The 1,125,080-nt window shown below is 35.1% G+C and overlaps 19 protein-coding genes and 1 long non-coding RNA gene across 42 annotated transcripts; 10 read left to right on the top strand and 10 right to left on the bottom strand.

Annotated features, from left to right (window-relative positions):
• Positions 1-26,099: 26,099 nt before the first annotated feature.
• On the bottom strand, positions 26,100-27,278 carry LOC123537443 (cholecystokinin receptor-like). Its single transcript, XM_045321159.2, has one exon. The coding sequence runs from the start codon at positions 27,276-27,278 to the stop codon at positions 26,100-26,102; it is 1,179 nt and encodes a 392-aa protein (XP_045177094.2).
• A 14,060-nt stretch (positions 27,279-41,338) lies between these two features.
• LOC123550945 (uncharacterized) lies at positions 41,339-65,171 on the top strand. The gene is made up of 2 exons (XM_045339464.2): positions 41,339-41,456; positions 61,599-65,171. The coding sequence occupies exon 2, from the start codon at positions 61,610-61,612 to the stop codon at positions 62,552-62,554; it is 945 nt and encodes a 314-aa protein (XP_045195399.2). The 5' UTR covers positions 41,339-41,456; positions 61,599-61,609; the 3' UTR covers positions 62,555-65,171.
• Positions 65,172-70,091: 4,920 nt separating this feature from the next.
• On the bottom strand, positions 70,092-75,918 carry LOC123550944 (uncharacterized). Of its 5 annotated transcripts, none has more exons than XM_045339460.2 (2): positions 75,770-75,918; positions 70,092-71,661 (listed from the first exon to the last, which is right to left on the bottom strand). In XM_045339460.2, exon 2 carries the CDS (start codon positions 71,642-71,644, stop codon positions 70,274-70,276), a length of 1,371 nt encoding a protein of 456 aa, XP_045195395.2. In that variant the 5' UTR covers positions 71,645-71,661; positions 75,770-75,918; the 3' UTR covers positions 70,092-70,273. The 5 variants fall into 5 exon arrangements, with proteins under 5 accessions (XP_045195395.2, XP_045195396.2, XP_045195394.2 ...); XM_045339461.2 differs by lacking the exon at positions 75,770-75,918 and adding an exon at positions 72,422-72,538; XM_045339459.2 differs by lacking the exon at positions 75,770-75,918 and adding an exon at positions 72,230-72,362.
• A 25,949-nt stretch (positions 75,919-101,867) lies between these two features.
• On the bottom strand, positions 101,868-226,187 carry LOC123550943 (uncharacterized). 14 transcript variants are annotated; one of them, XM_045339454.2, is made up of 4 exons: positions 225,964-226,187; positions 163,578-163,747; positions 160,549-160,728; positions 101,868-104,079 (listed from the first exon to the last, which is right to left on the bottom strand). In XM_045339454.2, exon 4 carries the CDS (start codon positions 104,070-104,072, stop codon positions 102,690-102,692), a length of 1,383 nt encoding a protein of 460 aa, XP_045195389.2. In that variant the 5' UTR covers positions 104,073-104,079; positions 160,549-160,728; positions 163,578-163,747; positions 225,964-226,187; the 3' UTR covers positions 101,868-102,689. The 14 variants fall into 14 exon arrangements, with proteins under 14 accessions (XP_045195389.2, XP_053396323.1, XP_053396328.1 ...); XM_053540348.1 differs by lacking the exon at positions 160,549-160,728 and having other exon boundaries at positions 225,964-226,186; XM_053540353.1 differs by lacking the exons at positions 160,549-160,728; positions 225,964-226,187 and adding an exon at positions 201,679-201,735.
• Positions 111,242-116,124, top strand: LOC128556194 (putative nuclease HARBI1). The gene is made up of 5 exons (XM_053540355.1): positions 111,242-111,952; positions 114,370-114,471; positions 114,688-114,765; positions 114,940-115,046; positions 115,685-116,124. The coding sequence occupies exons 1-5, from the start codon at positions 111,415-111,417 to the stop codon at positions 115,880-115,882; spliced, it is 1,023 nt and encodes a 340-aa protein (XP_053396330.1). The 5' UTR covers positions 111,242-111,414; the 3' UTR covers positions 115,883-116,124.
• On the bottom strand, positions 115,963-122,571 carry LOC123531887 (uncharacterized). Its single transcript, XM_053540356.1, has 6 exons — positions 122,103-122,571; positions 121,568-121,742; positions 121,256-121,387; positions 119,877-120,005; positions 116,517-116,583; positions 115,963-116,204 (listed from the first exon to the last, which is right to left on the bottom strand). Exons 1-6 carry the CDS (start codon positions 122,370-122,372, stop codon positions 116,084-116,086), a joined length of 894 nt encoding a protein of 297 aa, XP_053396331.1. The 5' UTR covers positions 122,373-122,571; the 3' UTR covers positions 115,963-116,083.
• A 3,718-nt stretch (positions 226,188-229,905) lies between the features above and the next one.
• LOC123550942 (TPR repeat-containing protein DDB_G0287407-like) lies at positions 229,906-277,712 on the top strand. Of its 3 annotated transcripts, none has more exons than XM_045339447.2 (19): positions 229,906-230,055; positions 230,684-230,871; positions 232,197-232,415; positions 233,426-233,610; positions 239,716-239,826; positions 241,206-241,323; positions 244,362-244,457; positions 251,154-251,280; positions 251,758-251,874; positions 256,088-256,108; positions 256,960-257,078; positions 257,503-257,611; positions 259,179-259,306; positions 261,068-261,271; positions 263,317-263,529; positions 265,354-265,545; positions 267,334-267,482; positions 268,258-268,330; positions 277,262-277,712. In XM_045339447.2, exons 2-19 carry the CDS (start codon positions 230,797-230,799, stop codon positions 277,601-277,603), a joined length of 2,598 nt encoding a protein of 865 aa, XP_045195382.2. In that variant the 5' UTR covers positions 229,906-230,055; positions 230,684-230,796; the 3' UTR covers positions 277,604-277,712. The 3 variants fall into 3 exon arrangements, with proteins under 3 accessions (XP_045195382.2, XP_045195384.2, XP_045195383.2); XM_045339448.2 differs by having other exon boundaries at positions 229,912-230,024; XM_045339449.2 differs by lacking the exon at positions 268,258-268,330 and having other exon boundaries at positions 277,262-277,435.
• Positions 277,713-333,891: 56,179 nt separating this feature from the next.
• On the bottom strand, positions 333,892-337,098 carry LOC123553193 (melanopsin-like). Its single transcript, XM_045342943.2, has 2 exons — positions 336,630-337,098; positions 333,892-336,049 (listed from the first exon to the last, which is right to left on the bottom strand). Exon 2 carries the CDS (start codon positions 335,656-335,658, stop codon positions 334,408-334,410), a length of 1,251 nt encoding a protein of 416 aa, XP_045198878.2. The 5' UTR covers positions 335,659-336,049; positions 336,630-337,098; the 3' UTR covers positions 333,892-334,407.
• A 12,907-nt stretch (positions 337,099-350,005) lies between these two features.
• Positions 350,006-357,016, bottom strand: LOC128556193 (uncharacterized). The gene is made up of 3 exons (XR_008370482.1): positions 356,860-357,016; positions 351,419-351,504; positions 350,006-350,216 (listed from the first exon to the last, which is right to left on the bottom strand). It is a non-coding gene; the product is annotated as an uncharacterized LOC128556193 (long non-coding RNA).
• A 55,796-nt stretch (positions 357,017-412,812) lies between these two features.
• LOC128556192 (E3 ubiquitin-protein ligase rnf213-alpha-like) lies at positions 412,813-441,406 on the bottom strand. Its single transcript, XM_053540347.1, has 16 exons — positions 441,272-441,406; positions 432,934-433,159; positions 431,958-432,128; positions 431,211-431,273; positions 423,085-423,194; positions 422,392-422,520; positions 422,080-422,245; positions 421,767-421,825; positions 419,194-419,332; positions 418,815-419,008; positions 418,114-418,278; positions 416,790-416,922; positions 416,447-416,644; positions 415,815-415,954; positions 415,196-415,397; positions 412,813-414,147 (listed from the first exon to the last, which is right to left on the bottom strand). Exons 1-16 carry the CDS (start codon positions 441,286-441,288, stop codon positions 414,094-414,096), a joined length of 2,166 nt encoding a protein of 721 aa, XP_053396322.1. The 5' UTR covers positions 441,289-441,406; the 3' UTR covers positions 412,813-414,093.
• A 1,346-nt stretch (positions 441,407-442,752) lies between these two features.
• On the bottom strand, positions 442,753-493,907 carry LOC128556119 (E3 ubiquitin-protein ligase rnf213-alpha-like). Its single transcript, XM_053540040.1, has 30 exons — positions 492,948-493,907; positions 490,195-490,387; positions 487,553-487,884; positions 483,502-483,646; positions 480,469-480,689; positions 476,081-476,242; positions 471,771-471,920; positions 470,955-471,122; positions 470,055-470,301; positions 469,501-469,599; positions 469,124-469,271; positions 468,754-468,890; positions 465,914-465,988; positions 465,420-465,526; positions 464,191-464,329; positions 463,325-463,517; positions 462,364-462,580; positions 460,421-460,567; positions 459,881-459,986; positions 459,067-459,211; positions 458,447-458,615; positions 456,587-456,720; positions 455,980-456,177; positions 455,478-455,600; positions 453,625-453,751; positions 452,391-452,623; positions 448,152-448,368; positions 447,124-447,216; positions 442,986-443,108; positions 442,753-442,821 (listed from the first exon to the last, which is right to left on the bottom strand). Exons 1-30 carry the CDS (start codon positions 493,905-493,907, stop codon positions 442,753-442,755), a joined length of 5,577 nt encoding a protein of 1,858 aa, XP_053396015.1.
• Positions 493,908-496,304: 2,397 nt separating this feature from the next.
• On the top strand, positions 496,305-531,209 carry LOC128556118 (uncharacterized). Its single transcript, XM_053540038.1, has 6 exons — positions 496,305-496,410; positions 516,059-516,705; positions 525,919-526,032; positions 526,462-526,851; positions 527,368-527,589; positions 530,506-531,209. The coding sequence occupies exons 2-6, from the start codon at positions 516,078-516,080 to the stop codon at positions 531,207-531,209; spliced, it is 2,058 nt and encodes a 685-aa protein (XP_053396013.1). The 5' UTR covers positions 496,305-496,410; positions 516,059-516,077.
• A 2,246-nt stretch (positions 531,210-533,455) lies between these two features.
• LOC123550956 (E3 ubiquitin-protein ligase rnf213-alpha-like) lies at positions 533,456-714,656 on the top strand. Its single transcript, XM_053540037.1, has 92 exons — positions 533,456-533,492; positions 541,215-541,373; positions 555,042-555,259; positions 557,492-557,775; positions 557,944-558,212; positions 558,809-559,048; positions 563,245-563,461; positions 566,610-566,677; positions 569,726-570,002; positions 574,535-574,639; positions 576,681-576,788; positions 579,554-579,749; positions 581,204-581,518; positions 584,991-585,285; positions 586,134-586,407; positions 590,161-590,314; positions 590,897-591,117; positions 593,736-593,909; positions 594,241-594,351; positions 594,732-594,899; positions 597,587-597,833; positions 598,488-598,706; positions 602,408-602,567; positions 603,697-603,833; positions 605,289-605,363; positions 605,890-605,996; positions 606,173-606,317; positions 607,295-607,493; positions 609,526-609,763; positions 609,992-610,138; positions 611,768-611,873; positions 612,708-612,873; positions 612,985-613,153; positions 614,203-614,354; positions 618,251-618,448; positions 619,259-619,381; positions 619,608-619,728; positions 622,164-622,405; positions 623,507-623,723; positions 624,068-624,160; positions 625,531-625,677; positions 625,846-626,015; positions 626,474-626,696; positions 627,080-627,250; positions 630,346-630,408; positions 633,035-633,144; positions 633,465-633,608; positions 633,892-634,054; positions 634,511-634,584; positions 634,839-634,980; positions 635,603-635,796; positions 636,583-636,768; positions 636,965-637,097; positions 656,549-656,746; positions 657,380-657,519; positions 657,862-658,069; positions 658,286-658,443; positions 659,288-659,625; positions 659,732-659,882; positions 664,823-664,991; positions 667,379-667,571; positions 668,044-668,219; positions 669,195-669,419; positions 669,790-669,983; positions 670,876-670,981; positions 674,022-674,122; positions 679,457-679,639; positions 680,112-680,360; positions 680,871-680,997; positions 681,622-681,887; positions 682,870-682,981; positions 684,928-685,038; positions 685,721-685,831; positions 686,141-686,194; positions 687,588-687,779; positions 688,013-688,121; positions 695,514-695,548; positions 696,009-696,103; positions 696,715-696,868; positions 697,744-697,918; positions 698,059-698,159; positions 698,550-698,607; positions 698,917-699,062; positions 701,634-701,763; positions 703,239-703,325; positions 704,975-705,164; positions 709,054-709,282; positions 709,709-709,783; positions 710,705-710,896; positions 711,751-711,849; positions 712,064-712,263; positions 712,704-714,656. The coding sequence occupies exons 2-92, from the start codon at positions 541,327-541,329 to the stop codon at positions 712,873-712,875; spliced, it is 14,931 nt and encodes a 4,976-aa protein (XP_053396012.1). The 5' UTR covers positions 533,456-533,492; positions 541,215-541,326; the 3' UTR covers positions 712,876-714,656.
• Positions 714,657-719,959: 5,303 nt separating this feature from the next.
• On the top strand, positions 719,960-796,217 carry LOC128556117 (E3 ubiquitin-protein ligase rnf213-alpha-like). Its single transcript, XM_053540036.1, has 52 exons — positions 719,960-720,107; positions 721,086-721,760; positions 725,555-726,327; positions 731,233-731,273; positions 732,417-732,569; positions 733,279-733,511; positions 741,400-741,689; positions 742,531-742,787; positions 744,052-744,282; positions 746,660-746,870; positions 747,107-747,174; positions 755,237-755,510; positions 758,159-758,263; positions 761,575-761,682; positions 763,213-763,408; positions 763,872-764,186; positions 764,718-765,015; positions 765,253-765,526; positions 765,833-765,989; positions 766,280-766,500; positions 768,367-768,540; positions 768,746-768,904; positions 769,835-770,002; positions 770,296-770,542; positions 771,424-771,654; positions 771,966-772,143; positions 772,604-772,740; positions 773,078-773,152; positions 773,338-773,444; positions 773,716-773,860; positions 774,462-774,657; positions 775,043-775,280; positions 776,316-776,462; positions 777,829-777,934; positions 778,563-778,728; positions 778,935-779,103; positions 780,437-780,576; positions 781,436-781,633; positions 781,848-781,970; positions 782,461-782,581; positions 784,157-784,398; positions 784,738-784,954; positions 785,462-785,554; positions 786,125-786,313; positions 786,867-787,036; positions 790,747-790,969; positions 791,343-791,513; positions 791,961-792,023; positions 793,589-793,636; positions 793,898-793,960; positions 794,877-794,986; positions 796,061-796,217. Exons 2-52 carry the CDS (start codon positions 721,109-721,111, stop codon positions 796,215-796,217), a joined length of 9,828 nt encoding a protein of 3,275 aa, XP_053396011.1. The 5' UTR covers positions 719,960-720,107; positions 721,086-721,108.
• A 2,939-nt stretch (positions 796,218-799,156) lies between these two features.
• LOC123550962 (flavin-containing monooxygenase 5-like) lies at positions 799,157-814,298 on the bottom strand. 3 transcript variants are annotated; one of them, XM_053540343.1, is made up of 5 exons: positions 814,188-814,298; positions 801,485-801,662; positions 800,978-801,166; positions 799,777-799,933; positions 799,157-799,380 (listed from the first exon to the last, which is right to left on the bottom strand). In XM_053540343.1, exons 2-5 carry the CDS (start codon positions 801,620-801,622, stop codon positions 799,172-799,174), a joined length of 693 nt encoding a protein of 230 aa, XP_053396318.1. In that variant the 5' UTR covers positions 801,623-801,662; positions 814,188-814,298; the 3' UTR covers positions 799,157-799,171. The 3 variants fall into 3 exon arrangements, with proteins under 3 accessions (XP_053396318.1, XP_053396317.1, XP_053396319.1); XM_053540342.1 differs by lacking the exon at positions 814,188-814,298 and adding an exon at positions 814,002-814,177 and having other exon boundaries at positions 801,485-801,665; XM_053540344.1 differs by lacking the exon at positions 814,188-814,298 and adding an exon at positions 814,002-814,177.
• On the top strand, positions 813,904-817,042 carry LOC123550964 (WW domain-containing oxidoreductase-like). 2 transcript variants are annotated; one of them, XM_053540345.1, is made up of 5 exons: positions 813,904-814,058; positions 814,493-814,629; positions 815,258-815,343; positions 815,926-816,139; positions 816,774-817,042. In XM_053540345.1, exons 2-5 carry the CDS (start codon positions 814,554-814,556, stop codon positions 817,025-817,027), a joined length of 630 nt encoding a protein of 209 aa, XP_053396320.1. In that variant the 5' UTR covers positions 813,904-814,058; positions 814,493-814,553; the 3' UTR covers positions 817,028-817,042. The 2 variants fall into 2 exon arrangements, with proteins under 2 accessions (XP_053396320.1, XP_053396321.1); XM_053540346.1 differs by lacking the exon at positions 813,904-814,058 and adding an exon at positions 814,197-814,325.
• Positions 817,043-818,596: 1,554 nt separating this feature from the next.
• On the bottom strand, positions 818,597-941,880 carry LOC123552656 (E3 ubiquitin-protein ligase rnf213-alpha-like). The gene is made up of 86 exons (XM_053540035.1): positions 941,672-941,880; positions 940,831-941,096; positions 939,476-939,732; positions 938,746-938,982; positions 938,164-938,404; positions 933,347-933,405; positions 926,579-926,858; positions 924,065-924,169; positions 922,501-922,608; positions 919,518-919,713; positions 916,028-916,336; positions 913,376-913,673; positions 910,580-910,853; positions 907,305-907,461; positions 904,223-904,443; positions 903,120-903,293; positions 897,767-897,925; positions 897,325-897,492; positions 896,227-896,473; positions 895,102-895,329; positions 893,879-894,065; positions 892,707-892,843; positions 890,716-890,790; positions 890,026-890,132; positions 889,507-889,648; positions 888,778-888,976; positions 888,023-888,260; positions 887,578-887,724; positions 887,222-887,327; positions 885,115-885,280; positions 881,093-881,261; positions 880,334-880,494; positions 878,449-878,646; positions 877,952-878,074; positions 877,502-877,622; positions 876,278-876,519; positions 875,452-875,668; positions 873,110-873,202; positions 871,806-872,000; positions 870,249-870,415; positions 869,385-869,607; positions 865,718-865,888; positions 864,973-865,035; positions 864,385-864,494; positions 863,975-864,112; positions 863,239-863,401; positions 862,922-862,998; positions 861,862-862,003; positions 861,116-861,309; positions 860,627-860,812; positions 859,847-859,976; positions 858,752-858,949; positions 857,995-858,134; positions 857,462-857,663; positions 856,180-856,340; positions 855,448-855,797; positions 852,524-852,674; positions 850,088-850,256; positions 849,375-849,552; positions 846,672-846,847; positions 845,654-845,878; positions 844,336-844,529; positions 843,949-844,054; positions 842,190-842,290; positions 841,704-841,886; positions 840,134-840,382; positions 839,724-839,850; positions 839,176-839,453; positions 838,459-838,576; positions 838,050-838,166; positions 837,429-837,539; positions 837,084-837,137; positions 836,537-836,728; positions 834,257-834,359; positions 832,787-832,821; positions 832,071-832,168; positions 828,417-828,570; positions 826,500-826,674; positions 824,727-824,827; positions 823,321-823,378; positions 821,972-822,162; positions 821,667-821,796; positions 821,432-821,518; positions 820,860-821,049; positions 819,044-819,272; positions 818,597-818,677 (listed from the first exon to the last, which is right to left on the bottom strand). The coding sequence occupies exons 1-86, from the start codon at positions 941,718-941,720 to the stop codon at positions 818,597-818,599; spliced, it is 14,232 nt and encodes a 4,743-aa protein (XP_053396010.1). The 5' UTR covers positions 941,721-941,880.
• A 2,649-nt stretch (positions 941,881-944,529) lies between these two features.
• LOC123552655 (E3 ubiquitin-protein ligase rnf213-alpha-like) lies at positions 944,530-1,073,404 on the top strand. Its single transcript, XM_053540034.1, has 69 exons — positions 944,530-944,726; positions 945,891-946,199; positions 946,897-947,194; positions 950,141-950,414; positions 956,365-956,521; positions 957,062-957,282; positions 960,723-960,896; positions 963,052-963,210; positions 965,229-965,396; positions 965,597-965,843; positions 967,701-967,928; positions 970,531-970,717; positions 976,125-976,261; positions 976,462-976,536; positions 976,972-977,078; positions 980,267-980,408; positions 981,684-981,882; positions 985,110-985,347; positions 986,232-986,378; positions 986,877-986,982; positions 989,095-989,260; positions 989,863-990,031; positions 990,321-990,481; positions 993,743-993,940; positions 994,223-994,345; positions 998,243-998,363; positions 998,696-998,937; positions 1,006,220-1,006,436; positions 1,007,474-1,007,566; positions 1,009,286-1,009,480; positions 1,011,125-1,011,291; positions 1,012,261-1,012,483; positions 1,013,912-1,014,082; positions 1,014,339-1,014,401; positions 1,015,146-1,015,255; positions 1,015,561-1,015,698; positions 1,016,477-1,016,639; positions 1,017,941-1,018,017; positions 1,018,706-1,018,847; positions 1,019,995-1,020,188; positions 1,020,479-1,020,664; positions 1,021,316-1,021,445; positions 1,024,593-1,024,790; positions 1,025,468-1,025,607; positions 1,026,931-1,027,132; positions 1,027,588-1,027,748; positions 1,028,169-1,028,512; positions 1,029,104-1,029,254; positions 1,029,998-1,030,166; positions 1,032,501-1,032,678; positions 1,032,934-1,033,109; positions 1,037,451-1,037,675; positions 1,039,504-1,039,697; positions 1,040,010-1,040,115; positions 1,040,525-1,040,625; positions 1,040,998-1,041,180; positions 1,042,424-1,042,672; positions 1,045,249-1,045,375; positions 1,045,671-1,045,948; positions 1,046,152-1,046,269; positions 1,046,609-1,046,725; positions 1,047,221-1,047,331; positions 1,047,586-1,047,639; positions 1,047,934-1,048,125; positions 1,054,424-1,054,526; positions 1,056,522-1,056,556; positions 1,058,250-1,058,344; positions 1,071,437-1,071,590; positions 1,073,141-1,073,404. Exons 2-69 carry the CDS (start codon positions 945,914-945,916, stop codon positions 1,073,402-1,073,404), a joined length of 11,424 nt encoding a protein of 3,807 aa, XP_053396009.1. The 5' UTR covers positions 944,530-944,726; positions 945,891-945,913.
• A 34,449-nt stretch (positions 1,073,405-1,107,853) lies between these two features.
• LOC128556191 (E3 ubiquitin-protein ligase DZIP3-like) lies at positions 1,107,854-1,117,938 on the top strand. Its single transcript, XM_053540341.1, has 5 exons — positions 1,107,854-1,107,887; positions 1,108,921-1,109,028; positions 1,115,887-1,116,299; positions 1,117,235-1,117,306; positions 1,117,711-1,117,938. The coding sequence occupies exons 3-5, from the start codon at positions 1,115,901-1,115,903 to the stop codon at positions 1,117,921-1,117,923; spliced, it is 684 nt and encodes a 227-aa protein (XP_053396316.1). The 5' UTR covers positions 1,107,854-1,107,887; positions 1,108,921-1,109,028; positions 1,115,887-1,115,900; the 3' UTR covers positions 1,117,924-1,117,938.
• A 2,330-nt stretch (positions 1,117,939-1,120,268) lies between these two features.
• Positions 1,120,269-1,121,342, top strand: LOC128556116 (serine/threonine-protein phosphatase 6 regulatory ankyrin repeat subunit B-like). The gene has a single exon (XM_053540033.1). The coding sequence runs from the start codon at positions 1,120,269-1,120,271 to the stop codon at positions 1,121,340-1,121,342; it is 1,074 nt and encodes a 357-aa protein (XP_053396008.1).
• The last annotated feature ends 3,738 nt before the right edge of the window (positions 1,121,343-1,125,080 follow it).

Below are 1,125,080 nucleotides of genomic sequence, written 5' to 3'. Positions count from 1 at the left end.
AATTCCTTCGGCTATTGGCCTAATGAGATTCTGTTAGGTTTGAAGCTTTTCAATTTGAAGGGGTTATCCTTTGTGATTGGTTTCCAGTACAATGTATAATAATATGTAAAATTGTTGATGCAGTACGTTTTAATAAGAATAACAGAAATTATTCAAATACGTTTTCTTCTTTATCTTGGTGTAGATTTTAATCTATATCGAACTTTCTTTTAATTATATACAGAATATCTTACGAGTATTTCATATGTCAAGAATTAAATTTGATGCTGTCTAAAACATGCATTCAGAAATCACGAATTATCACTTATAATTTTAATAGATCTAATAGAGCATAAACTTCCTAAATGAATCCTTAAATTCCAGACAATTCCAACACCACTCCTTTAATTTTAAAGGGGCGCTGTGATTTTTCAGGGAGCTCTGCCTTTTAGGTAGCACCTAATTTCATATTAACCTATACAGTATGAATGAATTAGGTGTAACACCATAAATGATTCTGTTATTTCATTTCGACCCTGAAAAATGGTAGATCAAATGTAGAAGCACTACTTCTTGGCGCCTGTATGGCGCCTAATGATACGTCGACGTGGCGCCAGATATTCGTATTTAAATGTGCATATGGATTTCAAATACAAGAATCAAAAATGCAAACCTATGCAAAATATGTGAAAAATAAATATAAAATAGGATAGTGAAGAAAGGCATTAATATATTTGATTTTCATAACAAACCATGTGGCAGCCTCATTTTAAAACCAAATCACCTTTCAAATATATTACATGTACGGCTGTCGATTGAAGATTACGTTAATTTTGATTGTGATATACGCCATGCTTAATAACAAAATGTAAAATATAAGGAAAACTGTTTCGTTTTCGAATGTGTTTATTATTTTTTAATTAGTCCGTAGTGCTGCAGTATGTATTTTTGTCGAACGTATACGCAATATTGATATTAACGGTTATACACGGTGGATAGGCGATATCGACCCAATGTAATGGGTTCCCATAAGCTGTATTTTATCTACGTCTGGTATTTCCTACACTATGCAAGACAAATTTATAACCGAATACCCGGTAGTTTATTTTTATTATTATTATTATTATTATCTATTTTTATTTTTGGCGTACGTAACCGTTTCCCCGGTGATGATTAGCTGCATTTTATTTACGTCTGGTATTTCCTACGCTATGCAAATAATGATAATTTTATATGCCTGTTGAAAAAAAAAAACGGACGTGTTATGTGATGGCACGTACGTCTGTCTGTCTGTCCGAGTTTACATTTGCATATTTTGATGGCTTACATAGGAATAATAAGTTACTGTACTTTTTCTTGCTGTCATTCATTCCGTAAGTTTTTATGTGGCTATTTTTCTTTTACGTGGCTAAAAGAACAATAGAGAGAAAGAAAGAGTAGCCACATAAATACCCATATTATGAACATCCGTTTGTCCGTCATAATTTGTGTCCTGAGCATTACTTTTTAACCATAAAAAGTATTGACTTTAAACTTAGCATATAGGTAGATTTAGATGAGACAATGTACAGAGAGATTGAACCGGCTCTGTAACTAAATGGTTAAGGTCAGAAATTTAGCTAAAAGGTCAAAACTGTGCATCATATTTTTTGTCTGGAACATAACTATATATCAATGCAAGGCATGCATGTAAGTAGGTGGCGATAAGACTACGTGCAGCGCGTAGATCAAAGGTCAAGGTCACAAAATGAGCTCAAATATCAAATATGTCCGTTATATTTCGTTTCCGGAGTATAACGTATTAACGATTCAAGGTATTGACTTTAAACTTGGAATGAAGGTATGTGGTAATAAGTCGATGTGCAGAGTGCATAAATCCGGGTCTGTAGATCAAAGATCAAGGTCGCCGCATTGTAAAATCTGCACATCATATTACGTGTCCAGAGTATATTATAAAATATTTAAGGTTTTAACTTTATATTTGTATATAGGCAGGTGGTGATGAGATGATGTGCAGACTGCAACAATGTACATTACAGTCCCCCAATGAAACCGCACCAAAGCAAATTATCATTTAGTAGCTTGCCCTTTTTTATCCTGTCACCACCACGGTACACACACCCTGCTTTCCCCCTCCTCCAACACATCAAAAAAAAAACAAAAACAAAAAAACAAAAAAAAACGTTCGGGCGTATATTGTCCCGCTTGGCGTTTGTTCATATCCTTTAGCGAGGTCAAAGTTCGGCTACACTCTTTTCACAAGTAGTTAATTCGGTTATTTCTGTTAATTTTTGACATGTCTGGAGTTTCAAATTATCTTTACGGTACAGTCAGAATGTAAAGCATGTTTAGTCTTAGCAAGATTGGAATTTAGATACATGTATACTCTTTGCAAATCTATGAATATTAATTTTGTAAATAAATAAAAACAATTTCTATAAATATTTATAGTTGCGTTCGCACTCTGTATAACGATCAGTATTGATAACGCATAGGATTGAATTTTCTTCCTCTTTCCTTTCGACAGCATTGAACGTAAATGTGTCTTTACAGGCCATCGCATCATTTTAATGCATTTAATTAAGAACAATTTGAAATTTCCACCCTACGGGCTCGGGTACCAACAAATCTCTCGGGATTCTGCAGACGTTATAACACGAATAAACATGAGTTATCCCTACATAGATGTCATAACACAACTGTTTTGAGACAGGTTGCATGTTTTGTGTTCAATCCTTTTACTGTTCATGATCAGCCAAATTGATCATTGGAAATCCCGTAATAAATGTAAAAAAAGTCATAATTGCTAATGTCATAAAAAAATAATGCTGTATACCTTTTGCGTGATAGTAAACAGTGATCTACAATGTTTATTTATATCCATTTTTCAAAAATACAGCAGATAATTTTTACTTTCGTTTTTTTTTTGACTAAATTTATTCGCACAAACGGTTAAAAACAATACAAACATCTAATCACAATGACTAATTAATATGTAACATGCAACGTTACACATGTTTTTTTTTCGCTTTAAATCGGCATGAAATAAAAATTATGAAACGAAAGCAAATTTACCCAATTCAGTATCCATTCACCGTGTCTTACCGGCAGTTCCGATCTCCGATCCAACAGTTCCGATGTGCAAGTTTAGATATCAGATCTTTGCATATTTTACAAAGACATAGGCAGACAAGTGCCACTGAAGGACCAGAAGATATAACAACACAAATAACACTACAACGCTAAGTTGTCTTGTTTGATGGAGCTAAAACTACTCAAGTGCGAGACTCCGTAATGTCATTCTCCTAAATCCTACAATACGGACGAAGGAATTTTTTAGTTATGCTCTTAATAGGTAGGCTCTTGGTGCTTTTATTTCAGACATGTCGTTGGGTGTATTAGTGTATCGATACTACAAACTGACCATATCTGTATATTTAACATTATACATTCTAGTATTATATCACTAAATGTAGGGTTTGTGTTAGCCTTTACCACTGTTTTGCCTAATTAACGTAAAATAGTGCGAGATGGGCATCCCCCAAATGCGTTACCACCCACCCCCACCCACTTTACATACATTACTGACCATTACAAGGCGACGCCCGAATTTTCAACATGCTTTTTGTCCGTTTCGTTTTATGTGTATACTAACTGGTATATTGTTGGTATTACTGCTCTTCTTAATTTCCATTCACAGCCCACTCCTTTTTACTTTGAGTGAAGTGAGATGACCATTATATACCAGTAAATATTTAAGCTCTCATCTGGCTTTTTGCCACTGGCCTTTCCTGGAATGACCTACTGTGTTGCGCTCTCATGCTTGTAAAACTGCGATGTGGGGAGCTTGCGTTTGTGATGCTTGGCTTTCTCTTTTGAATAATCATCCTTTGTTTCCTCCCCTCTCTAAATATTCGAAACCCGACACCTTTACTCAATATTATCCCCATTTTTATATTTTCATATTAATCAAAAAGTGCTTGTTTACTGAGATTTGAAGTAAACAGTCTCAATTTGTGGTCTATCTCTAACTGCGTTTGCTGATCTTCCTGGAAATCTACCCTTACCTTTTTTATTAGTGGAGAAGATGGGGTGGTACGTGTTTTTGTAGTTGGTTAATAGATTCAGTACTACTTTCTGCTATGACAATCAAAAATGCAAACTTACGTAAGAAAAAAACAAAGAGCAGGACAGCTAAAAAAGACACTAATATATTTGATGTTCATAATAAAACATAAGGCAGCCATATTATAAACACAATAAACAAGTTAGATAATTGTGATAAAATATATTAGTCGTTTTGTTGCCATACCCATCACATCTTCACTTGTTCAAGTATTTTGTTTCTTTTTGCAAAAGATAATAGGTAAGGGTAGATTTCTCGGAAGCACAGAGCACCAAAAACACAGCCCCAGAGCCACGCATTTACATCGTAGGCCCACAACAAAAAGAAGCTGTAATGGAAAAATATTTCAGACGGGTTGCTTCAAACATCACATCCAACAAGTACATATTAATTTAAGCTAAATATTGATAAAGGGGAAGGATATGGTAACGGGCGAAATGGGGTCGGGGCTGGGGGAGGAATCCGAAGGGGAAAGTTGAAGAAGGACGAATATACAAGGGAATGCAAGTTCATCAAAGTAAGCGAAAACGTAATTCATATTTAACTCTCAAAGAAAATTACACTTTGCTGGGCCAATGACTGACAAATCTAATTGTTTGTGCAATCACAGGAAAAATGTATGGTGTCGCAAAAGCTCTATGGTAAAAAACTTTTATGATACAGGCGTTTGTCTCATTTTCTAAACGTATTACGTCAGACAGACAATAATCTAATAATATCTATAATTTCACATGTATATACTAGTATGTGCTTTTCGAAAGAAACTACTTGAACTTATAAGCAACTGAGGGTTTGGTGGAATTTTTTATTGGTAATATCTGGTATAGCTGCGCTCATCAATAATTATAGCCATATTAGAAATAGATAAAATATTCATATTTTTAATGAGTTGATTGCCTTTAAAACTTAAAGGTAAAATGACTTAAAAGGCTGCTACTGTGAAAGTAAAATGAATCCATAAAAATATCTTTTTTTGAGCATAGCAGTCCACCTTGATTTATTCAGTCAGTGGATGAGAAGTTATGAAAATGTAAATACGTCTGACATTTATAGACAATGTACTACAACAGTGGACAAAAATCAATTTTGAACTATCTCATACGTAAAATAAATTAAACTGCGTCAAACCTTTTCAATAAAAGTGCAAAATATTAAAATAATAAAAATTAATTAAAAAAAAAGGAACTATGACCGGAATAAGTGAAGTTGACCTGTTGGGGCAATTTTTCTCAAAATTCAAGAAAGGAAATAGCTCACTACAAAAATAAGGCGACAAAATGTTGTCGGTCGAAGAATGTATGATGAGCTTAAATGCAGACAAATTATGATATTAACCAATTGATAAAACGCTAAAAGCAGTTGAACTAATAGCCTGGTTCCCGGCGTGTACTAATAATACCTCTGTGAATTGATCTATACAAGTAGATTGTACAAGTAGTAAAATGGGAAAAAAATAACAAATTTAATGACGCATCATAAGAATGCCGAACAATATGCTACAAAGGAATTTGAGTCGCACCATGATAAAACCAACACAGTGCATTTGCGACCAGCATGGATCCAGACCAGCCTGCGCATCCACATCCACAGATTAAAACTAGGTGTTGCGTTACAAAGATTGTTCTAAGTTTTAAAGGTTAATATCTGAGAAAGCATATCCGATATTCGTGACATAGAAATATATCACTTTTTTATTAGAATATACCCAATAATGAACTACAGATAGGACCGGAAGATACCTCCGTGGCCGAGAGGTTAAGGTCGCTAATTTCAAATCACTTGATCCTCGTAGATGTGGGTCTAAGGTGCCCACCCGTGATGTAATAATGCCCGAAGGGGCACGTGATGAAATAATTCTCGGTCTTCCCCCATCATGACTAGCTGGAACGTCGCCATATGACCTATGACTGTGTCGCTGTGTGGCTTTAAACCCAATGAAAAAAAAAGCGCAAAAAAGACAAACGACCGGGAATTTTAATAACGACTTCGCCTCATCATTGGATGGTCATTATACGTTCTGTTTTCAGATATCAGTCTAGTTTTGTCTAAATAAAAATGTGTTACGAAAGACTAAATTAGGCGTATAATGAATCTGATTCCGCACATTAGCCGAGAGAAAAATCCTAGGAAGTATGATTTGCAATTACAGATAGCATCGTATGGTAAAACTGACCAGATTTCCCATTAAAATAGACACACATTGTTGCACACAATCAATGAACTCGATTATATCAAGACATAATAATGTGATTGGAAGATTACCTTATAAACAAACATAACTTTAAATTTGAGACAGTCACTATAATGAAGGAGAAAGTTTTGGCCAAGAATAAAAACAGTGTACAAATAAGGACAGATGTCTGTCTTCTTCCTATGATATGTTCTGACGAAGTACATAAAGACATGATGTATTAGCAACACTATATTCCATTTAATGATAGTCAAATATGTATTAATTCCTCCTCAGAGAAAGTTTGAATAAAATATACGAAAAAAGGGCGATATGTATTTTTCTGAGAGAAATACTGATTTGTTGATCTGGTTACACTACTATTAAAAGTTTTTTGCTCAGCATGAATCAAGCAATCGACACTTTTCAAAAATACATGAATTGGTCAAGACCTGGATTTCTACAAATGAGGGATATAGTTGAACTCGAATAAGACGAACACCACCCACCACTCGAACTTAACGTCATGTCCGGTAAAATCACTTTATAATGTATAGTTTTGATGGACTGAACTACCAACAACTCAAACAAATTTTACCGGTCGTGCCGTGTTCAAGGGAACAAAGTTTGACTGTATATTTATTCTGTTAGAAATATACATGAAAATGGAATTATACATATTGAACTGGTACATTTCATTTGTAAACTATTGAACTGTAATTCTTGCATAAAACCTTTGTTTTTTGCCGATTTCGGGCATTCACAAACAGGGAAAAAACGTGTACAAACAAGGAGATTCTCGTGAGCACGCGCTGTTGGTGAACGTTTTGAATATGCTGTTGCGGGTCCAACGTAAGCAAATTATGGATCCCGAATCAATTTTGGCCGAAGTCGAAAGGTCCGAGATTTATGAAATCTTTTCATCTGCATTTTTATTAAAAATATCATTTTTCAACCTAGCTTTACTTTAACTTATAATAAGTGCTACCTCTCTTGATACGCGACTGCATTGACGATCCGTATTATTGTATTATTACGCGTATTTGACTCAAAGTAAGTTTACACGCCGCGATTTAATCCCTGAAAATGATAGGCAAACAACATTTACAAAAATACAATTTCGTTTTCCAAATTAATTTGAGTCGAGAAAGTTGACATGCTAACTTTAAATCTTACACTAAAACTTTAAAAAAAATGTTTGTGTCTACTTTACACATCTATGCAGTCTACTGATGTAGTGATGGTGTGAAGCGTTAAGTTTGAAGGATTTTCCATAGTTAATGAACATTTGATGAACAGAAGGTATTTATTATATTTTTTTCAATTTATTTGTAGATATCACCAACCATGTTTGAGTTTATAAATCCAATCTAAGTTGATTATATCGATGTTGGAAAAATTTTAATTTTTGTGTTTATCAAACTTTGATCGCGATGGGGTGGGGTGCAAAGCAAAATTTTCTACGTTATAGGCCTAGAGATTTCAGATGTTGTTACACAAAAAAAAACGTGCGTTAACCCTACATTAAAAGAAAATTAAAATGTGGAAACCGGTATACACTTCTTTAGCTTTTCAAAAATCGCCATGACTTTACGTAGAACGGACAGTAAATACTTTGTGACATGACGAAGGTTAAACGAAATATCCAAAAGTCATTTTTATGTTCGGAAAAGATTTTTCTGCTATCTTTAACTAAAATTGCATTACTTGATGTGAAACTTTTATTACATGAGTCACCAATGTAAATTATTTCAAATTTGTCATTTATTTTTGAAATTTCCAAGAATAAGCGACATTCTTTATCTAAGCCTAACATACCCTTTGGCGACATCTTAGGCCGTGGGAAAATTGCAAAAGGAAGAGGACGGAAACGAAGTTTAAATGCCCAATGAGGTATTGACCTCTACCAAAACGCTCTACTTGCAACTTTGCACTGTCTCATCAAAAATCTAAAACTTGTGTTGTCAATACAACTTCATTTTTTTTTTGAAAATAAGTCAGCATTATGGAAAACAAGACAGGGTATGTAGCCTTTAAGAAAGTGTTTCATTTCTGTATTGCTGAACCAAGGACGCAGTATGTACATAATGCCTTTTAGACAACCAATTGTAGGTTCAGATTTTAGGCACATGAGCTACGTAACAGCAACGGAAAGATTGCATATATGAACGAAACTAACGGTTCTATAATTGTGAGTCATTTGAAACTACTTGTTCGGTATATAATGGGTATACGTGTAATAATAACAATTACAGCTGAATATCGTTGTACCACATTAATATCCACATTATCACGATGTTTTATAACAACATATATCGTACACAATTATTGGGAGTATTTACAATAACAAAAGAGATAAAACAGAGATTTATCCTGATTTAAGAGGTACTTATCACGTCACTTTGTAGTGCTTTGGAACATAAGAGGTTGACTTTAATGCAATACGAAGAGATATCTATCTTCATACTTGAATTAGAGTCAATACATTATAAATATAACAGCATACACTACTAATAATATGTATGATAGAAAATTTATTAATTTGAAAAAAATATAACTAAATATAATATTGTCATCACGATTTTTAGTGAGAGCTGCATTTTCATAGCCTGATTTCGATTCCTTAATTAAAAAAGTTCGTTATTCATTATAATTTGAATATCACCTTGAACACTCCACATTAAATATAGCTATTTCAGCTGCCTTACTAGCTTCTACTGCAGTTACGTAATATGACATACAATTTCTACTAGAGTCAGCCCTGTTACTTTATTAGGGCAGAGGACACGGGGCAGTAAATTTTGCATTGATACCAGTGCGAAAAAAAAGCCATAAAGGTACAATTTTGAGAAATGTCAGGGAAGTGTAAAGCGGATGTATTTCATATACTTAGCACTTTATCATTTGCCAATTCCGTTTTTTGTTGTTGTTTTTTTTTGACAAAAACGTGTAAAACTCCCGTTTCACGACACTTCGATTTGAAAGGATATGATACAAGAAGCTACAATATATGATGTATTTTGATGCAATGACCTCTTAAAGTATTTCCGTTAAAGAATTTGTCCGGATTACTTGTTTTATATAATCTGTAAGATTCGAATGAAACTTCGTAGGAATAACAAGTAATTTTGGCACCTATTTGATGGTTTTCACGGTTGGATGATATCTAAACGAGATATGGTGTTATTTTCCAGCTTAATGCATGAGGAAATGAGATGGTTTTGTAAAACAACCTTCTAACCTTAGTTATTATTATTATATTATCATGTTTGAATAGCCATCTTTTCGTGTACACACCTCGTCCTAACATGCTTACCACAGATGTTTCAAACAGTTACAAATCTTAACAGCTGCTATATGATTTTAATAAGAAGGTACGATGTATCCACGTGACGATATTAGCGAGTCAGGGAATGTGACCAGCTGAGCTGAAAGTTATACATGAAAGGGAAATTATTTTTGCTCAAAACAATAACTTTCAGAATTAAGAAATACATATTTCATATATCTACTTGTTAATCATGTAGAATGGAGTAATATGTCCTACATAAAAGCGTAATGGTATAAAATTATTTTTTAGGCTGAGTGGTCACACATACATCCATAACAATTTCTGGTCTGTATAACTTCTGGCCGCAGGAAATCTTTCAACTTGTTTGTTTGATTTGGGTTTAACGCCGTTTTTAAACAGTATTTCAGTCATGTAACGGCGGGCAGTTAACCTAACCAGTGTTTCTGGATTCTGTACCAGTACAAACCTGTTCTCCGCAAGTAACTGGCAACTTCCCCACATGAATCAGAGGTGGAGGACGACTGATTTCAGACACAATGTCTTTTATCATATCGTCACGGAGAACATACGCCTCGCCCAGGGCTTGAACTCACGACCTCGCGATCCGTAGATCTGCGCTCTCCCTATTACACCCACAGTAAGCGGACAGACAAGTCGCAAATAATAGTAACATAGTTTTTGTCTAAAAAACACGAGAACATAATTCTGTACTTTCATTTGAGCCGACTCAATCAAATGTAATTTTCTCACGGTTTACAGACAACAATCCGTCCTAGAGTTTTGTTTTTATCTAGACTGAGCTCTACATAGGCATCATTTACCGGTTCCAAAAGCTTTAAAAAAATGTGAGACTAAACACAGGCCTATGCTGTTCGAATTCAGGGCTTTGAACCCATTCATAAAAAAGTTGTAATGTCCGCACTATGCACAACCGACACATCCAGAACCACACATCGCAAAATATAGGCCACAAAAGAAACTGTTCTGGAAGATGTAGTATATGGTTTGCTTCAAATATCTATCAGCAAGTATATTTTAATTATAGTTTGAGTAGATTTTTGTAACTTTTGTATAATAATATAGCATCCATGCAACACATTTCAGTCAGCTTTTTTGCTAAAAGCTGTATTTCTGTTTAAGTGTTTTTAGATTTTCAGTGTTTCCTTAAGCAACTTTAACCAAATATTTGACGGACAATTAAATCAACAGGAGGAAGTAAGAAGACAACAAAGATAGTTTACATGTAATCAAACACCGTTTATATGTACCTTAAAATGATAAACGATATTAGATTGCAGTGTTTATCTTGATAACTTAAATTTAGATTCGCTAGTTAATGATGAGTTGGGTGGACTATAATGCTATTTTACTAATATTCATACAAAATATGTTTAAAAATGACATTACTAAGGATTATTATGTTTTGCTTCGTAAACGAATCTGTTTACACATAATGACTGGACAGAATTTATGTATCCTGTAACTAAAAGTAATTTGGACGTAATGGAAAACACAACACATTGTAAACTAAAGCTGAAAAAGCTTGGTAGATTTTGGCTTTTGGACATTGGCGGTAAACTTAAACGACTAAATCCTCTAAACGATGCTCAGGATGTGCACATGGAAGAAAACGTAACTTTTGCAGACGGCTCTATGTATCAGGTTGATATTAGAAGTGACGAAATCGTCACGATAACAAAGGTGGAAGAACTGTATGACCATGATGACTGTGAACAGATTGACTTAAGACGTGAAGAAATGGTGATACAATCAAAGGCAGAGAAATTGTATGATTGTAAAACTGATGGTAGTAGCTATGTCCAAGCTATTCAAAAGGATGTTGCATTATCTGAGGGACCAACAGGTATTATTATACACATGCCTATTGGACTCTGTGGACAGGATCACGGAGCCAGTATAAGCCAGATAAGTAAGATAAAATGTATTTCTGCAACTGCAATGATTTAAGCGACCTATTTAGGTAAATAAATTTAAACGGTTGATTAAATACCGATTTTAGGTATTCACGGCGGCCGATTAAAATTAATGTAAACGACCGTTTTTACATAATGAAATACATGTAGCCGATTTTGAATAAATCAAATGCTATATTTTATATGATTAAAATGGCAGGATTCGTATCTTTCGGGCATGCTTACAAATTTTGAAAGGAGTGAAATCATATTTTTAAAAGTAATATTATTAACGCCACCAGTGTGGGTCATTTCATATGGGAGTGGGGTCGGGGAAGTGTGTAGCGGGGGATAAGTGGTACGCATGAATTTATAAGAAAATGGTCAAAGGCAGTGAAAAATATAGTAAATGACTTGCTTTTATTACACTGATGTCTGATCTTATAAATAATGTTAGCCATTTATATTTTCTGGTCCTTTTGGATCATGGAGTCCATTGAACATATGTGTAATAGAGTTCCGCTTAAGCCGACGCTAGGGGGCGTGAGAGGTGTTGCATATTTCATTACCTTTCATGAACAGACTCAATAATTTCGACTGATATTTACGCCATTTTCTATACCAATGTCATCTTCAAAAATGAAGATTTTGATTTATAAAAAGACACTATAGCTAATATTAAAAATATGCATCCAAAACAACTACAACAATTCATTGTTCCTTTAGATATTTTAAAAAGCAAACGATTAGGATAGGTTTCTTGGTGGCACAACATGAGTTTTAAGCCTTATTTTCAAAATAATGGAAAGGTGATACAAAGAAAAGAAAACATCAACGGAACTATGTACAGATATTTATAAAGGAATGAACAGCGAATAACCATCAGTGACACATATAATGTTATTTATGTATACCTTACTATAGATACTAGATAGTAACCAAAAAGCCGTTAAAAACGGTCATTACGGCTGCCTCACGCGCCATAATAATAACAGTCCCAGGTAACCGGAACGTCAGCGTGTTCTGACGCTGACGTCATATAGCAACGTCATTATGGCAGTTGAAAGGGGGCTAACGATTTTCAGATCGACTGTCAAATAATGATGGCACTGTTGATGAAAAATCAATACAAATGATGCTTAATCCCTGTAAGATTGTGGGAAAAAATGTGTGAACTGAAAATACCAAGATAAATATGAAGCGAATGTATATAATTAAAAGCTCAATGGCTTCTAGCGATAATGGAACACCTAGTTTCAAAATGGCCATCGGGTTAAAGCCCTCGGGCAATTATGACACTAGGTGTGCCATTATAGCAAGAAGGCACAGACAAGTCATATATTAATATTTCAGCTAGAACTCTTACATGAAATAAATCTTTATTTCACAACAAAAAGTGAAAATAGTTCCAGAAAACCTGAGAAATTCCGGAAGGTTTTCTGCGGTGAAAAATATGTGTATGCATTCAAAAAACAACCTCATTGAACACGTATTTATATTTAATCATGATTTCTTTTGACAGAATATATTGAAAGTATTGATGGCTCTGTTTTGAGTGACTTTCATGAATCTAACAACGCAAATAATTCGCATTTTACAGTACTACAATTTCAGCGTAATACGCCATTCGGGTCATATGCTGTTACAATTTACCCCCCTACGGTTAGAAAGAGTTGCATAGCAAATGGAACGTATAGATATTAAATTTTGTTTCTTTTTATCAGTATTTTGAGAAGTATTTACAATTTAGTATCTAAACAGCTCGCAAACTAATTATGAAGAGAATCAACAAATTAGGCGAGTTGACACTGTGTTACAAGTTACGAGCTTAAATTTATATGGCGTCACATCATTATGACGTAATACTTTATGTCATACATTTATGACGTCACCATTGAATAATTAAACTAATTGAATTCGCTCGTAGAGATCGAAACGTGTTTTACGGTCCTGCACATAAGTCAGTATGACTTTTTATCATATTTATGTTTTTGAAATGTTGTTTTCAACCGTTTGGCCCTGAAATAATTTGTATGTAATGGAACTGAAGTAGAATCTCTTATGCCACAATCATAGGGGGTGAAATGTAACAGCCAAACATATTTTATCGTAGATTCATGTATAGGCGATTTCTCTATATGTTTATATAGCAATTGCTGCAGATTGTGTTAGAATACATTATAATTTTATATCACAAATACGCCAATATGGGCCATTTGTTTTTCGGTGCAAGTTTCGGATTTGTAAAATAATCCTTTCGAAAATAATATTCCGGGATTCCTCTTCAGAAGTGTCTGCACGATTTTGACAAACCACTGGAAGCAAGTTGTCGAGATTTTAAGTAATAGTTATAGTATGTGTGAGAGTGTGTTACCAGGATATATCAGAGCTAGGGGTACATCGAGGGTATTTTTCTCTGCACATATCGTCGAGGCCGGTAGGCCGAGACAGATATGTGAAGAGAAAAATAACGAGATGTACCCCTAGCTCTGATATATCCTGGTAACACACGAGCACTACATATTATAACTGTTTTATCGCATAGTTTATCATTAAAATTTATATATCATTTTCATTTAAATTTGTTTATTATTATTTTTACTATTTTGATTCCCTTTCTGCGCCTCGCTGACTGAAACACTAAAACTTCTGTTTTAGAAAATGTGTTCCCCAGATAAAAGTACCCAACAAATTTCTGCATTGGTTTTAAATCTTTGCATTTCATTGGCCAGACATATTGTAAAACTTGTTGTTTTGTTTGTAAAAAAAATCAGAGAAAAAGAAACATTTGAGAAATCTCAGAATTTCATGTATTTCTGAATTTGGCAATAACTATCAAGTTTTTGAAATATTCTAGTTTATTTATTCTTTTACTTTATAAATGTAGGTGTTTGTGACAATTCTTTCTCTGTGAACTGTAAATTGGAGCTAAAATCATCTTTTCTTTGAAAGGAAAAAATTATACTCCCTTGATAGGACCTCAATAGAGAAAAAGTGTTCCGATATATATCGGAACAGTTTTACTGTGCTGATATATATCGGAACACTTTTTTTCTTATGAAACTCCATAGAGATTTCCGTGTTGATATATATCGCAACAGTTTTGTAAGTTATCAGCACAGTTTTGTAGTAATAATGTGTGTTACTATGTATAACATGCTGCAAAGATCAAAGGAAAACTGCCGCACTATGCGATAATTATTGAGTAGTCATCTCCTCGTTATTATCATTGTACAGTTAGTATAATGGTTGATTTTGTCTAATAGCTTTTATGTTAATCTGATTTTTCTTTAAGTTTGTAATTACGAGTGATCATGTCTTAGTCATGGTCTTGCGTATCAACGGTAATAATTGTCAACATTCAACCGTTAGACATCATGGACTAAAGTGAAATATTGATATCTCCTTCAACTTCATTCAGCTCTGCGGAGCCCATCTCTGTTACTCACGTACACTTGGCCATTGACTGTTTATGTGAGAAACTTGTCACGAGTCGTGATTCACACTCTACTGGTTCTTACTGAAAGCCTGTTGAAATATGGCATGAAACCAACAAAACAAGGAGGGTTTTTGAATGTATCTGACTTAAATGATGGTACTTAAAGTGAAATTATGTGCATTTTAAAGTAAAAATCCAGCTGAAATAGATGCGTTATTTAAAATTATAGCTTTTAACCCAATATACCAAACTCTTCCTGTTGCAAGAAAGAAATAATAACTTTCCAAATATGACTTTTATTATTTTGACTGGGGCAGTCTTTTTAAGAAAAGTCAAACTGCACGCACGAGTTGCTACACTTCAACTTCAGAAATCTCTACCTATAGGTAAGGGAGATAACTGCGTAGAAGATTGAAGTAAAGAACTATTATTTTGTTAGTCCGATTTCTTTATTTCTAAAGCATCAACTTCAAATACTTATACGGCATTATCGTTAATTTAACACACTTAAGTGCACAACAACCGAAAATTGCTTTTATAAAACATTCACCAAAAACACACTATGTGCAGAAAGATGCGCATAATGCCACTTTAATAGGCTGATATTACTGAGTGTATACATTTGTCCAGCTGACATCCATGATCTGCAACGAGCCCATTGCTGTCAGCACTTTCAGTACTTTGATTATGTATTTTCGAATAAGCGAAAGGGGAAATTAGCCGCATGGCGATTATAGAAACTTTATGGAAGGTTACTCCCCTTTCACTTCAATTGAGTGAGGCTTATAATTATGAAATTATGATAATGATGGAGAAAGTGATAGCTATGGCATGTCAAACGTTGCTAAATTATATATGTATGTTATTATTATTCAGCTTCAGTATAGAAATTAAACAAAATCAGAATTCTAAACTGTTTTTACAGGGGTTTCGCCTCCATTACTATTTATCAGAATCTGATCAGTGCATAACAGAATAAATCACAGCTTTATCAACATACGACTGTATAAATTTTACTGTTATTATATGTATTACCAGTTTGCTATATGATATAATGGACTAATACATAAATTTAGCACTACTGGAAATATATAAACTATTCTATTGATTCGAGTGTTTAATTGTAATTATCATGTTTACAGTCGAACAAATAGTTGTCAAAACTATTCTAAGTTTAAATGTGAACAATGGCCTGACATGATATATCTTTTAACTTAATATCTTTTTATTTAAAATAGATTTTAATATTACAGTAATTTTGATTTTAAAGTAAAATATCATATAGCATGTTGGCTGTTTTGCATATTATATATAAGCGTGTAATGTGTTTCTGATTAATAGCGAAGTGTTAAGTATAGTAGCTGTCGGCATGATGAAAAGAAATGAAAGAAAATGAGCTGGATGTTTAATTAAATCGTCATATTTCTATCCTAAAAATATATCCTAAAACGTTGCCTTTTTCGGAAATTATTGAATACTCTTGATCACAGAAATGCGAGTTTACACAACTGCATGCAGTGTGCGCTATCCATACGGATATACAACCAGATGTTTTGTTGCGCAACATATTATACTTAATTAACTAAGCAAATGCAAATGCGATAGTGGTCTGATAAACAAAATTTTAGTACTTAAAATTATGTGACCGGTGTCTTAAATTTTTATTTCTTTCTGTACTATTACATATTGTAAATACATGTGTTTTAATTGCTGCAAGTTAAAGTTTCCACAATGCCAGACTGCGTTAGTCCATTTCATAGCCTGTACTCAAAAATGAACTTTCATTAAATAAAATCGAAAGAAAGCCTTGAAGCAAAATGTTATTTTAACACTAAATGTTACAAATCGAGTTTTAAAAGCTTTTGATGAATCAAAATGTTCTTATCCGGATATCTTTACAATTTAAATGTTTTTAATTAAAATTTCAATCACATATCACTGATGAAATGACATTTTTTATCATTACAATTCATATGATCATAATTACATCAAAGCTATCATTTCATAAGGTTGGTTATTATTTGAGGTGGTCGTGAAAATATTTTATCCTGTAAAATTCTTGCATTAATATAATTATACGGACTCCCATTTCGTCTTTCCTTTTCTTTTATAGATGATAATAACAACACTGTTTATTTGTGAAAAGTAGCCTGTGTTCCAGACTGTTGATTTTTCATGTGTTTCTGTTCTACTGTTAGAAACTAAACGGGCCAGTAACAGCAACTTTCTCATACACATAAGATAGCGCGTATGTTATGACAAATCTAAAAATATCACCGACTGAATCTCAGGCTATGTGATAAGATACGTTATGTTACCAAACGGGTTGATAAGGGGAGAAACTCGCATATCTAATTCTTCTTATCAACGGTAAATACAGGGTACTGTCCCTTGATGAAAGAAGACTTTAGTTTGACATGCGAAAATTCGAGTTACTATCTCAAAATTTCAAGTTACTAACTACAATAGTTTACGTCGATGCATAGGTCCTGGCTAAGATAAGGTACCTGGTGTTTCCATCGGGTAGGCCTACAGGGTCATATGATTAAGATGACTGGGCATCGTTTGCTCATAAAAATATCACTATTTAAACCATGTTTAAATGTCTGGAAGGTTTTCAACCTAGTTTGAGCCCATATAGCAAGGAAATATAGACGTACCCTACATGAACGTGTATTAATGAGTCTGACCAAACTTTTGAGGGTGACTGGGAAATATTCAAGGTTAGAATATTTCACTGTTTTGACCATATCTGGAAGGTTTTCGACCTAATTCGAGCCCCTACCACCTGAACATACCATACATGTAAATGAAAGTATATACCCTGGATACAGTTTGAAATCTGGAGTAGCTCTAGAGACTATGGGGTAGGTCATACATTGATGTATGGTAGTATATGTTCAAGTCGTTACATGTTGGGTACAATATATGGATGTGTAGATAGATGATGAGTCAAAAGTCGTCCATTACAGACGGACAGAACATCAAATTTTGCGGATAAAAGGGCAAGTGTTATTAACTCGAAATTTCGACTTAGTATCTCAAGATTTCGAGTTAAATATCTCGAAATTTCGAGTTAATAACCCGAAATTTCGAGTTAGTATCTCGAAATTTCGAGTTGATAATTAAAACGCACCTGGCACTAATGCTCTTCCGTATATTTGTTATCGTTGCAAGAAAAAATATTTCGAATGTGGCTAGAAAATCCTTGGAATATTTTATGAAGGTAAAATAAAGACAGTTGCAGAGTAAGACACATCTCTAGTTTTCCTACAGTTTTCATTAGATCTAAGCTGCAAGTGAAAGCTTTCTTGCAAAATTGCCAATAATCAGTCATAATGATTCAAATAAACCAGCTTTTTTGCAATGAATATCTCTCTTATGCAATACATGCCTTAATTACAATTATAAAAGACATTTGTTTGGTAGCATCAGCAGTCTATCTATTCCCATTTTATGATAAACATATCTCTTTGAAATGAGAAAGAACTGAATTATACGCCATGATGTAATAATACGTGGGGTGAAATAAGTGGACCCATGAAAAAAGTGGACAGGCGGTCATATGCGCATGCCAAACTGTGATAAGCTAACGGCGAGCGCGCTTAATATAACCTACAGGGTACATCTCAAAACCTAAATTGAACTAGTTCGCAGATTGATAATATGCCTCCCTGGATTAATGATATTAACTTAGCTTCCGTGAATAAATTGGGCTAATATACTGGTATGACTGATCTAAAATGGTTTCTGTTTGATTTTCTTTCGGACATATTTCTTATCGACATTGTATTTTACAACTCTTTGTGACTAAGTGGGTCTAGGGCGCTGGCAATTTTGCATGAAATTTACAGCATTTTTTTATTTCAAACAAAGGTGAATTTTGCCCAGTGGGTATCAGGTGTTCATTAAGAGCTATAGCCATTTTTTAATTGTCAAATAATGGCATGCAACAGGAAAATTACAAGGATATGAAAATATACATATACACATATAAGAGACACAGCATGGTAATTAATAGACATACCAAGATTCCCCTGGAAAATAAGTGGAGCACAATACTATGAGAGATAAATGCGGTATTTCTAGACAAAATAAGAATTATCTAGAAATGATTTGAAACGATGTATTATTAATACTACATTTATATAACGCCCTTTCATGATAAACACATTCAAAGGCGCTTAACATAAAACAAACGCAGCGCGCACATGGTGCGAAATTCATGCTCTACTGGCACAGACACAAAGCGATCTGACAGAGGGACAGAGAGAGGTAAAGCCCCCAGAACAGATAGAGAGAAGTCATTTCTAGATACATGCCTGTCTATCTCTTTGCGAATAGACAGTCAAGTTCACGCGAAGCCGTCTTCCCTGCGAAGATCCAGTACAGGCGTCTTGAAGTTTCCACTTTTTTCTATTTTAGTTAGGTGGGATACACTCGAGAGCATCTCAGAAATGTCCAGTGTCTGGACCAGGATTCAAACCTCGGGTCTCTGGATTGACAGTCAAATGTGTTAACACTAGACTACCGGTCCACATATAATATAACTATATATGAGACACAGTTATGGTGTATATATATGGTAGACATAATAAGAATCACCTGGGAAAAATGTGGACACACTGCAGAGAAATCCTATACTTCATAACAATCTATTTGAAAATAATAAGTGGTCGCGATACATGTATATAGCAGATATACCTGAGGAAATGGTAGGCATTATAAGAAACTTCGGAGAAAACTGGAAACAATATATATGAGACGCAGCCGGGGAACTGATAGACATGATAAGAATCACCCTAGAAAATATATTGACATATGAGCCACAGCTTAGGACTTGTACGACATGATAAGAATCTTCTGGGAAAGGAGTGGACAGAACATGCCATGAATATCCTACCACTTTAGATTTCATACAGTTTGCTGGGTTTTAGTGATGAATATAGCCAGTCTATCCCTCTGATCCATGACATTCCGTGCAAAGCATGGTTGCAAATTCATCCGTGCAAAGCATAATTGTAAATATCTAAATACATGTACACTGCTAACTTGCGTACAAATTAAACCAACTATCAGACAAATCGAGTCTGCAATATTTACTATTTGTTTTGTCCTCATTGCTTCTGAGATCTATTTTCAGATTTTGTAGGGCCTAATATATTATGTTGTTATTAAGTGATTAAGTATATATCACATGATATCTATTCAAGAAAAAAAAAAAAAAAAACAAAAACATAGATAATTTTAGGGATTTTATTTAATGATAACATCCTTACATCATTTAAAGATGTTTCAGCAAATAACCTTTTATTTACACTACAGTATGTTCTTTGATTTAATGCTACCGTAACTTTGTAAATTTCTTGTCCGGTCTGTAATTCTGTCATCCATGATGGAATTTGAAATATTTGCAATAAATATATTAACCTTTATGAGACGAGTTTATTGTTAACACTCAGCCCATTTCTACACTGTCAAGGTCACACTTAGAAGTCAAACATTCTGTTTTGTGTCCGGATCGTAACTTTGCCATTGCATCAAAGAGTTTTAAAAGTACTTACATAAATGTTTATCAAAATGAGAACCTAGCTCCAAGGTCAAGGTAACAGGTTATTTTTTGTGACCGATCCATATTTCTGCTTTTCCATGGAGAGATTTTTTGAATATCTTGGCATAAATGGTTAACTATAACAACAATGTGTCACGCGCAAGACCCAGATCCCTTGCTCAAAGGTCAGTGTCATATTTAGAAGTCATATCATAATAGATCTTTACGTGCCGATATATAACTTGTATCCATGAGGGGTTCTTGAAACAACTTGGCATAAATGTTTACCATAAGGAGAGCAATGTGTTACGCGCAAGACCCAGACCCCTAGTCCAAGATCAAGTTACAATTAGAAGTCAAGTGAAAGGTTAAGAGGGTCTGTTTCATATCCGATCGTAAACTCTGTCATTAATCAGTTACAATCTAAATATTTTAAGATTTCGTACCAATTGCAAATTAGCTCAGTGGTAAAGTACAGTCCATGTTAAACAGATCTTTTACCGTGTGTGGTTCGAATCTCACCATCGACATTATTTTTGGGTGCTCGTAAACATTTAGATTCCTTCATGACTATGTGACAAACACAACAAGAAGTATCATAAGCCGATATGCAGATCAAAAATTTACATTATATCAAAGATGAATATTGACTAAATACATGGCATTTAAGTCATTTGCAAATAATAAACATACTGTTTTTTATATAAAGGCATACATACAAATACAAACCACCAAAGAAAGAAACAAAAATATGGAATGAAAAGAAAACTTAAAAATATTCCCCGATAACGAGAAAACGATTGTCGTGCATAACAACCAACCGCTTTGCTCCACGATCGCTGTCACATTTAGAGTTAACGGTTTACATGGTGTGTTTCTTGTCAGTTTCTTGTCAGTTCCATACTATTCCGTCGGTGAAGACATTTAAAGTTACATGCATAAACGTTCCCTATATAAAATAAGTGTCAGACGCAAGTCCAAAATCTCTAGTGTCAAAAGTCAACTTAGATTAATAAGCTAACATTTATGTTTCTTGTCAGTCAATAACTCTGCCATCAATCAAACATACTTGTCACATTTTCCTATGATAAGTAAGTGTGTCATTTCAAGACCGACCCTAGCTCTAACGTCAAGGTTACCTTCGGAGAAATTTTTTCTTCTTGTCGAAAAATTAGTCATAACTTAACTATTCTGGCATAATTTTGCGCATCGAACTGTAGCATCTTTGGACAAACCTCAGGGGCGTTGTCACTAATAGTGCCATTCTGTTTGAGCTTCAATTCTAACTTTGAGAGTAATCATATATTTGTACTTATGATCTTTAAATGTCAAGGTCATAGTGCTATTGTCATGTTACCTTAAAGACACACCACTAACTAACTGTAACCTTTGTATTTCCATAAGCTGTCTGACTAAAGTACATCTCCTATTTACGCTATATTCGGATCTGAAGACGTGTATTGATAGCCTCGTCTGACGACCATTCCGTTAGCCAGACAGAAGGCTTACTTACAACATTTTGTAAGAATAAAAATCTGTAAGCGACTGGTCCCGAAATTCGAGTCCCTGACAGCTACACATTTTTACTTACTTACAACATTTTGTAAGAATAAAAAAACAATATTTAGACTGGGTTTATGACATTACATTTTATGAGTTAAAGTGTCAGCCTAGCTCTGTCGTAAACCGTTAGCTCTGTCGTAGTAAGCAATTGGCTCTGTAAGTCGACTGGTCCCGAAGCTTCGAGTCCCTGACAACCTACACATTTTTTTCTTAATCTTTGACATTCGAACAGTCGTCTGATTGGTTAAATAAAAAATAGAATTGCGAAAATAAAAATAGCAATTCTGGAAATCAAAAATATACAGAACACGATTAAGAATGGGTCCTTCTCGATCTTGGTTTAGAAGATCAAGTATTTCAGTCAGATGTTGCATAATTGTAATTATACATTTTTGTATGGAGAAATGAGAATAAACAAGTGTCTAATTACAGTTTGACAGTGACAGATATAAGGCTAAGAACAAGTTATTACTAAAAATATATCATTCAATTAATGTAGTAGTATGCACGGTACTTCATGTATTAAGGTGAGTTTAGATCACACTTTGTTTCTATATACAGATGTAGATAGTATTATTTATTTTTATAAAACTATACTGAGAAGAGAATGACTGAGTAAGTTTGCAGATGAAGTTATGAAAACCGGACTGAGCTTGTCCACCTGTCATTTGTAGAATAGTTGTATGATACCAGTATTACCAGGAATTATTTGCACAAAGTTCATGTGGGAGGAAAAGTAGACCACTAGGTATTGGGGGGTCTTAATCTTCTAACTTGTTAAATACCGATGGATAAAATAAATGCTAGAGAGCCTACAATAACGTCAATGCAATACTTAATGTTACACACCGATAGCCACACGAAAACTACATGCAGATATAGACTTGCCACAGTTCTCTACTGCGAAAATCTAAAGTGGTAATTTTGACTGGGAATTCACGGCATGTATAGAAAGAAGTGGACAAGATATATTTGAGACACAGCTGAGGAACTGGAAAACATACATTGTAGTTAGAATCATCTGGTAAAAATATTTAAACATGATATATATGAGGGATTGGAAGACATTACAAGAAGCATCTGGAATATAAGTGGTCACTATATATGTGAGACACAGCTGAGGGATTGGAAGGCATAATTATTATCAAGAAAATAGGCGGTCACGATGTATATGAGACACTGATGAGAAAATGAGAAAATGGTAAACATAATAAGATCCAGTAAGAAATAATGTGGAAAGATATATATTTATTTATTTTGTTGGGTTTAAACGTCGCACCGACACAATTACAAATCATATAGCGACATCCAGCTTTGATAATGAGGAAACCCAAGTATCCACAGGCCTTATTCATCACGACTGGCAGAAACCACCGATCTTTTGTAAGCCAGCTGGATTGCTTCCCTTGCGAAGAATTCAACCCCGAGTGAGGCCGAACCCCAGATCGATAAGAAGCAAGTGATTTGAAGTCAGTGACCTTAACCACTCATCAATGAGCAACCCACTCCCCCTACCCCTGAACACGATATATATGAGACGCAGCTGAGAAAATGGACGGACCATAATAAGTCCCTCCAGCCGGAAATAAGTGGACACATATATACTAGACACTGTGAGAAATACTGTACTTATGTGAGCCTATTGGAAATAAGTGGACGCGATATATACCCAGTCACAGGTAAGAAACAATAGCATATAAGGATGAAATTGGAGACATAGTTCTATGTCTCCCATTCGTCAGCTGTATCTCGTATGTATTGTGTCCACTTATTTCCTTGAGAATATAAGTGGACATGATACATATGAGACAGCAGCTGACGAATTCAATACTAGTAAGAATGTTCTAGGAAATAAATGGACACGATATGAGACACACCTGAGGAAACGGTAGATATAGTAAGAATCGCATAGGAAATAAGTAGACACAATACATATGAGACACAGCTGACGAAGTGGTGTGCATAAAAAGAATTTCCTGGGAAATAAATGGACCACAAATAAAATATGAGAAACAGCTGAGGGAAACAGTAGATATAATAAGAATCACATAGGAAATGAGTGGACACAATACTTATGAGGCACAGCTTACGAAGTGATGGACATAATAAGAATTTCCTGGGAAATAATTGGACACAATAAATATAAGACACAGCTGTTGAATTCGTATACATGATAACTTCCTAGGAAATAAGTGGACAAGATATATGTGAGACCAAGCTATGAAAATGGTGGACAAATTAAGACTCTCCAGCCGGGAAATAAGTGGACAGGATATATATGAGACACTCTTAAGGAATACTATACTTAATAAGAGTCTGTTGGGAATTATGTGGAACGATATATACCAGACACAGGCGAAGAAACAGTAGGCATAATAAGAATCTCCAAGAAAATAAATACACAATACTGCGTCAGTGTTATATTATTAAAGTGATTGTATAGCTTTGATATGTTCAATTCATTTGAATTTGTAGAAACTTTTACATACTGTTTTTTTTTTTAATTTCCTTCCCGAACCTGCGTGGCTGTGATTTACTTATAATAAATTCGTAAACTTTTTTCCTTCTTGTAATTTATATTTTTTGTTTTGCTAAACATCACTGGTAACCATAACAACAAATTCTTGCGGGTATTACTTAGTTCACGATCAAATTTCTTTTTCACATTTGTAATATACATACACAAAATTTTATATTAAAACAAACAAACAAATGCAGGTTTCGTGTTTGTATAATAATAACAAATTGAAAAAAAAAAAGATTCAAAGGCAGTCTACGACAGTTTAGGACATTCGTTGAGTAAAGACGATGAAAAAGAAAACATTTCAACAAGATATCTATTTTGTCCGGTTTCTATTTTTTTTTTTTTTTTTTTTTTTTAAAAAGAACATGATTGTATTGTTTCATACTATGAACATACTGATCCGACAGTTTGCCATTCATTAGAAATATATGTGAACTTAATTAATATTTTAGTTTTAAAGATTCCATGTTACGTTAAATATAAACTAGGTAACCATCGCTATACTCTTTTTGTTTCTTTGTTCAATATATTTGATATTTCTTCGTTAACATTCGAAGTCTACTGTATGAAGATTTCTTCGGTTGGACGACTGAAATCTATTTCTTATTTCGTGGGAATTATTGTAACGTTGACATCTCTTGTGAATCAAAAATGACGTCACCAAATGCTTGTAACGTTGTTATGTTTTCATATCCATAGGAACAATATTACTTTTCTGCGTTGAGAAGAAGAGTTCAGCTCAATCAAATGAATGGTGTAAATGTTCTGTACAGATCGGCCCGAATCGGCCCTTAGCACTAAACGGGAAGATATAATAGCCCATTTCATACGCGTATTTCTCACCTAAAAGATAGAGTTCAGCCAGTTGGTACAATGCATATTGAACAACTAATTTTATCTATAACGTTGACGAAAACATGAAATACCTGGATTATCTCTGCAATAAGGAACATTGAGAAAATGAGACTGCTGGACGATGCAAAATGAATTACCAATTCTTTAAAATGCAGAGTACCCATATGCCGAACTGGGCGTTCTAGGTGGAAAATGGGTTAGTATGATATAGCTTGTAAAATGCATTTTTAGGTGAGCTGCCCGCAAGAGGCATGTTTGTACGTCCACGGGCCAGGTCACAGACAAGAAAACTTTTAACTTTCGTGTACATTCATATATCTATACCAGTATATGTACATGCATTTAAACGTGGCTCAGACATATATGTTACTTTTTAACCGATTTAAGATATTCTAGCGAAAATGGTTGATAAATATGTTAAACAATATGTGAAGTAATGTCTCACCTACTTGGGAATCTCTGGTCGCATAAAAGATTTAGGTCCTAAGGCCAAGGTCATAAACAAGGATACTTACAACTTTTATACTCATTCATATATAGTATTTAATACCAGCACATACATTTTACATATTCTATCTTAAACTACATTCAATTTGACATGATATTAGGGCTTATTAATTTATGATAATTAGACATATTATGTATGATATGTGTGAACGTTCTCGATAAAAGAGTTTGAATGGGAGGTCATAGAGTGCCAGAGCTCGAGGAAACCGTGCGCCTATCAGTTAACCTTTTACAACATGGACAGAACGTCATGTAGAAAAATGCTCGAAATTTCGAGTTAAAAAATCCGTAGGTTAAAGGATTAATCGCTGAATTCAGAAAATATGATCGCAGACCAATTTGAAGGGCAACTAAACCAGAAAGAGTTTCCCAGTCATATGTGCCTTGGAAGGCTAACCACAGCGACAAAGCCAGGTGTGGCAAAAAGCTAACAATAAATACTGTCGTTATTACAAACATTACTGTTGTAAATTTCATAGTTTTGATGCTAGCATGTTCGTTTGGTTTGTTAGGAACGATTTTAGTGTGAATTTCACTTCTGGTAGAATGAGCTTCACCGACACCTTCTGTTTCACCATTTGTCTTTCTTTTGTTTACGTTTACATTTGGACTGTTGTTATCGGTTACATGACTTTCGACGGTATGGGAGATTGACGATTTTGGTCGAGTGTACTTAATTTGTGATTTGTTGTGTTTATATATAGCTCTTCCAACAAGACCGTACAACACAAAAAGAATGAAAGTCGAAATTATGAAACAAAGGAGAAAAAATCCATTGAAAATCCACAGATATATTTTGTATGAGGCTTCTTTTGTAGTTGTGCAGTCAAAGCCTTGCAGCTCGATGCCATCCTCTGTCAATACATCCACAGGTACAGACGTGTAGAATACTGTTGCAGGCCAGGACAGCAACAACGAAAACGGTATAGAAATTCCACATGCTATTTTAGCCTCTTTACTTCTGAACTGCTTCTTGAATGGTCTGCAAATTTTTCTGTACCTGTCAATAGCAATGACTATTAGCGTAAAGGCACTTCCAATTGCCGCAAAGTAGTTCACAAATCTCATAACTTTACATGCACCGGCGTAAGGGAAATTGCAGAAGAATCTTATGTCCACAATTTCAATCGGAATGGACAAAGTGCATGAAATAAGATCGTACATCGCAACACTGAGAATAAACATATTATCCGAACTTCTTCTCGATTTGAAACCGTAGTAGTAGCAAATTAAAACATTGCCAATTATTCCAGCCAGCATTAAAACCACCAAATACACAAAAGCAGGTACCATCAGAACTGCTTTTTTGTTATTAAGCTGTTCAAGCAATGCATCCTTGTTTATTGTTGTGTTATTCATTTTGTACAAGACTTGATAGCTAATGCATTTGTAAGTTATAAATTTAAGCAAATTACGTAGCGATCTGGCTGATTTGGATTATTTCATTGCTTTGTGTTATTCCATTAACATAAATGAGGCTAAAATATTTCTCAAAACATTTATTTGTTTACCATCGCATTTTCTTTCCGAATCATCTAATAAAATCGCCAAGAGTCACCAAAAAGTCACGAAGTGGTAAGATGTTCGACAGGAAATCAATGCAACAAAGATACTTTTTATACCATTAGAAGGAAGAGTAATAAAATATATTTAGAAATTATCACGTACTCCCCCTTGACACAAACTGACGTGAATAATCTTTGAAAATTAAGATTTCCACTTTTTCTATTTTATACTTGAATTCGGGAAGTTTAAAAATTGCGTCGTCGTTTTATAGTCGCTAAATTCATAGGGAGTTTCCAAACAAAAAGTATAAGAGTTAATAAATTTCAAACAACTGCACTTTAATTACGTTGTATTTGTCAACTGAATAGAATTATTACTCGAGAAATCAAAGTTTGCTGACCAGAGAGTTGAACGGATGACCATGATATAACTGATATATAATAGAAAGAGTAGGGGTTCACGAGAATAAGCTCATTATTTGAGTGGCTCCTACGATTTCTGTTTTGTACCATGATCCGCCAATATGAACAACGCATTCGGCTACTAATTTTGATTGACAAGTTAACATTCCATTTTATGCGTTGTAACTATCAATCACGTGACAAGCGTTCTCCAGCTAAAATAGAGAACGGTTTCAGAAAGTTCAACATTTCCCTACAGTATTCTATATGTAGGCGGGACATAATGTTCTCTAACTTAGCTAGAGTACGGCTTATAGCCACGCCTCTTCCTCAGTTGAAGAATATTACAGATAGAAGTTAACAGTTATAATGAAAATGCAGGTAAGCCATGATACAAGCTTTGCCCAAGGAGACCCGGTAATATAAGTTAAAGATATACGTATATTATGAGAGACATAGGTTCTCCTAAATAGGAAATAAGGAGACACGAAATATATGAGATAGAGATGGGCAACGGGAAGACATAATAAGACATAATGTTTTTGATACAGCTGAGGAAATGCTATACTTAAAAGGAATTCATTAAGAAATAAGTGGATACGATATATGTGACACGGCTGAGAAATTGGTAGATATAAGAATCTACTTGGAAATAAGTGAAATCGTAGATACAGTACGAATCTCCGGGTGAATAAGTGAATACAGTATATATGAGACGTAGCTGAGAAATTGGTAGATATACAAATGTAATAGGAATTTACTGGATAATAAGTGGACACAATATATATGACACTAAGCTGAGCGATTGGAAGACATAAAAGAATCTTCTGGGAAATAAGTGGACACAATATATATTAGGCACAGATGTGGAATTAGCAGACATTAGAGCAGTCATGGAAGATGACAAATACCCACGAAATGGCACATTGACACAGACGGCCATCTTGCATCAGATAAAGACATTTCATACCAGAAAACACATTCTATCTATGTCCAAGGGAACAGTTATAAGAACTTTTTTATGTCTCACGCTGCGCATTTATTATGTCGGTCACTTCTGTGATGTTTGAAGAGAATGCAATGAAACTTTAGAAGTAGTTCGCAGCACAAGGAAAGTATAAAATCTAATACAGCTGCCAGTTGGCTATCTTGTATCCGATCAAAAAATGTTATGTCTGACACTGCGTCTTAACATGTCAACCAAGTCAATTGTAGCAACGAGTACGTAACACTGGCTGTCTTTAATATATATCGCGTTCACTTATTTCAAGGAGATTCTTATTATGTCTCATGTATATCGTGTCCACTTTTTCATAGAATTTCTTATCATGTCTACCAATGCCTCAGCTGTGTCTCATATATATCGTGTTCACTTATTTTTCAGATGTTTCTTATTATGTGTACCAATTCTAGAGTTGTGTCTCATATGTCCACTACTTTCCAAGGTGCTTCCTATAATATCTACCAACACCTCTGCTGTGTGTCATATATTTCTTGTCAACATATTTCCCAGCGGATTAATAAAATGTCAATAAATTTATCAGCTTTGTTGCATATATATCATACCACATTTTCCCAGAAGTTTCTTGTTTCCTCACCGGTGTGTTATATGTCCACTTATTTCCAAGTGGATTATATTTTTTTAATTTTATATCTACCAATTCCTGGGCTGTGTGTTATATATGTCGTGTCCACTTATTTCCCAGAAGATTCATATTATGTCTATTAATCCCCCGGCTGCGTCTCATATACATTGTGTCCACTTATTCTTCAGTGGATTCGTGTTATAGTCGACTAATTCATCAGCTGTGTATCATATATACCATGCCCACTTATTTCCCAGAGGATTCTTATTATGTCTACCATTTTGTCAGTTGTGTCTCTTATAATATCGTGTCCACGTACTTCCCAGTGGATTCTTATGTCATCCGTTTCATCAGCTATGTATTATGTATACCATGTCCTCTTATTCGAGGATATCGTGTTCACGTATTTCCCAGTGGATTCTTATTAGGTCTACCAATTCCTCGGCTGAATCTCACATATATATCGCGTCCAGTTATTTCCCATAAGTTCCTTTTTTGGCCAGCCAATTTCTCAGCTCTGTCTCATATGTCATTTTATGTCCAAAAGCTACAAATTCCTGTGCTGTGTGTCATATATGTCATATATGTCGTGTCCACCTTTCCCAGAGGAGTCTCATTTTGTCAACAAATTCATTACCTGTGTTTTATAAATATCGTGTTCACTGTTTTCCCAGGAGATTCCGATTATCTACCAATATCTCAGCTGTTTCATAAATATATATATATATATATCGTGTCCACTTATTTCCCAGGGGATTCTTATTTTGTCTACAAAATTCTCAGCTCTGTCTCATATGTCCACTTATTTCACAGAATATTCTTATCTTTCCTTTACATTCCTTAGCTCTGTTTCATATGTCCACTTATTTCAAAGGGTATTTTGATATTTCTACAAATTCCTCAGCTCTGTCTCTTATGTCTACTTATATCCTAGAAGAATCTTATATTGTCTACCAGTTCCTCAGGTCTGTCTCATATGTCCACTTATATCCTAGGGGATTCTTTTATTGTCTACCAATTTCTCAGTTCTGTCTCATATGCCCACTTATATCCTAGGAGAATCTTATATTGTCTACCAATTTCTCAATTCTGTCTATATGTCCACTAATATCCCAGGGGATTCTTATATTGTCTACCAGTTCCTCAGTTCTGTCTCATGTGTCCACTTATTTCCCAGGGGATTCTTAAATTGTCTACCAATTTATCAGTTCTGTCTCATATGTCCGCTTATATTCCAGGGGATTCTTTTATTGTATGTCAATTTCTCAGTTTTGTCTCATATGTCCACTTATATCCCAGGGGATTCTTTTATTGTCTACCAATTTCTCAGTTCTGTCTCATATGTCCACTTATATCCCAGGGGATTCTTATATTGTCTACCAATTTCTCAGTTCTGTCTCGTATGTCCGCTTTTATCCAGAAGTTTCTAATCTTGTCTACCTTTTCCTCAGCTTTGTCTCATATGTCTATTTATTTCCCACGGGATTCTTATTTTGTCTAACAATTCCTCAGCTCTCTGTCATATGTCCACTTATTTCCCACAAGTTTCTAATTCCTCACCTCTGTCTCATATGCCGACTAATTTCCCACAAGTTATTTTATTTTGTCTACTTATTCCCCAGCTCTGTCTCATATGTCCGTTTTTCCCCCAAAGTTTCAATTTTGTCTACCAATTCCTCAGCTCAGTGTCATATGTCTATTTCTTTCTCAGTGAATCTTATTTTGTCTACTAAATCCTCGTCTCTGCCTCAGATGTCAACTTATTTCCCACAAGTTTCTTATTTTGTCTACAATAACAGAGATGAACAAACACTAGATATATACTTTTTACCTTAAAACTAACAAGTTTCGTCCATTGGACTTTATTTCTCCTACCAATTCCTCAGCTCTGTCTCATATGTCCACTTATTTCCCAGAGTATTCTTATATTGTCTACCAATTCCTCAGCTCTGTCTCATATGTCCACTTATTTTCCAGGAGGTTCTTATATTGTCTACCAATCCCTCTGTTCTGCGTCATACGTCCACTTAAATCCAAGAGGATTCTTATATTGTTTACCAATTCCTCAGCTCTGTCTCATGTGTCCTATTATTTTTCCAGGAGATTCTTATATTGTCTACAAATTCATCAGTTTTGCGTCATACGTCCACTTAATCCAAGGGGATTCTTATATTGTTTACCAATTCCTCAGTTCTGTCTGATATGTCCACTTATTTTCCAGGGGATTCTTATATTGTCTGACAATTCCTCAGTTCTGCCTCTTATGTCTACTTATTTCCCACAGGTTTCTTATTATGTCTACTAATTTCTCTGTCTCATATATCCGCTTTATTCCCAAAAGGTTCTAATCTTGTCTGCCTATTCCTTAGCTCAGTCTCATATGTCCATTTATTTCCCAACGTTTCTTATTGTGTCTACCATTTCCTCAGCTCTGTGCTATATGTCCACTTTTTTTCCAAGAAGTTTCTAATTTTTTAAATCCTATTCCGCAGCTCTGTCTCATATGTCCACTTATTTCCCAGGGGATTCTTATATTGTCTACCAATTCCTCAGCTCTGTCTCATATGTTTACTTATATCCTAGGGGTGTCTTATATTGTCTACCAGTTCCTAAGTTCTGTCTCATATGTCCGCTTATTTCCCAGAGGATTCTTATATTGTCTACCAGTTCCTCAGTTCTGTCTCATATGTCCACTTATTTCCCAGGGGATTCTTATATTGTCTACCAGTTCATCAGTTCTGTCTCATATGTCCACTTATTTCCCAGGGGATTCTTATATTGTCTACCAGTTCCTCATCTCTGTCTCATATGTCCACTTATTTCCCAGGGGTTTCTTATATTGTCTACCAGTTCCTCAGTTCTGTCTCATATGTCCACTTATATCCCAGGGGATTCTTTTATTGTCTACCAGTTCCTCAGTTCTGTCTTATATGTCCACTTATTTCCCATGGGATTCTTTTATTGTCTACCAGTTCCTCAGTTCTGCCTCATATGTCCACTTATATCACAGGGGATTCTTAAATTGTCCACCAATGCCTCAGTTCTGACTCATATGTCCACTTATATCCCAGAGGATTCTTACATTGTCTACCAGTTTCTCAGTTCTGTATGTCCACTTATTTCACCATTAGTCTCTTACTTTGTATACTAATTCCTCAGCTCTGTCTCATATGTACGTTTTTTCCCCCAGAAGAGTCTAATTTTGTCCTCTTATTCCTCAACTCTGTCTCATATGTCTATTTTTTCCCAGGGGATTCTTATTTTGTCTACACATTCCTCAGCCATCTCTAAAATGTCCACTTATTTCCCACAAGTTTCTTATTTTGTCTACCATTTTCTCAGCTCTGTATATCATATGTCCATTATTTCCCACAAGTTTCTTATCGTGTCCACTTATTTCCTTGGAGAGTCTTATGTGTTTCAATTCCTCAGGTGTGCCTCGTATATATGATGTCCACTTATTTCCTAGTATATTCTTATAATGTCTACCAATTCCGCAGATGTGTCTCCTATATATCGTGTCCACTTATCTCATAGGAGATTCTTATAATGTCTACCAGTTACTCAGCTGTGTTACATATATGTCGTGTCCACTTATTTTCCAGAAGATTCTTACTATGTCTACCATTTCGTCAGCTGTGTCTTATGTGTGTTGTGTCAATTTATTTCTCAGGAGAATATTAGTATATCTACCAATTACTCATCTCAGTCTCACACGTCCACTTACTTCCCAGTGGATTGTTAGTGTGTCTTCTAATTCCTCATCTGTGTCTCATATATGTCGTGTCCACTTATCTCACAGAAGATTCTTATTATGTGTACAAGTTACTCAGCTGTGTTTCAATGTCGTGTCCGGTTCTTTCCCATGAGATTCTTCCTGTGTCTACCATTTTATGAGCTGTGTCTCATATGTGTTGTGTCCACATATTTCCCAGGAATTTATAAGTATATCTACCAATTTCTCATCTCTGTCTCACACGTCCACCTATATCTACTAATATCCCAGTTGATTGTGTGTCTACTAATTCCTCAGCTGTGCTTCTTATGCATGTTCACGTATATTATTTGTGCATTTATATTCTAGCTGCATGCCATTCTCACATTACTCTGTTCATCTAAATGCAATATCATTAAAACTTTTCAAACAATAAAGAGAAATTGCATTTCAATATAGATATGCGCATGGCAAAATTACTATTGCTTTAAACCGAATATGCTGTAAATGTACTCTTTACATAATTGGGTTATTATAAGACCATGAAACAATTACAAAGTAAACAACAAAATAGGCAAAATTACTATTGCTTTAAACCGAATATATGCTGTAAGTCTACTCTTTACATAATTCGGTTATTATAAGACCATGAAACAATTACAAAGTAAAAGACAAAATGAAAAAAAAATATCTGACTGGACTCGAACCCACAACTATCACTATTCCCTGGAGATTTCATGCTGCGCATTATGTGTAGGTAAAATATAACCGGGAAAACACAGGAACTATTTTTAGACCTTATGATGATACCAATGTCCGTCGTATTAAGATAAGTCAGCTATAGTATAATAGCCCAATTTATACACGGAAACTTAAATGTCTTGAATCCAGAGGATATTTATTTGTTAGTTACTGGCCGTTTTTATCAATCGGCAAACCAGTCATATTAGGTTTTGAGATGTACCCTGAGATTATATTTAGCGTGCTCCGCCCGTTAACTATATATAGATTAGCGCATGCGCACATGACCTTGTGTCCACTTTTTTCCATGTCCACCCATTTCACCCTACACCCGGCTCATATCAGGATATTTCAGAAAATTCCCATGAAACAAGAACCCATAAATTGTAGAATGCAAATCAAGTATACCCCGAAATACGTAATAAGAATGAATTATGTACATCTAAACTCATTATATGCAGTTGATGCATAAATAAAATGATATTTGATATTAGTAAGACTTTCTAAAATATTCACAGGATACAAAAATATACACCCTTCTGAGAATATCCTGGCTACATTCCCTGTGGTCTTGATCATTTCTACCTTATTTTTCTTATGAAAGTACAAGTAGCTACAATTGCACTTTGTCGTGTTTTAGATATATGCTTAGAGCACAAATTGTCATAAACATGTTTCCACGGGAATGACACTCCAGTTCACATGTGATGCTGAAGGACATGGTCCTCGCGTACTAAGCTGAGATGGAGAGCCTGACCAGTTCTAAAATTCATGCATCGAGAAGTTATTTGTTAGCAAAAACTAGAAACTACCCAGTGGGCAGTGTTGTACTATAAAACTGGTCTGTAATAAGTTTAGGTTCATAAATTCAGAGACGGTACATTGTGACAAGGAGCAAGCCTGTTCCAAAACATAACATTGAATACCACAATTTATGTGATAGAATTGAAATACGTGCATTAAAACGCACATGGTGCAACGGATATATGAGGAACGCAGCGGAATGCCAAGGAGATAAGGAGTGCCATGAGAAAGCCTGGCAGAAATAGCGCCCTGTCATCTAAATATGAATCAAATGTAATGTGCCGCTTTTGTGAGTCAACTCCCATCGGTTGTTTAATGTTTAACATTTTATTCATCATATCATTCGTTCTTACCAAGAATGTTGTTGTAGTTGATTAATGGATTAATCACGACTTGGATATAATTCAAACATCTTTTCTTTTAAAGAAATTTTCATGAATATGCTGTTTGTTTTCGTCGTATTGTATACTCAATATGTTGAATGGGCGTGCATACCATTTTATTTGTCTTTATTTATAAAGAGATTTTAGTTAAATCTGGATACAGTTTATTTACAAGCAAATGTTTAATTTGAGTTCTACCTGGTATTTAAAGCTAATCCCCCACTGTTTTCGACATGTTTATTTCCACTAAGTATGGCATAGAATGTATATAAATTGCAATCTCTGTATAGCAACACCCTCTGAGAGATACAAATATTGACTGTTATGTAGAGGTTGTTGTTAGAGGATACGATGCGAAAATCGTGAAGCACAGTGCATGTTTAGTGACTGACCCCTCTACAGTTAATTGCTACGCTTTCCTACTTGATGGTGCGATGACTAATAAAGTGTAAGACTCCATGATGCTTTTCTCCTAACTCCTATATACAACAGACGGAGGGAGTTGAATTTTGTCTTACAGTTTTCTTAGTCGTGCCCTTAAAAGTTAGGCTCTTGTTGCTCTGACTTCAGACAAGTTGTTGAGTACTTTGGTGTAATTATACCTAGGGTTACCTTAATTTTATGTTTTGCTTTATTTATCTGTTATTTTTGCATTAATGTTAGAGCCTTTCTCAGCGGGGATTTTATTTACATTGTGTTGTCTAACTTGTTGAAGATAGGGTAAGTGCGAGTTTGGCATGCCCTAAACGCGTTTAAACCCCAAGTTTCCTTTATACAGATTACTGACCGTTCCAAGGCGGTGCCCCTATTTTCAATTGGTTGTTTTGTCTGTCTTGTATTGTCTGTTGCGTATATTTTCTTGTTCGTTGTAAGCGTTTTTTCCTCCTCCTCCTCATTCCCCCTATTGCCCCTCCTTTCCCTTGAATTTACGCTACTTTTGCATCCCCTCCCCCTTTACTTTGAGCAAGTTTTCGTGGCTCCCCTTTGTTTTGGCAGCCGGAATCCTAAGACGGTACACGATTGTTTTTTTTCTTCTTGTGTGGGTGCGTTTGTATGTTTGTGAGTCTATAATGATGCCCTATTGTTTACTTATGTGTTGCTTGTTCGTTTTTCTATGTTATTCAGCTAATCGTGGTTGTATGTTTACCTTTGGTACACGAGTGTCTGCGCTATCATGTTACGTTGTAGTGTGACTGTATTTAAGGAACATGGCATTCCCTTTGTATATTCGTCTTTGTTCAACTTTCCCCCTTCGGGTTCCTCACCCCCACCCCCACCCGCCCGCGGCCCAGTTTTGCCCCTTACCATTTCCTTCTCCTCCATCTATGTTTAGCATAAATTAATATGGACTTGATGTATATTTGAAGCAACCCGTCTGAAATATTTTTCCATTACAGCTTCTTTTTGTTGTGGGCCTTCTATGCAAATGCGTGGCTCTATGGCTGTGTTTTTGGTGCTCTGTGCTTCCGAGAAATCTACCCTTACTTCTTATCTTTTAAAGAGGTAAATTTGATACTATTAGTATATTTCAGCTTAGTTGAAATTTTGATGATGTTGTTATAGAGAGGTTTTTGCTAACGAGAGGGCCGCTCTGGGAAGGTTGTACTGTATAACATTGTAAAATGATAAAATGTGTGAAAATAAAAGTCAGATATTGGTAAAGTTGCAAGAAGAAAGCAAATTTTCTGTATTATTTCGAAAGCGTTGCAACGGTTTATACCTTCATCACAATATCTTGCAAAAAATCTTAGGTCAATAAGTTTGTACCTCTAGTCACTTTCAGATTTTGAGAGAAAATATTTTGTGTCAAAACTGTGTGGATTAGTCCATTACGATATTGCTGTTGCAAACAAGTACATTATCTAACCGTATCTCACACACTGGTCACTAGCTTTATCACATATAGATTCCAGAAACTGTTTCTAAGATGTTGAGATATTGTATTAGACGTCGTCTATGTCCAAAATTCACTTCAAGCAAACACACACAACGGATAATGTAGGGATAATACACGTTTTTTGTGCATTAACGTCTGCAGAAGCCCGTGGGATTGTTTGTGACCGAGACCGAAGGTCCCAATGGCTTCTGCAGACGTTAATACACAAAACAAACGTGTATTGTCGCTATTCTTGCATAAAAATATATTTCACGACGATTTATGTATTGTTTTCATATGTGATGACTTGACAATCCCGGTACATTTTTTATGTACCATTCCAGTTGTTCTTGGAAACGGTAAACATGTTTTAAATATCCGTATCCAGGGCCCGGAAATAAACAACACTATAAAAAGCACATCCTGAAGGTTTTAAAGCGATTTTTTTTATCTCTCATTATTACAAACATAAATTACCAATAAATGTTCATATCAGTTCACAATTTTGTGGTCTCGATCACAATTTGAAGAATAATAACTTTACATCCGAGTTATATTGAGTACGGACACGCAGCTGGAGTACGGATTTATTGTCAAGTTTCCAAGCTGTTTATATAAATTCTTCGAGAAATTAGATAAAAACATACTGACTGATACTTACCAAAATCATAAATATGATACCTTAAAAACAAAGAATCGCACAGGTAAACACGCGATTCTTTAAAATTCACGGTTGTCTACAAAATCTGAATTGACGCAGAGTTCTAAAAGGGGAGTAAACAAGGGAAGAAACGAGTACGAACAATGTTGGGGGCAGCGCATTTGGCGTTAGTTACTGATGCAGTAAAACATTCTATGGATTAGATTGCATCTTTAATGCATAAAGAAGAGGTTTTTATGAAAGAAAAAAGACGCAGATACCAGATGTCAATCTGCGCAGAATTACATATACGTCCCTGGGAAAGCATTTTGAAAATTAAAATCGGGTATTAACAGCACGTGAATTGCCTTGTTTGCACACGATTTTTCTCCCGTTAATACATGGGCGGATCCAGTGAAAAAAGTAGTTTTTATGCAAGAATGATTAACGAGTGTGCAAGACACTGACGTTAGTTAAAATCTTCTTATTTATGTGACTGTAAACTGTAAGGCGGTCAAAGATATGTTCATGTCCGCACTTTGTACGCATATATCTGTGGAAACATTTCATTTTCCGGTGGTTTTTCCTCCAATTAGCTGTCATTTATCTGTCCAATATTTCTGATTTTCCATAACTTAAAACATACATTGATGGAGTGATAATCTGTGTTCCGTACTTTTTATAAAACACTTTCATGATAAACCTGGCTTTGCAAGGGGAACTTCGGAAGGATGTTAAATGGTGGGAAGGGTTGCAAATTCATTCATGCCTACTGAAGTTTTTAGTGCTTTAGATATCCAGTCTATCCAGTCTTTACATCCTCAGATTTGGAAACTGTGAATTACAGTAATATAACTAATACGTCGACTGCAAAATCAGTTAGCAGACTAGCACCAAGCTCTTAGTGCTTGTCAATGTTAATTTACTTCCAGTCAGATTTCTGCTCCCAGCTGGGCCGGAGGTCATGTACTGAAAATTAAACGATGTCGAAATTGCATTTGGCTTTGAACTTGCTGTCAGTGAACTTATTTTGCTTTCTTCTATTTTTGGTGGGTCTAGTTAAGTAACATGATCTTTATAGTCACACTACAATGAATAGTATTCCCTTTATATTCTATATAAAACTGACATTCTTAAAGAGCAACCAAACATAGCTAGACCCATTTCTGAAAACAATCCTTACCTCATTTTAAAGAGTTATGATAAAACTGATATAAAAATGAAGAGAAAAGTAGGGGTCATGCATCTTCTAAGAGAGATTTCTCTTGCTTACTGTAAATTCACATCAAAAGATAATATGTAAGGGTAGATTTCTCGGAAGCAAAAATCACACTGCTGTGACCTAGATGTACGACTCATACTAAAACTGAGTTTCACTTCACCAAATACAAGCTCCTCCACCATTTGTTCTAACAAAATATCAAAAAGGCATACACAACTAATTTAAACAGAAACAAAAAACAGCTTTTCTTTAAACCTCTGTGGCCATGTCAAGTAAACAATTATTGTTCAAAAACCTGTCCGCCTTTACGCGACTAAACCAGATGGCTTCCACGCTGGTTCTTTATACTATAATTAGACCTTCCTTTTTTCCGTCTAAAATATTCCTATTTTCAGCCATCCATCGTCTGGATCAGATTGCGAATATGGCAATAAAATTCTGATGCAGCATTAGCATCGTCGAAACAAAACTAAATCCAGCTAATTTTGAGTGATCTTTCGAAGTATCCATTGTGTGGACATTAGCATTTGGAGTGTGGTAATCGGTCTGGTTGTCTATTACATCCCACCAAATTGTGAAACCAGTTCTTTTCTCCGCTAGAATTATGTACATTTTTTCTGTGGTGCTCTCCACTATCGAATACCAACAGAGGAATCCCCGTGCTAGGGAAATCCACTGGTCATTAGTTTTAGCAGCGTTCGCCGATCCGAAATACATGTTAAGCTAAAATCACACTGCCCCGGGTGGGCTTGCGGATTAGTTCCGGATTCCCATCCCCGGATTGCTCCGAAAGTGTTTAAGAGAGAAAGGGATTTACAAATTTGTTACGTTACAAATCTCTAAATGAAATTGTAACAGAACTTTAATAAACCTTATTAGAACCGGGAAAAGACCACAATAGCTCGTATATTTTGAGCAGTGATTGTCGTCCAGGCTGTTACGATCTTTTCAGAACTGTTACGGATTTATTACGAATTCCTCACGGATAGATTTACGTGACAAAATTTTAAGCATGTTCGCAGCCTTGCCCCCGGATGCCTCCGATTTCTGAACGGATACACGGATGACCTACAAATGAGTTAGGAGTCCTACGGATGCGTTACGGATGTTACCTGGAACTCATCAAAAAGCCCACCCGGGGCTGTGTGAGTCTAGCTTTAGCTTAACAACCACATACCCAGACTTATGACTAAATAGGCAGTATGTGTCCACTTGTAACAAATCCTGTTCAGTCACACCTTCCTGGACATTATGCGACGTTATAAATGTTGCAAACAAAAACGTTCCTCCGTCACTATAAGGTGATCTCATTGGAGATTATTTTTGGATACCGATTATTTGTACAGAGCCCTTTTTCGTAGTTAAATGAACGCATTCTTTCACATCTTGTGATGAAACTCAAAAGGTCTGTTCATTAGCGTGTGAATTTACAATAAGTTGCTAATCATCGGAGTTGGAATTTTAAGCTTTATTGCCAAATGAATGAAAAGGCAATACGATAGGAATATATTGCTTTTGTTTTTGTTTTATATCCACTTTTGTTTACACTTTACATTGACGCTGGAACATGGTGGGAGTAAGAATTAAGTAAGGTGCACCATAAACTGATGATGTTTTAACACTGACCGTGCAAATGTTGTGTCTAATTGTGTTCCGATGCACGCGCGTGCGTGTTGGTCGTGTGCGCGTCCTTTTTCTGTTGGATATTCACCCTTGTTTTTTGTTTGTTTTGTAACCCAAATACTAGCCAATTTTATCATTATCATCTGCCTATTTGGAAGTATATGATTAAGTATAAAGCAGTACATTTTGTACATATTGGTGCAATGAAATGGCCCATTAAGATAAAGGGTATCGTGGAACATTGCTTGATGATTCCGTTATAGGTTTTAGACCACATTTTCCCAAGATGGTGCAATATCTTTGTTAAACACACGTTAAGAATAACTTTACGAAATAATGGTAGTTGCATGCTTCTTATGAACTTCACCAGGTATTTCATCGAAACATACAGCTTTACCACTCTTGGCACTATGAATAGCCTTTTCAACTGCAATACAGATTTTATAAACTATCGCAACAGCAACCTTTAAGAGCCGAGTGGCGGCCGTGAAAAGTTTCCAGTGCTTTTACATTTTCTGGTTCTTTGGGATCATAGAGTCCATTCAATCTCTATTTAGTAGAGTTCCGCTTAAGCCGGGGCAAGGGGAGTGATGCACTTGTCATGAACAGACTCTATCAAACCGAGTCCGCTATTATTTTGCTTGGTTGTGTGTTTCCATAAGGTCTTTTTACAGATTGTATTTGCTAAAGATATGTAAAGTTGTCGACGAACATGTTTGAATACAGTTGCATTCAATACTAATTTGAGATATATGCCTTTACAGCAAATGTAAAGTTGTAATGAAAATTTTGTTATGCTATATGAAGTTGAAAAGGTGCATCAAAGAATGTTAATTTGCAATTTAAGCGTCAGCCAGACGTGGTGGGGTGCATTACTGATTATTGAAGTGTGTAAACAAATGAAAGTTCATCTAATGTATGGTGTAAGTAGATTAAAGAAAGAGAAACACATTTTCACTCTTTTCATAAACAAAATTGGTAAACTTGATAAAGATTTTACATTTGGATTGATATAAATTGGTGTATATTAACTTCTAAAGGTAACGGTATTTCATATTTCTTCTATGAAAAAAGTTTTTGTGACTTTTTTATGTAAATGTACTATTGTTTTAACATGTTATTGTTATTGTTATAATGAACTAATATTTTGTGATGTATTTTCTGGAAAGTGAGACTCAAAGAAAGAAATTGTCATTGTCATACTATACTCATCTTAAAACATTTTATCGTCTGATATTTATAGGGGCACCAAGCATACCCCGGAGAAATTGTTAATTGTTAATGCTTAACTATTTTCTAATTATGATATAGTTTTAAAGATGTCATTTTCATAATTATCAGAGAGGTAAGTAGCAGAGTTTATCTTATTTCGGCAAGATGATATATGTAGTTTAAAAAACAGGTATTAAATGGCACAGGTACTTCGGATGGCCTTTGATCAATCACTAAACGAGTGGCTATCATACCAGCGAACTTTCTAATAAATCAGTTAATACAAGGGGCGTATGGCGGTATGCTGTAAGGATTAAGTGAGCGAAACGTTTCTCTATAACAAATATAGCCGTGTTTTAAACCGAAAAGACATGTGCTAAAGGAATTTTGACAGGTAATTAGGTGATTGCTTTACATTTCACAAAACAAATATTCAAGGAAAGTCTATTCGTTATCAACATAAACTTTATAGCTGGACAACTATTAAAACAAAAATATTTTATGTCAGGTTTTGGGCTCGGGTGAAATGTTCACAAATAAATTTCTTGATTTTTATCAAACTTTTATCTATTTCTCTTTAAATATCACACCTGTCTGTATTCTATAAAAGCTTACCAAAACTGATGGCTCTTCATCAACTGCCTACACTTTTTTTTTTTTCTTTAAAATTTACAATAAGTCCCTTTTTAGAAGAATGACCAATAAGCATCAAAGAAAATTTCAGGAATACGCGAAAAACAAAAATCACTTTGATACATCTATTTAAGTCAACCTAAAAGTGCTTTATGTTTTTTTCCCTATACCATAAACGGGATTACTACGGTGGCACAGAGGTGACATCCGCAACACTGTATTTATATTGTGGCCGCAACTTAGTAACATAATATTATAATAACTCGTGACCACGACTTATATCAGCCAATCGAAACTATAAATAGATGGATAGACGGATGGACGGATGAATAGATTGGATGGTACCTACGTACCAACCTACTTATTTATTTGTTTGTACTTCCGTCCGTCTATCTATCCATCTTCCATTCCTGTCTCACCTCTCTCACGTTTCTACTTCTGCATCGAAAATCTTAGGATCCGTAAGAATGTTAAAATTTCAAGCTCTGAGAAATACATTTAATCAAATGTACATATCTTACTTTAGCCCACGTCTCGGATATGCCTTCTTGTTATTGGATAAGCGTGCCCAATAAAAGAATATAAGTTATAATACGGCAGAGCATGAGAATTGGGGTCCAAACTCGATTTTTGACAAAATTGGGATTTTTGGCTAATCTGATAGATCTGAGTAAATAATTGCAATTTGACAACAAAAATCAGCCGTTCTCATGGAGAAATTACCACTTTTCCGACACCATGCTTTTGTCTAACTGTATCAAAATTGAGGCAGTATATCTTGATAATGAGTCTTTCTTTAATCAATATCAAGATAAAACACATGATAAAATGATAATGGCAACATGCAGTTAATGAAATTTACTTCTTTATGTCGCTTTCTTTAATTTTAGTATCAATTTTTTTTTGTTCTAAAATTCGTTTCCATAGCAATACTTGCTTAACCTAATGAATCTAGCAATAATTTACATCTGGAATGTGAAATAAATACTAAATTACTTGTTTCTAGTGTAAAGACATAGTTTACACACTGGCAACTGCTTTTATGTACAAAGTTTTATAAGATTCTTTTGAACAAAAATACAGACTTTATTTTATATCAAGTTAGACAACATCCCAAAAACTAGGACATTAATCTTATTGTTAAGGACACCTTGGGCCGTATTCATAAAGCATCTTAAGTATAAGTTTTGACTTAAGTTTAAGATTTTACTTAAGTTTGTGGTGATTTCAACTTAAGTCTAAGTAAAAACTAAAGTTCTAGTCATAAAACAGCTAAAACTTAAGATAGGTAAGAAATGACTTAAGTCAGAAAATAAAATAGCGTGGTGAGTACGATTAAAGTGTTGTTTTCAGATAAAAGCACTTTAAACATAATTGTGCGTGTTGTATCTGTCTGAAATTAATGGGTTTTTTTAATATTTTCGTCCACAATAAAAAACAAGAATTACTTATTAAGTTGTTTTATGAATAACAAATATACTTAAGTAAAATAGATTTCTAACCTAAGTAATACTTAAGTAAATAATCAATTTCGTATACTTATACTTGAGATGCTTTATGAATACGGCCCCTTATCTATTAAACATTAAGAAAGACAATCAGGCAACAAGATAAAATTATTAGACTGTTCTTATCAACTGTGAGCTTGCTAAAATTTCAGAAGGCTTAGTTGTACTGATCAGTGAATCAATTCCATGGCAACGATGTGGTATTTTCTTACAAAAAGTAACATTTTTGTCAATTTCTTTGTAATAATTTGAATATTTAAAGTTTTTTCATATATTTACATCAAAAGCTTTCTGCTGTCTTATTTAAAAGTAAGAGACATCATTTCATGCAAATTGATTTCATATTGTTTAAGAAATACATGGTTTTCAGATACACCTCTCTCAGTTACAACTCTTTCCATTTTAAAGCAGATTTGTGTGGTAACATATACTCAGTTCCAAGAGAAAGTGTGCACTTTTTAAGTTTTAAATATTTCATAAAATTCCCCCTACGTTTTTGTTTCATTTTTTCATACACTAACTCTCAGGTATAACTCAAAATCTAAAATGCACACCAATTTGTTTACGAACTGATTTAAATTTTGGTACCAAACATTATAAGTTTTCATGAAAATAACCGAGAAAAAAATAACATAAAACTAAGTGCACACTTTCTTTTGGAACTGAGTGTAGTGGTTTGCTGATGCAATTATTACATATGAAAATATATTCAATAACACAATGCAGTTTTAAAAATATAACATATAAATAAGAAAGATTGTTTTGGTTGCGGGTTTATCCCGCTACCAAAGTTAAGTGTATTTCTGACAATCATGTAGTATCTTTATTTGATTCCAAATCACATCCAAAGGATGTTCATGTGCTACACAAAGTAGTCCCTTTCATGAACAATGCGGACGAATTATCAATGATCAAGTAGTTCTTATTCATCCTCTATCCATTCACACTGGCCATTTAGATTATATAAGATCTGTCAATGATTAGGTATTCCAGCCCATGGTTATATCACTGACTTGCAGCTGTTCATGTAAGATCAGGCAGACTTTATCTTAGATATGAGGCACATTAGTATTTGTTTCTTATACATCTATATGTATATTTATAGATTTGCATTTAAAATGAAAATATCTCTAGCAAAACCCGCAACCACCAGACATCTCAAGGCTTTGATTTACATAACCAAACAATTTAAAGTCAAATTAACGTTACCATGGCAACAATGCAATGCACTATTTTCTTTAAAAAATAGTATTTAATTTTGTAAATTTTCCAAAAAGAATCAGAACATTCATTTTGTATCTTTCAGTATATATTTGTTTTACACCAAATATGGTCAATTATGATTATGTATAAAAAAGGCATCATTTCGTGCAATATGATTTGATTTTGAGTACTATATATTTTCCTAATATGTCTGCTTGCATTACAGCTCTGCCATTTTAAGGCATATTTGTGTTGTAACATGTTTTGTTGATGCAATGATTACAAATAAAAGATATTTTCTAGCAGAGTATAGTCTGATTAGCAGAATATTAACAAAAAACATGATGTCTACATAATCAAACACATTTTAAGTCAGATTTATGTTACCATGGCAATTAACAATATTTTACAACAAAATTAGCTATTTCTGCTAAGTTCATGTAAGAAATCTTTTTACACAATTATAAACATGGATTTACATGATTTATTCATTAAAAACACATCACATTTATCCAGTAACAAACATTTTCTGCAATATTGATAGTTTTCTGTCATGGCCAAAAATCCTTCTAACATTGGCAAGGCAGTTTTGATTGTAAAAAAATGTTTCCTCCCAAGGTTATGCTTTAATGTCACACATACTGTAGTTTGAAACAACTAGGATTCATCCAACAGACATGTCTCAGTATTTCATGCATGCAGTTTTGGAAAGTTTAAAAGTTAAATTCTGTATAATTGTGAGAACAATTACGATTGTGATTCTCAAGCCACTTCACAACTGTCATGGCAACAAAACATACTTTTACCAAATATTTCTCACAGTTGACTAATTTAGTTTTTCCTAAAACACATTTGTAGTTTGAATCAGAAAGTTGAACTTTTTCATATCATGAGGGCAGGAAACGTGACCTTATTTTAAAACATTTATAAAATATGGAGTTATTTGCTCATATTAGTATTTGTGACATGTTCTCTATTCTATAGGCATGATTGCAGCTGGATGAGCAGTAGAACATATAACTTCATTCTGTTTCATTTCCATTCACATATTCATGAAGTACTTTTCATGAATTTCTTTCATCATTGCAAAACAAAAATTCAACAATAATAGCACTTCACTTTAAGATAAGTACATTGTATAAGGTTACAGAATATAAGACTGTAAAGCATCTTTTTAAGTAAGATTGTCTTTTTGTTTAAGCCGAATGAAAGCAGGATTGATAAGTATAATGTCAACTACGAACAGTGGCGTAGCTTCTATAAGGCACTGCAGGCCCTGCTTCTATAAGGCACTGCAGGCCCTGGCCTGCAGATTATCCGAGAAAGTGAAAAAATAAAAATGCCAAATATGCAAAAAAAATCGAAGGGTAAGTGGGGTCAGGCTATAGGAGGTAATGAATCAATCACTAACGGGAGTGTACCTGGATGGTTTTTAACTGTACGCTAGATATGAGCAGCATAATTGCGAACGAAGCAGCGATGCTGCGAGTATGATGTAGGTGAGGGAGGGGGTCTCCATCTCCCAGAAAATTGAGATTTAGTGAATGTTTTAGGCAAGAGGTGCGTTCTCTTGGTGTTTTCCAGCGTTAATCTATTTTGTTTGTCACATTTGTACCACATATTACGGAGGTAATCATTTAAAATCAACGTTAAGCACACTGCTCATGCTTAATGGCAGGGATAGTAACATTGTCTAAAAGCAAAAACTGCAACTCGAACAGCCCAGGATATTTTGAGGAATACAACCATTTTTATACTTTATTTACAATTAAGAGTCCTAATTAACTTGACAATGAAATTGTGTATCGCTCTAGCACGGCTGAGAATTAGAACGTTGAAGAATCAGAGTTCTGTGAATTGCTCTACACAATATACTCTCTGTTTTCGTACATTAGACATCAATAGTAACAGTAGATACATGGTTATGTTTCAAAATATTTGTGTCACTGAAACACTGTGTCATTCTATGATATATTTTATTGTACAACTGCCATGACCCGCTCACGCCAAAAGGGACCTAACACTATGGCAGTTTGGGTAACTGCATCTAACTGCTACACACGTGAAAAAATCGAATATTCGAACCGTGTTCAAAGCTGTCACTATGATTATTTTTTTTTTTTCATTTAATATCCTTCACAACGTCAAGATTACATAGGCAATGAATGGAACGTTACCTAGCACATTAAAGGTATACTAGTTCTTTTTCTGTTTTAATCGTATTTGAAATCTTCGTCAGTATTTAATTTAATCATTAGTCATTGCGTCTGCATCAACATTTTGGCAAGTTTTTGATTATTGTATCTATGCACACATTGCAAACGTTTCAAGTTTTCTCACGGGAAACTTAAGGTTTCGATGGAGCACTTGAGAAACAAAAATCAAACAACACCAAATCATAGAAAGAAAGAGTTGTTTGACATGAAAATTGAACAGCATGTAAAACATGTATATTACTTTACGAAACAAGTGTCAGTATACTGATATAAACATTGAATTCCGGAAAAGGGCTGCCTAAAGGGGCTCCACTTCCGGACAGTTAAACGCCTTTAAAAACTCACCATTTTCAAAGAACTGTTACACATGTTTGTTTTGATGCATTTGCAATAGCGTGCGAGTGGTGAAATTTCACGTAACAAGGTGGAACATAGTTTTCAGCAATTGTTTATCTTTTTTTCTTTACAAATGGCATTCATTTTCAAAGGGAGACAACTTTTTCTCAAAGATTACTTAAAATAATCGGAAAAAGTTGTTTCCCTTTGAAAATGAATGCCATTTGTACTTAAAATAATCGGGAACAGTTGTCTCCCTTTGAAAATGAATGCCATTTGTAAAGAAATAAAGATAAACAATTGCTGAAAACTGTGTTCCACCTTGTTATGCGAAATTTCACCACTCGCACGCTATTGCAAATGCATCAAAACGAACATGTGTAACTGTTCTTTGAAAATGGTGAGTTTTTAAAGGCGTTTAACTGTCCTGAAGTGAAGCCCCTTTAGGCAGCCCTTTTCCGGAATTCAATGTTTATATCAGTATACTGACACTTGTTTCGTAAAGTAATATACATGTTTTACATGCTGTTAAATTTTCATGTCAAACAACTCTTTCTTTCTATGATTTGGTGTTGTTTGATTTTTGTTTCACAATGCCTCCATCGAAACCTTAACATTTTTTAGTCAGATTAAACATCTAATTTTGGCAAATGCAAATTTAAACTGCGCGAACTGCTAAAAGTATTTCTGTATTCAGTTATTGCAGCCATTGATAATGTCTTCGATATCGCGTAAGCAGCGACGGTTTTCTTACTCGAGATACCGGATGACTATCATTTTTATTCTCCCACTGCTCTGTTTTTCTGTTTATTGCATCTTATTGATACTTGAATAGCAGTCAGGCGGGTGATCCTTTGTGCAAACAGATTCCGACATGTCCAAATTGAGAATACCGTGGTTCAAGGGCAAAGTGATATGTAGGTATGTTTGTAGAAAACGAGCGCTCGGTAGTTGCGTAGAAACTTGCATGCACAACAGAATCTCGCTTTTGACTGAACTAGGGGTTTGTTGCAAAATGTTTCGCATGAAATTCAGTGTCAATTAAATATAAATCATTGGCTTAACTTTTTGTAATAGCAGCAAATATTTATACTGTGTTTAGCTATACATGCAATACGTCTTTTTTTAAACCTAAAGCATATAGTACTGTTAATACAGACAAACCTGTTACTTTTTGTTTACCTAAACAATATGTAGTAACTGTACATATTTTCAAATATGAAACTCAGATCTAGTATTATACCTCTGAGATATAGTCTTTAGCTTGTATCCGCTTGTATCTTTGTATGTTCGGAACGTCGCACGAGGTGTCTATTTTTTCATTTTTCATTGTGAGGAAACCATCAGGTTGGCTTTGTGAACAATTTATGGCTTTATCCAGGTATCAGTTCATGCCTAAAGTTATGTCCGAAGGAGACATCCGGGGTCTTCCTCCAAACATTAAACACTGTTAAAAGCTGGACAGTTCTTTTGAGAAATAAACACGTACTTGTAAAAATACAGTTGATGATTTTATACTAAACCTATGAAACTGTTTAGGGTTTACCTACATAATTGTTTTCCATGGGATTAAAACACTTGCTTTACTTTCATTTTTCGTTTGTTTCTACTTAAGTTTGTCACGTAGGCAGACAAAATTTTTGGTTCTTGTGAGACATATCTATGCGAAATGTCTTCTACATGTATAGAAAACTTCAACTAAACGGATGCACAATATACACATATGTAATTAAGATCATATGACATTACGAATTCATTTAAAATATATGAAACTTAAAACGATTCACAATATATGTTCGACATCAAATGATATGTCCGTACTCCCTATATAAGGTTTGTTCACTTTTACGCTATAGATCACAATAATCCAGATGCCACTGATCACGTGAACTGCAAAGAAGATAATTATGATATACATAAATGAAGCACTTTCAGTATGTCCAGCTTTGTAAGCAATGTGTAATTTAGAAAGAAGAAAAATACACATAGATGTATCGTTCGATGGTGTTGCCACCGGCCGTTCCTGTGCGGTTCCCATTGTCACTGTGTTCCTTTATATGTTCGTTTTGTTCTCGCTGACAGTTTGTGTCGAATTTAATAGAGTTTTGCATAAGTGTCTAACTTTTAGAATAAGGCAGTATGGAATCACAGGAAACTTGACTGACTGGCTAGAAAAATATTTGATAAATAGAACTCAGAATGTTTTTGTCGCAATATCTAAATGCTTTGGATATATCACAAACAGCAATACATATAGATTCCTTGTTGTCTTAAACTTAGCATATTTGATTATAGATATTAATAAATTTGGGTACAGTTGAATGTCCTGGTAAGAAACCTGACTAATTTTGAAATATTAGTGAATTGTTACGGAGATAATTAAACATAATTACTACGTTTAAAAAATACATTCCTTTACTTTTCTAACACAGCTTATAAGAAAAATAGATCTGAAATTCGACAGTTCATCTTTGTCACCTTTTACAACTAGATGGGTGTACTGTTTCTAACAGTGAATTATTATAAATTGGGCAAGGTGGTAAATACAATATTTTAGATGTTTCTTTTAACATTTTATGATTATTTTCTCGACAAAAGATTGGCAAACAACTCAAAGCTATTATATAAAAAAATATACATTTGTATTTGAATGGAACGAATACAAGGGAGTAAGTAAATAAAACAGGCACACCTAAAAAAATTCAATAACTTTGAATTTATTCTCTTTGAAATAAATTCAAGCAACCCACGATTTTATTAGAAAATGATTAACTTTTGGTAAGTAAAACAATTCAAATAACGAAAACTTAATCTCCTTGAAATTAATGAAAACACTACTGTCTCATATATTATTTCTGATAGTGACCTCATGATTATTTTGTTTTTCCACGGTTAACTCCACAGAATCTAACTTTCTACCATTTGTAATGAAACGGAGGAACATCATGGGTGAATGCTTGATGAATAAGCTAGAACTACTGATATTCTATCGTCTTTGCTACTTAATGAAGCCTCAGGCAGAGATGAAATTAGCCGTAGAAATGTTGTAAAAAGTACACGGATAGTTTTTAATAGATCATGTACTTGAATGTGAACATCCGGATATATGGAAATCAGCAACAGTCATTCCGATATAGAATTGCATCCTCCTGTTATAGTCCTATTTCTCTGATTATTTGTGTAGGAAGAATTATGGAAAGAGTTATATTTGAATATATTACAACCATTTATATTCAAACGATTTAATATATTTCAAGCAGTCTAGTTTCTTACCAGGTCACTCTACTGTGTATAAGTTATTAGATATTAACTATTAAAGCTGGTTTTCGATAATAAAATCCCTCCACGTGTGTTTTTGTGCGAAACATCAAAGACGTTCGACCGAGTATTGCTTGAGGGCTTTGTTTCCAAACAAAACCAAAATGGAATCATTGATGGACCAAAAGTTACAACAGTAATCATTTGTCTTTCTCTGATATAACAAGAAATATCTTTAAAAATGATGGTCGGCGAATTGTAATAAGGAAAGAAGTTTATGAATTTTTCATCTAACATTTATCTTTCATCTAACATTTTTCAAATTGCAAAACTAAACACCGCACTTTAACAATTTAAATGGTTCTCTTTTAATTTTTCGCAAAGGTTTCGTAGGGTTGCAATTTTGTTTCATTTATCCTTAGACGAATAATTACAGCAGTAGTTTGATGAAGATTCATGAAGCGGTTCATGAGAAGAGGTCATTAAACGTGTTTATATATTTAGCTAAATTGGTCCCTATCCCCATTTGTAACAAAATAGCAGGAGACATTACGATATTGTTACACATCGAGTTTGATAAAAATCCATCACATTTTAGTGGTTAATGCGAAGAAAGGCATATCTACTTTTAGCTATAGTGGTCCCTAATAGGGCCCAAGTTCCTATATAAATAAATTTGGAAGAGGACCTTATAATGATGCTCCAGACCAAGTATGAAAAAGATCCACCATGCTGTTCACGAGACGCTGTATAAAGGGATTTCTAGTTTTAGCTCTAGCAGCCCCTAAAAGGGGTCAAATGTCCCAGCTGAGCAAAGTTGGCTGCGGGCCTAATGAAGATGCTACAAATCAAGTTTGATTAGAATACATGAGAAAAAATCAATTAAAGGATTTTTTTATTTATTATTTTTATTTATTTCTAAAATAGGTCAACTGATCCCGCTTTAACAAATAGCATATTCGCTATTCATGAATCTTTGGACAATAACGTCACACCTATTAAAGAGTGAAGGTCAAGCAAAACATACAATTGTAATTATTTCAATATTTCTGTTTCATAAGCAAAGTTTGACCGTAGTCATATCACATAGATAAACTGTATGCAGCGTACCTTCATTTCAGTGTAATGAGATTCAGTCATTATATAGCATATATATAATCAAAGCGCTCAAAGCGCTGATGGTGGCTGCTAATCAATGTTTAAACTATTACAAAGAAAGCGACAACTGAGGAATTGTTAATATAAACCATAAGAACTTTTTTTGCATTTTTTTAATATTCGGCTTTGGTTTCATAATTAATCCCTTTTCACTGCCAGTCATTATTTACATACACACTGATTCAGTCTTTAACGAATAGTTTTGATCCTTTTTGGTTATTTGTGACGAAAACTACAACATAAATTACATCGAAGATGTTTTACAATGAATAAATAATATAAATAATATAAGCTTTTTCTCCAAATCTTTCAGTTTTTAAGATTTCTTTTTAAAGCTTTTGGGCAGTGTCTTTCATGAATTATTTTACACACTGATTTAGTCCGTATCAGATAGCTGTGTTTTTCATGAGACTTTTGTGAAAGAAAACAACACAAACATGCACCACAAATGCACCCCAGAATGTCACTTCTGCAGCCAGTGTATTTTAGAGGTGCATTAATTATCACTCCATCTGTTATACTCAAAAGTCCGCTAGACATAACAGCAGGCTTCGCAAAAATGCTGGACATTAAGTCAGACACACTTACAACTTTAGTCAGACCGAGAAAAAAGTCAAATAATATGTAACTGGCGAAACGAAACCGTTTTTATTTTTAATACATATATTTGTATCCAGATATATTGAGACGCACCATGAGAAAACCAGCATAGTGCATTTGCGGCCAGCATGGATCCAGACCAGCCTGTGCATCCGCGCAGTCTGGTCAGAATCCATGCTGTTAGCTTTCAAAGCCTATTGCAACTAGAGAAACCGTTAGCGAACAGCAAGGATCCTGACCAGAGTGGTGTGCGGATCCGCAGTTTGATTTGGGTCCATGCTGGTCACAAATGCACTATGTTGTTTTTCTCATGGGGCGACTCGAATGAATTTAATTGAAGTGAGCAGAATCTGTCTAGAAACAATTCAATTTTTAAGTTGGTCAAATCTGTTATCCGACGACTTGCTACAGTCTGACAGATTGCCGTTTCAAAAAGGCGAGGATTAGTATCATCGCTGCGCCCACTTTCACGGGCTTACAAGTTGATGAAATCGTGATACAGTAGCACCACTTAGTCAAAGCGAGCTTGCAACACTTCTCAGCTTGGGCGACTTGTGGGTTTCCACGTTGATAATTCGTGTTTTGTCAGACGAAATTATACCGAATACATGTGTATCTATGCATAGATATAGTATTTGCTGAAGGAAGATTATCCGTGAAGGAATATTATTTAGAAAACATACATGTCTTGGATTCTCACGGCAGGTCACATTGCAAACAATATCGAATGAATTTTAACTGACTGTTCTTTTATTTTTGCTCACTCTCGTATTGCTAAGCATGTTTTAGTATATTTTGTTCTTGATATAACGATGAACTGTACATGTTCAAGTTATATCAATAAAGTACTGTCCTGTTCATAAATCATCTCACTAAATTTGCGCTAGTTACTGTTAATTGGCAGTATCAACGCTAGCCTGGGAATCCAGTCTGACAATTTCTAACTTTTTTTCTACCTGCAAATTGACAGTCTGGGGAAACCTGTTTTAATATCAGAAACTCGATGAATGCCAATTAACACTAATTAGCCAGGGGCGTAGGGACGATTTGAGCATTGGGGCGGCGGAGATGGGATACCCCCTCCCATCTCCCTCCCATGAGCTGGATCCAGGGTCGTCCCGTGAAAATTTTGCATACAACTAGAATAAATAGTGCAATTTGGCGACTTCTTGGACTTCTCAGTAGCTGTTGAATATACTCATTTTTTTTCGAGTTTTCATCCCAATTTACTGTGTTCAAACACTGTAATGGCGGTACTATGCTAGATACAGACAATGTTTTGACATAGTAGAACCAGTACAGTCTAAGCAAGGGATCGAGCAGAAGACTCATTATAATGAATCCATGGAAATACGCCGAAACCATTGAGGGTTGAATGAACGGAGTTCACGGTTCATTTTACTGGAAACGCAAAATTGCGAGGCTTATTAAGTTTTTCCATTTTTACATTGAAGCTGTACTACTTGTTAATTTAACTAGATCTGTAAAATCTATGAGGATTTTTCTACTTTTGATGCGTTGATTCATTATGATTGGTTTCTTTGATATTTCAAACAAATTGTTTAAGTGTCCAAAATATTTAATTTGATATATTTTATGAAAAGATATCTAAAGATGCCGATTTGCGTTTGTGTTTTACTCAATCGGCAGAATTTGAGACACAACATTAATTGCAAGTGTCTATAATCTGCATGGCAGTATGCAATTAAATACGATTGACTTTCAGTAATTAATTCTGTTCTATTCAGTAATCAATGTTTCGCCTATATTCCGAGCCTGCGGGGTGTGAAAATACAGCGATCTTGGTACAATACACTGTCACCATGGTGATCTAGCAAGGTGTCAGCGATACAAGATTCTGTGTACATATCAGTCGCCGAGGCACTTCATGATAAATTGACAATTGGCAAGAGAAGACCGCTGTGTTATGATTATGTTTTCAAGCCTTTTTAAAAAATTACGTGTTCGGCATTTCGCCGCTCCTCGAAATATTGGGGCGGCGGGCGCCGCCCCTGCCGCCCCAGCTCCTACGCCCTTGTTAGCACAAATTAAGTGATCTTTATTGCATAGATATTAGGTATGATTTCTTCTGACAAAGCACAAATATTATCAACGGCTTCCCAGGCTATATCAACGCCTGAGGAAATCCATATCACTGCTGATTATCGATTTTCTATAAATAGCCTAATTAACATGTGCGTGCTTGAAACGAAAACGAGACAATGTAGTCGAAAATTCAGTAACACTCTTAGATCACTAGGGTTGCATTAATATAATATCTTACAATTTGATAGCTAAGACGAACATTTAAGTTTGTTCTGACATATTTGAAAAGTGTTACAACTTGCTGGAAAAGCTATCAGAGGTACAAACTGGTATTGTCTATGGACCGGAAATGTTTGGAAACTTTTCCGTTGAAATTCCGTTTCTATTCTTAGCCACGGATTATTGCTAGCAGAAGTCATTGTTCTTTATCAAATAAAGCCTTAAATTTCGGGAGTTATACATGTGACACTGCGGTTAGGAAACATTCTTGAATTGTCAGTCTGGATTCCCAGGCTAGGTTTCTATATATATATAAGCTACCTTTTCTACGTTATAACAAAGAAGTATAAAATACATTTATTTTTATAGCTCTTTGGTTATAAGCTACGTGACCTCTGGGGCAATACTATGCAATAGCTATTCAATATCACGCTCCAGTTCAGGTAACATGAGGTCATCATTTATTCACGTGACCATAAATTTGCATATTTGTATTCATACACGTGGTTGTTTTAATCAAAACGTTGACTTCAGTTTGTACTGATTTTAGTCGCCGAATTTACATTAAAAGTGGTATTAAGGCATATATTGTAGCTTTGCATATTCTGCACGTTGTGTAGATAATTGTTTACCTGGAAAGCTTGGAACTATTTTGGGTTGTGTTGTTAGGATGGTCTTAAGAACTGACAAGATTTCTCAAACGGAGTATTCTTTTTGACACTGGTGGCAGCAGCCACCAATAAAACAGATTTCAGCTGAGTTCAATATTTGCATACCATACTAAAGAAAAATATTCATATATAATAAATCAGTTAAATAATTTATAACAAATATACCAAAGCAAACAAGTACTCATTTTAATATGCAATCTGAATAAGTCACAAAAGCAAGAAACTTTTCATATACAGACGACAATTGTAACAAGGAAAATCTTTTAAAAAGCACTTCTCTACATAAAAGACTCCTATCACACCCTTATTCATGTGATACGCAGACCGTATTCAGCTATTTCTTTAATTTGATATATGTTGGTATTTGAACAGGTTTTTATCATATTTATTAAACTTACATATCATTTTGAGATATATCAATATTCTTGCTAAATATACTGAGCCAAAGTTAGCTTTAAAACTGCGAACAGCTTCGTTTAGGATAAACGCTTTGTCTACATTTCACTCAGCGTAGCACAATCAACATAGTGAAAGCAATTGACACTCTCGTCCAATCAGGCAGAGTGTTGCATAAATCTTCCATTTTGATAAATTATCTATAATGCGTTATCAAGCAGTTTGATTTGCAAACTGAAGTCACGTGGCATAGGTAACGAAAACGAATTTAGACGGCGACGCCGAAAAACTGTATCTGCTTGAATCCTCAGAGGCTCGGTCCTTGGTCCTGTATTCTTTTTTATGATTATGTGAATGATATAACTGATAATCTATTGAATAAAGTTTAGCTTTTTGTTAATGATAGATCTTTAGCTGTCTCGTCTTCAGACAAAAATCCAAACAACAGATCTTAGATAATGATTTTCAGTAGTGACTTGTCTCTGCAATTGCTCGTTGAATCTGATTCCACTAAAACAGAAGTAGTAATTTGCATATTAGAACCAGAACGTAAGGCTACGTTGACATTCAATAACATTTGTCTTGACTCTGTCGAACCAGAACGTAAAGCTGCATGCATTGGCATACAATAACGTTTGTCTTTATTTTGTTGAAAGCCGTAAACACATTTTGAGATACCTGTAGGTCGTAAGGAAAATAGCAAGATTATATAAATAGTTTTATGTATTACGTTTTTTAATGTCATTTGGTCGATGAGATCATTAAAATTAATAATTGCTGGTGATTCATTGAATAAGATATATAAACCATACATAAAACCTTTGCTAGAATATGACGTTACTGCATAGGATTGATGTGCCTACCAAAAACAAGTTTTAGAAAAACGAAACTTCAGTATGATTATGCTTGACTGTTACATGCTTAACCATTTCAGTCTAAATTCAATGGTTAACGTAGAAAATTTGCTGGGTTTCACTAAAATACAGGAGCGCTACATTTGTATGTCAAAGCATGGAATTTTAAAATTAGATACTACGTGGTTTGTTTCCATAGTAACATTAGTTTTATTCACGAGCTGAATGTGGACAATTTTAATACAGTTGTTAATATATAAAATCCAAATTACCAATGTAAAAGAAAACAGTAGCTTTTGAAAATTTAACCGCGGAAATTCTTTTACAATGGCAGTGATAATTAACCTTCCACATGCCTATCTTACAAATAAAATCAGCTATCAACAGCCATGTTCTTACATTCCGCGTTACATTTAAATTCAAGTGCATAAAAGCTGCAAGGTATTGATCATTGTCCGAATCGGAAGATTTCATGAGAAATTTTTCGGCAAATAATGGCAGTTCAAAATTACATCAATATTATGTTTATGTGCAATACAACGTACACTCAAGGTAAAAGTTATCGGTTTTGCGTGCTTACTGGCACGTAACGTCATTCTTTTTAACGCAACGGTGTTGTATACTTTCCTCTGGTAATTTATGCATCAGTTCGATACTATTGAACCATTTTGTATCAAAGTGGAAACAGGTTCATATAATTTTGTCTAGAAGAAACAAAGATGTTGTAATGGGCCGTACATTTGCTTCCTTCTGAACATACGCGCATTCGAATTTCATGGTTTATTAGTCACTTCGTCCTTAACAGAAATAAGCTCGAACGAAAATATCTTTAAGAGGTCTTCAATTCAAGAATGTTCTACAATAGCTTTTTTAATTAGTTTCTTTCCCTTGCTCGCAATAATGTTCCATTTGTACGTATCCTATACATTCTTTATCATGGAATGTCTTCAATTTCATCAAGGGTATCAAAAATTGTGTTAAATCGTCTATTACTTCAGTGTTTACTTAAGTAAAGTTGATCAAATTATACGTTTTTGTTGTAGCATTACAACTACAATGCATGTCCATATTTGAGCATGCTTTACATCAATCAGTTTCAAGCATAATACATTGATAAATTTGAGCATTATGCATGAAAACGAAACTCCTGAATCAATATATGACATAATTGTCTCTTTTTATGACTGGACATTTAACCGGTTTCAAATTGGTAGCCTACTGGCCATGGTAGTGTATGTGTTTGCTCCCTGGCCGTGTCAAACCACATAGGCATAGGAAATAGAGATAAATATAATTTCACCTTTACTAATCCTACCTGTCTTGTATCACATAAGTGTTTCTATTGTGACATTACGATGCAAGCAAAACAGCCCTATCTGCACTATAAAATACACATTGGTATTTCATTTTATTATTGGCTTGTTAAAAGTTATTTTTGTACCGCAAGTAGGCTGACAAAATCATATGAAGCAAGTTTAAAAGGGTAAATCAAACACATATGAATAAGTCCTAAATGTTTTTATATTATGCAATAGCATGTGGTTTTGTGTCTTAAACCGTTTTCATTCTCCAACGAATTGTGTAATTGCAAGGTAAATAAACTAATAAAGATATCTCTGCTTATAAGTACCGGCTTAAGGCAAGAGTTGTCATTCGTTGCTATTATACATTTCACATTAAATTTTGTAAAATCAGTTTTGGGTAATTTCAAGGACTTAGAAAGCAATTTTTAGACTTTATTTAATGTATTTCTATCGTTGAAAATTTTAGGGTCTGTCTTTATGTAACCACAAACGTGTAGCTCCATTGCATAGCGCTTAGCATTATATGGGAAACTTCTCTTCGTTGATTAATACGATCAGGAATGAGGTATAGATAGTGATTTATTATTTGCAGAACTTGTTTCACAGTCGACCGAAAGGTCTTAGTACTATTGGGACTTCTGTTATGTGACAAAAACAAAAATAAAAATAATTTATCTGTAGATCCGTTGAACAAAAAACATAAAATTACTAAGTTTCCATGCACAATAGTGTAATTTGACAATTTTCGCATATATATTAAGGGTATGTTTAATACCAATTGTGTATGACATTTGTGCCAAATTGGTCCTAACGAGTACTAAAATATCTAAGTGTAAACTGATGACTGACAGGAAAGGCGTCTTCTTTGTTTAACAGAAAAAAAAAACAAACAAAAAAAAACAAAGAAGTTGCGTCTCACAACTCTGTTTGGGCAGTTCGGTATTGTTCCATATAAATAATTTGTTAAAATATTGGAAATGTGGGCTCCAGTGCCTAAATGCGACGCAGCTTTGTAAATTATGCCTGGGGAACGTCTTGCCTTTTACCTAATTTAATAACTACCTCTTTCGTGGTGTGGGAAACGCACTGCGAATATAGTCCGAAAGTGAAAAAAAGTTTGTTGTCATTTTTCTCTCCCCGTGTCGTATTTATTAATTTAACTGTTATATTCACCTATCGCTTCTACGTACAATTACTGGTCAGATGATAGTAAATTGTTTCGATATTGTTTTTTAAGAAAATATTTGGAATAACTGAAAATTCTGAATTGTACAATTTCATCTACATATGCAAGACTGCGGCCGCTAGATTTCCTTAAAATGTTGGGGATAGGCTTTTACTGTGCCGGGGATAGTGACACACGAGTGATTGCATTTAAAAATACAATTGTAATCTGATATCATCATGACCCAAGTCACGTTCTCTTATTTCACTACGGTTTGTTCCGCTGTCATTCTCATTGACTCGAGACTTTGAGATGGATTTGACTTCAAACGTTTACCACTTCAGCGATCTTCTGGTCCTTTGAATTGTTGATTGGACTTACAGAAAAGATCGGTAAAGGATGTTAAAATTGAAACAAATGTTTAACAAAATGTCAGAGACATCTGACTTGATTAATATGTGCGATATAGGTTTAATTTAGTTGTTCCTTGACGGTTAATTTTGATTTCACGTGGCGTGCACAATGCACATTTAAAAGTGACTGATGAAGGAGCTTTACGTAAAATATGCATAGAAATCATCATAATATTAAAACTCGGTAATGTATCTTTTACTGCAGAAAAAAGCATACTAAATCACCCTTTCAGTAGTTTACTTTACTATGAATATTTTTTGCCCAGTTTTAACGCAAAGATGTCCGTATATGCAGAGGGTTTTTTATTTCTCAGAAATATTGAAATTTAATTTTCTTGGAAATATACATAAAATAAGTTATATCCATGGTAGCTAAAGGTAGGTATTACTAATAATAGGTGTAAAAAGTTGTATTTGAATCAGCAACATTTTGCAATAATGGCATATTCTTCAAATGTCAAAGATACTGTTAATTTTAAACAATACCTTATTTCCCAGGGGTTTTTAATAACCTGCGTCTGACTCTGCACTTTCAATTTCTTTTTAGAATTGCCAGTGTAAAACGTAATTCGTTTATTTATAATTTTTGTGCCCGTTCCTCGTCCATATTGGTTTATGTATTGATGCACATTTTTATTTCCGTAATTACCTGATGCATTAAGTAAACCTGAAATTAGCTATTCCTTATCACCATCCATATTGTTTGGTACAAGAATCTCTCGCACCAATATTTTATAAATTTACTTTAAATTTCAGGTTAAAGTTTTGGTGCACTTCCACTCTATCTCTAATATTACTAAATGGTTTCGATTTAAACTTAGAATAGTTGTTCCATATCATCACTCGCATCATATGACACAAGGTCAATAACTCTGGCACCAATGCGCCATTGATTATGCCCCTTTTTATTTAGAATGTTACGTACATTTTGATGCATTTTCGCAATATCTGTATTATTACAGAAGGGGCTCGATTTAAATTTAATACAGGTGTTTTATATTACCACCCGCACGATATGACACACGGGCCATAACTCTTGCACCAACATTTCATGAATTATTCTCCCTGTTTACTTAGAATCTCAGGATATAGTTTTGCTGCACGTTAATATAGGTTTTCCACATTATTGATATGACACATTGTGCATTACTTGTGCAGGATACTCCGTGAGTTATGTCCCTTTTATGCTTAGTTAATGCTTCGAAACACTTTACCTCTATCTCTGTTATTACTAAATAAATTTGATACAGACTTAAACTGTTGTCTTATATCGTCATTCAAATTTGAGTCATTTAAACGCTCCAGTGACAGCTCCAGTTTCCTCAGAATGATTTGTCCAATCTCAATATCTAGCACCGAGCTGTCTCTTGTGTCAGCTTAACGATGTCTGAAACAAAGACAAATCCTTTTTTCATAACAAAATTAATAGGCGATTTCTGACATACGGATAGTGAAATCAAATTAAAAATTCTTGTATGTAAAAGATACCACACCAGATTTTCTTTTGAATGTTCAGGACTTTTTAAACACAATATCAAAAAAAAAAAAAATCGATTACATAACATTTCAAGATGTTTGACCGATTACATTTTTAAACTCTTTTCCCAACAGACATAAACATACAGTCTAGGGAAGAAGTCTTTTCAAGAATGTTCAACATAATTTTGAAAATTGAATACCTTTTGAAAACCTATCGCATTTTTCGGCATAAACGTAGAAAAAATCGAAGCCGCTCATAACAAAAGAGGAGTTTCGTTGCAGCTTTAAAGTTTAGTTCCAGACAAAAGGTTACAAACTCAAATATGTTTCATTGAAAACCAAATATTGAACTTAAACTTTATATTAATAGCCTTCTTCAATTTTAGATATTTTGAAGAGTTTTTCATGATTTGCATTTATGCGTCAGAGAATATGCACGTGCTCTTAACTGATAGAATACACCGCTATATGTTGATACGTTAAAGACTAATACTAATTTTTCATTCAACAGTTGACAGTGGAATGATGTCGGAACACGATGTTTCTGCTCCGGTCCTTGACTTTGAACAAATCAGTTTACATCGGGAGGCAAATGATATAGGCGATGATGTTTTGGCAGATATCGGTCGTGAGATGAAAAGAGCGTTACAGAATTTTGGTTTCTTTTATGGAAAAAATCATGGAATATCCATGGAGTCTATCAGTAGTTTGATGGCCTCCGCAGCGGATTTTTTTGAAGAACCTGAAGAATGCAAGATACGCCATTTAAAAGGCGAAAAAGGAGAATTTGGATGGGTTCGTATGGAATCAGAAAAATCAAATCCAGAGCTTGCACCTGATCTAAAAGAAAGTTTCAATTATCATCCTGCAGACGAGAGAAATGGTTTATTGAAAGCAGCATTCAGTGGCCAGTGTAAAAGTGTATATTCACTTTGTTGCGAGCTATCCTATCGCTTAACAGATGCCCTGTCAATTGCACTTGGCTTTGAAAAGGGATGTCTGACAGAGCCTTATCAGAACGTAGGGAAGAAAGACAACCAGACATTTCTTCGAAGTTTGATCTATCCTGCAATTCCATTGGACCGAAAGATTAGACCTGGACAACTTCGTCTTGGAGAACACACAGATTATGGAATGGTGACATTCTTATTTCAAGATGATGTCGGTGGCTTAGACATGGACACGCCAAGTAAGGGTTACAGACCTGTGTCTCCTATTCCTGGAACCATCGTCGTTTTTGTCGGCATCCAGATTCAGAGGTTGACAGCAGATGTCCTTAGCGCTCCTAAGCATAGAATTGTTCTTTCAGAGAATGAAACGGAAGCGAGGAAACGTCGGCAATCTCTGGCTTTCCTTGTTAGAGCAGACGATAATTTTGTTGTTAAATGTCTGGATGGATCAAAGAAATATCAACCTGTATCTTCCGTTGATTACCTAGACGGCCGGCAAACAGAGGTAATTGCATAAATGTCTACAAAAAAGTCCTGCCATTTTTTGAATGCGTTTTAACGGACAATTTTTCAAAATGGATTGTTGTTTTGTTCAAGAAGACATTGTTATCAGTAGTTACTTGTAAAATATTCACGAAGAAAAAAATCGAAACCAAACGCATGCCAAAGTTTACCCGGTAGAAATTTATTAAATGGACAAAATTATGTTATCATGATGTCTGCTTTCATGAACACATAAATATAATTGATAAACACTATTGTTTAAGAAAATGTCCGAGAGTGATATATGCTTTGATGGATCTTGAGACAAACATGCACCAAGCCATTCAGGTGGTCAAGGTGCCTGTCTCTTATACGATGGATTTTAGCTTTATAAATACTTAATCTATCAAAATCATTGAATAATCTAGTGTTTTGTTTTTGAATGACAAGACGTGGAGCCTTGGACGTTACATCAATTTGAAATATTTAATTTTCTAAGCGGACTCTGCTGTTTTTTAACAAGGAGGAAGTCAAGAAATCTGACTTCTTCGATTGTTCGTGGGTGTATTAATTTTACAGGAAATATCATTTTATTTTTGTATCATGGACTTCGAAATGCCTTTGGTCTTGTGTTGCAATGAACGTATTGATATAATATATGTGACACCTTAAAAAGCATTCCGCGAACTATACTGCTGATAAGGGCACCATCACTGTAGACGACCTTCATCTTTATATTGCATCGGATCATGATGCTATTAGCTTCATTAGCATGCTCCTGTGTTGTTAAGCTTCATTAGCATGCTCGTGTGTTGTTAAGCTTCATTAGCATGCTTCTGTGTTGCTAATCTTTATTAGTATGCTCCTGTGTTGTTAAGCTTCATTAGCATGCTCCTGTGTTGTTAAGCTTCATTAGCATGCTTCTGTGTTGTTAAGCTTCATAAGCGTGCTCCTGTGTTGTTAAGCTTTATTAGCATGCTCCTGTGTTGTTAAGCTTCATTAGCGTGCTCCTGTGTTTTTAAGCTTCATTAGCATGCTCATGTGTGGTTAAGCTTCATTAGCATTCTCCTGTGTTGTTAAACTTCATTAGCATGCTCCTGTGTTTTAAGTTTCATAAGCATGCTCCTGTGTTCTTGCAATCATCAACATATACAGACCTAGGTATGTTCGCAGTCATACATTAGACGCTTGTGTTAAACTGTGCGACCATGTTACATTAGCAAATAACAAGAGAAACGAGTTGTTATTAAGTTATTGCATGGGAAATTAATCAGATAGCAGCATTGTATCAGGTGTCGACGTCATCGATTCGAGGCTCTATGATCATGCCGGAAATTTTGCAGCTTATTGGCGTAAAAAAAGAAGCGGATAAAGGTCAACAATTGCTATTGTTTGGAAAATGAGATCAGATTTGTATGATACTAGAATTAAAAAATGAAGATAGCTATATTCTATAGTGGATGTAAACAAACTTGTGGTAGCGAATATATCTTAAAATGGAAACATAATACATATTCTGACTCTTAAGATATTAACTATTGTGTATTCAATTTTTGGTAACAAACATAATGCCTGCTTTTGGAACGTTTGTGGACGATAAGCCATTATACTGCATTATAACTTCGGGTATGATATGGATAAAGGATATGCGTGGAATTGGATCTGTGACCTTTTGAATGGATGTTTGATCCCAATTAGAATCAGTTTATTATATGCTTTAAAAATTCTATTTTTATCAGTGAGATATAATCCATATCAATCAATGTGAGTGATATAGCTTCGCCAACATACGTGTAAATTGTTTATTAGTTTATATTTTGTCGCGGGAAATTAGATGAAAATTGCAGTCGCTTTGTTCCTTCAGTTGAAATAACGTTACTTGACAAAAAGCTTGACGAGAATTTAAAAATGTCATACCGGAAATAATAAAGTGAAATGGAACTTACGTGCACGTCTTTGTAAAGTCGCAGGACGTTGACGTAATTTTAACGCGTATGTTTCCCGCTTATTCAGGAAGCGTATTTTTATAACAAAGTACATGTATCGGTAAATATGGCCTATGTTCAATCGAAAACTGATGCATATGCACATGTATAGACAACTGATTATAACAAAATGCAAATTAGGAATATAATTTCTTTTTAAAGCATATACATAAACCCTTACCCTCCTAAATTTCTTAAATGGTCTTGTCCATCATTCAGTTTTGGCAGTAACACTTATTATTCAAAGGGGTTGTTCTCTGAAAATATGCTGACTGAATACAGAACAGTGCAGACCATAATAAGACTGCACGGATGTGCAGGCTGATCTTGGTCTGCCGTGGTCGCAAATGCAGAATCACTTGCCGCCAGAAGGCTATGGGTTAAAAAGAAGTTTGCTTTATAATAACTTAGTAAGGATAATATGCCACTAGTAGCCATACAATCATGGCACAATAGTATGCTTTAATATGCTTATTCATTTTTCCAATGTTTGATTTATATTATAGAGCTGTACATTCGATCTTAATTATGTTTTGCGTTTCACTACTGTTCATTACTAATGTAGCTTATAGGTACAATGGGTCAGGTATATTTTGATATATTTATATTATGTATTTGGAATTTATGTATACACATGTCACTATAATAAACAATTTACTTACTTTCTTTCTTATTTACTTATTTAAATGTAAATAGGCTTAAACTCAAAAGTAAATGTGTTTGTTTTTTTTTCATACATTTGGGATAGATTTCATCTTAAAGTGAAACAATTTCAAGATTGTACAATTCGTCACATGTTTTCGCGACTCTATATACAGTCATATAGTAACACACCTAGCAAATTTAATTCTATGAACAAGCTTCTTCCCCCTTCCTTGTTTCGATCAATAAGTTTTGAAAAACACAAGAGTATCCTGTTATAAATGTATGCAAAAAAATGTATATTTTAATCAGCAAAAGCATACGAAAAAAGTAACACTACATGCTTAATTATTATGGAGCTTTTTCTTATTTTATCTATACCGGCTGGTTTCGATGTTTTTTTAATTTGAACATATTTGTCAAAGCCAGTAAAAACTTCAACATATACTTAGATTCATCTACAGTACAGAAGAAAGATTATTGCAGCTTTCAATCAAACAACTTTTTGTTAGTTATATGCAGTATTTGTCTAGTCAAATGAATGAAACTACGTAAATTGTGAAAGATTACTCCAAAGAGTAAAATGCTGATGATATCATAACACGTCAGCACTATACCTGCATTACCATCTGAAAGGAAATAAGTCTTAACATTTGATTATCTCCCTAAACATTGAAATAAGAACGACTTATGTACCCTATGGTATTTATTTTGTTTACTGATTACAGCTATACAAGCATACATTGTTGGTAAAACCTGTCATTTTGGTATCAGTTATTTTTTCCTAGACTACATAATGAGCTACATATGAGCGGAAGACAATGCACAACATTTATCGTGACAAATAAAACATATAAAATGCACAATTTTATTATCTTATGTTTTTATTTGTCATAATAAATGTTTGCATTTTGATGTTAAAGAAATGCATTTTAACGGATTTAAAGAGCCAATATGAATGGCAAAAAGGGAAGTAAGTCGCATGGCGGATAAGGGAATTATCTTCAAAGTTACTCCCTTTTTAACTTGAAAACTCGATCCTTTTCGATAAATCCTCATATCGGCCTCACTAAAAAGAAACATTTTAGTGTTTGAAATTAATTTTGTCCTTTGGCATTGCAGCATTTTTAAAATTATCGGGACATTTATGTTTACTCCCAGTCGTTTTTTAACCTTGTAAGTCACATAGCGCGTGTGTCTGTAGGAACTTAAAAATGCAGATAAAAATAATTTCAAACACTAAACAGGTCAGTGTTATTTAGTAAGCATTTATCAAATTAAATTTAATTATTGTCTTTAAGTAAGTTGATACGATGATTTATTGACCTGGAGATGTGTACGTTTTCCAAGGTCGATAAATCCCCAAATCGACCGAACTTAAAAGGTAATAGGTGTTTAAACCAAGCATTTGCAAGACTAATATAGAGAAATCAAGTTCAAAAATTCGTAGTGGTTGGTATTTGTCCAATACATTGTTTACTATGTTCTGTGATGACGTCACTGCTGGAGGTCAATACATGTTTAGCTCAACCAATGAAGCAACTCGACCTTTTGTCATTAATCATGCTTTGTGTTGATTTAATCATAATAGAGCATATTTGTTTTCGTTTGCAGCCAATTTCTTGGAATATTTTACGACAGTAAAAAGAAACGGTTCTAGAATATGACACAACCCTGGATAATTTCCCTATAGTTTTCATTAAGTTCGAATTTAAAAAAAAATCCTTGTAAAATTACTAATAATCAATGATGATGATTCAAGTAAACCATTTATTTTTATTTTCATTTTTTTTTTGGCAATGATTATCTCTCTTATATTTGTATGGTAGCATCAATAGACTATTTATTCCAGTCTCATGATAAACATAACTCTCTGAAATGAGAAAGAACTGAATTAGACGCCACGGTGTAATAATACTGGATCATATCAGGATTTTCCAAAATATTCCCATGAAACAAGAACCCATAAATTGTAGAATACAAATCAAGTTCACCCTAAAATACGTGATAAGAATGAATTATGTGCATCTTTACTCATTTTATGCAGTTGATGCATAAATAAAATTATATTTGATAATATCAAGACCTCCTAAAATATTCACAGGATACAAAAATATACACCCTTCTGAGAGTAGCCTGGCTACATTCCCTGTGGTCTGGATCATTTCTACCTTAATTTTCGATTAAAAGTACAAGTAGCTACAATTGTACTTTCTCGTGTTTTAGATATATGTTTAGAGCGCAAATTGTCATAAACAAACGTTTCCACGGGGATGACACTCCAGTTAACATGTGTAGCTGTATGTCATGGTCCCGCGTACCAAGCTGAGATTGGAGAGTCACACCAGTTCTAAAATTCCTACATTGATAAGTTATTTTTAGCAAAAACTAGAAACTATCCAGTGGCAGTGTTGTACTTATAACTGGTCTGTAAAAATTTTAGTTTCATATACTCGAAGACGGTACATTGTGACAAGGAGCAAGTCTGTTCCAAAACATAACACTGAATACAACAATTTATGAAATGAAAATTAGATACGTACATTAACATGTACATGGTGCAACAGATATATGAGGAAAGGCAGCGGAATAGCGATGCGATAAGATGTACCATGAGAAATTCTTGCAAATAGTGACCTATCAACTAAACATGAATCAAAAGTATTGTGCCGCTTTGTGAGTCAACTCCCTCCAGTTGTTCATCGTTTAATCGTTTAGAATTTTATACCAAAATATCGAAATAATGTATTTGACTTCATCTGTGTCCAACATTCACTTCAAGCAGTGTGCCAGCCATTGACGTTTGTTTCAGGTGTGTAATCTAAATAAAGTCCAAAATAAATATACTTCGGTTTAATTTTCTATTTTCGAAACTTCCATGTAAAGAAATGTTTTTCCTTCAGTATACTTGTCGTTTTAATCTTATTAACCAGTCTATACATCCCCAACTTTGGAAATTGTCTATTACAGTCAAGTAACTAATTCGTCGGCTGCCAAATCAGTTAGGTAGCGGACAGCAGATAGAAAGATAACAGAACGTCAAGATAAATTTCATCACCAACATTTTTGCATTGTTGCAAATTTCACACAAGGTTAATTTTCTGAAATTTCATTTCTGGCTCAATGTCGTATTGTTTTTCATATCGTTGAATATATTAAAAATAAAATGGCCATATATTTCGTGACTGCGTTGACCTTTTGTTATGATATTCTTCATTATTAATTCATTTCGAGGAGCCGAACCTATAATAGATCAGTTTCATTACTAAATTGAAAACGTGACATAAATGTTGTCATGATATTAATTAGTGTTTCTATTCAGTCATGTGCTTTTCGTGTGCTTTAATTACCTAATTAGATTAATTATACAATATGGACATGCTCAGTATACCTCACGCAATGTTTACGTAGTCTGAACCTTTTCTGCTGAACTTGCTTGTTGATGTTATTCATGATCATGCATGAAATATGAGGTGCTGGGTGCTTTTGCTTCGAATTATTTTAACTTTACTGCTGTTTGACGATATAAATGGTGTTTGCAATAATGTCTATGTAACTTAATAATGAGAACAATGTGCTACAGAACAGGTTACAAAACAAGTACACAATCATTTCAATAATTATACTACGAGTAACTGTATCATGTAATTATTGTAAAAGAAATTGTTATTACACGAAATGTCTCTGAATAAAGTCTACACCATTGACATCCAAAATGTAAATTTTGTAAATGAACATGTCTACTAAACTAAATACCAACCGTCTTCAGGAGTTTTGAGCATATCGCTTTTTTCATTAAACGCATGGATTGCGATTCATATGCATATTACCAACGACAAGAAATTTCAATAAAATCTACATATTGGTATTTTGTTTTACTTAGAAATTCATTACTATTGTAATCGTGTTCCTTCCATTATTAAACCTTGCTCAAATCAGCCCAATACGATCCTATCCTAGCCGAATGTTCTAAAGTAAGGTTTAAATCAAATTGTTCATTGTAGAAAACATATTTCACCAAACAATCAGTATTACATTAACATAAATTTTCTGGTTAAACATTATTACATTATGATTGTTATTGGTTTATCGTTAGCGTGAAAACAACATGATAGTGTCAGACTGATCCAAAACACATTGTATGATATAGCAGTCATTTTATTATTATAAACAGATTTCTTACTTTAGTTTCCTCGATTGGAATATCTTCATTAAGGGTGCTACCAATATATGTCTTCAGTATTTTTAGGTATAGGTGAATGATTGATTAAAGCAATCAATTTTTACTGGACAGATAGCTTAATAAAATGTAGTAAATAAGATGATCATCTGTTCCTGAAAATGTCTGAATAATGTCCTCGACAGGTACCCGAGGAGAAAATGTCTACTCGCAGACGTACAGGCATCAATCAATATGCACAGTCTTCCGATATATACTCACATATATTTTATATTGGACATAAGAGGAACACTGTATTAAATACATGTGTATACGAAAACAAATGCAGAACATATTTATATTACCCAATATTTTACCTGGAATATTGCACTGCTTTGAATAATGTATTTAATGTCGTATCGGTCAGTTTGAACGAAAGATAGGTGATACAACAATTCTATTTTGATAAAACTTGTTTAAGAATATAATTATGTACGATAAAAACGTATATTATTAGAGGCATAATACGTAAGTAAGTATATTTTGTAAATGTACAGGCAATCTTTATTCAACGTCGCATATGCCCGACAGACAGATCTTGTGCGACCAACATGATATCCAGTAACAGATACTAACCTTGGCTTATTCTAGTATCTGGTACAACCCTTTAAATACTGACTGCTCAGCAGGGAAGTTACCAGTATCGTTTTCTCGTCTTTGGTAAACAAGAAAATTGAACATGATCAATTCAAAGGTTAAATGGTATAAAAGATATAAACAGAAACTATCTTACTTAAAATATTATTATGTAGCAGTTTAATTGCTTGTTTAGCATCATTATGATTGGTAAGTATTTATTTATGTTATTAAACAGGTGATTGTAAACTTTAAGGCAGACTATGAAGGATCAAACACAAATATTTGTATATAACTAGGGAGGAATGTCTTTCTAAGAGTGTCAGCTGCTTTAATTTCCCGCTTTAGCAAAACTCCTGTCGTCTGACAGACCCGAATCCACGCTGCTAGTGCTTGTCAATGTTAATTTACTTCCAGTCAGATTTAATGGATCATTTCTGGTTCCAGCTGGGCCGGTCATGTACTGAAAATTAAACGGTGCCGAAATTTCATTTGGGTTTGAAGTTGCTGTTGGTGAACTTGTTTCGCTTTCTTCTATTATTGGTGGTTCTAGTTTAGTTACATGAACAAAGCAACAAGGTTGTGAAATTTCAGTCTTTTTAGGTAATTTCATTTTCTTTTTCCTATCTTTAATCGATTTTTTCTTCTTGAATTTTCCAATTTTCAGCAGTTCATCGTCTGGATCAGCAGTAAGTTTGTGAATATGACCATAAAATTCTGATGCAGCTTTATCATCGTCGAAACTAAATCCAGCTAATTTCGAGTGATCTTTCGATGTACGCATTGTGTGGAAATTAGCATTTGGAGTTTGGTAATAGGTCTGGCTGTCTATCACATCCCGCCACATTGTGAAACCAGTTCCTTTCTCCGCTAGAATTATGTACAATTTTCTTTCTCTGTGGTGCTCCCCAGTATCCAATACCAACAGAGGAATCCCCGTGCTAGAGAAAGCCCACTGGTCATTAGTTTTAGCAGCGTTCGCCGATCCGAAATACATGTTAGCTAAACAACCACATACATATACCTCAGACTTATGACTTCGGTAGAATGTGTCCACTTGTAACAAATCCTGTTCAGTCACACCTTCCTGGAATTTTTGCGACATTATCACTCCTGCAAACGAAAACTTTCCTCCATCACTAGAAGGCGATATCATTGGAGATTTTTGTTGGGATACCGATAGTTTATCCAAAGAATCCCTTTTTTCCGTAGTCAATGGAACGCCTTCTTTCATATCTTGAGATGTAGCATCAAACGCCTGTTCATTGCTGTGTGAATTTACCATCGATTGCTGATCACCGGCGTTGGAATTATAATCACTATTGCTACTTGAATGAAAATGCGAGGTGTCAATGATATATTGCTGATCTTGACTGTCATAGAAATCGCGGTCATGTATTGTTTGTTGCGAACTATATTGTGCATTGTCTACGATTTGAGGTGGATCATGATTATCGGTATGTTGTTCAGTCTGCGCACTTAAATAATTGGCGTTGTCATGTGGCGTCCCGAACTGGAAACCATGATAGTTGTCGGTACCAGCGGGTTCAATCTGCAGAGTACCAGCACAATTTACTTCATCAGTTGGAGGGCCAGAATAATTAACAGTTGCGTTCGGTGTGACATCTTGAGTTCCAGAATTGTTACTTACGCTGCGTGGCACATTCGGCATGGTAAATGTCTGTACACTGTGTTTCAACATGTTTCACACTGTTTTATCTGAAAATATATGCACAAAAGATTTAATATAAATTATTATATATATATATTATATATAATATATATATATATATATATATATATATATCGATAAATCTGCACTCGCTCTTTCACGGAGTCAGACATAAGCTCCTAAGTATGTACATCTTTATCATTATTCATTATATAACAATCGCTGAAACCTGATGTTAAATCTGTACACACAAATTTATCTTCAACCTTTGTCTATTTTCCCATAACATTTACGGTTACAAATCTCCATGGCTGAGTGCTTAAGGTCATTGACGACTTAGAATCACTTGCCTCTTTGGGTTCAAATTTTTATAAAGAAATCATCCAGCTGACTTTAGGAAGATCGGTGGCTCTACCCAGATGCCCGCTTGTACCCGAAATACTACATGGAGGGGCACATGGGCCCTCCCTTCTCTATGCAAAGCTAGAAAGTTGTAATATGGCCCGTAATTGTGTCGAACTGACGTTAAACACAACAAAAAAATCAAAATTCAAAATTGTGATAATAATACAATGCTTATAAACACAATTACAGAAAAATGGTTTTATATGTAACCTTAACATGTTCACAACCTTTTCCGTCACATTTGATAATCCATTGTTAAAGACAACGAAGGAAACGGTACCTATGAATTTAGTCCAAAACACACAAAAAAAAAACTTGAACCTTACGAGATATTAGATCACATTAAACTGATACAGTACAACTTAAGCGAGACATGCGGAAGTAACTAAATTTCCTGCTTACTAATTAAAAGGAAATTCAGATAACAATTTCACTTAAAATCCTGAAATGAAATAACTTCATTCAATGATGACGTACACAAATCCTGAAGTGCATTTCACATTACGCACATATTAAACATAAGTGTTTACGCCGGTGTCATTGATGCATTCCTAAATTATAAATGTTTGATCAACCAGCATAATTATGTGTACATTCAAATTTAATACCATAGTTCAAAAGCGAATGTTTTTCTCAAGTACAGAGAACGTTTGCGTTAGGTTAATATTGAAGTACTTGCATCATGTACAGCATCAGTTATCATTTTGATAAACAACTATTGCAAATTGCTTGGTGGTAAAACTAAAATTAAAGGTGGTTAATAAGATATTGGTCAAGTAATTGATCTGTTCAAAACTTTAATTCACTTTATTATGACACCAGTAAGTGCTTAATTCATGTAAAAGTTTCACTGGATGTATTTATCAAAATTTAATTTTCCTATCCTAGTTGCCCAACCAAGATAGACCTATTTTTGCGTAAGTATTAATTGAGAGGTATACAAATCCCTAGGTTATAAAATAGCTATTATATCATATTTATGAATTCACAAATATATATTTTTTGAGAATTCATCAGAAATGAAAGTTTGTAAAATAACTATTACCTCCCTTTGCCTATCCTGGTTGCTTGCGCAGCCAAAAAAAGTGTAAAAAATAAATGAATATCGAAGCTACACACAGTTTTAAAACTTGCCGGTTTATTGAGATTATATCTGTCAAATGCAAATATAAAACTAGAATCTATACTTTAAGCAGACAAAACTTAACTGTTTAACCTATAACCCTTAGCCTGCTAAATTTTTAAAATGGACAGGTCCATCTTTCCATTTGGGCAGTACCATTTAATATTCCAAGGGTTAAGGCTAAGGATTAAATACTTTCATATCTGAGGGTGGTATTTACGATCTTTTAAAAAAGAAAATATACATTTCTAATAGCGATCTTACCCTAAACCTTTCCTTAAATAAAACCCTTAACAGAATATATACGAAGTGTGAAAAATGACATAAGATATTGCTTAAATGCGACCGACCCCTTAAATGTAAATGCAAATGTTTATGGCCAGGTTCCAGTTTCATACCTTGGCAGCTACTAGCGAGATTCGTATTGTTCATGGCACTTAGATTACAATTAACCATTCCAACATTTGTTTATATTAAGCTTTCCGTTTTGAAATAAGTAAAATCATGAATCTTCAGAGGAAAACTGCATTTTTTCAGACGAAATCCGCAGAAGGAGCAGAACAAGTCGGATCGCACAAGACGAGAGGAGAAGGAGCAAGTAAAAAAAATAAATTGTTTGGATCTTAGTTCTACTGGGTCGATCTAGCGCGACAGCAAATGAACATTTGTTGCGCTCAATCCGTTTTATAGCAACGATTTTTAAGCGATTTATTTTAAGCGATATCACACAATGCTATCAAAATGATCAGGTAACTACAGACCATCTTTATTATGCTATATTTTTATTTGCATCTGTTGTTTGTTAATTACAATCCCAGATGCACGTGCAGTTTACAGGTAACATGCTGCAGGGTTCCAGGTTTTAACAATTATAAATTAACAAGGAAATTCACATAAATGCTACTCGTCTAAAGATCTCCAGAGAAATACAATTCATGGGAGTCAGTTACATATAGTGCACTTTGTCTTGTTTGAGTTTGATATTGATACCACACAGTTTGACGGAGGTGTCTGCTAGTTATTTTACTAGCAATGTATTTCCCCTTTCACCAGTGCGTCATCTGCAATTTTCAATTAATTAGTTGTTTATAATTAATAATATATCTAACAAAAATGTATTGCAATAGTATCGCCAGCTATGAGGTCTAAAATTAATTGTAACAAAATCGATGAGTTTTTGCACTTTTAGACAGCTGCAGCTTAGTTAGATACTGAACAAACTGTGAATAATTTTGAATCATGAAGATTCATTACTTAAATGTAATGCAGATCAACATAAAAATTAACAGCATGAGATATGCTGCTGAATAAATGTGCAGTTTTTGTCCAATATTGCAAACACCTTTGCATAACATTAATTGGAAGGAAAATGCTCGAGGTATTACAAAAGGAGTCTTAAGGATCACAGTATGCCCGCTTTTAGAAGATTGATGATTTTTCAACTCTTCAATAAGCCGATGTATCTTGAATGCATAACAAAAACTCCTTTTAAAGGGATATGGGCTGCAATCTAATCCGAAAGAGCACTCTTTTGTGCGCATGATATGAAACGAAGCCGGTACAGTGCATGTACACCGGGTGATACATTCTTTTTAAATACAAACACTAGAAGATATGCTTTTATCAAATTTCATTTCAAACATACGCAATATTTAGTTCATTTTTTTTTTTTTGTGAAATTTTTGTACACAAAATCTAAGTCAGAAGTAGGTAACCGTCTAAAAACCCATGTCCAATGTGTTAGAAAGGTCACAAATTGTTTCTCGAATTCAAAACAATACCTCATACGAAATCATGATACATTTTTATGACTTGAGCCATTGTTTTGTCAACAATTTATTATTCATATACTGAACAGCAAAAGAAACTTTCCAGATGTATAACTGGGATATTTTTTAATAAAAAACTTAGATTTATAAATTTGACTTGTTTTTTATAAAAAAAAATACCCCAGTTATACATTTGCTGTTCAGTATATTATCATTCTTGAAATCAAAGAAATTTGATTTTTTTTTAATCGACTCTATTGTAATTTGTACTTTGCATTTTATGTGTCGTTCCTAATGTTTCATTTTCCTATTATAGCTGCCTCTAGCGTCACATGTTCTGTATAACTGATATTTATATGCATTTATCGTCTCGTGTATTCAATGTTAGATGATGAATTTACCGAAAATGTGCTTGTATAAAGTGTTTACCGAAATAGTTTCAGATGAATGAGAAAACAATAAATGAGCCGCGCCATGGGAAAATCAACATAGTGGCTTTGCGATCAGCACGGATCCAGACCAGCCTGCGCATCCGCGCAGTCTGGTCAGGATCCATGCTGTTCGCTACGGTTTCCCTAATTGCAATAGGCTTTGAAAGCGAACAGCATGGATCCTGACCAGACGGCGGATGCGCAGTCTGGTCTGGATCCATGCTGGTCGCAAAACCACTATGTTGCTTTTCTCATGACACGGCTCAAATATTTTTCGTTGTATGCTCGACATTTTTTCTTCTAGATTTTGTAACTTTCCATAACATGAGTCAAGTATTACAAGGTAAGAAACAGAAATTATTTAATGTTGACCACATGTTAAAACATTCATAAAACAATCTAGTTTGATATGAATAAATCAACTCACTAAAAAGTCCATATAATAATGTAAAATCCATCAAGATAAATAACTGTATCAATACATGGTAAACTTGAAAATATAAGAAAACAGTAACGAATTGTGGATGATAATTCATATCCAAATCTGACGTGTTTTTCATTTTCATTGACTTCCTGATACAGAGCTGGATACGTAGCTGGATACCATTGACATAGTGAAAACTGTTTTACTCCACTTTCAGTCATAAAGGGAGTGTAATCAAGTCAGTTCAAGCGCTTCAATGCCGCCTACACTGTTATGATCATTTAGGAAGTGATAACAACAAATAAGTGGATTGTCTAACGTTCAAACTGAAAGATGGACAAGTTCATTATAGAAATTTAGGGGTAAGGGTTAATGATATATCTAACAAGAATTTATTGTGATAGTATAAGCAGCTATGAAGTCTCAAGTTGGACGAGTTTGTGCACTCTTTAGACAACTGCAGCTTAGTTATATACTGTAATACTGTGAAATGTTTTTTTTTTTTTAATCAGGAGCAGCAAAACAAAGATTAACATCACGAGATATGCTGCTGAATACATATGCAGTTGTTGTCAAATATTGCAATCACCCTTGCATAACGTTAATTGAAAGGATTACAAAAGGAGTCTTAAGGACCACAGTATGCCCGCTTTTATAATAAAGATTAATGTTTTTCAACTCTTCAGTAATCCCATGTATCTTGAATGCATAACAAAAAAAAACTCCTTTTAAAGAGATATGGGCTGCAATCTAATCCGGAAGAGCACCCGTTTGTGCGAATAATATGCAATGTAGTCGGTACAGTGCATGCAGGGGTGATACATTCATTTTAAATACAAAAACTAGAAGATGTGCTTTTATCAAATTTCATTTCAAACATATGCAATATTTACGTCACTTTTTTTGTGAAATTTAAAATGTGTACACAAAATCTAAGTCAGAAATAGGTAAAGGTCAAAAATCCGTGTCCAATATCTTAGAGACGTCACAAATTGTTCCACGAATTTAAAATAATACCTTATACGAAGTCATGATACATTTTTATGACTCAGGGATTATATGAACATTGTTTTGCCGAGAATTTAATATTTATATTATCATTCTTGAAATCAACGAAATTTGATTTTTTAAAAAGCGACTCTAATTGTAATTGTAATATTTTGCAGCTCATGTATTCCTAAAGTTTCATTGTCCTACTATAGCGGCCTCTAGTGATAAATATTTCCCGATGTTTATTTAAGAAATAATTTATAGCAAAAGAGTGTTTTAACACTATTTATGCACGATGGGCGGTTATACGTCGGGCGTAATAATTTTACGAGGGCGCAGCCCGAGTGAAATGATTTGTAAGACGTATTACCGCCCGAGTGTATAAATAGTGTTAAAACATGGCTTTGCTTTAAATTAATTCGATTCTAATATGCCCTTAATCTAGTGCAGTATATAAAATATCGAAGCGCTCTTTCTTGGTCGCAACAAAAACTTTGACGTCACCTCACGTTAACGTGACGTCTTTCTAGCGTAAGAGGTTTTTAACTGAGATAAGCATATTAGAATTCCACTTGTCCACTCACTTGTCTATCATGTATTTCAATGTTAAGGTAGTTCTGCACGTTTGATAAACCGGAAGTGATGGCGTAACGTCATTTATCAGAAAGCCTAGATTCGGCGTACGGAAATGAAAATCATTTTATGAATTAATAACAACCTTTGAGTACATTTATTACTATACAATGGCATTGTTGCAGTCTTTGTAAAATTAAGAAATGATATTAAAATATCTGACACGTTAAAAAATCAAGTTAGCTAATGTCTGAAAATTAGCGTGAAAAGTGCGATTCATTTTTATCATGGTCAAATATCTCAAAAGTAAGCACACGGACCTTTACATTTTATTTGACCACGTTATAGGCCATATGTTTATTTACAGCTGTGGGAAGTTCCATTGAATTCTACATCTTAGAAAAATTTCTATTCGCGAAAATGTTATGAAAGTTATTATTTTTCCCAAGGACTTCCATTATGAAAAATTGCATGAGGTCCTGCTTTTTTTTTTAAATCAGTCTAGCAAATAATCAAGCATACGAACCTAGTTTTTTATTTCCTGAATTTTCTAGGTATATTATGAGATTTTGAAAAATCAGAGTTTAATAAAATTCTACATTGTAGAAAAAATTTCGCTACGAACGTACAGAACTACCTTAAATGACGATTTTACCGAAAATGAGCTTGTAAACGTTCACCAAATTAGTTCCAGATGAATGAGAAAACACTAAATATTTGTCTTTTCTTTTGTCTTTTAGATTTTTAAACTTTCATCTTTTGACAAACTCAAGTATTACAAGGCAGGGATAGAAACAGAGATTATTCAACGTTAAACACATATAAAGAAACTTAAAACTGTAAAATAATGAAAGATTATTTTATTGTTTGTAAACCAGCTACACACCTGTCAAGTTGATATATTGTTGGTGCATTTATGTAATTGTTTATTATATCACATCCTCACGTTTTGTACGTCAAATTGTCAGACAATAAATATATCTGATGTTATGATATAGCTATATAATAGAGCTACAGATATTTAGATAGCAGAAGTGGTCAGAAGGGCTTAGGAGTCCGGAAGGACTTAGACCTAGGAATGGGTCTCGCGGATATTAAGTTAGGCTTTAGATATGACATTTGTTAAGGCTTAAGAAGTTACGAAATAAATTATGAAAGTATGTATGAAATATTCTACTGTGTAAATAAACATCAAAAATGTATAGACTCGTTTCGTGTTGTGTCGTGTTGTGTTACGCTACACAACTTTATAAATTTTTGGAGCCGCAGACAGGATGTCGAATTTCAAGATGGGTTGTTGCGACATTGCCAAGCGAAGTACTCCTGCGACGACGACACGCTGCCAAGACGAAAGAAGAGAAACTGTGAGTTGCCATTTTACCTATCTTCTAGTGCAATTTTTGCAAGCTAGTCTTTTCTTTTATTAAATTTTTCGGCGACGCCGTCTAAATTCGTTTTCGTTTCCTATGCCACATGACTTCAGTTTGCAAATCAAACTACTTGATAACGCATTATAGATAATTTATCAAAATGGAAGATTTATGCAACACTCTGCCTGATTGGACGAGAGTGTCAATTTCTTTCACTCTGTTGACTGTGCTACGCTGAGTGAAATGTAGACAAATTAAAGCTAAATTTGGCTCAGTATATTTAGCAAGAATATTGATATATCTCAAAATTTTAAGTAAGTTTAATAAATATGATAAAAACCTGTTCAAATACCAACATGTATCAAATTAAAGAAAGAGCTGAATACGGTCTGCATATCACATGAATAAGGGCGTGATAAGAGTCTTTTATGTAGAGAAGTGCTTTTTAAAAGATTTTCCTTGTTACAATTGTCGTCTGTATATGAAAAGGTTTCTTGCTTTTGCGACTTATTCAGATTGCATATTAAAATGAGTACTTGTTTGCTTTTATATATTTGTTATAAATTATTTAACTGATTTATTATATATGAATATTTTTCTTTAGTATGGTATGCAAATATTGAACTCAGTTGAAATCTGTTTCATTATATATATGCTATATAATGACTGAATCTCATTACAATGAAATGAAGGTACGCTGCATAATGACTACGGTCAAACTTTGCTTATGAAACAGAAATATTGAAATAATTACAATTGTATGTTTTGCTTGACCTTCACTTTTTTATAGGTGTGACGTCATTGTCCAAAGATTCATGAATAGCGAATATGCATCTGTTAAAGCGGGATCAGTTGGCCTATTTTAGAAATAAATAAAAATAATAAATAAAAAAATCCTTTAATTGATTTTTTCTCATGTATTCTAATCAAACTTGATTTGTAGCATCTTTATTAGGCCCGCAGCCAACTTTGTTCAGCTGGGACATTTGACCCCTTTTAGGGACTGCTAGAGCTAAAACTAGAAATGCCTTTATACAGCGTCTCATGAACAGCTTGGTGGATCTTTGTCATACTTGGTCTGGAGCATCATTATAAGGTCCTCTTCCAAATTTATTTATATAGGAACTTGGGTCCTATTAGGAACCACTATAGCTAAAAGTGGATATGCCTTTCTTCGCATTAACCACTAAAATGTAATGGATTTTTATCAAACTCGATGTGTAACAATATCGTAAGGTCTCCTGCTATTTTGTTACAAATGGGGATAGGGACCAATTTAGCTAAAAATATAAACACGTTTAATGACCTCTTCTCATGAACCGCTTCATGAATCTTCATCAAATTACTGCTGTAATTATTCGTCTAAGGATAAACGAAACAAAATTGCAACCCTACGAAACCATTGCGAAAAATTAAAAGAGAACCATTTAAATTGTTAAAGTGCGGTGTTTAGTTTTGCAATTTGAAAAATGTTAGATGAAAGATGAATGTTAGATGAAAAATTCATAAACTTCTTTCTTCTTTCCTTATTACAATTCGCCGACCATCATTTTTAAAGATATTTCTTGTTGTTTCTATTTTTGAACAAAATTTCAAGGTAAATTTATTTTTGATTAGTTGTTAGACATGAAAAGAAAATACAAAATTATAAAGGATAAAACCTAACTCATTATAAACAAAATTCTAAAAAAAAAGAGTAAAATATAGTTAGAAAAAAAAACGTAAAAAGTAAGAAACAATGCATTGAGGAAAATACTCAAGAGACTGAATTAGGAAATGCAAATATTAAGATATTTATTTTTCGAAAATGTTACTTGTCATATTATGTTTATTTTACTTGTTCCATATGATATTTGTTTCCCTTATGGCCACATTTAAACAGTTTTGAGCATTCCCGCATTGACAAATTGTTTAAATGAAGGAAGATGGATTGTCCTATGAAACTTGTGTTATAGTCATAGATATGCGCCAAATGAGTTGTAAATAGTTTCTGTTGAGGTTATGGGTAATATTTCATCACGAATATATGTGAAAATACAAGGAACGGCTGAAAACTAGTTACATATGTGAAATTCGTGTTTAATATGTTTTATGCATGATAATGCATTGTCGGGTTAAAGTGTCATTGCTGAATAAATGTGTACATGGTTATTGTACTAAAATATGGTTAGTTCAGGTCTCAGTAAATAAAGGTTGGTCTTGTCTGTTGTGCTGGAAATATTTTGAAGCCTGATATGGCACAAGAATATGTTTATTACGTAAAAATGACTTGATATTGTCGCTGGAACATGTGGATTCCAGTAAGGTCGAATTTATAATTATATATTGTGAGATACTAGGTGCTACTTGATATTGTGTTTGTGAGACTGGAAGTTGTTATCCCAGTTGTTTTGTAAGATGTATACTATTATACAGACACAGATACTGTCTTCCGAAATATTTAATCGGAGTCTTACTATCATAGCGTGAAATAGATGCATATATTGCATTATGAGGTACGGGTGTGTACCGGTTATTTCAAGTTCAACAGCTTTTAATTTTGTTTTATGAGACCTGATGTAGTATTTTTTTGTCAAAGAGTTGCAAAAACAGTCGATCGTGCTGTTACTTTTAGGTTACCCTTTCGAGTTTTTGCAGAGTATTGTGTCGGAAAATTTATTTTTCTCGCGGACGACATAATATTTCTGTTGAATCATCTGGAAAGGTTACATTGTGTAAATATAAGCATGGAAGAAATCATTATCAGTTATTCTGTTTATATATTGGTGTTGGTTTTGTATGTATGTCTGTTTGTATTTGGAAATGACTAAATGCTTTATTTTGTAGAATTTTATAGCTGTCTTATACATTTTTAAAAAAGTATATTTTTATGTTGAGAACATGTTTTGCTTTTTGTTAGAAACATATTTTGGCTGATATCTTTATTTTTCGAATAATGTAAAACGTAGGACATAGCTTGCAAAACAAAGTACAAAGAAGTAAGGTTTTCGGTAACATAACGGTTTATTCGAAGTACAGATACCACTTATGAAAAGAAAGTACGAACGAACTGCCTTGAATAAAATACGAACTGTCCGAAATAAAATACCAACAAACTGTCAAATTAACATGGGAAAAAGTGTATTCCAAGTCAACATTATAAGTCTTGTCGTATTGTGGACTGTCATTATGTAATAGCCAAAGGGAAACTAATTATACCTAACGGTTACATATCGAGAAGTACCTGTCAAAGCAAAATGATGACATTTGCATTTTGTATTATGACAATTGGTAAACATGCAGACTTGATTTTATCTGTCATAAACTGTCATTTATGACAAATGGGAAAAATGAATAACAAGGTATTTTCGGAGGTCATCGGAATATTGGACATGACGTTAATAAAACAGTAATATTATAACTTGGAGAACTCTAGAAAATGCATCTGAAATATTGAACATTTCGTTAATGAAACAATAATATTATAACTTGGAGAACTCTAGATAATTTCAGAAGTTAGCAAATGAAATTATATGGATGAACATCATAAACTTGGATAGTGCGGTACAACGTTACGGCCTATGACGGGAGATTTTTAGCTACTGAGACTGATGGTGATGCGTTACGCTGTATAAGAATGTCAGAACCAAAGGACAAATGTATAGAAATATGGCGAAACCAAGCGACAATGGCGAAAGTGGACTGCAAGCTGTGAGCCTGTGATGTTTGGCGAAGAAAATGGTCCAGCTGGAAAATTACAGCGCTCTAAAAAAAACTAATTATCTTCTCTCTCTTTCTACTTATCAATACACAATTCATACATTTTGGTCATTACATATCGATTAAGATCTGTAGTCAAATATCAAAATATTCGAAACTAAGATTAATGTGCTGATTAAAATCTTTGTATAAATAAGTGAAATTTAAATACATGTATCATGATAAATTTTTACACGCGACAATAATTACAGGCAATTTAGCAATGTTATTAAACGAAATTGTTATCTTTTTCCTAACTCTTATATAGCATATATTCTAAAAGATGCTCACCTGTGTTTTGCTTTATTTTACAGATACTGGTTTTGTGAAATATGGATGTAACACGGGTTAAAGAAAAGTCTTGGAGGAAGAAAGAAGAAGTGCCACTACAAAGGCCGATATAAAATAAAAAAAGACTTTTTATGAAATGTGAAAATTGTTTAGTTTAAAATTCTATTCTCCTTTGTTCTTGTTTACATTAATTGCATAAATGACATAAGATTTTTTCTTTAACACTGTTTTTTTTTTAATATTCAGATTGTATTCTAATGTTCTTGATCATATTAAATATCATTCTACATGTCATATTGTAAGGCGATAGATAGTACTTCAAGTCTGAAAAATTTAAATTTGCAATTCAAATTTTTTCTTTCGGTGGGTAACGAGTGTAAAATAATGAAAGATTATTTTATTGTTTGTAAACCAGCTACACACCTGTCAAGTTGATATATTGTTGGTGCATTTATGTAATTGTTTATTATATCACATCCTCACGTTTTGTACGTCAAATTGTCAGACAATAAATATAACTGATGTTATGATATAGCTATATAATAGAGCTACAGATATTTAGATAGCAGAAGTGGTCAGAAGGGCTTAGGAGTCCGGAAGGACTTAGACCTAGGAATGGGTCTCGCGGATATTAAGTTAGGCTTTAGATATGACATTTGTTAAGGCGTAAGAAGTTACGAAATAAATTATGAAGGTATGTATGAAATATTCTACTGTGTAAATAAACATCAAAAATGTATAGACTCGTTTCGTGTCGTGTTCGTGTTGTGCTATGTGACAAAACTCAAACAAGTTTGGTATGAATGAATTAACTCACTTAAAACAACTCCATAAAATAAACTAAAATCCACCAAATTTATAACTATATCAATCCATGTTAGACTGGAAAATATTAGAAAACAGTAACTATCTTGATGGGAAACGAAAAATCACTTCACTCCTTAAAGCTAAGGTTAGATTTTCTGCATCATTTCTCCTTTATCTTCTTCTAAAGGACTCATTCATAACACGAGAGGTTACTTGCGGTTACATAATACATACCTAACGCCAACGTATTAGGTCTTTTTCTGTTCCACTTTCACTGACTTCCTGATACGGCTGTTGCGAATGTATTCAAGATAGCTCAAGCGCTTCAATATCTGTCAGTGATCACTTAGGGAGTGAGGACAGAAAACAAGGGGATTGTCCGTCGCGTTACGCAACTGCATAGCTAACCGTCAAAATAACAACATATTATCTTTCTTTTGTCAAAGTACTAACTACCATGAAAATTTTTATTACACGTTGTGAAATAGGCTCGGCACGTCACTGCATATGTTTCACATCCTGTAATACAATATTTATATTTTTTTTAATAAAAATTGGATATGTAATCTTAGATATTAGATATAACTTGCAATTGTCACATGCTCTTTCAACGAAGTCTCCGCTACTAGAACACATAGTAAAATGGATCTGATCTGACATTCACAGCCGAGGACTTTTGGCAGATTTAAGTTATATGAAATACGCATAACAAAATGTTGTCAATGCGTTACAGAATAGTATAATATTTTCCTTTTAAACAATCTAAAACTATCCTGATAAGGGGAAAAAAACAACAAAACAATGAACGGAGTTACTTGAAAATCGCATCAAATATAGCATAGCACAGTTATATTATTCAGTTTTTGGTAATTGCCGGTTACACAGAAGTTTCAACTAGAATTGTTTCCATAGGACATGGATGCCCCCGCATACTGCGCCATCCTCTATATAGCAAAAACTATCAAAGGGCCATAACTAGTAATAATATTCACAGAAAAAACTTCTTTTATGGTTATCTGCACACCAAGCTTGTTCAGCTTTGAAAGTCTGAAGCAAATCAGGCTAATGGTGTGGATGGATTTGGACACAAGATTTTTCTCTATATTCCATATAGCAAAAACTGTTATGGGACAATAACTGTGATAAAATAGTCACAGAAAAAAGCCTTCCTTTATGATCATCTGCACATCAAGCTCGCTTATCTTTGAAAGTTTGAAGCAAATCAGCCTAACGGTATGGGAGGAGTTTGACACACAAACTTTCGGGACGTACGGACAGACGTACGTACGGACGGTAGCAAGTCTGTATGGCCCCACATAAAAAAGGTTTGTTACCACTTTAACCAGGGTTTAAGAAATTTGCACAGATTCAAAAATTGATGCTTTGCAACATTTCGTTCTGAACTGGTGTATTTTTCTCTGTTAAATCATAATTTCAAATTACGGACTCGTAACTGTAAGTTGATTTAATATGATTTTCGTCATTACGCAGATTCCAGTAATGTTGGAAATACAAGTGAATCATATCAGAACAATAAGGAAGAATAATTCTGTGTGTTTTTTTTTTTACATATTAATCGAGGGAAAGTAAACAAGGCACAGGTAGTAAAAAATGTCGATACTATAGACAAACACATATTATTTCTTCTGTCTGTCGGGTAATTTGGTCGGAAAATATGACGAAAAGTATTCATTTCAATTTAAATGTATCACTGTATTTAATTCATATCTTATGTCGTAGATCAAATGTATCCTGCACAGGCGATATTATCTCTATAAAGGTTGACAATATTTTATCGAAAGGCAGGCAACTGGCATTAACAGATTAATGTTTCGCTGAATCATTTTAATAATGAGAAGACTGAAATATCTTGAAGTATTTTACACCATCTCTTAATGCAGAAACGCAACTTAGTTTTTCTCCGCAAATAATTGTACGAGAGGTGGTGAATGAAAATTGCCTTTAGACACTTTAGACATTTATTTGCACAAATTGAAATCGACAATTTAGCCCCTTGTTTGGAATTCACGAGTTTTCGCAAACAGCGACACATTTGTATCTTTTATTTGATGGGATTTGGATGTTTGCAGGCGTTCAGTCGTGAATGCCCTGTATATGCATTTCTCATTCTTCCTATACAGACAATATTTCATGTTCAATTCATAGGAATACGTTAACTTTATCTTTGATGTTCTCCAGGCTAAGCTCTGTTGATTGAGGAAACAAAAATGTTACTTCTTTGTATACGCGACTGATTGGTTTTACTTTTTAATAACTTCCATCTTCCGACGTTCTGTAAAATGTGTCAAGTATCACCAAGAATACAGATTTATTCAATGTTAACTTAACCCTATGCTAAGACATTAAAAACACAATGAATATTAAATTTTGTTGATGAACTTACTTACCTAAACTCCTTATGCCGTTAAATCCATTCAAATAAACAACTAGATGTAATTTCCATACAGGAAAACAGTGAGGAAGCCATCTGGCTTATGGAAAGTCTGTATTTCTAATTGGTGTACGCCTCTGGTTAAATAATGCTCGGGGTACACCTAGGGTCTTCTTCCATCTTCAAAACTGGAATATCGCCATATGATCCATAATTGTGTTGGTGTGACGTTTAACCCATTAAATCCTTGACAATCATTACAAACTAAAAAGCCCAGGCTTTCTGCATAAGCCCACCTTGAATTATCTCTCTAGCTTTAAAGACTAACGGTTACATAACACATATCTTACGCCGATATCTTAGGTTAGTTTCCTGATATGGTTTACATCAGTTGGTGATCGACTTTCATGATAAGCTACTAGACTTATAGCAAATGCTGTAACAGTTTTTTTCACACTTCCGTTTAAGTGCCGTGACAAAACGAAGATATGGCGACAATTGCTATATATTGGCATAGCGCGTTAATGTCCGTTAAGATTGATCATTCTTGCCTACCTAGCGGGGAAAGTATACATTTATCCGAGCACGCGCCGGGGATAGATATTCCTGTCTTTCCCTAGGGAAAAACCTTGTCTAAAATAGCGTGCACTAAGGTGACGTCACATAGTACTGGTACCATTGTGACGTCATAAACTTTATAAATAATGTCAGGAAATACCCAAACCTATTTGTCTCCACGATCTATTTTGAACATGATAGGCAAGAAAAATGATCTAACATGTCTACCTGTGTAAGACAGCTGTGTTCCCTACCCTCTGGACTGCATGGATAAAAAACCTCGCTAACTCTCGGTTTTCCATTCCACACTGTCCCTCGGGTAGGGAAAACCCCGTCTTACACAGGCAGGCATGTAAGATCCTTATAGTCAATTCCTGACAGCTGCAAAGAAGCTGCGCACGTAAATTGCTTAATTGGATATAAGCCCTTTAAAGCGTGCCCCTTCATTTGCTTGGAGTCTAACTTAGTTATTTTCCTGTTGGATTTTATTCCTTGTTTTGATATTGTCTTAAAATATTAATATTGGTTGGCTTTAGTAGAGAATAACAAAATATTCCATTATTGCAAAAGCAGCTGCCACCACGCCAGAGGCTTAAGAGTAAAGGTTATACAAATAACATCTTGATTGCAAATACCGGAAATATAAACTGAGTTGTCTACAAAACTGTATGTTTGTAGGCACAAAGTTATGAGTGCATTGTTTTAACTTTCAACACACTGATTACTGACATTTTGAATCCTCGGATATTATTTGAGTTACAATTTTAATCTAAATTACGCCTGGTAATAATTCAGTTCCTTTGTAACAAAAGATCATCGAAAAGTGTTGACTCAATATGCTATTTATCCGCGTAATCTATAATAACGGAAGTTTGATCCGACACACGGAAACATTTAACTTGCTATTGTGTTAACTGATCACATTGTTATCAATATTGCACTAAAAATATTAAAATGTTTAGACGTAAAATGGTTCAATATAATGTCCTATAAGCAGCTTCAAATATTTCAAAATTACTCACCTGAATCCATTCGTTTTATTTGACCATATGAAAGGAAATAAACATGTAAATTGTGAGTCTTCTTCTTCTTCCCGGCGTTCACCGCCTATACCGTCAGCCCTGATCCAGCAATGAAGGATGTCGTCTTCTTCAGGTCCTCCATTTTGCCGTGCACTTTGATTTTCATTGGGGTGCTGTTTGGCCACACACTTTTCCTTTGTTTCTCCAGACGTGGACATCTCTGCAGAATGTGCTCAGCAGTTTGTTGTTCCAGGCCACAGGGGCACATCAGAGAAGGAGACAATTTAAGCTTTGTGCACATGTGGTCATTTAACCTGTTATGTCCTGTGCGAAGCCTAAATATGATGATTTGTTCCCATCTGTCTAGTAGGTGGTAGTCATCCTTGGTTGGCCTTAGTTTTGTTTGTCAGTGCTTTGATAATTGTCACTTTCTCCTCGTGAGTAAAAGCATTTTGTGTCTGGTAATCTGTAGCTCCAAGCTCGGCTAATCTGAGCACCCTGCGGCCTCAGGCAGAATTGTATAGGACTCGGAGGAGGTCTGCCCCAAGACATGCGGAATGCAAGGCCCATCCGTGCGTAGATATGTCCTGCTTCCCATGAACAGATCCCCTGTGATTCTAGGGTAGGTCTTTCGGCTGGAATCTAAGGGAGAGGTAAACCCGACATAAAACCTAGAGAGCTGAAGACAGATGTACCAGGCAAGTTGGCGCTATCTAACAAACCATGGTATAATGCATTTACACTATTTCTACACAATCATCTAGATTAAGTTGTGATGGCGCTGGTTCTTTGAGACCCTTCCAGGCAGAATCAGTGCCGGGGTCTGAGCCTCGACAGAGTCCACCTCATACTACTGGAGGTAACTCCCATCGCCTTAGAGCTAGGAGACGAGGGAGGAAATCTACTGGCCACACGGGAACAAAGAAGAAGCCAATGCAACCTTTCAAGGTTATGCATTGGAATGCAGAATGACTCCTCAAAAAGAAAATGAGAACATCTTGTTTGATAAGGACATTCAGGTCTGCTGCATCCAAGTGACTCACCTTACCGAGGACAAATCCTTCAAGGTTAGAGGCTATCAGTGCTTCCGTTGTGACAGGTTGGGTAGGAACAAGAGAGGAATCCTAACACTGGTGAGAAACAACGTAGCAGCAACGCAGATCACCGTGCACATGGATGACCCCGAGTATCAGGTGTTACGCCTAAAACTTAGAGATGTGGAGTTAAATTGTGAGTTAAGGTCTGTTATTAAAAGTGTTATCATAATTGCAAGTTACCAGTCTCACACTATAAAACCTTCTTAGATGTCTTTTCTGTAGAATCAGTGAACAAAACCTTCATGATGGAGCACGATACCATTTTTTTCATCAGCTTAATTTTCCAGGTATATTATGAAGCTTTACAAGATTAGAGTTAAACCAAATTATTCTTAGTAGAAAAACGTTACTCCAAAGTAAGTTAAGTTAAGGTTAAAAGAGATCCGCTCATATATTTTAGCCGAAATGTTTTTCTTTTTTTTGGGTCTCAAAAATCCATTTAATGTGGGTACTGTGAAAATGACCAGTGGTACAAACTTAGTTCCATATAATGTTTGCAGTACAAACTAATAAATAACCAAACATATTGTGCAGAAGGAAGAAACCCTTCTGTACAAGGCTTTTGAAACAAAGGAGAAAATCAATATTTTTCCTTCATCTTTACCAGTATCTAACTATACATTCCATGCCAAATTTGGCAAAAACGAACATAGCTTCCAATCAACACCACATGTTTGCAACCAGAAATTTTATTACATGCATGATATTCTTAACTGGTTCGCGATGAATGTGAAAAATAGCACGACCTAAAACTGTATCAAGGTCTCGTGTATAATAAAACAGACATTTGGTATTAGGCATGTAATAGAGTACCTCCTTTTTGAAGAGTATTCAATTCCTACCATAAACCTACTTTTACTGCAATTTTTAGGGGTGCGTAGGTTCAAGCCCCACTGGGACCAAAATCTTTTTTTCCTTATTTTCAGTTTTTCTTGTAAGTTTTTACTTCTTTCAAGACTTATTATTGATTTATTGTACAAGAGTGGAAAAAATCATTTTATAAGCGATTTCTTGCTGTTCAAAGTGAATTTATCTCTGAAACAGAAGGGATAGAGTTAGATATCTTCAAAAATACTGAGTTACATGCGGTAAAAGTTTTCTATTTTGCATTAACTTTTTAGATTACATATTGTGGAAGAAATGTAGGTAGGTTTTACTTCTGCCCCAAGGTTATTTTTGAATGAAGTAAGCAAAATTCAAAACAGACCCACAGGATTCGACCTTAATATTTTTAATGTTGGTCGGAGTTAGAATTCTGTCTCCTTAATCCGTTTATTTAAGGCACCCTAGAAAAAAATATATTGACAGTTTTATTTTGTGTTTTATAATTGTTTACCAATAGTTTGATATTTCTTTTATCAAAATTAATGGTAAAATGAATTCTCTGCAAACGTTTCGGAAAGTGGCCATCACTTTGAAATTCGTCTCTATTTGAGCTTGAGGAAGTATCATAAACTATACACAATTTACAAAACACGGCACGGTAAAAGCTGTTTAAAAATTGCAACAAAGTGCGAAACAGGGTCAGCTTTAAGAATATTCCAAGTAAATGCCATTCTTTAAACATTACTATTAGTGGCTCAATACCTTAATTAAAACATTCTACAGGGATGCTTCCTATTTTACTCGTAAGTAAAAAACAATTGTTTATAATTTCTGGGCGATCAACAGTTCGATAGAATTTTTTTCTCGACAGATGTCTTTATAAATTAAAATCAAACATCTAAGTATAAACTGGAGGACGCAGACGGAGCGAAATGAATCACTATCACACCCACTCAAATATTTACAGGACATAAGAAAAGAGTGAACACCTGTAGTAAATATATTTTATTCACACTCTGACCCGAAGCCGCTTTCACCACTTTTTGAACTACACAGAGATAATTTATCTTTACATCTCAATAAGTTAAACCCAAAATGCGTCTTTAAGTAAAAAAACTACTTTTCATTTCAGTAAATGCGTTAATTAAGAGTCATTTTTGCACTATAAAACAGATATTATTCAAGTCGTTATGTATGTAAATATATCTTATGCAGTTTAAAGGTGCAGCAGATGATCAGTTAATTGCATGGTTGAGCTAATGCGTAAAATATTGTCATGTTGTAATGTTTTATTATGTTGTTTGTATGAAGAGATATAATAAACTATCTGACTTGACTTGACTTGCGTAACAGGAACGTAGCAAAATAATGACACAATAAATCTACGCAACAACTTAAACAAGAAAATTGGCAACATTTTTAAGTTAAGTGGTTTAAAACGTTATTAAGATACAAATCCTAATATTTATTATGTTACTAGGTAGCTGCTTAACCGCGAATAACAAATATTGATCGAAATTGATATTCATTTATTGATGTTATCGAATTATCAAAGTTGCGTCACAGTTTGGAAAACAAAGATGACCTTAAAGATGACACGTAGACGATGAAAAATGTAATCCTGGGAAAATACATTTAAAAAAACACTGTATAGAGACAATTGTTGAGCCATGGAACAATCAAAACACTTAATAAAATACGAACACATTTGATTAATGTAAACTGACTCATAATGCAAACTATGAACCGTCTAATCTAAAAGTGTATGCAAATATGACTACACTTCAGAGTTACTTTTTCCAAGAGTAGGCTGATATTAATTTCCTGCTTTTGCAGTAATAGACCTGAACATACGCTGCTGGTGCTACTAGTTAACTTACTTCCCATTAGATTTGATGCTGAAAATAAAACTGCGCTGAAATTTCGTTTTGTAGTTTAGCTCAATCCTGCGACTTTGGTAAAATGTGTCCATTTGTGAAAGATCATGTTTGGTTTCACTTTCCAGGAACTTTTACGACATTACCATATCTGTAAACCAAAACGTCCCTACATCACTAGAAGGCGGTCCCGTTTGTGGGGACTAAAGCAGTGTTTACCATCGGGTCTGGTTACCGGAAGTGTACTAATAATTATTATATTGTAAGTCGGATGTAAAGGCGAGGTGTCATATTTCTGATCTTGATAGCCATGGTAAGCGTGGTCATTGTTGCGAGTGATATTGAACATTGTCTGCGGCTGGAGGTTGAACTTTATATCCGTTATATTGTCCAGCATGCTCACCAAGATTATTGGTGTTGTCATGTGGTGCCGTGAGCTAGGAACCATGATAGTTGTCAGTTCCAGCGTGAATGATTTGCTGAGTACCAGAACAGTTTACTGCATCCGTTGGTGCGGTAGGCGGAATACCAGAATAAGTTACAGTCTGGTTTTGTGTGATATTTTAGTACACTTGTACCAGAATAGTTTCCGACGAATGGCTTATTTCAGTACAAAGTGCTTTGACGTGTTTCACCATTTTACTTATGTATCTACATATTGTTAATATTGGTTTCGTTTAGGAACATGATAATATATCAGTTAAAGTGACAACAAATAACAGGCAAGTTATCCAAAAACAGGTCGATAACTTCATTTTGATACATACTCATTTTTAAACTCCATGAAGTAATCTTGAGTAGAATTTTAAGCGTCAATATGTACGTTTCATATTAGGCATGTGGCAGAGTTTGTGACGTGATTGTAATGTATATCGTTGCGCTATTATGATCATGATCGTGATATTTTCTCGTAAACATATTTTTACTTTAATCATGTACGCATCATTGTACGACCACTTTCAGTACTATAGTGTCACTGCCTTATATTTGCACATAAACTAACATTCTGTGTTTGAGTTGTTGTGACAAATGTGTTTCTGAGTTGAAGGTGTACTATATTTTCTTTACATTTGATCAAAAGCGAATGTTTTCTCAAGTGTATTGAAAGTTTGCGTCATGTTTACGTAAAGTATCTTTTTTCATTTTGCAAATTCTTAACACCTGTTTATGCGTGGTAAAATTGAAGTTAAAATGTAAATAAAATTTTATAGCAAACATTATATCGCCACTTTCCCATTACACCGAATTCATGCACAGTTTGTTCAACATGTAATATTGACAATGGCGCTAAGATACAACATTGTAACTAACGTAAGACCATGTTCAAGGTATGTATATGTTCCATTTTTTAGTCATGAAGCTCCGGAGGAAATCAATTATCTAGTAATATCTACCATTTTTAAATGAAAATGTGCAGAAGCAACTAGATCATTTCAGTGGACGGAAACAGCCAAGTAATTACGTTATTTATGGAAACGTTTTGCATATATCTACATGCTACAATAACGTTTTGATTGTACTAAAAGTGATATTATGCAGTGATACAAAATTGATTATGCATCTACAGAGATCTTCATTTATGTTTTTTTTCTTTTCTTTTACAGTTGTTCTTGATAATTACAATCTCAGACGCACGTGCAACATGCAGGTAACATGCAAAAGCCTGGTTCTAGGTTTTAACATTTAACATTTGATAAAATATGAACACATTTGGTTTATGTGAAGTGTATACAAGTATAACTATTGTGTTACATTTTCCAAGATAGTGAAAATTCATATTTTGTACACTTTTTTTTCTTATTTTTAATCGATTTTTCATCTTAATTTTCCAAGTTTCAGCAGCTCATCGTCTGTAGTACGATATAACTTTAGCGTCTTCAGCTAATTTTATGTGATATTTCGAAGTGTGCTTTGTATGGAAATTAGTATTGTCTATCACATTCCGCCAGATTTTGAAAACAGTCCCCTTTTCTACTGGAAATATATGTAGCTTTCTTTCTCTGTGGTGCTATACAGTATACAGTATAAACACAAGAATCTCTGTGCTAGATCTAGAGAAAGCCCACTGGTCATTAGTTTTAGCAGCGTTCGCTGATCAGGATTACATGTGTAAAAGATCCTGTTCTGTTTCCTCTTCCCAGGAGTTTTTGCGACATTACCGTATCTGGTATCAATGTTCCTATTTCGCTAGAAGGCGACCCAGTTGGTGATTTTTGTGTGGATTACGACAGTTTTTTTTCACCCGTAAATAAACGCCGTCTTGGGAATGTACCACGAATTAGGAACCATGATTATTGCCCGTACCAGCGTAAACGAGAACAATTTACTGCATCAGTTGGCGCGGTAGGTGATGCATTTACAGAATGATTTGCAATTTCAGGTACCAGCATGACGTTTTGCTGTTGACGTTTAGGAACCTATACATATCATTTAATTAATGTTACAACATGTGCCAGGCAAGTAATTCTAAACAAAAGCGATCATTTCATTTTGATACATATTCATTTTCAAAGTCCATGAAGTTACAACATCAGCGTGTAAGTGTGACAGCATCTGTGACGTGATTTCAATGCATATCGTTTCGCTATAAGATTAATTAACCTTATCGTAATATGTTTAAGATAACATTTTTTTCATTTTAAATTCTGTACTGAAATAATCCAGTATTGGCGTAAAGACATTCTAAAGTACAGATGATAAACCATATACACTTATGTTATTGCCTTGTATGTGCATATCTAATTAACATTCCGCATTTGTGTGGGTGTGATAAATGTATTTCTGAACTGAAGATGTACTATTATTTTTTTACATTCGTTTTTTTTTATTTTTCGGTTCAATCTTAAATGTAAGTTCGCGCCTGGTTTTTGATAAAGTACTAATATTATGTAAAGCACCTGTTCAACTGTTGCAAATTCTTGATACATTTTTATGAGTAAAATTGTAAATTAAAGTTCATAGCGAACGTTATTATGCCACTTTCTCATACAATATTTTGACAACTGAACAGTTTATTCAACATAAAATCTTGATGATGGTGTTAAAATATCTAGCTTTCATACGAACATGTTCAAGGTATGTGTTCACCTTTGAAAGTCTTTAAATTTTTGACAATTATCCGCCATTTGTTAAACGAAAATGTGCAGAAACAATTAGATCGTCGCAGACGAGAAGAATATTGTTCTTATAGAGCTAGCGAGGCAAGAAATAAATATTATATGTTACTTCTACTGGGCCTATCTAGCGCGATAACAATGTGTTGCAGTCAATTCTGGGATGTCGGGTGTATGTAGAACGAACGTTCCTGTGCAATTTTACTATTTTTATTTTATCCACAATAGTTCAAATTAACAAAAGGTATAAATATATAACAAAATAAGTAGTCAGCTTTTGAACACTGGTTATCCAGTTAATATAATTAGATAAGAAATTTAGTGTCACTTTCAACGTCGGTTAACCGAACTAACAAGAAATTAATTTAAAACATTAAAGTATAACACGCTTGTTCTGTGGATGTCCACTAACTAACTGTTTTTTTTTACCTGGATGCTGCATTATTTCTTATCTTTTCAGTTTAAGATCTTCAACCAATGAAATTACAGATTAATATCTTAACAACCAGTAAATTCGAGTTATGCAAATTATTCTTATACAGTCTTCTTTAGATCTTATCACATTTATGATAGTGATCGAAGGAAGTGGCAAACAGTGGAACAAAGACCTTGTTAGAAATTATCTACACTTCGCACTCTTGCATTGCATAACAAATAATCAGCTTAATTATCTACAAATATTACAGAACCTAGCAACTTAAAAGTTTACAGCAGGACACTTTAATTGTCTACAAATATTACAGAACCTAGCAACTTAAAAGTTTACAGCAGGACACTTGCCCCTCCGATATTTATTTTCACTCCGTGAAAATGCAGTTTCATCTGATGTATGCTAAAAATATTAAGAGTACATGTCTACATTAAATTAAAACTAATGAAATGCTATGTGTTTTGTTTTATTTTACACGTTTAACGTCTTCCTCTTCTAGCGTAAAATCCACGTGGTGGATGGTCTGAGATGATACCCCTTTGTTTTTGTTGCTTATTGATGTTTCCTGGTCTGTTCTCGTGTCTGAACTCATTAATTTGTTTTTGTAGTTCAAGATTTCCTTTATTTGATTCGGACAGTTCTGCCTTCAGAGTGTCAATGATTTCATACAGATTATTGAATCTTTGACTAAAATCACAATACAGATTTGAACGGTTATATGATATACACGATTTCCTGCTTAATTCATCTTATAGTTTTAACAGATTATTTCTTTCCATTTTCATGGCACTGATTATTTCATTGAGTGTTCATAATCCGAACGTAGGTTTTTGAATTTTGACAATAGCTCATCCTGCGAATTCGCGTTATCAATAAGATAGTTATTCTTAGCTGTAAGCACGTTAATTTCCGCGAATTTACATTTCAATTCTGTGCGATTTTCTGCAAGTTCAGCTTTCAAGTTTTCGTTTTTGTCCCGTAATTTTTGGTTCTTGGCATTTAGGTTGGAATTTTCTAGCTTTACTGCTTCTAGCTTACTTTTCATCTTTTCGTTTTCGTGCCGTAATTTGTTCATGCATTTTATTGTACCGTTATGCTTACAGATTGCCGTGTTTGTTGAACTTTCGTTTAAGTAACTATCCTCAACTCCGTGAAAAGGCAGTGAAATTTATAGGATCAGTCTCTTTTGAAATGCAATAGATCTCGCGATATCGCGTTGTCTTGTTTTCTCTGTTTTAAACGCAACTGACTTTTTGAAATTCTACACACCCGACCGTAGTGTCCTGTCTTTTGACATCTGTTACAAATTGCCATTACTGCACGGCATTCACTAAATGAATGAAATAATCCACATTTCGAACACTTCTTGTTTAGTCCATAATAAACTTATAAGTATTCCACTGTCGGTTATCCGTACGACGTGTTTACACTTCGCTGGGGAATATAACTCATCTTGTAGAATAATCCACTCGCTTTTTGAAGGTACTGGGAAAGTCAAGTAAACGTAGAAGTTCCTTGTACCCGGCTTCTCCACCAGGGTGTTTGCAGTAAATTTCTGGGATGTCGGGTGTATGTAGAACGAACGTTCCTGTGCAATTTTACTATTTTTATTTTATCCACAATAGTTCAAATTAACAAAAGGTATAAATATATAACAAAATAAGTATCAGCTTTTGAACACGGTTATCCATTAATATAATTAGATAAGAAATTTAGTGTCACTTTCAACGTCGGTTAACCGAACTAACAAGAAATTAATTTAAAACATTAAAGTATAACACGCTTGTTCTGTGGATGTCCACTAACTAACTGTTTTTTTTTACCTGGATGCTGCATTATTTCTTATCTTTTCAGTTTAAGATCTTCAACCAATGAAATTACAGATTAATATCTTAAAAACCAGTAAATTCGAGTTATGCAAATTATTCTTATACAGTCTTCTTTAGATCTTATCACATTTATGATAGTGAATCGAAGGAAGTGGCAAACAGTGGAACAAAGACCTTGTTAGAAATTAATCTACACTTCGCACTCTGCATTGCAAAACAAATAATCAGCTTAATTATCTACAAATATTACAGAACCTAGCAATTTAAAAGTTTACAGCAGGACCCCTTTAATTGTCTACAAATATTACAGAACCTAGCAACTTAAAAGTTTACAGCAGGACAACAAGTACACTCATGTTGCCTGCAAGGTTTTCAATACTTTTTTGAGATAAAAAAGTTATGTTCTTGATGGAATGTAGTGTGGACGCAGAACGCGTAATCAAATAATTATGTATAAAACATTTTTATCTCAGGTTAGCATTTTCTGCAGAAACCTCGCAATTTCTAATTTCTTTACCTACTACATATACATAGTCATTCTATACTAGAAACGAATGTCAATGTCGTAGAAGATATTTGTTTGTTTTAGTGTCTTTCACCAAGTGAACACAAAACGTAATATTTTCACGAGTAGAATTTGGTTTCAAAAGTGAACTCCTTTTTTTTGCTTTTTGCGTTTTGGCATAAAAAATACTTTTTTCACTGGATCCGCCAATGTATTAACGGGAGAAATCATGCTCAGATCATGACAGACGGACATCTGGTATCTGCGTCTTGTTTCTTCCATATTAAAGTCTTTATGTAGCATAAAAGATGCATTGTAATCCATGGTGTGTTTTGCTGTGTCAGTTACAAACCCTAAAACGCACTGCCCTCCTACAACACTAAAGAGTCAATAATGTGCGTACTAACTTCTCCCTCTGTTTACACCCTTTTGAACTCAGCGTCAGTTTATGAAATAATAAAACTTTGAATAAATATTAATTCTGTCGCTACACATTGCTCTGCAAAATTTCATTGGTATAGATATTGAATAAAGAAAGTTGTGATAACACGTTTACTTGCCTGCCATCCTTAAGTCTAAGTGTTGACGAATTACAGTCCTGGTTTCGTGGTCCGACAGTGTTACCACCGCTCATTTTGCTTGCCGTTAATCATCCCTTACATCAACGCATTACCTGTAATCTTCATTTAATTCGTTGCTCAATACTGTATCTAACAGGCATTCATGTTTTAAGAAGTCTCAAATTAACTTTACCAGAATCGATGAACTTCTGCACACTAGACAATTGCAGCTTAATAACACATATAGTGAAATACATTTGGATTAGGAGATTTCATTATGCAAACCTGCAATAAACTTATAACCATTAGATACCACAGGCACAGGAGTGACCCGGTAGTATAATTTATGCACGCTTTACTGCCCAACCGGGTACAATCTTGGTTTTCTAAGATGCTCCAAATAAGAGGCTAGTACTTCCCAGTGAAGATGGCTTCGCATATATCGGTGCTCTACACTGGATAATAAAAGAACGTGACTCTCTATTCACGAAGAGCTAGGCTAATTCATTAAATATATAGAGAGAGACAGAACGTTCTCGGCATATGCAATATTCATTGAAAATACATCTGTTGCACTTATGTGTAAACAACATAGCTGTTTGATGAAACCATACGCCCTTAATTATGTACAGACGAATAACAGGTATTTCGCTTTAATGTGTCATATTATTCAGTGTTGAATTTGTCCGCCTGTTCGTCAGTCCGCCATCTTGAATAGGGTGTGTTGCTTTTATGACTCCATAAGCCTAACGACGAGGTGTCATAAAATTATTCGATGGTTAATGCCACTCTTCTTTTCATTTCAATTAATTATTGTAAGTGATCTCACTGCATGAATTATTCACAAAAACGGGATCAATCTTTGTAAAATCCATTTAACACCTATGTATGCAACATCAGTCATGCAACATATTTTTGTTTGGTTTATATGAAACTTCGTTTTAACGCTATTTGTTTCAGAGAACACTAGTCAGTAAAAGTTAACTACCTACTTAGTATTCTGAATCTTTACTGACTTGTATGAGAGGCTCGAACCCACGTTGATGAGGGGCAAGTAATTTGAAACCACCGACCTTAACCGCTCGGCCAAGGAGGGCCCCGTCACAAATAACTAAAATCTCCTCCACATGGATGGTGGCTTTGAACGCAATGTGTTTTGCGATATCGAGAACTGTTTTGCTAATCATACGATTCCTTGTTTTGAAATTGAATTCCATCGTAAAAACATATTGCCAACAGCAATACCCTTATGTATGATGTTTCCAGTCGGTTACCAGCTTATTCCTACCGTGTATATAGATATGTCTATCTTCACCTTATATAGTCAGTATTTATTAAATACACGTTCCGATCTATGTGATAGCTGAAAGAATTTTGGAAAATTGTACTGAACTAATTACGAGTGAATCATAAAATTTACAAAAGTTAACATTTTAAGTGGAGACAATTATCCCGTTAAATTTCATATTTCAATTCCTCTTCAACTTTATTAAGCCTCATGTCTTACCAGATTTAATGCTAATTGATATGTATCCTACCAGAGCTTTAGCTATAACAAACTTTTGATCAAGTGTGTTGGAAGTTGGTTGAATAGAACAAAACCTACTTTTTTGTACGGCGTGAAAGATGTAAAACAACAAAATACATTTCTATGTAAATCGTTCAATGAAATACAGTATATACTGCTGAAAATTAGCCGAATGATATAATTTTCAGGATTTTTAGTGTGAACTGATGTTGACAGTTCGTCATACGAAACCAAACCATGAACAGCTAGTTCAAGGTCTGTTTCAATTATACTTGCCACAGTCAGTTGTTTGTTTTAATGTCTTGTCTTGTTTGGACCAAATATTGTTTTTATTTGTTTAAGGACCATGGAATCAATTCAGTTCCGCGATAGCCAGAGATATGCTGCGCTTTTCACAACCTCCAAAGAAGAATTTCGATTATACAAGGTCTGCTAGTATTTGCTTTGAAATTGTACATGCTTTGAATATTTTTACATCTTTATTTAACTATCACAACGTCAATCGTGTGGTACTTAGTGTTGGACTTTTGACCATTGAGGCCATTCAAAGTACTTTTATGAAGTCAGTTCTAGTAGGCTTGAGATTGGGTGCACTTTTCATTGTTTCTCATAAACAAACTCAGTCATATAGAATATATCATTACTCCATTTCTTCCAAAGATATCCTAAAAGAAGTGTTACAATATTTCAATTTTAAGTGCGTTCTGTTGGCCATAAACTTTCGCAAAATATTTGGTCCTTTGGGTTCATGGTTCTACTGTACATGTTTTATATCAGAGTACCGTGTTCACTTTTCATTATTTCTCGTGAAAGGCTTGATCGAACCAGTACGTCTTTTATTTGGTTTGGTAAAGGTCTGTGATTTCAAAGAGTCGTCTTATCGAGTCTATATTGCCGCGTGGCGGTTGTAGAACAGATTTTTAGGTTTAGGCCAGGTTTTTAGTGTTGGTAATTATTTCTGGTGCTTGGAATCCTTATGTCTCTTCAACAGAGTTCGGCTTCAATCAGTACCATAGGAGGGCGTCTGGAGGCGATGTTGTGTGTTTGCGTGGGGGGGGGGGGGGGGGGGGGTGTGTTGCATTTGGTGTGCAGCACTTTTATTACCACAAATAGACTCTGTCAAACATTTTTCGTGTTCTATGCTTCAAAAAGACCTTGTAGATTATTTTAATCTGGCTTTTTCTTGCTAAGCAAAAGACCATTCTAGGTATAATGGAAGTCTCCCTAAATATATGAGGTCTTACACTGCAATTATAAGGATGCAGCGTTCTATATGTAATAATAATTATGTAATTCTAAATACGATGTACCATCCCATTGCGAAAGCGGAGAGAAATATCTTTTGATAGGATAGTACTTTCTTTGTATTCAGCAGAATAATATCAACATACGGTCAGTTTGTCAGGCAAAATAACACTTAATTATCCAAAACAAGTTGCATATTTAATAGATATATCAATTCTGTGACACTCCAACATACTTTCGTTTTCGATGACGCCAAATAAGACAGTTTTCTTCCTGAAATCCATTTCGCTTTGTCCAGAAATCCATTATCGAGGCTCGTCCGAAATCATTCCTTAGTGTAACGTGTTCACACGTATACCCATGATATAAGTAGATCTAATTCTCATTATATTGCCAAGCACTACGAAGGAATGTAAGACTTAAAGGCCCCTTTGCCAAGACACTAACCCTGTCGCACTATGACATAGGTTCGACGAGAAACGTGTTTCACATCTGATATCATAATATGCGTGTCATCATAAAGATTGTCATAATATGACCTGAAAATAACTTCAACTTTCAGCATTCAGTCATATCAAACTGTCCACTTTATCACACTTGAAATAAGGGTTCACTACATGTTATCAATGTGTAACTTGACTTTTCAACTAAGAGCATGATAAATCTATTTCATGTATAGCTGTCTGAAACACTTGACCGACGTATTGCAGGATACAAAAACCTAAATGTCAATTTAAATTTCTAGTTGCAAAAACCGCAGCATTACCTTAATGTTCTTTACTGGTTGTCACTGAGTATGATATAGCAGACATTCTGTTTTCAGACGTCCCGTCTAATATTCTTAATTAAAAGTACACAACACGGACACTTCCGATACAAGTCTTTAGCAAAACACTGCAGAATTCCTGTTAGTTTAGTTTATACTACAAATGTAATTTGTTTTAGCTTGATTGTGATTAAAGCTTCAAGCTTACTGGAACAACTCTCGAGTCCGCTTCCTTGAAAAACCAGAACTGGTGTCATATGAGAAGTCCCAGTGGGGCTCGAACCCACGACCCCTCGATTGAGCGGCCGACACCTTATCCACTAGACGACAGCTCCCAAAGAATTCCTATTACAGTTCTATATTTATATAGCTACTGGGCGATTGATTGATTGACGAAATTAGACAGAATATTTCCCCTTTAGATTGCTTGACAAAGTCATTAAGATTATCGACACGAGGCTGCAAATTCCGAGAAATGTCTGGACCAGACATTCAATGAGGAGATATCTAAAGAATAGAATCAATATGTCATATATTGTTATTCTGTATTTGCATAGGGACGTAAGAAAATAGTGAACTCATGTAGTAAATAAAACTGCAGAAAAATGAATTTTATTCATATTTTACTTGAAGCGTTGCACCACTTCTGTTTTTGTTTGTTATACCAAGCGAACATTTATTACTTGTCAATGAGATTTAATCCAAGATTAATGTTCAAAAAATGTATGTTTGTAAGAAAACGAAGATCGTTTTCAATGTTAGGGGAACAAATATACAAACAGTCGCTTTCAGGAAGATAAATATTAGACATACACATATTAAAGGCACAATGTATATAGATATAATTTATGCATTTAAAGGAACAGCAGATGATCAGTTAACTAATGCGTAACAGGAACGTGGCAAGTTATGTTTATGATATTTTATGCAATAACGTAAACAAGGATATTGAACATGATGAATTTGACAACTTTTTCGAAAGGTTAAACGATGCAAAAAGTTATGGTAGGCATGCCGATGTATGTAATAACTTTATCTTTATATAAACTGGCTCATTCAGAAAGATTTTCACAATCAATCTGGGTTCAAATTTTGTTAAGTATTTATTTATGTAATTAAATGAATGACACGCTTAGTCATTGTTTGGCATATTAAAAAAATACAAATGGCATTGGACATAAAACTAGCAGTAAAACAAAGACAAATTCAAATTACAATAACGAAACATAGCGACTATTGCTGACTGATAAAAAGTGTTCAAAAATAATTATTATTTGATTCCAAGTTTATAAAATATGAACACACTTCAATCATGTAAACTGACCTAATAGTATATAATCCAGGGTAGACAACTGTATACAAGTATATGACTAGAGAGGTATTTATTTCTAAGAGTGTCTGCTAATATTAATTTCCCGCTTTTGCAGAACCCCTGTCGTCTGATAGACCTGAATCTACGCTGCTAGTGCTAGTCAAAGTTAATTTACTTCCCATTAGATTTAATAAGTCACTTCCGCTTCCGGCTGGGCCAGTCACGTGCTGAAAATTAAATGGTGCCGAAATTTCATTCGGATTTGCACTTTTTGTGGATGAACTAGTTTCGCTCTCTTCTGACATTGGTCGGTCTAGTTTAGTTACATGAACAAAGCAACAAGGTTGTGAAATTTCAGTCTTTTTAGGTAATTTCACTTTCTTTTTCTTATCTTTTATCGATTTTTTCTTCTTAAATTTCCCGATTTTTAGCAGTTCATCGTCTGGATCAGCAGTAAGTTTGTGAATATGACCATAAAATTCTGATGCAGCTTTAGCATCGTCGAAACTAAATCCAGCTAATTTCGAGTGATCTTTCGAAGTGTGCATTGTATGGAAATTAGCATTTGGAGTTCGGTAACCTGTCTGGTTGTCTATCACATCTCGCCACATTGTGAATCCAGTCCCCTTCTCTGCTAGAATTATATATAGTTTTCTTTCTCTGTGGTGTTCCCCAGTATCTAACAGCAATAGGGGAATCCCCGTACTAGAGAAAGACCATTGATCGTTATGTAATGCAGCTTTCGCTGAACCGAAATACATGTTAACTAAACAACCACATACATATACCTCAGACTTATGACTTCGGTAGAATGTGTCCACTTGTAACAAATCCTGTTCAGTCACGCCTTCCCGGAATTTTTGCGACATTATCATATCAGCAAACGAAAACGATCCTCCATCACTAGAAGGCGACCCCAGTGGAGATTTTTGCGGAGATACAGACAATTTGTTCAAGGAGTCATATTTTTCTGTGATTAAACGAACGCCTTCCTTGGCATCTTGTGATGTAACACTATAGGGCTGCTCACTACCGTGTGAGTTCACCATCGGTAGCTGACCACTGGGGGTGGAATTATAAGCACTTTTTTCAATCGAATGTGAAGGCGAAGTGTCAGGAATATATTGCTTATCTTGATAGCCATGGTAACCGAGATCATTTACTGTTTGTTGCGAGTTATATTGAGCATTGTCCATGACTGGAGGTGGAGCATTATATCCGCTATGTTGTCCAGTCTGTGCACTGAGACTGCTGGCGATGTAATGTGGTGCTGCGAGCTGGGAACCATGATAGCTGTCGGCACCAGCATTTACAATCTGCTGAGTACCAGCACAATCAACTATATCAACTGGTGCGGTAGTCCGAGCATCAGAATAATTGACAGTTGTGTTTTGGGTGTTATTTTGGGTACCGGAATAGCTTCCGACGCTGGGCGGCGCATTCGGCACGGCTGCAGTCTGTACACGATGTTTTAACATGTTTCACCTGAAAATATATATAGCAAGTGTTAAATAACACCACTTTAGGAAGCCGATTTCATATCAGTTAATGTTACAACATATGCTCGGCAAATAATCCTAAAACAGGTCAGATATCTTTATTTTTTAACGTGATATTTACATTAGGACAAAGTATAAATAGCTGTATCATTTGAATCTGCAGGGTTATACTACAACAATAATGTCGCGCAATATCTCCGCTGCAGATGTATTGCATGTTGTTTGATAACATCTAGTAATCAATCATTGCATATGGATCAGAGGAGGAAAGTGTAAAATACATTTAGAGTACATACATACATAAAATGAGCCGCGCCATAAGAAAATCAACATAGTGGCTTTGATGCGCAGTCTGGTCAGGATCCATGCTGTTCGCTAACTGTTTCTCTAATTGCAATAGGCTTTGAAAGCGAACAGCTTGGATCCTGACCAGACTGCGCGGATGCGCAGGCTGGTCTGGATCCAAGCTGGTCGCAAAGCCACTATGTTGATTTTCTCATGGCACGGCTCATTTGTATTATTATTCATAATAAGACTATATCCGTTGAAAACAAACGTTCAGTACTTCTGTCAGGTATCTAACAGAGAACAGAACTTTTAGACAATACACTGACAATACCTAACCGAAGTACAAGATCTCTTAATTGACATTAACATGGCATTATATCACATTAACATGATACAGTGTAAACTGAATGTGATATAAGGAAGTGACTAAGTTTCCTTCCTATGAACAATCCGGTAGTTTAGATAACACATGTTCCTTTTAAGTCATTCACAGTAATAGCTTCCTCTATTGTTGACGTAAAGAAATCCCTAAAGTGCAAAGTAAGAATCATAGACCACAACATTTCAGTTTTTCACTGCCCGAGATGCACATCTTAATGTAAACATTATTTAATGTATTTCTGAATTGGAAACCATTATTTTCATTCGTTTTCCATTTGTTGGTTCACAAGCGAATGTTTTCTCAAGTATAGAGAACGTTTATTCCAGGTTTATGTTACAGTTAAAACAACTTATATTACGTAAGGCATCTGTTTTCATTTTGATAACCAACTGTTGCACATTCTTTATATCTTTTTATTTGTGTTGAAATGAAAATAAACGTTAATGGCGTACATTTTATTGTCAGGTTCCCATACTATATTTTGGCAACTAATAGCAATTTAATGCATAGTTTGTTCAACATAAAAGGGACACATAAGTGTCAAGATGTTTATCTTTATAATGGCAATAAAATATTGTGCAAACATATAAATATGTTCAAAGTATGTACATTTTCTTCATCTCTTTTAAAGTTTTAATATTTGTGAATTCGCGCAGAATTAAAACAAAATCTAAAACAAATCAGTTATATACCAAGGGAACATCTCCAAAAGGGACATGGTTTCAGAAAATGCCAGATCAGTACAGAAAAGTGAGTCTTTATCACTACAAAAGAATCGATGAATCACTCTCGGGTCAACTTCCTGGAAAAACAACAGTACTTTTGTAATATAAGAAGGCGTGGACGTGACCCCAGTGATACTCGAATCCATGATCTCCGCGTTGAGCAGCTGATACCTTAAAATACTACTTCTCCTCGATCGTACTTGTGAGCCAAATAATAAGTTATTTGGGTTTTCATTTGACTAAGCCGCCCTAGCAGGTCTGCAAATTAAATAAATTGCAAAAAATACATCAGCAAAATATTTTCTTCTTTATCACTCCGATTTTTAACAACTTAAAAGTTTACATTTGTGATCAAAAGCAGTCTAGACAGGCAAAAGTGCAATTAATCGACTGTGCACTATAAAAGCGCTTTGCATTTATATGCGTGCTTTTATGTTTTGTTTATTATTTTACCTATATTATGCAGTCATGGTACAACACTAACCAGGATCTTAGTTTTGCATCTGTTCTTTGTTAATTACAATCTCAGATGCACGTGCAGTTTACAGGTAACATGTTACAGCCTTGTTCCAGGTTTTAACAATTATAAGTTAAAATGGAAATTCACATAAATGCTTCCCTACTAAATATCTCCAGAGTTCTAAACAGAGTTCATGAGAGAGTATTTTTAATACATGTATATGCATGTATCTGTACTGATATCAAACAGTTTGACATGGGTGTCTTAATGAGATCCGTGCATTAAGCCTGTGTCACCATTCTCCCTGGGTCAGGTAAAACACAGGTTTGAACGTAAGACAATAATTCAAACAAAGATTAAATAAAAAGTCGAGCTCTTCTGAACTCTTGGGTTCAAATGACAGCAGAACACATTTTTATCCAGGAATGGTTAAGCAGTAATAATGCTGAGTCATAAACTTAAGTTGAGATACTTTAAAGCTTCGATCTTTTCAAATTGAATTTATAAACCAGTCGAAAAACTAATGAAATAAGAGATTTATCATTTTTATTTAACGAATTAAGTAAATTAAATGTGGAAAGACAAAAATGTTATATTCCTTTTAACACCTAACAGTTTTCTCTGCCGGAACATCGAACGTTACTTTTTACTTTACCTATTATACAAAGCTGATTACCGGTATTTTTTTTACGAAAATCGACATCCTCGTTTATACCTACATCATATAGTCTGTAAGATTATATCTATTATATTAATATATTAAATACACTCTTTCCAGAAGGATCGATTCAGAGAAACATTCATTACGACTTGAAAGTCAGACAATATTCTTATACGTGATGCGAGAATTTACCATGGAAGCTAAACATTTTTGCAACTTATCCCCCCTTTCATCAATTTATCACATTTAATCTTCAACTGAGTCGCACCATGAGAAAACCAACATAGTGCATTTGCGACCAGCATGGATCCAGACCAGCAGCACATCCGCAGTCTGGTCAGGATGCATGTTCGCTAACTGTTTCTCCAATTTGCAGTAGGGTTTAAAAGCGAACGGTATGGACCCTGACCAGACTGCGCGGATGCGCAGGCTGGTCTGGATCCATGCTGGTCGCAAACGCACTATGTTGGTTTTCTCATGGTGCGGCTCAATTAATCCTAACACAATAATGTATCTAACATGCATTCATTGCGATAGCATCAGCAGATAAGAAGTCACAAATTAATTATATTAAAATCGATGAGCTTCATTGCAGCTTAACAACGTATACTGTGAAATACATTTGGATCAGCATCATTCATTAATTAAATCTTAAATGAAAACATGTAATAGAAATTAAAGCATTCGATAACATTTATTATGAATGGCCCGGTGACCTAGTCGCAGCACGCTTGATTATCCGGAGATCAGTTCAGATACTGGGAATTTCTGAGATGCCTCGTCTGCTACTGTGTAAAATTTCTTCCCTGAAGATTACTTCGAATGTGTCGGTGCTTACCACCGAGTAGTTACCATGTTATTTATTCATAAGGAGCTGAAACCTTCTCTGTTTGTGTATTTTCGGGACTCTCTCTCTCTCTCTCTCTCTCCCCCCCCCCCCCCCCCCCCCCCCTCCCCTTCTCCCTCTCGCCCTTCCGTCTGCTCGAATGAATTTGGCGCCCTTGAGTATTTAAAGTACCTTTGAACATGTTTATCATGAAAAATTGTCATAGAAATTTTGTATGATTATCAACATGAGATATTTTGCAGCTTTTGTCCTATATTTCGTAAACCAATACATACCTTTAAATGAAAAGAAAAAGTGTTTGGTATAAATTATCCATTCAAAATGACAGTGATCTCACTGTAATGATTAAAAGTGAGGTTTTGATACCTTTTTAACGCTATCAATATTTTGAATGCAAATGCATTTTGTAATTACAAAATCTCCTTTCACATCGGCGATATAAAAGCTCAAGATACAAAGGGATAAGGGTTGTTACCCGGAAGAGAAAGCGTTTCTACGCGACTGATACCAAGAAGGAAGTTGGTACAGTATTAATCTTCCTTAACCATTTGAACAGAGTTTATTATTTTGTCACAGTTGATACCATCACATAGAGTCCTTTCAATAAAAAAAGAAAAATATATGCATGTTTGAGCACACACACGGAAATAGTGTAAAATACTTCAGTTTGATTACACATACATGTAATTATATTTTTCAAACTTTGATAATACTGAACAGAATTTCACCAAATGAAACTGTTCCAATATAGGCAATCAGTTGGTGGACATATACTGTTATAAGTGTAGAAAACAGATATGCACAAAAAACATTTTGTTAAGAATCTCTTATTGATAACGTATAGTCAGGTAAGACATTACAAAAGAACTTCAAGTGATTCACTTTCAATATACCCTGTCAGAGATTTATCCAAAAGAAAAGAATACCTGTTATATATACAATCAGATCCATATTAGAAACGTTCGTTTTATCAATTTTAATAAAAGTTTGTAACTACTTCCTTTAATATGTGAGTATTTTAAAAGTCATATCTTTAATTTCGATATGAAAGCAAGTTTAACATTTGCATTTGATAAATATCGGGATATATCTGAATTTTGAGGCAAAAGCCAAGTTTTGAATCTGCATGCAGCATCTGAATTCATTTGTTTGTAATCTATCTTGGTTGCGCACCGAGGTAGGCAGTGGGAAAAATACAAAACAAATACTTGTATTTCTAACGAATGTCAGCAAAATTTGTAGTTCTTAGTTCAAATCTTTAAGTAAGTTTTTCATTGGCGGTATTTTGAACATTTGATTTTAAAATCCTGGTTGCCCAACTAAGATAGAGTAATTTTTACATAAATTTAGATTTAATAAACATGCCTAATGAATGATTAAGAAGACCTTATGTATTATATATATTAGACTAAGTGCTTTACGCAAATTAAAATCAGTGCAAAATGACCACATTTTAAAGTTTCTATCAAATCTTGAACCAATTCGGATTAACCAGTTTGCAGGTCTGTAAAAAGTAATTCGGTTTCATTGCAATCCTCAGGGTATTAATCTATAAAGACATGAAGTTCTCGGCATATGTAATATTCATTGAGTATGCATCTGGTATACTTGTTTCTTGATCGATAGAAGTACATAGCTGTTGTATGACACTATAAGCCCTTACAGACAGACGAGTAACATATGTTTCGCTTTCATGTTTCATACCTCACAGACTGAATGTTAAGTAGAGTTCACTGATATTATTTCAGTCAGTGTTAAACTTGTCCGCCCATTTGTCTGTCCGCCCACTTTAATACGGTATAATTTCATTTTTCATCGATAAGCAACACCTCACATACGACGAACTGTTACAAAATATATGAGACATGGTTGCCGCCACTATTACTTTAATTGCTATATAAGTATTCGTCAAATTCTTTTAAAACGCTATTCGTTTATCAGTTAACTATTACTATCTTCCTAATATTCCGAAACTGGTTTATATCTATAAACATTCCTATATTACAGATGGTAGTAAAGACTGATTATTAACGCAATATGTTTGCTGAAATCGATCTTTTTGACCAAGCCAATCAAAAAGAAGTTCCACCAGCAGCATCATACTCATGTCCGTGTCCAGATAAAACTGTCTCAATACAGGTTAAAATCTTTAAACTGTGCACATACATTTGTCTATAGTAATCCTATAAATGTAATATTTGTTACATGTTACATTTAATATTTGTTACATATGTCCCCAAATTAATTTCAAATTAACGAGAAAACTTATACACATATACCTCAGTTATTGAAGTTCCCTCTTCCGATTCAGCCAGTAAAGTATGAACGATGTTAATCCCCCCCCCCCCCCCCCCACAACACACACACACACACACACACAAGTAAAGTGTTATCAATAATACAAAAAAAACTAGGTTAGAGTTAAGATACATGAATTTAGTATGAATTACATTTACTCATCAAAAATTCTAATACTAGTATTAGTTTAATCCAAACTCCAAACAGGTCTTTAGTTATACTGTTTTATGTTAAAGGCAAGTTTAAACACGAGTGGTTACATTATATTTTATTCTCCTATTCTCCATCAATTTTTACAGAATTCTTGATACGGCGCTGGATACACCATGGCATTTATGAAAAATTGCTGTAATAGTTTTTATTTCCGTTTTCACTTTTTTTTCTGGAAAATGCAACAGTATGAGATTAAATGATTAAATAAGTGTAATTAATGCATCTCAGGACGACAGTCGCTCAATGTGAGGTCAAGTGCATTAATTTCCGCTCAAAAGTCATGAACAATGACGCAGGAAGTAATGAATAGTTTTACATAAAAGTTAGACTGTCTGCCTTGTCTCAAAGACATTGAATACAACACTATGTTAAATATAATTTCCATTCTTAGTGTTAGTGCCCAAGTCTTACTGACAAACAAACGAGTGGCATTTAAGTGTTTTTTTAACTACATCAATAACTAGCATGACAATTTGTGATGCATGTTTTACATCTAATATTACAATATTTATATTATCTTGATAGGCAATGAAATATCTGATATTTGATCATACAATAACTTCCAACGTTTACAAGCAGTCAATTAATCGAATTCCCCACCATCTCACATAGTGAAACAGGACATGGAAAGTCAGTTCACAACCTCAAACTTAACGGCGAACATCTGGGAATTTTGAGATATTAGCATTACTTACGATGATCGTGATGATCCCATTTATGCGTGACCTTAACTTTAAGTCACGGTTGCACTGTCTGTAGCACTTGACATGCATTTGCAGGAGATAATAACCTGAAGCTGTCTTTAATTACCGAGACAACTATTACCAACAACATAAAAAACCAATCAATGTCGCTTTAAAATCACCTCTGTATTCAGTTTCAGTAACAGCCACGCTTAGAGAAATTCTATCCTTTCTATACCCTCTATCATTTCTAACTAGGTGAGTAGGAGATTTGCACAGATTCCATGATGGATGCAAAGACACATAGCCGTTTGTTTTGCATAACTGATGTATTTTCCTTTGATCAATCTTATTCCATGTGGTAAATTACATATTGTAAATAAAGCAATAATTGCTTTGTGATAATTTTCACCAAGATGTACCAAAGAATGTTTGAAATTCAAGTAAAGTAATTTGAAATCACGCCAGAACGATAAGGAAAAATTTGGTAGTCAGTGTGGTTTTTTTTTCGTAAGGAAGTAAAACAGGTAGTGAAACTTGCTAAATTTAATATATATAAATATTCATCAGAAGTTTCCTATCTATCAGCAGCCAATTGTATAAAACTTTTAACCGCGCGGTAACCACTAAGTGCCAGTAACCAACATGGTTACATCGTGGTAAGCGATTGTATAGATAACGTCATACGTGGTAACCGCGATATAACCACGGTTAGTTTTAACCTACCTACAGGAGCTTGGTAACCACAAAGTAACCACTCAAACATGGCCGCCATTCATTTTGTAAGACATAGACGACCTCGACAGTTTCGACGTATTGACAGACAATTGACGGACTTGACGGATGAAGAATTACGCCAAAGGTACAGGTTTTCAGCTGACAACATAGACAGACTTGTTGAACTTGTTGGACCAACTTTGGAGCGACGGACGCGACGTAACCAAGCCCTGACACCACGGCAACAAATTTTGATAACATTGAGATTTCTTGCTACAGGTAATTTCATGCAGGTTATCGGCGACACCTTTGGCGTAGATATTTCTACCGTCTCCCGGGTCGTGAGAGACGTTACCGACGTACTATTTGGACTGAAAGACCAATTTATCAAGTTTCCTGTGACGGACCACGACCGAAGACGGATCATGAGTGGATTTTACGCCATTCGTGGGTTCCCATCTGTAATTGGTTGTATTGACGGGACCCATGTTAAAATAATTTCGCCTGGTTATCCAGATGAGGCTGCATTTGTTAACAGAAAACACCAACACAGTATAAATGTCCAGGCGACCTGCGATCACAAAGGTATGTTTCCTTTGTTTGTAATTTAAGTATGGTATTGCACCCTTGTGCACTAGCTCTACATTTACATCGATATGTGAAATATAGAAGCAAACATCTTACTTGTTAACTTGATAATCCATATTCAGCAGTACATCTACAGAAGCTTCGCAGGCATTTCATGCAGCATTTCATTTTACAGACCTACTGTCACTTTAAACACAGGTAATTCCTAATTCCATATGTATACTTAAATTTACAGATTCTCAAGAGATAGTTAATACAATGTCTCGCCTTTACACTGTTTATTAACCTTGAAATTGGTAAACATAATATGTGTACACACAAGTGTATTGATGACATCACTTTACTGATGACATCATACAAGTACCTTGCTAAAGTAACTGTATGAAAGGCCGGTGTGGTGTTTTTACAGTATACATGCAGGGCAGAGCAAAGACAAATTCTCTGTAAGAAAAAAAAGTTGGAAACCCATATTCACAGATTTCCTTTATACCGATTTTTCCTGAGGAGGATGCAAAATTCAGAAACTCCTGTTCAATATATGTCCCGGTTACCATAGAAACGAAGATGCATACATGGATTTTGTAAATTTTTTGTAAATTAACAAAATGACAGTCAGAGATTTTATGCTAAATAGGCATGTGAAGCTTGGATGTGTATCAAATGAAAATAACAAGGACTGCTAAAATTAACTGCAGTCTGTGACTTAACTGCTTGATCCAGGTAGTTAAAGTGTTGACAAGATGACATTTTATCTCTAAGGTAGAGATGCAGTGTGTCACCGTGAAGGCAAAATGTTTAGAAATGGTGTTTTTGTTGTTGTTTTCCAAATAGAGAGGCTGAAAGTGGGGAATCATCAATCAGTGTTTTTATAATAAGTTATGGACATCTGAACAGTGAAGATCTGCCTTTATTTTTGATTGCCACAGACCAAAAGAGTGATTGGTGTCTTTGACAGTGAATAGAAGTACTAGCACTGGACACCCTCCCTGAAAATAGAATTATGTTTTTTGCATGAATGTTTCTTTTCAGATTTATGGAAAAAATTGAGAAAGTCATTTCTTAAAAATTTTCATAATGTTTTAACCAAAGACCCTTTAATGGAAAAATAACTCAATTCTTGACCTTGAATTAAATTTAAAAAATTCTATTATTGCTTGATTAATCTTGCATGTATAACATTAAAATTGTTATATCTAAATTTAATAAAAATTAATGTATTTTGAAAAAGATGCATTTTAACATATTTAAAAGAAAAAGACACATGACAGTCTTTAAATATTTGTAAAAAAAGAACATGTTTTGCAGTTCCCATTAGATTTGGTTACCAGTTTACAGCATAATTATACATGAAGTCTTATTACCCACAATCACAAACAGATCTAATTGGTTATTTTCTACCAAAGATAAACTTATTGTGGTTGGGTTTTTTCAATCTTTAAAAAATACTTAGAAAATATAGCAAAATAATGGTTGAATTAGTATACTTGATTTTGTGAGACTGTTATAACATTACAACTCTTTTTCACTCAAGACTGTATCATAAAATCATATTTTCTGAGGAAATTCATTTTTCAAAATAAAAATTTAAGACCTCATTCATGTAACATAATACTGTCATCTGTAAAACAGCATTCATTCTAAGATATACAATGTATATAACATTCTATTTTACCTGCATGTATTTATTTAAAAAAAAAATAAAGTAGATTTATTTGTGTATTTTGATTAATTTCAGAAAGAATTGGGAAATATGTCTGCAACTTCAGTTTGTATTTACTGAGTATTTACTGGCACTGGAATGTGCAAGATCAGGGTTTTTTTTTTCTAAATAAACTAAGCCAAGTCTTAAATCTACATTAACTAAAGCTATCCTTGAAAAGTCTGGTCATTGTCTTGATAGTTTGAAAGAATTATATACATCTAAATTTGTATCTAGCAAAATAATAACTAAACTGTAATGTAGATCATCTAATTTACTTAATTTGATTGTTAAAATATCAATTTTTAAAATATTCACTAAAAACAATATGCTGGATGAAAATGGCTGGGATATTTGTATTTCAAATCCCAAAAATTAAGTTTGTTACATGCTTAAGTTAATGTAAATTGATAACAGAAACGTTCATTTTACCACTGAAAGTATTTATACCTTATAAGTAGAAGTGTTTTTTTTTTTTATTTTATCAAAAAAAAATGTCATTTAATAAATATTACAGAGAATTGGTCTTAAGTTGTTAGAGCTTGTGGCTAGACCCCTTTGCTGATATGTCATTAATTCGGGCTATAACATGTGTTTAAAACTACAGTGTATGCGAAACACCGTTTGCTTAATACAATTTGCAAAATTGATACTGCTCATTATGCCAATTGTTATTTGTTTAAGTGAATGTCACACATACACATTATATACACAGGGATGTTCACAAGCATCAATGCCTGTTGGCCTGGAAGCTGCCATGACAGCCACATCTTACGAGTTTCTAATGTAGGCCGGTACCTTGAAGCTCATCACCAAGGTATGTTCCATTGATTGTAGTATCAAAGTGGTCATTCTTAAAGGTTAGTTGAAATAGTTAACAGTACAGTCAATATGTTGCATTTAATTTTAATATGCAGTTAATATAAAAAGGAATATGAATATGCCGTTTAATGCTAAAATCAAATCTACCACAGTTTTACTTTTCAATACTGTTACATTACTGGTATTTTACTTTATCACATTATAATTTCAGATCCAGAGCGCGGATATTTGTTGGGGGATAGTGGCTACCCCTGTCGGCCATTTCTGCTAACACCTTTCTTGCAGCCTGGTATGTATTGGCTTATTCTGTGTATTGAACAATTATGTTACAATATTGGGAGTTTTCACTGTACAAGTACTTTTGTTTTAATGGTATTGCACTTTAATCAACTGAAATGATTGATACTTGCGACAAATTAAATATCAAATTTATAATTGATGCAATTAATAAATAACTTTTTAGGGAATGAAACAGAGGAGAGGTACAACCGGGCGCACATCTCCACACGGAATTTGGTTGAAAGGACATTTGGTGTATGGAAGAGGACATTCCATGTTTTACATGGGGAAGTAAGTTAGTTTCCGATATATAAGGACAATGAGTATAAACTACAGTTTTTATGTCTATCCAAAAAAAAAGTGCAATCACTAGAAAACAATATCATTGTTATATGGAAGAAGTTCAATCGCTATGAAGTATTGATATGTCTAGCTGAAAAATTCAATTCTCCATTCATAGTTATGCATATGGTTCAAACTTCGCTGAGCACTGCAAGTTTGAAAAACTTGAAAAATGTCAAATGTTAAAGTCTAGATAAGTCAATGTCAGTGTTGAAATATGCATTGAAATCAGTATAATATGGTTCCAATTTCAATGCTGTACTTTCAAAAACAGGAAAGGATGCCAAAAGGTCAAGGTCACTCAAGGTCAAAGTCCAAATATGCATGTAAAACTGAATTCATAATTGAAATTTCAGTGTTGTAATTTCCAAAAAAAGCAAGTAAAGAAGGTCAGTACGTCAAGTAGGTTAGCCAAGGTCGAAGTTGAAATTTAAATGCAAAACTGTCAAAAAACATGATTAAAATTTGATTGCTGTAGCTTCAAAAAGAAAAAAAGTAGGTCAGTAGGTCAAGTTAGATACTAGTATATTCTGCATAAATTGGTAATACGCAGTTCATATTTACACTGTTATATTTTATCATTGTAGATACGCATGAAGCCTCAGAGGGTGACACGTGTAATCGTGGCGTGTGCTGTCCTCCATAATCTGAGGCTGCAGTGGGGTGAACCAGAGGTGGAAGAAGCCGGTGATCTGGATCAGCCTCCCGCCGACATCTTTAATGGCCGAATGGATGGGCGAGGAGTTCGAGACCATGTGGCTCGTGCTTATTTTCAGAATCAGTAATAACAGAAGAAACCGATGATTAAATCACACCATACATTGACGTTTTATGGAAAGTGAAGACTTGACACTTTTAACACCAATTTATTTTGGTTTCATAATTTATTTTCATATTTCAGCTTTTATATATATTCAGAAGTCTGGAATGACATATAATGTACATGTATCAACTATCAAGAATTACTGAGATAATAATTTCAAAAGTTATTTGAATTTCTCGATTAAAACATCGGCTAGCTTTGAAATCTTGTTGAAGCATTCCATCTGTGCCTCGGCTAGATCAATCTGTTTTTCAAAGTACACCGTTTGGAGGTCCTTCAGTGTTCTACAACATAAGAAAATCATCAGTTAGCTACCATGGTGTGTATGTAAACTATTGTTGTATTAGTGTTGTTTTTCTTGTTGTTTTCGGCAAAAGTATAGCAAGTGTAATATATTTAATTTATAGAAAGTAACATTTCACTATTACAGAATATCAATGTTTTAAAAATACATACATCATTATGTTACAGCTTATTTTCATTCAAGAAAAATGCATTCCTTTTAGAACTTTCGAAGCAACGAGGAACGAACAAAATATAGAAAACAACCACAGTGTTATTAAATTATACAAGTTATTTTACAATTAGGTGTTAACCTTTTGTGATTACTGCTTTTCTTTTGCTGATAACTTGTGCTCGATGATTGCTTCTGTGTGGTGACAGCTGTAAAAGAAAAAATCAAATTATATGCTTTATGTACGAGAACTCAACTTTTTATAGCGTTGTTATTTGCAAAACTCGGTGGTATATTTTTAAACAAGAGAAGAAATCGGGTTTAAATGTATGTAAGTATGGTTTTATGATATTGGTCTTCCACAGCCAAATAATAATTTAAGAAATAATGTATCTCATCCAGTGATTTGTCGTTGAATAAAATCATTGTTTGGAGTTCAGATGCGAAGGAATAATGCCACGATGGTGAATCCCGAGTAAAATAATAATACACTTCTTAGTACACTTGGCAAACTGTTTACAAGAGTTCTAAATAATCGTTTGTATGACTGGGCTGAAAATTATAGTGTATACATTGAAGCCCAGGCAGGTTTTAGAGCAAAAATGGGTACTACAGATAATATTTTTGTGTTACATGGGCTTATAAATCATATTATTAACAATGGCAAACAATTATATTGTGCTTTTATAGATTTTAGTAAGGCTTTTGATTATGTTAATCGAGATAATTTATGGATGAAATTAATCAAATTAGGAATAAGAGGTAATATTTTAAATATCATGCGCTCTATGTATACTGGTGTAAAATCAAGAGTGAAACATATGAGTCAGTTAAGTAATAGTTTTGAATGTCAGTTAGGCGTTAGACAGGGTGAGTGCTTATCTCCCTTTCTTTTTTCCATGTTTTTAAATGATATCGAGGATATGTATGTAGCAAGCGGCTTAGATGGTATTGATGTTGATATGTTTAAAATATTTTTAATTCTGTATGCCGATGACATTGTAATATTTGCAAATACTAAGGATGAATTACAATCTAGCTTAGATCTGTTGTATAATTATTGTAATAAATGGGGGTTATTAGTAAATTCTGGCAAAACAAAAGTTATGATTTTTAGAAAAGGTGGTCGTTTACCGTTAAATATTAATTTTCATTATGGTGAATGCGACCTTGAAATAGTCAATAAATTTGTGTATCTTGGAATTGTCTTTTCAACAGCTGGGTCTTTCACGGAAGCTCAAAATACCTTATCTGGACAAGCACTGAAAGCGATCTTTAAAATGAACAGATGTCTGTATAAGTTTACCAACATATCTGTAAAACATAAATTAGAACTTTTTGACAAGCTGATATTACCTATTCTCAATTATGGCAGCGAAGTATGGGGATTTCATGCCGGTAAATCATTAGAAAGAATTCATTTGCAATTCTGTAAACGCCTATTAGGTGTCAAAAGAAGTACACAAAATGATTTTATTTATGGTGAATTAGGTCGGATGCCTCTGCAAAATATGAGATATTATAATATTATTAAATTTTGGATTAAAATATTACATACGGATTGTAAAAAATATATAAGAAAAGTGTACACTATGTTATATCAAGATACTTTAAATTATCCTTATAGAAAAAACTGGTGTTCTTTGATAAAAAATTTACTGTGTTTGTTGGGTTTTCATGAAGCATGGATTTTTCAAACAGTAGGTGATACCAGTATGTTTTTAACGATTGTTAAACAAAGGATAAAAGATCAGTTTCTACAAAATTGGAATGAAAGATTAAACAATTCCAGCAGAGCCCTATTCTATAGACAAATATGTAATTTTAGGTTTCAGCCATATTTAGATATATTAGATATTAAGAAATTTTGTGTTAGTTTATCACGTTTACGTTTATCATCTCATCGCCTTTGTATCGAAACTGGTAGATGGAATCAGCCTGTAAGTACACCTATAAATGAAAGAATATGTAATGTTTGTAACTTGTTAGAGGATGAATATCATTTCGTAATACAATGTAACATGTATATTGATTTAAGGAAACGATTGATACCACCATACTTTTGGAGACGCCCTAGCATGTATAAATTTATTGAACTTGTAAATTCAGAAAATCCACGCATTGTAAAGAATTTATCTAATTATATCGAAAAAGCATTTACAACAAGAACAAATCTTTTGTATAGCCGATAAATATCCATATAGAAAAGGTCATCAAACGTTTTGGCACAGTTATTGTGTAGTTATAAAATTGACAAGTTAAAGCAAAATATAATTGACCATTTTTATTTCTGAAATGTAGGAATGATGCAAGTGCTTGTCACTTATAGTTGTCGCTATTATTACTACATAGTATTAATATCATTATTTGAATCAAATTTTTTACAAATGTGTTTATTACAATGGTTTTGCCAATTTCGGCGAAGATTCCACAAGCCGGTTCTTGTAAGGCCCTTTCGCTTTCTTGCTTACAAGAACGGTCATCCGTGGAATACAAATATAGCTTTAGTCATGTATTCATTCATATTATAAATTATGTAGTGTATTGAAAGGAAAATGATCTTGATGTTTCGTTTTCTTTTTGTTTTCAATCAAGATCATTTTGCCGTTATATATATATCACAATCTAGTATAGTTACTATTAGATAGCCTTTATACGTTAATACGGAAACATTTAAATCTTTGATGAATCTCTTTGACTTGTCAGACTGAAGCATAAATATACATGAATTGTTGAAGATGTTGCCAATTGTTATACGAATCATTTGTTTATTGTGTTATGAATTAAATGTTCACTGTTGCCATGTATATATAGCGTACCATGTACCACATGGGTCTATGACCTTCTGGTTTAATGAAAATAAAAACTTTGAAACTTTGAAACTTTGAAAACATCTGAATGACAAACAATTTATTCAAGAGCAAATTACAAAATAGGATCTATTACTTCGATTTTAACACGTTACCAAGCACGTTTAGGTACATCATTTACGACGTCCGCCAAATATTTGCCTTTTTGTTGGTTTCTTTTTCAACGCGCCGCTTTGCCGTTTGACGCAATTAAGTAATAATTGTGACGCCTGAACAGTGAATTGTTGTAAAATAACATTACAGTAGGTCAGACCAAAGAATAAAATAAATGAGCCGCGCCATGAGAAAACCAACATAGTGGGTTTGCGACCAGCATGGATCCAGACCAGCCTGCGCATCCGCGCAGTCTGGTCAGGATCCATGCTGTTCGCTTTCAAAGTCTATTGCAATTAAAGAAACTGTTAGCGAACAGCATGGATCCTGACCAGACTGCGCGGATGCGCAGGCTGGTCTGGATCCATGCTGGTCGCCAACCCACTATGTTGGTTTTCTCGTGGCACGGCTCAATGTACTTTTACCTCTAACGCTTCTACGGCCATCTATACATAGCCGGAATTATGCAGAACATATTTAAAACAAAACGTCAACTCCTTCACCAGTGATGATACAACCGTAAAATGTATTAAACTTACTAGAACGGTTTGCGCATGGTACACAAGAATCCTCTGGATAGTCAGGTTGGATACTGACCCCCTCTGGCACAGTATCCGCCTGCCTCGCTGCTTCTGTCCCTGTTGGCTGGTTGATGTTGCACAAAGCAGCTGCGTAAGAAACAGTAAATGATAAATATCATATTTTGTTCATTCAATAATTCACATTGAAGTTAATGGACGCATTTGGCATTTACTAAGTATCAAGAATTCCAACACTTTTTTTTTTAAAGATTTTCTTTTTAAAACACTTTTCGCAAATTGACCTACTTTTGGCTACTCCGCCTGAATTAGACTTTAAATAAGTATCCTTTCCAGGTGTAATTCGAACGTGTTAGAATGGGATTAGAACACGCACAACCAAGCAATTTACAACAGTGCACAACCGGCCTTCCATAGAACAGGACATGTTTATGTTTATACAGTGTCTTAAAGTAAAAACATAGGTACTAGAAATTGATAAAATGATAAACAACCATTGTTTAAATATATATTTTAAAATGTATTATATTAAGTATTGCAAAATTCTCCTTCTATTAGCGTGACATAAGATAAAATTCATATATTCTATCGACTGATTGTTTGTTTAAAGGGTACTGTTTCCCTTGTGCGCCCCGTATAAATTTACATAATTGAGCAGCACCATGGGAAAACCAACATAGTGGCTTTGCGACCAGCATGGATCCAGATCAGGCTCCATGATGTTCACCAACAGTTTCTCTAATTCCAATAGGCTTTGAAAGCGAACAGTATGGATCCTGACCAGACTGCACGGATGCGTAGGCTAGTCAGGATCCATGCTGGTCGCAAAGTCACTATGTTGGTTTTATCATGGCGCTGCTCAATTATGGCCATTGCATTCTTACGTCATTCGTGCCCTACGTCACGAATTGGTTTCGGAGAAAAGAATTTAAATTTTCTTGCATTTCGTAAACGGGACTAGATGAGATGAGATGAATAATTTTATTGAAAACTGATATTGTAGATCTATAAGGAACTAGATATGTTGCGGACTGGAAATATTCCACAAAGGATGCTAAAATACAGGTTATCTTTGAACCATGCGTTTGGAAATTGTTTAATTTCACACATTGTTTCAAGGGCATGGTGCGATTGGTGCCTGAATTTCATCGATGTTTGAAAAGCTTGTTTGTTTATAACTGATTCGTCTAGGATTGGATACAGCTACTGGGGAATTGGAAGAAGTTTGTAGGAATTACAACTTTGATAGTACAAATGTATTAACAGTGAGTCAATTTACATTTTTATTGTTTAATTTGCTTATTGTTATTTTTATCTAAAATGAAACAGATTTTAGGATAAAAAGACAACATTTATTAGAGTTAAACTTAATAAATCACCAGCTACGGAGAATATATTCCTGGTAGTTGTATCCGCACTCTCGCTGGTCTCTGTCTCTGTGTCCTGCTGGTCCCAGCTGAGCAGATCTAGATGGTCTACAACCTGCTGTCCTATATCGACATCTGTGCAGCCTGCATCAACAACAATGACGAAATGATTTCAATTGTCGTTTTATATGAAAATGGAAATTATTCATTGTTTTGTAATTTTCTAAGAGGATTGCGTCGGTGTTCGGTACATTGCAAATCGTTGTGTATTCATGTGGAAAGTTATATCCTTTAACTATTTATATTATAATTTTACGTTCTTACCAGAAACATTGATGAGTGTGTCAGCATCTGAACACACACCATGAAAAGATGCTGAGCTCTCGTACAGGCTCGCCACAGTCTGAGAAGTCTGTGACATCTCCGGCCGTGGCGGGCCTCCTCCAGTCTTCCTCATACTGGTCCTCTCTGCTGACACATCTGTTTTCGCCATCTTTACCTGAATTTTAGCAATATTTCACTTGTCTGTAAAAGTTAAAACTAAGAATGTAATCAGTAAAAGAAATATTTCTATGTGATGACCACTTGCTATACTGTAATGCCAAATATTTTAAAATTCCTCTGAGGTGAAGTAACTTTCTTGATCCCTACAGCTCAGTAAATAATACTAAATATGTACATGTAGTAGAGGTAAAATATAGCACTTATATAAATACCCCCTACTATCGCTACTGTATATTTTATAAAATGGCGACGTGGTAGAGTGCTTCTTAGAGAACTCAAGTTCTCGGGTTTGAATCCAGATCAGTAGATCTACAAAAATTACAAATATCACTTGGTGAAAAGACAATAAACAAACCATATTCCTCCACTTTTCTTTTACTTGTTTCACGGTCCGAGGACCGTTACCACAAGCATTTATCTCGGCGGTCACTTTTTCCCACAACTTGGCCTGTCGTTGTGCCGCCCCTGGTCCTCCTTGCGTGTGACTTGCTCGCAGGGTGCTGAGATGAGTTTTCATAAACTCCGTAATAACATCTATTTCTCGTATAGAGAACATTTTTGCCCTTTGTTTTGGTACAATAACTGTAACGGCGGCCATGTTTGTTGACAAACAGTCGTCTGACATTTGTCCGCGAAAATTACGTCATGCACGCAGTGCATTATCGGAAAATTTACCGTGGTTAAATTGATATTTTACGTGGTTAGGTTACCGCGCGGTTAAACTGGTTTATACAAGAGAAAATAACCAGTGGTTACCTTACCACGGTATATACCGCGGTTATAGTTTAACCGTGGTATATTTTAACCATTGTTTATACAATTGGCTGCTGGTTGGTAATTTGATACAAATGTTTGTATACAAATGTTTGTGGTTACGAAACATGAATGAAAAAGCATGTCTTTTAATACAATATTTATTTTTAAAGACACTTGTCGTAGATCAAATACAACTTGCACCGAAGGTAGTTTAAACTGACAATACAATCCTAAATAACCGGTCAAAATGTAAGCAGATTAAGTTGCTTTGAGTTGTATAACTGATGGGAAAATTTACATGTCTCGCGTAAATTTTCTTTCAATAATTAAACCAATCTGCAAACAGTCATATCCATGTGTGACGAATAAATAAATAACAGGAAATAATAAAACTATGATATACTATACGGTTTGACCCATTGTGGTTTTGATCATGCTACTTTAAATGTAGACTGGCTCCCGTCTCTATGTTTGTTCTGTCATATTTTTCTTCATTAACACTGGAAGTAACTCCAGCAGATTGTTTCTGTTTTGACATTTTTAGTGTCCCTGGCTCCGAAAAGCTAGATATTCGTTTCACTGAATAGAAATAAGTTAAAACATAGTAGTACTATCTTCCTAATATTATGAAACTCCCCGCTTATAACTAAAAACTTTCCTATATCATGCATTGTAGATGGTAGGTAAAGACAAAACAAACGTTTGGCCTTTAAGTGTGTGCGCGCGCGCGCGTGTGTGTGTGTGTGTTTAACTAAGGCAATAACTAGCATGCGAGACGCCAATGCATGTTTCATATCTAATATTACAATGTTTTTATTATCGTGATTGGCAATGAAATATCTGATATTTGATCGTACAATAACTTTCAACTTTTACAAGCAGTCAATTAATCGAATTATTCACCATCTCACATAGTGAAACAGGACGTAAAAAGTAAGTTCACATCCTCAGACTGAACGGCGAACATTTGGGAATTTTGGGATATCAGCATTACTTACGATGATCGTGATGATCCCAATAACGTGTGATCTTGCCTTTAATTCACAGTTGCAATGTTTGAAGCACTTGACATACTTTTGCAGGAGATAATAACCTACGAAGCGGTCTTTAATTATCGAGACAACTATTACCAACAGCATAAAACCAAACAATGTCGCTTCAAAATCACATCTGTATTCAGTTTCAGTAACAGCCACGTTTAGAGAAATTCTATACTTTCTATACCCTCTATCAATTCTAACTAGGTGAATAGGAGATTTGCACCGATTCCATGATGGATGCGTAGACACATATCCGTTTGTTTTGCATAACTGATGTATTTTCCTTCAATCAACCTTATTCCATGTGGTAAATTAAATAAATATAACAGTTATTGCTTTGTGTCACATGAATTCTATTTTATCTCTTAAAAGGTAAATGTTGGTTTCCCGCAAGCACAGAGCACCTTAGACACAGACATAGAACCATGCATCGCAAAGTAGGTCCGCAGCAAAATAGAAACTTTAACGGAAAAATATTGTATACGGGTTAAACCAATCTGCAAACAGTCATATTCATGTGTGACGAATGAAAAAGTAAACAACAGGAAATAATTATACATGGGTTGACTAAGTGTGGTTATCATGTCTGGTCCTTTGGGATCATGTTACAAAAATGTACTTTAAAATGTAAACGTCACATGAGTGTTTTTGCTTTCTCAAGAATAAATCCTCCAATAATTGTGTCTGAATGCGTTATATGCTTCTAGATTTCTTACAGCAGATGCAAAAATTATGTGTGACATCGTCAGTTCGCACTTGCATTTTACTATTTCTTTCATCTCTGCATTGTCTGTTGGCTTCAATTAAGCATTAGCTAGATATACTGTTCCGATATACAAGATATTCAGAGTCTAACTTTTCTATAGCGATTTCTTCATACATCAATTAAAGCTAGTTTGTATTTGCTGTGGTATTAAAGTAGAAACTAAATACATTATTGGGGTATAAATCAAAACGCAATAGAACTAAATGCTTTCATAAGCAAAAAAACAACAACAAAAAAAACAACAACAAAGCACTGGTACAAAAGCAAATAAATCAGTTGGCAATCAGAATAGTGCAGTTATACTGTAACATATTCCAAACGTTCATTCCCTCTATAAAATTTATTGAAAGTGCGGTAGAAAACAGTAGAAGTAATAGACAATTTGACAATAAGACTCCTGACGATTACAACAAACCGATTGTTATACAGAAAAGTAACACCTAATTCCAATAAATCCATTTACGGAGAGGCAATGCTTTGCAAAAGACTTCTGTTAATGTCTGTTATACACAGTGTGTCGGCAGGAAGGTCTAATACGTATAATCGTTCCATGTGTCGGTAGGAAACTATGCGAGTAAATGCTAGATGTGTCTGTGTGAAGAGCAATTAAATACGTGCAAAGGTATTCATATAAAGTCTGATTTTGAAGGGGATATTCAGTTTCATACAATGTACTCCACCGGTAATGAAATCTGATTTCATCTACGTGTATATATGCTCTCCCTCCATCCGATAATACCATGTTTCCATTATAAAATTGCACTTCATACCATACTAGTATTTTATAGGTCATATTCATGCTCTATACAGAGCATGTCCGACCTGTCTGTCTGTTCACATACAGTGTTGTAAGATGTTTATTGCATTTATTAATTAAGACGCATGCAGCAGGTCATTTCAAATATATGTTGAGTAATATTATTATAAACCATGAAGAGTCATGCATCGCCACATGAAAAAACTAGAAAACTCCCTACTTTAAGTAAAATTTATTTCCTAAATTATAACATTTTAATGCTTTTTAACACTCGTTTGTGCAACCACATTACTTTTGTGCTACCCTTTTAAATGAAGCTGATAAAGGAGAGAGTTTCAAATAAACTTTCAGCTTCCTACTCAATCCTGTATGCCTTTTTGATATATGTACATATTGTAAATGAATTGTGATTAATAAAATATTGTTTAAATCAAACTCAAACCGCTGTCACGTAAGAAACAATATGGCCAAGATTACTATTCAAAGGTTGAATGTTCGTAGCTCTGTCTGTTGAGCTGGCTTAAAAGTCAATGCAAAAGTATATAAATGTCGTTCTACGTGTTTAACGACTGCGTTTCTAAAATACAAAATTGCAAAGAAAGCAATCACTTGGCTTCACTTTTTATTTCCAACAATTTTTATCTTAACAATGGCATGACTTCAACCAAAACAGAGAAGCTCTGAATCAACGCCTACAGTTAACAGCGAATCATGTTTGTGAAAACAGCAATCTATTTCTCTCAACTATTTCTGACTGAATTTAATAGATCACACTACTTTCACTAAAATATGACATTGTGTAGAATTGTATAATAACAGTTATGTTTGAGACGACGTTTAGATTTGTCTTAGCTTGGTAGCATTGGTAACTCGCATCAAAATCACAATATGCCTGTGCCAAATGTATCAGATGTGTCATCCCGACTACATATTCTAAACATGAAGCTACAGCAAAGAGTCCGATGCAACAAGTTGCATACTCAAATCAAATGATTTTTCTTTCTTTCTTTGTTAATTACTTTAACCAGTCCTATGTATTTGATTTGTGATTCTAGTTTTTATCGTCTTTGTTCAGTCTGTATTTAATCAGTCCAAAACTTGAAATAACTTTTGGAGTCAGCTTGATTTTGCAAGAAAAACAACGTATTTTGATTTATCGTGAAAAGTATTTGACTCACATAGAGAATGAGATTTACAAATATATCAGGTAAAAGTGTTGAATGCAATGAAGCAAGATAATTAAGAAAGCAAAGGTTTGGAATTGCTCTAACTGAAAGACAGACTGTCATTCAAGCAGAAAAGTTTATCATCACAAATATTAGAAGGGGTAGACTGATATTATCTTTAATCGGGAAGCAATGATGCGATGTATTCAACACTTATGCAGGGATAACTTTTGTTTATACTGGCATGTGACTTTTGAACACGATGTACCTAATGAGGTTAGGTGAGCACAATTTACTGGTTTAAAGCTCCCCATTGTTGTTTTTACCCACCGATCAGTCCAAGGCGGTGTCCAAATGTGTTCCTTTATCTAATTGTCTGTATGTATTGCTTTATCTGTTTGTGTGTATGTGTGTATGTTTGTCGTGCACTGATGTGGGTTGCAGTCTGGGGTCCCTGCGGTCGTGCGTCATTATTGTTCTGACTTGATGTGTACCTCCTTGTTGTGTAAGTAAAATTCACAATATTACTTGTGATAATATAATTATTCAGTCACAAGAGCATATATGATATTGTTCTAAATACCAAACCTATTAGCAGTATTCTAATACAAACATCACGGGACAGAATGACAATATGTATCCATGTAGTATTAGCTCTTAAAATTGTGATATTCTTTTAGATATTCGTAAACGTCAATCTAGGTCCGATGGATTTAGATGCAATGGGTATATTAAGCGCAAATCTAACGTTGATACTCTTCAATATTTTAATAATGCATGAGACGCATCGCCTCCCAAGCTCCGGCGTAAAAGAAAAGCTACCAAAATGTTAACACTGGATGGACTCCATTATCCCAAAGAGTCGAAAATATAACAACGCTTGGACGAAATGCAGCAGCCGTTCGATATGACTGCTCTGTCTTGTTTTGATCATATGCATACATTCATTGCTGCAGAGTTTCACTTTAAAGGACGTTTTTCTCGGAACTTGACTATTCCTTCTGGAACGTTATTCTTGCTTTGAAAAAGCAACGTGCGATCTGAACCCACTCACATCTCTTTTAATCATAAGTAAGCAGCAAAACATGTAAACTAGTGCACTGATTTCAAAACATGTATGGCCAGGTGCAAAAGATATCAAAATAATCGAACGAATTCCAATGTAAATCAGTCGATCTATATAGCATTGTTTTGTCATTGGAAAAGTACAATTTCCGATGAATAAATCATATTCCATATGGAAAATTACATAAGCTAAATACCAACAGCACTGCTGCACAATTTTCCAGAACTTATCCCAAGACGTCGGATAAAAAACTAAAGATTATTTTGAAAACATACCAGAATGACAAGGAAGAATTACACAATTTGTCTAATGTCAGTCACAAGAAAGTAAACAGGTTGCGAAACTTCTGTATCAATCTATTTATTTACGGAATTATCTATGGAGATAAAACAAACAGTAAAGCATGAATTGCAAAAAGCATACACTTTTAATGCATTTCGTCTATCCCAATTTTGTCGTAAATAAGTTGCATCGTGTTACGATATTTACAAAATCTCCTTTGACAATACTGTATTGAAATAACCATCATTTATAATAACGTTAATGTGATGCACCTATAGATATTGTGTTTAGTTGTAAATGGCGGATATTGCTTTTTGGTAAGAAACAAAGCGTAACACTTTAGTGCAAGGCAAATCCTTCTGAAATACATGAATGATCCCTACAACTCAATTATAACTGTCAAACACACACTTCCTTTTACTGAGAACACACGAGCGGAGACATCAGTTTGGATGAAATATCCATATGAATTCAAATGACTCACGGAGAACCTGCTGATATATTATGCTACACTTAAGAACGGATTCTCCTGAATGCTTTTTACCAAACCTAATTGTGAAACTGAACACTTTAATGCAGATTGCAGAAAATAGCTTAATTCTAAAGCTAGAATGATTCGAGAAGATTGATTTTGGTGGAATTACATCAGTTATTTGAGTGTTTTAGATCTAATTCTTTCTAATTCTGTGGCACGAAGCGCTCTATGTAAACACAGTTTGAAAATTATGTTCTGTTATATCTTTTCTAGAAAAAAATGTTACTATCTATATTATCATAAACTTGTAAACACAGTAAACACATTCATTTTGGGGCCCCTTCAAATCCTTTACATTTGCCTGTGCTTAACGATTTATAAAATAATTAACATCGGTAGTTTTATTATCCATATGCTAACCACTTCATTCCGTAACACACAGTTTTGTTGTTCTTTTATTTACGCAGCTGATTTCGTGGGAATGTATCTTAAATACGTTAGTACAGGAAAGATAATTCTTTAAACAAGAGGACCATGATGGTCCGGAATCGCTCACCTGTCCCCACGCGACCCAGTTTTGAACTGAGTATGACATCGTTTTTTCTATTATTTGACATAGTGACCTAGTTTTTGAGCTCATGTGATCCAGTTTTGAACTTGACCTAGATATCATCAAGATAAAAATTCAGACTAATTTTCATGAAGATCCATTGAAAAATATTTCTAGAGAGGCCACAATGTTTTTTTATTATTTGACCTAATGACCTAGTTTTTGAAAGCACGTGACCCAGTTTTGAACTTGACCTAGATATCATCAAGGTGAAAATTCTCACCAATTTTCATGAAGATCTCATGAAAAGTATGGCCTATAGAGAGGGCACAAAGTTTTTCTATTATTTGACCTAATGACCTTGTTTTTGATCGCATGCAACCCAGTTTCAAACTTTATCTAGATATTATCAAGCTGAACATTCAGACCAATTTTCATGAAGATCCATTGAAAAATATGGCCTCTAGAGAGGTCAAAATGTTTTTCTATTTTTAGATCTCCTGACCTAGTTTTTGATCGCAGTTAACCCAGTTTTAAACTTCTTTAGATATCATCAAGATGAACATTCAGACCAACATTCATACAGATCCCATGAAAAATATGGCCTCTAGAGAGGTCACAAGGTTTTTTTATTATTTAACCTACTGACCTAGTTTTTGAAGGTACGTAACCCAGTTTCAAATTTGACCTACATATCATCAAGTTGAACATTATGACCAATTTTCATGAAGATCCATGCAAAAGTATGGCCTCTAAAGAGGTCAAAAGGTTTTTCTTTTTTTAGACCTACTGGCCTAGTTTTGGACCGCAGTTGGCCCAGTTTCAAACTTGACCTAGGTATCATCAAGGTGGACATTCAGACCAACTTTCATACAGATCCCATGAAAAATATGGCCTCTAGGGAGGTCACAAGGTTTTTTATTATTTGACCTACTGACCTAGTTTTTTATGGCATGTGACCCAGTTTCGTACTTGACCTAGATATTAACAAGCTGAACATTCTGAATAACTTTCATGAAGATCCATTGAAAAGTATGGCCTCTAGAGAGGTCACAAGGTTGTTCTATTTTTAGACATACTGACCTAGTTTTGGACCGCACGTAACCCAGTTTCAAACTTGACCTAGATATTATCAAGATAAACATTCAGACCAATTTTCATAAAGATCCCATGAAAAATGTGACCTCTAGAGAGGTCACAAGGTTTTTATATTATTTAACCTACTGACCTAGTTTTTGATGGCACCTAACCCAATTTCAAACTTGACTTAGATATCATCAAGATAAACATTCTGACTAACTTTCACGAAGATCCATTGAAAAGTATGGCCTCTAGAGAGGTCACAAGATTTTTCTATTTTTAGACCTACTGACCTAGTTTTGGACTGCACGTGACCCATTTTCAAACTTGACCTACATATCATCAAGATGAACATTCAGACCAACTTTCATAAAGATCCCATGAAAAATGTGACCACTAGAGTGGTCACAAGCAAAAGTTTACGCACGGACGCACGGACGCACGGACGCTGCGCAATCACAAAAGCTCACCTTGTCACAAAGTGACATGTGAGCTAAAAATGATTACAAAACGCATGTTCACTGCTACATTAAATCGTCGCTTGTTTTCCCTTCTGAAAACTTAATTAGTTTCATGACAACAATCGGATATTACAGACATATGAGTAAAAGCTGTGCCTGCCAAACCTAAAGCAATATGATAGTGATAAATGTTAGTCTGGCGACAGCGTCTCAAAATATAGATCGTCTGAAATCGGAAATGATGGCTGGAAAGAAATGGATTTGTAAACTAACTTATAATTTTGACTTTTTCACGTTTCATGTGTTTATTTGTTGTGTTGGATGTTACGTAGAACCACCGACCTTTCGTAGGGCAGCTAGATGGCTTCTCACAAGACAAAATGTAAATCCCTTACTGGATTTTGGTGAAGGGTAAGTGATCAAAAATCAGCGATCTTAATCACACGACTACTTTTTATGCTATATTTTAATTAGACTAAATATGTATGAGTCAGTTAGTTTTGTATTATTTCTATTCGTTCTGTCAGTATCTAATAAGTACAAGACATTCGGAACAACTTGGCCACCACTTCATCAGCATCTTTCACGATTTCAAAGAAACTACAGGTTCCCTCGTAGAACACTTTTGACATGCATATTACGAATTATCGAAGTGACGGAACGTTTGAACCAAATCTTAAAGTTAATCAACTAATACTAAAAGTATGTAGAAATCATAACACGCTGTATTGTATTGATGTATATTGTAAATCATAGTGAATCTTTGTACAGTATGAACACGACCCCAGTCAATATCATGCACATGGTGGTCCTCGAAAACAATCTACTGTAACATTTGCAAATTTCAAATATATGTGCAAACGTAAAAGAAATCAGTGGAGTACCCGTACGTAGCTAATAATCGCAAGGACGTAATTCCGGCCGATGTACAATTAACCATATATACTACCATTTACTGAATGACAGGCATTTAAGATATCAAATATACAAGAAAATCACCTGAAAGCATAGAATGCAACAAATCAAAATATTGCATACTCATTTGACTAGCTCTTTTCACGATATGGTGTGAAAAGTGCAGCACTCCCTCACGGCCACTAACAACGACTTGAGCGGAACACTATTAAACAGAACAAGTGAGTGGACTCAATGATCCCAAAGACAACAAATGCTAACAGCAGTGGTTCAATTTCACTCTTGAAGGACAAATGACTATGTAGGCAATTCATTTCATTTTCCCTCTCTATATTCTTTCATCAGAACATCCACTAAAAGCTTTAATTGACCCATTGCTTCATGTTATATCTACCAGACTGTCATTACTTCACGTTATTTGCTTTGTTGCAAAATTTCAAACAACTCTTATTGTGACCAATTTCCCGGCAATTATACGAATCTGTAAAATAGATTAGACGCAGATCGTATCATTAATTAAAATGCAACGCATGCAATCAGTAACATACCATTTCTGCTGCATCGAAAAATGAATACGTCATAGACCCATGTCATCTATCAAATTTAATTATAAAAGCGAAGATCTATGTTGTAAATGCGTCTGGTGTATTTTAATTGACTTGCATAGCAATTCAAACAAAAAGTTAGAAGTGACATCTTCATAATTTATAATAGTTTCGTAGAAAAGCAATAAATATACATCACAGACATTTAAAAGATTACTCCCTAAATAAAAACAGATAGTATTTAATGTTGACGTGATGCTGAGAAATACAAAATGAATTACAGCCATTATGTTGCATGTATTCACCATGAAACTTAGTAACAATAAAAGATTTCAACCGGCTTTATCTTAACCCATTGTGTTCAATAGAATCCGCGCACTCGAGACGACAACATTCACGAATATTCGTTGACTGGGGTAGTATGGCGGAATGTCATTTAACTCTTATGCTATAAATGAATAAAACAATTTTCTCCACAAATATCTTCCTTCTGATTCATCTTCCACGCTGAATATTTAAACATTATTGGTTACATAACAAAAAAACGCCAACGTTTTCGTTTTCTCGTATTTATTTTTGTGCCTCTTTTTCCTACATTTCTGATTGGCTATCATGATAAGCAGCTGGATTTTCTTGACATTTGTGAAATACTTGCAGTGTTTTTTTTTTGTGTGTTTCCTTTCGGATGTATGAGATATGAAACGAGTTTTAAATGAACAAAAAATATGTGATTAATGTTTACATAATCGACAATGCCTGAAAATATTTCGATGAGCTTCCTTGCCCACAACCTTCACTTTCACCGCACTTTTATTCTCTGAATGGATAATAACACCATGTATGAATTTGAGAATGTATCTGTGAAGCTTTGTGATGGTCGCGATACATTATTTTTGTCACTTCACCCTTATAAGCATCCGCGGGACACTGAAATAAACACAGATTGCAAAACATTCTAATATGAAAATCCCATGCAATTACAATATAAGATTTAAAATTTGAATAATAAACAAATTAAATAAAGATTACGTTAGTCTATATCGTGTTGTTATGGGGCGGCGATTAAGATCATTACATACTTCCCATTTTTCTAACGAAGTATAACACATATTTAGCCTTAACAGGTATTAACAGTTTGTTTGTTACAAATACTAATGTTATTATAGTTACCCATTTTTTATGAAGATATTACCACCTTTCTGTCTCTAAGCCTACCCACTTTTCGTAAGGTATCTATATGGTAAATTTACGCACGGCTTACAACTTAAACTTTTACTGCTTTAATTATGACCGCTTGACTGACTGACAAAACATCTCGCTAAATAAATATGTAATATTTATCATTCATAACATCCATAAAACACCCACATGCAGAAGTTCAATTTCAGATATGTTTGTTTGTTTCTATTTGTTTACATGACATGTTAAGTCAAGTCAGTTAACATAACTATGTCTCTGTATTTCTTTACATGACTGACTTGTTTTCCAGAATGAAATAATGTTACAATTTCTATAACCTCAAATATTACATTTTGTAATAGCAGAGCAATGAAAGCATAGCACTTACATTGCAATGTCTTGCAAAATATTATCAAAGACAGGATCTGACCAGCTGGGGCATCTCGCATTCGACCCCAAAATTGGTATGTCATAATCGGTTTCTATAATATATTGATCCAGTGACACATCTAAAAAACCACCACCTTCTTGTTCAAAAAGGGAGACAAACGCAAATAAATGTATTTCATTAGCATCACCCACATTATAAAACAACAAACTCCTGCTTTCAGTTACCTTTCTGCCCGAAGCCTCGTAAAAAAGGCCTGGTAAAAATCGGGAAAACAAAACGAAATAATAAAGACATCACTTCATGCTAAATGATTAGACAGACTACAAAACTAATATGCATCCTTAAACTCACCAATTTCATTAAATAGAAAACTTGATTACAATCCGATCATTCATACGAAATCTTAATCCATTCTAGAAACAGAATTGGAGGTATAATGTTCCTGCACTAGAAACAATATTCATGAATATTCGATCATAAAATCCTGTTGAATGCAGAATGCGCAGTGAAATACCACTTCAGTCTTACACTGTATATGAACGAAACTTTCCACATCATATCTCACTGAATCATATACCGCGGCAAAAACTGTGAAGACCCGTGGTTACATAACTCACATTAATTAAAAGCCAATGTTTTACAGTTCTATATTTATATTTTCTTGACTCATTTTCGTAAATATATTAATCAGTCATCAGTATTTTCTCTAAGTTAACAGACGGAAGTGCAGCGGTATTAGTTTCAAAGGATTTAATTTGTGTCTGGCCGAAAACAGCCAAGTATACATATCCGTTAATTAAGAATGATAGATTATCGCTGAGGGAGTAATAACTAAAATAAGTACTTTTGTCAGCCATATTACACATGTTCATTGTTAATCTGCATCTAAACTGGAATTTGGGAAGGCAGCAGACATAGTTTTATAAATATAATATAAACTTATTATAAATAAATGTGACCAGAGAAGGAAGCAGGGATCAAGTAGTAATTAGCAGACACAATAACCATTTATAACCCTCTATAAATTTACAACTAACCTATACTTTCTGGCGTATGCATTTTTGTGAACATGACTTTATTACGACCAGCTAATATGTATTTGTAGCATTTTAAAAGTTTTTAAAGCTACAGTCCTCATTTGTACAAAAAGCTAAGAGGCTACGGTCACTTTGATTTACAATCCATTAAATAAAATAACAAACTAATGGAATTCTTATCTGAAGACATTTTCATGATACGCCGTCAAAGTGGTTGAAAATCTCCCCTGCTATATTTGAAGTGAATCTGAATGAACAGATCAGCATAAAAACGGACAACGATATAAAATCATGAGCAACATCGACTCGGATGCTATTCCTGTCTTTATTTGACCTTTAATAAAACCTGTAACCTGAATATTTCTGATTGTTAGTCATTCACTGATGATGCATCTGGTGTCCCTATTATTTGATCAATATAAGTCGGCTTATATACATATTGTATGAAACTATGTCCTCAGAGGCTGATCATTACATACGTTTCTATTAATAAAATCGTTCTTCATTGCCCATTGTTATATTTTTTATATTCATATTGTGCAGACCACATTCATGCTGGGGTATGTAAACGTGTCAGCCTTCTTTATCCGTCCGCCTACTTTTGTTAAGCTCATTGATTAAAATGAACCACCTGCAGCTCATAATTTTAAGTAGCTATATATGTAATATGACGTAACTTTTACTGGTTTTGCATTCTGGAAATCTTAGACAGTCATTGTGTTAATTGCGATCGTATTTCTATTAGTATAACACTATAAAATGTCATTTCGAAATTAGTCGAAAAATTGAAAACAAAAAACATAAAAAAACATAAAAAAACACAAATATATTTTTGAAACTGTTCAGATAAGATTCATATTTAGAAGGATGTATTTATATGTACCAACAAAAATTAACATTAACTTGGGTCACTTTTACTTTGACCTTTGAATTATGGGTCTGGGTCGTGCACATGATGGCAAGTAATGTATTTTCCATCAATGCACACAAAATCCTTTTATTTCCAAGTGTATTCTTATAGTTACGCTAGGGGTCGTTGTTTTGTTTGCGACACATTTTCATTTTATTGAGGATGTTTGTACTAAGTTACTTCTATATGCATCCATGTATAGTAAACTTGTGTCCCATACTTGTGCCCGAGCCTGATTTGCAAACAAACAATTAACCTATCAGTGTGTTCTTTATAACTAAGGCAGTAACTAGCATGACAATTTGGGGTTTCGAAACACCAATGCATTCTTTACATTTAATATTACATATTTTTATCATCGTAAAGATTGGCAAAGGAATATCTGACATTTACTGGACAATAACTTTCAATTGTGTCATGCTTTTTCATCCAGTCAATAAAATCTAATTGTCCATTATGTCATATCTAGTAGAACAGGACATGAAAAGGTATGTTGACAACCTCAGAATTAACGGGCGAACATTGGGAGTTTTGAGATATTAGATTTACTTCCGATGATCGTGATGATCCCATCAACGTGTGACCTTGACTTTAAACTAGAAGCGTACAGTTGCATTGTCTTAAGCACTCGACAGGTTTTGAAGGATATATTGATAACTTATTGCATGAAAATCAACCAATGTCGCTTCAAACGTATAAACTACAACGGAACAAAATTCAATCACATCTATATTCAGTGTCAGTTTCAGCAACGTTTATAGAAATTCTATCCGTTCTATACCCTCTACCAAGTAGGATATTTGCACGATGAATGCGAAGACACATTTCCGTTTGTTTTGCATAACTGATGTATTTTCCTTCACTTTAATCAATCTTATTCCATGTAGTAAATTACATAAATATAACAGTTATTGCTTTGCGATTGTAGCTAAGAATCTTTGAAATACAAGTAAAAGATTTTGAAAGCACGCAAGAATGATAAGGAAGAATTTGGCAGTTAATGTGATATTTTTCATGAGGAAGTTAAACAGGTAGTGAAACTTGCTTAATTTAATGTATATAAATATTCATGAGAAGTTTCCCTTCTATCTGGTCGGTAATTCGGTAATTTGATACAAATGTTTGTGGTTACGAAACATGAATGAAAAAGCACGTATTTTATTACAATATTTATTTTTAAAAAAACATTTGTCGTAGATGAAGTGCAACTTGCACCGGAGGTAATATAAACTGACAATACCATCCTAAATAATCGGTCAAAATGTAACCACCCGACAACTGGAAGATCAATGGTGCGTCAAGTTGTATAACTGAGGGGAAAACTTACATGTCTCCCGTCAATTTCCTTCCAATAATTAAACCAATCTGCAAACAGTCATAGTCATAAGTGACGAATAAACAAATAAACAACAGGAAGTAATAAAAATATGATACAATACACGACTTGGCTGTTTTGATCATGCTACTTTAACCCTTACCCTGCTAAATTTCTATAATGGACTCGTCCATCACTCAGTTTTGGCAATACCATTTATTATTCAAAGGGGTGTTCACTAAAAATTTACTGCTTGAACAGCGACCAGTGAAGGCTGATATTGGTCCGCACTGGTCGCAAAGGCAGAAACACTTGCCGCCACCAGGCTATAGGTTAAATGTTGCCGATGTTTTCTCGAGAGCACATCCTCCGATGAGTGTACCTACATGCTTCTAGAATTCTTACAGCAGATGCAAAAATTATGTGTGGCATCGTCAGGTCGCACTTGCATTTTATTATTTCTTTCATCTCTGCATTGTATGTTGGCTTCAATTAATTATTAGCTAGATATTCTGTACCGATATACAAGATATTCAGAGTCTAACCTTTCTTTGTTACGCCGTCGACAGCTATTTCTTCATACATCAATTATAACTAATCTGTATTTCCTGAGGTATTATAAAAGTAACAAAATGCATTTTGGGAAATAAATCAAGATGCAATAGAACTACCGAGTAGCTCATTAGCAATAATAATTTCATAAGCAAAAACTGCACTCATACAAAAGCAAATAAATCAGTTGCCTATCAAAATAGTGCAGAACTACTGTAACATATTCCAAAAATTTATTCCTTCTATAAAATTGACTGACAATGCAATAGAAAACAATATGAAGGATTCTAAAATGCTTTTCTCTGTTAAAAAACTCTTACGCTACAATGGCGTCACGTTAACGTGCGGTGACGTCAATGTTTTTGTTGCGACCAAGAAAGAGCACAACTATATTTTATCTACTGTTTTAGATTAGGGGAATATTAGAATCGAAATAATTTATAGCAAAACCGTGTTTTAACACTATTTATACACTCGGGCGGTAATACGTCGTACAAATAATTTCACTCGGGCTGCACCCTCGTGAAATTATTACGCCCAACGTATAGCCGCCCATCGTGCATAAATAGTGTTAAAACACTCTTTTTCTATAAATTATTTCTTAAATAGAAAATTTGACAATAAGACCCCTGATGATAACAGCAAACCGATTGTTATACTGAAAAGTAACACTTTGTTCCAAATAATCCATTTATGGACAGGTAATGCTTTGCAAAAGACGTCTATTAATGTCTGTTATACACAATGTGTCGGTAGGAAACTATGTGAGTAAATGCTTGATATGTCTGTATGAAGAGCAATTAATGCGTGCAAAGGTGTTCATATAAAGTCTGATTTTGTTTCATACAATGTACTCCACCTAAATCTGGAAAAAATATGTATGATTTCATTATGTGTATAAATTCTCTCCCTCCATCCGATAATAACATGTTTCCATCATAAAACGGCACTTCATAGCATACTAATATTCTATAGCTCACATTCATGCTCTATACAGAACATGTCCGACCTATTTGTTGTTGTAAGATGTTTATTGCACTAATTAATTATGCTACATGCAGTAGGTCATTTCAAATACAACTTATAAAACATGAATAGTTATGCATCGCCAATAGAAATAACTAGAAAACACCCTACTTAAGTAAAATTTATTTTCTAAACCACATTACTTTGGTGATACATTTTGAAAACAAGCTGGCACAATAAGAAACAATATGACCAAGATTACTATTCAAAGGTTGAATGTACGTAGCTCTGTCTATTGAGCTGGCTTAAAAGTCGATGTAATAATATATAAATGTCGTTAAACATGTTACAACGTACAAATTGCAAAGAAATCACTTACTTGTTTTCACTTTTCATTTACAACAATTATGAATAAAACCATTTATAAACTTCGTAAAAATGACATGAATTTGGAAGCTTGCCTTCGACCAAAACAGAGAAGATCTGAATCAAAGTTTATACATGTAGTAAATATCGAATTATGTTTGTGAAGACAGCAACATTCTTTTCTCAACCATCCCTGGTCGAAGTTAATAGATAACTCTAGTTTTACTAAAATTTGTGTAGACTTGTATAATAACAGTTTAGATTTGTTTTAGCCTTGTAGCATTGTTGAAATGTAACTTTTGACTTGCATGTCACAGACTGTGCCAAATGTATCAAATGTGTCATCTCGACAGCTTTACATATTTTAAAAAAATGAAGCTACAGCAAAAGAGTCTGATGCAACATTTTCTTTTCTGTGATTTTTCATTGATGCATACTCTAATCATAAGATTCTCTTTTCTTTGTTTGTTAATTACTTTAACCAGTCGTATATATTTGATTTGTGACTCTAGTTTTTATCGTCTTTGTTCTGTCTGCATTTAATCAGTCCAAACCTTTAAATAACTTTTGGATTCAGCTTGATTTTGCAAGAAAAACAACGTATTTTGATTTATCATTTGACTCACATAGAGAATGAGATCTACAAATAGATCATGTAAAAGTGATGAATGCAATGAAGCAAGATAATTAAGAAAGCAAAGTTTTTGCAATAGCTCTAGGTGAAAGACAGTCTGTCATTCGAGTAGAAAAGTATATCATCACAATATATTAGAAGATATTAGAAGATAATCGGTAAGCAATGGTGCGATGTATTCAACAGGTTATGCAGGGATAACTTTTGTTTATATTGGCATGTGACTTTTGAACACGGTGTGCCTAATGAGGTTAGGTGAGCACCATTTACTGGTTTAAAGCTCCCCAGTGGTGTTTTTGCACCGACCATTCCAATGTGTTCCTTTTTCTCGTTTTCTGTATGTTTGGCTTTATCTATGTTTGTGTGTATGTATGTATGTTTGTCGTGCACTGATGGGGTTTGCAGTCTGGGGTTCCTATGGTCTTTGAACGTGTGTTTTTCTGTTGGATTTAGGTATTGACTGAAAAAAAAACAACAACAACATATCACTGATGTTCTGACTTGATATGTACCTCATCGCCGTGTATATATCGTGAGAAGTACGTTTCCATGTACATACCATGTAAAGTTCATCAAAATATTACTTATGATAATGTAACTATTCAGTCAGTAGAGCATATCGTTTATGATATTGTTCTAAAGATCAACCCTATTAGCAGTATTCTAATAAAAACATCTTGGGATAGAATGACAATATGTATCCATGTAGTATTAGCTCTTAAAATTGTGATCTTTTTTTTTAAATATTCGTAAACGTCAATCTAGGTCTGATGGATTTAGATGCAATGGGTATATTAAGCGCAAATCTAAAGTTAATACTCTTCAATAATTTAATAATGCATAAGACGCATCGCCTCCCAAGCTCCGGCGTAAGTGAAACTCTACCAAATGTTTTCCCTGGATGGACACCATTATCCCAAAGAGTCGAAAACATAACAAAGCTTGGACAAAATGCAGCAGCCGTTCGATATGACTGCTCTGTCTTGTTTTGATCATATGCATACATTCATTGCTGTAGAGTTTCATTTTAAAGGACTTTATTCTCGGAATTTGACTGCTCCTTCTGGAACGTAATTCTTGCTTTGAAAAAAAACTTGCGATTTAACCCATTCCATTCCTCTTTTAATCTTAAGTAAGCAGCAAAACATATAAACAGGTACACTAAATTCAAAACATGTATGGTCAGGTGTAGAAGATATTAAAATAATCGAACGAATTCCAGTGTAAATCAGTCGATATATACAGCATTGTTTTGACATTGGAAATGTACAATTTCCGATGAATAAATCATTTTCCATATGGAAAATTACATAAGCTAAATATCAACAGCATTGTTGCACATTATTCCAGAACCTATCCCAAGACGTCTAATAAAAACCTAAAGATTATTTTGAAAACATACCAGAATGACAAGGAAGAATTACACAATTTATCTAATGTCAGTCACAAGAAAGTAAACAGGTTGCGAAACTTCTGTATCAATCTATGTGTATCTATATATTGCCGGAATTATCTGTAGAGACAAAACAAACAGTAAGGAGATTTATTTATGACATGAATTGCAAAAAGCATACAGTTTTAATGCATTTCGTCTATCCCAGATGAGTCGTAAATAAATTGCATTATGATAAGATATTTACCAAATCTCCATTGCTGTAAATCTTTCTTATTGCCACATAGATGTATTCTAACATAATATATATTTAAATCAAAGTCAGTCTGATTATTTTGAACAATTACGACTTCATAATTATTTTAGTAAGTGTTCGAAATTACAAGACATCTATCATCATTGTAAACTACATAATCATTTAACAACTTTCATTAGTCACATGATAGGCTATGATTAAATTTCATATCTTATCATGGGTAGGAAAATGAAATAGCCATCATTTCTAATGACATAATGCAATGCACCAAGATTGAGTTTAATAGTTTATGGCGGATATTGCTTTTTGGTAAGAAACACAGCATAATACAATAGTGCAACACAAAACCTGCAATAAATAATCCCTACAACTCAATCATTACTGTCAAACACACACTTTCTTAAACTGATGACACACGAGCGGAGACATCAATTCGGATGCAATATCCATATGAATTCAAATGACTCACGGAGAACCTGCTGATATATTATGCTACACTTTAGAGCGGATTCTCCTGAATGCTTTTTACCAAACCTAATTGTGAAACAGAACATTTTAATGCAGATTGCAGAAAAGAGCTTAATTCTAAAGCAAGAATGATTCGCGGACATTGATTTTGGTGGAATTACATCAGTAATAAGAGTGCTTTAGATCTAATTCTTTCTGGCACGAAGTGCTCTATGTAAACCGGTTTGAAAATTATGTTCTGTTATATCTTTTCTAGAAAACAAATGTTACTATCTATATTATCAATATTTATAAACACAGTACACACATTCATTTTGGGGCCATTGCCTGTGCTTACTGATTTACAAAATAATTAACATCGGTAGTTTTATTATCAATTTGTTTACCACTTCATTAACATAGTTTTGTTATTCTTTTATTCACGCAGCCGGTTTCGTGGGAATGTGTCTTAAATACGTTAGTACAGGAAAGAGAATTCGTTAAATACTAATGATTATAAAACGCATGTTCATTGCTACATAAAATCATGTCTTGTTTTCCCTTCAGAAAAATTAATTAGTTACATGACAAGAAGCCAGATATTACAGACATATGTGACAAAAACTGTGTTTCTCTAAGCTACCGACCAGACCTTGGGCAACATGATAGTGATAAATGTTAGTCTGGCGACAGCGTCTCAAAATAGTTCATTTGCATCATATCTCCTGAAATCCAAAATGGTGGTTTGAATGAAATGGATTTGTCAATTAACCTATAATCTTAATTTTTTTAAGTTTAATTTGTTTATGTTAGGTAGAACCACCGACCTTTCGTAGGGCAGCTAGATGGCTTCTCACATGACAAAATATAAATCCCTAGCTTGACTTCGGTGAATGGCAAGCGACCTTAACCACTCGACTACTTTTTATACCACATTTTAAAAAGATTAAACACAATAAATATATGTTTGTGTTATTTCTATCTATTCGTTCTGTCGGCATCTAATAAGTACAAGACATTCGGAACAACTTGACCACCACTTTATCAACACCTTGCAAGAAAGCTACGTTCCCTCATAGAACACTTTTAACATACATATTACGAATTATCGAAATGACGACGCTTTTGAACAAAAATTGAAAGTTAATCAACAAATACTCTTGGCAACTTAGCTAATAATTATTATCGCCAAGAACTTGTTCCGGCCGTTGTACAATTAACCACAAAAATTACCATTTGAGCCGTGCCATGAGAAAACCAACATAGTGGGTGTGCGACCAGCATGGATCCAGACCAGCCTGCGCATCCGCGCAGTCTGGTCAGGATCCATGCTGTTCGCTAACAGTTTCTTCAATTCCAATAGGCTTTAAAAGCGAACAGCATGGAGCCTGACCAGACTGCGCGGATGCGCAGGCTGGTCTGGATCCATGCTTGTCGCAAACCCACTATGTTGGTTTTCCCATGGCACGGCTCATTTACTGAATGATTTGCATTTAAGATATCAAATATACAAGAAGACCCTTTGAAAACATAGAATAATTAATGCAGACTCATTTGATTAACACCTTTCCCGGCTTGATATGAAAAGTGCAACACTCCCTCACGACCAGTACCAGCGGCTTGAGCGGAACACTATTAAACAGAACAAGTGGGTGGACTCTATGATCCCAAAGACAACAAATGCTAACAACAGTGGTTCAATGTCAATCTCTGAAGGACAAATGACTATGAAGGCAATTCATTTCATTCCTTTTATCAGAACATCCACTAAAAGCTTTAATTGATCCATTGTTCCATGTTATATCTACCAGACTGTCATTATTTTACGTCATTTGCTTTGGCATACGTGTAAGTTGCCAAATTTCAAATAACACTTATTGTGACCAATTTCCCGGCAATTATATTCCCTTAATACATATGTGAAATAAATACACCTACGTAAAAAAGATAAGACGCAGATAGTATCATTAATTAAAATGCAATCAATAACAAACCATTTCTGCTGCTTCGAAAAATAAATACGTCATAGATCCATGTCATGTATCAAATTTAATTACAAAAGCGAAGTTCTATGTTGTGAATATTTCATTTGCACTGCATCTGTTGTATTTTAATTGCCTTGCATAGTAATCCAAGCAAAAAGATAAAAGTGATATCTTCATAATTTATAATAGTTTCGTAGAAAAGCAATAAATATACACAACATCAATTTAAAAGAGTTTTCCCTAAATAAAAGACAGAGAGTATTCAATGATGACGCAATGCTGAGAAATTTACAAAATATGTTGCATGTACTCACCATGCACTTTAGTAACAATAAAGAAATCCAGCTAGCTTTATCTTAATCCATTTTGTTCAATAGAATCCACGCAAAAACTTGAAGCACTCGAGAGGACAACATTCACGAATATTCGATCTTAAATCCAATTGACTTGGATAGTATGGCTGAATGTCATTTAACTCTTACGCTATAATTGAATAAAACAGTTTTCCTTACAAATATCTTGTTTCTGATTCATCTTCGCCGCTGAATATTTAAACATCAATGATTACATAACAAAAACGGTTTCGTTTCCTCGTATTTATTTTTGTGCCTTTTTTCCTGCATTTTTGATTGGCTTTCATGATAAGCAGCTGGATTTTCTTGACATTTGTGAAATATTTGCTGTGTTTTTTGTGTGTTTCTTTTCGGTTGTATGAGATATGATACGAGTTTTAAATGAACAAATAAATGTGATTAATGCTTACATAATCGAGAATGCCTGAAAATATTTCGAAGAGCTTTCTTGCAATTACAATATACAATTAAAATTTGAATACTATATAAATTAAATAAAGATTCCGTTAGTCTATATCGTGTTGTTATGGGGCGGCAATTAAGGTTACTACATACGGCCCATTTTTCTATCGTAGTATAACACATATGTAGCCTTAAAAGGAATGTAACAGCTACTAAAGTTATCATGCACAATTTTTGTTAAGACATCAACGGCTTTCTGTCTCTAAGCCTATCGTTAAGGTATCTATATGGTAAATTTACGCACGGCTTACAATTTATACTTTTACTGCTTTAATTATGACCGCTTGACTGACTAACAAAACATATCGCTAAATAAATATGTAATATTTATCATTCATATCATCCATAAAACACCCACGTGCAGATATTCAATTTCAGATATGTTTGTTTATTTCTATTTGTTTTCATGACATGTCAAGTCAAATCAGTTAACATAACTATGTCCCTGTATTTCTTTACAGGACTGACTTGTCTATAACCACGAATATTAATAGCAAAGCATAACAATTACAATACAATATCTAACCATCTGGGGCATCTCGTATTCGACCCCAAAATTGATTTGTCATAACAGGTTTCTATAGAGTTATATTGAGGCTTAAGACATTGGTTTTAAATATTCAGTGACACATCTAGAAAAACCATCAATTTTTTATTCAAAAAGGGAGACAAAACACCATAAATGAGCAACAACCACACTTTATACAACAACAGGCTCCTGCTTTTAGTAACCGTTTTGTTCTAAGCCTCGTAAAAATGTCTGGTAAAAATCAGAAAACAAAATGAAATAATGAAGACATCACTTCATGCTAAATGATTAGACAGACTACAAAACTAATATGCATCATTAATTATACTCACCAATTACATAAAATAGAAAACTTGATTACAATCCGATCTTTCATACGAAATATTAATCCATTCTAGAAACAGAATTCGAGGTATAATGTTCCTGCACTGGAAACAATATTCATGAATATTCGATCATAAAATCCTGTTGAATGCAGAATGCGCAGTGAAACACCACTTCAGTCTTACACTGTATATGAACGAAACTTGTGCTTTCCACATCATATCCCACTGAATCATATATCGCGGCAAAAACTGTGAAGACCCGTGGTTATATAACTCACATTAATTAAACGCCAACGTTTTACAGTTCTATACTTATATTTTCTTGACTCATTTTCGTAAATATATTAATCACTCATCAGTATTTCTTTAAGTTAACAGACGGAAGTGCAGTGGCATTAGTTTCAAAGGATTTTAGTTTGTGTCTGGTCGAAAACAGCCAAGTATACATATCCGTTAATTAAGAATTATAGATTATCGCTGAGGGCGTAATAACTAAAATAAGTACTTTTGCCAGCCATATTACACAATTTCATTGTTTATCTGCATCTAAATTGGAATTTGGGAAGGCAGCAGACATAGTTTTATCAATATGATATAAACTTATTGGAAATAATTGTGAGTAGAGAAGGAAGCAGGGGTCAAGTAGTAAACAGCAGATTAATGACCATTTAACCCACTATAAAAGTGAGTCTTAACACTATAATTTTACAGTTATTGTATCAGCTTTGCTTTCTGTCGTATGTATTGTTTGTTTTTCAAAGTACATGAAACTTTTACGACCAGTTTATATTTGTTTTAGGATTATAAAACTCTTAAAGCTACCGTCCTCATTTGTACAATAATCTAAGAGGGTACGGATAATTATGATTTACACACCATTAAGTAAAATTACAAACTGATGGAATTCTTATCTAAAGACATTTACATGATACACCGTCAAAGTGGTTGACAATCTCCTGCTATACTTGAAGCGCATTTGAATCACCAGATCAGCATAAAAACGAACAACGATAAAAAAAATCATGAGCAACATCAACTCTGATCTTATCCTTGGATTTATTCGACCTATAATGAAATCTGTAACCTAAACATTTCTGATTGTTAGTTATTCACTGATGATGCATCTAGTGTCCTTATTATTGGATCAATATAAGTCAGCTTATATACATATTGTATGAAATTATGTCCTCTAGAGGCTGATCATTACAAACGTTTCTATTAATAAAATCGTTCTTCATTGCCCACTGTTATATTTGTTATATTCATATTGTGCAGACCACATTCACGCTGGGTATGTAACGTGTCAGCCTTCTTTATCTGTCCGCCTACTTTTGTTAAGCTCATTTATTAAAGTAAGCCACCTGCAGCTCATAACTTTAAGTATGTATGTTTTTGAGTCATATGATTGTAAGATATGGTTACTTATGCATGTTAATATATATTTTTACATTCACCGCCTGACATACCCGAAAAACATCCTATTGCAATAAAACTTTTAAGATTTTATCGCCTTGTAAACCACGTTTGTGCAGAACTACTTTACGGTGTACATTTTCAAATCAAGTGACACAACAGTCCTCAAATTGTAAAGTAGCTAATACTTTAGCTATATGTATACAATATAACATAGCTTTCTCCTGGTTTTACATTCTGGAAATCTACAGTGTTAATTGCGATCTTATGTCTATCAGTACAAACACTTTTTCATTTTCAAATTAATTGAAAGAGATAAAGAAATGCATATTTAGAAAGATGTAATTATCTGTACCAACAAAACAGTAATATTAACTTGGGTCACTTTTACTTTGACCTTTGAATTATGGGTCTGGGTCCTGCACAGGACATATGCTTTGCAATAGTAAATATTAATCAAAAGTATTTATTTATTTATTTGTTTCGGGTTTAACGCCGTTTTTCAACAGTATTTCAGTCATGTAACGGCGGGCAGTTAACCTAACCAGTGTTCCTGGATTCTGTACCAGTACAAACCTGTTCTCCGCTAGCAACTGCCAACTTCCCCACATGATATATAAGAGGTGGAGGACAAATGATTTCAGACACAATGTCTTTCATCAAATCGTCACGGAGAACATACGCCCCGCCCGAGGATCGAACTCGCGGCCCCGCGATCGTAGAACAACGCTCTCCCTACTCAGCTAAACGGGCGGGTTTTAATCAAAAATAATCTAAATATCCATCCGTGCATAAAATAGTTACAACACAAAAACCTTTTATTTCAAAGTGTGTCCTTACAGCTGAGCTTGAATGAGACACATCTTTTTGTTATTGAGGATGTTTGTTCCAAGTTACTTCAATATCCATCCATGTATCTGAAAGCAATTGACAGGACAGGAATGATGACAACATATTTTACCTAAAAGTGTGTAGGCGTCAAATAACTATTTATTATCGTGCCAAGTAATATTGAAATCCCTGGATGAATAGCAGATTATGGACCGAACACCAAACAGAACATGTTAAAACTTGACCTCCAAGTGTGATCTTGGCCTTTGAGCTAGGGGTATTGGTGTTGCATGCAACATGTTGTCGTGTGATTGTGCCTGATTTTGCCAAAACAAAGTTATAGATCGGACAAGTAAAATGGCCCACTATCTTGATCTTGCGTGCGACACATTGTTCCATTATTAGGTATATTTGTGTCAAATGCCTTGATACTGGACACAAAACAGACCCTGTGATCCTTTGACCTCTAAGAGTGACATGGACATTGATACTGACTTTGAGGTTGCAGTTTTGCACCTTCGCGCGACAAATATGGAACACATTTGCACCAAGACATATTTAAATCCCTGTATAGATGATAGACACTAAGTTTGACTGACGGAAGAACGGAATGAAAACGGACGACGGACACTCCTAAATTATCATTCGAAAAAGGTGTGAGCAACGAATCGCCAGTGTCTTAATGTTTTATCTTCAATGTGTATTCGTTTCAAATTTTTTTTAACACTTACTGTTATTTCAGACACATTGCTAAAATGCTTTATGTTAATGTCCTGTCGGAAATACAGTAATTTGAGTTTAAAATGATACAATATTGTAACGAACTTTGTCCTATAAACAATGGCTAAAAGTTAGGTCAAGTACATAGATATCCGTTTCTTGAGTAATTCGAACAAGTGCCTTGGATAAAGAAGCACTGTCACTCAGAGTTCATATGCCCATTGTACGACTGGTTCTAAGTCTTCTGTTGATAAAAATGCACAGTATAAATGTAACTGTTTCCACTGTGTATATGAAGCAGACAGTTATCCCCAAGTTGGTCAAAATATGTTCTACTTCAGTTACCTCAACAGCCAAGTTGTTCTATTATCCGTCACATTAGGATCGGGAAAAAAGTTCATTAATTAAACCAAACGTATGTAGTTGTGATCCCGCTGTTTGATTTCTTTGTTCAGCCTGTATTTAGTGGGCACAATACTTTGTAAAGTACTTGGCCTCTGTCTGATCGGCAGGATATAAAACATGTTACACATTAGCATGTCTCAACAAATATTTTGAATAAGATAGTCAATAATTGTTACTAGATGCGACAATGGAGACATGAGTTATTCGGAATATCCATTTTTTTTTTTGGATTTAACGTCTCACCGACACATGATAGGTCATATGGCGACATTCCAGCTTTAATGGTGGAGGAAGACCCCAGGTGCCCCTCCGTGCATTATTTCATCACGAGCGGGCACCTGGGTAGAACCACCGACCTTCCGTAATCGGAATATCCATATCTGTGGTTGGAAGGCAAGCTGTTTTTCAGGATCACAGATAAGACATCAGACAGAGAAACAGATGTACCATAGCAACTTAAGGTAGAGGAGGTTGATACTATCTTTGGTCAACTGGATACAGATATCATTTTGTTGGGATGCACTATGTTAATTTATTCAATTGTTGGCGGTAGAGCATTTGAAGTTAATCTTAATTATATTATCAACTGAAAAATATTTCACATACTTTCTGTACTGACTTGTAATTACAGACTTGTGGGTTGTAGTATGTTGGTGAAACTGAATGATCATTAAATTGTTTTGCTTCAACATTCCTACAAGCCCAAAAGGCTCGTCATTACAAAAGAAATCATATACAGTATGATTTTATAGTGTACGCCTGTGTTTATAAGACCAACAGAAGGACTGTGGTTCTACACAGGTGTCCACACGTGGCCAAAATTTGCTCGAAGGGGCATCTGGGGAGTCTTCCTCCACCACAGGAAACTTGCCATATTACTAAAAGTGTATCGGTGTGATGTTAATCCCAACAGACAAATATTTAAAACACATATAACAGTATTCGTATATATCTATTTTCTAAATAATTTTCCGTTAGGCTGAAAGGATAACAACGCTACTTTAGAATATGCTTATCCGTAAATCTAGGTCTCTCTGAATTAGATGTGAAGGCAATATTAAGCGCAAATCTAAAGTTAATATCCGGTGCATTAAAACGGTCAGCAGGAAGCTTGAACCGCAGTCAAGAAAATGTAAGTTGAATCTGTTCTTGAGAGCAGGTTAAATTTACAACCCATTCCCTCCGCTAGCACTTACAGACGTGATCCTGTGCTTTACGATTACAATGAGTAGCTTCGATGGTCCCAGTGGACCAGAAATCATAACGCTACTGCCGAATGTCGATGATAATCATGTAAAAATATGAGACATGAAAGCGCACAAGTATACTGATTTCTAAATATATATAATCAGGGGCAGAAGAAATCAAACTAATTTGTATGAATACCACAATAGACACGGCGTTATATACACAGTTATTTGTACACAAAAAGTGAAATTTCCAATAAATCATACTCCATGTGGGAAATTACAGAATAATAGTTATTGCATCGTAGAGTATATTTCCAGAACATATCCCAAGACGTTTAATAAACAACTAAAGATTATTCTGAAAACATGCCAAAGTGACAGGAAATAATCAGGTAATTTGTGTAATGTCAATCACAAGAACGTACAACAGGTAGCTATACTTCTGTATTAATCATAATAAAATTATGTATGCCAATTTGTTGCCGGATAATTTCTGTAGAGGTGTTTATGACAATAATTGCAAAAAGCTAACATTTATAATGTGTATTGTCTTTCAATTAAGATGCATCATGCAGCTGCTTGTTTATGAAGAAGTCCGTCTGTTTACCCATATGATTGTTTTCATACTTTTATTGTTAGCTCCTTGATTGAATTTACGAAACAAATTGTAATCGTGTAGTGAAAACCAAATTATTCATCCAAATTGCCATTAGTCAAAACCGCGCGTTGTAAAAACCTGACTGAAAAAGCAAGAACGCAGACGTAAAATCCAATAACAATTTCCACATGGATTTCAATAAATCACAGTTCTGTTATTCCGCTACAGTCTATAACGGACCCTATAGAATAAGTGATCATATGGAATGCTTTTTACAGAACGGGATTGTGAAACTGACAACATAAAATACTAAAATTCAGATTGCATAAGTGAAATTGACTGATGTTAGAATAATTTGCAGAATTACTTGTAGAAGTTTGTAGATTGGCGTCTTTAAAATAACAACAAATCACTCTTTCATAAAGTCCTTTATACTGACCTTATCTTATGTTACGTCTAAGCTATGATGAAATAAAATTGATTTTAGCGACAGTGCAAAGTTGCATAGTTTACCTCCTGGAAGCACAACAGAGACATTCGACATAACTTTTTTTGTTGCTTTTTGAAAGAAAAAATGCTGCTTTCTGTACAGTTTTACACACACCAGGACTTTAGCATTCTGTGATCGCTTCAAAAACTGAAATATCTCTGAAGTTTCACCCTAAGACTAGAAAAGAAATAAAAAGTTGCCGATGCAAAGATATTTAATGAATTAAAAACATCGATAATGTAACTTTATTGTAAAGATGAAGCTCCCAAACTTGCAGAAACACTGTTTTGAATAATCATAGAAAACACTACCTCAGCATCTCTACAAGCCTGTCTCAATAACATATGTCTGATGTAGGATATATACTGACAAAATATGACTGAAAAATACATCGCAGTATAGGAGCTGATCTAAGTTACCAACTCAGATAGTGTTTTCTGTTATCATGTACAGCAAAGGAAATACATTTTGACTTTAAAAGAAAACATACATCAATGATATCAAAATTGTTCAGTATATTACTTTATATGAAAATGATCATCATAAAACGGGTATACATGTATAGTGTTACTGACAACTGTCAACGTATTTCATGACATGGAGCCGGATATTCCAGACAAAACAATCTTTTTCTGAAAGCTTCCTGTCAAAACGGCAGCAATATTAGAGTGATTAATGTTTGTCTAATCTCACACTAGTTCTCAAGTGCACTTGTGCATGTACCCGTGCAGTCTGTAATTGAAAATGGTGGCTTGGATGGAGTGGATTTGACAGTAGTCTTACATTGGTATTCTCAACCTAATAACACAGGTTAACAAAATAGAAAGTATTACTTAATACTTTGTTTTGATTATCTCCCTTTTATGCTTGTAACGGGTCAAATTCATGTGCAGTATTGACATTAGTATTTTTCTAACAATCTAATTATGCAAAACATCTATTTGGACAGCTGCTTTATCTGCTTTAACTTCTTTTAAGCATTATATACATAAAGGTTATTTCCAGGCTAAGATTATGAATTATAGATCCGATCCATAACCACCAACACATGCTTCTCAATAGCTAGCAATATATGCACGCAGATGCAAAACAAATTAAAATGTTTTGTTCAGATTCCAAGGCAGATATTGGAACATATTTACCTGTATTATGTAAACGTTATCCATATGGGATATATCGTAGGGAGCATACAGTCCTCATAACTTTTATTAGAGTGTTTAACTCTGTATTAATAATATTATAACACGTCGATATGACAAAGGATTCCTGATTTCAGACGATTAAACAGATACTGCCATGCCACTAATGGTATTTCTCTTGTTGCACGGCCTGCTGCAAAGTACATGCTCTGCTTTCTGCAAAGTACATGTACATACGTAAATGTTTTTTCGGGATTGCTTTTTCATATATTATTTTCGTGGTTTACATTTCGTGTCTCTTTCACCATTTCGTCTGATTCGGATTCACCTGGCAGAGATAACTTTCTTTTACACTGTCCTTTATCTTTGGAGCAAACTGGGGTTAAAGGTGAGGTTGGGTTAACCGATAACACATGTTACAGGTTAAAACTTTCCATGTAACCGTTCCAAACCCCTGCGTGCCCTTTACCACCCTTATAAATACTGCTGTAGGGTCTTGTGTTGGGGGAAGCTGCTTTCTTAGAAGATAGATTTTCCTGTTTGATCTTTGTCCCATGTAGATGTATGAAACAATTGTGTGTATTTTATTTGCTGGGAAACTTGAAATAAACATTTTCTTTCGAACATACTTTGACACTGCTTTACATTTTCTAAATAAAATGCACGTATTAAACACTTTGCTTATTGCAGACCTCGCTGTTCAAACCAAAAACCAGAATACTTTATTTAAATTACCAATTTGATAATGGTCCTGATTTTAAAACTGTTGTGAAAAAATATAGACATGGTTTCAGTTTTCTTTTTAATGATAAACGTTATAATACAAAACATACACCTGACACAGAAATGGCCGCTGTTTGTTTTATACCTCATCATACGTTAATATAAGGTTAACAAAAATATTAACAGAAACACTCTCTATCTTGGCAATTTATTTTTTTCAGCTTCTAATCATCCTTCCATCAGTTAATCCTTTGAAGGCTTAAATTGATCCATTTTTCTGTAATATATCTACCAGACTTTCATTACCTGGCGTTATTTCTTCTGGCGTCGACATCTCCAAAGGTTCAAAAACCTCTTATTTCTTTCAATCTTCAGGCAATTGCATTTGAATTTTACATATGTGTATAATAAATATATACGGATCGTTTCAATAAGAATGCTGTAACGAAACCGGCAACAATAAAACATTTTACTGCGTCGAATAATAAGGACAAAGCCGCGGCTACTTACAAATAAATTTTCAATACAATGTAAAGATCAAAGAGGTTATTCTTTAGTAATATGTCTTGGGCCTCCGTGACCGAGTTGTTAAGGTCGCTGACTTCGAATCACTTGCCTCTCACCGATTTGGGCCCGAGTCTCACTTGATGCGTGAATTCTTCATGTAAAGAAGCCATCCAGCTGGCTTAGTGTCCGCTCGTGATGAAATAATGCATGGAGGGGGACCCGGGGTCTTCCTCCGCCATCGGAAATCGCCATATGACCTCTAATTGTGTCCATACGACGTTAAACAGCTATATATCTGGTGTATTTCAATTGATATTAATAAAAACAACTAATAAAGATAAAAGTGACAGACATCTTCACTTCCATATGAATTAATACAAAATAATTCATGTACAATACAGACACTTAGAGAATTACGTCTTTAGAAAAAATAATGTTAAGCCATGTACGAGATGTGCAAAAGAATCCGAACATTTCTTGCATTTGAGAAGCCACTATTCACGAATATTCAATCTTAAATCAAGCTTGTGAGAGCTTAGAAGAATGTCACTTTTTTCTTACAGCCTAAATATTTTCTTTCTGATTCATCTCACTCGATTATTAATGGTTACATAACACTTTCGTTTTCTTGCGTTTATTTTCGTCTCTCGTTTTCCTACATTTTTGATTGGCTTTAACGATAAGCAGCTGCATATTCCTGATGTTAAAACATTTTGTCAAAATTTTGCAGGAAACTTTAGTTTGTGCAATAAAACGAGTTTAAAATGGTAAAATAAAATGTGATTAGTGCTTGCCTGACTAAAAATAACTGAATCATGCCCATTTCCCAGTTCTAAGATTGTTTCAAAATCTGCCTGTGTTCGAGATTGTTCATTTGTTCCATTCAAAATTAAGGTTTATGAATAAATTTACCATCGCGGGCTATATATATTTTTTCATTAAATTAATGCCGATAAGATATTTATACGGAGTCTCATGTAATTTCAATATAGAATGCGTCTGTTTGTTTATTTTGGGTGTAACGCCGTTTTTTGCAAATAATTTCAGTTATGCAACGGAGGGCTGTAAACAGTGTCCCTGGATTTTGTACCCGTAATAACCGGTTTTCTGCAAGTAACTGATAGCTTCTCCACATGACCCAGAGTTGGTGGACGAATGATTTTAATCGGAATATGTAGTGGACATTAAAGTTTGGGTCTAACGTCACACTGACACAATTAAAAGTCCTAATGCGACAATAAAGTTTTTAATAGTTTAGGACTGAGCGGGCACCAAGGTAGAATCATCGACCTCCCGATAGCCAGCTGCATGCTTCCACACATGACAGAAGTCTACACACCAAACAATTTTTGAAACACACAGTGGTGAGGGCGAGTTGTTAGAAGTCAGCACCCTAACCACTCGGCAACGGAGGCCTCAAATAACAAAATTGTCATTGAGTAAAGTATACTTATATTGAAATAATGGACATTTGTAACAGACTGCACTTTTGTCTAAAAATAGAAAGAACGAAGTATGAAAATAAATATATCATTTATATTTACACATATGCTCACATAGTGAAATACTTTTTCATTGGTAAAAAGTCGTTTTAATCCCGCATCTGATGATTTTCATACAGCAGCTGAACAACTCAATTAATTCTTTTGATATATATATATATATATATATATATATATATATATATATATATATATATATATATATATATAATGCATTTATTTACCATACAGCGACTGAACAATTCAATTAATCTATTACCATATAATATATCTACCAGACATTCATTACTAAAATTATCAATTATAACACAATCTTATGTCTTAGGTTTACGTGCAACTGCATTTAAATTACCCATACTTTGAAACAGACATTTGCATTAACTAGATGCAGTGATGTTGTCGAACAACAAAGTAGCCGTAATTTACAAAGTATCTTACAAATATTTAACCGATAATGCCCATATTATTTAGGATACTGCCTTTCTGTCTCTACACTTTACTATACGGCATCTACACGTTTATTAGTTACGCCATTTACTGCTGACAAATATGTGTACACATTGCTCAAATTATACAAAATCAGCTTATACTTTTACTGATTTTACTATTCGTTTGACTAACTAAGACAACTCAACAATACAATATGTTGTATAATGGCTTGAAGGTCAATATTCTAACCTATTGCCAAGGTCAAATCATGTATTTTGATACATAAAAATCAGAAATTATTATGTTTTCTTTTTCATTTTTTGACTTAGTAACCTAGTTCGCACACGTTGAATACAGACCAGGCATATAGTACAAACTATGTACCAGCGATTTATATAAGGAGTATTTTAATACCATAATAACGGTTAACCATTTGAAAAAAAGTTCATGACCATGTTTGCTACTATTTGTTCTCATCGACATATAAAACCATAATAGCTTTCGTAACATGACTGACTTCTTCCCCGAAATTATGTCACAATCACCTCAAAAATAGATGGTGATTCAAAGGACTCTTAAAATAATTGAATAGACCAAAGCGTATTAGGAATTCCTTGGCCATCGTCCCTAAGACTCGTATGTCAGAATCGGTTTCCATAGAGATCACTTTATATTAAATGACTAGGCAGACTATTAAATTAATGTGTATCAGTACTTTTACTCACCAATAACATGTAATAACAAATCGAATTAAAATCCGATCTTTCACATATAACTTAAATCCGTTTTCGCAACAGAATTCATGGCATAATATAAATGCACAGGAGGAAACATCAGTTATGAATATTGAATCTTTAAATGCAATCAAATGCCGAAAGCAGTGTAATATCACTTCATTCTTTCAAAATTCTCAAATTTTGTTAGTGATTCACCTGGCGGGGATTACGTTTATTTACACTGTCCCGTGACTTTGGAACATGGCGGGGGTAAGAGTGAGATTGGGTTCGCACTGTAAACCGGTTTAAGCTCCCCCAGTGGTGATTTTGCCACTGACCGTTCCAAGGCGGCGCCCCACTGTTCCTTTATTAGTTTGTTTTGTCCTCGTGTGTTTGCTTTGTACGTGTGTGTTTTTGCTAGAAGTGTGAACATCTGCGTGCTGTGTGTTTCGTTTTGGGGAGGCTGCGTTTTTTGGAACATGGCATTCCCTGTTTGATATTTATCCTTGTATTTTAACACTGTAAAAGAATAAACATAAAGTTTTCCCCAATCTTATACCTCTGATTCATCTTCCGTAGCGAAAACTATTAACTTCCGCGCTTACATACTACGTTTCACAATTATATTGCATATTGTATCTTTTAGATAACCAGCGGAAGTGCAATGTTTTAAATGTATGCCTCGCCTTTAACAGCTCTAAATAGGATCAAATGCATTCATATCCGTTTATTAAGTATGATAAAAATTCGCTAGGGTATCAAGTGGTCGAAAGCAGTATTTTTGTAAGACGCATTATGAATATACATTATTAAACAACATAAAAACAGAAATTTGGCTGTATCAGAGGGTGTTATAGTCAAAATATGCAGGAAAAAAAGCAATTGTCAGACTGAATGGCAGTTTTTGTTTTGTCTGGCGTCGTCAATGTATATAGCCACTTTGTCAGCTTCAACATGAGCTCTAGTGATTGCATTTCTGTTTTCAGTGTTATACTGTATCTTTCTATTTCCAAATTGATTTACATTTTGTCCAATTTTGACACCTGAGGAGAGGCCGAAAAGTGGGATACGAAATTACCAGTTTGAAAATCGTCAAGGGATACGAAATGACCAAAATGGGGACGAGTTGACTGGGAGGGGGCGAGTTGACTGTAAATCGTTTACAGGAGATCTCTCCGTATTAGAGTGGCAGAGTTGGCAGGTTTGTAGAGGGGAGTCAGGTTTATGACGTAGGCTATTTCCACTGTTCCACAGAAGTACTGCAACGGATTATACTGTCTAACAACACAGGTCAGTGCACCTGCACACCCCTTAAGAAAATATTATCTATTCCATTCGAAAACCTGTGAATTTTTTCATCCGTAAATCAAAATGTACAGTTTTAACCAGCTGTTAAATAACCTTCATCCCAGATATTTACAGGAAGTAAAGGTGAAATCAATACCAAAAAATAATAGCCTTATGTTCTTAAATGACCTATAAACCACCAAAAAAAAAAAACCCAAGAAAAGTAGGCGGCATGTATCTTCTTAGAGAGATTTCTTGTCTCACAGGTCAACGCTATGGAATATCTTCCAAACTGACAGCTAAAATTTTTATAAAAACAAACACTCTTCTTGAAAATGCTACCAAAATCAAGTCAAGTATATGCCAACAATGAAATAACAAGAGGGCCATGATGGCCCTATATCGCTCACCTGAGTTAAATTGCTTGCTTGAACAAATTTCTTTTGCAAAAGCTTTAAAAACAAGAAAGTAGGTCTGTAGGTCATATTCATAGTCACCGAAAGTCAGTTTTCAGATTAGTGTGCAAAACTGTACACGTCATCCAAATTTCTTAAAAAACAAGAAAGTAGGTCAGTAGGTCAAGGTCACAGTCGGTGACCCTTATTAATTGGGCCATCAGATAAATATAATTAAACAGTCTAGGAAATATGATCTGATAATTTTTGAAGTATTTTTTTCCTATATAACTCCTATATTAAGTGACCCATGGGACAGGGCCTCTTTTCATCCCAGGGGCATATTTCGAACAATCTTGTTAGAGCTCAACTAGGCAATGATACATACAAAATATCAAAGGCATAGACCTTGGACTTTCAGACGAATATTTTTGAATTATTTTTCCTATATAAGTCTATGTAAAACTTGGGACCCCCAGGGCAGGGCCTTTTTCACCCAAGGAGAATAATTTGAACAATCTTGGTAGAGGCCCACTAGATGATGCTACATACTAAATATCAAAGCCCTAGGCCTTATGGTTTAGGACAAGAAGATTTTCAAAGTTTTTCCCTATATTAGTCTATATAAACCATGTGACCCCGGGGCGGGGCCATATTTGACCCTAGGGGGATAATTTGAGCAATATTGGTAGAGGCCCACTAGATGATGCAACATACTAAATATCAAAGCCCTGGGCCTTGTGGTTTTGAACAAGAAGATTTTTAAAGTTTTTCACTTCGGTTGCCAGGGCAACCAGAGTTCTGTACATAATTCAATTCTTTGAACAGTTTTTAAAGAAGACCATCCAAGGATCATCTCTGTGAAGTTTCATCAAAATTGGCTTGGTAGTTTAGGAGGAGATGTGTTTAAAGGAAAGTGTGGACGGACGCCGTACGGTGAGTGATCACAATAGTTCACTCTGAGCCTTTGGCTCAGGTGAGCTAAAAACAGGAACAGGAACTGGCTTACATAAAACATGAAAATACCACTTCCACTTTTCTCTCCGCCATTATCCGACTAGCCCGGAAGTGCTGCTTGATTACCTTTAAGTATTGTTCCTATAGAAGGGCGTAAACATTAATAATGATATTTCACATATGCTCACAATAACGCATGTGACACCTTTTGACTTTTGCTTTGGCTTTGGCTTGAATGTTAGCTGGCGCCAATTTAGACATTGTAAAAGTGACCGCCTGTCCCTTGTGAACTTTACAGGAAATATGGAAATCCTGCTCCTTTGCTATATGATTTATGATTCACACGTGCATATCACATGTTTCTCATGTTTGATCTATATATATATGTAAATAACAAGTGTTTATGCTTGTGTTTGCATTGTTTATATTCTTTGTTTTATAATAAGTAAAAGATTTTCAGACCTCCCACTTGTCTTGTTTATATGTTCCTTGCAGTCGAAAAACAAAGGTTAAATGAACGTTGTATCAGAAATACAATAAAATCTATAAGAAGATCCTTAAGAGACAAAGAACCCCACAAAAGTGCGCAAAAACATTAAACTTATCTGTACAGGTCTTTGATTGGTTTGCCACACAAATGTCTTTGTTTTGGCCAAGTGATTCTTTTTCTCTTAGAAAGTCATAAGATGTCACGTTGCATTATTTCATTATCATAACAGTACGTGCATACGTAAATGTTTATTTTTGAACTTTCTTAATCAAGTTTGGAATACAAGTAATGATTATTTTGAAAGCGTGCCAGAAATGAGAAGGCGGAATTCGTAGTTTGTCTGATGTCAGTGAAGGGAAAATAGAAAAATGTTTTACCAAGTAATTTTACAAATATTCGTTTGGTCACATAATCCAAAGAAGATCTAGATTAAACGATTAAAAGTGCTCTTATAATACTTTGGTTTTTGTAATGATTCAAGTAAACTACATTATGCTATGCTTAGAAACTGACATTATCCTTTTTGAATGTTACACAGTGTTAACAGGTTTAATCGAAAGGCAGTATAATAAGTAAAAGAAGTATCTTAGTTCTACGTAAGCTGCAGCTCACGTCATATCAAACCAATTTAGCCTTGATTTACCCACCAGACACTAATTTCCTAAACGTAATAAATTTTGGAGTCGGAAGCTGTGAATTTATATACCAATTACCGCTAGCGCTTATTTCTTGCGCTGTTCAGACTATTGCAATTGAATACGCTGTGAAATAAATCTGTTAAACCTAATCAAATTAACTGGTTAAAAACCTTGCCGTAAAGACACTGTCTTTATTGAATTCCCCAATTATGAATGTTATAACTTATAAGGAACTGATTAATAATGCAGTAACGGAGGACTGAGCAAAATTAAAAAAAAAAAACTACTGTAAGAAGACTTTAATCAAACCATTCGAGTGAGTGTATATCGGGTTTAGCGTCTGTATCAACCATTTTTCAGTCAGTAACAGTGAGCTTAATGCCCAAATTTATAGTGCTGCCTCAATGGAATATATCACACCATAGACACGAGACATAGTATCCCATCCAGTCACATTATACACCAGTCCTATTACTATCCTCTTAATGGTGACCGCCAAACGAGGAAGCTACTAATACCATTTTTCACGTCTTTGGTCTGACATGGGCAGGGAGAAAACCCACGACCTCTCTCAAGCGAAATGGGCACTCTGCCATTAGGCTACTGAGGCGGTTAAACCATTTCAAGTGCGTTACCTCAATAAAAAGTTACTTCCAATAAGAAATGGTATGATGTCATATGCTTTAAACCTTCAGCAAGTGGATTTATGATGTCTTTTTGTACAAATACATTAGCATAGAACTAAATGTTAGAAGAACAATGTGGAGCGAACTATTTTTACTGAAATTTTAAGACATACTCGATTAATGAAAAATATCAGTTGTTCTCAACAGAACACTGATAACAATATACTGGAGTTTTTCGTAAATGAAGAAAAAAGACTATATAACTTTCATCGTTTTGCAAATAATAAATCTGCAATAAGCATATAGTATATAGGAAATAAAAATGGCATATCTGATTTGACATCGGCCCCATTACAATCGATGAATAAATTTGACCTCTCAAGATATCGACATATAAACGACAACATCTTATCAGAGAATGCCACACACCATTGCTGTCACTAAGCAGTAGCATGCCTTTACACTATAAAGCGAACTGCGGTGATGGCACTAAAGTTTTAACGGCAGACAACTGAAAGACATTACTTCGCGTCACTTTAATTCCATATTATCTAGGGCGTTATTCCGATGTTAATTAGTGATAATATTTGTTTCATTGTGTTTTCTGTTTATGAAAGGAACATAATTTGAGCAGGCGGTGAAATGACGTCGGCAGGATTTCTTGAATGCCTTTCTTTCAAAGAAACGAAAGTGCCCTGGAAAATAACATTTAGCCATGTAATCAGAACTGAATTTGCATACATCCTGATATAACTTTTATGATATATAGCAATGAATATATTCGCCTTGATGGAAGCAGTGCCATTACTTCTGGATTAACTCTCGTATTTAGCTGTTGGAGAGAACAATTAGATCCTTGTCGGCAGGTTTATATGTTCCTTCTCAAAAGGCTTGCAAGTCATACTGCGCTGTTTATATCTATGTTCAGTAACCATGTCCGCCCATCTGTCTTCCTGCTTTGGTTCCTATTAGATGATATGTGCATTTGTCATGCACTTTACATATCCTTAATTCATAAACACTGTTTTCAAGTGACGTAGATAGGGTTGCGAGAATGAGCAAAAATTCTTTCTTTAATTACTGTGATAATGTAACTGAGATTTAATCTGCAATTTCTGTTGTAATGTTTTAGTACATGTATTATTGTTATGTTTTCCACACCATTTTATCTTGACTGTGCAAGTGTAAACGGTATACAGCCATCATTCATACAAACTTCTAGACAACCAACATGTCTATTCACTCATAGATTAGTGACGAAAACTAATATGAGCCGTGCCATGGGAAAACCAACATAGTGGCTTTGCGACCAGCATGGATCCAGACCAGCCTGCGCATCCGCGCAGTCTGGTCAGGATCCATGCTGTTCGCTTTCAAAGCCTATTGCAATTAGAGAAACCGTTAGCGAACAGCATGAATCCTGATCAGACTGCGCGGATGCGCAGGCTCGTCTGGATCCATGCTGGTCGCAAAGCCATTATGTTGGTTTTCTCATGGCGCGGCTCATATATATATCAGCACATACATTGATACACACTTCAGATTTACCTTACATCATTCTTCCAATCCACTCTAATTTTGAAATCATCACCAAGCCACAAGATTCATTTAAAGACAAACGTGAATACATATTCCGTTTACTCATCAAATGTCCCAATATTAAAACAAATCAAGAAAACAGTTTTATAAAATCTAACTCATTTCACACAACTATACATATCCAATCGTTCAACCCTGTTGAACTTTGGAAGAAGGAGGGTATATAACTTCACTCTTATGCTGTTAATGAATACAATTTACATTATCTACACCATTTCTTCTTTAACAAACATTAAATACCAGTAGTTACATAAAATAACTGTGTAATATATAAACATACCAATGTATTAATGATTTCTTTGTAACGCCTCGATTTCTTTTACATTTATGTGATTAACTGCTATAACAAAGGGCATAAGGCTTACTGCTTTGTAGAGCGTACATATTGTTACAAAAACTGCAGTTCGTGGAAAGCGGATATATGCATCAAATTAGAAACAACTAGTACTATTAAACATGACTGAATGACGATGGGTATACCTATTATTAAAAATAATTCAAATGCTAAACACCTAAACATATCATATTTGTAGTTTCAAAGTCCACGGGATGCTTTATTAGTTGTACGAAGATGCTCATTTCACTTGTAAAAGTCTTATAATAAATTATTTATGTCTTAAGCCACAAGTATGTTTGTTAATGGTGTGTTTGTTTTCTTTGTTCTGCCTGATGAGTACATGACTTTAGAAGTACTTCGCCTCCACTTGACCAATCTTGTTCAAGATATAATACAAAAGCAAAATTGCCTATGCTATAATAAAATATATTTGAACCATATGGAACAAAGAGAATAACTGATTATCTTTATGCAAAGAATACAAGAGTTTGTTTAGAAACTGTAATAAATATATAAAACATTTCAAAAACATCCACTTCCAACGAAGGACTTTAAGCGCAAACGTAAACTTTGTAATGTCAACGGGTTATCAGTGAGGGCAACATCATCAAGCTTTTACTTGGTCAATAGCTACCGTAAGATTTTCAGAACAAAACTTCTGTGAACTTGTTAAAATGATTACTAATTACCGAAAGTATTCGTTGCAGTGTGGCTCAGCGTTGCTAGCTGCTGATTTGTGACACGTGTCTCAATATTTATGAATATTTCAATTTCACAATTTCAATGTTGCTGATGACATGACTGCCTTTCTGACTAACTGACAGACTTTTCCGAGATAAGAAACAGATGATCTCAGCAAGAATTTCCAAACATAAGTTTTCTACGAACAAAAATGACTGACACTTAGTGGGATCATACTTCAGGCAAGTAAACTGTTATTGAATGAGCCCAAATAATCGAGAATAAAAAAATAAATGACAGGTAAATTTCAAGTATCTCCCATCGCCTCGTGCATTTACAGTGACTATCAAAAATTGAATTTATAGAAAACAAAAATTGTAATAGCATTATCTATATACAGAAGAGATGAAACTTCTTTGTGCGTATCAAATTTAAAGTCAATTATACTGATGTTAAGCAATGCAACGTACCACTTTTAAGTAACGACATAACGTGAACAGTTATTGTGTTATGTATAGTACTCTCAGAAGTATCCCAAGATCTTGAAAAACGATGGAAATACAACAGGAAATTATTTTGAAGGCACGCCAATAATGACAAGGAAGAATTGGTAGTTTGTCTGATGTCAGTTATGAGAAAAGAAAAATAGATATTGAAACCTGTTGGTTTTTCGGCTATATTAATTATACTCGTGTAGTACATTTCCCGGGTCATTTATTGTTAACATGTAGTTCGCCTTTTGATTGAGCATGATTGGGCACTTAACTCATGTTTGTTTATTGAGGAAGTTGCATAACAAATAAAACTGACACTGTCATACTGGCATTACCAACCCTTTTATAATATACTAATGAAAGGTCTGCATAAAGATAGATCATCTTTTAAACAGTCACATACATTTTACTGTTTTATTCTATGAAGCCATACTATCAATATTTAAACTATAAATAATCAATGATTATTTTGTACATACGACGTAACGTACATACATATTTACTGAGAGTAACCTTTTAATAACAACTGAAAGATTATGTTGAAAGACTGCTAAAATTATGAAGAGTTAGATAATTTGTTTCTTATCACTGTAGCAACGCATTTCAAGCTTCCAGTACTCTTGAGCTAAAATAATTAGTATAAAGAAACTTGAAGTATAAAACACCTTCAAAAGATCGACAAAACGAGAAACTACTAACTGACCTTGGCGAGGTGAACTTGTCACACGTTAAACTCGGAGTCAGGAAGACAGCACTTAAGTTTCGACGTCGACACAGGATGTAACTATGTTCATTCCGGATATTGTTTAATCCTGCTAATAATTGTGTAGAAGTCTAGCTCAAAATATGCTGTAATATAAGCAGTGGCTGTGTCTGAAAAGATAAAAAGTAGATACGTGTGTCTAGAGATTCAAATTTGAAGTAATCAGGTCTATTTCATGTAATACACGTTCGATTTTAACGAGAATGGCAATAAAAGTATGAGATTAAAGTGGAGATTCTGTCTGATAATCCAAGTTATCTGTTTGGAGGGACAGAATTTGACAAAAGCTTTAGCTGCGATTTTCTGCTCTTTTTGGATCATGGAGTCCATTCAATATATATGTGATAGAAATCCGCTTAAGTCGGTGCTAGGGGCCGTAAAGGGTGTTGCAATTTCCCTCATCTCTCATGAACTGATTCTGTCAAACCGATTCTGCTACTATTTTGTTTAATTGCATAGGATTTTTATAGGTTTTTATCAACTATCAAAAATGCCGTGTGGCGATCGTAAGAATTGTTTTATTTCCTGGTCCTCTTGGATCATGGAGTCCATTCAATATACGTGATAGAATTCCGCTTTAGCCGATGCTACGGGTCATGAGAGGTGTCGCACTTTCCATTCACTCTCATGAACAGAATCTGCTATTACATTGTATTTTGTTTGATTGCATTCTATGCTTCCAGACGATCTTCTTATAGATGTGTTTACCTTTGTCTATAATTGAGCCGCGCCATGAGAAAACAAACATAGTGGGTTTGCGACCAGCATGGATCCAGACCAGCCTGCGCAGTCTGGTCAGGATCCATGCTGTTCGCTAACAGTTTCACTAATTCCAATAGGCTTTGAAAACGAACAGCATGGATCCTGACCAGACTGCGCAGATGCGCCGGCTGGTCTGGATCCATGCTGGTCGCAAACCCACTATGTTGGTTTTCCCATAGCACGGCTCATATGCACATTTCTTACAAATTTCAATTTATCTCAAGCTCAGATATTAAACATCCATGTCAGTAAACCACAAACATTTGTCAATTTAACAAGTTATCATTACGGAACAGGCATTTACACAACGACCAGCGTGCTACAATATTGATCATCAAAAGAAATATATTAATTTGATACTTTTTCAGTAATTGCATCTGACGCATGCATTGCGGTTACTTCATTGATTTTACCCTCCATGATTACATTTGTACTTGTTAGCACATTTGCCGTGTTGAATGCCATTGAATTGCAGTTAAAGAGACCAGAACGAATGTCATAAGTGACATAGGTTGAATAGATTAAGCTGAAGTAGATTTATTGAACAGAACAACATGAACAATGCATAAGGACTTAACCATTACCCTGCTAAATTTCTATAACTGTTAAAAGGGGTGCTTACCAACACGATGCTGACTGAATGGCGAACAGTACAGATTATGATCAGACTGCACGAATGTGCAAGCTGATCATGATCTACACTGGTAGCAAAGGCAGACTTAATCGTATCCAGCATGAAAAGGGTTTACAAATTTCAAATATAAATAATGCTGTATATAATGTCGGTGGCGTGTAAAACATGTATTATTTAATTTTAATTCAAAGCAAATGATTGGAAATATACCAATACCAATCTGTTGCCTAAATGATGTTCCATAAATATAATTTAGTTTATTTTCATACCCATTTCATGCATTAAAGAAAAATATAAATATATTTAGGCGCGCATTAGTAAATGAGGAAGATGCACATAGAAACTGAATTTAATTACACTGTGAAACAAGTTTGTTAAGTTATAAAAATCAGTTTCTACGTTTCAGATGAATGTTTTACAAGAATGAAATTAACTCACATGTAAACACTCGTCCAAAAGGAAAAAACATGTATCCACTACTTCATGTTGTAACACAATAAACAATGGTTTTTATTTTATCATCTTGTAACTTCATATTTGGATACTTGAGCTATGAAGTGGTCATTACATACTTAGCCCCTCGGCTTGATTTTTAATATTTATTTTCATTTTTAAATCCTAGATATCTATGAAAAACTGTCAAAAACCTGGAATTATATATTTATGATCAAGCAATATATTTGTAATAGTACGATTATGTTTTGTGTTTTGCTTAAAACTGTTCTATACCTATTATAGTTTGTATTGCATCTGACGGGAAAATAGAGTTGATTTATAGCTCTACATTTATCAAAATCTTTAAACTTAGTTCCTAGCAACATTTATTTGCAACGTGAAAGCATATACTTTGATAGTCCTGCGTCCCGTGATGATACATGAATATATTGATTATATTGATATACAGTGGAAATGCAAAAACCTCACATGACGAGCTACATTGCAAAAACGTATTACGTATAATTTTTTAATACTAAATATATGTAAAGCAACATAGCAAATGATTGCTGTGCCTGAGCTCCGACCACTCCGTACATTATACATGTATAATGCACTCAAGCAACGCCCTAAATAGTATGATTGTGGAAACGGTAGCGGTTGCTTAATACACTCACAAAAGTCATTAGAATAGCAACATATCGAGAATACAGCTGTAGATTATTGCTTTCTTAGATATGCTATGGTCAGAACACACTAACTGGGAAATGATGATTAGTCAAATCTATGACAAAAATTTAATTTCTCTGTAGTTTTGCAAATAGACGTATTAAATAAACTTAAAATTATTTCTTAACATTTATTGAAGTCGAATGGTTTGCTTTACCTCTAAATAATGCAATAACATCCGGATTTCTCAAATGAAATATTATTCATGGTAGCAAACGACACGGCGAGTGAAAGAAAAATCAAATGCATTTTCAAGATAAACGCTAAGATATAAGTACAATATTGCGAAAAATATTCCTCCTAAATAAGTTTAAAAGTTTTAAGGGCTGCTTGTATTATATCGACATTATTCTACTATAAAATTGCTACTTGGTCACAGTGGAGGAAAGGTTTCATTAACATTCCCAGACTCACATTAGAGGGTTTGGAGCCTTTGGGTACTGTAAAATTCGACTGCCAACTGTGAAAATAGATCTGATAGCATTGTAATATATCTGTATCTTAACATGAAAAAAGTAATATCTGGCTTAACAACGAATGTAAATACAGATCACACTTAAACATAATATAGACGAATGGTTTATGTAGCCAAAAATAATTGAAAAAAAGAAGTAAAGAACGGTGACATTTATCATTTGGTTTATCATATTCAATGAGCCCATTTTATGCTTTGGACTTAAAATTTTAGTATAGTTGTAAAGTCGTCGCCTGATTCTTATAGTGCTCTATCTCCATTTTTTGAAAAAATGAGATTTTTACATCATTTTGTTTGTCTCGCCGAGCTCTATCGTTCTGGAGCAAGAAAACGTAACTTTTGACGTCATAGAGAAAGATCCTGCGTAATACTTTGCTCCATGTCCTCTGTTTGAATGTAACAGTAACGACTAAAGTACTCTATCTCCAGGACTTAAAGCACTGTAATGTTTAAAATTATTCTGACCAATCATACACACAAACTAACATCATGTGATCATCATTAGATTTTGTAAAGGAGTGCTTTATCTCCATTTAACTTAATCCAGAATTGCTCTAACTCCATTTTAACCAATAGAATGCACATTTACATGCATGTGATCACAACAAAATATGGCGGATAGGCATAGTTGTAGCATGTTTGAAATATACTTAGAATGCCTATCTACACGACATGCATAGGTGAGATTGCTTATACAGGTTATTTTATCATTTTATTACTTATACAAACACATAGCATTGTCAATTAAGCTATAGGCAAGAACATACATGCAATATTTGCAACAGACCTGTATTGATGTGTATTTCGGATAGAAACTATTTTCGTCATTCTGAAGCTGTATCTTAAGAAATACCACTGAATATAACAATGGTATTTGTAAGCATGTTTCCGAGAAGCAAATTTGTGATAGTAACTAAGTAAGTTATTGTCTATTAAGAGCAGTAGAAATAAAACCAAAAACAGGACATATTTTACTTTACAAAGTTACAGTAAGGCGCCAACTAATTTTCTTGTTGATCACTTTTTTTAGCTATGCAAATTTTGCTGAATGCAGTATTCGTAAGACAACAAGAACAAGCAGTACAATATCCCTACTTCCAGACGACGCAAAAATCCTATCGTTAAACTTGCAACCCTTGACAACAGAGAAAATTGAAAATTAAATACTTAAAAAACAAGGACAAATATCAAACAAGGAATGCAATGCTGAAATTCAAGTCACTAAATGAAAGTACGTACATGAAGAAACTGTGAGGAATATAAATAACGATTGTGTTTGTGAGAGAGAATAGATATATATGTTTCTTAGAATTTTAAGTAGTCAATACTTATTACAAATGGTTGGTGTGAATCAAAATCAATGCCACAAAACTATTAAACTATCACATTATGTAACTGTACCGAATATGAAACATATGTTTAGTTGCAAAATAAATGCTATGAAATCTTGTTATGATACTCAGTATTAAGTTGAAATGTATGCCACCAGATTTGAGAACGACATGCAGAAACTAAATGGAATATATACAATAAGATTAGTATGAAAGGTATGACCGGGACATATTATTTGCGATGTAATATCTTTGAGCTTAATTTAATTGTCATAATTATCTGAAAAGTTAACAAGAGGCCTAAATGGGCCTAAGTCCTTCAACTGAAGAAAGCCTTAACCATCTGACTTTGCTTCTAACTAGGTTTGGTGAAAATCTTTTAACCTGTTCATTATTTTTTTATCATTGTGCTGTCACGCACCAAAGCACATAACCATCGAAAGAAATCATCTAAAGTTATTTCTTTTTCAACTCTAGTGTCCCCTAAAAGGGCCAAAGTGTCCCTATTTGAATAGATTTGATATAAGACATAACATGGTAAAGGACCTTATAATGATGCTCCGGACAATGTTTTATGAAGACCCATTCAGGAGTTAGAGAGGAATTTAGTAAAAGGTATCTCTATTTTGCAACTCTAGCAGCCCCTAAAAGAGGCCACACTTATTGAATAAATTAGTTGAAGGACCTAATAAAAGTTTGATGAAGATCCATCAAGCGGTTGAGAAGTAGTCATTTAAAGGCATTTGTAGCTTTAGGTCTAGTCGCCCCTTAGAGGGCCATGCGCTCCCCCACCCCAACCCACAATTAAAAAAAATGGAGGGGCAATATAATGATGCTACGGACCGAGAATGATGACAGTCAATTGAGTGGTTCATTAGAAGTAGTCATTAAAGGTATTTTTGATTTTAGCCCTAGAATGAGCAAACAGTCTCCGTTTGAATAAAATTGAGAGATAGCCCTCTAATGATGCCACCGGCCATCTCTGATGAAGATCCGTCCACTGATTCATGACCAGAAAGTATCTCTATTTGTAGCTCTAGTGTCCTTAATCAAACAGATTTGAGAAAGGACCTTATACTGGTGCTCTAGCTGGCAGAAGCTGCCCTTAAAGGGGCCAAGATAACCATTTGATCAAACTTGATAGAAATCTATCCCAAAATTCTATTGACCAAGTTTTGGTATAAATGTAACCAGTAGTTTCAGAGGAGAAAAGTACAATGTTGACGCAGGAAGACGGACGATGGACGCCGTACAATCCACCTGTACTAATAGCTAAAAAGAGACATGAATATAACATTGATTGTGTTGTGTAAAAGAGAACTGGTATGACTTCATGACAAGTACAGTTACATGCAAAAATTGAACATAATATAAAAACTGTCGTTTTGTGAAAGAATACAGTTATTACTGAGAATATTTAGTTGCAAAGACAATGTCATTAGGTATTGTTATAATGCTTAGTATTATGTCAAACTTAATGCCAGCTGATAACAAAACACGGAAAATCTTACTCAGCTTAATGAAAAGCTAGTTGTATTTGGCAAATAGAATAGTTAGGACTAAAAAAAGATTTTAGATCTTTGTTCATTGCTGACAATAATTATTGCGGTTACTGAGTAATTAAACTTCAAAATCTTTTTGATGTTGTTTAACACAATACTACGATATGCTTTACGAATACCCATCTGCAAATAAGTAGGACCAATGTGCCTAGTTTAATAGCCAATTATGTCTATAACGTAGCAGTTCAGTTAACCCTGAACAATGCGGACAGCATGGTAAAACCATTGGCAAATCAGTCCAAGTCTTCTGACTTTGAACACCTGCCCCTCACCAGTTTGAAACCTCGCTTTTTCATGTGAGGAAGCCATCCAGTTGACACGAAGAAAGTCATATACCCAGGTATCCGCGCGTGCCAAAAATAATGCACATAGAGTCCTCCTCCTCAAAGAAAATCTTGAAAGTTGCAATATGGCCTATAATATTGTGTCAGTTTGATGATACTAAAACCAAATCCAATCCTCCTTTAATTTCAAAATGAGTACAGTGACTGTCATTACTGTTTAAGGGCTCTCGCACTATTTTCAATATACAATTGTAATAAATATTATCTTGCTCTATGTCCAATTTTGTAAATTCACAGTGCTCTATCTCCCGATAGAGCAATACACCTTTAACATTTTTTTCTATTTTTGTCAAATTTGCTCTATCTCCAAAGTGAAAAATGTATAAATGAAGAAAAGTAAAAACGAAATGTATTTAAAAACATTTACAGTCTGAAAGAACTAAGCGCAAGGAACAAGTAGATATATTTATCATCATTTTCGCCCAGAAATAAAGAAACTAGACGAGAATTAATCTTTGGAAGCGATTTTCGCCACGTTTAAAAAATGGTAGATAGAGCATCGTTCCACTCACGCGACGAAGTGCAAGACGTTTAGATGTTACATAGTAATCACAAATCACAAAACAGTTGCATTACAGTGTCATTTCAACATGATTCTGTCTCTCTAATATTGAATGGATCAAACATTAACCAAATAGCACAGGTCTAGACACAATCAATATACTTGTTCCGCACAATACAGGATATGAAATGTATGCTACAGGATACTTAAACGTAAAGCAACGTTCCACTCCTCATAACACAGTACATATTCAGTAAATCCTATGGAACGCATAAAGTGCCTTTGCGTGATAATTATTAGATCGTCATGTGCCATTTCCAATATATTCTGTACAAATCATAATTTGTTAGATAAAGCGGTTTGTTATGTACATTTGCTAGTTTGTCCTGTACATATTTAGTTTGTGCTGTACAATTAATAATTCGTCATGTGCATTTTCCAATATATTCGATACAAATCATAATTCGTTATGTAGATAAAGCAGTTTGTTATGTATATTTACTAGTTTGTCCTGTACATATTTTAGTTTGTGCTGTGAATTCACTAGTTTATGCTGTACAATTAATAGTTCGTCATGTGCATTTTCCAATATATTCGGTACAAATCACAATTTGTTATGTAGATAAAGCAGTTTGTTATGTACATTTACTAGTTTGTCCGGTACATTTCTTAGTTTGTGCTGTGCATTCACTAGATTGTTTTGTACAATTAATAGTTCGTCATGTGCCATTTCCAATATATTTGGTACAAATCATGTTTGCAGTTTGTTATGTACATTTGCCAGTTTGTCCTGTACATATTTTAGTTATTTATAATAATAATTATCACGCAAGGGCAGTTTAGGCGTTCCATAAAATCCACTCACGATTGAAAATATTATTATATGATTGAATAATGTAAGTCTGCATGTCACACGTTTGGTGTTTACCGTCGCAATGGCCTCAAATGTTTGCTAATGGGAAGTTTGCAGTCAGTTTCTTTTAATTCAGTTTAGTAGCAGTTTAGCAGTTCAATTTGATTTTCTCCATTAGCTCAGAACAAACAGTATGATCGATTTTTTTGCCAGCACAGATAAACATGTGAACATATTAATCATCTCAGCACTTCTGTAATATGCATGTTATTTTATCAGAACCTGTGCCTTTTTTCGGGGAACAGTTAAACCTCTGTCGTCAGGCTATATGGATAACAGTTAAATGTTTGGATAAAAGAAATTGCAACTTTGCCAATTTAACAATTTTTATATGGTTTTGACTGGTTTTAATTGTAGTATCTAACTGTGTTTAATAAACATACGTGTGATTTACATTAGAACATAAAACTCATTCAAACATACAAACTCTTTTCTTTACATTTCCTATCTATTTCTTCAAAATTTGTAAAACACTGAAATATTTAGAAATAATCTTAAAAACGATAACTTTAAGCGTAAACACTATTAATTTGATAACAGGTACTCACATGCAAAAACGAACTTAATTACAAACCGGTCTTTCATATGGCATCTTAATCCACTTTCGCCATAGAATTAGGTGCAAAATAGATTTGCCCTGGAGAAGACAACACTCATAAAATCTTATAGAATTCTGATAACTGGATGGAGTTAAACATGACTTTACTCTTATTTTGTAAATGAATAAAACTAAAGTTTTCTACATCACATCCCAGCGTTTCATCTCCAAAACGAAAAATACAAGCATCCGTGAATGCATTACTCACATTGATTATAGAAGCTAACGATTTACTTTTGATAATACATTTTCTTGTCAAATTTAAGTCAAGGTCACATATTTATCAACTTTCGCTATTCCTGACAAATTTTAAATCACCACTCCTTCTTCTGGTTGACCCCTGTGGTTGTGCAGTCGTATTAGTCGTATTAGTCAGCTTTGAATGAATTCAAATTCATTCATATCCGTTCCTTAAGTATTTTTAACAATCGCCAAGGACATGATGGCTAAAAAAAATGCTTTTGGCGGCCATGTTACAATGTGCATTGTGCATTGTTAAACTACAACTAAAATAGAACTTTAACAAATATGAATAATTCGGTGCAATTTACCTTTTTGATAAATATGGCAGAATGTCTAGACTGAATGTCGCAGAGTTGCAATCTGAGTTCAAAACATAGCAAATCTGTAGTAAACATAAATTATAACATTTTTAAAAGTGACATTAATTGTTCTACAAATGTTCAGGTACCAACGTTAAACTGGACATCGATCCACACCGCTTATCAATATTTCGGCAATGACAAGGGATTTGTCAAAGGATACATGACCACAAAAGTTTATTTAACATATCCTGTGTTTCTTCTTATAAATATGTAAAAAATCTACGAACTTGAATTTTGTTTGGTACACATTTTTACATTTAAATGGTGATCTCCTATCCCTTAGTATTAAAAATATCTTTACAGGAAACAACGAAATCCTGCCTCTATATTTTTAGAGACCTTATGACTTATAATTCGCACACGTTAATATCACGTGTATTTCATGTTTAATTATTACCTATAAAAGATAAGTGTTGACTTGTATTTGCAGTGTTGATGTTCTTTCTTCTGTCGGTATATAATGAGTAAAAGATTTTCAGAGGCACTTTGAACTTCCACTTGACCTGCGTGATGGCAAAGTGAAATTACATGTTCCGTTATTAAGTACTATTTTACATATAGAACAAAGAAATTATTATGAGGACATCATTTGTTTTGGAGTGTCTTCTAACAAAATTGTCCTTTTTGTTTCGTACTAAAGAAAAAGTAATGGAATATGAAACAGCTAATGTTATTTAAATGCATATAGTCCTATCGTGCAGAATAAAGGAAAGCGACTGTGGATTATTTCATACATCCATATGTTAAAGAGAATTAAGGCAAACATAACCAGTCTGATGAATTACGACGGACCCTGGTATAAGTGTACAGATACACATAAATATCTTTTTATACAGGAACACTAGAGCTAAATGTTCGTAATACATCTTTTGAATTCCTGCAGAATATCTTTGTTTATCAGAAACTGCACAGAAACTCACATGGCATAAGTTGTTACACATTTTAAGATATGACGTATGATATGACGTTACCGTTCAAAGGTGTATCTAGTCTGGTGTTAAAAACATCACGCCGAGACGTTCGTAGCATTCAGAATCCATTTGGTTACTTATTATTTGATCAATTTTGAAAACATGTTATAGGCGTTGCACGATACAACTGGTTCCCTGCAGATATGCTTATATGTTTCTGCACAAGAGCTTGCAATCTATTCCTCACTGTTCACATCTATATTCAGAAAAAAATGGCAACCCGTGTTTGTTTTTATTTGTACTTTTTGACTTAAGCTCCGTCTCTCAACAACATTTCAGTTAAATAAAGAGGGGCAGTTAACCTAACCAGTATTACTGGATTCCGTACAAGTACTAACCTGTTCTTCACAAGTAACTGCAAACTTCCTAACATGGATTTCAGACACAATGTCCTTTATCAAATCGCCAGTAGTGTAAGTATTCTTCAGGTCATTTATTGAACAATTATTTAATATACAATATTTTTACGATACGCAGGTAGGGTGGATTATATTGAGAAGATAATGTTTCTTTAATGCTATGATTATTTTACTAAGATTTAACCAGCAGTTTCTGCTTTAATACTTGTAGCTATTTCTTCGACACTCTTTTAGATGTGAAATAGCTCTCCATTAGCGGTATCGGGTTTCCTGACTTCCTACTGGAAGTTTACGTGATCGTCACAGAGTATATTTGGCTTTCTAGAATTCTAACATCCTACAGCGTAAACAGTATACAGCTATCAAGTAAGTAGAATACAAGACAACCTGACATGCTTACTCAGTCATAATATTAGTGGAGAGAACTGAGTTATTTATACACACATACACTGATACACGAGTCATTTTTATCTTACATCACACTTCAAATACACCTAACATTAGCCAAGTGATTCCCGAAATAGATCATGGAACTAGGAGATTTCATTCACCAAAACAAAAATTATGAAGCTAGTATTTTAAAACACAGAATTCGTTTCAAATAGCAAATTTCGCTAAAACTGTTTGGCAGAGAGAAAAACATCGTTACTCCATGTTGGATGTTGTCAGTTGTGAGCTTACAGTGTCAATAAATACAATGTATATTATCTACATCATTTCATCTTGAATCAACTATTACAGTGAAAGGTTAAATTCTGTTAGTTACGTAACATAATTATAAATGTATCAAAATGCAAAATATAAATGCTTCATTCGCAATTTCTTTTACAACTTTTTGATTGACCTTTTTCTACTTTTAAAATAAGCAAGTGAAGATTTCGTAATGGACTCTTTCACTTCGAACACATGATAATGTATATGCCATTTGTTATTTTAACCTGGTATGGCATTTCCAGGAAATATATATCCATATTATTCCATTTCTATAATATGAATATATGTCCTGAACAGACATCCATTTCCAAAAAAGAACTGAGTTAAAAATGTAAAGTGTGTACCTCCTCATAATGACAGCAGGACTGGTTTTACCAGAAAGCGGATTCGAGTGTGGTTCAAATAAGTCATAATCGAGCTAAAACAAGTCATTATAAACTCAAACTAAATGTAAATTTCAGGACACCCATTCGCTAAAAACTAGTATATGAGGTAACAGTGAGTCTGTTTTGCATTATGACATTGTATATGAAGTACATTTCGGACGTCTTAGATGTTGATGAATACATAGTTGGGAAACTTTTCATACAAGGCTATATAACAGCTTATTAAACTGATCTAACGTCTATTATCATAAGCCTCTTTTTAACGGAAACATTATTTTCATTTTCTTTCATGTAGCTGCCTCGCACAGTGCCAGCATATCTACTAGATAATACTTCACTCAAAGCTGACAATATGGCTATTACAATTTTCCTAACAAGTGAACGAATATTTTGAAATACTGTCAAAATGAATAGAAAGGATTTGACAGTCTGTCTGATATCAATGCAGAATGAATTCAAGAGGTAGGTTCAAACTCGCAGTTCTTTTAAGCTTAAACGAAATAAGATTATACTGTCTTCAATGGCTTTTACAATGCTCGAAAATACTAACTGATCTTGGCGAGGTAAATGTCACGTTAAAGCCAAAATAAAGTCGTCGACACAGTATGTGACTAGATTTATTTCGTAGATTGCTTAATCCTGAGTCTAACTGTAAAGATAACAAACCCAATAACAAATGCAATACCAGAAAAGGACAAAAAGGTATTGGTGTCTAGAGATTCATTCTTTACGTGGATTGTTTTCAATGTTAAGTTTACAATTGTAGTGGACTTTTTTTCGTGCATTAATACATAATAATCCAAGACATTTGTGATCAAGTACAGAATTTGACATTCAGTAACCACATTTGATGCATTAGTTGCGGTGTACTAGCTGGTACATTCGCAGTGTTGAGTCTTAAAGACACCCCACGTCCCTCCAATGGCACCGGCTTAAATGGAACTCTTATCACGCAGAAATAGTATATGGACTTCATTATTCGGGGAAATGTAACAACACTGAATTTAAAAAATAATTCCAGAATTACAGTCAGATCTTTTAAACACAAACCTCTGACAAAAAACGTGTATCAATGTTATTCTTACATTTTCAGTCACAGTATGCGATTTAAGATTATTTTAGAAAGAGGAAGTATTCGATCGTTTATCAGTCTAAATAAAATAAACAGTGAAACTTTAACATTGGCTATACTTATCAAATTTATGTTTTCTATTTGCCGGATAATTTGATGATTGTTTCATTACAATGTGATTATTGTAATGGTTAAATAACTGTATACAGATAACATTTATTTAGTTATTAACGTTTAATTGTATATACATTGTACAGCTGTCTGTTTATAGGGGACGTATTCCCTGTGACTGCACTGCTAATGTTGAAGTTGTCATATTGCAATAACATTGCTACTGGGAAGATTTATTTTTGTTGTAACGTATTCTTTACTGTATTTGTAAAAACAGATAAAACTATCAATAATATATTACGTACGAATTTTCAATGTATAAATGCTGGTACAATGTTTTAACCGAACACACTGAGTAGGAATTCATAATTTGAAGTTTGGATAATAAACAAATCAGTAAATATCTCGTAAGATTTTTCACTTTTCACGTTGCCAATTTATGACGAATATTGAAATTGCAGACAAAGGGTTTTAAAAAGATTTTATCATGACCTAAATTCCACGACTGAGGGATACTGAAAGAACACTTTCTGTTCTTGTCCTCATACAACACCCAAAATTGTATCAATATGAAAAGTAGGCGGCTATGTTAACCAATATAAATATATAACATGGACAACGGTCGCATGGGGTTAGCCATGTCTGAAGAACACAACCTCCTGAAAAAGGAATCCCTACATTTGGTACCAGTATTTATTAAACAATATAATAAATATACACATAAGAAAAATCCTTCTGGAAGAAATATTTTGTAATGATTAGATGAGACGTTTTTAAATTACTTAATGATGTATCTTAAAAAGCACCATAACATATGTTTTGCTCCCTCATATTTAATTGATCAGACATATATTATTTAGTACATCGTCTTAAATACTCATGATGATACACATACTTTATTTACTAGTAGTATACCGTTTTTCTGTCTCTCCACCTACTTTCTAATAGTAAAGCATCTACATGTAAATCATATGATTAAGTCATTTACACCAAATCAATGCTAGAATTTTACAATTACTGCTTTGATTATCATCCGTTTCAAACTCATTTGCATCAAATCAATATTAAATCATGTTTTGTATCAACATGTTCAGTCAGTTTAAATAATCCTGTTCCTGGATTTCGTAATATGACTGACTTTTCGGTAACAGCTTTTATAACTGTAGATGTTGATGATGAAGGGTCCCAAGTCTGGTAAGTCATAATCTTCTTTAAGTTCTGTTAAACTCTTAGATCCTGACAATCATCCATTTAATTTTTCGTAACAGTGAATTTAAAACATAATGAATTCCAACTTCAAACAATTGAACAACTACATTTACCTGCATTTTGTAACCTATATATGCTTTGAACTTCAAGTAAAACACATACAACATAACGAAATAACCAAGTAATTACTTCATGTTACAAACATAAACTAGATCAGTCTGTATAGTTAATATACTTCGATCGGCATTTTTACTTACCAAACACTTCAATAAAGACTAAATCAAATCCAAAATTTCATATATAATCTTAATCCGACTTTCGCAACAGAATTCGTGGCAGCATATTTTGCATTGGAGGAGACAACATTTATGAATATTCGATCGTAAAATTCTATTGAAAGCTGTATGCGCAGCGAACTATCTCGTCACTCTTAAGTTGTAAACGAAACAGAATCTTTTTCTACATTATATCCCTCTGATTCATCTTGAACAGAGAGAACTGAGAACACTCGTGCTTACATAACTAAACGATAACGTTATAACATTTCTATTTTTATATTTTCTTTTCTCATATTGGATATTCAGCTATCGGTAATTCTGGCATTTTTTTCCCTCCAATTTATTGTCGGAAGTGCAGAGGCATCAGTTTCAAAGGATAATGATTGTGTGCCTGGCAGACAACAGCGTTGAATGAGTTCAAACGCATTCATGACCTTTCTTGAAGTATTGTAAGGAAAAGATGAATGACAAAAATGAAGTTTTGTCAATGTGTTCTGTTAAACTGCATCTTAAACAGAACTTGTGAAGACATAAGATGGTGCAATTTTAACAAGATGGGCATGATGACCCTATATCGCTCACCTGTTAAATATCACCCAGATTGGCGTTGGAATCATCAAGATAAACATTTTGACCAAGTTTCATGAAGATAGCATCGTAAGTGTGGCCTCTACAGTGTTAACAAGCTTTTCATTTTATTTGAGTGGTGACCTGGTTTTTGACCACACATAACCCAGTTTCAAACTTGGCCTAGAAATCATCAAGATAAACATTATGACCAAGTTTCATGAAAATAGCGTCATAAATGTGGCCTCTACAGTGTTAACAAGCTTTTCATTTTATTTGAGTGGTGACCTAGTTTTTGACCACACATAACCCAGTTTCAAATCTGACCTAGGAATCATCAAGATAAACAATCTTACCAAGGTTCATAAAGATAATGTCATAAATGTGGTCTCAAGAGTGTTAATAAGCTTTTCCTTTGATTTGACCTGGTGACCTAGTTTTTGACCCCACATAACCCAGTTTCAAATCTGGCCTAGGGATCATCAAAATAAATATTCTGTGCAAGTTTGTGTCAAATCAAACCATAAATAAAACCTCTATATAGCTGAACAAATTTTGGCTCTTTCAGAGGTCAATCAGGGGCCAAAACTCCGGAACCTATCTTTGGATTTGACGGATTCATCATGGAATCCAAGATATATTGTTGTTAAAAATAGTTTGCAAGTTTGTATCAAATCAAACCATAGATGAAGTCTATAAATGGCTGCATAACTCTGGAACACATGATGGGATCTGGCCAGTTTTCAAAAGGAACTGAGATATTATGCTAATACAAGTTTGCGAGCAAGTTTAATTAAAATCGATTGCAAAATTTGGTCTCTATAGTGTTCACAAGAAATTGTGGACGGACGACGACGACGGACGATCACAAAAGCTCACCATGCCACTACGTGACAGGTGAGCTAAAATACCAGATCTGCCTATTTCAATAAACGCGGCCAAAGGTCAAGAGACTGCATGTACACACAGTCATAATAACAAGGGCTCGAAACATTTTATTTCTGAAATAAACAAATGTTTTTTTATAGTATGCAGTCTATATCATGTCACTATTACTGCAAGTACCCTAGTATTATGATATATGAACACAGCAGCTTATATTTGACTTTCATTGCACTGAACCCAATAGGCGGCCACACAGGAAAACGCCTGTGTTATTTTAAACAGCCATCGTGAAACTACAAGCTTAGTATTAGAATATTTCTTAGAACGGACTTAAACATTAAAATACTTAGTGGCTATTCCTTACGAATTTCAGATTTTCACAGCTTTGACGGCAGCATTAAAGCCATGCTGCTGTATTTGCGAAGACCTTTTGAATGACTTATATGCTCGTATCGCATGTACTTCTTGTTAGATCGGTACAAGTGCTTAAATGTGCTTGCAGTGTTTATGTTCTTTATTATGTCGGTATATAATGAGTACAATATTTTCAGAGGCACATTGATTTGATTCTAATTTGACGTGTATAAAGACACATTGAAATTACAAAGCCGTGCCATGAGAAAACCAACATAGTGGATTTGCGACCAGCATGGATCCAGACCAGCCTGCGCATCCGCAAAACTATGTTGGTTTTCTCATGGCGCGGCTCAGTCATATTCGATGTGTACTTCCATTCTAATTACTTAACATAAATTACGATGTTGCCTAATTAAAGACACTAATAACAGCTAATTTTTATTAATATGTTAATAAAGTGCATATTGCATAGACTTTTGTAGAATTAAAAATATTGCACACACGACCTTGATTGACCATATTTCTATGGAACCTATCTCAAGAAAATGCAATGTAATTTGTATCTTATCTTCAAATGCAAGCTAAAGAAATCAAAGTCCATAAAAATTATTATCTTTGTCACTTGTATCAATGCGTCTTTTCTATCCAGTTTCATTTTGTTTATACCTACAAAGAAATTAATTTCCTCACTTACATTTTTATGTTGAAAGCTGTGAATTTATAAACCATTTGCCGCTAGCTCTTATTTCTTGCAATGTTCAGACAATTGTAATTTAATACTCTGTGAAATTAATCTGCTACACCTAACTAATGATGTAGTTCTGTCGTGCAAAGCTAAGCATAAAGGAAGTGGAGTACTGGTATTTCATACTTTAATTGTGAAAGTTCTATAGAATTGACTAATAACTCTCTACTGGAGGAATGGGCAAAGTCATACATTGCAATAAGAATTCGGGAGGATTTTAATGGATCATAAAAAGCCACATGTTATAAGGGTGCTACTGCAATAGTTATTCATTAACAGTACAAAATGACATGATGTATTCAGATGCTCGAACCTACAACCAACTGTACAGATACATTAGCAGACAGTTCAATACACGAAGAACATTGTAACATAAAAAAAAAACTGATTGTTTCACAGAACTTAGTTTAGAGAATAGCTTGTAAGACACACAGTCGAAGGATATTATCAGTTATTCATAACTCAACACTGAAAACTGGTGCTTTTCATAAATGTTCTTCAATACTTTGTTATTTTTCAAGTTTAGACACCAATGATTTACACAAAAAGCTAAATCTACACTACACTTAGACTATACAGAAACAAAACACGACATATCTATTAATAACTATTATGCCTAGTATGATTTGACATCAGTCCCGTTACAATTCTTGAATTCATTTGGCCGGTTTTTATATACATTATGCAAAGAAATTCTAGTCATGTGAAATATTCATTCAGCGAAGATTTCATCTGGTTTACCTATTACTTGAGTAATATATGTTATTATAAAACCATTGTTATCTGTAACATAAAACCATTGTTATCTGTAACTATGTTGACACGGTCCTACCCCACAACTTGCAAGTTGTTCCCTTCCCTTTTTATATCGATATTTAGTAAACATATCGCCCATTAGTCTTTCTACTGAACGTTGCAGTTATGTGAATTGTGCATTCGATAATGGTAGTGTAATGTTATTGAATTCTAATTACGGAAAAGTCCGATAATTTATTATTTTTTAATCGTAATAAAGGACACCCGACCTTCACTGAGCCAAACTTATAGTCCTTGTAAGAGCTACATGTCCTCAAGATTTTACTTGTCTACTAAATCATAGAGTAACAGAAAGAAAAAAGTGTGTTACTTATATTGACATTCATGTTAGGTTTTTGTATTCTGTTTTACCGCTTTTCCAACTCACTTGGCTCATGTCAAGTATAACAAAGAATAGTAAAAAGAATTAAAATGTTCACCTAGATAAGAGAATAGAAACCATTTCGTTAACTCACCAACAATCTCTATAATACAAGTTAATCCAGCAATCATTCTGAAATTCACGCAGCGGATTTGCGCCTCATCCGAGACATTCATTTAAATTGGATGCTGTCAGTTCACTCATACACTGTCCATAATGTTATCTACATAAAATTTTCGTGAAGAAACTTCCGCAGCGAAACTTCAAAAGGTTGTGATTACATTACATCAATAAAATAAACTGTCCACATATTAATTATTTATTAGCACATTCATATTCTAGTTTTATTTTGCAATTATTCGATTGCCTGTAATAATGTACAATTTTGGTTTTCTATCTAAAGTGCAATGACAGGAGTATTAAATAATGAATAGTTATAATTAACGTAGTTAATTAATTCATGCTTTGAAGGAATGTTATAGCATGATACAAGTTTTCGTTTGGGTTTAAAATCAAATGTTTCAGATTTTACAATTTGAAAGACACCATATGCGTGAAACTCAATTTGCTGATATCAGCATTAAAGTTAAAATATATGTGATGAAGAAAATTTGGCCATATGGTTTTGAATATAAAGCTGGAGACATGTTGATAGATTTATTTGTGTATTTGTGCAGCTAACGAGTTTAAAACAAAACATTCCAAATTCTAGACGCAAGCCTATATATAATTATATCACCGGTATGTAATGATGTCTTTGAAGTTCAGACCGCGACCGATTACATCTTAAATGTCGCCTGACCCTCCATAGTAAGACTATTTTACGAACGGTAATATGATAATTCAGCAACAAACAGCTACTTACTAGAATATAGTCAATAAACAGTATGTTCCATTGATATTGTTACATGGAGGTTTTAATCTGCGGCTCGTGACAAGTGAACATGAACATAAACAAACAACATTTTCGCTAAAAAGATGATCAATTATGCTCTGTTACATTCTTCAAATCAGGTTCAGGTTAGAATTGTGCTGAATCGTGTAATAATGTCACAAGGTTACGGCATCAGACAGACTACTCTCTGCGTCAGTGCAATACGTTCAAGTTCCCAGTTATTTAGAAACAAAAACAGTAAAGTATGAACCAAGTATTGCTTAACCTTTCTTAACTGGATAGGTAGTTTTTCTTCACTTTTTTTTGTTCAAAATCTGTCAAAAACTAAACAACAAAACACTGCTTGTATACATTCAAAGATCACACAATAATTTGTCACTAGTACACGCTCATATCACATGTTTAAAAAGATTTTATCCGATTTTAGATCAGTACTAATAAACCACAAGTATGCTTATGATTGCAGCGTTTATTTTCTTTGTTCTGTCAAATAATGAGTACATTTCTTATTGAAGTACTTCGCTTCCACTTGGTCATTCCTTTTAAGGATATATTTACAAAGTAAATCAGCATACTCCTTACCAAAATATCTTTAAAACATATTGAAACCAATAAAATAACTTATTCTGTGGGCGTTTGCGCCAGAACATTCAATAGATTATGAAAGAACAAGTTGTACTTTGTACACATAATACTAGACTAGGCTTTAATAAGTAAACTTGGTTATCGTAATGGCTTCTTTCTATAAAAACACACAAATATTATTTCTATTTGGACTTACAGCTGGTAAAGCTTTTCTAGGAAAATATATATCCGTATCATTCCATTTCAATAAACTTATTTCGTTGTCATAAATTTCCTTTCAACAAAGAACTTTTACTGCAAATTTCACTTTTGTTTATTCATAAGTCCGATCGACATCAAATTAATAACAAACATAAATGTTGTCTGGACAAACCTTCGGTTAGCCTTATATAGTGAAATATAAATTACGAATGTTATATTCGAAGATAAGGAGTGGTTCAGCGTTGTCAGCTGCTCAATTGTGGCACATGTATCAATATTCATGAATATTTCAGTTTCAATGTTACTGATGGCACGGCTCGCTTACTGACTGATTGGCTGACAGGTCGTAAAACAGAAGCATATATAATCACAGTAATATGTCTCTGTAAGTACTTTTCTATTGAAATATGCAAATGATCAGTAAAGAAAGCATGGCTGAATGGCTGGCTGAACAAAATGTGTTTGATCAAAATGAAAGAGTAACTTCAAATGGAGAACAGTAACCACAGATGGAGAACAGTAACTTCAAACGAAGCTCATGCTCATGCTTTCCGCTAATAATCTAGTACTGAATGAGTCTATTTAGTAAGAAGATAAGAACATAGATGACACGTTAATTTTTCTCCATGATCTCATACATTTGCAGTGACGATTACAATTTATACCTATTGAACACAATTATTCCATGTTAATCTAGCTGTAGCTCTAACAATCAAACTGTTCTGTACGTAACCAAGACAGATACATACAATAATAGCAAAACACTGCAGACAAATTATGTTTTTGTTATAAATAATATTAGTTGTACTACATAACGCTAATGATTATGGTCTACAGTCAGAAATATCCCAAAATCTTGAAAGATTATGGAAATACAAGAATGGATTATTCTGAAGGCATGCCAAAATGACAAGGAAGAATTTTATTGTTTATCTGATGTTAAAAGAAAGGAAAACAGGTAGTGAAACCATTTGAGTTGTCTATTTTCCGAGTTATTACATTTTCAGTTTGACAATGTGCTCGTAAAGCATAGAGAAAGTATAGTATATGAGAGTTATTGCATAGAATTGCATGCAGCGATAATGTATTTCATCATTTATTTAAGTCACAAACACAATGCACTTAACAGATGTTTGTTTACTGAGAAAGTTGTGAACCAGACAAAATTGACATTGGTTTATGGATATTACCATCCTTACTAATTAACCAAATACTATGTCCTAATAGAGACAGATCAATAGCACATTGAATCGTTTAATATATATCATGTTTTGAACTACCCAGACATTGCAATTATACCAGCAACATTTAAACTATTAATAAGTAATGGTATTTTTCGTGCTGGTCTATATATCAGCTGTTTTAACAATGCATATCATCAAAAAGTAAATGTTTTTTATTTTTTTACAGGACTCAACAATATACAAGGTAAATTTTCTATTATGTTCTGGTTCATATGTACTTCTTAAGGTTATTTATTTATATACAAAGTGTATTTTTTTACATTTGCAAAATCTTACAAGCACTGTATCCAATTAGTAAATAATAATTCAAATGCTACTGAGAATATGCCTATTGAAATTTCAAACAAGTGATAGATTACTTTCAAGGACTGCCAAAGGAATTGGAAGAAATTGCCAATGTGTGTGATAGCATTGTAGAAACGAGTTAGGCAGGTAGCTTTTATAAGCTGTCAACAATACTAAGCTTAAATAATTATTATAAACAAACTAGAAACATTTCACTTTCTCCGACAAAGAAAGAGACTGACTGACCTTGGCGAGATAACAGGTCATATTAAACCTTGAGTCAGAATGAAACTGAAACTACGTGACATTTAGTTTTTCAATGAATCTGACCAATATTATTGTGTTCGTTCCTTTGTGCATTTAATATCTGAAATTATACGACGTCTGTTACGAATGAGAGAACTTCACACTTCGTCAGTGAAAGTTCGAGTATATGGGGTTTTACCTTGTTCTACCACCGATATCAGTAAAACAAAGTCAATCAAGAGCTTATTACAGAACAAAGAAATAACCATCAACATGTTCTAACATTGGTCAACCCAAGATGTGTATTTAATAGATTATTCAATAAGTGCATCCGATGCTCCATTTATTTCAATTTGTAGTCGATGGCACCTTAACTATTTGAAAGCATTTAAAGATGCCCGTCTAAATTTACAGAACACGATAGAGAAAGTGACAGTCACCTTCAAATATGTATTAGATAGCAATTAAAAACCCTCTAATTTCAATACATTTCTTTTATCAAAATGCATATGCCTTCTTAAAAATGATTAATATTTTCAAGAACAATGGTGGAAATGGGAAGATTACGACATCTTCCTTTGCGAATTCACGTTTTGATATATATTATATATATAGTGTTACCTTAAATATTGGTGGAATGTGCACATGACATTTCTTGCTTATATTCAACTCCAAACAGTTGAGCTGTTGTTAAATTCATGGGCTGTACAAAAATGTATATAAGAAGTTCTTTCGGAAACAATTAAAGCAACCAAGCAAAATGATAGTAAACTCAGTTCAGCCTGTTCATGAGATTTAATGAAATGTGCACAACCCCTAACGCCTCATAGCATTGGCTGAAGCGAAACTCTCTCACACAGAAACTTTGTAGACTTTTATTTAATTTATACATGAAAAATACAAACGGAAATAACCTTGTGGCACATATTTGTAAATCAACATATTTCGATATAAACATTTAAGACGAGTAATTGCACTGAAACGTGATACAGGTCTGTTCAAATTTCAGGCAAATATTCAACAATAATGAAAATCACTTACATGCTAATCACTGCTTTCAAAAGAATCTTTATATTTTATCCGTAATTAAATGTAATAACTCAATAAACAATGGTTTCTACTTTATCACGATGTAAGTAAGGTTGCTCATATTCCACTTGACCGAGTTATGAAGTGATCATGTATATAAGTAGCTTTGTATATCGCATTTTCATATTGAAATCCATCATTTCTAAGAAAAACTGTCAAAATCCGGAAAATATTTTCATAATTCAGCAATTAATTAATAATTAATTTAAAAATAGTTTACATTTCATCCAAATGAAAATATTTCCGGTTTCTGTACAGGCAGTTTGCTAATATTTCAAAAATTTGCAGACAGTTTGTTTCTAACTTGTATTTGTTTAACATTAATGGACTCTTAAATTATTTCTTGGACAAAACCGCTGTTTAGTGGGGATTTCATCTATTGAAATGAAAGGTAGATAAGTCAGTCAGTAACATAAGTCTCCGACGACTTTTAATTATTCAGTAGTTGGTGGCATTAACCATGATGCCTCTATAATGATGCCGGAGTATACTGACTGCATTGATGTATGACACATTTGTAGAGTAACGCAAGTTCTCATATTCATGTTTTAGCTGTATATATTGAGTACTAATTTCTAGCGTAAACTGTAGAAAATGCACCATAACCAGAGATTACAGAACTTCGGTGACATTCATTCAGTCTAAGCAGCGGCTACACTAATACAAGTGGTACCATGATCAAATGAAATTGTTGTTTCAAACATTTTATGATAATTAACTTTTTCCTCTAAACCAAGAAGTCAATAAAATAACAACCAGATACTTGGAAAAGCGAGACAGACACTATGGCTTTCCTTACAAACCGTTTTTTCGGGCCACATTATCATTTACTTGAAATGGGGGTACGTTAAATTGTTTCCAAAACAATTACTTGTGAATCGATTCATTTAACCTCTCTATATGGTTTTGCAAAATAATAGCAAGTGCAGACAACAATTCAAAAGGCCAACAGAACTGTTCAATGTTTTATATAAAAAAATGTCTGGTCGAATAGTGTGGAGTTAAATCTTTCTTTCTACTTTTAAATGTTGCAATAAGCAGCTCTGGTTGACTTTGAAACGACGTTAACGACTCGACATGTGGTCCATATTTCCAGATTATATAAGAAATATACGTTCAAAATGCTGCTTAAAGATTCCCTGCAAGATTTATGAGTCACGAAACATAAAGTGACTGTATTATATCAACATTACTCTAAGATACAAGTTATTAATATCATACCAATGGCTTCTTTGTCTCAGCGGAAGGAAACATTCATTTATATTTTTCCAGACTATTCACATAAGAACGTTTAGAGCCTTTTGTCTGTAAAATTCGACAACCGACTGTGAAAATAGATCTGTTAGCATTCTTATATACCTTTATCATAAAATGAAACAAAGAAACACCTTGAAGAAGCAATCATTAAATAAATTGCACACTGAAGAAAATATAATAGTAGTAATATGGACAGATTCCAATTATTGAATTAAAGTGTTGTAGCCGACGCCTTTTCTACTGAACATAATTGATAAGAGACGATTTTAATGTCAAATATCCCATCAAATTTCCTTTATTATGTGTTGTTGTTAAGTGTTTTTAATTTAGTTACTTGGAGCATGCTAATCACAGCAATATTGCATTACTACAATGTCTTTTGTTTCTTTTCCTCATGATTTGATGTTTACCCCCAAAGATTACTCCAAAAATACAGGTCTAGACACAATCAATATACTTGTCGTTTACATTATAGCAGAGAGAGGGTATTATCCAGTGAAGCAATATACTCTAGTCCTAAACGAGTATATTTTGTACGGTACGGTGTAACATTAGAGCCATCGTATCTTTTTATATTGGCCGTGTGCGAAAGGCAAGATCACGATGGGAAAGCGAGAGACCACGATGGCAAAGCGTGAGATCAGAATGGAAAGGCGCGAGATTACGATGACGAATTGCGAAATTTTCAAAATGTTTCGCTTTGCTTTATTGATTTTGCGCTTCACCATCATGAGTAGGCGATGCACGAAGCGCGAGATCACTGTGGCGAAGCATGACATTTCGAAACATCAGACAAGAAACAGAACAATTTGTATGAGTTTAGAAAATATATTTATGCTAATTAAGATCACCAAGCCAGTGTGGCGATTATTTCTTTGGACATTACCAGGATTGCTGAAGTATCTTCAAGAACTTACATGTTTCATAGCTTTTGCTTTTTATTTTTGTTTGGAGAGGTCATATTGGACAAATCCAAACACAAATACAGTGATGCCTCGAAGTTCGAGAAAGATTAGAAATTGATTACAAGCTACAAATTATAACATAATAAATGTAATGGCTCTCTTAGAGATGGAAATCAAGAGCTTTCAGAATGGTTCAAACACGATTAAAAGTGAAACACTGACTTTACACGCCATTATTTTGTTTTCAAAAATTAACATTGTAGGAATTAACAAAACAATTTGTTAAGGAAACTACTAGCAGCATCTATAAGATACCCTATAGCAAATGATACAATTACTTAAAAATAGTTTAATAAAACAATATAAGTCGATCCAATCCGCTACAAACTTTTGTTTTCGACGTTCGAAATCGATTGTGGATTTGTGAAGCTGAATGACATACTAAGCAAGTTGTTTTGTTAACATTTGCTACTGGAACCATTATACGTATGTGAAGCGTTAATAAAATTAAGAAAATATGTTCATGAGAATGTTTATGGTAAATTTAACATGGGAATCTCAATGGATTGTGAAGTAAAACAATGCTTGTATTATATCTGCATCACTTAACAAGCTATAAATATTATCTATATTGCATGGTCCCTCTTATCGGTTACAACTTGAATGCTTTCGGCGTTAAGGACTTAGTGAACTTATTGTGAACTTATATTAAACGATGTAAATGATTGGAACAATTAACTTAGGGAAATCAAAGAACAAAAGTGTTCTAAACAAAAAGCTTTCATAAATAATACAATAAATAGAACAATTCTTGTGATCTATTACGAGGTGATTATTTCTTCAAGTCAGGGTAATGAAATAAGTGTTAATATCAAAGGACAACTAGCTTTCAATATCATTTTTTTTCTGCTATATTAACTGCTAGTCGACCATTTTGTTCCTCGTGGAATGCTTAGGTTATCGTAAGAACTGAATATTTAATTATTCATGCAAATTCGTGAGCTCTGAATGTCAAAACCATATATGCTTACACATCAAATTCAACATATCAGTGTGCTAAAGACATTAAAATCATCGCTGTTGCGTTGCAATTTGGTTAATTCCATGATATTATAGCCTCTTACGTGAATGTTTCATTTAGTTTAATTAAGTCTACAAGCTATTGGCCTCGGTGTTCACCTCAGAGTGTTTGGAACCCTTTCATAGTATAATTGAGATATTGATTGGTAAAATATAATGATAGTTTTGCAACAAGTATGTCCATTTGTCTTATTAGACATAATTAGACTATACATGTATATCAGTATAAAGGCCATCATTTTTCAGGGCTCTGTACAAAATAACCCTCATAAATTCAGTTTGAAAAAGAAGCTTTAATAGTGTTCAATGTAAGTACTTCATTGAATCAGCGTTCTATTATGTGCACTATTGTTTTGTATTTATGATTACATCATTTTACAGTAGTTTTATACTTTGAAACAAATGCGGTCACTACATTTTGCCGTTATATAGGGAATAGAGATTCCAAAGTCCTACAAAGGATGTATTTCTATAGTTCTTTATGTAAAAATGTAAGTATACCATCGCTTCCCATACCATATTAGACACAACGCGAAATGGGTCAATAAAAATAAGGTTATTACTAAGAGACAATTCACTGGTACTGATAATTCAGTGGCTATTATGATATAAAATTTCTTCACAGCAATTCATACCGTTTCCTCTTAGAAGATAAACACAGGTCTACAGTATTTTAGCGTCATTTCTCATTATACCATTATGCCTCACTCAATAGACTAAACGGACGTATACATAAATCAACTGAAATCCTGTCTAGACAAAACCTATACGTTCCATGTGGTATTCTGAACGCTTATGGACTTAATTTGTCGTGCTTGCTCGAGGGAATAGGCTCGAGCATTTATCACGCATAGAAATAGTAGCAAAATACCATGTTTATTTGTTTTTGTTATTGTCATTATATAAAATGCAAGAGCATTAAAATTTATTTTAATATGTATTAAATTATTTGATTCAAATTAGTAGTTTCGGTAATTTCATGATGCTTTTTTCGATATAATTTGAATGATAAAATCAACATGAAACGGAGCATCGAGTGTAGCAGCATCTTTCCTGTCAATGATAACCAGTTTTTTTTGACAGCATACTATTATGAATTCGGTCTTAATGACGAAGAACACATGGCTTCAAATATCAGGTACTATTTTGTTATATGAACTGCTGGTCTACTATTATTTGCAACTAATGCATATACATTAACTCTGACTGTGGGAAATGCATGCAAAACCTATCTGGTTCAACACAATGTTTCACTGTTTCATTCAGTTTATTTATGAATTCGCTAAAACGATGCTTTTTAATAAGGATTCATGATATTGCTTGTAAAACAATTTTTTATTAAAATTCGTTCACGTGTTTTTCTTTCTTGCTGTTTATTTTCCTTTCAGTTAACGATGTTTTTACTTTAATGGTTTTTCCATGACAATACAAATTTACTAAACATGCGCGCAATATTTTTAGGATTTTGTCTTAAGCAGTTTTCTTACTATTGATAGTAAGGTATGTAAATAACGGATCCTAATAAACTTATTGTTATAAGGGTGCTACTGCAATAGTTATACACTACCAGTACAAAATGGCACGATGTATCCACATGCTCGAACCTACAACCAACTGTAAAAAAAGATGAAGCCTTTTGTACAGATACATTAGCAGACAGTTAAATACATGACAACGTAGAAAGAACTGGTTGTTCCACAGAACTTAGTTTACAGAATGACTTGTAAGGCATGCACAGTCGAAGGAAATTATCAGTTGTTCAAATCTCAACACTAGTAATTAATGCTTTTCATAAATGCTCTTGAATACTACGTTATTTTCCGCATTTAGAAACCAGTTAGGTTACAAAAAACTAAATCTGCACTACATATAGTTTACTAAAAAACTAAGAACGGCATATCTATTATGCTTTATAAGATTAGACATCAGTCCCGTTACAATTCTTAAATTTTTTTGGTCGTATGTTATATACATTAAGGCGGGAAGTTCTTGTCATATGAAACATTCATTCAGAGGAGAATTCATCTGGTTTACCTATTACACGAGCATTACATGTTATTATAAATTAATTTGTTCTCTGTAATTATGTTGATAGGTTCCAACCTCACAGGTTGCATGTTGTTCTTCACTTTTCATATCGGTATATAGTAAACATGACCGTCCATTTTTCTATATTTCTACGTAATGTTGCTGTTATGTGAATTGCACATTCAATAAATAATGGATATAGAAACACTGGCTGGCTATTCCTTATCTTTTAATTTAAAGAGTGGTAATTAATATACACCATATAAGATAATCAGAGAGAGCACCTGGATATTGTTTTACTATAATTGCTATGAATATGTGACCGTCAATTTCTAGTTTCTAGTAAGTCTGAAAACATAGTGACAGCTCCCAGTTGAGCCAATTACCGTGTTTCTGTATTTCGTACAACAAATTGAACTGTTCGTCGTAATCGAATTCCAACGACGAAAAAACTCGACAATTAATTACTTTTTATTCCATCGCTATAAAGTAAACCTGCCCCTCACGGAGTCGAACTTACTTATAGAGTAGTGGTAAATAGTATAGAGCTATCAATCCAGTAAAATTCAAGATTACATGTCTACATAATCATAGATTGCAGAGAGAGAAATGTATGTAATTTTTATTCAGAAACATGTCTGGTTTGTATAACATTTCTGTAGCACTACTTTTTCTAATTCATTTGAATATGCATAGAATGTCCCAGAACAGAAAGAGGAATTACAATTTGTCTCTAGTTCAGAGAATAGAAATTATTTCGTTAACTCACCAACCATCCCGATTATAAGATAAATCCAGCCACCATTTTAAAAGTCACGCAGCGGATTTTGCGCCTCAGCCGAGGAAACAGGAATACTCGATCGTTCATTTAAGTTGGATGCTGTCAGTATTGGACACATCACTGTTACACTGATAAATACATGTAATGCTATCTATATATTTTGGATGTTGTTACATTACATAAATAAATCAAATTGTCAACATGTTATTTCATTATTATCATATTCATATTCCAGTTTTATTTTACAATTATTTCATTGTCAGTCGTGATACATAATTTTTGGGTTCTATCTGATGTGCAATGTTATGAATATTAAATTATAAAATATTATAATTAACGTAGAATATCAGCTTATTTTTGAAGGAAATTGATGGAAAGATAAAAGTTTTCGTTTGGGTTTAAAATCAAATTTGGAATGAAATCAGAATTGGAAGCTTGAATAAATAAAATAAGTTAACTCAATAACTGAACATCCTATTAAGCGTGAAACTCAGTTTACTGATTTCTGCATTAGAAGTTAAGATATATGTGATGAAATATGTGGTCCTATGTTCTTGACTATAAAGCTAGAGTAAAAATCCACAGCGTTTAACAACTTAGTAAGGATAATATGTAATTCAGACACAACCATTTACTAGAATGTGTAGTATGTTTCATTGATATCGCTACCTGGAAGTTTTAATCTGCAACTCGTGGCAAGTGAACATGTAAATAACAAACAACATTTTCGCTAAAACATGACCAACTGTAAACTGTTACAAATAGAAATGACATTTTAAAATACCTCATTCAAATTCATTCAAATACTAAACAACAGAACACTACTTTTATACATCATCCAATAATTTGTCACTAAAATCATGTGCATAAAAAGTCTTTTATCTAGACCACAAGAATGCTTATGATTGCAGCGTGTTTTTTTTCTTTGTATGTCTGTAAATAATGAGTACGGCACTTCGCGTCCACTTGACCAGTCCTTATAAAGATATATTTACAAAGCAAAATTGCAAACTGTCTACTAACATATCTTTGAAACATATGGAACAAACAAAATAACTTGTTCTGTGGGCGTTTGTGCCAGAACATACAATAGGTTCTGAAGGAACAGTTTGTACTTTGCACAAATAATACAGTAACTAGACTTAGGTTTTAATTCGTAAATTTGGATATCGTAGTGTACCCTTTCGTATCACAACATATGATGTTTGTTGAAAATAAATTATTTCCGTGGTGACTTTTAACTGGTATTATATTTCTAGCAAATTTATATCCGTATCATCGTATCATTTTATTTGAATGACCCTATTTCGTTCTCAGCAAAGGACTTTTACCGCAAATCCCAACGAGTAACCACTGAATTAATAACAAACATAAAATTTATCAGGGAGCCTTATGTCATTAATTATTAAGTTAAAATGTTATAGCTGAAGACTTAGGAGTGGTTCAGCGTTGTCAGCTGAGCTGCTAAATTGTGGCACATCTATCAATATTTATGAATATTTCAATTTCAGTATTACTTTTGGCATGGCTCGCTTACTGATTGACTGGCTGACAGGTCTTACAACAAAGACATATATAATCGCAGCAATATTTCTCTATAAGTAGTGTGCTACTGAAATATGCAAACGATTAGTAAAGAAAGCATAGCTGAAGAAGTGTTTGATATGGAATGGAGAATAGTAACTAGAAATGGAGCTCATGCTTTCAGCTTATAAACTTGTACTGAATCAGTCTATTTAATTTGAACATAAAACATAGATGACACGTTAAATTTTTCTCCACGACCTCATACATTTGCGGTGACAATTACAATTTGTAATTATAGAACTCACTTGTTCCATGTGTTCTGTACGTAATATTTCAGATATATACAACAATAGCAAAACACGGTAGACAAGTTATGTCAACAGTTATTGAATTAGAATGTGGTTTACCCTCAAAAATATCCCAAAATATTGAAAGATGATGAAAATACAAGAATGTTTTTTTTTTTGAAGGCATGCCAAAATGACAAGGAAGAATTTTATAGTTTGTCTGATGTCAATTATGAGAAAGGAAAGAAGTGGTGAAACCGTTTGAATAGGATATATTAATTACATTGGCGTCGTCTATTTTCCGGGTTATTTAAATTTCAATTTGTGGTCGTAAAGCATTGAGAACGAACTGAATATGAGAGTAATGCATGCAGCGATAGCGTATTTCATCATGCATTTATGCATTTTACAGATGTTTGTTTATTGAGGAAATTGCGAACCAGACAAATTTGACAATGGTTTATGGATATTACCACCCCTAGTAATTAGCCTAATGTAAGATCTTCATACAGATAGATCAACAGGACATTGAATTGTTTAATATGTATCATTTGTAAACAGTAGCGGACCGGTGCATGTTTTGAACTTCCCAGACATTGCAATTATACCATCAACATCTAAACTATTAATTAGTAATGTTAATTTTCGTACTGGTCTATATATCAGCTGTTTGAACAACGCATAACATTAAAAAGTAAATGTTTATTATAAATAAGTCCCGGTGAATTTCCTCGTTATGTTTTGTTTAAGTACTGTTTTCAGGTTATTTATACACATATAAAGTTTATTTTCACATTTGCAAAAACTTAACAGCACTGTGTCGATCCAGTAAATATTAATTTATATGCGACCGAGAGTACGCCTATTGACTTTTCCCTGTACCAATTTTAAAACGAGTGAAAAACTACTTTGTACGACTGCTAAACGAATTGGATGAATTTGCGAATTCGTCAGATATTTCTGTAGAAACGCATTAGATAGGCAGCTTCAAGCTTCAAATACTATTAAGCTTATATAATAGATATAAACAAACTAGAAACATTTCACTTTCTTCGATAGCATAACAACACAGGAAGAGATCCAGACTGACCTTGACCAAGTAAACAGGTCACATTAAACCTTGAGTCGTGATTAATGCACTTATACGTTGACGTCAGCCGTCGACAAAGTATGTAGTTATGTTCATTCCGGAGACTTTTTAATCCTGAATCAAATTGTGTAGAAATCTTGCTCAGTATAAAAAGTTATACCAGCAGAGATTGTGTCTTAAAAGTCTTATAAGAAACAAAATTGACTTTGTGTCTAGAGAGTATTAAGACTGACCAGAAGCTTTCAACAGTTTCTCCAATTTCAATAGGCTTTAAAAGCGAACAGCATGGATCCTGACCAGACTGCGCGGATGCGCAGGCTGGTCTGGATCCATGCTGGTCTCAAACCCATTATGTTGGTTTTCTCATGGCGTGGCTCAAATAAAAATTATGTACAATATATTATTGTGGCCTTGCTTTGAGACATTTAAAACCTGATTATCCTCAAAATGATTTCAGTTGAGACTCGAATATTACTGGATTTAATTTGCTCTGTCTGTGCTAATCTTATTGAAAGTAATTTCAAACTAACTCAACTTCTATCATCTATATCAGTAAAAATGAAAAGTAATCAGTTTCCGAGATTATCACAGCAACAAAATACATAAATATCAACATGTTCTAATATTGAGCATCCCAAGATATGTATTAATTACATTATTCAAGAAGTGCATGCGATGCGTCATTTATGTAAGTTTCTCAGTCTTGAAAGCTAATTGAAAGCACTTAAAGATGCCTGTCTTGTCTGAATTGTTAGAACACGATGGAATAAATAACACTGTCACTCATTTATTCATAAAACAGCAATAACATTCTTCTATTTTGTACTACATTTCTTGCACCGAAATGCGTATGCCTCCTTAAAAATAGTTAAAATATTTAAGTACATGGACGATTTGCGTGTCCACGTTTTAAGTTAGTACTAGATTTGTGTTCGTACATTTTAACAGCTTTCATTTTATATATATATATAATTTATTGTTAAAAATATTGTCGGAATTTAGAAATGACATAAACTGACTTTATTCAAATTCGGACAACTGAGCTGTTGTTAAATTCATGGGCTATGTAAAAATGTATATAAGATGTTCTTTCGAAAAAAAGTTACCAAGCAAAATGATAGCAAACTCAGTTGTACATGAGATGTAACCCCTCACGCTCGTAGCACTGGCTTGACAAGCCTGAACACTTTGTAGATATTTATTAAAATCATAAATTAAAAGAACAAAAGAAAATGACATTGTGGCGCATATTTGTAACTCAACACATTTCAACAGAAGTAGACACACTTTAGTATACAAGACAAGTAATTACACTGAATTGTGAAACATGTCTGTTCAAATTTCAGATAAACTCTCAGCTATAATTAAAATAACTTTCATGCTAATCACTGCTTTCAAAAGAATCTTATATTCTATCCGTAACTTAGTATTAAAACTCAATAAACAATGGTTTCTAATTCATATCTGTGTAAATGAGGCTCCTCATATTCTACTTGACCGTGATCATGTATATATGTAGCTTTGAATATCGTATTTTCATGTTAAATTTCAGCATTTCAGAGAAAAACTGTCAAAATCCGGAAGATATTTTTCATGATTCAGCATTTAATCATTTATGAAAATAGTTTACATTTCATCCAAAGAAAAAGAATATTAGTTTCTGAAATATACCGGAAGTCCGCTAATATTCAAAACACTGTGCAGACAGTTTTGACCTAAAACGGCTATTTGGTGGGGATATGAATTCGAGGATTTCAACTTTAGAAATAAAAGGGAATTTTACTTTTCACTGTTACTTTATTTCGTGGATAAAGCAACCACTATTTTTAGTCTCACGCTGAAAGTTGATAGCATTGACAATAAATGGGTATGTACTGATGTATTGCACAATTGTAGTTCTCATGTTCATTAGCAAACACACATTACGAATACCCTTAACTCTATGTAGGAGTATTCATTACTAATATTAATTGTAAGAAATGCACTGTAACTTCGGTGACATCATTCAGTCTAAACAGCTGCTAAAATAATATATTTGCATAAATGTCAGCGGGAGAACCATAATAAAAAATGTTGCATCAAACTTTTATACACGAAATACATTAACCATTCGATTCCACTAAAACGATACATCAATACAAAAACAACCAGATATTTGGAAAAGCGAGACAGACACTATGGCTGCCTGAAAACTGTTTTCGGGCCCATATCTCGTTTACTTAAAAATGGAAATTCGTAAATTTGTTTCAAATGAATAATAGTAAAGCGTTTAATTCAACTTATCTATGAATGACAACAGTACAGAATGACACCAGAACTGTAAGATGGTTTATAAAACAATTTCTGGTCCGATAGTGTTGAGTCATATCTTTTTTTCTACTTTTGAATGAATGTTGCAATAAGCTCTGGTTGATATTGTAATGACGTTAACGACTAGGACCCAGTTGTTCGAAACTTTAACTGACTGTTAAACTAACCGCCGGTTAAACTGTGATTCTAATCTTGGTGGGAAATACTAGTATGATGTTTTGATTTTATTGTAAAGACTATTCAGTGTTCATAATTCTTAACTCATACATTTGTATTTCTAAGTCTTCTGAGATGTAAAACATAACCCAAAAAGTTAATCAATCGTTAGCTTAATCTTCTGTTAAAGTTTCGAACAACTGGGCCCAGGCTTGTGACCGAAAATCATTGTGTTTTTTTTTTCTAGATAAACGGGCTAATTTTAGAAATTCTCTATAAAAGTTTTATGGGTCACGAAACATAAAGTGATTGCATTATATCGACATTACTCTTCAAGTTATTAATACTATCCCAATTGCTTCTTTGTCTCTGCGGAAGGAACATTCCATTTATATTTCCCAGACTATTCACAAAAGAATGTTTGGAGCCTTTAGTCTGTAAAATTTGACAACCGGCTGTGAAAATAGATCTGATAGCATTGTTATATTATATCTGTATCATAGAATCAAACAAAGTAATATCTTGAAGAAACACATTCCACAATGAAATAACTATAATATGGACGGATTCCAATCTTTGACATTCAAGTGGTGTAGTCGACGCCTTTTCTACAGCAAATAATTGAAAATAGAATATGTTCTTATGTCATATATCGCGTTAAGTTATCTTTTATTATTTGTCGTTTATGATAAAACTGGAAAGCCCTTATTAGTGGAGTTATTTGGTGTATAATATTCACAGAAATATCACACTACAAACAGATCTCATTGTAATGGATTTCTCGAAAGCTTTCGACAAGGTCGATCATCAACTTCTTCTCTATAAACTCATGAAACTTGGTGTCAACAAAACATCTCTATCCTGGATTCAATCTTTTCTTAGTAATCGCTCTCAATCTGTAGTAGTTGAAGGCTCACACTCTGATTCTCTACCAGTTTTATCAGGGGTTCCCCAAGGTTCAGTGTTGGGTCCTTGTCTCTTCCTCTGTTTCATCAATGACATTCCCGACTCTGTTAAAAGTAGAATACGCTTATTTGCTGATGATACCATCATATACCTCACCATCGACTCATTAGTAGACTCTAACAAACTTCAAGATGATTTGACAAAATTAGAAGAATGGGAACGTAAATGGTCTATGGAGTTCAATCCTGATAAATGCGAAATCATAAGAATCTCCAAAAAAAGAAAAAATATCATTTTTCCATATAAACTACATAATCAAGAACTAAAAACCACAGAAAATGCTAAATATCTTGGGATTACTATTAGTGATGACTTTAGTTGGAAAAAACATATTGAAACTACATCTTCAAAAGCTAATAACACTCTCAGATTCATAAAAAGAAATGTACAATGTAATAACCGTAATATCAAAGAAACTGCCTATAAAACATACGTCCGCCCACAATTAGAATACTGTAACACCATATGGCATCCATGGCAGAAAAATTTAGCATATGAGATAGAGAAGGTGCAAAGAGCTGCAGCCAGGTATGTTATGAATGATTACTCATACCAAGGCAGTGTAACATCAATGCTTGAAATTCTTAAATGGCAGACATTAGAACAGAGAAGAATACATGCATCTTTAATTATGTTGTATAAAATATCACACAACCTCGTCTCTGTAGATCATAACCACCTGACAGCCTCTAGAAATTTAAACTTTATCATTCCATCTTCAAGAACACAATATCATATGAACTCCTTTTTCCCCCGCACGATCAGATACTGGAACGCCTTGCCTTATAACATCAAGGACAGTGTGAACCTTCAGTGCTTCACATCTGACCTAGACTCGCATATGTACTAATGTCATCATCCTGTTTTTATTTTTAACAAAGCTGTACATATTACTGCTCTTACTCTCTTAACACATGAATATCATGTATCATGTAACATAGCAACATGTTTTTAATAAATGCCCCGACCTCCCAGTTATGATCAGAAATTGATTGTTGGGAGTATCCCCGTAGATGTAGATGTAAATGTGTCTCTTGTCTCTTTTCCTAATGAGTTGATGTGTATCCGAAAGATTAATCATTAATCAAATACAAGTCTAGACGCAATCAATATAATTGCCGTTTACACCAGCAGAGAGAAAATATTTACCAGTGAAACAATATCTTCTAGTCTTAAACGAGCATGTTTCAATGATATAGAAAAGATACCGTTTACGGTGTTCTGTTAGGGCCATCACTGGGTTGGCGGAGCGCGATATCACGATAACGAACCGCGAAATCGCGAGGAATATTTGTAATTTCGCGCTTCGCCGTTGTTCTGTCGTGCTTCGCCATCGTAAATAAGCACTTCGCCATAATTCGAATGCGATACGCAAAGCGCGAGATCATGATGGCAAATCGCAAAATTGTGAAAACTGTAGATTTTCGCGCTTCGCCATTGTGATCTCACACTTCGTGTATCACTAGAGTAAGGGATGCATGAAGCGCATAGGTAGAGTCCTTGTTGGCGAAACGCGAAATCACGAGATCACGAGATCACGAGATGAAACTGCCAAAATAATTTCGCGAACAACGTAGTTTTTACATTTTTTCGGTGTATGATAACGTCGCACCGACATAATTATAGCTAGTTTTTCATGATGGAGAAAGAAGCCAGGGTCCCTTTCGTGCATTATTTCATGCACAGGCGGACCCCTGAATAAAACCAAGGACATTCCGTAAGCCAGCTGCATGGATTCCTGACATGAAAAAGTTCTGTAACCCAAGTGAAGTTTCGAACTCACGTCGGTAACAGACAAGTTATTCAACGCCAGCGACCTCAACAACTTGGCCACGGAGGACCTCTTTTATTATAATTATTTGTTGAATCGATGTAAAATTTATTTTCTTTACCATTATAAAATGTTTTTGTCCCATATTTTTATAGCCTATTCAGGATAAAGAAATTTACTGCATGGTGGAACACCTCGAATATTGAAAAGAAGTGTTTCACACGCTTGTTGTTCAGTTCCGACAACTAAACGGCATATCCAGTTTTCCTTTAGTTTATAATTATATGTAGTGTGATCAAAATTGCAAGAGGATTTTTTTCAAAGCAGAGCACATAACAGATTAACATGTGAGCATCTTACAGTACTGAGCTTCCTAAGATATATATTTATTTGACTATTCAATTACTGAATCTCATTGGTATTTTGATCATTATAGTGTTTATACTAGAAATGCAATATGCGCATTGTTTAAAAAGTAATGTTAAAAAGCTTTAACATTCTGTCTTCTTTATTGTTACAAAAAACTAAGAAAGAAAAATTCTGCTTTAAAAGACCGTAGCAGATGTTTTAATCATTTCGAACTTGAACGCATTATAAGAATTGCAGTTGGCTTTGTATCAGGAATGCTGACGCACGCAGTTTGATCAGCCTAAGTTTTCAACCAATTTATATTTTGAATGATGTTGCTGCATATTTACACCTTCTAATGTAAATACATATGCATCAGAGGCAAAGTATTCAACTGCACTTGCAAACCAGTCACAAAATCTTCACAGACCGATTCATTCTGAGCTCATTCTTAACCCATTGGTATAGCTGCAGTCTCTGGTCTTCGAAACAGATATATTATTTGAGCCGCGCCATGAGAAAACCAACATAGTGGCTTTGCGACCAGCATGGATCCAGACCAGCCTGCGCATCCGCGCAGTCTGGTCAGGATCCATGCTGTTCGCTAACAGTTTCTCTATTTGCAACAGGCTTTGAAAACGAATAGCATGGATACTGACCAGACTGCGCGGATGCGCAGGCTGGTCTGGATCCATGCTGGTCGCAAACCCACTATGTTGGTTTTCACATGGCACGGCTCGTATAACAATTTAGCAGAAAAGTGGTTTATACTTCTTTCAGAAAATATCCATTCAGGTTTTCACACAGGCATCGGTTCTCATCATATGACATGTTAATTCAAATATGAACTCATTTGAAAAAGCACTGCCATATACTTTCAAAGCTACTTAGATCTGAGGAAGATGACATTTTTGCTACTTTCAACGTTTAATAAGAAGTTTATATCTTAATTTTAGCTTTTTATTGCAACATATCATCATTTTGTAATGCTATATTTGTTGGAACTTCATTGTTCATTTTATAAAAATACTTGCAGTCAATATATCGCCTTATTACAATAACTAGTTAGTTCAACTATTGCTTCGCCAATAAGGAAGATTTTGACTTCCTAAACAGTACCAAGCACAGTTTTCCGCTACCAAATGATATCACGCAAAATACTATTGTTATATCTTCTGTTTAAGTTATTCTATTTAAAAGCCACTTGAGTTAAGTTACTATGAAGTATTTAAAGTAGCTTCGCAACTTTACTGTGTATAACATACTTACATTTGATCTGTTACTTCTAGGAAAGTGTTTTAATGTCTTGAAAGGTATTTGGAAATTTAAAACCGCTCTGTTACTCTTCCTCTTCGAAACAGTATAAAGAGGACATCCGAAATATTTCGAATTACATTGCACATACAATGCCATTCTTATGTGCATTTGTTTAAGATTTAAAGCAATGTGTAAAATGATCACTGAATAAGGTGTAAAGTCTTGCCTGTACAATTGTTTTAAAATGTGAGTTAATCCTTATCATCGTTTTTTACAGTAGTTTGAACATGTCCTCTGTTTACGTTTTACAAGACTAGTATATGTAGTGCATACATAAAGTTTAGTGTTTATTTGCAACTGCGGGACAAAGAGAAATGCAGCACTTCGTGGATCTGGTATGCAATAGTCATCTTGATACATTGATATATGACACTGAATGTCATAAAAGTAAATGTGTTTTATAACCGCTGTGCTATAAATTCAGCTCCACCTCTTTGAAAGATTTGAAAAACGATTTCTTTTACTAGTTTTGATTCAACTGGATGATACTATTCCGAACCTAGATTTATTTCTTAATGTGTTTGGATGAAGTGTTTCTCAGGTATTTTCCGTTAGCTTTCGGGCTATATGCCACTGTGGTACAACGGCAACCCTTGTCTTAGGATTCGGCCTAATGTAACCCTGGTCTTAAGACTTTCGTCAGCAGGTTATCCTTGTCTTAGGACTCCGGCGTCATGTAACCCTGGTCTTAGGACTTCCGTCAGCAGATTATCCTTGTCTTAGGACTTCGGCGTCATGTAACCTTTGTCTTAGGACTTTCGGCCACAGGTAACCCTCGTCTTAGGACTTTTGACCGCAGGTAACGCTTGTCTAAAGACTTTCGGCCGCTGGTAGCCTTTGTCTTAGGACTTTCTGCCGCATGTAACCCTTGTCTTAAGACTTTCGGCCTTAGGTAACCCTTGCTTTAAGACTTTCGGCCTTAGGTAACCCGTCCCTTCGGCCGCAGGTAGCCCTTGTCTTAGGACTTTTTGGCGAAGAAAGTTGCCTTAAGACGTTCGGACGCAAGGAGCCCTTGCCTCAAGACTTTCGGCCGCTAGTAACCCTTGTCCTTGGACTATCATCCGCAGGTAACCCTTGTCTTAGGACTTTCGGCGCAGATAGTCCTTGCCTTAGGACATCGGCCTAATGAAACCCTGGTCTTAGGACTTTCGTCTCCAGGTTATCCTTGTCTTAGGACTTCGGCGTCATGTAACCTTTGTCTTAGGACTTTTGACCGCAGGTAACTCTTGTCTCAAGACTTTCGGCCGCAGGTAGCCCTTGTCTTAGGACTTTTTGTCGCATGTAACCCTTGTCTTAAGACTTTCGGCCTTAGGTAAACCTTGCTTTAAGACTATCGGCCTTGGGTAACCTTTGCCTTAAGACTTTCGGCCGCAGGTAGCCCTTGTCTTAGGACTTTCTGGCGCAGGAAGCCCTTGTCTTAAGACTTTCGGCCGCAGGTACCCATTGTCTTAAGACTTTCGACCGCAGGTATCCCTTGCCTTAAGACGTTCGGATGCAGAAAGCCCTTGTCTTAAGACTTTCGGCCGCAGGTAACCCTTGTGTTCGGACTACAATCCGCAGATAACCCATGCCTTAGGACTTTCGGCCTCAGGTAGCCCTTGTTGAAAGACTTTCGGCCGCAAGTAACCCTTGTCTAAGTACTATCATCCGCAGATAACCTTGCCTCAGGACTTTTGGCCGCAGGTAGCCCTTGTCTTAGGACTATCATCCGCAGGTAGCCCTTGTCTTAAGACTTTCGGCCGCAGTTAGCCCTTGTCTTAGGACTATCATCCGCAGGTTACCCTTGCCTTGGGTCTTTCGACCACAGGTATCCCTTGTCTTAGGACTTTCGGCCGCAGGTAGCCTTTGTTTTAAGACTTTCAGCCGCAGGAAGCCCTTGTCGTAGGACTATCATCCGCAGGTATCCCTTGCCTAAGGACCTTCGGCCGCAGGTGGCCCTTACCTTAAGACTTTCGGCCGCAGGTAGCCCTTGTCTTAGGACTATCATCCGCAGGTAACCCTTCCCTTAGGTCTTTCGACCGCAGGTAGCCCTTTTCGTAGGACTTTCGGTCGCAGGTAGCCCTTGTATTAAGACTTTCGGCCGCAGGTAACCCTTGTCTTAAGTCTTTCGACCGCAGGTAACCCTTGTCTTAGGATGTTCGGCCTCATATAGCCCTTGTCCTAAGACTTTCAGCCGCTGGTAGCCCTTGTTTTTGAACTATCATCCGCAGGTAACCCTTGCCTTAGGACTTTCGATCGCAGGTAACCCTTGTCTGAAGACTTTCGGCCGCAGGTAGCCCTTGTCGTATGACTATCATCCACAGGTAGCCCTTGTCTTAAGACTTTCGGCCGCAGGTAGCCCTTGTCTTAGGAATATCATCCGCAGGTAACCCTTGCCTTGGGTCTTTCGACCACAGGTATCCCTTGTCTTAGGACTTTCGGCCGCAGGTAGCCTTTGTTTTAAGACTTTTAGCCGCAGGTAGCCCTTGTCGTAGGACTATCATCCGCAGGTAACCCTTGCCTAAGGACTTTCGGCCGCAGGTAGACCTTATCTTAAGGCTTTCGGCCGCAGGTAGCCCTTGTCTTAGGACTATCATCCGCAGGATACCCTTCCCTTAGGTCTTTCGACCGCAGGTAGCCCTTTTCGTAGGACTTTCGGTCGCAGGTAGCCCCTGTATTAAGACTTTCGACCGCAGGTAACCCTTGTCTTAAGTCTTTCGACCGCAGGTAGCCCTTGTCTTAGGATGTTCGGCCGCATATAGCCCTTGTCCTAAGACTTTCAGCCGCTGGTAGCCCTTGTTTTAGGACTATCATACGCAGGTAACTCTTGCCTTAGGACTTTCGGTCGCAGGTAATCCTTGTCTGTAGACTTTCGGCCGCAGGTAGCCCTTGTCGTAGGACTATCATCCACAGGTAACCCTTGCCTTAGGACTTTCGGCCGTAGGTAGCCCTTGTCTTAGGACTATCATCCGGAGATAACCCTTGCCTTAGGGCTTTCGACCGCAGGTATCCCTTGTCTTAGGACTATCATCCGCAGGTAACCCTTGTCTTAGGACTTTATGCCGCGTATAACCTTCGTCTTAGGACTAACGACCCTACTTCAAACCAGTGAATGAGAAGAACTTTCATCTTTATTAAATAACATTATTACAAGCAAACAACTTGCATCGTGGTACCTCGACATTAAAACAAATACATATATGAATGGCATAAAATACCTGAATATGATAACATTAACAACGTCTTTCTAGAGCCAAAACTTTTAAAAAACCAACGAAATGAAAGAAAAATATGAACAAGAACTAGTACGAACTATGATGAGCCCAATATCATTATATCCAGGAGAAAATCAGGTCAAAAAGACATTATTCTGCGAGAACCGACGAGAATGATCCTTGTGGATCACGATTAATAGTTTGCTTGTGTTAGCATTATTACTTGACAAGTTATTAATATTATCCAAATTGCCACTTGGTCTCCTAGGACTTGAATTGCCATTTGCACACTGTTCAAAATGCGCGTTAGATGACTTTCATCTGTATAATTGTGCTTCCGGCTGTGAACATTGTAATATAGCTGTTAATCTTTTTGAAACTACACAAGGAGGTATGTGTGTACTTCTCGTGCAAATACATGTTTATACCAGTAACACCATTATCACGTGTTCGTCTTTCATTTACGATATTGTTTACGCCATTGGTACAATGTATGCCCGTGATTGTTTGGTGACGATGTAAACGTTATTGTAACTAAGGAACATATGGTGCACATGTTCACATGTCTGTCTTTGTTTTGTGTTAATAGTTTTATCATTGTTTCAAATGAACATCGTGTCCACATGTCCTTTGTTTGGTGAATTTTATCTCATATGGTTACAGTATTATTTCAGGCACAAGAGGTATGGTACATAGGTAGAACAATCGACCTTCTACAAGCTTTCCCAAATTTGAAGATTGTTCACACCGACTGAGTTTCAAACTATCAACAAAGGAGGTGGACAATTAATTGAAAGTCGTCGATCTTAACTACTCGGTTAAACCAGTCTCTAAATTAAATACGAAGGCTGTCATTTTTAAAGCTATATCTGTTCAATACTATTTCTTTTCATATGACACAGATATAGGGGGTATTACACGAGTGTCTTTTCATGTTGAATTTATGAAACGAGTTGAATAAAATGATAAAATGCGAGGCTCTGTCGAGCATTTTATCAATTTTATTCAACGACTTTAATAAATTCAATGTGGAAAGTCACAAATGTAATATTCTTTTTATCACATGATAGCTTTTCCTGTCGAAACATAAAAAAATCTAGTTTCCTTTACTACATAAAAAGTCAACTTGACCAACGTCTCTCTCTCTTATACTATAAACGACGTCAAAGCTGTATTACACCAGTGTATTATCATTTTTATATAATGGCTTTATTACACTCCCGCGACGTCAAACATGTGATAAAAGGGAGATATGATGTTTGATATACGTGTACTATTTTTTTCTGTACACATTTGCTTTGAAAGACTTACAAAACATCTTCCCGATTGAACAAAATACCAAACTGGTGTGTGCCCAATGCTCCATCTGGTTAATCGTGAATCATGTTATTGTCAATACATATTCTTTATATATTTTATCTTGTAAGCAAAGTCACGAAAACAGATTTAGATGCAGAATGTAGTCATATGACGTATTTAGTAAAGCATATTGTATTAGAAAGCACATAAGGGGGACCATAAACAATTTCATTACAAGACATGATAGTCCATAGGTCCGACACAAGACTGTCATAATGTACATGAACGATTCAGAATGGATTCAGCGCAGTAAATTAGGTGAAATTCTTGCATGATCGCCAACATGGTTTTTAGTGATTAAACATATAGTAATTCAATATAAATAATAAGGACAAAATCAATATGTGATTACAAGAGAAAATGTTGTAACGTACATGTATGTTTACAAGACTAGTAACATTTACCATTTCAAAGAACGTTACAGCATCTACATCAATACTAAGTGTATAATGGAGAGGAATTAACGTTACCGACTGAACTTGAACAAAAGGCATTGGTTCATATCAAAACGGTGTCCAGCTGTACTTCAAACTAACCGTTCTAATAATCTTAACAAAAAGAGATATTAGGCATTTGAACACGGTTTTAAATAAACAAATTGTTTATATTGATGTTGTTCAAACAAGTATATTATTCTACAGTAAATGCATTTACTGGCTGTTCAGGACGTGTTCGTCATTTATTTAACAATTTCTGTAAACTAGAAACAAATATGTTTTTCTCATCTGCCTAACAATATGATAAAATATACAATAGTTGGTCACGTATTCCTATTCACTGTAACCTCTGGACCCAATTGTTCAAGTGGTGATCTCTCATTTCTAAGAATGAACGTTCATATTCAGAAATTAGAAACAATACGGTTCTTTAACTTTATTACCGTCTTTGCAACATTAATCGAATTACTACATCATTAGTGTTTTATAAAATGAGCCGCGCCTTCAGAAAACCAACATAGTGGTTTTGCGACCAGCATAGATCTAGACCAGCCTGCGCATCCGCGCAGTCTGGTCAGGATCCATGCTGTTCGCTAACGGTATCTCTAATTGCAATAGTCTTTAAAAGCGAACAGCATGGATCCTGACCAGACAGCGCGGATGCGCAGACTGGTCTGGATCCATGCTGGTCGTAAAGCCACTATGTTGGTTTTCTCATGGCGCGGCTCAAATGTCGGTTTATCTGCAATCCTTGAAGTTCTAGAAAGATTGGTAATGTATTGCAAGCTACTTTTAGTTTATAGAAGAATAAATACAATCGATCATAGAGACAGACTATTGAACGGACGAAATGTGTCAAACATGGTTAAATTGAAACGCCATTATTTTGTTTTCAAAAATTAACATTGTAGGATTTAACAATACATTTGGTTAAGGAAACTAGTAGAATAACACATAAAATACACCACTGAAAATGACAACATAACATTGTTTATTGATAAAACAATATTTGTCATTTCAATACGCTATTAACCTTTCTTTTCGGCGTTCAAATCGACTGTTGATTTTAAAACTAAACTGAATGACATTCTAAAAAAACTTCTGTAAGCAACTTTGTAGCTAGATACATTTACACGTGAGGCGGTGATAATATTCAGAAAATATGTAACTGAGAACATAAATAATAAATTTTCCACGAGAATCTCAATGGACCAATGCTTGTACTATATATGCATCACTCAACAAACTATGAATATTATCTATATTGCATGGTCTCAGTTATCATTTACAATTAGAATGCTTTCGAGGCACTGACGTCGGACACAGACATTTAGCATTGTAACAGATGTACATGCTCATATATCGTCATACTTTCCAATTTCAACAAGTTATAGAATTTATATTATATGCTAGTCTACCTAACAGCCAAAATACATTTAAATCTTTAAACATCTTACGTGTGAACACTTTTTATAACATTTTTCGGTTTGTATATATTTGGCAAACCTAATTCTTAATGATAATAAAAGTCAACTTTATTGAACGAACACAAAGTTCAGCCTTGACATTTTATAGTATTTCTTCTTTTTTTTTCAGTACATTTTTACACCAATTACCAGATTATAACTGCCAGTAAAACTAACTATTCATTACAAACCCAGTCAATCTCTGTACGATTATTTCTATTCCCAAAAAGAGAAAGGTATCTATGGACTTCAACGTATATGATCAAATTGTTCATCACAATCATTTGACCCAGACAATACAAAAAATTTTGATCGTTTTTTCTAAAGTCATGTTACTAGCCCGACATACTATTGTTTGCTTTAAGTCTGTCCTAAATAGAAATTTTAACACCTGACATGGATACATACTTCATACTGCATTTAATTAAGACCATTTCTGCTTTCATCTCAAAGGCCAGTACATGCTTGGAGCAATTTGGCAGTTTGTTAAGCTTGTAATACGTCTTGTTTGCAAATGTTATGAAATTAATCAAGACCGAATTTCAAGGTAATTAAACAAAATAGTAAAAGAAGAAGACATTATGGTAGCTTCTGGGTTTAATCTTAATGCACATATTTCACAAAGAATTGCTGATGATCTAAAGAGCGGCTTTATCTCTTACTATAATAGCCTTAGAACTTTACTTTTGCTATTTTATTCGTAGGATCCATAATTCATAAACTTTTAAAGACTACGTTAACGTCATGGTGTTAATTAATATTGTACGATGTAAACAAAATAGTAAAAATTGATTGGACCAACTAACTAAAACAATTCGAAGAACAAAAACCAAAACGTGCTGAACTAAAGCTTTCATAAATAATTTTGTAAATAAAACAATTCCTGTGAACTATTATAAGGTCATTATTTTTTCAAGTTAAAATAATGAAATCGGCGTTAATGTCAAAGGACAACTGGCTATAATATCACATTTTGTTCTGCTATATTAACTGCTAGTCAATAAAACTTCTCTTTCAATTCTACGTTTATGGTAGGAACTGAATATTTAATTATTCATGCAATTCATAAGGTCCGAATGTCAATATCCATAGCTGCTTTAACATCAAATTCAGTTTATGAATAAATTGTGTTAAAGACATTAAATGCAATACTGTTCCGTTGTAATTTGGTTTATGTTAGATATGGATCTTTGGAGAAAAGCAGTCTCGCCTAAAATGTGTGAACGAGACGCTTTAAGAGACCAAGTTTCAATGTCTGTATCATTTCATCAAATAAGATAATATCCCTAAGCTAGAACATTTTAAATGTTTGTAAACATATGTCATACTACAGTAAAATACTGTTAGAATAGCACAGAGCATTCAGATGAAATAGAAAGGTATCCAGATAAAATCGTTTTCTCAAGGAAAACTACATTTCCGCGAACATTTTGAAAAGGCCTCTGTGTTTATTCATTTTGTGGGAGACGGTTTCAACAAAAAGAAACGTTGTTTAACTAATGGTTCAACTTCTAAATGTTATACATGTACAAAGGAAACTATTATATCACGATAGCCTAATAACAAGATTTTCACACGTATATGTGCATAAATTTAGAGGCTTGCAATCTGGGGTATTTTGACTGACATTAAATGTTTCTACTGGAAAAATATATTAGTTTTACGCTCGTACCCTTGAACAGTTCAGTGTAAACTTCTGTCTGTAATTGTTATGAATATTGTGCAGTACAACTGAGTATTTTAAGATAAATTTCACTTCTAGTATATTCAACCATTTCGATGTTATAATATAACGTCGCCAGAAACTGAACGACTTGTTCGCCATTATTTGCTCCCTTGTTTTAAACAATCCGCTAGCCAAGTATAACTGTATATTTATATATTTCTACGACTTTAAAGAGCTGCACACATCTTGACCAGTATAGTGTTGTTTATATTGTAATTAACTAATGGCAGGTTTGATGGTATTTTAATCAAAACAACAAAATCTTTGTCAGATTCATTGGTGTAGATATAGTACCTAAAATTGTCTATTATGAAAAGCAATAAAAAAAATAACTTTTGTTGTTTGAATATAACATTTAAGACGGAATATAATACGTAAGTCTTGATTTGATCATTCTGAATCATGTTGTTTAAGATTTTCTTAAACTTTTTTTGTCTAATTTCCATGTATCCCTTCTTGCAGATACTCCTACCTGTCAATTCATTGATCAATATTTGCTTCAGACTTATACCTGGTTTGTTGCAGGTAACTTAATGCAAAAAAAGTTGTAAAACACATGATAATTGTATGACATCGGAAAATGTTTTCAGTCTAATAAAATAAATTCAGATCCACTATTTTAGCTGAAATTTAGATATAATGTTAGTTCTACCATACCATACATCATATATAAAAAAAAACAAGAAAAAAAGCTCTTCAACATTTACCATGAAATTTGAAATTACAATGAAGTTATTTTTCACTTAAGTGTTTAACCATACAGTTACTTCATTCTTCCTATTAACTGGTGTCATACAGGTGTACAGGTTAGTGCAGGGGAGGATTATTATTTGTGTCATTGATTGGTCTCTAGTGCTATGTCCAATAGGTGTAGGTGCTAACTGCGTGTCTCCTAACTAGTCGAATACGGTTACTGCACTTCCACATCATACAATTAACCACGAGTAAAAGAATTTAGGGTATATAAGGCGTGATGATTGCCATTAATATTAATTAACAATAATTAAAATGCATATATACAACCGCCTGCCATATTATCAACACTAGTAATGGCAATAGATAACCTTTTATAAGATATTATTCTTCGCAATCATTTGTTGGATGATGTTCGTAGACCTACTGGGACACAGTGTCATTTCCTATCAAGATTTTATGTTTCCCTGAATAGATTGTATTACAGTCCGTAGAGGCGTCTAGACAAAATCGATACACATGGTATTTCCTATAATCATATACATGTGCTGTGCATATTCTAGGAAACATCGTGAAATCTGTTCACAATAAAATGACGTAGGTTCAATTATATCCACCGGAATTCGCAGCTTTATACTGAATTACTTTGAATTTTCTATAATATCGCTCTCTTTAAATGGAATTGATTAAAGATTGATTACTCATAATACATCGCCAAAATAGAATAACGACGAAAATCTATACATATTATCGGACATAAATAGTAACAATATTGACGTGTCAACACTAGTTATCGATAAAACGAATCATAAAATCTTTTAATGAATTTCATTTACTTTGATTAATTATCCATTAAAGAGTTGCATGAAAACGAATGAGAAACTTCGATCGAAAAGGCAATTGTAAAAAAAAATATTCCTGAAAACTAATAATCTAACATTGTGTCTCTTTATTTATAGAAAAGGGAGTTTTTGTATCATTTTGTTTGTCTTGACGATTTCCATGACTTGGTTGCAAGCAAACATGAATCTTGAAGTCATTCGAGACGATCTCACGTTATGAATTGTGGTATGTCTCCTGTTTGGATAGTTCGGCAAGAATCAAACTGCCTAACAACATTTCAAGAGAAGAATTAATGGTGACATAGACACTGATCAATCAGGCTTCTAAACTAACTTATGACTTTTAGACGTGCTCTTATTTATAATGTTAAACTCCATTGTAAGAGATGCAGCTTTGTCATTTTTTCTTCCGACAGAACAGTATACAGTTAACTTCTTTTGTATTCTTTTGCAAATTTAATTCTATCGCAAACGCGAAAAAAGTAAATTTAACTAAAATGTTTTAAAAATCACACTTATTCAGAAGGATATTTGATATCGTTTTTACCCTGAAATGTGGGAAATACGCTGATTTCAAACTTTGATAGTAAGTTTTTCCAAAGGTTAACATTGTAGATAGAGCAACGAAAACACCAATACAGAAACCATTGTTGCTGGAGAGTCATGGTTTTTAACAAATATATTGTAAGGATCCATTTATAATGGATACCTCATCTAAATAAAACAAAGTAAGTTCAGGTAAAATATTTTGTGTTGTAAAATGAAAATAGATAAAGGTTACACGTTGATTCCGAACGTGATTCTTATACCTATGTAAGAGAGTGGGCGAAATAATTAAAAAAAATATCTTAATGTCGTAAATATAGTCATATGTTTCTCAAGTAGCGATAAATGTATAAGGCAGTACCCAGTTCATAGATAAAACGTTTGAAATAAATTTATGGTTTTCATTATTTCAAAACTTGTTTAATGCTTGCTTATATGTAGATATGGCACTATTTTTATTCTAATCCAGTTGCAAATTTATGACAGGAAGAAGAGACATTTAAAACTCTGTGAAACGAATACTTTAATGCATTGAAATTAAAATTGCTGAACTTTTTTTCGAAGTCAAACCATTTCGGTAAAGCATGATATCTGACTCTTGCCAAAACCATTTATGATTGTCCCAGGGTATATAGACTTCAGTTCGAAATGTATCACTGCTGACTACAGGGTGTATAGACTTCAGTTCGAAATGTATCACTGCTGACTACTATATTTCGATATAAATGGAATACTCTAAATTAGAGTTAACTTACAGAATTCAAAGAGCCAAACAATTTTCATAAAAAATTCTCTATAAAGTTTTTTCGTAACATTTTAGTAAGTTATGACCATTTCATTACTCTTTCATATAATATTCAATTGGAGTTAATGGCACAGAACATACGGCTTGAATAGCAGATATAATTCTATTATTACTACTGATTCCATTGTTTGCCATAGAAACTGACTATTTAGGGATTCGTACATATTTATGAACTTTTATTTCTAAATTCATGGTCTCATGTTTGCTAATTATACCTGATTCAGGACACTCATTCCCGTTTGGTTCATGTCAGTTACCCATTATCGTCAATTAATAAAGCTCATATTAAAATGTCATATTTAGTTAATTTAACACTTGTTTTCAATATATTTCCTATAAATGTTATTGTTATTCAAATACAATTGATTCTTGTAATACCAGATTTCGACACTCGCTGCATGTTGTAATATAATATAAATTGCTACTTGGTCCCGGCAGAGGGGGGCTTTCATCAACAATCTGAAATATCAACTGTGGAAACGGACTTTGCAAATGGCTGCAAAAAACAGAGACGATATCGGCGTTGCAATATATCTGTTTGACAACAACATATAATCGTACTTTTTTTATTTTGGTATATAAATATCAGTATAAAGGCCGTTAATACACGAAAACTGCAGGCAAAACTGTGGAATCAAACCTTTTATAAATTCTTAATCAGGGTGTGCATAGTTTCATTAATTAGATATGAAGGTACTACAAAACTCGTTCATATACGTAACAGTTTCATATTAAAACGGGCATCTACCCAGGAAACAACTGGTTAACGTTAGAAACAGTTGTGCTACATGCAATAGTGATGGGGTGTATACTTTTGGTCATATTCGTATTTAGAATTCACCTTATCGAAGTACTCTCAAAGCCCAAGAATGTGATTGTCGTGCACAAAAATTCCTTTCTATTTTTTCGTGGGAAAACTTATGTCTTTCTTATTCCATTCCAGACAAGCTCACATAGTAGAAATTAACATCGTTTACGTATTTATCTTTATCTCTGGGAGATCACTTCTTCTGTACCCTTAAGGCTCAGACGTGTGTGATGTAAGCCGAAAGCAATCTTGAAACTTGTTTAGCAGTTTATACGGAATGATTCTGTTTTTACTTTCTTGTCATTAATTAAGTAGAAACTTTCAATGTATGCTTTATGTTGGTGATACGTATGAAGTTTCATTGGAACCTCTTCGGAAATTAGGAAATAATTTGCTAGACAAACCCGGGAGTTGGGGGATGCTTAGTATGGTAAGAAGTCACTTATCCTCGTCCGCATCAAACAGAATATATATCATTAATGGCGATCATGTGTATGACGTTTCATTGGAATCCTTATAATGTGCTAAAGAAATTCGCGTCACAAACGTACTGACTGATTCCTGTATGGCAATGAGTTGTTACAAATATTTAATATTGATCGACGTAAGTGAACATGATGTAAGAAGTATAGAAACGTTTGCATTACGCATCCAGTGTAAAACAATTATACTTTGGACATGGTTACAAGCAGAAAGGACGAAATATTTACAAAATGTATCAGCAGTTACCTTATTCTTATGAACATTTTAAATTAATTATACTGATAAAGAGAGGGAGAGCAGTGAATTCGTAGACATATCAAAATAGTAATGCAGGTGAAAGCTGTATTTACCTGTATTTTGAATAAGTCAGGAAATACTTGTATACTCTAGACATAATAACATTTTTTCATTTAGTTTATGTGTATATCATGCTAGATCTGACGTCGGTTTCCTAATGTAGTGTTAGCTAACATATACACCCGAGCATATGGAATGTTTCAAAAGTGACTGACAATCAGTTTTCTGTACAAAATATTCTGGACCCGTTTTTCTAATAAATATTAAATTTTGCGTTATTTAGAAGCACTATCTTTAGAACAATCTACTGAAGAGATGTCAAATTCAGCACTATTTAACTGCAATATGTTTTTATCAGGAATTCATTGCCGTAAACTGATAAGACTGGATTGTGAAGGTTCCAGTCTGTTTGTAATAAATTTGTTTCTGATATATTCGTTAAAATTTATAAAGTATTTTGCAACATTGCCCTAAATGCTATAAATATCATATTAATTCCTACTTTACTTCAGCGGAGCGTTCATTTATTCAGAATGTCTGGAGCATGAGAAAAGACTGATAGCTTTATAAATTCTAGTATTTTATGCTAGTATATATCGGTATTAAGAGCACTATATTTAGATGTGCATAGTTTCATTTCATTTTGTTGCATTGGGACATGATACATATTTATACCTTGTATACTGATATGTTTCACAGTAAAATAGTTTTATAGAACGACAAGTTCAGGCAAGGACACAGTGTAGCTGCTTTGCTCTAGACACAGTCTTTCGTATGTCGTTTTGCTAATTTTCATTGCAAATTTACCTGATTTGCTTTACCGAAGCTCTTCCTGTATAAGAGTAATATTGTGCTCACTATGATCTATACTTTTGTTTCTCTTTTATATGACCTTATTGTAAGTATTCCCTTATTTGACTAATATCTTATCGCAATGTGTTTATCGCAAGCCTAAAGCAATTTGACTACTATATATATCTCGTTTTCTTGAAATGAAACAGTATGTTATCCCTGAATCTACTTGAACGTTGAAGTGGTTGATGGCAGGTTTGACGGCAACAGTATTTTAATGGAATAATTACAAAATCAAAATGTTGCCTTTATTTCCAATTATCTATGATGCAACGTAAGATATTTAGTTTCTTATATACATGTAGAAGATATTACATGAGTGTCTTTTCATATTGAATTTATTAAACGAGTTGAATAAAATGATAAAATACGAGGCTCTGTCGAGCATTTTATCAATTTTATTCAACTCGTTTAATAAATTCAATGTGGAAAGTCACAAATGTTATATTCTTTTTGTCACATGTTAGCTTTTCCTGTCAAAACATAAAAAAATCTACTCTCTTTAACTATTATAAACAAGTCAATTTGACCAACGTCTCCTATACTATAAATGACGTCAACGTCAAAGCTTTATTACACTAGTGTATTATCATAGTTATGTAATGGCTTTATTTCACTCCTGCGACGTCAAACATGTGATAAATATGAATTTAGATGATTATCTCAGAGCTGGGGAAATATAGAAAGATCTGTGCGGACACACCTTCAAAGTAGTGATGTATATGAAAGCTGCATTTACCTGTAATTTTAAGTGGATCAGGGAATACTTTTACACTCCGGCCAGTCATAACAGATTGTTTGAGTTTCATGCCAAATCTTATGTAAGTTCCTTAATATGATAAAAATGATATATAAAGTGGGCATATGGAAAGTTTCACTGGAGACTGACATATCATTTTCTTTTTATAACAAGGTATTCAAAGAAATATTTAACTTTGACTGTGTTATTAATAAAACACTCTTCATGACAGTCTATTTTATAGACATTAGACTCTTTTTTCACAGATTTTATCATCACTTTCATTGCAGTTTGGTTTATGTCAAGAATTCATTCCTATAGACTTCTAAGACTCGCATGGGGAGCCTCCATTCAGATTATTGTACAGTAATATGTGTTTCTAATAAATTTCTTTCTTCAATTACGATTCATACATAATATTGCTTGTATTATTTTGACATTACTCTCCGTGTTGTAAGTGTTATCTAAAATACTACTTGGTCTCAGCTGAGGGGAGCTTATATTTAAAATCTGTAAATATCGGAAGGAATGTAACAATGGGATACTGTATATGAAAAACAGATCCAGTATTATTGCAATATATCTATTTAACAGAGTTCATGCTACAAGACATCACTGTACTTTTATACTGGTATAAATTATATATACTACATAATTCAACTTCAAAAATGCTACAACCTGTATATTCATCATAAAGCTTCACTTCCATTACATATAAGTTCACAGTAAAGAAATCGATTTTTTGAGTTCCTTTGCCATTTTTGTTATTTTCTTTGCAATAGTTTAATAATTTCATATAAAAGTAAACATCTGGCAGGTATACAATTGGTTCACGTTAGAAGCCGTCTCCTTACACAAACCAGTGGTAGGACGTATACCTTGGGACAAAAGCATATTTGGAATTTACCTGATGGAAGCATTTCAAAAGTTCAAAATGAATGACTGTCGTGCACACGGATACTTTGGCTTATTCAATAATTTAGGCCGGTGTAACATTAAATACTGACCCCGTTGAAAATAGACCCCATGGGTCCTTTTTCAACTTTGAGAATTGACACCGTCAATATTTTAACATTAAATTTTGATCAAAAGGTCCTTTTTCAACGTTGAGAATTGACCCCGCCAACATTTCAACATTAAATTTTGATCAAAAGGTCCGTTTTCAACGTTGAGAATTGACACCGCCAACATTTCAACGTTAAATTTTGATCAATGGGGTCAATTTTCAACGGGGTCAATATTTAATGTTACACCGGCTCAAGACATAAATATTAACATTTATTTACGTATTCATCTTATGAGTTTATATTTATGTTAGGTTAATCGTTTCTTGGCTCAGACGTGTGTGATACAGGCCTAAAGTAATCTGGATACTTCTTAAGATGTTTAAACTTTGTTTTACCAAATGAATCCACTTTTTACCTATTTAACACCAATTAAGAGACCAAATTCCTGTATCATATAGTCTAACAAGATAATATCTCCAAGCAAAAACGTTTTGACCTTTAGCCTGCTGGCGGCAAGTGATTTTGCCTTTGCGACCAGTGCATAACAAGATCCGCTTGCACATCCGTGCCGACTGATCATGGTCTGCACTGTTCATTTATCATGTCAGTAAATTTTCAGTGAATACACTTTTGAATGATAAGTACGTGGTACTATCCAAATTGAATGTTGGACCAGTCCATTTGAGAAATGTAGCAGGACAAAGCTTAATCACGAGCAAATACATGCAATACAAGATCAGTATATCAGTGTCTTGCCAATAAAAGTATTAAGCTATATATTGTAAGAAAATAATAGAAGGTTTGATGGTGTTTTAATAAAAGGAACCAACTTCTCATATGTTGTCAGCTGTTAAATGTTTGTCAAACTCAAAGGTGAATTTGTGGGCATCTTAACCCCAAGGTTATATGTCCGAAATATCGTCATAAGAGGACTTTGGATATTTCATTGATCAATAGCTATAACAAAAACATGCACATCAAAGTGTGTGCTTGGCACAGTATTATGGCAACATTATTAACAGCAGTGTAGCATATCGTGTACATTATACTTCAGAATTCTTCTATCTTCACACATCTTTCTTGCGAATTACTCGCTGTTATAAGGTGTGAGCATATCTATTTCTGAATTCTTTTATCCTCGTAAAAATCTTTCCTGCACTTTACTCGCTTATATTACAACCATCTTTTGTGTTGATCGGTTTATCAACAATAAAAATACCGTTTGTATTGGAAATCACTAGTAATGACATTAGACAACCTATTATATGATAAGATTCTTCGCAGTTATTTCTGGGATGATGTTCACAGACCTACAGGGATACAGACTGTCATTATTTATCAAAATTATATGTTTCCCTCAATAGATTACACTGGACGTTCTGGGCTGGACGTCTGCACAAAATCCATACAAAATCGTATTTCCTTCAGGCATGATAATCACAGGCCCATTATTTTACGGTTTCCATTCCTGTCATGATTTTATTTCGTTTTTCTTTCAGCTGATTGAGTGGGCTGTACGTTAATCAACTTGAACCAGTCTAGACAAAATCAATACGAATCAACGCATGAACATTTTGTCGTACATATTCTAGTGAATCTGTTTACCAGGAGAACACGTGCATATGTAAGGCTCTATTATAGTTTATTTGTTGGACAAAAGCATTCAAAAATTTGAATTTGAATAGAAATGGAGTGTCTTCCATATTTTTTTTTTTTTTTTGAATTCGCGAGGTTGCACATCGAAATCAGGAATTACTTAATACTTAATGATATTAAGACAGAGAATTTAGTGAGACAGATGAATTCGCGAGAATGTTCATTCGCGAAATTTCGCGAAAATAAAAACATCGCGAAAAAATAGACTTTTACATTAACAGTCATCAATGGGGAGTAACCCATATTGGCGACTACATATAACCTTACTTGCTCACAACAAAAGCTTCGTTTTCTGCTGAAGAAGACATGTAGGTTCGTAGTACAGAAACCGTTTTTATAATGTATTTTCAACGATATAACGTCTTAATATAAAGGCAAACATCTAGACCCACGTTAGAAACAGACTCCTTTCATGAACTAGTGGTGGGATGTATACTTTTGGCCATACAGTATTTGAAGTTCACCTGGTCGAAGCGCTCCAAAACGGAGTTTGTCTTTCACGCACATGGATCCTTTTGTTTCTCAAGCCAATTCCGTTGTAAAATGTCAGACGCAAACATTAATGTGTCAACTGCGTGTGTTGTGGGTCCGAAGTATTGTCGTGAGTGGACTTTGAATTCATACACATAGCATGGTAATGAAAAAGTGTACACAGTATAGTATAAAGTGCCATAGCTACAACTGCTTCTATTCATTATGATATTGACTATAATATAAAATATCATGCACTTTTATTTTTCTGATATCCTTTATTCTCACAAAAACAATTTCTTTGCAAATTACTCGTTTCTATAATGTGTGATATGTAGCTAAAAATTGCCTTCTAGTCCATATCTACAACAGCTTGACAACACAAATACTATTAGCATTGGCGAATCACTAGTAATGATAATAGACAATCTAGTATAAGATAAGATTCTTCGTAGTTATTTCTAGAATTGTGTTCACAGACCTTCAGGGATACATTGTCATATCCAATCAAGATTATATGTTTCATTCAACAGATATAATTATATTTCTTTTAAGTTTATTTGAATATCGTGATAGACCTGGTGTCAGTTTCCTTAATATATATAATGGGCAACTGGAATCTAACATGAGACTGGCATAACAATTGTCTTTATTCCAGTTTGCTCACGCTATTTAAAGAAATATTTAACTTCGCGTTTATAAAAAGCACCACCTTTAGAACAGTCTTTTTGAAATACGAGATACTACTTTCATCAGTTTTTCGTTGAAATTTGGTTTTGTCAGGAATTCATTGTTGTAATTTTAAGGTCTTATTAATTTCCCACTTATTCTTATATGACGTCGGCCACTTTATGTTTGCCTGGCACTATATTTTGAGTATTCCATAGTTGCGGGCCCAAATAACGCGACGAACGGGCCTTGTACTTGATTTTCAAAATACTTTACCGAGAGATGAGTCATGATATTAAATTATACGACAATTATATTTACCAATTATTGAATGCTACAGTAATTTTGACATATTTTACTATGGCAAAAAATAAAACATAAGGTATGCTAATGTTATACAACTTTACATATGAGCCGCGCCATGAGAAAACCAACATAGTGGGTTTGCGACCAGCACGGATCCAGACCAGCCTGCGCATCCGCGCAGTCTGGTCAGGATCCATGCTGTTCGCTAATGGTTTCTCTAATTGCAATAGGGTTTGAAAGCGAACAGCATGGATCCTGACCAGACTGCGCAGATGCGCAGGCTGGTCTGGATCCATGCTGGTCGCAAAGCCACTATGTTGGTTTTCTCATGGCGTGGTTCATATGTGCGTTTTTTTTCGTGCCACTGAACATGCTCGACATGTTCATGCGTTAATAACGTATTGATTTTGTCTAGACTTAGTTCAAGTTGATTAACAGTCCATTCAATCAGTAGAAAACACAACACAATATCATGACAGGAAATAAAACTGTAATACAATAGGCCTTTGATTATGGTCTAAGAAATAATGATACGAGTAGTTGAGGAGACAGGTTTATAATTATCATGATAGCTACTACATTGTCACTATCATTTGTTGTTCTCTTATGAATTGTCAACAGTGTTGTCAATCATTGAGCTCCACTGCACGCAGCTATAGAACTTCAGAAACAAACAGGTTTTAAGAATTCTTTTAATGGAACCAAGTGGTGATAAGATATACTATACTGTCACCGAATTACTAATATTAACTTATCTAAAATATATCACTTGTAGTTATCAAACGTTGTGTAACGATTACTGATTGATTTCATATTGTATATAGGAAGCCGGTAAAAGTATGCCGTCAAATCAGAAATTTGAAGTAGTTTTGTCCTTGTACAGTACGCTTGTTTCAGATTCTATTTCTAATTGATCAAAATGAAATAATTTGCTCTTGAACTTAACACATCAGACTTTTTTAATTCAGTAATAACAGTTTACATATATACATATTAAATAGTTCTATCATTTTAACTATCATTTTAAAGCAAACAAAATAGAGTTTAGAATGTTTGCTTTTTCTCTAGCCACAAAAATTGATTAAAATGCATATTTATAGGTAAATTTGCTGCCTTCCACTATATGCTTTTATAACAACATTTATATTTCTTTGAAATACTCGTTATACCCTCTACCAAGACTGCCTCCGTGTGGTCAAGTGGTTAAGGTTGCTGACAACGAATCACTTGTCCTTCGACGCTGTGGGTTCGATACATCACTAAGAATGTAGATTTTTGTCATGTGAGTAATCATACAATTGGCTTGCGGACCTTAGGTGGTTCTTCCTAGGTGCCCACTCGCGTCTGTTTAAATTAATGTTTGGCACGGTATCTCCATGAGAACTTCCATCACCAAGAAAAACAGGTTTTTAAATTAATCGTTTTTCCCAAACGTTTAAACAGAGCAATCAAAGTGACACTGTTTTCAAAGTTTGAAAGAAGATATCATATTGTTTACACTTTCTTAACTCATGTTAATTGGCATGTTTTAAGAAAATAGAAACGCCATAAAAAAATGTTCTGAGTTTTATAGAAACCTTTTTTTTAAGATGCGCTAATATGTGTAAGTTTTGCTTCAGACAAAGATTCAACTTTTATTCTGCGTCAAACTACCTTTATAAGTGTATAATATTACACCAAGCTGTTGTCAAAGCCATAAGCTATGAAAGCCTTTTTTTGTGATGTCAAATATCGATCCATACATTATAGAAATTTATGCTCATTTTACTTCAGACTTACATATCCCAATGTAAATGGAATAATATAATGCACAATCAAGGGCAATGCATGCATTAAGAAATGCTTTCATAAATAATTCTGTATTAAGTTGTTTAGTGTAGCGCCATTCCCTGTTGTTACTCCTTCATATCAAGATCATTAAACTCTGCGTTACTGTCAAAGAATAAATGGCTTTAAATATCCGATATCACTCTGTGACCGATATTATGGTTCTCTGGGAATTGTTAAGTTATCGCATGAACTGACTATTTAAGAATTCATGCATATTCATGAACTATGAATATCAAAACTAATGTCTCCATACATTGTAATCTAAACATATCAGATTCTGCACTTTTATTGCATTTTCAGCTTATGTCAGTAATGCATTAGACTCAAATGGGAAGATTTCGTTCAGTGTGTTTTACATTTATTTCTAATAAATATTCACTAAAAGTATCTATTTCGTCAGTAATCATGAAACTTCTTGTATTTTTTCAACACTAGATAGATAGATTAGATAGATTTACTTCTGCATAAAATGTATAAAACATAGCATCACAAAACATTATCCATGAAAACAGAAACAAACATGTGATAATGATCCATGTCAAATACATTTTATACAAAGGATAACACAAAACAGAGACATGAAATCTCTTATTTCCATTGTGGTCCTTTAAATACAAAACAGTTTGACATAGGAAGACAATTAACAAAAAATATCACAGCAATCGGAAGAAGTATGGTGCATTATTAAATGCTAGACATGGACTTTTTCATGTATCACAGATTTTAGATAATCATTACAATATTAAAATGATAAATCTATCTATAAATTAAAAACATGACTAGAAAATGAAACCTGGTTCTTTAAACAGGACTAAAAATTAACTAAAAATACCACAGCAATTAGAAACCGTATGGTGCAAAATTAAATACTAGGCATGGACTTTTCTTGCATCACAGATTTAAGATAATCATTACATATTAAAATGATAAATCTTTCTTTACTTAAAACATGACTAGAAAATTAACAAAAAAGAGAAGGAAAAGCTTATTCCATTAAATACTTCTTTAAACAGGACTTGAAACTAACTAAGGAGCTGCTGTCTCTTATATGTTGTGGAAGCTCATTTAAAAATTGAATGGTGTTTTTCTGCGGTTCATCGATGTATGAACTGTCAGGAAGTTTGCATAAACACCTTAAAGACATGACACAGAGTTAAAAAGTCAACTCTAGATCTACTAGCCACAGGTAACCAATTCAAGCGAGAAAACTGCTCCTTACCTATATGTGCCCTGGAGTCAAGGTTAAGGACAAATCTCATAAGTTATTTGAAGGCTTATAGATGTCATGTACTTTCCTATTTGATATCGGCGGAGGGAACTATTATTTGGATATTGACTGACAACATTACACTATAGGCCTATTTTGTTTAACATTTTCATCATAGTTGAACAATAATAACAATTTTACTTTTAGGCTACTTTATATCAGTATATAGTTCATTTTACGTTTTTCACGATTGATTTAGCAGCTGCAACTGTCCTGTTTAAATTTGAAAATGGTTATACAGTGTATATTACTTCATTTCCACTCAGTTTAAACATACTTTTATTTCAGCAATTCATGAAACATTTACAAAATGAATAGTTGTGGAATTGGACATAAATCTATGTTATCTAAGGTTGTCCTCTCCACTGATTGTTCAGTTAGTGAAAGCATATAAAACGTTCTTATATATTTTGCTGATTCATGTTGTTTTGTATGTTAATGGCATTATAGTTTTATATAGAGGTGGACGTCTGACCAGTATACAAGTGGTTCTCGTAAGAAACTGCCTCCGTACACGAAACAGCCTCCGTACACGGAACAGCGGTGTGACATGTATTGTGGGCATACGCATAGTCATATTTAGAATTCGCCTGATTGAAGCACTACAGAAGTGAGCGGACAAAAGCCTTTCTTATTTAACCATTTAGGCCGGTTCATTTCGTACATAATTATCTTTATCGTCTCTTGATCACTTTTTCCTTATCGTGAGGGAATCGAGCCTTTAACAATTTGGCCACTTGTTAAGCAGTCAATACTTTTTGTTTTTACCGAATGATTACGTTTTTACCTATTTGACATTTATGCAGCGACAAAAGTTCAATGCCTGTATCATTTGATCAATCAAGGTAATATATATGAGCAAAAACGTTTTCAGTATGAGAAAATACAGTCACATACCAAATCAACAGACAGGTTTCTTGCCAATAAAAGTAATTAAGTATATTTTGTAAGGAAATGATTGCAGGTTTGACGGTATTTTAATGAAAACCATCTTCACGGTATGATGTTAGCTGTCAAATCTTTGTTCGTAACAACGGTTTGATTGGGATGCCCGAATGCCGTCGGACTGGGTACTGGCAGTCTATTATTGAATCAGGAGAACAATCACAGAGTGTAGTTAATAAAATGTGTAATGTTATCGACACATTCCAACAATTGCTTTCCTAGCCCGAGCCCCAAGACTCACTGGAGCAAGTCCTTGGCCGATTTCTTTATCTTTTCTATCTTTTGATCGCTCGAAAGCCTGAACAACTCGAGCATTTATCCCATTCCTTGCGACCTAGAATGACTGGTGTTTTACTGTTGTTTTGTAATAATACAAATGGTTCAAATCATTCAACTCGTTATCTACAAACCACTACCATATTAGCAACAGCTTGAACAAGATATATATAACGGTGGATCAACAACAACAAAACAACGATATAGTTTACATTGGCGAAAATCGCTAGTAATGACAAGCATGGAAAGTTACAATTCCTTGAGCAGCTACATTTATTTCCCTCAATAGATTGTACAGTCCATTCTTCATATACAAATTCCATGCAATTTCTAGTTCACAATGACATAGGTTCTAGTTTTAGGCTGTTTTAGACAATACATAAAGATGATGTGTGACATTACTAATAAAATATGCTCAAACTAGAGACTCCGATAAATTAAATCGTTCTCATAGCTTACCTTGAAGTTATTAAACGGTTTAGTACATTTTATACACTGTTTCTCCATTAAGGGGATGATTCACACCCCTTTGACTGCACATATTAGGGCATAAAAGTATGTCAAAATAATGTGACACGGTTCTCTCAAACAGGGAATACTGTATAAAATGCAGTAAAGGGTCACTTCTAGCCATTAGACATTTTTAAATATTGATGACCCAATATTCGTAAGTTTTACAAGCATTAGTGAAAACATTGTTTCAGATATTTTAATAAAAAGGGGTGGGGGATGTAGATGAGAGAAAATGGATCGTGATAAAGATTGATTCAGCTTAGCACTTATTGCTGCTCAGGATTATTTCCAATATGGAAATGGCATGCCACAAATATACAATAAAAGGGATCAATGATACAGTAAAGACACGTCATCCAACGGCAACAAGGATAAGATGTGGACATGATGATGCGTGGAAGAATCGAATAAAATGAATGAATTATATTTTGTATTTACAAGAACTTTATGTCAGTCAGGCAGTTACGTCTGCTGTAGACAAAGAGGCATTTGTATAACTGTATTTATAAATAACTTTACATGATTAGTTGGTGCCACATGTCTGCCATTAGAAGACAGAACGGGAAGTGTATCCTAGGATATACTATAAACGTTTTTTCTGTAACTGAATTGATGTTCAAAGTACTGTACGGGAAAATAAGATGCCTGTAACAGTGTTCAGTTGTTCAAAAATAACTGTGTTTATACACTCCAGACATAACAACATTTTTCTTTAGGTTAATATGCATTTAAATGCTAGATCTTATGTCAGTTTCCTGATATAATATTAGATAAAATATACAACCGGCGTGTGGAATGTTTCAAAATGAGACTGGCAGTTTTCTACATAAAGTAAATCTCATCACGTTAAAGAGAGTAGGTTAGCTTTTTGCTAAGAAGCGACTTTTAAAAAGAATAAACTGACAGAACTATTTTACTTGCTTAATAAACGCTGAGTATTAATATCGTTTCTGTGTTTTTAATCATACCGAGTTATATAATGCTACATGAAATAAATCATATTCTTTGTAACAGAAAAGTGTATGCATACAAAAATACATGGATACGTACCATATGTTATAAATCCTCAATTGTCAATTTTTGTAACCACAAATATATCAATTTAGAGCGATTTATACAACTCCGTTTGAGAGCGACACAAAAAGAAGTTTCTCATATAATTACAAGTAAACAAGCAGAAAATTGAATGTAAACATTAACATCCGCATAAAAACCGCCTCATTAAAGCACAGTAGCGAAATAACATCATTGAACGTACAAAAAAGCTGTACTCAACATGTTCATTTATGATTCATCGCATGAAATCATGAGCGTTCGCCGCGTGCGCTTAGCTTATCCTGTGTTGCTATCGGTCGATAAAAGTCCTTTTTTTTTTTCTCATGACAGCGAGTATTAGCACCAAAATGAATAATCGTTCTGCTTAATAGGTTTCATTTAATTGTGTGTTTTTTTCAGAGGTGTTTCAAGAATTTCAGTAACGTTGTATTACTGGCTTTATTGTTGCTTGCGCGTGCCTGTATGTGTGTGCGCGTTCTGAAACACGCGTCTGCTGGCACCACTGATACATTGTCACATGATTATGCACCAGTTTTGTGTTGAATTTTACTGTTATGTTGTCGTTTTTATCCATTATGAAAGCCTTCAAGAGTAGATTTTTAAGTACAGGGAGTCAGTGGTGCAGTGGTTATTGGATGTAGTAGCTGGAATAAGACGCCAACGAATTCCGAGTTCGATTCTTAGTCTTGGCTGATACACCGACTAGTGTTCAGTGCTAGGTGATTTACTTAAATTGGTAGGCCCTACTGTTTCCAGCAGTATCATAGGCGTAGGAGCAGGGGGGGGGGGGGGGGGGGCGGGGGCCAGGCCCCCCCCCAAAGCTAGGAGAGGGGGGCCAAAGTATAGTTTGGCCCCCCGAATATTTTTTGGAAAAGAGATATAAATTGCAGGCTAATATAACATTTACTCAGCATCATATAATTCTTTTCATCCTGATTTCTGATTTGCATTTGGCCTTCCCTTGTATTCCGACTTGTCTCTATCCGTAGTGTGAGTACTGAAATCTGTACGCGCCACGCCAAGAATTGTTTACATTTTATAAAAATAATATATCATTGAGTGCAATCACTACAGTTCCGGTTTGAGCGTCTGCAAAATCAATGTAGGCCTAACTATTAGGGGAGACCGGGGATAGTTGTTACATTTTTCATATTTTATATTGTATCGGATGAATTATTTAACCGATTTTGTCCAGCTTATTATCTTTGTAAAGCTCATTCATTGCAATTTTCAAATTTGTACTATTAATTCTAAAACGAAGAATATTTCTATCCGATAAAGATAGTTGTATCATGTTGGTGAAATGTAACAACTTACCCCACCGTTGGGGTAAATTGTTACAGCGTCTGGGGCAAATTGTTACAATAAGCAATTTTACAATTTTACAAAGAATTTACATTTTTACAACACAACAGTAAACATACAATGCTTTCCATTCTGTTTATAACATGTATAACACAGCATTTTCATTTCACAAATGATTCACTTCACCGAGTTGGTAGTAGAGCCTTGGAAGTTAAACAAAACCTTGCGAATTTCAAAACGTACAGGTCCATACTCTATTTTTTTCAGCATTAATGCAAGCCTGAATAATGCTATAGGCCCCTACTATTTACTGAAACTGCTTCTTGTATTTTTTTGTATCTATTTGCATGTATATATAGGCAATACAATATGGTTAAATCAAAACATCTCTTCCATTTCTCCATCATATCCACAATGATGACAAATAGGACGATGTTTACATCTGTTTACATTTTTCTTTTGTTTTGTTGCTTTCTGTTCTTTAGTTTTGAGCACTTGTTTTGCTCATTTTTAGCAAATTTTCCACAGTTTCATGGTGAATTATTATTTTACTATGTTAGCACTCTTTTCGGGCGTATCTGTCAGAAGAGCTCTGTTACATTCTTTCGCCATCCAGCAGTCATTCTATATTGGCATTTCTTATCTGGAGAAAACGCAGGCCTGTTGTAGTTGTTCGCTGCTCTTAGTGCACTATTAGATTTTATTGACGCCACTGTAATGTTCATTTCTATTCACACCAATCAGGACAAGATATATATATCTCCATTGAATACGACATCTTCATAGACAAATTGCAATAATGTTTGTATCGCCAGAGGAGCTCTGATGGTTTAAGATGGCAGAGGTGCCAAGGCAGCCACACAAAGTCGACAATATAAGGTAGCGCTTAATATCGTCAGTTTCATTTTGGCCATTTGAAAATCTATATAGTAACTGGCATGGTCATTTCACTTCATTTTCAGTAGTATGTGCATGGGGTAGTTGTCATCTCTGCTATTCAATGTAACTACAGCATAGAGCCAACAATGTCCACCCCCATACGCAGCTTCCTGGTTCAATCGGGCATTTACTATAACAAAAGTAGTGTTCTGGTTTCCCTTGTCTCAAACAGGAAGGTCTAATACGGTTGTTCCAGTCTCAAATAAAGATCCTCTTGTGAATCTTCTCTTTGGGGTCAACTGGTAGTATGTACCAACGTGCCCCGCACTAATTGTAACAACATGCCCCGACCCCACAACACGTGACAATATCTAAGGTAGACAACTCAGAGAAAGCATGTAACCTCTTGAGATTTTACGATTTTTAGCACAATTCCTTGTTTAGTCCAACAACATTATTAAAGTTTTATATATATTTCAAGTGTGCACATGAACCAAAAATGTATGAAAAACTCGAAAATTTACTTACGTGGCCCAAAATCTAGCTTTTTGTTCTATTTTTCAAATAACTGTCACCAAGTTAAACAACGCATCCGTAAAAGATGGCGACTTTTAAAACTAACAAACACGCATAATCTGTGACTTTATATGACGCGTCATCACTTCAATATTTGCAATGTAACAACCTACCCCATGTAACAACTATCCCCGGTCTCCCCTAAGCCTGTTTACGCATGTAAACGTTATGTATTTTTTTGTTTTTCATTGTCCATTCAAGGGAAATGATATTTCCACAACTTTATACCACAATTAGACAAATGCAGTGCTAATTGATTGTATGTCCAGGGCTTCAACAGAAGAATGTAAAAAATGGCACACTTAATTAGAACAATACATAATATGACTGATTAAGACAGTTCAGTGCCTAGTCGTATGTGTATCATCAGAATAACTCAACGATTGCTAGAACATAAAGGTTTGAGGGAGCCTATGGCCCAATTAATCCCTGTAAGACTTTGTCACGAATAATGCACCGAGGATACCTTGCCGCTAACCCCCCCCCCCCCCCCCCCCACCCCCACCCCACACATACAAACCGCCGGTCGAAAAGGTTTGGCCCCCCAAAAGTTAAACTCGCTCCTACGCCCATGAGTATCGGCTTGGACTGAATGCTGGGGGAAATACATATAACACCTTCCGTGGGCTCGGTTGGATATAAGTTGTTCCATCCGTTCCTGGTGGGGACTTTCGCCGACTACCCACATTAAACAATATTTTTTTTTAAAGCCCGATTGCTTTTGATCCCCTTACTCCTCACCTCTTTAAGCTATACTAAGGTCTCAGTTGGTTTTCGAAAGGTTCGTGTGATCAGAGACCCTAAGGTGTCCGCAACAGTCTGCAATAATGTTGAATCTTTTTTCCCCATTAACAAAAACTCGCCATTTGACCTGTGTTGATGTGACTAAGTCCCGAAATGAAACTTTTTAAAAATAGTGAGATACAACATAAATGTATTTATTAGTTATTTGCCTGTAATCCAGCCTAGCTATGATGTATTTTGTCATGAGAGAAAATTATTGTACGTCGAAAACAACTTCCGTTTAAAAACTAGGAAGTGATACAACGTGAAACTATGTTTAGAAATTCAACACGATTTATATAGCTTTATTTTTAAGTTAACCGATTAGGGGAAGTAACACTATGTTATTATCTCTCACTAAATACTCTTCTATTTAGAAAGAAAGAAAGTCAATAACAGATTTTTCCCGCCATATGTCATGACAAGACTTGTTTAAACGTGGTTTGTTTACAATCCAAAACATTGGATTATACGTTTATTTAAAGGGCGTTGTAATAAGAACATTCCGAGAGGTTGTTGAGATTTGTCTTTAATAGGAATACAGTAAATAATATTTACATTCATTTGATTTTTACTATCTTATTCAAAATCAAACTATCATGCATTATTGGGAATTTCCTGAAATCAATGACAGAACGTGAATTTGAGTCTTGTGCTATCTATTAGTGTTAGGGATTTCTGTATCTCATTGAATTATTTATTTATGTTCAAATAACAACTGAGAAATGTGTTCCTGGCACATATTGAATTTATACAGAAAATTGGTTATGTCAGTAACTATCTGTTATTTGATGTATGATAGAAACAATAGATGTTTAACTTTACAATTGTTTTAAACAATGATTACAGAGCTGATGTTATTATTGGTTGTCAATACTTTATTTTACAATGATGTTCTTCAGATACATACCATTTAAAGTCATTGTGGTATGATTATAAATACCTGTTTAGAACATGAACTTATATATTAAATAAATTGACATTTAAGCAAAACTAAAAGATAAAAAAATGATTGGCACTGTTATAAATATCAACAGCTCCAGAGTATCACAATTTACAAATTACAACAGTTACTATATATCAGTTTGGTAGTATATTGTTTATAATTTGCCCTTGACCTCAACAGCTTTAACTATTTTTTGCACTTAACACATTTCCTGTTTATTTATAGTTGGACTAAAATGTACATGTTATACAACATTGTATGAACAGTGCAGTGACATAAAGAAGGGCAGATGATTAGATATTGGCACAGGTAGTGCAGGTAGTAAATTCATTGACTAGATGTACAGGAGATTTAAACACGGCATAGATGAAGTACAAGATGTTGTACAAAGAAGTTTGTCAAACCTGTCAGTGGTAGGTTTTCAAAAACACTGCAGTTTATATTGAATTTCAAAAATTTTGTTTTGTTTAGCATATTTATAGTATTCACAGTGTAAATGTTTTAAAATACTTCATCTCATAGTTCACCAGAATTTATGATACTGGTGTCATTATGTCCTTGCTAACTGCCTGACAGATTATCTTTAATGTATTAACCAGCCTGATGTAATAGTACCAGTTATATTACCAAACAGATTAGTTGGTGAATTATTATTTTCTATATTGCTGGAGAATTATCAAGATTGTTTTCTTTAATAAATAGTTTGAATGATTTCCCTTTATTTAACCAGATTGATTAATTTCCCCTTCCTACTATAAGCTAATGAATTAATTATGTCTCCCACACAGTGGTGCCTACACCGTGTAGGAGACATATTGATTTACTCCTTTCTGTGTGTGTGTGTGTCTGTCTGTCTGTCACAAATCTTGTCTGCGCTCTAAGTTGAACATTTCTCATCCGATCTTCACCAAACTTTAACGTAATGTGTTTGACCCTAAGTCCTCAGCTGAGTTTGATAACTAGCCAAATCGGCCCAGGCACTTCGGAATTAAGGCCCTTGAATTACTGAAAATCTGTGTTTTTTTACTCTTGTCTGCACTCTAAGTTGAACAGTTCTCATCCCATCTTTACCAAACTTGAACCAAATGTTTTTGACCATAACTCCTTGGCCAGGTTCATTAACTAGTCAAATCGCCCAGGCACTTTGGAGTTATGGCCCTTGAATTACCCAAAATCAGCCTTTTAACTCTTCAAAGGTAAATTTGTAGTGAGTAAACAATATATACTATTTAGATGATTAGGCAGTTGTGGGAAACATGTGCATTTCTCAAAAGTACCTCAAGTTTCATTTCTACTGTAATATTCTAAGGCCTAAAATGAAATATTAATTGTTTCCCCAGCTTCTGCCTTTAAACACAAAAATTTATCACAAATGTGAAAGCAGTATTATTTGTGGTTCTAATTCCAAAATTCAGTATAATTTATGTTACTTTCTATATAAACTGATGATAAATATTACAGAACTGTATATGGCTGAAAAAGTGGTGTTTTTAACAACATGCAGGAAGCACAAACCTATTTCATAACACACATTATGATATTTTAGATGTTTATTTATTGGAAATGTCTTAAGAAAACTATTTTCCCTCAGTATCTACAAACCCAGGCTTCTTGAGAGGAAAAGGATATATTTTAAAGGCTTGCATAATGAATTATGAATATCTTTCTATATTACTGTTCTAATGATTTTCTTCTTGATATGATTAAACCCAAGTATTATTTTCCCTTATTTCTTCAGGTTGATCTGCATCCATCCCAGTCAGCTGACAAAGTTGACCCAGAAATACTGCAGACAGTGCAGGAATGCTGGGAAGAGATTGGTTCCCAGTGTGTAGAATATGGGCACCAGTCAAGGTATAGTAAGGTGACAGATGATGGAGAATGGAGAACTGTACGGATATTTGTGTCATCAACATTTACGGATTTCTTCTGTGAAAGAGAAGTACTTGTTAAAAAGGTAAAGTCTACTTCTTTACTACCGGGTATTGCCTTACATCTAAAACATGACAAACTTTTCTATCCTTTTGCAAATCAAAACTAATTTGCACATGCACTGGATGTCAACATCCAGTTAGGGATACTCAGGTACTTTTTCCATTATATTGCAAATAAACAACCGATTACACTAAAATTGTCAACTTGCTACAGTAGAAAATACATTATATAACTTTATAAGTTTCAATATGAAATATCAGTGCAACATCGATCTGTTGCTTAAACTTTAATACTGTAAAGCAGAAATTTTCACGAGGGTTTTATTTTCACTATATTCGCGAGGCCCTACATATTGCGAAAATTAATCATTGCATAAATATTCATCATTAGTATAATTAAAATTCAAGTATGATACCAATTTAACAATTTCGCGAATATTAAACCCAACGAACATACTCAAAATTTCAAATTTGCGAAATTTTTACCCAGCTCAAACATGTGCTTTTACAGTAGGCTATAAATACCTATTGAACATGAAATGCAAACAAGCCAATCTCACTTAAAGAGTCTGCCCTTTATAGAAGGGTACCTCTGCTACTTACTTGACTCGTACATTTACTTGTGTTGAAATGTTACTAAGGAGTAATAAAAAATGTTTGTTTCCAGTATCCTGACCTACCCTAAATTTTTGGCCCGACCCTAAATGTTTTTATAGCATTAGAGAATTTTTTTTTTTCAACTTTTTAACAAAAAGTTGGTAAACTGCACTTTTTATGATTAAAACATGGTCAGAGATGTGCAATCAACTTACTGATGCTCTAAAGGCATAACCCCCTTATTTTTTATGCATTATTTGACACAAAAATAATTTCCAAAAAGTCTTAACTTAATAATTTAAAAAAAAAAAATCCAAAAAAAAAAATTTTTTCAGACCTTAGCCTACCCTAATTTTTTTTAGCATGTTACAAAGAATTTTTTTTGGCCTAAACAAGCTTCTGTAGTACAAAAGCCAGTCATTACTTTATCATTCAGGTATTCCCCGAGTTACGAGAGTGGTGTCATGAGCGCATGTTGTATGTGGTAGACTGTGACTTGCGCTGGGGAGTACCAAAGGACACAACCACTTCAGAGACTATTGCAATATGCCTTGAGGAGCTTGACAGATGTATTGACGAGACACATGGAGAACCATTCTTTCTAAACATGACTGGAGAAAGGTACATGATAATTCAAACACTGTAAAACACTAGAAGATTTTAAGATTCTTTTGACTGTTATTGTTTTAATAGTGTTTTTCTAAAAGTATATTCAGTTGTGTGAAACAGTCAGTTGACCTAAATGATTCCACAGTATTCTTCAACTACATTTCTTGGCATTTTTAACCTGTTTTTCATCAGTAACTGACAACTTGCCCTCCTCAGTTGGAGATGAATGACAAATGACACAAGAGAGAACACACAAAAGAGTCATAATTATGGCCTATGAACTCATTAGACAGTCTGTACCTATTAAGCTTACTGGGAGTGTGCGGGGGAAGTAGGGGGACAGAATTGCTATAACTTAATTTTGTTTATGGAATATTCTCACATATGGCATTGCTATGACCTATTTCACCAAAATATTCTTACAATAAGTGTTTGTGTTTTAGAACATAATGTAGATTGATATTCAAGAATATATATTTTGAATTCATAAGTGCCATTAGTCCTGAATATGTATAACAAAAATTAAATCATTGCAAATAATAGCCAGTCTACAGTATCTCGTAAGGATAGTCCTTTTACACTTCAGGTCAACGACTCATATCACAGGTCACTTACTAACACACAAATAGTTCTTTTTTAGCTCACCTGAGCAATGCTCAGGTGAGTTTTTCTGATCGCTCGATGTCCGGCGTCTGTCGTCCGTCGTCTGTCGTCTGTCGTCTGTCGTCCGTCGTCTGTCAACATTTAGCTTGTGTATGCGATAGAGGCTGTATTTTTCAATTAATCTTCATGAATATTGGTCAGAATGATAACCTTGATGAAATCTAGGCCGAGTTCAAAAATGGGTCATCTCGGGTCAAAAACTAGGTCACTAGGTCAAATCAAAGAAAAACCTTGTGTATGCGATAGAGGCTGTATTTTTCATTTAATCTTCATGAATATTGGTCAGAATGATAACCTTGATGAAATCTAGGCCGAGTTCGAAAATGGGTCATCTCGGGTCAAAAACTAGGTCACTAGGTCAAATCAAAGAAAAACCTTGTGTATGCGATAGAGGCTGTATTTTTCATTTAATCTTCATGAATATTGGTCAGAATGATTTCTTTGATGAAATCTAGGCCGAGTTTGAAAATGGGTCATCTCGGGACAAAAACTAGGTCACTAGGTCAAATCAAAGAAAAACCTTGTGTATGCGATAGAGGCTGTATTTTTCAATTCTTCTTCATGAATATTGATCAGAATGATAACCTTGATGAAATCTAGGCCGAGTTCGAAAATGGGTCATCTTGGGTCAAAAACTAGGTCACTAGGTCAAATCAAAGAAAAACCTTGTGTATGCGATAGAGGCTGTATTTTTCAATTGATCTTCATGAATTTTGGTCAGAATGATTGCCTTGATGAAATCTAGGCCGAGTTCGAAAATGGGTCATCTCGGGTCAAAAACTAGGTCACTAGGTCAAATCAAAGAAAAACCTTGTGTATGCGATAGAGGCTGTATTTTTCAATTGATCTTCATGAATTTTGGTCAGAATGATTGCCTTGATGAAATTTAGACCAAGTTCGAAAATGGGTCATCTGGGGTCAAAAACTAGGTCACTAGGTCAAATCAAAGAAAAACCTTGTGTATGCAATAGAGGCTGTATTTTTCAACTGATCTTCATGAAATTTAGCCAGAATGATTACCTTGATAAAATCTAGGCCGAATTCAAAAATGGGTCATCTGGGGTCAAAAACTAGGTCACTAAGTCAAATCGAAGAAAAACATTGTGTATGCAATAGAGGATGTATTTTTCAATTGATCTTCATGAAATTTGGTCAGAGTGATTGCCTTGATGAAATCTAGGTCGATTTTGAATATGGGTTATCTGAGGTCAAAAACTAGGTCACTAGGTCAAATTAAAGAAAAATCTTGTGTATGCGATAGAGACTGTTTTTTTCAATTGATTTTTATGAAATTTGGTCAGGTTGATTGCCTTAATGAAATCTAGGTCGAATTTGAATATGGGTCATCTGAGGTCAAAAACTAGGTCACTTGGTCAAATCAAAGAAAAAACTTCTGTATGTGATAGAGGCTGTATTTTTCAGTTGATCTTCATGAATTTTGGTCAGAATGATTGCCTTGATAAAATCTAGGTCGAGTTTGAACATGGGTCATCTAGGGTCAAAAACTAGGTCATATCTAAGAAAATGCTTGTTTTATCGCAAGAGACCAATTTTTTGGTCCAATCTTAATGAAAATTGGTCAGAGTATTTGTTTCCATGAAATCACTAGGTCAAACATGTTTTACACTGTTATGGAGTGTTTCTTAGGTGAGCGACCTAGGGCCATCTTGGCCCTCTTGTTATGTAATTGATTAGTTGAAGTACAAACATGGTTCCAGACTTCTTATTTTTAATCAGCTTTTATATACTGGATATGTAAACTTCAGGTCACTGATCTCTGACAAAGGTCATTAACTATCATGTAGCTACAATTAAAACATGCTTTCACTTTTAGTTCAGGTTCTAAATCTCAGATACAAGAATTCATATATATTAGAACTCTGAAGGTAATCTTCTAAGTTAAAATAAAATATAAACAAACAAAAAAATAATTTATTATACAGTATAACAAAATGCTTGAATTATCAAGGGCTTCAAGCGGTTTAAACATAGAAAATGTAAGAACCACATGAATTGCTTTAGGGAACCCAGGTGCTCGAGTCATAAATGCTTGTGCAAGCAGGGTTTCACTGTTAAGATATTTTAAACAATTTTCAAGATTACAACGCTTGATGTTTGATCTAAAAGTTCAAACTGAGCATATTAAATTTTCAGCTTTTGAGTTGGGCGTATGTAGCTGTATAATACACAAGTACACAATTCTGTCCAAATCATTTTACACAAAAACACAACAATGAATATTCCGAGTGTTCTTACTGGTCGTCCTTTATATACATAATATTGCATTAAAGCATGTCACTAATATATATTTTGAGTGACACTTGAAAATAGCCAGACAAGGATGTTACAATAATGTGCAATTGTTTGATTTCCCCGATCATGCTGTCTGCTGTATAAGGTTTTAAATTTTCAGTGCATTTCACTGTGATGTGTTCTTCATTTAATTTGCATCTGACGTGTTCAAATAATACAAGGGCGTAGCGCCCATTACGCAGTTTTCAATAGTTTTGCTGGGAAAACAAAACATAGCCTTTCGTGGCAAAACAGAAGAAAAAAGTAACTTCAGAGCTTTGATAAATTATCGCGCTGAAGTAGACAGTGATTTGCACGACCATCTAGCAAATTCTCCCAAACATGCACAGTATTTAAGCCCCTCTATTCAAAACGAATTCATACATATATGCGGCAATCAGATTTCGGACTCTATCCTGCACCGTTGCCAAGATGCGAGGTACTTTTCTATTCTTGCAGATGAATCTGCTGATGTCAGCAATACAGAACAGTTTGCTTTTTGTCTGCGTTATATTGAACGTCAGAGTTCCGGGAAGCATGTGCTCCACGAGGATTTTCTTTCATTTGTTCAGACAACAGAAACAACAGGTGAAACACTACACCAGTTGCTACTAGATGAAATACACAAACACAACCTGAACCCAGACTTTATCGTTAAGGTTACGACGGTGCTGGGAACATGTCCGGTTGTCACCGTGGATTGCAGGCAAGATTTTCTGCAGAATTTCCAAACGCAAAGTGTATTCACTGTCGCAACCACCGTCTAAACTTAGCAATATGTCATGCTTGCAGGGTAGCGTTTGTGCAGTCGATGTTTACCGTTGTTGGAGATGTATTGTTTTTTATCACAATTTCTCCGAAATGTCTCGGAGTTTATAGCTCTCATAACGATGACGAAGAAGCCTTAAAGAAGTTCTGCCTAACACGGTGGTCTCAGCACTCGGAAAGCATCATTGCTTTCTATACCCACTTCAAGTCAATTCTAGAAACACTTACTGACCTTCAAGTTGGCATGGACACCAAAGCTATGTCTACAGCGTCAAGCCTTCAAAAAGCTGTCCTGTCTTTTGACTTTGTTGTCGCTTTGTGTTGCGTCAGCGGTCCCTTAGATACATTGAATCCTTTGACGGATTCAATGCAAGACCCTCAATGTGACTTGGTCAAAGCAGTACAGCATGCTAAAGTTCTTCATGGGTTGCTGGCCGAGAAACGCAATGACATTGGGTATTTTGGAGGACTTTGGGAAAAGGCTGTCGCCTTGGCAACTGAGCATGACATCAATGTCTGTCAGCCTCGAGTTGCTGCAAGGCAACAACACAGGAATAACATAGCCGCAGAAACCCCAAAGGAATATTGGAGGTTGAATATGTTTGTACCATTAATGGATCACCTTTTGTCCCAACTGCACGACAGACTGTGCCTCTCGACTACAAGACTGAACGCTCAGTATCTATTGCCAACAAAACTTCGGCAACTTTCGCCCGAAATGTGGGCCGATATCAAGCAGGAGTATTCTCCGTTCATAGATTGCCAGGCAATAGATACTGAACTTGACGTCTGGAAGAGAGTTGCAGCAGATTCGCCCATACAAGGCTTGGCAGAGGCAGTTGATGAAACATATCAACTATACCCAAACATACATGTTGTGCTGAAGATCCTCCTGACAATGCCAGTGTCCATGGCCTCTGCTAAAAGATCATTTAGTAGCCTTCGCCGCCTTAAAACTTATCTAAGAAATACGATGACCGAAGAACGGCTGACTGGACTCGCTCTGATGCATATCCATCGCAATCACCAGATCGATATCGATCAGGTTATACGTGAAAAGAAAAATACTTCTGTCTACATAAAACCGTATAAAATTGAATAAAAATACAAAACTAATAAAAATACACAAAAAAAAAATAAAAACAACACTAAAAAAAACAAAAAAAAAAAACGTCGCGGGGACATCTATGAGATCAAATTATGTACTCATCACCGCCTGATGAGACCTATTGGAGAGGTCGAAACGTATTTTTTCCTACAATAGGAGAGATCGTGTTTGTACACAAATCCGTTGTATATTCTATTTTTAGAACTGATAAGACAAAGATCGGTGGGCAGACGCCGAGCGTCCATGTTTTTTTTTTGTTAAAAGTGATATGTTTTTCTAACAACTTAAACTTTCTTAAAACACAAACGATATCAATTTTTTTTTTGATCAGTGGAAAGAATATAAAACAAGCAATTTATTGATAACTTTTATATATTAAATTGAAAGTTCCGATCCCATACACAAACGATGTAAAAACATTTTGTTTTGCCCACCGCCAGATAAACATGTGTTGATGCGTGACGTCAGGGCGATCTCTCCTATTGTACTTTAATCATTTCCTTTTTTGACAACATTATATCTCGCTATATGCGTTTCTTAAAATGCACCAGAATGCGTCTTTTCATGTTCTTTTTTTCAAAATTTTCCCGGGGGAGGCCCGGACCCCCACCTGTGGGAGGGGGACACCCCCTCCCACACTCTCCCCCCTCGGCACTTCATGCCTCGTACTGCGAACATTTCTCAAAATCCTGGCTACGCCCCTGTAATATGCCTGAGATTTTTAAATGGTTTTGTTTTCAGGCACTGAGCATGTCATCTCAGATCTGCTATGCATTGCTCTTCATTTTATTCAAATCAAAAGTGCTTCAAGTGTAAATTGACTGAGATTTTGAATAATTCACAAAATCTTTCTTTCAATCGCATGGACCATTGTAACAGCAACCAAATTGTTTTATAAGATTTTAGTTTTACTTCTTTGTTTTACTGACAAAAAATTCAAGCCAAGTATGAGTGAAAAATACATGTATAACACAAGGAATATAAAGTAATTTTTTTCTGCAAAAACTGATGGTGTAGAATATGATACATAAATTCATCATTCATCAAATAGAAGTCTATATATAGTAGTTCAATCATGTAATTAGGAGAAACACAAGAGAATACTATTCACCACTATGCCTGTATCACTTAATGAAATATGTTCATAGACATGGATAGATTTCATTTTTAAATGAAGTATATTCTTAGATAATGACAGGATTCTGTCATCAGATGATGTATAATTTGATGAATATTGCTAAATGTTGTATTTAGATTATGTATAATTTAGTTAAATATGTTTATAGGTATGGCTGGATTCCAGCTTCAGATGACTTACCAGAGGCACTAAGAAAGAGGTTTCACTGGGTGCCAAATACCTCTATAACTTTTATGGAAGTTCTGCATGGTGCATACAGGTTAGACCTTAAATGTATGAATATATTAACAATGCAGCTGCAGCATGGAACAGTTTCAACAGTTGAACCTCTCAAGGGCGAACGCCGCTGGGAAGGCTACAATAAAATAATTGCTGCTCCTGAGGGGTGGTTACTTAGTTTTCTATCAAATGAGAAAGACAGTATGCCTTTGTGGAAAAGTTTTTGCTCTTTAGAGGTGTCATAACCAGAGGTTAGACTGTATCTTTAGAACTGCCAACAAATTGAAGCACTTTTGTTTGATCCACCTTTTCTGTAACAGGGTTTTTCCTTGGTTTCTCTTTAAATATGAAATAATACTATAATAATTTGTCACCTTAGCGCAAAAAGTGGGTAAGTCCTTCTTTAAGTCAATGCAGTTATCCACTTTTTGCACTCAGGTGATGTATTGATGGTATACTTCATCATTCTAATGGACTCTAAAGGTGGCAATAGGAACTTTTTTAAATTTTCAAAATAGTTTGTTTAGTTTTGAATTTATTGTCCATTGTAAATTTCAACCATTTTTGACTCCAAAATTTTAAAAATAAGTAACTTTGACTTTATTTAGGAATGGATTATCAAACTTTCAGGATATATCTTAGTTTAAATAGCATAAAAGCAATATTTCTGTGCTAGATATTTAAAGCCTAAGAAAAAAAATAAATCAAAAGGTGATTTTGTCCAATTTTTACAGTGGAAAATAATACATTTTGGTCATAAAATAGACATTAAAGAAGATATTTTAAAAATTCAGATAGATCCTGCTGCTATTCTTAGTTACCTGTCGAATGATGTATTATACTACATAATTACGAGCCTACAAAATAAAGTCATAATTTTGTGCTAAACCTTGTTACAGAAATGTTGGCTCAAACAGTAGTGGAGAGATTTTAACAAAGTTTTAGAAGCCTTATTGGGTTTGTTTTATTTCTAGTGATTGGTTTGAAGTTGTCATCAGTATCAGATAAAATGAGAAACCTAGTGATAGGTTAAAATTGCCTGCATGACAAAAATATCTCACATAATTAGTCATGATTGGGGCCCACATTTTTCTACATTTAGAGGCTAAAACCTAGACATGAGAACAGCAGTTATCCCATTTGCCATAATTTTGTTTAGAGCAAATTTATAGTGATGAAGTTTCACTGAAAGATCTTTCATATTTCAAAATCTTAAGTCCAAATTTGAATTGATGACTATGGACTGTGATCCATGTAAAAGGAAAGTAATTAAATCATGAAAAATGCTAGTCTTATCATATAGAGAATCTATAAGAATGAAAACCAGAATAATGAAAAAGTTGCCAATTTTCACATTCTGTAGATGTTATAACACAAAAAGCATGTGTTATTCCTACAGTGTTGATATCTGTTTATTAGGATGCAGAATCCAAATGCTTTATTCATGATGAGGGACAGTTCAATTCTCAAGGACATTCCAGAGGAGCAGATGTCTCGATATAAAGATACAGATCAGTTACAGGTCCAACATCTCAAGGTAAGGCATTAAATACTTACTGCAGCTCAGCTTCTATGCAAACCAGGGTTTGCTTGTCACATTCTTTCATTGTAGAATATCAGTGTTTCTACTCAAGTGTCAGTCTGTACCGGAAATAATTACCAGAGGGACTCCAAGAGAATTTCAGTTTTGGCACACATTTTCGTGTAACATCCATAGAGACTTGATTTTCTTATTTAGCAAAGAAAAGAACTTCATAAACATGATAATGCCTGACAGTTATGAGGTATTGTCATTGCCAGGGCTCCGGAAATATTGAAAACTCAGCCGGTCCGAAACGAAATCACGACATCGGCGCTACCCCACCCACCATATTACCATAATACACTATATTTGTAAAAACGTGATAGAGTAAAGAAATTAGTATGTCATGCATTTAAAATCGTGAGTTACCATACAATGAAAACTGTCATTCAGTGTTATATGTGATCGTTACTTTGTTTAAATTTCGATGTTTTTCCGAGAAAATACTTGCAAGGATAAAATTGCCAAGGCATTGTTTGCTTGGCACCGTGTACCTAACTAGTCTAAAAGCCAACACATGTAACTTCGGTACCATTTACATGGCAGGTACTTTGTGATATGTTTCCTCATTATTTGACGGATTTTTAGCTCGACTATTCATAGAATAGTGAGCTATTGCACTCGCCCATGCGTCGGCGTCGGCGTCTGCGTCCGCGTCCGCGTCCCGATTTTGGTTAAGGTTTTGTATGTAAGCTGGTATCTCAGTAACCACTTGTGGGAATGGATTGAAACTTCACACACTTATTCACTGTGACAAACTGACTTACATTGCACAGGTTCCATAACTCTATTTTGCTTTTTTACAAAATTATGCCCCTTTTTCGACTTAGAAATTTTTGGTTAAGGTTTTGTATGTAAGCTGGTAACTCAGTAACCACTTGTGGGAATGGATTGAAACTTCACACACTTATTCACTGTGATGAACTGATCTACATTGCACAGGTTCCATAACTCTATTTTGCTTTTTTACAAAATTATGCCCCTTTTTCGACTTAGAAATTTTTGGTTAAGGTTTTGTATGTAAGCTGGTATCTCAGTACTTACTAATGGGAATGGATTGAAACTTCACATACTTGTTCACTATCATGATCTGACATGCACTAAGCAAGTCCCATAACTCTACTCTCTTTTGTTTCAAAATTATGCCCCTTTTTCGACTTAGCAGTTTTTGGTTAAATTTTTGTATGTAATCTGAAATCTCAGTATCCACTAATTGGAATGGATTGAAACTTCACACACTTGTTCACTGTCATGATCTAACATGCACTGTGAAGGTCCCATAACTCTACTTGGCATTTTTACAAAATTATGCCCCTTTGACTTAGCAGTTTTTTGTTAAGTTTTTGTATGTAAGCTGGTATCTCAGTATCCACAAATTGGAAAGGATTGAAACTTCACACACTTGTTCACTGTCATGATATGACATGCAGTACAGAGGTTCAATACCTCTACTTTGCATTTTACAAAGTTATGCCCCTTTTTCAACTTTTGTATTCATTCAATTGACAAGGCTGTTGAATAGTCGAGCGTTGCTGTCCTCCGACAGCTCTTGTTATAAAATACGTTTACTTGACACATAGTCACTACCAAGCATCCTCATTATTTTTAGAGTACTTTGCCATGGTCCAAATGTGTATGTTCAGTGAACGCTGAGATTGAATTTCCTGTATATATGGTACCAAAAGATCACGTGGGTTGGCCGTCCTAATCATCGTACCGATCAATCTACGTGGATGTTCTCTTCTGATGTAAACAAAATTTCATTTTGAAATTTTTTTTAAGACCTGATTTGATAAACTGGCCAGTCTGCCAACTCTGTTTTTCTTTATCATTCGGGTTGGCCAGTCCATTTTTTTTTGTACACAGTCAGATTGCATAGACGATCTTCTGTACTTGTTTCAACTGGACTGCCAAATGAATCATGTAATTTTTGCAAATCAAGTAGTTATAAAAATTATTTATATTGGTTTCCTGTGTGATGTCTAATTAAATGCAATGACCATTTGATTCTTTTTACCCGTCTTCAAACATAGCCTTTTGAAATAAAACAATCTGTTGGCAAATGGTCTAAATAAAAGAAGTGGGTCCCCATCAAAAGCATTTGGATCCAGTCATAAGCCTTTGGAAACCAGTCAAAAATGTTTAATATATTGCAGTCGGCTGTCTGCAAACATTAAAGGATGTGCCACGTGAGTGCTTATTTCGGACCGATTACCAAGGTGACAGTCAGACCATTCTGACATGTTTATTGATTATCTGAGGGTGTGATAAACAGTTTCCTGCTTGGCAAGTGATCATGTATTGAGATTTTAGACCAAAATTTATACTTTTTCTTCATTTTTACCGTGCCGATTTTTTTCATTTTTTCATTTAACGAATCGGTATGAAAAGTCAAAAATTGGTCCAAAACCGACAAACCGGCAAATTTCCAGAGCCCTGGTCATTGCTACTCTTTTATTGAAGTTTTAACACTTTGGTTGCTCATCAGATACAATCAGCATGTGTTTATCCTGAACTGTCCATACAACATTATAAATTCAAGTTTTTATTTCATTTGTCGCATCAAATTAGTCTTTTTTTTCTGCCTATAAAAACTGGAAATACTCGAACCTTAATTATTCTTGTTTTAACTATTTTCAGACATTCATAAACCCTGCTGTAATTTTTTTCAGACTTTAAATACTTGTTTACTCTACAGGTTTATAGGTTTGAAATCTGGATTCCATTTAGTCTGTCATTCAGTTCTATGTAATAATTGTATAAATTGCTTCAGGTATTTTAAGTTAAGTACCAATTTAGATTCCATTTAATATTAATTAATGGCAGGAAAAAGTCTGACATACACTGACCTATATAAATAATTCAATGAAATTCTCTTCCAAGTAGAAATAAAAGTAAAATGATTTTGAAACCTCCCTATCAAATGAATAAATACGATAAAGGTGAACTAGCTGGATTTAATTAACAGGCATTATTTATTGTTTGTTTTCCAGCAACTGAAGACATGGCTACAGTCAAGATTTCCTGAGCAAATGCACGAGTACTCGTGCAATGCAGAGGGAACGGTTAAACTGCATGACAAAGAAATGGTAAAATATTTTTAGACGGGTATTAAACGAAGGGACATAACCTTTGTTCTGTACTGGTTTCTTGGGACTTAAGGTTTACTTCCCTTTGGCTAACAGAAGATGTTTTTTTTATAACTGAAAGCTGTAAAACACCATCAGTTGATGATCTTACATAAAAGTTTTGGGAACAGCTGCACCAATTTTGTGTCTTATTAAGAGATTTAGAATGCAAAACTGGAAAAACCATGCGCAAGACTGGTTTGATTATAATTACAATAACTCCATATGAATTAATAAAAATATAATGGTTCTGGTAAAATCTGATAAATATATGTTCACTTTTTGACCATGCTATAACCGCAAATTTTGTTGTAAGTTCCATCAAGTTTGTAAACCTACAACCATCGGACAAGGTTAATTTCATTAACTCACAAAATATTCATAAATATTTCAGTTTCCTTTAGTGCTAATCACATTTTGCGATCTGCTGTGAATTTGATGTGATGTATAAGATCAGTAATGATGAAAGTATATTTTTAGCTCACCTGTCACAAAGTGACAAGGTGAGCTTTTGTGATCGCGCGGTGTCCGTCGTCCATCGTCCGTCCGTCTGTTCGTGCGTCCGTGCGTCCGTCCGTAAACGTTTGCTTGTGACCACTCTAGAGGTCACATTTTTCATGGGATCTTTATGAAAGTTGGTCAGAATGTTCATCTTGATGATATCTAGGTCAAGTTCGAAACTGGGTCACGTGCGGTCAAAAACTAGGTCAGTAGGTCTAAAAATAGAAAAACCTTGTGACCTCTCTAGAGGCCATATATTTCACAAGATCTTCATGAAAATTGGTCAGAATGTTCACCTTGATGATATCTAGGTCAAATTCGAAACTGGGTCACGTGTCATCAAAAACTAGGTCAGTAGGTCTAAAAATAGAAAAACCTTGTGACCTCTCTAGAGGCCATATATTTCAAAAGAACTTCATGAAAATCAGTCAGAACGTTCACCTTGATGATATCTAGGTCAAGTTCGAAACTCGGTCACGTGCCGTCAAAAACTAGGTCAGTAGGTCAAATAATAGAAAAACCTTGTGACCTCTCTAAGGCCATATTTTTCATGGGATCTGTATGAAAGTTAGTCTGAATGTTCATCTTGATGATATCTAGGTCAAGTTCGAAACTGGGTCACGTGCTTTCAAAATCTAGGTCAGTAGGTCTAAAGATAGAAAAACCTTGCGACCTCTCTAGAGGCCATATATTTCATGACATCTTCATCAAAATTGGTCAGAACGTTCACCTTGATGATATCTAGGTCAAGTTCGAAAGTGGGTCACGTGCCATCAAAAACTAGGTCAGTAGGTCAAATAATAGAAAAACCTTGTGACCTCTCTAGAGGCCATATTTTTCATGGGATCTGTATGAATGTTGGTCTGAATGTTCATCTTGATGATATCTAGGTCAAGTTCGAAAGTGGGTTACGTGCCATCAAAAACTAGGTCAGTAGGTCAAATAATAGAAAAACCTTGTGACCTCTCTAAAGGCCATATTTTTCATTGGATCTGTATGAAAATTGGTCTGAATGTTCATCTTGATGATATCTAGGTCAAGTTCGAAACAGGGTCATGTGCGGTCAAAAACTAGGTCAGTAGGTCTAAAAATAGAAAAACCTTGTGACCTCTCTAGAGGCCATACTTGTGAATGGATCTCCATAAAAATTGGTCAGAATGTTCACCTTGATGATATCTAGGTCAGTTTTGAAACTGGGTCACGTGCCTTAAAAAACTAGGTCAGAAGGTCAAATAATAAAAAAACCTTGTGACTTCTGTAGAGGCCATACTTTTCATGGGATCTGTATGAAAGTTGGTCTGAATGTTCATCTTGATGTTATCTAGGTCAAGTTTGAAACTGGGTCAACTGCGGTCAAAAACTAGGTCAGTAGGTCTAAAATTATTTAAATCTTTTGACTTCTGTAGAGGCCATATTTTTCAATAGATCTTCATGAAAATTGATCTGAATGTTCACCTTGATGATATCTAGATCAGTTTCGAAACTGGGTCACGTGCAGTCAAAAACTAGGTCAGTAGGTATAAAAATAGAAAAACCTTGTGACCTCTCTAGAGGCCATATTTTTCATGAGATCTTCATGAAAATTAGTGAGAATGTTCACCTTGATGATATCTAGGTAAAGTTTAAAACAGGGTCATGTACCTTCGAAAACTAGGTCCATTGGTCAAATAATAGAAAAACCTTGTGACCTCTCTAGAGACCATATTTTTCAATGGATCTTCATGAAAATTGGTCAGAATTTTTATCTTGATAATATCTAGGTCAAGTTCAAAACTGGGTCACATGAGCTCAAAAACTAGGTCACTATGTCAAATAATAGAAAAAACGACGTCATACTCAAAACTGGGTCATGTGGGAAGAGGTGAGCGATTCAGGACCATCATGGTCCTCTTGTTTATTGACTGTCATACTTGAAAAAAATTGTTTAAAGGTAGTCAGTCACATATGAGCAACATTTTATGACATTTCTCAGTTTTCATATATTCTGTTAGAGATATAAGAAACAAAAAGACCCATTTAATAGAGTAAGATCCCTATTGGAAATTATAGTTGCCTGAATTCAGTAGATGACACTTAGTGTTTTTGAGGTCATTTGGTTAAAGGTCAAGGTCACAGTATACAAAATTATCAAGTTGCCTTTAACAGGCCTTAATGGGAGGCATATGTGTCTTGTTAGTCCCCTACTGGTTGAAAACCAGTTTCGGGGACTATAGGAATGCGCTTTTCCGTCCGTCATTCTGTCCGTCCGTCTGCAATTTTGTGTCCGGTCCATAACTCTGTCACCCATGAAGGGATTTTATTATTACGTGGCACAAATGTTCCCCAAAATGAGACGACATGTCATACGCAAAACCCGGACCCCTACCTTACAGGTCAAGGTCACAGTTGCAGGTCAAAGGTCAATAGGGCTTTTTTCCTGTCTGGTCCATAACTATGCCATCCATGAAGGGATTTTAATATTACTTGGCACAAATATACCTCATAATAAGTCGATGTGCCATGCACAACTTTCAGACCCCTAGCTCAAAGGTCAAGGTCACACTTGGCAGTCAGATGTTTACATAGCATGAACAGGGTCTGTTTCATGTCCGGTCCATAACTCGGTCATTCATGAAGGGATTTTAATATCACTTGGCAAAAATGTTCCCCATGATGAGACGACATGTCATGCGCAAATCCCGGACCCCTTGCTCAAAGGTCAAGGTCACAATTGGAGGTCAAAGGTCAACAGGGCATTTTTCCTGTCTGGTCAAGAACTCTGCCATCCATTAAGGGATTTTAATATTACTTGGCATAAATGTTCCCCATGATTAGACTACATGTCCTGCACAACACCCAGAACCCTAGCTTAAAGGTCAAGGTCACACTTTGAGATCAAAGGTCAATGTGACTTTTTCCTGTCTGGTCAGTAACTTGGTCATGCAAAACAGGATTTGAATATCAGTTTGCACAAATATTCCCCTTGATGAAACAATGTGTTGTGGGCAATACCTGAGTCCTTAGCTGCAAGGTCAAGCTCACACTTTGAAGTCAAAGGCCAAAAGGGCTTTTTTCCTGTCAAGTCTGTAACTCAACAATAAAAAAATCCATAATGACTAAATTTTGTTTCAGATGTTTAGGTTTACTTACTGTTATAACAGTTTTGTCTGAAATATGTAAAAAATTATTCATAAAATATTTTGAGAGAAATGTTTTGACAAAATCAGGGGAAACATAATTTTGAGGAAGACATGAATCAAAATTTTGCCAATAGCTTTGGATAAAGAACACTGATTTGTTGAACTCTAATAGGAGTAGAAAAATAAATCTTTTTTTCATAAGTCTCTTTAAACAAGTGTGTGAAATGTCAGTGGTTTTAAAACAGAAATATGAAACTGATTTTTAGCTCGACTATTCATAGAATAGTAGAGCTATTGGACTCGCCCATGCGTCAGCGTCCGCGTCCCGATTTGGTTAAGTTTTTGTATGTAAGCTGGTATCTCAGTAACCACTTGTGGGAATGGATTGAAGCTTCACACACTTATTCACTGTGATAAACTGACTTACATTGCAGAGGTCCCATAAGTCTACTTTCCATTTTTAGCTCACCTGAGCACAAAGTGCTCAAGGTGAGCTTTTGTGATCGCCCTGTGTCCGTCGTCCATCGGCGTCGGCTTTGGCGGCATTGGCGTCGTCAACAATTTGACTGTTAACACTCTAGAGGTCACAATTTTGGCCCAATCTTAATGAAACTTGGTCAGAATGTTACCCTCAATTAAATCTTGGACGAGTTGGATGTTGGGTCATCTGGGGTCAAAAACTAGGTCACCAGGTCAAATCAAAGGAAAAGCTCTTTAACACTCCAGAGGTCACATATTTGGCCCAATCTTAATGAAACTTGGTCAGAATGTTACCCTCAATAAAATCTGGGACGAGTTTGATATTGGGTCATCTAGGGTCAAAAAATAGGTCACCGGGTCAAATCAGATAAAAAGCTTGTTAACACTCTAGAGGTCACAATTTGGGCCCAATCTTAATCAAACTTGGTCAGAATGTTACCCTCAATAAAGTCTTGGACCGGTTTGATATTGGGTCATCTGGGATCAAAAACTAGGTCACCAGGTCAAATCAAAGGAAAAGCTTGTTAACACTCTAGAGGCCACATTTATGACTATATCTTCATGAAACTTGGTCAGAATGTTGATCTTGATGAACTCAAGATCCAGTTTGAACAATGGTCATGTAGGATCAAAAACTAGGTCACCAGGTCAAATCAAAGGAAAAGCTAGTTTACACTGTAGAGGCCACATTTATGATCATATCTTAATGAATCTTGGTCAGAATGTTAAGCTTGATGATCTATAGGTCAAGTTCAAATCTGGGTCAGGTGGGGTCAAAAACTAGGTCACTAGGTCAAATCAAAGGAAAAGCTTGTTAACATTCTAGAGGCCACATTTATGACTCTATCTTCATGAAACTTATTCAAAATGTTATTCTTGATGATCTTTAGGTCAAGTTCGAATCTGGGTCAGGCGGGGTCAAAAACTAGGTCAAATCAAAGGAAAAGCTTGTTAACACTGTAGAGGCTACATTTATGACTGTATCTTCATGAAACTTACCGGTAGTCAGAATGTTAATCTTGATGATCTTTAGGTCAAGTTTGAATCTGGGTCATATGGGGTCAAAAACTAGGTCACCGGGTCAAATCAGAGGAAAAGCTATTTAACACTGTAGAGGCCACATTTATGACCATATCTTAATGACACTTGGTCAGAGTGTTAATCTTGATGATTTTTAGGTCAATAGGTCAGGTTAGCGTTACAGGGCCTTCATGGCCCTCTTGTTTCAAAATTATGCCCCTTTTTCGACTTTCTTTCGACAGCTTTTGGTTAAGTTTTTGTATGTAAGCTGGTATCGCAGTATCCACTAATGGGAAAGGATTGAAACTTAACACACTTGTTCACTGTCATGATATGACATGCAGTGCAAAGGTTCAATAACTCTACTTTGCATATTTACAAAATTATGCCCCTTTTTCAACTTAGCAGTTTTTGGTTAAATTCTTATATGTAAGCTGGTATCTCAGTACACACTAATGGGAATGGATTGAAACTTCACACATTTGTCCACTGTCATGAGCTGATACGCACTTTGCAGGTTCCATAACCCTGTTTTGCATTTTTACAAAATTATGCTCCTTTTTCGACTTTTGTATTCATTCAGTTGACAAGGCTGTTGAATAGTCGAGCGTTGCTGTCCTCCGACAGCTCTTGTTAATATTCCAAGAGGCTATTAAATGTACCAATAATATTGGTAAAAATAAAGTTGGAGTGCTATTGTAAAAGAATAGCAATATGAAACTGTTTGTTGATATGCAAACAGGCTGTTTAAGGTGCCTATAAGGTGATGTTGGAGTGTCACTATAAATGTCATTGGCTTCAAAACAGAAATACAAAACTGTTTTTAATTATTTGTTAAAATACCAATTAGGCATTTCAGGTGCCCACATTGATATTTTATATTTTTATTTTGTAAATTAGCTTAAACTTGATAAAGGTTATTTATGGCTAAACATATGAGCTGCTCTTAGAGAAATCACATTCTCAGAACTGAAAATTTTTATTTGTATCACAACAACACTCTTTCCTGCTTCTCTGTGATCAAATTCAAGTGATATTTGTAAATAAATACTAAACAGTCATGTGTCATTTCCCATGCACAGTGGAAAATTGTTTGTTTATTCACTTGTAAATGTCCCACTTTTAGATGGAGTGATCAAATTAGAAATTTCAAATATTTAATTAATATGTTATTTGATGATAAAATTGAAATATTTGATAATGATGATTAATTTTATTTTCGTTAATTTGATATGATTTGGACGTCACTTCTGAATTAGAAATTTTAGCAAATATTCTATAATAGCTTATGTAGTATTTTGCCTTTGATTTTAGGGCCCCATTATGATGAGTGTTCAAAGTATAAGAAAACATTGTATTTGTCATAGCACATGACATGAGGCCAGGATTATTATAATGTATGTCTACAATCGTTATATACTTTATCTTTCATTTTTAACGTTATACCAAAACCATTTTAAAATTTACCTCATTTTGGTTGCCTGTCTGTATGTGCTCATCACTTTTTAACAAGCTAAAACTATGATTATGTTTCCAGGTGAATATCACTGGATTAGAAGACTTCTGTGATCAAGTCTTAAAGTTTTTCAAAGCAGCCATTACAAGAACATTCCCCAACAGAGAGTGTGTCCAGGTACAGGATTCCAAAGTTCTTATAGAAAATGGTGAGTTGAAAGTTTTTATCTAATATATGAACTTACTTAACTTCCCTATAGTGAGGTTGAAGGCCATTTGTATCATTCTCAAGTCAGAGTAGGTTTCGGTTCACAAATGATAGTCAGACTATGAGGGCCTTTTTTGCTGACTTGTTAAGGTTGCTGACTGACTTGCCGTGCATCACTATAAGAACCTGACAAAGGGCAAAATACTTTTATATGAGGAAGTCATCGAGTTGATTTGTTAAAAGTCTATGGTTCTATCTGAGCTGAAAAAATGCATAGTGAAAATGTTGTTGATTCCAGTGCAAAAGCCCTTTTTTGTCCCAAAAGCTGTTTTTATCAAAGTTTCAAGTTTACATATTAAACTTCTACCTTTTTCGTCAAATTTCCTAATTTCTTCGTATTTTTCTCCGACTTTTTTTTGTAATGGCTGGCTGGATAGCCTTCAAATGAGTTTGCTAAACTATGTTTCTGTTTTTGCAGCCAGTCAGAAGAAGTTTGTGGAGGAATTAGCAGGTAGCATGCTTGGACGTAAACAGGAAGCTGAGCAGATTTTGTCCTTTCTACAGGGACATAATGATCAGGATCTCGTAGCTGGAAGTAACTAAATATTTAGAATATTTTTTTCTCTATTTCTTTATTGAATTAACAATTCATATATATTAGTGAAATCTAGAATGGATTAGCATTTAAGGAAGTACAGCATAATTCTGTCAGAATAGTTTATGCAATGTAAAAAAGATCATTAAATTGCATTTTTTCAGAATATCAAGATGCACTAAGAAACTTTGTCACATAAGAAGGATAAAGTCAGGTGTGCTTGATTTTTTGCTAGACTTATTTGAGGAATATGGACTTAAATCATTTTTTTAATGGCATGGCTTCCTAGCTGCATGGTCATTTTCTTTATAAATACTACAAACATTTTATAAGTAAATTTTAAGCCTCTAAGGTAGCACATTTTTATCTGATGGGCTTAATCTATGTTTGGAGCCGAGGGGGGGCCTTAATCTATGTTTGGAGCCGTGAGGGGGGTGGGGGTCATAATAGAAACAACCTGCTGAAGTTACTTCTGCTGTTAATGAAGAAACTTATATAATATATGAGAAATATGACAGAGCAAGCATATATAGGGATGGGTCAGCCAGTCTAATGTTTTTATAATGGGAGTCCATAGAAAAATCACAATTTTGATAAAGAGAAATTTCTACTACATGTAGCTTTCATGCATATTTTAAGCAAACTTGCCACTGTCATAAATTTACAAACTGTCTTTCATTTGGTTAAATGAAGTATGTATATTTGCGTGCTTAATTTTGAAATAATATTATTTGCCCATAATAAAAGAGATGCACAAATTTCAAACTGGCATTATGAACAGTTCTGGGGCTTTCACGTTTTTGCTCAAATATTCAATCATCAGAAAGATAGAAATGTTTGCTTGTTTTATCAATTAACCCTTATCATGCTGGACACGATTGATTCTGCCATTGCGACCAGTGTGGAACTTTATCAGCCTGCATATTCATGCAGTTTGATCAAGATCTACACTGTTTGCCATTCAGTCAGTATCTTTTTGGTTACAAGCACCCCTTTTAACAGCCAGTGGTACTGTCCAAAGTGAAAGATGGACAAGTTCATTATAGAAATTAAGCAGGGTAATTAAGGGTTAACTCCAAAATGATTGCCTTTGATTTACTCTTCTGTTACCCAATCTGCACTGAATTATTCTACAGGTGAGCCACACCATGAGAAAACCAACACTGCATTTGCGAACAGCATGGACCAGCCTTCACGCAGTCTGGGTAGGATCCATGCTGTTCGCTTTCAAAGCCTATTGCAGTTAGAGAAACCATTAGCGAACAGCATGGATCCTGACCAGACTGCGTGAAGGCTGGTCCATGCTGTTCGCAAATGCACTATGTTGGTTTTCTCATGGCATGGCCCTTACAGAAGAAAAAGGCCTGCTGCGTACTCTTGCTGTGTACATACAGCGTATATGATGCGTACATGATGTGTACTGAAATCAAGGGCTTTAAATAGTACGCAGGATATACACCGCACATACACCGATAGTATGTTTGTAGTACACTTTTGACATGCAAATGAGCTCTGCCGCGTACTACTTGCTGCGTACATGCTGTGGACTACATAGTACACAGGATGTACGCTGGAGGAATTTAGTATGCGGGAAATAGTACGCAGCATGTACGCGGCACATACACTTTTCACATGCAAATGAGCCTGTGGTGTACTACCCCTGCGGCGTACATGCTGTGTACTCCTGCGGCGTACATGCTTTGTACTCCTGGCCCGAGTCCTGCGGCGTACATGCTGTGTACTCCTGCTGCATACATGCTGTGTACTCTTGTGGGGAAACTGCTGTGATAATGTAAATTCCTTACCCCACCAACTTTCTTATGCAAATGCTGATCATTTGGACAGAAAAAAACAGAAAAAAGATAAGTGACATGCATCAATAAGTATTTACCCTTACCAAAATAATGTAGACTGATGTTATCAAATAAATTAGTATGCTTTTCTTCATCCACTTTTCAATGAAATAAATCAATTTTTGTAGCATGTAATTTGGTAAACATCTGAAGAAAATGGCGTAACTGCATCAAGGGGAAACAACTTTAATGCAACTAAATATAAGTGTTATAAATTTCGAAGTATCTGCGGTGTACATGCAGTGTACTATTTTCTTGTACAAGTCCCTACTGCGTACATGCAGTGTACTCCTTAAATTTTCAGAGTCTGTGCTGCGTACTTGAAGTGTACTAGTGACCTCCTGCGTACATGCTGTGTACTCGTCGAAATAGTACGCGGCATGCGGTGTATGTAAAATGTACTCCTCTGGCGTACTACTGTGTTCGCAGCATATACACAGCAAATACGCAGCATGTACGCCACAGAGGCTTGCTTCTGTAAGGGGGCTCAGATAAATGAAGTTTACCCTCTTACTTTCAGTTTTTCAAATAAGCAGGTCTGCTTTAAAATTTATATTTAATTTTTCAATTTGGCCTATAAGTACATGTACTTAGAAATTCTAAAGGTAATTATCATCAGCATAAATTTGTAAAAATATGAAAAAATAAAAAAATTGTTGTATTCTCTTGGCAAACATAGTAATTTTACTTGTATTTACTTGTAGATTGCTGTTAGAATCATAATGAAAAATATTACCAGTAATGGTAGATTTCTCTTCTAATTAGAGATGCTGACTTTTAATCATTTTTCCCTAAAGTCTCAGTCACACTACACCATATAGCGTTAACGGACGTCCAACGTTTAAAACAATTTTCAGTCCGTTCATGTCCGTTCACATGCATTAATTTTCTTTCTCATTTCTCATGTGGCGCCTGTGCTCCTTGTCAGGCCACTTCCATTCCATCCGACGGAAGGTTTTGAGCATGTTCAAAATTTAGAACGTACACCACCGAACAAAGTTGTCCATTAGATGTACGGTAGCAATGCGCTGATATGCATTTAGTTTGTTACTTGTGCGTTCCCTGTTCTGAACTTGTCCAGTTCCCATCTGTTCTTGTCCGGTGGACATGATTCACGGCCGGACTGTGAGTACTGCCTTACATGCAACATATGTAATGTATCTTCAGTGAACGATGACTGACAAGAACGTTTTGTCAGTTTCTCATGCGTTGTGCTTACGTTTTATGCAGTACAAATCCGTTAATGGTACGGGTTTATCTGTTAATTGAATGTTGTTCATTCTATCTATGTGCGTTAATCTTGCGGTCATTTTGCATATGATTCGCCCCATACACCGATCACTAGAGCACTGAGAAGCAGCATGGGATGCCTTTCATCACCGGATAACTTTTTGCCACAATTTTTCAATACGTTTGGCGTCTGTTAAAGCTTTACGGTGAAGTGTGACTAAAACATAACCAGAGTTGTTTTCAAAATTGACTTTGGATGTAGAATTCTTCATTTGAGAGAGTCTTTCAGCTGGCTTACAGAAGGACATGCCAATGCCAGAAAAATACCTTTAGAGGCACCTGTGATCAAAAGCTGTAAAAGTTGCCCTATGTTGTGTGAGTGTGACTCGAAACCCAACAAGACAAAGAAACAAGTTTATGATCCACACCATGAGAAAACCAACATATATTGTGCGTTTGAGACCAGTATATATCCAGACCAGCCTGCGCATCCATGCAGTCTGGTCAGGATCCATGCTGTTTGCTTTCAAAGCCTATTGCAATTAGAGAAACCGTTAGCGAACAGCATGGATCCTGACCAAACTGTGTGGATGCGCAGGTTGGTCTGGATCCATGCTGGTCGCAAACGCACTATGTTGGTTTTCTCATGGTGCGGCTGTTTTCTTTTGACAGACTACAAAGACTGCATTGTCTGTAAGGAAACACACAAGCATGCCCATACACAAACACACAAGCATGCCCATATGCAACCACACAAGCATGCCCATATGCAACCACACAAGCATGCCCATACGCAACCACACAAGCATGCCCAAATGCAAACACACAAGCATGCCCATACGCAAACACACAAGCATGCCCATACGCAACCACACAAGCATGCCCATACGCAACCACACAAGCATGCCCATACGCAAACACACAAGCATGCCCATACGCAAACACACAAGCATGCCCATACGCAAACACACAAGCATGCCCATACGCAACCACACAAGCATGCCCATACACAACCACACACAACCAAATGGTTAGGTTTATGCTCCCTTTATTCAGAAAAAATGAAAGTTTAGAATTTAATCTGAAAATCATGTAAGATATAATTTTATGTTTTGTTTTTTCTCTTTCAGAGACAAGTAAACCATTTTCAAGTAAGTTTTTTTATTGTTACATTGTTGAATGTTTTTTGTAAATCATATACTTATTAATGTAAGTATTCTTTTAAAACATTTTGTTTTTGCTTAATCTTAAGTTAGTATTAAAACTTGTAATAAAAAATTCTAATATGGTTTGAACCATGAAAGTTTTCCACATATTATCAGGAATATTTTGGGAAATGTTTAATATCTGGTTCAAGATTATTATTGATTTTACTTTCACTTTCTATTTGTCCATACATCTGCGTTGAGGTTATCCATGGCTAGCGCAAACGTACGGCTGAATTTCAATGAAACTTAAAAGAAATGATAAGTATGAAGCCTTAGTAGGAATGTCTGTGACAATTTCCTCTCAGCTTTTCATCTGCAGAGTAATATTCCTTTATAAAGGTCGTTTTTGAATCAGAGCTGTTTGTAAACCAGATGTGCACCCCATGGTTGCCTGTCCCTAATTCAGCCATGAGGTTACTTTGTCCTGCCGATCTCAAGACAAGGGGTCATCTACTAACTGGACAATCATCCTATGAAGTTTTTATACTGAATGATCAGTAGCAAGCCCAGTTACAGGTTTGGTGCGGGTTTTATGGTTAAATAATTTTTTCTAAATGTATCATCAAGAATTGATTTTGACTGGGTGAAGAGTTTCTAATACCAACTGCAGAGTTCTTTAAAATTATGTACAAAACTTTTCGCTGCACTTTTCTAGTTTAACTTAGTGACTGTCTGTAAGAGATTGTTGGTTAAATAGAGATGGAAGTCTTTGTTTTATGATTAGACATAGACATTAGGCAGAACTATTTGTCATCATTCTGTTGCAACATGCTAACACATCATTCTTACTCCAGGAGATGTAGAGTTCTGGCATGACTTCACTGACTGTGATAATGCCCTCCTGCGTTTGTCTGGTGAATCAGGTTATGGAAAGACAACTTTGTTAGCATTCATTGCACATCAAGCTGTTAGGGTAAGTATAATTATATTGCTGCAAATGTTCAATGTTTGTTTATCCATAAAGTATGCAATATGCAAAGGAAAATATGTTCTGTGGAGTTAAACTATGCACTTATCAAATATACCATAAATGTACCTTACTAATAAACATTATTTGAGCCGTGCCATGAGAAAACCAACATAGTGGGTTTGCAACCAGCATGGATCCAGACCAGCCTGCGCATCCGCGCAGTCTGGTCAGGATCCATGCTGTTCGCTTTTAAAGCCTACAGCCATTAGGGATGTACAGGCTGGTCTGGATCCATGCTGGTCGCAAACCCACTATGTTGGTTTTCTCATGGCACGGCTCATTTATTTTCTTGACTGTCAGAAGTGAATTAAGAGCATTGTTTGACAAATGTTAAAATTTCTTAGAAATTTGACATCTTACATTTCAGAATGGTATGGATGTGTTTTACCATTTCTGTGGAAGTAGTGGTAACTCCCAGAATGCCTCGCTGTTGATGCAGAGACTAGCAGCTTTCCTGAAACAAGACCACTCTACAGGTAATTATTTAAACATGACTATTCAGCATGAAAGATCCTATTACATGACCACTCTACAAGACCACTCTACAGGTAAGTACTTTAAACATTACTATTCAGCATGAAAGATTTGATAACAAGACCACTTTACAGGCCAGTATCTTTAAACATTACTATTCAGCATGAAAGATTTGATAACAAGACCACTTTACAGGCCAGTATCTTTAAACATTACTATTCAGCATGAAAGATTTGATAACAAGACCACTTTACAGGCCAGTATCTTTAACATGACTATTCAGCTTGAAAGATCCTGAAACAAGACCACTCTACAGGTAAGTTCCTGAAGTAAGACCACTCTTCCTAGAACGTGACATTCAGCTTGTTTTTTCCTCAAACAAGATCACTGTACAGATAAGTTCGTGAAACAAGACCACTCTTTGGGTAAGTTCATGAAATAAGACCACTCTTTGGGTAAGTTCATGAAATAAGACCACTCTTTGGGTAAGTTCATGAAATAAGACCACTCTTTGGGTAAGTTCATGAAACAAGATCACACTTTGTATAAGTTCATGAAACAAGACCACTCTTTGGGTAAGTTCATGATTATATTTGTGTAATTATACACATATGAGCCATGAGAAAACCAACATAGTGCATTTGCGACCTGCATGGATCCAGACAAGCCTGCGCATCCACCCAGTCTGGTCAGGATCCATGCTGTCCGCTTTCAAAGCCTATTACAATTAGAGAAACCATTAGCGAACAGCATTGATTTAAACCAGACTGCACGGATGCGCAAGCTGTTCTGGATCCTTGCTGGTTGCAAACCTACTATGTTGGTTTTCTCTTGATGCGGCTCTATATTATATTCATTGCATTGAATGTGTGTCAAAAAGACCAGTTCTACTATAATGACAACTGAGTTGCTGATGTGCTGAATTTAGTGGATTTTTCTGGATGAGAAAAAAAGTGACATTAGTGACATAATTGTAATATACTAGTGTTGAGATTTAGGAATTTTTAATGCTATAGTTTCATACTATATTTGCATTTATACCTGCAGACAAATTTAAAAGAAAAGATTCTGTATTGATATTCTTTAAGTATCCAATTCTGCTATTATATGAAAACAACAATAATTGGTGTCTGAATTATTGTCCGGTAGAATTGAACTTTTTGGGGTTTTTTTTTCAGTTATGAAATGGTGAACAGTTTACCTAACCAATGTTTCTGGATTATTTACTAGCGCAAACCAGTCCCAGCAAGTAACTGCCAACTTCCCCGCAAGAATCAGCGGTGACACAATGTCTTTTTCATATCCTCTAAGAGCACATACACACTACCTGGGGATCAGACTCACAACCCTGAGATCCATTGATTTGTGCAGTCCTTATTTAACAGTGACATTTCTGTTATAACTAAACAAAGTTGTGTACAATGTAATACATGTATCTTTCTTTAAGGTGAACACACATGATGCACTTGAACTCAAGACCTTCTGATTGAAGCTGCATGTGAAATAACATAATCACTTTTTGATTCAAAAACATTTTTTATTTACACATCACTTATATGCACGTTTCAGAGTATCTTGAAACACTGTACCAGTCAGATGATGGGAAACTAAAGGATATGATAAGACAAGCACTTCTAGCCTTGAAGAATAAGCCTGCTGACAAACCCATAGTGTTGGTATTTGAGGCCCTGAATCAGGTAAGTTTTAGAATTTACCAAGTCTGTCCAGTCTCATGGGTATGTTTTAATAGAAATATGCAGGTCAAAATTTTAAATCAAAGTCAAGTTGTTTTAAGTATTAACTGTATATAATTGTTTATTTAAGGTATATGTTAGGATTTTTTTTTCTGCTAGGAAATGATACTTTTATAAAGATCATATGGGTGGCTACTCCGGAGAGTTGGTGGATGGTGTAAGATATAGAAGACATTTTAATTCAAGGAGCTTCCCAGTGGTTCAGTAGTATGCCAGGTGTAAAGCACCCGTACATGGGACTTCTGTCCCAATGTTAGTAATTTGAGCTGCGCCATGAGAAAACCAACATAGTGCGTTTACGACCAGCACGGATCCAGACCAGCCTGCGCATCTGCGCAGTCTGGTCAGGATCCATGCTGTTTGCTTTCAAAGTCTTGCAATTAGAGAAACTGTTAGCGAACAGCATGGATCCTGACAGGACTACACAGATGTGCAAGCTGGTCTGGATCCATGCTGGTCTCAGATGCACTATGTTGGTTTTCTCATGACGTGGCTAATTTTAGTCTGAGAATCAAGGGACCATACAGTCCATAGTCTCATAGTCAAACATTTTTTCTGCCAGACTACTTTTTATACGCCCGAAGGAACGTATTACGTATGACGCTGTTGTCTGTCTGTCCGTTAGTAATTTCGTGTCCGCTCTGTAACTCTTGAACCCCTTGAAGGATTTCAAGGAAACTTGACACAAATGTTTACCACACCAAGACGACATGCAGAGCGCATGTTTTGGATGTCTCACTTTAAGATCAGGGTCACACTTAGGAGTCAAAGGTCATATCAGTTTGTTTCGTGTCCACTCTGTATCTCTTGTACCCCTTGAAGGATTTCAAACTTTAAACTTGACACAAATATTTACCACACCAAGACAACGTGCAGAGCACATGTTCCGGGCGACTCGCTTCAAGGTCAAGGTCACACTTAGGGGTCAAAAGTCATATCAGTTTGTTTCGTGTCTGCTCTGTAACTCTTGAACTGCTGGAAGGATTTCAAAGACGGAGACGATGTGCAGAGCGCATGTTCCGGATGACTTGCTTCAAGGTCAAGGTCACACTTAAGGGTCAAATGTCATATAAGCCTTTGCTTTGTGTATATTGCTCTGCATTGCAGTGCTGTTGTTTTTATTTGGCAGATCTCTTTTTTGTTCACTTACAATAATTTTTTTTTTAATTACTTCCCTTTTATGTTACTATGAAATAGCTTATTTTGAAACTTTTTTATTATTTGCCGTAGAGAAAAACCGAGACCACTTTTCTGTGGTACAAAATGGTACAAAATGGATGGTACCTCTAATTGTTAAGTGTATTTTTACATACCTGTACCTGATAAGGATTTTTTTTTGTGGACTTTGAATATTTTTTTGTGGACTTAGATTTGTTTTTTGAAGTTTTCCTTTTGTTGTTCCACTCCTTTGGGCTACAACAGTCAAGTTCTTTAAATTTTGCTCCCATCCTATGATGTAATCCTTCGGGCGTATATTGCCCAGCTTGGCGGAGCTCTTGTTACACTTTATACCAAACATTGTATTCTGACTCCCATTATCTCCATGCATGGTTGTGAGGTTTAAGATTTAATCAGTAACTACTAAATTATGAAGAGATAGTTTTGTGGAATCTATGTCTCCAAGATTAACAGAATGGTCATAATATGAAGAATATGAAATCTGGTACAAAAGTGTTCTTTAATTTACCATATATATCATAACAGTTATCATCAGCAGACACTTTGAAACATATAAGCTGGTTGCCTCCAAAGTTCCCCGCTGGAGTACGGTGTATAGTGAGCAGTACTGAGCATCCCCCTACAGTGAGCAGGATCCGGGAATATGCTTATTATAATATGAAACTAGAGGCTTTGAAAACATCAGATGCTAGAGACATTATACAGCTGTTCCTTCAGAAATTTAATAAGGTACGATTCTGAATATATGTTTTTGTTTGTGTTCTTTTGTTGAGGTTTAAGTCACACCAACACAATTTTATATCATATGGCATCTTTCCAGCTTTAGTACAGGAGATCCAGGTACCCAGGACATAATTACATACACAAGAAAGGCCCTTTGTGAGCAGTTACCAGTAACCTAGTAGCATGTAGGTGGGCAAATTAAATTCTGTGTGCATCTGTGTAAATTCTTTTCAGGGCTTTAACTCTGCCATCCATAAAGGGATTTTTAAATAACTTGGCATAAATGTTCACCATAGTAAGACAATGAGTTGTGTGCTAAACCCAGACCCCTAGCTCCAAGGTCAAGGTCACACTTAGAGGTCAAAGGTTAAAACAGGGTCTGTTTTGTGTCCAGTCCATAACGTACTCTGCCATCCATGAAGGGATTTTGAAATAACTTGGCATAAATGTTGACCATAATAAGACAACATGTCATGCACAAGACCCAGGCCCCTAGCTCCAAGGTCAAGGTCAGATTAGAAGTCAAAGGTTTACAGGGTTTGTTTCATGTACAGTCCATAACTCTGCCATCCATGAAGGGATTTTGAAATAACTTTGCATAAATGTTTACCATATTGAGACAATGTGTCATGCGTAAGATCCAGACCCCTAGCTCTTAGGTCAAGGTCACACTTAGAGGTTAAAGATTAACATGGTCTGTTTCTTGCCCGGTTCATAACTCTGTCATCGATAAAGAGATTTATAAAATTACTTGGCATAAATGCTTGGGGGCATTTGTCACTAATAGTGACAGCTCTTTTTATTTTTTTTTAGCTCACCTGAGCACAAAATTCCCATGGTGAGCTATTGTGATCATACTGTGTCCGTTGTCCATTGTCCTGTGTTTAAACGAAATCTCCTCCAAAACAAATGAATGCTTTTTCATGAAACTTGGCCGTGATGTTTCTTGGGTGGTCATTTACCAAAGTTGTTCAAACAGATCTGCTGAACTGCACATAGGGGCTGCCAGAGCTAAGAATAGAAAAAAAAACCTTCAAACAACATCTCCTCCTAAACCAATATTCCGATTTTGAAATAATTTCACGCAAATGGTCCTTATGTCACCTTCTACCAAGATTGTTCAAATTATAATAATTCGTCAGAAAACATGGCCGCTGGAGGGCGTGGTCAGTTTTCCCTATATGTATATAGTGGAAACTTAAAAAATTCTTCTTGTGGGAAACTTGCCCAATTTTAGAAAAATTTTACACAAATGGTCCTTGTGTGACCCTCTACCAAAATTGTACATATTTTTTTGATCCTTCAAAAAGTATGGCCTCCAGAGGGTGTGGTCACTTTTCCCTATATGTATATAGTGGAAACATTAATAATCTTCTTATGGGTAACTGCTAGCTCGATTTTATAAAAATTTTGCACAAATGGACCTTGTGTGACCCTCTACCAAGATTGTTCAGATTAATTTGATTTGTCAAAAACATGGCCGCTAGTGGGCATGGTCACTTTTACCAATATGTATATAGTGGTAAATTTTTTGAAACCGCAAGCCCGATTTTAAAATAATTTTATACAAATGGTTCTTGTGTGACCTTTTACCACATTAATCAAATTAGTCCGGTTCATCAAAAACACATGGCTGCCAGGGGCATGGTCACTTTTTTTCTCTGAATCAATAATAGCTATAGCCTAGATATTTGGCATGTGATATCAGATTTGTAATGTCTACCATAATTGTTCAAATTGTGCCCTAGGTTCAAAAGTGTGTTTGACATGTAATGTATATAATATAGGCTAACATAGAAGAAATCTAACTCTGTACACAAAAAACACTTTAAGCCTTGTACACAGGTGAGTGCTTTAGGGTCAATGACCCTCTTGTTTTAACTCCTAGAGCTTACAATGTTTACATTATTTGCAATTACAATATTTATAGTAAGTACAGTCCTTGCATTATTTTCTGTGTTTATGAAAATTACAATTTTTACAATGTTTACAATATTTGTAATGTTTACAGTTACAGTATTTACAATGTTTACAATATTGTTGATTTTCAGAGATTGGATAATGACCAGTTATCTTTGATCCTGGATTCTAAATGTTCTGAGAGTCCTCTGTGGCTGTACTTGATTTGTGAGGAACTGAGAATCTACGGTGACTTCCGGTCTCTCACCAAGCACGTGCAAGCTGTTACCACTAGTACTGAAGGAATGATTGAGGCTGTACTGAGACGCTTGATCAAGGAAGATGATACCAACTATATGGAGAAGGTATTCCACTTAATTTCTGTGAAAAAATTCTTTGTAAGTTTGTACCACTTTCATTTTACATAACTCTTAAATGTTTGTCAGAATTACCGTTCCTTCATGACTATTGCATTTAATTGTTATATATAAATTATTCATAATAAAAATAAATATTTTATTAGTTCAAAGATTTTGAAGTGGAAAGCTGTTGAACATCCTTCATGTTTTCTTGAAATCTTTTTTCTCAAATTTGTAAACAAGATAAGTCAATAATTGTTGCCTTATTATGGAAAATATTTTTGAAATGAAATTAATAGCCATTTGAGCCGTGCCATGAGAAAACCAACATAGTGGCTTTGCGACCAGCATGGATCCAGACCAGCCTGCACATCCGTGCAGTCTGGTCAGGATCCATGCTGTTCACTGTCAAAGCCTATTGGGATTGGAGAAACCGTTAGCGAACAGCATGGATCCTGACCAGACTGCGCGGATGCGCAGGCTGGTCTGGATCCATGCTGGTCGCAAACCCACTATGTTGGTTTTCTCATGGCATGGCTCATTTGTCAATGAAGATTTGGTATGTTGATTTGCTCATGTTTAAGATGATCCTTTTGTTGTTAGTTATAGGGAAATGCAATGGCTTTCAAACTTCATAGAATAATTGCATGTGGTCAGGAAATGACCTCTTGGGCTGAAAATTACATACCAGTAATAAAATCTGTAAGAAGATCCTTTAGAATCATGAAACACAACCAGGCAAAATAGTAGCAGAGACTCGGTCTGATTGAGTCTGTTTATGAAAGTTAACAAAATGTGCAACACACCTCACAATCTATAGCACTGGCTGAAACAAAATTCTGTTATAAAGTTAAATTATATGTACTTAATTCTCCAAAAAGGCCAGAAAACATGAGAAAAAAAAAAACACAAAAAAACTTGAGTCCTATGACTATTTTGTAAGTTTCCTTGTAAAATATCTTTAATTTTATTAGCCTGTCTGAATTTTGAAAAAAATCTACGAGGTATTGTCGTCTGCAGATCGCCGGCGTTGGTGTCGGTTACAGTTTGTGTTTAGGTCCACCTTTTCTCAATGTAAGAGCTACAGCTTTGAAACTTTGCACACTTGTTTACCTTCATTAGGGAACTAAAAAGGCCAAGAACTATAACTCTAATATGCATTTTGTTAGAATTATGGCCATTTTTGTACTTAGAAAATTTGAATTTATTTGTTAAAATTTTTGTTTAGGTCAAATTTTCTCAAAGGCTATAAGAGCTACAGTTTTGAAACTTTGCTCACTTGATTATCGTCATTAGAGGACCATGTAGGTCAAGAACCTTAACTCTATGCTGCATTTTGTAAGAATTATGCCATATAACCTATACTGTGTTGGTGCGCTGTAAAACCCAAATAAATAAATGTAAGAATTATGGCCTTTTTAGTACTTAGAAAAAATCTGAACTATAACTCTTTTCTTGCATATTGTCCAGCACTTGCAGACGAGCGATGGCAACTGTAGGCAGTGCTCTTGTTGTATCTTCCACCACACAGTGGTGTTGGAGATGTATTGATTTACTCCAATCTGTATGTGTGTGTGTCTGTCCGCCTGTCTGTCTGTCACAAAGCTTGTCTGCACTCTTAAGTCGAACATTTCACATCCGATCTTCACCAAACTTGAATAAAATGTGTTTGCCAATAACTCCTCAACCAAGTTTGATAACTAGCTAAACCAGCCAAGGCACTTGGAATTATGACCCTTGAAACATGTGTGAGTTTCAGAGATTATCTTGCTCTGAGCTAAATATTCTGTTATTAAGTTTTCTAAGATAAAAGTGTTTTTTGTTTTCCAGACACTATGTCTGATAACATGCTGTTCTGGTGTGATAACTGTCCAAGATCTACAAAGAATGCTAGGAAACATATCAAAGAAAGAACCACTGGCACCGCTTTTGTGGGCCAAAGTTAAAAGGAACCTTTCTTCCTACCTGAGAGTCACAAACTACAATGATCAAATCACATTTGTGCATGTGAAGATAAAAAATGTATGTATTTATCTACCTTATCATAATTGTTATGTTTGGTATAATTGTGTAAAGTACAAATGAAATTCCACCTATTTCATCCACAGTTTTGCCTCATGACTTGCATGCTGTACACAACTGTTACTTTTAGATACTTCCATGTGGTTTTGCATGTTCAGTTCAAAATGATTTCTACATGTAATATATGATAGAAGTGTGATTGTCAATACTTTAATACAATGTAAAGAAAATTAAGGCATTAAAAAGTATACATGTAGTGTCATCTGTTTCGTTCTTTACTAGACTGATTTGAAAAAAAAAATGGACCTAATAAGCAAGTTTTGATTATGAACGTCTATGAAAAATAACAATTTTGATTACATTTTTGCATATAGAAAAATATATAAAGATGCATATTTATTGATGTTCTATTATATGGTTAAATAAAAATCATAGGACTGTGTGCTTATTTTAGAAAAAAAAAATTCAGCAAATATAAAACTCATTTTCTGACATTATTTGATATTATTAGCTCACCTGAGCCAAAGGCTCATGGTGAGTTTTTGTGACCACTCAATGTCCGTCGTCCGTAGTCCGTTGTGGGTCGTGCGGAGTGCGTCGATCAACAATTTCTAGAAGAATCTTATTCTTGAAAACCACTGAGCAGAATTACACCAAACTTCACAGGGATGATCCTTGAGTGGCCCCCTTTCAAAACTGTTCATAGAATTGAATTCAATGCAGAATTCTGGTTGCCATGGCAACCGAAAGGAAAAACTAAAAAAATCTTCTTGTCCAAAACCGCAAGGCATAGAGTCCTGATATTTGGAGTGTGACATCATCTTATGGTCTTCTATGAAGACCGTTCAAATTATGCCCCTATGGTGATAAGAGGCCCCTCCCCGGGGGTCACAAGTTTTACATAGACTTATATAGGGAAAAAAAATCTTCTTGTCTAAAACCACAAGACCTAGGCCTTTGATATTTGGTATGTAGCATTGCCTTGTGATTCTCCACCAAAATTGTTCCAATTATAACCCTGGGATGAAAAGAGGCCCAGCCCTGAGGGGTCTCAAGTTTTACATAGCCTTATATAGGAAAAAACTTTAAAAATCTTCTTGTCCAAAACAGCAAGGCGTAGAGCCTTGATATTTGGCATGTGACATCATCTTATGGTCCTCTATGATGGTTGTTCAAATTGTGCCCCTTGGTTGAAAAGAGGCCCCTCCCCAGGGGGGCACAAGTTTTACATAGACTTATATAGGAAAATACTTTAAAACTCTTCTTGTCTTAAACCACAAGACCTAGGCCTTTGATATTTGGTATGTAGCATTGCCTTGTGGTCCTCTACCAAAACTTTTCAAATTATAATCCTGGGGTGAAAACTGGCCCAGCCCTGGGGTGTCTCAAGTTTTACATAGACTTATATATAGGAAAAAACTTTAAAAACCTTCTTGATTAAACTGCAAGGCCTAGACTTTTAATATTTAGTATGTTGCATTGTGTTGTGGTCCTCTGCCAAAATTGTTAAAATTATGCTCCTCGGGTGAAAAGAGGCCCTGCCCTGTGGGTCCCAAATTTAACATAGACTTATATAGGGAGAAAAAAAATCTTCTTGTCTGAAAGTTCAAGGCCTAGGCCTTTGATTAACTGATTGTAGTGTTGCCTAGGGATAAAATGTTATTAATTCATACTGACTGAGTGTGTTTTAATGTTAATATTTTATACCAACCAAGTGTTTTAATGTTATTGTTTAATATTGACATGACTGATTGTTCAAATTGAACAAACATTATTTGTTGTTTGTAGGTGATCTATGATTGTTTGATAAAGAACCAAACAGAAGCAAAACAATGGCATACTATACTTGCTGACTATATAGAGTATTGGTGTGAAAATACAACACTCAGAATGGAAGCCCTGCCACATCATCTACAGCAAGCTGGGTTAAGAAAAAGGTAGTGACAAACAATTTTATATTGGCTTGATTTGGTTAATGAGAACAGTTGTTCATTGACTAGATGGATGATTGTCTAATATTATAACATTGAAAATGGTATGATATTGTAGCACAACACAATTAACTTTTATCACGGTGCACAATCACGTGACTTGTGACGTTTCAACTGGGGTATCACGCCAAGCAGAATTCGTAAACAAAACGTTGTTTTTGAAGGTAAAGTTTTTAAAGATATATTTTTGTGAAATGACACCTAGCTGATGCAAGTCCTTATATCAATACGTACCTCCGGTAATATAACATATGTCCGTGTCTGCTTTAGTTTTGCTGTCACAAGTCACGTGATTGTGCATTGTGTTTTATCGAATGTCATGGAGAACATATCCCTCGCCTGGGGATCTTCTTCACATCCCTGTTATCCATAGATCTGTGCTCTCCGTATTGAGCTATGTGGTCGGGCTGCCCTATAAATGCTTTGCATGTAAACATCAAAATTAATGTATCGAAAATATACAGGCTTGAAACCACAGCTTTCTCTTTGTTTGAAACATCCCCTATCCATGAACACAGCGACATGAAGGAAGTTTCTATAGGGTGACAGGAATTTTCCTGTCAGGAAGGACCTTAAACATTTTACATTACCATGGGAATATGAATGAAGAACTGTGAGAAACTGGCAGGCAGGGCTCTTTTTTAACCTCAGAGAGAACATATTGAGTGGATTGGTAGAATTGAATGTATGTTCAATGTTTAAAGATCAACTTTTGTTCTAGATTGGTGCATTTTGTGAGAGAAGTTCCTGAATCAGCACGTATCCCAACATTTAGACGCAGTGCAATTATGTTGGTTAGTAGTAACTTTTTTAAAGTTTCATTTCATTAGTTTGCACTTTAAGTGAATTTGAAAGATCAGTGTACCAGGGTGACTTGGTTATTATGCTTCCTAAACAAATAAAGCAGAAAACTCATTATCTAGCCTCACCTATAAGTTCTATTGATTAAGAAATAATTTATAGCAAAAGAGTGTTTTAACACTATTTATGCACAGTGGGTGGTTATAGGTTGGGTGTAATAATTTCATGAGGGTGCAGCCCGAGTGTAATTATTTGTATGACGTATTACCGCCCGAGTGTAGAAATGTGTTAATACACGGTTTTGCTATATATTATTTCGATTCTAATATATGCACTTCTACTAAAACAGTAGATAAAATATAGTAGCGCTCTATCTTGGTCGCAACAAAAAGATTGACTTCACCGCACGTTAACGTGACATCATTCTAGCGTAAGCGTGTTTTAACAGAGACAAGTATATTAGAATAAATCATATAGCACAAGAAAAAGTACGATTTACCATAGTCAATGCCAATGATACAGTAATATTTCAAACAGTTCGGTTTTTTGTACTATAGGGTCATGAATGTTCAGACACCCTGATTGCATTTGGTAGGGTGTATCTGTGAATTTAACATTAAATGAAGGCATTGGTTAGTATTGATTAAATCAATACTCATTAACTTCAGTTTGTATACGTGATAGCTGTAAAAGGTGTGCTAATCACGGAAAGTTCCTGTTTACTAGAAACTTGAAATGAAAATATGCATTTAAGAGGAAATTTAGAAAATGTTTACAGGACAATTGTGACATTATATACTGTATGACGTTGCCACGATTTATTAATTACTTCAATTTGGTCAGATATTTATCTCCATTGTTATAGACTGATCGTTTGTGCTTTTATTCCTCAGACAGGAATGCAAAATAACTGCTAAATTTGCTATAAACTTGTTTATCTTAATGGAAAACTCAGGTTATCTCTATTATTTATATAACATATCTTGATGTTGCCAAATGATAAACAAGTGCATTGGTGGTAGCAGTTCAATAAAACAACCATGTTGTTTTCATTGAAACAGGAAACTTGTCAAACCATATGAAAATCCAAAGAATGTTGTAAACATTTCATTTCACTAACATAGGAGTATTTTTTATTTACCTTTAATTTAACGCTGTTTGGTAAATTGTTGTGTAAAATATGGCTCATAAAATGAAACTTTCCAGACATAAATAAAATTTGCCACATGTAGAAATCTTCGCACTAAATGTCAGTTTTGACATTTTTGAACTAAAACGTTATTAGACTATAAGGTGCTAGTTTAGTGCATAAATTAGTCTTCCATTTTGTTCGAACAGTAATTATGTCTCCCCTAGTGGTGGGGAGACATACTATTTTTGCCCATTCCTTCCATCCGTCCATCAGCCCGTCCGTCAGTCCGTCACAGTTCATTTCCGCTCAGTGACTGGAGAACCATTTGACCTAGAATCTTCAGATTTTATAGGGTGGCAGGACTTATGGATTAGAAGACCCTTATTGTTTTAGGGGTCAAGCTCACAGGGGGCTGAACATAGAAAACCATTTCCAATCAATAACTTGGACATTCCGAGTGGATAACCCCTATTCGTTTTGGGGACACGCAAATAAAGGTCAAGGACACAGGGGCCAGAAAACCGTTTCGGAACAATAATTTGATAACCAGTTGATCCTGAATGCTTAAATTTCATAGGATGATTGGACATGCAGATTAGTTGACACCTATTGATTTAGGGATCACTCTATTAAAGGTCAAGGACACAGGGGCCAGAACATGGAAATCCATTTCCGATCAGTTACTTGAGAACCATTTGACCTAGAACCTTCAAACTTCATAGGGTGATAGGACTTACAGAGTAGATGACCCTTATTGTTTTTGGGGTTACTCCATCAATGTTCAAGGTTATAGGGACCATAGGTCTGTCACACTTCATTTTTGGTCAATACATGTAACTGTAGAAGCATTTGACCTAGAACCTTTAATCTTCATATGTGAAAGAGGTTTTCCATGTTCAGGGCCCCTGTGACATTGACCTTTGCTCAAGTGACCCCAAAAACATTAAGGGTCATCAACTATGTAAGCCCTATCTTCATGAAAATAGGGTAACAGAGGTTAAGGTCACAGAGGCCATAACTTGAGAACCACTAGGCCCAGAATGTTGAAACTTCATGGGATAATTGGACATGCTGAGTAGATGATCCCAATTGCAGCCAGTCACCAGTGTCTCTTTGACTTTTGCTCCTACTGCCTGTTGTCTTCTTGCCTATTACTACTATTCATTGGGGGAAACATGCGCATTTCTACAAAAGCATCTCCTAGTTCCTAGTTAATTTAGGGCAGAGAACAGTTACTAATGAAAAAAGCTTGTAAATAGATACGATCCAATTATTGTTCATTGTTCGTACGTGGTACATATGCTTTTCAGATAAAGTGGATTGATTTGATCAGAGTTGGAAAGAACTATTTTACATTCGTATTCAGGGACATCCGTGGCCGGGTGGTTAAGGTTGCTGACTTCTAATCACTTGCCCCTTCCCCCACTCACCGCCGGCTTGGGTTCAAAACCTCCCTTTGGTGTAGAACTCATGTTTTGGCTTGCGGAAGCTCTTTGTTTCTACCCGTGTGCCCGCCCGTGACTGAAAAGATGCTCAAGAAAGTCACATGGGGTCTTTCTCCAGTATCCAAAACTGAAGCTGGCCATACGACATGTAATTGTGTTGGTGTAAAGTTAAATCCAAAATAAAACAAAAGCTTTATTATTCATAGTTTTTTTTTAAAGTTTGAAAATCTTTGCGATACAGTATGTAAGCCTTCTCATCCATCAGAGGGTCGTCAAAATTCAGAGTTTAACTAGGGAACCATGGTAAACCTCTGGTATGCGAGAATGTATGTAAGATACACTTAACGTCTTCAACGTTTCTAACTCAACACTTCGTTTCTCTTGTTATGTCTTTCAAATATTGAAAAATTGCACAACATGTCTTTTAAACATAACAACGATATGAACATTTGATCTAATTTCATTGAGCATGTTACAATAATGGTACCCTAAAATCAAAATTCACATTATCATTACACCCTTTATGACAACAACACACTTAAAATGTAAGGTAATTGTAATGTAATTCATGTTCTACTCATTTTCAACTCCGTACATCCTTCAATATTTTCAAAATTAACGTGTGAATTTTATATTAGATGTGGGACGTCACTAATGATACCACATTTATAACTGTCATGTCGTGACCTGTAAAATAACTTGCATTTGTACCTTCTTACGGGTAAAATGCTAATTATTTCATATGTTCAAATGAATATTGAACAAAGAGTGTTCTTTAACGGGATTAATATTTTGCCCCAAAAGTCGAGCTTTATCTTCCCTGCAGAACAGCGTATTTCTCGATACAAATCTGATAACCTACTGTGCATTTACGGAATAGAAACCCGTGTCCCCTTTAGACCGTAGTCTAGCTTTACTATCCTGTTGGCGGCATTATTACTCATATAGCGGCCAGCACCAAGTTGCATTTGGACCTTTATTTCATGAGTACCTCATTTTAACTGTCACGGCTCCAATGATTTACTTCGATTATTATCCCCCGCCGATGAAATCGGGAGGGGGGTATTGAAATGGCGTTGTCCGTCCGTCAGTCCGTCCGTCAGTCCGTCCGTCCGTCCGTCCGCAGCCATTTCTCAGTAACTACTTGGTAGAATTTCATGAAACTTGAAATAAACATGAACCAACATACTGCGATGATGCCCGTCAAGTTTTTTTTTTGATTGGTCAATTTCCCTCAGAGTTATTGCCCTTGATTTAATAAAAAATGTCCGTCTGCAGCTATTTCTCAGTAACTAACAGGTAGAATTTCATCAAATTTGAAGTAGACATGAACCAAGATACTGTGCTGATGCCCGTCAAGTTTTTTTTTTGATAGGTCAATTTCCGTCAGAGTTATTGCCCTTGATTTAATGAAAAATGTCCGTCTGCAGCCATTTCTCAGTAACTAGCAGGTAGAATTTCATCAAACTTGAAACAGACATGAACCAAGATACTGCGACGATGCCCTTCAAGGTTTTTTTCGATTGGTCAACTTTCCATATAGTTATTGCCCTTTAATTGTTTAAAAATCCACAGATCTGTACATAACAAACCAACCAATTGGAAGAATTTCATTAAACTTCTTTCATTCTTTTCCATGAACATTTATTATAAACATGTGATGTTGTGTACCTACACTGGTCACCACCTTACCTTGGTCCCCCCCCCACCCCCACCCACCCACCCCCCACCATTTTTTTTTTTTTTTTTTTTTTTTCATTTTTCATTTTCTATCAATATTTATAATCAACATGTAAACTGCTGTGTCCTCACCCCCCCCCCCCCCCCCCCAGCCCCACCCAAACAAACCATTCATTTTCTTTTAATTTGATTTTGACTAATGAAATTATTTGCTTCTTGGTAACATTCTTAACTTTTTGCTGGATATATTTTTTTGCCGTTCCTCAACTCTGACCCTTTCGGCGGGGGATTCCAATTCATCGAATTTGCTTGTTAGTTTTGTGTTTTATTCAAATTTATTATTTCAGTTAAATGACTATCAAATAATATGCCCACGTTCCATTGACATAGTATGTCAATATTTGAGCCCACCATAGGAAAACCAACATAGTGCGTTTGCGACCAGCATGGATCCAGACCAGCCTGCGTATCCGCGCAGTCAGGTCAGGATCCATGCTGTTTGCTTTCAAAGCCTGTTGCAATTAGATAAACCGTTAGCGAACAGCATGGATCCTGACCAGACTGCGTGGATGCGCAGGCAGGTCTGGATCCATGCTGGTCGCAAAGCCACTATGTTGGTTTTCTCGTGGTGCATCTCATTTGATAGAGATAACAGCAAAAAAACAAAGTGCGACGTTAGAAAAGTTGTTGAGTACACAAATATTTAAGTTCCATTTCTTTGAATGTCGTGAATTTTAATCTTTGAATAGTAATTGCATCATTTATACCCAGATATTCTGTTCCTGGCGTATAAGAAACAGTGTATAAAAACATTTTGTAAGTCGTGGCAATTTATTTTCTTATTTAGCTGGGTTTAAACTGTCACAAGTAAGTCGTTACAAAGACTTGCAAAATATACGTACATATACAAAAATATTGAAATGAACCTGTGTTTTTTAATGCTATTTCTAAAACTGTCAGAATGGATCAGGTAGTTTTGTGATGGGGCTCAGGTGAAGCTAATTCTGTGGTACATTATTAAAGATCTAATCACTGAATGCTTAAAATAGACTCTTGATGTTTTTTATTACTGTTTATGGACCTTTTCACACGTTGTTCTTAATATAGCTTGTAGAAGCTTCAGATTGTATAAATAACTGTACTTGTAGACAAACCTTAAATAGGTTTTTTTTTTCACTTTATAGACTAAATGGGTATCGCTGTGAGAGCAAGTGGTTTCACATCCAATTTTACTTTTCTAAGCAGAGAGTCTGACAACCAAGCAAAATCATAAATAGATTTAACGGGAAGGGTTATAAAATGTATAATTCACATTCAGTCGCGAGATTATACACTAGAAATTTATATTCACGAGCTTTGTAAGTAACTAAAATAAATTGATGAAATTAAGGTTTTTTTGTTGACAAAAATTTTAGCGGAGGTTACAAACCGTTAACAAGAAGAACTTACGTGGTCTTTCTTGCGCAGCAATGAAAGTCTCGGAAGTCTTCGATAACGTAAAAAACGAAGGCCCATTTCCCTTGTATGTTCGGCTCTCACGTACGGTATAAGAGGCCTCCATGACCGAGTGGTTAAGGTCGCTGACTTCAAATCACTTGCCCCTCATCGATGTGGCTTCGAGCTACACTTGGGGCGTTGAATTCTTCATGCGAAGAAATCATCCAGCTGGCTTACGAAAGGTTGGTGGTTCTACCCAGGTGCCCGCTTGTGATGAAATAATGCACGGATGGGCACCTTGGGTCTCCCCCACCCCCACCACCTATTATCAGAGCTGGAATATCGCCACATGACCTATAATTGTGTTGGTGCAACGTTAAAACAAACACAAAACAAAACAAAACAGAATCGATACACACATGTTACAAACATCTCTTGTTTTATTCCATTTTTGTTGATGAATCGTCTTCTGTATCTCCCCACTACAATGTCAACAGTTCTTGGGCGGTTCGATTTGCAATGTGTGGCTCAGGTTGCGTTTCTTTCTACTTATATTTTTATGCCCCACCCCCTCCTCCCTCACAAAAGTTTGAAGAAGAGGGGGTATATTGCTTTGCACATTTTTCAGTGGAGCGAAAACTGTTTCCGCTAATAAAATTGGGAACAACTTTAACCGAGAACATTCAATTAATATCATGATTGAGCATATGAAGTAGATGAATTCTCTTGTTTTTGGTGTAAGTAGGTCTACGACCAATGTCACAGCGGCCGAAACCTTGAAAACGGTTTCCATCAACACTTTACCCAAGACCTTCAGACTTGGTAGCATGATTTGGCTTATGAAGTAGATGACCTTATTCTTTTCGTTTCCACCCAATAACTTGAGAACCCTTTTAGAGAGGACCTTCAAACTTATTAGCATCATTGGATCTATGAAGTAGATGACTCGACTCGTTTATGCGTTCCGTAGGTCAGATGTCAAGGTCACTATGGTCTGAACCTTGAAAACGGTTTCTGCCCAATTAATTGAGAACCCTTTGAGCGAGGACTTTTAAATATGGTAGCATCATTAGATTTTGGGAAGTAGATGACCATGATGAATATGTCAAAGGTCAAGGTCATAGGGGCCTGAACCTTGAAAACGGTTTCCGCTCTCAATAACATGAAAACCATTCGAGTCAGAACTTTCAAACATAATACCTCGATAGGTCATATGAATTATATGACACCTTATATTTTGGGTGTTAGTAGGTCAAAGGTCAAGGTCATAGTGATAACCATCACGGTGGTCATACATGATTTACAAATATCTCATGTTTTTACCTCACCTGAGCACAAAGTGCTCATGGTGAGGTATTGTGATCACGCTTTGTCCGTCGTGCGTGCGTGCGTCCATCCGTCAAGTCTTCCGTAGTCAACATTTTTGTTTAAACAACATCTCCTCCAAAACCAATGAACGGATTTTGATGAAACTTTGCCATGATGTTCCTTGTGTGGTCCTCTACCAAAGTTGTTTAAACGGTTTCGCTTGGTTGCACATTGGGGCTGCCAAAGCTAAAAGTAGAAAAAAAACTTCAAACGACACCTCCTCCTAAACCGATGGTCCGATTTTGAAATAATTTAACACAAATGGTCCTTACGTCAGCCTCTACCAAGATTTTTCAAATTTTACCGATTCGTCAAAAAACATGGCCGCTGGAGGGTATGGTCACTTTTCCCTATATGTATACAGTGGAAACTTTAAAAATCTTGTATGAAACTGCTTTCCCGATTTTAGAATAATTTTACACAAATGGTCCTTGTGTGACCCTGTACCAAGATTGTTCAAATTATTTTGATTTGTCAAAAAACATGGCCGCCAGATGGCGTGGTCTCTTTTCCCTATATGTATATAGTGGAAACTTTAAAAATATTCTTGTGTGAAACTGTTGGCCTGATTTTTGAACAATTTTACACAAATGGTCCTTGTGTGACCCTGTACCAAGATTGTTCAAATTATTTTGATTCATCAAAAAATATGGCCGCCAGAGTGCGTGGTCACTTTTCCCTATATGTATATAGTGGAAACTTTTAAAATCTTCATGTGTGAAACTGCTTGCTCGATTTTAGAATAATTTTACACAAATGGTCCTCGTTTGACCCTCTTCCAAGAAAACCACCCGCTTAGCTCAGTAGGTAAGAGCGTTGGTCTACGGATCGCGGGATCGTGAGTTCGATCCTCGGACGGGGCGTATGTTCTCCGTGACTATTTAATAAACGGCATTGTGTCTGAAATCATTAGTCCTTCACCTCTAATTCATGTAGGGAAGTTGGCAGTTACTTGCGGAGAACAGGTTTGTACTGGTACAGAATCCAGGAACACTGGTTAGGTTAACTGCCCGCCGTTACATGACTGAAATACTGTGAAAAACGGCGTTAAACCCAGATCAAACAAATAAACAATCTCTTCCAAAATTGTTCAAATTATTTTGATTTGTCAAAAGACATGGCCACCAGAGGGCGTGGTCACTTTTCCCGATATGTATGTAGTGGAACTTTAAAAATCTTCTTGTGTGAAACCGCTAGCCTGATTTTAAAATAATTTTACACAAATGGTCCTTGTGTGACCCTCTACCAAGATTGTTCAAATGATTTTGATTCGTCAAAAAAAAAACAAACATGGCCGCTGGAGGGAGTGGTCACTTTTCCCTATATGTATGTAGTCGAACTTTAAAAATCTTGTTTGAAACTGCAAGCCCGATTTTAAAATAATTTTACACAAATGGGTCTTGTGTGATCCTCTACCAAGATTGTTCAGATTATTCCGATTCGTCAAAAAACATGGCTGCCAGGGGGCGTGGTCACTTTTCTTCTCCGAATCAATAATAGCTAGAGCCTTGATATGTGGCGTGTGATATCAGATTTGTAATGTCTACCATAATTATTCAAATTATTGCCCTAGGTTCAAAAGTGTGTGTGACATGTATATAATATAGGCTAACATAGAAGAAACCTAACTCTTTACTTATACAAACACACTTGAAGCCTTGTACACAGGTGAGCGCTTTAGGGTCAATGACCCTCTTGTTTTAATAGAATCACCGTTTTCATCACAAAATGAATGACCCTTTTGATTTTATAGAATCACCGTTTTCATCACAAAATTTATATCCATATTTGTAATGTAATATTTGTAAACCATATATACATGTATATGAATCTGTGAAAGCTGTACATCATTTATCTTTCAGGAATGTCGCTGTCGGAACCTTGCTGATCCGATAATAAAGGGGGTTGCTCCAGTATATATATGTACATTTTGTCAACACAAACGTGCTATTTATCACCCAGGTGGATATCATTCTAATGAAGATATGTGTGTCGTGTGTGGAAATGTCAGTTTTAACAATCCGCACACTGCACTGGCTCATGCATGTAACTTTCACTCCATGCACCAGCATGCTACATCTCCACGATGTTTTCTTTGCGAAAAGGTTGTTGGACTGAATATGTTTACACCGGCGAAATTGTGCATACATTGTGGCTTTGGAAACTACGGGAAGAGATGTGTTGCCATGGATATGAGTTTATGATACTTAACTTGTACTGCACCGTGACGAAATTTCCCACCTCTGTCGCAAGGTGTTTTTGAAAGACACTATGGGGAATGGGGAAATGAGAGTTTATGCGCGTGATACCTCAAACGTACTATAGAAATTACAACTTAAATTACTGAAGATGAGGTTTTTTTTTAGAAAAGACGAGATAGGATTGCGCATTTCAATTCCACAAATTGATTTCTAACACGTCTAATATTTTTGTTCGTAGGTACTGACGATTTTAGCATTTTAAAGCTGTGTTCATGTTTTTCAAGGTGAATTATTTTGAATTAATTCTATGTTGCGGTAAACATAAAATGCTCGTTTATTTAAAATTTTATTAAATTTTATTTGTTTGTCCTAACTAAGGTTTTCGTTACATGGTCTGCGTCTCAGTTTGAATTTGTGGGGTTCATAATAATGTTTAATACTTTTAAATGGTAAACGCATGTGTAAGTATTATATTGGTTAAGGTTTACAATATTGTTGATTATATGATATTTTGATATCTTATATTATTTGATTTAATGATATTTTAATATTTTATATTATTTACATATATAACTGATATGTTGTACACGTATTTTACCTGTTACGTACTACTGTGGTTGTCTTTTATACCGAAACACTCGCAATAAATGTTCAGAAAACTGAAGTCAGAAGTTGCTTTTTATTGGATGTGTAATGAACTCTGATTTAGACCACATCAAAGTTTTAAGACAGTAACGTTATTTTTTCAGTAATTGGAATTAAGTTTTAGAAATATTAGTTTGCACTTCGTCCAACCATCTGTCCTATTCTTGTCAACGTCATATACAAATGGGAATTCAAAGAAATTTTGTACAACACTATGTGTCGGACGCAGCACCAAGACCGTTAACTCAAGTTTTTTATGCAATAAAGTTTTCAAATAACTTGGCACAAACATTTCCAACAACAAGAGAATATGTCACGTAGGCCTGTATTCCTGGCCCATGTAAAGCTCGCACTGAGAAATCAAACAATTTTTTAACTTCCCTTTAAGATTTGATTATTTCAAATTACCCAACTGTGGCACTTTAGTTAAAACAGATTATTTTATATATTTATGCCCCCTTCGAAGAAGGAGGGATATATTGTTTTGCAGATGTCGGTCGGTAGGTCGGTCGGTCGGAATGTAGACCAATCCGTTTCCGGATGATAACTCAAGAACACTTAGGCCTAGGATCATGAAAGTTTATAGGGAGGTTGGTCATCACCAGCAGATGACCCCTATTGATTTTGAGGTCAGTATGTTAAAGGTCAAGGTCACAGTGACCCTGAACAGTAAAACGGTTTCCGGATGATAACTCAAGAACGCTTAGGCCTAGGGTCACGAAAGTTGATAGGAGGTTGGTCATGACCAGCAGATGACCCCTATTGATTTTGACGTCAGTATGTCAAAGGTCAAGGTCATAGTGACCAGGAACAGTAAAATGGTTTCCAGGCAATAACTCAAGAACGCTTGGGCCTAGTTTCAGGAAAATTGATAGTTAGGTTGGTCATAACCAGCAGATGACCCCTATTGATCTTGAGGTCATTAGGTCAAAGGTCAAGGTCATATTGGCCAGGAACAGTTAAATGGTTTCTGATCTTCTTGTCCAAAACCATAGGGCATAAGGTTTTGATATTTGGTATGTAGCAAAATCTAGTAGTGCTCTACCAAGATTTTTCAGATTATTTCCCTGGGGTCAAATATGACCCCACCCCGGGGGTCAATTGGTTTATATAGACTAATATAGGGAAAAACTTTGAAAACCCTCTTGTTCAATCCACAGGGCCTAGGGCTTTGATATTTTGTATATGACATCATCTAGTGGTCCTCTACTAAGATTATTCAAATTATTCCTCTAGGGTCAAATATGGCTCCGCCCAGGGGGTCACATGGTTTACATAGACTTACATAGGGAAAAACTTTGAAAATCTTCTTGTCCAAACCACAAAGACTATGGCTTTGATATTTTGTACTGTAGCATCATTTAGTGGTTCTCTACCAAGTTTGTTCAAATTATCCCTCTAGGGTCAAATATGGCCCCGCCCCAGGGGTCATATGGTTCATATAGACTTACATAGGGAAAAACTTAGAATCTTCATGTCCATAACTTACATCATTCAAATTTGGACCACATGTATAGTTTTGAGTGGCAAGATGAACCTTGACATGAGTTGACCTTGATCTTGACCTAGTGACCTACTTCCACATTTCTGTAGCTACAGCCTTCAAATTTGGACCACATGCATAGGTTTTGTACCGAAAAAAAACTTTGACCTTGTTATTGACCTAGTGACCTACTTTCACATTTGTGAAGGTACAGGCTTCAAATTTGGACCACATGCATAGTTTTTTGTTCCAAAATAAAATTTGACCTTGATTTTGACCTAGTGACCTACTTTCACATTTCTCAAGCTACAGCCTTCAAATTTGAACCACAAGCATAGTTTTGTGTACTAAAATGAACTTTGATCTTGAGATTGACCTAGTGACCTACTTTCACATTTCTGAAGGTACAGGCTTCAAATTTGGACCACTTGCATAGTTTTGTGTTCCGAAAAAAAATTGACATTGATTTGACCTAGTGACCATCTTTCAAATTTATCAAACTACAGCCTTCAAATTTGAACCACATGCATAGTTTTGTGTACCGAAATGAACTTTGATCTTGAGATTGACCTAGTGACCTACTTTCACATTTCTGAAGCTACAGGCTTCAAATTTGAACCACATGCATATTTTTGTGTTCTGAATTGAAATTAGACAGTGATTTTTACCTATTACCTACTTTCAAATTTCTCAAGCTACAGCCTCCAAATTTGAAGCACATGCATAGTTCTGTCTACCGAAATGAACTTTGACCTTGAAATTGGTCTATTGACCTGCTTTCACATTTCTCAAGCCACAGCTTTCAAATTTGGACCACATACACATTGTTTTGTGTTCTGAAATGAAATTTGACCTTGAGCAAGTCTTGAAATTTGGAACATTCAAAAATAGCTCAGTGGATGGCGCTAAGATCACTCTGTAATCTCTTGTTAGGTTAAAGGTCAAGGTCAGATTAAACCAGAAGGGTAGAACTTCTGATTACAGTGAGCATATAATTTCTGTTCCTTGTGCAATTACTGAATGCATCAAGGGGGGCATTTCGTGTTCGACGAGCTCTTGTCTACAATTTAAATCGACTCGGACAATAACCAGTCAACGGAATTGTGAAATAAAATAGTGAATATTTGAACTTTGTCTGCTTGTTTTAATACGCAAGCCAGTATAGTGGTGCGTTTATAATTATGTTTTCAATATCTGTCATAATGCAGTTTTAATGAAATATTTCGCATGTTTAAAACGGTATGTTGCAATAACATTTTTCAACGCAATCGAAATGTGCTTTATAGGTATCACAGCAGTAATAATAGCTACATCAACAGCACTTAAAACGGCGGGCAGAAAACTCCTTTCTTCATTGTGAATCTTTGCTTGACATTTTGGTAGCATTTTAAAGTAGTTTGTTTTGCAGATTCAGACATGTTTGATAGTGTTGACATGTCGGACAAAAAATCTCTCTCTTATCTTGGTGTTATTTAAAGGGTATTTTTTATGAAAATAAAGTTAGTGATTCTAAGTAGCAAGTTGCGTTCAGTTTGCGACTTAATCTCATGGGTACCTTATTCAACTAAGTGTGAAGTTTTAAAAATGGTTGGAAACACAAATAATTGATTGCATTTCTTAAAACGTCGTAAATTTTAATCTTTGAGTAGTAATAGCATGGTTTATACCGAGATGTTCACGGCGTATTAGAATATTAGGCCTATATAGCACATTTTGTAAGTTGTGGCAAAGACTTGCAAAATAAACATACATGTACACATGGTCCGAGAGCTCACGGACTTTTATTGCAACAATTGAGGCCAAAAGAAGTTTATACATTTTTGGAAACAATATTTCATATCCTGCATGAAAACCCATTTCTTAAGTGTCAAAGCCGTGCCTATCTATATTTTGTTCACTTATGTTTGTGATAGGGGCGGTAAAACTCACTTGTAAAAATATTAGGGGGTAGGGTAAAGTTTACGCCTACTAGTTTTTTCACTGATTAATTACAGTAACTATCTGATTGTCAGTAAATGTATATATGTCCAACAATGACAGCAATAAGAAATTCATCAAAAAGGACTGAAGGGCAAACTGGATATTCAAGGTCAAAGGTCAGATTTATGTAAAAATCACAAAAAAATGGCATATTTGAAATTCATTTTTATTCTTAATAAATAGTTTGTTATCATAAGTCACTCATCTTTATTTATGTAATGTGTGTATATCAGCCAAAATTAGAAATGCAAATTTTATTGCAAAAAGTCAAGGTCAACTCTGATAATTGAAGGTCAAAGTTCATTTTAATGCAAAAATGTGAAAATTATTACCTTAACTTTTTCTAATCTGTTTAATACGTTTTCACATTGTTAGTCAGTGAAGTTAATTCGTTTTAATGTTTGTATGTCAGGCAAAGTCAGCAGTGCAAATGTAACCCTAAAAATGCCAAGAGTAAAGCTAATATCAAGGGTCAAAGGTCAAATTTGTGTGAAAAATCGCAAGAATAGCTTCCTGTTTGAAAAACAACAGATATGTATTAATCGTTATAAGTAATTGCTCGTGATTTATTTTAATGTATATATGTCTCACAATGTCAGTAATAAAGATATCGTCTAAAATCAGACAAGTTCAAATGTAATATTAAGGGTCAAAGGTCATTTTAAGTAAAAGAATGAAAAACTAGCTCTTTAACTTTTCTCTTTTTCAACAAAGTCTTGTCGATATTAGTCAATAATATCAGTTCATTTTAATGTATAAATGTTAGGCCATGTCTGGTATGCACATACAATTTCAAAACATTCAAGTTCAATCATAATATGAAAGGTCAAAGGTCAAAAAGTGAGTAAAATGTTGCAATAATATCACCTATTTGTAATATATTTTTATTGTTTAAAAGTATTTGTTTTGTCATTTCAGTAACTGATCGTTGTTCATTTTACAGTATGTATGTCAGACGGTGTCATGGAGGAGACAATAAGTCAAGGTCAAACTTGGTATTAAGGGCAGGGGTCATTTTTTGTGTAAAAGATCAAAATGTAGCATACTTACTCATTACTTTGTTAAAAAATAGCTTGTTGTTATGATTCACTGTTAGAAATTTATTTTAATGTATACATGTCAGGCAAGGTCAGCAATATAAGTTTTATCCTAATAAGTCAAAGCCAGCCCTTTTTATCCAAGGTCAAAGGTCAAATTTGTGTGAAAATTCGCAAAAATAGCATTTTTGCAATGATCTTTCTTTATTGTTTTAGGGTATTTTTGTCAACACTAGTAACTGATCATTATTCATTTTCAAGTATATATAACAGGTGATATCATTCTTCCTTAGTTATGAAAAATCAGTCATTGTCAAACCTGACATTAAAGGTCAAAGGAAAGGGTCTTCAAGAAACTTCCCATTATGAAAAAAATGGCTTGAACAAGATGGAGAGCAAATGAAAAAATCCTACGGCAAGTCTACACAGGCACCGTTCGACCCATTGCATAGTACGCATCCACCGCAGTACGTATACACCTCATGGGTAACTGCTTCCAAAACCAGTACAGGTAAACTGGACGATGTTCAAAATTCAGGCCTGAAGATAATTCTCGGAGCAATGAAAACAACTCCAATAAAAGAAATGAAAAAGACATCCAACTTTGAGCCATTAGAGACAAGACGAGAGTACAAAGCTCTTGTGCAGGCAGAGAAGGCAAAGAGACTTCCTTCACACCCACTCCATTCAAAACTCGAGAGCAGAACTAAAAACATACTGAAACGACAGAATCTCAACGATATCGTCAAAGAACTGCAGAAATGAAAAATAGACGCATTGGACACAGACACAGAGCCGCTTGTGCCCGATGAATGGGTTCCTAGACAATGTGCTCCAAAGATCAGACTGAAGGTACCAGGAGTAGAAGAAAAGGGAGAACAACATCAGGCCCACCAACAATCTTTTACGCTAGAAATGATCAATGACCGCTATCCAGCACACTCTTGGATCCAAGCATATACCGATGGATCAGTGAAGAGAAGATGGACACAATATTGTTTTCCTGACAGACTCCAAGTGAGCTCTTCAGACTCTCTCAGCAGGTCCATCAGACATCTTAACGAGACACTGCTGGAAATGTGGGCATAGCCGGAGATGAAGCTGTGGACAAACTTGCAAAGGAAGCAACCAAGGAAATACAGTTCCAAACCTCCAACTTCATACAGAGAATCTCAGATTCTGCAGAAGAACAAATTTTCGTCAGAATGGAAGAACATAAATGATGGAGGCTACCTGCCAAATCATGACAGACTGCACAAGCTAATCAGGCACAGCCAAATAACTATCCTCCGTCAGCGCACTTGACACTGTGGTCTGAGAAAACATATGAAGAAGCGGGTGATGCAAAGACACCAAAATGCCAGTGCGGATCAGAGGAACAAATACCATTCCACATCCTGCAGAGCGGTTTCTATCTGGAAGAAGTACGCCAGGCAGTTTAGCTCATAGACATCCCAAATGAGACCAAGCTGTGGGGAGATGCCAGCGACATGCAGAAGCGGTGAAATTCACTGCCGCATCTAGTGGCAAAGCAATGCCTATCTATATTTTGTTCTGGAAATTTGATGTAGGCACCACTTGCAGCATTATGAACTGCTTTTTCCACTGCTCCATCGGTATATGCTTGGATCCAGGAATGTGCTGGATAGCGGTCATTGATCATTTCTGGCGTAAAAGATTGTTGGTGGGCCTGATGTTGTTTTCCCTTTTCTTCTACTCCTGGTACCTCCAATCTGATCTTTGGAGCACATTGTCTAGGAACCCATTCATCGGGTACAAGTGTCTAGTGCTGCTGCCTTTCCTTTCTGCAGTTTTTTGACGATATCGTTGAGACTCTGTCGTTTCAGTCTGTTCTTAGTTCTGCTCTCGAGTTTTGAGTGGAGTGGGCATGATGGTAGTCTCTTTGCTTTCTCTGCCTGCACAAGGGCTTTGTACTCTCGTCTTATCTCTAATGGCTCAAGGTTGGCTGTCTTTTCCATTTTTTCTATTGGAGTTGTTTTCGTTGCTTTGAGAATTATCCTCAGGCCTGAATTTTGAACCTTGTCCAGTTTATCTGTACTGGTTTTGGAAGAAGTTACTTATGCGGTGGATGCGTACTATGCTATAGGCCATACGGTGCCTGTGTAGACTTAACGTAGGATCTATTCATTTGCTCCCCAACTTGTTAAAGCCATTTTTATAATGGCGAGTTTCTTAAAGACACTCTCCTTTGACCTTTAGTGTCAGGTTTGATCTTGACTAATTTTTCATAATCATGGAAGAATGATATCATCTGTTATATATACTTTAAAGTGAATAATGCTCAGTTACTAGTGTTGACAAAAATACCTAAACCTATGAAGAAAAATCATTGCAAAATGTTTTTTTATTTGCGAATTTTCACACAAATTTGACCTTTGACCTTGGATAAAAAGGGCTGGCTTTGACTTATTAGGATAAAATCTACATTGCTGACCTTGGTTGACATGTATACATTAAAACAAATTGTTAAAGTGAATTATAACAACAAGCTATTTTTGAAAAAAGTAATGAGTAAGTTTGCTACATTTTGATCTTTTACACAAAAATGACCCCTGATCTTTAATACCAGGTTTGACTTTGACATATTTTCTCTTCCATGACATTGTCTGACATATATACAGTAAAATGAACAACGATCAGTTACTGAAATGACAAAACAAATACTTTTAAACAATAAAAATATATTACAAATAGGTGATATTATTGCATTTTACTCACTTTTTGACCTTTGACCTTTCATATTATGATTGAACTTGAATGTTTTGAAATTATTTGTGCATACCAGACATGGCCTAACATTTATACATTAAAATGAACTGATACCATTGACTAACATCGACAAGATATTGTTAACAAAGAGAAAAGTTAAAGAGCTTTTTTTTCATTCTTTTACTTGAAAATGACCTTTGACTCTTAATATTACATTTGAACTTGTCTGATTTTAGACGATATCTTTATTACTGACATTGTGAGACATATATACATTAAAATAAATCACGAGCAATTACTTATAATGATTAATACATATCTGTTATTTTTCAAACAGGAAGCTTTTCATGCGATTTTTCACACAAATTTGACCTTTGACCCTTGATATTAGCTTTACTCTTGGCATTTTTAGGGTTACATTTGCACTGCTGACTTTGCCTGACATACAAACATCAAAAAGAATTAACTTCACTGACTAATAATGTGAAAACATATCAAACAGATTAGAAAAAGTTAAGGTAATACTTTTCACATTTTTTGCATTAAAATGAACTTTGACCTTCAGTTATCAGGGTTGACCTTGACTTTTTGCAATAAAATTTGCATTTCTAATTTTGGCTGATATACACACTTTACATAAATAAAGATGAGTGACTTATGATGACAAACTATTTTTTAAGAATAAAAATGAATTTCAAATATGCCAATTTTTGTGATTTTTACATAAATCTGACCTTTGACCTTGAATATCCAGTTTGCCCTTCAGTCCTTTTTGATGAATTTCTTATTGCTGTCATTGTTGGACATATATACATTTACTGACAATCAAATATTTACTGTAATTAATCAGTGAAAAAACTGGTAGACAAAAACTTTACCCTACCCCCTAATATTTTTACAAGTGAGTTTTACCTCCCCTATCACAAACATAAGTGAACAAAATTTAGATAGGCACGGCTTTGACACTTAAGAAATGGGTTTTCATGCAGGATATGAAATACTGTTTCCAAAAATATATAAACTTCTTTTGGCCTCAATTGTTGCAATAAAAGTCCGTGAGCTCTCGGACCAACACTGAAATGAACCAGATTTATTTAGAAAATTATTTCTAAAATTGAAGAGATGAGGAAGTTTTTTGTTAAGGCTCAGGTGAAGCTAATTCTGCGGTACATAATAAAAAAGGTCAGATCACTGAATGCTTAAAATAGACACTGTTTTATGTTTTTGATTAGTATTTATGGACCTTTTCACACATTGTTATCCCCCGACGAAAGTCGGAGAGATATAGTTTTGGCGTTGTCCGTCCGTCCGTCTTTCCGTCCGTCCGTCCTTCCGTCTTTCCGTCCGTCCGTCCGTCCGGAGCCATATCTAGGAAATGGTTGGGAATATTTATTTAAAACTTCATATACATGTTCACCACAATGAGTTCTTGCGGCCCGTCAAGTTTCAGTCAGATTGCCCAAGTAACACCAGAGTTATGGCCCTTAGAAGTTTCTAGTGTGAACTATATAGGGTACAGTAAATATGGCAATTTCTGCATCATAACTTTTGATATATTTCACCTAGAACTATGAAACTTAAACAGAATTTAGATCACCGTAATGTGGTTGTGTACACACAATTTCATTTGGATTTATTTGTAAATTAAGAGTTATTGCCCTTTAATTGTATAAAAATCCACATATTTGTACATAACAAACTTACCATTTTGTAGAATTTCATTAAATTTCTTTCATTCTTTTCCATGAACATTTATTGTAAACATGTGAAGTTGTGTACCCACACCTGGCCACCCCCTTACCTTGATCACCTCCCCACTATCCCCCGACCCCCCCCCCCGCCAAAAAAAAAAATAATAATAATTTTTTTTTAGATTTTTTTCAAACAAACTTCATATACATGTTCACCACTATGAGGTTATGGGGCCCATTAAGTTTCAGACAGATTGCCCAAGTAACACCAGAGTTATGGCCCTTAGAAGTTTCTAGTGTTAACTATATAGGGTACTATAGATCTATAGATATGGCAATTTCTGCATCATAACTTTTGATATATTTGACCTAGAACTATGAAACTTTAACAGAATTTAGAGCACTATAATGTGGTTGTACACAGACAATTTTGTACGGATTCCTTTTGTAACTTCAGAGTTATTGCCCTTAATTGTCTAAAAATCAACATATTTGTACATAAAAAACTTACCATTAATTCTGGCAGAATTTCAGTAAATTTCTTTCATTCTTTTCTGTGAACATTCATTATAAACATGTGAAGTTGCGCACCCACACCTGGTCACCCACTTGCCGTGGTCACACCCCCCCCCCCCCCCCAAAAAAAAAATTTTTTTTTTTATTTTTTTTCATTTCTTATTTTAGATTTTTTTTCAAACCTTCCAAGTTGTACCATTCCCCCACCTCACTTCTCCACCCAGTCATGCCCACCACTGACCACTGATCATGCACACCTCCTCCCACCCACAACTTCACCCTTTTACCATTTTTTTTTTCATTTTTAATTTTCAGTCAATATTTATAATCAACATGTGAAATTTTGTTTCCTCTCCCGTTCCCCTGCACCCCCATCCTATAAAAAATAAATATATACATATATCTATATAATTATACATATATATATTTCCATTCCTTTTTTTTTTTAAATGTTCAAACCTTCAACATGTTAAGTTGTGACTGCACAAACCTTGCCCTCAGCCATGTTCAAGATATCTTACCTCTTAAGGACATCTGTTCTTTTATGTACAAATGTACATTTTAAACAGCAACACCTGGTGCCAAACCACTCAAAGACAATATTTCGTTCCAGTTAAACTTCAAGCTCACATTTCAATTAACTGCATTTAATTTTAAAAGCTAAGCTTATTACAGTAAGCATATCCCATTCAAAATAAATTCTTTAGTCAGGATCAAAGTATCATACATTTATTATGTACTCTTTAATTAAACATTTATTTTCTGTTAACTTGATTTTGACTAATGAAATTATTTGCTTCTTATTAACATCCTTAACTTTTTGCCGGATATATCTTTTTGCCATTCCTCACCACAAACCCTATCGGCGGGGGATACCAATTCATCGAATTTGCCTGTTCTTAGTATAGCTTGTAGAAGCTTCAGATTTTATAAATAATTGTACTTGTAGACAAACTTAAATAGGTTTTTTTTTCACTTTATAGACTAAATTGGTATCACTGTGAAAGCATGTGGCTTCGCATCCAATTTTGTTAGTCTGACAGCCAAGCAAAATCATAAACAGAATTAAGGGGTTGGGCAATAAAATGTATAATTCACATTCAGCCGCAATATTATAGAAGTTAGAAATTTATATTCATGAGCTTTCTAAGTAATGAAATTAAATATTGATGGAAATAAGGTTGTTTTTTTGTTAATAAAACCTTCAGAAATTTCGCAAAGGTTACAAACTGATCAGCAACTAGAACTTAAGTGGTCTTTCTTGTGTTGCAATGAAAGGTCTCGAAAGTTTTCGATGACTGGCTGATTTAAAGCGCATTTTCCCTTGTATGTTCGTCTCTCATTTGTCTCTGTATAAGGCGCTTCCGTGGCCGAGTGGGTAAGGTGGTCGATTTCAAATCACTTGCTGCTCACCGATGTTGGTTCGAGCCTAACTCGGGGCGTTAAATTCTTCATGTGAGGAAGCCATTTAGCTGGCTTAGTAATCACGGAAGGTCGGTGGTTCTACCCAGTTGCCCGCTTGTGATGAAATAATGCACGGTGGGACACCTTGGGTCTTCCCCCACTATCAGAGTTGGAATGTCGCCACATGACCTATAATTGTGCTGGTGCAACGTTAAATCCAACAAAAAAAAAAACAGTTGCGCATAAATGCATACATGTTACAAACATCTCTTGTTTTATTTCATTTTTAGCTCGACTTTTCGAAGAAAAAGTAGAGCTATTGTACTCACCCCGGCGTCGGCGTCGCCGTCGCCGTTGGTTAAAGTTTTTGATAAAGTCAAATATCTCTGTTACTATCAAAGCTATTAACTTGAAACTTAAAATAATTATTTACTATCAAAGTCTACACCAGGAGAAACAATCCCCATAACTCTTATTTGATTTTGACAGAATTATGCCCCTTTTTAATTTAGAATTTTGGTCAAATATCTCTGTTACTATCAAAGCTTTTGACTTGAAACTCAAAATACTTATTTACCATCAAAGTCTACACCAGGAGACACAATCCCCATAACTCTGATTGAATTTTGACAGAATTATGCCCCTTTTTAACTTAGAATTTTTGTTTAATTTTTTGATAAAGTCAAATATCTCGGTTACTATTAAAGCTTTTGTCTTGAAACTCAAAATACTTGTTTACCATAAAAGTCTACACCAGGAGATACAATCCATATAATTCTGTTTTGAATTTTGACAGAATTATGTCCCTTTTTAACTTGGATTTTTTTACTGGCAAAGCTCTATTTCAGAGCCAAACACTGAGAAAAGTCGAGCGCGCTGTCTTACGGGCAGCTCTTGTTATTGATGTATCGTCTTCTGTATCTTCCCACTACAGTATCAACAAGTCTTGGTCGGTTTGATTTGCAATGTGTGGCCCAGGTTACGTTTCTTTCTACTTATATTTTTATGCCCCACACCCTCCTCTCTCACAAAAGTTTTAAGAAGAGGGGGTATATTGCTTTGCACATCTTTCAGTAGAGCGAAAACGGTTTCCGCCCATTAATTAGGGAAAAACTTTAACCGAGAACAGTCAATTAGTAGCATGGTTGAGCATATAAAGTAGATGATCTTGTTTTTGGTGTTAGTAGGTCTACGACCAAGGTCACAGCGCCCGAAACCTTGAAAACTGTTTCCATCAACACTTAACCCAAGACCTTCAGATTTGGTAGCATGATTTGGCTTATGAAGTAGATGATCTTATTTTTTTTTCGTTTCCACCCAATAACTTGAGAACCCTTTTAGCGAGGACCTTCAAACATAGTAACATCATTGGATCTATGAAGTAGATGACTCCTATTGTTTTTGCTGTCAGAAGGTCAGATGACAAGGTCGCTGGGGTCTGAACCTTGAAAACGGTTTCTGTCCAATTAATTGAGAACCCTTTGAGCCAGGACATTTAAATACGGTAGCATCATCAGATTTTGGAAGTTGATGACCACTTTCGTTTTTTGGTTGAATATGTCAAAGGCCAAGGCCACAGGGACCTGAACCTTGAAAACAGTTTCCGCTCTCAATAATTTTAGTACCAATCGAGTCAGAACTTTCAAACTTGATAGCTCGATTGGTTATAGGAGAGATCGCCGTGACGTCACGCGTTAACATCTGTTTATCTGGTGGTTGGCAAAACAAATGATTTTAACACCGTTTGCGTATTGAATCAGAATTTTTAATTTTTAATAACTTTTTTGCTCATTTATGGATTTTCAAAATTCAAAAAGATTTGAAATACTAACAATCTTCATATTTTTGTAACCAAATATCTTTTTTCAATGAATAACCGTTTTAAATGACATATAATTTTAAAAGCGGCGTAGTGATTTTCACAACCTTTAGAAAAACAGTGTAAGTTAAGCGTTCATAATTAATCCATTTTATTTCGAAATAACAATTAAAAGTAATCAATAAATTGCTTGTTTTATAACCTTTCCATTGATCTAAAAATTATTTATGTAATTTGTGTTTTAAGAAAGTTTAGACCGTTAGAAAAAACATCACTGTTTACAAAAAAACATGGACGGTCGGCTTCTGCCCACCCGATCACTGTCTTATCAGTTCTAAAAATAGAATTTGTATACAAACACGATCTCTCCTATATGAATTTTATGTACCCTGACGTTTTGGGTGTTAGTAGGTCAAAGGTCAAGGTCATAGTGTAATATTTCTGAACATACATCTTCTCACATTATATTATAGAATCTTTGCAAGCTGTACATCATTTATCTTTCAGGAATGTCGCTATCGGAACCTTGCTGATCCGATAATAAAGGGGGTAGCTCCAGTTTATATATGTACATTTTGTCAACACAAACGTGCTGTTTATCTTCCAGGTGGATATCATTCTAATGAAAGAATATGTGTCATGTGTGGGAATGACAGTTTTAACAACCCGCACACTGCACTGGCTCATGCATGTAATTTTCACTCCATGCACCAACTTGCTACATCTCCACGATTTTTTCTATGTGAAAAGGTTGTTGGACTGAAAATGTTGACCCCGGCGAAATTGTGCATACATTGTGGCTTTGGAAACTACGGCAAGAGATCTGTTGCTATGGATATGAGTTTATGATACGTAACTTGTACTGCACCGTGACGAAATTTCCCACCTCTGTCGCAAGGTCTTTTTGAAAGCCACTATGGATAGTGGGGAAATGAGAGTTTGTGCGCGTGATCAGTTATATATATAGGATCAGTTTTAAGGCATATTTATATAAACTAGATTATTTGTATGCTGTGAGCCTTAGTTGATTCCAATATTTGAAGGTATTTCCATTTCGGTCGATACCATACGATAACTAAATTGCGCGTGCGCGTCAGTCAGTGAAATCAGATTTGTCCGTGATATGCGAATAGGAAAAGGTAATATTGGAAACAAAATCAAACCATTGTTCAAGTTACGACTCTATCCATTTTTTGAAAGTCACAAAATTACACTGAAATGTCTAAAATTTACAAAGTGACTACAATACTTGTCATGTTCTATCCAGTAGGAACCTTTTAATATTTCTCTTACGTTTCAAAACTCAATATCTACTTTTCTAATGCCTATTTGTTTTATAAAACTAGAACTTTCATGTGTATTACTCGACCTTTTGATTACATGATTACATTTATATTATTGCATTATTCCACAGTTTGACATTTAGATATATTGTTCATGTCATCAATAAGTTTACCATCTGCTAACACGTTATATTGCAACATGACCGAAAACAATGTGAATAACATAGACTTATGAAGAAGGCATCAGTTCTATTTCGTAGTAAACAGTACCTGGCTCAACACTACAGTGCGGGTATCGAATCTCGAGTCAGTGTACCAAGGAAGAAAATTTGATTGATTTATGATAGATATCGATTTCTCGTCGATACCCAAATGCCATTTGTCATGATTTAAAAGAGTGGATACAGACCCATGGACTAATACCAGAGAAACTAATACAAGATATTGTTTCTTTTTATTAATTTCAGAAGGCCATATTTTTAAACATGCTTGCTGAATTGTAACAAAACATGTTTTATAATTACCACCTCCGCACAGTTTGTTTTAAAACTATAATAGATATTTACTAACAGTGCGGAGAAGGGTGGTCCTAACCCTGAATATAATAAAATACAAACCTGGGGAAAAGATAGAGTGGGAGAAGCACAGTAGTGCTAAAATATTAAAATAACATACTGATCGGTAAGCTTCTCCTGGTTGCCTTGTGGCTTGCTGTTCCTTTACAAAGGTACTTTCTTGGACACTGAATTCTTCTCCACTAGACTAGAAACATTACTCAAGCTGTCCGAGCTACTGGTCCCTGTATTTAAAAAGTTATTCCCTGACAACCAGTAAAACATATTTCGTAAAAAAATTTTAGAAGGTTAAATATTACGCCAAAAACAATGTGCCTATCAGATTTTTTCACAGGTCAAAGCATTCTAAAGTTATAGTGTAGTGAAAATTAAATTGCGAACAACCAGATGGATGACCAGCACCGCCTCACAATACACCCATCTGGTCACTTCGCATGACAGTAACTAAGAAAGCTCAAAACCAAAAGGGTTCACTAACGGAAACTGCAATCTTTAATTTTCGGCCTACTGTCTCCAACTAAGTACAGGTTATTCGCTTCCCATTAGAAATTGGCGTAAAGACCCACCAGAACCTAGTGACCTACTTTATTCCATAAAAATCTTCCTTTCGGTATTGTGACCTCAATCTGATTTTAAAAAAGTTACAAAACTCAATATATATGTCTAGAATTGACAAATGAACAGGTATCTTTATAATGTACGAAATTCATGGTAAATTTATTTAAAAAAGCAAAATTATTTCTTTATCATGTAATATCTTTAAAATGATTTCAAATTTTGCTTAATATCTGATCATAGATTAGAAATATTTCAATTTCTACCCCTCTGTATCCCTGATGATAATCGCATGTTTACTAAAACAAAACATTCAGATATATTTTTGTGACTTAAAAATATGTAGAGGTCATAAAATGAGAACAAAATAATATCATTGAATAGCATTGATTTTATTGAAGCGTCAATGATGTCAGAACGTGTGAGAATTGTTATATATTTACGAGCTGCATGAAGTGTTCAGTAAAGCATTAGACAATACTGGAAATATGTCGTCAGATGTTTACAGCTTATCCACCTCATTAGAAAGAAAATGTTTCAAAGGTAACGATGAATATGCATTGTATGAGCAATAGTAAAATCAGCGGGATCGTAGAATGCAACCAAATGAAATAAAAGCAGACGTGACTTGACTGTTTACGGGAGATAATGAAACGTGCAACATATCTCAAACCCCAAGTAAAAACAGAAACTCTTTTGTAAAGTAACATTGAATGGATGGACCATGATGTGAAGGATATTTGTATGGGCCGGCAGAACGCGTAAGATATTACTGGTTTTCATATTAACGCTTCTGGAGCGAGCAATAATTCACGTGGCATCCTTTGTTCACTGTGCTTCAAACTGCACATCCATCTGTCCGTGAGTTTTTCCAATGAACAACGTAATGCAGCTTCATTATATTATTCTGAAGCATTCATACATAGTCGGCTCATTTTAGTATACGACTAATTCAACTCTGCTCCACTCAAGCCTACCTTAAAACGACCTTTTCGCAAACTTAAATTTTAACAATCTATCAAAACTACTGATCACCAGGGCTTGATATAGAAAAAAAAACGACTTATTTTCACGAACTGCGAGATGGATGTTCAATAGTTCTCAAATATTCCATAAAATGTGTCCGCTCGATGGTAGACAAAGATCGTCCGTTCATAAAATAGAGAAAACGTACATATAAACACGTTGTCAAACCTTGTAGCATCTATGCACGGAACTCATCGCCTTCGGAGCGAATAATGGCCATCAGAGCTATACAGAACTTCTTTGAATTCTTTTGCTAGACGACCTGATGAGTCAGTATCAACGTTGGTCTTTTGCATACTTTTACAATGTTTTTTTGTCAAATTAAAACATGGTCAGTACGTTTAAAATACTGATTAAGAACACGTGAAAATAATAAAACCTTTATCATACAGGGACCGATAGTTTCAGAAAAGAAAAGAAAAATGTAATGGAGTCTTCCTTTCCATGAAAGCTTGCTTGATTTTCATTTAACTTTTTATCAAACTTGCCTTCACCCATCCCAATGTTCCGCTCCACGTCTTTGAAAATGTAGACGATCAGCTTTAGTACAGACATCATACAATTTCAAATGAAATACATAAAAGGACAGGTGAGTGATGCCCTTCCTCCAGAAGATTTGTTAATTTACTGGTTTGTCGCAAGCTTCTTTGTACGTGTCTACAAAATGTATGTCGTAATCAGGTACGATGTTTTCAGTTTACTCAGGTTACCGTTAAATTTTGCATGACGGTTATACCAGTTGTCTTATTGCCTATCTCAGTTGTACATTCATCATAAAATCATCGCTTTAAACAAAAGCATTGCAACTGTCGAAAATGCACGCTTCAGACGTTGAGGGTTACTCTTTTATTTATATAACCTTTAGCCTGCTGGAGGCAAGTGGTTCTTCCTTTGTCTGCTATTCAGTCAATAATTTTTCAGTGAACACCCCTTTGTGTAATAAATGGTATAGCTCTAATTGAATGATGGATCAGTCCATTTTAGAAATTTAGCAGGCTAAGTGTTAATGAATAATGTAAATATCATCTTAATTTGTAAATGTTAACCCTTACCCCGCTAAATTTCTATAATGAACTTGTCCATCTTTCAATTTGGACGGTACCATTACTGTTAAAAGGGGTGATTACCAAAAAGATATTGACTGAATGGCGAACAGTGCAGATCATGATCAGACTGCACGGATGTTCATGCTGATCATAATCTACACTGGTCACAAAGGCACAATCAATCGTGTCCATCATGATAGGGCTTAAAACACTCAATATGTTGCAATTACAATCGGAACTTTTTTCTCATAAAGCAATGTGTTGATGGAATGTTATCGAACAGGGCGGCATAACAACGGACATCTTGTAACAAAGGTGCAGAACGAATTATAAGTTAAGGTCTAGTTTTTGTCAACGTCTTCTCTCATGAATCCAGGAGGGATAAAATTTTATTAACGTTGGTCAAAAATATCCTTACACGGACCATTCTTTAATTTGCATGATTACACCTAGGTGTCATCATAACTAAAAATAAACACTTCAGCTCAATGAATACGTACCAAACATGATCATGTCTCTCAAATTTGCTGAATGTTTCCTATTTATTGCTCTTACAGAAACATTTATTCGATTTATAATAAGCTTTATAACAGAACTTATTATCAAGTGTTCTTTAACTAGGTTCAACAATAACAAAAGCACCAGTGCACTACAAAGATATTTATGTATAAAAGTGGCTCTGTTTTCAGAAATTTCGAAGGCTTTAAAATAACAACATATTATGACTTGCCCTTTACATAGATACCGTATCTAATAGAAAATGTCCCACAAAGCATAAGAATCACTTGTAAAGTTACGAAAATAATTTTCAAAGTTACCGCACGTATTGATATTGTCACGACTTTTTTTTAAGCGTGTAAAAAGATGCGAAAATTGTGTGTTATTTTCTTATGTCAGTTCTATATACCCTTTAAATTTATAAACGATAGACGAAAAATATAACGGACATCAATGTTGCTACGTTCAATGCTTCCTGATGATTTTCTTATAAGATTTTGATTAACTACCACAATAGCAGACTTTAAGGATGTACGAGTTTATTTTTCTCAGGATATCCGCCATTTAGTTTATTTGAAAACTTTTTCGTAACAAAATTTATGCCGAAAATAAATGCTACATCAACAAAATATGGATAATAGCACAACATAAATTTTAATCAAATAGAGTGTACTTGTTGCGAACAAAAATCACACTAACCTTTAGCCGGCATCTGTCTTAATCTGACATAATACGCGATATACGGATAGGGGTCGGTAATTTCAAATATCTATTTAAGTAGGTCAGGTATGGGTCTGATATTTTTCTGATTGATAAAAATAATGATAAGCTTACAACTGAAATAAAAGTTTTTATCATAGCACTTTATATAAGTATAAATTGAAATAAAGAGAGCTAAAATATCAAAATTCATCATTTTTAAATGGTTTTTTTTTTAGTATATCTCTTAAGTGCACGATCACTTTTTTCTTTCCATTTTGAAACATTTGTATGTGTCATTGCATTTTTAAAGTCTTAACTACATATTTTCTTTGTAGATTTAAATACGACTTTTTCCATGCAAAAAGTGGGTGGGGTAATTATGTCAACATGTAAAAATGAAAGAGATTTGCTTGTGACATTAACGCTTACATAATGTTGATTTCACCATGTATAAACTGTAAGTCTGAACTCTCTATATAACATTTAATAGAATATTATGTTTTATAAAGTAGCCCCAATTTTTTCGATTTTACTTATTTTCAGAAATACTGAAACGGTGGAAGAAGAAAATGCCCTAATAAATAAAAACGAGTGCGATGACCTGTGTCTTTTTTTGCTCTTAAATGTCGTAGGAACTAATGCTCTTCAAGCTCACAGAGTATGAAAAAAAAAATCTTAACTGTAGAAAACAATTGATCCAGCATCCTGAAGTGTGGCGGCTGTATAAAGTCTCCCCGTACTTGGAGCCAGTGTTGTTATATTTTCCTGTCCCTTGGGATCTCGGTCTCCATTAAATCATTTGTATAATGGATTTCCACTTAAACTGGTGCTAGGGGGAGTGATGAATGTTGCAATATTTCATTATTTCTGATGATCAGACAAAATCAAATCAAGTCTGCTGTTTTACTTGATGGCGTTCTTGCTTCAATACATTTTATTGACATAACACATTTTCACAATGGTTTTGCCTGTGGAACTTTATCTCCAGGAAAGGTCTTACCTCGCAAATTGGCAGATTTAGCGCTGATCAGTTAGGCAATTATGAGGTCTGAGACTTGTACAATGACCTCTGAAATCAGTTAATTCCATCTAGTGTATGGTGACATTATTCCGTTCGCGAAAACGTCGTTTAAAGTAGGCTTGTGTGCAGTAGAGTTAAATATTATCATTAATATGTATACTGCGCGGACTACGTATGAATGCTGCAGAATTTTATAAATGGGAATAACGAACAGACAGACTGATGCGCAGTTTCAAGTGAGGACAACGAATAATGTGAAATGAATCTTTGTTTACTCCAGAAGCATTATGATGAACAACAGTAACATCTTACTCGTTCTGCACAGAACGCTTATTCATATACATATAGTTATCAATAACATACTTCATTAAAATGAAGCGAAGGTCCATTCAATGTTTCTGTACAACTGAGTTCCGCTTTAGCTGGTACTAACGGCTTGAGATGTGTTTCGCGTTTCATTATCTCTAATATACAAAGTCAGTCAAACTGAGTCTGCCATTATTTCATTTGGTTGCATTCTACGCTCCCGCAGATTTTACTTATGTACACTAAGCTGCCGTAAACGTGATTAAAGTTGGTTCAAACAAAACCGTCGTTAGCTTTGAAACTTTTTCTTCTTAATGAGGTGGATAAGCTGTAAACATCTGATGACATATTTTCTGAAATGTCTACTGCTTTATTGAAAGTCAGTGTGTATTAACTGATATTTTAACGTCCTTGGAACAGAAAGGTTTATATAGCACAATTATGTTTACGAATTTTATATTTTGTTTTAAAACTCTCTGGACAAGGTCAATTTTTATTGCTTCTTAACAAGATAATGTATATAAATAAGAGTTTCAGGAACCATAATACTCTACTATCTTAATCATATTTTTATTAGTTTTTTTCCTTCTATCACACACGGAACCATTATACTCTATTATCTTAATCATATTTTTACCAGTTTCACTTGCCGTTTTATGTAATAATTATTCAGGAGAGGGACAAGAAAATGATATCTACAGTTTTTTATCCTTCGCATGTGAGGCAATAACAATATACATTTGCGTGAACACTACTATTTTACATAGTGAGCTGAAGATTTGGTAAATTGTGTCCATTTTACAATACAAAGACAAAGATCAAAATAAGAAAACCATGTAGAAGTGTAAACATAACGAAAAGGTAAACACGATACTAAAACAAATAAACACAAATAGACAAGGATGACACAACACATGGGAGCACCGACTTGGAACGATTATTTGTGACATCACCACAGATCAGTTTAATCCTGTTTATAGTATACCAACCTCACTTTTATACCCAAAACATGTTTCAAAATTATAGACAGTGTAAATTCCCGGCTGGACAAAGTGTACATGTCTCAATGACATCGCAGAAGTAAGAGCAACAAGTGTAAAAACAGACAGAACATAGTTATCAAGGCGGATCATTCCAATTTTGATTTTTGTATCATTCAGTCTTGCATCTGTCCAATTAGACTATCAAACAGAAAACCGAATGCATGCGGTAAGGTTAGTCAATGCGATAATATAATGTTCAATGAAAATCTGGACTGCCAAGGCATCGCCTTGGTAATCTCAGCAACTTCAGTAAATTAACCAACAGTATGATTCAGTCATACAAAGCTACTATACATTACTGGCTCAACTATTTCTTGTTTATCTCATGTTTATCCGTCGTAATTGACTTAAATGGGTAATGTGGTACACTTTGTACAGTGTTAGCAAAAAACTTATCAAATCAATGAAAGGATGCGTTTTAAGCATATAATACAACCAAGCAAAACAATAGCGGAGTTCCACCTGTCCCGTTAGGCACAATCATAGAGGAAAGCGTAGCGTCGAACTGTAAAAAGGCAAATCACCAAACATGCAGGGTATCTCAAAAAAGTTAGGCTATATTTTCGAAAAACCACTTGGAAAAGTCCCATGACCCAGGAACATACGAAGGTTTGAACTAACATCAACATTAAATTCAGGCTTTGATAAATCTTGTAGCAGAATTGTCTTTAAGCCCCCAAAGAACACGCTTAGGCGGAATTCTATTTGACCCCAATATAAATATATGTATTTGCTTGTATTTTATGAATCCGAATTTATAGTTACTTTTAATGTGATAGCCACGTAATCTTTGAGTAAAATTTACTCATGTATGTGGTATAAAATTACAGCCAGGGGCAAAAATTATTACTCTTACTGCGTTACAGACTTTATGGTTTATCGGAAGTTTTAGTCTCATCTATTATGAGTGTATAGGAAGAAAGTTGGTCAATGATCGTTATTAGCTTAAACTTAAAACTAAGACTCAATCTGTCTTCTATTATTTAGCATTAGATGTAACGAAACAGCATTTACTATCAATACCCGTTTTTAAAATACAAAACACTTTTTATATGCATCCAGTGCACTGACGATTAAGCCAGAAATTACAAATTACACAATATAACCGACTTGCATGATATTTGATATTATATCAACGTCATTTAGCCAGTAAACTACAATTAATCAGACATCACAATGCTTATATTACCTGATGATACTGTTATTTATGGTTTTCCAAGAGCTAGGAATAGATGTCAGCTCAGTCAGCAAGCTAGAGGATTGTCTTGGTTTTGTCCTTTGAGGTAGAGTATTAATTGGAAAATGAAACCTTGAAAAGCTCATGGACTTTGGCTGTTATGCTCCTAATGTAGACCTGTTGACATTTTTTGTCTTGCAGGATATAATTTCAGTCAGATTAGTTTTAGTACATTCATGTGCTACTGGCTCATAAAACTGTTAACCCGATCGTACTTTGATACTCTAGTTCAATTAATTAAATTTTGAAGGAAGATCAGAATGTTTGGGAAGTGATGTACATTGTGTTTCATGTAAACACGCAATATCAGTATCTTTAAGATACGCTTACACGCATATAAAATAAGAGAAATTCTAATTTATTGCTGCGTTCGCAGAAGTACAATATAGTACCGAAGTATGTAAATGCATGTGTACTAGTTGTATGAATTGAAAATTGTAAATAGTTCGTTTCAATATATAATCGTAAACTATTTTTTACTTGAATAAGGTTTGGACGAGTTATATCTATAGAGGTTAAATCCGCATGTGGGAAGTTTTGATTCTTAATAGCACAACTAGGTTTGATTACATTTGTTTATGAGAAGTAATCAAATGTGTAACACAAGTCCCCTAGTACAAAATTAAGTGGAATTGTTTTAATACATTGACTGGACTCCGTAGTTATAAAAAGACAACAAAATATTACATCCGTCATGACTCCAGGATCTGTTGTGATGGTAAACAACGCTCACGCCCATTAACATTTTCTATAATGCAGTACTCCGCCTACTGCAATTAAAAGACGGTGCTTTAAACAAGTTTGTTCTTGTAATCAATAAATAAAAAATGTATCCAGAATACTAGCTGAAAAGACATTCCAGTCTGTTCAAACTGTTTCACACAACGACTAACGAGAAGTCTCAGGTGCAGCTTGTTCTATTACTGGAGTTTCTGATATGATATATGATCAATTATAAAAGATGCTTAAAATAAACCCGGTTTTTACGTTCTCATTGACATTTTCCCCTTTCGTTAATTGAGTGAAAACGAATAAGATGTACAGATTATATGAGTGTATTAGATTTCTTTGAGTTGTCTTTCCATAAAATCCGCTAATGTAGTGGAGTAACATACCGGTAGGTTACAGCCCAACTTTGTAGAAAGACTGTTACAATCACTTTCAGTATCGGTTGATCTCCAAACATTTGTTTTATCTTCCTTGTATTCACTTAGAGGTGTCAAGTTTTAATCTATAAACTGCATATAAGTTCATAGTGAGCTGGAATATTCTTAATGTATTTGTGTATAAAGTAAATTCTTTGCTCAAGAATTGAAAAAAAGTAATACAGGACAAAAATCCTACTTGCATACTAAAATCAATGAAAAGATCTTTTAAAAGACTAAAACATAACTATAAACCAGGCAACATACTAGTTGTCTCTGTTTGATTGAGTCTGTTCATGAGAGGTAATGAAATGTGCAACACAGCTCGCGCCCCCTAGCACCGGCTTAAGCGGAATTCTATAACAGAATAAGTGAATGTACTCCATTATAACAAAAGGTAAAGGTAAAGTGTCTTGTTTAACGTGAGTAGTCAAAGAAAGTCCCCACTTGGAATGGATGGAACAATTTATTTCCAGCCGACCCCTCGGCAGACGTCATATTTACCTCCCCGGCATCAAGTCTAGGTTGATAATGCTGGAAACAGTATCAATTTTAGTAAATCACCCAGCGGGATATCAGCCACGACCGGGAATCGAACCCTGCCCGCAGGCGTTGTAGTCCAACCTGCTAACCACTGCGCCACTGACTTCCTTAAAGGACAAAGGACAAAAAAATTTATAACAACTCTGAGTCAATGTACGGGTAGACTTATTAAAGTCGCTACTCGGAACAGTGTGATAGTTAATAAAATCTGTGAAAAGATCCTTTTGAAGTATAGAACGCCACCAAGCAGCACAATAGCAGACCCGGTTTGACTGAGTCTGTTCATGAGAGGTAATAAAATGTGCAACACCCCACACTTGAAATAACTTTTGGCGAAATTGTGGATAAAATGTTTTTGATCATATACGGTATCCTGCTAACGGAAGTATTTAATTTCCCTTGCCGGATATTTTGATAAACCTTACCCAGAAGTTGATTAAGATCATTGTCGAAAGTTTTCATGGAGACTCCTTTATTGTCTTTGAATTATAAATGCATCGGAACAGCAAAGACTTCCACAGGCCGGATATAAAGATGTCGTGTTACCTACACATTCTGTCTGCAATCTCTTTTACTGTCGCTTTATTTCCTGTTTTGTAAAATAACATTTTAGGGAAATTATTGTTAAGTACAGCAAATGTCATAAGTAATGTTTGCTTTTAACAAGGATGATTTGCTATTTTAGTTGTGTTTTACTAGTATTTGGTTTCTCGATATTGTTTGAGTGAATCGCTTTAACATGTCTCGAGTTTGATGAAACAAAAAATTTGTATTACATGCATGACCCGCCCTGAATGTCTGAATGACTATTGGTCTAATGTTTCATCTGTGAAGGGGTCTCCATGGTCATGGCCAAGTGTTTACGGTCGCTGACTTTGCATCACTTGCCCCTCATCGATGTTGATTCAAGTCTCACTCGGCGCTTTACATTCTTCGGGTAAGGAAGCTATCCAGCTGGCTTACGGAAGGTAGGTGGTTCTACCTAGGTGCCTGCCCGTGATGAAATAATGCACGGAGGGGACCTAGGATCTGCATCCACCATCAAAACTGGAATGTTGCCATATGACATGTGTCGGTGCGACGTTAAACCCAACAAAACAAACTCATATGTAAAGTTTTATAGTAAAGACAAACTAAATCTAATATTTTCATTTAGGAAATTTATCGTTTATGTGATCTTCGTTTTGATCTAAGAAAGGGCAGTAATGCCCAAGATAACAATGTCAATATTGACAAAAACCTACGATGCCATTTTTTTAACATCTAGCTCAGATATTAAGCGCATTGGAAAGTATCTTACTAGCGTAATTATGTACTTCACTTACCTGACCATACTTCATTTTTGTTTTTAATATTGACTTTTAAAGGACATTCTTGTAGTGTTAAGTAGGAAATTTCATCTAAACATTTGACTGAGTTGAGAATTACGTGATAGGTCATCCCGGTATTCCACCAATTAATTGAAGAAGCCGTAGGCAGTTCTGAAATTAAACTGTGTTCTACAAAACCTTTATCCGATTTCTGTACAACTGACATACCATTTATGTACTCAAGGTCGTACATAATGATATTAAATATATTGATTTTATAATAAGACTATTGTTACGTGAATAATTGCAAAGCCTTAGAATGCGTGTACCAATTTCATACCGATGTTTTGTAGTGGATATTTCAACAGATTAGAAGAGCATTTTTGTTTGTTAAGATACATGCAACCTTGTAAGTCGAGAAAATAATCATTTTGTCCGAAAAATTGAATTTGTATGTGGTTTTGCTCTAGCCGAGGGAGAATTTACGAAAACTGCCTACTATGATTCCGTTATTGTATAGATATTAACTTCATGTAAGGAGGAATTTAGTTTTCAATGCAGAATGTTGAGCACGTACAATCAAAGCACCTTATACACTTGACATTATAATGGTTTTTATATACAATGTTTTCCATATACAAGTAACATTTTAACTTTCCAATTTATAAAACATATTCTGTATCTTCAGAACTTTCAAATATGCTGTGTTAGATTTTACACAGCATTTGTTATAATATTAAATATTACTTGTATATTTATAAAATATAATGATTACCTCTAGTGAGTACAAAGATGATTCCGTCGTCCACATTTGGTTTCTACTGCTGTAGTTACACGTTTCTTAAGCAATCACAATGGAAACAAGAGCTGTCCGTAAAACAGCGCGCTCGACATTTCTCAGTGTTTGACTCTGAATTAGAGCTTTGCCAGTAAACAAAATCCAAGTTAAAAGGGTCATAACTCTGTCAAAATTCAAATCAGAGTCATGGGAATGGTGTGTCCTGATGTAGACTTTGATAGTAAATAACTATTTTGAGTTTCAAGTCAAAAGCTTTAATAGTAACAGAGATATTTGACTTTATCAAAAATTCTAACAAAAAATTCTAAGTTAAAAAGGAGTATAATTCTGTCAAAATTCAAACCAGAGTTATGGGGATTATTTCCCCTGGTGTCGACTTTGATGGTAAATAAGACTTTTAAGTTTCAAGTCAAAAGCTTTGATAGTAACAGAGATATTTGACTTTATCAAAAACTTTAACCAAAAATTCTAAGTTAAATAAAGGCGCATAGTTCTGTCAAAATTCAAATCAGAGTTATGGGGATTGTTTCTTCTGGTGTAGAATTTAATGGTAAATAAGTATTTTAAGTTTCAAGTCAATAGCTTTGATAGTAACAGAGATATTTGACTTTATCCAAAAAAAAATAACCAAAAATTCTAAGTTAAAAAGGGGCATAATTCTGTCAAAATTCAGTCAGGGTAATGGGGATTGTTTCTCCTGGTGTAGACTTTGATAGTAAATAACAATTTTAAGTTTCAAGTCAATAGCTTTGATAGTAACAGAGATATTTGACTTTATCAAAAACTTTAACCAACGGCGACGGCGACGCCGACGCCGACACCGGGGCGAGTGCAATAGCTCTACTTTTTCTTCGAAAAGTCGAGCTAAAAATCAGATCTTTAAATAAGTAGATATGTTTTTGATTTATTAACAACCAATATTTAGCCATGTTAACACTCTAGCATCGTCATATTTCTTCATCTTACCTTTCTATAATTAGACGGAAAATAATTGACCAAAGATTTGCTGTCAAGCTTGTTTATGTGCCAAATTGAAGAAGCAGGTTCAGTGTTATTGCGTTGTTTAGCTTGTGTTTGCTATGCTCAGTACATCCAGGACTTCAACTCTTACTTGTTTAGCTTTAGCCTTGCATTGTATTACGCTGGTTGCGTTTGCGATGCTAAGTCACTTTCAGTGCTTCTACTATTACTTTACTTCTTCTCCGATTTTTGTTGTCATATACATGTTGCGTTTGCTATGTTCTATACTTCTGGACAGGGCTTCTGCTAATACAGTAATTACTGTATTTAGTGTCGACTTTTCGTTGCCATATCCTGATTGCTGTTTAGTTCAGTAAACGTATATCTTTACAACTTGTGACAGAACTTAAATTCATTTAATTTCATTATCATATGGATAGCTTTTTGCAACCAAACGTGGGCCATCTCTGGCATGAATATAAAAAAGTCGGAGAATTCGAGACAAGATATCACCGCCACCATACGAAATAACGAAGATTTCAAATAAAATGGTGCGTACAAAGCGTATTAATCATTTTACTATTCTACTCGTGTACAACACAAGCAGTATGTAGGTTAAATCTGCAAATGTTTGTTGAATTTATTTTTGTCACGTTAAGTATAACAAAGCATATATTCGCAGAAGGAACATGTAGCATGATATTAGTATAAAACGAAGTTTCAGTTTTCCAAAGAAAAAGGAACTATATTACAGACTTCGACCTATCTTTGATTCATAGCAACTTGCTCAGTTAATGTAATTGGATTTTAGTTATCCAAAGCAAAAGGAACGATATTACAGAGGTCAACCTAACCTTGATTCATAGCAACTTGCTCTCTTAATGTAATTGGATTATTCAGTTTAGGAAATTAAAATGTTTGAGATGAAACGATAAAAAGGAAATAAATTCCGTGACTTTAATGTCCTTATTGTTGACATATAATTGTTGCAACATTACTGCGTATCACGTGATTTCATTCAAACTTTTTATTATCCTGATTGATTGTGCTTGCAGATTGAAAGATATCGACATATCAAAGGTTTGGTTTGCGCTTGGTCCAAATTGACATTAGGCATTTCAGTTTGTTTTTGATTTAATATTCATACAAAAAATCATCAAGCATTCAGATCCGTCCTTTCTGGTTTATTAGATTTCAAATACAGTTACTAGTTAATCGTTTGTTACCAGCACCATTCTTGTTATCAAACACAGAATTCGTTATTGATTTACATAGTAAAACGGGTATTGTTGGCAATAAGTAATTATATTTACAATGACTTGCTAATTTGTACGAACTTTAAAGGTATAAATTATGTCCAAAAAAGTAAATGCATTCACGCTGTCCCACTTACCTCAATAGGGAGAGCGCAGATCTACGGATCGCTGGGTCGTTAGTTCGATCCCAGGGCGGGGCGTATGTTCTCCGTGACGATTTGATAAAAGACATCGTGTCTTGAATCATTCGTTCTCCACCTCTGATCCATGTGGGAAGTTGGCAGTTACTTGTGGAGAACATGTGTACTGGTTCAGAATCCAAGAACACCTTCAGGTTATCTGCCCGACTGTTAAACTCAAAACAAACAAACAGATGTATTCACAATTACCAGAATTATATGACAGTTGTCATTACCTTCACTAACATCCATGTCTTTAATTGAAGATTTGTCTTGTTAATTGATTATTTAAAGTGGCATTATGCACATCTAACTGCACATAGTGCGTTTTTGGTGAATGTTTTATAAAAGTAATTTCCGGTTGCTGTCCATTTAGATGTGTTAAATTAATGACAATTCCGCATATCTATTTGAAGTTGATGCTTTAGAAATAAAGAAATCGGACTAATAACATAATAGTTTTTTTCTTCAATATTCTACGCAGTGATCCCCCTTATCTATAAGTAGAGACTTCTGAAATTGAAGGGAAGCAACTCCTGCGTGCAGTTTCACTTCTCTTAAAAAGACTGCCCCAGTCAAAATAAGAAAAGTAATGTTTTGAAAGTTATTATTTCGTAATGGTATTTTATGACAGGAAGAGCTTGGTGTATTGGGTTAAAAGCTATAATTTCCTCCACCATTTTCACACACACGCACGCACGCACGCACACACACATCTATTTCAACTGGATTTTAACTTGAAAAAATGCGCATAATTCCGCAAAACTGTCATGTTACAATACAACACAGGTGATGAATGTTAGTGTGTATGGCTTTACTATAGCGAAATAATGAATAATGCACTTCCATTAAAATACATACTACCCATTAAGAAGACGTTTCCCGTTTGCGAGTTTGCTGTCATTTACTTGTGAATCACTCCAACACCTGTTTGCCCTCCGTGACGTCGGTACATGTCTTTGAAGCTTACCGGCATGTCACCGGGAATTGTGCGTGTACATTTCACTTTGGGAGGAATTTATCGATAAGCATTTTGCAAAACACTCGGTTAGGACTAAACCAAAATTTTGTTTGTTTGCCGCTTTACTCGTTTTTATTTCTGTTCATTAAATGTTTTTAGATTGAATTTGTAGTCTTGCTATAATAGCCATTGCTTTAAAATTCATAGTGTCCTTAATCGGCAAAAGTTTTACGCGACTTCTGTTTTCTCAGTACAGTTTCTGAAATAAAGATGTAATAGAAACGTGTACCGTGTTATGCACTCATGGATTAGTCGACTCAGTCCCAGTCCGTGTAATTGAGTTTGTTGGTTCCAGCTTTGATGGAGGAAGAAGACTCTCAGGTGCCCGTACGTGCACTATATCATCACGGGCGGGAACCTTGATAGAACCACCGACCTTCCATAAGCCAGCTGGATGGCTTCCTAACATGAAGAATTCATCTCTCAGAGTGAGGCTCGAACCTACCTCGGTGAGGGGTAAGTGATTCAATGTCAGTCACCTTAACCACTTGGCCACGGATGCCACGTGTATTTGAGCTACATACTATAATATTGCGTATATCATGTATAGGAGAATAATTTATCGAATACAATTGTCTGTCGAAAGAATGCTATGAAATAACTTCTTTTTATCACTTCATTATATCAAGCAATAGAAAAAGAACTGAATTTGAATTAATTTAAATAAGCCTATAAGGTATGTCATTTTGCGCTGTCTTGAAAAGACGATGTTAGTTGTAATGTTTGAAGATATCAGGGACATAAATTTGATACATTATTCCTGAAGATATACAGCAGCGAAATTAAGAAAAATAACACATTGTTGGAAATATCGCAAACTGTGTAAAGTTCTGTGACAATTTTATAACAGTCTGTTGAAAAATGTTGGTAGGCGCATTCTACCACAAACGAGGAATACATAATATGCTTTTTAAACATGTATTTGTTATCGGTAATATGTCATTTGTTTAAGTCATTGAAAGAAAGGTATCAGTGTCTTATTCTTGCAAGTGTCACATACGTAGCGAAACATGCTTTATGAGGACTGCGTTAGCTCAAAAATAATATATTTTATTCATTGTCTACAGTTTTTACACTGGCGTCACATGTTTTCTTTAAAAAGACGTTACGCACAAATATGATGTACATTTGTACATTAAAACTGTTGTGCACTGTGAATTGTACCTATTTTACAATCGAATCTCCCCGTCGCCAAGGCCAGTTTCATCTCGAACTACTTTTTAATCATTAAGAATATTTTCATTTTAACGCGAATTTGATTCATAATTCAATCAAAATAAAAGTAAAACTATTTTAGGCATGCGGAATACTTCATGTGCTTTTATAAACAGTTTTGTTTTATTCTTTTATTCATAAAAATCGTCAGTATTAGAAATCGTGCATCCAGAATATATCACAAAGTGGTAATTGTTTTAAAAATGTTTTGCCAAGACATGCACCACACAATATTCTTATCCTTTAGTGTTATTGAATCGCTTGAAATTTATTTATGAACAAAATCGGAACTAAAGTTCGAGGAATCATCAGTCATGACATACATTTTGTTAAAGTTAAGACGCCCTTGGCTGAAAGTAATACTTTTAAAATCTTATTTTGTTGAAACCGTGCGATATACATTATCTTCAATAACCCCATTCCATTTATTATTAAGATCGACACATTCTGAATGTATTGTATAGCAGAAGCTAGTTTATACGTACTTTGGCGGAAACGTTGCACGTGCTTTCAATGATATGCCTTCGGTATACTGCGTATACATACATAACGTTATATGTTGACGTTATAGTTTCATGTAAATAGAAATGTTGAACAGTTATCCTAAATTAGAAACCAACACATACATTAAAACACACGACTAATTTTTGATTGGCCTATACGCGTGTCATTGTAAGAGGAAACGACAGCTGGTGACTGTGACGTATAAATTTCGGCAATATCAAACTATCGGTTTTTGTTTAAAGTTGTTCAAAGTGAAACGAGGGCAAATCGTCAAACGGGAAAGATCTTCTTAACGGGTACGCATTTAAGCTTCAAAGTCCGACAAAACCCTCAGTACTATGCTGCTGTAGACCTAACGTTATCAGTTCCTTTATGTTCATGATAGGTCATCCAGGAGTTTCATTAACATTTTCTATTGAAATGTCTGTTGTTATTGGCATCATTTTTATCTTCCATTCTACTCCTCTTACTAGTTAGCAAGTAATCCGATTTCTCGGTAACTGACCTGAACATTCTGTATAATGTACTTTCACTTTCTAAGGGAGACAACCTTCTTTTGAAGAAAAAGGAGACAGCCTTCTTTAGAAGAAAAACCTTCATCATTAAAACTGGTTTTGCAGATATTTTGTCTGTTTCAATGTTCTGTTTTTGTATTTTAGTATATCAAGAATATCTATTGTCTCTCAGTCATGACTTTATGTGTACCGATTATATCAATAATAATAAGTTCTGATGTCAGTATCAGATTTTCTCGCATTCCGGAAGGGAGTTTCTTATGTTTTCACCGGAGCTGGAAAACTCTGTTTTACATCCCAGGATGTAACAATGGGGTAAAGGGTAACAACTTCATATGGATAAAACCTGATAATATTGTACATTAGTTATTTGGCAGAAAAACATCAAGATGTGTTCAATCAATATACGATCAGTGAAAAATTAAAACACTCTCTATATGTGACTTCATTCTTACAAATGAATTCGACATTTGTGCCATAACTGAAACATAACTCAGTTGCTCTGTTGACAAAGCGTGCATCAGCGAACTCGTGCCTGATGGCGACAAAATGAAACATGTCTCTCGTACTTGTAGGCGTGGTGGGGGCATAGCGATCATTCACAAGGTAGCCATACAAGTGAACATTTTCACATCAAGCAAAGACAACGAATTTTCCCAGTTTGAGTATATGGATTGCAATATAGTTACAGGCGGACACTCCATAGGCCTACGGCTTTCCATTATATACAGGCCACCCACTTCTAAAGAAAACGGTTTGAGTACACACATTTTCCTAGAGCAAGAATGGCCCCATTTCTTAATATGCAACAATTGTCAAGACCACCATCATTGTAGGGGACATTAACACAATCTGTATCTGATTTACATGACATAGAAACTGAATACACAGGTGTCAATTATGTTGAGTTTACTCATACCTCAGAAGACGAAGTGAAATCAATAATTAAAAAGTCAGCAAACAAATCCTATCCCAACATGGTTATTAAAAGAATGTCTTGACGAACTAACATCAGAAGTGGATAATCCCATCCGCACCTACAACCGGTGACTTCATATGGCTCTGAAATAAATATTTATTATTATTTAAACAGCATATTGATACATACTGTAGAAATTGAGTTGATATACCAATAGTTAGAAAATTTCATATTTCCAATCAGTTTAACAACGTTGATTTTCGTTGGTTTGAACCGGTCAAATGACGTCATTTTCGAATTTGTTCCTTACTTAAATTATGAATGAAAAACTTGTTTTGGTTTGCAGTCGCTGTAAAGTTCAGTGGACGATATAAAAAAGACAACAATTATCTTACTGTTTTATTTCTGCGTAATTTATCTGACAGAATAACATTCACATTTAGTTCAAACTCATAACTGACCATTGCAGAAATCCGAAAAAAAGACCTTCCTGTCGAATTAATAAAGCAATTCGACTGACGTCGTTACTTCCATCTTATTATAATAATAAATTAAATCAAACTGAAAATTATAAATCTCCAGTAAAAGGGAAGATTGCTGTGACCTCAATTTAACTTTGATCAGGTCTCGCAGGAAATTAAAAAGTAATGACAAAACTATAGTTCATCCGCTTGACTAGTTCGTTTTAACGCTGTCAGGAATCAAATGATTTCATTCAGTGTATAATTCCTCTTGCGATAGACAATAATGTTAATAATAATAAAGATGTGATATGTCAGTTTTATGCTCTGTTGTAATATGCCGTTATTATGTTGAATCTGATCTTTAAAAGAATAACTTTGATGAGTTAATGTTTTATAAGCATTTATTTCGGTTTTCGTGAAGAACTATTCCATTCAAACCTTTTTATTTCAGGGCTTTAGGTCTGCAAAAGGGTATGGTAGTGAGGATGTCAACATTTGCGTTAGTGTATAACTTTTCCACTCAATTTGTTGGCCCAAACTTTTGAGAAAAAAAAGCTTAAAGTTCACCACATGATACATTTAACTGTTCATATGACTAATTAAATAACATAGCATAATGAAAATGCCATTTATGCATATCAACATACCATGCACTGTAATCACCAAACTGCGGATTTAAAAGACATTCATATTAGTTGCAAGTGTTTACGACAAACAACACACAACAAGCGAGGAGTCTCAGGTGCAGCTATTTCTATTAATAACCAACTTCCGGATATAATATAAGATCAGTTACAAAATATCTATTCAGTGATTGCTTAAAATGAACTGCGTTTACTCACTTCATATATATTTATGGAAACTTTTCCTTGCCATAAAGTTTGCTATAGATTCTCTTACAATTTGAATGAAAACAAATGAGATCTAAATACATGTATAGGGTAAATGGTTTTCCCTTCTTACATTCCACTTTTAAGATTGAATGAACTTATTATCAAAGTTAAGCAGACCTAAATTTGTAACGTCATTTCAAGTAATAACCTTACAATATTTTATACGCCCATTCTGAAAAACGAGACGTATTGTTTGACTGGGCGTGCGTGCGTGCGTCCGTCCGTCCGTCATAATTCGTGTCCGGAACGTAACTTGAAAACCATTCAAGTCGACATGTAAGTAGTTGGCGCTGACACGATGTGCAAAGCACAAAATGCGTTCAGTATATCAAAGGTTAAGGTCTCAAATTGAACTCAAAGTTAACATTAAATTTTGTCCTTCATATTTTGTGTCCGGAGCTTAACCCAAAAACACTATTCACGATATTGATTTGAAACTAAGAAAATAGGTAGATGTTGATGCAACAGCCCACATTACTATTATTTCCATCTAACCCCTACCAACGACCGTATATAAATTTTGTTCATTTCAATTTCGTCAACCTTAGTATCCCGACAACGCCGGCGTAAAAAAACCGTATCCCCCTACAGTCCCAATAAACCACCGCAAACACGCCTTTTAATTTTACTTCCTTGTGCGCATATTACCCTTACCAAAAGATGCGCTGGATTGGCTGGTACGTGCAGTAACCAGGGGCAGTAAAAGTATCTATGAAATCTTATTTGATGACTGATAGTTTTTACCATGATGTATTTAAATGATTGGTCAAGTGCATTCAAAGCTAATGATTTAAGTTAGCTTGGGTATATGGCTATGACCTCTAGGTGGTGCCAGACCTTCCTTGATCTAAAACGTCGGGCTTATCTTACCCCGCCTTGCGGAGCTGTTGTTATGTACTGTGCCCTCATCCAAATTCCATTAAAAGTATCCGATAAAGACGCCGTTTACTTATTTCATTTTATAACTCTAAAATTCGTAATTTTTTCTGTAGGAAAGACGCAAACATTTATTGATATTTCCGACACGTTTTTCTTTAAGTACAGAATCTATTATTGAAAGAAAGAGCATCTGTTGCTTTACTGGAGGCACCAAACATTGCGACATTTTCAAAATAGAAATGATCAGGAATGATTACATGTGGCGGACGTAAAAGGTCTCCGCCTACTTGGAACTTGTTATATATGTTCTGGTCCTTTGGGATCACGGGGTTAATTTAATATTTCTGAATGAGTTCCGCTTAAGCAGAGGCTAAGAGGAGTGACAAGACTATAGTGTTGCCTATTTCATTACCTCTCATGAATAGATAAGGTCAAACTGAGCCTATTTTTTTTTTTTTATATTTTTGTTGTTGCCTTCTTTGCTTCCGAAGAATATTCCTATAGATTGTATCATATCATAAGCACGATGTGCCATTTAAGAAACTTAGCAATTTGATTTATAATCTCTGTTCTGATTCCAACATGTTTGAATCACTATTTCACACATGGTGCGGCAGAAACATTCACAGGTTAAGAAGTTGACTATGTCTAATTCTTCACAAGGTATACAAATTCTGTACCCAAACTGTTGCATTGTTGTTATATTTTCTTTCATGTTTTGTAAAACAACGTTTTTGGACCATTATTTTTATGTAGGGACAGTTTGCTTCTAACTGGAGTGATTTTCCGACTAGGTTGTGTTTGATTTGATATCACGTTAAATTCGGTACGATGACACTATGCAAATGTTAATTGTAATATACATTTTTCTCGTTTAAGTGTGTACTTGCAGAGGCTTCTTAAATGTGACATTTTATCTGTTTGTTGGATGCCTCAATTGTAAGGTGGTGTGGCTAAAGAAAAGGTATGTTCTTTTAATTACGGACTTTTATGTTTTATGTGGTTTTCTAGTCGACCTCAAAAGGGATTCTAATATGCTTGTTTCTGTTAAAACACTCTTACGCTAAACTGACGTCACGTTAACATGCGATGACGTCAATGTTTTTGTTGCGACAAAGAAAGAGAGCTACTATATGTTATCTACTGTTTTAGATTAAGGGCATATTAGTATCGAAATAATGTATAGCAAAATCGTGTTTTACCTAAATTAATACACTTAAAATCGGTTATACGTCGCCAGAATAATTCACTCGGGCTACGCCCTCGTGAAATTATTCCGCTGACGTATAACCTTTTTCTGTGTATTAATAACGTTAAAACTCGGTTTTTCTACACATTACTTTTAATTAGAATACCTAAGGTAGCCAAGGACAAAACTTCCGGGTTGTTCCTAGTTTGGACAATAATGTTTAGTTCATAGTCCAGCTTAATTTTTTAAATATCGCAATATACAGTATCTGACTAGCGTAATATATTGCGCTAACTTTTCTGTACTTGTAATATTTCATGTTTAAAGGTCGTTTAGGTATTAGGTAGAAAGATCGTCTTTCTCAATTCTATTAAGATTTAGACTTACCTGAGTATGTAAGAACTGAAATTCCGTGATAGGTCATCCTGGTATGCCACCAACTAAGCCTCGAAGCTGACAATAGTTCTCAATTTTTAAGTTTTTTCCTACGCAACCTTTACATTTTCACGTAATCCGATTTCAGCATAATTGACATAGACATTAATACTCAAGGTCATGAATAATGTTTTTAAAAATATTGATATTTTACCATAAGACTAGGGAAGAATGCTTTGTTAAGTGAAGCCTTAGAACGTATGTACCCATTACATATTGATGCCCAGTAGAGTCTAATCCCAATAAACATGTTTTACAAGAGATTTGTGTTGATTATCGGCACTTTAAACGTTTGTTCAGATACAAAAATCAGCTAGACTAAAATAAAAAATATTTAAGCCTTTTTTGCAGTAAGCAAAAGGATTCTACAAATAACTGCCTACTTTGATTCCTCAACTTTATGTAAAGTTAGAATCACACTGCCCCGGATGGGCTTGCGGATGAGTTCCAGATTCCCATCCCTGGATTGCTCCGGATATGTAAGAAAAAAAATGGGTTTTCCGAATTGTTACGTTATACATCTCTAATGCAATTGTAACAGGACCTTAATTATAGAACCGGAATAAAACCGTAATAGCTCGTATCTTTTTACCACAGTGACTGTCTTCCGGACTGTTACGATCTTTTAAGATCTGTTACTATCTTTTCAGAACTGTTACGGATTTATTACGGATTTCTTACGGAGATATTATCCGTGGCAAATTTTGAGCATGTTCAAAACACTTGCCCCCGGATGCCCCCGATTTCTGAACGGATACACCGGATGACTTGCGAATGAGTTAGGAGTTCTACGGATGCGTTACGGATGTTATACGGATGCTATCCGAAACTCATCCGCAAGCCTATCCGGGGCAGTGTGATTCTAGCTTAAGGATGAATGGTCATCAAAATTGTTGGCTGTCCACAGTTTGTCGTCCGCATTTGTTTTTAGCTCGACTTTTCGAGCAAAAAGGATGGCTATTGTACTTTCCTTGGTGTTGGTGTCGACGTCGCCGTTACCAGGTTCTTATTGTCGCCATATCTTCTTAACTACTGCGCCTATTATCATCAAACTTTACATAAATTTTGGTCTTGCTAATGAGCAGACATCTGATAGTTTAGAGCTCAGGCATCCTAAAGGCCATAACCACTGGGGTCAAATATTGTTGTAGTGCTGGTTACAACCAATTACACCTCTCAGTCTTTTTATCATCCTTCACACTAACTTATATCTTATACTGCTGTTTAAATTCTCCTACACATCTGTTTCACACACACCCTCCAAACTCCAGTCCCTCAAAGAAAGGACTTAATTTTTACTTATATCTCGTAGGTTTATATGTTGTTTTAAAATCCCTCGTCCCCACACTCAACAATTAAATCCGTCCGGCTTCCATTTTATTTTCATCGCGCAAATTTACTTATATCTTATGTGGATTCATTTGAAACAATATGGCTAAAATAGAATATGCTTCACTGCAGTGACAATAAATTGGTGCCCGAAATTAAATAAAATGAAAATACGCATACTATTTCTTTAATACTGCATCAGTATGCATGCCAGTGTATAATAGCATATATCATCAAAGAGCAAAATTCATCAACAGGTTCAAACAAATTGTATGATGATTTTACACAGCTGACTTTCATGTACATTGGTTGCTATCCGTTTTAAAGGCTTTGTTGCATTTTAGGGGGCGTTACGAAGTACATCGTTGTTGTAATCTGTTTCCCTGTTCTGCTACATATAAACAATAATTATTTGTATCGTGTGATTCATAAAGGTATATCCTGTGGCGTTAATTTGTGACTGTTCTTGTTACTCGTAAGTTTGGCAATTCTGGCTGGCTTTAATGTGTGTCTCTAGCGAAAAATTATGCAATTGTTTACTTCATTTTACAACTTTTTGTACGAAGAAGCAGGATGACAAGCTTAACATCTATTGGTGGCCATTAGCATTTCAGTAACGCCAAGGATTTACATCCATTATTAAAATTTTCTTTAAAAATACTCTCATTTATCAAAATACTACATAACTCCATTTCGAGGGTATGCTAGTATACTGCCTCCATATCCAGAGGCGGTGGTAAAGATCTTTGGACATGATATCTTATCAGTTTTTGCCATAGAACATACCAGACAGGGATTTTTTTTTAAATCAAATATGTAATTTCTGCTTCAAAGCAGAGTAGCATTTTATCTCATCACAAATATTTCAAATATTAAACTTATTATTTTAGAAATGTTTGCACTTTGCAAGTATATTTTAGCTTTTAAACTTGCTTTCTAATCCTATTTGTACCTTACTTGAGTGGGTGGAATCCAGATACATACTTTATTTGAGTGGTTGGAATCCTGATACGCACCTTTTTTGAGTAGGTGGAATCCTGAAACGCACCATATGTGAGTGTAGGGAATCCTAAAACACCTTAATTGAGTGGTTTGAATCTTTATGAATACCTTATTTTAGTGGTTTGAATCCTGATAAAGACCTCATTTGAGTGAATGGAATCCTGTAACACACCATATTTGAGTGGATGGAATCCTGAAACACATCATTTTGAATGGGTGGAATCCTTAAACACACCTTGGTTGAATGGTTTGGATCCTGATAAACACCTTATTACAGTGGTTTGAATCCTGATAAACAGGAGTGGATGAAATACTGTAACACACCATACTTGAGTGGATGGAATCCTGAAAGACACCATATTTGGTCTGTGTGTGGGGGGGGGGGGGGGGGGGGGGGGGGGTTCCTGCAACACATCATATTTGAGTGGATGGGATCCTGTAACACATAATATTTTAGTGAGGGGAATCCTTAGACACACCATATATTAGTGAGGAGGGACCTGTAACACACTATATTTAAAAATATAGAAATAATTAAATGAATTTACTGCAGTTATGAGGAAAACAAATTAAAGAGTTACTTGTTGAGTTACAAACATCTGGTTAATTTTAGAAATCATTTAAAGGCTTTGACAGACACTTCAATAATGTAATATTCAAATGTAATACTAACTTTATTTGTTTTTTGTTTTTTTTGTATCTACAATAAACAGGATACAATAATCTTGTAAGATCCAAATGCACTGAAAAAGTACAAATTAAAGAGTAACCATCGAATAAACATTATAGTGGATCGACATTGTAGACGAAGAGCTTTATATACCCATCAGCCGTATACATATTTATTCTAATGAAATCAACACAGAAGTGTGTTGGTGAGGGTGGTGGTAAAACCACCATCATTATATAACAACAGAAATTTCATATAAATACACACAGCTTGTTTAAACTTAACTTACATCAGTAAAAATGTTCCAAACATTATAAGCACACAGATTCTGACTGACAGTGTGAAGGCTTTGAATCCCTTGTTTATGGTGACGTTTCATTAATTTAACGATAGCAGTATGAACAAAAAGCATGAAAGGACATATTGATCAATTAATCAATGCAATTGGAACAATGCTAATCTTGATTCACAACAATGTACCCAACATATGTAATTGAAAGATTTCTTATAGGAAATTAAAACGTCTGAGATGAGATGATAAACGGAAATAAATTCCTTGCCTTTTATGTTCTTAATGCGACCGTATTTTTTCAATGAGTCAGGTGATTCATTCAAACGCTTTCTTTTCCTGATTGATTCTATTTTATATACTGTTTACGTAGCACCAGCAGTTTGAAAACAATATTTTAAATGTTAGATTTGTCTTTGGTTCAAGTTGTAATGACATTTGAAATTTTAGTTGATTGTGATCTGATGGGTTTGTTCAAAAAGTGTCCGAACATTCAGATTGTTGTTCGGTTCCTATAAAATTTCATCAGCTCCTAGTTACATGTAATTGCAGGTAAGCTAATCTTGTTATCACATTCGTTTTTTATTTACATGGTTATAAAAACAGCGTATTGCCATAAGTATGTGGTCATATTTACATTTACATGCAGGCATAAAAACGTTTATGAAAGTAAACAAAGTAAACTTAAGGTATTTGCCATGATGCTGAAGAGTGGTGCGTAATGAATGCGATTTGTTGCCTTCATAAATAGAATGTTTACATTTTCTGTTAACAACATTGATCTATCTTCAGTAAATTAATTTTCTAGTCGATTACAAAGGAATCGGATAACTTGCTAAGAGTAAGTAGAGTAGGATAGAATAAAGTCAAAAGGCTAATGCGAATGACAACACAAAATTCAAAAGAAATGACTGATTACATCCCTGTTTGGCCTATCATGAACATCACTTCAGAAATACGCTAGAAGAGATTGATTACGCTTAGTTGACAGAAACATGATATTGCGAGTTTTGTTACACCTTGTAAAATATCTAAAGGATCCAGCCGACAATCAACTTCATGAAAAGAAAGATATACCTCGCTGGTAGATTTGTTTTTCGAACTTTTGAATTTGTACTGTATTACAATGTCACTTAACATAACACAAAAAGACCATTCATTGCTGTTGGTTTTTTTTTTTTTCTGAAAAAAAATTTCCTTTCTTCCACCGACTCGTGACAAAGTATGGACAGGATGTTTAGTTTTGTGTGTGTGTGCGTGATTTATTTATTTTTCAAATGTACGTTTTAAATAAACACATAAGCTTTACTGGTAAACTAATATAGTGAGCTACTACTAATATTAATGACTAAAGTCCACGAATCATAAAAATGAACATTCACACATTTAAAATATTGATAAATCTAGCATTTACCAGTTTCATAACTTTAACATAATATGGACAAACACATATGTATTTTTGTTCAATGCACGATTCAATGCGCATAAAAAGTTTAAATAACGCTCATTTTTAGTTCAAACCCATTAGAACTAAATTAAGAATTTACACAACATATACAAAATAACAGACGCAAAAGTGTTAAAATGTGTCCACTGAAAGTGGTGAAATGCGCAGAACAACCGAGCATTGAGACGCCCTCAGCTCCTTGAAAGCAAAACTGCAAACAAGCTGAAGTACTGACGATTTTGTGAGTTTCTTTTTCTACAACATACAACGCGTTGTTTATCCGTTATGAAGTTTAGAAAGTGACCATGACTCCAAACATCTAAAGCTAAACAGCAACATATGATCAAAATTTGCTTATCGTAACAATAATTTACGTTTGGCTTACTTCTAAAGTCTAGAATTCTATAAATATAACATCATCTATTTGGAGATGTTATCACCATCAGTTACAAGGTTAGCCTTTTGTAAAATACTGTCAGCGGCCTGATTATTGTATCGACATACAACTGACGAATTTGCTATCGACATAACGAACTGACGAATTGTAGCTATCGACATAACGAGACTGAACGATGTGCTATTCGACAAACCGAACTGAACGAATTGTTGCATGACTAAATTAACATTACTCATTCGCTTCAAGCAACAATTTCATTATACAGCCTAAATAATAAACTCCCGTCATATTAATAAACAATAAACCAGTCTGTAACAGAAATCTTAGTTTTGGTTTTACATAATATTCTTCCGCAATCGATTTTCCTAAATTCCGAAGATCTAGCCTGATTTAGATCTAAATTCATCTTTCAGTGACTTGTAAATGGAACCTGCATTCCACCGATAGCAAACACCTTCCATTTGAAAAGAGTCTCTTTGGACTAATTGTGATGGGGTAGCTGGTTCTCAAATTGCCAGTTGCTTATTGCACAGAAAGCCACTTCATTTGAAAACTTCGACCTGTTTCCTTTTTTTTTAAACAAAACTACTGTCGAGACGGACCTGAATCATATTCAATGAGAGTTTTTAATATATTGAAAATCTTTTGATTCGTATTATTTAAATGTAAGGATTAGAAGTTTTGCTTAGTGTATACAAGATGAATATAAATCTTCAAGCGAACGCATGCACTTCTCAATAAATTCATCATAATAGTATATATCGACATACGTTTTTTAAAAAGTACAATTTAAAATGTATTTTATTTCTACTTATTCTCTAAGTTCGAAGTAAACTAAACATCTGATAAAGATGCCACATTTGACATTTCTTAAAAGAGTGTTTACGAACTATGCCCATGATCTAAAAATCAAACAGTCAGCGTCAATCGCATTGACATTTATGCCTTGCTGTACCGTACTTATTCTTTAAGATAGTAACCCGTCGTCAATAACAGGCACTGATTAGACTTGCACACGCATCTTCGTATTCAAGATGAGAGATATCATCAAGCAGTCAGCCATTCTTACATGTTGTGTCTAGTGTTTTGAAAAATTATTTATACCTTCCTATATTTAAGTTATGTCTAATGAAACTTCAGTTATCTTATGCACGAAATAGGACCTGAGTTAATAAAATCCTAATTGCATGTCCGCTAAGTGAAATAATTTCTAGTTTCCATTTGACACGCCAATTTTCATGAACTAAGTATTGCAGTTTAAAATGACCTAGTTTATGAAATAGGCATGACAAGGATATAAAGCTTCTAATATCCTCGTCTATTGAGTCATGAGAGGCTTTTAGTTTAAAAGGCTTTTAATAAATTAATGTCAATGTCGATTCTTTTACACCTGTCGTAATCTTTAATTCTCCTATCTCTGATATACAAAAAAAATAATAATTATAATGCGTTTACATTTTCTTCGAAAGTCAGGAAACTGCAGGTTTAAAATTAAATGCATAGCATTACCCTTGTCATCCGGTTTTTAAGTTATAAACATATAATTTCGTGCTTCATGTACTGGTGGTCGTCAAGGTTAATACAGCACATATTGACTCAAGAAATAGTCTACGGATACAATACTATTCTCAGAGTTATCTTCAGCGATTAGATTTTCAGGACAGAATACTAGTATATAAACTTAAATTTGTTGCATATGACTGTCAGATACAGGCAGGCGATTTAAAAATAATCAAATATAACATGTTATTATGCATTTGTATCCTACCTAAAATATACTCTTTAACAATATGTCACCAGTTTAACGCAACAATGATGCAAAAATGTCTAGTTAAATACTAACGCTAATTAATTTCTTTTGCGAATGTATTCAGGTCAATAGTTTTCGTAAGTACATGGTAGGTTCTAATACTGGTATTCAGCTGGAATAGTGGATCTGGGTCTATGTTTCTGTAACTTCAAATGCACAGTATATGTTCCAAAACACTATGACAAATTAAAGTGCAAGAGGAAAATCCACATTCAAAGAAGTTAAATCGCACATTATGCGTGCATCTAACCTGCTGATAAAAGTCATTCTGTCTAAAGCATGGTATATTAGATATTCTAAAACGACCTGCAAATAACCCATATACACATAGGAGAAAATCCATCAACAGTTATTTTGCGATAACCCATGCGCGTGCAAAGTATTGACGTCATCCTTTATATATAGAATGATCCAGGTGCATACGAAGTGTAGTTCATGTCATAAAAAGTAGTTACCATTTATTTCTAACACTATTGATACTAGTATGTCGTGTTAAAATCGAAAGTGTGATTCTTTGTAGAATAACCCGTGTTTTTCGTTCTTATGCGAAACAATATATCACTCAGGCCGTAATCCAGAGATCGAGTTTTACAAGAAATATTTTATATGCATTATTTCAATATTTTCGCTACAAAGCTCTGACATTTATAAATACAACCTTGTGGTGATCCTGCAATTAGAAACGTGATATCAGTCTGAAATATTATACACAATTTTTTTCTAGATTTGAAACTGGGATGGAACTTTCCACTTCGTTAACACATTTTATGTTATTTACTAAAAGCATGCCGTGGTTACATGTCATTTCGCAAGCTTTCATTACAGAATCCATTAAGCAGACAGTTAGAGATAAAAATGTAGAACAGCTTCAAAAGCATAAGGCCTTTGCACTCATTTTACTCTATTCAGGTATGTTTACGCAAGTGGTAACAAACTGGAAATATTTCTATGGGAAAGTTCACAATTATTACGTTTAAATAAGTTCTGACCAGCTTGTGCAACTATTGTCTATTATCAAGTGTTGTTTTACATCAGGCTGTTCGCACTTGAAAACCCACTACAGGATAACTGTAATATCTTATAATTATACATGATTTGCTTAAACAAACTGAAAAATACAAATATCTAGGTACAAACCGACATTAGCATTATATTGTGTTTAGTGTCTAATTATTACACAGTAATTGATGCATCTAGTTGAGTAGTTTAGACCACTCTTAGTTTCAACAGGGTAAGATAATTATTTAACGACTTTTTTTAAAGCTATACTAACAAGAGATTGACTGGGACAGACGAAATTGCGAGAATATATTAATTTAGGAAGGGCCTGAATTCTTCATCTGCCATCTTGTAGTATAGCTGTATTATGCCTGTAGAGATACAGATTGGAGGAAAATTGACCAATAAACTGAAGTCAACATCATAACAGAGGTTAAAAGTGAGAGAAAAACTATAAATATGCCTTTTCCCAAATATTGATCAGGTAGACAAAATATGACCTACATTAATTAATTTTGTTTAAAACCCTTTGTCATCAATAACACACACACACTTTCCTAACAGCTCAAACTTTAAACGTGCTAAGGCCCTGCAGTGCATTATAAATTTCTTTCAAGAAAGTTTACGATATTAAGAATCGTTGTTAACTACATTTATTTAAGTTTTGGCTTTTAGGTAAATGTACTTTTTGCTATCAGTGAGGATAACGTGATTTACACAAATTAAATAGATAAAAATAATGTATATCAAACAATGAAACATTACAAAAAGGTTAAAACAACCTTCGTAGACTGTTGTTATATTCATCAATATTCATAATTTCATTTCATTTTACTAAAGTGTTCCAGACTCATTTTGAAGTATTTCTATGGCTGTATAGGAGTACTTCACTGCATACAGATTAAGACAAAGGGCCGCTGTCATCAAATGGAATTTCAAAATATTGGATACGTAATCATTATGACACTCTACAATGTCGGTGTAATTATGTATTATCGACCATTCTTCGAGTATAACTACAGCTCAACGCGCCCTTTGCTTTCCGTAAAAACTGAAAATTGCTGAAATTGCATATGGAAAATACGAATTTGTCGATTTTTATAACAGGTCCTGTTACATTATAGGCTAGTCCACTGGCGAATCACAGCTATCAGGTCTACTGATAAGCACCGCCTACTGACTACTCTTTTACTTGTATGTTTGTTGTACATAGAATATTCATTCCTATAGATTAAAGCTTAGAAAACAGTCGTGTCTCCTTTATATCCACCAACATTATAACATGGTGTCAGAAGTAAAGTGACTTTGTTCTGTGCCTAATTACTGACGGATTAAACAATTAAATATTCTGCGGACTATTGTTTTGTATATAAAAGAAAACCCATTGTTAAGATGGAAACACAAAGCAATCCCAGGATGGATTGGGAATCAAATGATTTGCCAAATGCATTTAAGCGTTTTAAAGAGCATGCCGAATTTATGCTTGGTGGACCCCTAGAAAAGAAACCGAGGAATCAAAATGCAATTATCTAATGCTTTGGGTAGGGGAAAAAGGACGGCAGATATTCTCAACATGGAACATTGACGCAGAAGCAAAGAAGTTATTGCAAACATATTATGATGGTTTCGCAAACTACTGTGCACCAAAGTCAAACCACATATACAGCAGATACAAGTTTAAATCGCGAATTCAGCAAGAAGGAGAAGTCTTTGAACAATTTGTAACTGAACTGAAAATCCTTATTAAGGACTGTGGTTATCCAGACACAATCATTGACGAAATGATCAGAGATCACATAGTGTTTGGAATACGCTCGCACAAAATACGAGAAAAACTCATAAGCGAAGGATCGGGACTGACACTTGAAAAGTGCATGGATATAGCACGGATTTATGAGTTGAGTCAAACTCAGGTCAAGGACATTAATTGTCAATCGCAGTCAGTGAATGCAGTCGGACGAAACCCAATGCACAGGGCAGCGCAGAAGAAAACACGGAGTACAATGCACCAGACTTATTCCAGAGACCCCCAAGATCGCCAACAGAGACCATTTCAAGGGAAACAACAAGGTGGACAATATGACATACATAGGACTAGCAATTTCTGTGATAATTGTGGGAATTCAAAGCATGGATATAATGACATGTGTCCCGCTAAAGGGAAATTTTGTGATTATTGTACCAAACCTAATCATTTTGCCAAAGTATGCAGAAGGAGAAAGCTTGACAACAAAATCAATGAGGTAACACATTTTGATACTACATCTGATCTTGAATATTCCTCCCTTGACACCTCTTCCCATGATGATGAATTCTATGTCAATACAGTTGAGCATGATCATATCATAAATCAAGCATTTGCCACAATCACAATTGGTTCAACACCAATTTCCATGAAAACTGATAGCGGTGCACAGGTAAACTGCCTTTCAAGGTCCGTTTATGCATCTCTTAAGATTGCATGCCCACTAACGCCTAATCAGAAACGTTTAACAGGCTATGACGGAAAGCCGTTAAAGGTGGATGGTATCATCAAATTGCCATTAAAATACAATGGGCAAACATTTTTTGTAGAGTTCTATATAGTAGATACCAGGTCACAACCCATAATAGGTTTACAAACATGTTTGAAACTTAATGTCATGAAGTTGGTCCTAGCTGTGGGCTCAGACTCACATCCAACAAAAGAGTCAGTACTAGGTCAATACCCGGATATATTTCAAGGTATAGGGCAACTACCTGGTGAATGTCAAATACATTTACGCGAGGATGCAACTCCAGTTATACATCCTCCACGAAAAGTGCCCATAGCAATTAAGGACAAGCTCAAGGCAGAGCTCGACCATATGGAATCCATAATCGCTAAGGTCACAGAGCCAACTGAATGGGTCAACAGTCTTGTCACTGTTGAAAAATCTAATGGATCTCTGAGAATTTGCTTAGACCCGAAAGACCTGAACAATGCCATTAAGAGACCACACTACCCAAACAAGACTCTTGATGACATACTTCCTGAATTGTCACATGCTACAGTGTTCTCTAAATTTGACGCTCGTAGTGGTTACTGGTCCATAAAACTTACAGAGGAGTCTTCATACTTTACATGCTTTAACACGCCATTTCAAAGATATCGTTTCCCTTTGGAATTTCATGTGCAAATGATTTGTTTCAATCAAAAATGGATCAGTGCCTTGAAAATCTGCCATGTGTAACAACAATTGTTGATGATATTGTGGTTTATACGCTTTTGGTGCGTGGCACTCCCTGTTTGATATTTTTCTTTGTTTTTATGGTAAAGACCACACTGAACACAACACAAATCTCCACATGTTCATGCAAAGATGTCGAGAAATGGGCATCAGAATAAACCCAGATAAGACAGAGATAGGGAAAAGTGAAATACCCTTTTTCGGTCACCTTCTCACCTCTGAAGGTTTAAAAATGGACCAATCCAAGGTTAAAGCCATTGAACCGATGCCTTCACCCACAACAAAGTCAGAACTTCAAACAGTACTTGGGATGGTAACATATCTGCAAAGATTTGCACCTAACCTATCAGAAATAACTACCCCTTTAAGACAACTTTTGTATAAAGATGTTGAATTCAGATGGGATACACCCCATGAAGATGCATTTCAAAAGGTCAAACAGCTCATTACGCAAAGCCCAGGTCCTATCCTCGCATACTTTGACACAAAATATAAGGCTACCCTGCAAGTCGACGCTTCCAAATATGGCCTTGCTGCAGCTCTCATGCAAAATGACAAACCAATTTCATTTGCATCAAAAGCATTAACACCCACAGAGGTCAATTATGCGCAGATCACAAAAGAGCTATATGCTATACTATTTGGCTTCAAGCGCTTTCACCAATACACATACGGTAGACGTATCACATGCCAAACAGACCACAAGCAACTCCTTGCTATCTGGAAGAAAGACTTGCACTCGCACCTCCTCGCCAACAGCGCATGCTGTTACAGCTGCAGCAATATTATATAGATCTGGTATTCGTGCCGGGAAAAAACATCCCCCTGGCAAATACTTTATCTCGCAAATTTTTACCTGATAAATATCCAGAAATTGTAGATGACTTAGAGTATCATGTACACACAGTCATGTCCAACTTACCTGTGAGCGACTGTAAAATGCAATTAATCAGGTCAGCAACTCAATCAGATTCACAAATGCAACATCTATCCAAGGTCATTTTAGATGGTTGGCAAATGACAGAGCCAATTGCCGCAGTCAGGTATTAGAGTTTTGGAATTATAGAGACGAATTATCTGTGATTGATGGCATCATCTTGAAAAGATCAAAAATCTTGATTCCAAAACAATTAAGGCCAATGATGCTTGAAAAAATTCATGACTCACACTTAGGTGTAGACAAATGTACACAGCGTGCGAAAGAAATACTTTTCTGGCCTAGTATGTACAAAGACATAACAGCAAAAGTACTAAGCTGCCCAATCCAATATGCATACAATACAGGTGTTCAAACACTAAAGAACCTCTGCAACCCACAGAAATTCCCAATAGGCCATGGCAAGTTTGCTCTACATATTTATTTAACTGGAACAACAATGATTACATACTGCTAGTCGATGCATACAGTAGGTATTTCGAGGTCAGTCAGCTTTCTAGTACAAGGTCAAAATCTGTGATTGATAAACTCAAAAGTTATTTTAGCCGGCATGGTATTCCGGAAGTGTTATACTCAGATAATGGGCCTTGTTACGATAGTTCAGAGTTCAAAGAGTTTTCACACGCATACGATTTTTCTCATGTCACTTCCTCCCCAGGTCACCTGTCAGGAAATGGATTAGCAGAAATCACTGTGAAAACAATCAAGGCACTCTTTACAAAAGCAAAACAAGCTGGAAAGGACCCGTATCTTTCACTTTTAGAGTACCGCAATTCCCCACAGGCATGTGGTAAATCGCCAGCTCAATTATTAATGAGCAGACAGCTCAGGTCAACACTTCCTATAATTTCTGAGAAACTACATCCCAATGTGCCTGACCAACAAATGATCAAAGGCCACATACGGAGATCAAAACAAATCTCAAAGGGTTACAGTAAACCTCACTTATAAGGAACTCGGATATAAGGAACACTCGGTTATAAGGAACATTTTTCATTTCCCCGATTTAATTCCTTCTTTATTCAATGTAAAAATCCTCGGTTATAGGGAACTCGGTTATAAGGAACACTCGGTTATAAGGAACACTTTTTCTAGTCCCAAGGTACGAAATTCAATGGAAAACCCCTCGGTTATAGCGAACAGACCTAAAGAATAAAAATTATTGAAAACTGGAAATAAACAGGAGAATTGCTGATGACGTCCGAGTAATGTCAGCACTTTTACGCGCTTTTATGCACATGAATAAACACATATTATTTCATTTCTATGATCTTTAGTTTGTTTTATTTCACGGATATGTTAAAAAGAAAATAAATAATATCACCATTAATTTATATTTACTCGAGATTATGTTTGAGAGCTACATGTATAAGGTATTTCATGATAACAATACTGAACGAAAATAAGTCGTGGACACGGTCATGATGTCATACTATCCTAAATAAATGTGTTAATTATGCGTGATTAACAATGGCAAACAGTCCAGTTTACCAAATTTTCAATTGTAAAAATTATATCAGGTGCTAAAATAGACAATAGCAAAACTATAGGTATAATTTACACTTTAGTCCGTATGTATGGCGCCGTTGTCTAGTCGTAATGCACTGTATGTCATAAACATCCTACTTTTAAATTTTAATTGGTAGTCTAATTTAACATTTTTATATTAATTATTTGAACATTTATTTTATATTAGTATTGATGCCTATTCACATAACATGCTGCCGAGCAAGGTAAGGGCTGCAACATATCTTATAATCATAATGTAGTGCTCTCCTAAAAAAAAGATAGAAATAGCCGACAATAATAAACACAAATCACGTCATTCTTACCGACATACATTTTGGCTTAGTTTAGGTTTAAACGCCGTGTTTCAACGCTATTTCAGTCATATACACGCAGTCAGTTTATCTTACCATCTCTCTAGAGGACCGGTACTAGACTCACAACTTTCTCACATAAAGATTCATGGTCGACCCGGGGCCCTTTTCAAACGTCAGTCAAATAGTGTTTGCTATACAAATTGTGTTCGTTATACAAAACTCGGTTACAAGGAATTAGTTCGCTATACGGATATAAGGAACCTCGGTTATAAGGAACAATTTTTAGAGGTCCCAAGCTGTTCCTTATAAGCGAGGTTTACTGTACTATGATATGTCCACAAAAAAGCTCAAACCATTAGAAATTGGAGAAGGTGTAAGGCTCCGACAAGGAAAACAATGGCTACCTGCCATATTTGAGAAAAAAGTACATGATAGGTCATATATTGTCACAACTGAAAATGGTGGCAGCTATAGAAGAAATAGGCAACATCTTCTGAAGTCAAACGAACAGCCATTCACAGATCATGAACTATGCACAGTACCTTTCCCTTTACAAACAACACACAACACAAATAATTCTACAGAGAGTTCCAAACAAATTGAGTCTAACATGCCTCAAGCTCAATATTCTACCCCACCCTCGCTGGAACAATCTACGCAGCAATCTCCGCAAAAAACACAATCCCCACAAGCAACAGTAACTGATCCGCCCCAGGCCAGTCCAGCCACTTATAGAACAAGATCAGGTCGTAGTATTAAACCACCTCAAAGGTTGTCTTTTTGATATATATATATATATATGTGATGTAATGAATGATGTTCAAGATAAGTAAAATATAGTTGATTACTTAGAGCTATACTATTAGAGTGATGATCTTGCAGCTTTGGAACAGACAGAGATCTTCGATTGTAAATTAGCTGTGAAGTGATAAACATTCAATGGAACAGAACTGTAACTTGATAGAGTCTGCCTGGAATACATTAATTAATCTCTAACAGAAGGCTGAACTTTCATGAGACTTTTATTGCTTTGAACTGACAGTTGCTGGAACTAATTAACTGTTTGATGTGTTTAATTTTTTTATGAAGAAGGGAGATGTTACATTATAGGCTAGTCCACTGGCGAATCACAGCTATCAGGTCTACTGATAAGCACCGCCCACTGACCACTCTCTTACTTGTATGTTTGTTGTACATAGAATATTCATTCCTATAGATTAAAGCTTAGAAAACAGTTGTGTCTCCTTTATATCCACCAACATTATAACAGGTCCGCCACCTGAAACAAATTGAAAGGTGTCCTCTACCTTCTTTTTAACCAGGATTTGATTGCAAAATTGCGTTGCTTGCCCGTAAAATTTCATAACCTTCTGGCGAATTTGGGAACTATCATCGAACGTATCTGTATTGAATGATAAAATGGCAAAGCTGCATCTCTTTCAATGGCGTTAGCGCAATTCTCCATTTAAACTTTATGGACCTAGAGAAGTTCTTTACAAAGGCATGTTATAAATTTGTACTGTCTAGTAGCTTAACAGCTGCAGACTGTATTTACCTGTCGCTATATTTATACGGCCAGATAAAATAACCTCTGTAGTAGAGAGAGGGAGCGTGGTAACTAGGCCAAATATCAGCTAGAGCTGTTGAAAGATACGCTGGAACTCGCATTTTATACAAGCAGTTTTAAAGTTGGTGGCATGATTTTTGAAGTAAAGATTTGTTACTTGATTTGTTTCTTGGAGATTGGTGGTGAACATTTCATTGTACATTTAATTGTACATGATTGCTGATTTGTTCGGCGAATATTTTGGTTGTTTAATTGTGGTTTCGTTTTCAAGTTGATAATTTGTTTTTTGGCGGTTGGAAGTCTTGGTTTTTTTGTTAATTTGATGTTTATAATTTGGCTGGTTGTTTGAATTAGTCTGTTGATGGGTTCTTAGAGAGTGAGAGGTGTATAAATTGATTTTCAGCTGTTCGGTTGTACATTGTTTCGAATATATAGTTATGAGTTTTGGAGACTAATTGTTTGGTTTTGAATGGTTTGTGGTTAAAGCTTGTGCTGACCGAGCATAAGTATTGAAATACTTGCGGTATTTTTATTCATCATATTTACCGGTTATGTGAAAAAGCTCGACGAAAAGCAGTGCAAATTAGTTATGTTTGTAGAAAGAATGTGTGTGGTGTGCGTTTGATTTAGGTGTAAATAGTACGTCACCATGTTAAAACACATAATGTATATACAGTAAAAGATACAAACAAAAGCTACAAAAAATTCACACACAAAACTAAACGCCCAAAAATAAATAGGAAAACAATAAATTGCTAGATTGGCCATAGTCAGAAGGTGCAAACTACCTTCCTAACCGTTGGTAACGCCTCGTGCCGACCACCAAAACTGAAATAACATAATGTAAGTTTAGATGCATGATTGGTCAGTATTTGTATCGTCATTTATTTTTCACTTTTGAAGTGCTGGAGATGATACCGGTATATTCAAACAGGGAACGTATAGCAAATAATTACGTGTAATCTTCTTGAATGACGTCACAATTTATGCATTCTTAGAGCTCGTCAAAACGAACAAATAATAGGTATAAAAAGCGCGACCAATTCTTATTAAGATTTACGGCGTTTACTTTGAGCTTTCACTATATTTGCCTTTTGTTTTGATAGAATTGCCAATAGACAAATTTCAAGTTTTATGTCTAAGCAGTTACAACAAACCTTTAGGGGCCTCCATGGCCGAATGGTTCATATCATCTGCTTCTCACCGATGTGACTTCAAACCTTGCTTTTGGTGTAAAATTATTTCATGTCAGGAAGTCATCAGGCTGTCTTACGGGAGGTCAGTTTCACCAGTGTCTGTTAATGCCTGGAGGAGCACACGAGGTGGTCCTCCACCACCGAAAGCTTGAAAGTCGATGAATGACTTCATACAATGTTGCCGGTGTGACGTTAGCCAACAAACAAACACACACACGAAAGAACCTTTTTATCTATATTTAACCCGTCTTAGTTAACTTCAATCAACTTTCCACTTGTAATTCTACGACCAAAACTGAACGCATTAGGCTAGTATGATTTGATTATCTATATTCAGTGTTTCTTGGCAATTTTACTTCGATAATAATTTCAGAAAATTGTGAAATGATAACTAAGCACGTATTTAATTAATCTATCAATCACTGAGTTCAATGTTATTTTTTTTCCCTGTACTTATCAGGTCATTTGTCTTTCTACACTGATTTAATCGAGGTGTCTTCTGCATTCTCTGTTAGACATTTTCGTTCATATTTATCCGTCATTTTGACCTTAATAGTTGTTAATTTTTTGGTCATTTGTCATCCCTGGTGTTATGCTGTGATTTTTGTGTAAATTTCTTATATTTTATTTTTCATTTATTATTAGTAAAATACTTTGTTTCTGAACTTTGGTCTATATTACTTTTTGGCCACAAATATTTTACACTTTTAATATTTCTTAATATTCCCACAGTCAGGAATGTAATCTTTTAGAAAAGCACTACTTTGCTAAATTTTTGTAATCACACTAAGAAGTCTCAATATCCTGACATCTGTAGCTAGGTATGAAGCCACTTAACACTTCCCTTACTTTCAAAGGAAGTGATCAAATGTTTGCTGTTTTAGCAAATGTTAAGCTGTATTGTTCTAAAAACATAGGTGATAGTTTGTCTGGCTTGACATGTACAACATCTTAAAGATTTTCACAGTTTTTTCTACTACTTAACTAAAGATTTAACATCTCCGCCTTATGTAAATTATGTGAAATTTTGCGTTTGGATTGGTCAAGATCCGAGGACCAATGGCCAACGAGAGGAACCCTCAAAAGATCCCTTTTCCAGCAGGCAGACATCATTCTGCCAACTTTCTTATGAAGGAAAATAATAAAATAAAACTTGCTGGAAAAGAGGATTGATCTTTCTTCTATATATTTTCTTAGGTAAGTGAGTTCTTATGTATCTCTTTGAGTTTTTGATATTTGAAAAATAATTAAAATTAGAAGTCAGAATGAAAATTAAATTAAGTTGTTATCTGACATTGCTCTGACCATTTTTGTTAGAAGCAATAGGTGTAAATAAGTTGTTTGTACATAAATTTAAAGTTCCTGATTGAACTTTAAATATCTTGAATTTGGTTAATATGTCATTTCATGGATAGTGAATATATATTTTTCTAGATATCATTTTATGATTTCTTGAGATTTATGTAATAATGGTATGTTAACTTGAAAGTTCCTGAAAGAACTTTATATCTTGAATTTTGACAATATTTCATTATCTATAAGGTAATATTGTTAAGTGAATGATTTGGTACAAAATTACAGTTCAAACATTTGTTAACTAAAGTCTTAATTATCCGTCTCATTTTATATTTTGCTTATTTATAATTAGATCATGAAATAACAAGGGTAACCTTAGTGACTTTGCTTATGCAAATATCATGCAAATTTAATTCTAGAAATCAGTAGTAATTTCTGTTGGATTATATGTATATTCAAAATATGTTTATGTTTATTATCAGACATACATATATTTTAATATGTAGGAGATCATTCTGCCAACTTTCTTATGAAGGAAAATAATAAAATAAAACTTGCTGGAAAAGAGGATTGATCTTTCTTCTATATATTTTCTTAGATTCCCCATTCTACAAAAGTTCCGGAGGTAAAGTTCTCGGCGGAACACGTTGTAAAGCTGTAGTTCATCTGCTACGAATGTTTAAAATGTCTACACTGCATTTTGTTTGATCGTTTGATATTGATGTATAATGGACGATGTTTGTACTGAGCTATTATCAATAAACGTAATAGCATAAAATTTATAGAATCAACAAACATAATGCCTTCAGATGTATAAAAAAATCGAACAGTCTTTTCTCGTCGTTGTAGGGAACTATTATTTTCATACACGATAATTGCTTCTCTACAGAAAAACTAGACCACTTAGTTAGAAAACGTAAGAGCACGACTGTATGTTCTCCGTGACTATTTGATAAACGACATTGTGTCTGAAATCATTAGTCCTCCACCTCTGATTCATGTGGGGAAGTTGGCAGTTACTTGCGGAGAACAGATTTGTACTGGTACAGAATCCAGGAATACTGGTTCGGTTAACTGCCCGCCGTTACATGACTGAAATACTGTTGAAAAACGGCGTTAAACCCAAAACAAACAAACGACTGTTTCAATAGTTGTACAGAAATGACTATAGAACATATAAATCATTCTTGGGGCGTCCGCGGCTGAGTGTTTAAGGTCTCTGACTTTTGATCACTTGTCCCTTACCGATGTGGGTTGGAGTTCCACGCGCGTCGTTGAATTCTTCATGTGAGGAAGCCATCCAGCTGGCTTACGGTAGGTCCGTGGGTCTACCCACTTGCCCGCCCGTGGCATAATAAAGCACGGAAGAGCACCTAGGGTCTTTCTCTACAATCAAAGCTTGAAAGTCGCCATGTGACGTTGAATAAGGAAAGTCAACGCAAAATTCATAAAAAATACTATCCTAACTTGATAACAAGGAAAAACAAACCTGTTAAAACGTCTCTTGTTGAATTTATATACATGTAAAGGTTTTAGTCTGTTAGTTATGATATATTTTCATAACAGCAAAGGAATTTTCTGCAATAAAAACAAATGAAGACATTTTATGAACAATTAAAAAACGGATATCAAAAGCAAGTAGGGCGTTGAGACGAAAAGGTAAAAATGAGCAGTTTAGTTCTATAAAATTTCTAACGCATTCCATGAAGAATATACCTATATAATTATGGGAGACCAAAATGGTAATGTCGTGTATTTGATACATAAAGTGCACAAACTATCAAAGATGAATTTTATAATAAAATCAATAAATCTATGTTTCTTTTAAGGATGTCGTAGTATGGATAACAAATTATTGTCCGCTATAAACATATTTTTGTTCACAGCATTCCACATTGAGCAATTTACGGAAGTATAAATGGTTTAGAATAATACAGACGTCAGGTTGTATTTTTCGTACAAGTATCTGCAAGGTCTATAACACTTCTTTTGGTAACAGTGTTTAAGTCAACGTTATGCTATATGTTCAGATATAACATTTATAGTCCCTACCAATGTTACTGTGGTAGAATCACGAGAAGTTCCAAGCTTTAGTATATCGTTAACGTCATTTGAAAGTCCATTGTCCAATTGAGTCTGTGATTTCCGATTGTAATTTATAATACTGTCTTCTTTAGGTAGTTCTGGTGTCCCTGTACTAGTGCATTTAAAACTGTCAACATTAACTTCATCCGGTACTTCTCGACTAATAACCTTGATACTGTCAATATGTGTTTGTTCTGGTGTTATACGGCTACCACCTTTGAACCATGAACCACAAATCGGAACACTTGACATGGTAAATGTATCTTTTCTATCGTTGGTTTCATATGAATAGATCACGGGGTGAATTATGGGTGTCAAAAATGCTATCACTAAACACACTGATTGTATCATATCTATAACCAAGCTCTCTACCAGTGTAAATTGAATAACGGTAATGATTACATGTGGACCCCAACATACAAGGAATGATACAACTACTGCAAAGGCTACACGCGTAGCTTTGTATTCTTGTCTGCGAAATCTGTCTACATATGAATTAGCTCTCTGGGTTGATGCAGATGCATGTGTTACCGTCGTTGCACGTAATAACAACCGGCGTCGTACGACTTTAAGCACAGAGTGATAACACAGGAAAGTTATTATCACAGCGATGAGAAATGAAAATATATAATATATTTCATATAAATAATTTGGTTCAAATATCCAAACTACATGTCTACAGGGAAGTAAAGATGAACTTTGACTCCTTGCGGTGTAAAACATTCCCATTAGCAAACTTAAAGATGGTAGAACTAGACCAATCAAAGCAAACAGCACCGCGATAACCCTACAAGTTAAAATCCTTTTGTGCGTCAGTAGATTTTTCGTTGGCCATACGATGGCAATGTAACGGTCTACACTGATAAGCAGCACGCAAAATGAGCTCCCCGAACTTGCAAACATTACAAAGCCTTCTTTTATGAAGCAAACAACCAAGTTATGATCACTGTTGACTATGAGCGCTGCAAATGCAAACGGTATCGCTGTAACACAAATAAATAAGTCCATAAATTTGAGCGTGATGATGAAGTTGTTGCCATTCTTTCTATTTTTTGCTTTACGTGTCTTGTCGTTGTACCACCTGATCATGATATATAAGTTAAGAGTAAGACCAATTATGAGTTCACCGGCAAGCAGAAAGCAAACTAAAGCCACAAATTCTGCCGGATAGCCAACCATTATTCACAATTGATTTAGATACACCAGTATATTCATTCTTTCGTTCACTTTTGAAAACACTCCACCCTTGAATATCCTGTTCTTTAGTGAATATTATTCGATATTACTGTTTCCTTGTCAAGTTTTATAGAAAATAATAGTTCTTTAACTATTTATACATTCACGCTGTTTTGATATCCGATTTTCTGTACCACACTAGTATCTCAGATGGCAATGTTTGAATCTTTTCTGCTTATCGATTCCATTGCAACTAATGGAAAGTACAATATTGTCACATAGGATTTAATGATTTATAATTCCCGTTGTAATGAAACAGAATTTATGATAAGTCGTCGATATGGACTCATTCTAAAATTCCCCATGGTAACAGATGCCTATCGTCATATATCTTCTGAAAGCATACAATTTTGCTGTGAATATAATATTGTCTAGATTCGTGCTAAATTTCTACATTGAAACGTATTACAAAACATGTCATTAGTACATTATTTTCAAAGGCGAATGTAATTGGAAAATCAGAACAGACGACGCTTTTATTCTTATGAACAGGAAATGTTTCACGCCAAGTTTCTGAGGTTCTCTTGCTAATGCGTTTCCTCATAATTTATAGTTAAAGTTGAATAAAGCCAAAGAAGCTCGAATTTAAACCCAACTGTTATTATTGGTATGCAAGCTTTCACGCAATTTCTGTTTTGAACTTTACTGAGGACTAGTACTATTTCTATATTTTTTTCTATGTTCTAAATAAATTTCCTATATTTCCGAAGTTATCGAAAAGGAAAAATGACAAATTTCATTAGATAGCTTAAACGTTACATGAGCAGCTCAGTGTTCTTATAAAACACCCAAGTCACGAGTCCTAAAGACAAAAATTAATCGGTAAAGTACACATAAATAATATTTATCATATTGATACTTATATAGAAAATGCATAATTAATTTTAAAAAAAGAACATTGCACAGAAGCTTACTTGATCATTTTTGTCTTGTAATCTTTGGATGCCCGTATCTAGGTAGACCGTTTCGTTTATCTGTGCACCTCGAGCCTGTCTTCCATAATTATATTGTTTGTAATAATGTTTCCTACTGGTATTCAATTACCCAAAAACAATGTTGTTAAAGCAAGTTGTTTAATTAATTATTTTCACTTTGAAGACAAACGACAGTTAAACGTTAAAATTTCATTACCTATTATTCAACTTCAAGAGTGTTTACCACTTTAATCCTAAACCAAGTAAATAAATAATCCTCCTTGTACTTTCCCAGTAACATCATAATCATTTGTGCTCATGTGTTTCTCAAATGCCTTACGCTTTTTGCCCGTTGAATCAAATTTCAAAATGTCAAGCCGCCTAGGGAATACAAATGTCACAGGTAACATAGCAACCTTTCATTATTCTAGATATGATTCTCCAATGATCTGTATCTTATATGTTTGCATTATTTCCAATACAGAGTTTGAAACACCTGTACGATATTTGTTTATCTGTTATTCATATAAGTATTTGCAAATCACAAAGAGATTAAGCAGAGTATAAACTCTCATCACAAATAAAAACAAAGATTACGAATAAACCTTTAATGCTACAAATGCAAGATTTAAAATATAGTATAAAATGTGTGCTCATAGTCAGTTTACTTACTACGCTGAATCATTTTATATTTTTATAATTCAGTGTTCGATACACACATTAGAAAGCATGCCTATTCTTTCCAACTCGTGCTGCGGAGAATGTGGATAAGCCTGTATCCGTTTGTAGGTATGTTCCTCTTGACAAATTTAGTGTGGTGATCTCTTTAATTATTAGTCACTATGTCTGTTGACTTTGCTAAGTTATAATTCACATCGACACATTATAGGTTATATGGCGACCTCCATTATTCATTAATCTAGCTACAAATAGCCGGTTTAAATATTACAAAGAACTCCGACGGAAAGTTTTGTTTAATTTACAATAAATATCCTATTTTATGGCAGATAATTATTTTGATGGACACCCGAACAAATACCCGGTTTAAACTTAACAAAATGTTTCCCGGTAACACAATTTCTATAGATCTAGTCTTTTATTTAATTTGTAGAAAAATCACATTTTATTACAGACTGTTATTTTGAGGTACACCAAACATTGGCATGTAAGCACAATGTTTGGATTTTCTGTATTTGTTTTCAGATTGATGATGTTTTTACTTTTATGCCATCACCATTAGGTGGAAATCCTATGTCCTCCATGCTTACGCTTCATTTTCTTTTTGCTTTTCTTTTTAATTTTGAATATCGATGACTCATTGTTTACTTTGAAGCATGTTTTGAAACATCATGTCTGTCAACAAGTTATTAAAGCCTATTGTTTCTAGAAGATTAATACACAGGGCGTGATCTGAGTTTTCTGGGTTTCCAGAATCTTCTTTTAATGAAGGTTCTGGAATCTTCCAAGATGCTTTAAATAGGAAGTTGTCTGAGGACAAAAAAGAACCCATGCAAGATCTTATTAAAAAACTTTCCGGTATTTCTTAATAACAAAATATTTCTTTAGACGTATTTGGTTGACTTACATTAACATTGTCGATTTAAACATTTATCTTTAAAGAGAGGATTTATATTCTTTGGGGGTACTAAATTCGGTTTGGATTCTGTGTGAGATTTGGACTAATATTGATTGAATTTAAAATATGATCAAGACAGAGTTCGGAATATTCTTGAAAACTAGAATTGGCTTCCACGTCAACACATTCAATTTGAATTGTTACTTTTCAAAATAAACTTCTTTTTTTAAATTATCTGGTTTGTTTTCTGTTACCTTTAGTATTTAAAGTAACAAGAAAATGTTACCTTTAGTCGTAAATACTGTAAAGCAAGGTTGGTAAATGAATGTGAATTGCCTCTTTTTCTATCAGCATTGGTTTTAATTATTTTTTTCTGCTGTTCATGTATATGTAAAAGAGGCTTTGTTCAATTATTGTGTTATTCGGCGGTAGGATTTACACATGCATGAACACAGGGAAAAAATATATAACCTTTATAATTCAGAGTAAACATGTGTGCTCCTCTGGGAGCTGTATACGTAGCACGTATTCGTATATAGCTCCCTTGCAAAAATTAGAGCTACTGTATAACCGGAACACAGGTAGCTCCGTTCAGCATATAGCTCCCTGGTTCTCGTTATGCAACATGGCCCTCGTAATTGCTAATTCATTTAAAAAATTTAAGATATTGAGATTAATTTCTAAAAAGCAACTTTGAATATAGAATAGTCCGTGTTCATGCTATTAGCATTCACATTAGAATTTTATATCGTGAAAAACAAATACCGAGCTACAATGCGGCATCCATTTTAATATGACTGAACAAAAAGATTATAGAGCTAGAATACCAGGCTCAGCAATGGAAATTTAATTTTTCATAGAAATAAAAGAATGTCGAGCTTGAATGCGGAGTTCAGCTACCAGCACCTGAGGGTCATACTCAATGTGTCACGACATTGTCTCTAAGACATATTGTTTCGCATTTATAGAGAATAAATTAGAAAACTCAAGTTACCGTTGAAATACCGCGTCATCGTAGATGCATCATCGCGTGTTCTTTTTAAAAAAAGTAGCTGCGTTATTCCTGGGAAAACATACATTTAGGATGTTTCTGTAGGGGTTTCTACACATACAAAACTAGAACTCTGTCGATAGGATACGGATGTCACCACTTTGTCACTTTTTTACAAAACAAAAGCATTGATATTTTACGGTGTTCCGTTTGGACAATCGTGACTTTTTATTTAATACTAAACCGCAATGCACGATGGCGATGACGAAAACGCGATGGCACGATGATGAAACAACGATGGTAGTATGGTGAAAACGCGATGGCACGATGATGAAATCGCAATGTTGCGATGGTACCATGGTGAAATGACGATGTAATATCGCGTTTTCATCATCGTACCATCGCGTTTTCACCATCGTGCCATCGCGTTTTCATCATCGTTGCATCGTGCCATCGTACGGAACACCGTAATATTCTCCTTTGAGACTTCATGAATGTTGTGTTAAATCTGGTAACTTTTTAATATTTCACATATGATGGCTAAAGTTTATTGGAAGGGTCGTTACTTAACCACTCTTTGCCAGTCACGACTTCTGTACAGTTTTTGGACTTTGGGGCAATTACTTTATTTCGTCAAGGGCTCTTACTTGTACGATTATATAAATAAAGTCGTCACTTACACCTAATTAACATTTGTTTCAATTTTGGTGACTCTTTCACATAGTTAAGAAGATGGATGCCTGTCATAGTATGATAAAGTATATTTTTCGACTAAATTAAGGGCCATAACTGTCAGTCCAGATACAAATTTCTAAACAGAGGTACCTAACGTCATTTATTATTTTTATAAAGTTTGGTGATTATCAATCAATTGGTATACTCATTACCGTGACGTACACACGCTTGCTCTCTTACTCATTCGTACGCACGGACAGAGAAGAGCAAATCTTTATGACTCCCTCTCTTCCCAAAGGGAGATGATATCATATGTCCAAATAAATCTCTGCCGCATACGTATGTTTTGTATTACTCTTACATTACTGTTGTAGCATTAATCAATGTTTAGATTTGCACTTGCTTGCGTTCGTATACAGCTCCTCTATAGCAAGGAGCTATATACGAAAACTTGCTCAGAATATAGCTCCATCCGAAGGGAGTCATATAGGTCGCCGTTTTCGAATGATACTGATATCGGTTTCTGCATTGAGGCAACGCTTTAATACATACATGGATACAGAAATGATGAACGGGATGCTTGAACGTCTCAGCTTAACTAGTCAAATTATTTGAACAAATTCATATTTGAATTATTCTCTACTACATTTGAGAAATTATTGTATTGCATCTGCATACCAAAGTCAAACAGAGACAAAGAATAATCCTGACAATCGAATTTCACATATAAAAAATTCTTAATATCAAATCTTAAATTGGCGTACGACTTTGCAAAAGTCAAAATTCAACCTATATTTTTTTTATTTAGATACATGTCAGACAACTAGACGATATGTTTTTGTATTATTAATGTAACATGTATAGTGAGATTCATGCTTTACACCTTGATCACACATTATTGTTATATAAATGTAGCAAGAATAATTCTGTCAATTTGAAAACGAGACACAAGACGTAGTGAACCAGTTACTTTTTATGCACTGACGACCTAGATGTAGCTATGCAGGCTTGGTTAAAACAAATGTAGTAATAAAGATACAGAAAAAGACGTATTCAATGGAGATAGAAGCGTTATTGCAAAGCAAGTAATACAATGATCATTCAGTGAGTGGTTTCAAAGGAATATTTTTAGAAAATAAATGATTTTATTATTGCAATAAACTTTAATTTTTGAATATTTCAAAATATATGTGTTGTTGCTTTTTTTTAATCTGACAAAAATTATTATTTTTTGACTTTTTTCGTTATTTTTCTTCCTTTAATCGTATTATTATTTCTATTTATTTAACATTTTTTCTTAGATTTCGATAAATGTTCTTAATAACGTTATTTTTCAGTTTTCACATCCGATAGATTACATAGGTTAAATTAGCGAGTGAATAAACTAAAACGCTAAAAGAATGAAACTTGTAGTCATACAAAATAATGTGTTGTTGTTAAAATTTCAAACTTACAGCCACTTAAAGCCTACATTGTGGCTGAAAGGCTCATTGGTTTTCTAGGACAATGTAACAGTTGTAAAACGGTGGTGTTTACATTCAGCTCTAAAAAGAGCAGAATATTTATGCACCTAGTGCGTGGATACATTTATTGAAGGCGTCATTACTCGTGATGTTGCTGTCGTTTTAAGGCAGCCATAAAACATTTTCTTAAAAAGGCGTTATATGAACAAATGCATTTGAGGTAATTGTTTAATGTAAACAAGATGTTATCAGATATTGTGTACCATAATGAAATTTTATTAAGCGAATGTCAGATAATAGAACGTGACTGTATCGTTGCAATTTACTTTGAAAACGTGTTTATCCTTACACTATTGGAAGGATGCAATCTGAGCACGTCTGTCTGCTCCATCTGTGTTTTATTTTGCTATGTATTGTATCCATTTTGAAGTATATCTCTTATAATGGTTTATATCTTTTCTTTTAAGTAATGTAAGTGATTAACTCTTCTGTCGCGAATAAATAAAAAAAAACAAGTTTGTTTCAAATACGTTATTAATACGGTTTCGTTCAAGTATTAATGTGTATATTTTTCTAATGTCTTGCATCACCATTTTTTTCAAGACGTCTATGAGGAATCGTATTTTCGGCATAAAAATGAATCGGACTAAATAATTATTACACGAAGTCCTAAATACAACAAATCTGCGAAAAAAAAGATTTTGATATTTAAACACAATTAAAAAGGAAACAAAATATTGAAAAAGAGACAGTATTAAAACATCACAGTTGTCGCCGGACGGATGGACACACATATCACAATAGCTAATCTTAAAATTAGTATAATACGTACAAACAAAGATAAAATAAGAAAAGGAAAATAAATCAACGTCCTCCAATTTAGCACTCATGATTGTGTTCATTGCCTCCTCTGGCTTAATTTACTTCCACAAATTGTTTATATGATAAAGAACATAAACAACATACATTGCTTCAAATTACAAATCCAAATGTTCTTGTTCCAATTTTGGCTCCCATTAGGATCTGATTCCAGTAACTGGCTTTATTCACACTGAGGACAGCGTCCAAATGTTTTTTATTCTTTTTCTCTTATATCAGTAATCCAGTTCTTAGGAAGTTATTAACATGTCTTGTCTTCTTGGACGTCCATTAGGGCTAACACATGAAACAACAAAACAGTTCAAATACTTTGCGAACGTAAAACAATACACCTACGGTAAGCTTTCTTCTTGGACTGGATTTTACAGAACTGATGGGGACTCCATGAAAGGCAGTTTTGTAAGCTCACTGGAACAAAGCTATTATGATATCCGATTTCTATCCTACTTCTTCGCACCCTTAATGGTGTTATTCCAGATTCTCTGCCTTCTGCAAATTTAAGGCACTTTGTACATTTGTTTGTGGTTCTTTAGATTTGCTTTATAAAGGTTTTTTTGTGTGTGTTTTAATATCATGCCGTCTGTAAGCATTGCGTGTGTTAGCGATTCACCTGACACGGATTAACTTTCTTCTTTTTTCATTTTTACTTTCTTGGCGCTTCGAAACATGGTGACGGTTCAGAATGGGGTCAGATGCGCATAATAAAGAGGTTTAAACTCCCTAGTGGGTGATGTTTTTGCCTCTGACCATTCAAAGGCGATTTCCCACCGAGTTCCTTTATTTGCTCTTTTCGTCCTCGTTACCTGTCTGTTTTACTTTATCTATGTATTTTTGTGAGTGGGTTGGCTTTATGCACGTTCATGCATGCACTGCTGTATGTAATTGTTTTGGGATGTTACGTTCTTCAAACATGGCTTTGCCTTCGATATATATCGTTGATGTTCTTTTTTCTACTTTCATTCTGTCAAAGAACGTGTGTCTAATGTGCTATAGCAGACATCGTGTTTCGTAACGTCATATTTCTTGTGTTTCGTGGCCCAATAACATGCCTTCAACTTTCGACATTAAATGACAACGTAATAACCTTTACTTCATGCAATAAAACGTAATTTTTTGCAAGAAAACACCATGCTTTATTATAAAAATCCAAAATATTAATACAGCTATAACCATTAAGACAAGTGCTGTATAGATCGAAGTCCACGCGCATGACGATGTAAGATAAACAAGTCATTAGTTGTTAAATCACGTAAATCAAGTCATTTGAAATATATAAACATCGTTAACTTTCCAACAACATGTTCTGCTTTTTGTAAAAACATTGCGTGTTGTACTGCCTTCAATGGAAAACTGAAATACTCTGTTGATATTTTTCAAGTGATTTGTAAATGTGACGTATCAACGGGGGATTACGAATGCCGGGTAAGTGAATATCGAATATTTAGATTATGGCTGACTGAAGATAAATAGAAGACACAGTGTAGTACAAATGCATCATTAAAAGCAACTTCCAAGAGTGAGTACAATGATACGTTCAGGAAAGGGAGATGACAAGATATAAAAAAGTACAGATAGTCAGATAGATAGATAAATAAATCGATCGATGAATAGATGTATTTATTCCCATTGTGGTCCTTGATGTTAGCAGTATCACATAGAGTCGTGATTGTTATCGCATACAAATTATCTCAGAAACTACCTTATCTTATGTTTTAAATACCAAATTAAAATTTCCTTTCACAAAAAAAACTTGCTACTAGCACAAATTACTGTTCCTGCTTGTAAAGTATATTCTAGCAGAACTTAAGAAACTTGCTAATAAATAACAGCTCTGCCCAGCATGTATTGAAATTAACTAATTAACTGTTTAAAAATATGTGTAAAAAAGATGAAGTTACTAAGATCAACAACAATAAAAAAACTTAATACTTAGCAAAATGCCAAAAACATTAACTGGCTAGTAAAAGGGTTTTAAACTGACCAAGGTGTTTCTGATAGCTTAAGACAGACTTCCACAGGAATACGCCTCTATAAGAAAATGACCTTTTGCCAGAGCTTTTTACTTTGGGCAGTACATAGCGGCCATTGTCAAAGAAGGAGAACCCAAAAGAAGTATCAGGGACAGGATTCCATTTGACCTGGTACAGCGATTACGAGTTACACTAAGTGGAACGAAATGCTTTCAAGATAGTCTAGAGCAGTACCCGATTTTTTTATTTGACTTTAAAGGCATGGCATAGTGTAATCTGGTCAACTCCTTTTAGGTCTGGTAACCAGTTTGAATATTTAAAGATCCGATGCAGTACGAGACCTGCTGTCTAAGTTCAAAACAAAACGAATAAGTTTACTTTGAGTTGTTTTGGGCCTACTTTTCAAATTCAGTCAGACTTCGGTACCAGGAGGAGCAGGAATAGTCAAAGTGGTACTCAATAATGGACATGGAAAAGGGACATGACTAGAAGCTTTCTGGTGTACATAAAACATTAACTTACTGTAAACCTTCTCAGTTACTGACCTAGCTATTGACTCACATGCTAACATTCGGTCCAAAGTTGTTCCCAGGTATTTAACTGAAGTGGTTGACTGAATATTCTAACCATTACAAATAATATTCAAGCTTGATTGTGACCTCAGTCTAGATTTAGAACCAAACAGTATTGATTCGGTCTTATTAAGACTATAACATGGACAGTAGCTGGCTACATTAGGTTAGTAGGCCTCGTCAACACGACAGCATGACACTTTTGTATCTTGATGTAGACACTTCGACATGGCAGAAATCAGCCGCCATGCAGTAGAGACTGGTATGAAGTATATAACAATAATTTACATAGCTATGTTGAAAAGCATTCGAGCGAACTTTTTTCAGATGTATCGCCCTTTGATATCCTGTGATTATGTCTGACGAAACAAGACTTTATCTGCGGATGTCTCTAAATTGTTTTTTTATACTTTTAACATGTGTAAATGTTGAGTTCTGCTCAACCCGGGGCTAAAGGGCGTGGACGGTAGCATGCATTTCATCTACCGTCCATGAACAGGCTCAATCAAACCGAGCCTGCAACATTTTCGTTTTTGTTGTGTTGAGCGACCTGTGGAGTTTCCACTTTTTCTATTTATAACTGGCAGTTTTGAAAGCCCATCGAGACAGCTCTTCTTTGCTACTTGTCTTATGGTCGGCTTCGTCGGGCCTTTAAGGGTATTTCTGCTGTTGCACTGTCTTCTGCAAATTTATTGCTACATGCGTTTAAAGTTGTTTGGTTATTGTTTACAGGCGCATTTTGATATTTACATAATAGTCCTTTTATCATGTTGTATCTGTTATGGATAAATTTTATTTGCATTTTCCTGTAACTTTAGAATAAAGTTAAACACCATATTCCGGTATTCCGGTTTAAACGTCCTATATAACGTTTCATTTTTCTTTGTTTATCGTTGTCTGATCACCCGAATTAAGGTACGCTGACTTACCATTGAATCTCAGACGTACCTTCGTTAGGAACTCGCAGGCACCCTGCAGTTTGCCTCCGTGCGTCTAAGTTTGCATGGTAAAACAAATTGAGTTGTTGGTCTACATTTATTTTAAAGACTTGACTTACTAGCAGTTATTTACAAAATTAAGTTGTGTGAAACATAATGTACATAGGGACGAGACGATTTGTATTCAATACAGGACATTTGGACCCGTGTTTATCAGAGCCCTGGTCTTAGAAGACTTCAAACGTAAAATAATTGATTCGATATAACTTATTTCTAATTTATCGATGTTGCAGTGGTTATATGTATAAAAAATATACTCTGATTCAGTGTCATACTACAAAGAGAAATTACCATTTTAATTATTTTGTTTTTGGGCTTAACATCGCACCAACACAATTTAGGTCATATAGCAACTTTCCGGCTTTGATGATGGAGGAGGACCCCAGGTGCCCCTCCGTGCATTATTTTATCACGGGCGGGCACCTGGATTAAAGTCTGGTGTTACACACCTAACTATTACAACTGTTGGCTGCTTCCATCCTTTCAAACATACTTAAGAGTAAAATTCAAAAGTACACATATAACGTTATATTTTATATTACATTATTATGTACATATGTTGCTTCTTACGTACATGATGCATACATGATGCATACAATGTAAATGTGTAATAGAGAGAAAGTAATATGAAATAAGGCACTGCCTCAATCGGGAATCGATCAGACTTCAACTCATCCCTTTAACATTAAAAAAACTGTCTACTAGGGTGTTTAATAACAGGCAAATTGTTGAGAAGCACAATGACAGACTTAAGGTGCTCAAGTGAGCTAAAAATCATACAAACTTAAAAGTTACTAGATTGCAACTCACTGTTAACAAGACTTAACAGACACACATAAATAATCTATTTGCACCACGGCAGGTTAAGAGCTCAGTCTAGGGAGACATATTAGCTTTCTTGTGCAGGCTTGGTTTTTTCTATTTGTGTTAATTGTAATTCTGAAATTACTCGTAAAACAAATCCTAATTTTGCTTTTATATACACATCACAAAGACTTGCATTACACTTTATTTATTGAATAAACTGTTCACATGTTTAAGTTTTATCTGTATACACATTTATAATGATCACAGATCACATAATTTGTTTTATCCAGACATGAAATATAGCTGAACTGTGAATAACAGTACTGGATGCTTTTGTCAGGCTTTGAAATAAGTATTGTCAAAATAAAGAAAATTTGACTTGCTGTAATCTGTGTTCTAAAATGTACAATTTCTCTAACAACAATAACAAATAAACAAGAGGGCCATGATGGCCCTGTATCGCTCACTTGGCATATTGACATAAAGATCATCAAGATCAACATTCTGACCAAGTTACATTAAGATATGATCATAAATGTAGCCTCTAAAGAGTTAACTAGCTTTTCCTTTGATTTGACTTGGTGACCTAGTTTTTGACCCCACATGACCCAGATTCGACCTTGACTGAAAGATCATCAAGATTAACATTCTGATTAAGTTTCATGAAGATGCAGTCATAAATGTGGCCTCTGGAGTGTTAACAAGCTGTTCCTTTGATTTTACCTAGCGACCTAGTCTTTAATTCCACCTGACCTAGATTTAACTTGGCCTATAGATCATCAAGATTAAAATTCTGACAAAGTTTCATTAAGATATGGTCATAAATGTGGCCACTACAGTGTTAACAAGCTTTTCCTTTGATTTGACCTGGTTACATGTACCTAGTTTTTGACCCTAGACGACCCAATATCAAACTTGTCCAATATTTTATTGAGGGTAACATTTTGACCAAGTTTCAGTAAGACTGGGCCAAAATTGTGACCTCTAAGAGTGTTAACAAGCTTTTCCCTTGATTTGACCTGGTGACCTAGTTTTTGACCCCACTTGACCCAGATTTGAATCTGATCTATGGATCATTATTATTAACATCCTGACCAAGTTTCATGAAGATATAGTCTTAAATGTGACCTCTACAGTGTTAACAAGCTTTTCCTTTGATTTGACTTGGTGACCTAGTTTCAAGATGACCCAACATCAAATGTGTCCAAGATTTTATTGAGGGTAACATTCTGACCAAGTTTCATAAAGATTAAGTCAAAATTGTGACCTCTAGAGTGTTAACAGTCAAATTGTTGACGACGGACGGACACAGGGCGATCTCAAAAGCTCACCTTGAGCACTTTGTGTTTAGGTGAGCTAAATGCTAGAGTTGTCACAGGAGTGACGAATTATACCCCCACAATATGGCCTTATCAAAGAACTAAGCCAATAACAAAGCAGCATTTTCTTGAGCTATAACCTAATGACCTCAAATTCCATCTCCATAGTTTCATGATCCTGTGCCCAAGTGTTCTCAAGTTGTTGTATGGAAAAGGTTTAAATGTTCCGGATCATCCTGACCTTTGGAACTCTAAATCAATACAGGTAATCTGCTGGTCAAGACCAACCTTATACTAAATTTTGTGTTTCTCATCCCAAGCATCCTGAAGTTATTGTCAAAAAACCGTTTTAAAGAACCGTTATTTATTTTGTTGAAGTTAACATCACACCGACACAGGATAGGTCATATGGCGACTTTCCAGTTTTAATGGCGGAGGAATACCCCAGGTGCCCCTCCGTGCATCATTTTAAAGAACCGGTTCAGTGTGACCTTGACCTGTGACCTAAACATCATTAGGGGTCACCTGCTGGTCATAATCAACCTCCCTAACAATTTTCATGATCCTAGGCTCAAGCATTCTCAAGTTATAATCTGAAAAACATTTCACTGTTTTGCCTTATTGTGACCTTGACCTACAGACCTCAAAGTAAAACTTGACCTGTATTTCATGATGTGACACCTGTGTACCAAACTTTATCATCCTAGGCTCAAGGTCTCAAGTTATCATTCAGAAACGGTTCAACTGTTCAAAATCACTGTAACCTTGACCTTTGATCTATTGACCTCAAATTCAAACAACCTGTATTTTATCATGTTACACCTGTGTTACAAAAGCTATGATCCCAGGCCAAAGTGTTTGCAAGTTATCTTGACCTTTGACCTACTGACCCTAAAGTCGAACTTGACCTGTAACTATGTACCAAAAAATATTTAAATCGGTCAAGCTTTTCATGAGTTATCATCTGGAAGCCATGAAAACTTACTGACTGAAAGACAGACAAGCTTACTACATGGGGGTATAACAGAACATCCTATTTAAAATCTCATGAAAAATATGAGAACTAGATGCCCACGGGCAATATGTCAAGCTCGCCAGCTGTCAAAAGGACTGGGAGTTGTGCATGACACTCCTTGTCTCATTGAGGCAAACATTTATGCCAAATAAAAGAGACTGCAAAAAGTTACAATATAAGTTATTTACAGTAACAACAAAGGAACGTAAAATTAAAAAGAAAAAAAAATTTAAAAGAAAAAATAAAAAAAAAAATTTAAAAAAAAAATAAAAAAAAAAAAATTAAAAAAAAAATTCAAACAAAATACACCTAAAAATTGGATGTAACATGCATGTTGTACTATAGAAAAGTGGTCTTGATTTTTCCCTACGACCAGTAATAATTAAGTTACAAATGTAAGCTATTTATAGTAACAACAAAGGGAAGTAATTCTAGGATCTTATGCATAACACTCCGTCGCATGATGATGAACAATTGTGCCAAGTTACATCAAAATCCCTCTATGCATCAAAAAGAAATGCTCCAGACAAAGTCATTCTTGTATCTGACTTTTGACCTCTAAGTGTGACCTTGACCTTAGACCTGGTTCTTCCGCATGACACTCCGTCTCATGGTGGTGAACATTTGTGCTAAGTTACATCAAAGTCCCTCCATGCGTGAAGAAGAAATGCTCCAGACAAAGTTGTCATTCTTGTATCCTTTGACCTCTAAGTGTGACCTTGACCTTAGACCTAGGGACCTGGTTCTTGCGCAGGACACTCCATCTCATGATGGTGAACAATTGTGCCAAGTTACATCAAAATCCCTCCATGCATGAAGAAGAAATGCTCGGACAGTCATTTTTGAATATTTGACCTTTGACCTGTAAGTGTGATCTTGACCTTTGAAATAGAACCTGGGCTTGCGCATGACACTCCGTCTCACTGAGGTTAACATTCATACCATATATAAACAAGATTGCTCCATGCATGTCCAAATTATGGTCGGACAAACAAATCCGGACGGACGCACGCACGCACATACACCCAATAGACATTTAAAACAACTATGTCTTCGCTTCCGCAAGCGGGCTCGACAATAACAAAACCAATGTGATAATCACATTATCTCTTAAAGTAACAGGCTTAGTCAAACACTGCTGTTCTCAAAATATATTTAGTTCCTAAATAAATCCTGAATTCCTATCCTTAAAAGTTTTTTTTTTATTAAAGTTCCCTTGTTCTTCTGTCTTTTTATATTTTCTGGTGTTTCTTTCTTGCTTTTCAAGTATACTGGATTTGTTGACCTTCCATTTTGTAGCTGCCTGCTCTCAAGAACTGAACCTGTAAAACAGAAATCAAATATTGTAAATTGATAAAAAGAGACCCCAACCAACTTTCATAAAGATCCCATGAAAAATGTGACCTATAGAGTGGTCACAAGCAAAAGTTTACCGACGCAGGGACGGACGACGGATGCCGCGCTATCACAAAAGCTCACCTTGTCACTTTGTGACAGGTGAGCTAAAAAATCAATATCTGAGAACCGCTTCCTGCGATAACACTCAAATGTAAATAAAATTGAACCATTCGTGATGTGATTTTTGGGAAATGTTACCTTGCATTTTGGGATGTTGGGGAAAAAATGCAATATTTTTGGATTGGGAAGTGGCCGAATATAGGCCTCTGTCATATAAGGATGAAAAGCCCTGCCGGCTAACAATTTCTGACAAGAAATCATTTTCAAAGTTTTTCTTTTCGGTGAGTTCTATATGGAATTAAATTCTTTGGGTAATTTTGAAAGAGGGCCACCCCATGATCATTCTGTGAAGTTTGGTGTAAATCTGCCCAGTGGTTCTGAAGAAGATTTTTACAAATTGTTGGCAAATGACGGACATCAACTCATGTTGTCACCCTGTGACAGGTGATCGAGCTAATAATTGTTTAAATTTGCATACATGTATTAAATTTTATGGTTTTGTCCAGAAATGCTTTATCATCAAGAAAATGAAATGGAGTCTTTACTAAGGACTAAAAAAAATTTTGTTTCCGGTAACATGCTAAAAAAAATTAGGGTAGGTAGGTCAGAAAAACTTTTTCCTTGGAATTTTTAAAATTATTTTTAGGGAGCCTTTTTGGAAATTATTTTTGTGTCAAAAACTGAATACAAATAGGGGGGTTATGCCTCTAGAGCATCAGTAAGTTGATTTATAACATCACTGTCCATGTTTAACGCATAAAAAGATGCAGTTTTGCAATTTTTTGTCAAAAAGTTGAAAAAAATGTTCTCAAAGACAAAGGCGGACGGACCGTCCATTTAGGGTCGGGCCAAAAATTTATGGTAGGTCAGGATACAGGAAACAGACAATTTTTTTATGCCTAATGTTCCTTGGTATTTGATTCTATGCACCGACTCGATTGCAAAAAATCTGTTCACACAAATACTAATTTTGTATACAGTATATCATGCCTTTGAATGATTGAAACTGCTTCCCATGGTGCACAGCTGCAAACTATATAATAAAGAAACAGAAAGATAGAAATACCTTATGAGCCGCAAGCAAGTGGTTTCAGTCTGTCAACAAGCACTTTGGAGCAGTACAACAATACTCTGTATAATAGACCAAGATGCCTGAAAATAGTGAAAGGTGAGCAAATTAAGAAAACATGGACAACCAGCTGTTTTGAAATTTCAAGGTCTAAGAGCTAACATCCTTTTTGCAGTTTATCAATTTTCATGCCAATAAGATGACCCCAATTATATCATTGGCATGGTGGGATAAATTTGTTAAATAAAACTTTTTTTAATGAAAATAAAACAGTAGCAAATTTTGTCAAAATGTATAATGGAACGAAGTAAATGCGGTTAAAAATTTCAGTTTTGAAAAAAGAAAAGTCACTGTATGAGTAGGTTTGTTTACACGACTGACCAGCCAGAACAGCCAAACATTCATAGCTGTCAAGGCTCCACAAAGGCCACGAGTGTGATAGGAGTTCGAAGGGAAGGTTTCCCTCGTGAGGGTCTGGAGGGCGATGATCCTTAAATGCCGGAAACGCCCTCACATAGAAAATTTAGACTTTTAACACACAATAGATCTGGTTTTGAATAGTCTCCCTCCATGTTTACTTTTTGTGATGTTTATTCATGCGGTAGAAATAACAGGTTGCACCCGGTGAATGTAAAAGCTGTATTATACGGTATAAAAACACTGTGTCAACGTCACCTTGCATGTTTGATTCAATAATTTTCTACGAAAAAAAAACAATTGATTGCTTTATTTCTTTAACATGCGTGTGACCTTGAATAGTAGGCGTGTGAGCGTGATGTAAGGCTGAAATGCGTGTGGCACATACGCAATTCGTGAGTCTTGACAGGTATGAACATTACGTACTTTAACCCAGTGAATTCCAGGTACCTTTTTGACTTGGTGGTCTATGACCTTCACTTTGCTCGGTATCATGAAAAGGCAAAAACAGACTGGTAAAGCAGCTAGAAGAATCTGTTCTGCCTTCCTCAGTTTAGTATGAACACAGGAGCCGACAAAATGCTACAATTGTTTATTGGTATCTGACGGTCATGATTCATAAACATATAACTTTAAACATATTTGAGTATGTGTGCAGTGTACAAAATTCAGATTTCAACTAACCATGCTGGCAACCAGATAGAAAATTTTCCAAGCCTGACACCAATTTCACATGCCCGAACTTAAAGCTGAATTTTGAACCATAAAACAACTGGTCTAGCTCATACCCTCAAAAACCTTCATCATATTGTTTGGGACATGCTCGACTGGGGACTCCTAGGAGAACAGGAACTGAATGCATCGGACCAAAAAGTAATGTGAGCGGCTTCAGTTTGCATTTGCAGAGCTCAAATTTAACTTTTTTGACCAACGTACTGCAAATTTTAGCATGTAGCTTTTTTTCTTGTTGCTTAATCTGAAATCTACTTGCAAATTTAGACTTTCATTTAAGAATATTAGAATATCCTAAAAAATCATGCTAGAACATCAATATTGTTTGCACGGTTTTCCTTGGTGTACAATTTTATGCGTTATAACTCAAAATGACCTTCAAAGTAATTCGGAACGCATCATTGATGGCGTAACTTAACTACTGGCTGAAACTACGGCAAGGCAAATTTTCGTACCTAATATTATAAATAGCAATTCAACTGTATACATGTACGAATTAGTAAGATAGCCTGCGTTCTAGATTTAATTATAAGATAGACCTCTACATTTCTTTATAATCAGTAATCCATTCAACAAAAAATGGCTAACCAAATAAGATGTTGTGTTTTCTGTTATCCTCAAATGAAAGCGAATCTACAAACATTAACAAAAACCGCAACAATTTTGACTATTATTTGTATTTACAAAATAGTGTGAAATTTTTATCTTAACTTGCATTCCATGAAATTGACTTGCATTTAGCGAGTCCAAAATTTGAGCCCTGTGATTTGTGAAACTTCACAGTAATTACATCTTCTGCATGATTATGGTTCTGACTAACTCTTTAAACTCTTGCATTTATGGAACAGTTTGAATTCAATTCCTTCATAATTCTGACCAACTAATCGAGCATGCTTCAGAACTCCAGATAAGGGGCTGTATTTTTGTAATTACGAACTTGTTAGGGATCAGATATGACTTTATTTTAAAATGTGGATGTATCAATACGAATTTATTTTAAAATGTGGTTGTATCAGTACGACATGTAAACAGTATTACATATATCCAAAGAAAGATCGAGCCGAATTGCATGTCTGCGCCAAGTTGCGCTTATCAACGCTATCTCGACTGTTGACAATTTGCACGGTGTCAAATGAGTGTGGAATATACGAAACAAACACCAATAGCATAATGTAATGCATTAACACATAATTTTTTGGACTTCAAAAATTATGCGTCATAAAAATCTGAAAAGGGGAAATAATTCTACCAAAACTGAAGGCAACCAAGTTATTTTTATTTTAATCTGTGTCATATGAACAGATGATCCAAGTTTGAAAGAAATATCTTTACTATTTTTCAAAAAATGTTAGTTTTTATGTCGAAAGCCCGATCGGGCAATGTTACCAGCCTGTTTAAAATCTATATTTTTTTCTATAAGCCGATCCGATTCCCTATAAATTATAATGCTATATTTAGGCCGAGCACAGCTTATCGGCAGAATCATAAGCTCAACTTAATTACTGTGTATCCTTGTCTGGTCAAAGTTCGTGGATACAAGAAACAACCATTTCATACTCGAATAAAATTAGCAAACAGCAACAAATTTATACTTACAATCAAATACTTAATCAATTTCCTTTTCAAAAGCATGCAAAACGCGTGAAAAATACCATAAACCTTGCAGAAATGTGCAGAACAAAATAGGCATGTCAATTAGTTTACTTACTTTCATTTTCGTTCAAGTTCGTGGATGACGTCATCAGTTTATGTGCTCACGAGATTTGTCAGTTAGGCTAAGGAAAAAAAGTTTGTTTTACATAGCATTTAACATCAACACAAAATATAGTCATTAATGATTTATTTACAGTTAATTATTTATAAATAAGATTTTTTTTCACAAGTCAGTGCCTATTCCTCATAGTCAACACAGTGAGGGCAGTAGAATTTCTGACCCTTAGTAACTTCAATTATGGGGCAACAATATTTCAGGTGTACCCAGTGTAAACAGGGCCTCCAGCCTTGTTTACCATCACACTGAGCCCACTCAACAAACTTAACAGACCTGTTTCTAGAGATTTCAATAGGCTGGCGTGCATTGCATACACAGCATGGCTCAGTGTCCATGTTGTCTGACTCAGAGTCAGATATTTCACATCTATATGGGCTTTCAGCAGACTTCTCAGTGGAAGGGCCTGGCTTTGGACTGGACTGTTTGTTCAAGAGTTTGATTTTCATTGATTTTTTTACTGACTTCTCCTTTGTTTGCATTTGGTCTGGCTTCCTTTTGTTCTGACTTAGTTCATGTTCTTTCATTTGCTCTATTACACTTTCTGTAGACATCTCTTTTCCTGACACTATTTTGCTCATAGTTTTTTCTTGTTTTCTCTGCTTTTCAGTTTCTGATTTCTTTCTCTTAAGTTCTTCTCTTTTTCTTTCATGAAGACACTACATTCCTTCATCTTTGTTAACTTCAGTACCCCCTTCCACTGTAGAAGCTTCACTAGCTTGACTACATTCTGCAGACTCCTGATAGACATCGGCTGGTAGAAGCTTGTCTTGAGGTATGGCAGCTTTATCCAGGGGAAATATACCCGTCTTCCTGAACCCAGACTGTAGATTTTCAGGGGATACTGCCTTAGTGTAGGCTTTGCACGCCAGCTCACACACATTGTACCGACAAATAGTGGCAGATGTTTCCCTTATTAACTTGTGGCACTGGATGTTATAGATTTTTGGAAGGGTCCAAAGCAGGCAACATCAAAGGGTTGAAGAATATGGGAGCAATGAGCAGGCAAGACAAAAATGACAATATTCTGTTCCAGAGCCCACTCTGCAAGCCCTACAGAAACATGCGACTTGTGACCATCCAACATAAGTAGAACAGGTTCGTTGGTGCGACCTGGAATGTACTTGATAAAATGATGTTCAATCCAGTGTCTGAAGATAGCACCATTAGACCAGCCGGTCTCGCTTACTGTTCCATCTGCACCAGCACATTTGCCCGCCAGTAAAGTCAGGATTCATGCGCTTTCCTGCAAATACAAATAAAGGGCGGAATGGCCACACCACTGGCACTACCGCAGCCCAAGACAGTGACTGTTTTGCTCTTTCCAGTTGTGACTGCAGGTGGATTAGCATGTACATGAACAATATGTGGTGGTTTATGGTCCAACGAGATACCCTTTTCGTCAATATTAAAAATGAGGTGGGGTTTGTCATGTAAATCATACTGGTCTAGTGTTCCCCTGAGATTGTCAAGTAAGTGTTCACATTATTTCTCATTTGCCATCTTTGCCCTCAGCTGTTCCAAACATTCTTGGTTTGTGTACTTTCACATCTGGCCATCTGTTTCTGAAACCTTCAAACCAAGCCAGAGTAAGCCGGTTGGATTGGTACGTTTACCTAATCTGATAGCATAGTCAGTGGCAATGTCAACTGTTTCTTGTTTGGTATATCCATACCCATACCCAGCATCGTTTTAAGATGGTCAACTATTTTAGACTCCTCATACAGAGAAAGAACAGGGGCCCTTCCAGTAGTCACACAATCTGGATCAATTTTAACCATGTATTCTGTCCCTAAGGGTCTGCTCAGGCACTCCAAAAATCTTAGCAGCTCTACACACTGAGGCATTTTCATCTTTATATATTTGTAGGCATTGGTGCATGGCAGTAGGTGAGTAGAGGCGGTATTTCTGCTTCAGAGGACGAGGATTTATCTAAAATTAAAAAAGAAGATTGTTATCTTTTTGGTAAAATGGGTAAGGTTTCTGGACTAATCAACACGTGATAAAATAACTTTGGCCTAAATGTAATGAAAACCCAAAATGAGGCTGTCAAGTTAAAAATGTAAACAAAGCGACGAGTTGATATCTGGGAAATAAAAATGTCATTCTAATGTATTTAAGGGAGTTACGAGTAAGGGGCCATTTGGGATTAGTAAATATAAGGTATTTCTGTATGCTTGGGCTTTTATTGGTGTTCTTACCTGTTTAAACCGCATATTTTGACTTTTTTTTTGGTTGTTGACAAAAGTTTGTTTACTTCCGGTTTTCCGTTGGTTAGTGCGCGCGTGCGCCAAAGCTGGAGTGTGACGTCATATGTAATGGGGAATCCACGAACTTGCACTATCCACGAACTTAGGCTAGACAACGATATACATGCAGTGAGCCTTAAGAAATAATAATCTAAAAGGCCCATTTCAAATTGATGAATAAATAAAAATGTAAAAATAAGGAATTTCTATGCTTTTTATGGGTGGGGTGTTTGTTTACATTATTATTATACAATGGAAAGTTAGTTACTCACGTTTCTAAAAATGTCAACAGGTCCAACCATGCACATGCTGTAATGGAGTGCCGTCCATATTCTATATAAAAGTAAAATAATTCCATTAATCAGTCATGCCTGCAAGTAAAATCACGGATTTCTTAATTCTAAAAATTCAATATAGGCTTAGTAACAAAGAAGTTGAAAGAAACTAAAGTACCGGAAAGGAATTAAATACGATCTGAAAAGCGACACAAAGGTCAATCTATTCTCTCATTCCCCGAGCTGAAGAACTCGTTGGAGAATGTTTTTGTTTCCTCAAATTTTCAAAATGTCGGCGCCAGTGTAACATGTATCCACTCTCACTCTAAATATAAAAATGTTCAAAATGTCGCCGTTTAAAAATGCTACTCAGTATTGAATAAAGCATGTTTGTATCACAAATTATATCAGTGTAGTCACGTTACCGGCTGATTAGCTTCTGACGCAACAAAATTAACAGCTTACTTTGAATATTCTTTCGAGTCGCAGACATCTTATTGTGCGGATATTGCGTTTCGCCTACTGATCTGACGGACGCTTATTAACATTAACGAGGCCGTGATATCCCGAATTTCATCGGGGTCGTCGCACGCCCATGGTCTAAACCGGAACTCCATATAGAGAATAATAGGTTAGTGCCGTAGATGAGAAAGTTTATCTGGCGAGGTGGAGGAGGTTATCGGGTGAGCCGAAGGCGAACCTGATAACGTCCGGAGCCGAGCCAGATAAATTTCCTCCATCGTAGGCACTAACCTATTATTCTATTTATCTTGTCATTACTTCATTTTCCGATATTTGGCAATTTATTTTACAAAAATATGTGTGCGACAACCACTTTAATGACGTCATATTCGTAATGACGTCACTTATATAATGACGTGATTACCGGCAAAATCGCAATAACTTCTTCGTTTTTGAATAAAAACTCATTATTTGACCACTCATTTTCTTAGTTCGGACATTTCCAACACAATGATGATGGTTTCGTTGCAAAATTTCTTATGACAACAATATCGATCATAAGGTCACATGATCAGCTGACCGTATATCACTGGTCACATGATCAACTGACGGTATATCAAAAAAGATATACGGCACCCTGATATCGGGTCGAAAATACTGCAAGTGACAGGATAAATTTTTTTATTTGGATAGTATGTGTTGTTTGGATACCCTCGTATGTTACCGTAGTGGGATTCGATCCCGATTTTCGTCGCTTCGCGACGAAAATCGGTAAGATCGATTCCCTATTAATTCAACAAAACAGTACAGCCAGAAGTACGTGTAACTAAATTTTAACAATATGATTTCAGCCTGAAAAGTTACGAAAATTAAACTCACCTAAACAGAAACATAAATTATATATTCTATTTTACTATCGATTAACAATACTTGAGTCAAAACACACATGACTCGCCTATGTTTGCATGTGTGCGTGCGTGTTTATTTGTGAGTAAATTTCTTCCAGAAGACTGTTATTTTTAGTGGATATTGCAAGATACAAAATCATTCAAATCACAGAAGCTTCCTTAGTTCTTCAGCACGCGAGGTATATACAGGAATCTTATTTCTATTCTATGTAGAGGAGTGGGGACACGAACTCAATATCCCTTGTTTCGTAGTCAGGCAGTATTACCACTGGACCACTGCGTCCGCTCCAATGATTGGCAGAAGTAGATGCTTGTTGAATGTACTCTTGCCTTCAGCCTGAAGCAGGAAAAGCTCGCTGCTGCAAATCGGAGAATGCATATAACTTTATTGTTACAAATGAGATAATCAATTATGAAATCCGATCTCGGCGTAGTCCAAGCATAATTTATAAAACAGTTCAAAATCTAAAACCATTAAAGCATCTTGCTTTGGGTTAAATTTCAGAGGAACTTCTGTTCATTTGCCTAAATGCTTTTTTAAACATCATGTCTTTGTGTCTTTAATCTTATAAAATAGTAATCAAAATGAATAAAGAGGATAAAATTGTTTTACAAAAAGTTACCAAAAATCTCAAATTCACTGCAGAATACAAAACCTAGATGTCATACACAGAACGCTTATGAATACAGGTTGAACATAGGTAAATAGCTATTGAGTAATATTTATTTTCGTTCCTTAAACTGATCCCACTAATGTCGAAAATGTCTTGCAAATAAATCGAATGATTAATTAATTAGACAATGCAAAGTAAACCGAATATTTCGTAATAACATTGTGTGAAAAAACAGCTGTACAATTATTTCTCATGAACAGAGCCGTGCTTACTGAACATGTTTTGAAAATTTACTGTTGTTATAAAAGTTGTGTTTGTTTTTTGTATCTTATACTCTAATAAGCTGCAGCGAGAGATTGAAATCTCTGACACAATAACATATTGTTTACATTTAACAACTTTTTCAAATGACTTTAGATGGTAAAACCCACTTTCATGATAATGGCTAATGCAGTCTTTGTAAACAACACCAGCACACATTTAATTAAATTTCTACTGCCATTTGCACGCCCGCACAGTTTACATAAATATTCTGATATCAAAATGTTTCGAGTCCTACGCGCACGTAAACATTGAAATTACACGTCAGTCGTTCGTATTTGTTATTTACATCGGAGAATTGAAAACAAAAAACGTGGGATGGAACCAGGCCCGAAAAAATGCCGCTCTATTCCATATTGTAAACTGGTTCGTAATTTCAGTGTATATAAAATTTCATTAAAAATGAATAACTGAAGTAAGACGTATGTAATAAAATGTATGATACAGTGCCGAAGACAATTGTAAAAAAAATAACAAAGAATGGGAGAAGTGGAGACAATCCATTCAAAAATCTTGCGAACATTGCTCAACAATTAAAAAGAAATTGCCAGGCAACTCTTTTGAATGTTTGCCAGAATATCGAAATTTGCAAAGGAATGTGATCTTGTCAGTGCCGTTTTTTTCCCCCAGTTGTTACAGTTATTGGCGACAGCACATTAAATAGAGATAAAACCTGTTACATTCTAGTGACTAATTCGACAAATATGTACATATGAACGTTTTGTTGATATCAATAATTAATGTTTTGAGATTTTTTATACCTGTTCACAACGCATGTCTCAGGTAGGTATTTATCAGGCACTTACAAGCACAGATATCCCTTGCCCTGAGTGGAAAATGAAAAGGACTTAAGACAAAATGTAATATTTTTCCACAAGAAAGACAAACAGGTTATTTTCTCTGTATAGGATTTGACCTTCAGTCACTGCATCAGGTGGTTTTATCGCCTTAATTTCTTAAAATGATACAATTTAATAATCGGTTATGTAGTGATGTATCACTCAGTATTTAATAGTTAAGATACTACATTTTGTCTTGTAAAAAATGGCATATTTATGAACAGATGATGTCGTATATCAGAGGTAAGACTAGTAAATATGTAAGTATATTGATCTTTTGTACATTAGCTATTAATTTCCATGGTTATATTCACAATACAACAACTCCAAATTACGTATATTGCCAGCATTTTGACCTAATCCGTCTGTTTATCATGTAAACAGTTATCTATGACAGACCTTTGTGTTTTCCAAGACTCAAAATTGTAAAGTTCATAGCATTGCGTAGGTCCATCGAACATCGAACCTTCTCTAGTACTAGAACATAACCTTCACATAGTCTACTTTTGCACATTAATGTCTAAGGCAAATATTGTAGTACTTCTCCATGTAGCCTAATAATATAACTATATGCTTTAATTGATATTTTCGTACAAAATCCGAACAGATGGTTTTAATTTTCGGAAGAACTCTAACGCAATCTGTGAGATTTATTGTAAGGCCTATATTGATTAAATACTACATAATTATGTATATTCTAAGGCCTCTGACGAATCAGCTTCTGTGAAATGTTTTTGGTAGAATCAATTTTTTAATTTACATTTTGTTGTTGGAATTTTCGAGTTGACATTTTCCGTAAGGGTAGTATTTTCTTTGCAGTTAAAATATTATCATTTTTATAAACATAGGTTTGTTTTTGCATTTTATAGCTGTATGTTAACGGTAATCAGCGTTAATTGGGAGAATCTTCGTTTTGCCATACAAGTGCAAAACAATAGGCACATCTGTCAAAACAAACCAAAATTTAAAAAAATCAAAATAATTGTTTGTACAAAAGTTCCGCCTGCAAAACATATCTAAGTGTGTTAAGTCCTTGAGAAGATAAAATACCTGCGCAGGAAAATAAAGAAAATCAGGACGGAGAAGAAGAACTGTTCATACGGACGTTTCATATTGTTCTTGGTCGTGACAATTTAACACGGAATATTATAACTCTTGTAGGTGAGAAAGTTTTACTACAAGTACATTTGTACATTCATTCAATACAGAGTTTCTGGTAGGTCTTCAGTGATTCTGGTTTTAGTAATTATATGATGGGAAAGTGAGTACATACGAGTTTTTATTTCTTCCTCTAGGATGTCTTGTGCGGAAGTCTTGCGATTAAGCGGGGTTTAAAAACTATTTTTATTGTATTAAGAATTACATATACACAACCTATGTCATATAATGCACTTTTTTGAAATGTAAGAAAGTATCGTGATAAAAATCCGATTTTCACACGTGTGAGTGAGGACTGAACTAACAACAGTTGTGAGGGTGTATCCATTCAAATGTTCATGACAGATATATATATATATCTATATTTGTACATTTTATAATGTCTTTTAAATTCGTATTTATTGTGTTCATAATTATTTTTTTCAATAATTTCGCATTATTTCAGTGAAAAGTGACGTTATGACATATTTTCGCCTATTCACACAAAGGAGATCGGCGAAACGTTTTAACTACATGAATGTATACAAAACTACTAAGCGTACCGGTCTTAAGTTTTTAGGATGAAAACGTCTACACGCCTCTGTGAGTTCAACCTAGACATCCTGTGAGGTTCAATCACTTGTAAAAAAATATTTTCAAAAATATTGTTCACCGAAGGATAAGAAAGATTATAAAAACGGAACGAGAACGATGTCCTTTTACAAAAGATACAAGCTATAAGACTGTACCGCTGATAAAATTATTTTTTAATATTAAACAGGACTGTAATATTTCGAATATAATGCCTATTACAAACTGCGTAAATGAATTAAGTCAGAATGGAAATGGTAGAGTATGGTGCAAATAAGGAAACAGATATTTTTCTGAACGTGAGTGAACATAAAAACTTGACATCTGTAATAGATGTAAAACAGAACAATCCCTTGTGTAGCTCATATGTCAAGAACTATATGTTGATCATTGGTCATCTCTTTTTTATCATTAATTATACCTCGTTGTCGTTTGTACCCAGCAGGCATACCACATATTTTGGCTGATTATATATGTATGCATCCTATATCAAATGTTCAGCAGCTTTTAAAACCACGGGAGACGGCAGCCGGAATCCTAAGACGGTACTTAATTGTTTTTTCCTTTTTGTGCGGGTGCGTTTGTATGCTTGTGAGTCTATAACGGTGCCCTACTGTTTTCTTATGTGTTTCTTGTTCGTTTTTCTATGTCATTCAGTTGATCGTAGTTGTGTGTTTATCTTTGGTACATGAGTGTCTGCGCTATTGTGGTTTACGTTGTAGTGTGACTGTTATTAAAGAACATGGCATTCCCTTGTATAATCGTCCTTGTTCAACTTTACCCTTCGGGTTCCTCAACCCCCCCCCCCCCCCCCCCCGGCCCATTTTGCCCCTTACCATTTCCTTCCCCTCCATCTATATTAACAATAAATTAATATGTACTTGCTGGATGTTTGAAGCAACCCGTCTGAAATATTTTTCCATTACAGCTTCTTTTTGTTTTGGGCCTACTAGGCAAATGCGTGGCTCTGGGGCTGTGTTGTAGTGATCTGTGTTTCCGACAAATCTACCCTTACCTATTATCTTTTGGATATATGTCGGATGAAATTACTTTTATCAAAAAGTTCAGGAACTGAATGTTTATAATCTATAGAAAAAATCCGACATTAATAAATATGATTTTATTATGATTCTATGATGGAGGACATTACATCTGTGTAGATAAAAATAAATTCTCTTCAATTCAAAACTGTGATTGAACTTTTCACTTCGATAAGACATTTTGTTATTTGCTGTAAGTAGCCTTGGGTTACATATCGTGATGCAAGCTCTTATTTAGCAGGTAGAACCGCTTTAATAACAGCATAGACTGATTTCGCGGCTCTTTAAGTAGCTCGCTTAACTTTTAAGTAGGAATGTCATTGAAATAGGAGACGTAGTTTGTTAAAAGCCAGTTATATTAGTCTTGGAAATGTCACAGGTACTGCGCTTTGCTATATTCTGTCATGTTATTTCAATGTCATCAAGAACAGTTCTCCATGAAGCTTACATACTTAAAGTCCCACCAAGACCTAGTGACTTATTTTTCTCCCACATGAACTTCTGTTACACTTTTTAGTATTAAAATCAATACTATTGTGAAATAATGGACAGACTGTTTATTATATGTCGATGATTATTTGATATGTTATCGTTCGAAAAATATACGTACAACTGAACGCCAATTACAGCAGTGTTTGTATAAAATTCAAACTTGGGCCACAGAAAATGGTTTTAAATTTTCAAAATCAAAATCTCATTGTGTCCACTTTTGTCAATTACGGAAACAACACTGTGACCCTAAGCTTTTTCTACATGGTGCAAAAATATCCGTTGTTGACGAAGCAGAGTTTCTTGGTATTATCTTTGATAAAAAGCTTCCTTTGTACCACATAAAAAAATAAAAAATAAATCTGAAAACCAATTGTTTGAAGTCATTGAATCTCTGATAGGTAAATTCAAATACTGATAGGGGAGCCAAGCTAGATTACGGTAGTATTGTTTATGGCTTCAGCAATAAAAATCTTATATCCTTTCTGCAGCCTTAACGTACTAAAACGTATTAGCGTCTGATGGCCCTTCCACGCTTCCGTAGAAACAACATTTATTATACGAAACTTATTTTGAAAATACTTCTGAAATGTCTAGGTCTGCAGCTCTCAAATACGGTTATATCTTACATCTGAGGCATATACTGACACTCTCAGACAACATCAAAAATGACATTTTAAGCGATTTGATAAAGTTCCAAAATTATCAATGTACCCTTGGTCCGTTACGGACCCCTGTGGGATTTGTGTTTATCCAGAGCTCAAATATATTTTCATAGATTAAAAGCTGTCATGCTGTACTAAAGCCCAGGTAATTTCAATTCGTAATAAAATGCTGAAAATTGGCTCCCCAATAGCAAAACAAAAACAAAAACAAAAAAAGAAGTCCACGCGCATACATTTAGACGGGGTGACCCCTGCGCTTGACCCCTGACTATCTACGAATCAAAATGCGGCTTTCGTTTTCAAGTTTAGCATTTCTTCTTTCATTTTATTTACTTCCGGAAATAGCTGAAGGTCGAGTGACGTCATTTTCTGTGTTGTCAAAAACATACATATGCCTGGCGAGATTGAATAATTATGTGCTGGCCGTCCTAAGGTTATATTTTATAATAAAGGTCTTCGAATTGCTCTTGGTGCATTTAGAACATTGCCTGTTGAAAACGTATATGTCGTAGCCATTGAACCCTCTCTTTGCATACGCCGAGAAAAACTGTCATTGCAATATGCTTTGAGGGTGGGTGCAAACAAACCTAATCCTGTCCATAAAATCATTTTTTAAGCGAAAGTACTTTTAATTTGATGATATAAAAGAAACTTCAGTTCCAGATACACTACCATGGACCCTTATGAAATCAAAGTCTGCTTACCAATTTACTCAGACTGTTCGAAAGATGATTCTGTGCTGAGCTGTGCTGCTGTCCGCCACCTTCATCTATCAAAATTACGTTTGTCAAATAACGCAACAATATTTTCAGCCGAGGCAAAAGCTAATGATTTAGCCCTAAATTTTGTATCAAAATATAGGGACAAAAATGTTTTATTTTTTCCGTCTCAGTTTCTGTTTTACAGTCAATTCGTAACCGAAGTAAGCAAAATCCTTCCACTAAGGGTTCATGCACTATCTTTCAAAAAGTCCATCATATTTTGCTGTTGGTATGTATTATTTGAAATGATGAGGATAGTGATACTTCAGCTAGGCAATTCCTTTCATTATCACAATCTAATTTGAAATTACCATAATTATAATGATTTCAAACCAAATAAAAATAAATACATTTGATCTAAATGGCAATCGTCATGGAACAATGCATAGTTCAATAAACTTTTTCATATAAAACCTGAATTATTGTGCTTTCATGACTTCATCTGTCGGCTCACAATCATTTTTCAGTGTATTTTAAAGTTTACTATATACTGTCATGCTATTTCAATGTCATGAAGAACAGTTCTCAATGAAGCTTACATACGACAGTGCTAAATACCGTGAGCGAGTCTACACAATCGATTAAACATGTTTAATAGTAAGCGGTGTTTGACATGGTACACTTTCAGGTTGATTTCCTTCGTTCACCAGATAGGTATGAGTCAAACGTGTATGACCTATTCGACAACGAGATAGAACAACATATCAAATAATCATCAAAATATAATGAACAATCTGTCCCTGCTAATAAACATTTCTCCAACATGAAGCTCTGTTACACTTTTTAGTATTAAAATCAATACTATTGTGAAATGTTTATAACCAGGGACAGAGTGTTCATTATATGTCGATGATTATTTGATATGTTGTTCTTTCTCGTTGTCAAATAGGTCATACTCATTAATATTTTATTAATGTATGTACATACATTTTTACATAATGTATTTAAGAGATGCTTTAAAATGTACGTGAACCGCCTCGGTAGCCTAGTGGTAGAGCGTCCGCTTCGAGTGCGGGAGGTCGTGGGTTCGATCCCCGGCCGCGTCATACCAAAGACATAAAAAAAATGGTACTAGCAGCTTCCTCGCTTGGCGCTCAGCATTAAGAGGGTAGTGCTAGGACTGGTCAGCCCGGTGTCAGTATAATGTGACTGGGCGGGGTATCATGTCACGTGTCTACGGCGGGATATTCCAGTGAGGCAGCACTATAAAGTTGGGCATTGTGCTCACTGCTACAAGTAGACACCGTCGTTTATATGACTGAAAAATTGTTGACAAAGACGTTAAACTCGAACACACACACACATACAATTTACGTTTGGTTATACATGACCTTTTTCTGTCGATTAGCCGTAAAGTCCAACTCACTTACTCACTCACTCCACATGAACTTCACGAAAATTGTCTGATATTTAAGATATAATACAGCTATGCTACAAGAAATCAAGACCTATTCTGCATTAACGTGCTCTCAATCATTTTTCAGTGTATTTTAAGGGGACGCATACTTTGAAATTAGAAAAAAGTGGGTGGGGTATTATAAAATTTACCTGCAAAAAAGTACAAGGTTTTGGTAAATGAAATGAATACTGTTTCAACTGTTATAAGTACACAAAGGATTGCTCACTAAAATAAAAATGAGAAAAACTGAAACAAGAAAAATATTGTTGAATTACGTAAGACTTCTTGTGTACATTCAAAGTCAACAATTAAGACTTTTTGGTGCGAAAATAATAGTGCTTCACTTTGTCTAAACATTTATCAATGTCCTACAGATTCTAATTTAAAGAAAGAATGTGAAATAAGTTCACTGTCTTGCTTTTCATTTCGCATATGTGAGCTAAAACACATTATTTAGTTTGTTTACAAAGTAGTGCATAAGAAAAGATACGGTGGTCAAGGAATGCCACATTACAAAACTAAAAGAGTATATTCCCCTTAATACATTAAACATTTATCGTTACAGAAGTCTAGTGGCTTACAATAAAGGCCTAGAAATGTTGCCATAATTAATTTTTAACTTGGTATTCATGAACTACAATGCACTTAAATATCAAAACACATTCAACAAACTTTTGAAAATGTATTGTCTTAAAAATCCCTAAAATAAGATATGAAATTTGGTTGAGAGGTCCAATCAATGTGTATATGTGCAAAAGCAACATTCTAATCTTGTTCACAAAAGTTAATAATAAACAGCAGGAATGTCAGTGATCAAAACTGGACGAATATACAGTTATCCTCACTTTAATGTCATTTATAATTTGTCCTTGAATTCTCCACCATACTTTTCATAACTCTGTTTGCAGGAGTTGCACGAGAATGCTGTCATTCACGTAAAAAAACGGGGTCAAATAAGTTGTAAATGCAGTATCATCTAAACGTAATTAATGGATTATGCAGTTCAAGATAAACTTTATCTCATAACGTAACGAACATGTATAATGTTGTAACAACAACTTTACTTACACTGATTTAAGTAGCAGTCGGTTTATAAGTGACTTTATTGATTCATTTTGTGTTTTGTTATTGTTGTCAAAAAGTATAACGGAAGTGCCTCACAACTGAAGCGGAAACCAGTTTGATGCGCAAAGTAGTCCACTGTAAGTAATATTATTTGACAAAAGTCCACAGAAATTAATAATTTTCTAATATTAAAGACGAATATCTGAATAGGATTCATTATTTGATAAGAAATTATAATCATCGACATGTTTTTTTTAAAAATCGTACACGTGCTGACACCTAAGTTGTCTCCCGTTGTTTATTAGAGTTACCTTTCGTCCGGCGCAGTAATACATTTGCAGTGAATCGCCGAGAAGTCGTGGGAAAATTAAAAACCATGTAAACAAACTAAAATTAACCACCTTTTCAAGATAAATTTCAAGTGATCGACATTATGCATTTAACCCGCCTGACCTGTGTAGCATCTTAGATATCTGTTCTAAGGTATTCATTGTGTAGAATGTCATGTTATGCTCTTGCAATGCTAATCCCACTCTGATTTTTTTGTTTACATTTTTTATCAATCAGAAATATGGCGTCCATCCCGAGATGAACAGACGTGGCGTTAAATTTTTACATGTTTAAGCAAACCTGGTGTGTTAGAAAGAAAATCTCATCCCTTCAACATTATTTGGAATACTGTTGTTGTAAAAAACCTGTATTTTCCTTATACAAAAGCTTAATATTTTGTGTTGAATGTACTTTCACAAAGACCTCTGTTTTCCTATTACATTCATAGTACCACATCCTTATCCACAAAATACTGAATATTACAGGTGTCCATCAGTATTATATCAGTTTAGGAATATGTTTTTTATTTTCCCACCATCGATTTCTTGAATATGCACCCCTTCCGCATTGCTGTATGAACTGTGAATGTAGCAATATGCGTCCCCTTAAAGTTTCAAAAACACAGTTTAGTAACTATTTTACATTGAATTTTAAGTGCGGTATAAACTTAATTTAATACATAAACTGTGCTACATTATTCCAATGTTCTAATGCGTTCTATTTTTGACACCTGCATAACATAATACTTATACTATTTATCCCATCCTTGCAAATTATAAGTATTTGTTATATCTTGCACGTACGTTTTTGTATTTTATTTGTATAAGCTTCTAAATAGCTGTTTAGACGTGGCATTTGCATAGCCACGATCATTGACATCAGACCGGAAAGAAAATGCCTCTGTACATGTTATACCTTACCCCTAGGTATCATATAAGAACCATGCTCATGAACGGGAAAATCCACTAATCCATTTCAAACGCATAAATCTCACATAAAATGCGCAGTTCGATAAATGGGTACCAAGCATATTGAACAAGCGGTTATTTATCGTCCAACGTGCACCAGTCACACTGTCTCACTATTTCATACTGCAGAGATACTTCGCATATTTTATGCTTTCGTCAACGTTACAGAAAAAACTTGCGTTACCTTCCCTTATGAACATCCGGTCTAGAGGTCACAGTGATGTGCACATGTTAGGTGGAATGTAAACAAACAAAAACAGAATGCAAAATATTCACAGTCATACAATAAAACTCAACATGATGAATGAAACTCATCTTTGAAATGATTTTGAATTTGAAGTAATACATTGGTATAAATCTTTTTTGTTTATTTTATTCACAGTGCACGGTTATGCTGCATATACACATATTAGCAAAAACGTGTAGTTAAATAACAAATGACCTACATTTTCACATCAACCAATCAGAAACGTTTAGAAATCTAGACCGGAACTTCATCAGGTTTTTTCTGCAACGTTGATGAAACTATAAACTACGCATTGTTTCTCTAAGATAAGAAATACTGAAGAAGTGTGACTGGTACACAATGGAAGATAAATTATCACTTGTTCAATATCCATAATACACATTTATCGAACTGCACGTTTTAATTGAGAAATGCACTATTGAAATGAGTTAGTGTATTTTCCCGTTCACGACCATGGTTCTTATATGATACCTAGTGATAAGGTATAACATGTACAGAAGCATTTTCTTTCTGGTCTGGTGCCAGTGGCCACGATCGTTTACGATTAACACAGTTGTCAAATTTTGGCAATTTATTCAAACTTATTTCTCAGAAATGATCGATGAAATGTAAATAATCTAGCCGGGAACTGAAATATATAATCAGTGGGTCTTTTTGGTATTTGGATATTTGGCCATATCTTTCTTGAATGAAAAATGACAGACCGTGAAACGAAGGTAACCGTGAAATGAAGCACTGCAGAATTGTTTACCTTCAATAAACAGATATGTAGTAAATGGGTGTTTGATTTAAGTTTAGGTCCTGGACTGTCTCTTGATGTTTTTTTATCATATATAACAACATTATTGACCAAACAAATGTGCTGAATGCCTATGATTTTTTTTGTTGTATTGACCTTTATACTAGTTCCATGTGGTCATTCGTCTTCCCTTTCTTTAAATATAGTTGATCTGTTTTGGAATCATTATTAGTATGTATTTGTACACTGAACTTAGTTTGATGTCTTTTGATACTGATTTAAAATTGAAGAGATTGTTTTCTGAGATATTAATAATGAAAACAATGCCATAAAATATCTCGAATCAACACACCCTTTGCAATTAGATTTACAACACACTCGAACAATCTTTATGCATTTAGGCGTTGTTTTCATAATATAGGACATTGCTGTCTTAATCAAAGATAAACGGCCTCCTTGGTCGCTGGGTAAGAAAACTAAATGATCACGATTTCAACAGCTTGATGGAAATGAGTATAAAGCATATAAAACATTATAAAATGACTTATTCTACTGATTTCCCAGTAGTTTCCGGACCGAAATCGCTATTTTTTGCCAGTAACTTTCAAACAAAACATAGTAGAAACATAAAATTTTCACAGAAAATAGCTAGGTTCTTCGTTAACACCATGCAGAATTCGTATTACACTTGCGTTAATAACACAAATGTAGATGAGGCCTCAAACGGGGCAATTAATTCCATAAATATTTCTGTTAGTCCGAGTAGTTTTCCGGACCTTTCATTGTAACAGTTTTAACTTTTCTGTAAAAGCAAACATTTCCGATTTCGTTATATATATTCAAAATTAAAACATAATTCTAAGGCGTGATGATGATTTGAAAAGTTTATTTCAAGAATTTAACAAATACTAGATTTATAATACGCTCATTACAGTTACGTCTAATTACGTTTGAATGACTTTTGCAACGTCACGCTAAAATGACGGGACGTATTTAGCGGACTGGTAAGATTACAAAAAAGAAATTCAGAACTTTTAATATAGTTAACAACTTTAAAAAAAAAAAGACCTAGACCGGTCTCAAAATTGGTAGTCTAACACCCTGACCACTTGGGCATGGACACTGCTGCTGAACATTTGACTGATAGACGGTATCGTAGGTAAATCACTGTCTATTTTGGTTCCTATTTTTAATCGATAATTTAATGCCGTAGTATAGTGAGTAGGTCGATTTTTTCTGACTTTCATTGTTTTATTTTATTACTATCGGAATGTATTTACTGTATCGTCTGTAAATGGGAGCATCAATTGACTGATGTTTACCTTGAAGGGGCATCAATTTCTGCGCATGCGCACTGTAACTGGAATTCCCCTGCAGTTGACAATCTCTTGTGTAAACATTACATCCAAGTAAGTTAAAACAACCGGGATGTTCAAATAATAAATAAGTTCGGTAATGCTAGATTTTCGCTGCTATGTAAAGGCAACAAAAGTCTAGATGATATGATATTGTTACCCAGATGCTTTACGACGGCGTAAAGTCTATACAGCACGAAATGTAAAAGGTCCGGACAACTACTTGGGTCCGGAAACTACTATGAAACCAGTAAAGCTTACAATAAGCCAGTCTCTTAAAATCCAGAATAGTCGTATGCCAAACTTTTCATGGTGAAGTCACATTATGAAACGTTTGAAAGTAATTATATTTTGGTATAATTTTGATTCATCGTCTGTCTGCGAAGGAAGCACGACCATATATAATTCATGACAAAAAATGACGGATAGGTATATAGGTGGATAGGTAGGTAGGTAAGTAGGTAGGTAGGTAGCAGGATTCAACATACTTGTCTATGGTGTTAATTACTTAAGTATTTCCCATATGTAGGCATTGTTTAAAAAATGGTTACATTGCCTTCCTTTAGAGATTATTCTATTTAAGTTCAAAATTATATTATTACGTTAAATATTACTGAAGTCAGCAATCTGATTTTGCCCAAAGCAATAATATAGAAATAGCAAGATCAAAAACTGAAATCAAAAATTTCTTCAAGAGTCTCATGTTAAAAATATATGCATCTAAATAAACCAGTTTGTTGTAACATATCACAGTACAAGGCTTTGTTATTTCAGAGAACATTGGGCCGAAGAAATTGAAACATTGCGATATCAAGATTTGGCAAGGTGTATTATGATTTTAAAAATGCATACTAATGTAACACTTTTATTAAATGACAACTACATTCACAAAGAAAGTTGACACCTTCAAAATAAAATTGGTAAACTGTTTTTTTCTGCGATTTTTTCTGAGGTCAAAATTAAAACAATATCTATTTCATGCGAACGGTTAACTATCGAAATTTTAAGTATATATTGAATCAATCAAGTTTTTGTTTGATAAGGATACAGTAGTGTTATGGGATTTCGGTCTGTTCAACGAATTCATCAACGAAGGTACTCTCTTAAAGCAAAATATCTCAAAAACCCTAACACAGGCATATTTCATGTTTGTCCACACAAAATGTTATCTTGTTTACAGCATTCTGTTGGCGTTTTACAGAAATATCAATGCTATGAAATAATGTCAGCTTTAAGTTCTCTTACAATCATTTGCAAAGTCTATGACATTTTTCTTTGGTTTGAGCATTAAAATCTACCTTTGATTTATATTCAGATATTACAGTGATATTTTCGAACAATGTTACCGTTGTATTATCACTAGACGTGTGAAGTATCAGCATATCGTGAGAGTCATTTGAGTGTCCATTGTCCATGCTGGCACCATTTGGCAAAGTCGGTGCTTCCTTCAATACTTTATTTCGTAGGTTGTTCTGGTGTTTCTATATTATTACCTTTAAATTATCAATAACAGTTCGACTACTAAATTTGATACTTGTTCCAGTGATACACGACTACCATGAACCACAAATCGGAAGATTTGACCTGATGAACTTGTCTTTGCAGTCGTTCTTTTCATATGAATAGATTACTGGATGAATTATCATTGTCAAAAAAATATCACTAAGCCCACCGATTGTATCATATCTATAGTCGAACTGTCTTCTTCCAGAGTAAACTGAATAACAGCAACAATTATACTGGGTCCAATCAGACGAGGAATAAAACACCAACTACAAATTAGATTCTTATCTCCGAAATTTGGCTATATATGAATAATAATGAAGATTTAGACGTTACTGCCGTTGCATATATTAACAACTGGTGTCATATAACTTAAAGCTCTGAATGGTAACACAGAACTGTTATTTCAACGGTGAGAAAAGAAAATATATGATATATTTTATATACTATAATCTTGTTTAAATTTTCACACTACATATCTACAGTTAGTAAATGTAAACTGAGACTCCTTGATCTAAGATAAATTCCCATTAGCAGACATATGACGGTAGAATGTTGCAATAACTCTACAAGCAAAAATTCTATATGGCGTTAATATGTTCTTTGTTGGCCGTACGATGGCTATGTAACCGATAAGCTCTCCGAAAACATGAGCTCCCTGAACTTGTAGGCTCCGAAATCTCATATCCCTTCTCTAAATTGCAGTTTTTGTTTAGTTCTGCTCACGGGCAAGCACAATATTCTAACTAGGGGATCATACGCCGCTTTTCATGGAATTATACTCTATGTATTATTGATGGTTACATGTACACTGCCGTTTGAACACATCAGCGGATATGATTTTGATAATTGTAACAAGTTCTGCTCAACGCAGGACTAGATTGCGCAGACGATAGCATGCGTTTCCATTCCCGTAAATGAACAGGCTCAATCAAAGCATACAACAATTTCACTGTGCCATTTTGATTCACCTGTAAAGTTTCTAACTTTTCTATTTCTTCAAACAAAACAAAGCCATCTTTCATAAAGTAAACAACTTATTTATGGTCACAGTTAGCTATGAGCACTGCAAATGCAAACAGTATCGCTTTAACACAGATGAGTAAGTTCTAGACTTTGAGCGTGATGATAAAGTTTTTGTTGTCATTTCTATCCTTCGCTTTACGTGTATTGTTCCGTCTGATCATAATGTATTAGTGGAGAGTTCAATTATGAGTTCACAAATAAACAGAAAGCAGACTTAAACCACAAATGGTTGGATAACCAGTTGTTATCCACATATCAATTAGATAATCAATCGATATCTTCGTTCTACGATTTAATCTGTGTTATCTTATAGTGCCATTAAATTATCTTAAGGAAGTTTGCTCTGTTTTAAATGCTACCCATCCTTGAACATCCTGTTGATATGTGAATATCATAAATACTTTTCCTTGATCAGGTGTATACAATATTTTTGTTCTATTAAGACGCTTGTCTGCTTATCAGTTCAATTACAATTTACTGGACGTGCAAAATTGTCACGTAAGATTAAATAATTTATGATTTCCTTTACAATAGAACAGGCTTTATAATGATTCCTCTTAAATATCTATGAAATTATTCAACGTGGACTCATTTTAAAGTTTCCCAAGGTGGCAGATGATTAACATATTGTTTGTCCTATAAGTATAACATTTAGCTGTTAACATAATGTTGTCAACGAACTATATGGTACTTTATTCTTAATAATTACATTCATGTCGTTTTGTAAGCCATGCCATTAGTACATTAATTTTAATAGCGAATGTAAATGGGAAATCAGGCAGACGACATCTTTACTTTTACAAACAGGAAATGTTTCACGCCACATTTCTGAGGACTAGATGATGTCTTATATGTCATGAGAAAACGCTTTTGTAAGCAAACGTTTGGGTAAGGAAATAGCTACAACAGCACGAGTTTAAACTTAGCTATCTTCCTAGAAACTTTAAAGCAATACATATTTGTAGTTTATGTGGAGGATCTGTACTACTTCCCATACTTTCCTTCATTTTAAATAAATTTTCTACATTTTTTTTATTTTATGAACGAGAATAAAAGTGAAGTGTACTCAAACATAGTAATTGTATATTACCTAATATAACTGCGATCCTTATGCCAGTAAAATAATAATACCCTATTTATAATACGCTTAGATGTCAACAAAGCTAGTTTGATTGAGCTGATAACTGACTTTATTGCGGGAATTATTAAATGTTCTATATGTTTCTGGGAATTGTCCTATATTTTTATTATACAGTTGTTTTTCGTCTAGATTGAAGGAAATACGGTTAACAACCTGGGATATTATCATATCTCCCTATTTGTCACTAGAACTCGATGTAGGGGCCTCCGCAGCCGAGAGGTTAAGGTAAAAGACTCGTTAAGGTTGTAGATTTCTTTCTAGTGAGGTAATACCATCTGTGAAAAGATCCTATTGAAGCATAGAACGCATCTAAGCAACATGCCACTCAGTACACTCGGTTTGTCTGTTCATGACAGGTAATACAATATGCAACACTACTCAAGTCCTATTTTATTGTATTATTTTTTAAAGTTGTATCATGGTTGAAACAAACTTTTATGTCCTTTTACATGAAGATTTTTACCTTAACTTTATTTTAAGGTAGCTGTTCTATTTTTAAGGTAGCAGTGGTAAGGCAGCGATTTGTATATTTTTTATTTAGGTATTATTTTTAATAGAAAACAAAAATAAAGTAAAATAATGTGGCATACATTCTTAGTCAGCATCACAGACACTATCTTTTCGGTTTAGCCTGTGTTGGAACAACCAAAGCCTATATAACATTTCCTTGTGAAGATGTACTGGTGCCTTAAACATGTTTTATTCAGCTGAAACACTTGGCACTTGAATGTCACATATTCTAAATGCAAACAGCACACCAGACATCACTGACCAAGGAGAAAACATAAACAAAGGATAATGAAATCTTTTTTATTACATGTACATAGATATATGCTTTTTATATTTATTTCAGCTGTAATGCACCAAGTACTTTCCTTTAATTTCAGTTTCCATGTGTTGGGACAATTATAGTAAGCAATTCTATCTATATTGTTTAGTTTCTATATGTGTAGAAAGTGCTTTTCTTTAATTTTAGTTTCTACTTGTATGGGGAATTACAGTTGAAATTTCTATTTATATCTTTTATAGGAAGTGCAAGAACACGTAACATCCCATCTACTGATTTCAGCTGTTCTCAGTACAGACAATGACCTTTATTATTAAGTAGCTAGCTGTTAGAACCAAAGGCCCGGATCTGAGCATGATTTTACTGAATCATTATTTATTATATCAACGTTTCAAAAAGAAGGAGATTATATCTCTAAATATACATTAAAATGCACCAGGGCTGACTTACCACGAGGGAGCAACATAAACTCTTATGATTCCCAGCTGATCCTTTTGTGACTGGCTACGCAATTGGAATCATTACTTTGATGTACCAATTATTTATATATGTTTATATATTAATAGCAGCTTTTGAGTCATTTTACTGTTTAGAAACGATTTTAATAAAGCTTAACAGCTGCCGTTTGAGTCAAATAGCTTTTTCCAACTTAAGCTTTTCAACTTAAAAACAAGGAAGAAATCCAACAGGGAAAACCATGTTCCAAAAACGCAGCCTCCCAAAAGGCACACACGAACAACATTCGCACACCACACACACACAAAATAAACACACAAGGACAAAACAAACAAATACAGAAACACAGTGGGGCACCGCCTTGGAACGGTCAGTGGCAAAACCACCACTGGGAAGTTTAAACCGGTTTATGGTGCACCTATCCTCATTCTTACCCCCACCATGTCCCAAAGTCACAAGACAGTGTAAATAAAAGTTATCCCCGCCAGCCTACTTATCAGACATCAACAAGTACTTAGTAATGAATTCCCATATGTTTTTAGTTACAGAAAATATCTCTAAAAGCTATCTGTTTGGGTATTTCTTTTCACTTTGAAGAACCCCTAAAGTTTAATGTACTTGATTGTTTACCTTCATGCGAGTTTACTACTTCAGTCCTAATTCAAATAGCACCTCCTGTATTTCTCATATGCCTTAAGCATTTTATACGTTAAATCTAATTTCAAAATGCGTTGTCGCCTAGAGACAGAAATGGCACAGCAAAGGTAACGTAGTAACATTTTCTCATTCCAAATATGATTCTTCAACTATTGCGTCTTCTGTATTTGTATCATTTCCAACAAATTTGATTTAAATATCAGCTGTAAGATTTCATTTAAACTGAAGTTTTAATTACGTATCCATCTGCAGTTTACAGTGAATAACTGAGCAGCATATGAATCTTCAACAATACAAGTAGCATTTTAGGATTTGTTTGTGCCCGAGACACAAATTGGGTTTGAGTAGCTTATCAGTTACATCGAAGCATACCTAAGCAAATACCTAACAAAATTGATTTCAGTGTAAAACAGGTTTGTCAATGTGTATTTTTTGTCATATTAATTTTATAATACATAGAGCTTTGATGAATATGATCATTATATTACACCTAAAGGCAAAATGTCACATGGGGATACAATAATCATGAACATTGCAAAAAAAAGGATTAGATTTAGAATGCAGATGAATATGGCAACACAAAAAGTCAAATAGTGATTAAGCACTCATCTTACTGATACACCATGATATTTATAAGTTTTGTGATATATTGATACACGATCTACAATATTGATGTTAATTTATTTCCTCAAAGATATTTTAGTCTACTTTTAAAACAGTCTTGTCTAAACGAAACACAATACTTCCAAACAAACTGCACTGTGTACGATGACGTACGTACTAGAGGTAGATATACAATTATCATTTCCTATCTTCATTCAGAGAGATGTATTTTTGTAACAACAACAAGTAAAATAGAACATCATCTGATTTGTTTGTTTGTTTGTTTGTTTGTTTATTAGGGGTAGGTATAGGGTGGGTTAGAGTCAAATTTGCCAAATTTAGGTGATATAACAACTTTTTCAGCTTTTAATGGTGGGGGAAGACCTCCGGTAACCATCCGAGCATTATTTAAAGCATGGACCTGTGTATTACCAACCTTCCATAAGCCAGCTGGATGGCTTCCTCACATGACACCTCAAGGGAGGCTTCGAACCCGAATCGGTCAGAAGCAATTGATTCGAAGTCAACGACCTTAATCGCTCGTCCACGGCGTTACCGATACTTGGATGACTGCGTTTCTTAGAGCAGAATCTTAAATATAAACAGAAAGACATACGATGGATTCATATGAATACTGTATAGAAAATATACTTATTATTGCAGTAAAACTTGATTTTGGATTATTTTCTGATTTCTGTTTCTGTCAATATTAAATTCATATCAGCTCTCGCAGATTTCTAGGAAAGTTCTCAAATATCCCACTTCCTACTTAAATTCATTTTTCTGTAACAAAACTGCTTAGTCACGAAACTAAAGTGTTGTCGTCTGCTAGTGTACCTGGTATCCTTTAAGGTCTACACAGTGGCACAGAAACCTGATTAGTTTCCAGTGACTGTCGTAAATCACTGACGTGTTATTTACACTTTTCAGTGTTTACATTCTGCTCGACAACGTTTAATATCGGCATATTTATGTAGCTATTGCGTGGATACATATTACAATGAAAATTTATAGAAGGCGTCATTACTCACGGTGTTGCTGTCGTTATTAATCACTGCATTACATGATCAAAAACATTTGAGGTAATTGCAAAATGTAAACAATACGTTATCAGATATTTGGTTCTATTTTTACCTCTCATCTGCAGCAGAGGTCAGATAATAGAATTTGACATCAATGATTAGACTGGCATCAGTCGTTAGAGTACTTATACATATATAAAATAAATATCTCTGCCATTAAATCCTCTCAAATAGCACTTTCTGAAACAATTTACAAAATCTCTTATCTCTGACTCTAATTGAGATGAGCCTAGAGAGAAAAGGGGTTTCTTAGAAATTATCAGTGTCATTATGAAGAAAGAAAGAAACTTCGTTACAGATAACTTGATCTCAGCAGACTTTGTAAGCCTAATCACTGATATTTAAACCAGTTTATAGTACGAACAACAAACATCATAACTTGTAACTCTAAATACACCTTTGACTTATAGGCCTTCTAGGCGAATATTTACTGTGTTGTACTTTTAATGAATGCAAATGCCACTACAATAAACAATTTCTTATTTTATATCATACCAACTCTGAAGAAATGCTATATTTAAGTTGAAAAAGGTGGGAATTAATTTCATGGATCCACCAACAGAATATGACAACATTACAGGAAAGAAAATAGGTGTTGCCCTGACATGGTTAGTTAGTGGGAAATGGGAACAACCTTGAGGGTTAACTGAGTACATGCTTTGCCCTTATTGCCGGTGTTGCTGCAAATCATTATTCAAAAACCGGTGCCATACTATTTTTCAATTCTAATGGACAGGTAATTGTTAACTGGACTTTAACTTAAAAATGAATATTAACGACATTTTTAAAAGCATACAGAAGTCATTATAATTAAGATATTGATGGATTATGAAGTAAGGGTGAAAAAAAAATATGAGTAGCAATTACTGTTGATTTAATGGTTTTCATGATTTGATGTTTTAAAATAATGGATTCTATTGAATATTTCTGTAGTAGAATTCAGCGAAAGCCAGTGCTAGGGGGCGTGATGGATGTTGAAAATTCCATTGCCTCCTTTGAACAGATCCACTCAGCCCTTATTGCGTTATATGCTTAAAAGGGATCTTCTTATGGACCTTGTTATCTTTTGAATGGTCATTGAGTTTAATATTCGAATTTTTTCCTTTTTGTACCCATTATCTGTACAAATTTAGTGTATCCTTGTGAAAAAGACTAAAATTCGCTGCTGATTTTTGAGGAGTGTGTCAGATTTTTTCACGGATCTATTAGATATATTTCAGCATAAAAATACGATCAAAGAATCGTCTATTTATTGAAGATAATTTACAGTCCTCGTTTTATTCTTATTTGTAATGTGGTTTGGGGCCCAGTGGGAGGATACCTCTGCTAGATTTCATACCATCTATTACTAGTACTAAATTCAACAAATATACATCTGTATATATGTATATGTTATATATACATCTGTAACAATTTATTTAAGTGCGTGCGTTCGTTCAACTCCTCAACACATTCGCGGATCTGTCGTTATGGGATTTCAGGGAAAGGAGTAAAATAAGAAATAATTCATAGCAAAACAGTGCTTAATCACTATTTATACACGATGGGCGGTTATACGTCGGGCGTAATAATTTCACGAGGGCGCATCCCGAGTGAAATTATTTCGGACGACGTATAACCGCCCGAGTGTATAAATAGTGATGAAGCACTGTTTTGATATAAACTATTTCGATTCTAATATGTTCTTTATTGTAAAATTTAAATCAAATATGATGGAACTGTTTCTTCGCGTAAGCATGGCGCCAATATTAGGTATTTGTTAAAACACGCCAAGACCGGAAACGGTAATACGTCTTGCGGCAGAATTCAGTTCGAGCGAAATTATTGCGAATTATTCAGCAAAGCGAATAACTAATTCAGTATGTGTATAAATTAATCAAACATTTGTGCAATGTGACATTTCGTTTAAAACATGTTATTAAGTAAAATATTTCATGAAATTTGAAAGCGCCATTTCTTGATGCGTACATGGCGCTAAATATCACGTTGACGTGACGTCAACATAACATCGTTGTGATGATTAAAGCATTGTTAGCCATATTAGAACATGTAATAACCAGCGGATCATGTGTGAAGAAATCCACATAACACAGTTGCACTATTTATCTAGACAAGTCCAACTTTTACTGTTTTTGTAATTGTCCTATACAAACGTAAAGGTTTAATTTTACGGGCGTATGGTAAGACTACTCCGACAATGTCCGAAGTTTTAGTTTTAGTCTTTCTTTTTAATGCCCCCAAAGGGAGGCATATAGTTTTTGAACCGTCTGTCCGTCTGTCAGTCTGTCAGTCTGTCCGCAATTTTCGTGTCCGGTCCATATCTTTGTCATCGATGGATGGATTTTCAAATAACTTGGCATGAATCTGTACCACTGTAAGACGACGTGTCGCGCGCAAGACCCAGGTCCGTAGCTCAAAGGTCAAGGTCACACTTAGACATTAAATGATAGTGCATTGATGGGCGTGTCCGGTCCATATCTTTGTCATCGATGGATGGATTTTCAAATAACTTGGCATGAATGTGTACCACAGTAAGACTACGTCTCGTGCGCAAGACCCAGGTCCGTAGCTCAAAGGTCAAGGTCACACTTAGACGTTAAAGGATAGTGCATTGATGGGCGTGTCGGGTCCATATCTTTGTCAACCATGGATGGATTTTCAAATAACTTGGCATGAATGTGTACCACAGTAAGACGACGTGTCGCGCGCAAGACCCAGGTCCGTAGCTCAAAGGTCAAGGTCACACTTAGACGTTAAAGAATAGTGCATTGATGGGCATGTCCGGTTTATATCTTTGTCATCCATGGATGGATTTTCAAATAACTTGGCATGAATGTGTACCACAGTAAGACGACGTGTCGTGCGCAAGACCCAGGTCCGTAGCTCAAAGGTCAAGGTCACACTTAGACGTTAAAGGTCATTTTTCATGATAGTGCATTGATGGGGGTGTCCGGTCCATATCTTCGTCATTCATGCATGGATTTTAAAATAACTACGCATGAATGTGTGACACAGTAAGACGACGTGTCGCGCGCAAGACCCAGCTCCGTAGGTCAAAGGTCCTAAACTCTAACATCGGCCATAACTACTCATTCAAAGTGCCACTGGGGGCATATGTCATCCTATGGAGACAGCTCTTGTTTTTCCTTTTTTTTTTTTTGGTCTGACGGTAGAGATAGTTGTCGCTTTGTATGTAACTACACTTGTCATTTGTGGCCAGAACTGAATGAGTAGTAAACGTTTATGGAGACTCCACACAACGCCGCTCTCATAGGTATTCGAACCAATGGCCTCAGGATCAGAAAGATAAGAAAGCTTACGCTTTTCCCATAACCACCTTATTTCCCATAGATTTAATTTGCCTTAGTAAACATTTTTATTGCGATCAAGCACATGTTTAGTTTTGATTATTAACCACCTCGGTAGCCTAGTGGTTGAGCGTCCGCTTCGAGTGCTGGAGGTCGTGGGTTCGGCCCCCGGCCGCGCCATACCAAAGACGTGAAAAATGGTGCCAGTAGCTTCCTCGATTGGCGCTCAGCATTAAGAGGGTAGAGCTTAGAACTGGTCTGCCCCTGCCCGGTGTCAGTATAATGTGACTGGGTGGGGTATCATGTCACCTGCCTACGGCATTATATTTCAATGAGGCAGCACTATAAAGTTGGGCATTCTGCTCACTGCTACACGTAACACCGTCGTTTATATGACTGAAAAATTGTTGAAAAGACGTTAAACCCGAACACACACACACATACACACACAGTTTTGGTTATCGTGCTATGTGTGCGCATTTAATAACAGTTTAATGTTCATATTTATACTTTTGTCATGCGGATCCACATGGGTCAACGTGTCCCAAGTGTATGCGTGATAATGTTAGATTAAAATATAATCATATTATTAGTTTATTTTCAATTCATTTCGTTGTTATTGTTATTTTTGCTAATGTTATTACTACTGATTCTGCTATTTTTGATGTATCACTATAATCACCACTGTCATTTCTGTAATACCAACATTGTCATTATTATTTCTGTAAATGGATTCTATTATTTTTAATGAATATTGTTGAAGGTTATGGCAAATAAACGAAGGGATTAGGTTTAATGAACATTGTTGAAGGTGATAGCAAAATAAATGAAAAGGTAAAATTATGTGCATTAAAACGCGTCACTTTTCTTTGAGGGATAGGGCAATATAGTTTATCAAACAACATTTTTAGCATTTTTACACCTAAGGATATTTATCAAGAGTTCTTCATATTTGAAATATGTTTTGGAATTCATTGATGCTAAAAATGAATATTTATCATACAAATATATTGGCATCTTCCCGTTTCAAAGAGTTGTTTTCCTTTGAATTATTATATTTGATAGGCTGTTAAAAGGTTGCCTTCTTGGAACGTAGATTTTCGTATAGGATATTTATCCTTCTTTTCAGTATATTTATATTTCATCGACATACGTTTAACGGGCTTATATTTCTTCCTCAAATGACTGTATATAGTTCGTAAAATATATGTTATTAATTTAGTGTTAAAGCGTGTCATTGAAGCACGTCTGCATTTTTCTTTCGAAAGTTCTGACCATTTTTTCCACAAACAGTCAAATGACTCCACCAATCAATTGTTGTTTTTTTGATAAAACTTATCAATTAATATAGAAAGGTGAAATGAAATTGGAACAAAATATTTAAAATGCAATCGATAAATTTTATTCCTTCGGGTAAATTTTATATACCTAGCAATTTGCGGTTTTCATTTACATAATATACTGGAATACAGTGGCTTATGATAACGTCAAACGCATTTGTCTTCAAAGCAGGCCCAGAAACATTTTCTAGAAGAGATAAACAATTGAAAATAACTGACGTGTTATTTAAGCTTTAAATGTTTACGTTGTGCTCGAAAACCCTTCCTGCCAATATCTTTATGTCGTATGTATGTGCGTGCAAATAACAATATAACTTTAATTAAGACATTGTTACTCCGTGTGTTGATGTCGCTTTCAAGCTTGACATTAACCATAATCATAAAAACGCATTATACTGTCAAGCATTGTTCAGTGTAAACAATATGTCTTTGCAGACTTCTTAATCGTCATGACATTTCATCTAGCAGCTTATAAAAGTAGTATAGTAATTGTTTGTTTTGGCCCGATTTTGACCCCCCTGACCCCTTGACCCTATTCTAAAAAATCCAATGCCGGACAATTTAAAACCAAAAAATAAACAACTTTTCATAGTACTTTATGGAAACCTATAGTAAAATATGATTAAACACTTCCACCAAATATTTGCCAAAATCCTGCCAAGTGGCAGCAATGTGGCAGTCGCTGCCAACTTGACAAACTTTTGGCAGAACGTTGGCAAACACAAATTCAACCAATCAAAAGTCTGCCATTTTTCTGCCAAGTGGCAGCAATGTGACAATGTCTGCCAACTTGGCAAACTTTTGGCAAACTTTTGGCAGATTATTTTTATTGATAAAATGTAACTTATTTGATCTTATTTTGAATTAATAACTACATTATTAGGGTACACATAGTAATTAAAACTTTAATTAAGCTTTTAATTAACCCTTTAATCCAAAATTCTGCTTCTACCAGAGGATATAGGTTCATCTGATATGTAGAATTTGATGTAACTGCCCATCAAAAGCATAAATGTTAATTCTGTAAATGCTGAATCGTCATACGGGTGAATATCAAACATTGTTCCTTGTTTTAGATAAATTTTATTTTTTCTTATACATAGATATTAACTTATCAGTATCAAAGTCCTCAGCTGCCTCAGCTGTTATATTACATTATCAAATATACCAAAAAGTAAAACATCATCCTGAGGCCTATTATTTCGCCACCTAAATATAAAATGTGATATTGGGCTTTTTAGTCGGTTTATACGGTTCACCCGGGGAGCTTGCACCTTTAATTAAAATCTTAATATCTATTATATAAGTTCCGGTTTTTCTGACTATAACACACCACTCAAAAGCATATCTAGTACATCTATTTTATATTGTTGGTTTATGCTTATAAAATCTTTATAATCTAAGATAATTCCAGGTCTTATTTCAAATATATTTAAATAGTTCAGATCAGCCATATTTTTATATGTTGAATGTATCCAGCACCACGACGGTCAAAATACTTTTTCATTTGTATGTAATCAAAAGTATGATTATAATAGTATTCAAGAGAAACGCTTCATGTCTCACTTCCTCTACCCTTTTTTTTATTTTCCTGTCTTTCTTTTTAAGTTTAAGAATTATTTCAGCTAAATCATCAACTCGTTTTGTTGTAGCAACTTCAGAAGCAGATAAATTGTCAACAACGCCTTTTGTTCTAGCTAATTGTGTTCTTGTTTTAAGAAAACATTTTTTACTTTTGTAATTTCTTCAGCCATTAGTGGTAATTTCTTTAACATTAGCGGTTATGCTTTAGTATTAGCAGTAATTACTTGGGTATTAGCAGTGATTGATTCTCCTTGTTTATCTGATATTTTAACTACAGAGTCCAATCATTTATTATTTTTTAATTTGATCATTAATTATCTTATTGCTTCTTCTTGTTTAGCTGATATTTCAACTACAGAGTCCAAATCATTTGTTATTTTTTTAATTTGATCATTAAATTCATTAATATCTTCTTGTAATTTTTTTGTAATATTACTTAATTCTGCATATTTTAAATTGTGACGGTTTGTCAACAATACTAGTCCAATTTCGAATTTGTTTTTTAAAGTCATCTATTTTAGAATTAATTTCTTTTTAAGATTATCTAATGCTGTATCATGATCATCACCTCTTTGTGAAGCTGCCTTTTCCAATTCAGATTATATTCTGCAAATTTATTTGAAAATGTATCGAGTAAATCTTGATTCCCTTTTGTCATTTCAGTATTTAGTTTATTTATTTCTGTTCTGATTTCTAACTGATACATATTTTGTAACTTTTTCTCAGCTTCAATAATCTTATCTTTTAGCTCTTCATGTTTAATCATACTATCTTTTAATTCTTGAATTTGGGTGAATAAAATGTTTAAATTAACTCGAAATACTTCTTTTATGTTGTCATCTGTCAAATCAGATTTCTCTTCAAGTTCTTTAATAGAATTCAAACCATAGCTTTCATTTCTTCTTCAATTTTACCTTGTAATTGATTAATTAATAATGAATTCTTTTAAAATCTTTTGTTAATTCTTCATATCTTTACTTCTGCTTCTAGTGTTTGTTTTATACTTTTGATGTCTTCACAGTTTATAGTCATCTATTACACTTTGAATTTTTTTATACACAAACCGTCTTGAAACTGCATCGTTGGGTTTATCTGGATTTCCTAGGTTGATTATTTCATTACCTCCCATATCTAATGCTCTGTTCATTGTGTTATCAAGTTCCTTATTTCTGTGAAGATACGATTCCGTTTCCTTTTTAAGCTTTTTGAATTGTTTTTTAGTAGCATAATCACTTAAATTCAATATCAAATTTAACTTTACTATACTGTCAGGTTCACTATTGTTTTACATCATTAAAAACTCCCATTATATATTACCAGTAAAGTTTTTTCTTAAAAACTTCCTTGGTTTGTCAATATATAAGAAATCATATTTTGATCTGTTGCATTAGCAAAAGTATCACGATCTATATTTTGTTCATCGCAAATCCTATTATTTTCCATTTTACCTGGACTTTCAAACAAAATATAGTGTGAACAGTTAATTCGAATATCTTTTGGTGTTTTATAGTAAGACTGACTTAAATAAATAACACAACAGTTTTTGTGACGTCCTTGAATAAAGTATTTTGTTATTTCATTTTGAACTTTTTTATCTTCACATACAAAATCATCAAATATTACTACTTTTTGTTTTTCTGATTCAAGATTTTCACAAGGTTCAATTTGGTTGGGATCAGCTGAATATTCAAGTATTTCATTTGGATCTACTTTAATTTTTTTTGCAATTTGGTTTAAATTGTTAATTAAATCCTGATATTTAGATTGTTCTAAGTTTTTAGCATACAAGTATAATTTATCATAATATATATGAGGTTTTCGAAGTATATGCATTAATGAATTTGTTTTTCCAGATCCAGAAGATCCACATATTAACATTCTAAAACATGAATCTGGCATAAAAGGATAAATTTTTTTAAAGTTATTGGATTTATCATTTTTTGTATCATAATTTGGAATTTCCATTTATATAATATTACATTATTTTACAATATCTTACATTATCTTACATTATTTTACATTATTTTACATTATCTTACATTATTATATAAATGCAATCAAAACTTAATGAAATGATTATAAGAAAAAAATTAGTTGGGCAAAAGATGAGAAATCTTAGAGAAGAAATAATGAGAGAAAAAATAAGAAAAGCTACAAATCGGGAAATGTATACTGAAATTTATAAACCAATTACTGAAAAAATAGAAAGTCAAAAAGAACAATTATCAAGTCAGTTAAAAGCATTACCTGGAATAAAACAACAATTAGCGTTACTTCCAAAAAGTTTTGCTGATAAGATACATGAAATAGAAAATCTAAAAATGGTGACAGAGTTATTGGAAAAACAACCACCTCCGGGACTACAACAACCATTACAACCATTACCGCTGGAAGATACTATGGGTTTGGAAAAAACTATTCCGAGAACCAACACGTTATTACGCCGAAAGATCATATGGGTTTGGATGATGAAGATGATGTGTTTGAAGAATCGAAGAAGAATTGGGAGCAAGACCAAAAGAATTTACAGTTAATTTTAATAAAAATATTGATTTAGGTCTTTTAGATGAAAAAAAATATTATACACCGCAAGAAGTGTTTAATTTTTTTCACACTGAATCTGAAAATCCTGATGAAAAAATGACTAGGAAAGAAGTAGAGGATATTATAAACAAGTATCGGATGAAATAAAAAAATTGGGTAATGAATCTGGTGCAATAACTAGAAAAACAAACAAACAGATCTTGATTTAAAGCAAAAGGAAGCAATTTACAACCAAGAAGGAAAATTATAAAATTATAGAGACGCAATCATTGATGTTATAAAAACAAAAAAAATATACAGGAAGGGAATAAGATATCATAACCCATATAAAGTTTCACCAAAATGGACAATATGGTAATTTAATTATTAACTTAAATACACTTTATGGTCAAAACAAATTAATTGCTAAGGATAGAATAACTGGAAAAGAAGTCATTAACACTAAAGTTGATGATGATTTAATTGATTTAATTAATAAAAGATATAACAATAAGAAAAAGCATTCAAAATCATTCAATAAAAATATTTAAAGAGTTAACAGAAAAGTCAGGATTACCTATCAATAAAAGATCTATGAAATTTAAAAAAGTAATTAGGGACAAGGTTATGACGTTTGTCCATGTAATCCAAAAGAATTGGTTAATGACTTGGAGTTAATTTGTGGTTCAATTAATGCTGGAAATAATAATGAAGAACTAAAAAATGAAGGTATTAGAATAATTGATGAACTATTAAAAATGAATTCTCTTTTACCAGAACAAATGAATGTTATATAAAAATTATTTTTCTTGATTTAAACTTTAATTAAAGTTTTTAATTATATATAAATGGAACAAAAAATAGTATTAAGTTCTGAAACAGTTAAAGATAAGAAAAATACTCCGAGTGATTTTACAATCAGATTTAGTCGTTCTTTAATTTTAGATAAAAATAAAACTTACGTTGTTGGTTTGGATAGTATTAACACTATGACCTACTCTTGGCATAATATTAGTGATGAATATGACAATAAAAGAATTCGTTATCATAATGGTAAGGATTGGAAAGCTATTATATTTACAAATGGTTCTTACAGTTACACAGATATTAATAATTATATTAGGGAAACATTAATAAATAATGGTGATTAGAATTTGATAAATCAGAAATTGCTCCAATAAGTTTGGAATTTGATTAAGTAGTTTTAAGATTTTGATTTCAATTACAGATAATTTAAGTTGGATTGGAAATATCAAATTTTCATACATTGCTTGGATTTGAGAAAAAAAAATTAGACAAAAATGAATGGGGAACTAAAACACCAAATATAACTAACTCTGTGGATACAATTTACATTCATTGTGATCTTATTGATAATTCACTTGTTGATGGTAATTTCAGTGATATTATCTATGCTTTAAGTACTGCAGATTTAACAAGAGCTTATCCATTTACAAAAGAACCACAAAGAGTTGGATATTCTGAAATTAATAAATATATTATAAATTCAATTAGAATATATATTACAGATGTATTTGGTAGAATAATTAATTTTAATGAGGTTGAAACAAGTTTTACATTAATATTAAAAGAAATTAATTAAAACTAAAGTTTTAAAACTTTTATTAAAATTTAGTTTTATATAATGTACAAGAAAGTTTATGACAAAAATAAAGGAATATTTATTTATGTTGATGCTCACACAGGAGAAGAAATCATACACGGGACAGGTATCTTTGACACTTTAACGAAATTAATTCAATCTTCAATTAGCACAGCTGGAAAAAAAGCTTTGGAAACAGCAGGAAAAGCAGCACTTGAAAGTGGAACAAAAAAGGTTGGAACAGAAGTTGGAAATTTAGCTGCAGCTAAAATTGTTGAAAAACTTAAAAAGAAACCTGCTCCGGCAGTTGGTAATTTAATTGCTAAGGAATTACAAGAAAAGAATAATAATAGTAAAAATAATAAAAATAATAATGATAATGAGGAGGATATTAATATAAGATTAAATAGATTATTGTCAGGATCTGGGACTTTAGCTCGTGCTGGAACTTCAGCTCAACAAAAACGTATTAACAGATTAATTTATAAAAAATAAAAAATAAAATAAAAACTAAAATAAAAACTAGAATAAAAAATAATATATAATATATACATGTTTAGAACAAAAGAATATTGCGAAAGATATGAATTAACTCCTATTCAATTAGATACAGCTTTAATATCTGTCCTGGGAAATAATGTTAAGCAACAAAAAAACGGATATCACTTTACAATTAATGATAGAAGTTCATATTTTGATTGGTTTAATGGTTATTTTGAAGTAAGTTTTAAAGTAAATAAGCTTGCTAATGGTAATAATTACGCTGATGGAGATCAAATTGCTCTAATTAATAATGCAGCTTCATTAATTGATCAGTTAGTGGTTAAACAAAATGGAAAAATTGTTTATGATTGTAATAATTTATACAAAGTAATAAATGTAAAGAGTTTGGTTGAACTATCTGAAGATTATGTAAAATCAACTGGAACAAATGAATTTATTTATTTAGATACTACTGCTACTGCTGCTACTGCTGATAATTCAGGTTTTAAATTTAGAAAAGAATTAATCCAAGATAATAAAGAGGTAAACACTAAAATTCCATTAAATAATTATTCATTTTTTCAGGGTTTAGAAACTAATATTTTACCTCCAAGTCAAATTCAAAACACTGCAGCTGACAGATGATGATGAATTAATTTTTAGAGAGCTAATGCTGCTGATGTGGTAGAGTAATTGTAACAAAATTAATTCTATGGGTTCCACGTTTGGTTTTTAATGAAGTTTGGGTTTGATCTAATTACTACTGAAAGATTTACAAAAGCAAGATGGGTCATACCTTAGGGAAATGGTGACACAATCAACTGATACAACAACAAACTAATATAACCTTTAGAATAACGGTGGTGTAACAAAACCACAACATGTATTTGTTTATTTACAACGACCTGATAAAAAGTAATTCACAAGAATCACAATCCACATTTATTAGATACATTTAAAATTAATGCAGCAATGAAAATTGCATTTTGAGCTCTTGTCGTCTTGAAGTTGGTAATGGTGTTTTTTATCCAGAAACAGAATACACAAGTATATCAAGAATATATGACGATGTAATTAATTATTATTATAAACAAAATAATAAGACTACTGGAAGTCTCTTAAATAGATTTAATTTTAAAAGTTTGTTTGGATTTATTCATTTTAACTTGGAATATAAAAAGGAAGTAACTACAGAAGATCCTAAGCATATTACATTAACAGCTAAATTAAATATTCCACCAGCAGCTAATATTCGTGTTTATGCAATTGTATGAAGAAACAGTTGAAATAAATACTATTGGAAATGAACTTGTTATTGTTTAAATAAAATAAATTTTAAATAAAATAAATATAAAGTATATAATGTCATCAAATGATATTGAATATAAAATTAACCTTACAGATGGACAAAAGAAAAATTTAGCCCGAGCCTACAACAACAAAATTCACATACTTTTAGATTAAAACATGAACAATTACGTGGAAACTTCCCTTTACTTTTAACAAAAACACAAATTAATCAAATTAAAAAAGCTGTTGCAAATAAGAAGGGATTAGAAATTACAATTTCAAAGAAACAAATGTCCAGTCAAGGTCAAAATGGTGGATTTTTAGGAGCTTTGGCTGGTTTGTTAGGAAAAACAATTCTTCCAATGGCAGCAAAAATAGCTCCAAAAATATTAGCCCCTTTAGGCATTGGTGCTTTGTCTGGGCTAGCCAGTACTGGTGTTAGTAAAAACGTGGAAATGGTATTTTTTCATAGCTAATGATAAGAGAAATATGATATCACCATATCTTACACCTAATCAAAGAAAGCAACTAGTAGGATCTGGAGTGATTAAATTAACACAAAAAAAAAAAGCGGTGGTTTTTAGGTATGTTGGCTGCTAGTCTAGGAATACCTTTTGATTACATCTTTGTTAAGTGGAAAAGGACTACAGATTGATTCACAGCGGAGACCTTACAGACGAATTCCTATAGGAAAAAAAAAATAAAATTTATAAACAAACCTATTTCTAACTTTGAAATTGAACAATGGGTAAACCAATTAAAAATAAAAAACTTTAGGGGTGTATTTAGTAGAAATAATCTATTAAAATTAAAAGAAAAGGTTGAATGTGGAATTATAAATTTGGACGACTCTGTTGGTCCTGGAACACATTGGGTTTGTTATTTAAATAATATGTACTTTGACCCATTTGGACTTCCTCCACCAAAAGAAGTAATTAAGTATATACCAAATGTAAAATACAACAATGTTCAATATCAAGACAAAACAAGTATGCTTTGCGGATATTATTGTTTATTTTTCATTAAAATGTTACAAGATAAAGTACCGTTGTATGATTTATTGTATAAAATACTAAAAATTAATAATCAAAGAGTAAATGAACAAACTATTATAAATTATTTTAATAAAAAAGGACATTTATTTAACTGAAATTTAACTGGAATAATTAATATAATGGGAATATTCAATAATATAAATGAAAAAGTAAATAAAATAGAAAAACAAATAGAAAGGCAATTAATAAGAAAACCTCCATTGTTAACAAGTTAACAAGTTATACCCAAGATACTGATGGTGGATTATTTCAATGGAAAACTGTAAATGCTAGTCCTGGTTTAGTTCAAAAAGGTAATAATGTAAGAATTAATTTTAATTGCATTTTAAGTATTCTTGTTGATGCAATTAAATTAGATAAAGGAGAAGCTAAATTACAATTAAAAAATAAAGAAAATGTAATTCTTCAAAGTTACGATGTAAAATATAACAGAAAAAATGAATCTATTTCTATTAATTATGCTAATAAATTTAAAATAAATGATGTTATTTCTATTAATTCTTTAAACGTTAAAAATATTCAGTTAACAATTTATGGTTCTTAATTTAATAAAAACTTTAATAAAAACTTTAATAAAAACTTTAATTAATTTAAGAATAAGCTAATGTATCAATACCATTATCAAGAATATATCTTTTATCATCATAACATGATGAAGATGTTTTATTTATAACATAACTGGAAAGATTGTGTTTATTAGAACGAATAACTTTAAAGGTGTGATTACTTTGGGTTGAATTAAACAAAGTATCTTTATAATTTTTATGAACTATTGTTTTCTTAACAACAAGTTTTTTAATTCCTTTACATTTTTTAATGTTAACTTCATTTTCTAATAAATATGAATACATTTTACTTCTTAATCCGACAAATTCAACAATTACTACACCGGCAGCTTCATCTTTAAATTTTCCAATTACTTTTTATTATTATCGAAATAAAATTTTGAGTTGTTATCGTAATCACTATTATCAAATAAATCTTTGTCCTTATAAAAGTCTTTATACGCATCTTTGGTTTTAATTTCATAACATAATGAATCAGTGTCAGTAAACAATAATTTACAATTACCCTTGTACTTTTCCTTAATATAATTATATGAAAAATCATACATTAAATATTTTGATAAATCTAGAATGCACATTCCAACATAACAAGGTCTGTTTAATAAACAAACTTTCTTTTATTCTATGAATACCAAAAAGGTTAGAGTTAAACATCGTTGAACTAACAAATGAAGGTTTGGCTATGTATTTTAATAAAATATTTTCATCATGTGTTAATTTAATATTAACCCTCTTGCGTAAATTCTCCATCGTCTTACCGAATACAGAATTGTTCATTAACTTAAAAAAGTCCTTTTCAAATGAATTTTTTGCTTTAGATCTTTTTTGAGTATTAAAATCAATATACTTTTTTAACCAAGGACTTTCGTCAAAAGTTAATATTTTATGTATTTTGTTACTTTTAACCTAATTGTGTATATAGTTCAAGATTTTTATAATGAACTACATAATTTTGTTGTTTTCATTAAAGTTGGAACCAACTTCTTTACATTACTTTTTCCTATTTCAAATTCTGTTTTAATATTTTTACTATAATCAGAAAGCCATTGATCTCGTATTTTAATTTTTTCAGGAGCTAAAGGATAATCATTATGGGTTTTATGTATTCTTTTGGATATTCAAGATCACATTCAACTATAAAGTTAGTTTTACCTTTGCAATTAATTTCTTAAATTGTTTTTCGGATATAAATTTAAAGTTTCCAGGAGGTAAAGGTTGACACATAGCCCAACCGTAAAGGTTATTGGCGTCGAGGTACATAATGTATTTGCTTTCTTCTTTGATTTATAATCCTTCATATTTTATTGTTTGCTTTACTGTATCTGTTGAAATATAACTTATTCCACCTCTCAGTCCCTTTCATAAAAAGATACATATCAATATCAGTTATTAAATCTAACTTAATTCCAGTCATTTTTAACATTGCATCCCAAGCTAACCCAGGACTACTAAAATAATGACAAGGATCTAATTTGTAGTACTCTAAACATAGTTTTCTAAAATTTTCGAATACATCAGCTAAAAGTAATACGTCAGTTTTTAAATATAGATCATGATATTCTCCCATTGTTTTAATTTTAAATTTTTTCCAGATATTTTTAGCATGTTCGTATTCATTATCAGAAATATTAGTTTCATTTAAAATTGAATAAAAATCTTCTTTAGAAGGTAATTCTGTTTCTTTGAATTTTTTAAATGAATCCATGTAATCATATGGATAAACACCTTTTGTCTTTAATAAATTAATGTTTTCACAATCAAATTCTTGAGATAAGTATTTAAATTCTGGAATATTTTTTACTAAGTTATCCAATGATTGAGACATAATTGGAATGAATCAAAAAGACCAAGTCAGAAATCATAAATGCCATATATCTTTCCATATTGTTAGGAATAACATTAATTTCTTTTTTAAATTTCCCTATTTGTTGCATAATAAAATGACCGTCATAACCTCTTAAATTATGAAAAATAACAGGAATTTTATGTGTTAGTTTAAAATTAATATTACATTCTGAGTGAGCACTTCCTCTAAATTTTCCTGTTATATGACAATGGTCACGGACAGGATTTTCATTTTCCTTATAACAAAACTTTTGTTTTTTAAATTCGGTTGAATCATTTTTAGACATTCTTAGTTCTTTGTTAAAATGTTCTTTAAATATTTCTTTACAATATTCCTCTTCCTCAAGCATTTTTTCAATAAACTTATAAACTGCATTAGGGCCTCTATAAATCTGGGTTGGTTTAGTATAACTGTTATCATAACAACAAACAACTTTATAGCCGTAACCACAATCTATATGATTTTGATATGGTTCAGTAAATGAAGATTCAGTTGATGGTAAAGCAGTTAAAATTTTTAGTTATTGATTTCAAAATCAGCATAAATTACAAAAGGTCTGGCTAAACCTTTATGATAATTTTTAATTGTACTTGACTTCCCTCTTTTGGCATTTTACACCTTGGGTACCATTAATAGCTACATTTTGGAAATGTCATTAATATTCTTCTTGGTAAATGTTGTAAGAACTTTTACAAAAAATGTTTCTTGTTTGTATTTTGTTGTTTTGTTATTCATAATCTATTAAAGTCTTTTATCCAAACATAATGTTGGACTACAGTTCTTGAGGGCTTACAGTCATCATCAGTTATTTTATCATTTATTTTATCATTTATTTTATCAGTATTTTATCATTGTAATTAGCAACATGTCACAGTGTCTTCGTATTGATATTTTGATATGTACAATGGATAAATACTTTTTCTTCATAACCAAATATATTAAATGATATTTCATTTAAAACTTCTATTTTAGGTATTTGATTTAATGTAACAGGAAATTTAATTCCAGTATAATCAAGATCGTTTATATGTTTTTTATATTTTGAAATATTTTGAGGATTTTTTCAACAGGAAATTTGTAAGCTAAATGACACCATCTAAAACATTCGTTATCATCATTCTTGATATTTATTAATCCTTTCATTGGATGTTGTAACGGTTTTGGTAATTCTAAATAACTTGAAGCAGCCATGGACTATACTTATATCTATTTATATAATGAGCATCAACTGACTCTATTCTCCAACCACTTCCTTCAGAATTCCAATTACCAATTCTATTTATTATTTCATCAAAAGCTTGATGTAAAGTTTTTTTTTATTTCGTTTGTGTTAATAATTTCTAAAGCCTTTGTATTGAAAATAAGCTGATTTATATATTGTATCAGTTTTATCCATTTTTGCAAAAGTTATTTTTAAAACAACGTTTATTTTTATACCTTTTAAAAGTTTTAAGTTCAGATTTAAGTATTTCATAAGAGTCGTTTATAGTTAAATATAATTGATTCTTTGGATCTTGTCTATATGTAATTTTAATTTCAAATTTCTTTAATATTTGTTTGAAGATCTCTCGATTTCCATCTATATATTATATTTAGAAAAAAATCTTCAAGCAAAAAAGGATTAAAAAAATAATTAAAAAAAAGTAATAAAATAAATAAAGTTTTAAATTATCTTTAAGAAGAAATAAAATATTTAAATTTATATCTTTTTCCATTAACTTTTGATATTCCACATTTTACTCGGTTTGTCCCTTCACAACACATTTTTATTAACCCAGCATTAATACCAAATTCTTTAGATGCTTTGTAAGTGCTTCTATATATTTTTCTTCATTAGTATCACAGTCGGTTACAATAACTTTTTTAGGATTGTTTCGATAATTATCTGGTCGGGGACAATCACATAATCTTTCATCATTTTCTTCTTCAGTTAATAGACAACCACAGTCCCATTCAAATAAAATTCTTTTACGAAGATAAGGATCTATAACATTTTGAATTTATCAATGACATGATTTTTATATTCATCGCTAACTATTTGATCAAGTTTTGATTTAATAACATTTCTTCTTTTAAGAACTTTCTTATATGAATTTTCATCTGGATTCATTATTTCTCCTAAAGTGCTAGATAATTTTGGTATATCATTCTATCTACCTTTCTATTAACCATCTATATATAATATACTTATAGAAAAAAATCTTAAAAAACGCACCTAATGAAATTATATTGATTTGAGAAATTTGTTTATATTATCTATATCTTTTGAATAAGATTTTAAAGTCATTTTTTCTAAATTGTTATCAACTGTTAAAATTTTAATACCTTTTTGAAACATTCTGTTTAACCATTCTTCGTGTAATTTGTGTAGTTTTTCTAAATAATCTAAACCAACTTTGTTTTTCTTCCGTTCTGTTTCTTTTTTGAAGTCTTTTAAAACATATTTCTGGGGTCGGTTTTAACATAAACAAATCCATCAATTGGATTTTTTCCGTATGGTTTTATAATATGATCAGTTAAGAAAAGATTGATACTGCCCACTCGGGGTCATTTATAAACACCATTGTCGTGATGTTGTTTTGTAAAAACGTTACTGTTAGTTAAATAACAACGTTCAAGTACAGAAACACCATCAAACTGTTTAGCAGAAGATAACATTTTTATATGACTGTTTAAAGTTGTTAGCTGAAAAGGAAATAAATATTTGGAAGGTTCTTGAGCAGCAAGTTCAAAAAGGTTATATGAATTATAATTTGCGAAGCTGGAACCTTCGGTTGCACGTGGATCCATAACATTTTGCCATTCGTGAATTGGTTCTGGAATTATATTAAAATTAGGATTATATTCTTTAATAATATCTAAAAACGTACTTTTTCCTGATGCAATATTACCTTCAACTGATATAATTTTTCTCATTTATATAAAATACTTATAGAAAAAATCTTTAATTAAAGTTAAAGTTAATACAGCTCTTCTTCTTTTTTACTTTTATATCCATTAAGTTTAAATTCCTTCATATGCATTTCAAGAGGTGTTGAATAATTTTTTTCTTTCTGCATTTCTAATAGTATTGTAAAAATATCCTGAATAACTTTATTTGGATCTTCTTTATTTACTTTTCCGATCCGTGCTTTTGTTATAAGTTGTTTTATTTTGTGATGATGTGCTTTTAAAATAAATTTCTTGTCGTCAAGTTTTAGTCTGTTAGTAAATATGGTAATTACTGATGGAACAGCGCCAGCAACTGCTACAAATATAGGAATAGCTGGAACAAGTACTAATGCAGCTGAGCAACCAAAAATACCTGCTGTAATATATAATCCAGTATTTACTCTCCCACAAAATTTATAACTTTTTCTGTAAGCAGCAGCTAGTTTAGTTAAGTGAATAATTAATTGATCTATTGTTTCTATTCCATTATTATTAGAAATAAGATTTTTATTACTCATTTATATAATTAAACTTTTTATTTCTAAATTAAATTTGTTCAAGATCGCTAAATGGTACCCAACTATTAAATTTTTCATTGTAACCTTTCCATTTTACTAAAGCTTGCTTTTTCTTATAGTCTCGTCTAATAACTTTTTTCTATTCTAAAAACTTCTTGTGTAGTAGGTAAAAGTTCTTGTTCATAAAATGAACCTTGAACTATTTCACCATTTAAATCTTTAATAGTGTACATTCTGGGATTTGTATTATTAATTTTATAAATTATAAATATTTCCTCTGTCCAGTTTGGTGTATATCCTTTTTCAAAATGTCTTTTAAGTTTGCTTAAGCGAACCCGATCACCAATTTTAAATTTTGCTTTGCTCTTTGGTATTTTTAAATCACCATAAAAATTAAGAACAGTACCTTTTTTTAAATTTTTTATAGCTTTCGGTGGTGTCATTTTATATAAAAATGTTTTGTTTTTTTTTATCAACCATATCCTGCAAATATCTAAATAAGTATAAGTATTTTTTGTTGTAAAATATTTCCCATTATTTCTTTTTAAAGTTCTATTGAATCTTTCAATTACTCAGTTTTGCCTTCTTAAATTTTGAACATATTAATCTTATTTTTATTCAAAAATGTTTTTAAACTTTTTATTATAAAAATTCTTTTCCTTCATTACCCTAAATTTATGGTAATCGTCCTTCAAAAATTATTTTTTCAAATTTCTGAAACAGTTTCTCCAGTTTTTTTTTTTAAGGAATAACCAAGCATATTTACAAATATATCAAAAGGGTTTAAACAAGATTTTACTCCTTTTTTATATTTTGAAAAGCTTGCATGCGACAAATCAGCTGCCCAAAGTTCATCAATACTTTTAACTATCACTCTTCTTTTCCTAAATTTTTTTTTAAATTGGGTTTTGTGAAATTCTTTGCTAATTCATCGCTCCGGGGTGTTTTGGTACGTGATTCGGGGGTAATTACCCCCTTTTCCGTTTTTTGTTTTTCCCCCAACCCAAGTTTGTTTTTCGTTTTAAAAAGCGGGTTTACAATAAATGTTTTGAAAATTTTTTTTCCCCAAAATGTTTTTGTTTTAGTTTTTTTAAATTTGGAAAAGTTTTTTTTTGTTTTTCATTTTTATTAGTTTAGTTAGCAAAAATCATGGTCATACATCTGCATCCAGTTCATTGCGGGGGCCATTATCTGGGGATTTCCTGGCCCAAATAATTTTCCGGAAAGTGTTAAACTTTCTTAGGTAATAAAGGTAACATGCTTGTGAAATCTAAATTACCCCCTGTACTTTTAAAAAATTTTGATTTCATCTTTCCACAAAGAAAGGTAGCTTTTATCATTTTTCTCCGGTTTTTTGTTGTAACATAAGGGGGGTTTATATTATCAGTAAATCTTCTTCTTTCAAACAATATATTTTTTTTGTAAACTTCTATATAAAATGATTTAAAATTATTTAAAGACTAATAATGAGTTTTTAAATTTCAAATAAGATAAATAATTTTCTTTTATCAAAAAAAATAATCTGCCAAAAAAGTTGCCAAAAGTTTGCCAAGGGGGCAACATTTCATTGCTCCCAGGGCAGAAAATGGCAGACTTTTGATTGGTTAAATTTTGTGTTTCCCAACGTTCTGCCCCAAAGTTTGTCAAGTTGGCAGGACTCCCACATTGCTGCCATTGGCAGTTTTTGGCAAAATTTGGGGAAGTGTTTAATCTAAAAACTATGGGTTTCCCTAAAGTACTATGAAAAGTTTTTTTATTTTTTTGGTTTTAAATGTCCGGCTTTGGATTTTTCGAAGGGTCGGGGGTCGGGGGGTCAAAATCGGGCCAAAAAAAAACAATTACTTACTACTTATAAAATAATTGAATCTGAAAGGATTTTAAATTTCAAAGAATGCTAATTTATCCCTTTTGTAACTTCTTTTCATGAAATACTTTTGGCCCAAAAACTTTTTTAGACGATAATATTTACCTTAGGAACAGGCTTTTCTTTTTTTAGTTTTGCCCCGTCGGAAACAATGCTTAAAAAAAAACTTAAAAAATACCTTTTTGAAGCATAGAACGTTTAAGAAAATAACTGCAGACTCCGGGTTTGACGGAGTCGTTTTTGAGAGGTAATTAACAAAAAAGATACTACATTTTTGCTTGTAAAAAAAAGGCACTTTTATAAAACGTGATTTAGTATAAAAAGGTCAGACAAAAAAGATGTAGTTACGTTTCTTTAGTGCTGCTATTCCATTTCCTAGTTTATTGTTATTTTTCCCGTTTAATTCACTGTTTATTTCCAGCGTTTTATTTTTGTCCGTCTTTTTTACATGTAAACCGTTCTCTATACACCCTTTTGCTTTTCCCCAGTTTTAAAAAATTTTAACATGTTTAGCGTTTAACTTTGCACAGTTCCAAAACCCAACTTCACTATACGCATTAACCTACACAAGAAACTTTCGCACCTTATGGAAAGGCAACATCGTAGGGTAATATTATAATCATATGCTTAATTAAATTTTTTAAAAACCCGACATGATGAAAAACCCAGTGGTTTTTAATTTTTTGGAAGGAAATTGATTTTTGGAAGCTAATTGATTAAATACTATATATTCTATTGTAAGGCCTATAAAAATCTGCTTCTGTGTGTTTTTTTGGTATAATATATTTTCATCAAATTACTAAATTGTTGAAAATAAGTTAAAATTCCATTAGGGTAGTCAATTTTTCTTAAAGCATAAAGATTTAGAACAATTATTTCTTTATGTGTAAAGTCCAGTCAGGAGAAAAAACCCGTGCGCAGGAAAATACAGTCCGTCCCGAGAAGAGAAACTGTGAGGGGAGGGTTATATTTGTCCTTAGTCGTGTATTTTAAATTTTGGAGGTAAGAAATTTTTAATTGAGTATTTTTTTTAAATACAGATTTCTGGTGGGAGTTCAGTGATTCGGGTTTTTAGAAATCGTTTATTGTACCACAATCCTCAGAACGTCTGGGGGGGGCACCTTGGCAGCCCACCCCCGCTTCAGAACCCAGAAAGATATTTCCCTATATGAACAATTCTACTTTCCCAAAGCGAGATTTCAATGAAGTCACAACCTTAACTTTTACCACGGAGGCCCATGGTTTTACAGAAAAAACATTAAAAATGTTTTTTACGTTTTTATTGTTTTTTTTTTTTTCTGTTTTTCTTTTTGGTGTTTTTTTTTTTCGAGATATAAATTTTTGTTGTTACCTCTCGATCAAAATGTACCTGGTTTTACATCCCTTTATATTCACCTTTTTAAAATGTTAAAAAAGATTTTTAAAAAAAAAAATTTTTCACATGTGTTTGAGCACTAAATTTAACGCAGTTGTGGAAAGTAACCATTAAAAGGTTCTTCCCGATAATAAAAATTTTTGTGATAAAATGATGTCTTTTTGTTCACTTATTGTTTCATAATTATTTGTTTTCAACAATTTCGCTTATTTCGTTTGAAAAGTGTTTGGCATTTTTCCTAGTACACACCAGGAGATCGGGGACACATTTGATACATGATATTTAAAAACGCAGGATGGAAACGTCGCAGCATCTGTAGTTACTGTGGCTTACTTGAGGTTCTTTTTCTTGTAAAAAAAAATAATAAAAGTTTGGGTCCCCGAAATATGAAAAATGATAAGAACGATGTTTTTTCAAAGTAAAGTTATAAACGTACATGACCGATGTTAAAAATTATTTTTTTATTTTAACCATTATTTTTATTTTTTCGAATATAATGTCTTCTAAAAATTGCGAAATGTATTAAGAAAAAAATGGAAATAGGAGGATATGCTGCAAAATGGGAAATACACAGTTTTTTGAACGCGAGTGAACATATTAAAACAAGGGTTTCTATAAGCCTTACTGACACCAAGGTAAATTTTTCTTTTGTATAAATTCTCTCAGAAAATTTGAAATCAGTCACAGTGTAAGAGTGCCCCCCCCCTTTTTGTGTACATGTGTAAGAAACTAAGCTAAAGGGCACTTTTTAAAAGAAAGGTGTCCCTCGTTGTGTTCGTCCCCAGCAGGCATACCAATTTTTTGGTGGATAAAAAACTCTGATTGGCAACCTACCAAATGTCCAGCAGGTTTTAGAAACAAATTTAAAAAACAGCGATTGAACTTTCATCTCTTAAGACGTTTCATGTTTTAGCTATATTTCCCTTGGGTTACATATGGGATGCAAGTTTTTTTTTTTTAAACAGGTGAACAGCTTTGATAACCTTTAGAACTATTTAGCGATATTTTACCCGACACACTTGCAATGTAATTGAAATAGGAGACTTTTTATTTATAAACAAGTTAAATTTTGTTTGGTAAGTGACGTTTCTGCATTTTACATTTTTTGTATGCTAGTTAACCATTATCAAGAAGTTCTCCAAAAGTTGTACATTTTAAAAAAACCCCTCAAAAACCGTGACCTACTTTTTCTCGTTAAATTTATGAAAATCAGGAACCCCGGGCATAATAAGAAAACCCTCAATGACGGGGGAAAAATTGAGGCCATTTTGATGGTTTTGAAAATTTTTTTGTGAAAACTTTTTTAAATCTTGATTCAATCAGTCACTTTCAGTGATTTAAAGTTTCAAAAAAAATTTGTTTTTTTTGGGGGTTTTTTAAACCCCCGCGCCGCACAGTTATAGGTCATATGGAAATTTCCCAGTTTTGATGGGAGGAAATCCCGGGTGCCCCTCCGTGCTTTATTTATCAGGGGGGCACCGGGGTAGAACCAAACCCTTTCCCGTAACCCAGCTAATGGCTTCCTCACATGAAAAAAAATCAGAGCCCGGTGGGGCTGAACCCCATGGGTGGGAGCAAGTTACGGGAGACAGCGCCCTTAACCACCGGCCCGGAGGCCCTTAAAAACCAAAGTATAATTAAAATTTAAAATACCTTACATGTGGTAAGTGTGGTCTACATTGAACAAAATACATAAAAATCTGCTGCATTAATTCAGTAAAAGGGTTTGAGATTTTAAAAACACTTTGGGTTGGCCTACATGTCACAGTCTTTTGTAAAAAAAAAAGTAGAACTCTTTTTTCAAATTTTTGCGTGCTAATCATAAAATAAATATCAGGGAAAACCAAAAGTTTTTAGTTTTTCTGTGGGGGGTTTTTAAGCAGGACAATTAGGGGAAAAATTTTGGCTCGTACTGTTTTCCTTAAATACACTTGTCCTGGGTTTTAATTTTGCTATATTTTTTTTATTTGACATATTTTTTAAGGACTGAAACATAAATATGATAATGTTTAAATTTTCTGAAGTCCTTTAAGTCCCCGAAGGAGGCGTTTAAGAAACCTTTTGCTTAAAGGGGTACTTTCTGATGGTACATTTAGCTTTCAAAAAAATTCTAATTTATTTTTATAGTCTGAACAGCCTTTTTGAGCTAATTTACACTGTAAGTTAAAAAAACCCTTTAAAGTGTCTGCATTTTCCCGTTTTTTGATCATTTCTTGCCGTGTCAAATTTTTCGTAGGTTTCATTTTAGAAAATGGAAAAAAGGTTACCCGTCAGTACTTATTTCTTTAAAATGATTGAAGTCTGTTTAGATAGTATGTATACTCAATATTAACGTATATGCCCTTTGTCTTTCTATCATTTCAAGGATATTTTGTACTTTCTTTTTTGATTTGCATACAATCTACCCGTCATTTGGCCTTTTTTCTTGTTTATGTGGTCATTGTTTTCCCTTTTTTAAAATTTTGACTATTTCAACTTTTAAAGTATGTCTGCGTACACTAAATTTAAAGATTGTCTTTAAATATTTTTTTTAATTTTAAAGAGATTGTTTCCGAGATTTTTATTAAAAAAAGCAAAGAAATAAAATATGTAGCATAAAACAAACATTTCCCATTGATTTACAGTAAAAATCAGCAATTTTTATTTTTTTGGGTATTTTTCATAGTAAAGGAGTTTCAATTTTAATTAAGAAAAACAAAAAACTGGGTCGTGGGTCAGAAAGTAACATGGTTTGAACAGCTTGATAGAAATAATTAAAGTATATAAAACATTATTGAAATGCTTTTCCAAGGTTAAAATAAGTGTCTCTTAAATCCGAATTGTCGAGCAAGATAGTCATATGAACCATATATAAGATAAATTTTATTACATATTTTTTCACATTAAAGTTTGTTCCCATAGTGGGAAACTACTTACAAAAAGGGGAATGGTTAAATTTGTTTCCCTTTAAAAAACATTTGAGCCGTGTTGAAAATATATCCTTGAAATGTATCATTTTGTACATACCTCAGAAAAAGCATAGTGTGTATAATGGTTTAAAGAATCCATTAACCAAATACTTCTTGGGCTTCTTTTCAGATAGATTTCGGTCAATAAAAAGTCAGTACTTTAAGAATATATTTGCTTTCCTTTTACACTTAGCTTCGGTTAGAATTATCATGTGCTTTAAAAATGACGGTTACATTATATCGCCCAGTTATGCATTGTCCAGCAATGCATTTTTCAAAATTACAATTGTTTGAAAATTTTACTAAACTGGATAAAAAACAGATTATTAAAAAACCCCCGGTTTTTTGATCACGCCGCATGACTCAAGTCACGAATTTTTTATTCTAAGCAAATTTTGAGAAAAAATTCGATTTTCTGGTACCTAGGGTTAGATGGTATTTTTATACTTGCAAAAGAATTATTAGTTTATGGCTGAGCAATTAACGATGAAAGTATTTTTAAAAGTTAAGAGATTATTGAAATAACAAGTTTTGTTAGAGAATTATGAAGAAAGACATGAGTTATATTATCTTAAAACTTAACAAAATTTAAATAGTGTTATTAAAAACATAGTTGTTGTTTTGCAAATTTTTATTAGCGGGCCCCTTAGACCCGTTACACTACAATTTGTAATTAAAGAACAACCTGAAGGAATTAAAACATTACGAACTTTTTTAAGAATATCAAAAATTGGAAAGGGTTTTTAAAATATAAAATAAAACAATGCATATTGTTGTAACACCTCATTTAAAAACAAAAACATTTAAAAAGAAAGGAAACATTCAAAATAAAATAGTAAACTGTATTTTGCATAAAAGTAGCTTTTTCCTTTTTCGTCGAAAGTTAACTCAATGTTTTTCAAATTTTTTAAAAAAATATTAAACATCAATATTTTTTGATAAGGATTGTAGGGGTATTGATTTTCCCCGCCCCAAAGAAAGTCATCAAAAAGGTACGCTTAAAATGAAAAAAAAATTTTTAAAAAGCCCCCCCTAGTTTAAATTTTGGACTGTGTGTCCACAAACAAAATGGTGTTTGTTAAAAGCTTTATGGTCTTTTACAAAACATCTGTTTGAAAAAGGCAAAGTTAGGTGTAAAATTTTTTTACCTAAATTTCCTATCTTTTACACTATTTATTTGGGTTTAAAAATTAGAATGACGTTTGCTTTACATTGAGATATTACAGTGATATTTTTTGGGCAAGTTACCGTATGTTAAAAAAAAAGAGTTAAGTATCAGTTCGTTAACGTCATTTAAGTGTTATTGTCCAAGTGGCACCTTTACCGAGTCGGGTTTGTATACCGTGAGCGTCATTTAATAGATCACTAGGATGAATATTTCGTCTTAAAATCTTAGGCTTAAATTACTTTGGTAATTTCGTTTTGTTTCAAATAATACCAATCCCTGGTCCCTTTTAATATTTCAAAATTTTAAAATTTTTTTCCTTGTCAGGTGTATACAATTTATTGTTCTATTTTTGACTTTATCTGCTTACGGTTATTTACAATTAACGAAAGTAAAAAAATAAAAGTCAAATTTAAGATTTATAAATTTTTGTCGCAAAAAAAAAGGCTTTGTAATGTTTCCTTAATGTAGAGAAAGCATTCAAACGTGAACACATTCTAAAGTTTCCAAAGGGGACGATGATTTAAAGACTATATGTCCTGAAAGTTAAAATTTTAAATTTTGATATAATGTGGTCTAATGGGTAGATGATATTTATACTTTTTGATTCATTATGTGTATTGAAAGCCCTTAGTACATTAATTTTAATGGCAAATGAAATGGGAAATCCCGGGAGACGACCGTTTACTTTTACAAACAAGGTATGTTTTAGGGGACATTTTTGAGGAATAGTAAGTTTTGCTTGCTAAAGCTTCTTCATGACATAAAAGGGTTTTTGTAGGGCCCTAAAATACAACGCACAGTTTTTAAAACTCAGCATTCCCCCCAAAACCTTTAAAGAAACATATTGGGAGTTAGTTTTTTGGAGGATTTGTACCTTTCCCCTACTTTCCATCATTTTTTAAAAAATTCTACATTTCTTTTTTTCATGAACTAGAAAAATGACTCAGTAACATCAAACATATAAATGGTTTATTACTTAATATCGCAGTGACCCAAGTCGAAAAATAAAAGACTTTATTATAATACCCTTTTATGTAATAAAACTATTTTGATTGAGTGATTAAGACTTTACTGAGGAAATTAAAGTTCTAATGTTTCTGGGATTGTCCTTACTTTTTATTATACGTGCCCTAGTTTTTCGTCTAAATTGAAAAGGGAAAGTGTTAACAAACCCGGGATTTATCAAAAACTCCCCATTTTTGCCTAGAACTCGAGTTGGGCCTCCGTTTCCGAGAGGTTAAAGTAGAAAACTCCTCACTGTGTAAAACTAGTTTAAAGGGGTTTTTGAATTTTTTCCGTGGGGAAAAAATCATCTGTAATATATAGAACGTAAACCCAAAAAGCTGGAAGTATACCGGTTTTATTGAGCTGTTCATGACAGGAATGCAATATGCAACAACACTCCGCCCCCTATCACAGGCTTAAACGGAGTTCTATAATGTAAAAAAAAGAAGTTTGTGATCCCCCAAAAAATATATTGTCTGGTCCAAACGAATGGAGATTTTTACAGCCCCCATACGGCATTTAGTGACCGCTTTTGATATTTAAAAAGTAATTAAATCTTGAAAAGGTCCTTTTGAAAAAAAAGAAAGACCAACAACATAGCAGATTCGGTTTGACGAGCTGTTAAAACCCGAGGTAATGAAAAGTAAAACAACCTTAACGTCCCCCAGCACCCTGTTGTACGGAAATTCATAGTTAAGAAATGTTTTTGTCGGTAAACACGAATTTATCGGTTTCTATCTAAAAGGAAAACCAATGCAAATCTATTAGTGAATGAAGGGAAGTACGAATAGTAGCTTGGTATGTAGCCAAATTTCAGTTCCCAAGGGAAAGAAAGTAAAACAACCCTAAATCCCCCAAACCCCCTGTCGTACGGAATTTTACTAGGTTTTAAGAACAGTTTTAGTCGGTAAACAGGAAATTTACGGGTTTTTTATCTAAGGAAATGCCAATGCCAAATTTATAGTAAAATGAAAGGGAAAGTAACGATATGTAGCTTTTGGGTAGTATGCCAATTCAGTTAAATTTTTATTCCTGTTTTAAATGGATAATTTCTCCATAAAAGTGTGTAAAAAAAACAATTTCGAATAAAAAAAAAAATTTTAGGCAGAAACAGGTTTGGCCCCCCGGAAAAAAAAAACCAAAGTTCGAGAAAATCTAAAAATTTTAAAAAAAACATGGACACTCTAAAACTCAAGAAAAAAACAAGAAAATTAAACGAATTTTTTTGAATTTTATTCATAGTTTGCTTGGGGTCTTGATTCTAATATTTAGATAACAAATTTCAGATTTGGGCCCGCATTTTTTGAGTCCATACGTAGAAAATGTGATGGGACATAACCCAAACCCAAAAGATCGCCAAAATGATTTTAGTGGTATTTAAATACATTTTGGAAATTAAAACGTCCCTACAAAAAAAACTAGGAAATGTCCTTTTATTTCAAGATCTAAAAAACCTATACAGATGTTATTAAAAAGGGGGGCGACCCGGCACCCGGCACCCCCCCTAGAATCCAGAAAGCATACCGTTTTTTAAAAGCCAAACATTCAGCCTCAGATCATTTTGAAAAAAAATTCTGTCCCCATAGGTTCTATGAGATGTGTTTTTTGAAAAAAAATATGATACTAGCTTCAAAATTTTGTTATAAATGATGGGATCATAGCAAAAAAAGGTTGTTCAATTTCGTACATTTATTTTGTGGTTATTTGTTTGTCCCGTCTGTCTGTCCCTTGTCACAAGATTTTCTTTTTCCAACAGTGGTGGTTTTTTCAGGTTTGGGACAAAGGCTTGTTTGCAAATCATTGAAAAATTTTTTAGAGTTTTGGCCATTAAACGTCATTTTTGAAGAAAGGTCTTGACGACGACCTTATTTATACCCGATGAATTTTAGTGTATTTTGTGGTTTTTCAGTACAAATAGAAAAATTGGGAAAATACAGATCGCCCAACACGTTAAATGAAAATGTTTTCAGGGTCGGCAAACCCGTTGGGATATTTTTTTATTTTATTTTATTATTATTACACATCATCTTATGATACAAAGAAAACTATATCTTGACCTTGTCAAAAAAATAATGGGCCTTTGGGAAAGTCCACAGTCCTTGTTTTTTAAAACGGATTATTTCCTGTTTAAATTCAAACCGTTTCTTCCTAAATGTCCCAGTTTTAGTGAAACAGATTTTTTGAGCCCAAATTTAAATTTTTTCAAGTTGTTTTGAGCCAATCTTAGGTAATTAATCCCACAAAAAGACAGATTTAGTTTCATTTTAGCCCCCTCCTTTCTAAAAGGATTTTTAATTTCATAGAATGGTACTTTACTTTAAGAATCAGGTCAGATCAAAATACTAGTAGATCAACTTTTGATTTAAAATTTTCCCTGTAAAAAATTTTGAGTCTAAAAACTTTTTTCTCACCGTTTCTGTTAAAATACATGTCTGGGCGTGATTTGTCTTGGTTGAGTTTGTGAGCTTGCCTTGCGTTAAAAATGGGAGAAGATGAGCAAAATGGGTCATCCTAGATTCGTTTTGCTTCTGTGTGAAAAACAAATCCTATGTAATTTTTAAAGATTTTCTTTCTTTTTCCCCCACAAATTTGTATTGTTCAACATTTGGTTTTTCCCCTTTTCCCAAACACTTGGCTTGTCTATGCCTAGTATTGCTTTTAAAAGTCTTTTTGTCATTGAAAACGCGGTACTAAAAGGCATGATTTGTGTCAAACTTTTTCACTTTACTCAAAATTTTTTAAATATATTATTTTAACAGAACCGCTCCTTGATAAAAGTCTTAGTTATTACTTCTAATATCGCTGCATTTTTTGAAATGATAAAAGTCATTTTTCTGCTTTTCACCCTTTTTCTACCCAAAAACTCTAAATATTTCCTTATTTAAGAAAAAAACTGGTTTAAGTTGGATTAAGCTAAAAAGATTTATGTGTTATCTGGATGAAAAAAAAAATTTATGCATAGAAGGGAAGGTGAACGTACAAACACGTTTGTGAGTTTGCCCCTTATTAGTCATACGTTGTGTATAGGGTAGCCTGTAGTGTAGTAGCTGTTAAACCCAAAGGCCCGGGCTGAGCTATATTAAAAGGGATTATTTACATTTAACGACATATCGAAATAACATTAAAATGAAACCGAGCTGATTTCAACGGGGAGCTATGAAATCTCTTTTGTGGCTCAACGATCCATTTTTGACGACTACGCCACTGGAACATTTTTTTTTTGTGTGTCCAACAATTTTTTTTGTTTATATAATAAAGCAATTTTGTCATTTTACTTTTTGTAAATGACTTTAGTAAACTTAAAAAATACCGTTTTGGGTTTTAAAAAGCTTTTTCCCCAAATTAATTGAAAAGACTAAAAGACAAAAAAATGCAAATGTATTCATGTAATTTCACAGATTACTCATGACAGAAGTATATTTTATCCTGCATTAAAGGGTTTTAATTACAAAAGTGCAACAAGAAATTTTGAAAAAGAAAAGGTTTTTTCAAAAAAAAGCGGGCTTCAAGTTCAGAAAAAAATGCTGGCTTTATACAAAAATGTAAGGGTAGATTTCCCGGAAGACAGAGCACCAAACACAGTCATGAGCCTACATCGCAAAATAGGCCCACACAAAAAGAAGCTTAACGGAAAAAAGAAAAAAATTGTAAGGGTTTCTTCAAAAAACCAAAAATAAGTACATTTAAATACATGCGAAATACAGAAAAAATGGGGTTGGGATGGGAAGGGTCGGAAATTTGAAGGAAGGTTGAGCAAAGATGAATATTACAGGGGCACCCCGTTTCCTTAAACGCAGTATTCCCACAACGTCGCAGACCGCACGTAAAAAACACGCACACCAAGTAAATAACATACCAATAAAAAAACAGAAAAGTAAGGGGGGAAAAACACTGTGGGGGCCCCCCCCATAAAAAAAACCACAAATACACATACAACATAGCAGGAAAAAAAAACAGAAAGGGCACGCCCAAGGACGACCGGGGGGTCAAAATTATGGTGGGCCCCTTAAAATACTCTCGGTAAAACAAGAAACTAGGGGCAGAAGGTCACATTATGGTACTGAAAAGCGTTTTTAAAATCGGGGGTGCAAAAAAACACATGTCATCCAATTTCGGGTGATCTAAAAAAAAAAAGAAAGTAGGTTAAGTCAAGGTCACAGTCGGGGCCCCCTTTCACTTTTTGGGCATCAGGGTAAAATAATTAAACAGTCTAGGAAATATGTTTTTGATAATTTTTTAAGTATTTTTCCTTTATAATCATATCAAGCGACCCGGGGCGGGGCCTCTTTTCCCCCAGGGGCTTATTACTAACAACTTTTTAGAGTCAACTAGGCAAAGATACATAAAAATTTCAAAGGGAAGGCCTTGAATTTCAAAAAGAAGGTTTTTAAAGTTTTTTTATTAATTCTATGTAAAACTTGGGGCCCCAGGCGGGGCCCTTTCACCTCAGGGGCAAATTTTTAACAATTTTTTGGGAGTAGACCACTAAGAATTTCAAAATCCAAAATCAAAAGTAGGCCGCAGTTTAGGCAAGAAGAAAATTTTAATTTTTTCCCATATAATTATGTAAAACTGGGGGAAAACCCACGGGGAGGGCCTTTTTCACCACAGGGGAATAATTGAACAATCTTGGGAGAGGACCCAAAGGCAAGCACATACCAAATATCAAAAGTCTGGTCTTGTGGGTTTTAGACAAGAAGATTTTTTCAAAATTTTTTTCCAACAAGTCATATAAAAATATGACACCCCCCCCCCCCGCTTCACTCCCCCCCCCCCCCCCCCCCCCCCTGTGGGGGAGGCCTATTTATCCTGGGGGGTCATCGAACGTCTTGGGAGAGCCCCTTATTATGCTACATACCAAATATCAAAGCCCCCGGGCCCTTTGTTTTTTTACAAGAATTTTTTAAAATTTTTCCCCATAAAAGTTACAGAAACAATGTGACCCCCCAGGGCGGGGCCCCATTATTTTATGGGAAAAAATTTTTAAAAATCTTGAGAGGCCCCCTAGATGATGGTTTAATACTAAAATCAAAACCCTAGGCCTTATGGTTTGGACAAGAAGATTTTCAAAAATTTTTCCTATAACCCATTTAAAAACCCTGGACCCCCGGGGGGGGGCCATATTTGACCTAGGGTTTAAAAATTTTAAAAAGCGGGAAAAAAGCCTACTAATGAGCTATATACCTAATTCAAAGCCAGACCTTGTGGTTTTGGGCAAGAAATTTTAAAATTTTTCCTTTCGGTTGCCATGGCAACCAAATTTTGTACGGAAATTTAATTCTGCGAAGTTTCCCCCAAAAAATTGGGGTTGGTGGTTTTGTTTGGAGGAGATGGGTAAAGGAAATGTAGACGGAAATATTTTTTTTTAGTGCATAAGGTCGTTTTTCAATGAATCGAGCTTTAATGGGGTTTTTTGTAGTTAGGGACCCAATAAAGAGTATGGAGCTTTATTTGATTGTCGTCAAGTCCACATTAAAATTTATGCATTGTCTACTGATTTTTTAAAAATCTTGCATTTGTGGCGTTTAACTGAAAGTTTTCGTTTTTTAATTCATTTTTCAATATTTCTGTGTGTTAGAGTTATAAATAATAATAATATTTGAAGCATTCGTGTATAATTGAGAAGTTTTTTTAAGTTTTGAAGTAAAAAATTAGGTTTTGGGGTAATAAGGAAGGTTTTTATTCATAAATTTTATTCGAGTTTAATGATTTTAAAAAATATTTTTTCCCTTAGTAAGGGCGTTTGGGCTGCATTTTCTTTTCCCACACCCTTTTTGAGCATAGTCATCAATAGACAAATTTTCAGAGTGCTTTGTTTCAAAGTTTTAGACGAAAGGGAAATTTATTTTTGGACCTTTTAAGAAAAATTTTTTTTATTTTTTTATCATCAAAAAAACACTTTAAAAAAACCGGTTAGAATGACTGGGGGGGGTTTATAACAGTACACAAAAGATTTTAATTTTTACGTTACAAAATATCTGGGAAATTTAAATTTAAATCCGAGCAATTTTTTGAAATTAAATACAAAATTTTAACAAAACCCAAAAAAAAAATAAGGGGAGGAAAGAAAAATCCACAGACATACCCCTCCTACAATCAGATAAATAAATGGTCGGGCCCTAGACACTTCAGTCTTCTAATACCTATATCACAAACAATGTCAAGAAGCTTACTTGAATATTTTATCTTGATGTCGCAAATACAATTTACGGATGATTATGTCTAAATAATTCATGTCTTTGTATTATTTCCAACATATTTGATTTAAAGACAAGGTCCAAATTGCTCGAAATATTAACAGGCTGTTAAAGAAACAACCAGATAAATTTTGATTAGGTAGTAAACACCAGTATATCGATTTGATTTAACTGCAAAACATTTTAGTATTCTTACAGTTCGCCCAAGTTGCTCTGCCAATGGAATTGCTCCATTTCGTTCAAATCTGGCCATTCTATTTCACATATAGTTGTCACATCAACTTTATGTATTAAATTTAATATTTCAATGTTACTATTTAATAGACTCCGCCCAGTAACACTGTACCTGTACCTGGAGCTAACTGTAAGACGGCTATATGGTAAATACAACAGTTTTAAGATATTAATTTCTCGCTTCGCTAACGCTCGCTGGATATTAAAATCTTAAAACTGCTGTATTCAACTTATAACCTATACATAATGCTTCACTCATAGCTTTGTTTTATTAAGTCTTCTTAGTGTTAAATATAACTTTAGACGTTGACCGACCGTTAGCTTAATCAACTGTTGAAATTTCGTAAAACTGGGCCCTGTGAGATTTCATTTAAACTACTTTTTACTACGTATCCAGCTTATAAATCCTCAACAATACAAGTAGCATTTTTAGAATTTCTTTGCGACAGAGACACAAACTGGGTTAGAGCAGCTTATCAGTTACACTGCGATGTACGTGTGTACGATGACGTACGTACTAGAGGTCCTTTCCTATCTTCATTCAGAGTGATGTATTTTTGTAACAACAACAAACAAAATAACTAATAATGGAATGATTTGTTTGGTTGTTTGGGGTTGGGGGTCAAGAGAGTCAAACTAATGCAATTTTGGTCATATAACAACTTTTTGTAGCTTTTAATGGCGGAGGAACACCTAAGGTAACCATCAGAGCGTTATTTCAGTCATGGACTTGTGTAGAACCTACCTTCAATATCCAGCTAGATGTCTTCCTCATATGACAACTCAAGAGAGGCTTCGAACCCGCGTCGGTCATGGCGGTACCGATACTTGGATGACTGCGTTTCGTGGAGCAGAATTTCAAATATAAACACAAAGACATAAGATGGATTCATAAGAATACTGTATAGAAAATATACTTATTAAACGTAGCGATCTGTGATAAAACTGGAAAGCAATTAAGACAAAATAATAGCCTGCATGTGTGTTAGTCGACAAATGACAATGGAGCAACCATTTACAGCAACCGGGGGCTTATAATTATTTAGGGAATAGCAGCTCGTTTTTACGAAGTAACAATTCTAAACTTTAAAAAACATGCATTTAGTGCATTTTCGCAAACAATTATTATAAACAGTAGATGCACGCAGAATTCACAAACATATAAAGCCGGAAATTAATAACGATTAAATTTCCTTTTCTTACATTATTTGAGGTATTGGAGAATATGCTAGTTTTAGCGTTATCATGCTAGTACTCCATTTCCATTAATATACTATTTTATGTATCCTTTAACTCACTCAAAATTACAAATCTTAGGTGATATATCGACTGTTGATAGTATGCGTTATGACGACTGTCAGATTTCTACTAGGTCTTTAGTAAATATAATTATGTTAACGAATGTATGTATTATCTGCAAACATAATTTTCTCCTCATCTTTAGACATGCCATTTTATTATATGTTTAAGGAATTGCCTCGCTATTTATACAAGATAGCTTCTAACATATTACACTAGCTTTAAACAACCATATACTATGACTTTCATCTTTTCTAAAGAGATAATCAATTCTCAAATAAATGCAAAAGAGAACTGACGATTGCCAGATTGATCGTACAATACGTGATAACAACAAAGTGATACTGAAACGAAGCCACGAGATCGAATAGCTCTGTTGTTCAGCGTTTCGTGCTCTCATTTCCCATATTTGTAAAGCTTACTTCTTTACATTCATAACATCAAAGCGGACAGTGAAAAGCTTACACAAGTTGAGCGAACGGTAAGTACATTAGAGACATTTTGCCTACTTGCCTCTTACAAAAATACACGGAATACACAACAGTGAACAGATTATTTGGAGAACATCTAAACAGTCATATGGCATTGTGCTCTCCTAACTTTCAAATTTCTGTATCATTGTTTTCAAAATGTATCTGCCTGAAGATATGTTTAATACTGAAAGCGCTTGCAATGAAAAATTAAAATACTGCTGTAATTTCCTGGCAACTGAATTATACCGTTAGACAATTGATTTGCATTCTAGGAAAGTTAGTACGATAGGTTAACAACACAATCAACAAAACTACATGTATATGCATTCACAATTCAATATCTATCACATAGTGTTTGATATTTGTTTCAAGATTAATTTCTATACCAATATGGAGGTGAAATTTGTCCTTTCGTATATATTTCAGACTTGTCATTCTATATTTGTTCCGTTTTCAAGTCATCTATATGCACTGAATGCCAAAGTCCGCACTGAAAATATAATCATAACAGTTTAAAGGTTTTAATAGTTTTCAAATGCTTAGAAAATTCAGAGCAAAATAAAAACCCAGATCTGCCCTTGACCTTTGAACTAATCCCGATTTGCGCAAATCAAATTCAGACATTTTATATGGGATATTATTAATTATTGGGTTTGTTACTGACCCTCTACGGAAATATGTAGAGTCAGTATGCTTTATAGAGGGCGAGGCGAAGCTTAGGGCGAAGCCGAGCTCTCTATAAAGCATACTGACCCTACATATTTCCGTAGAGGATCAGTAACAAACCCAATAATTGATTTGTTTTAACGACCACTTAATTACTTCTCCCGGGCAAGTAGGATAGCTCCCTAATTCATTGAATAGTCAACCTAAAAATGAAACGTTAAATCATAATTAAAGAAGAAATATTTTGCCATTTTGAATTGCAATTTTCATGTAGGGTCACCCAATGACACTCTATAGGAATATAGAGGCTAACCACGTGACACTATTCAACCAATGAAAGAGCTAGAATCTGGTGGGAGGTAAAACAAAATGAGTTTAAACTTGCATATCACCGGTACTTAAACGCTATGTAATTAGATCAAAGATAAATAATACCTGTGCAAAGTTATTAATGGCACTTCTATCTCTTCTACGTTATCCCTTTGAAGCATAACGTCCCTTTATATGTACCAGTTCTATTCTCTCCGAATAATTATTAACTATATTTTAACAATAAACATATTTTTTGCTCGATATGGTGTTTCGTCTATAGTATCAATTCCATACCACAATCCCACACTGCGCAGTAAAATCACATGCAATCCACTACATTATATTCCATACCTTTCCCCTCCCCACATTCAACTCAATACCTTATTGTGAATATTTGAATTGTAAATTGCTCTTTAGAAGAATCTAATAAGTTAACAATGTAGCCATTTCCAAGTGTAAACAAATCAATTAGAGAGTTAGATTGTATGCGATATAATCACATTTAGGATACTCCATATCAACTTGCCGAATGAGACCTTCTAAACCGCCGATAAAAGTACCTGAAATCCAGTGTAAGAAGTTCCTCTTTGAAGCTGAATAATCAAAACAACATGCACCGGTGCCCGTAACTCATCTTTCATCTTTTCAAGTTGATCTGTAACGCAATATCGGGCAAAAGCTATAAGGTTGTCATTTTCGTCACCAGCGTCACACTGTACAAACAGCAGGCTTGGGTCCTTGTCTGCTCGTTGAATGTGTTGTCTGTGTTAATAAAAAAACGTTGAGGTAATTACTTGTTACGATTTTAGGCAAAATGTACTAAGGAAAATCAATACGTAGTTTTGTTTTTTTCACATTCAAATAAATAATGATGCCTCCGTGTATCCTATGCTTCCAGAGGATCTAAATGTGCCATGTGGCTCGGCTTAGGGTTGCTTATTTCTATTCATTCAATCCATACACATATATAGTAGTAAGCTGGGGCTACGAGTCGTGAGGGGTGATGCATGTTTCTTTACCTCTCATGAACAGAGTCTGCTTCTTTTTCTTGGTACTTTCTATGCTTCCGAAATCTCCATACGGATTCTATTTGATAATGTTTCAATTTGCAGACAGCACAATAAATGAGATGAATTTTAAGATATAATACAGCTATATAGTTAAAGAAAGCGAACTTACCGAATCGTTTTTACAAACTGCTCTTCCGTTTCGAATGAAGTCAGAGTCCTCAGAATGGAAATGTTCTCTGCACATATTTCTGTTGCCTTGCTGATATCCGTCTTCTGAACAGCCGATATTAGTTTGGAATGAGTGGTTATCTATAAAATCAATGAGTGGTTATCTGTAAACTCACTGAGTGGTTATCTATAAACTAACTGAGTGGTTATCTATATAATCACTATGTGGTTATCTATAAAATCACTGAAAAGCCTCCTATAAAATCACTGAAAAGCCATTTATATAATCAGTGAGTGGTTATCTATAAAATCAATGAGTGGTTATCTTTAAAATTAAGGAGTAAGTATCTATAAAATCAGGGAGCAGTTATCAACAAAACCAAGGAGAAAATATCTATAAAAACTTATGAATAAACATTATCATGTTTATCTTGGTTTTTAGAATTTTGATAACTCTAAGTTATGGATCAGTAAGAAAACGATTTTTTTTTCAGTTGAAATTGGTAGATGTGTTTCGATTCTACTATCCGGAAAGTATGAAATGCATTAAAATAATGTAATAGAAATATGAAATCACACTAATTTCGACTCTAGTTCACTTGCAAAGTGTTAAAACATAAAGTAAACGCAAACCTGGGTGAAAAGCTGCCTGCGTTGTCGTAGTACAATTGCTACATTTAGGTACTGGATGAGACTGTCATGTGCCTGCTCTGTCAAATACAGTCCTTTAAGAAACTTTTTCTCTGGGTTAGATAAACTACTGCTGTCTATCCTTTCAAGCAATTCGGGTGTAGCACACCATAGCAACACAGATTTTGCTTCTCGAAGAACCTGCGAGATGTTAACAAAATGCTAAACCTTTTTGTTTTGATATCACACTCGTATCATTATGCGACTTGAAGAAAGAAATAAACCATAATGATATTTTTGTGTTACGTCACTTCCTTAAATAAAGTAATCTAAATGCATACTTTACCTTTGAATCCTTTTCCATTGTATATTCTAAATGCTTATGTTTGTCCCATATATCGAGAACAACAGAAGCGCACGTGTCACCATTATAACCAATAAAAACATCCTCAACTTTGGCTCTGCGACCTATGTCCTTCCTAAAAGTACACATTTTGAAAGGTGAGGCTGAGAAAAAAAAACTGCTGCTAGTTTCTTCAACAAAAATATAATTAAAAGATCAATATGCAAAATATTGAATAAATCAAACAACCAAAAAAGGATATAATTATGTAACAAATTTAAGCAATCGTCCGTTTACTGGTTACCGGTAACGAATACTGAATATCCGTAAAACTCGTGATATCCATACAAGTATATGAATTGACCAATATTTCAAGTCATTAAAAGCTGAGTTGATGTGCCTTTTTGATATGCTGGCGTAGATTGCTTAATAAGGAAATTATAATGTGGTTTTGGCAAGATTGCAGCGCGTGTTGACTACATTCGCTTACAGACATCTGGGATCGGGGTCTCCAACTTTCCCTGCCATCTGTAAGCCAGTATCTGTTTGCTTTTGAAATGAACTGAGCGTAGAAATTATCTCTATATGTCAAGTGTTTGTAAAGAACACGTATTTAATATGTAACCTTCAATACGTGATTAAAATCGGTAATATTATTTGGAAAACCAACCATTTTTAGAATGACGCTTAATTCAGGTTTTAAGAATATAGCTTATAACTTCTTTTTTGATATTAAAGATCATGTCTTTGCATCGGACATTTACTTATTGTACAATTTTCCCCATTGCTTACAGTTGTTATATCTGTATTCTATACGCAACTGCGTACTAGCATATTATAGTGCAAACGGTGTTTATATATTACGTCTTCTCATTTTTATTAGTTTTGATTAACGGGCAAGAGGTTAAGACAGAAATTAAGGCGTAAAAAAATTGTTTGTTTCCGGTATCCCGACCTACCCTAAATTTTTGGCCCGACCCTAAATGTTTTATGGCCTTGGAGAGTATTTTTTCAACTTTTTAACAAAAAGTTGCAAAACTGAATTTTTTATGCTTTACATATGGCCAGTGATGTTAGAAATCAACTTACTGGTGCTTTAAAGGCATAACCTCCTTATTCGTATTCATTTACCCTATTTTTTTTAGCATGTTACCGGAAACAAAGATTGTTTTAGGTCTAAGACACAGTACATCTCTAATAACATAAATATGATCTACATCAACTTTGCTGTTTATTTCATGTTTTCCTTCATACCTCCGCTTTTCATTTCATTTATACAGTATATTTAAAGACATAAAAAACACACATTTATTTAACAGAATATTACCTTTGCGTCATCAAAGTTTTGACCCAGTCTTCAAGTTCATGTGCAACCCGGATCTGTTCTAAGGGCAGTATGTTTGTGTGGGTGAAAACGTGTTTCTCGAATCGACTTAGCAGAGTTTTTGGGAACTTCTTATATACAGTGTTCTTTTCCTCTACCACTATAAGTCTAAAATATGTAGTTGAAACGATTATAACAAGTCTAAATCTATATGTTTTACCTTTAACACTTACATTGATGAATGTCGATAAGGTAGCTTTTAAAATAAAGTCAGATACCCAAAGATAAATATTCCGCTCATTACATTGTTGTTTTTCGGGCCAGTAGCCGGACAACAGGAGATAACTATGTCTAATTGAATGAATGAGTTGGGTTTTACGGCGAATCGACACAAAAAGGTCATATATCGCCGAAGCTAAAGTGACATAGGATAGCAGTTAACTATAGTTCAAATTACTTTATTGGCATTATTTTCAATTTTAAATAATCGAATGTGAACGTGTAACAAAATTGTCAATACATATGTTTTTAACCAATTGTCATGTACTAGATTCTCTTTCGGCCTTTCGGCGGCCTCGAGTCAATACGAAAGATCTTTGACCTAGTGCCTATATGAAAAGACATGCTTCCTGAACATCGGAAAGTATACTGTATTCAGTTAATGTTCACATAAGTTCCTATACTAAGATCTCATTTCACTTTACCTGAAGTTTTTATGCACAGGACACTTAATTCTATGTGTAGGAAGTCCAAGATCTACATATCTTTCTCCGCCAAAGTATATGTAATACTGATTCAAAGCATCTTGCAGACTTCCATATAGTCTCTCAAGATTCAGTAAGACGACTGTGCTTCCATTTTGCATAAAATATTTGATCTCTTCCAAGTAAAGACAAACCTGCAAACGGTAACATCATTTTATATTACCCATGTGCATTGAAATCGTGCTAAGATTTAAAATGCGGTGAAAACCGCCATGACTGTTATTCCTTTCATTGTGTTAAGAAGTAGCAAGATTTTCATAAAAAATTTGTATAATCGATAAAGACAGAAAAAATAGCAAATGGAGAGGTAAAAAATAACCTTTGTATCCTTTTGGTCACCTGGAAAGCTGCTTCCAAACATGGTAATATATTTGATATCCAGTCTCTTGAATAACGTCTGTTGTATGATGTTTAGAGATCCATAATTCTCTGTCATCAAAAGTAGGTATCGACCGTCACTAAATACATAAAGACAAGTAAATTAGGCAAGTCAAACGATGTAATAATCTATAGTCAATGTATTTACCGCTTTGCCGAACAAAATCCGCCCGAAGCAATTTGAATTCATTGAACGAAAACTACACTGCAAACAAACAGGCAGGTTTCACTACACTCAAATATACCGTAATAGAATTTCGCTTAAGCCGGTGCTAGTGTGCGTGAGGGGTGTTGCATATTTCATTACTTCTTATGAAAAACTCAATCAAACGGAGTCTGCTATTATTTTGCTTGGTTACATTGTAAATTCAAAGGTATCTTCTAACAGGTTTTATTAATGACAAACACCAAAACATAATATGTTCATCTGATCACTTCGCATGAAACTGACCATAACCGTTGACTAAGAAAGTTCAAACTAAAAACTGACCCCACTGACTTCAATATTATAAGGGTCTTTTACCATGCTTGATGGTCGTAGGTCAAGTCTTTCTCAGGATATTGAGTAGACACGGTTTCTGTATTAACAGTCACTGTGACCTTGACCTTTGAACCACTAACCTCAATCAAATAGGACCCATCTACAGTTCACTGGCATCGTGTCCGCAAATATTGAGTGGTTATTTATAAAATCATTCCATCATTCCCAAAATATTGAGATGAAACGGTTTTTATACTTAAAGTAAGTGTGACATTGATCTTTGACTCTATGACGTCACGCCAATAGGGCCATTTACTGCACATGAATGATATGCCAAGTTAAAGTATAGTAGGTCAAGGTATTGAGTGGAAAGAGCTTTTGTATTACTGTCGACGTGGCTTTTGCATTTCAATCACAGACCTCAAAATTAATACAGGACATGAATTGTCCATTACCAATGTGCCTGTCATATCTAAAGATCGTTGGCTAATGGGTTCTCAAGATATTTAGTGGAAATTGTTTTTGTTTTAACCGTCACTGGTTTATGGGTAATGAGCAGATAAATCTTGAATATCATTTATAAAAGCACTTAAATGTTATTGTGCGGAAACGAAATAGCTAACAGACTATGACCTTTTCCTTTAAACTACTGACCCAGAAATCAATAGATGCAATTTGCTGTCCATTTACAATGTGAATAAGTTGTCTGAGGATCATAGGTAAAATCATTCCTACATTATAGAGTGGAAACTAAATTACAACAGACGGGATCACCTACAAAAACGTCCCTTTAGGCGTATGAAATATCGATTCGATTGTAAACATATATGCTTGGTCGTAGAAGTGTCTTCAACCTTTTATAAATGTTAAGACCAAATATGAATAACGACCAAATGTTAGCAAACTGTTACGCAAATAATAATAAGAGCAGACATACTGAAGATGTTATTTGGAACAAAGTGATTACGTTCATTCCACTCCACAACAGGACAACACGCTAAAGCAACCCGAATTAATTTAGAAATATATGTCCCATAAAACGTATCAAGTTGGTACATCTCCATATAAATAAAGAAACTTTACATTTCTAAAAGCTGAATACAGACATTTTTATCTTCGATATTCTAGAAAGATGCCTTATTATTCCAAATTATTTAAAATAGAAAAAGTGGAAACTCCAAAGACAGGTCGCTCAACACAACAAAAACGAAAATGTTGCAGGCTCGGTTTGATTGAGCCTGTTCATGGACGGTAGTTAAAATGCATGCTACCGTCCACGCCCTCTAGCCCCGGGTTGAGCAGAACTCAACATTTACAAATGCTAAAAGTACAAAAAACAATTTAGAGACATCCGCAGATGTGTTCATACGGCGGTGCACATGGAACCTTCAATGCTACACTAGCGTGTAATTCCGTGAAGAGCGGCTTATGGTCCCCAGTTAAAATAATGGGTTTGCCCTAAACGAGAAAACAATGAGAAACCATGAATGTATTTTTCTTACCAACTATTGTCTATTTGATTACCAGGTTCTGTAGATCAGATTATTTTGACGACACTTCTATTTCGCAAATTGATAAACACAAGGCCAGAAAGTACGAAATGTAATTGGTCGTACTTTTGAAGAAAAAACAAACGACTATTCTTTATCTTTGGGTTTTCTCGCTTTGTGAAAATTATCTATCATAAACTAATTGAGAATATTATCCAATTTATATTATACAGTAAACCTATTCGTAAGAGTGAGCGTTTATACTCTGTTCTTGCCGCTGTCAGGATTTGAACCGCATGAACGACTACAACGTGTAGGAACATCACTTTCGTCTACTCTTCAAATCTTGCATTACCGACGTAAATTTTTGCGCAAATGAAGTTTATAATTGTTCTTGCAACATTCCACGTTGTGTTGTGTAGAAATGTTATCTGACATTCCACGTTGTGTTGTGTAGAAATGTTATCTGATATATATACTTAAGATGAATACCTGTCAGACAGTGTCAGTTCTTTATTCTGCAATTGTCAGTTATTTTATTACCTTTGTAGTTGAGTTTGAACAAGTCCAAGTAGCGTACAGTCTGGGTCGGAAGGTCTTGGCTGAAATAATATCATTCATCTACTTATCATTATCTAAAGATTCAGCAGCTTCGTACTAGTAAAACGTAATGGTCTTTAGTTATATGAACTGTCACCTAGAAAACCAATTAATTTTACACGCGGCATGATCAATGAAAACAAAGATATCAAGAATATGTATAACTATTTGTAATTACAATTATATTTCTAAACATCATTAAAACGCTCGAAAGAATGTAAATGATCTTAGTTATTCAATGGCTTTTGAAACTTGCCTCTAGTTCAAAACGAACAACCGTGGTTAAGTTTTTCCTTAAAATCTCAGCTGGAGCAACTACGCTGTCAAGCCCACCAAAGTTTCTCTTAATAGAATATAATAATTCATGCCACGTTGCTTTTCGCCTAGATTTGTCTGTGAAATTGAAAACCGTCTTTAAAAACCTGTAAGCAAATTAAAAGAAAGATGGGTTATTTTACATAACGCACAGGCTACTGTTACATACTTACAGATGAAATGAGCGCACTTTCAAAATAATCAAAAGTATTTCTTTTAATCCTAATTTATATGTTAGAATGTAAGTAAATACCTGTAGAAATCTCTTAGTCCAAAGAACTCTCCCGTTGTTTTAGAAGTAGTTTCGACGATTTCTAGGTACGACTTGGCCATAGGCTCAATCAAAGGTGTAATCAGGTCAGAATCCGATATGCACATCGAACTATGAAGCATTATGAAGAAATACATGTACATTATTATACGTTCTGAAATTTTAAGGTGGACTTATCTTAAGAAGTTTCTTCCCCGGTGAAATATGAAGTTTTGCGAAATTTTGAAAATCAACCAACAAATAACTAAACAGTCACAGATGAGTGACAATGAATAAACGAGTCTGATCTAATGTATGAAATATGAACACAACGTAAGTATAATTAATAAAAAGCTATATCTTCCCGACTTCCGTAATGGATGTCTGCTGTCATTAATCGATTTTAAAAAACAAAGATAAACGGCACTGCAAGTGTTAAGTTTTTTTAGTATTTTTGCTAGATCTATATTTGTTAATCCGTTTAACTAAGGAAGTTATTAATGATATAGTCTTCTGTGTGTCCGGAACATTTCTACTGTATTTGTTTTTACAGTTTAATCAACAAAAGTATTAAGTAGCGTTTTCATTAATTGTATAACATGTTTAACTAACTGCTAAGGTTCAAAGACCGATGACAAGATTGCAAATGTTGTTATCATAATTATCGTACCATGACAAATAAATATAAAAGTACACCTTGCAATGTCCTTGAGCTGTTGAAGATCTGGTACCTCTGTCTGTACAATAACTCCTCTGTTTACTAAAGCTGGCTCAGGAACGTGACCGGAAATACCAATAAATGCAACCTAAAAATAGAAAAAGTGAAAGCCAGAAACTGCTTAACAAACTAAATCAAAAGATAATAGGTAAGGGTAGATATCTTGCAAGCACAGAACACCTAAAACACAGCCTCACAGCCACACATTTGCAAAGTAGGCACACCATTAAAAGAAGCTGTAATGGAAAAGTATTACAGACGGGTTGCTTCAAACATCTAACAAGTACATATTAATTTATATGAAATATAGATAGGAGAGGAAGTGGTAAAATAGAGAGGGACGGGGTGGGGGGGGGGAGGGAAAGAGGAACCTGAAGGGGAAAAGATGAACAAGGGTGAATATACAAAGGGAATGCTACGTTCCTTAAGAACAATCACACCACAACGCAAACCACAAAAGCGCAGACACCCATGAACCAAAATCAAACACACAACCACACACAACTACATAACATAGAAAACATTAAGGCACCACCTTAGACACACAATCACACCCATATAAGTAAGAAAAACAATTGTGTACCGCCTTAAGACTCCGTCAGCCTGAATAAAGGGGAGCCACGAAAACTAACTCAAAGCAAAGAGGGGATGCAAAAAGTTGCGTAAATGCAAGGGGAAAGGAGGAGGTAATAGGGGGAGTAAGGAGGAGGAAAAACGCATACAACAAACAAGAAAACAACAGACTATACAAGACAGACAGAAAACCAGTTGGAAAAAGGGGCACCACCTTGGAACGGTCAGTACAATATACAGGAAACTTTGGGTTTAAACGCGTTGAGGGCATGCCAGCCTATTTTCAACAAGTAAGACAACACAATGTAAATAAAATCCCCGCTGAGAAAGGCTCTAACATTAGCGCGAAAAGAACAGATTAATAACGTAAAACAAAAAATAAGGTAAATCTAAGGTATAATTACACCAATGTACTCAACAACTTTTCTGAAGTAAGAGAACCAAAAGCCTAACTTTTAAGGGCACGACTAAGAAAACTGTAAGACAAAAATCAACTCCCCCCGTCCATTGTTTGTATGATTTAGGAGAAAAGCATCATGAAGTCTTACACTTTATTAGTCATCGCACCATCAAATAGGAAAGCGTAGCGATCAACTGTAGAGGGGTCAATCACTAAACACGTACTGTGCTTAACGATTTTCGCATCGTATCCTCTTTTGATCAATTTATAAACCCGTTTTACAAATATCTAATTAAAATAAGGACTATGTTTAATTTTCAGAATTTTATAAAATAGAAAAAAGTGGAAACTTCACAAGTCGCCCAACACGACAAAAAACGAAAATGTTGCAGGTTCGGTTTGACTGAGCCTGTTCATGGACGGTAGTGGAAATGCACGTTACCGTCCACGCCCTCTAGTCCCGGGTTGAGCAGAACTCAACATTTACACATGCTAAAAGTACAAAAAGCAATTAAGAGACATCCGCAGAAGTATTCAAACGGCGGTGAACATGAAACCTTCAATGATACACATATTGAGGCGTGTGATTCCATGAAGAGCGGCGTTTGGTCCCCAGATAAAGTAAAGGGTTTGCCCCAAACGAAAAAAAAACAATGGGCAGAACTAAACAACCTTGAATTTAGAAAGGAGATCCGAGGTTATGGAGCCTGCGTATCACAGGAACTGTCAAAAGACAAAATTAAAAAGCAGGCACCATAACCAAGGGGTGATTACCCAAGGCTATGAAAGCAGGAGTATTGGAACCACTCACACTGAAATGGTCATGTTGAGCTAAAACTAAACAGTACCAATAACACGACATAAAAGTCGTGCTGAACGATCTGAGAAGATCGAAATATAACAGCCCTGATTGAATGTACGGGGAGACTTTTTACGGCCGCCACACGGCACAAACAACGCTGCTGTGATAATAAAACAGAAAAAAAGTGGAAACCTCACAGGTCGCCCAAACCACATCTCCATAATATTCCGGGTGTATAAGTCCAAGTTTGTGTTATTAGGTACGTATTGTATTTTTCTTACAGTTCCGACGATCTGTAGTAAAATTTACTGAAAGTTTTCCGTAGCTTATGATAACGGTAACCCTTATGTAACAATTTATTGGTGATCTGAAAATTTCTGTCATTAAAATCATCTTTGAGCAAACTCTTGCAAAACGAATGAGTTGTGCAATATAGACTCCGCTGGAGTACTATACTATATGAGTACTCTATGAGGGGCCGGAACCTTTTTATTATGAATATTACTACAATATTTCAGTTAACTTGATTTAACGGCCGTACTCTAAAAGCACAAAACAATGCTGCAACAACAGGTGTACAGAGCCTAATCTCTTAATATTCTGCATGTAGTGCTAAAGCTAGAAAGCGCTTTGTTTGCTCTATTTAAACTTTCGAGTTGGAGTCGGGTTGCTATAGATATGGATTAAGCTCAGCTTGCCTGTTGTTATCCGTATTTGAGTAATCCCCCAGTGCTGCTTCTGTTCATGATCTGTTTTGTTACAGATCTTGCATATTACATTTGTTTAAATCAATCCTGTTTCGGAGACGACCGAGAATAAATATGTTTTTATTTCACTGGTACTAGCAGATAATACTTTAAACTTGCATTTTTGTGTGCATTGTTAATACCTCAATGTCTTCTGATTTCACAGATATCATATATAATGTATAACATATATGCTTTCATTTATGTGTTTTTAAAACTGACCTGAGGGACATCTCCGTCAAGGTGGGGGAAGTTGACAATTTCAAAATTGAAATCGTCCCTTTTATCATATATTTTCGTTTCTAGATTATTATTTACAATTGTTTAATTTAAATAAAAAGATGACGCTTCTAAATCTGAAGTATTAGCCTTGTTAAGCTGTAACTCTTTTGGGTAAATATGTTTCACCATTCTGAAAAATATTGGTTGTCCATATTCATAATATCATCAAGATACATTGAGGTTCCATTAAAAGCTTCAATGATTTCAAATTGTGTTTCAGTGTTTAAACTAAGCACGAAATCCCGTTCATAACAGTATAAGAATAAATCAGCAAATGAGAGGGGCGCAGTTGGTTCTCATCGGGATACCAGTTACGTTTTCTCTTGCAGATGTTTTCTCAATTAAAGGTACTAGTTTGACTTTAATAAGATTATGAGGTAAATTAGTATAAAGAGTAGAAAAGTCGTAAGTACTTATATTCGAACAATTGAAGTGTTTGTTATTTAGCTTTTTGATAACATCTCCGGAGTTCTTGATGGACCAAAACAGATTTACCCCCGAGTACCTTGTGGCAATACTTCTGTACGTGGTCTTTTATTGTAGTAAGACAAGAAGTCAAAAGTAGAGAAATGCTTTTATGTAGTGCATAAGTTTGAATTTGCAATGAATCGAGCTTTATATGGAGTTTTGTGAAGTTTAGGGATCCAATAAAGTGTAGGGAGCTTCATCTGACTGTCATCAAGTGCGACATTAAAATTCATACACTGATTTAAATGACTTTTTGCAATAATTGTTTTTCATCTTGCTGTGATAACTGGTAAGTTTTTGTATGTTTCAGTTCGTTTTGTATTATTTCTGTGTAGTAAATGTGTCATATAATGATATTATTGGAAGATTTGTCTGCAGGAGTAAAAACAAAATTCATGTGTACCTTGGATAAAGCTTTCTTTAAACTCCGAAGTGTCATAAAATTCAACTAGAGTTTTAATGATTTTAAATATAATCTTTTCTATTAAGTGAGAGCGTTCTGATCTGCATTTTCTTTCCGACACCATTTTTAATACAGTCATCAATAGACTGAGTTATTTCAGAGAGACATTTTTCAAAATTAATAGACGAGGGAATTCTATATTTTGGACATTTGGAGAAAATATTTCTGTTTCTTTTATCATTAAAAATCTTAAAATTACCTGTTATGATACGACCGGCTGGTTGGTAACAGTATTTAGATTCTTTCCAGTTACAACTATCTGGAACATTAAGCTCTATGTCTAAATCCGAGACAAATCGATTGTCATTAAATGTAACGTTTATAACTAGTTTATTATGTTTGTAACAGATGATAGGTGTTTCTGTATTCTTGAAATATTTAGGAATAGAGTTAACTACAGACTGGTTTCTTAAAATACTAGGTAAATCAATAAACTCGATTCCTTTATTTATGAAAGATAATTTTAGAAAGTTTCGTTTATGATCCGATTCAGAATAAATATGAGGTCCAAGAAAATGCTGTGTATAATTTTGAATCAATGAAGCAGTGTCGTAAAATGGATGTGTACACATATAAATATTATCATCTTCTTGATCAATTTGCCTCAACGAAGAAACAGATAAAGAGGTTAAACATGATAACATAGCATGTCTACCAGAGAGTTTAAGTATCCTATGGCAATCAGCTACAGTCATTGTTATTCGAAGTTTACGTTTGATATTCCCATTTCGTCGAACACCATAAGAACGAGTTTTGCGTCTTCTTGGGGAATAAATAGAGAATATATCAATTCCAGAGTCTTTTGAAATATTTCCCCTTTGATAAATGTTATCATTTAAACCCAGTGGAAAGGGTGTTTGTAGAATTTTAATCCATTTAAGTTCAGAGAAATGTCTTAGTTTTGCTTTCAAGCCAGAAGTCATGTTTACCTCATACTATACTGTTAAATCATAAATATTCATGGGGGAAACTTGAACAGAAACATCTTTAACCGAATGTCCAGTTTTACGAAAATGATTGTATAAGAAGTTTTAAAATTTATTATTATTACGAATTTTGAAAATTAAACACATTAGAGGAATTTCAAGAAATGTCTGAATGAATATTTATACTGAAATTTCTGTTATTAGCAGTAGAACGTATTGTCGAGTTACAGTTCAGATGAGGTCAGCACATGCACCTATTAAAATGGCACTTAGAGAGTGAATGAAACCTAACGTGTTCAGTAGCATATGTTTTTATGTTGTTTTTTCTAAGAATAGGTGATTTAATTGGTGATATCAGTACTTTTAAATTATTGTTGTAACGTCGAGTGTTTATATGGTTCTCTTAGAATTATCTGAATGTAAAGGTAAATGACCACCGGTCGCCACATTACCGCTAGTAGATACGGAGAATAAGTATCTACTGGACACGTTAGATATCACAAAATAAGTATTTTTCTTTGTATTAGTATTTGTTTTAATAAAACTGCACATTTTGCTTGAAATGGAGGAGTCATTACATATCAAGCGAAATGGGAAATCAATGGGAATTAACCCTTTGTTAAAATCAAACAAGAATTCTGGTTGAAAACATTTCCTTGATGATAACATGAAAACAAAATGCCAAAATCGAGTAAAAGGGTAGAAGGACCATAATCAGATAAAAATTATACTTAAAAGGAGCTAAAAGATTTGAAGAATTTATTTACTGAAATATTGTTTATTTAAGTGTGTCTCCCTAATCAGTTATTGTTTGGTTGGTTACGGTCTACGCTTCAAAAAGATATCTTATACAATGTATACAATGCCATTTTATGCTCATTGTCTTTGGAAAGGATTCGGAATTATATGAAATGGTCCAATAACTAAATAAAATATAAATACAGCATAGAAAAGATCGATGCATTCAAGGATTTGTCAGTTATAGCATTTTTCTTTCATGGAAATGGGGGTCACATAATGACGGATGAAAATGTTTTGAAATGCTGAAGTACGATTATGAATCTTTTGTAAAAATAGCTTGTTAGGATGTGTCGTTGAAACTGGAAGTTTGGGTTTTATATATGCTCAAGTATTATTGCGTAAAGGTGTAGTACTTTTTTTTTAAATCTTCAAGAGTTTTTCTTTAGAGAAAAGAATCTATGGAAATAGAAACAAGACTTTGGGCTAAAATTAAACAATGAGGTCAGGGCTTTTTATAGAACATTGTTATTTGCATAAATCAAATTTCAGATAAATGTGTAGGGAATTCGAAGTTCAAAATAAAAAGACGCATATTAGGTCATAACAAAAGAACTCGCTCGGTAGAAATTTTATTCATAATTTCCTGAAATAAAGCTCGTCGAGAAGCTTTTTGCTCTTAGTTATTGTAAGGAACAATTGATTGCTCCTTAAGCAAATCAAATGTCACCTCAGTAGATCCCGCATTAAAAAGAAAACTGACTTATCTTCTCTCATATCTTCAGGCATGAAGTATCGAGAATGATTATTAAAAGCTATATTATTTCCTTATGCTCTTATAGTCAATACGCGTTTGTTTCCTGTTTATAGAATGAGAATGAAATCCGTGTAGCTGTAACTCTTGAAAGGCTTAATAAAGTTTTAGTTCTATTTTCTGATCAGCCGTTGCAGGAGTAATAACGGCAAACTGATTCAGTAATGAACTGATATTTAGTGCACTATACATTGATTATTGTTAAGTGGTTGCCATAATAAAATCTTTTTGAAGATCCTTATTAGCATAGAATCCGCTATATTATGTAGAATAAGTCAGTACTTCGATTTATTTTACATCTACAAAATTCAGTATACCAAACTTTGCAAATCAACAGTTCATCTTTTCAATGTCTGCTTTGATTTTAACTCTGCTTCGTTATCACCATAAATAGAAAGAAAATGAAATTAATTTATTGATTTCAAATTGAAATACTTTTTCCGCGGTAAATATGTAAACGTCAAATTAAATACATGTAATGAATTATCAAAACGAATTAATATGAAATTTTCTTAAAATATCGAATGCTCGACATCTTTGTACCACCATGTATCACCAAATAGTATTACAAAAAGGTTACCGATATCAAAAAATACGGAAGGCTTTCACTACATTTTACTACAGATCATCCGGCCTATTAAAGAAATATAATACTAACCTTAAAACACTATTAAAACTTGATCTTACTCATGGGGATATAGTTTATAACATTCGAAAAATTAAAAATAAATATTATTTTAAATTTAAAAAAAATAAATAAAAATCTTTAAAAAATTTAACAAAAGAGGATACAATGCTAAAATCGTTAAGCACAGTACATGTTTGGTGATTGGCCCAACTACAGTTAATCGCTAAGCTTTCCTACTTGATGGTTTGGTGATTAATAAAGTGTAAGACTCCTTGATGCTTTTCTCCTAAATCCTACAAAAAAAACCCCGGACGAACGGATAGGAATTTTGTCTTGCAGCTTGCTTAGCCGTGTCTTTAAATGTTAGGCTCTTGGTGCTCTGACTTCGTAAAGGTTGTTGAGTACATTGGTGCATTTATACCTTAGATTGACCCTTATGTTATATTTTACTTGTTATGATCTGGAACTTTTCTTTATTTACACTGTCTTGTCTAACTTGTTGAAAACAAGATACATGCGAGGTTTAACCCTGCCATCCTCCGGGTTTCTTAACTTGTTGAAAACAGGATACATGCGAGGTTTAACCCTGCCATCCTCCGAGTATCCTTTATTGGTAACTGACCATTCAAAGGCGGTGCACCTATTTTCAACTTGTTTTGTATCCGTCTACATTTTTTATGTGTTGCACAAGTTGTCTTGTTTGTTTTTCGCGTTTCTTTCCTTCTCTTTTAACTACCACCATCGACAACTCCCTATCCATTTACTATTTCTAACCACAATCTTGGACGCCGGCCGTCCTTGGGCGGTGCCTTAAAGTAGTTTTTTCCTGCTTGTATGCGTACATGCGTGCGTGCGTGCGTGCGTGCGTGCGTGCGTGTGTTTTAGGTGGTGTCTGTGTACGTTGAAGGGTTACTGCGTTTAAGGAACGTGGCTTTCCCTTTTGAATATTCGTCCTTGCTCAAATTTCTCCTAACACCCAATCCCACATTTTTTCGTTACAGCTTTTTTTTGTTATGGGCCTACTTTGCGATGCAAGGGTATTTGGCTATGTTTTGGAAATCTACCCTTACCTTTTATCTCTCATATCATGTTAATAACTGCATAATAACTAAATAAAGTGCATATAAATTTTGTATAAGTAAAGTATTAAATATTATTTGTCGACTTAATTACATGCTGTCTCTCTAACTGCTGCATAATTTGTGACAGAGAAATAAGAACTCCACAGAATTGCAGCCGACACGAGTTTTCTATAAAAGCGAACCTTTTTGTGGGTTGCTGGCGACTCCAAACCTAGAACTCCATCATCAAGAAGTTGAGGAAGGGTCTGCAAGTAAAACTGTTTCATGTTACCTTAGTATGGACATAAAACTAATATCATATTTGAATGAAGCTATCCAATTTAATTATATGTTGATTTAATATTTTATACATATGATTATATTATCACATAAAACTAGTGTTATACTACTACGAAGCGGAACGAAAACTGAATGTTTTAGCTGGGTACTATATGAGGGGCCGGAACCTTTTTATTATGAATATTACTACAATATTTCAGTTAACTTGATTTAACGGCCGTACTCTAAAAGCACAAAACAATGCTGCAACAACAGGTGTACAGAGCCTAATCTCTTAATATTCTGCATGTAGTGCTAAAGCTAGAAAGCGCTTTGTTTGCTCTATTTAAACTTTCGATTTGGAGTCGGGTTGCTATAGATATGGATTAAGCTCAGCTTGCCTGTTGTTTTCCGTATTTGAGTAATCCCCCAGTGCTGCTTCTGTTCATGATCTGTTTTGTTACAGACCTTGCATATTACATTTGTTTAAATCAATCCTGTTTCGGAGACGACCGAGAATAAATATGTTTTTATTTCACTGGTACTAGCAGATGATACTTTAAACTTGCATTTTTGTGTGCATTGTTAATACCTCAATGTCTTCTGATTTCACAGATATCATATATAATGTATAACATCTATGCTTTCATTTATGTGTTTTTAAAACTGACCTGAAGGGGCATTCCTGTACTATTATCTGCCATGTCCATATCATCAAGAACAACAACTGAGACAAATGTATCCAAGTCTTTATCCCTCTGCAACTGAGCACATTGACTGAATGCATTTTCTATACCACTCTTGGCAGTTATTGGACTGCACTGGAAGGTTACCATCTGAGCCTGTAATATTGGTATTATTTTATACCATCTTTATAATTCATGGTGATTAATATCTAAAATATTGTTGGCAGTTGGTGCAGATAACAGAATAAATAAAATCTTTTGATTACAATTCATACCCTGCATAACAGAAAACGATTTACCATTTGAAAATTGAAATGATTCTCCTTTTATTACGTTTGGACACGTTTTGCATTTGTTTCTGTTACACTTAGTTACAGTAGCGATATTTTCCGCCATATCAAATTTCGATAAGATTAGGATGCGTTTCAAGTTTTAAGACTGCCTTTAACTATTAATCATTCTCTCATCACTGCATGTGAACAATATACATGCATGAAGCTTATTCAATTCATGCAGAAATTCTAATGCGTTGATTTTCTTGTTCAGAATTAAGAAACAATAATCTAGAAATCGCTTCCAGTTAAAGCGAAAGTAACCGAAAAAATCAGAACTGTTACCATGTCTCCTTCTAAATGTCTTAGTACTAATGTTGCGTAAGTTGTAGCGACCTTGGTACTCACGTCAGAAAATCAAAAGTATAATGAAATAAAAATGCACCTTTTGTTACTTGACGAATCGCGTCAGACCTTTTCATCTTGTACGTTGAGAGTTATCCGACAAAATAAGATTTATCTCAACTTCGGCCTTAGTGTGCTATAAATGTATTTTCAAATAGTTAAAACTTCTACAAAAATGTTAGGTAGAGACATGAAATATGGAGGGCTTATTGGTGAACAATATCATATGAGCCAAACCGGAAACAAAAGTCCCTTCAATATCGTTCTATAAACTTACATCTTACCTGTTTTAGTTCTCTGTAAGGATACCGTCTTGAAGCATTACCTAGCATGGCATCAAACAGTATTGTTTTTGCAAGAGACTTTGAGCTCCCGGGTCGACCGACTAGGAAAAGCGGAATACGAAGTTCTATACATACAACCATAATGAATACGTTTTCCATAAGCGTCTTGTTAGTACGAGCAATGTCCCTCTCCAAGTGGCAGTTGTAGAAGAAAACCTCTTGACAACTGTCGAACATCAAAATGGAAATGTCTGTTTACATTCTAGACTATTTAATAGTATTTTCCTATTAAATTATTATCAAACATAGACAAATTACTTGAAATACACAGTTCTACACATTGTTGTAGAAATGGTTACTTATAGATTGTTACGTCTAATGGTTACAATTGCGTGTTACTTAAGATACAAAAGGTAACAGAATAACACACAAGCATATGTAACAATTTATGTACGTTGAAATTGTTCACTAGCATTAATGTCCGCCACAGAATAAAATTCTCTCTTTTAAACAATTTTAACCACAGTCTATCAAATGTTAATACCAATTCTCTGTAAGAACCAAAAAAAGTTGGAAACTCATAGTCACATATTTCCTTTAAACCCATTTTTTCTTGAAGAGGGTGCAAAATTAAGAAATCCTGTTTTTCATTTTTTCAATATATGTCCCGGTTACCATGGAAACGAGAATGCAAATCCCAAACTTGTTTATTTTTCAAGTAAGTAGGGGTGCATGCTTATTTTGTTATCTGGAAAGTACTAGAAAGTGTCCTTTATTTTCATACTTGCAAATTTTAAAGGCAAATGCACAAGGTTTCATACCAAACTAATATTTCCAAATATTTATTTGATTATTGTATGATCTACTGTTGACTTTTATCTGCAAGAAAAATATATTTATGGAGCAAAACATATGTTTATATTGTGCTCTACATCTTGAAAAGTGCACAGGTCTCAGCAGAAAAGTATATTTGCTTGTATAAAGGGAAGATGATATTTCAAAAAGAAATATAAATCGTAGTGGGTCATTCAGACACATTCTTGTAGATTTGGGCCAAAGCTTATGATTTGGGGCATTTTCCCTATTTTTATTACCTCCCCTTGATGCTCTTCATTTAAGAAATCACAAGAAGCGTCTCTAAGTTTACTTCCTGGATTATGCTGAATTCAGATTTCTACTCGGATTTTGCAAATTTTTAGATATGTACAATGACAGTCAGAGATTTTATGCTAAATAGGCATGTGATGCTTGGATGTGTCCCTTCAAACCAAGTCCACGTTTAAAATTTGCTGAACAGCGACATTGTTTGGGAAAAATACTCTGGCAGAAAAGATTCTAAACTGTGGATAGACATCCGAGTCTGTCATCTGTCTGTTTATCTCCATAAGTGAAGTTTGTATCAACTGACTGAAGGATCAGTGTTAAAGGATAACACTACAATGAAAACAGGTGTGTCTCATAATATTTTATGTTTTAATATGACATGTAAAATTTCAAGCTATGCAAGATATGTGCAGCTCACTTCCTTCAACAGATTCAAAGACCATACAGAGCTTATTTTTTTTAAATATTGGACAGACATTTCTTATAATTTTACCAAGATAAAACTTACAGGCATTTTCCCATCATTTTGGGAATACCATGCACCAACAGCAGTGGAATTGGGAAAATGCCCTCAGAAATTGTCTAATATGGAAATTTTCCAAATTACCAAAATCTATGTAAAGATTTTTTTTTTTTGTAAAATATTAATGGATTACATTTCAGTAATTGAGCAAAACTGTAAATGTTGTTGTAATAACCTAAATATAGATATATACAAATTTTCAAAACCATTTTAAAACATAAAACACTCATATAAGGTAACACATTTGGGAATTTCATATTCAGACTTGGGAAGAAACATACTGTTTTCTTTGGAATTACCTCCTTTTATTGGAGGCAGAAAGTATATAATGGAAAAAGCCCTGATTTTAGTTGTAAATGACCATTAACAAGCTTTTTATGTTAATTGTAAAAGCAGATAAGACATATTTTCATTTCAAAGTGTAGATGATCTATATATTTTTGTAAATTTATTTGTTTTGTTTTCAGCTATGAGTTGTTTCTTTTGAAAATGACTGCTTGATGATAAAGTTTCAAACAACTATGAAGTGAGTGGATGTTCTAGAGAGGTAATCATAATTTAGTCATTTGCAACAGTGTATGTGTTTGCCAAAGTACCTGAAGAAATATAGACTTACTGAAGTAAAGACTCACTGAATGCTGAAAAATAAACATTTAATTGCATCCATTGCTACACATAAGTCAGTCTGCACATGTCTGTTTTACTGTTTTACAAGTACATACTGAATGTAAATGGTTTGTGTCAAATTTAATATGTTTTTTTTTATATATATTTACACCTCAGAGGCCTACATGTATATTTACATGTATTTAAAGAAAGAATAAAGTCCCCCACATGCCCATATTCATACAAGTATGAAATCTTGACCTCTCAAACTATGATACAAGAATAGCTAGTAGGATTTCATATAACTTAAATTGACACAGATTTGTATTGTGACTATAAATATTGATAAGTTTCTGAAATTTTAAAATATACCCTTTTTTAGAAAAGGACCCTCTGCACATGTATGAGAAACAGATTTTACCTTTAAAGTGGTCCATATAATGTTGAAAAGGATGAAATCCTGTATCTGTCAAAATGTAACAACAGTAACAACCATTTTAGTTTGATTTGTGTTTATTCCAGACTGATTCTTCAAAGAATGAATGATCATCATCATCCTTATATTGGAATAAAAGGAAGGAAGGTATCTACATTTTATTTATTGTTTGTCTTAGTGTCTGATCAGGTCTGATTTCAGATCTTTATAAATGCTTGACTGAATGTTATCTTTTGACAGAATATTTATGAACTTTGTTTAGAATTTCATGTATCTTAAATTTAATCAAAGTATAGCAAAGTCAAAAGTATTTAATGTATTTCATACTATTGTTCCTTTTAAAATCATTTCAAGGGTGGGGAGATCTATGTGATAAATTATTTTCATTAAAAGAATAAAGGAAAGGTGTATATATTATACATTTACTTATACAAAATTTATTAAATGATTGAAATAGTGTATGTAAAGTTTATTCAGTTACAAATTTGTGAGAGGAAACCCTCCAGCTGGCTTATAGAAGATCAGTAATTCTTTCCAGTAACATGATGTCACAAATATTTTAACTTGGGAGCCCATCCCCATCCCACCACCACCCATAGTCAAATGAAAGACATTCAGATTGTTATTCTCTCACTTCTCTATTTTTCAGTGACAGCTACACTGAGTCATGGTAAAAGTAAATGCAGTCAGAAGACCTCTGATATCACCTGAAGAGCCAGCCTTCTCAAAATTTTGTATCAAATAAAAATAACAAGGACTGCTAAAAAGACTTTTTATAACTTGCAAATGTGCAGTATGTGACATAACTGTCTGATCTAGGTAGTTTAGTGTTGACAAGATGACACTTCATCTCTATAGTAGAGGGCACAAGTTTGAAATGCAGTATGTCATTGTGAAGGCAAAATGTTTATGAAAATAGTGTGTGTTTTCCAAATAGAGCGGCTGAAAGTGGGGAATCATCAATTAGTGTTTTTGGAATAAGTTATGAACATCTGAATAGTGAAGATCTGTCCCTTTTTTGGATTGCCACAGATAAAAATAATGATTGGTGCCTTTGACATAAATAGAAGAACTCACACTGGAGACCCTAAAGATGGAATTATGTTGTTTGAATTAATGTTTCTTTTTCAGATTTATGGAAAAAATATGAATGTCATTTCTTAAAAATGTTGATAGTTGTTTAACCAAAGGCCCTGTAAATGAAAAATATCTTTATTCTTGACTTTACATTAAAATTTAAAAAATCTGATATTGTTTGATTACTTTTGCATGTATAACATTAAATTTGTTATATTTAAATTTGATAAAATTTAATGTATTTTGAAAAAGATGCACTTGAACATATCTAAATGGAATAAACACATGACAGTATTTGAATATTTGTAAAAAGAAGCACATGTTTTGCAGTTCTCATCAGATTTGGATACTAATTTACAGCATAATTATACATGAAGGCTTATTACTCAAACATATGCAAATCTAATTGTATATTTTCTACCATAGATAATTTTATTTCATACAGATTTTTTAAATCTTTAAAAAATACTGAGAAAATATAGCAAAACAATGGTTGAATTAGTATACTTAATTTTGTGAGACTGTTGAAATATTACAATTCTTTTTCCCTCTTAGGCCTGTATCATAAAATCATATTTTCTGATGAAATTTATTTTTTAAGAATGTCTGCAATGCAGATTTTAATGAAAATTCATACATTTGTAAAGTTACCTATATTGTGTTAGATAATTACTTAAGCCCATATATACTAATTGGCCAATAATTAAAGAGAATATCTGAGTTTCTAGCTGACTTTTTGACTAATTTAAGACCTCATTCATAAATCAGAAATCCAGTAAAATTGTCATCTGTAAAACAAGTTTCATTCTAAGATATACAAGACATATATCATCCTATTTTACCAGCATGTATTTACTTTAATAAATAAAGTAGATTTAGTTGTGTATTTTGATATATTTTGGAAAAAGCATTAGGAGATATGTCTGCAACTGCAGTTTGTATTAACTGAGTATTTTCTGGCACTGGAATGTGTATGATCAGGGTTTTTCTGAATAAACTTAGTAAAGTCTTAAATCTACATTATCTATAGCTATCCGTAAAAAGTCTGGCCATTGTCTTGATAGTTTGAAAGAATTAAATACATTTGAGTCGCGCCATGAGAAAACCAACATAGAGGCTGTGCGACCAGCATAGATCCAGAGCAGCCCGCGCAGTCTGGTCAGGATCCATCCTGTTCGCTTTCAAAGCATATTACAATTAGAGAAACTGTTAGCGAACAGCATGGATCCTGACCAGACTGTGCTGATGCACAGGCTGGTATGGATCCATGCTGGTCGCAAACGCACTATGTTGGTTTTCTCATGGCGCGGCTCATTTAAAGTTGTATCTAGCAAAATATTGACTAAACTGTTCGGTAGATCATTTGATTTAATTTGATTGTTAAATAAAAAATGTGCATCATGATTGTTGTTACATGAACATACTGTATATTTTTAAATATCATGAAATTTTTCAGTCTTGGATATACACTGTTATTTGTTCATAATTTAAAATGTATATATTAAATCAAATGGCGAAGTAGACATGATTTTGCTTTTACTACTATTTGTTTCCATAGCAACAAAATGATTTCCAAAGGTGAAAGGACAGTGTCTTTACACAAACACATATAGATATTTTTGTTATTTTATCCTAAAATGTCATTTAATATTAATGGCTTTATAGTAACTGCAGCAAAAAAAATAACTATGATTTAAAGTTCTTTTTTAATGCAAAATGAATGTTGTAACCATGGGAACTTCAAAAAAAAAATTGGACAGTCATGATAAGTAACCATACAATACCTTAAAGGCCAGTATCAGTTGGTTATGAGTATTTCCGACTGCTTTGAAACTCAAAATCAGTTTACCCAAAAGAAAGAAAATAGCATACAAGGTTGTTGAGAACTGACCTTGTGACAATGCTTTAAGGATGTATGAGCGTTTTTTTTAGAATATCCGCCATTTTGAAAAATGTTTCTTCGAATATTGCTTTCTAACAAAAGTTTTGCAAAAAATTAACGTTAAATTATTAAAATATGGCTAATAATGTACCATTTAACAAAATAGATTCTACTTTTTGCAAAAAAAAATTTTTCACCCTTATTTTTGGCTGGCATTTGCCTAAATTTGACGTAAGATTTACAATGGGGTAGGGGTAGGTAATTTCAAATATCTATGAAAGTAGATCAGACTTGGTTTTGATATTTTCCAGAATGATACATATAATAATAAGCTATAACTGAAATAAAACTCTTCAAGATAGCTCTTTATTTTACCTAGAAAATATAGATTAAAACAAAAAGAACAAAAAATATCAAAATTCACCAGTTTTTAACAGTTTTTTTCTTAATAAATCTCTTAGATGCACGGTGACCCCAACATTTTTTCTGTCCATTTTGAAGCATTTTTGTATGTCATTAAAGCTGCAAAATATTTTGAAAATCTTACCGTCAGAATTTTTTTTGCAGATCTAAAACTTTTTTTTTATTGAAAATAAAGTGGGTGGGGTAATTATGTCATCATGTAAAAATGAGAGAGATTTGTTCGTGACATTTATGCTTATATAATACTGATATCACCTTGTATTCATATTAACCTGTAAGACATGAAATCCCTTTAACATTAAATGGGATATTATATGTTTTATAACATACCACCATTTTTACAGTTTTACAAAATTTCAGAAATGCTCAAACACCGGGTGAAGAAAATGCCCTATAAAAATAAAACGAGTTCGGTGACCTGTGTTTTTTCCTCTCTTGTTTGTCTTAGAAACTAATGTTCTTCAAGCTCACAGAGCATGAAAAAATTCTGACCGTTAGAAAAAATTCGCTCCTACATCCTTAAGGTATTAGGCCCATAATAGAGTATCTCCTTTTTGAAGAGTATTCAATTTCTACCATAAACTTACTTTGACTGCGATTTTCAGGGGTGCGTAGGTTCAAGCCCCACTGGGACCAAAATTTTTTTTCCTTATTTTTCTTTTTTTCTGGTAAGTTTTTACTTCTTTCAAGACTTGTTATTGATTTATTGTACAAAAATGGAAAATATTCATTTGATAAGCGATTTCTTGCTGTTCAAAGTGAATTTACCTTTGAAATAGAAGGGGTAGAGTTAGACATCTATAAAAATACTGAATTACGTGCGGTAAAAGTTCTCTATTTTGCCTTCATTCTTTAGATTACATACTGTGGAAGAAATTTAGGTAAGTTTTACTTCTGCCCCACAGTTATTTTTGAATGAAGTGAGCAAAAATCAAAACAGACCCGCAGGATTCGACCTTAATTTTTCAATGTTGGAGATAGAATTCTGTCTCATTAAATCCGTTTACTTGAGGGTGCTAGAAAAAAATGATACTGACACTTTTATTTTTTAGTTTTATAATTGTTTACCAATAGTTTGATGATTCTTTCATAAAAAATAATGGTATAATGAAATCTCTGCAAACATTTTGGATACAGGCCGCCACCTTGAAATATATCTCTACTTGAGCTTGAGGAAATACCACAAATTACACAAAATTTATAAAAAATGGCACGGTAAAAGTTTTTAAAAATTTGGAACAAAGTGCGAAGCACGGTCAACTGTAAGAATATGCCAAGCAAATGGCATTTTTTAAACATTACTATTAGGGGCCTAATACCTTAATTAAGTTTCAAAGATCATTATTATGGTTGTATCCTTCTTAATTCTGCCCAGAATGTGCTTCCGGTGCGTTAGATGCATTGACAGTTTGCAGATGTACTTTTCTTGTTCCATAGAATACAAAATTGATACAGAAAGTGCTTTAAAAAGGTCTGAATTATAATTTTCTTGTACGTTGCTATGGTAACGGAACATTCTCCATAATTTCTAGACAAAGTGTTGGACAGTATAACTTTGTAAAATGATTTTACATGAAATACTTATGTTTTGCTATAATTCTGTATCTGGCAATGTAATATTATTTCAGGTTATTCTGTAATTTAGGCATAAATGAGTTTGCTGAAAACTCATTTTTTGTCAATTTTCAAAATTCTGTAAAAAGCTCAAATATGAATGACCCCCTAAAATTCCTCCTAAAATTGAAATGGGTATCATAGCTCTGCTGAATCTATACAAGTATTATATTCAGATGCGTGCACTTTTTTTCTATTAGAAGTTGAAAAATATACATGCAGACCAATTTTTAAAGATAATGTAAAATCTTAAAAGGGGGTATTTATAAAATTGTTGCTTCTAAAACTGTGAAAATGTTGAAAGGCAATATTTGCTTTAAATAATTACTTCAGGTATGTATTTCAGGCAAATATGAAAATTAGTGCTTTATTTCAGACATAGAGACCACTATGTGTGAAGAAAATTGTAACATTTTAGTAAAATTTGACTCTAAGAAATTGCCATTTTTTGCCATTTTTTGCAAAAAGTATAATGTTCCCGTTACCATGATAACCAGAGCTGATTCATATCTTTTCGCCCTTAATTCTTCATATATGGCTTGAATACTAAAAAGGGTGCAAATATGAAGTAATTCTGAGACTATGAGTTTCGGACCCCTTCTTTAATTTTTTGGTTCTTACAGAGAATTGGTCTTAAAGCATTATGATATACATACACTATAACATATACTACCATTTTATTTCATTCATGATCTGCTTCTCTCCATCATGCACGTGACAAGGTGCACGGAAATAGTGTGCAATGTATGTACGATAATGTTCTCGTTCTTTCAAGCAGGCATGGTAACAAACACCCAATGCAAGTATCAACGAACGGGTTACATAAATTTATCAAGGAACAATTGAAATGCAAAACATTTTTTATTTTTTCACTGACAAAACATCATGTTGTCTTATATTTTCCATTACTAATATCTATTATCAGTTGATTCTTATTTCATTTCATGTCTGAACATAGACTGTAACCCATTCAAACGCACACGCAAAATTACGATAAAAAATGAATAGTCGCGACGTACTTTTCTTTAATATGCTGAATATGACGGTGCTTAGAGATTGTTTTCAGAATTTAGCGTTGGTGATCATTTTCTGACGCATATTTCTGATAAAAAATACCTTTTAATTCGTTTTATTCTCTATGACATTATCAAATATGTAACATATGGAAATAATGGTCAAAGTATATAACATAAAATAATTCCATACACATGTTGACATCTAAAACCATTTGTTGCTCACTTTTCGCAAGAGACAGTGTTTTTATTGACACAAGGATATGTTTTACATTTCCGATTATATAGCATATATATTATTTTGACATCAAGTGTACACACAACAACGTGATCAAAATATAATTCTCTGTTAAAGTAGAGTGAAAATAATAAAATCGGACCACTGTTGAAAGAAATAAGTCAGTTTGAAACTTAAGAAAAGGGCTTGCCAAAGAGGTAACTTAATGACGTCATAAACACACTGCTACCGTAAAGAGTATCCATGTACTTTGATTCCGTGTTGCTATATTATCCGGTCCTTTGCTAGGATCATAAAGTGCACTCAATATTCATGGATAATAGCATTCCGCTTAAGCCGGTGCTAAGCGGCGTGAGGCAAGTTGTACTTTACAATACCTCTCATGAAGAGACTCAGTCAAATCGAGTCTGCTATAATTTTGCTGGGTTGCATTCTATGCTCCCAAAGGATCTTCTAACAGATTTTACTTATATATTTTGCAAATACATGTTCCCTTCTACATATTAGATTGTCTAAAGTTTCTTGACTTAAGATGTTCAGCGTCATCGTTTATTTCGTTCTAGTTACCGAATTGAGACACTTCATTTGGACTAAATTTCTAATGATAAATAAAATAAACTCTTGTGTTTACTTTTCCCATGGACATAAAATGATTGCCTTTTTATCAAATGTTAAAATGTTGAAGAAATCTATTATCAAGATCATTTGGAAGCAAAAAAAAACAACCAAGCAAATTAGACAGACGCGGTTTGACTGAAAATTCTCTTACTTTTTAAATGAATTATTAAGCCTGCTCGGATTGAAACACTGGCTTCCCCGTATGTACTTATTCAATTGCTACAATGTCTCCTGTATTATTTGAAGCATAAAATTAAAGTTTCATTTAGTGTGAACATGAAATGTTCAACCTTTCTCACGCCCCATAGCATCAGCCTCAGTGAAATACCAATATATATAGAAATGGAATGAACCCTATTATTCCAAATATCCAGAACATATAAAAACACTTAATTTGCAGTCGTCTCTTTTTGATATTGTGTAAGTCAATGAAATCCAAAGAAATCCTTTTGATTGGAGCAAAGATGGCAGCCAAGCAAAATGAGAGCAGACTCGACTGAAGAAAACAAGCAACTTACATCACGAAGTATTTCGTCCATCAGACAGAAAATAGTCCGCCCGCCCCGACTGTTCTGGTAGAACCAGCTCATAACTGTGAGAGCTCTCTCGACATTTCGCAGTGATACAACACAGTATTCATCCTGTAAAAAAAACTGAAAACTCTATACTAATATTGATTGTAACAGTTACTATTATACACTCTGATATTTGTTAAACTGAACATAAAACATCACTGAAATATTCAGTACATAAAGTTACTTACTCATCTCAATTCATATTATATTAATCATGTGATCTCAATATCAATAACGTATGATTTACAATATATCCAGGGCACAGCGCTAAACAGGTCCAACTGACATTTTTTCACAATGTCACTTTTTGTATACCGGTATTTTGTTACAGCTAGATGAAATACATTTTGTGTTGAAATTCAGATGGTGATTAATTACTACATAATAGCTAATTAACAACATTTCTATCTTGCATTGGCTTCTTTGGTATTGCAAAACAAGATTTTTTTTTCTGGTAGCCCAGCATTTTTTTGTAGTTGCCGAAAAACCAAACCCAGAGAGTATAAACTTGCTCTATCCGAACCCCACTTTCTGAGATGTGAGAATCAAAGGGGTCTGAAACAATGTTTGGTTAAAAATTTAAAAACATCAAAATAACCCTGTGTGTTTGTTTCCAGTTCCGCAGCCACATTCCTGTCATATTAGTCTAGGTTTTTTGGAAAAGGGCCCCTGGTCAAATTTGGAATTTTTTCACATGGTGAATTGTCAAAATTAATCATATTAGTTTAAAACTTTATTTTCAAGTTTTATGGTAAGCATTCAGATGCATTAAAAAATCTTAAGTATCCCCAAGTGAAATTTAGAGATTTTTTTTTCAAGTTGCTGGTTCTAAACATACCTTGCATAAAATAACTACTACTTTGTCATGTTCAAACTTTTGTTTACACTCAGTAAGTTTCCACGCCAATAACAACTTCATTTTCCAAACAGAAGAGTGTGTGTGCATTCGAGGGGAAAAAATCGGGTCGCGAAAATATTTGACATTTGATTTTAATGGTGTAAAAACTATCTGTCAACACGTTTTCGTTGCTTTATTCAATAAATGGTTATGTATATAATTAGTTAGACTAGGTTATTAAACTTTTCACGAAACAAAATATTCAATATTATATAATCATATTGTACTAAATAACGAATATTATAATGTTATATTATGAATATACATGCATTCATATAGTAAGTAGGAAATAAAATCAATGTTACACTTCGTAGTAATTGTTTACTTAAAACTATTGATTTAGTGCCATAACACTAAAGCTGACAGGTGGCAATTTAATCAGGCAGATTGAAGATGAATTTATCTATGATCATTTTGATTGTATTAATAACTCAAATGAACATAGAACTTCTTTTATTTAGATGAAAATACAAGCTGCAGATATTAAGATATAAAGTGATTTGCAATATGAATATTGAGCGAAAAGACTTTCAATTAAAAAGGGAAACACTCCTTGTAATAAAAAACGTTCACATTTTTTTTCTAACCAAATATTACAGAAAAACATCTTCATCAATAAATCAGTCAAGTCAATGATACACAATATAAGTTAAAATTCAAACATAAAATAGTCATTGTAATAAAATCTGCCATATTCCTAGTAAAAGAAAGAAAAAACAAAGGAGTTCTTCGGTAAATTAATATGTTAAGTTAAATAAATAATTCATTCCATTAAAATTGTTTGTTTCATAAACATATGTCACAGTCGTGTTCTGTAATTATACTGTTTAGTACTAGTCTCATAATAATATTTTTTGTTGTTAGGGCGCGGAAATCACAACTTGTATTTTTTAAGTACCTAATAAAGACAGCTACAAGTGGAATGTAAAAAGCTATATTGTACTCGGATAACTGCGAACGACAGAAGAGAAATCGATTGTGTTCTTCTAAATTTACCGAAAACATCTACACTTTGATATGTAGCTACACAATGGTTTAGAGCGTGGTCACACAAAATGAAATTGTTTATATTCATGAAGCTATTGAAAATGTTAGCAGAATAAAATCTGTCTCAACAACACCTACATTGGCAGCAACTATCAGGATTGCACACCACACAGGAAAGTCATGCCTAGTCGAGGAAATGGGCACAATATACTTTCTGGACTACAAAACTCTTTCTCGGTCAGTGAAAAACCTGGAGGACGATACTGAAGGCAGAGACTAAAATTATTACACTTGAGAAGAAAGATCCAGAGATGGTCAACAAATCATATCAATGGTTTTCCAAAGTAGATACAAACTTAAATGTGAGGAGCGTCTGCACTTGAACTGATTCTAAACACTCGGAAGATTTCCACCTACCATGTCCTAGGAAAATGCATACTATGAAGGGAAAGGGGCTGCTGAAAACAACATTTGCTGAACACAGAGCTCTAAAGCAACTGAATACATCAAACATTATTCCCAGTGTCCATCATCAGTTATTTTCCTTTCTGAGACATGAATCTGACAAAAAATGTTGTTGATAATGATTCTGAGTAAAACATATTGCTGCTTGGGCTCAGATGAATGTAGTGGTACCCGTTGACCGAGTCCATTTCAATGGATATCAAGATGCAAAATTTATTACAAGTAACTTAAAATACTGAATGATTTAATTTGCAATGAAAAAAAAAAAATCATAGGAATATATAACAAAAAACTTACAAACTTTTATGTTTATATAAAATTTATTACTTGTCTATAGCTCTAGACTTTTAACTTTTGTAGAAATGTGAAATTAGATGGTAATAATGATAAACTGTCATTAACTGGCATTAAGGAATTCAAAGTTGCTACATCGAGATATAAAGGTATATATAATGTGTGTATATAAATTGCTTCAACACTGAGATTTTTTTGTTGTGTACCCTATGTCTCTGGCACTGCAGAGTACAACATTTCTATCACTCTAACCGTTAAAGTTACCTTCAATGGAATTGCAAGCAATTATTTTATTTTTATCTGATGTTAATGAATTTTATTGTGATATAATTTATCAGTGTGTTTGTCCTTGCTTAGATATAAACTGATTTACCTTTTTTCTTTTTAAGAACATTTTACCAACTGCAGCCTTTAAGATATACTTTGCTATTATCACCTCTTACAGTGACCTAATTTTATTAGCAAACCAGACTATCTTGGGCCATTTACTGACATATTTGCAATACCGGTATAATATTGCTAAGTATACCTATCTCGAGATGAACCTATTTTACACTGAAAATTAGTGTGCGATACAAGAATCCTTAACTGTAATTCTTAATACGTTTGTGACAAAAATGTTTCATAGTTATATGCACATTTATTGTGAAATTAAACAGTTTTTAGCTCTCCTGAAAAGTTTTTAAAATCTGAGTTGGACTTGTTTTGCGCTGTGCCCTCGATAAATACATAGTGCTTAGAAACGCTGTAATTTATATCATAAGATTAGTACGTTCATAATGTATGACTTCACATTGATATAAACAAAAGATACTCAAATAATAATTTTTTAAATAATGTTTGGTGACTTTAGGAACTAATAAGAAACAATGTCCATATTTGTCATCTTTCCTAACTGTACAAATTGGCTATTTCTTATATAAATAGTTATTGTAATTTAGTTTAGTTTATAACATAATATAAAATGTTTAAAATATGAACAAATGATTGCATTATCATGTTTGTTTGTTTGTTTGTTTTGGGTTTAACGCCGTTTTTCAACAGTATTTCAGTCATGTAACGGCGGGCAGTTAACCTAACCAGTGTTCCTGGATTCTATACCAGTACAAACCTGTTCTCCGCAAGTAATTGCCAACTTCCCCACATGAATTATCAGAGGTGGAGGACTAATGATTTCAGACACAGTGTCGTTTATCAAATAGTCACGGAGAACATACGCCCCGCCCGAGGATCGAACTCGCGACCCCGCGGTCCGTAGACCAACGCTCATGACAGACATATTTAACCTCATTAGTGCAGAAAGTAATTAATCTACTTTAAGACTAAAACATACATGTAATGGGTTGCAGCATAGGTTCTGGGTGATATTTTTCTAAACATCGTGCCAATGGCCTGTCAAAATGTAATGTGTATATAATCAATTTGGTGAACAATTACCATATGCTTTTTCATATAGTCCTGTGATGCTGCCAAGATGGCGCTGACTACTTCGGCCAAACCTGGTATATCTGGCAATTTCGCATCCCGTATCTGCATACAAAACATACAAATATAAATGACCGGTCATTTTCTGGATCACAACCTTTCATTTATTTATTGTAATTTAGTATATTATATCAATATACCGTGTACCCAATTTATGTAAGTTTTATAAAATGGACTAGTTTATTTAATACTTCTAGACGTTTGTATGAAACTGTACATTATCATATAATTTCGTCTTTTATTATAAAATATACATGCCTGTGTCAGTATAATGTGTTATTTTCGTTTCATGTACAAAACAGCGAAAACTTCCGCTCAATGTATTCATTAAAATGTCAAAAACTTAAACTTAAAGACATAACGCATATTACTGTTTATCATTAATATTAGTGGTGGACATTAATTAAACTGCTACTATCTTTTCCATGTAAAGGATGATGTGGTACACAATTAAACGGGTTATCCCACTAGTGGTGGTGGTCATAGGCGATGCCTTCCAGTGCCTCGTTATTTTACATATTTCTCATGATGTCAATATTTATACATTCATGTTGTACACTGATATAGGGGACTGTGGTTTTTGAATGTTGCTATACTTACTCTCTATGTGGGGCCTCCGTGATTGAATGGTTATTTTTGTTGGATTTTATATGGCTGCTAGATGAAGAAGACGAAAGTTCACCTGGTGACTGTTTGGTTAAGGTCGCGGGTTTCAATACTCTACCCCTCACTGCTTAGGGTTCAAAACATCGCGTGTGGTGTAAAGTGACAGGCTTATGGTTCCTTCAAGGTTCCCACTCGAGCTAAAATAATGCTCGGAGTATCACTTGGGATTTCCCTCGTCCGCAATAAAAAGCTTGAACGTCCACATAGTACGTCTAACCAAGTTAAAGTGCGTTAATAATTATAAATTACAGTTGGTAACATTTAACATTAGTTTTAAGCATTTGAATATTTACCATAATAATGGAATTACGTACGTATTTCTTGACTATCTGATTGATAAATACATTTTCAACATCTGCTTCAAGCCGTCCAAAATCCCAGACAAGAGGTAAAAGACTATGCGGCAGGGGATAAACTTTATACACCAAACACTGCAACGGTAAATGACCAGGCAGAACGTTTGCGTCATTTGTATCCATGTGACCTCCAAATCCTTCTTGCTCCATTTCCTTCATCATTTTATCGGAATGTCTAAATGAATAAAATAATAACATACATTTAAAGTTTCAAGACACTGACAATTTATACATGCGTTTATTCCACAACGGTGTCTCAATACTATTTCAAGATTTAATAAGTAAACAGAAGTTGCAATAAAACAGAAAGAGCGTATCCGGTTTTACAAAAGTCGAATTATTTCATCTATTCTACATCGATATTTTAAATCACTTGAATTATAATTAAGTAAAAATGCGAATGATTTCTTTAATGGTTTATTTCTTAATAAAGTATCGATATAAATGTAGCTGCCTTTCAAAACTGAAACTGTTGTGACGTTGCAATTATATGCGAACTTAACATTTTACTAAGCGCATCTTTTACCTGAATATTTCATTAATAGTTACTACATTTTCTGTACAATTCTAAATTCTTTCGGTCAGAATTTGCTCTTCATACTGAATATGTACCATATACAATGTCTCTGCATTTTACTTATGGAATATAAGGTTCCCAGTTTAGTGAAAGAAATGCATGAATTTAATCTGCATGATGTCATGCACACGTCGTTGTAGGGTTAACGCACGTTTTTTTGTGAAACAACATCTGCAGAATCCCAAGGGATTGGTTGGTGCACGAGCCCGTAGGGCATACACGACATCCTGTCTTTACACAATTTGCAGGCGAGGTGCCGACAGAACACAATTCTGCTTGGTTCAAATTAATAGTCTTACGCTTTTTAAATGTAAACATTATCGTTTAATAGAAATTGGTATCGATACCTATATTCTTCATATCGTTAAAAATGAAATCTCTAGGCCTATAACGTAGAAAAGTTTGCTTTGCACCCCACCCCATCGCGATCAAATTTTGATAAACACTGAAATTTGAAGTTTTCCAACATCGATATAATCAACTTAGATTGGATTTATAAACTCAAACATGGTTGGTGAGATCTACAAATAAATTGAAAAATATATAATAAATACCTTCTGTTCATCAAATGTTCATTAACTATGGAAAAATCCTTCAAACTTAACGCTTCGTCATGTTTATGCTTTACATTACACACCATCACCACATCAGTAGACTGCATAGATGTGTAAAGTAGACACAAACATTTTTTTTTAAAGTTTTGGTGTAAGATTTAAAGTTAGCATGTCATTTTTCTCGACTCAAGTTAATTTGGAAAACGAAATTGTATTTTTGTAAATGTTGTTTGCCTATCATTTTCAGGGATTAAATCGCGGCGTGTAAACTTACTTTGAGTCAAATACGCGTAATAATACAATAATACGGAACGTCAATGCAGTCGCGTATCAAGAGAGGTAGTACTTACTACAAGTTAAAGTAAAGTTAGGTTGAAAAATGATATTTTTTAATAAAAATGCAGATGAAAAGATTTCATAAATCTCGGACCTTTCGGCTTCGGCCAAAATTGATTCGGGATCCATAATTTGCTTACGTTGGACCCCCAACAGCATATTCAAAACGTTCACCAACAGCGCGTGCTCACGAGAATCTCCTTGTTTGTACACGTTTTTTCCCTGTTTGTGCATGCCCGAAATCGGCAAAAACAAAGGTTTTATGCAAGAATGCAGTTTTGTGTACTATACTTATTATGACGTACTATAAACTACATAGATGTTAATCCCCCTATATGGTCTGAAAATGTAATTCCGTTATAATAAACAATAGTTGACACTTGAGCCATTTGATATTAACTCGATCTGTGATTCTTTATTCGGCTCGACTTGATTTTTGCCAGATCGGATCTCAAGAGGCACGCAAGCGCAAAGTGTGATCCGACTTTGCAAAATCCAAGATCTAGCTACTGTTATACTGAACCTTTTATAATATACCTTCATCTTTTTGTTTGTTGTTCTATTATCGAACGTAATACTTATTGTTTATCGATGTTAAAATAGAAATGAGTGTAGTTTTTTTCGTGCGCTATTCATAGAACTGTGTCAAGTCATGCATACTAATGGAAGCAATACAATACAAAAAGTACAATACGGATTTTGTTTCTGCCTCTTAAAATATAACCCGCATTTTTGACACAGTTCATATAGTTATATAATAAAACTTTATTCTGGTGATTATTACATCATATCCAATAGCTCAAGCATCAATTATTTAAGGAGGTAGGTTACCTTGTTACCAAGGTAAATTCAAATTAGTTGAACCGCAGCAATTTTTTGTATTTCGTGTAATTTAATGTTTTGACTGCTACAATCTCAATTTCGTTTATCTCTGGCCCTTCAAGTACAAATTTTGTACAGGTTTGAAGAACATGACCCTCTAAAGGCATTTTATATAGAAAGAAAAAGGAAAATACGTATATTTAACAGTTTTCAGTGCATTTTGGTTTCATTGTTATCCGTAGAAGTCTGCATAATCAATAATTATACTAGTATGCGCGTTAGCTTTCTAATATAAGCTTAAAATGTATATGTTGCGGGGCTCGTGTTTCCATGGTAACGCATTTTCCCTCATTTTTAAACTACTATGTATGAAAACGGGTTTTTCGACGGCTTCAGTGCCCTTCTGTTAATGACCAACATGGAATATTTGGGTAATCTTATCAGCAAAATACCAAGCACTTCACATGGTACCCTACTGTTCTTAAAGTTTAAAGTAACCATGGCAACAGAGATGTTTAAAACAGCTTTTATCTTGCTTTTTATCGTAATTTCCAATAAAAAAAATTAAATAAGATAATCTTTCTTGTTAATGTAGCTTTAAAACATTTTATTTCTAACGTAAGTAAAATTTTCGTGTTACTTGCATTTATTTAAACAAATTTCACAGCTTAAAATACTTACAGCAGTACCCCTCGTCTGACATTTTTTATGGAAAAATCGTTCTGCAAGCTGCTAATATTATTATGGATATTGTTGAAATGCAAATAAAATGCCGAAGCTGTGTTCCTTAAATAGACCAGTGTCAACGCTTTTGAACTTTACATTTAGATATGTAGGTCACGGGCTTCGTTTCCGTGGTAACATCAATTTAATTCAAGAAACCACAATTTTCTACTGAAATTTGAACAATTTTATAGCTAGGTTTAATATATAAATTACAAATTATCAACCGAAAATGAAAAATAGGTATTACAAATCAAACTGCTTAATTTTTATTTGAAAATGGCCATATTAAGTAACCTTTCACCCAGCTATATTCCCAATAACATTGGTTACCATCATCCATTTTCTTACATTCCGCATAACATTTCAATATAACTACATAAAAGAAGCAAAATATTGATGATTATCAGAGCGAAAGACACATAAAAATATTTCAACAAATAATGGCTGTTTAAAAATAGTTCAAATAAAGAATCACAGAATTACGTACTTTCAAAATAAATTTTGCAAAGTAACTGACACGTAACGTCATGACGTCAAAGACGTCATTTTAAAGCAACACTGTTTTGAAGCGTTTCTGTGGCAATTTATTCATTATTTCTGCATTATTAAACCATTAAGCATCAGATCGGAGACAGGTTCATAATTGTTTGTCTTACGACTGGATATAAAAACACATTTAGTTTGTCGTTAACGTCGTCGTAAATCGTCACGTTAGCTTCCGGTTGGACATGCGCAAATACAAATATTAAAGTAACCTACCTCCTTAAGAAATGATATATCTCATTTTGTGATTTGTCGCTGAATAAATCATTGTTTGAAGTTCAGATGTGAAGGAATCATATCACGAGGGCGCAGCCCGAGTGATATAATAATACGCATCTAAACGACAAACAATGATTTTATTCAAGAGTAAATCACTTAATGAGATATATTATTTCGATTCTAACACGTTACCATTTCTTGAGTGTGCACTACTTTGAATCACACAAAACTATGTATATATGCACACAAATATAAAGTAATATTTTTTTTTTGTAAGTATGAAAATGGATCGAATCTAACTTTCACAGTTGATTGTGAAGAACATTCCCATCCACACCTTCAAACAGTGAAAGATTCTTAGGTGGTGGATAGTACCCGTAAAAACCGCAAACTTTGATGACATCAAACTTTATTACTCACCTTCTGTATGGATTGCATGCAGAAATTATCTTCAGATTCTTGTTCAGTTTCTTCCCAAGCAAGCTTCCTTCACACATTATTTCCTTAATAAGTCCAATATCTTTGGTGACGTTGACCCCATCAAAGAATAGCACAGTATGTACACTATCTCCATATTCTTGTCTATTCTTCTCTGCAACTTGTTCAGCTTGTCTTACTGCCTTTATTATGTCTTTTGATGGACTGCCATGTACCTGTAATGGCAAGATGATACGGTGCATAAGAAATTATAGATTTTTCTATAACGGTTTAACAAATCGATGTTGCTCTTAGGCAATACACTAAAAGAAACATTACGATTGTATAAGTTTTGTTAAATAAATGTTTTGCTAATTTACTAAAGAACACGATATTAACTGATTAGAAATCATTTATAACACTACTTAGTGGCATACGAATATGTAAATATAATTTACATTAAAGAAATGAGAATAGACAGTCCCATAAGGCTTATTTTGTTTAGTTTTTTAAGGCAATTTAACGTTACTCACAATCACGGACCTAATAACGTGAAACAATGCTTGTAACATTTTAACTGGTTACTGTGCCACTGTGGTCAGTTCTGCCAGATTCTTCAAACTTTTACGATATATAAAGAAAACCCAGCCAATATTACCAGCCAAAATTGAATATTAAGAAGAATCGAGGGTAAGACATCTTGTTAGAAAAACATAACAAGATGTTCTTCAAGAGACTTTTCATAATTGAAATGGCAAAATCTTATTTGATTAATTTTCGTATATAAAAATTTATCAGATAAGTTTGAACGACACTAGATCTACATACTTTCTATCAAATGTTTGAGTAAAATATAAGGGTTCTCGTCTTATATTTTGATAAGTTTTGATACTGTATTTCAAACGTATTTCATTACATTATTTGGAATCATTTCACGTGTCAACATTTTGCGAGTACTAATTTTAGAAAGTTAATATGTTAATTAACAATCAATCATTGTCGACAATCACCTTGATAAATTAAACAAACATATCAATTACTTTAATTACTTATAAATATATCACAAAAAAAAAACATTAGAACAAGCCCAACGAACAACAGAACATAACAATTATAGAAAAAATATTGTCTCACGTAATTTGCAAATTCTATTTTATCTGAATATAATTTCCTTTGCTTTCTATGCCGTTTACGTTTAGAAAGCATGGAATGAAATATAATTAAATATTACCGTTACCTTTACACGAATCATATTTGTAGTGTTTTTACGATATTCTGAAGGTAGCTGAATGTCACATAGAAACTTGACAAGACGTGTTTTACCATATCCCGTCTCTCCCATGATGAGTGTAGGTAAATCGTACCTGTTAGGTGATAAAAAACCTTGTTAGGCACGTACACATTTTAAAAAGAAACCAGCAAATTAATGCATGCTAGGGAGTAAATTTATATGTTTCGAAAAATGTATTTATTCAAGAATTAAGTAAGACCTCGCATGTTTTGTCGTCTGAATTAACGCGAGACAGAGTTCAGTTACAAATTAACTGACTCACAACGGCTTTACATGCCCAAGCTACTGAACCAGACAATAAATAACGCATACGGCTTTTTTATTTTCATTCCTATATGCACACTGAAATGAAATTAAGATAAAAAGTGCGCTGAACTTCATTCATCCGAGTAGTACTGATCTAAACGTCATGCGGCAATTTGGCATCACAACTGATGTCATATTCTTACCTACATGGGGTAGATATTACTGTCTTTCCGAAGGGAGAGAAGCCTTGTCTAAAATGGCGTACACTTAATACTTTTTCAAATCTGTACAAATAATTATTAAATAAGTTATGATTAAAACTTTTCATGATTTGTAATTTGTGTTATACTTGTAACATTGTATGTAGATTTAAGTCACAAGTTTAGATTTAGGAAATGTTTGAACATATTTAGAATTATTCATTTTATTCATTTTACAACCCATGCCTTACTACATCGGAAACAAAAACTTTTAATGTGTTCTTGATATTATTTCTTCATGGATCTATCTATTCTGCTTTGAACCATAATTCCATAGCAATGTGCATGACTAACACATACTTACAAATACACCAAGTACGCACTTTGGCTCAATGCTTAGTCATTATTCTTAATGGAGCTGCTGCCCCCAATATCACACGTTATTCTTTTCTTTGTTATATTGATTACCATTACAATTTATTTCAGTTTTAAAAGCAAACCCCAATTTGTTAAGTCCTAATAGAAATTATATACTTGTTAAAGTGTATTCTGTAGTAAACGACGAAACGAACTGCAAAGGAACACGGCGGAGCACAGCCTTGGACCGGTCTGAAGCAAAAACACTACTGGAGGGTTTAAACGGGTTCAAAGTGCGCTTCTATACCTATTCTTAACCCTCATCGTTCATAAAAGTATTATGACAGTGTACATAAATGTTATCCCTGATAGGTGAATCCTTAACACGCGCAAAGATAACAGAATTTATGGTACGTAAAACACAAAAAATCTTTTATTTCATGTAAAGATCAAACCTACACATGCACTAAAGTTGAAGTAGCCCAGTCCCGGTGGATTTTCAGAATATTACCTGAATTTTAAGATAAAATCTGAATAACGATAGTAAAATGTATGAAATACATACCCATGTCTTTTCTTAGCCGTATTAAAGCTATTTAGTATTTATGATATACTATATAATATATTATATATAATATAGTATTTACGTTCATTGAAGAACCTCTAATTGAAAAGTATACGACATAATATTTTACCACTGGCACATCTTCAGTCAAATGGGGGAAATTTGCAAACTCTTATCTTTACAAGTATGTTTGTGTACTTTTGTTGTATAAAGAGAGATGTAAATAAAAACAAATAAATGGTATCCGAATTTTTAGTTGTATTTAATTGGAGGTTCTACGGATAAAAATATCCAATAAAACTGGATTTATCCATATTGATAATATCATGCAGATAAAATGTTGTATCGTTATAAGTAAGGTCATTTCATTTTTCGTTTGACATATTTTGTGGAAGTCTATTCAAGTATTAATTTAATAAATAGATACTTACCTAAACCTCATATGAATTGCCATAATCTTCTTGACGATGTCAGTTGTCAAAATAAAATTTTCATCAGGATCATGTGGATATTGTATTCCCATAAATATGCACAACCTCATTATTTTATCATGTCTGTAAAACAGCTAAAATGTTTTAGAGAGTGCTTAATGAGGGAATACATATCGATAAACAAATACCGTTGTACAGAAATAACATGCAATAAATGCACATTCATGGTCACTGACACTGTGTCTGTATGAGAAAGCAAGCTCAACCCGGGGCTACAGGGCGTGGAAAGTAGCATGCATTCCCAATACCGTTCTTGAACAGGCGCAACCAAACGAGCCTGCAACATGTTCATACTAGTACGCTTTGCAGGATACATTGTTAATTGTAGTTGGAAACAGACATTATCGTCGTTTGCGTGTTTGGTTTTACTTTTGAAGGTTATCTGCATTTCTTTATAATTAAACTAAATTAAGCTAAAAGTGCCCGCTATATTCGTACTTACCTTGATAAAGAGTCGAAATCGTCTGATAACGACACACCATTCCTGACAAGTGAAGAATGTAAACTGCTGTTCATTATTCTTAATTCTAGCACTTGTCTTGTCAGTGGATCAATTAAATGCCCCGAATTTGGTTCTACATGAAATCCAAGGAATGTGAAGGTTGTATTGTCCGAGTTGAAAAGCAAACATGGATGTCTACTGGAAACACCAAAATATATTGAAATATAAAACGGTACATTATTCTGTTTTACCCCGAACAGTTATTTATATTATAATTACGTTCAGTGTGTAATAAGTAGTCTTTGATTGCTGATTCATTCTTTTTGTTGTAATAAAGAAACTATAATTTTGATAATTTGAAAACTGTCTGACGTCTAATGGCATTTTGCCTTTTATTGAACCTAAACGGTTAATCCAGACTAATATATACTGGTGGATACTGCTCCTTGCAATCTGTGATGTATTTAGAACATGTATCCTAAAGATGTAACAAATAAAGGCACTAGTAATGAAGAAATCACTCGAAACTGCCAATAACACAAGCGAATTCTTTTCTAAAACGCATTGTTGTTGTATACATAGTATCACTGACAATGAAAAAAATCACCTGTCTTCCCATTTATGTTTTAGCTGTATCTCATCAAGCAAACCATCAAGCATCTCTTCTGTCTCAACATTGGTTTTCGATTTTAAAGACTGGTTTGATTCATCAGTGAAGCGTAATGAGCGAGTAGCGAAATCCTACAGAACAGGGTTTTAATGATTTGTATATTGTACTTTACTACAAATCATGGATACAAGGTAAGATATATTCTTATTGTCTCATTGTGAGAGTCCTAATAAAGTAGAAACCTTGGTGGTGTTTTGTTAAAAAAGGCAAGATGACATGTGTCAATTTGATTAGACATTCATGTAGAATGTGTGGTAAACGTTAACCTAAACAAAGTATACTGAAACATTTTAATGGTGAGATAATGGTTATAAACTATATATCTTTTATCAAAAGATGTGAACATGTAATGACTGCCAATTTTAATTTGCCACGGACAATATTTGGAAAAAACGCCTAGTACATTTTGTACTTCTAAAAAGTCTTTAAACTTAGAAATGATACTGAATGATAGCCCATACCTACCATATACCAACTAACAACTTTCATTATTCTAGTCCTATCATTTTACTAGGTATTGTACTATAATATTTCCCATAGGAAATTTACGATTTCCTATGGGAAACGGTCCTTTCCCATGGGAAAATGGCTTTCTAATGGGAAACATTTTGGAAGATTTTTACAATGGATATTCCTATGGGAAGTACTTACTTTCTTATTTTCATTTAAAACTATCAGACACATTATAGCTGTCTTATAAAAATACTTTTATTGTACATGTTAGATTTTTTTTGTAAAAAAAGATTACTTAGTCTTCTCATGGGAAATAATTCCTTTGGAAATCCCATAGAACATTCAATTTTGTTACCTAGGGAAAAGTTTCACATGGGAATACGTTTCTATAGGAAAGACTTCCTGTAGGAAATTGTTCCCTAAGGAAAGGTTTTCCATGGGAATAAGTGCATATAGGAAAGATTTCCTGTAGGATTTTTTTCCACAGGGAAGAATTGTCCAATAAATTTTATGATGAAAGTTTAAGAACAACATGAAAAATGTCGAATTTCGTTTTTTAGCAGCCCATCTGATTAGCTCAAAAGGGAGAGCGCAGATCTACGGATTGCGATGTCGTGAGTTCGATCCCTCGGCGACGCGTAGTCCGCACTATGTTCTCCAATACGATTGTGTCTGAAATCATTTGCTCTTAACCTCTGATTCATACATGTGGGGAAGTTGACAGTTAGACTTGCCGAAAACAGGTTTGTACTGGTACAGAATACAGGAACAATTATTAGGTTAACTGAGCGCCGTTAATAACTAAAAAATATTAATATAGACATGCTACATGATACAATCATTGTGTACACTAGGGTAGCGCGTTCATATTGACTCACTGATGAAAATAGTGACGTCACGCTCTATGTATAAAATGGTAATACAATCGCTTTGGAATTTATTAGCAATTACAAGTTTCAAATCCAGCAAGCCCATTTGGAAGCAAAGAATAAAAAGTTCATGTATAAATCTAAGTAAAAAGATCTAACCGGAAAACAAATGAACCAACTGTATAGAAGAAGTCCGGAATTGTTTTAATTTAATATGGCATTTAAATGGCCTTAAATCTGCATTTCAATACTCTGAGCGGGAGTTGCTAACAATAAGCACAAACATGTCAAATATCATTACTCCTGTCATGGGAAGTGCATGGGGTTATTGAAAGAGTGGGTATGCTAAAGGTGGTCAGACGGACGGACCAATGGACTGACAGACTGCGAATGATAAAGATACAATTCCCCAAAAATTAGTAGACATAATCAAGGCACTGTGCCCTTTTAATTAAGCACAATCACAAATACTTACTCTGGACATCTTTAGAAGAAACTCCAGTACAAACACTGAAAAGTCTGTGCCTTGTTTAAATGAAAATTCTCCTACAAAAGGATTGTTTTCAAAGGCAATCAGTTGTCGATTCAGAAACATGACAAAGTAATGTACATCTCTCCAAGATGGTTCTTCTAATCCACAGTGTCTAAATAAAATATATATAATACGCATTACAAACAAATATTACAAACAAGCAAATGGAAATGACGCGTGACATGATACCCACCAAGTCACATTTTACAAAGACTAGGTTGACCAGTCCTAGCACTTTCCTCTTAATGCTGAGCGCCAAGCGAGGAATCTACTAGAACCAGTTTATACGTCTTTAGTATGACGCGGCCGGCGATCGAAACCACCACCTTCCGCACTCAAAGCGTGCTTATAAATAAATAAATAAATAAATAAATAATAAAAACATAAATAAATAAATAAATAAATTTATACAATAATTGAAGGTTATTTACAGCACGGGTATCATCTTACATAGCAGACGTCAGATGGATTTTTTTATGTAGGAGTAACGTCACTGGAAATGTCAGTCCAGTGCTTAAGAAATCGTATTCTATAACAAATAAACATTGAATAAATTTTAGTACCTGAGTATAGTTTGAAGACATGATTCAATATCACTCTTAAACTGCACTTTTGTCTTGTCTGTACGCATCAGATACCGGTAAGGCCTTTGGAAAACGTCACTTCTGTACATTTCATCATCAAACAGCTGATCAGAGTCATCGTAATCTGAATTTGCAGTATATTAAATGGAGCAACTGATGAGGATAGTTTAATATATACACAAAAATAAACATTTGTCTTCAATCTTCAACAATGTACATATATGCAAATAAAAGTATACCAAATAAATAATTATACTGTACCTCCTAAACGGAGTTATGAGGGACTGGATGTGAAACATTTGTATTTAGTAAAATGTCTTGATTTATTTCCACTATTTAAAATCGCTTTTATCCCGGTCAGTAACCTCAAGAGCGCCTTTTATGAGTCAGATTATCACTACATCTCCTAAGAAAGTGACCACAGATATATGATACTCCACTGTTCAACTTGCAAATAATATAATTAAAAGAACCAAACAGCAGTTTACCACAAACAAACTGGAGAATTCTAAGGCAGTAGATAACAAACACAAGATAAAATCTTACACTTACAGGTTCTGTAGCAAATTTTAGGCAAACTAGAACACTTCTACGAATTACATCAAACAGTATATAAGGTCTCAATATTGACGAAGGACTTACGGATGAAAAGACGATTTCATCATAAAACCTACTTTTGCCTTTTTATGTTTACGCTGTCCATTATGCCCATAACAATGTAAATCAGTCGCAATGCGGTATCACAGTCCTTCAAATTGTAAAATTTAATTTTTATAAATACAAGTTATTTTACCTTGCGGAAGTATACCCTTATAGATGCACAAACATTCTTTGGGTGATCTACATGTACGGTTTGGAAGAACACTCAAAAGTGAATGCACGTATCTCCAGTTTGCATCCTTGAAATAGAAATATCATCATTGTGCTATTCATATCGCTTGATATTCATATTTATCAGGTTGGCATTTTATGTGTTGTTATTGTTACATTTCGTATTAATACAAGATGTATTCCTATGTTTTTCTTTTACTGAACGTGTTTGCTATTTAATCAGTTTAAACCAGAAATTTGAAATGACCTTAAAAAGGGGCTTATGCTATGAACAATGATCTCACAGACTATTATATTAAGACTATATAAATGTACTTAACTCTGAAATGTAGTTATGTGGTCAAGATCAAGAGTCAAATAGTTTATATAGGCTAACAAAACTACCATACGTCTATAGGTGAAAATGTCTAAACCTCATACCTTTGAGGACAAAAAATACATTCATATGAACACTTAACATGTAACATTGTTTTTAATGAACTGTTCAAGAACAATGACATACTTGTCCACTGTTTACAGATATAAGTAAAGGCGTGTTTTCTATCAGGAAAATATCAGTAAGTGACCTCCTCCAGATTAATCCCGTCTTGTCCCTCAGACAACCAAGGATGAGTAGGTTGAAAAGAAAATTATCTACTCCATTTTCGACCTATCATAAAAAAGCGTGTCACTTTTATTTGCCATTAACATAATGTTATTTTCAGCATGCTCATATGACAATTAAACATTTTAACACTGTTAGTTCAAGTGTCAGATTTTTATTAGTTTCAGTTATGTAATAAAAGCATGTCTTAGGTTCGAAAAGTTAACAACTATTATATGAAATAAAAGAAGTATTCAGACATAATAATAATAATTATTTTTGTTTTATACTGATCTGTTTTCTGTCACGTTTCTTTCAACAAGTAAAATGGAGTCATTCATTCATTCAGTCACTCATTTATAAACACATCTATGTTGTTTAAAGAATCGTTATTGTTTTCACATGAAAAGTACATTCAGTTCAGTGTAAGGTTGTACAACAGAAAAGTGGTCATTGAAAAATATTATATGTATCTCTTAAACATGGCGACATTTTAATTCTAATCGTTTTGATTCTGAGGACATAACACAACTACATTTATTACGTATTGGTCAATAGCAACACTGTTACTCACAGGAAGAAACTAAATTGAAAGAAAGCCACTGTGATTTTCTGTTTTAAAATACTGCTCGAACAATACAGGAATATACTTTCAGCGTAGTGTTTTCGTGTAGACACCTTGTTTTAGCAAGATGAAACTCTTAACAGAAACCGTCCTGTTTAATATTTCAAAAAAGTAGATTGTAATAAGTACATTGTTGTTTCTACCCGACAACACGCCCATCCCAAATCAGCTGTTGTCGGCCTTTCAGAGCAGGAAAAGGTTCGTGTTCTGCATGCTCTATGCACCTTATGACTGTTTCCTATTTCCAGGAATAAAACAGCACTTATCGCACAGACGTTATGGTTTTCGACAGGCAGTTTAACACTATATTTTTGTGTATCAAATCTTGACTATGATCATTTGAAAACTGGATTAAAGGATTGAAACATATAAAAGGGATTTCGATGACATAAAGTAGAAGAAATGAAATGTTTATGGAAATAGTGAGTGCTTTGGCACCAGTTGCTGTATATATATGAAACCCTCGTAGGATTCTTCCCTTGATAGAAAAAGAAAAAAGAACTTCATTGTGAGATCAATTTAAGCAGACTGAGTACTAAAGTTACGTATATTCCTGCAAAATACAATAAAACTATATTTGCAAAACTAATTTTCAGTTATGAAGAAAATATTGTAGGTATTATAATAAAAAGCACTTTATCTTGGCATAATCACATTAACTACACTAATTCTCAAGAAAATCAATTAATTGCTTTAATAACTGTCACCTATAAAACAATATTCTTTCTATTCGTAAGCTTAAAATGTTTTACACTGCATATTTATTTCACACATCTTTTATTAATAGCTGCAATACTTTATTCTGGACAACATTTATGACACACCATCTGCTTTTCTTTTTGTTTTCATAGAGAGTTGTTTCTGTTCTTCAAAAAACTAAAACAATGTCTGAACTAATGAATAATCAGTCCCTTTCATTTTATCATCAGACCTTCATACACTTTCCGTTCATCTTCTCCTCTCCAACTTTACACCTCTAATCGAAAAACTGAACCAAATAGCAGGTCATTCATGTATTCGGTATCATGTATACTTTGGATCACCATTCTTAACCTTTAGCCTGCTGGCGGCAAGTTATTCTGCTTTTGCGACTAGTGCAAGCCAAGATCAGTCGTGCAGGCTGAGCAGATCATGGTCTGCACTGTTCACTTTTCAGTCAGTAAATTTTCAGTGAAAACCGCTTCGAATAATAAATGGTATTGCCCAAATTGAATGTTTATTTATGCAAATATCTTACCTCATGATATATATCAATGTGGAAAATCCTAGGTTCTGGTTCATTTGGACGTAATGTGAACGGAAGTAGGCTTTTTATGACTTCCTCAGGACAGATACTTATCCCATTAAGAGCAATATACACAGAATCGACACGTGGAAATTTTTCTTTCATTCTTTCTACACACAATGACTTCCCAGCACCAGCTTGCCAGGATTTAATCACACGCACGGTAGATCTAAAGCATATATGTAATAGTCGTTGGATTCCATGAAAATTGTAAAATTAATCTTATCAGATTCGATTTAAATACATTGTTTTTAAATCCCGTTACCACATTTACAGCTCTTTAGACTGGTGATTTGACTGGTAACTTTTGAAAGTAAAGGCGTAATCAAGGAACATTATGTTTCTGAAAAGGGGAATCAAACAGGAATGGCAGAATTTATATAATACTTCCAGACATATATCGTTTTTTAAAAGCACTGACCTCCAGATTTGGGCTAAAACTCTTAATTTAGAAGTGAAATGCTATCATATTATGGACATTAAAATATTAATTTTGTTTTAAAACTATCTTAAGAAACGCCAAATCAAGAACAAAAACATTCCCGGGATGGGAATCAACTCCTGATCGCCGCGGCAATAAACATTTTCCAGCGGTCTAAGGGGGAATACGTAGTTAACGAACTGGATGTTAGCGACTAATTTCTTGAAATAATTTTTAAAAATCTTTCAATGCAAAACATTGTAATAAGTATGTGTAATAGAATTGTTCATTTCAACATATTCTCAATACTTATAACTGTACTGTATGTTACCCAAAGTCATGAAAAACATTTCTTCTTTATACAGCTAACGCAAGTTTCAGAACAAAATGTCAACGTTACCTTGTTATTACATCTCTGAATAATGTGTTAAAATTGCAAAAGATTTATTTTATCTGCAATTAAACTTTTTACCATTTTCTGATCAGTTTTACCTTTCTCTATCGGCAACAGCAGCAGGACTGAGTCTTGTACTAGAATTTTCCTGAACAGATAGTTTTGTTAACAAGTATTCTCTTACAGCTTCAGTACTTATTTGTAAAGGCTGTCTCTTGAATTTGTTCAATGATGCTAAGAAACCCGACTGTTTATTGCACCCACTGATCACTATAAGCCGATATGATGAACCTGTAAAGAGTATCTTAGTACTAACCTCCTGGACGAAAAGGACGAGGTATCAAAATAAAACTTGTATAACAAATCATAATTTCTATATATCAGTTTGCAAAATAAACTTAAGAGTATTATCACTTTAAAGTGTTGAGCACTCCCGAGTTAACGTTGATATAGATACATATACCAGTTAGATTGCAGAAAGGTGAATGCTGTGGATATACAATTTTTGCGCTAAAAGAACAAAAAAGTTTTAGAAAAATATATCCGTGTATCTCATAATTAAGTTTTTTCAAAGAAGGAAGTAAATACATAGAGAATTTTTGAGGATAACATCAAATAATAGACGGCAGAAAGGATTGAGGATAAGCATTCTATGTAACAGAATTGAGGACTACAATGTACTTTATAAACCTCTCGAAACTCTGTTATTTATTTAAGCACCAACAGCGAGTCCAGCAGGAAAAGCAACATTGGAAGAACGCAGTTACCAACGCAGCATACCGGTCCAAATGTACGCATCGCGGACTTTGAAGTCTACGTAATTAAATATTTGATTTCGTCACTTTTGATCGTTGGTGAAAACGGAAACTATGTGACCTTCTGTGAATTCTTAACATAATCTTTTGAAAAACATAAATATAGCTTAATTAGACATGACAATAAATTCATAATGATGCAACTGTACCTGCATGTGTCTCCTTCAGGTATTCCTCAACACATCTCTCGGTATATTCATCCACGTCGTATGTCAACATGTCCGCATTGACCAGACAATAAATTTTCTTTGATCCACTATAGAAAACACGCCTCAAAAACATGTCAATCTGAAACAGAACATTTCCTCGCTATCTATATACACGTAATTTGACGCACACAAATACAAAACTAAGGACAAAGTCGTCATCATAGCATAAATATCAAAATCCGTTTATTGCAACAAACTGTTCCAGCTTTTACAATTTTTTTATACGGGAAGCAGCGTAAGTAATATACAGTTATATTCAAAGATTTGATAAGCGTCTTTTTTTCCAGAAGGCATGTTTTATGTATAAGTGTCAACTGGCTTACATCCATCTTATATTATATAAATGAAAGGTTTCTGCAAAAGCCACAGACAAATAAGACATCCTTAACATCTAATACAAACTTAAATTTTTATATACCAAATACAAACTGTGAAATATTTAAAGGAAGTTTTTTTTACTCAGGGCCGATTGTATGGAATTGTTTGCCAATAGAAATCAAAACCTCATCTTCATTGTCATGTTTTAAATTTAACTGTATAAAATGGATCGATGAATGAATGGATTTTAATGCTAACTACATTTCATGTATTTTTATTTTATTGTATGCATATATAATTTCTTCTTTGATTTCTGTTAAATATTTGTTACTATGATTACAATACCGTACATTCTAGTCGTTCTTTCTAGTCGTAAGAGGGCCCCATGGAAGATTATCTTTGCTAAATGGGTTACCCTCTATAAATAAAGAATTAACTTATACTTACTTACTTACTTACTAGTTAGGCACTACCACAACTGCTTACTTATCTGGTTGGTTATAAAGGTTTTAACTTAATCTGCTGCAAATAATGTTGAAGATAGAAAAAATGCATAACATTTCGAATTGTGTTTTGTTTCTCATGTCACAAGTCTAGTCAAAATGTGAGAGGGCTCCGTTATAAAACTCCTTTGAAAGACAAAAAACAATGAAGATATCAAACTTAACGTAAACGCTAATAAGTTATAGGAAGCCGATGTACAAATAATAAGTGATAATATCATGAAGCATACCATTATGCCATTTAGATCATACCCCTGATTGAATATTTAAAATGTTGCAAGTCTGTCAAATGACATAATATTTTTGATACAGTTATCTATTAACAATAACAGTTAAAAAAATTGGTACCTCATCCGTTTTCGTTTCCTTTGTACATGTAAGTACTTCATCGGGTTGTGGTAGGGGCTGATCTTTGTCCGCCATATAAACAGTCAACGCAGTAATGAAAACGCTTTCTAGAAATATCAAAAACGAAAATAATACATTTTGATCTGAAAGCAAAAAAGTCATTGCTACATTTTGCTCCTTTCCAGTAAATGTGTTATACGTTCTTCTACTGCCCATTGTATATTTCGTATTTAATTCATGTATTTCTTAATACATATATTTTAATATGTGTTCTACATATTTTTTCTGATTATCTAGCTAAGTATGGCAGAAAATTATTACAACACAGAGGACAAGATGTTTGATGTTCTTTACAAAATACAACCTGTAAAGCCAATGTATATGCTATTAGAAGCAAATTTGATAGTTCCTTACACAGCTATTCATCTAAAACCATCTCTTATCCATCCTTAAGATAAGCAAAACAATAATTAAGCGTGAAATATAAATCTTACCATCTTCACAAATCACTAGGTTTGGTTGATCTTCTTTGAATACTGTATGTAGAGATCGATTGATATATGTAGTGTCTAAATAAAAAGAGAATAAAGACGCTAATTAAATACAAATTATAAAACATATGGAAATAGAGAAAAGTGGAAACTTCACAGGTCACTCAACACGACAAAAACGAAAATGTTGCAGGCCAGGTTTGATTGAGCCTGTTCATGGACGGTAGTGGAAATGCATGCTACCGTCCACGCCCTCTAGCCCCGGGTTGAGCAGAACTCAACATTTACACATGATTAAAGTACAAAAAGCAATTTAGGAACATCCGCAGATGTAATTAAACGGCGGTGAACATGGAACCTTCAATGATACACGTGTTGAGGCGTGTAATTCCATGAAGAGCGGCGTTTGGTCCCCAGATCAAGTAAAGGGTTTGCCCCAAACGAGAAAACAATTCGCAGAACTAAACAAACTGGAATTTAGGAAGGGGATCTGAGGTTATGGAGCCTGCGCATCACTGGAACAGTCAAAAGACAAAAGTAAAAAGCAGGCACCAATATCCAAAAGGTGATTAAACAATACCCAAGGCTATGAAAGCGGGAGTATTGGAACCACCCAGGCCGAAATGGTCATGTTGAGAAACTAAACAGTACCAATAACACAACATAAAAGTCGTGCTGAACGTTCTGAGAAGATCGAAATATAACAGCCCTGACTGAATGTACGGGGAGACTTTTTACGGCCGCCACACGGCACAAACAACGCTGCTGTGATAATAAAATAGAGAAAAGTGGAAACTTCACAAGTCGCTCAACACGACAAAAACGAAAATGTCGCAGGCTCGGTTTGATTGAGCCTGTTCATGGACGGTAGTGGAAACGCATGCTACCGTCCACGCCCTTTAGCCTCAGGTTGAGCAGAACTCAACATTTACACATGCTAAAAGCACAAAAAGCAATTTAGAGACATCCGCAGATGTATTCAAACGGCGGTGAACATGGAACCTTCGTGATACACGTGTTGAGGCGTGTAATTCCATGAAGAGCGGCGTTTGGTCCCCAGATAAAGTAAAGGGTTTGCCCCAAACGAGAAAACAATGGGCAGAATTAAACAAACTGGAATTTAGGAAGGGGATCTGAGGTTATGGAGCCTGCGTATCACAGGAACTGTCAAAAGACAAAATTAAAAAGCAGGCACCATATCCAAGGGGTGATTAAACAATACCCAAGGCTATGAAAGCTGGAGTATTGGAACCACCCAGGCCGAAATGGTCATGTTGAGAAACTAAACAGTACCAATAACACGACATAAAAGTCGTGCTGAACGATCTGAGAAGACCGAAATATAACAGCCCTGTTTGAATGTACGGGGAGACATTTTACGGCCGCCACACGGCACAAACAACGCTGCTGTGATAATAAAATAGAGAAAAGTGGAAACTTCACAGGTCGCTCAACACGACAAAAACGAAAATGTTGCAGGCTTGGTTTGATTGAGCCTGTTCATGGACGGTAGTGGAAACGCATGCTGCCGTCCACGCCCTCTAGCCCCAGGTTGAGCAGAACTCAACATTTACTCATGCTACACACTTTCATTTATTTAGTCATTTTTAATCTTGTATCATAGAAGCTTGCTTTGTAGATCATACATATAGGTGAACCTTGGCGACCACATGTATTAAGCAGTCGGTTGTCTTAAACAGCCAGACAGCTAACTTTTCCTCTAACTTCAGCCACCTGCTTTGCGCAGTAGGATTGTTTAACTTCCTTGTCAGGCTGCTTAATACAGATTTGACAGTATATGTATCTTTTAATTTGGCCTTAAAATATGTGTGGTTTTAATTTTGTAAATATTTCTAATTCGCAAAAGCTACAAACATTTCTATATCCCAGATCCGGTCACTTACACAGTACCATGGATCGTAATGTCGGCATGCCGATCATCGAGTGAAATGTACATTTTCCGTTTCAGTTTGACGGAAGCGATTATGTGTAATGACGCTTATTGTTAAAAATGTCACCAGATCTTCATAATGCACTGAAATAATAGTTCTTGGCCATAATGACCAAATTTAGTTGGCAAGCCAAGTTAACCTTAAAAACCCTTTACTGAAGTACTAATTTCCTGAATACAAAAAGGCAAATAAGTAGAAGGAAATATAAAAAACAAGATTATTGCACTTTTACACATCTACCACTGAAAAGCTTAAGATCTGATAGAAGTCATGAAACCAAGACTTTCATAAAAATAATTGAAAATACGTATCATTTTCTCTACGTACGAAAGTGATAACGCCGTGGACCTACTTATTAACTTAATGGTGGCATATAAGTGTACAAAATGCAAAATGGATGCAGGAAATACCAATGCGTTTCGAATTAAAACGTGAGACGAATTGTTCCTGGCCGGTAGACTTTCACACCTTATAATGTTAAAAAGGTGTACAAAGATCGGAACTACCGCTAACTCAGTTATTTTTAAAGTTATGTCAAAACTGTGTGCTCGTGCAAACGCTGACACGTGATTGTACCATTTAAAAAAAGACTAGTTAATGCATTAGATAGTGAACACTATTGACAAGTATCAACATAACACAGAGCTAGACGTTACCAGATCGCGACCTTCATCGTTTGAAACTTTGATTAATGATTAGTATTTCATTCTCCTTAAATGAGGGTGAAGTGAGATCACCTATTGTTAGAAAATAACATTCTTATGCATAGGAAAGCAACAAAGTCTTTGTCAAATTCTACTTAAGCCTTTTGTGATTTTATCGATTTATTACGAGTAACATGTTTGAAGGATAATATCAATATGAAGATCACTTCCACTTCTATAATCTTACTTTTCTTTTCTAAGATACTCAAGATGATTGCAATGTGCTTTAAACTAAGGCAGTCTCGAAAGCTGAAGGACAGAGCTTGAAGAAAGTCTCTCCACAAGGCGTTGAGATTTTGAATCAGTGGTCCTGAACCGACAGAACTAAAATAAATATAACACAAAAGTTACAACTTATGCGTATTGAAAACAATCAACATTAAAAGTAAATACAATGTACTTTCTTTAAGTCAGTTTCATTCATACACATTTATTATGACCTCGGCAACGACCTTAGAAACTTTTAAGCTAAGGTATCGCGTATAAACAAAGGTCTAACAAATGTAACTAAAATGCCAAGATACTGTAAATTTGTTTTGTAAAAACAAACTGTGTACCTTTCCTTTCTCAATTTTGTTATGAGAGTTGTTATCAGAGTATGAATATCCACTTGTTGAGGTTGCTTTTTAATTTGCTCATCGGATTGAGTCAGTGGTTTGTAATTATCCATTACCTCTTTTTCATGATCCATACTCCAGACTGAACCTGGCTCAATAAAATGTCTTAACATTATAATATATGACGGAAATGATGCACATTTGAAATACAATTGTTCATGTTTGAAACGGGTTTACAAATTTAACCAAACACCATATCGATTCATAGTTATTGCCATATTTCAATTTATATGTTAAGCATTATTTATGGAAACATCAAACTGATGTATATATATGTTAACAATAGATCACAGATAGTAGAACAAAACTCAAATAACCAGCTCTGGTATCCTCTGGATCGACTTCCTCTATTGCTCTGTTAGTTAAAGGAATATTTAAAGTTTTTTGAGCATCTGCCATTGCTTCCAATAAGTCACCTAACAAAACAAAACAAACAAAGATGTAAATAAGAATGAAAACGATTCCGGCACTAGACATATTTGAACTGCTATACAAACAGAGGTGCGGGATCTTGGAAAAAAAAGACTTCATACATATTTCTGCAATTTTGCTTTTCAAATATGAGACTAAGAACTATCTGATGATAAAATATAAAAAGTTAATTTGGAAGCATTCATTACAACCAAGCAATATAATTGCAGACTTGAAGTCTGTTCATGATATGTAATAAGATTCGCATCTACTAGCAAACCTACATATACCGACTTGAGAAGAATTCTAATATACAAATGGAATGAAATACATGATCCCAAAAGAGAATGAATATGACAACACTGAATCCATTAAGATGATTACTAAAATTGCAATATAACGTACTCGTGCATACAATTCAAATGTTTTAAAATGTAATTTATAATTATATATAACGAACCTGGGGAGCAATTGTCTTTCAAGAAAGACAACATTGGATAGACAAGCTCTGATGGTTCAGAGTCTGTTCCAACTTTCCCAAGCTCTTTCTGTAGGATAAACAGCTGGTCGTTAGTGAAATGGTTCAATTCCGAACAACGCCTACGTGCTTCCTTGATGTACAGCAGCCATTCAGCAAAACAAACCTCCATAAACTTGGCTATATCTAAAATCATGTCGAGTATGTCTCCAGTCTTTGTCATTCTTCCCTGAAGAAATGATAAATAAGAGATTTTACTGCCCCCGTCTTGTCATTATTTGAGGTTTAAATGAGCAACTGGGCAGAACGATTGACCTTTCGCAAGCCAGTACAGCTTCCTTACATGTAATAAGTTCAAACATAAACGCGGTCCAAGAAGACAACGAAGCCAATAATTGACGTCTACACTATATTTATGCTTTACAACACGAACTAAATAGTACTAAGGCCTAGACATTGAGGCCCTCTGCTAAATAACATTTGATCACTAATCACACCAGTTTCTGAATTAAAGTCTGTTAAAATCATATTTCGCGGCCATAAAAGGCCACGTAAAACATATTACGATGACGTATACAAATACTCTGGTACAATGTAAGCTAAGCATCTTTTATATAATCGAACTAATGGCAAACTAAATACTGCAACGTAAAAGCACATTTGGCATGGCCATTGCTTAATCGCTAAATTGGCCACATGTAACTTCAGTAATGTTAAAAGAAAAACATATACTATGTAGACTTCTGACTAACTTTGTAAAAGTCTTTTTATTGTCTAATGTGTCATATGTAAGAGGAGTATATTTAGCTATGTCCCCTAGCCAAAAATCTATTATAAGTAAATTTGGCATAAGTTATTATGGTAGTTAAATAAAATAAAAACCTGTAGCTGTTGGTCTACATTCTCGAAACCAAACTGTAAAACTACACACACTCCTTTGTTAAGGTCAGGGTCACAGTGAAATCTTGCAGTCCAGTTTTTGAACAGAAAACATCCAGCGGTACACAGCTTTGTATATATTATTCCCATTCTGGTGAAACCATCAACTATCTGTTAAAACATTTAGCATTTATGTTAGGTTCACAAAAATTTAAAAGATAGGGAATACAACCTTAAAGGATTTGATATTTGATTTAATAATAAGAAGTTATAAACATCGTAATTTGCACGTTCAAAGAAAAACGCTTTAACTTATGACAGTTTAGATTTATTGAATCATGCAAAATATGGCAGACAAATCTTTGATATGAAAGGCAGTTGTCAGCTAAATCAAATGACTAGGTGTACAGTTGAATTTAGTTCTAAGATTGTCTTTTAAATGTTTTGTATTCTGCCTTCAGTACTGGTGACCTCTACAAGGCGTTTGAACCCATTTGAGAGGTGACAATGCAAGACTGATATAAACTATATCTGTTGACGATTCAAGATGTTTCCATATTTTTCTGTTCAGCTCAGGCGGATTCTCTCATAAGGGTCGAGTGGAATCATTGGGACTAACTTTAAAAGATTTTGTATATTGTTGGCTCTGGTCAAGATGAACATTCAAACAAACGATTCATCATATCAAAAGTTCGGACAAGATAATGTTGATACAGGAGCGCCGCCTTTGAAAAAAAGTAATCATGGAATTCAGCAATTGAAACCAAAACTCCTAAAAGGTATATACATGTATACAACTTAAACACAAATTAAACTTGCCATTCTAAATCTGACAGCATTTTCAGTGTATTTTTCAAGTTTGCCTAAATTGCGTTGCAAGGACTGTATCTCTGAAAACGTCCAGTTCTTCAATTCTCTGTTGTCTGTCTGCTCTGGTACTGACAACTTCAGTATGTCTGCCAGTACATGCTATATAAGATAAGCACCAGTTGTTATGAAAAGTCGTTTAAGAAGTTTGTTTTAAGGCTATGAAGGCAGTTTGGTCATATTCGTCTATCTAATCAAATATTCATTACTCAAGCGATTTCCCAATATTATTATTTGATCTTTTTCTTACCCGATGAATGATATGGTATTGTAAATGATACATTTGCCTGTCGGAGTACCGACATATCATACTTTCTAACTTCACTAATTATAAGAGTTTCAATCCCTTGAGCTCAGTCCTCCAACTCTGATTCGTGAGGAAATGATGTTGATTACTTGAATGTGGAGAGAATGTTAGTACTGGTACAGAATCCAGAGACACTGTTTTCTAATAGTTTGAACTTTTATACAACTTATATACTGATGAAACCTGTGCTTGATAAAACAAGAGGGCCATGAAGGCCCTGTATTGCTCACCTGATCTAATGACCTAAAGATCATCAAGAGTAACATTCTGACCATGTTTCATTAAGATATGGTTATAAATTTGGCCTCTAAAGTGTTAACTAGCTTTTCCTTTGATTTGACCAGGTGACCTAGTTTTTTTAACCCACATGACCCAGATACAAACTTGACCTAAAGATCATCAAGATTAACATTCTGACCAAGTTTCATGAAGATACAGTCATAAATGTGGCCTTTAGAGTGTTAACAAGCTTTTCCTTTGATTTGACCTAGTGACCTAGTTTTTTATCCCACCTCACCTAGATTTGAACATGAACTATAGATCATCAAGGTTAACATTCTGACTTAGTTTCATTAAGATATGGTCATATATGTGGCCTCTACAGTGTTAACTAGCTTTTCCTTTGATTTGACCTGGTGACCCAGCTTTTGACCCTATATGACCCAGATTCAACTGGACCTTGAGATCATCAAGATTAACATTCTGACCAAGTTTCATTAAGATAAAGTCATAAATGTGGCCTCTAGACTGTAAACAAGCTTTTCCTTTGATCTGACCCGGTGACCTAGATTTTTGACCCCACCTGACCTAGATCTGAATATAAACTACATATCATCAAGATCAACATTCTGACTTAGTTTCATTATGATAAGGTCATACGTGTGGCCTCTACAGTGTTAACTAGCTTTTCATTTGGTTTAACCTGGTGACCTAGTTTTTGACTCTATATAAACCAGATTCAAACTGGACCTTGAGATCATCAAGATTATCATTCTCACCAGGTTTCATGAAGATACAATCATAAATGTGGCCTCTACAGTGTTAACAAGGTTTTCCTTTGATTTGACCTGTTGACCTAGTTTTTGACCCCACATGACCCAATATCAAACTCGTCCAAGATTTGATTGAGTGTAACATTCTGACCAAGTTTCATTAAGATTGGTCCAAAATTGTGACCTCTAGAATGTTAACAAGCTTTTCCTTTGATTTAACCTGGTGACCTAGTTTTTGATCTCAGATGACCAAATTTCAAACTCGTCCAAGATTTTATTAAGGGTAATATTCTGACCAAGTTTCATTAAGATTGGGCCAAAATTGTGACCTCTAGAGTGTTAACAAGCTTTTCCTTTGATTTGACCTAGTGACCTAGATTTTGACCCCAGATGACCCAATATCAAACTCGTCCAAGATTTGATTGAGAGTAATATTCTGACCAAGTTTCATTAAGATTGGGCTAAAATTGTAACCTCTAGAGTGTTAAAAGTCAAATTGTTGACGACAACGGACGGACGGACGGACGACTGACGACGGACGGACGACGGACACAGGGCGATCACAAAAGCTCACCTTTGACCACTTCGTGCTCAGGTGAGCTAAAAACCAATTAACAAACAAAATCACAATGGTATTCTTTTAAGTGCCATGAAGCGGCCATGAAATGTCTCCCAGTACTAAAGATAATATATCCAAGACTCAGTATTGATATAATAGTATGTGATACTTTGGGATTTTAGAATCAATTTAATCATTATGTACGAGAAAAGAATAATGTTGCGCTTAAGCCGTTAAGCCGGTGCTAATACGCATCAGAGGTGTTGAATAGTGTTCCTTTACCTCTCAAGAACAGGCTCATGATCAAAACCTGCTATTGTTTTGCTTCGTTGCATTCTGTTTCCAAACGGTCTTATTTTAGGCTTCAGATAGAGGAGCAACTTGGACAGTAAAAATGTCCCCACATCTGATGTTCCCAAATATAATCAGATTTGTTTTTATTTAGTTGTTTCATGCCTTTGGAGTACACAAATTAAATATTTTAGTTAACTATCGACAATTTTTCGTTATTTCATTGATTTTGCAAAGATAGCTGTAAATCAGCGACAGATATGTTACACTGCGAATTTTCATTCAAAAAACTATTTTAATATAGCATATAACAATATTTGTGTCCGTTATTTACCAGTTCAGATTAAATACTCTTTATAGTTTGATAAGAAATGAAGTTATTTATGTATCATGATTGATAAAATAAATCAAAATGTATGGAAAAAATAATTTAATTTACACAAATATCAATTGACATAAAACGCACTTCATACTGGATTATGAAATAAGATCTATATCATTATGTAGATTAACGCACTTGAATTGAATTGATGAGGGAAACATACTATATGTACAATATAACTGTTGGTTCTTAGATATATCCGAAAATACAGTCTTTTTGGAGAAAATAGTCAACCCATTTCGTGTAAACGTATCTGTCGCATTTTTAAATTGATTATTTGGCGTTACATTTGCTTTATATTTCATACATTTTGATATGATTCTATTTGAAAATAAAGAAACATAACCCAAAATGTATATGTTTTATATATTAAAAAAAACCGTAATTTGAACATCTAACATAAAAATAGAAATTGTAACGTATCTGTTTTATTCGTTATTTATGATGTCTTATTACCTCCAGATATCAATAATAAAACCGTAATCAACTTTTTTTCTAAAACTTTAAGTTAAGGTGATGATTATTCAAACAATTTAAACATTTTTACACATTTATAGCACAGTCGTATAACGTATCTGTTGTTTGTAACGTATATGTTTTTAATACGTTTCCATAAGTGAAAAATATGATATCTGAACTAAAAGTTAAATACTTTAACTCGGATACAAAGTTAAACACGTGTTCTACAACACTGTCCAGTAACATTTCTAGATAAATGCAATATAAATGTATGTTGAATTAAACACTTCGTAACGTATCTGTTAAAAAGAAATTGAAACACGGTGGCAGTTGAACATCATCTTATTTTATTTTCTACAATATGTTTTTTTCGTTAATAAATAAATATTATTTTGATAATCATATCATTAAAATTCAAACTGTCAATAGTTGTTCCGGAACATGCATTACACACCCGAGTATTTGAGGTAAATAGATGTTGTAATGTATCTGTTGTCCAAATTGCCGACACAAAAGGTACGTGGTCAATATACAAATGATTGACACATATTGAAAAAGGGGACGTTTTGTTCAAGATATATATCATTAACTAACCATTTGAGCATAACAGTTTAGTAATTGTCCAGATATTTAAATTTAAGTACCATGCAATTTAATTTAACCCTAGATCGCCGACATAGATTTTTGATCTCATGTGCATGTGTAAACGTCCGATTTCGAAAATTAGTTATCTCTAGTGGTCATTTCAGTGCAATTTTAGACACTATAAAACACGCTTACTTCATTTTGAAAGCAAAATAATGATAATACCTAAAAGTATAAAAAGTGGAACTGTGTCGACATGTTTAAATTGGAGTTCTGCTCTATCTGTAGAATGGACTTCCAAAAAGCATTGTACTTATTCCAGCTTAGACATTATTCAAAGGATAATTACGCATATCAATGATACATTTTGTTTGTTTGTCTTTTTATGTTTAGGGTAAGACTGACACAATTTAAGCATACGGTGGCTTTTCGAGATTGTGATGGTTGCGAAAGACCCTAAATACCACTCCTGGCATGGATAGAACCATTCACCTTCCGTACCCGAGTTGAACAATTCTACAACCAATGTGATTTTGAAGCACTGGTGGATGTTTGTCTTACACAAAATAGTAGATACAACATACGTTTGTATTAAATGCCTTACACGCTACACTGAATGTGTTTGGTCTGCATCAATGAATATTAATTACACAAGTTTGATTGGAAATTGACAGCATACAGTTATACCATAGATGTTTCACCAATGTTCTGTGAACTGGTATCATCCTTCCATGCATTTTTGCCAATAGTGAATATACCACGAGCACAGATGGCCTCAACATGCATCATTTGTGTTACATCCGGTTCCATCGTTGCTTTCAGCCACTGTAGCAGGCGATTTAAGTCCATCTATTTATCAAATAATCATTTATGACACGATACAAATGTTTAATAAGAAAATATCATTTAGAAAAGCAAACTTGAAAAATCTTCAAACGTATTACCATATGATATTCCCAACGATTAGTGGTTGCTTTCACGTAAAGACATAGTGTTTGAAAGTTCCATAAAAAGAATATTTTACAGGATTCACTTATGCACCTTTTAAATGTATGCCAATCAAATATCATCTTGTTTAATATCAGAGTAAACATTAATGGATGCCTAGAAAAAGGGCTTGGTTCACTAAGGGTCAAAAACGGCCCAACCTCAGAAATAGATAAAACTTTGGATATGAACCCTCCAAAGCATTGCATTTCAGATAATAAATACAGTTTTATGGTTAGGAACATGCATGATGTCATAAAGATGACTCAAATTGTTATGGTAGTATAACGTCATCTGTATTTAAAAAAATACAACCAAGACAGACTCTATTGTCCATTATTTTTAATTTAGGCAAAACAGCAATTCACATGCAATATTTTTTTATAAAAATATGTCTTTTTCATTACAACTCCTAAGGTTATTTGCAAAATTTACCTTTTCAGAGCAAAATAGAAAAAGCTGATCTTATGAATTACCCCACCCACTTATATATTACACAGATACAGTCACTAGCATTAAGATGTTATTAAACATGTATCTGAAGATCACATGTAAACATTCTACTATTTATTTCAATACATACACAATTAGATATATTCAAAATATATTGAGCCATACCAAAGTCTGTTGCTATGACAACTACTGAGATTTAAATAACATTTTAATAAAATAGCATAAAATCCGAATCTCATAAAAATATGCCATAGTCATGTCGACAATTTTCATATACAGTACGTGAGAATATTTTGTGCAACACCATAACTTCTGTAGTTCTTATCTAGAAATGGATAATGTCAGGGTCAAAGTCTAATACCATCAAGTACTACCAAAGTTTTGCGCAAACGAATGAATACTTTCTAACTTTATAACATAATATGATAAGTAACAACTTTCTAACATTACACTGCAACTTTCTTACATGACCTGATAACTTTCTAAAATAGCATTTATTAGTTGTGATGTGCATGTAAGGTTTAGCTGTGTATCACAAAACCACAGAATTTTTTAGAAAAGGAACAATATCTTTAAAAACAACCTATCTGTTTAATATATTTTACCATTCTGTCCCGTAGATACTTAAAATATTCTAAATGAACTGCCCCCTTTAAAAAGAATGCCATTTGTAAAGAAAAATGTAAACAATTGTCAAAAAAAAAAAAAAACAATGTTTAACCCTTACCATGCTAAATTTCTATAATGAACTTGTCCATCTTTCAATTTGGACAGTGCCATTAACTGTTAAAAGGGGTGTCTACCAAAAAGATACTGGTTGAATAGTGAACAGTGCAGATCATGATCAGACTGTATGGACGTGCAGGCTGACCATGATCTACACTGGCCGCATAGGCAAGATCTGCCGTGTCCAGGATGGTAAGGGTTAACCTAGCTATGTAAAGTTTTAATACTGGTACATTGTTGCAAATGCATCAAAACGGAGACATGTAACATCTTTTTAAAAATGGTGAGTTTTTAAAGGTGTTGAACTATCCAGAAGTGTGGCCTCTTTATGCAGTCCCTTAACGGAATTTAGATAATATCAGTCTCTGAAATGTTGGTAATAAGTAACTTATATTGTAAGTATTTCCTGACCGAGGAATTTATAACTCTTCTTTCTTTAGGCTTGGTTCATTTGTTGCAAGCAATGCAGTTGTAATATTTCGTCATTCTGCAAAGAAAGAATAATGCATACATTTAATATTTTTCATATTATGTTAATTTCAGTTCTTTAGAGTAAAATAAAAAAAAGAGATTGTAACAGAAACAATAAAAAAATAGTTTTAAATAATCCACGAGTCGGTTTCGAACTCGGGCCGACGACGTGACAAGCGAGAGTGCTATCCATTATACCAATCAACCTGTGTATTGATATTTAGATATGAATATATACATATACAGTATATAAAATAAACAGTAGCCGTCTTCGGATGTAAATTATTCCACCTTTTACAACGCTTTTAGTCTTTATTATGATATACTTGCTTTTTCATTTATTTTCAATTCAAGTATACATTGTTATGTCTCTTTCTGAAGGATGACGTCATTGTGGAAATTACATACGTGTACTTGCGTCGGCTGCTAACGATTCGCTACAGTTTCGTACATTTATATCATAAAAAAGACCATTTGAAACAAACAAATATATCATCAAAACCTGTCACTTACTTCTTAAACTTACTGTTCCATTTTTATATCACAATGCTTCCCAGGAATACACGTAGGAATGAAAATCCCAAGCGATTACACATAACGTTACACATATCAACTTGTTTACATTGCGTCACAGAAACGGTGTCCAAGTAGAATTTAACCGGGTCGTTTTTATGCTAAACAAATAGCTATTTATTCAGTTCAGCACAGAATCTTTGAACCGTAACAACTGTCAGGATGCTGGTTATATGACCCAGGGAAGTGCCTACGCCTTTAGTATCTTGAACAATGGTTTGGGTCCAATCGCTAAGGTGACTATGTCTTAGACTAGCTGACAAACGATGTAGAATGTCCTTTGTTAAAACGTAGAGCTGGTGAGACCAAATATCTCATATATAGAATTTTTCTCTGGCTACATTGCCTAAATGATTCGTGTACCAATGATTCGTAAATGATTTCTGTTATGAGCTAGACAATTTCATGGATCAGGCAAATCACGAAATGTTTCAAATTAACAATCTTCAATTAAAAATGTTTAGCTCAAACTCCTATAGGCTGGAGACTCTATACTTGTCTGGTCTTTTTGTTGAAGTTCCCGTCAGACAATGTCTTTGAATCAACAACATACGAGTCCTATCGCATAGATGCTCGGCCTCTGTCCACCAAACTCTATAAGATTGCCCTGACTCCTGGATGCTCAGCGCTTATATGCTATCATATGAAGCATTCAACTACCATAGGTATTATCCCCGATGCCTTGGCTGTACTTCGCCAATAATGCTGAACCGTCTATAAGCTGGAACTCTCCTACTATCTCAGTAGATTACCAAACTCTGGGTCTCTGTCTCAGCTTCCCGATGCTCAGCCTATATATGCTATCGTCTATAGCATTCAATTACCTTTAAGGTAAAACTCCTATGCGCTGGCCCTATAGCTCGTAACCTTATCGAAATTCTGCTACTCTTCTTTAGTCTAAGAACTTCCAAAGTCTTCGTTTTAATAATTTATCCGCCCTGACAGGGTAACTGCAATAGTCTCCTTCTCAAGGTACTGGGATAAATTATTAGTTGAATACTCGATGTGTCTTCTTCTACCGCTGGATACCGAATGAGCTCTCTGTCATCCATCTACCTATTTATACCCCAGCAGACGTGCTATTTTTAGAACTTGTTTCTGATTGGTCCAAATTTAAACATAGCGTTTTACAACGAGTACTTGCTCTATCAAATATCTGGTTCCCTTTAACTTTTGTATATGACATAATGTGCGAAGCTGGGACCCAGCCATCTACATAATGAACCCAAATCAGCCACAAATCACCCAAATTCTATTAATTACAGCAATTCAACAAAAATTATAGCAATGACAACACGAAAAAGGAGTCAAGCACTATCTGTGCTTACGTGTTACGTTATCAATATATTAAATAACAAATTGTTCTGACAACAACTGACAATCATTTTTTTTAAAGATTTCTTTACAACTGAAGCGTAGATTTTAGTAAATACTCTTTCTGGAACAAAATTAATGGATAATTTAATTCCTACCATTCTGACCACGGACCAACGCCCTCGTCTCTAATTTTTATAATATTTACCACCGGCACAGCTGTCGACAGTCATAAGATTTTTCTTGGGCAACAAAAACAGATCAAAGAATCTTCTGTATAAATATTTTGGTTGTCGAGAGCTGTGCTCATACTTACATTTCTATTTTAAGTGATGGAAACTTCCAAAAATCACGCTAAATTCCGTATCGAGGGTGTTTTCGCAAAGTGTTGCCGTGGTTACCATACGTGGAAACATGTCAACAAATGCATCAGTGTGAGTTTCAATACTTTTTACTAGTATACATCACACAAATAATTGAATAATGTATTTTAAATTTCTGCAAAATATTGGGCCATTTCCAATACTAACCGAACCAAGCCCTTTGCTTACCAATTTTGCAGGTAGTTTTGGATCAGTCTCAAGTTCTTTCCAAACAAGGGAACAAAGTTGTAATAGTTCCTTGTATCCACAACTTTCATCAAGGTCACGTATGAGTGGGGCGTATCCTGTTACAGCAGAGTGAAAACACTGGGCACGTGCAATGTTGATTGGCTCGTCTCCAGCTGACAAGAATGCCAGATCCACAGAAGCTTGCAGCCGTTTTACGTCAGCTTATAAAAGGTAATATAATCATTAAGCGTGGAATACCAAGATATCATTGCCTTTTTAATCTTTAATATGTGTATAATTTAACTCGCATTAATCGTAATTAGATCATAACGGTATCTTATTTGTTGTAAGACGTATGTTGTTTTTTGTTATAAAACAATTGTATTTGCATTTCTTGGGAAAAATGCTCTGTGTACATGTTATTTTCATAAAAAATACTGTAACAACTTTGCACAAATGTTAATAATTATATGTATGTAGGCAATTATCCGTAACACTTTTCTGCATTTTTGATAATTGTGGCCCTTTAAACCTTTGTTCTACTTCTTTTTGATACTTGTAAAAAAGCTTTTAAATTTGCTTATAATGTCGACCAAGAACCAAAACTTTATCTTGTTTTATTTGGAATTATGGGCATTTCGATTAACAACGTTTACATTTATTGGCTAAACTAGTATCCTATTTTGTGGATTTTGTGAGAATAATGTTCCATTTTATAATAACCTCACTTTTACCATTCTAGTGAAGGGTGAATATATTTTTGTATTTCTGTTGAGCAGGCTTCAGGCAACTGACAACTGTTAAATCAAATGTGCTCCTCTTTTTAGTCTTACATCATCCAATTATTCATTATAGGCAGACCGACCGAACGACAGACACTCTCCCCACAGACACACTTTCAATAATTACAATGAAATGAATCAAATGATGTATGAGAAACTGAAGAATGGTCATAAATCAATATAATATGTAAACAGTTTAGGTAAGAGCTTTGGTCTACGGAATTCGGGGTCGCGAGTTCGATCCTCGGACGGGGCGTATGTTCTCCGTGACTATTTGATAAACGACATTGTGTCTGAAATCATTAGTCCTCCACCTCTGATTCATGTGGGGAACTTGGCATTACTTGCGGAGAACAGATTTGTACTGGTACAGAATCCAGGAATACTGGTTAGGTTCACTGCCCGCCGTTACATGACTGAAATACTGTTAAAAAACGGCGTTAAACCCAAAACAAACAAACAAAACCTTGAAAACACAGGCAAACAGCAAAATGTAATACATTTAACAAGAAAGAATTATTTCAGGTTTTCACCCTGAAACTCTGTTCTGGCTGTGCGCATGTGTAACACGAATAATGACAGACATGTAGAAGCGTTCAAATGATGCTTGTCATCATAATTAAGCTATATGTTTTTGTAAGAGAGAGAGAGAGAGAGAGAGAGAGAGAGAGAGAAATGACTGCCCTGCACAGTAAAATAAATCATTCCCATTTCAAGATTTCACCCAGAAATCTATTCTGCCTTTCAAGTTACGAACTCGATCACATTTAGGTACGAATATGTAGCATACAGTCAGTTAGCTCTGTCGGTAACTCTCACCCAGTGATCGAGAGATCCCGGGGTCGAGCCCGTGGTTGACTGCACATTTTGTTTACCATGTTACACCTGGTGCCCAACAAGGGGCAATTACTAAAAATGCTACGAAATCATGTTTACCTTGTTCCTTGTCTCACTAGAAATTCTAGGACGAATTTCGATACAGTAGGAAAGTATGCCTCGGTATAAGACCTAATTACTAACTAGAAATTGATTCTGCGTGCCAAAGGGCAGAATGTCGAGCCCGCCAGCTGTCTAAACTAAAGAAGTAACATTTATTATACTATTTGGCGGTGTCAGAACTGATTTACACTGGCACCTGTATTTGCATATATAATATTTGACAAATTATATATAAGTCCACACAAAATTCCTTACAAGGTAGAGATAGGTCATAACACACCAAACAATTGGATGTAACATGCATGTTGTACCACAGAAAAGTATTCTCATTTTTTCCCAACGGCCAGTAATAAGAAATTTACAATATAAGCTATTTATAGTATAACAAAGGGAAGTAATTCTAATAATAAGATTGCCTCATGGTGTTGAACATGTGTGCAAAGTTACATCAAAATCCCCTAATGAATGAAGAATATATGCTCCAGACAATGTTAATCTTGTATCTGACCTTTGGCCTCTAAGTGTGACCTTGACCTTTGACCTAGGGACCTGGTTCTTGCGCATGCCAAAGTTATGGTCCAGACAAAATCGGACGGACGCACGCACGCACACACATACACCGAAAGTGACGACTATATCGAGCTCATCGCAAAAAAATGTGTAGGCAGCCGGATTGCTCAGCCAAAACAGCTCTATTATTTAGTGGTACCAGGTCCTAGCCCCGGACAACTGCATTTTTCACCCTGTGACAATATACGCTTTACGAGGAAACTTGATTTGTTTGCTTGACCAATCTTAAAACGCTTATAAACCTCCGGAATTCGAGGACAAATTTCCAGTCTGTGGTATGTATGTGACAGTGCAAAGGTATGTCACATTACGGTATAATAAATGTAAGACAGCCTGCTAACTCAATCGGTACAGCACTCGCCCTGTTAGAGCCCGGGAGTAGTCTTACAAGCTGTGACATGCTGATAGCTTCAAAAGAAAGTAAAGTCTGGTAGAAATGTTTGTGACTCTTAAAAAACAGAGGTCCATATACAACATCTGTATTGCTGAATGTTTTACATCGGGTGCCGTATGTGAACAATTTAGCGCCCGGTTGGCATATTCGTTTCTATCTGCATAAATCCAAAATGGCTTCTTTTACAACCATATAATTAGGGCATATTTGTTTGTTATATTAAACCCACTAGAAAAGATAAAAATTGCCGAAAGGTTTCGAAATAACATTAGCACACAGTAATGCTTACCATTCCTTTTATTATGTTACATTACTAATATACGGCAAGAATATTTTAATGTTACATACATGCTACACGGGACATTCTTAGCCACTGTATGAGAGGTTTACAGTTCACAAATGCGGCAAGGCAACGTTCCTTTGCTGGAGTCATGTTTTCCAGATGGTCTGTTATTACACTGTCGTCAAATGAATCCACTGCTAGATCACTGTCCTAAAATAACACATGGAATAGAGCTATACTTTCTCATTCATATAAGTTTACGTACATGTTGATGGTAAATAACATTTTTGAATCTTAGGTAGACCGTGTATAACGCTATTCAAGGCTCCATAAGGCTTTAATTTTTATGTTAAAACAGATGGAGCAGCTGTCCAAATAGACTTTATGAATATTAACACGGTAAGAAAAGATACTTTCAATACTGCACATAAAATCGTACATCAAGATCACTATAGGGAGGTAAAAAAATAACCTGTTCAAAAAAGGTATCTACCAACATTAATCAATGTTCAAACCTATGACAAATATTACAGGAAAACAGTAAAAAGTAGGTTTTAACTAAAAATTGATATATTTTATGTTCATAACACGAATGTGGCAGCCACGTTACTAACAAAGGCATTTTGACCTTTGAAGTGTCTTAGATAATCTTTAGAATGTATGCGGATATATTGATGCAACTGATCACTATATTTCATGTTTGTTTGTTTGTTTTTGGGTTTAACGCCATTTTCAACAGTATTTCATGACATTCCTGGAAACGTACGTCGTCTCTCTGTCGTACGTCGTTCGATGTCAAGCATTTTAGTGTTAGCACTCTGGAGGTCATACTTTTGGCCAATTTTAATGAAACTAAGTTAGAATGCTGTATGAATAACATATCGGACAATGTCAAACTAAGTCAACTGGGGCCCAAAACTAGGTCACTATGTCAAATTATAGAAGAAACGTGGTTAACACTTTAGAGGCCATATTTTGTTCTATAAAAGCCTGGTAAGAATGTGTTTCTTTTTAAATCTCGAACAGTTCAAAAATGGAAATGTTTGTGTTTCTTATTCTTTCAGCAGTAAGATACAAAACATTGTAAGTTTTTGCATAAGTGTAATATTTGTAGGTTAGTTCGCATCAGCAATATGAAAATTACTAAAGTTATTAATCCATATAAGCAATACATCATAAATATCAATAATTGATTAATATAATAAGATTCTGAATACATATATATACAGTACAATCGCGATCCTACGAAAAGCCAAGGGACCGGCCGTTTTTTTCGTAATATCGAATTTTCGTTCGAGCGTAGCATAGGAAATTTCGTTACACAGCACCTTAATATTTACACGTCGTAACCGGAAGTATTTAAACATGTGATTTTCGTATCGGAGTACATGTATACCAATTTTATATGTACATCTATGTTTACTACAAATCTTATTCAAATCTGGTATCTGGAATATTAAACGTTTTTTTCTTCTTCACTTTTTATTCACTGTACATAAAACATATACAGGGTACATTGTTGCACGAGAACAAAAATCCCAATTGCATATTCCGATACCTTCAGCTACCCTTTACTGAATAGTTCAGAATAATAAAACGACATTATACAGACAATCAGGACTTAAACATTCTTTATGCAGTGATTGTTTGAGACGTATAGATATCGAAGCAAGTGTGACTGGTATGCCATCCGATCTGATAGTTCTAGGAGAAAAAATTAACCACTAACTTTTGTCATAGTGTACAGCGTATGTGTTTTGAATTTAAATACTACGTTTTCACACTTTAATTACTGTTTACGCCCAGTTAAATTATAGTGACATTTTCCACTCTAATGTGTTTTCACGCCATTATGAAGGTGTGAAAACTTAGACAATACAGGTATTCGTAAAATCGCAACTAAAACAAGTTGAAAATAGGCTTTAAGGGCATAACAATACATTCGTAGGAGCGCATTTTTCGTTAAATTGCATTTTCGTAAAACAGCGAATTTGTTACATAGAAATAAGAAGAAAAGCACCCGGGACCACAACACCTTTTCGTAGTATACCAGTATTTCGTTAAATTGCGATTCGTAGCATCGCGAATGCACTGTATAATACCATATCGAAAAGGGTTTGATATCAGCAGCACTATATAAAAATGCAATGGTTACAATGAAATGATTTAATATATATCAGTAACAGATATTAAGTGTGTTTTTAATGACACTTTCCCCTTACACGGAGTTCAAAGATAGTTAAAACATCTATGTTTAGGATAGTTTTTAAATAATCAATTGATGTGTTTCGTTGAAAACTGCGGCGCCTACTTGTAAAGATATAACTAAAAGAATACAAATCATCAAGAACTAATCGCACCATAAAACGCCCAAATGTTTTGTCTTTATTTAGTTTCGCTCCGGATGCTTATTCGTACTTATGTAATGCAGCGACGTTTTGATTTGGTGAAAAGTTGTGCATCGTCAACAATTTGATATACTTTCGCAGATAAAATCAGATATGGTAACGGTAAAGCTATTCCTTAGCTATTTTCATATTGTCGTATTCAGCATGCCATTGGCTCTGCTTAAAAGGATATGTATTGTTAAATATAAAATCGGGGCACACAGATAGCCTTGTTTTAAAGATCTTGAAATAGAAATTTTAAAGAACTCAGTAAAGAATCAGTAATAACTGCTATTTGAGCAATTAAAGTAGAATAATAATCCAGACGCTGAGTTTCTTTACTAAAAACCAAAATAGAATTTATGAAGACACATATCAATCCACTGACATTCGCATCTATCACAATCGTTTGTTTCATCTAAAAATACAATAAACGAGCTGTGTATTCAATCAAATCTTGTGTAAATCCATTTGCTTCATTGATATTTTTCCTAAACGCAACTTTTTTTTATCTGAATTCGGTTATTATAGCGGTTTTATTCTGGCCGATTATGTTATAGTCAACGACTAATAGGGTGTTTGGTCTCTAATTGTCCAAAGTTACGCGTTCTCTGTTTTTATGTTTTACGAGGGCTAGGATTCCTTTACATTGCAAAATTGTCAAAGTGTAATCATAAAACTGTGGCATCTTGGGTCAAATATTAGGACATTATGCTTGTTTTTCATAGTTTTCATTATTATTCGTCGTCTATGATTAAACACTAAATCACTAGGTTTAATCGTGGGAAAACCCTCTCTCACTTTTTTTAGCTTGGACTACAGGGAAGCTGATCAGAATGATTGACCTCATAAAATCTAGAAGATCAAATCTGAAACTCAAAGTGTCCAAACAATGGAACAGTTTGGTTAGTATGATGACTTCCTTTAAAAATGTAGGTTAAAGCAGGAACTGGGACATCTAGATTCGCAAACTTACTCACTTATTCAAATCACAGAAAACAAAACAACATTGTTAACACTTCAGCGACGATATTTTGTATTAATAAGATGTATGTGAATCCTAGTCGGAATATTTGTCTTTATAAAATCTAAAATAATAATATTCATAGATGCTTGTAAAATGTTATTTTCTATTTTTTATTTCAGTTTTAGCTAATCAAGGAAAAAATAAATCTTTTCATAAATATTGACACAGCCGATTGCGGAGAATTGTACATATTTTCTTGCAAATATATATCATTAGAACATGGATTAGCAAGGATAACTGAACGTCACACTGCATCCTTCTAAGATATAAAAATTCAATAGCATCCCTTTATATTATTTTTTTTCAATTTCATTACACATTATACCTGGGTTAGTATTTTATTCTTTCTGAATATAATTGAAAACACTGAATCTTCAAACCTGATTTCTTTCTCGAACAATTGATTTTAACTATCTAAAACATTGCGATTAATGGCAAATGTCACATGCTGGAGAAAAAAGCCCGCTACTTACAACTTTTCAACATTTCATTTGATAAAAATATGTAACTCGCATCTAAATCTGAAATACGGTGAAGGCACAAAAAGATGCCCGTATTTGAGTTTTAAAACGTTGATATATTTGAAATTCCTAGCTGAAAGGCATGTTGTAAATCTTGAATATCTTCGATTACCTACTTTATCTTACCAATTAAATGTTAGCAAAGCCCTTAAAAATGAAAAAAAAATGTTTAGATACTTACATCAGCAATTACTTTAATACGTGTAAAATCCCCTTTCAGATCGAATGTTTTAACCATTCTCATGATTGTGTTTACCACCCGGGTAGTACATGTTTTTATCTCTTGTTGTCGTTTCTCAATTTCCTTTCTTATGGAGGCTGCAGTATGTATTTCTTTGGTCTGTGCGAGTTCTGCAAGCTCGGGAAATTTACTGTCTGGCTTAGATATGTGACGGAATATGTCAACGGCCAGACTGCCCTCTGACAATTTTGTAACTACATTTTCAATCATTGAAACAGCCTTCACCAAATTCTCAACACATTCTTCTGTAAGCATATTCATTCTGTTTGGATCTAGAAAAACAAGATCATTAACTGAGGCAGATCATCAATGATCGATTATTCAAAATACTTTAAATAGAGTCGAAAAAGAATCGAGAAAGGGAAGTTATTTTGTAGCAAAAGACAACACAAAAGTTACAAATTATATCATATCATTACAGCGATTCAGTTCTCATATTTAACTGTCAGAGGTCCTTTGCAAGAGCCTATAATGATAACATACATTGCAGCTTAAGTTAATGTAACGAAATAAACCAGTTTTTGAAAGTTACATACATCCGTCCGAATCTTATATACGAACAATACAATGACATTTTTTACCAGTTTTGCCTTCAACTATTTAAGTAACTTATTTGAATCAATTATAAAACAAGAAGGAAGAAAAGAAACGAAACACAGCTGCCAAATGAAAAGACCGTGTGATCATTCGGAAATCGAATATGTGCTTATTCGTACCATTCTGTTTTCACTCAATCGCTATCGTGTAATAATGCTAACGCATCTTCGTAATAGCTGTAATATAGCTACATTTTGTCCTATCCATCTTTGTACTACAGTTATGACGATATCTCCAGTTCGTAAAGCAGCACCCGATTGCTCATAGAGCACTGAAGAATATTTAACTATTTCCAATTTTATTGAATTGTAGGCTTCCCTAGAATGCTCTAGTGTTTAAATACCAAAATAAAATTGATACAATAAACGTAAAAGTTAACTACAATTTTGCAAGGTATTTTTCATATATATTTTAAATCAGTTTATGATAATTTGAAACACTTTGCACTTTCATATTTCTATTATAATTAGAAAAAGTGCTCAAAATTGTCCCATCACACTTACACTATTAAGGTATTTGGAGACTTTTAAATCCCTGCCACGAGTGGTGAGGGGGGTAGAGGAATGGTCTCCGTCGGTCCGTCCTTCCGTCTGTCTGTAACGCTTTCGTGTCCGTTCCATATCAAATGATCACCTCATTAAGACAATATGCATAACTTATTAGTCAGACTTGTCGGCTCAAGATCAAGGTCAAAACTCAAGGTAATAGGTTTTAGCCTTCCATTTTGTGTCTGCTCTATATCTCCTTAACCCCTTGAAGGAATTTTATAAAACTTGGCTCAAATGATCACCTAATCCAGACGATGTGCAGAACCTATGATCAGCCATGTCGGCTCAAGGTCAAGGCCACAACTTAGGGTAAAAGGTTTGAGCCTTCCTTTTTGTGTCCCCTCTGCATCTCCTAATCCCCTTGAACATGGGGTCAAATGATCACCTCTTCAAGACAATGTGCAGAACTCATGAGTCAGCCACGCCGGCTCAAGGTCAATGTCACAACTCGTGGTCAAAGGTTTTAGTTTTCCATTTCGTGTGGGCTCCATATCTCCTAAACCCCTTGAAGACATTTAATAAAACTTGAGTGAAATGATCATCTCATCAAGAACTCATGAGTCAGCCATGTCATCTCAAGGTCAAGGTCACAACTCAAGGTCAAAGGTTTGAGCTCTGTATCTCCTAAACCCCTTGAAGGATTTTTATGAACCTAGGATCAAATGATAACCTCATCAAGACAATGTGCAGAATTTATGAGTCAGCCATGTCAGTTCAAGGTCATGGTAACAGCTCGAGGTCAAAATTTTACCCTTTCACTATCCATAACAGTGGCGGAAGATTTAGACTGCCTTGCTTAGCTGCAAATATTGGAGGAAGGCATGGGCGAGCACCTGTTAGAAACATCGACATTCCGTAAGTCAAAGAATGCCTTCCACACAAGCAGAATATTCTACTTTCCAAGACAGGTTTCGGACAACCGTCGATGAGACAAGTGATTCGAAGCCATTGACCTTAACCATTTGGCCACGGAAAACTCTTCAAATCAGTATTTGAAATTTAGATACAACATAATTATGTTTGTTTACACAATCATATAAAATTTCTTTTCCCTACAATATTTACATCGACTACTGGGCTTACTGTTAAAGGAATTTTTTATTTAAGAAGTACAGTCTTAATTTCTTATCTCAAAAGTAAAATGTTAAAAAAGTATTTCTTGATTCAGAAATTCTGTGTGATATAACCAAACAAAAATAATTGGCAAACTTTTACTCGTATTGTCGGAAAATTTCTTTGTTTTACTTAATAAATTTCTTGATATCATTAACACAACGCTTTTTAGAGTACTTACAGACGTTCCGGTTAACTTTTGCGTGAAAGAAACCAATAAAATATGCAAAACATTTGACAATGTTTGACTTTTAGACTTGTATCTTGAAATATGAATAAAACTTTATACGATGTTAAACATATATTATTAAAGAATAAACTTACAATAATATGTCAGAAAATGTGGAAATGGTGGCCAAGTTAAGACATGCATCAAAGCACTATGTTCTGTACCATTTGCTCTGGCTGATACATGGCGATTCCATTCATAAACGAACAGATTAGATGTGAGAGTTCCAAACCGTCTAGCTTCCTCTCGAGTTGTTCCAAAGTCTAGGGTATAAATCTTTTTAAGTGCCTGAAAAAGTGTGCATATGCATTTAATTAAACATTTTTATCATCAAAACAAAACGTGGCTGCAATAATCAGTCATTTGATCTTGTTATGCCAAATTCGCGAACTATATACGTCAACAATGCATGTGTGTGTCTTGACGTGCCGAAGCTAAGTCTGCTTTTCTTTGTGACGTGTTTATGTTTGCAGCAGTGTCAAGTATAATCACATGACCGATGATGACAAGTGCACACTTAGGATGGTAAATATGTTATCATACATCTCCATGAAGGAATTAGTGGTAATTAGGATGTAGACAAAACAATTCCCGTGACATCGATTTTCGACGATGCAAGGAATCATATGTTTGCCAAAAATAGGAAAGGAGAACTTGTCAAGCGACAAAGCAATACAAGACCTTCACTTTGTGTGCGGTTATTATCCAGAAATCTGATTTTTGCAAGTTCAATTCGGATAAAAACGGAAGTTAGTTGAACTTGAAGCACCTGCGCGCACTTTACGACTTACGCTAAATATCTATACAGTTTGGTCGCCAATAACGGATCACTTACGAGTTTTTTAGCAATAATTCATTTCATCTCACAAAAACTGTTTATCAACTGGTCTTCAGATGTGCATTATTATCCCCTTAATATCACAAAATAAAAATGATTTTGAAAGATTTCATTACAGTGTAGAAGTGTTGATTTGTAAGTGATCAGTGTTTTCTCCAATAGCGAATCACATTCACCAATACCGGATCACGTGCCAGTGTAGAGTGGGGATCATCTTAAAACCATAAAAATAACAGAAATCAACTGTTTTTTTTTCATTCTTTAATAAAAAATCTAGACATATGTAGAATCATCTTTAAAAAATTTCATGTTTCGCTTAAAGAATAAAAGTTTTTTAATAACAAGAAATTGTCGTAAACGTATGTCCGTCGAAAACGTAAGTCGCCGAATGGCCATGAAATTCCCGATCGGACTTTTTACTTAAAACACAGTAAATAATTCTCATTTTTAGTCTAATCAAGACTGCCTTATATCTTCTTATAGATTTTTTTTCAATATATGAACAGTGTATGGACGGTAATTCTGTCAAAATGTTTAGTGATAATTTAAGGTTCATGTAAAGCGTTTGAGACCACCCCTTAGGCAAATTTTCATTTTGGAAATTATACCGGACAGACTCAAAATATTCATAATATATTTCTGAACGGAGTTGTTCAGAAGAAGTAGAAAATACTTTCTATAAAGGCCACCTTGTTTGGTAATATGTATTTTGTCTTACAAAACATGTACTTCAGCTGTCCACATTCTATTTTGTAGAAAATATCAAACTTCTTTTTCAAACATATTTTTCTCTAAGTTTGTTTTTGTTGTGTGTCTTACATACTTACCTAGGTACTCCGAGAAATGAAAAATAGTTTACTTTTATATTTGTTGAAATACTGCAGTTTTTTGTCAATTTGACAGCTCTACTTTCATTTTCATTTTGCAAGTTTTGCATTTTTTTTAAACGTACATGGTTTGTACCACTTTCAACACCCGGAGTACCTGGACAAATATGTTAGACACACAATGATTATAAAATAATGACAAAATACTTTTGAAAAAGAAGCTTGATATCTTCTACAAAATAGAACATAAACAGTCAAAGCACATGCGATATTAGACCAAATGTGTTGTTCAAAATGGAATAACCTGTCTTGAAAGATTCTTCTACTTATTATGAACATTTTGGTGTATTCTTTATGATAGACCAAGGCCTATGTGGTGAAAAAACTAAAACAAAAAAATATCACCCGAGGGGTTGGTTCAAAAGACTTTACATGAACCTTAAACTATAAGGAAGTAATCAATACATTACAGTACTTCATGGATTACACAGGATGAGATTATATGCTTGCCTTGTCCTTTACTTGTATGTATGTATAGGTCATATATCCTACAACAATTGTGCTAAGATTCCCTGAACATTTTTTGGAAGTCAAAATGTAGACTAACTGCAAGACATTAAGAGAAATAAATCCATATTTATGTGTCATAGAATTGTGGTTCCCGCGTTTACCATTAGTGTGTCCATTACTTTATGATGCGGACACTGTCATTGTTTTGAAATTCCGATCTAGTACTAAAATATCCTGAAAGATTTTATAACAATGCAATCCATAAAAAATAAAATTAAACGTCTCGTATCCAAAATATTCAAGATATTTTGCAAATTGAAAAGTTCATAAATCCCTCCCGAGTTCTTTATTTTAATAATGTATTAGTATGGCTAATATTGTCCTGTACTGTAATGGAAAAGGTATATCAAACAGTAGATACGTGTATTGCGAAGGCACTATCTATTGTCACATCTTTGACTAATCAAACGGTCCGCTGAATAGATACTGGAAGAACTGGCTTATATAATTTATTGAACTTGGCATAGACTTTATTGTGACACAATACTGTATAAGTATTGTCGTCCACACTCCCGTAAAAGTAAAATAAAACAGAAATCATATGTCCCATTCTTTTTAAATAGTCACTTTGGTATAAAATATAATTGTTTTATGGAAACAAACGCATAATTACCTTAAACTCGTTGAGTGCTGCAACTAACTCATGAGTAAGGTCGTCAGTTCTTTCTTCATTTGTGACCTTTTGTAATCCCATATATTCCTGTTGCAGATTTTCGAGCGTTTTCTCTGACGCTTTCATTGTTATAAAGAAATTACACCTCTCTTCCGATCTTTGCTTTTGTTCAATGTCAAGTGCCAAGTCTTTGGCCTCACCTGAGACCTTTTCGGTTTTAGTTTTTAACCGCTGTAAAGTTGCCTTCTCTGTAGACTGCCTCTTTTCAATTGTATTTAGAATTGTTGTTAACTTATCATCTAGCTGCTTTTGGCTTACGCTGATTTGATTAATTTTCTCCTGTTTTTCTGCTTGCAACTTTTCTATTGTTATCTCTATTTCTCTGTCATAAGTATCAGTTACCAATTGCTTTTGCTCTTGAACATGTTTTAGTGTGTCCTCTCTCTGTTTATTTGTAGCCGTCATTACTCTCTTTTCTTGCGTGCTAGACTGATTTATTTTAGCTTCTAATCTGCCGTTCAACCTCTCTAATTCAGTATTGAACGTTTTAATATCTTTGAAAAGGTCTTTCAGTTCTCCACTGTTTTCAACTCCTTTAGCAACTGTCGGCACATGGCCAATTTCGTTACATTGTTCATGGTCTCTAAGTTTGCATTCGTAGCAAGCAAATGTTTTACATGTAAAACAATAATACTTAATGAGCTTAGAAGTATGTCTAGAACACTTTTCAAAGCAAAAATCTTGAGGCATTGTGCTTTTATCCTGTTGCCTATGCCCTGGACTCAGCCTCGAGTGATATTTCAAACATACATTACACATATATTCCATACATTCAATGCAGAATCCATCCGCAGTTGATTTTTCGTTATACATATCGCATTGCTCGCAATGCATTTCACGATATTCATCAGAATCTTGTGTAAATGACATACTTAAATCACCTGGACTTGAGCTCGCCATTTTGAATAATTTAACCTGTCTATTTAACTGTAAAATCGATAATATAAACAGTTTGTAGTGTCTATATTATTTTACTTCAGGCGTAAAACCACCAACGTATTTGGGAAGTATAAACATTGATAAAACATGACCTTCGTTTTTCCCTTCCTTTTATTGCTTGTTTGGGCTACATATAGAAAGTATGAATGGAGGTTCAGATCCACCTGATGAACAGATTTGATAACAGATATGAAATTTGTAGTAAAAAATAAGACTATATAAAAAAAATAGTGTGATATAAATAAATGTGTAACATTGTGAAGAAGTCTGTACCCAACACACTAGCAATGTTATTACATCTGTAATCAATCCTGCCTATAAATACCGCCCTTGGGAGATTTGTTTGTTTGTTTGTTTTGGGTTTAACACCGTTTTTTTTTTCCAACAGTATTTCAGTCATGTAACGGCGGGCAGTTAACCTAACCAGTGTTCCTGGATTCTGCGCAAGTACAAACCTATTCTCCGCAAGTAACTGCCAACTTCCCCACATGTATGAATCAGAGGTGGAGGACTAATAATTTCAGACACAATGCCGTTTATCAAATAGCCAAATACACTGTAAATGTAAAAATGGGAAACAAAACATGTGGTCTTTAGAGCCAGGTGGTCTCTGTTCTGTGGTCTTTAACACTGATTTGACTGTATAACTTTAAGACAAGCCTTGCTCTCTGTAGTTGGTCTGTTTTATAAAGGAACTCAATAATTTTACAACCACTGACTTCTTAAGTTAATAAAGGTATGTTCTGTTCTGTTCTTTGTTTTACCTACATTGATTATAAAAAATATATACATGTATCAAAATAAAACAAAACAAATTTAAACCTCATTTAATGTCAGGCAGTATAAAGAGCACAAAATAAGAATAGCTGCATTAAATACAGTGAAAATAACAACGGTTTCATCTGGGAGGTTGTATTTGGATCAAGTGAAATTCGTCGGGCCTTGATCACACAAAGTGTTCAAATCACCGTCAAGATGGCCCTTTTTGTGTGCTAAAATGACTACACTTGTAAGCTTACATATTCTTATTTAAATTGTCCATTATTGAAATTGTTCAGATATTGTCATGTTAATTCAATTTAATTCGTGTTGTATTTGTATTAGATAATTGTTGTATTTAACAGTGACTTATAAGTCCATGGGGCTGGGTGTTCTTTGTCTGTATATGTTTAAATGTACTTTATGTTTATAGAGTATAACACAAGTCACTATTATAATAATAAATAAATTACTTACTTACTAATAAACTTTGATAATGTGGCAGTTGACCTCAATACAATCGACACTGTTTATTTTCCAATACAGGTAAATCCAATATTTGCTTTACAATAGATCTATGACGAATTATCTTTGAACACCCCTGGACTTATTGGACTCAACTGCCACATTATCAAAGTTTATTAGTACTTACTGTAAGAACCATTTGAAATAAAATCATATTGTGTTTTAGGTAGAACTAGGTCATGTCTTGTCGGTCATATTCGGTCGTGTGCATTTTGTTGTTTGTGTGTGTGTGTGGTTTTTTTTTCGCCATCCAGCTATGCCGATTCTGCAAGCGATATAATCAAGTGGTATACATGGTTCCATGTTGCCGCTCAACTAACATTTAGTGCAAGAAATTTTTGTTTTTAATTACTGTTCTTTATGGTTTTGATTTGCTTAATATTTGTATGAATTGAAAATGTTTACAGCTTGCTTTCGTTAAAAATAGATAAAAGAAGACAATTCCTATGTTACCCGTACAAGTAACTAAAGTAAAATAAATGCTATTTACGATAATGAGTAAATTTACTGTAGATCTGTAGTTTGCAAACGGCACATCTTTAATTTGGTGATGAAAATAGATAATGATTTATTTGAAAATAACAAACATGTATAATTAACAAATAATCAAGGCCTTCGAGTGGTTTATCGTCTGATTTACCACGGTTCAGAGTTCAGATGCGTAGGAATTGAACCACGAGGGCGTTAGCCCTCGTGGTTAAATACTAAAGCATCTGAACGATGAACCGTGGTAAATTAGACGATAAATCACAAGAAGACCTTGATTGTTTTCATTCTGACATGCTCATTAATATATTTTAATAAATATTATACTGGGCTTCCATTACGCGAGCAGTAATGTATCGGACGTCATGCGGCAATTTGACGTCATAATTGACGTCTTAATGCTCCCGCGTGTCAACCGTTGTTTATCGCAGAATATACAGAGCTTGATTTTCTTCTTTGTTTAACTGGAAATCAATTCGAGCCATGTTAGAATAGAGAAATATATCAACCTCACTTTTGCCAGACGAATTTAACAAGAGGCTACGCTCCTGTTATTGTGGTTTTCGTTTTCTATTTTCGGAAAATGCAGGTAGTTTCGCTTTTGATTCTGTTAAAACGGTTAACCTTTAAGTAAAATAAGTGTTGGATTATTCACAAGAAAGGAGCAAATTTCACATGTATGGTTTATAGCAAGGTACAGTTAATTCTTTTGGGTATAATGTTGATCATATTTCAGACATTAGGTTATTTCTATCCAGCTTTTTTAAAGCGTTCATTGATTGACCTAGATTTGAATGTGCACTAACATTATTTATAGTAGATATAGTCTACAATATTTTAAACCGTTTCTTGTACTGAACTTATAGGTCTATGTAAATAAGTTGTGTTTATCGTCACACCAACTGGATTTTAAGTCGTAATTAGATCGACATTCCAGCTTTTCATGATGGAAGAAGAATTCTCCGAACATTAAAGGTGTGTAGAACCGCCGACCTTCCGTATGCCACCTACAACCCAAGCGAGGTTAGGAACTAGGCTATAATCTACACAGTTTACTTTAAAATATACTTAAAAGGGGTCTCACGGCTGAGGGTTCGTAACCACACCCTATTACCTGATGCCCCCGCCGAGTGATGTGTCTCTTCCCATTAAGATATATTCTGGTGCATATAAATGATCGCCGTTTTTGCGAAAAATGAAGCAGAGTTCAATTTTTTATACTGGGCTTTTATTGAAAATGATGCAAAATTTGTATTCAACGGCCAAATTGATAACAATAAACTTTGAACATTTTTATCTCACACGTCAAACAATCAACTATCTTGGGATAATCTTGACAAATTTCAAGTCTGCCCAAACTTCTAGACCGACGCACCTGTCCTCCGATGTGACCCGGGTAGGCCACGTACGATAAGCTTTACATTTAAGGTATTGGACCCGTAATAGAGTACCTCCTTTTTGAAGAGTATTCAGTTCCTAATATAAACCTACTGTGACTGCTATTTTCGCGGGGTGGGGGGGGGGGGGGGGGGGGGGCGTAGGTTCAAGCCCCACTGAGAGCAATTTTTTTCCCATATTTTCCTTTTTTCTGGTAAGTTTTTACTTCTTTCAAGACCTGTTATGGATGTTTTGTACAAAAGTGTAAAATTTTCATTTTATAACCAGTTTCTTGCTGTTCAAAGTGAATTTACTTCTGAATCAGTAAAAGTTCTCTATTTTGCCTTCATTCTTTAGATTACATATTGTGAAAGAAATGCAGGTAGGTTTTACCTCTGCCCCAAGGTTACTTTTAAATGACGTGAGCAAAATTTAAAACAGACCCACAGGATTCGACCTTAATTTTTCAATGTTGGAGTTAGAATGCTGTCTCATTAAATCTGTTTACTTGAGGCACCCTAGAAAAAATGATGTTTACATTAGTATTTTGTGTTTTATAATTGTTTAACAATAGTCTGTTGTTTCTTTTATTTATAAACAAAATTAATGCTGTAATGCATTTTTGCAAACGTTTTAATAGTAGCCATCACACTGAAATTGCCTCTACTTGAGCTTGAGGAAATACCATACATCATACAAAATTTACAAAAAACGGCACGGTAAAAGTTGTTTAAAATCTGCAACACAGTGCGAAATATGGTCAACTTTAAGAATATATCAAGCAAATGCAAGTTTTTAAACATTACTATTAGGGGTCCAATACCTTAAATACAACCATAAATAGCTTTTGTGTAACTTTGTAACGTAATGTTCTGGATGTAATTAGAGTGGGAGAATTTATAAAATTAGTCATATTGTTTAATAGCATTATCGACATGTTAAGCTGGTCTTCATTTATAGCGCCTACCATTATAAAGTTTTGCTTTAATTCTAAAGCATTTTTAAACATCTATGCAGTTAGTCCCAACATTGACCGTGTGATGATTTGGTCTATGAATTGCTTGTTTTTTATCTTTAATTTTTACCCAAAGTGATCCAGGAAGTATATTTTCTAAATTAATCAGTCTTGTAGGTCTTAAAAAGCGGATATATAAATTAGTAAACAATCTCTATCTATCAATATAATAATGTCAACCCCTCTCTCGAGTGTTACAGAAAAGGGGATGCACGTCGACTTGTTAGTGTGATTATAAGAAAGAACAAGCAATAAAACATAAAATAAAAAACCCAGAATGACATGTATTATCCTTCTGAACATGTAATCAAAACCCGGTAGTTGTATTTTATTCTTTCATAAAGTCAAATTTATTTCTTATACTACGAATATTTGGTGAAGTATAGATAAACAGTTTTCATGACTAATCATTATTTTGATTTTTAAAATTTGTATAGGCCCTAATAAAGAGTTAATGGTGAACTGTGAAAAAAGCTGACAATCAGTAAATCATAAATTGAATATTGAAAGTTACTCTTCTTACTGACTTTGCGAGTTTAAACAGTTTACATGCACTAGAATAGAAAAATTAGAATATCCGTAAGAGAAATGTCAACTTTACTGTGTATCTCAAATGAACAAGGGCCAATTGCTAACCATTATAAAATGATCCCACTGACTCCCGCCACGATATTACATTATTCCCATATTTATCTATTTATCTAAGTCTCATCTATGCACAATTACAAATAAAATTTCATAAAACACATGTTACATACATAGAGAAAATAAATTAATAGCAAACATATACATGACGACCAAGCACGGGGTCGACAAGGAAAACAACACAATCGACAGAAGATTGCGGCGACAAAACAAAACAAAAGCGGCAGTGTGTATCAAAAACAAAACTAAGGTACTTATATTGCGAAATATGATAGAATGATTTCCTAAGGGTTAGATACCAATGATATCGGGGAAAGTATTATAAATTTCTCTTCTTACATTAACAGACCGGGAAATATAGGACTGCATACATGAAACTATAGCGGTTGACAGAAAAGAATGTTAAACTATCTCTGTTAGAAATTAAAAGGACTCACACTATTCGCATACACTTTTCTATGAAACTACTCTTGTGATATTACACATATCCCTTAAATCAATATATTTTTAGACCACAAAATATGAGTACACACATAAAACTATTATAACTATGCACAGTTGTTGACATGTTCTTTAATTAGTTCTTTAAATAAAACAATGCAACTCAAAGTATTTATACACATCTAATAATGTAACGTCTCCTAACAGAATAAAAATGCCGGTGTAATGAAGTATTTCGACCCCCATAGAATAATGACCCCCGGTCATTATTCTATAGAAAAAGTGACCCCCCGGTCATAGTATTATGACCTCCAGATCATAGTACTATGACTCCCCCACGTGAAGTAAACTGAACCTCACGAAGAATATTGACTCCCATAAAAAAACGACCCCCGGTCAGTTGGTCAAATTTAGTGATAACTCATGTATCTAAGGCCTAATTGCTGCATTTTATGCCCCCACTCGGGGGAGGGGGCATATAGGTTTGCCCTTGTCCGTCCGTCCGTCCGTCCTTCCGTTTGTTCATTAGCCCCAGATACCATCACTTGACACAGAAATCAGAGCATTCCGCAACGGGAAAAGGGATTCTATTTCTAGACGCTGTATCTTGGTGTATACATTTTTTTCAGAAAAATAACAATTCACAATACGTTTACAAAACACACCAGTGTCAATAATCCCTGCAAACTTCGGTATGAAGTAATTCTTCAGAAGAAAACTGCACAAGAATCTGCTAGCATAGAACTTAGTATTAATAGAAGTTGCAATACTTAGCAGTGGCAGTAAAGTACGGTAGCGGCAACAATAGAAAGTAGTAGTAGTAGTAGTAGTAGTAGTAGTAGTAGTAGTAGTAGTAGTGGCAGTGGTAGTGGCAGTTGCAGTAGCAGCAGCAGCAGCAGCAGCAGCAGAGGAATAAGTGTCAGCAACAACAGCAGCAGGAGAAGAAGAGGTAGATGTACAAGACGTATTAGTGGAAGCAGGTATAGTAGTATCAGTAGTAGCAGTTGTTGTAGTAGTAGTATTAGAAGTAGTAGTAGTAGTAGAAGAAGAAGAAGAAGTACATGTAGTAATAGCAATAGAAGTAGCGGCACCAGTAGTAGTAGTACAATCAAAATGTTATCTATTGGCAATGGAGGGTATTAGAGTTGTAGATCTAGTAAAAGTGTCCGTTAGGTTTGGTGGGGATCACTTTTTAATAGATATTATCGTCGAAAGTATTTTTAGGAGCCGGTGTTTTACACGGAAAGAGTAACTTTTTTAAATAGAATAATGTCCGGGAATCGATATTGTATGAGAGTTCGAATGTATATTAATTTCGGCAGTGAGTATTTTACATGGAAGGAGTCACTTTTTCTATAGAATAATAACCGGGGTCGTTACTCTATGAGATTCGAAGGGAGTCATCTTTAGGGAGTCAGTATTTTACTTGGAGGTGTCAGTTTTTCTATAGAATAATGACGGGGGGTCGTTATTCTATAGAGTTTTCAAAGGGAGTCAGTTTTTTATAAGGGAAGTCAATATTTTACAGGAAAGGAGTCACATTTTCTATAGAATAATGACCGGGGGGTCGTTATTCTATGGGGGTCGAAATACTTCATTACACCGGCATTTTCGTATTATATGCATTTACCACATTCAGTCATTCAAGCGAAGAAATTAGATAATCGATACTTTGGTTTAAATTAAAAGACCTGCTCCAGTCCTACCTTTTATTATAAACCCTAAATTGTCACTGAAAAAGCATGAAAATCCTGACTATGAACAGTGACGCCTGTCAAAATAGAGTGTATTATATAAAATACCTGTGGTTTTGCGTGCTAAGGTGTGGCGCGTGGCCGTTAACTGTTACCATGCAGGTATTGTAATCATGGGTTGCATACACACAATAGAATTTGAATAGCTGCGGAGCAGGGCTTTAAGTACTACCCGCACCGTTTAAATTCAAATCAAGTGGAAACATTGCGTTGACATAAAGTCTTCTATATGTAATATCTAATTTTATGAAGAAAAAAATAACATTCAGGTAATCTTGTGGTAATTTTAAGAAAGCACCACGTTGCCTGGCCTGTTACAAATTTTTCGTTCTAGTGATAGGCATGTATTAAATGTAATCTTGCATTTGTCAGCCTGAGGCTGAAGTCGTGCAAACTGATCGTTTGTTCAAACACTATTTTAACATTAACTTTAGGAAAAAAGAAAAATAATCGGATGCCTACTCATCGAAGATAAGAACGACATGTTTACTAATAATAGTTTGGGAAACCAGACATCTAAATATATGTAACTACATGTATATATAGGTGAATGTTACTATTCATAGATTGGATATCTAGAAATCTAAAAATACATAACTATAAATAACTGATGTCAGTAATGTAAATAAACAAAGAAAAGTTACACTGTGTATTGTCTGGCACTCTGTTTCCGTAAATTAATTTTCGGTGTCCGAACTTTAATAATATACATTTGTTAATTTTAAAACATCAACATTTCTCATGTGCAGATATAGCTGTGGGGAATCAGCGTTTTTAAGCTGTGGGGAATCAGCGTTTAGCTACTAATCTCGGGGTTGTGGGTTCGAGTCCAGTGTCTGACTACATCATTTATTTTATTTAACCGTAAATTTAAGAGAAGGAAAAGTGGCCATACTTATCATGATTTATTTATCGTTAATTTATTGAACGAAATAGTCTACTGTTAAACATTCTTCTACGTACATGTCAGTAAACCGTTGTACAAAATGTCTAAAATCTTCAGGACCGGACAAGTGTTCGTTCATTCAACAGACAATTGAAGGAACTGTTTTCAGTGTACGAGAAAAAAGATATCTTTCTTAGAATAATGTGTAAAAATGATATCGATATATTGATAAAAAATTGGTCTGAACGAACTGAAATCGAACCCATGGTAACGCGCATAAAAGTCGGAGAGGTTACCACTACGCCAGTCATCATAAAATATGAAACACAACGTTATCACCTAAATAATCGTGATATGTGTAACATAAGACTGTGATCATATCATCATTATGTGTCATCATCATGTATGTATGTATGAAACATAACGTCATCATCATATGTGAAACATATATTTATGACCAACACTTTCATCTATTTCTGTACCATATGTCTGTAATGCAATACCATCTTATTCCAACTTGTTTCAAAGCTAACCATGCATACTATATGTATACTACTGCTACTACTACTACAGCTGCTGCTACTATTACTGCTACTGCTACTACTGCTGATGCTACTATTACTGCCGTTGCTACTAATACTGCTACTTCTACTTCTACTATTGCTGATGCTACTACTTCTGCTACTGCTACTACTGCTGCTACTACTACTTCTGCTACTACTGATGCTACTACTAATACTGCTGCTGCTACTACTACTGATACTACAGCTCCTGCTCCTGCTAGTAATGCTGCTACTGCTACTACTACTGCTACTACTACTGCTGCTAATGCTGCTGCTACTACTGCTCTTACTATTGTTGCTTTGCTCCTACAACTCCTATTCTGCTACTACTTCTGCTGCTGCTGCTGCTGCTAGCACTACTATTACGACAACGACGACGACGATGATGATGATGATCACAAAAATGTTTTATACAGAATATGTAAGCTATATACGTTAAGACGACAGACCTTTCTGAAAAGTATATACAGCTTACGTAAGCTGTATTCGTTGCATGCTCACTGATACAGCTCATCGTCAGCTGTATGCGCTGTCAACTTTCGAATGTAGCTCATGCGTGAGCTATATACGGCGCAAGCTCTATACCGCGTAACAAAGCACGTTACCATGGGCACTGAATTCAGTTAAGACCATTTTATTTGTAATTTAGTGTATTTGTAACTACATCGATATTACATAATTTAATGAAACGTTTAACAACAGTTTCTGGAATTGTCCGTTGAATGAATACTTGTCCGGTCCTGAAGGTTTTAGAACGGTTTACTGACATATACGTGGAAGTATGTTGATGTAGAGTATTTCGTTGATAATTGATGAGAAGTGTTATCATTTTTCCTTCTGTTAATTTTACAGATAAAATTTATATGACAAAAAAAAAAAACGATTTGGTCAGACAGAAGATTTGAACATACAATCCTGAAATTGGTAGAGGAACGCTTTGTCCGCACAACTATATCTGCACGTGAAACATGATGGTATATTCTATTGTTTTTTCAAGAACGCTTTGTCCGCACAACTATATCTGCACATGAAACGTGATGGTATATTTTATTGGTTTTTCAAGAACGCTTTGTCCGCACAACTACATGTATATCTGCACATGAAACATGATGGTATATTTTATTGGTTTTTCAAGAACGCTTTATCCCCACAACTGTATCTGCACATGAAACATGATGGTATATTTTATTGGTTTTTCAAGAACGCTTTATCCCCACAACTGTATCTGCACATGAAACATGATGCTATATCTTATTGGTTTTTCAATAGTTATATCTTAGTTTAGGTTCGGACACCGAAAAAAATAATTTACGGAAACATACGGAATATTTACGAGTTCCAGGTCAATACTTACGGACACTACTTTCAGTTTGAAAATGTGTACGTAGCTGTTGTATCGTGTATTGTGCTAGTACATTTTTTCCTGGTCTACACAGTATATGTCAAAATCTAATTCATTGAATTGTAAGACTGTGACAGGAAAGGCCGTACCGGCGACAGTAACCATCAGAACAAATCAACACCCTTTACAATATTTAAAAATTTATTTACAAAAGATGATTATAAAAAATGAATAGAAATGAAAAAAAAAACTGATTATAAGAAAGAAAAAAAAAAAGAAAGTTCAGTATCTCTAGATACAAAAGTTCTTTTAGTCATTCTATCTGACGTGACACAGGTCTTTAATGTAATTTTTGAACTTTAAGTAGCACAAAAAAAACAAAATTTCTAAATTCAGAATACAGTCCCTTTAAACCGTGATACGTTGATTCCGTGTTGGCTCCCTATGGTGGTAGGTGTTTGGGCATCCCTGAGCTGATTCTGAGGATAACAAAAATCATGTCTTTGGGGTTTACGGCACAACCATGGGACGTTAGCTCTGCGCTGGGAATATCACATCCAGCGAGTGAAGACAAGTGAACCTCGGGCATTGTACTTCCGGGTTATGACATCACCAGGAAAAATCGTCTGGCGGAAGAAGCTAAATATAAAAACATATGGTAAGCACCATAGCAAAAAAAATAAGTCAGGGCATAAAACTGCCCCTTTTGGGTACACCATCCCCTCCGTAGGCCCCCATAAAAAATACGTGCTACTTATAAAAAACATATTTGCTACTAAGTTCAAACGTCACATGTTTAAAAATACGCCCACTTATTACTTCCATTATTACAAAGATTACTTACTTAAAAGACTAAAGTTAAAGCAGAAATGATATGAAAAGTATATGAGGAAACATTATAGATACGGACTTGTAAACTGCAGCTATTATTTACAACTACAAACTAACAAAGTCAATGAAAAATCAAACGTTATATGATAGTTGGCAATCCATAAAATTTATCTAATGCCGTACACTAAACGGACATTGTTTGTGTATGCAATAGACTGTCACAAAATTTTTATATTACAATAATATATTACAACATGGCACTGACTTGCCATATAGATTTATACATAACCATACAATGCAGTAATGGCGTTCCATAATTAACAAAATGTTTGACATAAGTTTTTGAAACAAAGTACTTTTTAAATATCATGTTACAAATTTTTCAGTACAAATTTTACATCTTATTTAATAAAAACATTTTAGATTCCTCTTTCCAATAATTTACAAAAGTCGGGAAAAATTTAATAAATCATCCTGACATACCGAAACTAGCTAAAATCACATGCCGAAAAGTAATGTTACAGAATTCTGTAGAATGAACAAAAATTTCCCAAAATTAAAATCGTAATGCAAAAATCATACAAAAATCTAACAAATAAATTTTTACTCGATCGAGCATAAATTTCTAGCAAGAAAATAATTCAGACATAGATTCGTCTATAATGTAAGGTGGTGTGCGCAAGGCATATCTAGTCAGTCTATTTAAAGGATAATGTCCCGCCAAATATTAAATTTCATAGGATTCACGGCTAAGCCTTTGGACTCTTACTATTTCTATTTTCACGGGATTCACGATATAGCCGGGGAATTGATACTTTGGCGCGAATTTAAATTGAAATTTGAGGCCCATTATAGTGGTTTTGGGGATAAAAACATAAATACTGAAGTTTTATAAAATATCAACTTTCTTATTACGGGAATAGAATTTAAATGAAATTTACATGGAAATTTAAGTTATGAAATACAGAAAAAACACGAGAGGTATTTAAATGCGTGAAATCTGACATTTACCTCAATAACTCAAAAATTTACAAAGATGATGCAATACCTGCATTTACACTACATATAAAAAAGGGCCCCGTATGTCAATTTGTGACACACGTCCCCCCTTAAAAAGAAAATTTTATAATTTCTTAATTGAAAGCAAAATGACATACTGAAAATAGCAAACACAAAAAGAAAAACACACACTGTCACATCTGTACACAATATAATATAGCCACTGTCTACACTACTCAAATAATCTGCCCCTCATTTTCTTACCGGGAAATTGGCTCTAATACTGATCCTATATGGCTGTAATGCCAATGCCCTCTCATAGCCTGGAATTTGCTAAGTTTCGCTTTATTCAAATAAGTGAGCGGCTGATGATCTGTCTCTAATACAAAGTCTTTACCGAACAATACCGGTGAAACTTAGCTACGGGCCCATACTATCGCTAAACACTCCTTCTCTATCACTGAGTACTTTTGTCCCTAGGTAGAAATTTTTCTACTAGCATACGCTACAGGTAATTTCTCTCCATCACTTTCCTGAAGCAATACTGAGCCTAAAACTAAATCTAAAGCATCTACTCTCAATATAAAAGTCTGATTTAAAATCTGGCAACTTCAAAATAGGCGGACCCATTAAGCTAGCCTTCAAAGTCTTGAAAGCCTTTCTTGACTTTCACCCCACTCTACAAGATTTGGCTGACCCTTTTTTCGTCAAATCTGTGAGCGGAACTGCAATGGCGGAAAAATTTTTGGATAAACTTTCTGTAAAATCCAACTACAACCTAAGAATGAACGTATTGCCTTTTGGTTTTCGGTCTTTCGGCATCCTGTATAGCCTGTACCTTATTTGGAACTGGTTCAAGGGTCTGAACAATCTCCTATCATGTGCCCTTAAAACATTCTAACTTCTGAAAACCTATAAAACCTTAGTCGGTTTTGCTGTTAACTTAGCCTCTCTTAGTCTGGTTAACAACTCAGTAAGGGCTACTACATGTTCTGGCATGTGATTGTATACACCAGGATATCATCAATGAAGCTATCTGAGTGCCCTAGGTCCTTCAAAACCTTCCGCATCAGTCTACAAAACGTTGCTGGTGCGTTAACTAATCCAAAGGGCATCTTACGGAAAACTGGAACAAACCTTTCGGGGTTTCAAAAGCAGTCATGGGTTTTGCCTTTTCAGACAAAGGAACCTCCCAGAAAACCCTTTGCTCAAGTCTAGTTTAGAAAAATATCTATACTTAGATAGTTTTGAAAACATTTCCTCCTTGTTGGCATAGGTTTCCCAGCATCGAAAACCGTCAGTTTTTTGGGGACCTGACGAAAATCTTACAAAACCTTATACTGTTATCTTTTTTCCTTATGAGGACAATAGGGGAGGAAAATGGAGGCTTTGATGGTTCGATCACTCCCAACTCCAAATTTTATCTACTTCCTCTTTCACACGGGGCTGTGAATGAAAAGGAATGGGATAACCTTTACTCTTATCGATCTGTAGTTGACAACTGAATCATGTTCAACTAAGTTAGTATTTCCAGGAATATCTGTCAGTACATCTGAGAAATTTTCTAACAAGTCTACTACTTCCTGCTTACTTCTACTGGTAACTCCGGATTTATCTCTACATCTTTGTAGTTTCTGTACCTGCTTTATAGGACACAAAACTATATCCTTTTTACTCTACTCGAAACTCATCACTACTTTCATTTGGATCTAATCTATCATAATCTCTCTGATCTCCTCTACAATAGCTGCCCCAACCTTACTTTATATACCTTATCTGGTATAGACTTACTATCATCCTTCCTTTCACAGTACTGTTTGAGCATGTTTGCATGAAACGTTTTCAACTTTCCGTTACATCTATCCTGTAATCTAGTCTATTTATCCCTCTACTACTACGTAAGGACCCTTCCAATGTAAAAACAATTTATTATGTTTCGTAGGTAACTATACAAGTACCTTACTACCTGCCTTAAACCGCCAAATCTCTAGCCTTCCTATTGTAATACTTCTTGTATCTAGCACTACTTTTTGCTAACTGTTGCTGAGCTATCTTACACGTATCTCCAACTTGTCTTGCAAATCCATAACATACTGGTAAGTGGTTTAACCTCATCATTCTCCGTCTTACCACCCCATAACTCTCTTAGCACGTTATCGGTCCACGGATTGTTCTACCATAAGTAACTCAAAGGGAGAAAATCCAAACTTTCTTGCGGAACTTCACGGTAAGCAAACAACATAGATTCAAATTACCTATCCCAATCTCTAGGTCTCTCACTACACATACGTTTTCAACATTTGCTTCAAACTAGTTAAACTTCTTACTAAAACCGTCACATAGGGTGTACGGTGTTGTGTTAACTCCCTTAAATGACAAAAAACCTACTAACTTCTGCCAAAAGGGTTTCTGACGTAAACTGCGATCCACAATCGGTAAGCATTTCCTCTGGCACTCCTAATCTACTGTATATCTACTAATGCCTCTGCTACTCTCCCCAGTTTCAATATAGGTGTGCTATACTTTGGATATCTAGTAGCATAATCTACCATAGTCAAAATGTACCTGTTTTTCCTATCAGTCATAGGTTCGATCGGACCAACGATATCGACGGCACTCTCTTAAACGGAGTATCAATCAAAGGCATTTTTCCTAACGGAAACTTTACTTACTCTAACCTTAGCTATAGTACGTTGAAAAATACTACATGACTGACAGTACCTCCTAACCTCTGCCATTACTCTGGCCAGTAAAATTCGCTAATACCCTGTCACTGTTTTCCTTATACCCAAATGGCCTGACAGTAACGAATCATGTGCAACTTTCATCACAGTTTCTCTAAGACTTTAGGTTCAATCAACTGTCTACTTTTGTCCTAATTCTGGGCGGTTATTACTCTCTATATAAAAATCTATTCCTAATCTCAAACTAACTGAACCTTTACCTCTACACTGCTTAATCGTAAACCCTTTCCCCAGCCTTCTTTCTACACAAATCTAAAGTGCTATCATTCTGTTTCTTTTCTAAGAATTCCCCTCTAGTACATCTAAAATCTGAGACGGAACTTAAGCTTTACTTGCTTCTTAAACTTTGGCTTGCGCCCCCAGTTTCTACTGTGACGCTAAACTATTAAACTGAGGTTCTACAGCTCCCTTACTTACCAATTATAACATCATTGGTAGGATTATCTACAAACCAACGCCTCTACTGTACCCTTGAAATACGGACAATCAATATCTATTCTAGCTACATCTAGCTTATGTTCACTCCCATCTATGTACTTACATCTACGGGTTTTCTCTAAAAACTGATTGCTTCTACTAAGTCCCGTTTTACTATCACACATGTACAACCCGTATCCCGCATAGCGATTACATCCTACCATTACAAGTACGGGTTTTGTAGGACATGTACTTACACTAAGCATACCTAACTCCTTTACTTTACTTAGTTCTATAATACTATTTCCACTCTCTGACCTACTTGACTTACTCCTATCTCTATCTCTATTTCTTCCTCTTTCCCCCTACTCCTAGATCGGTCACGGCCTCTAACCTCTATTTCTACTTTCCTTACTATTTCTATTCTCCCCTTTACTACTTTCCTGTTCCCGCTCTACTTCTAACTCTGCTGCTGCATTAGCACTGTTACCGCCGTACTTTCCACTCCTACAGTAATATGAACTATGCCCTATTCGACCACACTTATAACACTTCAGTACACCAAAGGGGTTTAAAACCCCTTTCCTCTATTAGGGAACATTGCTACTACCTCTATTACTAGTGCCTACATTACGACTACTAGGATACTGTCTCTGAGGTATTTCAAATTTGGTTTATAGCTCCGGTCCTTATTGGTTCGATTCACGACTTTCTTGGGACCTCCACGAGTCTTTGCAAACAAATCTGCATCTTCTGCTACATCCTTAGCTTTAACTAACCTCTTACTATCAAATTCTGGTATAGTTTCTATTACATACATCTAAAAATTGGTCCCTATAAAATCTAACAATCCTTCGTACGTTTTATTACCTTACTCAATCTAAGCCAACCATCTAATATTTACTTATTCTGGCTAGAAAACATCACAAGGTCTCATTATCCGAGGCCTCTCAGTTCTAAACTTTTTCTTATAGCCATCGTCAGTGAGTTCGAAATGACGTAGCAAAGCGGCTTTCATTTATCATAATCCTTCCTATCTTCCAACGGAAGCTATCAAAAACCTCTTGCCGTTTTCCCTTTAGAAGGAACGGGAAGTTAAGGGGACCTATCTCTTTATCCCAATCCTGCGCAACAGCGTACGTTTCGTACACATTCAAGACGCATCCATGGAATCAATTTTTCATCAAAGGGAGGCATCTTAACCTTTACCTTTTTCTTACTCATCTTTTCTAAGTCTGTCTTAAACATATGCTCTGTTTCTAATTTTCTACTTTCTGCTTCCTCCTTTCTGTTTTTAACTTTCTAGCTAACATTAACTTATCCTTTCCATTTCTAACTTATCCTGTTCTAACTTACGTTCATATTCTATCTTTTCCTTCTGCACCCAGCCCTCTAACTCTAACCTTACTCTCTTGCTTCTAATCTTTCCTTCTCTGCTTCTAAAATACTTTGTTTTTCATATTCTATCTTTTCCTTCTGTAACTAGCTTCTAATTCTAATCTTTCCTTCTCTGCTTCTAAATACTTTGTCGTTCATATTCTATCTTTTCTTTCTGGGAACCTGCTTAACTTAATTTTTTCCCTATCTCTTTCTCTCTCTGCTTCTAACCTATCTTTCTCTGCTTCTAAATTACTATGTCTTTCCTCACGTTCCTAGCCTGCTCTTCCTTAACAAAGTTACGTAATCCTCTCCTTCATAACTAACTCTTTTCCTACCTTCGTTAGCTTCTTTCCCCTAGTCATGATTACACTACGTTAACACTATATAACACTACAGTACAACAGCTACTATAACAACCCGAGACCTAGTTAAACAACGTGAGGGAATACTAGACCCACACTAGTTTTTCACTAAGGCTATACAGTTACCACTGAAGCCAAAACAAAGTATATACCCTACGTATTTTTACTCACAAAACGTCCTCACTAAATTTAAAACATAGTTTCGGGAACAGTACTATGTGTCAATCAAGGTTGCATAGGCACACAATCAACAAAGTTACGTGACAGTAGCTGTAACAATACCTTAGCTTTAATCAAATATCAATCAAATGTAACTGGTGTTAACACTTTAGTGTAACAAATAAAACAATATAAATCAAAGTGTTTATCCTAAGATAAAGTATAGGTATAAAAACAACTGTGTAGCCACTAAACTTAAAAATAGGTAAAAGTATATGCAAGTAAACAATCTTGCTAACACACACAAAAAAAAATACTGTATCTGGTATGTATACAGTACACTAATACAAAAAAGGATCACTGGGAGAAGTAGGGCGACGCACAATTAAGAGTGAGTAGGATAACTCTCCCTTTTCAAGGGCGATCACTCTCAGCACAGATATATGGTGGCTTAATATAGGAGTGACACAAAATAAACCCAAAAGAAAAATAAAAGGAAGAACTCACCCAGAAACAAGTGTCGTATGCAACTGTCTATCAGTCTGTGACCACTAAAGCTGGTTAGCTGAAGCAATGGATCTGTCTTGTCTTGTCTGAGGTAAGACGTCACTCTGAAAAAAGAATAAAACTATTATATGTGTACCAATAGAACAAAACAAGGGAATCTTTACAAATTATTGCTGCAGTTAAATGGTGTTAATAATGTTCGAATAGCTACTGTGTCTGGTCGACCAAACCCACTTCTGACACCATTGTGACAGGAAGGCCGTTCCGGCGACAGTAACCATCAGAACAAATCAACACCCTTTAAATATTTACAAATTTATTTTACAAAAGATGATTATTAACAATGAAAAGATATGAAAAAAAAAAACGATTAAGAAAGAAAAAAAAGAAAGTTCAGTATCTCTAGGATACAAAGTTCTTATGGGCCATTCTAATCTGACGTGACACAGGTCTTTAATGTAATTGTGAACTTTAAGTAGCACAAACAAAACAGATTTCTAAATTCAGAATACAGTCCCCTTTTAAACCGTGAATACGTTGATTCCCTGTTGGCTCCCTATGGTGGTAGGTGATTGCATCCCTGAGCTGACTTCAGAGGATAACAAAAATCATCGTCTTTGCGGTTTACGGCACAACCATGGGACGTAAGCTCTGCGCTGGGAATATCACATCAGGCGAGTGAAGACAAGTGAACCTCGGGCATTGTACTTCCGGGTTATGACTCACCAGGAAAAATCGTTGGCGGAAGAAGCTAAAATATATAACATATGGTAAAGCACCCTAGCAAAACAATTTAAATCGGGCATAAAACTGCTCCTTTGGGTACACCATACCTCCGTAGGCTCCATAAATAATACGTGCTACTTATACAAAACATATGTGCTACTAAGTTCAAACGTCACATGATTAAAATACGTCACTTATTACTTCCATTATTACAAAGATTACTTACTTAAAAGACTAAAGTTAAAGCATGAAATGATATGAAAAGTATATGAGGAAACATTATAGATACGGACTTGATAAACTGCAGCTATTATTTACAACTACAAACTAACAAAAGTCAATGTAAATCAAACGTTATATGATAGTTGGCATCCATATAATATCTAATGCCGTACACTAAACGGGACATTGTATGTGTATGCAATAGACTGTCACACAATTTCATATTACAATAATATATTACAAACATGGCACTAGACTTGCCATATAGGATTTTATACATTTAAACCATACAATGCAGTAATGGCGTTTCCCTAATTAACAAAATGTTTGACATAAGTTTTTGAAAAAAGTACTTTATAAATATCCTGTTACAAATTTCAGTACAAATTTTACATCTTATATAAATGAAACATTTTAGATTTCCCCTTTCCAAATAATTTACAAAAGTCTGAAAAATTTAATAAATCATCCCGACATACCGAAACTGCTAAAATCACATGCCGAAAAGTAAATGTTACAGAATTCTGTAGATGAACAAAATTTACCAAATAAAAATCGTAATGCAAAAAACATACAAAAAACTAACAAATAAATTTCTTACCTCGATCGAGCATAAATTTTTAGCAAGAAAATAATTCAGACATAGATTCGTCTATAAGTCGTAAAGGGGGTGTGCGCAAAGGGATATCTAGTCCAGTCTATTTAAAGGATAATGTCCCGCCAAATATTAAATTTCATAGGATTCACGGCTAAGCCGTGGACTCTTACTATTTCTATTTTCCGGGATTCACGATATAGCCGGGGAATCTGACTACTTTGGCGCGAATTTAAATTGACAATTTGAGGCCCATTATAGTGGTTTTGGGGATAAAAACATAAATTACTGAAGTTTATAAAATATCAACTTTCTTATTACTGAACAGAATTTAATGAAATTTACATGGAAATTTAAGTTATGAAATACAGAAAAAACACGAGAGGTATTTCATGCGTGAAATCTGACATTTACCTCAATAACTCAAAAATTTACAAAAAGATGATGCAATACCTGCATTTACACTACATATAAAATAAGGCCCGTATGTCAATTTGTGACAAAGACAATGACCTATTTTGTAAGGGTAATCCTAATCTGAACTGTGCAGAGCTGAGCTAAGTTGAACTAAGCTCACGTCACCTCACAAAGTTGAAAAAAGTGTTTAAATGAAGTGAACTGATGCAAAGAAACCACAAGAAGGCCTTCCTTTTCTACCACAGCACGTTTTTATTTATCAGTATCTTAAACGTTTCAAAATTTCAAAATGAATATAGCGTGAAGAAGTAATGGCCCGTGGAACGATATTATAAAATACGTACGCACCTACAAGACCGGGATTTTTTACTCTAATCTATTTATTTAGATCTATTTGAGTCACCTCTACGCATAGTTACATAAACACATGAATAATGTCTTAAGTTTCTCATAGCCATTCTTTAATACTTAAAAAACTTCTTTTTACAATATCCGTATAATGCATGAAACGCTGAAATATAGACTGTAGCTGCTAACCACAACACAGTATGCTTAAGAGTATATGAAAGCACGGAACATTAAAATACAAAAAAAATGTACAGACAAGGAAGAGTAGTTGCAATATCTAAGGTTAGATAAAATAGCCATTCTCAAGGACTGGGTATCACGTGGCAGTCTGGAGTGCAAGCCTTAAGTATTTTCAATGGATTTCTATAATAAGTTCATAATTATGTGATGTATAACATTTATCATTGGCTATTTTAATACACTTTCTAAAATGTTTACTTTATTTGAATAAAGAGAAAAGGAAAGTAGAATTCCGATTTCTGAAGTGAATGTAACGTCGAGAAGTTGGCACTGACATTGAAGATCGAAAATCAAAATTAAATTTCTAGCGAGCTTTAAGATCGAAATTTAACATCAAATATCAATTTCATGCTAGATTTGAACTTCTAGCCAGCTCGGAGATTGAAATTCATCATTGAATTTCGAGCTGGGGTTGAATTTCAAAAAGTTGAATTTCGAGCTTGGGTTGCATTTCGAGCTTCGAAATTCAGATTTTTTTCAAAAAGTTGAACTTCGAACTGGGGGTGAATATCGTTCTTGCTCGAAGATCGAAATTCAGATTTTTTTTCAAAAAGTTTCAGTTTTCGAGCTGGGGTTGAATTTCAGGGTAGCCCGATGATTGAAATTCAGCCGTTTTCGCAAAGTTGAATTTCGAGCTGAGTTGAATTTTGAGCCAGCTCGAAGATCGAAATTCAGATTTTTTCAAAAAATTGAGTTTCGAGCTCGGGTTGAATTTCGAACCAGCTCGATGATCGAAATTTTAAATTTTTCAAAAAGTTAAAGTTGAATTTCGAGCTTGACTTGAATTGCGAGCCAGCTGGAAGATCGAAATTCAGATTTTTTTTAAAAGTTGAATTTCAAGCTGGCCAGCTCGAAGATCGAAGTTCACATTTCCAAAAAGTTGAATTTCGAGCCAGCTCGAAGATCGATTTTGATTCAGATTTTGAAAAAGTGGAATTTCAATACTTTCTGTGCGACTTTTTCAAATCACATTGCCTAATTTGATTTTGCAATATTTTCCACATGTTATTAAATATGATTATCTAATACCGTGTTCACACTAGCCGAACGGTTTTATTTTTATTAGGCACTAATTGGCTATAATTGGTATCTGACATTCAAAACCCATCAAAATATAATCCAGTTTGCGTCCACACTAGGCAAAGAAATGTGGTTTAAATATATACATGCAATGTTGGAAGTTAACAGATATCTTGCAATAAGCAAAAAAGGTTACAAAGAATTGAAGCTAACAGAAACAAGAAGGGGTCATCAATATTAAACTTCTGTGTTCATCTAAGAATTTCTGTTCATTCCATCTATTGTCCATTTTGAGCGTCAGCATGACTCCATATCGCAATTTAATGTTTTTGTTTCAACAACAGTCCAATTAATTTTGCCAGCCACAGCATCAATTGTTTGATACAAAAGAGAAACACATGGTATTATTCCTCCAAAACGTAAGATCTGTGGATTTGGGATTGTAAAACCAGTTATAACCCACATTTGTGTTCACATTTGTAAAATAATGTAGCATTACTTTTTAATGTAGTATTAAAACCACCTCCTGAGGTAGTTTTAATGCTACATTACAGAAACCACTTGACCTTTACAAAATTCACGTTTTACACCACATATAGTGAGGACGCAAACTAGTTTAAAAAATAAACCCAAGTTAATGTAGGATTAAAAACGTAGTCTGAACACGGTATAAAGGCGTTTAAATTTCCAAAAGAAATGCTGATTATTAGAATGATATTGTAAAAGTTGTAAGAGCTGTGTTCAAGATATCATACTGGTATGTATGGGCTCATCGCTAATAGGAAATTTGTACTTGTCTGTTAAGTTTTAGTTTTATCAAGGTACAATCATTTAAATAATAAATGACTGACTTGGAATAGCCGAAATGAAACTCTTTTTCTGTTTTACATTTTTTCCGAGAAAAGAAAATCAAGGACTGATAGATCTTATTTCTACTTTGTCGAGCGATCAGGTTGATATATACAAGGCGATCGAGAAGCTTAAGGGACGAATTTGTTTAATGTATTCAAACACGTTTGCTTTGAGATATGATACGTCAATATGTAGATTATGAATACAGGATATAACTTTTCAGGTAATAGTAACGGTAATGTACATGTGGTTTAGTTATACATTGTCGATATATGCGCATGAGTAAATATACCTGTATTATATAGTCTTGTTTAAACGTAATTTAATTGATAAACAATATTTGTCAGAAGCATGATTTAATATATTTAAACGCAACGAAGATGCTATGTGCCTGCAGAATAATTTAAAGAGGCGTACAGTCGATTCGGAATGTTTAAATATATTGCTATATATTATTTCTAAGTTTTAAAATTTCTTTTATATATATATTTAAATTCCAGATTTACAACTCCAAGAACCATGATTAAGCTTGAAAACGAGCACTACATCAGGTTTATACTGCTGCTTATTAAAGGGGGCACTGAGGTCCTGAGGAAAACCTTTACTAAAGGACTGAAGAAACAGAATGTTAGCCTTAATGAATTTCTTCAGACAAACAAGGCTGATATTTGTAACTCAAAACAGATATCAAAGCTGCAGCGGGATATCTTGTATCCACCACCGCCACACTATTCGGACATTTCCAAATGGGATATCTCATTGTTATCGTATATTGCTCTAAACTTCCTGAGTAATGAGTTATCCGGGACAGAGACGCTAGCTCTAAAGAAAATAAGGGACATGAGGAACGATATTCACGGACATTCCAATGATGCTGCGATTGAAACGCGAAAGTTTACATGTATATGGAGCGAACTGTCTTTGGTGATTACAACTTTGAGTTATACGATGTCCGATGAAGAAAGGCAAGGGCTGATAGATCTTATTTCTACATTGTCGAGCGATCAGCTTGATATATACAAGGCGATCGAGGAGCTCAAGTTACTTGAACGCAGGGACGAATTTTTTGAATGTATTCAAACAAGTCTGGAAAATCTACAACGATCTCAATCTGAGCTAGCTTCAGCTGTCGATAGTTGTCACAAAGGTAATAATGTAATACATATGAGCCGCGCCATGAGAAAACCAACATAGTGGGTTTGCGACCAGCATGGATCCAGACCAGCCTGCGCATCCGCGCAGTCTGGTCAGGATCCATGCTGTTCGCTTTTAAAGCCTATTGGAATTGGAGAGACTGTTAGCGAACAGCATGGATCCTGACCAGACTGCGCGGATGCGCAGGCTGGTCTGGATCCATGCTGGTCGCAAAGCCACTATGTTGGTTTTCTCATGGCACGGCTCATATTTTTTTTTTTTTTGCGAATAGGTTAATCATATTTAGTGGCATGATAACGTTGTATTTTACTCAAGAACAAGAACAACTCACCTCCAAAATAACTTTATTGCTTGTTCAAGTATTTTTTTCATGAAACAGATCCATGACTTATTTCAATGATTTTACCCAGTCAGTTTAAAGAATTACTAAAGGGCTGCATTATCGAATGAATGTTTGCAATGATACTAAGCCAATATATGTCTTTTGTGAAGTCGCGAAAACAAGTGAAAACATTAAAATCAAGAACATGACCAAAAAGCATCGTTTTGTGTTTGATACCACTTTGAAGGATTAGCATAACCTGGCGTTCATACGTTGCACGTCGCCAGAGAAAGAACGCATGCCAATACAATTTGGGTGATATCATTTAAGGAGTTTATTTTTTCGTTGAGTAATCCGTCTGAATATTCCTTTAAAGGGAATAATATGTTTAACACTCTTAGTTCAAATGGGTAGATTTCACTACAAAGGTGTTTAGATAAAAGTTGACATACCACAAATGGACTTTTAAGAGAAAAGGAAAAGGTACCTGTGATGGTTTTTTTAGCTCACCAGAGGACGAAGTGCTCAAGGTGAGCTATTGAGTCCGGTTATTGTCCGGCGTCCGTCGTCGTGCGTCCGTCCGTCATGCGTCCGTCGTGCACCGTCCGTCAACATTTGCATTGTTAACACTCTAGAGGCCACATTTGTGACCCAATCTTTATGAAACTTGCACAGAATGTTTATCTTGATGATCTTTAGGCCAACATTGAAACTAGGTTATGTGGAGTCAAAAACTAGGTCAGTATGCCAGATCAAAGGAAAATCTTGTTAACACACTAGAGTCCACACTAAGTTTGAAACTCATGAGAGTTGGTCAGAATGTTTGTATTGGTGCCCTCTAGATCAGGTTTGAATATGGGTTATGTGGGGTCAAAAACTAGGTCATCTGGGCAAATCAAAGAAAAGACTTGTTAACTCTCTAGAGGCCACAGTTTTGACCCAGTCTTTATGAAACTTAGTGAGAATGTTTGTCTTGATGATCTCATTTTTGAAAATTTATCATGTGGGGCCAAAAACTAGGTCAGTAGGCTAGATCACAGGAAAATCTTGTTAACACGCTAGAGTCCACAGTTTAAGATTGAAACTAATGAGAATTGGTCAGAATGTTTGTCTTGATGACCTCTAGGTCAAGTTCGCACCTGATTTATGTCGGGTCAGATACTAGGTCACCCGGTCAAATCAAATGGAAAGTTTGTTAACATTCTAGAAGCCACAGTTGTAACCTAATCTTCATGAAACTTGGTCAGAATATTTGTATAGATGATCTCTAGGTCAAGTTTGAAACTGGGTCATGTGGGGTCAAAAACTAGGTCAGTAGGCCAGATCAAAAGAAAATCTTGTTAACACTCAAGAGTCCACGGTTTAAGTTTGAAACTCATGAGAACTGGTCAGCCTGGGTAAAAGTTTAAATCTGGGTCATGTATGGTCAAAAACCATGTTACCTGGTCAAATCAAAGAAAAAACACTCTAGAGGCCAAATTTGTGACACAATCTTTATTAACCTTGTTCAGATTATTTGTCTTGATGATCTCTAAGTCAAGTTTGAAACCGAGTCTTCAGTCTAGTAGGCCAGATCAACTCTGGTGAGCGATGTAGGGGCCATCATGGTCCTCTTGTTTTAAATAGACATAGTTTCATATGTTATATTAATGTTGTTTAAGGTAATAGGTATTACAGGTAACACCGCAGATGAATTAAAACATTTGAATCTAGAATCTACGTAATGAATAGTACATCGTTTATATCAAATCCAATTTTCCTACTGAGGAATGTCTACACGACCGTCAGATAAAGATGTGCGATCACTTTGTCAGAATTTACCGCCTTTGTTACATTTCTTGGTGACTTATCATTTCCATATTCCACGAAAGACCGGGTGCGTGTTCGTGATTTCTTACTTTATAACTTAAAACACGAACTTGTGAATTACAAAATCATGAATTTCACGCTTTCACACTTCACGATTTCATTATTTCTTTTCGTAAAATGTATGACATCATGAACTACGGAAGCTTATCAGGGCCTCCACTTATCTAAAAGTTTCGCGTCAAGTCAACTTGTGTCTTTTCGTTTTGAACAAAAACATCTGATGAAGGCGTGATAATTAATACATTATACGTAAATGTTTTTAATCATTACGCATACTTTTTTATCGAATTGCGTGAAATATTTGTCAATGCGATTAACTTCTACACGTCTAACTAGATCTTTCAGCGAAGTCGTCAAGAAACATAACAAGAAGATAAATGTATTTGGTATTTCAACATAATTTACTCGACTTGTTACATCTTTTTCTCGAGAACTTTTACTTTAAGCGATATAATTATGCATGTCACGTGATATTTAAACACGTCAGGTTCAAAAATTGCCTATATTGGTCTTGTCTGCACAGTGATGGTTTCATTATGTCTACGCCAGAAATATTCTAGGGAGACATATTGTTTTCCCCGAGTTGTCTGTCTGTCCGTCTGTCTGTCCCGACGTGCCCACATGTAAATTTGGGGTTAGCGTTTCTGTTGAATTGGACATTCTGAGGTTGTGGTCATTCTGGGCTTAAATTGGTATTGTGGGGTTAAAAATTAGTATTGTGGGGTTAAAAGGATCAAAGGAAGATAATAGGTAATATAAGGGATTACCCCACAAATCCTGTAAGTTCGTCCGTCTGTCCTTCACAAATCGTGTCCGGGCTGTTTTGTTTAAACCCCTTAAAGGATTTTCAAATTACTTGGCACAAATAGTCACTGTAACAAATCATGGAGGCTGGGGGAGACATGTGTTTTTGTTACAAAAACCCTTCTTGTTTGTGAGTTGATTTTAACTAAACTTGCACATAACTTTTACCACCAAAAGATCTTGGTTCCTTTCTTGAACCAGGCATATCCCATGATTGACTCGAGAGTTATATCCCCTAAAAGGGCAAAACTTGTCTAAATTGTGTCTTGTCTGCACAGAATTATTGTTTCATTTATGATTTTATTTTTCAGCTATATTTCAATATGAACATGTGAAATTTCATAATAAACACAACAACACTCCACCCTCTTCCACCCCACCCCCACATCACAACCCCCTCCCCACACTGAGGTGACCTGCCCCCCCCCCCCCCCCCCCTTAAAAAATCTATTGTTCAGCTATATTTTCAATATAAACATGTGAAAATGTGAAAATTTCAAAACAACAGTTCCCCGCATCCCGACACCCTGCACCCCCTCCACCAGGGTGACATCCCTCCCCCAGTTATTCTTTTTATTTTCCAGCTCTATTTCAGTATGAACATGTGAAATTTCAAAAGAGCACTTCCACCGCCCCCGCCCTCTCTCCCTCCTCCCTCCCATTCAGTTATATATGATTGTCCTTTTTAGCTCGACTAAATATATCAAACACTATCAAAGCTTTGATACTAGCTAGATCAATGTAATTTTGTATGTGAATAGAGGGCAATATTGAAATTATGAACAACACTTTGTTAAAATTCATGTTGCTATGGCAACAGAAATAGTCAAAATATAGTTTTCCCATATGGATCCTTTGATGACTAAAAATTATAGTGGCTAGGTTAATGTAATTTGGTATGTTAATACATGGAAATATGGAGATTACTATAGGTTTACTCTCCATCTGTCTGTCTGTCTGTCCATCCGTCTCACAATGTTTATCTCGAAAATCACGATGTATATTTTTTTCAATTAAATATTTATCGAAAATAGAAAAACATCGAGCATATTGAGAAAAGTTAAGTCGAAAAGTGAAAAACATCGAGCATATCGAGAAAAGTGAAGTCGAAAAGGGAAAAACATCGAGCATATCGCGAAAGGTTAAGTTGCATTACCTCTATACTTTTAATCTTTGTCAATAAATTTTATTGACATGTGTAAAAAATCTTATCTAGGCGAGTAAAGACAAGTTGACTTAGCACAAAACATCTCACCAACTGTAGGCCCTAATAAGCTTCCGTAATGAACTTTGCGATTCGATTTCAGACTTACGGAAGCGTAGAAGGGTCTCCATTTGATGATATATTTCGCGAAAGTTGACTTATTTTTATTCACTTTGATCAGATATTTTAGCACAAGTCAATTAATTTAATTCACAAATATACAAATCTTATAAACATTGCACCTAGACTTTTCTTAATATGCTTGATGTTTTTGTCGAATCGATTTGCTATCTTTTCGTCTTATGAAATCATTCAGTCTTTTTGACAAATGTTTGTGGAAAAGACAAATGCATTTTGCCATTCGATATGAAACATTTCGAAAAGTAAGATGTTTAGCAACAATTCGTCTAAAACGTGACGCCAACCCTGAGTCATTAAACACTAGCTACCTCAAATGTGCCCAATTTCACTGTCCAGCATCAAGAATTATCAAGAGCGCTGTCTAGTCTGACAGGTCTTTTAAATATTATTTTAATCATAATAACCAGGTCACAGTGTTTTCAAGACTGGTCTACTGAACATAGAGAATTCAGGCTCTAGAGTGTAGATTTCCATGCTTCCGATTTTTGACTGAATCTTTGGCCTATAATTTAGTGTAAGTGACCTTGACCCAAGGTACAAAAAATGCACGAAAATACATTGTTCTCTTTGAAGACTGCACATTTAGCAGGTTTGGTATGCTTTAAGCCTATCTCATATTTGTGAGAAAACAAGTTTTAGTTACGGTGACAGTATTATTGACCCCGGTGACTAGAATGCGTGGCCTCACTCAACAAAAGCTTGATATGTACAAACTTTGGATGCAACATCCATATGTAAAGAAATGCCCTTTATAGTAAACATTATACAAGTACTTATGGCAATTTTCTTGTACAATGCCGCATTTCAAAATGGCAGTTAAAATCATTGCCACGTATTATTGAAAAACTCCTGACACTGTCTTATATATGGTTCCAGGTGGGTAGAAAGACAACAAAACACTGTATAAGAACTATATGTATTAAGTACAAGGGACATAAACTCGTCTTCATCTGACTGAAACTAGCATGATCGCATTTTCTTACCACAGTTAACATTTCTACTATGTTTTATTAAAACAGTCTGAGCCACTCCAGACGGACAGAAATTGGAATAAACCACTATTATTTGTATTATATGTAGATGTACTAAGAGCGATAAACATTGTCTTTCTCAGACAATCTGCCTGAAACTTTCAAGATGGCTTGTCCTTGAAGCAATATACCCCAGTCACACAAACGGCGCGGATAGCTACGTCTAGCCATGGATAGAAACGTAGTAATCCGTATCGATCCGTATCTGAGTCGTACTTTAAAGAAGTAATCCGTATTAATCCGTACCAATCCGTATGGCTCATGTACGGATCGATACGGATTACTACGTTTCTATCCGTGGCCAGACATAGCAATCCGCGACGTATGTGTGACTGGGGTATCAACAATTTCTATCATATGTTATTTTAATAAATCCAATATATGTCTCAGATAAGGCTCCAACCGGACTGAAAGACGGACGACGGACGGACGAACCACGCAATTTATCCATGCCCTGTGGTGAGGATAAAAAAATCAGTTGTAAGGTGGAAGCTCTTAATATTGAACGTGTGACTTATTCCGAAAGATGATCGATTAAATGTTAAAAGTGTTTTTCTTTGCAACAAGCTTCAGTCGAGATGTTAGAAATAATCTCTTCAACGCGAGTATTTTTAGGCGAGAAATGCCAATATCTACGGAAGCTTATTAGGGCCTACAGTTGGTGAGATGTTTTGTGCTAAGTCGACTTGTCTTTACTCGCCTAGATAAGATGTTTTACACATGTCAATAAAATTTATTGACAAAGATTAAAAGTATAGAGGTAATGCAACTTAACCTTTCGCGATATGCTCGATGTTTTTCCCTTTTCGACTTCACTTTTCTCGATATGCTCGATGTTTTTCACTTTTCGACTTAACTTTTCTCAATATGCTCGATGTTTTTCTATTTTCGACAAATATTTAATTGAAAAAAAAAACATACATCGTGATTTTCGAGATAAACATTGTGAGACGGATGGAATGACAGACAGATGGAGAGTAAACCTATAGTAATCTCCATATTTCCATGTATTCACATACCAAATTACATTAACCTAGCCACTATAATTTTTTGTCATCAAAGGATCCATATGGGAAAACTATATTTTGACTATTTCTGTTGCCATAGCAACATGAATTTTAACAAAGTGTTGTTCGTAATTTCAATATTGCCCTCTATTCACATACAAAATTACATTGATCTAGCTAGTATCAAAGCTTTGATAGTGTTTGATATATTCAGTCGAGCTAAAACGGACAATCATATATAACTGAATGGGAGGGAGGAGGGGAGGGGGGGGGGGCGTGTGGAAGTGCTCTTTTGAAATTTCACATGTTCATACTGAAATAGAGCTGGAAAATAAAAATAATAACTGGGGGAGGGATGTCACCCTGGTGGAGGGGATGCAGGGTGTCGGGATGCGGGGAACTGTTGTTTTTAAATTTCACATTTTCACATGTTTATATTGAAAATATAGCTGAACAATAGATTTTTTAAGGGGGGGGGGGGTGGGGGGGCAGGTCACCTCAGTGTGGGGAGGGGGTTGTGATGTGGGGGTGGGGTGGAAGAGGTGGAGTGTTGTTGTGTTATTATGAAATTTCACATGTTCATATTGAAAATATAGCTGAAAAATAAAATCATAAATGAAACAATAATTCTGTGCAGACAAGACCACAATTTAGACAAGTTTTTGCCCTTTTAGGGGATATAACTCTCGAGTCAATCATGGATATGCCTGGTTCAAGAAAGGAACCAAGATCTTTTGGTGGTAAAAGTTATGTGCAAGTTTAGTTAAAATCAACTCACAAACAAGAAGGGTTTTTGTAACAAAAACACATGTTTCCCCCCAGCCTCCATGATTTGTTACAGTGACTATTTGTGCCAAGTAATTTGAAAATCCTTTAAGGGGTTTAAACAATACAGCCCGGACACGATTTGTGAAGGACAGACGGACGAACTTACAGGATTTGTGGGTAATCCCTTATATTACCTATTATCTTCCTTTGATCCTTTTAACCCCATAATACTATTTTTTAACCCCACAATACCAATTTAACCCCAGAATGACCACAACCTCAGAATGTCCAATTCAACAGAAACGCTAACGCCAAATTTACATGTGGGCACGTCGGGACAGACAGACGGACAGACAGACAACTCGGGGAAAAACAACATGTCTCCCTAGAATATTTCTGGCGTAGACATAATGAAACCATCACTGTGCAGACAAGACCAATATAGGCAATTTTTGAACCTGACGTGTTTAAATATCACGTGACATGCATAATTATATCGCTTAAAGTAAAAGTTCTCGAGAAAAAGATGTAACAAGTCGAGTAAATTATGTTGAAATACCAAATACATTTATCTTCTTGTTATGTTTCTTGACGACTTCGCTGAAAGATCTAGTTAGACGTGTAGAAGTTAATCGCATTGACAAATAGTTCACGCAATTCGATAAAAAAGTATGCGTAATGATTAAAAACATTTACGTATAATGTATTAATTATCACGCCTTCATCAGATGTTTTTGTTCAAAACGAAAAGACACAAGTTGACTTGACGCGAAACTTTTAGATAAGTGGAGGCCCTGATAAGCTTCCGTAAATATCTTATCAGTATCGCGCAAAGAATTTTTCTGCGATGAAATTAAGTAAAACTTCTCGAAAATAATGATTCGAAAGACAAAAAGTTCCTATCATTGTATGAAGATTTAAATCAAGTTGCTAAAAAAGTTAAAAAGAGATTTTCAACGCGACAAACGCATAAATGTTTAGGAATCTCGCCTTAATTTTCTGCACATGTGAAAACATTTTCTCACAACTAGAGACCCTTTTACGCTTCCGTACAGACTTCACAAATTCATGATTTCTTTTTTAATTTCATGAAACATGAAATTGAGATTTCACATTTCATGAATTATCGATATTCTAAAATTTCACAAAACGTGAACTCGTGAAGCATGAAATAATGAACTGCACGATTACACACTTCACGACTTCTATAATTTTATTAAACGTGTATTAATGAAATTCATTGTTTCATATATCACAGTTTAGTAAAGTTTAGAATTCGTGAAGTTGTGAAGTTTGAAATTAGAATTTAACGATATCACACTTCATGTTTTAACGTTCTGACAAATTTTAGAAATCGTGATGTCATGAAGTGTGAAATCGTGAAGTTCATGTTTACATATTTCACGATTTCAGGTTTGATGAAAATAAGAAATTATGAAGTCATGAAGTGTGAAATCATAGCGTTCATACTTTACGACTTCACGTTTTGTGAAATTTTAACTGATCTTGAAGTCGTGAAGTGTGAAGTAGTGAAATCCATGATTTTACACTTCACGATTTCACGTTATATGTTGAGAAAGTATGAAGTTTTTAAGTGTGAAATCGTGAAGTACTTGATTTTGTACTGCACGGTATCACGTTTTATGAAATTTTAAATAATCACGAAGTCGTGAAGTGTATAATCGTAAAGTTCATGATTTTGTAGTTTTAAGATTTGAAGTGTAAAATCATGAAGACACCACCGGTCTTTCGTAATATTCAACCTGTTTCTTGTTAGTCCGTATTAAATGGCTGTCTTGTTAATATGTGTTTGTGGTTCCTTTTAGTTGCATTTTGCTTAATATGTTACTTGTCCTATTGACACGATTTCTTAATACCAATAAAACAAGACAGCACATACTTTCGAAAAGATGTAGGAATACTTTTCTTCTACAAATGTACGGGCAACCATCTTTAATTAAATTGTGTGTATTTAAGTTTGAGGCTTTTTTGTACAATATGTGTCGACTACTTGCTTATGTAACTATTGGTTACGTTATATTGTTGAAATTTGTTGTAGATGTAATTCAGATGAACGAAACAATGTGTCAAGGCTTACTAGATATACGGAAGCAACTTTTTGACATGAGTAAAAGTATGGAAAACAGAGGAGAAAATACGAAGATTGTAAATAGTAAGTTCTTTCAGTAATATAATGATTTAACCGTACTATCTGCTTCCTTTATAGATTTTCTTTACTTACAGCAAAGTTTGAAATATTTTGATAACTGACAGTACTTTATGGTACATTACAAACACACTGATGCATACAGTTGTCTTCAAAATTTCCTAATCAACATGATCAATCTACTTTCTTGTAACATTTTTCTTTATTTTAGAGATCATTCTCATTATCGACGGTAATATTCAAGGCCAACCAATTTAAATTATTTCCACAAGTTATCACAGTTGATATGAAACTGTTGATTGTTAATAAACGATAGTGATATCAAACGAATAACGATTTCAAATAGAAAAAAATATCTGCATACTGTTAGCAGTCTTATTGAAGATATAAGAAACATCACCCTACAACGTTTCTTAATTTATTTATATTTTTCAGCAATGTTTGGAAGAGTCAGGGTGAGTGCGGATGAGCAAAGCATAGTCAATACGGCTGAAAATGTACTACTTTCTGCATCGGTTGAAAGCGTCAGAAAATCTGAGTCTTCCGGCACATTATCGGCTGTGAAAGAGAAAGTCGACACGTTTGTTGAAGATGTTGAAGGCTTAAGTGTAAAAGTCGACAGTGTAGACGAAGGGTCCATCGTGTTTACCTTTACGTGTTCTTCACTTGGTGCTTTGATAGATTTGATAGATTACTTTCAAAGCCCATTGATTGAGAGACGGCTTGATGGCATTGCAATTGCTCTGGAAAGTGTGATTTGTCATAAGGTTCGCCTTACCGCAAGCATCCCTGTTGAGCCACTCCAGGAGATCGTAAAGAAACTTCGTAAGCTGTATTTTTCTTTAATTCTTAATGGGAATTTATTTTTGCAACATGCAATATGTTTCTGTAAATAGTTTATATTCAAACAATTGCTTATTATCAGAATGAACTTTTTCTGCATACTCTACCATTAACAAGTATCAAGCATAAACAAAACAAAAAAGTCATACCGTTTTGATATGTGCTTTACTTTAATGGATCCATGAGATCCAGATATGTATATGCTAGTAATGGGGCTTTACCGACTTAAAGTATCTAAAGAAAATTAGCATGTTGCTACTACGGCAATACTTAAATGAGTGTCGAGAGACACTTCAACAAATTACAGGAAGTTCTATCGAGATGTTTGTTAATAAAATCTCTACTGAAGGTAATGAACAGTTAGTTTTATTGTTGTTGAATTTGTAAACGATATTGTTTTGTTTATGTACTGTTTACAGATCTTTCTAATTTTTCTATTATAAACATTTGTTTGGGGATAAGTTCATAATTATCGATTAATATTACACAAAATTACAGAAGCCGCGGACCCTCAGCGAACACTGAAGTTTTCTATGACGTGTACAGGAGTAGAAGGCCTTCAGCATGCATGGGAGGTTTTTGAAGAGGAGGCTGCGTCAAATTCTATCAACAACTTATCTAAAGCATTAACAGATGCGGTAGGAAAACCTGTTAGAGTAGAAACTGCTATTGACATGGAACAAATGAAGAAAGCAATACAGTTGACCAAAGCACAGCTAGGTATGATTTGTAATGATTCGGGAGGTTTATACACGTTTGTGCTTTTATTGAAGACGTGCTTGGTTTTGAAAAATAATAATACAGTGATCTATTATTGTTGATTTAACTTTTATTCAGTCGTTTAGTATTATTTCTTCAAATGTTTCAAATATAGGCCCTACACAATCTTTTTAAGAGTCTGCATACAAAAACTAAATAAGGTATACGGAAGGGGAATAACTAAACTCTGGTTAATCTATTAAGATTTGTAAATTCTTAGTTATGTATGTTACGGCAATAGAACTCATAATTATATTTTTCTTCTAATAAAGTAGTTGACATCATGAGCTGCAGGTGCAATTATTTGTAAAATGTCTGACAGACATATCGTGTTTGTCTTACTTTAGTATTCAAACTATTGGAAATTTAGGTTTAAATAAAAGTACTTGTAAGAAGCTTACGAGAATACTTATCATATCCAAAGTGGGAAATAAATGTAACAGAATTAACTTGTTTTCCAAATTTGAACTTGGAAAATTGTTAATTTTGTAAACGTTTCAACTAATCTTCTTAAACGGTTTCATGTAAACGAATAACAAGAATTATTTTCAAGTCAAAATTAAAAAGATGAAATTGTCTCAGCAAATTTCAAACATAAATGTCGTAAGTTATTATAAAATGTCTAATAGACAGTACTTTGAGTCTACTATTTATATTTTAACATCCTAGCTACTTGGCACACATTATCTCCACAAAGTAACGACGTGCAGAATCTAATTTCCTGTCAAACTCAAAGTCTCACATAAAATTCATAATATGAAATACTAGTAGTCACACTTTCAGCTGTGCATATAGGGGACATACTATTTTGTCCAGTCCAAATGTCGTTTTTGTTCTTCACAAAATATTGTCCGTCCATCGTTTTATCGCCAAAAGGGATTATATTCAAATAACCTACCACAAATATTCATCATAAGAGGTATCTGCACGGAACTTTTGTTGATTTGATTTGATACTTGTCTTCTGGTCTGTTTCATACGGTCCTTAATAGTGATTCTCTTGTTGCTCCGCTTTCTGCGAAGATATCAAGTACATGCATGTATGTTTCATTAGATACTGTTTTTATTTACATGAGCAACATGTATTTTAACTTATGTGCCTTTTTTAACCACTGCATATGTAAGCGATAAACCTACCGGGAATATCTTTTTTTTTGCGTTGCATTGTAACTTCGTAACATAGTGAGGTTAATATTTCTAAAATGGACTGGGTCAGTCATTCAATTTGGACAAAACCATTTATTATTCGAAAGGGATGTTCAATGCAAACTTACTGACTAAATAGCAAACAGTGCAGAACATGTTAATTTGTGATGCAATGCCAAATAGATAAGTTAGTTCAGAAAGTTTTAAAGAGTAATATATATTGTTGTGTGTAGTTTAACACTTTTAACACATTTCTCCATCTCCAAGACAACCTCGTTGTTGGTGGACTGATAATACATATCAATACATTCTTTCTTAATTAAAGAATATGCATTAGGAGAAACATTTTTTTCATCAAAACGACTAAATTAAGTTCATCAAACATCACTGATGTTTTGTACAATTATAATTATACCCCCACCAAACATGTTTGGAGGGGGGTATATAGGAGTTAGTTTTGTCGCGTCCCGTCCCGTCGCGTCGCGTCCCGAAATCTATTATCTCAGTTATTACTAAATGGATTTGATTCAAACTTAAAATAGATGTTCCACCTTATCACCCACATCATGTGACACAAGGTGCATAACTCTGACACCAGATTTTCATGAATTATGTCCCTTTTTACTTAGAATTTAAGGTTAATTTTGTTGTATTTTCACTATATCTCAGTTATTACTAAATGGATTTGATTCAAACTTAAAATAGTTGTTTCACCTCATCACCCACATCAAGTGACATAAGGTGCTTAACTCTGACATCAATTTTTTTATGAATTATGTCCCCTTTTTACTTTAAATTTAAGGTTGATTTTGATGTATTTTCACTATATCTCAGTTATTACAAAATGGATTTATTCAAACTTAAAATAGATGTTCCACCTCATCACCCACATCATGTGACACAAGATGCATAACTCTGACACCAATTTTTCATGAATTATGCCCTTTTTACTTAGAATTTAAGGTTAATATTGATGTATATTCACTGTATCTCAGTTACTACTAAATGGATTTGATTTAAACTTAAAGTAGATGTTCCACCTCATCACACACATCATGTGACACAAGGTGCATAACTCTGACACCAATTTTTCATTAATTATGTCCCCTTTTACTTAGAATTTAAGGTTAATTTTGATGTATTTTCACTATATCTCATTCTGATTGGCTTAGAGCCAAAGGAAAGTAACTTTTTTTAAACTTTTGTACTGAGTTTCTTCCCCTTAAATTCCAGGAATTAGTCTATTTTTAGAAATCCAGTTTTTAGATTTTCAATATTTTTGGTATTTTTCTAACTTTTTTATTATCAGTCCTATGTAAAAAGTAAATACATTTTTCCTTTGGTACATGGGTCGGTAAGACACTTTTTTTGTATTCACTTTTAGTGTATCTCTAATATTAGAGATTTTTTATATTTACCTCATCCAGGGCACATAATTATACTAGATTACTTATATGTGGAAGCCCAGGATGAAGTACTCCAAAGACGAGTAAACTTCTTTTTAAGTATTAAGCTTTTTTGACATGGTTGCCATTCTTCTGTGACAAGACCATATGGTGGGGGTATGAGTCACTCCTGTGACAGTTCTAGTTAATCTTGACCTTTAAGTTGCACTACAGCTCAAGCACATAAAGGTATGTGTAAAAAAGAAATTAATTATCTATTTTTCCGCGTGCTGTACATTTTTAATAGATGCCTTTGATGTTATCCTTTAACGAGTATTTATTTTCAGGCGGAAGTAGGGACATAGATTCAGGCGAGAATTTAGCAGAAAGATTTGAAGAGGTGCACGTTGGATACGGTGGAGTTGACGATACGAAAAAACACATTGAAGAACGAATAAAAGATTCGCCAGGTAAATGTTTTGAAGGTGAAGACTCAACAGTAGTGAAAGAAACAGGCGCTGATCAAAGACAGGGAGGTATTTCCAAAAGACCTAAAACAGAAAAAAAGAATATCGTTTTGGAAAGAGAATCAAAACGCCAAAAAATTGAGGAAGACAGTGAAACAAAACCTAACGATGACGAAAGAACCGGTAAAGATTTAGAAGAAGGACAACAGACCATGGTTTTTGGCCTTGCCAAACCAGAGGTTATGAATGAGGGCAAAAGCCAGTTGAACATTTCCACTTCCTCAAGCGTTAATCTTTTCTCACTAGATTCTGAAAAGCGAAATGATAATATTGGCGAACAAACACATGGTGGAAATTCAGAGGATGTCACTAATGTCCAAAGAAAGAAAATGACTAAGATCGAAATAGAAAAAATGGATGTGTCAACAGCAGAACACACACAAGCACAATACGGCGACTATGGTCACGATGTTGATGCTGCATTCCATATGCAAACTAGGAGCCAAACTAAGAAAGCACTGGCAGAACGTGGAACAGATTCTGGCAATGCTAAGGCAAGTGCGATTCAATTTGTAAAAATATAAATATTCAGACGAGCTAAAATTTAATTTTCCAGACTATGTTAGCACTTTGGTAAAGCATGCCTTTTAATAGAAGCATATTTTTGTAACTGCTAAAGTTTGGAAAACATACGAAATTAAGGATTTTGGATCGGACGGATATCAATGCGTGAAAACTTATTCGAAAAGATTTATCATTCTTGAGGTCAATTAACAGACTATTGAGGCAAATATATTTTCATCGCCAATTTAAAAAAAAACAACATATTATTACCATAATATATTGAATATCGTCTTCAATTAGATTGAAAGCGACGCTGAGATTATAACTTTACGAATAATATGGAGCTTTAGGCAGAGGGTTATAGAATAGGCGTTGTCCAACCGACTCTCCGTCCGTCCGAAATTGAAAATGCTTGTAACTCAAACAGTGTTTTAGCTACAATCACCAAACTCACATAATAATAATTAGCACATGACCTTTACTCACGTGGTATCCCCCACCACTTTACCCAGTAAAGGTAGTTTTTATCATTTATTTGGAAAAAATAGGGATTTTTGACTGTACCTAAGCAACCAATTGAAGAATCCTCACGAAAGATTACACATATGTAAGTCAGTATATGGAGGCGATGCACGTGTTATTTTCCTATCCGGATCAGTTCAATAACTTAGTTATTGCATTTTGTTTTAAATAATTTTGAATTTCATGAAACTTAATGCAAATATAGGTTACTATGAGGCGGTGGTGCACGCGCAACTTACGTCAGGATCTCTTCAGGAATTGCAGAGCAATTGCCCTTAAACAATTAAGTTTTAAAATTAATAAGTTTACACATATAACAAAACCAATTGATCTTGATGAAATATAATACAAATATAGATCACTGTAGGGCAGTTTTCACATGCGACTTTTGTCAGGATATCTTAATCATCTAGAGTTATTGCCTTCTTTTTAGCTCAGGTGAGTTATTGTGATCGCTCGAAGTCCGTCGTCTGTCGTCTGTCTGTCAACATTTAGCTTGTGTATGCGATAGAGGCTGTATTTTTTCAACTGATCGTCATGAAATTTTGTCGAAATGATAACCTTGATGAAATCTAGGCTAAGTTCGAAAATGAGTCATCTGGCATCAAAAACTAGGCCACTAGGTCAAATCAAAGAAAGATCTTGTGTACGCGATAGAGGCTGTATTTTTCAATTGATCTTCATGAAATTTTGTCAGAATAGTTACCTCGATGAAATCTAGGCCGAATTTAAAAATGGGTCATCTAGGGTAAAAAAGTAGGTCACTAGGTCAATTCATAGAAAAATCTTGTGTATGCGATAGAGGCTGTATTTTACACCGGATCTTCATGAAATTTGATCAGAATGTTTGTCTGGATAAAATATAGGTCGAGTTTGAATATGGATCATCTAGGGTCAAAAACTAGGTCACTAGGTCAAATAAAAGAAACCTTGTGTATGCGATAGATACTGTATTTTTCAATTGATCTTCATGAGCTTTGGTCAGAATGATAGCCTTGATGGAACAAAGGTCAAGTTTGAATACGGGTCATCTGGGGTCATAAACTAGATCGCTAGGACAAATCAAAGAAAAATGTTTTGTATGCGATAGAGGCTGTATTTTTCAATTGAGGTTCATGAACTGTGGTCAAAATGATTTCCTTGATCAAATCTACTAGGTCAAGTTCGAACGTAGGTCATCTTGGCTCAAAAACTATGTCACTATGTCAAATTGAAGAAAATACTTGTTTACACTTAAGAGACCACATTTTTGGTCCAATCTTTAATGAAAATTGGTCAGAATATTTGTTTCCATGAAATCACTAGGTCAAACATGTTTACACTGTTATGGTGTGTTTCTCAGTTGAGCGACCTAGGGCCATCTTGGCCCTCTTATTTATAACCTTTACATGTTTATTTATTGAAAAAGATAAATCACACTATTCTAAGACCAGTCAATGAACCAACAAACTATAGCAAGTCATGTTGTACATAACTTATGCATATCAGGAAATTAATTGTCTTTCAAAATATAGTCACCTCATTCACATAACAACCTATTCAGACGAGGATATGAATTCATTGACCCTGCTAGTGAGAACTTATTTTAATAGACAATAGTAATATTATAAGTATTTAGAAAACGGTTATTATGATGCAATCTAGAGGTTTGCCTCAGTAATTGTTTAGTCGTACTAGTTTATATGATTCATTCACAGGTGAATACTGTTATGTGCAATTAATTTTTAACTTTATTTTCAGCAGAACGTGTCAGCCGCAATTTCAGGTCCAGACACAAACGCGTAAGTTTAATTAATGACAGTTTCTTTCATAATCTTAGAGAAATTCGTTCAAGATTGAAAGGGTACTTGTTCATATATACACCACGTAGATTCAAGCGACCGCACAGTCGCATATAACACAAGCGTTTGTCAAAGAAAATTCAAATAAGCCTACAGCTTCCAACATAGTTCGCTAGATATATTAATTAACTTAAAAACTAAGATATTTCTGAGACTGCATACATTTGAACACAGAAGTTTGCTTCTGTATAGTTTTACAGTTTACAGTTTATTTAATACTCAATTCATGACATGCATGACAATATGAGCTATAACGTAATATACATTAGAAATACATGAGGCAAACACATATATACATTAGACATACAAGAGGCAAACAAATCATCTTACATATAATATGTAAGGGAGAGACGTTATACATAATACTAACATTTTACATACATTTCATCACATATAAAGCTTGAAAGCAACAATTAATGAACACAATGGGTTGACAAATTTCTTGATAATTTCTTTAATAAATATCCAGAAGTGTCGGTATTTATCACATTGTTTCGAATCGATATTCATTATAGACTTAAACATAATTGCATTTGGACGTTTATGATATTGACGTTCTAAATGTCTTTTTCTCAATACAGATAATTCTTTGCATTCTAACATATAGTGGTATTCATCACCAATACTACCTATGCAATTACAAAGAGTACATTTACGTAGGTGAAGCTCAGTTCTATTCCAGCTTCCTGTTTCAACAGGCAGTCGATTGTTTCGAGTTCTAAATTTGATTACGTATCTAAGTAAATTATGAGGTGTATTAACTAAATATGGTTCAAACTGGAATGTTTCCTTAAACATTCGATAATTTCAACATTTGCACGAATTGTTTACTATGGAATACCATTCATTCAAAAATAAATCAGATGATCTCTGTTTTACACATTTAATCAACCATTTATGGTTTGGAAAATTTTGATTAGTCCATACATTCTGTAAACCACTCTCAACAAAAATGTTTTGGATATGTTTTATCCATTGGAAAGTATGTCTTTTTACATTGACAGAATTATTAAATTTTCTAAGTAGTAAATGATACAACGTTTTTGACAATTTTAGAACATTTGGTACAGCTAATTTGGACCAAAAGCTTATCATTCTGGTGTCAATATCAATGTGTAACGGTTTAACACCAGTTTCGCCATATACCATACAATTGGGTGTACTTGACTTAAGACCCAATATACGTTTAAGGTACTTTAATTGAACTTTTTCTAGTACACTATTGTTACCGTAACCCCAACACTCACAGCCATATAATAAAATTGGCTTTACAAGTTTATCAAACAAATCAATTTGCATATCTATGGGTAATTGAAGGTGTTTTGACTTTTTGATCAGACAATACATAACCTTGGTAGCTTGGTTTGCAATATGAGCCTTTGCTTTTACAAAACAGCCACTTCTACTGAATAAAACGCCTAAATATTTGTATTCTTCAACAGTTTCTAAAGTATCATTTTTATAAGTAAAGTTATATTGTACATGTCTTCCTTTAGAAAATACAAGTACTTTAGTTTTAGATGTATTCACAGTTAATTTCCAACTGTCACAATAACTGGAATATAAATTAATAGCATTTTGTAAATCTTCAGGAGACTCAGATACAATAACAGTGTCGTCTGCATACAATATAACAAAAAGCTTCACTAATCCAAACAGTTCGTCATCATTAAGAGTTATACCATTTGCATTGCTGTTTTCAAAATATTGGTGTAGATCATTTAGATACAGGGAAAACAAAATAGGTGACAAATTTTCACCCTGTCTTACACCAATTGAACATGGAAAAAACTCGGACTTTTCACCATTTACATTGACACACGTTTAGCACTATTGTACATACTTTTGACAACAATGAGAAACTTTCCAGTGATATTATTATGACTCAATTTTGTCCACAAATGTGACCTAGATATGGTATCAAAGGCACTTTCAAATCGATAAAAGCACAAAAAAGCTTCTTTTTAGAGTTGTGTAACAAATCAATAAGCATTTTACGTACAAACATATTATCTACAGTTGAATAACTCTTTCTAAAACCAGCTTGATATTGATTGATCAGATCATATTCTTCTGAGAATTTCTATAAACGTATATTAAGTATGGACGTAAACAATATGCTGAAACAGCTGAGTAATGTAATAGGTCTGTAATTGCAAGGTTCAGTAGCATCACCTTTGTTTTTGAATATCGGACTGATAACACCAATAGTCCAACAATCGGGTAAAATACCCGTGTTAAAAACAATATTATAAAGCTTATGATACACATTTTTCATAACAGGAAAAGAGTGTCTAATGTGCTCATTTAGAACATCATCAATTCCACATGCCTTGTTATTCTTTAATAATTTAACAGCATATTCAATTTCTTGAATAGATATTTCCCTGTTAAGTATATCATTATTGAACGGAGTAAATGGCACATCATTGTCAGATGGCAAATCATCACCGTTACAACTACTATTTAGATTTTTGAAAAAATCATACATATCTTTTAACTGTGCATTAACAACATTTTTTTTTACCACCATTAAGGATTTTCCAGTACTCTCTTGGATTTGATCTCTTTAGTGTTTTAATTTTTTCTACATGTGACCGTTTAATTTTTTTAAAGTTTTCTTTCATAGCTTTTTTATACACTTTACTACTGGCTTTCATATTTTGCTTATGCAACTCAGTTTTACGTAGCTTGTATAAATATTTGGCACGATGGAAATTTCGTCGTGCAACTTTACAATCTGTGTTAAACAACCGTGGCATACAGTTAACTTTGTTTCCTGCACCATTCGATTTATAATTTACAGTTCGTTTCACAAAACTCTTCTCAACACTATTACTAAATACAGTACATATATCAGGTACAATTTTGTTTACATTTTCTTGAGTAAAAGTAAAGTTATGTTCCATTGATTCTAGATCCTCATATATTTTTCTAACATTTTCAACGTCAGTATTGGAAATAAAAGTTTGCATCTGACTTTCGTCCCATAATCGTGGCTTATAATTAAAACTATCTTGCGTGCTTTGAGTAACAACATCACCATACACAAAAAAAGTTTCGGCAGGATTGTGCGTATCAGAATACATTGGACAAAATTCTAACACCTTTAAGCTATCGACCAATTTAAACATAGCAGTTGAACACACAAATAAATCTATGGTACTAACATTTTTGCTAATGACGCGTCCTTCACTTTGTTTGTACCACGTGGCATTTGACTTAGTATTTAACTGGTGACGCAAGCTGCTCAAATATTAAATGACCTAGAGACATTAAACCTTATATAATTACATAATTAATGTCAGGTTTATTTTGAAACAGCAATGTTATGGCTTTTGATTTTTTTTTCACGGTTCTGAAAAATACTTGATCTCTAAATGTTGTTTTTTATTTACTTTACTCCCGAGTAATTATACAGTCAGTCGGTCTGTTAGTTGATAGGTAAGTTGGTTGTTCAGTCGATCCATTACAAAAAGCTTATGGCGAGTTACTTCACCAATTCAAAAGGTTTATTTAAAATCGACTTTATGACCTATAATTGTGTCAGTATGACATTAAACCACACCAAAAAAACATTTTCTCCCCGGTTTTACTATAAAGTCCATGCTGTAACATACTTCCCCGAAATACTGAATTTCGTTCGTAAAGCATTACAACGTGAACAAAGTAGATCTTGTTGTACCCCCCGACAACAAAGTTGTAAGGGGGGTGTACTGGTTTCAGGTTGTCTGTCTGTCTGTCTGTCCGTCTGGCCGTCTGTCCGTAGACGCAATCTTGTGCGCACCATCTCTCCTTATCCCCTTGACAGAATTTAATGAAACTTCACACAAGTGATCAGTACCAACAGTAGTTGTGCATGGGGCATGTTAGGTTCTTTTAGAAAACAAATTTGCAGAGTTATGGGACTTTGTTTTTTTTTTTTACTATACTATATACATAGACACAATCTTGTGCACACCATCTCTCCTCATCCCCTTGACACAATTTAATGAAACTTCACACAAGTGATCAGTACCAACAGTAGTTGTGCATGGGGCATGTTAGGTTCTTTTAGAAAACATATTTGCAGAGTTATGGGACTTTGTTTTTTTGTTACTATACTATATACATAGACACAATCTTGTGCGCACCATCTCTCCTCATCCCCTTGACACAATTTAATGAAACTTCACACAAGTGATCAGTAACAACAGTAGTTGTGCATGGGGCATGTTAGGTTCTTTTAGAAAAAAAAATGCAGAGTTATGGGACTTTGTTTTTTTGTTACTATACTATATACATAGACACAATCTTGTGCGCACCATCTCTCCTCATCCCCTTGACACAATTTAATGAAACTTCACACAAGTGATCATTAACAACAGTAGTTGTGCATGGGGCATGTTAGGTTCTTTCAGAAAAAAAATTTGCAGAGTTATGGGACTTTGATTTTTTGTTTCTATACTATATACATAGACACAATCTTGTGCGCACCATCTCTCCTCATCCCCTTGACACAATTTAATGAAACTTCACACAAGTGATCAGTACCAACAGTAGTTGTGCATGGGGCATGTTAGGTTCTTTCAGCGACAAAAATTGCAGAGATATGGGACTTTGTTTCTTGTTAACATACTATGTACATACAGTCTGCATATGCAATCTTGTGCGTGCCTAATCTACCAAACCCTTGCACACAATTTAATGAAACTTCACACAAGTGATCAGTACCAACCCTAGTTGTGCATGGTGCATGTTACATTCTTTTAGATAAATATTCTGCATAGTTATGGGACTTTGTTTTTTGTTACTGTACTGTATACATACAGTCTATATACATACAGTCCATATAATTATGCAGTCTTGTGTGCATCAAATTGCAATGTACTGTGTCAGTGCATGCGGGGGGTACATTCATCACCTTTAGTGATAGCTCTAGTTTCTTCAAGGTAAGGGAGGGGACTGAGATTGGAGCATCCATACAAGCCCCTCCCCCCACCCACCGCACAATTTTGAGCTTGACTTTTCAAGAATTCTACTCACCCTGGCATCGGCGTCAGCGTCACACCTTGGTTAATGTTTTGCATGCATGTTGCTATCATTAAGGGCATATAGCTTTGAAATTTATTTTTTCTTTTTCTAGGTCAATTACCAACCTCACTGGGTCAAGTCCCATAACTGACATGTATTCCGGCCAAATTATGCCCCCTTTTGAACTTAAAAAATCCTGGTTAAAGTTTCGCATGCAAGTTACTATCTCCAAAACAAATGCAGATATTGATTTTAAATTTCAAATGTGTCTTCAAGCTTATAAAATTAGGTAATAGCATCAAGTCCCTTAACTCTAACATGCACTTTGGCCAAATTGTGTCCCCTTTTGGACTTAGAAAATCTTTGTTAAACTTTTGCATGCAAGTACATACAGCCATTATTTGAAGGCATATAGCTTTGAAATTTATTATATTTTTTTCCGTGTCAATCACCAACCTCACAGGATCAAGTGCCTTAACTCTGACATGTATTGTGCCCACATTATGCCCCTTTTGGAATAAGAAAATCCTGGTTGAAGTTTTGTGTGCATGTTACTATCTCCGAAACTAATGCAGATATTGATTTGATACTTCTCTTGTGTTTTCAGGGTTATAAAACTAGGTGATAGCATCACGTCCCATAACTCTAGCATGCATTTTGTCAATGTCATGCCCCCTTTTGGACTTAAAAACCCTAGTTGACATTTTGCGTTCAAGTTCATATCTCTAAAACTAATGTAGGTATTGAATTGAAACTTCACATGCGTCTTTAATGTTATTAAACTAGGTGATAGCATCATGTCTCATAACTCTGACATGCATTTTAACCAAATTATGCCCCCTTTGGAACTTAGACAATTCTAGTTTAAGTTCTGCGTGCAAGTAACTATCTCCAAAACTAATGTAGGTATTGAGTTCATACATCACATGTTATTTTATGGTTTTAAAACTAGATGAAAGCATCAAGACTCATAACTCTGACATGCATTTTAGCAAAATTGTGTCCCCTTTTAAACTTATAAAATCCTAGCTAAAGTATGCGTGCAAGTTCCTATCTCCAAAACTAATGTAGATATTGAATTGAAACTTTACATGCGTCTTCAGACTTATAAGACTAGGTGCTATCATCATGTCCCATATCTCTGACATGCATTTCGGCCTAATTATGCTCCATTTTGGACTTATAAAATCCTGGTTAAGCTTTGAATGCTAGTTAATATCTACATTGAAAAGTGAGCCCCCTCAGCGGATCATTTTTGTATGTTTGTGAAGGGAATCCTTAATTGTCTGTTGCATAACAGTATATGACATAATCATGCTTTCAAATCAAATTACTCATCCAAAGACCCATAAAATGAAAGAAACTGATATTTGCACCCTTTAAGAAGGTTTCTAAGAACTTAAGGTTTTCCAGTACTAGTATGTCTCTAATACATTTGTTTGAGAAATTTACATTCCTAATACATGACTGGGTTATTACACTAGCATTTAATCGGTTGTGAAGTGTACACCATAATGGAACTCACGTGTCATTACTGGTCCATCCAAAGCCGACAGGATTAAGCAATGCAAAAGTAACAATTAAGGTAAACACTAAACAGGAAAAATTGGTACCAAAATGGCGGATTAAAAGTGTCCTCCTGTTTTACTCTGTAGACCCTTTTTCCTTTCTTTCTTTGCAATGTTTTACTGAAATCATATAACAGATCATCTATCCTTGACATTTAGGAAGCATTTTAATAATGCAAAGTAAATTACTTATGTGATATGATATTCATACTTAACAATAAAGTCATCTTGCAAATGAGATTTTTAAACCATTTTCCCCCTTTTTGGCTCCACATCTATGTCATTTGTCTGTGTCTTATATATTAAATGTATATAAAATGTATCTGATTAAATATTGTGTCAAGAATAATTACTTATTGATATCATAAATTATCTTTTTGGAAATTATTTTCAAAATATATGATTAAAATGAATAAAAAATAAGTCCCGTTTACTCAGTATTTCAGGTTAAAGTTTTGGTGCACTTTCTATTTCACAGCAACTTTTAAATGCAGCAAACAGATTGTTTTACCACTTTCCAAAAGCAAAGATTATGTACATAAAAAGGAATTTCCTTATGATTGATTTTGCCTTTGCGTCCAGTGTAGATCATGATCAGCTTTTTTAACTCCATCTTTTTTGGATTCAGCATAGTAATATATAAATTTTCGTGCTTTCTTCACTAAAGGAAATAACCTATACGCTAATAGTTCAGATGTCGTAGAGAAATAATTGGTCATTTCAAACAATGAATTCTTGGGTCGATTTCAAAGTCGGTCCTCCCGTGGGAGTATCTTTTTCTCCTGTGGGATTTTTGCTACCTTATTTATAATTCTAGAAAATATTAGGAGAATATAGCTTGGAAATTAGACTAATATGCTGTTTCATGGGTGCCACATCACGATTTTAACACTTACTAATGGTATGACCTAATATCTGTCTTACACTTGTTTGCTATGTATAGAAGTTAAGAATCATGCTTTTATATATTTTGTGATTAGGCGTAGGACTTCCATGTAGGGAAAATGTAATTGAAATTTAATTTAAGACGCTGTCACCTCCAGGTGCATGTGGTATTTATATCATATTTTTTCTTCTTCAGATATCAGCCCATTTCTGACACACATATTACCGTGTTTTTCCATATTCTCCTGCCTCCTGAATTTAAATTCAATCCTTTGGTTGATAAAGTTGTGTTGAGGATTGGTGAAGCTATGCTCGGTGGGTGGCATAACAACCAACACGTGCTGTTTTATGATTGGTGAGTATTTTCGTTTGCTTTAGCTGGATCTCTCTTTTTCATTGAAAGTTGATCTGCATTGCAGACCCGGGTCTACATTGAATGTTAATCTACCACGTGACCAAATGTAAGATCGACCTAGACATTTTTAACGTTGATCATAGAGCTTAGCATGTTCGAATGTGTATATCTACGATCTAGACATTTTTCATTTTGATCTATAATTGCAGACCCGGATCAACAGTGAATGATGATCTACAGTTTTTAAGATGCAATGTCGACCTACGATTGCCGCTCTCAATATATTTTCATAACTTGTTACTTTTTTTCAGTTAGGCGCATGTGCGCCGATAAGATATTGTGCTATTTTACATTACGCGAGTCTCAGATCAATTTTAAAGACATTTTGTAAGTGTCTGAATGGCAGTCAGTACTTTATTCTATTTTAGAAGATACCAGTACATGTTTCGTGTACATCGAGTATGTAAATATTAAATTTACGTGCATGTGTCTTTCTTTAAATAAGGTTTACGTACATCAATAGACAATAGAAATAGTAGTTTATTTTCATATTGACCAAACTCATTGGTAGTGCACGGCCTGGGAACAAAAATATATTTTATACTTCATGGGACTACGGGTTTTCACTATCATATTTCATGGATAGAGTTTCACATGCACTTGTGACCTGTTTTGCCAACAAAACACTTCTTCTACGGGGATTGATAGGGAATCATTCTTCGTTGTCGGCATTCTTTCTTTTCGGTATTCTTCGTCATCGGCATTCTGCCTTGTCAGCATCATTCGCCGTCGTCAGCATCATTCCGGGTCGGCATTCTTTCTCGTCAGCATTTCTTGTCGTCAGCATTCTATGTCGTCGACATTCTTCGGCATTTTCCGTTGTCTTCAGCTTTCTTCGTCGTCGACATTCATCGTCGTTAGCATTCTTCGTCGTCGTCGGTAGTATTCGTTAGCCTCTCTGTTATGCATCATCATTCGTCTTCGTCAACATTCTTGTTCATTATCTGTAATTCTTTGTTGTCGTCGGCATTCTTCTTCGGCATCATTATCAACGTGATAACAATTCTTACATATATTGTCCCCCGCCTTTTTCGAAGCAAAACAGGGGTACTTAGAAATAGGCTGCATCCTTCCGTTCGTCCGGCAGTACCTGCGTCCGTTACACTTCGTGTCCGGTCCATAACTCTGCCATCCATGAAGCGATTTTAAAATAACTTGGCATGAATTTTTCCCATAATACGACGACGTGTCCTGCACAGTACCCAGACCTCTAGCTCTAAGATCAAGGTCACACTTAGAGGTCAAAGGTTAATAGGATCTCTTTTGTGTCCGGTCATATCTCTGCCATTCATCAAAGGATTTAAAATTTACTTTGAACAAATGTTCCTCATAATGAGACGAAATGTCATACGTAAGGCCAATACCCCTAACTCCAAGGTCAAGGTCACACTTAGAGGTCAAAGGTTAACATGGTGTGTTTCTTATCCTTTCAACAAGGGATTTTAAATTTACTTGGCACAAATGTTCCCTATAATGTGTTAATGTGCCATACGCAAGATGCAGACCCCTTGCTCCAAGGTCAAGGTCACACTTAGAAGTCAAAGGTTAACAGAGTCTGTTTCGTGTCCGGTGCATAACTCTGCCATTGATGAAGGTATTTTTAAATAACTTGGCATAAATGTTCACCATAATGAGGTGCCGTGTCTTGCGCAAGATCGAGATCCCTAGCTCTAAGGCCAAGGTCACGCCTAGAGGTTAAATTTTAACATGGTCTGTTTCTCGTCCGGTCCATAATTTTGCCATTGATAAAGAGATTTTAAAATTACTTGACATAAATGTTCCCTATTTTGAGATGACATGTCATGCGCAAGACCCAGACGCCTAGCTCCAAGGTTATGGTCACGCTTAGAAGTCAAAGGTGTTTCTTGTCTTGTCCATAACTCTGTCATTCATCAAGGGATTCGACAATACTTTGATTCAAATGTTAACCATATTGAGGTGTGTCACGCGCAAGACCCGGGTCTCTCGGGTCAAGGTCACGAAATGATATTTGATTTTTTTGCGCAGACAAATGCAGCATTCTTGGGCACGCTTCGGGGGCATTTGTCACCAATAGTGACTGCTCTTGTTTTCACTGAATTGTAACAGAAACTGTGCTAGATGTCAGTTAAATTCAAGTCAAATATGTCATTGTTACAGCAATGTAGGTGCAGACAGTAGTATCAGGTATACCCACACCAATTAATTCATTTTCATTCAGTCTCCAGTAAATGGGTTATCGTTGTTTACCGTGAAATTCACGAAGGATTAACGCTACTGACATTAAACCCGAATACAGTGTTAGCCCAAATACAGTGTTTGTAAGCGGATACTGACTGTTCGCTTCAGTCAAAAGCTTATTTCAAGTTTATCAGACATCCTTTTTGGACGAAACAAAATTTACATTGCAAAACTTAAAATGGCCCAACAGCCTGTGAAACCGTAGTGACAAATCTGTTTCGGGGACTACAGGAATGCGCTTTCCGTCATTCCGTCCGTCCGCAACTTCGTGTCCGGTCCATAACTCTGTCATCCATGAAGGGATTTTAATACTACTTGGTACAAAGGTTTCCCATGATGAGACGACGTGTCATGCGCAAAACCCGGACCCCTAGCTCCAAGGTCAACGTCACAGTTGGAGGTCAAATGTCAATAGAGCTTTTTTCCTGTCCGGTCCATAACTCTCCCATCCATGAAGGGATTTTAATATTACTGGGCACAAATGTACCTCATAATAAGACGATGTGTCATGCACAACTTTCAGACCCCTAGCTCAAAGGTCAAGGCAACACGTAGCAGTCAAATGTTAACATGGCATGAACAGGGTCTGTTTCGTGTCCGGTCCATAACTCTGTCATTCATTTAGGGATTTTAATATCACTTGGCACCAGGCTTGGGGTAATCGAATACAGTAATTGTAATCACCTGTAATTGATTACTCAGATGCAAGTATTCAAATGTATTTGATTATTCACCAAATCTGATTTCATGTAATGTAATTTAATCAATTACAGTGAATTTTCTGCCTGTAATTATGAATACTTTTGATTACTCTCTGATTACTGAAGGAATAGTGTGACACCAGGGTATAAATATAAAAATTTACAATGTAAATGATTATCTAATATGTTTGATTCACTTTATCTAGAGAGTATTCCAAATAAGTTCGATGTAGTCAAAAACATTTCCCTAACCCTAAATTGAGAGGTATGATAATGTACTTTGCCATCTTATTATAGTTTTAACTTATTTACAAGTTTACCGGTATTAGGCAATTGGCATTATAACATGCCTTTGGCCATTATTAGGGATCAGTAATCCACTTTCACCTGCATTATCTACTATGGGTTAAGATATTATGCACAGGTGAGAAAATATGACATTTAGCAGTTAATATACCAACAATTTACACAATGCCCCTGGGTAATGCAAACATGACTTGCCTGAATTGACATCAGAATGTAATTACTGATTTATCCTTCAAAATGCACTGAGATTTTTGTGAGCGTTTAATTGCAACCAGACAGTCCTTTTACCAAATTTACTGAAAGATGTCGAAGTGGGTACTGGATTATTTTGATATACCCAAGGGTTGTTCTGGGCCCATAAAGGCCATATGTAAAATGTGCCCATCCATAATTTCTGGGAGTACATTGTCGATATCAAACTTTTCAATCCATTTGAAGGTAAGTTTTGACACATATTTAGCTCACCAGAGCACAAAGTGCTCAAGGTGAGCTGTTGTGACCGGTCATTGTCCGGCATCTGTCTGAGTCGTCAGTCATCCGTCGTCCGTCAACATTTGCCTTGTGAACACTCTAGAGGCCACAATTGTGACCCAATCTTTATGAAACTTAGTCAGAATGTTTGTCTTGATGATCTCTGGGTCAAGTTTGAAACTGGGTCATGTGGGGTCAAAAACTAGATCAGTAGGCCAGATCAAAGGAAAAGCTTGTGAACACTTTAGAGGCCACAGTTGTGACCCAATATTTATGAAACTTGGTCAGAATGATTGTCTTGATGATTTCTAGGTTAAGTTTGAATCTGGGTCATGTTGGGTCAAAAACTAGGTCACCCGGTCAAATCAAAGGAAAAGCTTGTGAACACTTTAGAGGCCACAATTTTGACTCAATCTTTATGAACCTTGGTCAGAATGTTTGTCTCGATGTTCTCTAGGTCAGGTTCGAAACTGGTTCATGTGGGATCAAAAACTAGGTCATCCGGTCAAATCAAAGGTAAAGTTTGTTTACAACCTAGAGGCCACATTTATGACCCTATCTTCATGAAACTTGGTCAGTAGGCCATGTAGGGTCAAAACCTAGGTCACTAGGCCAGAGCAAAGGAAAATCTTGTCAACACTCTAGAGACCACAGTGTAAGTTTGAAACTCATAATAATTAGTCAGAATGTTTGTCTTGATAATCTATAAGTCATGTTTGAATCAGGGTCATTTGGGATCAAAAACTAGGTCACACGGTCAAATCAAAGGAAAAGCTTGTGAACACTCTAGAGGCCACAGTTGAGACCCAATTCTTATGATTCTTGGCCAAAATGTTTATCTTGATGATTTCTAGGTCAAATTTGAAACTGGGTCATATGGGGTCAAAAACTAGGTCAGTAGTTCAGATCAAAGGAAAAGCTTGTGAACACTCAAGAGGCCACAGTTGTGACTCAATCATTATAAAATTTAGTCAGAATGTTCGTCTTGATGATCTCTAGGTCAAGTTTGAATCTGGGTCATGTGGGGTCAAAAAGTAGGTCAGTAGGCCAGATCAAAGGAAAAGCTTGTGAACACTCTAAAGGCCACAGTTGTGACTCAATCTTTATGACATTTTGTCAGAATGTTTGTCTTAATGATATCTAGGTCAAGTTCGAAACCGAGTCATGTGGGATCAAAAGATCAGTAGGCCAGATCAAATGAAAAGCTTGTGAACACTCTAGTGGCCACAATTTTTACTCAATCTTTATGAAACTTGGTCAGAATGTTTGTCTTGATGATCTCTAGGTCCAGTTTTAATCTGGATCATTTGGGGTCAAAAACTAGGTCACATGGTCAAATCAAAGGAAAAGTTTGTGAACACTCTAAAGGCAACAGTTGTGACTCAATCTATATGAAACTTGGTCAGAATGTTTGTCTTGATGATCTTTAGGTTAAATTCGAAACTGGGTCATTTGGGGTCAAAAACTAGGTCAGTAGGCCAGATCAACTCTGGTGAGCGATATAGGGCCATCATGGCCCTCTTGTTTTATAATAATATTGCATACAGAATTTTGTATAAAAATACCTGGAAGCATAAGTACTGAATATTGGAAAATGAAAATTTTTTCTTTAGTTTGTTTGTCACGGCTTTAAATAAATTGTGATTTAATAAACAAAATGCCTGGTAGTACATTATAATGTGATGTTTTTTTTGTGTGAATATGCTTATGTTAATTTCAAATAATCCAATCGAACTATGGTATCTTTCTAAGACATGTACCATCTGTCTTTTACCAGAGACTGCATAGAGACACATTTCTCAAGGGAAAACTTAAGAATCAAGAAAAATCTAGATCCGGGTCAAATCCACTTCCAACAGAAGCAAACCAGCCATCTATCACTGATTTTGCAACAAATACTCAACATCTAACTCAAGACAACAGCATATAACGAAGGCCTTAATCCATTTTATTGCTGGTGATCTGATGCCACTGTCCACAGTTGATAGCAACAGTTTTAAAAAATCTTACATTTATGTTTGCTTTGGATCCAAGGTATCAAGTGCCATACCGCAAAACATTCACCAAGCAGATTTTACATGAAACATCCACTGAAATACAGTGCAATCTGAAACATATGCTGAAAAATGGTGAAAGCGTTGCCCTGACTTTAGACCTGTGGTCAAATCGCCAAATGAGAGGTTTCCTGGGAATAACAGGTCACTTTCTTGTAAATTGGACATTAAAACTGTTCTGATTTCATGCAATAGGTTTAGAGGCTCTCATATTGCTGAAAATATCCGAGAAGAGTTTGAAGAATGCTTGGCTTGCTTTGACATTGGACACAAAATTTCTTGTATCATTACAGACAATGCTGCAAACATGACAAAGGTATTTGATTCAGACCTACCCGGATTTACAGAATAATCTGATGATGATGACTCTGAGCTTGAAAGTGATGACAGTGATTGTCCAAATGCCAAAGCCACTTAACTGAACATTGATATTAATGTACCTCAGCACCGGCGTTGCTATGCTCATACCCTACAGCTTGTGGTTAAAGATGGCTTGAAAAATGTAAGCAGCAGTCTCCAGAATGAATGTGCTAAGCAAAGCATCTACCATTGTTAACTTTACAAGGTGGTCTGTGTTGGCGAATGACATCCTTGAAGGTGAAAAACGGCTACAGACAGCAAATGTTACTCGGTGGAACTCGCAACTGACAATGATAAGGTCAGTCTTGAATATTCCTGAAGAAAAGATGAGCAAACTTGACACAGTGAAATTAAGTTCATATGAACGTAAGCTTCTAAGCGAACTGTGCACAGTTTTACAGCCCTTTGAAGAAGCAACAATTCGAATACAAGCAGATGTGAATGGTACGGCCAGTTTAACTATTCCCATCACAAATGAATTAAAACAAGCTATGGACAAAATCTGCTCCAAATACAACAATAAAATGACTCATTCGTTGAAAGCAGCATTGCAGAAGCGTCTTTCTAACTATGAAAATGATGACTTGTTCAAAATGTCAGCAATACTGGACCCCAGATTTAAGATGCAGCGGGGTGAGCCTGACACAACCATGGTTATGACTGAAATGGTATTGACTGAGGCTTCCAGAATGTTTAAAAAATCAGCCGATGAACAAGAACCATCAGCAAAAATGTGCAAGTTTTACACTGACGATGACCAAGGTCTATTCAGCTTTATGACTCCTACAAAGAAGAGACATGTATCTGCACCAGATAATATGAGAACTGAAGTAAACTCATACCTAGCAGAAGAAACTGAACCTCTGAAATCAAACCCGTTACATTACTGGAAAGAAAACGAAATCTGCCTTCCAACTTTGGCACGGATGGCAGCATACTATCTTTCAATCCCATCATCATTAGCTCCAGTAGAACGACTGTTTAGAAAAACATTCAGACCTGAACAATGTGATGAAAACTTTCACAAGTTAATGATGATCAAGTGCAATGATACCCTACAGTGATATATATGTAACAATGCCAAAAATGAAGTTTCTGGATTTCAAGACTGAATGAATAATAAAATGCATTATCATATTTGTAAATAAAGTTAATAACCATACTAGTATATTAATTCAGTTGTATATGGCTATATTTCTGTCGTCCAAACAAATGGCTTTATTGAAAGTAATCAAATGTAATCATGATTTATATTTACTTGAGTGCAAGTAATGTAATTTAATCAATTACTGAGGCAAATTTAGAGTAATTAATTGTAATTATAATCAGAAAATATCAAAGTAATTGTAATGTAATCAATTACTGACACAAGTAATCAGCCCCACGCCTGCTTGGCACAACTGTTCCCCATGATGAGACGACGCGTCATGCGCAAAACCCGGACCCCTGGCTCGAAGGTTAAGGTCACAATTTGGGGGCAAAGGTCAACAGTACTTTTTTCCTGTCCGGTCCATAACTCCGCCATCCTTGAAGGAATTTTAATATTACTTGGCACAAATGTTCCCCATGATGAGATGACATGTCATGCGCAAAACCCGGACCCATAGCTCAAATGTCAAGGTCACGATTGGGGGTCAAACGTTAATAGAGTTTTTTTCCTGTCCGGTCCGGTCTATTACTTTGTGATGCAAGACAGGATTTACGAGGGATGTTCGAAATGAATTGCTTATTTCTATCTAGAGACTTCAAATTTCAAGTTAGCCCAAAAGGGCTCATTTCATGCCCTCGAAGTACTCCCCGTGGCTAGAAATGCAAAGTTTCAGCCGATGTATCCACTTCTTGAAGGCGTCACGGTACGCTGATTTGGGCACAGTAATAAGGTACTGATGAATGGCAGATCCAAGTGCCTGTCGGGACTGGTATTTCCGCCCAGCAAGGAATGATTTCAATTTCGGAAACAAAAAGAAATCACATGGGGCAAGGTCTGGGGAATACGGGGGGTGAGGCAAAACAGTTACTTTTTCTTTCTTCAAAAAACGCCGTAACTATTGCGGAGGTATGAGCGGGGGCATTGTCATGTAGAAGACGGACATGTTTAAAACCAGTGGCAGGGCGTCGTTTCTGATAATACTTTTTCAGTTTCTTCAGTACTACGTCTTTGTAGTACTTTCCGGTGATGCTTTTGCCCTTTTTCATGGGCACTTTTTTTGCGACTCATTCACCAGAGAAGACGATTGCATACAAAACCTTCTTTGCACTCAAAGAACGTTTGGCAGTTATTGGGCGTTTGCTGTGTTTAGTGGCCCAGATCCTATTGCTAACCTTTCTGACGGGCTCAAAATAATGGACCCAGGTTTCATCACCTGTGACGACATTGGCAAATTGCTTTTTGTCATATTTAGAAACATTTGAAGTAGCTTTTTGGCCACTTTAACCCGTTGCCTCTTTTGCTTATCAGTCAACAGATGTGGCACCCATCTAGCAGAAATCTTTCTGACTTTCAAATGCTTCTTCAAAATAAGGTGAACCGTTGATAGTGATATGCCTACCTTTAGTGCAATATCACGAACTGTAAATCTGGCATCTCCTTCAATGATTTCCTTTATTTTGGAAACGATTTCTTTACGAGATGCAGATTTTGGCCTACCTGATTTCGGTGCATTTTTGATAGACTCTACACCAGACTCAAATTTCTTTTTCCACCGCCGAACTGTGTCATAAGACACACAAGAAGGTCCATAAGCAGTAGAAAGTTCAGTCATCAGCTGCTTCAAAGAACAACCAAGTTTTGAGCGAGCTTTGATGTAAGCCCGTATTTCATCTTTCTTGTCGACGCTTCTACCAACCATTTTTACTACAGTGGTCAATGATTGCGTGTATTCAAATGGCAAATTTTATGTCTTACACTTAGTCTAACATGTACATTTATACACCGTTATGTAGGTATTGAATAACCCTATACAGGTAGGTATTGGTTTTTATCGTGCCCCACGTGGATATCGAGCTAGAGGACAATAAGCAATTCATATCGAACACTCCTCGTAAATATCAGTTGGAACAAATATTCCCTTGGATGAGACAACATGCCATACGCAAAACCCAGGCCTTAGGTCTGACGTCAGTGTCACAGTGACCAAAGGTCAGATACAAAAATGACTTTGTTCGGAGTATTTCTTCTTCATGCATGGAGAGATTTTGATGTAACTTGGCACAAATGTTCTCAACCATAAGATGGATTGTCATGTGCAAGAATGACTTTGTCCTGAAAATTTCTTCTTCATGCATGGAGGGATTTTGATGTAACTTGGCACAAATGTTCACCACCATGAGGCACTGTTGTTTTAGAATTACGTCCCTTTGTTTTACTATAAATAGATTATATTGTTACTGTTTTATTACTGGGGGGCCTCCGTGGCCGAGTGGTTAAGGTCGCTGACTTCAAATCACTTGCCCCTCATCGATGTGGGTTCGAGCCTCACTCGGGGCGTTGAATTCTTCATGTGAGCCAGCTATTCAGCTGGCTTACGGAAGGTCGGTGGTTCTACCCAGGTGCCCGCTCGTGATGAAATAATGCACGGAGGGGCACCTGGGGTCTTCCTCCACCATTAAAGCTGGAAAGTCGCCATATGACCTATCATGTGTCGGTGCGACGTTAATCCAACCAAAAAAAAAAAAAACAAAAAAAAATGTTTTTTTTACTGGCGGTTTGGAAAATTCGAGACCACTTTTCTGTGGTACAACATGCATGTTACATCGAATTTTTAGGTGTATTTTGACCTATCTCTACCTGGTAAAGTGTTTTATGTGGACTTGTATAATAGATTTTTTTAGGATTCATTTCCCTTTGTTGTTACTATAAATAACTTATATGATAACTTTTTCATAATTGGCCAAAAACATTCCATGTGAAAACAACTGTAGGTTTTTTGTATATGCAAATTTTAATCCAAGTGTTTTGTTATAACATATTGTATATTTAGTACAATATTGTTTATACATCATTGACAGATATCAGTTCACTATGTTATACTGCAGTAGAAAAAATTAGATGCCTTCCAGTTACTTAAGAGTCTAAAACATTTCTGCCGGTATGAAAATAGCTTGATAACATGCGTCATGATTGAGTGGTATAAAACAAGTGCAGTTTTCCTGCCAAAAGTACGTACTACTAGAAGAAACGTTTTTAGTATGAATGCAATGGTGACAAGGGGTAGTTGTTCCTACGAAGAACAGTGGGTAAAATAGTGTTGCCGATAAACTAATTTGCGACCATTTAAAACCTTAAACAGAGTTCTTGCCAAAATGACGGAAATTTGAATTTTGTGAAATACTGAAAGAAAACAGCTATCACTATCATTCTCCGCATTTAAGTTCGGCCATAAATAGGCCGAGATATACTCGTGCTATAAACACATTTTCGGTCGATACAAAATACGAGCATGGAAAGCTTGTAATACTTATGTTTACACTTACAATTATGAGTCAGATTGTCCTTTGAGACGTATCAACTTTGAAAGTTTTAATAATTGCAAACATTTGAACCTGGATGCATTCACATTTTACCTGTAAATGACTGGTATATCTAGTACCCGTGTAGCACTATTAATCTTTCGATACAAGATCCTTGTTTAATGTTTTGTTTCTGTCTCTCTGTTTTGTGACAGAAAAAAAACCCTTTCTTCACATTTTCTTTATAATTTTAAGATAGCTCATGTAGATATACATCAGTTAGAAAAATATCAGAACCAAAGCATATCTACTTCAATAGATATTTAAAATTACCGACCCCTATCCCATTGCACATCTTACATCAATTTCAGGCAAATATCAGCCAAAGAAGGGGTGAAAAGAATGTTTCGCAACAAGTAGAATCTGTTTAGTAAAATGGTACATTATCATATTTTGATTGTTTAGCATCGAGTTTTGACATAAATTTTGTTAGAAAGAAATATTCGAATAAACTCTTTTCAAAATGGCGGATGTCATAAAAAAAAACGCTCGTACATCCTTAACTGGAATATCAGCATAAGTTAATGAGTTACATGATTGTTGAAATAATCATTAAAAAGTTGATTATTAATACCTTATCAAATAAAGACAGAAAGAGTCTTGACCAGAGAATAACGGGACGTATTATATGATGGCGCTTGCGTCTGTCCGAGCTTATATTTGCACACTTGGCTATAGGAACAATAGGTAACTGTACTTTTTCTTTGATGACATTCATTCCGTAAGCTTTTATGTAGTGAAAAATAATTCGACGTTCAGGTTGTTTTATATTTGTGACGGGGCAACATCGATTGACCAAAATAACAGTACACAGTCATGTAAAGTTATTGGTTTTATCGCTTGTGCATGGGCTGTGTAGACGCGGTAAACGTTAATCGTGTACAGTACATACATCGGTTTAAATCACCAGAAAATTCGTAAATTTGGAAATTATTTGATAATTGTTAAATAAATCAATGAGGAATTGAAATCCCTTTTGATACATGTAGGTTTTATGTGAATTTATGGCCAGTTCGTGACATAATTGGCATTTAAACCTATAATTTCATCGGAAATTTCCTCCACTATTTTGGTCTTTCGAGTGTTTGACGCGAGTGGAGATATTGCTCATATGGAAAAGAATATATCTCAATATTTCCTAGGATTGCGTCAAATTAGTTTGACTAGCTTTCATGTGGCTATTTTTCTTTCACGTGGCTAAAAGAACAATAGAGAGAAGAAAAGTGTAGCCATATAAATACCCATATGTGAAACGTTCGTCTGTCCGTCATAATTCGTGTCCGGAGCATAACTTTATAACCATATAGGTAGATGTGCAGAGCGCTTAAACCGACTCTGTATGTCAAAGGTGAAGGTCACAAAATGAGCTCAAATATCAAATCTGTCCCTCATATTTAGTGTCATGAGCATAACTTATTAACCATTCAAAGTATTAACTTCAAACTTGGGATGTTGGTATGTGGTGATAAGACAATGTGCAGAGTCCGTGCGTAACACAAGGTGGTAGGTTAAAGGTCAAGGTCACAGCAAAGTCAAATCTCCCCTTCATATTCCGTTCTCAGAGCATAACTTAAAAAATAAAAGTATTGACTTGAAATTTGGAATATAGGTTTGTGTTGATGAGACTTTGTGCACTCTGCAACAATCTACGTACCAACCCCCATTAGCCCCCATCCCCCATGAAAATATATATAGAAATATTTTTATGCCCCACATTTATGTGGGGACATTTAGCGTTGCTACTGTTCGTACGACCGTAAGTCCGTACGTCCCGAAGTAATTGTGTGTCCAATTCCTCCCACACTATGAGCCCTTTCTTAATTTCACAAATAGACAGTTGTGATGAATGTATGCGTCTTCAACTCCTCATACACTTTTTGAAGGAATGAATTCAAAGTTGCTCAGGTGCACAACCTTATCTGAATACACTGCTTCAAACTTTTAGTCCAACATCCTTCAAGTGAAGATGGTCTGTACTAAAACGTTTGAGGATGGCACATTATGTAGGAGCATCCAATGGACACAATTCTAGTTTCATTTAGTTTCTTGCCCGATAGTATCCTGTCACCATCACTGCGCGCGGTCGCGCATACACGGACTTTACACCTCCCATCAAAACATCTTTAAATTTAGCTTTTCCTTTTAACTTTGCTTCCGCCCTACTCTGATTGATATAACCGTTTCGGCATATATATCCCCGCTTGGCAGAGTTCTTGTTTTGAAGCTGTTTGATTGGTTTTGCCGGGACGTTCACATATCCAAGAACCCCATGTTTATCATTTTTGTTTTTTATTAGCGTAATTTAGCGTGTCGTCAGTGCCGAGACCGGTAGCAATAACATTCGAAAAACGGCGATAATTTTGTTATTTCTGAACGAAACATGTAAGTGTGGGCACTCATTTTCTTGGTTAGATCATTTCCTTTCCGATGATCAGAGTTCCAATCTAAATTTGAAAAATGTTTCCGTTTTTTTTATACGGAGAGCAAAATCATTAAAATTGAAAAATCAGTAGGGTTTACATATGCATAAACACTAGAAAAATAATTCAGTCCTATAATATATAAAACTCATCGCCAACTTCGATCAGTGCAGTCATTGACTAAATGCGAAAGTATCATATCTTCCAACGGGAGATATGAAAAATAGTATCACATGCGCAGGAAAACAATTTAACAAATTCGCAAATGGGATAATAGATCACTGGAGAATATGATATGTTATTCAGGTTAACCTAATGGGAAATTTGCATTTGGACATTTATTTATAGTATAATAAAGTAAATTATGACTTTTGCCTCAGTCAATATGAATGTCTGCTTGTGAATATCAGGTCATATTTTTCGGCTCACTAGTCAATGTATAATAATAAGTAACTGGTTGTAAGAAGCAAGCGGGTAAATATTACTTACAATAGAAAACAGGTAGCATAGAGACTGCAGTAGCTAAAAATAGATAAAAACTGATTTTAAAAAATGACTGAATTTCAGGCAATATCCCTCAGGCCATTATGAGATGTCTTACCAACTTGAAATTCCAAGATATTTAGCTTCGAGAAGTCTAGAGTATAAATACTTTGTTATACGAAACACAGAAACACGCAAGGGGTTCGATAGAAAGAATTTATGGGATTACTATTATGTCCGAGGGCATGCAGGACCACATTACAACAGACGACTACAATTACCAGATAAATGGAAATCTAAAGGTAAGATTAACGCAGTTCTAAGAAATCAGTAGCACTTACGCGGTTGACTTTTTAAGCATTTTGATATTTGCGAGATATGATAAACGGTTTTAAAATCAGTTAGGGGAAAAACCTTAATTTGAAACTTAGTGACATGATTGTCTTAATCATAGTAAGTTAAGCATTTTTCATTCATGTTAAAGCGGACAATGAACCCAGTGTGGTTTGTGAGATTTACACTAGAATAATATCAATGCCAAGTTAATATCTCCCTCCAATTTGATATTAAATACCTATGCAAAGCCTTTTAGAACAGACATGGGTTTCGATTATATATACTTGAAAAAAAAAACAAAAAAAAACAGTCCATTAAATTGATGATTATTTCGCTTTTCTGAGTAATCGATTACTTTATGATTACTTCAAATTTTTTTAATGATCGATTTATAATGAATTTTTTCAAAGAAAGACGTTGAACACAGATCCATGATTCTTTATTATTTTTTAAACAGTGCAATAAATATTGTAATAAACTTACTGAATTTGAGTTTCCGATACTGCTATTTAATGTTTGCATTGTGCTGTCACTGTCTCAGATGACGGTGCGTCATCACGGAATTAAAACATGAGCATACATCCTAAATGTAGTGATTGCTAGATCATATAGTAGGATTCACAGTAATAATACCAGTATATATCATCAGCAGTATTTCTGCATCGAAATATACGGATTAGGGGCTACTGTTACATGGAACAGTGTTTACGATTTCAAAGATCATGTGTAGCCTGAGAACAGTCTATTCCATAAAAGCATTGTATTAATATGCATTTTCTTGAGTGTAAGATGTAAAACATGGTAATTTCTTTCATTATAGCTTGAAAATGTAGAAAAATTGTTTTACAGAAATAAGTAAATACAGTTCAAATATGTATCTAGAAATTTAATAAATCCGCCTATTTTTTTGTTGCCATGGAAACAAAATGGCCGACAATTTGATCAAATATTTAAACTCTCATAACTTGTATTTTTTCACTTCTTTAAATGATTCAAGAAATTTTAGCAGACGGAATTAACATAAGAACAACATTGCCTTTCCTTTTAACATATGAAAAACAACAACAACAAAAACTGCTCTGTTTAATATGTCATAGACGATAGTTTAATCGTAAGAGTACATATTTAACCATGAAAAGTTGTGGAATTGGTTATTATGCAATGCAGGTGTCAATGTAAAATTACGTATCCGATGATTTAAATATCTATTTGTTACAAAACGTACATCAAACAAAAAGTAATCTAAAATTAATCACAAAATAATAATGTTTATAGTCCGCATAATCAAATAGTGTATAATGCCGATGATTTAACTATGCGTTAATGAAATGCTTTGAATCATGAACGAGACGACATCTTTTGAAAAGTCAAACAATGCCTGTCTCATATTGATAAATTATACCCATTTTAATCAGTTGTTATTTAAAGTTCAAACGATACATGTGAATTATATTCACATGCAGTTTTTCGCTTTTCTCTTTTGCAGCACTTTATGTATTCTTTACATATTATCATGTTTTCAATAATGTGATTTGAAGACATTTACATAGGTTAAAATGTTTACATTATTTATGTTATGCATATTTAGGTCTTAACGTATAAAAAAACTATTTAATGTATGTAAATAATGCTCGGTCATCCACAAATAATCATTGGTGAACAGTTTTATGTTAGGACACTTAAAAACATGGCTCCGGGTCGTCAAGATTATAGTATATGTCGTCTGATCTGGTTTGTTCCTAATTCGATACAATGATATTTAAATTAGAGAAAAAGCCTGTGGTGCACTTGTTAAGGCCACTTGCCCATTACTTACTGTGGGCTTGAACCTTGCTTGGGGTTTGTAGAATTATTTCGTGTGAGAAAGCAATCAAGTTGACTTGCGGAAAGACGATGGTGGTTATACCCAGGTGCCGTCCAAGCCTGAAATAATAATCGAATGGGTACCTAGGGTCTTCTTACATCCTGAAAAGCTGAAAAGTAGCCATTTGACCCACATTTGTGTGGGTGTGACGTTACACCCAGCATAATTGGAACAAAAAAGAACAGTTTGCAGCATGATCCGGTCGTCCAAAATATGAATTGCTGTCGGATTAAGTTGTCCCTGATTCGATATAATAAAATTTAGATTAGAAAACAAGATTTAGAATGAATATCAATACAAACAAAAGTAAATAAACAATTTTCGTTAAATCTAGCAAACTGGCATCAGTTCGATGCCATTATTAATCGGAAGCCTAAGGATGGACTGGTAAGCTGGGTCAAGGATTATTGGTCAAGAACTAAAAAACTCAAAGAGGATGCTACATTAGCAGTGCAGATATACAGTGGGCGCATTCTCCAAGCTTTCAACAATGTGAACTCTTCACCTGACGACATAAGCTATGCAGTTGAACTACTCGAAATGATGGTGCATGGACTACGGCGAGTGTACGTTCAAGACAGCAACTGCTTTGAAAAGGAAGATGAATTCATGTCAACGGTATATATCTAAAACGCTATTAGAAATCAACATTTGCAGAAATTAGTTTATTGTTTTCTCTTTCATCTTGCTGTTTGTAAAGGTAACGACAATAATAATGTTTTCCTTACTCCTCGAGGTTGACTGAAAAGTTTTTTCTTAACATATGGTTTAAATTATCAATTATAGCTAGGTGAACATGTTATGGAACCAGTGATACGATCCTTTGACGAGTGTATTGAACTCAAGGGAGACGGGACTGATGTACAGTTGCAGAGGAGAATGACAGTCCAGTTTGCATTACTTGCTATTCTGAAAAACCTGGGCCTCTCTCAACTCAAAAACAAATACGCTAACATTCACCACCGGCTGTGTATGGCTTTTCTGATCCACCTAGACCCAGACAAGAAGACATGCAAAGAACTAGAATTTTTGAAACTTCATTTCCCCAAGCAACTGTAAGCATTTATTAAGCACGTATCTAAAACGTATTTACCATATCTGTAAACAACACTTATTCTAAGGCATTCGAAATACACTGCACATTAAAATATTATTAGCTGAATTAATGGTATTCAAGGCACGTCATACGAGCTGTTTTAAATGTTTGTGCATTCTTAACATTGCAGTCCAGTTGGTACTAGACAAGAAACCGCGTCTGCAAAACCCATGCCTTTATTAAAGAGGCATGGCAGTTGTAATACACGTTAAGCATTTCCTTGCGTAGCATGGCTGATACATAGGAATCAGTCTGTCTGTTTTCGTCGTATTGTCTGGGCATTGGTTCTGAAAAAATGAAGAACTTTTTATTCTGGGGTCACTCACTGACAGGATTTTGAATGGAAAAGCTTTCTTCCAATAGAGGATAAATCCTGTTTAGTTTAGTTCACTGGGAAGACCGCGTCCGCTCGTTGAGATATTTTTAGGTTAAAGTTATTGATACATTGCCCGCTTAGTGTGACTCGAAGTGGTATTTAAACAAGGGTTTTACTAAAGTCATTCTTTTGTCTTTAAATTGTGTTTTTAAATATATTTTATAACCACAATATTGCAGGAAATTCTTCAAAGAAGCGTTGGTGATGCTAGGAAAGTCAGTTATTGTGGACAAGAAAAATCCGGCCTGGCTATTCATAATGCCGTTGATACATTTCTTGTCTGATACATGTGCACCGTATGACAGCGTTACAGACGATGCTGCACACGCTGGCAATGTCCCAGTATGGTGGGGAACATCACATATTGGGGAAGATACAACAAAGAAATTCAAAAGCTTTCAAAATCAAAGCTGGGTTATGTAAGTCACAGTGTTATATCGAAAACATTTTCACCAAAATTTTGATCAAAGGTATTGCGTTTGATTTTCGTCCGTATTTGCGTTGATTTTGTTTTTATTTCTATATTGTCTGGTTTAATAAACACAGACAGATGTGATGCTTTATTTCATCTTTTGTTTCCAGTAAAACATTTTGGTGTATGTTATTTCATCTTACTAGTCATGGATGTATGTTGACGGAAATATTGTATGCACATTTGTTTTTACCTTTTATTCCGTTTGTTATTTCAACAGTATGTCACGCTTTCTTGTACGGAGCAAGAATCGTAAGCCATTTGGTGTTGTTTAATCCAATTTGGTATAAGTATGTGAAACAACGTGATGACATTCAATTCCAAGTAGACGTAAACCTTGCGTTGTTAATTTAGTTACGCCTTTTTAAAAACAATTGAATTATGTATTGTCATTGGTATATAACCAGAACTATAGAAATACTTCTGTGTTGTTTATATAATTTATGTCAGAATTAATCACTTTGAGGTTTTTAAAATAATTCTAATTTGTTAAGGCATGATGACAATATTTCGTTTGATGACTTCCTTGTTTTATGTCTGAGAATAAGATATTCAGATTTAATAGCTGTAAAAATCAGATGTTGTTTATCATCATCACTGGGCATGAATTTATTCTGTATAATCGAAAAATTATTGTTTCGTTTCCTTGAAAAAATTTCATCAATATTTCTTATCTTAGAGAAGCAACGTGTAGTTTATAGCTTTTTCAACGTTATACAAAAACTTGGTTGAACTTCCCTAGTGAAGTTCCGGTCTAGATTGCAACATAATTCTGATTGGCTGATATGAAAATGTATGTCAGTCGTCGTTTAACTACACGTGTACGCTAAAATGTGTCCATATACAGCATAAAGGTGCAATATGAATTAAATAAACGGTATAGATGTATACCAATGTATGTCTTCAAATTCAAAATCATATCAAAGATGAATTTCATTCATCATGTCGAGTTTTATTGTATAACCGTGAATATTTTGCATTCTGTTTTTGTTTGTTTGCATTTCGCCTAACATGTGCACATTGCTGTGACCTCTAGACCGGATGTTCATTAGGGAAGTTCACGTAAGTTTTTTCTGTAACGTTGACGAAAGCATAAAGCATGTGGAGTATCTCTGCAATATAAAATATTGAGACAATGTGACCGGTGCATGATGGGAGATAAATTACTGCTGGTTAAATATGCTGGGTACCCATTCACCGAACTGTGCGTTTTAGGTGAGAAATGTACGATTGAAATGGGTAGTGCACTTTCCCGTTCATGACCATGGTTCTTATAGAATACCTAGGGGTAGGGTATAACACGTACGGAGGCATTTTCTTTCTGATCTAGTGCCAGTGGAACTATTAATTAAATGTGATTTTTAAGAGTATATTTTGTTGTAATGAATTATTAAGCAGTAAATCAAGTAAAACAGAGTTACTCAGTAAAACATAAATGTTAACCTCAGTCACTTAAAACGCCGATACACAACAAAGCTAACGGATTACATTTCCTATTGTTCGTAAAAAAAACCCCACATTTTCCATGGCTGATATAGAGTTATAAAATCTGTAAGAAGATCATTTGTAAGCATAGATGATAGAATGCAACCAAGCAAAATTTTAGCAGACAATAAACAACTCTATTCTATACATCGTTTCTGCTTTATTCGCCTTTATCAAGTATAAATGTTCTAACATGGTCGAAATGTGATATTTACGGCATATCTCAGAACATTTATACTAGTCTTGATAAAAGCGAATAAAGCCAAATCGTTGTATAGAATAGAGTTTATTATTAATTGATGTATTTAATCCCTTTGGATTTTATACTTACTTATTGAGACTTAGTTTGATTAAGTTAGTTCATGAGAGGTACAGGAAAGTGCAACACGGATCACATCCCCCAGCACTGGCTTAAATAGTGCTTTTCTGTTAATCAGTCTTCGTTATGAAAAAATAAATCCTCTCTTTAGTTTGATGCTGAAGTTTCTGCAATATGTTGCGGGGAGATCACTGAATGGAAGTCATTTTTGCTGATTCCTTCAGTTATGCTAGTTTTGTCATAAGCATGAAGTTTAGACTACACAGTGCAAAACCATCTGTGATAATTCCTACATGAAACTGTTAACTGTTTGATTTTCGTGTATTTCAACCTCGAAATGTTTTTCGATGGGACAACAAGCCTCAGTTTTATTATCATCTTTAAAACGTTTTATATGGAAGTGATCTTTTTTTGCCAAATATAATACACAGTAGTTGCTTTAATGATGGGGTAAACTTAACAACTACATTTCTTGTTGAATTATGACATTCTATACGAAATCTTTAAAATCCATTCTTCAGTCTAAGAATTTTATTTATTAACAAACCCGTAAATCAAACAAGCACATTATTGTTAACACATTTATTTGCGTGAGGACTTGTCAAGATTTCCAAAACAGCAAAATGGTTTTTTAACCAGGTTTTCGTAGAAAACCAGTTATTAGATTGGGGTATGTCGTCGGGTGGGCGTCAAACTTGGTTTCCGCACAATAACTTTAGTTTGGAACAAGCTATAGACACCAAACTTGGTCTGTAGATCGATGATAAAGAGACGAAGGTTGGGATTGTATATGGGGTCATTGGGGTCAAGTTCAAGGTCAGGATAACTTATTTAATCTTCACACTTTCAAATTCCACGGTGGCGCAGTGGTCTAGAGCGTTGGGCCAAAAGCTACTTTTTAGTCAGTGGGACGGAAGGACGTCGGTTCAAATCCTACTGAGATCCAAAATTTTTTTTTCTTTTTTTAATGCTTTTTGGTCAAGGTCAAGGTCACGGTTAGATTTTTTTGTCTAAAAATAGATTTTTTTCACCTTCATCAAAAAGGTGGTTTCTGCTTTATAATTTTAGTTTAGACTTACTTATTGCCACTAAACTTTGTGTACAGCAAGGTTATCTGAAAAATTAGCTTTGAATGATATTTTAGGTCACTGTTACTAAAAATAGAAAAATGGCCCCATTCAATATCTTTAGTTTGGGTACACTTATTGTCAGTACACTTGGTGTGTAGATAGCTTTTATTAAACATAAAAGGTTTGGAATGTATTTGAGGTCACTGGGATCAGGGTCAAGGTCAGTGTAGCTAAAAATAGAAAAGTAGGGTCATATTTGAAATAAAAAATAGATTTGTATGCTGTGGAATGGAAGGGTGTTGGTTCAAATCTCACTGAGATCCTTTTTTCTTCTTTTTTTAAGGTCATTTAATTGCCATTGGATAACTAAAAATAGAAAAATATGGTCATAGTTGTAATTAAAAATATATGTATTACAGAATATGACCATTTTTTTAAAGAACCTGTTGGCGTGTTGCAATTGAAAACTAGGTTTTCGTGGAATTTCCACGTTTCTTGTTCTACATGTACATGGAAGGGTTCTAAAGTCACCACCATTACAAATCTATAAGTTAAACAGATTTATATCAGCTGCATAACACTTGACCACCAGCATGATGTACAAAATTAGCATCGTTCCCCTAAGAAAATCTCTAGACTAGACAGGATTTTGACACCAATAAATTGAATTAAACAAGAAAAGGAAGAAATATAGAAATAGCATTATTTTCAGTCCAATACAATATTGGATATAGTGCACCAGGACTGTTTCCAGACATGTAATCTCGTAAAACATGTTTTATTGTTTTGCTGAACATAGAAAAACTTCTTGAATTGTTTAATCTGTTCGTTGTCCGAGAACAAAATGTAATATTTTGACGATAATTCATACCTGTCGATAGTTGGTGACCTGGGGTTTATTGTTAAAAAGTTCCAGCGATTATCTTAAAGAAAAATAATTGGTTCTCTGTAATGTAATGACATAATAATGATGAGCTCATTTACAAAATTTGCATTTTTAATTACCGTAAATGTGTTAATTCATATAAAACTGATCTGAATCTTTTCAAAACTAAGAAAAACATATGCTTTATGTTGTACAAACACGCACTATCAGAGTAGTTAAGCGTATTTGAACCACTCAAAACACATGTTTTGCTTAGTTTTGATACGATTATGTTTACTTTAATAGTATTTAAGTCATGTAGATGATTTGATTCTCTGATTTATTGGCAGGTATTCCCTAGTTTCGTTTCCTGCATTTATTTTTTATTTCCTTTTTGTTTATAGACCACTTGGAGACGTTCTGAAAACTTTGCAGCGGTTCTTTGAGATTGATTATCTTTTGCCAAGAACGATCGTTGCCAGTCTGAACTTGTATGAAATTTTTGAGGCGATTTCAACTGGCTTGATTCCGACTGAAGTTTGCTGTGCTGCACTGATATATTACCTCAAAACAACACGCCCAAAGCATAGTTATGATGGGCCCTCTTCCAATGAAGAAAATGTAAGTAATAAAACCGTTTCCCCCCTTCTATAGTTGTTTAAGTGATATCCATGATATTTTACAACCGTTAGTGAAACGGCTTAGGATTCATGCCAAAACTTTGAAAACGCGTATGAAGTGCAGAGTTGCAGGTCGTTAGGTGCGTCTTTGCGATAGGGATAAAACGAACTTAGTTAGCGTGGCTTCAGTTTTAACGGGTTTTATCTTTGGGCTCATAGGACGGGAGCCGTTTACTTACGGCCCAATTCGCACTGACTTTACGAACACGAAATTTTTATACTCCAGTAGAGAGTATTACGGAAAGATTATCAGGAGCAGATAGTCTGTATGTGGCGGGATGTTTACATATGAATAAGTGTACGAAATTCCAAGCTGTTTATATTCTGTACTGTAACGCGACAGTAATAACGTATTTACTTATTTCTTTAGAACTACCAGTAAAAGTGTGGTTTTTTTTTAAAATTCTGTCAATTGATTAATTTACATCTGTATAGACGACTTCTCTCTGAATATATCTCAAATATGATTCTTAAGTTTTTCAACATTTGATTGAACAATAAAATTCAACACTATCGTAATACTTTTACTCATTTTGTGAAAATGTTATACAGTTGAAAACAATTAGTGTTGTATTTTGATGTGCATATAAAAAGTTTCTTATTTATTATCGTGGTCTGAAGACAGTGGGAGCGACATTCATTCGACATGGCAGTATATAATGAAGGCGGGCAACGAAAAGCTCAATTTGTATTTAAGTCATTTCTGAACACACCTTAAGCCAAAACTGAACCCGATAACTCGACTTTATAAGTTTAACAATTATCGACGCGTATGTAACAAGTCCGAGGAGTGTTCGAAACGTATAATACTATTGTGTATTTTGGTGACACGCCATTTCCACGCGGAATTTCACGTCGATGTTTATACAGCTGATTACCTCTATTCAATATCTACACAATGGTATATACATGTATCCATTCAATAACCGTTTTACCGAGTTGTCGCTATTTCAGTTTGGACAGTCGTTGACCACTGTAGCAAAAATGGTTGGAAAACGAATACCAAATACTGAAGAATTCGGTCATATATAAAAGTTCGCAGTAAACTCGGTTGTTCTTTGAAAGAGCTTTTTGCCGAAATAACCCGTGTTTATGGGTCTAGTAAGGTGTCTTATAGGACGGTTCGCAGGTGGAAAAAGAAGTTTGATTGCGGTGTAGAGTCTGTGGAAAATGCCCCAATATCAGGTCGGCCAAGGACAGCAACGTGACCAAAATGTTTTGAAACTCACAGAAAACAGGCGTTTTCCCCATTAAACGCGGGAAAATTTTGTTAACTTCAAAGATGAATTTACCCGAGATGTTATCCGACATCCCCAAAGTTTATCATGGTCAATCACAGAACAAAATAAAGTTAATGCCAGTGAAGAGAATTCTATGTGACTGGACATCATGTGAGATAAAAATATGAATTCAGCTGGACTAACTCTCTCTTGAATATGAATAACATTATCTTCTAGGTTGGGCAAAGAAAGTACAAAAACAGTAAAATACTATTTATTATCATTGTAACCGATTCAAACAGTGGGGATATAAATCATATTCAGTGATAACTCTGCTTAACTTTAGTAAACAAAGAAAAAAGTACAGCTTTTATTTTCCTGTTCTCAGTCCGAAAAAAGAAGTTTCGTTGATGTAATATAAAACCCATTTTGCGTTTACATTTGATAAATAATTTTATTTTATGCTTACTGGTGAAATACTGAAAAATATCAGTGAGATATTTATCTATATCACTCACAGTGCCGAACTTCTTTTTTTTCAGGTAAAATTATCTCCCTTGAAATATATTCTTAACTCCCCTTGTTGCCTTTATAATTGCTGGTATCCTATTATAATCCTAACATTCAAGCCATACAGGAGACATGTACAGCTAGACAATCCTATATAGGACAAGCTAGCTATAATAAAATTTGCAAAAGAAATAATAATGCTCTAGAAATGTTACCTTCAAAGTTGGTTGCTTGGCCTGGCCTTGCCATAGCTATATATCATATGATAGATACGTTTTTCCTCCACTTTTCATCGGTTCCTCACTATCGTATAGTAGATTTTACTGGCGACAGCACATTTAGTTGGTTGTTGTCTTAGTTTATTATCACAAGACATCAACTCAACCTTACGTAATATGCCAGCATTTTCGCCAGCATTTCCCAGTTGTGTTCCAAATTCCATTGTGAGACTATTCGTTATGCTCTACAGCTCCTAGACCAATATTTCCATTAAATCCATGATGATATTTAATTCTGCAGCTTGATTTTCCAAGGACTTTCGGATATTCCCCAGTTGTTTACGTTTTTTCGGGTTGTTTTTTAATCTGACCTTCAGCGTTTGTAAACAAAGCAAGCTTCCGGTTATTTAACGAACTGACGGCATTGACCGAAAAGTTTTAAATATGCCTACGTAACTACTGTCTGTTGGCCGCGGATTGTGCATTTTTTTAACAAAATATTTTAAATGCAGTTTTTGTTTTCAAAAACAAAATGTCGTCGTGTTGATTTCACGGACCTAATCACCAATATTCGATATCAATGTGCCTGAGTGTCCATGGTAATTTAGCGGATGCATCATATGTAACACGGTAGCCTAAACAAATCCTAATATCATCATGAAGTATTGGTCTTATTTGAACATGTAAGCATGTAATAAACAGAAAATTCGTTGATCTGCACCAGTTAGCATAAAATAAAAAGAAAATTTGTTTGTTTGCAGCGTGATATCGAAATATATCTTGAACACCGATAAGGGAGACAATTCTGATATTTTCACTCAGGCTCCGCCTTCGTGAAAATATTCAATTGTCTCCCTTATCGGTGAAGATATATTTCGATATCACACTGCAAACAAACAAATATCCTCTATATGTTTGTTTACATATTTAGAAGATATGTACAAAGTTAATGTTACATTTCTGTAGACATTCTATTGTCTACGGAAATTCCATTGAGGCAGCACTATAAAGTTGGGCATTGTGCTCACTGCTACAAGTAGACACCGTCGTTTATATGACTGAAAAATTGTTGAAAAAGACGTTAAACTCGAACACTCACTCACTCTATTAGTATATATAACGCATATACGCATCTTTTCAGCTTGTATGTAAATGTATACAGACTGTCTACAAACAGCTTCAGGAGGAATGCAAGAAAAGTCCAGACAGGTATGTGTTAAATAGAAATGTATATTTTTATTTTTTTCTGGTTTTCGTGGGCGTGTTAACATTGTCTGTTAACGCGTACATTGATTACGATTGGGCTTTAGAACATGTGACTACATTTAATGCAAGCTGGTAACATTCATGAATATCAGAAAAGGTTTTAATTCTTACCTGTATTACTCTTCTCCGACACAATTTTCAGCTTTTTAATTTATTTACTTTTAGAAACCATGATCATATAGAAAATGTTATAACTATGCCCACCCTTAAAGGGTCCGTTCAGAAATAAGAAATTCATTTTTCTTTTTAAAATGTTTTCTACTGTTTGACTCGGCCATGGTAACATGCTGACTTACTAGCATGCATGCAGACATGACAGAATAACAAAAACCTAAATTATTGCATCTTTTCAGTGGTTTTGATACCACAACGGTTTTTAATGATTACTCAGATTTTGTGAGGTGATAGCGTATGAATATAACAACATTTATTATGTCTCCCATACAATGTACCACTGTGTGGTGGGAGACATAATTTTATTGATTTACTCCTGTCCGTCTGTCACAAATCTTGTCCGCACTCTAAGTCGAACATTTCTCATCCGATATTCACCAAACTTGAACAAAATGTGTTTGCCAATAAGTCCTCGCCCAAGTTCGATAACTGGCCAAATCGACCCAGGCACTTCGGACGTATGGCCCAATAGGCCGCTTACTCCAACACTTATCCGATAGGCCGCTTACTCCAACATTTACTCCAAAACTATCAAAGGTATACTGTCTGTTGGTAAACAGTATATAAAGAGAGGCTTACTAGATTAGGCAGTTGTGGAAGACATGCTCTTTTCTCAAAAGCAGCTCTAGTTTATTGTTTGATATTCAATCGCTAGAATAAAGATAATATAAAAATAAATAAGATGAAACTACTAAGTACTTACTTCAAAATAATCGGTATAACAAAACATGTTCTTTTAGGTTTAACAACCTCAAACATTTAAACTGCTCTATTCACATTAGTGGCAGTATACTAGCTTATGTTTCATCTTGATAAATATAAATATATTGTCAGAAATAACGAAAAAGAGAAATATATTCATATTCTACAGTATTGCAGCCCTGGCTAAAAGGAGTCTACAGTATTACAGCCCTGGCTATATGGCATTTTTAGTTAATGTAGGCACTGATCATCTCACTACCACTTGGGACTACGGAATGCCACGTCTGTCTTATACATTTTGTTATAAAGCCAAAATATCTGTATGTCCTTGTGTCTACAAACAATTTCAACTTGTCTATGGAACGTGTTATTGTGTGAGATGTTGTTTTGCTTAACATAAAAGATAGTTGCGGCGTGCTATAAGGTACCGCAACAATTTCATTGCTTCTTTCCTGGAACAGTATGTCTTTGGACATGCCTCCAGTTAACATTTAGCAAGGGTATGCTTGGTAGGCGGCTGTCCTAAACATAAATTTTATTCTCCATCAAAATTGATGGATGTTTGTAGTTTCCACACTGTCCCTACATCTGTCTGTCCGTCAGTTAGTCGATTCAAAATTCGTGTAGCTTCAAATCTCTTAAACATTTTAATTGTATTTGTTAAACTTAGTCAGAATGCTCATATCATAAAGTCGAGATGCAGAACTAACGTTACAGTATACCAAAATAGACTTTACAAATAAATGTCAGATATTTGAACTTGCGTTTTAGTGTCCGCCCCAAATCTTCTAAAGTCATTGAGATATATGTGAATATTATTCTTATCAAGAATATGTGCAAACAACTATAAACTTGCGATTCCCAAAAGTTAATGTCTCTTTTGCCAAAACAAATAAAAAGTATCCATTCTATTAACATAGTTTGTATTGATACATTGAATAGAACCGTCACCTAAAAGTACCTTTAAGTTATAAATTGCAAAGTTTGCATTCAGGCAAGACTGGTCAAGGTAACATTTAGTAAGTGTTGTGGTTTGCTTTCCTACTTGTATGAAAGTTGTCTGTGGCCAAGTGATCTCAGTTGTTTGTCTTTGGCACGAAAATGTGCCATTTGTCTTATTTAAATACTTGTGTGTACATGTTTGTTGTATTCAACATATTTATCACCCTTAAAGAAAATGTTAAATTATAAAGAAAATGGAATCAATATGGGCGTGTTACTAAATACTGCGGTAGCCTTGACATGAAGAGGCTCTCTGCATCATTATATTTGTATGTATGTTGAAGGCTACATTGGGACATTTTAAATAATTTTAATAAACTCTTTCTTATTCCAATATGTTTCTTTTTCTTACTAGTAGTCACAACAAATGTACCTTCCCAATACTTAACTTATAGTATGTTGCATTAGATATATCTTTAAATACTAAAGCTATCATAGTGCTTCTCATGTGCTCTTGCGCTGCAAAGTTATATTATACGTTTACGGTTCATCAAAGGTTTGATTTATATAGCTTTAAACAAGTATATTTGTGTTTTGCAATGTGTTCCTTTGATTACTGTTACATGTTCAAGAGATTCGTTTTGCGGGGAGTAATTTTGTTTACATTGTCGTGTTATACAGGGCATCGGTGGGGATGTAAGTGAGGTTTGGCGTCAGTATACTAATTTGAACCCCACCATTTAGCCAGTGGTTGGTTTGACACTGACCGTTCCTAGGCGATATCTTGCTGTGCTCCTTTTATTAATATTGGTGTCTATTTGTTGCTTCTATGTTTTGTAATTTAATTAATCTGTTTTATGTTTATATTGACTTAGCCTTGTGAACGTGTATACACTAACACGTCTACCTATTTCGGCGTTGAATTCTGTATTTGGGTCTGCGTTCTTTGAATGCAACTTTTCCTATTGTACATTTATACTTGCTGTTTGTAAAACACAGTATTTGATGGGAATACGGGTTCAAAATATTTGCTTGTTGTGTTATATCGCACCTTATTTCAGTGAGTCTACCTACCTGCCAACATGCTCGCGCTCCAACGCTAAATGACTGTTTTAAAATAAATGTTTTATTTTTTACGAGAATAACATTTATTTTATTATTTTACCTAATCAGGAATTGCGTGACGAGATGGAAATTAGCTGCAACTATTTCTTTAGATTTAGTAGAGGAGGCTTTGTACTACAAAACTGACAGGCACGTCACGGCTTCGTCAAGCATGTCTGTATGTCTGATGTGTGTGTCCCAGTACCAATTATCGTTAGAAACGATGAAAAATACACAGTTGAAACAAGACAAGAACTTTTCAGACATTCGATATGTATGTGAGAAGGCAATACAATGGTTACAGCGTCACTGGGATGACTGGACATGTCTAGACGTTTGTCTTGAGGTAAATAATTTGAGGTTCTAACTTCTATCAACTTCTTTGTTTGAAAGCAGTTTATTCATTAGGCAAGACAAATGGGAAATTGGTGGCAAATGTTCAGTAGACTAACAATGGAACTTGTTTGTTTATTTATTTTCAACACAACAGCGAAATGTACGTTATAGTTTCATTCATTTTTAACTTTTAGTTATTTATAAAATGTGGCTGTCAACATACAATGTGTCTATTTTTAGCTCACCTGAGCACAAAGTGTTGTGGTCACGCTGTGTCCGTCGTCACGGCGTGCGCCTGTTCGTCCATCCGTCAAGTCGTCCGTCCGTCAACAATTGTGTTTAAACGACATCTCCTCCAAAATAACTGAATGGATTTTGATGAAACTTGGATGGTTTTTGTATGGTTCTCTACCAAAGATGTTCAAACAGTTCCGCTTTGTTGCACATAGGGGCTGCCAGAGATAAAAATAGAAAAAAAACTCCAAACGACATCTCCTCCAAAACCGATGGCCCGATTTTGAAATAGTGTCATACAAATTATCCTTATGTCACCTTCTACCAAGATTTTTCAAATTATACCGATTCGTCAAAAATATGGCCGACAGGGGGCGTGGTCATTTTCCCCTATATGTATATAGTGGAAAATTAAAAAATCTTCTTGTGTGAAACTGTTGGCCCGATTTTGAAATAATTATATATAAATGGTCCATGTTTGACCCTTTACCAAGACTGTTCAAAATATTCCGATTCGTCAAAACAACATGGCCGTCAGAGGGCGTGGTTACTTTTCCCTATATGTATATAGTAGAAACATTAACCCTTATTATGCTGGACACAATTGATACTGCCTTTGCGACCAGTGTAGATCATGATCAGCCTGCATATCCGTGCAGTCTGATCAAGACCTGCACTGTTTGCCATTCAGTAAATATCTCTTTGGTTAGTACCCCTCTTAACAGTTAATGGTACTGTCCAAATTGAAAGATTGACAAGTTCATTTTATAAAAATCGAGACCACTTTTCTGTGGTACAACATGCATGTTACATCCAATTTTAGGTATCTACCTGGTGAAGAGTTTCTTGTGGACTTAATATATTATATAGATTTTCTAGGATTGATTTCCCTTTGTTGTTACTATAAATAACTTAAGATAACTGTTTTATAATCGGCCGAAAAATGCCTTCCAGTAGGTGACTTTATATTGCATGGCAATACTTCGTTCACTTGTTTGTTCAGTAAGCTACTGTAAAATATAACTATAAGAATCGAATGTTCTTTTATATCGTTACGAAATTCTGTCAAATCACCCGAGAATCGCTAGCGCTCCTCAGTAAGTCCCATTGTTGTTGATACCCATCAACACATTAAAAATAACATTTATTCCTTTTTCATATATTTTCATGCGATAAATAAGTTCTTTAAAATGAACTGCATTCATGGCCTTACTCGTTCAATTGTACAATTTTTAGGTGAATATCTGATTTATCATGCATGTAAATACGCAAGACCAGTCATGAGAGGTCAAATGGGGTTTTGATAATGAACTTTTTTCTTTTCTTGCACGACGTCTCCAACTGCAAACGGCACTTAGACAATAATTTTGCAATATCGTTTAATTCGATGAGTCCTCCGGTTGCTTATGCTTTTGTTTCTGTATGCGTCTGAGATGCATCTATTATATAACATTTTCAAATATTAATTAATCATGACTTAGCTTTGCAAGTGATATTGTAAATGTTATGAATCCATAAAACCTAGCAGACATGTTTGAATTCTATCATTCAGCAGCTCGAATGTGTCGTGTAAGAAGAGAAGTCAAGTCCAAACATTTTGAGAGGTTGCTAGATTTCATCCCTTGTATGTTGACGATGAATCTGATTTATGACGTCCTGTTATGGCATCCTTGCTGAATTATAGAAAATGCTTATCTCTAATCTTGTGTTTGTGTTTAGAGCAATGGAAATGACTACACACATAGCTTTAATAATACTATCAGTTATTATTTGCATTATATCAAGCTACATAAATACATATTTAAATTAGTATTAATGTTCACAACAAATGTGTCGAACAATGCAACGACACATCCAAACTCCAACTAACCGACGAAAGCGGAATTTGACAATTTAAGACAACATTTACGAACAAGTAAATGTTTTTGTATATTCAGTGTTCTAGACAGTTACAAATACCTGTCTCGGATTTGATGCTAATTGGTTTAAAAATGCCGAAAAAATGTATGAATTACAGCAGAACCGCTACAAAACATTGTTAAAATGACGTCAAAGACGTCATAGTGTTACGTGTCAGTAACCACGCACAAGTAATAGTTGTTAGTTTATACTAATTTATTTTCGGTCCATTGTGAAGCAAGTTCTACAACTTATATTAATCACTCTCGACACCTCATTCCTGATGGAATCCATCGCCACGAGGGTATGAGAGAAGAGGCCAGTTTCCCTTTTAATGCTGAGCGCCAAGCAAGGGAGCTACTGGTACCATTTTTCACGTCTTTGGTATGACGCGGCCTGGGATCGAACCCACGACCTCCCACACTCGAAGCAGACGCTCTAATAGGCGGTAATAGTAATAGTTGTTATCTAGAAAGTACATGATTTTAAGCTGAATCAATTTTAAAAAGCCATTATGCGCAAAGAGTATTGCTGTATGTATTTTAAGCTTTGATGTCTTTTTGAAAATTAATGAAAATAAATTAAATAAATTATTTACATTAAAACGTTTTGAAGCTGCATGAAATTGGATGATAAATTAATTTAATACTTTTGATGACACCGGGCATATAGCGATTGAACTGTCCGTCCGTTAATCCGTTAATACGATTCAGATTTTACCGTTTTGCGTACAGCCCACATTAATGACCTGATTTAGTTCATATTCGCACACCAATCCTTGTGACAAGACCTTAAAACTGACTAACATATTGATGATCTTGTCCTTTATATGACTTTTACACTTACACGTAAAACCTAAACTTAAAACCTAAAAAAAAGCAAATGTTAGTTAACCCGATTTTACCGTTTCGCCTATAGCCGCATTTAATGACCCAATTTACTTCATACTCACAATTAATAGTCTTGTGGCAAGTCCTACATACAGATTGATCTATATATAAATGACATTTACCCTCATATGACCTTCACTTTCAAACGTAAAACATTAATAAACAACATTTTGCGACCATTTTAGTTCATACTACAAATTGACCTATACACAGATGACCTTGACCTTCATATGACCTTCACTGTTAAACTGAAAACTCGAAAGACAACATCTTTGGTCATACACCGGGGGAATGTTTTTGTGTTTTGAAAACGAAGTTTTTTTTTTTTAGCTCACAGCCAAAGGCTCATGGTAAGCTTTTGTGGTCGCTCAATGTCCGTCGTACGTCGTGCGTCCGTCAACATTTAAAAGAAATCTTCTCTTTGAAAAACCACCGGGCAGATTTACACCAAACTTCACAGGAATGATACTTGGGTGGCCCCCTTTCGAAATTATTCGAAGAATTGAATATCACACAGAACTCTGGTTGCCATGGCAACCGAAAGGAAAAACTTTGAAAATCTTCTTGTCCAAAAGGCGTTACAGAGCCTTGATATTTGGCATGTGACATCATTTAACGGTCCTTTATGAAAATTCTTGAAATGTGCCCCTGGGGATGAAATGAGGCCCCGGCCTGAGGGTCCCAAATTTTACATAGACTTATATGGGAAAACACTTTAAAAATCTTCTTGTCTGAATGTTCAAGGCCTAGGCCTTTGCCTTTTGACATGTAGCTTTGTGTGGTAGACCTCTAACAAGATTGTCCAACTTTTCCCCTTGTTTCACTTGTTATAATGATTTATATAGAAACAAATCTTCAAAAACTGTTTATTTATAATTACTTGATGACCCCAAGTGATTAGGGGTTACTTAACTGTGACTTTGACCTACTGACCTACTTTCTTAGTTTGTTTTAAGATACAGCCTTGAAATTTTTGATGCCATGTACAGTTTAGCACACCGATTTTAAAACTGACTTTCAGTGACCATACAAGCGACATTCATTTAAGTAATAAAGAAAAGGGCACTGAAGGCGTTGAAATACCCGTTATCATATAAAGTGGCTAACAAATTTAAGAAAATGTGCTAGTATTGAAGAGGGAGCCCCGCGACATATACAATACAAGTTTATATTTAAAACCTAATGCATATATTATAAAATTGTCAGGGTAAAGTCAAAATAAGCGTTGAATATGTATAATTTCCTTTTTCTTTTAATATGAATTACATTTACAGGGTCATGTGCTTCAAACCCGTATTAATTCTTGCTTGAAGGGGCATTGTCAAAAAAATATAAGTTTTTAGCTGAAACATTTAATTACAGGTAATATGAATTGCTAATGTTTAATAAATTTGAGTCTATACTGGTACAAGGTATCTTTCATCCTTGAGTAAACAAAGAGGAAAATAATGCGTTTACCATTGGCAATGAACATTTATCTACAAAATTAAGTTTGATCTAGCATGAATTCTTCCTTTAGGTCTGGGACTCTTTTATTGTTAACGAGGCAGCTATCCTGGAGGTATTCACATCGCTATGGAATGAATCAATTGTAAAGGAGCTGAACAAAAGGCTGACATACTTTGTAAGTAATTTCCCTTAAGATTACATTTCATTTGATGTAAATGAGGATTTATTGCTCCCTAGATCAACCTTTCTGTTACAAGATTTTTCTTGGCTTATTATCAAATATATGACAATACCGTTTAAATCATACATCATTCCAAAGAACTGCGAGTGTGGTAATATGATTTATTTCTAATTATGCCCCCGAAGGGAGGCATATAGTTTTTGAATCGTCTGTCGGTCTGTCAGTCTGTCCGCAATTTTCGTGTCCGGTCCATATCTTTGTCATCCATGGATGGATTTTCAAATAACTTGGCATGAATGTGTACCACAGTAAGACAACGTGTCGCGCGCAAGTCCTAGGTCCGTAGCTCAAAGGTCAAGGTCACACTTAGACGTTAAAGATCATATTTCATGATAGTGCAATGATGGGCATGTCCGGTCCATATCTTTGTCATTCATGCATTGATTTTAAAATAACTACGCATGTGTGCCACAGTAAGACGACGTGTCGCGCGCAAGACCCAGGTCCGTAGGTCAAAGGTCCTAAACTCTATATCTTTGTCATCCATGGATGGATTTTCAAGTAACTATGCATAAATGTGTGGCACAGTAAGACGACGTGTCGCGCGCAAGACCCAGGTCTGTAGCTCAAAGGTCAAGGTCACACTTAGACGTTAAAGGTCATATTTCATGATAGTGCATTGATGGGCGTGTCCGGTCCATATCTTTGTCATTCATGCATTGATTTTAAAATTATTGGGCATGAATGTGTACCACAGTAAGACGACGTGTCGCGCGCAAGACCCAGGTCCGTAGCTCAAAGGTCAAGGTCACACTTAGACGTTAAAGGTCATATTTCATGATAGTGCATTGATGGGCGTGTCCGGTCCATATCTTTGTCATTCATGCATGGATTTTAAAATTATTGGGCATGAATGTGTACCACAGTAAGACGACGTGTCGCGCGCAAGACCCAGGTCCGTAGCTCAAAAGTCAAGGTCACAATTAGACGTTAAAGGTCATATTTCATGATAGTGCAATGATGGGCATGTCCGGTCCATATCTTTGTCATTCATGCATTGATTTTAAAATAACTACGCATGTGTGGCACAGTAAGACGACGTGTCGCGCGCAAGACCCAGGTCCGTAGGTCAAAGGTCCTAAACTCTAACATCGGCCATAACTATTCATTCAAAGTGCCATCGGGGGCATGTGTCATCCTATGGAGACAGCTCTTGTTTTCAAAATATTTTGATTAATAACTTAAATTCATCATTAAAAATTGAGTGGTGGTGTTTTCCATATTTTAGACACGCGCGCGCGCACACACACAAGATAGATTTCAGCTCTGTTTGTCGATGGATAAAAATTTCAGGATATTTTAGTTAGCATGAATTAAAACCTTATAACTTCTAAACAAATATATTTTTGAATTTTTTATTTTGCCCGACTTCTACAATTGGAAAAACATATTTTTGGCCATATAGTTGACATTTGTTGAGGTATTTTAAACATGTAAAAAAAATACTGCTACCACCCCCGTGGAAACTTTTAGCGTGATGTATTCTTTGGATCTTGCAATTTGCGAAAAAAATGCAGTAACTTATACTTGGAGGACTGAACAGTTGAAACAGCTGTTGAGTTTAAAACTCTGTAGAAAATAAAGATTTGAAAGTAACGGAACCGTGCAAAGTCAGGTAAACATTTTAACGGATGTCTTCTCTATTACATAATCATTGACCTTTTTCTACGTATAGAGACAGGCAGCCATGCACTATTGTCCATATTAAGCGTTCTTCCACCTTAAAAATGATGCCGTTACACAAATTTATATATGTAAACATTTTTCATAACAACATATTTTCAATTAATCGGTTGAAAATCTTTATAATTTCAGTAATAACTAGCCTTTATATGACTTCCTTTATGTAGAGCCAGACAATATATTTAAACATGGCTGCCATTATTTAGCATCATAATTGATAAGAAACTAAGGTGGCTAATAAGTTGATGTCACATTAAAATATAGGTATGGAAATGTTTGCCGTTCATTTTAGATTCGTAGAGACAACAGTAACACAGAAAAATTTGTGCAGTTTTATTGTCAGAAGGTGGAACAATTTCAGCCATACATGCAAACATGTTTGGAACAGGTTGCGTTCAAGGTAAGCTATAATGTCTGTCTACTACTGACACGTGATCATGCTTTCTCGTTTACAATATGTATGTTATGAGTTACATGACTATGTAGTTGCTTGATACAAGTTGTACTGCTACATAATCCATGAACACATTGTAATATATCTGATTGTTATTTATGACTGAAATACCTTTGAAAATGGCGTTAAATCTAATCGAAGAAACCAAGTATTCAGTATTTGTAAATTTTAAGAAATGTACTGAATTTGTTATCCACCTTCACACTTATTAAAGCTAAGGCTTTAGAAAGTAAGCGTTCGGTATTTTGTGAAGAGCACTATCACAAAAATGAATGAAAGACATAATATTGCCTGAATTGAAAAGCGACACAAGTGGATGATGCCAATACGACTTCGTTGACATTTTTGAAAAGGCATTTTCAGTTGTGTTCAAATGGCTGCATTCCACTAACCATAATGCTCCCCAGAGCTTATAGTAGAAAAAAACATTAAAACAAGCTCGCATTATTTTCTATAAGCTTCTGTAAGCTTACCCATGCAAACCATGCTTTATTACGAACAGTCCAGTACATACTCCTACGCCTGTGATAGATATTTAACTACTGTATGGCCAAAGTCCACAAAGATATTTTTTGTGTTAATGATAAGAATATTGACGAAATACATAATTATTAACCCACGGCAATAATAATAATTTTGGATTTCTGTAAATATTTGCGACGAGCAAGAAAAATATGGCTTCAGAATATCAATGCACTATAAATTGATGTTATAAAATAAAAGGTAACGAATTGGGGATTCGCTTCTTCTAAACGCAAAATATTCAAAGTTTAGTTTTAGAACATTCTCATTTGCACAAACATTTATAAATAACAATAGATACAATAGATAGAAACAGTTTAACACAATTTCAAATATTCAAGTATAAGGTTTTCTTTCTCTTTTTACATGACTTCATGTCACTTGCCACTCACCGATTTGTATTTAAGTCTCACTTGGGGCTTAGAATTCTTCATGTGAAGAAGCCCTCCAGTTGGCTTACGAAAGGTAGATGGTTCTAATTAGATGCCCGTCCATGATTAAACTGGCACCTGAGGTTTTCCTTTTATCGTGAAAAGCTTTAAAGTCACCATATGCCGTATCATTATGTCGGTGCGACGTTAAACCAAACAAAAACAAAAAACATTAGCCTGATCATTTGTCTGTGGTCATGGTATTAAGTCATTATTTCATTTTTTATCAGTGTTCAAGTTACAGTAACATTTAGGTTAGTTCAAGTGTTAAAATAAATTTTTAAGGCAGTAAATATATGATCTTAATTTATAACTATGGAACGCCTAAACTGCCTTTGCGTGATAATTATTAGTTCGGCATGTGCCATTTCCAATATATTCGGTACAAATAGGAATTTGTTATGTAGATAAAGCAGTTTGTTATGTACATTTGCTAGTTTGTCCGGTACATATTTTAGTTTGTGCTGTGCATTCACTAGTTTGTGCTGTACAATTATTAGTTCGTCGTGTGCATTTTCCAATATATTCGGTACAAATCATAATTTGTTATGTAGATAAAGCAGTTTGTTATGTATATTTACCAGTTTGTCCTGTACATATCTTAGGTTGTGCTGTGCATTCACTAGTTTATGCTGTACAATTGATAGTGTGTCATGTGCATTTTCCAATATATTCGGTACAAATCATAATTTGTTATGTAGATAAAGCAGTTTGTTATGTACATTTACTAGTTTGTCCGGTACATATCTTAGTTTGTGCTGTGAATTCACTAGTTTGTGCTGTACAATTAATAGTTCGTCATGTGCATCTACCAATATAGTCGGTGCAAATCATAATTTGTTATGTGGATAAAGTAGTTTGTTATGTACATTTAAACATTTAATAGTTTGTCTGGCACACTTGTATCTACATAACAAATTATGTACAGGACAAACTAATCTATGTACATAACAAACTGCTTTATCTACATAACAAATTATGATTTGTACCGAGTATATTGGTAAATTCACATGACGAACTGTTAATTGTACAGAACAATCTAGTGAATGCACAGCACAAACTAAGATATGTACCGGACAAACTAGTAAATGTACATAACAACTGCTTTATCTACATAACAAATTATAATTTGTACCGAATATATTGGAAAATGTACATGACGAACTATTAATTGTACAGCACAAATTAGTGAATGCACAGCACAAACTAAAATACGTACAGGACAAACTAGCAAATGTACTTAACAAACTGCTTTATCTACATAACAAACTGCTTTATCTACATAACAAATTATGATTTGTACCGAGTATATTGGTAAATTCACATGACGAACTGTTAATTGTACAGAACAATCTAGTGAATGCACAGCACAAACTAAGATATGTACCGGACAAACTAGTAAATGTACATAACAACTGCTTTATCTACATAACAAATTATAATTTGTACCGAATATATTGGAAAATGTACATGACGAACTATTAATTGTACAGCACAAATTAGTGAATGCACAGCACAAACTAAAATACGTACAGGACAAACTAGCAAATGTACTTAACAAACTGCTTTATCTACATAACAAAGTATGACTTGTAAAGAATATATTGGAAATGGCACATGGCGAACTAATAATTATCACGCAAAGGCAGTTTAGGCGTTCCATAGTTAACAGTGTCTACTTATGCTATGTTGGTATGTGACAGACACATCTTGCTATTAACTTGACTTCAACCATTGTTTTCGGATCTGTATCTATAGGCAATCGACAGGGCATGCGAAATGGATGTTAGGAGTCTCCAGGATTATGGGCGGAGAAAATTCGGACAACTGCTGTCTAAAATGTTTGAGAAGGAATGGCAAAATATCATGGAAAATGCACCATCTGTTAGGCAAACAGAGTTTTTAGAGAATATTTTGACCTGGTCGCCATTCCTACAGTTCATGAAAATATTTTGTAAGTTGTCTTTTCCATAATCTTACAGTTAAATTCGGTATAGTTTCAGACAGCAAAGATGGAGGGTTACAGAAATTCTAGAGCTAACTTTTTGCTGTTTGCTTTTAATAACGATATCTGACATTTCCTTTCATGGATAATGTTATTTGAGTTTTCACGGTTATGTAAATATATTGCATATTTCAATATAATTATAATTTATAGCCAATTACAAAGTAAGGCTTGAGTTGTGATCAGGAAAGCTTCAGAGCACTTATGTAGTCCCGCAAAATAGTTTGAAGTTGCTTAGAAATGAAGGTGATTAAGCATAACGTAGTGAAATATTGCATTTTCTGATAAATCATGGGCACATAACTCTGCACTTTCTCCTGCGATCTGGCCTATTATAAATCTTAAAAAGGACTGTAGATATTCATATTTTATGTAAATATGAATAGGATTTAAGAAAAAATATGGTGTTGGTGTGTTAACAAGGTGAAACATAAAGTTTTTATTCGATTGCCCTTAACTCCGACAAAAATATTGTTAAATGTACGGAACTAGGCTTTGTACTAATCAGTCCTATAAAAAATAATTCAAATCCAGCTAGTGGTACTGGAGAAGTTGTCTGGAGAAAGTTTGTTAAAAATGACATAACTCCGCAAAAACTCAGTCAACCAGAAAATACGAAAAGCTCAAAAATCAATATATCTCCCCTCATATGAGGAATAATACTAACCATTAAATCAAGGGCATATAGGTAACGATAATAATAATAATAGACTTTGTACTTTGTCCATCTGTAGTATATCAGTCATCCTGCCATTTTAATGAAGCTACATGTATATTGGGAGACGTGCTATTTTTAAAAAGCAATCGCTAGTTAAAATGGTACAGTTCGTCTGACCATTTTTACTTTGTTTAAGGCATTGTAAAAATAATACCTATCGGCTAACACAAAATGTCTTCTTTCCCTGACAAAATCAGCATTAGGGGATAGTGATAGCTCTATTTTGGTATTTTTTATTAGCAAGAATGACATATACATATATAGTACAATTTAAAAGTCAGTTTACAACGTTGGAAATGACTATATAAAGGTAAAGGTAAAGGTCTTGTTTTATTGTAGTGTCACCCCTATTGAAAGGGCCAGCCAATTTGGCTTATGAGACACCTTTATTGTGCGTACCCATTACCTCCCAACTCCTACCACTATGCCAGGCACCAGGCGGATAAAAGTCGGTAACCATTCATTTAACTAGCTCGCGGCTCACGAACCGGCCTTTTCGGAACGAGTCCCATGACAAACATCCCCCGGACGAACGCTCCCTATGGGGCTCGAACCTTCGACCTCCCGATCCCGAGGCGGACGCCTTAACCACTGGGCCATGGTGACCCATTTATATAAATGTCTGATTAACGACTAAACACATGAAACGTATAATGTACTTAACATATTGTCTGTTTTTTATCAGTCACAAAGCAAGAAATGGATCTTCTGAATGATGAATGTAAACTGAAACTGATGAGAACTATATCAGAAGTAGACACACGTGTCGACGAGCTACTAGCAGGAAACTTGCTTGTTGGAGATTTACTGTTACTACACAAACATGCGGAAAAATTCTCAGTAATGGCAGAGCTCGTGAAATCGACAGAAACAGAAAAACGTGTGACCGCAGATATAGTACGAGGTGCTATAAAAGTTCGCAAAAAGGAGTTAGACTATTTTTTGTCAAGAACAGACGCAATAGCCACCCTGACCTTCCTTTGCAAAAAGTTGACGAAAGGTAAGGCGTGTTGTAAATCTTTTAAAGAGACTTAATACACATATTAAATAACAGGTGGGAGTTTCCAGTGTTGCTAGAAATGACGTTTTACGTAAAATAGGATGAAAACCTGAAAAACATGTACCTTGATTTTTGTTCGTTATAGAATATTTCTCGAAAATAAGGTAACGAACCATTATAGATAATGTTACGTTGCATATGATTAACAAAACCGTCATTCTATGTTGCTGGTCAGTGACTTAAAATTCAGAAACATTTAGGAAACTAATTGAGAAAAAGTAAATGTATGCCTGGGGATAAGGTAAGACTAAGTCCTTTCTGATTAATTGCCCAAGCTGAGCTTTTGTGATCGCCCTGTGTCCGTCGTCCGTCGTCGTCAACAATTTGACTGTTAATACTCTAGAGGTCACAATTTTGGCCCAATCTTAATGAGTTGGTCAGAATGTTACCCTCAATAAAATCTTGGACGAGTTCGATATTGGGTCATCTGGGGTCAAAAACTAGGTCATCAGGTCAAATCAAAGGAAACGCGTGTTAACACTCTAGAGTCCACATTTATGACTATATCTTTATGAAACTAGGTCAGAATGTTAATCTTTATGTGATCTTTAGGTCAAGCGCGACTCTGGGTCATGTGGGGTCAGCTGGGTCATGAGGGGTCAAAAACTAGGTCACCAGGTCAGATCAAAGGAAAAGCTAGTTAACAATCTGTAAGCCACATTTATAACCATATCTTAATGAAGCTTGGTCAGAATGTTAATCTTGATGATTTTTAGCTCACCTGAGCCAAAGGCTCATGGTGAGCTTTTGTGACCGCTTGATGCCCGTCGTCCGTCGTGTGTCGTATGCCCGTCATCAATTTCTAAAAAATCTTCTTGAAAACCACTGGGCAGAATTACACCAAACTTCACAGGAATGATCTTTGGCCGCCTTCTAAAAATATCAAAGAATTTAATTCCATGCAGAATTCTAGTTGCCATGGCAACCGAAAGGAAAATCTTTAAAAATCTTCTTGTCCAAAACCGCAAGGTGTAGAGCTTTGATATTTGGTATGTGACATTTTCTAATTATCCTCTATGAAGATTGTTCAAATTATGCCCCAGGGGTGAAAAGAGGCCCCGCCCCGGGGGTCACAAATTTTACATAGACTTTTATAGGAAAAATATTAAAAAATCGTGCCTTAAACTGCAAGGCCTAGGCTTTTGATATTTGGTTTATTGCATTGCCTTGTTGTCCTCTACCAAAATTGAACAAATTATGCCGCTGGGATGAAAAGAGGCACTGCCCTGTGGGTCCCAAATTTAACATAGACTTATAAAGGGAAAAAATAAAAATCTTCTTGTCTGAAAGTTCAAGGCCTAGGCCTTTGATATTTAGTATGCAGCATTGCCCAGTGGATCTCTAACAAGATTGTTCAGATTATGGCCCTATGGTGAAAAGAGGCCCCGCCCTGGGGGTCACTTGTTATATGAATATACTGTAGGAATAAATACTTAAAAATAATCAGATCATATTCCCTAGGCTGTTTAATTATAATTACCTGATGACCCTAAGGGATTAGGGGTCACTTGACTATGACCTTGACCTACTGACCTACTTTCTTGTTTTTTAAGATACAGCCTTGAAATTTGGATGGCATGTACAGTTTTGCACACCGATCTTAAAATTGATTTTCAGTAACCATGAATTTGACCTACTGACCTACTTTCTAATATTTTAGCATCAGTTTGCCATTTTAAACTTGTGGCTCGTATCACTCAGGTGAGCGATTCAGGGTCGTCATGGCGATCTTTTTAGATACAGCCTTGAAATTTGAATTACATGTACAGTTTTGCAGACTGATCTTAAAACTGAATTTTAGTGACCATATATGTGACCTACTGACCTACTTTCTTGTGTTTGAAGCTACAGCCTTGAAATTCGGATGACATGTACAATTTTGCAAACTGATCTTAAAACTGAATTTCAGTGACCACGAATATGATCTACTGACCTACTTTCTTGTTTTTAAGATACAGCCTTGAAATTTGGATGACATGTACAGTTTTACAGACTGATCTTAAAACTGAATTTCAGTGACTATGAATGTGACCTACTCACCTACTTTCTTCTTTTTTAAGATACAGTCTTGAAATTTGGATGACACGTACAGTTTTGCATACCCATCTTAAAACTGATTTTCAATGATCATAAATTTGACCTACTGACCTACTTTCTTAATATTTAGCATCAGTTTGACATTTGAAACATGTAGCTCATATTACTCAGGTGAGCGATCTAAGGTCATCATGACCCTCTTGTTTCTGTATTAGCAGTGTTTTATTATACATTTTTGGAATCGTTTGTAACATTTGATGTGTATTGAAAATAACGTGCATCATACCAACAATCTAAACAAAGGGTGATGTCAATTACGCAATGAATGCTCAAATAAAGAATCACTATTCATATGTTATTGTCCATTATTTGCCCAATGTGATCTGTTTTGACCATCCTGTGTCCGTCGTCTGTCGAGGTGTTTTGCGAACAATTTGACTGTTGACAATCTAGAGGTCACAATTTTAGCCCAGTCTTAATTAAACTTAGTCAAAGTATTACATTTAATGAAAGTTGAGATCTTTACTGGGTCAAAAACTAGTTAAGTAGGTCAATTTATAGGAAAATTATGTTAAAAATTCCTGCTTCATATGTATGAAACTATGTCAAATCTTTTTGCTATAAAGTCTAGCCAAAGGACAAGTTCACATTTTCTACCTGATCTTCACAAACATTTGTAAGAATGTTTGTCTCTATGACATCTAAAAAAGCAAAAGATCGCCCAACACGACACAGACAAAAATGTTGCAGGCTCGGTTTGATTGAGCTGGGCGGTAAGGGAAATGTGCGCTGCCGTCCGTACACTTTAGCCCTGGGTTGAGCGTAACATTTACACATGTTATATGTACCAGAACACCTGCAGATGTATTCATACGGTGGTGTACATGGACATTTTAATTATACACAGAGTGCAGTTTCTTGAAAAGCGGTGTATGGTCCTTAGTTAAAGCAATAACTTTGCCCTAAATGATAAAATAATGGGCAGTACCAGACAAACTCGATCTAAAAATGGTGTTTTTAAACATAACCTTTCTGGCGTTGTGCGGACATTACGCAATGAAAGTGTTAATGTTTGAATCTGTTTGCCAAGTTGAAAGGATTACACTTGAATTCATGCAGTCGATTGACCTTGACATATGAATTCGGGAGAGATAGCATTGATTAATCCATCAAAAGCGTAAACTATTTTCATCTGCCAACTTTAACCAGGCTGGAAATTTTAGAAAGAATATGATAAAGTTAAGCGCCTAGATTGCGTTTTATTTTATATATAGTTATTGTACAAAAATGATAATGCATTACTTCAGTATGAATAAATATGATTATGAGTTGAATTTTCTATATTACATTTTATCGCTTTTTACATACATTTCAGTTGATCTGTCGTCGTTAGAGCTGGTCCTTGAAAAACGTATAAATCTTAAAGCAAACAGACTAAGAGAGCTATGTGTACCGGCTGCGATTGCAGATGTGAAAAAAATTGACGATTTTGAACCATACATTAATGTGTTTCAAATATCAGCGCAGTTAGATTCAGTTTTACACAGAATGGTCGAGTGTCAAAAGAGTTCCATCTTCATGAAAATGTGGGAGTCCCAGTGTGAAATAGATTTTGAAACCTGTACATCCGTAGAAAATGTTGTCAGTATTTGGCAGCCAGTATATAAACGGTAATTGTTCTTATCTTGTTGTGATCGTTTTTTGTTAACGTTTAAAAGCATATAGAAAATAATTGAAAATAATTTATGTTTGCCTATTTGTTTCTGTTGTTTTCCGCTTGTATATGATTCACAACTGAATGATGCTTCGATTCTCAAAACGACTTTTCAGCTCCTGTTATAAATAATTCGGACACAAATCGTTATAGTTATTTACTCTTCATAAAATATACCATCCCCAACGACTGTATCTCTAACCCATGATATGCCGTTTAAACAGCAGTACTTCAACAATATATAAAACATAGTCACCCGAAGAAACACGTCGTATTGAATCGTGTGCGGAGCCTGGCCTTTGCGAAAGTTCTATCTTGCGTTATGTGACTTCATTCACAAGTTCAGCTTATAATGTATATTACTAGTTTATAAATACACCGAACACTTCCGTTATGTAAGACTTTCCTATTCTGGTGCAAACTAACAGCCAATGGATCAAGTGCAAAATGTATATAGTTCAACAGTACAAGCAGTTCGTGCATAGTGTTAACGTGGGTAGAAACAAAATTTTGAATTATTCTTTTTTCATTAGTGAATAAAATACAGGTAGTTGTTCGAATGAGAATACTAAATCACTCGTGATTTAATTATTTTGCATCCAAGACTTTTATTTTGGTAACTTATAAAGATGTAGGAGAATCGTTATTATTCTTAAATAACAGTAAGATAAAGTGCAGACAAAAACCTAGATGAAACACTGACCTTCCCCCAGCTATGATTCTGCCAGTACCTTTCGTACGACAAATGTGTACGAAATGCACGCTTTGCCAAGTTGCAAGTGTTTTACGTTATATTTGCTTCAGATGGCAAGAGGCAGCACGCAGTATCGAGAGTGGAAAGATACAATTTATTGAGTTTGAACGTCTAATTGGTCGCATGTTTGGTGAGAATTACGACATGATTTCAGAAGAACTGAGAATTTTGAATGTTTCTCACAAAGTAATCTCGAAAAGAATTGATCAGCTGAGAAAATACAGACACCTAGAATCATGCAGAAAGGGAGCAAAGACCTTTTTATACTTCAAGCGAGAGTATGATCTGCGTGGAGATTTTGAACAGATCAAACTAATTGCAGGGGTATGGTTAATTATATTTTATCTGTACTTCCCTTGCATTAAGTTTATTACTTATTCACTCACAAAATGAAAGAGTAACATACATGTACGGTATGGTTTATATAAAAACTGTACACACTCGGGAGGGCTTCTACAATTGTTTTTGCTTTTATTTCACCTACTGTAAATTTCTAGAAATTACAAAATTAAGTAAGATACTTTATTACTGGCAAAGAATCGGTGCTTTCAACCTCGATTCAAATCATTGTGTTACTTGAGTTACAAGACGGCATTATTTTAATAGTTTTATATATATAAATATGTGATACGTAATTCAGAATTTAAGCACTTTTTTACATTTATTTTAAAGATATAAGACAATGACTAAACATCTTTAGCAAGGAATTCGTGGTAAATTAATAATTTGAGAGATGGCCATAGAATTAGGGGTATAGGGCAATAATATAAAATCGAGTTTTATTTAGCACATATGAACGTGCTTATCATATATAGAGTGTTGTATCAATATGATATGATATTTAATTAAAAAAAATATCGATTTTTACCTGCTTTTTCACATTTCCCCCACCTTTTTCGGAGAAAAATAAGGGGACATAGAAACAGGCCGCGTCCTTCCGTCCGTGCTTACATTTGCATACTTGAGGTGGCTATAGGAGCAATACAGAGAAAAAAAGAATAGCCAAATAAATACCCATAAGTAGGAACGTCCGTCCTTCCGTCCGTCCGTCCGTCCGTCACACTTTGTGTCCGGTCCATATCTCTGCCATCCAAGAAGCGATTTTAAAACAGCTTGGCTTAAATGTTCCCCATAATAAGACGACGTGTCATACGCAAGACCCAGACCCCTAACTCCAGGGTCAAGGTCACACTAAGAGGTTAAATGTTAACAAGGTCTGTTTCTTATCAAGTCCATAACTCTGCCATTCATCGAGGGATTTTAAAATTACTTGGCACAAATGTTCCCTATAATAAGTTTATATGTCATGCACAGACCCAGACCCCTAGCTTTAAGGTTAAGGTCACACTTAGAGGTTAAAGGTTAACAAGGTCTGTTTTATTTACCCAGCCCATAACTCTGTCTTTCATCAAGCGATTTTAAAATTACTTGGCACAAATGTTCCCCATAATAAGTTGATGTATCATATGCAAGACAAAGACCCCTTGCTCCAAGGTCAAAGTCACCTTTGGAGAGGTTTTGTTTGGTCTGTAACTTTTTTATGCATTGGTGTATATTCCAATAACTTGGCATAAATATTCCCCATTTCAAAACATTATGTCATGTGCAAAGGTCAAGTTCACAGTTACCTAAGTTAACTTATTTTTTGTTTTTTTTTCATGAAATTACTCCCCTTTTATATGATAAAGTACAATATATATGTTTTTATATCAGTTTTCCCACTAGTTAAAAAATGAAATTATATTTTAACTAAGATGATTGGTATTGATATATATATATAAAGCTCTTAACAATTGTAGACTTGTAGAAAGCAAACCCAGGCAGAAGTTAAAACTTACTGGTTTATATGCAACACTACTATAGTTGCAACACATGTAGTGCAGCTCTGCATTGACCAACAATAGAATTTACTTTTTCTGGTGTTTAATTTAAAAACAAGTGTTTAGTACCATTAAATGTCATGCAGTTCATTTGTTTTTTAATTACCTCCCTTTAATATGACAAAATATTTCTTCTTTTTTTCTTACCATTGCAAAAAAATAAATAAAATCACATTAAATTTTTAAAATACAGATGTTAACATTTGAAAGCATTCATCAATTACAGATGTTCAGGCATATACGTTGATAGTATATTGCCCTATTACTTAGAAGATGTTGTATTGGCATGCAGTATGTTTTGTGAAAAATGTCTCTAAGCGGGGGACGTTGGGAACTCCCTTATTATTCATAAGAACTCTCACTCCGTGTTTAATCGCCCCCTTCTGGTAGAAAACCAGTTTCGGGGACTATAGGATTGCGTTTTTTCGTCCATTCCTATCCGTCTGTCCGTCTGTCATTCCGTCAGTCCGTCCGTCCACACGTTCGTGCCCAGTTCATAACTGTTTTCATTCACCAAGGGATCGACGATGAGATGACGTGTCATGCGCAAAACTTGGACCCGTAACTCAAAGGTCAAGTCACACTCGGAGGTCAAATGTCAGCATGGATGTTTTCCTATCCGGAATGTAACTCCGTAATCCGTGAAGGGATTTTAATATTACTTGGCACAAATATGCTCCATAATAAGACAACATGTCTTTCACATATTTTATAACCCTAGCTTAAAGGTCACATTTGGCAGTCAAATGTTAACATGGCATGAACGGGGTCTGAGTCGTGTCCGGTTCAGAACGCTGTCATCCATCAAGGGATTTCAGTATTATTTTGCATAAATTCTCCATAATCAGATGACGTGGCATGCGCAACACCAAGAACCCTAGCGTAAAGGTCTAGGTCACAGTTGTAAGTCAAATGTCCAGCCTGTAAGTTGACAGTACATAAAGAGATTTCAATATTACTTGGCACAAATGAACCCCCGATAATAAGATGATATGCCGTGCGCAACACTCATAATGAGACAACTTCTTGCGCAACACCAATATCCCTAACTTAAAGGTCAAGGTCCCAGTCAGAGGTCGAAGGTCAATAGGTATTGTTTTTGTCTGGTCTATAACTCTGTCATCGATTAAGTAGACACAGGAAATACAGATCAATTTAATTACACCATTACTAATCCTATCTGTCAGGTATTACAGCACCTGTTCATAAATGTGTCATTTTGATACATGCAAAACTGTTTTATCTTCACTGTAAAATAGAACGTGATGTTTCATTTTGTTATTGGTTTGTAAAAGGTTACATAAATGAGGTGACAAAAATATCTGAAGCAGTTCTTTAAAGTTAAACGAAACACATATAAATATACTCTATTTGTCTCTGTTGTAAAAATAGTATGATATCGTGTCTAAAGCCCTTTTATTTTCATCTCAAATATATAATTGCAAGAGAAGCAAACTAATAGTTATCTCGGCTAATAAGTACTTGCCTCAGGCAAGAGTTGTCATTCTTTGTGGTCACAGCTTTAAATATAAATTAATTATTGATATATTAAAAAACAGTTTAATTAATTTCACATTTATAAAATAATTTTTGGTTATTTGATTGAGTTAGAGATCATTTCCAAGACTTTATCTGATGTCTTGCTTTCTTTAAAAATATGTTCTATCTTTACATTAAGGGATTTTAATATTACTTGACATTCGCATAATGAGACAATGTGTTATGCGCATTACCCAGACACCTGGCTCAAAGGTTAAGGTCACATTTGAAGGTCAAAAGTCAGCATTATCTTTTCCTGTCCAGTCTGTAAAATATTTTGATATTAGCTTATGAACCAATTGACCGAATCAAAAAAAATGTTAGTGTATTTTCTTCAGAGTTACTTTCTTTTAATGTGATGATGTCTTGAGTATTTTAATATTTTCCCACCAATTTCACAATTATCAAAATTTAAACTTGAATACTCTTTATAGATGTTATAAACAATCAACAACTGTATATTTTTATATATGCAAATTTTAAGCCAAACGTTTTGTTATAACATGTTGTATATATATATAGTACAATATAGTTTATCAGATGGTATCAAGTAGTATTCATTTGTGACTTTGTAATCCTAATGTTATTTGTATGGTATAGCAGAAATTCGTTTTTGCAGAAATATTTAAAATGCACATACATGTATATATTTTCACAGGAAGAAGAGGGTCAACTTGAAGTGGAACAATTTGATGACTCCTTTATGAATGCGTTTGATTTTCTGAAGGACCTTACAACTAAAAGAGCACACTGCCTCAGTACATTTTTGAAATGTCAGCCCCTGGTACAGTGGTTAAAAGAGTCAATGCAATGTGAGGGATTTTACCATAATTACGCATATATATAACTTTTGTACAGATAATAAAATTCCTGTTTAAGTATATTGACGAAAACTGAAATGTAACTTAAGCTAAATACACAGCTGCATTTTGTAATATATTATTCGGTCCCAGCTTTGTATCATTCAAAAGTAATATGTTTACAGTTATTTCCACTTGTCTTAAATTCGATTTTGCCTTTACCTGAAAGTGTAGTATTCTCATTTTGTCATAAAAAAGCATTGCAAACTTCCTTGATTTCTCTTTAATTCATATGTTATGTCACTATCGTTACTGTTGCTCGTCTGTGTATCAATTAGGAATTGGTAGAAGTCTTGGACTTTCTTTCTCAGATTTATGTATAATGTATAATGCTTTTGTCTATTGTTTAAAGAAAAAACTTGTTGCGGAACAGATTAATCAAATAATAGAGCTGTTCTGCAATTAATTCTACTACTGTTTTGAAACATCTCTGGTATATTTGTCATACGAAACCAGACTACATTAAGAAAAGGAATGTTTAACATTGACTACATATAAATTTAAAAAAATGAAATTATACTTTTTTTCATACAGCTGGACTGAAAGAGTTGCAAGTATTTGTTGATCTGGCATTAATGTCCATCGGAGATGATCCCTACAACATTGGGAAAGTACAGGCTTTGCATTCTGCAGTAACAGGATTTGCCCCACTCATTTTTGACCTGAACCAGGAATGTGGCTACGAAGAACTCCTCGCATTATGTAAACTGGTTTGGCGAGAACTAGATGTCAACCAAAAGTTACCAAAGCAACTTGTAAGTATATTTTTCATTTCAAGTTATTAAATTATAAGTTGTGTAAAACTAAATAAGTTTATGTTATACGCCTAAGCCCAATTCAAAGATAACGGGGTATATTGTTTTGCTCATTCTCGATCGGTCGGTCAGTCCACTGGTACAAGACCAGAAATAAAATGTACATGATACCCTAGTTCTATGTACATAATATTATAGACACGGTCATAAACAGGAAATGTACTAATCTAATTCAGTCGCGTCTCGCATAAAATATACACTTCAACAAATGCGTATAATTGAACAATTGATTACTTTCAACCATGCACAATTAACTTTTTCTCAGTGTTTCTAGGCGCAGATACACTACGACATATATTTTATGGACCGGAAGTTTACTGGGGGACTTTTACAGGAAAATGTGACAAAAAATTAAAACACGCGGAGGTTCCATGCCATTAGAAGCATTGATTGCATCAATTATTCAACATGAAGTACCCATTTCGACGGGGAAAATGTTTCTTTGCGTTATTTCTTTGTTGTGCCCCTTCTTCCCTCCGACCATTTTTTGGGTGGAGGCATTGGGGTAGTATGAGTTGCCCTTGTCCGTTCGTCCTTCCGAATTTGTGTCGTTCATATCTCAAAAAATATTTGACCCAGAGTCACCAAACCTCACAGGATTGTTATTCAGCACGCGAAATTGTGCACCAGGGGTCTAAGTTTGTGTCGCATGTATCTCAAGAAGTATTTAACCCAGTATTATGAAACATTACAAGAATATTATTCAGCATGCGGTTTTGTTACAGCCATCACTCAGCCAGAGAAGAGGTATGGTCCTTGACTTAATCAAAATTATTCATAATGGTTCTGAATTTCTTTCCGTCAGACCAGAGCTATGGCCTGTGGTTTTCAAAAATATGCATAAATGGGATAAAAGTTTGTGTCGCATGTATCTCAAAATATTTGACTTAGAGTATGTTATATAGCATTGAAGTTGAGCACCTGGTGTTCTGTTTGGGATTTTACTCGACCAGACAGTAATTATGGCCCTTGTGAAAAATACACATAAATTGCTTAAAAGTGTGTGTTGCATATATCTTGAAAAATGAGTCATGAAACTATGTAGGAATATTATGTGAATTTGTGCCATTGAGTTTTTTTATTTCTCTGCAAGACCAGGGTAATGGCCTTTAGCTTAGTCAAAAAAAATCTTTTTTCCCGATATCTCTCAAAATACACTTAACTAAAGGTCGTAATACATTAAAGAATTGTTTACGGCATGTGAAGTTGTACACTTGGTGTTTTCTTTGGGAGCTCACTTAGCTAGGCCAGAGTTATGGTCTTTTACTTCGTGAATAATACAAATAAAGTTCTTAAAATTTTTGTTGCAAACATCCTTAAAAGTATTTCACACTGAGTCATGAAACCATATACAGTGACAGGTGTTGGGGGTACCTTTGCCCTATGAACACATCTTCTTATAATTATTTCTCAAAGCTGTACCTGATATTAAAGGTTGTATGACCAGAGACCGAAGACAAAAATTGGAAAAAGATAAGTTTATTACAAAATCGCATTAGAGAAACATTTCGTGTACCGGTGAAACATGTTCTGGGAAGGGAAGATAGAGACCTAAGAGAGTTAAGCTCTTTCCATGCAGTACTTATTTAAGCTTTTTCCGAGGGAGTTTTGGAGTCTATCTTATGAATTGGAAAAACAAACAACAACAGTTGTTAAAATGGTAAATACCTCCGTACTTAGGCTTCAAGAAAATATACGCAATTGATATTTTACAGTACCTGTAAGTTCAGATTTCATAAGATGATTGTTTGGAAAACAAGACTGATTGTAAAGAGAATCTTTCTACGTAGCTACCTTTTACCTGATTCCAAATATTACTACTGACACTAACTATATATGCCACTTTGCTCATTATTATAATTAACTCTTTAATTTTTTTAAATCATTTAAAAACCTAACGCAGTATGCATTTATTAATAGTTTGTATTTAACGGCAATGACCTCCAGATTTGGGTTTCAAAAGAGCCTTCTTTAAAATTGATGTTTGGTCATGTTAAGGACATTAGAACAAGAGATTTTGTTTCTTAACTATCTTAGAAATGCCACACCAAGGAAACAATACACGTCCGAGTCGGACATCGAACCCGGACCCAGCGGCAGTGAAAGTTGTCCTGAGTTATTGACCAAAACACCGCGGATGAATACTTAGTTAATGATCGTTAAATATAAGATTTATAATTACGGCAGTTTACCTCCGGTATTCCGTTCCAACCCATGGAATAAATAGTAAAAACAACTAATTATCGTTACTAACGTTTAAAGCCTTCTTAAGAAATATAGCAATAATTTCATGATATCTGAAAATTTTCTTTCCTTGTTGTCGCACGATCTGCCATCATTGCCTTTAATTAGGAATAGACACAGTGCAGCATATTTCAATATTTACATTTGTAATAATGTATATTGTGATTTTAGCATTGCCGTTCTTTTTAAGACCGATATTTGTTATTTGAAATGTTTTTCTTATTACAATTAACACAATGCAACAAAACAAAACTTAATATATATGTAATCAGTGTCATTAAATGTAATTTCTGAGCCGACCATTATGTTTTCAGGAGGATACAAATCTTCAGCTAGAATGGCTAAAAGAGATCAAGGAGGCGCATGGATCAGTTGAGGTTACTTCGATGATGCAGACGGAGGCGATAAATTCGGATGGCACTTTTACTGTTGGACGACGAGCCATGGACCGAAATAGACAATCAAAACCACTTGATGTCAATGTTTTGGTTAGATGATATTAAAGTTCCAATAAAAATCTGAAGTCTCCAAGTGCATGTTTATTAACATAATCTGTAAAGCAATGAATATGCAATGTCGTTTTAATGTAAATCCTGATTTAAAGTCCCGTCGTTTTCTATTATTTGTTGCGTTATATGAATCCGAGGCAAATACTAATAACTATTTAATAAATATAATAAACTTAAATAATTGAACCATTAATCTTCAAAACAATTTGTTGTTTCTTGTAAATTTCGGCGTATAAAAATACATGTATGTTTCCCTAAACAGACTGTTGAAGACACGATAAGATTGACTGTTCCTTAAGAAAGGGGAAAGAGACAGTTGAAAGGCTATACATTTTCTCAGTTACAAGATTTGCAGAGTCGCCTTATGTTGGTTGCTGGTAAAGCCGAGAAAGGTGTGGAAAGCGTAGAAAGATTTACCATGGTGAGTCAAGTCCACAGTCATTGATGTTGCAAATATGCCTGCGAATGCTTGACCATAACATTTGGTCTAGTAAAACTTTTTACATATTATCGGCGTCAATTATTTATGCACAACTTATATATTTTAGAAATAGTTCCATTATTGCAACTTCGTGGACGGTAACTGTCGACTGTCGTCCATGAACTGGCTCAGTTAAACTGAGCCTGCATCATTTTCATTTATGTTGTGTTAGGCGACCTTTGGTTTTTCCCTTTTTATGTTTTATTTGAAACGAGTTTATAGTCAGTAGCTGCTTTTCACATTACACGACCAATATTTAAACACATTTTACACACATTTATCAAATAAGATATAAATTACTCATGATGTTATTCTTTCAGATATTTGACAGTGTAACAAGACTGAGCAAGGTTTTTGTCAAATTATATAGTTCTGGTTGTGTCTTGTTTAAAGAGTGGTCCGCTCGCTTTATTTGTGACCCCGACCCACGAAGACCTGTTTGTGCGGTAATAGACTTTGGACAGAGCGAGGAGGTACCCCAGCTTAAGGTACGGTTTACATAAATCAAATTATGAGTTTTATGAAATATGAATTATTTGATATTGAATAATTAGACTGATTTGATTATTGATAACCTCATATTTCCCCATATATTTGATAAGTTGTTCAAGATATCCTTTGTGTTAATACGACACAAATAGTTGTAACCTTTCTTGAAATGTTCATTACACAATTAATAGTATTAACAGATTTATAGATTTTAGAATATAAACTTAATCCGATGATTGTTTTATTTTCTTTACCTTCTGGGTTATGGTTTTGCTTCAAGATATAATTCCGCTTCAGCCGCTGCAGAATAGCATGAGGGGCGTTGCATCTTTAAGTACCTCTCATAAACAGACTTGGTAAAACCGTGTCTGCGGTGTGATCTAACATGACATTCTTTTAGATTTTAAGTAAAACAAAAACGTGCAGCTATTAAGTACACTTCTTTGTATGCATCTTATTGATTAACCTACATTTAATCTTCAAAATAAGTGCCTTTTGAGACGGTAGTTAAGTACCTACATAACGGATTCATTACTGATTAAAACAGTCTTTTCAACTTGCAGGTTATATATAAGGGAACTAATTAAAAATTATCCTTTCAAAATGATCCCGTCAAATGTCCAAGTAAGTACGAGGGGTGATCCAGTTTAAAGTAGACTTTTCATCTTGCAATTCTATTTACCAGTATATCAAATCTGAATAGGTATATAATAGTATATATGCTTTCACATTTTTATCCGTTGCATGCATAAAGTGTTTACGATTTCCGTCCAACTTCTTTCTTCCATTTGTCATAGTAACAGGAACACGCTAAATAAGGAAAAGCATCGTGTATTTTGTAGAATTCGAATGCAAATATATTTGATTTTCCTACCTCCACACTTAAGTTTTCTTAACACATTCGTATCTGTGTCAAATATTAACACATTTCAGTGACAGTTGGACAGACTGTCTACTGATCATTCAGTTGTAATGAAGCTTAGCAATGAAAATGTTCGGAAATAAACGCACTTAGCTCTGACAATTTCAAATGCATTAACTCTAACATCAAAAGTAGCATAATCATACTGAGAGAATCAGTATGCTGGTAGTTCAAAGGCGTCACCTTCGATAGTTATCTTTGAACTGTTTTTAAACGATCATTAAATATCCGTGTCAAATGTGAAATGTAATATATCACTATTTGCCAGAGTCAACAAAAAAAACAACAGTTTGGAGTTAGCAAAGATGTAAAATGTATGTTAAACATTTGTTTAGGCACGGTGCGAACAACCTGTGGCAAGAGATAAATCTTACGGTATTTTGGCATCATTATAAGGATCTTACATGCCTGCCTGTGTAAGACAGGGTTTTCCCTACCCGAGGGACAGTGTGGAATGGAAAAACGAGCGTTAGCGAGGTTTTTTACGCCCCCACTTTGGGGGGGGGGGGGGGGAGGGGCATATAGATTTGCCCTTGTCCGTCCGTCCGTCCTTCCGAGAATGTTGTGTCGCGCCTAGCTCCAAAAGTATTTGACGTAGAGTCACAAAACTTTACAGGAATGTTGGTCAGCATGTGTAGTTGTGCACCTGGGGTTTTGCGTCCGGATTCATTCAGTCGTGTATGAGTTATGGGCCCTGACTTTGTAAAAATTGGTAATTTTAATGTTGTGTCGCGCCTAGCTCCAAAAGTATTTGACGTAGAGTCACAAAACTTTACAGGAATGTTGGTCAGCATGTGTAGTTGTGCACCTGGGGTTTCGCGTCCGGATTCAATCAGTCATGTAGGAGTTATGGCCCCTGACTTAGTAAAAAATTGGTCATTTTAATGTTGTGTCGCATGTAGCGCCAAAAGTTTTTGACCTAGAGTCACCAAAGTTTACAGGAATGTTGGTCAGCATGTGCAGTTGTGCACCTAGGGTTTCGCGTCCGGATTCATTCAGTATTGTAGGAGTTTATGGTTAAAAATGTGCACAAAAATGTTTAAGTTCAAAAATGTGCGTAACATGTATACATTATAGGCAAATATAGAAGACACTTTGAATATCTTCTCCTCTGATTCCAAAATAGCTAGATTCTTGATATTTATATAAACCTAACTTTATACTTGTACCATTACCTTATACAAACACACTTTAAACCTTGTACATAGGTGAGCGCTTTAGGGTCAATGCTTACTCACTACAAGATCAGCACATAAATGGGGTAAATATGGCATACTTCAAAAACGAAAATTTAGTGTAGTATCATTCTCGTTTTTAAAGCTAAAATGAAAGTCTAAACGTGATTCAGGATCATCCGACATAAAATAACAAAATTTGTCCGTATAATAGCAACATATTCAGCAGATTTGGTTAATACAATAGCTGGCATCGCTATTCATCAAGCGGATGGGCAGTGCAGTTTAGGCTAATGTAGATATCCTCCAACTAAACTGTTCTTAATATGCCTTTCATATGCTACGGTTTTTTCAACACATTTTGTTAAGTGACTGCCTATTTAAAAGTGTATATAAACATAAATAGCTAAACTTTTAGTGTATTCAGTATTGTCGTAACTATTCCGCTTAAACTAGAGCTTTGATGCACAAGGGATATTGCCTTATTCGATACCTCTCATGAACATACTTATTCAACCCAAGTATGCTGTTGCCTTGCCTGGTTGCATGCTATGCTTCCAAATGGTCGTCATATTTTACATTAATTTAGGGTCGTACTTCCGTGAATGAGGATTTAAAAGACATGATACCCGAAATTGCAAGATTCATGGAAAACTGTCACGAGGAATGGCTGCAGCATATAACAGAAAAACGAAAATCGTACCTGTATCTTAACTACTTTACAATCGACCAGCTTGTGATTTTACAAAGAGAACTGGTTAAAATTGGAACAGATGAGCGACCATTGCACTGGATTTATCCCCTTCTGTCCGCTGTCAAACTAGAGTGTACTGAAGGTATTTCAGCTTCGTTTCCCTTGCATACAGCTGGGGGGGGGGGGGGGGGGGCTCCGTGGCCGAGTGGTTAAGGTCGCTGACTTTAAACCACTTGCCCCTCATCGATGTGGGTTCAAGCCTCACTCGGGGCTTGAATTCTCCATGTGAGGAAGCCATCTAGCTGGCTTACGGAAGATCTCCAGTACGTGCATATTTAGTGGTTTTAGATTACTGGCTATTTATCATGCCATAAAATGATAATATTGGTCTATTGGAGTAACATATGTACGTCAACTCATGCTAAATTTTGCAAAAAGCACACGATGATCTGATTTTCTAATAAAAGCATTGCCTAGGATTTGGTCCACATATTTTTTCAAACAACAGTAGAAACACAGTAAATAAGTTATTTCTTTCAGAGACAAAGGCTGTGCTTTTGTCCTACTTTTTGTTTAGTCATTATTGCAGGTTACTTGAATATAATTATTTTTTGTATCTACTAAAATATATTGGAAGTACGATTTTGAAGGCCAGCTGTTCGATTGCCGATGGGGATAAGTTCTTGTGTAAATGCAAAAGAGCATTTGGGATGCTATTTGGCCAGTGAAAATAAATATAAACGAAATTTAATTTAGTCTTGTCCTGCCAGAGGAATGAAAATGCTTTTAACTTCAGGTGATGTTCTTCAAGCTATGCAGTCTGCAAAGGAAGAGGTAGATAGAAAAGATCATATGGAAACTGAAACATCATTTGATGCAAATCAGTCGGAGCACACAAAACATGAAAACGATGAAAAGATTCAGACATTCATACGCAGTCTTGTAGATGCAGGACTAGATGAAACAATGGCGATTAAGGCATTGAACCATGTAGATCCGGATGATATTTCCCAGGGTATTTATTTTGGTTGCATTTATAATTTACTAGTAATCGTTTAGCCTAGCACATTTAACGATATGAAAATATTACATAGATTGGATTTATGCCATGTGTCATAAATGTTATTAGGTCCCTATGGAAGCATTTTCTCCTATTAAATCACACACGATGTTACTTTTTTTGATGGAGTTTTTTGGCTTAGAATAAATTTTGTAAAAAGCTGTAACGAAGGCCCTATGCCCGACAACGGGCGAAGAGGACTAAGAGAGAAATTTTGTAAAACCGCTTTTAAACTAATTTAGTACAAATTTATGTCCAAAACGCAATAGTTGTCATCATTTTGATTATCTTGTTTGAACCCTGTAGTAATAGCTTTGTATGTTCGTCCGATCCTCCATCTGTCAGTCTCCGGACACCTTGTCCGAGCCATAACTATGTTATCAATATTCTTGTATTATTTGAACTTGGAAAAAATCAGAACAGAGTAGAGATCATTGCTTATGCTCGGTCATCCTTTTCACCGGGCAATGACTTTGTAACCCCTATTATGTTGTTAACTTAGTACCAGTACTTATCACATGCTTTTGTAATGTACATGTACTGTGTGCTTTGAATTATGGGGCCTCCGTGGCCGAGTGGCAACGGCTACACAGTTTAATATTAAATGGTCAATTTTATTTTAAATGTTTGAAAGGAATCGCAAAGAAAGGATTCTCAATTCTGTATGATATTATTACTTTTGTTCGTTCCAGATGGGTCTGTTTAAAGGTAAACGTAGGAAAGGGTTATCATTGACAACGAAAAAGAACGACGTAACATACAAATGTAAAAGAAGTGAAAATAAAACATAGCAAAATAAATCAAATTTAGACGAACAGTTTAGAAATGTAACCACGAGCACCCCAAATAAAAAGAAGCGCAAGAGAATGGCTGTCACCAGCAATAAAGTGAACACATTTAGATCTCCTTTGCACAAAAAATGTAAAGTATTATCATCGATTGTTCGCTTGTACAATACACACCAGGACCGGACATGGTAATACTTCTTGCGGAAATGATGGCGATTTATTCTGCAAGGCCATTAATCAACTTAGTATGTGTGTAACTTAAGCAAAACAGTTGTGCAATTTGACATTTGGTTTTATACTTGCTACTAAGTAAAATGTTTGATTAAACTTTGAAGCGCTATTTCTGGGTGCATACATGGCGCTAAATATAACGTTCACGTGACGTAAACATAATATCGTTTTGACGATTTAAGCATTGCAAGTCATGTTAGAATGTACACTTTATTTATAAAACTCCCTCGATATTTTTGCTTATATGTTGTTGTTTTTTTAATCTTTTCAGTATATTTATGTCTTTTCTAATTCATTTAGAAACAAATGTTTTTAAGAGTTAATTTGAAAGCATAAATAAAACCGGGTAAGGCAGTGATACTATATAATGTAAATATAAGAAATGATTTTTTTCGGTATTCCGCAGAATAGGATCGGCAGATCAATTAATCGCGCTAGCTGGAAATTAAGTATCAACATACATGTTTCATTACAAAAGTTATTTAAGTAAAATTAGAAAACTGTATTTATAATTCTATAACTGTAAGCTCAGTAACGGTCAATACCCATTCTTACTACGTAGCATTAATTAAAAACAAAGTCTGACAGCAAATATTGCCTCTACAGATGGCACCCTATTTACAAACACCCAGTACTAAATAATAACTTAATATGACTTTGACTGCAGAACGACTGACAAACGGACAAGGATAAGACAAAACCTATATGATACATGCGGTTCGATCGGGGAATAAATATCTAACGTTTTCTGTTTCATTGTTATCGTAAGAACATCTGGGAGAAGTATTTCGAGTGTTAGCATTTTCATATATATGTAATCGAATTAAGCAATTTAGAAGTAAACAAAAATATTTATTTAGCATTGTAAGTACTTAGTGAAGCGCATATTGCAATTGCATTTCAAGTTGCACCACAAAGTTAACACTAACTATTAAAAATTCCAAAATGCGTTGGACACGAAAACCGTTGTGCATTAGGAAATGTCCCTTTCATAGAAAATATCATAATTATACAACTTATAACGCCATGATAGCCATCATTAGACAAGTGCAAAAGAAAAGAGAAGTGCAAATATCTCAGAATACATTCTAAGGAAATGAATAGGATGTTGTTACAATATCATCCATCACATGTTTGTCACAATCCAAGGGAATCATGATAAAGCTCTGGTATGTGAGAATTGATGATACATTAAAAAATCTCAATTTCAAAGTGCTTTGGTTCCCACTCCGGTTCTTAGCGCCTCCTCTGCGGCGGTGGCTCCTCCACATGGTGATAAATGCACATGTACGGAATAAACACGCTAGTAAACCATATAAGTCATGCAGTAGTAAGATATGCTTTTCAGCAAGATTGATGCATGGACTATAAAATCTTAAATTTGTGTATATTAGGGCGAAATATATGGGAAAATGTCTACTTTTGGTTTGGACTTGCTCTATTTTCCAACTTTCAAAAGTTCTCACGTCAAGGAATGCATTTACTTTGCAAAATGGCCTGCATATATAAAAAGTATAATCATTTCTGAGTGGAACTACATTGGCTATTTTTTGAAATAGGGCCTTACATTTATCTGAGAAAGGAAACAATCAACTCACCCTTCTTCTTTGTTTACATTCTGCATAAAGTTCCGGTCATTAGCGCCGCCTCGGAAGAATCATTGGCTCTTTTTTCAACTCATCTCCTCAAAGAGGACGAGCCAGTGTTTACAGGCCGTATTTATAGGACATCTGTTTTTTTAAGTTCAAATGTACATGTTAAGCAGCGACACTTTGTGCTAAACTACTTGAATACAATATTTCGTTCTAGTTACATTTCAAGCTCACATTTCAAATAACTCCATATAATTCTAAAAGCTAAGCTTATTACAGTAAACATATTCCATTCGAAATAATTTCATTAGTCAGGATCGAAACGTAACATACATTTATTATATACACTAAAACATTAATTTGTTTTCTGTTAAATTGATCCTGACTAACGAAATTATTTGCTTCTTAGTAACATTCTTAACTTTTTGCCGTATATATTTCTTTGCCATTCTTCACCACAGACCCATTCGGCGGGGGATACCAATTCATCGAATTTAATTTGCTTGTTTATACAGCGTTGATTATAGAAAGATTAAATTCGAGTTGTTCCTTTCTTTTATTGACTGAAAAAGTAGTATAGATGAATTATGGCTCAGTTAAATAACAAATAGCTTGACATTCCTTAAGTTAAAGGCGGTTGCAACATTATTGATGCAAAGAGTTTTTCCTGTAGGTCCAAAATACTTCCAAAACAAAGTTTACTACGCGTCCATGAGTTCGTTAATTAGCCATTGTTTCCCTACAAGGAAGGCGATTAGTGTTGTATGTAAAACTGCAAGGTAGAAGTAACATATAACACAATAATTGAGACATACCTTAGAGCTGGAATTATCAATGAAAGCAAACGCCATGGAACTCGTTTAATAAACATGCATTGCTTTCAAATATTTCGATTGGTATGTGTAATCACATCTAAATGAAAAACTTAAATAAACTTAATGGGAATTGTAAAGTTGGAATGAATAATTATATACTTTCTTTTCCCTATATCACGGCATATTTAGCTGTATATATTTGTACATTCGGGAATACTATTTATATGTAGGCATTTTATGGTGTATGGAACATACAGAATCAGAAGATGAGGATATGGAAGTATCGGAAACTGAGGTATCCTCGCAAGCTCCGTACCAAGGTTGGAGTCAGTCAGAAGTATCAATAAAATCCTTAATTGAAAGTGGCATCTCAGGTTTACGCCAAGACAGGTATCGTATTTAAAGCTTTTACACGTTATAAATTTATGTACTTTCCATGCATTTTTATGCTCCCGAACGTGGTCATTTTAAAATCGCACTGTCCATCCGAATGTGTGTATATGCGCGTCCGTTCGTGCGTCCGTGCAAATTCTTGTCCGCGCTGTAACTCAGCCATAAAGGGATTTTGAAATGTCTTGGGATAAATGTTCACCATAATGAGACGACTAGTCATGCGCAAGACCCAGACCCCTAGCTCCAAGGTCAATGTCACACTTAGAGGTCAAAATTTAAAAGGGTCTGTTTCGTGTCCGGTCCATAACTCTCTCTGCCACCCATGAATGGATTGTAAAATAACTTGGCATAAATGTTTACCATAATGAGACAATATGTCATGCGCAAGACCTAGACCCCTAACTCTATGGTCAATATCAGACTGAGAAGTCAAAGGTTAACAGGGTCTGTTTCGAGTCCGGTTCATACCTATGTCATTCATCAAGGGATTTTGAAATTACTTGGCATCAATGTTCCCCATAATGAGACAATGTGTCATGCGCAAAATTCAGATCCCTAGCTCTAAGATCAAGGTCACACTTAGAGGTTAAAGGTTAACATGGTCTGTTTCTTGTCCGGTTCATAACTCTGCCATCGATGAAGGGATTTTAAAACTATTTAGCATGCGTATTCCCTATAATGAGATGACTTGTCATGCACAAAACCCAGACCCCTAGCTCCAAGGTCAAGGTCACACTTAACATGGTCTCTTTATTGTCTGGTCCATAACTTTGCAATTTATCAGGGAATTTCAAAATAATTTGACACAAATGTTAAACATATTGAGGTGTGTCTCGCTTATGACCCGGGTCTCTCAGGTCAAGGTTAAGGTCACAAAATGATTTATACCTAAACTTTTGTGGCATATTTTGCGCAGACAACTGTAGCATTCTTGGGCACGCTTCGGGGGCATTTGTCACTAGCAGTGCAACCCTTGTTGATGTTACATGTATATTAATCTTATTTACTTAAGCAATCTCCAGATATCTTTTTTTTCCATTCCGACTCAAACGAAACGTTTTATACATCATACGTTTTAGATATTTTGTTGTCATTGTATACAGTTTTAACTATTGTTCTTCTCAAGCGAGGTCGGTGTGAAACCACTGATGCAAAACCTGGAGCAGCTTTGGACACAATTTATACAGTCGATTTCATCAAACGTGAAAGACTACCTTAGTCTAGAACATCTTGGAATAATTCTTGGATATTTGGCCGAAAAAAGTATGTTTATCGGCGAAGTTTCTTGAGAAAATTTATTTTGTAAAAACAAAATATTTTTTCAGAATCAGACATATAAAAACTGTTATATTAGGCAATATACATGTAAATGTAGTAATAAAATACTTAAGAGTTAAAGCGACATTGTTACATGTTTCCTATTTACTTTTTTAGCTCACCTGAGCCAAAGGCTCATGGTGAGCTTTTATGACCGATCAATGTCCGTCGTCTGTCGTGCTACGTTCGTCGTGCGTCGTCCGTCAGTCAACATTTTCTAAACAAAATCTTCTTCTTGAAAACCACTGGGCAGAATTAAACCAAACTTCACATGAATGATCCTTGGGTGGCCCCCTTTCAAAATTGTTCAAAGAATTGAATTCCATGGAGAACTCTGGTTGCTATGGCAACCGAAAGGAAAAACTTTAAAAATGTTCTTTTCCAAAACCGCAAGGCATAGAGCCTTGATATTTGGCATGTCACATCATCTAATGGTCCTCTAATAAGATTGTTCAAATTGTGCCCCTGGGGTATAAAGAGGTCGCGCCCCGAGGGTCACAAGTTTTACATAGACTTGTATAGGAATTTTGTTTAAAAATCTTCTTGTCTAAAACCACAAGCCCTAGGCCTTTGATATTTAGTATGTAGCATTGCCGTGTGGTCCTCTACCAAAATTGTTAAAATAATGTCCCTGGGGTGAAAAGAGGCCCTGCCCCGGGGCGTCTCAAGTTTTACATAGACATATAGGAAAAAAAATTAAAAACCTTCTTGCCTGAAACTGCATGACATAGGCTTTTGATATTTGGTATGTTGCCTTTCCTAGTGTTCCTCCACCAAAATTGTTCAAATTATGCCCCAGGGGTGAAAAGAGGCCCAGCCCTAGGGTTCCCAAATTTAACATAGACATATCTATAGGGGAAAAAATCTTCTTGTCTGAAAGTTCAAAGCCTAGGCCTTTGATATTGGGTATGTAACATTGCTTTGTGGATCTCATACAAGATTGTTCAAATTATGCCCCTGGGGTGAAAAGAGGCCCCGCCCTGGGTGTCACTTGTTATATGAGTTATATAGGAATAAATACTTCAAAAACTATCAAATCATATTTCCTAGAGTGCTAAATCATAATTACCTGATGACCCGAAGTGATTAGGGGTTACTTGACTGTGACTTTGACCTACTGACCTACTTTCTTGTTTTTTAAGATATAGCTTTGAAATTTGGATGACATGTACAGTTTTTCACACCAATCTTAAAACTGACTCTCAGTGACCATGAATTTGACATACTGACCTACTTTCTAATATTTTAGCATCAGTTTGCCATTTTAAACATGTGGCTCATATTACTCAGGTGAGCGATTCAGGGTCATCATGACCCTCTTGTTTTTAATTATTTAATTTCTTATACGTAATTTAATGTTTTCAACAAGAAATAAGAATTCCCCGGCTTTATGTGTTCCAGATACACATGTCATGGAAAGGTCGTTGCCACCAGGACTTAAAGAAGGACTTCCAAATCTCGTCGTATGTCCATCGGGTAATGACAAAACCTTAACGTTTGAGATTTATTTGTAGTAATTCGAAAGTAGAATATTCACAAAGTATACATTTGATAAAATTCTTTCTAAATTCATATACGATTGTTTTGTTGTTTTTTTATTTTTATTTTCTTACTATGACTTGAATACTTCTTGTGCAGTTAAAACAGTATTCTATCGACCTTTAGACGTATTTCCTATACAAAAGCATAAGTGTAATGACATTTGAATTTGCATTTTGGGCCTCGTTTAATTTTCATATTGACTGAACAATTTGCGTTCGTGATAAGAACATTATATGTAGGAGTGGTATAAAAAGAAACCAGACGCCCAACACTAAAGGCGACTGCACAAATACGTTTTATGTAAATTTTATGGCCTTGTAACCAATACCGAAGCTTGTGTTGATTTTTGCCTGATATTTATCATAGTGCATTTAAAACGAAGTAGTTAGTGAGAATGATGTGTAGTTTCAGGCAGTTTAGTCGTAACATTATGCTAATCCTATAATCTGTTATTATTTAGATGATGTTCTTCCGACAACATTGTCAATTTACATGACCGAAAAAGAACAGCCTTTACCACAGTCAGACGAAATACTGATGTGTACGCCAGCTACAACAAAAGATGAAGTGAGTTTCTATACTTTCTTTTTCCTGATGATGTTAAACATGTTTTAAAAATTAACACTATTTTATACCATCGCTATACGTTTAAAAATGTGTATCTGTCCATTAAAGGTTAATAGATTAAGATACTCTTCTTGCAATTATTTGTACTTTTGATGTAATTATGTTACCAATTTAAGGTTGACATATTTTGGAGAAGAGCACTGTTTGAAGGGAGTCATAAAGTTCATTGTCTGCTGAATGCAGACCTGCTGACATATGAAGTGAGTGAAGCGGCCGAGAAGCTTCTGCATGAATACTTGCTCCAGCTGATGCACAAGACCAGTAAGAGCAGTAAACTCAATTTTGAAAGCTATTTTACACACTCACGTTTACCCGCTTATAAGAAAGATAAAATATTAGTTTGATAAATATACAGGATTTGCTTTTTTTAAGAACTGATGGGATAGTAATAAGTGACGGACACATAGTAACGTTGCCATATGTTTATTATCCATTATCTGAAGACAAAAACAAGAACAAAGATTCAAAAGGAATAACTTAATTCCAAGTTGGAAGCCCAGACCCAGCCACTCCCAAAAAAAGAAGAAAAATAATTTTCAGACGTGTATGTACGGATGTATAGACAACAGACTTACGTACTCGGCATATTATTAACATTAAGATTTACTAAGAAAAAAAAGGTTACCCGATGTTAAGCTGATTTCATGGCTTAATTTGTTTATTGTTTTTTTTTTTTTCAATGACGGGAAGCCATTTTATTTACATTGTTTTGTAATATAGGACAATGGTGGGAGCTAAAGAGTATGGATTTGCTAGACTAAGTTTAAACTCTCCAGAGGTGTTTTGCTACTGACCATTCTAAGGCAGTACCCTACTGTGTTTCTGCTTTATGTATGCTTTTTGACTAGTTGTTACTTCTATGTTATTATTGCATTAATGTGTTAATGTTCAGTCACTTTGTATGTGTATACAGTTACCCATGCCCATATTTCCACGTGGAGTGTTGTGTGACCGGCTGCTTTCATACAATATGGCTTTTCCTGTTGAACTTTTTACCTTGTTTTACATTAAATATTTGCTATATTTACCCACCAATTGAAAAATTGAAATGTTGGTAGGGATATTTTGACTATTAATATATCTTAACTGCACTTATCAACTGTAGAGTTATTGATCCACATTCAGTATCTTATAAACCCACTTTCAAATTAACCATATTATTTTTCGCTTATTTTTCAATTCCACTTGAATCCCAAAACGCAATATATTTTATAACGTTCGTTTCTGCAATTTTGTAGATGTAAACTATCGTCTGTGTGTGATTTGTGGCTCGGACAGAAGGAACCGGTCTAGTACGATGATTTCCTTTTTGGACAAGTACCTCAGACAGTCTCCTATGATTAATATGGACAAGTTGCGCACCTACATAGCACAAAAACTTGTGGTTCACACAACAAATGCTCGTATAAGCCCAGCAGCACTTGCGGATGATGAAAGGTATTTTTTCTGTTAAAAGATATCCATATACAGGCATTTTTAGTTGTATTTCAAATGGGTATTTTATTTTTTATAGTCGTTTTGCTTTGTTTAAAAGACGTGATATATATTTTGCTTTTGCTTTCGTTGTAATTATATGATATTCTTTTTTTTTTTGGATTTAACGTCGCACCGACACATGATAGGTCATGACGACTTTCCAGCTTTAATGGTGGAGGAAGACCCCAGGTGTCCCTCCGTGCATTATTTCATCACGAGCGGGCAACTGGGTAGAACCACCGACCTTCCGTAAGCCAGCTGGATGGCTCCCTCACATGAAGAATTCAACGCCCCGAGTGAGGCTCGAACCCACATCGATGAGGGGCAAGTGATTTGAAGTCAGCGACCTTAACCACTCGGCCACGGAGGCCCCATATGATATTCTATCTTCAAAATTAGTCATTAATCATATTTATGTTACCACCCAGGGCATTCTCGTACATTGGGATTGTTAGCCCACCATCATCAGATTGTGGGCTGTTCAAATCACTCTGCGTCCGTGGTCCGTCCGTCCGTCCGTCCGTTAACAATTTCTCGTTATCGCATCTCCTCAGAAGCTACTTGGGGGATTTTGACCAACCTTTGTCAGAATGATGTATTGGTACCCTAGTTGTGTCCCCCTGAAAATCAGACTGGTTCAACAATTTTTGAGTAAGTTATGGCCCTTTGTTTATTTTTATAATTTACATAGATTTATATAGGGAAAAACTTTGAAAATCTTCTTGTCCAAAACCACAGGGCCTAAGGCTTTGATATTTGGTATGTAGCATCATCTAGTGGTCCTCTACCGAGACTGATCAAATTATTGCCCTGGGATCAAATATGGCCCCGCCCCGGGGGTCACATGGTTTATATAGATTTATATAGGGAAAAACTTTTAAAAACCTCTTGTCCAAAACCACAGGGCCTAGGGCTTTGATATTTTGTACGTGACATCATCTAGTGGTCCTCTACTAAGATTGTTCAAATTATTCCCCTAGGATCAAATATGGCCCCGCCCTGGGGGTCACATGGTTTACGTAGACTTATATAGGGAAAAACTGTGAACATTTTCTTGTCCAAACCACAAAGCCTAGGGCTTTGATATTTGTAATGTAGCATCATCTAGTGGTTTTCTACCAAGTTTGTTAAAATTATCCCCCTAGGGTCAAATATAGCCCCGCCCCGGGGGTCAAATGGTTCATATAGACTTACATAGGGAAAATCTTTTAGAATTTTCATGTCCAAAACCTACAACATTCAAATTTGGACCACATGTATAGTTTTGAAAGGGCAAGATGAACATTGACATGAGTAGACCTTGATCTTGACCTAGTGACCTACTTTTACATTTCTGTAGCTACAGCCTTCAAATCTGGACCACATGCAGAGGTTTGTGTAGCGAAACAAACTTTGACCATGACATTGACTTAGTGACCTACTTTCACATTTTTGAAGGTACAAAATTCAAATTTGGACCACTTGCATAGTTTTGTGTTTTGAAATGAAATTTGACCTTGATTTTGACCTAGTGACCTACTTTCACATTTCTCAAGCTACAGCCTTCAGATTTGGATCACATCCATAGTTTTGTGTTCCAAACTGGTATTTGACCTTGATTTGGACCTAGTGACCTACTTTCACATTTCTCAAGCTACAGCCTTCAAATTCGGACCACATGCATAGTTCTGTGTACCGAAATGAACTTTGATCTTGAGATTGACCTAGTGACCTACTTTCACATTTCTCAAGCTACAGGCTTCAAATTTGGACCACATGCATATTTTTGTGTTCTGAATTGAAATTTGACATTGAATTTTACTTAGTACCTACTTCCACATTTCTCAAGCTACAGCTTTCAAATTTGGACCACATGCACAGTGTTGTGTACTGAAATGGAATTTGACCTTGATTTTGACCTTGAACTAGTCCTGAAATTTTGAGCATGCAAAAATGGCTCAATGGTGGGCGCCAAGATCACTCTGTGATCTCTTGTTTTAAACTTATATTTTAGGTCTACAGTGCGTGTCATAAAATCCTGGCGGTCTGGTGTTGGAAAATCGCTCTTCAAGTCTAGAAAAGAGAGGGCAGTGCTAGCATTAAATGCAAAGGAAGTAAACGAGGAATCCGTGACTATTCCACTACAAGAAAAAGATGTAGATCTTCACTATGTCATAGAACGACTATTAGATCACACACCAAAAGCTAACGAACTGACTGCAAGACTTTTCCATATTGATGTATCACACGAGGTATCTAAACTGAACAAAAAACATTAGAGTCGAACATATATAATTATGCTGTAAAAATGTGATAACTGTACTCTCTTGTCGGTACCTCTCTCACTATTTCAGTATTGTCTATGGCAACAAGAACTTTGTTATAACCTCTGTATATTATTTGCTCGATACCATATTATATTCACAGTAATATTATTGATACTCTTCCTGGCCTTATCGAAAAAATGATATTTATTTCAGGTTCAAGACGGAGTGGATTTCTTATTGTTCAATTTGTTGATTCTTGGGTGTTTGGTGGACAAGACAGGCTATGTATGGAGAAAATCGAACACTGACTTGTATCTGATAGAAACAATGCCAATTCTAGCTAAATCGGACGATGACAGAGTAGGATTTTATATTTCACTTTTAAAATACAGTTTGAGCTCGGTATCACAAATTCCAGTGAATCAATCGTTTTACTTACAGATAATCAAAGTTCGACTAGGCTCTGGGGCTGTGTTTTTGGTGCTCTGTGCTTCCGAGAAATCTACCCTTACCTGTTATCTTTTTTAAGTTGATATTTTGTTCTCGAGTGTTGGAAATATCTGAGATAAGTGAGTTCGAGATATCGAGATGAAAACCAATAATAATTTGACTTTTTGAGCTGCCAGATAATTCTTTTATTACATGCACAATTATATAATTATACTGGAAGTCGTTTAAAAACGACGTAATATGTCTTAGAAGAGATACTAATTTGACTTAAATTCAATATTAGCTTTATACGAGAAGGGCGCAATAGTATCTCGCTAAAGGACGAACGTATATTTCTCAATGCAAAGCTAGTTATCTTTTTATTACATACTTGATGAATGCAATTGAATTAGAACAAACTCAGTCATTTTATTGAAGCAAATGAAAGGTATTACAATGAATGATAAAAACAAAACAGTATCTTTTCCTAGTAACATAATTTCGAAAGGTAACATAACATTAAGTGATCAACTAGGGAGAGTTAATGCTTTAAATGATAATTTCATAAACATTTCTGATATTCTTTCTAAATTATATATAAACCCTCAGTCTTTACAGCCACTGAAAACTATATAAAATAACAAATTAAAAAATTCTCAATTTAATATTAATTATATTAATTTACGCCATTTGAAGTGAAAAAGATAATTTAATCTCTGAACAGTAACAAAGCTACTGACACAGATGTTATTGGCCCGATAATAGAATTCTCAAACTTTGCCCCGACATTGTAATGTTGCAATAGGTAACATCATAAACAGCAGCATTCAGTATTGGTTTTTTCCAGACAAACTAAAGGAAGCTAAAGTATTTTCAATTTTTTAATCTGGTTCTAAGGAAGAAATGAACAATTACAGACCCATATCCATATTATCCACCATTTCCAAGGTAGTTGAAAGACATATTGCTACTCTGCGGCATAATTTCTTCAATACAACTAACATACTACACACCACCCAGTCTTGCCAAACGGTCCTTACTGTATTAATTGATAAATGGGCGAAGGACATTGAAAAATAGTTTGTAGTGAATTCCTAGATCTCCATAAGGCTTTTGACTTAGTGGATCATAACATTCTCCTATACAAAATGAAACTGTTTCATTATAGTGAATTTTCATTGAGCTGGTTTGAATCGTACCTAAAGAATCGAACTTAAAAAGTCCAAATAAATTATATCAAATCTACTTTATCGTATATAAAAACTTGCGCTCCAGCGCAAGGATCTATACTTGGCCCCTTGCTCTTTTTGATATATATAAACGATATCCCATTAGTTGTCGAATTCTCAAACATCGACATGTATCCTGATAACTTTACGATGCATGCAAGCTGCCAAAATACAAAAGAGGGCAGCTCGACTTATATTAAAAGCACGCTGTGAACTTAAATGGTTAACTCCTAAACAAGATTGGAATTTAAATAAACGCCAATTTTATACATTATCAGATGCATTGTATTGTAATTTTTATGCTATTAAGAATTTAAATTAATAATTTCAGGGATCAACTCTTCATTATCTTCATGCAATGTTGAATATTCTACCAGATGTTACATGCAGGTCACCTCGTGAATGTCTTCTTGTATACGCAGGCAACACACTGCAAGGTATACCTGTATGGTTCTGTATTTGTTTATGCTTTCTTGAAAATAAGTAAACGAGATATTGTGAAATGAGCCGTATATAAGTTACAACAACGAACTTGTCGTTATGTTTTACTTTGTTTTTGCAGACCGTAATAAATTCACATCTTTAATGCAAAGCTTTAATTAAATCAAACGCTATATATTGCTTGGGGTTTTATAAATTTAATCGATTTCAGCTGGAATTGTATTTACGCCTTTTGACAATTGATGATCATTGTATATCAACGGTATATCTGGATTCAGTGTTGAACATTATATTTTCTGGCCCTTTTGGATCATGGAGTCCATCCAGTATCACTGTAATGAAATTCCGCTTAGACCGGTGCATGAGGCGTGAGAGGTGTTGCACATTACCTCTCATGAACTGACTCAATCAAACCAAGTCTGCTATTATTTTGCTTGGTTGCATTCTATGCTTCCAAATAATCTCCATAAAATTTAAGAACTATCACAACAGAAATCTTTAAGTGCCGTGTGTACAAATACAAATGTCACAGTCAATCCATTCAGTATCACTGTAATAGAGTTCTGCTCAAGCCGGTGCTAGAGGGCATGAGAGGTGTTGCACATTCCATTACCTTTCATGAGCAGAATCAATCAAACCGAGTCTGCTATTACTGTGCTTGGTTGAATTCTATGCTTCCATAGGATCTCCGTATAAAATATCATATAAACTGAGGTCAGACGTTATTAAATGAAAAACCTAAATTTGATTTATTATAAAAAGAATATAATACATTATTTACATTACGTTCCACCTGTCTTTGTTAATTTCTGGACTTGCTTTCTTTGCAGGTCAAAGGGAATCTGATCAGCTCTTTGATGTAGAGGAGTTTCGTAGCGAAAAATATCAACGACCATTTCAGTACCTCCGCCGACTTGCAACAAATAGAACATTACAAGATGTTAAGGCAGACAAACAAGAGGGAACCGTACAACTGTGTCTTGAAACACTCCTCAGGTGAACGTTTTTCAAATTGTAAACTACAAACATATTTACAAATCTATCAAACAGTTTACGATAATGATAAAATATTATTTCCATGCACCTTTTCGTTTCTTTTTTTTTCAGATATTGTGGAATCCAAGATCCATCCTGGGCAGAACTCCACCATTTTGTTTGGTTCCTGAACACTCAGTTAGTGGACTTCGAACTGAATAATTTTGTCAGTGCTGCTGCCGCTGAAGATCTTCCAGGCTTCTCAAATTTTGTACTGAGATTCCTTATTCAGATGTCAAAAGTGAGTTAATACTGAGTGATTTATGGTCGTTGAAATAAGCGTCAAAAGGATTAAAAATTACAAAACAACACATTCTTACCAGTTTCCACTTTTTTGTCATCATCAGAAATAAGAACGTACAATGCAAACGATGTTAGGAAATAAACAAATGAAATAGTTGTAGAACGTGAACATATTTATTGAAAGAAGAGAAATATTGCTATCAGACTTATTACCAGTTCAGTCTAAACTTCACTCCGACAGTATCATGGCTATTCGTTTCAAAACTAGAATTATATATATGTCCTAGTTGAGTCCATATATTATTATATTGCATTTTGTAACTATTGTGCCTTTTGCTACATGCATCTAAAATCTCAATATACATGACAAGTATAGTGTACTCGTATTAAACATTGTGACTTAATTTGTTGGTCATTTTCGCAGTCCATTATCCGATACCAGTAGTCCATTGTCTGCTCAATGATATTGAAATACAGTTGTAGTGATATTTATGATATAAATATTTAGTCAACGTGTTTTAGAACATAAACTATATAGAAGTCAATATTGTACTGAATACGGCGGAGTATCATTTAATTATTATGAAAATAGATGGAAGATGGTCGTTAAATAAAAATGATATCCACGTCAAATAATATATATTTTGATATTTACATTCGCCCTATTTTTTTCCATTAAAAATTATGACGTTTATTCCGTATGAAATAAAGCTGCTTATTGATAACCGGCCGTTGTTCTGACGACGTCCGAGTATAGTCAGGGAGAACGTTCCTTAGATGACGTCGCAGTTGTTCAGTCTGGTGAACAGAATGGCCGGGAAGCTGATTTTAATGCTAAATGCCACAATATGTGTTTAATTTATAATAATATTTTGGTTACAAATGGAAAGGAAATACAATGTAAATATAAGAAATGAAAATATTTTTTTCGGTGTTCATGCGAAATGAACGACAGAATAGGATCGGCAAATTAAACAGGATCCTATTATGTCGTTCATTTCGCATGAACACCGAAAAACGCCGTCTCATTTCTTAATTGATTTACAGGATTTCTCAACAAGATCCCTTAAGATAAGCGAGGAATCGCCTGGACTTACATTAGAACACCATGAACGTATGCAGATTGACGAGGCAAGTCCTGATGACAAAGATACTGACATGGTAGAGCTGTACAAAATCAGAAGAACTTGGGAAAGCAGGTACACCATAGTTTAATTTGGGTCACGTTCTTTATTAATAGTCTTTTAATCCATTTACGTATGTTAAGTGACTATTATTCTGATATATCTGAGTTCTCAAGATTTTCGCCTTCGCAAAATATATTTGAAAACAAAACTATATGTTTATGGTATGAATTTATATTTACTTCCATATAACAATCCATTTTAGATTCTAGAGCAAAATATTCTATAAACGGTTTTTTTTTTGTAAATGAGGAAATCGGAGTTTTCACGAGTTATTGTCCTTTGATCATTAATACTAATCGTTAGTTTTTGTGCCCTCACCCCTGAAATGTTTTTAAGCGGGCACCTTGAGTTAACCTTTGACATTTGCATGCATAGATGGCTATAGGAACAATAGGTAACTGTACTTTTTCTTTGATATCATTACTTCCGGAATGTGGCTATTTTTGGTTTTACTTGGCTAAATGAACAACAGAGAGAACAAAAGAGTAGCCACATATTAAATAGCAATATATAGGAACGTTCGTCCGTCTGCTCGTCCTTCCTTCCGTCCGTCCGTCCGAGCTTATATTGCATACTTAGGTGGTTATAGGAACAATAGGTAGCTGTACTTTTTCTTTGATGTAATTCATTCCGTAAGTTTTTATGTTAGTATTTTTCTTTCACGTGGCTAAAAACCAATAGGAAGTCACATAAATACCCATATGTAGGAACGTCTGTCCGTCCGTCCGAATTTGTGGCATTCATATCTCAAAAAGTATTTGCCCGAGAGTCATCAAAGCTCATAGGATTGTTATTCAGCACGGGAAGCAGTGCACCAGGTTTTTTACTTTAGATCTCACACAGTCAGACCAGAGTTAGTAATTTACTTAATAAAATATAGGCATAGAAAGGGTCTGTGTTTGAGTCGCAGGTATCTCAAAAAGTATTTGACTCAGTATTATGAGACATTACTGGAATATTTTTAGCATGTGAAGTTGTCATCTAGGCTTACTTAGAGACATCACCTATTTAGACCAGAGTTATGGTCCTTGACTTAGTAAAACATATGCGTAAAAATGCGTAAATGATTCGTCCCACATACCTCTTAGGGTCATGAATCATGATAGGAATATCATTCAGTATGTAAATCATTCAGTATGTAAATTTGTGCTGGATTTTTTTGGTTTGACCAGAGTTATGGCCCTTTATCGTCAAAAATATGCATAAATGGGATACAAGTTTATGTCACTAGTATCTCAAAGGTATTTGACTTAGAGGGGATTGTTATATAGCATGTGAAGTTGCACACCTGGTGTTCTGCTTGGGATTTCACTCAGTAATATTGAAGTGATGGTCCTTGACTTAGTGAATAAAACACACAAAGTGCTTGTGTTACATATATCTTAAAGAACATTCCTCTAGAGTAATAATAATAAAATCATGTAGGAATATTATTCACCATGAGAATTTGTGTACCTGATATTTCTTTTCCCTTTGCAAGACCAGTTACGGCTCTTGACTTAGTAAAACAATAAAAATTTGTGCTGCATGTATGTCAAAATGTACTTGACCTAGAGTCATAAAGCATTAGAAAACTATTTTATAGCCTGTGAAGTTTACTCAACTAGGCCAGAGTTATGGCCCTTTTAGTGAAAAATACATCATATAAAGTTCTTATACGTTTGTCTTGCAGACATCTTAAAAAATATTAATCCTTGATTCATGCAATACACAAAGTGACAGGAGTGGAGGGGCACCTGTGTCCTGTGTACATACATCTGATTCCTTTATATATTTCTACAGGAGCAAATTTGTGTTTCAATATCGTTCCTTTTAAATAGTGCGTTTATTACAGATTTGTCTGGCGAGATGGCTTTTATTTACACTATTCTATGACTTTCGAATAAGATTGGGATTAGCGGTGATGTTAATGCGCTTCGACCGTGCGGCAGTAGCCAACTGTCTAGTGGTTAAATGCTTGACTTTCAGTCTTGTAGGTCCCGGGTTTGAATCCTGGTCAAGTCACATTAAATTTTTGAGATGCTCATGATGTTGGCAAACCGAAGTACCTTTCTATATTTGTTTACATTTACTATCACAGTCTGGATGGAGAAACAAATTACTTACTATATTTCTGAACAGCCGACTGGTAATCCCATCTTTGCGCTCAGAAAATAACTTTGCAAATATAAGCATTCTTCATGTAACTTACATAGATGCCCGCTTAGCTCAATAGGGAAAGCGCAGATCTACAGATCTCGGGGTTCGAGCCCTGGGCCAGACTATGTTCTTCGTGATGATTTGATAAAAGACATTGTGTCTGAAATCATTTGTCTTCCGCCTCTGATTCATGTGGGGAAGTTGGCAGTTACTTGCGGAGAACAGGTTTGTACTGGTACAGAATCCAGGAACACTGGTTATGTTAACAGCCCGTCGTTACATACCTGAAATACTGTTGAAAAACGGCGTTAAACCCAAAACAAACAAACAAACTTACATGGTAGAACGTGGCCATAATATTACTCATGAGATTGATGTTGATGCAGTAGATTTGTACTCATTTAGTTAAAATTGTCTTTTTTTCACAAGAAAAGAATGTTTACACCCTTGAGACAAATATGTAGCATACTTATCTACTTAGATACTTGCCTTTATTGAATTATACAGAAAGTAAGAAACTAAATGGTTGAGGTAAAGATCAGGCATCTCGGTCAAATTATAGATAAAATAGAAAACATGGAAACCCATATGTCGTTCAACACAAAAATGAAAACGCGGAAGGCTCGGTTTCATGGAGCTTCTTGATGTACGGTAGCGGATGATACCGTCTACGCCTTCTAACCCGAGATTGAGCAGAACTCGACAGCACATGTTGCAAGTATCAAAATACAATTAAGAGACATCCGCTAATGTGTTATAAGTTGGTGTACAATATAACCTTCATGGGCACACTAGAGTGCGTGCAATTTCATGAAAGCGGTTTGTGGTCCCCAATTAAAAAATTGAACTAGTCCTTAAAGGGAAACAATAGGCAGGACTAAACCAGAAATAACAGAGAGGTTCCGAGGTTGTGGCGCATGTATAATACAAAAACTGTCATTAGACAAATTTAAAATCAGGCACTATATCCAAAAGATTTAAGAAATAATATATCTCATCCAGTGATTTGTCGTAGAATAAATTAATTGTTTTGAGTTCTGATGCGAAGGAATTATATCATGAGGGCGCATCTGAACGACAATTAATTTATTTAAGAGCAAATCACTAATGAGATCTATTATTTCGATTCTAACACGTTACCAAGCATTTTTAAGTACGTCCTTGACGACGTTCGTCAAATATCCGCCTGTTTTTTTTTGTTTTTTTTGTTGCTTTTTTCTACGCGCCGCTATGCCGTTTGACGCTACGACGTAATAATTGTGACGTCAGAAAAGTGAATTGTTGTAAAATAACATACAACTTTCAGCCTTCTTTGTTTAATAGGAAAATGAATCAAGTCGTATTGGAATACTTGACAATTCCTAAATCTATAAAAGTGAATGTAATGGTCGACATATTCATGCTAAAAAACTAAATAGTACCACTTCCACAACACAAATGTCGTTCTAAACTGTGTAAAATCAGAATGTAACAGCTTCTTTGAAACTTGTTAATTACTTTATGTTTACACTCTCAATACCGTTAGTGGTTTTCAATCTCTTTTTCCATCTCAATATTTTGAGGGAATAACTTTGCAACAACTAAATAATATTAACTATTTTATTGATAAATCCAAATGAATAGAAGTGATTATCTAAATACTGATTGATCTGTCACCCCAGCATCTTAACAGCATAGAGACGATTGTTTTTAAACAATTGACTGTTTCTTGTGATTCTGCCTTCAAAAGTATGAAATAGACTATGTTTAATGATACATTTCATTTTCAGCCCACATCCTTATCTGTTCTTCAACCGGGATAGAATGACTTTTACATTCCTAGGATTTTATATTGAAAAGGAATCTGGAAATTTGATAGATCAACAAACTGGTAATGTTTTAGAGCGTTGTATCATGACGAAAAACTTGTACGAAGCTATGGAAAGAAACCACGTGCCTTTGCAGGAGGATTTCAATTCTCTTTTAAGGTAAATAACTACTATACACACCTTAAGAACAGAATAATGTCAAACCTTTCCGTAACACTAATGGATCGCTGCATCAGTAAATGTGTTTATCCGAACATTGTTCATGTACGTACAAGCTGAGTAGTGTGATTACTGTATACCAGTTATGTACTCGTTTCAAAAGATGAAATAAAACTGATGAATGCCACCTTTATCTTTCTGTTGATCAGACAGTCAGTCATAACATTCTTGAAAAAGGCCTATCCATTAGTCAGTTCGGACAAACAGCCTAAACATTATCATTATTGGCAGTAACGGGATTTATAGCTTTCTCCAATTCAAAATTATATATTACTGAAGTTTTAATTACAAGTTACCTTCTTTTAGAAACTAATTTCCGTGCGCACATGTACTGGACAAACATTCGGATGCCTATATTGGTCTAAGTTTTTGCAAAAATATAGAAATATTAGTCCCCCTATTGTTACAAGAGTTGCAAATTCTGTCGAGACTTATCATGTTAAAAACAAATCGCCCGTCTCATTCCCGTTTTATGTTGCCATTTCAATGTATTACGCGCACAACGTTCACAGTATTTCAAATAAGTGTAACTCCTGTTGAGGTACTGATTGTGAAGGGAGAGTATAATACAGAAAATTTACTATGGTACAAATTGTTGACAAGGTGAAAGAAAATGAATAGCAATTAATGCACTTAAATTGAAGTTGGTAAATGCAATATTTTAAATGTCACTTTTTAAAAATGTTTCAGAAATAAGTTGTTTTCAGTCTTCGGTTAATGGTGTTATGTCCTTTCTTATTTTTTTCATAGGATGCAAAAAATAAAGAAGCTGCGCGATACTATGGGTGTAGCGTACACACATGATCCAGATCCATCGTATGAGCTGACAACAGACAATGTCAAGAAAATTATGGCTATTTACATGCGATTCAGGTTGAAATTTATGCTTTGAATCTAAAATGTAATGGGAAATGTGCCATGGCATATGCTCAAAATCTGATACTTTACTTAAATGCTTTATTTCTTATATGTAACAGAAAAATCGAAGTCTCGAAATGTTATTTTCTGATAGAATGCTGCTCAATATTCGTGAAGTTAAGGTTAATGGTAGACGTTTATGTTAGCTGTATATAAGATAATTTAAGTATTTGTTTTTCAGATGCGATATTCCCGTTATAATCATGGGTGAAACAGGGTGTGGAAAAACCCGTCTAGTTAAGTTTATGTGTAAATTACAAGAACCGGAAAAGACAGTTGTTACAAACATGATTCTGATGAAGGTACATCTTATTCACACATTGAATGTTTGAAAACTTTGCTTTTGTCATTGACAAAACATATTTTAGACAATTGTCTTGTTTTTGTTATCTCACATGAGCCAAAGGCTCAGGGTGAGCTATTGTGATCACTCACCGTCCGGCGTCCATCGTCCGTCGTCCGTTGTCCGTCCGTAAACTTTTACTTTAAACGACATCTCCTCATAAACCGCTAGGCCAATTTCATCCAAACTTCACAGGAATGTTCCTTGGGTGAAGCTCTACAAAAATTGTTCAAAGAATTGAATTCCATGCATTAAAAATTTTCTCTCAAAAACCAGAAGCCTTAGAACTTAGATATTTGGTGTGAAACATTGCCTAGTGGACCTCTACCAAGTTTGTTCAAACCATGACCCCGGGGTCAAAATTGATTTTACATAGGAAAATCTTCAAAAAATTTCTAAAAATAAACCAGAAAGCCTAGAGCTTAGATATTTAACATGTAGCATTGCCTAGTGAACCTCTACAAAATGTTTTCAGATTATGACCCCCGGGGTCAAAATTGACACCGCCCCAGGGGTCACTTGATTTTACATAGGGAAATCTTCAAAAAAATTCTAAAAATAAACCAGAAGGCCTAGATCTTAGATATTTGACATATAGCATTGCCTAGTAGACTTCTACAATTTTTTTTCAAATCATGACCCCCGGGGTCAAATTGACCCCGCCCCATGGGGTTACTTGATTGTACATAGAAAAATCTTCAAAATTTTCTGAAAATAAACCAGAAGGCCTAGAGCTTAGATATTTGACATGTAGCATTGCCTAGTGGACCTCTACAAAAATTTTCAAATCTTGACCCCCCGGGTCAAATTGACCCAGCCCCAGGGGTTACTTGATTGTACATAGGGAAATCTTCATAAATTTGCTAAAAATAAACAAGAAGGCCTAGATCTTAGATATTTGATATGTGACATTGCCTAGTAGACTTCTACAAACTTTGTTCAAATCATGACCCCGGGGTAAAATTGGCCCCGCCCCAGGGGTAACTTAATTGTACATCGGAAAATCTTCCAAAATTTTTCTAAAAATCATCAGTTTGACATTTGAAACATGTAGCACATATTACTCAGGTGAGCGATCCAGGGTCATCATGACCCTCTTGTTTTATTATAACAGCAGCGTTGTTTGTGCCCTGTGGGGTCGTACAATTTTGATTCAAAGCTGTTGTATTAAGATCATTCAGCACGACATTAATGCTGTGTTTCGAACATTTCGGCTTGGATGCTTCCAATACTCACGTTTTCATACATGTAGTTCTGGGTATTGTTTAATCACTTTGGATAATTATGGCACCTGGTTTCTATCTTTTTATTTTTTGACATTTTTTTGTGATATGCAGATTCTATAACCGCGGACCTACTCTCTAATTACTAGTTTGTTTAGTCCTTTCTATTGTTATCACATTTAGAGCTGGTCTATTTTTTATCTGGGACCTTACGCCGCTTTCCATGGAATGGCAGTCTAGCGTATCATTAAAAGTTTCATGTAACCTGCCATATTAACACGATTGCAAATGACTAAAATAAATATTGGTAATTGTATCATGTGCAAATGTAGGGTTCTGCCCGACACGGGACTAGAGGGCATGGGAAGTATTATACATTTCCAGTACCGCCAATGAACAGGCTCAGTCAAACCGAGTCTGCAACATTTTCTGTTTTGTCGTGCTTGGTGACCTGTTTATTGTACACTTTATCTATTTATGTCTCTCACCACACCGTGGTGTAGGAGACATATTGATTTACTCCTGTCTGTCTGTCACAAATCTTGTCCGCGCTCTAAGTCGAACAGTTTTCATCCGATCGTCACCAAACTTGAACGAAATGTGTTTGACAATAAGTCCTCGGCCAAGTTCGATAACTAGCCAAATCGGCTTAGGCACTTTTAAATTATGGCCCTTGAATTACTGATCGGAACCACTTACCCAAACCACCCAAACCTCCCAAACCTCTTTGAATCACTATAGGAACCACTCGCCCAAACCACTTTGAATCACTGAATTATTAGGCAGTTGTGGGAGACATGCGCTTTTCTCAAAAACAGCTCTAATTTAGATATCATTTTGATTTGGGTCACGAATTTCACTACCGTCTATTTACTGTATATAACGTTATCACAGTACACACTTCGCAATTGTTCAGATTCACGCTAGCAAACGAGTGATGAAACAAAGATAATGTGGTTCTTTTGTTCAAATCAGTTAGATACCCCGTGATGACAAATATTTATTTTTCATTCATTAGCGTTTAGTTTGTCCAACACAGATATTTATCACAGTCCTAGAAACATATAAGATGTTTGACAGAAACTGCAGACGCAGAATACATTTGGCATAATTATGTTGGTGCTACTTCAGATGTTACAACTAACAAAATATGCATTATCCCTATATAAAGGTGCATGGAGGAACCACAAATTCAGACATCATCAAAAGAGTGCGTACAGCAGAAACTATGGCGAAGAAAAACCAACAGAAATACGGAGACCACATGTACACTGTACTTTTCTTCGACGAAGCTAACTCGTCTGAGGCTATAGGACTCATTAAAGAAATCATGTGTGATAAGCGTGTGCAAGGGGAGAAACTGAAACTCTGTGAAAATCTTAAGATTGTAGCAGCATGCAACCCATATAGAAAGTACATATATTCTCACATAAAATTATTTTTATTTCTTTTCTTCTTGTTAAAAATATTTACGTTTTAGTTAATTACATTTTGTTTTTAATCCTTTTATTTTATTCATACACTCAAAATACCTTTAATTTCGTTAACCAATGTCAGCAAGGATATTCTGTTTCATCACAATATGTGAATACTAGTATTATACACTTACTAAATTCAGAAATGTTAGATACAGTGTAACTTCCGAAAACCGAACGACCTCCGGACCAGCCCAAAAGTTCGGTATTTGGAAGTGTCCGGAATTCAGAAGTTTGAAAATTTGTAGGCAAAGTGGACGTGGTGCACAAGAGTTATATTTTCTTCTATGTAGGATGAAGGAGATTATTATTCTTTATAAGTTAATATATAGTAATTAATTAATTGATTGATTAATTATTTAATTATAAACATTAAGGATAATAAATACAAATATAAAAAACTACATATCTATAATAATAGCATTTAGTCAAATATTTTCCACTTAATTTTACCATCTCTTTGAGTCCTGAGTTCGTCAATATTTAATTAATGTTGATAATGTATATAAAAGTTTAATTTAATCGATGTAACTAAATCAATTAAAACACCGGTCTTTCTTTCATTCAAACCTCAGAAAGTTTTTCACACGTAAGATATCTAATTCATCACGTTTTCATAAATAGAATACAAATGAAAGTAATCGCCGATTACTTTCTTACTTTTGCATCAAATGATCATTGTGATTACAAATCATGTCAAAACAAACGACTGCTGCTAAAAGATAAACAAAAAAGCATGTTGACAACTTGCCATGGGCGTTTTTGGATTAACAGGTGACACTTTTAATCTGGCAAATATTTTGCTGTTCGGTTTTCGGAAGTCAATTAAAATATAAACGGTCTTTCAAAAATCGTCCGGTTTTCAGAATTCAGAAGTTCCGGTTTTTAGAGGTTGAAAATATATAGAAATAAGAACAGAAAAAAACGGGACCTTGAGTTTCGTGCGGTTTTCAAAGGTTTCCGGTTTTCAGAAGGTCCAGTTTTCGGAAGTTACACTGTACTTGCTGTGTTTTGATGGTTTGCATTATTTCCATGTTAGACATTCTGAACAACTGATTAAAAAGCTTGAGATGGCCGGACTTGGATATCATGTAGATGCAGACGAAACAACAGATAGGCTAGGTCGTGTGCCAATGCGACGACTAGTTTACAGGGTTCAGCCCCTACCATTAAGCCTTCTTCCGCTCGTCTGGGACTTTGGTCAGCTGAATATAAAAGTAGAAAATCTCTACATTCAGCAAATGGTCAAGAGATATGTAAGTTTGTTCCTTATTTTATATACCTTATCAACATTTTATATACCTTATCAACATTATCAAAAAAGTTTGCAGATATAGTTCATGTTTTATTCACTATGTACTTTAAGAACAAATATCTATAATTAATAAACATATGCATTCCCTATACAATAAGCAAGAAACGAAAAGGATGAAAATGCTATTTCGATAAACTTGATCACATCGTACTAACAACAAAGAGAACAACAAAAATGAATTCATAAAGCATTTAAAGCTGTACTGTCTGCATTATGATATCTATTGACTTCTCTTTTCAAATGTATGTTTGAAACATTTTCAGATCTTATTGCTTTGTTTTACAGATAGACGCTGCTCACCTCCCAAACATCAAAGGATTGAAAGAAGTAACAAGTGAGATACTAACAAAATCTCAGCAATACATGAGGCAGCAGAAGGTACATTTAAATAAAGTATTAATATATACTGTACGTAATTATGTCTACCACCACACAGTAGTGTGGGAGACATATTGATTTACTCTAGTCTGTCTGTGTGTCTGTCACAAAGCTTGTCCGCACTCTAAGTCAAACATTTCTCATCCGATTTTCACCAAACTTGAACAAAATGTGTTTGACCATAAGACCTAGGCCAGGTTAGATAAATAGCCAAATCGGTCCAGGCATTTTGGAGTTACGTCCTTGAATTACCGAAAATCGGCCTTTTTATTCTTGTAAGCATTCAAAGTCAAACATTTCTCATCCAATTTTCACCAAACTTCAACAAAATGTGTTTGACCATGAGACTTCCGCCAGGTTCGATAACTAGCCAAATTGGTCTAGGCATTTTGGAGTTACGGCCCTTGAATTACCGAAAAATCGGCCTTTTTACTCTCGTCCACACTCTAAGTCGAACATTTCTCATCCGATCTTCACCAAACTTGAAAAAAATTGTGTTTGACCATAAGACCTCAGCCAAGTTCGATAACTAGCCAAATCCGCCCAGGCACTTATGAATTATGGCCCTTGAATTACTGATTGGATCCACTCATCCAGACCATCTAATTGGATCAACTCGTCTAAACCATCTAGAGAAACTAGACATTTTTCATTGGGGCAGTTGTGGGAGACATGCGCTTTTCTCAAAAGCATCTCTAGTATTCTATAGCCTGACTTCCCGGTTGCATGGCTATTTTCTTCATAAATACTGCAAATAATTTATTAGTAGATTTTAAGCCTCTAAAATAGCACATTTTGTATTCGATGTTTGGAGCCATGGGGAATACAAAATGTCATAATAGAAACAACCTGCTTAAGTTACTTCCACTGTTAATGAAGATTTTGTTTGTTTGTTTGTTTGTTTTGGGTTTAACGCCGTTTTTCAACAGTATTTCAGTCATGTAACGGCGGGAAGTTAACCTAACCAGTGTTCCTGGATTCTGTACCAGTACAAATCTGTTCTCCGCAAGTAACTGCCAACTTCCCCACATGAATCAGAGGTGGAGGACTAATGATATCAGACACAATGTCGTTTATCAAATAGTCACGGAGAACATACGCCCCGCCCGAGGATCGAACTCGCGACCCCGAGATCCGTAGACCAACGCTCTTACCTATTGAGCTAAGCGGGCGGGCTTGTTAATGAAGAAATCTTATATTTGAGAAATATGACAGAACAAACATAGGGTCCGGAGCCAGTCTAAATATTTCAAAGAATTATTTCAGGATGCAGTATTAAATACCTACTACAGTAATGAATGTAAGAAAGCTTTATCGTACATTATCTTGAATGTATTTACATCGTAGATATCGATGATTGTATTTTACAGGATGAATGTAGTTTTGTATCACTTCGAGATGTGGAGAGGGTATTGACAGTGATGAGCTGGTTTTATACGCAAAGTCAGAATAACAGAATACTCTTCAGTCTTATGGACAAAAGGTTGCACCAAGGTCCCGTTGTGGACGCTAGCCAGGTATTTGTAGTCTACACATTGTTTACACAATGACTTAAGAATAGTGAAAATTTGCTTAACACGATAATTGAGGAAATGTGAAATATTTTAAACGCGATTTTAATTTCTTTTTATTGTTATGTGATCTTTTCAAGGAAACCAAATGAGTGTCTTATTTCATTTTTGCAGAATATCAACAGAATCGATGATGTGACACGTTCCTTGATTTTGGCTCTTGGAGTATGTTATCACGCATGTTTAAAAACACGCGAGCAATACAGAGAATTCATCGCACAATACTTTGCAATTCCATGTAAACTACCGAAGGGCAGGGGACAGATATTAGAGGAGATCGATTGGTGCGTACCTCATATGTGGTCGTTATAAGCACATAATGTAACTAATACCTTTTAAATTCGAAGAAAAGGGGTAGTGTGGGGCCTCCGTGGCAGAGTCGATAAGGTCGCCTACTTTAAATCTATGTGGATTCAAGCCTTGCTTGTTGTATTCTTCTTGAGAGGAAGCCATCCAGCTGGTTTACGGAAGGTGGGTGGTTTAACCTAGGTGGCCGCTCGTGATGAAATAATGCAAGGAGTGGCATCTGGGGTCTTTCTCTGCCATCAAAAGCGGGAAAGTTGCCATAAGATCTATAACTGTGTCGGTTTGACGTTAAGCCAATATGGTACTGTGATTGAAAAAATATTTCAAGTAGAAAATTTAAATATCCAACTAGATCTATGTTCTAACAAATGTTGATCTATCTTCCTTTCTAGTAAAACGTCGAATAAATGCTTTAAACTAGTATTATATTTTATAGCTGTCAAGATGTGTTCCTAGACCATGTGGATTTAGAGAAAAACATTGCCCGTAACATGGCGTTGAAAGAGAACGTTTTTATGATGGTCGTGTGTATAGAACTACGAATTCCACTGTTCCTCATCGGAAAGCCAGGAAGTTCTAAATCGCTTGCTAAAACGATTGTTTCAGATGCAATGCGCGGAAATGCTGCAAAACATATCCTTTTCAAGGGAATGAAGCAAGTGCGTATTTCTCATTAATATAGTAATTAGCTTGTTTTTGTAAAACAAATACTGTTGTCATATTATTGGCATCCACACTTGATAAATACTATGCGATATGTTTTTAAAATTGTGATTTAACGTCACAAATACTATAACAAAGACAATATTCAAACTTGGCGCCGTTTGAAATAACTGATAAGTGCAAATATCAAAAAGGGAATACGCAATTACCACCTGTGTTTTCTCCTGTCTCCAAAAAAACAAACAACAAATTTAACTTTTGTAAACATGAAATACTACTTTTTAAGTTTTTAAGTCTAGCTGATGAATAAAATAATAAGTATGCTTTAAAGTTTGGATCCGTTGCGGATCGCTTTTGATGGTGTTTGTTTTATTTTAAGGCAAAACTGGTATCGTATCAATGCAGTCCTATTTCAACGCCAGGTGGTATAGTCGGAACGTTTAAACAGTGTGCCCAGTTTCAGAAAGACAAAGATTTAAGTACATTTGTATCGGTCGTTGTACTTGACGAGGTTGGTCTTGCTGAAGATAGCCTAAGGATGCCTTTAAAGGTTTGATATTTATTCCAAATTGCCGTCAGTAAATTGTGTTGTATTATCATGTTCGAATTGCCACACTGGATCATATTTTACAAATTCAAAATATTTCAAAATCTGAGAAAAAGGTCTCTAAATTATTCACGGCACTAAAATACTGTTGCGGTAGTTGGTATAATGTTTTAAAAAGATCATATTGAAGCAAAGATCGCGACTAAGAAAATATCAGGAGATTTGATTTGATTTGAGTATGCTCCTCACGGGAGGAAAAGAAATGTATAACACCCCTCATGCAAACTAGCACCGGTATTGGCCATCTTTTGCCGCTTTAGGTTTTCCCTATATTCGTCAGTCCATCACATTCAGTGCCACTGAAATATTGTTAAATATTTCGGATTTTGCGACTTGCCTCGTTTAAGATTCAGCATCAAGCTTAGAAGTCAATAATATCAGGAAATATTGCGTGCCTGTCAATAAGCTTTTTTGACGGATATTTAAACATTGCACTCACATTCAACATTATCATGATGATAAATACAAGATGTTGCGAGTAAAGATCAGCGGCTTAAAGGTTATTATAGTAACTCTTAGTTGTCATTAACTTGTCAAACAAAATTTAAGTCGATTTGTCCTGACCGTTCTGGCACTTTTTATACAAGGGCGTTTAGCATAATCTTAAACCGTCTTAAGACGACCTCCAGATTGCAATACCACGGCCCATTGCTCAGACTGGAGGACCATATTAGAAAGATTTTAAATATTTCATGTCGTGGTTACAAATATTTTATGCTTGGATAGATATTCAAAAACAAGAGTACAAACATTTTGACATTTCACATGCAAAGCTCATGACAAAGGTCACACAAAGAGGTTAATAATTAAATAATTCCTCTCCGAGCAGAAACCATTTCATGCTTAGATCGAGTATGCTGGCATGTTTCTTGGTAGCTATCGCGATTAAATAATGAAATCTGTAAAAACGATCCTTTGGAAGCAAAGAATGCAACCAAGACGAAAAATAGCAGACTCGGTTTGATTGAGTTTGTCCATAATTTATTGCGATAGTTTTCAGAAAACTGGAAACGATTGATGGAACCTTTAGAATATTATCGTGATAGCTACCTAGCTAACGCGTGTCAGGAAGTAACGAAATATCTAGAAAACATTAATTATTACTGCAATGTTTTTAGAAGAAATGCACATATTTCTTGTAAGTTTAGAATATTAGTACTATCGCGATGGCTACTTAGCTATCTCGTTGCAGAAATATTCCACCATTTTTGAGACTGAAAAAACCTTACGCAAAACATTAATGATAGCAAGAAGAAATGTCACATTCAAGCTCATGTTTCAGTGTCGCCCTTAAGAGATTATATACTTTAGAGTCGTCACTGTCCGTACTAATCTTTTTGTGCATGCTAGTTACTAAGATAACTTATAAGAAATTGGTGTTTTGCTTTTGTATATAACCGATATTTTCTAACTACGAATCCCAAATTCTGCATTCACGTTTTACAAAACAGTCAAAATTATGAAAATCTTTAATCAAAATCTATAATTTTGAGTGTGGAAGATGATAATACAAGACCTTAGACATTAAAATGCTTACGATTAGAATAAGTAATTTTAATGAGAATAAGACTATACATGCTATACGCTGTTTTGTTATTGAAATTTTGAGTATTTTCTTTAAATATCCGTCCAAAGGCACTGCCACCAGATCAGAAAGAAAATGCCTCTGTACGTGTTATACCCTACCCCTAGGTATTCTATAAGAACCATGGTCGTGAACGGGAAAATATACTAACCCATTTCAATCGCGTATTTCATACCTAAAACACGCAGTTCAGTAAATATGTATTATTGATATTAAACAAGCGGTAATTTATCTTCCGTTGTGTATCAGTCACATTTCTTCAATACTTCTTATCTTAGAAAAACAACGTGTAGTTTACAGTTTTTTCAAAGGTACATGAAAAACTTGCTTGAACTTCCCTGGTGAAGTTCCGGTCTAGATTACAGACACACTCTGATTGGCTGATGTGAAAATGTTTGTCAGTCGTCATTTTACTACACGTGTACGCTAAAATGTTTATATGCAGCATAAATGTGCAAAATGAATTAAATAAACAGAATAGATGTATACCAATGTATGATTTCAAATTCAAAATCATATACAAGTTGAATTTCATTCATCATTTCGAGTCTTATCGTAAAACTGTGAATATATTGCATTCTGTTTTTGTTTGTTTACATTTCGCTTAACATGTGCACACTGCCGTGACCTCTAGACCGGATGTTCATTAGGGGAGTTCACGCAAGTTTTTTCTGTAACGTTGACTAAAGCATAAAATATATGGAGCATCTCTGCAATATGGAATATTGAGACAATGTGACTGGTGCACGATGGAAGATAAATTATCGCTTGTTTAATATCAATAGTACACATTTACTGAACTGCGTGTTTTAGGTATGAATTACGCGATTGAAATGGGTTAGTATATTTTCCCGTTCATGACCATGGTTCTTATAGAATACCTAGGGGTAGGGTATAACACGTACGGAGGCATTTTCTTTCTGATCTGGTGCCAGTGTCCAAAGGAAAGACTTTGAACTCTGTTTTTCTTGCGATAGCAGTCCGGACTATCAAATTTTTGCTTGTACACAGTGTATTATATTTGAACCGATGACTGTTGACATTTGATAACATTTGCATCATTTGGCGGGTGTTCCTTTTAGATCTTTACAATGCTTTTTGTTTCCATATGTCAAAGGCTTCCCTTTTTGCTGAATTACTTCTTACCAATGGGATATCTTGTGTTAATTTGTTATTTTAAACTTTGATTGGATATACTATTGCTAAATATGCATTTTGATCGTGCAATTCAGATGACTCGCTATCGATCGCATAATATGTAAACTTTAGCTTACAATCCATGTATGAATAAAATGTTATCTTAACGTCAAGGTCTGGCTTATCATCTTTTTCGGAACAATGTAAATGTGAATCGTTGTTATTTTTAAAGTTATCTCTGAAAATTTCTGTAGAACAAAAGCAAAGAGGTGGTCTATGAATTTGCTTAACAATCATGTACTTTTCATCATTTAAGACGTTACATCCACTTCTAGAGGACGGGTGCCAAGGAGACGAAAAGCCCGAGAAATACATGAAGGTCTGTAAACCTATATATTTTCAGTTAGCTCCGATATTATGGTTCGACCTACCTTGCCGTTAAGTTAGTTAAAAAAATGTTTCTCCCCCGTTTCATCGGATTCTAAAATGTGTTTCTGTCGTAATGATTTACCTTGTCTTTTCATTAACACACCCCTACATGCACTGTGTAACGGTTCGTAGACAGAAGGTGATATTTAGGAATGTGGCCTCGTCAAATAAGTCTTTCATCGTTTTTTTTTATTTTTCATTTGTAAATTCAATTTATTCTCCAGCACCGATACATTTCTTTAATAACGATAATAAGTCAGAAATGTAAGATTTTACGCCATAACTTTTGTAAGAGGAATCTGTATGAAACAAAGTGTGTATACCTACTACATAACTAAAAATCGGTTGTATTAAAGCTTGTATACTACAAAATATAAGTGTTAAAATAGAATAATTCGAAGTTTTGGGTATAACTAAAGCAAGTTCGCGAACAAGGCCGTCTACGAATTGACATTGTAGTTGAAATAAAATATGTAAGAAAATCTTTTTGAAGGATAGAATGCAATCAAACAAAATAAAAGCATACTCAGTTTGACTGAGTATGTTTATGAGATATAATGGAAAGTGCAACACTCCTCACATCTAGCACTGGCTTAAGCAGAATTGTACTACATAGAAATTGCATTGATTCGATGCTGATCGTAAATGACTAGAACATAAATGTACCTTTCAAAATTTTAGTTGATTTTAAGTGCCGTGTGGCGGCTGTAAAAAGTCTCCCCGTACTTGGATTCAGTGTTGTTATATTTTCTGGTCCTTCGGGATCATGGAGTCCATTCAACATATGTGTAATAGAGTTCCGCTTAAGCCGGTGCTAGGGGGCGTGAGGGTTGTTGCACATTTCATTACCTCTCATGAACAGACTCAATCAAACCGAGTCTGCTATTATTCTTCTTGGTTGCATTCTTTGCTTCCAAAGGATCTTTTTACAGATTTTATTAAGTAAAGCGAGAATTAGCTCGCTTGGTTCTTAGTGTGAGATTAAAGACAGATATAAATGTAAGAACAAAGACGCGACCACGCACCCCAAAAGCCGTTAGTAGTATGCGTTTATGTACAGATCTCATGAACATCATGAAAATATACACATAATTACAAATAAACATAAAATGCACCATGTAACTTGTTTGCTCGTAACTTTCTTTATGCACCATCTAATACCCATTTTTGTTCATGATTAATGATGTTAGCCTGATTATACCCCCACCAAACATGTTTGGAGGGGGGTATATAGGAGTCAGTTTTGTCGCGTCGCGTCGCGTCCCGTCCCGTCCAGTCGCGTCCCGAAATCTATTATCTCAGTTATTACTAAATGGATTTGATTCAAACTTAAAATAGATGTTCCACCTTATCACCCACATCATGTGACACAATGTGCATAACTCTGACACCAAGTTTTCATGAATTATGTCCCCTTTACCTAGAATTTAAGGTTAATTTTGTTGTATTTACACTATATCTCAGTTATTACTAAATGGATTTGATTCAAACTTAAAATAATTGTTCCGACTCATCAACCACATCATGTGACAAAAGGTGCTTAACTCTGACATCAATTTTTTATGAATTATGTCCCCTTTTTACTTTAAATTTAAGGTTGATTTTGATGTATTTTCACTATATCTCAGTTATTACAAAATGAATTTGATTCAAACTTAAAATAGATGTTCCACCGCATCACCCACATCATGTGACACAAGGTGCATAACTCTGACACCAATCTTTCATGAATTATGCCCCTTTTTACTTAGAATTTAAGGTTAATTTTGATGTATAATCACTGTATCTCAGTTACTACTTAATGGATTTGATTTAAACTTAAAATAGATGTTCCACCTCATCACCCACATCATGTGACACAAGGTGCATAACTCTGACACCAATTTTTCTTGAATTATGTCCCCTTTTACTTAGAATTTAAGGTTAATTTTGATGTATTTCACTATATCTCATTCTGATTGGCTTAGAGCCAAAGGGAAGTAACCTTTTTTTAAACTTTTGTATTGAGTTTCTTCCCCCCAAAATTCCAGGAATTAGTCTATTTTTAGAAATCCTATTTTTAGATTTTCAATATTTTTGGTATTTTTCTAACTTTTTTATCAGTCCTATGTAAAAAGTAAATACATTTTTCTGTGGTAACATGGGTCGGTAAGACACTTTTTTGTATTCACCTTTAGTGTATCTCTAATATTAGAGATTTTTTATATTTACCTCATCCCTCATCCAGGGCACATAATTATACTAGTATTACTTATATGTGGAAGCCCAGGATGAAGTACTCCAAAGACGAGTAAACTTCTTTTTAAGTATTAAGCTTTTTTGACATTTTTATATTATTCTAAGTATTTTTAAGATTACTTATGGTTGCCATTCTTCTGTGACAAGACCGTATGGTGGGGGTATGAGTCACTCCTGTGACAGTTCTAGTTATGGTTCGAATAACGCCGATTAAAGTGGTCGCTTTTTATATCTTAATCGCCTTTTGTTATCTGTGGTTGGTCACCGGCTTCAAATATGTAAAGGAGGAGAATATCAGTGGTATTTTGAACATGATTTTATACTTTCATTTTGCAAAGGTGGCCTTCATTGGGATTTCCAATTGGGCATTAGATCCAGCAAAGATGAATAGAGGCATTGTAGTGCAGAGAGAAGTTCCTGACCTTGAAGAACTTATTAACAGTGCACGGTAAACACTTTTGTAATGAGCTGAACGTTAATTGAACTAATCTTTAATACTAATTGAGTTAATCTTGTGAAATGCATTGTTTTCAATAATATTGCAAATAATAGAAAAAATAACAAATCCGCTTGCACTATTGATTCTGTTCTTCCACCTATATTTCTTGCCATTATCTTGTCAGTCAATTTAAGGCAAGATGTCGAGCCTCAATCATATAAATATACAGCTTTGCAGTATCGTTATCAATGCTATAGACGTCTCAATAATATCTAGATATATTCTTCATACATACCAACATGTAAAATTGTTAAACTTATCCATGTTAGTGGTATCTGCACTATTGGAGAAGATCTGGAGAAAAGGAATAGAATGGAACCGCTGATCAAACCAATGGCCAAGGCGTACCTAGAATTATTCACCACTGCATCTAAAAAAATGAGGGAATTCTTTGGTCTGAGGGATTTCTACAGGTAAATTTGAAATTTGTTTGTCCAACAAATGTAATACGATGTATTCTCAGGACGATTTAAAGCTATCAGTAAAATGCATTGAGATGACGTCTGTATGTTCTTGTTCTATTAACACATTCAAATAAGCATCTTAGGTGTCGTAATGTAGGTTCTAATTTCAGTCGGATTTAGGCTTTACTTCTAAATGGAGTCACGCACACATAAGCATTTTACTGTCGGAACTTCAAGGCAGCAATTACTTATCATTGAATCTGCCATCATGACACAAATCTTGTCTTTTTAGCTTGGTTAAAATGGTGTTTAGTTTCGTGGAAAAATCGAATAAGACACCTACATGGCATCAGATGCTGCATGCAATCAAACGGAACTTTGGAGGTCTTGATCAAGTAGATCCAGTAGATTGCTTCAAAAAGCACCTGTCTACAATCATAAGTAGTGAACATCAGGTAAGCATTTCGTATTATATATCACTGAAATGAATGATATCATTTGCTCTGAAATTACCACACGAATGATCTCGTATTAGGCAGCGTACATCGGCTGCTTTTTTAAATATAACCGTTTGAAAATAGTCCCACCAACGGTACATTTCAGCTTTAGTAAAATTTCTATTAATACACAAAGCAATGGAATGATGTCAGAAATGATTTGACATATGTAATGTACCGTTATTTAAGTTATTTTCGACATATCTTATTTGTTATTATGTTAGGTCTATTCACTTTGGATAGTCAATTGTATTGTAAGTCTATGTAGATAGTTAACTAAAACTGAATTTTTCAGACACTGAAATTGTTTTTCACTACATTGTGTCTGTAGAAGCAGAAGTTGACAATTTGAACGAAGAGTCGCTTTTGTAATTATTGCCGTTCGAGAATTGTTAATTATTCAATATATTTTAGCCGAAAGATGACGACCCAGATTGCAGCGCAGCCGGACTCATCAGAGCTTGTCTTGATACGAACAATATTGAAAGGTAGTATCGTTCTAGTCTCACAACATGTTAATAATTTAGACCATGCAGTAAGTCGGTATTATTTAAAACAGAGACACTAAAACATGAACAAACATAGAACACCCTTGGTAATTTAATGACAACGTATTTCAAATAATTGTCATACATTTTGTGTCTACTTTATCGTAAAATGCAGAGGTAGAAAAAAGTATGGTTTCTTATTCAGGTACTATATTTGAGAACGAACTGTTAACGATTTTATGTGAATACTTCAGCGAGAGTCGATATCTTCTGCTACTGACCGAGAATTATGGAGCCTTGACTATCATTCAACAGCTGATCCAGGAACGCAGCGAAGACATAAGACCTATTACTATATTTGGAAGCAGCTTTCGCAGTGATCAAGAATATACACAGGTAAATATACTGTGTATATTCATTTCTTTGTCAATTTACGTATGTTGGTCCTCATCTATTTGAGTTGCCATTTAGTTCGATAGCATGTCTGCCTTAAATCTTTATTGAAATAAAGACAAATATTCAATAGGAATAGCCAAGTTTGAAGAACATTAGGTCAAGTCACGTTCAGAATACTAACATTAAAGGTAATGCCTGTCGAAAGGAGATTATCTTTAGCAAACACAAAAATGTACTTTTATTTACTCCTGATGTTATTTGATCAGATAAAAATGAAAAACTTAGGATAGATTTCCCGGAATCACAGAGCACAGCAAACACAGCCAAAGCCAAACATTGCAAATAGAAACTGTAGTGGAAAATACAGCAGACGGGTTACTTCAAGCACATTAAATTATATGCAAGATACAAAACATGAGATTATTTGGGAAACCCAGCTTCCCTAGAACACAAACTGCAGCAGTGGAAGCATGGACAAGGGTAGCACGCACACACACTTGCGCGCATACCGTTACAAACACAGCAAAAAAACCGGTCAAGTAGGACGAAAAGTACACCACTGTACTAATATTATATGAAGTATTTGTATGGTTATTTTGATTTCATTATCCCTGTCATGCAGGTTTGTCGAAACATCAACAAAATCAAAGTTTGCATGGAAACAGGGAATACAGTTGTCTTACTGAATCTAGAGAACCTTTACGAGAGTCTTTACGATGCGCTGAATCAGTACTATGTTTATTTTGGAGGCGTGAGATATGTGGACCTTGGACTTGGAACACACAGAGTGAAGTGTCCCGTACATCACAATTTCCGGTAAGACAGAATTATTGTAAAGAAAGATGTATCCTTAAGAATATCATTTATTTATTTATTTATTTTGTTCGGTTTAACTTCGTGCCTACACAATTATAGGTCATATGGCGACCTTTCATCTTTGATGGTGGGGGAAGACCCGAGGTGCCCCACCTTGCATTATTTTATCACGAGCAGGCACCTGGGTAGAACCACCGACCTTCCGTAAGCCAGCTGGATGGCTTCCTCACTTGTAGAATTCAACGCCTTGCGTGAGGCTTGAACGAACATCGATGAGGGTCAAGTGATTCAAGTCAGCGACCACTCGGCAACGGAGGCCCCTCAAGAATATCACATCCCCTAAATGAACTAGGTGTTATAAGTGAAACACATTTTAAAACTCGCTGTAAACAGCTTGTAGATATCTTATGTAATCAAAGTGCCAATGTTTAGATGCATTTTACAGAAGTAAAGATGTATGAAAAATAATGATAAAATTTTATTTATCAATATTGTGGTTACCGTACTGGATTGCCGGCTGTTGTTTGTAATTCTAGTCATTTTGATACTTCCAAACATTTATGTTATTTTCGCCCGCAGTGTTTACAAGAAAAGTCGACACCAGAGAATACATAATTTACCTATAAGATATTGCGACATATGTGTTCAATGCCTATAATAAACACTAGGTTATTATACAACTGTATATCGTTTTCAAACTTTGCTCATTTTGTGTCATAAATTCAAGACTAATCTCGTATATTTGCAGTTGAATGAATTCATTTGATAAATATATTCATTTTACAGGCTTATAGTTGTAGCGGAAAAGCAAACAGTCTACAAGAAATTTCCGATACCACTAATCAACAGACTAGAGAAACATTTTTTGACATTAAACACAATGTTATCCGATTTGCAACAAAAGCTGGTTTATGAGTTGGAACAATGGGCTGTACACTTTGCATCACAGCGTCAAACAACGCTATTCCGGAGGCAAGATTTAATCTAATTCAGTTCTCTGTCTAGTTTATTTTTCCCGGCACTTTTCATTCATAAAGTTTGTGTCATATAATTAAAAGGTATTTCTTATTCATCCGTTCTTAGACCATATTTAAAACTTGTTCGGATGATATTTTTAACATGAGACTGACATAATCTTTTAAGAACTTCACTACTTTCATTTTAACAGGGAAACAGAGGAAACAATGGTTGGAGATGTTTTCATCGGCTTTCACGAGGACTCATGTTCAGCAGTTATTCACCATGTCTGTCAAAAGTATTCTCAGAACATTCGAGACTTTGATGAGGAAACTACTCTTAAGGTACATAAGTTGTTTCGTTCTTACTTTAAACATAAATAACAGTATGTCACAATTCATTCAGATTAGGGCTATCACGATCATTCTACGTCCGTCACACTGCGAAAAAAGAGTTAATATACGGGAGTGTACGGGATCCCGTATATTACCCGTATACGGGAAGAAATACGGGAAAACTAAAATACGGGCGTGTACGGGGCTTGTATATTTAAAAGTCCGTATACTAATAAAATGCGGATTTCCGTATACTATGAAATACGGAATTCTTAGTATACGATACCCCGTATATTACTGAAATACGGGAAATTCTAAAAAGGGTTATTCTGATCGTATACAACACCGTATATTTCCGTATATGTCTGGTGTACGGGAATACATAAATCCGTATATTACGAAAATACGAGACGTATATTTCCCGTATATGTTTCATATACAACCCCGTATATTTCCCGTATATTCTGGATATACGGGATATGTATAGTTTGTATATTTCGAAAATACAGGGATTAAATTTCCCGTATATTTCCCGTATATGCCGGAAATACGGGATTTAAATAATTTGTATATGTCGAAAATACGGGACGTATATGTCCTGTATATGCTTGGTATAGAACTCCGTATTATTCCCGTATATGCCAGAAATACGGGATTTAAAAAATTTGTATATTTTGAAAATATGGGATTTACATTTCCCGTATATTCTTTGTATACAACTCCGTATATTTCCCGTATATTCTGGATATACGGGATATGTATAGTGTGTATATTTCGAAAATACAGGGATTAAATTTCCCGTATATTCTTCGTATACAACTCCGTATATTTCCCGTATATGCCGGAAATACGGATTTAAATAATTTGTATATTTCGAAAATACGGGACGTATATGTCCCGTATTTGCTTGGTATACAACTCCGTATTATTCCCGTATATGCCAGAAATACGGGATTTAATAATTTGTATATTTTGAAAATACGGGACTTACATTTCCCGTATATTCTTTGTATACAACTCTGTATATTTCCCGTATATTCTGGATATACGGGATATGTATAGTTTGTATATTTCGAAACTACAGGGATTAAATTTCCCGTATATTCTTCGTATACAACTCCGTATATTTCCCGTATATGCCGGAAATACGGGATTCAAATAATTTGTATATTTAAAAAATACGGGACGTATATGTCCGTATATGCTTGGTATACAACTCCGTATATTTCCCGTATATGCCGGAAATACGAGATTTAAATAATTTATATATTTCAAAAATACGGGATGCAATCAATATGTGTAGTGAAAATGATATTCTCCGGCCATTTCAAAGGTCAAACGTTTTGCATGTTTTCCAACTTGTACGTGATGTAGAATGAATGCCAATATTGAAAGAAAGAAATGTTTAATACTAATATGGCATGAACTGAAAAAAAAAACATTCACGGATCAAAACAGGTATAAAATCAAACATGAATGAATCCATCATTTCATCTAGCGCGTTCCCGGTTTATTTTAATATTTAATCTAAATAGCCGATTGAGAAAAGAAAAAGATTAATCAATTCATCCCTATTTATTTGTAGTGATAAATACATCGGTGGATCATCGCCATTGTAAAAATCAAATGCAAGCATAAATTACCTCCTTTTAGGCACATTTCCAACGCTTGTGCATACAATGCAAATACATACAGAAAAAAAGAGGAACTAATTCATTTATATTTTGTACTGAAAAAGTATATAAGACATGTAGTGATACTTTACTTATGAAATCAATTCTAATATTTTTACAGACGCAAAATAATCGATATAATGCGTCTGCGTCCAAAGATTCGAACAAACGCCTTTCGTTCGATTTAATACATTACACAACCGTTCTATTGTTCTCTGCAGGTTAATAACCAAAATGAATACCTACATACCATACCTGCGCACGTGCACAGGTATCATACCATACCTGCGCTCGTGCACAGGTATTATACCATACCTGAGCACGTGAAAAGAAAGTTAGATGAGTTACAATGTAATGTTTATTTAATTAATGTCATGTTATTTTCTGTAAGGAATGATCTGACACTCAAGAATATTCCCTATATTTTCAGTAAATTAAGTATTGGTGTCTGAAGTTAAATAGCGATATAAATATTTCTTGACTGTATAATTTTTACAATGTCACATGTGCAAATAGCTGTGTGGACAAAACGTTTAGCTGCTTAACTGTATTTATGGTTCAACTCCTGCGTACGTACCCCAAATTTTATCGGTAGAAATATTGTCTGATCAAACCTTATGGTCTATTTATAAACGTTATGGAAAATATTGAATAAAACATATTTAAAAGTATCTTAGATAGAAAGACAATGTATTTCTCACCAGCGTTTCCTGACAATGAATACTAGATCTACAAGAGATCAGATTTCGTGAAATATGTTACACAGATAATGTAAAAGTAACATCAATAACAACATTACATTGAATTTAAAAAATGGTCTGAGGTGATTTTGAACTCGTGGTATCGTGCGTGGCAGTCAGACAGCTACCACTATGCCACCGTGCCATTGGCTATTTATATTGGTTATTTTAGGATACAAATATTTCGTAAAATAATGGAAACCCCCGAAAACACTGGTGAAGATTAATGAGTGCCAGGTCAATACTTATAGAAAATAGACAATACCTTCGTCAAGTAGCATTTACAAATGTATACTTCTTTTTTAAATAATGTATATTTTGCCATTTGAATCACGATCGTCATGTTTTCATCTACACGATACATTCACGGCTTAGTACTTAAAAGGGAGGAGTAGAAGAAGATAATCATTTTCATTATTGTTGTTTGATGATGATGATGATGATGATAACGACCACGACGAAACTGTAAATGCAGAGTCCGAAACTAAGTTTATCGTGATAAATGTTTTATAAACATGCAACCGAAGTGTAAAGTTGTGCATTAAAAAAAAACCAACAAATAATTGGTGAACAAAAATGCATTTACAATGGCGAATTAGCAGAACTTTCATAAACTTTTTTAATATCATTTTACGTATTTCAATTTACCTGCTGAAGTTAAAGTAATTCCCAATATAATTTATTTTCTGACTGGGAGGAGGAAATACTTATAAATAAATGAATAAATAAATAAAAACTAAAAAATTAAAATGACGTTGTGTAAGTCAGTTACTTACCTCTTAGATCGGTGTTCATGAAATGAAAATACCCGCGCTCGTGCGGTAACACCTCGAGCGCTACACGCTCTCAGTGTCACGATTCGCACGAGCGCGGGTATTTTCATTTCATTAACACCTCCTACTCGATTAGTAACCTACACGTATCGTCTGCTACCGACCGAGTAGGTCGGCTTTTTGTGTTTTTGTTGGGCTGACACACTTATAGGTCCTTTAGCGACTTTCCGGTTTTCTTGGTGGAGGAATACCCCAGGTGCCCTAACGTGCATTATTTCGTCACGAGCGAGCACCTGCTTAATGTCTTCCTCACATGGAGAATTCAACACTCTGCGTGAGTCTTGAACCCGCATCGGTGATGGGCAGCTAGTTTGAAGTCATCGATCTAAACCACTCAGCCACGGAGACCCACTCCGGATAAGCCGGACCTTTAAACCAACATGTAGATAACATAGCATTTGGTAATAAAGAAAACACATAATTAAACGAAGTCATTCAGTTTAATATAATTCAAAGCGCTATAAAATATGTATTTTATACCTTTTTGTTCAATGTTCACTTTCAGCTGTTACTTAATTATAAATATTAAGCAAAAAATATTTTCATATCCGTTGACTTTTGTTTCGAAGTAATTCTGCAGATGTTCTATGCATAATACGGTGGCATAACGAGGACATAGAAAATATTTTATTTTTTCTGTGCGCAAGTGTTAGCTACCACGTGCGTATGTGGTAATTCACACGTGCATGGGTGATAACTATCACGTGCGCAAGTGACAGCTATCACGTTCGCACGTTATACTACCATGTGCGCATGTGATAACTAACACGTGCGCACGTTTTAGCTGATCAATGAAAAAGCGTGAAAGATCTGTAATTTTTCTAAATGAATGTCTTTCATAAGGAAGTGTTATTTATAGTTAGCTGTAATTTACGAAGTAAGTGTTTCTTGTTTTTTGAAAAAAAAGACTGATATCTCGATAAGTTTCGTTGGTAATTTTGGTAACAGCTGCGAATGTGATAGCTATCACGTGTTAGCTAAGATAGTTATTACGTGCGCATGTGTTAATCAACACATTCGCACGTGGTATCTAACATGTGCGAATGTGGTGCTAACACGTGCGCACGTGATAAATAAAATGTTTCCTATGTCCCCTCTATTCCACCGTAGTATTCACTGTTCCAAGACTATTTTATTTCTCGTGGATGTAGTGTCCTTTAGTATTGACCTTTCACATGTGAATATCTCGTATATTTCCGTAAATTCATTTTCAATGTCTAAACATAAATAGCGTTGCAAATATTACATATATAATTCTTAGTTGATATTATACTGTAGCATGGGGACCTCCGTGGCCGAGTGGTTAAGGTCGCTGACTTCTAATCACTTGCTCCTCATCGATGTGGATTCGAGCCTCACTCGGGGCGTTGAATTCTTCATGTGAGGAAACCATCCAGCTTGCTTGCGGAAGGTCGGTGGTTCTACCCAGGAGCCTGCCCGTGATGGAGTAATGCACGGAGGAGCACCTGGGGTCTTCCTCCACCATCAAAGCTGGAAAGTCGCCATATAACCTATTATTGTGTCGGTGCGACGTTAAATCCAAAAAAAAAACAACAAAAAAACTGTAGCATTTGCAGGTAGCTGAGCGGCAAAGCGTTTAGCTGCACATATCAGGGTAGTGGGTTCGAGTTTTGGCCATACCTTTTCCCCTAAATTTTATTTGCAAACTTTCCACTTATTTGTCAAACGCACCGTGATATTTATGGTCCATTTATTAAAAGTTACCATATTCACCCGTTGTAAAAAAAGTCGATTATTTAAAATATTCTAGACAAAAAAGACACATCACCTGTCACAAGCGTACTAGAAAATAAATACTTTAAGAGAAAATAATTAAAATTCATAAAGATAAAACAGGTAGCGGTAACATCACATTACTTTACTTTAAAGAAATGATAAACGTGGTAACGTGGATGTCGTGGCACTGATTAACTGTATAAAATATAAATATTGCTTAAAATTAACGAAAACGCTCGAAAACTATTGACAAAGATTAATGAGTGTCTTTCATTAAATCAAATGATATAAGCATTTACACTGATTTACCCATCTCCACGAAAATAAACTGTACATATAATTTCTGCCGAACAGTTTTACTGCAACATTAATTGATAATAATTGTATGCATATTAACTAAATCAGATAGATAGCCCATGTACCCTAAGCCTGGTAATTCAGTCTGACAATTTCTAACATTTTTCTACCTGCAAATTAACAATATCAGAAACTCGACGAATGCCAATTAACACAAATTAGCGCAAATTAAGTGGGATCTTTAATGCATGATTTCTTCCGTCCAATCAGTTGAGAACACGCTTCGCGCGTTCATTCCCCGAGGCGATAACATCTGGCTCAAGTGACCGCACGCGATAATCTGTATATTGCATATTTCAGAGGGAAAGGAAGTCACGAGTAAGTACTTATTTGATTTAATATGTTTTAATTTTTAATAAACTGATTTTTTTTTTTTGTGACAAACCAGACCATATTTCAATTAATCGGAAACACGGGTTGCGTTTTATTGCTTTAACAAATTCAGAAGCGTCAAAAAGGTCAGTTTAATTTTGTAATCTTAATATAAAAAAGAAATTCAGAATAGCCGTTAAATAGTTCATTCATTCATTCATTCATTCATTCGATTGATCTTTTTTTCACAACTCATCATTTAACTATTATTTCATTCATTCTTTCATCCAATAGTCTACAAGGATGTCAGTCACCAAAAGTTGATGTTGCAAGTGTTTGAAATAAAAAAAAAATATCGTGCAAAAATCATTTGATGAATACCATTGGGGTTAAACGAGATTAAAGTTGCAAGGACAAAAACAACTCCTGATAGAAGTTTATTTCGTAGAAGCTAGGTAGCTGAATAAGGCGGCACGCACATTCATTCATTTGATCAAAACTGGAATCTCGGAACAGCATTAATGAAGTTAATAATTACAATCTTTTATATTTAGAAAATGGGTACCGGTAATCTGACAAAATAATGCTTTTTTCTAGATCTAGATGGCACTTTTGAAAAAAATTACAACATCTCTTGCCTCAGTCTAGAGTAAAAATGTTTTCTGCGAAAATATCAGTGTCAGTATGAAGAAATTAATACTATAACAGATTATTTGATCTCTACAGACTTTGTAAGTCTATGTAAGCGGTTGTGATGCGTATTATTTTTTTCAAGTATTATATCAAACAAGAGCTGTCTCCATAGGATGACACATGCCCCCGATGGCACTTTGAATGAATAGTTATGGCCGATGTTAGAGTTTAGGACCTTTGTCCTACGGACCTGGGTCTTGCGCGCGACACGTCTAAGTGTGACCTTGACCTTTAAGCTATGGACTTGGGTCTTGCGCACGACACATCGTCTTACTGTGGTACACATTCATGCCAAGTTATTTGAAAATCCATCCATGGATGACAAAGATATGGAATGAATGAATGAATGAGTTGGGTTTTACGGCGAATCGACACAAAAAGGTCATATATCGCCGAGAAAATGTTAAATGGATTACGTTAATTGCAAAGCATAAATAAAACCATTGAAGTAAAAGCGTAAATACATAAATAGTGTAAAAAATCAAATGCAAACATTAAAAAGTATAAAAGCGGTGATTAATAATCAAATAAGGTTCAGATTTTATGATATATACCTATTTCTTTCAAAAACTGCAAAATTTTGTCGGCTGAAATTTGCTCGTACAGCTCTTTTAGAGATTCAACATTGTAGTATGAGTTGCGCTGTGGATCGAAGTCTATACAGTCGATTAAAATATGTTTAATAGTAAGTGGTGTTTGACATGGTATACATTCAGGTTGACCTTCATTGTTCAGAAAATACGAATGAGTCAACCGAGTATGCCCTTATCCGACAACGAGAAAGAACAATTCCCTTTCCCCGAACAGATCTATTTCCTGGTCCCAAATTCACCTAAAGTAGGTTTTTTTTAAACGAAGTTTATTAAACCGAAGCATTTTTCCACGAGGACTGCCATTTATTTTAAAAATGATTTGTTGATTTTTGACCTAAAATCATAAATGGTAATTTCAATTTAGTTTGATTTAAAAAAAGTGATTTCTTTCCCTGCAGTATAAAGAAATTTTCCCTTTCCAAAAATCCCAAAAACAGGGACTAGGAACCCAACAGAATATAAATGGATTTTTTAAAAGATAGTTCAAAAAACCCTGGAAAAATTTTTTTTAATTTAAGGTTTTCTGTATTAGGGGTTGTGTATTGTTGAAATTACAAAAGTAGTCGGAAAAGATGTTAAACTTTTCTTCATTATATTCGAAAAAAAAATTAAGGGCCAAATCAATTGTTTTTGCTTCTGCTAAAAAAATTGTGGCGTTTTTTGGGTAAATTTAATTTTGTTGATCCCAAAAATGGTAAGGGCGGCACACCCAACCCTTTAAAACATTTTTTTAAACCCCATCTAAAAAAAAAGGGAAAAATGATCTTTGAAACCCTTTTTGATTTCTTTATTTTTGGGGGACTTGAATATTTCGGGGTTTTTGTCTCCCCCTTTTTTCCCAATGGGGTTTTCATATAAAAAAGAACTGTTGGAGAATTAAAACCCAATGGGGGTGTATTCAGAAAAAAATTTCTTTTACATCATGAAATTCAAAATCTTTTTCCCTTATAAAATTTAATAAATGCGAAATCCAAAAAAGGTTTAATTTTTTTTGGTTTTTCTGTCATAGGGAATCGTGGGTTTTTGGGGTTTAAATAGATTTTATAAAGAGGGTTGGATTTTTTGGGCAGCTACCCTCAGACCCATTTTTGCAATGACATTTTTTTTCACTTTCTGGGATAAAGGGAGGGTTTTTTTGCTTCAAAAAACCCAAGCTTTAAAACAGGCGATGTTCTTAAATGCGCCAAGAGAAATACGAAGACCTTGATTTTTAATAGTATCCAGCATCTGAAATACAAATTTTCTGGCTAAAACCAAAAAACAACAAAACCGAACTGGGTTGGATCGAACAAAGCTCTATACAGTCTTAACAAAACCTTGCGATCTGCCCCCAATCGTTTTTAAAAATTTCCCTTTTAAAAGATCAACGTTTTCAAACTTTTGGTTTTTCGGGAAATTTTAGTGTGGAAATAAAAAAACTTTTTTTTCAAAAAAAAACACCAAGAAATTTTGTTTTCGCAAAAAACGGGAAATTTTTGTCCATTTAAAAAACAGCTAAAGGGTCACAATGTTGTTTCCGTAATTGACAAAAGTGGACACACTGATTTTTGTTTGGGGAAAAAAATTTAAAAAAACCCCTTTTTCCAGGGGGCCCAATTTTGGGATTTTGGGTTCAAACACTGCTGAAATTGGGCGTTCAATCGTACGATATTTTTTAAACGAAAACCTTTTAAAAGTCTTTTAAACCCAATAATAAACCCAATCCCCCTGGTGACAAACATTTCACAAAAATTTATTAAATTTTTTGTTTCTAAAAAGTGTGACGATAAAATAAAACCCTTTTGTGGAACTCCTGTTCTTGCCCCAAAAGAGTCAAAAAGGGAAAAACCCAACACGTACTTTAAAAGGGCGATCGGATAAAATTTTGCGATAAAAAAGGTTGGAAGACGATTTTTTAAAACCTAAGCCCTTTTAAGATAATTCATAATACCTTATTTCCATGTAGTGCCCAAGGGTTTTTTCAAACAAAAATTTACAGACACAAAAGGGCTCTTTTTTAACAAAGGGCATCCCGAAAAAAATTTTCCAGTCGAACAAGATGATCAGTTGTGCACCTGCTTCCCCGGAAAACCGTTTTGGAAAGTTTGAAAATTGGGCCCTTTGAGATTAAAGATCCCAAAACAAGTTAGATTGGGATCATCTTTCAGCGTTTTACATAAAAAAATGGAAAGTAAAAATCGGTCTATAATTACGGGGGTTAGTGCTTTTTTTTCCCGGGGTTTTGGGTTTATTGGAAAATTAAGTTTTCCTCCAGGTTTCTGGAAAAATCCCATTTTTCCCTTAATATTATAAATTTAAAATAGGGGGTCAAATTGTTCCCTTTGTGGTAAATGTTTTAAAAGTTGATAATGAATTTGGTCCGGACCAGCTGCGGTATGTGACTTTTATCTAAAGCGTCAAGAAAATTCCCTGTGAGTGAAAAAAAATTTATTATAATCTTCATCATTTTTGAATAAAAATTTAAAGGTTTGCTTTTTTTAGTCGATTTTATGTTTTAAAACCTTTTATCAAAAATGTTTGATGAAGAGTTTTTAAAAAATTTTTACCAATGTATTGGCAATGCCCTCCTTGCAGATGCAATAATGGTTTTGTCTTTTTTTAAAAATGGGAAACATTTGAAGTTTTTTTTTTTCCCACTTATTTTGCAAATCTTTTCCCCAACTTTTTTAACCGATGACCTAGAATTAATTTTAAAAACTTTGAATCCCCCTGATTTTTTCTTTGCTTGTTTTATAGTTCCGACCCCTTTGCTCTCAAACCCCAAACTGATTGAAAGGGTTTTTCTTTCGTGGGCCCGGATATTGAATTTTTTAAGGGCCGCTCACGTTTTCGAACAGCAGTCTTACAATCACTTTAAACCCAAAGGGCTTATTTTTATGTTTCCCCAAATTTCTTGAAGTTTTGGGAATGGCCCTTGTCAGCAAAAATGGACAGAAGAACAAAAACCCAAAAAGGGGGATCAAAAAAAATTAGTAAAATTCTAAAATCAAATAAAATTTTTCAAGCTTTTCAAAGGTTCCAACAGCTTTTTTTAAATTTGAAATTTAAGGGGTTCTGAGGGCGATTAAAGTATTTAAAAAAATTTAATTGGAAAAGGGTCACTACCATGCAAAATCCTTATTTTCCCATTCAAAATCAAGAAAGATTTCTTGGGAAAAAAGGGCAAATCAAGCGAAAAAATTTTCCTGGCGGGATGAAGATACTTTTTTGGATGCATTTAAAAAAACCAAGGGGGCATTTCTTTAAAAAAAGGGTTTAAATTAATTTGCCCTTTCTATGTTGCGGGAAAAAACACCCAAAAATTCATGATGCCCTTTTTAAAATTTTCCCATAAAAAAAATGGTTGGGGTAATTGTTTTATAAGATCATAAATTTTCTTCAAAAATTTGTTTATATTTGGGAGGTATGTAAACGAACAGAAGTAAGGGGTCGATGTAATTTTTTTAACCTTAAAATTTGCAACTGATTGGATACTTGTAATTTAAAAAAATTTGTCGTGCGGAAAAGCATTATTAATTTAATTTAAAAGATTTTACCACCAGACACCCCCAAACAGTGTTAGTGTTTAAGAAGTTATACACTGAATAATTTTTGGGAAAACAATTTTTTCCGTTTCCCTTTTAAAAAAGTTTTCACAAAGGGCCTAAGTGAAAGGGTTATATTTTGGGTAAGTGAAGGGGAATTTCTTATAATTTGCTTTAAGTCCAAAGGCCCTTTCCCCCTGATTAAAATTTTTCTTTTTAAATTTTCAAAAGGCAAATAAAAATTAAAAAGACGGAAAATTAAATTAAAGTGTTGGCCTTTTACGGGAGGGAAAACCCTTTTTATTTTCCCCCCCCTTTTTCTGGTTAAACTGGGGGGGGCAGATAATGGGGGGATCGTCATCATCTTTCCCCGTTAAAACCCGGGTTTATATCTGAGGGAACCCGGTTTTTGGGTTTTTAGGGGTCATTTGATCCCTTTCCAAAAACCCCTCAGTTTTTCAAAATCAATTTTTTGTTTGGGGGTTTGATCACCCCACGTTAAATTTGTGTTTGATGAAACGTTTTTGGGGGGGGCCCGGCCGTAAACCCGAATACTTAGGAACATTTTTTTAAAACTGGTGGCAGTGTTTTGGGTTTTTTACTGCCCTTTTGAAGTTGGGGAAAGCCTCTTTAAGGGTTTTGCTGGTTTCTTTTTGGCTTTTCATTTGGGACAGAAGTTTTTAGTTGGATTTTGTTGAGGGGTCCCCTGAATCTGTTTGAATAAAAGGCACAATGCATGTGTTTATTTGCAAGACAAATTAGTTTTTGATGAAAAAAGTTTTGTACAAAGGGTTGGGGGATGTTTAAAATTTTGGGATTGCAATTTGTCTTGCTTCTGGAAATCCAATGCCCTGTGTTTAATTTGACTTAAAACCTCCCTTTTTTATTTTCCATGTCTTTCAATCCGACTTGGCTGAATGGGGCTTTGTTGCAGTTCACCCCAACGCAATGGACGACTACAAGTGTCCCTGGGCAAGAATTTCCATCCGGGGGGCATTTTGGGCAAGTGTTTTTCGCCTTTTGCAAATTTTTTTTCATTGTGCCCAAACTTAAAGCAATAATAGCATTGAAAGAGGATTAGGAATATTATGATGTAAAATTTTTGGATGAGGTATCCCCAATTTTTCGAATGAAGGAAGAAAGGAAATGCCAAATGTAAGGAAAAAAGTATTTTGTGAATTTTTTTTCCTAATCGCTTGATTTTTTTTAGTCTAGCAGCAGGACCTTTGATCTGAAAGGCCTTTCCCCAATCTCCGTCCCGAAACCCCCGCAATCAGGACAAAGAATGGGCCCCCCCTTGAGGTGTTCAAAGTACGGGGTGCAATGCAATTTTCATGGCCCTTGTAAAATGAAGTTACGGGAAATAAATTTTGGAAAAGTTAGGGTTTCTCAAATTAACAAGCAAAACACCATTCGCAGTTTTTTTGGGTGATTTTTGGGACACCAACAATGCCTTCGATGGTTTTTTCAATTATAAATGGGAAACTTTCCCCTTTTGAATGTTTGTCGTTTACTGGGTCAAAAAAATCGCGGAAATGCCTGTTGGAAGTGTATGGTCGGTGAGGATTTTCCCCCTTCCGTGGGCCCCAGAATCTGTTTCGGGGATCGGGGCCCTTTTTTATTTTGGGTTTTCCCCTAAATTAAAAAGTTTTTTAAAATTTGTCACTCGCAGCCCCCCCCCGCCGCGGAGTCCAACCGGGAACATGAAAAAAGAGCGGAAAATCCCGCCCATACATGTTAGGGGTACTGTAGGTGATATTTCTCGGCCCGGTAAATTTTTAAATTTTTTTCATTCACCAGGGTTTAATGCAGAAAAGCAAACGGGAATTTTAAGGGGTTGTTACTCTACCCCAAACCCATTGGGCCCCAAGCCACCGCTTTCTAGGAAACAAGGAAAATTTAAGTACAATGAAAATAAATTTTTTTTAAATTCCATTTGTGTGAAAGTAATATGAAGATTTTAGCGCAGGGAAAAAAAGGGACAAAAACGCAGAGTAAAGACAGGTTTGTTGAACGTATTTTGTTCCCAAAAAGGGGGGGTTGGGGGAAAATAAAAAAAAATTTTCACATAAAGAAAGCAGGTTTTAAATAACAATAGAAAAAAAGTAAACGTAAAGGTGAGTTTCCTGGCTTGGCATGACTACCGATTGATCGTATCGGGCCCTTTCAAACCCCCAGAACGTTACACCGAATTAGAGGCCAAAGATGTGTATTGGCACCCACATCCCGGGAAGAAGATGCGCACATGCAAACAAGTACGCATCATCTCCCCGGGATGCCATGGGGCACCTCAACATCCAGGACCCTCCTCTCCGGCTTACGGGCCGCCACCCACGGCAAACAGGTGGCTCCATTTTCGGGGGAGTCGTACCCCTCTGCATGGAGATACAGCTAGCATTTTCTATCCCCCCGCCGGCAAGGGGCAGACAAAGATATGGACCGGACACGAATGCACTATCATGAAAAATGACCTTTAATGTCTAAGTGTGACCTTGACCTTTGAGCTACGGATCTGGGTCTTCCGCGTGACATGTCGTCTTACTGTGGTACACATTCATGCCAATTTATTTGAAAATCCATCCATGGATGACAAAGATATGGACCGGACACGAATGCACTATCATGAAAAATGACCTTTAACGTCTAAGTGTGACCTTGACCTTTGAGCTATGGACCTGGGTCTTGCGCGCGACACGTCGTCTTACTGTGGTACACATTCATGCCAAGTTATTTGAAAATCCATCCATCGATGACAAAGATATGGACCGGACACGAATGCACTATCATGAAAAATGACCTTTAACGTCTAAGTGTGACCTTGACCTTTGAGCTACGGACCTGGGTCTTGCGCGCGACACGTCGTCTTACTGTGGTACACATTCATGCCAAGTTATTTGAAAATCCATCCATCGATGACAAAGATATGGACCGGACACGAAAATTGCGGACAGACTGACAGACGGACAGACGGTTCAAAAACTATATGCCTCCCTTCGGGGGCATAAAAAGGTAGGTAATAATAAAAATTCATATTATGTAGAATTTGATTATTAATCTGAAAGTTTTAAGAATTTTATAGTGACCTAAAAATGCATACATACTATAGATCTTTTGCACGTCGAGTTTCACCCAAAATTTTGCGTAAAGGCGCCTGTATTTATTGAAACTGCCCAATTGTTTTTTTAACAATTTTGAAAAAGCGTACATGATTTCATTCACTATCGATTCCAAAAATAAAAAAGGAGAAAAATGGAGGGGGTCGGGGGGGGGGGGGGGGGTCACCATTTAAGAATTCGATCTATTTACCACTGCGCTTCCCCTACCCCAGTAAAAATAATGATACCTTAAATGTTTTCTTGAAATTTGGGCCATGATCTTTGCTGTTCGATATTCACTCAGTATATGCAACTCTGTTAACATGTCCATTACGATATCTTATTACTGTTAATTCTAAGGCTGGGTAATAGTTTGTACTGATTCCTCCGTCTGTATAAGATTTCTGACATGAGTGCAAAAATCATGAAAGCTAAATCCCCGAGAGAAAGAAAAAAGACGATATAAAGACAGAAGAAGGAAAGTGATATGTATATTACAATGCAAAAAGCATAAAACCATAAAAAGTACCTATCACTTGTAGTAAGTGGGTTAACATATTTTTATGACCCAGCTTGAAACAACACTGACCGGATATTTCTTATCCCCAGGCAATATTGTAATTAATACACAATGAAATTTAAAGGGTGATTAAATACCTGAATCAATTAAATTATTTTATTTTTAATGTAACTATATGCAATCTTTGGGCTAAAATAAATTTAAGAAATAACGCAATTTTTAAACGAATACTTAAAAAAGGCACTGGCCTCCAGATCGTTCGACAAGAACAAAAATATATAATTGAGCCGTGCCATGAGAAAACCAACATAGTGTGGGTTTTCGACTAGCATGGATCGAGACCAATCTGCGCATCCGCGCAGTCTGCTCAGGATCCATGCTGTTTGCTAACAGTTTCTCTAATTCCAATAGGCTTTGAAAGTGAACCGCACGGATCCTGATGCGCAGGCTGGTCTCGATCCATGCTGGTCGCAAACCCACTATGTTGGTTTTCTCATGGCACGGCATTATATTTTTTTAAGATATATGGAAATTAATTGTGTATATGCTACGTATACAGACAGACTATAGTGTTGCGGAAACACATGAGAATTAGATGTTTTGACTAAATTTTACGACAAAATTTGTATATTTAACGCGCATTAAACACTAAACCCTTCATTGCTGGTAACGACAGCGGAAAACTTCTTTATTGCCGCTGCGGTCAGGGTTCGATTCCCGGCGCGATCATCTTTTTTCTATATATGACATTTTAAAATTATAGCCTATATAGAAACGAAAATTCCTATTATAAGTTTCATAATGTGACAACTTCAGCTTAAAAGGTATCCTTGATGAACTGATAATTCTGCTTTTTAATCGAACCGAATTTGTAGAATTTTATCGTAAAGTATATCCTGTGCATTTAAGGAATATTGATTAAGGAATATTAAAGCCGGTTTGCCTAGGGTCTATATATTTCGAAAAAAAAAAAAAAAAAAAAAAAAAAAACATCTCGCGGGAAGGTCTATCTTTGCATGTCTACCGTTTTTATGTTACTCTAGCCAGGCCTGTTCACGTGCACGAATAGACATGCGCTTGTGCAAAACCATTTGTTAGGAATGAAATCGAGTATGTCTGTAAGTTCGATCTTCAAACATTCAATCAAACAAGTACTATTTCTTTCATTTTACCACAGATTAGACATGTATACACTGTTACATAATTATTATCGAATATTCGGCAACTCTAATATGAAATAATGTAAATTATATTGATACTCTGATATTATTTGAGCTGCGCCATGAGAAAATCAACTTAGTGGCTTTGCGACCAGCATGGATCAAGACCAGCCTGCGCATCTGCGCAGTCTGGTCAGGATCCATGCTGGTCGCTAACAGTTTCTCCAATTCCAATAGGATTTAAAAGCGAACAGCATGGATCCTGACCAGACTGCGCGGATGCGCTGGCTGGTCTGGATCCATGCTGGTCGCAAACCCACTATGTTGGTTTTCTCATGGCACGGCTCATTTATTATATTTTAGTTAGGTTAATCTATGAGATTTGGATAATTTTAAATCCAGATTTACAGTAAGTTTTCTATTTTGATACTTTAATACAGGATTGCTGAATTAAAAACCGAGATGCATTACATTTATTTGAACATAAAGAGATGAGACGTTTATGATGAATATTTTACTTGTCTAAGAATATTATACTGACCGCGAAATTGGAAATTCTGGAAACTCTTCAGATTGTTTAACCAAATATTAAAACGTTTAGAGGCAAATATATCGTTCAGAACTTGTTCAGTCACAAAGTTTAAAGAGATGTTTGAAAAATTAAATTTAAAAAAGCTTAACAACGCGACTGTTATGTCACTCTGATATATTTTATCAAAACTGTACAAAAGATTTATTGTGCATTTTGAATAAGTTCTAACACGGAGGATTGCGTAATGGCGGTCAGGTTGAGCAACACTAATTTAGCATAGTTTACGTTAACGCTAGCGTTGGTTTAAATTATACCGTGGCTGTAGTTTTGACATTTTGGTAGGAATAAAATGGGGAGGTGTTATTTAGATCCCATTACCGCACTTTATGTGCTTTTGAAGTTTTGTGACAGGTAAAATCTCTCTTGAAAAAAGTCTCTCCCGTACTTATGTTTTTACTGTATGTCAGTTTGAAGACAATCCATCAAAATGAGGTGAGGATTGGCCGGACAACCTGTGACGGCACTATGAACACCATGCATTTTATATTAAATATAATTTGGGAGATAGATTTTAACGTAATATAACCATAAAATGCAAATAAAACACCGTAGATAACTTGTATTAAATATCAACAGGCACATTTAATGATATCTAATTTCTTTTCGCGACGAAATGAGTATGGTGCGTTCTGACACTTTAATGATGTCGTCATCCCTGCCCACATGTCATTTTATTCGTCATAATTTTCACATCATTTAATAGATATAATTATCAGTATCTATGAATTGCAAGAGTCCATTTTTATAACTTTTAATGCGTGCATTTTTTTTTATTCCAGGTTGACACAAGAGTTGTTTACTGGAACCAGAAAACGGGATGACTATTTATTTTCACGATAGAGAATATACTTATGTGTGAAGATTCTACTAGTTTGATCAACAGATGCAGACAGACAGCCCGGATGAGCCATTCGTTCTCAGTGACATTCGCAACAACAGATAAAAGCTTGTACTTATTGAGATCAGAAAACTGAATATTTCCATGGGGTTCATCATTTGTAACCTGCTTACATATCGTGTTCCAGCACAGAACCAACATGCGTCTTTTTAAAGCGCTCGTTTTGAATACATCTTCAGACATTAGAAGGGGTGTACTGCTCTTCTTATAGACGGCAAATCGAAACGCCTATAGCGGTAATCAACATTCATGGGAATAACGAAAACATGTACAGACAGTAGTGCGAATTGCTAGTTTTTCAATTAGAAATGAACATAATTGAGCCGTGCCATGAGATAACCAACATAGTGGGTTTGCGACCAGCATGGATTCAGACCATGCTGTTTGCTTTCAAAGTCAATTGCAATTACAGTAACTTTTAGCGAACAGCATGGATCCTGATCAGACTGCGCGAATGGATCCATGCTGGTCGCAAACCCACTATGTTGGTTTTCTCATGGCGCGGCTCATATTAAGAAATGCTTGATGTTATTGATTACTCATATTTTAATTCTGCTTATTTCATTTGGACAAGAAATGAAAATGATTCATAATCGTTTGAAAAACTGATTTAAAAAGTATTTAAGTTGAATAAAATGTTAATTTAATCTGACTTGTCTCCAATTAATAACAATATGAATTTTTTCTCATTCCCTGTCTTTGTCTTGCTTTTTTCTAACATACCGTATTCTGCTGTAGGTATGACTGACATTCATTTTGTCATCTTTCAGTGTGTGCCTATATACGAAATCAGTTCACATAAAAGAAAAATACGGGATTTGTATACTACACATAGTGCATATACGGGAAAAGTCTGGTAAATGTTTATTTTAGAAATACTGGTCCGTGAATTCCCCGAATACGAAAACCAAATTCAGTCTAAATGTGAGACAAATATGGAATCTGTATACTCTGCATATCTTGCATAAATGGGGGAAAACCTGGCCCGTATATCAAAAGCTACAGGTTCGTATATCCCCGTATATCAGATGCAAATACATTCCGTATATGACACAAGTACGGGATCCGTATATTGCGTATACCATGCATATACGGGACTAGTCTGTAGCCCGTATAGTAAAAAATACAGTTTCGTATATTCCCCGTATATGACACAAGTACGGGATCCGTATATTGCGTATACCATGCATATACGGGAAAAGTCCGTAGCCCGTATATCAAAAAGCACAGTTTCGTATATGCCCCGTATATGACAAAAGTACGGGATCCGTATACTTAGTATATCATGCGTATACGGAAAAAATCCGAAGCCCGTATATTAGAAAATACAAGTCCGTATATGTCCCGTATATTAGATGCAATCACAGTCCGTATATGACAAAAATACGGGATCCGTATACTACGTATATTTGGAATATACAGGCTCGTATACGTGTTCCGTATATTCTAAAATACGGAAAGTATACGGGAAAAAAGTCTCAAGACCCTTCGAATACATGAAAATGAAACTTATGTTAAAGCAGGACACGAATAAACACCATTTCTAGGGATTTATATTTAAAGTTCGTATATTGCATATATACGGGAAATATACATTTATGTATATTCGGCGTATACGGGATCCCGTATATGCATGACAAATATACGGACTTCCCGTATACTAGATGTTCCGAATACGGGATCGTATATTAGGTCCGTATATTTGTAATATACATCCCGTATACTCCCGTATTTTCGAAATATACGGGACCGTACACTCCCGTATATTGACTCTTTTTTCGCAGTGTCATCTGGCGTTTGTTGTCATCTTTCATTCACGTTTCCTCCTTTAAAACTATTTAATGGAAGCTAAAACTTTGCATATGTGTTTATAGGATGACATTGTTTCAGATTTCTACAACCTGCTTTGTTTGGCTGCATATAGGGACTGCTAAACCTTATACGATAATAATAATTCTTCAGACAGCAAGTGGCTCAGATTTGAAAACAATCACACAAACCTTTCTGTGGTGAACGATTTAAATTCCTTAAATGTATCAGTTTCAGAATACATAGCCACTTTTCCCTTGGTACATTAAATGGGCATTTTGATAATTTTCTTGTCAGCAACACTTGCTGCTAACTATATTTCAAAATGATTTCACAAATCGTTTCGTCCCTTTAGGTACCCTCTACCTAAACCGTTCAAATTATTGTTCTATGTCAAATCGTTTCGTTTCTTTAGTTACCCTCTACCGAAACCGTTCAAATTAATTTTCTACGCAAATCGTTTCGTAGCCACTTGGCGGTAAACACTAGGCCAGGTGAGTGACACAGGCCCTTTGGGTTTCTCTTGTTTGGGTCATTAGGTTAATTGCCACAGTGTAATCAAAAGTTACACAGCCACCGTCTTTGACATGGATCTCATATGTGCTTTAACCTACAGCTCTTGCCTGCTATGAGAAGAACTCCATTTACAACCGTATGTCAGGTGGATCACAGTAACCAAATATCCTTCCAGTATTCCTGGATTCCATACAAGTACTGGATTGCAGTTTTCTCCATACGACAATGTCCAAAGGCTTAAAGAGGAGGACAATGTCGTGTAACATCCATCTTAAGGGCTGACTGTGTTTGCGCTGAGATCAGATATGAAGTTGTATTATGAAATATTTTTGATAGACATTTAAAGATATGGTTATGTTTTATTTTTCTCTTAGTCAAGTTTAGAAAGCATACTTAAATTATTTACAGATACTTAAAGAGGCAAAGTGTTTACTGTTGTGGTGTGCAACGCCTGATGCTCTTGTACGATTGGAAAGAAGCAGCCTCCCGATACCTGAACAAGAATGGTTGAGACAGAAATATCTTGATGAACAGCCACACAATAGTATTTTGGAGTATCTTTCCTACATGATCCACCACAATAGGAATAAAGAGATTTTATCACAGGTGCTCCAGCAGATGCTCACAATTTTTTTACGGTTAAACTGAACTCAATTAATGCCAGCACATTAAAGACGTCAATAAGTTTTACGGTAGTATATCGTTCAGACAGTCAACTAATTTTGTACAGTATGAACTCTGCAAGAACTACAATCGTCCATCCATTATCAACTATTTGGAGCAAGATATATTGATATGCTTTTGTTTTTCCGTTTGGTTTCGAGTCACCATGAAACAATTTGGCTTATATGGCAACTTCTCCAAGATGCCCTTCAGGCATGAACTGGTATTTGGGTAAAACTGTCTTCCGTAAGCCAGCTGAATGACTTTATCACATACAGAAGTCTACAGTCACAGGCGATACCTCGAACCCGCATAAGTGTGGGCTAGGCTATTAGTCTGCGGCCTTGGCTACTCTGCTTTGAAGGCAACGTCAGCTCCATGTGTTTGCATTACAATTCATTACAATTGTTAATTAGTTTACGCTGAACAAGTAATATCAGAATCGTTTACAACTTAATATATAATATAATATTTTCAGCAATGTGTGGTGAAGTCAAAATGACAAACAGTAATATGCAAAGCAGAGAAATTTGTGTCATTAAAGATGGAAAATTGTTAGCGCCTCTATATTTTCAGATCACTACACATTCCAAGTTGATGACAACTATTCAGATACCGGATATCAGCAGAGCTAGTGGGATAGATCCAAAGAAAATACTTCTGATTGATACATTATCTTCTTTTGATACAGAACAGCAATTTAGTAATAAAATCAGGTGTCAAATTCTTTATTTACCGAAATTAATTGAAATGTTTTAAATTTACACATTATAACAATAATACCAACGACTATTGCGGTTAGTAATGTAAATCTAGTTATCAACATCATATCTGCCATAGATTCTTTTCTTCTATTTTGTCCAAAACATTTCCATCTTCAAGTGTCTAAATATCATACACAACATTTCGGTAATTTACGCAAGAGACTTTTATGTATGTCATATACTATATATGACATACTTTCCATCTTTCCATGATGAGTTTATATTTTGTTTTTGTTAGGCTAATAGTTTCTGTTTATGTGATGATATTTTCATCTTTTATTGTCTTTATGCTAGGCAACACGTGAAGGACATGGCTGACTCTGCGAAAATGATTATGATACAATGTGAATGCGGTGACGTCAATGCCAGTTTGATTGCGTGTGCTAGATATTGTGTCATGGATGAATTGGAGAAGTTGAGAGATGATATTAAAGAACTAATCCATGTTGTATTTGTTATACAGCTACCAAAGGTTTCAGGAGGATGTTTTTCAGGATTTCAGGTATGATTTTTTTTATATTTAGTAAAGTAGATATAATAGTATTTCTCCTTTCTTAAGTATCCTTGTATTGTTACTTACAATTTTTGACAGACATAAACAATATACTGCCGTAGTTTTAATTGCGATCAAACAAGAAAGATTTACATATGCCGGTATTTTGTCTATCCATTGCATCTTCGTCGTTGAGTTAATTATTGAGGAACATTTTACACTCAGTGTGGTAAATGGCACTCTGCACACATTGACGATCTTCTGCCTGAAGACATGCAGTTACCTTCACTGAAAGAAATGCATGGACAATCCGTTGGAAAGTTGATCGATAGTGCTATGTCAGAGAAAGTTTTGATGGAAACAGATGGTTTAGAGAAGGAGAAGTATGGTTTCGTTTTGTGTATGAGTCCATTGTTTTTTAGCAAAGCTACACATTGAAGATTTGCAAATTCTACTCCATTCAGTCTTCATACTGTATTGGCAGTTTGTAAAATACATTGTTAACAGTTGACAGTTTATATAAAATGTGCTAAAAGATTTAAAGGTGTTTTACTAATATTTTTCTACTTTGAAAAGGGTTACATTTTAAGGGCTAATAAACACCACAACTGTAAAACTGATCACATATTCAGTGTGTGTGTGTGTGTGTTCAGGTTTAACGTCTTTCTCAACAATTTTTCAGTCATATGAACGACGGTGTCTACTTGTAGCAGTGAGGACAATGCCCAACTTTATAGTGCTGTCTCACTGGAATATCACGCCGTAGACACATGACATGATACCCCACCCAATCACATTATACTGACACCAGGCTGACCAGTCATAGTACTATCCTCTTAATGCTGAGCGCCAAGCGAGGAAGCTACTAGTACCATTTTTACGTCTTTGGAATGACGCGGCCAGGGATCGAACCCACGACCTCCCGCACTCGAAGCGGACGCTCTACCACTAGGCTACCGAGGCGGTTAGTTTACAAGTGATATAGCAGGCCACGGAAGGGTCATACTTGAGCTCTCTTAAAATGTTGATGAAATCAAACCTTTTTTATGCTCACCAATATGGCATTTCGAAAGATAGCATTTGCATTTTAATAATCTCCTTTACATTTGCACAAGAGCTTATAAAACAGACATTTATTCAGCAAATATGAAACAAACTGTTTTATGCACATGACATTAAATTGTCAAATTTTGTTTAATACTGTTTGCTATTCACCAATAAATCTAGGAGACCTATTGAGGAAGAGATGGATTGGAAAAGTGATAAAGAGGAAATTAGTGTTGATTCCGAATATCATTCTGTTTATACTTCTTTGGCCGAGCGGACAAGTACAAAAGATGGCCTGAATCTAGAGGATGTTGTATTTGATTTTGAAAATGTAGACGAAAATGAAGGTATAACAAAGAAGAAAGAATCTGGGAGGCCAAAGTTAAACGTGAAGAAATTGGTCCTGTCCTGTGTACAATCTGCACTATCTATGGTGAAAGACAAGGATGAGAGGAAAAACAGGGAAACAGATAGAGTCGACTTAGTTATACGGCTGCTTCACCAAGACCAAATAGAAGGTACTTATATATTACACGTTTTATGCCAAAGACTAAACATAAAGATAACTTACTTATTCACCATTATTTACAATAATATGCTATCAGCATATCTTTTATCATACAGGTCAGCCGTCATTTTTGCAAGGGATATGTATGCTGATATCAAAGCTGCTTCAAGAAAAGGAAAAGAATGCAGGCACAACCCACAAAGCGACACATTGGTTAGTCAATGAAGCTGCAAAATTGGAAAACATTAACAAAGCCGGAACATTTAGGTTAGTTTTTTCGAGCTTTATAGATCAATTGAACCCGTCGTCCTGTGTCTATATTTTTACTTAAACAAAGAACTATCAGCATTACACCAAGCTTGGTCTGAAATATCCTTGCAGGGACGTCTTTCAAGTTCTTTCAGACAATTGTAGGGGCAGCTTGTCCTATTAACAGAAATAAAACTTAAAACGATTTCTTCTGATGGATTTTCATCCAAATTTGGCCGGTAGCCTCCTTGTATGGACTGCTTTTATGTTTACCCAGAGTTTTCAGCTTAGCTTTTTAGAGGCAATCAGAGCTTAACATACCATAAATATAAGACAGATTCTTCTCATGAACCACTTGACGGATCCGCACCGAACGTGGTCTGTAGTATCCGTGTTGGTTCCTTAAATTTCAATGTATGTACCACTTGAAGCATCTCTAACAAAATTTGTTTGTTTCTATTCGATAAAATGTTATGAAAGTTATGATTTTCCCTTAGACTCCCATTATGAAATATTGCGTGAGGTCCACATTTTTCAAATCAGTCTAGCAAAAAATCAAGCACACGACCCATTCTTTTTTAATTGCTGAATTTTCTAGGTATATTCTGAAGTTTTGAAAAATTAGAGTTTAATCAAATTCTACATTGTGGAAAAGTGTTCGATCCAAACGTGAAGAACTACCTTAAAGAGGAAACATCTTTAATCAGCCTCTTCTTTTAAACTATTTCATAGCTCTGTGTTTATATGTATGACTCTTAAATAAAGTAAGACTAATTCATCCTTGTATGGACCTTTAATTGTTTTTCCACATTTTAGAGAAAGTGAAAGCTTAATGCAGAAAAAATCTTACAAATCGCCTCCCATTGACTGCATAGTCACCAAATTTGACTTGAAGCATCCTTGCATGGACCTTTCTTTAATTTGTTCAAATGGTATTGCCTAGCTCTTTCTAGGGGCCGTCGTAGCTAAAAATAGAAGAAAAAACCTTTGTTCGTTTTGTTTTCACGAAACACCATGGATCTTCTCGAAACCTTGTCAGTGTCATAGTTGCAGTGACGTTTACCGCGATCGTTCACATGGTCCCTCATATTCCTTATTAAGGGTCGCCAACGTAACAATACGAACATTTCTAAGTAAAGCTGTAAAAACTGTCGCGAACAGCTTCTTAGATAGTTATAAAACTTGGCTTGTAGTATCATTTCATGAATTTGCATGATGGATGGTTGCGCCCGCCCGCTTAGCTCAGTACGGAGAGCGTTGGTTTACGGATCGCGGGGTCGTGAGTTCGATCCACGGGCGGGGCTTATGTTCTCCGTGACGATTTGATAAAAGACATTGTGTCTGCAATCATTCGTCCTCCGCCTCTGATTCATGTGGGGAAGTTGGCAGTTACTTGCGGAGAACAGGTTTGTACTGGTACAGAACCCAGGAACACTGGTTAGGTTAACTGTCCGCCGTTACATGACTGAAATACTGTTGAAAACGGCGTTAAACCCAAAACAAAACAAAAAATTGATGGATCGTTGCAAACTTGTCCTCCTGCGCCGTTACATATACCTCTCTTGTGTTAAAATGTCTGCTTGACATTTTATAGGGACCGTAAGGGCTTAAAGTAGAAAAAAACTTCTACAGAACTGTTTTATAAACTTGGTGAGTAGCACACTGGCATTTTGTTAATATGGTTCTGCTCGACTCTATTTAAGGGCACACAGACCTAAGCCTAGAAAAAAAAACTTAAGACAGCTTCTTCGCGTGAACTATTTGAAGTGTCCTCTTTCCACAATGTCTGAAACATACGTAGTTGCTAAGTGTTATCTAAATATAAGTAACCGCTTAACTGCAAGTAGGGGCCCCTTTTTTGCTGCAAAAGTAATAAAATCTGTAAAAAGATCCCATGGAAATAAGACATTTTGAAGTTAACTTGTAATTTTGACAGATTTGTTTGAATGATATTAAGACAGAGTAAATAAATCTGTTAAACTCTTACTAGTGGAGAAGCATTTATCAAGCAGTCTTATTTGCTTTTCTCTGTTAAAACGCTCTTACGCTAGAATGACATCACGTTTACGTGCGGTGACGTCAGTGTTTGATGCGACCAAGAAAGAGCGCTTCTATATATCATCTACCGTTTCAGATTCAGGTCATATAAGAATCGAAATGATTCATAGCAAAAGAGTGTTTTAACACTATTTATACACTCGGGCGGTAATACGTCGTACAAATAATTTCACTCGGGCTGCGCCCTCGTGAAATAATTACGCCCGACGTATAACCGCCCATCGTGCATAAATAGTGTTAAAACACTCATTTGCTATACATTTCTTCTTAAATCATGTAATTGTTTTTCTATATAGGAACTACCATGCTATGAAATTTAGTTAGTGTACAGTGCAACCATAGGAAAAGTTGTATCGAAAGGAAGTGGAACCGTAATGTTTAAAAAATTGCAATACCTTGAGACAGTCTTAAATTTAACATAATGATTGTTTTGCACTGTGTTGCAATTTTTTAACAACTTTCACCGTGTCGTTTTTAGCTCACCTGTCACAAAGTGACAAGATGAGCTTTTGTGATCGCACATCGTCCGTCCGTGCATGCGTCCGTGCGTAAACTTTTGCTTGTGACCACTCTAGAGGTCACATTTTTCAGGGGGTCTTTATGAAAATTGGTCAGAATGTTTTCCTTGATGATATCTAGGTCAGGTTCGAAACTGGGTCACGTGCGGTCAAAAACTAGGTCAGTAGGTCTAAAAATAGAAAAACCTTGTGACCTCTCTAGAGGCCATATATTTCAAAAGATCTTCATGAAAATTGGTCAGAATGTTTACCTTGATGATATCTAGGTCAAGTTCGAAAATGGGTCACGTGCCTTCAAAAACTAGGTCAGTAGGTCAAATAATAGAAAAACCTTGTGACCTCTCTAAAGGCCATATTTTTCATGGGATCTGTATGAAAGTTGGTCTGAATGTTCATCTTGATGATTTCTAGGTCAAATTCGAAAGTGGGTCACGTGCCATAAAAAACTAGGTCAGTAGGTCAAATAATAGAAAAACCTTGTGACCAATCTAAAGGCCATATTATTCATGGGATCTGTATGAAATTTGGTCAGAATGTTCATCTTGAAGATATCTATGTCAAGTTTGAAACTGGGTCATGTGCGGTCAAAAACTAGGTCAGTAGATCTAAAAATAGAAAAACCTTGTGACCTCTCTAGATGCCATACTTGTGAATGGATCTCCATAAAAATTGGTCAGAATGTTCATCTTGATGATATCTAGGTCATGTTTGAAAGTGGGTCACGTGCCTCAAAAAGTAGGTCAGTAGGTCAAATAATGAAAAAACGTTGTGACCTCTCTAGAGGCCATATTTTTCAATGGATCTGTATGAAAGTTTGTCTGAATGTTCATTTTGATGATATATAGGTCAAGTTTGAAACTGGGTCAAATGCGATTAAAAACTAGGTCAGTAGGTTTTAAAATAGAAAAACCTTGTGACCTCTCTAGAGGCCATACCCTTGAATGGATCTTCATGAAAATTGGTCAGAATGTTCACCTTGGTGATATCTAGGTCAAGTTTGAAATTGGTTTACGTGCCATCAAAAACTAGGTCAGTAGGTCAAATAATAGAAAAACCTTGTGACCTCTCTAGAGGCCATATTTTTCATGGGATCTGTATGAACGTTGGTCTGAATGTTCATCTTGATGATTTCTAGGTCAAGTTTGAAACTGGGTCAACTGCGATCAAAAACTAGGTCAGTAGGTCTAAAATTAGAAAAATCTTTTGACCTCTCTAGAGGCCATATTTTTCAATGGATCTTCATGAAAATTGGTCTGAATGTTCACCTTGATGATATCTAGGTCATTTTCGAAACTGGTTCACCTTGATGATATCTAGGTAAAGTTTAAAACAGGGTCACGTACCTTCAAAAACTAGGCCAATAGGTCAAATAATAGAAAAACCTTGTGAGCTCTCTAGAGGCCATATTTTTCCATGGGTCTTCATGAAAATTGGTCAGAATTTTTATCTTGATCAAAGTCATATCTAGGTCAAGTTCAAAACTGGGTCACATGAGCTCAAAAACTAGGTCACTATGTCAAATAATAGAAAAAAACGAAGTCATACTCAAAACTGGGTCATGTGGGAAGAGGTGAACGATTCAGGACCATCATGGTCCTCTTGTTATAATTCTGTGTAATGTACGATATTTCCTGAAGCTCAAATAGACACAGACTTCAAAGTAATAACCACTGTACAAAACGTGCGCAGAGAATTCATTTTACCAATAATTTTGATAAAAGAAACCGCAAAGTATTGGTAAACAATTAGAAAACACAAAACGAAACTGTTTAAAACATTTTTGTCAAGACAGCCTCAAGTATAAGGATTTAATAGGAAAGAAATTTAGCTTCAGCACTGAAAAAATATGGCCGAGTCCTGTAAACATGTGGCAGAAGTAAAACCTATCTACATTTCTTCCACAATATGTAAACTAAAGAGTAAAGATAAAATAAAGAACTTTTAACGCATGTAACTCTGTATTGTCAAAGGCGTCTAACCCTGCACTCTTCTGTGTCAGAGGTAAAATTCACTTTAAATGGCAAGAAACGGCACATCAAATGAAGAAAAATCCGCTCTTGTACAATAAATCAATAATAAATCTAAAGTTTGGTCCTATTAGGTCTTGAACCTACGCCCTCCTGAAAAATTAAGGTAGGTTTACGGTATAGGAATTGAATACTTTTCAAAAGGGGGTACACTATTACGGGTCCAATACCTTAACCCCAACGGTCTCCTTATAAAACATAATTTGTTCTTTAAAAACACAAACAGGAAGTAAAAAAGTGGTCATGCATCACTTAATGCAAGTGGTCTCTTAATACACGTGGTCTCTCGAGCAAGTTGGACTGTACGTTAAGATATTCAAAACGTCTTTCATCACTGCGATATTTATCAATGTAGGAGCTCCTGTATCAAAATTTTGGAAAGTAAAGTATTCCCGATTCTTGCTGGAATCATTGCGTATTGTGACAAGAACGAAAACCTCAATATTCTTCAAGAAACCCAGTATCCTTGGAAGCAAGACCTTTGGTTGGAGATATTGAATACACCCGGAGCAATTGATCTTCAGGTTTGTAAATACAACTCTTGCTTACATGTATATTCATAACTATATACAAGCTTTAGTTATGTCCTATTGCAGATATAAGTACACTAGAAAACCAGTGCCAAAATGGAAGATTTGTCAATTGATTGCTAGTTTTGCAGCATTTAGCGTAAACATTTTAATGTTGTTAGAAAATTAACAGTTATACATGTACCGATTTTACCTTAGAGGCAAACAAACGAGTAGAGACACAATGAATGGTGTATAAATTATGTTCTTCGTCCAATGTCACTGAATAATAAGAGTTTCGCTTTGTTAATCAGGTTTTCAAAAAACAGATTGGTTATTACATTGTCGAATGTCATTTATCGGCTTCAACTTTTGATTTCCGTTCAATAACTTAAGTTAGGAATGACCGATTCCAATGTAATTTGGTATATAGATAGCTTACACAGAGACAGATATTGCGATTGCGTATGAGAATAGGTTACTAGGAGCAAGGCCAATGTCACTGTTGCTAAAAATAAAACAAGCGATTTCCGCACACTAATTTTAGTTTGCATTGATGTATTGAGAGCACAATGCCCAACTTTATTGTGCAGCCTCATTGGAATATAACCCCGAAGACACATGACGTGATGCCCAACCCAGTCAAATTATACTGACAACCGGACTGACCATTCCTAGCACTATTCTTTTAATGCTGAGCGCCCAGCAAGGAAGCTACTAGTACCATGTTTATTTACGTCTTTGGTATGACGTGGTCATGGATCGAACCAACGACCTCTCCCACTCGAAGCAGACGCTCTACCACTAGGCTGCCGAGGCGGTAACTGATAGAAAAACAAAGGTTGGGATTGTATATGGGAATAGTGAGATCAAGTTCAAGGTCAGCATAACACAATATTCATACTAAGAGTTCCACCGTGGCTCGGTGGTCTAGAACGTTGGGCCAAAGCTACGTTTGTGCTATGAAACGAATGGGTGGCGGTTAAAATCCCAATGAGATCCTAGTTTTAGTGATAAAAAGTCATTTTAATAAAATTGGGTCAATATCAAGATCACGGTTTCTTAACATAGATTTTTCCTTATTATGATCCGTCAAGAATGTGGTTTCTGGTTATTACTTTTGACTTTGTGTACAGGAAGCTTATTTGAAGAACTGGTTTTGGATAATATTTGGGGTCACTGTTACAGAAAATAAGAATATGGCTTCCGCTTAATATCTTCAGTTGTCAGCAAACTTAGTGTGTAGACAGCTTATATTAAACGCAAATGTTGAGAATGTGTTTTGTGGTCACTAGGGTTAGGGTCAAGAGAGTGTAACTAAAACAAGAAAAAATGTTTCCACTCAATAGTTCTAGTTTGGAATGAGAAACTTCAAATATTTGCTGAGTTTGAAAGTTCATCTGTGGCTCAGTGGTCTAGAGCCTAGGGTTGAAGAGATCTTTTGTGCTGTGGAACAGATGGACTTAACTTTTTGTGATAGAAAGTCATTATAATGCCATTAGCTCAAAGTCAAAGTCACAGTTACTATTTTTTCCTTTCACTGTGATCGTCAAAATATCGGTTTCAAGTTTATAACTTTAGTTAGGATTGACGGTTGTATATAGCAAAATTATATTAAGCAATGGCTTTGAATTGTATTTTGGGTAACTTTTTCTAGAAATTGAAAATGGTTTATGCTTAATATCTATGGTTAGGGTACACCTATTGTCAGCAAACGTTGTGTTTAGGTAGCTTTTCCAAAGGTTCATAAAATACATATAGCAATGACACATCGACTTTTTTTTACATTTGTACTTCTGAATGGCATGATTGGGTGCAGTCAAATATGTATAATAGGACATGACCCTTTTTAAACAAAACCTTTTGCGCGATGCAAACTTTGAAAACTGGTTTTCCTGGAATTTTCACGTTTCTTGATTATTTGACTGAAATCTAAGGGATTTTTCTTCAGTTTCATAAATGCTTGTGTTTTATTGTGTATGGCGTCTGAATAATCGTTTTGGTTAAAGATCACAGGTGTCTTTCCGAGCATTATGCCAGGCAAACCGATCATCCGTCCTCCAATAATGTAAAATGGATAGTTACCCTACTTTAACGGGCTTTCGAACCCACAGCGGCGAAGGGCAAGTGATTCAAAATCAGCATCCTTATCCCCTTAGCCACGAGGAAGGGTGATAGATACATTTTAGGGTAATTCTAAAGTGACTTCGTTTTCTGTATTCCAATAAAGAATTGTCCCGAGTACAATCGTACTTTTAAATCTGTGTGTTTGGTTGTAGGTCAGACTTCTCACAGTAATATTGACATTCATTCGTCTCATTGCGATTTGATGTCATTTTTTTTTTAGGAAAATGTTTTAAAGGCGCATAATTTGAATAAAACATTTAAACTGTTTTGTTTAGTACAACGAGTTCCAGTCTCCAACACGAAGCAGTGATCTTGAAGAGGTTACAGTAATGTCAACGGGCTGTGAAGGACTTTTATTCTGTAATCGAATGCCATTTTCTTGGCGTTTCATAGACATGATAAATGAAGTATTAAAACTAGACCATCCCTCAGCAGATTCTGTCGCCGAAGAAGAAGGAGATTCACAAAGTTGGTACATTTCTATATAATAGAAGTTTTGGATATTTGAAATTAACGCATTAGAAAAGACTGACCTGCAAATTCATTTAAATTGTTTGACCTGACATTCAGGATATTTCGTTTTGATATTAAGATGTGCGATTGTTCTGCGACCTGAACAGTTGTGAATTAGGCTTAACATTTTCTATTTTTATCCTTCTATTTCTTCTTGGTTAAAGGCAAAAAACACATAGTGCGTAAATTGTAACTCATGGTCCAACTTATAAATTTCTGTCAACATAACTCAATGTCATTTAGTTTAATATATTTCGAGGGCTCAGTGCGAAACTAACCTATCTGCTTCTATTTCTATATACACTTACACTAGTTTCGCTCTGAGCCCTCAGTTTTTCCCTGAAGCTTTGAGGAATAAGTTCTGTAAAGTGAATATTTAAATAACAATTTACAAAAGCAGTGTATGACATAATTTATTTTTATACAGACATGCGTAAGAGGAATCTACGAGCAGAGTCGTGTAAGCGTATACTTAGCGAGCATCCTTTGTGCAAACCTTTATCTGGCATAAATGAAGAACGTATTGTCCAAGACGCAACAACTGAGTACACATGTGACGTCATACATACAATGTATCCTGTTGCAAATGACCAAGAATTTAATGTTCGTATTGTTTCTATTGTTTTAATTTTGTTCTTTTTAGATGCAATAAGGCTAAAATCAACAAAGTCCAAACTTACAACGATTATGCTCATTTTCAGCCTATATAGTTCATAATTTGTTAAAATAAAAAAGGGGAGAATCACAGGTCGCCCTACACGACAGAAACGAAAATGTTGCAGGCTCGGTTTGATTTAGCCTGTTCACGGACGGTAGTGAAAATGGATGCTACCGTCCACGGCCTCTAGCCCCGGGTTGAGCAGAACTCAACATTTACAAATGTTATAAGTACTAGAATACAAATTAGAGACATCCGCAGATGTATTTGTAGTGCAATTCCATGAAAGGCGGCGTATGGTCCACATATAAAAATAATGGCTTTTTCCTAAACGAGAAAACAATGGGCGCAACTAAACAAACTGGAATTTAGAGTGGGGATCTGTGGTTATGGAGCTTGCATATCATAAAAACTGCTAAAAGACAAAATTAAAAGGCAGGCACCATATCCACGGGGCGATTAAACAATACCCAAACCTTTAAAAGCTGGAGTATTGGAACCACAGAAGCCGAAATGGTCAAGCTGAAAAATTAAACAGTTCACTAAGTTAAACACAACATAAATGTCGTGCTGAACGATCTGAAGAGATCGGAATATAACATCTTTGATTAAAGTTACGGGGAGACTTTTTACGGCCGCCACACTGCACAAACAATGCTGATGTGATAAGTCGCATTTTTTTAGTTGTTATTGAGACCTTGAAAACTGGTCATATGGAGATATTTAAGGGGTGTAGTAAATAAAGTAAAAAAAAAACATGCCAGATTATGATCGTATTCTTGATTTATTTGCTTATTATATAAATGCATTTAAGTTAAGGTTTAAAAATCCGCTTGTTGTGAGTTGCTTTTTTGGGATACTGCATTTTTCAAACGTGACTTTCCCTATTAGAATTTTATCCTTGTTTTTTTATATTGCAGCTGGTATTTAATGCCATTATGGAAACGGCAAGTCAACTTAGTGATGGAATTTCACATGACAGCCTTCTCGGTTCAGTTGTTTACACCCACCTAGCATTTGAAGCTGTGTCAAGCAGACTTACATATTTTCATATGCTCAATGTTGCATGGCCAGAGTGCAGTAAAACTATACTAGAAAAAAGAGCAGAGAAACCCGATCATTTCATGTTCAAGGAAAACGAAATGGTATGCATTTACTGCAGGATCTAGAATAAAAGCATTGTTTTACACTCACAACTATCTCCGTCTGTGAAGCTATTTCCATCAAGTAATTTGGTGCGATTTGCCTTAAAACATTTATTTTTCAAAATTCTTAAGTTTGGAACATTTGCAATTGCTTTATCATATGTAAAAGCAACTTAACCAATATATATAACATTTTAATAGTTTCAATGAAAAGACGTCCAGTTAATTTTGACGACGTTTTAAGAGGTATTATTTCTTCCATTTCCTGTTCGTAACAGTCTTTGTAAAACCGAGTTTGCTTTGTTGCGATGTATGCTTCCAAATAACTCTGTGCCAGCGATCACTAATTCATTCGCTTTATTTACATCAGACATTCACTGCTGTGTGTTTACTGGTCGAGAATATGTCGCCAACAAAGTCACAACTTGATACTGAAGCAGGAAGGTCAAAATGGCTGAACAATGTTCACCGGTACAGATCCATGGTAGAAAAAGTGATCAGTCTATATGATAAAGAGCCTGTACTGCACGGACCTAGTGTCACGCATGTTGTTCGGAGAATAAAGTTAGTCTTAGTTTTGATTTACCTGTTGTGTAAACTTCTTTCCATCTACATGAATAGTATACGACAGTTTGAATTTATGGTTTGATCAAATTAAAAGAATAGCAAAATTGACGACTCATGCCTCAAAAGCCATTTGTTGTGACTTTAAAGTATTGGAATGTGCAAACTTCATTAATGTCTAGCGGACATAGATTTATTTAGTTGCTTGAAGTTTCAATAAAACTGAACCGTTAACATAATGAAGGCAATAGATATATGTGGCGAAGATCAACACACCAAGAATAGCATCAGAAAGGAAAAATAAAATCAAGACCAATACTTGAATAGATCGTCGTTTAAATCGTTTAATAACTGCTTTAGAAGAGAAAATGACTGAGAAGAAAATAAACCCTTAAATATCAAAAAGATATAATGCGTAATCTGAAATTTACATCTCTTTCCTGATCAAACAGAATTTTCAGTATTTGACTTAACCAAAGGTCAAGTTCATAGTGTATTTATGACTGCTAAGTAATAACCGGTTACATCTCATAGGCCATATGTGAGTTTGGACCGCAGTCAGTGATGTGATAGGGCGAATAGAGAACTATTTTCCTTACATGAATAAGGTTCCATCAGGGTTTGAATATTTGCCAAAATTTTTAGGATGTAATTTATGTGTTTAAGTTTATTCTAAACAGTTGGCGTAAAGAGCTTGCAACAACGTTTAGAATTGTTTTATCGTTTATACAATACGTTCGTTATAAAAATCTGGAAATATCTTATTACTATCTATAAATCGCCGTTTTAACATTTATTTTTCTCTGGGTATATATCGCAGCTCTGCAAATAACTGAAAAAAATCATTTGTTCATATATTGAAGACATATGATTATGTTATTAATAATTACAGGGGACTTTGGACACGTGTGATGGTTATGAAACTTTTTGTTGAACACGTCTGTGTGTCAGACAGAGAGAACAGAATTACAGTGAAATTTTGTACCCCTTTATGGTCGGTAAGTTATTATATATATATCTGTAAATTTGAAAACTCCAGAACGCACGTCAAACAGTTTATGCAGATTCAGTGGTGTCATGTTTACGACAGATGAACAATAATGCAGCAAGATATTGGTAATAGTTTTAAATCCATCCAATGCTTTTATGCTCCCCGAAAAGATTTCCAAGGGGCTTATACAGAACGTTGTCAAATACTGATTACGGCCTTGCCTGGATACCTTCTGTAGTGGTTTCAACGGATCTGGCCAAAATGTACAGAAAGGTATCGCTATAAAACATGTGCGTATATATAATATTCCGACATACGTGTACCGTTCCTGATTTGGGAGTTATTGCCCTTGGAAATTTTATAAAATGCGGTATTTTGCTATTCAGATAACTCCTGTAACAATTTTCAAGGGACCAAGACAAAACAACAAAAGTGAAATGCATGTTCATGTGCTACAATGTACCCCAGTATAAATGATCCCCTTCCCTCAATAAACTTGCCACCTTTCTGGTTATTTTTTCATGTTGCTTATATACCTTTACTACCTAATACCGCCGTATATATTGATTGATTTTACATATACTACCGTATACCTCCGTATAACCACGCCCTCTTCCTTTTTTACAGTATGTTTTTTTCATATTGTCATTTATGCATGTTCAAGGTATACCCAAGTATAGATCGTGCGACTATGCATCTACATGTGTACCATATACCAGTGTAAACGTTCCCCATTCTCTAATAAATGCAAACATCCGTTCTATTTGCCAAAAATTTTAAAAAAGAACTTTAATCTTGTAGTCAATATATATATACATATATTTATACAACCACATTTAAATGCAGTACTGTATATCACAGTAAACACCCCTCCTCTAGTTAATGTGCCTTTCCCTCTTCTATTAACCAGAAGTAAAAATTAAAATATCACCTACTTCTGAAATTTTAATTCATAACTCTATTGGCTTATGCAGATTATAAAAAAATAGTTGTGGACTCCTAAATAAATGTTCACTTTTGCCAAATGCATAATGTAACTATATAATGAAATTTCATTGTTTTTAAATTACTAATCGAATCAACGAGATGAGAAGCAATTATAACAAACCCCTGATGAGAAGCAAATATAACAAACCCCTATACAATTATTGATTTGTCTTTCATTTTGCACTTAATTGTACGTCTTTATAACATTGTTAGTACTTGTCACGGTCTAATCAGGAGTAACTTTTGTTGGGCAGACGGTTAGCTGAGCCGGTAGTATATATGCTCTGTAAGCGAGAGGTTCCGGGTTCGAGTCCCGGCCTGATTGCACATTTGTCTCGCCCTGTGGTATATTGAGTAGAATTTTATTAAACCTAATATGCAAGAATCATAGCTCTCTTTTAAATGTTTCAAGCCTTGTTTTTGCATGCCCTATAATCACATACTGTTGCACTTTCAGTTTACTGAATGCTCTTGTTTAATTCTAGCTCTTTTGGGTCATTTACTATTTTCCTATTGTATTCTACATATTAGTTTCGCTGAGAAATAGTCTTATGAATGTAAATTAAGTATACATTATCTCGACATAGTACCGGAAAAAATGTGTTCATGCTTAATTTTGATACATATTCATTATTTTCCCTAGAAGAAGAGGGTGTATATTGTATCGCTTATGTTGGTCAGTCAGTTATCTGTCCTTCCGTTTGTCGGTAAGTTCAGTAGTCAAAGGATGATTTCTGTATTAAATAAATGCCGTTTTTATACGCCCGAAGGGACGTATTATGTTATGACGCTGGTGTCCGTCTGTCCGTCCGTCCGTCTGTCCGTCTGTCCGTTAGCAATTTCGTGTCCGCTCTGTAACTCTTGAACCCCTTGAAGGATTTCAAGGAAACTTTACACAAATGTTCACCACACCGAGACGATGTGCAGACCGCATGTTTTGGATGTCTCACTTCAAGGTCAAGGTCACACTTAGGAGTCAAAGGTCATATCAGTTTGTTTCGTGTCCGCTCTGTAACTCTTGAACCCCTTGAAGGATTTCAAAGAAACTTGACACAAATGTTCACCACACCAAGGCGACGTGCAGAGCGCATGTTCCGGATGACTTGCTTCAAGGTCAAGGTCACACTTAGGGGTCAAAAGTCATATCAGTTTGTTTTGTGTCCGCTCTGTAACTCTTGAACTGCTGGAAGGATTTCAAAGAAACTTGGCAGAAATGTTCACCACATTGTAACGATGTGCAGAGCGCATGTTCCGGATGACTCGCTTCAAGGTCAAGGTCACACTTAAGGGTCAAAGGTCATATATGACTTTGCTTTGTGTATATTGCTCTGCATTGCAGTGGTCTTGTTTTTATTTGGCAGATCTCTTTTTTGTACTTACAATAATTTTTTTTTTTAATTACTTCCCTTTTATGTTACTATAAATAGCTTATTTTGAAACTTTTTTATTATTGGCCGTAGGGAAAAACCGAGACCACTTTTCTGTGGTACAACATGGATGGTACCTCCAATTTTAAGGTGTATTTTTACATACCTATACCTGATAAGGATTTTTTTGTAGACTTTGATTTTTTTTTTGTGGACTTAGATTTGTTTTTTGAAGTTTTCCTTTTGTTGTTCCAGTCCTTTGGGGCTACAACAGTCAAGTTCTTAAAATTTTGCTCCAATCCTATGATGTAAGCCTTCGGGCGTATATTGCCCGCATGGCGGCGCTCTTGTTTCAGTCTTCACTAGGTAAATATCAAGGTAACACTGACCTCCAGGTTGAGCTAATTCTAGACTTGGGATTGTCAGATTTCATTGACTGATTGCCTGTAGTCGGTAAATGACCCTTTTCAGTAGGTTTAAGATGAAGTCAAAATATGACTTGAGACTTAAAAAGATATATTACAGTTAGATAGGCTGGAGGAGACTTACGCGTACCTACCATAAAACTTCATACTTGAGATGTAAAAATATACTCTGACAGGCGTTTATGGGGGCAGAAGTTCTCAGAAACTTGTCTTGTTCTAATTAAATGTAATACCAGTGTCTAGCTATTTAAACATGTCACAATTCCAGCTTCTTGGTGAAGAGGCAGATATGAAAAAGAAAGAATCCATTAACGCTGTTGAAAAGTTTTTGAAAACATGTAACAGAGGAGCGATGAAGGAGTATCTAGGGTAAGTTTTCTGCACAACTTTGTTATACGTAAGATTATATGCGTAATAGAAATGATCAGGCAGTCATTGCTCTCGGATACCTAGTAACATTTGTAATGATAACTTTTGAACATGACCTTTTAGCTAGTTTCATTATAATGAGGTGGTACGAAGGCCAAGACTTCAAAGATTTCTGTGCATTTTTTGTCAATTTATCAGACATTTTTCTACTCTACCATAAAAAAATTTGATTGCATTTGTTTTTTATTATGGCTTTTGGTTTGATAAACTTATCCTGAAAAAAAAATGTATAAACTTTTGCTAAGATTTCAGCTAACATGAACCGAAGGTTAAGGTGAAGTATTAGTTAAGATGGATGGTCCATCATCCATCGCCAGTCGTCCACAATTTGCATAAATATCTTCTTCTCTGAAAATGCTGGACAGTTAGAATCTCTTCAATCTTGGTGTGTAACATTCTAGCAAGATCCACTCTCTGTTTGATAAAATACATGTGTAGTTGCGTTTGATCCTTTTAAGTGCCCGCTAGAGCTAAAATGAAACAAACTTTATACGACTTTGTCTAATAAGCACTCGATAGGTCTTTATCAAACTAGCTCTTAAGCTCCTGGCAAAGTCCTCTCTAAAGATTCATTAATTGGTTCCACTTAACCCCTTTTCGAGACGATTTGGCCTTTAAAGGTTGTTCCGCACGTTCGAATCAAATTGTGTTCTACAATGTAGAATGTCCTTAAACCCTGATTTTTCAAAACTTCAAAATATACTTAGAAAATTTGGCAAATAAAAAAAATAGGATCGTGTGATTGATGCTTTACAAGACAGATTTGAAAATTTGGACCTTACAAATGTTTTCATATCCAGGGTCTATGGTAAAATGATAATTTTGATAACATTTAGTCTACAATGGAGAAGTTAATGTACATTTTAATGAATCTTTAGATTATGGATTTGATGAAATATAATGTATATGCGCTTATTTAAGAGAAAATTGCTCACGGTTCTGGATATTTCAAGCTGAATTTAAGTCATTGATTTGGAAGTAATGAACGCGTCAAAATTCCTATGTCATAATTCATCTTAAGAGAGGTAGTCATGCTGTCGTGTTAACAAATTTACTTACGCATTGCCATTAATCTACATTATCCGGATAAATGACGATACGCAATTACTTCCTGTTTATTAAATGTGCAGAACTACTTTTTTTGGCCACTAGAGCTAAAGATATTAATGCCACTGAAAAACATCTTCTCACGACCCAATTTTATGCATCTTCGTCAAACTTTATTAAAATGTCCTCTCTAAGATTTTTTTAAATGCCGCTTGAGCTAAAATAAGAAATAGCTTGAAACAAATTCTTCTCATCCATCAACATGTTGATACATTTACATCAAACTTAATGTGTAATCATAATTATAAGGTCCTGTTCCAGTTTTATTTAAATAGGGGGCTGACTTCCTAAGGGGTCGTAGAGCAAAAGATATATGACTGAAAAATTGTTGAAAAAGATTTTAAACCCAAACACACACATGTAAAAATAGAAATACCTTAAAACGGCTTCTTCTTATAGATGACTTGATGGATTTACAACAATCTCGTTCTGTAAGATCGTTATAAAGGACTCTAAACTTGATCAAATGCAGACAATTTGGCCTTTTAAGGTAGTTAAAATTGTGTTCTACAATGTAGAATTTCCTTTAACCCAGGTTCTTAAAAAGTTCAAAATATACTTACAAAATTCGTCAGATAAAAAAGAAAGGTTCGTGTGTTTGATTTTTGATTTTTTACAGGTCATACACATGTATTTGAAAAATGGGACCTCACACTGGTTTTCATATCTGGAGTTTATAAGAAAATACTAGTAACCTTTCTGATAACATGTTTGCCTATAATTGAGTTTTAACGGTCGTAAAAAGAATTGTGTCATTATATGATGAAAAGAATATATATGTGTTTGTTTTTGAGAGATTTGTCCTTGATTCCGGCCATTACAATTTAAGTTATAGTAATGCTGTCAATTAAAAGTAGTTCTGCACGTTTGGATCAAATATTTTTCTACAATGTAGCATTTGATTACATCCTGATTTTTCAAAACTTATGAATATGCTACGACGGTCTGGCAAATAAAAATGGTGGGATCGTGTGCTTGATATTTGCTAGAATGATTTAAAAAATCTCAACTCCCACCAGTTTTCATAATGGTCTACTGGAAAATCACAATTTTCTCTAATGAAAATTTTGAATGTATATTTTCATGAAACTTCTCACATTAAAAATACATATTTGATATATAATTTAGTGAAATAAAATGTAAAGGTCCGTATGCTTGTTTTTGAAATACATGCCCATAGATTAAAATGATCCACACATTACACATTGACTTAAAGACATTCTTGGAATTATTTAACGTGTCAAACGTTTTAATGTAATATTTTAACTTAAGAAAAAAAGTAACGTGCCAGTTTTAAAATGTTTAATTACGGGCTGTCATTAATTAAAAAATAAACGATTTTCAATTTCGTATTCCAGGCTATATTCTACGTATCCAAATAAATGACGTTAAGCCATTACTTCCGGTTTATCTGACGTGCATTTTCCGTATGCCGAGTCATCCAACTTGGTCTGTAGTGTTATAGTAAGGATCCCTTTCAAATGTGTTCAAAATGGGGGAGATATGTCCATTTTAAGGTTTAGCAGTATATCACAAAACAACATACATATTTAGTAAACGAACATCATCATGACACACAACGTACTTGTCCAATAAATGTTTTATTGTTCTGTCCCATAGAGTTGGATACTTAAGATAGTCTAAAGATGTTGTCCCCCTTTAAAAAAGAATGCCATTTGTAAAGAAATGAATGTAAACAATTGTCAAAAACGATTTTTTACTTATATATGTTAAGTTAAAACACTGGTACGTTGTTGCAAATGCATCAAAACGAAGACATGTAACAGCTTTTTAAAAATGGTGATTTTTTAAAGGCGCTGAACTGTCCGGAAGTGTGGCCACTTCGTGCTGTCCCTTTCCGGAATTCAGTACATATATGAGTAAATTGACAATGGTTTTATAGAATAATATAAATGTTTTATATGCTGTTAAATTTTCATGTAAAACAATGCTTTCTTTCTATGATTTGATGATGTTCGAACATTTTTCTCCGAAACATGGACCTAACTCTTAAGGGCTGATTGGGCTTATGATAGTTCTAAATGCATTTAAACGAGGTCTTCTTATGAGCCTGTTAATGGTTCTGCATTACATTTGATCTATAGCATGATTATAAGATACTCTTTCTAATCTATTAAAATATGGGCGCTCTGTCCTTTTTAGGGACCGCTAGAGCTAAAAATATAAATACAACTTCATATATTTGTTTGTTTGTTTTTGGTTTAACGCCGTTTTTCAACAATATTTCAGTTATGTAACGGCGGGCAGTTAGCCTAACCAGTGTTCCTGGATTATATACCAGTACTTACCTGTTCTCCGCAAGTAACTGCAAACTTCCTCACATGAATCAGAGGTGGAGGACGAATGATTTCAGACACACTGTATTTTATTAAATCGTGACGGAGAACATATACCACGCCCGGGGATCGAACTCACGACCCCGCGATCGGTAGATCAGCGCTCTCCCAATTGAGCTAAGCGGGCTCGCTTCATGGATATCCAATAAATTGGTCTGAAGCATTATTATATGGTGATGTCCGAAATATGTTCAAATGGGGGCGTTCGGCCACTTTATGCGGCCACTAGTGACAAGACCAACAGCTTCTTTTCATGAACCGCTTGACGTTTCTTCATCAAACTTGGTCTGTAGCATTTTTATAAGGTCTTCTTCAAAACTTGTACAAAAAGGCACACTCGGCCCTTTAAATGGCATATAGAGCTTGCATATGAAGTACCTTTAAGTAACTTCTTCTCATGAAGTGCTTCATTGATCCTCACCAAACATCGTCAGTAGGATTATTGTGTTTTCCTCTACAAAATTTGTTCAAGTGGAGATACTCAGCTCCTTTTAGAGGCTTCTGGATCTAAAAATAGAAACAATTGTAAACAACTTTTCATTAACGACTTGATGGCTTTACATCGAACTGTAACATTATGACAAAGTCATGTACTAATTTTGTTCAAATAGGGGCGCTAGACCTCTTTTAAGGGCCGGCCGGAGCTTAAGATAAAAATATATTTAAACGACCCCCTCTAACAGTCTGATTGATGTATCTGCATCAAGTTTGATTTGTAGTTTTATTATAAGGTCTCTAAATTATATTTAAATGGAGGCACTATGTCCTTTTTAGGGGCCGCTAAAGCTAAAAACATGGAAAAACCTTTAAACGACTTCTCAGGAACCGCTTGATGAATCTTCACAAAACTTACGCTGTAGTGTTTATGTAAGGTCCTTTCCAAATATGTTCAAAATAGGGGCATTTCGCCTCCTTAAGGGTCCTCTAGAGGTAATAATAAAATTATCTTTAAATGGCCTCTTTTCATTAACTGCTTGATGGATCTCATTGTGACATGTGAGACTCTTAGAGGTCACTAGAGCTACAAATAAAAAACTTTGAAATTACTTTTTATGATTTGCTTGGAGGATCCTCATGAAACTTGGTTTGTACAACCATTGTTAAATCCATACATATATTCAGGGTCAAACAGTCAAGGTCGGGTGAGCGACTTATGGCCATTATGGCCCACTTGTTTACATAATTTGATTTTATCAATTGACAAAAGGTCCATCATTTTACGGATTTTTAAATTTTTTTCTAAATTATATTTGGTTAGAAATAATTCACCTTTAAGATATAGTGTGGTTACGTGATATTCATTATGATAATCAGGAATAGTTATTAAATGGTAGGGAAAGAAACTTATGTTTTGTGACCCGTTTTGATGCACGATTGTTTTATTTTAGCTCGGCTATACGAAGTATATGGAGGGCATGATTGTTTTCATTTTAGCTCGACTATACGCAGTATCTGGAGGGCTATCCTTCTATCTTATTACATATCGTCCGCGTCTGTATCAACACCTGGGTTATTTTTATGCGCGGTGCACATTTACTTTATCTCTCTTTTGACTTGCTGGATGTACTTCAAACCTAAAATAGATGTTTCTCATCATCACCTACATAATTTGCCACAAGGGCCATAAACTAACTTTCATATACTATACATATCAAACAACTTGATTTGACATTGATATCCCTTGATATTGGAATAAATTTGCATCTGTATTGCATTATGGTCCTTGCAAGCAATTATTAACTTTCTGTTTTTCGCATTTTATGCTCCCATTTATTTCAAAACCATAAAATAAAATGTGCTGTCGTTTCAGATCTGTTATAAAATGCAGTGATTGTGAGACGGTTTTAGAGGGTTTTCCGATTACTCTTCCCTGCAAAGACGTTCTTTGTGAACGTTGTTACAATGATCTTATTGCTTCAAGGAGTAATACTTGCACAAAATGCCGGAAACAATTTGGCGACGACTGGACCCCAGCCAAGACGGTGACAAAAAGGTTTAGGAAAAATGTTTTTGATATATGCTTGGTTAAACATTTCATAACATAAGTACTTTATTATGTGATTGGGTTCTTGGTTTATCATTCTAAAAATACATTGAAAGGATCTTGTAAATAGATATTAAGAATGGTTGAAGCAAGACTTTTAAACAGTCGAACTTACTAATTGAAATGTTTTATCAATGTAAAAGGTCAAAGGTTTTTAAAACAGCTATATTACTTAAAGTATTAAGCAAATGACTATGAACTATTCTTTGAGGTAATTAGCAAATTTCAATTTGAATGGAAACGACAATGTATTATTCTAAAGGCAACATTGTTTTTAACTGAAATGTTTTAAAAGTGATATTGTTTTTACATTTCTTTTAAGATACAACTTTGAAGGTTCATTGCCCAGTGAAACGTACCCGTAACATACTATCATTACCGGTTTAAGGATAAAATAATTCATAATTTGTTTAATCAACAGCAATGCAGAGGAAAAGTTAAGAGACTATCAGAAAAGATGTAACGCATTCTTCATGGATGTGGTATCGCAGCTCAGCTTCGCACACAGGACTGCTCCGTCTGATGATGTTGTTGAAAAGTTACTGACATATACATTTTGTGAGACACGTGGAAAACGTCAGCATACTAAGAACCTTTCCATATTTGATACTGGCATAGATTTAAATCCAGTATTTAGATCTTTTCTCCTGCAATTATTGCTTCAGACCAGGTACTGTAGTGTCATTTAAACTTATTTTAACTGAAATTGGGTCATTGTTTGTTTGATTTAAGGTCAAAATTTATTAACATTTCATGAACAGGATAATTGTTATATATATAACATCATATTATTTATTGATCCCAGCTGTATAACCAAGTAAACTACAATACTATAGTTGACATGTTATTATAGATGCAAGATTTTACCTTATCATACACTGTTCACTATAATGAAGACTTTGTTGTAACACATGACAGTGGTATGTGGTGTAAAAGTGGTTTAGTAACGCAACCTGTGTGTTTCTTTTCAATGGTCTGTACATTTTGTACTTCCCAGATCTTTGAAAATGAAATAAAAACGTTTGACCTCTAGGTTTGACATTTTTTACATCATTTCCACAAGACTTCCGGTCTGAAATAACATAACAGTTTATTTTTGTACATAAGTTTAAATGATGTTTATGTTGTATAAGTGCATTATATTTAGGAGTATGTCAAATACTCTTTCCACTCATTGTAGCGAAAACGAGGTGATAGCAAATCTGGAAAGATATCTCAGACAAGCAGAGTCTGTAGTGAAGGATGAGGCTTCTGACAGGGAGCAAATGTACATCAACTTGAGTCTTTTGGTCATCAACTGTGTGGAGGTATTTCTGCTGTTTTAAAATGTTATAGTAAACAACATGAAATTTCAGTCAGTTTCTAAATTGAAAATAGTGTATGAATCATTTTAGTGTACATGTTTATTCTTTTAATACTTGAAGTGATTCAAGGGACTGGACTGGACTCCAGGTTTTAGTTAAGATTATTTCTCTTTAAAATTAAAATTTGATCATTTTGTGAATACAAGTAATCGTTTCTAATCTATTTGAGAAAAGTACTAAATCAAGAAAAGAGTCGGTTATCGAATCCGAATTGCCTCGGCAATAAAAACTTTCCTGTCATAGTGACCATAATACGACGGAGGAATTCGTTTTAAACGATCATTTATGATATAAAGTTTTATGATTAAGATAGTGTACATTTGGTGTCCCGTGACAAACGCTTTTCAAGTTTGAATTGAAACATTAAAAACAACCAACTAATTCTCATATTTTCCTACAATATATTATCTGTTCGTAAAGTTTCAAAGCCTTCTTAAGAAATAAAGCTTTTATATCCTAAAATCTTCGTCTGGAAGATTCTTTTTCCTTTGTTCACCTACGATCTTTAAGGCATTGTAAGGTATTCAAGGAGATATCTTACCAAAACTTTAATATGTGAATTTAAAGGATAAGCTTATGCAGACTGGATGTGCTGATGGGATAGACCGTATTGGCTATGCAATCAGTGCTTTAGAAAAGGCGTCAAAAACAATAGATACAGACGGACTTACTGTAAAAAAGTTGTACGGTTTGGCGAGCGCTAGAATGGGACTGTCAGTAGTAGCCAACCAGATTGCTGAAATGGTAAAGAAAGGTTCATCAGGAAGTTTGACGATGAAGCTTATAGATGCTGCGAAACAGCTTTGTGTTAATGCAAAAACAAAATGTCCAAGGTAAAGCTATTTATTGATCGGCCGTTAATGCACATGTACAAAAGTCATCCTACAACCCAAATGTAAACAACACAGTTAAAATCACTGGAAGCTCCTTTCCAATATACAAGAATGATAACGTGTGTAAGGAAGTGCCGGATATACCATACTAAAGACTTTTCAAGTATATACATATTGTATACGCCCGTGAAACGGTACGTATTATTTGATTATCTGCGGCGGGAGGTGTCCACTGCAGCTCTCCGCTTTTTAGTTGTTTTTAATCCAGTATACACGCACCACACATGGTCAAAGTGTTCATAAGCATAATATCTAGGCCAAGTTTGATACCCAGCTTGAATGTTTTAGAGTCTCTAAAGCTATATCCCTTCAGTTACTACTAATTGCGAAAATTGACAATGTGCACTCTCTAACTAGAGTAGTTCTTATCAAATGTTCACAAAACGTGATCAGTAAAATATTGGCTGCTAAGTATGATCACCAGCTAGATCATTCGAGTCAAATTGACAGTGTCCGCTAACTACAGTATTTCTAAACTAGCCGAATGTTTTGTAACTGCCTGGATAGTTATTATTGCTCTTGAGTTAAGGCCTATGAATTTGTCAGAACCGATAAAGGCTCGATAAAAGTCAAAAGTAATTTGCTGAGACGAGCATGCATCGTAACAATTTGACACTCTTGTTGTAATGTGACAATTTTCTATTCTTGTTGTAACTACAAACACGAAAATTCGCAGTGTCTCCTTGAAAAAGATATTTCCATTCAATGTGGAAAATATAAAACATCAGCCTCACTTTATAATATTTACTGAAACAGCATGCTAGAAATATAGACTTTATACTAGACAAAATGCTGAAGTATGTTACTGATACTATGGTTTTCCCATATGATAACATGTATTCTCTCCTTGTTTGCTTTTGTGATTAACCATTAATGGCTAAATATAGTTAACTATTATTTAGTATTGCATTATTATCCATAGAAATTATTTGGCGAAGTACATGTGTAGATTTTATGGCACTGATGTATACCAAGCAGCGTGCAAGAGTCCGTGTTTTGATTTGACATGGATGGCAATCATGAAGATAAACACAGTAAGACATATTTATCTCTCTTACTAATGTATTGTATATCTCAGCTTGATATAAGCTATTATATTGTTCTTATTCTAGTTGTTATTCAATGCATGTGACCTTCTTGGTCATGGTAAAAGCTACTGACTTTGAATCACTTGCTTCTCACTGATGACAATTCGAAACCTTACTTCCTATGTATATTATTTTTCATGTGAGGAAGCCATCCAGCTGGCTTTAAGGATGATCGATGGGTTCTACCCATTTGTCCGCCCATGTCTGAAACAATGCATGAAGCGACACCAGAAGTCGTCTTCCTCCGCAGGAAACTACAGGAAAAGTCGCCATACGACCTAAGTTGTATCGGTGAAAGATAACTTCCCTGCCACAAGTGGTAAAAAAGTTGACTTTAGCTAAACTGTACACACGCATTAAATGACAATGGTTTGTTTGATGTGGCAATTGGCACGACAAACCCTGTCTTTTCATATAACTGCTTTATCTTGGCTTGGTACAAGGCGTGCAAACAATTGGTTATTTTACACACTTATGGTATATGGAACAGGATACAAGATCATGTCCTGCGCAGTAAGTTTACTTCATAGTAAGGTATATAAAAGTATATAATGATGAAATAAGTTTAATAATAATAATAAATATATAAGTATAGTTGGTATAGCATAATTTAACTTAAAAGATCCTTTGGAAATATAATTATAGTGCAACCATACAAAAATAGAATATCCGGTTTGATTGAGTCTGTTCACGAGAAGTTATAAAATGCGTGATATTCTCAAACCCCTAGCACGGCTTAAAATATTTCAATGTTGAGGCTTTAGAAGCTTGTATTTCCACTACCATCCATGAACAGGCTCGGTGAAATCGGGCCTACAAGGGTTCCATTAATGTCGTTATTGGCGACCTATGTATTTCTACTTTTTCTGTATTAAGCCTTAATCCTTCGTCTCTAATATAGGAGTAAATACTTACTGCAATACTGTACCTCTGTCACTATCAGAAATAATATTTAATCACTTGATAGTTGATATAACGTCACTTGTTGCAGATTTGTTTTATATTATTATGATAGAAATTTTATGTTGAGCATTTCTCCAGATACACAGGCTGGCATTATCACTGCATGTAATAATACAGCACGCTATCTGGATGATATAGTTTAGCTCAACTGGTGGATACTATTTATCCAGTTTAAAAAATAAAAGTGACTATTCAGATTCTACTGGTTCATTTCTACATTTATATCTCTCTATTTCCCAAATGGGATGTACCTCGGGCAACGTCTTATAGAATAGTATATTTCTCAATTAAATTGGTTTGCCAGAACGCGTAGTCCTGTTGAGGATTTCAATGAACGTAATAGATATATTACGTATAAGCTTCTTCAGCAAGGCTACCGTTATAATATTATTATTTACGTAAGTACTTTGCTAAATTTTACTATCGTAATTCAGACTTGGTTTTGAAATTTTACAGTATTTAAAGACACTGCTATGAAGTCTGATATTTTTTAACAAAACAAGGTATCATGAATAATTTTTAAATTTCTTAGTTAAGAAAGGCTGCCTTGTTTGTTTATTTGTTGTTGTTTTTTATGCCCCCGAAGGGAGGCATATTAGTTTTCAATTGTCCGTCCGTTCGTTAGTTCGTTCGTTCGTCACAACGTTAACTTTTTGCATGAAGGCACTTTACTCGCGAACCACTGCATCCAGGACCTTCAAACTTCACATGCTGATAGTACTTATTGAGTACACGACCCCTACTGACTTTGGGGTCACCAGGTCAAAGGTCAAAGTCATCAAGTCAAAGGTCAAGGCGCTCCGGGGGCATTTGTCACCATTAGTGACAGCTCTTGTTTGGAACATGACTTTGCCTGTTGGTTATTTATCCTTTTTATTTGTTCATTGAAGTAGTGACTTGTGGGTAACATTCATTATGTTTGGTTTCAGGTGGTTTCGGATCGATATATTGTATGTGGAAATGTGTACACTGAAATGAGAGATACAGTCACAAAGACCATACTTGGGAGAAATATCGACGTTCTTCAAGGGATGGTACAGGTAAAGGCAATCTTGATTAGTCAAGTTTGTGTCACCAAAGTAGTAATTTAGATATGGTACTAGATATCAATCAGTGGCACAAATAATATTACTTTCTTACATTTATATAAATACCTGTATGACACAAGTTAAAAGGAGCAATTAAGTGACTGTATGGCTAAAAATGTAGTAATTAATTCTTTTTTACCATAATGTTCTTTTTTGGTAAATACTGAAGACGTTTATTCTTGTTTATATATGATGTGTGATATGTAACAAATAACATCATATTTAAATTTCAGCTTAAATAGTGAATCTAAATTTATCTTATTAGACTTAACACATTTTCAGATGTCGTACAGTATGCACGTTTTTGACATTTTTGCATTGATATAATTTCTTCCTGCAATAATCTAGATATAATTTCGGAATGACCTGATAGGAAAGACTTTCTGCAAGAGCAGATACTTGGAAATTAGGTAAACAGTTTCAGAAAAGCTTTGAACAACATGATTTGAAATGATCAGATCAAGACTTCAGTATTTTACTCGATCTAAAATGTTATAAAGAAGCGTTTTTTTTTTCAATTGTTTTTCATAACTTAAAATTTGAGGTTATCATTACACGTATTTAACATTTGTAAACTTGTAAGCTTGCGTAGTATAATGCATGAAACATGTATGATAAATGAGGCATCTTTCAGGAACAAAATGAGCTGGGTGTTTTTGTTGAACCAATACTACAGCTAGCCGTATACAGAGAAATTACCACTTCATACCTGCACCCACAGGAACACAGAAATGTTACACCAGAGGTATATTTACAAAATGGAATGACGAAGATTTATAATTTTACCTTTATACTTGGATGAGAGTAAAATGCAATGCATATTTGTTACGTGATCTGTTATCAAAATCAGCAATGTTTTCATATTACTAATGTTATTCAGACTTTAAGAAGCTTTGTTGATGATCACTTTAAGAGTTAATTATTATTCACTCTTTAATATATGATATGAATATATACTTCAAGTAACTGCATACTGACGTTTACACATGAGGCAACGCAGTATACAGTCTGTACAACAAAATGTTATTACTTTCATTATCTTTTTACATTTAAGGTGTCAAAGAAAATATCAGACTTCATTAATGGATGCGATACATTACAAAACAAGGTATCATAAATATTGGTTTTTTTTCTTGAATTTCTTACCTGGACTTGCCGCAATATAGATTAACTTTACAAAAAGTCAAACAGTAGCATGTCAAATGCACAAACAAAATCGAAATTACTTCTGAAACAATGCCACCAATTTTATCTCTTGTAAGTCTGAAGAAAATGAAAAAAAATCACTGATCTGAAAACACTGAACATTTAAAATAGCCATTTCGAAGTAAGTCTTTAGTAATTTTAACAAATGTTTCTATTTCTTGATTATTTTAGATACCGACTACATATGAAAATTATTATTGTATTGAACATAATATGTACTGTACTGGTCCAATGCCTAAATCCGGACACTTATGGTGGGTTTTTGACAGTGACTTTGCATTATGAAACCACACGTGCATAAAATTTTAAATGTATAATTTTAGGTTCTTTATAAATCTCTTTGCAAAACAACAAAATCGTATATTGCTGATTTCATCATAAAAATGTCATCCGAATTGGGCCAGTAAAAGCTGTCAAAATTGACCTTTAGAGTGCTTAAATATTCGGACACTATTTAGGTATAAAATGCAACGAATATGTGCACCCAAAAATAACAATAAACATGACTTCGTTTAAAATAAAGCAGTCAAATACAGTCCTGTAAATATATACAAAAATCTCCGTCCGAATAAAATTTCAATTACCTGTTCATCACGTAATCATATGGAATAGTTTCTAACTTAGAATAATATAATAAAATTTATCTGAGCAAAAATTAATATTTAAAATTATTCTTTCTACATGTAGGTTCTGTCGCTGTCGTTATACATTTTGACACAACTACGGGAATCATTATAATGACACTGCGCCGATTTTATCTAATGAATTGCTTCCCTTGTCTGCAAAATGCTGGCATTTTTTCTCTCTTGTATTAATTGATATATAACAGAAATTGGTTAAATCTTTTAAATAAATACTGATGGTACTACAGAATTCTAAAACATGTTTTTACATCAGTTTCGGTCAGCAAACAAAAAGAGTCGTCTGCAATAGACAGAATAATTTTCCTATTTAATCAGTACCTCATCGCACCTGAAATAACTGGCGCGCGCTGTATGACGTCATCCCCCAACACACACACTACTAACTTTATGCGATGCGGATATTTGAAGGTAGTTTTCTCTGGAAAAGCTTACATTCGTACACTGTTGTTGACAGCTGGTCATCAAAGTTTTCGTTTGCGTCGATCCTGTTCATTTCAGTAAAAAATCATGATCGTAAAGCATTTTTAAACGGTGTCCGAATAATTAAGCACTGTCCGGATTTAGGCACTGAACCAGTACTGGTAATGGGAATAAAGATGTCATTGTAAAGTATATTAATTGTATAAGAATATAAGTGTTATATATATTCAGCAACTGCTGGTGACACTCATCGATAACCGACTGACACCTAGTCATTTGGTTACTACCGAGGCCGAAGATCTTCGACTGCAAGGGATACAGAGTTTAATTGTTCACTTTCTGGCTGTCATGAAACATCTAAAAGGAGAGAAAACCCTTCTTCGTCCATTATATTCATTGGTAGCTAAGCCACAGTTATGCACCGTAAGTTCAGAAGTTGAACGTATATCGATAAGTAGTAGCTGAGTTGGAATGTTTTTTCTGATGACAGTATATTTTTTGTCAGCAACATCGCGGCTCGCAATAATAACACGTCAATAATATCTGCTATTATGTGTACGGTATAAGATTTTTATGTCTGGAATATTAGAACATTTACAGAACGTGGAATGCAGTGTTTGCTATTGAACTGGTCTAGTAAAATGAGTATATTTCAGAACTTCTTCATACCAACGATGCCGCAAGATGATCTTGAGGATGTAAAAGAGGCTATACTGGCATCAAGGGGCACTGTCAAGGGCGCTGATCAGACGGCTGCATTTTACCGTATGTAGAAAAGACTATCTATGTAGCATCAGTAGTAAAATAATTAATTTTGAGTCTTTTTATCTCTTTGTAAATTGATAAAATGATATTTTTTATTGTAGAATGGGGGGTGTTAAGAGAGGTGATTATCTCACCGATACAATTTTAGGTCATATGGCGACTTTCCAACCACTTGGTTACGGAGGCCCTAATATGATTATTTACTATTAAAGCATAACTGTACAACGAAAACAATCTAAAGTTAGTTTGTTTCGCGTGACAGTCTCAATATGTTAGCCCTAAAACTAATAACTAAGACAAATATCCAACAGGAAAAAGGACACAGCCTCCCACAGCAGTATATGCATGACTTACATACAGTCAGCACACAAAAAAAAACATAGATGAGTTTCGGTTTCTAGTGAGATCTTCTCCTCGCCCTTAACCCCACCATGTTCAAAGGTCATATAATCTTAAAATCCCCGATGACATCACTAAACATGTGTAAACGTAGAACGTGAGTGATTGATGCAATACTTATTATGTATTACAGACTCATTTCGCAACTGCGTTAAGTGACAGTAGACATTTATAAAGTATTTTCCATATTATTAAATGTTTCATATCCGGTGTGTTACCACACTAATGACATAACGGGGTGTCGTGGTTGCACTTGGTGAAGGAGGTAACTGTTATAATCCATTGTTTTGGTATAATGCTAAATGAGAGGTCCCGAAAGAAAATCGTTTTTCCAGATGTGTTGTTACGTTAGGGTGTAAAAACGTCTTGTTACAGTAAATAAAAGTAACAGAAAGACAAACCAGCAACTATTAACAATAACAAAAATTTAGCCATAAAAGTAATATTTCAAATATCTTAAAAATGTCAAAAAGCCGTAAAATCCAATAATATGTAAAAATAGTCCAAATCCTGTCCAGGTCAAACGTAAATCCAATCAGAATAAATTCCAAAATATTTCACAACAGTTCAAAAGGTAATATTTTGTTATTTAAGAAATACAGGAAATTTTTTATCAATATCTATACTCTAAGTTCTGGCCTGTTGTCAGATAGCACACTATTTAATGTATCATGGAAGGTGTAACACTAAGAATAAAAAGAACATTCTGGAAAAATCAAGGACAATCCTTTCTAAAAATAATTGTTACACACTGTTTATCTGTATTTTAGTAGAATATTCTGGAAAGCCACAGAATTTTATAGAAAATACAGGATGTCTTAAAACTAGGTTGATGGTAGTTATGTCCCTTGGCAAGATGGCCGTACTTTTTCAAAATAAGTGACATTGATATTTGTTTTGTGAAAATGGGGAATGATTTACAAACTTGGCGTGCTGCGATATGTGGATTTATGCAGCCAAATAAGCAAAGATTCACATTGTATGGAATTAAAGTGTCTAAACATATGTGCAGTAAAGGATTACGTTGGATTGTACTTGTGTCGATAATCTTGATCCTTGATGGGGATACTGAGACTAACCCTGGGCCAACAAGGCGTGGTGCCAGGAATATTCAAGTTGCTAGAGACAATATTGGAACTCGGTCCCGCCAGAGAACATTGTCTTCGTTTTCGTATTCTATGTCTCAGCCGTCGACAGGCCGTCGGACATCCCTCGGTCATCTATATGCCGCAAATGAGTCACAGGATAGGGGGCCTACGGACTTACAAGATTCACATATGATGGATTTCCTTAAGAAAATGAAAACGGATATAGCAAACCAGTATAATAGTGTGTCAAAGAACATATCACAGGTAAATACAAACATTGACTCGTTATCTGATTCTATGCAATGCCTACGTGATGAAAATGACAAATTAAAAACTGAAAACCAGGCTATTAGATCTGAGCTGAACTATTTGAGAGGTCAAATTGACAGCCTAGAGAGTCATTCTCGTCGGAACAATTTACGTATAGGAGGTATTCCATGGCCCGTGAGTGAGGACTGGTCAGTCTGTGAGTCTGAGATTAGGAAATTTATCGGGGACGATCTTGATTTGCCGGAAATGGAGTCTGTTGAAATAGAGAGAGCGCACAAAGTCAAATCAAAGGACCCATCCAAATGCACGATTATTATCAAATTCAGTAGGTTTAAAGATCGTGAATGCATTTTGAATAAAGCTAACGGAATATTAACTCGAGACTCGGACAAATATGTAAAACCTGACTACACAGACCGTTTAGTTCGACACAGACGTGTATTGGGTAGCCGTACGTTGGAAGAACGAGATAAAGATAAGTATGCTGTGATACGGTACGATAAGCTTATTGTGGTTGACCAAATCTATAAATACGATGATGTAAAACAGGCTATCGTGTGTATCGGCAAGCGACGACAGAGATTAGACGGCAACGTGCTCAAGCACATGGCCAAAGTGTAAACAACATTGGGGAAAGCGAACGATTGGACGAGACCGATCAGGTGAACAGTGACGTAGGAGGAACGTGGTCTACCGCGCAAGAAGACGTTTGGAGCGCGCACGATGAAATGGGCGTGGACGAATAGGAAGTCGGCCTAGGCGTTCCAAACAATGACTGTTTTTTACAGTATGTAAATATTGTAACTTGGAATATTCAAGGACTTAGTAACTACGTTGAGGGTTGTACTTTAAAATCTTTTTTGAAGGGCTTTGACGTTATATGTTTATGCGAGACTTGGTCAAGACATACAGGTGAATTCGATCATTTTATGAGTAATTATGTGCATTTTGATAATATCCGGAAGGTTAATAAGAACTCAGTTCGTAATAGTGGCGGAGTATCCGTATTTATTAAAGAATCATTGTTTCAACATATCAGTATTACTAGAATTAAGAAAGAATTCAAAGATTGTATCGTGATGCTATTTAAATTTTCGTTGATAAGCGACTGTAAAGATCTTATTATGTACTTTTCATACGTATCACCAGAAGGGTCATCATTGTATAATGATAATGAAAGAAATGGAATTATTCTAATACAAGATAATATTGATAATATACGATTAAGTTTTCCTGATGCTATGTTTTTCTGGGCTGGGGATTTGAATGCTAGGATTAAGGACCTTTTAGATTATATACCAGCAGATAACCTTTTTTATGTATTTGGTGATACAGAATATAATAGTAGCTTCTTTGATATCCCAAGGCAAAGTAAAGACAATCGGTGTAATAAGTTTGGTCGAACTCTTATAAATTTTTGCAGTACCCACGACATGCATGTTTTAAATAGTCGTTTTGATGATTCTCAAGGTAATTTTACTTGTTTATCTGGGGATGGAGCTAGCGTGGTAGACTATATGATAGCATGTGAAGATCTTTTTAATCATGTTTCATATTTCGATGTCTTGGAAAGTGATGAATCGGACCATTTTCCCGATTACACTTTAGTATAATACAGTCATAATGAAACACAAACATTGGTCTCAGAGAGTACATCTGGAATGATATTTCCGAAATTTAAATGGGATTCTAATAAGAGCCAGACTTTTTAATAATTTTTTTGAACAGCACAGAGACTCCTTTCTTAATCTTATAAATACAGACATAAATAGAGCAGTTAGTACATTAACTAATGTATATCAAGAGGCAGCATCACATATGCGAGTGTATTCTAAATCTAGCAATACTACATTATCAGTAACTCAACCAAAATGGTGGGATGAAGAGTGCGAAATATTAAAAACTCAGTAAATATAGGGCTCTGCGTCAGTTTAGAGCAACAAATTGTAATCAAGACCTTGAATGTTATAAAGAGAGGAAAAGTATTTTTGAAAATGCTGTAAATCAGAAAAAGTATGCTTTTTAAAGTAGAGAACGCATTAAACTCGTTGAATGTTGTAATAACATTAATCAGTTATGGAAAGTACTGAAGAAATCTAGGCCCAATCAGAGCGTAAATAGTTTAACTGTTTCAGCAAATGAATGGTTTACATATTTCAGTAGCCTGTAATTTGACGAGTCTGCAGAAGCCATTGTTATTAATGATGAGGGTCCCGGCGCCCATTTTCTAAATTCTGAAATTACCTTAGAGGAAACTAAAAACTCCATTTTAAAATTAGCAATCGGCAAAAGCCCAGGTAATGACGGATTGAGTGCTGAATTTTATAAGTATACAGATGATATAATAGCTCATGTACTATATGCGCTCTATTTAACAAGATATTCATGAGTGGGAGTTTCCCCACTTCTTGGGGTCAAAGTATAATCTGTCCAATACGTAAGTCAGGAGCCCTTAATGATCCGAGCATTTACAGAGGTATATCTGTAACTACCACAATGTACAAAATCTTTTCTAATATAATGAGCTCCCGTTTATATTCGTGGGCTGAAAACAATTAAAAATTGATGGAAGCCCAACCAGGTTTTAGACGTGGTTATTCTGCCATTGATAACGTGTTTTGTTTACAAGCCATGGCTCAGAAATACTTGTCTAGATCTGGTGGTCGTTTTTACTGCCTATATGTTGACTTCAAGAAAGCTTTTGATAAGATTAAGCATAAAAGTTATTTGAAAGTTTACAATCTAAAGGTGTAAACGGTAATTTTCTCAGGATCCTTGCTCAGATGTATCAAAATTTACAATATTGTGTTAAGACATCAACGGGGAGAGTAACGGATTATTTTCCGTGTAACATTGGTACAAGACAAGGGATCATAAGTAGTCCTGTGATTGTTTCCTTATTTATTGACCAATTATCCTCCTTACTGCGTGAAAAATGCAATTCAGGTATTTTTATCGACAATTCAATACCTGATATATTATGTCTGATGTTTGCAGACGACATTGCAAATTGTGCAGAAACTGTATTTAAGTTACAACAACAACTCAACGTAATAGAACAATTTTGTAATTCAACAGGGATGGAAGTTAACCTCAGGCACAAAAGTCGATATATGCTATGTATAACTATCAAAGGCCATTTGGATATTTTAACATTAAACAGTTGTTTCAGTTATTTGATGCTATGGTAAAACCAGTACTCTGCTATGGATCTCAGATTTGGGGATATAAATATTCGCCAGAAATAGAAACCATGCATACTAATTTTTGTAAAAAATTTCTTGGAGTAAAAAACTCAACGAATAATATAATTGTTTTGGGAGAATGTAGCAGACTACCAATTTGTATAACCTATTATTCAAACTGTGTTAAGTATTGGTGTAAACTAATACAGATGGATAAATCTGGATACCCTAAACGGTGTTATTATATGATAAAATCTTTAGATAACGTAGGCAGAATCACCTGGGCTACTCAGGTCAAACACTTGTTATTTTTGTATGGTTTTGGTAATGTTTGGGTTTCACATGATGTTGGAGATATTGACTACTTCGTTAGTATTTTTCGTCAAAGACTCGTAGATTGTCATACACAAAACTGGAAAGAGTATATCGATGAATCAAGTAGATGTCACCATTATAAACATTTTAAAACTTTATTAAATACAGAACGTTACCTTACAATAAATTTGCCATTTAAATACAGGCTAGCAATGTCAAAATTTCGTTGTTCAAGCCATAAGCTGCATGTTGAAACTGGTAGGCACAACAATACCCCTTTTGAATCTCGTATCTGCCAATTTTGTTATAATAGAAGTAACACTAGTATTGTTGAATGTGAATATCATGCTTTTTTTCAATGTGAGAAATTTAGTGAGATCCGTAATCAGTATCTTCTTAATTGGCATTCATCTGACAGAAGTCTACAAAGTTTTTATAACATACATTGTACTTAACTCTGATAATGATAAGGTGTTATATCAAACAGCATTGTATCTTGAGAAGCTTTTAAATAATGTTTGACCTGTTAATTATGATATTCAGCAGCCTATAGAACTATTATGTTAAGATATGTTTGCTAGTCGACTGTGTGCTGAATCTATGAATATGTATCTCAACTTAATCAGTGTATATGTATATGTATACATTTTGTGGGATGACAGCTATATGATTGAACCACTTACTATATATTATGTAGTGTATTTTGGGCCGGAGGCCTTTGTTACATTTAATAAACTTTTGACATGACTTGACCTGACTTGTTAGTAAACAGTAATTTGCCTCAGGGGAAAATGACATATACACGTCAGTGTAAACAGTTGAAGTTTTAGATTGGTGTGAATTTATCTGCTTTGCAACAATAATAGGACATCTTATAATTTGTTAAAGACAGAGGACTCGTCAGGGAAATCGGCAAGTTATGTATTCTCGGTATGCTTATTCGGCATGTTTTTGTATGTTTACGGAAAGCAATAAGCGCATTGAGCTGTACCTATGTCCAAAGTATGCAAAGTATGTCGCATTGCTTACAGAATTTAAATTTAAATGCATGTATACATAATCCAACGAAAATTGCAAAATGTCACTATCGGTCCATTACCTTAAAATTTGAAAATTACATTTGATGAAAGTACCCCTTATATGTCAGAGAAATGTTTCAAAATGACTAAAGTATCCGAAACACATTCAAAATGATGAAGCAAAATTATTCCACATAGGTAGTTACTTATATATGATACCAGTTTTAACTTCTTTTGTAATTTCTCATTGTTGGATATACATTTTACATTTTATATAATGTTTTGTGTAAGAGCAACTAAGAGCAAAAATGTTCCTTTACCCAAAAGCCGAAAGTTAAATATTTTCATTTAAGTCATAATATTTCTGAAAATGTAATTTACGCATTTGTAATTTTAATACACTACTAAACTTTCTAGCAGGGCATCTTTACGACTTATAAAATATACTGTTAAGTGTAAATAAAACCTGGAAAGTAGATCCCTCGGAAGCACCGAAAACAGTGAAAATTGCAGACTCGGTTTGATTGAGTCTGTTCATGAGCAGTAATGGAAAATGCAACACTGCCCACGCCCCCTAGCACCGGCTTAAGCAGTATTCAATCTTCAAATCTAAATGAGTTGAAATCAATGATCCCGAAGGACCAGAAAATATAACAACACTGAGATGAAGTCGGGGCGACTTTTTACGGCCGCCACACACCACTTAACACCCGCTGTTGTGAAGTAAATAAAATCTTAGCCATGAGAGAAGTGTACATGCTCTATGTCGATGGCAAAGAGTTTTACACACATGTAGAATATGTTTTGTCTGCCTGATCAGCTTTTGGGAAAAGGGCCTATTATTTTACTATTGTTTTATTTGCTTCTGTTTAATAATATATCCCCTGAGAACACCACCTCTACAAGTTAATTTTTGTGTAGGTAATCTGTACAATAAAAGTCCACAATTTACTATTTGTTTTTTCTATATTGTCTATAAATTCCTATAATATTTACTTTTATTTGAATTTTTAAATTGATTACATTTTTCTTAAGATAAGGCTGATAAACAGATATAGTGTAGCTAAGGCCTTTTACGAAAGGTTATATATTTCACCAAATAAATATTTTTTTCAGGGTGCCCAAACGGCCATCCGTACGTAATTGGAGATGTAAGTAAACGTTTATTGTGATACTGTCTCTTCAGTTGAATACCATGATATTACCAGTATGCTTTGATAAATTTTGGTCATTTTATCATAAGAAATAATCACAGTATTATCAATGATATTTGACCTTGAAAATTCCATATGTGCTTTTTTCATACTTGATGATCATATACAAAAAATACAGTCTATGATAAGTTGTTTCCCACAATTGCCAACACCGTTCTTTAATTACTATGAACAAGACAAAGTATATGTGTACAATTTTAATAAGACACAAAATAAATATTACTCGTTAAATACTTTACAAATGATAACGTTGTTAAAAAGTAATAATGACATTTTACTTGATCTCTTCAAGAACATCAGTAAATGAAAATATTTGTTAAACACTTACACAATGCTAATTGCGTTACGTTTATTTTACTCTTTATTACATTTTCATAACATTTTATTTCATTTCCAGTGTGGAAGACCTTTTGTGAAGGCAAAGTGTCAGTGTGGAGCAGAAATCGGAGGTCGGGCACATAAACTCCTTGAAACCAATACAGTAGACAATGCGTAAGTTAGATTTGTTTTATTGTCTATGATATGCATGTTGCTGGAACAATATTTTACTTTCAGTTGAAACGTTTGCTTTGTTGTTTAGCATGTTCTTTTTTCCATCAAATTGTAACATATTTATATCACAAAAAGGGCGATTCATGTTTCTGACGCAGCAGGTGTCCAGTATGATAGAGTTTGAGACCTTTTAATGATTTCCCTAAATACCTATGCATTAAAATGTTGATATGACATCATGAAAATCATCCTAGCATAGGTCTTTTTATGCCTTCTCATGAAATTAATCTTGACTGTACTTAAAGGTCACCTGAGCTAAATCAGACAAATAACATTTGAATAACATCTTTAATGAGGCTCTTGTCGAATATTTACAAATCTATATAACAGAAAAAGTCATACACTTTTGTTCAGTTTGAATACACACATGTGTCACAGGGGATACAAAAATAGAAGAAACAACCACACTAAAATGGTATTTATTTCACCTATACCTTTCTCATTTGTTTGAACAGACAATAGAAACACCATCATGACCCTCTTGTGGTCTCGTTATAATTTTAAAGATTCGAATCTACGTTGTAAAACGTATAATATGTTGGACCTTGTAGGAAAGATCTGACAATGACTGGGCACATTTTGGGTCGTGCAGAAAGAAGAGGTCCTGGTCCAAAACCCGAAAGGTTAATGACACCTGCTCAGTGTGCAACAGTCAGACTTCTTGTTCATATGGCAATGTATCTAGGTGCTGGAAGCGATATTCAGGTCAGAAATGAATCCATTTGTTGTAGTTTGGAAAACATAAATAGCGTCACATTTGGTCTCTGATATTTGTTGGCTTATGTATCAGGTGCAATATGCTTGTGAGTGATTTAACTTTGATAATTTAATTTGATTTGTTAGTTACTTGAAGCAGAAAGTAAAACAAAGTGTTCATGTTCTTTTGGGGTGTATATTTTCTCAATGTTCCTCGGGTGATGCTGCCAAGATCGCTAAGATCGTTGTATTTCGGGAGTGGGCCTGTTTTCTTTATATAACTAAAAGTGAGAAAATTCTTGTCAGGAACAGCTGAACTTATTTCATTATAATAAGAAAATGCTCCTTGATTGGACCCCTACTAGGATTAAAAAAAAACTGATTCGTCAAAACATGAAACATTGTCAATTTTCCCGATATATGTATTGCAGAAAATTTAATCTTCTCATCAGAAACTTTAATCCTGATTTTAAAATACAAAAGAAAACGTCCAAACGAGTTTTAAACGTTATACAAATGTTTCTTAGATGACCATCAACCACTTTATTTTGCAAATAAATAATAAAAATGTGCACCAGAGGACGTAGTATATAACATGAAGCTCTATATATTGTGAAAACTTTAAAGTTGTTCAAATCATTTGTATTTGCTTAAACACATGACTAGATTTTCCAATACGTTTATATTTAATCTTTGACAATCGTCTCCATTGAATCTCAAGTAATTTGACAGAAATGTGTCTTTTATGACTCTATGAAACAGTGTTACCTTTTGAGATGTGGAACCAATTTGAATGACCTAGGGTCATGACAACTTTTTGCTTTTAAATTGAATGCCCAACACAATATTGTTGCTATTTTGAATCAGTAAATACCTTAACTCAGGGAATAAAGAGCATTATAAAACCAGACATAGAAACAGATCAAGTAGAAGAGTTCTTATGGCAGCATATCCAGTTAGATGTAGAAGATCTTCACAATGCCATAACCAGAAGTGTAGATGATGTTCTGCTGTTCATGCACAGTGTCATCAACGGAATTCTGAAGAAACACAATGCAGGTTAATATATGTGTTGTTTGGTATTGATCTCTATAAATGATATTTGTAACAAATATGATTTGAATTGATAAATGAAATGAAATTTATAGCTTAAGGATTGCCAGCTCATATTGACCAAATCATGTTTTTATCATTTCAAGGAGACGTGGTTGAGGAAGATGTGTATCGCTTATCAACTAAAAGAGGTCGACAGAAATGGGAAGTCGACTTTGTTGGAAAATTCATCTCCGAATATTTTATGGTGACATTACTTACTGACTTGCCAGCATATAAAACGCTTCAGTCATTATGATTTTATTTTCTAGCTTTTAAATGCACAAGACATAATACTTTACTTCCATTTTACAAAATATTTAGCGAATATTCTGCTAATAATATTGTAAAAGTAAGAAAAATGCCACAAAGTGCTTTGTCTACATTTCCGCCTACGGTATGAAAGAATTGGTGGGGTAAATTAATTTTGCATTTCTAATAACCTAAATGCGATTCGTAGATAAAGCGTTCAAGGGAAATTTATTGAAAATATTCGAACCAAACAATTAAGGACCTCCAATATACGTGTTTATCTTAAATTCCAAGTTATTTACCAAAGTGCTGTTTTACTGTTATTTTTCTTCTGCATTTGTTTTAGAACATGGACTCATATCTACAACAATACAACGGATTGTTAGTGGGAGACAAAAGATTAGGTACGTATATTGAACTAAAGCAAAATATGAAAACGTGAGGTAATCAGTTGATATAATATTATGTAAACGTTAGGCGTGTGCATCAATGAAACATTATAGCATTTATGACCATAGCATTTAACACCTTTACTTTTGATTTTCAAACCTTATTCCTGGTATTCCATTGTAGCTAAATAGAATTATAGTTATTATTAAGTAAACGTCTGGACCATGTAAATCAAACGGATGTATATGCACTAGTGGACTTTTCCATAGGAGCTGATCCCCTTCTTTGCCTAATGTACGAAATAGACGTTGAAACAGAATGATCATCACCTTTAGAAAACATTCCTACAGTGTGGAGATACAGGACACCAGTATCTCTACAACACCTTAGGCAGGGTCTAGATGCAGAGATTGGAAGGACAGGCAGTTCGCATAAAACATTTAACGTACTGGAGCTTTTCCTGAAAGAGGTGAATATTTACAATGTAATAGTTTCCACTTGTAAGATCATGTTTAAGCTCTGTTTGTACTAGGATTTTGTTAAATATTTTCCATTTGTTTAGAGTTTGGTCAAGACTTGTTTGACTTCTGGCATCTTTTGTACACACGTGTACTCAACTGTTTTTTTTATAAAAAGGCCTTTTAAGCTCGCCTGAGCACAACGTGCACATGTTAGCCTATTTTCCTCGCCCACCGTCCGTTAATCATTTTCTTTAATGTAGTGGATCCGTAATTACAATCGGTCAATTACGTATTTTGCATATATGCTATTTCGATATTCTTCGGTTTAAAGAAAATCTGAGGCGTTCAGCTACATTTACGTCAGAAGAATGTCTAATTGTTTAATGAGAATACATAATCACACGAAAAGTACCGAGTGCCATTACGAATTCACTACCTTAAACGATATCTCCTCTTAAACCATGTTAATTAATCATGTCATGGATCAGAAAAAATGAAAAAAAACTTTAAAACATATTGGCCAGATTTCAAAACAATTTCACAGAAACGCTCTGTAGGAGACCTTTACCTTTAAGATTCTTCAAATTATAGTCCAATATGTACTTTAGAGAATCGTGGTCATTTTCCACTGGAAAATTCAAATAAAAATTTCAAAAACTGACAGCTTGATGATAATTTCTTGCAGATCTCCGTCAATATTTTTCAATCACAACCTAGTCACCTCCTTTTTTCTCATGAAAAGGATTCTGACAGTACCAGTATAATACAGTTGTACTACAAAATCGCATGTGGAAAATTTAGGCCCTCCTGAATGTTTTCACAAGTTCATCTTAAACTTATTCAGTCAATCTCTTTTCGATATAGTTTTAAAAACATAGATAAATAGTTAACTCACGATGTAGAAAAAAGGTGTGGTCAAAACCACTGGCACCAGAACAGGAAGAAAATGCATCTGTACATGTTATACCCTATCCCTTGGTATAACTATAAGAACCGTGGTCATGAACGGAAAAATACACTAACCCGTTTCAATCGTGCATTTCTCACATAAGACGTGCAGTTCGGTAAATGTGTACTGTGGATATTGAACAAGTGGTAATTTATCTTCCATTGTGTACCGGTCACATTTCTTCAGTAATTATTACCTTAGAGAAACAATACATAGTTTATAGTTTCATCAACGTTACAGAAAAAAACTTTGATGAACTTCCCTGGTGACGTTCCGGTCTAAATTACAAAACTATTCTGATTGGTTGATGTGAAAATGTAGGTCAGTCGTCGTCTAACCACACGTGTTCACTAAAATGTGTATATGTAGCATAAACTTGCAATGTGAATAAAATAAACAAAACAGATGTATACCAATGTATGACTTCAAATTCAAAATCATTTTTAAGATGAATTTCATTCATCATTTTGAGTTTCATTGTATAACTGTGAATATTGTGCATTCTGTTTCTGTTTGTTTACATTTCACCTTACATGTGCACACTGCTGTGACCTTTAGGCCGGATGTCCATTAGGGAAGTTCACGCAAGTTTTTTCTGTAACGTTGACGAAAGCATAAAATATGTGGTGTATCTCTGCAATATGAAATATTGAGACAATGTGACTGGTGCACGATGGAAGATAAATACCACTTGTTCAATATGTTTGGTACCCATTCACCGAACTGCGCGTTTTAGGTGAGAAATGTACGCTTGAAATGGGTTAGTGTATTTTCCCGTTCATGACCATGGTTCTTATATTATACCTACGGGTACGGTATAACACGTACAGAGGCATTTACTTTCTGGTCTGGTGCCAGTGGTCAAAACGCAACTTAATACAACAAGTACAGTGCATAATGCTACATTCTTTCAAAAAAATGTTCAGACATTAAACACATTGTTTTGGCCTAATATATGTCACTGTCAGTTTACAGTTAGATACATGGACCTACATCGCTTCATCCCAAAGATGGGACGGGACGCTGATCAGTGCGGAACCAAGTTTGAATTGTTAAATGTGCACAAGATGACTTTTTAAAGAATAGTGTCTCAGTCGGATTCGGCATAGTACTTACATATATGTATGAACAGTATGTTCAAAACACAACTTGTATCATAGTTTACCTGCAGTGTCATTATACCTGTTAACTTCTATCTGTAATATTCTTCAACTGAGGAAGAGGCGTGGCTATAAGCCGTACTCTAGCTAAGTTAGAGAACATGTTTTAGGTCCCGCCTACATATAGAATACTGTAGGGAAATGTTGAACTTTCTGAAGCCGTTCTCTGTTTCAGTTAGAGTACGCTTGTCACGTGATAGTACCAACGCTTAAAATGTAATGTTAACTTCTCAATCAAAATTAGTAGCCGAATGCATTGTTCATATTGGCGGACCATGATACAAAACAGAAAGCGTAGGGGCCACTCGAATAATGAGGTTATTAACCTAATTATTATGGTGTACCCCTATTCTTTCTATTACTTAGAGTACACTCCAACATTCATTAATTTCCATCTAACGATGTTAGAGTAGGTATATTAAAGATAACGTGAATTTAAATACATTTTTGTATCCTGTATTTGTTTATAGGAATATCATCTACGAGCTTTGCGATTCATTCCAAGCATAATGCGTCTACAACGGATATTGTTACAGAAATATATGAAGAAACTTGACAAAGCAGAGGCCTCCCAGATAACTGTCGCACAGTTAAAGAAAGGTTAAATTCTGACATATTTAATTAAACCTCCTAATGTAAAATATTTACAGAGATTCATATATTTACAGGCAACACTGAACATTTTGCAAGCTGAAGTTGTACAATAACTTCCAAAATTTGCATGAGCTGGTAAACTGACTAATAAGGACATGCCACTCATAATACCCCCAACAAAAGGAGATTTGAGGCTATATTGAAACAATACCGTTCGTCCTTCCCTCCGTGACGTTCTCGAGAACATTTCAGGCGAAAGCTTGAAAACCGCTGAGGGGAATTTAACGCAACTTGATGCAAGGATAGATTTCATAGCGAAAAAGTGTTTAGCAGAAGAACCATAATGTTTTCTTGTGTTTATGTTTATAAGCATCTTCGTTAAAAGTGTTTGTTTCACATTAAGGAAAATACTTTTGTAATAACCGTTCAAAGGAATTTAACCTTTAGCCTGCTAAATTTCTAAAATGGACTGGTCTATCACTCAATTTGGGCAGTACCATTTTTATTCAAAACAAATTACTGACGGAATAGCGAGCAGGCAGCGTAGTTGCACGGAGGTGCAGACTGATCTTTGTCGCAGAGGCAGAATAATTTGCAGACAGCAGGATAAAGGGTATTGTTGATATAATGGTAGGTGGTAATGAGAAAAAAAGAGCAACACAGGAGTCATAATTCCACCACGAATAAAGTGTATACCGAATTCTGTTGTTCAAATATCATATAACAGTAAAATAAACATATGAAAGATATAAATTAAAACACCTGTAACGATACAGTATCACTAAATAGACTAAAACTGTTTAAACTTAGCATTAGTTTCAGTTTGACATGAACGATACAATTACATGTATATATGTTTACCAATAAATGTTCTGTCCGAATATACGTTAAGGTAACATAAAACGCTTTTTGATTTTGTGCGCAAAACCTTTAAATGTTTGTATCTTTTTTATAATATTTAAAAATTTGGAAATGTATGCCGAGCCTTACTCATTACTGTGTAACGGATAAACTGATTTGTTTTAGTTTTATGATATTTAGTATATGGTAAAGGAAGTATAATCCCTAATATTGTATAAGGGAAAGAAATAAATTTGAAAATATCAAGTTTGAGCATGGCGTAGTGTGCATAATGCAGTAAAAGGTTTTGGTACTGGGGTCTCCACTGGTTTTGAGCCTTCTCCACAAATTAATGATATGCAAGACTTTTTATTTCCTTTTGTGGTCTATTTCTTTTCATAACCATGAATTCTATGATCAGTTTTATCGTATCTATTTAAAAAATTACAAGACCTCTAAACGTGTAAAAGTTTATAAACTGTCTAAAAATAAATAAGAAAGATACACTCCATTGAAGAGTTTGCCCGATTACGTTTCAAAAAGCATTATACTCTACATTCTATTTTAAACGCCGATTTTAGAGTAATTCATTTCTCTGTAATTTGGAAATTTTATTTCGAAATGAACTTGTTGTTTTGCAGAGGAAATTGCCGGAAGTGAGACACCACAATTGATATCTGACTTTGCAGAAGCTTGGGAACTGTCAAGAGAGGCATTAACATTTTACTGTAAGATTTGGTTTGGTCTACTTATGTCATTTTGTAGTTACCTTTGTTATTCAGGTTAAATTTAATTTATATCTCCATCCATGATTGAAGCGGAAAAAGTGATGCTTGCGGGGGACAAGTTATTACATATTCAGAATCCAAGAATGCTTGTTCTGCTAATATAACGTTGTTACATATAGGACTTAAAGGTTAACATTGCATTAAAAATCAAGGGAAACAGCTACACGTAGCTCTCCCTTATTGCTGAAGCACTCGTCCATCCGCCCGTCCGTCACACATTATGGTGTACTCAACTCGTCCTACAGTTTCCATCCAATTGATATATTCTATGTTTACATCATCAATATGAAGTTGACATGCACATATTGTCAGGACTTTCATTTCCAAGTTTTTGGAGGTATGGTCTTTTATTGGACTTTGATATATTACAACTACATCACAACATCGTGCACTCTACTCTAACAGTTCACATCCCACTGAAATGAAATTTGGTATACATTATCAACATGAAGTTGACATGTACATATTTTCAAAAGTTATGGGCCTTTTATTTATTTATTTATTTTATTTAGGTTTTACGCCGCACCGACACATTTGTTGGTCATATGGTGACTTTCAAGCTTTGATGGTGGAGGAAGACCCCAGGTGCCCCTCCTTGCATTATTTCATCACGAGCGGGCACCTGGGTAGAACCACCGACCTTCCGTAAGTCAGCTGGATGGCAGGGCCTTTTTAGTAGTTACAGCTGCATCAGAACATTATGTTCTCACCTCATACATTTTGCATCCAGTTGCAATGAAACTTATATGTATACGTCATTAAAATGAAGTTGACGTGCGCATGCTATTGCTAGTTTCATGATCTTTTATTTGGTTTAGAGTTATGGCCCTTTTTTGACTTTGAAATATTACAACTACACCAGAACATTGTATACTCAACTCCTACAGTTCCCATCAAATTAAAAGGAATATCTGTATATATAGAATCAGCAACATGGTGTGGTCAAGTGCAAAGTGATGAGAGTTTATGTACAATTATTGATTCTGGAGTTATGGTCCATTTTTCAACTTTAGATTAAAAGAACTGTATCAGAACATTGTGCATTCAACTGCTCCTTCTGTTTTCATAAAACTGAAATGAAACTTGGCATACATCATTAATATGAAGTGGATATATGCATATTGTCGGGACTTTAATGTATTATTATTTTTCTGGACTAATGGCACTGTTGTAAACTTTCTACCCTTACCTTTTAATTATAATTTACTATTCAGTCAAGCATTTTTAGATGACTTGTTGACATCATTCTTGTTCTGTAAGCTATGTAGTGTTGTTGTTATTACTAATAACCCTTGTAAAAGGTATCACAGTACTTACGTACATGCATTTTGATACACGTGATATCAGACTTCGCCTCAAGAGATGCACTCAGTACTATCGCAGGAAGTTTTAGATTTGAGCCAAATATTGATGGGAAATTATTGATGAATGAATGAAACATGATGTGGTAGGCCTATCAACCATGATACATGTATAATTAATGATTTGGCAAGTCAGTTGATATATTTCAAGAAGTTAACATCAGCGACTTATGCAATGGTTTAAATTTCGTACAGAGGCTAATATATCTGTATATTTCATGTTCACAGTATGCACAACAGAATCAGGCGGTGCTTTAATACCGAAGCAATACTGTAGACGTTGCATAAATGACGAAACACCCGTGTCCATGCTTCTACCTACAACCGAAGACGAGGGATTATGTTCCTACGTACTTTTGGATTTCTTAATGAGAAAACAGAATGATTTCCTTGATAAATATATAAAGGAGACTGGGCGGTGAGTATATATCTTATTGTACTCTATAAATGTACTATGATTTACACCGTTCCGTCTATCAGTACATTTTTATGCCCCCGAAGGGAGGCATATAGTTTTTGAACCGTCCGTCTGTCGGTCTGTCAGTCTGTCCGCAATTTTCGTGTCCGGTCCATATCTTTGTCATCGATGGATGGATTTTCAAATAACTTGGCATGAATGTGTACCACAGTAAGACGACGTGTCGCGCGCAAGACCCAGGTCCGTAGCTCAAACGTCAAGGTCACACTTAGACATTAAAGGATAGTGCATTGATGGGTGTGTCCGGTCCATATCTTTGTCATCGATGGATGGATTTTCAAATAACTTGGCATGAATGTGTAACACAGTAAAACGACGTGTCGCGCGCAAGACCCAGGTCCGTAGCTCAAAGGTCAAGGTCACACTTAGACTTTAAAGGATAGTGCATTGATGGGCGTGTCCGGTCCATATCTTTGTCATCCATCCATGGATGGATTTTCAAATAACTTGGCATGAATGTGTACCACAGTAAGACGATGTGTCGCGCGCAAGACCCAGGTCCGTAGCTCAAAGGTCAAGGTCACACTTAGACATTAAAGGATAGTGCATTGATGGACGTGTCCGGTCCATATCTTTGTCATCCATGGATGGATTTTCAAATAACTTGGCATGAATGTGTACCACAGTAAGACGACGTGTCGTGCGCAAGACCCAGGTTCGTAGCTCAAAGGTCAAGGTCACACTTAGACGTTAAAGGTCATTTTTCATGAACGTGCATTGATGGGCGTGTCCGGTCCATATCTTTGTCATTCATGCATGGATTTTAAAATAACTACGCATGAATGTGTGACACAGTAAGACGACGTGTCGCGCGCAAGACCCAGCTCCGTAGGTCAAAGGTCCTAAACTCTAACATCGGCCATAACTATTCATTCAAAGTGCCATCGGGGGCATGTGTCATCCTATGGAGACAGCTCTTGTTTACTATTGTATAAAATGCGGCTGACATATTGTTCATGTTTTTAAGAACAAAAGTTGACAAAACTTAATAATCCATGTTTTTTTTCAAATATTTTCAGAAAACAATAGTGTATTTTATGTTATGATGAGTCTTTAAAGCGACTAACCCATACATCGTGGTGTCAGATTTTAAAAAATCAAACCTGCTGTATTCACCTATATGCTGCATATTCAATGTTCTAACAATGTATTTTTCATCAACTTCTATTGAAAATCGTTGTTTTCCAAATAAGTTTAACATAAAAACATTCGTCTACAATATCTGATAAGAATTTCCCGTCAGCGAGCACCTTGCAAACATCACGTGACAGTGAGAGAAAATAACACCAAAATGTGATTATCAATAGAGCGCACTGTCACACCCTCGGATATAGCTCCCCGGGGAGCTGTTTTCGGAACACGTTTTCGTATATAGCTCCTTGGGACAGAGGAGCTGTATACGAACGCAAGCATGTACAAACCGAACATGACTCCCTATACATGGAATATTTAAAATACTATAAAAGTACTGTCCGAGTAATACAAAACATTATTATTTGGCAGATTGTCGTTTGGATATACAATTTCCCACACACCTTGTGAGACAGGTGGGAATTTATAAATTTGATTTTTTGAGCAATTACAACGTATGAGCTAGAGAGCGAGAGTGCATAGGTACATAGTCCCAAAAACGGATACAATTAGACCAGGAATCACCAACCTGCACAAAAATAATAACTGACAATTTAAAGGTAGGAACATGGGTTTAAAGTTTTGTATCTGGTCTGACGGTTATGACGGTTGGGTCCAGATACATACTTGATCATACTGTGACAGGCAATCATCTTCTGTACTGTGAGACAGAATTAACAAACGTTGATTAGGTGTACCTGAAGATTTTAGTGGGTTTTTTTGTCGGACTTCACGAAATAAGGTACTTTGTCCCAAAGTCCCAAATCTGTCCAGAAATGTTGACTGGCAAATAATGGTTTAGTACAGGTTATTACCCTTGCGTTAGAATTAAGGCATCATGTGTGAAATATTTTGACAGTATCAGATCTATTTTTATTGTGTTTCCTATTCGTTTTCATTTTTGTTCCCGTATTTTCGTTTCTTTGATGGTCTGTATTTGTATATATGTCTTTTTACAAAATAGTATTATGTTCATTATTCGCTTAAGTGCATGCATTTAATTAACATTGTCTTTGGTATGATGCTTAACCTTTCTCATCTGCCATATCAGCATATTTCTCCGTCGTGTTGTCACAGAGCACATGAAGGAATCTAACTTTTTATGCAAACATCAAATGAAAATTGTATGTCGATGCTGAGTTACGAAGCCACTCGGCAAAAGATCTGTTCAACATGGACAGTATGTTTTACCCCTGAGCTAATTTGTAATTTGTACTAAAAGTAAAAATATTTAGACTTAAACATGTTGAAAAAATTGAACTCCCTATTACTTCTAAACGCAATAATGCTGTGCGCTACCTGTAATTCGGTTTTGAGGTCAGCGATGTTTTTGTACTTTTAATAATGGAACGGTCTGCAGTTTAGGTAATGTTATTCGGTACGATAGTGATTCATACCTAAATAAGGCAAAGTAAATTATGCTTATTTCCCTAATCGATAGACGAGTCTGTAAATTGAACCGCAGTTTTGCTTTGCTGCTCACGTGATGTTAGCGTCTAAAACTACTGTCGCGTCCCGTTCTGTATTTATCAATGTTTACGAAAATAAAGTATTGCAACGATTTATAAAACTGCAAAAAATCGAATGTTCCCTTAATTCTGGAAACTATAAACTGGTCAACAATTATGTTTTTATCTAAATATATGAAACAGTGGCGGCATTTTGCCTTTCGGTGTTAAATTATTTTAAAAATATCCATTCACAGTGTGTGCGTTAGTCGCTTTAAAAGAGCTTTTCCTTCATAATTGGACACTTTAATATGTGTTAGTATTCCGCCAAGATGTCAATAACGCATGGTCTAGAGTCAGTGTTTTTATGAAGGAAAATTATATGGCCAAGTACGCTGGCACCTCAGTCGGAACACGATACTGTCGTCAGATTTTGAAACATTCCACCTTGACGCAGTACTCTTACGCACTGGTCTATTGTACTATTTATATAATTGTTGAGAAGGGCAGCATGTACATGTACATTAAATATATTAAAACCTTCTCTAAATAAGACTAATCGCATGATAAATATTGTATATTCTCATTCTTAGTTCATAGTTTGCTAAACATAATTCACGCAGTAAAATATGGATTTTTAATCTGCTATTGTTAAATACTTGGTTGTTCATTTGTCTGGTCAAGTGTTTACTAGTTCACATTTTAGACTGCTCAAATTCTGATGTATATCCAATTTGTGATTTTTATAATTAACAGTTTCCAGTTCTTAAAACAAATTAAAAACAATATTTTTATTCTCTACATTTTTCCTCGAATGTATTGCTTTCGATAAGAAGATTTTTACACTTCTTTTGATTCTAAGCATCATAGTTTTTTCTTTTGTTTTCGTTTTATTTCTTGCCTGTGTAAGAGTAAAACTAACAAATAAAGGAACACAGTGTTGCACTGCCTTTGAACGGTTAATGGCAAAACAACACCGGGAGCTTTAACAAGTTTATGATCCGCACTTTATCTCACTATTAACCCTCAACATGTTCCAACGTCATGGTACAGTGTAATTAAAAGCTATCTCCGCCAGATGAATCCCTATAACACGCAGCTGCAACACTAGACATACACATAAAATGCTCTTGTAATTCTATTTAAAAGATAAACCTTAAGATCCCAACTAAATAAGTATGTATCGGGTAAGTTTGGCGAAGTTATAATGCTGCTAAGACTATTCTTAAAATTCATTTGTCTCTTTATAGTAAATCAGAAAATACGACAAGGGTCTATCCACAAGAGGTTACATCCGCTCACCTGATAAGCTATGATCCACATCGAGATCTCTTGCCATTAGTTCTGGCCAATTGCCAGTATACATTTAAGATAGGTGAAGGTACTCATATCGAATATGATTTTGCTGGGTTGGAACGACAACTCATGGACAGATTCTTATTCTCAAAATCCAAGATTGACATTGGAATTGTATTTCAGGTAAGTGTGCCTGTAAAAGTTTTGATTAACATATGTATATCGAAAAACACGTTTAGAGTAAATGTAAGAAAGGAAATAAGTAACAAATAGGTAAAAGGTTTATTAACTGGAAAGCTCGATAATACATTGACATAGGCATCTGAAAAAATAGGCAGGAACATTCATCCTTGCAATTAATGTGTACCGCAATTGTAGTAATATAACAACAATCCAAAATATTTAGTCGAAGTCCAGTTGGACACTTTATTTAGTTCTGTTCTTATGTGTATCCAAACGGGAGGCATGGGATTGCTTTGCATTGAACGATTGTAAAGGTTATTGTAAAAATAATTTGCTTTAACTTGAATGTTTTATAATTAAGTGTAAATTAATATAAATTTGCATTTTGTCATCATGTTTAGAGACTTTCGTGTGTTATATCTACAGGTCGATCTGATGGTTTACAGAACAGAATTTACTAATGCTTCTGTATTCAAAAGGCTGTCGGAATATATCAAACAGGTATAGGTCCATAACGGATATTTAAAAGCTGACTGTATCACCGTTCGACTGTCCGTAACACCTTTTGGTTAATTAATAGATGTGAAAAAGAGGAATTGCAGTGCACAATAATCATAATTAGCTTGAATATTATTCTAATTATCTCCTTTTTTTGTACTGACGTTTCACAAATTTTGTGTGAACGACAACTGCATCTGCTCAAGATTTTCTTCCCTAATTATATTTTAGGCCTGACAGAAACGTTGAAAAAAAGGTATTGAAATTGATGGTGTTATTTTATTATCCATCTTGATCATTAGGCCCATTCAGTCTTTATATGTAATAAAGTTCTGCTTAAGTCGGTGCTAGAGGTCGTAAAGTCTGATGCATATTACATGAATGGATGAAATCGAGTCTGCAACTAATTTGTTTATTAGCTTAAATTGTATTTGTATATTGTGCTTCCAAAGAATGTTATTTGTATTTGATGACGACTATGCATAGAAACAAATCAATATGAAAATTTGAAACGGTGAGCACCAGAATAGTTTTAGATAATTCTTCGTTTCATTGTTATTCTATAACTTTAAGTACTGCTATTAATGTGAAGAAATAAGTTCGGACTGTAAGACCATATCCTTTTCTTTTAAAATTAGTTTTAATTGGGACCGAGTTTATGCTTGATTCCAATGTTTTGTCTGTACAAACGACAAGATATAAGGTAAGGATATACTTGATGATGAAAACTTGTGGAAGTGGCTTTATCACCAATTTTATTCTCAGATATATATGTCTCTCTAATAGTTCAATAACCCACTAAAAACGTGTAACAGTCACGCTTTGAACTATTTAACTACTACTTCTTTTCACATAAACTTAGGTATGAGTATGTTTGCATAATGCTTTCTTTTGAACTGTGTTATTTGGCTTATTCATTTGAAGGAAAACCTGAACGCATCAGTGAAGAAACAAATCTGCAATGAAATGAAGAGCCTTCCAGATGTATGTCAGTCCTTGTATAACCTGGATATTGCTATAAGTTTTCTTAAATCTACTGGTGGTTTACCAGAAAAGAATCTGCACGAGTACATGAAGAAAACTCTTCAAATGGAGACTACCTTGTCAAGTCAAAAGGTATATAAGAAACATATCAAAGTCAAATGTCGGTGCTTGCTTGAAAATAACAGGAGAGAATATCAATAATATACCAAATAGGCTTATTGCTTGTACCTGAATTAATAGTGTATCAGCGCCATTTTGAAATTTTGGTGGTGCTGCGATCATTACAGGACAAAATAAATGCCGTTGTTACATTTCCTGTTTCAGATCGTTTATTGTATCTTAAAGTAGTTTAAATAATTACCATGGATATTCAAAAGTAATTTTGTTACATTATATCAATATGCTTTGATAAGAGAAAAACACTGTTTTGTTTCATTGGAACATACTTTTGTTTTGTCTAAAGAATAAAATTCAATAGGCAGTTGATGTTCGATATTTGATGTTGGATAAATATCAGTTGATATTTGCATTAGATATGTTTGTTTATTTGTTTTTTACTTACAATATCAAAGGGTTTTCAGTGCGTTCTATACAGTAACCGTCTATTGAGATAAACAGGTTTCTGAACAGTTGCCCTCTGCGTTAGTGACGAAGTGGAAACGGGATGAATAAAAAGGAATTTATCTGTACTATCTTAACATTCTCGTTATTGAATAACATTTATACTCGGTTGCGTGCTATGTTTCCAAAAGAGCTGTTAATAAATTTTATCAAACTATATAATATTGACATAGAGTTGATTTTATGTTTAATCATATCATTAAAGATTAAGGAACATAGTATTGATTTATGGTTTTCGATATTTCGTGTTTGGATATAATATCATTAGTTCTCCCTCCTGAAGACAGGCACAATAACTATAAACCTTAACATTCAGTGGTATGTCGTTTAGTGTGTATTGATTTTCTATGACATATAATTGACAGGCCCAGCAGATGTGCCAGTTTAAGCATGTTCAGTCGCTGTGGTTGTTACTAGCTCTTCTCAAGTCCAAAACGATGACAGACAATCAGCAACAGAGAGAGGTAAAGGAAGTAAAATGTATTAATAGTTTGTGTCTGTGGCTCATTTCTATAAGTAAATATCGCTGAAACAATATGACCTATATCAGTCTGATGTACTCTTGAGGCTGTACTTAAAATTGTTCTAACTGATCAAGTTGACACTGGAATTTAGATAGTTCCATGATATTTTAATTGAATATGTTTTCTTAAAATAAAGATGTTTTTGTCATTTTAGTTTACGTTTGAAAGTGTACAGCGTATGTATGATATCGACCTCACAGAAAATCAACTAGAAAACTTCAACCACTATATGACAGACTTATCAGTCGACAAGCTGGGTTTGCTAGTTGAAGTTTTGCACGAGTTCATTTTATTGAAGGTTGCTGTGAAACAGAACACTAACGACGATGACTATATGGATATCACGGAAAATCAGTAAGTCATGTTTGAAAGTCTGCAATGAAGACAATAGGAACCGGAAACAATGAGCAATATCAATGATCTTAGATTTAGTTGAGGACGTGTTTAGGTGATCTAGAGACATGCCACGAAATGTCAAAGACAAGAAAGCCTTATTGTAAATTGTACATACTTGTATACTTTTTTCATGTTAAAATGCCAGCATTGTAGTGAGTATTTATAGATGTTCCAGCATTGCTGAGAATGTGTTTATCGGACGTTCCGATGACATGCCCCTTGCAGTAACTGTCATTTTGCGAAATTGAGTTGGTTCCATCTAGATGCCGACCCGCATGGAAATACTACTCTGAGGTGAACATGTACGGACCACTGTTTCATAATAGAAATATGATGTAAACAGCCTATATATTACCAGGGAAAATATGAAACAATATCAATTTTTTATTTTTTTGCAGAATGAAAGACTGGTTATTGGCTTACATAGACGAGAAGGAAATCCCTCCTCTCGATACTGTAATACTCGAGGATTTCCCTGAAGATATCAAGTTAAAACACAGTGTTCATACATGGATTGCTGCATACAGCTTGTTGAAAGGGAAACAATCTGGAGTGTACAGTAAATATTGAAAAGAGGGAGAGGATCTATATGAAGGAGAGGAACTTTATAAGTTTTCTTTCGTTCTAATCCCTTTCGTATTTGTGTAATATATGTATACTTGTAAAATTCTGACTTGATGTTGATTTCAAAATAGATATGTTAAACTAAATATTGAGAAAAAAACAGGTCTTTGAAGTGTGTTTAAGTGATTTTGATGATAAACATGTGTTTTTAAGATATTTGTGTTGCACATTGACAATTGACCGTGACAGCTTATGCTTTTAGTATTTTGTCATGTAAATATAATGTATATTAAACGAGTCTGTTCACACATTTAGAATTAGTATGAATGATATTATAATATATATGGAATTAATATAATGAATTGTTTGCTTCGTTTTGCTTTCACAGTCGCTATATATCAGTATATAATTCATTATTGATTATTTGTCTATTTTATTTTATCTTGATTTGTTTAACTTACTGCACGTTATTTCGACTTTACAGATGCACTTTGTTATGGTTTATATTCAGTATTGATTGTTTGCTGTTTTATTTTATCTTTATGTATGTACCGTACTGCAAGCACCTTTGCTGGGATTAAAGCGAAAAAATATGTGATCTTATAAAAGAGAAGATTTTCTTATATTAACACAACTATTTGAAATATTGTTCTTAAGATAACAGGAAATATCCTTTTATTTTAATTGTTAAAACATATACAAATGTTATATTTGTGTGTGCGTTGTATGAAAGCTAAAGATATACTTTTATGAATATATTAATTGTTTAATACGCTTGTAGAAAATAGAAAACAAAAACTTCTGTCTAAAGTAAGTATCACTTTATCACACGTCTCGCTTTAAAATGTGGCGAATATTTACTTCTTTGATATTCATAGTATCATTAGGTATACTACTGTGTCATGATTTTATTTTCACATTTAAGTCATATGCTTTGAACTTGAGTATATTTATGTAGCATATTTTAGGTCATAAGCTATTAATATTTTCTTGTCGATAATACATTTTACCAGACAGAAGGAAGCTATATCTAGCACTATTGTCTAAAGTAATGTAATTATATCGCTGTCAAGAGTGTTTACTAATATATCATGTTTATATTTAATACTTGTAAAACTGTATCCTTTTTGCTTAATGATAAAATTACTTTGTTTAAACTCACGTGCGTTTAGAATTTAATACATGTTTTAGACTTAAGTTGTATATTGTTCTCAACAAATAATCACACAAATCATGGCTTTGTATAACTATCGTTCTAATTCGTAAAAACTTACGGTACTTTAAGGAACAACAAACAATGACTATAACATTCGACGTTCGAATGTCCCCGGTCTTATTCATAAAGATAGGATAAGTATTGTGTTTTGTTGTCTTATGCATGATATTAAAATACATTGCCGTTTTGTGTGAAGTAAACATTAAAATTAAGAAATGTTGTCATAACATCCATTTTAAAGTTTGATGTGTTTTTATGAATCATTTAGTTGATAAGTATGCTTAGGGTATGTTTGCCGAGATGGTACTTCGATATCAAGAGCAGGGTACAATACCGAGGGTAGATGACTCAGTTTTGAGTAGTATTCTATACTATTAGTATTTAAAAAGTGCTTGAGTCGAGTTAAGTACAGGAATCATAAATGTGTTGTATGCAAATGACCAAGACCGGCCTTAATAGCGTTTCTTGCGTTATTAGTAAGGGGTATCTGCTTTAAGGCTCAGTTTAAAAAAGCCTGGAGAGCGTTCAATTTAGAAATGTCATCATTGAATATTAAATATCATTTTGTAAACCATCGTGTTTCTTATTCTTAGTATGGTATATTTAATAAAATCGCTATATAATGGCAACTGCTTTTTATTATTTTGAGGATAAGTAGGTCAAAGGTCAAGCTCACATAGACCTCTAGACTAGAAACGATTTTCCGCTCAATAACTGATGTACTCTTTGACTTCACAGGATGATGGTCTGTGGTCATCGGATGACTGCTTTGGTTATGCGGGTTAGTGAATTAAAGCTCTATGTCACAGTGACCTCCTGACTGAAAACGGAATCCGCTGAATAATTTAAGAACGCTTTCGTTCTATACAAAGTTACATAACAATTTGTCTGCGACAGGCCATCATTTCGGGCACCTGCGTTTTTGACGAACAGCTCTTGTTCATTGAAATCCGGCAAGCGGTTTTGGCGATAAAGCCCGGAGAAGACAAGAACTTCTCTTTGTGTAAAGCATTCTAAGATCCGTATCTCGGTGAACAATCTTTCAGTTGTGAATGCAGTAACGGTGCAAACCTAGGCCTGGTGCTTATTATTCCTTTGAAGGTTATTTAATTATAATCCCAAGTATAGGAGGAGTCCGGACAATTATATTTAAAAACAAAACACATAAAACTAGAAACATATATGTCAATCTTGACGACACGCTCTGTAGGCAAATGCGTATGTAATATTGTATACTGTGATATTGACATTTGACCTAATGACTTTAACAACAACTGAGATCATTTACTGACTACAGGCAATCATCCAATGGAGTCAAAGGCCGACTCGTTTTCCAGATACTGATCAGGTACCATTTTCAATCACGAGGTCGCAGTGAACTTGATCTTTGATCTCTACTGTCCCCAAACCAAAATAGGTATCTACTGACTACATGTAAATGTCCTGTGAATGTTGTGCGCTTATAACCCTTTAATCTATACTGCATGTAAGACTCCTTAAAGTCTTTCTCTCAAATCATACAAAAACGGGTAGTGAAATATTGTCTTACATCTCGCATAGTCGTACCCATAAAAGTATGGATATTGGTGCTTGGACTGCAGGCAAGATGTTGAGTACATTGATGCATCTTAGATTAACCCTATATAACTGTTTAACAAACTTTGCCTCAAATGTTAAAGCCTTTCGGAGCATGGAATATATTTTATTTAATTTTTGTTGAAAAATAATGTAAGTGTGAGGTTGGTATGCTCTAAACACATTCTCTACATGATACGCAGGCGGAGGACAAATAACACCTTGTCTTCTATCAAACAACCGCGCCTGGGAACCAGATATGCAATCCAAGCAGATCAAACCGACTTTGCAATTACTGATGTTTCATTTGCTGAATATCGTTTGAATTTCATATAGATTTTCATATGAAATTTTCATTAAAAAAAAATAAAAAATCGGGGTACCAGAAAAAAAGATAATTATCAAAGAACGTTGTATAAGTTTTAGCATCCACGTCATGTGATTTGCAACTGATGTAATTAATGCCAACATTCAGACCTCTTTAACTATTATGTGACTTCTTCTATTTCAAACATGCCGGACATAACCATAGTCCCTATCAGCAATTCCACATATTTTATTTTGTATATTGGTAAGTCATCGGAATCGTTGTGCCAGCCCATTTTCATTCTGATGCGCCGTTGTTTGCGAAACCAAGCGGTAAATCAGATATATATATCCTCATTCCCGGTAACCATCACTGTACTAACGTGTAATGCGTTCGCATTCTTTATTAAATTGCAGCACTTGAGTCATCTTACACCTTAAGACGAGTTTTTCTAACACCGGCAAAACACGGGAAAATCCAGTCTATTTGTCTTTACCCGCTGCATATGGAGACTGAAACTAGCGACAGACGAATGATCGCAGTCACTGTGTGACGCCAAACTAAAGTCCTTATTTACTGTAATAGGTATACCACCAACATAAATATTATAATTTAAAAATCATGTATGAATATCATTAAAATATTAAAGCATAGACTTGAGATTGAACCCTTCAAACTGATGAATACTAGAAATACTTTCCGTATGGTATTTCCCAAAATCACCACAGATGTTTTCGTTTTCATCATTGACTGAAAAGTTATATGTCACACACTTTAAGGAAGATTATTTCATACAAATTTACAGTTAAATGGGATTATGATTTTTAAACGCAGTTACCTTCTGACCTTGGAGCTGTATGTTTAGGGCATGCATTTTTGATAAGCACTCCGCTTGTTATCGCAAGCGCATTTATCAACATATCATTCTGTTTTGTGAATTAAGATTTTGAAATGTTTACATTCTATCTATACAATTTGCTATCTGCCAGTTATAGGGAAAGCTACTATAAATCACACAACATGCGTATTACTTGAATTTCAAGTATCGCGTGATAATAGTACGGATCTAAAAATGCCTATCTATTTATCATTTAGCAATACTTCTATGACGTAAAGAAGATGAATATTAAATAGATATTGCATTCATATTGATAATTCATAGCATGAAAAATGAAAATTATTTCAAGCATGATCACCAGTTTATGAATATATTTCGAGAACATAAGTTAGAACACTCGGTTCCTTTACAGCTTTTTTCTGTATAAGTTCTTCCATTATTTATTACTGTCACTTCGTGCACATGATAATATCAGGCAAAAAAATGACTAGATTACACATGTGACTTCGGTGAGGCTAAATACATATTAAACGTTGTTATGCAAAGGGAGATGATCCTTGCAATAGAGAATATATAGCCAAAACACACAGTTCATATGACAAGAATGACTTACAAAAAGTATTTATATATCACAGCTTTTATTTGACGTTATACTATAACATTCACTCAAATATTTTAAGAATAACTATTATTTTCATTGACCTTATTTGAATAAGTTTAAAATTTTGTTAAGCAATTATCACAGCTGTATTGTCAATAAGTAAGCTAAGTGTATTTATCAAGCGCTTGCTGTAAGAATTTGATTGCAATTGTATAATTGTATTGTTACTCATACCTCTTACCTGACCGCCTCGGTAGCCCTGTGGTAGACCGTCCGCTCTGAGTGCAGGAGGTTGTGGGTTCGATCCCCGGCCGCGTCATACCAAAGACATTAAGCATTAAGAGGGTAGTGCTAGGACTGGTCAACCCGGTGTCAGTATAATGTGACTGGGCGGGGTATCATGTCGCGGGTCTACGGCGTGATATTCAATTGAGGCAGCACAACAAAGTTGGACATTGTACTCACTGCTGCAAGTAGACAGCGTCGTTTATATGACTGAAAAAATGTTGAAAAAGACGTTAAACCGAACACGCATGCACGCACACAAACACACACATACCTCTTACCTGTATGTCTATATACTCGTGCTTTTCTCATAGTCTTCTCGTAATTGCTATTGAATTGAATTGAATTGAATTGAATTGTATAATGAATCTTTTTTTTTTTTATTCTTAAACCGACCACCAGCAACTCAAATGTCAAACATCAAGGATCATAATGCACATAATCTCTGAATTGCTAAAATTGGTCCTACATTTAAAAGATTTAATTCGCACATGCATCTATTATGTTCACCGATAATACATTAAGTAAGATGATACGTTTTACAATTTACAGACATCATAGATACTTCGACTTTATTTACAAACTTTTGCAATGGATATCAATTACCAAACAGGTAGACTGATTATTTTAAAAACGTGTAATAATACCGTGACAAAGAATTTTTAAGATAAATAAAATTTTCATTTTGTACAGTAGAGTTAATTCCCTTGTTATAAATAACAAAATAATGCATGTTGAAGTTATCAGTTTTAGATATACGGTATACATTTTAATCGCGGACGTATTAGCGTAAAACGTATGGCTTTTTCATTTTCAATGCTTCCGTTGACTCAGCATTTATTATATAGAAGTTATTTTGAAATTATGACTGAAATGTTCAGGTCAACAGCTCTCAAAGACGTAAGTATCTGGCACCTGAGGCTTAAACTGACACTTCTAAATCAAAACATCATTAAACACGATTTAACGAGGTTCTTAAAATCGCTTTATACCCTTGTACAGTTACAAATCCCTTTAGGACTGTTCTTTTTCCGCTCGCAAGTATTTTTTTATTGATGTCGTTCTCAAACCTAGTAGCTTTTAAGTTAGCCATAAATAGTCACATGCATATTTTTAGACACGGTGACCGCTGCGTGTGAACTCTAAATGTAGACTAATACAAATATTTTTTTTTTCAAGTTTAGCCTGTGTACATTCATTTTAATAACTTTCGGGATAGACCAGATTTCAAGTTTGGCTTCTGCATTGTAATATCAATAACATTCGGGAAAAGATGAAGGTTGTCTGACGTCATTTTCTGTGTTGTTATGTTGTAGTCTTTTTACATTCATTTGTATAAAAATTTGGTTACTCGACAGATCTCTGTGCCGAAATTTCGTGTTGCTGAGTATAGAATATTCCGTGATCCTTTATTTTTCGAGTTGTTATTTTGTAGTGCCGTTGACCTTCCGACACGAAAGCATGACAGAGCGACACTTTCTGTGTTTGTTGGGGCATCATATCATCGCTCTACTAAGACGACAACTTGATATGTTAGAAATTGCGTGCGCCAGTAGGCCAAGCACAATAACATCTTGTCAGAATTATGACCCTTTTGTACTTAGAAAATTGAAGTTTCTGTGTTCACATATGTATTTAGTTCATTGTTTTGAAATCTATAGGAGCTATAGCTTTGTAACTGAGTTTGCACACTCGTTCATTTGATTTATGATCCATGAGAAATATGTGGCCATTAGTAAGAATACATTAACAAAAAGCAAATGGGTAGATAACCCGGAAATTCAACAGGATTCATGACATTTATTCTGCTTGTAACAGCAAAGGATCACAAAAAGACTATCTTCGGCGTATCCGTAACTACGTTTTAAGTGACACTGCCATACGTGTTTCTATTTAAGTTTGATTCTAAATAAAGGGGTATAAATGAATGTTTGTTTATTTATTTGTTTCTTTGCTTTGATTGTCCTTTAATGTTTTCTCAGTCATAAAACGACGGATTAAATTTGCATCCGTGAGCACATTGCTTAATATTTAGAGCTGCTTCACTGAAATTTATGCTGTAGACAGACATCATGATTCCCCACCCATCCACATTAAAGCGCATCAAACGGGCAGACTACTAGTACTAGTATCAGGTCATTTAGTATGAGCAGCCACTGCGGCAAGATATATGTGAATATTGGTTGGAACAATACACGAATAGTATGTATGTTTATAATCATAATGATATTTAGACGAGTGATTATTTTGAATTCTACATTGCAGTTAAGGTACGCGTTAGACACAGTGAATTTATAAGATAGTTTAAATTTTCTGAAAATGTATTTGTTATGCCGCAGTTACAGTTGAAATAACAGTAAATGGTATTTCACAGGAGAAGGATTAATTATTTCAGGGTTTTGCCTCTTTGTTTAAGGTAACTGTTTTAATTGTTGATGAACTATCAAGCGTTTTGCCACTTTTCAATCAAGAAAATAAAAAATGTTTCAGTAGCATGTGTCTGTCTTAACAATAATTAGATACTGCTTTTGTTCTGCACTAGCAATAGTATAAAATTATATCTATGAACTCACAGACCTAAGTCTATATATATATACCGAGTGACTAGTAATAGGATTAAAACAGATTATTATCTTACATGAATAATAAATCCATATTATTTTTGCTTCACACGTCAGTTTTAGTTGCAGTTTTAACACTTTATTAACATTTCTTTTGTACTAACTTATGATTGAAGAACGGACAAGGTTCACTTAAGCCTTGTATGGCCTACACAATTTTGAACATTTTCAAGCTGATGATAACTGTGAAAAATATACATTTTTTCTTACCAAAATGTTTATCTTGTATAGTGAAGGAGCTGTCTTGAAACATATCAGTTATTATCGCCCATAACATGTCACTGAATAATGCTGAAAGCATCGATTTTTTTTTTAAAAAAATGGACATTTTTGCTATATTTATGAGGTCACAGAGAAGTGATTTAGTGGTGAGCATAGTCAAGGACCACAAAAACATTTTGACCAAAGGTTCAGCTTCTTTCACAGAATTTATGGTCACAACTTGTTTGTGGTCGACAGCTGTGCCTATATTGTAAATTTCAGATTTAGTTAGATAAATTGGTTAAAAACTGAAGGTTTCCCATACCTGTAATGTTAAAAGCGCTTCCATTTATGTCAGATATTTTTCTTCGATAACGAATGAATTGTAGAATATTGCATGCAGTTTGATAAAACAATACTCCTTGGTGAATGAAACTTTGTTGAAACTGCTGCATTTAGACATATTCAGTATTTAGGCCAGTTTTGGGCGAAAGTGAACCTTCTCCTTAAGCAAAACTAATTTCTATAATGCCATAAAGAGTAAATAAACTGAAGTAAATTTTACACTTCAGAGATAATTAGCATAGGCTTCAAAATGTTTACACTTGAAAACGAGTATTACATCAGGTTTATACTGCTGCTAGTAAAGGGCGGTACCGAAGTGCTCAGGAAAGTAGTCATTAAAGGACTTCAGAAACGAAATGTAAAACTCGAGACGTTCCTGGAAGAGAACAGATCTACAATATGCAACTCGAATCTCATTTCAAAGATCCAACGGGATATTTTATACCCACCTTCACCAGATTCAACTGACATATCCAAATGGGACATTTCTCTTTTATCGTTCATAATTCTTGAATTTTTGAAGTCATATTTCACTGCTGGTGATATATCATCGGTGGTAAAGCTAAGAGATATGCAAGATATGGTTTCCGCCCACCAAGCCGACGCTGCTATAGATGGAAGAGAATTTACAACAATTTGGAGTGATCTGTCTGTAACTATCACAGTATTATGTCATGCAATGGAACTGAATGATAATGAAAAGGACTTTTTGATGAAACTAGTGAGCAGTATTGCTAGCGCTGATCTTGATATGAATGAGGCAGTCAAAGAACTTAAAATGTTAAAAGACACAGGTGAATTTCTGAAAGGCATTCAAACAAGTCTTACGAATCTTGAGTATTTAGAATCTGCGAAACAGTCGCAATCGGCACTGGAGACGTCAGTGAGTGCTTTAAATGAAGGTTTGTTTAACATCAATTCACATTAACTTGTTGTGTGCTTGTGTATGTGATAGCTTAGTTTAGTTTAACGTCACACCGACAGCATTTTGTCAGCGTGGACTTCTTACCAAGGTGTAAACTAAGTCATAATTTATATATTATGTACCCTATTGAAACCCGTTTATTTGATTCAATGAATCGATAATGACTCGTAAATCTTTATGATAAAAATCAAAACTTTTCTATTTAATATTGATGGTATATAATATAAATACTGTATCGTAATGCTGATTTCATTTAATTAATCCAAATTCCTCTAAAGCTATATATTGTCAACAAATTTAGTCTATAAGTGTATTATTCTATGTTTAAATGATATTTGATAATGCATTTATCACCGAAATGTGTATATAATATCTCCAACTTGACTTGATTCACCGAAAAAAGGTCATGACACTGTAGCTTATACCTCGATAAACGCAATGACTTATGCCAATGGTAAATATTTATGTATAACTTTAATTCTGTAACCTTTGTGGCTAAGTGGTTAAGGTCGCTGACTTTGAATTACTTGCTCCTCACCGATGTAGATTCCAACCTCACTCGGGGTGTTGAATAGCCATCTAGCTGACTTACAGAAGGTCGTGGTTCTACTCAGGTGCCGCCCGTGACACAATAATACACGTTGCTGTTCTTTTTTTACCAATGCTGGAAAAATTGCCATATAATGCTGTCGATGTGACATTAAACTCAACAGAAACAAACGCAAAACAAATTCTATAATGACATTTCCGTTAAATGCGGTACTTATATGGTTATGTAAACTGTCAAGAAACAGAATTAAGTCTGATGGGCAAGAACAGAAGAAAAACTGCCATTTATTTTTAGATCTCCAAATTTTATGAATAATTTATAAAAAGAAACAGATGCTGTGTTTTTAAACAGTGACTGAATACTTTTGATTTTAATGACCATTCATCCAAAGAATGATACTTAAATGTTTACTCATAGTGTATGATTGGTCTTTCCATGTACTACTAGTTAATCAATGTTTACCTAGTCTTTGACATATGTTGAATAATCAGGTATACATTTTCAAAAAATATCCGTGTACTACTTTCTAAAAATGTATACTCGGTGTTTGACAGTTGCACACAGTGAATGATCGGGAATTTCCCATCATATTTTCAGAAAATGTCCACTTATACAACTGAAAAACTACATGTAATTCGATATTGTATTGAATTTAAAGTTGTCATTACAGAGACATGTCACGCGCTGATCACGCGCTTATGACGCTTAACCTTTTAAAAGGAAGCGATATAGATTTAACTGTTTATCAAAAAGGTAATAATAATTTTAAAGTGTATGTTGCTTCTTATCGGACAAGTTGGTAAAGAAATTATTGTATATATACGATATTTTCCTTCTAAAGTGAAGGTTAGCAAATAGTAAAATGTAACTATATACGACGGTCAGGAGTAAAGTTACACAAATACAATTCATTCACTAAACGGAAACACGCAACAATGTATTTATAAACCTAACGATTGTTTGGTTTTTATCTTTATACATATCATAGGGTCATAATGCCTTTTTTAGATGTGTCTGTCACATCCTTATGAATATAAAATGTTATTTTGTGTTAAATCATAGTTTCAGTAATTGTTTTCACGAATATTTGATTAACATAGTAGGAAGTATTATCGAATCCATTGACTTCATAAGCCCCTTTATGGCTCTGCCTGTATCAGTTTATGTGTAATATTGAAAATAGTGTTTTTCTAACCATCTATGTAAATTCTCTTTTTGGACTTCTACTTTATCATGCCCGGATCCAGAAAAAAATGATTTAGGGGGATAGGGTGGGGGTGGGGGTAAGGGGCACCAATTTGGAACGAAGGCGTAATCGGCGAGGAGCATAGCGCCAGTGGAGGTCGGTACGGGAGGGGACACATCCTTGTGTTAGAGGGGATCAAGGGGTCTCTCCCTGGAAATTTTTGAAATATAAGTATGATATGGCAGGCCATGGTGCATTTGTCGGTATAAATTTTGAGGTACGGGAGGGAGTATCCCCCTTTTGTGTGGGGTTTTAAAGGGAGACTCCCCCTGGAAATGTTTAAAATTTAGGTATGAAATGGTGGCCTCTGGTGCATTTTTAGGTCAAAATTTTCAGGTTCAGGAGGGGAAAACCTCCCTCCTGTTGGGGTGTTAGAAGAGTCTTCCCGTGGAAATTTCTGAAATACAGGCATGAAGTTGTGGCCTCTGGTGCATTTATGGGTCTAAATTTTGAGAAATTTTTATTCCTTTGCCAAAATAGTTGGGTGCGATTTTGAGGAGTGTAAGTCACACACCCCCCCCCCCCCCACCCCCCCCCCCCCCCCCCCTCCTGGCCCGACCCTGGATCCGGGCCTGCTTGTCTGTTTTTAACATAAAAGTTAAAGCCTTGAGGAACTTTAAGGAGATATAATATCATTAATGCATCGACTTCTTCATAGGTTTGGTAATAGTACAATCTAGAGCTCATAACTAGGCTGCAAACTTTATACGTGCACTGTGCTCTACCGTAGATAAAGCTCTCCGGGGAGTGTTAAGCGTAATTCACATCCGCATAAAGCTATCCAGGAGCGTTATGAGTACTCTTCTTCCGCATTAAACTTCCCACTAGCCTTATGCGGAAGACATGTACATACTCTTCTAAGCTAGTCGAAATACGTTACGCTTTAAGCATCATAGCTCAGTGGTGATTAACATAATTTGACAAGCTCGTGCAAGATATCAACATCGTCATCGTTATCACCGTCGTCGTCATCATTATCATCACAGTCGTTATTGTCATTTTCTAGAACGTTTCTTTGAAAAATTGCCATGAATGTTATCAAACATCATGCCTCGTCTTGGTTGACCTTGTTAAAAAATAACCCGCCAGAGATAATGTTAAACTTGAAAATTCTATCGGAGTCAAATGTATTATAATTTTAACTTGTTTCTTTTTCATTTTTTTAAATAAGATGAGAGGGTCATTTTTCAATGGAACAAGATGTTATATTACAACGGTGTCAGTGTCGTCCTCAGCGCCACGTCCTTCAAGTCTGATTTCGACAAAAGAATCTCTGTGGAATCATGTTAGGGCCTTCGAAGCATTTGTCTGGTCCGTGCAGAAAAGCACTGTTTCTTAATTACTGTCATTCGGCGTATCGTACCCTCGCTCAGCTATTCTCGTCTTTTTTATTCAATTACAAACCATACATATTTAACATAAAACTCTATGAACTGGACATATACCAAAACTATACAGTGAAGTGTAGTTACAGAGGAGAAGACGTAGAAGAAGAAGTTAATGAGAATTTTAATGGTGGTGATGATGATTATGATTATTATTAAGATGATGATGATGATGATGATGATTTTTAATATTATTTTCCTATATATGTCTTGTTCTTATTCAAGCTGGGATTTAAACTTGTCATTTATTTCTTGACTTTATTCAAGCTTTTACTTTTATGCGAATGGAGTATATATCCACTTCATGTAAAGCAGCCGAGGAGCATGATTCGGGTGGGAGCGGTATGCAGTACTACAGCTCATCGGGGAACGTTATTTAGAGTGAGCGTTATACGATTCAAAGATGCATGCAGGATTGTTTAAATATTAAATATTTATAGTTGATATACCAAGCTAACTGAAAATATTATACAGAATAACAAATGTAAGATTAAAATAAAAAATGATAAAGAACAATCTTTTATGAGAACTATCAAATTAAGATATACCAACGTGTTGTTACATTGTTAAATAGTAAACATACATTGCAGATGATTCAGGTCATTTGACAGAAAAAATGGACCGTGTACAGCTGACAGACACAGATGAAAGTAAAGATGTTATCGATGATGACGCTACTTGTACCGCGGTAAAGGACAGCAATACATCAAACTCGGATACTGACACTGAAAGTACTAAAATGGGAGATGAAAAAGAAATAGCTGAGAGTGCTGTGCCTGAATTATCGGAAATTAAAGGAAAGAAAAAGAAAAGAAAGAAAAATAAAAGGAAGCATAAAAAGGACACAGATGCTAAGCGACAAAAGCTTCAGACAGAAATAGACAAGGATGAAGAGATTGTAAATAAGCACGGACAATATGTGCGGGAAGACGGATTTGAACTTTCCCAGACGACATCAAACGCTGATAAGTCGTTGAATCCAAAACAACATGCCGGTATGGTATTTGGTACGGGGAAATCAACGAAGACGCAACATTCTGAAAACCCACCCGAAATGCGTGCTACTCATCAGTGTAGTCTGTTTGAAGGTGACATTAAAAATGATAAATCATTAGAAACAAAAAATGATGATGATAAAAATAGATCCAGTAAGAACCAAGAAAAACAAGCACAAAAGGGTGTTCATTCGGAAGCTGAAACACTGGACAAACTCAACAATGATGCACAGTATACGGCAAGTCAAGCAACGAAATCTGACAAAGATGGGACTGATGTTGACGGCGGCTACAAAACTAAGAGGGAAACCAGAAGTAAAACGAAAACACCAGCTGAGAGACCCAATTCTAAACCACGTGGCAAAGATGTGAGTATTATTACCGTATCAAAAATGTTTGAAAACTTATACGGAATCTGAATTACATAAAGGAAAATAATAAGCGACTTTAGAAATAAAAGTTTGATATTTTAGCCGACTCAAGTGATATAACATAACAGCTTGAAAATGCTTTTTTTTAAATTGAAATGTAGAAAATTAAATTAAAGGTCTTTATACTGTTACTGTACTCACAGCAGGTTTGGTATTTTGTTTTAAACATTCTTCTTGCCTTCTTTCTCATGTACTGTATCAAATGAAACATTTTTATAACTTTCCAATTTAGTCCTGTTGTTAAACATATTTTCAAAACCAACATATTTTTATCATAATTATAATTAAAGATATGAAGAATATAGCTCAATTTAAACGACTTGAAGTTGCAGTAGAGAGTTGTTCTTATTTTGTTATTAGACCTTTCATTATTTACATTAGAGATGGTACTTAACCAAGAAAATCTAAGGCAAACAACTCTGTATTCACTAATCAACTGAAGCCAACATAAAAATGTGGTCACAGGTGAAGGAAAACTAAATATGACCTTTTCCCAACAACTGACCTACATTTGTTCAAAACTCCTTGTATTCGATATACAACATGCACACTTTTCTCTTGGCTTACGCTAACAGTTATTTTATAAATTGGTCTGAGGCTCCGCTAGAAAGAAGTGCATCAAAATAAAACAAAATAATGCATAAATTCCTTTCAAGAAAATTTACGACAGTAAAAAATTGTTACCTCAGATGAAAAGTTTTGACTTTTTAGCTACTGTTGTTATATTCGTCAGTTCAAATTATCATTTTGAAGGTGTTTTTTATGCTTTATGTCACAGTTTTCAGATGTAATTATAATTTTAAGGTAGTGGATCGATAATGACTCTCTGCAATGCCTGTGTAATTATGTATTTGTAAGCAATGTGACATTTGCTTAACACAATAATTGCTTCCCATGAAGAACGTAATCTGATGAAAGAGCATGAATTGCGAATACATAATTTGACGATTTTCGTTACACGTCCACAACCCTAAACAAACTATAAGGTGTTTTATTTATTGTTGTAAACAAGACAAGCGGTTAACTTCTGATGTTCACATTAATTTACAACTTAATCCCTTTCCACAACTTAAAAACAGATTTTTGTTGGGACCCCTCATTTACAACTATATCAACATGAATTGTGTGCATTCATGAGTGAAAAATATTGATGGTAAAATGTTGTAGGGGTTTCTTTACATTATGAAATCTTTAATAACTTATTTCAGGTCAAGTTTCGGTATAGTTTTGGTAAGCCTATAATAAAGAGCATGTCATTCTCTGTCTCTCAGAAATTTTACAGGAGTTTTAGACTCTTGGCTTGTCTTCGATTTGAAATTTACCGAAAGACAGTTCGTTACAGGCTCTTTCAAAGTGTTGAAAGTAGACTAAACTTACACTATACTCAATTGAATTTATTTAGCTGCACAGACTTTTGATGTAGACTATAATTGTTGAAATCCCAAAATCAATGAAAAACTGGCAATACATGAGATGTCAATTTCGCTTCATATATTTTTACAGGATCATTTTAAAATATTTTGCAATCAATAATCCATGTTGTTTTCTGAAATAAGCATGCATATTCCATAAATATATGTAAATAAGATGTTGCATAGCTGTTGCGTTTTTGAAAGAAATTACGTTTGGTTTAAACAATATTTTATTTATCAAAATTGTATCCCCCGACAACAAAGTAAGGGGGCGGGGGGTATACTGGTTTCAGGTTGTCTGTCTGTCTGTCCGTAGACACAATCTTGTGCGCACCATCTCTCCTCATCGCCTTGACACAATTTAATGAAACTTCACACAAGTTATCAGTAACAACAGTAGTTGTGCATGGGGCATGTTAGGTTCTTTCAACAACAAAATTTGCAGAGTTATGGGACTTTGTTTCTTGTTAACATACTATGTACATACAGTCTGCATATGCAATCTTGTGCGCGCCTAATCTTCCGAACCCTTACTCACAATTTAATGAAACTTCACACAAGTGATTAGTACCAACAGTAGTTGTGCATGGGGCATGTTAGGTTCTTTCAACATTAAAAATTGCAGAGTGATGGGACTTTGTTTCTTGTTAACATACTATGTGCATACAGTCTGCATCTGCAATCTTGTGCGCGCCTAATCTTCCGAACCCTTGCACACAATTTAATGAAACTTCACACAAGTGATCTGTACCAACCCTAGTTGTGCATGGTGCATGTTATGTTCTTTTAGATAAATATTCTGCATAGTTATGGGACTTTGTTTCGAGCCTCACTCGGGGCGTTGAATTCTTCATGTGAGGAAACTATCCAGCTGGCTTCCGGAAGGTCGGTGGTTCTACCCGGGTGCCCGCTCGTGATGAAATAATGCACGGAGGGGCACCTGGGGTCTTCCTCCACCATTAAAGCTGGAAAGTCGCCATATGACCTATCATGTGTCGGTGCGACTATAAATCCAAATAAAATTGTTTTTTGTTACTATACTGTATACATACAGTCTATATACATACAGTCCACATAATTATGCAATCTTTGGTGCGTCAAATTGCAATGTACTGTGTCATTGCATGCGGGTGGTACATTCATCACCTTTAGTGATAGCACTAGTTTCAGTTGTTACAATATTATATATATTAACATAGAGGATTGAGTAGGAAGCTATTAGCTTTGTTAGAAACTCTCTCCCTATAAAATGTCATTTAATGTTGAACCCCTCGTGCTATGCATGTACTAATCCATGACTTGGGGGTCTGTGACTTACCTAATTATATAATGCAATTGAATGCTTCCAAATCGTTTACATACAAGTTGTTGGTTAGACAGACAAATACTCTTATGATATAGAATTAGAAAACCGAAATAACACACAGGGTCCCTAGTATGTCACGCAAGAAATTACCTTCTGTCGATTCCCTATGGAAGTCACGCGAAGAAATGTTCCTGGCGACTTCAAAAAGTCGAGGTGGTGAGACATGAGGGGACTATAGGTTTACCACCGTCCGTCTATCCGTTTATCTGTCTGTCTGTCCGCCGATTTCTTAAAACCTATTGCACCTACCTTGAAACTTCACTGTACACATATAGAGGGCAAAACGTAGTAAATGCCCGTATGATATTTTGTGGTCTTGACCTTGGATCAAGGGACCGGCTTGAGCCGGTCTTAACAGACATCTTAACGTATCGTACGACCAAAATTTTGTCGGTACACTCTTGCTGATACCAGTAACAAAACACGTTACCAATTTCACGAGTTCAAGATTTTATGTTAAGGCCCACGGGCAGGGCAGGTAGCATGTTTTCTGTATATTGTGTCCATGTTTCAAGAAAACAGATAACACCGTTTTGACCTACGATCAATTTTACTCGTATTATGTTTGATAGGACGGGCCCATGTGTCTCATGCGCTACACATCGACTCATGATAGTGAATATTTGTAACAAGTTAATTCAGAATTTTTTCACGCACAAAGACGTTATGGCCCGGACACGGAAAATGAACCGACACTATTTTTTGACATTAGACATATACGTTGGAGCTAGGGAACTGTGTCTTGTATGCGACATTTGTCTCATAATGTTAAACATTTGTGCCAGGTTATTTCAGAATCCCTTAATGCGTAAAGGAAATAAGGCACGGACACGAAAAATTGACCCTTTTTTACCTTCGACTGCTTAAGTGTGACATTGACTTTGAAGAGAAAAGAAAAAGAAGAGGACGGGCATTAACTACATATTGCCTATGTGAGTGTGAAGTTTGAGAGAGGTAGGAAGTACTAGCAGGACCAAATTTATGAGGACAGACATACAAACAGACCAGACAAACAGAATGCATTGTGACTCCTATATACCCCTCTCCTTCAATCTTCGTTTGCGAGTTATAACTAAAAAGAAATACTACAAGAGCAAGGGAAAAGCCAATATTTAATATATAAGTCAATTGCTAACAGGCATACAGTCTTTTTTGCGAACGTCGCAAACATTTGAGAGAGGTAGGAAGTAATAGCAGGACCAAATTTATGAGGACAGACATACAAACAGACCAGACAGACAGAACGAATTGTGACTCCTATATACCCCTCTCCTTCAATCTTCGTTTGCGGGTTATAACTAAAAAGAAATACTACAAGAGCAAGGCAAAAGCCAATATTTAATATATAAGTCAATTGCTAACAGGCATACAGTCTTTTTTGCGAACGTCGCAAACATTTGTACATTACTGCAAGCAAACATGCATTCAGTCAGGACATCACATCGATTCATCTTTCATTGACGGTTATAAACAAATTGGAGATTTTAGCAATGATTTCATTTAATTTTACCATACTAGTATTGTTTCTTTATCAACGAAACAGTGGTATTTATATGTAGATTACTCTTCAAGCAAGAAAATATGTACTTTTGACGCCGACAATGTATAATTTCTGGAAAAATTCCGTGATAATTGCTATAATTTTGCCTGTAATCAAACTAACACATTATATAAAGAAACAAATCATGTTCAGCTTCCAATAAAATATAAATATACACACCAACATAGCATACTAATGACTTTAAAATAGTTTTGTCCAACTTTTAGCGGTCAGCTTATTGTTTTGATCGGTCGCAACAGAAAGAGGGGGAGTACAGAGGGGGTGCTATCATTTCACACTGAAAAAAAGTCATGAAAAGATTAATTTGAATTTTTAGGTACCAAAAATCTCTATCTATATCTTGATAAAAAATCTCGAATAGAAGTTAACGAAATATTTTACTCTTCCATTTAACTATGGACAAATATCTTTAAATATTGCTGATTGCTTTCATCTAACATAATGATAGAAATACTTTAAACGTGCAGAATAAATAAATGTATAATTGTTGTTGTTTTTTGCAGCCTAAACGTACTCCTGACGAAAGTAAACGTACATCAGACAGGTAGATTTCCTTTGCTGGTTTTGTTTGTTTGGTTGTTTGGTTGGTTGTTTGAATTTCGTTGTTTTTATTTGGGGGGAGGAGGGGGTTAATTCCTTTTTACTTTTTTTTAATTGCTGATCAGAAAAACCTGCAGTATATCGTCAACTCCACTTTGATCTTAGCAAAATTAAAAGGCGTTGCATGGACCATTTGAATTATTACGACCATTGAAATACCGAAATATTCAACTTGCTTAAGAACATTTCCTCTAGTAAACGCACCCATGCGAAGTCTTTAAAGACTAAATCTAATAATCATTTTATAACATACACATACTAAACCTATAATTATTATATAAATGATATAGATGTGTCCTTTATACTGGGTAAATTTGAAAATATCGCTGTTAAAGAACTTTTAAACGCAACGACAAGCATGAAACTGACGTCACAAATGACGTCACGCACCCGATATGAAATGTGAATATCAAAATGAAAAATATTGACGTTTCATGTTCCACTGTATCTTTATGGAGTTTACAAATGATTCTTGACGGGGATTTCCGGTGTTTTCACAGGTGCTGGAAAACTCCGTCTTACACCCCGTGGTGTAATATGACTCTCGTGCTGTAAATGACGTATTGCGAACTACATATACGTAGAAGATTTATGTAGTAATTTAAAATTTATTTCATACAACGGAGTAAATATCAAATAACTTGATAGTTCCTGTTTGTTCCCTATAGTATATTTTTCTATTCAAAAGAAAACGTAAGTTTATTAAGAATAAAGCGTTACGCTGCAAGTGATAAAACAACACTGGAACTTAACATTGTTATTTGTCTTTGAACCGTCATGACGTCTTTCCTGTTTACGGACGTTGTTTAAATACGCTGCTGTAAGTAAATATTTCTAAAAGAAAATCATTCGTTTGATTTTATTTCTACAATTATTACTTGAATATGGTATGCAAGACAAAGATTCTATCACTGGCTGTAGGTTCAGATAGGAATATCCGGCTCTCGGATAACTGTTTACTGAGCCTCGTTACCGCTTTAAACAGTTACCCTGGAGGCCGGATATTCCCATCTGCACCTAAATCTTATAATATGTAATAATTATACCTACCATACAGCGTCAACCTGAATCATTCAATGTTTTGCAGAATATCGATTGATACTGAAGAAATGATTAAAGTACAGTTTCATGTCTTGATATCACCAGACTTTAACTTTGATAACAATATGGACAAAGTTGTAATACGGCTGAAATATTCGGATGACCGTCAACCTTACAGACATCAAATGGATTTTGTCAGGTAATACACTTGTTTTGGTTTACATAACTATTTTTTTTGTTTAAATGAATACTCTGCATGTGATTTCTACTATAAGTTTGTCTTATTGGAAAACATTCCTAACAGAATATAACAACTGGTCTAGTTTATTATTTGGGCGGTGCATCACTACTTCATTACAAATACATTTAAGCTGCGTTACTGAAAATAAAGAACCTTCTGTCGAGAAAGACGCTATCTGAAATACAAAAGAATAGTAATTTTAAAGAGTTTTAAATACTTTAAAACGAACGATTTTCTTCGATTTCATGTTTTTAATTTTAAACCTAAAGTATCATAGTTTTTCATATGAATGTGCACGAATGTATATCTCCAGTCATAATACGTTTTGCCTGAAACTACGAGTTTTTGTCCGATAAATTATATGTATAAATGTGTTATTTGAATATGCAAATGATCTCCGACGCAGCATATTGATCTGGAAAGAGATTAAGAGTAAGTGCTGGACAAGAACAAAACCTTGCCCTAAAGTTCTACGAAAAACTATTTAAAAAACAATAATTAACATAAGTGCAGTATGCCAACATAAATATTGGCTTGTTAGTTCTGCGTTCAGATTCGTTTGTCAACAGTATTGGAACATTTGAACACCATAAAATGATTATTTCACTCATAAATGATTCTTGTTATAACTTCGAATAAGATTTAAACTTCTATTCAACATTTTTAGGGAACTAACTTCAGGATACATAGAAATGACTTACATACTTGATGTGCCGCAGAATCAAGTAACTGGAGATAGCAAACTATGTTATAAGTATTTCGTACTAGATAAAAATTCCCCACAAAAGCAAGGAAAAAAGAATGGTCTATGGGAACACTATTTCGTCAAAGGGCGTTCAGGTCCTTTGTTTGATAGAAATCTCCATGTACCGCGGGACAAAGTAGATTCGAAAACATCAAGTAAGTGTATGTGAATGATATGTGTGGTTTGTTTCACTTATTAATAACTACTTTTGGTAAAAGGTACATGTAACTTTTAAATGTAAAAGCGAGTTGTTTTCTACTTTATACGATACGATTTAAAAGCCATACGCTATGTGAAAAAATGTTTGAAATGAATATGGTGTCAGAAAAAAAGATCATTTTGGTCGAAGAAACTTTGACTGTTATCTTCAGTGTCTTTGGTATTGTATAGTTACGCAGTAATAAAAATAATTAATTTTCTCATTAGATCGCTTTGCAACTTTGCATATTAAGCCTCGTATCACAACAGATAAATTAAAAACACCCACACACAACTAACTAACAGATCAACAGACAAGTAAGATGTAACAACACTGTATTGCACCGCCCAAGACACAAAGACGCACAAGCACACAAACTCATATAAGCAGGAAAAAACAACAATCGGGCACCGCCTTAGGAATATGGCAGCGCAAATTAAGGTGGACACGATAACTTACTCATAGAGTGGGGGGGGGGGGGATGCCAAAACAAGGGAGCGCAATAGCAAGGGGAAAGGATGGGGCGATAGTGGGAGTGAGGAGAAAGAGGAAAGAAGCGCTAACATCAAACAAGGCAACACAGGCAACACAAAATACAAGACAGAAAACAAGTTGAAAATAGGGACACCGCCTTGGAACGGTCAGTAACCTATATAAAGGAGGGTTTAAACGCGTTTAGGGTATGCCCACCTCGCACTTACATGTACCCTATTCTCAACAAGTTAGACAAGACAATGCTAAGAATATGCCAACAACAAACAAGACTTCATACGTAATACAAAATACGAAAGACAGAAAAAAGTTGAAAATAGGGGCACCGCCTTGGAACGGTCAGTAACCTATATAAAGAAAACTGTGGGTTTAAACGCGTTTAGGGCATGCCAACCTCGCACTTACACTATTTTCAACAAGTTAGACAGCAAAATGTAAACAATGTAAAATCACATTTTACCGTACTACATTTTCAGCTCAATACGTCATTCGGGCCATATGCTATTACAATTTATCCCAATGGTTAGTAAGTGTTGCATCGCCAAAGGAACTTTTCGATATTTGTTTCTGTTTAACAGACTTTTGAGAAGTATTTTAAACTAATAATCTTACATTATGCAAATTATTCATAAACATAATTATCAAATAAAAAATGCAGGGATTTTGTTATTTGACCCAGTGTTACGATCTTAACTTGTATATTTCGTGAAATCTTTATGATATCATACTTAATGTCGTATTTTTTATGACGGCACTGATGAATCACAAGCTAATCCGCTCGACGTGTGGATACTTTAAATATGAAGCTGTTTGAGGACAGGCAGAAATTATGTAAGATCTTAATAGCAAGATAGTACCAGTTTGAACATTTAACATTTGATGAATATACATGAACATTGTGGATTTAAAAACACTTTGAAGAGAGGATTTATATTCTTTGTATATATTAAATTTAGTTTGGATTTTGTGAGGAATTTGGCATTATCACTAATTGGATTTAAATTTGACCAAGACAGGTTTTGCAGGTTTTCTCCTTGTAGTGTGCAAATCGCTACGTACTCCGTCGGAGTTGCATATATTTTGTTACACTGCGTTGGTTTTCATTAGAAGCTGGAGGTACAAATTATACATACATTTTCGCATAAGTGACTGGTTCTCAGTTGACACTTGAGTTCTCATGTATGACGGTGCATGTATTTTCGTCCCGGTGCATTAGTCCTTACGTTATGTTCTCGTTCTGTACCCTCTCAGTCCCCTGAAAAGATGCAGAATTGGAAACGGATATGGGTTTTACTAACTGCACTTCAAGTTAGAGATTATGTAAATGATCTTGCCTGTTTGTGTAGACCTTTCTTACAATAGATAAAAGTATAGTCCGATCAATTCGTAACAGAAAATGCCAAAATACTTCAGAAAATGGGAAAAGCACCAAAATTGGCACAACTTTTTATTAAAGCATAAAAAACATTTTTTTCATGGGACCCATTTGATATCTGTCAAGATAGCCGATAGGGCGGCCATTTTCCAAAATGGCCACCAAAACTCAATATTTACCAGCCCTTTTTTTGTAAATTTGGGGAAGGGTACCAGGTCCCTTTTGGAGGGGAAATTTACGTCGCGAAATCATTGTTTGGAGGAATATATTTGCTGAAAAGTTGTTAAAATCAGGACTGAAAATCAAAACTAATTTCATTTTTTTTTGCATGGGGAATTTTTGGCCAAGGTGGGGAAAAAAGTATACTTTTTAGATTGGGGAATGGGGCCGAATTTCGGCCCTAAAATCAGCATAAAAAAAGGCCTGTTTACCTGACGAGATTCTAATGAAAGGTCATTATATTTACATTCATCCCCAGAATGCACCAAATATAAATGTATATGATAAAAGAAGTCCTAAATTTGCATCAAATGCAAAAATTACAATTCAAATGATATTAATTTCTTTCTGTTTCCATGGTAACGGCTAAAATCTAGCCTTTAAAACTCAGTTTAATATTATCATTGTGTTTTTTTCATATTTTAAAGGATGTTTGATTTACTATATGTAAATTATATTATTTTACTTGCATTCCCTCCACAGCAGCATATTGAAACATTGTTGTTATTCCCCCACCAGTGTTTAGCCAGAGGGGGCTTATGGGTTGCCCCTAAATGCATGTCAATATGTCAGCCATGCAAAGTGGGATACTGAAATAACTTTAAAACTACAGCAGATTTTTTCATGATACATGGTACATGGATAGATGGCAATATGGAAAATGCCAGGACATTTAAATTTGTTCCTATGGCAACAAATGTTGTTGCTATGGCAACAAATAGTGCACAAATATGACAAAAAGTGTCATCCTGCATTTCTTCAAATCTAGGAGAGATTGTTTCTTGAGAAAGTGTACATAGATAGGAGGAAAAATTGAAAACATGCTTGTCATCTTATTTTCTCCCTTTGTACATCATTTTGTCCGTCTGTATGTCCGTCCATCATTCGCAAATGGCGGATTCTTCAGTAACTTCAAAAGTGCAAATTCTAAAGACTTCTTTATGAAACCTTGTTGATAGATGGTAGGTACTATGGAGAATGTGAAGGTCAATTAACTTAGTTTCTATATAAAATTGTAGTTCCTATGACACCAAGTACAACAACTACCCCTTTCGGTTTGGGACTTCGAAATGCAAGAATAGATTATAGCGATGGGCTAGTAGGATCAAATGAAACAACGTTCCTTATTATGCACCCGCAGTCACAATATCTGCATAATAAATTGATCACATAATCATTGATTATGTTATGCTAACTGTGTAAGGAAGAAGAGTAAGGCTGAAAAATTAAAGTTGCTTTCACGGACAACACTTAGTAACTATTCTATGAAATATATGACTCTGCACAGTGAGCTGAAATCTGAAATAAGGTTCATGTCAGATACTCGTGTCAGTTCACACAAGTACGAGATTGTCGACAACTTCAGTTAACTTGCATAAGGCAGTGCAGAGCATTTCAGCACTTTTGACAAATTACATCTTCCTCGACAGCCTTTATCTAGGTTGCAAATGCACTTGAGGAGCTATTGGTATGTGACTCAGGTACTTGAGGCAAAAACTACCAAAAAGGTTCCAATTTATCAAAGATACCTCTGGTCAGCCTTATTTATCTTGACTTGGAATTTTAGGAATGTGATAGAACATCTGACCCCCATATATGCCCGACCTAATGGGCAACCCTTTTTATTATGTTCGAGAGATGTAGCAAACGATGCAGGAATGCACACTATAGCCCTAATCTTTGTGTGAACAGATGGTTGATCAGCTACTTGACATGTTTTGTTGTAAAGAAGAGTATCGAAAGCCTCCATCTATACCACAGAAATATTATATGAACAGTTAGTTTGTAGGAAGATGTAGAAAATGCATTTAAAAGCTTGATTCACCAGTAAGCGCGAGCTGTACTGGTTAGTTTTGTTTGAAAAGGCAGTGTTATTCTTACATTGGACTGCTTAACTGGTAGTGGCATAGCCTTACAAATGGTAAATAAATAATATTTGTTGTCTTAAAACTAGTAAATTGGTATTAAAATTGTGTTTTGAATACATGTGCTCATTAGATAAATCCTCAAGTACTCAAATTTTATATGTCCTTATCTAATATATATTAATTTCACTAAAATTGTCCAGAAATAGATATTAGAGCTCATTTTTTGTAGAAATGATAGATTTAATATGCTCCTAATTTATACCCCTCATCACACTCAGCCACGTCCCCACTTAGTCCTAAAAACTGGCAGGACGCAGTAAGAACTTGTACAATGTAGAAGGAATACAGTAGACACCGATAAGAACATGATAATTATGGTCTCCACGAGTGTAGAGGACGCGGTCGAACTTTGGACATGTTCAAAACAAAAGTAGTGAGGACGTGGTCGAATCAGGAAGCAGTAAGAACTTAATAAAGACGTAGTAATGATGTAACTAAAACCTAGTAGGACATAGTACAAGCGTGGTGTGGGCGGGAAAGACTGCATGACGTGCTCATTGCGCTGTCACTGGGTTGTCATTGCGTTCTTGCTACGTCAATGGAGTTCTCACTACGACTTATATACGCTTGTGTGCTATGACCATGCTACGTCCATGCCACGTTGTAGAATACCGCATTAGGTTATCAATACGTTCTTTCGGTGCTTAATATGTCTATGTCACGTTTGCAGCAGGTTCTAACCGTGTCTGTTTCAGATTCTGAGAATTGAGTATGAATACTGGATCCAATTCCCCATCACTTCATTTTCAACCAGCGGTGGGTATGATCACACATCATCAGGAATTACCACATAATCATGGACTCAGCAGCACTGGCAGCTTTTAGTGGACTTCTGGACCTTCGTATACCCTTCACGCTGCCTTTGCATTTTCCACCATGGCCTCTCTATAAGACTGCTCTTATTTCTTCGCGGGGGGTGGGGGTGGCGGGGGCTTGTCGTATATTGTATTCGATTGTTGTTGAGTGTAGATGCGGACACAATATAACTTGCAGAGGCGCGTGGCGTAGTATTTATAAGTAGCCGACGAACGCAGTGAGATGGTGATAAGCGCATGGTTAAAGCATGGTGAGCGAGACTGGTCGTACTGAGAATGTAGTAAGAACGCATTGGACGTGAAGATGCGCATGGTAAGAAAATTAGTGTGATCGTGTTAGACGCCGTGAGAACCTGGCAAGGATGTTGTAAGGGCGCAGTATGAACTTTAGAACTGCACATTTTTCGAGTCTGACCCCATCCCCACCGCGTCAAAATTTTCAGGACGCATGGTGTTCGTCTGAGAGTGACTAGGCATTAGTGGCTGTACTGACTTTTTCCCAAAGAAATCATGATGGTCTGACAGGCCAGGGATGTTCACATGGTCTATCGCACTAACATAGTTAATGAATTATATAGTTCTCTTAGTGTAAATAAATTGAAATGAATACAGCAACACTAACATTTTCTGAGTCGCGAAAACTAATGACAAAGTGAAACACATGTCATTTATTCACTAATACACACTGCAGACAAACTTCGTCCGCTCAAACTCTGATAATTCGAACACTATCCTTCACTTGAACCTATCATCAGGTCCCAACCAAATTCCTTTATGATAAATTCTTCGATCACTCAAACTACCGATAACTCGAATACATTTTGTCCGCCCTGGCGGGTTCCATTTAACCAAGTTCGAATGTATTTATAATAATTTACAATTGTTGTAAAGTTCTGCACAGGACTGTTGCCATTTTAAACATTATTGATATGCCAGTTACCATTATATACTGAATTTTGACTCCCATAAATGTAGTCTGGCTTTTCTTCTGCTTAATAGCAAATTTGATCCAAGGGAGACAACTTTTTTTCATTTTTGTTGGAAGAACGGTATTTTTGTTAATATAATATATTTGAATTTATTCAAACAGGTGATTTTAGCTAATTATACTGATGACTGTAAGTGTCTATAGAAGTTTTATAGATAATATTAGGTATTTCTGAAAATATATACATGCATGGCGGCCATCTTGGATTTTTCAGCCATATTGGATTTTTTGAGTGGGCCTCATGCTCATTTTTAGTGATTTGCCCTAAAGTAGTTATGTACCAAGTTTTGTGCTTTTCCCATTTTCTGAAGTATTTTTACACCATTTTACTGGACTAGTACTCTGAAATGCAAGTTTGAAATCATAGCTGCCTCTAACTACTCCATCCATCATCCCCTTTACTAATTTTTCCATTCAAATTTGTTTTCATTCAGCTTGATCATATCTGCCTGTCTAGAATGACCCTCACCACAAAATGAAATGATAAAGAATTACTACTAAAACTATATTAAGGAAGAAACGGGGAGGATGGATTTAATATATGCTTATGTTAAACATTGAAATTGTGAGCAAACATATAATACAAATTATATAGTAACATTATTGTTATTATTATTATAATTATTATACCAGATTTGTTGAGCGCCCTTTTCAAATGAAATATACGTTCAAGGGCGCTTTAAATTAAACATGTGACATATCGCAGATATGTAGAAAAGTCACAAAACATCATAATTTGATTTAACGCCTATTCTTATAAATGATATATTCAATGGTGTTGTACACAATAATAACAAGGCAGTCTGTAAGACAGCTAAATCCCCCGCCACTGGTATGGATAGTGAAAGGGTAAACCTTTCACCTTTAGCTGTGACCTTGACCTTGAACTGACATGGCTGACCCATGAAATCTGCACATCATCTATATGAGGTGATAATTTGACCCAAGTTTCATGAAAATCCTAAAAGGGGTTTAGGAGATACAGAGCTCAAACCTTTTACCTTGAGTTGTGACCTTGACCTTGAGTTGACATAGCTGACTTCTTGAGTTCTTGATGAGGTGATCATTCGACCCAAGTTTAATGTAAATCCTTCAAGGGGTTAAGGAGATACAATGGAAGGCTCAAACCTTTGACTCTAAGTTGTGACATTGACCTTGAGCCGGCATGGCTAACTCATCAATTCTGCACATCGTCTTGATGAGGTGATCATTTGACCCAAGTTTGATAAAAATCCTTCAAGGGGTTTAGGAGATACAGAGCGGACACAAAATGGAAGGCTCAAACCTTTGACCTTGAGTTGTGACCTTGATCTTGAGCCGACATGGCTGACTCATGAGTTCTGCACATTGTCTTGATGAGGTGATCATTTAATCCAAGTTTGATGAAAATCCTTCAAGGGGTTTAGGAGATACAGAGCGGACACGAAATGGTAGCCTCAAACCTTTGACCTTGAGTTGTGACCTTGACCTTGAACCGACATGGCTGACTCATGGGTTCTGCACATTGTCTTGATGAGGTGATCATTTGATTCAAGTTTCATGATTATCCTGCAAGGGGTTTAAATGCTCAAACCTTTGACTCTAAGTTGTGACCTTGACCTTGAGCCGGCATGGCTGACTCATCAATTCTGCACATCGTCTTGATGAGGTGATCATTTGACCCAAGTTTAATGAAAATCCTTCAAGGGGTTTAGGAGATACAGAGCGGACACAAAATGGAAGGCTCAAACCTTTGACCTTGAGTTGTGACCTTGACCTTGAACCGACATGGCTGACTCATGGGTTCTGCACATCGGCTTGATGAGGTGATCATTTGACCCAAGTTTCATGAAAATCCTTCAAAGGGTTTAGGAGATACAGAGCGGACACAAAATGTTACGGAAGGACGGAAGATGGAAGGACGGAAGGACGGAAGGACGGACGGAGACCATTCCTATAACCCCCACCACTTCCATAGTAACATAATTCACCATAAATTTAAAATCAAATTTCAAGAAATAGTATGACAATATCAATTTGAATTTCAGCAATTTGGCATCAGTTTGATGGTATCGCAAACAGAAAAAGTGATAAAGGCATATTCGTGAATTTGATAAATGACCATGTATTGCGAAATCTAAAGCTACAAGATGATGCTAATCTAGCTATGCAGGTATTTGGAGAGCAAGTTATCCAACCCGTTTTAAGTGCGGGCTTGTCTGCTTCTGCCGCCATTCTTAATGTAGGGGAGATGACTGAAAGTCTGATTCACGGGCTGTGGAAGACCTACGTTAATGACGGGCAATGTTTTAAATCAAAGGATGAAATGAAAAAAGAAGTGAGTATTTACATGACATTTTATAGTGCATGGACTGTAACTGAAATCTTAAAAAGTAATAAGTATGTTCGGTGAACGATGAAAAGAGTATCTATTTTGGAGATACAAGTACACAGCTATTTCATCGCGTTATTTTATCCCATTACGGAAACTGGTATGCTGTCTGTAAGAAGTCATGACTGTTGCAAGCATACGCAAGATAAATGTTTGTGTAGTAACGTACATTGTTACAAATGGAAAGAGTTAACAACTGTCCATCTGTATTTAATTACAATATATATAAACCAAGTTTACGCTAGATACAGTCAAGCTCTTTTCCAGTATGACAAATAGCATGTTATAACCAAAAGACAATTCGACTAAAATAAAGGATTTTGTAATCATGCATGACTTTAGATATATATTTTTGTCGATCATATATTTATCACATTGTCAGACATAAACAAATTTACTTACCCTTTGGGTACTTTCAACCAATTCAATTTCAATCAAAGTTCATTACGACGTCAAGGGAAACGATCCGAAACTATAATCGCCACGTTCCAACGTTGGAATCGTTATACAACATTTTATAACGTCAGTACATTTAAAATTAATAAAAACAAGGACAAAATATACACAACAAAGCGATATAACATTAAGGAACACAGTTTGGGACCGCTGAAATTTCATAACTATCACGTGTTATGTCTGGCTTTGAAACGTATTTCTGTTAATGGTGTTTACATATAGAACTCAAAGAAACATGTTTGTCATGTTGGTCATTGCTATAGAAGCGCACATGTGATGTAAGTATTCCATGAAAACTTATAAGATGCTCAAAGGTCATGTTTTATTTCAGCTTGGTAAATATTTATTTGATCCAGTACTCAGTGTCTTTACAAGACTGCCTGAACGTCAAACACAAGAAACGGACAAGCAATGGAAACGGCGATTGATAGTACAGCTGACATTATTGACCATTTGGAAGGAGATGAAGTTAGACATATCCATGAGTACTTCTCAGCAACTGTGTAAATCATTCCTTATAGCAAACAGCTCAGACAAAAAGACATGCAAAGAGTTTGAGTTTATAAAACAAACATTTCCCACAAAAATGTGAGTATAACTTGGTATCAGTAATAGTTAAAACAGAATATCGGTAAGTAGATATAATTTATTTATTTCTGTAATTAATTAGATTTATGAAAACACTTGATAATAGTACTGTCTATAGAAATGAATAGTTTATCAAATGTTTTCGTTTCGATATATCTCGCTTCAAATACTTGTAAGGCCATTCTAACAATTAAACTGGCATGCAAATTTTTTCTGTTATTGTAGCGTTCCGGATGACATAATGACGGCTAAACAAATAAAGAATATTGATATTCAGGAGTATTTAAAGTTTTTATATCTGTATTAGAATAATTAATTACCATCCTCCCTCTTTCAATAAAATCATTCATTAACCGATTAACCTATCTGAATGTAACATTTAAGGCAGTTCTGCATGTTTAAAGAATAAGTGATGGCGTAACGTCATTTATCCGTGAAAAATAAATGAAATCCGGATCGGGTATACGGAATATCACAGCTAGATACTTTATAAAACCTACAACTTTTCTGTCTTTATAAAGATTAAATATAAAAACAAAAGTACAGACACCAATCCAAAAATGGTCATATAATCGGCATAAAATTCTCGGATTTCTTTTGTCAAAGGCAAATATCTTAACAAAAAGCGCAATGACCTGTATAATGTATTTACCAACTGAAAGGTAGTTTATAAATTTACAACAATGGGAATTGTCAATAATCTCTTCATTGTATTCTTTTCTGTGTGAAAAAATTGTTCCCATAGACTCCATTTATGAAAATTTCTTTGCGGTCCATATTTTTCAAATAAGTCTAGCAAAACTTGTCGAGCAAATGGCACTTTCGTTTTAATTGGCAGAATTTTCGTAGTATATCTTGATGTTTTGAAAACCTGGATTAATCAAATGATACACATTTAAGATTTAGTTCAATCGTAAGTCTATGAAAGGTCATATTTATGAACCTTTGTTAAACATGTATGTTGTAGCCAGTAATGAAATATTTTGCCATCTTGATGTATTAAGATAAAGAGTACATGGGCAGTCACAATCTTACTTGACTTACTGAAGAAAAATAATTTAAATTGCATTTTATCACAGCAACATAACAGAAGCAATAAAAGTAACCTTTCACCTTTATGCATGAATGCAGATCTGTTAAAGTTGTGTTACCTTGTGTAATAAAAAATGTTGCATCAAAATAATATATGCTGATTAATAAAAGACGATTGTGTATACATCATCGAAGTGTACACATATGTTAAAAAACCAGTACTGTTTTCCAGAGAGTTCTTTAAAGAAGCGTTGGTAACCCTGGGGAAATTGACCACAGAGCAGTCAAAAGATCCCTCCTGGCTGTATACAATGCCTTTGATACATTTTTTATCTGGAGCTTGCAACCAATTGAATAAAAACACTAGACACGATGACACTTTGCCGAAGTGGTGGGGCACCATGCATAGGGTGCAAGATACTATTGCAAAATTTAAGGCGCATCAACACAAAAGATGGGAAATGTAAGTTTGTAATGGACTTTTCTTTTCCTCAGTCTGTTGACTGAAGTATGATTTTTTTTTAAAAGTTAATGAGTAATATATAAGCACCGCAGCATATTTACGTTATTGTTGGCGCTCTCTGTTTAGCGTTAGATACAATTGAAATACTGATTCAAAAGCATATCATTCGATGACAGTGCTAAGTGCAGTAGCAACATTAAGGTATTGGACCCGAAATAAAGTACCTCCTTTTTGAAGAGTATCCAATTCCTACCATAAACCTACTTTGACAGCAATTTTCATGGGGTGCGTAGGTTCAAATTTTTTTCCATATTTTCCTTTTTTCTAGTAAGTTTTTACTTCTTTCAAGACTTATTATGGATGTATTGTACAAAAGTGGAAAAGTTTCATTTTATAAGCGATTTCTTGCTGTTCAAAGTGAATTTACCTCTGAATCAGGAGGGGTTAGAGTTAGACATTTTTAAAAATACTGAGTAACATGCGGTAAAAGTTCTCTATTTTGCCTTCATCCTTTAGATTACATATTGTGGAAGAAACGCAAGTAGGTTTTACTTCTGCCCCAAGTTTATTTTTAAATAAAGTGAGCAAAATTCAAAACAGACCTACAGGATTTGACCTTAATTTTTCAATGTTGGAGTTAGAATTCTGTCTCATTAAATCTGTTTACTTGAGGCACCCTAGAAAAAATGATATTTACAGTTTTATTTTGTGTTTTATAATTGTTTAACAACAGTTTGATGTTTCTTTTATCAAAATTAATGCTGTAATGACTTCTCTGCAAACGTTTTAGATAGTGGCCATCACATTGAAATTTGTCTCTACTTGAGCTTGAGGAAATTCCATAAATTATACAAAACTTACAAAATACGGCACGGTAAAAGTTGTTTAAAATTTGCAACACAGTGCGAAACATGGTCAACTTTAAGAATATACCAAGCAAATGCCATTTTTAAATCATTACTATTAGGGGTCCGATACCTTAAATTGGAATTTTGTAGAAAAAAAATTCGGTTGATTCCATCAGCGTGTAATTTGCCGTATGAAGGGTATATCGAACGTTGTTTTCCCAAGTATTTTCTGCGGCATCGATAAATATTTATCTTTTTTAAGATCAAATGATTTTACGCGCCTTTAATGTTAGTTTCAATTTATTGTTGGACTAAGCAAAAACTGTCTAATAATCTAATATTCAAAAAGATTAAAACCTATAACACTCTCATTTGAATAATATCTGCCTACTTCATGATAGATATATTGTTTTAGCCTTCGCCGTATGTCTGGCTGTTCTTTCATCCGTCTGTATGACTGCATTTTTGCTTATTCCCAGAAACCCCTTGTTTCAATGAATCTTCTAAGGCATAAAACCTATCCCGCTCGGATTGTATTTTGTAAAGGCATGGTCGCTTTAAAGCTAGTACTAACCCTTATAATGCATATAAAGTAGAGAAAAGTGGAAACTTCATACGTGTTTTACCGCTGCAATAGTTATTGCCCTTTGACTTATATACATAAAGTCTATGCAGATTTTCTGTCCCACACTTCTTGTTAAAACCCGGGCCGGACTTCGTTGAAACTTCACAAGAATGGTAAATATTAAATATATTTGTGCATAGTTTTAGGCACGTCCTGGTCGGATGTTTTGCGGAGTAAAGACGCCATAAAGGTCGTTATTTAATAATTCTAACCGGACTACTTTTACTCTACCATTGGTGAGATATGATCTGAGTTATAGCCCTTTGATTTATATCTATAAAGTCTATGTAGAGGTTTTTTGTCCGCGTTTCATTGCGTCTATCCAGATTTCAATGAAACTTCACAGGAGTGATTGATACAAAGCCTATTGTTGGCACGTCCCGCTCGGATTTGTGAAGGTAAAAAGTGATTTTTTTTTTAAAAAAATTTGTCCCGATTACTTCTTTAATACTGTTAGAGGGATTTCAATGATATTTCATATGAATGATAAGTAATAAGGTTTGTTACACATATTAAGGGTTTTACTGCCGAATATTTTGCTGATTTACGACCCTTTGATTTTTATATATAACATCTACATATCATCATTAATAACAATGTTCTATTTCCTTATCAAAACATGCCTAATCAAGACTAGATAGATTAAAGGACATATGTTTAAAAAAAAAAAACAGCAATCTAGTTCAATTTCTTATTTTCCGCTCATTCACTGCAGTCCCCTTCTTTCTTAAATGTTTGATATCTTAACAATGGCATGCCACTGGTTGCGCCCCTACTTGAATTAGCTTGCCAGTCTGATATACCATTATATTTGATTTAAATTTCTCCAGTTGTTACTTGAGTATTTTCTTTGATTTGTAGTATTTTTGTTGAAAATGTGTCTGCTTCAACCTTCTGTTTACAGACCTCTTCTGGAGGTTATACAAACACTGCAACCGTTGTTTGTTGTTGACTTTTTGCTACCAAGAACAATTATGGCATGTCTCAATGTGTCAGAGGTCTTTGATGCCATTTCTACAGGGATGATTCCAGTAGAAATATGCTGTGCAACACTTGTTTACTTCTTGAAAACCAAAGGATCTTCAGGCTGGTTTGGAGGCGACGGCGAAGGAGATGTAAATATCATTAAAAATTTGTTGTTATCTAAATATATGTGATTGGTATGGATTTAATGTGATAATAAAAAGGTAAAGTTAGTTCCTAAAATGATTGAAGGCTTCTGATTTACAATACTGGAATGTTAAGCACTAAGTTAAATCTGACTTTATTTGTATTGTGTTTTCAAGACGTTAAAATATATATTTCGTAAACATCAAATCCTGTAATTGTTCCTGTTCTTGTTATGTTTTAGGTCATTTCAAAATGCATGCAGACTCTTGTTGAACAGCTTACTCAGGGAGATAATGGTAGCTCAGATAGGTACATAATATAGTTCAAATACTGAATACGTATCTTAGCACCATATGTTTGTTAATGCATTATCACTTTACTTAAATATATAGAGAATATTTGTTTGTTTTAATAGAAATTATTCTTATGCTTTTCTGTTAAATAGTGGGAATCATCGGTGAGATATACTCCATATCAGTGACACTATTAGGTTATTTAACATTGTTCTGTACAATACGGACATATATTTGGACGAGTACCCAGCTGAGAAAACCATATTGGACGAGCCGCTAGGCGAGTTCAATATGGTTTTCTCAGCTGGGTACGAGTCCAGATATATCTCGTATTGTACAGTACAATGTTAAATAACCTTTTTATTCTATATCCATTTTATCTTACTATAATAATAGTTTAAATTAAAAATGTTTCACTGAATATTGTATTCCTGCCTTTTCTAGTTTTTCCCAGCTTGGTATGAGTGCAAATATATATTATACAGAACAATGTTAGACCTTAAATAACCTTTTTATTCTATATTTATTTCACTTCATACGTAATATACGTAACTCATTGAATGCTGTTTTTTCTGCGTATCATCATTAAAAAAAGTATATGGTGCAACCTCCCTACAACAGCCGTTTGGCGATTTGGGTGGTAATAATACTTGGCTGAGATATTATGCCCACAAACATTGTCAGCAAGTTTGGTGAAGATCGGGTGAAAACTGTTCGACTTAAAAGAGCGGACAAGGCTAAATTCCCCATTTTTCGAGTAATTCAAGGGCTATACTCAAAGAGTACCTGGTACAATTTGGCTTGTTATCGAAATTGGCCGAGATGTAATGCCCACAAACATTGTCAGCAAGTTTGGTGAAGATCCGACGAAAACTGAATTATAGAGAAGACATGCTGACCGCCCGTCCGCTGCCATTCATAATCTTCTCCATTTTGTTTCTTAACCGTTAAATAAAAACTGCTGAGGTAGCTATTCAGACAGTCAGGGCTGATACCAATTTCTAGGTTTCGTCCGGAACGGCTTCTTTTAGCGACTTTTCAAATATTCCAAAATCTGATGATCCTTTTTACTGTATTTTTAAGTTTTTGATTATTAACGATCGTTTTAATATCTAAATCAGATAGCATTGTTATCCCTTGAATCGTTTTTGTGTGTTGTAAACAAAAAAAACTCAAATTAAATCCAGATTTCAAGACGCATAATCACACTCTGTACATAGAGCGCCTACTTCATCCGATTTACATTCGGAACATTTTCACGCGTTTCGGGCTTTATCGTATGTTTAACATGGGACTGTTGAACCGTCAAAATACAGAAAATACAGGATTTTTTTACGCGCGTGCGTCCAAATACGGAAAATACAGGATTTTTGTACGCACGTGCATCCAAATACCGTAATATATTGTATGGTCACGTGTTGCAAATGAACGTTCGCGATTGTATAGATAAAATAGGTATAGAATAATTTGACTTATTTATCTTTGGCGAACTACTTGTGCATTGTATGTTAATTTCTAATTTATAACGTATGTAGGGACGAAGATTGCAGAAGCGCATTGTTCTTATCACTAGCACCAGACCAGAAAGAAAAAAAAACACTGTACATGTTATACCCTACCCGTAGGTTTACTATAATAACAACTATTGTCATGAACGGGAAAATGTACTTACCAATTTTAATCGCACATTCTCACCTAAAATGCGTTTTTCAATAAATGGATACTGTGCAAATTTAACAAGTGGAAATTTATCTTCCATCATGAACAGGTCACATCGTTTCAATATTTCATATCACAGAGACACTCCACATATTTAATGCTTTCGTCAACGTTACAGAAAAAATCTTGCCATGGATGAACTTGATTGATGGTCGAACTTCCGGTGTAGACGACATGGCCGTGTGCAAATGTTAGGTGAAATGTAAACAAGCAAAAAAATAAACGGGATGTAAAGTTTAACAGAAATACGATAAAACTAGAAACAATGCATGGAAGTCATCTGAAAGACACTGAATTCAGAAATCATAAAGTGGTACACATTTGTATCGTTAAAGCGGAATTATGCGCATTTTTCAAGTAAAAATCCAGCCGAAATAGATGAGTGTGTAAAAAGGGTGGATGAAATTATTCCTTTTAACCAATATACCAAAATCTTCCTGTAACCAGTACGAAATAATAAGTTTCCAAATATGACTTTTCTTATTTTGACTTGGGCAGTTCTTTTAAGAAAAGTCAAACTGCACCTAGGAGTTGCTTCCCTTCAACTTCAGAAATCTGTATCTTTAGGTAAGGGAGATCACAGCGTAAAAGATTGAAGAAAACAAACTATTATTTTACTAGTCCATTTTTTTTATTTCTAAAGCATCAACTTCAAATACTTATGCAGCATTATCGTTAATTTAGCATATTTAAATGCACAGCAACCGAAAATTGCTTTTATGAAACATTCACTATAAACACACTATGTGCTATAAGATGCGCATAATGCCACTTTAATTTAATTCACATTTCACATTTATGCTGCATATACACATTCTATCGTACGCGTGTTGTAAGACAACGACTGACAAATATTTCCGTAATAGTCAGTCAGAATATTTTTTGTGAGAAATGCGCGATTGAAACGGGTTAGTAAATTTTACCGTTCATGACCATGGTTCATATAGTATACCTGTTGGTAGGGTATACTATGTACAGTGACACTGGTGCCAGTGGTTCTTCTAGCATATTTCACAATTCAAATAAACTTACTTGACGACAATTTCATGACGTTATGCTATCCATGATAAAAGGGACTTTTATGTAGTGTGCGTCACTTTCATTTATCCGCATCTGTTTTCCACGCTGATATTTCGCAAAAATGAGTATTCTACCGTACACAAGCAGAAAACAAGTTGTTTGCTTTCGTGAATATTGAGTAAATCTTACCTCGAATTGAGACAGTTTCCCATTCACCGATTGAACGTTATATGCTCATTTAATAATTGAGAGAAAAAAATTTGATCTAAACGTAAAATTGCAAATCGTATTTTTGCTTCATGTATTTTGATTTAATATAACTTATCAGTGTAATGTTAAGCGCAACGTCATATCATGACGTCAAATATCTATATTGGAAAACATTAAATTATTCAGAAGGATTTTAATATTTCTTTTACAGTTAAATACTAAACGGCGTTATTTTTATGACATTGTGAGAATTTATCTTCCCATTCTTTATTAAAAACATCGCTGACGGTAATCATTTAATCTGATGTTTTATAATTTTATTGTTTCGCGTTCGGGAGTATCAAGAGTACTGCATCAGTGCAAGTACATTTAATAACCTCACTGTCAAAGTTTCAATAGAATACCTAGCTTCAAAGCTGACATGCCACCATTATTTGTATTTACATATCCTCGTGATACCAGTTTCCGCCGGTACAAGTATATATTTTGAATTATACAATAGACAAATACATAATTTCCCAAAATGTTTATGGAGTTTCCAAAAACATTATGTCCTGTTTAAGTAAATAAAGTTTACCTTTTAAACAGGTCAACATTCTTCATGTAAAAACAAAACAAACATGGAGGTACTCACATGTGCTTCCGTTTGATGACGTCACCTAATTTCGCCGTACAGTTACTCTCCAAATGTTTTTTCCAAAGATTAAAAACAACTAAATGTTAACACACATACACTAAAGAACCCAAAAGGAAAGGAAAAGTTAAAATTATAATTGCTTGTTTTTCTTCATTTTTATATCAAAATAACACTAACAAAGTGTCTTATTATGTGTGGCAATGTTACTCTTCTTTCTCTGTGCATGTAGGACACAGGAAAGTATCACCCCTTCTGATAACACGGACTGGTGAGCAGAATCTTAAGGTGGACCCATTTGTCACAAACATCACAGCATGCCCACTGCACAATAGTGTGATTGATTCAATGTTTCAGTTCTTCAGGATAGAATCTGTTACAGACACAACATTTTTCAGAATCTTGTTCTGTTACTGAATCCTCCGAGTCTGATACAATACCAACATCAGCTCTAGCATTCAGCCCTGAAGTACCAGGTTCAGGCAAACTTGGCATAGTTTTTGTGTTTTTTGTTAGCTCATCTAAGCACAAAGTGCTCATGGTGAGGTATTGTGATCACGCTGTGTCCGTCGTCCGTCCGTGCGTGCCTGCGTGCGTCAAGTCGTCCATCGTCAACAACTATGTTTAATCTACATCTACTCCAAAACCACTAAAGGATTTTGATGAAACTTGGCCTGGATGTTGCTGGGGTGGTCCTCTACCAAAGTTGTTCAAACGGTTCCGCTTGGTTGCACATAGGGGCCGCTATAGCTAAAAATAGAAAATCTTCAAACGACATCTCCTCCTAAACCGATGGTCTGATTTAGAAATAATTTCACACAAATAGTCCTTATATCACCCTCAACCAAAATTGTTCAAATTATACCGATTTGTCAAAAAACATGGCCACCAGGGGCGTGGTCACTTTTTCCTATATGTATATAGTAGAAACTTTTAAAATCTTCTTGTGTGACTGCTGGCCTGATTTTAGAATAATTTTACACAAATGATCATTGTGTGACCCTCTACCAAGATTGTTCAAATTATTTTGATTCGTCAAAAACATGGCCGCCAGGGGGCGTGGTCACTTTTCCCTATATATATATAGTGGAAACTTTAAAAATCTTCTTGTGTGAAACTGCTGGCACGATTTTAAAATAATTTTACACAAATGATCCTTGTGTGACCCTCTACCAAGATTTTTCAAATTATTCTGATTCGTCAAAAATATGGCTGCCAGGGTCATGGTCACATTTCCCTATATGTATATTGTAGAAACATAGAAAATCTTCTTGTATAAAACTGTTAGCCCAATCTTAAAATAATTTACAAATAGTGTTCAAATTTTTCGGATTAGTCAAAAAGCATTGCCGCCAGAGGCCGTGGTTACTTTTGATCAACAATTTCTTTAAACAACATCTCCTCCAAAACCACTGAATGGATTTGGATGAAAATTTGCAGAAACTTTACAAAAATGTAGCCCTTTTTCAGTTTTGTTCAAATGGTTCCGGTTCATTGAACATATTGGTCTTTTTGGTTAAAAATAGGTTTTCAGCAACCAGACTTTAAAAATCTTTTTCTCTGGAGCTTTGATATTTGGCATGTGATATAAGGGATTGACTTTCTCAAAGGTCAAAAATGGCCACGCCCCTGTTTATGACATATACTTACTAAAGGCTTATATATAAGAAACTTTGTAAATCTTTTCGCTGAATCCATAAGTAGTTGTTCAAATTATTTCCCTAGGTTAAAAAAGTGTTTGACATGTATATAATATAGGCTAACATAGAAGAAACCTAACTCTGTACTTGTACCATTACGATATACAAACACGCTTGAAGTCGTGTAAACAGGTGAGCGCTTTAGGGTCAATGACCCTCTTGTTTAGGTTTTATACATTAACTTTTGGCAGTTTTTTTACCAATACTACTGGGTTAAGTGGAAGGTGTTTTGTGTTTTGGGCCATTTCTTGCAACATGTCCTTTTATTTTATCAACGACATCAGTTTCTGTTATAGATTTACCTCCAACCACTTTACTTAATGTCTGTCTGACTTTTGCAACACGTACATTTTCCAACACCTGACCTCTACGCTTTTCTAGGAACAGTCTTGCACTGTCTGTTGATGATTCAGCAGCAATATCTACTGAGGGGGTAGTTTGCTTGTCTGTTGAAGAAACCAGCGTTTCATCTACAAGAACTGGAAATGAAAGTGATGGAGCTAATGCACTGTCACTGATCACGTCTGGATTGAATTGGCTAATACCACAACGTCTAAAAGCGGAGCTTAAGTTTCCTGGAGTAAGAGTAGCCATGTACACCTTGCATGCAATTTTACAAACACCATATCTGGTAAGGGTATTGCTCCCTTATGATCGAATGTGTTGATGGCATGCTGCATTCCATGCTACCTCAAAAGGTCCAAAACAGCTGATATCCATGGGCTGTAACAAATGACTGCAATGAGGAGGCAGGACGAATAAGACAATGTCATTTTTCTGGGCCCATTCAATAAGGCCTAAAGACACGTGACTTTAGTGTCCATCATAAAGTACAAGGACTTTAGAGGTATCTGTACGAGGTGGGTGGACAGGTTCAAGGTGATCCATCATGTATCTTGTAAATATGTCTGTATTGGACCATCCTGATTCAGAAACAGTTCCTTTGGCACCAGGAGAAGCTCCATCAGGAAGGTAGATTGCATTCGTACGCCAGTGAACACAACGAATGGTGGTGCTTGGTGCCCAAGAGCAATCCCCCACCTATGACTGTTACAGTCTTTGATTTACCTGCAGTGACGTCTTGAACCTTATAGTGTGACACTGCATCTGTAGATACTCCCCGGCTGATCTTTTAGGTTGTATGTAGTCCGTATCTTGTTCAGCTCCTCAAAATACCTTGTAATGGTTGGTCGAGTTGCACTTTTGGCACGTGGTACCTCTAAACTACAGGGCTTTTTACTTTTAAATTTGGCCACCTATACAAAAAGCTATAAAACCACTTCAAACTCAATGGCCTTTGCTTATCATGTAGTCCAAGATGGAATGCATAGTCACTCGCAAGATTTGTGGTCTCTTGGCGAGAGTAATCGTAGCCGATTTCAGCCATGGTAATCAGATGTTGGCTTAGGAATGCTTCCTGCTCCAGTGAAAACATAAGTTGTCGTCCTGATCTGACGGAGTCCAACTCTACTTTCCCCCTCACCCTGTCCTTTCGAGTTATGATTGGTATACTGAACATTTTTGCAACTCTTTCAACAGGCAGATTCTGCTCTTTTATCATATCATAGGCATCAGTAATGTCCTAGGGGTATACTGAACTCTGTCCTTCCCTCTACTGGGACCAGAAATCTGAAAGCAAGAAAACGAATTTGTGAAAAAGGCAGTCAAAATTTTTTAGTTTTTATGAAAGGAATATTTTGGGTGAAATATCCTAAAAAATGGTAAGTTTACTTATTCTAACTTTCATTTACCTTTCTAATGTCAATTTTTCCTGGGAAAATTTTCGTAGTGTGCGTCTCCCTTGTGTTTATTTCTGCGGCTCATTCAAGCGGAAAGAATCTCGCGAGAACACTAGAAAAAAAGCATAAATATCCGGTGAACGAAATTAGGTGTACGGCGGAAACTGGTAACATGGGGATATATATTGCTATTTCCTCATTTTTAAGATATAAATTGTTAGAAGTAGTAGCTTTGGTATTTATATACACTCTCATTTCCTTCTTTGTTCTTTGATTATTTCGACTTGACATCCTAAAACTGCTGATAAAATGATATATACCGGGTCTTGCTTATTAGATATCATATAACGCTAAACGTCCGTATTTGAAAACAAGATCAAATACTACACAGTTTTCATATAACACTACAATAAATTGTGTGCATCCATGCGCATGTATGAACATACTAAGTGTTAGTTTCACAACACTGTTATAATAAAAAAAATTTAATAAATGACAAAAATTAAAGACAGTTGTAATTGTGGGACTACATACACAGTTAGTTTACATATTTGACCAAGCGAAATGAACTGGATGAGGGCCTTCCAGATTTAAATCAATATCTATTGATGAAATATTCTAGTGAAAGATTAACATAGTACATCTTGAAATTAAAAGTCCGGTCCGATTTTATATACTACACTTTACAAAATTGCTAAGTATTCCGCTTAACCATTTTCAATCTTATAACATCACCATCGCTATTGAAGTTGTAAATATTGTAATTTTGTGAACTGATGATCAGTTTATCTTCTTTTTTTTTCTCCTTAAGTCCCTTAAAATTAATGTCATGAAACAAAAGAATTACAATGTAAGTCGGAACTATGATTAAAATAGTATTTGTAACACTTTTCTTTGAGTTTTGGAAATGCGTCTGAAATGAAACATGTGTTTACTGTTGCTGAAATAAAAGTCGACGTGAAATAGATACATTCAATTTTAATACAAATTAACAAATGTAGTTGTTGAATATAAGGGTACTTGTAGTGTGTTTATGCTGTACTTTTGTACTTATAGGGAACTCTCTAAGTCATGGTTTCTTCCAACGAAGATTTCTTTAGATCTAGTCCAACAGGCACTTAAAATAAAACGGTATGATATCGCCAGAAACAGTATCCGTGTGTTTCTGATATGTGCTTCAAATTATGTCCGCCTAAAGGAACACCGACCAGCTGATCAATATACACGACAGGAAGTCATGAAAGATGTTGAAAATCTTTGTCAGAAAACATTAAGGTGGCTAAAGGACAATTATTGTCATTGGTATGGAAACTTGACAGAAAGTATTATGGTAAGTACCACCACCATCATCATCATCATCATCATCATCATTATTATTATTGTGATCATAGTAGCTGGTTAGTTTAATTACAAAATATGTCCATTTCAATGGCATGCAATTTTGTTGACTTACTTCATGAAATTTATTCGACAATAATAAAAGTTGGCAAACATACAGCATAATTTATAAGAGAAGGACTATCTGAAAGAAAAAATATCTAAAATAACTTTAAGACGTCGTGGGTGAGATATTTTAGCATTATTGTAATACACAATAGGCATTAAATTTTGTTACCAGTGTATGTGCTCATTAGATAAATATCTATAATATATAGGTGAAGAGGGATCTGTTTTGTGTATTTGCATCGTTGTGAATGACCCTTATAGTGTTGATTGATTGCAATAATAGTAATTCCAATGCGACGCGGATAAATAAAACGTTAACAGTCAGTTCTTTTATAAAATTTATGAGTCTTAAATTACAATACAGAAGAGCCTTTTTAAAACATCAAACTGGAAGGTAGGAATTCTTTTAATTAGGCCTTTAGTCATCTTCCACCCATCAAATTTTATTATTACTTTTTAGGAGCTGTCAAAGTTATTTTTATCTCCATTCTTCATATGCATTGGTCTTGTAAGTATATTGGTAAGACATTGTAATGTGTAACATTACAATAAATCCCATACCAAAATCTGTGCGTAAACAACTCCTTGATATCCCGTAATAATTTATACTGAAAATAGTTTGATTGTTGGTGATATGGGTATCAAAACTCGATCTCAAGGCATAAAATGGTTTCCTCCTGATAGGTATAGAAAACACATGTTGAATTACAACATTATTATTATTTAAACAATTGAATATTTTTGTCATTCGCCAGAAATTCAAAACGGGGAATAACTTCGAAAGGAGTGATATTGATCATGCAAGAATTGCAATAAAAACATATCTGAGAATAAAAGCTGTACTTTACTGCAATGTAATTTTGTTGCATTTTAATTTACAACAATATAATAATTAAGTTCTTTTAATTACTCTTTGTTTATACATACACAGTAGCTCTGATAGTGGATATTTCTTACTAATATTGTAAATATGATATATATCTAAATTGTTACAAAAATATTTATTTGAGAGTCAACCGTTTTGTTTGCAAACGTATATTAAAGAACGAGTTATAAACTCAGCCGAGTGCGATAAATAAGAGATGGGGTATTTAGATTCTTGTGGTATCTGTAGGGTAACATTTCCTTCACACAGCTTCTTAAGTCATACTTGTCTTGGTTAGAAGCATCATTTCTTGGTAGAAATTCAACACTTTACAAATGATGGTCATTATCTCCTCATAGATAGTAGGATAGGGAAAAGTTAATCAACACATCATAAGGTAGATTTGCAAGTTTTATTTAGCGGAAGTGGTGGCGTAATACCATTTATCCGGTTAATGTAGAATAAAGCCTGAACTGAAAATCTTTTCATGAATAAATGGCAACCCGTGAGAAAAAATATTACTATGGCAATGTTACTATCTTTCTAAAGATAAACAAAACATCTGACACGTTAAATAACTTAAAACAATATCTTAAAACCAGCTTGAAAGGTGCGGATCACTTTAATTATTGGCAAATATCTAAAAAAAAAAAAAAACTAGCACACGAATATTCTATTTTACAATATTTTAGAACATATGTTTAATCACAACTGTGAGAAGTTTCATTAAAATCTTCATTGTAGAAAATTTTCTGTTTGCGAACATGTTCTGAAAATTGTGATATTTCCATAGAATGCCATTATGAAAACTTGCTTGATGTCCATAAGTCTAGCAAAAAATCAAGTCTGTTTTATTTGCTGAAATTTCTAGGTATATTCTGAAGTTTTGAAAAATCAGGGTTTAATCAAATTCTACATTGTAAAAAAGCATTTGACCGAACGTGCAGAACTACCTAAATGTTTTCTTCTGGATATTGGTACTGTCTTGTACATAAGCCCCATTCATGTGTGTGTTCCTGAGACTAAATATATTTTGATACAATGCATGATTCTTGCCCATTAGAGTTATGCTCTGGTTTATGTTGTGCATAAGAAATGCAAATAACACTATTCACGTAATACATTCTCCTACCATCTATGTCTTATCATACCAGTTAATATTATTTCCGGTTTTCAATGTGTTAAATGTTTTTATTTCTTCACACTGTCATTTTAAACATCTGCCCATTCATATACTTTACAAAACAAAAATGAAACATGTTTGTAACCAGAAGACTCAGTGACTTTCGAACGAAAAGTAATTTGTAAGAAATTAAAAGATTATAGAGATGTTGTGAGTATTCCTATATTGTTTTTAAAGTAAAAAGAGTAAACAATTATTTTTTCGGGCTCGCCTTTAAGTAATTGCGCATGTAAAGAATGCAAGTGTTACGTGGGAGATCCAACTGATGATACAATCAAATATCAATTCTTCCCCATTGCTTTGGAACTTTAGTAAAATAATTTTTAGAGACATTTATTTTCATTATGCATTCCTCTTAACCGAGCGGGTCTTTATGGAACAAAAAATGATTAGACATCGATAAGCAATAAGTGTCCAAACAATGTTCTGAAAAGACAATTGCCAAAACGAATTCAAAAATATATATTATTCAGGCTTATTTTAGGTATGGAACGAATGCATGGTGTCAGGTGACCTGATTTTACAGGAACTCGAAGAGTTTTGGAATATGTCACTGTCTCATGACTTGGCTAGGAATTTAACTGCCTTTGTGAGTATCTTAACAGTTACATAAGGCAATATTTAGGGCATATTTATTGGGAAGGAATAATAGAAATTGAAACAGACTCACATGACTGATCAGACCAATAGGGCAAGAAGCAGGGAAGTGCGAACAAAATAACATACCAAGTGCGCTTCCATGTTCTGTCATTCGTACCTTCTCGTCCCTTTGTCAGACTTCGGTATGTATAATGGCTGAGTTGTTCCGAATGATGTTTTGTATTACAAAATGATATTAACACATAGGTATATATTACAGAACAGGGCGAAACACAAATACTGGTTAAACTTATATGTATCTATCTATTAAAGCGATTAACCTACATCATCGTGATGTGAGATTAAAAAAAAACCAACTTTTCCTATATTCACCTTTATGTCGCATATTTTATGTTATAACAATGTATATTTCATCGAATTCTGATGAAAATCGCTTTTTTTCCTAATCAATTTCTGAGAAAAACATGTTTAATATCTCTTTCTGATAAGGATTTCCCGGTTTATAAAAACAGGAATTCTGTTCAGCGAGCACCTTGCAAACATCGCGCAACGGTGAGAGAAAATAACACCAAACATGATAATCAATAGAGCACACACACGTATAGGTATTGCACAGTATTATGGCGTTTTGAAATGTAAACATTCGAAACAATAACATAAAACGAAGTTTCCGTAACTCATTCTTTAATTCCCGTAGAATGGAAACTGACCAACCATTAAGTTTCATGTAAATATATAAAACAGTGGCGGCATTTTGCCTTTCGGTGATAAATTATTTAAAAGAAAAACCACACAAATCACAGTTTGTGGGTTAATCGCTTTAAATGCAGAGACCAACTTTTATGATGATCTACTTCACTTTAAGAATAATGCATCTATTTGACACTTCCATATGAAATAAAGAAATATACTTTTTTTCTCTCCGGTGAAGGAAAAATACATTCAAATACGGACATGTCCTAAAAGTAATGATTGGATAACGAAAACTTGTACTATTCAGTTTTTGATGATATGTTTTTGTATTTTCACCATAGATAAGTTTGACTGTATTTTATGTAAGATCTATTTATATGATTAATTGTATATAGAAAATATACTTTAATGTCCCAGCCGCATTTCCGTATCAACATATAACATGTGCTTTGCGACATTCCCAATACTTTGGTATTTGACATTCTCCTAAAAAAATGATGTAAATAAGGTTTTAAACATTTTAAATTGTGATTTATTCCTTTTTATTAGCTCACCTGAGCCAAAGGCTCAGAGTGAGCTGTTGTGATCGCTCACTGTCCGGCGTCCGTCCGTCCATCCACACTTTCCTTTAAGCAACATCTCCTCCTAAACCATCAAGGCAATTTTGATGAAACTTCACAGGGATGATCCTTGGATGGTCTTCTTTAAAAGTTATTCAAAGAATTGAATTTCGTACAGGACTGTGGTTGCCATGGTAACCGAAAGGAAAAACTTTAAAAATCTTCTTGTCCAAAACCACACCACAAGGCCTAAGGCTTTGTTATTTTTTATGTAGCATCATCTAGTGGGTCTCTACCAAGAATGTTCAAATTATCCCCCTATGGTCAAATATGGCCCCGCCCCGGGGTCACATGGTTTATATAGACTTATATAATGAAAAACTTTGAAAATCTTCTTGTCTAAAACAATAAGGCCTAGGGCTTTGATATTTAGTATGTAGCATCATCTAGTGGACCTCTACAAAGAGTGTTCAAATTATCGCCTTAGGGTCAAATATGGCCCCGCCCCGGGGGTCACGTGGTTTATATAGACTTTTATAGGGAAAACTTTGAAAATCTTCTTGTCCAAAACCATAAGGCCTAGGGCTTGATATTTATTATATAGCATCATATAGTGGGCCTGTACCAAGATTGTTAAAATAATCCCCCTAGGATGAAATATGGCCCCGCCCCGGGGAGTCACATGGTTTATATAGACTTGTCTAGGAAAGAAACTTTAAAACTCCTCTTGTCTGAAACCACAAGATCTAGGCTTTGATATTTGGTATGTAGCATTGCCTTGTGGTCCTCTACCAAGATTGTTCAAATTATTCCCCTGGGGTGAAAAGAGGCCCTGCCACGGGGTTCCCTAGTTTTACATAGACATATATAGGAAAAAACTTTAAAAATCTTCTTGCCTGAAACTGCAAGGCCTATGCTTTTGATATTTGGTATGTTGCATTGCCTAGTGGACTACTACCAAATTTATTCAAATTATGCCCCTGGAGTGAAAGAGGCCCTGCCCTGGGGGTCCCAAATTTTACATAGACTTGACGTATAGGAAAAAACTTTAAAAATCTTCTTGTCTGAAAGTTCAAGGCCTATGCCTTTGATATTTTGTATGAATCATTGCCTAGCTGATTTTTAACAAGTTTGTTCGAACTATGCCCCTGGGGTGAAAAGAGGCCCCGCCCCAGGGGTCACTTGATATATGAGTTATATAGGAAAAAATACTTAAAAAATTATCAGATCATATTTCCTAAACTGTTTAATTATAACTATCTGATGACCCCAAGTGATAAGAGTCACCCGACTGCGACCTTGACCTACTAACCTACTTTCTTGTTTTTTAAGATACAGCCTTGAAATTTGGATGACATGTATAGTTTTGCACACCGATCTGAAAACTGACTTTCAGTGACTATAAATGTGACCTACTGACCTACTTTCTTGTTTTTTAAGATACAGCCTTGAAATTTGAATGACATGTACAGTTTTGCACACTAATCTTAGAACTGACTTTCAGTGACCTACTTTCTTGTTTTTGAAGCTTTAGCAAAGAAGTTTGTTCAAGCAAGCAACTTAACTCAGGTGAGCGATATAGGGCCATCATGGCCCTCTTCATTCAGTTGTCCTTAAAATGTTTCTCTAAACACTGTTTAGAGATCACGATTGAAAATGAAATGGCATCCTTTTTCGATATTTTTAAAAATATTGCCCGAACATGAAGTACTCAGTCGCCATTCGTCTGTCATTGCCTATCCAGCAAACGTCCCTCCGTTAATCTGTCGTCTGTATTCCAACGACAATACATATTAAATTTAATTAAGCAGTACTTTTTAAAACTTACACAGAAGGAATAGCAGGTCTCCTACTGATATGAATATTCACAATATTGTTTTGACAGCATGGCAGATAGAGCCTTGGATTTATAAAAGTCGACATAGTTTCGTGTATTCGCATCAATTTGATAAACATGTGAAAATATGTATGCAAAGGTGCAACAACGTATATACTAGCTTTTATATGATTTAAAACAACATTTATATTCATTATTTTTACGATTCAGATTCACTACAAGAGAGACAACGCGGAAAAGATCATAAAGCTATACTGCAAGACATTTGATAGCTACAAACCATATATGCAAAATTGCCTTCATGAAACAGCAATTAAGGTGTCTTTACACACTGGCACCAGATCAGAAAGAAAATGCCTCCGTACGTGTTATACCCTACCCCTAGGTATTCTATAAGAACCATGGTCGTGAACGGGAAATTATACTAACCCGTTTCAATCGTACATTTCTCAACTTAAACGCGCAGTTCGGTGAATGGGTATGTAGCATATTGAACAAGCGATAATTTATCTTCCGTCGTGCACCAGTCACATTGTCTCAATATTCCATATTGCTGAGATTATCAACATATTTTATGCTTTCGTCAACGTTACAGAAAAAACTTGCTTGACCTTCCCTAATGAACATCCGGTCTAGAGGTCACGACAGTGTGCACATGTTTGGCGAAACGTAAACAAACAAAAACAGAATTTAAAAATATCACAATTTTACACTAAAACTCGAAATGATGAATGAAATTCATCTTGTATACGATATTTAATTTGAAATCGTACATTGGTCTGCATCTGTTCTGTTTATTTTATTCATTTTGCACATTAATGCTGCATTTTCACAGTTTAGCGAACACGTGTAGTAAAGTGACGATTGACATACATTTTCACAACAGCCAATCAGAATGTTTTTTTAATCTAGAACGGAACTTCACCAGGGAAGTTCAAGCAAGTTTTTTGTGTTACGTTGAAATTACTATGATCTACGCGTTGTTTTTCTAAGATAAAATGTATTAAAGAAATGTGACCGGTACTCAATGGAAGATAAATTACCACTTGTTTGATATCCATAGTACACATTTACCGCACTGCGTGTTTTAGGTATGAAATGCGCGATTGAAACGGGTTAGTATATTTTCCCGTTCATGACCATGGTTCTAATAGAATACCTAGGGGTAGGGTATAACACGTACGGAGGCATTTTCTTTCTGATCTGGTGCCAGTGTCTTTACATATGATAGATAGAGTTATTAATTTCAAACACTCAAATGACAAAGACGTGATTACAGTAATCTGTTTATTCTTGCTTAACAGTGATTTGTTGAAATAAATCTTAAAACATTCTACATTAATGTGTTCATTACGTAAGAATTGTTTTAATCATTTTCATTCATTGATTAGATAATGGCATAGATAACTGCTATACAATTATAAACATATTACGTACGCCCAATCTCGTAAAGACTAAATTAAATGTTACATTGGTATTTATTTATTTATTTTGTTGGATTTAAAGTCGCACTGACACAATTTTAGGTCATATGGCGACTTTCCAGCTTTAATGGTGTAGGAAGACCCCAGGTGCCCCTCCGTGCATTATTTCATCACGAGCGGGCACCTGGGTAGAACCACCGACCTTCCGTAAGCCAGCTGGATGGCTTCCTCGCATGAAGAATTCAACGCCTCGAGTGAGGCTCGAGCCCACATCGATGAGGGGCAAGTGATTTGAAGTCATCGGCCTTAACCACTCGGACACGGAGGCCACCCTGTTACATTCGTAGGACTATATCACAAGATAGACATTGAGATTTCAGGAAGCTGTGTTTTGTTGTTTTTACAATTGGACTTTGTGCTACAGGCAATAGACGGCGCATACAATATAGATGTTGGATATTTTGATCAATATGAGCGGGGTAGATATGGAACGCTTCTCTCTACAATGTTTCACGCTAATTGGTCAAAGATAATGCAAAATGTATCTGATGTCAGTGATAGAAACTTTTTGAAGCAAATACTTGAGTGGCAACCTTTCCTCCGATTCATGAAAATATTAGGTAAAAATTATAGTTTTTTTGCAAATTTAGATGGGTTAAACCCAAAGGAATTTTGGGCAATTACATGAATTGCCATTTGTTAATAATATGTCCAGCGGGAATTTCAACAGTATTCTTGTCAAGTACTGCTGACCTGATTACGTAATAATTTCATAGAAATGTTTATTCAATGACCGCTTACCACGATTTGTCATCGTAATGATTTATTCTTTTTTTTTTAAAAAATAACTAGGCCACAAAATCTGCAATAAAAAATCGTAAACGGCCTCTTCTCCTAAATTAAAAACAATTTCGCAGTTTTAGTCGAATTGTAACAGCCATAATAATTTGTCAAAAATATTTTCCTTTAAGGCTTTATTGAAAACCTTAATTCTTCTGCGAATCTGCAGTTCCTTGATGAATCCCTTCCAAAATTATTACCTCTTTGATCAAGAGTCATCAAGATCCTCTTCTTTATTTTCAGTCGTACAAAAACAATCGTATCTACTGGACGACGAGTGCGAAGGAAATTTGATGGTGACATTAGCAATAGTTCAATCACTAGTTGAAAGCCTCTTAAAGGGTTCCTTGAGGATTGGAGATTTGCAGATTATGCATGAATATGCTGAAACTTTTGCTGACATAGCATCACGCGTGAAAATGGATGACGAGGGAACCGAAATCACAAAAGAAATGATACTTACTGGAATAAAAATTCGAAAGAAGGAACTAGATATGTTTCTATCCAGAGCTGAAATGATTGTTTCTTTGGCTTTCTTATGTACACCGCTTAGCCGAGGTATGTAGTTAACCTGTTCTTGTTCGTTTCGTCACAAATATTTAGGCATCGGGCAGCTGTGAGAAGCAAATGGAAAGCTCTATCTTATATCAATAAAATCAATAGATTTAGATATCTAAATAACTGTTTGAAGCATAGATTGCAGTTGAACGGACTCCGTGATCCCAAAGGACAAAAAACATTACGTGAATGAGGCAAAGTACGACAGATTTTTTTACGGACGCAGAGCATATCGCATGAACTATCATATTGTATGGAGTGATATTCATAGTGGTTCAGTACTTATAATTTTAAATATGTATTGCATACTAAGTGGCTGGGAGTGATTCTTAAATGCCGGGAACACTGGGGAGAAGTAAAGTATTAATGTTATAACTTGATTTTACCAGTGTCTTCATCTGTGCTGCTAGGGTAATGATACTAATAGGTTGCCTAGCCAGGTATCAGCCAAATAAAAAATAAAATTTCAAACTATCGTCAGATTATTTATAAAATACATTGTTAATTGTTATAATACTGGATTTTTTGCAGTTCAGATTTCGACTTTTGACGAAGTGCTGATTAAGCAAGCAACGATTGAGAATCATACCCTGAATGAATTCTGCCAACCAGTTAAAATTGATTGCGTAGAAAAAATCGACGACGACTATCTACCAGAGCTAATTGTTTTCAGGTTACCTGCAAGCATAGATGCCATTTTACAGAAGATGCATTTGTGTAGAAAAAGTTCCGTATTTCTTAAAATGTGGAAAACTCAATGCGAAAAATGCGATGGAGACTGTACGTCTCTTGTTGATGTTTCCAAAGTGTGGAAGCCAGTGTATGAAAGGTTAATTGATTTTCTTCATCATCTACGGATATAATTAGTGCTTTATAAAGACATTACAGTTTTATGTGAAAAAAAAAGAATCATGATAAACTAAAAAAGTTAAGATATTATCTTTTGCATAATAATAGGATTCATTAGTTACTACATTTGTATTGATAACAATATTTATATCATTTCCTGCACAAAGCCTGTCAATTATCTCACACTTTCAGGAGGAAAGCAATGTTTTCTTTTCAGGTTGGAAAAGGTTTTACGCGAAATTGAAAGCGGAAAGATACTTTTCTGTCAGTTTGAAGAGCTTTTAGGCAGTAATTGTGGAGAAGACTATGAACAGATTGTAAATGAACTAAGAATATTACAAATAAAGCAAGATATAATTGAAACACGTGTTGAGCAATTGAAAAAATACAGATATCTGGAGACGTGCAAGAGTGGAGCACAGTCATTGTTACGTCTGAAAAGCGAGTGTAACCTCGAGGGTGATTTTGAACAAATAGAACTTATAGCCGATGTAAATATATCAAACGTTTATATCACTAATTTCAAATGTTTTCCTGCTTTCGAAACATTCGTTTTCAGATTTATTTGTATGCATGTGGACATTTGTTAAAGACTAATATTAACATAAATATCACATGCTAACTTTAAACTAGCATTTCAGATATGAAAAATATTGTCTTATGCCATGACTTACATCATTGAGTACAATTTGCCACTGATAAGCAAAGTGTAAACAAGAACATTATAAATTAATTTTGGTTACAATATAGGCTAGTTCAGTCACAACTACATTCAGTTCTTTTTAATTACATTCAAGGATGCCAGAGAAAACATTGAAATGGAACAGTTTGACGATTCGCTTATGGATGCTTGCGAATTCCTTAAGGACTTTAGCCGTAGTAGAGCTGCCTGTTTAAACACATTTTTGAACTGTCAGCCGTTGGTACAGTGGCTGAAGGAATCAATGCATACATGTAAGCATAGGAAACATTCAATCATTTTATAAAGTTTAAACAAGTTAAATATGTCGAAGAGTTAATAACATACTGAATAACATTTAAGGGATTGTCATGGCTGTTTTTTTTGTTAACTTATTACCTGTTATAGTCAGTGTGATAACTTTGCAGTCTATATAAAATTTCTCATGTTACTGGATTAATATATAATACATTTACGCAGGAATTGTGTCAAATAGAAATGCTCGAACATTTCTCTATGTTATGATTTTCCCCTGATAGAATATCATTGCGTTTCTTTTACGTAGCGGGGCTCAAAGAACTGCAGGTATTTGTTGACTTGGCATCAATGTCTATTGGAGATAATCCATACAATATAGGCAAGGTACAGGCATTACACTCAGCAGTGACAGGATATGCACCACTCATATTTGACCTAAGAGAGGAGTGTGGCTTCAAGGAGCTACTAGACCTATGCAAATTGGTATGGAGGGAATTGAAAGCAAATCCAAAACTTCCAAAACAATTAGTAAGTCCTACATTCAAATTGTTTTCTTTGATACAAATACAAACAAGTTGCAAGTTTGCACTAATAATATTACCTGCAATGATATGTAGTAGCTATATCTGTGGACCTTATAGAAGAATATATTATATTTATGAACTTTATGGAAGAACAAATTGCTACTTAAGAAGTTGCAACAATAGCATACAGTGAAATTGTAGTTAATTCTTAATGATCATTCAATAATCAATTTAAAATTATTTCCGCTTGTGCTTAAAGCCGCTATAAAGGTCCGGAATAAGATTTATTTTCTCCCCAATACACGCCAAATGTTGTCAAATACATGACTTGTGTCTATAATTTTAATAATCACAGCGCGTAAGTATAATGAATTAATCATTTTAAATGTTGATATACTAATGTCAAATTATTCAGTCTGATGTTTATTTCAAAACTGTCCTCCCACACAAAGCATTTAACCGTTAGTAAAGATTTCTATTAATAAAAGTTAGGGTGCATCATATTCCTTTTTATTATATACCTATATAAATTCTGTAAACATTCGGCTTGTATTTCACAATTAAAAAAGGAACAGGCAGAAAAATATCTGTATTGTACCTTTTAAATTCCGTATTGTACCTTCCTTATTGTAATATGCATGACCTGACACAGTTCTATAAATAGCGCACATAAAAACTTTACTTAGTTCCATCTCAGTATCGATAAACATTGAAGATTTCGTTCTGTAACAAACAATAAGCAAAAAGGTCATTATAACAATAGATAGAGCTGGGATTTTGTATTCGGCTCTTGTGGATTTTGCAAGGTCGGATCACACTCGGCGCTTGCACTCGCCTCGTGAAATCAGATCTGGCAAAAATCCACTCGAGCCGAATACAGCATCCCAGATCGAGCTACTGTTATAATAACCATATTATGTATATCAATTAAACGGTTAATCCTGTAATCACATGCTGTCTACCTATAGTTAAATATATATCAGTCACAATAAATATGTGAACAACCTTTGTCACAGGTCAAACACTGTTAAATTTGCTGGTCAGCAGAAGCAAAAGTGAAAACTTTGTTGCTTCATTTAAAATATTCCGATGATATTTTGCGCGTAAATAACTTTGGATCGACTATGTTTTTGGTTTAAATTGATATCTGTATTTAATAAAATAAGTATCTGATTTTCTGCAAATTACCTTTTCACAGTTCAATTCTGGTTTTAAACTGAATGGTATATGATGCATGAATTATGATATTATCTAATATCTAATTATCTGATCTTTCAATGCATTTTATTGTTCTTGCGATAATGTGAAAATTACCTTTATAGATCATATCATTGAGTGAAATAAAGAGGAAAAGTGATTATACTCTATACAGCAGATGCATATATACATAGTTGCAAAAGAACAATATGTAGATATATATACTGTATTTCTGTTGTTCTTTGTAAAATATAAATGTAGACAGAGTTCATGATGTACATTTTATGCATTTGTACCTTTTAACAACATGGTTATTTAAAAAATAAAACATATATTGAGAACACGAAATGTACGTGGGGTTGGTGGCACATTGGTACCATCAGCTGCTGATAGCAAGATGAATTTAGAGTAGTGTCTTTGAAACGGAAATGTCCTGCAGTAATAAATAATAAATTGGTACACATAACTATGACACGGTCAATTATTCATAATTAAATGTGTTTGAACTATAAAGCTCTCAGTATATTGAAATCAGATATCGTATTTATGAAAATCGGAGGACACACATACACCTGAACTACTTTTCAGTTAGTTGTTAGTTGATGATTCAATTAGCTAATCATGTGTCTTTATATTATGTGTATTTTTTTCAAAAACATTGTTGATATTTTAGGAAGACACAAATAGTCAAATAGAATGGCTTACAGAGATAAAGAATGCACATGGGGTTGTAGAAGTTACGTCGATGATGCAGACTGAAGCCATCAATACCAATGGAACTTTCATTATCGGACGACAAGCACTCCAAGACAAAGAAGAATCAAACACCCTCCATGACTATTTAATGGTAACTTTATACGAGCAATTGCCTTTAGGTATATCGGCAAATATTCATATCTAAAATGCAACTTAGGAATTTAAAATAATTTATATGAAATTCTGTTCATCAATATGCAATTTTTTTTATTATTCTGAATTGTTTTCTCACCGTAATGATAATGTACAGTTGTATAGTAGAACTTGTGTTACAAATATTTGTCCTCTGACAACAGTCTGTTGCTGACACAGTCAAATTGATAGTACCTGGAGAGCTGGGAAAAAGGAAGAAAAGGAACTACACATTTTCGGAATTACAAGATTTACAGAGTAGACTCATGTTAGTTGCAGGGAAAGCTGACACAGGCACAGAAAGTGTAGAACGATTTACCATGGTAAAGAATTTTGTTGCGATATCGTAATATCAATTATAGTACCTTCGTCTAGATCGGATAGAACACTGTTAAAATGATGTTGCGTTTTACGACCATATAAAATCATGCCATGATATTGCATTGATTGCCGTGTTATTCCTATTTGATATTTGGTTCTTCACACAGATTCTTTATTTCATGTATAGCTGTCACATTGGGAGAGCACCAATGTATTTAACAGAATTGCTTGCACAGTATACCTGTAGTAGACCAGGTTTGAGATCGTCAGAAAATTCTGAATGTCATGTTGTTCCATACAACAAGTGCAAAACATTCAATGATAGAAGTTTCTGTACTGTTGGTCCAAAACTGTGGAGTTAACTGTCGTTAGAACTACGCAAAAGTAAATCAATTGACACATTCTAAAAAATCTTAAGACACTGTATTTCAGAGACTTCGTGTCATTGTTTTAAATATTTTATAACTGTTTTATATGCGATAGAAGCAGGTGATAATGTTTAAATTTTTGTAAAAGGTTTAACATTTCAACATTTATATTTTCAAAGTTCGTTTAATTAAACGTAAATGTTAGTACATGCTCTATGGGTAAGATAGTGTGTAGTTTTTGAAATGGTCTGTGATGGCTGCATTAACCAGGGGGTTTGAACCTCTATATGCAGCCCGTCTGGGCGTACCATGTAAGGCTTTAAGCACTTGTATTCGCAATAGGGGTAATATAACCTCAGAGGGATGGGTGCGGTCATGACTTTTTGTTTAAATAAGGCTGTTATGATTATTATTATTGTTATCGTTATTTACTGTTATTATTATGATTATGTACAACGCCATTGAATATGTCATTGTATAGAAATAGGCGTTTAATCAAATTATTCAGTTTCAATTTCAGTTTCGTTTAATTGCATAGTAAGTATGATAATGTTCGTATTCCAGATATTTGACAGTATAACAAGACTCGGCAAAGTGTTCGTGAAACTGCATACGTCGGGCTGTGTTTTGTTTAAAGACTGGTCTGCACGCTTTATTTGTGATCCTGATCCAGCTCGACCTGTGTGCGCTACAATTACCTTCGGTCAAGGTGACGAGGTCCAACAACTGAAAGTAAAGATCATCTATAAATTGAGTTATATTATTTTTCGGACTTAAACATACATCGTGTATTTCAGTTCAGTCCGTATTGCACAGTCTATATCAAATAATCATAATGTAAACTTAAACTACCACAGTGGCTATAAACCTGGAAGTTAATTTAACAATTGTCTGTTACCACATGACGTTGAACTCTACATATAACCAGTTTTTATATTTAACCAAATTAAATATATCTGCTAAGGACTTTCTGCAGTAAAAGTTCACATCTAATGATGAAAAAAATGATTGCATGTAACTTTCAGGGAAGAAGGACTGTTAATGAAGATTTAAAAGATATGATACCAAAGATTGCAAGATTTATGGAACTTTGCCATGAAACATGGCTGCAACATATCAATGACAAACGCTGGACACACACGCACCTAAACTATTTTACTGTCGACCAGCTTGTAATTTTACAACGGGAACTAGTGAAATTCGGGACAGATGATAAGCCTTCTCATTTAATTTATCCGCTGTTGTCTGCTGTCAAGAAAGGCTGTACAGAAGGCAATATACACTTTCTAATTGGTCACGTCATATATTTGTTTGTTTGTTTCTTTCTTTTGGGTTTAACGCCCTTTTTAAACTATATCTCAGTTATGTTACGGCGGACAATTAACCTAAGAAGTGTTCCTGGATTCTGTTTGTTTGTTTGTTTGTTTTGGGTTTAACGCCGTTTTTCAACAGTATTTCAGTCATGTAACGGCGGGCAGTTAACCTAACCAGTATTCCTGGATTCTGTACCAGTACAAACTTGTTCTCCGCAAGTAACTGCCAACTTCCCCACATGAATCAGAGGTGGAGGACTAATGATTTCAGACACAATGTCGTTTATCAAATAATCACGGAGAACATACGCCCCGCCCGAGGATCGAACTCGCGACCCCGAGATCCGTAGACCTGGATTCTGTACTAGTACAAACCTGTTCTCCGTAAATAACTGCCAACGTCCCAACATGTGTAAAATCAGAGACAATGTCTTTTATCAAATCGTTACGGAGAACATAAGCCTCGCCAAGGGATCAAACTCATGACCCGGCGATTTTTTGCGCTTTCCCTATTGAGCTAAACGGCTGGGTCTGATATATAGGTATATATACAGGTGTTCAAACTATTAAAGAAATAACATTGTACCGTTTTAAGAAATATGAATTTTACTTGCGAAAGACACTTATGCAGTTAATCAAACACCATTAACAAATAGAAAAGTGTATCATTTTAAATTAATATTTAAAACATTTAAGTGTGTAAGTAGATATTTTGCTTTAATTTTTTAAGTACAATTCAACCTATTTGAAAATCTATACTCGTTATAGTTTTCTAATCAAATTTCATAGATCTTCAACATTATTTTATCATTACTTAATTATATATACTTGTTATCTTAGATGATATTCAACAAGCCATATTGTCTGCCAAGAATGTGATTGGCTGGGAAGATGAAATGGAGACCGATGACGATAAAGAAATGGATACTCCTGGATTAGAGAAAAATGAAGACATCGTTGAAGACGAAAGGAAAATGACGTTCATACGTAATCTTGTTGACGCAGGACAGGAAGAGGCTGTGGCAATAAAAGCTTTGGCTCATGTTGATGATTTAGATGATTTTAATCAAGGTAACGTTGTTTTTTTTTAAATTATATAAGAATGAGCATAAATTTACTTATTAATACCTCTTTATTTAAATTTATGTGTTTCCCTTTTAGGAGAGATGATTGGTTATTGAAATAATAGAGTAATGGTATGTATCTCTTAATGGTATAAATGAAAATCATACCAGCAATAGGTTTTGAACAGATTCCAAAGTACACACAATATGGACTTACTGAAGGTTGATACTCTGTTTATATATGTAGATCAAGTTGGAATACTGTATATTGTGTTCATATTTGTTATAATGCGTGAAGACTTTTGTATTACTTTTAAGGAATATTGTGGTGTATTGAACACGGCGATTCTGATATGTCAGATGAAGATGATATGAGCGAAGGTGAAAACACTACAATCAAATCTGATCTTCAGAGGTCTTTCGAAGGATGGAGCAAGTCAGAAGTTTCTATGCAGTCCATAATAAATGCCAATTTATCTTGTTTGGGACAGCACAGGTATTGCTGTAATTTGATGTTTCTCCTTAAAGTATAAGGCGGGCTTTACGACTTTAAGTAAATTTAGAATAAACATTTCGTAAGTAAAAGATTTATTGGGGCCTTCGTGGCCGAGTGGTTAAGGTCGCTGACTTCAAATCACTTTCCCCTCATCGATGTGGGTTCGAGCCTCACTCGGGGCGTTGAATTCTTCATGTGAGGAAACCATCCAGCTAGCTTACGGAAGGTCGGTGCTTCTACCCAGGTGCCCGCTCGTGATGAAATAATGCACGGAGGGGCACCTGGGGTCTTCCTCCACCATTAAAGCTGGAAAGTCGCCATATGACCTATCATGTGTCGGTGCGACATAAATCCAACCAGAAAAAAAAATCTATATTAAAATCAATTATTGTAAGTATTTTAGGCTCAATTTAACTAATATAGTATCATTTAATTCCCTGATAACATTTAAATATTTCAGCAACATTGGTGTTGAACCTCTGATACATGACTTGCAACAACTATGGAACCGTTTCCTTACGTCCATATCATCTAACATTAGGGACTATCTGAGCATCGAACACCTTGGAATAATTCTCCAACAGCTGGCTTTTAGTGGTACAAACAATTACATTACAGTAACTGTAAAGCTGTAAACGTTAAACTCTTTTGATTTTTTATGGGACTAATGAAAATTGTTCTTTTAATTTTTTAATAGACACAGTTCACTTTGAAAAGATCTATGTTGTTCAGAAACAAATGTTGATGTATAGCTTTTTTATTAAATATAGAAAACGGTTAATAAACGCTACGTTTATATCGATCCCACACCATTTGTCAACATACTTTGATCTACATGGAATGGTTCAACAACAGAATGCTACATATTTTAACATATCTCCCTCAGAAGACACTTTAAAGTCATTAAGATAAACGTTCTTTTGCTTTGTTCTAGATTTGGAAATGATAGACAGATCATTACCACCAGGGATCAAAGAAAGCATTCCGAATCTTCTCGTATGTCCAAAAGGTAACTTGTCTAAATATTGACTGAAAATGAAGCAAAATATGTATCTTGCTACATCCGACAATTCCTACTGCATTGTTCTTATAAAACAAATTGGATAGTGTGTACAACGAAAGTATTTAGTTGTATCTGTTTGTTATAGCAGAGTAATACCCTTAATTTATCTGTTCTGTTTTTCCCAAATGCAGATGATGTCCTTGTGACCGCACTGTCAGTATACATGATGGATAAAGGCCAGCCGTTGCCGCAATCGGACGAAATATTGATGTGTACTTCAAGAACAACAGTTCAGGAGGTAAAATTTTAATTAGGAAGATGAATTGCCAAATGTTTTGATATGATATGTTGAGCTGTAAATTTATTAGTTTAAGAATAGATTTAAGAGCTTTATACGCTCGACTTAGTCATTTAGAAATAAAATGCAGGAACGTGATTTAGAAATATTTTAAAGTCCATGTCAATAGATTTAAGCTCAAAGGATGTAAAGATGATTGAATGATAACTTGAATAGGACAATACTTCGTAAAGTCTTAGGCAACGTATTAATTATTTATAATCCATTGAAGGTGGATATATTCTGGAGAAGAGCCTTATTTGGTGGAGGCAAGAAAATTCACTGCCTGTTACATGCCGATTATCTTGAGTACGAAGTAAGTGAAGTGTCAGAGAGACTTCTGAAAGACTATCTTCTAGAAATCAGACATAAAGCAGGTATATCATTAATCATTCTCGCATGATAAGTTCTTTTGGCAGTATTCAATGCAACCAAGCAAAATAATAGCAGACATGGTTTGATTGCGATGTAAAAATTTTGAAATGTAATGAAAAGTTAATTTACACCTCAGGCCCACTTGCATCAGCTTAAGAAGAAGTATGTTAGGCGGAGTTCTTTGACACATGTATTCGATGGACTCCATAACAATATAACAACACTAAATCGAAATACGTAAAATTTTTTACGGCCGTCACTCGGCCTTAAAGACTTGAATTGTGATAATTAGTAAAATCTGTTTTAGAATTAAGGAAACGAATAAAGTACAGAGTACAAATACAGAAAGTAGAAGAAACAAAGCTTAATCAAATTTTGAATACGTTCTTTTATATAACAATCTAGGTATCTGTTTATTTGGACCCTGATGTTTCGTGGAAATTTTAAACGAAACACGAAACAAACATCATTAGATGTGCAATTTATCTTACAAACTTCAACACATTATTTTTAACAGCGATATTGATTAAAACTTATAAACATATCAACACAAACAAAATGAGCAAGTGTTAAATGATAAAAATTGGTTTCTATTAATTGCAGATGTTAGTTATCGTCTGTGTGTAATATGCGGACAAGAGAATGAATATCGGTCAACAATGGTGTCATTTTTGGATAAGTACAGAACACAAGCTCCACCAGTCAACAAAGAGAAGCTTAAGGTGGACATAGCAGATAGACTAGCTGTGCATAATTCAGATTATGCATTCAAACCTGCAGCTTTTGTTGATAGCGATAGGTAATAATAATATAATTATATGGTAATTACATACGGCATTGGCAGCTCCGTACAAAAGCTTAAGCCTACCCTTTCACGACAAAAATATCCACAAAACAAGTTCATACAGAAATGGGTAAAGCATTATTTAGAAACGTTAAGATATCTTCTTTAATTGTTCTGTTTAACAACGACAGAAAACATATTTCTATAATGCTAAAATTAGTGAAATTAAAAGAAATGTGTTCATGCTATAAATTGCATTTATGTAAGAACTACTTAAAAAGCTACATCATCACTAATATTTTATTGACAGTGCTACTGAGACTAAAGCATTTCCTTAGAACGGGATAAATGTAATAATTTGAAATATTTCTGGCTTGCAATGATAACTATTTCTTTGTAGATCCACAGTGCGAATAATAAAGTCATGGCGTGCAGGTGTTGGGAAAACGCTTTTCAAAAGAAAGAAGTCGAAGGAATTGTTATCTTTAAATGATGACAGTGTGTCGACGGATATAGTTACTATCCCATTACAAGAGAAGCATGTTGATATTCACTATGTAATAGAACGGCTGTTGAACCACACATCAATGCCCGGAGATCAGGCTGTTAAATTGTTCCACATTGATATATCTCATGAGGTAAGACATTTACTTGATGAGTATCCTATATTCCTTGTTAAACTTTTATACTTAACAGATAACGGTCTCAAAGCAACACAAAACAAGCCCTTTTTCTGTTCTGTGCATTAGGGGATCCGTCGTCAGTTTGATTTACTTATGACACCGTCGGAAAGTTATAAAGTTTACATAGCTTAAAGTCTAACCCATTCGAGATAATTATGGTCTATATGTTTGAATGCTATGAATATACATTGAAATGAAATTATCGATAATACACAATAAAATTTAATAAAAAAAGTTATGTAGCAATAATGTTATTAGATTATCTTTGATCTTAAATATATAGATATAAGAAACATTTCAAAGCAAATACTATATGTTTTAACGATTTACTCTGTCGAGTAGTTTTAAATCAAATCTAAGCTAGTAGCTAAAGTAAATAATTTCTGTATCATTTAATATTTGTTTTTATTGATTACAAGTATTTCTCAATCTACATATATAACACAGTCGACATATTATTTGACGTGAAAGTTTGCTACTAAGTATGATCTCCGTTTTAATCAAAGACCATTTCTGTCGAAATGATACAATAGTATGGGTGGTTTACTTAGTTAACACATTGTGAAATCGATTATTAGGCGCTTAGAAAAATTCACTAGACGACTACAAATTCCTTTATTATTCCACAAAAAGTGTGACCTCTTATCATTATTTGACAAGCACGGTCACGGTAACGCCACGCACGCAGAACAACTTTTTGTCGCCAGATGCGCAAAATATTGTGTTTCCTATTGCATCTGCTTTTAACATGAAAGACGTATTATAATCGAATAATATATGTATTTGTATAAAAACTTGTATCTAAACACTTTTGATCGGTTATGCGCCACCGCGAAATTATTCCTTTTATGACCTTTTCATCGTGTTTAGATATATTAAAGCATTATTCTTGTATATATTGTCTCGTCATATTATTTATCATATTATAGTAGAATGCAACATTTTATCGAAATAATTGTTAATCATATTATAAATCGATCACTTCTAAAGGTACAAGAAGGCATCGATTATTTGCTGTTCAATTTGCTGATTCTTGGATGCCTGGTGGATAAAACGGGATATGTTTGGAGAAAGTTAGATACAGATTTGTATTTAATTGAAACAATGCCAATAATGACACCAATTGCAGAGAAACAGGTTAGTATTAGCTTTCTTTGTAAAAGGGGATATTTATGTTTTGACAGATCTCCAAATGAGTGTACTACTGCTCATGAACAGACTCAATCAAACCGAGTCTGCAATTTTCACTGTTTGCATTGTTCTCGGTGCTTCCGGGGGATCTACTTTCCAGATTATTGTTTGTGTCTGGTTTTAAATTATTTAAAATATATTAAAATATACTTGATTACCTGCGGCATGAAAGCGCAGGTATATTGGAAAGCAAGAAGTAGTGTAGCACATTGGTGTTTTCACGTGATTTTTTACCGATATATGATTGGTTTATCGCATTTGATAAACGCAGTTTGGGCAATATAGCTGGCAGACCAACATTGATGCCTAACTGAGCAACAGGGAAGTTTTTTTTAATACTCTTTAATATCCGGGATTGTGGGCCTTCGTTGTTATTTCTTTATATGATATATAGAGAAATGCTTGTGACCTGAATTCCTCATCCAATATTTCAGATAATGTATGCAAACTTTCAGCAATTATCAATATTGATATCTTCTTGTGCATAAGGGAACACTTTTTTGGAATTGCTCTTTAATTTCCTTTATTATTTTCCTGTGTTGTTTTTGCTCTATATGTCAACAAAGTCCGGATGAAGGCATGAATCACATTTGTATTTCAATAGTCCAGGAATGTAACCAACTGAGCTAAACATTATGTTATACATGAAAGGGGAATATAGTTATTTGCTCAAAATAATAACATTCAGAATAAAGAAATACAAATTTCATACATCTACTTGTAAAACATGTAGAATTGAGTAATATTTCCTACATGAAAGCGTAATGGTATAATAAAAAACAAGCACGCTATTCACCCATAATTTACTTTTTAGGCTGAGTGGTCACACCTACATCTATAACAATGTTTGGCCTGTAAAACTTCAGGCCGCAGGAAATCCTTGATATGTTTTACTTTGAAGTGAAATGTTTTCTTTCCTGTCCTAATGTGTTTCGCTATTGAATATTAGAAGTGATACAGTCTTGCTGAATTCATGAATTTGTATGACAGTTTGTGTTATACATTTCTTAAATACTTCTTAAATATCAAAAAAGTATTTAAATCTCTTGTGAACATCTGATATGTCTGTTATATTTTGCAATGATTTAATAGTGAATATTCACATAAGGCTCCTTTTAATGCTTTTGATAGCTAACATGTTTTTAAAATGGAATTGAATACGAGAAGATGAGATTATGTATCTTAATTTGCTATCTAACATTTTGTCCGCTACACTTCCTTTGGTACCATTTATAGTTTATATTTATTTGTGACTGTTGTGTTGAAGATATGTGGATGTCTGTCAATCCTTTGCCTTTTTGTTTGTGTGTAGGAATTGGGATATCACTGTATTCATCCGATGCTGGCATTCCTGCCAGACATAACATGCAGATCACCACAAGAGAGCCTTGAGATATACAAGGGGGAGATGTTACAGGGTGAGCCTCATAATTATGTTCAGATCGTTTTTGTTCCAATATTTTGCTTCTTTAGAGAGTGCTTGCAAAACCTTTATGATCGTTTGTTTATTTCCTTCTTCTACTTTTGCTTATTCATCCCTTTCGTGCAAATTAATCACACATGATTCATTTAATGACCAGTAAGTAGGTATTATAATTTTCTGACAAATTTAGGATATTGTTCCTCTACGTTGTTGCTTATTCTGGAAAACATAATTTTGATGACATATATATGGTCGTGACCAAGGTGTGGATCGAAAATATTTTCTTCGGGTTGAGAGGCCGGAATCGTTAGATCACCGTTCCCCTCCAGAAACTTTAGATATAGTTTACCATATTAAATACATTAGTAAACAAATATACAGTCACTGTTTGTGTTGCAGTTGCCATTAACTGAATACATATTGATATGTGCATATTGTAGTCTTCTGTTTTGTGACGCTTGGCAATCACATACTGTGAACATGTAGAATATATAGTATTACATTAAATGAAATGATCACCATACTAGGTCTATTTTGAAACAAATTTTCTCTGTTCTTTCAGTTTACTATACACACTGCTTCTAGTTTGAAATATGTACAAAATTGATTTTAAATTTTTAAAGATCATCAAAAAACTGATCAACTATTTGACGAGAATGAATTTCTTAGCGAGAAGTATCAAAGGCCGTTCCAGTATCTCCTCCGACTAACAAAGAAAACCAGTCTTGAAAATGTTCACCCGGATCGTCCGGAAGGAAATCAACGGACGTGTCTAGAAATTCTGCTAAGGTAAAACTACGTCTGACAGTGGTGTCATTTAATCAAAATACCATACTATAAACCCCAATATATATAACCGAAATACCAACACAAGCACTAACATTTAAATAGACAATTAAGGAAATGACAGAAGTAAATTTTCATAATTTTCTTCCAGTTATTAGTTAATTTGTTCCTAAGCTGTCAACATGTGCAGTTTGAGTTGCAATTTATAGGTACTGTGGTATTCAAGATCCATCTTGGTCAGAGCTCCACCATTTCGTCTGGTTCCTGAACACGCAGTTAGTCGATTTCAAAGAAAACGATTTTGTGAGTGGTGCAGCCGCTGATGTTCTACCCGGTTTTTCAACATTTGTCCTGCGATTTCTCATTCAAATGTCTAAAGTAAGCATTGTGTCTATCGTTATATTATTCATATATTATATTAATATATTTCTGAAGCGGTTCCTTAAACATTTCTGGTGGGAAAATGTAACAGCTTCGAGTTTGCGTCTAACAGTTATGGCGCATCAGACCTGGGTCCAATTGCAATTATAATTTAATTAATTATAATAAATTACAGTTTTTCAATTATTTGAAAATATTTAATAATTGAGACAAAAATAGAATATTTTAATTGTAATTAATTAATTAAAATAAAAAAATGCAAAATAATTGTCAATAAAATTCAATTACTCTTCAACTGTTACAAACATATGGCAGTTAAATATTGTCAAAAATACAGGTTATTGGCAATAGTTGATATCACCTGGGGTATAAAATTCACATATGCTGGTCATCTAAAGAGGTATTAATGTAATCTGGATATGAACCTGAAACTGTTGCTAGACCCTTGATGAATATTAAGCAGTTGAGTTACCATAACTAGTAGTATAATTATCCTGAAGGGAGAGAATTTGATGCCATCTGTTGTACAGAGTGGGTAAGTAAGAAGTGTTAACAATCTCTGTGTTCACCATGTAAATGTAGGGTATATTAAACATCACTTTAATATATGAATGTACTTGATATATCACATTTGATTGTTTTCCACACAACATGAATTCTAGCATGTTAAATCATTTTATATTACCTAAGGATACTAGTTGGGATATTAAAGTGTTAAATTTTTTCGAAATTCAATAAGGACTTATAAATCTGCATCATTAATATGTCATCATGATTCTTTTTGTGAATATATTGCCAATGGCAAATAATTGTAATTTAATTGAAGCATTTCTATTTTAATTGTAAATAATTAATTAATTACTAGTACTTCTGAAAATAATTGAACACAGGTCTGTGGTGCATGCACTTTTTTCAGTAATTCATCATCGTATTCATAAATTATAATCGCGTGTAAAAACTGTTAAATGAAAATAAGAGGCACTGTTTATAATGTCTTGAAAATTAATGAGAACATTTGAAGTAACGTTTGTCAATCTATAGCTTTGAAAACAAATACAATATAAATCCCTTCATCAGATAAAAATTTGGCGCGTTTCGTAATATTTACACACAAAGCCGCTATATAGAAAAAGTTTGTTGAAAGAAAGACTGGAAAGGTAGGTATTGATTCCAATGCAAACTTGAGATACTTTGAAATAAAAAAAAATCTTCATTGATCGAAATGTAGCTTTGGGGTTAAATATTTATCATTGTTATGTCTGGCATCATTTGCAGTTGCTATCCTAAACTAGTATATATCTTCTATAAATATGATTCATCCCATATGCAGGACTTTTCAACGAGGTCGCTTTACATCAGCGAGGAATCTCCTGGCCTTACACAGTGCCAAAATGAAGTGATGGAAACCGACGATGAAGAAACTGATGATATAATTAAATTATATCAGATGAGAAGAACTTGGGAGAGCAGGTGTAGTTCAGTTTTTGTGACAGAGAAATTATATTGTGAAAAGACTTTTTTGTTCATATTCCTGTAGATTATTTATATTTTTATTAACATAAATGTTTCAAGTGTTTACATAATATTTGCAATATCTTAGTATATCTTCTACTTATTATCTAAGCAGTGAAATGCAATAGTTGGATCATTACATATCGACGCACATTTGTGCATTAAACTTAAAAGTTCATTCTCCGCATTAACTATATGATAGAAAGTATGTCAATTTGGTAATGTGAAGTCTTCAAGTAAAATATGCAATTTGATTATACTCAGTATAATTACGTAATCAAAATCTGCTTGTACAACTGGATGAAACTCCATACTTATTTTCTATCAAATACAAGGCTCGAGGCTACTTATATGAGTTATGTTCTTCAACACCTTATAAACGTTTATTGATTTAAGTGGTTTATTTGATATGTTTTCTGACTCAATATCTTTCTTATGATCGAGCATGTCTTTATAGTCTCTACATGCATCTTCGTTGTTATGAATATGGAGGTTGTTATCGGTAGTGTACATTTGTTGGAAATTTACGTAAATTTCAAGATGGGTAAATAGTACCGATGCATTTCATAGTTGGAACGCAGCGCATTAATGTTTATATTAAATAATGTTGCTAGTATGTCCTGGTTGGAAAGCATAAGGAAATATTTCTTGGTTAAAAGGAAGTCAGAACCTCGTTATGTTAATTACTATTGCCGCAGTATGTGAGGTTTACAAGGTGAGTCGCAAAAAGCGGACGGCAACATGTCTTTTATCACAATAGAAATATATTCTCAAGGACCAGTTACATGGTTGGTAGCTTGTAAGTTTTATCTTTCAGTCCTCATCCATATTTGTTCTTCAACTGGGATAGATTAACCTTCACTTTTCTTGGATTCAATATTCAAAAGGCGTCTGGAAATCTTATTGATCAGCAGACTGGAAATGTCCTTGAAGAGTCTATAATGCAGAGCAATCTGTACGAAGCTCTCGAGAGGAACCATGTCCCACTCCAAGAACATTTCAACTTGATTCCTAGGTTCAATTTTTTTATTTGTATGATATCGTAACAATAATATTCCAAGTATTTCAAATATTTCCAAAGTCTTTGTTCTAAAGTAGTATTCTGTTTTATAGCTTATATCTACATAATTATTATTATTATTATACATAATATTTTCTTCTAAAACGAAATAACGCAGAATGAGATGAAGTATTCAAAAAACATCTTTAACATTTCCGCTGTTTCATAGAGAGGAAAAGATAAAGAAATTGCGAGGTGTTATGGGCAAACCATCGTCAGAGGACCCGGACGACACTTACGAGCTGACAACTGATAATGCGAAAAAAATTCTGGCGATCTACATGAGATTTAGGTTTGAAACAGTTATCTTGCATGATTTTGTCCTTTCTAAGCCACCATGTCACAAATGCCAGTATCGTTTTTAGATTTTATTAGAATAAAAAGTATATTTTTGGGCTGTTTTGCTGTCATTTATATTTCCCTTTCTACTTTTTAAGTGTTTTCTTTCATTCCTTTAATGATAACGTTGCCGTTTGGACTCCGATTTTCGAAACGTTGTTACTACCGATGGTTGGTTTCCGATTATTTTACCATCATCTTTTGACAACATATAGTGTCATGAGAAACATGGTTATCAATGTTAACTATCCGAAGTCAGTGGTACCTTACTTGAAACACCAAAAATATTTAGTAGAATTTAAATGTTTTGATTTTTTCGGCCATTCGAATTTTTTTTATTAATAACAGGATACAATAGTAAAGTTGGAATATTACGGGTTTTTTTTGCAATATTTTGATTTGAATGACAAGTTTAGCTGTAAGAAATTATGTTAAATTTTCAGATGTGACATTCCTGTCATTATAATGGGAGAGACAGGTTGTGGGAAAACGCGTTTGGTCAAATTTTTGTGTGGATTACAAATACCGAAAGGAGAAGATATTACAAACATGGTTTTAATGAAGGTATCTGTTAAACGTTGTAAGAATTGTAAAGCATCAATCAACATTTGGTCTTGTTTTTGTTTTGGATGTTTCGTAATAGAATTGAAAGATTGATATGGATAGAAGGTTTTCGTGTTACAGAAAGAAATATTTATCTTTGCTAGTCTGTTAGTAAAGGCCAAATTGATATTGACTCCTTTTAATTATGTGTGACTGATATGATAAACGTCAGTTTTGTAATAATTTGCTCAGTAGATCCATGGAATCTCATGCAAAAGTAATTATTTTGTAAAAACATATAGGAAACACTTAAAATTTATCTTTTTTAATAACTAAATACCAAATATGGCTGTGTTTCGGATGCTCTGTGCTCCATGGAAATCTACCGTTACTTTTTATCTTTCTTAGATTTTATCCAAAATATCTTTGTTTAAAGTTCACGAATAGTGTGAAATAAGCTTTGCTTTTGTAATTATTGTCATTGACACGTTCCAAATGCTTGACTGTCTATAAACTCTATACAGCAATCAACTGTAAGCATACAACTCAACAAAGCAAACCAGTAACAGATTATATTTGTATATTTATATTTATATTGGAGTCAGTTCACATGAGGTAATAAAATGTTCAACACCTGTTTGAGCGGAACTCTCTTATAAAAATACATTGAATGCACCACAATATTCAAAAGCAATGGATAAAAAGCATATAAAACGATATTGAGCCATAGGGAATTCTGTTGTCTGGGAGCATAGTACGCAAAATTCCGGCTGCCATGCAATACTATTTGAGTCTTTGCATAATGAATGACAGTGTTTTCGATCGTAGGATGCTGACCGGTCTTCCTGTTTGACCTTATGCCTTGTTTTTATACATAATGTTTTTTGTATACATATTGACATGACCATGTGGATATTTGTAGGCATGCGTCCTAATACTGTACCCTTACAAGTAGTCAATGGAGCTCCTTCTTACAGGAATACTATGACTATTGTGAGACATTCATGTTACAAGAGTTAGCTAAGCAAAAGGTTCTTTCTAGCGCATATGCAATATTCTGTCTTTACGAAAAACTTTTAAGCATTATGTTACAGTTGTTTAATATTTTAAAAATTAATTATTCACGGGAAACATGTAGTTAGACTTGTGTACCATTTAGTAGCCTTAATATACAACTCATTTAAGCTAACAATACGTTTCATTGTTTTTTTTGTGGTTATTTTTAGATCAAATTTTTGAATCTTGAACTACGGGGAAAAGTTATGTTAACCTTTTTAAGGCCAGAAAAAGAAACAACTGTGTTTAGGATTCCCAACTCTAAAATAATTCGCGACTCTGACGTTTTATATAATGGAAAACTTGTTTTTGTTGTCAGAAATGAATTTTAGTGATCTTTTGGAAACATTCGTAAAACTTTATTTAAAGTAAGTTTGCTTTATAGCTTTGCGTTATATACATTTTTATGACACATTCCCCATGAAATAAAAGTTAGAAAAAAATGGAAATGACAAATATGCCTGCCTCTACTCTATGTTTGGTCATATTTTCTAGCCTTATTAAATGGTTCTAGTTTATTGCTTAAATTTGTATTTATAGGTTCATGGAGGAACGACAAGCAAAGATATAATCCAAAAAGTTCGAAAGGCTGAAGCTCTGGCGAAATCAAATATGGAAAAATACGGGAAACACATGTATACAGTGCTTTTCTTCGACGAAGCGAATTCTACACAAGCCATAGGTCTTATTAAAGAAATAATGTGCGACAAAAGTATGGAGGGAGAGAAATTACAAATATGTGTAAATCTGAAGATAGTTGCGGCTTGTAATCCGTATAGAAAGTAATTACGTCTTGATTATATGTTAAAATACAAACTTTGTTATGATCATTAACATTTAAATACACGCTGCATGTATTTTTATATGTTTATAAGTTTATATTATGGGAGAAAACGAGAAACCTTTGAGTAATCAGTTTAACCGCTTTCATATTTAACAAATCATGTTTTATGTTTTAACGTTTTGTTCATGTGTTTTCGAGTACATGTAAATTGAAATCAGTTGGTTTTTATATATTTTTGTGACGGCCGGACATTTTCCTACATACATGCGGCATTGCAAATTGACGTCAAACTTGTAACTTGTAATAAGTCTATGCTCTTGTTCATAACTAATTTAAGACATTCGGAGGAACTAATCAAGAAGTTGGAACAAGCAGGACTTGGGTACCACGTTGATGCCGATGAGACGATAGACAGACTTGGCCGTGTCCCAATGAGACGTCTGGTATACAGAGTTCAACCATTGCCCCAGAGTTTGCTTCCCCTAGTGTGGGATTTTGGTCAGCTAAATACACAAGTAGAAGACTTGTATATCCAGCAGATGGTCAAGAGACATGTTAGCTATTTGTTTGTAAAATCACATATTAATATAACTGACTAATTAAATTCATATTGAACAATTAAAGCACTGCATTATGACACTTAGTCAATTTAATTAGCCTGTTCATTTTTTTTTTTTATTTTGATTCACTTAATCCTCTGTTCAACTTTTCACAAATGATAAATAAATGAAATATTCAAAGGACTTGCGATTCGAATCACAGACACGTACAACATAAATAAATTGAAAAATGTATACGACCTCACGACGTCGTACTGCTCCAATTCTGATTAGCGGCATATACATTTAGTAATTCAACAATCATGTGTCGTGCTAACATTTAGAATATAATTAATATTAGTTGTGGACTAAGGAAGATTTTACTATTGTTTATTAATTTTGCATTTGCTCAGCTGTTGAGTCTTATATTGATATATGTTACACTGAGTAACTAACGATGCTATTTAGTGCTGCTGACTGTGTATTACAATTAATTATATTTTCATTATGTAACAACTACAGATCGTTGCGGAAGAGCTCCCTGATATCACAGGACTAAAAGAAGCCATAAGTGCCATACTCACGGCATCTCAGGATTATATGAGGCAGCAGAAGGTAAGAAAATACTATGCTCCTGACTAAACTGTTTGGATTATTAGCCGTTTAACAAATGCAAACTTGTAACAAAGAAACAAATAATCCTTAGTGTATATTGTAAGATGAATAAAATTACTTTTCATTATGCATTCACAACATGAATTGTTGGACGTGTTCTCTTTGATTATAACATGTGTGTTAAGCAGTAAAACGTTATTACTTCAAACACCTCTAACACATTGATATGAATCATCTGCAAAAGATGAGCGTATTTGTCGACATTTAGAATAAGTCTAAAGAACAACAAAAAAAGTCTTTAAAAAAGTCAGTCAATAATCTAATAAAGCAAACGCTATAAGAATTTTTTGAAATACACTGAAAGCTTAGATGTAGTAAGAAGTCTTCTAATTATTGCTGACATTGTGCAAGATAGTGTTAAGACCAAGCAGGGAACTTAATATCAGTTAATTGCGTCAGTAATGACTGATATAATGGACACCAGTAACAGTTTTACCATACTTGTTTTACTATCATAAAATGTTATAATTGTCCTTCAAACGGTGAAATTATTGCTAATTCATATTACAGGATGAGTGCAGTTTTGTATCTTTACGAGACGTTGAACGTGTATTGACGGTGATGAGTTGGTTTTACAAGCAAAGTCAGAATGAAAGATTATTATACAATCTAATGGATGAAAAACTAAACATCCAAGTGGACACAGACGAGGAAAGTGACACTGATGATGATGTTATAGAAGAGGAAACAGATGTTCAGGTTTTAATGTGATGTTTTCAGATATTTTGCTTGCAGATATTATAAAATTATTGCATTTTAGTTAAGTAGATATGAGGGTATTTTGACCTGGAAAAAGTGTGATGCGAAGTCCGTATCACTTTTCCAAGGCCGAAAAATCCTCATTTTGACAGAACCTCCAAGACATTATTCAAATGTTTGTTTTATTATTGAATGCATCTATTCGGAGGCTTCTTCAGAAAGACGAAATCAAATTCAATCATTTACTCTGGTGGTACATTTTGCTAGTGTTTTGACTTGAAATTTGTACTACGTACGTATTTTAATGACATCAGAATATTATGACGTCACTGCCAGAAGTCGGTACGTGTTGTGGCTCCGCGTAGGAGTCGGTATGACTTTTTGTCATTAATCATGTGACTCAACGTAGACCAGTAGAGAGAAACAATAATTATAGATTTAATTGTAAAAAGTTTGTGTTTGAATGAAGTTGATATATTTCATAGATGAAAAACAATGTTACCTTTACGTTAGTGCTTTTTTACCTTTAACAACATGGTTATTTTAACGGCAGACGCCACACAGAGTCGATGATATCACACGGTCTTTGATTCTGGCATTGGGAGTTTGTTACCACGCATGTTTAAAGACTCGAGAACAATATCGGGATTACATTGCTTCTTATTTTCAACAACCATGTAAATTACCAGGAGGAAGTCAGCAAATTTTCAACGAAATAGACTGGTAAGCATTTATTTCCTTCGAAAACCTCTTTTATCAAAGTAAACAGAGAGGATCTTAGTTTATGGCGTCTTCATATTACAAAACCTGCCAAAAGATTAAAAGGAGGCACCATATTCAAGAAGTGATTGAACAATATCCAAACCTTACAAAACGGGAGTATTGGAACCACCAAGGCCGAAATGTTAAAGTTGAAAATTTTAAACCGTACACTATCAAAATTATAGTTAATATGTTTACCTATCCCATTTTGAAGATCTTTTGCGTTCTTTCAATCAACATACAGTTTAATGAAGATGTGCGTGAAATTAGACAGAGCAGCCAGAGTAGCCAGAGTTCAGCCAGAGTTTAACCAGAGTAGTCAGAGAAATCATAACTCTGGTTACTCTGGCTGGCCAGAGTAGACAGAGTTCAGCCAGAGAAATCATAACTCTGGTCACTCTGGCTGGCCAGAGTAGCCACAGTTCAGCCAGAGAAGTCATAACTCTGGTTACTCTGGCTGGCCAGAGTAGCCAGAGTTCAGCTAGAGTAGCCAGTGTTCAGCAAGAAAAGCCAGAGTTTCTAGGATGTTAAAATATTCTGGCTACTCTGGTCAGCCATAATATCCAGAATAGCCCGAGTCGCCTGGATTTTATTTGCTTTGGTTAGTCTGGCTGGCCAGAGTAGCCAGAGTTTCTAGGATTTTAAGAGTAGCCAGAGTAACCTGATTCACAAAACATGTTCCGTCTTAGCTGAATTTGATTATGAAACTTAATATGTTATTTCTATCTAAATCGCATGCTTAAACTGAATTTCAAGTTAATTAATATTTTCAAGTGGCTATTGAGAGTAGCCAGAGTAGCCAGAATTCTTGTAACTCGGGGTGGCTGGCCAGAGTAGCCACAGTTCAACCAGAGTAGCCAGAGTTCAGACAAAGATCAGCCATAGTAGCAAGAGTTTCTAGGATTTTAACATGTTCTGACTACTCTGGTCAGCCAGTGTGGTCAGGATCCATGTTGTTTGCTTTTAAAGCGTATTGGACTTGGAGTTTCTGTTAACGAACAGCATGGATTTTGATGCTCAGGCTGGTCTGGATCCATTCTGGTCTCAAACCCACTATGTTGGTTTTCTAATGGCGCGACTCATATGTCATTTCTATCTAAATAGCATGTTTAAAACTGAATTTCAAGTTAATAACTATTTTCAAGTGACTATTTAGAGTAGCCAGAGTAGCCAGAACTCTGGCCACTATGGCTGGCCAGAGTTCAACCAGAGTTCAGCCAGAGTAGCCGAATAACTAGGATGCCAGTTGGCTAGCCAGAACAGCCAGAATTTCCGAGATGTCCATTGGTTCTAGCTACCCAGGCTAGCCCGAATAGCCAGAGAAAATACTGTAATACCTATTGCGAAATGACCCTTTTGGTTCTCTCAGGTTTGATTTTTTAGTGTTTTATATGTATCAAGTGATTCATAAAACGGACTTCCAAAAATTGTCTTACTTTTTAGACAGCAGCCAGAGTAGTCAGAGTGACCATGATTTCATTTGCTCTGGCTACTCTGGCTAGCCAGAACAGCAAGAATTTCCGAGTTGGCCATTGGTACTAGCTACCCTGCTAATCAGAAATAGCCAAAGAAATACAGTAAAACCTGTTGCCAGAGTAGCCAGAGTAATCAGAACTCTGGTTACTGTGGCTGACCAGGACAGCCTGTTTCATAATTTTTACACAGTCTAGCTACTCTGGCTGGCCAGACTAACCAGGAATAACTGAAATGCGCACAGGTTCTGGTTACTCTGGCTGGCCAGAACAGCCAGAGAAAATACAGACAAACGTGTAAACTAGAGCCATTTTTAAAATGTAGGACTCTTTTTCATAAAAAATCATATTATACATGATTAGGTTGCACTAACTGTTGTATATAATTATAATGTAAATAAAAAGTTAGACCTGTTGCGTGTTGTGTGTGTGGTATATGAAGGCTGAAATTCACAAAGATTAAAGCGAACAGGTCTATATATTTCTGGTAGATTGAAAATCTTTAAAACAAGCCTAAAAATATCAAATAAAAGAACAACAACAAAGAAACAGTAAGACGGCATGATTTTCGAACAAAGTTAAGAGTAACACGAATCGGAAAATGACACTTTCAAAAAAAATAAATAAATAAACGGGTATATGAAAGGCTGTTTGATTATATACATTATCAATAATGCTTAGCTATGTTTTCTTGTTATATAAGTTGTAATTTTACAAAGTAGCCTGCCTCCTACGAAGGGTAGATACGACGAAGCGACACCAATCCATTCTGAATCTTCAGTACTTATACGGCAATATGCCATACCACACTGGACTGTGATTTAGTGCAGTGCGACCTGGCTGTCATGGTCTTTTGTTCTTCATTAACCCATTCTGGATCTTATTTATGGCATATTTTATCCCCAGTGTATTTTCTCATATTCCTTCTGTTGAAAAAATTGGCACCAAATTGAAAGTAAAAAACACATGTACCTGAAAATAAATATGCTATTAAGATAGAAATGACATATTAAGTTTCATAATTAAACTTAGCTAAGACTGAAAATATTTTGCAAACATGATACCTGGTTACTCTGGCTACTCTAGCTACTCTGGCTGACCAGTGTAGCCAGAACATCCTAGAACCTCTAGCTACTCTGGCTGAACTCTGGCTACTCTGTTAGAAACAACCAGAGCAAATGATATCCTGGAGACTCGGGCTACTGTGGCTGATCAGAGTAGCCAGAACATGTTAAAAATCTAGAAACTCTGCCTACCCTGGTTGAATTCTGGTTACTCTGGCCAGAGTAACCAGAATTCTGGATACTGGATGAACTCTGTTTACTCTTGCTGAACTATGGCTACTCTGGCCAGCCAGAGTAAATAACCAGAATTCTGACTACTCTTGCTGAACTCAGAATTCTGGCTTCTCTGGCTGAACTCTGACTACTCTGGCCAGCCAGAGTAACCAGACCTATGACTTCTTTGGCTGAACCCTGGCTACTCTGGCCAGCCAGTTATGACTTCTCTGGCTGAATTCTGGCTACTCTGGCTAGCCAGAATAACCAGAGTTCTGACTTCTCTGGCTACTCTGGCTAAACTCTGGCTGAACTCTGGCTACTCTGGCTAAACTCTGGCTGAACTCTGGCTACTCTGACTACTGTGGCTGCTCTGGCTAATTTCACACACATTTAATGAAGACAAATAAAAATAAGGCTAATAACAGATTGCTTTTTTTTCTATATCTAAAATTAGAACTGTTTTGTCAACTGTAAAAAATGGCAATGCTACCATCTGAAATATTAAATATAATAACAATGAATTTGTTTACACATGAAATGATTCATTGACACAAAAGAAATTTTGTATTGAGATTCTTTAAAATAATGGGTAAATTTCTCGAATTTTATCAACGCATATGAATATATATTCATACCATAGTGGCAGAAAATAGATTAATCTTAAACTTTCTGAAATTTAAATAAATTCCACATTAAAGATATTTGTTGTGCACGCGAATAAGTGATCAAAATTGGGATTTTCCCCTAAGATTCCAATTTTGAAACAATGCTTTGAATTCATGATTTTTAATAATTCAGGCAAAACCTTATTTTAAATATTCTTGTGAATTCAAAAAATTCCTAAAATCTTCATGATTCAAACATTTCTATTCGAACGTATTTAACTACTTTTTTGATTGTGAAAATGCTTGAACTTCAGCTGTCAAGATGTCTTCCTAGATCAAGTAGACCTGGCTAAAAACATTGCTCGTAACATGGCATTGAAAGAAAACGTATTCATGATGGTCGTATGTATAGAGCTACGCATTCCACTTTTCCTTATCGGCAAACCAGGGAGTTCGAAATCATTAGCAAAAACGATCGTATCGGATGCAATGCGCGGAAATGCAGCGAAACGAGAACTTTTCAGAGGAATGAAACAAGTATTCAATTATATTTCTCAATAATATAAGGCATTTTTATGAAAACCAAAAAAAAGCAACAATTGAATACGTTATGATAATTGGCTGTTTCATAAGGCAAAGTGCTCAGTGAGAAATCTATAAAGTCTTGCATGAAATATCAGTATGGAAAGTTTAAACAAGTCAAATATGAAGTACCCTTTTTAAGACTAATTGTACCATATTTTTGCCCATATATACACCCCAGAGTAAACAAAATGCAACAGAACAAAAACAAATAGATAAGACAACTAGTCCTAACAAAATTGTTTTGTCATTTCGAGTATTTTAAATAACGTTTAGCATAATAGCTGTCTAAAACTAGCTGTGACTTAACACATTGTTTTCTGCGTAGGCTCAGATGGCATCTTTCCAATGTAGTCCACTGTCTACACCTGATGGCATTGTCGGAACATTTAAGCAGTGCGCTAGATTTCAAAGAGATAAAAATTTAGACACCTTTGTCTCAGTTGTTGTGCTTGATGAAGTTGGGCTCGCTGAAGATAGTCCTAGGATGCCCTTAAAGGTTGTATTTTAAATATTTCGCGGGGTAACGACATAAAATGTTGTTTTTTTATTAAAGACTAAGGCTTTTTAATCTTTGAAATATCCCCAGACAGTGATTTTCGTTTAGAGGTGGTACCTCACTTTGTTAATTCATTTTTTTTTTTAAGTTTTTTTTTTTCTGTGTTCTACTATTTCTGTGGTTTATGTGCACAGCATAATTATATTGTCGTTTTACAAAAACATACAAACGTTCATACATACATTGTTGTAGTTTTTTTTGAAAGGCTGTGTTCTTGGAAAGTGACTGTTTTTACTGGATCCTTGTCCTTTATTTTCTTGAATTATTTGGATTCAGTTGTAATTGTCACAATTGTGTATATTTCTTTAAACTAAATTAAATGATATGGCGTCCATTTATATGGTCACTTTAGGACCAGTGTTATATAATGCTATATATATATTTCAGACCCTACATCCGCTTCTAGAAGATGGTTGCCACGGAGAAGAAAAGCCTGATGAATACGAAGAGGTATTTAAGGGTGTTAATTAACCTTATATACATTTTGGTAATTCAGTGCAGAACTTTCCTGTCTGATTTTTATTCGGCACAAAACATGGAAATAAAACAGGTCCATTTAAAATTGGTAGGATTATTGCTTTTTACCATCTGTATCTGTAAAATTCAAATAATGTGCAACATTGTTCACGTAAGTCCAATTTAATGAATATTCTTGGTGTTTCAAATGAGGCTTCCTTGCAATAATTCTTTTTGTGTTCATAATGAAAATTCAATTCTTGTCATTTCCTGTTTGTAGTAAAGAATTGATCAAATTACATGATCTTGTAAACTCAACAAATACTAGGTACTGCCATATGTAATGTTATTTGGTTGTTATAAGGTTATATGCTGAGTTAGTTTAAGAAAATGAGTACATAGTGAAACAACGGTCACCGTAGTATATTCAGGACATACGCTTATTTTTATAAATTATTACAAGCGCTCAAGATAAGTTGTCGTGCACTCGAAATAAGATGTCATGCGATCGAAATAAGATGTCTTGTGCTCGAGTTTAAATGCCGTCTGCTCGTGATAAGAGGTCGTGAGCTCAATATAATATGTCGTGCGATCAAAACAAGATATCGTGCGCTCAAGATATTTTATCTTTGAACAAGAGAGTTATGATAGTCCTGAACTGATCGAATTTCATAGCGTAGCTATAAATTATGTCCCGTCCACGATATTGTCATGATGTATTTTATTGTCAAGACATATATATTATACCAACCGTTTTTAACTTCCCTTTTCATGAGTAAACTCGCTTATGGCGGAGAGGACTTAATAAACAGTGGTGGTAGAAAGTCATTCAAGAAACAGTCTGTCAAAACGTCTTGTTTGAAATTGCTTGTTTGCTTACACTAAATGTTCCTTGTGTGTCCCTTTACCAGACTTATAAATTGACATGTTGATATGCTAAAAAAGCATGGTCGCAATGACTTGTCTTATTTTCTCTATATGTAACGTATTGTTAAAATAATGTATCGCAAATGAATTTTATGGAATCTTTTACTTAAACTCTTCAAATTATATGCGAAAAGGCCGCCAGTGTCCATGACTTGCTTCATCATGTGGATTTCTATCTCTCTGAACTGTGAAAAGTAGGTGATCGGGCTAGAACCGTCATGACCCTTTTGTTTTAACATAATAGTGCTCGACTTAATATCTTTTTTGGTTCACGAAATATAATTTCAAGCGCTCTACAACATATTTCAACGGTACGACATCTTATTTCGAGGTATTGCAGCTTACCTTGAGCGCACAACATCTTATCTCGAGCGTGTGAATTCTTATATCGAGCGCACAGCATCTTATTCCGAGCACACGAGATCTTAACTCCAGTGTATGAAATATAATATCTAGGGCTGGAGATTATTGTAACTAAAACGGTGTCCTAAACATGCAACCGTATGTAATAATACTGTTTCAAAGAGTTCATGTTGTGTAGAGATATTAACCACATACAGGTGATTGTTCTAGTTTGTAATGTTTGAATGTAATGAAAAACATAAAATTTAAAATTACTTTGTTTAATTTAGGTCTTAAATGCAGATACGGAGGACGAAGAACATGAACAATATCAAATGGTATTTATGTTGTTTGTCTTTTTTTTTTGTTTTTTTTTTTTATTTTTTAATGTTTTTATTTGTGACCAAATCAATCCTTAGTGTAATCACAAATATACTAATGATATTCCTGCATGTACAAAATTAAGTTTTTCCAAACTTTTATGCTATGTCAGTTGCGCAAAAAATAATTCTTTTAAATGAACCCGCGTCTAAATTTATGCATAGTAACATCTACTAATTACGTCTGTTGTGTAATCGGACTATTTAAATTATTTTTAGGCCTTGCATCCCCGTCCAGAGGACGGTCTTTTACAGGAAGATAAACCTAAGAAATACAAAAAGGTAAGATTTCTAAAACGGACATACTTTGTTATCATTATTCTAATAAATAGAAATTACTATTATTATGATGATAAACACGTTGAAAATAACATACTTATGCACCATACTGTATTTATAATATGACCTGCAGTACTAGCTCTTTTTGCAATTTCTCCAATACCGACTTTGATGAAACCGACGTTTTTAAAAAGTCCAAGATGTGCTAGAAACTTTCGGAAAATAAGAATAATAGGGTAATTTGTCTGACTATTTGCTAGACTGATTTGGTAAATTTGGACTTCAAACAAAATCTCCCTGTTAAATTTTCATCTTTGTTTTTCATACCGTGAGTCAAAAGAAAGCACAATTCTGTTGACATTTTTCATGAATAGAAAATTCTCTTAAACGTAGATTTAAATAACATCTCACAGCCGTATATAAACATGTTCTCTTTTATACATTCAATAAATATGATGAAAAAAAGAGATTTACACATTTCAAACTGATTTTAAGACGTTTGGTTTAGAATTGTAATACTTGTCAACATCCTGTAGTATTATATTTTATCTTTAAACATTTAAACGACGTCACACCATTACTTCCAATTTATATAACGTGCCGAGTTAATTTAATCCTTAATGAATTCCATCAAGATTAACTTTAGTTTGAATGACCTAACAGTACGACATATTAGTATTTGACTTGTTCCGCTATTTACGTAACCGTTGATTCGAAATTTTGAATCATACTCCTGATTCACTTAATATCATGTATTATTTTATGTTTTGGTCAAATATTTTTGTAATAAATGATGATTAATGTGACAAATTAAATTACATCTTGACTAGCTATTACATGCTATATTCGTTTTAAATGTTTCGTATCAGAATAAGTCATGTTCCAAAGATAATATTTATAACTTCCCTCATAATTTCAGGTTGCTTTTATCGGAATATCAAACTGGGCTCTAGATCCAGCTAAAATGAACAGAGGTATTGTAGTGCAAAGAGAGGTCCCTGATATTGAAGAACTGATCAATAGTGCTCGGTGATTTTTTAGACATACATTATATATTGATTCTATAATAAAATAATTTAGAAGCAAGAAATAAAATCAGATAAAAATTGATGACGTTTTCTACAATACAAGCAGTTCATTTTGTGTTATCAGCTGAACGAAGCGTCTGTTTACTGAAATTCAATCAGTAGCGTATTATCACCAACAAAAGTAACTGCGAAAAATCCACGAAATAGGTGTTTAACTGTTATTAATTCCTTTATTATATTTACGAAGGAAATATAAGAAGAAGATATGGACATTATCAGCTGTTGTTTTCATACAATCTTTAAAAAAAACATTAAAAAAACAATTTGTCCGTTTACTTGCATTAAGACGAACATGCCGTCTGACAGTTGTAAACAAGCTGCACTATGAACTAAATGACGTTTTTCGTGAATCATGTGCTAGACCTGCAGCGTATTAAAAGTCTGTTATCTTTATTGTTTGGTGTATAAATATGGCATTTAAAGTTTTGATATCTACTTTATATACTCTTGCACATTTTCACCAATTATAACAATCAAGTCGAAGCAGCCAAAGTATTTTTTTTTAATTACAAATTTGTAAGGCCTAATTTTCCCTATTTACACGTATATTTTATTACATATTTTTACAGTGTATGATAGATGTTAATTTGGTAGCTACTGAACTACATAAAATACTTAAATATACTCTAAAACATCTTGATCAAGGCATCAAATTTGTAATCGCACTTATAAGAATTAGGCTGACATGATTGAATATAGTCTTAACTTGTTACTAATACATCGTTAACATAACGATAAAGTTATATATATTAAAAATTTTATCAACATAAATAATTTTGAATTTTTTTTTAATTGTTTAAAAATTTATATCCATTCAGTGTTCTTTTATTGTAAAGGTTTACCTAAGTCGGTGGTAGGGTCAGGAAGAGTGTTACAATTTTCATTACCTCTAATGAACTGACTCGATCCATACCAGTATGCTATTATTTTTTTGGTTGCGTTCCAAAAGATCTTCTAACAGCTTTATTACTAGACATTAATAAATGCCTTGTTCATTTCTCGCTGTCTTTTTAAGTGGTATATGCAGTACCGACGAAGAGATACTGAGCCAGATGGAGCACTTGATTCAACCAATGGCTGTTTCCTATCTTGAGTTATTTAATACTGCATCTGAAAAAACGCGGGAGTTTTTTGGTCTTAGGGACTTCTACAGGTACTCCAATCAGCTCTAGTATGCCCTTAATCTAAAACAGTAGATAAAATATAGAAGCGCTCTTTCTTGGTCGCAACATTTGCCTTGTGAACATTCTAGAGGCCACAGTTGTGACCTAATATTTATGAAACTTGATCAGAATGTTTGTCTTGATGATCTCTAGGTCAAGTTGAAATTGGGTCGTGTGGGGTCAAAAACTAGGTAAGTAGACAAGATCAAAGAAAAAGCTTGTGAACACTCTAGAGGCCACAGTTGTGACGTAACCTTTATGTAATGGTTAAAATGTCTGTCTTAATAATCTCTAAGTCAAGTTTGAATCTGGGTTATGTGGGGTTAAAAACTAGGTCACTAGACCAGATCAAAGGAAAATTCTGTTAACACTCTTAAACACCACAATTTAAGTTTGAAACTCATGAGAATTAGTCAAAATGTTTGCCTTGATGATCTCTAGGTTAAGTTTGAATCTGGGTCATGTGGAATCAAAATTTAGGTCACACAGTCAAATAAAATGGAAAAGCTTGTGAACATTCTAGAGGCCAAAGTTGTGACCTATCTTTATGAAATTTGGTCAGAATGGTTGCTTTGATGATCTCTAGGTCAAGTATGAAACTGAATCATGTAGGGTCAAAAACTAGGCCAGTAGGCTAGATCAGCGGAACAGCTTGCGAACACTCTAGAGGCCACAGTTGGGACTCAGTCTTTATGAAACTTGGTCAAAATGTTTGTCTTGATGACCTTTAGGTCAGACTTGAATGTGGGGTCAAAAACTAGGTCACAGAGTCAAATCAAAGGAAAATCTTGTGAATACTGTAGAGGCTACAGTAGTGACTCAAGCTTTATGAAACTTAGTCGGATTGTTTGTCTTGTTGATATCTAGGTCAGCTTCGAAACTGGGTCAGGTGAGGTCAGAAACTAGGTCACGAGACCAGATCAAAGGAAAATCTAACACTCTAGAGACCACAATTTAAGTTTGAAACTCATGAGAATTAATCAGAATGTTTGTCTTGATGAACTCTATGTCAAGTTCGAAACTGGGTCATGTGGGGTCAAACACAATAGGCAAGATCTAAGGAAAATCTTGTTAACACTCTAGAGTCCACGGTTTAAGTTTGAAACTCATGAGAATTGGTCAGAATGTTTGACTTGATGACCTCTAGGTTAAGTTCGAATCTGGGCCATGTGGGGTCAAAATCTAGGTCACCCGTTCAGTTTGTTCCAGTTTATCCCTGTCCGTGTTCCAACTTGCCCCAGGGAAAGTTGGAACATCACACCTTGTTATTTTGGACTAGTCTGTTTTGATAAGTACTCATTCAATATACAAAGTGAGCCAATATTCTTGAAGAAATTGTAATGCATTGCTAAAATATTTATAACTGATTTGCAGAATGTGTTAGAAATACACAGAACGGTTCGATGAGTATATTTTGTTCTGACTTGCCCCGGTCTCCCCTACATCCCTGGCAGAAACACCTTACCAGTAAAACTGAGTGTTCAGAGAGTTTTTAGAGTGATTGTAATAACTATGTCTTTTATAGTAGTGTAACTCAAATGATACATGAACTCCACTGGAACTGTAAATAGCATTTACAAAATTATACTAAAATGTATGGTGTCTCATTAGGTCCATTGTCACATAAAAAAACTCGAAACAACGAAAGTACGGTAATTGGTGTGGAAAAGTCGAAAGAGCGATTCCACGATCACGAGAAGTCGAAACAACGATGATGAAAAGTGGAAACTACGAAACCACGATGTTGAACTAGATGTCCACGGGCAACATCTTGAGACAGCCGGCTGTCAAAAGGACTAATATCTATGATACTACCAATCTGGTTGTTGCACATGACACATCATCTTACTGAGGCAAACAATTGTGCATCTATCAATGCATGGCTGAGTTACAGCCCGGACAAGCAAAACAGCACCGAGTTATGACCTTTGACCTCAAAGTATGACCTTGACCTTTAAGCTACCAATCTGGTTCTTGAACGCAACACACCGTGTCATTGAGGCAAACATATTGTATATGTGCCAAGTTATTTAAGAATCCCTTGATCCATGGATAAGTTACAGCCCGGACAAACTCGGACGGACGCACGCACGCACACACGCACGGACGGACGGACTGACTGACGCATGCATGCACGCGCATACACCGAACCGCCATTGTGACAACTACTTAGTACGTCGAGCTCACCGCCAGCGGGCTCGACAAAAATCGAAATCATTTATTGCTTTCACCGCCTTGGTTCTCACCATCGTAGTTTGGTGGTTTCGACTTTTCACCACCGTAGCTTCGTTTTCTTTTATCATTTTGTAATTTGATAAAAGACGAAACGTCAGAGTAGCATAAATTTCACACTCTCTACGCTAAACTTTATTTAAATAGGCCTACCGATGTCAAAATAGTAACTGGAAACGATCCGACACCCTTTGAGGTAACTCTTACAGTACATGTATACACAATCATGTTAAGTTTTTGCTTGTTTTTTGTTTCCTTTTACAATGTAGACACAATACCGGTGTAAAAGTTTTGTTACATTAATGTGATATATATAAATTTTTATCCAACAGGCGCCAAATTTAGGCGAATTCAGCAAGAATTTGTTTCGTTTTACATATACGGCTGATTAACAGAATAGCTGTTTTCTTTATATTGATATACAGCATTGAATACGACTGCAAATTTCTCACAATTATAAGCTTGCAAATGGGCAAACATTTTATAGCTGCGCACGCACGACAGGACTACTAAGATGATGAAAAGTCGAAACTACTATGTATAAAAGTCGAAACTACGGAAAAACGAAACCACAATGGTGAAAATTCGACGCTACGGTGATGAAAGTACAGAATAATTTCGACTTTGCACCATAGTAATTTCGTTGTTTCGACTTTCCACCGTCGCTGTTTCGACTTTTCAACATCCATCGAAGTTCTGTGTTCAGACTTTTCAACATCGTAGTTTTGAAGTTACGTTGTTTCGAGCTTCTTATGTTCGACGATGTTCCTAACTGGAAGGTTTTTTACGGTACCTACCTGACGACAAACATCACTAATGTCGCAAGCGGCGTCCACAGCCGAGTTGCCAATACCAACAACAACCACGCGCTTATCCTCACAACCCTTTGAATTCTTGTAATCTTGAGTGTGAATCAAGCGTCCTTTAAATTCCTCGATCCCTAGAACATCAGGTTTTTATAATTATATGTGCTTTTGTTTTCAGCAATAAGTACCTTTTAATCAGAAATGTGACAACGTTTATTGCAGTATTCAAGTTGTGTTTTGACATAATGTTGTTTATATACGTTCGCAGGAGAATCTATTGTATATAATTCTGTATAATTTTTATTGGGATATAACCTCTGCAATACCTTGGCACTTTGTCATGTCACTGACCTCTAGAACAACCTATATGCAGGTGCTTGGCGTTTTTCAACACAATCAGAAGATGTTATCAACTTTCAGTAAGTCTTACTTTTCTTTGATTTCGTAATACTCGGTGTATGACATTGTTTGTTGACAGATTAAATACAATAATGGATCTACTAAAATTTTGCATAATTATTGCATCAAACCTGCATATGTTGGCATAAATGGTCTTGAGAAAACCCCTGTACAGATCAAGACAGCGTCAAACGTCATCAAGTTCGTGTTGTCACTAGTAACATCCTTGACCTTCACATTCCAACGGCCCGTGACCTTGTGGTCTTCTGTTTCATAGATATGGACAACCTTTTTCGGAAAAGTGAACAAAAACAACACATTAGAAACTAGAGCTGCTTTTGAGAAAAGCGCATGTCTCCCACAACTGCCTAAGCATCTAAATAGTAAGTCAGTCTTTATATACTGTTTACTCACTACAAATATACCTTTGAAGAGGGTAATTCAAGGGCCATCATTCTGAAGTGCCTAGGGCGATTTGGCTATTTAATGAACTTGGCCGAGGAGTTATGGTCAAAAAATTTGGTTCAAGTTTGGTAATGATCGCATGAGAACTGTTTGATTTAGAGCGTGGACAAGAGTAAAAAGGCCGATTTTCGGTAATTCAAGGGCCATCAATTTTGTTCAAATCTGGTGAAGATCGGATAAAAAATGTTCGACTTAGAGCGCGGACAAGAGTAAAAAGGCCGATTTTCGGTAATTCAAGGGCCATAATTCCGAAGCGCTTGGGCCGATTTGGCTTGTTATTGAACTTGGCCGAGGACTTGTGGTCAAACACATTTTGTTCAAGTTTGGTGAAGATCGGATGAGAAATGTTCGATAAGAGCGCGGACAAGATTTGTGACAGACACACACACACACAGACAGGAGTAAATCAATATGTCTCCCACACCACTGTGTGGTGGGAGACATAACTATGTACTAAATAAATGGAATGGAAGTTCGGCAGGGCATTGAACTTATAGTTTTATCAACAATGTCTGCGAACACTTCAGCGAACAACTACAAACGATCAGGGTTAAAAAAAAGGTCAACAAAAAATGTTATTTTAAAGTTCCTATCCCTATTATTTCTAATTTTGCCCAAACGCGACCTTGTCAAACGGCTGTTCAAATATGAAATGAAATTTCATTGATACTTGATAAGGTAGCCTAGTTTGTTGTTGCGATCGAAGCATAACCTCTGACAAAATTTGAACAACAAAATGTTAAAACTATGTTGTTTCGGGACAGAGTAAGAAGATTTTACGTGTCTGTCTGTAATAGATATAGACTATAGGTTAGATATACATGTAGACTATAGTTCAGAATGTCCAAAAGAAATGTAAGAACATACTTCTGTGTTGAGTCGAATATGCTTCCCCAGATCGAAGTTATCTGCATACATATTTAAATACTCGTCTAAATCCATATTGTGCATGTAAACTGGAAGTTCCGGCGCCGGCGGAAAATCACTGTAGGCCGTAACTTCCTTGCTTACGTTCGCTATCGTGTTTTTCATCACTGTTGTATGACCTTCTTTTGCCTAATAACAAAATGAACACAAATGTTTTGATTAACCCGTGTTATGTTTTGCCAAGTTTTTTTTCAACAGACAACGTCCAATAACTGCAAATTATGCCAAATACCAGCGCGTACGATCGAGCTTATCGGCAAGAAAACAATCTTTTTAACAATGTTTAACAGGAGGCACTGCCATGTGGATGTTGTTAACTTCTAAGAAAACAAAATACATTTGTACCATATACTCCAACATTTCAAATAACTTGCTTTGTTTTATAAGCGGCGTATTTTATATTCAAGCTCGATTATTATATCCAAACGTAATATCCTACTTTGATACCTTTTCTGTGTAATGCCACAGTCCACCAATATGATCTGACCTTTCAAAGCATGTGGGAGTCAGTCCCTCGTCTAGACAACACTTCACAGCGGTGAGACCACTAGCCCCACCACCTATCACTGCCACCGAGTTCACCATTTCTACAGTCTATTTTCTCCAGAACTCCTATTTAGGGGCCCTACTAATAGATAAAACAACATTAAGCAGTCATACCAAATCAATCTTCAGAACAACACAATTTTCTCCATCTATACCCTGTAAAAGATATTTTAGAACTACCCCTGTACCTCGTACAGAGTAAATGTCTGTATACACCGTACTCATTTTGGAAATACAAAACTGATGTGGATTAAAAAGCAATTTGGCCTATTCAGAATTTTGATATATCAGTTACTGTACTAGAATATGCTTAGAACATTGAGGACACTTATAACAATCCTGATATATATAGTCATTTTTGAATGTTATTGGCTTCGCGGGCGTATTTTCAAGGGTAGCCAACCCACGTGACTTTTCGGTATCGTACACACAGGAAAAATAAATCACTTCAGGTACCTATATTATGACTTTAGATAAAAAGCGTCGAAGATCGGAAAACTAGTATTTTCCTCGGCACAAAGCGTCTACGACGCATTCTCAACACTTTCTTCAAACACTTCGCCCTATTTAGTGTAGGCTATAAGCCAGATGATTGTGCACTTTTTAGAAGAGTTTTAAATTTGTATGAGTCTTGCGTATTGTATCATAATATTACAATTTTGATGTAGAACCCATCGCTGCATGAAGTATTTTACAAAATATAGGCCGATTTTTAGGAAACTTTACCAGTGGAGATTTTCATTGTACTTTTCATAACTTTTTTATTTTTTGCTCAATTCTAAAAATATCTTGTACAAATATTTGTCTTTTAAATGCCGACGCGACACATATATTTGTTTGGTGTTTGTTGCAAAATTATTGGAGCGTGTCGAACTTTATTGATTTAAGCATTCTGCATGTAAAAGATGTATACATTGACTTAATTTGTAAAAAAAAATCATGTAAAGATTAAGGTTGGAGCCGTGCCAACTAGAATTAACATAAAAGTGGATAAAATGTCAATGTACGCATAAGTAGATTGATCTGAAACTTTTTAGTTAACAATTTCATTGCAATGTTTTCATACAATGCTCAGAAGCTTATGACAAAAACAACTGGACCGTGACAAATAGTATTTATTGCAATTATGCACGTATTCATTTGTAAATATTGACAAATACTATAAAAAAATCATGCAGATGATAGCCAATAAGACGTTCATATGAAATAAGGCAAAGTGTCAAAGCGAGCTTTACGACTTTGTTACTACTCTAAATGCGCACATTCTTGAGAAAGTGCTCAAATAAGGAACGAAGGTAGTAATTCGCCGATTCTGCCTCTGTGGTCACACTGAACACTGAAAGTAGTCTGTGTCAGTATATAGTGCTATTTTCCCGTCTAGTTAATGTATTTACATGCTAAATATAAAATGTACTTAAACTTGAATGTCTGTGGATGATTTAGAGCTACGTAACGTTATATTGTTCTATGTTTGTGTAGAACCTGCAGAGTAGAATGTAAGTGAATGTACGTACCTGCTGAAGTCTTCATACGCAATATTATCGTTTTATCAAGTATCTCAGTCACGTGACCATGGCTTCACTGCATTATGGAAAACCCAATATTTTTTTTTTATTTACTGATTGTCTATAGATAGACTTTCAAGACGAGGGTTATCTCGCAAGAAATGTAACACTAGACATGCTGACAAGAAAATACTTTGCATTGTAATTTTACATTGAAAATAGTAGCGGAGACATTCAGTACATTGTAACCTATAAAGAAAAAATTAACCGTTGCCATTTCTTACAGGTACGAAGATAGTTATTAGCTAGATATGTCCCTGAAGAGCCGTGGCATTTTTTTCCAATTTCATTCTAGAATATTTCTGTAAAAACGTTATCATTTTTCCATCTAGCTGGAAACTTTGATAAATAATTGATAAGTAAGTTTGAGCAACCGGATGACATTACATCATTATCATTATTATTGTACCACATATATATAGCGCCCTTTCCATGATAAACATGCAAAGACGCTTTACATAGCGCAAACGAAGCCTAGCAGGGCGCGAAATTAATCGTCTGTGCTCTCTACTAGTACAAACACAGAGCGATCTGACCAGCGGGACAGAGTGAGAAAAAGCCGCTAAAGCCCCTAGAAGGGGCTTTAATAGATTAGTTAATGTTTCTTTACGATATTGTATTTTGTTTCATAGTTAGATCTGCTTATATCAAATTTAAAATGCTAGGTATCTTATTATCGTAATGCAATTTTAAATTGTTTTCTATAATAGTTCAGTTACCATTTGTATTGAACATTATATAGATGTTGTTTATGTAAAGCACTTTTGAACGTATTTTTATATGAAAAGAGTGCTATATAAATATGGTATATAATGATGATAATAATAATAATAATAATAAAGGGAGAGAGAGAAATCCCTTTCAGATACAGGCTTGTCCGGTTAACTTAGCTTAGTTCTTTGTGAATAGACAATCTGGTTCTTTAAACGTGTCCGGTGTATAGCTACGATACAAACAAAAATAGAGACAAGTGGAAACTTCACAGGTCGTTCAACACGACAAAAACGAAAATGTTACAGGCTCGGTTTGATTTAGCCTGTTCATGGACGGTAGTGGAAATGCATGCTACCGGCCCTCTAGCTCCGGGTTGAGCAGAACTCAACATTTGCACATGTTAAAAAGTACAAAAAGCAATTTAGAGACATCCGCAGATGTATTCAAACGGCGGTGAACATGGAACCTTCAATGCTACATGTGTTGAGGCGTGTAATTCCATGAAGAGCGGCGTTTGGTCCCCAGATAAAATAATGGGTTTGCCCCAAACGAGAAAACAATGTGCAGAACTTAACAAACTGGAATTTAGGAAGGGGATCTGAGGTTATGGAGCCAGCCGTCTTTCCTTGGAGAAACCAGCACAGTTCTCTTATCGGACGTTTTCTCTTCACTGCACCAAAAAAAAAGCTCTATGTTAAATACGAAATTAAATGTATCTTTATGTCGAGTTCTGTGTGTCTTTATCAGTTTGTTTTGTCAAGTTGTGCGCATACCAAAACAACACACACACACGTACATACATTTTTACATTACTGTTTTTAGATATGCTTTACATTTTTACATGGATGCTTTTATCAATGTTTTACATTATTCATAGTGTTCTTTACATTTTTACATGGATGTTTTTAGGTATGCTTTACATTTTTACATCAATGTTTAGGCTTTACAGTTGGCGTTTGCAATATGACTTTTTCTCGGCGATATATGACCGTTTTGTGTCGGTTCGCCGTAAAACCCAACTCACTCACTCACTCACTCACTCACTCAAAACAACACACACTCTTTTTGGTTATGATGTTTGAGGTGTGTGCCAGGACGACACAAAGAAACGTGTTGCCTAAACGACGCGCACGCCAATGCAACATCACGAAACACCCTAAAGCCACCATAGATAAATCAATGACATCATTTACATCTGACAACATACTGAAGTTATCACGTATATCGCAGAATAATTGAAGACGAGTTTCAGATGTTATCATCGACGAAATGAAATTGTTTAACGGGCTGAATAGAAAACGACAAGTTTTATATAAACAAGAGCTGTCTCCATAGGATGACACATGCCCCCGATGGCACTTTGAATGAATATATAGTTATGGCCGATGTTAGAGTTTAGGACCTTTGACCTACGGAACAGGGTCTTGCGCGCGACACATCGTCTTACTGTGTCACACATTCATGCGTAGATATTTTAAAATCCATGCATGAATGACAAAGATATGGACCGGACACGCCTATCAATGCACTATCATGAAAAATGACCTTTAACGTCTAAGTGTGACCTTGACCTTTGAGCTACGGACCTGGGTCTTGCGCGCGACACGTCGTCTTACTGTGGTACACATTCATGCCAAGTTATTTGAAAATCCATCCATCGATGACAAAGATATGGACCGGACACGCCCATCAATGCACTATCCTTTAATGTCTAAGTGTGACCTTGACCTTTGAGCTACGGACCTGGGTCTTGCGCGCGACACGTCATCTTACTGTTGTACACATTCATGCCAAGTTATTTGAAAATCCATCCATCGATGACAAAGATATGGACCGGACACGCCCATCAATGCACTATCCTTTAATGTCTAAGTGTGACCTTGACCTTTGAGCTACGGACCTGGGTCTTGCGCGCGACACGTCGTCGTACTGTGGTACACATTCATGCCAAGTTATTTGAAAATCCATCCATCGATGACAAAGATATGGACCGGACACGCCCATCAATGCACTATCCTTTAATGTCTAAGTGTGACCTTGACCTTTGAGCTACGGACCTGGGTCTTGCGCGCGACACGTCGTCTTAGTGTGGTACACATTCATGCCAAGTTATTTGAAAATCCATCCATCGATGACAAAGATATGGACCGGACACGAAAATTGCGGACAGACAGACCGACAGACCGACGGACCGACAGACCGACAGACGGTTCAAAAACTATATGCCTCCCTTCGGGGGCATAAAAAGTATACATCAGTTGACGATTTCGCGGCAATGTTTTTTACATGTTCAGTTCCGTAAGCCGTAACTACGCTGAGGCACACCGAGGCAGATTCCTCGGTGTGTTTTTTTTTTAAGCAACGTGTTTCTTCTCTTTTTTTACATTTGATATATCCATAAAAGTTCTGTTTTCGCTCTAAACAGAACAGATACATTTGATAAAAATATTTTACCTGATTTGTCTATATACTCAGGTATTTTTGTAAATGGTTTATTCAAATCCTCTTCGTAGATGTAAATATTTCTTTGTCCATTTTAGGATTTCTGTGTACTGAAAACTCATTTTGATGTGTCCAATCAAGAAATGCCCGAGTCATATATACATATTGATGGAAATGATATCTCGACTTGACTTTTTTTACACTGGCTTACGAAAGAGACATTGCGTTTTGGTTCTTGTGCGATTGTAGAGTCAACGGTAACACCTAAACATAGTCACACATTTCCCTCCAATCATTTCTCATATAAGCATTTAATTTTGTACTTTTGCTTGTGAATCACACAAAGTTTTACTAACAATTTCATAATCTGGCTTTAAAAACGTACCATTTTCTTGTGGAATTTAAGAACTTCTGAGCCCACTACCTGTTCTCTTCATTGATTTTTCCACATTTCTCTAAGAGGGTTCCGAACCCCACTTCTACTTTTACTCAAATTACCCAGACGAGTAGTCGTATGCGTACACTTTAACCCGATTTGCTAAGGTTTTTTGTCAGAGATGGTGTAAATGTCCCATTTATCTTCTATCAATTTAAAATTTCGCGGGGAGGACCATGGACCCCATCTCTATTTCTACTCTAGTTATGCAGCCGGGAAATGTGTACATTTCAACCTGATTCTCTCAAATTCTTTATCAGAGATGTCTTAAAATGCACCATTTTGTCTTTTATAATATCAAAGTACTCTTGGGGAGGACCCTTGAAATCCCATCTTTACTTGTATACCAATTATGTAGGCGACTAGTGCAAACTTTTTAACCTTATTTCCTCATATTTTTTTCCGAAGGTTGTTTAAAATGCCCAGCTTTGACCCCGAACACAACCCTCTACGTGTACTCCAATTATGTAAGCAAGTAGTGTGACATTTTGCTCAGATTTTTGTCTGAAATCGCTTGAAACTAACACAGTTGTATTGTATAGTGTCAAAACTTTTCAAGACCTCAACTTGGCTCCAATATTGCAGACGAGTTGTGTGTACAGTTCTGAAATGTTTTGTCGAGATTGTTTTATCTGAAATAACTAAAAATACACCATTTTGTCTTGCAGAATTTCAAACAAAATCTCAGGATGGGCCCCTGTAACCCTGCATTAACATATGCAACAACTCCACGTGCTTTCTACGGATGAAAAAAAAAATGTTCAAATTAACTGATGACTTGTAAAATCGCAGTTTGTACCTAAGCCCATATATGAAACACTATAGCGTAGTCACACCCGTAATTGTATAGTTGCTAACAACAAGTTCAGTTACAAGGTTTACTACAACTTATATTCTTACTTCATGTTTACTCATATAAAATCAAAACAGAAAAATGATAACGAATCTTAGAACACAAATTTTTATAGCACATAGACTATATCTTGGGGTCTCACAATTAGATTTCGTCCAAAGGACTTACAGTAAAACATCTTTGATTGGCATTTAAGTTATAATTTTCATCTACTTTGGTGGAAAGGCAGATATTACACATCACGCACTAGCTAGAATATTGATTAGATAGACATCATATATACCACGTCTGAATTAACATATTACTAAAGTTACGAATTATGAATTTAAACGCACGCGATAAAGCTTGAAAAATACAAGGATACTGTAAGGAACGTGATGTAGCACACATATAACATCTGTTGTTTGCAACATTGCAAACAGAATTCGTGACCCGGCAAATTGGTTACATGTTTAACTTTAAGACAAAATTGAAATGCAATAAATATGTAATACATGTACATTGAATGGACATTAAAAGTAAATAAAATCAATTACAAAACAATAATTCATACACACATTATAATACAAATATGTAACAATGTTATAACTCTTTTTCCGAAAGAATTCTGCCTTTGTGTTTTTTCAGGGCTTGTTACGGCACTGATGTTTTAATCGTGTCTATTTTATAAAGATAAAGGTAAAGGTCTTGCTTATTATGTTCATTTATAACAAAACATTTTATACTTTGCGTTGCGGATACTAAAAGGTTATTTTTGTTTATGACTCCTGATTAACTTGAATTTCAAATGTCACTAGATAAATATTGTTTTATTAAACGGCTTACTCCTTTTGGAATCATGTTCTGCTATGCTTACATTAAGGGAACATCTTAAAGATTTGTAATGGTGAGAAGCTTATGGCTAATAATTGTGTTTATGTTATTAATTTTCATTTACTCGCGTCTGACCTTGATCTGAAGGTTTAAACTTGTTCTTGACCCTGAGAACAAATTGTTGGATATTTCTGAAGGACATAAAACTGAAATAACGGTGCTGAAGGCAAGAATCGGATATGTGTCGGACATTGACAGCCAAAGATAGTGTATAGAGACAGACAGACAGACAGATTAAAATATTGAAAAAAGCTCGTAGATCACGAAATGCCCCCCCCCCTCCACCCCTGATGCATTCAGTTACTGCACAAAAAACAGAACCTACTTGGTCATTGTGCACTGAACGTTTGACGTACTGACATCAAATCAAAATAAAAGGTTATTTGCTAGTCATAAATGACCTCTAGATCAAAACTGATTTTAGACCAAAGCATTTTCTTGTTATTTGACAAAATATTTTAGCTGTTCTGGGTCAATGTTTTACCTTTGATCTACTGATCTCAAAATCAACAGGGATCATCTGCTGGTCATGATCAACCACCCTATCAAGTTTCGTTAATTTCGTGATTCTAATCCTAAGCGTTCTCAAGTTATCATTCGGAAACGGTTCAACTGTTCCGGATCGCTGTGAACTTGACCTTTGACCTACTGGTCTCAAAATAAATAGGAGTCATCTTTTGGTCATGATCAACCACCCGATAAAGTTTCGTGATTCTAGGCCTAAGGGTTCTCAAGTCATCGTCCAGAAACTGTTTGACTGTTCTGGATCCCTGTGATCTTGACCTACTGATCTCAACATCGACAGAGATCATCTGCTGGTCTTGTCAAATCTCTTTATCAACTTTCAAAATCCTATGTCAAAACATCCGTGAGATATCATCTGGAAACGGTATACTTGTTCTTCGTCAATTTGACCTTGACCTTTGACCTACTGACCTCAGTATCAGTAGTGGTCATCTGCTGGTCATGATCAACCTTTCTATTAAGTTTCGTGATTCTAGGTCCAAGCGTTTCCAAGTTATTGTCCAGAAACTGTTTAAATGTTCCGGGTCACTGTGACTTTAAACATTGACAAAGTGACCTAAAAATCGATAGAGATCATTTGCTGGTCATGACCAACCTCCTTATCGACTTTCATAATCCTAAGCACAAACATTCTTGAGTTATCATCTGAAAACTGTAGACCTGTTCTTCGTCAATGTGACCTTGCCCTTTGACCTACTGACGTCAAAATCAATAAAAGTCATCTGCTAGTCACGATCGACCTTTCTTTTAAGTTTCGTGATTCTAGGACCAAGCGTTTCCAAATTATCGTCAAGAAACTGTTTAATTATTCCCGGTCACTGTGACCTTGACCTTTGACCTACTGACCTCAAAATCAATAAAAATAAATTTGCTGGTTATGACCAACTTCCCTATCAAATTTCATGATCCTAGGTTTAAGCGTTCTTGAGTTATTATCCGGAAACCGATTGTTTAACATATTAAAAGACCGACAGACAGACCGACCGACTTCTGAAAAACAATATACTCCTCTTTCTTAGAACGGGGGCATAAAAATAGGGCTTCACAACTAATCAACATGTCATTTACTACTTACAACATCGTTTTCGGAAAGATAGCTTAACAAAACTTTTCAAAAATCAAACATTAAATGTACCATTATAAGTGTTGTCCAATTTTTCTATAATTTTACAAATTCAAGGGCCGTAACTCTCATATATGCATATCTATTTCAATTGTTAGCCCCCAGACTGATTAATAATTTCCTCCGACATACATTTCGCATAAAATGTTGGGAATTTGTATTTCATAAAAAAGTATATGGTGGGTGTTGTATACTAATACCTTTTATAAATGATTTCAAGGGGCATAACTCTGACCCTTATTATTTACCATAAAAGGCTTGGTAGAGGTGGGTTCTACATCTAAACTGTTCCGTTAAAGATAGTTGTATTGTATTAGATAAAGATCAAAACTCTTCTAAAAAGTGCACAATTCGGCCATATTTTCAGCCTTATAGCCTACACTAATTATCCTAATGTGCACGTTACCTACACATTTTGTCCCTGAAAAAAAAAACACACAACATTTGGGAGAAGTATCGACAACGTCTGGCAGACGTTTTGTGTCACGAAAGGCGCTCTTTATCTGACTTCGATGTGTTTTATATGATTAAAATCAGTCATGTATAATGGAAATTATAAGCAAAAATGTACCTGAATCGGCTATTTTCCCCGTGTGTACGGTACCGAAATGTTACATGGGTTGTGCACCCTGTTTTTCGGGCATAGAAATAATTCCACTTTCGTTTACGTCATTTCCATGATAACTTAAATCTTTAATACCAATTCAAAATTCGCCATTATTTACAGCTTACTAATTATCTATAGTTCGGTTTTGAGGTCAGCGATGTTTTTGTACTAGATCACTGTGTTTAGCTTTAAAGTGGATAGGAGTCACATATTAAACGTTATGGTTCAAAAGGCAGTGTACATTTTTTACCGTCTACTAATCATAAAGTTATGATCATGAGGAGCGATATAAATGAATTATTACATGTTTTTCAGTGAATTATCAAAATATTAGAGTGAAATATATCTGGTGTGTTCACAGTGGAAAATATCAAATATATGTTTCAGTAGTACGAAACTATGAAGTGGGTAAATTTAGTCAAAACATGAAATAACAAGAGCCGTCTGAGGACAGCAACGCTCGACTGACTATTCAACAGTCTTGTCAATTGAATGTATATTAAAGTAGAAAAAGGGCCATAATATTGTAAAATTGCAAAACAGGGTTATGGAACCTGTACTATGCATATCAGCTCATGACAATAGACAATGCGTGAAGTTTCATTAGTGGGTACTGAGATACAAAAACTTAACGAACAATGCGTGAAGTTTCATTAGTGGGTACTGAGATACAAAAACTTAACGAACAATGCGTGAAGTTTCATTAGTGGGTACTGAGATACAAAAACTTAACGAACAATGCGTGAAGTTTCATTAGTGGGTACTGAGATACAAAAACTTAACGAAAAACAGCTAAGTCGAAAAAGGGGCAAAATGTTGTAAAAACGCAAATTCTAACACGATCCGATTCATTTTCCTATTAAACAAAGAAGGCTGGAAACAGTGAATTATTAAACAACAATTCACTGTTCTGACGTCACAACTATTACGTCATAGCGTCAAGCGGCGTAGTGGCGCGCTGGAAAAGAACCCGACTGAAAACGGGCAAATATTTAATGCATGCCGACAAGGGTGTACTTTAAAGTCCTTGATAACGTGTTAGAATCGAAATAATATATCTCATTCAGTGATTTGCTCTTGAATAAATCACTGTTTGTCGTTCAGATGCGTAGCATTATATAACTCGGGCTACGCCCTCGTGATATAATTCCTTCGCATCTGAACTCCAAACAGTGATTTATTCAGCGACAAATCACCGATGAGATATATTATTTCTTAATTCTAACACGATCCGATTCATTTTCCTATTAAACAAAGAAGGCTGGAAACAGTGAATTATTAAACAACAATTCACTGTTCTGACGTCACAACTATTACGTCATAGCGTCAAGCGGCGTAGCGGCGCGCTGGAAAAGAACCCAACTGAAAACGGGCAAATATTTAAGAATGTTTCTCATTGCAGAGTTGGTGCAGCTGTTCTGCGCAAGCGCGGAATTATTATCAAATGGAACGCACGGCAAAAATACTCATTTTTTTGCATGTCCGCACGCATTTAGTGTATAATGTGCATAATATACTGACTAAAGGTTAGGGTTAGAATCACCATGGTTACAAAATATATACATTTAAGGTATTTTTGTTCAAATTTAGTTAATCCGGTATATACCGGAGTCTGTAATATATCACGGGCGCACCAACTCTGTATTTAGTCACAGCCAATATTTAATGCATGCCGACAAGGGTGTACTTTAAAGTGCTTGATAACGTGTTAGAATCGAAATAATATATCTCATTTAGTGATTTGCTCTTGAATAAATCACTGTTTGTCGTTCAGATGCGTAGCATTATATCACTCGGGCTACGCCCTCGTGATATAATTCCTTCGCATCTGAACTCCAAACAGTGATTTATTCAGCGACAAATCACCGATGAGATATATTATTTCTTAAGTAGAGTTACGGAACCTGTGCACTGCATGTCAGATCATCACAGTGAACAAATGTCTGAAGTTTCAATCCATTCCCATTAGTGGGTACTGAGATACCAGCTTACATATAAAACCTTAACAAAAAATTTCTAAGTCGAAAAAGGGGCACAGATTTGTTAAAAAGCAAAATGGGGTTATGGAACCTGTGCAATGTAAGTTAGTTTATCACAGTGAATAAGTGTGTGCAGTTTCAATCCATTCCCGCAAGTGTTTACTGAGATACTAGCTTACATACAAAAACTTAACCAAATCGGGACGACGACGCCAACACCGACGCCGACCCATGGGTGAGTCCAATAGCTCTACTATTCTTTGAATAGTCGAGCTAAAGAGTACAGTTACCTACTGTTCCTATATCCACCTAAGTATGTAAATGTAAATTCGGACGGACTGACTGACGGACGGACAAACGGACGAGGGCAACTCTAAGCGGGGTGCTTAAAGAAATACATATACCTCGTACAGTACAAATGTCTATACGCCAAAGAATCGTATCAGAAGTTATTTTGGTAATACAAAAAAAAAATGTGGTAAATATCTCATAGATAAAAAACGCAATATGGCCTATCCGGATTCTAATATATCAGTTATACTTTATAGTATGTATAAAATAGTGAGAAAAACGGAATATCAATCTAGATTTATACTCATTTTTTGCACGATATTTGCTTCGTGGGTGTATTTTGGGGTACAGACATCATTCCAGTTATGACAAAGTTCGCTGTTTACATCATTTTCAAAATGTTTTTAAATCAAGTTACCAGTTGTCAGATAGATCCTTTATATTTACAGCTCAATAATCAGCTTCAATACATGACTGTGCGGAAGCGTTATGCGGTTCAAAGGGCAGAGTATATTCAGAAAGATAGACATAAATGAATTAATAAATTACATGTGGGCTTAAATAAGATAATATAGAAATGAAATATAATTTTTGAGATGTATACTTTGCAGGCTGATTTTGCAAAACGGGAGTAAATATACAAATCTTCAATACATGTAAATACAATCTGACTGAAGTATAAATCCAGCACGATAACTCAAACGATAACATGTTTGATAATTATGATTTTTCTTCATAAAAACGTTTCAATACAGAAAATATTTTTGTATAACATTACAGTATGCACCTAACTTCTATCATTGACAACCTTTTTGAGTTCAACAATGCATGAGAACCATAACAATCAAACAATAATATAAACATGCTGTCGTTTAAATTATCGTGCGAGAGTAGTACACGATCTTACATGTATATATATACTTGCAACTCGTCGCACGATCAAAATATGCGGTGATTTGTAAACACTTCAAGTGTGTGTTTAAAGTATTTAAAAATAAACGGGTACATACCTTATGACAGTAAAGTCCTTCCACACAACGTAGCCTATACTAGAGTTCAGTGTCACAGTAAGTAAATACTTATATATATATTACTTGTCATAATTTCACGAACTTTAAAAATATTTCTAAAATTATCAAAGATCACATGATACGTGTACGTAAATTGTTACAGTCAAACATTATAACATGTCTTACATTCGTAGACTAAAGCTGTGTATCTCCTGATGTTGATGCGAAATCTGGAAAAACTGATGACTTTATCCGATTATGTTATGTTCCGATAACAGTGATAACAGTGCACGTTTGTGATAAAAAATCCTTTTAACATTTTTTGTAAGTACTGTATATAAATACTTTCAAATGCATGATGTTTTTCATTATTAGGATACTGGCAAGTAAATCGAATTATCGAGTTTACACAATAAATAGGTTTTAATTAATCGTCAAATTTATTTAGAACAACTGTTACCTATGACCTATATGTGAATATATCAATTCAGGTTCATGGGACGAAAAAAATCAAGGGAAACTACCATAAATCTTGTTTGTCATTAAAAAGAAATGGGTGCTCGGCCTTCTTTTCCTATCGTTCCGCTCCCGAGGGACAGAACTGTTATCGTTACCGGCGGGAACACAGGTAAGACATTAATGACGTCACGTGATTGTGTCAACATCAAAAATTCGAAATATGTCTCAAATAATTCCAGCTGCTGGGAGTTTGACTGCAGGCATAATTGTAAGGCGCTCGAAATCGTATTTATCTACAGTCTATGAAGCATTAAACAATATTAAAAATAGTACAAAATATAACGACATTGAAAATCGTTTTGCACAGCTGTTTCAGTTTTCAGCGCAATATTGTTGATGATCACGCCTAATGTCATAAGGGGGCTGCAGAGCGACCAGTGAGGCTTCGCGGGGTCGAGTCTACCCGTAATCGGTGACTCCTTGCGTTCTTTACGGACAGTTTTCTTAGGGATCGAACTCAAGAGTGAATAAGTAATGTTAAAGCTTAAGCTAAAGTCAAGGTGGAAAAAAATAATAAGTACAAATCTGAGTGAAATTCCTCAGTTTAAAACAGTTTTACAGTGTAGTTATAATAATGTTCTTTCTGTAAGGAATATAAAAAGTGTCGATCAGTGCATGATGCATTTTGCGTATGATTGAAGAGAATGTTACTTTTAAGCCCTTTATTCTGTCTTTTTCCCTCTGCTGGATACTGAATTGGCGGCATGATATTCTACACTATGTATACATTCTTTAAGGTTTAGGGTACGAGATTGCAAAATGGTTGGCCATGATGGGAGCAACTGTGATTATAGCGTGTAGATCGGAACAGAGGGCGCTACAGGTTCGTCATTTTTTTATATGGTGAAGGCGGAGAGACAGTTTCTCAATGTGTTTTATGAGACGTACCGAGTACCAATAAAAATGGAAAAACGTACCTAACGCATGTATAGAAATACCGAAGCTGACAACCATTTTTTATCCCATGCATGTATAAAAGCAAATGAACTATTCCAGTGCCAGTGCTATTCGTAGTATATATTTCTGTAGGGACGACATGTTATTAATGTTGAGAAAACTTGCTTGTCGACCGTTTTGCAAAATGTATGTACGAATGATGATGTTGTTATTCATTTATATATGTTTGAAATGAAATATATTCAAACTAATATATATTTCTAGTAATACAGAGGTCAGTTAGTTGTTAGAATAGTCAGACAATTTTTGCGGCAGGGTGTGAGTTTTGATGCTATTTGTTGGAACAGAATAATTTTGAGATCTAGGGCTTCATATATATAATAATAATTTTGTTTGTGGCTTTTAATACTTTGCCCAGTTTACTGTTAGACTAGATATCTCGTTTGAAGATAAGAGACCACAAGACGTTTAGGTAGTTTTTCTGATGAGATAACTTAATTATTTACAGGCAATAGAACGAATGCAAGAAGAGTATAGTCTGATAAAAGAGAAGTTAAGTAGTACACATGAACTTAAAACTTATGACAACCTGGCTGTCAGCCAGATGCAGCTGGACCTGAGTTCTTTCAAATCAACTCTGGAATTCGTTGAAGAATTTAAGAAATCTGGACGGAACCTCCATGTCTTAGTTTGTAATGCTGGAATCGGCATGGCGCCTTATGGTATGCATATATTTGAATTTTCATATAGGATATGACATAAGGTATGATTGTATACTAATACACTAATTGAATGGTTTGTTAAATCATTATTCAAAACTATTTACCCGCGGTCTGAAAATATCTTGTCGGATATAGTCAAATATATTTTTCCGATTACTTTTATTGCGCTTTGCATATTTGTACGGGATTATAGGAGTAGAGGCCAAATTCGTTGAAACCCCGGCCACCGGTATAGCAATCAGACCATTTATCCTTAACTGTACGTACAGGGGCTTCCATGGCCGAGCGGTTAAGGTCGCTGACATCGAGTCACTTGCCCATCGCCGATGTGGGTTCGAACCCCGTTCGGGGCGTTGCGTGAATTCTTCATGTGAGGAAGCCATTCAGCTGGCTTTCGTAAGGTAGGTGGTTCTACCCAGGTACCCGCCCGCGATGATATAATGCAAGGAGGGATACCTGGGGTCTTCCTCCACCAAAAGCTGGAAAATCGCCATATGACCTATAATCGCGTGACTTTAAACCCAACAAAATTAGAAATTAAATAAACGTACGTTCTTTGTTATCAAATCAGTAATTAAAAACAACAATCAGCTTTTGACATAATGGCGTGCATTCTATTTCATACCCACTTCAGAGAAAACAGAAGATGGATTTGAGAAGATGCTACAGGTGAACTACCTAAGCCACTTTCTGATTGTGGCAAAATTACTTCCGGTCATGCGCAAGTCTGGCACCGATTGTCGGATATTGTTTATGTCAAGTGACGCACACAGATCCTGCAGTTTTGATCTTGATACGATGAATTACGAGGGAAACGCTTCAAAATTTGGGAGACTAGATTACTATGGACGTTCTAAACTGTATCAGGTAAACTGGCTACCGGGATAGTTTCATCTAGAATTAGATGCCATTTTGACCTCAAATTAACTTATAAACATAATCTGCACGAGTTGTCTTTGACAATAGCCCATTTAACAGGTTTATCATGCAACTACATTTGTACTATGAAAACTGCCCGATAATACTTGCCTGATAGTTTTTGTTATCACGTCAATAACCTGATAACAATTGGCACCGCCCATATTAGCGGACTACTTTTTCGTAACTTTTTACACCAGCTCCATCCCAGATTCAATCATATAATATATATAAAAATAATTGGCACTAGTGAATGAATGAATGAATAAAACGCTCGAACGGATGCAACACATTGATACACCTTGCCGTGTAAAGTAAATGTATGTGAAAAGCGTGCTCAAGATTGCCATTACTTCATTTTCAAATTAAAATGGAAGCAATTTGTCGTTATTCAATTTTAAAATAAAAAGTACCCAGACAACGTTCAGACAATGGAGAATACTTCACGAGGTTATAAAATGATGTCATTTTGATAGAAAGTATTTTTATAGCCTTTTAAAACCTGACATAACCGATCTTGTCCATACAATCAACTTCAAACAAAAATGGAAGCAATAAGTTTTTGTACCACATCGATAAAAAATACATTGCAATAAAGGGCAAAAAATGAGGATTACTTCACACGAGGTTATAAAATTTCGTTATATAACGATAAAAATACGTTTTTAATGTTCGAAATACATTTTCCTGTACAAATCTATAGTAAAACGTTATCGGGTTCGCGATTCGTCTATATTCAAGGGAGACTACTTTTGCCGAAACTACTGGCCAATGTATTGGAATGTTGGCTATGTTTAAACAGTTCAGTTTTAATGTCGTATGACTTTTGCTAAACAGATTCTGTAATGATTTTAACTTAATAAAAAAATGAATACCTTAAATTAGGCATAAACGAAGACAGTGTATTATAAACCTTTCCCAACCTCCGCGCAGGTATATTGTCAAACCAATCTGGAAAGGTTCAAATATTTAGTAACACTGTGTTGAACTTGGTACTAAAAAGCCTCATAAAATAAACAAACGTGTTTGTAAACATGGACGGTTCCAAACTGAAGGGGATCCATACTCAAAAATAATGACAAAATACAATACATATCGCATATCCGTAGCCCTTACAAAGAGACAACAATTTTAGCAATATGATATTGGTATACTCTCATAAGGCACAATAGTTTTTTCCCTTTGCTTTGCCTTGGTATAACGCAATCTGTCGACATAATTACAGTGATGTTACTATGGTCAGTTAACCTAACTAGTGTTTCTTTGTTACGTTACAAACTTAAGCTGTCTGTACAAAAGGTGACAATTCCTTACAATGAATAAAAGGTAGGAGATAGATGACCTTAGTTTGACTTGAGGTCTGCTTGCGAATTGTCATGGAGATTTTGTGTCTCCTCTGGGGATCTAACACACGACATTGTACATAGTCTTGGGACAAGAAAAGTTGAAGTGTAGTGATCTTAATGTAACGAAGGTTCATAATTCTTCGATCTGGATTATTGCATTCTCTACCAGTTACAAAACTGAACATATAAAGGGTTATACCTGTGGTATTTTGTCGGTTAGTTTCCTGAAAACTTCCGCGTTCGTAAACTCTGTTCGGTATACCATTTGATCAATCTGAAATATCATGACAGTAATACTAAGTAGTTTGATTAAAATTTGCAAGCACATCAAGGTACTGTAAGTGTGTTATATGCTTAATTATATATTTCTTAACTTAAACATTGGAAAAAAAAGGTCCAATAGGTTAACAAATAAAAGAAGAAAATTAATGTAGAATCAATAATATTTGTCAAATAGCGACAAAGCATTTCATCTTAAATCAAGATAAACACTCTAAGACCATGTCATTTTACTTGTAGGTAAAGCCATATATAATGCAACTGAAACAGCATTCATTATATCAATGTCTCTACAACGTGTATTAGAAAACAAAAAAGTTACTACAAGAACCACATGTCTTTAATTTACAGAACTATTTACCATTAACACTCTGCCAACATCAATCCTGGATTTGGAGAACAAGAATCTATCCATCAATTGTCTTTCTAAGGCAGCAAAATCATACTCTATCTTTGTCCCTTTGCCCATCTCGAAAGAATATTGGCAATTAGCTAGAACTAATGGCAGAATATCATGCTGAGGGTCGTAGCTGATCAGGTGGGCTGAAGTCACCTCTTTGGGGTTTACGCTTGATATACTACCAGATTTTCTGCACAAATAACACATTTATTTCTAAATGTTATACAAGGTAACGAAAATAATTAAACAGGGAAGTTTTAGTATACCTGTTCAACATATTAAAGCGAGTGACAAGAAACAGAGAATAATAGGTTAGTGCCGTAGATGAGAAAGTTTATCTGGCGAGGTGGAGGAGGTTATCGGGTGAGCCGAAGGCGAACCTGATAACGTCCGGAGCCGAGCCAGATAAACTTTCTCCATCTTAGGCACTAACCTATTATTCTATTTATCTTGTCATTACTTCATTTTCCGATATTTGGCAATTTATTTTACAAAAATAAGTGTGCGACAACCGTTTTAATGACGTCATATTCGTAATGACGTCACTTATATAATGACGTAATTACCGACAAAATCGCAATAACTTTTTCGTTTTTGAATAAAAACTCATTATCTGACCACTCATTTTCTTAGTTCGAACATTTCCAACACAATGGTGATGGTTTCAATGCAAAATTTCTTATGACAATATCGATCATAAGGTCACATGATCAACTGACCGTATATCACTGGTCACGTGTCAACTGACGGTATATCAAGAAAGATATACGGCACCCTGATATCGGGTCGAAAATACTGCAAGTGACAGGATAAAAGTTGTTCTAATGTTTATTCTTTCTGTTCGAACTTCCTAGTTCATTCAAGGCAAAGAAAGATGAAAACTGAGAAAGTTATGAAATTAAAATGGCGGCCATTTTGTTTCCATGACAACGTAATGCAAAACTACGGATTTAAAATTATTTAAAACGAATCATCATTCGAACTGCATTTCCTTATTTTGAAAAGTAATTTAAACTGAAAAACATATCGAAATAATTTTTTAAAGGGTAGTTGCTAAATAGATAATTCATCAATGCGTAAATGACAACATAAATACATATGGCTGCATCAATGTTTGGCCAATTTCATAAAATTTAATGCTGCCATTATTATCTTTTTCTATAGCAGTCCGATTTTTATTCTTTCAGCGTTATGAACAGCAAGACAACGGTATTTATATATAATAAACTATGATGAGTCATTCCTTTCCTTTTAATTTGTAACAAACACGCACTGCTTTCAATTTAATCAAGAGGATTTTATCAGCATCATGTCCCTTTTAATCCGAATCAGAGAACAGTCAGCAAGCGCTTTATAAGCTTTGGCAGTAAAAGTTTGGTAATCACTGATCAAGCAGTTCACGAGAAGGCACATGCTTTTTTTCTTCTGTTATACCTTGAGTCTACTGCAGTGCACAAAACCATGCTAATATACTTCGGATAGATGTAAAACTTTATTTCATTTTAGATGTGCTGGACAAACAAAATTTAATGCGTCTGCCTGTGCAAACATCCTTGTCATTCATATGTAAAGTTTTAAGTAATGTCGGCGTCAACACGAATGATGCATGACAAAGATTCTTAAAGAAAGACAATGAAGCCATCTACACTAATAGCTCATTCTGTGGCTGTTAGCTAAAGTCTCATTTTGTGGCTGTTAGCTATGCAAAGTAGAAATGTTGAACTTAAAAATAAACAACTTATACAATTCACAATAACTGAACAGGAAAAAAATTCACCTGTGTGCTTCCTTCAAGTATTTATCCAAGAAATCATTTTGTTTTCTCATCAGAAAGTCTAATAAAGCATAAGAACAGAGCCCTGCTTCTTTAGTTGTTGGTAGCAGCATAGATATTGGTGTTTTGTCTGTGATACTTTTGTTACAGTACTCCTTAGAGACTATCATACCACCTAGTTCTGTCGGACACACTGAAACCAGAAAATACTAAACATTTAATTACCAACAGGAATTATTAAAAAGTCGTGACTCCCATTGCAATATATACTGTTACTCCTTGATTTAAAAAAAAACTCTTTTTGTTAATATGCACAAATACAATGTATATGATATCTACTAATCTACAATACATTCAATCTACTGTGATAGTTAAAGAATGCCGATGCATAGTTACCAAACATTCTTTACATCAATGTCAGTGAACAGAGAAAATTTTATTCAAGATGTATGTAACATTACCGTTAAAAGAAAGAAGTCTATCTGGAAAAGCCACATTCAAATCTGGTAAACCCTTTTAATACAAGTATGATCAACACAGTAAACATAAATTTGTTCCAATAAAAATGTACTTACAGTACAAAGTCAATGATTCTCGGACCAACTCCCAGGCATCTGCAAAATCTTGTAGCAACTGCATCGTTTCCCCACCAGCTATTTCTTCTGTATCAGACAAAATGACATGTCATTAGAAGTATGCATTTTTATCTCCCTGTCTCTATAGTTTACCGGCTCTGAAACAATACCTAGTTTTAAAAACATATTTGAAGATAAAATGTTTCTTAAACAATGACAGCATGACGAAACATACCTCTTTTCAGATGAGCAATTAAGATTTGTGAAGCCTCCGCTTTGTCTAATTTCCTTTGATATTTTTGGAACAAGGCTCGATGAAGGCGTAGGATACTCGGAATGTATCGAAGTGCTCTTAAATGGTGATCCTATAAATGAAATGTATACTTATAAAACATAAAGCATCTGTTAATCAGAAATAATACATATTCTGTGCACACTATTGTAAGATTTTTAAATTAGTGGTAAGCTCATAACAGAAGATTTAACAATTCATATGAAAAAAGTATGTTACTAACAGTCTGTTCACAATAATTACTTTACCTCTTTCAGGAATAATTGCAACACTTTGTGTTGCTTTTGTGATATTTTGGCCTCAGCCTCTTGTCGGAGATGTTGTAGAGATATAGGCGTTCTGTACCGCCATACTCTAGGAATTTCCTCCAAAGCAGCTGGATTCTCCCTCTCTACGTTAGTGTCTGTCTCGTACAATAAGCAAAGCAGAGGATCGGCACCTATAACAGACAAAAGCATTATTAATAAAGTATACAAATACCAAATCAGTAATATAGGTTCTCCGTATTAAGAGATTTCTACTGTCTAGCAAAACTGCCAAACTGTCACAATATATGCCCATCGAAAAGCAACATAGACTAACTTGCCAGTTATCGAACCAAGATGAAATGCCCATTACCAATCCGACTACATAAGGATATTTTTAGACAAGATAATTATGTTAGTTATTACGAGGACACTGTCAATTTTCGCAATTTTAAGTAATTTAAGGGCCATAACTCAAGTGTGACTTGGAATAAAACTGGCCAGAGAAAGAATGCCTATGCACATTGTGGCGAAGTTTTGTTAACATAGAGAGCGGACACTGTCAATTTTCACTATTATTTTAGTAATTCAAGGACAACAAAATTTTTTTAATGCACAGTCAAAGATGTAATGATGTAATGATTACTGATCTTGACTGAAATATTTAGCCCACATATACTGAGACCCAGTTTGGGCAACACTACATAATGAACTGCTCAAGTATGAGAGTTGACAGTCAATTACGCAAGTCTGAGTAATTCAAGGGTTGTATCTCCGAAAAGATCTATACTAGCTTCCAGCACAATATGTCAATAAACGTTGTGACCAAAATTGGTAGATAATGGGCGTGTAAAATATTTATCTCTTATATGTACATATTTAACGGTCTGATATAACTTCTAACTGCAAATGTCTTGCCAAACACGGTAATGCTGCACTCCTTAATTTCAAAGCAAGAAAACTGTTTTCGCTTATCCCAGTACCAGTCTACTTCATTACTATACAGCAATTATTCCAATTCGAATTTAATTATCATAGAAATGCATCTGCTTAGCTCAAGAGTGAACACAGACAAAGTATTTTGGAACCATGAGTCCAATCCTCTGACAAGTGATATGATCTCTGTCATGATCTGATGTAAGATATAATATTACGTTTATAATCATTCTACTTTACCTCTGATTCATGGGGGTTGACGGCAATTACTAACAGAGAACAGGTAAGTACTGGTAAAGAATCCTAGAACACAGGCTAGGTTACCTGTACGCCCTCTCATAAATGAAAGACTTAAAAACAGTACAAACCCCCAGGCAAACAAACAAACATTATTACAACTGTTAACATTAACATACCAAGTCTCTGATCTTGAACAAGTAGCTGATTGTTCGTTTTCAAGACATTGTCAATATTCTGGAATAAAAATTGATATTACTAACAACATATACAGCTGTTTTAACTTCTTTATATGCCCTTGTAATAATTCAAAATAAATTACAAATCACAGCGATTACTTTACGCAGAAAAAAAGTAATAGTTAAAAGTTGTTAATTTCTACAAAAATATAAATATATCATATGTTTAACCACACTGAATTTTGGTATGACTTCCAACTCATTTAATCAAACTTGGATTTGATATCTTAACTTTAGGGCCTTTTGTAGAATGAGCAAAGTTGTATATAATTATATATATGTCGAAGAGGCATCTATATACATTATAATGTTTAAACTGTTGAAACACCACTGGAGTGAAAATTGTAGATTTAACAATCCCCCAACGTTCGTGACTTTATCTAAAATTGTAGCGTTTTATACGTTAGAAGCAGCGCGGATTGATATAAACTGATTTTATTTTTTCAGTATTACTTCCTTGACACAGTTCCACATACTGTGACAAACTAAACATTTTTTGTTGCTGTTGGATTTAACGTCGCACCGACACATGATAGGTCATATGGCGACCGACATTCCAGCTTTAATGGTGGAGGAAGACCCCAGGTGCCCCTCCGTGAATTATTTCATCACGAGCGGGTACCTGGGTAGAACCACCGACCTTCCGTAAGCCAGCTGAATGGCTTCCTCACATGAAGAATTCAACGCCCCTAGTGAGCACTAAACATTCAACTGATCGGGACCGGTATTCCATCTAATGGCTCCGAGAAGTAATTTTAGTGCGGAATATGAATAGCCCTGCCTCTCAAAGACTGTACTAGTACCGTGTGTCTGTGAAGTCTGTATTAAACAATGATGACCAACTTAAACAACTAAAAAAGACTTTTACAGTATTAAATACTACATTCTGGTGCAAATTTCATGAGGAACACGGGTTTTAAATCAAACATATAGATTATTTGTAAAGAACATATATTCAAAAACCGTTGATGACTCAATACTTTAGACAATACGGGCATAAAATTAAATAAGGTCATCAAAATCAAACATTTTGACTGGCCTCAATGTTATATCAACATTTACACACATATTACATTGTTTTAAAGAGTTGATAAATAACTTTGTATTGTACCACTATTATAGAATTAATTCATTTTAAACATTTAGTTTACTTTGAACATCTATCAATATTTGAGTGTTTGCAAATCGTTGATATATTTAAAATAGGATATCTTTCATATATTTGAAATAGGACAGGAATTATATGAAAAATCTACTGTGGCATTTTTCAAAGGAGTTTTTGATTAATGACAATGACTAAATTGATTTTATTGAAAGCCAGTATATAACTGCAGTGTTAACTCCACCTTCAATGACGCCTGCAGAAACTTGGCAGAAAATCCAGCTTCCCACTGATTTCTTCCTCTTTTTGATGACAGCTGTCTAGCTTCGCCACCTACATGGTCGCCTGTAAGAAGCGTAATGTAATACTGTAACAAGAGCTGTCCATAAGACAGCCAAGCTCGACTATTCGAAATATTGTCACAGAAGCTGGAAATTATTACCCAAAATGGTAAATATCAAAAGAGTTTTAAGTTCAAAAGGGGACATATCAGAGTTATGGGACTTGATGCTATCAACTAGTTTTATAACCCCGAAGAAACATGTTAAGTTTCAATTCAATATCTGCATTAGTTTTGGGGATAGTAACTTGCATGTAAAACTTTAACCAGAATTTTCTAAGTCCAAAAGGGGGCATAATTTGCTCAAAATACATGTTAAGAGTTATGGAACTTGACCCAGTGAGGTAGGTAATTGATCTAGAAAAAGAATAAATAAGTTCCAAATCTATATGCCTTTTAGTAATAGCTGTATGTACTTGCACGCAAAACTTTAACCAGAATTTTCTAAGTCCAAAAGGGGGCATAATTTGGCCAAAATACATGCCAGAGTTATGGGACTTGACCCAGTGAGGTAGGTAATTGATCTAGAAAAAGAAAAAATAAGTTTCAAATCTATATGCCTTTTAGTAATAGCTGTATGTACTTGCACGCAAAACTTTAACCAGAATTTTCTAAGTCCAAAAGGGGCATAATTTGGCCAAAATACATGCCAGAGTTATGGGACTTGACCCAGTGAGGTAGGTAATTGATCTAGAAAAAGAAAAAATAAGTTTCAAATCTATATGCCTTTTAGTAATAGCTGTATGTACTTGCACGCAAAACTTTAACCAGAATTTTCTAAGTCCAAAAGGGGGCATAATTTGGCCAAAATGAAGGTCAGAGTTATGGGACTTGGTGCTATCAACTAGTTTTATAACCCCGAAGACACATGTGAAGTTTCAATTCAATATCTGCATTAGTTTTGGAGATAGTAACTTGCATGTAAAACTTTAACCAGAATTTTCTAAGTCCAAAAGGGGGCATAATTTGCTCAAAATACATGTTAGAGTTATGGAACTTGACCCAGTGAGGTTGGTAATTGACCTAGAAAAAGAATAAATAAGTTTCAAAGCTATATGCCTTTAAATGATAGCTGTATGTACTTGCATGCAAAAACTTAACCAAGGTGTGACGCCGACGCCGACGCCGACGCCGACGCCGACGCCAGGGTGAGTAGAATAGCTAGACTATTCTTCGAATAGTCGAGCTAAAAATGATGTTTTGTTGTGTTGGCCATATTGTTTCAACAGCATATGATAATACGGCATTTTATCCCATCGGGATTTCCCTTCCTAATGAATATACTAGTATATTGTCTCAAAACATAGTTATCTTTGCAAAAATGTTACATCATGTAAAAGAAATACATGCAAAACAGTATGATGTTATAATTTACAGCTCAAACTGACAATCAACATGCATTTTTTAAAACACTTCCTTTCCTCGTTACTGCTTGCCTTTAAATCGGCTATACTTCTCACTGGCAGTTTATTTGAAAGTCAATTTGCCTTTTGGTTTAAAATGCCATCCTGTTGTATCTTAAACTTTATAAGTTATATCGCCTCTTGGAATGTTAATTGCAAATATTGTTAAGTGACGTCTAAAATTTATAACAATTACCTACTTCCTTATTTTAAGTCAAGCTTTAACACAGCGGCAAAAGTAACCAAAAATAAGGCTAGAAAAACATTTTTATACCTTCATTGTGTGCTCTCATGATGTAGTCCACAGCTGTATGCATCAGAAGAAGAACATCGTCAACACTTCTACCAAGGGTCCTGTGGATGTCGTCAACATCTTGTTGTATATGTGCCCAAAGAAATTCCTCTACTCCGTTATTATCAATGTCAGGTTTTATCAGTGCATGAACACCCTGTAATAATGTCACAATAGCTCTGTGTGTTTTTATTTCTCCATAGAGTAAAATTCCTTCATATTTTTAATTTCAATTCTAAAAGAAATACTTACAATATGAAACATTGAGAAGGTCCTTTGGAAGCACAGAATGCAACAAAGTAAAAAAAGTAGCGGACTCGGTATGACTGCATGTATTTATTAGAGGAACTGGAAAGGGAAGTGCAATACCTCTAACGCTCCCTAGCATGGGCTAAGCTGAATTCTATTACAAAGATGACCAGAAAATATAACAACACTAAGTTCAAGAACGGGGAGACTTTTACGGACTCCACACCACATTTGAAGAATACTGTTGTGATAGCTGATAACATTTATAAGAAGATCCTTTGGAAGCATAGAATGCAACCAAGTAAAATTATAGCAGACTCGCTTTGACTGTGTTCACGACAGCCTCGCGCCTCCTAGCACCGGCTTAAGCGGAATTCTTTTACACAGTTACTGAATGAACTCCATGTTCCAAAGGACCAGAACTATTTCATAGCAATGAATCAAAGTGGGGGGCTCTTTTAGCAGACCCTTTAAAAGCATATAACACAACCAATCCAAACAATAGCAGACTCAGTTTAGACGAGTCTATTTCAAGCCAATACAAAGCCCCATTCAAAGTAAGGGGCGCAACATACTAAAATGTCTATAAAGCATAATTATAAATTTAACTATTACTATTTTTCTATGTATTTATAATAGTATGTAAAGTCTAAAAATGTCTGGAAAATTAAAATTTGCCAATGCTTTCAAATATCTGTATTGGTAAAACGAATGAAATGAAATATTGTATCATATTAATGGGAAATGATTATTAAACAAATAAACACACGACTCTGGGAAACAACACTTATATTGTACGCAAGGAAATTCTTAACTAAACACTAGTGGAACTGAGTATCAGTTTTAGTTCAGTCATAGAGTTGCTGTGCGTATCAGTCTAATGTATTGCAATCATGATAATAAGTACTGTACTTCATATAAAAGAGAAGCAATTACATCTCCATTTGACCCAACAGAAAGCAGTCTGGGTATCGTCTTGTAAAGGTGAATATTTATGTTATTTCAATATATACCTACGCATAAAAAGTTACAGGCAAGATAATTTGTCTCTCTGCAAGTGCGACATGAGTTTTGGGCTTGGTGTCACATGTGATACATCATTTTTGTTTCGGTAGCTGTGCCAATTTATCTGAATATCCATTACAGCATAGTTACTGACCGCACAAAAAAAACTAATTATCTATGTGTGACCTTGATCTTTGAAAACGGGATCTGAGCATTGCATGCGACAAGTCCTCTCAATTATTAGGAACATACACCTCGTGATTTTGAAAACGCTTGAAGAAGGGCAGATTTATGGACCAGACACACGTAGATCCTGACTGACCTCTGCGCTATGGATCTGGTTCTTATACACGACTCATCATCTCATTATACAAAACTTGTGTCTGGTAATTTCAAATCCCTTGATGCATTGCAGTTACAGATCAAACAGACGGACACAGCCAATTTTTATGTCCATGTTTTCTAAAAGGCAGAGGACAATTAAAATAAATCTATATCACAGAAGAAGCAAGCAAATCTACTGAACTGTATCTCACATCAAATATTGTATTTGCCAAATGTACCTGGCTTTAGGAAAGACATATCCCATGAATATTTTAAGGAAAGGTAAAGTTACCAACAAGTTTGAATATGCCATAAATATACCTGTAAGTTACTGCCGACACCAATAAACATTGACATATGCAGAAGAAGTCTTATAGTTGCAGTATAAGCTGGAGTCAATGTTCTCTCTGGTTTCGGACCTTGTCCTCTGACCTGTACACGTCCAAGGATATGACCAGTCAGTGTGTTGTCTCGCCTAAAGAATATATATAAAAACAGCACTTCATTTAACATCTCTTTATCTTTCTGTTAAAAAATAAATACATACTGAGTAATAATGGCAACTTTATAACTAAATGCCCACGGGCAACATGTCAAGCCCGCCAGCTGTCACAAAGACCGGGAGTTGCACATGACACTCCCTGTCTCATTGAGGCAAACATTTATGCCTAATAATAAAGAGATTGCAAAAAGTTACAAATTAAGTTATTTAAAGTAACAACTAAGGGACGTAAACCTTAAAAAAAAATTCTAAGTCAACACAAAAATCCTCACCAGTAGAGATAGGTCAAAATTCACCTGAAAATTGGATGTAACATGCATGTTGTACTAAGGAAAAGTGGTCTTGATTTTTCCCTACGACCAGTAATAAAAAAGTTACAAAATATAAGCTATTTATAGTAACAACAAAGGGGAGTAATTTTAGGATCTTGCGCATGACACTCCGTCTTATGATGATGAACAATTGTGCCAAGTTACATCAAAATCCCTCTATTCATCAAAAAGAAATGCTCCAGACAAAGTCATTCTTGTATCTGACTTTTGACCTCTAAGTGTGACCTTGACCTTAGACCTAGGGATCCTGTGCATGACACTCTGTCTCATGGTGGTGAACATTTGTGCCGAGTTACATCAAAATCCCTCCATGCATAAGAAAAAATGCTCCGGACAAAGTTGTCATTCTTGTATCCTTTGACCTCTTAGTGTTACCTTGACCTTAGACCTAGGGACCTGGTTCTTGCGCATGACACTCCGTCTCATGATGGTGAACAATTGTGCCAAGTTACATCAAAATCCCTCCATGCATGAAGAAGAAATGCTCCGGACAAAGTCATTTTTGAATTTGACCTTTGACCTGTAAGTGTGACCTTGACCTTTGAGATAGGAACCTGGGGTTTGCGCATGACACTCCGTCTCACTGAGGTTAACATTCATGCCAAATATAAACAAGATTGCTCCATGCATGTCAAAGTTATAGTCCGGACAAACAAATCTGGATGGACGCACGCACGCACGGACGCACGCACATACACCGAACAGCCAACTATGTCTTCGCATCCGCAAGCGGGCTCGACAAAAACTACCCATAGCTTTTTCACAGTGTTTAACATATACACTGGTTATACAGTACTGTATTAGCAAAGACGCACATTGACATTGATGACCTTTGTAATAGCCCTTCGATTACAAGACCTCCTGACTTCAGGTCAAGAGGTCCAGTGACCGGACCCAAACCACCGTCATCTTTTTATTGTCACAAATGGACACTGCAGTTGTCTAACATTTTTTCGCTTTGTATGGTTTTACATCTCACAGTTTAGGTATTATGTTTATGTAACAAAACACAAATATAAGTAAACCTATTCCAACATTAATAAACATGTTATATAATTTGTTTTGTTTGTTTGTTTTTGGGTTTAACGCCATTTTTCAACAGTATTTCAGTCATGTAACGGCGGGCAGTTAACCTAACCAGTGTTCCTGGATTCTGTACCAGTACAAACCTGTTCTCCGCAAGTAACTGCCAACTTCCCCACATGAATCAGAGGTGGAGGACTAATGATTTCAGACACAATGTCGTTTATCAAATAGTCACGGAGAACATACGCCCCGCCCGAGGATCGAACTCACGATCCCGCGATCCGTAGACCAACGCTCTTACCTACTGAGCTAAGCAGGCGGGTTATATATAATTTGTAAGGTATATACCACTATCATAACAGGCTATCATGCTACTTATGACAAAGCACCTGACAACAGACGAACATGTATGGTATACTTATGACAAAGCACCTGACAACAGACGAACATGTATGGTATACAACACATGCGTCAACCCAGAAAGTTAGCTTATCAAAATTAATTCTGCCTCATATACATGTACATGTTCAAACTGCAATATGCATTGCATCTGGTTCAACATTTGCACATCTCACAAATCAACAGTGACATTCTAATCTTTTAATGTCTGGGACAGTAGAGTAGAAATATAAGATCTATTGTTCACAAGTAAGAGAAACTTCGATCTTCCATTTTTTTTGCATTTCACGTTTAAAAGCAATTAAGCCCATCTAAAATTTTAAGCAGTGAAAATTGATTTGTGAAAATTGATCTATTTTCATTGTGAAAAGTTCGGATATATTTCACATTTATTTCCCTATAACTCAATGAAAGCAATGTAATCATTGTCAAGCAAGTTATAATCACAAGTGGCTCTGATTGATATGCCTTTTTGTTTATGTTGGTCTTAATGCCACACTGACATAATCATAGGTCATATGGCGATTTATCAGCTTTTAATGATGGAAGAGACCCCAGATGCATTCACAGGCATTATTGCAGACACATACGAGCCTAAGAAGCAAGCTGGATGGCTTCCTCATAAGAAAGAATACATTGAACACAAACGGCAAGTAGCAAAAACGATTCGAAGTCACTGCCCTTAAAAGCATGGATAATATGCATTCAGAATAGCAATGTTAAGATTAAACAGAAATAATTATGTATATATTTAACTGAAAACTCTATTGCCTTAGCATACGTCAATTAACATAAAGAATAACACTGACAAAAACATGTTCCCTGATCAGCAAAACAGTTTCAGAAAGAAAAACTTTGCATAGAGTAACAATCGAGATGTGAATAATGAAACAACCAACCCAGTGTCTTGGGTATTTGATGCAAGTAACTTGTGCCCTTGTCCACCTATTTCAGCCCCGCATTTACATCTTGATACTACATAAGGTCTACCGCACTACATATATAAAATGAGGTTAAATAAAATATATTATTAGTTAACATGATACATACCAATCAATGAACCAGAGTCTATTTTCTATTTCATTTCACAATGAAATCTCTAAAATGGAACTTCCAGTATCAAAACCAAAATTGTTTTCAAATTGACAGTACAGTGCATTTTTCGTACTTTGATTCCTAGTTATATTAAACAGACTCTGTATCATTCATTTAGTAAGGTGTATAAGCAATTATAAATGACATACATGCATGCAGTCTGAAACTGTAACCTTACAGACGAATATAACATACCACAGTCTGCTACTGCACTGACGAATGCTTATTCACCTAAGTGTATAAAAGGTAGAGTGTAAAGATGTAGATATATGTCTACTGGTGTCTCCATTTATTTCATTGTACAGACATGATAGCTGTTGACATAGCTAAACTAAGTAAACTCTCATATAACCTAAGGGTGGGCATTCCAAAAATACGGACAGAGTAAAAAATGTCCTTTCTTTTGGGAAGTGAAGTCGGTCCTTTATGCATACCTTTGACTACGTCTTGTGCCAGAACACTGGTCTTGGTGAGTCTAGGTAGAGATGCAGGACAAAAACGTTTATGGATGTACAGAAATACCGAAAAAAGCAAATAAAACATGCAGCATGACTGAGTTACGAGCAATTCGTCTGACAGGTTATTTGTTCAGATGGTTGCTGCTGAGTGATTATGACTGACCCTTGGTCCAGAATATTTCCTGGGCGAAGTTGATATCCCTCTCCCCCTATAGCTGCACCACAGTCTCTGCAATTGCCAACTGTAGCTGGCCGACCACACTAGGTTGCAAAAAGCATAGATAAATTGCATATATCAATAAACTGACAATTACAAAATTACAAAATACCTTCAATACGGTTTAAACAATATCAAGCAAACAAGTAAAGATACTTGACCTATGACCTCGTAGTGTGACACTGACCTCAGATCTAAAGACACTGTGTTGTCAGCCCTGCAAGTTGTCCTGACAAGGTCAAGAACTGATGATCTCCCAAGGACTTTAGACTGTACTGAACGGACAAGAAGTTGAGATGTTTGACCTCCAAGTGTTACCTTGACCTTAGACCTAGTGACCTGGGTTGTACGTTCTACACAACGTCTACATGTAATTATATATCAGGCTCAGTTACCTATTGTTGCTATAACAGGGAATCACCTCATGGTATTTTAAACCATTCCAAGTTTCGTCAAAAAACCTTATATGCCTGTTATTGCAAAATCTTGGAGATAAAGGACAGACAAGTATTGATAGCAAACCTAGTCTCCCTGTTTTCTTTAACCTTTGGAAATTAGATTTTAGATTAAACATCTACTCTGGAATGTTAGGTATCTTGTCTGCTAGATGCAAATCGTTTAAAACCTAAGAACATCAATTTTGCAGATCTATTTATACTTACATTTCCAATCACATACGGATGACCATTTGGACAACCTGTATAAGTAAATATAATATCAATTTAAAGATTTCAATGCCTGTAATAAATTTTCTGGTACCAAAAATTGCAGAATAGAAAGTTGATTAATTACATAAAAAGAAAGCATTATCAAATTGAACTGATTGTTTTCAGTTTTTATTGGGTATGTAAAGTCACACAGACTAAATTTAAATCAAATGGCAACTTTTCCCAGATTTTTTATGATAGACGAGGACCCCGGATGCTTCTCTGGGTACTGCCTCCGGCATGGTGTACACCTAGGTAGAACCACTGATTTCTCATAAGCTAGCTGCATGGCTCAGGTGAAAAAGGTGAGAAATTAAAACTGAGAATACTTTGAATAGTTTAACTACTAATTGTCTTATTCAGTTGAAAATACTTTAAATACCATAACTGCTGAAAAAGTTGTAATATTCAGTTCAAAATACTTTGAATACTATAACTGCTGAAAAAAAATGAAAATTGATAAGTTGAATGGATTACATAAACAAGAAACGCAGCAATGCCACGAAACCAGGTTTTCAACACTTTTCATAAGAATAAAAATGTATACTGAATCACAGTGCACCACTTTAAAGCACAACCCTAACCCTAACCTAACCCTAACCCTATTTTTAGTAACAATGACCTTGACCTTGATCCCAGAAACCCCAAAATCAATCCCAAGCTACAACTTTATGTAAGTTTTCTATACACCAAGTTTCATCATGATAGCTCATTCCTAAGTTAAGTTATTGACCAGAAACCCTTTTTCTATTTTAAGTAACAGTGACCTTGACCTCGACCCCAGAAACCCCAAAATCAATCCCAGCCTTTGTCTTGATATAAGCTACATACATACAAAGTTTTATTCAAATATATTTACCGAAACAAAAGTTATTGACCGGAAACACCAGTTTGACGCTGCCCGCCCATCCGCCCGACCAACGACATACCCCAATCTAATAACTCAGGTTTAAAAATAAGTAAGTTCATTCATTTTATGGGATAACTATTTTTAAAAATATCTGGCTTTCATCCATGTGTTAACTCCGTCTTTAACGTATAAATTTAAGATAAAGCACCTTCAAAATTTATTTAATCCTTAAAATTCCAACATGTTTACGCACTGATATTTCATTTTTATCATAGAAACCAATTTGCTCTCACCATCAAATTTTCTATCAAATTTTGAATGGAAACCATGACCACTGGACAGGAAATGATCAAAATAAGAAACATACATGTTTCATTGTTGAGAAATAAGAAACTTATTGCCATTTTTTGAGTACTACTGCAATTACTTTGGTATTGCCACAACGCCAAACTTTCCACATGAATACAAAAATGGAGGTTCACTGAGAAACTTACGTCTCGGCTAAACAAATTCAACTGATTGAATTAATAAATATTTTGATTATTATGACGAACAAATGCCTCCATTTCACTTACGGTAGAAGACTGGATTTTCCCCTCCATTGTTCTGGCGTGCTGCTAACAAAGCTTCTTTTATGTCTTCTAAATCATCCTGTGGCATTGTTGGTAAAAACATGTTCTGAAATAAGTTAAAAGCATAGTGTACATAGGCAATAAAATACATTTCAGGTGAATGGTCCTTGAAAGAAAAATAAAGTAAACTTTTCATGTAGGAGCTGAGTACACAAGGAACAACTATTTTATCTTCTTGTTGGTCTTAGAGACACACTAACACAATTTAAGTCATATGGCGACTTTTTCAGCTTTTGTTGGTGGTGCCCTTTGGTAATGATTAAATACCTGGGTGGACACCTGGGTAGAATTTCTCCCAACTTCTATAAACCAGCTGCATGGCTTTCTCTCATAATGAATTCCTGGCCCCAAGTGAGGTTTCAAACCCATATAAGTAAGGAGCAGACGATTCAAAGCTGGTGACCTTAACTATTCGGCCACGGATGGTCCAATGATGTACAGATATAGCTGTAACATTGTTCAGTACAAAGGGGCGTAAGTCACGAAAAAATAACTTGACATGAAACTCCCGATGATGCATGTCTACATCCTGCAGACGATGTACATTAAATTTCACTTCAATTGGATGGAAACTGTAGGAGTAGTTAAGTAAGAATGAAAGTGACAGGTATTTCAATTACTATATTCCTCCCAGGTCAACACCATGGCATAAAATCATGATTGTAAAAAGTTAGATTTTGAATCCATTATTCATGTATTACATGTATTACAAATAGTACATCATAGAAAATATTCTCAAGATGAATCATAAATAAAGCATGAGATTTTCTTTTACACAAATTAAACGGGACACTCGTATAAGCAATATTCATCAAAGACCATCAAACAAGAATTACATATCACAGAATGCAAGAACAGTCCCATTAACTACTAATTTGTTTACAGGTGCTTTGCATTATTAGCACTGGCACCAACTTAAAAGGGGCCAAGCTGAGCTATTTACCAGACAAAGGTTCATGCAAGGATGCTACTACCTTTGGTATAATTCTGACGTGTAGGTTCAAAAGAGAAGATGTTTCAGTATGTTGACTAAAAGTCATACATTACAAGAAACAACAGGCGAGAGAAAGAAAAAAACCCAGTAGATCCACCAACTAGAAATCATACACAAGAGCTGTCTGATGACAGCGCGCTCGACTATTCGAAGTATTGATTGAAGAATGGTGTCAAAATATTTCCACGGATATTCAGACAAAAGAAATAAATAGAATAGACAAACAATGTTCCTGTATTACTTTGATTTCGATAAGTCTTGCACTAAATGGCAATATATGAGCCAATTTCAAAGTCCAAAAAGGGCCATAATTCAGTCAAAATAGTTATGTACTCTTGCCTACAGATGAAAATCATAATGATAAACAAGTGTTCAAAGTTTAAAAGCCATATGTCAAATAGTTTTGACAAAACATGGACTTGTATGGAAGCAGAACCAATTTCAAAGTCCAAAATGGGCCATAATTCAGCCAAAATAGATGACAGAGTTATGTTCTCTTTCCTACAGATAGAGACTATTATACTAAACAAGTGATAAAAGTTTCAAAGCCATGTGTCAAACACTTTACAAAAAATATGAACTGGTACGAAAAACTTAACCAAGATTTCTCAGTCAAAAAGGGCCATAATTCAGCCAAAATCCTTGATGGAGTTATGTACTCTTGCCTATAACTGGACATGGTGATGGTAAACAGATGTTGAAAGTTTCAAAGCTTTATCTCAAAAGACTTTGTCAAAATATGAACTGGTACAAAATATTAACCCAGATTTCTAAGTCAAAAAGGGCCATAATTCAGCCAAAATCCTTGATGGAGTTATGTACTCTTGCCTATAACTGGACATGGTGATGGTAACCAAGTGTTGAAAGTTTCAAAGCTTTATCTCAAAAGACTTTGTCAAAATATGAACTGGTACGAAAACTTTAACCATGATTTCTAAGTCAAAAGGGGCCATAATTCAGCCAAAATCCTTGATGGGGTTATGTGCTCTTGCCTATAACTGGCCATGATGATGGTAAACAAGTGTTGAAAGTTTCAAAGCTTTATCTCAAAAGACTTTGTCAAAATGTGGACTGGTACGAAAAACTTAACCCAAGGTGTGACACCGACGCCGACGCCGTGGTGAGTAGGATAGCTCTACTTATTCTTCGAATAGTCGAGCTAAAAAACCGTTATATGGAAACAACCAAATGCAAAATGCTGACTTAATATAATGGGAAAAAATACATACACCACATATTTGAGGATTTGACATCAGAGTCTGTAAGGGATGAAGCAGAGTTCTGTCTCCTTTCAAATACGTCATGACAGACAGAAAGTGAACAATAAGGCACTGTATTCCCTGCAAGCGTAAATCTTCACCTTCTGTAGTCACAAGATGTCTAGGAACCAGCTGGTTCATAATCAGCTTTTGCATGAAACCCTGTAAATCATAAAATATATTTTATCCAATAGTTTATAAACACAGTATTATATGAAACATGCACATAACTATGTAAAACTTGTTCATGAAATAGATTTGACTGTGGTTCAATTTGTTGAATAAAATCCCATTTTGAATTAACAAAGACTACATGCATCCATAAAAAAGCAGGGTTGCTAGTTGCAATGGAATATAACATCAAACGTCTGACAAAAGATATTGAAACTGTTGTCATATTTCTTATTTACACCCGCTAGTATACATGTAGAACTTTACTACAAGTTTTTACCTTATTTTTGACTGCTTCACTACAATTTCTTACCTTATTTTTGACTGTTTCACTATTATTTCTTACCTTATTTTTGACTGCTTCACAATCTTGAACAAATCTATTCAATGTATCCATGACCTAAAAGATGAAAACATTTTCAATTTACATAGTTATATTCCATGTTTTGTTTTTATTGGGTTAAAATCTATTTTCTTTGTTTTTCTTTACACATTTTACTATCTGCCATTTGTATTTAATCCTTTCTTTTATTAAAACAAATATAACATCATTGCATTTTAAAAATTTCATCATTTAGACAAAACATAATGATAAAATCCTGGCTTTATTATTTTGCATAATACTGCTAGTAAATGACGAGTTTTAATAACACAAACTACCTTTCACATGCCTGACAATATGGACACATACCTGTGTTTTTAGTTTTCTCTGTTGCTGTGGATACAGATATGAACTTGTTATCTCTCTGTGTAATGCAAGTTGCAGCATGGGTTCAACTCTTAATCCAGCTGTTTGCATCTCCTAATTACAGAAATGATAGATTTAGTGTGATACTACTTTATGAGCTTTATGAGAAAATATACTACAGCTGCATGACAAATTATCTTATATGCCTGCCTGTGTAAGACAGGATTGTCCAACCTGAGGGCCAGTGTGGGAATAAAAAACAGAACGTTAGTGACCTTTTCATTGTTTCTGGAGGCTTTGGAAAACAGCTGTCAGCCACAGGCTAGTATTTAAGATCATTTTTCTTGCCTATCACATTGTAAATAGATCACAATGGGAAAAAGACCTTGGTACTTCCTAGCAATTTGTAAATAGTCGATGACTTACTTATATTCAGCTACTTTTGACAGGATTTTTCCTTAGGGACAGACAGGAGTATCCATCTCTTGCTCTTGATCGGACAAATGTATACTTTCCCCGCCAGGTCGGCAAGACCAAAGCATCTTTTTATTAGTCATGATGTGACCTGTTTAAGCATTAATAATAAAACTGTTGTCAGCAAATGTTCAAATCAGCAAACTTTACCTGAACTGTGTCAAGTAGGTGCTCAACATTTTCCCCTAGTACCACTTTTGTGATTGCTTCCCTGATACTTTTGTAGTGGTCACCACATACAATATACCTGTCTGAAACTTCCACAACCTAGCAACAAAATACTTCTATTAGTTATAATATTAACGCTAACTAGGATGCTTTCTGTCAATCACAAACAAAACGCCTGTTACATAAAAATTGTGTTTTTAAATACCCACTGGCAATCTACATACTGTATATTAACCTCTTCCATTTTCAACAAGTATTTAAGATTATATGTGTAAACATTCTATTTATTTAAGAACTAAAGCATTAAAAATGACTACAGATGGAAAACCATGTTCATAAAATTTATTTGTACAATTCATTGTAGCAGTAAGGTAAAAGATATGGTCATTACCTGATCTCTATTTGCATCTTTCATACCAATCCATCTAAGAAATGGTACTGGATTATGGCATATAGTTTGATACACATCTATACCATAGCATCTACAGATGTGTTTCACCAGATATATCCTAAAGAAAGATTTGCACAGAACAATAACTGAATAACATACTGAAATATTAACTTAAGCATAAAGACATAGCATGTACTATCCCGATTCAGCAGTTATTACCCTTTGAAGTATTCATACAAAACGAACCCGACTCTTGATATAAATGTACATTTAAAGATCCTCTGCAACCTTATCAGCCTTCAGAAACAACTTGACAGGTGTTTTAGTGTAGCTTATCTTGTACTGCATGGATATATTTTCAATTCATTTATAATATTTGTTGGGTTTAACGTCGCACCGACACAATTATAGGTCATAGGTCATTTCCAGCTTTGATGGTGGAGGAAGACCCCAGGTGCCCCTCCGTGCATTATTTCATCACGAGCGGGCACCTGGATAGAACCACCGACCTTCCGTAAGTCAGCTGGATGGCTTCCTCACTTGAAGAATTCAACGCCCCGAGTGAGGCTGGAACCCACATCAATGGGGGGCAAGTGATTTATAGTCAGCGACCTTAACCACTCAGCCACGGAGGTCCCAACATGGATATCTTTTCAAGGTAATTTATACATCAACTAGTTAAATAGCAACTTTTTTCAAATGTTCACTGTATAGTACCTTGTCCAGTTAACATCTGTCTCCTCACATAGTGTTTGAGCTGCCTCTATAAGTTTCCTAACTCGTCGATCAACATGTCTGGGATCCACGTCATTCATTACTATATCAGCAACATATCTGGCTGTAACAGCGAGGCCCATTCTAGCACTAGCCAATCCATATAATTTCTCGACAGACGGTCCTTCCCTTGCAATGGTTTGAATAGCTCTGTGTATGGCTTCAGATGCATACTGTGTTTCATCCACATCTGTCCTAGTTGCTTCTTGGGTAAACATGTCCTGGACGAAAAGATAAACTTATAAGCTTACTAAATACCTGAAATATCTGACAATTGCTTCTTTTATTGATAGTCATGAATGATTTAAATACTAACAATTAACACTATTTTTATGTAAATGCACACCAGTCTGTGAGACTTACCAAAGTAGTTGTGTTAGTAGAAAGTGTAATTTTGTTTTAAATATAGTTTAAATCATTAAGATATGAAACTTATTTAGTACATATACAAAAATGTTTAAACTCCTGCTGCAACAATACATGGTATTTACCTCTAAACACTGGATGACAAGCAAACACAGCTCAACATACTGTTGCTCCTGATCAGGTGAATTGCTTTTGATCAAGCCCCCTGCTTGAGTTAAATAACGTTCCAGATTTTCTATAACATTATCCTCACTGAAAACATAGTGTACTAAAATCAATAACAACTACTATGACTTATGATTCAGGAGGCCAAGTCAGTCTCAGCAATTTGATTTTTTTTTTCACATAAATCAACAAGTGTACATTGGAAGACAGCGACCTTAACCACTCGGCCAACATTTATCCTTTTTTTTTTTTTGCTTTAACACATTAGCTTTTATACATTTTGAATAGTAGGCACTAGTTTAATCCGTAAGTCTCAATTTCAATTTAATGTGTAACTTAAGTTTTATTGTTACCAATAATACTAAATTACCTTGTTCGTATAAGAAGCTGTAGAAGGAAAGATCTGAATACAGGGTTGGGATCTATTCCTGTGTTAAATATTGACAGATCCCTCGTACGCTGACGATCACTCCTTGTGGTGAAGAATATATAACTGAGCAATTTTTCCACAACCTCTTTCGATGGTGCATTGTTGTCAGCAAAACATAACTGGGAGACTATGTCCATAAAGAATGTGTTGCACCTTCTCTGATAGTCTTGTAGTTTATCTATGGCATTTCTGAAAATAGTCATTTGTATAACATCCTTTGCAAAACACAGTCACATAAAATGCTGGGAAAGCATGTTTATTCATTTTAGGTTAAACATCACTTTCCACCAATATTTATGTAACAGAGAACAATTAACCTAACCAATGTTCCTACATTCTGAACACGAACTAAAATTACCTATATTTCAGTAAACAAAACTGGAGAAATCTTAAAGACAGTTAAGTACTGTACCTTAAAAATCACCTATCATATACCTTACTTTACTTTTACTAAAATCAACCAAACTCCTGACGTTCATTGGTGCAATCAGGCCTAATTTTGTTCATTATTAGTCAGTTGTTACGGTCGCTTACATATACCCTGCACATTTAAAGCTAATTTCTGACAGTGCGGATAATGTTAAAGTCGACTCTTGGCTTAGTGGTTAAAGCACTGGACAAACACCACAGCCATCCAGGTTTGAATCCCACCACTCGATTTTTCCTCATAAAATGCTATACTCTTTGATTTGTTACAACTAACAGTTTAGATTGGGGCTGATATGTTCATACAAGTAAGCTGGTATGAATCCCCTTGCCCCCCAATTCTACAATATTTGATCAAAATTTGAAAGTTATCTTGTACAAATGGACATATGAACCAACTAATGTCATAACAAAAAGATCAACAGAACTGTTAATCCTTAGATTTCCTCTATTTTAACCCCTAGATTCCCTCTATTGATCTATGATTGATCAAACCGGAAATATTAGTAAGGTAATAGTCCAAAGAATATACAATTAGTACACAAAAAATATAAATATCATAAACCTCAGTGTGTAAATAGTTCAAATGGAACATATATATTTTACTGCTCCCCTTTATTTTCTTGCCAGATCATGAGCTTAAATTTGTTTTATCAACATCATATGAATGATGCAAGTTATTTGAAATTTATATTTTATCAATATGCAATTAAAGAAATAGTATTTAATCATTTTCCACTCCTACCTGAAAAGAGGCCAATATATAAGTATCCGATATTCATGTACTTTAATTGGAGAATATATGAAACCAGCGTCATCCTGTTAAGTGAGACTGTTTTAAGAGACTCCCTGTCATATCTGGTACAACTGATACGTATTAGACCTTCCTGGTCATATGTGACCTTTTTCGCTGCTTCCCAAAGTCGGTCTCTTAAAACAGTCTCGACTGTATTAAATTTCTGGCTAGCTTTATAAGTATTCCTGCCAGATGGATGGACATACATATAATTCTGGCATATGCAATATCTAAGATTCCCCATTTCGGAGTTGGAAAATACTTTCCACTGGAAAACATAAAATTTACTTTTTCGCAATTTGGCGCACTGGTTGCCAGTCATCTAAAAATTCCTGGTGGCATTTTGCACATGAATTCTCCCCCAGTGCTTTCATACCATCATAGCACTGGTCACACAAAACATCTTTACAGGGCAATGCAATTGGTGGCCCTTCCAGTACAGACTCACACTGACTGCATTTTACTTCATCCCTGAAATAATTGGAATAATATGAACATAATTATACGAACCTTTCAAAGTTAAAATACTTTTAATTCTTGTTAAACAGAAACAACAAATTGCATCCAGTAATAAAATAGACTAGATTATGTGTGTGCGTGCATTTAAATTTGCTTATGTGCTGAAATTAATTCATAGTTGCCAAAAGAACCTTTATTGTCCTTTAGCACGCCAGGTGGTAAGTATGCATTCAAGGATTCAAGGACTCCATTTCAAATGCCAGTAAGTAACACCTGAATTTGTTTCGTAGCCCAAAAAATTCATTATACTCTTACCCTATATACTCCTTCATTGCTAGTTTATTACAACTTTTGAGGAATTTTTCCACACCTGCCAGTGACTTCATATCTTTCAAATCTGTCTCTTCACCTAGCAACTGTAAGTAGGTATGACTTGTTAGCAAATACTTATGCTATAGTGACCTGTATGTACCATCTTTCAGCTAACCTAGCAATCTTTATACACATGTTAATAACAAAAGTTAGTTTAAACCAGAAGATTCATTTTCTGATAGTCCCTTCTGCTTTTAAATTGTTTCTAATGATGCCATATAACTATTGAGAGCTCATCAGTTTTTATCAACTCCAAATGCTGTATAATCTGATAAAATGTCACATCATGACATTCATAAACAAGGCAGTCTGAAAGACAGCTAAATCCCCCGCCACTGCTATAGATAGTGAAAGGGTAAACCTTTGATTTTAGCTGTGACCTTGACCTTGAACTGACATGGCTGACTCATGAATTCTGCACAACATCTTGATGAGGTGATCATTTGACCAAAGTTTCATGAAAATCCTTCAAGGGGTTTAGGAGATACAGAGCTGAAACCTTTGACCTTCAGTTGTGACCTTGACCTTGAGTTGACATGGCTGACTCATGAGTTCTTGATGAGGTGATCATTTGACCCAAGTTTGATGAAAATCCTTCAAGGGGTTAAGGAGATACAGAGTGGACACCAAATGGAAGGCTCAAACCTTCGACCCTTAGTTGTGACCTTGACCTTGAGCTGGCATGGTTGAGTCATAATTTCTGCACATCGTTCTGATGAGGTCATCATTTGACCCAAGTTTTATAAAATTCCTTCAAGGGGTTTAGGAGATATAGAGCGGACACGAAATGGAAGGCTCAAACCTTTGACCTTCAGTTGTGACCTTGACCTTGAGCCGACATGGCTGACTCATAAGTTCTGCACATCACCTTGATGAGGTGATCGTTTGACCCAAGTTTGATGAAAATCCTTCAAGGGGTTTAGGAGATATAGAGCGGACACAAAATGAAAGGCTCAAACCTTTGACCCTAAGTTGTGACCTTGACCTTGAGCTGGCATGGCTGACTCATGGGTTCTGCACATCGTCTTGATGAGGTGATCATTTGACCAAAGTTTTATAAAATTCCTTCAAGGGGTTTAGGAGATATAGATCGGACACAAAATGGCAGGCTCAAACCTTTGACCTTGAGTTGTGACCTTGACCTTGAACCGACAAGGCTGACTCATGGGTTCTGCACATCGTCTTGATGAGGTGATCATTTGACCCAAGTTTCATGAAAATCCTTCAAGGGGTTTAGGAGATATGGACCGGACACGATTTTGTTACGGACAAACCTTTGACCTTGAGTTGTGACCTTGATCTTGAACCGACAAGGCTGACTCATGGGTTCTGCACATCGTCTTGATGAGGTGATCATTTGACCCAAGTTTCATGAAAATCATTCAAGGGGTTTAGGAGATATGAAGCGGACACGATTTTGTTACGGACGGACGGAAGGACGGACAGAAGGACGGTAGGACGGACACAGACCATTCCTATAATCCCTCCGCCACGGCGGGGGATTAATAACTCTTTTTTATGTTATGAACCATGTACCAATAGGAAATATATTACATATTTATTGAAACCATGTTAATGTAAATATTCATTAATTTTACATGCAGAATAAAATATTTAAAGGTTGACAATCAACAAGTTGACAGTATTTACATGTAATTTACTTTGTTTTTTGTTATACAGGTTTTTCAGAACAAATACATACTGCCCACAGTGGCATACAATGTTTGATTGTAATTTTGTCTTCCTTCTCCGATGCACAGACATGTTCCAGAAACAGCTTCACCACCATAACTCTACTCCACAATCCCCTGAAAAATGTTAAACAAATAAAGATGTAATTTTCTTCAGCCTGTTTTGCCTTATTATTTTAGGTGTATATCCTTCATTGCCCTTGTAAAATGATTGCAAGTGTCACAGGTAAGTTTCACTGTAGCTTTGGGCTATGATACACATTTACTTAATATTACAAGACAGTATTTATTTGTTGAAGCTAACAACGGGTTGATCGATCCTGTCTGCCTTCGTATGCAGATACGCTCTAGATCACTTTACAGTAACAACTTCTTCCATACACAAGAAAAACACTCACTTTGCCCTGCGCACAGACTGAATGCTATGAGCTCCATACAGTGTTGGATCTTCCCCATGTAAGCTTATCACTTTCTCTACAACAGGTCTGTAACGATGAACTCTATTCAACCAGTGGGACCGGCCACGTAGGTTGTTTAGATCAGTGCCTTTAGGTGAAAGGTTTTCAAGAAGAAGACACAAGGCAGAAAACGTCTGAAAATCGAAATAAGATAGTTGCATAATGTTGCTTCAACTCAGTATCGTAGTAATTAGACAATGAGTTTAATGTCTGAAATCAACCTTACATACTAGTTTCACTCAAAAGCTATTAAAAATCTATACATCCTCGATTGATGTTTAGGTTTTGGAATACTTTTTCATTTTCCCCTCATTAATTTACCTCATCACTGGTGTGGTGGTTCCAAAACGTTTTCTAAAGCAACAAAAACTTTATCTTTCATGTTTTTTTTAAATATTATGCAACTGATGAAGTCAAACAGTGCCATATGCTACCAATACAGGTTTCACACAAAGACCTAGTAACTGAAATTTCAGTTTTTCTTTGTTAAATAGTAACCAATAAAACAGTATCTATTAGTTTATTAGACACTAATCTACTACAGTCAATCTTGTGTTAAGAGACCACCCAAGGGACAGGCAAAAAGTTGTCTCTTAAGACAACGGTTTCTTAGGACAAAGTACGGAAATTGGGAACATTCAGAATGTTTTGGATCTGGGTTTTTCCTATGCCCATTTCTTCAGACAATTTAAGAGCACTTTTGTTCTTACTTAATTCCAACACACGAGCTCTATCATCCAACATTAACATATTCCGTTTAGACATATTCAAGATCAATCAATTACACATAGGATAGCTTACAATACATGTATAACATGATATGCGATTTTCTCTATTTATCAAGGTCAAGTTATTATTGGGAAAAAAAATGGGCGGATCTTAAAAACAACGACGAATTTGATTGGTCATATCGGTCTCTCGCTAATAATTATGCAGTGATTGCGGGATCCCATCAAATGTTATTTATATTTCTCACCTTTTGCAATCGAGAATTAAGTGTCAACATGTTCTCATAATTAATGTAGTATTTGATGTAAAGATGATTTAATATGGACATATTAGTTAAATTTTAGCAGTCGCTTAACCAAAAATGGTCAGTCAATTTTACCGAAAATCAGCGGTTGCTGGTCACGTTAGACAAAAGTCATTCAGCACAAATATTTTAATAGTAAAATTGTTCGGGGGGAATTCAAAGTGGTTGTTAGACAAATGGTCGTTGAGGACAAGTGGTCGCATCCACAATATTGACTGTACTTACAAATTCCTGCTCCTTGAACATGAAATGATCGGGATTCTTTGTTTTTAAGTCTATTATAGTGGCACTACATTCTGGCCATACACTGTTCATGGCTCTAAAGTAGGTAAGCCTGGGAGCAAGTTTCTGGTAGGCCATATGAACATTCACTAGGCTATGTAGCAGCATGTTCTCTGCTGTGTCATTTGCCATTTGATTGGTTACATAGAAAACTGACCGGCACACCAACTGAAATAAATGACATGAATTAAATTAATTAAATTACATCAAGCAAGCTTCTTTCATTGTCATATCACATGTAAATTTTCTTTTATTACAGGCTTTTTTGCCAACCGTCCAAAACAGAGTGATACATATCTGTGAATTTCAAAGTCAAAATTATAAAATGTGTGATGAAAATACAAAATATATAAAATCTGATTAAAACCACTGAAAAATTATATCAAAATTAAACAATATTTCTTTCTTTTCCATCCCATATCAAACATCTTTCACACAAGAATACCAGGGTTTACATTTTCCCATATTGCAAAAGATCTTATGTACAAATGTGTAGAATCAGAAGTACTTGTTGAAAGGTATTTCATCTTGCACTAAAGAAAATATCATCTTCCATTTTTCTAAGTAGAACTACCTTGCAACATGTAAATATGGTTCTGGTGACTAAAATGGAATGTTCTAAATGCTAAGAAGATAAATACTTGTAACCCAGTGGTTGGTAATAACTTTTCACTGCTATGTGTATTATGTATATTATGCAAAAAAAAAAAAAAAAAAGAAAAAAAAAAGAAGAAAAAAAAAAGACATTTTAAATGCCCTTGGAAAACATATGAGAAAGAGATATATGCCTGAAACATGAAGCCTCAGCAGGCAGAGCTCTAAATATATCATATTTATTAGTTGTCAGTGTGATACTTAGAAGACTGACTTTTAAAGATTACGTTTAAATAAATGCAATTTCCAACAAAATTGAAATGTCTACATTTCCTTTCTTCTTCCAAGTCCTTCTACCTAAATTTACCTGATGTTCATGTACTGAAGCAGAATGGTACATTGTGTGTACAAAGTCATGTATGTATTCATGTACAGCTTCTGTGACACTGTCCTTTTGAGATACACAGCCAAGTACTTTTCCAAGTGCATGCTCACTTAGGACTTTCACTAATGATTCTATTTTTGTTACAGTCCCGTCTCCATCTGCCAAATATACAAAATAAATTGCTGAAGCCCTGCAACACATTTCATTTCTCTTTACCATTTACAAAACTTGTGTTTGACTGTAAATGAATATTTCTCTACAATTCTGATTTTCAAAATACTACAGCATGGAACAAGAGTGACAGAATGTCACAATAATTATACTCCGTCACAGCAAACTACTTTACAATAGCATCATTCGGTATTTGAAAATGGAATTTTAATTTTGTGGTTCATTGTAATTCTTTTGGGTTTTTTTAAGTCTACAAAAAACTCTTTACCAGGTAGTGATACCTTAAAATACACCTCAAATTTGGAAGTAACATCTATGTTGTACCATAAAAAAGTAGTCTTGGTGTTTCCTGACGGTCATCATAAAAACGGTCATCATAAAAAAGTTACAATATAAGTTATTTATAGCAACAACTAAGGGAAGTAAATCTTTCAACCCCACCCTCACCAATCGTAAGTCCAAACAAAAACCCTTACCAGGTAGAGATAAGTCAAAATACACCTCAAAATTGAATGTAACATGCATGTTGTACTACAGAAAAGTGGTCTCAATTTTTCCCTACGGCTAATAATGAAAAAGTTTATATATAAGTCATTTAAAGTAACAGGGAATTTAATCTTTAAAAAAGAAAAAAAAATCAAAAAAAGAAATCCCTCCCACCCCCAAAAAAAAGTTCACGCAAAAATCCTTACCAGGTAGAGATAGGTCAAAACACACTTCAAAATCAAATGTAACATGCATGTTGTACTACTGAAAAGTGGACTCAATTTTCCGCTAAGACTAGTAATGAAAAAGTTACATTATAAGCTATTTATAGTAACAACAAAGGGAAGTAATTCTAATGAAGGGACCTATCCATTAGTTACAACAAAGGGAAGTAATTCTAATGAAGGGACCTGTCCATGACATTCCATTTCACGATGGTGTATAATTGTGCCAGGTTACATCAAAATCCCTCTATGCATGAAGAGGAAATTCTCAAGACAAAGTCATTCTTATATTTGACCTTTGGCCTCTAAGGGTTACCTTGACCTTAGACATAGGGGCCTGGTTCTTGTGCATTACATTCTATCTCATGGTGGTGAACATTTATGCCAATTTATATCAAAACCCTTCTATACATAAAGAAGTAATGCTCCAGACAAATCCATTCTTGAATTTGACCTTTGACCTCCATGTGTTACCTTGACCTTAGGCCTAGGGTTCTTGCGCACGATACTCTGTCTCATAGTGGTGAATATTTGTGCCAGGTTATATCAAAATCCCTCCATCATGAAAAAGAAATGCTCCGGACAAAGTTTTCATTCTAGTATCCTTTGACCTCTATGTGTGGCCTTGACCTTAGACCTAGGAACCTGTTTTCTGCTCATGACATTCCGTCTCATGATGGCAAATAAATGTGCCAAGTTATACCAAATCCCTCCATGCATGAAGAAGATATGCTCCAGACAAATGTATTCCTGAATTTGACCTTTGATCTCTGTGACCTCAACCTTAGACCTAGGGACCTGGTTCTTGTGCATGACACTTCGTCTCATGATTGTAAACAATTGTCCCAAGTTTCATGAAAATCCCTCAATGCATGAAGAAGATATGCTCCGGACAATTTTGGACGCCACCCGCCTGCCAAACAAGGGTGTTCCATAATACGTCCCGTTTTTCAAATGGGTGTAAAAACTAGAGCTATCACTAAAGGTGATGAATGTACCCCCCCCCCCTCCACGCATGCACTGACACAGTACATTGCAATTTGACGCACACAAGATTGCATAATTATGTGGACTGTATGTATATAGACTGTATGTATACAGTATAGTAACAAAAAACAAAGTCCCATAACTATGCAGAATATTTATCTAAAAGAATGTAACATGACCATGCACAACTAGGGTTGGTACTGATCACTTGTGTGAAGTTCCATTAAATTGTGTGCAAGGGTTTGGTAGATTAGGCACGCACAAGATTGCATATGCAGACTGTATGTACATAGTATGTTAACAAGAAACATAGTCCCGTAACTCTGCAATTTTTGTTGCTGAAAGAACCTAACATGCCCCATGCACAACTACTGTTGTTACTGATCACTTGTGTGAAGTTTCATTAAATTGTGTCAAGAGGATGAGGAGAGATGGTGCGAACAAGATTGTGTCTATGTATATAGTATAGTAACAAAAAAACAAAGTCCCATAACTCTGCAATTTTTTTTTCTGAAAGAACCTAACATGCCCCATGCACAACTACTGTTGTTACTGATCACTTGTGTGAAGTTTCATTAAATTGTGTCAAGGGGATGAGGAGAGATGGTGCGCACAAGATTGCGTCTACGTACAGACAGACAACCTGAAACCAGTATACCCCCCCTTACAACTTTGTTGTCGGGGGGGTACAAAAATGGCGAGAGTAATTTATTTATTAATAATTGTTTCAAGTGCTCCTATCATTTGTCCAAAACATAATGACCCTACAATAACTAGCATGGCCAAATTATCATCTTAAAATAGTATTTTGGATTACCTTCAAGATCATGTGATTCTGCAGCTGGGTGAGGTAACTTTAACATTTCACTGATCTGGTTAATCATCAGCCAAGAGAATGGCATATAAGCACTGAAAATGTGCCCTTCACTACCTGTTGTCATGACAACTACTTCTGGTAGGTCACTTTGTCTTGTTGGTGATTGTAAATCTGTGAACTACACAAACACACTTTACACATATTAATCAATTTTTAAATTGAAATGACTATAGGTATTATACCTTCCAGATCACAGCTCATATAAGTATTTCAAGAAAAAGATTTTTCTCATCTAAAACGATATAGTGTCTACACAAAAAGTAACAACAGCACAAATTTGAAAATAACTTAGTGTTTAATTTTAGATCAGATGATAAATGAATTATAAAATATAATGGCACCAGCCAAAATTGAAATTTCTTTTTTTTTTTTTTTTGTTTGTTTAATGTTAGACGACACAATTATAGGTCATATGGCAACTCTCCAACTTTGACTGTAGATGAAGTCCCCAGATGCCCACACCCCCTGAACAATTTCATTATGAGGAGGCACCCTGGTAGATCCATCAACCTTCCGTATTCCAGCTGGATGGTTTCCTAACAGTGAGGCTTGAACCCACATTGGTAAGATGCAGGTGATTCAAAGTCCGCATCCACTGTCCATTGTTACATTTTTCCAAGTTTATACCGACAATGAAACAAACAGACACAAACCTGCAGATTGATGGCATCTACAGTATTAAGGAAAGTCAGCCACAATTCTTGTTTCCACTGGCAGTGTTCCTCTTGTAGTATCTTCAAGTTGTCATTAGTGTCCAAGTAAGCTATAATCCCTGCCAGAATTGGTGAGACTTTATTTTCCAGCGTCTGAATACATGAACGCCTGAAATCAGAATTGGGACATTATTACTTACAGCCAATTACTGTTGAAGCACAAGTCATGATATAACTATGTGTGTTTACTGATAGGATTTTGTGACAGTTAATAAAATTCATATCTTCTTTTGCATGGTACTAGTAAAATGTGAGGTAAACTAGTTTTAAAGTATTTCCAGGAGGATACTTGTGTTGTTAACGGTAAAAAGTTTTTAAGTATTTTTGGGAGGGTACTTTTTGCTGTGCGAGGTAAATAAATAAATTTTAAATTTCCAGCATGGAAATATACTGTGTACATCTAAAAATGCAATGCTTTTTTCTACAATCAATATTTTTTTAACCTGATGACTGACATTTTATTCCATTATCAATACACCTGTAACATTTTATCACACAATTCCATTATTTAGTGTACAAATTCACGTTTGATCAAGCACACAAGGAAAGTTTTAAAAACAAGAGGGCCATGAAGGCCCTGTATTTCACATGACCTATTGACCTAAAGATCATCAAGATCAACATTCTAACCAAGTTTCATTAAGATATGGTCATAAATGTAGCCTCTGAAGTGTTAAGTAGCTTTTCCTTTGATTTGACCAAGTGACCTAGTTTTTGACCCCACATGACCCAGATTCAAACTTGACCTAAAGATCATCAAGATTAACATTCTGATTAAGTTTCATGAAGATACAGTCATAAATGTGGCCTCTAGAGTGTTAACAAGCTTTTCCTTTGATTCGACCTAGTGACCTAGTTTTTGACCCCATCTGACCCAGATTTAAACTTCACCTATAGATCATCAAGATTAACATTTTTGACCAAGTTTCATTAAGATATGGTCATAAAAGTGCACACTACAGTGTTAACAAGATTTTCCTTTCATCTGACCTGGTGACCTAGTTTTTGACCCCAGATGACCCAATATCAAACTCGTCCAAGATTTTATTGAGGGTAACATTCTGACCAAGTTTCATTAAGATTGGGCCAAAATTGTGACCTCTAGTCTAAGAGTGTTAACAAGCTTTTCCTTTGATTTAACCTGGTGACCTAGTTTTTGATCCCACCTGATCTAGATTTGAACTTGACCTATGGATCATCAAGATTAACATTCTGACCAAGTTTCATTAAGGCATGGTCATAAATGTGGCCTCTAGAGTGTTAACTAGCTTTTCCTTTGATTTGACCTAGTGACCTAGTTTTTGACCCTACATTACCCAGTTGAGATCAACAAGATTAACATTCTGTACAAGTTTCATAAAGATACAGTCTTAAATGTGACCTCTACAGTGTTAACAAGCTTTCTCTTTGATTTGACCTAGTGACCTAGTTTTTGACCCTAGATTACCCAATATCAAACTCATCCAAGATTTTATTGAGGGTAACATTCTGACGAAGTTTCATTAACATTGGGCCAAAATTGTGACCTCTAGAGTGGTAATAAGCTTTACCTTTGATCCAACCTGGTGACCTAGTTTTTGATCCCAGATTACCCAATATCAAACTCGTCCAAGATTTTGTTTAGGGTAACATTCTGACCAAGTTTCATTAAGATTGGGCCAAAATTGTGACCTCTAGCTTTTCCTTCCATTTGACCTGGTGACCTAGTTTTTGACCCCAGATTACCCAATATTAAACTCGTCCAAGATTTTATTGAGGGTAACATTCTGACGAAGTTTCATTAACATTGGGCCAAAATTGTGACCTCTAGAGTGTTAACAAGCTTTTCTTTTGATTTGACCTGGTGACCTAGTTTTTGACCCCAGATGACCCAATATCGAACTCGTCCAAGATTTTACTGCAGGTAACATTCTGACCAAGTTTCATTAAGATTAGGTCAAAATTGTGACCTTTAGAGTGTTTACAGTAAAACTGTTGACGACGGACGAACAGACGGACACAGGGCGATCACAAAAGCTCACCTTGAGCACTTCCTGCTCAGGTGAGCTAAAAATCAAGGGTCAAAACGCTGCACTTCTAGATGTGCTAAGCATATATTTCCTGCATGTTTCTTATACTGCATTAATTCTTTGAGGTGAGGGGAAAATGTAGAAATATCTTTAAAGCTGTTTTAATGATTCCTGTCCTGCACAAGGTAAGCTACTTATAAAGCATTTCCATGCACAATATGTTATTTTTTAAGAACATGCAAATATATAATATTTTACCAATATAATACATCAAAATGAAAGTGTTTGGAAAGTATCCTTGGAAAGATTCACCTGAAAACATTATGCTTCTGAAATCTACAACATCTACCTAATCAAAAATACATACCGAAATGTTCCCGCTTTATTGATATTTTCCGAAGCAGCAGCTTCATTGATCAGCCAGTGATGTGCCATGTGTGCAACATGAGTCTTTGTTTCCTTCTCTTTCAGCAGTTTAGCTATCAGACAACATACTCCATGCAGGAAGGATGCTTGGCCTGGGTAGAGATTGATAAAAAACAATTACAGACCAATACAGTACTTTTTTTTTCTTTTCATTAGTTTAATTACATGATGCATAATGTTTTTAAACAAATTGACATGGAATCACACATTACAGTGGTTATTTGTTAATTAGAACATATAATCAATGCCGTCATCGCAAATGTGTACTACAATGTAATAACCAATAATGAACATGAATTGGATTTGCCGATTCATATGACTTATTTTTTATAGCATACATGGAACATGCACATCTGTTCTATGAAATCAATCAATTAATGAAATAATATTTCTGTTCTTGACGTAGTATTTCCTTTTTTAAAATACAAGTGGTCAGTTAAGTCTACTGTATCAGGGGTAAGACCTACTGACCTCAAAATAAATTTGGGTCATCTGTTGGTCATGATCAACCTCCCTATTAAGTTTTGTGATCCTAAGCCCAAGCGTGCTCAAGTTATCATGCTGAAATGGTTCAACTGTTCTTGGTCATTTTGATCTTGACCTTTGACTTACTGACCTCAAAATCAACAGGGGTCATCTGCTGGACCTCAACGCCTCAAAATCAACTTCAGGTTTCGGTGATACCTATGCTCAAATCAATAGGGCCATCTAACACTCCCTATCAAGTTTCATCCTAAGCCAAGTTCTTGAGTTATCAGGAAACCGTTTCAACTGTTCTGGTCACTTGACCTTGACCTTTGGCCTCATAATCAATATGGGGCATCGCTGGTCATGACCAACCTCCCTATCAATTTCATGATCCTAGCACAGATTCTTGATTTATCATCTGGAAATCCGTTTAACTGTTCTGGGTCACTGTGACCTTGACCTTTGGCCTCAAAATCAATGGGTCATCTGCTGGTCATGACCAACCTCCCTTCAATTTCATGATCCATAGGCCAAGATTTCTTGATTATCATCTGGAAATCGTTTAACTGTTCTGGGTCACTGTGACCTTGACCTTTGACCTACTGGCCTCAAAATCAATAAGGGTCATCTGCTGGTCATGACCAACCTCCCTTTCAAGTTTCATGATCATAGGCACAAGCTTTCTTGAATTACCATCCGGAGACTGTTTAACTGTTCTGGGTTACTGTGACCTTGATCTTTGAGCTACTGATCTCAAAATCATTAGGGGTCATCATCTTGTCATGACCAACCTCTCTATCAACTTTCATGAACCTAGGTCCAACTATTCTTGACTTATCCGGATATCGTTTAACTGTTCTGGGTCACTGTGACCTTGACCTTTGAGCTACTGACCTCAAAATCAACAGGGGTCATCTGCTGGTCATGGCCAACCTCCCTATCAAGTTTCATGATTTTAGGCACAAGTGTTCTCGAGTTATCATCTGGAAACCGTTTCACTGTTCAGGGTCACAGTGACTTTGACCTACTGGCCTTAAAATCAATAGGGGCCATCTGCTGGTCATGACCAACCTCCCTATCAACTTTCATGATCCTAGGTCCAAGATTTCTTGATTTATCATCTGGAAATCGTTTAACTGTTCTGGGTCACTGTGACCTTGACCTTTGACCTACTGACCTCAAAATCAATAAGGGTCATCTGCTGGTCATGACCAACCTCCCTATCAAGTTTCATGATCATAGGCACAAGCGTTCTTGAATTACCATCCAGAGACCGTTTAACTGTTCTGGGTTACTGTGACCTTGATCTTTGACCTACTGATCTCAAAATCATTAGGGGTCATCTGCTTGTCATGATCAACCTCTCTATCAACTTTCATGAACCTAGGTCCAACCATTCTTGACTTATCATCCGGATATTGTTTAACTGTTCTGGGTCACTGTAACCTTGACCTTTGACCTACTGACCTCAAAATCAACAGGGGTCATCTGCTGGTCATGGCCAACCTCCCTATCAAGTTTCATGATCCTAGGCACAAGTGTTCTCAAGTTATCATCTGGAAACCGTTTAACCGTTCAGGGTCACAGTGACTTTGACCTTTGACCTACTGGCCTTAAAATCAATAGGGGCCATCTGCTGGTCATGACCAACCTCCCTATCAAAATTCATGATCATAGGCCTAAGCATTCTTGAGTTAATATCCAGAAACGGTTTAACTGTTCCAGGTCACTGTGACCTTGACCTTTGGCAGGTTGGCCACAAAATTAAGAGGGGTCATCTGCTGGTCATGATCAATCTCCCTATTAAGTTTCATGATCCTAGGTTCAAGCCTTCTTAAGTTATCATCCGGAAACCAATTGGTCTACATATCGACCGATCGACTGATCAACCAACATCTGCAGAACAATATATCCCTCGTTCGAAGCGGGGCATGACAATGTTGAACATTCATGCCAAGTTACATCAAAATCTCACCATGCATGAAGAAGAAATTCTGCGGACAAACTTCCATTTGACCTTTGACCTCCAATTGTGACCCTGACCTTTGAGATAGGAACATGGGATATGCACATGACATTCCTTCTAATTGAGGTAAACATTCATGCCAAATATAAACAAGACTGGTCCATGCATGTCAAAGTTATGGTCCCGAAACAATCAGACTGACACACACGCACATAAACAGACTTGCCAAAAGTGATGACTATATTGAGCTCACTGCAAATCGGCTCAAAAATAAGATAGCACTTCATCTTATCAGTCTTGTGAAAAAGATGCAAGCTGATCCACTATTACCAGGAGTCCTAGACAGCTGAATAGTCAAATCTGAAAACGTTACAATATGATGCACAATGTCTGTAAATCTAAACTTATAGCAATACATTCTCTAACACTACCTTCTACTTGTTCTTGGTGTAGAAGTTTCAAAACAAGTGCCACTCTGTCTGTTTCTTTACTTGTATTTTCCTCTTTATCTTTCACCATAGACAGTGCTGCCTGTACACAAGCTAATATTAGTCCTTTTACATTTAATCTATGTTGACCATAACCTTGACTGAAACTGAAACCTTCACCACCATGTTTATCAACATTTCTTAAATCTAGAAGTACATCATCTAACTGCAGTGGTGCACCCCTCAGTCTATTTTCAAGGTCATTTGTAATCATGTCTTCGTCCATTCTCTGTCTCTGTGATACATGTCTGCCTTCAGCTTCACTCCATTCCATTTCCTCTGCTCCTGAACCACTGTATAATTATAGTGTTGTGTTTACATTAACATAAGTCAAGACAGATTAATTAAGGCTAACAATGACCAAAACTTTAAAGTCTACATCTGAATGCAAAACTTTAGTCACTGCTTGTTCAAACCTACTAGTATGTACTGGTTTTTGTTCTGAAGGTATGCAAATTGCTTGTGAATGGTTGCCAAACCATAACAGAAATAGTCAGATTAAAACTGGTGTTGTCCTTTAACAGAAACTGGCTGGGAAAACAAAAGATGTCTTTGTAAAAATTAACTAACTTTGTTTTCATAATCAAAATCTTATATGCTGACAGCAATGGAAATAACAATTTTATTTACATCAAAACATTTATGAATTTCTTTTAGAATAAAAAACTTTCTTACGCTTCTCTTGGGATTTCTTCATCAATTTCCATAGCAGACGGTTCCACTACGGCATCAGTGAAGAGTTTAGCTACGGACTTCCCTTGCATATCCTGTACTGTAGGCATATTCATGTCTGCTGTGTACAAGTCATCTATATGTGCTGAGTGCCAAATTCCACACTGGAAATAATGTTTATACAATAGTTACCAGAGCTCCAGATAAGCTGCGTATTTGCGTATTTACGCAATTAAAATTGCAGAAAACCCAATTGAATTCATACAGTGTGCGTACTGAAACACAATTAAAATTCCTAATACCCAATTCGTAAAAAATAGCTTGCGTATCGCATTTTCCTTATAACTAGAACGGGTACGAGACTTTAACGCTAGATTTGACTGACTGGTTATACGTTACTGCAGAACAGGTTGCAATTTATTGGAAAAATAACAGGACCATTCAGTCGGCTGATCGGTGTTATTTGGACGCTTTGTAAACAATTTTACGCCGATAAAATGTAAGAGGTTGCAGGAAAAAACATTGTTGCAGCACAAACAAACAAATTAGTGGGATATTTTGCTGTTCAACAATGACAGTTATCTGTTTGTGACGATGTAGTGTCACCAATACTGGATGACATCTTTTGGGAGAATGCATATTGCGGTGACCACATGGTTCGGGATATTGTGGATGAACTGATCTCAGAAAAAGTGAAAAAGAAAACAACAGTATGAAACATTCATTACAATTTTAAATACATTTTTGTATTAAACATTGAAGGGCGCCATTAAAATACTTAGTCAGTCCTGTTTAATGATATATACCATGTATACTGTAAGCAAAAAAATACTCAATTGTTAGTGCGAGATTGGTAAAATACCCAATTGGTTTTAGCAAATACCCAATTACTTCTGAAAAGGCTGGGTAATGATATTATTTTTACCCAATTCAAATTTCCAATACCCAATTCAGACAAAAAGTGATGGGTAAATACCCAATTGCACCAAAAGCTTATCTGGAGCTCTGCAGTTACACATTGACGAGTCTTCAATGGCCATTTGGCAGCTGTTAGAAGTTTCAAAATCAATAGAGTCTTCTATTATATTTCAATTTCTGCTGTGTTTCACACTACTTCAAAATTGTATGAGTTATAGTTTTTGTGCTTTTCACTCCCTATCATTGCCATCTATCATTGTAAACTATTTACGTTCATATTCTTGTAACATGATTTAAAGTTATTGCCGTAAATGCCCAGATGTGAGAATTATCATATCATAAAACATCATTAACAGGCAATAGTTACCTGAAATCCAGTGAATGAGGCACCCCTAGGAAGCTGAACAATGAAAACAACATGTACTGGTGCTCGCAGCTCATCACGCATCTTTTCAAATTCATCCATGACACAGTAACGAGCACAAGCTATCAAATTGGCATTCACATCACCCGAGTCACACTGTATTACCATCAGGCTTGGATCTTTGTCTGTACTCTGAATGTGCTGCCTTTAATAAATAAAACGGAACAATCAAGAAACTGTACTGACAGGTACAATGAATAAACAAGTTTATGTGTTTTAAAAACCCAACCACAGTCTAGTTCATACAGTAACCATCAAGGTGCCCCTGTCGTCATGAATTCGGGTACATATGGCAAAGGGGTCAAAAACCTCTAAGCTATCTAAATGACATCTTCATATAAAAGAACTGTGTATCCCGTAGAACTGTGTATTCGTTTCAAGCTTCAAAGTGGTATGAAGCAAGCAGTTAAAGTTTCAAATTTAATCAGCATGAGCTCTATGAACTAAGAAATAAACTTTAAGGAAAGGATACTTACTGGATTCTGTTACTAAACTGTTGTTCTGTATCGAAGGAAGACAAGGTTTCAAGTAGAAGAATTCTCTCCACATTTATTCCTGTCGCCTTACTGATTTCTCCCTTGTGAACACTTGCCATCAGTTTGGAATGGGTAGTTACCTAGAAAAATCAAAACCTCTAACAGTTAAACGTGCTAAGCTAAATAAAGTAAAGCAGGAGTAAATGCAATCATAAACTTTCATCATCCTAAAACAAAATTTTAGGGAACCAGGAAATCTTACTGTTGGTTTTGCTTAATCAGCAACATCATAATTTCAGTGCAAAAATGTGGTTAGGTGCATCTTTATGTCATAGCAGTTAACTTGTTTTTGCCCTGTGCAAATATATCAGACACACAAAAATTAAACATATTTTTGTTTGGGGTTTAACACCATTTTTGTTTTGGCAATTAATCTAACCATTGTTCCTGGATTCTGTACCAGTAAAACTCTGTTCTCAGCAGGTCACTGCCAACTTCCCCGCATGAACCAGAGAGTGGAGGATGAATGGTTTCAGACATGGTGTCTTTTATAAAACTGCCATGTAGAACATACCCCTGACTGAACTCACAACCTCGCAATTTGTAAATCTGTGCTCTCCCTATTGAGCTTAAAAAGCAGGCTATTAAACATTTACTACAAATAAAATGGAAAAAATTAACCTGTGAACCTGGCATTATCAGTACTAAATTACATTTGTAACAAATTCTTTCTCTTGACCGGAAAATAAATTCTTACCTGAGCAAAAAGTTGTCTGCATTGTTGCTGTACAATTTTCACATTTACATACTGTATGAGACTGTCATGTGCTTGTCTGGTGAAGTACCATTTATTCAGCAAAGTTTTCTCTTGGTTAGACAGACTACTGTGGTCTAGTCTGACCAGGGATTCAGGTGTGGCACACCATAGCAACACTGACTTAGCCTCTTGTAAGACCTAAAATTACAGAATATAATTTCCTTTAAAACTTGAATCATATTCAACTTAATTTACTACATAAATTTTGTTCTATTTTGCTATAAATAAATCTTAAACATCATATCTGAATCATTTAACTTATCTTAACAATTAACTTGAAGAATGACATTACTTTCTTGAGGACTTATTGGTGTAAAAATATATTTGAAACTGATGGGGTGGAGGTGATGGGGCACTTTGAACAAGGGGAGTGAAAAATCAACTGGTAGGATATTTCCGCCAATGAAAGAACTGAGGAAAAATGACCATTACGCTGGACTTAAAAAAACATGTCATAATGCTTGCAGCCATCCAATTCTGGTTTTACTGCTACAGTACAGTAAAGATCAATAGCTAGAGGCAGCATGAGGATGAGCAAAATGATCAAATTTTCCTGGATTTATGTGCCAATACCAGGAAAATGGCCAGTAATAAATTAATTTATCATGCAGTGTTCCACAGTATATTTATTCAAACAACAGATCCATTATTCGCTATAATTATGACTTGTGAAGTCGCAAAATCTTGTGATAAATTGGCCAATCTCGGATCTTACCATAAATCTGTATTGCTACTATCTTATCTGTGGTAAGTTGACTTACATTAAAAAGTGGAATATGACATAATGATTATGTTATCCTAACCTTTAAATTTAATCGTAACCAGAGATCCAAAAGTCAGATTAAATTATGGAAATTGCAAACACTTGTCCTCAAGGTTAGAAAGCAGCTACCTATTTTGTTTAAGCATGTCAGTAAAATATAAGAAATATTAATTCTACAATTATTAAAAGTATTTAAATTTTTCATCAACTATTATTGTACCTTACTTTAATGACGAAAAAAGTACATATATTTCGCTCTATAGAAAACAAACCTGTGTATCCCTATCCTTCTCATTTTCTATATGTTCATGCTTGCTCCAAACATCTAGAACAATAGCAGAGCATGTGTCCTCATGGTAACCAATGAAAACATCTCCAACTTTTGTTGCCGCTTTGTTACCCCTTAAATACAAAATGAAATAATTTAATCATCAAATAAACAAGAGCTGTTTGTAAAACACATACGCCCACCCCCCACCATGATGACTTGTTGGAGACATGAGAGGTCGTAGTTTTCAATACATTCACCTGCTTACCATACACAGTAATCCTATAAAGATTGACTACTGTATGCCAAAGCCTTCTTTAGTTACTGAGTGAAAACCAATTTCAGTCTCAGGTCACTGTAAACTTCACCTTTGACCTGCTGACCGTCAAAACAATTGAATTCATCTTCTGACCACACACATCTTAATCATCCTATGAAGTTTAACCATTGTAAGACCAAGCACTCTCAAGTTAATTGGAAACCAAACTTAATGGTCTACCAAACCAACTGACAGCTGGAATTATCTACATACAGTAAGCAAAACAAAATAGCCTTTTTTTAAGAGGGCATCAGTTTGTCAAATCTTTATGTCAAAAACTTGCACATTCCCACTCTCTATCTATATAAACTTTTATTTATTAAGTCAAAAGTAAACACTGTGCAATTAAAGCTTTACCTTGACTGTCTAGTGAATCATTAAACTCTGGACTTTTTTATACAAGACTTGCTACTATTTTCATATCAGAACTTTCTCGACATAATCCAATAATATGAAAGACTATACCTATGTGTAAAACCAACATTTCTCTGTGTGACAAACTGTTTTGCCCATTCTTCTAACTTTTGCACAACCTGCTGTTGTTCGGAGGACAGCATGGTGTTAATTGTAAGGAAATGTTTTTCTAGACGATTTATCAACGGTATCGGAAACTTCTTGTATACTGTCTGCTTCTCTGCTACCACTATCAATCTATAATTAACATAATTCAAAACGTAACATAAAATTAAACACTAATTGTAGTAATATATGACCATGCTATATTCTTTAATGTCATATAATTTATCATTGCTGAGTAATCTTGACAGTTATCAATGTTCAACACCATATATTTAAACTTTAACAGCAGATGACCCATTATGGTTAAATCATAAATGGCTTCTAATTAATGATCTGAAGTGTATGTACCTTTCTTATTCCTGCCAATAATACAGAGGAAGTTATAACTATTTATATGCTGACAACTATTTACCTTTCACAACAAAACTGGCTTACCTGAAGTTCTTGTGTACTGGACACTTGACTCTATGTGTTCCCAGTCCAAGGTCAACATATCTCTCACCACCAAAGTACACATAGTATTGGTTGAGGGCATCATACAAACTTTCATAGAGGTTCTCTAGATTCAGTAAAACAACTGTGTTTCCTGTCTCCATACACACTTTGATCTTGTTGATGTTCCGACATACCTGTACAAAACACATGCTAATGTTAATAATAGTTACATCATTATATGTTCAACTAACCAATAGTAATGTATTGTGCAATCTTCAACTTCGTCATATTTTTCAGGTAGAATGTGCATACAATGTTGACCTAATTCTTGTTTTTTCTAATTTCAATGTGGGACTTACTTGCTTTCTGCACATTACCATTTGTATGAAACTGACATTTTCACAACAATAACTTAGGTGAAAGACAAACAAACTGCAATAGTTTTTTGTTTTTTTTATGTAACACCAGGGCAAAATAATTTTGGTTAGGGAATCAAATGAAGGACAGCAAGGCTATTGCAGGAAACATGAGCCAAAGTTTTCCTAACCAGGGGCGGCAAATTCAATTGTCCCTATTGCCCAGGTTGTCCCAAAGCTTGTACGGACAAGTAAAATTTGACCAGAATTTACTATATAACTATCATACAGACAAATAAAAGATAGCAAATGACAAAAACGGACAAGCAAGTCAAAATTAGATTTCGCCGGCCCTGCTAACATACTGCACCTGATAATGACAGAATTTACCTGTGTATATTCCTGGTCACTTCTGAAGCTGCTACCAAATATGGTAATAGGTCTGATATCACTGCTCCTTGACAGTATCTGTTGTTGTATGATGGTCAGTGTTCCATAGTTCTCCGTCAACAACAGAAGGTATCTGCTTTCACTGTATTTCAGCAACAGACAAAAAAAAACTTGCATTCATCAGTGCTTTCAAAATAAGAGTTTCCATATTAACAAGAGCTGTCACTATTGGTGACAAATGCCCCCGCAGCACCTTGACCTTTGACCTGGTGACCTTGACCTCTGACCTGGTGACCCTAAAGTCAGTAGGGGTCGTGTACTCAATAAGTACTATCAGTATGTGAAGTCTGAAGGTCCTGGGTGCAGTGGTTCGCGAGTAAAGTGCCTTCATACAAAAAGTTAAAGTTGGCCTCTATGACCTTGACCTTTGACCTGGCGATACCAAAGTCAGTAGGGGTCGTGTACTCAATGAGTACTATCAGCATGTGAAGTTTGAAGGTCCTGGGTGCAGTGGTTCCCGAGTAAAGTGCCTTCATGCAAAAAGTTAACATTGTCCCCTGTGACCTTGACCTTGAACCTGGCAACCCCAAAGCCAGTAGAGGTCGTGTCCTCAATGAGTACTATCGGCATGTGAAGTTTGAAGGTCCTGGGTGCAGTGGTTCACGAGTAAAGTGCCTTCATGCAAAAGTTAACATTGGCCCCTGTGACCTTGACCTTGAACCTGGTAACCCCAGTCAGTAGGGCTTTGAAGTTTGAAGGTTCTGGGTGCAGTGGTTCACAAGCAAAGTGCCTTCATGCAAAAAGTTAATGTTGTGACTAACAAACAAACGGGCAGTTGAAAACTAATATGCCTCCCTTCGGGGGCATAAAAACATTTGTAAAAAGTATTTGAAACTAGTTTTTCCTTCAGAAAAATAAGTTGGAATCATGTTCATTGTATGACAGTTCCAAACAATGAATTAATATATAACTGATTCGGAACTGGTAGTTATATACCTTTGAATACGTTATCAAATACATTATCATAGATGTTTTCATTATTTTTAGACACTGACATTACCTTTTCATTTTATTTGTATCAAACAGACAAGCTTGTACAAGGCCAGCTGGTGTGCAATCGGGATCTGTGAGCTTTGGCTGAAATAATTCAAATATGAAGGATCATAGTTATACCATGTGATGACACCCAACAACTTGAATTTTATTTCTATTAATGTTTTTACCTTCTGTATTTTAATGGTGTTAACTCTTTAAAAAGACATGTACATGTTCAATTTCAATTATTTCAAATAAATTCCAAGACTATCAAAAATTTCACTGACCAAATGTACATTAAGTTTGTACAAAGCAAGTGAAATAAAAAGACAGACTTCCTACCCTTTTTTCAAAATGGACTCTAGTGGCGAGGTTCTTCCTGAAGCTCTCAACTGGATTGACTTGATCAAGGCCACCAAAGTTTCTCTTGATTGCGTGTAACATCTCATGCCAGGTTGGTGGTTGCTTGGACTTCTCCACAAAACTGTACACCATCTTAACCAAGCTGAAACACAAGTCAGAGGGAAAGATAGTGACTAAACTCAGAAACAGCAAAAGGAATCATACAGAAAATGAAAACTTCATCTCTATTCAATTAAAAAAAGTATAATGTCTTAAGTTCTGTGAGCAAATTATCTGTTGGCAGATGAAGTCACACAAAGCAATTTAGGTGATATGGTGACTCCCTCCCCAGCTTTTGACAGTAGAGGTAAACTACATTTACTTCTCTGAAGCCTTATCATAATCAGGCACGAGTTGACACCCAGATCAAACCACTGACATTTCTTTAACCAGATGGATGACAGTTTCTTTGTTTTTGTCTGATTTAGAGTGACAAAATGTAAATCATACAGCATTTTGTCCCATTTTCGATATTAGGGAAAGACTCCAGGTGACCCACTTCGCATTGTTTCAGGTAAGTGTGCACACCTGGGTAGAACCAAAGACCTTCCGTAAGCCAGCTAGATGGCTACCTCATTAAACTTGTACACATCAAGCAACGTTTCAAGGGGCAAGTGATTTGAAGTCAACATCCATATCTACTAAACAGTGGGCACCCGTAAAAGCTGTGTATTACCTGTAGAAGTCTCTCAGTCCGTAGAATTCTCTCATACTCTGTGAGGCCTTCTGAAAGATTTCTAAGTAAGAAATAGCCATGGGTTCTATTAATGGGTTGATCCAGTTGCCCAATTTATCTTTTGTACTGCATATACCACTGAAATATAAACAGTAGCATACTTTCTCCCATTCTTTTCAAGCAGTTGAGACTATTATAGTACAAATTTCAAATTTGGACAGTGAGCATGTATATAATTATGATTTCATGCTGCATCAATCTGGAAAAGTATAAGCTTTTATATCAGGACTTTCATATGTTTTACCAAACTGTTCCCTACTATCACAAATGTGTCTTAAATGATAACCGTGACATTGAATTATCAAAGCATATCATAAGATTTATTTTTGAAATGAGTAACAATGACATACGTAGCACTGTTGATGAGTTCTTCCAGATCAGGTACTTCTCTCTGTACTAGAATTCCTCGATTCATTTTGGCAGGATCTAACGCCCAGTTTGATATACCAATAAATGCAACCTATGAAAAAGTACATATAAGTTCTCTCCCTCCATTGCTAAAACAAAGGAAACTTGAAAGGTGTTTTAGGAGGAAAAGAACGTCTCCCTGTCTATTTAATATTATATGGACATGGCAGGTGTCTACAGGAAACAGAATGCTTAAAGTAAGTAAATATCAACATACCGGGTAATATTATATAAGTATGCTTAACCAATAATGGACAATAATTCAATGAAAATTCATTTTGTATTTTTATAGTATGCACTTTCCTGAACAAACTTAACAATCAACAAGTGAATTACACTTCATTTAGTCAAAATCAGTGTTGCTACTATTAGTTTTTTTACAAGAATTTCAGCAAAAGCAATAAACTTGTTTATATGAATCAAATTAAGCAGCATAGTTAAGGGAAATTAAATTCAATATGATTTTATAAAAGTACAATATAATTTGAAAAAAAAACCAGTATTAAATGCTTTTATAGAAAGAATAGTACTTTTTTGTGTTTCTCTGGTTTCTCATCCCCTTGGCAACCATCCTCCAGCAGCGGATGTAGTGTCTACAGTAGAAAAAGAGATCATCTATATTAAGAGCAACTCAGCCAGTCCTACTAAAAGTAGACAAATGTCTTTGAAACAGAAGTTATAATATAGTAGAAGAAAATTTATTTTAAACTAGAGATGCTTTTGAGAAAAGCGCATGTCTCCCACAACTGCCTAATCATCTAAATAGTAAGTCAGTCTTTATATACTGTTTACTTAATCCACATGTACATGCACTTTCTTGAAACCAAAAGGATGCCTATACTACTAGTAGTATAGGCGCTGGTTTAGGGGTAAAACTGCGCAAGAAATCTGAGTGTTTTTGGTAAATCAAGGGCCATAATTCCGAAGTGCCTAGGTCGATTAGGCTAGTTATCGAACTTGGCTGAGCACTTATTGGCAGACACATTTTGTTGAAGTTTGGTGAAGATCAGATGAGAAATATTCAATTTAGAGTGCGGACAAGCTTTGTGACAGACAGACACACAGACTGGAGTAAATCAATATGTCTCCCACACCACTGTGTGGTGGAAGACATAATTACTAAATCCCTTCAATAGTTTTCATATGTTTGCTTTAGTATATTAACCTCTGTATATACAAGTCATCCTAATGAACACGAAGTGGTATGAAAAATATATGTTCTCTTCAAAGCTAAACAAATTTCAATGGGGTACATCATGAGTAACTAAAGAATACCTTGAGTGGCATTCTAGGACTGTCTTCTGCCAGTCCAACTTCATCAAGGACAACAATGGAGACAAACGTGTCCAAATCTTTGTCTTTCTGGAATTGAGCACATTGTCTGAATGTGCCAACTATACCATCTGGGGTTGCCAATGGACTACATTGGAAAGATACCATTTGAGCCTGAAAAACAATGACTGTATTTATGGAAGGTGAACTAAGCCAATATACTACTATTCATTGAAGTTTTGATTTTAACACTGTTCGTCAAATTCCTTATAAGTGATTGATTTTAAAGGCAACAAGAAATGTAAAAAGAGCTGTCAGAGGACAGCAAGGCTCCACTATTAAAAAGCCTTGTCAGTTGAAAGAATGTAAAAGTCAAAAAAGGGGAAAAATTTTGTAAAATTGCAAAACTGGGTTACGAAATCTGTACAATGCATATCTGCTCATGACAATGGAAAATTTTGTGAAGTTTCAATCCATTCCTGTTAGTATGTACTGAGATACCAGCTTGCAACATACAACAAGAGGGACATGATGACCCTGAATCGCTCACCTGAGTAATATGAGCCACATGTTTCAAATGGAAAACTGATGCTAAAATATTAGAAAGTAGGTCAGTAGGTCACATTCATGGTCACTGAAAGACAGTTTTAAGATTGGTGTGCAAAACTGTCCATGCCATCCAAATTTCAAGGCTGTATCTTAAACAAGGAGCTGCTTTCAATAAACGCTTGATGCCCCCGGTGACATCCTCGTCGATACAAAGCAACCTAATTCCAAAACGAGGTCAAGGTCAAACTGAGGTCAGGTGATGATTGAAGTTGAGGAATGGTTACAGGTTACATCTGTATTAGTATCAATTCAATCTTGTAAGCATTATTGATGCTAGACGAAATGGTCCTATTTGGTTAACCAAGAGATGGCCTATATAAAGCAACCTAAGTCCAAAATGAGGTCAAGGTCAAACTGAGGTCAGGTGATGTTTGAAGATGAGGAATGGTCACAGGTTACATCTGTATTAGTATCAATTCATTCTTGTAAGCGGTATCGATGCTAGACGAAACGGTCCCATTTGGTTAACCAAGAGATGTCCCATATAAAGCAACCTAAGTCCAAAATGAGGTCAAGGTCAAACTGAGGTCAGGTGATGTTTGAAGATGAGGAATGGTCACAGGTTACATCTGTATTAGTATCAATTCATTCTTGTAAGCGGTATTGATGCTAGATGAAACGGTCCCATTTGGTTAACCAAGAGATGGCCCATATAAAGCAACCTAAGTCCAAAATGAGGTCAAGGTCAAGGTCAAACTGAGGTCAGGTGATGTCTGAAGATGAATGAGGAATGGTCACAGGTTACATCTGCATTAGTATCAAGTCATTCTAGTAAGGGGTACTGATGCTAGACGAAACGGTCCCATTCGGTTAACCTCGTACGGACTGATGGACGAACGGACGGACGGACAGGACAATCACTATATGCCTCCTGCATCAGTAGATGCCGGGGGTATAAATACAAGAAAGTAGGTCAGTAGGTCAAGGTCACAGTCAAGTGATCCCTAATCACTTGGGTCATCAGATAATTATAATTAAACAGTCTAGGAAATATGACCTGATAATTTTTTAAGTATTTTTTTTCCTACATAACTCATAATCATAACAAGTGACCCCCAGGGTGGGGCCTCTTTTCACCCCAGGGGCATAATTTGAACAAACTTGTAAGAGATCCACCAGGCAATGTTACATACCAATTATCAAATGCCTAGGCCTTGAACTTTCAGACAAGAAGATCTTTTATTTCTTTCCTATATAAATCTATGTTAAACTTGGTACCCCCAGGGCATGGCCTCTTTTCACCCTAGGGACATAATTTGCACAACTTTGGTAGAGAAACACTAGGAAAGGCAACATACTTAATCAAAAGCCTAGGCCTTGCAGTTTCAGGCATACAAAAAGATTTTTAAAGTTTTTTTTCCTATATAAGTCTATATGTAAAACATGAGACCCCCCGGGGCAGGGCCTCTTTTCACCCCAGGGGCATAATTTGAACAATTTTGGTAGCGGAATACAAGGCAATGCTACATACAAAATATCAAAGGCCTATGTCATGTGGTTTTAGACAAGAAGATTTTATAAAGTTTTTTACTATATAAGTCTATGTAAAACTTGTGACCCCCGGGGCGGGGCCTCTTTTCACCCCAGGGGCATAGTCTAAATAATTTTGGTAGAGGACCACAAGGCAATGCTACATACAAAATATCAAAGGCCTAGGCCATGTGGTTTTAGACAAAAAGATTTTTTAAAGTTTTTTACTATATAAGTCTATGTAAAACTTGTGACCCCCGGGGCAGGGCCTCTTTTCACCCCAGGGTCATAATCTAAACAATTTTGTTTGAGGACCACAAGGCAATGCTAGATACAAAATATCAAAGGCCTAGGTCATGTGGTTTTAGACAAGAAAATTTTTAAAGATTTTTACTATGTAATCTATGTAAAAATTATGACCCCTAGGGCAGGGCCGCTTTTCACCCCAGGGGCATGTTGGTAAAGGACCACAAGGCAATGCTACATACAAAATATCAAAGGCCTAGGCCATGTGGTTTTAGACAAGAAGATTTTTAAAGTTTTTTACTATATAAGTCTATGTAAAACTTGTGACCCCTGGGGCAGGGCCTCTTTTCACCCCAGGGGCACAATTTGAACAATCTTGATAGAGGACCATAAGATGATGTCACACGCCAAATATCAAGGCTCTACGCCTGGCAGTTTTTGACAAGAAGATGTTTAAAGTTATTCCTTTCAGTTGCCATGGCAACCAGAGTTCTGCATGGAATTAAATTCTTTGAATAATTTTGAAAGGGGACCACCCAAGGATCATTCTTGTGAAGTTTGGTGTAATTCTGCCCAGTGGTTTTCAAGAAGAAGATTTTTTTAGAAAATGTTGACGGACGCACGACTGACGACACACGACGGACATTGAGCGGTCACAAAAGCTCACCATGAGCCTTTGGCTCAGGTGAGCTAAAAACAAAAAGGGGCATAATTCTGAATCCTAGGCAATGTAAGTCAGTTTATCACAGTGAATAACTGTGTGAAGTTTCAATCCATTACGATAAGTGGTTACTGAGATACCAGCTTACATAAAAAAGTTAACCAAATTGGGACATGGACGCACCAGTGAGTCCAACAGCTCTACCTATTCTTTGAATAATAAAAAGTCTCCTAGTACTGAAAGCACACAATGCAAATAAAGAATACTCCCTTATTTTTGGATATCCTTCAAATGATACTTTCAAGTCTGACATGGCTCAATACTCATGCATTTTTATTTAGCTTATTGTAAATTTGTTTATATTCTAATGATCATGTTAAGTACTTGAAGCCAAGATGAATGTACCCATCTAGCAAGGTTGTTATGATAGCTAGTCCTTTAGGATAATGGAATCCGTTTTATGTTATTTTATGTTAGTTGCAATTGTTGGTTCTAGTGGGCTTAATAATAGCTGTTCTTTTCAATTCCTGTAACTAACAGTCAGTAAACCTTGGTCTGCTATTATTTTGCTTGGTTACATTCAATGCTTCACAAAGATCTAAAGACTTAAAGATTTATTCTAAAAATATGCAAAGCTAAAGATACATGTATAAAAACTGGCTTAAATGTGGTGCATCACCTAACCTGTTTCAGTTCTCTGAACAGTTCTTCTCTTGCAGCATTTCCCTGCATAGCATCAGACACAATGGTTTTTGCCAAAGACTTTGAGCTTCCTGGTTTTCCAACGAGGAACAGTGGGATACGAAGTTCTATACATACAACCATCATGAACACGTTCTCTCTCAGAGCCATGTTACGAGCAATATTCTTCTCGAGGTGAACATGATCAAGGAAAACCTCTTGACAACTGACAAACAACAAATAAAGGGCATTAAAAACATATCTCAGCAATTTAATATCTCTTCTGTTGGTCCTTTAATTATCATACATGCAACACTATGCTGCAAATTCAAATAAATATAAGGAAATGAAATATCACTAAAATAAGAAACTCAATTAAGTGTCTATACAGTTAGCACAGAGCACTGTGTGTTAGATATCAAGTATTGCAAACTAATAAATGTTTCAGTGAACACAGAATGTACTTCCATCAAAGAATTCCAAATGTTTTTGAACAAACACCTGTTAAGTGATATGACATTTAATTTAATTCATTTATCTGGTTAAATAAAATGTATTTGATGAAGCTTTTCTAAATCAAATTTGTTTGTTTAATGTTTAGTGCAATTTTCAACAGTATTTCAGTTGGGAGGCAGTTGTTTTATCAGTGGTTCTTTATACCCTATCAGTATTAAACGCTTCTGCGAAATTAACTGCAAACTTTTCCACTTGAATCAGAAGTGGAGGACAAATGATTTTAGATACAATGTCTTCTATTAAATCACCATGGAGAATAAATGCCTCACTTGGGGACCAAACTCCTAATCCCGTCATCAATAGACTTGCAACCCCCTATTGAGCTAAGACATAAGTTTATGACTGGTTTACCTTTCTATTTCCTCTTGTATCTGATCATCACCACCAGGCAAAAGACAAGGAGCACGGAAAAATCGTGCAATATGTGTACGGTATTGTGGTCTGGTTTTCAGACAGGCATGATAACAAACGCCAAGGGCTAGTATAAGAGAGCGTGTAACATCATCAACTCTGTCACCCTGTAAAATTTATGTGTACATAATCATACTTGGGTTCAGTAATACAATTAATTACTGATCTGAATCTGCAGACTCTACTATTTCATGAATATTTCGCACTTATCACTTCTGTTCTTTATGGTTTTGTATCTTTCCCGCAAATAAAACTATGCACCTTCAATCAATGTTAGTTTTGCTTTGGTACTAATTTACATTCTACATAATTTTTGATGATATGGTAACTGTCTAGTCTTTGATGGTGTTGTAAAACCCCAGGGGCTCCTCTAAGCATTGTTTCAGGCTCATAAAGACACTACATAGAACCACCAATCTTCTATAAGCCTGCTGTAAGTCAAGGTTACATGACAGAATTCTTCCTCTCAAATCTGAACCAATGGATTAATTGTGTAGCAATGATCAACAAGAGCGCCGCCATGCGGGGCAATATACGCCTGAAGGCTTACATCATAGGATGGGAGCAAAATTTTAAGAACTTAACTGTTGTAGCCTCAAAGGACTGGAACAACAAAAGGAAAACTTCAAAAAACAAATCTAAGTCCACAAAAAAAATATTCAAAGTCTACAAAAAATCCTTATCACGTACAGGTATGTAAAAATACACCTTAAAATTGGAGGTACCATCCATGTTGTACCACAGAAAAGTGGTCTCGGTTTTTCTCTACGGCCAATAATAAAAAAGTTTCAAAATAAGCTATTTATAGTAACATAAAAGGGAAGTAATTCAAAAAAAAAATTATTGTAAGTACAAAAAAGAGATCTGCCAAATAAAAACAAGAGCACTGCAATGCAGAGCAATATACACAAAGCAAAGTCATCTATGACCTTTGACCCTTAAGTGTGACCTTGACCTTGAAGCGAGTCATCCGGAACATGTGCTCTGCACATCGTTACAATGTGGTGAACATTTCTGCCAAGTTTCTTTGAAATCCTTCCAGCAGTTTCAAGAGTTACAGAGCGGACAAGAAACAAACTGATATGACTTTTGACCCCTAAGTGTGACCTTGACCTTGAAGCAAGTCATCCGGAACATGCGCTCTGCACGTCGTCTTGGTGTGGTGAACATTTGTGTCAAGTTTCTTTGAAATCCTTCAAGGGGTTCAAGAGTTACAGAGCGGACACGAAACAAACTGATATGACCTTTGACTCCTAAGTGTGACCTTGACCTTGAAGCGAGACATCCAAAACATGCGCTCTGCACATCGTCTCGGTGTGGTGAACATTTGTGTAAAGTTTCCTTGAAATCCTTCAAGGGGTTCAAGAGTTACAGAGCGGACACGAAATTGCTAACCGACAGACGGACAGACGGACACCAGCGTCATAACATAATACGTCCCTTCGGGCGTATAATAAATAAGTAATATATTAAAGCTATGTCAGTGTTAGTTCTCACCTCTCCATCATCTCTCATCATCTGTTCACCTTCCTCATCAACGTCCTCATCTGAAGATGAATATTCTTCCTCGCCGTACAATTTGTCATCCATAAGATTGTACAAGGTTCGATCCTCTTGACTCTGCTGGTAGAACCAGCTCATCACTGTCAGTACACGGTCAACATCACGCAGAGACACAAAGCTGCACTCATCCTGTAAGATGTAAAACAGTAACGCATGACTTACTTATCAGGGATCGAATTTAACTTTTTTTCCCACTTTTTTCAACTAGCAAAATGATGGGTTCCACTAGCAATTATTTAAAAGGTGTTTATGTGCTAAATTTATTAAGTTATTTTGTTGTTGTTTGGTTTCATATAAAAGTTCACGGTCAGGACTTTATGGTTTTGAAAGTACGATATGAACCAAAGTACTCAATGATTCTTTGGACTTCAGGTTGGATGTTGTAGTTTTAGATTTTTCTCAGGTCACTGCCCCTAGTGTTGCTAGCATTTTCGGTCTTCGCGGGCCTTTTTGCATCAAGAAACTGGTTATTTTCCTCTCCATTTTTGCAGAACTTTGCAAATTACAGACCAAAATGAAAACAATTATTGCCTAGACGCTTACTCAGTGTATAAAGCGACAAGCGTCTACAAGCAGTCACTTGATTATCTGAAAATTAACTGCCCCAATGGAGATTTTAAAGAGCAAGGACAATTTGAGCGAATTCCACGATTTTCGAACGTGATCGCAAAAATATTCGGGTGCCTTGATTTTCTACTCGCATTTTTTTTATTCTTACTCGAATTTCGCGAGTTGGCGACCACTAAATTCGATCCCTGCTTATGATAAATAAACATAGGGAACTAAGAAAGTGTGTGTTGATTCCAAAACAGAAAAGTAGGCTCTGGGTCTGCGGTCATAAGCTGAGGTCATTAAACTGCGCCCAAAACAATTCTCATACTACGTCATCAAGTCAGTTGATTTCGAGCTCAATTTGCAACTGATCAACAGCAAGGTAGCATTCCATGTCTGGTTTCCAAATGCCAGGAAATTATGAAAACGTTTTCAGATGACAGCTACACGCAGTCCAGCATAAAATTTTGAACACACAAGAGATCAATGCAAGGATGACAGGTCCGGTGAACAAGCATCAAACAAGTATTTAAAGTAATATTGGAAGAACGACACCAGATGATCCACCTACAAATATACATTTTGTTGTTTACCCTGAACTATCACTTCAAGTTAGCTAAGTATGTGCAAAATTTCTTGATATTAACCTGCAAAGACTTATCAAAACTGTATACGGCATCTGTTACCTTTTGTTCTCTCATGTAGTCCTGTGATGCCGTTAGAATGGCACTGGAAACTTCTATCAGACCTGGTATCTCTGGTAACCTCTCCTCACGTATCTAACAAATGCAAAAAAACTGTCTCTCAGATGTAAAGAAAAATCAGAAATTTCTTACCAAAGTTCTTTTCTAAATAAATAAAATTATGTAAAATTCAGATACTTCCTTGTAACAGCCTTTGGCAGTTCTACTAAGAAAACTAGAGTTGTTATAGGAGTGACCAATTATACCCCTACAATATGGCCTTGTCATAGAACTAAGCCAATGTCAAAGCCAAACTTGCTTGACCTTTGACCTGCTGACCTCAAAATCATTAGAGGTCATCTGTTCGTCATGATCAACCTCCCTATGAAGTTTAATGATCCTCGGCCAAAGCGTCCTCAAGTTATTATCTGGAAAAGGTTTAAATGTTCAAAATCAACATGGGTCAACTGCTGGTCATCCGGAAGCTATTTGTTTCGTGTTGTTGTGACCTTGACCTGTATTTTATCAAGTAACACATGTGTACAAAAATTTATGATTCTAGACCCAAGTGATCTCAAGTTATCATCCAAAACTCTTTAACTGTTCCAAATCACTGTGACCTTGACCTCTGACCTACTGACCTCAAAATCGAACTTGACCTGTATTTCATAATGTTACACCTGTGTACCAAAATGTATGATCCTAGGCCCAAGCATTCTTGAGATATCATCCGGAAACTGTTTAACTGTTTCATGTTATTGTGACCTTGACCTTTTACCTACTAACCTCAAAGTCGAACTTGACCTGTATTTTATCATGTTACACCTGTGTACAAAAATTTATGATCCTAGACCAAAGCATTGTCAAGTTATCAGCAAGAAACCGTTTAAATTCTCAGAATCCCTGTGACTTTGACCTTTGACCTCAAAGTCGAATCTGACCTGTATTTCATGATGTTACACCTGTGTACCAAAATTTTTGATCCTAGGCCAAAACATTCTCAAGTTATATTCAGGGTCACAGTGACGTTGACCCTTGACCTATGGACCCCAAATTCAATGTTACACCTACCAAAAATATTATTTAAATCGGTCAAGCCTGTCATGAATTATCATCCGGAAAACCATGAGAAGCAAGACTGACCTACCGCCAAGCTCACTCATATATACACCCCCACAACCCCATTTAACTACATTTTGTGGGGGGTATAATAAATCTGAATGTGCCAATCAGGTATCTTACTGCAGTGGATTTCCAATTTAAAATAAGAAAAATATTGAAAAAAACTAGAAATGTGTCCATGGGACACAGATGCACCCACTACATGACATTAGTCAGGGGCCAGAACTCCTACAATACTGAATGAATCCGGATGCGAAACCCCAGGTGCACAACTACACATGCTGACCAACATTCCTGTAAACTTTGGTGATTCTAGGTCAAATACTTTTGGGGCTATGCACGACACAACATTAAAATGACCAATTTTTTACGAAGTCAGGGGCCATAACTCCTACATGACTGGATGAATCCGGACGCGAAACCCCAGGTGCACAACTACATATGCTGACCAACATGCCTGTAAAGTTTTGTGACTCTAGGTCATATACTTTTGGAGCTAGGCACGACACAACATTAAAATGACCAATTTTTACAAAGTCAGGGGCCATAACTTCTACATGACTGAATGAATCCGGACGCGAAACCCCAGGTGCACAACTACACATGCTGACCAACATTCCTGTAAACTTTGGTGATTCTAGGTCAAATACTTTTGGAGCTATGCGTGACACAACATTAAAATGACCAATTTTTTACTAAGTCAGGGGCCATAACTCCTATATGTCTGGATGAATCCAGACGCGAAACCCCAGGTGCACAACTGCACATGCTGACCAACATGCCTGTAAAGTTTTGTGACTCTAGGTCATATACTTTTGGAGCTAGGCACGACACAACATTAAAATGACCAATTTTTACAAAGTCAGGGGCCATAACTTCTACATGACTGAATGGATCCGGACGCGAAACCCCAGGTGCACAACTACACATGCTGACCAACATTCTTGTAAAGTTTTGTGACTCTACGTCAAATACTTTCAGAGCTACGCGCGACACAACATTTTCGGAAGGACGGACGGACGGACGGACAGACGGACGGAAGGACGGACGGACAAGAGCAAATCTATATGCCCCCCCCCCAAAGTGGGGGCATAATAACACTTAGTAATATGCAGATAATTCTTTTCCAAACTACAGCATTTGATTTCGAAATTTAAGTCTGCAGTTTTTGTTGGTACTTTTGAAGAATTCTAATGTAACAAGACAAGCTGATAACAACTTACGTATCTTTTGACCATCTGTCTGATATACAGATCTTCCACTTGTGTATTGAGCTGACCAAAGTCCCATACTAGGGGTAGTAAACTCTGTGGCAGCGGTTGTACCCTGTACACCAGACGTCTCATTGGAACACGACCTAGTCTGTCTGTTGTCTCATCAGCATCCACGTGATACCCAAGTCCGGCCTGCTCTAATTTCTTGATTAGCTCTTCAGAGTGTCTGTAAGCATAAAGCAAAGAGGAAGTAAACTTGACACTGAAACTTAACTGTTGGTAAAATATGTCAACATCTTACATGCATAGTTTATAAAAAGTGTTTTTTTAATTCCTTTCAAACATATATAAAATGGTCATAACAATGGATATGCTCTGACACTGAATTCTTTTAAAAATAACTCCTTTCAAAAAAACAGTAACAGACAGCACCAACTGATCTTCAATCAAAGGGAACTTAAAAAACATGATTTATGTTATAAACAAGAACAATTTTCCAACACAGAAATCCAAACAATGATGAAGTCTGTCCTTACAGTAGAGCGCTATTTGTAAAACAAATGACCTGTCAGAGGTCAAATGGGTAAGAAAATTTGCAGGCTGTAACCTTGACCTTTGACCTAATGTTTTCAAACAAACAAGTGTCAACTAACACACTTTCAGTCTCATAGTCACTGTGACTCTGACCCCTTAAACTCCGGGGCTCATCTTACGAAAACTGACCACTGTAAGCTCAAGCAATTTGCAGTTATTAATCAGAAACCAAATGGCCTACACACCAACCGACCAACTAATAATGAGGAAAACAATATAAAGAAAGACAAAAATATCTTACTTTCTGTATGGGTTACAAGCAGCAACCATCTTCAGGTTTTCACACAGTTTCAGTTTCTTTCCTTCCATACTTTTGTCACACATAATTTCTTTTATAAGTCCAATAGCTTCTGTGGTGTTAGCCTCATCAAAGAATAACACAGTATACATGTGATCTCCATAGTTCTCTTTGTTCTTTTTAGCTATTTGTTCAGCATCTCTCACTTTCTTTATAATGTCTCTATTTGTTGTACCACCATGGACCTTAGTAAGAAATATGAGATACTAGAGTTCAAGCCATAGGTCACAAAACAATGAGGTCTTTCAAGGGAGATAACTATTAAATATGTTTTATATTTTCAATTATTATTCTTATTATTATTTACCAGATTTTTATAGCGCTCTTTTCATCTATAAAATAAATGTTCAAAAGCTCTGTACAAACTACATATCACAGAATGATATGGTTGCACAATACAACACAAAAAATATATCAACAATATAAGATATTTAGCCTGAATCAGGCTTTACTCTACATTTTAATTGTACTAGATATTTTAAAGAACAATAATCAACAGTAAATAATTTCCATTGCAAAGTCATATAACAGCTTGTTTTTCAGTGCAAAGTGAGTTCCAATAGACCTTGAAGAAAAAGTGTGTTTTCAATGACTGTTTGAAAGCATCCAAGCTAAAAATTTAGCGTCTCTAATGGTAGTCGAAAGAGCATTCCATAACTTCCGTGCAGCTGATGAAAAACTACGATCACCATACCTCACAGTTTTGCTTTTTGGAACAACTAGTTGTTTTGAGTTGTTCTTGGATCTCAAATTTCTTGCTGGCTGATAGACTTCCAGCAAGTCTTTAACATAGATCGGTGATTGGTCATGCAATGCTTTGTATGTGTGAACTAGAATCTTAAAGTCCACTCTATGAGTAACTGGTATCCAATGCAGTTCTTTTAATACTGGCGTAATGTGATCATATTCTCGTTATAATTCGAGCTGCATTAATCTTTTCTTTTGAGAATTTTTTTTTTCAAGTTTTAATATTTAGGAACGTTTATAGGAAAACTAGTTTTAGACAAAGAACTTCAGACTTTAAAGGTATCAAACATTCTTGATATCTGAACTAACTGCAGCATTCAGACTGTTTATGAGACCATACAGTGATCATGATAAAGATGTCCCATAAACATAAACAGTAAATCACCTGTACCCAATATTTGCTTGCAAGCAAATTTATACCTTCATTAGTATCATATTGGTCATTTCTACTCCTGGTGGTTGTTGTAAAGAACACATAAACTTGACTAGTCTTGTTTTACCACACCCAGTCTCTCCCATGATTATAACTGGTATATCACACCTGAAAAATACACTAGGTTTCAAAAAAAGAGGCATGTACAGTATGACATCAGAATCCTTGCTTCAACTTGAACAGACTTCTGTCAAATGTCTGTGTATTGGTTCACAGAGTTAAAAGTTTAACTGAATCCATTGTAATTTATTACCTCCCTTTATGACTCTGTTCATGAGCAGTATTTAAAATTATTCATTCCTTACCATGTTATTATGCATTACATCTCATGGGAGAGCTGTTTCATCTAATTTTAACATAAAATTTAAAGCCTATGAGAACATTCTCAAACAGCTATGAATTTTATCCCATTTTCTGTCATTCATTTATCAACTTACCTGAACCTCATGTAAATGGCCATTATCTTCTTCACGTTGTCTGTGGTCAACTCGTATGTATCATCTGGATCATGAGGAAACTCGATCCCCATGACATTGCATAACTTCATGATTTTCTGATCTCTGCCAAATACAGAAACAAAAGCTTTCAATATACATATCCAAGGCTACAAAACATACTCAACAGACAAAATTCATTTAACTTTCCTAATAGACATTACAGATAAACACTGAATACAATTGACCATAGTACAAAAAAACTGCCCCAAAAGCATTCATTTCTACTCAAAAGACACATTTCATATAACTTTTCTAATAAAGACATTACACTTAACAGTACACAACTGACCATAGTACAAAAAAAAAATGCCTCCAAAATCACACATTTCAAAATAACTACATTTCAAATCAATTCAAACTACATATTTTTTTAAAATTCTCTTCAGTCTCATAATTCTTGAAGGTAAGAAACTTGCAAATGTCCAGTAGATTTTTACCTTGGAAGAGCATCAAAATTTTCTTGCATGGGAGCATGGTTTCTGACAAGTGAATCATACAGATTCTGTGTCATTATTCCATTTTCAAGTACTGTTCTTGTCTGCTGGTCAATCAAGTTTCCTGAACCTCGATCAATGAAAAATCCAAGGAAGGTGAATGTAAATCTGTCAGAGTTGAAGAACAAGTAGGGATGTGGACTGAAAATAGGAAGTACAAATTCATGTATTTAGAATTTAGTACTATCAATGTGACCACCTACAAATAAATTTCCCAACTTTAAAACCTATTTATAAAGACTACAGTATTATTTTCTCTTTGCGTTTGACCATTTATAGCATAAATTTTTAAGTACGAATGCTAAACAAAGACAACATTCTTTATTTTCAAACCGTGGTCTTTACAGACAGGGCTGGCTGTATTTAGAACTATCTAAACATATTCTATCAGACATGTTGAAATCATGTGTAAAGCTTGAAAGCATTCAGCCCAGGAGTTTCAGAGAAATTTGCTTATGTGCAAAATCTAAATAATGCAGACCTGACAAAAAGGATGAAAACAAAAGCACTATTGAACAATTTCAAATATTCAAGCTAAAACTGGACTAACAGAGGTACATGTACCTATTGTAAAGTACATCTGGAAGTTGACTCAGTGATTTTCTGAGAATCAATAAATAAGCGAAACAAAACTTTCCAAAGAAACATGACTCAGCACCCACTGAAAAGTTCAGCCTCTACATTCTTTTATGCTTGGCTAATACAAATCCTTCTTAAGACTTACCCAAAAAGATAACCATTAAGAACCCAAGGGAAAAAAGTATCATGACAAAATTAATCAAAGGCCTGAAGGGCCTGAGTCGGCTAATGATTGATGTACTGACAGTATAGTCTACCAGTTTCAGTTTGTTTTTAGTTTTTTTCTTAAAATTTCATAACACAGCTCGATATTTACCCAAAATATTATATCCGGATACGATTACACTTTTCTCCAGTTTTAACAAAATATTTTACAAATTATGATGATACGAAGACATTTAGCAGCAATTGGCAGTATCTGACATTGAAGTTTACGGTTAAATTACCTCTTATTTAAATCTTTTCATAAAAAAAGTTGTTTCGTTTTGTGAAAGCAGCCAAACATAGACGATCTACTTTCGATTTCAAAAACTACAAGAAAATACAATTTAATGTTTCGCCGATTTGTTTATTTCTCGAAAAATAAGAATTAAAATCATTTTTAATATCAGTAGTAACTAGACAAACCAGTAAGAGCTTCTTCTTCCGATAATTTATCCGTTTACTGACTGCAAAATTCAACCCACGCAAAGTTTATAGAAATCATACGATGCGTGTTTACGTTCAATGTGGGAGAATTAAGGCTGATCGGCTATGTTACCTAACGCATCCGGACGATTCAGATTTTGTTTTTAAAAAAGTATTGTGCGCATTTCTGTAATTTTATATACGTTTTTATACGCTTAGAAATTATTAGACATGCGTATTTGCATTATTTCTATACATAATTTACGCTAATACGCATCTTATCTGGAGCCCTGTGGAACTATTTTTTGTCTTTCGCTGGATGTTACCCAAGCTTTGTAAGCCTGCGCAATTCTTAAAATGCACATTTATGCTTAATGAGTTACATTCGAGTATTGCACAATTACAAGTCATAAATATGACAGATTACATCGTATATTGGTCATAGCAAAGGGAATTGACACAACTTAACTTCATTCATGCAGTGAACTGTTTGAAGTTTGAGAAATCTAATGGAACTACATCTCTTCACGTGTTATTCGGTCCATTTAGAGAATCGCTGAACAGCAACGACTCGTCAAAAGGCTTTCAGCCTTTAGCCGACTCAAAAACCAACATATAGTACCTGCTTTCCCAGGTCCTTCTCATCTGGTAAGCCTGTAGGTCATCTCCATTTTCCTCAATGTCCTCCCCTTCACCATCATCCATACGCTCCTCTCTAACTCCAGGTTCTGGTCTAAGCCCAGGTGATTCTTCACTCATATCCAATGAACGTGTAGAAAAATCCTGAACATGGTAAAGGGTACTAACTGATTTTCAGAGTTTGTGCACTCATAAACTAAGTTGTTTTCATAAAGCTCCAATAATTAGACTGTTAGTGCAAACAAATTGCTGAGGCTTTTTAGGGCAATGTTATATTAACATTTTATCTAGATTTACCATTAATCAAAAGTAAACTACTTAAGTTGGAGCAAAATTGAGCCTGTTTAAATACTTCACTTTCTAATATTTATTCATTTATTTTCAAATTGTTGGGTTTATGTCACACCAAAACAATTATAGAGCAGGTCATATGGCAATTTTCCAGTTCTGATGGTGGAGGAAGACGCTAGGTGCACCTTCGTGCATTATTTCATCACAAGTGGGTACATGGGTAGAGCCACCGACATCTCTTAAGCAAGCTGGATGGCTTCCTCACATGAAGAATTCAATGTCCCAAGAGAGGCTCAAACCCACATTGATATGGGGCAAGTAATTTGAAACCAGCAACTTTAACCACTCGGCAGCGCAGGCCCCTTCACTTTCTAATATACTCCATGCAAATTCTTTCAGGTTATTAAGTACTATTGCAGCTTTTTTATTTGGTGTCAACTTATGTTCTTACCCTTGACATCTGAATGAGGAATCTGAGAACAAATGTGGAAAAGCCTGGAAGATCTTCTGCAGCAGCTGCGCTCACAAACATGTTGTTCTCAAAATCTACCAGCTGAGTGTTGAGAAACCAAACAAAATGATGAAGCTCAGACCAGGACGGGTCCTCTAATCCACAATGCCTGTTACATAACATATTATCAATGTGTTGTAAATTATACAAAAAACTTTTCAATTTTCAGAGAAAGTAAAACAAGAGGGCCATGATGGCCCTTTTTAATCGCACACCAGAGTTGACCTGGCCTACTGACCTAGTTTTTGACCCCACATGACCAAAAGTTCAAACTGACCTAATGATCATCAAGACAAACATTTTGATACAATTTAATTAAGATTTGGTTACAACTGTGGCCTCTAGAGATTTCACAAGCTTTTCCTGTGACCTAGTTTTTGACCCCACATGACCTAGATTCGAACTTGACCTAGAAATGATTAAGACAATCATTCGACACAGTTTCATAAAGATTGAGTTACAACTGTGGCCTATAAGTGTTCACAAAATTTCCTTTGATTTGACCAGGTGACCAAGATTTTGACCCCACATGACCTAGATTCAAATTTGACCTAGAAATCATCAAGCCAAACTTTCTAAGTTTTTTCATTAATATTAGGACACAACTGTGGCCTATAGAGTGTTCATAAGCTTTCCATTTGATTTGACCAGGTGACCTAGTTTTTGATCAAACATGACCCAGTTGAACTTGACCTAGAGATCATCAAGACTTACATTCTGACCAAGTTTCATAAAGAATGGGTCAAACTAGAAGATGCTTTGTAAAAAAGCGAATGTCTCCCCCAATGCAAAGTCGTATTGGCAAGAAGTCAATAGGGGTCAGGAGCGAAAGTCAAAGAGACACTGATGGTTGGCAGCAATAGGGATCATCTACTTGGCATGTCCAGTCATCTCACAAAGTTTCAACACTCTTGGCCTAGTGCTTCTCATGTCACTGTTCAGGCTCCTGTGACCTTGACCTTTGATCAAGTGACCCAAAAATAAATAGGGGTCATCTACTCTGCATGTCCAATCATCCTATTAAGTTTCAACATTCTAGGTCAAGTGGTTCTCAAGTTATTTTTCGGAAATGATTCTATATGACCAGGCTCCTGTGACTTTGACCTTTAATAGACTGACCCAAAAATCAATAGGGGTCATCTACTCTGCATGTTCAATCATTCTATGAAGTTTCAACATTCTGGGTCAAGTGGTTCTCAAGCTATTGATCGGAAATTGTTTTCCATGTTCAGGCTCCTGTGACCCTGACCTATAACAGAATGACCCCAAAATTGATAGGGGTCATCTACTCTGCATGTTCAATCATCCTATGAAGTTTCAACATTCTGGATCAAGAGGTTCTCAACATTCTGGATCAAGAGGTTCTCAAGTTATTGATCAGAAATGGTTATCAATGTTCAGGCCCCTGTGACCTTGACCTTTAACAGAATACTAATTTTCGCGCTATAAGCAGGATTGGGCATGCGCTAATTCATGTCTAGCGCTAATATTAGACTGAAATGAAAGGCTTTCCTAACAAGAGCTGTTCGTAAGACAGCCAAGCTTGATTATTCGAAATATTGTCCCAGAAGCTGGAAAATATTACCCAACAAGAGCTGTCTCCATATGATGACACATGCCCCCGATGGCACTTTGAATGAATAGTTATGGCCGATGTTAGAGTTTAGGACCTTTGACCTATGGACAAGGGTCTTGCACGCGACATGTCATCTTACTGTGCCACACATTCATGCGTAGTTATTTTAAAATCCATGCATGAATGACAAAGATATGGACCGGACACGCCCATCAATGCACTATCATGAAATATGACCTTTAACGTCTAAGTGTGACCTTGACCTTTGAGCTACAGACCTGGGTCTTGCATGCGACACGTTGTCTTACTGTGCCACACATTCATGTGTAGTTACTTGAAAATCCATCCATAGATGACAAAGATATGGACCGGACACGCCCAACTATCATGAAAAATGACCTTTAACGTCTAAGTGTGACCTTGACCTTTAAGCTACGGACCTGGGTCTTGCGCGCGACACGTCTTCTACTGTGGTACACATTCATGCCAAGTTATTTGAAAATCCATCCATGGATGACAAAGATATGGACCGGACACGCCCAACTATCATGAAAAATGACCTTTAACGTCTAAGTGTGACCTTGACCTTTGAGCTACGGACCTGGGTCTTGCGCGCGACACATCGTCTTACTGTGGTACATATTCATGCCAAGTTATTTGAAAATCCATCCATCGATGACAAAGATATGGACCGGACACGAAAATTGCAGACAGACCGACACACAGACGGTTCAAAAACTATATGCCTCCCTTCGGGGGCATAAAAAGGTTAAATATCAAAAGAATTTTAAGTACAAAAGGGGACATATTTTGACTAAAATGCATATCAGAGTTATGGGACTTGCTGCTATCAACTAGTTTTATAACCCCGAAGACACATGTGAAGTTTCAATTCAATATCTGCATTAGTTTTGGAGATGGTAACTAATGCATGTAAAACTTTAACCAGAATTTTATAAGTCCAAAAGGGGGCATAATTTGCTCAAAATACATGTCAGTTATTGGACTTGACCCAGTGAGGTTGGTAATTGATCTAGAAAAAGAAAAAATGAGTTTCAAATCTATATGCCTTTTAGTATTAGCTGTATGTACTTGCACGCAAAACTTTAACCGGAATTTTCTAAGTCCAAAAGGGGGCATAATTTAGCCAAAATGAAGGTCAGAGTTATGGGACTTGCTGCATTCAACTAGTTTTATAACCCCGAAGACACATGTGAATTTTCAATTCAGTATCTGCATTAGTTTTGGAGATAGTAACTTGCATGTAAAACTTTAACCAGAATTTTCTAAGTCCAAAAGAGGGCATAATTTGCTCAAAATACATGTCAGAGTTATGGGACTTGACCCAGTGAGGTTGGTAATTGACCTAGAAAAAGAAAAAATAAGTTTCAAAGCTATAAGCCTTTAAATGATAGCTGTATGTACTTGCATGCAAAAACTTAACCAAGGTGTGATGCTGACGCCGACGACAGGGTGAGTAGAATAGCTAGACTATCCTGTGAATAGTCGTGCTAATAAAAAGTAACATTTCTCGTACTGAAAATATCGTAATTACAATGCAATAGTACACAGAGAAATACATATTTATAGTGTAAATATGACAATAACTGCATTCCTAACTAATATGCTGCTAAAAGTTTTGAATAGAATAATTTAACCTGTTTGAACATTAGTGCAAAATTCATCTATTTTTAAATTAACTTGCATTTTTTATCTTCGCCATTATCGTAAACATTGTGTAAAACACCTTCGGAGTAGATCGCCAGTTTTTCTGGCCGTGCTAATTACAAGTGTCACCATAACATTTTACTGCTTTGAAAACCAAGTGTGAATTTGAAAACAAACAATTATCACCATTCTGCACTTAATACTTATACAAATTTACAGTATAAAGATTAATACTGATCTAAACAAATGCAGACTTTATGTCATAATGTAGACCTATGTATGTTTATTTGATAGCCAGCCTAAGGTCAATTTCATTACGAATACCAGTCAGCCGCCAGCTGTTTAGTATTTTAGAGTTTTTCACACTCTGATAGGCAGTTATAAGCCAGATTGCTTGAATAGGCTTCATTCGCAATTCCATATTACATCGGAAATTGGTGTTTCAGATACAGTCAATTGGTTACTTTAGCGCTGCTGATACTGCGCTAATACAAGTATGCGCTAATAAGTCGAAACTACTCAATTTAAGGCGTTTGCGCTAAAATTTAGCTGCGCTAATACAAGTACACTTACAGTATGACCTTTTTCTAAATAAGTAATTTCAAATATATACTAGATGAATTTCTAACAATAATATATGTTTATACAATCTAAAGCTGAAGTAAATTAATTTATGAAATTTCTGATTACAAAAAAAAAGCTGCAAAAGATTTTTCACCTTAATAATGTTTGGAGACAAGTCTGTGGACTTCCTTCTGGGTTGTGAGGCTGCACATCACCAAGTTGTCTCCTCTGGTCCAGCCTCAGTAAATACTGGAATGTTCTTTGGAAAACTGAACTTCTGAACTGCTTTTCATCAAACAACTGATCTGACTCTTTGAAGTCTGAAAAATTTTAAGACCTTGGTATAGATAACTGGTAAAATAAGTGCAACAGCATCTCTTTTATGCAATTAATTATTTAAGGTATGAGCCGTGCCATGAGAAGACCAACATAGTGGCTTTGCGACCAGCATGGATCCAGACCAGCCTGCGCATCTGCACAGTCTTGTCAGGATTTATGCTGTTCTCTAATGGTTTTTCTAATTCCAATAGGCTTTAAAAGTGTACAGCGTGGATCCTGACTAGACTGCGAGGATGCGCAGGGTGGTCTGGATCCATGCTGGTTGCAAAGCGACTATGTTGGTTTTCTCATGGTGCTGCTCATAAACTTACTGACATATAACAAAAGGTACACAGTACAACTTATCCAGAGCTGCCTGAAGCAAAAACTTATTTATAGCAACATCATTAAAATTTCTCTAAGCTGAAATCTGCTATCAAATTTACCTCTCCAAAACAACAACCTCTACGTAACAGTTAATATTTGTATCTCCCAAAGGGTGTTGCTCTACAGAGGTAGCATAATTTCATTCAGTATAAAATCACATTGTACATGTTTCTAAAATAATTGGGTGATTTGAATATTCAAACCCTCGGGTTATAAGTTTAGTGTCTCACATATCTGATCATGACGTTCAATTAAATAGCATGTTGTTAAAGCTAAAGTTGGTACACTGGGATTGCAAAAACTGTTACAAATTTACACCTGTAATGGCAAGACAGTACAAACAAGTGGAATGTTTTCATTTAATCCTTGTTCTATATAAGGAAACTCATTTTCTGCATTGTGTTCCGAAATACCTTCTGTCATAATTTTTTCTGTACAGCCAAAGTAAAACAAAACAAGAGGGTCACTGACTCTAAAGCGCTCACCTGTGTACAAGGCTTCAAGTGTGTTTGTGTAAGTACAGAGTTAGGTTTCTTCTATGTAAGCTTATAATATATACATGTCACACACTCATTTGAACCTAGGGCAATAATTTAAACAATTATGGTAGACATTACAAAATCTGATATCACACACAAAATATCAAGGCTCTAGCTATTATTATTATTATTGATTCAGAGAAGAAAAGTGGGCACATCCCTGGCAACCATGTTTTTCAACAAATCAAAATAATTTGAACAGTCTTTGTAGAGGGTCAAACAAGGACCATTTGTGTAAAATTATTCTAAAATCAGGCTAGCAGTTTCACACAAGACGATTTTTGAAGTTTCAACTATATACATATAGAGAAAAGTGACCACGTTCCCTGGCGGCCAAGTTGTTTGTCAAATCAGAATAATTTGAACAATATTGGTAGAGCGTCACACAAAGACCATTTGTGTAAAATTATTCTAAAATCAGACTAGCAGTTTTACACAAGAATAGTTTTAAAGTTTCCACCATATACATACAGGGAAAAGTGACCATGCCCTCCAATGGCAATGTTTTTTGACGAATCAGTATAGTTTGAACAATCTTGGTAGAGGGTGACATAAGCCATTTATGTGAAATTATTTCAAAATCAGACCATCAATTTAGGAGATGTCATTTGAAGTATTTTCTATTTTTAGCTCTGGCAGCCCCTATGTGCAACCAAGCAGAACCATTTGAACAACTTAAGTAGAGGACCACCCAAGGAACATCATGGCCAAGTTTCATCATAATCCATTCATTGGTTTCAGAGGCGATGACGTTTAAACACAAATGTTGATGACGGATGGACTACTTGACAGATGGATGCACGGACACAGTGTGATCACAGTAGCTCACCATGGCCACTTTGGGCTCAGGTGAGCTAAAAACACAAACACAACAGGTCACAGGAACACAATGGTCACCAACTTAGACACCACAGTGGTAAAATACCACTCACGAGTTGAAATTATTATAGTAAATTATTCACAAAAACTCACTCATTATGCTTTTCAGAAAAGAAAGAGCAATATAAAATTAATTACCATGTGGCCTAACATTGAGATAGATCTGCAAGCTTTCCTGTGGTGATCTACAAGTCAGGTCTGGTAAAATACTCAACATTGGATGTACATACAGCAGGTCTGCTCCCTGGAATTGGATAACTGATATGGTTTTCTATACCTCATGTTTTATGAAGTTTCGTCCACAGTATTCAAATAAATCCTTGTATTAGTTGTTAGTATTACAACAGTTCAGTTATTTTAATTTAGAAAAAAAGAAGTATTTAATACATTCTCGATTACTGGCACAATGCCTATAGTGAAATTTTCATAGCTGTTAATTCATTTTAAAAAGTTATTTCTTAATGACAACAAATTAAAATTAAATTTCAAAATACCCTTCTGTTTGTAGCTTGATACATTAAAGGCATTGTCTCAATCAGGTAAATGTCAGTTGGGGATTTTCTCCATACAAATCCAGTCTTGTCCATCAGGCACCCAAGTACAAGCAGGTTGAACAATAGATAATCTACACCATTCTCCACCTGTTTATGAAAATATGCATTTTAATAAAACACAACATTTTTACAGAAAAGTGTCCTATTAATCTAAATTTAGACTTGCCTCATAAGATAAAACGATATGGAACAGTCGGTTATTTCCCTAAGATGTTCAATATATTCGAAGTATGTAGTGTACTCTCTCAGGAGATCCAACAAATTTGAACATTCAGCTGTTCACTTCTCTCACTATGTAAATTATGTCATAGTTACAAGAAAAACGTGGGCGTTACTTCCTCTGAAGTGTTTTATCGATTAAGCACTTATTTACATCAAAATTTACCTCATGTGATACATCTATATGAAACAGTCTGGCAGTAACCTCCTCTGGGCGTGTTGTATGTTCTAAAAGTCTTTGAATGACATAATGGAGATCTATGGTTTTCTCCTGTAGTGGGATAGACACTGTGTCTGATCTGACTGCTACACTATTCAGACTTGATAATTCCTCTTCCCTCCTGTGTTTAAATAATGTCTTTCCCACACCAGCTCTCCAGGACTTGATCACACGTACAGTAGACCTTTAAGTCATAGAAAGCAATATGTAAATGACCCACAATCAATAACGGGCCCAAACACTTTCAAACTGAATTGTGCCTTAGTGTACTCAAGATCTTTTTTTTTTTTGTTGGATTTAACATCGCACCAACACATGATAGGTCATATGGCGACTTTCCAGCTTTAATGGAGGAGGAAGACCCAAGGTGCCCCTCCGTGCATTATTTCATCACGAGCGGGCACCTGGGTAGAGCCACCGACCTTCCGTAAGCCAGATAGATGGCTTCCTCACATGAAGAATTCAACGCCCCCAGTGAGGCTCGAACCCACATCGATGAGGGGCAAGTGATTTGAAGTCAGCGACCTTAACCACTCGGCCATGGAGGCCCCTGTACTCAAGATCTAGTCTATCTCTCATTTTAGAATAAAATGAGTAAAATACTAGTAAACAGCAGAATAAAAGAACTGTAAACTTTGAAAATCTACAATATAACTGCATCAATTCAAAATGAATATATGCAAAGTATAACTCTGTCCTACCTCTGTGTATCAACATCAGCAGCAGGTCTGATTTTCGCTATGGTACGCTGCTGTATCGCAAGTTTGTTAGCTAGGTACTCTCTCAGATGTGTGGTATTTGCAGGTAATGGTTGTCTCTTGAACTTGTCGAGAGATGACACTATAGTAGACCTGTATTCATTGTCTGACCCACAGATCACCAGCAAGCGGTATTTCAAATCTGTAAAAATGTGGATCATTTAATGAACCAGTACCTTATCTGTGTGAATGTACTAATGCAGTCACTACTACATGCAAGGCCAAAGTTTATAGCACATTGTCTGCAATATTTTTTGTGTTGATTTATATTATATCAATTCTTCTGCCAACAATGCCTTTTTAAGCTGACCAGCCAACAATGGATCAGGTTGAATCTTGTTACTTCTTTTTTTGCAGCAGTAACACTTTTTCAACATTTAATAAATAGGTATTCTTAATTATGATTACAAAGCATAATTTTTGTATCTCTTCCATTCAAACGTACCCTAGCAACAAGATTAATTCTCCTGACTGTTGAAAGTAAAATAGATAGATATAATTTTACCAGCTGACTGTTTGTAATACTTAATATTTTACCCCCGAGCTATGAAATGAAAATTGTCACAGCTAATAAAAACATTTTCAGTATGTTCTCAATCTAATGTATAACAGAGCTGTTCTTTAGTTATGTAACTGGAATACAGTATAAGTAACAAGACAAACATCAAAAACCTTTGTAGTGAACTTCAAGGAGATATTCTTCCAGGCATCTCTCTGCCACTTCACTAACATCATAGTCCAACATGTCGGCATTCACCAGACAGTGTATTTTTCTAGCTCCATCAAATATTGCTCTCCTCCAGAATATGTCCACCTGTTAATTGATCAATGTGTTAAATTACTATTTAAATATTTAATTTAAATATTTCAAACACTATTTCTGAAACACAATCAAACCAACATTAAACATCACCTGTGAACAGAGCAGATCACTTGCTTCCATTCTGAAAAAAACATTTGTTGTGCATCACTGCCTCCTGTAAATGAAGATCTTGTGTCAGCTTTCCTTAGTATGGCCTTTTGGTATAGGGTTAATTGTAGTAAAAATGCATTTAGAAATCTAAAAATGGTACCAAGTCTACTTCTCCTTAGCTTGAATTGAAGTTATGGTTCTGTAACACTGAAATTAATTTAAAGAAGATGCCATTGGCCATTTGAGGTTTCTTTGTTCATGAATCTACAATAGCTTACTTCATCTTTTGTTGTGTTTGCAGTACACGTCAATATTTCATCTGACTGTGGTAAGGGTTGGTCTTTGTCCATCATAAATACAGATAGTGAGGTCATCAATACATCTCCTACACAATTATAATGTAAGCATCAAATCAGTATATACTTAAAATCTGAAACATGTAACAGAATTATAACTGCTAACATTTACTGTCATTCCCAATGTGACAGTTTCTCTCCATTTGTTATTAAATTGTTACTTCATTTTTGATTATTGTTTGTGAAAATGTCCTTAAAAACAGATGCTAGACTAACACTGCTGCTGGCATGACTGCTTCTTGTTGTTGGGTTTTAACGTCGCACCGACACAATTTTAGGTCATATGGCGACTTTCCAGCTTTAATGGTGGAGGAAGACCCCAGGTGCCCCTCCGTGCATAATTTCATCACGAGCGGGCACCTGGGTAGAACCACCGACCTTCCGTAAGCCAGCTGGATGGCTTCCTCACGTGAAGAATTCTACGCCCCAAATGAGGTTTCGAACCCACATCGATGAGGGGCAAATGGTTTGAAGTCAACGACTCTAACCACTCGGCCACGGAGGCCCCTTGACTGCTTCTTGTTCATGATTTTTACAATGCTTTATTCAAAGGTCATTGGAAAAAACAACATCAAATTATGAAAAAGTACTAAACATTAATGAAGAACTTACCTGAGGGACAAATTATCAGGTTAGGTTGACCTTCCTTAAACCCTGGTGGGAGTGACCTGGCTATTTCTCTGGTATCTGAAAGAGAATGTTTTGTAATTCTATACAGACAAATTGAGGAAATATACAGAGAAATGGAAATGAAACACTGCACAATTATAAAACAGTAATCTATGAAAAAAATATTCAAAATGATTTACTCAAATGTCTTGAGATAATAAAAAACTATAATTAATGCATTTTTATCTTCACTCAATTTAAGTCTATATACAGTCGAAACTCTTTATCTCTAATTTCAAGGGACCGTGCTTTTTATTTCGAAATAATCACAATTCGAGTTATGAGGAGGGAGGTATATTGACAAATTGATGAACATGAGCTGTCACTAATGGTGACAAATGCCCCCGCAGCGCCTTGACCTTTGAGCTGGTGACCCAAAGTCAATAGGGGTAATGTCCTCAATAAGTACTATCAGCATGTGAAGTTTGAAGGTCCTGGGTGCAGTGGTTCGCAAGTAAAGTGCCTTCATGCAAAAAGTTAACATTGTGACTAACGAACGGACAGACAGTTGAAAACTAATATGCCTCCCTTTGAGGGCATAAAAAAAGTTGATTCCAACACCTTTTTTAATCTCCAGCAACTGGGTACACTATAAATATAGTATACCTTACAATAAATCTTTTAAATAGCAAAACAAAAGGATTATAGATCTAAGTTCATTTTGTGTTTAATTTCCATGTAAACATAATCAGAAATACACAATCTATACATAGATGTTCGTCAAGTAACATTTCCGGCATATGCACATCAGTCATCATAAAAACACAACAATATTCAGTACACTCAACACTTTACGCATACACGATTCCGTACAGTTTGTGTTTATCAAAGTTTTCAGTTTTCTGAAGAATAAAAATGATACTAAGATACTAACCACAAATGTTTTTGAGTCAAGTTTCCTTTTTGTACCGCGTTTCTCTCCTGGAGGATTGATAGCATTTCAATCTGACATTTTGAACAAATGATGCTTTCTCCAAAGAAGTAAATTTTTTTATACAGTCTCATCGCGATTACCTCTAATTAATCCGTATTAAGGATCGCAACTGTTCAAACTAATTAATTCATTAGTTTAAATTAAACGCAATTTTCATAACGTCTCAAAAACAAATGACCACTGATTAAAGAAATCTTATGTTTACATCAAACAATTATCATTATGGCACGTGCAAACAAGTATGATATTATCTCACTTTGATATTTGCCGCACCTTTGATATGTTGCTATCACGGCTCTCTGGTAAGGCAATAAACATGAAACATAAAAACATAATCCAACCACATTCACAATGACGTGTGAAATTTTATCGCATATTTTTCTCACTTCAACTTACAAAGTTTACAATACACTTGAATTTTATTGAAGGGACTGAAAAACCCTTTCGACACATCTGAAGTCTTGGAAGTCAAATTTTGACATAACCTGAGTTGAATTACATATATAAAGAAGGAAATTTGATGGGACTCGAAAAATTCTTCAACTAAAGCGGAATTTCGAGGTAAGCGAGTTTGGGTTACGAGTTTCGACTGTACTTTCACTGTGTTGAAATGAATCTGAGTCCAGTCAGTCAGATTCCTATGTATTTATGTCTTGATGTTTAAAAAAAAATATCTTCATATAGGCATAATCATGTGAAATAAAAGCTATCAAAAGAAGCATCTCAAATTGCTCGTTACTCTAAAACTGTATATAAAAGGTATAGATCATATTTTGTGCACATGTTTATGAAGTTTCAGTAACACATTTTGCAATAAGGAACTTCATCCAGCACCATTTGAAGTCAAATTTCTTGTGTTCTCTCGCAGTAAACCACTAAGTTCCTTGGAATTCAAGACACTGAGTTTCAACTATGTCTTAAATGTTGAAAGTAAAATTTTGACATTCAATTTTAGTGTCTTCACTGATAACGCATAAAGGAAAAATCTTACTATAGATACCTTTTCTTGCAAGATACTTCAAGATGAGACCAAGATGTTCCAGACTAAGATAGTCTCGTATGTTTGAAGATATGGATTCCAGAAACTGCTTCCATAATGCTGTGAGATCACTGATCAATGGTGCTGAACCAACATCACTAATAAGACACAATGAATCTATTTTATTATCTATTTTGATTGATTTTTAAGTACGCAAAATTGCTTCATGCTTTTTGATGTGCTGGTGCTCGGTTAACAGTAAAATTAATGACAAAAGACAATGCATGTGAGACAACTGGCAAAAGATGATAACAATTGCTCACCTGAGCACAAAACATTCTCTATTGCAAGTGAGATTTCAACAGCACATAATTGAAGGAAAACACATTTGAAGGGGCCAAAACAATGATGTTATGGCCTATGTACCTAGCTCTAATGGAAATTTTTGAAGTTGTGCTCCAAACACAAAATAAATAGGTCAGATTTGAACAGATTCTGTGACAATGACATTTGACCTACCAAACAAGTTCATGTGCTCAGCAAATGGTCTCATGTCCACTTACCAATATGTCAAAAATGAAATCAAGTGACCTTGAATGGTTACTTTACTATGCTCTGGTGATGAAGATTTGACATTGCTGTGACCTTTAAAATTGAACTTTGAACTACAGACCTGGTGCATGTATTATGCACATCATCTTACTGTTCCATACCTATATATGCCAAGACTGAGTCAATACCATATTAAATGGCTATTATGTTACCCTCCGGACACGAAATATGAAGGCTAAATTTGTTACGTTGACCTTTGACCTACCAACTTGGATTATGTGCTCAGCACATCCTTTCAATGCCACTTATCTATATGACCAGCTTAAAGTAAATACCTTGAGCTATACTCTGGACATGAAATATGGCGGATATAAACAGACAGACATATGCACCACGACATAATCAAAACAAGTGGATAAGAATGTGCCCTATATAAGAAAGTACATTACCAACAGTAGTTCTTGTACACTGCCTTAAATTTCCTTTAATGTTCTCCTTTTGCTTAGTTTCTCCACCTTTGAACGTAGTTTAAACCCAGTTTTTCAACACTTTTAGAATTATGCCCAGAGAAATTCGATAGACAGACAGAGTGATCACTTTAGGGCTTCTTACAAAATACTGGGCTTTAATTATTTTCATACTTCTGCTTTCTCAGTCCAGATATGTTAGCTGTGATCATGGTTTGTATGTTAGTCTGTGATTTGCTCCAGCCACTGAAGGTAGGTCGCTGTGTAAGCTGCTCTCTCATTGGTTCATTCTCATTCTGCGGCCGATCAAAGTCATCAGAGGCTACAGTATCTTCTTCATGGTCCATACACCAGACAATACCTTAAATTTATATAACAATTCATTCAATTCAAGTAAGTCATTTATATACAATAGTAAATGTAATTTAGACATGTACTTATTGTAGTTCTAATAGTATGTGTTTATATCAAACCAAGTTACTGCTAAAGAATATAGTGTGGTGTGCGTATGTAACAAGCCTAATGTAATTTTTACCAAAGCAAAAAGTGACTGTGAAAGATATTTAAACAAGAGGGTCATGATGATCCTGAATTGCTCACCAGAGTAATATGAGCTACATGTTTCAAATGTTAAACTGATGCTAAACGTAGTTCATATTCAAGGTCACTGAAAGTCAGTGTTAAGATCAGTGTGCAAAACTGTATATGTCATTGAAATTTCAAAGCTGTATCTTAAGAAAAGAAAAAAGAACAGTAGGTCCGGTCAAGATCACAGTTAAATGGCCCCTAATTACTTGGGGTCATTTGGTAATTATAATTAAACAGTCTAGGAACTATATCAGATAATTTTTTGCTATATAACTCACATATAAATGACCCCGAGGTGCGGCCTCTTTTCACCCAAAGGGCATAATTTGAAAATTCTTGTTGGGACCCTAGGGCGGAGCCTCTTTCCAACTCGGGCACAATCTTCATAAAGGTGATGTCACATGCTATATATCAAGGCTCTATACACTGTTGTTTTGGACAAGAAGATTTTTTAAGTATTTCCTTTCCTGTTTGGAATTCAATTCTTTGAACAACTTTTGAAGGGGACCACTCAAGGAACATTCAGGCCTAGTTTTATCAACTTTCTTCAAACGGTTTCTTAGGAGATGTTGTTTAAAGGAAGGTGTGGACAGACAACGCCGGACGGACAGACCCCGAAAGGTGAGTGATCACAACAGCTTACCCTGAGCACTTTGTGCTCAACTGAGCTAATAAAAACAAATTCACATAATGTTCTAATTGATAGGTTTTCCCTTAAAATGGAATGAAGGCAAGCTTTTTACTTTCACAAAGAACTCCTGTTATAACAACAATTCACTTATCATTTTCATATAAAGAGATATTCTTACCAGCAGTTACATCTTCGGGGTCAATATACTCCAGTGCCCGAATCGCTAGGGCCTCCTCATAACCTGCTTGAACAAGCTCATGTACAAAGTTCTGTTTTTTCTCATCGTCTGTGGCATCAGCCCCCATTTCCACCTCATCAGTACCACTATCATTTCCACTTTCTTCTTCCATCTCCGCATCACCATCTATCTCTTCCTTAGCAGCAGCCATTGCTTCCAACAAGTCATCTACAGATAGAAAGATTCTTTCAATTATTTACAAATGCTATCTAAGTTTTAACAGTTACTAGTAACTATAGTCAAATTTTTATAGTCTCTGTAAATTCCATAGTGCATGTTTGTTGAAATAAACTTTAAACCCTTAACATTTCAGGAATATTTTGGCTTTACATGTCAGCTACTAGCAGAGAAAGAGTCAGTATTGGTACAGAATCCAGGAACAGAGGTTAGTTTAAATGACTTCCTTTACATAGGTAAAATACTGTTGGAAAATGGCATTCAACACAAATCAAACAAACCAAAAGCCTGTTTCATCTTCTTTACTTAAATAATTATATATAACAACAGTATTTCCTGCATACTGTGAAATATTTTATTTTGATGGAAGACTATTGTTTTTGTAGATTTCATGGTTTAGTAAGTCCTTGAAATTAAATCACAAGGAACAAGTAAAATTCCCCTTCATTCCATGATGAAAATTTGAAATCCATAAATTCATATCCCAATGAATGATCTGTTTTGACCAAACCACAAAATTTTATACCTGCAAAACTGAATTATTGTACAGTAATGTCTTTGGTTCATATATATAGCAGTATTAATATACAGTACACAAAGTTTTAGGGGACTCTGTGCCCGAAAGGTTAAGGTCGCTCACTTCAAATCACTTGCCCTTCACCGATTTGGGTTTGAGCCTCACTCGGGGCATTGAATTCTTCATGTGATGAAGCCATCCAGCTGGCTTACTGAAGGTCAGTGGTTCTAGCCAGGTGCCCACTAATGGTGAAATTATGCATGGAGGGGCACCTGGGGTCTTCCTCCACTATCAAAGCTGGAAAGTCACCATATGACCTTTGTGTCAATGCAATGTTAAACCCAACAAAATATAAAACACAGAAGTTTTACCTGGTGTGCAGTCTTCCTTTACGGCAGACAACAGGGGGTATACCAGGTGTGACGGTTCTGACTCTGTCCCCATTTTTACTAGTTCTCTTTGAAGGATAACCAGTTGATCTACTGTATAATAGTTCAAGTGGAGAAAGTTTTTGCGTTTCTCTTTGATGTGTTGAAGCCATTCTTCTAGACAGGATTCCATAAACTTAGCAAGTTCAGGAATAATTTCCTTCAAGTCCTCCTTGACTGATCTTCTTCCCTTTAAATAAAATATTATAATTACTGTTAATTGCCAAATAAAACAGTATTTTTGAATTCTGGAAATAAAGGTTCTGTCCTGGGAAGTGCATTTGTTATATTTGCTGTTTTTGAAACCATAGTATTGTCATACTGAAACTAAAATGTCAATCCTCAAGTTAATATGCTCCAAATAATCCACCATTTATAAACCAGGTTTCATGAAACAAGAGCTGTCCATAAGACAGTGCAAAATTTGAATACCTGCTGGAATCACACAGTTACTTAAGACCCTATCAGTCGCCTCTTACGATCATGCAAGGGTAAGGCAGTGGTTCCAATTCTTTTCATACACAGGTCGTCCCAAAACCACATGGTTGCCAGTAAAAAAAAATCCAAGTTGAAAAGAGACATAACTCTGTCAAAATTCAAATCAGAGTTATGGGACTGTGTCTCCTGGTGTAGACTTTGATAGTAAATAACTATTTTGAGTTTCAAGTCAAAAGCTTTAATAGTAACAGAGATATTTGACTTTATCAGAAATTTCAACTAAAAATTCTAAGTTAAAAAGGGGCATAATTCTGTCAAAATTCAAATCAGAGTTATGGGGACTGTTTCTCCTGGTGTAGACTTAGATAGTAAATAAGTATTTTTAAGTTTCAAGTCAAACTATATAGTACCTCAGGTGAAACAAGGAAGGGAACTACAAATCTTTTGTATATAATTTATGTATTGAAATTATTTTATTGTTTGCAATTCTCAGCATTCTGAAGACCATGCACATAAGGCTAATTATGAACTAGCAAAAAATACAGTTTTACATCTATCTGAATCCATCATTAAGTGAGCATCATTTTTTTACTGCATGTATACCTTTAACTGGGGTACTCCGTCACCTTGTCCAAACTCTAAAATAGCACAGACAGGGCGGTCTGGCTTTGGATAACAGAGGAACCTTGCTGTCCAGTCTTTAAACAGTACACATCCAGATGAACAAAGCTTCATGTATACACTGCTAAGTCGGGTTATACTGTCAAATATCTGTAATATATATAATGAATTTTAGATCCCAAACAGGGAAAAATGGTGAGTATATACACATAACTAAATAAAAATTACAATTAATTCCACAAATTATAGCAGAAATTACCCTTTAGTTATTCAAAATATATTAGATTCAAATGAAAATATGAACAGTTATTTCTCCTTGTCTACCTACGGCCAACGGAAAAGGAGAAACATAATATACCACTTCAAAAGGGTTGGGGGTGATGATTAACCCATACATGACACTTGTAATCACAGTAGATCTTACCATGGTAAATCTGTCAACACTATCAGTTCCTTTCTCCGCCTTCCCTGCCACCAACATAAGTCGACTCTGCAGGTCCTGGCACTGAGAGAATGTGTAGTTCCTCAACTGACTCTTGCCTTCTTGTTCTGGTACTGTCAACTTTATAATGTCTGCAACAACCTTTATTCAAACATTAAATATATCAATTCTACACAAGTAGTTTGCAAACAAATATGCCAGCTGATCCAGCTGAGAACGGTACAATAAATCATAAATATACTACATTATAAATTTAGATTTATCCTCATCAATATTTTACCAACAGCACATTTCTAATGTTACAATTTGGCCTAAAATTCACATATAATAATTATATATGTTATAATTTATATGTGAAATAATTATATATGTTATAATTTATATGTGAAATACAATGAAAGATGTGTGACTCTGGTAAAAAATAGACCCACAAATTACATGAAAATCAACAAGGCAGTATGAATGACAGCTAAATCCCCTGCCACTGGTATGGATAGTAAAAGGGTAAACCTTTGACCTTGAGCTGTGACCTTGACTTTTAGTTGACATGGCTGACTCATGAGTTCTTGATGAGGTGATCATTTGACCCAAGTTTAATGTTAATCCTTCAAGGGGTTTAGGAGATACAGAGTGGACACAAAATGAAAGACTCAAAACTTTGACGTTTTAAGTTGTTACCTTGACCTTGAGCTGGCATGGCTGACTCAACAATTCTGCATATCGTCTTGATGAGGTGATCATTTGACCTAAGTTTTATAAAATTCCTTCAAGGGGTTTAGGAGATATAGAGCGGACACGAAATAGAAGGCTAAAACCTTTGACCTTGAGTTGTGACCTTGACTTTGAGCTGGAATGGCTGACTCATGAGTTCTGCACATTGTCTTGGATAGGTGATCATTTGACACAGGTTTCATATGAATCCTTCAAGGGGATTAGGAGATACAGAGCAGATACAAAATGAAAGTCTCAAACCTTTGACCTGGCATTGTGACCTTGACCTTGAGCCACCATGGCTGACTCATGAGTTCTGCATATTGTTTTGATGAGGTGATCATTTGACCCAAGTTTAATGATAATCCTTCAAGGGGTTTAGGAGATACAGAGCAGACACACAATGGAAGGCTCAAACCTTTAGACTTTGAGTTGTGACCTTGACTTTGAACCAACATGGCTGACTCATGAGTTCTGCACATTGTCTTGATAAGGTGATCATATAATCTGAGTTTCAAAATTATCCTTCAAGAGGTTTAAGAGATACAGAGCGGACACAAAATGAAAGGCTCAAACCTTTGACCTTGAGTTGTAACCTTGACCTTGAACTGACATGGCCGACTCATGGGTTCTGCACATCGTCTTGATGTTTTAAGAGTATCCTTCAAGGGGTTTAGGAGATACAGAGAGGACACAAAACGGAAGGCTCAAACCTTTGACCTTGAGTTGTAACCTTGACCTTGGACCGACATGACTGAATCATGGGTTCTGTACATCATCTTGATGAGGTGATCATTTGACCCAAGTTTCATGAAAATCCTTCAAGGGGTTTAGGAAATACAGAGCGACACAAAACGTTACGGAAGGACAGACGGACGGAAGATGAAAGGATGGAAGGACAGAAGGATGAACTGAGACCATTCCTATAACCCCCACCACTTGTGGCGGGGGATTAAAAACAGGCAACAAAAATAGTTACAGGAAGTTAGTTTTAATCAATTTTCCACATGTGAGAAATAAGCAAAAATCTCTTAGTAAACTCCTTGATTGATTGCCCTAATAACAGAGTTCTGCTGAGGTTGCGTTTTTGCGCCATTGGAGCGAAAAAAATATGAATGGCGCACCAAATTTCGCGTCGGTGGGCCTTTGGCACGCCAGAAAATCTGAAACTCAAACCCTATAATGATCGCTAGTTTGCCGGTCTTGCAGGGTAGATAGAAATACCTCAAGGGGAGATCACTGTGACGGATTTGAAAAGATAATGTGTCGTGATTATTGCACCATGATTGTATCAAAATGGCGACCGCACCAAAAGGAAAAGCGATTATTCAGTCCTCCTGCCCCTAGGAAAATGAACCAGACTTTAGTTACACCGGGGAAAGATACAAATAACAAGAGCTGTCACTAATGGTGACAAATGCCCCCACAGCACCTTGACCTTTCACCTGGTGACCTTGACCTTTGACCTGGTGACCCCAAAGTCAGTAGGGGTGGTGTACTCAATAAGTACTATCAGTATGTGAAGTTTGAAGGTCCTGGGTGAAGTGGTTCGCGAGTAAAGTGCCTTCATGCAAAAACTTAACATTGGCCCCTGTGACCTTGACCTTTGACCTGGTGACCCCAAAGTCAGTAGGGGTGGTGTACTCATAAAGTACTATCAGCATGTAAAGTTTGAAGGTCCTGGGTGAAGTGGTTTGCGAGTAAAGTGCCTTCATGCAAAAATAAACGTTGACCCCTGTGACCTTGACCTTTCACCTGGTGATCCCAAAGTCAGTAGGAGTAGTGTACTCAATAAGTACTATCAGCATGTGAAATTTGAAGGTCCTGGGTGCAATGGTTCGCAAGTAAAGTGCCTTCATGCAAAAAGTTAGCGTTGGCCCCTGTGACACTGACCTTTGACCTGGTGACTCCAAAGTCAGTAGGGATGGTGTACTCAGTAAGTACTATCATCATGTGACGTTTGAAGGTCCTGGGTGCAGTGGTTCGCGAATAAAGTGCCTTCATGCAAAAAGTTAACGTTGGCCCCTGTGACCTTGACCTTTGACCTGGTGACTCCAAAGTCAGTAAGGGTGGTGTACTCAATAAGTACTATCAGCATTACTATCAGCATGTGACATTTGAAGGTCCTGGGTGCAGTGGTTCACGAGTAAAGTGCCTTCATGCAAAAAGTTAACGTTGGCCCCTGTGACCTTGATCTTTGACCTGGTAAACCCAAAGTCAGTAAGGGTGGTGTACTCAATAAGTACTATCAGCACGTGAAGTTTGAAGGTCCTAGGTGCAGTGGTTCGCGAGTAAAGTGCCTTCATGCAAAAAGTTAACGTTGGCCCCTGTGACCTTGACCTTTGACCTGGTGACCCCAAAGTCAGTAGGGGTGGTATATTCAATAAGTACTATCAGCACGTGAAGTTTGAAGGTCCTGGGTGCAGTGGTTCGCAAGTAAGGTGCCTTCATGCAAAAAGTTAACGTGACGAACGAACGAACGAACTAACGAATGGACGGACAGTTGAAAACTAATATGCCTCCCTTCGGGGGCATAAAAATGATACATTGAACAAAAACGACGATTCAACTATAGATATCGCTGAACATTAAACAACAACCTCTGAATCACAGAGTGATCAGACCCCCACCCAGTCAAGCAATTTGCGTAAAGCGAAAAAGTAAGAGTAAAACGTCTGACAAACAGAGCTTTCAGAAGAACTTATTGGTTGAGCATACATGGTTAAGTTATAAGGAAAAGAGAATTAATGACGTGTACTTTGTGTATAATTTTACATTTAAAAAACTTTGCACTTCTTAAAGCATAAGAAAGGTAAAGTTTTTTTGTAAGAACGGTAAAGTTTTTTAAATGTAAAATTTGATTCTTTTTGAATGGCCCAAAAAGTTTCAGAATGGCCCCATGTTTTCAAGGAAGATGGGCCATGGGCCCATCATGCTGAAATCCTCGGCAGAACTCAGACTAATAAGCATTAAAAAAGAATTCAGATTGAAAACAGGCAACATTATGTATAAACAAGAGCTCAAGACAGCAATGCTCAACTATTCAAAAGCTTTGTCACATATAGTATTAATGTTAAAGGGGGCTTAACAAGAGCTCAACCTTGTAAACAAGAGGGTCATGATGACCCTGGATCGCTCACCTGAGTAATAAGAGCTACATGTTTCAAATGTCAATATTAAGAAAGTCAGTAGGTCATATTCATGGTTAATGAAATTCAGTTTTACGACTGATGTGCAAAACTGTATGTCATCAAAATTTCAAGGCTGTATCTTAAAAAACAGGAAAGTAGGTCAGTAGGTCAAGGTCACAGTGAAGTGACATCATATTACTTGAGGTCATCTGGTAATTATAATTAAACAGTCTTGGAAATAGGATCAGATGATTTTTTAAGTATTTTTTTCCTATATAACTCGCATAATAATTAAGTAACCCAAGGGCGGGCCTCTTTTAACCCCAGGGGCAAAATTTGAATAATTTTGGTAGAGGACTACTAGACAATGCATCATACCAAATATCAAAAGCCTAGGTCATATGGTTTTTTCCTATATAAGTCTATATAAAAGTTGGGACCCCCAGTTCAGGTCCTCTTTTCACCCCAGGGGTACTATTTGAACATTTTGGTCGAGGACCATAAGACAATGCTACAAACCAAATATCAAAGGTCTAAGTGTTGTGGTTTCAGAGAAGAAGATTTTTAAACTTTTTTTCCTATATAAGTCTATGTAAAATTTGGGACCCCCAGGGCAGGGCCATATTTGACCCTAGGGGATAATTTGAACAATCTTGGTAGAGGACCACTAGATGATGCTACATACCAAATATCAAAGCCCTAGGCCATGTGGTTTTGTACAAGAAGATTTTCAAAGTTTTCCCTATATAAGTCTATATAAACCATGTGACCCCTGGTGCCGGGCCATATTAGACCCTAGGGGAATAATTTGAACAATTTTGATAGAGGACCACTAGATGATGCTACACACCAGATATCAAAGCCCTAGGCCTTGTGGCTTTGGACAAGTTTCCCTATATAAGTCTATATAAACCATGTAACCCCCGGGGCGGGGCCAAATTTGACCCTAGGGGAATAATTTGAATAATTTTGGTAGAGGACCACTAGATGATGCTACATACCAGATATCAAATCCCTAGGCCCTGTAATTTTGGACAAGAAGATTTTTAAAGTTTTTCCTTTCGGTTGCCATGGCAACCAGAGTTCAGCATGGAATTCAATTCTTTGAACAATTTTGAAAGGGGGCCACCCAAGGATCATTCCTGTGAAGTTTGGTGTAATTCTGCCCAGTGGTTTTCAAGAAGATATGTTTAGAAAATGTTGACGGACACACGACGAACATTGAGCGGTCACAAAAGCTCACCATGAGCCTTTGGCTCAGGTGAGCTAAAAAGGTACCAACAGTTACAAAACCTGTGCATTACATCACAATGAACAGTTTTGTTTCAAAATTGGGGTTACTGAGACACCAGCTTACGTACAAAAACTTAACCAAAAATGGTCAATTAGGGAAAGAGGCATAAATCTGTTAATATGCAGAACAGGATCATGGGCCATCCACCATTTCTAACTTCTAGTATTATAGAAGACATAACATTTACAGAATCACTTACCATTAAAGTTGCATCAGTTTTCTGTGCCACAAGTTCCCTTTTCCATGCATTTTTACCAACTGTAAATATTCCATTGGCGTTGATGGCCTCAGCTTGCATAAGAGAGGTAACTTCTACTGAACCATGGGCTTTCTTGATCTCTTTCAGCCACTGTAGCTGGCGATTTGTGTCTTGCTGTAAAAATATCCTTATTTCTGTCAACTTATGATATCATTAACAAGTTCATTTATAAAAGCTGTCATAATACTATATACAGTATATTTAAGTACAATAAAAACTGTCTTACAGCAGCATTATCCAAAATTTGAAATAACATCATAGCTTTCTACCTTATACAAGCTTGCATACAACAGCAAGTAAAATGAAGTGCATAATTTTGTTTAAATGTAATTCAAGTCTGAACTTGGCACTGTCATGATATCGAAAACTTGTGTGGGGTCTGTGAGAATTTGATACTGTTGCTTCAGATAAACCAGGTAACATTCAGAACTTTTTATTCAATTTTCTAAGGGTTAAATTTTTGTAAAGTGTAACTGTTTATGATTTTTAAGTGAGAGGTTACTTCATGATACAGAAATTTAGTGAACACTATAATAATGCTACAACTGGTTCAAATTATTCTTTAACAAAGAGCTGTCACATATGGTGACAAATGCCCCCGCAGTGCCTTGACCTTTGACCTGGTGACCCCAAAGTCAATAGGGGTCGTGTACTCAATAAGTACTATTAGCATGTGAAGTTTGAAGGTCCTGGGTGCAGTGGTTCGCGGGTAAAGTGCCTTCATGCAAAAAGTAAACATTGCGACAACGAACGAACGAACGAATTGAATGACAGTTGAAAACTAATATGCCTCCCATTGGGGGCATAAAAATGATCAAAGAAAAGTATGTTTATCATATAAACAAATGGTTTTAAACCTCAACAGGATTGGTAAATGAGTGTCTGCATTTAATTTAAGCTATGCCACATGTACTAGAGTCCAGTGTCTATCCATGATCTGACTTTCAGTACTGGATGTCGATCAGTCGTGAACTGGCTGCAGTAACATGACCATTTTCTTGATTTTATGTAGAAAAGTATTAACAAACATCAATAATAATTACCAATTTGTCAGGTAGTTTAGGATTGGCATCCAGCTCCTTCCAAACCACTGCACAAAGGTTCAACAGCTCCTTGTATCCACTCCTCTCATCAAGGTCAAATATGAGTGGGGCATACCCTGTTACAGCCGAGTGTAGACACTGAACACGTGCAATGTTAATTGGCTCGTCTCCAGCTGACATGAATGCCAGGTCAACAAACACTTTCAGTTCTTTCAATCCAGCTGAAATATATAATGCCATGATCAGACTAGTTTAAGAAATAATGTATCACAAAGAGTGATCTGTCTTTGAATAAAATCATTGCTGGGAGATGCCAAGGAGTTATATCACAAGGGTGCAACTAAATGACAAACAAGAGCACCGCCTTGCGGGTGCTGACGCTCATCTGATTTTTTTTGTATAATAGAAATATTGTCCTACCCATGATTTTCTAAGTCTAAAAAGGGCCATCATTCTTGCAAAAAGCAGGATAGAGTTATGTTTCTTGATGTACAGTGTCCACTTATGATGGTGAAAAACTGTTGCAAGTTTTAAAGCAATAGCTTTGATAGTTTATGAGAAAAGTTGACTTAAACATAATATTCAACCAAGAAAATGATTTTTCTAAGTCCAAAAGGGGCAATAATTATTGCAAAAAGCAGGATGGAGTGTTGTTGCTTGCTGTACAGGGTCAGCTTATGATGGTGAACAAGTGTTACAAGTTTCAAAGCAATAGCTTTGATAGTTTAAGAGAAAAAGTTTACCTAAACATAAAACTTAACCAAGAAATCTGATATTTTCTAAGTCCAAAAGGGGCCATAAATCTTGCAAAAAGCAGGATGGAGTTATGTTTCTTGCTGTACAGGGTCAGCCTATGATGGTGACCAAGTGTTGCAAGTTTTAAAGCAATAGCTTTGATAGTTTAGGATTAAAGCTGACCTAAACATAAAACTTAACCAAGAAAACTGATTTTCTAAGTCCAAAAGGGGCAATAATTCTTGCAAAAAGCAAGATGGAGTTATGTTTCTTGATGTACAGGGTCTGCTTATGATGGTGAACAAGTATTCCAAGTTTCAAAGCAATAGCTTTGATAGTTTAGGAGAAAAATTGACCTAAACATAAAACTTAACCAAGAAATCTGATATTTTCTAAGTACAAAAGGGGCCATAAATCTTGCAAAAAGCAAGATGGAGTTATGTTTCTTGCTATACAGGGTCAGCTTATGATGGTGAACAAGTATTCCAAGTTTCAAAGCAATAGCTTTGATAGTTTAGGAGAAAAGCTGACCTAAACATAAAACTTAACCAGGCAACGCCGACGCAGACGCCGACGCCGACGCCGACACCGACGCCGACGCCGACAACCGCTCAAGTGATGACAATAACTCATCATTTTTTTTCAAAAAATCAGATGAGCTAAAAATGATTTTATTCTAGAGCAAATCACTGTTTGAGATATATTATTTTGATTCTTACACATTATCAAGGATATGTACATCCTTGACAACATCCATTAAATATTCTGCTGGTTTCGTTTCCAGTGTGTCGCTATGCCGTTTAATGCTATAGTGTTATAAAATTTAATGTGACCTCAGAAAAATAAACAGTTGTGTAAAAATACACAATTTTCAGCCTTCTTTGTTTAATAGGAAAACAAAATGGATGATGTTAGAATAAACTAAAAACCAATTCAACAAGGTAGTACAACATCTCTATGAATAAGGCAGTCTGAAAGACAGCTAAATCCCCCGCCACTGATATGGATAGTGAAAGGGTAAACCTTTGACCTTGACCTTGAACTGACATGGCTGACCCATAAATTCAGCACATCGTCTAGGTGAGGTGATCATTTGACCCAAGTTTCATGAAAATCCTAAAAGGGGTTTAGGAGATACAGAGCTCAAACCTTTGAACTTGAGTTGTGACCTTGACCTTGAGTTGACATGGCTGACTCATGAGTTCTTGATGAGGTGATCATTTGACCCAAGTTTAATGTAAATCCTTCTAGGGGTTTAGGAGATACAGAATGAACACAAAATGGAAGGCTCAAACCTTTGACTCTGATTTGTGACCTTGACCTTGAGCCGGCATGGCTGACTCATGAGTTCTGCACATCGTCTTGATGAGGTGATCATTTAATCCAAGTTTCATAATTATCCTTCAAGAGGTTTAGGAGATACAGAGCAGACACAAAATGGAAGGCTCAAACCATTGACCTTGAGTTGTGACCGTGACCTTGAGCCAATATGGCTGACTCATGGGTTCTGCACATCGTCTTGATGAGGTGATCATTTGACCAAAGTTTCATGATTATCCTTCAAGGGGTTTAGGAGATACAGAGCGGACACAAAATGGAAGGCTAAAACCTTTGACCTTGAGTTGTGACCTTGACCTTGAGACGGCATGGCTGACTCAAGGGTTCTGCACATCGTCTTGATGAGGTGATCATTTGACCAAAGTTTCATGATTATCCTTCAAGGGGTTTAGGAGATACAGAGCGGACACAAAATGGAAGGCTCAAACCTTTGACCTTGAGTTGTGACCTTGACCTTGAACCGACATGGCTGACTCATGGGTTCGGCACATCGTCTTGATGAGGTGATCATTTGACCAAAGTTTCATGATCATCCTTCAAGGGGTTTAGGAGATATAGAGCGGACACAAAATGGAAGGCTCAAACCTTTGATCTTGAGTTGTGACCTTGACCTTGAACCGACATGGCTGACTCATGGGTTCTGCTCATCATCTTGATGAGGTGATCATTTGACCCAAGTTTCATGATCATCCTTCAAGGGGTTTAGGAGATACAGAGCGGACACAAAATGGAAGGCTTAAACCTTTGACCTTGAGTTGTGACCTTGACCTTGAACCGACAAGGCTGACTCATGGGTTCTGCACATCGTCTTGATGAGGTGATCATTTGACCCGTTTCATGAAAATCCTTCAAGGGGTTTAGGAGATATGGAGCAGACATGAAAGTGTTACAGACAGACGGAAGGACGGACGGAGACCATTCCTATAACCCCCCAGCATTTGTGGCGGGGGATTAATAAGAAATTTCCTTTGAACCATTAACTACTGTCAATAAATTTTCAATTTCTTACATTTTTTCATTGATTCTTTAAGCCACTGGACCAAAGGTCTACATGTTACAAACATCTTTAGACATTTCTCTCTCTGAGGAGTGAGGTCCTTGAGAAAATCACAGGCATTCATCACACTGTCATCGAAAGATCTCATCTCTAGGTCACTTTCTCCATGCTGTAATTGATAAATATATATGTAGCATATCTCAACGTTCATCTTTTTAGAAAATTTGTCACATGATTTCGTATTCATGAAATTTTACATTTAAAACTACATTCAATTTTCCCTAATAAAAAAGAAGAGGAGGGTCATTATGACCCTGGATCACTCACCTGAGTAATATGAGCTACATGTTTCAAATGTCAAACTGATGATTTTTAGAATTTTTTTTGAAGATTTTCCAATGTACAATCAAGTAACCCCTGGGGCGGGGCCAATTTTACCCCGGGAGTCATGATTTGAACAAAGTTTGTGGAAGTCTACTAGGCAATGTTACATATCAAATATCTAAGATCTAGGCCTTCTGGTTTATTTTTAGCAAATTTATGAAGATTTCCCTATGTACAATCAAGTAACCACTGGGGCTGGGTCAATTTGACACTGGGGGGTAAAGATTTGAATAAATTTTGTAGAGGTCCACTAGGCAAGGCTACATGTGATATATCTAAGCTCTAGGCCTTCTAGTTCATTTTTAGAAAATTTTGAAGATTTTTCTATGTACAATCAAGTAACCCCATGGGGCAGGGTCAATTTGACCCAGGGGGTGGGGGGGGGTCATCATTTGAACAAATTTTGTAGAAGTCTACTAGGCAATGCTACATGTCAAATATCTAAGATCTAGGCCTTATAGTTTATTTTTAGAAAAATTTTGAAGTTTTTCCTATGTAAAATCAAATGACCCCTAGGGTGGGGTCAATTTTGACCCTGGGGGTCATGATTTGAACAAATTTGTAGAGGTCCACTAGGCAATGCTACATGTCAAATATCTAAGCTTTAGGCCTTATGGTTTATTTTTAGAAATTTTTTGAAGATTTTCCTATGTAAAATCAAGTGATCCCTGGGGCAGGGTCAATTTGACCCCGGGGGTCATTATTTTAAGAAATTTTGTAAAAGTCTACTAGGAAATTCTACATGTCAAATATCTAAGATCTAGGCCTTCTGGTTTATTTTTCGAAAATTTTTGAACATTTTTCTATGTAAAATCAAGTGACCCCTGGCGTGGTCATGATTTGAACAAATTTTGTAGAGGTCCACTAGGCAATGCTACATGTGAAATATCTAAACTCTAGGCTTTCTGGTTTATTTTCAGAAATTTTTTGAAGATTTTCCTATGTAAAATCAAGTGATCTCTGGGGCGGGGTCAATTTTGACCCAGGGGTCATGATTTGAACAAATTTTGTAGAGGTCCACTGAGCAATGCTACATGTGAAATATCTAAGCTGTAGGCCTTCTGGTTTATTTGTAGAAAATTTTTGAAGATTTTCCTATGTAAAATCAAGTGACCCCTGGGGCGGGGTCATGATTTGAACAACCTTAGTAGAGGTCCACTAGGCAATGCTACATGTCAAATATCTAAGCTCTAGGGCTTCTTGATTTTTGAGAACAAGATTTTTTAAGATTTTCCTATGTAAAATAAAGTGACCCCAGGGTCATGATTTGAAAAAATTAGGTAGAGGTCCACTAGACAATGCTTCACACCAAATATCTAAGCTCTAGGGCTTCTGGTTTTTGAGAAGATTTTTAAAGTTTTTCCTTTCGGTTGCCATGGCAACCAGAGTTCTGCATGGAATTCAATTCTTTGAACAATTTTGAAAGGGGGCCAACCAAGGATCATTCCTGTGAAGTTTGGTCGGACATCAAGCGGTCACAATAGCTCACCTCGTCACTTTGTGACAGGTGAGCTAAAAAGAATAAAAAAGATGTTTTAAAGAGCAGGCCCATAATCTTAATTGTATTACAAACATTTTCTATCTATCAGTTAACAAATTTTTTGATAATTCTCTATTCTTTTGATTTACTTCTGAATAATGTAACATTCAGGCTCTTAACCATTACCATGCTGGGCATGACTGATTCTGCCATTGTGACCAGTGTAGATCATGATCAGCTTGCACATGTGTGCAGTCTGATGATGATCTATACTGTTCACTATTCAGCCAGTATCTTTTTCGTAAACACCCTTGATTACAGTTACTGGTACTGTCCAAATCGGAAGACCGAAAAGTTCATCATAGAAATTTAGCAGGGCAAGGGCTAAATTATAAAGTTCCTTGGATATGATCACTATTTGGTGACTTTTAACTTAAGGAATTACTGGGTGCCTACCAGTCACCAGATAGGAATATATACCGGACAAACATAATTATGACTTTATTTTGATTATATCGCAGTTATCGGCTAATCAGAAACATTTGGCATTTTGCTTTGACTGTCATATATCAGCATTGACCTGACAAGTATGTATTAACGAAGAATATTGTACCATATATCACATGTGTTTACAAAACTGCTGTCCTCTGACCTTGGGGCATTGGAAAGGCATGTGCAATATTCATTGCTTTTAGGGGCACCAAGTGGGTCTCAAACAATTATTGCATGGAACTACAGATAACGTTTCCTGTTTTATTCATTCCTCACAGTTAGTTAATACGTCAGTAAAATACTGTTTTTACAAATGAATCAACGTCTTCATTTGCTTGGACACGTGTTGAATACTGAAAGAGAGGTGACTACTGGCCAGAAAACACAATCGATTGATATATATTTAACCCCTCTTTGAGCCTCAATTGTATTAAAACATATTTATAGATTTTTTCGTTTTCTGAAAACAGCAAACTGATTTTTGATTTTTGTTGGCTCAGTGTGATTGCAAGTGGAATAAGCTCCGAAATATTTTCTGCAGACAGAATTTCGTTTAAATGGTAACACAGGTAAAACACTGCTGTTATGTAGTTCATCCCTTTGTATAGTGTAACCCTTTGAATATGGAGAAAACATGTTTAAGAAGGCGCAGATGACAGAAGAACATAATCGTTTTTTCATGGAAAATGTCATCGTGAAATAGTATTATCAGTCTTCTAAATATGTGTCCGGTGACTATTCTGCCATGTTGATTAATGAGGTGTGTTTCATTACCCCCTTTGAGCCTCAAAATATCCAATGTTTTACGTCCGACTGATTTTTTGAATTTTCAAATTACAAATGAGCTTTCATAAAATGGCAAAGGAAAAACCCCGATTTATATCCGGTGACTGGTTGGCACCAAGTAAATACAACAAAACAGAAAACTTACATTTGCAATTATTCTGATTTGTTGAAAATCTCCCTTAAGGTCATAATCCTTTGAAAATTTAAGCACAGTTCTTGCTCCCTTCACACAAGTTTCTAACTGTCTATACTTCTGTAACTGGTCAACACGTTTCTGTATACAGTTGTCTGGAAGTCCAAGAATTTTCATTTCTATTATCATTCTGTCAAAATCCTCTCTATATCTGTTACCAAGGACTTTCTCAAAGTCTCTAAACTTGATTTCTCCAGTCTGCATCTTGTTTGCAATCTTGTCCCACCTTTTATAATACATAAAATAATATTTCTGATTCAATACATGTCACTGCAAACAGTAATGAATTTTAAAAGCCAAATTTCTACTGCATCATGAACTTGTAATTCATAACCAAACACAGCTTTTGGGCTGATTACATTATAATTTATACAATGTGTTTTTCGTATTTCAAAATGACCAAAAGAAACAGATCAATGAGGTAAATAAAACTTCAACAGCTAACTGGAAAAACTTTGGCTGTTTGCAAACCACATTATTATACCCCATGGGTAACTGAGTGCACAATGTTCAGCGTTAAAAGTAAGCACATAATTTGTTTGTATGCTGGAAATTGTTTATATGAAGTTACAGTAAGATATAAGCAATAGTTATTAAGATATGACAGAAAAACAAAGGTTGCAGAGAAACTTTAACCTTAAAAATAACCTAAGAATAACACCCTGGTGACCTTGACATTGTGTATAATGGGCCTAGTCCCTGTACATACTTGTTTGCATGCCAAAAAATGCTAACGTGAAGTTACAGTAAGATATAAGACACAGCAGCAACTAAAAACAAAGGTTGCCAAAAACCTTAACCAAGAAAGCTCACACCGAAGCCAACACCAGGGACGAATAGAATAGCACCCCTTTTGTCCGAATAGTGGAGCTAAAAACTTACAATCAATTACACAAAGGTTGATCACAAAGATGCAACAAACAAATTCTTGTTAATATAATTGAAGTCAGTATTGTGAAATTTCACAAAGGTGCTGATGGATGCATTTTGAAAGAAACATTGTCAGCAAGAGTGCCAGACTGTCACAAAATACGTCCTTCTAAAAATTCAGTTACATACCATAAAATGATTTTGAGTAATTCAAGGGCCATAATCCAAGAGTGCCTGGAGCAATTTGTATGGTTATCAAACCTGGATGAGATATTAAGCCTTCAAACATTGTCACCAAGTCTGGTGAAGATTGGATGAAAACTGTTCGACTTAGACGGCCACAAGGCTAAATTTGCAAATTTCAAGTAATTCAAGGGCCATAATCCAAGAATGCCTGGCGGGATTTGGCTGGTTATCAAACTTGGCCATGATATTATATCTACAAACTTTGTCAGCAAGTTTAGTCAAGATGGGATGAAAACTGTTCTACTTAAAGAGATCGAACAAGGCTAAATTCGCAGATATTAATTCAAGGGCCATAATCCAAGTGCCAATTTGGCTGGTTGTCGAACTTGGCCGAGATATAATGCCCATAAAGTTTGTTAGGTGTTCACATATTTAATACCCCCCACTCGAGGTGGGCATATAAACAAGAGCTGTCGGAGGACAGCAACGCTCGACTATTCAACAGCCTTGTCAATTGAATGAATACAAAAGTCGAAAAAGGGGCATAATTTTGTAAAAATGGGAAAAAGGGTCATGGAACCTTCACTGTGTTTATCAGCTCATAAAGTGAACAAGTGCGTGAAGTTTCAATCCTTTCCCATAAGTGGATAATGAAATACCAGCTTACATACAAAAACTTAACCAAAAACTTCTAAGTCGAAAAAGGGGCATAATTTTGAAAAAATTGCAAAGGAGAGTTATGGGACCTATACAGTGCATGTCAGATCATGACAGTGAACAAGTGCATGAAGTTTCAATCCTTTCCCATAAGTGGATAATGAAATACCAGCTTACATACAAAAACTTAACCAAAAACTTCTAAGTCGAAAAAGGGGCATAATTTTGAAAAAATTGCAAAGTAGAGTTATGGGACCTATACAGTGCATGTCAGATCATGACAGTGAACAAGTGCATGAAGTTTCAATCCTTTCCCATAAGTGGATAATGAAATACCAGCTTACATACAAAAACTTAACCAAAAACTTCTAAGTCGAAAAAGGGGCATAATTTTAAAAAAATTGCAAAGTAGAGTTATGGGACCTATACAGTGCATGTCAGATCATGACAGTGAACAAGTGTGTGAAGTTTCAATCCATTCCCATTAGTGTGTACTGAGATACCAGCTTACATACAAAACCTTAACCAAGAATTTCTAAGTCGAAAAGGGGGCATAATTTCATAAAAAAGCAAAATAGAGTTATGGAACCTGTGCAATGTAGGTCAGTTTATCTCAGTGAATAAGTGCATGAAGTTTCAATCCGTTCCTGCAAGTGGTTACTGAGATACCAGCTTACATACAAAACCTTAACCAAGAATTTCTAAGTCGAAAAAGGGCCATAATTTTGTAAAAAAGCAAAAAAGAGTTATGGAACCTGTGCAGTGTAGGTCAGTTTATCACAGTGAATAAGTGTGTGAAGTTTCAATCCATTCCCACAAGTGGTTACTGAGATACCAGCTTACATACAAAACCTTAACCAAATCGGGACGCCGACGCAGACGCCGACGCATGGGTGAGTCCAATAGCTCTACTATTCTATGCATAGTCGAGCTAAAAACAAACCTGAATTTACTTTAAAGAAACATTTTCTTTTTTATAAGTACGAAAAAGCAGATAAACTGCCAGCAGATTTATACAGCTATAAAAATAACAACCTCTTCTTCACTGTTGTCCAAACTTGTGGCACTATATCATCTAGCTTTGGTGAGTGGTCTGTCATACTTTGACATTCCGCAGTCCAGAACATCATGAAAGTACTGCTTTCACTGCATGTCTGTAGATCAGGCAACAAATCAAGGACAGCCTGAGAGATTTTGAATGCACACAACCTTGGCTGGAATGTTTCCAAGTCTGTTACATCATTAACAGCTGCTGGTACACAGAATTCCTTCACTTTGTGGACTTCCAGATGCTCTTGCTTCCTTAGGGTGTTATCAACAGAACTTCTGTCCACTATAAAAATGTTACCAAAAAAAATAATGCAAAATTAATTTGGGAAATAGATGTTAAAGTTTTGCTTTTTTGTTTATACATTTTATATTTCTGTATTTGTTTGTATATAAAACAAGAGTGCCAGAATGTCACAATATACGCCCGTCACAGCAAATTTCTTTACTTTAGCACCTTTACTTTAGCACCTGTATTTAGCCCGCCCGCTTAGCTCAGTAGGTAAGAGCGTTGGTCTACGGATCGCGGGGTCGCGAGTTCGATCCTCGGGCGGGGCGTATGTTCTCCGTGACTATTTGATAAACGACATTGTGTCTGAAATCATTAGTCCTCCACCTCTGATAATTCATGTGGGGAAGTTGGCAGTTACTTGCGGAGAACAGGTTTGTACTGGTACAGAATCCAGGAACACTGGTTAGGTTAACTGCCCGCCGTTATATGACTGAAATACTGTTGAAAAACGGTGTTAAACCCAAAACAAACAAACAAACAAAGCACCTGTATTTGCAAATGAAATTTTAATTTTGTGGTTGTTTAGTAATCATTGTAAGTCATTTGTTTTTCTAAGTCCACAAAAAAACTCCTTACCAGGTAGAGATACCTTAAAATACACCTAAAATTTGAAAGAAACATCTATGTTTTACCACAGAAAAGTGATCTTGTTCCCTACGGTCAATTATAAAAAAGTTACAATATAAGTTATTTATAGTAACAACTAAGGGAAGATAATCTTAAAAAAAAAAAAAAAAAAAATCAAAAAAAAAAAAAAGTCCACACAAAAATCTTTACCAGGTAGAGATTGGTCAAAATACATCTCATAATTGGATGTAGCATGCATGTTGTACTACAGAAAAGTGGTCTCGATTTTTCCCTACGACTAGTAATGAAAAAGTTACAATATAAGCTATTTATAGTAACAACAAAGGGAAGTAATTCTAAAGAAGGGAACTGCGCATGAGACTTTGTCTCATGATGGTGTATAATTGTGCCAAGTTACATCAAAATCCCTCCATGCATGAAGAAGAAATGCTTCGGACAAAAGTCATTCTTGTATCTGACCTTTGGCCTCTAAGTGTGACCTTGACCTTTGACCTAGGTACCTGGTTCGTGAGCATGACACTCCGCCTCGTAGTGGTGAACATTTGTGCAAAGTCATATCAAAATCCCTCTATGCATGAAGAAGAAATGCTCCGGACAAGGTTTTCATTCTTGTATCCTTTGACCTCTAAGTGTGACCATGACCTTAGACCTAGGGACCTGGTTCTTGCGCATGACACTCCGCCTCGTGGTGGTGAACATTTGTGCCAAGATAATATCAAAATCCCTCCATGCATGAAGAAGATATGCTCCGGACAAAGTTTTCTTTCTTGTATCCTTTGACCTCTAAGTGTGACCTTGACCTTAAACCTAGGGACCTGGTTCTTGCGCATGACACTTCGTCTCCTGATGATGAACAATTGTGCCAACTTTCATCAAAATCCCTCCATGCATGAAGAAGATATGCTCCGGACAAAGTCATTCTTGAATTTGACCTTTGACCTCTAAGTGTGACCTTGACCTTAGACCTAGGGACCTGGTTTTTGCGTATGACACTCTGTCTCATGATGGTGAACAACTGTGCCAAGTTTCATCAAAATCCCTTCATGCATGTAGAAGATATGCTCCGGACAAAGTCTGTGGACGCCGCCCGCCCGCCATCCCGCCCACCGGCCCGCCAGGGGCGTTCCCATAATACATCCCGTTTTTCAAACGGGCGTATTAAAAGGACTCCAGAATAGTATCTCTTCCTTAGGTGTAATTCGAACATGTTAGAATGGAAATAGGTTTTAGCTTTACGTGCTTTGTTGACAAAGAAAACATGGTTTTGAGTTCACATGCATAGTAGTCAAATCAAGAAACCCAAAGGCCATAGTGATCAATTACAACGCATCTGATCGAAAAATCTTGTTTGATTTGCCAACAAAGCACACAAAGCTAAAATCAATTTCCATTCTTACATGTTTGAATTACACCTAAGGAAGGGATACTAATCTGGAGTCTTTTTTTTTAGCTAAAATAGCCGAAAGTTGGTCATTTTGCGAAACATGTTTTAATTGCCAAGACAATACACAGTAAATCCTTCTTTGATTATAAAAAAGGAAATCTTATAATTGAAGTGTTAGAATAAATGAATTTACCAGTGATTTCTGTGCCTCTACCTTTCAGTGCAGTGTTCACAATGTCACACATTTAAAGATCATCAAAATTTAACTCACTTTTTCAAGTTTAACTGCTTAGAAAGTCATGACTTGACACAATTTTGACTGGAATTCAAAAATGTAAAGATGTGGTGACAATGTAAAAAGAAAAAACTATACTACCACTTGCTAGATGCTGACAAAGTGATGTCAGTGTTGTGATTAGCCTCGACTGTCTATCAAAGGCTTTCATTTCCAGTTTTCTGATTTCTATTGCTTTCTTGATGAATTCCTTTGTGTGTTGTTTTTCAAGCTTGGCAAGTTCTGACAATTCTGGAAAACTGAGATCATTGGTTTGTATGTTGTGCAGATTGCCCACAGTGATTTCTCCATTAAGGAGAGATGTAACACAGCTTTGAATGACAGACACTGCCTGAACGATTCTCTCAACGCAATCTCTTGACAGAAGTTTTAGCTTCTCTTGATCCCTTGCTGCAATACATGTTAAACGAAACATCAGAAGTGGTTCACATACAATTAAACTGTACAAAAGAATACTTGCATTTTCAACCATATTAACAAAAGATTGGCTACAATATAATTTAACTGATGTTGAACAATATTTATCGCAGCTGGCCAATCCTAAACAATAATTCTTCTTATACACTCACAATAAAAATACAAGAAAAATGCATAAAATTTCAGAAGAAATTCACAGATATTTTCTAGATTATGTGTAATGTAATTAAAGATAATACTACCATTTGTAGTTTTCTTTAAAATATTAAGTTAACTGTTGTTAGTAGGGCCATGATGACTATTTGATCACTCACCCAAGTTTCACAGCTGGTTTAAACAAATTTGGTAGAGGGTCACATAAGGAAAATTGTTTTTGAAATTTCTTCAGTTGTTTCTCAAAGAAGATCTTTAAGGTTTTCACTTCATACATACAGGAATCACTTTACACATATAAGGAAAAGGGCCATCACTCCAGAAAGTCTTAAAAGATCTACCTAGTTATTAAAACTGGCAAAGATAATATGCCCATAAACATTGTGACTAAGTCTGGTAAGCACTGTTTAGGAACTGCTGAAGTTAGAGAGCAGACACTGTCAATTTTCATAGTTTTGAGTGATTCAAGGGCTATAACTCCTGACAGCCTTGAAAAGGTTTGCTGAACATTGAATAATAACTACAACAGTTTGAGAGCAAACACTGTCAATTTTCAGTCCTTAGTAATTTAACGGCCATAAGTCTAGAGCATCTGGGCGGTTATCCAATCTGGCCAAGACATAATGCTCATAAATGGTGTGACTTAGTTTGGTAATTACTTACTAAGAACTGCACAAGTTAGGAGCTAAGAACGTATTGGACGTAGCCTGCCCAACAACGCTGGTTATCACATAGTACATCCCATTCCACAGGTAAAACAAGGAACAGAAATTATATGCTCACTGTAAACAAAAGTTCTACTGTTCTGGTTCAATGTGACCTTGACCTTATACGTACTGACCAGAAGATCAACAGGGGTCATCTGCTGGTCATGAACAACATTCCTGTTAAGTTTCATGATCCCAGGCCCAAGCATTCTCAAGGTATCATCCGGAAAGAGTTTAACTGTTCCGGGTCAATGTGACCTTGACCTTTTGCCTACTGATCTCAAAATCTATAGGGGTCATCTACTGGTCATGACCAACCTCCTTATCAAGTTTCATGATCTTAAGCCCAACTGTTCTCAAGTAATTGTCTGGAAATGATTTAAATGTTTCGGATCACTGTAACCTTAACCTTTGACCTACTGACCTCAAAATCAATAGGGGTCATCTGCTGGTCATGATAAACCTCTCTATCATCTTTCATAACCCTTGGCCCAAAGGTTCTGAATTATCGTCCAGAAACTGTTTAACTTTTTCTGGCCAATGTAACCTTGAACTTTGACCTAACGACCTAAAAATTAATAGGGGTCATCTGCTGGTCATGATCAATCTCCTATCAATTTTTCTGATCCTAGGCCCAAGCTTTCTTATCACCCTGAAACCATTTTACTGTTCCTGGTCACTGTGACTTTGACCTTTGACCTACTGATCTCAAAATTACTAGGGGTCATCTGCCGGTGATTACCAACATCCCTATCAACTTTAATGTTCCTTGGCCCAAGCAATCTTGAGTTATAATCCGGAAACTGTTTCACTGTTCCGGGCCATTTGAAATACCGACCTCAAAATCAACAGGGCTCATCTGGTGGTCATGACCAACTTCCCAATCAACTTTCATGATCTTAGGCCCAAGCGTTCTTGAGTTATCATCAGAAAACTGTTTAAGTGTTCAGGGTCGCTGTGACCTTGACCTTTGACACACAGATCTCAAAATTACTAGGGGTCATCTGCTGGTGATGACCAACCTTCCTATCAACTTTCATGATCCTAGGTCCAAGCATTCTTGAGTTATCATCCGGAAATGGATTGGTCTACATTCCGACCGACCGACATCTGCAAAACAATATCTTCGAAGAGGGGCATAAAAATATCTATTATGCCCTTTGCTGGACATGCTTGGTATAGGGTCATCAAAGTAACATTCCTGTAAAATTATTTCAAAGTCATACCCTCAGTTTATGAGATAATGACATTGAAAGCCTTTTCTAAGGTGATAAATCCCCCCAGATGCAGTAAAGAAGATATGGAGCAGGCACAAATGTGAGCTATGTTATCTTTGACCTCTTAAGTGTAACCTTGACCTTGGATGTAGTAACCTGTGTTGTGCAAGCTGCATGTCATGTTTAACAGCTGATCCCAGTTTTATCAAAAAAAGTTACAGTGGTAAAGAAGATTTTGAGTAGATAAAAATTTGAGCTATCTGATCTTTGTCCACCAAATGTGACTTAAACCTTGGACCTGGTGACCCGGGTTGTGTGCTTTGCACTTCGTCTTGTTGAGGTAAATAGTTGATGCTTGTTTTATAAAAAATCTTTCAAGCAATTTACACACAAGTTTGAGCTATTTAAACTTTTATTTTAAGAGTGTGACTTGCAATCTAGTGGCCAGAGTTGTGGGTCCTGCATGTTGTGTTGATGAGGTTAATAATTAAAGCAAAATTTATAGGAATTTTGCCAGTGGTTAAGAGAACATAAAAAGGACAGTACACTCAGATGGTTCTAGGTAAATCCAATACAGCCCCCATATACTTTCTATCTGAGGGTACAATCAAGACTGCAGTTTCTGACAAGAAGTCTCTCACTTTCCGCTGTAGCTACATATGAAAAACAAGCCCCATCCCTTGCAGCCATATTATTTAACATAGCAGAACAATCAGAAGGAATTTGGTAAAGGGTCGACCAAGAAACTTCTAAGTATGTGAAATTATTTTAAATCTAGGCCAACAGTACCAGAAATGACTTTTTAAAGTTTTTAGTTTATGTATCCACGGCAACCAGAATTCTGCATGGATGATCTAGATTTGAAATAATCTGAAAGACAACCACCAAAGGAATATTCCTGTGAATTTTGATTGCAACTGGCTTGTTGGTTTAGTGTGAGACATTCCTTAAAGAAATTGCGGACATTCAATGATCCTAAAATTTAAAAGGTAGCTCTACACCACCATTTATCTTGTTTTAACAAACACGCTGTCTTTCATATAGACTGTTTACATTACATTAGTAAATGATACTCACAATAAATCTTCACGAACTGTGTGAATGGTGGCCATTTCAGAAAATGCTGTAGTATGTCTTGTTCATTATCCAAGTTGTCATTTTTAACACATTTGTTCCATTCTTTCAGGAAGAGACCAGATATAAGATTACCAAATCTTCTAATTTCTGCATCATTGAATCTGCCATAATCTACAGCATAGCCTTTTTCTATTGCCTGCAGTGTCAAAAAAACATATATCTTTGCAATACAAACTCTTGAGACTGCTTCCATAGATCATTAGCATATGATTTCCAAGATAATATTTCATAATATTTTACAGTGAAGGCTGAGTTCATGCCGACATACACAAAGTCACTGCCAAGGTGTTGAAAATGTCCAACATACTTTGCTTGCTTATTTATTATATGCCTTTGCTAGAAATAGGAAACAACTTATAAACTGGATGTTGAGAGGTTAAAACACAATGTGATGCAGTGGGATCAGCTGAAAATAATTTTCATTGACTTCAGGCATTAAATAAATACAAGCAAACCCTATGCTGAGCTTCTGAGTATTCTTCTTGACCAAATGACCTTAAAACAACTAGAGCTATCACTAAAGGTGATGAATGTACCCCCCGCATGCACTGACACAGTACATTGCAATTTGACGCACACAAGATTGCATAATTATGTGGACTGTATGTATATAGACTGTATGTATACAGTATAGTAACAAAAAACAAAGTCCCATAACTATGCAGAATATTTATCTAAAAGAATGTAACATGCACCATGCACAACTAGGGTTGGTACTGATCACTTGTGTGAAGTTTCATTAAATTGTGTGTAAGGGTTTGGTAGATCAGGCATGCACAAGATTGCATATGCAGACTGCATGTACATAGTATGTTAACAAGAAACAAAGTCCCATAACTCTGCAATTTTTGTCGCTGAAAGAACCTAACATGCCCCATACACAACTACTGTTGTTACTGATCACTTGTGTGAAGTTTCATTAAATTGTGTCAAGGGGATGAGGAGAGATGGTGCGCACAAGATTGTGTCTATGTATATAGTATAGTAACAAAAAAAACAAAGTCCCATAACTCTGCAAATTTTTTTTCTGAAAGAACCTAACATGCCCCATGCACAACTACTGTTGTTACTGATCACTTGTGTGAAGTTTCATTAAATTGTGTCAAGGGATGAGGAGAGATGGTGCGCACAAGATTGTGTCTATGTATATAGTATAGTAACAAAAAAACAAAGTCCCATAACTCTGCAATTTTTTTTTCTAAAAGAACCTAACATGCCCCATGCACAACTACTGTTGGTACTGATCACTTGTGTGATGTTTCATTAAATTGTGTCAAGGGGATGAGGAGAGATGGTGCGCACAAGATTGTGTCGTGTCTATGTATATAGTATAGTAACAAAAAAACAAAGTCCCATAACTCTGCAAATTTTTTTTCTAAAAGAACCTAACATGCCCCATGCACAACTGCTGTTGGTACTGATCACTTGTGTGATGTTTCATTAAATTGTGTCAAGGGGATGAGGAGAGATGGTGCGCACAAGATTGTGTCTATGTATATAGTATAGCAACAAAAAAACAAAGTCCCATAACTCTGCAATTTTTTTTTCTGAAAGAACCTAACATGCCCCATGCACAACTACTGTTGGTACTGATCACTTGTGTGAAGTTTCATTATATTCTGTCAAGGGGATAAGGAGAGATGGTGCGCACAAGATTGCGTCTACGGACAGACGGACAGACAGACAGACGGACAGACAGACAGACAGACAGACAGACAACCTGAAACCAGTATACCCCCATTTACAACTTTGTTGTCGGGGGGTACAAAAACTGCCATCTAATGACCATGAGTAAATATTCTATGTAGACTAACAGCCCCAGTGTTCTTTAATTATTGAACAGAAACTGTTTTCAGTCTAGAGGTCTCTGTGACCTTGTCCTTTGACCTACTGACACCAAAACAGTAGAGGTCATCCACTGAACACAGGTAATTAACATACAATGTTTGACCACTGCAAGCAAAAGTGTTCTTTAGTTATTAAGCTGAAACCGTTTTCAGTCTCATGGTCACTGTGACCTTGACCTTTAATGTACCGACCCCTAAAACTATAAGGGTTATCTACCTGACATACATGTAGGTAATCATCCGATGAAGTGCGATGATTGTAGGCCAAAGCATTCTTTAGCTATTGAGTGGAAACTGTTTGCAGTCTCAAGGTCACTGTGACCTTGACCTATACTAACAAATAGCAATATGGAATGTCTACTGACCAGATGCAATTATCCTATGAAGTTTGACAATTGTGAGACCTTGCATTTCTTGAACTTTATTGATCAGAAACCAAATGGCCTACTGACAAATGGACAGAGAGACAAAGCAAAACAATATACCCCCTACTTCCTCAAAGGTGGGCATAAATATTAGAATCTAGTAACCTTTAAATTTAAATAACTGAAGATGTAGTGACATTTTTAACAATAGCACTAAACTGAATGCAACTCAAGTGCAGAAAAGTAGCTATGTAACATAAGACTTTTTTCCCAAATTACGTAAAAAACCTTTATCTTATTTAAATAGTACAGTAACTGCTTTTGGTGTGTATATCCATAGCAGTTTTATAAACAAACTTGATTCTAACGTTAATTATACTTTAACTAGTTAGTAAAATTGCTTCAACTTTCACTAATTTAACAAACTATGTGACTTACTTTTCAATGCTAGTACTGAAAATATCATATTTGGGTATATCATGGACAAAAACGCAATGTTCTTCAATTCATTTTGAACACTAAAAACAACAAACTTCCTGCACCCCTTGCATTCATTGACTTCTACTTGCATTTTTGCAAAGAAAAGTGTAGATCATTGATTCAACAAAATTTCAATTCATTTGTTTTGGATAGAAAAATTTTACTCTACTGAACTTTGGTATCCTGTATAATCCTATCTTATAGGTAGATGCAGTGTCTGTATTTCCTTACCTTGAAAGCTGCTTTACTCATACAGTCCTGCATTGAAGTGCTGTAGGTATCAATCTTCTGGCAATACAGCTGAACAAAGTTTGTCATTGTGAAACTGTCATGACACACCTGTGACAATATTTAAAGATACTCAAATTATGTTTGTAATTGAAAACAATAAATTAAAGTTCTCTCATGCTTTTCATTTTAAACTAGAAATGTGTCACAGACACGGATGCACCCCGCAACATGAGAAAGGTTACAGACATAGTACTGTTCATAAACAAAAAGAAGGACCCTTTACCAAGGGAAGTTAATCTTTAAAAAAAATGTCCACACAAAGATCCTTACCAGGTAGAGATAGGTCAAAAAACATCTCAAAATTGGATATAACAAGCATGTTGTACTACAGAAAAGTGGTCTTGATTTTTCCCTATGACCAGTGATAAAAAAGTTACAATATAAGCTATTTACATTAACAACAAAGGGAAGTAATTCTAAACAAGGGACCTGGTTCTTGCGCATGACATTCTGTCTCATAATGGTGTACAATTCGGCAAACTTACATCAAAATCCCTCCATGCATGAAGAAGAAATGCTCAGGACAAAGTCATTCTTGTATGTGACCTTTGGCCTCTAAGTGTGACCTTGACCTTAGACCTAGGGACCTGGTTGTTGCGCACGACACATCGTCCATTCATTCTTATTATTTGTGTCAAATTATTTTGAAATCAGACTATGCATGTCAAAGTTATGGACCGGACACGAAGACCACATTATCAGTATATATGTAGTGAAAATTGGCTAAGTTCAACCAAGGACTGTGACCTTGACCTTAGACCTAGGGACCTGGTTATTGCGCATGACACATCGTCTATCCATGCTTATCATCTGTGTGAAATAATTCTGAAAATGGACCATGCATGTCAAAGGTATGGCCTGGACACAAACACCACCTTTTCCCAAACACACAAACAAACAAATGCACACACAAACAAACACACATATGGACAGGGGTAACACTATAAGCACCTCCCCCCCACTCCCCCATTTTATGGCAGGGGCATAAAAACAAGAGAATGGGACTGTCCTGATCGAGAAGATTTAAGTCAAGGGCCAGAACTCTGGTCTGACTGAGTGAAATCACAAACACAACCCCAGGTACACAACCTCACATCCTGAATAACAATCCTATGAAGCTTGATGACATAAGGTCAAATACTTTTTGAGATATGCATGACACAAATTTTGAGATGGACAGACATATGGACAAGGACAAATCTAAGTGCCCGCTCCCACAAAAATTTTGGCAGTTAAACCTAGTGTTTCTGGATTCTGCAACAGTACTCACCTGTTCTCAGCAAGTAGCTGCCAACTTCTCCACATGAAACAGATGAAATTATTTCCGAAACAATGTCTTTTAACAAACTGAGAAGGAATGCCTCGCCACCAGTGGACTGAACTCCAGCCCTGTGATCTGTAGATCTGAGCTTTCCCTATCAAGCTAAACAGGCAGACGTCAAACACAATACACCCAGTGCTTTCAACTGGGTATAAAAAGAACTATTTTGGCAACCACACTCACCTTTGTCTGCAGTCTATCTGATAGGGCTTTGGTGATCTGTTTGTTCCATTCTTCACAAATAGGTTGAGATTTAATACTCTCAGGAGCATACAGAAGATTCCAGGACTGGAAATAAAATGTTTAAATGTTTAAATAATATCAAATACATGCTTTTAGTTAAAATGAACTAAGTACACGTATAAAATCATAAGACAATAAGATGAATTTCTTTATTTTTGTTGATCTTTATAATTATTTACTTAAAACTTAAGCATTGAGTTAACGTGTGACCAAATGATAGTGCATAGTAAAAACAAAGCTGCAAGAGGGTTTGGTCACTTTCCTATATATTACTGCAATATGTAAAAAACATGGCTGCCACTGGGTGTGGTCACTTTCCCATGTATTGCAAAAAACATGGCTGCCAAAGAGTGTAGTCACTTTCCCATATATACATGTATATATATGCAAAAGTGACTACACCCTCTGTTTATGTATCACACTAACACACCTTCTGGCAACCGCATTTATTACGTATCGCAATAATTTGAAAAATCTTGTAGGGCATCACAATAATTTGAAAAATCACCCAAGAAACATCTGTATAAAATTATTTCAAAATCAGAGGAGTGGTTTAGGAGAAGATGGTGTTTGAAGATTTTTCCTTTCGCACCACTGGTAACCCTTATTATGCAACCAAGAGAAATCATTTAAACAATTTAGAAAGAGGAGATACCTAAGAAAATTGAGGCCCAGTTTCATCAATTTCCACCAAATGGTTTCAGAGGAGATGCTGTTTGAAGAAAAGTGCGTGCGGATGGATGGATGGTAAGCTCAGCATGAACACTTTGTGCTCTGGTGGACTAATAAATTCAGATAAGGACTTGATTTTTGTGTTATTCTAGTGTACTTTTATTTCGAAATCAACCACACAGTTGTAATTCTATTTTAAAATCTGCCAAATGGGTGTAGTTTTATTCAAAACAAATCTCTGTGTGTAATTTGTATATTTTGTGACACTCATATCAAATTTTTACTTGGTCAAAACAATTTGTATAACCAAAGTTTCAATTTCCACTTTCTAAAATATTTCTGCCAATTCCTTTGGAAAACTTTCAAATGTGAGAAAGTGGCCTGGGTCTTACAAATCCTTAATGAAGCATTTCTGCCACTTACTTCCACATTTACTCAATGTATGCACAAGTTAAAATCTTTGGAATATCAGACATGACCTTAAACAACCCTAAGCTTGTCCTTGACCTTTAAGGATGGGATGTAAATCTTGTATGCAACATACCGTAAAAACTCGAATATATTACGCTAGCATGTATATTACGCACCCCCGATCTTGTATCAAAATCTTGGGAAAAATGCTTACATTGGAATATATTACGCACCGAAAAAATCAGTCAGAAAACGTTGTTTACAAACTCGAAATTGGCCATTAGCGGCATGCGTAAAAACGATTTCTCATGAAAATCGCAATTGCTGCATAATTGGTTACAGACAACAGTGACAATATCCGAGAGACAAATTCTTTCTAAAGTATTTGAGAACCTTCTCAAGCTGTCAACACCTTAGTACACTTTAACAGACGTGCAAACAAACATCTCATAATTATGGGCACATCAAACGAGAAGATCGCCATTAATTAGCATGTTTGTTTAACAATATACGAGCCGCTCTATTGATCAGTAATAATTTGCTGGAAATAAAGAAATAACAAACAATCTGTTTTAATTGCAATTTATTTGAGCATCCTTGAAAGATAATGATTTTAATGATCAAACACCTACAACACGGACCGCTAAATTTTGTATTTTGCCTAATTATTAAACTGGCACATTATCCGGTGCTCTGGATATGTACGATACTTATTAATTAAATTTACAAATACGAAAAATTAAACTCGCAAACAAAACCAACTTTACCATATATTATCAGAGGTTCCGTTCCGTATGTGTTTTTAGACCCACCCTATAAAACGCTCTTCAAGAGGAGGTTAAAAAAGCACGGTCCAAAATGTAAACACATGACAGTTGACAAAATTGTCCGATTTTCACCGATATTTTCGGGTTTTCAAGCTGGGAAAAAATGTTTGAAGCTCTACCTTGGTGTATATTACGCACGCCTTTGAGAAAATGAAAAAAATGGTAAAAAACTGCGTAATATATTCGAGTTTTTACGGTACTGGCTCCTTGATGCAAACAACTGCAAGTTACTTCCCAGATTCCTCAAAGCATATCATTAGTCTGGATATCATCAGACATGACCTTTGACCTCCCGAGTGTGACACTGACTTGAGAGTGTACATTGGTCTTGTTGTGGACACACTGTATTGCTAACCGAAGCAAATATGCCAACAGTTACAGGTAAGACAGTCCATCATACTATAATATATACCTTTCAGAAAGCATGACATAACAAGCCTTGTCTGTTATTATCATATCAACACATGGCCACACAAATTTTAGACAAACTATCAGTCTTTCAAAGACCTGTTACAATACAAGTAAGATAACACTTTAATTTTACCTGAAGAATTGATTCCATATAATGCATCCAGTTCCAGCTCCAAATATCCATCCATTTTATGATTTCTGGAACACACGGTTGCATTGTACCGAGTGCATAATTTTTCTGACTGATTGTTTTCTTATCTTCTCTCTGGTCATATGAAGACAGACAATGTAAGAAAATTCCAACAGAACTAGCCAACGGAGAACCACGGTCTGTTTTAGTACTCTCTAGAAGCAGTTGTGATGAGAAATAACTCCGCATCTTCTCCTGGTGGATATTACATGTACTGTTGTCACTGAAAACATGTTTAAAAATTGCATGTACAAAAACTAGTTTTATTAGCTCAATTGGTACAAGTTAGAATAAATCTAATAAGAAGCTTTAGCAAGCCTTTATGACATATACATACTTAGCAGTTTCTATAGGATTCATCAAAAAAATTATCAGCAGTAAATGCAAGTAGGGTTGTGAAAATAAATGACATACAGGTTAAACAGTCAATTCTGATGTGGGTTTTTTTATTTCTGTTTAAAATAAGTCTATACAGTCATGTTAAAAGCCCAATATCGTGGGCTTTGCACGAAACTATTCCATCTGGTTCTTTATCTATATACAGTTACAATAGTTCCGTGCTCAGCCCTCACCATGTGTTTTAAACATTTTTACAGACACACAAGACAGAATGCACTGATTTTGTGTACATTACAGTATGTTAGGTGTCATCAGGAGGCAGTTCCATTGTTTTCCTAAAATTGATTCACACAGCCAGCAGATAAATTACCCATCCCTATCATTTGAATGTTTATGTAGAACTGTGTCCGAGGAGTAATTTATAGCAAACAAAATCAGTCTTCACTGCTTCAAATGTATAAAACACTAAAATTTCAACTTAAGTCAAGAAGGTACACAGACAGTGATATCTGCAATTTCTGTTTGATAATCAACAAAATAATCAACAATACAGAATACAGACATGCATTTTTTACCATAATTATGTTTACAACAGGAACATAAAGTTGAATATTCATTTCATTTAAGGTAATCAAAGCCAAATATTTTTGATAAGACTAACTGTCTTGTCAAGATTAAGCACATTATCATTTAAATATAATAATTACTTTAAAAATTTATATGAGCCGTGCCATGTGAAAACGAACATAGTGGCATTGCGACCAGCATGGATCCAGACCCGCAGTCTGGTCAGGATCCATGCTGTTCGCTTTCAAATCCTATAGCAATTAGAGAGACTGTTAGTGAACAGCATGGATCCTGACCAGACTGCGCAGATGCACAGGCTGATCTGGATCCATGCTGGTCGCAAAGCCACTATGTTGGTTTTCTCATGGCACGGCTCAATTATAATAATTACTTTAAAATTTATATCACTTTTGTATATAATATCAATTTTAAAATTTACTTTTTTTCACAAAGTTATTGCTCCTAGAAAATGGCAGTAGATGGCAATTTATTTCTAAATATTACAGGGGTATATATTAATAAGTTAGCACAGCCGTACACACAATTCTTTTGGAGTGCATTAAATTGTCCTTAATCAGGGTTTTCCCGGACACAGGTTTTCTGCGTATCTGACACAATTTTAGGACCTGGGACCAGCTCTTGTAACATACACTGAAACATTGGGTGTGGCAATTGGTCTGCTAATGCGTCAAGTGTGGCATGCTGTGTGTTGTGTGCTTGTCACCTTCCACTTTCAGCCTTCACGGCTGGCTAGCCTTCTGGTGAAAAAGGAGCCGAGTGCATAAGTCTTCCCTGCCAGTACATAGCCTCTCTGCAGACAAGCCCGTTTTGCAGTGCCTCCGAGTTGGCGCCACATGGTCACTGAGCACCTTGCGGCCTCAGGTAGAACTGCAGGGGAATCGGAGGAGGTCTGCCCCAAGACATGTGGCATGCCAGGCCCACCGGTGCATGGACACGCCCTGATGCCTATGAACAGACCCCCAGCTATGGGACAAATAGCTCCTGTGTTCCCAGGGTAGGGTTCTAACTCGGAACTAAGGGTGAGGTAACCCCGAAAGAAATCTAGAGAGTTGAAGACAGAGGTGCTGGGCCATTGGCACTCTCTTAACGAACCACAGCACCATGCAATATCGCTATGACTACACAGTCATCCGGTATTCAACAACTTGGTGCTGAATCCCTGAGTTCCTTTCAGGGGGATTCAGTGCAGGGCTCTGAGCCTCGACAGAGTCCACCCATAGCTACTGGGGGTCCCTCCTTCAATCCACAACATGCAAAGAGAAGGAGGAACATACCAAGGGGAAGAAACAATCTGTATCAACCTTTCAGGCTGATGCATTGGAATGCGGAGGGTTTCTTCAACAAGAAAGCTGAACTTGAGCATATCCTCCATGAGAAAGACATCAATGTCTGTTGCATCCAGGAAACTCACCTACAGCCAGAGAAATCCTTCAAAGTCAGAGTATACCAGTGTTTCCACTGTGACAGAATTGGCAGACGAAAAGGAGGCATCATGACACTGGTCAGGAACAACATCAGCGCTGCCAACACGCATATGGATGACTCCGAGTTCCAAGTTCTGAGCCTCAGAAAGAACGAGTTCAACTTGAAACTTGTGAATATATACTCTCCAAGTGACAAAGCTCTGTTCCTGGACAAAATTGCAACTGATGAAACCAGGTTCATCATTGTATGAGACATTAACAGTCACTCACAAAGCTGGGGATATGACCACCTGGGTAAACGTGGAGAGGAAGTGGAGACCTGGCAAGATGATAACAAGCTAAACCTCATCAACAAGCAAGATGATCCCCCAACTTTTTACTCCAGAAGCTGGCGAACAACATCAACCCCTGATCTTGCTTTATGTACTGATGACATACATGGACATGTCAAGCAGGAAGTCGATGAACAACTAGGAGGTAGCGACCATCTCCCAGTCCAACTTACTATGGACCGTATAGCCTCTACTTCACCTAACATCCCCAGATGGAACTACAAGAAGGCCAGGTGGACCTTTTACCAAAGTCTGAGTGATGAGCTCTGTAAAGACATCAGAGTGGAAGGTAGAGACATCAACCGGGTTGTCAAAGACTTCAATGCCAGTATACTTAAGGCTGCTTACAGCGCCATTCCAAGGGGAGCAAGAAAGGACTATAAGCCCTACTGGAGTGATGAGTTGGAGAATCTACAGGCAAAGTTATCAGAAGCCAGGGAGGAAGCAGAAAACAATCCCTCACAAGAAAGTAACCTCTCTCTACAGCAAGCTAAGGCCAAATTCCTCAGGCACAAATGGGAAGCACAGAGGAAGAGCTGGAGAAACAAAACAGTCTGGCATGACCAAAAGCTGTGGAGATTGACAAGACAGCTGAACGATGAAGAAACAGGAAGAGGCTCAGTAACTTTGGAAGAGAATGGTGAACTGTTGATGGGAAAACACTTTTGCCTCTAACTACAAAGATGTTTCCAACATCCCCATCAACAGGGAACGGCAAAGGGAAGCTCGAAGAGATAAAATGGAAAGGCAGACAAGCCAAGTGACACCAGAATGCATGAAGCAGGGTCTTAAACTGCATGAGCTACAGACAGCTCTTAGGCAGTTGAAGACAAAGAAGTCTCCTGGACCAGATGGAGTCACAAATGAAATGCTGACCCATCTAAGCACTGAAGCAATTTGCAAACTCCTGGAAATTTACAACTACAGCTGGACAGAAGGACTGCTTCCACAGATATGGAAAGAGGCAGTCATGATCCCCATCCACAAGAAAGGGAAGGATCCAAAGAAGGCTGCAAGCTACCGCCCAATCAGCCTAACCAGCTGTGTTGGAAAGACCATGGAGAGGATTGTGAATGCACGCCTGAAGTGGTACATGGAGACTAACAACCTATTCGCAATGCAACAAGCTGGCTTCAGACAATTCTGCTCCACTGAGGACCAGACCATTTATCTACCGCAAAAGATAGAGGACGCCTTCCAAGAGCAGAAAGTCGTACTTACAGCATGGTTTGATCTGCAGAGGGCATTTGACAAAGTCTGGACTGATGGACTCCTTGTCAAGCTGATGAGGACTGGAGTAGGAGGTCACATGCTGAGGTGGATTAAGTCATACTTCCACAACAGGACAGCAAGAGTCAGTTTAGAACATGCCAGCAGTAGGAAGTTCCTGTTGCGTCATGGTGTCTTACAAGGCGAAGTCTTATCCCCTACACGCTTCTTGCTTTTCATCAATGATCTGGATCATACAGGATGCAAGAAGCCATCAACAAGCTTTCAGCTTGGGCTGAAGATTGGTGTGTATCGATCAATACAGAGAAATCGTCCACCACACTTTTTTCCCTGTCGTCAAAGCAGAGGGCGGGTAAAATCAAGCTGGGAAATACTTCGCTGATTGAAGCAGACGAGGCAAAATACCCTGGAGTGACCTTTGACAAACGGCTAACCTGGAAGCCCCACATTAGTCAAGCAGAAGGGAAGGCCCATAGGAAGCTTGCCATGATGCGCAAACTTGCTGGAACAACATGGGGAGCAAATGAGCAAATACTCAAGACAGTATATCAGGGAACAGTGAGACCCCATTTAGAGTAATGCTCAACTACCTGGTCCACTACTGCCAAAACTAACCAACAGGCTTTAGACAAGGTTCAGAACCAAGCACTGCGGATCATGACAGGTGCTACAAAGTCTTCACCAATCTCCTTCATGGAGAAGCTAACAGGCACACAGCCATTACAAGACAGAAGACATGCAAAGGTCCTGCTTCAGGCAGAGAAGTTCAGGTCTTTTCAAGACCATCCCATGAAAGCCAAGCTAGATGGCTACACAAAGAATCAGCTCAAATGTAGCAGCTTCGTACATGAGGCAAAGAAACTCAACCGAGAGTTCAAAACTGAGCTGAGCATACCAACGACTCCCCTAGGTAGTGAAGACATTATAAACCCACTAGCGAATGATCTGTCCTCAGTGACTGTGAGACTTGCTGTTCCTCGTCATGACCGCGGGAAGCAAGAGGATGAAGGCATTTGGAAGAGCCTCAGACTTGCTATGATCAATGAAGACTATCCTCCGGAATCATGGACTCATGTCTATACAGACGGATCAGCCACATGCGCCGTCAAAGATGGAGGAGCAAGAGTTTTCATTCAATACCCATCTGGCAAGAGTGAAACACTACATGCAGCCAGAGGAAAACACTGCAGCAATTACAAGGCAGAGACTGAAGCACTCATGAAGGCCGTCTCAATGGTTGAAGACTAGGCAGAAGAAAGCTCCTCAGTCGTCTTTCTCACAGATGCACTGTCTGTCATGGAAGCTCTGATCAACAATAAAGCTCCACAGCTAGCCAGGAGAATGCAGAGCCTGAGTATAACCTGCAAAGTAGCACTTCAGTGGATTCCATCCCATTGTGGACTCGCAGGCAATGAAGAGGCAGACAAACTGGCTAAGCTGGGAGCTCAGTCAGAACAACCAACAGAACCTGTGAGTTACAAGGAGAAAGTCACCATCATCAAGGCACTAACAAGACCAAGGATGGAGGATGATGCTTTTCATCTCCTTGATCGGTCTGAACAAGTGATTATGGTCAGGCTCCGCTCGGGGCACAACAAGCTCAATGCTCACATGTACAAGAACTACAGACTGACATCAGCGCCAACTTGTCCACGTGGTGAAGAAGATCAGACTGCAGAGCATATACTTCAGAGATGTAAAAGGCATGACCAGGAGCGAGCTGCGACTTGGCCGATAGATACCTCAATCCACCAGAAACTGTATGGAGGCACTGAGGATCGAGGCTACTGGTCTGACAGAGTAGTCGTGAACGACAAGAAGAAGAAGAAGACTGAAGCCTTGGGACCGTCAAAACTTTGACACTAAGTTGCTCTCCTTACTGTTCTTTTTGGGCTTTCAATTACTTGTTGCTAAATAAAAGATCAATTTCAAATCATTTTGGCGCTTGAAAGCGCCTGTACAAAGTAAACAGTATACATATATACAGGTATGTAAAGCGTCTTCATCGCATGATTAGTCATTACGGCCAACACTGAAAATAATCATTCAGCACTCCAAAGGAGCGACTCAAACATGAAACAGGCCACTATAACAGGCACCTTTGGCCAGATATCGACACAAGCGTCAGCTGAAATACAAAAGAATACTGACAGTGCACAAGAGTCGTCCAAAAAAGGAAAAAAACACAAATTTCTGGCTGATCTTTCTGGTTACAGTACAATGCTTTGGCAAACAACATCTTTTGATCATTCTGTGTGTAACGTTTTTTGCTTGAATTACAATATTAAAATTACAACATGAACAAATAAGATGTCTTGAGGAGATATGAGCTAAAAATTGCCTAGTTGATAAAGTCTTGATCTCCTGTCTGCTCAAGTCTTGGCTCAGAAGTTAAAGTAACCAAAATGTTTAGTTAGTTACTGTCAATCATTTTTAAATATTGCAAGTTAAGCAAGTAACAGTACCAGTGCCTAATGCAAAGAAAAATGAGCTACACAGTGGTTCCTGTATCACGACTTAAAGTCCAGGCCTAAAGAGGGTCACTTTTAAACAGTTGCCAGCAACTAAATGGTGCATGTATGTATAGGGACCCCCAAAAATTGCAAAGGACCCCTTAAATAGCAACCATGAGGGTCCTGGGACCCCCAGCTGAAAAATCCTAGGGAAAACCCTGTTTAATGGAACTTGATGAACACATACAGTACTGTAAATACATGTATGTCTAATTCTTGCATAAAATTTAATACTGTTAACAAGTCTGACTATCAAAAGGGTAAATCTTGTTTTTAACTAGTTACCTTTGCCTCGATGGGTTGCTAAACTGTTCCAAAAGGGACTTCAAACTTCCTTCCACAAGCTGAAATGACCAGGTAACAATATAAAATGCTTATTGAGGTTGGTCTTCTTTCGTAACTAACACTTTATAATTGATTTTATCTCTTCAATGAGCAATTTTATTTCAAAACAGATAATTACATTTACGTTTCTTATTTATGGTGTCCACAATGTATTTATTTATTTATTTTGTTGGATTTAACGTCGCACCGACACATGACAGGTCATATGGCGACTTTCAAGCTTTAATGGTGGAGGAAGACCCCAGGTGCCCTCCGTGCATCATTTCATCACGAGCGGGCACCTAAGTAGAACCACCGACCTTCCGTAAGCCAGCTGGATGGCTTCCTCACATGAAGAATTCAACGCCACGAGTGAGGCTCGAACCCACATCATTGAGGGGCAAGTGGTTTGAAGTCAGCGACCTTAACCACTCGGCCACGGAGGCCCCTGTCCACAATGTAAGCAACAGCAATTGTATGCATAATATCAGATCAGTACACAGTTACTTCCTGAGTAAAAATTATTTTCCCTGTGAGGTATTGAGGATGACTCAAGAACTGTCACCAGAAATTGATTGGCTATGATCACGATGCTACAGACCAAGTTTGGTGCAATTCTGACCAGTAGTTTTGGAGATGTTCAAGTAAAAACATGGTCAATGGATAAATTTCTCTACTGCAGTATAACATAATGATCTGATCTGTCAATGATGTATTAACAATATTGTACTATATAATAATAATATAATATGTTAAAATACAAAAGTTTGGATTAAAATTTGCATAATTTTTTATATATTAAAATCTACAGTTGTTGATTGCTTATAACATCTATAAATACAAAAAAAGTATTTAATTTCAATTTAATTTCAATTTTGATAATATTTCATTTTGAAACTGTTGGAAAATATAAGAAAACAAGGAGCTGCGTTCATTAAATGCTTGATGCCCCAGGTGGCATCCTTGTCGATACAAAGCAAACCAAGTCCAAAACGAGGTCAAGGTCAAACTGAGGTCAGGTGATGTTTGAAGATGAGGAATGGTCACAGGTTACATCTGTATTAGTATCAATTCATTCTTGTAAGCGGAATTGATGCTAGACGAAACGGTCCCATTTGGTTAACCAAGAGATGGCCCATATAAAGCAACCTAAGTCCAAAATGAGGTCAAGGTCAAGGTCAAACTGAGATCAGGTGATGTCTGAAGATGAGGAATGGTCACAGGTTACATCTGCATTAGTATCCAGTCATTCTAGTAAGGGGTATTGATGCTAGACGAAACGGTCCCATTTGGTTAACCTCGTACGGACAGACGAATGAACAGACAGACGGACAGGACGATCACTATATGCCTCCTGCATCAGTAGATGCCGGGGGCATAAAAATGTAAGAAATCATCATATTAAAGGGAAGTAATTCTGAAAAAAGAAACACACCATCAATTTTATTGGGTCCATATGAGACATGAGGTTACATTAAAAAACTTTGCAAGGATCAATTTTGACTTTTGACCTTCAAGTGTGACCCTGACCCTTGAGCAAAGGGTCTGGGTACAGCGCATATCACATTGTCTCATTATGAGGAACATTTATGTCAAGTTATATTAAGATTCCTTAATGAAAGACAGAGTTATTGACCAGACAGGAGAAAATAACCCATGTGACCTTGGACCTCTGACTGTGACCTTGACCTCTGAGTCAAGGATGTGGGTGTTGCTTACGACACCTTGTCTCAATATGGGAAACATTTGCTTCAGTAAAACTGAAATCCCTCTATGGATGACAGAGTTATGGACTGGACAGGAAAACAAGAGCTGTCCGTAAGACAGCCAAGCTCGACTATATTCGAAATATTGTCGCAGAAGCAGGAAATTATTACCCAAAATGTTAAATATCAAAAGAGTTTTAAGTTCCGAAACGGGACATAATTTGACCAAAATGCATATCAGAGTTATGGGACTTGATGCTATCAACTAGTTTTATAACCCCGAAGACACATGTTAAGTTTCAATTCCATATCTGCATTAGTTTTGGAGATAGTAACTTGCATGTAAAACTTTAACCAGAATTTTCCAAGTCCAAAAGGGGGCATAATTTGCTCAAAATACATGTTAAGAGTTATGGAACTTGACCCAGTGAGGTTGGTAACTGACCTAGAAAAACAATAAATAAGTTTCAAATCTATATGCCTTTTAGTAATAGCTGTAAATACTTGCACGCAAAACTTTAACCAGAATTTTCTAAGTCCAAAAGGGGGCATAAATTGGCTAAAATACATGTCAGAGTTATGGGACTTGATTCTATCAACTAGTTTTATAACCCCAAAGACACATGTGAAGTTTCAATTTAATATCTGCATTAGTTTTGGAGATAGTAACTTGCATGTAAAACTTTAACCAGGATTTTCTAAGTCCAAAAGGGGGCATAATTTGCTCAAAATACATGTCAGAGTTATAGGACTTGACCCAGTGAGGTAGGTAATTGATCTAGAAAAAGAAAAAATCAGTTTCAAATCTATATGCCTTTTAGTAATAGCTGTATGTACTTGCACGCAAAACTTTAACCAGAATTTTCTAAGTCCAAAAGGGGGCATAATTTGGCTAAAATACATGTCAGAGTTATAGGACTTGACCCAGTGGGTAGGTAATTGATCTAGAAAAAGCAAAAATAAGTTTCAAATCTATATGCGTTTTAGTAATAGCTGTATGTACTTGCACGCAAAACTTTAACCAAAATTTTCTAAGTCCAAAAGGGGGCATAATTTGGCCAAAATGAAGGTCAGAGTTATGGGACTTGGTGCTATCAACTAGTTTTATAACCCCGAAGACACATGTTAAGTTTCAATTCAATATCTGCATTAGTTTTGGAGATAGTAACTTGCATGTAAAACTTTAACCAGAATTTTCTAAGTCCAAAAGGGGGCATAATTTGCTCAAAATACATGTTAGAGTTATGGAACTTGACCCATTTAGGTTGGTAATTGACCTAGAAAAAGAATAAATAAGTTTCAAAGCTATATGCCTTTAAATGATAGCTGTATGTACTTGCATGCAAAAACTTAACCAAGGTGTGACGCCGACGCTGACGCCAGGGTGAGTAGAATAGCTAGACTATTCTTTGAATAGTCGAGCTAAAAAAATCTATTGACCTCTGTGACCTTGATCTTTGAGATAGGGGTCTGGGTTTTGCGCATGACATGTCATCTTATTATGGAGAACGTTCGTGCCAAGATATACTACAATCCCTTCATGGATTGTTGAGTTACAGCCCAGACAAGAAACCAGACCTGTTACAGGAGACAGCGCACCTGACTATTTCAATGCTGGATAGTGAAACTGGGTACATCTGAGGAAGCTGGAGCTGTCACCAGAGCGTTTAATGACTCCAATGTGGATTAAGATATTGGACAATAGCTCAAGTCTGTGTCAAAAGTATTAAGTAATAAGAGAGATAAATATAAAATGTATCAAAATATCAAATAAGTATAAAAGGGGCATGGTGAAAAAGGGTCAAAATTTAACTGAAATTCGTAGCAAAAAGGGGGCATAATTTATGAAATTTTGGTGCAAGAGTGATGGTCCTTGTGTCAAATGATGTGGGTGATGATATGGAACAATTACTTTAATTTTAAATCAATCCATTTAGTCATAACTGACATAGAGAGAAAGTGCACCAAAGCTTTAACCTAAAAAGGGGGAATAATTCATGAAATACTGGTGCATGAGTTATGGTCCTTGTGTCATATGGTGTGATGATGCTGAACAACGGTCAACCATTTTAAGTTTGAATCAAATCCTCTCTGTAATAACAGAGATATAAAGAAAATGCATTAAATTTACCCTTAGATTCTAAGTAAAGGGGGGGCATAATTCATGAAAAATTGGTGCCAGAGTTATGGACCTTGTGTCATATGATGTGGTTGATAATGTGGAACAATTATTTTAAGTTTAAATCATATCCATTTGGTAATAACTAAGATAGAGTGAAAATGCACCAAAAACTTTAACCTGAAATTCGAAGTAAAAATGGGCGATAATTCATGAAATACTGGTGCATGAGTTATGGACCTTGTGTTATATGATGTGGCTGATAATGTGGAACAACCACTTTAAGTTTGAATCAAATCCGTTTAGTAAAAACAGAGATAGAGTGAAAATGCTGCAAAACATTAACCTGAACATTCCAAGTAAAAAAGGGGGAATAATTCATGAAATGGTGCCAGAGTTATGGACCTAATACATCACATGATGTGGTTGATAATGTGGAACAACTATTTTAAGTTTGAATCAAATCTTATTTAGTAATAACTGATATAGAGTGAAAATGCACCAAAACTTTCTGGGGAATAATTCAAAAACTATTTGTGCAGGAGGTATCCTCTTGTATCATATGATGAGGTATAATAAAGTTTCAAGGAAATTCATCAAGTAACAACAAAGATAAAGTGAAAGTGCAACAGAACCTTCAACGGGGTGTGGATGTCAACACCTGCGCTAGGGCAAGTAGGGCAGCTCTCCATATTATTCGTTTAGTCGAGCTGAAAAGTGCTGTAAGAAAGTCACTTGTTTGGTTTTACTATTATTTGTCGAATATGGCATGCAAGAAAAAGATTCTATCACTAGCTTTGATACTGCTTAAACAGTTATCTTTGAATGGGATACTCAACCTGCACATTCAGCCAGTGAAAGAATCTTAAAGACTAAGTGCTCATCCTTGGTAACTTTTGTGAAAGACTGTAAAACAAAAATTATCTAGCACATAATATAATAACAGAACTCACTCTTTCATCTGATGTGATGGCTTCGTAGTATTGAGTCCTATTGTAATAATCATACATCAATCTTGGCCTTGTGTCTTTGATGTGAAAAAACAAATTTGCCAGAAGTATTTCTGCAGGAACCTTTCCAGTTTTAATCACTGTACCCAATTCTCTTAGCCTGACTGCTGTGATAAAGGACCTTGGCAACAAGTAGTCTATCTCAAACATTGGCTCCATCAGATCCAAAGTCTTTTCTATTGATCTAAAATAATGCAAAAAAAAAACAATAAAACTGTATAATAAAACATTCTATTGATCTAAAGATCATCAAGAAAAACATTCTGACCAAGTTACATAAGATTGGGGCACAACTCTGGCCTCTAGAGTGTTTCCTTTGATTTGACCGGGTGACCTAGTTTTTGACCCCACATGACCCAGATTGGAACTTGACCTAGAGATCAACAAGACAAATATTCTGACCAATTCTCATGAATTTCAAACTTAAACTGTGGATTCTAGAGTTAACAAAATTTTCCTTTGATCTACTGACCTAGTTTTTGCATGTAATAATAAACAAGTGTAAATCATAAATAAGGTACTTACAGTTCCCACTGATCTGTTTTGCCTCTGAAGTATTTTACGTTATGTTCTCCCAACTGTGATATACCCCACCAAGTAGGGTCTTTTTTGTCGTGTCCAACATCAAAGGCAGGTTTATCGAATGGACTGCATAATCCCCACAGAAAATGAATCCAAGGCATCAGAAACAACCACGAAGGATTCTTTGAGTTTGATGAAATGTGTTTTGCCAGAGTTAGAAAGGCTTCCTTCAGCTGTGTTCTATGAGGAAATATTTGAAGATAAATTAGTTTAATAGATTTAAAAATATAAAATAAAAATTAAGATGGCATAACATTGGATGAATTTCATTCCCTAAATCTTCAAAGGTTTCCTATTAAGATAATGTTTGTAAATGCACACTGTAAAATATGTGTGTTATAAATAACAGCACAAGCTCCACTACAGGATAAAATATTTGCCATTCATGGATGAGGCATTTGTAATTTTTTGTGGTGTAAATTCCAAGAAAACTAGACACCATTTTACTGAACTTATGTTGCATCTAAACTGCTCTTTATCTAGAACTTTCTTTTATAAATACTACAATCAGGAATAGAACTGCTACCTTTGAATAAGCATTAAAAACCAGTAAGACCACTTGAATGTATTGTATTTTGCAGCAACAGTGTATACTATAAATCAAAGTAAACTTACCAAGCGTATGTAAGTGGGTTTTTTTTATTCTTCAACTTCACTAAAAGAAAATTTTTACCTTTTCTCAGGGAAGTATTTCTCTAGAATCGTTAGTTCATGACACTCTTTCTTTTCTGGATCAGGCCGGAGAATCAGGTGTTCACAAACTTTCTGCCAGCTCTTCAGATTATCAAATGACAAGTCTAGCTTCTTGGCAGCAAATATAGCTGCAATGGCCAGTGCCACTTGTCTTTCTCTCATATCGTCAGTCATATCTGATGTATTCTGTAAGCTTCCAGCAGTTTCCAACATGACGTCCAAAACACAACCACCAATCTAAAGCAAAGATTCAAAACATCTTGTTTCCTGAATGTTATATTTATCATATAAAACTCATTCAGAGTTTGTCACTTACACATAAAGTGTGTACTGACAACTGGTGAATGTCCTATGTAGACATTTCAGTGACACTGGTTTGGTTTAAATTTGGCTGCAATCTCAGAGAAGAAGAATTTTCAAGTTTTCCATCCAGCCATAAAGAGAAAACTAGCCCTGCCTACTGCAATGTAAATGCCTTGAAGGAATTTGGTAGAGGGTCTCTCAAGGAAACTATTTTGAAATCTAGCTGGCAGTTTCAGAAAAAAAAGATCTTTAAAGTTTTCGAATATACAAAAGAATCAGCCCTTCCAAATTCTAGCCATGTTTTTAACCAAACCAACATTGTCTGAAAGTCTCTTACAGCTCATTGCTGTGAAACTATTCTGAAATCCAGTAAACTGTTTGACAGGAGATTTTCTAGTCTTCCATACAGCATACTAAAGAAATCTAGCTCAACCCCCTGTTGCATATGTTTTTCTAACAAATTAATACAGTTTGAAAGAATTTGGTCAAACTAGGAACATTGCTGCCACATTATTTTGATTTCTGAGAAGGTTTTTCCTTTTTGTTTCCATGGCAACCAGAATTCTGCATGATTGAACTAGATCTGAAGAAACCTGAAAGGGGTCATGAATCAGAGGTGGAGAATGAATGATTTCAGACACAATGTCTTTAAAACTTATCCAGTCGTAACAGAGAACATACGCCTCACCTAAAGATCAAATTCACAACCCCGTGATCCACAGATCTGCACTTGGCCCATTGACCTAAAGATGTCTGTTGGCAAGGAACCTTTGAGGACCTCGAGACACTTATTAGCTTAGACTTTCAAGCAATATCACCTAAAACAATAGGCGTTCTTTACCCACCACTATAAACATTCGATGTGGTTTAATAGCTGTAGATTCAAACATCCTCTAGTCATCAGATCACTGTGACATTGACCTTTGAGGTACTTATCCCCAAAAAACACTAAGGAAGTCATCTACTTCGCAGGTTGACAAAAGTGGCTAATCACTCCTGTATGCCATTTAAGATTTTTGTTAATGTGTTTACCTCTTCTTTAAAACGATAATCCTTATAATCCCAACATCTACCATCATGATAATACATTCTCTTGTAACCAGTTAGCAGCATTTCAAGCTGTTCCAGAGATACTGAGTAACTCGAGTCTTCAGCTTGTAGTATATTTGTGCTGAAATAATCTATTCCTTTCTTAGCATGTTTTATCAACTCTGTCCTCCAGGAAAATATAAAGTTGGAAACTCTATCCCAGGTTGATGGTTCTCTCTCAATAACTCCATCATACTGGTGCCAAACATCTGTTGTAGTAAACCACAATGAGAAAACCTGTACTTATTGGTTTTCTTAAACAGTAGTTTGACTCTTAAATTATTAAATAACAGAGTGCAAGAAACATTTTTGTAACATTATCATAATGAAGGAGACAAATTTGTCCTTGCAAAACATTAAAGTCTGAACAAAGTAGCACTCGGATATAATCTGCCTGATCTTTATCATTTACAGATTAATTACGGTGACTGAAAAATTATCTTTTATGCATGACATACTAATTTATCAGGTTACAAATATATTACTATGTATAACTACATCAGGTTGGATAGTGCAGACTTAGTAAAATTTGACTTGATTTTTGTCTCAGACTAATTGAGTTTTCAAAATTTTCAAAGCCTTGTTACCTATAACAATTTTCATTCATAGTAATTTACTTTGATAATGTGAAAGTATCAAGGCATATATCTTCAACTTTGCACATGTATACATTTATCTTTTGATTGTTTGACATTCATATACCCTATAAGCTCCACTTGACCATGTATAGTTACATGTATATACCACTATACTTCTACAAGAGATAGCATATTTAAAGTTTTACCTATCTGTCTCCATCTCTCTATCAGTGTGAGAGTTCTATTAGCACCCATTCCAGTGTAAGTATCCTTCAAATAGTGCTCCCATGTATACTGATCTTTCCCTGATTTATCAAGTTTCTGGACACAATACTTGTACTGGATTTTCTTTCCTGAAACAATCTTTGCAGCTGGAATCTTCAGATCAAATTCAAACTCAAACGTATGGTCTGTTAGTTTTCTGAAACAGATATAAAATTGATTCTTTTAATTGATAAGGATTTAATATGTATCACTTTCAAACAGTATTTAAATTAATATGTAAAGTAGTCAATAAACTTATACAGTGTTCCTTAATTCCACACCAGCACTGACCTGTTGTCAGTCTAAGTGCAGTACAGCTGCCCTAAATGTCACCTATATTTGGATTCATTATGTGACCATACTTGCATACATGCCATAATTTTTCAGGACATTTCCGGGATTCTGAATTAAAATTTCTGGGATTTTTACCCTTTGTCCGGGACATACACAGTGACTTTAGCATTTGTCTGTTTCATGAATAAATATCATAAAATTACATGTAGTTTCCGGAGATAAACATTGTTCATAGCTGGAGAATAAATTGCTGCAAATGTCATCTAGCTTTCTAAGGGACGTAAATAGGGTAATTCACGTCTATAGTTCAGCACATGAATTGGTTGCGTCCCAGAGGTGAACAGAATTAGGAGACTTACTATATACGAAGAATTAACCTGGTCATCGTGATTTAGAATCCAGCTTATTTGGTATCATTTTAAGGCTTAAACATTTATCTAATCATTAATAAAATGGAAGCAATAAAATAAATCTTGTAGATAAAATCAATATAAAATATTTCGGGTCGGGTAAATTTTCATGGATCGGTCGGCAATGGCATTCAACAGTCAAATTTTTAATTTAGAATATGTGTGACAATCACTCTACATTTTAAAAGATTACAACCTTTTAAATTACCTTTTAAAATAATTATCGTTTAATTGACCATTTTCAGCCATCACTTCCATAAAGGATAGGCCTACATGTAGCTTCACCGCCTATGTTTTAAACAACGAGATTTTCGACTGTTGTTCCTAATATTAAACTAGAAAATGCTTTTGTAAAAAAGCACATGTCTCCCCCAATGCAAAGTCCTATAGGCAAGAAGTCAATAGGGGTCAGGAGCGAAAGTCAAAGAGACACTGATGGTTGGCTGCAATAGGGATCATCTACTTGGCATGTCCAGTCATCCCGCTAAATTTCGACACTCTTGGCCTAGTGGTTCTCAAGTCATCTACTCTGCATGTCCAATCATCCTATTAAGTTTCAACACTGTAGGTCAAGTGGTTCTCAAGTTATTTCCAAAAAATGATTTTACATGAACAGGCCACTGTGACCTTGACTTTTAATAGACTGACCCCAAAATCAATAGGGGTCATCTACTCTGCATGTTCAATCATCCTATGAAGTTTCAACATTCTGGGTCAAGTGGTTCTCAAGTTATTGATCGGAACTGGTTATCAATGTTCAGGCCCCTGTGACCTTGACCTTTAACGAAGTGACCCCAAAAACAATAGGGGTCATTTACTCTGCATGAACAATCATCCTATGAAGTTTCAACATTCTGGGTCGAGAGGTTCTCAAGTTATTGATTGGAAATGGTTTTCCATGTTCAGGCCCCTGTGGCCTTGACCTTTAACAGAGTGACCCTAAAATCGTTAGGGGTCATCTACCCTGCATGACCAATCATCCTATGAAGTTTCATCATTCTGGGTCAAGTGGTTCTCAAGTTACTGACCGGAAATGGTTTTCAATGTTCAGGCCCCTGTGACCTTGACCTTTCACAGAGTGACCCCAAAATCGTTAGGAGTCATCTACTCTGCATGACTAATCATCCTGTTAAGTTTCAACATTCTGGGTCAAGTGGTTCTCAAGTTACTGACCAGAAATGGTTTTCAATGTTCAGGCCCCTGTGACCTTGACCTTTAATGGAGTGACCCCAAAATCGATAGGGGTCATCTACTTTGCATGTACAATCATCCTATGAAGTTTCAACATTCTGGGTCAAGTGGTTCTCTTGTTATTGATCGGAAATGGTTTTCCATGTTCAGGCCCCTGTGACCTTGACCTTTGATGGAGTGACCCCAAATTCAATAGAGGTCATCTACTCTTCATGACCAATCATCCTATGAAGTTTCAACATTCTGGGTCAAGTGGTTCTCTAGTTATTGATCGGAAATGGTTTTCAATGTTCAGGCCCTTGTGACCTTGACCTTTGACGGAGTGACCCCAAAATCAATAGGGGTCATCTACTCTTCATGACCAATCATCCTATGAAGTTTCAACATTCTGGGTCAAGTGGTTCTCTAGTTATTGATCGGAAATGGTTTTCAATGTTCAGGCCCCTGTGACCTTGACCTTTGACGGAGTGACCCCAAATTCAATAGGGGTCATCTTCTCTTCATGGGCAATCATCCTATGAAGTTTCAACATTCTGGGTCAAGTGGTTCTCTAGTTATTGATCTTCATGAAAATTGGTCAGAATTTTTATCTTGATAATATCTAGGTCAAGTTCAAAACTGGGTCACATGAGCTCAGAAACTAGGTCACTATGTCAAATAATAGAAAAAACGAGGTCATACTCAAAACTGGGTCATGTTGGAAGAGGTGAGCGATTCAGGACCATCATGGTCCTCTTGTTAAAGCTTAAATTATCAAGTTCTATGTACGCTTTTGGTTGAATTGAGGCCTATTACAGGTAGTAATCCTTAAAGTGTTTTATACATTTATTGTTACTTAACACTGGTCATTTAAATACTAAATACAATTTGTAATAGTTTTGCAATGACTGAAATATTGTTTTTCAGGCTATTTCCAAAGGGTATTCTGTAAACTATAATCAGTTCTCAAAAGATGAAAGCAGGCGCTATGGATGGCTCCTGTCAGATTTGTTTGTCACTGAATGGAAGAAACATGTTAAAACAACAGAAAGGGACATAGAGAAAAGTATTCTGAAACATGTGCTGAATTGGGCGCCTTTCCAGCACTATCTTATAATATACTGTAAGTTTCAAATTAAAAAAGAGCATGTATAAATCAATTAAATGTTGTCTAGTAGGATTTTTAATACATCACTATTGAAATTATTTATTTATCTTAAGTAGGTCATGTTTTGTATAAAGGTAAAATGCCAGTGTAAACACGTCTTTAATTTGAAAAACATGCTGCAAAGTCCCAGTTGCTTGCAGTTTTTGAGATAAAAGTTTGATCCTCCTTACCCAGACTTTGTTAAGAGTGTGCTGATCTTATACATGTATATTGCACATACATGTAGATCTATCCATAAAATAACAAATTGTGCATAAAATTTATTGAAGAAATTACAAGGTTTTTGTTTTCCAATTTTACTTCAGATAAATGCTAGAATGTTCCATTTGATATTATATAAATATTATATTGCAGCGTGTGTGACATTGATATTGTCAACCCAAGGGCAGAATGTCACCTAAGGTGAAAGCTGAGTTGTGACATTCTGTTTTGAGGATTGACAATATCACTGTCACACACGCTGCAATATGATATTTTTTTTATCATACCAAACAGAATTAAGTACATAAAAAGTTAAAAAAATGTTTTTAATTCATTTGATTCAGCAGTTTCATCTTTCGTCTGAATCGCTTGTGTATACATTGAATAGTGACGTCACTACTACATGTGTACAAGGGAGGCAATCATTTCATGATTTGGCTAAAAAAATTAAAGCAGTAATTTGCTTTTATATGACATTCAAAATATCAGCATGGTCACATGACCTGACGGTCACTTTCGCTTGGCCACGTCAAAAAGGTTGAAAATGTTTTTGATAGTCAAAATATCTCTTTCTCAGGTAATGAGATTTTATCATTGTAGACAAAACTATGATATAATAATAGAAAATTGATGGGGGAAGGTACACCACTTCACCTCCTCTAAGGGTCCCAACTATATAGCTGAAGTGGATGAATGGCAACACTACTTATTTGCTTTAAAAACTGAAATTGAATTAGGAAAACCTGAATTTGTCCGTTCATTCAACAGAAAGTCCATCAAACTGACATAATTAATTTTCAAAGGTCAAGTGATCTTTTCATGAAATTTTTTAGATTGATAAAGAAAAATATGGAAAATATGCAGCAGACCATATTTTGTTTCTATAGTTATATATGGCAGTTATGATATCTATTACAGATAGAGACCAGAAAAGGATTGATATGCTAAAAGAAGAATGTAAAGAAATTTTAGTAACAGCAGTGTCAGTGATTTATAGCAGAGTATCAAAGCTTCACGATGGCTCAATTTCTATTGGAGATCTGAACTTGATAGTTTCAAAGGAGGGCACATTTCCAGAGTTAGCAGAATTAGTTCAGACAGAGAAAGAGTACTCGGCAAAAGTTATTACAAAAGTAATACAGATTAGGCAAAAAGAAGTTGGAGCATTCCAGATGCAAGCTGAAGAAATGTCCACTTTAGCTGCTCTCTGTCAGCATTTACCAAATGGTAAACACTCTGACTTCCTTCTATTATACTTTTGTATACATTATGGAAGAATAGGTAGATCAGTTGCACTCACTTGCTTGTAGGTGTCTATGTTGTCAGCACATTTGTCTCAATTCACTTTTTACTAAGTTATAGATCTAACTTTTTGTACCCTGACAACAAATTTGTAAGGGTGGGGGGGTATACTGGTTTCAGGTTGTCTGTCTGTCCGTCTGTCTGTCCGTCTGTCGGTCCATATGTCTCGAAATATTGTGTGTCTAACTCCTTCCACACTGTTAGCCTGATTTGCTTCAAACTTTCACAGGTGAACAAGCTTGATGTGTAGATGACCATAAAGGAAGGAACTTATTGCAGTTATGGCCCTTTGATAGTTTTGCTATATAGAGGATGGCACAGTATGTGGGGGCGTCTGTGTCCTATGGCTAGTTGTTTTCTGTGATGAGCTGACATGCAATGCTCGAGTTATTTTATTTTGCTTTTAACTTTGAATGACTTGATGTAACAATTAATGAGGATTTAGAGTGAAATTGTACTTGTAAGTGACCGGTTTATACTGCCCAGTGGTGTTTTTGTAGTTCCTCACTGTATACATAATACCAAGGAATTAAGTCACATAATACATATTCTTGTTCCCTGAAAATATGAACACGGTATATTTTCATTAATAAAATCAGATTTGTTAATTTTTCTTGAATAGTTGACAGAAGATCAGTTGATGTCACGCTGAAAAAACAAGAACACTTTGATGTCCATATGGTAAAGGAATTTTGTGTGCCAGCAGCTGAAATAAACGTTGAGGATATAGACACATTTGCACCAAAACTGTGTGCATTTAAGTTGCCACAAACAGTGTTAGATATGGTCCCAGAACTACATGTATACAACAAAAGCACTACCTTTTTAAAACAATGGCATGACCAATGTCAGGGAGTCTATGACCAGTGTGTTTCTCTGGACGATACTGTGCAAAAAGTCTGGATTCCTGTGAAAAAGAGGTAGATGTTTCATTCATGCTATGGTACTATAACTATGATCTGAGAAAACTGATAAGAGTCTAGACTGCCAATTGCTTTGGTGTTCTCAGATGCTGGTGGTTTTTTTTTTGGATTAAGTTAAATTTCCATTCGAAACTGACACTAACTTCTTATGCATAAAATATCACCTGTCATAATCTGTCTTCTGTTTGGATTTAGGGGTAGTTAACCCAGTAGGTGCTAGTTATGTAATTTGGTACTGCTCTGCTTCAATTTAGAATGGATGGGCAAATTGGTATACAACATGTAAATAACCTATCGAGGTATCAGTTTTTACAAATATATAGGTAAATAAAAATTTGGTAGCCACAACCCGGCTGCATTATTCTGAAAAATGTATTGAATTTATCGATGATTTATTGAGATTACAGTGTATAACTATGTATAATAAAATATGTTCAGAAGCATGAAATAGATTTTTTTTACACTTTAGAAACTATGACTTTTCCTAGATAAAATCACTGTAAAAATCTGCTACCATTTGAAAAAGACCATCACATCATTCAGTAGTCTTTGACTACTTGGCTTTGATTAAAGTCATTGCTAAAGTTTATACACATGTTTAAATGAGGGCATTTGGTCCGTTAGGGGCTGCTAGAGCTAAAATTGGAAACACCTTCAAACAACTTCTTTTAATGAACTCCTTGATGGATTTTTATCGAACTTGGTCTGTACCACCCCAAGTTTGTTCAAATGGGGGTACTGACCACTTTTATGGGTTGGTAGAGCTGAAAATATAAATACCTTTTAATGACTTCTTCTCATAAATTGCTTGATGGATCTTCATCAGTCTGTAGCATCATTGTAAGGTCCTCTCCTAAATTTGTTCAAATAATCTGTAAACAACCTCTCCTCTGGTTTGATAGTTTAAAATTATTTTATACAAACCTTCTGTAAGTTATCCTCTACTAAAAATATTCAGATTATTCTGATTCATCTGAAAACTTGGACACAAAAGGGCATGGTCACTTTCACTATATGTAAAGGGTGTTAGGAAAGTTTGTTCCAAATGCAAAAGTAAATCAGCTTATCAAAAACATGGAAAGTAAGACATAATTTTTATATAGTTTTCTGTTGTATTAAATGCTGATATATTGACGTAATGCTACTATAGAAATTTGGTAAATTTCAGATTTTCTTATTGGAGAAAAAACATTTTGTTCTATGTACTAACTTAAGGTATTTTCAACTTTTGAAAATAAACAAATATTTCTTATTTCATTGATTCTAACACAAACATGTTATGTAATATCAGAATTATTTTTGTACAATACAAATTCAATTACTGCAGTGTAAAACAAAGCAAAAAACTTTTAAATATATTGCAACATATGTTTCAGTAAATGGTATGAACCTTTATTGTACCCCCCGACAACAAAGTTGTAAAGGGGGGGGGTGTATACTGGTTTCAGGTTGTCTGTCTGTCTGTCTGGCCGTCTGTCTGTAGACGCAATCTTGTGCACACCATCTCTCCTTATCCCCTTGACAGAATTTAATGAAACTTCACACAAGTGATCAGTACCAACAGTAGTTGTGCATGGGGCATGTTAGTTTCTTTTAGAAAAAAAATTTGCAGAGTTATGGGACTTTGTTTTTTTGTTACTATACTATATACATAGACACAATCTTGTGCGCACCATCTCTCCTCATCCCCTTGACACAATTTAATGAAACTTCACACAAGTGATCAGTACCAACAGTAGTTGTGCATGGGGCATGTTAGGTTCTTTCAGCGACAAAAATTGCAGAGTTATGGGACTTTGTTTCTTGTTAGCATACTATGTACATACAGTCTGCATATGCAATCTTGTGTGTGCCTAATCTACCAAACTCTTACACACAGTTTAATAAAACTTCACACAAGTGATCAGTATCAACCCTAGTTGTGCATGGTGCATGTTACATTATTTTAGATAGATATTCTGCATAGTTATGGGACTTTGTTTTTTGTTACTATACTGTATACATACAGTCTATATACATACAGTCCACATAATTATGCAATCTTGTGTGCGTCAAATTGCAATGTACTGTGTCAGTGCATGCGGGGGGTACATTAATCATCTTTAGTGATAGCTCTAGTTGTTTCTGTTACATCGCAGTAAAATAATATCGCCGTTTGCTTAACTGGAACAAACTTTCTTTACACACTTTTTATAGTAGAAACTTTAAAAATCTTTTTGTTAGAAACTGCTGGCCCAATCTTAAAATAATAATAATTTAACACAGATGATCCTTGGGGACCCTCTATAAAGATTGTTCAGATCAATTGAATTTCAAAAAAGATGGCTGTCAGAGGGTGTAGGTCACTTTTCCCTACATTGTATATAGTGGAAACTAAAAAGATCTTTTTCCATGCCACCAAAAAACTTGGCTGCCAGAGCTAAAAATTAAAAAAAATGTCTAAACAGCATCTTCTATTTTGAACTGATTTCACAGAAATGTTCCTTAGTTGACCGTCTACCTAGGATATTTATATTATTCTAATTTGTCAAAAACATGACCACACACCTAAAAATAGAAAGGTTATCAAACACCATCTTCTTAACCACCACTTTAATTTTGAAGCAGTTTAAAAAAAAAATCATAGAAATGTTTCTTGCATGACATCCTACTTAAAATTGTTAAAAGAAAAACATGTCATCCATTGAGAGCCAGATGGGCTCATCAGCATATGGATGAAGAACGTTGATGAGCCTGTCTGGCTCTTAATAGACGATGACTGCTGGGAATAAGTCGATTTTTCTATATGGCTGTATGGAAAACTTTGAAAATATTCAGCTATGAACCTGTAGGTCAGTTTTCAAGGTGATTTGCAAGCAGATTTTCTTGTTTTACATGTTTGAGCTGTGAAACTTTAATTAGCAATATATGTCATCATAGCCCTCTTGTTTTTTTTTCAATCAGCTGGGATGAAATATCAAAGAAAGTCAAGACAGGTGAAATCCAGTTTAGAGACTTTGAAAAACTTCTTGGACAAATGTACAAAGACGATTATGAGCAAATGAGGGAAGAGATGAAATATCTGAAAGCAACTGACAAAGAAATAAAAAAAAGGCTGGATCAGTTGAAGAAGTACAGGCAATTAAGTACATGTGTAAAAGGAGCCAAAACAATTTTAAAATTTGCTGCAGAGTACAAGTTGAATGGTGACTTCGAGCAGATCAAGGTTATTGCTACAGTAAGTGCTTTGTCTATGCTTTATAACTTGACTATAGGAAATATATGGAGAGCTGTCCTACCTGAACTGGCATCCACATAGTCATCCACAGCTGGGTTAAAAGTTTGATGCACTTTCACTCTGGCACTAATATTTCATGAATTATGCCCCCTTATTACTAAGAATTTCAGGTTTATTTTGATGCACTTCTAATTTTGATGCTCTTTTAATATATCTCAGTTATTATTTGATAACTTTGCTTTAAACGTAAACAAATTGTCCCTCATTATATGACACAAGGCCTAGAACTCTGTAACGAATATTTAATGAATTTTTCTGCCATCTTTTCACTTAAAATTTCAGATTGAGATTTTTATGCACTTTCACTCTATCGCTGTTTATACAGATTTTGATTCAAGCTTAAAGTAGTTTTGCCACATCATTACCCATATTATAATTATGACACAAGGTCCATACCTGGGTCCAGTAATTCTGCCACCAACACTAAAATATTTCCATGTTTTACTTAGAATATAAGGTTAAAAGTTTCATGCACTTTCACTCTGTCTCAGATACTATTACATGGATTTGATTCAAATTTAACATAGTAGTTCTACATCATCGCCCACATTATAATAAGGTTCATTCCTTAGGCTCAACTGTTTTTAGCTCACCTGTCACAAAGTGACAAGGTGAGCTTTTGTGATCGCGCAGCGTCCGTCGTCCGTCGTCCGTCCGTCCGTGCGTCCGTGCGTAAACTTTTGCTTGTGACCAGTCTAGAGGTCACATTTTTCATGGAGTCTTTATGAAAATTGATCAGAATGTTCACCTTGATGATATCTAGGTCAAGTTCGAAACTGGGTCATGTTCGGTGAAAAACTAGGTCAGTAGGTCTAAAAATAGAAAAACCTTGTGACCTCTCTAGAGGCCATATATTTCACAAGATCTTCATGAAAATTGGTCAGAATGTTCACCTTGATGATATCTAGGTCAAGTTCGAAACTCGGTTACGTGCCTTCAAAAACTAGGTCAGTAGGTCAAATAATAGAAAAACCTTGTGACCACTCTAGAGGTCACATTTTTCATGGGGTCTTTATGAAAATTAGTCAGAATGTTCATCCTGATGATATCTAGGTCAAGTTCGAAACTGGGTTACATGTGGTCAAAAACTAGGTCAGTAGGTCTAAAAATAGAAAAACCTTGTGACCTCTCTAGAGGCCATATATTTCACAAGATCTTCATGCAAATTTGTCAGAATGTTCACCTTGATGATATCTAGGTCAAGTTCGAAACTCGGTTACGTGCCATCAAAAACTAGGTCAGTAGGTCAAATAATAGAAAAACCTTGTGACCACTCTAGAAGTCACATTTTTCATGGGGTCTTTATGAAAATTGGTCAGAATGTTCACCTTGATGATATCTAGGTCAAGTTCGAAACTGCATCACGTGCGGTGAAAAACTAGGTCAGTAGGTCTAAAAATAGAAAAACCTTGTGACCTCTCTAGAGGTCATATATTTCACAAGATCTTCATGAAAAGTGGTCAGAATGTTCACCTTGATGATATCTAGGTCAAGTTCGAAACTGGGTTACGTGCCATCAAAAGCTAGGTCAGTAGGTCAAATAATAGAAAAACCTTGTGACCACTTCAGAGGTCACATTTTTCATGGGGTCTTTATGAAAATTGGTCAGAATGTTCACCTTGATGATATCTAGATCAGGTTCAAAACTGGGTCACGTGCGGTCAAAAACTAGGTCAGTAGGTCAAATAATAGAAAAACAGTGTGACCTCTCTAAAGGCCATATTTTTCATGGGATCTGTATGAAAGTTGGTCTGAATGTTCATCTTGATGATATCTAGGTCAAGTTTGAAACTGGGTGATGTGCGGTCAAAAGCTAGGTCAGTAGGTCTAAAAATAGAAAAACTTTGTGACCTCTTTAGAGGCCATACTTTTGAATGGATCTTCATAAAAATTGGTCAGAATGTTCATCATGATGATATCTAGGTCAATTTCGAAACTGGGTCACGTGCCGTCAAAAAGTAGGTCAGTAGGTCAAATAATGAAAAAACCTTGTGACCTCTCTAGAGGCCATATTTTTCATGGGATGTGTATGAAAGTTGGTCTGACTGTTCATCTTGATGATATATAGGTCAAGTTTGAAACTGGGTCAACTGCGATTAAAAACTAGGTCAGTAGGTCTAAAATTAGAAAAATCTTTTGACCTCTCTAGAGGCCATATTTTTCAATAGATCTTCATGAAAATTGGTCTGAATATTCATCTTGATGGTATCTAGGTTAGTTTCGAAACTGGGTCACGTGTGGTCAAAAACTAGGCCAGTAGGTATAAAAATAGAAAAACCTTGTGACCTCTCTAGAGGCCATATTTTTCATGAGATCTTCATGAAAATTAGTGAGAATGTTCATCTTGATGATATCTAGGTCAGGTTCAAAACAGGGTCACGTACCTTTGAAAACTAGGTCAATAGGTCGAATAATAGAAAAACCTTGTGACTTCTCTAGAGGCCATATTTTTCAATGGATCTTCATGAAAATTGGTCAGAATTTTTATCTTGATGATATCTAGATCAAATTCAAAACTGGGTCACATGAGCTCAAAAACTAGGTGACTATGTCAAATAATAGAAAAAACGACGTCATACTCAAAACTGGGTCATGTGGGAACAGGTGAGCGATTCAGGACCATCATGGTCCTCTTGTATAGAAATATGCCCCCTTTCACTTAGAATTTCAGGTTAATGTTTTGATGCATTTTCACTCAATGTTATCACAAAATGGATTTTTTTCGGGCTTAAGATAGCAGTTCCACATTGTCACCAAAATCATATGACACTAGGTCCATAAATCGCGATATCTGGTACCATTATTTCATGGAATTATGCTCGCTTTTTATTTAGAATTTTCAGTTCAAGTTTTGCAGATGCACTTTTACTCTATCTCTATTATAATTTAATAGCCCCTGGTTAACAATTATCGACAGGTACCAGTTATCAACAAAATATTACATTTTTCATTATTAAAGCTATATACTTATAAAATGAAAGTAATTACCATGTTTGTAAAAAAACAGTAAGGGCACGCGTCCGAAACCACGTGCCAAACATCTAGCCTTGTTTTCAAATTCAACAGTGCAGAGGAACAATCTCCAAAAAGTATCAGGAGATTTTGACGTGATAAACATAACACTGAATTTCATAAGCAATAGCCAATTTTTAAAGGCAATAATTAAGCCTACATGTCTGAAGCTAATCCTAATGCATTGAAACCAACATTTATTCTTTATTCTCCCAAATTGAAAATCAAAACTAGCTGTCAAGAATGTAAACAATTCCGCTTGGTTCTGGTTCCTCATGTTTGACTTTGTACCAGTATTAAAAAATCTGTTCTTTACATTGATCGACTTTAATAGGTTGAATGTGTCATGTGCCCCCACTGGTTCCATTTTGAGTGTTTAAATGCTGAAAAACGAGGCACAAGATGAAAGTACTAATGAATCATGGTATTTTGGGTTTTGCAACGAAAAATAGGAAATGTAAATGTTAGGTGTGTTGTTTCTCCTCATTTAAAATAACTGCAGTAACTATTTATTTCTTATTGGTTAACTTTTTGTACCTGTTTGGTAGTGTTTAACAACTTAAAACAAAACATACAATAAAAAATGACCACATTTAATGTAGTTCTAATGATTTATATCATTGTTGATAATTGGTCAAGAACAAGTTCACAATAATTTTGTAATCGGATGGACCTAAGAAGCCATGACGTCTAATATTTACATCACGTGTTGAAAAAGTAAAAAGTGTGGAATTTTAAGATAAAAGGTCAGTCTATTACCACACAATATTGGTTTTATCCTTCGAATCTTTTCGCAGAAATTTACTATTACAGTAAAATTCCTACTTACGCCCACGCCGAAATTACGACCGCACCGCTAATACGACCGATTTTGCAAAGAACGGAATATTTCCTTCTTAAAACCAATGGTCGTTTGTCCGAAAATGCGACCAGACCGCTAATCCACTAATGCGACCACCAATTTCAGAACTGTTTGATTTTTTCACACTTAATCAATCACCGCAATTACGACCACTCAAATTTTTCTGTATGTTACCGCGAATCGCTGCGGGAATTAACACGTGCGACATCGTGTTAACACGTTAAGCGTGTACATTGTGTATTTATCCGTTAATTGCTAACAAGTCTTTTAAACGTTATCAAAACAACGTATCAAACTGTTTGATTGTCTGGAATTGTTATTTAAAGATGTTTCAAATTGGTGTTTTACATCGCTATTTTAACATAAGAAATTGTTGAAATAATTAATTTGTTTGTAATTAGACGAATGCCCGCTGATCGAATTGACTGGATTAAAACAGATTTAATTAGATCTAAACGGTATTTGTTTGTTATTATTAATGTAAATACGTTTTGGGATTTCAGCGGAGAATGAAGTTTGAAAAGGTTTGATATTGTTGTAATTGTCTTTAATTGAACAAAATTCAAATCATTATCAGTTAAGTGCGTCCTTAATTAATACACAGTTTGATCCGTAATTTTTTGATTAACACAGTGATCAAGTATTTAAGGCTAATGAAATGCTTATCTTTATCAGTCTTCTTTCGTATCTGATACTAACATAGCCATGGAAAAACGAAAACGGAGAGAATTAAGTTTGAAAGAAAAAGTTGAACTACATATAAATTGAACACTGTGTTTGCCATTATTGCGTCTTTATTGTATTCCAATGTGTTATTATCTGCCAGACCTTCCCCGTATAGCCTTGTCCACTAATCAGACCAGACCGCTAATATGACCAGTTTTACAAAGAACCATGGGTGGTCTTAATAGCGGAATTTTACTGTATTATGTTGTGAAAACTGTCGATAGTTGGTTACTTGAGGCTAGATTTGATTTAAACTTAAAAGTTGTGATATGTCATCATTGACATCACATGACAAGGCCCATTACTCCAGGGCAGGTTTTTCATGAATTATGCCTCCTTGTTAGCCCCATGTGGTTCTGGGACGATCTGTGTATGAAAAGAATTGGAACCAGTGCCTTACCCTTGCATGATCGTAAGAGGCGACTAATAGGGTCTTAACACTTGGTTTTGCAGTAACTCTGTGATTCCAGCAGGTATGCAAATTTTGATTCCATACCTCATGTTTTTATTTCGATGTAAATGAGATGTGGAACCAAAATTTGTAGTCCTTTTTGGCGCCATATAACCTATACTGTGTTGGTGCGCCATAAAACCCAAATAAATAAATAAATTGAATTTCAGGTTAAACTTTTAATGCACTTTCACGTTATCTCAATTATTATGAAATTGACTTGATTCAAACTTAAGATAGTTGTTTCATATCATCGCACATGTCATATCACAAGATGCCTTACTCTGGCAGAAATACTCCATGAATTATGGATAATGTTTTAATGTTTCAATGTTCTTTCACTCTATCTTCATTATAATAATTACTAAATGGATTTGATTCAAATCTAAAAATTGTTGTTTAGTATAATCCTCCACATCCGGAGTATTAATCACTCCAGTGATAGCTCTGGTTTCAATAGATAATACCCTATTTCACAATCAAGCATCGAAATAGTCAGGCTCACTAACACTTCTGATAGCTCTTGTTATTTCAACATGGTGGATCTTTTAAGGGATAAAGAATATATCTTGAACACAGTTCAAGACTATTAAGACTATTTTTTGGATTTAGTCTTTCTTGTTTGATATTATTTTCCTGCAACAAAAATAGAAAATGTCAGGTTATGTCCCTGTCGTGACATGGTGTCAAAGACCAACAAAAATAATTGTTACAACTATTCTTACTAATTAGGTAAAACATTTGTGCAAACAATGTTAAATTCACGATCTAGACTGATTTGCTTACGTGTAATGGTTTAGAAGAAGTGTCGTGAAGAAGAAGACACATTTGTTTTCCAGCACAGTGATAATGACTTGGAGATGAGATCGTTTGATGACAGTGTGATGAAAGCATGTGATTTTCTCACAGAATTGACACCTGCAAGGGAGATTTGTCTTAAGACTTTCATAAGATGTGAACCACTGGTCAAATGGCTGAAAGAATCAATGAAGAAAGGTAATTAATGAGTCAAGGAATGTCAGATAAAGTGTCAGTTGTTCTTATTTAACTACACTGTTTTCGAGAAATAAAAAAGATGATTGTTACCTACCTAGGTGCATGCACATCTCTTTCATGAGCTTTTCAGTAACTGCAGAGTTATTGCTCTTAAATTGTTTTAAAATTAATAAATTCCCAAAGAACAAAGTAACCTATTGATGGATCTTCATGAAACTTAATACAAATATCCATCATAGAAGGGCAAAGCTTTTCTACTTGATCTGGTAAAAAAGTAGGAATGAACAAACCATGGTACAGTCCTATTCTACGTATCTTGTATATCGGGAAATTTAATATCTTTTAAAATATAGTTTCTTCATCTGCAAAACAACCTATTCTGCAGGGGATATAAATGCACTGAATTTGCTTGTGTTCCAGACTAGGATATCCAATGTTTTCATCAGTGATGGCAGATAATGTAGTTTTGTTTATATTTTCAGCTATCAATAAATGTATTTTTATTGATATTAGTTTATACCTACTTGTATTTTCTAACAGAGGGATTGAAAGAACTGAAGGTGTTTGTGGACCTGGCATTCATGTCAGCTGGTGATGAACCAATCAATATTGCACGTGTCCAGTGCCTTCATTCTGCTGTGACAGGATATGCCCCGCTCATATTTGATCTTAAACCAACTTCTGGTTATAAAGATCTTCTTCAGCATTGTACAGTTGTGTGGAAGGAATTGGATGCAAATCCAAAGTTACCAGCAAAATTGGTAAGACTGATAAAAAGGAAGTTTGTTGTGATTGTATAAAAACAGGTTTATAGAAAAGCTTTCTTGAATTAGAATCATGTTTAATTTGTACCCTTAAATAGCATTCAAGTTCCATAAATACTCATTTCCAAAGTAACTGTTATAATTGTTTGACAAAATGGAGATGTAGTATATAGAGAATATAAGGTTAGTGTCTTTATGTACTTAATTTATCGGGTGAGTTGGAGAAAGGTTTATTTTGTGAGGCCTTTCTTGCACACTGGATTGGCATTTCTGGTGATTTTGCTCCAGTCGATAAAATACACCTGGCACCCCACATGCCAGATGACTCTCATGCTGTTGATGACATCTAGGGATTCATGCATAGATTTTTTTTATGTGAATTTTTATGAAAATCAAATACGTTGATAGTTGCTCTTCATTCCATATGGTATATTTCTCGATTAAGATAAATTAGTTTATGGAAAAAACATAGTGTACATAATGTTGCGCTACAAATTACAAAACTAAACCGTGTGTCATTCAGTTGTCATGACGTCACTTCTGTTTAAGGACGTTAATTCCCATGCTTTATTTAAATGCGCTACAATAAGAAAGATTGCTACAAAGAAAGTATTTCGTTTCGCTATATTTAGTCTATAATGTGTAAAATATAGTATGCAAGGAAAAATAATCTACCATTGGTTATAGATGCAGATGGGAATATCCAGCTCTTGGGTAACTGTTTTAGCAGAACCACATTACTGCCAAAAAAAGTAACCCTGAAACCAGATATTCCCATCTGCATCTGCAACAGGTGACATATTATTATAATCCTTCAAATTACCATTCTGTGTTGTGGTAGAATAAACAGATTTTTAGCTCACCTGTCACAAAGTGACAAGGTGAGCTTTTGTGATCGCGTGGCGTCCGTCGTCCGTGCGTGCGTCCGTAAACTTTTGCTTGTGACCACTCTAGAGGTCACATTTTTCATGGGATCTTTATGAAAGTTGGTCAGAATGTTCATCTTGATGATATCTAGGTCAAGTTCGAAACTGGGTCACGTGTGGTCGAAAACTAGGTCAGTAGGTCTAAAAATAGAAAAACCTTGTGACCTCTCTAGAGGCCATACTTTTCAATGGATCTTCATGAAAATTGGTCAGAATGTTTACCTTGATGATATCTAGATCAAGATCGAAACTGGGTCACGTGCCATCAAAAACTAGGTCATTAGGTCAAATAGTAGAAAAACCTTGTGACCTCTCTAGAGGTCATATTTTTCATGGGATCTGTATGAAAGTTGGTTTGAATGTTCATCTTAATGATATCTAGGACAAGTTCGAAACAGGGTCAACTGTGATTAAAAACTGGGTCAGTAGGTCTAAAAATAGAAAAACTTTGAGACCTCTCTAGAGGCCATACTTTTCAATGGATCTTCATGGAAATTGGTCAAAATGTTCACCTTGATGATATCTAGGTCAAATTCGAAACTGGGTCACGTGCCATCTAAAACTAGGTCAGTAGGTCAAATAATTAAAAAAACCTTGTGACCTCTCTAAAGGCCATATTTTTAATGGGATCTGTATGAAAGATGGTCTGAATATTCATCTTGATGATATCTAGGTCAAGTTTGCAACTGGGTCAACTGCGGTCAAAAACAAGGTCAGTAGATCTAAAAATAGAAAAACCTTTTGACCACTCTAGAGGCCGTATTTTTCAATGGATCTTCATGAAAATTTGTCTGAATGTTCAGCTTGATGATATCTAGATAAAGTTTGAAACTGGGTCGCATGTGGTCAGAACTAGGTCAGTAGGTATAAAAATAGAAAAACCTTGTGACCTCTCTAGAGGCCATACTCTTCATGAGATCTTCATGAAAATTGGTGAGAATGTTCACCTTGATAATATCTAGGTCAAGTTCAAAACTGGGTTATGTGCCTTCAAAAACTAGGTCATTAGGTCAAATAATAGAAAAACCTTGTGACCTCTCTAGAAGCCATATTTTTCAATGGATCTTCATGAAAATTGGTCAAAATGTTCACCTTGATGATATCTAGATCAAATTTGAAACTGGGTCACGTGCCATCAAAAACTAGGTCAGTAGGTCAAATAATAAAAAAAACCTTGTGACCTCTCTAGAGGCCATATTTTTCATGGGAACTGTATGAAAATTGGTCCGAATATCCATGTTGATGATATCTAGGTCAAGTTCGCAACTGGGTCAACTACGGTCAAAAACTAGGTCAGTAGGTCTAAAAATAGAAAAACCTTTTGACCACTCTAGAGGCCGTATTTTTCAATGGATCTTCATGAAAATTTGTCTGAATGTTCACCTTGATGATATCTAGGTAAAGTTTGAAACTGGGTCACATGTGGTCAAAACTAGGTCAGTAGGTATAAAAATAGAAAAACCTTGTGACCTCTCTAGAGGCCATACTCTTCATGAGATCTTCATGAAAATTGGTGAGAATGTTCACCTTGATAATATCTAGGTCAAGTTCAAAACTGGGTTATGTGCCTTCAAAAATAGGTCATTAGGTCAGATAATAGAAAAACCTTGTGACCTCTCTAGAAGCCATATTTTTCAATGGATCTTCATGAAAATTAGGTCATGTGGAGACAGGTGAGCGATTCAGGACCATCATGGTCCTCTTGTTATTTTTCACTGTGGCTGGTGTCATAGTTGCTGCATGTTAAATTGTTTGTATTGTTGTCACATCTTCTGAACTCTTGACCTAATTTACGATGCTTATTGTAAGTAGTGGATAAACCTGTAAAGCTGAAGTTTACAGGCTATACTGATATCAACCTAATAAATGCGTAGTAGTAGGATAAAGTTGGTCATTTCTGCAGGGAATAAATTCGCTTCCCTGAAAGTCTGACTGTAACTGCAGAAAATTGTCCGTCAGAAAATTGTATTTCCATAATTAAGCTCTATAAATTTTAAAAGTGTATGATCACTGTCTCGGTTACAAATTAAATAATTTGCACTATTTATATGTTATTTCTTTTCCATTCCATTGTTAAAACTGTGTTTACTTTGTATAATAGTATGACTTTCATTAGTGATACAGTATGTAAATAAGTGAGTTAGAAAGCAGGTAAGTAAGCTTGTACTAAGGAAGACTGTAAACAAATAAGTAAATTAGTAATAAAGAAAATTACTAAGTATACTAAGTAAGTAAGCAAGTAATGGAGTAGAAAATATGTTAGTAAGTAAGTGAGCCAGAAGCAGGTATCTTTTGGAGTGAATGAATGACTCTTAATGGAGTTACATTTTGCTAGAATGGACATGTAATTGTGACATTCTTACACTTTCGTGGTAGACTTAATCAAGTTTTTTTCTATCATATTTCCTGTTTCTAGCAAGTCCCCATTTCTTATGATAAAAATAATTTTGTAGCAGTTTCCTGGTACTTTTGGTCTGAAATATGCACACCATTGTGTTGATCTCTTTACAGAAAGATACAAACCACCAGCTACAGTGGTTAAAGGAGATAAAGAAAGCTCATGGTTCTGTGGAAGTTACTTCCCTAATGCAAGCAGAGGCCATTAATGCCAACGGAATATACACTGTGGGGAGAAATGCTTGGAAAAAGGATGCAAAGGCTGAACATTCTTATGGGACTTTATTGGTAAGTTGTTTGTCTTACGGCATATTGCTTTTTATACTGAGTACATCTAGAAATGCAACGCTTGGTCTACAGTCAATATTTTTTAACCAGCGATGCCTTGCATTGGTAAATGCAAATGGTGGTTTTACACGTTATTAACTATGTGCTTGTTCAAACGTGAATTTGAACCCTTGATATAATTCAAATATACATGTACAAAGAAATTGAAAAAATCAAGGGTAAAAACGTTGCGTTTCTAGATGTACTGTGCATATTACACCTTTGTCCTGCCTCACTGTGTGTTTCTAGACTTTTAAGACTGTATGTTCTAATACACTGAAGGGAATGCAGTTACTTGATGCAATCATAGGTGTCAGTAACAGGAAATGAAGAACATCTATTAGGAGATACACTCAGCTATCATGAATACATTTCAAAGTATGACCCTGTTATTAAGCAGGCTTTTCCATATTTATCAAGTGTTCTTGATTACTGATAGAGCCTTTTAAAGCAAACTTTAGAGTTGTGGATATGATATAGAGAATAACAGGATACTGTATTTTGATATCAATGTTATCAGGTCAAGGTTGATACTGGCTAAAAGGGGATGAGGTTTGCTGTATGCCAGTCTGTCCAGCATTCTGTCTGTCCACACTTTTCTTCAAACAACATCTCCTCTGAAACCATTGGCCTTTGGTAGTCCTCTTTCAAAGTTGTTCAAACAGTTCTGCTTGGTTGCACATAGGGGCCAATAGAGCTAAAAATAGAAAAATCTTCTAACAACATCTCCTCTTAAACCGCTCAGGTCCGATTTCAAAATAATTTAGCACAAATTGGCCTTATGTAACCCTCTGTCAAGGCTGTTCAAGTTATTGCAATTTGTCAAAAAATATTGCCTTCCAGCGGGGCGAAGTCTCTTTTCCCTATATGTATATAGTGGAAACTTTAAAGATCTTCTTGTATGAAACTGCTGGCCCGATTTTTAAATAATTTCACACGTCGAATGGTCATTGTGTGACCCTCTACCAAGATTGCTAAAATTATTTTGTTTCAGCAAAAACATGGCCTCCTAGGGGGTATCGCCACTTTTTCCCTGTATGTATATATTGGAAACTTTACAAGTATTATTGTCTGTGTGATGAAGTGGAGACAGGCATAGATAAGGAAATACTAGCCAAGATTACACATTAAAACTGGACGCTGTAATAAAATTCTGTCTGGAAGGAAACTGATGTAAAAACTAGTCTGTCAATATGGGAGGAGCTTAATTTTGATATCATGTCAATGATGTGATATCCAAAAAAATATCAAGCAAGTGATATCAGGCACTTTGCGTTGTAGCTGCATAATAAATTGTATCGTCTTTAAGTGATAGTTCTTATTAAGTATTTTTTCAGCATTGTTCTAGACAAATTGTGAATGAAATCAGAGTGTAACTGATTGGAAGTGAATGTGATTATCTATCAGCTAATCCAAGTAATAGTACAATAAATGTCATGTGTTATCCTCAAATTACGTGATAACTTATAGGCTAATTTTTTTTCTTTTATTTTATAATTATTTGAGTAATAAGATGCCTGCTTGTTAAATAATGGTGCAATTTCTTTTTTGGAAGTACATGTAATGTCTTTTCTACTTCTTAATTTGAGGATTTCATTTGATGTCTCACAATGAGTCAGGACTTCTTCATTTGCTCTTTTCGTCCATCCTTAAAATCTTGTATTATCTCAAATTCTCACAGTATGTTAAAAAACAAGGATAAATATCAAACAGGGAATGCCATGTTCCAAAACGAAACTCACAGCACGCAGATATGCACACTACCAACACACACACACACACTCGCATATAAAGCAAAAACACGAGGACAAAATGAACAAATAAAAGTGGGGTACTGCCTAGGATCAGTCAGTGGCAAAAACACCACTGGGGAGCTTAAACCGGTTTATGGTGTGCACCCAACCTCACTCTTACCCCCACCATGTTCCAAAGACACAGGACAGTGTAAATAAAAGTAATCTCCACCAGGTGAATCTTTAACTTTCTCAGATAATCACACATGCTAGTTTACAGTAACTATTGCTATTCTGGCTCTCTGTCATTTTTGCAATAGTTACCGTAAAGTAAGATCTAACTTTGTTTGTGCACCTCAAACATTTATAGATTTCGGTTTTAGATAATAGCAGACACATTAAGACTGACAGTACCAGAGCAGGAAGGCAAGAGACAACAAAGAAATTACACCTTCTCCCAGTTACAAGACTTGCAAAGTAGACTGATGTTGGTGGCAGGAAAAGCAGAGAAAGGAAATGACAGTGTAGAAAGATTCACTATGGTTTGTGTTTGAAGTACAGTGCCCCCTCTCTACAATGGCCCTCTGAACAACAATTCCCTCCTTGCAACAACACTTGCTACTGACACTAAAATATGCTAATTGTTCTTTATTTTACCTCTCTACAACAACTCCCTCTGAACAACAACCAAATTTTCCGTCTCCCAAAGGGTGTTGTTGTAGAGAGGGAACACTGTAGTTCATTGTCCAAAATATTTGCTCTGAAAGTGTTCTATATTGTGTTCATATGACTGGTTTATTGCATTGATCTGTCTTAAAAGCTAGAGACTTATACAGTTCTGTCTTTTTTGTTCTTGCATAATACATATAAACACTGTTTATAAGCCTGATTCATACATGTACAAAGAAAATGTTCAAATGATTATTTTTAATTCTGATTGTAGCATTTCTTTTTAGCTCACCTGAGCCAAAGGCTCATGGTGAGCTATTGTGACCGCTCAATGTCCGGTGTCCGTCGTGCGTTGTGCGTCGTGCATCGTCCGTCCTTCAACATTTCCTAAAAAAATCTTCTTCTTGAAAACCACTGGGCAGAATTACACCAAACTTCACAGGAATGATCCTTGGATGGCCCCCTTTCAAAATTGTTCAAAGAATTGAATTCCATGCAGAACTCTGGTTGTCATGGCAACCGAAAGGAAAAACTTTAAAAATCTTCTTGTCCAAAACCACAGGGCCTAGGGCTTTGATATCTGGTGTGTAGCATCATCTAGTGGTCCTCTACCAAAATTGTTCAAATTATCCCCCTAGGGTCAAATATGGTCCAGCCCTGGGGGTCACAAAGTTTATATAGACTTATATAGGGAAAACTTTGAAAATCCTCTTGTACAAAACCACATGGCCTTGGGCTTTGATATTTGGTATGTAGCATCATCGAGTGGTCTTCTACCAAGATTATTCAAATTATTCCCCTTGGGTTAAGTATGGCACCGCCCCGGGGGTCACATGGTTTAATTAGAGTTATATAGGGAAAACTTTGAAAATCTTCTGTACAAAACCACATGGCCTAGGGCTTTGATATTTGGTATGTAGCATCATCTAGTGGTCCTCTACCAAGATTGTTCAAATTATCCCCCTAGGGTCAAATATGGCCCTGCCCCGGGGGTCGCAAGTTTTACATAGACTTATATAGGAAAAAAAGTTTAAAAATCTTCTTGTCTGAAACCACAACACTTAGACCTTTGATATTTGGTTTGTAGCATTGTCTTATGGTCCTCAACCAAAATTGTTCAAATTGTACCTCTGAGGTAAAAAGAGGCCCTGCCCTGGGGGTCCCAAGTTTTATATAGACTTATATAGGAAAAAGCTTCAAAAATCTTCTTGTCAGAAATCATACGACCTAGGCTTTTGATATTTAGTATGATGCATTGTCTAGTAGTCCTCTACCAAAATTGTTCAAAATTTAATTATGCCCCAGGGGTTAAAAGAGGCCCCGCCCTGGGGTCACTTAGTTATTATGTGAGTTATGTAGGAAAAATACTTAAAAAATCATCTGATCTTATTTCCAAGACTGTTTAATTATAATTACCTGATGACCCCAAGTAATATGATGTCACTTGATTGTGACCTTGACCTACTGACCTACTGACCTACTTTCTTGTTTTTTAAGATACAGCCTTGAAATTTTGAATGCTTACACAGTTTTGCACACAAATCGTAGAACTGAATTTCTTTGACCATGAATGTAACCTACTGACTTTCTTAATATTTTATCATCAGTTTGACATTTGAAACATGTAGCTCATATTACTCAGGTGAACGATCCAGGGTCATCATGACCCTCTTGTTTAATCTTTTTACAGTTACATCTTAGTTGGAGCTTTCTTTTAGAACAAAAAGTTTTGGAAATGTAATTTTGTTGCAAGACATAAAAATTACTCATTCCTTAATATTGTAATTGTAGTCTAACTCTCAACCTTTATGAAGCTTATATTCAGGAATTGACATTTTAAGACAAGAAAGTTAAATAAATGTAACTTATTTTCATTTGTTGGGTTTGACAGATATTCGACAGCATAATTAGACTTAGCAGTGTGTATATGAAACTATGTTCATCTGGATGTGTCCTGTTCAAAGATTGGAGTGCCAGGTTTCTATGTGACCCTGATCCTAAACGTCCAGTCTGCATTGTTTTGGAATTTGGACAGGGTGAAAGAGTTCCACAACTCAAGGTAATATATGTTTTGCAGAGCATGATTCTAGCAATTTAAAAATGGGGGACAATATTTCTTTACTATACCCCAACACCTGATCACAAATACCTCAAAATGCTGCTTTAATACACAGATTGTTTTCTGTTACGTCATTTCAATTCTGCCTCCTTATTTGCAAATAAATTGATTAATATTAAAATAAAAATATTTCTTATCAGGGGAGACGGTCTAACACAGAAGACTTGAAAGACATGATTCCTGATCTTGCAAAATTCATGGAAACATGCTATGATGATTGGCTGAAGCACATCAAAGGCAAGCGCAAGAGTTATCTTCATCTTAACTACTTTACCATTGACCAGCTTGTTATTCTACAAAGAGAGTTAGTGAAAGTTGGAACTGAAGCAGAACCTGACCAGCATATCTTTCCTTTGTTATCAGCTGTAAAAGGAAATTGTACTCCAGGTGGGGACTTTTTTCTTGTGACAATTTATATATGTGGAAGTTGTATCTTTGTTAGTTACAAAATATTTTAATTATTTTGTATAATATTTCTACACATCTTGACCTGGAATAAGTCTTTTTATGTGTTCTTTACATGCCAGAATTGAGTTATATATACTTTTCCCTTATCAGAGCAAAAGTCTGAGGGTGGTCTAAAAGTACTGTTGTTACGCCTGAGAAATTTGTCCAGCAACAACACTTGCAGACCAATTTTAATGATCTTAAGAAATATACAGTCAAACTTGCTTGAAAGACCACATCTGTTAAGAGACCATTTGCATTTTAGTTCTTTTTTAAAAGACCAGTTGTGTTCAGATAGCATTTTGTCCATCTTTGAGGTAGTACCTTTATTTAAGTTGTGCTATCATCAATGCTTTGGGTGATATGCAATATCTGACCATCAAGTTTTTGATTAACATGCCAATTTGATCAAAATGAACTAAATATATAACTTGTAAATTAAAGTGCTGCTTAACGGAAGAAATATTTTCTTCTTTTTAGCTCACCTGAGTTATTGTGATCGCTGGATGTCCGGCGTCTGTCGTCTGTCATCCGTCGTCTGTCAACATTTAGCTTTTGTATGCAATAGAGGCTGTATTTTTCAACTGATCTTCATGAAATTTGGTCAGAAACATTGCCTTGATGAAATCTAGGCCAAGTTCAAAAATGGGTCATCTGGGTTCAAAAACTAGGTCATTAGATCAAATCAAAGAAAAACCTTGTGTATGCGATAGAGGCTGTATTTTTCACTTCATCTTCATAAATTTTGGTCAGAATGATTACCTTGATAAAATCTAGACCAAGTTCGAAGATGGGTCATCTGGGGTCAAAAACTAGGTCACTAGGTCAAATCAAAGAAAAACCTTGTGTATGCGATAGTGGCTGTATTTTTCAACTGATCTTCATGAAATTTTGTCATGTTTTCCTTGATTAAGTCTAGGCCAAGGTCGAAAATGGGTCATCTGGGGTTAAAAACTAGGTCACTAGGTCAAATCAAAGAAAAACCTTGTGTATGCGATAGAGGCTGTGTTTTTCAATTGATCTTTATGAATTGTGATTAGAATGATTGCCATGATGAAGTCTAGGTCAAGTTTGAATATGGGTCATCTGGGATCAAAAACTAGGTCACTAGGTCAAATCAAAGAAAAACCTTGGGTATGCAATAGAGGCTGTATTTTTCAATTGATCTTCATGAAATTTTGCCAGAATGATTGCCTTGATTAAATCTAAGTGGAGTTAGAATATGGGTCATCTGGGGTCAAAAACTAGGTCACTAGGTCAAATCAAAGAAAAACCTTGTGTATACGTTAGAGGCTGTATTTTTCAATTGATCTTCATGAAATTTGGTCAGAATGATTGCCTTGATGAAATCTAAATCGAGTTCGAATATGGGTCATCTGGGGTCAAAAACTTGGTCACTAGGTCAAATCAAAGAAAAACCTTGCGTATGCGATAGAGGCTGTACTTTTCAATTGATCTTCATGAAATTTGGTCAGAATGATTGCCTTGATGAAGTCTAGGTCGAGCTCGAATATGGGTCATCTGGGGTCAAAAACTTGGTCACTAGGTCATATCAAAGAAAGTACTTGTTTAAACTCAGGAGACCACATATTTGGTTCAATCCTAATGAAAATTGGCCAGAATATTTGTTTCCATGAAATCACGAGGTCAAACATGTTTACACTGTTATGGTATGTTTCTCAGGTGAGCGACCTAGGGCCATCTTGGCCCTCTTGTTCCATATTCATTTTTATTTTGTTCCTGATATCGGAATTAAGAGTTTTGATTATATGAATATTGTTTTCATCTCTTTTCTAGATGACCTTCTCGAAGCAATGGCAGCTGCCAAGGAAGAGATAGATGGTGACACAGAGATGGAAGCTGAGGATGAAGGGAACAGTGATGATAATGAAGCTGAAATGTTGGCAAATGCCACGGATGATGAGAAGAAACAGAATTTTGTACAAGAGCTTGTACAGGCAGGGTATGATGAGGCCTTAGCAGTCCGGGCCTTAGAGTTTATAGATCCAGAGGATGTAACTGCTGGTAAATTTCTGAGCTTTATTTTATATAAGAAAGAACTTGAGTTTCAGGTAATAGTTTTAATGATACTGGGGTTGAGATCAATGTTCAAAATATTTATTAAGTTTATTTGATCATAAAATACAGTCTAACTTCATGCACTCAAACTAGTCGGGATGTTTGTTAGAGTTATCTGTTGTTCGAGCCAACCAGGTTTTGGGTCATTTTACCAAAAATATACCTGGTTACTAGACTATTGAAGTATGTATACAGTATCCTTCAAATCAAAACAGTAAATGGCATGAATATTTCAAGTATAGATTATTCTGAACAGTACAACTATTTTCTGGAAAATTGTATTTGTATGCAATGTATGCCCACTTAGCTCAACAGAGGTCATCTGGGGTCAAAAACTAGGTCACCAGGTCAAATCAAAGGAAAAGCTTGTTAACACTCTAGAGGTCACAATTTTGGCCCAATCTTAATGAAACTTGGTCAGAATGTTACCCTTAATAAAATCTTGGATGAGTTTGATATTGGGTCATCTGGGGTCAAAAACTAGGTCACCAGGTCAAATCAAAGGAAAAGCTTGTTAACACTCTAGAGGTCACAATTTTGGCCTAATCTTAATAAAACTTGGTCAGAATATTTCTCTCAATAAAATCTTGGACAGTTTTGATATTGGGTCATCTGGGGTCAAAAACTAGGTCACAAGGTCAAATCAAAGGAAAAGCTTGTTAACACTCTAGAGGTCACAATTTTGGCGCAGTCTTAATGAAACTTGGTCAGAATGTTACTCTAAATAAAATATTGGATGAGTTTGATATTGGGTCATCTGGGGTCAAAAACTAGGTCACCAGGTCAAATCAAAGGAAAAGCTTGTTAACACTGTAGAGGCCACATTTATGATATATCTTCATGAATCTTGGTCAGAATGTTAATCTTGATGGTCTCGAGGTCCATTTTGAATCTGGGTCATGTAGGATCAAAAACTAGGTCAGCAGGTCAAATCAATGGAAAAGCTAGTTAACACTGTAGAGGCCACATTTATGACCATATCTTAATAAAACTTGGTCAGAATGTTGATCTTGATGATCTGTAGGTCAAGTTCAAATCTGGGTCAGGTGGGATCAAAAAACAAGGTCACTAGGTCAAATCAAAGTAAAATCTTGTTAACACTCTAGAGGCCACATTTATGACTGTATCTTCATGAAACTTAGAATGTTAATCTTGATGATCTTTAGGTGAAGTTCTAATCTGGGTCATGTGGGGTCAAAAACTAGGGCACCGAGTCAAATTAAAGGAAAAGCTAGTTTTTTGTTTTTTTGTTTGTTTTTTTTTTAACACTTTAGAGATCACATATATGACCATATCTTTATGAAACTTGGTCAGAATGTTAATCTTGATGATCTTTAGGTCAATAGGTCAGTTGAGTGATACAGGGCCTTCATGGCCCTCTTGTTATAAAGTATTTTTGTAAACAACATGTATGCAATAATCAATACACAATATATTTTTTGCACATAATTCATTAGAAATCGCATTTATAAAAAATTGGAGATTGAATTATCGATGTTCGAATTTTCCGTGGTCGTCGAACAGTATAGATTGTATAGAGATTTTGCCAGGACTGGACGATGAGTTCAAGCGCAGGATGGTATTTGAATTGTCCATAGTTAAAGCAAACAAAGTTCGACTTTAACTTTAATTATTAGACTAATAATTGTTTTGAATCCCTATATTCTGTCACTGTAACAGAAGTTATTATAAAGCTACAAGTTTTCTGTCTGACAAATAGCTTCTATTTCAGAAAGAAATACAATATTGCTTATTCAGTTGCCATCGGATAAAAAAGACCTCGACACTCCTTCCATCTAGAAACCAGGGTTTCAAACAAGTGTTTAATCAACACTTATAATCAGTTTAGTTAAGAAATTAATGAAGTGGCAGGGGATTCCATTGGGAGTGGTTAAGGTTGCTGACATCAAATTACTTGTCCCTCAGCACTGTTGGTTTCAAACCTTGCTTATGTAGAATTCTTTCATGTAAGGAAGCTGTCCAGCTGGTTTATGGAAGATCTGTGGTTTGTTCTACCAAAGTGCTTGCCCTTTCCTGAAATAATTCCCAGAAGGGCTGTATGACTTATATTAGTGCAATGTTAAACAAAACAAAACTAAATCAGTAGAAATAGGTGGAGGCAAATATTAATAAGGTCAATAAAAAGTACCTTGATCTGCAATGATGCATTTAAGGGCTGCATGCCTGGCTGAGTGATTAAGGGCAATTACATGGAACCACTTACCCCTAACTGCAATGGGTAAAGAACCTTGCTTGGGGTGTAGAATTCTTTATGTGAGGAAGCCATCCAGATGGCTAACAAGAGGTCAATGGCTCTACCCAGGTGCTTTCCCTTGCCTGAATTAAGGCTGGGGTATTCCTCCAACATCAAAAGCTGGATGTTGCCATATGACCTATACTTGTGTCTGTGTGATGTTAAACCAACAAAAACAAAAAACAATGTGTTTAAATATTGTATTCTTTGTGATGCCAAATCCACTTGAGTGGAATATAACATGGCAGATTAAGATACTGTTAAACTACTTACTGTATCTTTTACCAATGATAGGTATAGTCTGGTGCATGGACCATGAAGAAGACAATGTAACTTCTGATGACTTTGATCAGCCTGAAGTTGAGAATGAACCAATGAGAGATCAGCTTACACAGCGACCTATCTTCAGTGGCTGGAGCCAGTCTCAGACTGACATACAAACCATGATCACAGCAAACATAACTGGATTGAGAAAGCAGAAGTATTAATTTAGTGTGTGATCTGTCAAACCCCTAAACATGGTTTTTAGCTCCTGCTCATAGTGAGCTATTGTGATCGCTCACTGTCGAGCCTCCATCCATCCGTCCACACTTTTCTTTAAACAACATCTCTTCTTAAACCATTTGTTGGAAGTTGATGAAACATGGCCTGGATGTTTCTTGGGTGGTCCTCTTTCAAAGTTGTTTAAACGGTTCAGCTTGGTTGCACATAGGGGCTGATAGAGCTAAAAATAGAAAAATATCCAAACAACATTTCCTCCAAAACCACTGATCCAATTTTGAAAAAATTTCACACAAATGATCCGCATGTAACCTTGCATCAAAGTTGTTCAAATTATGCAAATTTGTCAAAAAACTGGGCCCCCAGGGCGTGTGGTCACATTTTCACTCTTCCGTATATGTATATATTGGAAAATTTGAAAATATTATTATATGAAACTGCTGGCCTGATAATTAAATTATTTCACACATTCAAATGGTCCCCCTTGTGACCTTCTACCAAGATTGTTCAAATTATTTCCATTTGTCAAAGAACATGGCCACTAGAGGCATGGTAACTTTTCCTTATATTTATATAGTGGAAACTTTAAAAATACTCTTGTATGAAACTGCTGGCCTGATTTTGAAATAATTTCACATAAATGGTCCTTGTGTGACCATTTACCAAGATTGTTCAAATTATTCCGATTGGTCAAATAATATGGCCGCCAGGGAGCCTGGTCACTTTTCCCTATATGTATATAGTGGAAACTTTTTCCTTGTATAATTATCTTCTAAACTGTTCAAGCAAGCATTGAAACTCAGGTGACCAATCTAGGATCAGTATGGCCCTCTTGTTTATGAGTTGCAGCTTTATTTTGAAAGATCTTGATTTAATTTAAACAAGGAACTTTTTGAATTTTAAGATATCCTCCAAAATGTTAATTAAATTGCATGTATTTTTCCCTGCATGAAATTTTGGTTCTAAAATCATTTTTCTCAAAATTTTACATTTTTAAGGGAAATTTTGCTTTTATACTCACAAAAGTATCTTGAAAGTTTTATGTCAGTCCGTCAGTAAATAGAGCATTAATTTAAAATTTAAAAAAATAAGTCCAAAAAGGCTGAAAAACAATGGAAAATACAAAATGTTTTTGGAGATGAATTCAAAACTAATCAGGATAATTTCCATGATTTAAAAGCTTTAATTTTCCACCTTGGAGTTCTTTAGAATATTTTACGATATGAATGGTAATGTTTTACATATAAACCCAGCTGAATGAAAACCTTGTTACTGAAAAGATGGATCAAATGGTAATGCTTTTTTTTCAACATAAAGAAACTAAATTTGTTTTTATGTCATTAAGATACTTTTTCAAGTGTTTTAGTCTTGACAGACTAAATTTAGCAATTTTTCCACCCTATGGCAGTGATAAAAAACAAAAGGGCATAATGGTTTGCACTGGTTAGGCCATCCTTAAAAAATTGTTTGTTTGCAGTAACGCGACCCAGAATTTTTAGTGTGAGTAGGTAGGTAGGGTTTTTTTTTTTTTTTTTCGTTTTTTTTTGTATGCTAATTGTACAACACCTGCATTTTCTTTTTAATCTCTGGTTTATACACCTTTTGGGTACTAACACTTCTCTATAGAATGCTAACTTGATTGTAACATATCTGCAAGGGTTGTAGTTTTCACATAGTATGAATACTAATATTAATATCACCTTTTTAATAACAGTAAAAACAACAGATAGCCTGACACCAGTCAGAAACAGAGCTTATTATCTCCATATGAAACTTAAAAATTTAAGATTATCAATATATTAAACAAAAATAATTGGCCAGACCTTTTGAATGTCCTTGCACTGGCTGGGGTAATAAAAAAAACATTACATTCCTTAGGATTCCTACTCCAATGGACAGCATTGAAGTACATAGCAAAATCTTTGATATTTTACCCTGTAGACCTGAGTCTGATTACTAGCACAGCACTCCTTCAAAGCCTATGTATCATGTAATTTTTAGACAATACTTAATTGTTTTACATTGTTTACTCAGGGCTAAAGCTATGCTAATATTTTAGGGAGAAGTCATTTCTTCCTCAGCTAAGATTATGGAGAAGTGGAGAGATTTTAGGGAGAGGTGGAGTGATTTTAGGGAAACGTGGAAAGATTTTTAATAGCGTCATGACATGCAAGTTGAAAATGGAACTAAATTTACTTTTTTTTTTATTTTTATCATTTCCTGTCTTTGTTTAAGCCTATTGATTTAAAGTAAATAACAAATTCACTGAAAATATCAGTGATTCTGTTTTCTTATCCTTCAATGCAAAGAGCTATAAAATATACTTCTTTGTTCAATGTAAACCTAATTTCTTATCCTTGTGAATCTAATGTGATTAAACTGCAAATTAAAGTGTGTTTTTTTCACTCTTGCAATGATTGCCTTAACCAAGAAAAGCCTAATCTGAATATGAATACTATTAAAAAAGCTAGGTTAATTCCATATCAGCAAAAAATAAATCAAGCTCCCAGTGCTAATGCACTCAAAGTCAAAACACAAAAACCCATAAAAGCATTTCACAGTCACTTCTTGAATTAAATACATGTCAATAGCAGTGACATCACTATGACATCACACAGAATACACGTCTTCTTTGATCTGCTACTGTCTTCTTTGATCTGCTACTGTCGGCACACATTAAAAGAAACAGTTGTCAAACAGGTTAAACCCAGTTTCTGATGGCAGGTGTCAAAAATCTGCATGAATTTCAGTTACATTATTTAAGTCACAGAAAGTTTCAGTAATAATAACTATGTTTCTAAAGTCTGGGTTTTGAAAAATAGGAAAAAGTGGACCCATGGAAATTTAATTTCACTTAAATAGGAAAATCTAGAAATGTAAACATTATGGATTTCTTTCGCTGGTTTTAGTCATTGCATTGAAAGGATGTTTAACTTTTATAAATAAATTTTCAGGTAAGAAAATTTTGTTTGTCTAATATTTTTGACGTTTATTGTGCTCTTTCCAAGTGACTTGTGCAGTGTCACTGCAGTTTTATCCTCGGGGCAGATTAAAAAGATTACGCAACGACAAAAGATCGAAACTAAAATTATTATTTGTTTGCAAAATTGTTTGAGAAATTATGACAGAATGATATCCAAGAATTTATCTATCCCAGATGTTTTACGTACGAGAAAAATCATTATTTTACAAATCTAAAACTCGGTTAAATACGTCTGCAGTATTGCACAGATAACACTATGTACCACGATTTGTCCATGTGGAATTTTCTAAACAACTTTTTGCATGAATTTTTTGTAGTATATCAGGAAATCGGCAGGGTTCGGTAGACACGAGGTTCTGGGTTTTCACTCGCACTTATCGAGAAAAACTCGTATTTGACCCGCACAAAAAATGTACCGTGCGTCGGCTTGACCCGAGGAAATTTTCTTTTATGCGTCTCGAGTTCGAAAGTACTGCCCCTTGTCAATCAAAATCCCGGTGAATTCCAATATTGTTCACCGCCATAAGCGGAAGTATGGCAGTAGGCGGAGCTTGGTATATTAATCAGCTTCTGGCTGATGTCAATCATGCCACGCGCCGACTGACACGTGGGCTTCTCGCGGTTTGTATTTGGTACAATAATGTCCGTCATTGCCAAAAGTATTTATTGATCAATGTGTAAAAGTTAATTGATAAACAATGCATAGAAGAGCAGCCTATTATCGTATTTGTGTCACTTGTTAATTAGCGGTATACAGAAAGCGTAACATTCACATATTTTGTTTCTTATCGGTCATATCGATCATTCATGTAGTTGAACCTCAACGAACACTGTCTAGGAAAACTTAGCGATACAAATAGTTACCCAAAAGAAATAACGAAACAGGAAAGAATAAAAACACGGCACCGATAAAAAAAAAAAATCCGAGTTTTTGGTTAAAAAATTGTTTGAGTCGCGGCGATTTTCGTGAGTCGGTCGCGTTACTGCAAACAAACAATTTTTTAAGGATGGCCTTTTTTTACAGCATGTCTATTGCATTTTAGTCTAGATGTTTGATTTTCCAAACCAATAACTATGGGAATGTGTAGCAGGGATAATATCAATAGATAATAATCATTATGGTGTTCACTTTCACAGAGTGCTTAATGTTCAAACTAGTCATTTTCCTTTCACCTCTATAGCTTAAAATCCAGTTTGAGATGTATAATTCTTTTGTATAAAAAAGCTATTCAGCTGGCTTGCAAAAGACTGACGATTCTCACCACAGTAATGAATTTATATCTCGAGTGTCACAAAGTTAGGAAGTGCCATGTGACCTAAATTTTGTAGGTGTGACTTTAAACCAGTTAGAATAGATAAATCATTTTCATTGCATTTTAGAGACCGTACCATAGCTCTTCGCATACTTTGAATTTTCAAACTAAAGTGATTTTTACAAATGCACCGGTTACGATAAAAAATGTAAACAAAAGATTCTGTCTATAATCTTTGAAATGTATGAATGACACTCGATCTTAGTCATAATACTTATTGACAGTGAATGCTAATGACTCCATGTGTTGCAGAAAGGTATCTAGTTTGTAACTGTAATTTCCCATCAATTGAAATCCTCTCAAAACTGGTAAAATAATTACTTATATTTGGACAAACCTCACGGTCTTTTCCGTTCGACAGCTGCTAAAAGGGCAAATATAAAAGATTCAGTGTAAGTTATATTTCACTGGTACTACCAGTTAGTAAGTTCATACTCTGAACAACACGTCAGAGAAATTTGGGCAGATTTGACCGATTATGACGTTGGCAGCATTAGATTATATTTTTTCTTTACACGGAAATTGCCGTTAGGTAACAAAGCGAATACGCCGATAATCCGGAGTCACCGATTATTGTTCCAGTTCACGCAATGTAATCCAGGCAATTAAACTGCATAGCTATTAGCTGCTGCTGTTATAGGGAAGTGGTAGAGTGTCTGCCTTAGGTGTGAGAGGTCCTGGGTTCGAGTCCCAGTTAGAGCTTCACTATTTGCATTCTGCTACAGCATAGTTTTGCTGTTAATAGACTGTTCCAGATGTTCTATTTTTTAAGCACACAGTATCATGGATCATTATTTAGCAATCCAGATCAAAGTTGAATGTTAAATCAAATGCACCCAATTAGTAAATATTCACTATATTATGTCCCTTTGATGTTTATGCTCTCCATGTTCGAGAAGAGTTACATTTCCTTGATCACAAAATTTTCTTTAACATGAAAATATTAAATGCTCATAACTCCACACTTCTGGTTAAAATATTGTCTATATTTCTGTTTTTGAAAAATATATGGACACTTGTCTTCATTTCAAAGCTTTTTAACTTCAAACCTATGATTTGAAAAACTTAGGTACTATGTCTATGCATTTAAGTGATCTTGGTTCGGCACCGTTGATCAGTGATCTCACAGCATTATGGAAGCAGTTTCTGGAATCCATATCTTCAAATATACGAGACTATCTTAGTCTGGAACATCTTGGTCTCATCCTGAAGTATCTTGCCAGAAAAGGTATTTATAGTTAAAATTTCTTCTTTATTAAATTCCATAATGTTACTTTGATACAATAGTAATTTCAGTTAAATTTAAGGTACTTTGCGTTTAGTTTTGTTGAATCGTGTTATATTATAATTGTACAGTGGTTAATATTTGTTTCTTTACATCATTCCTCAATTCATCCTGAAATGAATAAACATTTGTTTTTCCTACAGATACCAGAGAAGTATCCAGATCACTGCCACCAGGGTTCAAGGAAGGTCAACCTAACCTGATCATTTGTCCCTCAGGTAATTTCTTCATTAATACCCAATACTTTATACATTTTCAGATTTAATTCTTTTTTATGCTCTCATTTAAATTTATACACATTTTGTACAGAAAAAAAAAACATGTTAGCCAGCAGTAGTGACAATGTGGACATATATATATTGGAACACTTTCAAACGCTACATATTTTGAAAAATACAGTTTTAGTTACTTTTGTTAGGGTTAAGTAGTGGAAGCGTTGGATAAGCTGTCATGTTGGAAATTGCATGACATATATTACACTTATTTTACACTTGAAATTGTTCAGAATTTTGAGTGCTTGAAAAGTGACAATAAGTCAAAAATTGTTCAGCTTATTGTTACATCCCTTTCTTTCAAATTTAGCAATAAATGTTGCATAACTCTGTTTTGTCCAAGTATGTATTTGTCTGAATGATTATATTGTAATTGTGTAGGAGATGTATTGATGACCTCACTATCTGTATATATGATGGATAAAGACCAGCCCTTACCACAGTCAGATGAAATATTGATATGTACTGCCAACACAACAAAAGATGAAGTAAGTATGCTGGTTCATATACACAGTAAATTCAAAATTAAGTAAGACTGATACCCTTTTGAGCTCACCTGAGCCAAAGGCTCATGGTGAGCTATTGTGACCGCTCAATGTCCGTCATGCGTCGTCCATCGTGCGTCATGTGTCTATCAACATTTTCTAAAAAAATCTTCTTCTTGAAAACCACTGGGCAGAATTACACCAAACTTTACAGGAATGATCCTTGGGTGGCCCTTTTTCAAAATTGTTCAAAGAATTGAATTCCATGCAGAACTCTGGTTGCCATGGCAACTGAAAGGAAAAACTTTAAAAATCTTCTTCTCAAAAACAAGAAGCCCTAGGGGTCACTTGATTTTACATAGGAAAATCTTCAAAAAATTTCTAAAAATAAACCAGAAGGCCTAGGGCTTAGATATTTCACATGTAACATTGCCTAATGGACCTCTACAAAATTTGTTCAAATCATGACCCCCCCGGGGTCAAAATTGACCCTGCCCCAGGGGTCACTTTATTTTACATAGGAAAATCTTCCAAAAATTTCTAAAAATAAACTAGAAGGCATAGAGCTTAGATATTTCACATGTAGCATTGCCTAGTGGACCTCTACAAAATTTGTTCAAATCATGACCCTCGGGGTCAAAATTGACCCTGCCCCAGGGGTCACTTGATTTTACATCGGAAAATCTTCAAAATTTTTCTAAAAATAAACCAGAAGGCCTAGATCTTAGATATTTGACATGTAGCATTGCCTAGTAGACTTCTATAAAATTTATTCAAATCATGACCCCGGGGTCAAAATTGACCCCGCCCCATGTGGTTGCTTGATTGTACATAGAAAAATCTTCAAAATTTTCTAAAAATAAACCAGAAGGCCTAGAGCTTAGATATTTCACATATAGCATTGCCTAGTGGACCTCTATAAAATTTGTTCAAATCATGACCCCGCCCGAGGGGTCACTTGATTTTACATAGGAAAATCTTCAAAAATTTTCTAAAAATAAACCGGAAGGCCTAGAGCTTATATATTTGACATGTAGCATTGCCTAGTGGACCTCTACAAAATTTGTTCAAATCATGACCCCCGGGGTCAAAATTGACCCTGCACCAGGGTCACTTGATTTTACATAGGAAAATCAAAAATTTTCTAAAAATAAACCAGAAGGCCTAGATCTTAGATATTTGACATGTAGCATTGCCTAGTAGACTTCTATAAAATTTATTCAAATCATGACCCCCGGGGTCAAAATTGACTCCGCCCAATGTGGTTGCTTGATTGTACATCGGAAAATCTTCAAAATTTTCTAAAAATAAACCAGAAGGCCTAGATCTTAGATATTTGACATGTAGCATTGCCTAGTAGACTTCTACAAAATTTGTTCAAATCATGACCCCGCCTAATGGTGTTACTTGATTGTACATATAAAAATCTTCAAAATTTTCTAAAAATAAACCAGAAGGCCTAGAGCTTATATATTTGACATGTAGCATTGCCTAGTGGACCTCTACAAAATTTGTTCAAATCTTGACCCCCCCTCCCAGGGTCAAACTGACATCCCCCCCCAGGGTCAAATTGACTCAGCCCCAGGGGTTTCTTGATTGTACATAGGGAAATCTTCATAAATTTGCTAAAAATAAACCAGAAGGCTTAGATCTTAGATATTTGATCTGTAACATTGCCTAGTAGACTTCTACAAACTTTTTTCAAATCATGACCCCCAGGTTAAAATTGGCCCCGCCCCAGGGGTTACTTGATTGTACATCGGAAAATTTTCCAAAAAAATTCTAAAAATCATCAGTTTGACATTTGAAACATGTAGCTCATATTACTCAGGTGAGTGATCCAGGGTCATCATGACCCTCTTGTTATAACTCATGAAATTGGACATATACCAAGGATTACCCACAGCAGGCAGCATCCACAAAAGGTGTCCACTGTCTAAATTGAGCAATTCTTTATCCAGTGGTCACCAAACTTGATCTCTGTCAATGTTTATGAGTATTATCTCAGCCTAGTTCATGAACCAACTGGATCGTACATGTGGCATAACTACGAGTGAAAATGTAAGATATGGCGTTTATGAATGAAAAATATTTTGATCTTACAAGTAAAACAAATTTTTTTTGTTTCATGTTTTGACTATATTTACCCATTTTATAGTTTCTTACCAGTGGAAAATACATTTGATATTTTTCACTGTGAAAATACCTGGTATTATTCACTCTAATACATTGTACATGTATTTGGATAATTCCCTGAAAAACATGTAATAAAAATCGCTCTTGCAGTTTAAAAAATAACACGATAGTGCCGTCAAACAAATCAAACATGAAATTCCGTTTTTCCTAGTCTTATTTCCAAACCAAAACAAAAAAATTATATTGACTATGGCAGTCAATTTAATATTTCAATTAGAGTTTTGGTCATATTCAATAATAGATAACATAACAGTAAGATTGCTATAGATATAGGATGGCAATTAGATGATTATCAGTACATGAATAAATTGTTTAAAGGATATATCCATTAATGATCATTTAAGCTGCATTTATTAGGTATGATTTAATTACTGAATTAGGAAAAGTTAAGCCATCCTATAATTTTTTGTTATGTCATTGGTATTATTTTATGTACATGTAAGTGTCAAATTATCATCCTAGATCTGTATAAAGGGACACATATTTAAAACATGCTTTTCCTGCAGCAAATCTATCTCCACAATATTTTGGAAAATACCTTAAGTATATACATGTATGTCTTTGTCTGAGTTTTTGATTTTTTTAAATAGTGTAAAGGAAAAAAACGAATTTGTTTTACAATTATTATTGTTATGTATTGAACATATGAACATTGCATATTGGAATAAATCGAAAGTTTACTCTTACTAACAAAGATTATTTCCATACAAATTTAGAAAGAACTTGTTTTTGCACAAACACCTAATTAATTTCCCCAAAATAATGTTAAGATGTACTGGAATATTACTGAAATGGCAGGATCTAGAGAAGGACTTTTTTATATCCAGTTGGACCACACTTTAAATCAGAAGTGAAAATAGTGCCCCAAGTGGTCCTTAGAGTTGTGGGGGTCTGCTATCACAGGTATTCAGTGGCATAGGCTTGGAGTTAAAATGAAAATTAGTTTGAAATTAGTTTAAACACATTTGTCAGTTTCAATTTCATGACCCTTACAGGTAGACATATTTTGGAGGAGAGCAATATTTGATGGAGCTAGAAAGATTCACTGTCTTGTGAATGCTGACATGTTGGACTATGATGTTAGTGAAGTGGCAGAGAGATGCCTGGAAGAATATCTCCTTGAAGTTCACTACCTAGGTTGGTGGTGTTTGTCTATTTAGTTAATGTAGTTCTGTGAAAAACAGTACTTTTAAGAAAACTGAAAAAAAAAAGTAGATTTTGTTTTGCAGATTTCTCACCAAAGCTGTTTGTATTGCTGTTGCAACCACATAGTGAATGCTTTTAAATACTGACAGTAATGATTGCCATATATTTATGGAACTAAGGGTATTTAAGAAATTATGTATATGCCTTTTTACAATCATCAATAATGAAATGACGTATCTGCTACTTAAGACATATTTAATACTATATAGTTGTTGTATCAAAAAGCATGTAATATGCAATCTTAAAAGGTCGTATGTGGCAGATACGACCTTTTACTTCGGTAGATCTCAGGTTCCTAAAACTCACCATAAAATGGGTCCTAAATAACAGATACAACCTTATATTATTAGCAAAATGTCTTTTTGTTTAATAAACAGGGTCATAGAATTATGATTTTATGTTTAGATTATGGCCCTTTCAACGTAGTTTCCGAAAATATATAGGTCATAAAAGGTCGTAAGTATCAGCTACGACCTTATATTTCTGGGACGTCGAATTGTGCAAACACTAGCAAAACAGTGTGTCTACCCAGCTCAGTAGGGGGCCTCCTTGGCCGAGTGGTTAAGGTCGCTGACTTCAAATCACTGGCACCTCACCGATGTGGGTTCGAGTCTCACTCAGGGCATTGAATTCTTCCTGTGAGGAAGCCGTCCAGCTGGATTACAGAAGGTCGGTGGTTCTACCCACGTGCCCGCTCGTGATTAAATAATGCATGGAGGGGCACCTGGGGTCTTCCTCAACCATCAAAGCTGGAATGTTGCCATATGACCTGAATTGTGTCGGTGCAACGTTAAACCTAACAAAAACACAAAAAAACAGCTCAGTAAGGAGGTCACTGGGCGAGACATATTATCTCTGTGACAATTTGATAAAACATATTGTATGGAATCATTTAGTCTTCACCTCTGATTTATCTTGAAAAGCAAAAAAAACAGCTTAATACTTGTACAGAATCCAGAAATGCTGGTTAGGTAAACTGCTCCCTGTTACATGACTGAAATACTGTTGAAAAGAGTGCTAAACCCAATGCAAACATAAAGCAAGACATGCTCAACCTGATCCAAAACCACTTTTATCTTAAATGCATAGCAGACAGGGCAACTGATAATTTACAGCAACTCCATGATTTGCATGTAGTGACATCATTAATTTTGTACAGTGAAAAAATTAAAGTATTGGTTCATTAAATGATTCACATTTTTACAGATTTGAAGTATCGTTTGTTGGTGATCTGTGGTTCAGACAATGAGTATAGGTCTACTATAGTATCATCTCTCGACAAGTTCAAGAGACAACCATTACCTGCAAATACCACACATCTGAGAGAGTACCTAGCCAACAAACTTGCAATACAACAGCGAGCTTTATCAGGAATCAGACCAGCTGCTGATGTAGATAAACAGAGGTAAGATAGAAATTATGCTATACTTTAGGACCTGTATGATATTATACTAATCCTAAAGATTTTTTAGCTATTTTAGAGCATGGTCCTTCCTCAGTGATTTCACTGTTAACACTTCAGATTTTGACCCAGTGTTAATGGTTAATGAAACCTGGGCAGAATGTTACCCTCAATAACATCTGGGACAGTTTGTTACTTGATAGTCTGGGTTCAGAAACTAGGTCACTAGGTCAGTTAACTTGAAAACCTTATCAACAGTGTAGAGGGCAAAAGTTTACTTGATCTTCATAAAACTTTATCAGACTGTTTTTTTCTTATATGAAACAGATCAAGTTTAAAACATTAGGTCTTAAACTAAGTCATTCGATCAGATCATAGAAAAACTTTGTTAACACTAGAGGTCACATTTTCTACTTGATCTACATAAAATTTGGTCAGAATGTTTGACTCTATTAGATTGTGGTCAAGTTCAAAATTGGGTTACTTTAATTTTAAACTAGGTCACTAGATCGATTCATAGAAAAACCTTAACACACTAGATGCCACATTTTCTTCTTGATTGTCAGAAATCTTTGTCAAAATGAATTCTGTGTCAGTTCTGAAACTGGATTATCTTGGTAAAATACTGGGTCACTAATTCAGATCATAGAAAAACACTGTTAACACTCAAAAGGCCACATTTTCTTCCTGAACTTCAATTGACTTGTTTCCACTTTTTAGCTCACCTGTCACAAAGTGACAAGGTGAGCTTTTGTGATCGCGCGGTGTCCGTCGTCCGTTGTCCGTCCGTGCGTCCGTGCGTCTGTAAACTTTTGCTTGTGACCACTCTAGAGGTCACATTTTTCATGGGATCTTTATGAAAGTTGGTCAGAATGTTCATCTTGATGATATCTAGGTCAAGTTCGAAACTGGGTCACGTGCCATCAAAAACTAGGTCAGTAGGTCTAAAAATAGAAAAACCTTGTGACCTCTCTAGAGGCCATATATTTCACAAGATCTTTATGAAAATTGGTCAGAATGTTCACCTTGATGATATCTAGGCCAAGTTCGAAACTGGGTCACGTGGGGTCAAAAACTAGGTCAGTAGGTCTAAAAATAGAAAAACCTTGTGACCTCTCTAGAGGCCATATTTTTCATGAGATCTTCATGAATATTGGTCAGAATGTTTATCTTGATGATATCTAGGTCAAGTTCGAAACTGGGTCACGTAGGGTCAAAAACTAGGTCATTAGGTCTAAAAATAGAAAAACCTTGTGACCTCTCTAGAGGCCATATTTCTCAATGCATCTTCATGAAAATTGGTCAGAATGTTCATCTTGATGATATCTAGGTCAGGTTCGAAACTGGGTCATGTGCGGTCAAAAACTAGGTCAGTAGGTCTAAAAATAGAAAAACCTTGTGACCTCTCTGGAGGCGATATTTTTCAATGGATCTTCATGAATATTGGTCAGAATGTTTACCTTGAAGATATCTAGGTCAAGTTCGAAACTGGGTCATGTGGGGTTAAAAACTAGGTCAGTAGATCTAAAAATAGAAAAACCTTGTAACCTCTCTAGAGGCCATATTTTTCATGAGATCTTCATGAATATTGGTCAGAATGTTCATCTTGATGATATCTAAGTCAGGTTGGAAACTTGGTCACGTGGGGTCAAAAACTAGGTCAATAGGTCTAAAAATAGAAAAAACCTTGTGACCTCTCTAGAGGCCATATTTCTCAATGGATCTTCATGAAAATTGGTGAGAATGTTCAGCTTGATGATATCTAGGTCAGGTTCGTAACTGGGTCATGTGCGGTCAAAAACTAGGTCAGTAGGTCGAAAAATAGAAAAACCTTGTGACCTCTCTAGAGGCCATATTTTTCACGAGATCTTCATGAAAATTGTTGAGAATGTTCACCTTGATGATATCTAGGTCAAGTTTAAAAGTGGGTCACGTGCCTTCAAAAACTAGGTCATTAGGTCAATTAATAGAAAAACCTTTTGACCTCTCTAGAGGCCATATTTTTCAATGGATCTTCATGAAAATTGGTCAGAATTTTTTATCTTGATGATATCTAGGTCACATGTGCTCAAAAACTAGGTCACTATGTCAAATAATAGAAATAACGATGTCATACTCAGTTGAACACTGGGTCATGTGGAGATAGGTGAGCGATTCAGGACCATCATGGTCCTCTTGTTCTGTTTTGTTATGAAAATACGCCTGATAAATAGCTATACACTTAATAGTTTAATGCCAATGTGCAAAATTGCAATCATTATTAAAGTAAATCTTTATATAATTATGTCTCCTACCACACAGTGGTGTAGGAGACATATTGATTTACTCCTTTCTGTGTGTGTGTCTGTCACAAATTTTGTCTGCACTCTAAGTCAAACATTTCTCATCTGATCTTCACCAAACTTGAACAAAATGTGTTTGCCAATAAGTCCTCAGCCAAGTTCGATAACTAGCCAAATCGACCCAGGTTATAGCCCTTGACACTTGATGACCAAAGCACTGAAAATTTGATAAGGCAGTTGAGTGATAATCAAAGCACTGAAAGTCTGATAAGGCAGTTAAGAGATAATCAAAGCACTGAAAGTCTGATAAGGCAGTTGAGTGATAATCAAAGCACTGAAAGTCTGATAAGGCAGTTGTGTGATAATCAAAGCACTGAAAGTCTGATAAGGCAGTTGAGGTTTTGGTGCATGGTTGACTCATATACTACTATTCAGATGTTTAGGCAGTTGTGCGAGACATGCGCTTTTCTCAAAAGCAGCTCTAGTTTCTTTAATGTTCCTTGAGGGAACTTCTATCAAGGATGGCTGTCCTGATTTCTAATAACCATAGCTGCCATGTCCGGGGCTTATAGATATGTAGGGGACACTTTGAAACTTTCGTTTGAAACTTCAGATTTTAGAGTAATTTCACATAATCGCTCCTTTGGTGACCCACTTCCAAAATAGTTGAATCATAACCATAGCCCTAAAGAAACAGGTTTGAGCTGTGAAACTCATGTGAGGGATCTAGGATCATCAAAACCGTTACCTTTTGAATTTTTCTCAGTAAACATTTTAATTATGAAAAGTGATTTGTATCTGTCATATTTTCTGTATGCACATTAACTTCTGATATAAAATATTATGAGATGAGGGATCATATGTAATCTAAGACAAAATTAATTGGAAGTTGTTTGGATGTGTTTCTCGTTGGCGGATTATTAACATATTGCTTTTTATGATATAAAGGTCTACCGTACGTGTGATCAAATCCTGGAGAGCGGGTGTGGGAAAGACATTATTTAAACACAGGAGGGAAGAGGAATTGTCAAGCCTGAATAGAGGGGCAGTCAGATCAGACACGGTGTCTATCCCACTGCAGGAGAAAACCATAGATCTTCATTATGTCATCCAAAGACTCCTAGAACATACAACACGTCCAGAGGAGGTTACTGCCAGACTGTTTCATATAGATGTATCTCATGAGGTAAATCTTCATGTGAATTAATGCTAAACCAGTAAAACACTTTGAAGCAAGTAACAGTCAGATGTAATTGGGCATCTGTTGCTGAGGGGTTACGATCTCTTGTCCCTCATCACAGCAGTTTTGAAACTTCACTGTAATAGATTAATGTTAGGTATCTGTTCAACTAGTTGGCACTACGTTGGTGGTTATACTCGGGTGCCCACCTTTGCCTCAACTAATGCCTGGATGATGCTTAAGTGTCTTTCTCCATTATCTAAAGCTGGAAATTCACCTTATGACCTAAATTATGTTACTTTGAGTTAAACACCAACTGACATAGTTGCAGCCAGATGTAATATGGTAAGTCTTTGTGTAGAAATCTAGAACATTCATCACATCTGTTGGAAGTGACTGTAAGATAGATGTACTTCGGAAGGCAAATTAGAATATAATAAATCAGGTACCGTAGTAACTGTTATGGTGTACTACATAGTATTGGAAACAACAACACATCCAGAGAAGGTGACAGCCAGACTATCTAGTTTTATATAATGGGATAATATTTAATGCCTTAATACAGGTGTATATATATGAATCAAAGAACAGTGGAAACTGCATCAAGGCTGGTTATGATGCAGCTCATGTGGTATGTACCTTTGTAATAGAGCTTCAGTAATTATGACATAATTTACATATAAGGGAAATGAAGAGCTGACTGTTTCACTTTGTTGGATCTCAAGAGATACATATTACTGACACTAGATACTTTGAATAAATTGAACATCTGAGGGAAATGACAGACTTCCATATTGATTTATCTCATGAGGCAAGTCTAAATTTAGATTAATAGGACACATTTCTGTAAAAATGTTGTGTTTTATTAAAATGAATATTTTCATAAACAGGTGGAGAATGGTGTAGATTATCTACTGTTCAACCTGCTTGTACTTGGGTGTCTGATGGACAAGACTGGATTTGTATGGAGAAAATCTCCAACTGACATTTACCTGATTGAGACAATGCCTTTAATGTATCAAGCTACAAACAGAAGGGTATTTGAAATTTAATTTGATTTCTTGTCATCTGGAAATAATTTTATTAAAAGAGAATGAATAATTATGAAGAATTTAGTATAGGCATTGTTCCAAAATATTTAGTTATTAGTTAATATTTCATTTTGAAAATTTTCAAAATATAGGAAAAATTTTACTAGTACCATTTCATAATGAAGTGTTTCCATGAGCAAAGTCTGATAAAATGCATCTCATATAACAATATAACATATGTAAAAAATCTGTGTCCAATTTAACATTGTAGCTTGTTAATATTCTGCCTTTTGGGTCAGTTGATTTGATTTCACCTAAGGAAACATACCGGTAATATAAATTGGGCCATTAATTCAATGAGGCATGAAATTAACTGATTGCCATTGTAATAATTATTATAACTGAAATGTTGTCACCAATAACTAATATGATTATTTGTATCCTGTAGAATAAAAGTCATAGAAACTTATGGTATAGAAAAACATATTTATTTTCAAATTCCAGGGAGCAGACCTTCTGTATGTACATCCAATGTTGAGTATTTTACCGGACCTGACTTGTAGATCACCACAGGAAAGCCTGCAGATCTATCTCAATGTTAGGCCACATGGTAGTAAATTTTATATTGCTCTTTGTTTGCTGAAAAGCATAACAAGTGAGGCTTTGTGAATAATTTGATATTTAAACTCCCCAGTGGTATTTTACCCTTGTGGTTTCTAAGTTTGTGACCACTGTGTTCCTCTTATTTGTTGTGTATGTGTTTTTATCCCCCGCCGATGAAATCGGGAAAGGGGTATTGAAATGGCATTGTCCGTGCGTCCGTCCGCAGCCATTTCTCAGTAACTAGCATATAGAATTTCAGGAAACTTGAAATAAACATGAACCAACATACTGCGATGATGCCCGTCAAGTTTTTTTTTTGATTGGTCAATTTTCCTTAGAGTTATTGCCCTTGATTTAATGAAAAATGCCCAAAAATGTCCGTCCGCAGCCATTTCTCAGTAACTATCATGTAGAATTTCATAAAACTTGAAATAAACATGCACCAACATACTGTGATGATGCCCGCCAAGTTTTTTTTTTGATTGGTCAATTTCCCTTAGAGTTACTGCCCTTGATTTAATGAAAAATCCACGTCTGCAGCAATTTCTCAGTAACAAGCTGGTAGAATTTCATGAAACTTGAAAATGTGATAGGTATTTCAACAACAACACGTATTATGTATAGTTTTTTTTATCTCATCAACGTTTCGGCTAACGCCTTCATCAGGATAATACACATACAAATATAAACAACGGACATGACGTAAAACTGATAATGTAACGTCAAATGGCGGGAAAACGTTAATCAAAATATCAAAATGCAAATACATATAATTATATACATATAATTAGTACAAGGTACTATCCCGGATATGAAAATACTAAAAAATTTTTATGAAACTTGAAATAAATATGAACCAACATACTTCGATGATGCCTGTCATTTTTTTTTTAATTGGTCAATTTTCCTTAGAGTTATTGCCCTTTAATTGTTTAAAAATCTACAGACTTGTACATAACAAACCAACCAATTGGTAGAATTTCATTAAACTTCTTTCATTCTTTTCCATGAACATTTATTATAAACATGTGAAGTTGTGTACCCACACCTGGTCACCACCTTACCTTGGTCACCCCCCTCCCCCTCCCCCCCCCCCCCCCCTCAAACCTTCCATGAATATTTATCAACATGCAAAGTTGTACCATTCCACCACCTCACGCCTCCACCCAGTCATGCCCACCACCCAAAGCATGCATCATCCTGCCCCCTTCCCCCCCCCCCCCATCATTTTTTTTTTTTTTTTTTTTTAATTTTTGATTTTCCATCAATATTTCTAATCAACAAATGATGTTTTGTACAGTCACCCCCGCCGCCCCCCCCCCCCCCCACCACCACCACCACCAAAAAATAGCATTCATTTTCTGTTAAATTGATTTTGACTAATGAAATTATTTGCCTCTTAGTAACATCCTTAACTTTTTGTCGGATATACTGTTTTGCCATTCCTCACCACAAACCCTTTCGGCGGGGGATACCAAATCATCAAATTTGCTTGTTTGTTTTACTTTGTCTAAATATTCTTGTGTACAAAACAAAATGATAACAATGGGTATTTCAGTTTCCTTATAGAGAACCAGAATTAAATGAAACATTCCACTTGTTTGTACTGTCTTGCCGTTACAACTGTACATTTGTAACAGTTTTTGTGATACTGGTGTTCCAACTGTACCTTTAATAACAGGCTGTTTATTGAAGGTCAAATGAGATATGTGAGAAGCTAAACATAATCTGTGCTAGGATTTGGATTTCTTTGTGAAAAATGTTACAAGGAATCATGGAAATGTACAAATTTGCTCTTTGAATATGAAAGAATGATTATATTAGTATTAGTATGCAGAAGTTTGATTTTATACACCAACATTTTGCCATTATTATATATTTATTTTGTAAATATTTGCTAATTGCAACTTTATCATTGGCTAATGGTCAAACTAGAGGGTTTGAATATTCAAATCGCCCAATTATTTTAGAAACATGTAAAATATGATTTTATACAGAATGACATTATATACCTTTTGTTTTAAGTCAGTAAGTTTATGCTGAATGATTAAATGCATCGAAGAGATGCTGTTGCACTTATTTAGCTAGATATCTATATCATGTTCTTAAATTTTTTCAGACTTCAAAGAGTCGGATCAGTTGTTTGATGAAAAACAGTTCAGAAGTTCAGTTTTCCAAAGAACATTCCAGTATTTACTGCGACTGGACCAGAGGAGACAACTTGGTGACGTGCAGCCTCACAACCCAGAAGGAAGTCCCCAGACTTGTCTGCAAACATTACTAAGGTGAAAAGTCTTCATTTGCAGGTTGTTTTTTTTTTGAAATCAGAAATGCAGTTCTATAAATTAATTTACTTGAGCTTTAGATAGTATGAATATACTATAGTTAGAAATCGTCTAGTATGTATTTGAAATTACTTATTTAGAAATAGGTCATACCATTTTTGAAGCAGTTAGCTTGAAAGTAAGGGTTGTGTCTGTTCAGCTGTAAGCATACAAAATAACTAAGCTAGCTGTAAAAAATTTGACTTCAAGGACAACCATAAGCTAGCAGCTTTCTGTCGAGTTTCTTAAAGACTTTTTTGTACATGTTTCATGAGTTTCTATTGTAAGGTATGTTTAAACATAAGAATTTGACTTCTTACTTAATTCTTTTATATTTTGCAATAGTGACACATTGTTCCATGGCAACATAAGCAGATTTTCAGTGCTTTTTGATCATCGGGCAGCCTTGTAAACAATTCATTATAAATGTACATTTTATAGGAATACCAAGTAAGAATATATATATGAAAGACTTTAGAAAGTTTTGTTTTATTTTACTTCCTCTGAAAATCGAAAAGTTCTGTGTATGATTTACAATACAATCATAAGATGTTATTTTACAGGCATTGTGGATTAGAAGATCCATCTTGGTCCGAGCTTCATCATTTTGTTTGGTTTCTTAACACCCAGCTGGTAGATTTTGAGAACAACATGTTTGTTAGTGCTGCAGCTGCAGAAGATCTTCCAGGCTTCTCCACATTTGTTCTGAGATTCCTGATTCAGATGTCAAGGGTAAGACAAAAAGTTGACACAAAATAAAGAAGCTGTAATAGTACTTTGTAATCTGAAAGAATTTGCATGGAGTATATTAGAAAGTGAAGTATTTAACCAGGCTCAATTTTGCTTCAACTTAGAAAGAGGTTCAGTAGTTTACTTTTGATTAATGGTAGATCTAAAATGTTAGTATAACATTGCCCTAAAAAACCTCAGCACTTTGGTTGCACTTGAAGCTTTATGAAAACATCTTAGTTTGTGAGTGCTTAAACGCTGAAAATCAGTTAGTACCCTTTACCATGTTCAGGATTTTTCTACACGTTCATTGGATATGAGTGAAGAATCACCCGGGCTTAGACCAGAACCTCAAGTTAGAGAGGAGCGTATGGATGATGGTGAAGGGGAGGACATTGAGGAAAATGGAGATGACCTACATGCTTACCAGATGAGAAGGACCTGGGAAAGCAGGTACTAAATGTTGGGTTTTATTTTTGCCACGATACTTTTTTCCCTTGGGTTGTTATTCAAAATAATGGTATTATTCACTTCAACGTTTTGCTTCTTTCCTCCTTTATTATCATGTTGGGTAAGTCTTAGGAAAGATTTTAAAGTAGCCAAACATGAAATAATGTAGAGGCTGAACTTTTCAGTGGGTGCTGAGTCATGTTTCTGTGGAAAGTTTCATTTTGCTTATTTATTGATTCTCAGAAAACCACTGAGCCAACTGCCAGATGTGCTTTACAATAGGTACAACTCTGTTAGTTCAGTTTTAGCTTGAATATTTGAAATTATTCATATAGTGCTTTTGTTGTCACCCTTTTTGTCAGGGTCTGCATCCTTAAAATTTTGCACATAAGCAATGTTCTCTAAAAGTCCTGGGCCAAATGCTTTCAAACTTTACACATGTTTTCAGCATATGTCTTATAGAATTTAAGATAGTTATAAATACAGGCAACCCTGTCTGTAAAGACCATGGTTTGAAAATAAAGAACGTTGTCTTTGTTAATGGGTGGTTTCTTAGCATCGGTACTTGTAAATTTATATAAAGAGAAAATTGCAGTCTTTATAGGTAGGTTTTAATGTTGTAACATTTCTTTGTAGGTGATCTTTAACAAAGGTTTCACTTTGTTTTTAGCTCACCTGAGCCAAACGCTCAGGGTGAGCTATTGTGATCGCTCACTGTCAGTCCACACTTTCCTTTAAACAACATCTCCTCCTAAACCACCAGGCCAATTTTGATGAAACTTCACAGGGATGTTCCTTGGATGGTCTTCTTTAAAAAAATTTCAAAGAATTGAATTCCATACAGAACTCTGGTTGCCATGGCAACCAAAATGAAAAACTTTAAAAATCTTCTTGTCCAAAACCACAGGTTATAGGGCTTTTATATTTGGTATGTAGCATCATCCAGTGGTCCTCTACCAAGATTGTTCAAATTATCCCCCTAGGGTCAAATATGGCCCCGCCCTGGGGGTCACATGGTTTACATAGACTTATATATAGAAAACTTTGAAAATCTTCATGTCCAAAACCACAAGGCATAGAGCCTCAATATTTGGCATGTGACATTATCTAATGGTCCTCTATAAAGGTTGTTCAAATTATGCCTCTTGGGTGAAAAGAGGCCCCCCGGGGGGTCCCAAATTTTACATAGACTTATATAGGAAAAAACTTAAAAAATCTTCTTGTCTGAAACCATAAGACTTAGGCCTTTGATATTTGGTATGTAGCATTACCTTGTGGTCATCTACCAAGAATGTTCAAGTTATGCCCCTGGGTTGAAAAGAGGCCCTGCCCTCGGGGTCGCAAGTTTTACATAGACTTACATAAGAAAAAACTTTAAAAAATATTCTTGACTGAAAGTTCAATGCCTAGGCTTTTCATTTTTAGCTCGACTATTCGAAGAATAAGTAGAGCTATCCTACTCACCACGGCGTCGGCGTCACACCTTGGTTAAGTTTTTCGTACCAGTCCACATTTTGACAAAGTCTTTTGAGATAAAGCTTTGAAACTTTCAACACTTATTTACCATCATCATGGCCAGTTATAGGCAAGAGCACATAACTCCATCAATGATTTTGGCTGAATTATGGCCCCTTTTGACTTAGAAATCATGGTTAAGTTTTTCGTACCAGTTCATATTTTGACAAAGTCTTTTAAGATAAAGCTTTTAAACTTTCAACACTTGTTTACCATCACCATGGCCAGTTATAGGCAAGAGTACATAACTCCATCAGGGATTTTGGCTGAATTATGGCCCCTTTCGACTTAGAAATCTTGGTTAAGTTTTTCGTACCAGTTCATATTAAGATAAAGTCTTTCAAGATAAAGCTTTGAAACTTTCAACACTTGTTTACCATCACCATGGCCAGTTATAGGCAAGAGTACATAACTCCATCAGGGATTTTGGCTGAATTATGGCCCCTTTCGACTTAGAAATCTTGGTAAAGTTTTTCGTACCAGTTCATATTTAGACAAAGTCTTTTGAGATAAAGCTTTGAAACTTTCAGCACTTTTTTACCATTACCATGTCCAGTTATACGCAAGAGCACATAACTCCATCAAGGATTTTGGCTGAATTATGGCCCTTTTTGACTTAGAAATCTGGGTTAATATTTCGTACCAGTTCATATTTTGACAAAGTCTTTTGAGATAAAGCTTTGAAACTTTCAACACCTGTTTACCATCACCATGTTCAGTTATAGGCAAGAGTACATAACTCCATCAAAGATTTTGGCTGAATTATGGCCCCTTTTGACTTAGAAATCTTGGTTAAGTTTTTCGTACCAGTTCATATTTTTTGTAAAGTGTTTGACATATGGCTTTTAAACTTTTATCACTTGTTAAGTATAGTAGTCTCTATCTGTAGGAAAGAGAACATAACTCTGTCATCTATTTTGGCTGAATTATGGCCCTTTTTGGACTTTGAAATTGGTTCTGTTTTCATACAAGTCCATGTTTTGTCAAAACTATTTGACATATGGCTTTTAAACTTTGGACACTTGTTTATCATTATGATTTCCATCTGTAGGCAAGAGTACATAACTATTTTGGCTGAATTATGGCCCTTTTTGGACTTTGAAATTGGCTCATATATTGCCATTTAGTGCAAGACTTATCGAAATCAAAGTAATACAGGAACATTGTTTGTCTAATCTATTTATTTCTTTTGTCTGAATATCCGTGGAAATATTTTGACCCCATTCTTCAATCAGTTCTTCGAATAGTCGAGCGCGCTGTCATCAGACAGCTCTTGTTGGTATGTACCATTGCCTAGTGGCTCTCTAACAAGATTGTTCAAATTATGCCCCTGGGGTGAAAAGAGGCCCCGCCCTGAGGGTCATTTAGTTTTTATATGAGTTATATAGGAAAAAATACTTCAGCAATTATCTGATCATATTTCTTAGACTGTTTAATTATAATTACCTGATGACCCCAAGTAATTAGGGGTCACTTGACTGTGACCTTGACCTACTGACCTACTTTGTTGTTTTTTAAGATACAGCCTTGAAATTTGAATGACATATACAGTTTTACACACCGATCTTAAAACTGACTTTCAGTGACCATGAATGTGACCTACTGACCTACTTTCTTAATATTTTAGCATCAGTTTGACATTTGAAACTTGTAGCTCATATTACTCAGGTGAGCGATCCAGGGTCCTCATGACCCTCTTGTGTTAGTAATAAATTTTAAATACATGAATTTATACTTCCTTTTTTTCAGTCCACATCCCTACTTGTTCTTCAACTCAGACAGATTTACATTCACCTTCCTTGGATTTTTCATTGATCGAGGTTCAGGAAATTTGATTGACCAGCAGACAAGAACAGTACTTGAACATGGAATAATGAAACAGAATCTGTATGATTCACTTGTCAGAAACCATGCTCCCATGCAAGAAAATTTTGATGCTCTTCCAAGGTAAAAATCTACTGGACATGTGCAAGTTTCTTACCTTCAAGAATTAATAATTATGTGACTGAAGAGAATTTTCAAAAATAGATGTAGTTTGAATTGATTTGAATAGTGGTTACTTTGAAATGAATGGTTTTGGAGGCAGTTGTTTTTGTACTATGGTCAATTGTGTTCAGTTAAGTGTTTGTCTGTAATGTCTTTATTAGGAAAGTTATATGAAATGTGTCTGTTGAGTATATTTTATAGCCTTGGGTATATATTGGAAGGTTTTGTTTCTGTATTTGGCAGAGATCAGAAAATCATGAAGTTATGCAATGTCATGGGCATTGAGTTGCCTCATGATCCAGATGATACATACGAGTTGACCACAGACAACGTGAAGAAGATAATGGCCATCTACATGAGGTTCAGGTAAGTTGATAAATAAATAGCAGAAAATTGAATAAAGTTCATAGCTGTTCGAGGTTAATGTTCAGTAAGGCTTTAAATTTTATGTTAAAATCAAATGAAACAGCTGTCCCATTAAATGTAATGCATAATTGCATGGTAAGAAAAGACTGCTTATGAACTTAATATACGGTTAGAGCCATAAAGGGAGGTAATAAATTACAATGGATTCAATTAAACTTTCTTCTTTGTTAACCAATATTCAAACATTTGACAGAAAACAACTATTAATTAAGAAATTAATATCTTTCATGTTCATAACAAACACATGGCAGTCAAATTATAAAGAAAGGCATTATAAGCCTTTAAGGGAGTTAAGGTCAAACTCGGGCCAAATTTAGAGCTCAGTGAAAACTTGTAAACACTGCAGGTATATTGAAGTATGTGGTACACTTACTTTTAATTTCTCAAATGCTGACAAATATTTCATTTACAAATTGGTGATTCAGTATCACTTCAATTTATGCGAATTTATCAATTTAACAAGTTTGGATAATTTGTGGCCGCATCTTTCTATCTAAATGTAAGCCTGAATTTTGTCACATGAAATGACCCAGGAAAGACAATGTAATGAAAATTCTAACAACCAATCATGCCTGCACACTTGAATAAACTTAACGCAAATTTCTGGAGCGCTATATATATCTATCCGGACAATAGCTATATTTCTGCCGTGCACTATACCACTGCAATCTTTGTCATGAACAATATACGTACCATAATTTCACACCCATTTCTGCCATACAGTATGGACCAGCAATACAAAACAAGTACTAATACTACAATAATTTAGCAATATTTCTGCCATACAATATGGGATAGCAATACAATAAAAGTACACTAATTTAGCAATATTTCTGCCTTGCAAAATACGGACTAGCAATATTCTGCCGTGTAGAATACATGTATAATAAATTAGCTATATTTCTGCCGTGCACAATACGGATTAGCAATATTTCTGCCGTGTACAATACACGTAAATAATTTAGCAGTATTTCAGCTGTGCACAATACGGACCAGCAATATTTTTGCGGTGTACAAAACACGTAAATAATTTAGCAATATTTCAGCTGTGCACAATACGGACTACGTGTAAAATACACGTAAATAATTTAGCAATATTTCAGCTGTGCGCAATATGGACTAGCAATATTTCTGCCATGTACAATACATGTACAATAATTTACCAATATTTCTTCCATACAATACGACACAGACACTAGCATTTTTCTGCAAACACTATATCAATATTCGGTCCTATCGAAAGGAAATTTACAATGCCAAAGAGACACATAGGAGATACCAAGCATAGCAACAGCTTGTGGGCAAAACCCAGTGCTCACAGAAATAACTAAATTTTGAAATGTACTCCAGTAAATTCACCAGATCAAAGAATATTCCACCTAAGTAAGACCAACGACCTGGCAAAGTATTTGCTAGAATATTTATTTAACAAAAAAGAAGAATACCATTTTTCCATGATACCCTGTGAAATTGATCCCCGGCTGTCAGAATCTTTATGCAGGCCCTTGCTAAATGCAGATCTGTAAAAATGTAAACCAAAACCGAAAGTAAAGGCATATAAAAGTACAACTGCATCTTCTGATTGAAATTAAATTATAGTAGGTTCTCATGTAAAACAAAAACATTAATTGATGCCTTGGCTATATTACTTCAATCTAGAGATCCTGGTTGCAAATGTACCTATCAAAAAGACCTGTCAGTCTGCAATGTAGCCTCCCCAAATTGGCTGTCCTGGTTCGAAGTGGTACATGTAAAATGTCTTTGTAACAATTACCTTTCTGATATATCTAAATTAATGAGTTTATGTTGACAATAAAGCATAAAAAATTGCATTGCTTGACATTTTTTGGATGTACATTTAAGTTTTTCTTTCCTGGAATTGCTATACGCTGTAATGCAGTTAGCCCTAAAGGCAGTATTAATGTTATTGGTGGCAGTAATGTTACATATACCCATACATGTGATACGTCCCGGATTGTCCGGGATTGTCCCGGAAATTACATACTCGTCCTGGTGTCCCGGACAGTCTTGAAATGTCCCGGAAAGATAAAAATACAGGAACAAATAAAAATAATCCCCCCAAAAAACTTGTTTTTTTTTGTCTATAAGTTGTTGAATTTTACACAATAAACAGTCCCCGGTGTCACATTGTTTATTCCTAATCAGTTCCATGCCCTGGAGCAGGACACGTGTTGATTAAGTCCGCTTTGATCACGCGACGATCTTTTGATGACACTGATTAAGTTACAGTCTGTTATTATGATGACTCTGATTAAGAACTGACAGGATTATGCAATCAATAACTGTAACATTTAAGTTTTTCTTTCCTGGAACTGCATGCTATCCGCTGTAATGCAGTTAGCCCTAAAGGCAGTATTAATGTTATTGGTGGCAGTAATGTTACATATGACATACCATTATATATGCTCAGCGTACTGCCTATAGTAAACTTCGATGCTGCCATTACGTACTGAAACTGGTGTCAGGGTAAATATCTCCACGCACTTTTTCACATCGAAGATTCAAGTCTTTTGGTTAAATTACGTGTAAATTCAACCCATTTAAAATTCTACATGTATCTTAATGTTTGCTTTATTATAGCATGTATAAAGTCTGACCTGAATTAAACCCTATATTAACATGTTCTCCCTTATAAATATTTCTGTTTCGAATTATGCCTGACTGCGATATCATCTGTGAATTATAAATCGTAATGTAACCAGCTGAGAAATTATAATAGACACACCACACCCTACACTTTCATTTCCATTTTCGTCTATATTTGTAAGCCTGAATTATTTCTTTAAACCAGTGATAGAAAGCATTATGTTGGCTTCACGGAGCCGACATGATTTTTCGTCCATTGTGTGTTATTACCTGTAATTTCCTCCGAATCTGGAACATTCGACTTGTCAGTACGTTGCCCCTTTAGATTAGCAGGATGTCCAGCCTTCCTGCAAAAGCCTTTAACATGGCCTGGTAGTTTAATTTCTCAAGATGAATTCAGATTTAAAATTAAAAATTTTGTGTCTGTTTCATCTGACATGTTTGCGAATGATAATGTGATGTCAGAGATAGGTTTGCTGTTGTAACCGAAGCATTCCAAATGACATACATTATAATGACAAGTCGTCTAAAATTAGCATTTATCTAAAAATATCAACGAGAAAAAAACCCAGATAATTCCTGGCCTAAATAACTTCGGATTTATTTTCATTCGAAAATAATCACTATTATTTTGCTTGGTTGTATTTTATGCTTCCAAACAAAATTCTTGTAAAACTTATTAACCATCACAACACCAGTCTTTATGTGCTGTTTTGTAGCTGTAAAAAGTCTCCCCTTTCTAGGGAAAATGAGGGGTTTTGCACATTGCACTGCCTCTGTTGAACAGACTCAATCAAACCCAGTCCACTAATATTTTGCTTGGTTGCATTCTGTGCTGTGAAAGGCTCTGATTATTTCAAAAACTTAACTTTCAATATAGACATTTATATGAAATTACTGCTATGCTTTCATAATTGAAATCTTTCCGATATGGTACCTTGCTCAATTAATATTTTTCTACACATCTAGGTTGGTTGGTCAACCTGTAGACTATTTGGTTTCCGATATTAACTACAGAATAATTGGGCCAATGAGTTGTTAGACCTTCTTATTGGATATTTACGTATAGTTAGTCAATAGCCCTTTTTCCTTTAGGTTTATTGGGACAAAATTCAAGGTTACAGTGAACTTGAAAAAGAAAAAGACTAGACTGATACATGTAAGTTTAGGTAAGGATACTGATGTCATATTGTACATACCTCTTTTTTTGAAACCTAGTGTATTTTTCAGGTGTGATATACCAGTTATAATCATGGGAGAGACAGGATGTGGTAAAACAAGACTAGTCAAGTTCATGTGTTCTTTACAACAGCCACCAGGAGTTGAAATGACCAATATGATACTAATGAAGGTATAAATTGTTTGCAAGCAAATAAGGGATACAGGTGATTTACTATTTAGGTGCAAGGGACATATTTATCACTGTATGATCTCTTAAACAGTGTGAATGCTGCAGTTAGTTCATATATAAAGAATGTTTGATACCTTTAAAGTCAGAAGTTCTCTGTCTAAAACTAGTTTTCCTATAAACATTTCCATAAATTAAAACTTTAAAAAATGATTTCTCAAAGAAAAGATTAATGATTGAATATGTAAATCATATTTAATAGTTATGTCCCTTGAATGACCTCATTGTCTTGTGACCTAAGACTTGCACTCAAATATTTCATATTTCTAACTAAGGTCCATGGTGGTACAACAAATAGAGACATTATAAAGAAAGTGAGAGATGCTGAACAAATAGCTAAAAAGAACAAAGAGACTTACGGAGATCATATGTATACAGTGTTGTTCTTTGATGAGGCTAACACAACAGAAGCTATTGGACTTATAAAAGAAATTATGTGTGACAAGAGTATGGAAGGAAAGAAACTGAAACTTTGTGAAAATCTGAAGATGGTTGCTGCTTGTAATCCATATAGAAAGTAAGATATTTAGGACCTTTGAAGAAGAAGGGGTATATTGTTTTCCTCATTGTTGGTCGTCTGTTGGTAGAGCAATTGGTTCTGATTAATAATTGGAGAATGCTTGTTCCTAGAGTAGTCAGACTTCAATGCCAGTAGTTAGTAGATGACCCCCATCATTTTTGGGGTTAGTAGGTCAAAAGGCTTGAGACTGAAAACAGTTTCCACTTAATTTTATCTGCATAGAATTATTGCCTTTGTTCAACTGAAACTCAGGGTTGCAAGCAGTCTTGAAAAGTCAGGGAAATTGGTTTCTTTTTCAAGGTCAGGGAATTGTCAGGGAATTTAAAAATTTGGTCAGTGAAAAATGAAAATCCTGGAAAGTCAGGGAAAAGTCAGGGAAAAATGATTTCAAAGCTCGAAGAAGTTAATCATTTTAAACTTTGTGGCTATGGCAGTCTTCAAGCATTAAATTTAAGTAATTAAAAACAAAGTATAATGATGTAATACTGTAACATGCATTTAATTTGTTTAAATCCCCTATTTTTCTTTAAACACTGATTTTGCTTGAAGACTGAAAGGCTTTGCAACCCTTGCCTCCAGAGCTAACTAACATTTTTTGTTATTTTATAGGAAAGTGACACATGAAGAGAGCCTACAACTAACATTATTCTAATACACTTTTTTGTTGTAGGTACTCCAGGTGTTTTCTGTTTGTTAAAATAATATCATAACATACACATCTAAGTACATTGTTGATGGCATGTATTATAAACAAGTTACTATTTCAGGCACTTCCCTACTAGCATGACAAACTAACCAACTAACCAATAATGAGTAGTAAACAGACATCCAATAGTCTTGCTACTACAGTATTAGTCATGATGCTTTATTGTTTTTGCCACAGTGACTAGGACACTGTAAATTAAGAGATCTTGGATTTTGAGAGTGATGATTTGTCAATATGATTCCAATGGTCTTGCTATTAGTCATGGTGTTTTATTGTTTTTGCCTCTAGGAAACTGTATAATAACAGATCTTGGATTTTTGAGAATGATATTTTGCTAATACTAGCAGGGTTCCAATGGTCTTGTTATTTACCATACTTTATTGTTTTTACCATGAGGAAAGTGTACCTTAAAAGATGTTAGATTTTTGATAGTTACATGTCTTGCAAAGATGCTTTTGATATGTATCTCTTAATAATTAGGTTTCACTGACCAATAGTCACAATTATGTTTCATTGACTTGACCACCAAACAGTCATACAAGAAAGAAAACCATGTTTATTATCATTGTGTTTGATGTTTATGTTTAATATATTGCATACATGCCATATTTTCAGACGGTCAATAAGGGAGTTTTGCCTCAGCAGGGCTTTTTTTAAGGGAGATTTGGGTAAAAATAAGGGAGACTTTTATTCGCTCACTTTTTACGCGCTAAGTAGCCGTTTTCATGAAAAAATCATCATGTTTTTTTTTACATTGAATCGATGAGTGGAGCCAACAGTTGTGTACAGAATGCATGATTATTACTTACAGCACTTAACTTAATCCAAGGAAATTCAGAATTCCATGAAAGATTGAACCAGGAACTTTGTTTCTGCTTTATCTGTTGATGCTTCTGCATCTGGGGAGAGTGATTTTTTTGACATGTTTAAGCAAACAATACTCAAAAGATTGCGGAGATATCATGTCAAAACAGTCTTTTAAGGGCAGTCATTTCTTTTCATAAATGAAGTTGTTAAAACAAAAATGAAAGTCGTTCTTTTGCTGGATTGTCCATATTAGATTACAACTATATTATTTAACCTGGGAATTCTTCTCCTGTTAATTATTGCAACATGACAATATCACAAAGGAATGACAGTTAATTGTTCGGGCAATATGAATTGCAATTTATTTCATAAAATTCACTTATCCGAATTCATGTTTGTCCGAAATTCTAATTAGTCTGACATTAACTCGCCGATTTTGTTAAGTTGTTGTCGACTTTTTGCATGTTGTGCAAGTATTTAAATTGAGAAACATAAACTCGGTGTTAGCACTAACCTGTCTCATCCTCTGATGGCTCGATAAATACAAGAAAAGAGTGTTTCCCGATAAATATTAAGGTTAGCGAAAACGAAAGTACACTTTGGCAGGTGGCGGTAAAATGACGTAAATTTAAGACTGGTTTATATATTGTTTTAAAAAATTACGGATCAGTGGCTTTGATGTTATTGAATCAGTCTAAAATCTCGCATGCAATGTTTACAATTGCCTACGGGTAAGATTAAAGGCAAAGGTTAATTGTTTGCAGATGGTGACAGTAGGTGGTAAGATAATTAATGCCTCAGGCGTGTATCTCTCGATAAACAAGCTAGGGATTATAGACAACTATGAAAATTATGTTTGAAGTGTATTTCCGGGCTACTTGATATTGAATTTCAAGTATTTTCTAAAGGTCTACATTGGGTCCGAGATACGATTTTTTGACAGAGCACTTTTTTTCTGAATTTATTTTTTTACGGGAGGTTTTCATGTCCCGGCGGGAGACCGGGAGATATACTGAAAATACGGGAGAAAAAGTCTCCCGGCGGGAGATATGGCATGTATGATATTGGAAAATAAATACAAAACATTTGGAAACAAGAAATATCTTTAAAAATGATGGTCGGCGAATTGTAATAAAGAAAGAAGTTTATGAATTTTTCATCTAACATTCATCTTTCATCTAACTTTCTCAAATTGCAAAACTAAACACCGCACTTTAACAATTTAAATGGTTCTCTTTCAATTTTTCGCAAAGGTTTCTAAGGTTGCAATTTTGTTTCGTTTATCCTTAGACGAATAATTACAGCAGTAGTTTGATGAAGATTCATGAAGCGGTTCATGAGAAGAGGTCATTAAACGTGTTTATATTTTTAGCTAAATTGGTCCCTATCCCCATTTGTAACAAAATAGCAGGAGACCTTACGATATTGTTACACATTGAGTTTGATAAAAAATCCATTACATTTTAGTGGTTAATGCGAAGAAAGGCATATCTGCTTTTAGCTATAGTGGTCCCTAATAGGGCCCAAGTTCCTATATAAATAAATTTGGAAGAGGACCTTATAATGATGCTCCAGACCAAGTATGACAAAGATCCACCAAGCTGTTCATGAGACGCTGTATAAAGGCATTTCTAGTTTCAGCTCTAGCAGCCCCTAAATAGGGTCAAATGTCCCAGCTGAACAAAGTTGGCTAATAAAGGTGCTACAAATCAAGTTTGATTAGAATACATGAGAAAAAATCAATTAAAGGATTTTTTTATTTATTATTTTTATTTATTTCTAAAATAGGCCAACTGATCCCGCTTTAACAAATGCATATTCGCTATTCATGAATCTTTGGACAATGACGTCACACCTATAAAAAAAGTGAAGGTCAAGCAAAACATACAATTGTAATTATTTCAATATTTCTGTTTCATAAGCAAAGTTTGACCGTAGTCATATCACATAGATAAACTGTATGCAGCTTCATTTCAGTGTAATGAGATTCAGTCATTATATAGCATATATATATTGAAACAGATTTCAACTGAGTTCAATATTTGCATACCATACTAAAGAAAAATATTCATATATAATAAATCAGTTAAATAATTTATAACAAATATATCAAAGCAAACAAGTACTCATTTTTTACATGCAATCTGAATAAGTCAAAAAAGCAAGAAACCTTTTCATATACAGACGACAATTGTAACAAGGAAAATCTTTTAAAAAGCACTTCTCTACATAAAAGACTCTTATCTTAACCTTATTCATGTGATACGCAGACCGTATTCAGCTCTTTCTTTAATTTGATATATGTTAGTATTTGAACAGGTTTTTATCTTATTTATTAAACTTACTTATCATTTTTAGATATATCAATATTCTTGCTAAATATACTGAGCCAAAGTTAGCTTTAAAACTGTGAACAGCATCGTTTAGGATAAACGCTTTGTCTACATTTCACTCAGCGTAGCACAATCAACAGAGTGAAAGAAATTGACACTCACGTCCAATCAGACAGAGTGTTGCATAAATCTTCCATTTTGATAAATTATCTATAATGCGTTATCAAGTAGTTTGATTTGCAAACTGAAGTCACGTGGCATAAGTAACGAAAACGAATTTAGACGGCGTCGCCGAAAAAAATAATGGGAGGATTGGACGGCTATAGGGGAGGTCAGGAGGCCATTTAAATGTTTGGCGGTTTTGGTCAGTTAAAAACATGAATTAGTCAGGGAAAAGTCAGGGAATTTTATTCACCCAGAGTGCTGGCAACCCTGAAACTGAAAACTGTTTTTGATAAATATCCAGCATTCAAAAATTTTTCACGGCAGTGAAATTCATAGGATGATTGCCTGTGGCCGGGAGATGACCCTAATCGTGTTTGGAGTCAGTATATCAAGGGTCAAGGACACAGTGATTTTGAACTTGAAAATAGGACCTGATCAATTACTTGAGAATGCTTTGGCCTATGGCTTTCAGGCCTTATGTGATGATTATCAGTAGTCAGTAGGTGACCCATGTTGCTTTTGAGAACATTAGATCAAACGTCAAGGTTAGAGCTTACAAAATTATTGAACCAGGAGTCTCTAAAGGTCATCATATGTTTTAAGAATCTGTCATCCGTCGTGTGACGTGCGTCGTGCGTCCGTCAACAATTTCTAAAGAAATCTTCTTCAAAACCTCTGGGCAGATTTACACCAAACTTTACAGGACTGATCCTTGGGTGGCCGCCTTTCAAAATTGTTCAAAGAATTGAATTTCACACAGAACTCTGGTTGCCATGGCACCCGAAAGGAAAAACTTAAAAAATCTTCTTGTCCAAAACCGCAAGGCATAGAACCTTGATATATGGCATGTGACATCATCTAATGGTCCTCTTTGAAGATTGTTCAAATTATGCCCCTGAGTTGAAAAGAGCACTGGAGTCTCAAGTTTTACATAGACTTATATAGGAAAAAACTTTAAAAATCTTATTATTTGAAACCACAAGAACTAGGACTTTGATATTTGGTATGTAGCATTGCCTTGTGGTCCTCTACCAAGATTGTTCAAATTATTACCTTGGGGTGAAAAGAGGCCCCAACCAGGGGGTCCCAAGTTTTACATAGACTTGTATAGGAAAGTTTTTAAAAAATCTTCTTGCCTGAAACTGCAAGGTCTAGGCTTTTGATATTTGGTATGTAGCATTGCCTAGTGGTCCTCGAACAAGATTGTTCAAATTATGCCCCTGGGGTGAAAAGAGGTCCAGCCCCAGGGGTCACTTGTATATGAGTTATATAGGAAAAAATACTTAAAAAATTATATGATCATATTTCCTAGACTGTTTAATTATTAATCCCCCGCCACCAGTGATGTGGGGTTATAGGAATGGTCTTCTTCCGTCCTTCCGTCTTCTGTCTTCTGTAAAATTTTGTATCCGCTCTGTATCTCCTAAACCCTTTGAAGGATTTTCATGAAACTTGGGTCAAATGATAACCTCATCAAGACGATGTGCAGAACCCATGAGTCAGCCATGTCGGCTCAAGGTCAAGGTCACAACTCAAGGTCAAATGTTTGAGCTTTCCATTTTGTGTCCGCTCTGTATCTCCTAAGCCCCTTGAAGGATAATCATGAAACTTGAGTCAAATGATCACCTCATCAAGATGATGTGCAGAACCTATGAGTCAGCCATGTCAACTCAAGGTCAAGGTCACAACTCAAGGTAAAAAATTTGAGCATTCCATTTCGTGTCCGCTCTGTATCTCCTAAACCCCTTAAAGGATAATCATGAAACTTGAGTCAAATGATCACCTCATCAAGACAATGTGCAGAACCCATGAATCAGCCATGTCAGCTCAAGGTCAAGGTCACAACTGAAGGTCAAATGTTTGAGCCTTCCATTTCGTGTCTGCTCTGTATCTCCTAAACCCCTTGAAGGATAACCATGAAACTTGGATCAAATGATCACCTTATCAAGACAATGTGCGGAACCCATGAGTCAGCCATGTCAGCTCAAGGTCAAGGTCACAACTCAAGGTCATATGTTTGAGCATTTCATTTCGTGTCTGCATTGTACCTCCTAAACCCCTTAAAGGATAATCATGAAACTTGGATCAAATGATCACCTTATCAAGATGATGTGCAGAACCCATGAGTCAGCCATGTCGGCTCAAGGTCAAGGTCACAACTCAGGGTCAAAGGTTTGAGCCTTCCATTTTGTGTCTGCACTGTACCTCCTAAACCCCTTAAAGGATAATCATGAAACTTGGATCAAATTATCACCTCATTAAGATGATGTGCAGAACCCATGAGTCAACCATGTCAGCTCAAGGTCAAGATCACAACTCATGGTCAAAGGTTTGAGCCTTCCATTTCGTGTCTGCTCTGTATCTCCTAAACCCTATGAAGGATAATCATGAAACTTGGGTCAAATGATCACCTCATCAAGACAATGTGCAGAACTCATGAGTCAGCCATGTCAGCTCAAGGTCAAGGTCACAACTGAAGGTCAAATGTTTGAGCCTTCCATTTCGTGTCTGCTCTGTATCTCCTAAACCCCATGAAGGATAATCATGAAACTTGGATCAAATGATCACCTCATCAAGACGATGTGCAGCACCCATGAATCAGCCATGGTGGTTGACGGTCAAGGTCACAACTCAAGGTAAAAAATTTGAGCCACTATCCATAACAGTGATGGGGGATATAGCTGTGTTTTAGACTGCCTTGTAATTACCTGATGACCCCAAGTAATTAGGGGTCACTTGACTATGACCTTCACCTACTGACCTACTTTCTTTTTTCTTGAGATACAGCCTTGAAATTTGGATCACATGTACAGTTTTGCACACCTATTTTAACACTGACTTTCAGTGACCATGAATTTGACCTACTGACCTACTTTATTATATTTTAGCATCAGTTTGACATTTGAAACATGTAGCTCATATTACTCAGGTGAACGATCCTGGGTCATCATGACCCACTTGTTATAAAACTAAGCATATTAAGTTCCCTGTGGTAGGAAATCAGTTGGTGCTGTTAGTAACTTTTTTAGAAAGGAGTGATTTTTTAAAAGGTTTGTAGAAATCTTATGTGTAAAATGTCTCGTAGCTCAAAAGTCAAGGTCAGACGAAGAGTCAAAGCATTATTATGACAGGTCTTTGCAAGGAGGAATTTAAAAAAACCCAACTTTTTATAAGTTATACATGTATGATGTTGACTTATTGTACCAAAGGTATGTCTTCAATGTCAAGGTAAATGGCACGTAGGTCTACTTCCTCATTTTGCTTACAGACACTCAGAAGAGCTTATCAAAAAGTTAGAACAGGCAGGACTTGGGTATCACGTGGATGCTGATGAGACAACAGACAGACTGGGTCGTGTACCAATGAGACGTCTAGTGTACAGGGTGCAACCCCTACCACAAAGTTTACTACCCCTAGTGTGGGACTTCGGTCAGCTCAACACACAAGTGGAAGATCTGTATATCAGACAGATGGTCAAAAGATACGTAAGTTGTTTATCAGCCTGTCCTGTTACTTCAAAATTCTTCAAAAGGACCAACAAAACCTGAAGGCTTCAATTTCAAAAGAATTGCAATTGTCTGGAAAAGAATTATTTACAATATTACTATGTTTTATGCCTTGTTTCTATATTTTTTACATTCTAAGCTGCAAAGCTACCTTAGTAAGATACCTGATTATAATACTGGTTTCAGGTTGTCTGTCCGTAAACACAATCTTGTATACACCAACTCTTCTTATCCCCTTGACACAATTTAATGAAACTTCACACAAGTGATCAGTAGTAACCCTAGTTATGCATGGTGCATGTTAGGTTCTTTCAGAATTTTTTTTTGCAGAGTTACGGGACTTTGTTTTTTTCTTACTATACAGTCCGTAGACACAATTTTGTGCACACCAACTCTCCTCACCCACTTGACACAGTTTAGTGAAACTTTCCACAAGTGATCAGTAGTAATCCTAGTTGTGCATGGTGCATGTTAGGTTCTTTTAGAAAAAAATTTTGCAAAAGAGTTTCGAGACTTTGTTTTTTTGTTACTGTACTATATACATATACATACAGTCTGCATATGCAATCTTGTGTGCGCCTAATCTCCCCCCCGATCCCATGCACACAATTTAATGAAACGAATGCAAGTGATCAGTACCAACCTTACTTGTGCATGGTCCATGTTACATTCTTTTAGATAAATATTCTGCAGGGTTATGGGACTTTGTTTTTTTGTTACTATACTATATACATAGAGTCTATAATACATTCAGTCCACATAATTATGCAATTTCGTGTGCGTCAGATTGCAATGTACTGTTTCAGTGCATGCGGGGGGTGGTGGGGGGTGGTACATTCATCACCTTCAGCAAAAGCTCTAGTTTTAGCCGCATTGCCAAAGACTATTGGAAGAAAGTGTTTGAATTTTTCATAAAGTTGTTTATTTATTTTGAAAAGAACTTTGTAGACAACTTCTGATTTTTCATGTTGAATGTACACTTAACATCAGAGAGGCAATTGTTTTGTATTTGTTAGATACGTGAGGACAGGTTACCAGATATACCAGGTCTGATAGAAGTTTCCAGTGCCATACTAACTGCATCACAGGACTATATGAGAGAACAAAAGGTAACTGATGCCATGTACACTTCTGATAAGTCTTTGCAGATTAATATCAAGAAATTCATTTTGGACATTCTTTGCTAATTTTGAGTGATGGTTCAGGGAAAGCTACAAAATGTATTTGTGTATGTAGATCTTCTGGTGTCATTCTTCCAGTGTTACTTTAAACTACATGTTTGGTGCTTGTTCACCAGACTTGACATCCTTGCATGGATCTCTCATACATGTGTTTGTTAAGATTGTTATGCTTGACTGCATGTAGTAGTCACTAAAACTAAAGATAGGGAAACCTTTTCACAGTTTCCTGGCATTTTGGAAACCAGATGTGGAATGCTGCCTTGCTGTTGATGAGCTTCAAACTGAGAGAGGAATCAACTGACAATAAATGCCGCAGTTTGAAAATGGTCTCAGACTCAGTTTAATGACCACACCTACATGGCCTCAGACCCAAAGCTGTCTTTTCTATTATGGACTCGACACACACTTTCTTATTTTGTTATATTTATATATCTACAGTGCAATCACGATCCTATGAAAAGCCAAGGGACCGGTCGTTTTTTTCGTAATATCGCATTTTCGTTCGAGCGTAGCATAGGAAATTTTGCTGTACAGCACCTTGATATCTACACGTCGTAACCCGTGATATTTAAACATGTGATTTTTGAAACGGAGTACATGTATACCAATTTTATCTGACATCTAGGTTTACTACAAATCTTATTCAAATCTGAACTTAGATGGTATCTGGAATGTAAAACGGGTTGTTTTTTCTTCACTTTTTATTCACTGTACATAAAACATATTTAGGGTACATTGTTGCACGAGAACAAAAAATCGCAATTGCATATTCCGATACCCTCAGCTACACTTTACTGAATTGTTCGGAATAATAAAACAATATAACCGCCTCGATAGCCTAGTGGTAGAGCGTCCGCTTCGAGTGCGGTAGGTCGTGGGTTCGATCCCCGGCCGCGTCATACCAAAGACGTGAAAAATGGTACCAGAGGCTCCCTTGCTTGGCGCTCAGCATTAACAAAGGGAAACTGGCCTCTTCTCTCATACCCCCGTGGCGATGGATTCCATCAGGAATGAGGTGTCGAGAGTGATTAATATAAGTTATACAACTTCCTTCACAATCGACCTAAAATAAATTATGTATAAACTAACAATATACAGACGATCAGGACTTAAATAATTTTTTTTATTGTTTTTATGCAGCGATTGTTTGAGATGTATAGATATCAAAGCAAGTGTGACTGGAATGCCATCCGATCTGATAGTTATAGGAGAAAAAAAATTAACCACTAACTTGTGTCGTAGTGTACAGCGTATGTGTTTCAAATTTAATTACGTAGTTTTCACACTTTAATTACTGTTTACGACTAGCTAAGTGATAGTGACACTTTCCACTCTAAAGGGTATTCACGCCGTTATGGAAGGTGTGAAAATTTAGACGATACAGGTATTCGTAAATCGCAACTTAAACAAGTTAAAAACATGCTTTAAGGGTATAACAATACATTCGTTGGAGCGCATTTTTCTCAAAATTGCATTTTCGTAAAACCGCAACTTTGTAATCTAGAAATAAGAAGGAAAGCAGCTGGGACCACAGCACCTTTTCGTAGTATACCGGTATTTCATTAATTTGTGATTCATAGCATCGCGAATGCACTGTATATTTATTTGTCATAAGTATGTCATGTGTTACTGTTTTACTTCTTACAGGATGAGTGCAGCTTCGTGTCACTGCGTGATGTTGACCGTGTACTGACAGTGATGAGCTGGTTCTACCAGCAGAGTCAAGAGGATCGAACCTTGTACAATCTTATGGATGACAGTCTGTATGGTGAGGATGCATATTCATCTTCAGATGAGGACGTTGATGAGGAAGCTGAACAGGTGATGAGAGATGATGGAGGGGTGAGAATTATATCTGACATAGCTTTAAGATATTACTTACTTATTGCATCTTTGATATACCATGAACTCATTGTACCCCCCCCCCCCCCACACACACACAACGAAGTTGTAAGTGGGGTATATGGTTTAAGAATGTCTTTCCATCTGTCTGTAGATACAATCTTGTGCGCACCAAATCTCCTCATCCCCTTGACACAATTTAATGAAACTTCACACAAGTGATCAGTAGTAACCTTAATTGTGCTTGGTGCATGTTAGGTTCTTTCAGAAAATTTTTTTGTAAAGTTATGGGATTTTGTTTATTGTTACTATACTATATACATAGAGTCTGTATATGCAATCTTGTGCGCGCCCAGTTTCCTGAACCATGCACACAACATAATGAAACTTCAAACGAGTGCTTAGTAGTTACCCTAGTTGTGCATGGTGCATGTTAGGTTCCTTCAGAAAAAAAATTTGCGGAGTTATGGGACATAATTTTTTGTTACTAAACTATATACATAGAGTCTGCATATGCAATCTTGTGCGTGCCTAATCTCCTGAACCCATAGACACAATTTCATGAAACTTCACACAAGTGATCAGTAGTGACCCTAGTTGTGCACGGTGCATGTAAAGTTCTTTCAGAATAATATTCTGCAGGGTTATTTGACTTTATTTTTTGTTACTATACTATATTCATAGTCTGCATACGCAATCTTGTGTGCGCCTAATCTCCTGAACCCTTGCACACAATTTAGTGAACCTTCATCACACAAGTGATCAGTAGTGACCCTAGTTGTGCAAGGTGCATGTAAGGTTCTTTCAGAAAAATATTCTGCAGAGTTATGGGACTTTGGTTTTTGTTACTATACTACATACATAGAGTCTGCATATGCAATCTTGTGCATGCCAAATCTCCTGAACCCTTGCACACAATTGAATGAAACTTTACACAAGGGATCAGTAGTGACCCTAGTTGTGCATGGTGAATGTTAGGTTCCTTCAGAAAAATATTCTGCAGAGTTATGGGACTTTGTTTTTTGCTACTATACTATGTAGTACATAGAGTCTGCATATGCAATCTTGTGTGCGCCTAATCTCCTGAACCAATGCACACAATTTAATTAAACTTCACACAAGTGATCAGTACCAACCCAAGTTGTGCATGGTGGATGTTATGTTATTTCAGAAAAAAAATCTTCAGTGTTATTGACTTGTTTTTTGTTACTTTACATTCTGTGCGTCAGAGTGCAATGTACTGTGTCAGTGCCTGAGGGGAGTACATTCATCACCTTCAGTGATAGCTCTAGTTGGTTCAGATTTGAGATGTAGAATTCTTTCATGTGATCTTGACTTACAGCATGCTTATGGAAGCTTTGTGATTCTACCTAGGTGCCTGTCTGAGGGTCATCTGGGGTTTTGCTCCACCATCAAAGACTGGACAGTCACCATATCATCTCAAATTGTGTAGGTGTGACTTAAAACCCAAACAAAACAAAGTTGCATAGTATTATAAGTGGGAAAGATACAAAACCATAAAGAATGGAACTGATAATTGCTAATTATTCTTGAAATAACAGAAATATGCTGATTCATCTTAATAATTAATTGTATTACTATTAATCCAAGTATGATATATGAACACAGTCATATATTTTACAGGGTGACAGAGTTGATGATGTTACTCGCTCCCTTATACTAGCCCTTGGGGTATGTTATCATGCCTGTCTGAAAACCAGACCACAGTACCGTACACATATTGCACGATTTTTCCGTGCTCCTTGTCTTTTGCCTGGTGGTGATGATCAGATACAAGAGGAAATAGAAAGGTAAACCAGTCATAAACTTATGTCTTAGCTCAATAGGGGGTTGCAGATCTAGTGATGGTAGGATCAGGAGTTTGATCCCTGAGTGAGGCATTTATTCTCCATGTTGATTTAATAGAAGACATTGTGTCTAAAATCATTTGTCCTCCACGTCTGATTATTCTTGTGGAAAAGTTGGCAGTTAATTCTGGAGAACCGTTTAATACTGGTAAGTTATAAAGAACCACTGATAAAACAACTGCCTTCCAAATGAAATACTGTTGAAAATGGCACTAAACACAAAACATATTTTATTTAGAAAATCCTCATCAAATACATTTTACTTAACCAGGTACATAAACTGAAATAAATGTCATATCTGGTAACAATTGTTTGTTCAAAAACATTCAGAATTCTTGGTGGCATTACTTACTTTGTTTACTGAAACATTTATTTGTTTGCAGTATCTTAAATCTAACACGCATTGATGTTTATACACACAATTTAATATGTTTATGTTATGTTTACATAGATACTGTGTAGTAATTGTTCATTTTTTCATAAATGAAGTTTGTGCATAATATATCTTTAAACGTTCAGAGCAAACTAAAAATGAAACTTGACTGGTGGTTGCTGATTGTTAAACCAATACTGATATGGTGAGATATTAACTGTGTTATAGGCTAAGATAGTCTAAAACAGTTCATGACTAAACAGTACTTTACAGAGTAATTTTTTTTACTCAATGACAGCTTTACATAAAATTTAATTAAAAAAAAGGACATGCTAAATGGCATGCTGTATTTGTTTTATGCTAATTGTACCATAGACACTAAATCTTAATTTAGTTACTTGATTTTACTATATTTCATCTGCATATATTCATTTGAATTGGCAGCAAAGTGATGTATGTGTAATAGTTATAGTTGGAACAATAAAAAATGTTAAATTGCTTGGATATGTTTTTAATGTCCTTTATTTGTTGTTTTTCAGTTGTCAAGAGGTTTTCCTTGATCATGTTCACCTGGAGAAGAATATTGCTCGTAACATGGCTCTGAGAGAGAATGTCTTCATGATGGTCGTATGTATAGAATTACGAATACCTCTATTCCTTGTTGGAAAACCTGGAAGTTCGAAGTCACTGGCCAAAACTATAGTATCTGATGCTATGCAGGGCAATGCTGCAAGAGAAGAACTGTTTAGGGAACTGAAACAGGTGAGGAGATGCAACAAATTTAAACCAGTTTTTATGCATGTATTTGTATTTAACTTTCTTTAGCTTTACATATTTCTTGAAAATTCTCTAATTCTCTAAGATCTTTTGAAGGCATTGAATGCAACCATGCAAAATAATAGTAGAGAAAAGAGTAACATCCTTTAAGCCTCCTAGCACCAACTAAAGTGGAATTAATACAAAATAACATCAAATGGAATAATCATTATAACAAAATTGATAGACAGATTCATTTTAGCATCAAATACATAGCATGATCATTAAAACATAGAACAAATTTACAGTAAACTATTTGAAATATACATGAGTAATGAACCATGTCAGTCATGTCAGTATCAAGGATATCCCCCAAAAATGGGAATATCCCTTATTTCCATTGTGGTCTAATTTAAGGAGGTAGTATACCTTCAAATTTGTATGTGCGCATGCCCAACCGAATGCTAACGTGAGGATTTACGACAACATTTACGATAAAGTAATTGTGTTTGTGTGTTCATTCTTATGAAACAGATTCATTAACCTGTCTCTGATCTGATGCTAAATGGTTTAATAATGCTGAAATAATGAACAAATTACTGGAGAAATGCTACAAAACATTGTTGCGTTAAAATGATGTCATTGACGTCATGACATTACGTGTCAGGTACCGTGGGAATTGATAGTTTTTATCTTTAAAGTACATAATTTTAAACATTTTTTTAATGTGAGCTATTTTTAATAAAACAGCCATTTTTTGGCAAACCTTTCTGTTGCCATGGTTACTTTAAAGGTTAAGATAAATAGGGGTACCCTGTAAAGTGTTTGATATTCTGCTAATAATATAACCCTAATATTCCATTTCAGTCATAAAGAGAATGGCACTGAAGCCACCGAAAAACCTGTTATCATACATAATTGTTTAAAAATGAGAGAAAATGTGTTACCATGGAAACACGAGCCCCGCGACATATACATTTTAAGCTTATATTAGAAAGCTATCGCACATACTAATATAATTGTCAACTATGCAGACTTCTACCGATAACATTGAAACAGAAAAACACTGAAAAGTGTTGAATATCCATATTTTCCTTCTTCTTTCAATATAAAATACCTTTGGAGGGTCCAGTGCTTCAAACTTTGATAAGAATTGTACTTGAAGGGACATAGATAAACGAACTTGCGATTGTAGCATCTAAAACATTAAATTACACAAAATGCAATAAATTGCTATGGTTCAATTAATTTTAATCTACCCTGGTGAAAAGGTTCACTACCTCCTTGAGTATTGAGAGACGTTGTACATTGCTTGATGCTTTTAAAATCAATGATCTTTTAGCGAGGTCACCAACAGGGCTAAAATCGAGTCTTTAGTGAATAACGGTTAATTGGCTTAGTACACCTTCTATAAATACAGGCATTGATTTTCAGGCTCAGATGGTATCTTTCCAATGTAGTCCACTGGCGACCCCAGATGGTATAGTTGGCACATTCAGACAATGTGCTCAGTTCCAGAAAGACAAAGATTTGGACACATTTGTCTCCATTGTTGTCCTTGATGAAGTTGGACTGGCAGAAGACAGTCCTAGAATGCCACTCAAGGTATTGTTTAGTTACTCATGAAGTAGATTTAAAGAGAACATGTTTTTTTCATACCACTTATGTTCATTTGGATGACTTTTATATACAGGGTTGAGATGCTTATAATAAGCAAACATATAAAAACTATCAAAGGGATTTAGTAATTTAAAATAAATTTTCTTCTACTATTTAAAAGACATTAATATATTATTTTCACATATTTTAGTATGGCTGGCTGAGTGGCTAATTATATAGATAATCTCTTTTTCTTCTTTAGACACTACATCCATTGCTAGAGGATGGTTGCCAAGGGGATGAAAAACCAGAAGAGCACAAAAAGGTATGATTTTTACTTTGGTCATCTTTCTGTGAAAGTATTAGTTTTCTTATCAAATTATATTGTAGTATTATTTGGTCATATATAAATTTCATTTTTCGTAAATATACTGTTTAATTTAATGCATATTAACACGTATTAATTGTTTTTGCCGGATTTGTTTTAAAAATATTATTAGTAGTAAAAATGGTTTCAACGAAACACAAATAAAATGTGATTTGCTTAATGATGTGTTAGTTACGTGTAGCCAAATAGATACCATTTTTGTCTTGTCAGTCTGTTTTGGAGTCACAGATGCTTATCAGTGCATCTACTCCTAAACTGCTTGTAGGTGGAACCTTCATTGTTTTGAAAGGTATAAAGTAATTGCACATTTCCTGGTTACGTTCTGATTCATTGAGTTTTTACTCTTTAATGGCTTTTAAATCTTGTCAGTGCATCTTAACTAATAGTTGGATTTGGCTAAATTTTCACAACAGTGGGTAGTGTAAAGTGCTATTGACTGTTGTACATACCTTCGTCTTGTTGAAGTCCAAAATGAATTTTTGTTGAGTTATTGCCCGTTATTGATATTAGCATACCGGTATTCATTTATGTTGACATACTTCTGCATTGTATTACTTCTAGACCTCCACCATGTCCATATAATACTAAATACACAGGTAGACATTCTTTTCCTTCTAAAACACCATACTAGTTTGTTTTGATTGATTATGAATAGAGAAAATGTTTATGTTCATTTGATAGGTTGCATTTATTGGTATATCAAACTGGGCGTTAGATCCTGCCAAGATGAACAGAGGAATTCTGGTACAGAGAGAAGTACCGGACCTGGAAGAACTGATCAACAGTGCTACGTATATCATTGTCATTCCATTTCAGAAAAAGAAATTGTCTTGTGTATTTTGATATGCTGTGTTAGTTCAATGTCATGGTTAACAAATTAAGTCACATTTTTTTGTACATGTAATATTAAATTTGGTTTTGACAAAATATATGAAACTATTGATATAAAACTTATACTTTAATGGATTGATGCAGTATGAATCATAACTGTACTGTAATATGGTCTCAAATGCACAAAAAGTATAACAGAAAGAATAAAGCTGAAAATAACTAGAGTATATAATACATTAAAAGTATGTTACTGTTTATATTTCAGTGGTATATGCATGACAAAAGATAAATTGGGCAACTGGATCAACCCATTAATAAAACCCATGGCCATTTCTTACTTAGAAATCTTTCAGAAGGCCTCACAAAGTATGAGAGAATTCTACGGACTAAGAGACTTCTATAGGTAACACACAGCTTCTATGGGTGTCCATTGCCTAGTGGCTATGGATGCTGACTTCAAATTACTTGCCCCTCAAAACTTTGCTTGAGGTGTACAGTTTTTCATGTGAGATATCCATCTAGCTGGCTTATTGAAAGTCGTTGGTTCTGCCACGGTGTCCATACTTGCCTGAAACAATGCCCACAGGGGCACCTGGGAGTCTTTCTCTAATATTGAAAACCAGAAAAATTGCCATATGACTTACATTGTGTCGATGTAACTTTAAATCAAACAAAAACAAAGAAATAATCTTCCATCTGGCTTAGGAAATGTCAGTGGTTTGATCTGGGTGTCAACTCATGCCTGCATGAAAAAATGCCCCAGCGGAGCAAATGTGGTTTTCCTCCACCATCAAAAGCTGGAGAGTCACCATATGGCCTAAAATTGCATTGGTGTAATTTTACGTGCTAACAAAACACAGTTTATAAAAGAGGGCATTATGGGAATATACCCTGGTAGTTATAGAATAAGAATTTTCTTTTTTTTTGAACGTTTAATTCTGAACTTTTGAAATTTGATATTTGAAGTACTTGATATGCAAGATGGCCAGTCAGATGTAAAAAATGATTTGAATGTTATAAGATGCCCTTATAATTTATTACAGGGTGTGTGATCAATTTGTTAACAGAGCTTATGACATCATACTTGTTAATTGATTAGAGAGGAATTTATCATTTTCTGTATAATTGCTTTTGCTGTTTCTGGTTTTAGTCGCAATATTTCCCTCTGACTTGTGTTTCAGCTTGGTTAAGATGGTGTACAGTTTTGTGGAGAAGTCCAAACAACCACCAACCTGGCATGAGATGTTACACGCAATCAAGAGAAACTTTGGTGGCCTTGATCAAGTTAATCCAGTTGAGAGCTTCAGGAAGAACCTGGCTACTATAGTTCATTTTGAACAAATGGTAGGAAGTCTGTCTTTTTATGTCACTTGCTTTGTATAAACTTACATGTGGTCAGTGAAATTTTTGATAAGTCATGGAATTTATTTGAAATAATTTAGATTGAACATGTACATGCCTTTTTAAAGTGTTTTCCACAATAAAAATACAAAAGTAAAAAAAACATTAGTATCCTAAAGAATATAAGAAAACTAAAGAATGTGAAACAATACTGCTCGTATGTTAGATCTATTGCATACATGTAGCTTTTTGAAAAACTTTCCTCAAAAGCAATTCGAGGGCTTGGTGCAAAACTATTGTAAGTGTATATAAATAAAGAACAAGATACAATAGTTCTGCGCCAAGCCCTCAAATTTGTTATCTTCTTAATGCCTCGGTCACAAAACCGTACAATTGTACGGTTTTAAAAAATCATACGAGTCCACCAATTTTAGAATCCCTACGGTCTCTGTACAATCCTAGCGTCTGGTCACAGTATCTATGGGCTATCTAGGATATTCATACGGACATCGCAGACAAGTCGTGCGAAGTCCGTAAGGTCACCCAAGCCGTACCTCGTATGGTGCTCGTTGGTTCGTGCGGCGCTCGCACGGCACTCGTACGATGTCCATAAGTACTGTGTTTTTATACCACCTTGAATCACCAAGGAAGTCGTACGTAGCCCGTACGGCGATCGTAACGCCCTGCGAGCCCCATGCGGACATCGCACGTTCTCCACACAGTGTCCCTAATATCGTACAGACATCATACGTTGACCGTGCGAGTCTCCTGCGATAGTCCTGCAAGCATCGGCAAGCCTCGCAGTTTTCCAAATCCACACGAACATTGTGCGATGCCTGTACGAGCTCTTCGGGAGCCCGTACGGGGCTCTTGCGAGCTGCTCGCGACTTCAAAAATCTCTATGAGCTCATAGAGAACTCGGGAGCTCGGTGAAACATTTTCACCGAGTTCCCGAATCCGTACGACGCTCGTACGAGTCAATGATGTTTGTACGGACACCGTACAAGTTTGCCAAAATTCGACTGAAAACCTACTCGTATGGAGCTCGTAGTGTTCTTGTGATCGGGGTATAAGGAAGAGACCATATTCCTTTCAGTTTTGAAAAATCAGGAATGGTAGCATGCATTTCCACTACCGTCCATGAACAGGCTCAATCAAACCAAGCCTGCAACATTTTCATTTCGGTTGTGTTGAGCGACCTGTGGAGTTTCCACTTTTTCTATAGAATTCTTGGGATGTATTTTAAACTTGTTGGATGTCATCTTGTGGAATAACTATGATGCTTCATATTTGAATTATTTCAGCCAAAGCGCACAGATCCGGATTGTACACCAGCTGGCCTTGTACAAGCTTGTCTGTTTGATACAAATAAAATGAAAAGGTAATGTTTGTTGTGCCCAACCACTGAGTGGAGGGAGCATATAGATTTGGTCTTGTGCGTCCGTCCGTTCAAAAATGTTTGTGATGCGCCTAGCTCAAAAGTATTTGATATAAATTGATGAAACCTTGCATGATTCTTTATCATGATATGAACTTGCGCACCTCTTATTTTTAGTCTGGCTCCGCCCCCTTTTTCCAGAGTTATGGCCCCTGAAATAGTCAAAAATGCACATTTTCACCTTGTGACGCACCTAGCTCAAAAAGTATTTGATATAAATTAATGAAACCTTGCATGAGTTTTAATCATGATATAGAGAATAATAGGTTAGTGCCGTTGATGAGAAAGTTTACCTGGCGAGGTGGAGGAGGTTATTGGGTGAGCCGAAGGCGAACCTGATAACGTCCGGGGCCGAGCCAGATAAACTTTCTCCATCTTAGGCACTAACCTTTTATTCTATTTATCTTGTCATTTCTTCATTTTCCGATATTTGGCAATTTATTTTACAAAAATAAGTGTGCGACAACCGTTTTAATGACGTCGTTTTTGTAATGACGTTATATAGTGAACAGGATTCCAAATCTTTAAATTGAATTATTTTGCAATACTTTTTACAATTGATTTTAGTATGGAAACTCTTAATTTGAAAGCTCTAATGAAAGCAAGTTGTTTGTTTGTTGCTGAAATACAGTGAGAGCAGATACCTTCTGTTGTTGACGGAGAACTATGGAACACTGACCATCATACAACAACAGATACTGTCAAGGAGCAGTGATATCAGACCTATTACCATATTTGGTAGCAGCTTCAGAAGCGACCAGGAATACACACAGGTAAATTCTGTTACTATCATGTCCAGTATGTTAGGTAAACTTTGTATCATTGCTTCTGCAAAAACCTTGCTGTTGCTACTAAACAAAAGCAGATGGTAAAATAATACGATTTTATTTGTTTTGAAATTTTCAGCTACAGTTAAGCTTCACTTAAATAAAGCACTCTTTTAGCGATCCTGGCTTTTCAGACGATATTCCTTTACCACAATGGCATATTGATGCAAATATGTACAGTTATTTTTATAAAATGTCTAGATCATTAAGCAAATCAGACTGTCAATGTAGATGTCCTTACTTTGATTCCCTTACCCAAAATATGTTGCAGTGATGATATATAAATGACATCATAACAATTTGTTTGACTTCCACCAAAGTTATTGTTGGTAAAATGTCAGTTTCATACAAACAGTGAGTTTACCATGCGCAGAAATCCAGTTAAACCCTTCGAAATTAGAAAAAAAACAAGAATGAGGTCAACATTTTATGACACATTTCACCTGAAAATGCTGGACAAGTTAATATTATGATGTATAAAAAGGGGCATAACTCCAGACAAAAATAATCGGGACAGAAAAGTATCAACAATATACACATATCCGTTTCACATTGATGATAAATATTGAGTTTCATTTCATTTGGATGGAAACTGTGGGAATGTCCAGATGTAGTTGTTATACTTAAAAGTCCATAAAAGGGCCATTACTCCAGAAAAAAGATCTGACATAAAAATCCTTACAATATGCCCATGTCTACTTTATACTTTTGTTGTATAACAAGTTTCATTTATATTGGATGTAGACTGTAGGAGGAGTTTATTAAACATTGAGGTGTGGTGGACAGACAGACAATTCAAACACTATATGCCTTCCAAGTCTTCGACAAAAAATAAGCAGGGACATTAAAATGAATTCCTTTTAAAACATACTACATGTTTTACACACTTGTAAAGGGCAATAGAGGCTTGAACATTCATGGTGTTTAAGTGGAATAATTCAGATCATCAAAACCTTGAATTGGATATCCGTCTTTTGAGTGCATGAGAAATGAATATTCTGCATTGGTTAGTTAAAAACTGCACAACACTTTACTACTTGTCAGTTGAACGTAAAAAAGAAGTTATTAATATATTAACATGTGCTTTGTACAGGTGTGTAGGAACATCAACAAGATCAAAGTATGTATGGAGACAGGAAACACAGTTGTTCTACTGAATCTAGAGAACCTGTACGAAAGTCTGTATGATGCCCTAAATCAATACTATGTGTACTTTGGTGGTGAAAGATATGTTGATCTTGGACTGGGAACACATAGAGTCAAGTGCCCAGTACACAAGAACTTCAGGTAAGTTGTTTTGGTTGTGTGGATGTCAGCATTTAAATAGTTAAACTTTCTCTGTATTAATGGCAGGAATAAGAATGGTACATGCACTGCAGATCATTAATTAGAAACCATTTTACTATTGGTTTTCTGGGTCATCTACTGATAAAGCTTAGACATATGCAATTGAACATTGATAACTGTCAAGATTACTCGGCAGTGATAAATTATATGACATTAAAGAATATAGCTTGCTCATATATTACTACAATTAGTGTTTAATTTTATGTTATGTTTATATCATGTTATTTTAGATTGATAGTTGTAGCAGAGAAGCAGACAGTATACAAGAAGTTTCCAATACCGTTGATCAATCGTCTTGAGAAACATTTCCTTACAATTAACACCATGCTATCCTCCGAACAACAGCAGGTCGTGAAAAAGTTAGAAGAATGGGCTGAACAGTTTGTCACACAGAGAAATGTTGGCTACTCACATAGGTATGTTGTTTGATATTATTGGATTGTTTCAATGTAGAGAAAGTGCTGTTATAAAATTATAGCAAGTCTTGTATTAAAAAAGTCCAGAATTCGATTTGGTCTATGCAAAACTTTATTTGAACACTGTTAACTTTTGACTTGATAAATAAAATTTTATATAGATAGAGAGTGGGATAAATGTTCAAGTTTTGGCATAAAGATTTGACAAATTGATGCCTCCTCCCCCCACTCCCCCTCCTCAAAGTTTCGTAGACCATTAATTTTGGTTTCCAATTAATAACCAGAGAGTACTTGGTCTTAGAATGGTCAAACTTCAAAGGATGATTGTCTGTGGTCAGTAGATGACCCCAGTTGTTTTGGTGGTCCGTAGGACAAAGGTGAAGGTTACAGTTACCAGACTGAAAATGGTTTTCACTCAAGAACTGTAGAAGGCTTTGGCCTACAGTCATCAATCTATATAGGATTATTGCCTGTGGTAAGTAGATGATCCATATTGTTTTGGGGTCAGTAGGTCAAACATCAAGGTTACACTGGCCTTGAGACTGAAAATTAAATCCTCACTTGCCTCCAACAGGCCATCATGGGGGCATATGTGTTTTACAAGCAGCTCTTGTTTATTTGATGATTAAAGCATTTCATTTCGTATTTAAGGGGTAACAAAGCAGCAACAAAAGTTGGAGATGTTTTCATTGGTTACCATGAGGACACATGCTCTGCTATTGTTCTAGATGTTTGGAACAAGCATGAACATATAGAAAATGAGAACGATAGGGATACACAGGTTTGTTTTCTATAGAGCGAAATATATGCTTTTTTCATAAAAGGAATACATAGGTCAGGTAGAATAGTTGATGAAAAATTCAAATCCATTTAATTATTGTAGAAGTGATATTTCTTACATTTTACTGATATGATTAAACAAAATAGATTATTTATAAGCTTGAGGACATGTTTTTGAAATTTTCATGATTTAATCTGACTTTTGGATCTCGGGATATGATTGAATCTTGAAATTAAATCGGACATATGTCATGTTCCACTTTTTAGCTCACCAGAGCCAAAGGCTCAGGGTGAGCTATTCTGATCGTTCACTGTCCGGCGTCCGTTGTACGTCCGTAAACTTTTACTTTAAACGACATCTCCTCATAAACCGCTAGGCCAATTTCATCCAAACTTTACAGGAATGTTCCTTGGGTGAAGCTCTACAAAAATTATTCAAAGAATTGAATTCCATGCAGAACTCTGGTTGCCATGGCAACCGAAAGGAAAAACTTTAAAAATCTTCTTCTCAAAAACCAGAAGCCCTAGAGCTTAGATATTTGGTGTGAAGCATTGCCTAGTGGACCTCTACCAAATTCATTCAAATCATGACCCCGGGTCAAAATTGACCACGCCTCAGGGGTCACTTGATTTTAGGAAAACCTGAAAAATTTTTCTCAGAAACCAGAAGCCCTAGAGCTTAGTAATTTGACATGTAGCATTGCCTAGTGGACCTCTACTAAAATTGTTCAAATCATCACCCCAGGGTCAAAATTGAACCCGCCCCAGTGGTCACTTGATTTTACATAGATTTCTATAGGAAAATCTTCAAAAACATTTAAAAAATAAACCAGAAGGCCTAGAGCTTAGATATTTGACATGAGGCAATTGCCTAGTGGACCTCTACAAAATTTGTTCAAATCATGACCCCCGGGGTCAAAATTGACCCCGCCCCAGGAGTCACTTGATTTTATATAGGAAAATCTTCAAAAAAATTCTAAAAATAAACCAGAAGACCTAGATCTTAGATATTTGACATGTAATATTGCCTAGAAGACTTCTACAAAATTTGTTTAAATCATGACTCCCGGGGTCAAATTGACCCCGTCCCATGGGGTTACTTGATTTTACATAGGAAAATCTTAAAAATTTTCTAAAAATAAACCAGAAGGCCTAGAGCTTAGATATTTGACATGTAGTATTGCCTAGTGGACCTCTACAAAATTTGTTCAAATCATGACCCCCGGGATCAAAATTGACCCCCGCCCCATGGGTCACTTGATTTTATATAGGAAAATCTTCAAAAATTTTCTAAAAGTAAACCAGAAGGCCTAGATCTTAGATATTTGATATATAGCATTGCCTAGCAGACTTCTACAACATTTGTTCAAATCATGACCCCGCCTCATGGGGTAACTTGAATGTACATAGAAAAATCTTCAAAATGTTCTAAAAATAAACCAGAAGGCCTATTTCTTAGATATTTGATATATAGCATTGCCTAGCAGACTTCTACAAAATTTGTTTAAATCTTGACCCCCTCCCCATGGGTAACTTGATTGTACATAGAAAAATCTTCAAAATGTTCTAAAAATAAACCAGAAGGCCTAGAGCTTAGATTTTTGACATGTAGCATTGCCTAATGGACCTCTACAGAATTTGTTCAAATCTTGACCCCCAGGATCAAATTGACCCAGCCCCAGGGGTTACTTGATTGTACATAGGGAAATCTTCATAAATTTGCTAAAATTAACCAGAAGGCCTAGATCTGAGGTATTTGATATGTAACATAGCCTAGTAGACTTCTACAAACTTTGTTCAAATCATGACCCCTGGGGTAAAATTGGCCCTGCCCCAGGGGTTACTTGATTGTACATCGGAAAATTTTCCAAAAAAATTCTAAAAATCATCAGTTTGACATTTGAAACATGTAGCTCATATTACTCTGGTGAGCGATCCAGGGTCATCATGACTCTCTTATTAATGTTAGTCAGTTTTACCACAGAAGATAACATCAATAGAGATCCATGGTCAGATCCGTGATTGGGCAGTTTGTCACAAGTTTTTGCGATTTCATAATAAGTCATAACTATAGAGACTACTCATAGCTAGATTTCATTCTAAAAAGTTTTCCTAAGTTTAAGTAAATAATGGATCTTTTTTGAATAAGTATACTGTGAAACACCGCTCAATCCTGGCCATTTTCCTTTTATTGGCACATGTTTATGTCGTTCAAAACCCTGGAAAATTTGATCATTTTGCTCATCCTCTAGCTGTTGATGTTTTACAATAATGTAGTGGTACAACCAGTGTTTTATGGCTGCGAGCATTATGACATGTTCTGTTGTTTTCGAAGCCCAGTGTTAGTGACATTTTTTTGTCAGTCAGTTCTTTCATGGGGGAAATAACCAACTAGTTGATTTTCTCTCCCCAAGTTCAATATATTCTCCACCACCACCTCTCCCCCTCCCACCACCCCACCAGCAAATAGATTTTTAAGCCAGTAACTTCTTCAAGAGAGTACACTCGAAACCCGTTATAATGCTACTCGATATACCGCGGTATTCGTTATAACGCGGTAGGCTCTTGGCTCCAGAATTTTTGGGGGTAAAAAAAAAACGACTCCGCGGATGTTATTTAATTTGATCATAACCAGCGTTAAAACTACATGTACCTGTACTTTCTACTTTAACACCTTTGCCATGACAACTGTGACAAAAATCAATAATTGTCTGCTAGCTTACTTGTTTGTGTATCGCCTTTGTTAAAGTTTGAATACATGTAGACATGTGACAATTAGGCAATCAGTACCATGCCAAAATTAGATTGTTTGCCTAACAAGCGTGTAACATTAGTCAGTCAACTATCAAACCGTTTAAGTTTGCACCAATTAAGCGGATGACACGAACACTTGAGTGAATAAAAAATCGAACAACAGGCCCAGTTTTATAATAAAATGCAGCCATTTTTCGAAATCATCACACTTAGTTCATCGGAATTAACGAAGATTCGATGTATGTCATTCTTTAAGTTCATTGTTTAGATGAAATTCAATGATTCAGATATGTTGTTTGAATAAGATTCATTAGCATAATAGAACAAAATTAATGTAGTAAATTAAGTTGAATATGATTCAATTTTAACAGGAAGTTGTATTCTGTAATTTTAGGTTTTACAAGAGGCTAAGTCAGTGTTGCTATGGTGTGCCACACCTGAATCCCTGGTCAGACTAGACCACGGTAGTCTGTCTAACCAAGAGAAGACTTTGCTCAATAAATGGTATTTCACCAGACAAGCACATGACAGTCTGATACAGTATGTAAATGTGAAAATTGTACAGCAACAATGCAGACGACTTTTTGCTCAGGTAAGAATTTATTTTTCGTCAAGAGAAAAGTTTCATTATGTTCATGGACTGAAAAGGTATTACAATCATAATTTAGCACTGATAACTTTTACAGGTAAAATTTTTCTAGTTTATGTTTTTAGTAAATGTTTAATAGCCTGCATGCTTAGCTCAATAGGGAGAGCACAGATCTACGGATCGCGAGGTCATGTGTTCAATTTCCAAGCAAAGCATATGTTCTCCGTGACAATTTTATGAAAGACAGTGTGTCTGAAAACATTCGTCCTCCAACTCTGATTCATATGGGGAAGTTTGCAGTTACATGCGGAGAACAGGTTTGTACTGGTACAGAATCCAGGAACACTGGTTAGATTAACTGCCCCAATTACATAACTGAAATACTGCTGAAAATGGCGTTAAACCCAAAACAAAAAATGTTTAATTGTTGTTTGTCTGATGTATTGGCACAAGGCAAAAAACAGGTAACTGCAATGACATAAAGATGCACCTAACCACATTTTTGCACTGAAATGATGATATCGCTGATAAAGCAAAACCAACAGAAAGATTCCATGGTTCCCAAAAATGAAGAGGTATTTTGTTTTAAAATTATGAAAGTATATGAGTGCAATTACTATTACCTGCTTTACATAATTTAGCTTAACATGTTTAACTGTTAGAGGTTTTGTTTCTTCTAGATAACTACCCATTCCAAACTGATGGCAGGTGTTCACAAGGGAGAAATCAGTAAGGCGACAGGAATAAATGTGGAGAGAATTCTTCTACTGGAAACCCTGTCTTCCTTCGATACAGAACAGCAGTTCAGTAACAGAATCCAGTAATTATCCTTTCTTTAAAGTTTATTTATTTATTTATTGAGCTCACGCTGATCAAATTTGAAACTTTAACTGCTTGCTTCATACCACTTTTAGATAGCTTAAGAAAGATATTTCGTTTTTGACCCCATTGCCATATGTACTCGAAATAATGTCAACAGCGTCATTCGCCAACACAGAACCTGAATAGTTACTAAATGAACTAGACTGTGGTAGTGTTATTAAAACATAACAACTTGTTTATAGACATTTTTCAGTACATTTTTATACGCCCGAAGGGACGTATTATGTTATGACGCCTGTGTCTGTCTGTCCGTCTGTCTGTCAGTCCATCCGTTAGCAATTTCGTGTCTGCTCGGTAACTCTTGAACCCCTTGAAGGATTTCGAAGAAACTTGACAGAAATGTTCACCACATCGAGACGACGTGCAGAGTCATGTTTTGGATGGCTCGCTTCAAGGTCAAGTTCACACTTAGGGGTCAAAGGTCATATGACTTTGTTTTGTGACCGCTCTGTAACTCTTGAACTGCTTGAAGGATTTTAAAGAAACCTAGCACAAATGTTTACGACATCGAGACGACATGCAGAGCGCATGTTTCGGATGGCTCGCTTCAAGGTCAAGTTCACACTTAGGGGTCAAAGGTCATATGACTTTGTTTTGTGACCACTCTGTAACTCTTGAACTGCTTGAAGGATTTTAAAGAAACCTAGCACAAATGTTTACGACATCGAGACGACATGCAGAGCGCATGTTTCGGATGGCTTGCTTCAAGGTCAAGGTCACACTTAGGGGTCAAAGGTCATATCTTCGGGTGTATATTGCTCCACATTGCGGTGCTCTTGTTTTTTATGCCCCCAGCATCTACTGATGCAGGAGGCATATAGTGATTGTTCTGTCCATTCGTCCGTCCGTACGAGGTTAACCAAATGGGACCGTTTCGTCTAGCATCAATACCCCTTACTAGAATGACTTGATATAAATGCAAATGCAACCTGTGACCATTCTTCATCTTCAGACATCACCTGACCTCAGTTTGACCTTGACCTTGACCTCATTTTGGACTTAGGTTGCTTTATATGGGCCATCGCTTGGTTAACCAAGTGGGACCGTTTGGTCTAGCATCAATACCCCTTACAAGAATGAATTGATACTAATACAGATGAAACTGTGACCATTCCTCATCTTCAAACATCCCCTAACTTCAGTTTGACCTTGACCTTGACCTCGTTCTGGGCGTAGGTACAAAATCTATCGATAAGGATGCCACTTGGGGCATCAAGCATTTATTGAACGCAGCTCCTTGTTTATGTTTTATTTATTATAGGCAGCACATTCAGAGTACAGACAAAGGTCCAAGCCTGATGGTAATACAGTGTGACTCGGGTGATGTGAATGCCAATTTGATAGCTTGTGCCCGTTACTGTGTCATGGACGAATTTGAAAAGATGCGTGATGAGCTGCGGGCACCAGTACATGTTGTTTTCATTGTTCAGCTTCCTAGAGGGGCCTCATTCACTGGATTTCAGGTAACTAACTATTGCCCATTAACGATATTTTATGATTTGATAATTGTCATATGTCTTGGCATTTACAGCAATAACTTTAAATCCTGTTACAAGAATATGAATGTAAGTAGTTTACAATGATAGATGGCAATGAAAGGGAGTGAAAAGCACAAAACTATAACTCTTATAATTTTGAAGTAGTGTGAAACACAGAAGAAATTGAAATATAATAGCAGACTCTTTTGGTGTAGTCTGTTCATTTGGTGTATTGAAATATGCAACTGCTCTCTTACCATCCTACCACCAAACACTGTTTTAAGCAGAATTTAATTACAAATAATTTGAATGGACATCATGATCCCAAAGGACCAGATAATATATTTACACTTAATGCAAGTACGGGAAACTTCTAACAGCTGCCAAATGGCACTTGAAGACTTATCAGTGTGTAACTATTGTGTAAACATTGTTTCCAGTGTGGAATATGGCACTCGGCACATATAGATGACTTGTATACAGCAGACATGAATATGCCTACCCTACAAGATATGCAAGGAAAGTCAGTAGCTAAACTCTTCACTGATGCCGTAGTGGAACCCTCTGCTATGGAAACGGATGAAGCAGTCCCAACAGAAACGTAAGAAAGTTTTTTTTTCTGAAAGAAAGCCATAAATTTGTTGATGTAAATAAAATTGTTATTTTCATTGCTGTCAGCACATTAGATATTTGACTATGAAAGCAATGTTAGGTAATTATAAAGAAAAGTTTATGGTTACAGAGACATGTTTGGTTTCACATAGAATTTTTATTGGAGAAAGAAAGAAATTTCTATTCAAATCTTTACAATCACGGTTTAACATCTCAGTGAGATCATCAACCATTCAACAACCAATTGTATGTCTTTAGAACAAAGCTTTCGGTCCACAGGCTTGAACCAATAGTGACAAAGGATTTGCAGTCAGTTGTTGACTTTAACCGCTTGGCCATTATAGACCCTGTTTAATATGTCTATGTTTATTTCAGTGTAAACCCAACAATATAATTATACAATTTTCAGTGGTCCTGGAGCAGAGGAAATGGAATGGAGTGAATCTGAAAGCAAACATGTATCACCGAGACAGAGAATGGATGAAGACATGATTACAAATGACCTTGAAAATAGACTGAGGGATGCACCACTGCAGTTAGATGATGTACTTCTAGATTTAAGAAATGTTGATAAACATGGTGGTGAAGGTTTCAGTCAAGGTTATGGTCAGCATAGACTAAATGTAAAAGGACTAATTTTAGCTTGTGTACAAGCAGCACTATCTATGGTGAAAGATAAAGAGGAAAATACAAGTAAAGAAACAGATAGAGTGGCACTTGTTTTGAAACTACTGCATCAAGAACAAGTAGAAGGTATTGTTAGAGAATATTGTTTTTATAAGTTTAGATTTAGTTACAGAGAGCCCTAGACAGTCGAGTGGTGAATGTTTGTAAATCGTTTACACCCATTCACCACTCGACTGTCTAGGGCTCTCTGTAATAATTGATAAGCTTGTGCCTTTTTCACAAGACTGATAAGATGGAGTACTTTCTTCAGCTTAACTTACTGAACATAATGAATTCATTCAAACTGGAAGATCATTGCATACAGCATTCAGTCATGACTGACCACCTGTATTCTATAGAAGGGAATTTTTAGGTCAACATAATGAACATTTTCAAATTAAGTGATGGACTCCACAGAACAAATTTGCATGTTCCCTCTATGGTATAACAAATTGAATAGGCATATCCATTTATATACGAGTTTCATTACTTATTAACATTTTATAATAAAATTTGCAATGAGGAAAATGGTTATATGTAATTTAATCAGTAAATGATGTGATTGTACTGTATGATTCCATGTCAATTCTTTAAAACATTATGCCTCCAGTTTGTAAACAAATGAAAAGAAGAAATACTGTATTTGTCTATAATTGGCTTTTATCTTTCTCTACCCAGGCCATGTTTCCTTTCTGCATGGAGTATGTTGTCTGATAGCCAAACTTCTGAAAGAGAAGGAATCAAAGACTCATGTTGCTCACATGGCACATCACTGGCTGATCAACGAAGCTGCTGCTTCGGAAAATATCAATAAAGCAGGAACATTTCGGTATGTATTTTTGATTAGGTTATTGTTGTTGATTTCAGAACTATAATTGTTCAGGCAAATCTTTCTAAGGATAATCCTGTTACACTTTCAAGAAGTATACAGAATACTATGAAAATTATTTAGCTAGCACAACACAAGTACCCTCCTGGAAATACTGGAAAAATTATTTACCTGGAACAACACAAGTACCCTCCTGGAAATACTGGAAAAATTATTTACCTGGAACAACACAAGTACCCTCCTGGAAATACTGGAAATATTATTTACCTGGCATAAGACATATACCCACCTGGAAATACTGGAAAAATTATTTACCTAGCACAACACAAGTACTCTCCTGGAAATACTTGAAAAATTATTTACCTGGCACAACACAAGTACCCTCCTGGAAATACTTAAAAATTATTTACTTTGCACAACACAAGTACCCTCCTGGAAATACTTAAAAATTATTTACCTTGCTCAACACAGGTATCCTCCTGGAAATACTTAAAAAATTATTTACCTTGCACAACATAAGTATCCTCCTGGAAATACTTAAAAAAATTATTTACCTTGCACAACACAAGTACCCGCCAGGAAATACTTCAAAACTAGTTTACCTCACACTGTACAAGGACCATGCAAAAAGAAGATATGTATTAACTGTCACAAAACCCTAAATATAATGAATAAACACACAGTTTTATCATGTGTTTCAACAGCAATAGCTGTAAATAATAATGTCCCAATTCTGTTTACAGACGTTCATGTATTCAGACGCTGGAAAATAAAGTCTCACCAATTTTGGCTGGGATTATAGCTTACTTGGACACTAATGACAACTTGAAAATACTACAAGAGGAACATTGCCAGTGGAAACAAGAGTTGTGGCTGACTTTCCTTCATACCGTAGATGCCATCAATCTGCATGTTTGTGTCTGCATGTTTCTTTTTCTGTTTAAACTTAAATGTAATAATGGATATTGGATACTGTGTTAAAAAGTATGATTCAGTTTTCGGCTAGGCCTTCTTGGCCGAGTAGTTAAAATTGCTGACTTTAAATCACATCCCTCTTACCAATGTGGGTTCGAGCCTCACTCAGGACGTTGAATTCTTCATGTTAGGAAACCATCCAACTGGCATATGAAAGGTTGGTGGTTCTACCAAGGTGCCCGCTCATGATGAAATTATGCACGGAGGGGCAACTGGGGTCTTCATCTACAGTCGAAGTTGGAATGTTGCCATATGACCTATAATTGTGTTGGTGTGATATTAAACCAAACGAAAACACACAAAAATTCCAATTTTGGCTGGTGCCATTATTTTTCATAATTTATTTAAAACCGGATCTAAAAGTAAACACTTCCTTATTTTCAAATATGTACTATTGTTATGTTTTGTGTAGAGACTGCATCATTTTAAATGAGAAGAATATTGCTCTTAAAATACTAATATGAACTGTGATCATAGTGATGTTGCGTTTTTAGCTCACCTGTCACGAAGTGACAAGGTGAGCTATTGTGACCGCTTGATGTCCGTCGTGCGTCATGCATCAACAATTTGTAAAAAAATCTTCTTCTTGAAAACCACTGGGCAGAATTACACCAAACTTCACAGGAATGATCCTTGGGTGGCCCCCTTTCAAAATTGTTCAAAGAATTGAATTCCATGCAGAAAAACTTTAAAAATCTTCTTCTCAAAAACCAGAAGCCCTAGAGCTTAGATATTTGGTGTGAAGCATTGCCTAGTGGACCTCTACCAAATTTGTTCAAATCATGACCCCGGGGTCAAAATTGACCCCGCCCCAGGGGTCACTTGATTTTACATAGGAAAATCTTCAAAAATCTTCTTCTCAAAAAGCAGAAGCCCTAGAGCTTAGATATTTGACATGTTGCATTGCCTAGAGGACCTCTACTAAAATTGTTCAAATAATGACCTCTGGGTCAAAATTGACCCCTCCCCAGGGGTCACTTGAAACATATGAAAATCTTCAAAAAATTTCTAAAAATAAACCAGAAGGCCTAGAGCTTAGATATTTGACATGTAGCATTGCCTAGTGGACCTCTACAAAATTTGTTCAAATCATGACCCCCGGGGTCAAAATTGACCCCGCCCTAGGGGTCACTTGATTTTACATAGGGAAATCTTAAAAAATCTTCTTCTCAAAAACCAGAAGCCCTAGAGCTTAGATATATGGTGTGAAGTATTGTCAAGTGGACCTCTACAAAATTTGTTCAAATCATGACCCCTGGAGTCAAAATTGGCCCCGCCGCCGGGGTCACTTGATTTTACATAGGAAAATCTTGAAAAATCTTCTTCTCAAAAAGCATAAGCCCTGGAGCTTAGATATTTGACATGTAGCATTGCCTAGTGGATCTCTACTAAAGTTGTTCAAATCATGACCCCAGGATCAAAATTGACCCCGCCCCAGGGGTCACTTGATTTTACATATGAAAATCTTCAAAAATTTTCTAAAAATAAACCAGAAGGCCTAGAGCTTAGATATTTCACATTTTGCATTGCCTAGTGGACCTCTACAAAATTTGTTTAAATCATGACCCTTGGGGTCAAAATTAGCCCCGCCGCCGGGGTCATTTGATTTTACATAGGAAAATCTTAAAAAATCTTCTCAAAAACCAGAAGTCCTAGAGCTTAGATATTTCACATGTAGCATTGTCTAGTGGACCTCTAAAACATTTGTTCAGATCATGACCCCAGGGTCAAAATTGACCCCACCCCAGGGGTCACTTGATTTTACATATGAAAATCTTCAAAAATTTTCTAAAAATAAACCAGAAGGCCTAGAGCTTAGATATTTCACATGAAGCATGGCCTAGTGGACCTCTAAAACATTTGTTCAGATCATGACCCCCAGGGTCAAAATTGACCCAACCCTAGGAGTCACTTGATTTTACATATGAAAATCTTCAAAAATTTTCTAATAATAAACCAGAAGGCCTAGATCTTAGATATTTGACATGTAGCATTGCCTTGTGGACCTCTACAAAATTTGTTCAAATCTTGACACACCAGGGTCAAAATGACCCAGCTCCAGGGTTACTTGATTGTGCATAGGGAAATCTTCATAAATTTGCTAAAAATAAACCAGAAGGCTTAGATCTTAAAGCATTAGCTAAGAAATTTGTTCAAGCAAGCAACTCTACTCAGGTGAGCGATATAGGGCCATCATGGCCCTCTTGTTATTTTTTTTTTTTTTTTTTTTTTTTGAATATTGATTAACCTACGTACATTGTTTATGTGTAGTTCACAGATTTACAGTCACCAACAAGACAAAGTGATTTACCAGAGGTAGTTGTCATGACAACAGGAAGTGAAGGCCACGTGTTCAGTGCTAGGATGCCATTCTCTTGGCTGATGATTAACCAAATCAACGAAATCTTAAAGTTACCTCACCCAGTTACAGAATCACATGATCTTGAAGGTAGTCCAAAATACCATTCTAAGATGATGATTTGACCATGCCAGTAATTTTAAGGTCATTATGCGATTGAAAAATGATGGGAACACCTGAAACAGTTAAATAAATTACTCTCGCCATTTTTTTCCTTGCTTTACTATTTTGAAAATAGAATTTTAGAGAAATATTCGTTTACTGTTAAACACAAGTTTTCTAAATGGTGAAAGAGAAATGAAATGTGTTGCAGGATTTCTGCAATTTATTATCTGTATTTGGCAGACGGTGACGAGACTGTTACAAAAACAGAATCAATTGTGAAAGTCCTTAGTGAGCATGCACTCGGAAAAGTACTTGGCTGTGTATCTCAAAAGGACATTGTCACAGAAGCTGTACATGAATACATACATGACTTTGTACACACAATGTACAATGCCGCTACACTACAAGAACAACAGGTAAAATTAGGTAGAAGGAAGATAAAAGGAAATATATAGGCATTTCATTTTTGTTGGAAATCTACATTTATTTAAACGTAATCTCTAAAAGTCAATCTTTTAAATATCATACTGACAGCTAATACATATGATATATTTAGATCTCTGCCTGTTGAGGCTTAGTGTTTCAGTCATATTTCACCTATATGTTTTCTAAGGCAATTTCAAATGTTGACAATTAAACCAGGGCAGCAATATTTTGATTTAGGTGACATATACATGTACTACTGTTTGCACATCAAAATGCCCCATTGCCTTTTTAGCTCACCAGTCCGTCGTCGGTCGTCCGTAAACTTTTACTTCAAACGACATCTCCTCATAAACCGCTATGCCAATTTCATCCAAACTTCACAGGAATGTTCCTTGGGCAAAGCTCTATAAAAAATGTTCAAAGAATTGAATTCCATGCAGAACTCTGGTTGCCACAGCAACCGAAAGGAAATACTTTAAAAATCATCTTCTCAAAAACCAGAAGCCCTAGAGCTTAGATATTTGGTGTGAAGCATTGCCTAGTGGACCTCTACCAAATTTGTTCAAATCATGACCCTGGGGTCAAAATTGACCCCGCCCCAGGGGTCACTTGATTTTACATAGGAAAATCTTCAAACATCTTCTTCTCAAAAAGCAGAAGCCCTAGAGCTTAGATTTTTGACATGTAGCATTGCCTAGTGGACCTCTACTAAAGTTGTTCAAATTATGACCCCGGGGTTATAATTGACCCCGCCCCAGGGGTCATTTGATTTTACATAGATTTCTTTAGGAAAATCTTCAAAAAAAATAAAATAATAAACCAGAATGCCTAGAGCTTAGATATTTGACATGTAGCATTGCCTAGTGGACCTCTATAAAAATTTTCAAATCATGACCCCACGGTTCAAAATTGACCCCGACCCCAGGGGTCACTTGATTTTACATAGGAAAATCCTCAAAAATCTTCTACTCAAAAACCCGAAGCCCTAGAGCTTAGATATTTGGTTTGAAGCATTGCCTAGTGGACCTCTACCAAATTTATTCAAATCATGACCCTGGGATCAAAATTGACTTCGCCCCTGGGGTCACATGATTTTACATAGGAAAATCTTCAAAAATCTTCTTCTCAAAAACCAGAAGCCCTAGAGCTTAGATATTTGACATGTAGCATTGCCTAGCGGACCTCTACTAAAATTGTTCAAATCATGACCCAGGGGTTAAAATTGACCCCGCCCCAGGGGTCACTTGATTTTACATAGATTTCTATAGGAAAATGTTCAAATTTTTTTTTAAAATAAACCAGAAAGCCTAGAGCATAGATATTTGACATGTAGCATTGCCTAGTGGACCTCTACAAAATTTGTTCAAATCATGACCCCCAGGTTCAAAATTGACCCCGCCCCAGGGGTCACTTGATTTTACATAGGAAAATCTTCAAAAATTTTCCAAAAATAAACCAGAAGGCCTAGAGCTTAGATATTTCGCATGTAGCATTGCCTAGTGGACCTCTAAAAATTTGTTCAAATCATGACCCCCGGGGTCAAATTGACCCTGCCCCTTAGGTTACTTGATTAAACATAGAAAAATCTTCAAAATTTTCTAAAAAAAAACCAGAAGGCCTAGAGCTTAGATATTTGACATGTAGCATTGCCTAATGGACCTCTACAAAATTTTTTCAAATCATGACCCCCGGGGTCAAAATTGACCCCGCCCCAGGGGTCACTTGATTTTACATAGGAAAATCTTCAAAAATTTTCTTAAAATAAACCAGAAGGCCTAGATTTTAGATATTTGACGTGTAGCATTGCCTAGTAGACTTCTACAAAATTTATTCAAATCATGACCCCCAGGGTCAAATTGACCCCGCCCCTTAAGGTTACTTGATTGTACTTAGGAAAATCTTCAAAAATTTCTGAAAATAAACCAGAAGGCCTAGAGCTTAGATATTTGACATGTAGCATTGCCTAGTAGACTTCTACAAACTTTGTTCAAATCATGACCCCCCAGGGTCAAATTGACCCAGGCCAAGAGGTTACTTGATTGTACATAGGGAAGTCTTCATAAATTTGCTTAAAATAAACCAGAAGGCCTAGATCGTAGACATTTGATATGTTACATTGCCTAGTAGACTTCTACAAGCCTTGTTCAAATCATGACCCCAGGGGTTACTTGATTGTACATTGGAAAATCTTCCAAAAAAAAATTCTAAAAATCATCAGTTTGACATTTGAAACATGTAGCTCATATTACTCAGGTGAGCGATCCATGGTCATCATGACCCCCTTGTTTAAGATTGATAGCATTTTACCTTTATGTCTCAAAAATGGCGATGCTGAAGCTATGTTTGGACCTCGTCTATATGGGTGACTCCACCCTTTCGGTTAACTTTTTTCCGATACAAGGTAAGATTACTTTACGCAAAAAGTCGGTTAAGAATTTTACACGATAAAAGGTTGATTTAAAAATACTCTTGAAAATGGTGTTTAACCGAAAAGTAAAAGATATACTTGTCGTCATTTAAATTTTAAATGAATCCTAATTGCCACAAAATATTACGTTGAGCAGGTACACTAAATTAGGTCGCGTGGATGTGTAAAAAACGGAACCCTCTAATACAATATAGGCATTGTTCTGCCTAAATTTCAGTGCCTTTTGCTGCAGACTTTTCCTTTAAATAATGTATGTCGTGTTTAGCTTTCACAATATAAAACATGACTGACTCGTGGTCGAGTTGTTGGCGTCGCTCATTTTAAATCACTATAACCTATCATTGATTGAAGGTCATAAGTTTGATTCCCGGAACCGACCAATGGCGACCATGCCTCTTTAGTTGAATAAGTCGGTTATTTCTTATGGAATATTTGAGTCTAGAACTTGTTCTTCCCATGAACGAAGACAAGGCTTACCAACTGCCTGTCTGTAAATAACTGAAATAGTGTTTGAACGACGGGCAATTAACCGTTCAAATAAATAATAGATAAATTCACATACATGCATGTAAAGGACCCGCACCCATCCAAAAAAAAGTAAAAAGAACAATAGTCTAGACCTAGACTAAAAAACTATAGTGGAGTAAGATTTGCGATAGTTAAATTACTGAAGATTTTATTATGCATTCTGCAGAAATTTGAATCACAAATTAATAAGATTTTTATGGATATGACCAATACAAGTGTTGTGTAGCTTGATACAGTTCGATAACACCTTATACACCTTGCTGTATCTTTCCATTTTTTACTCGTCGATAATAATGGTCAAAATGAACAAAAAACACTGTTCTCGTTTGGACGTAGATGAAAAATGAATGTTTTAAATTTAAGCAACGTATCCATTATACTCACATTGTTGTACCTTTTCATGACTTTTCCAATCGATTAAGTTAGGACGGCGATACTGGGCCTATTTTTGGACATAAATACTCTTGGCCCTTGCATCTTGTTACATTGACACTTCAAAGAGCGCGCTTTGTGTACGTGATAGTGTTGGGCAGATTAATAGGTGACGTCAAGATAAAGAAAAAAGGACAAATTGAATTCTTTCAAGCGACAAGGTGAATACATAATTTATTGGGAAAAAAGCTAGCGAATGGAGTGGGGTTTACCTGTCAGGATTACTCCAAAAGAGCTTCAGCTTTGCCGCGCTTTGGTGATGTAAACATATTACTCTATCAATTTCAAAAAGGTGATGGGGCAATTTCATCTGCAAACAGTAGTAATACAGATAACAGTGAAAAAGTCATTACCAACCACTGTGTTACAAATATTTATCTTTTTACCCAGCCAGATGTAATAAACCATTCCATTTAATCACCAGAACCTTATTTACTTGTTGTTAGATAGTTCTGCACAGATACAGTCTCATATAGACCCGCCGTTACATAACTGAAATACTGTTGGAAAAACGGCGTTAAACCCAAAACAAACAAAACATATAGTTGATATGTGTTTCATTGTAAGATCAAAATGTCTTTCAATAAGAAATTCTGATTCTATACATTTTTGCAGTTCATTTGGCAACAAGCGGAAATGTAAGATCTGGTATACTTGAGCAAAAGATATTTGATATCACATTTAAAAGAAAGAACTATTTGTTTTATTTTTATTTTTTTAAGTGGTTTTAATCAAATTGTGTGTATTTTATATTTTTCGCCAAAAATACGTTATATTTGTTACTTTGAAATTCTCAGATAAATGTCACTGAAAACGCTGGTATTAAAGTGAGAGCCTGTCTGAAAGGCTCATATTTTAAGGAAAATTAACAAGTAGTGCCATATGACAATGTTTAATATTATTGAAAGTAACTTGCTTGATTGTTTCATGTAATATATTTCAGTTGGTGTGCCAGTCAGTATTCTATGTAACCAATCGAATGGCAAATGACACAACAGAGAGCATACTGCTACATAGCCTAGTGAATGCTCATATGGCCTACCAGAAACTTGCTCCAAGGCTTACATACTTTAGAGCGATGAACAGTGTATGGTCAGAATGTAGTGCCACTATCATAGACTTAAAAGAAAAGAATCCCGATCATTTCATGTTCAAGGAGCAGGAATTTGTAAGTAGTACATTAGTGTCTAATAAACTAATAGATACTGTTTTAATGGATACTATTTAACAAGGAAAAAGTGAATATTTCATTTAATAGATCTTTGTGTGAAACCTGTTTTGGTAACTTATTTGATACTGTTTGACTTCATCTGTAACATTCTTTAAAATATACTGAGGCCTCACCAAGTTAAGAAGTTGTTCATCGGATTTGCCGCTCGTATATTTACAGAAACACAAAAAAATAATTTTTTTGTTTTTTTTGCTTGCGCTCCCCCATTGGAAAAAATCAGTCCAACATTTTTTGGTGCGCTACTTTTTACGGAAGTAAAAGTGTATAAATGCTTATAATTCCAATCCCAGATTGTTCTCAAATGGATTTTAATTAAAATAAATACATACTACGCTCACATCGTCTATAATAGATCATAACACATATTTAGTTGCATTAAAGTTATATCCCCTTTATGCAGTTACGCCATTTTCTTCAAATGTTTACCAAATTACATGCTGCAAAAATCGATTTATTTCATTGAAAACTGGATGAAGAAAAACATACTAATTCATTTGATAACATCAATCTACATTATTTTGATAAGGGTAAATACTTATTGATGCATGTCACTTATCTGTTTTCTGTTTTTCCTGTCCAAATGATCAGCATTTGCATACGAAAGTTGGTGGGGTAAGGAATGTACATTATGAGTTGTTTTTAGACCAGTTTCGATTTTCAGATTTTCAAATCATTTAGTAGACTAATGTTAATGCATGTTAATCTCCATTTCAGACCTTAATTTAGACTTTGTTTCAACAAGTTTTATATGTTATGAAAGTTTAAAGTTAGGAAAAGAGCTGTACATACGACATCATGCTCGACTTTTCTGAATCAGAGCTTTGCCAGTTAAAGGGGCATAATAGTCAGAAACTTTGAAAGTAACAGAGCTATTGGTCATTACATAAAAATTAAATAAAAATATTCTATGTCAAAGAGGGACATAACTCTGTCTAAATTCAGACTTAAGAGTATTGTTTCTCCTGGTGTAGACTTTGACAGTAAATAACTATTCTAAGTTTCAAATCAAAAGCTTTAATAGGTCTAGTATTACACTTACAGAGATATTTCATGTGTTAAAAACTTTGTAAAGTCAGCTAAGAATGCTACATTTTCATAGCAGTAAATATTCAAGTCACATATGTATGTGATAAGTATGGTGTAAGGTTATGCATTGTTGTTTATTACATATTTTCTAACAGCATTTTCAAAAGCATACATTATTTGATTACAGTGTACTGTATGCCAATGTTATTACCTTTTTTCACGAGTTCGCGTTGTTGTGCGTCTGCAGGTCAGATTTTCTCAATTCCTGGGGAGTTATTTTTTGATGTAAAAGGGCTATACATTCTATTTTAAGGTTTTTATTAGTCAGTCGAGAGCCAAATGAAGACAAATATATTTCTTCGCTCGCTCCTGATTTTCTAAAAAAACAAAAAAAATATTTAAATTATTTTTTCGCTCGCCACCTCAGTTTTTTTTCAGAAAAAAATTCGATGAACAACTTTTCAATTTGGTGTGGCCTGAAAGATTAAAGTTTTTGTTGCTTCAGAAAACATTTTGGAACCAGTACGTTAGTGATAAGGTAAATTAACTACTACAGTTCTGAGAGGGTGAAATGAAAAAGTATTTCAGAACCTAAACATCGATGAAGGATGCATAAATTTTTAACAGCATTTGAGTGAAAGAAGCATGTAAGGTTAATTTCTGTCATTAAACTCATAGTCAAATAACTACAACACTTAGTGGAAGCAAAACTGTGCAACAGTCTTATTTTGGTTTTCAGACGTTTTCGGCCTTGTGTCTTCTTCTGGAAAACCTATCACCTAAAGGTACCGATTTAAACAACCTACGTGGCCGGTCCCACTGGTTGAATAGAGTTCATCGTTACAGACCTGTTGTAGAGAAAGTGATCAGCTTACATGCAGAAGATCCAACACTGTATGGGGCCCATAGCATTCAGTCAGTGCGTAGGGCAAAGTGAGTATTTTACTAGTAAATTTACTTCAAGGAAGTTATAACTGTAATGTGATCTGGAGTGAATCTTCATATGAAGGCAGTCGGGATCAATCAACCAGTCTTTATAACGAAACTGTCTTTAACTTGAACATGTATACATTGCCATGTAATATTAAATCAGTCGTACTTACTTTATCATCATAGCACAAACACCAGTCAAATTTACCTGTGACACTTGCAATCATTGTATAAGGCCGATAAGGAACATACAGTCATAACACTTTGCAAGGCAAAACGGGAAGAAAAAAAATGTATTTGTTCAATATTTTTCAGGGGATTGTGGAGTAGAGTTATGGTCGTGAAGTTGTTTCTGGAACATGTCTGTGCATCTGAGAAGGAAGACAAAATTACAATCAAACATTGTATGCCACTATGGGCAGTATGTATTAGTTCTAAAATACCTGAATACCAACGATTAAAGTAAATTACATGTGTATATTGTCAACTTGTTGACTGCCAACCTATAAGTTGCACAAATATATTATTTTTGCAGGTAAAATTAAAGAATAAATACCGAAACAAGATTTCAGTAAACAAGTAACACAAACAAGAGTTATATGTGAATCTCATGATGTGACATGTCATCAAATTATACAGCATTTGGAGTTGATAGAAACTGATGAGCTCACATTAGTGATTTGGCATCATTGATTCAATTTAAAGAGGAATGGAATATCAAAAAATGGATCTTCTTGTTCAAACTAATTGTTAATTACATATAGAGATTGCTTGGTTAGATAAAGATCATTTAGTATAAGTCTTTGCTAACAAATAATATGTACTTACAGTTGCTTGGTGAAGAGACAGATTTGAAAGATATGAAGTCACTGGCAGGTGTGGAAAAATTCCTCAAAAGTTGTAATAAACTAGCAATGAAGGAGTATATAGGGTAAGAGCATGCTAATTTTTTTCTGGCTACGAAGTAAATTCAAGTGCCCAGTGCAACTAAAATTACTAACTTTCAGAAAAGAATCCCTTTTATGAGTGTTTTACATCTAGCATACTGTAGAACCATGGAAACCTCTGGAATAGGAATGTCTACTGTATCCAAAATTACCAGCAGTCGTATGGAGGAGTTGCCCATGTGACCTGTTTTGGCTATTAATAAGCTTCAACATGCACACACATATATACACGCATTAACACATCTACATGTATAAGAAGCTGATTTCTGTTTTCTGATTTCCGTTTATCAAAGATTATAGTATATAGATACATAGTATTTTATTTTGACCTTTTCATATTATTCCTATCATTTCAGGGATGAAGTAAAATGCAGCCAGTGCGAGTCTGTCCTGGAAGGGCCACCAATTGCACTGCCCTGCAAAGATCTTTTGTGTGACCAGTGCTATGATGGTATGAAAGCACTGGGGGAGAATGCATGTGCAAAATGCCACCAGGAATTTCCTGATGACTGGCAACCAAGGCGCCAAATTGCGAAAAAGTAAATTTTGAGTTTGTATTTCAGTGAGAAGTGTTTAACTGCTCTGAAATGGGGAATCTTAGATATCGTATTTGCCAGAATTGTATGTCTGTCCATCCATCTGACAGGAATACTAACGAAGCTAGCAAGAAAATTGATATTTTCTTTGAACTATTACCTTACTAAAATTTCATGTTTGATCACTCATAGAACAACGTAAAGGTAAACATAACAATTGATTTTGTTATGACATCAGTTGGTACATATGTCCGTTTGTCCGAGATAACTTGCAAATTTTGATCAGATATTGTATAATAAGGGATATCACATCAGCTTATGTGTATGAACATATCAGTATTTTCCAGCCAACTTCTTTAAGTTTGACATTTTGTGACATTTTAAATCATATTTTTGTTCAAACTTGATGGCGATGACTAGTGTTGTGTCAAATTGTTTTAAGTTGCTGGAGGGGAAGTGTTACAGTTGCGTACGCATAGTCTGCACGTTTAATGCCAATCTCTGACAGCTGTGTCAGGGAGTCGTCTCTTTGACTCAGTGGTTAGAGCATTTGAGTAGCACCCGAGTTCGAATCCCAACACAGGCAGTTGGGATTTTTTTGTCATCAAATGCTAAGCTGTTTGTTTGTTATGGCGTAAAGTCGCAAGATGTGGGCTCGTCCATGACAGTGCCATTTTTCGGCATGAGATAAAGTCGGTATCCCAAACGAGCCGCCATCATGTGACTGTAAACTGTAAGCAATCAAAGAGCATAACATTTTTATGGCGAAAAATCCCAACTTCCTGTGGCGACTTCAAATGAGAGTCGCTCGGGTGCTAGTTCAGTGCTCTAACCACTGAGCGTAAGAGTCTACTCCCTTACGCAGTTGTCAGAGACTGGCTTTAAACGTGCAGGCTACGCTTAAGCAACCGTAACAACTGACTAATAATGATCAGTATCAGGCCTGGTTGTGCAAATAAACGACGGTTTTGGTTGATTGTAGAAAAAATATTTGAATTATGTCAAAGTAACGTATAGGTTAGCTTTTTTAAAGATACAGCAGTTAACCGTCTTTAAGAATAATGCTTCTGTTTTGTTTTCTGAAATATGGGTAATTTTAGTACTGGTATCCAGGAGCACTGATTAGGTTAATTGTTCATTGTTACGTAACTTAATTACTGGTGAAAAGTAATGCTAAACATAAAACAAACAAACATACTCAATTTGCAACACATTTGAAAATATGTTACCATATTTATTATTTCAGAAATGCCATAGATAAACTACAAGACTATCAAAGAAGATGCAACACGTTCTTCATGGACATTGTTTCCCAGTTATGTTTTGCCAACAACAATGCACCATCGAAAGAGGTTGTGGAAAAATTGCTTAGTTATATATTTTTCACAACAAGAGGGAATCACCAGCGCACGCGGGATCTGTCAATATTTAACACAGGAATAGATCCCAACCCTGTGTTCAGATCTTTTCTTCTACAGCTTCTTATGAGAACAAGGTAATTTAGTATAATTGATAAAATTGATAAAATTGAAACGTACACATTAAACTAAAACTGAGACTTACACATTAGACTAAAACTGAGACTTACGCATTAAACTAGTGCCTACTACTCAAAATGTATAAAAGCAATATTAATGTAAACAAATCTAATTTCAAACACGCATTTTAGTTAGTTTCATACCGACTGAATTGGATGTTTGTGATGCTTTACTTGCCATGAAAACAAATAAAATTATATTAAAAAAATCCAATTTATTTTCATTACGCGTACATCACAAGCATTTCTTAGCTAACTTGGTGTTACGTCATAAAAAATGACGAGAATTTTTATGCCCCTGAAGGGAGGCATATAGTTTTTGAACCGTCTGTCGGTCTGTCCGCAATTTTCGTGTCCGGTCCATATCTTTGTCATCGATGGATGGATTTTCAAATAAGTTGGCATGAATGTGTACCACAGTAAGACAACATGTCGCGCGCAAGACCCAGGTCGTAGCTCAAAGGTCAAGGTCACGCTTAGACATTAAAGGATAGTGCATTGATGGCGTGTCCGGTCCATATCTTTGTCATCGATGGATGGATTTTCAAATAACTTGGCATGAATGTGTACCACAGTAAGACGACGTGTCGCGCGCAAGACCCAGGTCCGTAGCTCAAAGGTCAAGGTCACACTTAGACATTAAAGGATAGTGCATTGATGGGCGTGTCCGGTCCATATCTTTGTCATCGATGGATGGATTTTCAAATAACTTGGCATAAATGTGTACCACAGTAAGACGACGTGTCGCGTCCAAGACCCAGGTCCGTAGCTCAAAGGTCAAGGTCACACTTAGACGATAAAGGATAGTGCATTGATGGGCGTGTCCGACCCATATCTTTGTCATCGATGGATGGATTTTCAAATAACTCGGCATGAATGTGTACCACAGTTAGACGACGTGTCGTGCGCAAGACCCAGGTTCGTAGCTCAAAGATCAAGGTCACACTTAGACTTTAAAGGTCATTTTTCATGATAGTGCATTGATGGGCATGTCCGGTCCATATCTTTGTCATTCATACATGGATTTTAAAATAACTATGCATGAATGTGTGACACAGTAAGGCGACGTGTCGCGCGCAAGACCCAGCTCCGTAGGTCAAAGGTCCTCAACTCTAACATTGGCCATAACTATTCATTCAAAGTGCCATCGGGGGCATGTGTCATCCTATGGAGACAGCTCTTGTTTTCCTTTAATTTTCTAGCTGTTTTGAAGTAACTTCAAAAATTGGGGAGAAGCATTTAAATAATAGTATGATGACATTTTGATTTTGATGCCTCATCAGACATTTATATATCAAAGATTTTATTGTAAATCATTAAACTGACAAATTTCTGTTTGTTTAAGTAACATGGCAGCTGTTTAGTTTGGCAGAATTGTTAAGGCTAACGGGTTTGAATCACTTGCCCCTCAATGCAGTAGGTTATAAATTTCATATGGATGTAGAATGCATTTAATGTGAGAATCTCATCTAGCTGGTTTGCGAAAGGTCAGTTCTACCAAAATGGCCATCTGTGATGCAATATGGGCCTCGTTTATTGAGGTTGCTGGCTTCAAACCACTTATCTCTAACCAGTGTGTGTTCGAGCCTTGCTTGGGGCATTGAGCTCTTCATATGAGGAAACCATCTGGCTGGTTAACGGAAGGTCTGTGGTTCTACCCTGGTGCCTGCCTCTGGTGAAATAATGAACCCAACCAAAAACAAAAAAGGGACAAAATAGTACTTAGAGGGACAGGTTTTGTTTTCCTACCCTGTGAAAAGCTGAAAAGCCATCATACGACTTATAATTGTGTTCATGTGACGTTAAACAAAAGATTTAAAACACTTTTAAGTCATACCACAACTTATTAAATGAGCCCGCCCGCTTAGCTCAGTAGGTAAGAGCGTTGGTCTACGGATCTCGGGGTCGCGAGTTCGATCCTCGGGCGGGGCGTATGTTCTCCGTGACTATTTGATAAACGACATTGTGTCTGAAATCATTAGTCCTCCACCTCTGATTCATGTGGGGAAGTTGGCAGTTACTTGCGGAGAACAGGTTTGTACTGGTACAGAATCCAGGAACACTGGTTAGGTTAACTGCCCGCCGTTACATGACTGAAATACTGTTGAAAAACGGCGTTAAACCCAAAACAAACAAACAAACAAAACTTATTAAATGCATTTAGTTGTGGAGGAAGACATTCATACAGCATTATTTTTGGCACAAGCAAGCACCTGGGTAAAACCACCAGCCTCTCCTGAGGCACCTGGATTGCTTCAGTTCACCTGCTCTTTCTTATCTGTGGGTTTGAGCTCCTGTTCTAAACAAGGGGTGCAATTATTCAATAGGAATAGCACATTCCAAGCAAGCGAATGTGATTGCTTAGCCTTGGAGGTCAGAGGGGTGGCAGTTAAACACTATATATTAAAATGTTTTATAAATTTGACTGTTAGGGTGTTGAATGATGTGAAAAAAAATCAAATAGAGACTGACTTCACCCCTGAATCATAAGTGATAGTATTTCTCATTGAGTTTAGTACATTTTATGTTTTCAGTGAGGATAATGTTACAGACAATCTTGAACGTTATTTAACTGAAGCAGGGGGCTTGATTAAAAGCAATTCACCTGACCAAGAGCAACAGTATGTTGAGCTGTGTTTGCTTGTCATCCAGTGTCTAGAGGTAAATACCATGTATTGTTGCAGCAGGAGTTTATAAATGTACAAAATAATATATGTATCTGATTGATTTAAACTATATTTTAATACAAAATTTTTATGTCGTCATTAACAACACTTTCTACTAACACAAGCACTTTGGTAAATCTCACAGAGAGTTCAACTATCCTGGTGTGCATTTACATAAAAATTTGTGTAAATTGTTTGGGTTTTAATTGTTCATGATTATCAACAAAAATAGCTGTTGCCAGCTATTTCAAGGCATTTAGTAAGGTGACAAGTTTATCTTTTTTACACAGGACATGTTCACCCAAGAAGCAACTAGGACAGATGTGGATGTAACACAGTATGCATCTGAGGCCTTACGTAGAGCTACTCAAAACATTGCAAGCGAAGGACTGTCTGTTGAGAAATTATATGGATTGGCTAGTGCTAGAATGGGCCTCGCTGTTACAGCCAGATATGTTGCAGATATAGTAATGAATGACGTGGATCCCAGACATGTTGATCGACGAGTGAGGAAACTTATAGAGGCAGCGCAAACACTATGTGAGGATACAGATGTTAATTGGACAAGGTACAGTACAGTGAACATTTGAAAAAGGTGCTATTCGCCTAGTTGATGTATAAATTACCTTGAAAATATATCCATGCAGTACAAGATTACACCAGTCCTGTCAAGTTGTTTATGAAGGCTGATAATGTTGTAGATGATCTTTATGCTTAAGTCACTATTTCTGTATGTTCTTCAATTTTTGTACTGTGCAAATCTTTCTTTAGGATATATCTGGTGAAACACATCTGTAGATGCTATGGTATAGATGTATATCAAACTATATGCCTTAATCCAGTACCATTTCTTAGATGGATCGGTATGAAAGATGCAAATAGAGATCAGGTAATGATGGTATATCTTTCGCCTTACTGCATACACTAAAACATACAAGTACTGAAATACTGTTGGAAAACGGCGTTAAACCCAAAACAAACAAATGAACTTTTTATGAACATGTTTTCCGTCTCGTTTTTAATGCTTAAGTTCTTTAGTGGTGTCCTCGTTAAAAATAAATAGAATGCTTAAACATATAGTCTTAAAAACTTGAAGTTGTTAAATCAAAGAAACTACACAGTATGTAGATTGCTTGTACAAATTAAAAAAACTTTTGTGTTATATTTATGATTTACAGAAAGTGTCTTAGATAGTGTTTTATAAGCAATATAAATATTTTGTTGCTAGGTTGTGGAAGTTTCAGACAGGTATATTGTATGTGGTGACCACTACAAAAATATCAGGGAAGCAATAACAAAAGTGGTACTCGGTGAAAATGTTGAGCACCTACTTGACACAGTTCAGGTAAAGTTTGCTGCTGACAACAGTTTTATCATTTGAGGCTTTAACAGGTCACATTATGACTTCTAAAACTTGCCGACCTGGTGGGGAAGTATACATTTGTCTGATCATGTGCCAGAGATAGATATTCCTGTCTTTCCCTAGGGAATAATCTTGTCAAAAATAGCAACATATAAGTAAGTCATCAACTACTCACATAATGCCAGAAAATACTCAGGTAATTTTGTCATCGTGATCCATTTACAACGTGATATGCAAGAAAAATGATCTTAAACGCCTGCCTGAGGGTGACAGCCTCCGGTAATAATAAAAAGGTCACTAACGTTCTGGTTTTTTTTCTACCCTTCATCGGTGGTGTGGCGGTGTGTGTGGGGCGGGGAGTAGGCGTAGAATTCTGTCTTACACAGACAGGTATATAAGGTACATTTGTCATGCAGCTTTTATTTTTCATAAAGCTTAAATTTAGCATCACACTAAAGTAATTATTTCTGTAATTAGGAGATGCAAACTGCTGGATTAAGAGTTGAACCCATGCTGCAACTTGCAGTACACAGAGAGATAACAAGTTCATATCTGTATCCACAGCAACAGAGGAAACTAAAAACGCAGGTATGTGCCTATATTGTTATACATGTATGTGGAAGGTAATATGTGTTATTAAAATTCGTCATTTACAAATAATAAAGCCAGGTTTTTATGACTATGTTTTGTGTAAATGATGAAATTTTAAAAATGCAAATAAAAGAAAAGGTTAAATACGATTATAAATGGCAGATAGAAAAATGAGTTAGGAAAAACAAGGAATATTAATTTCAACCCAATAAACAAAACATGGAACATAACAAGATGTTTTCATCTTTTAGGTCATGGATACATTGAATACATTTGTTCAAGATTGTGAAGCAGTCAAAAATAAGGTAAGAAATTGTAGCGAAGTTCTATATTAGTGGGCATAAAGAAAAAATATATAATAACAATTTCAATATCTTTTGCCAGAAAAGTTGATAGTCCTTTTGATGTTATATTCCATTGCAACTAGCAACCCTGCTTTTTCATGGATGCATGCAGTCTTTGTTAATTCAAAAGGTGATTGTATTTAACAAATTTACCATAGTCAGATCTATTTAATGAACAGGTTTTATAGTTGTGTGCATGCTTCATATAATACTGCATTTGTAAACTATTGGTTAAATATATTTTATGATTTACAGGGTTTCATGCAAAAGCTGATTATGAACCAGCTGGTTCCTAAACATCTTGTGACTACAGAAGGTGAAGATTTACGCTTACAGGGAATACAGTGCCTTATTTTTCACTTTCTGTCTGTCATGACGTATCTGAAAGGAGACAGAACTCTGCTTTATCCCTTACAGACTCTGATGTCAAATCCTCAAACATGTGGTGTATGTATTTTTTCCATTATATTAAGTCGGCATTCTACATTTGGATATTTCCATTTAATATTTTTTTGTATCTATTGCATTGGATGATTTCTAGTTGGTGGATCATCTTTTTCTTTCTTTCTCTCGCCTGTTCGTTCTTGTAATGCATGACTTAGTCAACATATTTACTGAAACATTGAACCCGCACGTCAGAATTACACGAAACTTAGTCAGTAGCATCATTGCATGAACCTCTGTCAATGGCTCAGCTTTATCCCTTTTATTGGTCACCAGAGCTAGGAAAACCTCTCATGAACTACTTGCGGTATCATCATCAAACTTGGTTTGTAGCATCATTGTAAGGTCCTAGCCAAATTTCAAATCAGGTTGCTTGGTCCCTTGTATGGGGTAAAAATAGAAATACGTTAAAAAAGCAAACTTTTCTAATGGACTGCTTGTTAGATATTTATCAGACTTTTTCTGTAGCATAAATGTAATTCCTGTCCAAAATTTATTCAAATAGGGACGCTTGGGGGCTGCCAGAGCTAAACATGAAAATAAATCTCATAAATTACTACTTCACCTGAACGACATGATGGATCATCATCAAACTGTGTCAGAACCATCCTGCATGGACATCTCTCGCATTTAATAATTCAGCTTAACCCTTTTAGGGGCTGCCAGAGCTAAAAATAGAAAAAAGAACTTTTTAAACTACTTCTCATGACCTTCACCAAACTTGGTCTGTAGCAGCCGTGTTTGATCCTCTCTAATATTTGTTCAAATGGTTCTGCTTGTCCCCTTTAAAGAGCCGCCAGAGCTAAAAATAGAATAACCCATCAAACTCTTCATTGATCTTCACTGGTTTTGGTCTTTAGCATCTTTGTAATGTTCTTTCTCAAGTTTGTTCAGATGGGTCTGCTTAACTTGTTTAAGGGGCTGCCAAAGTTAAAAATAAAAAAAAAACTCTAAACGACTACTCCTGTTGCTCCGTTTGATGGTGCACCAAAACATAAGTCTTTAGCACTTTTAAACAATTTTCAGCTCATGAACCATCTGATGAATCGTTTCCAGATTTTGCATTTAGCATCCTTCTAAGGTCTTTTGTGAACGTTTTTTCCGCTTGGCTCTAAGGGACCACCAGCACAAAAGATAAAAAAAAATCTTTAAATGGCTTCCTCTCATGAAGCACTTGATGGGCGTCTTCAGGCGGAATGTTCTTGACATGAGAATATGTTTGTGGCGTTTTGGCGCCTGTTCCGTTAGAAAAAAGTCACGCTCGATGCCAAGAACATGATCCGAGAACACTGCGGGTCAAAATTTTACACCACCTTTTACGGGGAGCACCAGGAACACGGTTCGAGAACACTCAACAAAATGGCGGCGAAATGGCTGTGTGCCCCAGTGAAATTGATTTATTTGTCTTTAAAATGTTAATTATATCTTATTATTTGTGCAGTAAAGCATTGCTAGATCTTTGTTGTATGCTAATGAATCCCTAGGCCATTTGATGTATTGCTAGTGTTTCTTGCAGCGAAATGATGGGCGCTGCCATCTTGAATGCTCTTGATTGCACGTTCTTTGCGTTTGTGCGGCTCAAATTAAGAACACAGTTTTCCAATATCTCGCACCGACACTCGAGTTATCAAGAACTTCCGCCCGAAGATGCCCGATGAGTCTTTGCCAAGCTTGGTCTGTAGCATTTTAAGGTCCGTTCTGAAGAACAGTTAAATAGCTCAACTAGGCCCCTTTTGAGTTGGTGCCTGTGGTAATAATGCAAAGCACCTTTAAACAAATTAGTATTAATGGGAGTGTTCTTACATTCTATATGTAATTTTTGCTTTGATGGTCTTGGATGAAGTTTGTTTATACAAGTACCCCGTTTAATTTGTATGAAGAGAATCTGGTTATCTATCTATTTAAGATTCATCTTGAGAATATTTTCTTTGTATTATTTTCGCTAAACAACAGAGAAATGAAAAGATCCTTTGCAAGTTTCAAATTATCAGATATTAAAGCTTGCAAGGTCAAATGGTAAAAGGTCATTTTCAGGCAAGCAACTTAGGCCCATAACCCTTTTGTTTTTATTTCATTTAGTACAATAGGCCATATGGTTCAAGTACAGAATTATTAGTGATCACAGAATTCAAATCAGGTGTCAACAACTCCTTTAGTATTCAAAATCTGATTTTGTGTGGTCTCTGAAGGGTGAGGCGAGCATATAGTTGTCCCTTTGTTCTTCCGTCCATCTGTCTCTCAGTCCGTCACACTTCTTGTCCGGAGGATAAGTAAAAAAGTATTGAAGATACCAAGTAAGTTGTGAATTTATACAATGATAGGGCTCATGGAGAGAAGGGGAGTGACAAGGAACCATAACTCTTGGTGGCCCCATTTTTGAATTATCTCCCTTTTGTTAGAAACCCTTGTCTGGGGCATAACTCGAATACTATGCAAGATATTGACTTGATACTTTACATATTAATAGAGGTCTGTGAGAGAAAGTGCAATGACAAGGAATCATAACTCTAGGTGGTCCTATTTTGACTTGATTCTTTACATCTTCATAGAGATCAGTGAGAGGGAGTGCAGTGTTAAAGAACCACAACTCTTGCTGACCACATTTGTCCTTTACACAGTCACTGAAAAGCCCCTTATTAGTCCCCTACTGGTTGAAAACCAGTTTTGGGGACTATAGGAATGCTCTTTTCCGTCATTCCGTCTTTCCGTCATTCCGTCATTCTGTCATTCCGTCATTCCGTCATTCCGTCCGTCCGCAATTTCGTGTCCGGTCCATAACTCTGTCATCCATGAAGGGATTTTAATATTACTTGGCACAAATGTTCCCCATGATGAGACGACGTGTCATGCGCAAAACCCAGACCCCTAGCTCAAAGGTCAAGGCCACAATAGGAGGTCAAAGGTCAACAGGGCTTTTTTCCTGTCCGGTCCACAACTCTCCCATCCTTGAAGGGATTTTAGTATTACTTGGCACAAATGTTCCCCATGATGAGATGATGTGTCGTGCGCAAATCCCGGACTCCTAGCTCAAAGGTCAAGGTCACAATTGGAGGTCAAAGGTCAACAGGGCTTTCTTCCTGTCCGGTCCATAACTCTCCCATCCATGAAGAGATTTTAATATTACTTGGCACAAATGTTCCCCATGAGGAGACGACGTGTCATGCGCAAAACCTGGACCCCTAGCTTAAAGGTCAAGGTCACAATTGGAGGTCAAAGGTCAACAAGGTTTTTTTCCTGTCCGGTCCATAACTCTCCCATCTATGAAGGGATTTTAATATTACTTGGCACAAATGTACCTCATAATAAGACGATATGTCATGCACAACTTTCAGACCCCTAGCTCAAAGGTCAAGGTCACACTTAGCAGTCAAATGTTAACATAGCATGAACAGGGTCTGTTCGTGTCCGGTCCATAACTCTGACATTCATAAAGGGATTTTAATATTACTTAGCACAAGTGTTCCCCATGATGAGACGACGTGTCATGCGCAAATCCCGGACCCCTAGCTCAAAGGTCAAGGTCACAATTGGGGGTCAAATGTCAGCAGAGTTTTTTTCCTGTCCCGTCCATAAATCTGCCATCCATGAAGGGATTTTAATATTACTTGGCATAAATGTTTCCCATGATGAGACGACATGTCATGCGCAACACCCAGTACCCTAGCTTAAAGGTCAAGGTCACACTTTGAGATCAAAGGTCAAGAGGATTTTTTTCCTTTCCGGTCTATAACTTTGTCATGCAAAGCAGGATTTAGATATCAGTTGGCACAAATATTCCCCTGGATGAGACAACATGTCATGCGCAAGAACCAGGTCCCTAGGTCTAAGGTCAAGGTCATATTTAGAAGTCAAAGGTCAAATTCAAGAATGACTTTGTATGGAACATTTCTTCTTCATGCATGGAGGGATTTTGATGTAACTTGGACCAAATGTTCACCACCATGAGGCACCCTTGTTTTTAGAATTACATCCCTTTGTTGTTACTATAAATAGATTTTATTGTAACTTTTTTATTACTGGCAGTAGAGAAAAATCGAGACCACTTTTCTGTGGTACAGCATGCATGTTACATCCAATTTTTAGGTGTATTTTGACCTATCTCTACCTGGTAAAGAGTTTCTTGTGGACTTATATTATTAATTTTTTTTTTTCTTTTTTTTTTTAAAGATTAATTTCCCTCTGTTGTTACTATAAATAACTTACATGATAACATTTTTATAATCAGCCAAAAAAATTCAATATGAAAACAACTGTGGGTTTTTATATATGCACATTTTAATCCAAGTGTGTTGTTATAATGTTATAACATATTGTATATGTAGTACAATATTGTTTATACATCATTGACAGATATCAGTTCATTATGTTATACTGCAGTAGAAAAAATTAGGTGCCTTCCAGTAGGGGACTTTGTATTGCATGGCAATACTTCATTCACTTGTTCTACAGTAATTTCAGGGAGCATCCATCGGTGTTACTGATCGCCTTTTTATACGCCTTACTAAGACGGGACGTATTATGGGAACGCCCTTGGTGGGCGGATGGCGTCCACAAACTTTATCTGGAGCATTTCTTCTTCATGCATGGAGGGATTTTGATGTAACTTGGCACAAATGTTCACCATCATGAGACAGAGTGTCCTGCGCATGAACCAGGTTCCTGGGACTAAGGTCAAGGTCACACTTAGAGGTCAAAGGTCAAATTCAAGAATGACTTTGTCCAGAGCAGTTCTTTTTCATGCATGGAGGGATTTTAATGTAACTTGGCACAAATGTTCACCACCATGAGATGGAGTTTCATGCGCAAGAACCAGGTCCCTAGGTCTAAGGTCAAGGTCACACTTAGACGCCAAAGGTCAGATACAAGAATGACTGTCCGGGGCATTTCTTCATGCACAGAGGGATTTTGATGTAACTTGGCACAAATGTTCACCACCATGAGACTGAGTGTCATGCGCAAGAACCAGGTCCATAGGTCTAAGGTCACGGTCACACTTAGAGGTCAAAGGTCAAATTCAAGAATGACTTTGTCACGAACATTTCTTCTTCATGCATGGAGGGATTTTGATGTCAATTGGCACAATTGTTCACCATCATGAGACGGAGTGTCATGCGCAAGAACCAGGTCCCTAGGTCTAAGGTCAAGGTCACACTTAAAGGGCAATGGTCAGATACAAGAATGACAACTTTGGCCGGAGCATTTCTTCTTCATGCATGGAGGTATTTTGATGTAACTTGGCACAATTATTCACCATCATAAGACGGATTGTCATGCGCAAGAGCCAGGTCCCTAGGTCTAAGGTCAAGGTCACACTTAGAGGTCAAAGGTCAGATACAAGAATGGCAACTTAACAAGCTCTCGACGGGCGTATATTGTGACTATGGCACCCTTTTTAGAATCATGTTTTTATGCCACGGTGTTGACCTTTGAGGAATGTCCATCACTTTCTTTCTTACCTATCTCCATCTACAGTTTCCAACAAATTCAAGTGAAACTTAGTGTACATCATCAGCATGATGTAGACATGCATCTTATGGAGTTTCATGTTCATTTATTTTGCTTGACTTATGCCTCTTTGTACTAATATATGTTACAGCTATATCTGTACCTTGTTGGACCTCCGTGGCCGAATAGTTAGAGTCGTCAGCTTTGAATCACTTGTTCCTTGCTGATGTGGGTTCGAAAACTCACTTGGGGCAAAGAATTCATTATGAGAGGAAGCCATCTAACTAGCTTAGAGAAGCTTGTGGAAATTTTACCCAGTTGTCCGCCCAGGCATTTGATCATTCCCAAGGAGCACCTGGGGTCTTTCTCCACCGTCAATAGCTAAAAAAGCGGCCAAATGATCTAACTTGTGTCATTGTGACTCTAGGCCCTACAAAAAGAAATATTTGTTTCTTGTGTACTACGCTCCTACAGTTTTCACCAAATTTAAATGAAACTTCTCCCCATACTTGGATTCAGTGTTGTTATATTTTCTGGTCCTTTGGGATCATGGAGTCCATTCAATTAATGTGTAATAGATTTTTGCTTAAGCCGGTGCTAGGAGGCGTGGTAGGTGTTGCACATTTCAATACCTCTTATGAGCACACTCAATCAAACAGAGTCTGCTATTATTCTGCTTGGTTGTGTTCTATGCTTCTAAAGGACAGACAGATTTTATTGACGAACTTTATAATATTCTATGAAATGTTTTCAAGGAACATGTGTCATGAAATGTTTTCATCTTTCTTCTTTCAAGGACCGTTCACCTGAAATGTATTTTATTGCCTATGTACACTATGCTTTTAACTTATTACAGTACATGTTTTTACCAACAATGCCGCAGGATGATTTAGAAGACATAAAAGAAGCTTTGTTAGCAGCACGTCAGAACAATGCAGCGGAAAATCCAGTCTTCTACCGTACGTGATACGGAGGCATTTGTACTTCATATTAATTGAAATATTCATTATATCAAGCAGTTTGATTGTTCATACATCAATGACCCCCTTGTTCACCATATTAGCTCACCTGAGCACAAATTGCTCAGGGTGAGCTATTGTGATCGCTCACCGTCCGTCCTTCCATACTTTTCTTTAAACAACATCTCTAAAACCATTGGATGGAAGTTGATGAAACTTGGCCTGGATGTTCCTTGGGTGGTTCTCTTTCAAAATTGTTCAAATGGTTTCGCTTGGTTGCACAAAGGTGTCGTCAGAGCTAAAAATAGAAAAATCTTCTAACAGCAGCTTCTTTTAAACTGCTTGTCCGATTTTGAAATTATTTCACACAAATGCTCTTTAAGTAAACCCTGTCAAGTTTGTTCAAATTATTACGATTCGTCAAAAAACATGGCCGCCAGGGGACGTGGTCATTTTTCACTATATGTATATAGTGGAAACTTTAAAAATCTTCTTGTATGAAACTGCTGGTCCGATTTGAAATAATTTCACACAAATGGTCCTTTTGTGATCCTTTACCAAGAGTGGTCAAATTATTTCAATTCCTCAAAAAACATGGCTGCAAGAGGGCATGGTCACTTTTCCCAATATGAATATAGTGGAAACTTTAAGAATCTTCTTGTATGGAACCGCTTGCCCGATTTTTACATAGTTTCACAAAATATATTTTTGTATGAAACTGTTGGCCTGAGTTTGAAATAATTTCACACAAATGGTCCTTGTGTGATTCTTTACCAAGATTGTTCAAATTATTTGTTTCGTCAAAAACATGGCCTCCAGGGGTTGTGGCGAATTTTTCCTTGTATGTATACATGTATATTGAAAACTTTAAAAATATTCTTATTAGAAACAGCAGGCCCAATTTAAAAATAATATTACATGAATGTTTCTTGGGTGACCTTTTATGAAGATTGTAGAAATATTTCTGTTTTGTAAAAAAAGCATTGCCACCAGGGGGTGTGGTCACTATATCCCTTTTTTATGTAGTGGAAACTTTAAAAATCTCTATGTTTGATATTGTCATATCACATCATTTCCCCAATGTCTTACTCCACTTCAACCCCGCCCCCCTCCGTACTTCCAAAAAAAGACACAAAAACATACACATTACGTGCCTGTATTTATTTAGTAGAAACTTTTAACTATTCAAGCAACAACTAAACTAAGGCGAACGATATAGGGCCATCCTGTTGTATTCATGTGGGCATTTTGGCATTGTGTCAACGCCAAAACTAATTGCAGTAATATTCGAGAAACGGCAATAACTTTATTATTTCTTAACAACGAAACCGTGCTTCAGCCTTAGATCATTTCTTATGCAGTGATCATGATTTCCATTCAAAATTTGGTAAAATATTTGATGCTGAGAACAAAAGTAAATTCTATCATAAAAAGAAATATTAGTGTGGAAACATGTTTTCTTGGAATTTTAAGGATTAATTTAATTTTTGAAGTGTCTTTATCCTAAATATGTTCATTAAAGACAGGGTTTACACATGGATTAACGCCATACTTTTTAATTTAATTCTATAATATTAATTAATTTGCTTTCTTTTTTATGTAACCCGTTTTTTACATAACTGAATAAGAAAGTTTTTCAGCAGTGGTAGTATTCAAAGTATTTTCAATTTTGATTTCTCACCTGTGCCATTCAGCTGGGTTACGGTAGGTTGATGGTTCTACCCAGGTGTACGCCTATGATAGAAACAGTACCGAGAAAAGCATCTGAGATTCTCATCCATCATAGCTAATCTAGAAAAAAATTGCGATATGACCTAAATTTTTTCAGTAAGACGTCATACCCAATAAAAACAGAAAACAAAGTTTAATTCGGTAGTGTTATCTTTTTATATACTTAATCAATATTCTAGTTTAAGAAATATCACAATCTTTGGTACCAGAAAATTAATTACAGTCATCGAAATCTTTAAATTTATTTTATATTTTCTTCTACAGGTTGTCCAAATGGTCATCCCTATGTGATTGGAAATGTAAGTTAAAAATAGCTCCGCAAATTTAATGTTTCATAGGTTTTTAAAAATTTGCTAGTAGCAGACAAGATACATAACATTCCCGAATAGATGTTTTATCTATAGGTATGCTATTCATTGTCTGTCCTTTGTCTCCAAGATTTTGCAAAACAGGGATATGTAAGGTCTTTTGAAGAAACAAGGAATGGTGACAAATGACCATGAGATGATTCCCTGTTATGCACACTTTTTGTATTATGGCAAAAATTTTGACTGCTATAATAGCAACAAAAGTAATTGAGCCTGGTACATAATAAGGCCACATCAATAATTAACTTCATCAAGACATTGTGTAGAGCACACAACCCAGGTCACTTGGTCCAAGTTCAAGGTAACACATGGTGGTCAAAGTTCAAACATCTTAACTTCTTGTCTGTTCCATATTTTCTAAAGCACTTGAAAGATTTTCATAACATTAGCACCAGATAGTTACCTTGTCATGACAACATGCAGAGCTAACAACCCAGGGTCTCTAGGTCTTAGGTCAGTGTCACACTTAGAAGTCAAAGGTCAAATATCAAGTATAAACCGTTTACAAGATATTTTGTAATTTTATAATTGTCAGTAAATTGATATATGCAATTTATCTACGCTTTTGCAACCTAGTGTGGTCGGCCAGCTACAGTTGGCAATTGCAGAGACTGTGGTGCACCTATAGGGGGAGAGGGATATCAACTTCGCCCGGGAAATGTTCTGGACCAAGGGTCAGTCATATCCCCTCAGCAATCACTCTCTGAACAAATAATCTGTCAGATGCATTGCTCGTAACTCAATCATGTTGCATGTTTTTATTAGCTTTTGTCCGTATTTCTGTCCATCAATCAACATTTATGTCCTGCATCTCTGTAAAAGTATTTGACCTAGACTCATCAAGACCACTGTTCTGGCCCCTGACTTAGTCAAATGTATGCATAAAGGACCGAAAATTTTGTGTTACATTAACTCAAATGTTTTTGATGTAGATTCATGTAAAACATAGGAATGTCTTTGTGTATGTAAAGTTGTGCACCTGAGATTCTGTTTCTAATTTAGCTCAGCCATATCAGAGTTATGGTTCTTGACTTTGTCAAAAATATTCATAAAGGGTCTGAAAGATTCTGTCACACATATGTCAAAAAGTATTTGACCTAGAGTCTTGAAGCCGTATTGAAATATTATTCAGCATGTGAAGTTGCACATTTTGGGATTTACTCCCCACCCCTACTTCACTTCCCAAAAGAAAAGACACAGTATTTTTGGAATGTCCACACTTATTTGAGAGTTTACTTAATTTTGCTATGTCAACACATAACATGTCTATACAATAAAATAAGTGGAGTCACCAGTAGACATACATTTACCTCTTTACACTCTACATTTTATACACTTAGGTGAATTAGCATTTGGCGGTGCAGTAGACTGCGTTATGTTATATTCGTCTGTAAGGTCACGGTTTCAGAGTTTAATTTCCTAACTGCATGTTTGTATGTCATTTATAATTTTTTAAACTTCTTACTGAATGAATGGTACAGAGTCTATTATATAACTAGGCATCGATGTATTCATTTTAAAAATTCATAGTGAAATGAAATAGAAAACAGACTCTGTTTCATTGATTGGTATGTTATCATGTTAACTAATATTATATTTTATGTAACCTCATTTATATATGTAGTGCGGTAGACCTTATGTAGTAGCCAGATGTAAATGCGGGGCTGAAATAGGTGGACAAGGGCACAACTTACTTGCATCAAATACACAAGATACTGGGTTGGTTGTTTTATTATTCACATCTCGATTGTTACTCTATGCAAAGTCTTTCTTTCTGTAACAGTTTTGCAGATAAGTAAACGTGTTTTATTAATGTTATTATTTCTGTTATTTGACATAAGGCAATAGAGTTTTCATTTACATTAAATTTTATACATAGATATTTCTGTTAAATTTTAACATTTCTATTCTGAATGCAAATTAGCCATGTTGTTAAGGGCAGTGACTTCGAATTGTTTGCTCCTTGTCGTTTGTGTTCGATGTATTTTTAATCCCCCGCCACGAGTGGTGGGGTGTTATAGGGATTGTCTCTGTCCGTCCTTCTGTCCATCCGTTTTTCCGTCCGTGCGTCAGTCCATCCGTAACATATTGTGTCCACTCTGTATCTCCTAAACCCCTTGAAGGATTTTCATGAAACTTGGTTCAAATGATCGCCTCATTAAGACGATATGCAGAACTCATGAGTCGGCTCAAGGTCAAGGTTACAACTCAAGGTCAAATGTTTGAGCCTTCCATTTTTGTGTCCGCTCTGTATCTCCTAAACCCCTAGAAGGATTTTCATGAAACTTGGGTCAAATGATCACTTCATCAAGATGATGTGCAGAACTCATGAGTCAGCCATGCTAGCTCAAGGTCAAGGTTACAACTCAAGGTCAAAGGTTTGAGCCTTCCATTTTGTGCCCGCTCTGTATCTCCTAAACCCCTTGAAGGATTTTTAAATTCATTGATGGCGTCATACATGGACTGTGAAATATACTTAACAACATCAACGCTTCCACCCAATACCATCGACCCTTTCACTATCCATAACAGCGGCGGGGGATATAGCTGTCTTTCAGACTGCCTTGTTCTTATGAGGAAGCCATTCAGCTTGCTTCTTCACGCTACCTACAGGAGCCCTTACGTGTCTGCAATAATGCCCGTAAAAGCAATGGGATCTTTTCTATCATGAAAAGCTGAAAATCGTCATATGACCTATGATTGTGTCATTGTGGCATTAAGACCAACAAAAACAAAACGGCATATCAATCAGAGCCACTTGTGACCATAACTTGCTTTATAACATTGCTTTCATTGAGTTATAGGGAAATAAGAGTGAAATATAGCCGAATTTTTCACAATGAAAATAGATCAATTTTCACTGCTTAAGAATTTAGATGGGCTAAACGTGAAATGAAAAAAAAATTAACTGGAAGATCGAAGTATTTCTCACTTGTGAACACCAGATCTTAATTTCTACTCTACTGTCCCAGACATTAAAAGACAAGAATGTCACTGTTGATTAATGAGACCTGCAAATGTTGAACCAGATGCAATGCATAGAGCAGTTTGAACATGTACACGAGGCAGCATTAATTTTGAAACTAACTTCCTGGGTTGACCGATGTGTTGTAGACCATGCATGTTCGTCTGTTGTCAGGTGCTTTGTCATAATTAGCCTGGTATCATGTTATGATAGTGGTATGCCCTTACATATTATGTTGTTTTCTATATACCATGGATATAACATATTTATTAATGTTGGAATATGTTTACTTAGATTTGTTTGTATCTTCTTACAATACCATAATACTTGAACTGTGTTGGTGAGATGTAAAACTGTACAAAACACAAAACAAATTAGACCAAATGCAGTGTCCATTTGTGGCAATAGATAAGATGGCAGTGACTTTGGTCCGGTCAAGAGGTCTTGTAATCGACGAGCTATTACCAAGGACATAAATGCCAATTTAAGTCTTTGCTAATACTGTATAACCAACGTATATTGTAGACACTGGGGAAAGCTAAGTGGTTAGTTGTTATAAAGTTGCCGTTATTATGTTTTTTTAGCTTGACTATACGAAAAACAAATGTATATGGAAAGCTATCCTACCCTTGTCCATATCTTAGTTAAACAGTAGGTCACTAGGTCAAATCAAAGAAAAACATTGTGTATGCGATAGAGGTTGTATTTTTAGCTCACCAGAGCCAAAGGCTCAGGGTGAGCTATTCTGATCAGTCACCGTCCGTCGTCCGTAAACTTTTACTTTAAATGACATCTCCTCATAAACCGCTAGGCCAATTTCATCCAAACTCCACAGGAATGTTCCTTGGGTGAATCTCTACAAAAATTATTCAAAGAATTGAATTCGATGCAGACCTCTGGTTGCCATGGCAACAGAAAGGAAAAACTTTAAAAATCTTCTTCTCAAAAACCAGAAGGCCTAGAGCTTAGATATTTGGTGTGAAGCATTGCCTAGTGGACCTCTATTAAATTTGTTCAAATCATGACCCCGGGGTCAAAATTGACCCCGCCCCAGGGGTCACTTGATTTTTACATAGGAGAATCTTAAAAAATCTTCTTCTCAAAAACCAGAAGTCCTAGAGCTTAGATATTTGACATGTAGCATTGCCTAGTGGACCTCTACTAAAGTTGTTCAAATCATGACCCCGGGGTCAAAACTTGACCCCGCCCCAGGGGTCACTTGATTTTTACATAGGAAATCTTCAAAAAATTTCTAAAAATAAACCAGAAGGCCTAGATCTTAGATATTTGACGTGTAGCATTGCCTAGTGGACCTCTACAAGTTTTTTTCAAATCATGACCCCCGGGTCAAAATTGACCCTGCCCAAGGGGTCACTTGATGTTACATAGGAAAATCTTAAAAAAATTCTAAAAATAAACCTAGTAGACTTCTACAAAATTTGTTCAAATCATGACCCCCGGGGTCAAATCGACCCCGCCCCATGGGGCTTCTTGATTGTACATAGGAAAATCTTCAAATATTTTCTAAAAAATAAACCAGAAGGCCTAGATCTTAGATATTTGACATGTAGCATTGCCTAGTGGACCTCTACAAAATTTGTTCAAATCTTGACCCCAGGGTCAAATTGACCCCGCCCCAGTGGTAACTTGATTGTACATAGGGAAATCTTCATAAATTTGCTAAAAATAAACCAGAAGGCCTAGATCTTAGATATTTGATATGTAACATTTCCTAGTAGACTTCTACAAACTTTGTTCAAATCATGACCCCCGGGGTAAAATTAGCCCCGCCCCCGGGGTTACTTGATTGTACATAGGAAAATCTTCCAAAACATTTCTAAAAATCATCAGTTTGACATTTGATGCATATAGCACATATTACTCAGGTGAGCGATCTAGGGTCATTATGACCCTCTTGTTCAATTGATCTTCATGAAATTTGGTCAGAATGATTGCCTTGATGAAATCTAGGTCAAATTTGAATATGGGTCATCTAGGATCAAAAACTAGGTCACTAGGTCAAATCAAAGAAAAACTTTGTGTATGCGATAGAGGCGGTGTTTTTCAATTGATCTTCATGAATTTTGGTCGGAATGATTACCTTGATGAAATCTAGGTCAAGTTCGAAAACGGGTCATCTGGGATCAAAAACTAGGTCACTAGGTCGGATCAAAGAAAAACCTTGTGTATGCTATAGGCTGTATTTTTCAATTGATCTTCATGAAATTTAATCAGAATAATTGCCTTGATGAAATCTAGGTCAAGTTTGAATATGGATCATCTGGGGTCAAAATATGTCACTAGGTCAAATCAAAGAAAAACCTTGTGTATGCGATAGAGGCTGTATTTTTCAATTGATCTTCATGAAATTTGGTCTGAATGATAGCCTTGATGAAATCTAGGTCGAGTTCGAATATGGGTTATCTTGGGTCAAAAAGTAGGTCACTATGTCAAATCAAAGAAAAACCTTGTGTATGCGATAGAAGCTGTATTTTTCAATTGATCTTCATAAAATTTTGTGAGATTGATTGCCTTGATGAAATCTAGGTCGAGTTCCCATATGGGTCATCTGGGTTTAAAAGGTAGGTCACTAGGTCAAATCAAAGAAAAACCTTGTGTATGCGATAGAGGTTGTATTTTTCAATTGATCTTCATGAAATTTGGTCAGAATGATTGCCTCGATGAAATCTAGGTCAAGTTTGAATATGGATCATCTGGAATCAAAAACTAGGTCATATCAAAGAAAATACTTGTTAAAACACTGCGAAAAAAGGGTCAATATACGGGAGTGTACGGTCCCGTATATTTCGAAAATACGGGCGTATACGGGATGTATATTACAAATATACGGACCTAATATACGATCCCGTATTCGGAACATCTAGTATACGGGAAGTCCGTATATTTGTCATGCATATACGGGATCCCGTATACGCCGAATATACATAAATGTATATTTCCCGTATATATGCAATATACGAACTTTAAAAAATAAATCCCTAGAAATGGTGTTTATTCGTGTCCTGCTTTAACATAAGTTTCATTTTCATGTATTCGAAGGGTCTTGAGAATTTTTTTCCCGTATACTTTCCGTATTTTAGAATATACGGAACACGTATACGAGCCTGTATATTCCGAATATACGTAGTATACGGATCCCGTATTTTTGTCATATACGGACTGTGATTGCATCTAATATACGGGGCATATACGGACTTGTATTTTCTAATATACGGGCTTCGGATTTTTTCCGTATACGCATGATATACGTAGTATACGGATCCCGTATTTTTGTCATATACGGACTGTGATTGCATCTAATATACGGGGCATATACGGACTTGTATTTTCTAATATACGGGCTTCGGATTTTTTCCGTATACGCATGATATACTAAAGTATACGGATCCCGTACTTTTGTCATATACGGTGCATATACGAAACTGTACTTTTTGATATACGTGCTACGGACTTGTCCCGTATATGCATGGTATACGCAATATACGGATCCCGTACTTGTGTCATATACGGGTAAAATACGAAACTGTATTTTTTATTATACGGGCTACGGACTAGTCCCGTATATGCATGGTATACGCAATATACGGATCCCGTACTTGTGTCATATACGGAATGTATTTGCATCTGATATACGGGGATATACGAACCTGTAGTTTTTGATATACGGGCCAGGTTTTTCCCCGTTTATGTAAGATATGCAGAGTATACAGATTCCATATTTGTGTCACATTTAGACTGAATTTGGTTTTCTTATTCGGGGAATTCACGGACCAGTATTTCTAAAAGATACATTTACCAGACTTTTCCCGTATATGCATGTATAGTGTACAAATCCCGTATTTTTCTTTTATGTAAACTGATTTTGTATATGGGCACACACTGAAAGATGACAAAATGAATGTCGGTGATACCTACAGCAGAATACGGTATGTTAGAAAAAAGCAAGACAAAGACAGGGTATGAGAAAAAAATCATATTGTTATTAATTGGAGACATGTCAGATTAAACTAACATTTTATTCAACTTAAATACTTTTTAAATCAGTTTTTCAAACGGTTATGAATCATTTTCATTTCTTGTCCAAATGAAATAAGTAGAATTAAAATGTGAGTAATCAATAACATCAAGCATTTCTTTATATTATTATATAGACATAGTACCTAAGTTTTTCAAATCATAGGTTTGAAGTTAAAAAGCTTTGAAATGAAGACAAGTGTCCATATATTTTTCAAAAACAGAAATATAGACAATATTTTAACCAGAAGTGTGGAGTTATGAGCATTTAATATTTTCATGTTAAAGAAAATTTTGTGATCAAGGAAATGTAACTCTTCTCGAACATGGAGAGCATAAACATCAAAGGGACATAATATAGTGAATATTTACTAATTGGGTGCATTTGATTTAACATTCAACTTTGATCTGGATTGCTAAATAATGATCCATGATACTGTGTGCTTAAAAAATAGAACATCTGGAACAGTCTATTAACAGCAAAACATGCTGTAGCAGAATGCAAATAGTGAAGCTCTAACTGGGACTCGAACCCAGGACCTCTCACACCTAAGGCAGACACTCTACCACTTCCCTATAACAGCAGCAGCTAATAGCTAATGCAGTTTAATTGCCTGGATTACATTGCGTGAACTGGAACAATAATCGGTGACTCCGGATTATCGGCGTATTCGCTTTGTTACCTAACGGCAATTTCCGTGTAAAGAAAAAATATAATCTAATGCTGCCAACGTCATAATCGGTCAAATCTGCCCAAATTTCTCTGACGTGTTGTTCAGAGTATGAACTTACTAACTGGTAGTACCAGTGAAATATAACTTACACTGAATCTTTTATATTTGCCCTTTTAGCAGCTGTCGAACGGAAAAGACCGTGAGGTTTGTCCAAATATAAGTAATTATTTTACCAGTTTTGAGAGGATTTCAATTGATGGGAAATTACAGTTACAAACTAGATACCTTTCTGCAACACATGGAGTCATTAGCATTCACTGTCAATAAGTATTATGACTAAGATCGAGTGTCATTCATACATTTCAAAGATTATAGACAGAATCTTTTGTTTACATTTTTTATCGTAACCGGTGCATTTGTAAAAATCACTTTAGTTTGAAAATTCAAAGTATGCGAAGAGCTATGGTACGGTCTCTATATTATATGTTCATTTCTGATTGAAAAACTAGCAATTCGCACATTTAATTCTGCGCGGTTGACTCAGCAAATCAGTTGAGTATCACTTCTTTTACTATTGTCTGTACATGTTTTCGTTATTCCCATGAATGCTGATTACCGCTATAGGCTTTTCGATTTGCCGTCTTCTAAAAAGAGCAGTACACCCCTCCTAATGTCCGAAGATGTACTTTAAAAAGACGCATGTTGGTTCTGTACTGGAACACGATATGTAAGCAGGTTACAAATGATGAACCACATGGAAATATTCAGTTTCCTGATCTCAATAAGTATAAGCTTTTATCTGTTGTTACGAATGTCAATGAGAACGAATGGCTCATCCGGGCTGTCTGTCTGCATCTGTTGATCAAACTAGTAGAAACTTCACACATAAGTATATTCTCTATCGTGAAAATAAATAGTCGTCCCGTTTTCTGATTCCAGTAAACAACTCTTGTGTCAACCTGGAATAAAAAAAATGCACGCATTAAAAGTTATAAAAAATCGACTCTTGCAATTCATGGATACTGATAATTATATCTATTAAATGATGTGAAAATTATGACGAATAAAATGACATGTGGTCGCGCCGGGAAACTAACCCTGACCGTAGCGGCAATAAAGAAGTTTTCCACTGTCGTTACCAATTATAACGCAAGGGAGGGTTTAGTGTTTAATGCAATCTGACTAAAGTACTTGATCTTCTAAACGAAGGTCTGAGAACGACCCATTCACATTCGTCTTCTGTATATTTTGGATTTCCATCATTGCTATTTTTATGTTATCCAATCAGGCGACTTGTTCGATTGTCAAAGAGTAAGAAAAATATGCAGTTATTCCAGGTCTCGAACCTGGGACCCCTCGCTTACAAAGCAAGAGGCCTACCGACTGAGCTAACCGGCTATCTGATACATTACGACATAAGAATTGTAAATATCAAAAGTCAATGCTAGAGGTAGATTTGCAAGATGTTGTAAGCTAGGCTTTTATTGGCTAGTGAAAGGGCCGTCAGAACGAGGCAATGAATAGGTCGTTTTCAGATCCTATGCGTAGCGTAATAGGAGATGTACTTTAGTCAGATTGGTGTTTAATGCGCGTTAAATATACAATTTTTATCGTAAAAATTAGTTAAAACATCTAATTCTCATGTGTTTCCGCAACATTATAGTCTGTCAGTATACGTAGCGTAATTATACACCATTAATATCCATATATCTAAAAAAATATAATGCCGTGCCATGAGAAAACCAACATAGTGGGTTTGCGACCAGCATGGATCGAGACCAGCCTGCGCATCCGTGCAGTCTGGTCAGGAGCCATGCTGTTCGCTTTCAAAGCCTATTGGAATTAGAAAAACTATTAGCGAACAGCATGGATCCTGAGCAGACTGCGCGGATGCGCAGGTTGGTCTCGATCCATGCTGGTCGAAAACTAAGACTATGTTGGTTTTCTCATGGCACGGCTCAATTATATATTTTATTTCTGTTCTTGTCGGACGATCTGGAGGCCAGTGCCTTTTTTTAGTACTCGTTTAAACATTGCGTTATTTCTTAAATTTATTTTAACCCCAAGATTGCATACAGTTACACTAAAATAAGATAATTTAATTGGTTCAAATGTTTAATCACCCTTTAAATTTCATTGTGTATTACATATTGCCTGGGGATAAGAAATATCCGGTCAGTGTTGTTTCAAGCTGGGTCATAAAAATATGATAACCCACTTACTACAAGTGATTAGGTACTTTAAATTTTATGGTTTTATGGTTAACCTGTTAAGTACATCATTTTGCGCCCTGCTGAAAAAAAAGACGTTTGTGGTCCATATTTGAAGATTTACAGCTGTAAAATGGCGTAAAACAAGAACTGAGAAGAAAAAACACCAGTCAATCGGAAATATCGTCAACCTTAAGCTAATTTGTTAAAATGTCAAAATGGTCCGTTGAAAATCGATTTAAAATAACAGACTAAGCTGAGCAATTACTTATTGTTTGTACATGTATGGTCCTGAAAGTAAATGTTTGTTTTAGATGTATAATATATAACAATTTTAAATATGTTAGATACCATATTCATATTACTAAATATTACTTTTTATTTTGACAATAAATAAAGTATTATATACATATTCGACTTGTTCCGCATTTCACTTTAATATTAATTTAAACTTCATTCAAGTACATCGTTAGTAAACCGTTTGCCTGTAAATGCATCAGATAAAAAAAAATATAATGACCAAAGCTATTAGTTATCGATTCACCCCACCCCCACCCCCGTGTTACAACAACAACACTTTGTACGGAAATCGACAAATTGGATTATTTGTTCTCCCGCTTTATCGGTTTTAAAGATGTTACTAAAAATTGGTAATGCAAAAGATCTATAGTATGTATGTATTTTAGGTCACTATAAAATTCTTATAACTTTCAGATTAATAATCAAATTCTACATAATATAAATTGTTATTATTACCAACCTTTTTTTATATAATACTTTGAAAAAAAAATACGCATGACAACCGCTTACATAGACTTACAAAGTCTGTAGAGATAAAATAATCTGTAATAGTATTAATTTCTTCTACTACTGACACTGATATTTTCGCAGAGAAAAACATTTTCTCTCTAGACAGAGGCAAGAGATGTAATTTTTTTGCAAAAGTGCCATCTAGAAAAAAGCGTTATTTTGTCAGATTACCGGTACCCATTTTCTAAAAATAAAAGGTTGTAATTATTAACTTTATTAATGCTTTTCCGAGATTCCAGTTTTAATCGAATGAATGAACGTGCGTGCCGCCTTATTCATTCTTAAAGCTAGCCTCGGCTACCTAGCTTCTACGAAATAAAACTTCTATCTGGAGTTGTTTTTGTCCTTTCAACTTTAATCTCGTTTAACCCCAATGGTATTCATCAAATGATTTTTGCACGATATTTTTTTATTTCAAACACTTGCAACATCAACATTTGGTGACTGACATCCTTGTAGACTATCGGATGAAAGAATGAATGAAATAATAGTTAAATGGTTAGTTGTGAAGAAATGATCAATCGAATGAATGAATGAATGAACTACTTAACGGCTATTCTGAATTTCTTTTTTATATTAAGATTACAAAATTAAACTGACCTTTTTGACGCTTCTGAATTTGTTAAAGCAATAAAAAGCAACCCGTGTTTCCGATTAATTGCAATATAATTCATGGTCTGGTTTGTCACAAAAAAAAATCAGTTTATAAAAAATCAAAACATATAAATCAAATAAGTACTTACTCGTGACTACCTTTCCCTCTGAAATATGCAATACAGATTATCGCGTGCGGTCACTTGAGCCAGATGTTATCGCTTCGGGATATATGAACGCGCGAAGCGTGACGAAGCGTGTTCTCAACTGATTGGATACCTAATATCTGTATGCATTAAAGATCCCAATTAATTTGCGCTAATTTGTGTTAATTGGCATTCATCGAGTTTCTGATATTGTCAATTTGCAGGTAGAAAAATGTGAAAAATTGTCAGACTGGGTTACCAGGCTTAGGGTACATGGGCTATCTATCTGATTTAGTTAATATGCATACAATTATTATCAATTAATGTTGCAGTAAAACTGTTCGGCAGAAATTATATGTACAGTTTATTTTCGTGGAGATGGGTAAATCAGTGTAAATGCTTATATCATTTGATTTAATGAAAGACACTCATTAATCTTTGCCAATATTTTTCGAGCGTTTTCGTTAATTTTAAGCAATATTGTATTTTATACAGTCAGTCAGTGTCACGCCATCCACGTTACCACGGTTATCATTGCTTTAAAGTAAAGTAATGTGATGTATTCGCTACCTGTTTTATCTTTATAAATTTTATTTTTTTCTCTTAAAGTATTTATTTTTTAGTACGCTTGTGACTGGTAATGTGTCTTTCTTTTTGTCTAGAATATTTTAAATAATTGACTTTTTTACAACGGGTGAATATGATAACTTTTAATAAATGGACCATAAATATCACGGTGCGTTTGACAAATAAGTGGAAAGTTTGCAAATAAATTTAGGGGAAAAGGTATGGCCAAAACTCGAACCCACTACCCTGATATTGGCAGCTAAACGCTTTGCCGCCCAGCTACCTGCACATGCGATAGTATAATATCAACTAAGAATTATATATGTAATATTTGTATCGCTATTTATGTTTGGACATTGAAAATGAATTTATAAAAATATACGAAATATTCACATGTGCTAGGTCAATACTAAAGGACCCTACATCCACGAGAAATAAAATAGTCGGCCACAGTGTATACTACAGTGGAATAGATGGGACATAGGAAACATTTTATTTATCACGTGCACACGTGTTAGCACCACATTCGCACATGTTAGATACCACGTGCAAATGTGTTGATTAACACGTGCGCCCGTAATAACTATCTTCGCTAACACGTTCGCATGTGATAGCTATCACGTTCGCAGTTGTTAGCTGACACGTGCGAACGTGAAATATTACCAACGAAACTAATCGAGATATCAGCCTTTTTTCATAAACAAGAAACACTTACTTCGTAAATTACAGCTAACTATAAATAACACTTCCTTATGAAAGACATCCATTTAGAAAAATTGCAGATCTTTCACGCTTTTTCATTGATCAGCTAACACGTGCGCACGTGTTAGTTATCACATGGGCACATGGTAGTATAACGTGCTGTCACTTGCGCACGTGATAGTATCACCGCACACGTGTGAATTACCACATACGCACGTGGTAGCTAACACGTGCGCACAGAAAAAGTAAAATATTTCATATGAAAGGCGTTTGTTTGAATCTTTGGACGCAGACACATTATATCGATTATTTTTCGTCTGTAAAAATATTAGAATTGATTTCATAAGTTAAGTATCAATACATGTCTTATATACTTTTTCAGTACAAAATATAAATGGATTAGTTCCTCCTTTTTTCTATAAATATTTGCATTGTATGCACAAGCGTTGGAAATGTGCAGAAAAACAGTTAATTTATGCTTGCATTAGATTTTTACAATGGCGATGATCAACGGATGTATTTATCACTACAAATAAATAGGGATGAATTGATTAATCCTTTTCTTTTCTCAATCGGATATTTAGATTAAATGTTAAAATAAATCGGGAACGCGCTAGATGAAATGATGGATTCATTCATGTTTGATTTTAAATTTATACCTGTTTTGGTCCGTGAATGCTTTTTTCAGTTCATGTCATATTAGTATTAAACATTTCTTTCTTTCAATATTGGCATTCATTCTACATACACGTACAAGTTCGAAAACATGCGAAACGTTTGACCTTTGAAATGGCCGGAGAATATAATTTTCGCTACACATATTGATTGCATCCCGTATTTTTGAAATATATAAGTTATTTAAACCCCGTATTTCCGGCGTATACGGGAAATATACGGAGTTGTATACCAAGCATATACGGACATATACGTCCCGTATTTTCGAGTTGTATACGAAGAATATACGGGAAATTTAATCCCTGTATTTTCAAAATATACAAACTATACATACCCCGTATATCCAGAATATACGGGAAATATACGGAGTTGTATACAAGAATATACGGGAAATATAAATCCGTATTTTTTAAAATATACAAATTATTTAAATCCCGTATTTCTGGCATATACGGGAAATATACGGAGTTGTACACCAAGCATATACGGGACATATACGTGCCGTATTTTCGAAATATACAAATTATTTAAATCCCGTATTTCCGGCATATACGGGAAATATACGGAGTTGTATACGAAGAATATACGGGAAATTTAATCCCTGTATTTTCGAAATATACAAACTATACATATCCCGTATATCCAGAATATACGGGAAATATACGGGGTTGTATATGAAACATATACGGGAAATATACGTCCCGTATTTTCGTAATATACGGATTTATGTATTCCCGTACACCAGACATATACGGGAATATACGGTGTTGTATACGATCAGAATAACCCTTTTAGAATTTCCCGTATTTCAATAATATACGGGGTATCGTATACTAAGAATTCCGTATTTCATAGTATACGGAAATCCGTATTTTATTAGTATACGGACTTTTAAATATACAAGCCCCGTACACGCCCGTATTTTAGTTTTCCCGTATTTCTTCCCGTATATGGGTAATATACGGGATCCCGTACACTCCCGTATATTAACTCTTTTTTCGCAGTGAAACTCGAGAGACCACATTTTTGGTCCAATCCTAATGAAAATTGGCCAGAATATTTGTTTCCATGAAATCACTAGGTCAAATATGTTTACACTGTTATGGTGTGTTTCTCAGGTGAGCATTATTTTTGCAGAAATTTTCCATGAATTATGCCCCTTTTAAACTTATTTAATGTTTTGATACACTTCTCTATCTCTTTTATTACTAAATACTTTTGACACAGACATAAGCTATTGTCCAATATCTTCATCCATATTCGAGTAATGTAACACTCTAGTGACAGCTCCAGCTTCCTCAGATGTGCCCAGTTTCACCCTCCAGCACCGTCATAGTCGAGCGCGCTGACTCTTGTGACAGCTCTTGTTAATATATATAACAGAAAGATAAAGGTATGTTAAATAAAGTACTGTTTATATATATATTCTTTAGGCGAGACAACACACTGACTGGTCATATCCTTGGACGTGTACAGGTCAGAGGACAAGGTCTGAGACCAGAGAGAACATTGACTTCAGCTTATACTGCAACTATAAGACTTCTGCTGCATATGTCAATGTTTATTGGTGTCGGCAATAACCTACAGGTATATTTATGGCATATTCAAACGTGTTGATAACTTCGTCTTTCCTTAAAATATTCATTGAATATATCTTTCCTAAAGCCTGATACAAATGTCAAATGCAGTATTTGATGTGAGATATCGGTTCAGCAGATTTTCTTGTTACTTCTATGATACAAATTTATTTTAATTGTCCTCTGCCTTTTAGAAGAAAACATGGACATAAACATCGGCTGCGTCCATCTGTTTGTCTGTTACACTTAATGTTTGCTCTGTAACTCTGCAATGCATCTACCAGACAAAAAGTGTTGTATAATGAGACGATGAGCCGCATGTAAGAACCAAATCCATAGCGCAGAGTTCAGTCAGGATCTACGTGTGTCTGGTCCATAAATCTGCCCTTCTTAAAGCGTTTTCAAAATCGCGAGGTGGGTTCCTAATAATATAGAGGACTTGCCTCATGCAAGGCCCATGTTCTGTTTTCAAGGACACACATAGAGGCCAAAGATATTAAGTCTTTTTTGTGTGGTCAGTAACTTTGCTCGAATGGATTTTCAAATATATTGACATAGCTACCGAAACAAAATGATGTATCACATGACACCCAGACCCATAGATCAACAGTCACGTCGCACTTTCAATAATAATTATCCAGTCTGTAACTTTCTATGCATGGGTGTATATTGAACTAACTTGGCATACTAAGTAAATATTCGCCTTTACACTACTTTCTGTGGGCTCAAATGGACATGTAATTGCTTCTCTTTTATATGAAGTACAATACTTCATTATTGTGATTGCAATACTTACAGCAGCTCTATGCCTAAACAAAAACTGATACTCAGTCATACTAAAGTCTCTCCGTACTTGAATTCAGTGTTGTTATTTTTTCTGGTCCTTTTGGAGCATGGAATCTGTTTAATATCTTTGTAATAGAACTCCACTTAGCCGTTGCTAGAAGGGGCCTCCGTGGCCGAGTGGTTAGAGTCGTTGACTTCAAACCATTTGCCCCTCATCGATGTGGGTTCGAAACCTCATTTGGGGCGTAGAATTCTTCACGTGAGGAAGCCATCCAGCTGGCTTACGGAAGGTCGGTGGTCCTACCCAGGTGCCCGCTCGTGATGAAATAGTGCACGGAGGGACACCTGGGGTCTTCCTCCGCCATTAAAGCTGGAAAGTCGCCATATGACCTAAAATTGTGTAGATGCGACGTTAAACCCAACAAGATAAATAAATAGCCGTTGCTAGAGGGCGTTAGAGGTGTTGCACTTTCATTTCCAGTTTCTCTCATGAACAGAAGCAGTCATACCGAGTCCGCTACTATTTTGCTTTGTTGCATTCTGTGCTTCCAAAGAATCTTTATTGAAAAACAAAAAAAAAGATGAGAAAATGTCCCTAGGCTTGGGACATTCGTAAATCTTTTACAGTTTCTTGTTAGCCATAGATATGTCTAATATTACATATTGTATGTACTTCGTTTAGTAGTGTAAACTACAATTGATATTAAAAGTATGAATGAATTGTTACCCTATGGAGAAATTAAAACACACCGAAACATTGTCACATTATTACAGGGTGTGCATTTACTGATAAAACCTGACATTGCTATAAACGATGTGGAGGAATTTCTTTGGGCACATATACAGCAAGATGTTGACGACATCCACAGGACCCTTGGTAGAAGTGTTGATGATGTTCTTCTTCTGATGCATACTACTGTCGACCACATCATGAGAGCACACAATGAAGGTACAGAGGTGTTTTCTAGTTGCATTTGTGCTATTGTTGCAAACTGTAAGATTTTTTACGTTTGCTGCTGTGTTATAGCTGGGCTTTAAATAAGGAAATATGTGATTGTTATAAACTTGAAATGTCACTTAACAATATTTGAAAGTAACGTTCTATTGAAAGGGGGAAATAGATTAGTAAGTTTGAAATACAGCAGGACAGTCTTTTAAACCAAAAGGTAAACCTTATTTTCAAATAATAAACTGCCAGTGAGAAGTATAACCGTTTTGAAAGCAAGCAGTAATGAGGAAAGGAAGTGTTTTAAAAACTATATGTTGATTTTTAGCTTGAACCCTTAATGTTATAACATCATACCATTTTAATTTTTAGCTGGACTATTCGAAGAATAGGTAGAGCTATTGGACTCACACAAGCATCGGCGTCGGAATCCCGATTTTGTTAAGTTTATGTATGTAATCTGGTATCTCAGTAACCACTTGTGGGAATAATAAATTTTGGTACACAGGTGTAACATCATGAAATACAGGTCAAGTTCTACTTTGAGGTCAGTAGGTCAAAGGTCAAGGTCATAGTGATTCGGAACAGTTAAATGGTTTCCGGATGATAACTTGAGAATGCTTGGGCCTAGGATCATGAAAATTGATAGGGAGGTTGGTTATGACTAGCAGATGACCCCTAATGATTTTGAGGTCAGTAGATCACAGGTCAAGATCACAGTCACCCGGAACATTTAAACAGTTTTCGGACAATAACTTGAGAATGCTTGGGACTAGGATACGGAAACTTAATCTGGAGGTTGGTCTTGTCAAGCAGATGACCCGTATTGATTTTTGAGTTCCAAAGGTCAAAGGTCATTTAAACCTTAAACGGACAATAACTTGAGAATTCTTTAGCGGAGGATCATGAAGCTTCATAGGGAGGTTGATCATGACTAGCAGATGACCTGTGTTGATTTTGTGGTCAGTAGGTCAAAGGTCAAGCAAGTTCGTCTTTGACATTGGCTTAGTTCTGTGACAAGGCCATATTGTGGGGGTATAATTCGTCACTCCTGTGACAACTCTAGTTTTCACTGTCTTCGACCATTTTCTTATAAATTCATGCCACTAATACCACTTATCCCCCGCTACACACTTCCCCGACCCCACTCCCATATGAAATGACTCACACTGGTGGCGTTAATAATATTACTTTTAAAAATATAAATTTCACTCCTTTCAAAGTTTGTAAGCATGCCCGAAAGATACGAATCCTGCCATTGTAATCATATAAAATACATCATTTGATTTATTTAAAATCGGCTACATGTATTTCATTATGTAAAAACGGTCGTTTACATTAATTTTAATCGGCCGTGAATACCTAAAATCGGTATTTAATCAACCGTTTAAATTTATTTACCTAAATAGGTCGCTTAAATCATTGTAGTTGCAGAAATACATTTTATCTTACTTATTTGGCTTGTACTGGCTCCGTGATCCTGTCCACAGAGTCCAATAGGCATGTGTGTAATAATACCTGTCGGTTCCTCAGATAATGCAACATCCTTTTGAATAGCTTGGACATAGCTACTATCATCAGTTTTACAATCATACAATTTCTCTGCCTTTGATTGTATCACCATTTCTTCACGTCTTAAATAAATCACTTCAGAGTCATCATAGTCATACAGTTCTTCCACCTTTGTTTCGTGACTTCTAATATCAACCTGGTACATAGAACCATCTGCAAAAATAACGTTTTCTTCCATGTGCACATCCTGAGCATCGTTTAGAGGATTAAGTCGTTTAAGTTTACCGCCGATGTCCAAAAGCCAAAATCTACCAAGCTTTTTCAGCTTTAGTTTACAATGTGTCGTGTTTTCCATTACGTCCAATTTACTTTTAGTTACAGGATACACAAATTCTGTCCAGTCATTATGTGTAAACAGGTTCGCTTACGAAGCAAAACATAATAATCCTTAGTAATGTCATTTTTAAACATATTTTGTATGAATATTAGTAAAATAACATTAAAGTTCACCCAGCTCATCATTAACTAGTGAATCTAATTTTAAGTTATCCACTCTGCAATCTAATACCGTTTATCATTTTACATATAATCGGTGTTTGTCTAATCGTATGATTACATGTAAACAATCCTTGTTGTCTTTTTACTTCCTCCTGTTTATTTAATTTAAAATATTTGGTTAAAGTTGCTTAAGCTTTTTGCAGAAAGCTGACTGGAATGCAACTGAATGGAATGTATTGCATAGATACTACATTATTATACAAAAGCTACATAAATCTACTAAAACTATAATTAAACTAGAAAATGCTTTTGTAAAAAAGCGCATGTCTCCCCCAATGCAAAGTCCTATAGGCAAGAAGTCAATAGGGGTCAGGAGCGAAAGTCAAAGAGACACTGATGGTTGGCTGCAATAGGGATCATCTACTTGGCATGTCCAGTCATCTTCGTGGCCTAGTGGTTCTCAAGTCACTGTTCAGGCTCCTATGACCTTGACCTTTGATCAAGTGACCTCAAAATAAATAGATGTCATCTACTCTGCATGTCCAATCATCCTATTAAGTTTCAACATTGTAGGTCAAGTGGTTCTCAAGTTATTTCCAAAAAATGATTTTACATGAACAGGCCACTGTGACCTTGACCTTTAATAGACTGACCACAAAATCAATAGGGGTCATATACTCTGCATGTTCAATCATCCTATGAAGTTTCAATATTCTGGGTCAAGCGGTTCTCAAGTTACTGACCGGAAATGGTTATCAATGTTCAGGCCCCTGTGACCTTGACCTTTAACGGAGTGACCCGTAAAAACAGTAAGGGTCATTTACTCTGCATGAACAATCATCCTATGAAGTTTCAACATTCTGGGTCGAGAGGTTCTCAAGTTATTGATTGGAAATGGTTTTCCATGTTCAGGCCCCTGTGGCCTTGACCTTTAACAAAGTGACCCTAAGATCGTTAGAGTTCATCTACTCTGCATGACCAATCATCCTACGAAGTTTCATCATTCTGGGTCAAGTGGTTCTCAAGTTACTGACCGGAAATGGTTTTCAATGTTCGGGCCCCTGTGAACTTGACCTTTCACAGAGTGACCCCAAAATCGTTAGGGGTCATCTACTCTTTATGACCAATCATCCTATCAAGTTTCAACATTCTGGGTCAAGTGGTTCTCAAGTTACTGACCGGAAATGGTTTCCAATGTTCAGGCCCCTGTTACCTTGACCTTGAATGGAGTGACCCCAAAATCGATAGGGGTCATCTTCTTTGCATGTACAATCATCTTATGAAGTTTCAACATTCTGGGTCAAGTGGTTCTCTAGTTATTGATCAGAAATGGTTTTCAATGTTCAGGCCACTGTGACCTTGACCTTTGACGGAGTGATCCCATAATCAAAAAGAGTCATCTACTCTTTATGACCAATCATCCTATCAAGTTTCAACATTCTGGGTCAGGTGGTTCTCTAGTTATTGATTGGAAATGGTTTTCAATGTTCAGGCTCCTGTGACCTTGACCTTTGACGGAGTGACCCCAAAATCAATAGGGGTCATCTACTCTTCATGAACAATCATTCTATGAAGTTTCAACATTCTGAGTCAAGTGGTTCTCTAGTTATTGATCGGAAATGGTTTTCAATGTTCAGGCCCCTGTGACCTTGACCTTTGACGGAGTGACCCCAAAATCAATACGGGTCATCTACTCTTCATGACCAATCATCCTATGAAGTTTCAACATTCTGGGTCAAGTGGTTCTCTAGTTATTGATCGGAAATGGTTTTCAATGTTCAGGCCCCTGTGACCTTGACCTTTGACAAAGTGACCCCAAAATCAATAGGGGTCATTTATTTTTCATGATCAATCATCCTATGAAGTTTCGACATTCTGGGTCAAGTGGTTCTCTAGTTATTGCTCGGAAATGGTTTTCAATGTTCAGGCCCCTGTGACCTTGGCCTTTGACGGAGTGACCCCAAAATCAACAGGGGCCATCTACTCTTCATGACCAATCATCCTATCAAGTTTCAATATTCTGGGTCAAGTGGTTCTCAAGTTACTGACCGGAAATGGTATCCAATGTTCAGGCCCCTGTGACCTTGACCTTTAATGGAGTGACCCCAAAATCGATAGGGGTCATCTTCTTTGCATGTACAATCATCTTATGAAGTTTCAACATTCTGGGTCAAGTGGTTCTCTAGTTATTGATCAGAAATGGTTTTCAATGTTCAGGCCACTGTGACCTTGACCTTTGACGGAGTGATCCCATAATCAAAAAGAGTCATCTACTCTTTATGACCAATCATCCTGTCAAGTTTCAACATTCTGGGTCAGGTGGTTCTCTAGTTATTGATTGGAAATGGTTTTCAATGTTCAGGCCCCTGTGACCTTGGCCTTTGACGGAGTGACCCGAAATCAATAGGGGCCATCTACTCTTCATGACCAATCATCCTATGAAGTTTCAACATTCTGGGTCAAGTGGTTCTCTACTTACTGACCGGAAATGGTTTTCAATGTTCAGGCCCCTGTGACCTTGACCTTTAACAAAGTGACCCTAAAATCGTTAGTGTTCATCTACTCTGCATGACCAATCATCCTACGAAGTTTCATCATTCTGGGTCAAGTGGTTCTCAAGTTACTAACCGGAAATGGTTTTCAATGTTCAGGCCCCTGTGACCTTGACCTTTGACAGAGTGACTCCAAAATCAATAGAGTCTATCTACTCTTCATGACCAATCATCCTGTGAAGTTTCAACATTCTGGGTCAAGTGGTTCTCTAGTTATTGATCGGAAATGGTTTTCAATGTTCAGGCCCCTGTGACCTTGACCTTTGATGGAGTGACCCCAAAAACAATAGGGGTCGTCTACTCCAGCAGCCCTACAACCCTATGAAGTTTGAAGGTTCTAGGTCAGATGGTTCTCCAGTTATTGCTCGGAAATGAAGTGTGACGTACGGACGGACGGACGGACGGACAGGGCAAAAACAATATGTCTCCTGGGGGAGACATAAATATACTTTTTGAAATATATTTGAAGCAAACCATATACTACATCTTTCATATCAGTTTCTTTTGTGGTTGGCCTATTTTGCGATGCAAGGCTCTGGATGTGTCGGTTGTGTATAGTGCGGACATTACAATTTTTTTATGAATGGGCTCAAAGCCTAGAATTCGAACAGCATGGGCATGTGTTTAGTCTCATATTCATTTTTAAGCTTTCAGTATCTGTAATGGTGCCTATGTACAGCTGAGTCTACATTAAAACAAAACTCTAGGACGGACTGTTGTCTGTAAACAGAAAAGTGCATTTAAATGAGTCGGCTAAAATGAAAGTATAGAATTATGTTCTCTATTTTTTTGACAAAAACTATGTTACTATTACTTGCTACTTATCTGCCGCATATTGTAGGTGTAATAGGTAGGCGCCCATTTTTGTGAAAAAATGTACAAGTTGGTACTTGTACAAACCAGTCAAACCAAAGAGAGCTGTACACTTAATAAATAGTGAGGCATTCCATCTTATTTAGACCTGCCTCGCCAATATCGTCACCTGGATGCATCGTACCTTCTAATCAAAATCATATAGCTGCTGTTAAGATTTGCAACTATTTGAATTGAATTAAAAGGGTTATCTAAACGTGAACAAGTAATCCGGACAAGTTCTATAAAGGAAATACTTTAAGAGGTCATTGCATAAAAATACATCATGTAGTGTAGCTTCTTATATCATAACCTTTTTCATCAAAGTTTCATCAAAGTGTCGAAAAACGGAAGTTTTACATGTTTTTGTCATAAAAACAACGGAACTGGTACATGTAGGCTGAAAATGTCAAATGATAAAGTGCTCAGTATATGCATTATATCCGCTCTACACTTCCCTGACATTTCTCAAAATTGTATCTTTTATGGGTTTTTTTTTCGCACTGGCATCAACGCAAAATTTACTGCCCCGTGTCCTTTGCCCTAATAAAGTGACAGGGCTGACTCTAGTAGAAATTGTATGTCATACTACGTAACTGCAGTAGAAGCTAGTAAAGCAGCTGAAATCGCTATATTTGATGCGGAGTGTTTAAGGTGATATTCAAATTAATGAATAACGAACTACTTTAATTTAGGAATCGAAATCAGGATCTGAAAATGCAGATCTCACTAAAAACCTTGATGACAATATTATATTTAAGTAGATGTTGTTTTTTTTCAAATTGATGAATTTTATATCATAGATAATGTGTTATATATTATTAGTAGTGAATGCTGTTATATTTATAATGTATTAACTCTAATTATGTATGAAGATAGATATCTCTTCGTATTGTATTAAAGTCAACCTCTTATGTTCCAAAGCAATATAAAGTGATGTGATTTGTACCTCCTAAATAAGGATAAATCTTTGTTTTATCTCTTCTGTTACTATAGATACTCCCAATAATTTTGTACGATATAATAATGTTATTATAAAACATCGTGATAATGTGGATATCAATGTGGTACAACGATATTCAGCTGTAATTGTTATTATTATACGTATGCCCATTATGTACCGAACAAGTACTTCCAAATGACTCACAATTGTAGAACCGTTGCTTTCGTACATATATACAATCCCGCAACTCATGTGCCTAAAATCTGAACCTAAAATTGGTTGTCTAAAAGGCATTATGTACATACTGCGTCCTTGGTTCAGCATTACAAAAATTAAACACTTTCTTAAAGGATTACAGTTCAATCTACATAACCTGTCTTGGTTTTCCATAATGCTGACTTATTTTCAGAAAAAAAAGGTTGTATTTAGATTTTTGATGAGACAGTGAAAACTTGCTAGTAGAGCGTTTTGGTAGAGGTCAATACCTCTTTGGACATTTAACCTTTATCATGCTGGACACGATTGATTCTGCCTTTGCGACTAGTGTAGATCATGATCAGCCTGCACATTCATGCAGTCTGATCAAGATCTGCACTGTTCGCCATTCAGTCAGTATCGTTTTGGTACGCACCCCTTTTAACTGTTAATTATACTGTTCAAATTGAAAGATGGACACGTTCATTATAGAAATTTAGCAGGGTAAGGGTTGAATTTCGCTTCCGTCCTCCTCCTTTTGCAATTTTCCCACGGCCTAAGATGTCGCCAAAGGGTATGTTAGGCTTAGATAAAGAATGCCCCTTATTGTTGGAAATTTCAAAAATAAATGACAAATTTGAAATAATTTACATTGGTGACTCATGTAATAAAAATTTCACATGAAGTAATGCAATCTTAGTTAAAGACAGCAGAAAAATCTTTTCCGACCACAAAAAAGACTTTTGGATATTTTCTTAACCTCCGTCATGTCACAAAGTATTTTCTGTCAGTTCTACGTAAAGTCATAGCGATTTTTGACAAGCTAAAGAAATGTTATAACAGATAACCGTTCTCAGCATTTCAATTTTCTTTTAATTACAGTTCAATATTTTACAAATGAAATGTACCAGTTCAATATGTATAATTCCATTTTCATGTATATTTCTGAGAGAATAAATATACAGTCAAACTTTGTTCCCTTGAACACGACACGACCGGTAAAATTTGTTTGAGTTGTTGGTAGTTCAGTCCATCAAAACTATACATTATAAAGTGATTTTGCCGGAACATGACGATAAGTTCGAGTGGTGGGTGGTGTTCGTCTTATTCGAGTTCAACTATATCCCTCAGTTGTAGAAATCCAGGTCTTGAACAATTCATGTATTTTTGAAAAGTGTCGATTGCTTGATTCATGCTGAGTAAAAAGCTTTTAATAGCAGTGTAACCAGATCAACAAATCAGTATTTCTCTCATAAAAATACATATCGCCCTTTTTTCGTACATTTTATTCAAACTTTCTCTCAGGAGGAATTAATACATATTTGACTATCATTAAATGGAATATAGTGTTGCTAATACATCATGTCTTTATGTACTTCGTCAGAACATATCATAGGAAAAAGACAGTCATCTGTCCTTATTTGTACATTGTTTTTGTTCTTGGCCAAAACTTTCTCCTTCATTATAGTGACTGTCCCAAATTTAAAGTTATGTGTTCGTTTATTATGGAATCTTCCAATCACATTATTATGTCTTGATATAATCGTGTTCATTGATTGTATGCAACAATGTGTGTCTATTTTAATGGGAAATCTGGTCAGTTTTACCATACGATGCTATCTGCAGTTGCAAATCATACTTCCTAGGATTTTTCTCTCGGCTAATGTGCGGAATCAGATTCATTATACGCCTAATTTAGTCTTTCTAACACATTTTTATTACAAAAACTAGACCGATATCTGAAAACATAACGTATAATGACCATCCAATGATGAGGCGAAGTCATTATTAAAATTCCCGGTCGTTTGTCTTTTTTGCGCTTTTTTTCATTGGGTTTAAAGCCACAGCGACACAGTCATAGGTCATATGACCACGTTCCAGCTATTCGTGGTGTGGGAAGACCGAAAATTATTTCATCACGTGCCCCTTCGGGCATTATTACATAACGGGTGGACACCTTAGACCCACATCTACGAGGATCGAGTGATTTGAAATTAGCGACCTTAACCACTCGGCCACGGAGGTATCTTCCGGTCCTATCTGTAGTTCATTATTGGGGATATTCTAATAAAAAGGGATATATTTCTATGTCACGAATATAGGATATGCTTTCTCAGATATAAACCTTTAAAACTTAAAACAATCTTTGTAACGCAACACCTAGTTTTAATCTGTGGATGTGGATTCGCAGGCTGGTCTGGATCCATGCTGGTCGCAAATGCATTATGTTGGTTTTATCATGGTGCGACTCAAATTCCTTTGTAGCATATTGTTCGGCATTCTTATGATGCGTCATTAAATTTCTTTTTTTTTCCCATTTTGCTACGTGTACAATCTACTTGTATAGATCAATTCACAGAGGTATTATTAGCACACGCCGGGAACCAGGCTATTAGTTCAATTGCTTTTAGCATCAGAATTTATGATATTAGCAATTATGACTTTTTTTATATTTATAACGGGATTTCCAATGATCAATTTGGCTGATCATGAACAGTAAAAGAATTGAACACAAAACATGCAAACTGTCTCAAAACAGTCGTGTTATGACATCAATGTAGGGATAACTCCGCTTTCAAGGTGTTTATCCGAAAGAGATTCATGAAAGTCACTCAAAACAGAGCCATCAATACTTTCAATATATTTGGAGTTTGGACCATTTACTTATAAATTCATGCGTACCAATCATCCCCAGCCACACATTCCCCCGAACCTCTCTTCTATGAAATGACCCACATTTGCGGCGTAAATAATATTAATTTAAAAAATAAAATGTGATGTTACTCCTTTTGAACTTTGTTAGCATGCCCGAGAAGTACGAATCCTGCCATTTTAGTTACATAAAATAGGTAATTTGATTTACTCAAAATCGGCTATTTCACTATGTAAAACGGCCGTTTACATTAATTTCAAGCAGCCGTTGATAATTTTAATCAACTGTTTAAATAACACAGGCCGCTTAAATCATTGTAGTTGCAGCAATACATTTATCTTACCTATTTGGCTTGTAATGGCTCCTTGACCCTGTCCGCAGAGTCCAATAGGCATATGTGTTATGATACCTGTCGGTTCCTCAGATAATGCAGTTTCCTTTTGAATAGCCTGGACATAGCTACTATCATCAGTTTAACAATTATATTTATCTGCCTTTGGTTGTATCACCGTTTCTTCACGTCTTGAATAAATCAATTCAGAGTTATCATGGTCATACAGTTCTTCCACCTTTGTTATCGTGACGATTTCGTCACTTCTAATATTAACCTGGTACATAGAACCATCTGCAAAAATAATGTTTTCTTCCATGTGCACATCCTGAGCATCGTTTAGAGGATTAAGTCGTTTAAGTTTACCGCCAATGTCCAAAAGCCAAAATCTACCAAGCTTTTTCAGCTTTAGTTTACAATGTGTCGTGTTTTCCATTACGTCCAATTTACTTTTAGTTACACGATACACAAAAGCAAAACGTAATAATCCTTAGTAATGTCATTTTTAAACATATTTTGTATGAATATAAGTAAAATAGTATTATAGTTCACCCAACTCATCATTAATTAACGAATCTAAATTTAAGTTGTCAAGATAAACTCTGCAATCTTATACCGTTTATCATTTTAAGGTACATGTAATTGGTGTTTGTCTAATCGTATGATTACAAGTAAACAATCTGTGCCGATATTTTACTTCTTCCTGTTTCATTAATTATCCGTCAAATATCCGTTTAAAATTGCTTAAGGAAACACTGAAAATCTAAAAACACTTAAACAGAAATACAGATTTTTTGCATAAAAGCTGACTGGAATGTGTTGCAGGGATAATATAATATTATACAAAAGAAACATAAATTTACTCAAACTGTAATTAAGATATACATGGTGATAGATATTTGAAGCAAACCATACATTACATCTTTCATAAATTAAGTTTCTTTTTTTTTTTGGTTGACCTACTTTGCGATGTGTGGCTCTGGGTGTGTTGGTTGTGCACAAAGCGGACATCGCAACTATTTTACGAATTGATTCCTAGCCTAGAATTCGAATTGCATAGGCTTGTGTTTAGGCTCACTTTCATTTTTAAGCTTTTGGTATCGGTAAATGTTACATATGTAGAGCTGAGTCTACATTAAAATAAAACTCTAGGACGAACTGTTGTTCAAACTTTGTTCGCTCGAACTTGACAGGACCGGTAAAATTTGTTTGACCTGTTGGTAGTTCGGTCCATCAAAATTACACATTATAAAAGGATTTTGCCTGATGATAAGTTCCGGTGGTGGGTGGGGGTTCGACTTCAACTGAATCCCTCATTTTTAGAAATTCAGGTCTTGACCAAGTCGTGTACTACAATGTGTATCTATTTCAGTGAGAAATCTGGTCATTTTCACTATACCATGTTATCTGCAATTGCACTCATACTTCCTAGGATTTTTCTCTCGGCTAGATGTCAGTTCCAAATGTTAAATTGTCACTGAAAAGCATGAAACTGCTGACTATGAACAGTTACGCCTGTCAAAATAGAGTCTATTTTATATAAATTTCTATATAAAATACCTGTGGTTTTGCGTGCTAAAGTGTAACGCGTGGCCGTTAACTGTTACCTATTGTAATCATGGGTTGCATATGTTACGCGCATATAGCCAATCTGCGCATTTGGTAAATCGCGCAGCGCAAATAACCAATTTGTTATCTGCGCAACGATTTGTAAATCGGGCAACCTTATATATTTCTTATTTGCACAGGGTAACTGTCTTGCGCGTTTGGTAAATGAGTCTGCGCTTTTAACATATGGATGATATCTCCCGATAAAACTGAATATCATTAGAGGGTTAGACTTGTAGGCCTACATAAAACTGTTTAATTTTAAAACTGACGGTGATCAGGCACGCGTAAAGGTGTGAATTGACTGTGCTTAATTTGTAAAGAACATTTTTTTTAAAGTAAATGAGCGTATTTATGCGATAATTTCAATGAGATGCTCACGTCCCTGGCAGTTTATGGACTAAAAATTTCTGTTGACGACGGTATTAAGAGTCATTTGTCATAGGTGTTAAAAAACTTTAAAATGATACAAAATATCCAAAGTATATTTAATAACACAAGTTTTTTATTTATTTTTTTTATTACTTTTTTTTTAACTTTTAAACGCCGTAGCCTGTGCGGGATGTCGATCCAACGCTAATATGAAATCCTGAAATGACACCGATATTCAAATATATATTGATCATTTCTTACAGATCGTATTGATATTTTTTAATGTTTTATAGTACAAAAGAGTAATTTTCGCCAGAACGTGAACGAATTTTTGTTGCTGCGCAAGATGTGTCCTGCGCTAATAGAAAATCTGGAAACTCTGATAATATGAATAACTGCCATAAACCATGCTAACTTTTACATTGTTTAACAATTACAGACTGATATTGCAAATCTTGGTTTTAAAAATGTGTCATAAATTTATTTCAACATTAGTAAATTCATGGGAGTCGGTCACCAGGTTTCAATATCTGCAGTATGATACAATATGCAATAAAACTCAAACATACGTGAAGGTGTGATTTCCTTCGGATAGCCACATCGTCCTCTCTATTCTTTTTATAACTAAAGTATTTTTACTTCATCCGATCACACGCAGTCATTTTATACCGGATATAGAACATAAAGGAGACTTACATAAAAGACTGAGTTGCCACACACTTACCACAATTCACCATATCGCATTTTTCCATCATATTAAAAAAGCGCAATTCTTTTTTACTAACGTGAGCATATCTCTTGACATGGCCAAGATTAAAAATAAAACAAAAATAAGCAGAATTAAAAGACGATTCTTACAGATCTTTTATACTTATATCATCTTTTAATGTTTTATAGTGAGACAGATAGAATAACTAATAAGTTTCGTCAAAATGTGAACGAAATTTTACATCTTGTAGGTGCGCAAGATGTGTGTCCTGCGTTAATAGAACTCTGAAAATTACTCCAATAACTTGAATATCTTTTATAAACCATTTTAACTTTTACTTCGTTTTTCGATTACAGTCTAAAAATGTAGCTTTTGAAAATCTGAATATAATGTTTCATCCGTAGCCTGCGCGGGATTTGTTCCTGCGCTAATAGCAAATTCTGAACTGACGCCGATATTTCAAATATATTTCAGTTTTAAGACACTATTTATGTAACTTCATAAAAAACTGTTTTCGGAGTAGAAAAAAATAGAAAGAAGCGTGATTTCCGTCATAACGAGAACGAAATATTACATTTGTTATCTGCGCAAGATGTGTTTGCCCTGCGCTAATAAAAAATCTGGAAATAATCCTGATAACTTGGATATCTTTCATAAACCATGCTAACTTTATCATTGTTTTGTGATTACAGGCTGTAATTGTAGCTTTTGCCAAATGAATATTTTGTTACATCTGTATCTTGCGCGGGATGTTGGCCCTGCGCTAATAAAAAATCTGGAAATGATCCTGGTTACTTGAATATCTTTTATAAACCATGCTAAATTTAACTTTGTTTTATGGTTACAGACTAAAGTTGTAGCTTTTGCAAAGACAAATGTAATTTTAATTCTGTAACCCGCGCGGGATGTCAGTTCTGCGCTTAAACAGCAAATCCTGAATTTAAATATATCTAATTTATAAAACACATCATTTATGTACCTTTTAAAAATGTAGTAGAAATAGATAGAAACAAGAGTGGTTTCCGTCATAACGAGAACGAAAAATTATATGTTTTATCTGTGCAAGACGTATGTCCTGCGCTAATAGAAAGTTTTGACATTACTCCGATAACTTCATACGCTATGTCAACTTTAATTTTGTTATTACAATTACAGACTAAAATTGTAGCTTGAATATAAAGTTACTTCTACATAATTCGCGGGATGACGGTCCTGCACTAATCGCAATTCCTGAAATGTCAACAATATACCAAATATATGTCATTTCTTACAATTCTAATTGATATTATTTTTTTCATGCTTTTATAATGCAAAATAAATAGAATAACGAGTAAATTCCATCGAAACGTGCACCAAAGTTTACATTTTGTAGCTGCGCAAAATGTGTGTCCTGCTCTAATAAAAAATCTGAAAATTACCCTGTTTACTAGAATATCTTTCATAAACCATGTAAATTTTATCATTGTTTTACGGGCTGAAAGTCTAGCTTTTGCCAAAATGAATATCTTGTTACATCTGTAACCGGCGCCGGATATCGGTCCTGCGCTAATAGCAAATCCTGAAATGATGCCGAAACTTCAAATATATAATTTTATTTCTAAAGCATTCTATTTATGTACTTTTTTCTAAAAAAAAAAAAAAGAAGAAACAAACTGTTTTTGTGGTAGAAAATAAATAGAAAAAGAAATGAGTTCTGTCATGAATAGTACGAAATATTACTTTTGTCTCTGCGCAAGATATGTGTCCTGCGCTAATGGAAAATCCGGATATTACTCCGATAGCTTTAACTTTGCTTTACGAGTCCAAACTAAAATTATAGTTTCTGCAAAGCAGAATATAACGTTACATCTGTAACCTGCGCGGGATGTCAGTTCTTTTCTTATAGCTAGTTTGACCCTTATCATGCTGGACACGATTGATTCCGCCTTTGCTACTCGTTGAGTTGGTCGGCCTACACGTGGTTAAACAGTTAAAATTATGGAAAGAAAAAATATGGCATTTCCTAAAATGCGTATATAGTTGATTAATCGTGAACTTGTGATTCAATCAGTGTTATATTTCACATTAAGGGATAAATTAATTTTCAATGTTTTTTTTTTTAGCTCACCTGTCACATAGTGACAAGGTGAGCTTTTGTGATCACCCTTCGTCCGTCGTCAGTCCGTCCGTGCGTCCGTCAACAATTTCTTGTCTGCACGATAGTGGTTTCATTTATGATTTGATTTTTACCAAACTGGCACACAACTTGTATCACCATAACATCTTGGTTCCTGTCTTGAACTGGCCAGATTCCATTATGGGTTCCAGAGTTATGGCCCCTGAAAGGGCCAGAATTAGCTATTTTGACCTTGTCTGCACAATAGCAGCTTCATTTATGATTTTATTTTAACCATACTTGCACACAACTTGTATCACCATAAGATCTTGGTTCCTTTCTTGAACTGGTGAGATTCCCTTATAAGTTCCAGAGTTATGGCCCCTGAAAGGACCAGAATTAGCTATTTTGACCTTGTCTGCACAATAGCAGCTTCATTTATGATTTGAATTTAATCAAACTTGCACAAAACTTGTGTCACCACAAGATCTTGATTCCTTAGTTGAACCGGCCAGATCCCTTAATGGGTTCCAAAGTTATGGCCCCTGAAAGGGCCAAAATTAGCTATTTTGACCTTGTCTGCACAATAGCAGCTTCGTTTATGATTCAATTTTAACCAAACTTGCACACAACTTGTATCACCACAAGATCTTGGTTCCTTTCTTGAACTGGCCAGATTTCTTCATGGGTTTCAGAGTTATGGCCCCTTAAAGGTCCAAAATTGGCTATTTTGGCTTTTGCAGCCATATAGAGACTTCATTTATGGGTTTAATTGATACAAACTTCCAAAATAACTTCAACAACAATAATTCTTGGATTCCATGACAAATCAGATCCAAGCGTAGGTTCAGAGTATTTTATATCTGATTACCTCCCCTGATTGTAATCAAAATGGATTTATATCAGTAAGTACTTATAGGACTTATTTGAAATTTCTTTATTGTTATTAGTTGGACTGAGCCAATCAGGGTAGATAACTATGGACTGATTTATGTCAAATTACCTCCCTTTATTTCAAATTAAAATGGGTGTATCTCTGTAACTAATGAAGATACTGATCTGAAATTTCATTTATGTCAACAGATTTATTTGGCAGATCCTTCTTTTGTTCACTAACAATAATTTTTTTTTTAATTACTTCCCATTTACGTTACTATAAATAGCTTATTTTTAGTAACTTCTTTATTATTGGCCGTAGGGAAAAACCGAGACCACTTTTCTGTGGTACAACATGGATGGTACCTCCAATTTTTAGGTGTATTTTGACATATCTGTACCTTGTAAGAATTTTTTTTTCTTTTTGGTTAAATTTCTTCCCTTTGTTGTTACTGTCCTTTGGACTTAGATATTTTTTCTGAGGTCCTTCTTGTCCTCAAGTGCAATGACAACAGGTGAGCGATATAGGGCCATCATGGCCCTCTTGTTTTTTTTTTTTAATTGGTGACGTAATACTACAATAAACATTTGTTGGCTATAAACTCTTGATAAACATAAGAGAACAGAACATATCTTTTATTAGCTTTGTACATAATACATCAAAAATATAGAATTTACATTTGCATAACATATAGTATTACATCAGGTCTGACTATGTGATAAAATTATGATGTAATTAAGTTTAATATTTTCAAGCAGTGATAGTAAACAAGTAAACATGGAAATCAACTGTACTATATCAGGGTGTGTTATTTGTGCAAATTTTTGTCACTTTATATGTTTCATTCTAATATGCCTGCCTCTGTTAAAACACTCTCACGATAGAATGACGTCACGTTAACGTGCGTTGACCTCAAAGATTTTGTTGCGACAAAGAAAAAGCACTTGTATATTTATCTACTGTTTTAGATTAAGGGCATACTAGTATTGGAATCGAAATAATTTATAGCAAAACCATGTTTTAACACTCTTTATACACTCGGGCGTTCATACGTCGTACAAAAAAAATCACTCGGGATGCGCCCTCATGATATTATTACGCCCGACGTATAACCGTCCGTCGTGCATAAACATACATAGACATACATCTGCGCAGATAACAAATGTAAAATTTCGTCCTCGTTATGACAGAAATCACTTTTTCTATTCATTTTTACAGTACTCATTTGAAAGTTACATAAATAGTGTGTTTTATGAATGAAATATATTTGAAATACAGTGTAATTTCAAACTTTGCTATTAGCGCAGGACCGACCTCCCACGCAAGTTACAGGTGTAACATTATACATCCATTTAGATTTGTAAAAAACTATAGTTTTAGTCTGTAATCATAAATCAAAGTAAAAGTTAATATGATTTATAAAAGATATTCAAGTTATCAGAGTAATTTCCAGAATTATTATTAGCGCAGACACATATCTTGCGCAGATAAAAAATGTAATATTTCGTTCTCGTTATGACAGAAATCACTCTTTTTCTATTCATTTTTTACAGTATTTATTTGAAAGTTACATAAATAGTATGTTTTATGAATGAAATATATTTGAAATACAGTGTAATTTCAAACTTTGCTATTAGCGCAGGACCGACCTCCCAAGCAAGTTACAGGTGTAACATTATAGATCCATTTAGAAAAATTATAGTTTTAGTCTATAATTGTAAATCAAAGTAAAAGTTGATATGATTTATAAAAGATATTAAAGTTATCAGAGTAATTTCCAGATTTATTATTAGCGCAGACACACATCTTGCGCAGATAAAAAAATGTAATATTTCGTTCTCGTTATGACAGAGATCACTCTTTTTCTAATCATTTTTTTACAGCATTCATTTGAAAGTTACATAAATAGTATGTTTTATGAATGAAATATATATATTTGAAATACAGTGTAATTTCAAACTTTGCTATTAGCGCATGACCGACCTCCGACGCAAGTTACAGGTGTAACATTATAGATCCATTTAGATTTGTGAAAAAAACTATAGTTTTAGTCTGTAAACGTAAATCTAAGTAAAAGTTAATATGATTTATAAAAGATGTTCAAGTTGTCAGAGTAATTTCCATATTTTCATTTAGCGCAGGGCACCGAACACATATCTTGTGCAGCTACAAAATATAAAATTTCGTTTACGTTTTGATGAAAATTAGGTCTACTCTTTATTCAATCGATTTTGTACTATAAAATAATAATAATAATATAGATAAGATCTGTAAGAATTTTCTTTTAATTCTGTGACTTTTTTATTTCATCTTTTATCTTAGACATGTTGAGAGATATGCTCCCGTTGGTAAAAAGAATATTATTGTGAAATTTCAAGATATTTCAATATAATAAAAACGATATTTTGCTAAGTGTGTGCTCGGGTGAAGTAGAAAATTATAAAAATAGCCTAAAACATGCCAGAGGACGACCTGTGCAAACTGGAGGAAATCGCACCTTCACGCATGTTTGGGTTTTATTGCATCTTGTATAAGATCGGAGATATTGAAACCTGGTGACCGACTGCCGTGAATTTACTGATGTAGAAACAAATTTATGACACATAATTTAAGTAACAAGATATTCAGCATTTGACATCTATATTTATTAATAAATTGACCAACTGCGTGATTTATCAAACACGAAATGCAAATTTCTGATATATAAAGTTACATTTGTTATTTGCGCTGCGCATTTGGTAAATCGCGCAGGTTAAATTTATCCTGCGCAACGATTGGTAAATCGTTGCGCATATAACCAACGTACAAATATTTGTTATATGCGCTGCGCGTTTGGTAAATAGCGCAGATTGGTTATTTGCGCTCAACACATACACAGTATAGAATTTGAATAGCCGCGGAGCAGTGCTTTAAGTCTTTCGTAAAGCTTAACACTTTTTTCACACAAACTAGACTGATATCTGAAAACATAACGTATAATGACCATCCAACGATGAGGCGAAGTCGTTACTAAAATTCCCGGTCGTTTACTTTTTGTACTTTTTTTCATTGGTTTTAAAGCCACAGCGACACAGTCATAGGTCATATGGCGACGTTCCAGCTATTCGTGATGAGGGAAGACCGAAAGTTATTTCATCACGTGCCCCTTCGGGCATTATTACATCACGGGTGGACACCTTAGACCCACATCTACGAGGACCTTAACCACTCGGCCACGGAGGTATCTTCCGGTCCTATCTGTAGTTCATTATTGGGGATATTCTAATAAAAAAGTGATATATTTCTATGTCACGAATATCGGATATGCTTTCTCAGATATAAACCTTTAAAACTTAAAACAATCTTTGTAACGCAACACCTAGTTTTAATCTGTGGATGTGGATGCGCAGGCTGGTCTGGATCCATGCTGGTCGCAAATGCACTATGTTGGTTTTATCATGGTGCGACTCAAATTCCTTTGTAGCATATTGTTCGGCATTCTTATGATGCGTCATTAATTTTTTTTTTCCATTTTGCTACGTGTACAATCTACTTGTATAGATCAATTCACGGATGTATTATTAGTACACGCCGGGAACCAGGCTACTAGTTCAATTGCTTTTAGCATCAGAATTTATGACATTAGCAATTATGACTTTTTTATATCTATTACGGGATTTCCAATGATCAATTTGGCTGATCATGAACAGTAAAAGAATTGAACACAAAACATGCAACCTGTCTCAAAACAGTCGTGTTATGACATCAATGTAGGGATAACTCCGCTTTCAAGGTGTTTATCCGAAAGAGATTCATGAAAGTCACTCAAAACAGTGCCATCAATACTTTCAATATATTCTGTCAAAAGAAATCATGATAAAATACAAATACGTGTCCAATTTAACTGTTTTTGTTTCGATGCATACACATATTTTTCACCGCAGAAAACCTTCAGGAACTTCTCAGGATTTCTGGAACTATTTTTACATTTTGTTGTGAAATAAAGCATAATTATTTATTTAATGGTTTTTCTATGTTTTCACTGAGTTTGGACCATTTTCTTATAAATTCATGCGTACCAATCATCCCCAGCCACAAATTCCCCCGAACCTCTCTTGTATGAAATGACCCACATTTGCGGCGTAAATAATATTAATTAAAAAAAAAAAGTGATTTCACTCCTTTTGAACTTTGTTAGCATGCCCGAGAAGTACGAATCCTGCCATTTTAGTTACATAAAATAGGTAATTTGATTTACTCAAAATCGGCTATTTCACTATGTAAAACGGCCGTTTACATTAATTTCAAGCAGCCGTTGATAATTTTAATCAACTGCTTAAATAACACGGGCCGCTTAAATCATTGTAGTTGCAGAAATACATTTATCTTACCTATTTGGCTTGTAATGGCTCCTTGATCCTGTCCGCAGAGTCTAATAGGCATATGTGTTATGATACCTGTCGGTTCCTCAGATAATGCAGTTTCCTTTTGAATAGCCTGGACATAGCTACTATCATCAGTTTTACAATTATATTTATCTGCCTTTGGTTGTATCACCGTTTCTTCACGTCTTGAATAAATCACTTCAGACTTATCATGGTCATACAGTTCTTCCACCTTTGTTATCGTTACGATTTCGTCACTTCTAATATCAACCTGGTACATAGAACAATCTGCAAAAATAACGTTTTCTTCCATGTGCACATCCTGAGCATCGTTTAGAGGATTAAGTCGTTTAAGTTTACCGCCAATGTCCAAAAGCCAAAATCTACCAAGCTTTTTCAGCTTTAGTTTACAATGTGTCGTGTTTTCCATAACGTCCAATTTACTTTTAGTTACGGGATACACAAAAGCAAAACGTAATAATCCTTAGTAATGTCATTTTTAAACATATTTTTTATGAATATAAGTAAAATAGCATTATAGTTCACCCAACTCATCATTAATTAACGAATCTAAATTTAAGTTATCAAGATAACCACTGCAATGATCTTATACCGTTTATCATTTTAAGGTACATGTAATTGGTGTTTGTCTAATCGTATGATTACAAGTAAACAATCTGTGCCGATATTTTACTTCCTCCTGTTTCATTAATTATCCGTCAAATATTCGTTTAAAATTGCTTAAGGAAACACTGAAAATCTAAAAACACTTAAACAGAAATACAGTTTTTTTGTATAAAAGCTGATTGGAATGTGTTGCATGTGTAGCGGTTCTCGTATCGGGTGGCCTCGGTAGCTCAATTGGTAGAGCGTTGGCACGGTAAGCCAAAGGTCCGAGGTTCGAGTCCTGGTCGAGGCTGCACATTTTCCCTTAGACTGTTACATTTGGGGGCTCGTCCGGGAAGCTCACCCTTGGAGCCCATGCAGGGCGAAGCAGTTTGGCTGGGGTGTGCATCTGAATTCGGTTAACAGTCTGCGGCAGACATTGGCCAGGAGTGCCAATGTCTCACAATGAGAGGGAAGGTGTGTAGCGGTTCTCGTATCGGGTGGCCTCGGTAGCTCAATTGGTAGAGCGTTGGCACGGTAAGCCGAAGGTCCGAGGTTCGAATCCCGGTCGAGGCTGCACATTTTTCCTGAGACTGTTACACATGGATAATATAATATTATACAAAAGAAACATAAATTTACTCAAACTGTAATTAAGATATACTTGGTGATAGATATTTGAAGCAAACCATACATTACATCTTTCATAAATTCAGTTTCTTTTTTGGGGGGTTGACCTACTTTACGATGTGTGGCTCTGGGTGTGTTGGTTGTGCACAAAGCGGACATCGCAACTTTTTTACGAATTGGTTCCTAGCCTAGAATTCGAATTGCATAGGCTTGTGTTTAGGCTCACTTTCATTTTTAAGCTTTTGGTATCGGTAATTGTTGCATATGTAGAGCTGAGTCTACATTAAAATAAAACTCTAGGACGAACTGTTGTTCAAACTTTGTTCGCTCGAACTTGACAGGACCCGTAAAATTTGTTTGAGCTGTTGGTAGTTCGGTCCATCCAAATTACACATTATAAAGGGATTTTGCCTGACGATAAGTTCCGGTGGTGGGTGGGGGTTCGACTTCATCGAGTTCAACTGTATCCCTCATTTTTAGAAATTCAGGTCTTAACCAAGTCGTGTACTACAATGTGTGTCTATTTCAGTGAGAAATCTGGTCATTTTCACTATACCATGTTATCTGCAATTGCAAATCATACTTCCTAGGATTTTTCTCACGGCTAGATGTCAGTTCCAAATGTTAAATTGTCACTGAAAAGCATGAAACTGCTGACTATGAACAGTTACGCCTGTCAAAATAGAGTCTATTTTATATAAATTTCTATATAAAATACCTGTGGTTTTGCGTGCTAAAGTGTAACGCGTGGCCGTTAACTGTTACCTATTGTAATCATGGGTTGCATACACAATAATAAAATTTGAATAGCCGCGGAGGAGTGCTTTAAGTCTTTCGTAACACTTTTTGTTTTACACAAACTAGACTGATATCTGAAAACATAACGTATAATGACCATCCAATGATGAGGCGAAGTCATTACTAAAATTCCCGGTCGTTTATTTTTTGTACTTTTTTCATTGGTTTTAAAGCCACAGCGACACAGTCATAGGTCATATGGCGACGTTCCAGCTATTCGTGATGAGGGAAGACCGAGAATTATTTCATCACGTGCCCCTTCGGGCATTATTACATCACGGGTGGGCACCTTAGACCCACATCTACGAGGACCTTAACCACTCGGCCACGGAGGTATCTTCCGGTCCTATCTGTAGTTCATTATTGGGGATATTCTAATAAAAAAGTGATATATTTCTATGTCACGAATATCGGATATGCTTTCTCAGATATAAACCTTTAAAACTTAAAACAATCTTTGTAACGCAACACCTAGTTTTAATCTGTGGATGTGGATGCGCAGGCTGGTCTGGATCCATGCTGGTCGCAAATGCACTATGTTGGTTTTATCATGGTGCGACTCATATCCCTTTGTAGCATATTGTTCGGCATTCTTATGATGCGTCATTAAATTTGTTATTTTTGTTTTCCATTTTGCTACGTGTACAATCTACTTGTATAGATCAATTCACAGAGGTATTATTAGTACACGCCGGGAACCAGGCTATTAGTTCAATTGCTTTTAGCATCAGAATTTATGACATTAGCAATTATGACTTTTTTTAAATCTATTACGGGATTTCCAATGATCAATTTGGCTGATCATGAACAGTAAAAGGATTGAACACAAAACATGCAACCTATCTCAAAACAGTCGTGTTATGACATCAATGTAGGGACAATTCCGCTTTCAATGTGTTTATCCGAAAGAGATTCATGAAAGTCACTCAAAACAGAGCCATCAATACTTTCAATATATTCTGTCAAAAGAAATCATGATAAAATAAAAATACGTGTCAAATTTATCTGTTTTTGTTTCGATGCATACACATATTTTTCACCGCAGAAAACCTTCAGGAATTTCTCAGGATTTCTGGAACTATTTTTACTTTTTGTTGTGAAATAAAGCATATTTTTTTAATGGTTTTTCTATGTTTTCACTGAGTTTGGACCATTTTCTTATAAATTCATGCGTACCAATCATCCCCAGCCACACATTCCCCGAACCTCTCTTCTATGAAACGACCCACATTTGCGGCGTAAATTATATTTATTTAAAAAAAAAATGTGATTTCACTCCTTTTGAACTTTGTTAGCATGCCCGAGAAGTACGAATCCTGCCATTTTAGTTACATAAAATAGACTATGAACAGTTACGCCTGTCAAAATAGAGTCTATTTTATATAAATTTCTATATAAAATACCTGTGGTTTTGCGTGCTAAAGTGTGGCGCGTGGCCGTTAAGGACTATGCTATTTTGACAGTGCAAAATTCCTATGTAAAACTGAGATTGTCGTAACAACGCGAGAAATGCTCGGGGTTCAAAGAGAAACTAATAATAATAAAAAATGTATCTCTGAGTAAATTATAAAGTATCAATGACACTCAAAAACATGTTCCAACAGTGCACAAGAGGAAAATGCACAGGAATTTTCGGGTAAGTATTTGGTACCGTAAGTCTCTTATATCTATACAATATATATATTCATCAATCAAGGATATGTCAGTGTAAATGAGCTGAGCGTTAGTTTTCTAAGAAAACGTCGTTAAACTGGGTTACACAAATCATACGTGCACCAATATTTTACAAAAATATGTCCGCCATGTTTCTTCAGTGAACGAAGTAAAAGGAGTATTTTACCTTAGAATTCCTTATTGTATAGTGCGATTCACTTTCTAATCTAAATAAAGTATCACTTTTTATACATCCCACTGTCCGATCTTTCTGATCACGTAACGATCACTCACAATTACAAAATAAAACCAATGTGTCATCAAAATTATCACTTTACACGGCTTCTTGGACATGACGGCCTACTAACATGAAATTTGTAAACATACGCCAACCAACAAATGATGAAAGATCGGGACTTTTTCAAGATATGTTTATTTCCAGTAATTTTCTGATATTCTAACGAAATAGCAACGAATTCTATGCACAGAAATGACGAAGAAGTTATGCAATATAGCTTTTAGTTTAAATTTTGGATCTATCTTTTTACAGCCCAACAATAGACATGTATGTGTCACAAATACGGCTTGTCCTCGAAATCAGTGTCAAAGGTTACTAGAACATAAATAAGATAAATAAACAATCGCTTACAATGTTCCTGTAAGTCCCATAAGATGAAACGGCTCGTATATATACGTTCATATATATTCTGTACCGGAAACATCGACAATCACAGTTCGATCTTTTCCACGAACATTTAAAAATTACCTTTATTCCTTTATTTACATTTCAAGCATGACGTTTCATATATACATTCAAGAACGTAAATTTCGTGCTTTCCGACCCTCGTGGTGTGTAAATTTTTGTAATTAAAAGTATGGTGTATTCGACAAACTATTTGTAATTTCAGGCGGTAAATATCGTTGACAGTATCATTTATATTATCGGGATTTAATTGAATATATAAGTTTAATAGTTGCAAAAGAAAAACGTAGACATAATTGTTCACTTCACAGGAATGAAAATCAGCGTGAGAATTGAATAATGGTAAATATTTCAAACATTACTTCTATAGATGCCTCCATGACCGGATGGCCAAGGTCGCTGACTTTGAATTCCTTGCCACCGGCGTGGGATGGTGTAAGGAAGCCACAAGCTGACTTTTCTAAAGTCTCTGCCTCTATCTAGGTACTCAACTGAGCTCCAAAAATGTTTGGAGGGGAACCTGGAGGTTTTCACCACCAAAAAAAAAAAAAAAAAAAAAAAAAAAAATGGAAAAAGTTAATTGTATCGTTTTGATGTTACTCTAAACCCAACAAAATAAAAAAGATAAACATTTTCCCCATAGTTGTTTGTTTGTTTGCTTGTTTTTATTTTTATATAAATGAATATGCAAAAGGGTATTTGTTTGTATCAGTGTAACGTCAAAGTATAATATTTATAGGTTATTAACTTTGTATCGGGAAATATGCACGAGTTCTTCAGCGGAAATATTGCGCGACTTTAGGAGCGCAATATTCTTCCGCTGAAGAACGAGTGCATATTTTCCGATGCAAAGATAATAACCTTTTTATTACATACGCATCTACATTTATAAATATTATGTAAATATCATAAATATGTTCAATAGCCTGAATAGGATTGACAATACTGAACTAAATAGAAAACAATAGTGCAACAACACACACTGAATTACGTCATACACCCGATATGAAATTCAGGCGTCAGTGTATGGAAAAATATTAACGTTTCCGGTACCAGTGTAACTTAACGGGGAATAGAAACGAGTATGTAATAATATAATTATACATATACAGTGAACGCCGAAAGCATAATATTTTCACGAGGGGTTAATGCTTTGATGTTACATGTAAAACAAACAGATCCCTACTGTATAAAGGTAAAGGTCTCTTTTTATTTTTTATTATAGTGTCACCCTTATTGAAAGGGCCAGCCAAATTGGCTTATGAGACACCTTTATTGTGCTAGCCAACTACCTCCCAACTCCTACCACTTTGCCAGGCGCCATGCGGATAGAAGTCTGTAACCATTCACTCAACTAACTCGCGGCTGACGGACCGGCCTTTTCGGGACGAGTCCCATGACCCCAGTGCAAAATCATCCATGCTAAATACTACGTAGGATATGTTTGCTTTCTCACTCTCTAACACTTCCGAAACGATCTATTTGATTTTTATCATAGAGTTCTAGTTTATTTTTCACTTTTTATTAACTTTGAAGTTTAGTAGGTTGTAGCATTCTGTAGGTCCAGCGTATTTTTATTTCCGTGATATTCCTTCTGTAGCCAGTCACTATCTACAAAAATGTATTGTAAAAAATGCTTTTAACCAAAGTGGAAAATATCAGGTACTTGAAAATGCAGCTTTCTAAAAGGCTAGTTAGAATTCTCGATGTCATTTGTCAGAGATAGGCTACGCTTGTAAATAAATAATATTATTACAAAATTAATACTGCTATTTTTGGTGCACTTTTCGGACTTACGATAAAGTCAAATATATATTTAATATATTAATTTGAGCAATACACTCCCTGTAAATGCGCACTACGTACAAGCGCTCAGGCCCTTCTCGCACACCATACTTATAGTTGGGACTTCTTTAATGTGTAAAGGCATGTGCACAAAAATGACAATTTTTACCCACACCTGGTTAATTTTAATGTGTTTTTTAGAAAAGTAATAAATGGAAATAGAAAAATAGCTCTCAGCTCATTTACACGGATAGTTCAGCTTTACTATGTATGTTATACTTTTTCGCATTTATGCTTGATGATATAGAATACTTACCCCGAAAATTGTGACCCGAACATACTGATAACTTTTCCCACTTTAGTCTTTTAATTAAAGTAAGAGTTCAGCTCTGCATGGTTTTAATGTATTGTTACACTGGAATAAAATTTGTTTTACAATAACTTCGAAATTTCTCAGAAATAATATCATGTACCCCACCCACCTAATTCATAATTTCAGAAAAACATAGGCCTTAACTGTTACCTATTGTAATCATGGGTTGCATACACAATATAGAATTTGAATAGCCGCGGAGCAGTGCTTTAAGTCTTTCGTAACACATTTTTTTACACATACTAGACTGATATCTGAAAACATAACGTATAATGACCATCCAATGATTAGGCGAAGTCGTTACTAAAATTCCCGGTCGTTTATTTTTTGTACTTTTTTCATTGGTTTTAAAGCCACAGCGACACAGTCATAGGTCATATGGCGACGTTCCAGCTATTCGTGATGAGGGAAGACCGAAAGTTATTTCATCACGTGCCCCTTCGGGCATTATTACATCACGGGTGGGCACCTTAGACCCACATCTACGAGGACCTTAACCACTCGGCCACGGAGGTATCTTCCGGTCCTATCTGTAGTTCATTATTGGGGATATTCTAATAAAAAGTGATATATTTCTATGTCACGAATATCGGATATGCTTTCTCAGATATAAACCTTTAAAACTTAAAACAATCTTTGTAACGCAACACCTAGTTTTAATCTGTGGATGTGGATGCGCAGGCTGGTCTGGATCCATGCTGGTCGCAAGTGCACTATGTTGGTTTTATCATGGTGCGACTCAAATTCCTTTGTAGCATATTGTTCGGCATTCTTATGATGCGTCATTAAATTTGTTATTTTTGTTTTCCATTTTGCTACGTGTACAATCTACTTGTATAGATCAATTCACAGAGGTATTATTAGTACACGCCGGGAACCAGACTATTAGTTCAATTGCTTTTAGCATCAGAATTTATGACATTAGCAATTATGACATTTTTATATTTATTACGGGATTTCCAATGATCAATATGGCTGATCATGAACAGTAAACTGATTGAACACAAAACATGCAACCTGTCTCAAAACAGTCGTGTTATGACATCAATGTAGGGATAACTCATGTTTATTCGTGTTATAACGTCTGCAGAATCCCGAGGGATTTGTTGGTACCCGAGCCCGTAGGGTGGAAATTTTAAATTGTTCTTAATTAAATGCATTAAAATGATGCGCTGGCCTGTAAAGACCAAGATACGTTCAATGCTGTCGAAAGGAAAGAGGAAGAAAATACAATCCTATGCATTATCAAGGCTGACCGTTACACAGAGTGCGAACGCAAGTATACATATTTATAGAAATTGTTTTTATTTATTTACAAAATTAATATTCATAGATTTGCGAAGAGTTTATCTAAATTCCAATCTTGCTAAGACTAAACATGCTATACATTTTGACTGTACCATAAAGATAATTTGAAACTCCAGACATGTCAAAATTAACAGAAATAACCGAATTAACTACTTGTGAAAAGACTGTAGCCTAACTTTGACCTCGCTAAAGGATATGAACAAACGCCAAGCGGGGCAATATACGCCCGAGCGGTAATATCAGAGGAAGACGGAAGCAGTCATTTTTTTTTTCTTTTATTTTTTTATTGGATGTGTGGGAGGAGGAGGAAAGCAGGGTGTTTGCACCGTGGTGGTGACAAGATAAAAAAGGGCAAAAAACTAAATGATAATTTGCTTTTGTGCGGTTTCATGGAGGGACTGTAATGTAGATTGTTGCAGACTGCACATCATCTCGTCACCACCTGCCTATATTCCAAATATAAAGTTAAAACCTTAAATATTTTATAATATGCTTTGGACACGTAATATGATGGGCAGATTTGACAATGCGGTGACCTTGACCTTTGACCTACAGACCCGGATTTATGCACTCTGCACATCGACTTATTACCACATACCTTCATTCCAAGTTTAAAGTCAATACCTTGAATCGTTAATAAGTTATACTCCGGAAACGAAATAAGACGGACATATTTCATATTTGAGCTCAATTTGTGACCTTGACCTTTGATCTACGCGCTGCGCGTAGTCTTATCGCCACCCACTTACATGCATACCTTGCATTGATATATAGTTATGTTCCAGACACAAAATATGATGCACAGTTTTGACCTTTTAGCTAAATTTCTGACCTTAACCTTTTACTTACAGAGCCGGTTCAATCTCTCTGTACACATCTACCTATATGCTAAGTTTAAAGTCAATACCTTTTATGGTTAAAAAGTAATGCTCAGGACACAAATTATGACGGACGGACAAACGGATGTTCATAATATGGGTATTTATGTGACTACTCTTTCTTTCTCTCTATTGTTCTTTTAGCCACGTAAAAGAAAAATAGCCACATAAAAGCTTACGGAATGAATGACATCAAGAAAAAATACAGTTACTTATTGTTCCTATGTAAGCCATCAAAGTATGCAAATGTAAACTCGGACAGGCGGAAAGACGGACAGACAGACAAACAGACAGACAGACAGACAGACGTACGTGCCATCACATAATACGTCCGGGTTTTTTTTCAACAGGCATATAAAATTATCATTACTTGCATAGCGTAGGAAATACCAGACGTAAATAAAATGCAACTAATCATCACCGGGGAAACGGTTACGTACGTCAAAAATAAAAATAAATAAATAATAATACTAATAATAATAATAAACTACCGGGTATTCGGTTATAAATTTGTCTTGCATAGTGCAGGAAATACCAGACGTAAATAAAATACAGCTTATGGGAACACATTACATTGGGTCGATATCGCCTATCCACCGTGTATAACCGTTAATATCAATATTGCGTATACGTCCGACAAAAATACATACTGCAGCACTACGGACTAATTAAAAAATAATAAACACATTCGGAAACGAAACAGTTTTCATTATATTTTACATTTTGTTATTAAGCATGGCGTATATCACAATCAAAATCAACGTAATCCTCAATCGACAGCCGTACATGTAATATATTTGAAAGATGATTTGGTTTTAAAATGAGGCTGCCACATGGTTTGTTATGAACATCAAATATATTAATGCCTTTCTTCACTATCCTATTTTATATTTATTTTTCATATATTTTGCATAGGTTTGCATTTTTGATTATTGTGTTTGAAATCCATATGCACATTTAAATACGAATATCTGGCGCCACGTCGACGTATCATTTGGCGCCATACAGGCGCCAAGAAGTAGTGCTTCTACATTTGATCTACCATTTTTTAGGGTCGAAATGAAATAACAGAATCATTTATGGTGTTACACCTAATTCATTCATACTGTATAGGTTATTAGGCGCGAAAACGAACGTAGACATCTACGCATTAAAGATTTATTCCACGGGACGTATTACATTTTGTACTACCCATATTGTAACACTGTTAAAACACAGTTACGCGCTGATCTCACGTCGACCTAGTATTCGTATTGGGCGCCACACATGCGCAGTGAGATAGTGCTTCCCTATTTCATCAATTTGTTCACATGAAAGACAAACTAGAATCGAATTAAATATAAAACGTAACTTCATTGTTTTAGTTAACCTACCCCCCCCCCCCCCCACCCACCCACACACACACACTCATTCAGCATTATGGTTCTGAATATGCAATATTGAAAGTAATGATTTTGTAAGTAAGTAATTATGCATATTCTCGATTTTTTTTTACAGCAAAAGTATCTGTTTTAACAAGAAAATAAAAGCTTTCTGGCACATGTCTATCATAATTAAAAATAAATAAAGGCAACAGTTGTTTAACAGAAATAACAGCAAACACAGTAACACGGCCAGAGCTTCACATCGCTAATTAGAAATTTTAGTGGAAAGTCAAAGCAAACTTGTCACTTCCATTATCCATCAAAAATATAAAAAAAAAATAGGGAATAGGGTAAAGAAAAGTTGGGAGATGACGGATTTTTAGAGAGCTGAAAGAAACTAAGGATGGACTAAGCCAATTATGAGTTGTTAAATGTATTTTAGCACGGCTTTGAATTATTTCAGCTAAGTATGTTTCATCCGTAAGGTCTACGATATACACCAAATCACACTAGAGGTACTCGTCAACCTAACTGCATTTGCCTTTGTCTCTGTAAAATACGTTGTAAAATACTGACCTCCAGATTTTGTCTTAAAATGGTCGTTTTGCAAAATTGAAGTTTGGACAAAATACGAACATTGAAAAATGAGGTTTTGTTTCTAAGCTTTCGTAAATGTGTCAAATCAAGACAAAATCGATAGTTAGGAAGGTTGTTATATATTAAGGCAGTTAAGCTCCGGTGTCCTGTTACCAATGCTTTACAATTTTGAATGGAAAAGATACATAGTAGTAAAACCAACTTATTCATATGCGTTTTAATATCATTTTTTCTGTACGTAACTAAGTTAGTTTAAACATATTTATTCCCAAATAGTAAACATATACATTGATACATAGTCATACAGTGAATATTGTAACTTAGGAAAGGATAAGAATGAAAGACAAGTCTTATAGAATTCTTCTCCTTCGCGGACAATTAACTTGTAGACATACTATAAGTTTATAGCTAAAATGGGACTTGAAAGAAAAAAAAAATGTTGTCATTATGTTATCTGAAAATAATTGTACAAAGATTGTCAGTTCAGTATTTATTGTTAAAGAAAAATAAAGACGAAAAGGGTTAGTAAAAGAAGACAGAGTTGTTGTAAGGTGAAGTAATACTAATGAAATGATATCTATTGCGTGATAAAGATAGAGGTGTTGAAGTTTGTCTTAAAGAAAAGAGGTCATTTGACTTATAAGACTTATAAGACTTTCTTGCTGTCCGATATGAATGACTGTACGTAAAAGAATATAGTCATGTTATCCTGATCAGAAAGGGATGGGTTACGAAAAAGAACAGTATCCAAGTCAATGTAAAAATTCCGCAGATTATTAAGAAAGTCGTTTCGGCAATCATTGTAAAGTGTACATTCAAAGAAAAGTGATGATTAGTTTCAATTCTGCCACATTGGCATAATGGTTTAGGAGAAATATTTCTAAGGAACAAGTGATAATTCAGTGCACTGCATTTAGTACGGAGATGTGTATGGAGAACCTGAGACTTCCTGTCCCCAGCGTAATAGTACAGTGGTGTACGTCGCTTGGTTAAGTTTCGTTTAAATGAAGACAGTGTTTCACAGTTGCGAGTATCAGGGTTAAGCAGGTTCCAATCACGTACAGATGAAGGCAAAAATGAATTTAAATAAAGTGTTGTTCTTGCGGATGTTGTCTGAGTTTCTTAAATTGTAGCGTGTGTCACCTGAGCCAGGAACGAGAGAAGACAGATATGTTGGGGTCAAATTCGACTTCATTTTGAAGAACAAGATGAGTCTATGTTTATAGCGTCTTTCTGAGAGAGTTTCCCAATGTATTTCTCTTTGTAGATTTTCTATTGAGATGAGCTTAGTCGCACCAGATGCAATGCGTAAACATTCATTTTGAATTTTATCACGTTGGTCCAGTTCATATCTAGTACAATTGCTCCACACCACATCAGCATATTCAAATAAAGGTCTTATGAAAGAGAGATATACAATTTCAAGAAATCTGCGATCAAGTGAGAATTTCAATTTGCGCATAATGTTAACCCTCTTCCACGCTTTTTCTAAAATGTAGTTGATTTGAGGATGCCAGGAGCAATCACTTAACAAGAATACACCCAGATGTTTGTGGTCAGTTACTTCGGGTATGTACTGATTATACATTTGAAGAGGAGGGTGTGGTTGACCATTTCGTTGTCTTGATATCAACAAAGTTTCGGATTTGGAAGAATTAAATGTGACGAGCCATTTATCTGCCCACGAAGATATTGTTTGAATGTCAGACTGAAGAAGACCTGCCGCGGTATCTGGTTGTTCAACTATAACGTAGAGACTTGTGTCGTCAGCAAAAAGATTAACACATGATCTTATTTCATCAACAATATCATTTATGAAGATAAGGAATAGTAAGGGACCAAGGATTGATCCTTGGGGAACGCCAGCTTTTACATAAGCCCAGTTTGATTTAACTCCAGGAAGGACAACTCGTTGACGTCTGTTAGAAAGAATTTTCAAACCAATTAAGGAGAGCTGCTGTAATCCCAGCATGTTTAAGTTTACAAAGTAGTCCTCTGTGCCAGACTTTCTCAAAGGCTTTGCTGATATCGAAGAAGACCACACGCATCTCAAGACCGTTATCGAGAGCTTTGCAGAGAGTGTCATATATGAAGACAAGTTGATTGACTGTTGAGTCACCTGGAATGAAACCAAATTGCACTGGAGTTAGAAAACGAGAATCATGAAGGTGATTGAAAACATGTTTGAAAATAAGACGTTCAAAAACTTTTTCAATGGTATTTAAGAGGGAGATTGGGCGGTAATTACTAGGAAGAGACGTAACTTAGTTAAGATTTCCTTCTTCAGAAATACAGAAATAAATTTCTGATGTCTAAACGTTTTCTTTTTTGTTGTACGATCTGGAGGTCAGTGTTTTAGCAGTGATATTAATTTGATACTATAATAATATTTTACTCTCTTTGAACGCACATTGGAACTGCCGGTTAAACACGGTGGACGTACAATAAAATGGTACATTTCTTTTCGTTTCGTAATTATTATTTTAATGCTAATTTTAAGCAAAAAAAGTATCTGTAACGTTGCATATTACTTCTTAACTTCTCATTCATTTGTTATAAAATGTTTGTGGTTTTTTTTTTAATTCTAACCGTTCGTTTATTCAATTATCCGGATACATTTTGTAAAAACCGAAAGTACAAAACATTTGTTGTATTTTTGAAAAATAGATATAAATAGATATTGTAGATCATTTTATATGTACTCAATATTATTTTACTATATATCCGATATGTTTATATTTATTACTCGAGTTTACGATTTATTTTCCAATGCAATGTCAGAGATCAATATGTTCATAGTACATGTATGTAAAAGGGTTGAACAACATACAATCTGTCTAGAACCATTCGGGTCATAACCGCATCTAATAAAACGTTTAATAACTTTGCAAAAGACAATTCAGTTGGAAGATTGTCATAATAAAAAATATTGCCATGTTCATATTACAACATTTTCTCGCTGCAAAAATGCGCAGGCTAATGCTATATTACCTTCCTATACTACTATTTATGTTTTGATCATTATAAGGGCATAGACATATTTGAATATGGTAGCTTAACGTCATAACTTTGAAGATAATTTCAAACCTCTGTGAAAATTTGCAACTGTACAACAACGCTTTATCCGGAAGGTAATGCTTTACTGATTCTGAAAAATTAAGGATGTTCTGGATGAATATAATTGTTATAAAAACATGGGGCTACCGTAGTCGGCTTGACCATTCCATCTGCGCCCAGTTGTTCGAAACTTTAACCGGCTGTTAAACTAACCGCTGGTTAAATTATGATTCAAAACACTAGTCTTGATGGGAGAATCTAGTATGATGTTTTAATTTTATTGTAAAGATTTTTCAAAGTCCATAATTCTTAACTCATACATTTGTTTTTCTAAGTCTTCTAAAATGTCGAAAAATGACCATAAAAGTTAATCAATCGTTAGCTTAATCGCCTGTTAAAGTTTCGAACAACTGGGCCCAGGTTGGCAAATATTTGCCCTAGACTATAGAAAAATTAAGAGTAATACAAAAGTAAATACTATTTATTTTTTATGTAAAGGGCCTCCGTGGCAGAGTGGTTAAGGTCGCTGACTTAAAATCACTTGCCCCTCATCGATGTTGGTTCGGGCCTCTCTCGGTGCGTTGAATTCAGTCGTCCAGCTGGCTTATTGAAGGTCGGTAGTTCTACCCACGTGCCCGCTCGTGATGAAATAATGCACGGAGGAGCACCTTAGGTCTTCCTCCACCATCAGAGCTTGAAAGTCGCCATATGACCTAAAATTGAGTTAGTGCGACGTTAAACCTAACAAAATAAGTACGAAAAATATTTCTGATTTAATAACAGTTCATTTTATCATTTTCTTATACTTACAAAAATGTATATTTCGAAGGTTACTTTCTCTTTCACTCCATTTGAAACGTCAGCGCAGTTAACAAGAGTAATTAGTCATCTTGAAATGAACAAGATTAATAATATCGAAAATAACTTTTTACATTATTTCTGTTCAAGTGCGCGCGCGTGTGCGTGTACGTGTGCGTGTGCGTGTGCATGTGCGTGCGTACGTCTATTTTACAGACAGATATCTCAAAGCATTTACTATCCTACATATACCAATGGCTAGATTTTATAACAAATGTTCGTCAATGAAAAACATTTCATGATTTACATTAAACAGTTTCGGTCATACTTTGGAAATTTTAAAATTATTTGTTAAATGCATTTAGATAATTCGCTGGCAAAGACCCAGATCCGTTCAATTCTGTTTAAACGAAAGAGCTTACGCGTAACCAAGACCGACCATTACACAGAGTGCGAACACAACGGTAAATATTTATAAAATGTATTTTATTTATTAACAAAATCAATATATTCATATATTTGCAAAGAGTATATCTAAATTTCAATCTTAGTAAGTCGAAACTAGCTAGATATTTTGGAAGTCGAAAGCAAAAATGGGATCGTTATGTTATTTCATCGTTAAGGTGCACCGGAATGTTTCGTAGCATTTAGAAACTGATGAAAAAACATTTGAATTGATTTTAAATTCAGAATATATCTCTATATGTTATTTGCAGAATATTTAAAACTTTGTAAGATTTTACATGCGGAAACCATGGAAATCATACTACATATATTTAGTTTTTGTCTTAGATCAGAAATAAGAACATTCCTTAAATTACTAATAGGTCTGTGCTGGTCGTGTGCACGTCCGCGTGCTGTGAGTTGCGGTTTTGGGAGGGCTGTTTCTTTTTCTTTTTTGCTCAGGTGTAGGAAATCCTAAACGTAAATGAAATACAGGTAATGGGAACCCACATATCTAGATAGTAGACGGTCGATATCGCCTGTCTACAGGAATAATTGTTAAAAAAAATCACACAATTATTCGAATGACGTAGATTGCGACCGACAAGTATATGTTCAAATGTTTGAGTTAAAAGTAATTTGCATGCTGCTGCAGTACAAACTAATTACAGTAACAATAAACAATTACAGGAACCGTTTCTTAGTTCATATTATGCAATGGGGTTATTAACTTAGTCCTTCCCTTATAACATAAAACTAAATTATTTACGCTAGTTGTTTTAGTCATTGCCTCACTGGAATTTCGAAATGTTTATACTTTATTTCAACCAGTTGCTACTTTGATCGTACAGTGCTTAAAGTTAAAAATTTCACTGTCGCATTGTCAAAGATTTCGCAGTTAAGATATTATTACCGTTGTAATTAGTTGGTTAGATATCAAAGGGAATTGATCACAGTACTTCTAAACATTGTAAATTTCCCATTTTAGTTATCAGTCGATCGTGGCTGAATACATGAAAGCAACTTAGTATATGTAAAATTTTATATTTTCAGCAAGGCGCTAGATATCTCAACCATATTTATGTCTACACACACAGCAGCTCGCTCTTGAATCAGTCGTCTATCCACTTTCGTTTACCCATATCTCCATAAAGAATGCACGTAAGTGTTTAGAAATATTGAATGTTGAATTTACAAATAGGAGTTCCGACCGCACAACGGATCTTCCGATTAAAGATATTACGGCAGGAATTTTATCAAAGAAAAGCAAATCAAGTGATAATAGTTAACCCGTATGATCGTGAAATGGCGACACGCTTTTTAACGCCTGGTAAATAAGCTGCAAACAAACTTACACATATTCATACACGTTCATGCCATAACCTTTGACCTTCAGCCTGCTGAATTTCTAAAATGGACTGGTCCAATATTTCATTTGGGCTATACCATTGAATATTTGAGGGGTGTTCACTTAACATTTACTGACCAAACAGCTAACAGTGCAGGGTCGTAAAGGTAGACCTTTCTGCCAACATAATTGATGCAATCGGCACATCGTCTTATTATCACAAACCTACAATCCAAGTTCGAAGCAAGTACCTTGCTTGGTTAATAAGTTATGCTCCAAACACAAAATATGGACAGTTTTGACCTTTTAGCTTAATTGGAGCCCTTAACCTTAACTACAGCGCCGGTTCAAGCGCTTTGTACATTGTCCTATATCCATTTACCTATATGCCAAGTTTAAAGTCAATACCTTTTATGGTTGTAAAGTTATTCTCCGGACACGAATTAATGACGGACGGACAGATGCCCGAGCTTACAATTGCATACTTAGGTGACTGTAAGAGAAAAGGTATTTTAAATTTTATTATTATGCATGACGTATTTTACAATCCAAATTAACAAAATCCTTCTCTTCTTTAGCATAAAATGCTGTATAAATCGACAGCCGTAGATGTAACACATTTGAAAGGTCGTTTGTCTGTTTAAAATATAGCTACCACATGCTTTGCTATGAATATAACTCATATATGAATTCCATTCTAAATATTATCCTATTTTTGATTTAATTTATCTATATTTTGCATAAGTGTGCATTCAATTCGAGTCTTGATGCACATTTCCGTTAAACACGAATATCTGACACCACCCGACGTATCATTTTGCGCCATATAAGCGCCAAGAAAGAGTGCAATTACATTTGATCTACCATTTAATATAAATACGTTTTAGAGTCGAAATCAAATAACAGAATTTGGTTACATTTAACTGACACCTACTGCATATTGTATAGTTCTTAGGCACGAAATTTTACACACTTATTAGACGTCTACACATTAATAAAATGTTCCTTGGGACATATTACTTTTTGCACTACCAATATTGTAACACTGTTCAAACACTTTCGGCCTTTCTAAAAGATATGAAAAAGTATGAATAGTGCAACAGTGCGATCGTAAATGTTAATGAATTGCTATTTTGAATTAAAGTAACGTTAGAGTTAAATACTTGCACAGGTATAAGCATTCAATAGAACAAAATAAAAATAAATATAACCTTCGGCTATAAATAGATCTTGCATAGTGGAAATACCAGACGTTAATAGAATACAGTTAATGGGAACCTGAGTAGTACAAGGTCGCTCTATCGCCTATCCACCCTGTTTAACCGTTAGTAGCGTAAATGTTTTGGAACAAATTTACATACTGCTGCAGTACAAACTAATAACACAACAATAAACAAGTTCGGGAACGAAACAGTTATATCATTTTACATTTTGTTATTATGCATGACGTATTTCACAATCCGAATCAACATAATCCTCTTGTTTAGCATGAAAGGTCATTTGTCTTTGTTTACAATATGGCTGCCTCACGTTTTGTTATGAAAATCAAATATATTAATGACTTTTACCTATCTTATTTTCGGATAGCCTAGTGGTAGAGCGTCCGCTTCGAGTGCGGGAGGTCGTGGGTTCGATCCCTGGCCGCGTCATACCAAAGACGTAAAACACGGTACTAGTAGCTTCCTCGCTTGGCGCTCAGCATTAAGAGGATAGTACTAGGACTGGTCAGCCCGGTGTCAGTATAATGTGACTGGGTGGGGTATCATGTCATGTGTCTACGGTGTGATAATCTAGTGAGGCAGCACTATAATGTTGAGCATTTTGCTCACTGCTACAAGTAGACACCGTCGTTCATATGACTGAAAAATTGTTGCGAAAGACGTTAAACCCGAACACACACACATACACACACACATCCTGTTTCCAATATTCTCACATAGGTTTGCATTTTTGATCACGCATGCCCATTTCCGTGTAATCGAGAATACCTGACACCACGTCGATGTAACATTTGGCGCTAAAAAGGCAAAAGTTTGATTTAATTCAGTCATACTGTATAGGTCTTTAAGCGCGAAAATAAACCTATTAAACGTATACGCATTAATATGTTATTCCTATGATAGTGCTGACTTTCATTGGTTTAGTTAACCCACTTTACCATTCAGCTTTATGGCTTTGAGTATATAACTGCATATGCAATATTGAAAGTAATGCTTTTGTAAGTAAGAAATTATTCATATCCTAAATTTTAGACAGCTAATTTATCTGTTTTAACCAGAAAACAAAGGCATTATGGCACATATCTATTATAATTTAAAGAAAACGAGAACGGCAACGTTTGATTCCCAGGAATAAGAGCAAAGGTAGTAACACGGTCAGAGCTCACATCGGTACAAATAGAAATTGCAGTGGAAAGATATAGCAAACTTATGCATCAAGACGCACAATATAAAAATGATGATATCGTAAAGAAAAATGGGAGATGGGGGATTTTAAAGGAGTAAGAAGGATGGATACTTAAAAGAAAAAACCACATTTCAAAACCGCAAGCTTCGCACATCACAGCAGTTCAAGTATGAACGCACACAAAAGCGACACACAGGCTCACGTACACGCGCATCACTGTTTTCTTAAATATTCGAAATTTGCCATAATATTTGTAAACCAATTATGAGTTGTTAAATGTATTTCAGCTCGGCGCTGAATTATTTCAATTATGTACGTATGTTTCATCCTTATGGTCTACGATACACACCAAATCACACTTGAGGCAAACAGGCTTTCACTATCCTATACAGTATTAATCAATTTTATAATAAATGTCCGTCAATGAAAAAAACATTTCCCGGTTTACATTGAACAGTTTCGGTCGTAATTTGGAAATTCTGAAATTGATTGTTAAATGCAATTAAATAATACGCTGCCAAAGACCCAGATTCGTTCAATACTATTAAAACGAAAGAGGAAGAAAATTCATTCTAGACCAACCACTACACGGAATGCGAACACAACGGTAAATATTTGTAAAATGTTTTTTTATTTAGTTACAAAATCAATATTCATATATCTGCGAAGAGTATATCAAAAATCCTATCTTACTAAGCCTTAACTTGATTTGAAATTAGCAAGATATTTTAGGAAGTCAAAAGCGAAAATGGAATCTTTATGTTATGGTTATGTTACACCGGAATATTTAATAGCATTAAGAAACTTATGAAAAACATTGAGATTGATTTTAAATTCTCAATATATCTCTATATGTTTGCTATTTGCAGAATACTAAAACCTTTATCTACAGAAACCATTATACTACATGTATTTTAAGTTTTTGTCTTAGATAAAAAATAAGAACATTTCTTAAAATTACTAACAGGTCTGTGCTTGTCGAGTGCACGTCCGCGTGCTGTGAGTCTGGGTTTGGTGAGGGCTGTTTATTCGGCGCGGTGACTTGATTTTTTTTTTTTTTGCTCAGTGTAGGAAATCCTAAACGTAAATAAATCGCAGGTAATGGGAACCCACAGATCTAGATAGTGGAGGGTCGATATCGCTTATCTACAGAATTAACGATTATTCTAACACGACAAGCAAATAACCTACATACATTTAGAGCAAATCTATCTCGGGTTATTCTGCAATAAACCACTCGCGTGCAATGACGTCATCCGATCCAGGTGCGTAGCACGGTCGTAAAAACTAGTCACCATTTTTTGTCGAGCCCACTTGCAGTACGAAGACATAGTTGTCCAATGGCTGTTCGGTGTATGTGCGTGCGTGCGTGCGTGCGTGCGTGCGTCCGTCCGGATTTGTTTGTCCGGACCATAACTTTGACATGCATGGAGCAATCTTGTTTATATTGGGCATGAATGTTAACCTCAGTGTGACGGAGTGGCATGCGCAAACCACAGGTTCCTATCTCAAAGGTCAAGGTCACACTTACAGGTCAAAGGTCAAATTCAAAAATGACTTTGTCCGGAGCATTTCTTCTTCATGCATGGAGGGATTTTGATGTAACTTGGCACAATTGTTCACCAGCATGAGACGGAGTGTCAGGCGTAAGAACCAGGTCCCTAGGTCTAAGGTCAAGGTCACACTTAGAGGTCAAAGGATTCAAGAATGACAACTTTGTCCAGAGCATTTCTTCTTCATGCATGGAGGGATTTTGATGTAACTTGGCACAAATGTTCACCATCAAGAGACGGAGTGTCCTGCGCAAGAACCAGGTCCCTAGGTTTAAGGTCAAGGTCGCACTTAGAGGTCAAAAGTCAGATACAAGAATGACTCTGTCTGGAGCATTTCTTTTTGATGCATAAAGGGATTTTGATGTAACTTGGCACAATTGTTCATCATCATGAGACGGAGTGTCATGCGCAAGATCCTAGAATTACTTCCCTTTGTTGTTACTATAAATAGCTTATATTTGGAACTTTTTTATTACTGGTCGTAGGGAAAAATCAAGACCACTTTTCTGTAGTACAACATGCATGTTACATCCAATTTTCAGGTGAAGTTTGACCTATCTCTACTTGTGAGGATTTTTGTGTGGACTTAGAATATTTTTTTTTTTTAAGATTTACGTCCTTTAGTTGTTACTTTAAATAACTTATATTGTAACTTTTTGCAATCTTTTTTTTATTTGGCATAAATGTTTGCCTCAATGAGACAGGGAGTGTCATGTGCAACTCCCAGTCCTTTTGACAGCTGGCGGGCTCGACATGTTGCCCGTGGGCATCTAGTTCTAACATTGTTGATACTAGTATGTCGTGTTAGAATCGAAATAATAAGTTCCTAAGTGTGATTTATTGTAGAATAACCCGAGTTTTTCGTTCTTATGCGAAACAATATTTCACTTAGGCCTACGGTCTTCGTGATATATTCTTACGCATAAGAACTCAAAAACTCGGGTTATTCTACGATAAACCACGTTTGAGAACTTATTATTTCTTAAATAACGATTATATTAGTCGCGCAATATTGCGAAATTAGTAGTTTGCGACCGACAAGTAAATGTTCAAATGTTTGAGTTAAAAATAAATTTGCATGTTGCTGTACTACGAACTAATTACAACAACAACAACAACAGCAAACAATTTCAGGAACGGAACAGATTCTTAATTCATATTATGCAACGAGGTAATAAACTTCGTCCTTCCCTTATAACAAAAAACTATATCATTCGCACCAGTGTTTTTTTTTAATAATTATTGCCTCACTGCAAAATTCGAAATTTTTACCCATTATCTTAACTAATTGCTATTATGGTCGCACAGTGCTTGAAGGTAAAATCCTCACTGTCGAGTTGTCAAAGGTTTCGCATTTAAGATATTTTTACCGTTGTAATTATTTCGATACCAAAGAGAAGTGATCACGTTACTCATAATAAAATCTGTTAAAAGATCATTTGGAAGCATAGAATGCAACCAAACAGAATAATAGCAGACTCGGTTTGATTGAGTCTGTTCATGAGAGAGGTAATGAAATGTGCAAAACCTCCCAAGCCCCCGAGCGCCGGCATAAGCGGAACTCTATTGCACATCTATTAAATGGACTCTAAATGGACTCCATGATCCTAAAAGACCGAAAATATAACAACACTGAATCCAACATCGTAAATTTGCCATTACAGTTCTCAATCATCGTGGCTTAATACATGAAAGTAACTTAGCGCATGTAAAGTTTCATATTTTCAACAATGCGCTAGATATTTCAACCATGTGTGCACACATTTAGGTCTACAAAACACACCAGCTCGCTCTGAAAGCAGTCGTCTATTCACTTGCATTTACTTATGTCTCCATAAGGAATGCACGTAAGTGTTTTGATGATATTTAACTGACATTTTACATTGTTGAGTTTTCAAATCAGTAGGAGTTCTGACCGCACTACGGACATGTTGATTGAAGATTTCTCACCTCAAAGCATATCACGTGATGTTGATAAAACCATGTAATCGTGAAATGGCGACACGTTTTATAGCGCTTGGTGAAACATCTGCTTGCCATAGCATACAGACAAATTTATGCATTACACATTAATTATACAATTTTGCCACAACATTCAAGAACATAATTCAATTATTCAATCTACTTATGTTTTGCAATAAGCGATTCGTCAGATTCTTTTACTGTACTCAAGATCTTTGTTTAAGTTTTAGCATGTGCGCGAAATGGTGTAAATCTAATATCACTGTTTTAGTTTTGTGGTTTCTGGGACCTCAGATTAGCTGTTACACCCAGTCGTCCTTGAAGAGCTACGAAATTTGATTCATTTACTTCAACTTCATACGGTTTTTTAATTTATATTGTCGCCAAATATTGACAGATTGCAATGAAATTGAACGACACAGTCTTCAATGATTATTGTTTAAGATATCAGTAAGAAAAATCATTACACCTTAACAGATACATTGAGGTAAACCTAAAACCAAAACGAGCAGTAACATCACCCAGTCTTTTTATACCGTTTTATCTATAATAATGTGAAATAATTAATTAAACATCTTTTAAATTCACAAAGTAAGTACAAATAAACTTTTACTATGAAGAACTGACCATAGTATGGCTATAATTGTTGTTTAATTTTCTTGATGATATAATAATATAATGTAGTTTAATTTCATTTTTCAGTTATTCAAAAAAAATAACGTAACGTATCAGATGTCTGATTCTTTTCAGAATAACTGAAAAAAATGTCAGCAGCCTTTCTGAATCTGACTGAAGAAGAAACAAGAAGGTGTAAACTCTACCATCTTGTTGTTGACGGAGGAGGTGCAGTACTGATGTATAGGTTCGACAGAGATATTCCTACCCCAAGGACATATCTCAATGATACGACAGTTAAATTAGAGTTATATCAGCTGCAAACAAAAAATATTATATCGAAGGCGCAATATGAATTGCTTTATCCAAGTACAGGAGCTGGTGTCACATCATCAAAGGATTACGACATGACTCTTTTAGTGGCGCTACATCGTACCCTTCTGTGTGCAAAGAAAGGTGACCCAATATGGCACACAGGAAATAAACCGGCTCCTACGGACTTTTCAGTAGAAGCAGAAATCGTTCGTTTAAGGGATTTCAGGAATGAGGTAAGCCGATATGCATAAATTATTCAGTGACTGTTGACAAGTCTTGTTTCTTATATAAAACATGCTGGTATATTATAATTATTTGATATACTCACAGTAAAGTTATCAAATGTGGTAATTCTTGTCAATGTACTCTTAATTATAATACATATTAATACAAGTATGTATAGCTTTTTACAAGAGCATATTTTTAAATTGAAAAGGAAACTTTATAGAGGCACTGATTAAAGTTGTTAACATTGCAAGTATGTTGATGATTTACAGATATAATAACATTAAATGTATCGGTACATGACGCAGGGAAGACAACGCTTAGGGTGCCAATAAGTGATCTATAACTTCTTAAATGTGAATTAGCAACCTATGTATTGGCCAAATAAATGATCTGCCTAATTTATGCGGCCTGGAATAATATATTTATAAGTGAGTAAACATTCCGGTATCTTGTTGTTGATTTAGACAAATTTAATTATAGATAAGATAAGCCAGTCTGTTTTTGGTTTATATGTAGTATGAAAAATTATTATATACTTCTAAACATTTCTTTCTTCACAATCAAATACAAATTGACAGAAAAATTAAAATTCGTATTGCACTGGTTGGAAATCTTACAGTGTATTTTGTCTGTACAATAAATTCTTATATTCGCACATGAGTTCTTTATGAATGTTTGGTTAATTGAAAACAAACAAAACTTGTAGGTATGTAATAAAAGGGTAATTATGACAGTAGTGTATCTATGACGTATTCGGATTCCACATAGCATGTCTCGTTTGATGGAGGTCTGGTAAAAGTACAAAATTCCAAATCAAGTTACTGTTAGGATAACCCTAACAAACTAATAAAATGTAAGCTTTCTTTTTGTAAACGTTTTTTGATGTTCAATGTTTTGGAAAACAAATGTCATTTTATGTACTTACGGTTTCTTCTTTCAGCTAATGCATTCACCGAAGGTGGGAGGATTAACCGAAGCTCAGTTTGAAACAAAATGGAAGGAAGTTTCTGATGTAATGTACCACTTTTCATGATTATCAAATATTTCTAAAAATGTTGAAATTATCTGTAAGTTATCATCTTACAAAATGTCAGTAATTGGAACCATTTACAATCATAGCTACATGGACAGTAGTCTATCTTAGATCTGCATGTTGATACTAAGAAATATTTTAGATAGGAACCGTCATACAATGTATATTTTGTTTTCCTATATAATATTTGTAGATTGTTTATATAGTTACAATAAATAGTGAGACCAAAGAGAAAACAGGTTGTCGACTGAGTAATGAAAACTGTGTACCCATTTTAAAGATAACTTCGTTAAAATAGATAAATTATACCTATTCGAATTGTGTTCTATAGCTTGTTGCTTTGTAAACTTGCATTGCTAGAAACATTATTTATATACGGTAAGGTGTTGTCGCGTTTTGGATCTGGAATGCCTGGTCTGCAAGAAAAGCTAGAAATACTTAAGAATGACTGTCTAGACAAACGATTTGAGAAAGAGCTTTTGTTGAAACTGGAGGAATGGACTGCCATGGATAAAGCGTTCGGGGACGAAATGATGAAAACGTTGCAAAGTAACAGTCTTAGCGGTAAGAATTGTGATTATCAAAAGAGAACTTGAATGCTTTTGTAACGCATGTATTAAAATCCATTCATCGGAAAAGTAAGTTTTTTCTTTCGTACTCTAGGAATGTTATGATTTGAAACGGTAAAATGATATGTTTCACTTTTTTACAACAGGTTCGATCTCGTATTTTCAGCGTATTTCACATTAAATAAGGGAAGAGTAAACACTTTATTTTTGTGCTTTCAGATATTGCCTTGGGTAAGTTTAACTGATAATAATTTTCTAGAAAAAGTATAATAGCATATTTAGAAGGGAATGACCTCAGATCATACGATACACTATCAAATATTACACCTTTAAGTATAACTGATGCATTAGGAAAAGTTTAAAACATGTCCTGATACATTCGTCTTCATTTCAAACGCATTTGTTAGTTCCATGCTGAAATAGTTGATGTGGTACCTATTTTTGCATATAGGCATAACGTGTGTTTCCACTTAATGTACGATAAATTAATGAAATACCATAATGCCAGATTAAGACAGCTTTTTTCATACCAACAGCTAACTGATTGTGCCATTTAATTAACTGTAGTAATTTATCTACAAGCCTTTATTTTCTAATACAGAACGGTCAAGGAGAGAACTTTCAGATGTTTTGGGTGACCCTTATTTTGTCAAGACAAGTGTTTTCCAAAGGGCGACAGACATACTGAATGAAAAAGGTATAATAGTAATAAAAGGTGCACAGGGAGAAGGAAAAACAACAATGGGTAAAAAGTTGGTAAAAAATCCAGATAGATGTTTAAAGATTAATAACTGTTCTGACTGGGATATTCGTAATCACTCTAGAATTGATACAGTCTTGATCGATGATATGTTTGGGTCTAGTATGTTTGACAAAGGCGACAGCAGAAAATGGTTAAAATACATTCCTCAGATAAAAGATGACGTACAAAACAAACGTCTTACCGTGATTATCACTTCCCGCTCATACATTTTGGATGAAGTGCTCGAAAAGATGTATGTTTCACACTTGATTAATGAAAGTAATACTCTCACAATCTCATCAAAAGATTTGACTGAAAAAGAAATGAGAGATATTCTTGAGAAACACATGCAAATGAAAGAAAGAGAGCTGAACGAAAAAGAGATCAATGAATGCATAAACGAAGCAAGTAAGCCCTCTTCATTTGTCATAGGTTTTCCGGAATGCGCAAGGTTGTTTTGTCAACATGAGCAATTCTTTTTAGAAAAGAGTGCATTTTTCAGAAGTCCAATGGCCCATATCAAAGACTGCCTTGTAGGTATTTTCAAAAATAAAGAACAAGTGTTTCTGGCGTTTTTTGTACTTTGGGCCCAAAAATCACAGGAAATAATGTTGCGTAGTTTACAACAGCCTATAGTTAACACCCCACAGTCAATAATTGGAGCGATAGAACAGCTCCAGTATCGCCCTGAAGATATGCTCAGGGCCATCCGTGTCTCTCTTTGGACACATGGGACTGATTTTATACATTTTGACACAAGAAATGAAATATTTTCATTTTGCCACCGTGTCATAAGTGATGCAGTTGGGCTGGTAGCTTATGAGAAGAATGAAACAGCCGTACTTAAGTGTTGTGATTCTTCGTTTATTGAAAGATACATCCGAATAGAGGACAACGGGAATTCAGCTGAACATTCTGATGGTGGTACAAATGAAATAGGAATTACAATCCCTCCTCTGCGGTTTGATCAGTTATGCTCAAGGATGGGCGAGATTATACAGGACATGAATGGCATCCATCCGCAGCAAGGAACGGGCAATGCAACGTATGAGTTGTGTTTCAAATGTAGCAATGAGCATAGACAGCCGCCTGGGCAATAGTTGAAGTATGCACCGTTTTTGCACCCGGCGTTCAGAAACACTCAATTTTGTGAGTTGTTCATAAAGGATGTTATGAAAGGTAATGCGTTGAAACTGCTAACCATGCCAGTTCTGACATTTGGTGCCGACCTTGTAGGTTTTGAGAAAGTCCTGAACAAAAGCATATATAAAAATGCAGTATGTTTACTTGCATATTTGTTGAAAAATCGCATGACACAATTCGCTTCAGTTTGTTACAGGGAAATGAAAAATATGAGATGCAGAACAGGTGAGATGTGTTCTTCTGTAACAGAAGTGTTAGAAACGGATCTTTTGATTTCAATGATTTTGGCAATCAAACGAGGCGATCAATACATGATCGAAAACCTAGCCAAACTTGGAGCTCCAGTTGGTGATCTAAACGTCATGCTTATGGCATTTAAAATAAAAATGCAGTATGTTTACTTGCATATTTGTTGAAAAATCGCATGACACAATTCGCTTCAGTTTGTTACAGGGAAATGAAAAATATGAGATGCAGAACAGGTGAGATGTGTTCTTCTGTAACAGAAGTGTTAGAAACGGATCTTTTGATTTCAATGATTTTGGCAATCAAACGAGGCGATCAATACATGATCGAAAACCTAGCCAAACTTGGAGCTCCAGTTGGTGATCTAAACGTCATGCTTATGGCATTTAAAATGGCTGATAGAGATATTGTAACGTTTTTGTTGGATCTTGCTGACAGAAACATCAGCAGTTACAGAAAGAATGGCAAAAGTCCATTGATTCTCTTTGTTGAAGAAAACAATATTGAAGCCGTTAAGTGCCTGCTCAACAGCAAGCACTTCACTGAAAATGAGATCGATTTTCAAAGTGAAGATGATCCATGCAACGAAACTGCATTACACAAAGCATGCAAGAACAATCAAGAGAAAATAGTAGAGCAGCTACTACTGGCAAATCCAAATCTCTTGCTAAGAGATGTGAATGGATATTGTCCAATTCACGTAGCAGCATTGACTGGAAATGTCGAAATAGTAGAACAACTTTTGAAGCACAACATGAAACAAGCTGATTACCCTGTCAATTTGTCTGACAACCTGAAACATGTCAAACTGTATCACATTGCCGTCTGGAAGGAAGATGCTGATGTTATTGAACTGCTGGAGCGGCTGGGTATATCACCAGGTTGTACAGATGATGATCAGAAAAAATCTCCATTAATGTTTGCCATACAAGAAGAAAGATGTCAAATTGTCATGAAACTGGCTGATATATCAGTAAAGCACGAGGTTCACAACATGTCTGATCACAGAGGCAATACAGCATTGCATATTGCCATTGAGAAATTGCCATATTTAAAAGATCCAAAGGAATCCGAAGTATATAAAGAAGTAATTTCGTTTCTTTGCCAAACTGGTATAAATGTTTTTACGGCAAATTTGGAAGGAAAGTCCGCTTTGATGTTGGCCGAAGAAAGTAAACAGTTTGATGTTATGTCAAAGTTAGAGAGATACAAATTCAGCAGTTCTTCATTGTCACAGGAAACTGAAACTGAACAAAATGCTTCTGAGTGTGATGATGCAAGTCCTACCCCTGCGAAAAGAGTAAAACATGCATAATACTTGCATCAAAAACACGAAAAATAAATTAGAATGCTTATATAGGTGTAATATACATGTAACGGTATTTTGAGCTCAAAATGTCCATCTAAATGCTACCTAATTGGACCTGTCTCAAACATAGTCATCGTTGAACTTTCCTTGAAGTAGAGTTAAAAGGGCAAGATCGATTTATAAACAGTGTAAATGTTTTATCTTTTATCTATTTATTTTGTTTGCTTAGTCTCGACTCAGTTTGAAATTCGTATGTAAACCTGGCCTGGATTTTGACACAAAATATCTCGTACCTGTGCATGGACAAATATGACTCAGCTTGATTGTTTAGTGTCAACATTCCTCATTCCGTTTTAAAGAACGATTTAACTTACGTAACCAGATTGTCTTACACATTTCGTACCGTTCTAAACGGTTACAAATATTACAAAACTTGCGGACTAGCCTGAATAACTTGAACTGCCGGTAAAATAGAACAGTAATGGAAATTCCTTTGGTACATATCCTTACAATGAATAAGCTGTAAATGAGTAATCTGTACTATGTTATCTGCAGGCCCAGAATCAGCAGACATTTCTTTAATTTCCTTTTTCTATTTAATATCACCGAAATGCTGGTATGTATTTTATTAGTGTGAGCGTAATCGAACTTGTGACGTTCAGCTTCCTTCTACATGGAGATATTTCTAGTGAAACATACATTCTCTTTTTTTTCTTATTTCCGAAACAGTCAGGTAAGTCAGGAAAGCTAAGATAACAAAACAAAAATAACACAAAATCACATTGTCAGACAGGGAGAAGCTCAAATTTTGAGAACTTACTACAGAGGCATTAAGCATATTAGCAAACTTTATTTCAATATAAATGATCTGGTTCTTTACCATTATTTTACAAGACAAAATTCGTTTGTCGGGAAGCAAAAAAAAAAATAAAAAAAAAATATGTAAAATGGAAGAAAAAACCCTGAAAGCATTTTCTGCTCGCCTTTTGTTGAACTGATATGATTTATATTACATTTGCTATATTGTGTGAACTGATATACTAGTATGTACATAGTGATTACATTTGAATTATATACCCGCCTCAGAATAACTGTATTTGGTGTTTACTATCTCAACGTTTTATTGTATTAATGTAGCACAAAGTATATTGTACATGATGTATTTACTTATTTTAAGATCTTATTTCGTTTCTACAGTATAAAATAATTGTTTAGGTGTGTTCTTGAAACTTTGAAATATACTGAAAAAATGTAGTAAGAAAAGCCTAAAAGAGTTATCAGATATATATGTGTGAAAATACAAAGCTCAGAAACGGCCGTAAATGGTCCGCCTTAGCTGTATTTGGCTGTATTATCAGAATGATTTTCAAATGTTTATGTGGGGTGGGTGCGGTGTGGGGGAGTAAGACCTATGTTGAAATGGACCGGTCTTTAATCCTTTTATATCGAGAAGTGAAAGCGAAAACGCTACAATTATATGTTTATGAAGAATACATGTTTCGCTTTCATTTGTGCACGTTCTTTTTCTGATTATATTGTTTGAAATTAGAATCTATATGTACGAGTATATGTAAGTGTTAATTGTTTGATTGATTTTGTTTATATGCATATATCACATCTGTACCGATAACAAGTGTGGTGAAGTTGCCAGGTATACTTCTAGACACTGTGACGGTTTGATCATATAATGAAAGCATGAACACTCACCGCTTACTAAAATATTGTTGACCATTTGTTAATTATGCGAATTATTACATTTATGCGTTATTATTTTATGTCTAATTCATTCTACATACGAAAGGTCCACCCTGGTTCCATGGTACAACCTGTTTGGTTTTTCTTTTAAATTATTTATAGTTCTTTTAATTATTCTAACTACAGAGGAGTTTCGAGGATTACCAAAGGCAATCAAATTCTTAAATATAAAGCGGTTCGATTTCATTTTAAAATCGATGTCTACTACAAGAAAAACAGGTTCATTTCTCAAAAAAAATTCGAAACGTCCAGTAAGTGGAGTGAACTTGGTGATACCAAGTAATTGATAAATACCTTAATCGTTGATGGACACGAAGGGGTCTGGGTCTAACCGATCTAAAAGTACATGTATATGGAAAGTTACATCTCATTAGAAAAAATACATCGAGGACACCTGCTCTATTTTAAACTATAGTCTATAGTGACAGATTGAAATAAATTTTTAAAGGTTCGTTCTAGGGAAACATATTTGACACTTTTAATGTGACATTACCAGATACATTTTACTCTAATGTTTCAATTATCCACAGAAAAAAAAATCTAACATGCTTAGATTTAATTGCCAGTTTTTTTGTTTGTTTTTTAAAACGGTCAAGTTCTGTATATTCTTCGAATAATCAACGGTTGACTCGTGTAAGAGAGCATTATGACGTCAAATTGGAGCATGACGTCCAGTAAATTACTACTTGCATAAAGACATCCCGACAAAATTTTCATCAAAACATTTCAATGTCCATGTAAGAATGAAAACAATCAAGGTCTTCTTGTGCTTTGTCGTCTAACTTACCACGGTTTATCGTTCGGGTGCTAAGATATTTAACCACTCAGGCGTTCATTTCCTGCGAATCTGGGCCCAATTGTTCAAAACTTCAATAGCCTGTTAAACTGATCACCTGTTAAATTTTAATTCAAAATACTAGTCTTGGTGGGAAACACTAGTATGATGTTTTAATTTTACTGTAAAGACGTTTTTTTACTTTAAAAGTTAACCGACTGTTAGCTTAATCAACTGTTAAAGTTTCTAAGAACTGGACAACTCTAAACCGTGATGAATTAGACGACAAACGAGTAAATGATTAAAGTTCAAGAATGTAGGCTACTGTATTCAGATATGTGATTATACAATTTCGACTTCGGTTTATATGTACTTTTTCTGATAAACAGTCAAGGTGGAATATTAACTTTCTTATACCTTTATTGTGTATTTGATATACCGGGTATTATAACATTACCATGTATAATTGTTATGTTACTAAATTTAGTAAACATGTTCATTACAAAAATATGGTGCATGTCAGCGGCTGGCATCATGTTTTATTCAACTCGTTCCATATTTTCGTTCTATTTTTCCAGTATTTCATTTTGTGGAAAATAAATTTACTCTATCAATATTGTCTTTTAATATAATATTTTTCATCCATTAGATAATACCTGTACATGACTAGAACTAGGAATACTTTTGAAATAATAAATCAAAAATACAGATATTGTGTTTGTTTCCATCTACAACACTTTTTAGGATGTTTGATATGTAATACTGCATCACAGAATCATCAGCGAAAATCGACACGGATAATTATTATGACTAATATATAAACGGTATTTGACGATCGGCAAATCAAAATATAGTGTATATTTCATGTATTCGAGTTCAGATTGTCTGTCCTTAATCTTGGTATCATTGATATGATGGCCTGTCTTGCCAATACAACACTGCTTGTATGAGGACCGATACTGGAACCATCCCCCGCCATCATTCTGCGTTATTGAGATCCTTCTTCTTCGGTATTCTTCGTTGAAGTAATTCTTCTTTATCGGCATCTTTGCTCGTCTGCAGTGATCTTCGTTGACTGTCTTCTTTGTCGCCATTATTCGTCGCCGGACTTCTTCTTCTTGAGCATTTTACGTAGTTGGCATTCTTCTATGGTGGTATTCGTTGTCGTCGTCATTCTTCGTCGTTCATAGTATTATTCATTTTCTCCATATTTT

The sequence above is a fragment of the Mercenaria mercenaria genome, chromosome 4, assembly GCF_021730395.1.
Source record: "Mercenaria mercenaria strain notata chromosome 4, MADL_Memer_1, whole genome shotgun sequence".
In the NCBI taxonomy this organism is placed as follows: domain Eukaryota; kingdom Metazoa; phylum Mollusca; class Bivalvia; order Venerida; family Veneridae; genus Mercenaria; species Mercenaria mercenaria.
The sequence above is the reverse complement of the archived record's forward strand: the minus strand, read 5'-3'. Positions and strand labels throughout refer to the sequence as shown.

What these genes read in the sequence shown, in the direction of transcription:
- LOC123531887 (XM_053540356.1), bottom strand. Translation starts at nt 122,372, where the DNA reads ATGTCAGACGACTGTTTGTCAACAAACATGGCCGCCGTTACAGTTATT. An exon ending in AAGAAAAGTGGAGGAATATG is followed by an intron (nt 121,743 to 122,102) that starts GTTTGTTTATTG and finishes GCTAAAATTCAG; the next exon opens with GTAAAGATGGCGAAAACAGA. An exon ending in CACACTCATCAATGTTTCTG is followed by an intron (nt 121,388 to 121,567) that starts GTAAGAACGTAA and finishes TTGTTGATGCAG; the next exon opens with GCTGCACAGATGTCGATATA.
- LOC123550962 (XM_053540343.1), bottom strand. Translation starts at nt 801,622, where the DNA reads ATGGTGAACTCGGTGGCAGTGATAGGTGGTGGGGCTAGTGGTCTCACC. An exon ending in TGTGGCATTACACAGAAAAG is followed by an intron (nt 801,167 to 801,484) that starts GTATCAAAGTAG and finishes TTTTGTTATTAG; the next exon opens with GCAAAAGAAGGTCATACAAC. An exon ending in ATATTCGACTCAACACAGAA is followed by an intron (nt 799,934 to 800,977) that starts GTATGTTCTTAC and finishes TTTCCGAAAAAG; the next exon opens with GTTGTCCATATCTATGAAAC.
- LOC128556116 (XM_053540033.1), top strand. Translation starts at nt 1,120,269, where the DNA reads ATGTGTTCTTCTGTAACAGAAGTGTTAGAAACGGATCTTTTGATTTCA.
- LOC128556192 (XM_053540347.1), bottom strand. An exon ending in AAAACTTTGATGACGCAAAG is followed by an intron (nt 416,923 to 418,113) that starts GTAATATTCTGT and finishes GTGTACTTTTAG; the next exon opens with GAAGGACATAGGTCGCAGAG. An exon ending in CAGTTTGTAAAAACGATTCG is followed by an intron (nt 415,398 to 415,814) that starts GTAAGTTCGCTT and finishes TTATTAACACAG; the next exon opens with ACAACACATTCAACGAGCAG.
- LOC123537443 (XM_045321159.2), bottom strand. Translation starts at nt 27,278, where the DNA reads ATGAATAACACAACAATAAACAAGGATGCATTGCTTGAACAGCTTAAT.
- LOC128556119 (XM_053540040.1), bottom strand. Translation starts at nt 493,907, where the DNA reads ATGGCGAGCTCAAGTCCAGGTGATTTAAGTATGTCATTTACACAAGAT. An exon ending in ACATTGGTGAAACATCTATG is followed by an intron (nt 471,921 to 476,080) that starts GTATAACTGTAT and finishes TATCTTATATAG; the next exon opens with CATGTACTGGCAGACATACT. An exon ending in TTCTTCTAAAGATGTCCAGA is followed by an intron (nt 456,721 to 458,446) that starts GTAAGTATTTGT and finishes CCTGTTCTGTAG; the next exon opens with GATTTCGCTACTCGCTCATT.
- LOC123550944 (XM_045339460.2), bottom strand. Translation starts at nt 71,644, where the DNA reads ATGTTGAAACACAGTGTACAGACATTTACCATGCCGAATGTGCCACGC.
- LOC123553193 (XM_045342943.2), bottom strand. Translation starts at nt 335,658, where the DNA reads ATGGTTGGCTATCCGGCAGAATTTGTGGCTTTAGTTTGCTTTCTGCTT.
- LOC123552656 (XM_053540035.1), bottom strand. Translation starts at nt 941,720, where the DNA reads ATGGGTGCTAATAGAACTCTCACACTGATAGAGAGATGGAGACAGATA. An exon ending in GAGTCCATTTTGAAAAAAGG is followed by an intron (nt 862,999 to 863,238) that starts GTAGGAAGTCTG and finishes GAATTATTTCAG; the next exon opens with CCAAAGCTCACAGATCCCGA. An exon ending in ACACCAAGAACAAGTAGAAG is followed by an intron (nt 852,675 to 855,447) that starts GTAGTGTTAGAG and finishes ATCTCTACCCAG; the next exon opens with GCCAAGCATCCTTCCTGCAT.
- LOC128556194 (XM_053540355.1), top strand. Translation starts at nt 111,415, where the DNA reads ATGGCCGCCATTCATTTTGTAAGACATAGACGACCTCGACAGTTTCGA. An exon ending in CCTTGAAGCTCATCACCAAG is followed by an intron (nt 114,472 to 114,687) that starts GTATGTTCCATT and finishes TTATAATTTCAG; the next exon opens with ATCCAGAGCGCGGATATTTG. An exon ending in AACACCTTTCTTGCAGCCTG is followed by an intron (nt 114,766 to 114,939) that starts GTATGTATTGGC and finishes ATAACTTTTTAG; the next exon opens with GGAATGAAACAGAGGAGAGG.
- LOC123550945 (XM_045339464.2), top strand. Translation starts at nt 61,610, where the DNA reads ATGATGTCGGAACACGATGTTTCTGCTCCGGTCCTTGACTTTGAACAA.
- LOC123550942 (XM_045339447.2), top strand. Translation starts at nt 230,797, where the DNA reads ATGTACAGGAGATTTAAACACGGCATAGATGAAGTACAAGATGTTGTA. An exon ending in TCCTTCAGAAATTTAATAAG is followed by an intron (nt 261,272 to 263,316) that starts GTACGATTCTGA and finishes GTTGATTTTCAG; the next exon opens with AGATTGGATAATGACCAGTT. An exon ending in GACGCAGTGCAATTATGTTG is followed by an intron (nt 268,331 to 277,261) that starts GTTAGTAGTAAC and finishes TTTATCTTTCAG; the next exon opens with GAATGTCGCTGTCGGAACCT.
- LOC123552655 (XM_053540034.1), top strand. Translation starts at nt 945,914, where the DNA reads ATGCTAAAAGAAGAATGTAAAGAAATTTTAGTAACAGCAGTGTCAGTG. An exon ending in ACAGATGTTAATTGGACAAG is followed by an intron (nt 1,045,949 to 1,046,151) that starts GTACAGTACAGT and finishes ATCTTTCTTTAG; the next exon opens with GATATATCTGGTGAAACACA. An exon ending in ATCCCTATGTGATTGGAAAT is followed by an intron (nt 1,056,557 to 1,058,249) that starts GTAAGTTAAAAA and finishes TTATATATGTAG; the next exon opens with TGCGGTAGACCTTATGTAGT.
- LOC123550943 (XM_045339454.2), bottom strand. Translation starts at nt 104,072, where the DNA reads ATGTTAAAACATCGTGTACAGACTGCAGCCGTGCCGAATGCGCCGCCC.
- LOC128556118 (XM_053540038.1), top strand. Translation starts at nt 516,078, where the DNA reads ATGATTAAGCTTGAAAACGAGCACTACATCAGGTTTATACTGCTGCTT. An exon ending in AAATACGAAGATTGTAAATA is followed by an intron (nt 526,033 to 526,461) that starts GTAAGTTCTTTC and finishes TATATTTTTCAG; the next exon opens with CAATGTTTGGAAGAGTCAGG. An exon ending in GTTGACCAAAGCACAGCTAG is followed by an intron (nt 527,590 to 530,505) that starts GTATGATTTGTA and finishes ATTTATTTTCAG; the next exon opens with GCGGAAGTAGGGACATAGAT.
- LOC123550964 (XM_053540345.1), top strand. Translation starts at nt 814,554, where the DNA reads ATGGGTGCTCGGCCTTCTTTTCCTATCGTTCCGCTCCCGAGGGACAGA. An exon ending in CGTTACCGGCGGGAACACAG is followed by an intron (nt 814,630 to 815,257) that starts GTAAGACATTAA and finishes ACATTCTTTAAG; the next exon opens with GTTTAGGGTACGAGATTGCA. An exon ending in AATCGGCATGGCGCCTTATG is followed by an intron (nt 816,140 to 816,773) that starts GTATGCATATAT and finishes TACCCACTTCAG; the next exon opens with AGAAAACAGAAGATGGATTT.
- LOC123550956 (XM_053540037.1), top strand. Translation starts at nt 541,327, where the DNA reads ATGCTCGGTGGGTGGCATAACAACCAACACGTGCTGTTTTATGATTG. An exon ending in ATGAGGAAACTACTCTTAAG is followed by an intron (nt 637,098 to 656,548) that starts GTACATAAGTTG and finishes AATTATTTACAG; the next exon opens with ATACTTAAAGAGGCAAAGTG. An exon ending in TGTTCAAGGAAAACGAAATG is followed by an intron (nt 669,420 to 669,789) that starts GTATGCATTTAC and finishes TATTTACATCAG; the next exon opens with ACATTCACTGCTGTGTGTTT.
- LOC128556191 (XM_053540341.1), top strand. Translation starts at nt 1,115,901, where the DNA reads ATGTCAGCAGCCTTTCTGAATCTGACTGAAGAAGAAACAAGAAGGTGT. An exon ending in TAAGGGATTTCAGGAATGAG is followed by an intron (nt 1,116,300 to 1,117,234) that starts GTAAGCCGATAT and finishes TTCTTCTTTCAG; the next exon opens with CTAATGCATTCACCGAAGGT. An exon ending in AATGGAAGGAAGTTTCTGAT is followed by an intron (nt 1,117,307 to 1,117,710) that starts GTAATGTACCAC and finishes ATATACGGTAAG; the next exon opens with GTGTTGTCGCGTTTTGGATC.
- LOC128556117 (XM_053540036.1), top strand. Translation starts at nt 721,109, where the DNA reads ATGTTTACACTTGAAAACGAGTATTACATCAGGTTTATACTGCTGCTA. An exon ending in AGCCTGATGAATACGAAGAG is followed by an intron (nt 792,024 to 793,588) that starts GTATTTAAGGGT and finishes TGTTTAATTTAG; the next exon opens with GTCTTAAATGCAGATACGGA. An exon ending in AACCTAAGAAATACAAAAAG is followed by an intron (nt 793,961 to 794,876) that starts GTAAGATTTCTA and finishes TCATAATTTCAG; the next exon opens with GTTGCTTTTATCGGAATATC.